This window comes from Natator depressus, chromosome 8 (assembly GCF_965152275.1).
Source record: "Natator depressus isolate rNatDep1 chromosome 8, rNatDep2.hap1, whole genome shotgun sequence".
In the NCBI taxonomy this organism is placed as follows: domain Eukaryota; kingdom Metazoa; phylum Chordata; order Testudines; family Cheloniidae; genus Natator; species Natator depressus.
The window spans coordinates 9,639,587-10,793,019 of NC_134241.1; the positions used below are offsets into that span (position 1 = coordinate 9,639,587).

Consider the following 1,153,433-nt stretch of genomic DNA (forward strand, 5'->3'; position numbering starts at 1 on the left):
ATTAGCCACATGTGGCTAGTGGTGAACGTATTTGGACACCGCTTTTTAGCCAGTCCTTCAGCCACCTGCTGGCCAGGCTGTCAGTGGCACCAGACACCCGAACGGCAGCCCAGCACCCTGAGGTATCGGCCAGCGTCAGCCTCCCAAGTAGCTGGGATTACAGACGCACGCCACTGCACCCGACCTGCCACAGCACACGTTGTTTAAAAATGAGTAACTGTAGACCAGATAATTCTAGCATTTATTGGACCAACTTCTGCTGGTGAAAGACACGCTTTCATGCTCCAGAGACCTGAAGAAGAGCTCTGTGTAAGCTCAAAAACTTGTCTCTCTGACCAATAGAAGTTGGACCAATACAAGATATTCCCTCACCCTCATCCTTGTCTCTCTCTTATCGTGGCACCAACATGACTACAGCAACACTGCGGACAATTCTAGCATTGTCATCGGAGTATTTTAAAGCAGCTCGCTAGCATAGGATTGAAAGGACAGTGTCACTTTATAATGATTAAAGCATGTCCATGGCACAGATGCAGTGCTGTAGCTATGCCACTGTAGACACTCGCTATAGTGACGGAAAGGTTTTTTCCACCACTGTAGTAAATCACCCCATCAAGAGGCGGTAGCTACGTCGACAGAATAATTTTTCCATTGACGTAGTGGCGTCTATACCAGGGGTTAGATTGGTTACCTACGTCTCTTGGCATGTGAATCTTTCACACCCTGGAACGATGTAGCTATGTCAACCTAAGTTTTAGGTGTCGACCAGGCTGAAGTCTATAAAGTGGCATTGAAGCACATCCGCTGTCCTTGTGCCTGCTGCTTGCAGAGTTTGGTCTTGAAAGTCTTTCTATGCACTGTGCTCTTTTCCCAGAGGAGTCTTCAGTTCCCCCCCCTGGTTTTTGAAGTTCAGTCTAATCAAGTGTTTGCCATCATAATTAAGAACTGTGTTAAATATCATGTCACTTAACCATAATGATGGGCCTAGGGGAGGGAACAAAATTTCCCTTGTTGAGCCTTAGATGAAAACAGGGTCTGTTAATGAATGCACCAGAGAGAAATCATCCTTAGTACAAAGCCCTCCATTATTATTATTTATATTTCAGTAGCTCTTAGAAGCAGTAATTGAGATCAGGGCACTGTTGTGCTAGACACTCCACAAGAACACAGTAAGAGGCCGTCTCTGCGCGGAAGAGCATGTTATCTGAATATACAAAACAGAGAGGATGTGTTAACCTCATCGTTTTATAGAGGGGAAACTGAAGCATGGAGAGATTAAATGAATTACCCAAGGTCACAGAGGAAGTCTGTGACAGAACTAGAAATTGGACCTTCAGTCTCTTGAGTCCCAGGACAGTATCTTGGCTAACAAACCACTCTCCCTCCCCAAGAACTTTATTCCCTGGCAGTGGCTCTTTCTGCTTCACTCAGACCTTTCCTTAGCTCCCAAAGCCATTTCAGTTAACTTCTCACCATTGTTGGCTTGATGACTGAATGCTTTAATTTATTCACTAGCCACTGGGCCAGAGTCAGACCTGGGCTAAGCAGATGCAATACCACTGCAGCAGATGCTTACATAGGGTCTGAATTTTGTCCAGGTTCTCTATTGCACCATTATCTTCTGTAATTCATATAATATATCCTATACTTCTGTAAGGCAATTTGGAATTGCACCTTTAAGAAAGAGGCCATACAAAACCAAATCTTATTGTGTCCCACTGTTACCTTTGAACCACAACTGCCTCCTTTTCTGCACTCTCTCTGAGTCCCTCCTCCCTAAATTCACCTATCACCTTGAACAGGAGAAGGAAAAACTGTTGTATCTTCTCCCCACCATTGAGTTACCAGTGATTTAGAACAGTACTGGAGGCTACCCTAAGACCTGGATGTGTGCCAAAAGTCAATATAATTGGTCTGCAACACAGTATTCAGAGGCGCACTTCCAATACTTGTGCTACGGGTAGATTGCTCAATACACTGTTATTAAAAATAAGACCCTCTGTCTATCACTCACTATTGTAATGATTATTGTAATGTCTCTGATATTTACATGGCTAGAATTTGTAAACCTGTTCAAACTTCCTAAATAAAGATAGAGCTTAAAAAGAAAAGGTCCAGACAAGGGGGAATCCAATATTTAGTGTACATGGTATATCTCAAAGAGAAACAGTATCCTAAAGGCATGAATGATCTTTGCCCCCAATTACAAAGTTCCAGCAGCAAAGGAGGTTCTTCTACCCTGAGGGTATGAATTCATCAGGAACCTTTGTCTTTAGTATTGTCCACACCTGGGAGCATTAAGTTCTGTTGCTATTAGAATTTAACTCTAGATATAAGTACTCAAAACACTGAAATTTTCAGATGAGTTTAGAGCCATTGTCACTTCTGGAAATAATTGATAACAAAGGAAGATGACTAACAACAAGATCATCCGAAACATGGATATATCAAATCCAAAACTGGTTTCCAAGAACAGTTTTATTGCACTACAATATTAAAGTTAAGCTGAATAATATTTACCAGCCAGGCAACATGGATTGGTTTCATACAGACATAACATTTATTAGTCAATATACAAATGTCACTCAAAGCGTTTCAGTAACCCATTTAAAATGACACTGCATTTGCACATGTACATTTTTACAGACAATATCCAGTTGCGCTTACAGTTTGAGGGAACCTAGTCCTTACAGTGGACAGAGTTTTCCAAATGTTTAACTCAAGTTACATACACTTACAGTCAAACTGACCAGGAGCCATGAGATATATATATTTATACCTTCTACATGGACATTCTGTCTCTCTCAGTGCTAATGTGGCCCTTGTGACTGGAATATCTTAACAAAATATCTGTGACACCATTTGTTTTTAGCTGAACATCACTGGAACTGCTTTGCTCACATTTAGCAAGAGCTCTAGACTGCAAATATCCCTACTTGCTTCATGCAGGGAAACTGCTTGTTTCAAAGGCCAGGGGTTCTCTTGTGCTGTTTTCAGCCTCCCAGATGGAACTCAAACTACTCTATTACATGGGATCACAAAGTTTCACATTCTAGTGCACAAAACTGATACAACTTTGTACATCATTCAGTACAAATATATTTGATGGTCAGTATTATCCAATGTGGAGACATGTCATTGTGATAAAGTGGGATTTGAATGGTGTCCATATACTGCATATTGCCACAGTTATGACCACAACACTAATTTACACCAAAGATCATTCTGTGTTGCTTATGCATTCAAAGTAAATAATTTCTATGTCCGATCCAGTTCCTATCAAAGCCAATAGATAGGCTCCGAGTGACTTCACTGGAAGTTGAATCAGACCCCAGATAAGGGCAGTGCATGTAATATGTAGGTAATATCACATATGGGCACAGCTCTTTGGAGCCAATGAAGTGACGTGCTTATCTAGAGATGATCTGACCCAAAATCTTTTACAACACCATACCCACACATACTCCTCTGCCCCCTAAACTCTGGATAGAAGATATATTTGTTCAAAGCAGAGTCTGACTGTCAACACTTCATTCAAATGAAGCCATAAGAAATAGTAGTGTGAAGAAATCCAGGCACAATTATTAACAACATTTCATTTTGAAGCAATCTCAGTGCTCAAAGTGCTTCCACCTGGGTAATGAAGAGCATTTTTTAATGCAAGTGTGATAAGATTTGACAAAAATGGTTACTTAATTTAGCTCTGATGAGAATGACATGATATACCAACAAAATGCTCTAGCAAATGTATTATCTATGTAGCAAGAATAAAAAGCCCATGGATATAATTCAGCCACCAGCAGCAGCAGATTTCTTTGATTCAGGGACCACACAGTGAATGGTAATGTAGCTGCTACGTCATGGAAGCAGATTGGATGTGTTCACTCTTTGGTTGCTAGGTACTTCAGATTCATTTTTAATAAATGAAATATCTTTCCCATGATTAAAAAAAAATGGGAGGAGAAGGGGACTGGCTGTATCAATCCTCAATTGCCTTTTGCTGGTTAATTCATGCATGATGTTATTTGCACTCCCTCTGGGCCAGAGAGAGAGAGCCATTCACAATAAATCAGCACAGGGACCTGTGATTATAAATTACAAAATGAAGAGGCAAGGTAGGTTTGTGCCAGGAAAAAAACCTAATAAGTGGATATAAGAATGTGTAGAATAAAGTTTACGTTCATTGCTTTTCCTGCTCCGTCAGTACGTTTCTGCTCCTGTGATGCATTGACACCAACGTCTGCCCACTCACTGACGTACAACTTGCGCTATCGTTTGTCACCTCTGAATTTAAACCACTGAGTGCCAAAGAAGATCACTGTAAAATGTATAGGGCTTTCCTTTGTGCTTATTTCAAGCTCCGAATTGTGCATAAAAAAGCTCTATTAATAGGACATTTATGGTCTTGTTAGTAACTTCCTAGGAAACCGCTGTTTCGGAGAACAAGGCAAAGTTACGCAATACTTGTCAAATTAAAATGGGCTATGTATAATTAAAGAGAGACATTTCTAAGCACACAGTATTATAACAGAAGAATTTAGGCATTTTTATCTGTTAGACACTAGCATGAAAAGCTTTAAATTTATAGAGGTTTCCAACTCTTAGGCCCTGATCCTGCAACAAGCACTTACATACATGCTTAATTTTACTACCCTGAGGAGTTCCACAATGGGACTTGTAAAGAAGCTGGCTGCCACCCATGCACTCCCTCATGTCCAGAGGTCCCTGTGCACAGCCTGGGTGAGCAAAAAATCTTCCTTCACAGAGTCTTTCATCACTCTTAAGAGGCCATCCGCTCTGAGCCTGCTCAGAACTGACTCCCTAGCAGACTTCCTAGCATCAGCTGCTCCTTCCCGGGGCTGCTTCAGGCTCTCTTATATCAAGAACTCAATTGCTTAAGGTACCAGCCTCTTCCCAGTGCCAGATATCTTTGGTTGGCTCAAGTACGAAGCCTGCACCAGGCTTCAAGACTCCTGCAGGGCAGCTCCCTCACTCCCTCGCTTGCTCACAGGACTACTCAGTCAGCATAATAAAGTTCAGCATGTATACAAGTGTTTGCTGCAGGATTGGGGCCTTATTCCACAGACCAGTTTGTGAGAGAGCCTTACCTTTCCTCCCAATGCCCCCCTCCCTCACTGTTTGCTTCTTAATGCTTTAGTCCACCCCACTATCTCAAGATCAGCTGGTTGGCCTTGGAGGAGGTGAGGAGGAGGATGGAAAGTGTAGTTGTAATAACAGAAAGTTTCTTACATCTGCAACTGTGGTAGCTGCTCGTTTGGCTCCATAAGATGCATTGTATATCCAGACAGAAAATGGGCTATTTCTAGATGAACATTGTGTTCTTGTATAAATTAATAGCTAAATTTAAAAAAACAGAAGGCAAATCCTGGAAAGATTAAATATTTGGAGGATCCTCTTCTCTCCAAAGGACATTGCTATACTCTGGAAGGCCCAGATTCTCTCCAGCAGTGAGATCTACTCAGTCCAGGAGAGAAGAGGGCAGGGAGAGAGCTGGTTATGGCTCCTTAAGGATCAAGCTGTCCTGATCCTGACATGAATAAGAAGCCTCTATGCAGTTCTAAAAGTTATGCCAGCGCACTCTGATCCCCAAGGGACCATACGCCAAATAAAAACTAGTAGAGCACAAGTTCGTGCCGCCGAACCCCAATGTGGCCCTGGACTGGAGTAGGGGGAACAGTTGTCAGATGAGCCAGCTGTGCTAGATTGATCCAGCTGAGAACTTCTTCATACCAGGGGTATTCTCAGCTAGCCACTTACTGCCACCTCAGTGGTGTGAAGTGGCCAGGATAGGCGGATAGAATCTGGTCCAATGTGTCTGTCACGTGCAAATGTATCTGCACATGAATGTTTTTTCAAACGAGGCTACTGAAGCTGTGAAGAGTACAATGAAACCTAAGGGCAGGGCTGACCTAACTTTTTAGTGTAGGCCAGGCCTAAAAAAGGAATGTAGCAGATGCTAATAATACAGATTGACTCTCAGGACTGGTCTACGTGGAGAATTTACTTTGTTATAGCTACATTGCTCAGGGGTGTGAAAAATCCACAGCCCTGAGTGATGCAGTTAAACTGACCTAATCCCAGGAGTAAACAGCGCTAGGTTTACTGAAGAATTCTTCCATCAACCTAGCTATCGCCTCTCGAGGTGGATTACCTGTGCTGATGGGAGAACCCCTCCCGTCAGGGTAGGTAGTGTCTACACTGCAGCTGTGCTGCTGTGCCATTTCAAGTGTAGACAATCCCACAATGAAAACTAACTAGGGGCTTGTCTACACTTACAGTGCTGCACCGGTGCTGCTGAGGCTCTGTCGTGCTTAGTGAAGACACTATCTATGCCAGTGGGAGAGCTTCTCTTGTTGACGTAGGTACTCCACCTCCCTGAGGAGAGGTGGGAGTTATGTTGACACGACAGCTTTTCTACACATAGCGTGCTCTACACTGGGGGATAGGTCAGTATAACTACATGGCTCAGGGGTGTGGATAGACCAAGCCTAGGCAATCTAGTTTTTACAGTTTTGATCTTTTTTTTTTTTTTTTTTTGTAGCCTGACCAATGATTTTTCAGATTTTGCAACAGCTCCAGGTGGCTTTTTATACTGGCCCTAGAATCTGTGAGAGAAGTCAAGTTTCTGGGCTGGATCTGCTGTCAGTTACACAGATGTAACAGAGTTACTTTATCGCTCGGTGAGATGATGAAATTACCCTGGATTTCTTACCTCTATAACTGACAGAAGAATCTGGTCCACCTTCCCCCAGTGTATACACTAGCTACTTTGATTAAGCCTGCTGTGTCCAGCAGTATTAATGAATGTGGGTCTGACCATGCGCTCCTTATGCAGCCAGAACTCCCGTTGGGCCAGTCTCTGAGCTGGAGTAAATCAACATGGCTTGATTCAAATAACTGGAACTCAGTGATCTATGCCAGTTGAGAATCTGGCCCATTGAAGCTAATGGGAGATTTGCCTATGTCCTCAACAGGACCCATTTCACATATAGACAGTTTTGGGGAGACATCCACAAAGGGACTTTGGTGTTGCAGCCCTGAATGTCATGGTACCTAGAAAAATCACAGGAACAGCATGACCCACAAAGTCTGAATTAGGTGTTTAAGCTCCCTATACAGTGAGTGGATGAGGGGTGGCAGATTCCTGTTCAAAACGCTTCTCCCCCTCAGGACTTGAATAGGGGTCTCCTACACCCTGGGTGAGTATCCTATCCACTAGACTAGAAGTTCTAAGGGATGTCCTTCCCCCTGCCTCCTCCGCCCCTGGCTGTTTCATATGAGCACGACTGAGGCACCTGATCTGGTAAGCATGCTCACAGGTCCCCTACCAGATTGGGTCCCCGCACACCACAGGTGGCCGAACACCTTTCTTCCCCAGTTTGTGACTCACTCCGGGGCTTGGGAAGGAGATGTGTGTCTGGATATCCGTCATGAGGCCGTACTTTGTATACTGAGGCAGGCGATAGGTACCTGGGCGCCCAGAGGGAGTCCGCAGTGAGCATGCCCAGAGGAAAAAACATAGGCACTCAGTGAGTTTAGGCATTTACAGGATTAGGTGGCAGCTGAGTGGGAGTTTTGTGGATCACAGAGGGGCCTAAAAATGGGGCTTGGGTGCCTAAGTATCTGTCTGGATCACACCCTTAGTCCTTAACAACTATTTAGTTGTTTTCTTTGGAAGTACATTAGCTACTTTTGATGCACAGGGCTGATGTACGCAGTTATGGACGAATAACCTAAAAATTCACTTCCTACTTCAGATACATTATTCTTGATTAATTAGTACACTTCTTTAATTATCGTGCAGCCACTCAATCCAGATGTGTCACTCAAGTCTTTGATTACGGTGTTTCTAATTCTGCAACTTTTACTCATGTGAGTAGTACTTACTCATGAGAGCAGTGCCATTGACTTCAGTGGGATCAAGCCCTAATACATTTGAGACCAGGTCTCCTTCCTGCTCAGAGTGACTCAGGAAACATTTACACCATTCTTGCAAATTGTTACAAGTACACTAAGCTGTCTTCAAAAAGGTGGTCTTGAGCATAAAGTATTATTAATATCAGTTAACATTTATGTTTTAGCAGTACTGAGAAGTCTCAACTAGTCACAGTCCCACTGTTCTAAGGCTGTACAAACACATAGTAAATGACAGAATACAGGTAACTTTCACAGTGCAATATACACCAGGGAGCATGTTACAATTTGGATGTAAATTCTTTTCACTGAAGCCGGACACCGTGATCAATCGTGATGGTTTTAGGAATTAACCCAATCACAAGGCATGTTTATGCCAATATTGAAATAGCTAAAGGTTATCTGGCAACTCCTAAAACTTAGGGCTAGTCTATACTGAAACTTTATATTGACATAGCTACATCTCTGTTGGGATGTGAAAAATCCACATCCTTGAGAGAGGTAGGTAAGCCGACCTACCCCCGGGGTCGACAGAAGAGTCTTCCATCAACCTAGCTGCTACTGCCTCTTGGGGAGGTGAATTACCTACAGCAATGGGAGAATCCCTCCTGCCGCAGTACTAAGTATCTGCGCTGAAGTATTACAGCTGTGCAGCTGCAGCGCTGTCCCTGTGCTGCGGTAGTGTTTTTAAGTGTAGACGTAGCCTTAGTTATTAAACCATATTTAAATGCCTACTGTCATCAGAGAAGAATTAATGGTTTGCAACAATATAGGGCCCAGTCCTGCACTCTTCGCTCAGGCAGAGCTCCCACTGCCCGTGTGGATTTGTAAAATGCGTACAGTATTCCAAGAGCTTTCATGAGCACACTTTAAAAGATGCTTTATAAGACCCACTGTGCTCTAGTCTACAGAACTCGGGACTGGTCTACACAGGAAGGTTAGGTTGACCTAGCTGCATCACACCCCTGAGGTACATAGTTAAGCCAACCTAAGCCCCAGCGCAGACAACACTCGGTCAATGGAAGAATCAATTGAAGCAGTGGATTTATTATAGTGACAGAAGAACCCCTTCCGTCATTGTAGTAAGTGTCTACGCTACAACAGCACATTTCAGTAGCATTTCTAGTGTAGACAGATCCTCAGTTATGGTTAGGGTAGACATACCCTCAGATAATCTGCAAGTCTTCAGAGAACCAAACTGTACTTAAGCTGTTTTAGAACTTGTATACACACTTTTTGCCCTGAGACACGCTGAACCCTGAGATGCTCTGTCCTTTACAATCTTCAGTCTATAGCTGGAGAAAGTTAATATCCCTGTTCTTGGGGACTTAAAATGTGAGCTGCAGTAAAAGTGAATAAAAGATCAGGTTATTAGCTGTGTCAGGCCAGAATCATGAAAGTTCTGTAGTAGTTTGGGACTTTTAAAAAAAATTGTTTTGAAAATTATTATGAACTTCTCTTGTGACTAAAAATGAGGGTAATACTTTTTGAATTAGTACAGTAATTAAGACTGTCAGTCTTAGAATAACTGGAGTTTTTTAAATGGTGTTCAGACTGCCTAAATTATAGTAAATAACCGTAGTCAGTCTAGAAAGTGACAAAGGCATAAATATGCCTGGTGACAGCTGGGTCAAAATAAGTTTGAAAATATCTCTCTCAAATTAAAAAAAAATTAAGATTAAAAAAAAGTCACTCTCAGGTACATCCTGCTGTGAAACCTAATTCTGTGTTTATGACATCACAATCAGTTGCCACTGCAAGACTGAGGTCATATATTTAGCATTTAGAGGTCACTGTACATAGAGATATTGATCAGTGAGGAAGAAAGCCTTTTCTGACATACACATATCTGTGCTAACTAGCCAGAGTGGTAGAGAAAAGAAGAGGAGTACTTGTGGCACCTTAGAGACTAACAAAGGTGCCACAAGTACTTCCTTTTCTTTTTGCGAATACAGACTAACACGGCTGCTACTCTGAAACCAGTGGTAGAGATTATGCAACAATAATCCAAACGGGAAAAGAAAAATGGAGTAATGTGCTGGTGAATATCAGTCTAGCATTTTAGCTGTCCCCATTTAAACTCGCTAATTATTGCCATTAGGACATTCCTAATTGATTCTGTGATGGCACCATAAAGGTGGATAGAGAGTATATTCAGTATGTCTTAACTTTTAAAACAATTAACAGTATGTTTTAATTAAAAAACATTAATTTTACAGCTGTAGTCTTCCATGCACTGCATTGTAGCAAAAGCCAGTTTGAACAGGATATACATGGCAAACAAAAAATACCCTCTCTTACCCAGAAGCCTTTTGTGGATTATCGCTTACTAACACACAGGGATGGGGGTGGATATTTCTGAAACTAAAGCACAAAACAAATTTTCTATCCAAAGGCAAACATGTTTTCATCTGTATAAGTAGCTGAAGCCAATGAGTAATTATGAATTCATAGTCGGTTTGACAATAGCTGTTCTAAAGAGCCTGTTTTCAGAATCTATGGTGTTTATAACAGACGCCTACAACTTGTGCTGGAGCAAGAAAGTAGAATACAATACAAATAAAAGAAATGCTGTATGCATTTTTCATTTTGAATACTGGTGAGCTGGGTGGCACTTGCAGAGGCTCATTTGGGGCCCATCTCAACTTTCATTTAAAAACAAAAATTAAGTCTCTAGCTCTTTTCATTGTGAACAAAGTCTGGAAACTGCAAACCAGCGCAAGTGGATATAAAACAAAGGAAAGTACTCGCTAGGGCTGAAAGCGAGAAGCAGAGAGAGGGTTGAGAGACCCTAACGAAGCTTTCCCCAGACTCACTTTTTATGTAAAATAAGTGAGGTAAGGACATATCCCAAAGAATGATCTTCCTAACCCCTCAGAAAACCATTGGTCCATCTATACCCATACTGCTGTAACAACAAGATACAGGAGTCAGGTACTGGTGGACGGAGGGGTAACTAAAAATGGTTTAACAGGCCAGCTTAGATAGATGTGTAGTCACATTGACTAGAGCTACAGTGATGAGCGCAGCAGAAGAGCCTGCGTAGAACAGAACTTGAAAATGCTAAGGCCAGCACTGGTTGTCAGCATTCTCAGCACTAGGACTGTGCTGGCGGCTGCAGCCGCTGACAGCCATCGTGCGACGGGTGCTGTGGGATCTGCTCCAATGAGCACTCCTCTCCTGTTTCTCCCCCAACAAGCTCTGCTCAGAGCCAATGGAGCACACACCATGTAATCCCTGCACTCCTGATCCTTGCTGCTGCTCCAGCATTGCACAAGGAGGAAAGGAGAAGAGGCAGGACAAGCTACTGCTGTACTGAGTGGAAGTCCTGCGGCTGCTGCTGGCTGTCTCCCCCCATCACCTTGCAATGCCTACCTTCCCAGCCCCAGATCTGAATCTGAAAATCTGGGTTCCTTCCCCACTTGTCCCTGACCTGCCATTTCTACCCAGAGGAATCTTGTTGCCTGACCTAGCTCCCCCTCCAGCAGCCTGGGATACCTGGTTCCACCCCTCCCCATGCATACATCGGCCATGAAACCCAAGCCTCCCCATTAATTAGGGAAGACCACTTGCATCAAAAACCAAAAGGGAATGCCTTCCCCAAACTGCCCCCCCAGCAGGGGGACCTGCTTCCTACTGAACCAGCCACTCCTAGTCAGAAGCTGCAGGACATCCTGCCTGCCCCTACTGCTACCACCAGGGGCTGCATCTATCACCATCGTGAGGGACAGCTGCCATGTAGTTGGGCCATCTGAAGTAGCCTCTATGAGGTGCAGGGAAAACACAGCGGGGTCGAGAGGTACTAGGTTAGAGGGCAGGGCAGAGGCAGGACTGGTGGCATCTTGGCATGGATGGATTATCTTGGGGAAGCGGAAGAGAGCATTTTATCCAGGGAATGTCACATGTATCACTGAGGTGGAAAATTTCTGAGGGAGCCAATTATTGATAGTGAAATCATGTGCTTAAAAATGATACGCTAATACTGCTGGTATTTCACTAGTGTTGACTGTAAAGGATTTCTGGGGGGTGATTTACTAGAATTAATAAGCAAAATGTTATTTAGAAGGAACAGTTTACACAATAAGTTTACCTGCTCCCACTGAACTAAACGGCAAAGACTCCCTCTGGCATTAGTGGGAACAGCTCAAGACCTTTATAATCCTACAAAAGAATCAACAAGAATCAGTAAATTTACAATAAATACAGAGTTTTGGAGACTGTCATGCTGGATTATTTTAGCTATTCACAGGGGTATTATTTAATTTTAAGGACCCCTTGGATCCATCAGTGTTTAGGGTTGAAAGGGCGATGTTCTCATATTCCTCCTGAGATGTGAAGCATCTGCAGTGGTGAATTAACACTATTAAATCCTTCTGGAAATTCTTGTTGAGAAATCCGTAAAAGATAGGATTTATACATGTTGAGAGCATGGCTACCAGGTGGCACAATGTGAACACTAGGTTATGGTGGCAGTTCATCAGGACCTCATAGTTCCAGTCAAAAATGACATTAAATATATTTAGAGGCAACCAGCAAGCTGCAAAGGTCACGACAATTGAAATGAGCATCATGTTAATCCTTTTGCTCTCGTTTAGTCTGCTCTCATTCTCCCTCATCCCATCCACCTTACCATGTCTCCGCCGGAGACATACAAATATCTTGAGATAGCAGATAAAAATAAAGCCCAGTGGGAAGCAATACTGGAAAACCAGCAGACTGGTGGTAAAGACCAGTCGCTCTGCAACTGATGGCCAGGCCTCAATGCAAACAACTTTGTTCATATAGAAATCGCTATGGTAAGAGAGATTTTTAAAGGGTTCATCAGATAGTTGGTGGAATATAAAAAAAGGAATGGATATGATAAGGGAAACCCCCCAAATGAAGATAATTCCCCAGTAAGCGTGTGAAATATTCGGCTTCCAGCCCCGTGGGTTCACTATTAACTGGTACCTCTCGACAGCAATTAAAACAAGTGAGAATATGGAGACTGTGACAGACATACTTTGTACAAAAGAGCTTATTTTACACATAGCCTCGCCAAATATCCAATAGTCCATCAAAGTGTATGCAACTGTGACAGGAATGCACATGATGCATATCAAGACATCGGATAAGGAGAGATTGGCAATCAGAATATTTGTAACATTTTGAGCTTCCTTCTGTTGTTTTATTATAATAATCAGGCAAAGGTTTCCAAAAAGCCCCACTATTGTAACGACAGTATAAGCCGTGATGAGCAAAAAGACTGCAGGGAAAGAAGGCTGACATGAATCAAAGTGTGAAAACTGTGAGTTGCTGCTGTTTGCAATAGTTTGATTAAACAAACCCACACTAGGATGCTGAGTGGGTTTCGCCATCATAAAGGAATCCTAAAACCATGGACATAATTTAGAATACAAAGATTATCTTTTGGCCCTAATTATTTAGAAGATATTTTGCTTGGAGCTTCCCAAGACCATAATTAATAGGATTCAATCTTTATGCTTGTTCTTCATGATGCTCTGTTTGAGCAGATCTGATACTAGTACTTACAGCATTGAAGAATCCTGAAAACAAAAGCAAATGGTAAAACGTTAGTGTTAAACCTATAAATCAAAGAGATTGACACAAGTGGTTTGAGTCTGCCTTTTTGAGGTTCTGCACTCACGATTACAGGGAATCAGTGGCTCTCTTCACACGGTTCAGTGATTGTAGCATATTGTAGTAGGAATATCAATGACCACTCTATTTAAGGTTTCATAACAGTTCTCATTCAAACCCTCTTGTTTTTTAGTTTCACTTTCAGGATAAAATATTGCAGGGTCACTCTCTGCCCAAAGGTGCATATTTTTGGAAAGTTTGACCAAAAATGGTTCAGTCATTTTTGATTATCAGGAGAATAAAGAATCATGCTTCTGTAATCAAAGGGCTCAATTCAGGCCTGGCACCAACTACCCAAAAATTACTAAGCAATGCTATAATACGCTGAAGTCTGCCTGTGACTTCATGCACAATACTCTGTTGTTGCGTAGAAGTAATCTTTTAAAAAAAACCAAACATGGGAACAGAGGGAATGTATCTGGTAAAGCATATTAGATTAACCACCCTGCCCCATGCAATGTTCTGTCCTAGAATACTACCTTTGAGGTCTGTAGAATATGAACATCATGGGTCCAGGGTGGAATACAGGAGCAGGGTGCAATGATTGTGTACTGGATTTCCATCCTGGATGCCTTTTTCTACTTGTGTAGATGTCAAAGAGACCACCTCCATTTGGCCCTAAATATAAGCAGAGAAGAATATGGACCAGATGGAGGCAGCATCTTTGACATATACAACAATATCTTCATATGAGTGCTAGCCTCAGGTTCTCTCCTTCCTTTCCGTAGATACATGCTTTAATATTTGCACTAGTTCGGTAAACAACACAAAGGAATCTTACTGTAGCTAAATGCAGTGTCTGGTCTATAGAAACAAAGACCTGATTCTCCTCTCACTTACTCCTGATTTACACATCTGTATGTGTAAATCTATTGACATCAATAGACTTACACTGTTGTAAAACAGGTGTAAATGAGAGATCAGGTTCAGCATTAATGAATCTATGGATTGGGAGTTAGAGACTAGTTAGAAGAGCTGAATTCAAAGCCAAAGCTCAGGGAATTTCTGGGCAGAAAGAGGTTGTGTATCAAACCTGAGAAAGAAAAAGAACCACATAGAATAGACCACATAGAGTTGCTTGCCCATCTTTCATTTCTTCAAGACTATGCTTTTCACAACCTCTAGGTACATTTACATCCCTTTAAACAAAACTGATTTGACTCACCTTAGTCCCTTTGTTGGGAGAGAGAGGGAAATAAGGCTGAAGCAGTCATTCTGCAGCTGTAGCAATAAACATTACACTGTGATAGCCCTGAGAAAAAGCCAGGAAGAGGAAGCAGTATAAATTTTAAGAGAAAACAAATAAAAGAAAAATAATTATGACCAATACTTTTTTTTAGATACTGCACTTTTGTGAAATGCTTTATTAGGTCATTATCTTTATTAGGTCACTAAGACACAGGGATGTTCAGTGGCTTGCATTAGATCATACAAGTCTGCAGCTGAGCTGGGTATTGTACCGAGGTGATATAACTCCAAGACCCATAGGACTCCCAGGTTCTCAGCTGCCCATAGAATGTTAGGTGCAGAATTCTAGTTTGGATTGCTTTCTTCAAATACCTCTGTTTGAAATAAGTCCTACCATTTCAGATCAGGCAACTGAGTCTAGAAGTTTGTGAAAGATCTGTCACAAGTGGGGATAAATCACTCTAACCCCCATAAAAAGAAGGGTCTAGTGCAGGCCTGTTGGAATGAGGGATGGCATTATGACTGTACTAATGTGGCTCTGTATGGCCTTGCTGATCCAAATGTGAGTGTTGAAGTCTGTGCTAAGGGGATAATACTAAGCTCTGGCCTGGAACTGTACGATTGTATGAGGGAATGGAGAAGGAATTTGCAAAGATGCTCCTCAGAGGCTAATACAACCTAATGGCTGAAATAGCCTCCATGGTCCTTTATGTGCACCCCTGCAACCAGTGAGGAAAGATAGCCACATGACAGCATTATCATCCCAAGAAGTCACCTCTGTGGGTGCGTATGCGAGGGCAGCTCTCTCCGTACCCCCAATGTGCCCTCCATTTTCAGTGATTTCAGTGAGAACTGAAGGTGTTTGGCAGCTTCCAGGATTGGGCCCCATGTGAATGGGTGATGTGGCTAGTTGGAGAAGCAAGAAGTTGGAGAACAGGAGCTAAATTAAGCATATTTCCCTGGAATCCACTATAAGTAGCGGTTGCTGTAAGTAGCAGTAATTGCCTGACTAGAGTTTTCATACACACAAGGACGTGTGTGCTGGAAAGCAAAGCTAGCCAGTAGCTGTACTGCAACCATGGATATGTCTACACAGCAGCAAGGAGTGAGCTTCCCAGTCTGGGGAGACAGGCTTACACTGCGCACTAAAATTAGTAGCGGGGACATTGCAGCTTGGACTCTCAAGCCCACCTGGCCCCCTAGGCTTGAGAGCCCAAGCCACAACATCCAAACTGCTATTTTAGTGCATTAGCTAGATCCTGTCTTCCCAAGCTGGGGGGCTCACTCCCTGTTGCTGTGTAGACATATCCAAAGAGTCTTGATGCCAGTGTTAGGGTGTGTACAGGTCACAGACCTAGGGTCTGGCTGTATGGACGGATTGTTGTCCATGAGATGATCCTCTGGATCTCTGGCTTCTGCTCCTTGTGCTGACCACTCCCACTGCCTGACCCCAGGTCTGGGCCCTGCCTCCTTGCAAATAGGGTGCAGTGCGAGCCTATCTAGTTAGGATCCATGCACTACCACAAACAAGCCCTGCTCTGCTGTCTCTTCTACTCTCTCAGGGGAGGCTATATGGGCCCACCAGGAGATGAGGCTGAGCCAGCTTTGTGGTGTTTTATGCATTATTTACTATGTTTACTTATTAATCCACTATTTCACAATCTCTAATTAAATGCCAATGATTATGTATCAACAAGTGCCGAATGTCCTCCTCCTGTGTTCAGTGTGGATTCTGGGGCTCCCGTGGCACTTTCTACCTTCAATGAATGTCCTTTTAATGACCTTGTAATGTGGGCAGTTGCAGTTCATTAACTCTTTGCACACTGATTGTATTTTGTCATTGTTCCAGGAAAAAAAGCTTCAGTCCCAATAACTGGAAATTGTTACTGGGTTGCTTGGTAATGTGGGTTAATAAAAGTGTATTTTAGCATATATGTCATAACAAAAGGTAATTTAAACATTTCCTCAGCAATAAGGTAATTTACACCCCTCTTCTTTCAACAACTGGAAAAATACATAATCTCTAGCAAATGATGCCTTGGAAAAACAACCTATACCACCATGCTGTGCAGCATGTATTAATTCTATTGAACAACATTATTAAACTAACCATAAGTGTTAACATAATATTTTGTATCCTTGAATTGAGACTTAGGCTGGAGGTGGAATTCTTTTTTCCCCTTTAAATATTTACTTAGAGAACTAATCTCTGTAATACTGAGACACATACTTCTCATGCTACAATACCCATTTAAAAAAATTCATCACCATAAACAGACATAGAAGGTTTAATAGTATCCCAAATGATAAGCCATTTACCCTGTTCCTTCATTGTTGCAGAAACATTCTTGAAGCATCCAGAAATAAAGGAAAGTTAAAAGTCTAGTATGAACATAAAATAAGAATAAGAAAAATAAACAGATAAACACCCCTGTTTGAGTTTGCTGTGAATTATTCCAGTGTTTGATATTTCCCTCCAAATTGATTAGGAAAAGTTGCAGTAAAAAAATCTGATTTAAACTTGAAAGCATTACAAATGTAAAAGCTTCAAAAAGTTGCCCTGTCATCCTTAAATTTAAGAAATGGGGAATAAAATAATTATTTGAAATACATATTTCAAAGATCTTTCCCCTTCAGATGGTTTGGTTCATGAATGCACTGACTTCTTACCTGTTGGGAAAATTCAAGTCATATTTCCACTCTTCTGTCTTTAACGGATTTTCTTTTCCTTTTCAGGTGACATATAAAGTCAGCAAACACATCTTCTTTGTGTCTGAAGAAATCAGAAGTGCATCTGTCTGCTGCTAAGGCCAGATCTAAACTTTTCTTTCTTCCCTTCCTGAGCAAACTGCAGCTTCATTCAGATTTCCAATGGGGAACTGAAGCCACCTCACTGTGGAAAGGCTGCTGAGAAATAAAACAAGCTCTGGAATCTAAGAAGAAGGAAACACCAATGAGAAGAAAGCGGGGAGGAGAGAGGACCAGTAGCCATGGGGATGATATTTTCTTTCCGTTTTTTCAAGCATTATCTTGAAATCTCATTTTCAATTATCTTATCTGTTCTATAGTACAAATGTTTTCTTAAGAATCTCAGCTGGATTTCACACGGGTAAATATTTGCAGATGGCTTATTGCTTTTTCCCCAAGGCGGAATGAAAATACAGCCATACAGTAGACTGCTTAGAAGGAGAATACATGTTCTATTGAAATGATATTATTTGCCTTACTACAATTAAGATTGACTTTTCCATTATAAATACCCTCTATTTTAGGTATTTTATACCTGCGCTGTAAAAATTTCTCAAGATCAAACCATTGCCCATTATCCAAGCTTGGGAAGAAATAGGATTCATGATCATTACTGTTGTTTTACAGTTTAAAAACATATACAATCATTTCTTTAATAAGGCTTGTATTAAATATTTATTTATTAACTATTTAGAACTGGAGGTGACAAGGAAGGAACTTGTTGGTTCCAGGGAGTGGTGCAGAGACATTGAGTTTTTCATCTTTCGGTGAATTTCTTCCCCATATCCCTCTACTCCCCAATGCCCCCATCTCCAATGCTGTGTCATCTTGGGGTTTTCAATTCTGGGGAGGTGGTGACAAGAGGGAAAATTAGTCCAGAACAAGTGGGTGTTTGTGTGGGGAAAGCCGCGGGCAGAGCAGATGAAGGTTTCCTGTTAAACTGGAGAAAAGGAAAGTAGCCGGCAAAACTTTTGGGAGAAAAGAGGGGAGCTCGATATCAAAAAATCTCCACAGAATGTGATGATCGAAAAGCAGTAGGATTTTCAGAATGAGGGAGAAAAATGATGAGGCTGTATCTATGCTGCGTTATAATGGAGAGTAATAGTTTGAGTTTTTAGCACAGATTTTGTTTTGTTATATTGCGAGGATAAATTTTCCTGAAGGATTGCTAGCATTTAGGGTTTTGATCAGGTCAGAAATACTCTGAAATGAGCTTTCTTAATGTATTTTGGAATTTCTGCATCTGGTCCCAGTTAAACCCAAGAAATGGAACAGCACGCAGAAATGGAACGTTAAGTATAGATCATAAAAATTCTTAAGTATGTATATAAAACCAGCAACAACAAAGAAAATAAGTTGGTAAACTTTCAACAAGTATTTCAATTTCATTCAATTTAAGTTTTGGACAAAGATTTGGGATAGTTCTTATCCAAATGGGTACTCCATTCTTACTAATAACTGTATCTCTGGATTTTCTTAGTCTCCTGTAGAAAGATAGAATGAAATATATGGGGGCTGATTCTAATATCACACTGGTTTTAAATTGGTGTAATTCTATCAGTCTAATTGTATTGAATCTTGATGTTAACTGGTGTAAATAAGATTAATTTAAATCCCAGAGTTTTAAGGATGTAGTTGCTTGTGATCTGTTTGTGCAACTCCCAGCTGGGAGAAGTAGGCATGGCGTAAGTGGAGTATATGGCCAAGAATAGAGGGATCAAAGTCTATGGTTTTCAGCCAAATTGTGTAGTGTTTGTGTTTGCAAAATAGGTTAATGAATACCAGAATTATATTTACTTTATATGACTTTTCATGCTACTTTTAATTGCTAAATAAAAATTATGGGAAACAACATTTTGCAGCAGGTAGAGACAGGTTGATAACTTCATGGAAGGAAAGACTACATCTATATTAGGAAACAAATTTAATCTCTGTAATGTGATAACAAATAATTAACATCATATTGCAGGTTAGACATGCTAAGCAGGACTGATGTTAGATGTTGGATGTAGGAACTCTACCTCTGGGGGACCCCAGCTGCTCAAGGGGTGGTCTTATATCTCAGGAAATAGTAGGAATTCGGTGAGATGGGGGTTTTTAAATAAGAGGTCCCTGTCCTAAGTGCAAAGAAAAAATCCCAGTCATCACTATTTGATTCTTAATCGCATTTCCACAGAAGTATTTCTGACATTAGGTCCAATCCTGGAAGCCCCATGTGCAGGACTCTGAATAAAGTCAAGAGGAGCACTGCTAACTAGACTGTAAGCTCTTTGGGGTGGGACCTATCTATTTGTTCTGTGTTTGTATGGCACCTAACACAATGGGCTTCTGGTCAATGACCGCTTGATGCTTGCTTGGATCCAGAATATCTATTTATCTGTGGATATGATTTGTATCCTTCTCCCTACCCCTCCTCTGGAGTATCCCTCTCTTCATTAATGACTCCCTAGAATTGCCAGCACCCTCCTCTGCTTCTTGTGCCCCAGTTCTCCCACATCCCAACATCCTCTCTGCATGTCCTTCCCCAATATTGCTCCCATGTTCCAACTTCCTCTGAAGTTACCCCTTCCCCAGGTCTGCTCTCTAAAGCTCATGTCATATATTATACCAGCTTGGAAGTTGAAGTAACTGTGCTTCAGGGAGTGACATTATATTGGCAACCAATTAGGTTGATTAGGTGTTGCTGTAATCATGATTTATAGAAGCATTTCTTTGTTCATTTACAGTCCAGGATCCCCAGTCACTACCACATCCAAGAGAGGAGGGGACGATACCTTTTTGGAGGGCCTTTGATTTTGCCAAACTATCTAAAAGTAAAACCATTCATCAGAGATTCAAGGAGAATTTTCTTGTCCTAGGAATACTGACTCTCTTTCACTATTTGGAGGAGTTTGGGGAATTCTGGGGGTTGCAGCTGTGCATAAATTTAAAATTCAGATGGGGCCCTAAAAACCAAAGCTCTGATTCTAGCAAGGTTCAAAGCACCTTCCACTCCCAGTGGAGCCACTGGGCCCAGTGTCCTCTCTGCAGACACTAAAGAGCCCATGGCTTTTTTCATGAGAGCAAGGGGGTTTGCCCTAGGGTATTGGTAAAAATTGCCTCTCCCCACATAGCTATGCAGTGTCTCCCCATCTCAGTGAAAGCTGCAATTCAGTAATGTATGTATATAGTTTCTGATTCTTCATGATGAAGGGAGTTACTTTGAATTTACACCAGAGTAACTGAGATTTTGCCAGTGTCTTGTGAATGTCTATGAAAGAGCTGGAATATTTCTCACGAATGAAAACTATCATATATAACACTTCAAGAAGACATGGGAAAATAAGCAAAAGTAGATAGAACTCTCTATGGTGGCCTTGCACCAGGGTGAGGCACATTGGTGAGCTAATGTAACTGGAAGAATGTGTGGTGATTTAGGAGAACCTCAAGGAGTTTTCCTTCCCTTTAGACCCCTCTCTTTGGGTTTTCCCATGTCAGGGAGTGATCAGCACCCGCCTCACCCCCATTAGGTTTAATGAAATAAAGGCCACTGATCCATGGAAAAATTCATCATAAAAATCTCTGAAACTCGTTAAATGAAAGTTTAAACTTTGCACCATTTTATCCCATAATTCTAGCAATCAGCTTTCCAATATTACTGATTCTTTATTCCGGTCCTGATCTCACCATTAAGTCATGCTTAGAAAGGCAACTGTTTAAAATATTTTAGCTTGAAGTTAGTTATTTATGATAGCATACTAATTTCTGAAAATTATTCAGTGACCTGAACCTCAACTAATTTCTATATCTTAATAGTACCTAGCCCAGGGGTGGGCAAACTACGGCCCGGAGGCCACATCCAGCCCTTCAGAGTTTTAATCCGGCCCTTGAGCTCCCGCTGGGGAGCAGAGTCTGGGGCTTGCCCAACTCCATGTGTGCCATGGCTCTGCATGTCTCCTGGAAGCAGAGGCATGTCCCCACTCCTGCTCTTATGCGTAGGGGCAGCCAGGGGGCTCCACACGTTGCTCCCGCCCCAAGCGCCGCCCCCACAGCTCCCCTTGGCCAGGAAACGTGGCCAATGGGAACTGCAGGGGCAGCACCTGTGGAGGGGGCAGCATGCAGAGCTGCCTGGTCATGCCTCTGCGTAGGAGCCAGAGTGGGGACATGCTGCTGCTTCCAGGAACTGCTTGAGGTAAGTGCTGCCCGGCGCTCCCGCCTCTGGCCCCCTCCCATGCCCCAGCCCTGATTCTCCCTCCCACGCTCTGAACCCCTCGGTCCCAGGACAGAGTACCCTCCTGCACCCCCAACCCCTCATCCCTAGCCCCACCCCAGAGTCCACACCCCCAGTTGGAGCCTACACCCTCCCCACACACTCCAACCCGCTGCCCACCCTGGAGCCCCCTCCTCCACCCTGAACTCCTCATTTCTGGCCCCACCCCAGAGCCCGCATCCCCAGCTGGAGCCCTCACCCCCTCCCGCACCCCAACCCCCAATTTTGTGAGCATTCATGGCCCGCCATACAATTTCCATACCCAGATGTGGCCCTTGGGCCAAAAAGTTTGCCCACCCCTGACCTAGCCCTTATACAGCACTTTTTAGCCAGAGATTTCAAATCACTTTACAAAGGAGGTCAGTATAATTTACCTCATTTTATAGATGGGGAAACTGAGGCATGGAACAGTGAAGTGACTTGCCCAAGGTCTCCCAGTAGGCTAGTGGCAGAGCCAGGAATAGAATCCAGGAATCCCAAGTACAGCTGGGTTGGAGATCAGTATAACCTGTGGTTGAACAAGTAGCATCTTTATTTTTAGGTCAGCAAAGTGACTTTTAAATAATCTTTAAAACAAATAGTTGAATTGTAGGCAATTATACTAGTGAGAGTGATCTTCATAGTTAACGTTTCATATTTTCCATCCTAATCCCCTCTTGCAGTCTCTCCTAGCTTTCTAAAACATTCACCTCACATCGATCTTTTCCAAGCTTGATCTCTGTCAGAAGGTGAATTGTTTTGAATGGCTCGGCCATTTTTGTGAATGAGGCCACTGGAAATCTATACTTCCGCCATTTTATATATATCTTTGAAACTTTTTAAACAGCTTTGCAGCCAAAATCTGCATAGAAGTAGCCCTAGATGAGAAATGCCTTTGGATCTTGGAAAAAATAGATTGTGATTATGAGCCTTTGAAAAATCACATTTTGTGTGCAAGGTAGATTTTTTCTCTAGTATCATACAGTATGCAGCTATGGAAGGATTTGATGCATATGTTTATGTAGCCAATTTAGCTGCACAGTGAAAAGTGTAGCCAATCAGCTGAGACACCTGGGGCTGAGGGAGGGCTTCTGTAAACTTTGAAAAGGTGGAAAAGGATAAGGATGGGCTGTTGTGCACTTGTAAAATGTTTTGGAAGCAGCCTGATTCTCAAGCACTTAAAGTTCCCAGGAGATGACCTCTTCCCAGTCCATTCTCCTAGGAGCACAGGAGATGTTCTCCCGCTCATCATAATCTGTACTAACTATTCAACCTGTAGTAATAGTGAAAATGTGCTGGCATATATAGGTTACCCGAGTATGTAGCCCAGTTAGCTTAATGGTTGCCCGACGTTTCTGGAGGGTTTGGAATCTGGGTCCAATAACTGCAGTTTGGGCTGCTCTTGAAAGAAACTTTGTAGATTCCTAAGTGGTTATTCTGCTAGGATTAACTTGGTTGTCTCTCATTTTTATATCGTTTGTTAACATCTGTCATTCTTTCAGTGCCAATAATGTGCTTTACAAACATAGGGTAAAATTCACACTACAAGAACAAAGAGGTACGATTTATACTTCTTTCTGCCTGCCTAGGCAGAGGCACCAGTGGAGGGATTAACCCCTGGAAGGGCAGCTTTAAATTTCAGCTGGGACTCCATATGCGCTCTAGGGGCAAAGGATATCAAGGAGATGCACTGAATCAGTGCAATCTTCCAGCCAGTCTGGCCTATCTCTTCCTAGGCCTTTCCTGCCCACTTTTGGAAGTGCACCAGCCAGCTCCACACCCTCACTGCAGGGACCCACAATGAACGTTGTGCTGGCTTCCGCAAGTGTAACCAAGGAAGTGAATTAAGTTCAAAGAGCCAAATCCTACAGTTCTTATTCAGTCAAAACTCCCTCTGACAGACAGCACTGGGAGTTTTTCCTGAGTGCAAGGACTGATTAAGGACTACAGTAATGGCCCAGAGAGTAAGATTTTTCCTTTTGCCCTCAATCTTTATTCCAATTTTCCCATATATTTCAGAAACTTGAAAAATATTTTGATTTTCCAGCTTAAAATATTAACACAAGTTGATATTATTTTGTATACAAAAATCTTAGCTTTTATACAGCTTCCATCTTAAAATGCTGGAAAATAAATGTATCTGAAAACAGAAATTATGTTTTTTACAGCTAATTCCAGACTTGCACATATGAACTTTATAGAGTTATCCCTCCTGCTGTTTTTAAATAAAGATAAATGTCAGTCATATAAAGGCAAGACAAAAATATGCCCTCCAGAGTGTCTGCAGAACAATACATAGATGTGGCCTAGGACTAGCTGGAAAAAAAGGGACAACATCATACAAAACAGTAAGAAGCTTTTAATATAAATGGAAAATACATAAAGAGAGATTTTCAGCTGAGAAAATCAGAGTGCACCTAGCACTGATACTGGGTCCAGTCCTGAAGTTCTTCCTCAGGCAAAACTCAAAATTGTGGATAACCTAGGTGGGCCAAAATGCCCACTAGCATAATACAGAGCAAGTTATGCCAACAGCAGTGGTCCCATAGGGACTGTCCAAATTGAGAGTCTGGTAGAATGCCATACTATCTTCCCAATGTCTCACCCACCCTTGGTATGCGCTGGCCCTCCCCAATTACACCACTACTATGCCAGCCCTTCATTACTCAAGGATTCTCTTAAGTTGTGGTAAGGGTAATAAGAACATAAGAAAGGCCATTCTGGGTTTGACCAATGGTCAACTTAGCCCAGTATCCAGTCTTGCAAGAGTGACCAGTGCCAGATGCTTCAGAGGGAATGCACAGAACAGGGCAATTATTGAGTGATCCATCGCTTGTCATCCAGTACAGCTTCTGGCAGTCAGAGGTTTAGGGACACTCAGAGCATGGGGTTGCATCCCTGACCATCTTGGCTAATAGCCATTGATGGACCTATCCTCCATGAATAAATCTAATTCTTTTTTGAACCCAATTATACTTTTGGCCTTCACATCATCCCCTGGCAACAAGTTCCACAGATTGACTGTGCATTGTGTGCAGAAGTATTTCCTTATGTGAATTTTAAACCTGCTGCCTATCAACTTAATTGGGTGAACCCTGGTTCTTGTGTTATGTGAAAGGTAAATAACACTTCCCTATTCACTTTCTCAATACCGTTCATGATTTTAATGACCTTTATCACATCCCCCATTAGTTGTCTCTTTTCTAAGCTGAAAACAGTCCCAGCCTTTTTAATCTTTCCTCATATGGAAGCTGTTCCATAACCCTAATTGTTTTTGTTGCCCCTCTCTGTACCTTTTCCAATTCTAATACATATTTTTTGAAATGGGGTGACCAGAACTGTATGCAGTATTCCAGGGTTGGGCATACCATGGATTTCTAGAGTGGCATTATGATATTTTCTGTCTTATTATCTACCCCTTTCCTGTTGGTTCCTAACATTCCGTTAGCCTTTTTGACTGCCACTGCACATGGAGCAGATGTTTTCAGAGGACTATCCACAATGACTCCAAGATCTCTTTCTTGAGTGGTAACAGCTAACGTATATCCCATCAGTTTTTGTATTTATAGTTGGGACTATGTGTTCCAATCCTCAGAAGACCCTCATGGGAAGCTTTCAGGGTGCTTTGTGCTGCTAAGGTGGTAGCAGGTTCTGCTAAGGCAGCACAAAGCAACTTGATCTGGAGCTGAGGATCTAGCCCTAATTTTCTAGTCCCTATAGTTTTGAAGAAAACCTTCCAAATGTCACTGACATATGGCTACCTTCCTGAGGTTGCAGAAACAACAGCTTTGAGAAAGGTGTGAGTTGGTTCTATCCAACTAAAGGAACTTTAACTCTGACACCTAATGATGGTGTTTAAATGTCTATTTCAGTGCTGATAATGTTAGCAAAACAGCCCATTACAGGCATATGCTTAGCCAATGTGGTTGCACACCATGAATTAAAGATGGGGAAAAAAGTTATGCCATCTAAATCCATCCCCTGGAGCTTCTGAGGTATATAGTCTCCATGCTTCGTCCATTCTAGTTTCTAATGTCTCAAAAGACAATGCTTCCACCTTTGCCCTTGGGGGACTATGCTATGGCCTAATAGAACCCGTCACTCTTTTTAAGCTTCCCCACCACTTATTTTTAGCCTTAATTTTTCTTCTTTTTATTCCATCCCATTACTCCCAGTTATAACACAGGACTCATCGTGAACCATTAGAAGACGGCGGGTGAAGGGAAGGAAACCGAGGGGAAGGAAAGCAGAGAAAGAAACTTCTCTGGGAGGAGAAGAGGAAGGGGACAGCAACACCAAGGGGAAAGGGGAATAGAGAAGAATCACCAATGGAGGAAAGGAGGCAAGTGGGACCTGAGCAGAGTTCCATGATGTCTTCCCACGCTACAGACAAATGCTTTTCTATTTTCAGCATGTTCCCATTATAATGCCCTGAGGAACCTTCGAAGGGATCAATGTGCTCAGCTGTCTGAACAGTCTGGTGCCATTTTTTGTGTGTGGAGAAGAGGTCATTATAGGTCATTCTAGTGTCACATTTGGGGAAGGAGAGTAAATTGCTGTGCATTAATAAAAAAAAAAAAAAAGTGTGGCTGCTTTATGGTACATTAATGTTTGCATCCAGTAACAGCTCTGTTTATTTTAGAGAGAGTCCCATATTCTCAGCTTGGGTACGAAAAAGGTTATTCGGTTTCCCCTTGAAGACCTGCTTTTTCATCCATTTTGCTGACAAATAACACCCTCCCAACTGGCACTAATTCACACTTGTGTCTGCAGTCTCAACAAAGAGGCCAAGGATTTGGTGGCCATGGAGATTAAATACCCAAAGGCAGAATAGGGAGAAAAGAAAATATTTTTCTGGAAAGCTGGGACTGTCCCAAGGACAGTTGGCACAAATCTCCTAGGAGATTTCTCCAGCTCAGGGTTGGAATATATAGCAAGAGGCCAGACTGGGGGAAGTTTGCATTGCAGATGCCCATGTTGTACCTGTAAACCTCTTTCTCTGGATACTGGACTCGCTCTTTCTGGAGAGTATTAATTAGTTTGGAGTGGGGTTTCTGACTGGGTGATTGTGTGCAGTTACCTGTGCCTCTGACTTGACTACACTAGCAGTGCCTGGCTGAATGCGTGTGGCTCTCTGAGTGCTTCTGAAAATCACGGTTAAGTGGCCAGGCCCCAGGCTCTCCTTCTAGAAGTGCACAGCCCTGAGGGTTCGGGGGGGGGACTTGAAACCTGACAACTAACAAAGCAGTTTTCAAAATTCCCTGAGCATCCAAAGAGACTCTGAGCTCTGTTTGGTGTATGCTGCAGCCTGCAGGCCATGTGAACAAGTGCATGTTTGTAAAATTCTGGCATCAGCCTGTGTTTCAGCTTCCCCTTGTGTAAAGTGGGTATATAATACTGAATGTATATAAAGCGCACCGAGCTCTTTGGTGGAGTGTGTATATACATAGGAAGTACAATAAATTATTATTATAGGCTTCAAAGGGCAAAATGTAGTACGGGACTGATCTTGCAAACCCTCTGCACACAGAAATCCCACTGGTTCCAGTGGATGCTCTGTCTGTTGGACAGCTAAGACTTGCTCTACACGCAGGGCTTTGCACCAGGTTAACTAAACTGGTTTAAAATTGATTTAGTGAAACGTGTGCAAATCCTTGTACAAACGCTCTTCTACCAGTTTAAAACTGATTATAATAGCAGTTATAATCAATTTACCTAGGCAAACTACATTACTATGAACCAGGTTTGAATTAAATTAAGAGTGGTTAAACAGAGGGGTGCTGAGAGCTACTGATCCAAACTATAAACCTTGAATATGATGGAAACCACTTCAAGCCTGGGGGTGTGGCAGCAGCCCCAGCACCCTTAGTTTCAGCATTATGGTTACACAGGGGTTTGCACTAGCTTATCTAAATGTATTTAAAATCACGCCTTTAATTAAACCGCCGTAACTTTGTGTGTGGATGAATCGGGCCTATGTATGAGTAGTTTTGGTAGGTTTTACTTTGCAGTCTCTAAATAATTGAAAGCTCTTTTGAATTTATAAAAAGAAAAGGAGTACTTGTGGCACCTTAAAGACTAACAAATTTATTTGAGCATAAGCTTTCATGAGCTACAGCTCACTTCATCGGATGCATGCAGTGGAAAATACAGTGGGGAGATTTATATACACAGAGAACATGAAACAATGGGTGTTACCATACACACTGTAACAAGAGTGATCAGGTAAGGTGAGCTATTACCAGCGGGGGGGGAATACCTTTTGTAGTGATAATCAAGGTGGGCCATTTCCAGCAGACAAGAACGTGTGAAGAACGGAGGATGGGGGGGGATGATAAATATGGGGAAATAGTTTTACTTTGTGTAATGACCCATCCACTCCCAGTCTTTATTCAAGCCTAAGTTAATTGTATCCAGTTTGCAAACTAATTCCAATTCAGCAGTCTCTCCTTAGAGTCTGTTTCTGAAGTTTTTTTGTTGAAGAATTGCCACTTTTAGGTCTGTAATCGAGTGACCAAAGAGATTGAAGTGTTCTCCGACTGGTTTTTGAATGTTATAATTCTTGACGTCTGATTTGTGTCCATTTATTCTTTTACATAGAGACTGTCCAGTTTGCCCAATGTACATGGCAGAGGGGTACTGCTGGCACATGATGGCATATATCACATTGGTAGATGTGCGGGTGAACGAGCCTCTGATAGTGTGGCTGATGTGATTAGGCCCTGCGATGGCCTGAATAGATGTGGACACAGTTGGCAACAGGCTTTGTTGGAAGGATAGGTTCCTGGGTTAGTGGTTTTGTTGTGTGATGTGTGGTTGCTGGTGAGTATTTGGTTCAGGTTGGGGGGCTGTCTGTAAGCAAGGACTGGCCTGTCTCCCAAGATCTGTGAGAGTGATGGGTCGTCCTTCAGGATAGGTTGTAGATCCTTGATGATGCGTTGGAGAGGTTTCAGTTGGGGGCTGAAGGTGATGGCCAGTGGCATTCTGTTGTTTTCTTTGTTGGGCCTGTCCTGTAGTAGGTGACTTCGGGGTACTCTTCTGGCTCTGTCAATCTGTTTCTTCACTTCAGCAGGTGGGTATTGTAGTTGTAAGAACGCTTGATAGAGATCTTGTAGGTGATTGTCTCTGTTTGAGGGGTTGGAGCAAATGTGGTTGTATTGTACAGCTTGGCTGTGGACAATGCATTACCTACATTCCTCCAGCTTTCATCCAGACCACACCACACGATCCATTGTCTACAGCCAAGCTCTACGATACAACCGCATTTGCTCCAACCCCTCAGACGTTCCTCACACATTCTTGTCAACTGCTGGAAATGGCCCACCTTGATTATCACTACAAAAGGTCAGTCGGTCGGTCCATCCGTGCCGCGCCCCCCCCCCCCCCACTCTCCTGCTGGTAATAGCTCACCATACCTGATCACTCTTGTTACAGTGTGTATGGTAACCCCTATTGTTTCATGTTCTCTGTGTATATAAATCTCCCCACTGTATTTTCCACGAATGCATCCGATGAAGTGAGCTCTAGCTCACGAAAGCTTATGCTCAAATAAATTTGTTAGTCTCTAAGGTGCCACAAGTACTCCTTTTCTTTTTGCGAATACAGACTAACATGGCTGCTACTTGAAACCTTTGAATTTATAAGTCTTTGTGAATTATACATGTCCTGCCATCATTTCTGACACTCTCTTTTTTGATATTTCAGTATTCTTTTCTTATTTATCCCCAGAAACTCTTGTCCTGTTTCACTGTCCCAAGCCCACTAAACTGACCATAGCATGGCTGAAGTCTGTCATTTTTAGGACAAGAAATACTATGATCATTTCCTTACCGATATGCTTTTGGTACAAGATGATGTGAAAGAAATGTTATTTTATGATGTCTAACGCTGGAAAAGGAGGGTACACAATATTCCATTTTTATTAGTCTTTATGAATGCCATAAAGCTGGTCTCTTACACTTCTATGCCCCCGTGTGGTCTCTACATGGTACTTTTTTTTTTAATTGAATCATCAGGGGTTTTTTGAGCCAGAGAAGCAAAACACATTTGAGGTCATCTAGGATTTCAAACTCTAACACACTACATAAAAATATTTAAATTAAAACACTGAAATATGACAATCAAGTGCCCGAGTCTCCCATCAATTTGTGTGGAATCACATTTTCCTAGATTGTATAAAAGGCCTAGGTGTGGTCTAGATTAAAAAATCAAACTATTTCTGAAATTGATTTTTAGCAATGCCCCAGCTGGCATCAAAACAAATTAAAGCTGTGGGGGGAAATTTTATAGAAAAATGTTGAACTTTTGTTAAAACCCATGGCAGCTTTTTTTGTGGACAAGCTCCAATGGCTAGATCTGCTTTTCCCAACTTTTTAACTTAGTTAAAGCAGCTGAAAAGGAAATCTAATCAAAATAGTGTGGAAATAGTTGTTTCTGTTGGTATGTTGTCTGCATGAGATTTTAATACTGGTTCAAATGAACTGATTGGGGATGGAGGTCATCAAAAATCCTATCTCAGATCTAGGAGCAAATGATACTTATTTGTCCAGGATCATTTGCATCATGCATGCCTGTGTTTCAGCCTGTTGAGTCCACTTCGTAACTGGGCCTTGGGGTATGTGCACTTCCCAGTATGCCTCTTACAGCTCTTGAGCCCTTTAAAACTGGGATCTGTAGCCTCAGGGAACACGATTAGGAGCAACGAATGATGTGACCTACAGGGAGTCAGTTATAAGGCAACAGACAGGAGAACCACAGTGTCAGGGGAGCCCTTGTTTGCGCTCTCTACATTTGCCAGGAAAGGTCTCTTAGCAAATGTTTATATTATTTTTAGAGGTGCCCTCCCCCTTCTGTTAATAAACCGGCCAAGAGAAAAGGGATGTGAACATTGAGCATTTGGGCTTTATTTGAACTGCTCTGGCTGGTGAATTTGACCACTAGCTTGTACACCTCTTTTTGAGAGCCTCTATCTCCTCCTGCCTGAACTGTGCCTTCCTTCCTTTAAGTATCTCCTCATCCCTTCCTCTCTCTTCCCATCCCACTGTCTCTCCATGAAAACTAACATTCTGGCTTCCTACTAATCCCTGGAAGCCATAATTATCCTCTTGTATCAAGCTACCATGCCCTTTAAGAGCCAGAGACCTGGGGCCGGCCAGCCAGCCTTGTTCACTAATCAAATGCAACTGAGAAGGGGGACAGGTGTTCCCTATAAAGAGCTGAGCTGCAGGAAGAGACAAGAAGACAGGGAAGTGTGGAATGTAGTGAGAGGCCTCAGGAAGGGACAGTCCCCTGAAGTAGTCCCTGAGAAAGGAAGAATACAGGGGAAAAGCTCTGGGAGATACGGCTGGGTAAAGCACCCCAGGGGGAAGTATTTGTTTTCCATTTGTGGGCTTTTAGACAATAAATGGAGCCTGGAGGCAAGAATTAATGACTGATATCTCCCCAGGTTGATGAGAAAGGTTGCCATCTTATAATCATCTTAATTTTTCTTCATCTTCTGTTGTAAATTGTTAAGGACCTTTGAAACCCTCAAGGGCTATTTTCATTATGAAGCAGAGGCAGATATGACTTGGGTGGTATGTTCTCAGCTGCATTCTCCCAGGTTGACTGGCAAACTGGGGTTCAGTTGGGCAATATGTGTGTGTGTGTGTGTGTATATATATATATATATATATATATATATATATATAATAATTTAGGAATCCTTAATCTATAAGAGCCTTGCTATCACATAATAGTATTAACTGTGCAATACCTGTAAAGCTTAATATAAAATGCAACATGTAGAATACAGTAACACAGTGTCAGGTAAGTGAAAGGAGGACTAGCTGTTTCCTGGTTTACTGGCTAGTATTACTGCTGCCTGTTACCCACTGTGCCTCTATTGAACATTCTTCTATGACCTGTGACTTGCTTTACTGTCAGGCTGCCAGGAAAATAGAACTCTTCATAGTTCGGATAGCTAATAAGCTCTAAAACAACTGGCCAAGCCACATATCATAGGCTGGATATAAAACATGCATACTAGAAATACAGCATAAGTTTTTAATAGTGAGAGTAATTAACCCTTGTAACAATTTACCAAGAGTCATGGTGGATTCCCTATCACTGACAATTTTTAAATCGATATTGGATGTTTGTCTAAAAGATCTGCTCTAGCCTCGAGGGGTTATTTTGGGAAAGTTCTATGGCCTGTGTTATACAGGACGTCAGACTAGATGACAACAATGGTCCCTTCTGGCTTTGGACTCTCTGGATCAGGAGGGAAATGTGACACTGGTACAGCAACTGGAATACTTTTTGTGACCTAAATTTATAAAAACGGCTGCCTGCCAGCAAGTTGCTATAATGCTGGCACCTAGAAAATGGCAGGGGCTGTCCAGTATGATTTGACTGAGTTGCTTGCAACCCATGTCCATTGGCAAATGGGGTATCTAGCAGCAGATAACTACAAGCCTGCCACCATCCCCTAACTACTATTAATGGGGATGTTTGGCAAAAAATGGGGATGTTTGGCTCCATGCTAGCACCCTGCCTGAGTAACTTAAATTATTTAATAATTATATAATGGATTCATTTTAACAAGTATATCTCTTAATCATTTCCCCTAATTGTGTTGACCTTTTACCTGACAACTGGGAAGAGGAAAAGCATTTATTTAAAAATGTGAAAAAGTGACATCCCGCCCCAAGCCACAGAAACTGGCAGTGGGATTCAGGAACAGGTTTAATACCTGACACAATTAGTTTAGGAAACTAACTAGGTAAGATGCCTGTCCATTTATGTTTTGAGAAAGATGAACTTGAACAAATATACTTTGTCATATCTTCCACTGATATTTGTTAAATACAGATAGTTATGTTGTCATTCTATTAATTTTAATGTACTGTTTGTTTTAAGAGTGTGGTGTTTACATAAACATATTGTAGAACAAGAAAATTAGTTACAAGATGTAGACATGAGATGCTTGTGTTGAAAGCATCTGAAGTATCATTCAGCAGGGAAGTAATTAAATGTTGCTATTTGAGTTTAAATGGTGAACTCCTGGTCCCTATGAAGTCAATGGCAAAACTCCATTGACTTTAATATGGCAAGGATTTTATTCACAGTGTTTTACAAGTAAGCTTTAACGTTAACATGGCCTGTAAGGTAATGGGAGAAATTAATACTTCTCTTCTTCCTAGGCTTTCAGTCAGTGTTCCTGGCTACATCCTCAGTTGAGCCAGATTCCCAGTTTGATTCCCATTAAAGTGAATGAATGGGGCTTCCACTGAAGTTAACACTGGGGTTTTGACTGAAATATTTCCTTGATTCTAACACTAGTGCAGCTCCACTGATGTTAATAGTGGAGCAGCTACTGTAGACAAGACTTCTGGAGTATACTACTATTTTCAGCACTGCGGGGCCAAGACTTTCAAAAGTAATTAATGAGTTTAGGTGCCTTATTTGGGGGTGTGTGTGTGGGTTTTTTTTTTTTTTATGCCAAACTCGAGACACTTGAAATGGATCTAATTTTCACAAAGTGCTAACTGCCCTCCCTCTGAGCAGCAGGTTGCCAACCTTCCAGGATTGGCATGGAGTCTCCCAGAATTGGCATGGATTTCCTGGTGATTAGTGAAAGCAATCTGGGAGATTTTAATAGGATATTTTAAGAAAATGACGTTACATTATGTTGGGGAAAAAAATCTCCCAAAATAGCTTCAGTCAGACTGGCAACCCTAGCAGCACCTTGAAGGTGTTTTAACTTGGTTGGCCAAAACACTAGTAACTCCTAAAAAAATTTAGCTATCCCATCTATATTTGTCAGGGCAGGTCTACATGACAGCGTGATGAACATGCCGGCAGCTGTTGTTGCCTTGCCTAAACCAACATTCCCACCATTGCCACCCCATTAGTGTATAAATGTAGGTTATAAATTAATGCATATAAGACAGAGGGTTGTTAAAAGCAAAGTAATTATTTTTATGATCTAACTCCAAAGGTAGGGAAAGTGTCTTGCAAAACCCAAGACAGTAAAATTGTTGGTTTAAAATGCCTGTATTTTATTTCCCCCCACAGATTATGGCAATGTCTACATTAGAAAGCTTTATTGGTAGCATTTATGTTGGCTTACAGAGGCAGAGATTGCAGTGTCACTACAGAATGAACTCACTTGGTTGTCTTTGGTGCCTCGCATTGGTAAAAGATGCTGTGTACCATGCATAGGCATCCCTGTGTCCCCGTGACACTGTCTGGTGCAGAACCTTGTGGGATATTTTTGCAACACATTGTGGGATATCAGCAGTCCTGTCAGGGAATTATGGCAGTTTGGGGTTAAATTTGCACAATTCCCATTGCTCCATCCCATAATCTTCTTTTTGCACCATTTTTGTCCAAATTAACATCTTTATTTCTGCCAGTATTCTGGAGCTGAACTTGCACTGTTTCTTCTCCTCACAGGAGAAGAAAATATTCAGGACTACTTTCCTGAACTAGGCAGTAGCATGAGGTGTACCTGTAGCATTACTAAGGGAGATGTTCTTTGCTCAGGGATTGTTTAGCTGCTGAGAAATTGCTGGGCAAAGTGCAGCAGGATAAGAATTTGGAGGATGAAGAGACTACTTGAACTATGGACTTATTTTTGATATGTTCTTGTCTTTTTTTCTTATTTTAACATAATCGGCCAATTTAAGGTCTGACATTGCTTGCATATACACATGCTGTTTACCTAAGTTTAGCAATGCTGTCAGGAAGCTAAGGAAGGAGGTGATTCTATAAAATGGTGTTGCCCCATTAAGTCTTATTACCATTTATTTTAGCTCCATTAATTATTATGGATCCTTTAAGGTAGGAGTGGCCAACCTTTGCTTGTATTGCATCATGCACAGCTGTCAGGGTACCAGGGACTGTGGGCTGTATGTCAGCTATATAGCAGTAGCACCTCTCCAGGTGCTCACGCTGGCCTGGTCCACATTTAAAACTTGAGTTGACATAGGTACGGAACTCGGGTTGTGAAAAATCCACATTCCAGAGTGCTGTAGCTGTGCTGTGTAGATGCAGCTAGGTTGATGGAAGAATGCTTCCCTCACCCAGCTACCGTTGCTCAGGGTGGTGGAGTTCCTACATAAATGGAAAAATCCCTTCTGTTGCTGTAGTCAGTGTCTACATTACAGGGCTATAGCCATAGCTATGCTGCTGTAGTGTACATGTATCTGAGGCATGTGACCAGCTCCTCACTCCTCCTGCTAGCCTTTGGAGTCCTTACCAATGCAAAGCCAGTCTCTTCTTAGCTTTTCTCAGTGGTCATTCAAGGCATCTGTTTCTAATGAAGCTGAGGGGGATGATGCAATTGCCTGGACTGGAGTATAGGATCTGTGCACTATACACTGGTGCCAAAGTGGGAGGGAGGAGCTTATGTAAGCAGAAGTTAGAGGGGAAACAAAGAATGGGGACTGGGAAGAGAGTGGAAGCACAAAGGGATGTCTGAGGTAACAAGGGGGTGAAGTGTGGAGCACAAATGGGAATTATGCAATTGAGCATTAGGGAGTACTAATGGGTAAGAGATTGGAGAGAGTAGGAATCGGGCAAAATAATCAAGGAAGAGTTTAAATTAAGATGGGGATCTGGAAGCCTGGGGCCTTAAGCACATGAGCATTCTGGTAAAATGTTGTTTGTTTTTCTCTCCTTTTTCACCTTCAAAGAAGGATAATACCAGAATGACAATCTAAAATTCACAAGCAGCTCCCAGGCCATCCTGCTCTATAACACCCAGCTTATTTGAAAACTTGTACCATGGATAAAAATTGTTAGCAATTACATCAAGGGCATCAGGAATCCAGCTGGCAACTTTTAATCTATATAAATGTAAAAATCAGAAAGATGCACGTAATTGTTAATTACAGGTTTCAGAGTAGCAGCCGTGTTAGTCTGTATTCGCAAAAAGAAAAGGAGTACTTGTGGCACTTCAGAGACTAACCAATTTATTTGAGCATAAGCTTTCGTGAGCTACAGCTCACTTCATCGGATGCATACTATGGAAAATACAGAAGATGTTTTTATACACACAGACCATGAAAAAATGGGTGTTTATCACTACAAAAGGTTTTCTCTCCCCCCCCCACCCCACTCTCCTGCTGGTAATAGCTTATCTAAAGTGATCACTCTCCTTACAATGTGTATGATAATCAAGGTGGGCCATTTCCAGCACAAATCCAGGTTTTCTCCTCCCCCCCCCACCCCGTATTTTTAATTGGTTCATAATATTTGTATGTTCTTGTATTTTCCTATTTAGCTAAATAGAAAGTACCTACTGTTTGAGTGAACAAGAACTAACTAAATCAATGATAAAACAGTACTGGGAGGGAAAGGGTATGGAATAGATTGGAAATTTGAGGAGGGAAATGCTGTCAGGAAGAGCAAAAAGAGAGTGGGGACTGAGAAACGTATATGAAAGGGAAAGAAGAGCTCTGTGTAAGCTCCAAAGCTTTTCTCTCTCAGCAACAGAAGTTGGTTCAATAAAAGTTATCTCACCCACCTTGTCGCTCTAATATCCTGGGGCCTGACATGGCTACAATAGCATGGCACATAACACATGAAACGGAAGTGAGAATGAACCTAAAGGAGTAAGGAGAGCCCAAAAAGGGAACAGTAAGAAAATAAAGAAAAACAGGGACTGGAAAAGGGCCATGAAAAGAAAAATGATAATTTAAAAATGCAAAAGACAAGGTGGGTGAGGGAATATCTTTTACTGGACCTACTTCTGTTAGCGCAAGAGACAAGCTTTTGAGCTCCACAGAGCTCTTCTTAAGTTCTGTGGCACTTGAAAGCTCGTCTCTTCCACCGCCAGAAGTTGGTCCAATAAAAGATATTTCCTTACCTCTCCCCTTGTCTTTCTCATAAGCAGGAGCCACCACCCCTACACCAAGACTAGCAATGCGAATGTATTTAGTAGTATTCGTAGGTAAGTACAAAACTATAATTCCACCCAGAGTGAAAGGAAGGAGCAAAATAAAATAAACTCAAAAGTGCTGTGCTGGGAAATTAAATGTGAGGTTAGGAGGATGCCCCGCAGCCTGGCAAGGCCCTATCCACGGTGTAAGTGGGCCACCAAAGGATCATAATACGTTTCCCCCTTGCCCTCAGGTGCTGGAAGCAGGGGGGCTGATGCCGCACGCCCTGTCTTGAAGTGGTTTCCATTAGATACAGGGTTCACAGTTAGTGCCATGGCTCTCAGCGCCCCCACTTTAAAAACTGTTCCAGCCCCCCTGCCTCCGGGGCTGCTTTTCCCAACACACGGCGGTGGCTCCAGGGACCCAAACACAAACAGCTGCAACGTGTGAATCTGCTCCCCAGAGTCCCCCTGGGGGGGCCTGGCTGGGCACTGCAGGCTGTGGGGAGGAGGGGGCTGAGGTAGAGCAATGGGGGGGGGGAGGCGGGAATGGACCGTGGGGAGCAGGGAGTTGATCTGTGTGTAGCACCATAGGGATAGCCGTGAACTAACCCCCAGCATTAATTACTCCCTCATGGCCGCGGGGCCTACGTGAGGTGCTTGGAAGGAGTCACGTGCTGGGGAGCGGGGGGCTCCTCCACCCCCTCGAGGGGAGAGTTGGTTGGTGCGGCCTCTCTCACTTTATTAAGGGAGGGGGAGGGGGAGGGGAAGGACTATGATGACGGAAACCGCTTCCTAACGGTCAGCTTTTCAAATGCTCCCGCGCGGCCTGCCATGAAACCTACGCTACCCCCTCCCCCACCCGCGGGGGCGGGGCTGCTGGGGGCGGGGAAGCGCGCGCGGCTGGGAAGGAGGAGACCTATTGGCTCACATCCGCTGGGTTGACGCATTGGCGCAGCCTCAACCCGGTCGGTCCCTCCCGCCTCCTCCTCTTTGCTCGGCGCGAGTTGAGGGCTGCAGAATCTTATTAGTCTACTCTTGATTAGGCCCCGCCTCGCCGCCCGTGGCTTTCGAGGAATTCGATTGGTTCTCCTGGACGTCAGTTACTAACACACTCCCGCCCTCTCTGTTCCTCTTGCGTACGCGCGGTGGAGGTCGCCTAACCCGGTTAGTCCTAGCTGTCGTCAATCACTTACGAAGCCCCGCCTCCTAATGAATGACTCGCTCACGTAGGCTGTTGCGCCTTTCTATTGGCCCAGTTTGCGCCGAGGGCGTGTGCTGCGGCGGCACGGCGGGCGGGGCTCCCAGCGTCCCCTTTGTGTGAGCAGCACCAGTTGCCGGCCGAACGCCTGAGGAGTAGCAGCCGCCATTTTGTGCGTGTCGGTGTGCTCCCCCACCCCCAGGCACCTTTCCTGTGGTACCGGCGGCGGCCAGGTCGCTGCCGAGGCCAGGCCACGCCAAGGAGGAGCCGCGGCGGCAGCTGCTGCTGTCTTGAAGTTGCGGTGCTCGTTGAACGTGGAGAGGCCTGAGCTTCCCCCCAGCAGGAGGAGGAGTCTCGGCGCCAGGCCTAGGCGCAGCCCCGGCGGAGGCGGCAGCATGGAGAATTCGCAGCTGTGCAAGCTGTTCATCGGCGGCCTGAACGTGCAGACCACGGAGGCCGGGCTTCGGGAGCACTTCGAGGCCTACGGCACGCTCACCGACTGCGTGGTCGTGCTCAACCCGCAGACCAAGCGCTCCCGATGCTTCGGATTCGTCACCTACTCGGCTGTGGAGGAGGCCGACGCCGCCATGGCCGCCTCCCCCCACGCCGTGGACGGCAACGCGGTCGAGCTGAAGCGGGCCGTGTCCCGGGAGGACTCGGCCCGGCCGGGGGCCCACGCGAAGGTGAAGAAGCTCTTCGTGGGCGGTCTAAAGGGGGACGTGGGCGAGGGGGACCTGGTGCAGCACTTCAGCCAGTTCGGCCCGGTGGAGAAGGCCGAGATCATCGCCGACAAACAGAGCGGCAAGAAGCGCGGCTTCGGCTTCGTCTATTTCCAGAACCACGACGCCGCCGACAAGGCCGCGGTAGTCAAGTTCCATCCGATCCAGGGCCACCGCGTGGAGGTCAAGAAGGCCGTGCCCAAGGAGGACATCCAGTCGGGCGGAGGAGGTGGTGGCTCCTCTAGGCCTTCTCGGGGCGGCAGGGGAGGAGGACGAGGACGGGGCGGCGGCGGATCCGGCAACCGGGACCACAACGGTCTCTCCAAAGGAGGCGGCGGCTATAATAGCTACGGCGGCTACGGCGGAGGTGGCGGCTACGGATCTTACAGCAGCGGCTCCTATGGAGGAGGTGGCGGAGGCGGAGATTACGGCAACGGGTACGGCGGGTTCGGCAGCTACAGCCAACATCAGTCCTCCTACGGCCCCATGAAGAGCGGCGGAGGAGGCGGAGGAGGGGGCGGCAGCTGGGGAGGGCGCAGTAACAGTGGACCGTACAGAGGAGGCTATGGTGGGGGAGGCTATGGCGGCAGCTCCTTCTAACCGGGGGCGCCCATACCCATTGGGGGTGGCATGGAGAGCCCTCCCTTTGTTACGGGGCAGCTTCTAATGGTTTCTCCCCTCACTCGCCTAAGGGCAGTTCCTAGTAAATGCCTCCCCTGCTGTGGGAGCAGCTCCTAAATGCCCTCTGGGGGTCGCCTCTGCCTGTGCCACTTCTTTCTCTCTGAAGATGGACTGGGCCCCACACACACATACTTTGTGTTACAGTCATTGATGGACTCTATTTTTTTATTATTACTTGGACCTTGGTCGTTTTTATACTAGCAATGAAAATGTCTTGTTTTAATTTGTTTTTTTGGGGTGGGGGTGGGCAATGTCTTGCTGATTCTGAAGTAAAAACTGGGGAGGGAGATTGGGGGGGGGATTTACTTTGTTGTAAGGACTCGATACCTGGCTACTACATTTTTTCCCCTACAAAATCTGCTTGGATCCATGACTGAAATTAACATTTCTGTAAAGGAGGAAAAAAATCGTTTTTACGTTTTTTATTTTTTAAATAAATCATTGTGTTCATTGACCTTTACATGTCTAACTTTTTTCCTAGGATCCATTCCGTACGGTTTAAGGCTTTTCTGGGTTTGAAACAAGTATTCCTCTGCTTTTAATTCTCTATGTATTTAGAGACTTTATTGCCAGTAAAGGTCCTAATTTACTTTTTTGATGTCCCATTAGTGGATTTATTGGTTTTCAAACACTTTATGGAAACTTTTTGAAGTACTAACTGGTGGATGTGGTCTGTTTTTTAAATATTCATTCTCACTTTTGCAGTTTGTGTGCATCCACCATCTTGTACTAGGCAGTTCGATTGATGTGCTGACATGGTTGGTCAATTTTTTTCTATAGGACTTTTCCATCAAGTATGTACTGTGTAGTTCTAAAGAAATAGTTTGTGTTAAGCATGTGCTTCATTCATATAAAATGTTCAAAATTTCCAATTGCTTAGTTTCAGATCCTCTTATTGGCTTGTCTGTAAATGATTCGTTACAGGAAAGGGTCAACATTTATTCCTTCAATTAAATGCCTACTTGTTTTCATAGTACCAGGTTAAAACAGACTTTTCACTTGGTCTGAACTATTGTCCTTCGTTAAAGTTCCCCGAGAATCCTTTGCAGCACCATCTCCTGGTAGAATGGCAGAACCACTGCTGTAGGCTTCATTACAACCGAGGCAACATTGTTTGCTAACAACTCTACTAGATTTTTTTGAAAGTTGTCTTATGCCATTAAATGGTCGGTGTAAACTGAAATAAAAATCAAATCTGCATGTGACTAAAGATGGGCTCCCTGCATATTGACTGAAACAAAATGGATTTGAAGTATCTGCTTCAGTACATTTCTAAAACTCTTATAACTGCCCATCCTTCAAAAGAAGTGATAATCTAAACTGTTTGGGCAAAGTGCTATGATAAATGAGCCAGCTAAGTGTACCAGTAACATAGGTGCCAGTTGTAAAGCAAAATATCTGTGTAGTCTGCTTGATTAACAAATGTATATTTGTAGCCCTTTCACGCAATAGAATTAAAGTTTGTTGTTTATTTGAAAAAAAAAAAAAAAGCATAATGTTATAGGGGAAAACTGCCTTCCTGAATAGAAATATAGAATAGCATCGTTTATGGGTTTATGGATATCACAAATAAAGAATTGAATTCCTTACATGCTTGAGTGAGAGTATGTATGACATGGGGCATGGATTTTTAAAAAAATCGTAAAATCACTTTGATTCCAGGTTTCTAAGCATGTAATGTTTAACACTTAACCATATTGCCTTCTATCACTGCATTCTATGGGTTTGATCCTGCTTCCATTGAAGTCTGGCAAAACTACCATTGTCTTAAGTGGAAGTGGTATCGTGCTCTAAAAACCCATGAAAACTGCACTAGTATAAAGTGTAATTTTCAAATCTCTTTAAAAAACAATTTAAAAGACTTCGTGGACACGGATTTCAGTTGAAATTGGGCTTGTTTTGATTTAGCATAGCTGAATTATAATAAACCTGATTTCAAATAAAATCAGTGTCCCTCAGTCTTCAGTTTAAGTAGATGAATTTAGATGTGACTTTTTAAAAAACAAACAAACAAAAACCCAACTGGTACAACTTTCTCTTGTAGACAAGGCCCTAAGGATCTGGAGTGGAATTGACCTCTCAAAATGGAGGCCTTTCTAGGCCTTGTGATCAGTAACTATAACTTAGAGCTCTTAAACTGTGAAAATTTCTTTCAGGCCTTTTTGCTTTGTAAGTGGGTGTTAAGTAATCTGGCTTGCAATTATAATGCATATTTGCATCCAGAAATTCATATCTGTCCTGAACCAGCTAAGTAGTTTAGGCAAAGTGCAGAAGTCAAGTGTAGGTTATGTTTAACAAGGTTTTGCAAAATACCGTATTGCATTTAATTAGCTTTACCAACTGTCCTTGTCAACGAAGACCTTTGGTTGTTTGCTTTTATCTGAGATCTTTAAATTTTAAAGGCTGCTTTTATCTCTTCTACACTCTAGGAACATGCTGAGGTTGGAGGGATGGGCCACCCACATAAAAGCACAGTTGTCCCTACTGCAGTTCAAACAACTAAGCATTGAATTCCAGTTTGGTTTGGGGAGACAGTTAAATCAGGTTCAGTCCTGCCCCTTGCAAAGTTGCCTTGTTTTAATGATAGGAAGAACCTTGTTTTTGGAGTCTAGACTGGTCCTTTGAGTCAGTTAGGCAAGTGCCACATACAGTTCTGTAATTTTACAGTATACTACATATCTTGTGTGGCAACTCGTTCATACCAAAAACACATGCTATTTTGGAAATTACTATTTGGTTATGCAGTAGTATCCTTCCTCTGGCATTTACCACTACATGATTCTAGGGAAGGTGAATCCCAGAAATGGCACCTATACTATGAGGGAGATGCTTGACTTGTTGTTTACTGCTTATGTCCTGAAGGATTATAAATAATTTCAACTTCATATTAATGTTTCACAGTTTCTGGTACAATTTGTTGTGTGGAGAATGTTTCAAATAGTTTATAGTTGCTCTATTGTGATTGCTTCTCTAGAGAACAGAAACACTCCGTTGTGAAGGAACATGTCTTAGAGACTCAGGTGCTTTCCAAGAGTACCCTATTGGATATAAAAACTGGTCAAAACACGTTGGGTATTAAAAGGACTCCAGTTTAAATCTCACATCTGTGAAAATATTTCACCTGCTATTGATACAAGTAACTCCTAAGGATTAATTGGGGGAGAAATATTTTTACTTTGTTTGTTTGTTTGCATTTGATGACACTTTCTCTCTAGTTAGTCTTTGTTTCTCTTGTGGGCATGTCTGCCCAGGGAAGTTAAATGAAAGGTAAGCTGAATTAACAAAAGATGTGATGTTAAAGTGTAGTGTATGATACCCTCATTCTGAAGTAAAATGGCCTTAGTTTGCTGTAGTTTAATATTAGATTAAGTGTTAAATGACATTAAAAACCTTGAAATTTTGTGGTTTAAGCATTTTTGTTGGATACAAATAAACAACATTGTACATGAGAAAGTGAAACCAGATAGTCTGCTTTCCAAACTGAATAAAGTACAAAAAGTAAAAGGCATAATTTAGTTTAACTGTTTTCATCTTTATAATCTAAGGAATTGGTAAGGGATTTTTGTTGTAAAATTTGTTGCTTTAACTTTAACAAAAGGATTTTTGATGGTGAAGAGTATCAACACACTTATTCTCTAACAGCACTTGACCCATTAGCTTAAAAATTTGAGTGATTTATTACTTGTCTCATTTAAAGCCTGGTGTAGAACCATTTTTAATAGTGACAACTTGTGCATTTAAAAAACCCACTGAACACCTGCATATTTAATATATAATTCCTACCCATTACTGTAATGAAAACAAACTGTTTATTTTCTCTTGCATGTAAGGTGACAGGCAGTTCAGAAGACTGATTTTTCAAATGTTAACTAACATTGCTGACGCACCTCACTCTGATTACTTTAAAAATTCTGTAGGTCACTGATCTGTTACAGATGTGATGCAGAGACAAAGTACATATTTTAAAAATGAAATGTCTTCCTTCTCCTTCCCCTACCCGTTTAGTATGTTTAATTGGACAGGGCTCGTGTGCGTGCTAGGGCATTGAACAAAGGTTTCAGTGCACGTACAGGTTTCAGAGTAACAGCCGTGTTAGTCTGTGTTCGCAAAAAGAAAAGGAGTACTTGTGGCATCCGATGAAGTGAGCTGTAGCTCACGAAAGCTTATGCTCAAATAAATTGGTTAGTCTCTAAGGTGCCACAAGTACTCCTTTTCTTAGTGCACACACAGTAGCCATCGTGTAACATTTTAGGTTCATCTAATACTCTATGTTCATCTAATACTGTCCTAAATGATTTCAGCTGCAGTGCTCTAGGTAAGTACCTCACACTATCCAACTCTGCTTCCAGAAACAGTGTATTCTGGGAAGTGACACAAATATGCACTGTGGAACAATAGTAAGATGACTAGTTGAACTGTTTCAGCTAGTCTGTGCCTACACTAGCACTAAAATGAGGCTGAAATGATATTTAACCTCCAGAAACAGTCCATTCCAAATGGTATTTACCTTCATCCCACACCCCTGATTTGGAGCACCACTGTGTGTGGCTGTAAGGTGTTTTTATAATTAGGTCTTAGAATAGCACATTTCTTTAGTGTAGCCTTAGGTAAGTGCACTGATTGATCATCCCTGTCTTTCAACTATCTGTTGGTATCATTGTCACACTAATTGCATTTCTGTTGCTACACAAGGGCCTGATATTGGGTGTACTGAGGATCCTAACCCCCCTTGAAGTCTAGAAACTCGGAGATCTTGTTCCTAAATACATAATAGGTTTTCCAAGCTGCAATTGTTTGCTTTAAACTTTTCTGATTTCTAAAACATAATACACTTCAAAAGACACTTTATGAAATTATGGCGCTCTATTGTGCGTGCATGGCAGGGAGAAACAGGTGTTCACTATGGCAATCTGGTCAAACACAACATTTGCTTCACTTATGGGTGAGCTGGTACCCATTCGAGTTTTCTCAAGGCACTGTCCATTCTCTGATGTTTTTGACAGACGTTTATCACTTAATATGAATAGATTTCATGTGGTATAATTTGCTCTGGAACCTTAAGGGATGAAGATTTTCTTAAATATGAAAAATTAATCTTAGTGAAAGTTAAATTAATTAAGTGACATTTTGTGTTTATATAAAAAATAAGTTCCCTGGGTCAACATACTCCAGTTTTTGGCTGAAAATTTACACCCCAAAACTGAAGTTTCTTTCCCTAACTACAACTAGAGTTTACAAAGTGACATGGGTTAACTGACCTTCCTTCATGGTTCCTTCTATTAACTGATGTATAACTCCTTTAAATAGTTAACTTAAGAGGAGGTGCCTACTTGTACATTTTGTGTTTAAAATGAATAAAAGCACATTTACATCTTCATGCTTGCTTTAAAATGCAATATGATACGTAATGGAGTTAAAAGCCCACATAATGACCATTTGTGAGTTTTATATTTTTACAGCATTTAGTAATTACTCTTTAAAACACTCAGAAAAATGTGCTTACCTGTAATAGCTATGCATATATTGATTACAATAGTGTTATTTAAAGGCTACTACTAATTGCATCCTACCCCCTTTTTGGCATGGGTGTATATTTGTTATGTGATGAAATGAAACGCTGTAGCAAAGTGTGTTCTTTGCTGAGAATTTTCTGGCACTTTTGTGTGTTCTAGGCTGGCATTTTTAAAGAAGCCAAGGGAATTGGGTACCCATCTCTCTGAGGTTCCTTTGACAATTCTACTCCTAATTTTCTACCTTCTCTGCTCCCAAGAATCCTTGGTGGAATTTCCTTAATTGATAAAAAGGGGAGGAAAGCTACAATCACTCTGTACAACTGACAGAGATCAGTTCAAATCCTAACAGCCATTTAATCCCTCTTTCATCTCTGCCTCCCTCAAAATGTCCAAACCATCTCATGGAGGGAGAGCGGAGTACAGTGGGGGTACTGCAGGAGCAAATACTTCTGACCAAAACTACAGCTATTATTCAATCTCTTGCAGTGACAGCTATTCCTGATTCCTTTTCCCCTTGAAGATCTAATTACTGCCTGAATACTGCTTAAGTATCAAGACTGAACATCACAGACCTTTAGGCTGTACCTACAGAAAGGGAATTTGGGCGGGGGACAGGGCAGGATTCTCATAGGTGCTACCACTAGTTCAGATGTCACAGTTAAAAACTGTATACTGGACACAGCTCTGGCAGCACTTGGTGTTTTGCGTTAGTGCTACCCTGGTGCAGTTGACCTGGTGGTAGCATGAGTTGGAATTTTGTGCTAAAAGTGTGGTGTAGACAGGATCTTGCATCAACTATGGGAAAGGGACTGAGAGACTTTTTCCATTGGACCATATGAACTGGAACCATAAACTCACTGAACATTAAATCCCACCAAATGAGGGTAAATCTATCCTCATCATTGTCTCCACTCATTATACTCCACACCTGAACATAGCCATTATATGAACAACATACCCCCATATCTCAATGTCTGTACTTTGACCTGTTAACCTTTTACCGCCAATTGGGGAGGTTGTAGATTATGTATTCCTTACGCCACCTGTTCCTAAACCGAATTTTGCACCCCTTGATAATCTGTACCTTATTCCCTGATAACCAGAAACTTCTATGCTTAAACTCTGTACCATTTTCTCTTTACTTCAACATCCTCTTTGCCTGCCACAGGGACACATCAAGCTTAGAACACTAGATATATATATCCTCTGATTGTCAGCCATCCAAATAACCTAGCCCAAAGCTCCTTAGCTTTGAAAACCTAGATATCAAGCCTGGTTTTGACTAATACCATCTGTTCTGAAGCTTCCAGCTGTTACCTCTTGAATTCTGACTATATGTAGCAATTGTGAAAATGATCAAAGCTCTGCCAAAATCAAGGTGCATAGTTAGGCGTGACCGTTGAACATATGAATGGCTAATGAACATTATAGGAATTCCCCTAATAAGCAGAGGTGCTGCCCATAAAAAGCTTTAGCAGTTTAATTGTTAATGTAAAAGGAAAAAAGGCAAAATATTCTCATGCATGTCCAAGATGCCCTGTTCTCACTAGAGATTAAAGTCTGAACTCTTAAAGTATGATGTGTAATATCAGAATACTATTTCAGAAATGGAAATGAAATGGTTTTTAAGCCACATCATAAAGGGGTATAGTCAACTCAAAATCTAGTCCACTGAAAAATTGATTTAAAAATATTCAGGTATACCTTCCAGTTTTACAATCATTTCCCTGTTTTTTTTTTAAAAAGATTTTCTTTTCCTGTCGCTATGGGAAAGACCCATGGAACCACTGGAAAGTAGAAACGTATACACAGCACTGTCAAATATGTAGGTCCCTACCAACTTCACAGCTGTGAAAAACGCATCAGGTACTATGAAATCTGGTCTCCCCAGCAAAATCTGGTCTTTTGTGTACTTTATACTATATAGATTCACCGAGGAGACCAGCATTTCTGAAATTGGGGGTCCCAACCCAAAAGAGGAGCAATGGGGGGGGGGTGTCTCAAAGTTGTTGTGGGGTTGCAGTATTGCCACCCTTGCTCCTGCACTGCCTTCAGAGCTGGGAGGCCAGAGAGTGGCAACCACTGGCCAGGTGCCCAGTTCTGAAGGCAGCACCCCACCAGCAAGCAGTGCAGAAGTAAGGGTGGCAATACTGTACCATGCCACCCTTCTGCGCTGCTGTCTTCAGAGTTGGGTCAGGACCCCTACCATTTAAATATCTGAAATAATGAAATTTATGACTTTTGAAATCCTGTGCCCAAAATGGACAGTCAATTTGGTAGGGCCTTACAAATATGTGTGGTAAACAAAGTGAAAACTGGCACTTTCTCTTTACTTGGGTCTCCAACCTCCATTGTGAGATCAGTTCATACTCCCCTAGCTGTTTGATTTTTGGTACTCTGTGACTATGGCTGCCAAGATGAGCCACCTCTTCCATGTTCTATTCCAGCTCCCTGTGTGGCAGCTTCCTCAGTCTAACTTTGGAACTCTGGCCCTTTCTGACCACAGATAGCAAGGAAGCTGCTTGCAGAAGCTGAGCACCAAACTTAATCTGCTGCTCCTCTGGCTCCTCTTTTGATGCTGCCTTTACTTCATATAGCCCTTCTGCTGTATCTTTTATTGGTTTCTCCTTCAGTCATTCCAGCTACATCTGGTTTTGAATTGGTCCTGAGCCCCAATCTCAGGTCTGAGCTGTGAATTCTTTTAAAGCATTGCCGTGTTCCTTGGAGCTATGTTAAGTACTGGAGTGGGTAGAATAAATTCCTGGTTTGTGAGTTGCTTTGTCAGTGAAGTGTTTCCTAGGTGTGACTGGGGAAGACAGTTACTTTGTTCTTGAAGCACATGTCATGGCTGAGGGCAGTTGTTTCTTGGTCATGAGACTGAAGGGCTAGATGTTTAAAGGTATTTAGGTGCCTAAAAATGCTAATAGATGCCTAGTGAGATTTTTTCAAAAGCACCTAGGGTGATTAAGCATTTCTGGAAAATCCAACCAGGCTCCCAGCTGAATCTTTAGGTGCTTAAGGCCAGATTTTTAAAATCTTTTAAAAAAAAAAATTTTTTTTGTAGCTTGTTTTTAAAAAAATCATGTCGTGTCCCCTCCCCGGATGGCCTGGATCCATAAAGGGACCTACGTGTTGGGATGTTCAGTGTCGTAGCACCTAATTTAGGCACCTGTAAAATCATGGAGACAATATTGCGGTCCCCAAAGCCTGGGTTAGGCACCTAAGCTCCTTATACTGTGAATGGTGGGGAGAGGCACCTAAGAATACGATCCATTAGAGCGGGTAGGCTAGCCAATGGGAAATGCTCATGACGGGTGGGGTGTTTCTAAGGTGCCTGTTTCTGTGAACTGGACAGGACTTAAGTGTGGCCTTTAGGGAGGCACTTATCTCTGCTGGCAAACCATGAATGGGAACCCATTACTTGGAGCAGGGGTGGGCAAAACACAGCCCGCAGGCCAGATCCAGCCTATCTAACATTTCCGTCCGGCCTGCCAGGCTTTTTGGCTGCACCCTTGCGATCTCTAGGCTGTGTGCTCAGGCAGGCTGCCTGCCTGCTGTGGCCCCATGCTGCTCCCAGAAGCAGCTGGCTGCTGCTGGCATGTCTCTGCACGCCCCTGGGGGGCGGGGGGTGAGGGTGAGGTGGCTCTGTGCGCTGCCTCTGCCCCCAGCACCGTCATCCTCAGCTCCCATTGGCTGGAAACCGGCCAATGGGAGCTGCAAGGGCAGTGCTTTTGGGCACGGGCAGCACATGGAGACCTGCTGCCCCCCCTCTCCCCAAGGGGCGCGCAGAGACGTGCCAACAGCAGCCGGCCACAGCTGCTTCTGGAAGCAGCGTGGGTCCACGGCAGGCAGGCAGGCAGCCTGCCTGAGCCCTGCTGCGCTGCTGGGTGGGAGCCGCCTGTGGTAAGCGCCTCCTGGACGGAGCCTGCACCCGCTCCCGCACCCCTGCCCCAGGTCAGAACGCCCTCCTGCACCCAAACTCATCCTAGACCTTGCAGCCCCTCCTGCACCCTAATCCCCTACCCCTGCCCGGAGCCCCCTCCTGCACCAAACTCCCTCCCAGAGCCCACACCCCTCACCCTTTCCTGCACCCCAACACTCTGCACCAGCCCGGAGCTCTGTCCTGCACCCAAACTCCCTCCCAGACCCCGCACCCACTCCATTAATGTAGTAGAAATGTGTGGCCTGTGACAACTTACCTAAATTCATGGAGTGGCCCCCCTCCGAAAATTATTGCCCACCCCTGGCTTGGAGTCAGGTGGCTTAGGTACCTAAGTAGTTCATTGTGGGAATAAGTTAGGTGCCTGCCACACAGTGGCTGGAAGAGGCAGCCTTGGTGATGGTTGTGCCCACCTTATAACTTTTAGCCCCCTGATTAGAGAAGTAGCTCTCAAGCTTTCCAGATTACTGTACCCTTTTCAGGAGTCTGATTTGTCTTGCATACCCCCAAGTTTCACTTCACTTAAAAATTACTTGCTTACAAAATCAGACATAAAAATACAAAAGTGTCATATCACAGTATTACTGAAAAATTGCTTGCTTTTTACCATATAATTATAAAATAAATCAATTTGAAAAGTACAGTATGTATATTCCGTGTATAGAGCAATATAAACAGGTCATTGTCTATGAAATTTTAGTTTGTACTGACTTCACTAGTGCTTTTTATGTAGCCTGTTGTAAAACTAGGCAAATATCTAGATGAGTTGATGTACCTGCTGGAAGACCTCTGCATACCCCCAGCAGTACACATACTCTTGATTGAGAACCCCGGGGTTAGAGCATTCATCTGGGTTGTGAGAGGCCCAGGTTTAGTTCTCTCTGCTGCTGTAGAAATCCTTTTCTCTAGCAGAAGGGGAACTGAACCTGGGTCTCCCACATCCCAGTGGAGTGCTCTAACCACTGGGCTAAAAGGTGTAAGGTGGGCACCAGCACCTCTGGTGAAATTTTGAATGGGACCTGATCCTGAAGGTCCCCTCTAAGCTTGCTAACTAGATTGGGTCCCTCACTTGGCTTAGGAAGACGAACACCAGTCTTCCCCTGGTTTGTAGATCGCTCTGGGGGCTTAGGTGGAAGATAGGTGTCTGGATGCTTAGAGTGAAGCAGCAGGGTGCATGCCCAGAGGCAAAAGCTTAGGGGCCTGGTGAGTTTAGGCACCAATGGAGTTCAGCTGGAGTTTTGTGGATTGTGGTGGAGGCTAAAACTTGGACGACTTGTTTGAGTCATGTCCCAGTGGGCGCTCCACTTCTGGTGCGCTAACACCCCTTGCACCTTTAATTGGAGATTTTTGGTAATATCGCCTGTTCAGCCTGTGCATGCTCCCTATGCTTCCTCATGCTCTGCTCTGAGGTTATTTAGGGCTGCGTGAGAGAACCACCCTCCGTTCCTTCTCAGCAGCCTGGGCCTGAGACGAAATGTTAGTGTGCCTTACTTTTGAAGTCTCTTAGCCTAGTTGCCCTTCTTTTTATTGTTTCTCAAGTTATTTTATTTACTTATTATGTAGGGGGGCTTTCTCTTGATCGCTTTCCCCTGGGGGGAGGAGGACCTTCCCCTGCTAGATACTGTTACCCCAGGGTCCTCTCTCTTTGGGAGATGCCTTCCTTGGTCCATGGACGAGACTCTCTGTATGCATTTCACCTCAATGCCTCTGATTCTGAAGGTAATCAACAAGATCAAGTGTGACAAAGGCAGAATTATATTGATAGTCCCAATGTGGCCCAGACAGATATGGAATCCTCACCTAATTCATCTAGCTGTCTGTCAGGAGATCAACCTCCCGTCCATTCCTCATCATCTTTCCCAGGATGCCAGCCGCACTCTTCATCCCAACCTGAAGGTACGTCATCTCAAAGCATGGCTCCTCGATGACTCCTGGGACTAGAGTCGACTTGTCCTCAGGAGACATAAAAGGTATTATTGAACAGTAGGAAAGATTTCATGAGATTCCACTTGCAGAGGTAAGTGTAAAGATTGAGCCTGTGATGTGTCCAGAGAAGTGTTCCACCTGTTACTCACCTTGGGCAGTAACTGGAGTTCTTTGAGATGTGTGTCTGTGGGTGTTCCACTATCCACCCTCCTTCCCCTCTGCTTCAGAGTTTCCTGTGGGGACTTTGCGTTAGAGAAAGAACTGAGGGCGGTTCACCTGCCCAGCCCTGTATAGCCTAGGAGCGGGGCCTGATGAAATGTAATGCCCATGCTGGCCGAATTGGCACTTCTACCAAAAATCTCCAATTTAAAGGCACAGGGATGTGAGCACACCTGACATCGAGCACCTATGGGGAAGACATCTTATAGAACTTCAGTTATTGCACAAGGTAACTGCTCCTTAGGTGCCTAAGTATCACTGTGAATTGGGGGCTACATGCCTTGTCTGTCTGAGCGCCAGGAGAGGGTATTAAGGTCAGCGTCTATAAAAGCATTTGAGTGACACTCATGGAGGTTGGGGTCAGCACCTTGTCCTTGCGTAAGTGCTACTGTTTCAATACATTTAATTGGTACTTCTCACTAGGCTCAGCAGTGCCCTACAGCACACGTCTCTGCCTTGGTGCATCAGTGCTATGAAGGGGAGGCATGTGAGTATGTCAATACCTTCCCCCATAAGAGCATCAGCACTTCTGAAGAGGGTTTTCCTGGTAAATTGACTCTTCCCTTGCAAATCAGCAGCACCTCAAAAGGGATGTGCCCTTGGTGCCTCAAATGGGGCACCCTGGAGCCAAGATAGGGAAGCCCAGACCACCCTACACTAGAGTCAGCGACTCTCTGAAGGGAAGGTGAACTATTGTATTGATTTCTTGCCCTTTGTGCCATGGAAGAAGGGGTGCCCATGTGCATTAGTTCTCCACTCTTGGCACTTTGGTGCTAAGGAAAAGGTGCCTCACACTTAGGGTATCATTTCCAGGGAAGAAGGAACATCCCTACATGTCCATGCTTTCTCACTGGTGTAGCTCTCCACCCTCGGTGTATCAGCGCTAGAGTGGAATGGAAGGGAAGCGGATGAACACATCAATCTTACTAATGTTTTTTCCTTAAAAAAAAAAAAAAAAAAAAGTGCTCTAGTTCAAACAGGAATTAGTTCTGGGAGGCCCTATGGCCTGTGTTATGCAGGAGATCAGACTAGATCACGACGATCCCTTTTGGCCTTGCAATCTATAAATCTATAACTGCATCACAGGAGGAGATTCCTTGCAACAGTGCCAGGCAGAGGAGGTGTTTCATCCCTGGTGTGTTGGTCTTCAGTACATTTGTGTACCGCAGCAGTGTCATGGGTAGTCAGCCCTCCAACTCTCTGATGTTAGCGAGTGCATTAGCCTGCACATAGAGAATCGCCAACCTTGATGCCATGCAGGTTGTGGGGTCTAGTGTGTGTTTGCTTTAGCAAAGTGTCTCTCAGCCCCAGTGCACTGGCAATAGAGGCAGTTAGACCCTTTATCGCTTCCCCTTGTTACATCAGGTGTGTTAATGGCATGACATGCTGAACCTAGAATCGCAGGGTGCTGACACCCTGCCCATTGTATGCTGTGCAAAGAGGCAGCTATGACTCACAGTTGCATTGATGTCCCCACTTTGGTCCTCTGATCACTACGCACGACTAGCATAGGAACACCTATTATCAAATTGCATTTTAGAAATGGGCACTTTGCCAAGTAGGTACTCAGAATGCTGAGTGCCAAGGCTGGGTTCTCTTAATGCATTGGCACTACTGGTGGTCCCTCAGGTGGTGGTCCTAAAAGGAACACAGCCAGATTGGTTATGAATGTTCTGTGCCAGTGGCTGAGATTACTGTGGTGCTCTCACCAGATCTCAGAAAGTCAATACTGTTTGGAGGCTAATGTGCCTTTCTGAGTAGCTGGGAAGCTATTCTAACCGGGACTCTAGTCAGCAATGGTGACTTGTAAGACCGCTACCTTCCCGGACTGCTTTCTGGTTGGGTAGAGTTCTAGAGGAATGTGAAATTTCCTATCCTAGTGTCCCAGTCCTCTCTTTGTGGCTACCTTACATGTTTCTGGTTTATTAGCATCCAACTTTGTTGGGCAACAAGACTAGACCATTTTAGGCCAGTCCTCATCTCTTCAAGTGATGTGCAGTTTCAGGGTTTGACACATTCAGTCCTATTGCCTCCACCACACTGTTTTAAGGAATATTGACGTAGTCTGACTAAGGGCTGGTCTATGTGGCAGACTAGTGTGCTGAATGGTCACGCCCCAGCTTGCTGTGCACTAACTCATTGTGTAGGGCTGTGTAGACAGACCCTTAATTGAAGGAAACCCTTTTGAGTCATGCCAGGTTTGTGAGCTCATGTTTTCTTGAGAGTCAGTTTACTAAGTACCTAGTCTACAGAATGAATGAACTGTGTGGTATAATGGCTAATTCCCCTTATATTGGATTACATGGATAAGGTGGTGCTGTGAATTCTGTTAAGATTCCCACTGTAGGTGACAAGAGGTATATAGGTGTCGGTGTATAGCCCCTACAATATTCTCATGCCTACGTATCTTGTTCAAACTCTTTCTTCATCTCAATCCCAGGTGGAAGGAGTCTAGAGTGGATGATAGTCCTTAGCTAGTTGTCCTACCTTTTTACGCACGTCTGCCGTATTTTGTGTCAGATATTTGAGGGCTGTCATGCACTAATATGGTGTGATGGATGTGGGTGAGATTTATGTCACAATCCTTCTGCTGAGCTTTGGCTTTGGCTTTGGCGGGGAAAATCAGCTCATTCTCAGCATTGAGGTAGAGAGTATACAAACTTTGTTTGGAATGCCTCTTTCTTCTTTGAAGATATTGCCCAGGATTTTCACTTAGCCACCTACCTCACCTCAGTGGCTGAGGTTGCGGTTTTAGGTGGTGTGTTACTTTAAAGTCCTGCTGTATTCAGCACTGAGATGACACTGGTGAATTTTGAAAATATTACACTGTGGGTGTATATAATTGGTGGCTTTGGGGGAGCTCATGTTTCCTGTGCATTGGAGAGCTGACTGAGATGGTGTGAGAGGGTGCTGAGAAATTGTTGTTTGGAATGGAAATTTGGGGAGGCTCCTCTTAACTGTCAGTGCTGCAGGGGACCAAAAATGTAACAGCTGGGGGTGTTCCTACCTGTGTCATGCTACAGGTTTGTGACCCAAGAGTTGGAATCCTGTGAGATGATATACTCAAAGGAGTAGAAATACAGGTAACTGTCCATTTTCCCTTATCTTTCAGTGAAACTTGTAATACACAATTTGGTATTGTTCGTACACAATAGTGGGTTAATAATGCAGTCAGAATTGTGCTTAAGTTAGCAGTGTCTCCTTCAGACATTTGTAGCTGAGTCTTTAGACTGAACAATGATTATCTGTCAAAAAAGAGATATCAAGCTGGTTCATGAGGGACAATCCTTTATTTAGGTGTCAGTAGACAGGCTGTCCGAGTCTCTTTTTGCTGATTAAACAAACAATATGCTTATGAGAATATTAGACAAAGCAGTGTGACCATGTTTACTGGACTGCCACAAAGAACAAAAATTGAAGGTAAAATATATTTTTAATGAAAAAGAAATGAGGTAAAGGACATACAGGGCTAGTAGATTTGGCTTGGAATGGGCGTGGTAATTTCCCCCTGTATAGAACCATTTATGTCAGTATCTCAAAGTTACACTACTCAAATATTAAGCCTCACAACATGCTTATGAATTGCATAAGTAGTTTTCTCATTTTACAGAGGGTGGAAATGGAAGAATTAAGGGTAGCTTTTCAAAAACTCAGATGGTACTTAACTCCAACTGAGAGACAATGGGAGCTAGGCACCTAAGTGCCATTGAAAAATCTGCACCTAAGTGACTTGGCGAAGAGCCAGTGACATGACCGGAACTAGTACCTCAGAGTTCTGAATCCCAGGACTCTGCTCTAGCCACTACACCACACACCCTTCCCTAACTGGAAAATAAAATAGAAATAATTGATTTTTCTTAAGTTAAAATGTGCCTAATTCCCTGTCTATGGGCCCCCACCACTGTCTGCCAGATAGAGAAATCTTTTGCCTTTCCTCAGGTGTTTACATATCTTGGTGGTATGTAAGTGTGTTGTCAACTTGTCCTGTGATTCTGTCCGCTTGAATGGTCTCTTGGGACATGTGTTAGCTCCTGATGCATAACAATATGTTCCACCTTGTATTTAGCTGTGTCACGCCGATTACATTTCCTAACCTGAAGAAGAGCTCTGCATAGCTCCAAAGTTTGTCTCTTACCAACAGAAGACGGTCCAATACAAGCTATTACCTCACGCACCTTGTGTCTCCAAAATTCATAGCTAGGTTGTAATCTTGGCCACTTGTTATCTTTAAATCCTAAATGTAAGGGGGAATGATCAGCATAAGCCCTGGATCATTTTAAATTAAAAATAAAGAAATGTTCGTGCATGCCACAGACTAGAAAAATGCTGTGTCTGTGAAACAAGTGTGGCTTTGTGAACTTAGTGGAAAACAGGTTTAGTGTAAAAATATACATCCACCACTAGAGGGCAACAGTCACAGAGATGAAAAGAATAAACATTCCATAAAAAGATTTTGTCTCTGTCTGGGGCAGAGTGCTTGATCTTTACATGTTAGTTGCATGTGTAGAAAGAATACTGGCACACTGAAAAAGGTTTTGGTGAAGATAATGTACCATGGAAAGCAAAAGCTTAAAGCAAAGGTGATCCAATGTTTCTACCTCCTGTGCTTTCACTGCCCAAATTGTTAATTGCCTGATCTGAAAAAATCCTTACCTTGAGCCCTTCCCAGACCTTTCTCTTGAGTGTTCTGATGATTTAGGGCCTTATGATGTCTTCATATTCATATGTTAGATGTTTTGGTCCTCATTTTACTTCTGTTCCTCTCAGGAAAGAGGACAAAGATTGGCTGCATTCTCTGAATTCTGTCAAGTTTGAAGAATAATTTTTTCAGGTGCCAAAGATGTGCTAAACACCTCACAAAATGAGTGAAGACATAGGACAATTTTTTTTTCCAAAAATGGCCTTGGTTTTTGATGATGGAAGTGCTGGGTGTCCAAACTGAGATACTTAGGCCGTATTTTCAGAAGTTCTCAGCACTCATACTTCTGCTTGAAGTTAATGGGGGCTACTGTGTGAGAAGGCCTCGGAAAACCAGGTCCAAGATGTCTCAAGTTGGGCATCTAAAAACGGAAGCATGGCAGTTGCATTCAGATGATGGTCCCTGCCCTGAAGAGTTTATGATCTCAGTTCATCTCAATATCAGCTTTATTAATGTGCTTTTTTTTAAAAAGGGATTGAGATTATGGACTCCAAATGTGTGGGTTTTTTTTCTAATTAAAGAAAAAAAAAAGTAGACAAGACTATTTGTCAAGATGCAGATTTGAAAACGCAACCACACATGCCAAGTAGGACAGTACCAGTTTTATACACCCAGTTCCAGTTTTACTAGGAGCACTGTAAATCAGCCCTGAAAAATTCCACTCACCCTGAGTAACTTTTTTGGCAGAGTAAAATATCCACTTTTTCATGACCATCAGTCCTTGCAGTAAATGGTAAGCAAGCAATTTTGTGTCTTGGGTAAATGGTTATGACTATGTTGCAAGGCTGCTGTAAAGACAATCACTGATTACTAGAACTTGCCCTGTCCCATCCCAGGAGTTACTATCCACTGATGTAGTCTCTGTCTGGGATTTAACACTCCATAGCTGTGAGAAGCCATTCCCATTCGAGGGAATTCAAGGTTTAGTATTAAATACACCTGTTTAAGAGAGCATTTAAAGGGTTGTTGGTTTAGTTCAGTTGTATGTATTAGGCTGGTTGAGGTGGGGTGTTCTGTTGTTGGTCTTTGGCTGAAAGGCTGGTGTTTTGTTATGATAGCTGTTTGTTTAATAAATGTACGCTGCTCAGGGGGTAGGCATTGGACACCAGTGGCAGGGCCTGCTCTTGCTTTTTGAGAAATCAGTTGGGAGTTTTACCATTTGCCATTGACTTCCATGGGAGCAGGCCTGGACCCTCAGTTTCTAAATAAATTATTTACTTTTAGTGTTTGCCGTGTGCCTTGAACTCTTATGCTTTCACTACCTTGTATACCATATGCCATGAGTACGTGATTGAATGGGCACTTGGAATGTACACTAGGATCTTGGTGAGGATCTTTTCATTGAGTTAAAGGGTATTTCCAAAGGGAATACATGGAAAACATCCTCAGTGTTCTTCTGAATCCTGTGTGAAACTCTGCTTTATGCTGTTTTCTCTGTCTACGGGGAGACAGCTGAACTTGTTTAAACTGTAGGACTGGATGGTGGGAGACCTTGATTCTGTTCTGAACGCTGCATCCTTGTGTGACTTTAGCCAAGTCATTTAACCAACGTGTCCTAAGTTTTATCAGCAGTAAAATGGAGATGCTAGAACCTTGTTTAGATATTTAATATTTGCAAAGAGCTTCTGTTAAAAGGCTCTGTAGAAGTGTAAATTATTAACTTGCTATTACCAACACATTTTAAAAGACATGGACTCAAGATGGGGAACAAAAAGGGCAAGGATAATGCAACTGTATGATGAGAAATTTTAAAGACTAGGGTTATTTCATTTAGAAAGGAGAGAGTTTTATATGGCACAGCGATGGCCTTCTGGGCACCTTCTATCTCTTTCCATATTGTAAGAACATTAGATGAAATGAAAAAGCAATGAAGAAAGTAAATACTTCTCTGTGCTAATTATACATTAGTTTCTGGAACTAACTGCCAGAGAGTATGATGGAGGAAAAAAACTTAATACAATTAATGATTAAAATGAGGAATAACATCTGCAGTTATATTAGCTGGGGGTAAACATAGCAAGTGTTACTGAATCTCATGCTTCAGGGCATGAACTGACTTGCACCTGGAGTCCAGAAGAAACATCTTCTCTACCATAGAGTGGGTTACAGTTGGCCTGGTATATTATGCATACTATGTGTCTGTAGGGGAGGTGTAAATACCTCATTAGCCTCTCTTGTTAAGAAATCATAAAGTATTCTGCATTATAGCCAAATATACTGTAATAAGCTTATATAAACCACTGATAGTGTTTCCTGTGCTCTTTGTACCTTAAGATCAGTGTACAGTTGGGTTGCAGGTTATTTTTGGTGTATGCATCCTAATTTTACCTTAGATGACATGTAGGTGGGTGTTTGGCAAAGATGGACCTACCGGGCAGAGCTCTTTTAAAAGAGAAACAATAGGGCAAACCATTGGGAAAAGCATTTGAAAAAGGAAATGTCCTTAGTCAAATGTGACAATATTTGACAGTAGTGGTCCAAGTCACTGTAGTTTAGTCATTTTACTGCTGTGTTTGGGGCCTTTTCTAAGTATTTTTATTAAAATAGAAGCTAGAGGCTAAGCCCCTGCTCCCTGTAAAGTGAGTGTGAATGGGGGAACCACGTGAGGGTTGCAGAATGAGGGAATCCTGTAACCCAGGGCAGGGCACAGCACTGGTACAATGCAGCCACATCTGCTGCCTCATGCTCGTATACCAGATGTCCCGATTTTATAGGGACAGTCCCGATATTTGGGGCTTTGTCTTATATAGGTGACTGTTACCCCCCCACCCCCTGTCCCGATTTTTCACACTTGCTCTCTGGTCATCCTGTATACCTGGGATATCTGTAGTTATGGGGCCCATAACTAGTCATGCTCCTGACCAGTCTCCTCCCCTGGGAGACTAGGTGTTCAGATACTGAGGAGACGGGAATGATAGAAGAGAGAGCATATATAGCTAGATCTGCTTCAGAAGATGTCACAGATCTAAATTCAGTGAGAGTAATTAACCATGGGAACAATTTACCAAGGGTCTTGGTGCATTCTCCATCAATGGTGGGTTTTTAAATCAAAATTGGATCTTTTTCTAAAAGATCCTCTCTAGGAATTATTTTGGGGTAGTTCTGTGGCCTGTGCAGTACAGGAGATCAGACTAGATGATCACAATGATCCCTTCTGGCCTAGGAATCTGTGAATAGTCTCCCCTCAAGCACGAATGTCACTGTGGGATGTCCTACATGGGTTTGCTCAAAAGCAATTAATCTGAATAGTTTAATAGCCATTAGAATGAGATCTGGTCCACGATCTGTTGATTGGTTATCTTTTACATTTGCGATTATTTCTACTGTGTGAATTACAGCCTTTAAAAGGGACAGCAGCAGATTTGAGCAGGAAGTGTGTGTGTGTTGGGGGGGGGGGGCATTATCCGTGTTTTGCTGGGCAATGCCTATGGTAGGACAAGCCAGGCAAAGGTCTTAGGGGTGAGGGTAATAACTAGTACCTTGTTGCAGTGTAGTAATGGAGGAGTGTGTGTGTGTGTGTGTGTGTTTGGGAAATAGGTTCCCTGCAGCTGGAGGGTATGGGAATGTGGCAAGCCAGAAACTCTCCCTGTTCCCCTTTGACCAAAGTCCCTGGCTGGTGCAAAGGAGGCTGGAGGATGCATTGTGCAGCGGCGGCAGCTCGGAGAGGTGTGAACTCAGCCCCGCTCCCGCAGTTGCTGTTGCCAGGAGACCGAGTAGCCGGCTCGGAGGGAAGGGGGGAGGGGGCGGCGGCTGCAGCAGGAGTAGCGGCGGCTGCGGGGAGCGCTGGGTAAGGAGCGCTGGGGCTGCTGCAGGAGCTGCTGCTGCAGGAGCAAGTGAGAGGAAGCCGCTCGGAAGGGGGCGGGGGCGGCGGCGGCGGCGGGGGGGGCAGATCCGATTGCAGCCGGGCCGAAGCGCAGGCACTGATTACTCCCTGCAGCCCGCTGGGTGCAAGCGGCCGCAGGCTTGCGAGGGGACTGGAGTGCATGCAGAGTTCAGGCTCCAGTCCGGCTGCGCACAATGGAGGATGAAAGGTATGTGCGGAGTGTGTGTGTGTGTGTGTGTGTGTGCGTGCAGAGCAGACGCCTTTGTGTTTGCACTGGGGCTGGCAGGGCACGCAATGCAGGAGACGCACTGTAGCCAGGCGCTTATCTGTAAGTGTCACAGCCCCGCTTCATGGTGGGGTGGGGGGGATGAAATTTCAAAGCTCTCCCTTGTGAGGACGGTTTTGCATTGTGTTGCTCTGAGACGGTCATCACTCACATCACCGCTGGGCACTTTTTGTTTTCTTTTCCCCCCAGCGCTTCCTCGTAGAAATTGCCCCCGGTGGACTGTCTCTGAGTGGAGCGTGTGTGTGCTTTCGAGATTTAAAATCCCCCCTGTTGTGAGCGCCTGAACCGGGGGACCTTGGAGCTGTGCAATACAAGGATCTCTGCTTTAAAAAAAAAAAAAAAAAAGGGGGCAGTCTAAGGGGAAACATTCTCATGGGAACTGCCTTTTAACTTAATTTGAAATTAAGCTTACTTACAGTTGCATAAGCTTATCAGCAAGAATGTGAGATGTGTGACTTGTAAGAACCAGATCACTTCGCCAGTGGCACTCATTGGCATGCAAGAAGTGGTGATTAAGTAAAGGGCTGATTCTCAATGTTCCTGTGAGAATTCACCTTACTTTGAAGCATGTGAGGCTCCTGTTCCTGCAAGGCCTTTTTTCCCTAATCCCTTGCACAAAATATGTTGTTTTTATCTTCTGATTACTAGACATTGCAATGTCATAGGTGAAGGTTACTTCGCCTGATTAAAAACTGTGCTCAGAAGTTGAAGGGAATTTATTTCCATGCAAAACTTGCCATAAAAAAGATTTTTTTTTTAATGAGATGTTGGAATGCATTTTGTCTGATTGACGCAGGCATTTAAAGAACATGCGGAGTTGAGCTGGAAATTTAATGTGGGTTGATGTAGTGCAGCCTACCAGTAAAATTTTAAACTCTGATTTAGTGTTCGCCTCACTCTTTAATTTCAGCTAGTTGATTTTAGTTCTGTAAATCTTGACTTGTACCCAGTGGCACCCATTTAGTGCTTTTTGTAGTTAACAAACAAAAGTTTATGAATTTTACAAATCATACCGTGAGTATATTTACACATCCTTTGTAAGCCAAAACGAGCGACCTGTGTTTTATGACAGGTAGAGGGAGACAGCAGGATGGATCTTTATAGCTACTCATAGGGTAGATGGGCCATTAACTGTTTCCTGTGTAGTCTTGTTTTTGTCTGTCGTACCTTGGTTGCTGTAGTTTTCTAAGAAAAAGCTAAGCTCTTAATAGCCACTGAACATAGTGCAAATAATGAGAGGTGGCATCTTGTGATTGTTGCATGGGAATGCCCTAGAGAAGAGGGGTATATAAAATATTTACCATGTAGGCGTTCTTCTTTGAATGCCCCTGTGACTTTTTGAAGCCAGAAACTTAAACTTCTAGAAGCTAAAAATCAGCGGAGTACTCCCTTTCCAAGTTGTGCTGGTGACCTTTGTGTATGGGGAAAGTTTTCACTGAATAATATTGATGGAACCAAAGCCTTTTGGGATGTGAGGGAAAACTTGGCTTCTGCAACAAACTGTACCTAAAATGAAACCTGGCTGCAGTCCTTGAGCAACATTCTCATTGCAGCCAAAGGGAATTTTGTCCAAGTAGCAAGGGGCAGGATTCTATCCTTAGGTGAATCAAGAGTCTCAATAGTTGTTTGTATATTTAATGTTCAGAACAAAACTCTCAGCCTGTGATCTCTCTTGCAGTTAAATATATTCTAGAATAGATCTAGTGTTTGTTTAAATGGCCACCTGTGGAGGTTAATCATTAGTATATTTAAATCTCAGAGGTATTTTAGATACTTGCCCATGTAACTTGCGTCCAATTCTTGCAGCTTTTAAAGTGAATCTGTTGTCTGAGAGTTGACAGGAGAGGAAGCTGAGGCCATGTGCTCATCCCAGTGGAGAGTGGCAATTCATTATCATCCTTGTTAATCAGTTCTATTCTGGTAGTGCCCAAAAGCCCAAATACGGACTTGGCCCTGATCATTCTGGGCACTGTACAAACATAAATGTCCCTATAATAACCAGTTTGGCTCAGTTTTGTTTTAGACTGATTGAGATGCTTTTTCATTCCCTAAGAACAATCTCCATATCCCCTGAGTCTTTGAAACTGAAGAATCCCACTGAAACTTCTGGGGGATTTTGTTGGTTTGAATATAATTATCCAAACTGTGGCTTACACACCATTGCTCTCAGGGTAGGGACGGAAGGCTCTTCAATGAACCCAGGCTGTGAGGACCTTGGATTTATGTCCCCTCTGAAGAGGCAGTTGAGAGATGTCAGGTTCTCACATTCTAGAAGTGCACGTCCTGTTGAACTCCACAAAAGCTACATCCTACACGCTGAAAAGTGGAATGAATAGCTCTTTAAAAAGGACTCTGTCAAGTACTTTATTTCTGTGTGTTTTTTTGTGGTGGCTTTGTGTTTATATTTGTACATGTGCTTAGAATTTTGATGGGAACATTTTATAAACTTGCATAAAAATAGTATAGACCTCAAGTTTGACCTACTTTAACTTTCTTATTTGGATTTTAATTTTTCTTTCCCACTCTATTAAAGTTTTTTAAAAAAAGTACTTTATCATCAGGTCATGCCATACGTAGGTTCTAAACCTGCCAACACTTGTATTTCTGAGAAACTTTTACACATGTGAGCTTCTTCAGTGGGGCTACTTACATGTGTAAAGTTACTCATGTGCCTAAATGTTTGCAGAGCGAGTGATTTTGTGTAAGCCAGTCGTGTGGCAATCTAAATTGCTTACTTTGAAATCACAGTTCTCTCTTTGTCAATGCTGGTATGGCCATTCTTTGTCTGGCAAAACTACACAGCTGTATGATCAAAATGTGTGTTCTTTACCTCTGATGAAATTAGACACATTTTATTGTTCAACCAAAATAATAATATGAATGATACAGAATAATTATTGAAAACCTAAATTTTCCAATATCGTAATTTAAAATAATGGCTTTGGATGATTTTGCATAAACATGGTGATGTCTTCATAATATTTTTTTCGAGAGGTTTAATATTTGCATCGCAAAGCAACTGTGATATTGGTGTTGAATTTGAATAATTATCTTAATTAGGGTAAAAATTGTTATCCTGTGTTGTGGAACGCTTTATCTTTGTGATTTTTATCAAGTCCACGTTCCTCAAAATAATGTTCTTTTGGGGTTCTAGTGTGCATATCTGCAGTATACTCCAATTGCATATGTTACCAATTTTGTGTATCCATTTTGTAGTAATAGGCAATGCCAAAAATGCCTTAACAAAATAGGGGAAATATTACTTACCTCAAAAACAAAAAATCCTTCCTTATATTGATTTTTTTTTTAAATGGGGGAGAGGAGCAGAACAAGCCAGTTCTGTTCCATTATTTTCAAATCCTCTGCAAAATCCGCCTCCCCCCATCAAAGCTGGCATTTTCAAAGATGCCAAAGGGAGTTTAGGTGGCAAACTCCTATTGAGTATTGGGGATATTTGGCAAGCTAATTTCTCTAAGCTCCTTTGACAATCCTAGCCCATAGTCTTTAAAATTATTTTATTTTCATGTGGCCTTAAAAAAATAAAGATTAGCATGTGCTCTCTCTCTCTCTCTTTCATAGCTAGCTATTATCAGTCTCTTCTATATGTACTGTAACATTGACATCTGATAGTAGAATGGGTGTTAGCTTGTCTCTGGGGTGGAAATATTAGGTATAATAATAAATATATTTGCTTCCATGTATTTCTTGCCACTCATTCTAGATGTAAAATATTGTTGCTCTTTTTGTTTTATACTTGCTCTGTTTCCTTCAGTTAAAATTAAAGATCAAAACATTTATTTTTTGGCTATGATATCCATTTATCATAATAAAAAAACTTCCTTTCTTCTCAGATTAAAAATAAGGAAGACAGTTCTGTCAATATGGATAGCAGTTCTATCTTGATAAACAGATTCTTTCTTAGCTTTATAAGTCAGGGGACTGCAATTTAATATCTATTTAGTTCCCAGATCAAACTACATTAGACTGGAGTAAAGGCCGAGTGCCTGTCAGCAACTTAAGGGTAAAAATCATTACAAGAATGCTGTAATTATCCCATTAATAGGCACTACAAATCCAGGAAATTCAGAGTTCAGGTTAAATTTTAAGAAAGCTGACATGTCAAGGAATGGAAATGCACAGTTAAGGTCCCAGACAACCTTAACTCTGCCCTCTGTAGTAACATTGTGCCACAACCATAAAATTATGGTTAGTACAGAAGTGTCTGTAGTCCTGCTGGCCACCATCTTCCCTGAGGGCAGCTCGGCTCCACTCCTGTTTGAAAGTAGGCACTTTTAGCTTCAGTCTATTGAGAACAATAGAGCACGGCAGCCATTTTGAAAGAGGGCAGCTCTTCATGGAATCCTTTGCAGCAATAGCATAGATTCATAGATATTTAGGTCAGAAGGGACCATTATGATCATCTAGTCTGACCTCCTGCACAACGCAGGCCACAGAATTTCACCCACCACTCCTACAAAAAAAACCTCACACCTATATCTGTGCTATTGAAGTCCTCAAATCATAGTTTAAAGACTTCAAGGAGCAGAGAATCCTCCAGCAAGTGACCCGTGCCCCATGCTACAGAGGAAGGTGAAAAACCTCCAGGGCCTCTTCCAATCTGCCCTGGAGGAAAATTCCTTCCCGACCCCAAATATGGCGATCAGCTAAACCCTGAGCCTATGGGCAAGATTCATCAGCCAGATACTACAGAAAATTCTTTCCTGGGTAACTTGGATCTCACCCCATCTAATAGCCCATCACAGGCCATTGGGCCTTTTTACCATGAATATTTAATTACCAAAACCATGTTATCCCATCATACCATCTCCTCCATAAACTTATCGAGTTTAATCTTAAAGCCAGATAGATCTTTTGCCCCCACTGCTTCCCTTGGAAGGCTGTTCCAAAACTTCACTCCTCTGATGGTTAAAAACCTTCGTCTAATTTCTAGTCTAAATTTCCTAGTGGCCAGTTTATATCCATCTGTTCTTGTGTCCACATTGGTACTGAGCTTAAATAATTCCTCTCCCTCTCCGGTGTTTATCCCTCTGATATATTTATAGAGATCAATCATATCTCCCCTCAACCAGAAACACTATTCATCAGTTTTGGCTGAAGAAGCAGCTTGCATGGTGCCTTCCCTGATGCCATGGAAATCCCTCTGTGGTTAGAGAGATGGCAGATCAGAGGCAGTGCAGGTTCCCAACTTCTTTCTGTGGCATCGTTCTTTCTTCCGTCTCCAGGAGATGTATGGGGATTCCTGGTCTAGTCCTTATTGACTGACTGCTCTTTACCTCTGCGTCATAAAATCCCCTTCTGGGGGTGGGGTTGTTTTGCCAGCAGCAGCATCTAACAGGGACACAGTGGCGTTTTGGTCCCCGCTGGAGCTGCTCTGTTGCAGATGCTGCGTGGAGGAGCAGGAAGCAGTACCGCAGCTGCTCCTGCATAGAAACCAGGACCATATCCCCTAGTGTCTGCATGAACCTCGGGAAGCTGAGTGGTTCAATGGGCTGAACCTCTTGACTAGTCTGTGGAATGTGCATGTGGAAACATGCCCTTCCCCCCTCTAAGGATGGATCAGCTGAAAACTTTGCAAGTCCGAACTCATGGAGTGAAGTCCATTGCAAAATTTCTATCAACTTTGACGGGAGCAGGATTTCACCCTTTGAGTTTTTCAGCCCCCTGTGTGTGCTAAGGGGATAGTTTAGCTCTCAGGAAGTTTGTGTATTTGCAATATTTTGATTTTCCTTCCTTCTTCCATCTGACGTAGTTACTGCTGGTAACTAAGGCAGCCGAGGTCTATAGTCAGATGCGTGCACACAGCACTGGTAAGTTCTGAGATTTGTAAAATGTCTCTTTAATACCTTTCTCGTGATTGGTTAGAAGCGTGATAAAGTTTTATTGGGGCTCATGCTGGATGAGCTGCATTACTAGCTTGTGGCTAGAGCAGCTGTTCGAAAGCTATGCCAGTAAAAGCTTTATCCCACCCCATCGCCTACTCTGCTGGTAAATATGCATGCTGCGGGAATGTATCGCATCTGCTTTGCCCTAGCTAGTGGAGGCAGAGGATGATCAAACTCTCTGTCCAGAAGAGTTGATGGCCTTGATTTTGCATATACACCCCGGGCCTCCTCCATTGGATTCTCTGGGAGTTGTGGGTGTGAGAGGTTTGCAGGATTTGGCCTCTTTGTTGTTGCTGCTGGTAGACAAGTAAGAAGTTATTGACAGGAAAAAGGGCCATGTTATTTGGGTATTTATGGGTAGGGTAGAGGATCAGAGTTTGTTATAATGGACCACATTTAATAGAGTGGCTTGAAAATCCCATTGATAATTGGGGAATTTTACCTAATGAATGGAGAGGAGAGGAAGGGGCTGAGGCTGATTTCTGCAGAAATCAACGTTGGTTTTTTTGTGTAGTTGAAATATGATGTGTGAACCATGATCTCACCGGAGCCTGCAAATAGACCTCGCTAGTGTACCTGTCACTGCTTGGGCCAGAGCAGCACCTTAAATAGAACTCTAATTAATTTCACTGCTGCTGTTTGGGGAAACTCTGAGGTCAGGGCTGCTTCTGCTTGGGAAAGTTCTGAGTGGCACTGGAGGTAGGAACTGAGGCTGCTCACAGAAGAGGAGTCTTCAAAAATTGGAGGCTGGATGAGGGATAGAGCTGCAGAGAGGCTGGGAGAATATGTAGAATAGCAGGCAGCAACCCCTCAAATTGAAGAGGGGTTGTGGTCAATCTCTCCTTCCCCTGAGATGGGAAACAATGTAGTACCTACTGGAATTTAGAGCAGGCTAAAAACTTCTAGGGACTGCTCTGTTGGCTAAGGGTAGCTAGGATGCAGGTGGCATAGAGTTGGCTACGTTGGCTTTACGCCTCTTGGAGATTTGCCTAAACCAGGGGAATCCTCCACTGCCGGTCTTGCGTACTTTTTGAGTTGTTGTACATAGCCACGTGCACTTTAGTTCACACATCATCCTTAAATGTTCATCAGAAATCTTCATTCCATAGCTAAGCCTTCTCACTATGTTAAAGAACAAGATCAACTGGAAATCTTGTCATTTTCACAGATGTGTTAAAGGTTCTTGTCAATTTGAATCTTCTTAAAAACTGACTCGTTAAAAAAAAATTCATCTTAGACAGAGAGAGAACCCTTTAAATGGGATGTCTTGATCTCAAAAATTATTAAACATGTTGGCAACACTACGGTTTTTCAGCTAACTCTCACAATTTTATGGTGAGCCTCAGGATATTGGATGGCTTTCTTATAGCCCCAACTCCTGGAGTTAGTTAATTATATGAGAATATCAGCTTTCATGTTTAATAACCTCGCCCCCTCGTTCCCTCCAGCTGCTAGCTCTCATGGGGGATGGAGAAAAGCTTGAAAATGTGCAACTTAAAGGCTCCAGTACCAGAAGGCAAATAAAAAGAACCTGAATGTAGTAGTTTTGAAATCTCATGATTTTTAAACCAGTCTCAGGAATTTTTAATGCTTGGACTTGGCAATACTATAAGAGGGTTTTTGTGCACACCCACAAGCAATGCCACTAAGCCACCCTGCTGCTCTGAGTCCTGCTGTGTTTCCTGTGTGCATCTATACATGTGCTTGCAGCCTGTTTTGTTTTCAGTTTCACTCTCAGCTCTGCTGCTGGTAAATCCCCTTTTTCAGGGCCTGGGGTAAGGTGTATAGTCAGTGACAGGGCTGTTACTCTGAAACCTGACCTATATCTAGCCTTGTGCTGTCAAATGGACAAGGTAAACAAACTGGGGGAGGAGGGGAAACATATTTCCCATCTCTAACCTGTCATTCAGAGGACTTTTGCGGCTAATATAGGTACAACATTGACAACCAAAGCTTTCTTCTGACAATTCAATGTTTTAGAGAAGTTTCAAGTACTTTGGCTCTCTAGAATGCCCAATCCCAGTTTTGTGGGTTTTTTTGTTTTTTTAAATATAGACACTTTCTTTAATGTGGCTATGTGTAAATCCCGGACAGACATAAGGTGAAATTAGCTGGCACTGATTTACACAGGGGAAACAGTGGAATTGATTTTATGCAGAGTGCTGTCAAATGCATAAAGTAAGCAAACTAGAAACATAGAAAAATATTTTTTCCTATAATCATTCAGTAATAATAAGATCGGAGATTACTTGTAACAATAGGCTTTTTAAAAAAAAATCAGGCAATTGTTTTTAATGGACTGTGTCACTATCGTAAATAGACACTGTGCACATTACAGAAGTGTTGTAAGCATTTAACAATATTACTAAAATCACCTTAAAATATTAAGTGTTAATGTTAAAAATCCGCTTGTACTGTTCTGGGTTAAATCCAGGCTGTGGTAATGTCAATGGGAGTTTTGCTATGGACCCCCAGTTGGGTTCATTTTCTTCCTACATTTATCCCAGCTTTGGAAATGAAAATCAGTTAAATCACTTGCATTTTTGGGTTCTTCATGATGGGGTTTCATGTACTGGAGGGGAAGGTTTGGCTTCTGAAAAGCCTGGAGAAAGGATTATGGATTTAAATAGAGTAGCAGTCTCTCATTCTATTTGTTTTCAATAAAATTGAAACATTGAGCTCAGAGTAATTTTACAGGTGTGAATCATAGAGGCTGGTGTTGACCTAATGGTAATCTTGCACAGAGAGACAATTCTCTGAACAAGGTAATGAGGACACTGATGTGCCTTAAACTTCCAGATTATGGTGATCCTTGTTAGACAGATCACATTGGGCAAAACTGCTTCTATAAAACAAAACTTGTATAGCTTGCCGTCCTGAAAGGAGGTTCTAGTTTAATAATCCCTCCTGTACGCCTCACCTGCACTACACCCTGTTTTCTAAACTTAACACAGAATGAGGCGTGACCTCTAAACTAATACAGTGGACGACGTACAAATAATTTCAATTCCAATTTTCTGACTTATCGCTGTAGAGTGCGTTCCATGCAATCTACTGGGAACATGTTTCTTTCAGATGAGATGAAAAACCACAGTCCTGCTCTCTGTGTGGACACTGGCCCCCTTGTGCTTAAGTCTATACCTATGCAGCAAGGCAGTTAAGCACCTGCTTAACTTTCAGGTCAAGTGCTTTGCTGAATCAGAGCCTGTCAGGGCTTGTCTTCACTGTAGTAGTTAGCTGGAGTTAGTACACTTTTGTTACTGATAGGGCTGCCACCTATGAGATACAAAACCCAGGACATACCTATTACTTAATGCTGGAGATCCAACTGTCCCACCATTATGCCAGGGCACAGGACAGCCTGCAGGGTCTGCCCCTGCCACCCAGCACTGGGGGAGGGACACGTAGGTCCCCAAGACAAGCCCCTCACTTCCCCACAGGCTGGGCTCCCAAGCTCCAGCTGCTGGTCAGCAGAGGCTGGTCAGCAGAGGCAGGCCTGCCCAGGGGCAGTCCAACACTGCAGCCGTCCTGCTGTGGCCACCACCTCCCCCTCAGCCACATGAGTCTGTCCCTGGAGCCTGCCCTCATTGGTGCGCTGTGCCATCTGTCCATGGTGCAGATGCGGCCCCAGTCTCTGAGCAGGTTCAGAGTGATGTATTATTACGCAGCTGTGGTTAAAAAAAAAAAAACACTGTACAACCTGGGAGTTTTAATGTCCTGAGAAGACTCGCAGATTTCCTGGGACAGCTGCCTCAAAAAGGGATGACCCTGGGAAAACCTGGGCAGGTGGCAAGTCTCGTTACTGTAGGTGAGCTAGGCCAGCTCCAGTGAGAGCAACCATGCTGCAAAGCAACACTAGAGTTACACAATGATTTGGATTAGCTGTTGCATCCCCACTGAATTACGAGCTCGAGCACCAGCATCACTTGCGCTTCAAGCCACGCTCCCCACCCTCCGATTGGCCAGCTAGCTCGACCTTAAAGCAGCACTTAACTCGGGTTAGAGATTTTTGTGGACATGTGTTGTGTTAGGTTTAACACATGAGTGATCACTCAGATTAACTGGGCTGTGAAAGCATACCCTCAGGGTATGTCCACGCTTTGAGCTGGGCATGTGATTCCCAACTCAACATACCTGCACTTGCTCTAATTGAGCTAGCATGCTAAAAATACAGCATAGTCATACGGGCGTGAGCAGTGGAAGGGGCTAGCCACCCAAAGTATGTTTTCGTCAGACTATAGGCATGTACTCGCGGCAGCTAGCCTTTCCTGCCACTTGCACTGCTGCGACCACACTATTTTTAGTGCACTAGCTTGATCAGAGCTAATGTGGGCATGTCTCCTGAAGCAGGGAATCACACCCCCCAGCTTGAAGTTTAAATGTATCCTTAGACTTGAATTTGTCCTCATGTGCTTGGCTCACATTTCTTCTGCTCCCCACTCTTGTCTGGCTGGCTGTGACCATCTAACCAACCAGCGGTAGCTGCATTTCAGCGAGACTTTCCGTATACGGACACTGATCCTAGAGACAAGGATGAGAGTGTCTGTGACTCTACACATGTGAGTTGTCCTGTTCGTACTACTTGCATGCGCAAGTGTTTGCAGGAGCTGGGCCGTAAGCTGTAAAGCATTGGGGATCCTTCAGAACAGAGCTTGCTATATTAACATAAATTATTGCTATCTTTAAATTCAATTATGCTGGATTCAACAGCACTGAAAAAGCATAAACTTTCCCTTCCCTCTTATCCTCATTTTCAGCATCAAACAGAGTTCCCAGTCACCTGATGAAGCTGAAGATAAGGAGAAGGACCAGCGCACGGTAACAGTCAATCCTTCTCACATGGGAAAGGCATTCAAGGTCATGAATGAATTACGGAGGTACTTTTTCCACGTAACATGCATCATCTTTGGTTTATCAGACACATGCTGATCTGAACAGAAAGTCATTTGGGGCACTTTAAAAAATAATATTCTGTATTCGCTTCAGCACAAAAGGAGGTCACGCAACAGGGTGTTAGCAAAGCAGTAGAAGAGGCAGCCAAAGTGTAGACATTGTAGAGCACTGCTATTCCCACCCACACACCTGTCTACCTCTTTGTCAAAAAGAAGCCAGCTGTGTCATTTTCAGAGCCATATCTGCCGTTTACAAACAATAATTGGTTTAAAGTTTCCCACTACTTACAGCAAATCCACACACACAAACACACTATTCTCAACAGAGCAAATGGCTTGAAGACCAATAATAGAATATTACAGCTATGAGGACACCTACACGTAATTACAGAGCAAGGATGGCTAAAGTGGGATTCTCATTCTCTTTGACTCATGGTCAATCAATCTCAGCTTTGTACTGCAAAGTGTGTAAAAAAAACAAAAAAAACCCCACACCACCCACAAGCCAATTTAAAAACTTCACACTGGTCAAAGAAGAACTCCAGCACATTTTCGATCAAGTGTGTGTGTGTGGGGGGGAGAGGAGAATTGTTACTTTAAATGGCCTTTTAAAAAAATTAGTCATTTAAAAAGATACCTGTGGGTGTGTCAGCCATTCAGTGGCAGTGGATGACATTTAGCTTGTTTCTTGGAGTCTGCCATCTTCCCTTGAAGCAGGTTGAAATTCAGTGAGCGTTTGACTTTTTCATTTGTGTGACTTATTTGAGTCCTTGGCCTGCCAAATGGTATCTTTGGTTTGTGGAAACTATTCTGTTTTATTTATGTAATGTGAAAAATGTGTATGTAACACACACACTCTCTCTCTCTCTCTCTCTCTCCGCCCCCGGGTTGAATAGGTTGACCTTCTAAAATATGCATTATCCTATAAAGAGAAGGACTGGAATCCTCTCCCTCTGCAGCAGATGCCACCATGCTTGGGCTGGCCCAAGCAGGGGGGCATAACACAGAGAAATGCGAAGTATCCTTCCCATCTCACAATTCTGTGAAGCTGAGTGCGTTTCCTTTTCAGTCTCCCTCTACCCCTCTGCTGGCAGAGGGATGAGGAGACCTGAATGCAGGTGCTTGTGCAGCTGAGCACCAGGCGGCCGTAGTTATGTTGAAACTCCAATATTGTATTCCTTTAACTGAAGTGCACTGGAGACCCGAGCAGTGCTGCTTTCTTGGTTTCTGTGTTTTGCTTGATCCCGTATGTTACTCAGCTGACTGTAGAAGGTTAGATCTGCCCTTAAGCACATGCTTTTCAGACTGCATCTTTGCATGCTCCTTGGCACTGCTTTCTCTTCGCTCCTGCTGCTATTCTGCAGTCTGCAAATCCTGATGTTTGTATGGTGCACTGCTTTGAACCATCACTCAGTAGTACCGTCAGACAGCCTGTGGAAATGGTTACCTTGAATAACAGCGATTTAATTCCTGTTTATCTAGTAATCCCTTACAGAAAGTCTAGATTTAAACTCTCTGGGGGGTAGTGAGACCTCTAACCTATTGACTACGAGTTAGTTGCTTGGCACATTCATCTTCTAAATGTAAATGGAAAACTCATTTGCATGAAGTACACTTTTTAGATGATAGGATGCCAGAGAGGGACTAAACTGGATTCCTTCTTGATAGACTGAAGTGAATGATCTCCAAAGCCTGCACTGTATTTTGCTCACATAAAAGCTCCCTTTACCACCACCACCCCATCAGAGCTGGTATAAATATGGAACACACAGTCTCTTATCTATTTCTAGGTGTTGTCTTTCCTGTATGTTTCCAACTGTAATTTTCAGCATTTTGGGAGTCATTTTATTAAGTATCACAAAATACAGGGGATGTACCTAGTCTGTTAGAAGGCTAAATGTGTTTTTTGTTTGATATGGGGTTTTCTAAAGCAAAAGCGCAATAAGCTATATAGAAGAGAAAGTGACATCTGGATTTGTAGACCCTGATCTTTTTTCCTAATGTGACCCCATCAATGAGCACCCTTATTCTGCGTTTAGATGCTTAAGTAGGGACTAGGTATTTTATAATACTGAGCACTTACAGTATACAAACATTAATTAACAAATCCTCAAAGGAGAGATCTGAGAGGGAGATAAAAATGGGCACAGAGTCACGAAAAACTTACCCAAAGCCAAGCTGTGAGTGAGTGGCAGAACTGGGGCTGACTCCATGCTGACTCGTGCGTTAAACTCAGTCATCAAGGTGAATAGCAGACTTCAGTGAATGAGTGCACTTTGTGGTGATGCTCTTGAGAATGACGCAAGGAACCCTTTGTGTGCCATTCAGCCCTGAGGAATACGCTTTGTTTGTTCATGTGCTGTAGCATCAAACCTTCTCTCTCTACCAGGCCTGTTGTGTCATGTGGGGAAAAAAAGGAACTCTCTCCCCTTTTATCCCACCTCCCTCCCAAGGCTGTGGAGAGATGAAAGCTGCAGCATCCCCTACTGCTCTATGGGGGAAAAGTGGGTGGCAGATGGATGTAGTGACAGAGCTGCTAGGAGGCTCCTTTGTCCCTTTCCCAGGCTGCTTTATGATTGGAGATGGAGACAATCTGAACTTCGGGGTTCAGGACCCTGTGGCCAGCCTCCCAAATCCTTCCTTTTGTAGAACAGAATGTGTCCAGTTCTGTTGCAGGCAGGGATCTCTGCCGCTTTGGCTGGGAGCAGGATATGCTCCATAAAGAAAAGTTGATAGGGGCTGGTTGTCTCCTTGTGTTTCAACCTTCCACTGAGACTCCAGCAGTTGTCAGATCTTGCTGGATTATTCAGGTCACTTGTTTGTGACGTAGGAACTCTGCTCATTTTTCCAAAGGTATTTACAGAGGGCCCTTTGCATGGCCAGATGTTCTGAAACCATGTTGTCTTCTCTGGTGTTTTCCAGCAAGCGGCTCCTCTGTGATGTGGTGATTGTTGCTGAAGCCGTTGAGATGGAAGCCCATCGCGTTGTCCTAGCAGCCTGCAGCCCCTATTTTTGTGCAATGTTTACAGGTACTTTTCTGCCTCCAAACAAAGTTCTGTGGTTGAGTGTGCTCTGCAGAATCCAAGACGCACACAGTTATGTCTTCACGATAGACCTGCTGCAGATGGTGTGGGCTCGGGGCTGTATGAAGGTCTTTTTGTGGAAGAGAAGAAATGTAGTAAAATCTGTAGCTGCTTATACCAATGAATGTGCTTGAACATCTCTTGGCTAAATCCCCTTTGGACAGGGGACCTTGTCTTGTGCAGGTTTGAGGACACTGGCAGCACTTGGTAAAAGTTGGATGCCACCGTATGTGTCCCTCCCATGGGAGATCTGTGCTGTGTGGGACACAGAAGGAATTGTATGTGGGTTGGCAGATAGCATTTGAAGTGAGATGTTTGATTTTTCTAGACCAGAATTTGGGGTGTTAAAGCATGTTTTTTATTTATTTATATCAAGCATTTATACAATGCTGTAAAGTTGCATGTTACATTGCTCACACGTCCCCCCACAGAAGTCCCTGTCTCATAGCTTACAATCCAAAGGCCTTGTCCTACAAACACTTGAACACAAGGGATGGATGTGTTCCGAAATGTTCAGCCTTGGTTTAATTCTGCTCCCACTGAAGCAAATGGTAGAAGTCTTGTTGACTCCAGGGACAGCACTCAGACCAAGGCTTTGGAAACCCTGTCCGTGATTATAGGATTATAATTCAAAATGATCTGGACAAACTGGAGAAATGGTCTGAAGTAACTAGGGTGAAATTCAGTAAGGACAAATGCAAAGTACTCCACTTAGGAAGGAGCAGTCGATTGCGAACACACAAAATGGGAAATGACTGCCTAGGAAGGACTACTGCGGAAAGGGATCTGGGGGTCATAGCGGACCACAAGCTAAATATGAGTCAACAGTGTAACACTGTTGCCAAAAACAACAACAAAAAAACCCCCATCATTCTGGGATGTATTAGCAGGACTGTTGTAATCAAAACACAAAAAGTAATTCTTCTGCTCTACTCCACGCTGATTAGGCCTCAACTGGAGCATTGTGTCCAGTTCTGGTGCCACATTTCAGGAAGGATGTGGACAAATTGGAGGAAGTCCAGCGAAGAGCAACAAAAATGATAAAGCTCTAGAAAACATGACCTGTGAGGGAAGATTGAAAAATTGGGTTTGTTTAGTTTGAAGAAGAGGAGACTGAGAGGGGACATGAGAACAGTTTTCAAGTACGCAAAGGTTGTTACAAGGAGGAGGGTGAAAAATTGTTCTCGTTAACCTCTGGGGATAGGACAAGAAGCAATGGGCTGAAATTGCAGCAAGGGAGGTTTAGGTTGGACATTAGGAAAAAATTCCCAACTGTGAGGGTGCTTAAGCACTGGAATAAATTGCCTAAGGAGGTTGTGGAATGTCCATCACTGGCAATTTTTAAGAGCATGTTGGACAAACACCTGTCAGGGATGGTCTAGATCAGGGGCAGGCAAACTTTCTGGCCTGAGGGCCGCATCGGGTTTCGGAAATTGTATGGAGAGCCGGTTAGGGGAGGAGGTCGTGGCCCGGCCCCCACCTCCTATCTAGCCCCCCACCCCTGGGACTCCTGCCCCATCCACACCCCCCGGCTCCCTGTCCCCTGACTGCCCCCCCGGGACCCCTGCCCCATCCACCCACCCCTTCTCCCTGTCCCCTGACTGCCCCTGGAACCCCTGCCCCTGACTGCCCCCTGCTGCCCCATCCAACCCCCCCTCCTTCCTGACTGCTCCCCCCCCCCGCCCCCCCCCGGGGCCCCTGTCCCCATTCAACCCCCTGTTCCCACCCAACCACTATCCACTCCCCTGCCCTCTATCCAACCCCCCCGCTCCGTGCCCCCTTACCACGCTGCCTGGAGGCGCTACAGACATGCTGCCTGGCTGGAACCGGGCCACGCCGCCGCCACCGTGCAGCACAGAGCACCGCGTCAGGCCGGGCTCGGCAGCTACAGTGCCTCAGGAGCTCACAGTCCCGCTGCCCAGAGCACTGCGCCGGCGGCGGAGTGAGCTGAGGCTGCGGAGGAGGGGGAACAGTAGGGGAGGGGCCGGGGGGCGAGCCTCCCTCGCCAGGGCCGGGCTGGATGTGGCTCCTGGGCCGTAGTTTGCCCACCTCTGGTCTAGATAATACTTAGTCCTGCCATGAGTTCAGGGGACTGGACTAGACCTCTCGAGGTCCCTTCCAGTTCTATGATTCTGTGTAAGCAAAACTACACACACACTTTAGCGTTGGCAAGATTAGGTCTTACGTTAAGACAAAAAGGTCAAGAAGAGCGGAACAAGTCTCTGAGGACAGGGATGGAATATTTCCACCTAACTCAACTGAAGACTCAGCCTGGTAGCTCAGCTGGAAGACACCTGCACTGCAGTACCGTCTCTGCTCCCAAGCCCCTTGGCCATGCATATTGAATTTCCATTGGCAAATCTTTGCTCCCACCTGACAAATCATATCTGTGCCTCCAACAAATCAGTTATACCCCCAAACAATGCTGCCCCCTTCAAAAAATTTCAATCAGTACTGCCACCCCGCCCAACTCTACCTCTTTTCAGGGCTCTGCAACTGCTGACCCTCCTCCTGTTGCTGTCCTGAGTACATAGGAGACCTTTGACTACCCTCTCCACCTGGGCCATCTGCTCTTTTCTCCTCTTCTTAAAGGAGCAGCTGCCAGGAGGCCACACTGTTCCCTCCCTCACATTCCCTTCCTGAAAAAGAGCCAACAAACCCAAATTCTCAGTAATAAAACAGATTGGATTTTAAGGTCTCCTGAACGACTCTTGTGATAGCTTAACTTCAGCCCAATGCATTATGTGAGAAACCCAATTTGGGGAACGTTCTGTGATACTCCTTGATTTGTGGTCACCAAAGCGTTGGAGGATGGTCAAAAGAGAGCTGAGAGCTGGGAGAGCTACTGTTTTGTGTCTCTACGTGGATGCTCCCTCCTTAAAAGGGGCTTAGATTGACCCTGTTTCTGTCAGTTTTATTGGAAGAGTTCAACTCCTTGCTAATCATCATCTGCAAAATGTGTTTTCTTTGTCGTGACTTAAAAGCTATAGCAGAGCCAGGCAGTGTTTGTGCCAGAAAGAATGTGGTCCTAACTGAATGGGAAAAGGGGGGATGCAACTGTGAGTTCATGTGCTGGGCTTGGTGTTCTGCCGGGATTGCATATATCGGTGGCTTTTGGCATATGGGAAGTAGAAGGTGCATTCACTTAAAAAATAAATTGATGGTTGACGTTGTGGGATATATGTCTATATAAGCAGGAGTGCGTTGGCAGGTACTTTACGTTTGCCAGGAAGTTTTTTCTTCATAAGGCTGAGAAATCTAAGCTATTAAGAATCTAGAGAGCTGAGACAGTATCTTGGGTGTTAGCAGTAATAATAATGCCGCTATGTGTAAGGAGCAAAGCAGGAAGGCGTGCTCTGTGAGAGTATTTGTTACTGTTTGTGGTAGTTATTACACCAGCCAACAAGAGCACAGCCCTGGAGAAGCCTCTGATCCTTAGAGGTCATGTCTGCCTGAAACCAGCCACCATGATTAACTGGCATTAATAAGGGCAGGTAAACTTTGTTGCTGTTCCAATTCTGGAATTCTGTGAGGCCCAGTAATGCTCGGATCTGAAAGTTAAATAGTAACCACCTAACCACAATCGTGTGACTTTTTTTTGTAAACTACCTTTGGCTATAGTTCTAATGATTACTGTTTGCTGCTGCTCTGGTTGTAAAACAAGTTGAGCGCTAGGTCACTATCTCCTCTCCTCTCTGTTTAGGGCTGGCTGTTCCCATATTCTGGGAACAAGTTCTGGGTCTCCCTATTGCAAGGTCAGAAGTACTTCTCTGTACCTCAGCATTGTTTCACTTTGTGGAGAGTGATCCTTTACAAAAATAAGCTGAATATTCTTCATTTTTTTTTCTGTTACTGCTCAGAGATGAAACTTGACAGCAGTGGGGAAATTGAGCTCTTGTATTTATCCACAGGACCCGCACAGCATGAGCAGCAGCAGTAGCAAGCTGTTTGGGAGAGCCTCTAGTAGTAATGTCCTGCTTGGCCTGGAAGGGACCTCTTCTGGGGCAGAGAGATTTCACTCCAGGGGGAAAATCCCTGTGGCCATGCCCATGAGGAAAGTGCTCATTGGGTTAGCTGGTAGAAAAGAAGACTGTGGGTAGACAAGCAGGAACCAAACGGAGACCAACAATTCATTCCCTATGTGCGATCATCCCACTGCTGGTCAGCAACTCTCAATCAGTGTAGACTTCTACTGGATTTGAACCAGTGACCTTGAGATGAAGGACTCCCTATGCCAGTGCCTTTAGCCAGCTGATCTCTTCTAGTTATGTATTTGTTTAAAACCAAGACTTTGAAGCTCTGGAATAAGCAGGCACATCGCCCACTGAAGGTCATGAGACTTATCCCTGCGAACTCCAGAGCTGAATTTGGAGCAGTGTTCCTAAACTGATTGCTTTCCCTTCATTATTTTTTAAAAGCACTTCCCATGGAGGCTTGATGGTTTTGTTTTGTTCTGCAAGGATGGTCATTATAATGTACAACATTTTGAAATAAAACAAAACCTGATCCACTCCAATAATGACTGCAAAAGCTGCAGTGATGTGATTGGAATGTTTGAGGCCGTTACTGCAGAACAGATTGTGTGTTTTGGGGTTTTGGAAGCACAGAAGCAGTCAGCAGCAATCCAGATCTTCTCTTCAGATCTTCGGCATCACTTCAGAATCTGCTCTCTTCTTTGTGTGTGTGAAAGGGCTGCCGTTGTGTTTTCTGCCACACGTGTATTCTCCTCACAGGCAGTTTGAACAGATCCTTGGTTTAAAAACCCCCCCACAAAAAAGAGCTAGAGCTATGAACCAGACAGTGTCCATGTGGAGCACAAGAAATACGGCGCAGGGCGTCCTGCAGTGCTCTGTGAACAAGGCAATATCAAAGATGGGAGAGAAGAACTGACTCCCCCACTGAGTTAATGCAGGCTAGAAAGAGCAATGGCATTGTAGTATATAGGACAGACAGTCATGTGTATTGAGGGGGTGTGCAAGGTATACGTAAGAAGTGCTTGCAGATGTGGGAGTAGTGGTTGCAAAGTCTACTCAGCAGCAAAAGGCAGCATGATCCAGTGGGTAGAGCACAGGACTGGGAGTCAGGAACACAACCCAGCTCTCCTGGCTTTGACACTGACCTGTTGCATGACCATAGGCAAGTCACTTTCCTTCCTACCTTTGTCTGTCTTGTCTATTTTGATTCTTTGGAGCAGGGCTTGGCTTATGTGCACAGTGCCTAGCACAGTGGGGCCCTGTTATCAGTTGTTGTCTGTCGGTATAGTACTAATACAAATAATTAATAACAGTGCTTTAAATTAAGATCTGAAGCAAGCAAGGCTTGATTCTGTTGTGTCAAAGACTTTAGGATTTTTTTTTTTTTTTTTTTTTGAAAGGGTGTATGGGATGAGCTGAATTAATTCATCCAGTCATTCCGACACCTCCAAAAATGCCTTAGGAGATGCTATATTTGTACTGAATATGCGTGCTTCGACTTGGATGGAAGCATTTATCACCCACTCCTATTATCCTGCTAACTTCCCTCCCCCGCCCCCCATTCCCTTTCAGCTCATAGTGTCCAGATGTTTCCTGGCTGGGAAGAAAAACAGGCATGTGAAAAGTGGTGCCTTCTGACCAGTGGAACAGGTTGGAGTGACCTGCTGGAGTGTGGAAGGGGTAGATGCTATCGCTGCAGCTCTGCTTGCCCGGGCTATGGAGCTGAACATAACGATCTAGAGATCTAGCAGAATGCAAACTGCAGCGTTAGCAGCTTGTGAGTGGGCGTGTGAGCCCACACAGTATGTATTTTTTGTTGGCTGTGTCTTATGAGTGCCACAAAGGGAGATGATGATGATCTCAGATCAGTCTCTCTGAGCTATTCGAGTATTGATCTCTGCATAAGTTCTTCTGACTCTGTCCTCTACCCCTCTTTTTTCAATAAACATATCAGTGTCTGTGCTGAGTCTTTTGCTTGCTCTGAAGCACAGGTACAGGGTGTTACCATAGCACCTGGGAGACTTTTATGGACCATTCTGTAATATCCTTTGTTCAGGACGCTTCCTTCAGGTGGTGAGAATTCTTCTCTCTCTCTCTCTCTCTTTTTTTTTTTTTTTAAATCCCACTTGCTTTAAATACCACCAGGGATTTGATTTGACTTCACAGATGTCGGTCTTTTGCTTGTAAAGATGTCCCAGGTTCCTTTACGTGATCTTTATCATTGCGTTTTTTAATTCATTCAGTTCAATGCAAGACTTTATTGGTTTTACTTAGGGACCAGGTCCTGCTCCTCTTACTCACACACAGTGTAGTTCATGTCACTTGTGTGAAGAAGCCAGAGCTAGGTGGTGTTCCCAGTGTCAGGATTTTGTTGAAACTTGGTTGCCTTTGTGTGTCTGTCTCACCCCAGGCCATGTGCTGTGCTCTGAGCATGTGGAGTTCTGTCATGTCATGTCAAAGATGACTTGAACATTTCCTTTACATACATGCAGCCTGTAACTCTTTTTCACAGAGGATGAGTGTAGAACTACTCCTCTTAATCCCACAGCAGCACTGAGTGACCGAATTTCTCAGTGTTGTGATTATTCGTATCCCAGTACAAGATCTGACAGTTGTTCAATTTCTCCTTTGTCTAACTTAATTGTTTTCTTCTATTGTTTTACTTCTGCTGCTGGAATTTGTTTTTCTTCCCTGGCTTATCATCAGCATTTTGAGAAAACCTGGAGGTGTAATGTCACTTTCTGCAACTGATCGTTAAAGGTGGCCTCAGGGATCCTTTCTTGCAACACCCACAGCTTTCTTTTGTTACTGAAATATACCTCCTTCCCACCTCCATTTCTAATTAAGCTCAAAGTCAGCTACACCGGGATATGCATGTGTAGGCTGTTGAGCAGACACAGGTTTGGTTTACCTCCAATGGAGTCTCTTGTTTGCCACTTTTTATATTTAAAAAAAAAAAAAAAGAAAGAAAGAAAAAGTTAACCTTAAATTTCCTTTGGCCTATCCCTCTGGATAGGACTGCCCCATTGGCCAAAAAAAAAAAAAAAATGCTAGCAAAGCAGTGGTGATTTCTGCAGAGATTTTCATAGTTTCCTAGTTTGTGTGAAGAGGCCCTCCGGAGATTCACCCATAATTAGTTCTTGTAGCCTATCAAAGGACAACTTCTTTGTCATCTTCTGTGCTTATCCATGTATGAGAGTAATTAATTGTGTCCTATTGTTTTCTCATATACATTTGAGCCTGGGTGAATCTCAGGAGATTGGCTTCATCCAAGCACCCAGCTCATGGGGAAATGTATTTGAACCAGGCCAATCTCTTCAGTCTGCAGAACTATGCTGGAAGCTTCAGGAGAAGAGGCTGCTAGAAGACCACCCGGTTCTGGGCATGCTGTTCTTGGGGTACCTCTCCCCCATTGTAGTTCTTGGGCTGTGAAACAGTGCACACACACCCTGAGTGAAGGGCAGTCTCTCTTGTTGCCTCCTGATATCGCTCTCTGATGTTTAGAAGGTGGCACTAATGGACTTCTGCCAGTCATCCTGGACCTGCAGGGATAGCGACTGGGTTCAGGGCTTTCAATGTGTGTTTTAATTGGGGGTGGAGGGAGAGTTTCCACTGGGCATATGGGGCATTGAGGTGGAGGGGAGGAGAAAAGCAAACAAATATTGAATACCAATTTGAACTGAATTTCAGGAGACATGACTGAAAGTAAAGCAAAGAAGATTGAAATAAAAGACGTCGATGGGCAAACACTGAGTAAGCTGATTGATTACATCTATACAGCTGAAATAGAGGTCACGGAAGAGAACGTGCAGGTAAGCTGGGCTCAATAACTCCTGGAAACTGAAGGGGAAAAGCCTTCATGGCTTAAATCGCAGACTGAGGAACCATCAGCGTAACTGATGCCTGCAGGCTACACAAAATGAAGGGTAGAGTGTGGCGCGTGCTACCTTTCTTTTCTGTATTGTTTTGAGGCACTTTACTGCTTTTTCCCCACACATAAGTCATGTTACATTTAGTCTTCATTTCATGTTCCTGTTATAAGACGAGAGAGACAAGGTGAGTGAGGTAATATCTTTTACTGGACCCACTTCTGTTGGTCAGAGAGACAAGCTTATGAGTTTACATGCTTGTCTCTCTGACCAACAGAAGTGGATCCAGTGAAAGATATTACCTGACCCACCTTATCTCTCTAATATCCTGGAACTGACATGAGTACAACACCACTGCATATAATAAGACTAGGCATTTGCCTTCCAAGAAGCCGTGCTAACTTGTCGGGTCAGTCTGGTGAAGGTCAAGATACGCTAAAACAAGCATAAATGGGATGATGGTTCTTCAGGTCCCAATAGAAAACTCCTGTGGTGATTAGTTTTTAGTTCTTATGGGTAGTCATTTGGGTTGTGTGAAGCTTTGAGTAGAATGCAAATTTACAGCTAAAATTAGAGCTTGCATAGCCACTTCTAGTTCCTACTTCCTTCCTTTGTATTCTGTCTAGACTTGAAGCTCTTTGGGGGAAGAACATTGGGTCTGATTCTGCTCTCACACTGGTATAAATCATGTGCATCTTGAAAGGAGTAATGCCAGTGTTAATCTGGTGGGGGAGCAGATTTGGGCTCCTTTATACCAGTCTGTAAAGCACTTAGTACTCTATTCATGCTATACAGATAATAAAGAATACTAGTAAGCTGAGATGGGTGGAAGAGAGGGTTATTTTATATAGAACCTGCCAATACAAAATAAGAATTACAAATATGATTGAATTTTGGTTATAAAGTCCTGTTTTGGGGAGCTATTTGTAAAGAGAAGAGAGTCACAGATTGATAGCGGTGGTTGTGTGGAGTGGGAAATAGGCAGGGGACCATCAAGAGTAGAGAGGAAGTTACTGAATACAAGGAAAGCAAAACTATTTGGCAGCAGGGGGAAGAATCATTGACCAGGTGCAGTAGATTAGTATAGTCTGTAGGTGACACATGATTCTTAGGAGCGGGTATTTTTACTTTTCTCCTGTGTCTGTGTGGAAGATAGTGAAGGTGTCCAATGCCTACATTTGTATTTATAGCAAAAGAGCAGCTGGTGGGAAGTGGGTCATTGAATTCCAGGAGGGGTTTTGGGATCTCTGACAGGTTTGGTTTCAGTTGTTGTTGCTACTTGTTTAAAAATGGTAGACATCAGGCACGGCTACACTAGAGAGTTTACAGCCGCTGTAAGCTCTCCGATGTAGCCACTCTAAGCTGATGGGAGAGAGCTCTTCTGTCTGCTTAACTCCTCCAGCCCCCACGAGTGCCCATAACTTTGTTGGTGGAAGAAGCACCGTGCACACCTGCACTTACGTTAGTATAACTTCTGTCTCTCAGAGGGGTGGTTTATTCACACCCCTGAGCGATATAAATTATGCTGGCATAAGCTGCAGTGTAGACATAGCCTTAGTTTCAACCATCTTCCTTTTCTGAATGATTTTGAAATTGTACAAGGCATACGCAGTTCATCTCCACAGGATGGAGTGAAAAATGAGCATGAGAGAGTGTGCTGGGAAATACTACAGTGTGTGTTTTAAATTGTCTTTATTCGAAAATGCAAGACTAGAGGGAGCAGCAAGAAGCCCTTTAAGAATCTGTCTTCAGGTGGTGATGTTCTTGATGCAAGTGAGATGGCCACTAGCTTTGTCCAATCCCTTAGGACTTGGGGAAACAAGGGTTTGAGTGTTTATTTTGCCACTGACTTCCTGCCTGACCGTGGGCAAATCACCTAGTCTCTTGCCTCAGTTCCCCATCTGTAAAACGGGGAAAATAGCACTTCGCTACTTCACAGGGGTGTTACAAGGATCAATATGTTAAAGATTGTGAGGTGTTCAGATACAACATTAATGGGGGACATAAAAGAGCCTTGGATGGCTCCAAAATAATGTGTATTGGGAAATGTTCTCTCTCCTGAATCTCTAGGAGCTTGCATCTCATGTGAAGAGATATAGCTTACACATTGCCAAGACTGGTCTGTCTGTCTTATGGTACAAATCAAGAGGTTCAGATTGTATGTCTCCTCTAGCCAAACGCTGGCTCACGGGAACTGAACAGAGGCTAGTGTCTTACCAATAGAACCCAACCACTGCCTTTGCTTTAAAGCTCTGTGGTGGAACAAATAGTTGAAGTAAGAGCCCTTTCTGTACTCTTTCAAAGATGTATGCAGTCAAACTAGTTCAAACCCAAGTGGACAGAGGCCTAGAAAAGTCCAATAGGAATAGAGATGTTTGCATGATCTAAATAAAAAAAACCCCAGACCGCTTCACCCCCATGTGACTTATTTAAACATCACCCTGCTCCCTTTTGAAAGCCCAGAATTATGTTAATACAAGAAACTGCATTAACTTAAAGAAAGTGAAACCGATTATAAACAAAGATGAAACTGACTAGTCTGTTTCAATATCCAAGTTGATATTGTTTTGGAAATGTCTTATAGAATTTAACTTAATTTTATATTGAAACCAATAGAATAGAAATTACTCTTCAACGCTGACAGCAATGCACAGAGAATGATCTCCTTTTCCCTGATCTCCTTTTTTTAACCATTCTACAGAACATAATGAACAGTTCTATTCCTCCCATAGAGCCTGTGATGGCTCTAGAAAGGAGATCATTCTTTGTCTCTTTCTCTTTGTATAGCTAGCCAAAGAAGTTCAGACAGCATGAATGATGAAGAGTAAGACTGTTAACGTCTCAGGTGTATCTACTAAAAAAGAGTGAGGAATTTTTTTATACTGATGCTCATTACAGAGAACGGATTGGGGGAAAATCCCCCTGCCATGCAACAATCTGAGGAAATCCTCACCTGGGGTTTCCTCCGTGCTGCCTCTTGCTGTAATGTGGTCTGAGTTTTTGTTCTTTCCTCCCTTTATGGGGTGTGTGCGTGTAAGCTGGCCCCAAGGAATTTGCAGGAACCTGCGATTATTGTGGGTCCAGTTCAGTCCATGGGTGCTTACATACATCCCCTTTTGGCTTCATTGGAAGCTGCCTGTGTGCCTCTGAGCAGAGCCTGCTGCCCAGTGTATTCTAGTTACATGGCTTGGTAGAACCCTGAAAATCTGGCTGTTCCGGCAGGCTGTTGTCATGCCAATTATGTGGGTTTCCCAGATAAGAGAAGACTTCAAGTTGTAGCAGAAATTAATGTCTCTCCAGTGGCTTTCCATTGCTCATGTCTAAGCTGCTGGCTCAGTAAAGAGTTACAGGGAGCAAAGGCCAGCTGCTGACAAAGGCTCAAAGCCACTTCCCCCTAGTGGAGATGAAGTCAAGGTAGAGAATAAAAGTGCTGCCAGGTTTCTGAAGAAGCTTCTGGTGCTGTGAGCTTGATGAGAGTTTATTTGAACATAAATGGGCCCAGAAGGGGGCATTAGAGCAGTTCTGCTTTGCTGAGCCAGCACTAGTTCACTGTGGTGATGGAACAATTTTTGTGGTGGAGGTGCTGAAGGTGGAAACCATGTATTTGGGTGGTTGTTACTACTTCAAACCAGCACCCCTGGTTCCAACACCTATGGTAGTGCAGATATTTGGAAGGAGACATAGCTCTGTCAGCCTCACGGGGGCCGGACCAGTGAGGTGCCATTAGCATGGGGCTCCCACAAAAATTGTCCCGCTCAGCCTGTGCCTTGGCCTTAGGGGTGTGTATGTTGCAGAGAGAAGAGCGAGGGACGGTAAAAAGGAACTTGTTTGGGTTCCTGTTTAAACAAAACCACAGAACCAGGGAGGGAGGGAGGCAGAGCAGCATTCTATCCGGTACGTGTTCTGGAAATGCCTGTCCTGTATTTGTTGCACAGTGACCAGCTTGTGTAACTTTGGGTGGGCATGGAATCTCAAAGGGGCTGGGATTATCCTCTCCATGGAAACTCTTCTGAAAATACCTCATTCCTGGAGCAATCTGGACTTCACCAAAACCTCCCCGCTCAAATAAATGTTGCTCTTCAGGTGTCTTCGTGAGTTCCAAGGATAGGTAAATCTTTTTTGGCAGGGATGCTGTGGCAGTGCCCAGAGAAGAGGTGACTCCATCAGATGCAGGGATATTACTCCAAAAATCTTCCATTCCATTTGGTGATGGAACGTTAATGCAGGACCCCCTGAGAGACCCCCTACAGCGCGTCACTGGGAAGAGATCCTTAACAGAGCTGCTTAATTACCTGCATGCATCCAAGAAATTACCATCCTAATTGAGCAAGTAATTGTCAATAAGTATCATTAGGATAAACTGGTTCCCTGGGAATGGGCTCATTGAGCTGATCCCACAATTAAACCCTTCCCAGTTAGGTGCAGGATGCTGTGTTTGAGTGCTTCCCTGTGCACTCATTGCATGAAGTAAGTGTGTGTGTGTGGTGTTTGTAGAATGAAAAATGTCCGAGAATCCAAGGCATGAGGGGAAATAGCTGGGGACTCTCCTGGTTTTTAAAAACCTTTACAAATAAATGTGGTCTGCAAAATGTAATTGAAAACCTCCCGTAAACGCCGCAGCATTTTGGAGCCTTCAGAGATTGCACCCTTTTACCCAGCACATCTCTGGCAACGCTGGAAACTGTTGTTAAACAACAACTTTGGCATACAGGAAAGCTGTGGATGAGGCAGAGAGAGTCCTTCAGCATAGGGCTTGTCTACACTACCTGCTGGATCTGCGGGCAGCGATCGATCCAGTGGGGGTCGATTTATCACATCTTATATAGATGTGATAAATTGACCGCTGAACACTCTCTCCCCTCGACTCCGGTACTCCACCACAACGAGAAGTGCAAGCAGACTCGACGGGAGAGCGCCAGCTGTCAACTTCAGCTATTCACATAGCTGAAGTTGCGTATCTTAGATCGACCCCGCACGGTAGTGTGGACAAGCCCAGTGTGTTAAGGAAGTCTGATTAAAATCTGTGTTCTCCTTGCTACAGGAGATATTCTTGATTTACATCTGTGTCTAATGGAGTATCAAAGAGACCTCCTTAATATCCCTTTGCTGTGGCTGTTCAGTTTTAACAGGACCCAAACTGGGGTTCCCCCCAATCCCTTAGGAAGGATTAGAGGCCAGTATCGTCAGATGGGAGATGGACAAGGAACGGAAACTCGTAGCACCTTAAAAACTATAGTGTGGGTTTTGCAGTCACAGTCTGATGTGGTTTGTTGCACGCTCTCTCAGCTGTTTGCCAACAGACACAGTTAGCCATTCTACAATATAAAGTTCGGGAAGGAATATTTTTGGGGAGTGGAGTTGATGCCTCCGCACTTTTTTTTTTCATGTCCACCTGTTTTTTCTCTCCCTCCTTTTCTCTGGCTGTTCCTCTCCTTGTTTCTCCACACGGAGATGTTACCAGGTGTCTGTTTGGTTTGTGCCAGGGTCACCCGTATGGAAGCATTTCACCTGCAGTGCTGCTGCAGTATTTTCCCCTGGGGAAAGCATTTAAATGCGGGAGCTGGTCTTCATTCCCAGCTGCTAGTGCTGGTTGGACATCATTTGGAGAGCGGGGCAATAAGGCAAATTCTCTCTCTTAGACAAACCAGAGAAATCAAAGGAAGCTGAATGTAGCTTCCTCTGTCCCATGTGCCATTGGCAGCTGCTCATCTAACAGCACAGTGTTTTCATCTGCCTTCCACATGGAGGATCCATGTACTTCTGTGTCTCAAACTATGTAGAAAACTTTCCAGGAAGAGGCTTCAGGGAAACAGCAGCACTTCAGGATGTCTGTTCGGGAAGCAGCCTTCAGTCCTCTGCTGATATGCAGAGTACCTTTTGTTAATGAGGATGTGTGGTTTGTCAGGGGAGGGTTAATGCCAGATCTACATCTTTTGACTCAGACCTGCCCCCTCAACGTATCCTGAATGGGCTGTCTAGGTCTACCTCATTGTTTGCTTCTATCATATTTATCTGGCCCTCATTACTGTTGCATCTGAGTTACTCTCAATATTTAATGTATTTATGCTCTCAACACCCTTGTGTGACAGGACAGTGCTACTATCCCAGTATGACTGAGGATAAACTCAGTCTTTGTGCCTAATTGACTTTCCTGAGATCACACAGGAGGTCTCTGGCAGAACATGGAATGGAACCCAGGTCTCCCACAGCCAAGGCTAGTGCCCTAACCACTGGGCCATACTTCCTTTCAACTGCAGCAATCAATATAAATGTGTTCACACCTTCTGACGTTCAGAAACTGTTCCCAAACCAGCTGTGAGCTCAGCCAAACATTTAAAAAAATACAATCCCTTGCAAATAGTGTTCAGCAAAACGAGAATCTGAGAACCAGCTACAGCAGCTGCCAAGATCTGGATATTGCAGCTTATAACCATGTATCCGATTCCAGATATGTCATCCCAATAGAGAATTTCAGTAGTAAATGTAGCACAGGTTTTGATGTAACTTTCAAAGGAAGACTCAAGTTTTAGCCAGGAAGCTGATGTAGCTGAGAAACCAGATTAGCATTTGCTGTCTAAATTGCATCCGGCAACTTGAATTTAAGCATTAAGAGCCAAATTCTGATGCAGTTGAAATAGATGGCAAAAACTTGCGTGGATTATAGTGGAATTGAGATTTAGCCAGGGTATGTGATTAGGCAGGGCATTTCCTCCTGTTATTTCTACAGGAAACATACACAGTGCTAACGGATATCCTTAGCTGGGTTTTCATGTTCTCTGGTAAAAACAAGACTGGTAGAGAAGCACACAACTGAGAAAAGAGAGAGTGACAACCCACTTATCTGTTGATACACTATATTTTTCTCTCTCTCTCTCTCTCTCTCTCTCTCTCTCTCTCTCTCTCTTTCTCTTTAAGCATTAGGTAATGATGCCTCTTTTCCATGCAGCAGGCCAAATGCTTATGTCCTGGGGAATTGTTCCACTACTCAGAGTAAAGTACACTTTACCCGTTACGTGCCCAGTGCTATAATAGGAGGGGTTCTGGGAAGTTTATGTGGCTTTGTTGTGCATTTGTAACCCAGAACAGTATAGCTTTATTATGGATGGCCTCTTTCATGCAGATTTTATCCCAAAACACAGAAGGAAATCCTCTCACTCAGCTTGCTCAGGACAGTACATTCGGAAGCTGTGATGTATTGCTACAGATGGAGTAACCTCAGCTTGTAGTGAACCTGGGAGGATCTCGCTCCTTGGGATGGTTATGTAAGCTGCGTGCACGCCCCCACGTTGAACTAAGGAGGCAGTTTTAGTAGAATAATGAGAAAGTAGAAAGTTGTTCATAGCTAGATGTTAAGATAACACTGCTCTCGCCTTATTAACTGAATCAACCAGACAGACTAATCTGTTCCTGGGATCGAAGTGTTTGGATGAAACAGCCCCGTGGGTTAATTGATTTCTTTGTTTTATTGTTGCCTGTTGGGGTTGTAGCTGTCTGTGAAAGTTACTGCTTGGTAATATTAACATGTAATCCAACTGGATTCGATTTTTTTTCTTGGAATGGATCAGTGGCTTAGAATGTACCTAAGGGCAGGTTGCCGGTTTAGTGCTATTCTGCTGAGATGTATGGGGGAGGGGGAGGCTTGGGGAAAAAAACATTTTTGCTTCTTACCAACATGAGCTGCAGTAAGGTAAGCTTTTTTAACAGGCATCTGTTTCCCCTGATCAGAAATAATTTAGAAGTTGGTGACATATTTTGAAATCCCATTAAGAACGAGTTCTCGGCACTAGCCAGAGTTATGAAAACATGGACTCAAAAAACTGATCGCAGTGCGCTGGCAAAAGACAAGAGAAAAGAAACGTAACAAGCTGAAGTGACGGCTGCAGTGTCCAGCCTGGCTTTATGTCTGACTTCCTGTCCAGGAGCTCTGAAGGCATTTTCTCTCACAGATGAACAGTGCTAAATGCCATAGGCCGAGTTCTCATCCTGGGTTTATCCCGGCCTCCATTTTTTGCACTCTCAATTCTGTGGGTGCGATTTCCAGCGCCTGGACACTTAAGTACCTCATTTGTGGGTGCAGTCGAGTATTTCAGCATCTAAATCCTATAAGTGGCATCTGCAGTTTTGTGGGTGCAAAGATGTGGTCATTGTTCGAGTATTAGGGCTGCCCCCCAAGAGAATAGTTCTGTACCTAAAAACCTTTTAAACCGAAAACTGGCTGTGGAGCACGTTAATAGCTCCTTGCCGGTACAGAGCACCCACCTGCAAATAAAAGGATTTTTTTTTTTTGGTTGGAAACTCAGATTCCAGGTGGTTGGGGTCCTAAGTATAATGGAATGTTTGTGTGTTCATGTGTGGGGTGTGAGTTCCATCCCAAGCCTGCAAGTAATATAATGCTCTCCAGAACGAAGGCTTCACGAGGGACCTACTGTCAACCAATTGAAGATTTTAGGTGGGTTGGCTGTAGCAGGCTCATTGTGCTGTCTCTCTCCTCTGCCTGCCTGTGCAACTTCTTCAGTGGGGAAGAAGTGAGGAGGGGAGCTTCACTGTTGGGTGCCCCAAGATGTTGCTGCTTTTGCCAGTCACCACATGGGGGAGGGAACCTCTGTCCATAGATGCTCCTAAATCTTTAGCACCTCTTGTGCTGCCGCCGACACCCTCCGCCCCTAAAAAGCCAAGAAACCCATCGTTGTTTTGAAGGGGAGTAATATCTGGTGAGTTTATGCCAGGAATGAAACTGGTGCCTCTGGTGCTAACTCTGGTTTCTCTCTCTTCTCCCTCCCCCCTCTCCCCCCCGCTTCCTTCCCACTCTCAGGTTTTGTTGCCAGCTGCCAGCTTATTGCAATTAATGGATGTTAGACAAAACTGCTGTGATTTTCTCCAGTCCCAGCTGCACCCCACAAATTGCCTTGGAATTCGAGCCTTTGCAGATGTGCACACCTGCACTGAACTTCTGCAGCAGGCAAATGCATATGCAGGTGAGCAAAACATCCTGGCTCATCCCAGCCACTTAGAGTTTGGGCCCAAGTATAAAGGATACTTGGGGCTGGAGCCATTAGCAACTCGTACTTTTAATGTTGTTTCCAAAGAACATGCAGTGGGCTTCTTTATTGGACTTTGCAGGGCTCTGATGTGGGGTGGTCCTGCAAAAGACGGAGGCTCTTCAGAATAATGGAAGCTTTGGAGGTGAAATGAAGGACTTTAGTTTAATTTGTTATGGAAAATGCAGGCGGGTGTCAGGTGAATTATTTCCTTTATGTGTTCCTAAATCTGTAGTAGAAATACAGCTTGGTGGTTCTTCTGGAAAAAACACTCTCTAGAACAGAGGCTGAATATCTTGTCTGTTTGTCTTATCAAATTTCTTTCTCTCCTGCTCCTCTTCTGGGAGTGCAGCCTTTCAAAGCGTGTTGTAGTGGGGCTCCTCTGACTGACCCTTTGGGGATTTACGTTACTATGACCGACAAGGGGGAAGTTGCTCTCATAGTTTTCTCAAATATTTATCCATAAGCTAACTGAAAAGCATGTTTACTCATCTTCGATGTGCCAGTATCTTGTCTTTCTGTCTCTCTGTACCGCACCTCAGACACTGCAGTGTAATAAAGAACACAATCCTTAGTTCAGTCTCTTAATACATTTGATCTATATTCTGCAGATACATTTTACACTTAAGATGAGAATTTGCCGGGGGGACAAGGAGAGGTGGTTTTGTTTTTGTTTTATACTTGGAAGCAACGTTAGGCAGCAACCATTCATTGATCACAATGGGCACTTGTGAATTTACTTTATTTATTTCTTGATACTACTTGCAACAGTTCTCTTACAGACCGCATGAGCTCAAATCTGTCTAGTCATATTGGGCATCATGTTATGTACCAAGGACTCTTTTTAATCTAAATGAGCCAAGAGAAGGCTGAGTATCTGGACAGCTAAAAGCCAAACCCTAATGCAAGGTGCTCAGTCACTTAGAACATTTTCTACTTAGATGGTAGTTAGTCTAGTTACAAAGCTGCTCTTCTCGTTTGCAGCTGCACCATAGGGCGCTCAGTCACTCTCAAAGCCTCCCTGACTTTGGCGAGTTCCAATATACCAAGCGGTACCAGAAGTTAACGTCCATGTTCTGGGTAACGCCTGATGGCATTAATCTCCAAGACTTGTAATAGAGCTTGGACAGAGAGGTTGCCACTATTTGCAACCAGGCCAGCTGCTACGGACGGATCGTTCAGAGTGTGCCAGGCTTTGTCTGTGCCAAACACTGTCCTTCTGCTCCACCTCAGCTAATTTCAACTTATATGGTCCCAGGACACACCAGACGCTCTTTTGGTGGCCTTTGGATGAGGAATGCTAGCTGCGTTGTGCTATCAAGGCCCTTTGGCTAGTTACTCAGCAGTGTCAGCCATGTTGATGGAGCAGTCTGAATTCCTCTTGTTTGGCAGCTGGTATCCAACCACAACAAACCTGCACTAGTTTGATGTGCATTCTAGGAGCACTTGTCTAGGCAAACAGGTTTAGGGACACATCCTGAGCTGGTGTACCTTGTCATTGTTCCACTGACTTTGCAGGAACTATGACAACTGACATCCATGGAGGAAATGCCTCTTCAATTTAATGGCTGACTTAATTGGATAATAACCTATTGCATAATACCGATTCCTCAATGACGTCTCTTTATACTCTCTGCTTGCTTTCTGCCTGCCTACGTCGTCCAGGAGATTTGTTCCTGTATCTGTTAGCTGGTGCCCAAGGTAGAAACCCAAGTGGACCCGAGTGAGAATTCTCCATGCTCTTAACTTCCCCGCGCCCTCCTTTCTCCAGCAGATTTGCTTCTGAGCTTTTGCCTGCTGTGCTGTGCTTTGTGTAGGCAAAGCAGGGCTAGTCTCCAAGTCCTTCCCCGATCAGGCTCCGCGTTCACGCTTCCTCTCCTCTGCGACATTTTGCCTGGCATTTATGGTTTTTAATCGTATGGTGAGTAGGCTCTTTCGCAACAAAAAAATCGGGTGGCCACCAAATTCTCCGGCATTCTCCCTCAAATCCAGGCAAAACCTTTCAGCCTCCCTTGTTGCATTATTCCCTGGAGAAAAACATACTCTGAAAGGGATGGTTTATTGTGTAAGGGTTTGCTTGTAATACCTCATTATCCTTGCTTCCAGGACCCTGGTTAATCTTTAACCTAACAAGCAGTGCGTTCTGTATATATTTATTTGGTTGTTTGGCAGTTGCTTTATTGGTCTTCATGAGTCCCTATTAATACAATAGCCTGTATAACGTTAATGAAACTCCATTAATACAAATGCCATTAAAATTCTTTGAGTTGTTTATGTAACAGCATTAAGCCAAGCCAGAAATCTGAGGGAGACCCCAAGGATTTCATGAGCTCAGTTACTCGAAAATGCCTCGTTTAAAAAAGCTTAATTTTAAACAATGGATAATTTAGGCAGGTGAAGTAGTCTTCTTTATATGAGAGGGCAGACGCTGTTAAATGTGTAAAATCAGAACATATTTTACATGCTTGTAACAAATAGCAAGGAATGAAATATTCATTGTCTGCTGTCCAATACCTGAACTGTCTTGGCTGAACCGTAGATTGCATTACCCAGAGCACATGCATTGTGCTGGATGGAGTCTTGTACTGTCCGCTGGCATAGGCACAACATGTCAGGGCCTAATTCTCATTTACGCTAAAGCCATTCATGTGAAGGTACCCTAAAGCGGGTGCTGATTGTAATGTACCTCCACCCTTATGCAGTCAGAGTGTTCTGTAAAGTGTCAGTGAGAATCGGGCCTGTTAATGTCTGAGTTCAGCCAGAGAGTTTGCCATGTTAGCTGGAGTAATAGTCCTTTGTGATGGCCGTTTCCTAGAAGACAGCAAGGGCGGAGCGAGCGGAAGGGGAGGAAATGTAAGGGAAGGCATTGCCACCTGTTTGCTGTCATTTAACCCACACAGCACCGTGAGTGCAGTACGGAACAGAACGCAAGATGTGGCCCTCGCCCCAATGAGCTCACCTCGGTGCTCATGGCTGGATTTCTCAGTGCTGAAAGGATTAGGCCTTGAAAGTCGCTGCTCCAAAGAGACTCCCCAAGCTTAAAGATTCATGTTGTCATATTTCAGCTGAAAGATAAATGGGGCTGTACAAGTGTTAGGTGAGACTGTAAGTGCCTAGGGGCAGCGGCTGTCTTAATTCTGTCCTTTAAAATACCACATGCATGATGGGATATATACAAATCCCATTGATTTACATAATAACATAAAGCACCAACTCTTCTGCGAAACATTATAATAATGGATTGGGCTGTATAAAAGAGAGCAGTAGTACGGATATTTGTCCAGCAATAAAAGTGTCTGCAAACAGATCTCAGCCTTTTTAGACAACAAATGTCCAATTCTTTAATTATATGGACCTGTGCCCTTCGTTAAGCTTTAATATGTAATGGAAAGCGCTGTCAGATCTGAAGAGCTCTTTCAGAACTGTGTTGCTGCCAGGGAGATTGCTCCCTGTCTGATTATTTGTGACACACAAATATTTTAGTATTTTTATACAGTGCCTCTCAAAGTCAGAATGGCGGGAGTTGGAGATGGTGGAAAGGGACTTAGGCCAGGGTGGATCCTATGAGTTTAGAGGAAGGGGTGGGGTAGGTAGATGGATAGGTAGTTGGTGGGGTCTGTAGTCAGAATTTTGAGGATGGGGGAGACTAGGTTTATACTTAGTGATGACGGAGCCTGAGGACAGTAAAAGGTTAAGTAGGCGGAAGAGAGTGATGGGGGTGAGGGCAGGGACAGGGGAGGTCAGTGGTCAGGAAAGGTGGTGGAGGTAGAGACCAGCCGACAGACTGGAGTTACTGTTAGGAGTGATTTTGACCCTGGGCATTTGGCTTGCTGGAGCAGGAGAGGAAGATGGAAGTATTAGGTGTCGGGGGGTGGGGGGGAGTAGGGGTTAGTGAAACAGGGGGTGGGTGACACAAGAGAGGGGTCAGGGTGGAGTGTGGCTGACAGCTGTTGAGATGCCTGGGATATTGATGAGTTGGAGGTTATGGAAGGCCTAGGAGTGGAGACGGGAGGCTGATGACTCTCCATGCTCTATTTAATCACCCCAAGCTGCCTGAAATTTCAGCAGTGTAATTCTGTGTAATTCTTCACTTCCCGTGTGGCTGTCAGACCGCCGCTGGGTTATACACAACAATGCTGACTGCCAGTCTTGTTGAAATGATTCAAGTCAGTGTCAGGGTTTTTTGGTTTAATAACTGGCAACGTTCAGAGCCTCCATTCAACATCTCTGAAAGCTAACAACACAGCATTCCTTAGAACAGTGCTGGCCTTAGTGACTCTAAGTCTCACCTACTGACTCGCCAGCACCACTTCCTGCCTCACCGTGTGGTTTTCTTCTGGGGGTGTCTCATCCAAGTACAGAACAAATCTAATGCCGCTTAGCTTGCGAGAGCAGACAAGGGTCACATCCAGAGGTGGCATGGTTGCAGGTTATCTATTGGTCGGGAAACGAGCTCTTCTTTCTGAATTGCCATTGGTAATTATACTTGCCATTGAAGAAAAATACTTAGCAACACTACAGAGTTTTATTTATCCCATTTTATGATTTATTGCAATTAGTGAATGAATCTCTGGGGCAGCATTTCAAATAACATCAGGTTGCTTTAACCTGCTCTGAGAATATTTTCTAGTCTATACAGCATTTTGATTCCAGTGTAATCATATTTGTCTTGGGCCATTGCTGTAATAGTAACAATTCTCTGAACACTGTAGTCCTTCTGTTGACTGAAAGCATGGATTTCATTATAATTTTCCTTTCCAACCTTTGATTTTTTGAACAGAGCAGCACTTTCCCGAGGTGATGCTAGGGGAAGAATTTCTTAGCCTTAGTCTGGACCAGGTTTGCAGTTTAATTTCAAGTGACAAGCTCACTGTGTCTTCAGAAGAAAAGGTACAGTAAGTTATGTAGTAATAGAGAATCTGTTCGGGAATGTTTTGAGTTTTTAGCCATTTTATTGGTAACTGGTCTCATGTTATGCTGTCTTCGAGCCCTTTTTCCAATAGGGGTCTCCACGTCTCAAAAGGAGAGAAAATTTATAACTAATAAAAATTCTAGAACTCCATCAACATGTTCTATCACAATTTTCTCTACATAAAGTCTTGACTATAAAAAGTGTTTTATCCATCTCCTCCCAGGGTAAGAAGGAAATTCTGTTTCTCTTTGGAAAACAGGAATCTCTCTCTTCCACAAATATAAAGCTCGTCTTCTAAACCCAAAGCATCATGAGATATCTGACCTTAGGCCTTTCACTGGTCCTGGATGGGAGGTTGCATGTTCTGCAATTCAGAACTGGGTAATTCGGGGAGGAGAGGTCCACTATTAGGAGGAAATAAGGAAATGCTTTTTTCTGGCAGGGTTTTGTTTTGTTTTAAAAGAAAAATAATGGTGGCTGGTGCCATTTGGAAGTTTGGCATGTCAGGCACCGTACCCTATTGGTAAGGCCCTACCAAATTCACTGTCCATTTTGGTCAATTTCTTGGTCATAGGATTTTTAAAAATTGTAAATTTCATGAGTTCAGCTATTTAAATCTGAAATTTCAAGGTGTTGTAATTGTAGGGGTCCTGACCCAAAAAGGAGTTGTGTGTGTGTGTGTTGGGGGGGGGGGTTGCAAGGTTATTGTAGGGGGATTAGCAGTACTGCTACCCTTACTTCTGCACTGCTGCTGACGGGGCGCCGCCTTCAGAGCTGGCCGCCTGGCCCCCAGCCACTGCTCTCCAGCCACCCAGCTTTGAAGGCAGTGCAGAAATAAGGGCGGCAATACTGCAAACCCCTAAAATAACCTTGCCAACCCCCAGCATCTCCCTTTTGGGTCAGGATCCCCAATTTGAGAAACGCTGGTCTCCCCGTGAAATCTGTATAGTATGGGGTAAAGGCACCTAAAAGACCAGATTTCACGGTCTGGGACATGTTTTTCATGGCTGTGAATTTGGTATGGCCCTACTTATTGGTCAATGCAGATGAAATAGCTGGAGGGAAGAATAGCCCAGTGGTTAGGGAACTAGCCTGGGATTTGGGAGAGGTGGGTTCAATTACTCCCTCCACCTCAAGTTTTCCTGTCTCACTTTGAGCAAGTCACGTAGCCTGTGTGCCTCAGTTCCACATGTGTACAATTACAATGGGGAGAATAGCACTGCCCTGCCTCACAGGGGGGTTGTGGGGATGAAGACATCACACAGATTGTGAGGTGCTCAGATTTTATGGAAATAGGGGCCAGATAAGCACCTAAAATGATAGATTGATTGTCACCAGAACATGATATTGTAGTTTATCACACTGACATGACCAGCTCACTCTAGGGTTGCCAAATGGCACAAAACCGAACACCCTAGCTCTGCCTCTTCCCCGAGGCCCTGCCCCCACTCACTATATTCCCCCTCCCTTGGTGGCTCACTCTCCCCTACCCTCACTCACTTTCACTGAGCTGGGGCAAGGGCTTGGGGGTGCGTGAAGGGGTGCGGGCTCCAGAGTGGGGCCGGGGATGAGGGGTTTGAGGTGCAGGAGGGGGCTCCAGGCTGGGAGATGGGGCCCAGGGATTTGGAGTGTGGGAGGGGGCTGCGGGTTGAGGCAGGAGGGGGGTGAGGGCTCTGGGGTGAGGCCAGGGATGAGGGGTTCAGGGTGTAGGAGGGGGCTCTGGGCTGGGTTGGGATGCTGCGGGGGGTAAGGGCTCTTGGCTCAGCGGGGCAGGGCTTACCTCGGGCGGCTCCTGGTCAGCGTGTCCTGACACTGCATTGCGCACACCCCAGAAGCAGCCAGCAGATCTGACACTAGTAGGCGGGGGGGCAGTAGGCTCTGCATGCTGCTCTCACCTGCTGCAGACACCCCGCCCCCAGCTCCCATTGGCTGCTTCCAGAGCACAGCACGGTGCCAGGACAGGTAGGGACCTGCCTTAGTACCACAGCACTGCCGACCGGACCTTTAATGGGACTGGAGCCACCAGAGTCCCTTTTCGACCCGGTGTTTCGGTTGAAAACCGGACACTGGTCATCCTAGCTCACTCACATGCAAAATCTGAGCTATAGATGCGTAATGAATTTGTCATCAGAAAGTTAAAAGGGAAAAGCAAACTCTCATCCTGTACGTATGATTTTGCCACAAATTTGCTCTGCTTGTGTAGAGCAGCTTGCACAGGGTTTTACTAGCTCTTCGCACTACTGTGTTGACACATCTGTTGTGTTAATAAATAGCCTTTACTGTCCGTGTTCCCACGATATGGAAAGCCGAGCTTCCACTCTTCTCTTCTGGACTTCATACAGTTGAAAACATAATTTTGTTGGTAGGTTTTGAAGTAAGCGTGCAAGACTGTAAAAGAAAATGTAAGCTGAAGCCTCACATTCAAAACAACAGAAATTAATAACAGGCTAGAGATGCAAAAAGAATGGGATTAATGTAGACACGCAGGATATGTTCTGGCATCCAAAGAAAATTCCAAAAATTCAGGTCATATTGATAGAATAGTCCAATAGCTCATGTAAACGTCGGTATTATAGGCAGTAAAATTTCTCTGACCTTGCATATTCATCTCTTCCGATGTTCTCATTGTGTAGCGCAGTGGTTCTCAGACTTTTGTACTGGTGACCCCTTTCACATAGCAAGCCTCTGAGTGCGATCCCCCCTTATAAATTAAAAACACTTTTTAATATATTTAATACCATTAGAAATGCTGGAGGCCAAGCGGGGTTTGGAGTGGAGGCTGACAGCTCGTGACCCCCCACGTAATAACCTCGCGATCCTCTGAGGGGTCCCGACCCCCAGTTTGAGAACCCCTGGTGTAGCTGATTATTTTAAAAAATAATTTGATGGAGTAAGTAGACAAATGTTTAAAACGGCATAGGGCTAAATTGTCATAACCAGATTTTGAGAAGTGCTCACTTTTAAAGTAGGTTAAACTCTTCATGGGTAAAGAAATAAGTTGAAATGCTTATTCTTGATGTGTCTTCTGTGTATAACGGAACTAAGGAAGCAGTACGTTCCATCTTCCAGAATAGATGGACACGTTATAGTCAGATACCTGTAGGCCCAAACTGTAACAGGGCATTGGGAGGCATTGCTTTTGGAATATTCCTGTCACCAAGTTATCTGTCTTGTTTGTATACATGTGGTCAGCTTGAAGGGTTGTCCTCTTAGTACCTCTGCTGTACCTGGGTGCATCTCTCTCTCCTTACTTCATTGCTTCTTTAACTGCAGACATCAGACATAGAAAGAGGGACCGTTTTTTTACAAAATCAAGTTTGTTCAGACATATAAAAACTAGGAGCTAACCGTGCATGAAACTGGAATTTAGCAGTAACCTGCAGAAGTGGTAACCCAGCCCCCCATTTCTGCGTGCCTACCAATGATTGATGTATTGATCCTCACAACACCCATGTGAGTTAAGGAAGTGCTCTTATCCCCAATTTACAGAGTGGGGAGGACTGAGGCAGAGACTAAGGTCACACAGGGTACGTCTACACAGCATTTTGGAGCAAGTGGGAGCGGGTCTCCCAGCCTGGGCTGACAGACTTGGGTTAGCAGGGCTCGCGCCAGTGCTCTAAAAATAGCTGTATGGACAGGGCTTTGGTGTTGTGGCTCATGCTAGCGCTTGGATCCTGAAGCCTGCCCCCATCCCTAGACCTGGGCTGGGAAGCCTGCTCACTCACGCCAAAGTTCTGTGTAGCCAGACCCAGAGGGAGTCTGTGACAGAACAGGGGATTGAACCCAAATCGCCTACGTCTCGGGCTAAAATTTGCTTATTGATCCATCACTTAAACCTAATAAATATAACCCAGGGCTTTGAGCCCAATCCTCAATGGACCTGCACCCCATGCCACACTACGGAAGCTGGTGCAGAACTTCTCAGAATCTGAGGTCATCAGAGATTTCTGTATGGGAAAACACGAAGGCTCATTCTGTCTTCTCTCGGGCAGTGTGCACAGAGGTGATATTCCAAACTTGTATAAGAGCTTTTCAGGAAGTCCCAGTCTCTTCCTACACTTCGTTCATTACTCAGCAAGTCAGAGCTCCCCTTCTCCTGAACTCGAGAGCAGCACCTTGGTTTGGGTAGGTGGCTCTCACTGAACAGAATGGAAAAGATTGGCTTTCTCACATCCAGGTTCTCTGTGGTGTGTAGCTGGAAAGCACTCTCTCAAAGTCACAGGGGTGTTGCAAACAGTGGAAGGGTCATGGCCATTCAGATTCTGTTGGGTCAGCTGTGAAATGCTCTGGATGGTGAGTAGAGTCGTGCACTGAAATGCAAAAACTGATTGGAACCTGGTAACAATTATAATTCTGCAGAACAGTGGAAACATGTGGAAACTGACACAACTTTTGAAATAAAAGAAGTTGGGGTTTTGGACTAAGATTTTTCCTCTGTTAAAAATTGAATTAGGTGCTGTTGGAAGGTACCAGAGGTACACCTTGTGAGTTTGAATTTTCCCGTTTATCCACAGAGTAGGTATAGCACGGATAGCATCAGTATAAACTTCCTCCACACAACACCAGCAGTGTTCTTTGATCTTATTTTGGATGTCTTGAGATAGCCATCAACTATTTTGGACTAAACTATGACCAGTAGAACTGGTGCCATCACATGACTTTAATTTCTCCAAACTGGAGGCCTTGGACTTAACGTGGCTGCCTCCCAGAAGAAACTAAGATACTCGTAAATTGTGGGACTGATGATTTGGTGACTGCCTGGAAAGGTCAAAACTGGAAGGCATGTACTCATAACTCTGAGTGAATATGCCAGACTCCAAGATGCTAGATGTAAGGGATACACTTGAAATCTCTTAGAGAGAGGGAGGATATTTTGGTAACCATTGATGGGAAGGGCAAAGGTCAGCACTGGGATATTTCACATGTACGTAGAGGCCCACAGTGAATAAGTGCCAAATTTCACAATTCTGGCTTCGTGGGAACATGGGAATTGTCTGTCAGTCATCCTGTTGCAAGGATCTGGATTGTATTACGTAATATCTCCAACTGCCCTGCCCCCTTTCCCTACTCTGCAGGTTTTCTCTGGAATGCCTTTTACGTTTCTTGATAGGTCTTTAGTCCCTGTCTACACTAGGATTGTAGCTGTTGTGGTTTCAACTCCTTTGTGGATGGGCCTTTACTAACTGGTCTTTGTTAACCAAATGTTGAACAATATGGGCAGAATGAAATGCTCTTAGATACTTCACCAAACACCACTCTCTACCCATCAGTTGAGTTATTATTTTTATTTTTTTAATACATCACAGCATGCATATTCTTCCAGGATTCTGTGTGTTTGTTTGTTCTGTGGCGTACTCTCCACTGCAGCTACTGCTATACAAAGTGTCTGTCTATTTACAGTTTGTTCTGGGCCGAAAGTTTGGCCGCAGATCTGAACCTGTTTGATCTGGAAATGAAGCTGGAATTGTGCTCAGACCAGGCTTCTTCACCAAATTTCCAACAGCCCCTTCTTTCCCTCCTGGAAGCACAGGGTTTTTTTTGGTGGTGTTTGGATATATTTAGCTGCACTGCCTTGTTTCAGTTATCAGAGGAGGGTGAAATTTAAGAACTGGAACAAGTGTCAAAATATTAGGGATTTCACTGCACACGTTGTGAGCATTTTCCATAGTTGTTTTCAAGTTTTGGAAGGAGGTGATGAAGGGATTTAAATCTGATTTTAAGCACCGAATTAGCATGTGATCCCAAAACATGTGTGAAGCTGATCTGCCTGATCTTTTGCGTATTACAAATAATAAATCCTTGTGTGTTGTTTTTACGAATAATGCCCTGCATGAATGCTGAAAGACTAATTACATTTTGTCTTCATTCCAATACCTAACGTAACAGAGGTGCGTGCTGGTCTGGGTGACCTGCTTCGCTTTGAGAATGTCATTGATCATCTAATGATGAAACAGAGGATTTATCAAAGTGTGCAGCCCTGTTCTCTTGACACACATGACCAAAGCTTGGGGAAATGTTTGTGCTCTGCATATATGCAGCATTGTGCATCTTTATCTGTCTTTCTGCATTATTACCTGCTAGAGCTCTTATCCCTGGTGCATCTTTTATTTATTTCTTTAGATACTGCAAACCTGATGCTTAGATCACTAAGCCCCTGGCTTTGATGATTGCTGAGAAGGCACGTTCTCTTTTCTATAGTTAATTGTACTCTCTCTGCGTAGGTCTTTGAAGCTGTTATATCTTGGATAAATTATGAGAAAGAGTCTCGCTTAGAACACATGGCTAAACTAATGGAGCATGTTCGTCTGCCCCTTTTGCCCAGAGATTATCTTGTACAGGTTAGTACATTTTAAAAAAAAATCCTCACATTAAAACTGAGTGTAGATCCTTAGCCTATGTACTTGATTGTTCGAGTGCTTCTGTTGTGGGTGGTTTGGCATTTATCTTAGTCGGTGGGCCGAAGACCAGAGTCAATACTTTACAGTGTGCCTTCAAACTGAGTGGGATCTAAAGATAATTCAAGGACTGAAAAACCTTTTTCTCCCTGAATGTGTTCTGTATTCTACTCGGCAGTGCAAAAGGCAGTGATGTGCACCCTAAAACTGCCACAAATGTGGAAATATGTATTTTTTTTTAAAAAAGGCATCCACTTACCTGTTTTTATAGCTGGTTAAATTAAGGGCCTGATTCTGAAGCTGAGCCATGCACATGGGATTCCTGCATAATCCAGATGGAGGCTTTTGGGAATATGTATACTTCAGGACCATACAGAATCCAAAAATGCTGTTCTATTAGGTGTCCTCTGGGTGGTGTTATGTTTGCACTTCAAAATATTTTTTTTAGGTTTATATTTGCACTTCAAGCTGGGGACGTGATTCCCAGCTCGAGGAGACACAGCCATGGTAGCTCTGATGGAACTAACATGCTAAAAATAGTTTAGCCGTGGTGGCATGAGTGGTGGAAGGGGCTAGCTGCCTCAAGTATGTACCTGTCCGACACCATAGGCATGTACATAGGCAGCTAGCACTTCCCACCTCTTGTCACCATGGCTGTTCTCTATTTTTAGCATGCTACTTCGATCAGAGCTATTAAGCACTGGTGCTGGGCTGAATTTCCTGAAAGAAAAGATCAGCCTGCATGCTGTTGGACCATCTCTGTACCAGGACTGGTGTATTTGGATGAATAAGTTAAACATAGAATAGAGCCAGACTCTTCACCACTGATTTCTCCTTTACTGAGAAGCTGACCTGCAAGGCCCCAGAAGTCTGCTACTGCTTGGCAGAGAGGGAGGGCTGGTGTCAGAACAGGACACAGGTGTTGGGAGAAGGGGCAACAGTAAAACAAGCTGTGGTTGCTATGTGTTAGGCTTTTGACATAAAACCAGCTAAAGCCTCCCCACCCTCACTATCCCCCAAGCCTCCCTCTGTATACAGCTCAACTGTTTGGGCGTGATGTAAGTGATGGTCAGGGTGCAGGACTCCACTTTCCCCAGCCAGAAGCTGCACTATTGGTGTAAAATGCCAATCCTCATGTTTGAACTGGGTGCAAAGTGATTCCTGTCCCTTCAGGAAAATCCGTGCCTTTCTGCAGAGAGGATTTAGTTTCCAAAATGAGGATGAAAGCAACCCTCATTGTTTGGATGCAGTTATGACTTCAGAACAGACAGACCTGCATAAATAGATCTTTAAAGATCTGGTAAGAAAGAGAGCAAACTTGGAAGTAAATATTGTGTGCCTTAGCAGGTCCTTACTGAGGACTCAGAATACTGCCTACTGATGTTGCAGCTATTCTATCTTTCTCACTGTGGTACCTTTACAAAAAAATCCCAATCTTTTCCCTATATTTTCTCTGAAAACTCCCTAGTGAAATACATCCATTCAAATAATCTTTATTGGCATTCCCAGACAGTTGAAGAAGAAGCTTTAATCAAGAATAACAACACGTGTAAAGACTTCCTTATTGAGGCCATGAAATATCACTTGCTTCCTCTGGATCAAAGGCAATTGATAAAGAATCCTAGAACAAAACCAAGGACTCCAGTTAGCCTGCCAAAGGTAAGATAAATTCTCTTCCAAAATAGAGAAACTTAGAAGGGAAAATGTAGGTCTTTTTTTTTTTTTTTTAATTGGCTTTGATATTGCGTCATTAGAGGCATCTTTCACCTTTGAATGGCTAGAGCTTGTTCTCTTACTAGATTTCATTTGATTGATTCCTAATTCTGTTGCGTTTCAGTGGCTCTGATAGGGCCTGACCCAAAGCCTGCTGAAGGCAGCCTGACAATAGCACACATTCTGGAAATTCCCCCATGCCAGGGGAATGCCCACCAGAGGATTTGTGGCTAGTCTCCGATCCTTTTTATGTTGCCTGAGCAGGACAGGGTCAAGAATCTGCCTCAGTCTCCTTAAAATTGGCTACTATCCTAGGAGCCTGGAGGGTAGCAAATATTCATCCTGTCTTCAGAAATAGCACGAGTATTTCTCCTGGGAAGTGCAGACAAGCGAGCTCAGTTTCAGTAGGATGGAAACTAGTTGAACTGACCATTTAAAAATAGGGTTAGACACTCACATGCGTAATGACAGCAGTAGCAGCATTTCCATTAGGTAGGCTAGCTGGTTTTTGGGTTTTTTTAGAAGAGCTATAAAACCACCTGCATTGGAGCATGAGCCAGTCGCTAACTGATGAGAGTTACTTCCTTTATGGGCAAGTAATTCCCAGAGTAGTCTACTACAGGGGTTTACTGCACCCTCCTGCGGTACTCTCCTTAGTATCAGGGACATGATACTGGAGTAGACTGGTCTGATCCAATATGGCAGTTCCGATGTTCGAATTTCCCACTGTTTGGTTCTCAAAATATTTCATTCTGGACCACCAGCAGTGTTGTGGGGGCTACTGGTGGCCTCGGGACTACAGTTGAGAACCGTGGGGTAGGCAGGAGTTTACAGTGCTCAGAGAGTTGGCTGAGATTTCTGCTGAGTGAAGCAGCTTGGATATTGTGCGGTTGGAGAGGGCTATGGTGCTTTTAGCTCGCATTAGTTCATCTGCATGTTGGAGGCAGAGCCTGATACAGCAAAAAAAACCCTAGCCAACCTTATCTGAAAACTGGCTGATGGCAGATTCTGAGCAGCGACTAAAAATAGATGTGGCACAAGAAAAAATAACTCCGAGATTCCCTATATTGATATGGGAGCTGTGCACTGCTCTGCATCCATGTTCATTAGTAAGAAAAAGATGGAGGAGAAAAAAGCTACCCCATCCCCAAAGCATACAGGCGGCTTGCACAGAAAACTGTCACTGAAGTTATTAATGAGAATTTCAGGCTGTAAGATGTCAAATCACGTGCCTATTCCTCCAGTTATAAACAATAGGAAGCTAGATTTTGTGAGGCTGTGTACCAGTTTTATCTCAGGAGGCGGTATTCAAATACTGATTTGCTGGATACTGTTAATTTGCAGTTCTGTAGTGCATGCATCGTATTTACCTACATATTGTGGTTCTTAATAGGAATTAATCTTCAGAATCTACCCTTGGGGTTGTCATGGTAAATGTGTCTTTGCCCTTTACGGACCGTGCGCTGGAATCATGGAACTGGAGAAACGAGAGGTGGAAAAGATTTGAGGTCAATAAGTTCAGAGGTTCTCAACATTTTTCTATGCCATGACCCCAAAGTATGAAAGAAAAACCTACTAGCCGGGCCCCCCACCTCTGCCTTCCATCTAGCTGAAAAAGAAAGGGAGGGAGGTTCCTCCCGCTGGACCTTCCTCATTGAGAAACTATATGGTCTTGTCTATTGCTCCTACCAATGTGGGATTGTTTCCTGCTGTATAATCTCCACTGCTTTGTCAACTCCTCATTTTAAATGTCTTAAGCTCCATGGCTTTCCTCCCTTTTCCTTGGGAGGCTAGTCCACAATTAGTAGGTCACCCTTGTTAGGAAATGTTTCCTGATAACTTTTTACCTTGTCACCTCAATTTCATGCTATTGCTTCTACATTAAACAGTTATACAGAGGTCTCTTTCCCTGTTTTTTATGCCTTGTAAATACTTCTAGACTGTTATCTAATCATCCCATTCCACCCCAACCGTCTGGGACTTGAACTCAGGACCTTTACATACTAGGCTACATTGTTTTTTCTCAGAAACAAGAGATCGGGGTTTTATTTTTCCCCCCGTCACGTTGTTGATCTGTTCCGAGGCTAATTATCTTGGTGCCAGCTCCTCAGCCTTCTAAAAATACGCTTGTCTTGTGTAATGCTTGCTCCTGCTGGCATGCTGTGTTGTGATAAGAGGAGTAAATCTCACTCTCGATAGCTGTAGAGAATAAGAAGTAATGTCTTCAGAGCAGTGCACAAATCAAGCTGCTTTCTCAGTGAAGGAGCCAGCGACCGTTTCAAAAATCTGCCGGGGTTCCATTGGAGCTTGGTTGCTATGGGCAGCCATCAACAGCTGAGCTCTCATCGGGAATGTTCCTGCGTTCCCAAACCAACAGTCACGGGCCAGAAATGTGTCGACTGGGGGCTTCAGAAAATGCACTGGGATTTTATTATTTTTTTTTTCCTGTTGATCAAGATAAAGTTTACTAAGATCTAAGCAATTTAGACTTAAAATGCACTGGATTTGTTTCAGTGCACATGTTGCATCAGAGACCTTAGGAAGCTGACAAGGACCTCCCTGTGCAATCCACAGCCAGACCTACTACTCCAGCAGTTCTCAAACTGTGGGTCGGGACCCCAAAGTGGGTCACGACCCCATTTTAGTGAGGTTGCCAGGGCTGGCTTAGATTTGCTGGGGCCCAGGGCCGAAGCTGAAGCCTGAGCCCCATTGCCTGGGGCCGAAACCTGAGGGCTTCAGCCCTGGGTGGCAGGGCTTAGGTTACAGGCCCCCTGCTGGGGCTGAAGCCCTGGGGCTTCAGTTCCCCACCCCCGCACAGGATGGTGGGGCTTGGGCTTTGGCCCCCGATCCTGGGCCATGGTGCTCGGGCGGGCTCAGGCTTCGGTCCCCCCTCCTGGGGTCGTGTAGCAATTTTTGGTGTCAGAAGGGGATTGCGGTGCAATGAAGTCTGAGAATCCCTGTAACACTCTAATCCCTTACACAGACATGGTGCTTTCTGGGGGAGTAGTTTCCATCATGGGTGGTGGTCCACCTGGAGTGCTTCACTTATTTATCAGCATCAGTATTTGTCAGCATAACTATGAAAACAGCAAATAAGCGGTGGTCTGACCACTGAAACGACACTGAGGTCTTCTCCACTTAGAGCACTGGTGCATTGTGCGGGTCTGTGGTGGGATGAGAAATGCTACGCTGATTTATGCATTACACAGGTAAATGTGACAAGGCACACGGGCAATAAATAAATGGGGTGATGGGCTGCTGAATTAAGCAGGGCTTCCATGGCTGGGGCTAAGTTACAAAACGGGGGATAAACTGAGAAGAAGAATCTTCAGAGGTCATTTGAGAAAATTCCCGTAAGACAGTCCTGGGAGGCAGGATGTCCAGCCAGGAGTATGTCCGATTAGCCTTCAAATATGTATTTTCTCCCTTAAAGGCCAGTGATTTCCATTGCCTTTCCTTGGCAAGGTGGGAATGGGGGATTTCCTTGAATCTCTGGGTCTCTTTAGAACTCTTCTGCTGCAGTGGGAAAGGTTTTGAGGGAGAGTCCATGGGGAAATCCCTATTGCATAAGAACATAAGAGCTGCCATACTGGGTCAGATCATGGTCCATCTTGCCTAGTATCCTGTCTTTGACAATAGGCCATATCAGAGCTTCAGAGGGAATGTACAGACCTAGGTAGTTATGGTGTGATCCAGCCATCTTCCATTCCCAGCTTCTGATAGGCAAAGGTTTAGGGTTGCCCCAAGCATGGGGTTGAGTTGCTGACTATCTTGGCTAATAACCATTGATGGACGTATCCCATATGAATTTAGTTCTTTTTTGAATCCAGTTATACTTTTGGCCTTCACAACATCCCATGCCAATGAGTTTCACAGGTTTGTTGTGTGAAAAAAGTTCTTCCTCTTGTTTGTATTAAACCTGCTGCCTGTTCATTTAATTGGGTGACCCCTGGTTAGTGTATTGTATGAAAAGGTAAATCTCACTTCTCTATTCATTTCCCCCCCACACACACTATTCATCATTTTATAGACCTTTATGATATCCCCCTCGTTGTCTCTTTTCTAAAATGAACAGACCTAATCTTTAGTCTGTCCTCTTATGGAAGCTGTTCCATACCATTGGTCATCTTTGTTGCCCTTCTCTGAATGTTTTCCAGTTCCACTATATCCTTTTTGAGATGGGACGACCAGAATTGGACTTAGTATTCAAGGTGTGGGTGCACCATGGATTTATACAGTTGCAGTAAGGTATTTTGTCCTTTTTTTTTTTTTTTTTTTTTTTGGTTATACCTTTCCTAACAGTATATTAGGAACTGTTAACCTTTTTGACTGCTGCTGTGCATTGAGCAGAACTGTCCATGGTGACTCCAACATCTTTCTTTCGTAACAGCTAGTTTAGAACTCATCATTATATATGGATAGTTGGGATTATGTTTTCCAACATACATTACTTTGCCCTTATCAACGCTGAATTTCATCTACCATTTTGTTGCTCAGTCACCCAGTTTTGTGAAATCTCTCTAACTCCTCACAGTCTGCTTTGAATTTAATTATCTTGAATAGTTTTGTGTTGTCTGTAAACTTTGCCAGTTCTCTATTCATCTCCTTTCTAGATCATTAATAAATATGTTGAACAGCACAGGTTTCCATACAGATCCTTAGGGGACCCTGCTCTTCACCTCTGTCCATTGTGAAAACTGTCCATTTTTTTTGTTCGTACCCTTTGTTTTTTATCTTTCAACCAGCTACCGATCCAGGAGAGGACCTTCCCTTTTATCCCATGGCTACCTAGTTTCCATAAGAGCCTTTGGTGAGGGACTTTGTCAAGGCTTCCTGAAAATCCAAGTACACTATATTGACTTGATCACCCTTATTCCCATGCTTGTTGACTCTCTGAGAATGCAGACAAATTGGTGATGCATGACTTCCTTCTACAAAAGCCATGTTGACTCTTCCCCCACAAATTGTGTTTTCCTGTCTATCTGATCATTCTCTTCTTTTACTATAATTCTGCCAATTTGTCCAGCACTGACACTAGGCTCACTGGCCTGTAATTGCCAGGATCCCCTCAGGGAGCCCTTTCTAAAAATTAGCATTACATCAGCTACCTTCCAGTCATCTGGTACAGAGGCTGATTTCAGTGATAGTTTTGCAATACTACTAACTGCACTGCACTGGGCAGCACAGCATGGGGAGGAGGTGGCCAGCCCTCTGTGGAGAAAGAGGTGGTTCGGGACTATTTAGAAAAGCTGGACGTGCACAAGTCCATGGGGCCGGATTCGTTGCATCCGAGAGTGCTAAAGGAGTTGGCGGATGTGATTGCAGAGCCATTGGCCATTATCTTTGAAAACTCATGGCGATCGGGGGAGGTCCCGGAAGACTGGAAAAAGGCTAATGTAGTGCCCATCTTTATAAAAGGGAAGGAGGAGGATCCTGGGAACTACAGGCCAGCCAGCCTCACCTCAGACCTGGAAAAATCATGGAGCAGGTCCTCAAGGAATCAATTCTGAAGCACTTAGAGGAGAGGAAGGTGATCAGGAACAGTCAGCATGGATTCACCAAGGGAAAGTCATGCCTCACTAATCTAATTGCCTTCTATGACGAGATAACTAGTTCTCTGGATGAAGGGAAAGCAGTGGACGTGTTATTCCTCGACTTCAGCAAAGCTTTTGACACGGTATCCCACGGTATTCTTGTCAGCAAGTTAAAGTAGTATGGGCTGGATGGATGCACTACAAGGTGGGTAGAAAGTTGGCTAGATTGTCGGGCTCAATGGGTAGTGATCAATGGCTCCATGTCTAGTTGGCAGCCGGTATCTAGCGGAGTGCCCCAAGGGTCACTCCTGGGGCCGGTTTTGTTCAATATCTTCATTAATGATCTGGAGGATGGTGTGGATTGCACCCTCAGCAAGTTTGCAGATGACACTAAACTGGGAGGAGAGGTAAGGATAGGATCCAGAGGGACCTAGACAAATTAGAGGATTGGGCCAAAACAAATCTGATGAGGTTCAACAAGGACAAGTGCAGAGTCCTGCACTGAGGACGGAAGAATCCCATGCACCGCTACAGACTAGGGACCGAATGGCTCGGCAGCAGTTCTGCAGAGAAGGACCTAGGGGTGACAGTGGACGAGAAGCTGGATATGAGTCAACAGTGTGCCCTTGTTGCCAAGAAGGCCAATGGCATTTTGGGGTGTATAAGTAGGGGCATTGCCAGCAGATCGAGGGACGTGATAGTTCCCCTCTTTTCGACATTGGTGAGGCCTCATCTGGAGTAGTGTGTCCAGTTTTGGGCCCCACACTACAAGAAGGATGTGGAGAAATTGGAGCGAGTCCACTCTAAAAATGATTAGAGGTCTGGAACACATGACTTATGAGGAGAGGCTGAGGGAACTGGGATTGTTTAGTCTACGGAAGAGAAGAATGAGGGGGGATTTGATAGCTGCTTTTAACTAACTGAAAGGTGGATCCAAAGAGGATGGATCTAGACTATTCTCAGTGATAGCAGATGACAGGACAAGGAGTAATGGTCTCAAGTTGCAGTGGGGGAGATTTAGGTTGGATATTAGGAAAAACTTTTTCACTAGGAGGGTGGTGAAACACTGGAATGTGTTACCTAGGGAGGTGGTGGAATCCCTTTCCTTAGAAGTTTTTAAGGTCAGGCTTGACAAAGCCCTGGCTGGGATGATTTAGTTGGGATTGGTCCTGCTCTGGGCAGGGGGTTGGACTAGATGGCCTCCAGAGGTCCCTTCCAACTCTGTTATTCTGTGAACTGTGGTATTTAACCCATCGTGTGGGCATGGATCCCAGAGATCTAGTCCAACCAAAAGAGAGCACTTTTTCTCACCAGCTGTCCCATGAGAACCATGCTGGTGCTTTGTGTCCTCTGCTGAGCAAGAGCCATCACTTGTGATTTGAAAACGTAGGTATTGCATTAGAGTGAGGAAAAGGGCACAGCAACCCTATAGAGATTGACCATAGAGCAAGATTTCTTAAGGGGGACATCTCATCTGCCAGAGAGGGAGAATTCAAAGAACTTTGGGCAGTCTTTGGGGCCGTTGACGTTCTGCTGACCCAGCTGGGTTGCTTGGGCAATGATAATTGGTGGGATGGAGCACCCTGATGCAAGCCAAAAAACTGCTTGCAGACCAGCTTGGGTGAGGGGGAAATCTTTTAGCATATATTGAGGTCAGCATAAGCACAAAAGCCTGCTTTGTTTGTAGGTTTCCCCCCTAAACAGTATGTAATAAGCTGTGCTCCTGGGCGTATAGGTCCTCTAGGGACAGATTCTCAAAGGGCCCAACCCTTTTATGCCTTTAAAAATCACCCTCCTCCCCCCAGCTGTCAATATAGCTCACTTCGACTAGGTTCTGGTAGTGGTTTTTATTTTGCAGGATGCAGCCCGCTGTGTAAACAGTCCTTGACCTAAGGGTTTCCCTTCTCTTGTTTTTCCTTCCCAGATAATGATTGTGGTTGGTGGGCAAGCGCCCAAAGCCATCCGGAGCGTGGAGTGTTACGATTTTGAGGAGGATCGGTGGGAGCAGATAGCTGAGCTTCCCTCCCGGAGATGCAGAGCAGGTAAATGGAACATGTCCAGTAGCCTCCATCACTTTCCCACTAAATTCCTTAGGGGAAAGAAGTGTATTCAGCCCCTCTCTGTTTCCAGCCGACAACAGCTCTGCCTCCCACCAAGATCCAGGAGAAAGCGTCTCTCCCCCAAATGGGCACAGAGCCAGCTCGCTCCCCACTACTTCCTCTATGCTATTCCTTCCATCTCCTCTGGCCTGGCTTCACAGTGGGAGCCAACTTTCCCTGTTGGCTTTCCAGTAAAGAGCTGGGAACAGAGATCATTCACTGGACTTGCAGTTTGAAAGAGAAGGGATTTTTCCTAGCAGAGGTGAGGTATGTGGAGTTGAAACTTGCTCCTCCTTGGAGATCTGACTGACCTACCATCCAGCATCCAGAGGTGCTCTCCGGATCCATACTTTGCTCCCCCCCTCTGAGGCACCTTGAAATTATCTGGGTCTCATACCCACCTTGGAATTGGCAGGCTTGCAGACCAGCTTGGGTGAGGCCTGGTTTAATATTCTGTGTTATGTGCGTTATTTTCCCTACAATCTGTACGTTCTCTTATTCAGATCTGATGGTTGTACAGAGCAAGTAAATGCTAAACATTTGCAAATGTCCTATTTATCCCTTCTCTGTTACAAATACCAACAGAGCCATCTGATGGTATCTCTTTTCCAAGCTACCTGTAGGTGCGGTTGGAACCTGTAGGTGCGGTTGGATCTCTAAACCTAACTCGGAGACTTAAGTCTCTCTCCCCTTCTAACAGGTGTGGTGTTTATGGCAGGCAACGTTTATGCTGTCGGAGGGTTTAACGGCTCTCTGAGAGTGCGAACTGTAGACGTGTATGACGGTGTGAAGGATCAGTGGACGTCAATTGCCAGCATGCAGGAACGACGGAGCACTTTGGGGGCGGCTGTGCTGAATGAACTCCTGTATGCTGTGGGTGGATTTGATGGAAGCACTGGTATGTTACTGCACAAAAGCCAGGCAGCCAAATGAAATGGATATTGTACTAGTTCTGTGTTCTCCAGGTCCCTCACAGGGAGTCCTTGAACGGCAAATTCCCTCACGGTAGAAAACAGCAGTTAGTTCCAACCAGTTGTCCACACCTACGTTTGAAGCTTTGTGTTTTGATGTCTTGTGTTTGTTTTTTTTTCCTCTAGAAAGTAAGAATTTATTCAACAAGAGTCTGACGCTTTAAAAGGAAATGTTTTCATAGCAAACATCTTTGGTTTTTGTAGGGATCTTGCTATTGCAAGGCAAGTGATTCACTAACATTCACTTTAAGTGACAATCGCCAGGAGCAGCAAAAATCCTGATTTGCTAGTAGATCTGGTTAGTGAAGATGGGATTGGGAACTATGGGGATATTTTAAAGTGCGTGTTTCAGAGGCATCTCACTGTTGGAAAGTGTCGGTATTATTATTGGGTTCTTTTTTGCCATGAAATAATAGTTACGTTCACTTTGCAGTTGTGCTTGAATGGCTCAAACTAGAACTGAGCAAATAGTTCGTTTCTAAAAACTCTGCGTCTTTCTTGAATGCATTAATTGTTCTGAAATTCTGCCCGCCGTAATCTCTGCAAACATTTCTTGAGCTGTAGTATGCTGGTGAGCTGTGAATATAAAATAACTGCATTTGAAATCTTCAACTGTTTTGGTTGGTTTGGTTTTGCCAGAGGTCATATGGTTTTGTTTTCTTTACTGATTGGATTAGATTAAAACTTCTCTCTTAGAATCAGTTTTCTGGTGTAAAGACTCACGATTATCTTTCTGTAACTATTCTGTAGTATTCACTAAAAATTTCCTTTTTAGGCCAATTTTCTTTCCAGTAAACTGTTCACTTAGAACATACATGGAAAGTGATCACAAAATGCAGTCAGAGCAGCCTTATTTAAGAATTGGAATGAACATTAATACAAAAATGTTCTGAAGTATTTCGCCAGCTCTAGTTCAAACCCCAGATTGACCATTGTTTCATACTGTTTTAAATGGAGATGGGTGAAATGGGTTTGGATTAAACAAAAGCCTTCTCTGAACTTGTCAAGGTGAAATACTTGCTTGTCACTTCTCCCACACCCTTCCTTGTCCTTCTGTTTTGCACACTTCAGTGCTTCCAGGTTCTGCCCAGGACTGGAAGGGAAAGTGCTGAAGTTACTGCAGGAGACTGGTTTTGCTGTATTTCTAGCTGTATTTCTGAGACCCATTTGCTTCAGAAAGTTCAGATAAGCATCCAGATTTTGGGTGTTGATGCAAAACTAACTCTGCCTTTCCCGAAGGGCTTGCCTGCACAGGCGAGTTTTACCAGTTATACTGGCCTAGTTACTGTAATATAATTATATTGGTGGAACTCCCTGTGTGGACACTTATTCTGGAATAAGAGAGGCTTTTTAAACCCTTGCCGAAGTAACAAAAGCCAAACCAGAACAAAGCACTCTTTTATCAGAATAAGAATGCCAACCTGGCTGTTATCCCAGTGTAAGCATAGTGGTTTCAGTTCACACCTTAGCTTGTGCTGGTATAACTTTGCAATGTAGACAAGCTTGTGATGAGCAAACCTCAGAGGGCTTAAAGGGGCGGTTTTAAAATCTTTGCATTGGACTGATTTTAATGTCGCTTGAAAGGACAGTCACTGTTGGACTATTCCAGCTGAAGAGCTCGGGATCTAGGCCCCAGATCCAGTCTCTTATTCCCAGCGCATTAGAAGTGGCAGCAGCCTCAGGACAGGGAGTCATCTGGTAAGGCTCAATAGCAATCTTCCTGGCTGCAGAAGGAGCAGCATTGATGGGCCAGTACCAACCTGCTTTTCCTTGCCTAGCAGGAAAATGGCCGCGCAACTGCCATGGGAGTGGGGAGGGAATTGAGAACCTTGGGAAACTTTAGTCCAGGTCACGGTGGAGATGTGTCTCCAGGGGGGAGAACAGTACAATGCTAATCTATGTATCCTCTTTTTAACTAGGTCTGGCATCAGTAGAGGCCTATAGCTATAAAACCAATGAGTGGTTTTTTGTGGCTCCCATGAACACAAGAAGAAGCAGTGTTGGAGTTGGAGTTGTGGAGGGTAAGAATAATAGCAGCCATTTCAGTCACTTGAATATTACTATTTAAAACGAAAACACAAGTGATTAAAGTCTGAGTTCCTGCAGTGAAGGAGCAGGAGCTGTTCTCCAAATATTCCCTGAGGTAACCTGCTGGCAGATGAGCACAAGAACAAGCCAGGCCGGTTTCTAAAAGCTGCATTCTAGATGTTTGTTGATTGGTAAAGATTTTTTTTTTTTTTAACATGACTAAATTGCTGCAGCTTTGAATAGTCCCTTTGTTTGCGGGAAAATTGTATGTTTTGCCATCTGCGCTACATGGCACAGGATCTTGATACTGATGCTGGGCCCAACAGCAGCTGGCCACCTCTCCTGCTTTACGTGGGGCATTCTCATTTTTTTGGTGGGAGAATAACATTCTGAGACGTCTCTGGTCAGTGAAACAAGGCACTGTGAGGGTGTTCTGTTGTGGTCATCAGCAAGCATTGTGATAGACAATGGCAACCACAAGAGGAAGACCTTTAAAAATCTGCCCTCCAAAATGAAGGCTGAAGCACAGTTAAAATCCTGGCACCTTAGCTGGGTGGCACACTACGAACAAAATCATAAGATTCTGCAGTTGTTTGCGTCGGACTTACGTGTTCGGTTGCCCATTCTGCATTGTGCGTAAATGGGGAATTTACAGTAACAAATTTCAGTACCATGCCAGCACAGGGATGAGGCAGGGAAGGATAAGGGGCAGTTGCAATTGTTGAAACAGCCATCAGCATGAACATGTAAGTATGAAAGTCCTGAGGTCTGGTGCCAAATGGGTTGATTTCATTTTACCTTGCTTAGAATCCAGGGGAACGATCACTTTAGAATATGAATTTCTTTCCATTTTGTGGAACTTTGTGGCAGTGTTTTTATTATGTAGCCCTAATTGCAGCGGGTTGTAGCTGTCTCCCATTAGTACAGTATGTAGTGATTGGTTGGTGGAGTTAGCCCCAGTATGTTACAAACTTGAGTTCCTGGGATTGCAAATGGGCTGGTTTGGCCAGTAAATGGGAATGGATTAGAAATTTTCTTTAAAAAAGGGAGGAGGAGAGGAACTGAAGTCCGTTTCTCTTTAAGTAGTGATAGAGCGGCTAAAATCTGCTTAACTGCTTGTGGAGTTTAATAATAATTTCCTTAATTATTCATATGCTTATGATGTGCTTAGTAAACAGTGATACCTATGAAAAGCCAAAATGGGTCATATTCAGTTCGAATGCTTAACAGACATTTAAGAAATGCTATGGTAATTTTTCTTTTAAACAAGGCAAAACAAATGCACGTGTAGACCCGCTGGAGCAAAAATAGCCAAGTGTCTTGGAGCTGAACAGGTTTTAAATCAGCAGGAGCGAACAACAAATTTGATATACGGCTTAAGCCACTGCCCAGAGTTAAACAACACCCCCAGAGTTCTAGCCACAGAGACTGAATATGATGAAAATTGACCTGGTGCCTACAGTTATTGACCATATCTAATAGTTGATGCAAACCAACAAACGTTACCTTGGTAGAGCATAGTCGGCACCAAAATGTTTCCTGCTTTGATTTGTTAACCTAAAACACCAGCGGGGTTGACGTGATTGCACAAATAAGTGTATGAAATGTCTAAAGAGACAGTAACAGGGGAGTGCAATTACCCGTGCCATATGGAAGTGTAAGAAACTGATCTTGCCAGTGAAGTGTGATGGGACTGACTTTGACTTCAGCCAATTTTCACCAGTAGGAAGAAAGGCAGCGTGTCGCCCAGGACCTGAGTGTAGGCAGGCTTATTAGTGTTCGTATTAGGCGAGGTTCAGACTGGTGCATGGGCCCCCACCACACTTCAGTTGTGCTTAATTTGAGACTTAATTGGTACAAAGGGCTTTTCAGGGGCCCTCTGTAATGGGGTGAGCTCAATACCCCGTACTGTTGAGATTAAAACAAAGAGGAGAATTAAATGCTTTACATGGCAAATTGGAGAAAGTTGGCAAGGTTTATGGGAGGGTGTTGTTTTAAGTGAAATTAGACAGTATCTATTTATTGAAATGTATGGTACACTAAACAAAAGGGCATGATCTCGCAAGCTCTCGGCACCTGTGGCACACTCTTAAAAATACCCATAAATCCCCAGACTCCAGCCGTTTCCCATGGATGATACTACCGAGCAGCAGGAGCAGCACTGAGAAAGATGTAATAATCCCCACTAACAGTCACTACCAGAGTCACCCTCTGGAAGGACACAGGTTTCCAGTGTTCCTTAGTATGAAACAGGATAGAAGGAACAAAAGACTGGTGCTGGTTCTGGTTCTTGTGAACCTCTCTCTAACATGAGTTAGCAGTTATTCACGTGCATGGTCACATAGTCAGTGGAGCTGTGTGTGTAAGGGTTCATGGTTGGGCTCCCGCTGTGTGTGGTAACACTGTGTGAAGGAAAATAGCCTGCATCCTCTTGGAGTTGTAAAGCCATCAGGGAAAGAAGATGGTGGAAAAGACCAGACATTGTAAAAACAGACAGCAGGAGGGTCACAGAGCAAAAGGGTGAGCGACCCATTTAAGGTCATGTTGTACCCTCACAGAACGTAAGTACTGTAATCCCGTTCACCTCAGGAGGGTTTTGGGCAAAGACCGAGGGTAGAATTTAAGTATTATTTTGTTGACAATGCTGCTCCGAGATACAGCCTCGTTAGATGCCCGTCATTTTTTTTTTCCGTTCGTTTGTTGGGGATACCAATCGTACGCATGGCTCCTGGCATGCATCAGCACAACACGAACAAGATGATGCTATACACTCAGCCCAAAGGAGCAGACAACCTTGAGCTGCAGTTACAACATCAGCTCACTTTCGACTGGCCAGGATTCTTCAAAATAGGGATTTAGTGTTTAACTGTAGCCAATGCAGATGCCCTTTGCAGTGGAGTAGATTATTCCATGTTTATCGCTTTCATGGCATCTTAAATATTGCACTGTGTTTTCAAACCAGAAGGTGCTACTGAGGTGAATGTAATTTAACTCCTATGTAAGACCACTGTGAGGTAAATATTAGCTCCATTTTACTAAAGCAGAGAAATTGGAATGTTGTTCCCAAGGCAACATAATTGGCCAAATTCATGGCTGAGATTGTGTCCTAAATGGGTGACGCTTCCACATAGTTCTGCCCCCTTTACAGTGCATGTTACGCTAACTTAGTCTCCCTCTGAATCAGTTAGATTCATGCCCACTTACCAATATATAGCTTGCAGTATATTGTTTTTACGCATCACCTCTGCATTTGGCTAAGTGAATATAAGGGCGTATACATCAGCATAATGCACGTAACAGACAGAAAATCTAGCAACTGAATGGGAGGATATAGGGATGTGTAAGGTTAAAGCAGGTGAAAGCCTGCTTTAAATGGACACCTTCTCCTGGGTGTATCAGCTGCAGCAGTTTAGAGTCCCTTACACCTCATAAACTGGGTGTGAGTGGGTCTGAGGGTCTGATTGTGTTTTCACACTACCTCTGAATCTGGTGCAGTGAATCACGTGGTAGAGCTGGATTAGAACTCTGGCCTTCTGGGATTCCAGCCTCCTGCATTTTCCTGTGGAGACAGTGTTCGTGTTCGCCGCTTAAAAACGGGCACATCAATTGTAAATATGCTCTAACTTGTGTAGTAGAGTGCCCCCTCTCCCCACCCGAAAAGAGATACAGACTCACCCAGTGGCACCCCAATCTCAATTGGATCTTTCGGCACTATGGTAGTCTACAAATGATTGATGATAATGTACCCTATTGTGATGATCAGATATTAAATGCACCCATTTCTCTCTGATTAGTCTGTGCCGTGTTTGTTGCAGGTAAGCTGTATGCTGTGGGAGGTTACGATGGAGCATCACGTCAGTGCCTTAGTACCGTAGAACAGTATAATCCAGCTACAAATGAATGGACCTACGTCGCTGATATGAGCACTCGGCGCAGCGGTGCAGGTATTGATTCTGAGACACCTTTAAATAAATCCTTTTCCCACTTCTCGGAAGCATTTAATTCACATATGTCCGGCTTTTATCCCCTGTCACTGCATGGTGAGGAGGTGAAGAAGTTGCGTTGTTGGGCTGCTAGTTCTGAGGAGTGAAGCTTTTTTCGTGTGGGTCGTGATCACATGGAAGCTTCCAACTGCTCCCTTGACTGTGTTAAATCTCCCCCAAAATTAAAATTAATCTCTGCTTTGGACAGTGACTCCAAGAAATGGCATCATGTCTATTGTCTCTGAGTAGCTTCCATATCAAACTTGCCTTGTCCGTGCGGTAAAAAGACAGCTTTTCTAATTGCCAGCCCTGCAAACTCACCCTGGGACCAGAAAGCCAAGCTCTGACACACCGTCACTTGCACCGTCCACCACTTCATTTCTTGTCCTGTGGGCTTCCTCTTGATTTCCATAGGTCACTGTATATATAGCAGGTGTTTCATAGATCAAAATTCACCTGCAGCAAGTGACCTAAAAACCAAGTTAAAGCACTTTATTCCATCTTAACGAGCGCTCCATCTCGACCCAGTTTTTAATGAGTGGACAGGCCAGAGGGTTGTAGAATAAGACAGGGAACAAGGGATTTGTGTACCATTCTTGACTGCTACTGAAGCGTTGTATGGCTATAGGCTACTCACAAAACTTATCAGTGCATTTTCCTAGTCTGTTGAAATGGGGATGATAATGCTGAGCCTCCGTGTGTAAGTAATTTGTATCCGTGGATGAAAGATGCTATAGAAGTTTTATAATTATGGTGTAACACGTGCAGTGGAAACTCACTTTTGCTGAATGTGAACATAGTGAAACTGTGTTTAAGAAGGTGAAGTTCCCACCCTGCTCCTACCACCAGAAACACACACTGACTAGGGCCCCAAATCAACCCTTTCCTCGAGGCTTGCCTTTATTACTAGCTGAAATAATAACACACAAGCCTCAGTAAGAATTTTCTCCTTGACTGGCTGTAGCACTCTTCTCTGCAGGATCTCTCTCTGCCCCGGCCTCTAATTACCTCTGTCTCTGACATGCCAACCCTTTAACGCTCCTAGTTTGGGGCCCTCCTGATCTGACATCAGGGGTGAGTCAGCAAAAGAGCTTTACATCTCTGTGCAGGGCCATTGAACCTGCCTCACCCTGTCTTACAGGGAAATAGAATGAATATCCCACACTGTCAGTCCATGGCAATGTGCAATTGGCATTCCTTGCGTATAGCAATTCTGGTTATAATGAATCTCTGCTTTTGGTGAAGTTTCCTTATTAAACTACTGTGCTGGGAGTCCTGCTTTACACGTACTTCTAATGCGAAACACAGAGGAAGGAAAATAGTCGCTCTGATATTCTGAACATGCTCTCAATTGCCTGCAAATGCTGCTGTTCATTTTCTTTTCCTCAGCTGGGTATGAGGTGCAGCAAATGACGGCAGTTACCAAAACAGGCAGTGAATTTTCCTCTTCTCGGGGGAAAATGCCAGTAATGGAATTCACTACTTAGAGCAATAAAAAGTGACTATCAGTATAACACTATTGCAACAAATAAAACAATGGTCAGTGCCTCCAGCATCGTTGGCTCAATGCTGCCATCTAGTGTTCTTTGGGAAACAAGTGCTCCGGTATACTGGATAAAAGAACAGGAGTACTTGTGGCACCTTAGAGACTAACAAATTTATTTGAGCATAAGCTTTATGTAGCTCTCGAAAGCTTATGCTCAGATAAATTTGTTAGTCTCTACGGTGCCACAAGTAGTCCTTTGGTTTTTGCGAATACAGACTAACACGGCTGCTACTCTGAAACCTGTATACTGGATAGTTGCAGTTTAATTTTGATTGCTAGCTGCAGGCCCTGTACAGACTAAAAAATACATGTATTCTGGCAGTGCATCAGCAGGCCTCTTTCTGTGTACTAGGTCAACAGAAAAGAATCCCATTCGTTCCTGGAAAGGATGTCCTCTCTTTGGATCTGAGATACCCTGCATTGATGCAGATGGAATCCTACAGGCACTGCAGGTGGAGAGGCCGTTTTAGGCTGGATGGGACATTTCTAACTTTTTTATTTTTCCTCTCCCAATCTAATAATCTAACCATCTTAACATTTGGCTGCACTTACTATTTAAAAAATGATTCAGAAAGTGTTGCAATTCCAGTGTGATATACCCAAGTGTAACACAAGTTTCCTGCCCATTTCCCGCGGTCTCCCAATAATCACAGTATTAGCGCACACACGCTGGGCCAAATCCAGTTACTCCACTGAACCTGGAATTTGGCCTAATATTGCAGATGGGCTTGTTTCTCCAGTGCGCAAAAGTTAAATACAGTATGTAATAGAGAGTTGCCATGGGCTGGGGCAGTTCTGTTTGGCTGCTGACATCCATCTGTGTTGCTTTCTTTTGACTCAGCTGGAGGTAGTCCAGACCATCCCAGTAGCGTAGTAGGGATTGGGGCGTAAATGTGGCTGAGGCCCACTTGGCTAAAACTGAGGCCAGATAGGATAGAAATGATGTTGGTAAGTCAGCACAGCATATCTGCCTTTTGTTACTCATGTTCACAGTCTGGTTAATTTCTCTCCTGCTGTTAGCTTTTTTCCATCAGTTACTGCAGCACATCCTAAATCTAATGCCATGGCTAGTGTAGTCCCCTTGATGTCTATGGGATATGGATCAGGCACCTAACTGAGCAAGTTGTTGGGGTGAAACACAAGAAAAACCAGCAGGCCCATTGTTTAAGGCAATTTCCCAAATTTTTTTGGCCATGGAACACTTTTTAGCCTATTACGGAACACTTAGAATATTATTTCATAGTTCTTTGGTTTTCAAATAAAAAATTGCTTTATTTATGCTCAAATATATTTTATTTTATAAAACAAAGCAAAAATACAAATTCAAAATAACTTGAACTAACAATTTCTAACTGGAAAGCGCGTATAAAGTAGTACAAAAATCAAGTGCAAGAGTCAAAATTAAATTCTAGATTCTTTCACGGAACACCTATTCACATCGTGCGGAACACCAGTGTTCCGCGGAACGCAGTTTGGGAAGCGCTGGTGTAAGGTAAAGGTGGGGCTGCAGCTTAGTTGCATTGGAAACTGCCACTGGCGGAGGGGCACGTTACAGCCGTGCTCTAGGATCTGAGCTTGCTGCTGAGTGGTGTTCAGTGGATTAAGATGGTGATGTTTTGTCTGTAATACCATGGGACCTGCTTGCCTAAAGCTGCTCCTCTCCCCATGTCACAGTACTACAGTTGCTACTCACTAGAGGCACCTGAGCAGGGGCCTGCTTGGCTTGAAAGAGAGGGATTTGCTAGCAGGGAGCTCTCTGAGGCGTTTGACTTCAGAACTCCTTCCCTTGCCCCAAACAACCTGAATGTCTTGACCTCTAGGGCATGGAGGGTGGGCAGAGATGAGGGCTGGAGCCTGTGGATAGTGCTTTTCTTATCCATCTTTGTTTTATTAACATTCTGGCTGGTTCATTTTGACTGGTCTTGATCCTGCTGCTGAGAGTAAGTTGCTGGATGTGCTAATTCACATGGATTGTCAAAGGCACCTAAAACAGTGGCTCCCAGCCTCAGTCTGTGGCCACTGGTACAGTGCATATTGCTGGCTGATCACACGAGGCCGGTTCACCCGCTTCCCTTACAGGGTCAAGGCCCGAGGGCCTGTGAGCACAGTGGCAGACAAGGAGCCATCTTAGTTGTCTCTATTCAGGGCAGCTGCTGCTATGTTAAGGTAAAAAGAAAAGAGCCATGAGCCGCTATCAAGGACTGGAGCCAGCAAATCACCAGCCAGGGCAGAGGCGGTGCTAGCCCATTGGGGGCCCTAAGCAAGAATATTTGTGCGGGGGGCCCTACGCAACACGCTGGCTCTGGTTCAAGGGAGAAAAGAATGAAGCATCCAGGCAGTATGCACAGGAGGATGAGGGAGAGAAGAGGTCTCAGTAGCTGGGCCATCATGAGCAGAGGAAGAGGAAGAAGAGAACCAAGTACAGGAAGGTCTGTGCAAAGGAGGTGGAGGAGACCAGCAGGCAGAGCAGCTGGGGGAACAGAACAGCTGGGAGAGAGGGGAAGACACGAAGAGCAAAAAATAGACCATGTGATTAACCTGTATTTGAAAAAGGCAGAGGCACATGAGGGAGAGAGCTAAATATGCAGTAAATACCTGCCCACTGTCACTGCTCCTATACAGAACTGTTGTCGCTGCTATTGTGCTGTTCCACAATCATGAATGGGAAGGGAGGTGTCCAGGAGACAGACACCCTCTTGCTCTCTTTCTTAAGCGGTGGTCCACATTATGGACACGACTAACCTAGCACACTAGACAGGCCTATTAAGTTTGCGGTGCTAAGGATGTGAAAGGTAGAATCAGTTTCACTGTCCCGTCCGGGTCTGGCTAATTCTGTTCTCTGCTTGGCAGGCGTCGGTGTTCTCAGTGGACAGCTATATGCTACTGGAGGGCACGATGGTCCCTTGGTGAGGAAGAGTGTGGAGGTTTATGATCCAGGAACAAATACCTGGAAACAAGTTGCAGACATGAACATGTGTAGAAGAAATGCAGGTAACCACTGTTTGTTTGTTTGTTCTGTCTCTATCTTCATTTCTTTCTTCGGTCATGTGGGTGTATGTAATGGTACTGTGTGTACACGGTTAAAATGCAAAGCTTTGGATGCACAGGCTCCTGTAATGAAGAAAAGATGGAGGGTGGGGGGTGTAGTAGGATATAGTATCTAGAGTTTAACAGTGTGTCCATTTTATTTGTAGGTGTGTGTGCTGTGAATGGGCTACTCTATGTGGTTGGAGGAGATGATGGTTCTTGCAATTTGGCCTCTGTAGAGTATTATAATCCCATCACTGATAAATGGACTTTACTGCCAACCAATATGAGCACTGGAAGAAGTTATGCGGGTAAATAGTCGGGGGAAGAGGTGGGAACAGAACTCGGGATGTGCCAGCTGCCCCTATCAGGTCAAGGAGTGTGTATCCCTTAACCTGAGGACTGTGCCGCCTGGCCACTTGGTCTTTTCTTTTGATGCCCCTCAGGGCTTCCATTGGAGAGGCTCTCTTCACAGAATTGGGGACGCCAGCTTCCTTTGCACGCCCTGGCTGCTGGTCTTGGTCTTTGCAGCATGTGTGTGTTACAGCACAACCCAGCAGTTGCTCCAAAGCTTATGTGAGGTCTGTTTGTCCATTCTCTCAACAGGTGTGGCTGTGATTCATAAACCATTGTGACACCTACTCCAGCTAATGCAAGGAGCAGCAGTGAAGTGAATCTCAATGGGTGTTCTTGAGGAGATGCCTGGCACCTGATCTAATCCACCTTATTGCTGTTGAACTCCTAGTGTGGCAAGTGCTGCATTAAGAACTTCCCCTTCTGTGGATAGTGCAGCAGCGTGCCAATCCCAAGGTGTTGCTTGTTGTCCTTGGTGCAATCAATTCTCTCTGAACAGGCGGTTTCCTGGGATAAACATTGTGCTTAAACTGATACTGGAGAGACTGAATTTCGTGTGTGAAACAAAACGCTACTGTAGGGCTTGTGAGTAAAAACAAATATACTGAATGTCTTCACTACTGATACTTTGTACACATCTTGAGTTAAGCTATTTACTCACTGCTCCTGGAATTTACTACTGACAGTGGAATCTTCTAACCTCCGATCATCAGAAATATACTGGACCAGGGTGCTGGCTTGTGTTTGACACTGTCTCAGTAACATGTATATATGTCACTGGACAACTGTATGTATCCCTAGCACACTTATGATGTGATTGGAGATGTACATTGTATGATTGTTTTGCTAGTCACATAGCTGCTTTTATATACAGGATAGGATGTGCTGGGCAGTGGCTTGCCCAGAGAAAGGTGAATACCCCACCACCCAAAGGTTGTTAATCCTACAGAAACATGCTGCTCTGGAGGGGCTTTTTGCTCCCATAAAACATGTACTGTTCGAACTAAAAAATCAAGGAAGAAAGTCATACCTCTGTCCTGCATTTCAAGGCCATTTTGGAACAGAGCATTTAAACATAAGGATGTGTCTTAATGAGTCATTAACACATCTTGCCTGTATCCAGCCAAATAATCTTCCACCACCCAAGAAGTGATTAAAGACCAAGATAAAATGCCTACAGTGTCTTAACGCTTCCAGAAGAGGGAAATCGTATTCTTCAGTGTCATTGTTCTCCTTTTTAAAGTGTTTTCTGTGTTAAATACTTTCTTCCATCCATACCAAGCAGTTAGCAGGAGCCTTTATAAGATCCTTCCAAAAAGGGATTTTAAAGAGTGAAAGCTGGGCTCTGTTGTGACTTTTAATAATCTCACTTGTACCAAATTCGTGCTAGTTTGTTTTCCCTTTAAAAGGATGGAATCGGCTTGCAAATTGTGTGTGTGACTCCCAGCATACCCTGCTGCTGGGAGTCATGACACACTTCTGGGTATCTGCTGTAGTTAAAAGTAACACCAAAGGGTCCCGAAAGATGTTTGGGGGGCACCGGGGGCAAATAAAAGGTTTCCTCTGAGTTCCTCTCCCCACCCCCCCACCTCATGTAACTTTGTGCATTTTACAGGACTTTTGGGAGAGTCAGTTTCACTGTTTTCCCTTATAGAGCCAGTCAGAGCTTTCCTATATGGGGAAATAGCCCTGCAGAATTACAGCAGTGGTATTATTCTGGCATAGCTATAGCGGTATAACTTCCAAAGTAGACTCAGAGACTTGGTCAGAAGGGACCATCAAGATCATCTGGTCTGACCTCCTGCACATTGCAGGCCACAGAACCTTACCCACCCACTCACTGTATTCCAGAATAAAAGTGACGTTTTCCAGTATAGCTTATAGAAAAAAGAACAGGAGTACTTGTGGCACCTTAGAGACTAACAAATTTATTAGAGCATAAGCTTTCGTGGGCTACAGCCCACTTCATGGGATGCATAGAATGGAACATACAGTAAGAAGATAGGTTGGAAGTTGCTATACAAACTGTGAGAGGCTAATTAGTTAAGATGAGCTATTATCAGCGGGAGAAAAAAACACTTTTGTAGTGATAATCAAGATGGCCCATTTAGACGGAAGGTCTGAGGATACTTAAGGAAATAGATTCAATATGTGTAATGACCCAGCCACTCCCAGTCTCTATTCAAATCCAAGTTAATGGTATCTAGTTTGCATATTAATTCAAGCTCAGCAGTTTCTCGTTGGAGTCTGCTTTTGAAGCTTTTCTGTTGCAAAATTGCCACCCTTAAATCTTTTACTGAGTGGCCAGAGAGGTTGAAGTGTTCTCCTGTCAGTTTTTGAATGTTATGATTCCTGATGTCAGATTTGTGTCCATTTATTCTTTTGCATAGAGACTGTCCGGTTTGGCCAATGTACATGGCAGAGGGGCATTGCTGACACATGATGGCATATATCACATTGGTAGATGTGCAGGTGAACGAGCCTCTGATAGTGTGGCTGCTGTGATTAGGCCCTATGATGGTGTCCCCTGAATAGATATGTGGACACAGTTGGCAACGGGCTTTGTTGCAAGGATAGGTTCCTGGGTTAGTGGTTCTGTTGTGTGGTGTGTGGTTGCTGGAGAGTATTTGCTTCAGGTTGGGGGGCTGTCTGTAAGCGACAGACAGCTTCTTGTCAACTGTCTAAATGGGCCACCTTGATTATCACTACAAAAGTGTTTTTTTTCTCCCGCTGATAATAGCTCATCTTAACTAATTAGCCTCTCACAGTTTGTATGGTGACTTTCCAACTTATCTGTATGTATATATGTATCTTCTTACTATATGTTCCATTCTATGCATCCCATGAAGTGGACTGTAGCCCACGAAAGTGCTTATGCTCTAATAAGAAAAAAGAAAAGGAGTACTTGTGGCACCTTAGAGACTAACCAGTTTATTTGAGCATGAGCTTTCGTGAGCTACAGTTCACTTCATCGGATGCATAGCATATCGTGGAAGTCCCACGATATGCTATGCATCCGATGAAGTGAACTGTAGCTCACGAAAGCTCATGCTCAAATAAACTGGTTAGTCTCTAAGGTGCCACAAGTACTCCTTTTCTTTTTTCTTTTTACGAATACAGACTAACACGGCTGTTACTCTGAAACCTGAAAGTATGCTCTAATAAATTGGTTAGTCTCTAAGGTGCCACAAGTACTCCTGTTCTTTTTGCGGATACAGACTAACACAGCTGCTACTCTGAAACCTGTCAGTATAGCTTATGTTGCTTTGGAGGCAGTTTAAGCTATACTGAAGAAGTTATTTGCATTACTGTATTCACTTTGGGAGTTATACCACTACAGCTATGTCGGAATATTAATACTGCTATAATTCTGCCGGTCAGTTTTCCCATGTAGACAAGCCTTCAATATCTCCTTGCTCTAAAAGCTTTCAGTGTTTCCCTTGCTCTTAGAAACATCAACGTGGGAGTAGAAAAACCCTTTACAATTGTTTTTAAAGAATATAAAAATAAGTCAGGATGTGCTGATTTTAAAGGGAGATTGATCAGGAAGTGGAATATTTTAAAATGCAGGGCTTGTCTACATGGAGGTTTAGTGCATGGCAAACTGGGGTAGTACACTGCACTAGCTTGCCATGTGCTAACTGGCTGTGTCATCAGAGTGCACTAAGGAACTTCTTGTGCATGGGAGCAGGGTCCACATGGCCAGCTAGTGCACTGTAGATTTACACCCTCTCTTGTTGTGCACTAAGTCTCCATGTAGACGAGCCCAAGTAAACTTTAAAACTGCAAGTTGACAGTGTCCCTTTAACCTGGATGCCTGTGGCTCAGGGCCATTGACTTCAGTGGGAGCACTGCATAGGCATATGGGCGGTGCATTTGATCCTCTCTAGGGAATGTGAAGTAGCATCCACTCATTCTGTGTTGTAAAGCTAAGAGTGAACTGTCCACTGGAATGACAATAGTGATAGTAGAGAGACAAGGTGGGTGAGCTAATACCATTTATTGGACCAACTTCTGTTGGTGAAAGAGACACGCTTTTGAGCCTCACCGAGCTCTTCAGGTCTGGGAAAGGTACTCGGCGTGTCAGAGCTATATGCAAGGTGGAACGGTTCGTTTAGCATCAGTAGTTAGCACATCTTCCCAACGGCTACAACTACACTGCATACGATACTGATATTGGGAGCTGGGGTGTTGTGGGTCAGGTGAGGGGGTTCTGGAAATAAGTCAAGAAAGCAGAGCATCCCATAAACCCTCCTCCACCCCTCACTCCACGCCCTACAATCCATATATCTGAACAAAATCAATGAAATTAGTAAAAAAAATAATGGTTCTGCCAGCTGATGCTTTACTGTTATGTGTTGGTTCCGTAACTTGCTCACCAGGAGTCTGATGTAAAGGCCGTTGAAGTTGATGGGAGTCTTCCCATGGACTTCAGCAGGCTTTGGCTCAGACTGTAGGAGGCATCCTCACCCCTGACAAATGAGATCCTGTCATATGTGACCGAACCACCAGCGTTCATCCCTAAATAGCTACTCACCAGCTGTGACACTTCAGCTTTGGGTAGTCTCTCCAATGCTACATAAGATGAAGTAATTCTTAAATTAACTCCATAGTCCATGGCAGTGTGTTTTTGAGTAGCTCTAGAACGTCTCACGTGAGGCTGTAATACACAAGATGAAAGGTTGAGCCTCTTTAACAACTGAAGGGGTGCACTCATCCTTTGGGACAGTGGGTTTTGGTGTCTTATTGCTATTCTAAAATGGCATTTACACATACACGTGGCCTAAGGAAAACCAGTAGCCCCATGTGCATACTGGACATGGCTAGGACCCGGATAGTTGGTCAGGGATCACTAATTGTGTTCTAGTCTCCAAAGCTATTTCTTATCAATAGGAAATGATGCTTCTTTCCTTCCTTCTCTAACGTTGCAGCATTATGCAAGTCAAGTGACCTCGTTTTTCAGCTATGCAATATTTAACATCTGTAACACATGCCAAGCCACTTGTAATATCCCCTAAAAATGCTTTTGAAGTTGTCTTACTGGATGTGTGGTCTAATGTTTGTATTAATTCTGAGCACCTGAGCCAGATCGTTTCAAATATTGCCTTTTTTTAGGACTGAAAAAATGTAGCTTTAGAGCTAACAAATTTTAATGTAAATATTTTTATAAGATAATTTTTAAGAATTTTTGGATTACTTTTTATTGTCGATGACGTTATGTTCCATTCTGTATTGAATTCTTACACTCTAATGCAGTTCTCGCCAGCCATGGTGTGGGTGTGAATTTGAACGTTTTCTGCACAAGAAATTACAGTGTTGTAACTAAGGTGGGATAAATTCTCTTTGCTCTTGTGTTAATTCTAACACATTAAAAGGATTCTGCTGGGTTCAACATTATGAATTTAAAATGATTTCATTACCTCAATTGCTAAGAACAACATAGTAGATTATTAGATTTTTTTTTAAAAAAAAAGAATTTTAAACGTCTAATTCAACTTTCTCCTTTTCTGCTGTCGATTTAATCTTTGCTGTTCACTCAGCTCAGACAAGGAAACCAGGCTGACTCTAGTCAGTTTCATTTTCAGTCTCTCCCCTATGATCAGAATGCTGCAATTGGTTGGGCTGTAATGTAGGGAGATGTGTTTGAGCCCAAACCTAATTATGAAAGCAAACCAGATAACTGCAGGAGGTTTTGCAAGGCCCTTTTTATTCCTTTCCAAGCTGAGCACTGATCCCTTTGCAGGGTCAGGGCCCTAGGCCTGATCTACATCTTAAAACTTACGTTGACCTAGCTGTGTTGCTCAGGGGTGTGAAAAATTCATACCCCTGAGAAATGTAGTTAAACCATCCTAAGCCCTGATGTGTACACCGCCAAGTCAATGGAAGAATTCTTCTGTCAACTTAGCTATTGCCTCTCAAGGGGGTGGATTTACTACAGGGACGGAAAGCTTGTAGCTGTGCCACTGTAATGCTTGTAGTTTAAATGTACCCTTGGATTCCCTAAGGGTGGCCCGTTGGGGCCCCAGTGTGTGAGGAAGCCGTCTTTGAATCTAGGTTGTATACAGACAGACAAACAGCTTCTCCTGCAGACAAATGCCTGTCAAGATGTTTGCGCAGGACTGTACTTCTAAAACTTAAGTGCAAATGCAAAGTCACTTCCCACATAACGGGTTGCCTCAAGTCTTTGGTTGTTTTTTGAAGTGAGTTTTGAATCAGCGCCACATTTTCCATTTGGGACCAATAGGTAATTTGGGGTGATCAAAGCCAATTTTCTGTTTATCGAGATCCTTTTTCTGTCTGGATTTGTAAAGCTCTGTAATTACCATAAAGACACTTGGCAACATTGCGTGGCAACGCAATGAAAGCTGACTACTGTTCTCTTGTTTGTGCTATTTGAAGACCGAGGGAAACCATTCAGCAATCTGTGGTGCCTTCTGATCAAACAGTAGCAATGGCTCAAGAGCGCTCTCCATTTTGTGGTTTTAAACTTTGGGGGGGATTCATATCTAATGTCAGGGCAGTTACACCATTGATTTTAACAAAATGGGATGGGCACATAAATAATGTCCGTGTTAGAATAATCTGTTGCTCCAAACTACAGTGCTTGGGAATATATTATGTATTATAGTGTGGAAGTAAGCTAAATGAATTCATTAATCTTTTCTGTTCTTATCTTTGGTTATGAGATTATAAATTATTTCATGTCCCTCTACAGTGGCAAAAAGGAAATGTTAAGGTTTAATTTGTATGTTTTAGGTATAAAATAATTTTAAAATAATGGAAGAGCGTGAAAGAGTTTACCTGGATGCAGAGTTTTGTTTTTGTAAAACAGACTGTCGAGATAATGGCTGATGCTACGACACAGTCAATTGGTTGACTCCTTAAACCTGTCATTTTTTTGCATAGAGTCATGGACTATCAGCATTGGAAGGGACCTCAGGAGGTCATCTAGTCCAACCCCAGCCCTCACAACCCTGGGTTTAGCAGGCCAATGCTCAAACCACTGAGCTATCCCTCCTGCCGTGTCAAGGACCAAATCTCTTGTGAAGTGATTCACTTGACATATGTCTTGTCCAGTTTGGCAAACAACTCAAGAAATGGTTTTCATAGAAATACTTCCAGCTTTAACAGGAAAATACATTATAGTTTCCAATATGCTTGCTTTAATTTGAATAAAAATTGACTAATGAAATTTCTCCTGGTGAGTTTGATTTGACATTGAGGCACAGTTGTATTGAGGGATGGTATATGTAGATATATATATTTAATGCAGCACATACAGGCACTGATCTCGTAACTCGATCTGCACAAATGGAGTCTTGCTACACCTGGAGCCCCATTACAGGATCGGGGCCACCGTTTCATATAAAGAAACTAAATTGCTGTGGCAAGTGACAAGAGTCCTGGAAATCGAACAAAGACTCCCATAGAATTCCCCCTGCAGTTCACAGAATTTTTTTTTAAAAAATCATTTTACAAACGTTTTTTCTATTATGTTTTACATGGTACATGTGGAAGTATCCTCTGCTGAGAATAATGAGGAAAAATTTGAAAACATGTAACAAGTTCTGAGTGATCTACCTGCTTCTTGCAGCACTGCTGCTCGGTCAGTGATCACTGTAACAGATCTGAAGCCTCCGTGTCTCAAGGTGGTTGGAGTAGAGGTTGCTCTCAGACCCTCCATGGTTATGTCCGCTTACAACAGGGTGAGGGACGTGCTCCTAGGGATACATGTGCAGAGCTGCAGGTAGGCCACAACCACTTAGGAGAGCTGGCAATGCTGCGGGTGGTTCAACCGCATCAGGGGAAGGACCTCCTCCTTCGTAGGCTCCTGACTGCACTGGTCATCCTCTCGCGCTGTGTGTGCTGGTGCCAGGGTTTGGCCTTGCAGGAAGTTCCTACAGCTGCACTGAGAGATCTTAACCAACCTGTTCAGGGCCAGTCTGTCTTATTTTCAGGCAGAGTTGGAGAATCATCCTAGAGGCACCAACAGTTGTTGTCCTGCCTCTACTGCCCCCTCTTGCCCTCCCATCTTTTTCCTAATGAGAAAAATGTTCTTACTGTACTTGTAACACAACACTGGGGTCATGTGCCTGTCTTGTGAGCATGGTGAACATTATAGGGGTTGGTTTCTCTAGGTCATGGTTTTGAAGTACATAGGCAGGGTTGTGTTGAATCTGTTCTTATTTTTTTTAATGCAATTTTCATGCGCTCTCTGTGGATGATACCTCTTCCGATCACCAGTTTCCTTTCCTCTTCCTTCAGGGCCCCAGATCTTGGTGACTGACCTTTCTACTGAGGAGGAATGGCTGGGATTTCTCTTTGAAACCTATTATTGGGGCACCTAGGCTGGCCAGAGGTTTTTGTGCAGCATGAAGTGCTCAAGCTCAGTGTGCTACCTCTCTCTTACTGTACCTCTACATCACACCTAGCTCCTGTTAGAGTGGGGTCAGACCATGAGCTAATGCTGACCATCAACCCCTACAGCAGGTCCTTGCAAAAACTCTAGTGATTGAATCAAACACACAATCATTTATTTTGAACTACGTGTTTTACACTGGACTGAGGATTAGACAAAAAAAAAACCCCACCACTTAGTGCTTTATAGCCGTTTTTCATTAGAGAATTTGTTTAATATAATCCATTATGACTTTAATTTCTCCCTGATTGTTCCTAGGCATTCTCTTGTTAGCAACTGCTTTGGATATACTTTGCTAGAACTAAGATACCTGTAAATATTGGATGCGTATGTTAATGCAGGACAGAGGTGTACCCAATGACATCCACAAACTCCACCATGGTTTTCTGGTAAGGAACTGAGTGTTGTGATTCAACATAATTGAAACAGGTCCTTGGATACTGTGGTGTGCCATAGAGACCTTGGTACATAGACCGCATGGGCGCATATGTGCTGTCTGTTATCTTAATGCTTCTTGTGGGGCCGCAGTGCTGGAAATAGCACTTCATTGACGTTCTCTAATTAACTCTTACAGTCTACTGTAGATTTGGCTGAGTAACTTTCTGCTGGAAGCCCTTGATCTACACTGCTGTCTAACCAGATGTACCAGTCTGTCCAGAATCACACCGGTCAGGCTACAAATGGTTTTCTGGAGGATGTCGATGCAACATTGCTCTGTGCCAGAGGATAGGAGTGAAGGTAGGATTTTTCGGGGGAGGAGGGGGGGGGCATTGTGAATGTGGTAAAGTTACAGTGGTCAGAAAAAGCATTTTGTCACTTGTCCCTAACCGAGGAAAAGGGGAGAGGGATAGCTCAGTGGTTTGAGCATTGGCCTGCTAAACCCAGGGTTGTGAGTTCAATCCTTGAGGGGGCCATTTAGGGATGTGGGGCAAAAATTTGGAATTGGTCCTGCTTTGAGCAGGGGGTTGGACTAGATGGCCTCCTGAGGACCCTTCCAACCCTGATATTCTATGATTCTAGGACCCAATGCTGAGCTCCTTCCAGACTTTACTGAGGGCTAGTTTGAGGGAGTTTTGCCTGACAAAAGACTGATTAGACTCTAAATTAGGGTTTGACCCCCGGTACCAAATCCTTGGTGGCTCCAGTATTTGAAATATGATGCCACTAGTCAGGAGGGCTTGGGAGCACAAAAGTTGTAGTGGGTCCTGTTTCTTTTCCTGCCAGAACAAATGTCCTTTTCCCTGTGGGAATGGGAGGGTGAGTAGAGAGAAGACACTGAGCACTTTAAAGCTGGAGGCAGTGCCCATGCATAGAGCAAGCAGTTGAGCGCAGGCAGTTATTCATTAATGATTTCTATTCCAATAGCACTGAGGAGCCCCAGTCACGGACCAGGACCCCCTTTTGCTAGGTGTTGTACAAACCTAGAAAAGATTTTCACTTAGTTTTGAAATCCATGGGGTGTGTCCCTGCTTAAATCAAATTCCTCTGGTGGAGGTGTGTTTAAGATCCCTTTCTTCATCAGTTTAATACCCCTTTCTTTCTTCCTTCCTTTGAATAGCGAGGGACGGATCCTAGGAATTTAAGCACAGGCTTCGGTGACGCATGTAACTCTGGAGACCCTGTTCCAAGGTGAGTGGGAGCTGTTAGACACAAGGGGTGGTGAAGAACTGTGAGGGGCACAGCTGGGGCTAGTTTCCTGTACCCAGTCCTCTCTAATAATGCTACGGACTATGTCGCATACCCCTGCTGGGAGCATTCGATTCCCATCTGAAATTGGAGTAAACTTTGTAGATCACCCAATAGGAGGTTCCAGCAATACGGTGAACTGAACCTCACACGGCAGCTGGGATCTGAGGGATGAGCAACATGCTTCTTCATAGGTAAAGCACCTGAGACTTAACGGCTGTTGCATGATACTGCTGCAGCCTGCATGTCGATTGTCGGCATGGATGGATTTGTGTGAGGTTTTCAATTTATACTTACACCACCAGAGGCCGCCACACTCCTAAACAGCGGGCAAAATATTCCAGACAGGAAAGCCATTTACAGGCAGAGCTGGGAGAGCCGGGCAATGTTCAGGTTCCCAGATGAGTGGCTGCTCTGAGCACGTCCTCCAGCTGAGATCAGAAGAAACTCCTCTATGGCTTTTCTGTGTTTTTTGCTCCTCTCCCAGTGTGAATCATGCTTGAGATGGGGGCATTTTTGGTTTTTCCTTTGTGACCTAATAAGGTCCTTGGAAATACAGAGCTGAGTCAGAGTTCCTTGCCTCCTTAGTGTTCTGCTTCCCATCCCCTGGACTTTTTTTAATAGTAAGCTGACAAGAATTGTTCAGTATTTAGCATAGGCAATGCCCTGTCCATTCTGCATTTCCATGTGCCCTATTGGATAAAGGATGCATCTTACTCTGAGTCCTTTATTCAAGACACTGCTATTCAAAGGTTTTGGAGTTGTAACCATGTTCTTTCTCCTATTGCCGCGCTTTTGCAGTACTCAGTCGCCTATCCTCTTTCTTACGTTTTGCACCAAGCTCCATTTTTACATTTTTCTCCCTGTCTGTTGTTTTTAATGGTGATTTCAAAAGTCAGTGTAGACACAGAATCCAGGAACAAAAATGATTGTGGTTGTAAAGTCGGTCTTCACGTGTGAATCCCTGTGAAAACCAGGAGATTTCACAAGTGCTCCTTATTCCAGTGCACAGATGAGGACGTGGCCACAGTGAGCTGTCTCCTGCTGTTGCCCTGCCACTGGGTGGAGCTCCAGTGACCATCGCAAGAATGGGAGCCCTCTAGCTTAGATAAGACTCTGGAGTTCTTAGCACCCTTTTCAGATGACTTGATGGTAAAATCGCTGGTGCTGCTTCTACACCAGACCTCTCTCAATTGCTACCACTGCTGGAAAATTGTCCAGGAGAGTTTAGTGTAGACAAGGCTGCCCAGGCTGTACAGTAGGGAGATCCATGAGATGGGGCCAAGGCGGGAAAGAAGCTGCCACTCCAGGCTGTGTTGGCGGCAGTCAGCACCATAGCAACAGTAGGGGCTGGGCTTCACCTCAGACTCCCCTGCAGAACCCACTGGCCTCTCCTTCTGTGTGTTGGACGTCATCTTTGACAAAGAAATGATGAATTTTGAGTAAAGAATAACTGGGTTCCTTGCACTTGAGCTGGAGGAGGTGCTCAGACCTGTTAGTCACTTGGGGGGTCTGGGGGCTCTTCAGATCATCCAGCTCTGCCTGTGACTTGCGTGTAACCCTGTGCCGTTCTGTGGTGCTGTCACCCACTGATGCGCAGGCGCCAAGAATGTCATGGCGCCTGTAGTGAGGCACTGTGGCCTGTTGGCAGAGAGAGGCTCTCATTACGTGTCATGACACAAGCTTTGATTGCTCACTGACTGTTACAAAGAACCATGTAGGCTCACTCCCCAGTCTGGGCAGGAGGAGCTCAGCTGCAGAGAACAAGTTCAGTTTATTTGTAAAAACTCCTGTTTCTGTGTGGCTGTGGAACATCTCCCCATTCTCACCAGAGAATGTGCACAGATCTCCTGAAACGCTACACTTGTAGCATAAAGGGAGAGTAAAGGATGCGTGTGCAGAGGTAGGGAAGGAAAAGGAAACTGCACGTTAAAGGGGAGAGTGAAAAGCCTCAAGTTCCAGCAGAGTCCTGTGTGCTATTGGGGTTGAGTCATATGAAGTCAATGAGCAGACTCCCATTGCCAGACCCATAGCTAACTTTGAAAATCTCCATCTAGCTGTCTAGTACTTTAAAAAAGTGACACTGAAAGAATGCTAAGGTTGTAAACTTCAGCACGTAGAAGTTAGGAAATGCCATAACTAAGGTGCCCCTGCCTCCTTTGCTGCCGAAGTTGGAAGATGTAGTGAAGGAGTCCAGGGATTGTAGGAAGAGAGGAGATCGTCTCCTGATTAAGGCAGTGGAATGCTGTCGTGGAGAACTGGATTCTATCCTGGCCTGTGCCACAGACTTCCTGCGTGATGCCGGGCGAGTTATTTAACCACACTACTCACTGGATCACTAGCTGCATGCTCCTCATTTTCTGGGTGCCCAACTTGAAATCCTGGGTCTGATCTTCAGAAGTCACAGTTGCAAATGAAGTCAGCGGGAGCACTGCTCTGATCTTATAAAATGTGACGTAACGCTCACCACTCTGAAAAATGCGGTCCTAGGCATCTCAAACTGCGCACCTAATATTTGCGGACTGTTTGGAATTTAATCTCTCTGCCTCGTTTTCCCATCTATAAAATGGGGCCCATACCTCCCCACACATCACACAGAAGTGTTGTGAAAATTCATTCAGTACTGTTTGTAAAATACTAAGATGCTATAGTGATGCCCCATGAAAATCCCATGAGAAAATGAATGATTTTGTCTTCAGAAGAGTGGTTGAATAGTGGTTGAATAGCAATATACACTCATTGCTATATTTGCTTTCCACAACCGTCTGTATAACTTCTCATGAATGATGTACCCAAATACTAATATATAAACTGTATTGTTAAATTTATTCACCTTAATTTGGCTTATTGCTGATTATCCACTATATGTATCTTATGACTTTTAAAAACAAACTTTTGTATTTGTGGATAATCTAATTACTATACCCAGATGTACAGACACTTTTCTTAACCTGTGTATTTTTTAACATTAGCTTTAATAAGGCCTGCAGCCACTCACTGAACAATGAGAATAAAACACAATATTGAATAGTTGCTCATTACGTGAGCCCTGTCTATCTTGTGCACTGAATGAGGAAACGTGCTGAAAAACAACTTCTTGAGACATTTCCATGGCTCTTCCCAAATTTCTGGGTTATTCTTAAGAAGAAGAAGAAGAAAAAAAAAAGGCGGCGGGGGGGGGGCAAATAGCCAATTAAGTAGGAATGGTGTCTTTGTTAGAATGTGCACAGAAGAAATTCTGTGACGTGGTAATGGCAAAAAAAAAAAAAAAAAGGTACATTATTGATAGGACAGGAAAGTGCTAGCTATATTTTTCTTTTCATAGGCAGGAAAATATTCAGGAAGTTCTTACAGCTGCATAAAGATCCCCAAGAATGGAGAGATTCCTGCTGGTTTGGGAGCAGCTTGGCAATCCAGTGCCCTGCACGCATTTTGTTTGAGAATTGCTGGCCGCTTCCTTTTGAAAATGTGTTTGAAATGTTTCCTATGTATATTTTGAAGATGACCTTTTCATTGGCATGGGGTTCTTTATTTCGGCTTCATTTTAGTTCCAGTAGAGACACATGATACCACACCTGCTTTGATGATGTGATTGCTTCATTCGATGTCTTGGAAAATTCTAACGTATGTAACTCTGTCTGTGTAATGCTGTTCAGTATTATACTTGGGCTGCAAAGGCAAAGTGTGTGACTCATCTCCCACCTTAGTTTGGGAAACTAGAACTGAAAAGGAGAATCTCAGCTTTTATTATGTTTTTACAAGAATATTTCTAGCCATTTTGTTGTGAAGGTAGCCTTATAAGGTAGTGCAAACTGTAAGCTAATGCGAAGAGACAGTTGGAGTTCATTTCTGCAGCAGGGGGCCTGAAGGGACCTACAGCTCCTCCAGAACATATGTCTTTATGTAAAACAAGTCAGTTCGGTTTTGGGTTTATCCCAAAGAATTATTTTAAGTCTCTTTATTGCATGATAAGGGTGGACAAAGATTATTTAGTTTGTAATCTCTTTAGGGCAGGGACCATCTATAATAATTAGTAAATCTAATATTGATTAACTGTTTCTTAGATTACTTAGATTGTGATCTCTTCTTTGTTCTGTGTCTAGCACATTCAGGTCCTGACCCATGGTTGGAAACCCTAGTTCAGGGGTTCTCAAACAGGGGTTGGGACCCTTTAGGGGGTTATGCAGTTATTACCTGGGGGGTCGTGAGCTGTCAGCCTCCACATCAAACCCTGCTTTGCCTCCAGCATTTATAATGGTGGTAAATACATAAAAAAGTGTTTTTAATTTATTAGTGTTAGGGGGCTTATTCCTTCACCCACTTACTTCCCTGGTCCTTCTCACATGAACAGAGAGCAACAATACCCGAAGTCCAAAGGTGCAAACAATTTGATGTTTATTGGGGTGAACTTCCAGCAAGCATGATTCCAGTTTCCTTCCTTAGTGTCCCCCTTCCCAGCTCTGACACCACAGAGCCTTACACCTGTCACTGTTCCCATTCCTGCCCTTAGCCAAACATGATTCCAGTTTCCTTACCCTCATTCCCTGTTCCCATTTCCCCTCTTTAGCAAAACATGATTCCAATTTCCTTACCCCCATTCCCTGTTCCCATTTCCCCCTTTAGCAAAACATGATTCCAATTTCCCCACCCCCATTCCCTGTTCCCATTTCCCCCACACACACCCACCCACTCACTTCCTGATTGACTGCAGACTATATAGTAAAACCTGAGTTCTGCTTAGCTATACCTTAACCAATCATTTTCCTGAAATTTAACTAACCAATCCTAACATATTGTAACATGATTATGTAACCAATTATATCCCACCACCTTAATTAGTTTACACCCAGAAAAATTAATTATACAGCAGACAGAAACAATCACAGAACCAGACAGAGATTATACAGACAAACAATAGCAAAGTGGGAACTATAATGACAAAACAATACAGAAGTGAGGATTTCACATCCCAGCTATTGATAAGTGAGTTCTTGCCAGACAGGATGCTATCAAATTAAGTTTCCTTTTACATCTTCTAGGCACTTCCCTTTCTCTGGAGGTGACAAGCATTATCAGGACAGGAGTGTATTCCTAACAGCCCAATAGCACCTTATTTCAATGGGACTAGTTTGGAATGTGAGGATGTGGCCAGTCGCTTTCCAGCTTATGGCTGCCTCTGTTGCTTAGCCAAAGGCTTTAACCTAAGAACAGGGCCTCAGACTGTCACAGTAAGAGAAGGACCTTATACTGGCAGACAGTGATTTTGATTCTTTCTTTTATACCTCTAACTAGCCAAGTGATAAGAATGCACCTAAATTCTTAAAGTACAGGCCTTTGCAGACAGGCCTGAATAACTATATCCTAACAATTAGGGGGTTGCACTCAGAGGCTTGCTATGTGAAAGGGATCACCAGTACAAAAGTTTGAGAACCAGTGCCCTAGTTGCTACTGAATATGCACAATAATAGTAATAAAAATAAGGATTCATTAAGTTTGGAAGGGTGGGCAAAAAAATCCCAAACTTTCTACAAGCTTTCCCAAAAAAATCAGCCCGGCTCTGATTTTACCATGGCAAAGGAGTAGAAGAATGAATGATGTAAAACCTAAAATGGACCTTTCATAAGAGATGGTGAAAACAGCTTTTAATATCAAAAAGATCTTGTGCTCAAGATGAGACTAGAGAGGAGGGTCTCCATCAGGCTCGAAGAACAAAAAAGAGCCAGGGGAGGGGGGGGAAGAGGGAAGAAAAAGCCTTTTCTAGCAATACGAGGTGTTTCTTTCAAGTCACTGCAACTAAATCTGAGGTGCACCTCCCTTGGCCCAGATACAGGACCGATGCCTTGTGTTGCCAAGTAGATATGGCTGATATCACTGGGAGTGGTTTGAGAGGGGATAGTCTTCTGGCATGAGAACCACTGTGGAAGTTACCATAGCTGCCCATGATGGGGAAATCTCATCTTCTGTCTTGGGCTTTCAGTTGGGGGTTGGTGTAGAGGGTGTGTTGGGGGTGGTTAAAGGTGGGAGATCAGGGTTAGTGATGTTCAGTGGATTAGTTCTATCATCCTCTTGGGGCTGATTATTTCAGGCTGTATAGTTCTAGTCAGGTAGCTTCCAGTGTTTGTTTTTATACTTAAGGGGGTCCCCCTGGCAGCGAAGCTTGGTAAAACAGAGGTATTGAGGACAGGGGGTGTGTAGATATTGTGCATTATGCAGAGCCTGCTGTGTGTGAGAGATCTCTGGTGATAGCAGCCAGCACATGAGCGAGGGTGAAACATGGGTGGGCAGGGTAGACCTGGAGAAGGTACTCCAAAATGCACTCCCTTCCCCATACCTCTGGGAACTGTGTTTAGCCATTGGGCCTGGGATTCCTCCTCTTGATGCCTGGCCTGGCTCTTTGGGCTGCTGCTAGGCAGCTTTGTCCCTATGTGCAGCAACTGGGTAATATATTGTCCCTTTACAGGCGCTGGGCAGTGCAAACACATATGCATTCAGTGATGGGACTGTACAGTGCGTTACACCCTGAGCACTCAAATAGAATCAATAGAAACCATTACAGACCTGCAATTACCCAGTAAACCACTGTGGGTAGTGATGTGTGTTCCTTTCTCTTCCTCTACAATTAGTTCCCTTATTCTGAACATTAAGAAAATTTCCAGTGCCAGAGACAGCCTCCTACGCCTGTCGTGTCAGCACCTTTCTGTGGCAACTTTACACCTCAGAATTTCACAGTATCTCATAGGGACTGATAAACCCTTTATGAAGCTGCATCCCACACTAACCTGCTGCACTCTCATTATTGCTACTATTTGTACTGTACTGACCCCCAGAAGGCCCAATCAGAGCCCCATTGTGCTAGGCACTATACACGTCTATAGATAGACATTGTCCTTTCTCCTGTGAGCTTATACTATAGGAAGACAAGCAATATATAAAGGGTAGGGGAGTGGGAAACAATCATATCTTATAAATAAAGTAAATTATGGGTTTCCCCCCACACACAATATGATAAAAATTAATAATACCTATTTCTTACACAGCACTTTTTAGCTGTAGATCTCAAAGCACTTCACAAAGGAGGTTAGTGTCATTATCCCCATTTTACAGATAGGGAAACTGCATGACTGAACTGTGGAACTCCTTGCCACAGGATGTGGTTGAGGTGAAAAATCTTGAAAAATTCAGAGTGCACATGTATATGGATAAGACTATCCAGAGTTACAACCATAAATGCCGGGGAAAAAAGTTTGAAAGGGTTTTAAAACTTTATGCTTTAATGGTTGTTAGGAGGAGGCCTTCCCAGAGGGCAGATTATTCCATTGGTTTCCACTGAGGGCTTTTGTGCACTGTTGTTTAAATCACCTCTTGCTGGCCATGGATGGAGACAGGCTAGTGGACTAGATGGACCAGGAACCTAAACTAGTGCGGTGATTCATATGTTGCTAGAGACACAATCCCTAAAATATATAAAAATAAATGTTTGTACTGACCTCAGTAAATAAGTAAGGAGGTATCTCAGTTGTCTGCCCTCAGCTTACCTCTTGAAATGATGGCTGGTTATCTGGGGGCGTCACAGCAGCAGTGGGTTTTGAGAGGTGTTTTGAAGGAGTAGAGGGTACTAGCCTGATGGTAGGGACAGAAAAATCAAGACTCCTTTCTCAACAGTGTAATAGGGGAAATACAGAAGTGGCTGGGAGGCCTTTAGTTGTGTTAGGGCATGAAGGTTAGATGGGACTTGTTGAGGAGGGTGTGGGAGGGTCCTGCAGATTAGGCTGAGGGGTGAGGGGAGGGTGGAGGAAGGTCCTGGAGGTGAGGCTGAGGGGTTGGGAGCATCCTGAGGCAGGGCGGCAGGGTAAAGTGGGGGGAAGTAATTAATATCTGCGGGCTTTGGAAGGGATGCAGGGCAATGTTTGGCAGCAGGAAGCAGGTTTTAGGTGAACCTGCTTGTCACTTCCCCCCCGCCCCCAGCTATCACCCTAGCATACCTCCCCATCCCTTTCTCTCTAAGCAACACATAAAGCACCTTCCCTTTCACAGTGATGAATATGGGGCCCCCCCTTCCTGTGTTCTGGGCTCTGAGAGCACCTGCCTTTTCCCATGAGTAAATGTTTCACATGCTGGAGCACTGACTGTTCTAAGTCATGCAGTCAGTGAATATTGTGCAACTCTTCATTTCAATATAACTGGGCAAGACGCTCTAATTGCCCAGAAATGCACTGTCTGTCACAGCTTTACTGACTTATCGTGGAATCTCCCATTAACTCCTTATGAATTACTTTTTAGAAGAATATATTTAACACAGGCCATGTTTAAACTGCAATAAAATAAGAAAAATCAGAAAAGATCCATATTCTGGAAGCATCGAGACATTTTTGGAGGTAAGGTGTCAAGGCGGCAGCTTCCCTTTTGTGGTCATAATTGGAACCTGCAACAACTGTGCATGTATTTTTCGCACACAGTTGAGTTGTGATCTCTGGGTATTTGTGTATCTAACCATCTAATTACCTAAACCAAGTGAGTGTGTGATTCTATGGCTATACTCTCCTCCTCCTTCCTCCTGCTGTCTGGGAGCCCCTTCGTTAACTCACATCTAATGGTTGATTAAGGTGCTGTAAGAAGAAGAAGAATGATTAATAATAATACAGGAAGCTTATTTAATGCTTCACATCTGTGGTGGCTGTGATTCATAAACCATCCACATATGAATGCTGCCAGAAGGAAGTGGAAAGAAGTGACCCCTGCTTGGTGTTCTGAGGAAGGTGACTGCCACTGGACTTCATCTATCTCATTCGTATCTGATTCCTAGCATGACAAGTAGACCATAGAAATTAGAATATCACCCTGGCAATCGTTCTGCACTGGATGATGCAGCCATGCACAAAACTTACTGGGAACACGCTCCAGGCTCGAATAGGCCGACACCCAGGATGAAAGTGGCCCCATGTGCTTAGCTCTGATCGTACTGACTGTTGAAGGAAAACCACTTGTTGTGCCAAGGATAACGAGTGACACCTTATGTGTAGCATGGAGTGTGTTCAAGAGGGGGTGGTCCACAGCTTCTACAGCACGTTCTCACTTGTCATCCTAAGCGTTCAATAAAGGGATGAATAGCAGCAGGTGTCGGAACGTCAAACAGGCATCTGCTGCTCCTGTCTTGAGTAGGTGTCACACCGGTTTATAAACCACAGTCACACGTGTTCTGAGAGAGGATACACATATAAGATAAGCCTATCCGAGCTATCTTTAAAAAGCATCAACCAGGAAATTCCCTAGGGGCACCTGTCAGGATATCCAGGGCCAGCTGTAGGGGTGAGGGACAAAAGCACCACAGGCCCGAGCCATAACAGTACCACCAAGCAGGGCGGGGTATGATCAGCATGGGCACATGTTCCCTTAGCTGGCAATGGCAGCTAGTGCAGCCTCCCATCAGATTATGGAGCAAGGGGAGCCTCCCGGGGACGGAATGGAGGAGGACTGAGAGAACAGTGCAAGGTGGGGATGCCCCCCCAGGGGTGAGAGCACACATGAGATGGGGGAATGAGAGAGAGACATCAAGGGAGGCAGAGGTGCCCTCCTGTGAGCGGAGGAGGAGAGCCTACAAGAGAAGCAGGGATGCTGGCAGGAGAATAGAGGTGTGGCAGAGTTAGAAGACTGGGGAGAACACAATGCCACAGAAGAATTGGGAGCAAGGGGAAGAGGCAATGTGGCATGGCACAAGGTAAGGGAGGTGTGGAGGAAAGAGATCAGGGGTGTGAAAGGGGAGAGAGGATTCCAACAGGGCACCTGTATGCAAAAGAATTGATATCCGAGTGGCAATCCTCTGTGCCATCCTGTGTCCCCAGAGATATTGAGTGTATCTGTGCATATGTGTACACGCACGCTAATGGGCATTTTCAGTTGTTTTAGTTTTACCAAAAGTAAAAATCCTCCAATAACATTACAGGGCGTGTGGGTAGGAAAGTCTGGATGTTGCTATTTTTATGATGTGTTGTGTTCAGGATCCATATTTAAATTGTCCTCCTGGAATGAAGACTCATAATTAGATTTTTCCTAAGTTTGCTTAAAATGGCGTAGGGGGAAGTAAATAAATACGAAACACGCTCCCACTGATTTGTACTGCATTTAGCTGAGTAGAGAGAGAGAGAGAGAGAAAGATGGAAAAGTGAAAACTGTTGAAATGCGCTAGAATATCATGATGAGATAAAAGGTGACAGGACAGCTGGGCAATGGGATTTGATTTTGACTATTGAAAGAGAGAGTGAGTGTTGTGGAGAAAATAACACAGGTGTTCGGTCCCCAGAGATTAGCAGTACCAAAGTGATGAACTAGTATAATTTCATGTGGGAGCAACAAACCCGAGAGATGATGGGGAAATCGCTCTCTGGCTGCCTGCTACACCTCTCTGCAGGCCAGGTAGACCTTGTAACTGACCCTGTCAGAATAAGTAGGGGCTGTTTATCTATCCCTTCGCCTTCCAGGAGCAGGTAAGTAGAGAGTGGGTGGCAGAGATAATGAAGGGGCAAAGAATTGGCTCCAGCCACCTCCTCCCCCCCACCCCCCCACAATTGTCAGCCAGTACAATTTGTTTGTAATTTGTTTTTGATAGAGGTCAGCAGTTTAGCGCCATCACCAGATTAAGGAGGGAAGGGAATGTGACTCCTGGGTTGGTGCTGTTTATGTACCATGACAGCCAGATTAAAGAATGTTGGGGCCCGGTGCACTATGGGAATTGCCCCTCCTCTTTCGCTCAGATTTGGTCCTGCTGCCCACTCTGCCATGACAGAGGGGTGTCCACTGTGACCGCTCTCTGCTCCAGCTGCTGCCAGCCTTGCACGGCATGAACAGGGGCTGCTCAGCAAAGTTCTCCCACCCCACACAGACCCCCAAGTACTCCTCTCTCCCCCATATACCCCAACAACTCTCCACCCCCCCACCACTTATCCTGACAGACTTCCCTACCTCCGAGCAGCCTTGACATCCATCCTGTTCAACACAGCCCGCCAGGCCACAGCACTGTTGGTCACTCACCCCAACAGCTCCCCGCAACTCACTCCACCCCACAACATCCCCCACTCACCCCAACCCCTCACCCTGCAGCGTCCAACACTCCTCACCCCTGACCCCACCAATAACTTGCCCCCCTTCCCTCACCCACCATCCCTGGGACCATCCTGGCCACCCCCTTGCTCAGCGCTGTGCTCTTGTCCCAGGCTTGGGTGGCTCCTCCCGATCCCAGCCACCCAATTGCTGCACTTTCTCCCTTTGCCTGCCCCGCACTCACATAGCAAGGGCCGAGTGAGTGAGTGGTGTAACCTAGCACATGGGGAGCACAGCTCCACACAGGTTTGTCCCATTGCAATGCAGGTGAGCAGGGCTACTCTGAGATGGAGGCCCTGTGCAAGTGCACTGGGTTAATCCAGGCCTACACGCCACCCCCTTGCTCATGGTTGTGCCTAATGTCAACGTCCAGCTCTATGTATTTTCTAACACCACTGAAGGGTGTGTGGGTGGGTGTGTACACCCCCCACAGCCCCCCCACATCAAAGTAATATTAATTTAGTAGCATTGCACGTCTGTGTGTTTTATGGTATATCTTTTATAATGCACTCAGCAGTATGCCGAACTAGACCTTAATCCAGAAACATGAGAATAGAAAACCCTTTGTGTGCAAATCTAAGATAAAAACAATAGTAGCGACTCCCTTCCTGCTGCACAGTCAGGTGTGTAGGATTGTCACTCCCACACAGTTCGCATGGTTCTGCTTTTCTTTTAGACTTGGGAACGCAGTCTTCACACGTTTCATCTCCATGTGAGGTACGGATATCTTTGGCCCTGCAGCTTTTGTTGTGTGTATCAATTCAGATGACGTTCTCAGTCGGGCACACGATTAGGGTTTATAATCCGATTTCCCGTGTATTGCTGCACGTGCTTCTCTTTGTACCACCCCGGTAGTTTTTCTTATCTAATGAATTCTGCAGTTGCTTGTCTATGTAGCAGTTTGAGTCGGCAGTGGATAGATGTGTGCTCCGTGTCGCTCAGTCAGAATGCAGTCACTTCAACACTGCCTTAGCAACCTCTCCAGTGAAAATCTCGCTTGAATGAGTAGCAGTGGGTAGAAAGCTTGGTACTAAGCTGATGGATTCTCCTTTAGGATGTGCCATGCAGAATGCCTGACTCGGGAGGTCAGCACAGCCAAGTAAATGAAAGCTGGTTGGTGGAATTCATCCGCAATATAATGTGTCTGCATCAAAATATTACTCTAGTCTTTGAAAACATATGAATTGTAACTTGGCTTTTCTCTTTGTGGCAAAGGGAAATAATAAATGTGTGCATTAGCACTGTCTTTTGCATATAAAGTAGGGAGGTAAGTACTTCAGCTCAGGATTTTTTTTGCTCTCTGGACAGGCAAGTTTGGTAGACAGTCAAGTTTCCCTGCACTGCACCATAAACAAAGGGCTAGAGCGGCCTCATTTTGGGAGGGCACTAGGTAGCTTGGGATACGGGTGGTTGGACTTGTGCCCGCATAATGCAGTGTAGACACTGGAGCCCCAGGTTGTGGCCCAGAGTTCAACAATCCTAATCTGGGGTTAGGCATGTGTGTAGTTGCTCAAGCCTTAGGTTAACAAACCCAGGGTCTGCTCACTTGAGTTCTACTCAACCATGCGTTTAGACATACCCTGTATGACCATGCAAGGAGGCTGGGAAGGTGCAAGATATTCGCTGCCATGGGGGCTGGACAGCATCCCATTGAGAGTATAGTCATTGCTCCATTTTGTCCCCAAACAGGGTTTGGTGGGGTGAATGAGTGGAGGAGCTACTGTTTTAGCCTCCCAAGAGGGTTAGCGCGCTCACGCGCTCTCTCTCCAGAATGAAAACCCAGAGAATCCCCAGGAGAAATTCTGGCTGATTTCTGTCTTTCGGATTCTAGCCACAACACGGCCTCCTGCATCCCATCCAGCACGCAGCGCTGAATCTTGCCCAGAGTATTGTTCTTCAGGTACAGAGGGTGAGGAATTGAAAAAACTGTGACAGCAGAGCTCCTACAGCCCATAATAGAATAAGTTGTCTTCAGCCACATGTAACAAACTGAAGTTTTAGTTTGAATGTTTGCATGACCCCTTCAGTGCCCCTGTACCTCCAAGGAGGCAGCGCTCCTGTGGCCTCCGGGTGCACTGTATGCTTTTCACTCAACTGTTCGTGCATTATTATAGACTTGACAAATGACGTGACCCAGTAAGTGCCTGGGGCGTGGCACTCAAAAGACTGATGACTAAGCAGCAGACAACAGTTGATTTTAGTACCCGTTCCTCTTTGCTCTGCATTAAAGGCATTTACATCTGGGTTTCCTAAGTTTTGATGGTGGTTCTCTCCCAGGATACTGGAAATTGGATCTCTTGAGAACCTGCCTGGATCTATTGAGTAAGAACAAATGCAGTCATTATTTCATACCATTTTATTCCAAACCTTATTTCCTAGGAACAGTCTCTGTTGCTGGGAGCAAGATTATGCCTCAGCAGTACCATTTAGCTTCTCAAGTACTCTAGAGTGCGTAATATTCTTTGCCCAACTTTGAGGATGAACATCAAATAGTGTAGCTCAGGAGCTCATACCCGCTTTTTAAATTGTTTTGATCTTATGAATAGATATATAAAGGTTGAATGGTTGAATATGAAAAAATCCCCAATAATTAAGAAAAGATGAAGTCCACGAATTATTAGGCCCCAATCCTTCAAGGTGCCGAGTGCCCACAGGTCCCATTGACCCTTGCAGGCTCAAGCCTCTGGAGGACCTGCAGCAAGTACTGAGCATTATATAGCATAACTGACATCATCCTCCCACTGGCAGAATTGCTTCAGGGGGTGTCTGATGCAGGCAGAACAAGGGACTGGAAGAACCTTGGATAGAGCACTCACTGTGAAACCTGGGGCTTCCTTGGAGGCAGTGCAGGTCTGCACCATCCTATTACCACTATGGGGAAATTAACATAGTCAGTTAGAAACCAAACATGTAATTGACCTGGTGTTATAGCACAAAAATTATACAGTCAACAACCATGAATGAATTTATGAGCAACAGATGAATGTAATATACTCCTCACTTATAAAGCCATGATGGCTTAATCGAGACAGAATTTTACTTTGTGTGAAACAATTAAAAAAAAGGCAACAGAATAGCTGAGAGGGGGAGCCCGGTATAAAGTAATTGGTGAAACTCAGACTTGTACTAGAGTGATAATGATAACCTCATAGACCACAGGGGCGGGGTCTTAGTTTTTAAAAATAATTGCCTATCCCCCTGAGTCCCAGTGATTCTGCTTTTGTTTGTTCATTCATTGTGCCCTGCGTTATCTGAGTTTGAGGTTTTGGCTGGTCTCCTGCTACAATGATCTCTTAAGGTTTCCTTTTATTATAATAAAAATTGAAGTTTGCCCATTGGCACTGGTTAAGCTGCATATTGCTGGTAATACACACAGTGCTTTGGAAATGTTGATTTTACAAGAAACTGAAACGGGGGTTTTAGCATGATTTGGAGAGAGAGAGAGAATGAGGATGATTTGGGGATGGTGTTATAGGCGGATTAGGTAAGTGGATGGATTCTAGAATGTGGAAAAATGGTTCAGCAGCTTGGAATCTGATAGAAACAGTTTAAAATTATTTTGTGGCATTAGCGGATGGTGGTAGGTCTCAGTGATTCAGTGTAGTTAACCATTAGAAATGCGGAAGGACAATGGACATGATGGTTTGATACTGCATATTTTGTAGTCCTGTCCCAATTAATTTCTAGTTTCATCAAAGAGAAAAAAACATAGATGAAGCTCATGCTAAGCTACTTATTTGCCTCATTCTACCTCCAGCCTTGCGTCATCTTTTGGAAATACGCGCATGCTGAAAGAAGGCTCAAAACGTTGTTGGTACCCAGATATTCTACCCGTGTAATATAAAATCAGGCATATCCCAGGAAGGGGGTAATTGCTCTGACCCAGTATGGCCATTCTTATGTTCATAGGCAACGGTCAGTCTAGCCCAGTATCCTGTCGTCTGACAGTGGCTGGTGCCAGATGCTTCAGAGGGAGTGAATAGGGGGCACTTTAACAAGTGATCAACTGTTGTCTAGTTCCAGCTTCTAGTAGTCAGAGCTTTAGGGACACCCAGAGCATGGGGTTGTATCCCTGACCATCTTGGCTAATAGCCATTGGTGGACCTATCCTCCATGAATAAATCTAATTCTTTTTGATCCCAGTTTATACTTTTGGCCTTCACAACATCCCCTATAAATTTCATTGGGCGACCCCTGGTTCATGTGTTATGTGAAGGGGTAAGTAACACTTCCTTATTCATGTTCTCTCACCATTGTGATTTTATAGACCTCTATTGTGTCTCCCCTCAGTTGCCTCTTTTCCAAGCTGAACAGTCCCCATCTTTTTAATCTGTAGAAGAAATAGAAACGCTACTGTTAGCTTATGCAGATGAGATTCAGATTTACACAAAAGCTTGACACCACATCTCATGGTTTTTAAACAGCTTTTCAGAAGACGTACAAGATGAGACACATGTACCACATCTGAATGTAGCTTTTCGGGAGCAGATCATTCTTAGATTTTTAAGACCTCTGGTTCTGGACTTCATGTCTTTTGGCAGTCTACCTATTTTACAGTTAACATTTAACTCTGTCAGATAAATAAATCAGGACCAGATTCTGCCACTCTTTCCTTTGTTGTGTAGTACCTTTCTCCTTGAGTTGACCCATTCATTCCAGCGTGAGAGAGACCAGCAGAAACTAGACCTAAATAAATATATAAATAACAGGGAAAAATCAGGGCGCTAAGCTTTTTGGCACTGGCCCTTTAAATGTTGTATATTTTTGGTACTCTTGGGGTCTGAGAATTCAAATATTTTACTTTAATATATATTTAAGGCTTCAATTTCATAAATGATCAATTTCTGCATTTTTAAAATTAAAAATTAAGGCAGAAGCTCAAAGAAAAAGAGACTAAAAAGGTTTCCTTCTATTTCAATCTAAGTCCAAAAATAAAGTAATGGTTTTATTGTATTTCCAGATGTTGGAGCTAATCCTCAATACAATTCTTGTCTGACTGGTTACTTAGATTCATAAAGGTATTTCATTACCACTTTAGACCGTCTTCATTTTTGCCTATTTTGTCAGTACCCTTAATGGATGCATTTTATGTTCAGAAACATGCTTGTTGTATACATTTAAGTGGACAGATCTGCTTGGATATTTTGACAAAAATATTCTTGATCTATGCAACTTCCTGGTAAATCTCAGTTTTATTGTTGTGAACATGAGTCATGCAAAAAAGTCATTTTTCATGATCCCACAGGTTTCCTCATCCATGGATGGGCAGGTTCATGAGACTATCTGGGTAAAATCCCACCTTGTGTTGTACTCTAAATGATCTCACTACCGTTAAACTTTCAACATGATACCTTCTTTTATAAAGCATAAGCCATTGTAATATACAATCATGTCTGCACGAATGACCACTCCTGCTAAGTAATGCCTTGTATTATGTGACCACTTTAAAGAATTTCCAAAGTTTCCAGTCCAATTATGATTTCAATGGCAGTATGACAATTTAACAGCTGAGGATCAACCCCTTAGCCTTTAGTGAGCCCATCTCTAATTAGCTGATATGTTCTTGCTGGCCCCCAAGTGATCACTAAAGAAAGAGTTCAGTATATTTAATTTCACTCTATTGTTCACTTTGAGCCTGTTCTTACACCCATTGAAATCAATGACAAAACTCCCATGGACTTCAGTGCCCCATGTTAGGGACAAATTCTGACCTCGGATACTTGTGCAGAGCTCCCATTGATGTCAATGAGAATAATAATTATATCTGAGGTCAGGGTTTAGAGCTTGATCCAAAGCTCATTAAAATCAATGGAGAGACTCCAATTGAGTTCAGTGGGATTGGGATCAGGTCTTTAGACTGTAAGGTCTTTGAGTCAGGGACCTTGTCTGTCTATATGAGCATTACATGCACCTGTGGCATTTTAAAATAACTAATAATGATTCTCTGTAGATAGGGCAGCAAATAAATTGTTAATGATGGGCGGAATGCATCTGTCTGGCTATAAGATGGGAGCATGAAGTTGTCTCTTGCTGCATACGGAGGTATCCCCACATGGACACAGGCTTACTCAGCAGTTCCTCCCTCAACCATTGGGGCAGTTCACTCATCACTAATATCCTGCTCCTCTTCAGTTCAGTGCCTGTTAACTGCCACTTAAAAGCAATTGTCACTCATGTCCAGAACGCTCAGGCAGAAATAGTAGCATGTGACCTTTAAAAATAATCCTGTCTGCCAGTCTAATTTAGGATAAATTTATCCTGTTGCAAGAAGCTGTCTGGGGCTTGAAAGTACATAAAAGATGTGCAGAACATAAGCCATACAGGCATTAGGAACACAGAGCTCCAGGGTCCCCATTAAATAGGCCAAGTGGTATCTGCATGTCTTTATTTAATTCCTCTCCTTTGCTTGTCGTATTCATAGTGTGGCAGCGGGAATATTTCAGCTTTTTTCACGCCAAGCCTTTAGTGCAGTATCTCACCTCAAGGTGAAGTGACACCAGTCTCCACATCTTGACTCAAATTTGCTTCATCAGCAAGCTTCAGTGTAGCATCTATTACCTAAAAATAACTTGGTGATGTAAAACAAATATTAATTTTTGGTATTCACTGCTTAACCCCCTCCTATTTTCTGTAACCAATTAAGTAACATTCTTACCTATTGAGTCTTACAAAATCCTCCTTTACAGTGGAGCCTAGTTGTATCACCTTTCCCGCTTCAAAAGACCGGCAGGGATTGAGCCACGGGCAGCGACAGACCCCTTGTCCCAGTCTGTGAGACTCTTCAGTATGGTTTTGCTCTACAGATTAGTGGTCATTGCTGTATGAGTGGTGCAACCATCCGTAGATGTGCACTTGGACTTAGCAAAAAGAAAAAAAAAACACACTGCATGAACAACATGCCATTTTTAAAGGGTTACTAAGTCAGTGAAGTCTAAATCCGACTTTATAGGAAAACTCAAAGATGCTTTTTCTCAAATGGGGCTTTCTATGCCCAGTGTCTGCTTTCTGCTCTCAGCTGGTTAGTCCTTAAGGATTTTTTGTTATAGTAAGAAAATTCCCCTTCCCCCATCACCCTTCTTAATAATAGCTGGACTCTTTGCACTCAAAATCCACCTTCAGGCACAGAACAGGCCTAAAAATATCAGCCAGAATGTGCAAGTGGCAGAAAGTTCTGCGTGATTGAAAGCAGGGGGCTTAAAATGGAAACCATTATGCAACCTTAGCTATAATGGTTACTACCCCTCCAGCTAGAATACAGTTTTCTAATGTATTGTTCTGCTGAGATGAGATTATATATACCACACAGGTGCAGATATTATTTAATAATATATTGCATTTATGTAGCACCTTTCATTATGATGGATCCCAAAGCCTTTACAAACTGGTATACAAATCCTCCTAGAGAGGGCACATTTCAGCCACCACCAAAATGCAGTCTTCTATGGAACATTGCAGCTATTTAGGGGCCCCACAGTTCAGTTGCCATTAAAATTTGCGGAAGTCTTGCTATTAACTTCAGTGGGGATTTGGATTGGGTTCCAACAGCAGAGAGCAAAGGACAGGAACAATATATGCACATAAATAATAGCACAGGGAAGGAACTGAGGAGAATATTGTCTCTAATTTCAACTGTAGGTGGCCTATACCTTAGGAATCACCGAACCAGATCAGACCCAGGCTCCAGCTAGTCCCACTATCCCATCTACATTGGCACAATGTAATCTTAGCATATGTGCAACGTGCCTGAGGTGGCACATGACCAGGAGTCATCACCGAATTCAGTCCGCTGGTTGGATCATTAGCTGCCCCAGCTTAGGCGGGGTGCTGAGGGGTAGTGTGATGTGACCACCACTAGTTGGGTAATTTAATTCTGGGATTCGGAGCCGGACAGTCAGAACCCCAGTAGGTTTTCAAACAGGTGTCAGGGAGTCACTCCCACTTTGATAGTCCCATATCGCTAAATGGGAGTGTGGCCCCTGGGTGGTCCCTCACAGCATGGAAAAGGCTGAGAACCACTGATTGAATTAATTCGCTATTTCTTATTGCGCTGCGCAGGCCTGCCTATCCCCACTGTCTTTGGGCACTTTTACAAATGCCTACAGTACACACAGACCAAGGTTAAAACTCTGTAGATTTCTTTCTATAAACAAAAAAAATGTAGAAACTAGCTCCTCCCCCACTTTCATTATTTTTGAATGTCTGTGTCAGCTCTGCATGGTTTGCCGTGCAGGAATTCAGTAAAAGCATCTGTGATGAGGAAAAGGTGACCAAGTTCCAGCTTTCTGAGAAACTGACCCAGCTGTGTGGTCTTACGGCCAGATTCTGCCCACCTTGTTCGTGTTGAACAGCAGTGGGATTCCTAGAGGAGTAAAGTACTACCCCCCAAGAATATCAGAATCTGGCCCGATAAGACAGCAAGTTGTAAAAGTAATTATACAGAAGAAGTCTGTAGATCATGTCCCGCTAGGCGTTTTGCTAATCATAATTAACGAATTCTTGTTATTAAGTAGTAGTCTTCTTCGTGTCCTCGCTCATGTCGATTCTGTTGTAAGTGCATGCGCGCCCATGTGCGTGGTCATCGGAGACTTTTGCCTCAGCGGTATCTGTAGGGACGGTTGTGGCACCCCCTGGAGTGCCACGCTCATGGCACGGTATACCAGGCGTCACTATCCCTACACCCTCTCAGTTCCTTCTTACCGCCCATGGTGGTTGGTCAGAGTGCCTCTCTCCCTTGCTTCGCAAGTGATTAGCGGTTGTTCCTGCCTCGTTAAGAGCTCTTCAGCCTTAAGGCTTTGGAAATAGTTTTAATTGTTTTTTCTAGTTTGTAGTTAGTTAATAAAGGCCCCAGTTGGACTTTGCCCCAGGTGGGGCATGCCCTGGTCCCCCGGGTTCAAACCTTGCACGGACTGTAACAGGCCGATGCCTGTTAGTGATTCCCGTGGCAGCTGTCTCAAGTGCTTGGGCGAATTGCACGTCAAGGAGAAGTGCCGTATCTGTAAGAACTTTTGGCTATGAACTCAGAAAGAAGTGGGATATTAGACTCCGAGCCCTTCTTGTGGAGTTGGCCCTTCGCCCGGTGTCCGAGCCCTCCCACCAGGAGTCGGCGAGTACCTCACCATCGGTGCGTAGTGCTCCGCCCAGCACCAATCGATTTCCCTGGTGCCTAAGAAGGAGGCCCGTAAGCACAGCTCCCCAGCACCAGGCAAAAAGGCCCAAGGGCCTTTGGGCAAGGGACCTGGTTCGGCCTGCCCCTCCACCCTGGAGCCGCGAGTGCACACCTCTCCAGCTGAAACTCTGAGCCCCTTGAAAGGTCAGTCACCAAGTCAAGGGAGCGGTTTGGGACCAAAGCCCCCATTGGCACCGGCACATGCCCAGCCTCCCCGGTGAAAAGGGAGCAGAGACCTCCGCTGGCACAGCAGGGGCAACAGGAAGCGGCAAAGACTCCCCAGGAGGGCAAGCCAGGTGCTGCGGCCTCTGGGGTGGGTAGTGGAGCACCGTCGATCCTATGCGACGAAACCGCGCTCCCCACCCCTGTGTCACAAATCCCTGGAGGCCTGGTTTAGCCCCTCACCCAGATCCCACCAGCGTGACTGGGGTCCCGACACCACATTGGCTGCGACATCGCAGCAGTGGCACCAAGGATAGTGGCCAGCCCAGTGGCCTTACTGGGGCTCGTGGGGAGTGCTGGTCGTGGCTATGTCCCCTTCCCAGCAATCTTCAGCTGCCGCCTCGGAGCAACAGCAGATGGCACCAGTGACCCATATGGCACTGGATGCACTAGCAGCACCAGTGATACCAATGTCACTGGGCTCGGTGCACGCTGATCGCTCAGAGGCCAGGGTTGAGGAAGCGTTACCCACCCCGAAACCTCCCTCCCCGAAGGAGGGGAAGTCACAGATCCTCCTCCAGTAACCCAGTCATCCTCGTCATCCCCAGATGAGGTAGTGGCAGGCCCTTCAAGAGCTAGCATCAGGGAGCTCTTCAAGGAGCATCAGGTTCTACTCTGGAGAGTGATGGATAATCTGGGCTTAGAGGTGGAGGAGATGGCCGAGCGGACTGACTCTTTGTTCAATATCCTCTCTGCTTCCACCCCAGCCCACCTCGCCTAGCCAGTCCACGAAGGGGTCTTAAAGATTGACAAGGTCCTGTGGCATACTCCCACGTCTGTCCCTCCCACTTCCAAGAGGGCAGAGAAAAAAATACTTTGTCCCGGCTAAAGGGTTTGAGTATTTATACACACACCCACTCCCAGGTTCATTGTTCATCTCTGCAGCCAACGAAAAGGACAAACAGCTCCATTCCTCTTCTACTCCCAAGAATAAAGAGGCCAGAAAAATGTATTCAATCACCAGCCTACAATTCCGGGTGGCAAACCATCAGGCCCTCCTGGGCAGGTACAACTTTAATTTGTGGGATTCCCTCCACAATTTCCAGGAGTCCCTCCCACAGGGGTTAGCCCAGGAGTTTGGCACTCTGGTTGAGGAAGGCAGCGTGGCGGTCAGGTGCTCCCTACAAATGGGCTGGGATGCAGTGGACTCTGCGGCTCGGTTAGTCACGTCGGTGCTGGTCATGAGGCATAGCTCATGGCTACGAATGGCGGGCCTCTCGCAGGAGATGCAGACTTCAATCCAAGACCTCCCATTCGATGGGGCTGGTCTCTTCTCCGAGCAGACGGAGGCCACGCTGCATGGGGTCAAGGATACAAAGGCAACTCTTCGTTCATTGGGCATACGTACACCGCAGCCTGCTCAGAAGCCCTTCCAGCCACCCCACTGCCAAGACCTTACAGAACCTTGGCGGGGATGCCAAGAAGAAGGGACAGTAGCTTCAGCTGGCGTCACACCCTCTTATTCTCACTTACCTACATAGCCTGGGCCCTCTAAACACCACGGGGGCCAGAAGCGTGCGTTTTGATGTTGCGCCCAGGAGCGACACCCCAGTCAGTTCCCCAGGTCCCTCCCACCCCTTCCTGGATCACCTTCAATTTTTCCACTCAGCCTGGTGAAGGGTAACCTTGGACCGCTGGGCCCTGGATATAGTATCCCGGGGCTATAACCTACAGTTTGTGGCTGCTCCTCCCTTCCCCATCCCTCTTTGGGGACCCCTCTCACGAGCGACTCGTCGTTCAGGAGGTCGAAAAGCTCCTGTGCCTGGGGGTGGTGGAGGAGGAGGTTCCTTGGGATGTGCATGGACATTCTACTCCGGTTATTTCCTAATCCCGAAGGCCAAAGGGGGCCTAAGACACATCTTAGACCTGCGTCACCTCAACAAGTCTCTCAAGAAGTTGAGGTTCTGCATGGTTTCCTTGGCTTCTATTATTCCTTCCCTGGATCCTGGAGAGTCGTACGCTGCTCTCAACTTGAAGGACGCTTATTTCCATGTTTCCATATTCCCAGAAACATGGAAACAGGTTGAAAGGTTGTGTGGTGTCCACCCAGAGACTCACGGCATGGATCATGGCCTGCATCTGCTACAAGCTGGCAAAGGTGCCCCCACCAGCTGTCGTGATGGCTCACTCAACTAGGGTGCAGGCTTCCTCGGCAGCCTTCCACGCTCAGGTGCTGATCCAAGAAATTTGTCGGGCTGCGACCTGGTCATCCATCACACTTTGTGTGGACCCAGCAAGCTCGAGGTGACACTAGCTTCGGCAGAGCAGTGCTCCAATCTGCAAAGCTGTAAACCTGAGCTCATCTCCAAGGATTCTGCTTGAGTCACCTACAATGGAATTGACATAAGCAAGCACTCGAAGAAGAAAAAACAGTTACCTACCTTTCATAAATGTTGTTCTTCGAGATGTGTTGCTCATGTCCATCCCATTACCCATCCTCCTGCCTCTCTGTCGAAGTTGTCGGCAAGAAGGAAGCGAGAGGGCCTAGGGACGGCGGTGCCTGATATACCGTGGCATGAGCGCGGCACTCCAGAGGGCGCCACAGCCATCCCTATGGATAACCCTAAGGCAAAAGTCTCCAAAGACCGCGCACGTGGGTGTACACGCACCTAGAATGGAATGGACATGAGCAACACATCTCAAAGAACAACAGTTATGAAAGGTAGGTAACCATTTTTTTGCTAATCACCAACAGTGGGCTTGTACCTCTTCAAGACACCAATAAATATATTGGCCCAGACCCTTCGCTGCAGCCAAGGATTGCACAGTGCAGCTTTGTTGAGGATTTCACAAAGGTGGCTTGAATCCGCGGACATCCGAGCAGTTCCTTACAGAATTGCTGTAGCCAGTGTAATTTAGAGCAGTAGTTAGGCTGCTCGAAGTTAGGCTGGGAGCTGTTTTATTCCTCAGTGGTTCCAGGATTGGGGGAGCAGCAGAAAGGCGGCTTCAGGGTACTGCAATGTGCAATTTGCAGTTCGTTAGGTTCAGAATGCAATGTGGAAGAAATGTTTGTGTAAGAGGGTTCCATGGTCCTTGGAATGAGCCTGGTATTGCTGCAGGATCAGCAGCCAAGGTAACATGAATTTTATGACTTTGCTGGCATTCCCTTCATCTTGAAGCAAAGAGGGTACCTGTACAATGATTTGTGTGCCATCATCTAATCAAGCTTTAGGTCATTCCACTCAGTGAATATGAATAAGGTGTGGGATGACAAATGCCAAATAACGGTTCACCTAGATTCCAAGACCAAGATACATATTCAGATTGTCTAACAATTGCCGTTATTTTGAGTCTGCCTAAATGCGAATGTGTCAGGTGCAAGTTCTCAGGTGAGTGATATTATTGGAGATTATTCTTAATAACATTTATTATGAATTCAGAAAATATCATTTTTGTATAACCCTGGTTCTTGTCTTCGAAAGATTTACTAATGAAGACTCCAATTCATAATGCTCGGAGTACACAGGAATTACATTTTAATGAAACACAAAATTACCATCATGTATCAATGGTTTTGAAAAGTGTTAAAATTATATTTTGATTTCTAGATCTTTTTGGTGGAACATTAGGACACGAATTCTTAAACAGAGCATGCAAGAGATTGCCAACATTCTGATATTACTGCTAGCCAAGTAGTGTCTTAACAAGGAAGACTGTAAGATTAATGAGTCCTATGATAATGAAGGTGTAAGTGAGTGAGATGAGTGCTATGCCTCGAGGCTTATGAAGTATTTCGAGTGAGGCTACAACTGTAAGACTGAGATTTGCACAATGATACTTTTACCGTTACATGCTATAAAACACATCCCAAAGCTTTTAATAAAATACTGACAATTTAAGTCTCAATGAATAAAATATTGTCCGATGGGGTTCTCCTTCTTTCTTTTATAAAGCAGGGAGATCCTGTTCCAGGGGTTTGTTCTCCACGGAGCCGGGCACTTCTGCAAGCTGCAGCAGTGAGCCGTTCAGGGGTGTGCCACAGTAGAGGAGTTTTCGCCACTTATCTCCCCTGTGAATGAGGCAACAGTCGCAAGAGCTGAGTAGGAGCCCAAATAGGAGATGCCATGCTGCTGACGGTTATTAGCTATGTGCAGATTTTAGTCGAGCTAGGGAGGTTTCTGCTGACAGCGAATCAGCAACATCATCATTTTGTTCTATGCACGCTCTCCCTGCTCCTGCGTGCAGTTCATTAATAGGCAAGACTTGAAACTCAGGTTCCATCACCTGTCAGATCATTCGATGGAATTGCTTGCTTATGTGTTCACGGGTTTCTCTCTCTTGTGGGCCCGGCCCTACGTTGCTGTTATTAGAAGGTAGATAAATAGCTAACTTGGCCTGTTACGAGGGATTAAACATAAATTTCAGGCTACACCAGAGATAATTCCAAGACTTCTTGAGGAGCCAGAGCGTCACTAGAAACATAACACTCTTATGTTCACACATGGTTTCCTGGAAGGTCCCTTTAAGCATAAATGTAAAGTTAGGGAAGCAACTTCCCAGCTGCCTCTGGCTTTCTGTCCTCATTCTTCTAGTGTCATTTCTGGGTGTGGTTGTTAGCCGTTGATGTTGGTAGTGCTTTTGGTTTCCTGAGCTCTATAAACAGGGATATGCAGGGATTGGGAGGGTAGTTATGTTTGGAAGGTGTTTGAGATCTTCTGATGGGAAGGACTATAGGAGTGAAAGCGCCATACAGTGGACTACATGTACCAACCCTCTTAATCTCTGAAGTGCAACCATAGTTTAGCTCTCTGTCTTTACCTTTGGGGGTGATATTTTTGATGGTCTTGATACTCTGTTATGTCTCCTGGCAGGGCGTTCTCTGAGACAATTTTCCACTGTCTGTGCCACTCGTGTGGGGGACTGCTTGCTTCAACTCCCTGCTTCAATTCCCCATGAGCAACAAGATGACAAAAAGGGGATAGGGACAGGGCTCCTAAGCCCATGATGGCCAACAGTGTGGGAATGGTGCATCATGGATCCGATGACATAGCTCCAGCAGCAGCAGTGTCTCTCTGAAGAGCAGGTGCTGCTTCTGGGTCGATGCAGCTTTGCAATGACTCCTACTCATGACAGTAGCATAAAAGCCAAAGTCCAGCCTTTTGTGATGAAATGTTCAGTATATATTGCGGTACATAGTAAGGGTCCAGTCTTTCAGGGGCCCCAAAACCACATGCATGCATCTCCTCTGCCATATTGATGGCAAGCTACCCAGAGTGAACAAGACAGTCAGAAATGGGGGGCTAAAATGAAGAAGACATGTGAGGTGTGGGAAGCAGATCCGTGAGTCATCAGGATAGAGGCAATTAGATTAATTGAGCATGTGGTTACGAGAGGAGGAGGACGAAGAAGAGGCGGGCAAAGAAAAGATCCCTGTGGGATTTCAACAGGAAGGGGAAGAGGGCATGAGGAGAAAATGTCAAAGGAGACTGCAAAGGAGAGATCAGAAAGGCAGGAGGAGAATCCGGAAAGACAACGGTACGGATATCAAGGGAGGACAAGATGTTGAGGAGAAGGAAATCAGTAGTACCAAAGGCCATAGAGAGGTCATGGAGGATGAAGCACAGGCCTGAATTTTGGCCAGGAAGAAGTCACTGAAGCATTTGGTGAGAGTGGTTTCACCAGTGTGGCAAGAGCAGAAGCTAGACTGGCGTGAATCCAGGATTGAGTAGAAGCAGAGACTGCAGCTGTAGCTAAGTCTGTTCAGTGGGCATAGGCTTGAAGGGAAGGAGGGGAATGGGACACTAGCTGGAGAGACTGGGTCAATTTTTTGAGGATGGGGATACTAGCACCTATTTGTATGCTGTGGGGAAGCAGCCAAAGGGGCAGGGAGAGGCTGAACATGAAGGAAGTGAATGAGTTCAGCAGCTGTAAAGCGGTAGAGTGGCTGGAAGCTGGTGAGAGATCTCTGGGTCAGTGACTGGTATAAAAGAGGAAAGAGTGAAGGGAGGAGAGGTGGCAGTGGAGGAGAGAAGCCATGTTTCCCCTTGAAGAACTTGAGATCCTGGGCAAAGAGCAAAAGTAAGGAGTGAGTGGGAGAGGGCTGGAGTAAGAAGTTGAAGGATGCTGATAAGCAATTAGTGTGTAGGGGTGAGACTCAGGGAGGGAGGAAAGTCGAGGTCTGTAGTAGGAAAGATGGTGTTGAAAATGGACAGGATGACTTTGTAATTGAAGAAGTCCAGCTGTCCCTGGTATTCTTGCTGAGGCATTCAAGGAAATAATTTGGGTGCATTTGGTTCATCAGCTGGTAAGAAATAGATCTTCACACGCTTTGAGTCTTCAAAAGATTGCACTTCTACTAAGTCCAAAGGTGGTGAAGAACTACTACATATTTGGTGGGAATACAACCCTGAAGGCTGAGGAGAGGTTGAAAGAAAGACACAGCTTTGGAGTATGGTCCTGCCCGACTTTCTTGACTCAGGGTTAGTCAAGCCACAGTCAAAAGAGTGAGTTTGTATGTGTGGAGGAGAGTGAGTTTGTGTGTGTGTGTGGGGGGGGGAAGGGTGAGAAAACCTGGATTTGTGCTGGAAATGGCCCTACTTGATGATCACTTTAGATAAGCTGTTACCAGCAGGAGAGTGGGGTGGGAGGAAGTTTTGTTTCATGGTCTCTGTGTGTATATAATGTCTTCTGCAGTTTCCACAATATGCTATGCATCCGATGAAGTGAGCTGTAGCTCACGAAAGTTCATGCTCAAATAAACTGGTTAGTCTAAGGTGCCACAAGTACTCCTTTTCTTTTTTCTTTTTACGAATACAGACTAACACGGCTGTTACTCTGAAACCAGTCAAAAGATTAATTTCTTTATAAAGGCTGACTTGTTCTGTGCCTCAACTTTTCCACCACAAGATGGCATCAGTATGCAGTAGCAGCACCAACTGGAAGGATTCCAGTAAAACCCCAGGTTGGAAAGGAGGATCAATGTGAAACAAAAAACTGTTTTTAAAATAATAACAAATGTGTGGCTAATGCCCATTTTGTACTCATTTCTCTTATAAAAATTATTCTCGACGAGCTTATTTTTATTGCATAAAATTACCACTTACCAAATATTAGTAGAGGATGGCTGCTGATTGCAATACTAGTCGAATGAACACAATTTTGCCTGTATGTTAACTGTCAGTTGTTTGCCTATTTGGGATAAAGACAGTTTTAGGCTGCAAGAGGGCTAGGAAAGAGTCTATATGGGTCCACTGCTTTTCCTGTGAGCTAACGCTTGCATATCATATACTTCTAATTCTTCTTGAATTTGTTTCTATAGATCTTTATTCTAATTGGTTTTATTGAAGTCCTGGGTATTTTATCCCCAATGACTAAAATGTTGTAGTCCTTACATGGTTTTTTCTGCGCTTAATCAGGTAAAACTCCCTTTTGGCCTGATATTGTCTCGAAGAATTCCTTTAAAACAAAAACCGCTCCAATTCCTTTAGTGACTCATTAAAGTAAGTAACATATCTATCTTGCTTAGATCTGACATAAATTCAGTTTCTTTTGTAGCATCTTCTAGTAATTTCAGAATGCTATATGACTCTTCGTCTCCTCTTCCCAGAGACTGCAGACAGACACGTCTCCTGTAACTTTCTGGATAAAGAAGATTCTTGAAATCCTGTATAATACTGTAACGGAATGTGCTCACCACTCTGGCGCCTCTCCGCCGTCACTCCTGCTCTAGGACCCACATCTCTCCAAGGACCGCAGCCATGCTACACCCTGTGTCCCACCTTCTGGGAGACCTGTAGTCCTCTGTTCAGCCACTTCCCTTAGACAATTTTCTGTAGTAACCACTGGCCACTTCCTCATGGCTCCAGCATCCTCTTTGCCCTTGCCTCAGGGCCTCAGCCCGCAAACCCCAGTAGCCAGCCAGGAGCTCTGTCTCCCTCCCCTGGTTCCTGCTCGTAGCACTGCTCTGTCCAGGGTGCTGGCAGTTCTCTTAGCCATCCAGAGACAGTCCTTCTTCCCTGAGCTCCCAGCAGAGAACTGCCTTTCTCTGCCCTGCAGTTCCCTTTTTATATGGGCCTGCTTGGCCTTGATTGGCTGCCCCTTTAGCCCTTCTCTGATTCGCTGCCTTCTGCTTAGCCTCCCTAAGCTGCTTTTAACCTCTTTTCTGCCAGTGATGGGCAGCCACCCCATCACAATTACTCTATTTTTATGATATTTTATTAGGTGGCTAAAGCTTTGTACAATATTCCAAAATGTCTGTTTCCATATGTAGGACAAAAATGTTGGCTTCTGTTAACAATTGATGTCCTCAGGTTTTGTTTTTTGATTTGCTTTGATTTGATTTTTTGATTTGCTTCTCATGACTCCTAGGCACAAGTGAGTTTGATGACGGTTGCCGATTATCAAAAATGTCACACTGGGAGAATTTAACTCCTAGCACCACAGGATTATACACCATGCCAAGGAATGTAGAGCCTTATCAAGCATTACAGAACAAAAGAGGAATGTGTGAGTGTTTTTTAATGTATGGGCACCGAAGGACTGTTTTACATGCCGGGTGTCCCTAACTTGACTGCTAATGGACTCCTCCCACTGTTTTCATGGAAGTCATCGAATCCATGATTTAAAAAAAAAATCAATGGCATTGTGTGCATAGTATAAATGGTTGGGAGTATGGGACGGTGAAACTTCCCACAGTCCCATCAAGCACAATATCTGGACTTCAGCGATAGCAAATGCATAATGCCCCAGAGGAAAGCAATCCTGACCCTCCAGCCAATTATCCAATAAAGTACAAGATCTTTCCAGCCCCCCTTGCAGCTATCAATTTATGCCCCAGAGCATAAAGTGCTTTATAAGTGGTGGTATAACCATAACTGTGGCATGCTCTTCACACAAAGAACTCCCACTGAAGTCAATGGGAGTTTCAGGCACTGAGGGCTTCCAGGATTGGACCTGGTATTATTATTCATGAAATTATCCAGCCCCTTTTAAAAAACCCCACTTCCTTTGACTTAATGAGCCACTGCAGCAGTCAATACTGTTAGAGAGCTGGGGGGCGGGAGGGAAAGACTTTTTGTTCTTAAATGTAAAGAGCTAGATCAGGGCTCAGTCTGGCTTCTCCAAAACATACCCACTCTTCGTAACGTTCATATCCTGCCTTCTCAGTGACTTTTGTCCAGGCAGACCCTGATAAACTTCTAAACCTGTTTACATTGCTAACTGAGCAGGTGAATTACAGGAGGGCGTTATCTTCCTCTGAAGTATCAGACTAGCTGGTCTAATGGTCTGCTGTAGTACAGAAACTATTACATTCACAGCTCTTCACTATGGGTGAGAATCTCTCCAGTTCAGAGGGTCAGAGCTTTCTATACCTTCATCTAATCTGTGTATTTATACAATGCTTACCAGCATGGTGGTATCTGAACCCACATTAAAGGCTTAAATGGCGCATAGGACTTTGGGTGGATTCTGTGCTGGGGTGAATTTCACCCTGTTGTCACTGGATTGCATGAAGAGTGGAGTAAACCCTAATTTTATTTGTCTACAAAGCTATGACCGTGACTTTATTTTTGAAAACTGCCTCTCATGACTTCTGCCCCTTTCACCCCCAGACTTTCGCTAAACTGTCTCATGACAGCCATCCTAGCACTAATTCATTAACGTCCATTTCTTCCCAGTGAGCTGCATTAATCATTTATCGGTCCACTCCTGCCCTGTCCAAGTCATTCTGAAATTCTATTGCCTTTGCCTTTTAAGTTGACAATGATCTGCCCCTGCAGTTTGTGTCATTACCCGTTCTTTATCACCTTGCTATATTGTTCTTTTTCCAGACCACTGACACAAAACGTGAATAAAACCAGCTGTAATAGAGATCTTTGTGACTTTCTCCAAGTCATTATCCTCCAGCCCAAACTGGAGCTGTCACAGGTAACATCTAGCAATATGAATGACAAGGGAGAGCTGACCTAAATTCTGTCCTTAGATGCACCGGTGTAAATCTGGAGCATTGCAAGCAGTAGACTTACTCAGGGCTGGATCTCAACAGAAGGTTTAATGGTTAAAATGGGGGGCAGGGAGATAGGAGACCTTGGTTCTGTCACTAGCTCTCTGTGGAGCTGTGCTTTATAGGCCTTTGCCCGAGGAAGGAGTGGTGTGAAGCTGCATGGACCTAGAATGAAGATTGAGGAGGAATTTTGCCAGACTCAGCACAGTTCTTGAGCAGCCTGCATTGCAGGGGCACTGTGCAGGCTGGACCATAATTTGGATTGGTGCAGCCTGTTCTGAAAAGCGTACCTGTTCCCCTCTGCAGGCCAGTGTAGAGAGACCTGGGGCCTTGGTCCTTTCTCCTCCATGCCACGCTCTGCCACCTGTGGGACTCATGCGGGGGGCATAGTCCCCGTGCTTCTGCACTACAGTGGTTGGAGCCACAGAGGCCAGCCATGCCAAGACCCAAGCAAATACCCAGCTGGCTGTGGAAGCCAGTGAGGAGGAGGAGTCATCAGGATCTTCACCTGCCAACTACCCTGGAGACCCAGAGGACCTGCGGACTACAGAGTGGGAAGACAGTGGGAAGTAGCCCAGGGGAACCAGACATTGATCTCAGTGTGTTTCGGAAGGATCCCCACTGACCCAGTGGCGGGTACGCTCACCACTGATAGGGCCCTGGGCTGGGACCCGGTGGAGTAGGGAGGGCCCGGGTCTGCCTGCCCTGGCTGCCAGCTCAGCCGTGGGTGGCAGCCAACCCTCCTTGGGCTGTTAAGCCACACTGCCCTACACATAGGGGCATCCCCACTGACTCTGGCCACTAGACCATACCACCCAGCTTATAAGGGCAACCCTATTGAATCTGGCCGCTGGGCCACACTGCCCCATGTATAAGGGCAACCTAATTGTCTCTGATCACTAGGCCATGCTGCCCTGAAGCTAAGGGCAGCCCTACTGACTCTGGCCACTGAGCCATATTGCCCTGCACTGAAGGGTGAGCCTATTGACTTTGGTAGGCTTACCATATCTGAACATTCAAAAAGAGGACACTCCACGGGGCGGGCATTTGCTCGCACCCCCCTGGTCCCGCCCCAACTCCACCTTTTCCCCACCCCTTCCCCGCCCCCATTCCAACCCCTTCCCCAAAGTCCCCACCCCAACTCTGCCCTCTCCCTGCCCCATTGGACCCCTTCCCCAAATCCCCACCCTGGCCCCACCTCCTTCCCTGAGTGCACCGCATTCCCCCTCCTCTCCCGCAGCCGCACAAAAGAGCTGATCAGCACTCACTTTCTTTCTCGAATGATCAACATTCACTCTTTCTTGAATGATCAACTCTTCTTTGGGGAAAAATAATAATGGCAAAATCCCGGATGTTTTTAGATATTTAAAAATTCCTCTGAGACGGCGATTTAAGAACCAAAAAGCCAAACATGTCCGGGAAAATATGGACGTATGGTCATCCTAGACTCTGGCCATTAGATCACACTGCCATGACGTTATTTGGAGTCAGCCATGGGGTCATAACGCCCCCTTCCTCCCCCAAGAGGTGACAGGGTATACCTGCCCCGCTACAGATTGAGTTTAAACTATTTATCCCAAAGTCCTTTTGTTCTCTGTTGGCCTCTGGAGAATCAAGTTTGAAATAGTACCGGTGAGCCTCCCCAGGAACTGTCCAGGATGTGGAACACCTCTGAAGGTGTTACAACCTGAATGAATTTGCCTAATCACTCTCTACTTTTTTTTAGTTCCTGGAGGGCTGTGATTACTCTCCCCCGGCCCCAATGGAATTGCATACAATCCCTGGCCCGCAACGATAGGCAAACTTCATACTGTCAGAGCTCCCACAGGTATTGCAGGAAATTGCCATCTCTGTCACAGTTTTAACCGATACCTCTTTTGTCTGTGAATTTCTCCTTCAATCTCAGAGAGACTCGACAACTCTTATGACCACCCCTTTGTTTTAAATGTATCAAAAACAGTCCTATTATTTGTCTTAACCTTTCATTCTCCACTTAAACTTTTCTCATCATTTGTACACAGCTCATCATTGTGTAATCTCTCCAAGCCTCTCAGGTCCTGAGAGTTGACACCTTCTGTGTGCACTTAACCACTTTTACTCTTTCAAGTTCAAGCCCTTTTTCTTTTCAAGCCTTAATCTTTCTATTGTACATATTTGTTCCTTCTACCTTTTAAGAAAGGAGATAGTGAAAATCAAAAAGAAGCTGCTATAATTGCAAACCCAAGATTTTGAGAGATCAAAGCCTTTGACAGATTACCTGCAGGACACCAGAGCCTACCATAGGATAGCAATACTTCCAACTGCTTTGCATTCATGGCTGTATTGTATCTATTTTAAACACAGAATCTGGCAGTTTTTACTTTAGTTTTTGCAGAAGCACTATCCTGGAACTTCGGAAGTGAACGCCGCGGGCGTCAGCATAATTTTGTTTTAGTACAAAGGGTTTTTTTTTTCTTTTAATGGCAACATTCTTTTCCAAAACCAAAAGCGTCTTCCAATTAGTGTGCCACTATAGCTAGCCACCACTCTTTCTTTTTGCTTTTAATCAAGATTGCGCTTTCCCATTTTGGATACAACTGCTGCTTTCTGAGTAGCCAAGGACATTCATGCTTAAACTGCTGAAATATCAAAACACAGTACTGTGTACTGTCATCTCTTTCAAATGCGCAACATAAAATGTGAGCAATTGAAACTCGGCTGAAATCTTGGACAGTAGTGCTGGAATTGAAAGGAAGTAATGGCCTGCTTTCCCCAACTGTGACGGATTGCGCCAACTTATATCTCAACTTTTTTCCCCATATCCAACTGTTTCTCTTGGATATAGAAAATTTGTGATCTAGAAAAATCCATTCTGAAATGGAAAAAGATACAGAAAACGGAAACACAATGGCAGAAGAAATTCAATGTAGATAAATGCAAAGTAAGGCACATTGAAAAACATAATCCCAATTATACATACAAAATGATGGGGTCTAAAATAGCTGTTACCACTCAAGAAAGAGATCTGGGAGTCATTGTGGGTAAATCTGTTAAAAAAAAATCCCCTTATTGTGCAGTGGTAGTCAAAAAAGCTAACAACCTTAGGAACCATTAGGAAAGGAATAGCTAATAAGACAGTAAATATCATAGTGCCACTCTATATATCCATAGTACACCCACACCTTGAAGACTGAATGCAGTTCTCATCGCCCCATCTCAACAAAGAGATATTAGAAATGGGAAAGGTGCAGAGAAGGGCAACAAAAATGATTAAGGGAATGGAAAAGCTCAAAGCTTCCCTTTGAGGAGAGATTGAAAAGACTGGGACTGTTCAGCTTGCAAAAGAGATGATGAAGGGGGATATGACAGAAGTCTATAAAATTATGACTGGGGTGGAGAAAGTGAATAAGGAAGCGTTATTTATCCCTTCACATAACACAAGAACTAGGGGTCACCCAATGAAATCAAAAGGCATCTGATTTAAAACAAACATACTTCTTCACGCAGTCAACCTGTGGAACTCATTGCCAGGGGATGTTGTGAAGGCCAAAAGTATAACTGGGTTAAAAGAGGCAAAGAGTCCTGTGGCACCTTATAGACTAACAGATGTATTGAAGAATAAGCTTCCATGGGTGAATACCCACTTCGTCGGATGCATGGGTTAAAAGAATTAGATTTATTCATGGAGGAAAGGTCCATCAATGGCCATTAGCCAAGATGGTCAGGGATGCAACCCCATGCTCTGGGTGTCCCTAAGCCTCTCACTGCTAGACGCTGGGCCTGGAAGACAGAGGATGGATCACTTGATGATTCCCCTGTTCTGTTCATTCCCTTTGAAGCATCTGGCACGGGCAGCTGTTGGAAGACAGGATACTGTCCTAGATGACCCAATATATCCATTCTTACGTCTTCATGTTTTATTTTTTACAGGTGGAATTAGTGAAGGGTAGGGATTGAGCCCAAACATCTATGCTCTATACCCAATTCCAGAACAGAGCTACACAACTCTCCTGCCTAGTCAGGTTAAGAAGCAGCCAGAATGTGCTTACCTGGAACATCTTTCCAGATGTACAGTACTTCATTTGCCAATACAGTTTATACACATCCGGGGGTAAATCAGAGCATAATTTTGCCCTGTGTGCAGAACCTATATTGCCACGTGACAACACCATGTATCCAGAAACATTCTCTGTGAATTAACTTCCAAAAAGATCATCAGGGTTGCACATGGTGTGAATCAGGATAGAGTTTGATGGTAACCTCTTTTAGTATTCAGTTTTTTGACTCTAGTAATTTTGCTAAAAATATTTCTCTCTCTCTCTCCAGCTTTTTTGTTTAAATTAAAACTGACTGAACTTAGTACTCATGAGTTACAGAGAGCACTTTCTAGAACCTGGCAAACTCATGAAATGATCCCTTTGCAGTGAATCTGCTTTGAGCGATGAAAGTGTTGTACAGACAGGGTTGATCAGTCAGGCCTATGGCAATGAATAGGATCTTAACAGAAGGCCTATGGAGGAACATGTGACTGCACAGCACCTGAGAAGTGTGCCTGGACAACAAGATTGATAGTCTTGCTGTTGAACTGAAGACATGTGCACAGAGCACTGCAGTGCTCCATAAAAGGAACAGAGATATGTGGGATGAGGAGCCAGTGTTTGGATCCATATTTAATGGTGAATCTAAGCCAGGGGTTGTGTTCTGATTCCATGGTGCAAAATATTATAAGCTGCCCCCCCGTCACCTAACTAAACTAGAAATAGGTACCACATGGTTTTTGGATCTAATCTGAAACTAGCCAGAGGAAGCAAATTGGGATCTGAAGCAAAGCTGCTGAAATTCAAAGGGGGTTGGATAGAAGATTCTGATTTGGCCCATCTCTAAAAGGAAGATAGCTCTTGAAATTAGGATCTTGAATTGTGTGATCATAATTTGCAGTAAAGCAACCAACCAGAGAAGTAATTGCATTTTAGAGGTTGATAGTCAGAGATTCTGTGACGTGAAGTGCTAAACTAGAGAAGCATAACATGGACAAGATGATAGATGTAAGATTAACACAGGCAATTTTATCACAGTATTTGCCATGAGACTTATCCTATCTTGAAGCACCTTTCCTGGGCGGAATAAAATTAGCTGTTTTTATTCAGAGATCAGAGTGCCTGTTTTGGACTCAGATCATGCTAGAAACTAACTCAGGCTCATTGGACGTAAAACTGCACACATGTTGGGGCCATACTGCAAGGACAAAGACCTCCCACTCTATTAATACTGCACGAGCAACTGATTTTGCAGAAGACAATACTGATTATGTGAAATTGCTGTTATGTTTTTTCGCTGTTAATTGATGATGAAGAAGAGAAACTTCATGATCTAATAGGGAGACTTTTTGATCCTAGTCATGAAGGTTCTTTGTACAGCTTACTACTTTTGCCTTTGGAATGCCATTAAAACAAGGAGCTGATAGATGCTTGGAAATATTTTTGTCTCGACTTTAACGTTATTTTTTTAATGTTCAGCAATTTTTTCAGTGATTATTATTGGGATTTCCCCCTTATTCTGGGTTAAAATTAACCTGAGACTGGTTAAATGAAATAAAACTAATAGACAAAGGGCAATATTTTCAAAATCCCCTAAGTCCCGTTTTCAAAAGCAAGTTAGGCACTGAGGAACCTAAGTCCAAGACTAAGACTCAGATCCTCAAAGATATTTAGGTTCCTAGCTCCCACTGATTTAATTGATTTAGGTGCCTAACTTCTCTCTGACAAGAGATCCCTAAAGTGCAGCTACTTCTCAGTTTAGTTTCTTAACTTCAAATTATGATCATGCAATACAAGATTCTAACTTCTTGATATTTTAAAAATGATTTTAACCTTTAAAAATCTGAAAATAAGTCACTTTTGAAAATGGGACATGGGATCTTAATCCACTAAACTGAGTTTGAAAATTTGATCCAAAAGCATTCTAGGTGGCTGCATGACCTCTCCAATGCTATTCGGCCCCCTGCCAGGTCATTGAAGTTATCCCTTACCTCAGCACAGTGAGCTGCCTTTCCTCCTGTATCTCTATCTGCTGCTAGTCCCCACCACACAGCTCAAGTCTCAGAGGCCTCTGAGCCAACAGGACAACTCTAGGCTTGATAAAGTTTTTGTTTTTTGTAAAAGCAGAACATTTAGTGAGGCTGGGGTGGTCCCCCTTGGATTTGTAGTGTGCACAGAACAGGCAACAGATGCTGATTCATTTTGTGAACCAAAACCTAATTAAGCTTGGAGCAGTCCCACAGGCCTGGAAAGCTCAGATTTATGGATTCCAATGATTACTAATGTCAGATTTTAAAGTGGCAAAACATGTTTTTCACTGAAGTTGCCAAGAGAACAATGCTGACCCTCCTTGACCTAAAGGAAGTAGGCAGTTCTCTGTATCTGAACAATCCCTAATTAGTAGTGACGGAGCATTCTGTATGTTCCCATGTCATAACTGTGACTTGTGCCTTGTCACTTCCTATTTGAGAAGTTGAGCCCTGACGGGAGCAGAACACTGAGCTGCTTGTTTAGCAAACATGAAGTGTGTAGACTTTAACCAGTTACATTCAGAAAGTGATAAAGCTGCTTCTGAAGTGTTTTTGGAAGAGGCCTGTCAGATTATATTGTTTCTGGTGTGGATTTTGCACAACTTATTATCGCCACTGTTTCTTCTTAGCGGGTATCTTTTGTTTTCAATTATATTGAGCCATTACTTTGTTCTTATCAAAATATCTGCACTGCAGCTCAATTTAACTGAAGAATCAAAATCTGACCTTCACTTTTCTTCTCCTCTAGGCTTCCAGAGGGTCCAGCAAAGGGAAATAAATATGAAAGCTCAATCCCAAGAAAATATGGCTAAAATAGTCGATATATGAATTTCTCTCTGTATGGCTAAGGTGGAACAATGTTCTTGCATCCCCAGTGCAGGAGAAAACCTATGCTGGCGAAGGGAGAGGCATTTGCCAATGATGTGGGATATTCTACAGTTGCTAAACTGGAAATTCTCAAAGTACTTCACCACTGGGTGCTCACTGTGACAGATATAGCAATTTAATGCATTTCCTTGGGAGACCTTATTAAGTTTAGATATCTTTGGGGTCCATTGTATTGAATGAATTGTTTATTTGTTATCATAGGCCGGAATAGTATGTAACCTCTCTGGGCATAGGGTTGCCAACTTGTGGACTACAGAAGACCAAAAACCCTTGCCCTGCTCCTACCCTGTCCCTTCCCTGAGGCCCCACCCCTGCTCACTCCATCCCCCCTCCCTCTGTCACTCACTCTCCCCCATTCTTGCTCATTTTCACCTGGCTGGGGCAAGGGGTTGGAGTGCAGGAGGGGGTGAAGGCTCTGGTTTAGGGTGCGGGCTCCAGGATGGAGCTAGAAATAAGGGGTTCAGGGTACGGGAGGGGACTCAGGGCTGGGGCAGAGGGTTGAGATGCAGTGGGATGAGGGCTCTGGCTGGGAGTGCAGGATCTGGGGTGGGGCTGGGGATGAGGAGTTTGGGGTGCAGGAGGGGGCTCTGGGCAGGGGGTTGGGGCATGGGAGGGGGTGCGGGTTCTGGGAGGGAGTTTTGGTGTGGGAGGGGGCTCAGGGCTGGGGTAGGGGATTGTGGTGTAGGAGGGGGTGAGGTGTGTGGGGTCTGGGGAGCGCTTACCTTGGGTGGCTCCCAAAAGTGGCTGGCATGTCCCCTCTCCAACTCCTAGGTGGAGGCGGGGCCAGGCGGCTCCATGCGCTGCCCCCATCAGCAGCTGCCGTCCCCGCAGCTCCCATTGGCTGTGTTTCCCGGCCAATGGGAGCTGCAGAGCTGGCACTCGAGCCTCCCTGGCCACCCCTGCACCTATGAGCTGGACACGCCGGCCACTTCCAGGAGCCATGCAGAGCCAGGGTGGGCAAGGAGCCTGCTTTAACCCCTCTGCACCAGTGACCAGACTTTTAACAGCCCGGTCAGCGGTGCTGACTGGAGCCGCCCCAGGGTACCTTTTGAGCAGGCATTCCGGTTGAAAACCAGATGCCTGGCAACCCAATCTGGGCAGATGTGACAGATGTGAGACCTGGTGGTTCAAAGGACTATATTGAACAATGTGCCAGAGAAGAATGGACTCCCAGAACAGAAAGTATTAAGCGGGTTCCCTTGGGAATTCTAGGGACACTTGAATGCAAACTCCCTACCTGCAGTTATGCAAACCCCCCAGCCTGAGGAGTGGGCCCTGGTCTGATGATTCCCTATTAAATGACACCAAAATCAAAGGCCCAAGCTGTATACAGGAAAGCCTGAACTAGTTATGGTTGTGCTGGTTCTGAATCTGACATAGGTATGAACTTGGTAACCATGGTACCCGTGGTCAGGATGGAGAGAGAGGTGACAGCCAAAGAGCTTGGAGCCTATAGTGGGTGTCCTTAGTGGACCACAAGGGGTTACACAGGTGCAGTTGCCCTGAACTGTGATACTTGTATCTGAGCATAAAGGTCTCACTAACTTGGGATAACTTTTGGTGCAATTGCAGTGAAAGCTAATGTCCGCTTCCACACAGCACAGAATGGGTAGATTGGCCTGTTTTTCAGAGGTGTCGAGCACCCAAAATTCATTGAAGTCAAAATCATGCCACATGTTTAGGGTTCTAAATATGTAGTCAGGTTCCTGACTCTAGGTACCCAAATTTCAAAATATTGATCTTGTCCTTCAGCCTAACTCATCAGAAAATCCAGCTAGAAAGATAAATTATATACATGCTAATTTATTAAGCTTAATTTCTTTCCTCTCCTTCGATATTAACTAGTTTAAGAAATGTCTTTGTTGTCTGGCCCAGTGGTAGAACAGATGCAATATGTAGCGCAGACAGGACCTTAGCGATGTTCCATAACCAGGCTAAAACTTGGATGTACCTGGATGTGGTAAAGGCTGTTACCTGGTTCAGGGATGTAGTCAAGTCTCATCTATATTGCTTACTAAAACTGTGTGGTAAGTGGGGCAAAGCACTAGCGGGTCATCACTGGATCTCTTGAATGTGTGGTGGCTGTAGTGTAGGCAGCCCATACATGTATCAGGAGTTGGTATAAAAGGGCTGCTTCCTTCTACCTACAGGCACTTCAGGGGTGTGTGTGTGTGTGTGTGTTTGACAGTTAAACTACAGCATCTCTAGTGATTAAATATACTTTATAGAAGTAAGGTGGCCTATTCTTCCTATAGACCAATCACTAAGATTGAATCAATGATTCATGTTACCCCCAACCATCCTCTTTTGTGCACCAGAGAGCCTTTAAGTGAAATATGGGCTGCCCTGGCCTCCTGCCAGCAGCTGTGTTTTAAAGCAGGCCTGTCATCTGTAAGATATGAAATGCAGGAGAGAGAAACTGCGATGTATAACGTGAAATCTTTGAAAGGGGAATACACTCTGCAGTGCAGACAACTCTTTCTACTGAGACTTTAAGATTGTTCAGCAGTTATGAGCTTTTTATAGCAAGTCAAATTTCTTCACCCGTCTGCTTGTCTGGTTATGGAAATGTATCCCCGAGGTGCACTTGTTCCATTTCACCAGCGTTAACATAAAGTAAAATAAAAAGCCTACATACCTTGCCCACTGGTTTATTCAGCTGGGTCCATTTCTAATGAACTGTGCCTTTTTTAAAATGAACACAGACACATCTTGATGTAAATGTAGCTCGCTGCTACCAGTTTCACCACTATAATCAAGAAATCGTGTTCATTAATGGAAAATGTAAAGAGAACACACTCAGACTATAATAAACCTAGTGGAAAGTTTTCAAAGGGGAACTACAGATTCAAGTTACAACATGTTGCCTTTTTTGAACAATTAATTTTGCCTTAATTACATGCTCCCAAGAAGGACAGGTAAATAAAGAGACAAATGGGTCAGTAATATTAATGGCTTGCTTTATTCCGAGTGGTTTAAGTGCGAATTAGTAAGAAAAGATGCAACAAAAAGAGGCACTGAAATTATTTGAATTAAGTTTTGAAGAGTAAGATGGGAAACTTAAAGAAACATGATTGTGCCTGTGTGTGCACATGCGGACATTCACATGCACACACGTGTGCTTGCTGTCCAAAGGCAACTGAGGCTATGAAACCACCAGCTGCCTGTACAGTACCATGGGTCCTATCTTCATTGTGCATATAAGGACCACGCAAGCCTTTGCTGATAGCAGGATTCACAGTAGCCAGCTGCAGTGTTGTGTCATATTTTAAGGTCTTTAAATGCTGGGCATGGTTATCCTGTTTTATTTAAACTGTCCACTCTTGGTGGGAAGTCTAATTAAGATAGCTGGTGCCTCACATCATCAGTGGTTTTAATTGTGCTCAACTTTCTGGGACCTGTGATCTCCTGAACACATTAGTCATAGACAGCCCTGTGTAGAGACATGGACATAAGCGGATATTGGTACTTATAAGGTGATGTTAGTGCTAACGTCATTAGTCATATTTAAGAATACAAATATCTGCCTGAGTGGAGTTCAATGCATGCAGTATTTTGTAGTATCGGGGCCTTAATGAGATACTGCAAGTGAGGCCATCTGTATTAAAAATGTACACCCTGACCCCAGTCTTGTTCCTATTGAAATCAATGGCAGAAGTCTCACTGACTTATATGGGAGCAGGACAAAGCTTGCAGTATTTACTGCACTACAACAAAATACTCCTGCTACTGGCCAGTTTTTGTGTAAGTGCACATATAACGCTGACAGAGCCCGGTCACTGGTGGGCGGGATTGAACCTGGGACCTCTGGAGCTAAATGTATGAGCCTGTACTGCATGAGCTAAAAGCGTGGTGGCTCTTAGCTAAGGTTGTAGCAGACTCATTAATTTCTAAATGGTCTCGGTGCCACTAAAGAGGGACAGAGCACCACACCCAGGAGGTGTGTGGTTTACACACAGGTCCAGCTTATGTGCACAAATAACCTCCTACACATGCATCACTTGAGGTTTGTGTGTGTGTGTATAGACTCTGACATGTATATGATTGGGGAGTTTGTGTACCTCAGTTTGGATGTACACAAATATGCATGTACATTTATGCATGCATAAAATTTGTTTTTATATTTTCTGCTTATGAAAAGAACGTTTATTAGCTAGAACAAAAGACAATTTGATACATTTGTCTCTTGACAAATAATACCAAAAGCTAAAATATCTATTTTCAACTTTCTTGTCAGTTCTGGTAAAATTTAATCACTTTCTTGTTCTTTTTTTGTGTCTTCCAGAGATTCTTCCTGCATCCACCCCTTTCCCAGGGACCGAGATCCAGGCTATCCTATTTTTGGTTAACAGGCTTGTAATTTACTTCTTTCCTAGTATTTCATGTTGAGTTCTAACGTAAAATATCCAGAAAAGATGTTTTTTGGTCATCACTGCACTCCGTAACTGTTCAGTGCTCTCAGTGAATTGATGAAGGACCTCTTCACCCTTCACAAATTGCATGTATTCATAGATTCCAAGGCCAGAAGAAATCGTTGTGATCACCTTGTCTAACCTCTTGTATAACACAGGCCACAGAACCTCCCCAAAATAATTGCTAGAGCTTTTCTTTTAGACAAACACCCAACTTTTGTCAGTGATGAAGAATCCACCATGATCTGTGAGCTCCCGGGAGCTCCTTGAGCCTATCACTGTAAGGCATGTTTTTCTAATCCTTTAATCACTCTTCTCTAACCTTCTCCAATTTATCGACATCCTTCTTGAATTATGGACACCGGAACTGGACACAATATTTCATCCGCAGTCACACCAGTGCCAAATACAGAGGTAAAATAATCTCTTTACTCTTACTGGAGTTTTCTCTGTTTATGAATCCATAGATCTCATTAGCCCTTTTGGCCACAGCATCACACCGTGAGCTCCTGTTCAGCTGATTATCAGCTAAGACCCTCACATCTTTTTCAAGCTTCAGAGGGGTAGCTGTGTTAGTCTGGATCTGTAAAAGCGGCAAAGAGTCCTGTGGCACCTTATAGACTAACAGACATATTGGAGCTTGAGCTTTCATGGGTGAATACCCACTTCATCGGATGCATGCACATGAAGTGGGTATTCACTCACAAAAGCTCGTGCTCCAATACATCTGTTAGTTTATAAGGTGCAACAGAACTCTTTGCCGCTTTTACATCTTTTTCAAGTTCACTGTTTCCTGGAATAGACTCCCACTTTGTGTAGGTATGCCCTATGTTCTTTGTTCCCAGAGGTACACCATTTACGTTTAGCCTCATTAAAACACACATTGTTTGCTTGAGCCCAGTTGACCAAGTGATCCAGATTGCTTTGTAACAATGACATGTCCTCTTCATTATTTACCACTCCCCCAATTTTTGTGTCATCTGCAAACTTTATCAGTGATGATTTTGTTTTCCTCCAGGTCATTAATAAAAAAGTTATAGTGTAAGGCCAAGAACCGATTCCTGAGGGACATCACTAGAAACACACCCATTTGATGATGATTCTCCATTTACCGTTACATTTTGAGACCTATCAGTTAGCCAGTTTTTAATCCATTTAAAGTGTACCATGTTAATTTTATACCTTTCCAATTTTAACCAAAATGTCATGAGGTACTAGTTAAATGCCTTGCAGAAGTTTGTTATATCAACACTATTACCTTTATCAACCAAACTTGTAATCTCATCAAAAAGATATCAAGTTAGTTTGATAGGATCTGTTTTCCATAAACCCGTGTTTAATTATATTAATCTCATTTAATTATTTATTAATAGAGTCCCTTATCAGTCACTCCATTTCTTGTCCTGGATTGTTGTCAGACTGACAGGCCTATAATTATCCCAGTCATCCTATTTACCTTTTTAAAATATTGGCACAGCATTAGCTTTCTTCCAGTCTTCTGGAACTTTTCCGGTGTTCCAAGACTCATATTGAAAATCAAAATAATGTTTCAGTGAGCTCCTCAGCCAGCTCTTTTAAAACTCTTGAATGCAAGTTATACAGGCCTGCTGATTTAAAAATATCTGACTTTAGTAGTTGCTGTTTAATATCCTCCTGAGATGATAGTATTATCGTATGATTATAAGATGTAGTCACACAATATGACTACATCATCCATTTTTACTGTTCTGGATTTTATTCTGTGTGCACATTATAAATGTTATCAAATCATGATCACTTGTACCTAAGTTACTATTAATTTTCAGTTCTGTGATCAGTTCCTCTTTAGCTGTCAAGATGAGGTCTAATGTAGAGTTCCACCCTGTTGGATGTCGCACTTTTTGAGTTATGCAATTGTCATCTATAATATTTAGAATTAGGAAGTTTTAGTACTGGCAGCGTGAGACCTCCAGTATACGTCACTCAAATTGAGGTCCCCCACGATCATGCAACTTTCTTTCCTACACATTATAGATGGGTGTGTAAGAAGCTGGTCATCCTGTTCCCCAGTGAGAGTTCATGGTCTGTAGCAGGCACCAACTAATACCCCATGTTGTGTTTTATCTTCTAGAACATTGATCCAGAAGCATTCAAGATCATTTTGTTTTGTGTTATCGGTGACTCAGAACCAGGTAAAGACATTGTTGACAGAGTGCCACTCCTGTTCCCCATTCAGTCCTTCCTAAATAAATATAAACCATTGATTTTAACATTCCAGTCATAGGAATCATCCCACCAGGTTTCAGTAACCCTAGCTAAATAACATTTATGCTCATAAATGAGCAAGTCTAATTCCTCTTGTTCATTACCCAGGTTCTTAACATTGGTGTATAGACAATTAAAGAATTTCTTCACTTCACTTCATGTCCTTTTTGTTCCTTGATCAATTTTGGTCTCATCTTGATTTTGTATTAACCAAGTGCTATTATTTTCCCCTCTTTTTACCCTCCCCTTTTTGTTATCAGTTTAATGCCCTCTTGACTACTCTAGCCAGCCTACTGAGCTGGAGGCCATCCAAACTATCCAGCTCCTTCTTCCTATAAAAGGTGGACCAATGTTTCACAAAACCAAAACCCTCCACCACACGCCATTTACCTAGCCAGCAGTTCACTTCCAGAATCTTATGCCTTCTGGCTTTCTTCACTTACGGGACAGGAAGAATCTCCGAGAAGATTGCTTGGACATTCTTCTTCAGCACACTTCTGAGTTCCCTGAAGTCATCTACTATTGGATAGATGTCCTGTGATACCATGTCATTACTGCCGATATGAACCACCACCAACGGATCCTTTCCTGTCGACTTCAAATGCCTATCCAATCTTAGAGTGATATCTTGGTTCTGGGAAGGCAACATACTGTCCTGTTGTCTGCCTGTCTCTTGCAAAACATTCCCTCAATTCTTGTGAGTATTAAATCCCCAACAAGGATCACCTGTCTTCCTTGGAGAGTTGGAGAGCTCTTTGTGGACAAGCTCGATTTTGATTACAGCTTGGGCCAAGCTGCCATTCATAAGTGTGTCTAAGACATCTTCTTGTTCCCTTGGACTAGCTGTATTTTCCCCAGTTTCCCTGTAAGCATTAATAATCTCTCATGCTTTCTTTAAATTCCACTTTGGGTAATCATGTTCCGCATCCTACATTTCCTTATGGTTTTATTCAGATACAATATACTTCTGATCCCAAACTGTTGTGTACACTGTTAATCAGCTGCCACATTTCACTCCAGAGATCTCTACATTTCAGTGGCTGGCAAAGCGATTGTTTGAAAAGCACTTTGGGATCCTTCAGGCTGAAATATAAATAAATGTACTGCTATGTGTATGCAAGATGATACTATTTATTCTTCATCTTGTAAAAAAGTCTTGGTGTGTGACACAGTCATTCAGACGCTGCTCCTGGGACAGTGAATTTTTAGACACCGTACAAACCATCAAACGTACAACAATAAATGTCAATATCATAGTATGTAAACTTACCCATTCTCCCCAAACAAAACCATCCTCATTCCCTTCAATAAACCACCCCTCATGAAATAATGGTTGAAGAAACGGCTTTATCTCTGATGCTTGGTACTGTTGTTTGCAAGCTCTGGTGTGCTAACTCTCTCTGCAGGGGGTATCTTAGAAAGCGATCACTGTGGTTTTGCTGTTTGTTTATCAGATCAAGATTAATGTAGTGTGCATAAAAAGCATGTTTATTTATAGGATTGTGACTAATGTAGTGTGTACATTCTACATCAGTAAACATTAATGATTATTCCTCTGCGTGCGTCTATGTAAGTGAATAGCCTGGTATATTATTTCCACAAGACAAGCTACGGCGGTACAGGGGTGAGGTGAGTTAATTTCAATCCCACCATGGGATTGCATGTATAGTGCACATTATTGGGGCTAGAAGCCAATTTTTCAACAGGAAATAATGACTCATGGTACTGTGATGTTTATTGAAATTAACCGGGGTCGGCATTATAGCTGCAGGATGAAAATAACAGAGTAGAATCAGGGGCTATACTGTGCCTTTCAGATTCACAGTATCCCCAAGTGCCTGACAAACAATAAGGTAAATACTGAGTGGGCAGAGACCGTGAAGACAGTTGTGCCAGCCTTAAACAAAGAAGAGGAATCCATGAGAGAGTGGAAGGAGGAGGACAGTAAAATAATAATATAGGCTTAGACTTAACCCACTTCATCTCCATATCTGGTCCCCATTAGCCCAGTAGCAGAGTGCCTCGCAGTCTTTAATGTCGTTATCCTGTAGTGCTATTTTCGCCATTTTACAGATGTCCTCCAAAGTCATATCTACGTTGTGGTATATGTATCGTCAGCGAACACATTCTCCTCTAGCCCCTGAGCCCTCTCTCCCCCACCTTCTGCCCCTGCTACCAGTCCTGTCAAAGTTGGACCCTCAAGAAGCCTAAGGTAGAATCTGCAAAATAATTGGCATAATGGGTAAGCAAATCACTGGAATAAAAAAGCAATTATAATGCCCCCCCCACATATTCTTTAACACAGGTGCTTTAGCTGTACTTATACACTACAGTACTTTGTAATTCATTATATTCATAAGCGTGTTATAGTATATCTTGTAAAAGCAATAAAATATTTGGGGCCAGATCCCATCACCCTTGCTGATACGGACTAGTACCTTACTCCTGGAGTGGTTCCGTTTACTTCTGTTGGAACCTACAACATGCGTAAGGGTGGCAGAATCTGTTCCTTGGTATTATAAAGCCGCACTGTTACCTTTCAATCTTTTCTGAGACGCAGGGAGGGAGTGACCAGTTTTTGTTTGCAGATTAGCTAAGTATGGATTAGCACAGCTCTGCAAAACACTACTGCAATAGCCACCGTGCTCGAATCAGGCAGTAGGAGGCAGCGGCGCACAATCAGCAGTGCTGGGGAAGGAAATACTGTGAGCTGAATGGAGTTTTGAATAAAATATCATCGAGTGCGATTCTTTTAACTTCTATCAGAATGGATAGAATGAAGATGGCTTTGAAAGACTGTCCCTCTCAGTTCAGCACCCATCTTTTATCAGCACTAGGCGGATTCCTGAATACTTACGTGGCTAGACTTCAACCCACAGTCTAATGGTTCACAAGCAAGAATGCTACCATCCAAATTGTTCTGAGGCTTTCCTTTATCCTGACAATTCCCTTTACACCATTCCCGTTAGATGTTCCTCCTGCTATGTTTGAATTCTGCCGGCAGTTTTGTGTGTGGCTACTAACTTCATCTAAATGCCAGAACACATCTCTGTATGTCTGGTGTTTTTGTTTTGTCAGTCATGTACAGAATCTGCACTGTTACAGAGAAGGAGCCTGAGCTGCTTGTCTGAGTTTATAAAAAGCATTGGCAGACCCTCACCTCAAATCGTACAAGAATAAATAATTAATAGGCCCTATGTATAACCCTCAGCTTTACTAATGTCTCTGAAGGTGCCATTTTAAAAAAAATCCATATTGGGTGATAGAGACCGATCATTAAATCCTAGGGTCATAAGGAGGAACTGCTTCATGAGTCAACTACTGCCTGAGTAGGACTTTGATGGATAATTCCTAGCCAGACTTGTATACAGTGGAATTACCTCAAGTCCACTGTGGGTGGGAGTGAAAGGGGACGGTAGCCTGGGCGGAAGGCTATGCACAAGTTGTGCCAGATAATCCCAGTTCGGCTGGGGCATATTCTGAGCTGGTGTCTAGGAGAGAGATGAGGCCTGGAACAGTGGCTACATCCCTCCCCCCACACGCCTTGTTTGGGGGCTATTAAATTTGCCTAATTGTATCTCTCTCTCTGGCCTATCCCTTGCCCTTCCTGTATTCAATTGCCACCCTCTGCATCAGCTTTGCAGAATTTTCCAAAGAGTGCAATGGATATAGGTATATGCACATCCCCACTTCAGTGCTTAAATGTTGTTGTAAAGGCTCTCCTCCACACCAGGCTGAACTTCACCCTGATTGGTTAAAGTCACTCTAGCCTCTGGCGACAAGTTGGGAAACACAGCAGGGACCTTTTGTGCAGGAAACTTTGTAGTTGTGTAACCTACCAAGAACAAAAGACACCTTCCATGGGGCATGCCGGTCAGTATTCCTGAAATAGCTACTTTACCAGGTCCTGGATTCTTCTGTGTACCATCAGCAGATGTCATTATTTTTCTTTGTGATTTTATCTGACATAAAAAAAATTCCCCTCTGAAGTTATGTACTAATAAATCAGCTTCTTAGTATATCATTAGTGACAATATAGCGTTATGGGCTGACAGCCTAGCTATGTATTCTACACTGTAGTGATTCTGAACTTGGGAATGATAGGTATACCAAACAAGAAGTTTACTTGCCATTCCACTGAAACTGACCCTGCCACATTTGTGATCACCTTGGTTAGAGTTCTCATAATTTCTGTGGCTAACACAGACCCTTGCCTTTGAGGGAGTACTTCAAAGTTTATATGGCATGGAGTATATTGTGTGTTAGCTAGCATGGTACGGTACAAAAGGGGCATCTTAAGGATGGCAAGGCACAGAAAAAGAAACATGCTGCACTTGGACTTTTGGTCCGTGCCACTTTCTATCAGTTAGCCTAATGGAAAATGTGTACAAATCTTTATTATTGTCTAGTCACATCTAGTCAGAGTGAAAGACATTATGCTAGGCAAATATCTTTAATGGGAGAACACTAAGAAAGGTAACTTGCTTTTGTCAATATGATAGAGCAACTAACCAGGATGTAATGTTTGTACAGATGAAAAGTTTATAAAATATAATGACATTACTTATTATGGTATTGCCCAATGTTTTATTCGAGTGATTTGTAGAAGTGGAGAGAAAAGGCATCTGTAAGGAGAATAAGAGGCCTTCGGAGAGTGGGGTTAAATTTGTTGTACTTGCAAGGGGGTGAAATGAATATAGTCCTTGGGTAGAGCCCAGGGTAATCCTTCTTGTGGAACTTTTTTTTGGGAAATCTCTGCTCTCTGGCTGCAATATGGTGCAATCCAAATGCAAAACCATTTTCTCTTTGGAATTAGCTTTGATCCAGGGATGAAAATCAGCCTTTGCATGGTCACAGAGGGGAAGAATGCCACCAGAAGCAAGAAAGCCCCTGCATTTCCCATATCAATTCAAACACTGGCATCCCCACTGTAACTGATCTTGCATGAGCAGGCATTTCCTATAGCAACCAGACAATACTCTTGCAGTCTTAAATAATCTAATCTCTTTTAGGTGGGTTTAGGGGAACTCAAGCAGAGCACTAATCTCAGAGGAAATAAAACAGCATGACAAATAAAGAGTGTTATTCAAGTATTATGTTCTGCTTAGCCTGATAATAAAAGCAATAACAGAATAGCGCAGAAACCAATAAACCTGTTGGGGCCCTAAGTAGCTTCCCTCTGTTGGCTGCACTGCAACCTCTGATGTTCAGCTTACCATCCCTCAGACATTTGCTCTCTCTAAATACAAACAATATGAAACACTGGCATTTCTGTTACATGAACCCAAAGATTGCAGACATTTGATTGAACCTGCTACCCCACATCCCAACATGTGGGCAATGGTTTTTGTTTAGAAGCGTGGAAAATCTGGGCAACCATTCAGAAAAACACCACTTGCATGCAAGGTCCAATTTCTTGCGTTTTAGCAGGCACTTTGTTTTGTAAACTCCTTGGTTTTCCTCGCCTCTCTTTTGTAAATAATAGAACTGGTTCAAAAAAGGTTTTATTGGACTGTTTTTGTTTTCTGGAGGGCAGGGGGAGTGTATATGATGGAAAATGGCTTTTCCATCTTTTTTTTTAAATGTTCATTTTGCTCAAAATTTTTCTTAAAAAAATTCAATGTTGAAATGAAAGATATTGAAGGTTTTTTAAAAATGTTTTGTTTTCTTCAGGTTTTTTGCCCCATGTTCTCTCTTTTCACCCCTCCTGCCCATCCGCCAGAAAACCAGAGGAAATTGAAAAAATTGTTCTCTCACTTTTTTTACTTTTACCACTCTGTATCAGAGGTGTGGAGCAAGGGGGGACAGGAGGGGACTTCAACTACCCCCCCCCCTTTTAAAAAAAAGTCTAGAAAAAATGTCAGTTTGAAACAAATGTTTGTTTGCTTCATTTCAAACTTTTTCAATTAAAAACGTTATGGAAAATGTAGGAACAAAACAGAATATTTTAGTTTCTTCAAAAACATTACACAGCAATAGAATTCTATTTTTCGACTGGCTTTAATAGTCAGATGGTTGTAACCATTATTTATTTTTTCTTGAGATGGGCCCAAGCCATAATAACAAAGGAGCAGCCATATTGGGTCAGATCAAAGGTCCACCTAGCCCAGTATCCTGTCTTCCGACAGTGGCCAATGCCAGGTGCCCCAGAGGGAATGAACAGAACATGTAATCATCAAGTGATTCATTCCCAGCTTCTCACAAACAGAGGCTAGGGCCACCATCCCTGCCCATCCTGGCTAAAGTCATGGAGTTTCAATCTGGATCAGAGTTCATATTTCCCCAAAGTTCAATGGGTGGGGGTGGGCTTGTATCCACAGTTCTGGTTCAGTTCCCTGTTTACATAAAACATAAGAAGTGGTTAGTGAATCAGAGTCAGGAGATTTGGGTTCCTATCCTGTCTTCAAAACTGTATGACCTTGGGCAAGTCATTTTATCTCTCTTTCCCCTACTACTGTTTGTCTGTCTTGTTTAGCTGCCTGTAAGCTCTTTGGGGCAGGGACTTGCGTGTGTTTGTACAGCACCTAGCACAATGGGGCTCCAGGTTCACTTGGGGCCTCTAGTGGCCAGTGTAATACAAATAATAATGAGGTGCCCTGTGCAGACCATGCTGGGCCTTGTGTTCTTTAACGTGATGTATTTTCCTGGTCTAGATGTAGTGTTTGCCAGAAGCTGGGAATGGGCAACAGGGGATGGATTGCTCGATGATGACCTGTTCTGTTCATTCTCTCTGGGGCACCTGGCATTGGCCACTGTCAGAAGACCGGATACTAGGCTAGATGGACCTTTGGTCTAATCCACTGTGGCCATTCTGATGTTCTTATGTATATTTCTGATTGTTGCCTATCACCATTGGTGCCTTATAGCAGCATGGTGCTTGTAGCATATATCTCTGTATAGTGCCCTTAGGAAGGACTTCTATGTGCTACTGTAATAAAAATAATTAATAAGAATTGGATGAACAAGGGGAATGGAGTGCAGAAAACTGGGACTCCACAAATGAAATATCTGTGCCTTAGTGTGGACTGAGGCTGAATCTGTAGTTCCATTGTACATTATCACACACATGTCACAACACAGTGTGGCGTGTATTATGTACCATACGTGGGTGATGTGTAAATAACAAGGTGGAGCTCAGAAAATACACACTTCATAATGTGCCATCAGGCTGAGTTCAAAGGGATTACTTTTACCATTTCATCTCCCAAATTGCTTCAACAGTATTCACTCATTTTCCCATATTTTCTATGTACATTTCACAAGCGCCCTGCAGGGCAAAATACAAATAAACTTCAAAGTAGGGAAAATAATTTGGCTTTCTCTTACTTTTGGATGTCTCCTTTTTTGTATAATACTGGCAGTAGCCTGTGGGTGAGTATTGGAGTTCAAGCATTTGAAATACAGTGACATGGATGTATCCTCCAGAAGAAGTGGAAACTTTTAAACTTATGTGATCAGATCCCAAAGTCCTTATTCGAGGCCCCTTTGCTCCCTGCTGTAGGAAAAGCCATGGCTAAGGAAGAGGAGATCTCCAGGAAGTTTCCTCACTGATATTTCTCCCCAGCAGCTTCTCTGAAGGCAGGGTTTACTCCCTTTGATGCAGGCCTTGGGACCCACCAGTAACTCTCACAGTTCCCCTAGCCCCCAGGCCTCCTTCTTGGGTCTTGGTGTAGGACAAGGCTCCACTGTCACCATGCAGCATGGCTCCATTGACAGCTTTCCCGCAGTTGTCCTGGAAACTCTCCTTACAGAGGATCCCTGCTAGTGGGTAAGGGCTGGATTACATTTTCTCCTTCATCTCTTCTCCTAGCTCACCTCCTCCCCACTCTCAAATCACTGGATGTGCAGAGAGCTCTCAGCAGGGCCCAAGGAAGGAAAGATTGTTGGTGCCAATGGTTAAAACCAACAAACAGATGAGGGGAATGCTCCCTGCATCAGTTAAGGAGAAGTAGGAGTTGGGGGAGTACTGCTCCCCTAAGCCATGGAGCGATGGGAGAACTTTCCCTATGCTTTTATGCCTTGGGCAAATCACTTAGGCCCAGGGCCCCATAGATATTTAGGTGCTCTATTCACTATGACCAGACAATCATGTTCAAAATGGCTTTAGGGGGGAGCCTTGGTTAAGCAAGATTTTTGGACACTGATTGGTTTGAAGTGCCCACAAGGCTTCTGTGTCTCACTTTAACCATGTATAACAGTGGTCTCCAAACTTTTTGGCTTGCGCACCCCCAGGGTGAAGACCGGAAGACCTGCTGCAGAGACACCGCCGACAGAGGAAGACCTGCCGCAGGAGCGCCGCCCAAGGGGAACACTAGGACACGCACCCCCTAGGGTCATCTCGTGCACCCCGTTTGGAGACCACTGATGTATAAAATGGGTCTAAGAATATTCCCACCCTCAGCAGAGCAGCTGTGAGATATTTGCAAAGCGCTCTGAGATCCTCAGATGAAAGGTGCTATTTGCAGGAAGCACATTAGCATTATATCCATCTTCTTAAACCTTCATATAGGTGGCAATCTGGAAACTGTCAAGTATTTTTCAATATGAAAGAGAAATAACCATTAAACGTTTGTGCCACTAGTTAGAGAAGTTGGGAAACTCTGTGGGTATTTTACCATATTTGCTGACTATTTTGAGGAGATAGGTATGTAGGAAAGTATGAGTGACCTTTGGAAAGGCTTCTTAGCTGTTTATGTCAGGCAGCATTCACTTTTGCTTGCTGATGGTGAGTGCCTCTCATCGCTTGATACTTTTCGTGTCCTTGCAGCTTGTTTTAAAATCTTTTAACACAGAGGGATGAGCCCAGAGCTAACCCCAAATGTAAATATGAGATCTGGCAGACCTGTCACTCCTGAGCATGTCCTAGAATTCGCCACACTGGCTGCCAGTGGGGGAGGGGGCTGCAAGGTTTCCTGTTGGCCTACTGCCAGATGACCGTGTCCGTTCTTACACTATTTTAGCATCCATTTAGAAGCAGTGCCTGCCGCAGTCACTTTATGGCTAGCTCCTGGATATCTGTTTGCTTGACAACCACTTTCAATTATTTGCAAAATAACACCTAAAAAGTATATAACTGTTCCACAAGGGCACGTTGAAATGATGAATACAGACTACAGCTCAATATCATTTTCACCGGCTTATCTGCTGCAGCATGTTAGCTATGCCCTTCGTTGCAGCATGGTTTCCTGTGAGTTTCCCCCTCAAAGCCGTGCGTGATGGGTTGGCTCACAGAAAGCCCCTTGGGACTGCCAACGGATGTGCCAAGACTACTACTGCCCCTGCTTTCCCTGCCAGCTTAGGACTCCAGCACCCTGTCTTGCTGAGCCAGACACGCCCGTCTGCTCCAGCACAGACCCAGGGTCTGAACCACATGCCCCAAAGTTGCAGGCTTAATTGAAAGCAACTTACGAAGTGTTCCTGTCCTTGACGCTCAGATGCCCAACTCCCAGTACGGTCCAAACCCTAAATAAATCCATTTTACTCTGTATAAAGCTTATACAGTACAGGGTAAACTCATAAATTGTTTGCCCTCTATAACACTGACACAGAGAGATGCACAGCTGTTTGCGCCCCCCCCCCCAGGTATTAATACATACCCTGGGTTAATTAATAAGTAAAAAGTGATTTTATTAAATACAGAAAGTAGGATTTAAGTCAGGGGTGGGCACACTATGGCCTGCGGGCCACATCTGGCCTGTGGAACCCTCTGGCCCGACCCCTGAGCTCCCGGCTGGGGAGGCTAGCCCCCGGCCCCTCCCCTGCTGTTCTCCCTCCCCTGGAGTCTCAGCGCATCACGCTGCCAGCACATGCTCTGGGTGGTGGGACCGTGAGCTCCCTGGGCAGCACAGCTGCAGAGCTCCAGCCTGACCCGGTGCTCTGTGCTGCTTGGTGCAAGGCTGCCTGTCCTGGTGCAGCCACGCTGCCAGCCTCCTGTGCTCCAGGCAGCGCGGTAAGGGGGCAGGGAGTGTGGGGGAGTTGGATAGAGGGCTGGGGAGGGAGGGGCAGGGAGTGGGGGGGGTTGGATAGAGGGCAGGGGAGTTCGGGGGTTGGTCAGAGTGTGGGGAATATGGGGGTTGAATGGGGACAGGGGGCAGTCAGGAACGAGAGGAGTGGTTGGATGGGGCAGCAGGGGGCAGTGAGGGGTGGAGGTCCCAGCCGGGCTGTCAGGAATGAGTGGAGTTGGATGGGGCAGCGGGGCTAGTTAGAGGTGGGGGGTCCAGGGGCGGTCAGGAGACAGAGAGCGGGGGGGGGGGTGGATGGGGCAGAGGTCTGGGGGGTCCATCAGGAAGGAGAGGGAGGGTTTGGATGGGGCAGGAGTCCTGGGGGGGTCTGTCAGGGGGTGAGAAGCAGGGAGGGTCAGATGGGGCGGGGGGCGTGCCATGCTTGGCTGTTTGGGGAGGCACAGCCTCCCCTAACAGGCCCTCCATACAATTTGGGAAACCAACGTGGCCCTCAGGCCAAAAAGTTTGCGCACCCCTGATTTAAGTGGTTCCAAGTAGTAACAGACAGAAAAAAGTGAATTACCAAGCAAAATAAAATAAAACACACAAGTCTAAGTCTAGTACAGTAATAAAACTGAATACAGATAAAATCCTCACCCAGTAAACTTACTTTTACAGACTAGTCTCCTTCTAGTCTGGGTCCAGCAATTACTCACACCCCCTGTAGTTACTGTCCTTTGTTCCAGTTTCTTTCAGGTATCCTTGGGGTGAAGAGGCTCTCTCTTTAGCCAGCTGAAGACAAAATGGAGCGGGGGGGTCTCCCAGGGGTTTAAGTAGTCTTTTTCTTGTGGGTGGAGACCCCTCCTCTCTCTCCTATGCAAAGTCCAGCTAAAAAATGGAGTTTTTGGAGTCACCTGGGCAAGTCGCATGTCCATGCATGACTGAGTTCCTTACCAGCCAAGCCACATTCCTGGGAAAGCTCAGATGTGGATTCGCATCTCCAAATTCATTGTTTGCTTAAGGGCTTCTTGACTGGGCACTTACTGAGAATAGTCTTTTCTCAGGAAGCTGACCAACTGCTTCACTAAAACCTACTTAGAATCAGAGAAGTATACAGCCAATATTCATAACTTTGAATACAAAACTGATACATGCATACAAATAGGATTAATAGATTCAGTAGATCATAACCTCTACAAAGATATGTTACATGGTATATGTAGCATAAAACATAGTCCAGTTAAGTCATATATATATATATATACATTCATAAGCATATTTCCATAAAGCCTTATGGGGGGGCACCATCACACTGTGCAGCAACATATTTGATATTTTCTAGTTAGAGTAGCACAAAGTCATCTAAGATTAGCTGTTTCATTACTTGAGTTACGCTGGGGAAATACAATGTTTGATGGCTTTGTCTCTGTTAGACTAAGGGTATCCGACTGGCCTATGTAACATGACCCATAGCAATACTGCCAAATTCGCAGCCCACTAAAGTTTTCCTTTTATTGTTGGGGCTTCCTTATACTCTACTCACAGATTTGCAAGAGGGCAACATGTTGCTATTTTATGATGAAAATGGTGTCATGTTGTCACTGGTACTTCTGACCTCCTCCCCAACAAAAAAATCAACCCTACACAAGAAAATTACATTGCCATCTTCAAGAATCAAATACTAATTGACTAGTAAGGAAGTGGAACTAAAGGACGCCTGTACAGAACATGTGGTGATATCGTAATCTTTTTTAAGTTACTGCTTATTTATTTACTCACTAATTTGCCAAATTCTGCGATTTGCAACAAAATCCCAGTTATTAGTAGGAATTAGCCAGATGTTGCTGTATGACTTCCCACAATCAGTTTTCAAATATTGCAGGAAACACTTGGCAAAAAGCCAAAATTCCCTGTAATAATTCTAGCAGCACTATCAAAAAAGCAGGAAAACAGGTGACCTTGCAACCTCCCCGTCCCCCGCAATGGTGATGACATGAGGGCTTTGGCTTCCTCAACCATGGGATGCTGTTCTGAGGAGGAGGACTTCTGGAAAGCGATGGGGTTTACTTGACCAAGAAGGGGAAGAGCACCTTTGGACACCAACTCGCCACTCTAGTGAGATGGGCTTTAAACTAGGTTCAAAAGGGGCAGGTGACACCAGCTCACAGGTGGGTGTTTTTAAAAAAAGGTGATCGTCACAGGATAAATGTTGGGGTGCTGATGAAAAATTACAGTAGGGTTAGTGAAGCAACAAGAGGAAAAGAGTGGGTGGGGGGGCAGCTGCTCAACAGCTTAGATATCTATACACAAATGCAAGGAGTCTGAGGAATAAACAGGAAGAACCAGCAATGTTAATACGTAAGCTAAAATATGACATGACAGAGACTTGGTAGGCTGAAACTCATGACAAAAATATTGGTATGAAGGGGTACAGGAAGGACAACCAGGGGAAAAAAGGGAGGAGGTGTTGCATTATACATCAAGAATACATATGCTTATTCTGCAGTCCAAAATAAGAGGTGAGCAAGGCAGTTGAAAGTTTCTGGGTGATAATAAAAGGGGGAAAGACCGTGGTTGATGTCATGGTAGAAGTCTACTATAGAACACCAAATGGAGACGAAGTATTTCTAGACCAGAGGTCGAAAACTCAAATGACCACGAGGGCCACATGAGGACTACTACATTGGCCTGAGGGCCGCACCACTGACCCCCCCCAGCCCCAGCCCTGGCTCTGCCCCCACTCCACCCCTTCCATGAGGCCCGATGCCTGCCCCTTCCCTGAAATGCCCACCCCAACTCTGCTCCCTCCCTGCCCCCAGAGGGTGCAGGAGGGGTGCAGGGTGCAGCAGGGGCTCAGGGCAGGGAGTTGGGGTGCGGGGTGTGTCAGGGGGCTCAGGGCAGGGGGTCGGGGGGCAGGGGATCAGGGTGCAGGGTGTGGCAGGCAGCTCAGGTGCAGGAGGGGTGCGAGGTGCAGCAGGGGGCTCAGGGCAGGGGATTGGGGTGCAGGGTGCAGCAGGGGGGGTTCGGCTACAGGAGGAGTTTGGGGGGGGGCAGGTCCAGCCCAGCGTGCACCAGGGGCAGGGCAGGCTCCCTGCCTGTGTGCCCTGCCACCGCGCCACTCCGGGAAGTGGCCGGGACCTGGGCGGGGGCGGGGGGGGGGCGCGGCACAGGGAGTCTGTGTGTTGCCCTGGCTGCTCCTCCAGGTATCTCGCCCGAAGCTCCCATTGGCCAGGAACGGGGAACCGCAGCCAATGGGAGCTTCGGGGAGGTACGTGGAGGAGCAGCCAGGGCAACACACAGACCCCTGTGCCCCCTGTCCCCCCCGCAGGTCCTGGCCGCCTCCCGGAGCGGCGTGGGGGCAGGGTGGGAGCCTGCCCTGTCCCCGGAGCGCGCCGAGCCAGAGCCACTCTCGGTAAATGGCGGGGGGGCCCTCAGGGAGCTAGTGGGCCGCAGAAGAAAACCTGCGTGTTTAAGACCCCCTGTTCTAGACCAAAACACAATATGGGGTAGTCATGGGGCACTTTAATACGGCAGAACACAAGTTCTTGCAATGTAATGGGGACAACTTCTTGTTTCACAAGGTGAAGGAAGTCACCTGGGGCACGGCCATTTTAGCCTTGCGTCTGACTAACGGGGCGAATTGGTTGCAAAGCTGAAGAATGAAAGCCATTTCGGTGGACGTGACCATGAAATGCTAGTGGTCATGAGTCAAAGGCGTGAGCGCAACAGACTATGCCCAACAGACTTCAAAAAAGCAGACTTTAACATTCGCAGAGAAAGTCTCATGAGACAAAAAGGGTAAGGGAAAAAGGCGTTCAGTAGAGCTCTTAGTGTCTCAAAGAGACAATATTAAAGGCACAACAGAAAACTAACCTTTCATGAAGGAAAGACATCCTGACTTTAGTTGCTCTTCATATTGGCTGATCAGTGCGGGATTAATTTTTTGTGGGCCTGGTGCCAAACATGTTTATGGTTCCCCCCCCCCCGGGGCAAGGTGCGGGGATGGGGGGGGATGGTCAGTCTCCAGAGTGAAGGGAGGGCTGGGGGCAAGGAAGCACAGCACGGCGGGAGCAGCCCCGCTCTGCACAGCCCAGCCGGAGGGCACTGGTTACAAACCTGCAGCCGCCAGACGCACACTGGCCAGCCCAGCCCTGTGCTGCCAGCAGCCCCTTCCCGAGAGGGCCACCCTCCCCGCCCACCGCCCAGTGCCCCACCCTTATACCCAGCACCCCCTCGCTCAGAGACCTCCACCACAGATCTTTATGCCTGGCTCCCACCCCCTGCCCGCTGACTTCCCACCACTACTGCACACCACACCACTTGCCCAGGGGTGCCCCCCCCCCCACCCCCCCCCGTCCATAGACCTCCCCACTGCCCACCACGCTCCTCACAGTCCCACCATCACAGCTACACATCACCCCATATTCCTTAGGGGATTCGGCACCAAAAAATTAAACATTCTGTGCACAGTATTTTAAAATTCTGCAAATTTTATTTGTGAATAAATAAATGTGGAGGCGCCAACATGGCAGTGAGGCGCACAGGCCACTGGTTGCATGGAGGTGGCAGATTACTCTGCAGCCTCCCCCTGCCCATCCCAGGACAGGGACTCAGCAATGAGGCTGCATGCGACCCTGACACAGTGCAAGGGCCAGGCCTGCCCCAAAACACCCTGAGGCCCTGCCTTCGGCGGCAGGCGCACCAGATGTGTGTGAGAAGGCTCAGCCTGGCAGCAGGATCCAAGTGTAGAGGGACTTCATGTGGGGGGATCCGGGGCGGGGGGCAATCTGGGTGCAGGTGGCTCAGTGGGAGAGGTGGATGCACAGAAGCTCATGGGTGGGGGTGGTGGTTCCAGGTGCAGGAGCAATGGGACGCTGCAGGGGATCCAGGTGAAGGTGTTTGGGGCTCAGTTGGGGGTGTAGGGAAGGGGAGGTGGAGTTTGTCAGGGTGAGGGTTCGATGGGCCTACTTAACAGGGGAGCCGCAGCTTCTGCCAAGGGGCTGTCGCATGCTGGGCTCCAATTTCCCCCGCTTCCCCTATCCCCGTCTCTTTCCCATTGCTCCATCGCCTCCCTAGGCTTGAGGGACAGGGGTGAAACTGCCCCCACAGCACAAGCTAGTGGAGTGGGTTAGGGCCGGGTCGCTCCACTTCCCTCCCCTCGGTGAGTGCACCCGACCCCTGCAGCAGTTCCCCGGGACGTGTAGCTCAAGGGAGGGGAGGCTTGGGGCAGGGATGGGGGGGGAAGGGAGCGGAGTGTGTGTGGGTCGGGGGGGCAGCTTTCCTAGCCAGCTCAGCAGGCTGGGGGATCAGGGTGGCTGGGGCCCATTCTGACTCTGGGCCCGGCGCTATGGTAAACCCGCTGCTGATGGCCCTTTGGGTGGCTGTCTCAGGCGCTGCATGGTTGTAGAGAACAGGAAACAGCAACACCATCCACTTCCCTGGCTGTGACCAGTGCACCACAAAGCCACGCTAGCAGTGGCGGATTACCGCATGGGCCCAGAGGCCCCGTGCCCGAGGGCCTGGCCAATTTGCAGGCCCCCACGGGAGTGGGAACTCTGGCTCTGCCCACTGTTCTGCCTCTTGGCCCTGCTCCTCCCCTCTTTTCCCTGAGGCCCTACCCCCGCCCCCGGCCAAGCCAGAAGATGGAGCCAGTGTAGAGTGAGGATATTTCCCCCCCGCTACTCTCCCATGCAGAGCTGGCCGAGCTACTCGCCCGAGTCCCACACAGCTCCCCTCGTCCTTCTGCTAGTCACCTTTATGCACTAGCGGGTCTTTTGTCCAAGGTTATTGGCAGCCTTGAGAAAACAGCTCTTTATATGTGCGCCTCTGAATTTCTTTTCCAAGGCACTTGGACATGAGCATTTGTGGGAATCCACAGACGTTTGAGAACGCAGACAGCATTTATTTATGCAGGTGTGAATGGAAGGAAACTGCTGGAGTGCAAATGGCCCTTAAATGTTGTTAGTATATTAATCATGGTGAAAAGCTGAGTGCCAGTGGAATTCAGTTAGTCAGATCATTAGAACTACAAAGAATGGGTCCAATTATGAGAAGAGGAATCATGGCTCTTGGAAAATTACAGCTTTGCAGGGTTATTTACAGGAGTATGTTTGGGAATCCAGATTAAATACACTTTTTGTGCAAGAATCAGATTTTTATCAGCGAAAATAAAATGAACTGGGAATGCTAAGGTAGCCACATGAAAGCAGAGGCCCTCTGTGGTAGTGCAGAACTAGCATTGAATGCTGCAAATAACTTTGTATGTGTGAGACAAGGTGGGTGAGATACTAGCGTTTATTGGCCCAACTTCTGTTTGCAAGTGAGTCAAGCATTCCAGTTTACACACAGCTCTCATTCAGAGTTGGGAATAGTACTCGGAGTGTCATGGCTGTTACCTAGCAACTCTGTGTTCTTGGGGAACCAGGGCACAATGCCCATGTCTGACTCTCTCTCTTTTCCCCCCCCCCCCAAATCTGTGTGAACCAAATCTGCATCAGAAGAAAGACTTACAAAAAGCAAAGAAAAGGCAGTGGGTGACACACCTAAACCTCTGGGATAAGGCTGACAGGATTAAGGAAACTCACTGGGCCTCATTTGCATCAAAGATGGGACAAGGTGGCATCTCCAGTAGCATACAGAATGGAGAACAGCAATTCCAAGGCAAGAACCGCACATAACTCTGGGACCAGAAAAGCAGGGAATCACTGCATGATGGGGGCTCTCTGCTCCAGATGTTAATGAACCCACTCCTGTGCACACCCCGCTCAGTAGTTATCAGACCAATTCTAGTAATAAATCTTTTATTGGTATCCAAAATAGTGAAACTCCCTAATTGCATTGTGAGCGCCCTTCAAGGAACACTGCCCAAAGCCAGGAATGATCCGCTCCCATGTCTAGCCTGAACAAAACAACTTTGGTATTCTCCATAAACAAATCTAGTGTTCTCCCTTGAACCATTATTGTTTCTCTACAAAAACCCCTATCCATGCTCAAGTAAGTGTTCTGATGCCTGGATCCAAAATCTGCATCAGTTCCATTGGGACATCATCTTCTCCTGACTGATCATGCTGGGGGCTCTGCTTGACTCCAGCACTCCGGACCCTCAGCTACCACCACCACTTAGGACCCCTGATCGATTCAAGCTTCATGGAGTGGTGAGAACCCAGCGCCTGCTCTCTCTCTCAGTATAGCCTTCTGACCCTGACTTGTGTGATCAATTATCGTTCTGTAAACCTGACTTTTATAATCAAATTTAAGTTAGATTTAATATAACCGGTTTGTTTGGCTCCCCTATGGTTATTACCCAACAATAAATAACTTTCATGATTAAGCTGGTTGCTTCTCTGTCTCCCTCGTGGGGTGTTCTTTTTTTGTTTCCTCAGTCGCTCTGCAGCAACGCTCCTCGTACCTAAGCTAAAAGATCCCTGCAGTGCCCCAAAATCATGTGGGGTTTGCTCATCAAGTGGGTTACGACCAGAACAATTGTACCTGGGGATAGAGACGTGCTGAACCAGGGACATATGAGGGTGGCAGCTTGGAAGTGTTGCTCGACCCAGCCTGCTGAGTCCAGGGACATATAAGGGGTCAGCTTGGGAGTGCTGATTAACTCGGTCCTCTCAGACACGCTCTGTTAACGTGCATGTGTGTTCGTCTGATTCTGGGGCTGGAAGAACCCAGCCCTGGGGAACCTAGGTCCTGCAGGATAGCTCCATTGGGAGGGAACTTGCAGCAGGGAGAAGTAGAGCTCTGTATGAGAACATAAGTGACACAAGCAGTACATTGATAGAAATACACAGCCTCCCCCCCACCCCACAGACACGTAACCCTAATAAATGAGGAGACCCCAAAGTAACAGGCAAAGCTGGTAACTACAAGATGGCTCAGATTGTTTAGGATAAGTAGTTAACTTCTATTTCAAGGGACCATGCAAGGTGAAGCAGCCAGTTAACACTTCTCCAGTCACAGGCAGAAAGGAGAAGTGGAAAAATAGTTGGGGGTGGGGGGCAGGGTTTAGTGGGGTATATTTTGTTGTAATAAGCCATAAATCCAGTGTCTTTGTTCATCTGTGTGGTTCTTCAGGGCTCTTGGAAAAACAATTCAGATTTCAGTTGGGTTTAGGTATTTCAAAGATCCCATTTCTGGTTTTCTTTGCACTTCAAATAATGGGTTTTCAATTTTCTTTCATTGGTGTCTTTGGGAAGCCTCCACAGATCAGCGGCCGGACTGTAAAAGCCAGCCTTGCCTCAGGAACCCGGACTGGCTATGGGACAGGCAAGGAGGGCAAGCTGGCCTCTCCGACTCTCCATGACCCCCAGTTGGCTAGAGAGCTGGCAGGAAATCACACTCTTACTTCCTGCTGCCAACTCTCCTCTGAGTGAAGGATGGGGATGTGATTTGATAACAGATTATGTGGGCTGCAAGACAGCGCCCGGGCTGGCTGAGAGCATGGGGCTGGGGACAGGCTCTGTGCCCTACCTGGAACGTGGTGTGGGTTAACTCTACCACCCATAAGAATTAACCACAGCTCACAAGAAAGGCGGGGCTTTAATCCAGGCTGCGGTGGGAGGGAAGGCAGTTGAGCATCCGTGCGGCTGATGGATGCAGAGGTCCTTTTAGGCATCTGGGATTTTTGCCATGTTCCTGGTGACTGCTCTTTGCAATAAGGCTAGGGCTCTGTCTATGCTAATAAAGTCATTGGGCTAGAACTGTGTGTTGGAGCAATTCCTGGGTGAATACCTGCCTCCTCCAGGGTTGTCAGAGGTTGGGGGACCAACTCTGTTGAGAAGAGAGCCCTCCCCCCATCTGGCCAAGAACAAGAGGCGGGTGGATCGTGGGATGAGTCATTGGTAAGAATATTTGCTAAGTGGGTATAAAGACACCTGTTTCTTAGGGAATACTCTCACTTCCTGGCTCTCTAGTCATCCCAACAGCAGAGGGCTGTCACCTTACTCTCTCCCTTGTTACTATGGGACGCCTGTTTAGGCCTCCATGGAGGAATGAGTGTAGAGCTTTACCATGTGTTAGATTGGAGGCCTCTGGCTATCGAGTGATCCCACTCTGCTCTACCTTAAGACTGCAAAGACTGTTAAGCAGTATTGCTTGCAGTGATATAGCCATGCTGAGGCCAGGATACTGGAAAGAGACCAGATGGGAGAAGTAATGTCTTTTATTGGCCCAATTTCAGTTGGTGAAAGAGACACGCTTTCGAGCTCTTCTGTATTGGTCAGTCTTCTCCCTCTGGTTGATGGATTTCCTTAATACTTTTTCTTCTCCCCACACCTGCGAGTGACGGTGTATGCTCCATGATAGAGTTGCCAACTTTCTAATTGCACAAAACCGAACACCCTAGCCCTGCTCCTTCCCTGAGGCTCTGCCCCCCATGCACTATGGTCCCCCTCGTTCAGTGGCTTGCTTTCCCCCCCCCACACTCACTTTCACTGGCCTGGGGTATGGGAGGGGGTGAGGGCTCTAAGTAGGGGTGCAGGTGCCAGGATGGGGCCAGCAATGAGGAGTTTAGGGTGTGTGTGGGGGCTTTGGGCTAGGGCAGGGGGTGTGGGGTTTGAGGTGCAGGAGGGGGCTCTGGGCTGGCTGGGCTGTGGGAGGGGGTACGAGCTGAGGGGTTTGGGATGCAGGAGGGTGCTCCAGGCTGGGGGTGGAGTTGGAGGTTGGAGTGCAGGGGAGGTGAGGGCTCCATTGGGGGTGGGCGTGCTCTGGGGTGGGGATGAGGGGTTTGAGGTGCAGGAGAGGGCTCTAGGCTGGCGGATGGGGCAGAGGCTCACTGGCAAGCACCGCCCCCACAGCTTTCATTGTCCACGGTTCCATGCAAAGCCCCGTGGCCCCCCCTGCGTAGGAGCCAGACCTGCTGGCCGCTTCTGGGGTGCGGCGTGGTGCCAGGACAGATAGGGACTAGCAGGCTTTAGCTCCACAGCATCCCCAACCGATCTTTAAATGGCCCGGTCGGCAGTGCTGACCGGAGCCACCAGCGTCCCTTTTCGAGCGGATGTTCCAGTCGAAAATTGGACACCTGGTCACCCTACTCAATGAGGACATCAGGTCTTGGGCAGTAGTGGGGTTGCACTGCTTGCACTGCACTTTTAGGACAAAATGATTTAGTACTTCCTTCACTGTAAGATTAAGCCCCATGCAATTTACCACCCAACCACACAATTCAGTTATTGCCAATTCTGACCTAGCCTGAAGATACCTGGAGGTGCAGAGGGACAAAGAAGTAGGAGGACTGTTGACTGGGCTCCCCTTGCATATTCAACTGACCTTTTCAGTAGCTAGACCCCCACACACACACACTTTTTCCCTTACAAGCAGTTTTGCTGTAGCCGTGTTGGTCCCAAGCTATTAGAGAGAGACCAGCTGGGTGAGGTAATAGCTTTTATTGGACCAACGTCTGTTGGTGAGAGACAACCCAACTTTTTTCTCTACACCGTGTTTGGAAATTTTTAAGGGCTAAGGATGGAATTTTCAAAAGTGCCAGAGTCAATAGGACGGGTGCTCCTATTCCTATGAAGGAACTTTGGAAAATTCCACCCTAAATTAGGTCCAGATGTCGTTAAGCCTATCAGCATGTCATAACTAAATTAAGTGAAAAGTTTGGGAAGACCTTAGTGCCACCATCTGGCTCACAGCACTCTGTGATGTATATGAGTAACTCCTGTCTCTTTCACAGAATTCTTACGTAGCTCCTGCTTTACATAACCAAAAAACACTCACCCCCCTTCTTACCCATAAGTTTTGGCAAGGCTGTGACCCAGGTATCATTGTCATACCCACATAGGGTTCACACCTTGCTGTGGAGGGCTTATGATCCTAAGTAACTACTGTGCCGTCAGCCCTCACTCAACCCTCTGATTTCCCCCTCAGCTTAAAAAAGGACTTCTTTCCTCTCCACAGTTCTCAGCATTCTGCACATTTTCAGAGTCTCTGGAGCTTAAAGTGTATGCTAGGAAATAATAAGGGAAAAGATAAAGAGTTGATTTAGTGCCGAGCAAATATTGGAAGGAGATTTGTGCATGTGATTAGAATTTATTTGTTCTGTTCTTACATAGCAAAAGAGGATTTGATGCGATGGCTAAGAATATATGTGGAAGAAGTTGCTGAAGAAGGTCTTTAATATTGCTAAAATATGAATCAGCTTGTCATATTTAAATAGCCTCCTAAAAGATGGAGCTATATATTTGTCAGTTAGGACATGCACAAACTATGGTCTGTTCCTGCAAACACTAACAAGTACCACAGATGTGTCAAGCTGGACAAGAGGGAAAGGAAGTGAAAAAAATGGGGCCCTTTTACTGCAAAAAGGCTGTCTTTTGCCTATTAGTGGATCTCTTGTTTTGTTTTTTGATTTAATACATTATTCAAATTTTTTTACCATAATGCCAAAGTCCAAAAGAGTGAGGGGAAGGGTCTACAGTCTACTCCTGGCTCTGCTTCTGCAATCTTGTGCAGGCCACTTCACTGCTCTTTGCCTCAGTTTCCCCATTGGGAAAATGGCAACAGTGAACTTCCATCCCTCAAGGTGTGTTGTGATTCTTATAAAGGATTTTCTCTTCCCTCCTTGCTTCATATATAGGCTCTTGAAGGTATTAATAGGTTTGGCTTGGCTGGCAGGGGTTTTCTATGTCATTGTTTTCCTACTTTGATAGATCATAGAACAACATGGTTGGAAGGGACCTCAGGAGGTCATCTAGTCCAACCCCCTGCTCAAAGCAGGACCAATCCCCAATTAAATCATCCCAGCCAGAGCTTTGTCAAGCCTGACCTTACTTTTATTATTTTAATTCACAGAAAAATCAGCCGGGGGGGGAGAAACCTAGTGGAAATGAAGAAGGTTTCTGTGGTGGGAGACTAAGACACTTAAAGATGAGAGATCTGCCTAAAAGAGAGACTACACATATTTGAGACCCCTTGAGTGGGGAACAGGCATTCTGGCTCCATTTCTCTTCACAGATACAGCTTGTTTTCAGGCTGCATAAAGAGGCTGGATGCAAATGCCCAGAAGAGAATTGCCCTGCTTGGTATACGTATGCTGCATCCAGGGCCTACAGTACGTTTCCTTCCTTGCCACAGTGATTGGGCCAAGAAGGAAGCATAGTTTAGTGGAGCTCTGCTGAGCCAATCCTCCACTGGGATAAGGTCCATTAAGGACACACCACTGCAGCTGCCACTTACCCGGAGAGTGGTGAGGTACGGTATGTTTACACTGAAGCTGGAGATGTAATTTCCAGATCGAGCAGACATACCTGCGCTAGCTGATTGGGCTAGAGTGCTAAAAATAGAAGTGTAACTGCTGCACACGAGCGGCAGGAGAGTCTAGCTGCCCGACTGCATAGCTAGGGTATTGGATGGGATCATATTCAGGTGACTAGCCCATCCAGCTACTTGCACCATGGCTTGCCCGGCCACGGCTTCACTTCTATTTTAGTGCACTTGCTTGATTAGAGATAGTGTGGGTATGTCTAAGTAAGCTGGAAATTACAGTGCCTGTGAAGACATACCAGTCACACTGAGGCTGGGGCCAGAATCATGGAGCTGTGACGAGCTTTGTCCACAGAGTGGAGCGCTGGCTCAGGAGAGAATCCAGCTGTGTCCGTTGGATGTGTGTGTAGCTATGACAGGGTTATTAGGGGAAAAGCATAGCTGTTTTGATGTCCTAAGTCCTAATGGTGTCTGTGTGTGGGAAGGCAGCCTTAAGAGTAGGCTGGGAATGAAAGGATGTAAAACAGAAGAGAGTACAGAAAGGTTACGGGACGGACATGAAGAGAAGAAAACTGAAGACTTGAAAAAAATAAAAAAACCTCAAGATTTGAGTATCTAATCATATCTGAATGAGTGAAAATGAAAAACTGGTTTTAGTTTGTTCCCTCTGTTTCATTCATACCAAAATAGGCTTGGAAAGGGTAGGCTAAATCCTGAAGTGGCTTGTTAGATAGGAAAACTTGGGTCAAGTTTTTGTGAAGTATGAAAAAACGTGGAGGAAAAACCAGAAACCAATGAAACAAAGCCTAGACATGCCTCAAGAGGAACAAAGACAAGGTCCCAGTTGAGCAATGCACATAAACACGTGCTTCTGTCTCATTGGCTTTGCTGCACAGGGATGGATTCAGGCATGTGCTAATTTCAAGCATGTGCATAAGTATTTTGCTAAATAAGGACCTAAGAATAGTGTCAGGCCTACAGAAAACCAAGGAATTGGACCAAGAGAACTAAAGGCACTTTTAAGGTGGTGAACACCTTCCATCTTCATTGACCTCAGTGGGAGCTGATGGGGGTCAGGTTGAGCAGCATAGAAGGGAATTTCAGTACCAGAGCCCTGGTGCCTGCCACAGGTCTGAAGCCTCCAGGCACCCCTCTCATGGGGCTGAAGCACAGGTGCTGACTCTGTGGGTGCTCCAAAAATTAGTGGGTGCTTAGCACCCACCGGCAGCTAGCTCCCCCATCCTGTCTGCTGGAAGCCCTGCCGATCAACTCTTCCCCCTCCCTCCCAGGGCAATCAGCTGTTCTGTGGTGTGCAGGGGGCGCTGAGGGGGGAGGCGGAACTGGGCAGGAAGAGGCAGGGTGGGGTGGAGTGGAGGCTTGGGAGAAGAAGTAGGATGGGGGTGGGGTTTGGGATGCAACAGGGGGAGGGTTGAGCACCCCCAGGGCCCGGAGGAAGCCAGTGCCTGGGGGCTGAAGCCCCGAGTGGGATGGAGATGGGTGGGCGGGCTCCGGGAAACAATCTGAGAATTTAAGCCCTGTGGAAAATATAGGATTTCAATGGAAAAATTTTAGGAGGGATGTTGTTGAGAAATGCAGGATTTATGTAGGGTGGAGAGAGACTATAACAAGTCAGATTAATTTTCCAATCTAAAGCATGTCGTCATTTCGGAAGGAACTGAAAAAAGTCAATAGAAAGCAATTGACTTCAGATGAATTGTCAAAAAATGTCAGCTCTTGAGGGTCAGGAAAAGGCCTTTTGGCAATAGACATTTAGGGTTTTGCTTGATAAAAGTCTGTTCAGATTATTGGTAACGAATTGTTGGGAAGTTTATAATGGAGCTTTAAAATAAATAATTCAGGGAAATCGATAAAGAGTGATTATATCAAAAGTGAGAGAGGGTTAGAAGATAATTACAGAGAAATATCAATAAATGGTCAGTGTTAATACTAGTCTATGAAAAACTAACCTGGGATAGTGCCCAGACAAGAATAGATATACTTACAGGGAAAAAAATTCTTTATTGTTTCTGGCCGGTATAAAATATTATAAATATTATATATTCAAAGAAAAGAAAGATCATACTTTCAAAACACATTCTAAGTCCTAGTACAAATTATTCTATATGAAAATTAGTTTAGACCATAGTAAGGGACTACTCCAGTAACATATACTATTTGTATATAGAAAGACTGAGTGTGCAAATCTTACATTGGTGGGCACTTACTAATATGAGTAGTTCCTTTGCCTTCATGCACACTCAGTGAGGAGAGAAAGGAAGAAGTTCCACAACTTTTTTGCATAATTAGCCTGTGGAACTCACCTGTGACACGATACCTTTGCAACAAAGAGGATACAAAAATGGATTGGGCATTTATATACATAACAAAAACTTGCAGAGTTCCACTAGCAAAGATTAAAACAACCCAGAAACAATAGAAAAGAAAAATCAAGAGTTTTGGAAGGGATATTGTGACTGGGGTCCAAGTGGTGAGCGAGCTGTGGTCACTCAATTAGGGTGAACTACAAAGAATGGGGTAGACAATCCACAAAAAGCTGGTGGATATTCCAATACTTCGATTTACCAAGCCAGCATAAAACAGCTTCTTTATTACTTTACTGGTTACTTAGAAGTCCAAACAATACAGTTCCCTTAAAGCAGTGATTCTCAACTGTGGACCACCGCTTGTTCAGGGAAAGCCCTTGGCACGCCGGGCCAGTTTGTTTACCTGCCGCGTCCGTAGGTTTGGCCGATTGCGGCTCCCGCTGGCTGCGGTTCGCCGCTCCAGGCTGATAGGGGCTGCGGGAAGGGTGGCCAGCACATCCCTCGGCCCGCGCCGCTTTCTGTAGCCCCCATTGGCCTGGAGCGGCGGATTAAAAGATCAATCTGCATATAGACATGAGTTCAATTCACTGAGGTTCAGATTCATAGCAGAGATGGTGAGCTTTGTAGTTGCAAAGAGTTCTTTTAAGAAATAATTGATAGGTTATACTCCAATGTCCAAATCTTATATTCAGGGTGTACCAGCATAACTGGGACCTCAGGTCTTGTGACTCAAACTTCCCCGATGAAGCCTAAGCAGATCTGAGATGACAGAATCAGGACCCAAGGATCTTTTATACAATATCATGTCCTCTTTGACAAGTTGGGAGTTCCTCTGGGAACAAAAGGTAATTAGGATGACTTTGAAGGAAGTCCATCACCTGTACTTAGCTATAGAATTAACATAAGGCAATTTGCTTCTCCCTCAACCTGTAAATGGTAATCTGCTATACATTTCAAAGAGAGATGAATACAGAGATATACTGTGTTTACAATTCATTTAAATGCTAGGATGTTCTTTTGATCTCTGAATTATCAGAATACACCATAGACAGAGACTGTTGATTATATTGTCCACTCTATTCATACATATATAAAATACACAAAAACACAAACATTATGTCCCCACATATCTTTTGAGGATTATTTATTTTGCAGGATGTTTAATCCTTTCTAGCCATGCATCACAAATATAAATACTCATGCTTCAGGGCATAAACCAACCTCCAATTAATGGGGTTTAAGAAGTAATTTTCCCTATGGGCAGCTTATTCTAATGGAGGGTGTTTTGCACCTTCCTCTGAAGTGGCTAGTACGGTGGAGATAGAATACTGGACTGATGGACCCTGGGTCTCATTTGATGCTCAATTAAATTGGTTAGTCTCTAAGGTGCCACAAGTACTCCTTTTCTTTTTGCGAATACAGACTAACACGGCTGCTACTCTGAAACCATTCAATAGACAAATCCCTATATTCCAGATTTACCCTTGGTTCAATTTTCTTAAAACTCATAAGGCAAAACATAGAGTTTGTCTTGCCCTTATTGAAGTCAATGGTACCATACAAGGAGTAAGGTACTAAGGCTGGCAAAATGTAGCCCAATGTGACTAATGTAGGTTATGAAGATTTTAAGGAGCAGGAATTGTATTGGAACAGTACATCTTTTTCCAGGGTGAAAAATTAAGATCCATAAGCATGTAAGTGACTATGTTTTTGGAGAATTTGAATGATGATTGAGCTATCCATCTCTGCAGTACTCTGTCTGCCATATAAATCCTCTGTGCAAATGGATAGAAAGGGTGAAAACAACGGGATGCCCAAGTGCTGTAGGAACCATAAGATAAAATAAAATGTGCACAGATGTATGACTATTGTGAACGTGCTGCTTGTCTGTATAGGTGAAATGGAATTTCATGGAGTGGCAGGATCTAAAATTAAGAGGAAGAAATGTTTGAGGATGGGCCTTATGGAGGAGAATATGTGTAGGACTAAGAAGAGTTTTATTTAAGTTTGAGGGACAGAAGTAAGGTAAATTGTAGGACAAGAGAAACAATTTGAAAATGGGTTTCTGAAAGCCTATAATTTGTCAGTAATGGTAGAAAGAGAATCCATTCTAATAATCATCAGAGCAGAAGAACTCAACAAACAAAGACCCTCTTTTCATGCAAAGGTATTATACCTAATAATAAAAACAGGGGAGGAGAAATAGAGTAGGGAATATATTTTAGCACTGTGTTTACAATTGCATTCTGATCCCTTGTTTTCAGTTCCCTATTCATTACTAAAACTTCACATGCTGTCAGGACATTTTAGGGATGGTCTCCACTGGACAGGGCAGTTATTCTGGAAAGCTTGAGCACAAATGGTTCAGCCATTTTTCAGTATGAGGAGTGACAAAAGTAACACTTTCCTCATTATAAAAAAATTGTTGTCATGTTATTTTGACCAGCTCTAGTGTTGGAACAAAAACTGAAATTTACACAGGCTCAGCTTGTGAACCCTCTACTCTCATTCATGGGCTGTTGCTCACATGAGTTACCCCAAGTGTTACTTGAATAATTGCTGCCTGCAGCCCTTATGCCTTCCATGCATGAGCCTTGCACTGTTACAGACATGTGCAGAGTCCAAGCCAGTACAAATGAGAGTGGGGAAAACTCTCCAGCCAGAGGCCTGTGGAGTGGAATCTTCTGAACCCAGGTGGCTGTACGGATGAAGCCCCTTAAGGTATGTCTACATTGCAATTTAAAACCCACAGCAGGCCCGTGCCAGCTGACTTGGGCTCGCAGGGCTGGGGCTACGGGGCTGTTTAGTAGCCATACAGATATTTGGGCTCAGGCTGCCCAAGTTCATTACATCCAGGCCACCAAATAGCGTTTCGGTGGTAGTTACACTTGAGAATACACACTTCCGACTGGGGCTCTCTTCTTTTTCCAAATTAAAGAAGATTACAAGAAGAGGAGTGGGTTGAAAAATGGGAAAGTGATTTTGTTAAACATGCCCAAAATGTTTACTTTTTGCAGGGTTCAAAATGCATCTGTTTTCCAGATGAAGATGAAGGTTTTGCTGAAAATTTTAACACAATACTACCCCTCTCCCAGGGGTTTTGAACAAAATGCCATTTTCGACAACACTTTCCTTGAGAACAATTTTGATCAAAATGTTGATGGAAATTTTTTCAAAGAGAAGACGGATCACGTGAGCAATATTTTGGGGGGGGGGAATCAAGTTTAAAAAAAAAACAACAAAAAACACCACCCACATAATTTCTCAACTAATATATTTTTTGTGAGGGGAGAAAAAAAAAAAGTTGACCAGCTGTAGTTAGAGGCTCGTTGTGCTGTCCTGCAAATGTAAGCAGATTCCAACTGATCCTTAACTCCTTATCAATTTCAAGGGGAGTTAGGCGCCTAAATAGCTTTGAAGATCTGGACCCACTTGTGTATCTGTTTCCCGACTTAAGAGCACTGGGTAAAAAAATGTGATTGGTTGTGGGTGAAAACTAGGTGCATCTACAGCAATATGAGCACAAGTGGAATCCTCACCATGCCACTTACTTTCCACCTTGGGCTTACTTCTGCTGCTAGGGTTTGATCCTGTACCATGGAAGGTAAGGGACACAGGTTCAAACCTCTAGGCAGGAGTAACTTGCCAACTACACAGTAGTGCTCTCGTTAATGCAGGATTGGGTTCCCTTATGCTCCCCATGTCGATCCTCACTTTGCACCTACAGACACACTGCTCTGCACATGCGCTATGCAGGCCCAAAGCCAAGATCTGACAGAGGACAACTGCTTGAAAATGCCATGCAGAATGCTACCATACAAGTTACCAATTCAAAGGTTACGGAAAGAAAAAAACCTGACCGAGAGAAAGCTATGTCACATGTGAAGTCTAGACTAAGTAAATGACTTAAGAGGGCAAAATTTAATTAAATGCCTGAAGCCAGTCTGCACTGTCAGGGGTAAATCTAAATTAAATATCATTACAAAGTGATCAGATAGAATGAGACTGGTTTTATATAAATTAGACCTAGTCCACGTGGCAAGGGCAAATCAACAGGATGTCCATGGGTAGATATCAACCCTAGCCCATTTTTATGACATGAACCAAAAACATGCCCAATATTTATAACCACACAGGAGACGGCGAAAACATGCTTAACAAAGTCCCCCTCCACAAGCATAATCCAAAGAAAGAGGGGATTGGGTCACTCAGGGTTTCCATGAAATGTGATGCTATTTCTGAGAGGTTATACATTATGACGATGCCTAGATTGTGACATTAGTTCCTTTTTATTGTTCAAATGATGATATAGTTAAAAGAAGAGAATTTGATGCAGAATTGTGGTTTCAGTTCCAAAGTGAAGGGATACAGAATAGCTGCACCTCTACGTCTGCCAAAAGAACATGGCTTCTGATCGTGAACAGTGGGGAAAACCTGGAGGAGCTGTAATAGTGTAAACTGAAATACTCCCTGTGACTGAGCTAGGTCTTGGCTAAACAGAGTAATTTTGATCATTGGTAAAAATCATTTCAAAGCACCCTGTGCATTGCAGAAAGCAAAGTGAATTAACTTGGGGCTGCTGCCTGAGCAGAGCCAATAACTAAATTAAGATAAAGTTGGCCCCTTAGCAAATCATTTAAACTAACATCACTAGCACACAAATCAAATCAGCACCTTTTAGATGACAAAACATCCATGTTGTTATAGCTGGTATCACAGATGCTACGGCCAGTGCTCCTCTAATTAAAACCACTTTGTGGAAGATTCCACGATTTCTGACATCGTGGAAAACAACCTTAGAACAACTCAGTGAAAACCAGTAAAGTGACTCTTTTCACTAGGCCAAGTGCCCTTTGAATCCTAACAAATATATTATTTAGGATCGTACAAATGACATGTACCAGCTCTGATGGAACGCATAGCATGTAAAGCACAGTTTAAGTGAAGAAAGGCCAACGAAGGAAACCAAATAAGATGTGTACAATTATATACTGTGTCAGTCTTTCAAAAGAAAGACACATGAAAGGAGACAATTATGGGAGGCTGGAGGACTCAGAGGACGGGCAGTGGGCTATAAAGCTTTTAATCTCAAAGCTGCCAACTACAATCCAGTCCCAGCTGGTGGTGACTAAAATTTGTTACCATCCGATGCCTGGTCAATGGCCCAAGTGAGAGGCTAGAGTTTGGTCATCTCAGTCTGTTTATACTGAGCAGGTTTCCATATCACCAAAGTAAATGCCATGACGGGCTAAACCCTTGTTGGTATTTATAGTGGACAGCGCAGAAATTCAATGGCCTCCAGTTTAATACCCTTCAAAGTAACCCCTAGAAGATTTAGTCATCTTGGTCAACAGTATCGCGACACTTGCAATGCCACTGCCTGGGCTGTGTGTATTTTGTAGCTGAATTGGGGCGTCTCGTCTCCCTGATACAGAGAAAATCATTTTTATTCAGCAATAAACTTAACATATTCCCAAGTGAAAGAGGACTTCAAAATCTGAAACAGCTTTGCACAATTTGGATGCACAGATAGTTATTGCACTGAATTTCATGGGCAAGTGAAAACTGAGGGATGAGAAATAGCTTGAAACAAAAGGGGAAAATATTTTGCAGTTAAATCCTCTGAAAAACCGTCACCAGTTTTGTACGGCTCTGGAGGTGAGAAAGCATAAGAGAGAAGACAGAACAGAGGGGAAGGCAAAAACAACAAGGGAAGTTGGGGAGTGGGGGGGGGGGGGGGGAGAAGGAAATAAGTTGAGAAACAGAAGGGACTGCATTATGTCATATTGCCCTCCCTCCTCATATTCCCCCCTGCACATAGAAGCATGGACTCACCTTTGGCATGCCCCCTCATGGCATAGCACGCTCTCCTTGTCTGGCACACCTTACTGACACACACTCTGGTCCTGCAGTAGCCTGCTTCTTCTCATGACTTTTCCCTCCAACCAGGTCTCTTTTAGTCCCACCCCTTCCAGGGTAACAGAAAATCCAACAAACAATAGTCCCACACCCTCAAGTCAAGTCTTTGGCTTGAGGCCGGACTCATTAGTCCTTCCACCCCCTGGTCTCTGGGGACTTTGCACCACCTTTCATGGCCAATAGAGGAACTCAGGCCTTCCCTCATCTTTGGGTTCCAGCCAAGGGCTCCTGCAGTAAACAGACAAGATCTGTCTAGTCTGGCCACGTGCTACCTCTATGGGCTTCTTCCGACCTCAGCTTGTTTACAGGCCTTTGCCACAGCACCTTCCTGGGCCCACTGTGTATCTGTATTCTTCTCAGGCTCCACAACCTCTCGGACTTCCCATGCCTCTCAAAGTTCATCCTTCTTTCAGGATAGGGGATCGTAGGGCTACTACTCACAGTCCCCCAACAAATCCCAAATGAAAATATAAACAAACGGCTGCTGCCCTCCTCAGGCAGGAATTTTCTTGCCTCTTAAGGTTCCCCTGTGCTTCCTTCCTCCTCCACCTCCGCTGGAGTCTTGCCTCTATTTTGAGGCCCAGCACAGTGGCTAATTCCTCCCTTGGGGCTTTGCCCAGTTTTCCTTCCACCTGGTTCCTATCAAGCCCTTGCTTGAGAGAAGAACTCCCAGATTCTTCTCTCCTGGCCTCCTCTGCCAACTACATTCCCTTGCTTTGAGGGCCTTCCTGACCCTGGCCCAGCTGTGTCCAATAATTGCAATTAAGCCACCCAATTAGGGTCAGCTGAGGGATAGTTGCCATGTCACCAGACTGAGCCTGACTCTCCTGAAAGAGCCAAACAGCCTGGGACACTTCTCTTTCACTCATATTCCTTTCTCCTTTCCTGTACCCCTTCCCTCTTTCCCCACTATTTTCTTCATACTGTCTTACCTTCCTTTCCTTGATACACACATGAGCACTTTTCTCACTGAGTGAAGCAGACATTTCGAATGCCCTGTGAGTCAAAGTGAAAGGGCTTTGTTGGTGAAGAGAAAAGATCTTTGTGAGAAGGGACATGAAGTTTCAAATGTACTTCCTTGCATTACGGCACCTAAGAGAGCAAATGGGAATTTTCAGTAAATGATTTGTGCTAAAACTCAGTGTAACATTAGCCAAAGTTCCTGTAAAACCTTTGGTCTTGCCGCGTCTCTCCTATAATCCTGTCCCACAGATGAGTTTAGACAGTGATGATCACCAAACTGTCAGTAGATGCCAGTTTTCTCATTCTCTCTCTTTGGGAATAAAAATGCAATGCTCCCTGTTACTTTAAAGCCCCCATCACTTCAACTGATGCTGGTATGGGGAAAAAAATGACACTTCACTGAATCAGCAGGCATAGATTTTAGAATGAATGCATCTTCTCGGGTACATTTACTTAGAAATTTAATTATAAAGTTGGCAGATAAAATAGAGAAGCAGAATCCCAAAGCAAAGAAAATAAAACTATTTTCATAGTCTACCACCTAATTTTAAAATTTGATTCACTAGATGTGCTATTTTGAACATTTATTCTGCAATCACCAATTTATTCATTAGAGAGCCTTTTCTGAAGTGCTCCCCCGCTGGTTCTCCAAAACCTCTCAGGGTGGGGTGTTTAGTTCTGGTCTAACTCTCCTGCAAGTTGCACCAGCAGAATAATACTGTTGAAGTCAACAGTAGCAGAGGCAGGCCAATGCTGAGCTACGTTTTTTTTTAAAAACTCCCACCTTTAAGTTCATAATTGTACGCTCTCTGCGGGAAGACCTGAGGACAGGTGGTCTCGGGCCAGGCTTGGTGTCAGGGACGCGGGCACTGCATTTTGACACATACGCTTCCTAACCCAGCCTCCCCCTAGCAGTATCATGCACAGAACACCAGAGTACTCTGCACCAAGAGCTGCGCAAGGGGCAGCATCAGCTGGGACTTGAGTCCACAATAACACGTTTATGGTGTTAATTATGCAACCACTTTAGCACCGGGCCTGAATTTGTCCCAATAACTATAACATTATTTCTGCTCCTGTTCTGCCCCATTCCCATGATTCTGATTTTAGCTGACAGGTTCAGTCCTAAAGAGCCTGAGTATTTCTTGATCATGTGGGTGATGACTGAGCTACATAGGACCAAGGTGCACTGTTGAATTCAGCGCTAGGGACTTAACAGCACATTGGGAGGCTCACGGGGAGGTTAGACAGATTCTGTTTTACATTTATTTCTAAGGCGGGCCTGGGGGCAGGGGTCACCGACATTTTAACAATCATAGATGCACACTCTTCCTCACAAATAATCCTGCTCCCACAAACTGGAAACTACTGAATGGAGAAGAGCAACTGCTTCCTAAAATCATTCAATGAATGTAGCCTTTTTTCCCCCCTCTGTTAATCGAATATCTCCAAGATGGCTGCGATTTTCTAATTCACAAATTGTGTTTATTCTATGGTTTGCTGTTTGAAACATGAAATTTGGAAGAGGAACAGAGCTGCTGATTTGTGACTGGTTGCATTAATATTGTTTCTGTTACCCAGGAATACCTTCTCTGTATAAAGATCACTGTGGGCCAGACCCTCAGTGTGGAGCTAGTCACGGTCAGTGAACGCAATAGCAATCACATCTGTAGTTCAGACATAAAACTAATTCACTTTTGAGATCTCAGCTCTGCTCTCCAATGATAGTAAGGCATAAGACTGGTGAGTCTAACTATCCTTAAAGCGAACTGCTATTTGCCAAGCTGAAGAAAACCAAGATAAGAAATTGTTACTTGGTGGCATCGTAATTTTGCAAAGAGGAATTTGCATCTTCAGTTAAATCTATTGGGTGGCTTGGCTCATGGAGCTGCTAATTACTTTCTTCAGTGCCCTTACCCTCTACTGTCATTGTACTGTAGTTTTATTAAAGAGCACAGGGCATCCAGTTAAATCAATTAGCCTTGCCTCTGAGTTCCAGGGATAAGAATTTCTTGCTGTAAAGAGGAAAGCCTTACTCTTGTATTGGCATCCTTCACCAACCAGTTTATTTCTGAGATTATATGATTGGGAACAACGCCATTCAAAGGACATAAGAAGCCACATTTTAGGTTCCATCCTACCAGGCGCAATCAGATCTGACTTCATGTTTTGTAGAAAGAGGCTATACCAAGGTATCCAAAAACCAGGGGGGCAAATTCTACCCTCACAACACCCTGGCTAGTTCCTTTGCTACCAAATGCACTCGGAAGTCAACTCTGCAAGATGTTGCGCAAGCGCCCTCAAATCTCAGTGGGAGTGGAGGACGCTCCGCCACTCCAGTTGTTCAGCACCTCGCATGATCAACGCCTTACAGAATATGCACTGCAGAATTACCTTGACTAGAGTAGATAAAAAAGACTTGACTTCACTGGGAGTTGAAGGAATTCAGTGAATCACAGGTTCAGGCCCAGAGCTGGCCAATAGTGTGACCTTGGACATGACTTCCATTTTTACTGCTACTGTGCTAAAAAAATATGGTTTGGTTATATCTCTGCCTGCATTCTCATCTCCATTGTTAGCCATGACCATAAAATGCCCTATTTTGCTGTTGTAGCACCCACGTGAAATTGCATTTCTTAAGGAACTCCAGCTACACGGAGTTTGGAAGGTAAGCTACAAAAATGTAATTATTACTATTTAACCTGTCAAAGCAGGATGTTAGCGTGGCTGCTACTTCTAGTGCAATTTTTGATTTAGCTTCTCTTCCATACTAGACTTAGATTTAATATTAAATAAATCAGGGTTCATGAAAAAAAATCTGCTGTTTTTTTTATAGCTTTAAATGGATTTTGAATACTGGTGCGAACTGACAAAAAGAGCTCTTGAGGCAATGACTGTGCTGACTACAGGCCTTCAGACATAGTGTTTGAAAAGGATTTAAAAGCATTTGAAAGTTCGATTTTCAAATATTTTTATATTTCCTCCCTTCCCTGCCCCTGAAAAGGGTATGAACATAATTTCAAATACCCTACAAAAGTCCTAGCAAAAATGTATGCAAATTTTAAAGGGATATTGTCAAATACGTTTCTTTAAATAGATCATGTTTGGTTACTCCTCTTTGCTTGCAAAACTCTTCTAGAAGCATTAAAAATATAATATCTTCCCTGACCCATTAATGTCCTTTACTATGCAGCAACTCTTAATTTCTTGTGTTTCTAACAGAGCCTGAAATTAATACAGCTGTGCTGATAATTAAAATAAAATGATCCTAACACTAGCATTTGTAATATATAGGTCTCAATATATAGGCATCCAGAGAGCTAGCTGTATTCAGCTAAAGATACATATATGTGCACACACAACAGTAATTGGTTACAATTAGTTATACAATTAGTTACAGTGAGCAATATTGGCTTAAAATCAATTCTTGCCACCACAATTCCATCTAAGACCTTTGATATTTCCACTTGAATTTTCCTCTTGAAATTACTACAGTGCTATTGTCCACCGTACTATAGCAGGGTCTGGCTTTTTAAAAAATCTGAGAATATAAGACTCCTTCTGCTGTCTGTATCCATTGGGGATTGCGGAGCAGAGACATGCGAGCACCCTGCCTCCAAAAGGTATAGAGGCCTTTCATTAGACTCTGTGTCACAACACAAAGCCTTCCTAACAGGAGAGTTTATGATGAACAGGACTTTGACTAAAGCCAATAAACCTCTTGTGCCAAATGATGCGAGAAAGGAAAGGAAACCTACATTTCTGAGAAGAGCTTCTGTGAATGTATTAGAAATCCAGGGACAAATTGTGCCCTCGTCTGCCCCAAGGAGCCCCATTGAAGCCAGACATGCCGAGATACTATGTTGATGGATTCATTAAAAACATCTTGGGTAGATAGAGCAAATTAAATAGAAATGATTTAGTGGGTCACTTGGTGGTTAAAGCAAGGGCAGAATTTTCTGTACCATTGCCAGCTGTCCTAAAAGTAGGAAAAAGTAATGCGGCTGTGAAGAGCGAAGGGTTAAATTAATGACCACCACACTGCTACACCTGGTGACACAAAAATGCCTTTTATAGGAAGTTGGACACACCTTTATCATCAGCAAATCTGCTCTGCCCCCCCTTGACTTCTGAAGAATGACTGCTGCAAGTCAGGCTTAGTTGTTTCTATCTATCTGTGAACAACGTTCTTTCTCCTTATGCATAGGAAAGTCTTTCATCTTTTCAGCAGTAACATTTGTATTCCACCTGCCCCCCAAGTCGGCAGTGTATGTAACTCCACCCCAGCCAATCAAAATAACATCTATTGGTTTCCAAGGCAACCATCACAGACACATTCATTTGAACTAATTTCAGGAGGCAGAAGGAAATAAAATATACACCTGGAGTCCAGCTTTACAAGATTTTGATAGTATAAAAAAAAATCACATGAAAAATGTGTGTGTATATACATATATGTGTGCACACACCTGCACCTGCATATATTTTATATATATATATAGAGAGAGAGAGAGAGAGCGCTCACACACATTAGTATTACAAAGGATGTAAAATAACAAAAGCAAAAATATTAAAAATAATAAATTATTGAAAATTAAAACCCCCCCAGAAGTGACTGAGTGCTTCACAGGTCATATTTCAGCACTTAGATACTACAATGGTTGTCATGCTATTAAAAAAAACAACAGATAATGAATGTCAGTGGAAAGAGAATGAGGAGTACTTGTGGCACCTTAGAGACTAACAAATTTATTTGAGCATAAGCTTTTGTGGGCTAAAACCCACTTCGTCAGATGGATGCAGTGGAAAATACAGTCAGAAGATATATATACATATATATATATATATATATATATATATATACACAGAGAACATGAAAAAATGCATGTTGCCACACACATTATAACGAGAGTGATCAATTAAGATGAGCTATTATCAGCCGGAGAAAAAAACCTTTTGTAGTGATAATCAGGATGGCTCATTTCCAACAGCTGACAAGAGCGTGTGAGTAACAGTGGGGGGGGGGGGGGAAGGGAGGGGGGATAAGCATGAGGAAATAGTTTTACTTTGTGTAATGACCCATCCACTCCCAGTCTTTATTCAAGTTGAATTTAATGGTGTCCAGTTTGCAAATTAATTCCAACTCAGCAGTCTCTTGTTGGAGACTGTTTTTGAAGTTTTTTTGTTGTAATATTGCGACTTTTAGGTCTGTAATCGAGTGACCAGGGAGATTGAAGTGTTCTCCAACTGGTTTTTGAATATTATAGTTCTTGACGTCTGATTTGTGTCCATTTATTCTTTTACGTAGAGACTGTTCGGTTTGGCCAATGTACATGGCAGCGGGGCACTGCTGGCACATGATGGCATATATCACATTGGTAGATGTGCAGGTGAACGAGCCTCTGATGGTGTGGCTGATGTGATTATGATGGTGTCCCCTGAATAGATATGTGGACAGAGTTGGCAACGGGCTTTGTTGGAAGAATAGGTTCCTGGCTTAGTGTTTTTGTTGTGTGGTGTGTGGTTGCTGGTGAGCATTTGCTTCAGCTTGGGGTGCTGCCTGTAAGCGAGGACTGGCCTGTCTCCCAGTGTCAGTTGGTAACTGTTGAGCCCTTGCTGGTTCACTAGTGAAAGGGACACCACAGCTAGCAAAAAACTAACCCCCCCCCAAACTTTAGTGGCAGTAGGATCCAGGTCTATACTTTTTGGCTGGCTGGATTTTAGCTGAAGAATGGTCCACACTGTGGACCTGTGCTTAATTTGTAATGAAAGAGGTGCTGTGGTGCAAACAATTTTTTTTTAACTTTCATAACTGATGCAGCAAGCCCAGAGGTGCTGGGGCTATGTACTGCCGAGCCTAGAGGTGCCAGGGCTCAGCCCTGGCAAGCCTTGGCACAAATTAAGCACTGGGTCCACAGCAAAACCACACAGCTGGGTGTACAAGAGTGTTGGAACGTTGCAGCTCTGCCTGCCTGTTCAGGCCAGTCTCCAAATACAATGAATTTGAGCTCCTCCTCTCACTTCTGAGCCACAGAAGACAAACTTACTACTAGTAATTCACATGGACTTTGTCACTTATGGCACAGCCTAGTTATGCTACTGCAGGGTAATTTTACTCACCACATTAGTAGGGTTATTTGTCTATTGTTTTGTTTTAGATTAAATGCTTTGGGAATGGGACAAAGAGCCTTTCATTCTCTGGTGTGAATCCATTTTGCCTGAACTTCTCCTAGCACAGAAGTGTTCTCTCTAGGGCCAGGTGAAGGCTGGTTATTGAGGGAGTGACTTGTTTGTTGACAGCCCTACCCTTCCCTCCAGAGTCTGCCAACGCTGCGGGTGCAGAAGAGGCAAGTACAGGGGAAGGGTACAGATACCATTGCCCTGCGATGACTCTTTGCGACAGCTCAGGTATGGTGCTGGTACGCAGAGAACTACATCCAACCCTTGTTGGTGACTCTTCACAATGTGAAGCTTTTTGGCTGTGTGCATGTCAAAAATGAAGGGAAAACTGAACAAAATTAACAAAGAATCAGTATATTCAAAACAGTTGAACTATGGTGTTTATGCCCTTTTCTCCCAGGATAGTGGAAGGATACATGGCACAAAACCTTTTGAAACAGTCTTTTGAATTTAAGAAATTGCCCTGTGAACTAAAGGAGCCGTCGTCTAGAGCAGTAAGTCACTGCAAGGCATGCATTAGTAGACAATTGTTGCTCTTCTCAGGTGGCTGAAGGTACTAAGCCTTTGCCGCATTCCTCACACTTGCTGTAGTTTATTGGTCTGTTGGCTCCCAATGACAAACCGAACAACAGGTTAATCGCTAGCAGGATCTGTCCTTCATTCATGCATGCATGCTTTCTAACGTGACCTGGCAACTTCACTGCTATGTATTGCCAAAGAGTGACCCACCGTGTGCCATACATACTGTTCAGCTCACCGTGACATCAGGAGGGCTCGGCTTTAATTAGGCAGCGAGTCTGGAGATGGCTTATGCAGTGTGCTGCCGATCGCTGTGCTGCATGTACTGTATACCCCCGGTGAAGGTCACCACTATGGCCAAAACATTGAATTTATGACATGTCTGTACTTTGAATAACGGTTACAAAACGTTTTGTACAATATGAAGTGAGTATAGATTTTCTTGAAAGCACCTGGGAATTGCAGTATGGCTATATTATCTTTCACTGAGATGGTGGGGGGGGGCAGGGTTGTTTTTTTTAAATGGCCACAGTGAACCATCACTTCTGCAGTCATCATTGGTTAAGAAATTACCTCTCTGGATTTAAACTGCAGTACTATTTTCATGTACCACATTGCATTACCCAGCAGTTCTCTTTCTGCAACATTTCACCCAGCTTTTCAGCTTTAACAATCTAAAATAATCTGAATGGCAATAATTCAATAATGAAAGAGAATAACTCAGAGCACAGCTCTTGCTACTGCGATTTGTGAGATTATTCCTCACACAATCATTTTACCACATCAAAGGCCAGTTTTTTAGAACTGTGAATGCAAAAATACATGTGCCGCATTTGTCCATGCAGTTGCTACAATTGTGCACTAACACAGGAATTGCATACGCCAGTGACCAGTCAGACGCCAACCCATGGACGTTTAATTACTATGATTTTACATACACTTGCATTGATCGTGAGAGCAAATGATGTGCACATATAGACCTAAAAAAATCTGGCCCCAAATGGCACCATCAAATGTGCAGAAGTTCGTAATAAAGCAATAGCTATACAGGCAAAAAAAAAAAAAAAAAAAAAAAGGGCAAAAGTTTCCATCATGATCCTGCATGTGTAATAGCTACTCTGCCTCTGGAAGCTATTCATCACACAATTAAATGAACAGATACCCTTTACAATACTTTGTACAGTAGGTAAAGCAAACTTGAAATTTGCGCACTGTTAAATACAGCTTTACCCAATTTCCAAGTGCTTGTTAAAGTGATAAACAGCTTTGCTGCACTGTAATTATGTATTCGCTCCATCTGCTTGTCTTTTGAAATAAATTCAGGTACACGGGCATTTAACTAGACTTCAGTTTTTCTCATTAACTGGCGTATGCAGGAGGGGTTTTTGTGACGCCAAGGATTACAGAAAAATAATACTGCAAACTACTAAAGTGTTTGCATTGCTCATGTGCCTGTACTGCAATGCCTCAGGCCCTTTGCTGACTGTTTAGAACATTCATAACAATGACAGTGATTTTTCATTCATTTACAGAAAGAGAGAGGGAGAACGTGGAGAGTAGAAACGGAAGTGACCTTTTGTGGAAAGCAGAGATGTGCCAATATTGAAACACAATTATCTGAAGTGCCCATGGGTACTAGCTTCCTGTTGGTAACCTGTGGTGCTAATTAACTGCAAGAATTCAGGGCAGACATTTGTGACTTGAATTAACTGGCACTCAGGAAAGACAGCACCTGCGGGGTTATAAGGAGAAAGGAATAATAAAAAACACAATTTGGAAAAACTCTAGGAAAAACTTGTGATGAGAACAGGTATTTTTGGTTCTGATTTCTCCCATTCTCACCTCGGAGACTGTGTCAAGGTTTGAATGCCTCATCTATTCCGTTAGTTGTTTTAGTTATACTTTAACTTTAGTTAACTTTAGTTACCTTTAACCTTTTAAATGATCAGAAATTTGATTGGTTCACTCTTCCATCTCTTCATCTGTTTGTAGCGTCACAGACCTGCGGGGAAGGAGTAGGGTGGTCAGTTAATCAAAATACGATGTACTGAAAAGGTCAAAATGGAACAGCATACTCAATATATTTTACCTGAATGCGAGGCATTAACATTCAGTGTCTTCACAGACATAGATGTAATGTAACATAATGTAATGTAACATACCAACAGAAAATAGCAAAAAGACAACAGATTCTCTTGACAAAGATTTTAATTTAAATGAGTAATGATGCAAAACTAACTAATTTTTATAACTGGTCTTATTTTGGAAAATACACTGAGTTCCAGTAGGTAGCTCTTGGGGGTACTCTCTTTTACAACAAACAAATGGTTTGCGTGTGCATAAACCAATGTGCATGAAACCAGCAACTTTCTCTGCTCCAATTGAAGAAAATGGCAAAACTCCGATTGATTTCAGTGGGAGCAAGATTGGATGCACAGCTTCTGTCTCAATAAAATGCACTGTGGCAATTCTGTTCATATGCTTCAGTTACCAGATTTCAATGGGAGTTAAGTGCCTAAATATCTTTCAGGATCTGAGCCCCATCTACAATATCTGAGATAATTTCATATATGTCCTGTTCAAGGGTTAAACTGCTTTTGCCCTCTTGGACTCAGAAATTCAAAAAGCCCAGCACCCACAATTGGGGTCGGATTTTAAAAGCGCTCAGTTCCTATTTAGGCACAAAAGTAAGCGGCCAGGCTTTCAAAAGAACTCAGTATACTGCATATTGAATTCTTTTGAAAGTCTAGTCATAAGGGTCACATCAGGAACTTGAGCACCTTTGAAAATCTGGTCCATGCTGAGATGCCTAAATGAGAGCTGAGCTATTTTGAAAATCTGGCCCCCGTCGAGAGTGTTGAGCCATGCAACCCCCGAGGTGACAATTCTGCCCTCAATTCGGCCAGTACAGTTTCAGGGAAGTTGGTCCTCTCTGACCCAATATCTCCTCTCTCTGTCAGACCAGCAACTCAATAGTTAATTCTCCCCTCTTTATTACCATCTCCCAGAATTCTTCTTTCTCTGTAACCGCCTTCCAGAATTGAAGACCCTTTTGAAGAACAGTAACAGTCAGCCAGAACAGATTTATTCCATCCAGATTAGATCCAGCAACAGTACCTCAAAGAACTGAAAGTTCTGACATCAGTATCGGCCCCCTGCTGAGTGGTAGCAAATTTTGAGGTCTTGTAGGTCAGGATCCCAGTGAAGGAGAAATCTATGGCATGGAGTGTGAGTCTGTTTTAAGTATAACTTGTTTTATTTACACAGGTTTCAGAGTAACAGCCGTGTTAGTCTGTATTCGCAAAAAGAAAAGGAGGACTTGTGGCACCTTAGAGACTAACCAATTTATTTGAGCATGAGCTTTCGTGAGCTACAGCTCACTTCATCGGATGCATACTGTGGAAATTGCAGAAGACATTATATACACAGACACCATGAAACAATACCTCCTCCCACCCCACTCTCCTGCTGGTAATAGCTTATCTAAAGTGATCATCAAGTTGGGCCATTTCCAGCACAAATCCAGGTTTTCTCACCCTCCACCCCCCCACAGACAAACTCACTCTCTTGCTGGTAATAGCCCATCCAAAGTGACCACTCTCTTCACAATGTGTATGATAATCAAGGTGGGCCATTTCCTGCAGAAATCCAGGTTCTCTCACCCCCCTCCAAAAACCACACACACAAACTCACTCTCCTGCTGGTAATAGCCTATCCAAAGTGACCACTCTCCTTACAACCTGCATGAAAATCAAGGTGGGCCATTTCCAGCACAAATACAGGTTTTCTCACTCCCCCACCCCCATACACACACAAACTCACTCTCCTGCTGGTAATAGCTCATCCAAAGTGACCACTCTCCCTACAATGTGCATGATAATCAAGGTGGGCCATTTCCAGCACAAATCCAGGTTTTCTCACCCCCCCCACAAACTCACTCTCCTGCTGGCAATAGCTCATCCAAACGGACCACTCTCCCCACAATGTGCATGACAATCAAGGTGGGCCACTTCCAGCATAAATCCAAGTTTAACCAGAACGTCGGGGGAGGGGGGGGGGAGGAAAAAACAAGGGGAAATAGGCTACCTTGCATAATGACTTAGCCACTCCCAGTCTCTATTTAAGCCTAAATTAATAGTATAATGACTTAGCCACTCCCAGTCTCTATTTAAGCCTAAATTAATAGTATAATGACTTAGCCACTCCCAGTCTTTATTTACACAGATACACCTGGAGCAGAAAAGCCAAACGGCAAGCTGGGCAACCCCTTATTTCAGGAATCTCAGCCCAGCACTGATGCCCAGTTCCCAGGGAGCAACTCTGCCTCAAGAATTGATTCCAATCAGAGACCAAGGTAAAAAGAGCAAACTCTCCTGCTGTTCGCACAGCTCTATTCTATTCTGTTCTATTGAGGTTCTGATACTGCACTCATCACTGTAGTGCGTGAACACCTTCCGGGAGAGCATTAAGTGATTGATTAACGTCTGTCATGCGTGGTTTGTTCTTTCATCCTCTCCCCTAAGGGAAAATTGTGTGCCCAATGGCGTGTTTTGTTTTGACAGGGTTGTTTTTTATTTTTGCTGAGTTTTGTTCTTTAATGTACATGTTGCTCTGTGTTTATATGAGAGAAGGCAGCCCAAGAAGTGCATCTGGAGCAGAACGTGGGAATGTTTGCAATGGTCCGTAGTTCCTGGGGGAGTTCATGCCACAGTCTCAGACTGGCCCCTGAGAAAGTTCTGTCTCCCACACAGATGAGCTTCACCCTCATGGTCGAATTCCATTGCGCCAGAGTAACAGAATTGTCGACCACGGTCTTCATCCTAGAGCTCTACGTGGACATTTAGATACCCTGGGTCCAGGCAATTTAGTGTCTTGAAAACAGGGACTGAAACCTTGAACTTGATTCGATATTCTATGGGAAGCCTCTACAGAGAGCGGAGGACAGGTCTGATGTGATTGTGGTATCATGTGTTGCTCAGCAGGCATGCTGTAGAATTCTGTACTAGTTGAAGTAAGCACTGAAGATGTCATGCCCAGGTATGTTGCGTTGCTTTGGTCCAGCCGAGAGGTGATGGAGGAGCGTGGGATGGAGGCCAGGTCACTGACCTCCCAGATCCTCCAAGGGCCAGCCCTTATACACACAACCTTGAGTAATAAAAGCTAACAACAACACATAACATGTTTTCTCAAGCCTGAACATTTGCTTACACATTAAGACCTTGGAAGCCTATCCTGTACCAGCATCACCTGGTGACACTGGCTTTGATTATTTAGCATATATACATTGCTTTCCATGTTTCAAGTGCTGCCCAGTCCAAACATTATCTAACTAAACCTGGGTGATAGGCTCTTTAAGTGTTATTTGTAGTTGGGAAGACTTGAGGCAAAGTAGTTAAAGGTAACGTACTTAGGCACCTACATAAGTGGCTTGAGTTTTAGAGTTGTTGAGCACCCACAGCTGCCGTCACAGCGCAGCACCTCTGAAAATAGGGGATACCGCCCCACAAATAACAAATATAAAATACTAATAAAATCAGCCACCGATTTAGGTGCTTGCATGTGACTAACTTAAGGCACACAGATCTGAATGTTTTTTCTTACGTAACTTGACAAAGGCCAGACATCTAGTCATTATCAGGGCTGGGAAGAGGATTCAGGGCTTCTTGACTCCTAATCTAGTGCTTCTTCTATGACATGAAACTTGCCTTGGACAAAGTGTCCTCACATATTTTGCTGTCAGTTCCTACAGGAAAAGACCCTTCCGTATGGGTGATAGCTGGGGTAACAATACTCAGAAATACAGACTGATCATTTACTTTGTCCTGTTGCCAGCTGTTTTCTGCAGATGTCTTCTTTTTCCTCCATCTCTTTTTTTTTCTGGTTGTCTATCGATTAGTAGTTCAACTACCACATAGGTAAATCTGAGACTCAAGTAGTTACCTCGTCTCTGCTTCATAAAGTCCCCTGACCCAAAATATTTTAATGACTTTCCTCCCCTCTTAGTGATTATCAAATGAACCTGTATGACGTCCATCATCTCTCCTAGTGACACTTATGACTGGTTACATCCGGTTCAGACCATTCTGGGCAAACAGGCCTTGAAAAGGTAATTAACATTCAGAAAGGTCAGTTATCTTTGCAGGTCTGCATGCTACAGGCATGACACATGCCGACGTTCAGTTGTAAGTAAAAGAGTTTAACAATCTTTAAATTATAAACCCCAAATTGAAAACCATAAGCACAGATAAATCCATTTGTAACAATCAGTGGTAGCTGAGATTTACTTTGCACAGGGTATGAATACTTAGGTTGTAATATCAAGAGTTATGATATTTCTACCACCAGCAAACTGTTCGGATTAATTTTTGTTCCAGCTAAATGTATCCACAGATATATACAAAGCTCAGATTGCCTATTGCTGCCTCCTATCTATCGGCTCCTCACTGGGATATCTGAACTCATATGTCCCCAAAAAACCACCACTGTACATCTAATTGCATCTTTCGCATGCTGGGTGTATGAATCAACCCTGTTGTTCACCTTGGCCTATGTTCCCCTCTCCATTTCAGATTAATTGAGCTCCCTCCTGTACTGTACACTTATCAGCTTTCGCTCTGCTTGTTCCAATTGTGATTTACGGGGAATCTGTGCCCAAGGAAATGCCTTCAAAGGTCGAATGGGCAGAGTCTTTCCAGTTTGTCAGGATAAAGCTCGAGGCAATAGTTAATTCAGCTGCTTTAGGATGGTCACTTTGGCAGATTTCCTTTTGTGTAACAAATAGCTGAGCTATACCACTGTGAACCTGATTCAGGAAAGCAATTAGACACTTGCTTAAGCGCTCTCCTGAACTGGAGCCTTCACAAGCAGAGTGGTATGGTAGTTTGTGATACAGTATTTTCACCTTAATATACTTAAGGGATTGTGAGCCATGAAGAACAGACATTTTAAGAACAGGTTGGACAAACATCTGTGAGGGATGGCCTGGGTATATTTGATCCAGCCTCAGCCTGGGAGAATTGACTAGATGACCTCTTGAGATCCCTTCCAGCTCTATACTTGTGTGATTCTGTGCAGCTGATGATCAGATAGTACAATGCATAGGGCTGGAGCACCCACCAGCAGCCAGCTCCCATCCCCCACCCCCCCACACAGTGCCTCCTGCCTGCCAGCAGCCCTGCCAATCAACTCCTCCCCCTCCCTCCCAGTGCCTCCCACCCGCTGTGATCAGCTGTTCTCCGGCATGCAGGAGGCGTGGGGGGTTTGGTGGAGGAGCGGAGGACTCGGGGGAGGTGGTGGAGCTGGGTGGGAAAAGGTATAGGGGCTTGGGGGAAGGGGTGGAGTAGGGGGAGGGCCTGGGGTGGAGCAGGGGGTGAGCAGCCTCAGAGCAATAACGAAGCTGGTGCCTGTGCTACAATGGTTCTGCTAATACAGCTGTTAAACTTTTGCCTCTCCAGAAAGTGGGTTTGTCTTTTTGATTCCATTTTTAAATGAGGTTAAGACAGAAATAGATTTAATCTAAATCTGATTTGATTTTTAGGTGAAGCAGGTCCATGACTGGCTGTGTGTAGACAAAGTAACTTTTGTGAGAGAATGATAGCTTCAGACTATTGCAAAGAAGAGTGCCTCCTCTAATTGCAAATCCTCCTACAAACTGAACTAGAATTGGGATTTTGAGCGGGAGAAAGCTGTATCTGGAGAACAAATCTTTCCTCGATTTTCGTTGCAAGAGCAATTCATTAAAACTGCTTCAAGGTGTTTTATTATTTTGGATGGATTTATTTATTAGTGTGTTAATTTCTATATGGAAGCAGCTCTGAAAATGTCTGGGCCGCATTACTCTGCATGCAGTTGTTTCATGGAGCAATGACCATCCTGAAGGTTTCCAGGCTAGAGAAGGTTAAATACTGGGAAGCCTTTTTTGCAAACTCCCTCCAGAGCAGCATTGGTCGGTTCATCTTTGACCCCACTGGGCAACGTATTAACTGCAGTAGCTATCAGCCCTCTTATTTTGTTGCTGTAACTTTATTATTCCTTTCTCCTAAATAGCATCCCCCTTATTAATGACTAATCAGTGTGGTCCAAATCTATCCAAAAAGTTTTAGGTCAGTGGCGAAACTACAGCAAATAGGAAGCTTGTGGCACATGCCAAACATGACTGCATATTTCCCCCCACCGCCTACTGCAATAGTCTGCTTACTTGTTACTTTTTTGACACCAACAGATGGTTCCAATTGGCTGGCATCTGCAGAGTTTGGGAACAGATTGATGAAATTGATAATGGCCAGGTTCCGCACAACAGATGGCTTCTAGGCAGATTTCTGTGTAAACTTACAATGTTACATTTAAAGCAAAGGTTCCAATGAACCCACACATTAGAGCTATGATTACAACATTATTTAGACCCTGAAAAATGATCTAAGTTTAACATAAGCGTTATGTAGTGTCTAAGACAAAGGTTAAGGAAGATTGATTAGATCATTAGCATTGCTGTATTAGCTTTCCACCACATCTGCACAGTGTTCTTACATAAACATTCCCTGCCTAAAATTGAGATGATGGTGTTTTAATATTTATTGTGCAGATAGGAAAGAGCTGCAATTCACATTATAAAATATAGTTACTTCAGATTTATAAGCCATATTTAGTAGAAATTTATCCATAGTAAAATCATAAAGTACTGAGAAATAGCCCTTCTCCATGCTAGGAACAGAACCGTGCAGGCTACAGACATGATTTTTAAGCTAGAAGAGATTTTGGAGTCCTTTTGTTTCCAGCGTGGACAGAGATTTTGACAATACAACAGTGCTTTCAGAAACAATGCATAGGTGGTCTGTCTGCCTCCTAGCAGGGTTCTGCCATAACATGACTTTAACAGGCCTGATGCGGCATGTGGTATTTAGTTATGTCTTTGCTTCTTGTGTTCTGTAGTGTTGAAGCCCCAAGGCATTGGCTACAGACAAAGTAGCACTGATTTAACTGAAGTGGATTTAAAAAATCATTATAAACTGATGCAAAACCTCTTTGTAGACATTTATATCATCAGTTTATATTGATGTCGCCTAAATCAATTCCTTACTGAATTAAATTAAATTAAATTGATATAAACCAGGTTTAAATCAACTTACAAGTGTCTACATGCTGGTTTAACTAAACTTATTTAAAAATGCCCTGTTAGTTAAACCAGTGCAACTTACCATGTAGACAAGGCTAAGGATTCGACTAGCTGCAGATACAGACAGCCATTTTGTGTTCAGTGCACTGCAAACTTTTGCAAAGCAGACATGCCTACAGTGTCTGTTTGGGGAAGGCTTGACTTTTGTTCTTTCTTGTTTTGTTGATCTCTTCATTTAAAATAAAGATCTTGAATGGAAGTAGCTGTTTGCCCCAGCCTGTTGAGGCATATTGGGAAGAAGACGTGGCAGTATTATTGGCACTTTAATGATCTTCAAAACCATAATTTTCTGAGTGGGGATTTTAAGAGCTCCTTCTTAAATATTCCTGGCTCCTAGTCTGATGTAGGTGCTCTGATTGATGCACAATTTTCATGGAGTAGAGTATATCTGACGGTTTAATACCAAGCTGAAATTGCAATTGTAAATATAGAATTGAATCTTGCTGCAATTATTTGTGATTTATATCAGTCTGCAGAAAATAATTGTTCATTGAAAGAAAGAGAAATATTTAAATCCCCAAAGCCCTTTAATCCGTAATAACTTGTATAAATTTTGTTTTGAACTACGGGTTTCATGCACTTTGACGTCAGTGGTCTGTTTCATTGGTAGTTAATATCTTTTGCTCTGTCACACACCATAACTCTTGAAATCCAATCTTTTTAAATTCTCATTTGTATTAAACTGCTGTCATTTATAGTAGATGAGGCTCCTTCTGCACAAACAAACCCCACCAACATCCTGCCACACAAAAAGTATCAAAATGCTAAGTCTAGTTCATTTACATAAAGTATTTCTTTCACAATTTACTCTAGATTACTTTTCAACACAAATCACCTTTGCGTGAATGTACACTGTTTATAATGGTACAAAGGCTATTATGGTGTCTGTTGCCAGGCACAATCTACTTCTATAGTAATGCTCGGAGAAGCATTCTACATCCTAACCTTTGCTGCAAAGACAGCTAACTTATTCCTTTGTGGTGTATGTGTGACCCCTGTTGGACAATACTGTTTGAACTTTCCAACTTCAGTGCAAATTGTGTAACTGCACCCAGTAAGTGGGATGCACAGAACATTTTGAACAACAACAGTGACTATCAGGTAAGTAACCGTTTCTGATAGGTCAAGTGGTCCTGGGTATTGAGCTGATCCCATTACGGGTTTAAACACTGGCTTTCTTCAAGGTGTCTTATTTTTTTGTCTGGCCTCACAGCACAGGTCATCAACCAGATGACACTTGCAGACCCTGAGATCACACACTTATGCATCTGCATTCTCTCTTCTAGGAAAATGCACGGCATGGGGGCAGCAGGAAACCCAAGCCAGTTCTCAGGAAACATGAATGGACCCATGAAAAGCTCCTGTCAGTACAGTGCCTTGTACCATAGAACGAGGACAAAGCAGTGGTAAGTTGTGAAGGCGCCTGCCTGGCATTTCAATCATGTCAATATACTTTGTTGGTTTTGCTCTCTAACTAGGGCTATTAACAAAGGAAAATGCATAAAGCAGAAAAAGGCCTGGATAGAGACCGATGAACCATTTAATGATGTATTCACGGATGAGACATCTGCTGAGCTTTGGCGCATATGCACAATATTAACGGAAGTTCCTTGTGCTGTAGCTAACACACATTCATGCACACTCCCCTGCTGTTATGTAAAGGATGTGTGTACCACCGTAAGACACTTAGCACCAAAAGAGCGTGTGACTGTTTTGCATGAATACAGACAAAGCTGATTGGCAGCAAACATGGATGTACACTTGAAAACCAGGCCCTTCAGCTTTCATGCAATGAACATGGAATGCTTGGAGTACCTAATAGACAACCTAAACGCACAAATTTCATGGAGACATATAAGAGAGTCTTCTAGGTGACTTCCAGCAGCCATCAAAGACTATTTTATGATGATTATTTAAACAACAATAAAATAATCTGTTTTCCTGTTCTCTTTTTCTACCATGCTGAATCCCTAGAGCTCCATGAAATTGAAGCTTATCTGTGATTGATATTGACAAGAAGAAAACTAAAAATTCTTTTAGGCTGCCTTACTGATGGTATCAGGCCAGATTTATGATTAAAAGAAATCATATGGAACATTTTCTCCTGTTGATGCAGGAATTTATGGTTTTAATAAACAAGTGGTCTGTAGTAGCACACTGTAGCCCTACAAAACAGAATGGACTTTAATGGGAGTTTTGCTTGCATTTGGACTGCAGGCTCAGGTCAAAAAGAACAGAGGAAATCCATTTATTTATGTCTTCTTTACGCTCAACGGCCACACAACAGAATGACACATGTGAATAAGGCTCAAGCCTGGACCTAAGAAAGTCAGCATTGTTTAGCAAGGCACTGGTGCTATGACACCCAAATGTTATGGTGGTGGGACCAGTACATAGGCAGGTATGTAGAGCCACATTCTCAGCTGGCTGACTTTAATTGGGAGAGCTTCTTTGAAGTCAGTGCCAATGAATGCCAGTTGAGAATCTGGCCCATAGACTGGGAGTCTGATTCCTGAGGCTGCAAATGATTGGTTGTGTGCCAGGGTTTTCCCACAAGAACCACCAAGCTTTTCTCCTTGTTAAAGCACTATCAGACCCTTAAACAAAAGGGGCTGCATAACAGCAAATGATTACTATAGACCCAATGTTTACGGTATCTTCTACTTTACAAATTCCACAGACACACAACACCTAAAGGAGCAGGAAAAATAGGTGCATTGCAAGCTCAATTATTGGGTGCACTTTAAGTGCCACAAATAAAGGTTTATTAGGGCAGTGTTAATTAAATAGCAATTGATTAGAGATGGCTTAGGAGGCTTGGAACAGCTATTTAACTATATATAGATATATATGCAATTCAGAAGGGAGCAGCAGCTGAATTTAGAAGCTTTTTCCCCCTCTCCCTGGAGATTAAAGCATCATCATTTCTCCTGAAGGTAAAGAAAATGTTCCAATCTGTCTCATACAAAAGAGAAAAGTGATTGAACATTCGATGATTAATATGCTGAATGACTGAGAGGGAACTGCCTAGTTGAACTGATGAGCATGAGTCTGGATTAAATACTCTGCCTTCTGCAGATGCTCTTCTCTTTTCCGCCCTCCTCCTTGTTCCTTCTGTCGAATAAGCATCTTGCTCAGCTGGCCAAGACTATGTTTTGCAATGCCTGGCATGGGGCTGCAGTGAGAATGCTCAGTGGCAGAAACGTCGGCATCTAGGGAACATTTACTGCAAAGATTTATATGCTGAAGGAGTTTAGGCACCTGCAGAGCTCAGAGTGGGAGCTTTGTGAAGCCCAGTGGGGCCTGATTGTGGGATGCATGCCCTTAAAGTGGCAGTTAGGCACCTGCACCCTTTTGTGAATCTATCCCATTGTGGTGATGGCAGGTGTATATCTGTTAAACGACTCACCACCATACTATTCTCGCCCCCCTCAGTAAGGTTTGCTGGCTGCATCTTTTCCGGATGTTGCAGTGACATTGCTGCAAAGTGCTGCTGAAAATCAGGGTAGTCATGGTCTCGGGGATCTCAAAGGGTTTCTTCCGCGCTAAACTTCCATGTAGCTACCCATATCCATGGTACCCCAACGCGGAAACGGTAATTTACAGTCTATTATCTCATTATCCACTCATTCCTCCTCTTATCACGTTGCTTCAGCTGTCAAGCTTCCTACTGTAATAACCTTTCCTCTTCAGTTTAATAATTATTTTGTACTCCGCTCCCTCGGTCCACTCATCGAATTATCTTTTTGCTTTCTCCAGGAGACCCTTGTTCAGCTCATCCAACATGTACTTGTTTCTCTCCACCCTGTATCATGGGCTTTACTATTTAGCTAAGGCTCCATTAGAGTGCCTCTCACTCTTGCATTTTATTGTTGCCCTGCTTTTTTCCCTTTATATTTCCTATGCCCCAGACACCAAAGTATATCACAGAATTTTGTCCTGTCATTCCCCACTATACCCATTTACTGCTGCCGCTGCTCCAAGATACTATTCCACCTAAACAATCAGGCTGATAAATTATCAGGAGTCCTTGCATTGCACATCACAAGCTCCATAGACATTGAGCAATTCACGTTTTCCCTGAACATGAAACAATCTTTTTCCACTACAGACTCCGGTATAATAAAGTATGTGTTTTAAAATGGAGAGGTTTTTAGGTGACAAAAGCCAGAAATGATTTCCCCACACTACCTACTTTGAGTTATAACTAATGGCTTCTCCGCTTGGAAAAAGTGCCATTGCTTTAGATGTCTAGGCTGTGGGGTGGAGGGCCAAAAACCAGCCTAATTTATGAGCCTGTGACCTGAAATAACCTGAGAAGGGTGCAGGAAGCAAATGCCAACTCTCCCTTTAAAATGTGTGCAGCTGTCACTGAGAATAAATTGGGCACAGAAATTGATTTCATGGTATTCATCTCCTACTTCTAGGCAATAGCCTGAAGAACTCATTTAGCGTGTCAGCAATTGGGACAGGTACCTCTCTTCCCAGATGTCTTGCAACATTTTGGATGTCTTTGCAAGCATGTTTTGGGTACTACATAATAATAAATAGGTAATAAATAATACAGTATCATTAATAATGATCAATATGAACAAGGGCTAAACGGGGTGGTAATACTGAAGTTCTACCAACAGTCCCAGAGTAGCTAAATATTTGTGAATACTTAGATTTACTTTGCACACCTAAGTGGGCTTCCTATATTTGAAAATGTGTTTTTTACATTGTCAGGATCAGGACTTCAGGATTAGCACCTCATTGAGATGAATGAGGGCAAGCCGGACCTCTCAAACATTGAGGTCCAAATATCTACTCATGCCATATCAGTGAAGTAGCATGAGAATACCTGAGCCCAGAATTTGACCTAGTGTTTCACCTTGCCTGTTTGTGGACCCAAGCTCACCACACTACATCAAGTCACATCTGGGAGGATGGTGCCTCTTTGCAACCATAAGGGCTGGGAATTATTCAATTTTAAATAACAGCTTGAATTCTGTGGAAACTATTGGGGACACTAGAAAAGTGGGTCTTTGGGGAAGAGTCTAATCCCTGCTAAATCATCAGTATCTGAGGTGAGTGCAGGCTTTATTCACATTTACAGGCTCGTCACGCATCCCAAGGAAATGGATAGCCACAACACTCTTTTGGCGTCCAGCACCATCAAAACACTCTGGGGTTATTTAAGCCTCCTTGCTTGAACCTGGTGTCATACAAAGCGTTGTGCATATAAAAATCAGCATGCACTTTCCACCTCACCACTAACTGACTGAAACACTAGGATGATCAAACTACAAGATCTAAAATTCATTGCCAAAGAAACGACAATCTCTGGGGTTTCTTAGTACTTATTTACACTGGTATTGTTTGTGGGTACTTAATATTAAAGTTTAAACATAGAGAAATATAAAACTCTTAGCCAGCCCCCAAGTCCATAGATCCTCAGAACATGGCACTTCTATTGTTTACTCCATGCAAAGCTTCTGTTTGTTACTTTTCCAGGAGGAATCCTGTATATGTAAGGCTCCATGCTGTAACGTTAAAGGCAGCAGGCCATAATCAGAAACATCAGCACCAAAAAGTAGAAATAGGATTATGCAGTTCCTTGATTTTTGTCTTCCAGTGGCCATATCAAGTGGGTGCTGCTTACAAGTAAAACAATATTTTTCTTCTAAGGGTGCAAACCTCCCTACCGCTGTGTTGTCTCTGCTGGGCTAACAAGAGTAAAGAGCTGTAAAAACTCTTTTTTTTACACTGAAGTTAGAGGACACAGCCTGATCCAAAGCCAGTTAAGTCCATGGGAATCTATATATTAATTTCAATGGGGTTTGTATCAGGGTCCATGTACAGGGAGCATACCAGCTGAGTAAGAACATGCCTTTTTTATCTAGCCATTTATTAGAGCAGAACTGGACTTTAAGAACCTCATTAGTTTTTTATGTGCCATCCACAGATAAGTTTCCTCTGAAGCTGGCATTCTGAGTCCTTCACATGTGAAAAATGAACCCCACATCTGTGACTTTGTGTTCACAATAGCCAGAAGTGTTTTAAATCAAATTTACTGGGGCAGGAGGGCTGAGAAAATATCTACTATTCCTGTAGAAGTAACGGTCTTTCCATGAGTTTTAGTTATGCAATTTATAGCCTTAGTTTTTGATGTTAGAAATGTCTTCTCTCTTCACCTTCAAGACTTAAATAATTTAATTGGATTCCCAGAGTCAGGAAAACAGAATGCATCATTATTAATCACGCTTTTCTTTCATTGTCCTCTATATTAAGTGGCTTTTGTTTTATAACAGTGTCACTGGGTCACATTTATGTGTGATATAAACATCAACTGCAAGACATGTTTAGGCTATTGATGACAATAAAATTTTCATTACAGCAATCACATCAGAATAGCAATTTTACAGTCTCAGGATATGTATAAACCTCTCAATGCATTTCATGTCTCCTTGATTAATTTCACCTTACCAGAACTCCCTTGATAGAAATTGATACCACAGCAAACCAATCCAGTTAATAAGTTTCTTTAAGCAGATAAAAAAGGCCATATATTTTTATTTGGCACTGTGTGTTTTCATTTATTAGAGAGCCTTTTCTATGCCAGATATTTAAGAGGATATTCACTGTACAAACAGGATTCTAATTAATGCACACACTACAAATTTATCCTTGTAACCTTAATAAGGTATTCGTTTTGGAGGGTTCAACGTATAGAGATCATGCTGTTGTTTAGCAAGGCGATAAGTACAAATCTTTGTTAATTTTTCACAGAACAGATCAAACATATCAAAAATTGCCATAGTATGGCGTAATCTTCAGATGTTAACTTCCCTGAATTAATATGCAGCCTTTCCTGGGAAAACAGCTTTGGAAAGAAAAGTTTTGCAGTGGGAAATTGGTGTTTCACTAGCCAGGCTGTATTTCACTGGCAGGCAGGAATTCCTGGTGCCCTAATCCGGAGCAGACATCAACACACTTGAAATACTGGTCCTGGCAGCTGTGGCTCCTTATCGACAGAACAAACTGGTTTGCTTGGGGCTCAGAGTTTTGGTTTCAGAGTAAAGTGATGTCTACGTTGGGCCCAGTGAGATTTCTGCAGCAGGAAACCAGGGGAACCTTCCTGCTCCCAAAAACAATGGGCCAGATTCAATTGAGGCTCCTCTTGGGTCACAGGGCCATAAAGGGACTGGAAAGTCCCAGTGTACACGGGTCTATCCTGCCCCCTGCTCTCAGGGCTGGATTAAGGCAGACCAGAGTCTTAGGCACACTATGACAGGTGGCCCCTTTCTGGCCCTACCCTTCTACCTGCAGTGGTGGTGGCAAGGGGTAACCCCACATGCTCCCAGAGAGGCAGGGGAACTGTGGCATTGCTCCCACCCGTGGAGCAGCAGGAAGCCCTCGCCTCTTCTTGGGAGCAGCAGGGGTCTGCTCTGCTCTTTAGAGAGACAGGGTTGACAGCAGGGCATATCTCCCAGTATGAACCCTGGCAGCTGGACTTTATTTGCTGGGGTGCACTGGGCCTGGTCTGCTCCTGCCACACACGGTCCTCGTCCCTGTATTAGCTGGATCTGTTGCAATTATGCTTCTCACTCTGGGCGGCAGCTTTGATGCTGCCTTTGCGGGCAGTTCCCCCTTCGGCTCCCTAGGAATTTCACAAGGAAATCACTGCTTGGGTTCCTCACATGCAGCGCAGCGTTGAATCTTTGCGCTTTGTTACTGATTGCAAATGTCCTAACAACCCCTAACAAGCCCAGACAGCAGCTTGGCCACGAGATGACCCGTTCCTGCCACTGGGGAGTAGGGCAGAGGGAGGGCAGCCAGTGTCAGCAGCGTTACTGAGCACGCTCAGTACAAGCTAAGCAGCAAATCTGGGGGGAGGCATGTGACCTCGCATGGCCCCCCCACCCCGCACACATCACCTCTGCTACCTGCCCAGCAATTCGGCTTCCATGCACCTTTGCTCACTGTTACTCATGCACCACTTCCTCTATCAGCTCAATGCACCCTCCTCTCCCCCTACTTTTCTGCAATGTGAACGCTCAGGAATGACGCTAGATAATCACCCTCATTCTGCAAAATGTGGCTGAGACCTGAGACATCTCTGTAGCTTCCCCTTGTCATAGCAGGGAGAACATTCATTAACGCCCTATCTGTGAAAGCCACCAGCCCATCATCAAACACAGAGCAGCTCCCCGTAAAATTACGTGTCTGTTGATTGCGAGTGGGATGATTCTAAGCTCTCTCCAGCCATAATTCTAGTCATTATTTATGGGCCAAATGAAGGTTCACAGAGGCCTAAAATGTGCCAGCTTAATAATGCTGGCATCTTGCCATGTCTGTACCAGTGATGTCATTCCTAATCAACTTGTTGCCAGCAAGCTGAAAATCTCCCAGCAGTACTCTCAGCTCTCATTTATCATGTTGAGGCTCTGATAACTGAAACAATCCAATCATTCCTGGGGCCCCTGTCAGCTGTTATGCCCCCTGAGATATGATACCCACCTATTAACGGGACTCTGTCCTTTGGGACCGTCAAACAAAGGCTGCAGTTGACATTAGCTATAATTATTCCTTCTAAAAGATTCTGCTAGGCTGCTTTGTGAACCGGGAATGAGAAAATGCATCCCTGTTGTTTTACAGTGACTGGGGATGGAAACCAAAAATACCTGTAGTGGGAGATCACACTCCTGCCAAATGCTTGATCCCTGTAATCCCACAATCTCCAGTGCGTTTTATATTGTTGACTTTAAAATAGTTCCATATTTGTCATCTACATGTGTAAGCAGAGTCAGGATGAGCTCTACCCTGACATCTGGTGGCGAGTCATGGTGGGTTGTGGGAAAGAACTTCAGGGGCTGATCTCATTTGCATAGGCACACCCACCCTGCCTAGATGGTCACTTTGGCTGCTGTAGGAGCCCCAGTTTCTCTGTTATTGGGGCAGGAATAAACTGTTGTTATCCTGATTATGTGAATCAAGGACAGTGGAACTATACTTGGCCTTTTGTTATGATGGAGGGACTCACCATCAACTAAGCAGCACTCACTAGGCAAGGGTCATGGGTTCCAAAACCCAGTGAAGGGAGAGAGGCTGGGGATAGGTATTAATACCTGGTAGTATGGGCCCCATGGTGACGGGCACCTTACATGCTAATTGCACTTCCTCCTCTCTCCACTGTAGAATATCAGAACTAATTTTGATTCCATTAGGAATCTAGTTTCAGACTGCTGAGCTGAATTCACTTTGGGCCAATGGTGTACCAGCACTGAGGCTCCCCTACTACAAGCTGAAATCACTGAGTGTTGTGTTAAGTAGTGGGGGAGCCTGAAGATATATTGCGGAGCAGTTTGCGGGATGGCTGGCAAAGCAGAGCAGCTGGTGGAGCGCCTGGAGCAGCTCATGGGGGCAGCTGGCGGAGCGGAGCAGTTTGTGGGATGGCTGGAGCAGCTCATGGGGGCGGCTAGCAGAACGGAGCGATTTGTGGGATGGCTGGTGGAGCGGAGCCCCATGGAGAGGTGGGGCAATTGGCTTTGGACCACGTAAGGTGCCCCTTAGGCCCCCCCCATTCTCCACCCAGGTTGGGAGGTAAAACTCTGCAGATAAACTTTCGAACTCTGGGGCTGCACTGACCAGGGACAGAGACTTTTGGGGTGTTGGACTTTTGGGACTTTGGGTGATTTTGGGTTGCGGGACTCAAGAACCAAAGGGAAAGGGCATGCCCCAATTTGCTTGGGGTGGGTTTTTGCTCATGGGTTGTGTTAGGAATCCTGTTGGTGGTGTTTCCCCAACATAATGCCAGATTGTTTCTCTCTGTTATTAAAAGGCTTTTGCTACACTCAGCCTCTGTGCTTGCGAGAGGGGAAGTATTGCCTCTTGGAGGCGCCCAGCAGGGGTGGTATATATTTTCCCAGGTCACTAGGTGGGGGCTTGAGCTGGTTTTGCATTGTGTTATTGGAATGGAACCCCTAGATACTGAACTCGCCCCCCTTGTTGCTGCCAACTCTGACGGGCAGAAGGGTTACACGTGAACTATTGCAGCAGTCAGGCATTTGAGAAATAAATGACTGCACTGCAAGGTAGAAGTTTACCCACAGTTTTTTTTGTTTCATGCTGTGGGCTGGTTGGCAGCTGCTCTTTACCCCAGAGGTGGCCGCACTTCAGTGATGCAACTAACAATTGCCACAGCAATGATAGTGATGCCTGAGGTCTTGATCCAGGAAAGCACTTAACTGCATGCTTAATTTTAAGCATGCAAGTAATTCCATTGACTCCAAAAGGACAACTCATGCGCTTAAAGTTCTACATGTGCTTAAACATTTCACTGGATCGGGGGGGGGGGGGGGGCTCAGGCAGCATCAAGCTCACTTCTAGCCAGAAATTATAACAAGAACCAGACTTACCACTGTAGCATCATTTTATCTCCTAGGTAATTGTGCTTTTTGTGTGTGCTTCATTTCAATTTTTTAACAAGAGAATTTAGTTTTGGCAAATAGTACTGATCTGGAGGCAGACTTTTTCTGTTTTCCAACAGGTGCAATAGGAGTAGTGGTTTTGCAACCTTGCCCTGACTGCCAATGAACTACATTGGTAACGGATGGGTGTGATTTTTAAAAGGGCTTCAACCAGGTGATCAGTTTCATGGATGCAGTCATCCTCCAGCCAATCACAGTGCTCTTCGTAATACCCCTACGATTCCTTGTGGGTGCAAAGGACAGTATGCAGAGCTCTAACTACCTGATTTACAGATTAGAGTTGCTACATGGCATCTTTTCAATTGTAGGAGAAAGAGGGTACCTAATAAATTGGAGGATGTCTCTGAAAATCAGGCCTGTTTTCTCTCCATTGATATGAACCTCGTTGTGCAAACAAGGCCACAGAGCACCAGTTCTTTGCTATTCAACATGGCCCTAACTTGCAAGAGAAACTGTAGTCAAAATAAAACATGGTGGGCTGGGCTTTCCTTGCAGAGTCACCCAGGGAGTTGTTTTCCGAGTCTGCAGAAACCTTCACTGTAAGTAGATAGGAACCTGAAGCAGGAGAGCTCCTTCCTCCCCAGCCTTTGAGGATCTGAGTCATTGGACATGTTGGGTCAATAGTGCCCAAGAAGCTAAACATCCCCTTGACTCCAGGAGGAGGATGCAACCATGCTCTCAGTGGTCACTTTCCTCAGCATGCTCATAGTACAGTGCACTGAAAAGTTGCAAAAACCTGCAGGGATAAATGAATATGAGCTTGGCAATTAAATTCTACAATCCTCTGCCCAGTGATGAGCTGCCAAAATCTTAACAACCGGTTCCCTCCTCACTCCATGAGGGGGTCGTTGCCCACCCCCACCCCCCAGGACCCCTGCCCCATCCAACCCCCCGTGTTCCTTGACGTGCCACCCTGGGACCCCGCCCCATCCACCCCCCCTCCCCTGCCCCCTGACTGCCCCCAGAACCGGGCAGGAGGGTCTCGTGGGCCACTGTAGTGGGTGCCCACCCCACCCCTAAGAGCCAGAGGGACCTGCCAGGGAGCGAGGTGGGGAGTCCCGGCGGTGCTTACCTGGGGCAGCTCCCGGGAAGCATCCGGCAGGTCCCTCTGGCTCCTAGGGGCGGGGTAGCATAGCTGGGGAGAGTAGGGGGAGCGGCCGCTCCCCCCACTGATCACATCAAAAGTGGCGCCTTAGGCACCGACTTCGTGGGTGCTCTTGGGCTGGAGCCCCCACAGGGAGAATTTGGTGGGTGCAGAGCACCCACCGGCAGCTCCCTGCCCTGCCCTGCCCCCGGCCCCAGCTCGCCTCCGCCTCCTCCCCTGAATGTGCTGCCCCGCTCTGCTTCTCCGCCCCTCCCCCGGCTTCCTGCGAATCAGCTGTTCACACGGGAAGCCGGGGAGGGCTGAGAAGCAGGCGGCAGCTTCGCCCTCAGGCCGAGGGAGGTGGAGGTGAGCTGGGGTGGGGAGCAGTTCCCCTGCGTCCTCCCGGGTTACCTGCTGCGGCGTGGGCGGCCCTCCTCGTGCCCCCCTGCCCCAGCTCACCTCCGCCTCCCTGGGCCTGAGGGCGAAGCTGCCGCCTGCTTCTCAGCCCTCCCCGGCTTCCCGCGCGAACAGCTGATTCGCAGGAAGCGGGGGAGGGGGGCGGAGAAGTGGAGCGGGGTGGCGCGTTTGGGGGAGGGGGGCGGAGAAGCGGAGTTTAGGGGAGCTGGGGCCGGGCGCGGGGCAGGGCGGGGAGCTGCCGGTGGGTGCTCTGCACCCACCAACTTTTCCCCTTGGGTGCTCCAGCCCTGGAGCATCCACGGAGTCGGCGCCTAAGGCGCCACTTTTGGCCGGTTGTTAAATTTAGAAACCCTTTTGGAACCGGTTGTCCCTCGCGGAACAACCGGTTCTAAAAGGGCTTCTAAATTTAACAACCGGATCCGGCGAACCGGCTCCAGCTCACCACTGCCTCTGCCCATATACGCAATACGAACTGATCTGCGTTTCCTTTACTTGTTAAGGGAAACCTGAAACAAATTACTTTATGAGCAAAGTTTGTAGCTGAGCCTTAAGGGACTTCTAATTAGTGCGCAAATATGCATTTTCCCAATGTCGAGGTGAACACATTTTTTTGTCATTTATAGTAACTCCCTTCACATTTATTCAACTAATTGCAAAAACATCCCTTGAAGTAACAATTTAGAATTTTTATTCCAATTATTTCCTGATAATTCAAGAGCTTTTCCCCTACTATTAATCAGAAAACAGAAATTTAATCTATTCATCAGCACCTCGAATGGCTGATTTGAAGCCAGCCACAGATTATAAAATCATGCTGAAGCTGCAAAACATAGATATACTGTGCATGGAGCTGGAAAAACAGAAAGAGTCCGGGAAAACGCTACTAAAAAGAGCAAACTAATGTATTGATCACTGCAGTAGCCAGGAGGTCAGGTAAGAGAGAGATGCAACGGGGTGAAATTAAGGAAGAAAAATTTAGGCAGAATATCTGGCAAAATCCTCCTGACAATGACTAGCCTCCCCAGAGAAGTGTTGGAAGCCACATCCCATACGTCTTTGCAGTAGAAAATGTAGCGAGGACAGGTTGTTATAATAGACCTTCTCCCACTCTAATTCTGATGGTTTAATGAGCATTCAGAAGAGGCTAAATCAGCAATAGTAACAAGGAAGTGGTTTGCAAAGCACCGTCTATACCGCAGGTATCCCAAAGCGATTTACCAAGCAATGAATTCATTCTTGGTATTGCAATGGCTGCAAAGGGAAATGTAGCAGGAGTTCTGCACTCAGCAATAGCTGACACAGGACTTTGGACGTTACTTTCTCATAACTGTTGTTCTTTGAGATGTGTTGTTCACGTCCATTCCACACTAGGTGTGCGCACGCCGCGTGCACGAGCATTGGAAACTTTTTCCCTTAGCGGCTCCCGTCAGGCCGTTGGGGCCCCCCGAGTGGCGCCATTGCGCCGTGCATATATACCCCCACCAGTCTGACCCCCTCCAGTTCCTTCTTGCTGGTGACTCCGACAGAGGGGTAGCAGGGTGGGTGGTGGAATGGACGTGAACAACACATCTCGAAGAACAGTTACGAGAAAGTAAGTGACCGTTTTTTCTTCTTTGAGTGCTTGTTCACGTCCATTCCACATTAGGTGAATTACAAGCTTACCTCTGGAGGAGGGTAGGAGTCACGGAACAACTGCTTGGAGGACCACTCTGCCAACCGCCGCATCCTCTCTGGCCTGCTGGTTGACCGTGTAGTGGGTCATAAAGGTGTGCACCGAGGACCAGGTGGCTGCTCTGCAGATCTCTTGGATCGGGACCTGTGCCAGGAATGCCGTGGAAGTCACTTGCGCCCTGGTCAAGTGGGCCATGACCTAGGGCCGGAACACCTGTGAGCTCATAGCACGCCCGGATGCAGCTTGTAATCCAAGACGAAATCCGCTGCGCCGACACTGGGAGGCCTTTCATCCTCTTGCTACAGCCACAAACAGCTGCGCGGATTTGCGAAAGGGCTTGGTGCTCTCCAAATAGAAAGCCAGCACTCAATGCACATCCAGGGTGTGCAAACTGCGGTGACTCGGGTCTGTATGGGGTTTCGGAAAGAACACCGGCAGACAAATGTCCTGGCCCAAATGGAATTGGGAGACCACCTTAGGGAGGAACTTGGGGTGCAGCCAGAGCTGCACCTTGTCCTTGTGAAATACCGTATATGGTGGCTCAGAGATGAGGGCCCTCAGTTCGGACACCCTTCTGGCCGAGGTAATGGCAACCAGAAATGCCACCTTCCAGGAAAGGTGCAGGAGGGAACAGGAAGCAAGGGGCTCGAAAGGGGGACATGAGTTTAGAGAGAACCAGGTTAAGGTTCCATGGAGAGACTGGCGGGCGGGAATAGGGGAACACCCTCTCCAACTCTTTAAGGAACCGTCCCCCCATTGGGTGGGAAAACACCGAGCCCCCCAAGAACCCCAGATGGAAGGTGGAGATGGCCACCAGGTGCACTCTGAGTGAGGACGGGGCTAGCTCTTGCTGCTTGAGGTGCAGGAGGTACTCCAGAATGGCCTGCACCAGGGCCTGGCATGGCTGTACCTGTCGGGGTTCACACCAATATGAGAACCTTTTCCACTTGGCCATATAGGCCGCCCTGCTAGAGGACTTTCTACTGCTGAGCAGAATCTGCTGCACAGGAAGGGAGCACTGGCTCTCCAGGGCATTTAGCCACAGAGCCTCCACACCGTCAGGTGCAGTGACTGTAGGTCGGGGTGGAGAAGCCGCCCGTCGTCCTGTGTAATGAGGTCCCGGTGTAGGGGCAGGACTACTGGGGCCTCCACCAACAGCTCTAGGAGCTATGTGTACCAGTGCTGGTGGGCCCAGGCTGGGGCAATGAGGATCACTGCCGCCCTGTCCCTGCGCACCTTGAGTAGGACCTTGTGCACCAAGGGGAGTGGGGGGAAGGCATACATCAAGCTCCCTCTCCACAGGATCGCAAACGCGTCCGCGAGTGAGCCCGGGCTGCGGCCCTGGAATGAGCAGAACCGCGGGCACTGTGCGTTGGCCCTGGTGGCAAACAGGTCTACCCAGGGAAACCCCCACCTGTGGAAGAGTGAAAGCACGATGTCCACCCTGAGCGTCCAGTCATGCATGTGGTACGACCTGCTGAGGGAGTCTGCCAGCTTGTTTCGTACCCCCGGGAGATAGGACGCCTCGAGGTGAATTGCATGGGCTATGCAAAGATGCCAGAGGAGGAGAGCCTCCCGACAGAATGGCGAGGAACGAGCCCCTCCCTGTTTGTTTATATAAAACATGGCATTAGTGTTGTCTGTCAGAAATGTCATGCTGTGACAACTCAGAGTGGCGTGAAAGATCTGGCAGGCGAGTCGAAGTGCCCTGAGCTCCTTCACATTGATATGGAGCACCTCTCTGCTCCGGACCACAACCCCTGCATCATGAGGTCCCCCAGGTGAGCCCTCCATCTGTGGTCTGATGCGTCCGTCACCAGCGTCAGGTCCGGTTGTGGGGTGGCAAAGGGGATGCCTTCACAAACCACAGGCCGGGACTGCCACCACAGCAGGGAGTCCAGCGCGTCTCTTGGGGCTGTCACTACCAAGTCCCGGGGGTCCCTGCCTGGGTGGTACACCCAAGTGAGCCAAGCCTGCAGAGTCCTGAGTCTCAGTCTGGAATGCCTGACCACATGCGTGCATGCTGCCATGTGGCCCAGCAGCTGCAGGCAGCACACGGCCGTTGTCATTGGAAACTGGTGCAGGGAGGCCACCGCTTGCTGGATAGCCTGGCATCGGGATACTGGAAGGCTTCCCTGGCCTGCACCGTGTCCAGGACTGCCCCTATGAATTCCACGCTCTGTGTGGATATGAGCATGGATTTGGGGACATTGACCGGGAGCCCCAGCTCGCAGAACAACCTCAGGGCCACATGGCCCCGCACTTCCGCCTCACATCGGCCCACCAGGAGCCAGTCATCGAGGTATGGGTACACCCGGATTCTCTGCCTCCGTAAGAAGGCCGCCACCACCGCCATGCACTTCGTGAACACCCTTGGGGCTGCGGCTAGACTGAATGGGAGAACCTCAAACTGGTAATGTTCTCCGCCCATGGTGAAACTTTGGAACCGCCTATGTGCTGGGAGGATGGCGATATGAAAGTACGCGTCCTTCATGTCGAGGGCAGCGTACCAGTCCTCTGGATCCAGGGAAGGGATGATGGTGCCCAGAGAGACCATGCTGAACTGGGCCTTGACCAGGAACTTGTTGAGCCTGCGCAAGTCTAGGATGGGGCGAAGGCCTCCTTTGGCCTTGGGGATGAGGAAGTACCGGGAGTAGAACCCCTTCCTCCTTAGGCTGTGCAGCACCGCCTCTACTGCCCCCGCCTCTAGCAATGAGCGGACTTCCTTCTCTAGGAGATGCTTGTGAGAGGGGTCCCTGAAGAGGGATGGGGAAGAGGGGTGGGAGGGCAGGAGGGAGGCAAACTGCAGCGAGTACCCATTCCGCACCGTGCGTAAGACCCAACCGTCCAACGTAATGGTGAGCCACGCATGGGAGAAACGGGACAGGCGGTTCAGGAAACAAAGGGACGGATCCGGTAACTGGTCTGGTACGCTGTCCTCGAGAGCACCTTCAAAATCGTGGCTTAGTGCCCAGCTGGGGTTTGTTCTGGCCTTGGTTCTGGCCCGGCGCATTATTGTTACTATTGTTGTTACGACATCACCTGTTATCTGGGAAGAAGGATAAAGGAGTTGGAGGCGCAAGTGGTCTTCTCGTCCATCCTCCCCGTGGAAGGAAAAGGCCTGGGTAGGGACCGTCGAATCGTGGAAGTCAACGAATGGCTACGCAGGTGGTGTCGGAGAGAAGGCTTTGGATTCTTTGACCATGGGATGGTGTTCCATGAAGGAGGAGTGCTGGGCAGAGACGGGCTCCATCTTACGAAGAGAGGGAAGAGCATCTTTGCCAGCAGGCTGGCTAACCTAGTGAGGAGGGCTTTAAACTAGGTTCACCGGGGGAAGGAGACCAAAGCCCTGAGGTAAGTGGGAAAGCGGGATACCGGGAGGAAGCACAGGCAGGAATGTCTGTGAGGGGAGGGCTCCTGCCTCATACTGGGAATGAGGGGCGATCAACAGGTTATCTCAAGTGCTTATATACAAATGCACAAAGCCTTGGAAACAAGCAGGGAGAACTGGAGGTCCTGGTGATGTCAAGGAACTATGACGTGATTGGAATAACAGAGACTTGGTGGGATAGCTCACATGACTGGAGTACAGTCATGGATGGTTATAAACTGTTCAGGAAGGACAGGCAGGGCAGAAAAGGTGGGGGAGTAGCACTGTATGTAAGGGAGCAGTATGACTGCTCAGAGCTCCGGTACGAAACTGTGGAAAAACCTGAGTGTCTCTGGATTAAGTTTAGAAGTGTGTGCAACAAGAGTGATGTAGTGGTGGGAGTCTGCTATAGACCACCGGACCAGGGGGATGAGGTGGATGAGGCTTTCTTCCGGCAACTCACGGAAGCTACTAGATCGCATGCCCTGATTCTCATGGGTGACTTTAATTTTCCTGATATCTGCTGGGAGAGCAATACAGCGGTGCATAGACAATCCAGGAAGTTTTTGGAAAGCGTAGGGGACAATTTTCTGGTGCAAGTGCTAGGGGAGCCAACTAGGGGGGGCGCTTTTCTTGACCTGCTGCTCACAAACCGGGTAGAATTAGTGGGGGAAGCAAAAGTGGATGGGAATCTGGGAGGCAGTGACCATGAGTTGGTTGAGTTCAGGATCCTGACGCAGGGAAGAAAGGTAAGCAGCAGGATACGGACCCTGGACTTCAGGAAAGCAGACTTCGACTCCCTCAGGGAACGGATGGGTAGGATCTCCTGGGGGACTATCATGAAGGGGAAGGGAGTCCAGGAGAGCTGGCTGTATTTCAAGGAATCCCTGTTGAGGTTACAGGGACAAACCATCCCGATGAGTCGAAAGAATAGTAAACATGGCAAGCGACCAGCTTGGCTTAATGGTGAAATCCTAGCGGATCTTAAACATAAAAAAGAAGCTTACAAGAAGTGGAAGGTTGGACATATGACCAGGGAAGAGTATAAAAATATTGCTCGGGCATGTAGGAAAGATATCAGGAGGGCCAAATCGCACCTGGAGCTGCAGCTAGCAAGAGATGTCAAGAGTAACAAGAAGGGTTTCTTCAGGTATGTTGGCAACAAGAAGAAAGCCAAGGAAAGTGTGGGCCCCTTACTGAATGAGGGAGGCAACCTAGTGACAGAGGATGTGGAAAAAGCTAATGTGCTCAATGCTTTTTTTGCCTCTGTTTTCACTAACAAGGTCAGCTCCCAGACTGCTGCGCTGGGCATCACAGAATGGGGAAGAGATGGCCAGCCCTCTGTGGAGATAGAGGTGGTTAGGGACTATTTAGAAAAGCTGGACGTGCACAAGTCCATGGGGCCGGACGAGTTACATCCGAGAGTGCTGAAGGAATTGGCGGCTGTGATTGCAGAGCCCTTGGCCATTATCTTTGAAAACTCGTGGCGAACGGGGGAAGTCCCGGATGACTGGAAAAAGGCTAATGTAGTGCCAATCTTTAAAAAAGGGAAGAAGGAGGATCCTGGGAACTACAGGCCAGTCAGCCTCACCTCAGTCCCTGGAAAAATCATGGAGCAGGTCCTCAAAGAATCAATCCTGAAGCACTTACATGAGAGGAAAGTGATCAGGAACAGTCAGCATGGATTCACCAAGGGAAGGTCATGCCTGACTAATCTAATCGCCTTTTATGATGAGATTACTGGTTCTGTGGATGAAGGGAAAGCAGTGGATGTATTGTTTCTTGACTTTAGCAAAGCTTTTGACACTGTCTCCCACAGTATTCTTGTCAGCAAGTTAAGGAAGTATGGGCTGGATGAATGCACTATAAGGTGGGTAGAAAGCTGGCTAGATTGTCGGGCTCAACGGGTAGTGATAAATGGCTCCATGTCTAGTTGGCAGCCGGTGTCAAGTGGAGTGCCCCAGGGGTCGGTCCTGGGGCCGGTTTTGTTCAATATCTTCATAAATGATCTGGAGGATGGTGTGGATTGCACTCTCAGCAAATTTGCAGATGATACTAAACTGGGAGGAGTGGTAGATACGCTGGAGGGGAGGGATAGGATACAGAAGGACCTAGACAAATTGGAGGATTGGGCCAAAAGAAATCTGATGAGGTTCAATAAGGATAAGTGCAGGGTCCTGCACTTAGGATGGAAGAATCCAATGCACCGCTACAGACTAGGGACCGAATGGCTAGGCAGCAGTTCTGCGGAAAAGGACCTAGGGGTGACAGTGGACGAGAAGCTGGATATGAGTCAACAGTGTGCCCTTGTTGCCAAGAAGGCCAATGGCATTTTGGGATGTATAAGTAGGGGCATAGCGAGCAGATCGAGGGACGTGATCGTTCCCCTCTATTCGACACTGGTGAGGCCTCATCTGGAGTACTGTGTCCAGTTTTGGGCCCCACACTACAAGAAGGATGTGGATAAATTGGAGAGAGTCCAGCGAAGGGCAACAAAAATGATTAGGGGTCTAGAGCACATGACTTATGAGGAGAGGCTGAGGGAGCTGGGATTGTTTAGTCTGCAGAAGAGAAGAATGAGGGGGGATTTGATAGCTGCTTTCAACTACCTGAAAGGGGGTTCCAAAGAGGATGGCTCTAGACTGTTCTCAATGGTAGCAGATGACAGAACGAGGAGTAATGGTCTCAAGTTGCAATGGGGGAGGTTTAGATTGGATATTAGGAAAAACTTTTTCACTAAGAGGGTGGTGAAACACTGGAATGCGTTACCTAGGGAGGTGGTAGAATCTCCTTCCTTAGAGGTTTTTAAGGTCAGGCTTGACAAAGCCCTGGCTGGGATGATTTAACTGGGAATTGGTCCTGCTTCGAGCAGGGGGTTGGACTAGATGACCTTCTGGGGTCCCTTCCAACCCTGATATTCTATGATTCTATGATTCTATGATTATCCCTGCCTCGTCTACGGTAAGGCTCATGCCTATGGTGAGGCTGGTACTGGCGTTGAGGGGGAGGCTGTGGCTTAAAGGGCTTCCTCTGGGTCGCCACGGTGTACATACCCAGTGACTTAAGCGTAGCTTGCGAGTCCTTGGGGCTGTGCAGCCTTGTGTCTGTCTGGTCCAAGAAGAGCCCGGACCCATCGAAGGGGAGGTCCTGGAGTGCATTCTGGACCTCGGGCAGCAGGCTTGACTCCTGGAGCCACACCGAGCACCTCATGACCATACCTGATGCGATTGTTCTAGCCACCGCATCTGCCGAATCCAGGGAGGCCTGGAGAGAGGTCTTGGCTACTGTCTTGCCCTCGTCCACCAGGGCCGTGAACTCCTGTTGGGAGCCTTGTGGGAGGTTGTCCTTAAACTTCCCCACCGCTGCCCAGGAGTTGAAATTGTGCCTGTTGAGGATGGCCTGCTGGTTCGCAATCCTCAACTGAAGGATGAGTACACCCCAGATGAGTACACCTTTCTGCCAGAAAGATCCAGGCATTTTGCCTCCTTGGCCTTAGGGGCTAGGGCCTGCTGTCCATGATGCTCTCTTTCGTTTACTGCTGAGACCAGTAGGGAGCATGGACTTGGGTGGCAGAACAGGAACTCATAGCCCTTAGATGGGGCAAAGTATTTACGCTCCACTCCTTTGGCCGTTGGTGCGCTGGAGGCCGGGATCTGCCATATAGTCTTGTAGTTGGACTGAATGGTCTTGATGAGCAGGAGTGCTATTCTGGATGGACCTTCAGGGCTCAAAATGTCCACCATGGGGTCCTCCTGCTCAACCATCTCCTTGGCCTGCAACCCCAAGTTTGGGCGACCCTGCACAGCAATTCCTGGTGGTCTATATGGTCTATCGGCGAAGGGCTGGACACTTCTGTACCCACCACCCCTCATCTGGGGAAGACAAGGTGGTTAGCTGCTGCTTGACCCCCTCTGGTTGGTCCTCCTGCTCCCCTTCTCCCATGGGAGGGGTCTCTGGCTCAGGCTGCGGCAGGAGTCCATGGGACGGCACCGGGCTCAGTGCCGGTCTCTCCGGTTTATGCTGGGGGGATGCTGGAGGCCTAGATACTGTAGCCTCCAGCACCATCTGGCATCAGTGCGGGGACCGGGAGCGCTGCACTGAGTAACTTGCCCTGGATGGGGCCCCGTGGCGCTCCTGAGAATGAGCGACTCCTGGCTGAGTGGGAGCGGTACTGGTATCCCCGGGACAAGGACTGGGACCAGGACCGGCGTTCCCTGGACTGGGACCATCTGCGGGAGTCCTCTGGCGAGGGCCATCTCAACTCCTCCCGGTGCCAGTCTCTGGGTGGTGCCGGAGAGCGGCGTGCCCTTTCTGGTACTTCTTCGCGCCGACCCTCTGCCGGTGCCGAAACCTCCTTCTGGACCGCTGGCAAGTGAGAGTCTGCGGAGTTGGAGCTCAACCGGGACCAACTCCGGGAGCAGTGCCGGGACAGTGTCCTTGAGCGGCACACCATGCTGGCTTACCCCTCGACGGCACCCGAGGCATGGGTACCAGAGGGTTCTCCCCATACAGGAGGGGGCTTGCCGCCGACAGCTTGATGAGGTCCTTTGCAGTCTCAAAGGTGCCAGGCGTAGAAGGCTGATCTGTTATGCCCTCGAGCCCATCGTCCGCACTGAGCTCACTTAGGTCTGGGCTCGGTGGGGCTTGTGCTGCCGGGACCGCCAGTGTCAGCACCGGAACCGCAGCCTTCCTGCTCTTATCAGCGCTCGGGGCCTTGGGAGGCTCCGGCCTCCTGTGTGGGGAACGACTGGCACACTGGCTGTGCCAGGGGCTGCACCGGGGAGGACGAGCAGTGCCGGGGCCTAGCCTGACGCTCTGGGGCCGACAGTTTACGGTGCTTAGCCGGTTCTGGGTCCCTCGACGGCTCCAGGGCACTACGCACCGAGGAAGCCTGAGCCGGCATCGGGCGCTCTGGGCCTGGCGGCTGCAATGCAGCCTCCATCAACGGTTGCTTTAGACGAAAGTCTCTTTCTTTCCTTGTCCTTGGCTTAGACACCTTGCAAATCCTACACTGTTCAGTTTGATGTCCGTCCCCGAGGCAACGTAGACACGAGTCACGGGGGTTACTAACTGGCATAGGTTTGCGGCACGTGGCGCAAGCCGTGAAGCTGTGGGCTGCGGCATGCCCCGCGGTCCGGGGTGGGTGCTGGAGGCGTCCAAGCACCTAATGACTTAAGTGTCCACAATAGGTATGTTAACGAACTGATAACAGCTACTCTAAAGGCTAAGGGACTGCTCTTCTACGAGAGAGAGAGAGAGAGAGAGAGAGAGAGAGAGAGGTTGCTCCAACACTGCCATGGACGGTAAGAAGGAACCGGAGGAAGCTGGGCTGGTGGGGGTATATATGCACGGTGCAGTGGTGCCACTTGGGGGGCCCCGCCGGCCTGACGGGAGTTGCTAAGGGAAAAAGTTTCTGATGCTCGTGCACGCAGCGCGCGCACACCTAATGTGGAATGGACGTGAACAAGCATTCGAAGAAGAACTGCTTTCACTATGAGAGGGAATGATGGCCAAGATACTGGATGATCCCTTTACATCTTTTTTGGACAATTCAGTGGGCTCTTTCCTTTGTACCTGGAAAGATACCAGAGCTGGGCAGAAGAGCCCTGAGTTTTACATATTACCTGCAGCTCCAGAGTGGGGCTGGGCAACCTGTCTGCCCTAGTGCTCACATTCTTGCTATTGCCAATGACGCTAGTGGGAACGGTTTCAGACACGGCTAGTGTACTCAAAGCCAGATTCCGAAGTTCCCTCTTTGGGTGAGTGGTACCAAGGAAGAACACAGAGGAAAGGACAAGCAAAGTAAACAAATAAGTGCAGATAGCAGGATTCCCAAAGCACAGGAGATTAGATGACTGCACTGCACAGAAAGGTCTTGGATTTTTGGATAAATGCCAAAGGTTTGATCCTCCCATCTCACCAAAAACAGCCCAGTAAGGTTCAAACCAAGATGTACAGAGTAATATTTCCAGACAATGTTACAAGCAAAGACAAGGACAGTTCTATTGGCCCACTTGAAATCTAGGGCTGTAGGAATGCATTTTGTTGTAATACCTCAAAGGGAAGCTTTTCAATCACTGCTGTTGCAAGAAAGGATGCAATTTAATACACAACCTAACATAGAAACATGAAGGCACGGTTCTTCAAAGTTCCTCATTAAATATAATTACATTGACTACAACCCTGTGTCTTAGCTCTGCCTGATCTAACAAAACTCAAAGGCTCGGAGTGCCCTTTCAGACCTCTGAAAGTTGAATGAACTGTTACTTTGGCAACTGAAAAGATGCTCAGACACAGCAGAAGTGGGCTGTTTTGTAGGAGAAGCCTTGCGGGAGTAGATGTAATTTCTAATGGAACTCAAGAGAGAAACATAGCTGTATCTATCCCTGAACCAACTACAGAATTGATGAACAGGGCAGAAGATGCCCCAAATAACATTTTTTTTTTTTGCAAGAGGCTTAGCACCAATCTACAACGCTCCATGGGAAAAGGGTTCACAACGTTTTAGTTTCTGCCCTGAAGACACTGTCAACTTAAAATTCCCTGAAAACATGAAAACAAATCATGCTGCCAGAAATCATGCCTTAGAAACAAATTACGCTCTCCAAACGTGTCTTGGTGATATAATTGATAAACTGAGCGTGTGTGAAATTTTTGAAAAAGCAAGAAGAGAACTTACAGGGTAAATGACTAAAATAGGAGAATAGTGAACATGTGTAAATAACAACACAAACAATAAATATAAATTACTGTCTGACAAACTGTAAATAATCCAAGCATTTCAGGCCTGAAATGTGATTCCTCTTCTGGGAAAGCTGGCCTTGACAAGGAAAAGAAGAAGGAAGTAGGTTATTATGGGCCTTCAAAACATCAGGCCAGAATCTTGGATCCTTTCCTCAGATAACATTCCTTGCATAATAAAAGTAAAAGGTGGTGCCAACCCATTTTCCTGTCGTCAGTAAGGTGCTGTCTCCATCAACGTCTAGAAATGGGTCTTGCAGCACTGTGCCAGTGCTGTTTCAGAACCCAGTATAGATCTGATTAACCATCTAAATCCTAAGGCCTTGTCTACACATAAAAGTTGTACCACTTTAATTATACTTAGGGCCCTACCAAATTCACAGGCCATTTTGGTAAATTTCATGGTCATAGCATTTAAAAAATCTTGAATTTCACTGTTTCAGACATTTAAATCTTAAATTTGACAGTGTTGTGACAAACGATGAATATGTATTTAAAAATATAAACATGTAAAGCCCTCAAGCCAGTGTTTCTCAAACTGGGGGATCCCGACCCAAAAGGGGGTTACAAGGCTATGGTATTGTCACCCTTACTTCTGCGCTACTTCTGGTGGCAGCGTTGCCTTCAGAGCTGGCCTTCTCGCCAGCCTCCACCGCTCTCCGGCCACCCAGCTCTGAAGGCAGCGCAGAAGTAAGGGTGGCAATACCATGATCCCCCCTACAATAGCCAGATTTCACCGGGGAGATCAGATTTCATGGTCTGTGACACATTTTTCACGGTGATGAATTTGGTAGGGTCTTATACATGACCTAGAAATGCATAACCCCCTAGTGGAGAGATCGTAAAGGCCCATGACCTCCTTTAGTCTGGGGAGTTGTTAAAAAATCAGTGATGTGGTGTCAGCATTGTGCATGTGACATCCAGAGTATAGATTTACTGTCTGAAACTGAAGCACAGATGCAATTCCTCCATCTCCCTCTAACTCCCAAATTTTAAATACTCGCTTTAAATTTAATCTTCCGTCGTTGACATTTTGACCAGAGTAGCTCTGCTCAGACGACATTTCATGACTGGAACAAACTTCCCGAGGTTTCAATTAAATCAATGTGAGATTTAAAAATATTTGGGCTGTGCAGATATGCTCTGGGTTAGGTTAATGTTTAGGGTACAGGCTCCTTAACTTGGACAGAAAGCCCAGGTTTGCTGAATGAATGAATGAATGAGTTGTGCGTGTTGTGGTCCAGGCGTGTTTGAGGATGATATTATTTATAGGTTTTTCTGGGGAGTTCATCCTCAGGGTATCTAAGCCCCTTGCAAACATGCATAGATTTATCCTTACAACACCCTGGGAGCTAAGGAAGTGCTACTATCCTCATTTGACAGATGGCAAAACTGAGGCCCAGAGGTTCAGTGACTGGCCTATGGTCCCACAGCTAGGGTCTTTTGGGTCCCAGTCTAGTGCCTTAACTACAAGGAACTGCCGTCCTTTCTGCCGAGGATGCAGCTGTTGGAAGAATATATGCTATGAGGCAAGATTAGCTCAATTTCTAACATTAAAAAAACCCAGGGAAACCCCAATATTTGCATGTTTTCATCATGGCAAATCCCAAAGGGATTTGCAATTCCAAATCAGTCGCTGGCTAGGTGTTTAAATATTTGCTTGCTCTGCTGTCTGATAATTTAGAAGTAATTGATGTAATACCCCTGCTACTGGAAGATCCCTTGTAAAGTATGCTCATGGGCTGGGTCTAAGTGTCAGCTCATACTAATCTGTCCTTCTTTTGGCCTTCCTTTGCAGCGTGGGGCACAGGTCACTTGCTGGAGGATTCTCTGCACCTCGAAGTCTTTAAACCATGATTTGAGGACTTCAGCAGTTCAGACATAGGTTAGAGGTTTGTTACAGGAGTGGGTGGGTGAGATTCTGTGGCCTGCGTTGTGCAGGAGGTCAGACTAGACGATCATAATGGTCCCTTCTGACCTTAAAGTCTGTGATTCTATGACTCTATGACACTATCTCATAGTAGAAATATAAGGTACTCTCAGGTCTAGAGGAAATGAGAACAGAAAATGACATTAAAATGCAAGCCATTGTGAGAGGTTATTTCTATGGATAATCTTCCTCAGCTAAACAGTACGGTAGCGATCAAGTCATGCCCTATTTCAGCTGTGATTGTTCCCAAGGAAAGACTTAAGACTGAATTTAACACACAAGAGACAAGGAGGTCCTTTTGAGAAGGGCATACTGTGCAGTTCTTGGAAGGTTACCAAATGGAAGGCCTGATTCTCCAATGCACTTTGTGTTGGCATTTACACTCAAGCAGAGTTGGTGCAAAAAGTTTCCAGATCGGAATGACTGTGTTTTTACATCTGCTATGTGCAGGGTGAAATGAAGTCCCAAGATCTGAGGCTGTGGAAAATAGAGGTGGGCAAAAAATTTTTGGTGAATAGTAAATTCACCAAAAAAATGCATTTTCCAGGGCACCACCACTATTAATACAGGTTCAGGTAGAATTTGACTAATAGTTTTGGCTGGGAAAAACACAACTAAAGATTTTCAGAAATGTCAGAATGTTTTGTTTCAACATTGTTTCAACTAACCATTTGGATCTTTCCTTTTGAAACAGTATTTTTAAAACAAAATCTCGTTTCAAATCGACATTTCGTTTACAAAAATGTCACTTTGAATCAACATTTAAACATGTCATTCGACCTAAAAACTTTTCTTTGCTTTGGCAAGAAAAAGAGAAAAAAAATTATTTTCACTTTGAAATGAACAGATTGGTCCCTGCCAGTCCACCCTGGATTTTTCAATTTAGCCACCAAAACAAAAAGAAAAGGAGGACTTGTGGCACCTTAGAGATTAACAAATTTATTTGAGCATCAGCTTTCGTGAGCTACAGCTCACTTCATCGGATGCAAAACAAAAACGTTAGTTATTGGCTCAGCTGTAGTAGAGAATCAGGCCTGGAACTTACAAATGTGAGAAGAGGCTAGAAAGGTAGGATATCTTGATGCCAGAAAATAGGTGGGTATAGCAGAAACCAGGGTCACCAAAAAGCCATCATAAGAACTCTAGGGAAGATAACCCAGGTGTGTCTCACCACACAGCCTCTGGGACCAAGAACTCTGATTTCAACTTAACCCCACAGCCAATTGTTTGTGATACAGCCTGGCTCCATGTTAAAGGAGGATTTCCTGACTCAATTAGTAAGGACATTAATTCATCAATTATGTAAAATGGATGAGCAAGCCGATATCCTATTCTCTTGCCGATGTAACTCATTGTTAAAAGTTTAATTAACTTGCAAGTGCCTGTGGGAGGAAAAAGACATTTCAAGATTCAGTTAAGGAACAATGACCTCAAAGTAGGATGAAAAATTGACTTGAGGCCAGATGAGAAAGCCAGTTTTGCACTGAAAGGACACAGATGCCATTGCACATAGATTAAAAAAGAATCTGGAGCCAAAGTCTGCTCTCAGTTCCACCCTTGTAACACTGGAGTAGTTCTCGTGGTATTGAAAACTGTTAAAATTACAAGCTATCACTTTAAATTGCAAGAGGTTTCCTGGTCCTGCTTGAGGAGCAGGGGACTTTGAGCAAAGCAGCGTGATCTGGGTCTTCTTTGGGAAGGCTGCAAAGAGCCCACCTAGAGCAAGCTGTTGTTGTGCCTTCTGCCTTCGGGAGCAGCCTGTTTGTCTCTCTCTGTGGTTGGTTTGTGTGTTACTGTTCTGGGTTCTACGAACTAACGTAGTATTACATTGTGGCCTTCCAGAAAGAGCATCTTTGAGATTTTTTTTCTATCTTTTCAGTGTAGATGCCTTGAACATAACAACTCCACTTGTGTAACTGGGTGCAGAGCTCAGCCCATCCTACCCAAACAGGCTGCTACTTGAGATAGCGCTGAATGAGATCTTGGTTAGATTCACAAAAGGACTTAGGTACCTAACTGCCATTTTAGGCACCTAAATACCAGAATCAGGCCCCACCGTGAGTCACAAAACCCCTGTTCAGCTGCCACCAAACCCTAAACACACTTGGTACCTATTTTTTTGCAGTAAAAGCTCCCTATATTTCTACCTGTGTGCATCGCACTGCAGCCCCATGCCAGGCATCTGAACACCATAACTCCCACAAACCTAGGAGAGACAGGCATTCCTCCACTTACCTCACCTGGGGCCTCGATCCGGTACGTGTGCTCAGAACTCATCTACTGGACTGGGCCTCTATAGGTGAGCTTACACAAAGTGGCCAGGCTTGGGAGAGAGGGCAACTTTTAGCCCAATGGTTACATCCTCACCTGGAATGTAAGTGACTCTTCCCTTCAAGTCCTCCCTCCACCTGATGACAAGGGATTTGAACCCACAGCCCAAGTGAGTACCCTAACCACTGAGCTGAAAGTCCTCTGCCCGGCCCCCAAGCTTCTAGCGAAACTGGTATAGGTGCCTAACACCAAGAGAACCCTGTTTATAGGTGACCAAAGGACACCTCTAATAAATCTAGGGGAGCAGAGAGAAAGCAGCAGCAGACAGGCTTGGTCTTATGACAGGAAGGTCTCAGTTTTCCCGGCTAAAAACCATTATGAGAAGGAGGTGGAACAGCACCTTATTCGACAAGAGGGCAGCATGTTAGTTAAGTTTAGGCTCCAGAATGTGTGTTATGATTTTATTTTATATCTAACTCTTCGTTCCCAATATTTCTGTTTGCAATCCCCTGATCTCTGTTCTTTGTTCCGTAAACTTGGACTTGCTTTTTCTATAAACAAATCTAAGTGCTGTGTGTCAAGCATAGTTGTGTTTAACTAGCTGTGGTGTATAGTTCCTTTGGGAACAGAGGAGCCAGAAATTGTGTGTGTGTCCAGTGGCTTAGGGGCTGGGCACTCCAGGGAGACACTTGGAGGACTCGGAGGTTGGAACATGCCATTTGCTTACCTGCAGAGGGACAGTGGAGCCTGTGTGGGCTGAGGGGGTGGGGGGGAGCACTTGTGTTGCTCATGGCCGGTTGAGTTGGAGAGCTGTCCCAGAGCAGGCTCAGACAACACTTCCTCATGCTAAGGGCAGATGGTAGCAAGGTGCCTTACAAGAGGAAGGGTCACAGAGGGTTGCTTTTTGTTTCTGCTTTCCTTTATCTGAAATAAAAATAATTTAGACTGAGAAATACAGGTTTTCTTCACACGTGGGAAACCATAACACGGGGCAGTCTGAACCCTGGGTTTGGAGATGGACTGGGCGATAGACTTTTACAGCTCTCAGTCCTTGGGCCTGAAGCCTTCGCTTTGTTTTTTCTCAGTTCATAACATGTCAGCGCTTCAAAATTTGCCATTGTCGACATACATCAGGAGCAGAGGAGGCTAGAATTTATGTGGGTGATGCAAAACAAGGTGCAAGATGGCTGCAGTTTTGGCCTTTATAGTACAAACAGAAGGGATAGAAAAACCAGCTCAGATGCTGAAAATCCATTTAATACCTCACGCTCTCCCGAGTTTAGTTTTTCCTATAGTGCTCAGCATCATAATATCTAAAATCTGACATGAGTCAGACAGTTTTGGAGTGGTTTTTGTTAAGGATAAACTCAGTTGTACTCAAGGTCAAACAATTTAACATACTATAAGTTATTTTGTCACTAACAGTTGACATATAGCATAGAATGTAATTAATTAATTTTACATACTTTTAAGGAGGATGCTTAACATGTACCTGCCTTTGATATCACAATTCCCTCTTGTGATTTGGATTACACATCACAAAACCGTCTGTGAGTGGGATAAAGGTGTCTGACTGTGATATTTTCGGTATTTGGGATTAACTAAAAAGATGCAATTACATGTTGATCTGATATAGAAAGTAATAGAAAGGAGTCTCTGGGTAAGTGAATTAGTGGGGTTTCTTCTTCAACTCACCTGTCAAGCTGGTGCTCTTGGATTTCTGGTGTCTATCTCAGCTCAGGTCAGCTTTATTCTGGAAAAATTGCTTTAGTCAATAACTGGTAGGGAAGGACTTTAGCCTCTATAGAGGTAAAGCGACAGACAGTTTAAAAAATAAAAAGGGGTGAGGTGCACAATTGTGCACCCAACTAGCATGCGCAATTACAGTGCTTGCATTCTTTGTCCATGTTGTGTCCTGACACCCAGACTGCCAGCCCTTGGGGCAGGGAGCTGCTTCTTTGTGACTTGTCTCTACAGTGCCTAGCGCCGAGGGGTGCTGATCCTTGACTGGGGCTCTTGGGAGCTACCACAATAAAAGTAAATATTATTACACTCAGACACCATGACAGTCTCCCCTACCTACATCTCTGCTCTTACTCCCTCTACCTTCTTCTTGCCTCTTCAACCCAGTCTCTCTACATTTATCTCCTCCTCACACTCTCAGCTTTGCATCCCTGCACCTAAGCCACTATCTCACTTCCTGTGCAACCTCCTCTTTAAACTCACTTCTTCCAGGAATCCTTCCTCTGGCCTCCCTCACCAAAAATCTCCCCCCGCAACCACCCTGTGCTGAATGTGACCTCATGCCTTGCCTTGTCCATTGAGACCAATGTCTTTGGAGCAGGGAACATGTCTTGCTCTCTTTGTAGAGAGCCATGTAAATTTACAGCATTGCAGGGCGGAAGGATGGTCCCAGTGGTTAGAGTGCGAGTCTGGGACTTGGGAGACCTCAGGTCACTTCCCCAACTTCCTGTTTGACCTTGGGCCAATCACTGAGGCCCAGATTTTTAAAGATATTTAGGTGTTGCTGTGCTCAGCATTGCAGTCAATGGGATTTAGGCTCCCAAGTGCTTAAATCCCTTTTGAAAATGAGACCTAGGTTCCTACATCAGTTAGGTGCTGTCATGCCGAGTGCAGCAACGGCTAAGTACCTTTAAAAATGTGATCCTTAGCCCCTCTCTGCCTCAGTTCCTAATATGTACATTGGGCATAATAGCACTGCCCTGACTGACAGAGGTGGTGTGCGGATAAATACCTGAAAGGTTGTGAAGTGTTCAGATGTGATCGGGGCCAGATAAGCATCTTAGATATAACAGTGTTAGCGGACAATGTGAGAGTAATTAACCATTGGAACAGTTTACCAAGGGTTGTGGTGGATTCTCCATCACTGACAATGTTTAAATCAAGACTGGATGTTTGTCTAAAAGATCTGCTCTAGGGGTTATTTTGGGGAAGTTCTGTGGCCTGTTTTAGACAGGAGGTCGGACTAGATAATCACAATGGTTCCTTCTGGCCTTGGAATCTATGAATCTAAGGAGCCACTCTGGTAACACATGGTCTGAGCCACGAAATATGCTTTTATGCTGATTAAAATGTATGGAAATAGGGCAGAAAGGAAATGGAAAAATCATTTTCCTTTCAATACCTGGCAGAACTATGTTTTTAATAGTGGGTCTTTAAAGTCAATTAATGTTATTGTACTGAAAATAAGCCAGATACATTGGATGATATTAGCGAACTTAATAAGCCAGAGACACAAAAGTAGAGATTTACACAATTATGAATTATAAATGGTTTGTTATTTTTTACCAGTGGTATTTTCATTTAATTTAACTTGACTGATGTTGTAGGTAATGATATTAAAATGCCTAGATAGCATGGCGATGGATACCTTCAGGAGAGATTTATTAAACAGAAAACCACAATTTGCAAAACCTAATTGGGGAGGAAACAAGCTTGGAAAAGAAACTAAGTTAATTAGGTTTTGTTTTTTTAATCAATTTTTAATACACCCAGTTACCAGGTTTTTGTTTTAAAGTACATCTTTCTAAAGACATGACATTAACTTCACAGATTTAAGAGCTGACATTGAACAAAAGTACAGTTGAAAAATAACTGAAAAATAACACGGACCAGCCACTTCAGCACATGCTTCTATTGCTGACTCTAAGTATGGCAATACTGTAGTTTGGATCCCCGCAGTATAAAACAAAAGGCAGGCAATGCGGAGTCGCAGACAAATTAAAATTTATTGAGACAGACAAAAATTTAACTATTTAGGACTACAATTAAGCATTTACAGTTAACCAAGGAGGTTAGCAAAATGTTCACATTCCAGTTAACGCCTCATGGAAAAAGCATTCAGAATTTATTATGCTAATCTAATTTACTATGACAGCCTACATTCCATCTACAGTAGGGACATCAAACTTAAACACGTAATATTTGGATCTCTCCTTACAACACACCACATTTAACAGTAATGGATATCAGCAGCATTGAGAAAAGTATAAAAAGACCAAAACCCACCTACTGTAGAAAGGGCTCTTTCATGTACAGTACCTGTACAAAGCAGTCTATGAACTAGAACGACATACAGAACAGACTGCAATGAAAGCCAAAAAGTGTAAGAAGCTAAGCATGAGAGATCTCGTGGTCTGTAGCAAATGACAACCTTAGATCTTATGTCATTTGCTGCCTGGGGTGAAAAATGCTGCAAAAAACATGCAAATATTAAAATATTCCTATGCCAGGAAAGTACACCGAGACTCTAGAGTAGGCTGGATAGGCAAAGAGAAGCTTTCACTAACAAATTGTGTTGTTTTCAAAATAAACTTTACATCGAAAATATAAACTGTAGAATAAATATTAAATAAACACAGAAAATGGGTTAAAACAATAGCCAAAATATTTTGATATACTCATCGTGTTCATGAAGATGCCAAGAACAAAAATTATGTCGGAAACTGAACTCAAGGGATATTTTGAGTTAACAATACTAGTGAAAAGGACACTTGGAAACATAAAATAATACTTCACGATGTGTTATAATCCTTCAAAGGAAATGTGATCAAATTAGTCTCCATCTTTAAACAATGGAGCTCCTCTGTTTCCATCTTTCACAATGAGAAAACATTTGGAAGGTCAACAATTTGAGGCAAGTGGAATATTTGACTTTGTAACAAAAATGGGAATTAAATCAAGCCAGAAGCAAGTGAAATGCTCCCTACAAACCTCCTGATTGTCATGCAGGCTGTTTAATTCTGTTGCAGTTTGCAATGGCCACTGGCTCTGGATACAGTGCACTGAATGCCTCATTGCTTTACTACTTCAATAAACTGGGAGATCTTCTTAAAGCATCTTCTACAATTGGCCGGAAAAAATCAATAGAAAGAACTCTGGTTTGTCATTCCACCGTTAATGGCATGTGCTTTACCTGCTGTCTTAATCTGACAACAGCAGTAATAAGACAACAAAAAGTTAAAAATCAGGAGTTTCTGTACTCGGTGGGAAACTGTGATTGGCAAAATTATATTATTCTGCTGAGCAAGTTGATTTGCCAGGTGGCTGGGGTGGAAACTGTTGTAGCTCCATTGACTTCAGTGGAGCTTTACATCAGCTGGGGATCTGTCCCTAGATCCAGACATATTCTCAACTGCTTTTCTCAAAGCATGCAGCTCCGTCTTACACAGTTCTTACCAAAATATGGGGCATTATTTTTTCATACACTCTGTATAGCTTTTTACATGATACATTGTATTTCTACTCTACTAAACTAGATAATGGTGTTAGTCTTCTCAAATTATGACCTCCATTCAGGAAAGCACGTAAGCATACGTTTAAAGTTAAGCACACAGTTAAGGTGATTTCCTGTAGAGGGATGCCTTCCTGAACCAGGGCCTGTGAGCTGAACGGAGGCAAAGAGCTTTGCACAAGCCCTCCAGACCAAGTTGAGTGTCACCCAGGGAGCTACAGCAGAAGTTGTTCAAGGTCACATTCTGCCTTCAGATGTACACACAACACCCCATTGACTCTGATGGGACTTGTACAGGTGCATCTGAGCACAGGTCTTGGACTGTAATGCATTCACTTTAATGTTGATTACTTCATATTTGCTGAAAATAAATGCAGCCAGTCTCACCTGGAAGAGTCAGGTGAGAAGAGGCTACAGGATGAGGCCCTAGCGCTAGAGAGAATGAGGATGAAGACCTGCTGGCATTGGAGTGGCCAGAGTGCCTGTCAATTAAGCTGTAAGACTGACTGGATTTATTTAAGGAAATATTTAAAAAAATTCAGGGAATGAAAGAGGATCCTACTGGATCTGTATGTATGTGGATGCAGTAACCTGACGCCCTGTGCAAATGGAACAGAGAGGCTGCAGCCACTACTCACATCTTCCCTACCCACCTGCGTTTCTTCTGAATAGTACCTGATTATACAGGCTGTAAGGGAGCAGAAGATTTGACTCTCAAAGCTTTATGTGGTGCATAGCACCGTGTAGGAGCCAGCTGCCCTGGGATGAGTTTAGCACTAGCAGAATGTTGGTATGGTGTCAGCTTTCGTGATATAGTTCTTAATGATTGTGGAGACCCCCTGGATTTCATGGCACGATGGGGTGCCCCTTCTGCTTTGATGGTGGGGCCTGGAGTCTGTGAAATGGCAAGGCCGTGGGCTTGGGAAAGGCAGTGGGCAAAACCAGAGACTTCATCTGATTAAAATCAAGCTCCGAATGAAGCCAGATCTGATGTGCGAGATGCAAGATATTGACGGTGCTCAAGTAACAATGATGTCAAACTACAAGATGTGTTTGTTCCTTTTGCAAATCGCTATCTTTTTTGTCAAAGGTAAGGAGAAAAGAGAAGAATTCTTTTCGAGGTCTGTAATCTATAAAAAGTGATTTTCAAGAGATGGAAGCAAACTAAAAGGAGTCAAAGCCCAGCTTCCTGAGGCTGTTCCAAATCACTAGTTTGGTCTGGAACACACTGGGGATGCTGTTGATTTCACAGCGGTTTTATACCATTTAACCCCAGTAAAATCAATGGCCTTGCTGCTGATTCACACCAGTGTAAATGAGGTCAGGGCCAGGCCCCTTTTGTTGCTGTTCTTGTCACTCATTATACAGCAGAGCAGAATGGGCTTCCCATCTCTGTCTCTCTTATGCTCCTTTGGTAGCAATCTATAAACATCAAAAGTCAAATAAAGAAGTTGACTCACCAGCATCACAGACAGGACATAACCATCCGGATCATGCAAAACAGTAGCTGCATTTATTTCTTTGCACATACACAACCCCCTAAAACAATGCCCCCCGCCAATTTTAGCATAATGAGAAATTCATTGCGGGATTCTCCTGTGGCCTGAGAGAGCATCTGGAGGCCATGTCTGCTTAGGGTTAAACAGTACTCTCGTCCTGCGCGGGCACAAAAGTTATGTCTACACTGCACTGTAAACCTGAATCTGTGGGAACCAGGCATGTGTATTTCCAAGCCCATGCTTGAGCATTCATACTGCATTGTATTACGGGGCTTACAATTGCTGGACCCAGGTCTCATAGCTGTGCTAATGCACCCATACTGCATGTCTGTGGCTTGAGCTGCATCCACACTGCAAAATGACAGGGGTTGGACTGAGTCACAGTCCCTAGCAGGGTCCTAGAACCTAGTCCTGAGTGTTTGTTGGCCTGAGTCAGACTCATTGATGTATGGACAGAAGGGGCACTTGGGCTCAAACCTGAGTCATGCCCTGTGCATAGAGTGCAGTGTAGACATACCCAGAGAGGAGTGAGAGGGAGAAAGGCCCCCTCACTCCATTCTCCATGCAGCCTCACAGGACCTATATGGATCTCGGTCTAGTGGCAAGGCTGCACAAGTGGGACTCCCTCATGGGAGTAAGTGAGCAGAGGGGGGTTGGGGAAGTGTTGAAGATGGGCAAGAAGCAGGTAGAGTCATGGCTCCATGCCCCACCATGCACCGGTCAGTGGAGCTGGCTGCATGCAAGAGGGAGATTTATGCAGCATACTCCCCGTCCCACCCAGTGCATGCAGGGAACTTTGGAGGAACAGTGCCTCCGAAGGCACAATGCTTTCTGGGGGCTGCTCCGGGGCTGCGGAGGCTATGTGCTGCTCAATGCTTAGGGCTGACTCTAAAGGCTCAATCTTGCCCTAAAAAGTAATCACCGTGAATCAGAGTGGATTGTAGGATTTCCACCAATTGCCTTAGCTGCCAACCATTTTTCCGCAAAAAAACAAAGAGCAAACCAAACCGCAGTGGATACCCTTGCTGCTTCCTTTTCTATTAACACCAATCATGCAGTCCTGCTCTTTATTAACTTTCAGGTCATGACTCCAGACAAACAGAGAATAAAAGAGCCGAAAACAACTAAGCCCCTATAACAACTTGTGTTTGAAACAGTAAAATATAAGCTCATTTGATGTTCACAATTCCTGTTGTCAAGGGACTTTCCGATTTTGTTGCGTTATTGTACCAGTGAATTCCATGGATGCATGTGTAAATGAAGCCTTCCCTTTTACTTTCAAATCACCTGCACACTGGCTAGATAAGGAGAAACAAATTATTTCTCCCCTTCAGACAAGTTCTGTTTGTAATGAGAAAATTTTCTTTCTTCAAAACAAATTGCAGGCAAAGGTTTTGAAACAAGACTTTAAAAATAAAACCAGCTTTTGCTGTTTATAATGTCAACTACAGGAACTAGTGTGTATTTCAACTGTGTGTGTGTGTTTGTGCACACATGATTCTAGCCAAAGATTCAAGTTAAGTTGCTAAAATGTTTTAAGTCTTAGCTACGAGCACATAGGTGCTGTGATGGTGTCCAGAAAACAATGCAAGGCATACCGAGTCCATTTGTTGGACTTGCATAATAAGATCATACATACAGTGGATCCTCTAGTATGAAACCTTTGGGTTGGAGCCTGCAAATCCCTACTTATGTGGGCTGAAGAATTTGCAGGATCAGGCCTTTATTTGGAAACATTTAAAGCAATGCTTTCCCCCTCAGTCACTAAAGACCCACAAGATAGTAGACAATACGAACACCAAGGGTAAAGTACACCCTGAGAAGGATGTCTGACTTGGGCTCATTGAATTCAGACTGCTGGCTTGAGGACATGAAACCTAAAGGAAACAGGTGAAATATCCTGCTTATGGAATGGAATTTGGCATTTATATTGGTAGATTTCATTTTGCAAACTTTACCTTGTAATGACATGATTCACCCCCAAAAACGAATCATGGAACATGCAAGATAGATAAGCAGGCAAAGTACTCCTTATATTGACTAACGGTCTGGGGGTAAACTGCACCGCACAGCTGCTTTTGAAAATGCAAGTCAATTCACACAAGGAAGTAGCGTCTTTAACAGAAATATAAAGGTCTTCTTTGAAATGCCTATTGGCCAAAATTCATTTCTGGTATAACTCCATTAACTTAAATAGAATTACGCCTGCCACCTCAGGGTGCATTTGGCCCTAAAAGATTTTTGAATTAAAGTTCTATTATGGGTCACTTTTGTCCTCTTAAATACAAAAATGAACTGCTTACAAACGTATTCTGTCTCATGGCTCCTCATCGTTATCGTGTTTTCTGATAATCTGGATAAAATAACAGAAGGGATAGAAGACATGATATGGTACATTCATTTTACCCATGACTTTCAACAGGGAAGAGCAGTAAATATTTTAGCTTCAGAATGCTGTCATACAACTGTGGAGATATGACTAAACGGGAATGGCTTAAAGAATCATAGGATTCAATTTTAATACTATTCTTCTATTTTATAGGTGTGTATTAGGAGTGCATGATATTTCATATTAAGCAGAAAGGATGTTAGTTGGAAACATGACTATCTAAGGTTGTTTTTTGTACAGACTAAATAAATATTCACAATTTAAAATAAAGAAGAGACAGCTTATTACTTTTGATGGTGAGTATCTTTGACAGCTTCCTAACTTTGGAATGAGGAGTTACTTAGACTAAATGAAGAACAAGGGATTTCCAGCAGATCCATTAGTGTGTTATTCCAGAAACAGAGGTAGCATGCATGACATTAGGGCAAACTCTTAGTCCAAACTAATTAAATAAGAAACCCAAGATTTGCTAGTTGGAAAATGGTTACAATGATCTAGATTTACAAAACATTCCAACATTTTGGAAGGTGGTTAAATCATGTTCCCCTGCTATGAGGCTCAAAGTTGGTGGTAGCTGTAGATGCTCAGCATCTCTCAGGATCGAGATCATATTGTTTACTATGAAAACTAGGTGACAATGATCTGATCCTGCACATTTGCAGACAACGGGAGTTTTAACATTGACTTCAATAAGGGCAGGACTGAGCCTGTAGTAATCATTCTTAGAGCAAGTGAGAAAAAATACTGATGGATTTCTTCCTGACTTAAAACCATCAATATTAGTGAGCCAGAAGTTATTATACACAGATGACTTGCTCTTTAGCGACAAGTGGCAGACACAGGACAGAAATTGAGGCACCTACTGCATAAAAGAAAAGCGATTACTTATAGCATGGTCAGAAAATTCAGTTAACAGCTGATGACAAAACTTCTCCAATGTTGATAACATAAAACAGGCTTCTAATTCTTGCACTGGTTTGTTTTTTCTCTCTTATTTTTTAATCCCATAAGCTATATTTCACAAGCTGCGTGGGTGGGGATTAAGCTATGAAACTTTGCTTAAACAAAACTAACAAAACTCAGAGCCCTGTTGATAGAAAAAAAATTCACTGCATTCAAACCAGTAGCTAGTTGGAAAAAAGCCATCTTGAAAATTATATATACTGTACAAAATTAAACAGAGAGGAGAGAGATTTTGTGCCTGATGTTCTCAGATACAATTGCAGAGATATGAAGTGACTTGCAATATTGTGCAAAACATGAGTCCTCAGAACAGTGACAACTACCATATATAACCAATTTCATCATCCTTATCATCATCTTCATCTTCATCATCCTCATTAGCTGCTCTTACATGAATCTTCATTTTCCCTTCTTTGTCCTTTTTCGCTGCTTCACGGTCCTGTTCCAAATCATCCAGTAATACAACAGATCCACCACTGCCAAAATCCCCTGAGGTTTCTTGCTCTTCTTCTAAAATAGGTAAGAGTAAAAGGTCATTCTCTTACCCAACAACCCAAAAATCTCTTTAGTCAATGCTTGTTAATGTTCTGACTATGCAAACTACTTTATTTTTTTTGTGTGCAGTAAATTGATTTTTTAAAGAGGCAATTTAGCGAAGGACAGTACAGCAGGCCCCCTTAAAAATGTACATACATCTGTTGTGCCCATGACCACAAATCTGGGAGGAAGTAATACTTCAGTGGGATCTAGAATAAGATACAAGGCCTTGCATCTCTAGATTTCCAATTTAAATCCATCCAAGGTGAATGGTGACTGAAAATCATTACCATCTGATGATTGTTTGGTGGTCTACATGAAATGAGTTGGTGGTCTCGGATCAATTCCTGAAAGTCAAATGTCTACATTAGAACTGGATGGAAAACAATTTTCCCAACCCATGAAAATTGTCAAGATTTCAAAAAAAAAAACCCACAACAAAAAACAACCCAACCCGTTTGTCCTGATTCACGACGAAATATTTCACAAACTGAAAATTCCCCCCAACATTTCATGTGGTTCAGCTGAAGCATTTTGTTTCAATAATTTCAAAACACTGTGTTTCAATTTTGACTGTTAAATGGGTTTCTTTATCCCAATTAGTTTTTTTAAAACAAAAAGTTGCTTTGAATCAGAAAACCAGAATATTTCAGTCAGAAAATACTGAGGCAATTGCACTACTTAAAAAAAAAAAAGTGAGTCAAGAAAGTCAGCAAAACTGACCCTTCCCTGCCAAAAGTTTTGGTGTTGACAAATTGGCAATTTTCCATTAAAAATGTTTTGTCAAAAATTGCCAGTCAGCTCTCGTCCACCTCACAAAATCCCCGTCACAATCAACACTAACTTCCTTCTTGGTGGCCAGTCTCAGCGGAGTACCAAAGAACTGAATGTGCACTGACACTGAAACGCCCTCTCAGTGCAACTGATTCACACAGGCACCTTGGTGGCATAGTGGGGATGGGGCTGTGCTGTGTAGGTTGGGGTTGGACCACCAGGGAGTTGGGATCTGCTTTCTCATGCACACATATGCTACCTGCCTATATTGGATGCGTATCTGGCTGGGATGAGGACAGAGGTGGGCACACAGGAATCTGCGTGCCCATCTTTGGTAACCACACGTGCAAATGGTTCTCCAATGCTATGCATATGTTGCAATTGCTTGATTTTATGTACACTCATGCACATACACTCCTGCAAAAGCACCCGCTGACCCTGACAGAGAGACTTAGGATGTAATCATGTACATTTTAGAGCTTCTAAAGCTTTGCCTTCTCTATTCTCGCTGGAAGTAGAGCAACTGAAGCTATCATTACACTGAGTCACACTGAAGAAATTTTTGTTTGCCTGATTATATAGAGCTGTCCAGTAATTTTACATGTCAGTGTAATAATACTGTAGTATCAGCACTTTTATAGGGCCTGGTTGTTAATTTATAACACTTTGTATAGTTAAAAACCTTCCCTTCTCAAGAAAGCCCTGATTTATGAAGCCCCTGTAAATGTGGATTCTACTGTATAGGGAGGACTATATTTAATAACCAAGCATAACAACCGCATATCTTTTATTTTAATAGCATCTACTGCATTTGCCAAGCTGGTAGGAAAAACATTTTCTTATCAGTGGTTATTGCCAATTTCATACTCTTGTACACACGCTCCAAGACAAAGGTACATGTGTGAGCACGCAGACACTTTTATATTGTGAACTGGAATACATGGGAACATTTGGGACTCTGCTAATTATGTTTCCTATATTGTCGCTTTTTGTTATCATGGTTGATCTTACAGCAATTTCTGGGCTTACAACAATGTTAATTTTTGTGTTGTCTTGGTCATTACTCACCACAACTAACGGTGCCTTGTTTTCTTGAGCCGGCAATCTCATTTCCATATTTATCAACACACCAGCATTGCCCTGTACTTCCATGACACTGAGTTGCTTTGTAATATCCTTCCTCATTGCACCGTGGAAGGAAAACACCTGAATAAAGAAAAAGGTTTCCTTAGTAAATCCTAGTCTTTACAGGATCAAGCAGGAAGATATACTGTAATTGGCCTGTTTCTTGTTTAAAGTAAAATGCCTTAATATGGCATAAATTACAAATGGAGCAACCTGGAGTGGCTCTGGTTTTACAAAAAGTCCTGGATCAAGTTCTGGATTTGCAAAACTAACACTCAAACTGTGGATTGTTTGGCCCAAGCTCCCATTTTAACTCCATCTCCATATATATGTTTGCACCTAGTGTTTGCTGTTGACTTCAGTTCATTTGTTGCCCGTTGGGAGTATCTGTGTGTAGACAGATAGATAGATATAACTGAAAACATTTGCATTGGTTCAAATTCCAGCCAGTGGTCCTGATTTCTGAACCACCTGTAAGATTTTCTCCTTTTTGATTAAAAGTAGTGCCATTTTAAAGTGAAAATATACATTCTGGACTTCCAAACGTGGCCTCCTATTCTTATCTCTCGCAGAAGCTTGCTATGTTTTATTCCTTTCAAACAGATTCTTGACCTCCATCTCCCGTAGTGGTAGTAATACGTGGCATGTAGAGAGCACTTTGTATCCAAGGATCTCAAAGCACTTTACAAATATTAATGCATTTAGCCTCACGACACACCTGTGAATTATTTAAGTGTTATCATCCTCATTTTCCAAGCAAATCATCATCTGTTCATGGATGTTCTGCAAGCAGAGGAAGAGGCTACATTTGTGGAGTAAATTATTCACTATGAATTATTCCCTCGGCACCACTGATCTATAAAGTTGGACTTCACACATTAAAGCAGAACTAAAAAGATCTTCACTATGCAAACAAAAGCTGAAATATTTTACTTCAGCAAACAAAGTTATTTAAGCATAAGGAGGAAGGGGGGATCGGAAGGCACAAATGATATTTAGGTGCCTAACTTCCACTGAAATCCATCTGTGCCTTTCAAAATCTCTCCCGAGATGTCTTGCCAAATCCCTGATGGGTTGAGGGAGTTGTATCTGGGGTTGGGAGTTCGTTCAGAGAGAACGAGCAGGCTACTATGTTACTATATGAACATTTTATGAGAATGTACATTTTCCTTGTTGTAAGGCTGCCATGAGCACGGGATGGTGGCTAGATTGTGCCCTAGACACAGCCCTGTGTAAGGGATGGTGTATTAGTTGCACTGCTCAGGAGGAGCCCAGCGTAGAACTGGGACTCAGAGATCCACCTCTGAGACACAGTGCTTCTTTTCCCCTGGGGAGGGGAGTATGCTGTATCAGCCCTTTACAAGATGTAGCATATGCCCCTCTTCTCCTGTCCAGCCCCTGTCCAGCGCTTCTGGGGAGAGGTGGCAGAACAATTGCTTGATACGCTCCCTGTTCCTTCCCCCCTACTTGCTCACAAGAGCACGGGCTGTGCACAGGCTTTGCTGTGCTGAGGATCCAGACAAGGATTGGGATAGCCCTAATGCAACCACACAGGATCGGGATTTCTTAATTCTCTTTACTCCCTCTGTGTGCACTGGTGCCAGCTACAATACCTCCTTGAATGATTAACATCTCTATAGGCCTCCTTTCAGGGTTAAAATGCCATTCTTACGCCTTGTCCTCCCATATGTAGCCTTACCCAAGACAAAATTATTTCCATGTTTCATTTTTAATTTCCATTTTTTCTGGTGTTTATCATATGAGTCCTTCCACAATATTATAATTACACCTGAAAGGCATCAGCCACCTGCTTGCTATTTAATTTATACTAAATTGAAGTATAACTCCAGATTTCCTAAAAGTATTAAAGAATCACTAATACTTGAGCTTTTCAGGGAAAGACAGTAGGATACTGAGGCTAAACAAAAAAATAGCCCAAGATTTGTCTCATAACAAAACCATTGCACATTAGCCTTTCAGAGCATGGTGCATTCTTGTTTCTTGAGACAAGAGAAGCCAGTATGATTTCTGCCACCACTTTCAACAGAGGTAATGCAAATGTGCTGCCATATAAAAAACCCACTTGTCCTTGGAGATCAGTTAGCTTCATTCCCAGGGGAGGTCTGTATAGACACCTTCCATTCTCTGCTGGTTGCTTCTGTTCCAGGAACAGAAAAACCACCTCTTATTGTCTTAAATGATTTTTGAGAAAGTATATTTTCTCTTTGTCAAAGAGCCCAGTGATTTACTGCTCACACAATACTTACTTTTCTACTTCAGTGTGTGGAGCATCTCTACAGATTCTTCATATATGTCAAAAGGGCTATTTCTACTACATTTCCCATGGAAAAAATGAATGAGAAAACATTGCCCAAATGCTCTGCAATTACTTATATAAAAGACATAGAAATGGGAAGTCAGTCATATATACATTATGAACTTCTGAATTTACCATCTCATCCCACTGCAGATATTAAAGTGGATGTCTAATTTTTAAATGTCACAAATGTAATTCTGAAACATTTGAACATTAACCTTTCTAGATCTGACCTGATCTCAGAGAACATTTTCACACTTATTAACTTTGCTATTTCAAGCAAGCAGAAGCAGTGGTGTTAGCAAGTTCATATACCAGGACAATTGAAAGGAAGATGAAAGATTATAATCCCCAGAGACACATCATCTTTATTTACCCACAGTCCAGTAATAGCGTGGACATGTTCAACCATAAAGGTTTTCCAAGTTCACTCATTGCTCAGTCACTTGTTTCAATATTGATCCTGAAGGACTTTCCATATTCGTACTCTCTTTCTTTCTTATTTAAAGACTAAGACATGCATTGGACTAGACAAACCTGAAGAAGATTACAGAGGATCAGATCCTGAGTGGGTGTAAATTGACATTGACTCTGATGAAACTATGATCCTCAGCTGGTACAAATCCATTCAATTCAATGGGTCTATAGCAATTTACACCAGCTAAGGATTTGGCTCCAAATAATGACTGATGCATCAGTCTGATATTATATATATAAAAAATATTCTTGTGACTTTTCGTGAGAAACTAACTCCTCCCCTGGCCTTTGAAATTCAGCATGTATCATTTGTGCAGTGTTCACACAAATGCTTTACATGTGTTGCAAAAGATAGATTTAGAAAAATAATGGGCCAATCTCTTTGTTAGCATAAGTGAGTGCCACTCAGTTGTTCTGAAAGCAGTCCTCAGCTTTGGTGAACTTGGCCCCGTTTATCTAGGAGTTTAAAGGAAGACCAAGAACGATGCACAGAATGATGGCAATTTCCCTGTAATTTTGCATGTGCATTTAAATAGGGTTTTGAATAGCTAGTTGTGGATGCAAATCAGGTATCTAGAGAGGAGCAAATACTCTGAGTTGGGGCTGCAACTCATCTTGCATACCACAGTCACTGCTCATCTTTCCCGGCTGCCAGAGTAAGGACCACATTTTAATGCACTCTAACTTTTTCCTTAATTTATCAGCTGGTGGGAATAATCTGGTGGGGACACAGTGTCCCCAAGAGCTTACTTTCCTATGAAACAAAAAATTCCTTTACAGTAATCATTTTCAGCGTTGACTAAAGGTGAGTCACACCACAAATCCAGAATGTCTGGAATTTAGATTTCACATTTAGATAATTTAGATTTAGATCCACATTCGGGGGATAGTTTGATCCCAGGTTTTGGGATGGCCCAACATAAAGAGGGAAACGATCAGGAGCCAGGGCCACGTTTCTTTTCTAATCCCCCTGCTTATACAGCTGCCATCACTGTAGAATCTGAGGGCCTTCCCCGGTGAGTGAGGGTCATTAATGGGGTTTTGATTTGAAGCCATCTCTAACATTAAAAGCATGTCTACACTACCACTGCTACAGTGGCACAACTATGGCATTGCCGCTATGCAACTGCAGCACCATACCATAGATGCTTTCTACGTTTACAGAAGGGGCTTTTCCTTCACCGTAGGCAATCCCCCTCTCCGCGCAGTGGTAGCTAGATGGATGGAAGAATTCTACTGTTGATCTAGTTGACCTAGCTATGTCTGCACTGCATGCGAGGTCAGCTTAACTATGGTGCTCAGAAATGTGAATTTTTCATACCTGGGAGTGATGTACCTAAGTTGATCTAATTTTAAGTGTAGACCAGGCCCAAGAGTTAATTAAGCAGGCTGCCAATTGAATGTTTCTTGATTTGGTGTTCAACATCCCTGTCCCTCTTGTTCTCTGTCCTCCTCTGTAACTGCTCCCTTTGTCTCCTGTTCCCACTCTTAGCTTCACATCTTTTACTGCCCCTTTTACCTGGCTCAACCTCCCATTCCCCAGGAGTCAACTGCGTCCTCTCTTCTGCATCAAACCATCTTCTTTTTTGATGGCGGCTCTGTGTTTCCTTGCATTTCAACTATCATCCTGTACCTGAGGAGCGGGGAGTGTTTTGTAAAACTCTGTGTATGCTTACAGCACCCGAGAAATGATAGACTCCTATCAATATGAAAACACTGCCGCTGTCTTAACTATGGTATTGCTACTGCTCCACTATAATGATAACGGATAATAATCAATGGCCATCTATTATGGAATATATACAAAACGTTGGTCAGAGTGCTAGGCTGGGTGGTGGGAGGCCGAGGTTCATTTCCAGTTTTGCCACAAACATCCAGTGTGACCGTAGGCAAGTCCCTTTATGTCTCAATTTCCCATATAAAATGAGGGTGATAGCACTGCTGTATCTACAGGGGTGTTGTGAGGATAAATGCATTGAAGATTGGGAGGTGCTCAGATACAGCAGTGATGGAGGCCAGACTAGTATCATATATAGAATTCAGAGTAACAGCCGTGTTAGTCTGTATCCGCAAAAAGAAAAGGAGTACTTGTGGCACCTTAGAGACTAACCAATTTATTTGAGCATGAGCTTTCGTGAGCTACAGCTCACTTCATCGGATGCATACTGTGGAAACTGCAGAAGACATTATATACACACAGAGACCATGAAACAATACCTCCTCCCACCCCACTCTTCTGCTGGTAATAGAATTAACAGCAAAGTTGAGACCTACAGAAGAGCCATGTAAGCTTCTCTCTCTAACCAACCTAAATTGGTTCAGTAAAAGATATTACCTCACCCACATTGTCTCTCTAATACCCTGGGACCAACATGGCCACAAGAACACTGCATACAAGCTGAGGGCTGGCAGGCAGATCCCTGTATTAGCTGTTATATCACAGAATTGATATAGGAGAAGACCCAATTTGAAGATACTGATGAAAGCAGAGGTTAGGTATCTTAGTGATGTAGGAGAAGTGTGAACAGGCTAAACCAGTGGTTCTCAACCCACAGCCCAATCAGCACACAGCTGCAGCCCATGTCACATCCTCAGGGCCATACAGGCAGTATATAGATTGTGTGGATGCAGTCCACATAACACAGAGAGCGGCATATGTGGCCCACAATGGTAAATAGGTTGAGAGCCACTGGGCTAACCAGTTTTGCTCTTTGAAAGTGGTGTCTTTACATTTAATTGCCCCCTAGGTAAATCTGGCCGGAAAAGATGAATGGGGCTGTTTACTTTTTAATTCAAACCACTGGGATGATGGACTTCATTTGAAAGTCTCCAAATTCAACCATACAACATGTTTAATGACAATGGCTTTGACGTACTTTGTGGCAATTCTCAAACTCCTCATTTTTTCAGTGAATATGGGTTTACAGAAATCTTTCCTGTGCACAGTGTCCAGAATATAAATATTTCATTTTACATATCAGAGAAAGAGAATAATTAAAGAACAGTCTCTTTGACGCTCGTATCTTTTTTATCTTTACTACAAGCAGCATTTTTGTCATGTGAATGTTTTGTTTTCCAGCTGCACGATTTTGCAACTGACACAAGAAAAAAAACCCACATTGTTCTACTCTGTCTAAATAGCAGTGGGATCAGATAAGAGGCTCTCCAAAGGGTGGTGTTATGCAGGAAGACTTTCAAGTTGCTAACTGAACCAGAGAGTTCTTCTTTTCTATATTTTCTTCTAGCCCGTAGAGCAAAGTATTACAGAAACCTACTGATTTGTTGAATTGAGCCGGTTTTTTCCCCTCCTTTTTAAAAAAAAAAAAAATTGTAGACTGACATAATTATTTGTGGGAAGAGAACATTTTATACCAGTGTTATTTTGTCATTTTACTCCAGCTATTGTGATCTGATCCCACTGGCATGCAAAGGGGGTTGTTTGTATTGTTGTATGTTCTACACACTGTGTGAACAGCCGTTATTTTTCCTATGTGTAAGAACAAACCATTTTTTAGCCTAGCTGACATTTATTTCATACTGCACAAAATAAAGACTGAAGAAATGTAGTGCTGGATTTTCCATGTTGTCTAATGGACCTGGACACCCAATTCCCATTAGAAAACAATAGGAATTGGTCAACCCATTCTGTTAAGTGGCTTTGAAAATCTCACCCATAAAAGCCTCCATGAAAGAGAGAGAGAGAGAGAGAGAAAACAGCAGCCACCTATGCAACCATCTGCATCTGAACTGAACCATTTGGCCATTCCACCTATCCTAGTGTTCCCTAAAATTCTCAGGGATAATTCCAAGGTCTTTGGAAACTAAAATAATTTTACATTCGTTGCTTATCTGAATCTTCATGAGTCAGAATAGGATATCAGACAGCTATGCACCTTATACTTAGTCGGCTTGTATGTTCTGTATTTTGCCTAATTAAAATTTGTTAAATATTTAATATGAATTGCTGATTATCAGGCAAATCTTGCAGTCTTTATACGTGCAATTTTCAGTCAAGTAAAACTCCCACTGATGTCTTGGGGCCAAATTCAGTCTTTTTACTCCAACTGCTGCCAATACCCACCCTGTGTGATTTGGCCCTACGTAAATTAATGAATTGGAGATGCACTACAATAATGCCACATAGACTGCAGTCCACAGAACACCTTGAGATTTCACTGGTGTCCAATTATCAATTTAACAGTTTGACTTTTCAGCTTTTAAAAAAAAGAAACTATGTGTCCCAGACCTCAATATCGCCAACAGGAAGTAGAAGAACAAAACATTTAAAAGTGTAATTAGACAAAATTTAACTCCAACAAATGTATTTCTAACCTTATAATTGGAAGAATCTGAACTCTCTTCATCTATATACTCTGCTTTTTTAACTAGTCACAGGAGATTTGAATTAAAAATACTCTCTTTTGCCTTTACATGCTCAGATACCATGGTGACCAGCATGGTGTAAGAACCTATATAAAATAACATTCATGTTTTTGGGGAGGTGGTATCAATTTGTTCTGAATTAGTTGCCATACATTTATGTTGACATCTCATTATTGGTTTAATTTCATGAAACATCAGGCACAGGCTCAAAATATTAATTTCTAATTGAAAAACGATAACTGCACATAAAGTTACAGTGATCACAGAGCTTTAATTAGTTATTGAAATGAATGGCATGTGATCAAACTTACCCAGCAGACTCTTCCCTCTACTTAGCTTTTGAATCCTGTTCATTTCATTCTGGCAAGGGAGACCTAAAATATAATGTATGAAAGTCAGTTTCCAGATGGTACGGGACAGACTCTCTAATGATTGGCTTCACTATTTACATGCAATGTAGTCTATTGTACACCTGGGACTGAAATAACCCCATATGCTGGTAATACACGGCAAAACAAATGTATGTCATTAGCTTTACTAATTAAAAAATTCAAAACACAGTATATTTAATAATAGTGTTTTGGGGCCATTTGGGTTGTTAAACATTTTTTTCTTCTCCTTCATCAAACTGAAATAATGCCAGGCTTCTAATTTATGATTTCCTAATAAACTAATTTCCACATTAATAAGAACACAAGGTCATAAGCCTTCTATTAGCAATAGAACTAATTCCTGAATTGGAGTGCCAGTAATTTGATTGCTTCTTTGTTTGTTTCACCAGTGAAATACATGTAATTGACAATATTTGCCATTGCTACACAATGCCCTTTCTCACAAGGGATACAGAAAAGGGCTTTTTATTTTTAAATGAAAAGGGCTATGAATTACCAATTCAAGATAAATGGCAGTGCAGTCAAAATGTAAGAAAGATGCTGAAACCTAGAAAATCCTAAAAAAATACTACATATTTGTGAAAAAGAGAAACCAGAACTGTTTTCTTATCAAGACAACTACAAGGTATTAAAATGTATAATATTATTTTGAAATATTAATCTGAATATGGTAACATTTAAGCCAAAAGTTTTAAATTTGTCTGGCTACACTTGGGTACCTAATTCCATATTTAGGCACCTACGTGAATAGCCTGAACTTTCCATGCGAGGAGCACCTACACTTCCCATTGACTTCAGTGGCAGCTGCAAGTTGCTCAATACTTATCTGGCCATTCTTATTTAGGTGTCTAAACATGATTCCCAAGTTTGTAAATGCTCCCTAACATCCTGTCCAATGCTCTGGCCACTGAATCATACTTAAAAGCCTCTTATCATCATCCCAGGACATATGGTGATGACTGTTTTGCATAAATATTATTAATAATAATAATAGAAAAGCCATTTTGCCAAATTACATTTTCCATACCATTATTTTAGCATCTATAGTAATGAATTATAAATCAGTTTTATGTTACATAAGGGAATGACTTACCTCCTGGCTTTTGAAAGCAGTAGCACCATTCATTGTTAGAAAGCTTTCCGTCCTTGAAGGAGTCACATGAGTTGAAGAGGGGTTTAATGCATGGCTCATACTTATCAAGATAAATTGCATTGATCTCAGAGTGATCCAGCAGGAGGTCATAGTTCATATCAAGTTTGTTGAACATCCAGCCTAATGAATCCTTACAGATTGGTAGTATGCTGGTGTCAAATCCTACGAGAACATGGGCAAACAACCACTGGTGAGTCACACCACACAGGCCTAACATGCATCATTGCTCAATTAGGATGTTCTCTCTCTTGCATGTTCTTTTATCTGAAGTATGGAGTGAACTTTGTTTCAGATTAACCCAACCAGTAGGAAACCAGAACAATACCAACGAAGAATGAATGAACTGGTTGAATCAAATCAAGCTCAAAACTAGATTTGATTCTGACCCAAACCCTGGATAAGAATGCCACTTACATTTTTTGGAGAAAAAGGGGGTTGGGGTCCACATCTGATTACTGCAACTCAAGCCCATCTTTACTCACAAATCAACCCTAACTTACTTTTTCCTCTCTTTTTTTTTCCATTTGCAAGTGTATTGGCTTGGTTTCAGGAAGGATCAGAAGCAGAAACACCATGAAAAAGGCTAACTTCACTGTGTTTTCAAACTAGCTGAAAGCAGAAAGCAACAGAAATCTTGAGAGAAAGCCTATCCTTGTGAGATTACCAGCCCTGTTTCTAGTTATCTTGCTGAATCCTTTATTGGCTGCTTCTCACCTTCTACACTAGATCCAAGCTTCTTGCCCTCTCCTTCGAGACCCTGCATGACCTTGCCCCGCCTGCCGCTCTGCTCTAATTTCCTTGTATTCCCTCTGCCTACATTCCCCCCCCCCCCATTCATATTTTCCTCCCAACTCCCTTCTTTGCATCTTTGTCCTTGCTTCTATCACACTTGACAGTGCACCAAATGACCTCTTTTTCTTTGTTCTCACATCCCTTCTGAAAACTCACTTCTTTCACCAATCCCCTCAATGCTAACTCTACATTTCTGGAAGATCTGACCCCGCCCCCCCAGTGCTGTAGTATATATGACCCTGAATTTTCTTTATCTGATCTAGATTGTGAGCTTCTTGAGGTGGAGTTCATGTCCTCTTGGCTTGCATTGCTCTGAATAATCACAGTGTGGGGGTTTGCTGAGACCACAAATGCACATGGAATTGGGCATTTGCACTCAAGTGTCACAGAAGCCATCTGCATTCCAGCTGGGTTAGATCTTTTGCAGATGAAGAGGATTCTTCAACACTTCAGGGAACAGGATTCGTATTCATTTTAATATCCCACATCCTCTGAAGAATGCAGCAGGCAGGAGCACCAGATGAACGCCATTACATTCATGTGCATATCTGCAATTTGTACACGTGCATTTCTGCAATCTCTATAAACACAGGGGCGTCATTTCAGAAACATTCTGGAGAAAGGGAAGGCAAAGTTGTGTCGGCATGTAGAACATTATTTGATTATATTATATTCTACAAAGTTGGGGCGGGAAGTGTTGGATCATATTAAAGAAGTTCTGTATTAAAATCACAAATGAGTTTGATTCCCCATAGTTTAAATTCCAGGGTATTACTAATTAAGAGGTCTCTTGGGTTTTGGTACTGTTTCTCTCCCTCTATGTGTGAAACTTGCAAGCTGCTAATTGTGTTAGTACATTCTAAGACAGAATCTGTTCTCAAAGCAATTCACAGAGACTCAAAGCAATACTCTAACAACAGAAACAGCACCCAGAGACTCCCCGCCCTTTTGTTGTATTAACAATTGTGATTAAAATAGAGATAGAGGATGTATGTGGACGGATGCTTGGTGTGGATAACAACTGAATGATCAGGGAGGTGCCAGCCTAAGAATCCAGTGTCCATCGGCTGAAGAAGGCGTCAAGTGGAAATAACCAGAGGACCCCCGGAGGGCAGACTGGAATCCACCCAACAGCCTCAAGAATGGGAGAACCAAAGAACAAGATAACTTCTTGGAGCCGTCAGGAATGTGCTATCTGCTGATTGATTCAGCAACAGCATGATGAAGCAATTCCCATAGACTGGCATAGGAAGAAATTCCTATAAAAATAGACTCTTAAAAAGTGAGAACTTTGGGGTCTGATTCTGCAAACCAACTTCCAGGAGCATCAGATGAGCATCTGACAAGGCCCTGCTCCCTCCTCATGTCCAGGCCACCTGGCCAGTGGCTTGGCATGAGCAACTCTAAGGCTGGTAACTATGATAACAACCTTGCAGAACCTCTGTGTGTGTGTGTGATTAAATATGAGATTGAATGGAATGTTATAGCTGTAACTAACTGCTCACTATGATTCTTTCTGTATTCACAATAAATGTGGTATTTTGCCTTTTTCCCTTTAATAAGATCCTGCTGGTTTTTAATTTATTGGTATAACAGAAGGCAAAAAGAGGCACATACACACCTATGAAAAGTTTGGGGAAGGGGTGTGTGTGCGTCAATTGTGCCTCTTCCCCCACAGCAAATTATGCCCCTGAACACTGAACTTGTCGGAGGAGGGTCGCCCAAAAGAGAAGCTGGGATTTGTATGTCCTCAGTAGTAATTAATGTACTTACATCTTCAATACATGGTACAAATGCTAACTAACCCCACAACACCTGTCTGTTGCAGGAAAGTATCATTCACAATTTATAGCTGGGGAAACTGCCATTAAGAACCCCAGTTTTACAAAGGCTCACAGAACATGCATATGCTAGTCAGGGTTTTGCACTCATGTAACCCTAATGAGTGAGACTGCTTCGTGTGACCCGCAGTCAGGGGCTGCATCAAAGAAGCCGTTATGGAAGGTCACTTATGAAGATAGTTAATTATATTAGTTTAATACTTTTCTATTGTTGCTGTTTTAAATAAAGAAGGGAGCTGTCATGACATGATCAGGCTTTTCAGGTTAAGGTTTATTACAAAGCCTCTCTACTAAGCAGTATGTAAGTGTTCAGCTATTACAGGGATGGATGGCTATTACTAGTGAAAAGGTTACTATTAGGATGGCCTTTCAGCATGCAGATGAAAGTCAGACACAACATCAGTTTCTACCTGCACTTCAAATTGCCTCTTGATAAAAGTTTCTTCCATTAAATTACCTTTCTCCAGGTCAATATCAACAGTCAAAAACAAAAATGCTGAAACTCAAGCCCACGTCCTCCCATGTTCAAGATTTAAAACCAAGTGGACTCTCAGTAAATAAAGCTGAGTTCACAGTGCAAAGCTCAGCGGGGTAAACTCTCAGGGCACTGTATTGGAAATCGTTCGCAGAACTCCACTACTTTTAATTGGAAGTCACTGCTAGCATGTATAACTCTTTGTGCACCACAACCAGAGTTCACTTCACCTATAGCAGGACTGCTGTAGACAATTGGCCGGAGCAACGATAAATGAAGTAATTGCACTTCTGGGGCTTAAAGCCTTATGATAAATGTGACAATGTATTGGATAAAATAAATACTGTTTACTGCATTTCTTAAGTGAATATAGTGCTGGTTGAACAAAAGATACACATCAGGCAGCAGCCGGGTGAGCTTACCTCTATCATCCCACCCATCTGCCTCAACCCTACTTTGCAATGACCACCACTAAGGGTCAGAGTATAGCACAGGCTTCATGCTCATTCACTTATTGGCTCCTCTGCAGAGACTGCCAACAAGGATGCCAATTAGTGTCAATTGTGGCAGTGGTTTTTCTGATTTGGACACCTGTTCACTAGGAGCTGGACTGAGACCACTACATTTTACATTCCATCTGACAACTGCTCGAAGTCCTAACAACTTCCATTCACTATGACTCTGGAAGGGATTCAAACTGGTGACCTACATGTGCAAGGCTCCATATCCCATTATTACCCCCAAACCATCCATCTCCTCTGGATGCAAAACCAACATCAACAAAAAACCTTTATGTGAAATTCCTAATTAAAAATAAATATACCTTCTGGCACATAAAATTGCCTTTTTTTTTTTTCACTCTCCAAGAAGTGACTTACATGAGTTGAGTTTTAGTGACTTCATTAAATTATTCAACAATTAAATTAACAGGAAAATAATTAGCCTAATCTCCACCATCACTAAAAATACAAAACAAAACCCAGAAATATTTCTGAGGCTTTCTTTTTTACATTTCACACAGCTTCACCAAATGTAAAAGATAAACCTCCCAGACCAACTGAGTAGATTTTAGAAACAAGATAACATTATGAACAAGATAACAGCAACAGACTGAAGAGCAATTTGAATCTGATCCTAGCTACTAATTTGTTTATTTCCTTATTTCAGTGCATGTCCCTCAGTATTCATATTAGTATTATGTACTGAGGTGCTGTCAGTTAGAGAGAGAGAGGAAGACATAGTGCCTGAAACAAGGTGCTTAATTTAAATCAGAAAAACAAATATTACATTGGCTGAAGGTCCAGTTCTTGAAACAGTACAGATTTCCCTCTTTTATTTTTGCTTTTAAGAGAGGAAAAAATAGGAGTGATTTTTTTTTCACCTGGAGGAGAACTTAATACGTCCAAAGAGCTTATTTACACTCACAGTAGCATCTTGAAAATTTAATGTAGCACAGAGAAATCTCCACTGGACCACCTTCTTTAGACTGCTGCTGTGTCCAAGACATCTTAGTCATCTCTTTCCACACTCTGCTCCTTTTTATTGCCACAGGGGCATCCCAAAATGGATTGCTTTGAGGATGTACATGCCTCTTAAGGCTTCACAGGCATAACCAAACCAGCTCAATTTAATGAAGTGATCAGCCTGCTGAGGAGGGGAATGCAAAGAGAGCAGTAAAAGGAAAGAGCTTTTTTGAACCCAGTTGTACTTTTGGCTTTCACAACATCCCCTGGCAAGGAGTTCCACAGGCTGACTGTGCTTTGTGTGAAGAAGTACTTCCTTTTGTTTGTTTTAAACCTGCTGCCCATTAATTTCATTGTGTGATCCTTGGTTCTTGTATTATGTGAAGGAGTAAATGACACGTCCTTATTCTCTTTCTCCATGTCATTCGTGATTTTATAGACCTCGATCATCTCTCCCTTTAATCGTCTGTCTTCCAAGATGAACAGTCCCCGTCTTTTTAATCTCTCCTCATAGGGAAGCCGTTCCACACCCCTAATCATTTGTGTTGCCCTTTTTTGTATTTTTCCCAATTCTAATATATCTTTTTTGAGATGGGGTGACCAGAAGTTCATGGAATATTTAAAGTGTGGGCATACCATGGATTTATATAGTGACATTATGATATTATCTGTCTTATTATCTATCCCTTTCCTAACGGTTCCTAATAGCTTTTTTGACTGCCACTGGGTCTTTTCAGAGAACTCTCCACAATGACTCCCAGATCTCTTTCTTGAGTAGGAACAGCTAATTTAGACCCCATCATTTTGTATGTGTAATTGGGATTATGTTTTTCAACGGGCCTTACTTTGCACTTATCTACATAGAATTTCATCTGCCATTTTGTTGCCCAGTCACCCAGTTTTGTGAGATCCCTTTCAGTGTGTTGTAGCAGCATCCAGGATGTTGTTATGCTGCAAGCTGGTGTGCTGTATATAGACTCTGGTTTGCATTGCAGTGACTTGCCATGTAGACGAGCCCTCAGAGAGTTCGAACTCTGTACCTTTCCTGCATGTATTTTAGAGGTTTACCCATAAAATGACATGCCTTAAAAGAACATAAGCTCACTTCAACTTGGTCTTTCTTTGTAACCCCTGTGTGAGTCTTTTCCTCCTTGCTGGGTAAGGGACATCAAAATTCATTACTTGAGTTATACCTATAGGGTGCTGCCTTTTTTAAAAAAAAATAGGGATTTCAAAAGCAGAAGGTGCTGTGAAGTGTTATTAGATACTTGGGACGCATTGCATGAATGCCTCTTGTTTTAGCACATACAATTCCAATTTTCTAACCTTTCTGCATCAACTAATCTGTCCAGGCCAGTGACTATCCTCTGGACATTTTCTTCCTATTATAATTCCTGTTATATAAGGCTAATTGGAAATAACAAAATGAAGCCCCAGTGTAATTTTCTCTGTGTTGTACATTTAATGCGTATATGTCACATATTCTGTTTGCCATTTTGCCGACAGTCATATAATGTGCTAGCAGGTTTGTGATTCTCTCTATTAGTATCTGAACCTTCTGTGGCCATAACAGCAGGCCGATTGTCTAGTCCGAATTGTGTGCGGGTGTTTGTGTGGTATGTGTCTTACTGTCTTCTTTTAGGACACTTTGGGGTTGAGAGTGCATTTGTAACTCCCTTAGAAATCAATGGGAGCTGTATATTTTCAGCATCTCTTAGGATCAGGTCAGTTATATGGCACAGATATTAGTATACTGGCCCAGGGACACTATAGTGATGTACTAGGGATTGTATTGACAGTTCTGCCCTTTAAATGTATGTGAGCTTGTCTAAAACTTTATTTTTATAAAGAGTTTTCTTACTGCCTTGTGCTGTGTCCGAACTTGTTGGTTTAATGACACGATTTGCATCCTCATGAAGAGCACCGAACCAATCTTTTAGTCGGGAAGCAAGACTTCTCAGCTCCTTGTCTGTGCAAGCTGTCAAAACAACAGAGGAACAAATTAAATTGCAAAGATCATGCAAGTTAACTTTTTTCTGGATCTTCTACTAGAACTTAATCATTTTTTGTTACTCATAGCATGGTCCTGGCCTAACAGTTTAGAAGTAAAAGACAGACAAAGGGTAGCGGAAAGGGATACAACATATAAGGAAATATAAATCACAATGAAAGGATTTTCTTCTTACTGTATTCAAGTATCTTCATAGAGGTAGATGTAATTTGTGATTTAAAATCCAACCCACACACCCATCTCTGCAGTTTCTCACTTAGAAATAGGTGAGTAGTTAAGGTAAGGGTTGTCACTTTATAGAACTTCAAAGAAGGTACATCAGTCAAACAGGAAAAAAAAAAACCTCACCTAGAAATTTTATTAGAACAGGACACTGGGAATAATTTATAACCCATATTTGGGTTAGTTTAAGGCTATTGTTAATGCCATAGGAAATCTGTTTCTTAAAGAAAGCTGTCATGTTCTTTCAATTCTACTGCAAATGAGGCTTTGCCATCTCTAAAGGTTGTCACAAGTCCTTTTGTTAGCTAGATAAAAGCATCTATTACTTGCTCCCTTATGAGTTTTTACTGAGAAACATCTAATTTTTCCATAAATTTCTACCAAGAGATTAACGCCCAGCAGAAGCCAATATTTATTAGAAAAAAGGCTACATTAGACACCATCTGTCAGAATGAATATTCCTGCTTCTGCATTATCTTTAGTGCTTGAATTCACAGATTCAAACCATTTTCATCTTTCTTGCCATGAACTCATCCTAAATTTTCATAACAGGTTTTTAGAATACAAACCATGGTTCTGTGCAACAGAGTCAGATATCCCTCACAAAGTAACCCACAATGTATCTTCTCCAATTCCCGGAACATTGTAATACTCCTCCCACTAACTTGCCCAAGAACAAGTCCCAGTGCTTGCCTTCTCAGTGCTCTTCTGACCGCAATGAATGAATCCATTATGAGTAGCACTGATATGTATGGGTTTGCCATTTCTTCTGCTTTCTAACTGCTCTGTTTCTGGAGGTAGCCCGCTCCTAATTTTCAAGCGAGACACTACAGCTTTTTCGACAATGTAAATTTTGTATTCATTTCCCCCCTCAAGCTTAAGGAAAAGTCCGTATGCCCTTGCCAAGTTGGAAGAATTTTTTTGTTTGGCCATTTCTACATTCTTGGTGAAAGTTTAAATTTTTTTTTTATTCTGGGTGGAGGGGAGATGACGATTTTTCCCCCCACTCCTCCATAACTCAGAAATGGTCTGATGGACGTACTTTACTCTCCTGTTAAAGAGAGTAACAATCACCCCCTCCACCCTGAGGCTAAATCCAAGGAAGGAAAGATTAAGCCCCAAAGAAGAAGTTTTGAGAAAGTAATGAGTATGTAAAAACAAGGGTTTATAGTGGAAGGCAATGCAGTATTAACTATAATGTAGCTTTTATTACTGTACAAGCTTATATTTCATTTATCACCTTTTATTTATCACATCCCTATATTTATAATATTATGTCTTTGCAAGTAACGGCAGAAGTCTTTGACTAATGAGATGCAAGGCCACTATGGAGACCTTCCAATAAGGGACCAAACTATTCAATAAGGGACTTCCAACACAGCCATCCATTTTGCACACTGTATATGTTGCTTCTGAAAGGTGTTGGTTTGTTGATCCAGATTGGGAGCGAAGTCCCCTACCCACAGAAGAGTCACAGCACAGGTAATAGCAGAGCAAGCTACACCAATGTGTAGATTGCAATCTGCAGAAAAGGACCTAGGGGTTACAGTGGACGAGAAGCTGGATATGAGTCAACAGTGTGCCCTTGTTGCCAAGAAGGCCAATGGCATTTTGGGATGTATAAGTAGGGGCATTGCCAGCAGATCGAGGGACGTGATCGTTCCCCTCTATTCAACACTGGTGAGGCTTCATCTGGAGTACTGTGTCCAGTTTTGGGCCCCACACTATAAGAAGGATGTGGAAAAATTGGAAAGAGTCCAGCGGAGGGCAACAAAAATGATTAGGGGACTGGAACACATGCATTATGAGGAGAGGCTGAGGGAACTGGGGATGTTTAGTCTACGGAGGAGAAGAATGAGGGGGGATTTGATAGCTGCTTTCAACTACCTGAAAGGGGGTTCCAAAGAGGATGGCTCTAGACTGTTCTCAGTGGTAGCAGATGACAGAACAAGGAGTAATGGTCTCACGTTGCAGTGGGGGAGATTTAGGTTGGATATTAGGAAAAACTTTTTCACTAGGAGGGTGGTGAAACACTGGAATGCGTTACCTAGGGAGGTGGTGGAATCTCCTTCCTTAGAAGTTTTTAAGGTCAGGCTTGACAAAGCCCTGGCTGGGATGATTTAATTGGGGATCGGTCCTGCTTTGAGCAGGGGGTTGGACTAGATGACCTCCTGAGGTCCCTTCCAACCCTGATATTCTATGATTCTATGAATGAAATGTCACCTTGACACAGTGTTCAAACCTGACCAGGAACGGCCACCTCTAGGATTGAGAGGGTAAGGAAAAACTAATTTAACAGGTAATGAGTGTTCAGAAACTGTCCAACCCTAGAGATATGTGAGTAACTTGGCCCCTGACTCAGTTAGCTACTCCCTTTCAAGGACAAAGAAATTCTGTGAGCTTAGGCTTGGCTTCCTGGGAATGCTTTCATTAGGAATAGGGGTTCTCCCCTGCATAGAGCTGGCTGGCTCACAGCAGATCTGCAGAACCATAGATGCTGTCAGGAGATCCTGGCAGGCTGGTTTCCTCGTTAGTTCCTCAATGGCATTTCCAAACCGTGGATGGGAAAAATGGGTAAGTTGATGCCAAAAGGGTCAGTATTCACCTACCCATAAAAATCCTACAAGTGTCTAGGAGAAAAGATGCTAAAATCATACTCATCTCCTTAACTCTGTGCCAGCCTGTTCCCTCCCCACTAGCAGATCTTCGATCCCTTGAAGCACCAATGGGGATGTTTCGATGCAGTACAGGGAGGATGTAGCTGCATTCGCCCTTCAGTATGTCTCAGGCCAATATCCATCAGATCTCAGTCTCCTCTACCTATGAAGGGGGCAATGTGACTGTCATTTTTTGTCTGGGTATCATTATGGTACCACAGGAACGAGAGGACTGTAAAGATAAACATGTCACTCCTTTTTCATGACTGATGGTGGGTACCTATCTGGATCACCAGTTTTTGGGAAGGGGTCTACTCATTCCATGTTGGCTTTCAAATTAACAGCACCATTTTCTTTCTCAACAAGCTTTCGCCCTCGACAGTCACTCACTCATGGCCATTTCATTTGCAAAGTCAATTTTGAAGAGAAAGGATTAGAAATCAAGTGCAGCAGGGAAGAATAGTTAGTGATGTTTTCATTAAGTATAACAGCTGGGCAGGTCATTTATATTTTTAGAATATTTCCCAGTGTCTACTCCATTCTAAACTCCATATATAAATACTGCTTTGACTACTGACTATATTAGGGAAAGAAATTCAGTAGTCTAGAAAGAAGTAATATAGCCCCATGGTACACACCTGAAGTTTAGGAAACATTTATTTAGGAACCTCATTTCTAGGAAGCCTAGAATTGGAACTCTGGACTACTGAGTACATATCACTATGCCTCCTTGACATCTTCAGTGCTTGCTCCGTAGGTAGAAAGAGCTTTATGGACTTTAATTCAGTAAGTCAGAGGGAAAAATCAAAGAAAATATCCCGTCGTGATATTTTACTTACTCAGATTTATGTACTTTCAACTACAAAGACAACTTTACACACACGTGTAAAGTCAAGTGGACTCAGGGCTGTTGTATTAAGTCAGCTGTCAGACTCTGGGTACAATCCTGAAGGGTGCTGAGTCTCAGATGGGAGTTGGTGGCGGACAACACTTCCCAGGAAGAACTCAGTAGGGTGCAGAACTGGGTCCTAATTATATTAGCTTTAATGGAAAAAAAAACATTTCTAACCAAATCAGTTCACATCATCTGAATGCATGTTTTTAAAAGGCACTAGGCGATACGAGCGAATACCCAAAAGGAACAGAACAGAACTAGAGTAATAAGCGAGCCCTGGTCTACACCACAGAGTTAGGCTGACGCAAGGCAGCTTATGTCGACCTAACTCTAAGTGTCCACCCTAAAATTTCAATCCCACCGATTTAACTCGCCCACTACACTGACTTAACTCCACCTCTAAGAGTAGACTCAATGTCACCGTAGGTAGGTAGGTCGACGCAGTGTCAGTGTAGATACGGAGTTGTTTACATTGACTGTTGCTGGCTTTCAGAAGCCACCCCAAAATGCTCCACACTAACAGGACGTGCACTGCTAATACAAGAAGCAAAGTGTAGACATGCCCAAGTGATGCCGATGTAAATTAGGTCAACTTAATTTTGTAATGTAGATGTGCCCTGAGATTGGGAACCACTTATCCAAATAGTTTCGCCACTCAAACATTTGGGGTTTGGATAATATGTCCTTTTGATCTAAGCCTCTTTTTTGCAAAATCAAAATCATCCTCAGATTTGCTCATTTCTAAAATTAATGCGGCTAAGAATTTTAAGGGCCAGATTTTGCTTTCTGATGCACACAGTCCCACTTACTTCAATACACTGGTGTTATGCAGATGTCATAACCAGTTTGCTAAACCAGTCTGGAAATATCCTCTTTGGGAAATATCCCAAACATATACACAAAGATCCCTAACCTGCCCATATCATTCAATGTCATGGATCAGTGTTCACATCACAGTCCCTGTCAATACCAGGCCTGGGATGGGGAAGCTAATGATCCAACCAGCAGACCAAATTCAGAGACAAATCCTGTTCCCATGCCATCTGAGGCATGTTGTGCATACACTAAGAAGAATGGCAAAACACTGGGAGCAGACGCAGGCCCTTAGTTTGAATTGTGACATAGCAAGCCTGAGGGCACAGCAAACCCTGAAATCAATCTGTACCTTGCAGGATTGGACTCTGGAGGATGCATCCTCTACACTTCACTGACAACCCTGCTATATGCTGCAGAATGCTATAACCTTTCCTACTTTATTTTGGTATCCAGCATAAGGCAAGAGTCAGCATGACTTGACAGAAAGCCCAGCACAGGAGTTTTTAGACATGAAATTTGGCCTTATGTGACATTTTGCATATATGTCCTGATATTTTGTGACATTTTTTGGGTACATTGTTCAGGGACGATCCATCATGGAACATGATGAAAAGCTTCTCAATGCGGATTACAATCTTTCTGCAGAAGAATAATCCTTCATCATGTGGATAAAACAGAAAACCAAGGACCTGACAATCTGTGGTCATTAAAGAACCCTTGGCATTTTTCATAAATCTACAGACGTTAAGCCCAGTGCCCTGGTCAAATTTCAACTCAAATAATCTCAGTCTGCCTATCCAAATTTCTCCTGCACTTTCAATAAGACATTGTATTCTTTTCAATTTCCTGCGTTAAATTATTTTGTGATGCTACTGTGCACTATTCAAAAGCTGTTTGCATTTCACCTCGATGCAGCCGCATTTCAGGGATGGAAATAATGAACCTACACCAACATTTTCAAAAGTAATTAGTGATTTTGGATGCCTCTGTTTTTTGGGAGTATTGCCTCAGATGCCTTAACAAGGCCTGATTTTCAGATGGTGGGAGCTCAGCACTTCCAGAAAAACAGGCCCAATGGTTCCAGGTTGTTATTTGAAGATATGTAGAGTTCAAACAACATGAGTGCCAAAATGGATGGGAACACTGATCATACAGGGGCTTGGATGGGCACCAATATGAGGGAAGAAGTCCTTTCATTGCCAGATCTACGGCAGCTAAAATGTGAACAAAACTAGTCAACATATGGTATAAAACCTGGTGTCCTAAGAACGAACATATGAACACACACACACACACACAGACGGAGATTTTTCTCTGGTGTACATTTTCTTCAAAAAGAGACGGATTTCATTTCAAATAATTTCCAACATATTTTGAAAAGTCAACCATAGAAGTCCCTAGTCCTACTGTCCTTAACCACAGGACTTCTCTGAGAGTTTTGCTTGAGTACATATGCCAGAATCAGGCCCAATACATTATATTACATTAATCATTGCACTTTTTATCTGCAAAGCACTTTAAAAACATCAACTTTTAATACTCAAGTTACTCAGAGGCAGAGCTGTACAATTATCCCCATTTTTTACAGACTGGGAAACTGAGACTGAGTGGTTAAGGGCCAGATTCTGTCACCATTACTCACCTTAAGTGGTATCTGACTAGACAGTGGGACCGCTTGCTGAGTAAGGATGGCAGAATGTGGTCACCCTTAGTGGCTTGCCCAGGCCACAGTCAGTGTAAGAAGCAGGAGTAGAATGAAGCCATTCTGGGATCCAAATGTTATGCCCAGATCAGTAAACTAAACACTGCTCAATGTCCCTATACAGACAATTTAAGAGCAAGCTCTGAAACTGAAGATTTATTCCCAAAGGGTAAACAATTTACATAACAGTTTGGCATTGTTTTATTGCTAACAAACAGAAAACATTGTTTTCAAATACCTATTCCCCCAAACAGAAATAATTAATCCAGCAGAATGTAAAACCATTAGCCTCTTGTAATTCAGTTGTGCTCAGATTTTCATAGCAGCACTTCCATTACAGAGTTTTTCAACTCCATGGTCACAATGGGGGTGAAGATGAACAGTGAAGCAATTTACTTTTATTCTTTCAGTTCGAGATATTCAGGAGCAAGTCAATGCTGAAATGTGAACTGACTTCTGTAGAGTTTGTACAGCCTTATTATTTTCCCGTCTGTCTGTGTGCATTCCTCCCTCCTCTCACTATTAGCATTGTTGGAAATTACTAGAACTGTTTGGGAATTTTCCATCCACATGATTTTTGGATGGAAAACACACTTTCTGCAAAAACAAAAATTTTCCATAGCAAAAATTCAGTTGTGTCAAAGTTTTTCAGTTTTTCAATGAGAATTTAAATACGATATTTGTGTTTCAGATCAAAACTAAAATATTGAGATTTTGAACTGAACTGAAAGATTTAGCTTCCAGGCAGCTCAACATTAAATTGCATCTTTGGATAGGGTACTGAGTGCTTCATGGGAGCTGTAGTTTAGGTGCTCCATGCCATCATTATCTCCTAGGGCCAGCCTCCTTGGTCAGGCTATATCTCCCATGATGCATCACAGTCTCCTCCCTGAATGACCCGTGTGATTTATCCGGGGAGTCACATGAGTGCTCTGTGTCATGGGGCATGCAGTACGGCCAGTGTGCCGATCCAGTAGGGAAGATTGAGGGGCCTGAGGTACCCAAACTACAACTCCCATGAAGCACTGCACTCAACAGGCAGATGCAATTTAATGTTGAACTGACTCAAAATAAAACATTTCAATTTGGGAATGTCAAAACACTTCAACATTTCTGAATCAAAATTTTTCAGAACTTTTTGTTCTAGGAAAAATTTGATATGGAGACTTTATCTTGATTTGGGACAAAAACAAATGTTAAAATACCAGAATTTCCTGCAAGATGGAAATTCCAAGTTTTGCTCAACTGCAAAAATTACACATACGCATTAACAAGGTAATTATCTTCAAAAATACCCAGCCTTTGTTGGCTGGGTTACTGGAAAGCCTCAGTGTATTTATGACACAAATATCCTAATTATAAATAGAATTTACTGCTGACATTTCTCTAAAACAGCAGAAAGCTTTTTTATAAGTATAAAAAAAGAATTGTTAGGGCTGTAATTTTCATGAAGAATAAAGGGATCATACTCCATTACTTTGGGAAGGAAAGGTTTTTGTCCCATTCCAAACATGCTTTCCGGGCCAATAAATGAAAGTTTTATTTAAAATCCCACCTGTGACCCTCCCAACATTTCATGTCAAAGTTGTACCCAGATATAGTTGTCATACAGCATGCTCTGGATTCTGTGGCTATCCTTCCACAGAGATGACACCTATCTTGATAACCACCTCTGATCCTTCTGTCACTTATTATTCCCAGTCCTATAAATAAAGCAGAAGAGGCCAAGATATTGTAGTCAAAGCTGTGAGATGAATACACGAGTAGCTACGTTACTGTGCTGAGGAAACAGGGTCTGATCTGAAGCTTGCATAAAACTGGTGCATTTATAAGACAAAGCTCAAGATAAAACGGTAGAGACAAAGAGTGAGGGCTACGCTTTCAAAGCGTACGTGAAGCGCAGTGTGACATTTTCATGTTGTCTGTTTTCATAGCTCTTAATGTCAGAAGCTTTTGTGTTAGTATTAATTAATGATGCGAAAACCTTGAAAGGTTTGGCTGTTCAGCTCAGCTAGACACCCAAAAAGTCTGGATGTTTATTTGAAATTCATCCAAATTATATGAATCTCTCGGGTCTGCAGAACCGGGCAGAAAGCCTTGTGACATTTTGTGACAGTACCAGAAGTGGTCAAAGATACTTCCCGCTCTGTGTTTGGCTCACCCTCCCAAAACCTATTTGTCAGATCATCCTCCTTTTCTTGTTCAAATCCTTCCTAAAACCTCACTTCTGCCAAGTCACCTCTGAGAAATGACTGAATTAATATTTATTTAAAAAACAACCAAGCCTGATTAGATGGGGCCATGCAGACATATACATTTTACTCAATATTGGTGTGATCTTACTACTGTAACCCTTTCTCTTCCCTTCTCACCCCTTTTTATTTGTTTATGACCCTCAGTGTTGGCTTATGACTTTTGCATGCTGAGTCCCCAGTAGGGCAAAGACTTACACACAAGCTTAATTTTGCACACTGTGAGTAGTCTAAAGTCATTTGGATTACTCACACTGTGTAAAATTAAGCCAATATGTTAGTCTTTGCAGGACTGGGAACTCAGACTATAAATTTTGTGTAGCAAGGACTGTTTAATTTTTCAGAAGTGTTGCTCACCAATAACCATTAAAATGAATGGAAGCTCTGGGAGCCCAGCACTTCTGAAAATCAGGCCATCTGCCCTTACTAATTTCTGTTAGCACCTAACATGCTTTTGGTCCCTCATGATAACACCTAATAATCACAGCCACAATAAATAATAAAATAAATAATAAAATGATAATAATAATCATAATAATGCAGAGAAATCAACTTGTTCTGGGTTTAATTTGAGACAGGTTCAAGTTGGTTCTTTTATGCAAACGGGTTCACCTATCACACTTACAGTGCTTGCATTTTACATTAATGCATTACCTCCAAAAGTTCCAGCCCTTAGGTTAACTCTACTCTTAAGTGTAGACACTACAGCTATGGGAGAGGTTCTCCTATCTCTAGTTAATCCACTTCCCCAAGAGGCTGTAGCTAGGTTGATGGGAGAATCCTTGAGCGAAGCAGCTGGGTCAACCCAACTTTTCAGTGTAGACCAGCCTTAATTCTCAAAAGAGTTAACCAGAGCAGAAGAACTTGTTTCCCACCTGAGGAGATTGTTTTGCTTCACTTTCACAAGTTGAACAAGAAAGGAATTTTAGATTTTGACCTTCACTTGAAATGTTCTGAATGATAATACTTGGAAATAAGTTGGGTAGATGGTGATAAGGGGCAGCTGCTAGTTTGCAGAGAGCATTCAATGATAAAAATGGTCTTCAGCTTGAGAGAGCAAAATTCAGGTAGTAAAATTAGTAATTGGACAGTGTTTGGGGAGAAGTGGAAAATGTTCAATATGAGCAGAAAGATGATTGCCAATGCCATAAATTAAAGAAAAATAAACAGAGAAATCAATAAAAACAGTAACTAATTAGAGGTATTTCATAAAGAATTGCCCATGTTGAAATCTAATATTTGCAAAAGTTTCTTAAAATATTACATAATACTCAGTATTTGCTGAAAAACTGCTGGTGATATAAGCAAAGAAAGCAATGAAAGGCAGGAGAATTGTACTTGCTGAAGTTCCTTATCCACATCCTGTAACGAAAGGTGGGGCAAAATCCACCTCGAAATGAAATAATCTACGAAAACAGCTCATTTTCATGACATTTCAGGCAAACAGCATACTAATTCTTGATTTAACACCAGTCCTTTCGATCAATGAATTCTGGAATAGTTTAAAAGGATAAAATTGCTTCTTATAAGCAAAAAAGTATCCTGTTCTGATAATGCTCCATCCCCCCAAATGTATTTGTTTGACCTCTAAAATTAACGAGAATCCAGATGGTTACTGTTTTTCTTTCACAAAATATGATGTTTTCATAATTTGTTTCTTTTAGTTTCAGCCCATGGGAAATTTGAGAAGGAAAATTAAGATGATCCTTTTCTTGGCTCTCTTTAGTTTAGTGAACACTTTACTAAATAATATAATATCTCCCCTATGTGTAGAGTACAGAAATCATTTGTTTTAATGAGAGCTGTTTGTTTAATGCGATATATGTATTTACAGTTCCAGCATTTATAATGCTTTACCAATGGATTAGCTGCATTAGCTTTCAGCCCATATCAAATATAGCAACTCAATATAAAACGTACTTCCAACTGCAGCTGTCCCAGGTAGCCCTCTCAGGTGCTGTATGCATGATTTCTAAGGGAGAACCAGATGTAAGGCAGTGTTCACTGGGAAGAGGTCAAGAGTCGAGAGCAAGTAAAGGACAGACACAAAAAAAGACAGGAAGTTAAAGGCGAAATGGAAAATATGATCTTTTAAAGAGGAAAAGTAAAAAAAGGGAAAAAAGGATTTCAAAGCAATCTTTGCTTTATGATCTCTATACTGACTGTCTAAATCTTAAGAAACCAGAGAGTTGGCTGGTTTAATCTGGAGACAGCACAAGGTAACAAACGTGAATAATTACAAACAAAAGAGAACAAAAAGAGGTTTGTGCTTTAAAAAGCCCTTACAAGCAGTGGAGAGAATAGTAACAAGAGAAGCTGGACTGTAGAGGAATCTATTTCCTTTCACTTCTCCACTGGCCACCTCCCGCCACATCCATACCTGGAGGACCATAGTGGGTTGCTCCTGTGCTCTGTGTATCTTGATGGTGCAAGAGTGTTTATGAATAGGGCTTATAACTAAGATACCTAAAAGACACAGAGATGTGCTCCAGTAGCCTGACAATTAGGTGTCTATTGATTATTTATGTTCCCTGACAGGGCTATATGGAATATATGGACTGTATGGAAAACATTTTATTTAGGGCCGGACTGTGTGCAGGTATTGGGTGGGGAGCATGCATACAAATCATCCCTCTTCTGTATTACATGCAACCCCTGTCACAACGGCACTTCCTGAAGTCAGGTGAATGGACTGGCTGCTTCCTCGGAGTGCACTGTGCCCCAAAAGCCAGCTCTACCAAAGGGAACACAATCCAACATCCTTCCCTGAGAGTCCCCCGTCCAACCCTTACTTCGGACACTTCCTAAACACTGCAAGTTTGGCCCAGACATATTAGTTCTTGAACTGTATTAGAAGGTCGATACATAGCTCAAAATGTGTATCACCCACACAGAACATCAGAAGCAACTGGAGAGAACAACATCAATTTTATGGGGTTCCCCCATCTTTCTGCACTTCCTCAGGGATCCGTGCAAAGAGACAGATAAATCCAGTTTGTCTATGATTGAGCAAGATGGAGAGAGAGACTCGTGAGGTAGCATACATTGGCAGACACTACTTTGCCCCTCCGTTAAGCTTCTTTTCACACCCTAATAGCACATGCTATTTTTTATTTTACATTGTGCATATACTTGTATCTATTTTGTGTGCCACTGCTGAATGTCTCAACTCTCATACCACCAGGGCTTCATTAAGATACAATGTTGTCTTGTGGTGAATTATTCTAAAATGTGAAAATACAAAACTCTAGAAAGGACAATGAGATGGGGTTTGGAGATGTCCCACAGGAATCCTCCCTGCAAATTGTTGGGAAACCTGATAGAAATGGAATGAGAAAGTGCAAATAAGACAACACAGATCCCCAGTGGACTGCAAACGTCCCCTGGAAGGAAATCAGAAATCTCTCTGCACCACTGTAACTTCCATAATCAAGCAAAGGCAAATGTACTGCTTCAGGTAAAACATACTGAATCAACGTAGGAAATATACAGTGGCAACATGGTGTATATGAGAATACGTTAAAATCAAGTTATGATTTAGGAAGTAACCACAGAATAAAGAATAAAACTTGATTGGTTCTAAGACCTGAATATGATCTGATATTACACCAATTTTACAGCAGTAAAACTCCATTAATGTCACTGGAGTCACTTCTGATATATGAAGCCAGTATGAAGCCAAGATCAAATGCCTAGATCCTAATTCCCAGGTCCTGAGCAATGAGATTGCCAGCTGGGGCACTCACACAAGGAGAATCATTGGTTGGCCGGTCAGCTCAGCTTTACGATGCTTTGGTAGCATTGGTGGGACAAAGGGGTCATAGCAGGGCCAAAGACTTTGGCCCCTACTATTTAACTGGTGAACTCTGCAGAAGTTGAGGAGCCTGTGCAGAGTGGGCACATCCAATGCTCATTGTAGACCACAGTCACAAAGGTGAGTCTGAGCAGGAGAGCTACAGAGGAGCATGGATGATTGGTTCTGGTTAGATGGAATCTATTCAATAGTCCTCCACTCTCGAGGAGAGTTTAGGAGGCACAGAAGCTACCTCAGCATCACGCTGTGGATGCAGCTGCAGAAGAGATTGTTGGCTTGGGAAAGGAAGGAGGCGTTCCCTTCAGAATGATCTAGTGCCCAGGTACTTACCTGAATGTTCACTAGCAAGGTGGCGCAATGGGTTAAATTTTAATAAGTCTGGGTGCCTTTGGCAGGGGCGATCATTATGTTTCTGATGCTGGAGCCATAATGGCATAATGCAGTGTAGAGGACAAAGCTAGGAGGCTTCTACTCAACCGTAAAGGAAATATCTGCTGGATTAATAAGAGGGTAGTTAGCTGAGAGGAATATCAGAGAAGCCACAGATAAAAGAGGTTTAGAAAAGCGATTACCTGCTGATATACCTACTGCTACATGTGCTATTATCTTATGTCTATGCAACAATTCCATTTCAATAATATATAGAAAAGTGGGAGCCCACCAACGAGCACCTGGTCATTTAGATACTGAGATAATCAACCATATCAAAAAGGTATAGAACGCAGCTGGAAAAATCTCCCAAGACATTTCTTTGAAGACACCTGTAAAACGATGCAAATTGGGCCCCCACTCTTTCCTAAGCACTTGCTTATTTTTAATTCCCTTTAGAAAGAGGCGAGGCTTGGTTTTATGTACTCATGGATATCATCATTTATTGAAAGCATCTGTTTTCTTAAAAAATATTCGAGCTATTAAAATATTTAACCACCAGCATGAAGGCAGAGGGCGAGATCAAACCTATGCTGTGAAGTTATACAAGCCAGGCACTGAGCACTTCTGAAAAAGGGTAAGAATGGCTTGTATGCAAGGAAATTGTTCAAAAATTGGACACATTTGGAATGGCAGATGAAAAGGTTTTGACATCTGTTGGGAAAATAACACAGTAAGGCACAGATTATCCAACAAGTTCTTGGGATGTACTGGAGACAATTTTTTATTTCAGAAGGTGGAGAAAGCTACTAGGGGAGAGGCTGCTCTAGATTTGATTTTGACAAATAGGGAGGAACTGGTTGAGAATTTGAAAGTGGAAGGCAGCTTGGGTGAAAGTGATCATGAAATGGTAGAGTTCATGATTCTAAGGAATGGTAGGAGGGAGAACAGCAAAATAAAGACAACGGATTTCAAGAAGGCAGACTTTAACCAGAAGATATTCAATGATCTTAAAAAAAAAAGTCCTACAAAAAGTGAAAAATCAGGTCAAATTACAAAGGATAAATATAAACAAATAACACAAGTATGTAGGGACAAAATTAGAAAAGCCAAGGCACAAAATGAGATCAAACTAGCATGAGATAGGTAACAAGAAAACATTCTACATATACATTAGAAGCAAGAGGAAGACCAAGGACAGGGTAGGCCTGTTACTCAGTGGAAATGGCAGAGGTGCTTAATGACTTCTTTGTTTCGGTTTTCACCAAGAAGGTTGGTGGCGACTGGACGTCTAACATACTGAATGCCAGTGAAAATGAGGTAGGATCAGAGGCTAAAATAGGGAAAGAACAAGTTAAAAATTACTTAGACAAGTTAGATGTCTTCAACTCACCAGGGCCTGATGAAATGCATCCTAGAATACTCAAGGAGTTGACTGAGGAGATATCTAAGCCATTAGCGATCATCTTTGAAAAGTCATGGAAGTGTGAGAGTTTTCAGAAAACTGGAAAAGGGCAAATATAGTGCCAATTTATAAAAAAGGAAATAAGGACAACCCGGGGAATTACAGACCAGTCAGCTTAACTTCTGTACCCAGAAAGATAATGGCGCAAATAATTAAGCAATCAAATTGCAAACTTTTAGAAGATAATAAGGTAATAAGTAACAGTCAGCATGGATTTGTCAAAAACAAATCATGTCAAACCAACCTGATAGCCTTCTTTGACAGGGTAACAAGCCTTGTGGATGGTGGGGGAGGAGGGATAAAGTGGTAGACGTGGTATAGCTTGACTTTAGTAAGGCTTTTGATACTTTCTCGCATGACCTTCTCATAAACAAACTAGGGAAATGCAATCTAGATGGAGCTACTATAAGGTGGCTGCAAATCTGATTGGAAAACCATTCCCAGAGAGTAGTTAGCAGTGGTTCAGTGTCATGCTGGAAGGGCATAACGAGTGGGGTCATGCAGGGATCAGTTCTGGATCCAGTTCTGTTCAATATCTTCATCAGTGATTTAGATAATGGCATAGAGAGTACACTTATAACGTTTGTGGACAATACCAAGCTGGGAGGGGTTGCAAGTACTTTGGAGGATAGGATTATAATTCAAAATGACCTGGACAAACTGGAGAAATAGTCTGAAGGATGAAATTCAATAAGGACAAATGCAAAGTACTCCACTTAGGAAGGAACAATCAGTTGCACACATACAAAATGGGAAATGACTGCCTAGGAAGGAATACTGCAGAAAGGGAGCTGGGGGTCATAGTGGACCACAAGCTAAATATGAGTCAACAGACTAACACTGTTGCAAAAAAAGCGAACATCGTTCTGGGATGTATTAGCAGGAGTGTTGTAAGCAAGACACAAGAAGTAATTTTTCTGCTCTACTCTGCGCTGATTAGGTCTCAACTCGAGTATTGTGTCCAGTTCTTGGCGCCACATTTCAGGAAAGATGCGGACAAATTGGAGAAAGTCCAGAGAAGAGCAACAAAAATGATTAAAGGTCCAGAAAACATGACCTATGAGGCAAGATTGAAAAAATTGGGTTTGTTTACTCTGGAAAAGAGAAGACTGAGAGGGGACATGATAACAGTTTTCAAGTACATAAAAGGTTGTTACAAGGAGGAGGGAGAAATACTGTTCTTCTTAACCTCTGAGGATAGGACAAGAAGCAATGGGCTTAAATTGCAGCAAAGGAGGTTTAGGCTGGACATTAGGAAAAAATTCCTAACTATCAGGGTAGTTAAGCACTGGAATAAATTGCCTAGGGAGGTTGTGGATTCTCCACCATTGGAGTAGGTTAGAAAAACCTGTCACGGATGGTCTAGATAATACTTAGTCCTGTCATGACTGCAGTGGACTGGACTAGATGACCTCTCGAGGTCCCTTCCAGTCCTATGATTCTGTGAAAATGGCCAGGCTGACAGAGCAGTACGATAGAGTAGGGGAGGTGGAAGCTTTTGTAAAGTAAGTAATTACTCTGATCTTCCTATAGCTCAGACAAGTCTTTGAGCAAAAGAGCAAAGCAAATTGGAAGGGAATCCGACCCTCCCCCAAATCTCTCAGATGCTTAGTTCAGAACAGCATAAGCTGCAGTGAAAACAATCTGAATCTAATTTAAACTTTAGTAGTTCTGAAGAAAATTAAATAGCTGGAACTGTAGCTATTGAAAGAAAAAGCAAGGAAAGAGAAATACACTGGGAATTGGCCAACAGTCCTCATTTAAATTTAGCTCTTGTGTGGTTCTTTCAAAACAATCTCTTGTCAGTTCTCATAGGTGCTGTTTGGAATAATTATTTGATCAGAGTGGCTATGGATCAATGCACTCAAAATGTTTGCAATTAACAAATTTTGTAAAAGGTCCGGCCAGGAATTCTTTATAACTAAGTATTCTGAGCTCGAAATGCTAGTTTTACAATATGCATACATCATCAACTTTACAGTGGAGACCATTTAATTGCAAATAGGTTAGTGACATTCACTGTACGTCCTTAACAGGTTTAGTTTATAATGTGAATGGATTTATACAGGAATTCTCTGTGTATCTAACCTGAGATTCTGCCTTGGTTATTTATCAGGTTTATTCAACTGATACTCTATACTGAGACTCTGGGCCTCAATCTCCTCCCACTGACATTGATTTTGCAAAGCTGTAAGTCCATTTGAGTCAAACCTGATTTACAAAGGTGCAGGAGACAGAAGGACTATTTGTAATATTTTATCTAGTCTCTTTATTAAAAGCCTGTCTCACGCTCTTTGGATGCCAAGGCCCCCAGCATTTTCCAAGTATTCCATGCTCAAGATGCAGGGATTTGGTTCTGACTTCTGGATATTTTAATGTCTCTCTAATTGGCTAGAATGCTGGAACCTATTGTTCTCATTATTTCTGAGGTGTTAGGACATTAAAAGAGCCAACTTGGATCTCAGGAGTTTACAAAACACGCAGTACAATTTTTTTCTCCTTGCTGAAGATGACAGCCATAGCACATAAGGAACAGAGTCCTATTCATCTGTTCCTAATAATCAGCCACAGGATATGTGGCATTCCAGTCTTAGTCCAAAGACATTAAACTTTTAAAAGGGTTAAAATAATTTCCAGATTAATATAATCCAAGAGCATATGTTGGCAGTAGATGATGGGTGTTGTACATAAATCCTTACATTTGAGTATTATTCAATGTAATTCCTATTTTCTCATTTTAAGTTTCAGACATAATATGCATTTATATCCTTCAGGGAGACGGTGTGCCAGATTCTGCTCTTGGCTCCTCCTATGTTAACCTAGGTGAATGCAGAGGTGTAGCTGAAAGCAGAATTGGGATGCCCACTGTTTGTGTTACGTAGATAACAATAAAAACTGCTGTTTGGATTATAAAATTTGGTCCCCAAATGATTCAGTAAACTTGATAATCAAATCTGGTTTAAAACATAATCGGCGGAATGGTTTAAAATATTGATATTAATGGTAAAAGCTATATGCTAAAGTGGGTAAATTTATCTATTAAACCAATGAAGATTATTCTGGGTGACTTGATTTGAGGAGGCTTTAAAGCCCCCCTTGCTTCTAATGATAATCCTTCATCCTGAAAACAAGCATTTGAAACATTAGCAGTTGTACAGCATTTATAAGGTGCAGTAACAGAGCTATCCATTTTGGCCTCAAAATTAACTCTAAATACCCTTGAAAGGCTTTTCACTGGGGGGAACGGAAAGAGCACGAGAGCCAATTGTTGCCACTATTCCCCTCCTGGCTGGCCAATGAGAGGCAGAGAAGTCTTCCCGCCCCGGCACATTCCCACATGCATCACAGATCGGGGGAGGGTTCCCCCACCTAGGAGTTTGCCATCCCCCTACTAGTCAGACCAATCTCCCCACTCCCACTGAGATGGGGAGGGGCATTCTCTTCGAAGCGCTCATGCATCTTTAGTCTCTACAGGCAGGATGTGGACTGGAGATTTGATGAGCCGAAGCATCTCACAAGGAGACACTTGGTAAGGAAGAAAAGTATCTGGTGATTTATCTCTCTGCCTGTTTATCACAAGCATTGCCAAAGGGCCATTAGTTCTGACTGATGGAGGGGCTGGGCAAATACAAAGACTTATGTAAATCACAGTGAGAGCTCGCGAAGTAGCTCTAAAAAGCGCCTAAGGGGCTTACAGTAAATAATGTTTTTGGAAAAAGGGTAATCAGACTGCATTGAAAGCTTCTGATCATAACACCTTTCCTTTAGATCCTGTTAGTTCCGTGCATCCTTACAAGAAGGTGCTCTTTGAAGCATGTGTACTCCAGTCTACCTATCATAAATGCCCTCTTTATAAAAGCACTTTGCCACTGCCCACACATTTTTCTTTCCAAGAGTTAACTCATTTCCAAAGCAGAATCAGACGGCAGTGATTCCCCCCAATACAGATTCACAACTTTTGTTGCTTTTAGTAAATTATATATTAAGACAAATATATTAAGAAAATAATGATTAACACCACTGTACAAAGCTTTCCAAAGGTATAGATAAAAAGGAAAGCTCTTTCTTTAGCAAGTAAGTGATGTATTACATCAGGAGAGGGTAGCACACGCTATAGTTAATGGCTGAGTTCCAGCTTTCATTTTAGTTCTTCCTTTGCAGTTGCACACAACTTTCTTAAACAATTTCTAAAATGTTCTGTGTGTTGTCTCAGCTAAAAGGTGATTTTTTTTTAGAATGTTTGAACAAAACCAGTGAGACACTTTAAAGTTATGGGAGCATAAAATTATATTCCCCCCTCAATATTTCCTGCTCGGTTTTTATACCATGATCATTACCATAGCAACTGAGCACCTTGGGTAATTCAGAAGTATCTCAAGCTAGGAACTTCAAACTTGAATTTTTTTAGTAGATCTCACTGGCTTCTTATTGAGATTTAAGCAGCAGCAAAGTGAGTGAAATGACTGACCCATGTGGACTCAATAGGGCTGTGTCCGTCACATGCATTTGCCCAGGTGGACCTAAGTACAAGATTGCGGCCTGAGTTATAATACACTCCTATGCAAATTTATTAGAATAAACAGTTTTATGCTTAAGTATCTCTATCTTTCAGTTTTCTGCATAAAGATAGATCTAACATTAGCTTAATTAGAAGAAAAGTGTCTAATTCAGTTGACAGGTTTCAGAGTAACAGCCGTGTTAGTCTGTATTCGCAAAAAGAAAAGGAGTACTTGTGGCACCTTAGAGACTAACCAATTTATTTGAGCATAAGCTTTCGTGAGCTACAGCTCACTTCATCAGATGCATACTGTGGAAACTGCCAATTCAGTTGAGTAGTTCAACCATTGTAAACAAAAGTGAACAAACATATTTAAAATGTGAGTGTTGGAGCACCAGAAAATTTAAATTTATTTATTAATTAATTTGGGATGGCTGGTTCCTGGTCTGTAATTATGTTCAATCACAGTCTGTCAATACAATTTTGTATCAAGTGTCACTTTATATTAAGTATAATGGGTTCAGTTGCACATGTGCTGTAACAGTCTGTCACATGAAGTATTGTTACGTGCTACTCAAGTAAAAAATAGCAGCAAGATGTTGACAATGAAAGAACTATGTGGAGATGGCAAAATCAGGGTGACAGCTAATCATCAAGATGGACCTAGTGGAAAACAGCTAATAATTTAGGCTGCTGTCCCTCATGGAGTTCCACTAAAGACAATGGGGACATGGAAAGGATAGAAAAGTGCACCTTAGACATATACCATGTGATACAGGGATATTGCATGAGAATAAATGATGGCACAGAACTATACCATGCCCACATTTACATCCATTGCTTGTGTGTAACAGCAGAATCTTACCCTTTTTGTGACAGAGGAAGTGGTATCAGACCCAGAGTCTTATCACTGTTATTATTATTAAACATTTATATTGCAGTAGCACCTAGAGATCAATCACGTCAGTGTCCCATTGTGCTAGGCACTGTACAAACATATAGAAAGTAACAGTCTCTGCCCCAAAGAGGTTATGTTCAAAACCTGTTTTGAAAAAAATTAAAACACAAAATCCTTATCCCTGAAGGGATTACTTGATAAAACTTACGCAAAGAAATTATGATTATAGGTTTCAAATGTGAGAAAAGTGAGGTGTCTTTAACAAAGCTAACAACACACAAACAAGGACAGTGCCACTTGCTTTTTCAAAACACCTTCACGAATAGAGTGGTCACATAATTTCTACAACAATGGAGTCTGATCTCAGCTACATCATTTAAATCCAGAGTAATGTTATTCCCTTACTAGGAGATAGCCTATAATTAAAACCAGTGTAACTGAGAGCAGAATTTAGCCCAAAGTCTATGTAACATACTTTAAAATCAGAAAAACTTGATGATATCAATTATATTGTGTCTTCCTCTCAAAATAATAAAACAAAAATGTCATCTCAGTTTAAGAGTAATGTAGAAGTTAATTCTTTACCTCAAATATCCTTAATTTGTAAAAAGAGGCCTAGTTTATACAACAACATCTGAGGCATATTTAACAGGAATACTGTGAAATACAAAAGCACATACTCATATATTTATAATGAGCAGTCAAAAGGTAGCAGCATAAAGTAGCACATTACTGGAATCCTCAAAGGTACCGCAGAGGTGTAAGTTATATATGTCCAGTATAATCAGGAGACAGATGCACCAGTAAGTGGCAACACAGTGTAACTTGCACTGATTTGGCATTCAGTGGGAACGAAATTCAGCTGTGGAGTAAGTGGTTGCAACTCCCTTTGATGCCAGTGGTCCAAATTCTGCCTTAACACTTCACACAACTCTACTAATGTGAACGGACTTACTCTGGATTTATTCCTGGGTACATGACAGCAGACCCAGTGTGAGCTGTGTCAACTTACTCTGGTACTGCATTTGGCCCTACAGGGGATAGCGCACAGGGGATGGTGCAGGCCTAAATTAAGAGTACTGTAGAGAGGCATGTTTTATCTTGCAATATGTTAAAATGTCTCATTAGTGACTTTTGTCTGTTACTGCCCTTCCGGTCCTGTATTTTTTCCTATATACAACTAAATGAGTACTTTCCACTTCCATTATAGACATAAAATCAATCCTTTCCCTACTGCACTACATAACTAAAGTATCATGTCAGGTAATTTTGTATGTTCAAGCTAATTAAAATCCCTTTACTAAAAAATAAATATAAGGCTCGACGGGTCAACATATATAGTAAAATATTAGCCCTACCTGAGTGATCAGTTAAAATAACAACAACAACAACAACAACAACAACAAAAATTGAGGACCGAAAAGGATGAATTAAAAAACTTCTGGGCAGTACCTTCTCCGTTGAACATTCACAGATTTTTCACAGGATGCACTGCAGAATTGACTGTGTTTAGCTACCAATCTGTAATCACATTTTCTATAATAGAAAGTTCAATTATCCTGGTTTCAACAAGTTGCTTTTGTAGAAGTTGCATTTGTTATACGTGCTTTTACTTTACCAGGCCCCAGAATAAAAAAATGCAGTAGCTGCTGGATTCAATTCAGAACGCAATTATTCCGCTTGTTCAGAAAACGAAGAGATACTAGTTCTCTCCCCAGCCACCTTAAATCACTTAAAAAAAGATTGATACATTTTAGTGAGCAAAAGATATACGTCTTTTGTTACCTAATGTTTCTTGTTTCAGAGTAGCAGCCGTGTTAGTCTGTATTCGCAAAAAGAAAAGGAGTACTAGTGGCACCTTAGAGACAAACCAATTTATTTGAGCATAAGCTTTCGTGAGCTACAGCTCACTTCATCGGATGCATCCAATGAAGTGAGCTGTAGGAATGCTCTGGTACTGCCCTGGTACTGCCCCTCATGGGGCTGAAGCCCCGAACCCCAGGGCCACCCCCTGTGGGGCTGAAGCCCTCACCCCCCTTGGCCCGCAGCTGAAGCCCAGAGCCCCAAATGGGCGGGGAGGGGGGGAGAGAGGGGAGGGAGAATGGGAGGCTCTGGGAAATAAATTTTGAGAATTTAAGACCTGAATTAAATCCTTTGACAATGACTGGGGAGGGTATCTTAAACCAGAAGACTGAGGTCAGGGGTCTGATCCTCAGCCTGGTGTAAATCAGTATTGCTCCACTGAATTAAATGGAGCTATGTTGATTTACACCAACTAAGGATCTGACCTAGTATTTTCAATCTATCTTTGAAAAATAGCGAACCTTTCATTGACAGTCTTGTTTTTAATCCAGTCTCACCCTGTAGTTTAGGATTGTGGACTGCTTACTTTTTGTCATAAAAGTCCATGCATCATTCTTTCATTTCTATTAGACAGCTAGTCTAAGGAGATAAACGTAAGTGGCAATCTACAGGATGACTTCTCAAAGTGGATCTAGCCCACTACTGGTATTTTTAACTGGACTCCTTTTAGAATGGCTGGTAAAGATAAATCACTTCAAGATTTTGAAGCTAATTTTCAATATACAGCTATAAAGAGGGGAGAGAGCCATAAAGTAGGTGATGTATGACCTCTCCTTTACTTCTCATTTTCCTCTGGTTCTTTGCCCTCGCAATACAATGCAATACATGCTCTAGTCTCTCTCATCTTAAAAAGCCCACCCTTCCTCTACCCCTTGTCTCTGAGTAATCTCATCCAAAACCACAAATTCAACTATCATCTCTATGCTGATGATTCTCAAATCTACCTCTCTTCTCTGCACTTGTTTCCTTCTGTCTAAACTAAAATCTCAGCCTGTACCTCTTACATCACCTTGTGGATTTCCACCTGCCAGTTTAAATTCAACATCACCAAAACAGAAATCTTAATCTTTCCTCCCAAGTCTTCCCACTCCCTTCTTTGTCAAGGTACTCCGCCACCATACTCTTCAGCATTCAGGCCATGAACTGGGTGTCATCCTCGACTCTGCCCTCTCTCTCTAGATCTTCACATCCAGGCCATGTCTAATCTTGCTGATTATTTCTGCATAACATCTCTAAAATATGACCTTTCCTCTCCACGCACACAGCTACAACTCTCAGCCACCTTCTCATAATCTCTTCTCTGGCCTGACTAATCCCATCTTGCTCTGCTCATATCCATTCAAAATTCCATTAGAAAGATAATTTCCTAGCTCATCTCTATGACTATGTCACCCCTGCCTTTGCAGTCCTACACTGGCTTCCCTTTCTCCATTGCCTCAAACATAAATTTGTCTTTACTTTCAAGGTGCTTCAGTGGCCTATTCCCACCCTTCATCTCTCATATGCTATAGAAAGGTCAACTCCCGCCTTCACTCTGACAGTGATGCCGGTTTTGCCCTCTTGTTAAATATTCAAATAAGCACCTTTGTGCTTTCTTCCATGCTGCCCCTCACAATTGAGAGGAGCTCCTCAAACATGTGCAAAACTAATGCATTGTCCTCCTTCAAACTCTCCTTGGCTGTGATGCCTACAAAAAAACATGACAACACTTAGACAGCCGGTTTGTGTGACCAGTGCTTATCATGCTGGCCAACACTGTTTCATTGTTTCCTTGTACTCCCCCATCTGTCTATCCGTATCCATCTGTTGTCATGTCTTAGACTGTAAACTCTTTGGGGGCAGGAACTATCTTTTTGGTCGTGTTTGTACAATGAATAGCACAATGGAGTCTTGGTCCATGACTGGACTCCTAGACTCTACAATTAGATACATAAATAATAAAAAATATTAATAAGATCCTTAGATAAAGAAAGACATATCTGAAAAGGGTGCACTGTATAACCTCTTTGAGATAGACAAATATATTCTATGGGCGTGAAAAATTAGTGTAATTTACTTGGCAAGTGGATGGATGGGAAAATAATAGTGTGGGTATAGATAAAGTACTAAACGCTTGATCACATTTGTGCTGTTTGTCTGGATTAAACCTAATGTAGTCAAGGAAATTACACCAGATTTACAACTGTGTAAGTGAGATCAGAGTATCCAAGGATACCAGTCCCCTGCTTTGACTACTAGCCAACATTCTTACTCCCCCATTCTAATAGATGACACATAATTCATAAAACACACACTCACCAGTTCATATTGGTTGGAAATCTTCTACCCATTCTTTTGTGAATTGTGCCAAAGGATTCTTTGAAGCGCCTCCTAAAGTTTCCTTTCAAACTTTTTTGCATGGATCCCTCTACTCCTTATAGATGGTCGCTTTCCAGTTTGGAGCACCTACTCTGGAGAGATCTGCTAGTGAATCATCAGTTTCCGGGAAAGTCGGTCAGAGAGCATTTTCAGGTAACTTTTCTGGAGCTCCTGACTGGTGGGTGGCATTGAGTGAACTCTCCAGTTACTCTAAGTTACATTTTTATCAGGTGAGAGGAAAGGCAACTTAAAACAGCTCCAGAGAATACAGCTGAAAAGACAATCTGCCTAGCAATCATGTTTTCCAGAAGCAGATACTCAGAAACAGAAAGAAGTCATCTAGAGGAAGAGAAAGAGCAGAGCACAGTGCAAGCTTTGTGCTACACGAGGATGTTCCTTAACTACTCCGATGAGGTGTGTTTCCAGCTGCTTTGAGTACAAACCTGTTCGATCAGGGGTTGAGGAGTGATCCGCTTACCTTCAGGTTTTGTTCAAAATGAGCATCACTTGGATGCTGATGGGGAGGGAAGAGGGAAGTGTAGCAGGAAAAACAACTAGCAGAGGAGTATAAGATAAAGTAGGAGGCTTCAAGACAATCTGAGCCTGTTCCTGATCTCATATACATTAATGTAACACATGACAACTACATTTGGAGTTAACAGCACTTACAGTAAAACTGGTATGAAATCAAAATCAGGCCCTCCGTTCATTTGATATACTTTACTTCAAAGGATGGTTTGTGCCCCTATCTCTAGGCCAGTCTAGTAGTTCCTTTCTTCAATACATTACTACAGTTTTGATGATTGCGGGAATAGCATCAGAACTTTTCAAAAGACATACTGGCAGAAGCCTGTGATGAATTATGCCCTTGCAGACACAAATTTACAAGGCCAAATTCTTGTAAGTTACAGTAATGCAAATAGAGTAACTTCACTGTTCTCAGGATGCAAGTCAATGCAGAATCTGTCCCATGTTTGACTTTGATGGATGACACCACATTGATTAATCCTGTTTTTCTCAGATTATTCTCTCTCCAGTCATTTACAGATGAGTTTCGAATCAAAATCACAAACCCTAAACTAAATCTTCCTGGTTACTACCTTACATTACCTCTCCTTTCCCATTTTGTGCAAGAACACCTGTTCCTGCAAGGAAAAGACCTATTCAGGTGAATTATTGCTATCTACAAACTGTTAAAAAAATCCCTCCATAGTTTTCATTTTAAGAAGTAAAATATTTCTTGATTCAGACAATTCTGTTCTGTAGGTTTGTTCAGTTTTAAAATGAAGAGATCTGCTTATGAGTGGACAGAGTTTAGGGAAGCCAAAGGCCTTTTCTTCCTTCTGTGATTGCTGCAATGCCATACCACCACCTAGATATTTAACAGAGTGTAATGACAGCAAGCATAGAAAAGCTGTTGGTTCTTGTATATCGTAAGTGATCTTTTTTCATTTGTCTCTTAAATAAAGGCAGTTAGAACAAATTTACATTGTATATTCAAAAGACACTGTAGCTAAGTATGGGTGGCCTAATACAGAGCATGGTTACCAGGAAATTACAGTTACAATGCAAATAAAGGCAATAAAACCCACTTATCTATAACATGAGCCATAATGAACAAATGGCAATAATTATCCTCAATAAAGTGTTCCTGACCTGCTTCAACACTTCCTTCTTTTCTCTCTCTCTTATCATTTGTTTTAGAAAGTTTTGCAGTTGATTTCTTGACACCCACACATGCACTTACCAGTTTGTATTTCCCATTAATTCTGCCTATAATAAGAAGAATCACTTCTCCTTGAAACACAAGTGCAAGTTTGCTTTCTCATCACCTAAAAAACCAACTTTCCAACTTCGTGCTCAGCAGAGCTCAACACATCTCACGGACCTTTACTCTGATAAGACTCCCACAGAACGAGAGAACGCAGCGAAGTATGGTAGGTGCAATTAAAATTGTGTTATGCTGCTGATCCACTAGGCAGATAAATGCTATAAGCACTAAATCACATCAGTTGGTTTTAAAAAAAAATTACATTTGATTGTCACTTCCGTAAGTACTACATTGGTTTAAAGATGTGGAAACCATCCATCTGAAATGAATTACAGCAGTTCACAAGTTCTTTAGAATAAACATAGGTCTGTGTCACTCCCTACCAAGAGACTTAAAGGTTTATGCAGAATGCATTGAACCAGTTTAACAACAATTACTAGCAGAAGTGATCCACACACACAGATTGCCTGACTAGTGGCATATTAATCCATTTTATTCAATCCAAAGCATAGACTTTTTAATGGAAAATACAGAGATTTTCTAGGGAAGCAAGTCAGAGGTTCAAATGAAAATGTTTTGGTGTCTTTTTTTATTTGCCATTTGTTGAACAAATTAGATTAAGTGAAAATAAACCCTGCGTCACATGTCATAGTGTGGGCAGCCTCTTCGGTTTGCTCTTATTTTCAATGGGATATGTGGCTATCCTCCCTGTGTATTAATCACTAACATTTCATTATCATTAAGAGTCAAATTACAGTAAGTTCCACGTGTCCTATTATAAATCAAGAGTCCTGTTTACGCGTCAAATACGTTTGAGAGTTCAAATGGGCTGGCACTTTATGGGAAAGTTGTCCTTTTATTACACTCATCAGTCTGCGAAAATTAGAGTAAAAAGTAATCAGTTTCAATCACATCTAGCAGATTACCACCATATACACATCTTTCACAAACACCATTTCCTCTTCGACCGTAATGGTAATGCGAAGAAGCTAATTAAAATGACTTTACAGATGCAAGCAAATTATTGGATTAAAATAAGATAAAGATAAAATGCAACTGCACAATGTTTTCAACTAAGCTTATGTAAAACGTTTTTATTTCATGTAAATGCTTTTTATGGGATATGTTTTGAAAACAAAGAATACATTCATATTAAGTTGCATTTTTCACTCATGTATATTTGGTAATTTTTTCCAGAAATGGAATATTACTTTATTTATTCATGAAATTATTTGGCACTGAGACATAGCATAATACATGATGAACAGCTGACAGAGAGGACCGTGATGTTGAGAATCAAGAAATCTGGGTTCTAATCCCAACACTGATGCAAACTTTTTGTGACCATGGGCAAGCCATGTTATCCTCCCTATACATTTGCTTCCCTATCAATCAAAAGGGTTAATAATACTTTCCTGACACACAGGGGTGTATTGAGGCTAGACCCATTCATGTTTGGGAGGCACCTGGAGATGGGTGCTATAGAAAACATGTGTGTAAGTGTTGGCAAATCCTGCAATTTGTTAATAGGATGCGTGATCTTACCTTTCACACAGCATCTTAATAATGTTTAGCATCTGCCTTTGGGGGCACATACAGCATTATGAATCTTTCTCATTTGCAAAGGTAGCCATTTACTGAATCCTAAGGGGGTCACCCTTTCTGAAATCTGAGAGAGCTGAATTGCTTTCACCCCATGTTCTTTCAGAGGTTTTACTTCTGAATAAAGGAGAAGGAAGAGATGGAGATGAATACTCTGGGCTAGATCTTCAGCTGGTATAAATGAACTTAACTCCACAACTGGCCCTCTGATGCTACAGAGAATGCTAGAGAAAACTACAACTATTTTCAGAATCCCACTGAAAACAGATAACCCAGTCCTTCCTATTTTTAATTTCTTTTGTTTTATTTCATGGAACTTTCATTACATCACAGACACCTACCACACCTTTGGTACATTGTAGGGACCTACCACACCTTTGGTACAAACCATTAATAATGACAAAAAACATCATAAAGGTTGGTTCTGAGAGGCTTTTACATGGGAGTAGCCCCACTGCCTTCAGTGAGGCTAGCTACATGAGTACAGGTTGAAGGATTGGGTCTGTAATCTGAACCAAATAATTATAACTGTTATAAAATAAAGAGAGAGAAACTGGGTGAGGTAATATCTTTTATTGGACCATCTTCTATTGGAGAGAGAGACAAGCTTTCAAGCTTACTGTAAGTTGGTCCAATAAAAGTGTGACAGGGTGGACTAGGCCCAAAGGCCCCCTGCTGAAGGCCTCAGGGTCCTGCCACACCCATCCCAGGAAAGGAGCAGTGGAGCTAAGTCCTCCAAGCATCTTAGAGAGATTGCATAGGAAGCAGCCAATCGGGGAGGCTGCAAGGGAGGGTTATTAGCCAATAAGAGGGTTGCAGGCGAATATAAAAGGAGCTGCAGTGCAGACCAGTCAGTTCCTTGCTGTAGCCAAAGGAGTGAAGGTGGTGCTCCTGGCTGGCCAAAGGGAACTGCAGCATCACGGACAACTCAGTGCTGGCATGGACCAGGGAGCAAGGAAGAGCTCCTGGCTGGCTGCTGGGCCTGAACACAGAAGAGTCTTGACCTAAGGGTGAGGCATTGGTGAAGGCTGGGCCACAGGGAAGTGGCTCAGGGAATTGAAGGCAGTTTCGTTAAAGGGACATGGTGACATGTGGCTATTATTCTTAGGGTCCCTGGGCTGGGACCCAGAGTAGTGGAGAGGCCTGAGTTCCCCCCCCCCACATAGGCAACTGGAGAGGTGGCCTACAATTGTAATAAGCCCCCAAGAAGAGGATCTGAACTACTTAGTGGCCCAGTTGGGGAGTGAGGGGCCAGAAGTGCCCAGAGAGGGTGAAACTACTGCCTTCAGGAGGAAGCCCTGGGGGTACGGGCCAGATACCAGGGCCGGGACTGTTTAAAAACGGCAAACATACCCAACCAGAAGGGGTGCTTGTGAGAGGTGGGTGCCATGCTGTTACAAAAATATATTAACTCACCCACCTTGTCTCTCTAATATACTGGGACCAACACGGCTACACCAACACAGCATACATAAAATGAAGAGGCCATTAATGTAAATGCACAAAGAGAGCCAATATTAAAAAAGAGCAGACCAAATTGACTATAAAACATACATAGAAAAAGAGACCTCCAAGCCATCATGTTCTAAAAAAGATAAAAACACAGATAACTGTTATTATATTTCGGTATGATAATATGGGGTTATGAGAATTTATTGCTATAGGCAGTAAAAAAATAACCAATAGTTTAGTGATCATAAATCACCTCAATTCTCTCATCTAGTTAAAATATAGCAATATTATGGGACTGATTTTCTTCTCACAGTGCTTTTGCAAACAGTGTTACTTCCTTGACTTTATTTACTCTGATGCAAGAAGAGAATCAGGTTCTCCATGTGAAAGACTCTTATTTGTGGATTATCTAACATTGCAAAAACAAACTCTGCAACATCCGGCCGGTTTGTTTATCTGTTGCGTCCGCGGTTCGCTGCTCCAGGCCAATGGGAGCTGCTGGAAGCGGCGTGGGCTGAGGGACGTACTGGCCGCCGCTTCCAGCAGCTGCCATTGGCCTGGAGCAGTGAACCGCAGCCACTGGGAGCCACGATCGGCTGAACCTGCGGATGCGACAGGTAAACAAACTGGCCCGGCAGGGGCTTTCCCTGCACAAACGGTGGAACAAGTTTGGGAACCACTGGTGTAGAGAATATGGATGGCACAAAAGTCCCTTAGGCAAGGTAACAAGCTGAAAAAGAAAAGGATATGAACAGATGCTGTGCAAGGGCCGTCAGGGCAGTTTAAAAGAAACTTCTTTATGCAGAAGAGAGTAATTAATGTTTTGGGAGGAAGCATGGTTCAATGGTTAAAGCATGGGACTGGAGTCAAGAGCTCTGGGTTCAATTCCATGCTCATCCCAAGGCTTACTGTGTGATATTAGGCAAATTGCCTAACTGCTCTGTGCCTCTGTTTGCCCATCCATCAAAATGGAAATCATACTTTTCAGAGGTTGTGTGAGGCTTAATTTATTAATATTTGCAAAGTGCATTGAGAAACTCAGAATAAAAGTGTTATGAAAGTGCAAAATATTAGTATTTCTAATAAAAATGTATAGGCAAGGAGGAGCTGCAGCACCAAATATATTCAAACAAATTAGACAATATACTTCAAAAACAGATATTACAAGGAACAAATGCTAAAGAAAAACGGAAGTTGTTAAGGACCTTCTGTAGCTAGCCCACAAGACCTCCTTCCCACTTAATATCTTCATGCAAAATGAATCATATTGCATAGATTTGCATGTTGCTAACACAAAAAGGGATATAATTAACACCACAAATTACATCTCACTTAGATTTCATTTATTGCTCTGAATTAGCTGATGAACAAGTATCCTGGCTCCTTATCTCTCTGTGTAGACATTTACCCCAGGCTCATCACTATAGTATTGAAGCAACTCTCTTCATCCTTGCTCTAATGCAGTGGTTCCTAAATTTGTTCTGCCGCTTGTGCAGGGAAAGCCCCTGGCGGGCCCGGCTGGTTTGTTTACCTGCCGTGTCCGCAGGTTCGGCCGATCGTGGCTCCCAGTGGCCGCGGTTTGCCGCTCCAGGCCAATGGGGCTGCTGGAAGCGGCGTGGGCCGAGGGACATACTGGCCGCCGCTTCCAGCAGCTCCCATTGGTCTGGAGCAGTGAACCGCGGCCATTGGGAGCCGCGATCGGCTGAACCTGCGGACGTGGCAGGTAAACAAACCGGCGTGGCCTGCCAGGGGCTTTGCCTACACAAGTGACGGAACAAGTCTGGGAACCACTGCTTTAATGTCTAGGAACCGTATCTCAAAACAGTTATTGAGAAAGAGTTGAATCTAAATATAATGTCCCAGATGAGCATTTTGGAGGAGGGGGAGAGAGAGCTGGCAGAGTACAGAGGCAGAGCAGTGTTATGCCTTCTTAAAATGATGATCTCCTAAAAACATTTAATATTTAAACTGACCCACCTGAAGGCTGAGATTTTAATGGGCATTAGGCACCTAGCTCCCTTAGGTTCTTTTTGTAAATCTCAGTCTCAGCTCAGGATTCTGGACCCTTTGTAGCCTGGCTAACAACCTAGTCATCAGACCATCTGGCTGGTTTGCTCTCTTCTGGCTACTTTGTCACCTTCTTATTCATCATGACCTACAGCTGAGGACATTTTTTCATACCGCAGACTCATAGAAAAGCCTTGTATCATCTTGTTAAAGGTTGGCATACTTGGCTTGCAACATATACTTGTCTCCTCAGGACAATAAACATGTTTAAAGAAGCTTTGGATTTGTAAAATGACAACAAATATAACAGCCAGTTTTCTACTTGCCAAAGAAATGACTAGAATGAGGGGTTTAATTTTTTACATGCCCTTGTACAAACTCATCTATATTTTTATTTCTTTATTACCAGCATGTTCTCAAGAGAAGCCGATTTCTCATTCCAGCAGCAGTGACTTTAGTAAGTCAAAGTATCCAATTGCTCGAGGAGGCTTTACTTCACCTTTCATCATTGAAATCCCGCTGTGGAATGCTGGCTGTTTTCAAGGGAGTAAGGAGGTGAAGGACGAAAACAAATGGCAATTATTCCAAACTGTGAAGAGCTTGAAGACTAGCATTCTCATACAATGAGAATTAGGGTAAGAAAACAGAGTCTTCAATATGTTGCTAAACAAAACACCATGTTCCTGAGGAGGACACTGAATTCTGTGCTGGTATCATTTGCTATGCTATAAAATATGATAGCTTTATATATGCAATATTTTGTACAACTCTTCATTAGGAAGCAAGTACATTGTGAGGATGACCAGAGATTGTATTCACAAACTATACTGGTATGATACTTAACAATACTCCAATATTTCATGAGTAGTAAAAACTCTGCTACTATTCTTCCACTTACCATGCTTGCAAAATTAACTTCTGAGCAAACCCCCTGACCAGCTAGTTGTAAATAAGAGACAGCTCCTTCTAACTTCCTTCCAAGCCAGGTTCATGCAGCATCTCTTTCACGGACTACAATTGTGTCTGAAATAAAACCCATTTAACTTGTGTTTTTGCTTTGCAGGCCTGACCAGTTGGAATACAAGAATGTGCGATTCATCCATATCTTTCCATAGATGTACTGGCTTCACTATTAGCCAGCTGAGAACCATGCAATACTTATTTTAACTCATGTGAGGTAGGGCACTAGAAACAGTACTGAATAAAGATAAGGTAACCTCCCTCCTAAATACCTTCATCCATAAGTTATATTTCTCATGCTCATCCATATCTAACTCTCCTTGCCATTTTTTGTAAAAAATCAGTTTTTGGGCATAGAATGATGCTTTTACATCTTTGCCTTAATATGTAGATATCTGAAGACATCATTAGACTCTGCTACATTCTTTGATTAAAGAAAAAACAACTTTCAAAATCTGCTCTAGTAGCTTTGTTAGGTTTCAGAGTAGCAGCCGGGTTCAGAAGAAATGAATAATATCTCTGAACAGTATAATTTCACTCTGAAAAGATCTGCAATAGCTACTCCATGACTTCCTTGGTTCTTAGAGAATGAAACAATTCCAAGCTTGCTTAAAAATGAGATATTTTAATTTTCCTACACCAACAGGAGGAGTTTATACGTTTCAAAACCCGCATTTTTAACAGCTGTGTTCGCTAGTATGAATTGACCTCTCCAAATTTCATCGGGTTCTGAATTTATTTTTGAATGAAAAGACCAAATCTCTCTCTGAGAAGCTTGCGATATTGTTTCCACTTGCATTTTCTTAATTGTCACTGTTATCCCCAGGTCTTCACTGCACACAGCATCTTTCCTTTCTTTAGGGCTGCAGTTAATCAGCTGGTTCTATAAAGTACCACATAAATTCTGTTTTATGAATTCTTCATATCACAAGAATGTGGCCAAGTACTTTGTGCCCAAAGGTAACACATGACCTTTGTACAGCCATGAAAATTATACCTGTCCAAGAACAGAATCTATTCAATCACCCTTGTCAATGTGGTGGTGTTAGTAATGCAAAAACTACTGATGTTTTACTTACCAATCACGAAGAAAAGAAAATTACTCCGGGTGAGTGAATGAGTGAGTAGAATTTTGCAAGGTTGCCTTTGCAACGTACTGAGGCAGAATCAAATCAATGTCAATGATAGACATGAGCTCACACTTTCCAAATCTCTCAAAAGCAAAAGCTGGCTTTCGCTTCTTTAAACACCTCACTTATTTTACACCCACCTACTGGCTGAATAACTGAGAATTTAAAAAATAATGTGCAAATCATACTCTTTTTTTCTATTAATACATGCTAAACACCTGCTTTTAAATCCATAGTTATACAGCCATTTAAATTTTCATAACACACAAATATATCTCCCTTTAATGGGCTATAGCGTAGCATTCTTAGCAGTTAATATGCTATATTGTGCATTTGCAACAGCTACCCAACAAAAAACATTTCAGACGTACGATCAATTTTATCTCTGCGCAGTTCAGTTTGATTTTTGAAACCACTACAAAATTGAGAGCCAAATCTGGCTTATTTTACTCAAACTTGTAGTACCACTGCATTTATTAAGTTACTTGACTTCAGTGGAACTACTCATGAGTGATGCAAACAAGGTTTGGCCCTAAACGTCTGTCGCTTTTAGGACTAATATGCTTGCTACAGGCAGGGCCAATCGGGGGGAGGAGGGGGGGCAGGAGGGCCATTTGGCCTGGGCCTCAAGCTCAAAGGGGACCTCAAATTTAGACACTTGTTAATTTTTTGGCATTTGATAAGTTTCGCAACTTGTTGTTATGCACATCCCTATCAGATCAAAATGTGACACACACTCTCAGCTTAGAGCTGCAAATTAAAGCAAATAAGAGATGTGATTTGGTAAAAGACACAATGTTTTTGTTAGCTGGTATAGATTTTGTCATATCAAAGAGTTAAAAATGTTCATAAATATTAATAAAATATATCGGCTCTGATGCCACAAGATTAGACCATGATGAACATGTCCTCTCAGATCAGCTGATTATAAAAACAAACCACTACTAGTGGCTGGTGCTGGATCAAGTGCTTGTTGAAAGGTAGAAAATTGTTACAATTTGATGTCTTTACAGTTTTACGTCTAGTTAACTAAGGAATTATTTATGTGTGAGAATTCCTCATTATTATCTCCTTTCTGTAGCTGAACAATTTCAGCAACAGTACAACAAAAAAATCTCAAAAGATCTCAGTGACATGGTCATCTTCCTCAGACGAATATATTCCATGAACTTTAAATTGGATTGCAAGCCAAAGGAATTGCTTCAAGAAATAGTCAAATGTGGACTCTCTGGGGTGTTTCCTAATATCACGATTGCATTGTGTATTTTTGTCAGTTTGCCTGCATCAGTGGCTTCAGGTGAATGCACCTTCAACGTGTTGAAGCAGGTAAAGGACTATCACCATTCATCTATGGGACAAGAGCGTTTGAATGGGCTCGTCATGCTTAATATCAACTGTGACATTGCACGAAAGCTAGATTTTTCTCCAATAATTAGTGCATTTGCACAGAAAAAGGCTAGAAAAGTATTTGTTAAATAAAAAAAATTCAAATTACATCTCTCTCTTTTTTTGGTGCCTTATTTTGTTTTCATGTGTCGTTATTTTTTATTTATATTATGGCTAGGAGCCTCAAAAGCTGGAAGTGGCCTTGGCCTCTCTAGACCTCTAAGAGGGCCTGGCTACAGGGCACAGAATTTATGTATAACTTTATGACTTTTGAATACACAAAAGTTTTTTGTTTTTTTTTAAAAGAAATGTGAGATATTATAAACCTTTAAGCTAATAGATCCCTATTTTTGCATCCTGCTTTGCATTCTGTTCACTGAAATGCAAATAGAAGAGATCACACTTTCATGTCCCTTTTTCCCACTAAAATGTATTTTAATTATGCATTTCCTCCTGCAGCTCAGTGTTCTCTAATGTAGCTACTGTACATTCGGCAAAGCAGTCACCATATATCTTTAGTCCTAATCCATTCCAAAGAACCAAAACACTTTTAAAAACACGTTCAGTATAAAAACAAATTCTGCTTTAAAAAACCTTGTAGAAAATATTGGTTTTGATCAAGAATAGAATGTCATTTTTTCCTGTCAACATAATGTACTATTACACAAATAGGAAATAGGTTGTATTGTAGGGTCTCATTTAGCAATGACTCATATTTAAAGGCAATTTATTAATATAAAATTATTTTAAAATTCCAAAATGCTATTGTAAAAAATTCAAAATGAAGGGGAAGTCCCATGCATATTTCATCTCACAGTTCAGAGTTTTCTGTTCCTGGCATTTCCCCTGTTCTAGTCTATGCCTCTAAGATAACTACCTCTCTATCTCCCACACTAACACTTCCAAGAGTTATTCTCTCCCAGCCTTTCCAGCTCATCAGGCCAAGAAGAAAGAAATTCACATGAAAAGAACATGGGATTTTGCATCATCACCTAAGGCACACCACACTGCAGCTGCTTTCGAAACTTCAGATTCTTACCTTTTATTTTTATTCAAGCCTGTACCAGCCTGACATTGAACAGACTCAACAGGACACACGCAGTGGATCTGATCCAAAGCAAAATTAAGTCAACGGGTGTCTTTTTATTGACTTCAGTGGGCTTTGGATCAGGCCCAATGACGCCTGCGAGTAAGGGAGAAAAAATGCAACACTAATACTGCAACCACTGTGACTACTGCCTTATGGAAATGTAGCTGTTTCTACTGCTACCTTGATCTCTTATCCACTTCCTCCTCCAGTTGTCTGTCTGTTCACTTGTTGCATATTATCTAGATTCTAGGTTCCTAAATACAGGGACAGGGACTGTGCTATCTGTTTCTACTGCCTGGTATACTTGAGTATAATGCAGAATAGTGGAGTATAATGGAGCCTAATCCCCATTTGGGGTTCTTATGCTGTACTGCAATAGAAATGATAAATAAGAATTCCACATATATTCCTCTACTACAGAGGGATCAAGTTGCTTCAGCATAGCGTGATAAGCACTGGGAAGAAGAAAAGCATCAGAGAGCCATAGTCAGGGTCAGAAGAAGAGAAACACAACTAGGGTCTCGATCCCCAGCACTTACACACACGCACAATTTTGCTCACGGGTTCCACTGAAGTCAAAAGTACGTAAGATTTGTTTTACATGCAAAGCTTTTCACACTTCTTCAGTGGACAGACACCTCTTGATTATTTTCCTCTGTATGGGGATGACTGGGAGTGGGAGCAGCTCTCTTACATTCACTAACATTCATGTTCAACATGCTTGTTCAGAAACAGCTTGGTATGAGATGGAGAGTGTATATGAACACTAATTTTCATCAGCCTACGTCCACCAGTTCTGGAGGTCTGTAATGTATACTGGCAGTAATGAGCCCCAGTCTTCCACCGATGCAAGATCAACCACATCACTCAAGTAGATTTTCAAATTTTTAAAAAGTGAGGAGATGCAGTGGTCCCCAGAATCCATACCCATTTAAAAAGGCAGAAAAATCTCAACAGTTTTCTCCCTTCAATATATAAAAGACATTTTCTGAACAAAGTAGAACACCTTTCTGGCAGTGTAAATGCAACTCAGACCCTTTGTGTTATATGGCCTTCATGATTCATGCAAAAATATGCACCTTTGTGTGTAGTTATAGCCCTACAATCACATACTGTACTGTGCCATGATACCATCAATATTTGTATCACATTACGTAGCATCAGTACATTGCATTTGCACACTGGCTGTACATAGGAACAGTCACCATGCAAAAGAGCATGTTAATCAATTTACAGAAAAAGGAAAACTGAATTAGTTTTCTCATTTCGCACTAAAACGATGCTGACTTATTATAAATTCACACATGCTGGGAAGAAGAGCTTTATCTGGCAAACTGCTTTGTGGCTGTCTCACCTAAAACACTCAGGAGACTGTAGCTCTTAGCAGTTCAGATTCCTTCTACTTTTTGTAAGTACCATACACATCAACAATATTTGCAGCCATTGTAGAACTGAAAGCCTAAATTTGAACTTCAAATCATGGAAGATCAATGAGGCATTTGTAACACGCAATTCGCTGCATGAAATGACTAGTACTTGATTTACTTTTGCCCAGTTTTCATTTTTGCTGTTGACAGGAATTGCCTGATGAGTGCAGACGAGCTGTTATAGGCAATAATTATAATACTGACAATAGAGAAGTTGCCCAGGCCTGATATCTCCTAGGTCCCATCTATTACTATACACAAATTGAGAAAACAGTATAGGAAGACACATACAATTATTTTTGGACAAGGAAAATGGAACCAAGGCCATATCCTCAAGCAATTCCATTGTATAAATGGTATGTTTATAAATTAGACCTAAATGATACTCCAAAAACATTCATTTTTAATGATTAACCACTAAATTCTGTCCACATTTGTTGCAACTATATAGTGTAACAAATAGCAGTGGCTGGTTTCAACATCTCTGAAAATCAGTCCCCATACCTAGAATGGACTGAACAGAAATCCCAGAATTTGGATCCAAAGTTTTTGTCTTGAACTCCTTCTCTAATATTTATGCGTAAGCAGAGTCTGAATGAGCGCTCCCCTGACATTTAGTGAGGAGCTGCGGGAGAAAACTTCAGGAACTGACCTTGCTTGCACAGACATGCCCACTCTGCCTAAGTGCACAGTATGATGGGGCTGCTTTGCCCAAATGATAACTTTTGGTTGGGGTTCTATTGCAAGTCACTTTGTTATTGGGTGCAGGGATAATAAAAAGTGTTGTTACCCTTGTTGTCCGAGTAAAGGGCGTACCCTGATTGAGAGCAGTCACCCTCAACGGAACTGCACTCACTAAGCAGAAGTTGGGGGACTACAGGCCAGTGAAGATAAGAAAGGGCGGGTACAGGTATTTGTGCCTGGTCATGGGGCTCTGTCCAAAGAGTGCTAGACACCATTTGACCCTTGCCTGCTCCACTGTCCAATGATAAGACTCAATTGAGAGTCTTTTGTTATGGATCACTAGGGATGATGAGGTCTAAGCATTAGACCTGCTTGGGATAGTGTCACCCAGCCTGTACTAGCAGTGAGGATCCCCCACTAACTGCTGAAATTACTGAGAGCTGTGTTAAGTGGTAGGACCTCAAGACATTCCAGAAGTTGCAGTAGAGAGGGCAGCAGTGGAGTGAGTGACCGCAGAGCACCAGACGAGGCATTGCTCGGTGCCTCATTCCCCCAAGAGTGGGAGATGAACTCACGCAGATGCACCTCTGAACTCTGGGTCTTCGCTGAACAAGGACAACTGAGAGTGTGGTGCAGTGGTGGGAGAGGGGAGTGGCATGATAAAGGGACACTTCTTTTGTCGGACTTCCACAGGAAGACTCGTAATTAATTGGGATTAAAAGCATGGACGAAAATAGAAAGGAATGAACCATCTGAAATCAATGAATTGGGGCCAAATTTTGTGTTCAGTTACACCAGTGTAAACCTGGAATAACTTCATGAAAGTCATTGGAGAAGAAATTTCACCAGATTTTTAATGGTGTAACTAGGAGCAGAATTTAGTTCTTAAGATCCTTCAAAGGAAAAAAAAAGGAAAATAAAATGGTATATTCCTGTTGTATTTTATTGAAAGAGGTTTGAATTGTTTAGCTCACTGGAAAAACATTAGCTTATCTCACAGGTGGATTCTACAGATTTAACAAAAAAAAATTCTGGCATTAAATTGAAACAAAAGTTACAGAAATCAATACTCAGGAGAAAAAAGTATCTGAGATCAGACTCATTGATTTGATTTTGCTCATTACTAGAGAGATTTTGCAGCTCTAATTGTCATTATCAGTTCACAACACCTGCTGATTATAGCTGATGCTTCCATTAACACACGGTGCTACTTCAATAGTTTTCTGGTGGCAATCCAACACCGCATTTCTTCATGTCTGAAAATTATTGTAACTTACTGGTGCTAAGTGTTGAGTATGTCTATCATTTTCTAATCTTTTATTTATAGAGAAAAAACCCCTAATAACCCAACCCCTCTTCCCTACTCCTCTAAAAAACCCAAACCTATAACCATTTTGCTTAATACGTTTTTACAAAGCTTGTTTACTATTTAGGTAAATGTTTACCATTGAAGTAAACTCTCATTACGTTAGGTTGGTTCCTATTCCCAAGGGATAGTTGTGTTGTGTGTGCACTAAAGCAGGGTGTTATTTGCAATTTCAATAACACAGCATGACATTTTAGAAAAAGGACGAAGCCACCATGCCTGTCCATTGCCGTACAATGTCAGGAAATTCACTGCAACCATATTAACTACTAAGTGACACCAGATTGTTTCCCAGGTTAATAAAAATAATCAGTGGCAGGAAACAACAGTAGTTTCAACTCATGGAGTTTCCTCCTAACTGCGGTGTTGGAGTCAGGTTTAGCCAGAACTACAATCTCCTAAATTAGCGAAAGACCTGTGATCCATGCAGATCTCCAGATAACCATGAAGGCCCAACACCTCTGCACAGCTGCCTATGCCAGGGGTCATTCATGGCAACATAGTTCCCTGAGGAGCCTGGGTGGCAGGTATCATAGGCTGGGGGAGGCTGTGCCTCCCGAAATAGCCAGGTGTGGCCCCACCCATGCTCCGCCCCCAGGCCTCCTCCTGCTTCCCGCTCTGCAGCTCCCCTTGTGCTGTGGCCCCAACTCGGACTGGGGCCCTGCCGTCTGCCCTCCCCGTGCCCTGGGGCTGGGGGCACTAGCCTGGGGCAGGGACTGGCAGCCGCAGTGGGGAAGGCTCTGGGCTCTGGCGGGCAGAAGGGGCAGGGCCTCGGGGGAAGGGGCGGGGCTGAGGGCTAGCCTTTCCCAGCCAGCAGTTCACGCGCCGCCCATGTCGAGGAGCCCCATGAGTTCCAATGCAGTCTCTCCTAGTGGATAACCAAGAGGAAGGTTCACTGAGCAGATAGTGTTCGCGCAGGAAACATTATCCTCCATGGGGTAATGCCGTTGGCCGGATACCACAGAGAGTGGCTCTCCCTCCACCCTCACAGAACGCAAGTCCAGTGATCTATCCTTATAATGATTTCCATGGGATTAGGGATGGGGGGTTAGGGAGTTGGGGGGGGGTGAGAAAGAGGAGGAGAATGCCTGCAAAGAAAAAACCCCCCAACATTTAAAAAATACCAATTGCAGGCTCAATCTTGTCAGCTGCCTTTCAACCGGGCTTGAGGTTTCAGTTTTCACCAGATAAATCAAAAGGCACGACAACTCATTTAGGTGAGCTGGTTTAATAAGGAAGGGAAAAGGTGAAACCTTATTAATAGCTGGGGCTGAGTCTGCACCCATGACACAAAGCAATGGAGATGTGTCAATATCTTAAATGAACACATGCTCTGTCACGTCTCGGTGCTTGAGAACAACAGGCAAAGGACAGGACAAACACACACAAACAAATTAAACATAGCTACAAGCTGAACTTGGTCATCTCACAAGCACAGCAGCACAGCACACGAATGAGAACGCAGAGTTGTCTCCTACATGCAACCATCCTTTACACCATCGCTCTCCCTTTGCAAATAGGTATTTTTGTGACAGCAGAACCATAAGTGAGTTAAACTATTATCTTATTTCACTGTTTGAGTTCTGAGTGATTTACTATAGGTGCTATAAAGACAACACGGAGGCTGCCTGCCTCTGGGGGCTTATAATCCGAGGGAGCCATAATTCAGTTCAGACACACAGGTTCAAATCCAAAGGGTGTTTTTACTCAGTCCTTCCATGGGAGTTTCCCTGAGTAAACACTTAGGCCCCAAGATTGCCTATGCATTCTTCTGTTGCATGAGGCTCCCTGAATGTATTGACTCTCCCACACCAAAACTGGGGTGGACCTTGAATCCGCAGGAGTTTCCTGTTTCCAGGGATTCCCTTTACTATGTCTGCACCATGAAGGGAAGGGGGTGGGATCTTCAGTTCAACAGGGAAGCAGCACAATCACTGTTTCCCCCTGTCAGTTTTAAAGTAGTATGAGAAGAATTCAGAGGAGGCCCAGCCAGGACCTCCGTCCAACTTGGCCCATCCTTCGGAGGTCGACTAAGCCAGAACTGGGGGGCTTAGGGGGCTTCCATGGGTTAGGGAAACATATCACAGAGGCAGAACACCTCATCTCGGCAAAAGGAGGTTATCTATCTGAGGTATTTATATGGCCCCCATTACCATAGTAACTGAATGCCTCACAATTTTCAAGGTATTTATCCTCACAACACTCCTGTGAAGCAGGGTAGCGATATTATTTCGCTTTTTCTAGACGGGGACATGACACTGTCACATTCTGAGATGCAATCCACACCAATGAGGGGTTGTGTCACCGCCTGGCCTGTAACCTTGGGTGCCTCACAGTGCTCGCTGCTGTAGCTCCCATATAGGGCTGCTCACAACCAGCCTACAGGCCACAATCTGAGTATGTGTGTGCTAGGCAGTCTTGGTTCAGCAGCTCTGACTCCAGCAGCCTGTCTACAGCCCGACTCTGGTTTCCACCAGCCTTGGTTATTACTTGCAAGGTGATCCCAACACACTCCCAGGCCCAGATTTTCCCAAAAACGTGTGTTCTGCAATGTTCATCCCTCTCCTGGACAGTTCAGCTATTAAGGGTCACTGTCCCTGTAATGAGTCAATATTCAAGAGTTTGTTACTTTAACTGGAGTTACCAAATGGTTCAGTTTAAACACTGCACAGGACTGGCTTAGATTAAAAGTAAAACACGTTTATTAACAAAAGAAGATAGGATTTTAAGTGAATTCAGGTATAAGAGATAAAGTTAGAAGTGGCTACAAGCAAATAAAAGTGAAAACACATCTAAAAGTCTAAAACTTAATCTAGCAAGTTTTTGTTCAAGGGTTTGTTTACAATGGTGTTTCCCATCCCCAGTCTTCCAGCAAGAGGGTGACTGACCCTTTCCTTGGTCAAATTTGCTCCCAGAGCCCCAAAGGTGCTGGTGCCTTTATCTTCTTAGGTGAAAGAGAGAACTTGTTCTGCACTTTTCTTTTATCATCCAGTGAACCTCTGAAGTGGATTCGTTTAAGGCAGGGGTGGGCAAACTTTCTGGCCTGATGGCCACATCAGGGTTGCAAAACTGTACGGAGGGCCAGGTCCAGAAGGCTGTGCCTCCCCAAACAGCCTGGCTCCTGTCCCCTATCCACCCCTTCCCACTTCTCGCCCTCCTCTGAATCCCCGACCCATCCAATCCCCCCCTGCTCCAAAATCTGTTCTGGATTTGGCCCACAGAGTTGAGTGACATCTTTACCTAAGCGATATGCAATATTAGCAACTATTAAAGAGGCGGACATAGGATGTGAGAAGAGGACCAAGACCAAAGCCCCACTGGAAAAGACGACACAAGGGAAGATCCTCAGCTGGAGTAAACTGTCGCAGATCTATAGAAGCCAACAGAGCTCTGACAGTTTACACCAGGGGAGGATCTGTCCCAAAGCCTCAACCAAAAACAACAAAAGAGCTATTGGTGATATAGAACATCCTTTTAGTTTCTTTTACAAGGCCAGAAGAGGAGCTCCTTAGACTACTGGTCATAATAATCACTACAATGGAGGCACCATGTTGAAAATAGGAAAGAGTTCAGAGAAGAGCCATGACAATGATTGGAGGATCAGAAACATGCCTTATACTGATATACTCAAAGAGCTCAATCTATTTAGCTTAACAAAGAGAACGTTAAAGGGTGACTTGATTACAGTCTATAACAGTGGTTCTCAAACTAGGGTCGCTGCTTGATCAGGGAAACCTGCTGGCGGCCCGGGCTGGTTTGTTTACCTGCCATGTCCACAGGTTTGGCTGATCATGGCTCCCACTGGCTGCGGTTCGCCACTCCAGGGCAATGGGGGCTGCGGGAAGCGATGTGGGCCAAGGGACGTACCGGCCGCCGCTTCCCGCAGCCCCCATTGGCCTGGAGTGGCAAACCGCGGCCAGTGGGAACTGCAATCGACCGAACCTGTGGATGCACCAGGTAAACAAACCGGCGTGGCCCGCCAGGGGCTTTCCCTGGACAAGCAGCAGCCCTAGTCTGAGAACCACTGGTCTATAAGTACCTACCCAGGGAACAAATATTTAATAATGGCTCTTCATTCTAACAGAGAAAGGTATAACACAATCCAATGACTGGAAGCAGAAGTTAGATAAATTCAGACTGGAAATAAGGTGTATATTTTCAACAGTGAGAGTAATTAACCATTGGAACAATTTACCAAGGGTTGTGGTGGATTCTCCATCACTGACAATGTTTAAAACAAGACTGGATGTTGGTCTAAAAGATCTGCTCTTTTAGGAATTACTTTGTGGAAGTTCTATGGCCTGTGTAATACAGGACATCAGACGAGTTATCACAGTGGTCCCTTCTGGTCTTGGAATCTATGAATCTACAAAACCATGTTGTTATTTTGTCTGCTGCTCCTACCACCCACCATGCTCTGATATTAGTCTTCATTGGTGACAGTGAAGGAGTTATGTCTTATGCTCTGGTACTTCCCAGGATCATCAGAGCAAGGTCTGTGGCAATTACTGTTTCCATATTTTATTTCTCAAAGGGAAGCATCTTTGTTAAAAAGTCCAAATCTTGTTGACAGTGATGTTGTTGCTACCATTAGCTTCACTTCCACACACTAAGTAACTAAGAAAAGCAAACCGAGTGGTACCATGCACTCTGCTACTTCTTCTTTCATTCCTCACAGTTTGTCTGTCACTTTCACCTCTGAAGTACAGAGTGAAGTTTGTCTGCTATATTTTGGAAACTGCTATAGTTTGATCAAATCAAAAGATGAATGCACAGTGAAGGAAACATTTAGTCAATGAATGGTATCATCCCTAACTTGTTATATGTCTAGGGTCTGGTATGATCAATGTTTCCATGCTTCATTTCAAAACCTTTGAGCCAGAGCTAAATGCAAAGTGGTTCCTGCAGAGAAGAGTTCTTTCTCCATTTCAAGCTCATGTTAAAGCAGGCTTCATTCATGCACAGCAAAGCAGCTTCTCTGAGTGAGTGTTGAAAGTAAACAAAATATTTTAATTTATTCTCTTTGGTAAAATATTTATACCCTTGTGGGGTAAAAACATTCCAACAACACAGGATCAATTCTGAGTTTACACTTCAAACCCAATGAAGCTTTATGGGCAAAGCAGTGCTCCCGAATAAAATAGACATGATGGAAAATATTCAGGGAAAAAATATACTTGATTTTAGTTATGTGACTATTTTGCATACATCATTTTTCACTACCTTAATATGCACCGCATCTAGTAAGGAAAAACGTAGAGCTGAGTGAATAGTGGGGAAAACCATTTCCAGTAATATTTGCTCAAATTGGAAAGTGAATTTTGATTTCATTTCCCTTTCACAAATTATGCTCAAATATTTGCCAAAAGTAAATTTTAAATTGTGATGTTGTTCGTAAAATTAAAAAATTCAGTTTATCTTGGTTAATTATATAGCCACGCAAAGTTATGCAAGTCTGTTCCAATCAGGGAATAGAAACAATATCATATGACATGTGTAACTGACCAAGAGACTGATCTTGTAAATATTTATGCACTTATCTTTCCTCAGATGAGCAGTTTCAATGAAGTCAATGGGACAACTAACCTTAGTGAAGTTATTCATGAATGCAAGAGCTCTATGACTCAATTCTGACTTTTGAATTTCTAAGAAGCTATGCACAAATGAGCTGCTGACCAAGAATGACTCATTTAAGAAATCGTCAAATAATTTGAAATAATGAGAATTTGATATGTTCAACTAACAATTCAGAAAGAAGAGACATTCCCTGAATGAATTATTTATTGAGAATTATTTGCTCAGTTCTAGAAAAATGTTGTATTTCAAAATGATTTTTTAATGTTTAAATTTTTTGAAAAGTCAATTTACATATGCAAGTCACATTAGTTTTCTTTTCTTTACCTGACATGACTAATGTGTTTGTTCATTGGGGTCCTGATCCTGCATTCCTCACTCAGACAGGATACCCTATTTTTCAAAGGAAATGTCACCTGAATCAAGAATATAGCTATCAGACCTCAATTCTTCTTCTGAAGCAGAAATATAGAATGCTGAATATGCTAACATTGCAGAGAGTCTCAGGGCCTAATCCTGAGAGGTGCTGTGTGCCATTCAGCTCCTATTAAATTCTTTGGGAGTTGATGGTCCTCTGCATCTCACAGGACATGCAGCAGCTCATGTCTGGATCAGGACTGGGCAATCATTTGCACAAAGGGAGTCAAAAACTTGCTCTCCATTCCACATACTTCCTGTTACAACCCAGATGTTCATGAGAGAGCATTAAGAAATAACCTAAATTTGGAGTTGATCTAGATGATTTGAGAGAGAGAGAGCTTTCCAACCTTTACAGAATTTCTAAAATTTTAAGATGATAAAGCTGTTGGCTCCGAGGCCTGTTATATTTTGCCAACATAAACCTTTAAGATATTGGTATCCTCACGTATTCTACGTTATGACTTTTTGATTTTACATCTTGGACATTTTTTCTTGTCTCACTTCTGAAACACAGCAAAGTCACTTAATATGTTTTTGATGGTTGTGAGGTTAAGTAACAATAATTAGAGATTTTTCATTGAATCTGAAGGGAGACAGTAACCGCTATTGATTGTTGGCCTACAATTCAATGCAAAAAGATGTATGATTGGATGTTATTGATAGGGATATCATTTGACAGTGATCTGAATAGCAGTTCTAGTGCATCCCAATTAGTGACATCTGCTGGTGGTTTATAACGGGTATATGTTCTAGGGTGATCAGGTTTTCAAAACGAAACAGCAGGATACTTGCCGTATGTGCAGAGGGGCGTTGGGACAAGGGGTGCGCAGAAGCTCTCATGCAGGCATGAGGTGGGTATCAGGATGGTTTGCCCAGCAAGGTTTTGGAAGTGTGGTGGGGGTACCCCACTCTGCTAGTTAGTTCCAAACGCCTTCCCCGCTTGCCCGGGAGGGGAGACTTTCCTCCAGCCTTTGGAGAAGCAAGAATTCACATGTACCTCACTCCAACCCAGTTATAAGCAAGCAAACAATTCATGTGCCCCTCCAACAGCAGTCCCTTCTTCACACTTCAGGGTCCCTCCTTCTCTTGGGATTCTGGCTGATTCTCACGTGTGGTGCAGGATCACAGCGGTGAGACAGACAGGCTGCTCTCAGGCCTGAGCTCCGATGCCGGGTCTGCTGCGTCCCTGCAGCAGCAAGAGCAGCACATGCCTTCTTCTGCAGCCCGCCCATTCTTCTCTCAAATGGCTCCCCCGTCACCCAGGTAGGGGAGAGCCTGGCAGAAGGAAGCAAGGATGGGATTTCCTGCCAGCTCCCTAGCCAGCCAGGGCTCAGAAGAAGCTGGCCCTTTGATGATATGTGCAGTAACGTCTCCACAGAACCCAATACATGACAAAATATTTAAAAAGTCGAAATCAAAACAAACCATTTTGACTTTGTTGAAATGAAGCGTTGACATAGACACAAAACAATTCTGTTCCAGAACTTTCCTTTTGCAGGGAATTTCAAATGAAAATGTCCATGAAAAACTACAACAGAGTCATTCTGAAAAGAGCATTCTACTGGCCACGGCCATCAACCGGAGTCCAGGGAGCTCCTGCAGGAACAGCCCCTTTCAAGGTAATGGAGCTCTGGTCTGAAGCTGCTGAATAATGCTTCCTCTCCCAAGGTCTCAACAAGAGTTTAACAGCATACAGAAGTTCAATCATAACCCTTTGATGAGCCCATTAAGAACAATCCTTAAGACAGGAGATATCAAAACTGTGCGTTGCACAAATATAAAAATACCAGATGGAATTATCATTCCAATATTACTCTTCCGAATTCACATTAATAACCTTCCCACAATTCTTCCCCATCCCTACTCAAAAAATAAACCAATCTGCAGGATCACTGCCTTATTAAAGACTTGGTGGTTGTCACATAAGGTTGGCTTATACGGTGTCCAATTCTAGACTAACTTACTGTACAAAATATTTTTTTCGTAAGAGACAAGAAATCAAGAGCCTGAGTGGGATACTCTTGCTCGTATGTTATTCCATCACTACTAAGTATGAGGTAAAGGCATCAAAATCTACCTCTAAGTTTCAGGATGGGTGCCTATGTTTGAGAATTGCTAGAATGTGTGCCTCCAAAATCTGAATTCCCACAGATCCACCAGAGGCCAGAGTCATCTGCATGGTGGCCCTGTGCCTCAAAATTGGCTTACGGATTTTGCAAAAGCTGCACTCCCAGGATGTTTCATTGCGGCTGTCCCCCAACTCCCTCTCAGGGGGCAGTTCATATGACTATAGAAGAACCAGCACACATCTGGAATTCATGGGGGCGTTTAAGGGAGGAGGATGGGATAAAGCTGGACAGCACCGCCATCACTAGCCCCCAAAGGCCACCTCCCTCCCTGTGCAACCTCCAGATGGTTTCCTTGAGGGAAATAGAGGAAACATGCAATGGAGCCAGTACTTTGCCCTTCCATATTCCTTTTCATCCTGGATTCACTTTCTTTTTGTTCCAGTTGCGGAAAGAGGAGGGAGTCATTACCTGGCCCACAAGGAGCAAAAATATGAATTCTTGATTGCTGTTTTGCTTTATTTTAATTAAACATTAATTAGGAGACTTGACTGTTATCCACAGACAATATTCAGCAAAAATGAAAAAAGTTAATCTTCCAGGCTTTTTAGGCAGAGAATAGTAAAGGCTGATTTCCTTGTGTGAAAGCTCTTAGGCGAATAATAATAATAAAACATGTACAGATGCTACACAATTCAAATGTGCCTAGCTAAGGGCATTTCATCATGTAACAATTAAAAAGTGTTAACTGCACTACTGATGTAGTAGACAAAAATGTTTGGTGGGGTTATTTTTGCTTTTCATTAACTTGCTCATCTACAGCAAACCTTAATTAAAAAGGATCATGAACAAAATATAACCATACAGTACACTTGTAGGGCCTGATCCAAAGTTCACTGAAATCACTGGGAATCTTTCCAAGAACCTCAATGGGTTTTAATCTGGCCTATAGTGTGTGTCATCCAAGGATCACAAAATGCTTTACAAACAATTCTATAAGCTCCGCAACATCCCTATGAAGTCAGTATTAGTACACCTGTTTAATACACAGATAAAGTCAGGGTGATGTAGAGACATTAATGCCACAGTGTTTAGACATGGGGATCTAAAATTAGACAAGCAAATCCATATTTGGGCACCTCAATAGGAGCGTATTGAAGCCAGTGGAAGCTGTGAGTACCCAGCACCTCTGAAAATAAACATACTCATTTAACTGTACACATTGGGTTGCCTAGCTTTAAGCACCCAAGTTTAACTATTTTGACCTAAATGACTTGGCTGAATGTCACAAGGTGTGTAAGGAATGAAACCCAGACATCTTGATTATCTGTTCTCACCACTATAGTTTATTGCTTCCTCTCAGTCATCAGGAAACATAAGCCTTTCAAAATTAATTTCTCACGTGTTAAGGTGCCGTTCCCCATGATAACAAGTTACCTGGAGAAATTCCATGACTAATCATTCCATGATACCCACTTTACAAAAAGAGTCAACTATAAGTTGAAATACTTTGCTGTTGCAGAATGTTCCTAGGGTTGGAGATTTTCTGAATGCGTAACCCTTAACAGTAATGTATATCTGGCAACACATACACCTAGTTCTCAAGCCCCTAAAACGCGATATTCTCATTTAATCAATTCCCTGCCATTTCAGGGGCCTCGGGCATTGTTTCACCTGGGTCCTTCCTGTTCTCTGCTGATGGCACATAGAAGTCCAGTCTCCTGAGGGCTGTAATACTTTGGTTTAATGTTGGTTGTTGGGGTTAGTGTGCAGATTCTGGGTGGTGTTGGTGGCCTGGGATATACAGGGGGTCACACTAGATGACCTAGTGGTCAACTTCCGGCCTCAATATGACTTATGGCAATTCCAGTCTTCAACGCGAGGGAAAACGGAAAGGAGCCTCATGTATAAAGAAAGAACAACAGTCAAGGAGTGTTCCCACAGTTCAATGCTGACACAATAGCCTTGCATTTTAGCAATCTATGTCATCCAGGGATAATAAAGAAATGGATCAAGATATCAACAGAAACTACACATAGCTGAGTTTTGATTTTAATGTCAGCACTCATACAGAGACTTCCTTTTGTTTTTCCTAATAGAAACAAATACCAGTACATCTCAGATCTCCAAATACACCACCCGCATCAAGAAAATATTCAACCTTGTGATGAGAATAGACTAACACCCGTTAGACCGAAAATTTTGGATTTAACAAATGGATCAATACTCCTCCTCTCCACTCAACTCCAGAGGAGTGTGTCAAAGCCTAGAGCACAAAACTGACAGTTAGAAATCTGGGTTGTCCCTGCTTTTACCCTAAGTACTGTCCAACTTGTGAAAATCACAAAGCTTATCTATTAATTGGTTTATCCCGCCTTAAAATGGGGATAATATAAAACTTACCTCGTGGGGTTGTTGTGAGACTTAATGTTTGTAAAACTATGAAATGTTAGATAAAAAGGTTTTATAGTTATTATGATTATTAGAAATTGAGCAGGATTTCTGTTTTATTATTCCATGAGTTTGAAGCCATTCTATTCAAATGTCTTGCTTAAAAAACGGCCCCAAATTTAAGTATGAGATAAAGTTTTGGCTCAAAACTAAAGCCAAGGGGAGAAACATTTCCATAGGTATTAATTCAAATTCATGAACTAATTTAAATTAATCCATGTTAATTATTCATTTTTACTTTTCACAAACATTAAAGTGATGGAACTTTACAGGCACAAATACTTGTGAATAGGTAATTCTGAGATGCAATATTTGCTGAAAGCACATTAGGTGTGATACATTCAGGGTTTGTCTACAACGCTTTGCAGTTTGGATTATGGGGGCGTGAATAGCAGTGCACACATGTACTGGACTATATTAATACAAACTAGGAACCTTTGAGTTCGTTCCTGCAGCGTCCATACAGGGGAGCACTTTGGTGCACACGGCTATTCACACCCCTGTAGTCCAAACTGCAGGGCTCTATAGATTTAGCCTAAATTGTAGTGTTTGAAATTCAGGATGTGTCTTTTAGTTATATAACAGTCAACCAACCAGGGATCAGAAATAGTACAAATCATCCACTCAGGGAATGGGCCATGACTTTTGTGAATGAGCCCAAGGCACAGGCTCCCTGATGCTCCTTCTAGGGGTACTGAACTTCTGAAACCATCACCCTCCCAGGCCTCATAGGTAAATACCACAATCTAGAGCCTAAACTGTACTAGTTGAGAACAAGTAGACACTTGATATAGCATACCAAGCTCTATTTCCTGTAACTTGAAATGCTTTCATCAGTTCCTTTTAGGAAACGATATAAGTGAATATAATTTTCTTCTGCCTATTGACCTTTCATTTCCCTGATCAAGACTATAAAATTTCCTGGGGGCATTTTTGCAAGGTCAAAAAGACTTAATCCACTGATAGTGCACATTTAGGGATGAACCTAGTTTGAATTATTGCATCAGTTCCCACTCCAGTAGATCTGCAAATCTGGATGGAAACAAATCAAAGCTGGTGTGTTGGAATAGGGAATTGCGCTTCCTAGAAAACATGAAAGGGGGACAAAATCAGGAGGAGACACAGTGACATTAAACATTCACCATCCTGTGGGGCTGTTGTGCTGTTAATGCACTCAAGTAATAGGAGTTACAAATGTGTACGGGCAGCAGATAGACTCTGGAGTGCAGAGATTGCAATTAAGAATTCACATTTGCCAAGAGACGTCACCATGACCAAATTGTGTTAATTCTTTAATGGGATATACCGTGTGTTCAATGCAACTCTCTTCCTTCATCAGGAGGTTCTGAAGAACTAACGCCCATGGAAAAGTAAGACCATCACTGTTTCCTCTCTGAAGTTCTTGGCTCACTTGCGGGAGGAGGGTTCTAATCTATTAATGTTAACTGAAGCTGCACCTTCATAAGGACCGTTCGTTAATTTCTAATACATGCATGGTTTTTAGAGAGATTTACATGAAAACCACAAACAGAGAGGATTTAACGTCTTAAATAGGTGCTGTCACAAAGGCAGCACTAAGAATTGTATTTACTCATTTCAAGTCCCTTTTTTTGCTGAAATATTGCCTTTATTCATTTTATAGCGTTAGATAACATGGAACACACTTTCTGAAAGGGCAGTAAACTTCAGTGCAGATTACAGATGAACCTTTATCTCTGGGTAACTGAGTTGGAAATTAGTGGTTATCACAGAAGCATATTGTAAAGCATAACGCTGCTGTGAATAATGAACCATAGCTAGTGTTTTGATAAACTGCAGAGATCTAAATGGGTCTTGGGGAAAAAAAAAAAGGCAGCCAGCACTAGTGTCTGCTCCCACTTTAGAAATAATAATGAGTGCTCCGATTCTCAGAGGACTGAGTAAAATTCAATTTTAAAAATGAAGAATATGATTCTGCTATCTCTTCAAGGAGATAACTTTATAGTGCAAAGCTCTATCCTTGGTGTTTATCATTAAAGACAACTAGCCTGGTGCAATTTTCCTTCCCTACCATTTGTGTTGTTTTATTTTTATTAACTCCTGTGTAATACCTATTACTACTGTGAAGGGAACTTCATAATTAAAGTAATTATTGGTCTTGATTTTTGTTCTCTAAGCTGGGTTGTTTTTGTAGGAGCATAGTGGAAGAATAGGGAAATATATCTCAAACACTGCAGTCAATTGTACCTCAGAGCACATACACTTAGATTGCTTTTCTTTGATGCTGCTGCCAATTTCATTCACAAGCATATAAAAAAAAAGGTCATGACATTTAGAACAACAGTACTCTGGAAATTAAATGTTCCTTTACATTTTTAATTTCTGAAAGTAATGTATTATGGAATAATATTTGAATATGATTGAATGAATGTGTAAGGATTAATGCAAAGTTGCCTTTAAATTGAAGTTCGCAAGCACATCTTTAACCCTGTTGTACAAAAAGTATAGCAATAATTCAAGGAGCTGCATTTCCATTTTCCTGGAAGCACTTGTAGTGTAATTCTCTTTATTATTTTTTCATTGACAGCCCTGTGTGAGGCATCAGCTTCAGGTCTCTATCTATTTCTCCTTAACAATATGCTTGTGTTTGAATGCATTTCAAAACTCGGTTTCTAATAAGGAACGGGCTATAGGGTATCCTCTGTCAACACAATTCTTTTATATGAATTCAGTGCTTGAAACCCCATTTGAGAAAAGAAATTAATCTGAGAATCTTTCTGCCATTTATACCAGCACAGCAGGATAATGCTAATTATATAATTGTACTGCATGAGGAAAACTAAAGCATTCGTCTTTCATACACGACTTCATGCAGCTCTTCTTTCACATCAAAGAAAGCCAATGTCCAGGGAAAAGTCAGGAACAACAGCTTCTCGCTCAGACTAAAGATGGGAGAATACAACAGCCACCAACCTTAACCCCAAACTCAGATTGCACCTTTTCTTGAAAATCTGAAATACTGCTGTTAACAAGAGAAAACCATTTGTTTTTGTACTCTAATGATTCTGTGACCAGAGACGCTTCATGGCAGTCAGCTGATCTTCATGTCATGATCAGATACATCTCATGGGTATTAGCTTGGCTAGAACTCAGAGCATAATACTGCAAAAGCACAGGTGCCCACCATTTGAGCTAATGGAGAATGCCCATGAGATGTAGAAGTACTAAGGCTTCTCTCTTGTGAAGTCAGCAATTAAGCGTTCAACATCATCACACAAGCCTGAGCAGATATGACTACTATCCATCCAGTGAATGACCAACACACACACACTGCAGATTCCCTCTTTGTATACTGCTAAAATTATACCTGGGGTATAACTGACACTGGCATATGGGGTTTATTCCCATGCTCGAGCAGAAACATTTTTGTGGGAGCCCCTGTTAAAAGATTGACAGCACACAAATGATGAGCTGAAGACTTCCTTAGCCTCAGTGGGTCAAAATCAGAGGTCACGTGTAAGAAACCGGGTAAATCCAAGGATGTATTACTTTGTGTAATAGGCACATTGAAGGGGCTTGAGGAAAATTTAAGTTACACCAGTTTAGACTGTCCCTTTGATTTTGGTTATTTCTTGTGTGCCTATATCTCTTGTGAAGCCATGGAGGATTGCCCACTAACACAGTGGTTCAGTTTGGCTCTCTGAATTTATAAGCATAAAGCCAGATTGTGCAGCTGCTCTGTTTGTGGTACAATGAAGCTCTGTGTGTGGAGTGGCTGCAGAATCAGAAGGGTAGGTCTCTAAAGACAAACGAACACTCTAGACAGCTATGACTGCCATTGCATCTCTTAAAATGTAATTTCTACTGGCTAATTTTCAGCACTTCTGTTAACTTAAGAAGAAATCATCTGTTTAACCTGCCACCCAAAGACACGGTGATATAGTAGCAGTTGTCAAAAAGAACTGTGTAATCGTTCGTTCAAATTATGGTGCCAGCGATGAATCTCATGATATTTTCATTTGTATCAATTCCTGGAGCACCCTTCATGGCTTTTGAGTACCTGGATTTTCCAAAGATATGCACAAGGCATGCCTACAATAATACACACCTGCTCAGTAGCTTAATGCTTCAGTAAATTATATAAACCCACCAAGGGTCAAATGCTGGCTAACACAGAAAATCTGCCCACACAAACCAGAACACGTAGATGCTGTAAAAGTGGCACTAATATATACCTGTAGCCTGCCTTATGAGCAGTTCCCTTGCACATATTGTGCATGCAGGAGACCACCATTTCTGTACTCATGTACATATATACATACTGACTTCATTTCCCATGTGACCATACCCCCGCACAATGTCAACTAGAGAAGACCTACAGATTGCTCTCTCCGTGCCTTTCTGGGTGGGGAAGAATCTAGGTAGCTATTGAACTAATCTAATGTGTTCTTACCGCTGTCACCAGTTCACTGGCGTGCCCATTGTCAACCAGAATTTGGCCCCAGGAAGCAGCAGTCAGAAAAGCAGCTGTGTAGATCACCCAAGCCCTAAAGTTAATGCTTTGCATGTGGAGTTAAAAAGTTTGAAAGACAAGCAAAACAATAGTCTAGACTGCAGAATACATACATCCTGTCAAAGCGGATTTATCAAGATAAGGTTTATTAGAATTTTTTCTGTTGTCTGAATGAAATTGCAAGCATAAAATGTCACTGAAGATTTATTAATCTGATACTATATCTGATAAGGGCAACGAAGAGGTCATATAGGGAGCAGATTATTAGAAGACAAGTGTGTGTGTGTGTCTGTGAAAGACAATGAAAGACCATATGAATTTATCAGTGAGTATTCTGTAAAAAAATAATTCAGGCCACATAAAGCAATATTGAAATTATGCATTGTATGACACAATCTCACCAGCTAAAATGTTTCATCTAAGTTTGATCACTGCACAGAAAAAATACTGATGCCTTCCAAAAGAGGGAATAAAGCTGAGTTTTCAAAATCTTAGCTGGAGAATGATGCCTCATTGTTCTAGAAAGAAGATAAATCTTTCCAGAGCAGACATTAAATGTGTCATCCTAAGTTTACTTTGTGTTGTTGGAGGAATTTTCAGACAAATAAAAACTGCAGCAATATGAGTACTGCTGAACAGAGCAGTCTGAGTACAAGTCATTCTGGTTTTATGTGGCAAATCCTATCGTCTCTATGGAAGGAAAACTCCCACTGATTTCAAATTGAGTTTTGCCTGCGTAAAGAAAAGTACTGCAGGATTTGGTCTTTTGTGTGAAGTTGAATAAGCACCTGGGTGTGTGTGTGTGTGTGTGTGTGTGTGGGGAGTACCTATACGTATGCAAGTTATAGCTATATGCACCAGGACCTCAATTCCGCTCAACTTCAAGCCTGTGAACAGTCTAACTGGAGTTAATGGGTATGCTCCAGCGCAGTGAAGCATGTGGTTAACTTTCTACAGGACCAAAGTCTTAGTATGAAACTCACCCTGGTGCCTAGCACCCACACAAGGCTCTCTGCAGCACATAAACTCTTAATGTGAGGCTTCTGTTACAGGGAAGCCCTAATGCTGGCCCTCTGCACCAGCTTTTCAGCGGCTTAGTGTGAAAATAGGTGGCAGCAGTCCAGAGCCTAGTTCCTACCAGCCAGGTGTCTGCACTATAACCAACACCCTTGTTAGCAATCTCAGCAGAAATGCCAGAGGATGGAAAGACCACAGAGGCCTTCTTTACCCTATACTTTTATTCTTAACATTTCCCATTGTTACTATCACCGGCGCAGCTCCACAGTGGGGAATAATATTATAGACAGGATGCCACCTATGTTGGTCTTTTAAGCACTACGTCCTCTAATCCTTTAAGGAGGATTAGACAACAGTGTAATTAAAATGCTAATGGACACCTGCAGCCTTGCTGTTGTTGCTCCCCCATGCGCAGCTGCACTGTTACAAAAAAAAAGTCCAGCGGGGTCACAGCCAGAAAGAAAGCTCCTTTTGCTCCGTCTCTCCAGAAGAGGACTGAAGCACATTGGCAGGGCAGTTGTGAGAAGCTTGCACTGCCGCTGCCCTGCCATCCATTTCATAGATAGGACTTAAGCTCCTTTTGTAAGCACTAATTCCCTTCATACTGGACCATTCCTATATGGTTCACGATTGCTGAGGTGGGGGGAATTAGCCCATGAAACTTGCAGATGTCCTCAGATCTATGCATGGATCTCATGGCAGCAGCCAGAGGGAAGAGCCATTCATGTGGAGACCCTTACCTTTAAGTTTCTCTATACGGTAATTCAGCATCAGTCGGCTACTGTACTGTAACTGTCGCAATGTCAACCAGCCAATCTCTCAAATACCTGTGTCTGTACATCTTTAGGCCTCCTTACTGAATCTGTCACATAACCCATTCAGCTACTAGTATAGTTTTGTAAGGAAAAAGGCTGCCTTGAGAGAACAATAAAGTCTCATATATTATCTTCTACTATAAGAATATCATCAGGCCAACTGCCTCCCAAGTGACCCCTTGTGGCCTGATGTCACCCCGCGGCAGCCCTGCCTCAGTTTCCCCACTTTTCAAGGGCTATCTCAATCAAGCTATCAAACAATTCTTCTCTGGGGCAGCACACCCCTCTTTGGGGCTGGATTTATTAACATAAAATTATTCCCAAAACAAAGTTCTCAGAAATCCTTAACAAGGCCATACTCCCTGTCAGTTCCCTGCTTGGCATCTCCCAGGCCTTCTCCACCTGGAGCCCTTTTTCCTGTCGACTCAGGGCTCCCTGCTGGAGACTACTCACTCCCAGCAGACTCTGTACTGTCTCCCTGAGCATCCCCATCTCTGCAGCTTCCTGCTGCTCTTTATAGGAGAATCCGTTTCTCCACACCCAGTTGATTCTACTAATTAAATCCCACATCCCATCCCAGCTGTGACATGTAAAACTAATTGTATGGGGCTGACCAGCACCAGGCCTCTGGCCATTTAAGGGCAGGCCACCCCATCATATGAATTGAGGAATTTACTTTATGCCTTGAGTATTTTCCACTCAAAATAAATAAATGTTAATAACGATTAGCTAGAGCACAAGTATTCTATGACAGAGTCTATAAAATGGGTACCAGTTTCACTGTGGTTAAGATGTTTGAGAGTTCAGTAAGAAAGCATTTTAAGTTTAGAAAATGATTTGTCATACACTGTCTAGCTGACAACATGACTTTCTTAACGCTTCCTGAAACAAGTGGTAGAAACAAAATATTTCAAGGTGTCTTAAGAACAAAGCAGTCCCAGTAAATCACTTAACATTGCGTTCAACAGTTGAACTCACCAGTCTTCTCAGCCTTGTGTTTTGGGCTTTCTTGTCCTGGAAGGCACGGGCAGGGCCCCTCACATCGCGCTGCGATAGTTTTGTCAGAAGTACAAGCATGAAACTCCAACTTGCACTGTAATTGCAAGAAAACAGGAATGTACTTTGGTTTAGGACAAACTGTTCAAGCAGCAGCTATGGGCGAATGACAAATCACACTTAGCCATACTAATATTTGACAGATTAAAAAAATTAATCCTTTACTAAAGGTGTTATGATTTTTAATTAATAATACCACCTACTTCTTATGTAGTGCTTGTCATCAGTAGATCTAAAAGTACTTTTCAAAGTATCATTATCCCCATTTAACAGATGAGGAAACTGAGGCATGAGGTGACTTGCCCAGGGTCACTCACCAGTCCAGTGGTGGAGCTCATAATAGACCCCACGTCTTCTAAGTTCCAGTCAGTGCTCTATCCACTAGACAACTCTGCCATACTTCAAATATGCAGTTCTAATTTAAAATCAAGCTAGTCTCTGTGGCCTTTTTCTCATGGACTGCTACAGCTAATATCACTCATACACTAGTACAGATCAATGACCTGGTCCTATGAGGTGCTGACTGCTCTCAACTTCCAATGAAGTTAATGGTCCGCACTGAGTCAATGGCAAAATTCCACTCCACACAATAGTGGGGCCAAAGGGAGTTGAGAGCATTCAGCACTTTGCGTGGGAGAGACCAACCCCTAACCAACATGAGTTGCTCTTCAATGTGCAGCCATCCGCGGGACTCCTCATATGAGGAAGGTTTTAATCATTCATACAAAATATATGTATGGGCTAGATTCTAAGTTGCCTGAACAACTGTTTAAAAATCACTCTCCACAAAAGCAGAGTTACCACTGAGCAAGGTAGCCAAATCCAGAAATATAACAGGATCACTAGCTAATCAAATATTAAAAATTAAAACAGGCCCGCCGGTAAGAAGGTAAGTGAATTGGGGAATTTTCCCATACTCTCAGTCCTCCTCCAACAGCCTTAGCAAATGGGCTTTGAAGCATGTCTTGAAAATCAGGAGACTCCGATCTTTAGGGGAATGGGACTTGGGAAGTTTTGGATCCAAAGGGAGGCAACAATGAAAAACTATTGTTTCATAAACGTGCTAAGAAAAAAGTGCAGGTCCATAATGTACTAACTGTTCATTACCTTTACTGTTAGAATTACATGCATTATACCACGGATGTCCTTTTAACGAAGAGTGTATTTTCAATTGTCCTCCGTGATCCAAAGATCTTTTCCCCACACAGAACATTACAGTAAGACAACACAACAATAAGAAGGGCTGATCATACAAGATGCCAGATAAGGCCTCAAATCAGTACTTAACAGTGCAATTGTTGGAAGGTGGACTAACCCACAACTAGGGTTGCCAACTTTCTAGTTGCACAAATCCGAACACCCTAGCCCCGCCCATTCCCCGAGGTCCCACCCCTGCCTCACCTCTTCCCTGAGGCCCTGCCCCCCGCTCACTACATTCCCCCTTTCTTGGTGGCTCGCTCTCCTCCACCCTCAATCACTTTCACTGGGCTGGGGATGCTGGCTCTGGGGTGGGGCCGAGGATGAGTTTGGGGGGCAGGAGGGGGTTCCAGGCTGGGGGATGGGGCTGAGGGATTTGAAGTGAGGGAAGGGGCTGTGGCTTGAGGCAGGGAGTCAGGGTGCAGGAGGGGGTGAGGGCTCTGGTGTGCAGGAGGGGGCTCCGAGCTGGGGATTGGTGTGCAGGAGAGGGTATGGGCTCTGGGCTGGGGATGAGGGGTTCAGGGTGTGGGAGGGGGCTCTGGGCTGGGGCAGGGGGTTGGGGCACAGGGGGTGAGGCTGTGGATGAGGGGTTTAGGGTGTGGGAGGGGGCTCTCAGATGGGGCAGGGAGTTGGGGTGTGGGCTTACCTGGGGCAGCTCCCAGTCAGCGGTGGGGCTAAGGCAGTCTGCCTGCCTGTCCTAGCACCGTGCTGTGCATGCCCCGGAAGGAGACAGCTGGTCCAGATCCTACGTGGTGGGGCCAGGAGGCTCCACGCACCACTCTCACGTGCAGGCACTGCCCACCCCCCCACTCCCATTGGCCGGTTCCTGGCCAATGGGAATGCGGAGTCAGTGCTCGGGGCAGGGGCAGCACGCAGAGCCCCGTGGCTCCCCCACCTAGGAGCTGGACCAGCTGGCCACTTTCGGAGTGCAGTGCGGTGCCAGGACAAGTGGGGACTAGCCTGCCTTCACGCCACAGCACCGCCGACCGGACTGAAAACCAGACACCTGGTTACCCTACTCATGACTAAAATGTTATTAATGATAAAACAACATGGATTTTTATTAGGGAGATTCTTATTTTTTTCCTTTTTTTAAAAAAGTAGGTCAGAGTATTTAGGACCCGGCTGCAGTGACACAATATGTTTTGAAATGTATAGATTGATTAAAAGTCTGTAATGTTATCCAATCAGAATGCAGTGGAAAAACGTAGCTTCTGCAGCAAAATCCACTGAACAAAATGACAGCATCTTTTATTATGTTGGTACAATAGAAGCAGAGAGAAATGACTAGGATGTTGCTACAAGATAAATGCCTCCTACTTTGAAAATACTGTAAATATCTTCTTGCCTCTGCTTATTTTTTGTTGCAAGGGCTCAGCTTTGCCCAGGCTTTAATCTAGCAGCTGGAGACCATTATCCTGCGACTACATCCTATTCCGTCAACATTATTTCCCAGGCCCATTTTGAACTTCAGTGCACCCTGGTGGTTGTATGCTCTGTATGATGTTCTGCCCTTCTCATTTAGAAAATGTATGGACATGCATACGCATGTGGCTTAGCTTAGCTCGAGCTTTATAGTATTTATTTCATGCATGGCTATGGAGAATGGAAGTACATATTTTTCACCTTTATGAAAAAGGCATAAACACAATTGCTTAATTTATGCTGATTGTGCAAAACATACACAACAAAAAGAAGCTGAGAAGGAAAGGGGAATGCTCCCTGATTAAACGGTCCTGGAAGCGAAGGCACTCTCTGAACAGCCTGTTCTTCATATTCAAGATGTTACTGAGAATACAGCAATAAATCTTTCTGCAGCTGAAGTTCCTGATGACTTAACCCATTACAGCTCAATTAATTACCTGTTTTATTAGCTATAATAAATGCAAATTATGTATCACAGCATTAGCAATTATAATTCTATTACTTATTTATCCTTAAGATGGTAAGACCAATTTCAAACCCATTATCACAATCTGTTAAGAAAGAAAGATAGATTAGTTTCTGGAAATGTTAAGGCCAGTTTTTCATGGCTTTCCTTTCTACTGCTAAACAAAACCAAAAACCACCACCACCAAAAAACACCAACCCAAAAACCCAATGAGGAAACTGGAATCTGATTAAAACAGAGTAATTCTATGATAAGAATGTACAAGGATGAGAATGAGGTCGCTGAAGGACACAATTCTGAGAACACTTACACACTTGAGTAACTTCACACATGTGCAATCCCATTCTCACGCTACTCAAGTGTGAAACTAGCTATACACATGTTTTGTGGGACTGGGGCCTGAGAATGGCCCAATTCTAAATATTAAGTTAGACTGATGCCAAATACAGAATAGGGTCATTCAGGACACAAATATGTCAGTCTCTCTAATCATTTTCAGTTCCCTAAAAAATCTCCAAGGAGATTGTTTATTTTCCCTAGGGTGTCCTGTTGCTTTAATCATAGAATCATAGGACTGGAAGGGACCTCGAGAGGTCATCTAGCCCAGTCCCCTGCACTCATGGCAGGACTAAGTATTATCTAGACCATTTTTTCTTGATTTTTTTTTAAATTGAGGTTCATTACACACAATGCCTCCCCCCTTCCTGTATTGTTTCGTATCTCCTTGTCTGATCATTCAGCTCTGTGAATTCCTTTTGAACCAACGCTTCTATAACTCAGCAGCAAATCCAAACTATAATATACTGGGGTTCTATAACACTTTGTTTGAAATGACAGTACACTGTAATGCTTCGTCTCTATCCAAATAATTAAGAGCTCAGTCCTATAACCTGTCCTCATCTGTAGTCCAGTTGAAGTTGATTGAACTACTGACCTGAGCGTTACGCCTTAGTATTTTTTAGAAGCTCTTTTAAAAATTGTCCTGAACACAACATTAAAGGATTGGAAAATAGAATTAGTTGGACTGAATACTAGATCCTGTCAATGTCATTCATGGGAGGATAAAGATGTGTGTGGGATATTTTTTTATTAACATGTTCAGAGATGACTTCAGTGACTTTTCTTTGGACAGGTATGTACAAGGTTGGTGTATAGTACTCGATAATAAAAATAAAAAAATCAACAATGGTTACATAGAATCATAGGTCTGGAAGGGACCTCGAGAAGTCACCTAGTCTAGTCCCCTGCACTCATGGCAGAACTAAGTATTATCTAGACCATCCCTGCCAGGTGTTTGTCTAACCTGCTCTTAAAAATCTCCAATGATGGAGATTCCACAACCTCTCTAGGTAATTTATTTCAGTGCTTAACCACCCTGACAGGAAGTTTTTCCTAATGTCCAACCTAAATCTCCCTGTTCCAATTTAAGAGCATTGCTTCTTGTCCTATCCTCAGAGGTTAACGAGAACAATTTTTCTCCCTCCTCCTTGTAACAACCTTTTATTGTAACAACCTGTTAACTCTGAAAACTGTTATGTCCCCTCTCAGTCTTCTCTTTTCCAATTTTTTCAATCTTGCCTCATAGGTCATGTTTTCTAGACCTTTAATCATTTTTGTTGCTCTTCTCTGGACTTCCTCCAATTTGTCCACATCCTTCCTGAAATGTGGCGCCTAGAACTGGACACAATACTCCAGTCGAGGCCATATTAGCACAGAGTAGAGCAGAAGAATTACTTCTCGGATCTTGCTTACAACGGTCCTGCTAATACATCCCAGTATTATGATTCTTTTTTTTTGCAGCAGTGTTACACTGTTGACTCATATTTAGCTTGTGGTTCACTATGATCCCCAGATCTCTTTCCACAGTACTCCTTCTAAGGTAGTAATTTCCCATTTTTTAGGTGTGCAACTGATCGTTCCTTCCGAAATGGAGTATTTTTCATCTGTCCTTACTGAATTTCATTCTATTTACTTCAGACCATTTCTCCAGTTGTTCAGATCATTTTGATTTTTAATCCTATCCTCCAAAGCACTTGCAAACCTTCCCAGCGTGGTATCATCCGCAAACTTTATAAGCGTACACTCTATGCCATTATCTAAATCACGGATAAAGATATTTAACAGGACCAGACCAAGAACTGATCCCTGCTTGCTCAACTGTGAACCACTGATAATTACTCTCTGGGAATGGTTTTCCAACCAGTTATGCACCTACCTTAGAGTAGCTCCATCTAGGTTGTATTTCCCTAGTTTGTTTATGAGAAGGTCATGCGAGACAGCATCAAAAGCCCTACTAAAGTCAAGAAAGACCTCATCTACCACTTCCTCCCTACCCACAAGATGTGTTACCCTGTCAAAGAAAGCTATACGGTTGGTTTGACATGATAATCAAAAGACCACAACCTTATTCCATATATAGGAGCTGCTGGTTTTTAATGACATTACCTGCATCAAAACAGGTGGAGATCAGAGCAAGGCAGGTCACAGAGGATTTCAGATGGAGGAATAATAAGGCTGCAGTCTACGCCACTATCAGGTCTGCATTTCAGGAGTACAAGAAGGAAAGATCTCTCAGTCCTCCCCAAGCCACAGAGCCTGAATCATTAGTTCCATAGAGAAAAATAAATCCCCTCCTTCCTCTTGCCTTCTCCTCATACAGCAAAGAAAGAAAAGCAAAATTCTCAATACATAGCAGGGGGTATTACTGACGGTCTGATTCATAGATTTTTAAGGCTAGAATGGACCATTATGGTCATTTACTCTGGTCTCTGCATAACACAGGCCAGAGAACCTCACCCAGAAATTTCTCAAGTGATTCTACCACTCCTTACTCATGTTGAGGCTAGTCCTATTGCTTTAAAGGCACTGTTTAAGACAAGCAAAGGGGACAAAAATTGGGCCCTGCATTTGCCTGAAGGTCTTCTATGTTTTCTATTGCTATCTGTTGTGAGTTTCCTCTGGTGTAGCTCACTGATGGTGCATGATACTTGCGTTTCTTGTTAGCTTCATGAATTGAGCTACATTTGTCTAGAATGATCCCCAAGGACCAGATAAATGTTTCTAAATTGTTTTATTGCAAATGGAAATCAGCTCTGTTTTTTGTTGCTAAATGTATATTGATATCAATAAATTATATGAGGGGAGGAAAATGGAGGAACTTATTCACAGAAAATTCACAAATTAATTTATTCACTCAGTTATGGGAAATTATTGCAGAAGAGTATTTTGGCTAAAGCTTTCCCCTGAGAATTTGCTACCCTACTTGCATGATGATTCCATTTTTATTGTCAGCAAATCTCCAGCAATGTGTTTTGTATAACATTCATATTTTGCAGGGGAAAATAAAACAACTGCATAAAATTTATTTTCTCTTGTTTTATCCTTGCTGTTGTTTGCAGGTCTCCAACCTGCCATCTCCTACCAGGAAAAGCCACTAGACACTTCCTTGGAATGTAACTCAAGTAGAATGTCTCTATCTCTCTTTAATTTGGCTTTGGACTTTTGGAGGCCAGATTCTGGTTTCATTTATACCTGGGTAACACTAATGAAATCAGGAGTTCTCCAGATCTCATTTATGCTGGTGTAAATCCGACTAGCTGTATTGTATTCAGTGGTGTGACTCTGGATTTACCTGGGTGTAATGAGATCAGAATCTGATCACAGAAGCAAGTTTCAGTGGAATACAGCAGTAAGGGAGAGTTGGTGGGTCAGTTGTACACTCTGCTGTGGATATTTTAGATGCCTTGGAGTGTGTATTATGTGACTGATGTGTGGTATTTTGTATTATATAATGAATCAATACCAACCAGCCTCTCCGGAGGGCCTTTTAAAACAATTTTCTAAATATAACACTGTCCAAGGGAAAAATATTCACTTTGAAACTTCACATGCTTATGCCATAAATTGAAATATGCATTCTATATGAGAAGATATGAATAAGTGGATGTTTTTGGTGGATTAGACAGAGATAATACACATCAACAGAGAAAGTTGCCATAAAGCCCCCTCCTTCAAAGTCCTGATTAAATTTTACAGGACATTAAATGACATTAAAAAAAGCTGAAATGCTCAAATCTTACTAACAACAGGCCTCAAGCCTAGAATACCCGGCATTCTTATTTAACATCTTGCAGCTTCTTTCATTCCCACAGAGAATTATTTTAACGCACTGTTTTACAGAACATCTTTTGTTCGCTCACAATGTGTCTCTTCTAAACTTCAGATATAAATAAGAAAAGCTCATTATTTTCTTCCTTCTCTTTTACATACTGCCTCCCAAAGACAAAAGCCGAAACTTTTTGAAATTACAGCGTAGATATTTTTCATCTAGAATTTCTTTGTATCAGTGTTTTTCTGCTTCCCTATCTGTCTTAGCAGATAATTAGAATCCATTGGAATTCAGACACTCCTTTAAGAAAGAGTTGTTTGTTTACACGCATTAAAACAGTGTCTGTTCTTACTTCTATAGCGATCGTTCTGTCAGCATTTCCATTATAAACCCCTATATCTGATGTCTCCAGCTTGATTGCTGAAGAATAAATGAAGTTGCTATAGGCTGTGTTAGGAATATGAGACAGCCCAAAAGCCAAAGATTTTCTTTAAAACAAAAAAAGACCTAAAAAATATTGGCACAACAAAAATCAGTTGAGTTTATTTTTTTAAAACTCACAAGAGTGGAAATGAATATTACTGTTGTTTTTAAAAATGTTTCCCCCTCTCTGGCTCCCATCTGACACGTACTTTGAAAGCAATATGTTTTTAATGGGGATTTTGCTAACCTTTAGGATTTAGGCTCTGATTCTTCAAACACAAACCCATTGAGAAAAGGAGTACTTGTGGCACCTTGGAGACTAACCAATTTATTTGAGCATAAGCTTTCGTGAGCTACAGCTCACTTCATCGAATGCATACTGTGGAAAATACCGTGGCGATGCATCCGATGAAGTGAGCTGTAGCTCATGAAAGCTTATGCTCAAATAAATTGGTTAGTCTCCAACGTGCCACAAGTACTCCTTTTCTTTTTGCGAATACAGACCAGCACAGCTGCTACTCTGAAACCCATTGAGGTTACGCATGGTAGTAAAGTTAAGAATGTGCTTGAGTGCTTGTCGAATCCAGGCTCTGATGGGAAAAAGTGGGCCGAACTCTGCTCTCAGCACCACAGATTTCAGTCAAGTTAATCTGATCTACATAACTATTACAGAACAGAAAGTTGGACCAGGTGCCCTCATGCCACCAATATCGTATCATTGTTTCCTTGTGCTCCCATATCTGTCTCTGTGTCCACCTGTTGTCTCTTCTCTTACACTTACACTGCAAGGTTTTTGGGGCAGGGACTGTCTTTTTGTTCTGTGTTTGTACAGCATCCAGCACAGTGGGGTCCTGCTCCATGACTGGGGCTCCTAGATGGTATGGAAATGGAAATGATAATAAAAGGGGAGGTGGGTAAAAAGCCATTTCTCTGGTGTATAAAAGTGGCTCCCCCACACAAACACACTCCAATTTTCCCCTTCAACAATCACATAAGGATTTTTTGAAAAATCACAATGCTCATGACGAGCTCTGTTCTTCTGGTGACCATGCATAGTTCCTGTTAATATCCATTATAGTCAAACCTGTTGTCAGGGTTCCCTCCCCACTCTGAACTCTGGGGTACAGATGTGGGGACCCACATGAAAGACCCCCCTAAGCTTATTTCTACCAGCTTAGGTTAAAAACTTCCCCAAGGTACAAATCCTTCCTTGTCCTTGGATGGGTACTGCTGCCACCACCAAGTGAGTTAGACAAAGATTCAGGAAAAGGACCACCTGGAGTTCCTGTTTCCCTAAAATATCCCCCCAAGTCCCTTCACCCCCTTTCCTGGGGAGGCTTGAGAATAATCTACCAATAAAATAGGTAAACCAGGTGAGCACAGACCAGCCCCTTGGGTTTTTAGGACACTAAAAACCAATCAGATTCATAAAAAACAGAACTTTATTATAAAGAAAAAAAAGTAAAAGAAAACACCTCTGTAAAATCAGGATGGAAGGTAATTTTACAGGGTAATACGATTTAAAACATAGAGGATTCCCCTCTAGGCAAAACTTCAAAGTTACAAAAAACAGATAAACCTCCCTCTTAGCACAGGAAAAATTCACAAGCTAAAACAAAAGATACTCTAACGCATTTCCTTGCTATTACTTACTATGTCTGTAAGTTTAGATGTATCACTCAGTAGGAGCTAGATTACTTGCTTGGTGTCGCTCTTTGTCTCTGGAGAGAACACCCAAGCCCAAAACAAAAACCTTCCCCCACAGATTTGAAAGTATCTTCTCCCTTTATTGGTCCTTTTGGTCAGGTGCCAACCAGGTTATCTGAGCTTCTTAACCCTTTACAGGTAAAGGAGGGATTTTATGCTACCCTTAGCTGTAGGTTTATGACACCTGTGGAATAGTGATGGAATAGGCCCATCACTATTAATACATGCAATCGACTGTATAAATATGTGTTTTTGAAAAGCTGGGCTTTCGGAAATGTGTATTATTTGCAGCTTTGATGTTACAGATGATTGGGTCAGAAATCCCATTTTTATTAGTGATTAAACATAGATTGACATGAAAGACCATTATTGTGTGTTGGGGCTGGGTAAACAAGTCCACATTTTAAAAAGCCCCACTCTCTGCATATTTACACAACAGACGAGAGAGTATTAACCCACTAGGAAAAGAGAACAGGTTTCTAAGGGGCTCATATTAAAATTGGCTGAATACATATTTATGACCCCAAACAAAGGGCTTCATGCAGCAATGTTCTGAGCACATTCATATACCAAGAGCAGCTCCGCATTTTGCAGCTGTGCAGTCTGCAATCCTGCAGCCCTAATGAGTAATTTAAGGGTATGTCTACACTGCAATGTCAGACTGTGCTTGAGCCTGGGCTCAAGGCTACCCCCTCCTCCCACCCTTGTGTCTATACTGCAATAGCGTTAATCCAGGGCTTGGACCCAGGATCCCAGGACCTTGAAGGGCTGGAGAGTCTGAATTCGAGTTAAGCCGGGACGCAGGGTCTAAACCCTATTGCTTTGCAGTGTAGCCGCAGCCCCGCTTGACTCTGTCATGGGAGTCATCTGGAAGTATCCCACAATTCCCTGGGACGACTTCCTTAGTTCCCTGTATCCCAATAATCTGCAATCCATTCTACTGAAAACAGAAGCTGTCCTCCCACCCCATCTCCCACCAAACAGCAGCAGTTCAGTTCAGCGTTAACTCATTCTCTTCTGCAAGATCTGCAAGAGCACTAATGTTCCCTGTTTGTAAATGTGAAACAGATTTCTGTCTATGGGAACTGTATAATAACTTACTAATCTACTGTCTGTTACCTGCATTTGTGAGTTATCTATTAATACACTTATCTTCCACCCCAAAAACTATTAATGACTTTAAATTGCCTTGCTATTGCATTTAGTTTTTTTCCTTTGAATACGTTCTTTAAATTCTTCTTTGCACCTGTCAAACAATTCTCTATTTTTACGCATTCACAGTTAAGAGTTGACAGTTCACAACTAATAGCATTATTCAAGGTTGAAGCCTACTTACAATTTATTTCTAAAGCAAAATTATCTTAGTATAAATGTAAAGAAAACCACACCAATACTTCTAGCTTTCACGTCTGGGTATGAAAACAATCAACGCTGCCCAAAATTGCCATGTAATGCCATGTAATTGCCATGCCATGTACTGCCATGTAATTGAGATGCATTCCAATGCAATTGCTACTTACCGATCACACGAGAACAACAATTTGTCATTTTTACTATCTTCAAATTATTAGAGGCAATTTAGTTTCTCTCATGGAGAGGATATACCTGGTAACATGAATATAATCAAAGGGTAACAATCTGTGGCTCCGCATACATACAGAGGCTCCAGTCATCAGCTAAAAAACTGTATATATATGGCATGGAGAACTTGCTGTATGACCTTCAACTCCTCAAACATAGGCTTCTACCCAGTTACCTTCAACTAATATGATTCCATTGATCTAGGTTTTGATGATTGAGCAGTGCTCCATCCACCCACCCACCCTCTTTCACATCCATCCATCCATTACATGGGTACTGGCAAACTTGCATCTGGTGACCTGTATATAAGGGCAGGCGTATTCTATAAGTCCAGGTTTTTATACCAGTCCCATCACTGTTGGATCTACCTGAGCATCTCCAGTACTTCACACCCAAATCTCCCCTCCCTTTTGTAATTCTGAGGCCACATGCCATTCCTGCAATATTCTCCTATTGGGAGCATTTTCTTAGATGTGGACATTTGTTGTAGATTTCTGTAATGGATTTGGAGTTATTTTAAAAGGGCATAATATCCCTGTTTTATATAATATGATGGCCCAAATTCCATCTGTTTGGTGTGCAGAGGCTGTCACAATTCTGGGCTAGCCGTACCCCAGACCCCTCTCCAAGTGCACCCCCTCCAGGTTTTATATTGCTATCCTTTACCTTCTTAGGGTGGAATCTTGCAATCCTCCCACTCTCAGGCCTGGGTGCGAGTCTACAGTTTCCTGTTACCACCTGCGATAGCTGAATCCAGATGTCCTAGCTTATCCCAGATATCCCCACTCCTGGGGAAAGGGTTTCACTCCGCTTTCAGCAGTCTCTCTCCCCCCCTGTGTTTCAGGGGTTCAAGTTTTTATCCAGTCCAAAGTTCTTTGTTTCAGTTTCCTGCCTGGCAGCCCTGCCTCCCAGGGTTACCCACAAAACTGCTGTTCTCAGTGCACAGTGGAGGTAAAACTCCAAAAGGAACTGACACCTTCACCAGTACTTAAAAGGACAATGCACGGGGCTACCTGAAGCTATTGTCTGCTTTCTGGTCTACATGCGGTTTGCTCTTGTTGGGCATAATCCCTGGTGACCCTACTGCAAATAACACAACATGCAAACAAATGATCATATAATCCCAGTGGGAGAGCACATTAAGTAATGTTAAAAATGCTTCTGTGGAGCTCAGGCTATGCTTGATACAGCAAAAGATTTTATTCAAAATGTACTGGCCACCACAGAGGTTGCAGAAGACAAAGGCCTTATCCTCTGGAGTTCATTGGTGCTGTAACAAAGAAGAAACCCTGATGCATATGCTGCGGGACTGTTCCAACAGTCAGGCAGTTGAGGGAAGAGGAGGACACACGAGTTAAAACAGCGCTCCGCTTCAGCAGCCAAACCTCAGTGAAAATTATATCCCCGGCTATTTACCTTCTGAGATGGAGTTAACTTCACCACCAAGTGAAGGCTGCCGTGATCGCCAAGTGCATGATTTAAAAGAAGTGGAAAAGTAGGCTTATGCCCAGAATGGAGCAGTGGCATTCGGAGTCAGCAACCAAAGAAAGACTAGTTTATTGCTGTAATGAGCAATCATAGGCCTTTATCGAAATTTGGACCCTGTTTCTAGATATATTGGGATAAAAATGTTGAGCTGGCACACAGAATGCTAGACTTCAACTTGACCTCTTCCCCCCGGTCCCATCCGCCTCTCTCTGTTCATGTACATCTTTCCCTATGTTATTATTATTCCCCCCCACCCTAACACGTTAACGTGGTACTGTCTGGACTTGCAGCTTTGACAGGTTGTAAAATGATTTCATTTCATAATTCTATCAGCAATCCCATGAAGCGTGCAGGATTTGGAATCATACACAAGCTGTACGTCAGTTACCTTTTTGTACTTTTCATTGCCTGCTTCTTATGAAAATCAAGGCAAATTAATCACAAAAATAATATTCATAAAATATTACAGGTCACTCCCATGTCCTTCACATAGGCACAAACCAGAAAGACCCTGGACAGGAAGGAGGTGGGGTGGGCAATACCCAGATTTGTGCCCACAACCCACACAGAGGCCATTTTGCAGGGTCTCTATGATAAGACCCAGAGAGAAACCCAGGAGTCAGTCACTGTGTTCTACACATTTATGCTTGTACACTCCAAACCAGCAGTGGCAAGTACGACATTCCCACCTTCTCAAACACAGGTTGTTTGTGCTCCCAGCATGAATAATCTCCTGAGGTGAACCTGTAAAGTCAGAATATAGATGCACAGAAAGGCCACTCAGTTTAGCGCACCTGCTGAGGGTCAATTCTGTGAGGAGCTGGAATTTGGCCGAAAGTTTATATATTCTCACCACACTTTTCAACTCACTCCTCAGGAAGAACTCACACCTTCTTGTCAACTGTCTAAATTGGCCATCTTGATTATCACTACAAAAGTTTGTTTTTTTCTCCTGCTGATAATAGCTCATCTTAACTAATTAGCCTCTCACAGTTTCTATGGTAACTTCCAACTTATCTGTATGTGTGTATATATATCTATATCTATCTTACTATATGTTCCATTCTATGCATCCGATGAATTGGGCTGTAGCCCATGAAAGCTTATGCTCTAATAAATTTGCTAGTCTCTAAGGTGCCACAAGTACTCCTGTTCTTTTTAGTAAGAAAATAAGTCACTAACCTACCTACAAGCAATGGTCACTTTACTTGACAGAAGTCAATAGGTTCTCTCTGTGGTTCCCGAAGACACCCAGTGTGCGGCTCTAACTCTGAGAAGTGCCTCAGTAAAAACAGCAGCATGGGGTTTCATATTGGTTTTCCAGTACTGATTCCACATCATTCTTGCTCAGTTTATTAAAGAAGGGTTGTTCCCCTTGCCAACCCTGCAAACTCAACATGGGAATTGAAAGTAGTCAGTCAGCTTTTTTTTTTTCCTTTTCATACTTCACCACCAGTAATAAAATCCAGTAGGTCAATTCTGCCCTCAGTGATACCTGTACAACCTAATTCCCCTCAGGACTGTCCAACCCTACTTATTTACAGTGGGTTTCCTCAGGTGGGACTGAGTTGACCCACATGGTCTTTTTTACTTTTAACGATGCATGACAATAAAGAACAAATTTGACTTTCAGAGCTCAAGCTGAGTTTGTAGGGCTTGGCAGGGAGTGTCTGTAAGAGGAGCAAACTTGAGGAGGAGCTAGTAATATAAAATAAACTTGGAAGCCCGTGGTGCCATTTTTGCTGTCTCTTTCAGAGCACTGTATTTAAATTTCTCAGAATTTGTAAAGCATAAAACAAAACAAAAGCCAATGAATACACCAATGAAATAAACAACTGGCAGCAATTAGAGAAGATGCTTAGCGAATGTATTTAGGAACATAGTAACCAAAGACTAAGCTGATGTTAGCTTTGAAGCTAAAGCTTGCAGCACTCTTTCTGATTTCTAAAAAGAACAATATAAAGAAAAAAATTAAACTAAAACCAAAAACTGACTGGGCCCAGGTTCAACATTCAGAGAACAGACTGGCTGTGAAAGACGCCCATAGAAAAAACAGCTGAATTAGTCTGTTTGCTCAAAAATCAAGTAACCGCAGCTAATCCTTTTGCAGTATTATCCTGTTTCAACCTTTGATAAATCTGTCTTAAATTAAAGACGAGACCAGCCAGAAAATACCTCCTTTGATGTTTTCAATGGTTCAAACAACCCATTTGTCAGAGCTCAAAATGTGAACTAAGTGTTTAGAAATTGTAAAAAATAGTCACTTTCAGAGGCCATGTTTAGAGGCAGGCTATTCCCAGGAGGTTCAGTTTGTGCTGATGACCACAACATTTGGGCAACTCGAACCCCAATGCATCTTTCTGTCCATGCACTGTGGATGGGATCCTGGAGTGCAAGTTTCTTATGAGACAGCCCCTGAGAATCAGCTGTCTGTCTCTTTCCTTTAATTTGATGAAGTCTGTATTGCATGAGCAGGAATTGCAACATCAAAGATGCACTGGTTTAGTTAAATTGATGCAACGTCACACCTTAAACTAGTCAACGTGTGTGTGTATGTGTGTGTGCGTGCGTGCGCGCAGATAAGCCCTTTAACTCTTTCTTTGGAGTGTTTGATCTTCAGTGTTTATCCCTCTGCTGGGTGACTCATAACCTGCACAACTTTAGCACCTTTTACTATGGAGACAGTGGTGGTGTTTTTTTAAAGTACTGGGTTAAAACATAACATGTATACAATACACACTCACATAAACAGTGACAGAATAATCTCCATCATCCACAAACCCATGGCTAGTGATGCCAACAAAGGTAATCCACGGAACGACAGTCATTACTGCCACTTCAGACAGAACAGTCTGTATACAACCACAATTTTCTAAACTCTGCCCTTCACACTCTAATTCATTTGAATTGACAGTCACAGCTGTGACTTTAACCAGGTTAGAAAAGACACATGATTATCATCATAATCAAGATCACTAGAATCTTTCAAAACAAACATTTTCAGTTCAACCAGTATTTGCTTCTTTTCCCCCTTAAGTGTGACATGATTATTTTTATTACAAAAGTTATCGCCCAATCAGATGAGTGAGAAAATTGGGTTGCCATGAATCTGTTAAATTGCAAACAAGCATCTCCACACTGCTCTTCCCATAAGCCTCATTCTTAAGTTACAAACCCCCTGTTATTCCTTTGCTAAGCTTCTCTTAAAAAGAGAGAGAGCTCACTGAACCCACTGCACAGAAGTGATACAGGATATGGAGGAAGACAAACTTGTTGTCATTGACGTCAGGATTAAAATTTGAGTCTCCACAGATGAAAGGTTAATATGCTAATGTTCGATGTGATTACCGCTTAATTACCTTGATTATCCAAAAAACATGCAGCCTGTCACAGGTTAAGTATTAAACATTTTAGAGTATTGCACTCTTTTCTATAACATATGCACTATTTTGGAGAAATATATAGCCAAATATGTTCCAGTCTCATGCTTCCAATGAGGAATTTTTCTTCTCCTTACCGAAGAAATCCATTTCCTCTTAATTCTCCCCTCCCCATGTCTGTGATGCAAACCTACACATTTGCCTCCATCACTGATCTCAGAATAACTCATAAGTTTCATTGGTCAATTTGTACTTTTTGCTAGCTTTGAAGCAGAAGCAGCAGCAACAAATACAGCAGGGTCATATATAAGCAGTGGCCATGATTTTAGCTCTTTAAATTCTTGGTGACAGAATGGTGTGTACAAATATAAATGCGCACATATATACAGAGGACTCACTTTAAAAGTTCTACCCTTTTGAAAGTTGCTATTTCCTCTCTCTTTCATGGGGAATTCCACCGGGGTCTGTGACTGCTGCTTATTGCACTGTTAGTGACTGTTACTATTCCCTTGTGCTCCCCTTGTCTGTTTGGCATATTCAATTACGTCTCTAGTTTCAGACTTAGGCCTTGTGTACACACAAAAGTTGCACTGCTTTAAGTATACTTAAAGTATGGATGCAGTTACACCAATATAGCTTACTCCCATATGGGAAGAGGAATAAGCTCTACGGGGGTAAAGGCACCTAAACACAATCTGTAGGTAGCCTAGAGCTGATCATGAATTTTTCAACAATACGTTTTTTTCATTGGAAAATGTCAATTTCTCAAAACCAATTTTTTCACGGGAATGCACCGGTTTCACTAAAATACTTCTTCTGGAACATTTTTCAGGTCCAGGATGAAGTTCTAGTGAAAACCAGGGAGAGACACCTACCCCAGAATAGCCAATAGCTCACCTGACATGTGGGACACTCGGATTCAAGTCCCTGCTCTGACTGATTCAGACCAGGGACCTGGACATAAGTATCTCACATCCACGGGGAGTGCCCTAACCACAGGGAAATTGGCTATTCTGGGCTGGGTCTTTCCTTCTCGTTTTTTTTTTAATAATAGCACTTTAAAAGGTCTCAGTTTTGTTGAACTCTCAAAAATTTTCACTGGGAAGAAAAGCCATTTACCATTCAGCTCTAGTGTAAACTAGGTCTTAGATTTTAAGCTCTTTGAGACAGGGACTGTCCTAGCACAATGAGATCCTGACCTCTAGGCCTACTGCAATATAAATAATGAACAAAAATAATAAATGATAATAAAAGGTAACATCTTTCAAAAAGGTTTTGCAATTTTAAGGGTCCCCCTCCCTCCCCCCGAACAATGTGAAAGACATTACTCAACAAGGTGATGACAATTTCAAGGCAAGTTGAAAAATGACTTATTCTAGTTCCTTATGGTTTCCACTTGGAATAGTACAGATTATTTCCCACTTTGTATTCTTTAGAATTCTCATTAACCTTTTTTGTCAGGTTTGCATGGGACATGCCTTGTTAGTTCACTATGTTCTCTGAGAAATTTGACACGGAAATGAAAAATGCTCTTTTAAAAATCTCTTGTTTAATGGACTGGAGATCTAGAAACAGAATACTTTATTTGAGAACAGAGTTTTGGTTTTAGCTGTACTCCGTTTTGTACTTCAGTGAACTAACCAGATTTTCAGAATTGCATGAGTATCTGTCCTCAGGGCATCAGAGGAAAAGGTCAGGGCTCCTTGGAGAGTCAGCAAGCAGACAGTACTTCTCCCCAAAAGTTTGAACATTTTCTAGGATTCTAATAAGGTATTCTGCAGCATGAGTGCTTCCTAAACAAAAGGCTTTTTACAATTCATTTACACTGCCCTTCCTCTTACTATGGGTCACAGCACTACATTTCTCAGTCTATATCCTAAGGGCATTTCTAAGGAGACACTTTACAATCTTGGTGCAACACAAGGTAATATGAGAAATGAAGGTGCCTGAATACCTACATTTAAGTAGATTTTATAAGGCAGTTATTATACATTCAATAAACACTAGCCAGTTATCAAAACATTTGTTAATCTTCAATAAAAACATTTTAATTAACTGGTATTGATGTAACATAACTGTCCTATTAAATCCATTTTTTTATTTTCAGTAAGACAATTATGCAATGAAATTTCATTTAAAGGGTTGCTTTCAAGCACAAAGGAAAAAAAAAGTCTTTTTACAAATACCACACGACTACTGAAAGTGCAGCCACTTCTGCAGCAGAAATGTCAAACATAATGCATAAGTACATTGATACAATAGTTGTGGTAAGGAAGTGAAGACATATAAAATTCAGTTGGGGGAGGGGGGTCAGGAGGGGCAGGTAGCTAGATTATTTAACATGTACTGTAATATCACCAAGGTACATGGGTTAAAACCTCCATCCTCTTACACAGAATCATCAACTAGAGTTTCACAGTTAGACAACTGGCAGGTTCTAGGATTGTCCATAGAGATTAAGATCTCTTTTACTGACAGCCTAATATCAAAACAGATGAGTCCCATCAGGTCTAATCCAGAAGTTATGGGATTGTCTCTCATAGCCCTGGTCTACACTAGGACTTTAGGTCGAATTTAGCAGCATTAAATCGATGTAAACCTGCACCCGTCCACACGATGAAGCCCTTTATTTCGACTTAAAGGGCTCTTAAAATCGATTTCCTTACTCCACCCCTGACAAGTGGATTAGCGCTTAAATCGGCCTTGCCGGGTCGAATTTGGGGTACTGTGGACACAATTCGACGGTATTGGCCTCCGGGAGCTATCCCAGAGTGCTCCATTTTGACCGCTCTGGACAGCACTCTCAACTCAGATGCACTGGCCAGGTAGACAGGAAAAGAACCGCGAACTTTTGAATCTCATTTCCTGTTTGGCCAGCGTGGCAAGCTGCAGGTGACCATGCAGAGCTCATCAGCAGAGGTGGTGGAGTCTCAGAATCGCAAAAGAGCTCCAGCATGGACCGAACGGGAGGTACGGGATCTGATCGCTGTATGGGGAGAGGAATCCGTGCTATCAGAACTCCGTTCCAGTTTTTGAAATGCCAAAACCTTTGTCAAAATCTCCCAGGGCATTAAGGACAGAGGCCATAACAGGGACCCGAAGCAGTGCCGCGTGAAACTGAAGGAGCTGAGGCAAGCCTACCAGAAAACCAGAGAGGCAAACGGCCGCTCCGGGTCAGAGCCCCAAACATGCCGCTTCTATGATGAGCTGCATGCCATTTTAGGGGGTTCAGCCACCACTACCCCAGCCGTGTTGTTTGACTCCTTCAATGGAGATGGAGGCAATATGGAAGCAGGTTTTGGGGACGAAGAAGAAGATGATGATGACGAGGTTGTAGATAGCTCACAGCAAGCAAGCGGAGAAACCGGTTTTCCCGACAGCCAGGAACTGTTTCTCACCCTGGACCTGGAGCCAGTACCCCCTGAACCCACCCAAGGCTGCCTCCTGGACCCAGCAGGCGGAGAAGGGACCTCCGGTGAGTGTACCTTTTAAAATACTATACATGGTTTAAAAGCAAGCATGTGAAAGGATTACTCTGCCCTGGCATTCGCGGCTCTCCTGGATATACTCCCAAAGCCTTTGCAAAAGGTTTCTGGGGAGGGCAGACTTATTGCGTCCGTCATGGTAGGACACTTTAACACTCCAGGCCAGTAACATGTACTCGGGAATCATTGTACAACAAAGCATTGCAGTGTATGTTTGCTGGCGTTCAAGCAACATCCGTTCTTTATCTCTCTGTGTTATCCTCAGGAGAGTGAGATATAATCCATGGTCACCTGGTTGAAATAGGGTGCTTTTCTTCAGGGGACACTCAGAGGAGCCCATTCCTGCTGGGCTGTTTGCCTGCGGCTGAACAGAAATGTTCCCCGCTGTTAGCCACAGGGAGGGGGGAGGGTTGAGGGGGTAGCCACGCAGTGGGGGGAGGCAAAATGCGACCTTGTAACGAAAGCACATGTGCTATGTATGTAATGTTAACAGCAAGGTTTACCCTGAAAGAGTGTAGCCAGTGTTTTATAAAATGTGTCTTTTTAAATACCGCTGTCCCTTTTCTTTTCTCCACCAGCTGCATGTGTTTCAATGATCACAGGATCTTCTCCTTCCCAGAGGCTAGTGAAGATTAGAAAGAAAAAAAAACGCACTCGAGATGAAATGTTCTCCGAGCTCATGCTGTCCTCCCACACTGACAGAGCACAGACGAATGCGTGGAGGCAAATAATGTCAGACTGCAGGAAAGCACAAAATGACCGGGAGGAGAGGTGGCGGGCTGAAGAGAGTAAGTGGAGGGCTGAAGCTCGAATGTGGCGGCAGCGTGATGAGAGGAGGCAGGATTCAATGCTGAGGCTGCTGGAGGACCAAACCAGTATGCTCCAGTGTATGGTTGAGCTGCAGCAAAGGCAGCTGGAGCACAGACTGCCACTACAGCCCCTGTGTAACCAACCGCCCTCCTCCCCAAGTTCCATAGCCTCCACACCCAGACGCCCAAGAACGCGGTGGGGGGGCCACCGGCCAACCAGCCACTCCACCACAGAGGATTGCCCAAAAAAAAGAAGGCTGTCATTCAATAAATTTTAAAGTTGTAAACTTTTAAAGTGCTGTGTGGCATTTTCCTTCCCTCCACCACCACCCCTCCTGGGCTACCTTGGTAGTCATCCCCCTATTTGTGTGATGAATGAATAAAGAATGCATGAATGTGAAGCAACAATGACTTTATTGCCTCTGCAAGCGGTGATCAAAGGGAGGAGGGGAGGGTGGTTAGCTTACAGGGAAGTAGAGTGAACCAAGGGGCGGGGGGGTTTCATCAAGGAGAAACAAACAGAACTTTCACACCGTAGCCTGGCCAGTCATGAAACTGGTTTTCAAAGCCTCTCTGATGCGTACCGCACCCTCCTGTGCTCTTCTAACCGCCCTGGTGTCTGGCTGCGCGTAACCAGCAGCCAGGCGATTTGCCTCAACCTCCCACCCCGCCATAAACGTCTCCCCCTTATTCTCACAGATATTGTGGAGCACACAGCAAGCAATAATAACAGTGGGAATATTGGTTTCGCTGAGGTCTAAGCGAGTCAGTAAACTGCGCCAGCGCGCCTTTAAACGTCCAAATGCACATTCTACCACCATTCTGCACTTGCTCAGCCTGTAGTTGAACAGCTCCTGACTGCTGTCCAGGCTGCCTGTGTACGGCTTCATGAGCCATGGCATTAAGGGGTAGGCTGGGTCCCCAAGGATATATATAGGCATTTCAACATCACCAACAGTTATTTTCTGGTCTGGGAATAAAGTCCCTTCTTGAAGCTTTTGAAACAGACCAGAGTTCCTGAAGATGCGAGCGTCATGTACCTTTCCCGGCCATCCCACGTTGATGTTGGTGAAACGTCCCTTGTGATCCACCAGAGCTTGCAGCACTATTGAAAAGTACCCCTTGCGGTTTATGTACTCGCCGGCTTGGTGCTCCGGTGCCAAGATAGGGATATGGGTTCCGTCTATGGCCCCACCACAGTTAGGGAATCCCATTGCAGCAAAACCATCCACTATGACCTGCACATTTCCCAGGGTCACTACCCTTGATATCAGCAGATCTTTGATTGCGTGGGCTACTTGCATCACAGCAGCCCCCACAGTACATTTGCCCACTCCAAATTGATTCCCAACTGACCGGTAGCTGTCTGGCGTTGCAAGCTTCCACAGGGCTATCGCCACTCGCTTCTCAACGGTGAGGGCTGCTCTCATCTTGGTATTCATGCGCTTCAGGGCAGGGGAAAGCAAGTCACAAAGTTCCATGAAAGTGCCCTTACGCATGCGAAAGTTTCGCAGCCACTGGGAATCGTCCCAGACCTGCAACACTATGCGGTCCCACCAGTCTGTACTTGTTTCCCGAGCCCAGAATCGGCGTTCCACAGCATGAACCTGCCCCATTAGCACCATGATGCATGCATTGGCAGGGCCCATGCTTTCAGAGAAATCTGTGTCCATGTCCTGATCACTCACGTGACCGCGCTGACGTCGCCTCCTCGCCCGGTAGCGCTTTGCAGGTTCTGGTGCTGCATATACTGCTGGATAATTCGTGTGGTGTTTAATGTGCTCCTAATTGCCAAAGTGAGCTGAGCGGACTCCATGCTTGCCTTGGTATGGCGTCCGCACAGAAAAAAGGCGCGGAACGATTGTCTGCCGTTGCTCTGACGGAGGGAGGGGCGACTGACGACACGGCTTACAGGGTTGGCTTCAGGGGGCTAAAATCCACAAAGGGGGTGGCTTTACATCAAGGAGTAGTTCAGGCAGGACTTCACGGAGGGTTCCAATAAGAAATGGTGCACCTAAGTTATTGTTCTTATTGGAACAAGGAGGTTAGCCTGGCCTCTGATTGATACATGGCTAGATTTACCTCGCTGCACCTTCTCTGTGAGTGACTGCAGTGTGACCTAGAGGAATGAGTCCCCTAGACAGGGCAGGAGGCAAATGAGTACAAAACAAATCTGGTCTATTTCTTGTTTTGATCCATTCCATCTATCTTTTACATCTTTGGCTGGCAGCAGACGGTGCAGAAGGACTGCAAGCCATCCACATCTCATGGCTGCTCGGCAGAAGATGGTACAGTACGACTGCTAGCCATCCTCATCTCTTGCCTGCCTGGCAGAAGATGGCACAGTACGATTGCTAGCCATCGTCATCTCTTGCCTGCCCGGCAGAAGATGGTACAATATGACTGCTAGCAATCCGTATTGCCTGCCTGCTCACCATTAGACGGTTCAATACGACTGACTGCAGGACTAAAGAGAATGACCTGGTCAAGTCACCAAAAATTTAGTCCCTGCGCCCATGTCTGCCCAGGCGCTCCCAGCCGACGTGGCCAGGAGCACCTCGGACATGACGAGGACGGCTATCAGTCATACTGCACCGTCTACTGCCAGAAGGCAATGGGTTGCTGCTACTGTGTAGCAATGCCGTACCGCGTCTGCCAGCATCCAGGAGACATACGGTGACGGTTACCTGAGCGGGCTCCATGCTTGCGGTGGTATGGCGTCCACACAGGTAACTCAGGAAAAAAGGTGCGAAACGATTGTCTGCCCTTGCCTTCACGGAGGGAGGGAGGGAACGGGGGCCGGACAATATGTACCCAGAACCACCCGCGACAATGTTTTAGCCCAATCAGAGTGCTCCATTGGGCTGCTCTGGACAGCACTCTCAACTCAGATGCACGATTGTTTGCTGTTGCTCTGACGCAGGGAGGGGCGACTGAGGACACGGCTTACAGGGTTGACTTCACGGAGGGTTCCAAGAAGAAATGGTGCACCTAAGTTATTGTTCTTATTGGAACAAGGAGGTTAGCCTGGTCTCTGATTGATACATGGCTAGATTTACCTCGCTGCACCTTCTCTGTGAGTGACTGCAGCGTGACCTAGAGGAATGAGTCCCCTAGACAGGGGAGAAGGCAAATGAGTACAAAACAAATCTGGTCTATTTCTTGTTTTGATCCACTCCATCTATCTTTTACATCTTTGGCTGGCAGCAGACGGTGCAGAAGGACATATTGCCTGCCTGCTAAGACGGTTCAATAGGACTGACTGCCGGACTTAAGAGAATGACCTGGTCAAGTCACTAAAAATTTAGTCCCTGCGCCCACGTCTACCCAGGCGCTCCTGATCGACCTCACACAGGCGACCAGGAGTACCTCGGATATGACGAGGACGGCTACCAGTCGTATTGTACCGTCTGCTGCCACAAGGCAATGGGTTGCTGCTACTGTGTAGCAATGCCGTACCGCGTCTGCCAGCACCCAGGAGACATACGGTGACGGTTATCTGAGCGGGCTCCATGCTTGCGGTGGTATGGCGTCTGCACAGGTAACTCAGGAAAAAGGCGCGAAACGATTGTCTGCCCTTGCTTTCACGGAGGGAGGGAAGGGGGGACTGACGATATGTACCCAGAACCACCCGCGACAATGTTTCAGCCCCATCAGGCATTGGGATCTCAACCCAGAATTCCAATGGGCAGCGGAGACTGCGGGAACTGTGGGATAGCTACGCTCCAGAAGTCGACTCTAGCCTCGGTACTGTGGAAGCACTCCGCCGAGTTAATGCACTTAATGCACTTCTGTGGGGACACACACACTCGAATATATAAAACCGATTTCTAAAAAACCGACTTCTATAAATTCGACCTTATTCCGTAGTGTAGACATACCCTTAGGCAGAAGGAACTAGAACCAAGGACAGAGGGTTCCTCCCAGGGAAAAGCCCTAGGAAAAACAAATTTTGCAGAAAGCTTAGTCTAAAGCTCTGGTTTTTGGTTTTGGGTTTTTCTCAATTGTGAAGTTGATTTCTGGTTGGTTTTCAGAGGTGAAAGTTTTCTCACCTCTCTCTATATTTCCCTACCTGTTTAGAGGTACACGTTTACCCTGATAATAACGTGACCCGATATAGCATGAATTTGGATATAACGTGGTAAAACAGCGCTCAGTGGGCAGGGGGGGCTGCTCGCTCCAGTGTATCAAACAAGTTCAATATAACACGGTTTCACCTATAACGCGGTAAGATTTTTTGGCTCCCAAGGACAGCGTTATATCAGGGTAGAGCTGTACATAAATTGGTCAAATCAATTCAGTCTCTCTACAGTTAACACCCTTAAAAAGCAACAAGTCAGAATTAAGAAAATTATACAAGTCCACATACAGAGCCTGTAAAATGGTCTGGACACTAACAGCAGCAGCATTATTAATTCCTGGAATTAATATATTCTCAGTCTCCAAAAGAGTCACTCTGCACATGAGGTTTGTGACATATATACTATTATTCCCCCCCACCATAAAACCACCAGGAATTAGTAAAAGTTATTAGTAACACTTAAATGCTATCTCTCAAAGAACTCCAAGGCTCAGCAGGTTAAAAGTGTTTCATGGCAATAAGATGTACAATGACCTCATAAATATTAATAGATCCTTTGAACTGGAAAATGCCAGCTATGAAATGCCACACTACTAAACTCAATGAAATATAAGCACATTCTTACAAATACTTACTTCCTAGGAAGCCTAAATAAAACAGCAGTTTGCAAACCATATTTGCATGCTTCAAAAGTCCATGAAAAGTGTTTGGAGAGTCCATTTACACATTCAAAATTGATTCAGTTCATTAGGCTGAAATGATGTTTTTTCCTAAACAAAATATAATAGCTTAGCAGTGGAAAGATTTACCTGGATATTAAATTGTTATAGTTCAAATGGTGTTCATTAAATACCTCGCTATATCTAGACAATACCCGGCCCACACACACAAGAGATTTATTTCTAAAAAGGATCTCCAACGGATTTATGAAGCATTAAGGTTCACGTGTTTACTATTGTACATTCAGTTGACCAGTTACACATCCATTTAGTTGCATGTGCAAATACCATGATTTAATATTTATGCTGAATGTTACATTAGTTTCAAATGGCTGAGCTGAGAGTGAGTAGCAGCAGTTAGCTGTGTAGCTCCTAACCTATTAGTTGTGGCCACAAATCCTTTATGGCACCAGTCATCGTTCAGAGATATACATGTAAATACTTTAAAATGAGTGCCTTTTTAAAAACCACATGCTTTCTAATAGCATATAGTACATATCCTCCCAAATGCCAGTATATGACCCAGCTGGCTGGCTAAGACAACTGGCTAAAATAATACTGTAAATTAATATTTAAGACTGAGAAAATTAAAATTCAATGAAGGTTGCTTTTTGCAGGGATACTACATTAACGACCACCTAAAAGTCTCTGGCTTTCAGATGCAGTAGGGTTGGCTGTGGATTCTGCCAGAGGCCAGAAACACAGGACCTCAGCTGGCCAGAGGGTGTTACTTGTGAGATGCATGTAATTGTGCCTTACCACACAACAGAAAACTCTGCTTAGAGCTCAGAGCACTTTACAGTCTTTGCAGAGTCAGGTTTGCTCTTTGCTTGAAGGGGAGACTGCTGTGGAAAACTTTGGTCCAGCAGGAAATGATATCATTGAGTAATGTAGCAGTTTTCCTTCTCCCAGTGTCTTGGGATGGCATGGAGGAACATGCCTTTTTACAGATAAGACAAAGGTCTCCCAGAGCGTTTCACAAGAATAGCGGTGTTAACTGGAGAAGCCTGACTAAATTCCAACTTGGAGAACTAGATTCTCCTGCTGACATTTCCTACTCAATTTCAGTTGCACATGGGGGGCATTCTTTACTTCCTGTCCTAAACTGAGGAAGTTTTGCTGCGCACTGTTAACCACTTGCTGATTTTCCCCAGATGTTCTTGCACTTTAGTTGTGGGTGAAGGGATTCCTCTATTTATATTTGGTACAAAATCTGGTAGGTAAAGATTGTAAAGTGCTTTGGAGTCTGTCTGAATGAAAGATGCTACAGAAACATTAATGGGTCAAATTCAACTTGGATGTGAGACCATTCATTCCAATAGGCTCATACCAGGGATGGCTCAAGGCCAAGAGTATCAGCGTTAATGCCACCTCCACAGATGTATGCTGTCTGTGCAGCACTCCTTGCTTATGACAGCCTTGAGAGCAACTGACCAGGTGTCTGATGCTGAATGGGATGTGGATGTCATAGACAAAATGATTCTTTTTACATGCAGCACAGTCAACTCCACTACCTACCCTGAATACTGTGCTTGAGTATCCAGTCCAGCTCTACTGAAAAAATCTTTGCAACTGTGGCTTTTAGTGAAATGATTTTGAAGTGTATGAAAAGACTGAGATACTTTCATCGGTTTTAGTTTAGCAAGAGAAATACCGGGAGGCAGAAAATACTAAAAATGATCAACATGAGGTGCAAGAAAAAGATATCACAGCTGGAAAGGCTCCACGCAGAGTGCGGTGCAAAATCAAACCACCTAAAACTCTTTGGGCGATGGTATGCTGTGGCCTAACATAACACTGCATGGGGCCTCTCCACTTCAAATTATTCTGTTTCTTAAGCTGTGGCTAGGACATGAAAACAAATGATTAAGGACTGTCACCAAAAAATCCCAAGGAAGGAAAGTGCGTGCACACACACACACACACACGCGCACACGCACACACTTCAAACAGACTATATTAGTAAGTTCACCACATCTTCAATGTGCACCATGGTGTCAAGGCTGAATAATAGGAATTTCTAAAGCTGATACTAGAGTGGGATATGCTCTGGATTGCCCAACTTGCAGGCTTTTCATGGCTTGCAACAGATTGAGCTCCCAGACCTGGCTGGTGATTTGTAGGCAGCCTACGTTGGCCCTATCCTTAAAACATTACTTCATAAATTATTGCAACTATATAAGGTGACCTTAGATCTGATGTCTGATAGACCTCCTGTGGCACCAGGAGGGTTAAATTTCTCATTTTTTTCAATCAGCACCGCATGCACTCAGAGATTACTGTGCAATGAAAGGAATATTGGTATTTTTATTGAGAAACCCTTCAAATACTTAGAAATGGAAGTATCGAGCACCACTTATTTTAGCAGGCATCCCACAGGCTGCTCACACGGCTGGTTTATCGTGCATACTGGGTGGTTTTTTTTTTAAAGTTGTGATTTTATTGAAATTCTGAAAATCAATATATAATTTGAGTTTATGTAAAAAGTAGCATTTTCTTTCATTGCTCGGTCGGCACAGTAGAAGGATTACCTTGCTGAACATAGGTCCATTAGGACATTTGGTTGAAGAGACCTTATGCTGACCTAGACCAATATACCTGGGAAACAGCAGAGGGGGAACCAGGAGGTGGCTCCTTGTGCAGTCCTTCTACCCCCAAGTCACTGCAGAAGACCACTGTTTGCTCCCTCACCCCGGGGGAACGACCCATGATTCTGTACCTGTAGCGGGGCAGTCACCCCAGTCTGGCTCAGAATGGGTTAAAAGCCAGCCCTTGTGGAGGGCTGGGACTGAGAGACAATCAGAGAAGGCTGGGAGGCAGCCAATCAGGGCCAGGCTGGACCCTATAAAAGGGCTGCCAGGCCAGAAGGCTGTCCGTCTCTCTCCAGCCTTGGAGAGGGAAAGACTGGCTGCCTGCATGCATAAAGGAGTACCTTGGACAGAGCAGTGCTGGGAAGAGCAGGAGGAGCTCCAGCCTGGCGAACTCCCAGGCTGAGACTTTGCTTCCAAGGCCTGAGGAGGTACTGGAGCTGTGGGGAAGCAGCCAGGGAAGGAAGAGGCAGCCGGTCCAACCCCCTTGCCAATGATGAGTGGCCACTTCAGACTGCAGTTTGCCCCTGAGGGATGGCGCTAGGTGAAAACTGGCAGTGGGTCACTGAGGCGAGGCGGGATTAGGGGATTGGAATTCCCCAGGGAGGGGAGGACCCCGAGTGTGGGGGCACTGCTGCGGAGCAGTACCCCAGAGAAGGGGCACCGTGGGCCATGGGGCCTACACTGACGCCAGTGGTCAGACAAGTTGCGACAGCAGGAGAGACACCAGCCAGCAGAAGGCACTCCGGATCTGGAAGAGCTAATTCCTGAGGTAACCAGCAGGAGGTGCTGTGGCGGCGACTCTCGCCGTGCTACAGTCCCAAAGACAGCAGACCCCTCTGGGGTCTGTGTGGATTATTGGATGATGTCTGTGGCACAGAGCTATCTTCCTCCTTCCTGGTTCTCAGGCTCTGTGGTTATCCTCTCTTGTCCACATGGCAAGTCATGTCATCTAGAGGTGCGTTACCAGGAGACAGTTTATTCACAACTGCATGAGGACTCACATTTGAACGAGAGCATGCCCAGTGCAGAGAGCGGTAGAGGAAATCTTTCCTGTGTAATCTCTATGGGACTGGTGGGGAGATGATGTGCTGTGTACTTCGTTCCCATCTCCAGCCAACTGGCCTGGTCCCTTCCACAACAGGGAGATGGTGACATGGAGGTGTTTGATCCCTCCATTTCCTTGCAGAGGGTGGAGGCACATTTAACAATCGTCAGTCGATTCTGATTTCTGCTCCTCTAACCCATGGGGACTGGGACCAAGAAATAAGGTCCAGTCTCTTTCCAGCACTCTGCTGTGTCACTTCTTTATTCCAGTTCCATACAGGGAGGGCCCTATTTACACACACACTAATGGTATGTCTACACTGCAAACAGACACCTGTGGCTGGCCCATGCCAGATGACCTGGGTGCGCGGGGCTCAGGCTAAGGGGCTGTTTCATTGTGATGTAGACATTCAGGCTTGAGCTGGAACCTGGGCTCTGTGACTTTGTGAGGTAGGAGGGTCCCATAGCCATCACAAGTATCTAATTGCAGTGTTGACATACTCTTAGGGGGCAGGATCAGGTTCATACCACAATCAAAAATGGATAAGCTCTGCTGTCAGAACTACATGGATGGATGAAGCTCATGAGGGGTGGATGGCTGAAAGCAGCATTTGTAATTCAGCCATCATGCCCCTCAAATGATCACCAAGGAAAGTTTCCTGCCACTCAGCATACCGGCTGGTTGTTGGAAACCAAGGGAATGTTACTGATTCTCACAACTCCCTCAGTATAAAAATATTTAATTTTAAAAAGATTAGATGTCACAATTACCCCTGACAATCAGCCCCTAAGTAACCAGGCCCCAAGCCCACAGTCCCTGGTAGCAATATGCCCTCGCCAAAATCTTAAATATAATCTCAAAACAGGCGGTCACCAGTGCTACATTTCCTTGTCACACTCTAAGTGCAACTGATTTGCCAAGATTGAGAATATATTCATGATCAGTGGCAAGGATACCTAACCTGAATTATAGAACCAGCTTTCCTCCTAAGCCCCCAGATACATTAAAGAAATGTTTTCCCCCATATATTGTTACTTTTTATATCCACAAGTGTCCTGTAACAGTGTGGTTTACTTTACAATCTCTTCTTTGCCCTCAAAAGACACATTGGCTACTACATGTGAAAACTTGTATAAAATGTGTTAGTATCAGAGAGCCCTCACCCATCCCCCAAAACAAAATAGGAAGGGAGGCAGATGATGTTGTCTTTTCAAAGTGAATTTAGTGCTGATGAAAGTTGGTGCTGGCTTATTTCATTCCCAGAGGGGGAGGTGAAGCCCCCCCATTATGGGGGCTCCATCGACACAAACAACAATGGTCTCTCCCGCCAATAAAAGGGGGGAGGGGAAGGACAACAAAGACATGGGAATCAGCTGATTACAGGAGACCAAAAACAAAAAAAAAGAAAAATAAAACAGGAGCAAGAATCAGGCTATAAGGATAAAAGTGTGAGGAGAGGACACAGAGCAGAGAACTTCAGACCTCACCCACTGCTTCGAGAAGGCACCAAGCAGTCAGTGGAGTGAAAGGTGCTGACAGGTAAATTTTAAGTTTAGCAGTCAGAGCCCAAACCCACCCCTACCCCGCCTTCAAATGACACAAGAGCCATAGAGCCCAGAGATGAACAGACTATGGGGGAACCCTGAATCAAAAAACAGGGACAGGATGTAGGTTACTGGGTCAAAATGAGGGATCCAGAGGGGGTCACCAAGTGGAGAACTCAGTGTCCACTGCTCTGAGGAGGCCTCAAAGTCAGTGGAGTGATAGGTGCTGGACTGACAGCCCTGGAGGTTGAAGCAACTACACTACAGAAAGTAACAGAGCAAGCTGTCCCTTTGCAAACACACCTCAAACCTGACCTAGAGGGACCGCCTCTAAGGGGAAGAAGGTATTGGACTCTGAGGGCCCATTCAGGTCTTGGGTTCCCTGAGAAAGGGGTCAGTTAGTGGCCTGAGGTGGTGCTTAGTTTTATATGACATGACACGTGTCCACTGGGAACTGGTGTGAGAGCACCTACCATTTTCAGCAAACACAAATCAGATGGCAACAACTTTCAGACACTGATGGACAGAGCTTGACTTGACAGGGCAATATAGAGGTGAAAACCTCTCTCTAATCACCTGAGCCATGTAGCCTCCGCAGACAAGGGAAAGGTAAAATTCACTGCAAAAGGTTATTTGCAGAAGGGTAAGAGAGAGTGGAGCCTTCCAAACACCAAATCAAGTTGCTCTATGTAACATGGCATCTCCCTCTTGAGTGTAGCTGGTTGAACTTTTCTCATCAATACTTTAAAAAAATACTTCCAAAAACAGAATTGTGAAAAGAGGAAAAAATATCAAAGAAAAAATCAATGACAATGAAAAAAAAAAACGTCCATGAGGGGGAGAGAGAAAAAAATCATTTCCCAACCAGCTCTGTATTTGAGGAGCAGAACAGTTTCGGGGGCAGTAAAAGATCTGACTGGTATAAATGGGATGGTTTTAAAATACAAAAGCCAATATCTATGGCTATCCTCCAAATATTCTATCCCCTACCTACTTGCAGGTAAGCCATTAGGAGAGGGGTGAATAATTCCCATCATTTAATTTATCCAACACCTGTCACCTATGCTTTCTGTTCACAAATTGTCCTGGAATGGCTTACAGTTTTCTTGAATTTATTTGTTGCTCAAAATTTTTCACCTAATAGTTTTTATTTATCAGTCCTAGTCTGAAGACCATGCTGACAAATAGAATATAAACCATATATGTATAGATCAAACACAGACTAGATAGTTTGATCTTGATTAGAAATCATGTCAGATTCACAGAACTATTACAAATGTTATTTTACATTTATCTGCAAATATCATATGGTTACTCAAACATACTTGTCAGTCATCTGTCAGATTGTATAGAGACAGAGCAAAATTTCTTTCCTCCATTCCTGAATTTCAATATCACATAACCTAAAAATGGATATTAACTATGATTCTCTAACTCTGTTGTTATTATATTAATCTGAAAGGTAAACAAACTTATCAGATATTAGGCTATACTTCAGCATTAGAGAGCATGCTCAGACAATCACACTTTCAAGGTCCTGAATCCAGTTTTATATTGTTCCAGCTTTCAGGTAAAGAATTCTTGAGCTTTCCTTAGAATTGCATGCAAATTTACGAAAAAACTCTCTCTGTTACACCATTGAGGAGCCAATGACAGACACTTAGAAAACTGTCTCATGCGCTACAAATCCCACCATCAGAGAAGACGTTGGATTTGGTGTGGGCTCACAGAACACCAAGAGCACCAGCCGAACACAGAGTCAATCCCTTCCTTCTATGGTTTTGGTCCACACAGAGGTGGAAGTAATGAAAGCACTAGCAGCAGTCAGGGATATCACAGGTGACTATGACCCCTGCCTCTCCAGGCTACTGACAGAGAGAAAATCTTCTCGACTTCTTCCAAAGAGGGAATCCTGTCCCTACCCTAAGGCTTGCAGTAGCCCAACCAGTACTCAAGCCAAATCTTGCTCATTAATACTCTATATTGACCATCCTCTTCCTAAGCAAATTAACTGAGAAGCTAGCAAAACCCAGTCTCCAATACCACCCATCACAGGGGTTCTCATACCAAATTTTTTAGTGGCCTCAGAGTGTGGCCACCAACTCTTGCTGGTGGCCACTATGACAATTTTTCCTAAAATACTTAATTAACTTTAGGAAAAACAAATAAATATGCACATACTCATGTCCAAATCATAGTAATTTATTTATGTAGGTTTTTTTTCCCCGGACTCAATAATACAAGTAATGTACAGTTGTCTCTATTCTTTACTGGACCTAAAGAGAACAGAAACACAAATAAGGTGCTTTTCATGTTCTTGTTTTTTGTTGTTGTTTCTTTTGCTTTTTTGGTTGCATGATTTTTAGACTTGCTAGCTAGTAAGTCTGTGTCTGTGAAAAGTGACCTTTGTATATTGGTTAATATCACTTTTCACAGCAGCAGCCTTATTAGCTAGCTGGGAGGCAGTGAAAAGCGATGTTAACAAACATACAAATATAACTTTTCACAGCAGACTTACTTAGCCCTGTCAAGTCAGGGGACAAACTTAGCCTTGGAGGGGGAGGTGGGTAGGGAGGCGGGGGGTGATGGGAGGGGGAGCCCAAAGCCCTGCAGCCAGGGGACGGAGCCCACTGCTGCACAGCACGTAGTCCGAAGCTCTGCGGTCGCAGCCCATGGCTAGAGCCTGTTGCCCACCAACCCAGGGCTGAAGCTGGAAGCCTGAGCCCCACCGCCCCTGGGAAGGTGGGGAACTCATACTGGCTGTCTGCTCCTCCACTGTTTGTGGCTGCAGGGTGTGGGGGTGGAGGGAGAGGAGGAGGAGGAGCAGGGCCCAACCCTTCCTGGTGGTCTCAGGAGAGGGGCCACTACTTTGCCTCCCCCCAAAAATCACCACCCAGGAGGTTGCAAGAAAAGCCCCTGCTGGCCGCATTTGAGAAACGCTGACCTATCAGCTGTAAGGTACCCTGGATCCATCTCTGTCAGCCTTCAGGCCACAGCATGGTATAAGGATAGCACATGTTACTCTGGTGGAGGAGCTCCTCCTGTCCACTCTCTGGGGAAATACATCTCTTGATGGACCTCTCCAGGACCTTTGAAACCCCGATCACCAAATTCTCCTGTCTCAACTCCAGAAGACTACAGTGATGCACAGAAGTGCCTTAGGTCCTTCTTCTCATTCTGAATCCAGAGGATATTATCCAAATCCCTCACCTGCAGAATCCCACATTGCTCAGTCCTCTCCCCTGTATTATCCGGTATCTACGTGAAGCCACCAGGGGAGCTGGTTAGGTGCCAGCAGTCCGAAAGAGACCCTACAAACTACATCTACTTTACATCAAATGTAATCCGCATCATCTCCTGGCTTATGCCTAATAGAAATAAACACCTGGATGAAGAGCAGCTGATTGAAACTGACAAGACAAAAGTGCTACTAGTAGAAAGACGAAAGTGCTTTGGAAAACTTGCCTCCTTCAATCTGAGACCTCCTGACTGTAGGGCCTGTTTGCAGCCGTGGGGTTCTTTTAACTCCTTAGTGCCTTTGGATGCCCCAATAGACACAGTTGCAAGTGGTGCCATCTTCCGTTTGTGGCTGGCAACAAAATGCACCACACCGTGTCAGAGACGAAACTGGCCATTTTGTGATCCCTGCGTTTGTGACCTCCGGGCTTGATTCTTGCATCTCCTCATACCTGGGAATGAAGCCAAGCAGCCTGAAAAAGCTTCAGCTGGTTCAAAATGCAGCACCCTGTTTTCTCAGCCCATTGTCCTGAGCTCGTGAACCTGATGCTCTACTCTCTGCACTGCCCTCCCACTGAATGCATAGAGGGTACAGACATGTCTGCATTGCCCCGCAGTTCAGACTACAGGGCCGGGAATAGGAGTGCACATCAAAGTGCTGCACTGTAACTAGCCATGTGGATGCTGTGGGTCCAAGCACAAAGGTTCCGAGTTCACATCAATACAGTCCTCTTCAAACAGGACTACGTTAATGCAAAGTAGGAACCTTTTAGTTTGCCCCCACAGTGTCCATGAGGGGGAGTCATAGTGCAGCACTTCAATGCACACTGCTGCTCACACCCCTGTAGTCCAAACTGTGGGGCAGAGATGTGCCCGAACTTAAGGTCTCTGTTCTGATGTTCATACAGCTCCACAGGATCGGCACTAGTGTAAATCTATTAGTAGAAGGACATGGTAAAATTGTCAGTAATTTTGCAGAGATGATTGAATATTTTCTATTCCAGCAGAAACTAAAATAAATCAATAAATAAGGCATGCATTTTTTTTAAACAGGAAGGTAATTAACCATTGGAACAACTTACTAAGGGAGTGGATTCTCCATCACTGGCATTTTTAAAGCCAAGGTTGGATGTTTTTTTAAAAGATCTGTTCTAGTTCAAAAACGAATGATGTCAGGGAAGTTCTATGGCCTGTATTATACAGCTCAGACAAGATGATCCCAATGGCCGTAGACTTTATGAACCGATGAATCTCACATTTAGATACATGCTTTTAAATTTAAAGAAAGGCTTAATCTTTAAACGACTGCTCTGGAGTTTACTGACTTGAGATGAAAGACCTTTAAGCACCCCATCAAGGAGTTATATACTTCTGAAGGGTTTCTTTGTTCGGTGCTGTCTGTGCAAGATGTATTTAAGTAATAAAACACATTTCCAGCACTAACTCTCCTAAAGAGGCCCTGTGATGATAGATTTTAGTTTTGAAAATATGGAGAGGTCTGTGTACAGGCAGCTATTTCTCTTCCGTTGAAGAGGGTGTAAAAAAAACCAAACCAAACCGAACTGTTTTGATATCAGCTCCTGACAAAGCACAGTGTGCAAGGGCCAGGTTTGTTCTTGAGTGTAACCTGGCTATATTCCTGCTCCAGTGCATTGAATCAGTTCAAGTGGCTTTTAATTTCCGTTTCCCTGCAATCTAAATTGTCTATGTATCATCTGTATATGTGTCCGATCTTCAGACTTCACAATGTATCTTACAATACATAACCCCCTTGGAGGCAGGTTACTCACTGAAGTGCCTGTCTTTCTCAAAAATGCTCAAGATTTTCAAATTGGAATTTACAGTGGGTAGGTGTCGTGTGAGCATGAGACTGAATATTCTAAAAATAATTTGGAATTTGAAGTTAATAGGGTAAAGTCCATTAACAACTTGAAGCCAGGATTTACAGGAGGCTTTTAGCACTCCATCTAATGTAATTTGTATTTAATACGACAAAGATTTTGTCACAGTGAAACTGCAATCACGAGCGGGAACCCGTGTGAATGAGATTAATTATTTTGGGGATATTATACTTTTGGCAATGTGTAGTTTAATATCTCAAGGTCTTCTATGTTCAGAACTAATATATAGCACTAGTGTTGCTTTCCTCTGTAATCATGTCATTTCCTCAGATAATTAATCTCATCAATTATTTCCCTCTATTTGTTGCTTTTAAAGGAAAACATTTATGAGATAGTTAAGGGGCTAATAGCATATGGTATTTTCAGTCACTAACTTCTACTTACAACCATGTTGCAACTAGGTCAAAAGCAAAATCCCCCCACAAAAGGACAGGCTGTTGATTTTGATGAAGGTCAGGAAGCCTTCCTTAGGGAAGTTGTTTATGGACCTGGTCTTAATGAAGCAGCCTGGGATTAAGTACAGTAGAACCTCAGTGTTACGAAATGCCAAAGTTACAAACTGACCAGTCAACCTCACACACCATTTGGAACTGGAAGTACACAACCAGGCAGCAGCAGACAGAGAGAGACACACACACACACAAAGCAAATATAGTACAATATTGTGTTAAACATAAACTACTAAAAAAATAAAGGGAAAGCAGCATTTTTCTTCTGCACAGTGAAGTTTCAAAGCTGTATTAAGTCAATGTTCAGTTGTAAACTTTTGAAAGAACACCCATAACGTTTTGTTCACATTTACGAACATTTCAGTGTTATGGACAACCTCCATACGTGAGGTGTTCATAACTCTGAGGTTCTACTATATAGTTTTTGAGTCATATCTGACCTCTTTTTCTTTAGCTAGCCAGTTCTATTCATTACACGTGACTAACATGTGGCACTAAGCCACAGCTCTGTGTTGGGGGCTGTGCAGAAGTTCATTGTCTCAGTGGGACTTCTAGTAGTCAGAGAAAGGCCAATTCATCGCATAGCACCAATGTCACCACTGCTTTGCTACATGGTTTGGAAGAGAATGCGGCCTGGTCTCTGCTCCTTCTCCCCTTTGCAAAGGTGAGATGCACTAGGCCTGGCAAGTCCCTGTGTTCCCAAAGGGCCCCACAGGAAGGCTGGAGCAGAGTTTAGGGTGATCTTTAAGGAAGCAGTGGTCAAACTAACTTTTTAAAAGAGATTTTTGGGCTGATGATATTCGAGGCAGATTGCTTGTAATGGGGGAAAATAAGTAATTGCTTTGTCACAGCAAAGAATGATAAAATAATCAGTTTTAAAATATGGAAAATCAAGGTGCATTGTTTTCATGATCAGGCAGTTTCTCTTTCACTAGAAAAGGATTACATGGTTCTCATTAATAGTTTACCACAATTCTTTATGAAAACACTCCCAAAATTACATTTTTTGTCTCAGAAACTATGGCCATGATAACCCTGCAGCCTGCCTCCCTTCTGCACCCAGAAAGGGAGTGTGTCCAGTATCACATATAATGTTGCCTCTGTGCATCTCTGGGAACGCCAAAAGACATCTGGTATAACTATCTTGTGGCATTATTTAGGGATGGTTTAATCCTCACCAACAAGAAATCCTTTAGAACAGTTATGTGACCCACTGCTTCCCTAGAAAACACCATGAACTCCACTTCAGCTACTTGCCCTAGCCCAACAGCTAGTACCAAGCAGTACTAAAATTAAAGTGTTAAAGTACATCTCTGATAGCCATTTTGACAGAGTCAATAGCCTAGCTCAATATAGAAATAAATGATAGAGAAGATATAGCCTTTTGCTTGGTAACTTGAGTGTTAAGTTTGGAACCAAAGAATAACTATTTCTCTGAGACATTTCAAATAGAGGATGACAACGAATGGCATTCCAGTGGATAACAATTTAGCTTCAGTTACCATGTACAACAATGTTTGTAACTTTCCTTGCCTTGTGTCTCTTCTGCAGTTGTTTCCCCTATTTACAATAAAGGAGGTACGGTGTCAGATCTCATTTGCAACATGAGATTTTTAAGAAGCTTCTTTTAATGATTTTGTATTATGTTCTTCTTGTATAATAATGGAAACAGAAAACAGCACTACACCAACAAAATGCACTGTGTTACAACATTGCCTTGAGTTAACTGGTTTACCTAAAAGAATGTGTATTTAAAAATAACACAGAAAAACAAACAGAGCATAATTCCCTTGATGCATAGTGAAGTGGATAATGTTCTGAGAGTCCTTGATGTTAAGTGGAACACCAAGCTTCCCTTGACACGTTTGCCAAAACAAATCCAGGTTCCCAGAAAATGATCTGAATAAAAGTGAGCTGTAGCTCACAAAAGCTTATGCTCAAATAAATTTGTTAGTCTCTAAGGTGTCACAAGTCCTCCTTTTCTTTTTGTGGATACAGACTAACACGGCTGCTACTCTGAAATCTGCTCTTTTAAAGGAATCTTTGAGTAGAGAAAATGTACATGAAGACACTGAAATCCTTTTTTGACCAATACACCTCCAACTGGGTGAACTTTACTGGTTAAAAAAAAAAGAGAATGACACCAATGCCTAGAGCAAGACAAAATTTCATGTCACACTTGCTAGCAGACTGTAATCTCTTTGCGGCAGGGACTATGGTCTTAATCCTCTGCCACACCGAGGCTTCTTGGGTGGGGGGAGCAGTAACTCAGCTGACCACAGCTCACTGGTCTTTGGAGCATCTGGGGTTTGAGGCTGCTATAAACTATACCCAGCTGTTCTCCAGCCATACCGCCTATGTTGGAGGCTGGGAGAGGGGTGGCATACAGCCATCTATCTACACTAGCTTTACTCTACCTAGGGATTCCCTCTAAACTAACAGAATCCTTAGTTGGTTGTTTGAACTAGCTTTGTACGGCCAGACAACACAAAGGGGCTGTAGCAGAAAACAAGGCCCTGTGTCTTTTATAAATGCACAATACAGTATAAAAACTTTTGTGCTGCAAAGTCGCTAGCACATTTTGGAGGTCATTGCAACATCAATTATAAATAATAATTCGTGCTGGTTGGAAAATGGAATTTCTGTCCCAAAGGAAATTGTGACAGTCTGAATTGGAGCAGAAAGCCAACTTTTTTTTTTTTTTAAACAGAATGGAAATTCTGAAAAAATTGAGATTCAGAAAAATCTAAACCTTTGGTTTTCATAATACTGAATCATTTCAATAAGGTGACCTATTTCACTTTGATAATGCCAAAACACTGTAATATAGAAAATATAAATACTGAAATATACAAAAAGATAACATTAAAATTAATTATAAAAGTCCAAATGAAATGAGAAAGTTGAAATGATTTATTTTGACACTATCACATCAAAAATGTAGTTGAAATGGACATGTTCCCATGAAATGTTTCCATTTAGAAGAAACTGCATTTCCTGATGGAAAACTGTTCTATCAAAAAGTCGAATCTGATAATAAAAGTAAAACACAACAGGTAGGTGCTATGTCAACTTCTTGAGAGAGATCGGCTTATGCACCACTCGCCACTCATTTAATACCGAATCCCTGCTCAGAAACTACCACCTGTTACATTACAAAGCTAATGGAATAGTGAGTCTGAACTGCTGCTTTTGGGGGTCACCATGCTATTAAATGCCCAGTGCTGCAGAGAGACCACAGTATCCCTGACAATGTGGGAGTTAAACTTTTAACTTAATTTTGTAAATGTAAGTAATTTATATTTCTTTACCTGATTTATAATAGCAGTAATAATCAGCGGCTCAGGTAGCTCCCGAAAATTAATGACTGGCTGGTTTAAGAGCCCTTGGCTTTGACTCAAGATTCCGATTACTTGGCTTATCATTCACTGCCAGGAAATGCTTCCTCACTGATCATCATTCCCTGAGTTAGTGAGGAGGACAAATATCTACTGGCAACTAGACTGAGACCATCAGACTCATTTTGCTGGAGACCAGAATCTTGAGCCCAGGTGACAACCTAATATATTACATTACACAGACCCTCATGCACAATCATTAACAATGAGCGTGTTAACAATCATGAAAGAAAAGAACATATCTATTTAAATGCAAAGGAAACTATTTAGAATAAAGGGTTCGGATCATGCAAGGTTCTGAGCACCCTGACCCCTACTCCAACAACGTACTGAAGCATGTGCTTAAATTTAAGAATGAAAGTATTCCCATTAACCTCAATGGGACTCCATACATTGGATTGAGTCCAAAAAGACGCTGCTTTTGATTTGGGCTGTAACCGCTGCCTAAGGTGAGTGCTCTAGGGCTCTGAATCTGTTCTCTTTCCTTAACTTGCAAATGGCTGGAGAAAAAGAACAGCCTCAGCACGTCCAGGGGAGGCCAAATACTAGTTATTGGCATTATCTTCCATCAGTTCCAGGCCTGTGGAGAGTCGGCACACTGTGGAAGTAATTAGTTCTGTCTTGGGTAGGAAGAAGAGGTAGTTGCTGAATGGCTCTCAGATACCCAGATTCCTCCTCTCTAGTTAATCAAGTGAATCCATCCTTCCAGCTAGCCCCTAATTGCCAGCAGAAAGGGGGGAATAAAAACGTAAAAAATTTAAAAAGGGAAGATTCAATGAAAGGGAAGGCACTTTCTGTGCCGGATATTTAATAGGCATAAACGAACAGAAGAATATTAAATATTGTAATTTGGTTCAGGTTCTATAGGAGAGGAAATGCTATGCTCAAAGTGAGATATTAAGACTATGGGTCACTTTCAGGTCCTGTTTGATACATGAGCAGACAGACAGACGAAAACAGGGCAAAATATTCTGATGCTCCCCCTCAGGGAGAGTCCAAAAGCACATTACTCCTGCTGGGGGAGGAAGTCATTTGCATGAGTCGCACAGTCACGCAGTGCTTATGGTGGTCTGATAAAAGTGGCGGGTCTGTCATCACCCCTACATCAGCCTGTTCCTCTGCCCAGCAGTTGAGTCTGCCCCTCAACCCCCAATCAATCCTGTCCGCTCAGTCTCCCCATCAATTCAGTCCCCACATCTGCTCTGCCCACACCCCAGCCCCACATCAATTCTGTCCTCCCCCAGATTCACCTCTTCTCCACCTGCAGCTCTTGGGGTTCTTCACCCTCCTCTCCCAGGCCTGAAGAGGTGCTGTGAGGGCCTCACTCCCCCTTCCTAGGCTGGGCCTTGCAGGCAGGAAGAGGTACAGAGGAGGTGCCCTATCCGTCCCCATTGCTCCCCGTGTGGGGGAGGACAGAGCCGAGCTACCCTGAGCTACTAGACTCTTTCTGCTCTCTCTCCTCATGTGAGAATGGTGTTGGCTCCTGAGGGGAAGAGGAGAGACCTATGCCAGGAGGCAGGCAGGTGGGGAAAGCAGCCAATCAGACAGCATTTTCTCCCAGGTGATACTAAAAATGTGCACTCCTTTGTGAGCCAGCTCTCTTTTTAGAAATGTTATTTCCCAGATCTGTGACTAATTGTAACCCTGTGCACGTTAAATACTGCAGTCAGGTGAGGGAAATCTGCACTGTATGGTGCATAGCATGTGCCCTTGCACTACTCTAGAGCATGACTTTCATTTGTGGAGGTCCTGCAGAGCGTGAACTCTGTGCGGGTTTAGATGGAACCCAGATTAGCGCAGGATGCAATACCCGTACCCGGCTTGGCAGCCCGAGTTTGGCTGAAGGCATTCTCAAAAGCCCCATCCTTCTTCTGTAGTTCTGTCTTTCTAGCAATATTTTCTTAAACTTCAAAATATGAAATGCAAATGAAGATAATGCTATGTCTAAGCCGGGATTTGAAAGAATATCTTGCCATTCAGTTTCCTGAAGTGATGAAGATTCCGAAGTCTCTCCTGCGCTTTACAGTATCTACACTACCTAAAGAAACTTTTATTTAAAAAAAGAATTCAGCACGTCCCCCCCAACTCAGTTATTTTCTGAAAAGTCTTTTTGATCTGATAACACGGGTCATTGAAATTCCTCTGAGATGACTGCACTATCAATCTGCAGACATTCATACTGAGATCTCACAACCAGCGGTATTGAAATTTGAACTTGGAAACTTCCCTTTTGCCTTTATTTTTTTGCCTTTTCATCAGCACCTCACATAAGAGAAAGTGAATTCAACCAGCTAGACCCAAAATGACCTTCTCTAGATTCTTCTCTCAGCCTATGCACATAACAACAATGGGAGACAGATACTTTCATCAAGAAGAAAATATCCCCTGGTCTTACAACTCTAACAAAATATATTACTTGGTTCTCTTCCAGGGGAAGTATATGAAATGTTTCTTCAGCAAGGACTTAACTTTTACTCAGATTATATTTTAGCAGGCTGTAGGGATCTTGTATGCATAAAGCCATTATTTACTTATGAGTTTTGAACAATTCTAGTACTTCCTCATATATATTTGTTCATACACATAGCTCGTACATTTCATGGATAAAAAGCGTATGTGTCATTTGGAGACTTCACTGTAACTGTGAGAAGATCAATGTATTTTAAATAACGGAGCACCCACTCCTAAAATCACCACCGATGAAAATGTTGTGCAGGGGGGAAGCTGAGGTATCACGTTTTGTTTTATGTGCAGTGTTATTTTCACAAACAAAACTCATCAATGGATTCAGGAATTCTACTACTGTATCAATTTATCTATGTAGATCTTTATACGGCAATCATACGTCATGGAGGACAGACTCGGCATTAAAAACATCTCCTCTCTCCCTCTCAGGTCATAGAGAAATAGTTGTATTAGTCTATCTGTTGTGTGGGAAGAACTTATGGAGAATAGTTAAGTGGAGGAGACATTACTTGCATTGAATTCTGAGTGTGGTGAGGTTAATTGTCATTCTTATCTCTTCTGGTGGTGAGGTCCACAGTTTAAGTCCAGCTCCTGTGACAGGTTATTTTTACTCCACTCAAGTCTCCCGCTGTTGGTCAGAGGGTTCCAGCAGAATGCAACAGTCATGGGAATTTGTGGTAATATAAGGAGAAGAGAGCGCTCTACAGTAGCCATCGCTAATCCCAGGAGCGCTTTGAATATCAGCACAGATGTCTTGAACTGGACTCTTTATTGAATTGGGAAGCCTTTGAATCATAGAATATCAGGGTTGGAAGGGACCTCAGGAGGTCATCTACTCCAACCCCCTGCTCAAAGCAGGACCAATCCCCAATTTTTGCCCCAGATCCCTAAATGGCCCCCTCAAGGATTGAACTCACAACCCTGGGTTTAGCAGGCCAGTGCTCAAACCACTGAGCTATCCCTCAGCCATGGTGATGTGTTTGTGATGTGCTATCCCTCATGGTGATGTGGACAGCCATGGTGATGTGTTTTGAGAAGCAATGAACTGCTGCGTTTTGTGCCAGTTGGAGCTTTCTAAGAACTTTGTTCTCATGAATGTCTTCACTGGCATGGTCAGATCTGTATCTGATAAAGAGGGTCAGCCAACTTCTGGATAGTCACACATGAAAACGGCTGCTCTTTTCCTTATTTTACAGATAAAGGGGAAATGAAGCTAAGAGAAGGTAATTAATTCACCCAAGGTCACAAAAAAAAAGTAAATGGCAAAGCAGAAATGGAACCCAGATCCCTTGACTCCCAGGCTGGTGCCTACTTCACTGGTCCACATTCCCTTTGTGCCATCAGAACTAGAGGTGAGTCAGAGACAAAGCTAGCTCTGGAGACTGGGGGTTTTACCCTCCATCTATCCAGAGCCAAAAGATTAACTATTTTGTCCTTCAGAACAAAGTTAAACCAAATTAAAGCAGGGTAATTGCCAATTACAGCTGCACCTTGTCAATTTTCTTCAGAAACTCCTTTGTATCATCTCCTCAGCTGCTATCATTTGGACCTGTATATTATCCTTACGGACCTGAGAAAAATCACAGATTTTTTTTTAGAAAATTCATGGCCATGTCAGAGGTAAAGTAGCAATTTTCACAGGATCTGCACAGAATGCAGTCAGCAAAAGGTTATTGCTGTATTCCTTTGCCCCAAACCGGCTGCTGAGTCCCTCACAAATTACTGTGATTGAGTCAGACTTTTTCTTCCCTTTCTTCCTTTCTCCAGCTTGGTGCCTGCCCACCAAGCTGGATCCCTGCGGCAGACTTTTGTGAGGCAGTGCTGCTGCCGCTTGGAACATGAGCAGCCCCAACCTCGGCTGGGAGGTGGAAGTGTGCGCCGGCTGCCAAAGTCCTCCCAGAACGGCTGAGATTTTTCCCAAACAGCAGGGAGGTGAAAAGCAAGCATCTGTGCATGCCAGTTTCACGCTTGGTATGGCTTGTAGCCCGCGGCCACGCCATGTTGCAGCAGCAACAGCTTTTAGGTGTAAGAGTCAACACCCTGCAAAGACCACTGGGGCAGTCCATGTCCCTCAGAGTTATCATTTTAGAGACTCTGCAAACCCTGGCAGAAAACACAGGATGCCTGCAGTTCATATTTTCAAGGTTCTCTCTGCAGCCACATGGGCTAGATACATAACTTTTTTTTAAAAAGGAAAGCCAAGTCTTTGGAGCACAAATATGTGGCAAAGGGAAACACTGTAGTTGATGCTATGGCCTTACCTGAAAACTGAAAACTTGAGGCCCTGAATATGCTTCAAGATGATCATTTGCCACGTCTATCATGAAAGTCATGATACTTTCATGACATTTGGATTGCTTTCTGTTTGAGAAAATCCATGGGGCAGATCTTAAGCCGACTTCAAATAGACCTATGACAATTTACACTGGCTGAGGATCTGCCCCAAAAGTATCCAAGGTAAGTCCCAATTTCTGCTACTATTCCTCCATCACCTTCCGGGCCCATTATTCTAAAGGTTGGATCCTTCCAACCCTGCACAAGATTGTGAGCCCATCTGGGTTGGTTCTTCACCCAACACTTATGTACTTTAATGAGACCATTAGTCAATATTTAGATCTGCTAATTTTTCCTTGATTGCTGTAGAAGGTTTTCACCCACACATGCTTGCTGGTCCAAATCATTAACCACTGATACTAATTTGTCAAATTTTTCTATGATTGCAGAAATTGCTCCCTTTAGTCTATCTAGTTAATTCTTTTTGAAAAATGCCTTGTCTCCTAAATCAGTCCTTGAGCACAAATGACAGTGGATGCAATAAGCAACTTTTATCATTCATTTTCTGTTTATAGTGTCCCTGACATAACAATCTAGGCTTACCACACAACAGACGTTAAACTACACCCAACACCACAGAATATTGTGAAGGCCACAAGTATAACTAACTGGGTTCAAAAAAGAACTAAATAAGTTCATGATGGATAGGTCCATCAATAGCTATTAGCCAAGGGGGTCAGGGAGGTAACTCTATGCTCTGTGTGTCCTTAAACCTCTGCCTGCTAGAAGCTGGGACTGAACAACAAGGGATAGATTACTTGATAAACTGCCCTGTTCTGTTCACTCCCTCTGAAGCATCTGGCATCAGCCATAGTCAAAGACAGGATACTGGGCTAGATGGACCATTGATCTGACCCAGTATGGGCATTCTAATGTTCTTAATTCAAATTAGCATTCCAGGATTAAGGAGATCAGTAAGGTCACTGCCACTCACAAAGGAGGCTGTGGGGGAAGTGACAGTAAGACAACCCCAACTCAATGCACCTCCTCAGAGAAAGCCTGAGTTCTCAGAGAGACTAGGCTAGGAATAGACTAGGCCATTGGTGACCTTGGAAAGATCAATTTCACTTGAGTGGATGGTTTGATGGTGAGGGCACTAGCCTGGGACTTTGGAGACCTCAGTCCCATTCTCAGCTTCACCACACAGACTTTCTTGAGTGATGCTGGGTAAGTCACTTAGCCCCCCTGTGCACTAGTTCCCCATCAATAAAAAGGGGCTAATAGCACTTCCCTACCTTACAGGACTGTTGTAAGGATATATACATGAGGATATATATACACATTAAAGATGGTCAGATGCTCAGGCAATACGGTGATGGGGGCCTTATCAGTACCCATGATAGGTAGATACTAAAATAAAATGATTGAACTTCCTATCTGATTACCTTCCTCTCATGCTGTTACTTCCTCCTCCCTGTAACACCTTCTCTATTATCTCCTCACTGATTATGCAAAATAATGTGACTCCGTATTTTACTTTTTTAAAATAAAAAATGATTAAATGTATTTCGTTACATATAAACAAATTGCCTAGTACTAATTCAAGCCAACTTTGTTTATTGTGCACATATATCACACCAGTATTTAAAATAAGAGACATGTGTTTTCTCTCCACCACGGGCTTCTTGCCACATTTTGACAACTCACTGAGTAATATCAATCTCAAGATGCATTTTATAGTCCAAGTATACTGTAGGAGCACACTTGAGCATGATACATCATGTATAGTAAATACACACACAGATCCCATTATTGGTTAATGTAAACTATACGTGCACTGCACTTCCCCACACAGTGTTTCAAAACTATACCCCACAGTATCATTTTAAATAACACATGTATTCTACGTGGTATAAACCAGCTATTTAAAAACTATTCCTTTGCCTCCTGTGTTACAAAGGGACCAGAGATAGCTTACAAAGAATGAACCTTATGGCTTCAGTCTCTCTGAGTTTTGAGTCTTTCCTTTTGCATACTAAAAATGTAAAGCAGTCTGTATCATTGAAATAATCTCATTTTCCAATCCACCTTTGTTAACATTGCTGGGTGAAGCCAATTACAAATGCCTTAAGGCTCACAGGCTCATAATCATTGTGTGACAGGTCAAATTTTATTGTTTGCTCCATCCATCATTACTGACATGCTAATTCAAAGTATGCAAGGCACAGTCTACTCGCTGCTGCTTCTTCCTTCTCCCTGTGCACCAGCCGTAATGTTAATGCAGAAGGTTATTAAGAAGCACATTGTCTGCTGTCATTCAGAGCTCACTTATTCCATGCATTTGAAAAGATTGCCCATAATTTTATTTTCCCTCCTACCGTGTCTAAAGTTCTTTACTGCCTTTGGGCAAACAGACCCAAAGAGGTCATCAGAGATGAAGTTTTCAAGCAACTGCCTATTTTCAAATCATATTTTGTAATAGTGATGGGTTTTCAAACACTCAGTCACGGAAAATCTGGATATTACCTATCTGAATAATCTAAGATGTTCACTTGCTTTGTAAAATGCTGATGTTAGACCAACATTTTCAAACCGAGGTGCCTAAATGTAGGCACCTAAATCCATATTGAGACACAACAGTACAGCAACAGCGTTTAACCATGCACTTAATGTTAGCACATTAAGTGCTTTGCTGAATCGTGGCTTAGGTTCCAGTTCAGGACAATGCTTAACCATGTGTTTTAATCCATCCTTGTTGGAGGACAGCACTTAAGCATGTGCTGAATATTCACTGAATTCAATCCTGGATAGTGCTGCTTTTTCAGAACCCATGGCCTACTTTCCAGAAATACGGAGCATCCGACAGCTCCGATGGAAGACAATGAAAGCAGTGAATGTTCAGCACCTCTGAGCAGTGAGGATATTTAATCAGGTCCTTAAGTCTGAAAATTTGAGAACTACAGTGTCGTGACGAATTGAGAATTTGGGAGGAAAAGCTCAATAAATGTGGCAAATAGGCAAATATTAAGAAATATTCAAAATATCTTCACGGCAAATCACAAAAAGCCTTGGGAGCAATAATTTCATGGGGTTTGCTAGCCCTTTTCAGCTTTATAAAAGTTCACTATCAGAACATTTTCAATGTGTCTGTGTGTATATATATATCATTTTCAATGTGTCTGTGTGTGTGTGTGTGTATATATATATATATAAAAATTTCCAGAAATTAGCTTTTTTTTTTAATTCTGGCCACCACACTTTACTTGTTCTTATAAGGAGCTATGCTATGCTTCTTTTGCTATCATACTGATAGACTAGTTCAGTACAGGGTCTGGAGAAAGAGTTAGCAAAACTGTATGTTCGAAGGGAATCATGCAATGAGTATATTCTGTGTAAACAAGTTACATTTGAAAAATTAATTCTATTCATTAAGCTAATCCTTTTAAATGTGTGCAACCCAAAAGTAATCAATAAAATGTTGCATACATCTTATAGGGAGATTGTTATTCTGTGAGGGCACAGGTCAAGCTCAAGTCAATAATAATAAAGCCTTGCACTTCAATTGTACCCTTGAAGCCAAAGATCGCCAATAACTTTATGAAGTACTATTAGCCCCATTTAAGAGATGGAAAAACTGTGTTGTAGCTTAAGTGTCTTGGATGAGTTGAGAATAGAATTTAGGCTTCCGAAACTGCACCTCCTTCTCTAGTTACTCAATGATAATGCTTCCTTATTGAAAATCTGGAGGATATTATTTTTGCATTGGTATGTTGCAGGATCTTCTAGGCAAGATTTGAGTTTTCGTTTGTATATGCTGTGGCAAATTGCTGGCACTACTATGATGGGTCTCGTGCTTTCTCTTCTTGGGGAGGGTTCAGGGCACCATTTCTTGCCCCTGAACTGGGGTATTAACTGCCCCACTAATGTCCTTGAGGAGGGGAGTGGAGAGGGAGGGACCGTCCTCTACTCTGGGTCCCAGCCCAGGGGCCCTAAGGATAGCGGTAAACCACTTGAACTAGCGGTTCCTTCCCCTGGGCTACTTCCCTCTCCTGCCCTTCAGCTTGTGGGTTTCCTGCCCTCCCTCTGCACAAACCAGGTGCCCCTTTACCTAGGGTCTTGGTCTTCTTAGCCCACCGCAGCACTTCTTCAAACTCTCCTCTGCTTCAACACCTCCAAACTGCTCTCTGCTCCAACACCAATCCACTCTGCTTCAACACCTCCTCTTGTCTGACTGAAGCAGGGTTTTTTCCATCCGGTCACTGGCTTCAGGTGCTCTAATTGGCTTCAGGTGCTTTAATTAATCTATAGCAAATTTTCTTCCCTCTACAGGGAATAAGGCTCCCTTCTAACACTCTCCTGCTTCCCTCTGGCCATGCTGTATCACAATGCTCAGAATACTAAAACGGTTCGCCTAATGATTCACCATTTACTTCAAGAAGTATGATATGGAGAAATTTTTCTTTTCCCCCAAACATTGTGATCTTGCATTGACAACTAAAACCTTGCAATGGTGAATAAGCACAACTATGGAAAAAACAACAGGTTCAGGAATAAAAATATAGGTCTAGAAACTGACAAAACACGATAATGACAAAGGAACCTGGCTGTGCAAACCCAAGCTCCTAACAGTCTGGAAACAATTTGTAAATGGTTTCTGACTGAGTAACGTAAGATCAAATGGAAAAACTAAAAATACACCGATCTGATAGACAGGGTCAGAGAGGGTACGTATACATTGCACTTGGGAGGTATGATTCCCATTCCGGTAGACAGACCTGCACGAGCTCAGCTTGAGCTAGTGCACTAAAAATAGCAGTGTGGATATCACAGCACAGACCGTGGCTTAGACTAGCTGGCTGAACTCAGACCCAGGGGGTTGGGTGGCCTTGGATTTGACCAGCTAGCCCAAATCGCGGCCAGTGTCACAACAACCACACTGCTATTTTTAGTGCATTACCCTGAACTAAGATTGTGTAAGTCTGTCAACTGGCGATGGGAATCACACTTCCCAGCTGCAATGTGGACACATCTAAAAGGGAGATCAATATTTCTGGGTCGCTACTAGGCTGGCTGGTGTCATCACATAGTCCATGTGACTTCATACAGCTTCAAGATGGAACTTTTGACAAACACTTTACTATTTTAAAAGGAAATTTTCAAATTTGACCTCACTTAGAATAACAGAATATTAGGGTTGGAAGAGACCTCATGAGGACATCTAGTCCAATCCCCTGCTCAAAGCAGGACCAACACCAACTAAATCATCCCAGCCAGGGCTTTGTCAAGCTGGGCCTTAGAAACCCCTAAAGATGGAGATTTCACCACCTCCCGAGGTAACCCATTCCAGTGTTTCACCACCCTTCTAGTGAAACAGTGTTTCCTAGACCTTCCCCACTGCAACTTCTCCACTTGTATCTGTTTGCAACTCCTTACATGCATATTATTTCCAAACAAATGTCTTAGTTGTTACCAGAACTCATAAGCAGTTGTCTATCAAAGAAGAATGCACAGGTCATGGAGGAAAACAAACTTCAACAGGAAGTTTCAACTTTTAGTTTCAACCCTCCCACCAGGCAATTAAACCAGCGTTGATTAAAAATTGATATGAAGGATACCTGGACAGTTTCCTATTGTCAATCCATTGGACTTACTTTTGAAAAAATTTCTGCATATGATTATTCCTATTATGTAAGCTGTATGAGACACATCCATTTTGTCTAGTGACAATCCACAAATGATTTAATTGACAAATAGATTATTGTGACTACTTTCTTCCTCTTCTGACATGCCCATTGATTAGAGATCAGTAATGATTCTGCTTGTTCACGTAGTTATCAGGTTGTGCAGGAAACATAACAGCCAGGATTCATGTGTGGGTTTAAACTGCATTTGCAGGTACTGTACAAGTGCGCACACACGCATCCCTTCTGAGCACCACTGTCCCCTCCCCGTTTGCACTTTGACCTCTCCACTCTCATTTTTGCTTTTTTAGGCCCTGAACTCCTCTTCCCTCCCAACTCAAGTAGGAATCTGATTAAAAAACCCAGGTTCCAAGAGGTGATGCCCCATTCAGCCCAGATATTACACTAGTATTTGCAGAAAGCATTTTAGAAACAGTAGCTTGAATCCCAAAGTCCTTACTTTGTAATTATTATTTGTATTGTGGCGGCACCCAAGGGTCCCAGTGACGATCAGATCTCCCTTGTGCAATGCCCTGTACGAAGATAAGGTCATTAATCCTTAGCCATTTGGCCCCAGCAGAAGGTGGAGTAGCAGGGACCTACACTAGTGGAAAATCAGACCAAGTGGAGCTCTGCCCACCCCCCAAAATGCACTTGACTCTACTCCTCTCTTTTCTTGTGCAGGACGTGAACAAAGCTGGAGGCCGAATACCCACGTCTGCCACCTTTCCAACAGTGGGGAGTAACCTGAGCAAAACACAGTAAGGACAATTTGTCCAGGTCCATGATAAGGAGGCTGAGTGTGAAAGCAGGACCCATGCTGGAAGAATCCAAAAGGGTTCTGGTTTCTCTTAAGAGTTTCATGCAGACCAACAGCATGCAGCAAACGTGCATTTTCAGAACAAGAAGTTAACAAGGTTTGTATTACGAATTGAAGCTTCTCTTTCCCCGCAAACAGTAAAGCAATGTCAGCAAGTGTATTTGCAGACGGACCATCACCCTCTGCTCCACAGTAACTTCTGATGAATTAATAGCACTGTCAAGTCTTGCAACATGAAAGAATAGGAATTGCCCAGTAAAAAACATCACTGCCTTCCTGTGTGCTGATTGATTGCACAAGCCTCCTGGGTAGGCTGAGCAGATGTCCTGGCTCGAAAAGAGTTTGTTTTTCTTTGAAAAAAATTGCTCTAACTTTGCAACTTTTTTTTTTTTTTGTAAGGACACAGAGATGTCAGACAATGCTGGACATTAACACACATCATCAAGACGACAGCTCTCTGGCAGAAGAAAAACTAATAGATCTTCTAAACTACAGCTCTTTCTCTCTCTCTTCATATAATATATATGAGGCTAGCTGAAAAATCTGAACACCACCTGTATATTTATGGGCACGGTATTGGGCCAGGCAGAAGAATACACACAACTTACAGGTGCCTACAGGATGGCAATTTCTGGTGGTTACTCAAACTCACATTACAGTCAAGGTGGGAGGGAATTGGATATTTTAATTGTTTTTTTCAGGTAATGGACAAATCAATGCAGGTGATAAAGTGCACAAAAGCTATTCCAACTCCAGTAAATAGCAGAAAAATGAACCTCCCCATCCCCCCCAAACAAAAGGAAGGCTCAGGAAATTGTTGCATATGTTGACACTGTATGCATGATTAAAAAGTCATTCATTCCCATGGCCTCATCTACTTCACAATTCCACAGAGCTTAGCACCAGCCTGAGGAGACTCAGATCTGATTGTCTAGGATGGCTTCATTTCCACCTTGGCTTTGTGAGATGGGCACAGGAGACAGAAAGCGACTTGTTTGGGTACACTGGCACAACTAGAAGCCTATTTTATAATTCTAGTGTAACTTTAGCGCCCTTGTGGCCAAGATGGAGTCTGCTCTGGCCAAGAGAAGGTATGTGCAGGAATGCAGCAGGAAAAATCCCTTCCACCCCGGGGGCACCTGTTCCAAGCCCCCCAGAGTGAACACACCCACCCACCGGAAAAGTACAATGGATATAACAAAGGGAGATATTTATTTACAGAGGGCTGAGAGGAGAAAAACAACAAGGGGAAGCATAGAGGGAGCAGTAAAACAGGGTTGCATCCAAACCAAGGCCCCACAGGCCCAGTGGTAGCACAGTCTGAAAGGGCAGACACTGAGCAATGTGTCTGCACACAGAGTTCAGGAGTCCTGAGCAAAGTTCCAGTCCAGTGCTGAGTCTTGGGTGCTCCTGGTCGCCTTTGGCGCCAGTGAACTTTCCCCAACAAACCCCTCCGGTGCCCTCTTCTGCCGTTCTCTGCAAAGCCACACAGAGCAACAACCTTCCCACTTAACTAGTTAGCAGCCTCCCTCCTTGTATCCAGTGCAGAGTTACAAGCCCCAGTACTCACAGCCCCATGCAGCTCTGGGCAGCGGTGATACTGGGTCCAGCTCCGGCCTGTCCTTCTCGGGCGATTTCTCCCTGGCACAGTGCTTCTTCTGGCTCCTGTCCTGGGGTGTCCCCGATCGGCTGCCCAGTCCTTCCCAGGCTTTAGGCAGGTTCTCTGCTGCTTTACTTTGCGAGGGCCTGCTTGCTGCAGCCCATCTTTCCCCTCTCTCCAGCTCCAGACCTCACCTCAAGTTTTCCTCCTCTCTCTCCCCCTCCAGCCCCCCGCCAGGAAAAAGAATTAAAGGGGCCATGCTCTCTAAACCCCAAGGGGTTACACCAGGATTCCAAATGCATGTGTGAACATATCCCTGGGAGATGACTGACTGGAAGGTTGTGCTGTGGGTTCTTGGGAATGTGATGTTCTCTTGATTCCTATCAACACCTCAATATCCCGTACATGTAGCCTTCAGTATGACTCAACACTGAATGGGGACTCCAGGATTTGGCCTGGAGCATCTTTATTTACATTGATTTTCAGCCTCCAATTTCATTGAAGAATTTTTCTTAAATGGACTTTGGCTTCATTTCAACAGGCTGAGAGTCAAAATCTGCTCTCAGCCATACCGGTATAAATCGAACTGCTCTAAATTTTCTCTGGTGCAAGATTAGAATCTGGCCCTTTTAACACAGGCTACACCCTGATCTCTGCACAAACTGATTAAACCAGAAATGAAAAACAGCCAGGAGCCAATGCTGTGTAATTTGCAGGATTTATTTGCTTGTATGAATGAAGATACTGCAAACCACAGTGATGGTAACATTTGTTTATGGTGTAAAATGTAACATATATATTTTATTACAGTCTGAGTCAACATTTTTCCAAACTGTCTTTCTCTGAATTATTTACATGGCATTGTCTTTGATCATAAACAAACAGTTGGCCAGACGCTCTGCTGAAAGACAAAAAGGCCTACTGTTTGCTAGCACATCAGGTGTAGCCAGGAACAAAAAGATAAGATCAGAGGAAGGGCGGCATGACTTAGGCCTCGTCTACACCTAAAACTTAGGTTGACTTAGCTACGTTGCTCAGGGGTGTGAAAAATTCACCTCCCGCTGCTGCTGTCCCTCCTAGGGTTGCCAACTTTCTAATCACACGAAACTGCATACCCTAGCCCCGCCCTTCCCCGAGGCCCTGCCCCTGCCCCGACGCCCTGCCCCTTACTCACTACATTCCCCCACCCTTGGAGGCTCACTCTCTCCCACCCTCACTCACTTTCACTGGGCTGGGGCAGGGGGTTGGGGTGCAGGAGGGGGTGAGGGCTTTGTCTGGAGGTGCAGGCTGAGGGGTTTGGTGTGTAGGAGGGGGCTCCGGGTTTGAGGGTGGCTCAGGGTTGGGGTAGGGGGTTGGTGCATGGGCTCCTGGTCAGCGGCACAGTGGGGCTAAGGCAGGCTTCCTGCCTGTCCTGACTCCGCACTGCACCCCGGAGGCAGCCAGCAAATCCGCTCCTAGGTGGCAGGGCCAGGCAGCTCTGCATGCTGCTCTCGCCTGCAGGCACCGCCCCCGCAGCTCCCATTGGCCGCTGTTCCTGGCCCATGGGAGCGTGGAGCCGGTGCTCGGGGCAGGGGCAGCGCACGGAACCCCACGGCCGGCCCGCCCGCCTAGGAGCCAGACCTGCTGGACGCTTCCAGGGTGCAGCGCAGTGCCAGGACAAGTAGGGACTAGCCTGCCTTAGCACAGCACCGCCAACCAGACTTTTAATGGCTCAGTCAGTGGTGCTGACTGGAGCCGCCAGGGTCCCTTTTCAACTGGGTGTTCCGGTCAAAAACCGGACACCTGGTCACCCTAGTCCCTCCCCATCCAGTCGGGCTGGGGGTGTGTGCATCGGGCGTGTGGCATCCTCCTGGTCTGGGTGGAGCTAGTGTGGCCGTCCGAGCCGAGCTGGAGCTAGGGGTGGGCCTGGATTCTAAGTGGGTGAACTGTGGCCCACCCAGGCCCACCTGTAGCTATGCCCGTCTTACAGTGTAGACATAGCCTTAGTTCTCACAGCGTGACTTTTCCCTTTGTTTTAACAGGCTTGAATGTAGGAGGTCTCCAATCTTGAGTAACAACAGCAACTTGCTTTTTAATTTATATGGCACCTCGTGTCCAAAGGACTCTGGATGCCCAACAAAATGTAACTAACGCATGCCTTGCAGAACTACTAAAGCAACCTGGTCCAATAAATGCCAAGGAGGTTTAGGAACAAAATCACCCCCTTCCCCCAACAGCAAATACAAACTAGGGGCAAGTAAATCCAATATTATTTAGCACTTCTATAGAGTGCTTCAACCTGAGCATGATGCTGTGCAGACATTGTCTACTTCATCCTCTCAATCTCTCCACACCTTGACAGGCAGGGAGTTCCTGATCCACTTCACCCGCAAGGACATTCAGGTTGCTCAAGGGATATATTTTCAAAGGCACAAATGGCGCTTAAGTGCAATCTCTGCCTTTGGAAATCCATTCCTTGACTAAAGCTACCCAATGCTTTGCAGGATGAGAATTCCCAGTTCTCTGCTCATTCCTCTAGACCATGTGGCTTCACCTATAGAGAGAGAAACAGTAGGCCAGAGCTGGGGTTTCTAAAAGCAGTCAGCATTGGTTTAACTCTGCTCCCACTGAAGTCAACTGGAGTTTTACCATTGATTTAAATGGGGCCAAAGTGAAACTACTACAGAGAAACTACTGAAACTCGTAACTCAAATTAATTGCTGAAATAAGGGAATGCTGCTCCCAGTCAGCTAAATGGGGAGGATGCCTCATTAACTCCAGGACTGAAGCTGGCCTGCCAACTTCTGAATAGCGCCTTGCTGGGTCATTAGGAGCACAAACCAAAACCTGCTGAAGTTAGTAGAAAAAGTCCCACTTAAAGTAAGTGGGGGTAGGATCAGGCCTGCACTGAGCTCAAATAATGCAGCAGAAAAGGTGCGTAAAGCTCTCCCTGGGTTAGAAGTCAGGAAATATCAGATCTAGCCCTGCAGTCCTTTCCTTACTCAGACAAAATTCCCACGGTCAGTCAATAGGGATTTTGTCTACCTTAGAGTAGGAGGATTTTGTCAAAAGTGTGACCCATTTTATGACACATTGCAAGACCCTGCTTTTTGATATAGATTTTCCAGCATAACTGAAAAGGCGGGGGCGGGGGGGGGGGGAGAGAACCCTCCTCTTTCTATGACTTTCTGTATCCTCCAAGCAGAGCTACCAGGAGTCTGGCTAGGGGGAGTATTTTAATATAATGTAAAAGTCTAAATGAATGAATCAAAAGGTTAAAGTTGAAATGAAATGTCTACTTTATCAAAACATGCTTTTATCTAAACAAAGTAACTTGTTGATATCAAAACAGGCTTCAATAATCTCAAATGAAAATTTTTCGGAGTTTTCATTTTGTTGATAATTCTGACATTTCTAATTTTTGGGGATTCCAACTCAGAACGAAAAGCCAAATTTTCAAAATTCCCCACAAAATTAAAACTCTGAAAAATTTCAATCTGAGCCTATTGAAACTTGTTCTGATAACAGCAAATTGCTTTGCTAAGATAAAAATGTTTCTGCAAGGTAAACATTCTGTTTCAACCTTATCCTTTCGATTCATTTTGCTTAGATGTTTATATTACATTAAAACATTAAGTTTAATATATTATAGCTATGTATGTTACAAATAGTATATTTAATATTTTAATATAATAGAGAAGTTAAAAAAGAAACTAATTGAAACAAAGCCAAAACAAAATATTTTACCTTATAGAAATTTAATGTTTCAACCTCACTGAAATGAAAGAAGAAAGTCAAAATGATTCCTTTAGACTTTTTCCCCTCAAAAGCAACACATTTTGATTTCAATGAAGCTGCTTCTTTTTCTTTTTATAACTGTTCCATCAAATATTCTTCAAACAGCTCAGCGTGAGGACCAGAGGACTGTATTAAGTCCACTATAGACTTCCATGTGCAAGTCTGTGCTGCCTTAAATACTATCTGGATGAGTGCAATAAAAAAAGATGGATATTAACACCTAGCTCTTACATAGCACTGTTCCTCAATAGATCTCAAACACCTTTGCAAAGGAGGTCAATGTCATTATCACTGTTTTAGAGATGGGGAAACTGAGGCACAGCAAGGGGACGTGACTTGCCCAAGGTCACCCAGCAGGCATATAGCAGAGCCAGGAATGGAACTCAGGTCTCCTGAGGCCTGATGATTTGGTGATGCTTCGTCTTTCAAAGACAAGATTGAGAACTAAGGAGAACAGAACACGTACCTACATTAAAAAAAACAAGAACTGCACAAGAAAGACAGAGGGCTGAACTATTTCCCACCAACAAATTCTCTTTTATCCCCAAACAAAGCATGGGAAACTGAGAGACTGGGCTTCCTTTTATCTCCTCTTCCTCAGTTTGCTTTGATTCTTTCCCACCAACACTTCACTCTCACTAACTTTCTTTTCCTGTCCCCATACTAATCTCTGTGCTTTATTTTTTTTTAAATTATTCATTGATAGAGAACTCCATCCAACTCTCTGTCCAGCTGAGGCCCTAGCCCTAGCTTTTGCCATGGTGCTGGTGTTTCAGAGGCACTGTGTTTAGAGCTGGGTGAAATTTTTCCAACAAAGTGTTTACTTATTGAAACATGCAGTTTTGGGTCGACCAAAACTGACAGGAATTCGCCAAAAACATTTTCAGGCTAGATTCAGAAGGGGAGTCAGGTGCCATTCACAAAACAATTGGAGGATGAAGAGCTGCTGGTGCCCCCAGCCCGTACAGTGAGTAAGCCACTCAGCTGGAATGTGGGAGACCCAGGGTCAAATCTCCATTCTGGAGCAGCAAGTTCAACCCAGATCTCTCCCTTCCTTGGTGAGTGCGAAACCACTGAGTACAAGAGAAGTACTTCCTCCTCTGGTTTCATGACTCCACCCAAGGGTTCTCAAACTGGGGGTCGGGACACCTGAGGGGGCTGCAAGGTTATTACATGGCGAGGACGCGAGCTGCCAGCCTCCACCCCAAAGCCCGCTTTGCCTCCAGCATTGATAATGGTGTTAATATATAAAAAAGCATTTTAATTGATTGGGGGGGGGGGGTGTCACACTCAGAGGCTTGCTATGTGAAAGGGGTCACCAGCACAAAAGTTTGAGAACCACTGCCCTGCACCATCATTTCCTTTGCTTTTATTAAAAAACAAAAAGGTTAAAAAAATGCCTGGAAACCAAACACTGCATTTTAGGTTGAACAAAATGTTTCATTTGCCCCCCAAATGAAAACGGTATTGGCTTTTTTGATTTGCTGAAAATCCCAAAAAATGCCAGTATCTGTTTCGGCCCAACTGTTTATTTTTTCGCGACTGCAAGTGAACTGAAAAAAATCAGTTATTCGCTCCTCTCTAGTTGTGTTCAGTGTCAGACAACCAGCGGTGTCACCCAGCAATGCCCATTTGCTGGCTAAGAAACACCAGTGTGGGAGAACGCTGTGCTAAAGGACAATTAGCTACTGGTCCCAACAGTCTCCATGATACCCTGCAGCTAGGTGGGTTATGAAATTCTAAGGCACATTGTGCTAAAGGTCTGGCATCTGAAGTCTCTGCAGATATTTACTAATTGTGTTTCTGAGATTGCCTGCAGGGAGAGCATTTAAAAAAAAAAACATTCTGAAAGAACATAAAGTTTGGTTATTTTAGCCAATCTTGGTTGGTGTTTTATTTTCTCTATTTTCATGATTCCTGGAAGCAACCTTATTTGCCTCTTGCTTCCCCTAATATCAAATTATTTACCTGGTGCTATGACAACAGTAGGTGACTTTTCCATTTTCAAACAAAAGAGACATGATCATGGGCTTAATTAGTTTGCAACGGTTTAATTAAAATTTGCAAAACAACAATGTACCTAATTACAAGCATAATAATTATACCAATGTACCTTTCAATCTTTTAAGGGACTGTTAGTCATTGAGGTGTGTATTTTGTAATTGAAGATCACCCTTATTTTCATTTTCTGATTAGTTAAGTACAGTCATTGTCATGTTCAGGTAATTGCTTTATTAACTAGCTTAATTAAACTTCCTGTAAAACTGACAGCTATGCAGTTATATTTTTAATGTGTTGCTGACAAAAGTGTTAACAAATTACATAACACTCTTGATAGGGCTTAGGTACCTCACCAGCTTAATTCATTAGTATTTGCAAAGAGCATTTAGAACCCTGAATCGAAGATGCTGCAAAAGTGCCAAGAACTGTCAGAGTATAAAATGGACCTTGGAGAAGTCTCGACGCAGAAAACAGCAGCTTCTCTTTATAAAAGAAAACTTTATCGTGAGAGAGAAATACTGCATATTATAAAGCCTCTGCAAGCCCAGCAAGAGCTGCATTCTGTCTTTACTGAATGTTATCTTTCTGGTCTATGGCTTTCTTTTTTACAATGAGTTGAAAGGATGAGGGGAAGCTGATATTGTGATAAGATTCTGTTATTCCAAAAAACAAGCCCTAGCACTGCAAGCATGTGTGGGGGGATTCAGGTGGAGGTAGGTACTGGGCCCTGCTGCCTCTTTTGTTTGAATTTAACCTTCTGGCACCTAACACATAATAGGGTGTGACCCAAGACACCTCAGAATGCATAGTTTGATACTGTGCAGAATGCAAACACAAAAGAGGGGAGGGCATAACATGTGGCAGCCCAAACACTGAGGCATCTGGGTGCACCAAAGAATTACTAGATGCACTGGAAACAACACTTCCAAGTTCATTTTCTGAATAGAGCTAAGTCTACCTTCCTGGACCTCAGCAGTGGTTGTGGGTAGACACAGTATGAGCCACCACTGCCTTGGCCAACCTTAGGAGCAAATTTTCAAAAGAGCTCAGGAAAATATTTGCGAAGGCTCAACACCCTCAACCAGGGACAGATTTTCAAAACAACTGAGCTCCTATTTCAGAACCTAAATGAGGTGCAGATTTGTGAAAGTGCCACGCATGCAGCAGCTCCCGTTGCGACATGATCACATTTTCAAAAGAGCTCAGCAACCCACGTGCCAAGCTCTTGAGAAAGTCTGTCCCAGCTGGTGTTGAACTAGCCTTAGTGATTTTTCCACTCTTTTCATGGAGACTCTTGGCTCTCCAGTGCAATGCTGTGGAGAGCCAGGAATTTCCTTTTACCCTCATTGTCCACAGTAGCCTCAGTTTCGGTTAACATTAGCTATTCATGTAATGAGAGATGTTGGTATATATGTAAATGCTTAACAATATAAAGTGCCAGAAGATGGTGCTCAAGAATATTCAGCCTGGTCCCTGGGTTTTGTAGGCCCAATAAAACTTCTAATTGTGTTTCCTTGGATCAGCTCTTTGCAACTATCCCTCATGATCATTGTGGATATGGACAGTCAATTCCACGAATCACCAGTACCGTCATTAACTTAAGTAAAATATTTTCTTTTCAATTGTGGTTGAACAGTTTGATTCCTATATGAATTAGCAGCTATTGGTACAGCCCTTTGAAGAGTGTAAAGGGCTAGCAACCTTCTAAGTATTATCATGTAATACAAAATAATATGGTGATAATGCTTTAAATTATTTTGTCATCCAGTTTATAAGAATGGAAGATTTTACTACCCTTTCAAGAATGACTAACAACATTTAATAATAGCATACATTAAAAAAAACAACAACACATTTTTAAATTAATGTATTGGAAGTGAGTGCCCCAAAGCTTCTTGACACTTTTACAAAATAAGGACAACTCCACCAACTCTAGAGACTAACCAATTTATTTGAGCATAAGCTTTCAAGTGAGCTGTAGCTCACGAAAGCTTGTGCTCAAATAAATTGGTTAGTCTCTAAGGTGCCACAAGTACTCCTTTTCTTTTTGCGAATACAGACTAACACGGCTGTTAGTCTGAAATCCACCAACTCTGTCTCCCTATGACCTCTCTGAAATGCTTAAGTCTAAGTCACTATCCATCAAACCAATTACTGTTGTCCTATTTCTGCCTTAGGCACTGATCCCAAACCTTGAAGGTATGCCATCATAGCTGTGCATAAACTTCATGAAATTCTCTATAAAAGGAGGTTCATGCCTGAGCAATTGTTGGATGGAAAATTAATGTCAGGATATTATTTTCTGAGCAGTCATGCTCTAACTGGGGAAGAGCAAATTGGTGACATCACTCCTACTCCTCCTGCAAATATAGAAGGGGATACTGCAGCTTTTCTTGAAAATCATTGCCTTTTAATTCATTTCCCTCCCCCCACCCCGACTGACACCGGTTCAGAGTCAAGGTACCTACAAGCCCCCGTGCAAACATCACTGAACAGAGTGTTTATTGATAACCTCATTCCGTGGTGAAGTGCTTTGATGCAGCTGTCTCAAGCCACACTGGATACATAGACCTATGCACAAAAACTGTGTCCTGTCCTAGAGAATCCACTGTATTCTGAAGGGGAAGACCGTGACAAACTCAACCAGGACAGATTCCAATAGTGACCAATATAGGCCAACTATATAACTTATCTAAACTGCACTTTATGCATGGTTATCAGAATAGATGACCGATGTACATATTCATTTTAAATGACTTTGTCCCCAAAGTAGGTGCTGCCCTCTGTCTTTTAGATTTGAACTTGATAGCGAACTTTCTCATTTGCCATATCTCCTCCTACATGACATTGTACTTATGCAAACTAGTTTGTGAAGGGGCAGACCGCATGTGTGCCCATTAGATGCATGCATATGCACAAATACAGAACAAAATGTTACATGTCCACCTTAGATGAAGGGGTATTTGCACGGTCCATGCTCGATTATCCACACTACCTATAGTAATAGTCACCAATAATATTGCACTGGAAAGGAAAGAACCAAAGAAGAGCACTGTGGTTTTAGAAACTACCTGGTCAGCAGGGTTATTGGAGAAAGGAGAGAAAATACTGCCCTGAAGCCCCCTGGGGAGTTCTAGGAAAGTAGCTCCAACCCTCTTCTTAATTTATCAGAGACATTAAAAAAAAAACCTGTTACTTACAATAAATATTTTATTTGTTAGAACATTTAAACTTGACCTTTAGTTTTGTAGCAGTCATTTGTAACTATTAAGATTATGCTGAAAATAAAATAATCTGTAATGGCGAAGAGCTGAAATAAAGGCCAAACCTATAAAAGCACCTGATTCTGACATGCGACAAGTGCATTACAGTAAAATTATTATGCATTAGGCTTGTCAACTTTAATTTTTTCCTTAGAGTTGAGCCCTAATGTACAATTTGCTAATATGTAAGAGCTATTTAAGAAAGCAAACGTGGGAGCTGATTTGAGTGGAGCTATATGATTCTACAGAAGTTTCTGTGTGATGGCAGATGCTAAGACCTGCCAGTTGCTACTCACAGAAAACACTTGTCTTCCTATGCTGTGAAATTCTTCTCTCTCTGGTGACGTTCTGCAATTGCTAACCTCAAGATATCAAGGGCCTAAAAAGTCTGATATTTGAATGGCATTTTGCCACAGAAGTCATGCCATTAGAAAGACCATGCCATAAATTAGCTCCTGCATTCTAGCCTCAACAGCAGAATTTATGTGGCAACAGTGGCTACTTAAGAAGCAGATGCCATAGCGGGGCTCCCTATGGAGTATCACTAAAACCTTTTAACTTGCCATAGTTGCTACACAGAGAAAGTGGGAGGTAAAGAGGCCTATAGCCAACTGATTTCAAAATGAAATCATTCAATCTCTGTGGATTGAGTGCAGGATAATCTCGAAACTATGAGTAACTAAAAGAAATTAAAAATTGAAATGGCTTCACTCATGCTTATTTAATTTATGCTCCTTAAAGTAAGTACCCTAAGAACAGGATACTTTAGAAAGCCAGAAAAAAATAAGTACAACTTCTCTATTAGGCATCCAAAAAGAAAAAAATATAAGGAATCTGGGAAAACTAATGGGAACGTATTCCAGCTATTCAACAAACTTCCAGGGGAGATTAGGTGAGTCTTTAGGAAATGCTGCAAAACTTTCCTCTTTGAAAAGGCCTTTCTGCCATAAAAATGGTACTCACATTCTCTTTCCCACCCAATAAGAAAATCCTAAACCCTGATTGAAACAAAACAAAGAGAAAAAACCCCAAAGTACATTAATATTTAAAAAAAAAATCAAAACCAAACACCCTACTCCAAACAGAGAGTTCAGACCCTATAAAGGGAGATGTGCCAGAGACTCCATGAAGTCCATTAAGGACTTCACTATTGCTAGTGATTTTACATGGAAGATGCTCAGATACTACAGCGATGGGCAACAGTATAAAACCCTAAGACAGAGCCTACCCTGTGAAACAGGATTCTGCAGTTCAGACCCTTCAAACTAATGTGTGGGAACACTAAAGAAAACATCCATCTAACACACTGATGGTCCTAGTGGCTGACAGCAGGCATTGCTCTTAATTAATGGCCTAATTTTCATAGGTACTGAGCACCCACCCATTCTATTAAAGGTAATAAGAGAGTTGACCGTGCTCAGTGCTTTTGAAAAATCGAGCCATAATTCCAAGATCCATTGTGCTTTAGAGAGAGGTTCTGTCACTACGATACGAAAGGAGGGATCACCCAGGGGTTTTCTCTAGAACTGAAATGGCTCCCAGTCTTTCTCTAGATTTTAAAGCCAGCAGAGACCACAATGATAATCTAGTCTGACCTTCTGCATTACACAGACCAGAGAACATGAGGCATCAGAACTACATCTCCCATGAGGAATGGTAGCAGCTATGGGGCACAAAGATTAATGTTGAACTGTTTCAACATTTCTGAATCCATTTTTTTCACCTCTTTCTGTTCCAAGAAACATTTCAATATTTCACCTTTTCTTTCCTGATTCAAGATGAAAACAGATGTCAAAATATCAGAATTTCCCACAGGATGGAAATTCCGATTTTCAACCAGATCTAAAGTAAACTTGCCAAAAGGTAGCTCTTGCTAAAAAGGAAACTGAGCAGAGCTTTTATGGGGACACTTGTAGTGAAGGCAGGAGCCACAGTGCTCCGCTGGCTACTGTAACGATATGCACTGTATTGCAAGAGGCATTACAGCTATATATTCTTACAACATACTGCAAAGAGCTATTGCAGAAAATTGCTACTACGACGGATCTGTTACTTGTTTAATAAAGGTCAAGCATGGAAGCATTTGGCTGCTGGGGCTGACATGGCTGTTCAGGGATTACTGATCATTACATGGTGCCAGGAGAGGCTTCAATTCAAAGGAGAGCTAAAGAAAAGCAACTACAAATGTGCAACATGAGAAAAAGATAAGACTTCTGTGCTACACTACAATGAAGCAATCAAACCCCACAGTTCCCCAGCAAATGGTAGGTAATATTGACAATAACTGGAAAACTTTTAAGCAGAGATTCACGCTACACTGCACAGTAGTTGGTGCATTTGAAAAGTCTGACCAAAAAACGTAGCTGCGAATCTTACCACTCCAGGGACTTGAGCAATATATACAGAAATAGATAATAGATCAACATGAGCCAGGGTTGCTTATTCATGAGTCTGATGCATATTGCTCATAACAGAAGGAGACTAGTGAGAGGTAGGTCTTCCAGAGAAGAACATTCAACAGTTGGAGTCATTTGATACCTTCATTACAGCCCTTAGGTTCACAGCTTAGTTGCAACATTTTAATGAATTTATAACATCAGTGGTTTTGGATCAAAAAGTATTGGGCGTTAACAATAAAAAAAAATCAGAGGGGAATCAGCTAAGAGATCCAGGCCTCAGGCTGAGTGACAGAGGTATGCTGAGCGAGTGAAATAGTGTGACTGAATATACAAAGGAAACCACTTACTACCGACTTAGCAATTTGTTCTATCTGATCATGTTCCAAAAGGCTAAGAGGAGAGGAGGAGGGAAAGATAAACATCAAAGTAACATGAAAACCTGTTTTGGGAGGCAGAGAGCTGGGATGGAGGGGAAAGGAGAAATCAGGGAGTCATGTACAGTTATTTGGAGGAAAAGACTAGTAACTAGGACAGGGCAGGCAGCAGTAGAAATGTATTTCAGTCATTTGACTGCAATTTCAAACCAGCTCAAGGTTTGCCCAAGGCCAAACACTGATGATGAGAAAATACTGTCTTGGTTGTCATTCATGATGCACAAACTTAAGGAGGATAATAGATATTAAAAGTGACATGTTTAGTAGACAGTTCATAGCATTCATTCTTTACTAGTACATGGATGCGGGTCAAGACAGAAAGGAAAGCTTCTGCTATTATTTTCTGTTGGCTATGGGGATCCTTTTGCTCAAGTAAAACAGGAGTTTAAATGGATGAGCCACAGCCATACGCGAATGTCTGTATCTATCTATATTTAAGGATGGAGTATTTTACCTGCAGAGGCAGCGAGAATACAAGAATTAGTGTTACTGACCCAAACTATGCTGCCTTGCTCTCCTCTGATATGTTCCAGAACTTTCTGCTACTGAGCATTTTATTTTCCTACATCTTTTGGGCCATCTTGAAACTTTTAAAGGTAGTTTTACTGGCTGTCAAGCCATATTCTGGCTGTTAGTAGAGAAGAATCTATCCCTAAAGACATTAGAGACATTCCCAAGACGTAATTCCCCATGCCAGGAGCTTGATATATAAATATAGAGCACTGCATTGTACAAACAAGGAAGGCTTAATACCAACAGCATGCGATTTGGACTGCTGAATTAAACATGGTTGTGGAGCTGGTTTCTTTTATTGAAACAAGCCCTAAGGCAATCATATTGTCAGTATAACACTGGGCCAATTTATACCTGCTGGGTTCTGGGAGTACTTTTTTCTCAGCTATAATGTATGCTATTTATGGAACACAAGAATGTTAAAACTATGACTTAAGTGAACTGTAATATGTTATCCACGCAACAGGAAATCCATCTCAGAGTGCCATTGCTCGTCTGAGGACAAAGCTGGCAGTGAGAACTAGGGTTTTGTTATCTAACCATACGATGAATGAAATGATCTAGTGCATCGGGGAAAGAGCAAATATAAGGCAATATTAACTCAGAGGTTCCAGAAATGGGGATTTTCAATTACACATTGGTGTTTCCCCAAATATCATAATTATAAAATCATCAGCATTTTTAATATACAAAAATACGTGGCCTTAGCACCGGTTTCTACAAACTGTTTTAATACGATTTGCTTGCTACAAATAGAACTTCTCCACATTACAACCTGGGCGGCCCTTGCAGACCGAGTTTCTGACTGTAAAGTGAATTTACCTTGGAAGTGTAAGTATGTCCATCAGAGCCACAGACAGGGCTGGCATGCATCACTGGACATGGCTTGCACTTGACTAAATTGGCTGGTCCAATCCAATGTTTCGGGGCCAGATTTCCTTTCTTTTGCCAAAGGCTGCAAAACAAAAATAATATCAGTCTTGGGATATGAGTGTGAAAAACAAGAGCATGAGAACTTCTCTTAGTCATTCAAATCCTGTTTATTTACTGTATTCATTTAAAAAACCCTGAAAATTAAATGTAGCTCCTAGCTATACCCTCATAATTTGGAAAATTATAACATACTCTCTACAATGCCTCTACAATACATAGCTCTCTTCCAATCTATAATTAATATACTTTACTGTTACATTAATGAACTTAGCTGCTATATTTTACTTTATAACTTGAAAAAAACCTTATTTACAAATGTAATATAGCTAATCCTTGCAACATTCCTACGTGGCAGGAAAATACGATCATCATCCTCTCCATCTTGTATTTGGAGAAGTGGTGGCACAGAAGACCCGATTTTCAGCCCCTGCCTTATTTGGGTCCCTATATTTGTGCCAACAAGTAATTGCTTACATAACTGACAGTTTTTTAGACATCTATGTACCGGATTGCACTTGCAAATCAGGTAAATGCACATCTAAATGACAAATTCTGCCTGCAAACTTTGTGTTCATGAAACGGATGACAGGTTTCCAAAATCCGCCCTAGAGAAGTTAAACAACTTACACAAAGTCATATATTAAGTCAGTCAGTGGCAGAGTTGATTTTAAGTGTTCCAGCTTCCAGAAAATTATAAACAATGAGAAACTTCTTAAATACAATTGTTAAGATGGAGTTCAGGATCAAAGTGTTTAACAACAACTTATAGGCAAAAATCCCTAAAGAAATGCTGCAGTTTACATTAAAGATTTAAAAGTATGGACATGCAATTAAGATCATGCAACCAATTTTTGCTCTGTACATGTAGTGACATCAGCTTCCATCTTCCCTTCACATCAACTTTCCAATGTATATTATTTTTGGATCAAGAACATTCCTAAAGAATTTAGAACAATCTCGAGAGATTGTACCACTGTCATCCTTCCTTTTCTTTATATAAATTTATAAACTTTCTATATAAGTACCTTTCCCAAAACTGTGGGAGACTCAGTTACAGCATTTCAAAAATGTGTATGAAATCTTTGGATTTTAACATCGATCTCAAAAAGATAAGATGAACACCCAATAAATGCAGTTGATTGCTAAAAATGCAGATCAATAGCTTCACTTTCCTATTATAATGAACTGTCTTGAGTATTGTAATAATTTACATTACCAGTAAGTAGTGTGGAGTGTATGTGGCACCCAAAAAAAGAAATAACCATTTTTCAGCAGTGCTGAAAGTCAGGGTCCTGGCCTCTGGGCATGTCTGCCAATCAGAATAGCATAATGGTTCTGTCTTGTATTTGATTGGCTGTAAGGGATGTCGCTCAGTATTCCGTTGGAGTGGCATTCTTTGTAAAACAGAGACAGGACTCCATCTTGGTGTGTAGCTTGAATTTAGCTCTTAACAATATTAGATGTTTTTCTAATTCACTTTCAGGACCTGATTTTTAGAAACCAGACACCCAGTTCTATACCTATCTTTGCATGCTACCTACCACATGTGGGAATCCCCCCAAAATGGCATTCCCTGTGCATGTGGCTAGACAGATGGCTATTCAGTCATGTGGGAGTGCATGTGTAACGTGTGTGTATGTGGTAAAAGTGCATTCAAAAGTCGGCTTACTAGTGTGGATGCAAAATCAGGTGTGAAACTTCGGACTCACGTTATGAAAATCCAGCATGTCACTCCACTCCATTCATTACAACACAACAAATGAATCCGCAGCAACTCAAGTATTCTTCTTTCATCATTAAAAATGTTTGTTTGGAGAAGGCTCTCTAGAATCCCCCTCATAATCTCCCACTATCCTTGAAGAGCCCATACCACCATAAGACTGTGTATTTCCAAGCCTGACCAGTATTTTCAGGCATTATATTAAATCTATTGAAACACATTGTTATGGTGCTATCATCATTAGCATACAGTAGTAAGCTAACAACATGCTTTTTTTTTTCATTAACCACAGGCCATGTTCACCATACAGATAAGTTCTTCTCTTTCAGGCATCAAAACATTTACTAGCGAAGGACATTGACTTCATTGCAAACACGAAGAAAAATAACCATCATCCGACTGCTTTGTCCTTACAGCATAATATAAAATATATCATCAAGCAGTTTAGCTACAAATGCATTTCAAAGTACCACTGAATGACTTTATCACACTTCTAGAAAAATATATATGGATACATTTTTAAAGCAATTTCACTACAGATTGCAATTTGCTACACAGTACAAACTCTGATGTAATGTTACATTCAGCTGTTAACATAATAAAAATTCTATTCTTCCATTTCAGCTCAAGTTTTCTTCTATTCTAACCTTTGTCACAGTGATAAATAGTGCTATTAGGAAGCAAGTGTCCACAGAAAGAACCCCATCACCATGTCATAAGACCTCAAAAATTGGAGCCTGTGGTCAAAGTCAGAATTCCCCTGTAATCTTGAAGAAGCCCTCAATATATAGGGCTCTTGACAAGCGCATTCAATTTTACATGCTAGAGTTAAAATTACTAACAAGCTAAATCCTCTGATGCAAGCACCCAGAGATTACAGAGCTTTCGGTTCTGAAGCCCTACATCCAAATCTGACTGGCCATGGATCCAAAACTGTGTGTCCGGGGAAGTAATATCCAGCTCCAGACAAGATGGCCCAAATCTCATGAGAAAATCTAGCCAGCTTTTGGACCCATTAGAGGCCGCTGTCACTTTTGCAAGAAGCAGCAGTTTGTGCAGCGGCAGCAGCTACAGGTCTGGGATAGAAGCAGGGGCAGAGTACGTTGCCTACGTAAGCCCTTTGGAATGGGGAGAAAATTTGGGGGAGTGATATAAGATGCAGCGTGACAGAGGAGGGAGGAAGGGAAAAAGTTTTCTGTGGAGGAAGCTGTACACTGCAGCCCCAGCACACACACACACACACACACACACGAAGTTAGATACAGCAGCAGGAGGAATTCCATTCCCCATCTCTCCCCAGACAACACCCTGATCCACAGACAAGTTGGAGGGTCTGAGGAGAAAGAGAGCTAAGGATGCAAGAAAGGACTTTCTTCCTGACCCTCTGCCAGCAGGGAGCTGCTTACTGAAGCCTCTGCATGGCCACCCACAGCAGGAAGAGTTTTACTGCACCCTGCGGTGACTAGACAGGGCTCTCCACGTGCTAGCACAGTGATCTCCAATCTAGACAGCCACAGGAAGCAGAGTGGTCAGATTTATAAAGTGCAAACAGGATGGATTCAATGGAGCATCTCAACTTACAAATCAACCTGTCCTTTTCCTCCACGTTGATACCGATTACCAGTTAATCTAGGGTCCCTTTCCCTGACACAGGGCTTCCACCCCATGTACATATTGTCTTTCAATCAGTTGGCACAATTAAAATCCTGGCTTTCCTGCACCATGGTATGTATGTGTGCTGCACTTTTAGACGTATCGCCTCTACTTGGAATGGTGAATGACACTCAAAATGCTGAGGTAAATTTAACTAAGAGAAGAATAAATATCAAGATGTCAAAGGCACCCACTGTACATACACACACACACACACACACACACACACACACACACACACACACACAGAGTACCATCTGGTTAACATTCAGTTGTCTTTCACACAAGGCTGTTTGGTGTTTGCATGGTGTGGGACCTGTTCATATGAATGCACATCCAGAGCCTCTATCTCATGACTCATCCAGCTGCCACAGCAGCGGGGATCTGTATGGTGTGTACGGTTGGACTCACGCTCTGGAAACACAAATCTCATGCCTTGCTTGGCAATGTCCAGCTGCCCTTTGTGTGTGGACGTGTCCTGTGTACTCTGCACCCTTAAATGGTCTCCATGTCACTGATGTGAGAAGCCGCGTGCAGAGCAGTAATGGAAGATGAAAAGGCCATGCACTCTTCTCTCCTCTGAGCAGCTTCCAAGCTATCTGCCAGTCTCCAGGCTGAACTAGTTCTGATTCAGGCCGAGGAGTGACTGCGTATCATGCCTTGCCATGCTGCATTCTTCGACTCTGCTCCTTTCCACCTTCTCTCTGGCTGCAATTCATTCACATGTTTGATCCAACTCTTCCCTTTATTCCATTAATGTGTCTAGAGCTTCTTAGAAATCACATTGGAATCAAGGCTGGATGCGTATAATACACTCTGCTTCGAGTCACACCATCGGCTAGTGCAGAACGTGTCAGCCCTGCTTACTTACTGGCGACTCTCACTCATGTTGGGCAGCTGGGAATAGCTTCTGATTCTCTTTCAGGTGCTATCCAAGGTTTTGATTGTAAACTTTGACGCTCTAACGCACTCTGGACCTGTCTGCTTTAGAGACGACCTCTCTCCTGTGTTGCGCTAGCCAAGATCACCTGAGGTGCCTGAGCTGCCAAACTCCAAGTGTAGAGAGGATACAGAGTATTTTTGGTGAGTGGTACTTGACTTTGGAATTCCCACTAACTCTGGTCCATCAAAGCCCAAGTTTGTTGACCTTTAGGGCACAATGAAAAGCCCATTTATTTTCCCAAGCTCTTCCAGTGCACGTGCATGTACATGTATGGGGGGTGGGGAACGTTGGACTGAGTAGGTGCGAGTGGATCAGAGGGAAGAATCTCATCATGGCTGAATTGTGCACGGGTGGTGCACAATGATCCCATTTGTATATGTCTGGACTTTGTAGATGTTGTGTATTGTACTTAAGGCAATGGATAGATACATTTAAAATAATTCTAACTTAAGAAACTTAAATAAATACGCTTTCTTATCATGGCTGCCTGTGGGAGCCTTTTACTGTTTCTTGTGAGATATGACTCCAGAACCAAAAGTGATCTTGGCTTGGACTTTGGAAAGGCAAATCCATGATAATTATGGTTTTGCCAAAGAAAAAACTAAAGTACATCTGGTCCAGACTCATTTCTATAGATCATAGGGAGCTGCTATTTGTTTTAGCCCATTTTAAACATCATGCACATACATTATTTTCAAAATCCTATACAGCTTTCTCTTGGGAAAGAAGAGACTGAATTTGCTTGGACTACAATGAGAGGAACAAAGGTCACCAGAGGTAGATGGACATCCCGCAACTCCCCTTCACTCTCAGACTACATAACACAATGTGTGGTGCCTAAGACTATCCCACAAGTTCTGTCCTGGTCTAAGAAATCACAGAATTGACTAGTGACCAAACTACAAATCCTGTTTTGTTTAAATAAATAATAAAAAAAGACTAAATCTATAAATGGAATTGTTGATACAAAGTGAAATATTGGGCTCCTCTGATTTACAATATCTAAACCAGGGGTGGGCAAACTACGGCCTGGATCCAGACCACCAGCCGTTTTAAGCTGGTCCTCGAGCTCCCACTGGGGAGCAGGATCTGGGGCTTGCTCCAGCCAAGGAGCGGGGTCAGGGGCTGTTCCATGCGGCTCCTGGAAGCAGCGGCGTGTCCCCCTCTCCGGCTCCTACGCATAGGGGCAGCCAGGGGCCTCCGCTCTGCATGCTGCCTCGCCCCAAGTGCCACCCCTGCAGCTCCCATTGGCCAGGAACTAATTGCAGGTGCGGTACCTGCGGACAGGGCAGCGTGCAGAGCCACCGGGCTGCACCTCACGTAGGAGTCAGAAGGGGACATGTTGCTGCTTCTGGGAGCTGCTTGAGGTAAGCGCCGCTTGGAGCCTGCACCCCTGAGCCTCCCCTTGTGCCTGAACCCCCTGCCCCAGCCCTGATCCACCTCCCACCCTCTGAACCCCTCGATCCCAGCCCAGAGTACCCTCTTGCACTCAAAACCCCTGAACCACAGCCCCACCCCAGAGCCCGCACCCCCAGCTGGAGCCCTCCCACCCCCCACACCTCACTCCTCTGCTCCGGCCTGGAGCCCCCTCCTGCATATGAACTCCTCATTTCTGGCCCCACCCTGGAGCCCGCACCCCCAGCCAGAGCCCTCACCCCCTCCTGCACCCCAACCCTAATTTCATGAGCATTCATGGCCCACCATACAATTTCTATTCCCAGATGTGGCGCTCGGGCCAAAAAGTTTGCCCACCCTTGATCTAAACGGAAGACAAGAAGGACTAGTGAGCAGTCCCATCTAGAGAGGAAGGATGGTTTTCAGATAATACTCACTTCCTACTCAAAGTTATAGATTTAGGCTGAGATTTTCAAAGGTGCCTACGGGAGTTAGGCACCTAGCTCCCATTGAAAATCTTAGCCTTAAAACTTAAAGACAGGCCAACGGACAGATTTTAAAAAGTATTTAGATGCCCAAATACCTTTTCAAATCTGGTAACAAATCCTGAAGATTCACCTCAATTCTTAGTCAGGCAAATGAAGCCAGGAAGAGTTTTGAAGGAAGAAGGACATCAGAATTTGGCCTACCATGCATAAGCTAGGTTTGTCTTATGCTGTTATGTTTTTTTTTTAAATTTTTATATAGGTAACTTCATCCCTGAATAGCCAAGCTGAAGAAACAAATCTTTACAGTCTGTTGGGGATTTCTGACTAAAATCAATGTGTACTGTACTTTCAATTTTAATTTCTCAGCCGGCAGCCATTTGAGTGAAAGTATATTTTTAGTTTACCATTTGTAATCCAAGATTACATGAATTTAAAGTAGTTACGATTAGTATTTAACTTATTAGTCATGTACAAATTAATATTCAATCAAATAAGTGATTTGGTAAAATGATGGCCATTACCCTTTTCTAAAAGTAAGCAGCATTTATCATGCTCTACTGGCCTCTAACATATCATGAATATTTTACTTTCTGGAGCTGTTTCCATTACAAAGATTTTTGTCTTTTCAGTTTGACAGGAAAACGTGTTCATTTACCTTTATCTATGTGTCCTGCACAGTTCTGGGAGCATACAAACTCAGAGTCAAACTATGATCTGTCAGAATACAGAACCTGAGAGAAAAAGATTTTCTTCCCTTATGCCCGCCCGTCTATTTGGGGGTGTGATCTCATATATGACATTTATATTATCTCGGGGGGTGGGGGGGTGTTAAAAAGGCTACTTTTTGAACACCCACAGAAAGCTTCCTGTTGTATTTGCCACATTTCTCACTGAACAGAAACTGCTCAAGTTAATGACTATTATGGGAATAAATGGAATGCATGAACTACAACTGAATACTAACACATCCTGAATTTTTTATTTATGAATTCCGATGCTACTCACTACATTATTTTTCAAAATCCAGTTCTACCATTACATCATCATTTAGGCCCCAATCCTGCAAACATTTACATACAGGCTTAACTTTATGACGTGAGCAGTGCAGATGGGACTACTTAAGGTAGTAATGTTGAATAGCTCTGGAAGTGTTTGCAGGATCAGGGCCTTAGGTTCCATTCTAGCAAAGCCCTTTACGACATGCTTAACTTCAAGCGTGTGAGTTGGTGCCACTGATATTAGTGAGGTTTCAAGCAAAGCACTTAAGCTCGTCTGTGAATAATTTCAATGGTGTCAATGGACTACTCAGATACTTGAAGCTAAGCATGTGCTTAAATGCTTTGCTTGATTGGGGCCCGACAAACCTGATCCTGAGGCATTGACTCATGGGTATTAAAGATCTGAATTTGATCCACATGCACAGTTTAAATTCATGCTTTTCTTGAGACAACCTTGTAAGATTGACAAGATCCAGGAGTCAGGTGTTTGTTTTTCCCTGTTTGCATGGTCTCACTGCTCAGACCATTTATAACTCATATTTTGTCTCTCTCAGAGTTCATATTTTGGGGTCAGTGGCTGAAGTAAGATTTCATCTGGTGCTAATAAAATTTTCTGACCTCCCATCCCCACTCAAAAAAAGTAATGTAATTTGTCCATTTCAAGTAATTTCAGTAACTCGGAGTCTGGTGGCTTTTTCCACCAGTTTAGTGAGAATGAACGGAACACACACACACACAGCCTTGAGGCTAAATTCTGCTCTCCATGCAGCAAACTTGAAGTCGGTGACAATTTGTTGGTGTGAAAGCAGAACCAGGCCATTAGGCTATTCACTTGAACGACTAGGGCCCTGTCAAATTCATGGCCATGAAAACATGTCACGGACTGTGAAATAAATGCTCCCCTGTGAAATTCAGCTATTGGAGGGGACAGAGAGGGGTAAGTCTGAGGGCGCCCAGGCCAGGGGCTCTTACCATTCATTCCCCAGGCTCCAGCTGCTAGTCCTTGGGTTGTAGAGGGACGGGATTTGCTCTTCCTCTGCATGGCTGCTCTCGGGGAGGAGATCAGCCCCACCTCCAGGTACCTCCCCCCTGCTGCAGGAAGCTCTGGGGCTGCTGCCCAGCTGTCACAGCTTCCTGCAGAAGGGGGCAGTATCCGGAGGCGGGTCTGATCTCCGCCCGAGAGTGGCTGTGCAGGGGAAGAGCAAGTCTTGTCCCTCCCCAGCCTGGCCAGGACTACCAGCTAGGAGCCCCTAGCTGGGGGGCTCCCAGCAGCAAGGGGGAGATCACACCCACCTCCACGACTGTCACTAAAGCTGGCCTCTGAAGCTGGCACAGAAGTGAGGGTGGCAATCCCACAACCCCCCCCCAACAGCTTTAAGACCCCCCCCATCCACTTTTAGGTCGAGAATCCCACATTTACAACACTGTGACACTTCAGCTGTAAACACCTGAAAATGTGAAATTGCCTAATTTTCAAATCCTATGGCTGTGAAATTGACCAGAATGAACCGTGAATTTGGTAGGGCCCTACTAATGACTAACAGTGATTTAACTGCTTTTGGTTTGAGTTATTTTATTTACATACTGCATAGCAGTAGAATTTCCTTCTATTCCTTTCAGACAGTTCATTTTCCACCATGAACACGTTCCTCTGAAGGCTCTCTTTCTTCTGATGTTTGAAACAAATTTTCTCTCTCAAACAGAATGCTATTTAATAAATGTGAGCATTAACAATGGGGTATTATTCTTTCGAAGAGAAAATGCAACTTACCAGTTTTAACAACAATTTGTTTAACATGCACAACTGAAGCAGAAGATATATGCAGGAAATTTGTTGTGTTAGTTTCTTCATTCATGGCTCAGTTCACAGTACATGACTGCAACTCTCTCAGTTGTAGGAGCCCATTCAAGTTTAAAAAGTGATTATATTATTTAAAAGGCTGTAGAGGAGTGTATGGTTTTGTCAGAAACAATAGCATATAATGTCACTATCTGAGATGAGTCAAATTCATTTTAGTCAATAGGCCAGCCATACGGCAGTAGCTGAAATTTTGAATTGGTTGTATCAAATTCTTCTGATGCTTGTGCTGAAGTGTAGGTAAACCCCTACTTCCTAAAAATGACACACATCCTCCAAAAATAAGAGTTCATTTTTCTATAGAGATTTTTTGAGACACTAAAAGAGACATTTTTTGGATGCTTTTTAATCCTATAACCGCTAACACCACATCAAAATGTCAAAACAAACAAATTAAAACTTAGTCAAGAACACTGGCTGCCATAAATTGACAGACTGCAAATCTCTGTTCAATGGAAGGGAACACACACACACACACACACACACACACACACACACAGGGACCACGTTTGTCTGTGCCAGTAATCCTGCTTATGAATGAATGTATTGGGAACACCAAGGCCAAAGCAAACGAAGCCCTTTTTGCTGAAATTTAACTGACTCTAATCCTGCTTTAACATTCACAGTTGAAAGGACCTACTTCAAAACATTAGAAGAAACAACTAGGAATAGGGAAGCCACCTAGAAATTCCCTCCTGGGTGTAAAATGTTGGAGTATCTACAAGAAAACAAAATACAAGTAAATTCAACACTCAAATACAACTAGAAAAAATTGGGAACCTTTTACCCAACTCTTGGGGACTTGGATACAAACCATTGCATACTGTGGTGGACATATACCATCACTTCCTTCATATTGCTGAACTAGGGCACAAATGGGTGACAGTTTGATAGGATTAAGTCAACCTCTTAACATTGCCAAATTATAATGCCTATCGAATTTTTAATGGTTTAAAGAGTTAATAGTATGTCACTGTGGTATCACACATTGGCTCAACTTCATCACATAGAGGCATATACTACCAAAACGGAACTGCTGCAGGTCTGCTGCATATGGGGGTAGGTGAAATGGGTTTAGCCATGTTACTTGGGTGAGGGGACTCTGTACCACCTGAGCACCACAGAGGATTTGATGGATAGCAGTTTCCTCCATGGTAGTGCAGAAGAGCAGGATTGGGAAAGCCCGTGAGAAGGTCAGGAAATACAGCTAGTTGAAATTTTCTGAGTGAAAAATTTTCCTGTTGAAAAATGGGGTTTCATCAAAAACATCCCCCCTCCCATGAGAGAATGTTGTTTTCAACTAAATTTTTCAATGGGAAATTTAGAAGTGAAATGATACATATGAATTTGAAGAAATGTGGACCCTGTTTCTAGACACATTTGGATAAAAGAGAGGGCTCAAAGAATGACGGATCTCCATTCCATCTAGCCCCTCCTCCTTTTTCCTCTTCCTTCCCTCCCTCCTCTCCCTATTTATGTATGTCTTCTCCTATTTTATTACGGTAACCCCCACAATAACACGTCTATGTAGTATTGTCTGGTTTTTTACGGTTTCCTTTTGCAGCTTTGATGAGCTGTAAAATTGTACAATTCTAATTGGCAATCCCGTAAAGCGTGCCATAGTCAGAAAAATATACAAGCTGTAAGTCATTTACCCTTTTGTTCTTTTCATCCTCTGTCTCTTTATGAAAATCAACACAAATATTAATCACAAAGAAAGGAAGACGAAATGATATGATACATTAGTTTAGTTTCAGTTCAAATTGCAATTCCTAGATTTTCAAGAATCATCTGACCTCCTGTATAACACAGCCCATAGAATTTCACTTAGCTACCCTTGAATTGAGCTCAATAATAACTTGTAACAATTTGAAATGATTTTTTTCCCCATTTGAAATGTCCTGGGAAAAATTACAAATGAGTAACTAAAATTTTTCATTAGAAATTTTTCATGGGGAATAAAATAGTTCTTTGACTAGCTCTACTGGGCACATGACCAGTCTGAAATTTTGAGTCTATGGATGATATTGATCCAAGATCCCCCGTAGGGAGCACCTACGAGGCTGTAACCACTACTATGGAGTGGAGGCTCTGGAGTGGCTGAAGATTCTATTGCCAAAACACTGCACAAAGCTCATTGGCTTGACATTATTTGGGGGCAGGGCAGAGGATGAGAATTTGGACCAAATCTGGTTACCTGTTTTATCTGTGGATGGTTTTCGTGCATAGCTATGCTGAAATATAGTATGATTTTTTCAGTAGCTTAGTGATAGGCTGGTACATAAAGGCATGAAATTAATAAGTGACTTTGCAAATTTAATATAAAATAGGTAAATCAAGAATATGGGGATTAATTTTCAGACAACAGCTTAACAGACAACAGACAACAGCTTACCAGAGAACATGGGCCTGTTGTGCTTTTCACTAGCTGAATAATTTTGCTACCCAATATAATGATTCTGATGATTCAGAGAAACAACTGAGAAATTATAACGCCATTTTAATGGCAAGTGATATTGATGGACAACATGTGCCCCATTTGAATCAACATTCATCATATCAGAACTGGTTCAAAATAGTCAAGATGTTAATAATATTTCATAATCAACAAGCAAGTTCAAATGTAATTACATAAAAACCTGATTTTACCAAAGCAAATTCAATCCTGTTTCTAAATGAATGTAATATTAATAAGAAAACAAAATGCATATAGTTCAGACTGTGTATAAACAAGAGCTAATACTATTGCAAAGTGTTTACCCTTTGATTATTTTTAGCCCCAAAGATGAAAAATTATTTACTAAATTGGTGCATAAAGTACTATACAGAAAACTCTTTCTGAATATAATGTAATGGGATTATGAGCCTGAGATTTCAGCTGAAGACCAATGAGGTTCTTTCTGAATATGGTTATGCAGGTCTTTTAAAAAGATTCAGACTCCAGCTCATTTAACCTTTGCTGCCAGTCAAAAAACAAAAATATCGAGGAAATTCACGCTGGGGGTTAAAATTAACAACAAACCCACACATGTGACAGTATGCAAAGTCACACCTTTAGAATGAAATGGGGCGAAGATCTAACTAACTACTGATAATACAAATTTCCAGAAGAAATTAGTTGGTGGTCTGAATCTAATTCTGAGTGGACAACTTCCAACATATGGAAGCACTAACTGACTCCTGGCAGACAAACAGGACCAAGACAGAATGGTCCAAAGAGATCCTCTCCTTTCTGTAGTTTCAGAACAGGATCAAGGCACTTTGGCAGGGAAATCCTGCCATGGCAGTATCAATGCCATTCATGTTCTGCGGATGAAGGAAGGACCTCCGTCTTCTGGGCTGTCTTTACAGCACCACAGTCATTCAAAAGGAACAGAAAATAATGATCAAACTGTTCAAACACCCTATGAGGAGAGACTGAGAAAGATCACGCTCACTGTGTAAGTGTACTAGTATTTCATTAGTGTCACATTTTCAGAGAAATGAATAGTTTTCTAACTCAGAGAAAAATGGTTCCCTCACACATACTTTGGTCACAAACTCTTTTACAAAGGCTAGAGGGCTGACTAATGTACTTGGCTGTTGAGGAAGACTGGATTTTTGCCCATTTGCAAATGGGGAAGTGTATAGTAGCATTATTTATTTGTATTGTGGTAACATTGAAAGGGTCCCATCAGGGTCCGCATTGTGCTAGGCTATATTTCTATGTGCATGTGCAATGCCTAGCACAATGGGGCCCTGACAGCTTTGGTGGTGGTGTAAGGCAGCTCTTTAGAATAGAGATGGTCAGTTATTAGTTTGGTAGCACTGCCAGAATTTTCCAGAAGAATGCAACAAGAAAGGAAATTAACAGCTTATAACTCAGGTCACCTTGAATGTAATTTCATGGGACAAATAAAAGGCACTTCTCTAGCCCAAGGGTTTTCATGCTGCTGAGTTTCAAAGGCCTGCTGCAAACAATGGTGGAGTGAGAGAGTTTCTCAAAAATAAAATAAAATGAAAAAAATCAATCATTTTTAATGGAAAGTTTCAGACAACCTGAATATAGGGGTTGCTAACAGCTCTCCCTATAAGAGGGCTTATAAAGTTCCAGTGAAAGTACGCTGGTGTAACGGAAGGCAGAATTTAGCTCAGGGTATAACACCGTAGGCTACATAAGACATCGATTACTCTGTACTTGTGCTACAAAGAAGTATACGTCTATCTATCTAAGGCACCTATCTGGCTCCCAGTACCACAGTATCTGATCACCTCACAACCTTTAATGCTTTTCCCCTCACAAAACCCCTGTGAGGTAGGCTATTGTTCCCTTTTATAGATGGGAAACTGAGGCTACAGCTGCTCAGAAAAAACTTAGATGAAACAATTTTCCATGGAAAATGCTGCAAAATTGTGTTGATTTTGACAAAATTTCTTTTTGGAGGCAAAAAGGAAAAAAACCCTGATAATGCTGAAATATTTTGTTTTGACCTTTTTGGAATGAAGTGTTTCAATATTTCATTTTGAAATTCCTTTTCATTGCAATGTTTTTATTTTGTATATCACACAGCATTATTGTAATTATTAGAATATAATACAAAATAAAAAAATCAATTGATTTTGATAGAAGTGAGACCCCCAAGGCACTTTTGGAAATACCAATTATGTGCTTATTTGCATCTTTAGGTGCCTAAATTCCTTTAAAAGTCTGGCCCTTAGGAGACTACCTATATTGACTGTCAATGAGACTTAGGTTCCTAAGTCTCTAAGAATATGTCTAAACTGCAATTAAAAAGCTGGGTCTGGCCATTGCCAGCTGACTCAGGCTCATGGGGGTTGGGCTAATTGATTGTTCAACTGCAGTGTAGATGTTCGGGCTCGAGTTGGAGCCTGGGCTCTGGGACCCTGCAAGGAAGGAGTGTCCCAGAATCCAGGCTCCAGCCTGAGCCTGACCATCTACACCACAATTAAACAGCCCCTTAGCCCAAGTCAGCTAACACAGGCCAGCTGCGGGTGTTTAACTGCAACACAGACGTGCTCTGATTCTCTTTTGAAAATAGGGCTAAGGAGCCAAAGCTACCAAAAGCGTTGGCACTTTTGAAATTTTTACCTTAAGTAAATTTTTACCTATTTTGCCCAAAGCCACACAGGAAGTCTGTGGGGGAGCAGCGAATTACATTTGAGTCCCTCAGGCTAGCACCCTAGCCAATGGACCATCCTTCCTCTGTAAGGATAAGATACACCCTATCTTCCCCCCTCTTCCCAAAAAGCCCCATGGCTTTATCTTAAAGTAAACCAACATATGTGACCCTTAATATCAAACAGGAGCTGAATGTTACCAATGAACCAAGCTATGTTTAAAAAAAAAAAAGTTGTGTGCAAAAACAGTGGCCCCAAGTATTTACTTTTACTGAGAAGATAGAAAACATTTTGAAAGTCAAAACAGACTTCAATATTTTACTGCATGGAAACTATTCTTTTTTTGAAAGGGGAACAAGTTTTAAATCTAGTGTCTGTACTTTCTCTGTTCCTGGTTCACAGTGTGCTCTTGTCTCCAAGAAAGGAAGCACAATACATTCAGCAGTCCTTGGCCTGCTTCTGTCTTTCCTCTGTATAAGTGGTTTCCCAGTTTCTGAGGAAGAGAATGATGGATTTGAAATTTGTCAGTATGAATGCCAGAGCCATGTTCTCTCTTTACATCACCTCTGTTGTACCTTTACTTGAGTTGAGAGTTAAGACTCATTTCTACAATCTTTTAAAATTTTTATGAAGACAGCATATCTCTTCAGCAGCCACTAGAATTATTCCACCATATTTCAGTTGCGTGAAGAAAACAGTCTCCTTGTATGCTGACAAAAAGGATACTGTGCCTTTGAATTAGACACAAATTTCTTCATTTAATACAAACATTGTGAAATGACTGTAGACATAAAGAAGTCACTTCTCCACCTGGATTTTATATTCTCATAACAAAGAATAATAATGTACAGATTTGTCTTGGCATTTTATCACCATCCCGTTGAATTTGGATGCACACTAGCTTTCTTTGGCAATTTCCATGATTTCATTAGGGGAAATGACTGCATTATCTGAGTGTATTGAGACTGCTGATTGCTTTCTGTTTCTGCCTGCAAATCTACTGCCGTATAGAATAATGGCCACTACGTTCACTACTGTCTGTGTGTACATGTGTATTTCTATGTGTGAACATGCACGTTCATACACTGTGCTGAGTGGACCTCATACATTGCTCCCACACTGAATGTCTTACTGGAGGTGAGCACTGATGGGCATTCCAGTTGCTCTTTCTGTGCTTCAATGCAATGCCAAAGGGATTAATTTGTTCCAGTATATGGACTGTCAATCACAGGACTGTTTCCAGCATAATTTACTAAGCAAATGGACTTGGAGTTTGAGAAGTACAGGAAGGGCAGAGGGGAAGCTATTTGAATCCAACATGGTGGGGTTGGGAAGAAGGGACAGTCCGTGTGGACCAGCCTGCATGGTACTTGGAAGGAAGAGCTTGGAGGAGGCACCAGGCAGTCAATTAACGTGTGCAGATGGCTAGAATGCTAGCTGAAGTTGCAGCATCTCTGTAAACTGTCTTAATAAAGAGCCAATCTAGTTATACAAACATGGAGTCCTCTCATATTGCTACCCAGCATATGGCACACGAAACAACAGGAATAACCCCCATGCATAGAAGACTGAAGGTGCGCCTACGTCCTCAAGGGCAGAGGAAAAGTAGAGACCCTTTATTTCCCAGAAGCCAAAAGAAAGAGGGAGAGAAAGCAGAAAGAAGAGGACTCTCAAACTCCCAGCAGTCAGAAGATAGAAGAGAGTGGGCCTGGTAAACAGCAGAATGTGACATCTAGAAACAGGGAATGCCAGAAATGTGGGTGTTGCAATGTATTTGCTTACAGAAGACTACCGCATTCCTAAGGGAAATTCCATTGAAAATCCTCACGTGGATTCTACTGGTTCCAGTTAGCAACTAGCTTTCAGAATAGAGCAAAGGGTCTATTGGCCTGCTAGGTCTCAAGACTACTTGTTCTACAAGATGAAGGAGTCTAATTGAGTTTATTAAAATTTATACTAAGGCAAGGGTGAGCAACCTTTCAAAGGGGGGGGGGGGTGCACGCCAGGCTGGGGCAGGGGATTGAGGTGCAGGAGGGGGTTCTGACCTGGGGCAGAGGGTTGGGGTGTGAGGTGCAGGCTCTGGCCAGGAGGCGTTTACCACAGGCGGCTCCCAGCCGGCGGTGCAGCAGGGCTCTGGCCCCATGCCACTCCTGGAAGCGGCTGGCTGCTGGCACGTTTCTGTGTGCCCCTGGCAGGTGTGTGTGGGGGGCAGCTCCGCACACTGTCCCTGCCCCCAGCACCGTCCTCACCGGCCAATGGGAGTTGTGAGGGGGGTGCTTGCGGGTGTGGGCAGCGCATGGAGACCCGCTGCCTCCCTCCACACAAGGGACACGCAGAGACGTGCCAGCTGCTTCCGGGAGCAGCGTGGGGCCAGAGCCCTGCTGCGCCGCTGGCTGGGAGCTGCCTGTGTAAACGCCTCCTGGCCTGAGCCTGCACCTTGCACCCCACCCCCAAAAACGGCTGCCCGCAAGGGGGAAGCCGAAGAGCCACAAGTGGCTCTGGAGCCACAGTTGCCGACCCCTGTACTAAGGGATTTTTGAAGAAAGAAGATCAAAGAGTCCCGGAAGGGACTGAGGTACTTTGGAGAGCCCTAAGGACTACAGAAACTGCTTTCTGCTAGGGCCTATTGGCACTGACTTCCTTAAAGGGGCAAAAGAGGACAAGGCAATGGTATAGGTAGGAATGGAAAGTACAAAGGCCAAAATATAAAATATACACCCGCTATATTTTAAAGCCATTTTGGTCTACTGAGTAAACAACAGAGCTTCTTAACGCTTCCAGCTCTCATACATTTTCATAAGACAATTGTTTTCCTTTTCATTGTTATCTTTATACTAAGCTAAAAGAGAATCTCAGACACAAAACTATGTAAAAATAACACCAAGAGTTTGTAATTTCAGAGGCAGCGGAGAGATGGCAGGAAATTTATAATTAAAGCTGAAATCCTCTAACTCCTGTGTTTGTAGTAGACTTCAGAACACTGGACTTTGCACACTGTATAAGCTGCAGTACATTGGCGTAATATGCTCAGCTGTGAACTGCAAAGTAAATGCCACACATTTTTGGTGTTTGGTTTTAATTCCCCTTTGTGATGTAAAACGATAGCTTATATTTCCCCCCAAACTTCAAAAGAAAAAAAGAAAAGAAGGAGAAGGCAACTCTGTTTGCTGTTTTAGTCTTAAAATATCAGGCAGATCAGGTCTGCCTCTCTTTGTCGGAGGGCTTTGTAAGATCTTTTGAGGACTTACAGTCTTGGGTGGAACCAGATTTCAAGATGAGCTGCCGCTTTCCTTCCCTCCAGCGGAGTGAGGAGGAATGCTGATTGTCATCAACTGTGCCCCACATATAATGTGGTTAGGTGGCTTTGTAAGTGGCTGTACAATTCAGCTCTTTGGCAAGATATCATAGGAACCTCTGTCAAAATGTGTAAATAGACATTTTTTCACCATCTTCCAGCTCCCCAGCTTGCCTGCCACCATTTTGTACTTCTCTTGCCACAAGAGTGGGCTTTTCTGATTTCTCCAGAGAGGGATGCTTGGTGGGTTTCCAACACCTGTTCATCTTAAAAAGAGAGGGTTTGAAGTAATGAAAAAGAAAGATTTCACAGCTCAGAATGAAAGAGAGAGACTTCATAGCTCATAAATTTTGGTGGATCTCTCTGCAGCATCCTAATGAATACCATTGGTGCTCAAATGCTCCAGCCCTGCCTCCAAGAAGTGTCAGGGCTGAATGTCCTTCTCGGGCCAAACCCAGAGGGTCATCATGGGCAACTGTTTCTCCAGCATCAAGGCCCTGCCATGGAGAATCCCACAAGGCTCAATCTTCTCCCCAGAATACTCCACATCTATGTGAAGCTGTTGAGTGAGATGAATGGGCTGAAATGCCAGTAACATTCAGCTGACACCCAGCTACTTCTACATTTCCTTCACTTACTTTAATTTCACAATACTGTTTTTGGCAGAACTCACTCCACTGCTGGAACAAACAACCATTGATTACAGACAACACATTTCTTACTTGTGCACTTTATAGAACTATATCCATAAGAAGTGTGGTGCCAGAAAGCTTTAGTCACTTTGCAACCATGGGGGAAAAGGGAGGGGAGAGCATCCTTAGACATTCAGCTCAACTGTGTTCTGCTTCATTATGTTGATTTTTCTCTTCCTATGGCGAATAATGCACAATCTTCACAGAAACTGACACATTGCTGGTAGTGACAAGAAAGTCAATGCATTTTTTATAAAACTATAGTAATTCATTGCCCTTCAGGCAATGAATCAAATGTTTCTTTTCTAAAATTACTGCACAGTACTTCTGGTGTGCACACGTGCACACACCCACACCCACCCATCACGGTGGTAGGAACAATTAGTTACAAGCTGCGCTAGCAAAATGATTGCCCCTTTGGACACCTTTTATTAAGAGGGAGGTTTGTTAAATTCTAAAGAAGGCTACACAAGATTAAACTGTAGGGGATTTGTACAATTAGTGTCCATTGCCAAAGAATTCATATATGATTTCTGTACAGAAAGAGGTTATTATTATCCAGTCTTGATGATCATAATGGTCCCTTCTGACCTAAATAGCTATGAATCCAAGAACGAACAGAGTGTAGAAAAAAAACAATTCCCCCCCGATCCTCCCGAGTGCAGTCAAAATCGGATGTTAAGGGTAAGTTTCAATAAAATCTGAAAGCTGTTATCCACACCAGGATAAAAATGGATGTTAACAACTCATGATAACCAAATTTGTTGTAAATTTTAAAAGGAGCTGAGCAAGTTTAAAATCTCATTCTTTTTAGTATCACAACAGCCTAATGCTCCTGTTGTTTATTCAGCACTGTTGATTTATGGTGAAACTGCATCTCATGTAGACCCCATCAGACTATTTCCTCTTCTCCTTCCTTGTCGCCATTATCTCCAGCATCCCTGCTTCTTCCCTTTCTTTCGTCCTTTCTGACTTCGACACCGCGCTCTCTCTGTCCATTACTTCTCAATCTCCTACCTTAGCCGTTAGTGAGTCCAGCTAACAGCGATATCCAACCAACCCTGTAGCCTCCCCCTGCTTCATCCTCATCATCTCATTCGGCCTAATCCTGAATCAACTCTCTTACCCACGAGGTGAACCTGAATCTAGACAGCATATGTACCAAGAGCAGTGAAGCCATGGCGGCAGGGATCTCAGTGTGGACTAGCCATCTGAGTCATTCCCCAGGGTCCCAGGCAGGTTTGTGTTGCTGTGGCTTCACTATTATTGGTAGACAACCTCGCTAAATCTAGCGTGGGAATGTCTACACATGCTGAAATCACACTCACGCGCCCTCCCTTCTCCGGGACTGCAGAGTAGGCTTCTCAACATATTCAGTGATACTAGGGTTGAGCCATTAATATCCATGCCATTCTCAGCGTTGAGTCCTCAAGACCATTAACCATCTCATATCAGGCTGTTTCTTAAGGCAAGGTGACTAGAGCCTTGGGAAAGTCCCAAAGCAACAGATGGGATTTCCATAATTACATTAATTTGTGGCTCTAAGTGAACCCACATTATCCAGTCTGGAGACAGTGAGTGCTGAAACACATATTTAGGGAAACTTGAATATGAATATTATTTTTAACATCAGCCCCAAATAGCCCAATAATTGTATATGCACTCACACACAAATCACAGGAAAGAAATTTCCTGATTTATTTCTACCCACCTATTAAAATTTCTTTTAGGTGACCTTGAATCACGAAGCCTGGCAAATCCTGCTTTATGTACCATCCTGTCCGTATTCCTCGAATATTTGCTCCAGATGTCACCCAAATTATGGAGGCTCGAACTGCCATTCAAATGCAATATCTCCATATATTTACACTTTTGAAAGTGTCAGCATTTTATAGCACCTTCTACAATGGCATGTTTTACTTTGTGAAAAAGGAGTGGGAGACCGCCACGGATATATTTGGAAATAATATAACATAGCCTAAAATATTCACAGGATTTGTACAAAGATATATATATATATAACTTAAACACTTCTTTTTACGTTGGATAGCTCAGATGATTTAATTAAAGTCAATAAACAAATAAAAATCAGACAATGCTCTAATACAGAGGAAGAGCACCCGTGCAGAGTTAGGCTCTCTCCCCCAATTTCCAAACCAGCCCTTCCCTCCTTTGAATTTCACTCCATTTGACTATTTCCTCTTCTTCTTCCTTGTTGCCATTATCTCCAGCATCCCTGATTCTTCCCCTTCTGCCATCCCATAGCAGAAAACATTCAATATTGAGTAAGGTAATGCACACTGGAAAGCCTAATTTGAATTATTTATACATGTTAACTAACTAACCAACCACTCAGGCAAGAAACCCCTCTCTGTTCAATGTGCCAAGCAAAAAAGCAACTAAAGTGTTAGGATGCATAAGGAGTGGGATACAGAAAATATGGTGCTTCATGCATCTTCCTCTGATGCATCTGGGTCTGGACAGGTCAGAGAAGGCTACTAGACTGGAGGCATCGGTCTGATGAGGCACAGGTATTTCCTATGTCTGTAAGTATCCCCAGTGTCTCAACTTCTTGCCACATTGGGGAAAATAAAAGTGGCTGTGTGTATGGGGGTGGGGGAGGAGGAGAATAAAACAAAGACTTTAACCGTCTGCTTTACTACCAAGGCTAATTAGTCCTCTGTAGTTTTGTTAACTGCTGATAACAGTCAACTAATTAGGAATTTTTGTTTTGTTTAATGAAAGAAGACTGAGTAGGAATCAAGAGCTGGAAGATGGATGTCAGGTAAATTAATAAGACAACATTCTTAATAAGACATCATTCTAGATACATAATTTTTAATTAACATTTTCCTATAGCTATTATGGTAATAAAGCTATGACAGGGTTACTGGAACAAACCTATCATGACTAGGCATTATCCTTTCATGCTAGCCATTATAAAGTAGGATTCTGGGTAATAAAAAGTTAATTTTCTTTTCAGGATCTGCACAAATACAATACAGCACAGCAATAAGCCGTAACAGAAGAGGCATTAGTAGGCTATTGCTGCACACCATGGGTGGTTTGAGAGACATAAGGCTGGCAGCCATCTGAGAAGTTCACCAGCAGCCTACTAATGCATACCCTGGCATGGCTTACTGCCATTGGAGTGCCAGTCCTTTATTGCAGTGACTCTCAACCTTTCCAGACTACTGTGCCCCTTCCAGGAGTCTGATTTGTCTTGCATACCCCCAAGTTTCACCTCACTTAGAAAGTACTTGCTTACAAAATCAGACATAAAAATACAAAAAAGTGTCACAGCACAGTATTACTGAACAATTGCTTCCTTTCTCGTTTTTACCATATAATGATAAAATAAACCAATTGGAATATACATATTGTACTTACATTTCAGTGTATAGTATACAGAGCAGTATAAAGAAGTAATTGTCTGTATGAAATTTTAGTTTGTACTGACTTAGCTAGTGCTTTTTATGTAGCCTGTGGTAAAACTATGCAAATATCTAGATGAGTTGATGTACCCCCTGGAAGACCTCTGTGTACCCCTGGTTGAGAACCACTGTTTTATTGGGAAGAATTCTGAAAAATCCCACCTTTTTAGCTTTATGCAACATATTCTTTCATTATGAAACACAACCCAGTAAAGAAGGGCTGGAGAAATTACAGGGTAAAGGTAATGTCTCTCTCTCGCCACTATTTTGACTGTATTTGTTCAATTAATTATTTCTATCCTATTTTTTCCTCCTAGGCTATACAGACCTTTTTTCTTATTTCCCATGAGCTCTACCTTTTGAGCAGGGCTTTGTGGCCCAATGACAATTTCCTGCTCATTTTCTATTGAAAAACTAAAGTGGAAATAATACTCCCATATTAGTTTAACAACAGAGAGTGGGCCTAATTATCCCATGAAATTCACAATGCCTTTTGAGTTTGAAGTACCCAGAGGCCCACAAATTGCTGCCTAAAGGGCAGGAAGCAGCAGTTTAAAATTGCCACATTTCCTCCAGTCCTTTAGATCAATTCACCTGCAATTACAGTTTAAATATTACTTTAAGACAGAACTAGGAGTCTTACACCAACTCCCAGTTTAGCATGTTAAAGCTTAAGTTGCAAAGAACCTACTAAGCAGTGCTAATAAGGACGATGTCCCAATTTTCTTAGAACAATTTTACAAAAGTGCAGTAACTCTGATTTTTCAAATGCCACCTCCAAAACTTTTAAAAAACAGTCCTCTCTGGCAGAGAACCATCCACCAGAAATTTATAAAAGATTGTTTCCGTTTAGGTCAAAAGTGGGTTTTCAATGGAAAGCTACCATAGACACAATCATCACTGTCTGTAGTCTACCATCACCCCATATTACAGTACTCCAGCAAAGAATGAGAGAGATCTAAAGAGAAGAATATTATCTTGTGTGCCATTGTATGCATAACACAAACATAAATACCAATTTCCAAAATAAACAGAACATAAAATATACTATATGGTCAGAAATAATTGGGATTCCAATCTATTGCATGGTAAAGCAGTTCAGGGGTATATTTTTCTTTTTTGATCAGGTAGTGTCTGTATAAAATTACACATGGCTGTAACAGCCTCAAGCTGGAAAAGTTGGCTTTTATTTTAAAACCATGTCAAATTGTATAGAGTCATGTTAACAACGATGTGTGAGATAACTCAAGCCCTCAATAAGGGTACACAGACATTGCCTTTCAAAGTGTGTATCTTCTAGGCAGGTTGGGTAGGATTTAAATACAGGGACTGTTAGAGAAACTGTCAGATGGTATTTATTTTGAGGACTGTAAATGTTGCTGCAAGACACAACATACGGTACAGCCAAAAAAACTGCAGTGCCTAGAGTGAGCACATCAACTATTCACAAGATTTTGGGGCATTTTTTTGTAGGTTCTATGGAACCTGAAGTTGCCACAGTAGACATATTTTTAAGCATTTGCTTTCTTCTGTGAAAATACCAAAACAACCAAAGAGAAATTACCTATTGCTTAGTGTGCAAAGGACTGCTCTAGGAAAATGAAGCTCTGTAGGAAAGCTTGCATGGTTACTGCCCAGGTTCTCTGGAAAAAGACCCTGATCCTATTCCCATTGATGCCCTGATACTATAGTGCTATCCCACTGGAAAAAGAGAGAAGAAACAGAGAAAGAGACTAGGAATTGTTGCCACAAGCTTTGGTGGAAGTCAATTCAGGCCCAGACAGAGGACTTCATTTTCCAGGACTGGCAATCCAGTACCATTTACCATCACTCCATTCATTTAAATTCTGTTTCAAATGTTTTAAAACAAACAAACTATGAAAGCAGCATGGCTATTTCAATTTGGTACAATGAAAGCAGCAGAGAACGGCTCCAAGATACACAACAGCTTTCCTACCTCCCTAAGAACACAGGCATGTTCAGTGTCTTGAGACGGTTATGGAAGAAAAGAATGTGTCATTTTCCCTACTTATAAATTCGTAATTGAACACATATAGACTGATAGATTCCAAGACCAGGAGGGACCATTGTGATCCTCTAGTCTGACGTCCCATATAAAAAAGGCCATAGAACTTCCCCAAAATAATTCCTAGAGCAGATCTTTTAGGAAAACATACAAGCTTGTTTTAAAAAGTGTCAGTGATGGAGAATCCACCATGACACTTGGTAAATTGTTCCAATGGTTAAAAATGTATTCCTTATTTCCAGTCTGAATTTGTTTAGCTTCAACTTCCAGTCACTGGATTGTATTATACTTTTCTCCGCTAGATTAAAGAGCCCCGTCTCAAATATTTGTTCCCCATGTAGATACTTATACAGACAGTAATCAAGTCACCCCTTAACCTTCTCTTTGTTAAACTAAATAGATTGAGCTACTTGAGTCTATCCCTATAAGGCATGCTTTCTAACCCTTTAATCATTCTTGTGGCTCCTCACTGAACACACTCCAATTTTTCAACATCCATCTTGAAATGTGGATACCAGAATTGGACACAGTATTCCTTCACTGGTCACACCAGTGCCAAATACAGAGGTAAAATACCTCCCTGCTCCTACTTGAGATTCCCAATCACCTGTTTCCCAAGCATTGTATTAGCCCTGTTGGCCACAGCTTTGCAATGGGAGCTCATGTTCAGCTGATTATCCAAAAAAACCCCCAAAAACAAAAAACCAAACCCAAATCTGTTTCAGTCATTTTTTTCTCAGGACAGAGTCCCCCATCCTGTAAGTATGGCCTACATTCTTTGTTGTATACTCTAGATGTATACATTTCCATTTTCCCATAGTAAAACTCATTGTTTGCTTATGCCCTGTTTACCAAGCAATCTAGAGCACTCTGTATCAGTGGCCTGTCCTCTTCGTTATTGATCACTCACCCATTTTTAGTGCCATCTGCAAACTTTATCAGTGATGATTTTATGCTTTCTTCCAAGTCATTGATACAAATATTAAATAGCGTGGGGCCAACAACAGATCCCAGCAGCACCTCGCTAGAAACCTATCAGTTTGAAGATGGTTGGCCATTTACAATTTCATTTTGAGACCTATCACTTAGCCAGCTTTTAATCCACTTAATGTGTGCCATGTTAATTTTATTTTTTTTCATCAAAATTTCATGTGGCACCAAGTCAAACACTTTAGTGAAGTCTGTTACAACAACACTATTACCTTTAACAAGCAAACTTGTAATTGAAATATTTTGGGGGCAGCTATATACTATCAATGGTTTGTGTGCCCCTAGCATAACATGACTTTGTCATACTATCAACACAAGGAGCTAATTCACTGAACAAGTCTTGCCTCTTGGTCTGTGGGTTGGAAAGTCACAATAATGGATGGAGTTCATGCTGCCACTGAAATGACAGGAAGTGCTATACTACAGTATTAACGCAATAGTCAAAGTTGAAAGATGGTTTCTATTCTAAGCCCTATATCTGATTCCCCTAACTTTCTCAAATTACATGTAAATCTAAAAGATAATTAGAGGGCCCTCTTTGTGCATTCAAATTAACCACACAGACTTCAATGGCTATACAGAAATTTCTATTGACTAAAAACTAACCCAAAAACTAAGGGAGAATCAGGATCAAAATTTCATATTTTTAAATACTGTACCTAATTAGAATGGTGGCCATTATAAAGCCAGCAGTTACACTGTAAGTGAAATCTGAGTTATCACATTTTTTCCTACTGTAGTTACAACAGGAAATAACTGTGTGGTATCTGCTGGCAAATGCTGATGTTTTAAGTTGTGACCATTGTATATGATGTATTTACCTGTCCGATGGATCACGTGTGATCTAGGGAGAACACAAACCCTATACAATTGCAGTACAATGGACCCTTGCAAATCCTCATGTCACTGATTTGCAAACTTCATAGTCCTCCAAGCAGTCTCATCCCACTATTCAGTGAAGATTTAACAGCCCAGATCCATAGCAAAGTCTCATGTTAATTAAGCTTCATTTCAGAATATACTATAGTACATTTATTATTATTTTTTTTATTTTAAGAACACTAAAATGTACCCAATTGTGCATCTTAGAATAAACATACCTTAATAAAATACACACTACTGGATTTTTTACAGGAGAGAGAAAAGAACACAAAACCCTGCCCCCCAAAAAACAAACGCAATGGGCTTCTGACCTTCAGGCCTGGAAAAATTAGATAGTTTAACTATTAGGACTTGTTATAAAACCTCAGGCTTTGTGGACCTATTGGTGGAAGTGAATTCTAGAGTCCAGAGCCCTTCACTGGAATGCATGGCCATAAGCCACCAGACCATGGAATCTAGGGAGCTAAATCCTGAGAGGTACAGGGCTGAGCAAATGTAACTCATGAGTTTCAATGTCAGCTGCAGGTGCTCAGTACTCTTCAGGATTTGGCCTTGTGACTCTCAGCTTGAACACCTGACCTTGATTTTGACAGTGGCTCCCAGTGAGAAAGGCAGATAGGCACAGCCCAAACCATTTAGAGCATAGCAACCTGCCACCAAATTTTGTTCTCTCACTTGCTAGTTTTCACAACTGAGTCATCTGCAGTTAGTCTCCCAGTCATCAGTGTGAATTATAGAGTAGGTAAGAAGGTATGAACAGGAAATATTCCCCTACAAGGTTAACAATGGAGACTCGGCCATGCTAAATTAACAGACATATTTAAAGAAGCAAAATGTTTTGGGTTAATTTCAGACCAGCATTATTAATTCCTATGTTCAGAGCTTGAAATAGATTTTGTGGCTGATGTCCATAAATGATGTCACTCATGGTTCATTGGTCAAATTAATCGGATATAAAATAACTAAATTGAAAATCAGTAGGTCGAGCTCTTGTTGAGTTCTGCTGGAGAGCTAAGCAGGCAATCGCAAGCTTATTAATGAAAAAAGAGAAGGATGAAAATTGAAAAGTTAAAGCAGTAAGAAGCAACAGATTGAACATTAAATTTGATAACAACCTGCATCAAATAAAAAAATACTTGCTCCTTTTTTACCATCAACTCCATCAAACTCTCCCCAAGTTAACTAAAAAAGCTCCACTGGATTTAGCTACATAACTCCAAAGGGGGCAATTTCAGACCAGGTGAATTCTCCATGGTTTCAGTGGTGTTAAAACTTTTTCTGCTAATAGCCAGATTCAATGCCACAGGGGCTACCCAGATTTATTTGCCCCCGGTGGTTGTAAATCTATCTGGGCAAGGGTTACAGTGGTGCAAGCTACCTGTAACTTCTGCTCCAATAAGCAACCTGGACCCCACTGGTGCATCCCCCAAAGTGGTAGGTCTGGAGAGGCAAGGCCAGCGTGGCAGGGAGAGGTGCTGATTCGGAGCCTCTCCTAGGCAGATTTTGTTGGTGGACCATATTTTAAACCCGCTTTCTCCAGTGGAACTCTGGAAAAGAAAGCTGCCACCCATCCAGGGAATGAAGCTCTCCCTTTGGCAAGGATGTCCCTCAAGTCCAGAAGGGTGCACTTCCCCACACATGGAAGAGTGAATCTGCCTCTAGATCTCAATTTGGCCCATAAACATAAATACCTTCCACTGACTGTATTGAGAGGGCTGCTGGATAAATCCTAAGTGAATCTTTAGTACCATAAGAATAAAAAGTATAACATTTTGCACAAAATAACGATCAATTTCTATTTGATTGTGTTTAAAATTATGTACACATTGAGATTGTGTGTGTCACACATTATTCATGTCTAACAGATACAGCATTGTAAAAAAAATGACTTAACACACTGACCTGTGTCAAATGAAATGCAATATTTTTGAAGGGCTAATCTGCAAATTTCATACAAAATATTTTAAGTTTATAATACACACTGCAATAGGAATTTGCAATACCATTTACCCAAAGGCAGATTTTAAAGGGGTGAACATTTAATACTTTTTCCAATATAGTGGGATGCTGTAAATTGAAGGAAGGCTTTTATAAAACCCTTTTCCTGTAAACATAAATCCCAATCTTATAAAAACAAGCCTTTTATTAGCACTAAAAAAGACTTTTCTACTCAACACATTCACTTCATGTCCTGGGGCCTCTACACTGAAAAAAACCCCAAACCAGCAATAAATTTAGAATCTCTAGTAAGTAGGTTATTGTATAAATAGGGAATAATTTACACAGCAGCAGGGGTCATTTGTAAACATTAAATAATTTCTGAATGAATGGATTACTCAATAAATTTCAGATACAGATAAACAGCAAAAATACAGACACATTAAAAAATATTACTACAGTGTTGCTGGCAGCAATTCTATGGTTAAGATTTTTGACATATTGAAAACACAGCAGTCTTTATTTAAGATATATATCCTTAGCCATGGCAAGCCCAGTAAAGACTGCAGACCCTGGTTCGTATGGGAAGTCAGTCTATTCACAGGAAAAGTCAGCCAGCTGCTAAGGACAATAACAAATGAAAAATGACAAAGTCAAAAGTGGTGGCACTGACAGAGAAGTGGAGGGCCTCTACAACTATACCCTTGTGGCTTCTAAAGCCTGATTTTGACAATTTATAAACCTGTGCCTGTGGACATGCTGAAAACCGGTGCATGGGCTCAGAGGTATGATGCTTCTATTTTAAATATTAATAATAATGACAATATGATCCAAAAAATGACAGCAGAAGAATGTTAAAGTTGCTGATTAAACACTCAAAAGTCAAGAATTGCCAAAGTTAATGATGCGCAAGCAATCTGAACTCTTCCCCCAAGTGCAGGGGGATGCAGGTAGAGGACTCCACACACACCTTTAGTTATTTGTCTATTTAAATATCATCAGGGCCTGCATGTTCTTTTTTACTGTTCTTATCCTGGTTGACAGTCCTTTCCTAAGGGTTGCTGAAAAGGAGACATTTCTACCAGCTTTTTATTGTTATAATTTGTTTTGGTTCATGCCCACAACACGCAAGGGGCTTTCCACACCAAAAGGGACTAACTAGAACTTACAAGCTAAAAGACAGGAATGGCCAAAGGATAGGTGTGAGGTTTTGGGGATTACCCAGAGCAGTAAAGGGTATGGTCACCACCTGCCTGTAACCAGAGATGCCTTTATTCTGTGGAGCTTTGGCTCAGATCCCTGACACAAGCACAAGACCTCACCCTGATTTCCACCAGCCTAGTTACTGCTTGCAGGGTGACCCCAACAGCCCTTCCAGTCCCAAGTCTCCCCAAATCCGTCCTTCCCGAGTTCTTAACTACCACGCACTCAGACTTTTCCCCTTTGGTTCATCCCCCCCAAAAGAGTAAAACCAGCCCCCCGACAGTTTTCAGTTCACTTTGGGACACATATTCCACACTGTTTGCACAACAGAGACCAGATTGGGACAAAAATAAATAAATATATTTAATAGAAAAATCACAGATTTAAAGAGGAAGCAGTAAGGAAAAGCAGACACAAGTTACACAGAAATAAACATAAAGATGCAACCTCAAACTTTTCACTTCTATATTAGTTAAATTCTCTTTTCTAATACAAGTTACCTTTTGCCTCTGAACAGTTTCTCAGTGTCCTCTGTTATAGAGGTGGTCCAGACTTTCACGTATAGCACCCTGCTTAGATGTTGACCCTCAGTTTCTGGAGAGCCTTTACTTCAAACCTTCTTCCCTTTCAACAGGTTTTGCAGTTTCTTTCCCCCTTTCTCTCAGGCTTGATCTATACTAGTAACTTATGTTGGCATAACTACATCACTCAGGGGTGTGGAAAACTGTAAATGTAAACAAAACTTGTTTGTCTTAGCAACTGGCTGCACAGGAAGTAGGACTGAGTGGACTTGCAAGCTCGAAAGGTTTACATCATTTTGTTTTTGAATGCAGTTATGAAAAAAACAATTCTACATTTGTAAGTTGCACTTTCACAATAAGGAGATTGCACAAGGAGTACTTGTTTGAGGTGAATTGAAAAATACTATTTCTTTATCTTTTTTACAGTACAAATATTTGTAATCAAACATAATAATAAATTAGCACTGTGCACTTTGTATTTTGTGTTGTAACTGACGTCAATATTTTTGAAAATGTAGAAATCAAAAAATATTTATAAAAAAATTAAATTGGTATTTTATTATTAACAGTGCAATTAATACTGTGATTAATTGCATCTATTTTTTCTAATCTTACAATTGTGATTGTTTTTTTAATTGTTTGCCCTCATAAAATACTTTTTAAAGCTTTTCTCTGAGGTCTTGATATTTTACATGTCATGTGATGTACTCTGCTCTGACGTCAACGACAGCTTTCTCTTTGATTGGTAGGGGTCTCATAAAAGGATGTAGGTAGGCACTTGCATTTGCTTTTGTTACAAAAGTTGAGCTGCATAATGTACCACAAGTGATTAGATATTATCAAGAAAAATAGTAATGACAGAGCAATGTAGGAGAGTTTACAAACTACACAATATATCATTTACCATATTCTATTCACATTTAGAGCTTTCATTCAGAGACAATTACAGTAATTTTACCAAGATAGCGCAAGGTAGGACAGGCTCAACTTTTGACAATTGTTTTTTATGTTACAGTATATTTGTTTGAATAAGTCCATGCAATTTGTGTTTTTATGTGCGTGGGTTTTATCACATAATTCAATGCTCTTTCTTCTAAAGCAAAAATCAATACTGGCAGATAAGAAAAATCAATGTTCAGCATTCCTAAGCAACCCTACACCAACAAGCCTGCATATATAGCCCACAATTCATAAGCAACTCTGGTGTAATAAATAATAACAACTTTGCATGTTTATAGCGCTTTGTATCTCCAAAGCACTGTAGACATTAACTCTTTAATCTGCACATCAATCTTAAGAAGTGGGAGGGTAAGCACTGTCATCGTAACGAACTAATGTCTGGAGGCCCAGCGCTCACGGATAAAGTTCCTGGACTACGTACTACAGAAACTTGTATTCTAGAAAAGACTTCAGGACTCTGCTCAGATTTTTTTTCATATCCAATGCAGCCTATATTGTGGGTGGATGGGGTGTGTCCTGCTTCAATCTGAACTGTCACTACCATATTTGTGTTTACTAATATTAAATAATAGCAATATAAATAATACATGTTTTCCTGTGGATTTTCCAAACTTCCTGCAAAATTTGATAATATTTCCTACAGCAACCCAGGGGCCATACTCATGACAAATGGCGATCTGTGACTGTGGTGTGATGGGGTAGAATATTCATAAATAAGGGATCATGCTTCCCTTCCCCAAGCTCCTTCCCAAGTTTTATCATAAACAGAAAGAAAAGGATGTTTCTAACTTATCTGCAAAAATCAAACACTGTCCTTTGGAACAAGAATAAATGAGAAGAAGTAGTAGTTTAGCTGGTTGGCTGCTCTCAGCAAAGAAAAGGAACAAAGACAAAGAAAAAAAGATACAGCACAATGGTGCCCTATCACTTATCTTGGGCCTCTGGTCCTAAAGTTGCTGGTCGGCCTTTGTAGAGAACAGCCAATAAAATAGTGAGCATCGTAAAGCAAGTACAATTATCTCAGTGATGCACTGATAAATATACCAATGCTTAGTGCACTCAACTGAGCAATGTTATTTTTCAGTTCCCTGTGGGAACAGTTTTTCTAAATATCACCTTCAAAAATCTATTTTCTGAATCCAAAAAACAAAACAAAACAAAAAACCAACAACCACAACACAGCATAAAACTAAGTGGGGAACAAATGATGCTATTACTAGCTCCACAGCTAATTACCATCTCCCAGGTTTGATTGTGTTACAACACATCAAAATACAGACTGCTTACTTATTCAAGCTTTGATAAACATCACCATGTAAATCACTTAGCGTTAAACAGGAGATTGTGTAAGAAACAAACACTCCCTCAAGTTGGGCAGGCCACTAGTCAGGTGTCCAGTACAGGAAGAAACTACCCGCAGAGGAATGCCTGGATTCATGCCAATATCTCAATAGCATTTAGCACGACTGGAGGAACAGGGAAGCAAGCAGCAGAAACGCGCAGACATGCAAAGAGACAAAAAGGAGATTAAAGCAACAGTGTCAAGGTAGACAGGCTCCACATTTCACACACATTAAAAGCAAAAGGTAATGTTTGTATAATACAGAAAACTAGTAACAAGGCTGTTACAGCCCATGCTTCTTATCTGGGTAACCTTTCAGAAACGCTCTAACAACAGTGGGTTTGCTGTGATCAAAGATGTGTATATAGCACTCTGACCTCTACCATCAGTCCTTGAAAGCAGCCTAGTTACTGGCATTCTTGCTATTATTAATCTCTCTCTTTCCTGAATTCCCTTTCAGATCCAACCTAAGCCAAACAATTAGCATGTGAATCAGCAGTGATACAAAACATACACAGTTTCACTCCTCTTGTAGCCAGGTTTCACAGCTTTTTTTGCCACAGGACCCTAACTAACCAGAAACCACAGTTTTCTACTGTATTACCCAAAGATATTTTAGAGAGAGAGAGAGAGAGAGAGAGAGAGATTAGTTCACTCATGAATAAATATAGCTGTCAACAATGTCTTCCTGGTCAGCCTAATCCTGTGATGTGGAATTTAGAGGGATAGATGTTTCATCTGGTAAACTCCAGATCTTGAAATAAAATAATAATAATAATAAATTAGTGAGGCATTCAGTACGGACTTCTCTCAGTAACAATGGTCAGTATTACTGGAGAATACTGAGCTAACAGCTTGACTTTTATGAGTACAGAAGTATTTACAATATATCACTCTGGGATGATGAGCTAACTAGCAATCACAAATTACATGGGTCCAATAAAGCATTTTCAAAGTTCCGGTCAAGGCTGTTACTCCTTTGCCAATTCTTTTTGTCCTCTCTGTGTTTCCCAGAACTTTCCTTCTTATGAGAGGCATTCACAGAAGAAGCAGAGGAGCAGGCTGAAATCCTGTAAAGTGTTGTGTCAAAAATGCAACGTAGGTAAGTAAATCTCTCTTAAAATAAGCTATTTACTGTATATTCAAACCAATTAACTATTTTCCTGAAAAATCTTGTCCAATTTAAAGGAAGTTTGCTCCAGCTACAGGGTTTCACAAGTCGCTGTTATGAATCGTGTGCCTATTGAACATATAGGAAGACTTTCAAACCCATCTCTTTTAGGTATTCTTCAGTCACTGATCTGCTACGACTGTCTGCTACCCCCTGCCTTTGTTTGTACCAGGTCTGCCCAATTTAGACGGTAAACTCCTTGGGGCAGAGACTTATCTAATCTGTGCGCTTTGTAAAACACTATGCATGCCATATATTGTAGGTAAGAAGTCTCAGGACCAGATCCTTAGCTTGTGTAAATGAATATTCTTCCATCTAGGTCAATTTTATACATTACCACCAACTTACTGTAGTGGCTTACAAAGCATGCACCTCAGCACAAAGAAAATGAAGCCGCATTATTGGGTGTTGCTGTGGGTGGTTTGAAAGTTAGCTACATTATGCATGGAATAGATACACTTTCACTGTGCAGTAACCACACAACAGGCCAGATAATCACTTGGTGCAAATCACTGTAGCTCCATCTGCTGCTCCAGCCCCAAGACGTTGCTCTCTCATTTTCTTTGTGCTGAGCCTACATACTTTGTAAAGCCACTGCAGCAAGTTAATAATGATGCATGAAATGAAAAATCCTTTTGAGTGCACCTGAACACACAGAGGGATGGACAATACAATCATTGTGATGCTGTAAGAAGAAAAGGAGTACTTGTGGCACCTTAGAGACTAACCAATTTATTTGAGCATAAGCTTTCGTGAGCTACAGCTCACTTCATTGGATGCATACTGTGGAAAGCATCCGATGAAGTGAGCTGTAGCTCACGAAAGCTTATGCTCAAATAAATTGGTTAGTCTCTAAGGTGCCACAAGAACTCCTTTTCTTTTTGCGAATACAGACTAACACGGCTGTTACTCTGAAACCTGTCATTGTGATGCTGTGTTATTTCATATCTGCTACTTTATATATACAGATAGACAGGTCCAGTTCTCAGCCAAACTGGATTTACACTGGTGTAACTACACTGAGTGTATTGGAGTTGCTCCTGATTTATATGGGCGTAAATGAGACTGGTATCATACATACAGTATTCTGTATGCAGTGCTGTAGCTGTGTTGGTCCCAGAATATTAGAGAGAAGGTGGGCGACGTCATATCTTTTATTGGACCAACTTCTGTTCGTGAGAGGGACTAGCTTTCAAACACTCTAAGCTCAAAAACATGTCTCTTTCACCAACACAAGTTGGTCCAATAAAAGATATGACCTCACCCACCTTGTCTCTCTAATATAGTATTCTGGTCAGGCACAGCCAAAAGAACACAAAGTCTCAAAATACAGAGACGGAGGGCAAAATTCTCTATTGTCCATTGGGTCAATAGATTTAAGTCCTCAAAGAATTTGGCTGGCTACAGTCTTTACTGATATTTTTAGCCTCTGAGGAAATTAGCTAGCTGGAGATTTTGAGAGCAAGAGCTATTCTGTGACACAAGTGCCCCTACCGTGCACCAATAGGAATGTTCACAGTACTACAAAACTTGCTGGAAAATGTTTGAAGACTTTTTCAAAGCACGGTGGAAAAAGAATTAAAAATGGTCACCATAGCCACTGTGGTACTCAACGTCTACCTGAAATAGCTGCAGACAGTAGAGGAATGCTAGAGAGATCACATAAACTTGGGACTGATTTCTGGACAAAAGAGACATGCAGCTTCCACTTCGTACTGTTCCTTCTGGGCCACTTTGACCAAGTTGTCTGATTGCTTCTGAGACAACAAATATTGGAAATAGCCCAGGAACTATGTTGCTCAACATATATTTTATTTATACTTGTGATATACAAGCACTTCAATTTCTTCTGAGGTGTGACGTGCGGTTGCATAATATGCAAAACTTCCTGGTAGCATAAGCGCTACATACAACCATGCACTTAACCTTACAAGCTTCATTTTATGCTCCAAATTGCAGGTTAAAAATACTACTTTGTCCACTTTAGCTTTCTATGATCAGGCAAAATATATTTCAAGAAAATAATTTTACTTGTCTGAGCCATGTATTGCCACCAGAATTCACTTATGTATTGGACAAAACACTCTTCAAAGAAGGATTTTTCCCTAACCGTACGAAAGAAATTGGAGAACAGATTGCAAATATTAAGGCCTTGATCCAGCAAACACATGTGTGAGTAACGTTACTTATGTGAGTAGTCACTGACTTCAGTAGGATTACTCATGTGAGTAAATTTTCACGTGTTTGTCCCTGAAAGACTGGGGCCTAAGTCTTTTCCATTCTTGACAACATTCTTGAGAGGTCTTTATAATTATTTGGTATTTATTAAATATTGGATCTGACATAAGTGTATGAAACTGAATGCCTCTAACTTGATTTTTACTGTGACACCTAGGCACCCTCTGAAAAGTGTATTTCCTTGGAAACTCTATTTGACAATACAACATTGACACTTTCTACCAAAGCTTAGCCTGTTGTTCCAGGCTTATCTCTGGACTGCCATCAGCATCTCATACCAAAGTCATGCCAGCTTGATCCCATCCCTTTGTAGGAAGGATCTTGTAATCCTTGTGAATGAAGCTTGATGATGACAAGTATGTTTTACTGAGCAAGCAAATATATCTTGGCTCAGAAGCATCAGCAGGGGACAGGAAACAATCACACAAGTACTCCAAGATCACAGGATATTCATCCTACCTTAAAGCTTTCCCACCTGCATCCAGTAAAGTCACACTCATTTTTAAAGTCCCTTTACTGATGTTCAAGGTTTTCTTACTCCGTTTTATTTTTCTGATTATCTTTCAATGTATATTGCAACTTGTCCTTTGGGGTGGAATTTTCAGGGAAGCCAGTCACCTAATCCCCCCTGAATTTCAAAGGGATCTGAAGGCCTAAGTCCCTTCGGACTTGTCTCCACTGCAGTGTTAGCTCAAGATATAACTTGAGTATAGCCCTTAACCTGACTCCAGTCCACACACAGAAGTCTCTAGCTTGAGTTAACTGGTGCTTTAAACTGGAGCTCACTAGCTATCAGCAGGTATGGGTTAAAAGTGGAGTTCTGTAATGCAGTGGAGACTCTGCCACTTGGTGCTGCAAATCCAACCACTGCAGCTAGAGCTTTGTTTTACAGTGTAATGGCTCTCACTCCAGTTAGGCTAACTCAGGAGAAGTTACCTCAAGTGTAGGAGAAGTTACCTCAGCTGACACTACAGCAAAGAAACCCTTAGTTTCATCTGAAAAATCCCAAAGTTCTTAAAGTACCTGCTATTTTATTTGCCCTTAATTTAATAATTCAGGGACCTGGAGCTTTCTGTAATTTTGTGATTTATCTGTGGATTACTCTTCCTAGAACCATCAAAACCTCCAACCTTACCTTACTAATAAGCACAGATTTTGCTTATTTAAAACAAAACCAGAAATTCCCTTTGTTTGCTATTGCTTTTAATGGTTTATACTTAATTGATTTGTATTGCAGAAGTGTACAGCATCTGGAACGTATTCATATTTCATGAATTCAGGCTTCTATGCACCATGTTTTTTGTCTGAACAAACTTCTTCCAGAGCTAGGTAGTAGGTATGCTGCAGTGTACAATTCACCCTATGGTACCCTGTGTTCCAAAACATCGGATTTTTCTGGAACAGTTCCAAACCTGCTCTAGCCTCTGTTACTATACATGTAAACGTTATACTCCGCAACAAAAGCAAATGTAATTTAAATGCTCAAAGAATGTCTCAAGAATCCATTTTAATGTTCTCTTTTGAGTTTTCTAATTTTGGTGTCCATGGAACTTTACAAGGGCATAATAGAATGTAATGACAGTGCATCCTTACCTGTGTACCAGCTGCTTACGGCTTACACAAATAGCAGTCTCATAGTCGTGAGTGACGCACACTTTATGTGGGTTGCACTTTACCTTCAAACATGGATCTTTGGATGGATCAAGAACTATTAAAAACAAATGTAAAAATAACAAAGTTAGGAGTTTAAGTGAAATTCTCTCATCATTCCCAATTCAAATAAACATGGAACTAGTGGGAATAAATATAGAATCATAGAACTGGAAGGGACCTCGAGAGGTCATCTACATCTAGTCCAGTCCCCTGCACTCGTGGCAGGACTAAGTATTATCTAGACCATTCCTGCCAGGTGTTTGTCTAACCTCCTCTTAAAAATCTCCAAAGACTCCACAACCTCTCTAGGCAATTTACTGCAGTGCTTAACCACCCTGACATTTACGAAGTTTTTCCTAATGTCCATCCTAAACCTCCTTTGCTGCAATTTAAGCCCATTGCTTCTTGTCCTATTTTTAGAGGTTAACGAGAACAATTTTTCACCCTCCTCCTTGTAACCTTTTGTGTACTTGAAAACTGTTATCATGTCCCCTCTCAGTCTTCTCTCTTCCAGACTAAACAAACCCATTTTTTTCCAATCTTGCCTCATAGGTCATGTTTTCTAGACCTTTAATCATTTTCGTTGCTCCTCTCTGGACTCTCTCCAATTTGTCCACATCCTTCCTGAAATGTGGCACCCAGAACTGGACTCAGCTAGAATGTTAATGAGTGGGTTCTGTGAGGCCCCAAGGATTCCCCTCCAGCACATCATGGAAGAGGTCAGGATCTTGATTTTAGGTCTCCCAAACATAATGGCAAGGTTGCATCTCCAACTAATTTAAATTATTTTTATATCATTTTTATTTGGACTTTAATTTTATTACTTCTTCCTCCCAAAGATTTCCCCTAATTCCTGCCTCGCATCCCCTTCCTTCCCACGTTTATTGCTTATTTGAAACATTTTTGTTTTCATTTTGGAACTCCACATAAGGCGTTTATGTCAAATTACCCTGGCTGCTTTTCCCATCGTTGGTTGATGCCCAGGGAAGTTTTTTTTTAAAAAGATATTACTTTTTACAAAAAAAATGGAGTAATTTTTAAGTTCCAATTCAATTACCGCTGACGTTCTCCACATGGCAGCAAATGTATTTCTAACAACTAGAGGGTTCTTTTGCTCTCCTGCAGTGCCGAAGCATTGCAGCTGTTCTGCATTGGTTTAAGCAGTCAGAGCAGCAAGAGCTCACCACATTAACACCCATTACAGATTTGTGACGGGCAATTGAGCACAACCATTGCGTATGTATTTAGAGGAATACAAGGCGTTGGAAGTCTTAAAAACAACAAAAAAATGTAAACAGCTTTTGCTCCTAAATCCATTAAACGGATAGAAAAGGTGAAATGGGGAAAAAGGTCATAAGTTTCCAATACCATTAACATCTAATGAGTTTCCATTAGGCAAATATATTGTATTGTCTGTCTCTACCTAGTATGCTTCTGCAAGCAAGGATCATGAACTAAATTGAACCCAAGTTATGGTAGGGATAAACTTGGCTTTATGGATAAAATCCTGCTGATTTTACTCAGGGAAATCAATAGTAGTTTGGCATGAGTAATAGGAACAGGATTTGGGCCATTATGAAGTATATGGCACTAAACACAGAGTGAGTGCTCAACAAATAAAAAATGGTACTGAAGAATTCTATCTGTAATACTCATCTTTGCAAGGTACAATTACTTATCTGCACGTGAATTCTGAAACCAAGGATAAAAATTGGTGCAGCTGTAAAAGTGACTAAATCCTAAAACAGTGTCACATTATCATCTATTTTAATAAAAAGGAAACAAAATGTTTAAATACTCTTCACAAAAAAAATAGAGGATTCCAGTATGGGAATCAAGTCTCAGAGGGGTAGCTGTGTCAGTCTGTATCCACAAAAACAACGAGGAGTCCGGTGGCACCTTAAAGACTAACAGATTTATTTGGGCATAAGCTTTCGTGGGTAAAAAACCACTTCTTCAGATGCATGGAGTGAAAATTATAGATACAGGCATAAATATACAATAATAAATCTGTTAGTCTTTAAGGTGCCACCGGACTCCTCGTTGTCAGTATGGGAATGGTGCAGCAGAACCTTCACATGTATAGAAAGCATGTATTGAATGCTCTTGTGTTTAAAGATTTCAGTGGGGCCAGAATTTCACTCCTGGATTCTATTTCAGTTACAGACTCACACCTTCTCTGTGTTTCAATATTTTCTCTCTCAAATGGGAATAAGAATAATAGAAGGGGCAATCTATACTGGGTACGAGAGATCAAAAATGTGATTGCCAAAGAGTTTAGAGTCTTAGAACATTAAAGAAATTTAGAAGGTTATACTAATGCTATGCAATACAATCCCTATAGACAGGGTACAAAATAAGAAATAATTTCTAAAACATACCAATCAAAGATCATGCTTTGTGAATCAGGTTTCTACAACACTAGAAGCAGATGCTCATCATCTGCAGAAGGCCTTTGGGAATAAGATGAAATATAAAACCCATATTTGACATCACATTTGTGTGTGTTCTACAGCAATGAGTGTGAAGTCTTTGAAATTAAGAACCAAAATTATAAATACATAAATGAAGGGAGGGGGAAGGGCAAGAAAAAAGTAATTTTTTAAAATAAAAATCTGAGGTCAGTTTTATTACAAAAATAAAAATCTTTAAGCATTCAAGGGAAACGTCAATATTCTGACACACATTTTTCCTGTGAAAAATTTCAAATGTTTGACTTCTCATTCCAATTCACGATGATTCTCTCTCTCCCCCCCATCAAAACTTTTGCTGGAAGGAAATTCCATTTTCTGGCCAGTTCTGCTGTGCATCTAAACCCTGCAGTCTCTCGCTATCTGACAGAGCGAGAAAGGAGAGCTCTCTGGGGCAACCCAGGGAGTGATGAGGGCATGGCTAGCGAGTCCAGTACCTGTATAGATTCAACAGCCACAAAACTTCTGTGGGAAGGTCAAGCAGCATTGGGCCTTAGCTCGCTGGCTCTAAAGATTAGCTGCATAAAAGTGCCCAGGTGCAGTGCTTCCATTCATGTGTGATGTTTCCATCCCCAACACAATGCCAATTTATTCAAGCTGTGAGCATGGAACCAGAATTCCAGCCACAGTCATTGAAAAGCAAAGTGGATACATCGTAGTACACAGGTGTCATTTCATTTTCATCTGACCTTTTATTATTTATTTATAGCAAAGTATGCACCTTGTTAAATCTATAACTCTTCCGATTCCCTTTTAGAGATATCAAACTAATTGGGAAATAAACAGTAGTGATTGCATCAAGCCATTAACAACCTCCTAACAGTATGTTAGCATCTCTTTTTTACAGGGCATTGTTATGAAAATAATGATGGCACTTACACTCCGAGTGTCTTCCCCCACTAGTCAGAGAAGAGAAGACCACCACAAATTATTCTCTCCGCATCCCCAATACTTGCCACCAAGAGCTCCAGGTTAACAATATAAATCATTGTTGGAAAAGAGCTAACAATAGTACTTGAGACACTTTTCCATTACATTTCATGTTTTTACATATTACTACTATAAAGGAAGACGTATGACTGATAGGAAATGCTAGGATTCGGGCAGTAGCAATGCACGCGGAGGGTTGCAATATAAGACTATACTGTAGATCAGGGTCATGTTAATCGCAACGGAGCAAACTTATTTTTCACATATGTAACTTTGGAAGCGTGGTAACAAATAAAATATCTCTTGCTGCAGCGGCTGTGCAGTTCTGCAAAACTTGTACAGCTAGTTCACAAGGGCAGATTTATGACCTTGATGCTGTTTTCATGACCATTCTTTTGGGAAGAGTTCAAATTCCAAACCCGCACATTTTTAGTAAAGTTTATATAAAAAAGCCAGGCAATCAAAAAGAAAATGACATGTAAACACATTTGGTTTCAAAATTGCCATACAATAAGTGCTATGATCACTCCAAAACAAAAAGACTTTTGAAAAATGAAATGTCAAAAGCAGTTGCCTCACACAGTCCTCTTGGAACTGTTCTCAGCATAAAAGAAAACAAGACCATCTGGTAAGAAAAGCTATGATGAACTGGAAAATGGGACCTGAAGTCTATAATGCAAAGATTCTAGTTCATTTTGTATCACAATAGAGCATGGTAATAAAACATTTATTTTAAATGAGACACTGAAATGTAGTTCTGTATTTTATATATTTGTCTCCAGCAGTGCCCACAAAGATCTTTGTTCTGTGTAAACACAGAGGAAGGCACAGTCCCTGACTGTACAAGCAAGCAGAATGGGGTCTGAATGGGGTGGGGTCAAAATGGAAGCCTGTGAAAAGCTGAGTTAGGGCAAAGCAGAAGACTACTACTCATTACGCTGGACTATTCCTTGCTAGGCATGAAACCGTTATAATGCCTAAGGCTGAACTTCAGACTGAGTCATTCCCTACTCTCTCACTCACAGCAGCCCAGCAACTGGCCAAAGCACAGGGTGAAATAAGCAGCTCACTACTGACTCCAATAGGCAATGGATGTGGGGCAGGTCAACATGAAACAGGCAGCTTCCAGAATCAATTCCGCACAATCATACACTGAATTATGGGCTTAGACCCAGCACCCACTGAGAAAACAAGACACCTATACTATTCGGCCATCATTTGACTAAGAAAAAGTTGTTTTTAACATTTATTAAGATCCTAGTGTAGGCGGAGAAGTTCTAGGTTTAACACTTGTTAGCTGGTTGACGTAAACCCCAAGCTACCATTTAGGCTTTATCTTCACCAGCTACCATGTTAAAACTAGAATTGCCTTATCTATGCTAGGATTTTAAGATGTGTTAGCCAACCTGTTTTTAAAAGAGCCCATTCTTCCTAGTATAGACTTGTCCTTTGTGTTTGTTGTTGAGATCATTCAGTTTAAAAAACTCTGCTCTCTTCTCCCTCCGAAAAGCCTGGCTCCCAGTACAGATGAAGTAAAATATAACCAAAGTGAGTTCTGAGCGTATACTAGCATTAAAGCAAAGAAAATTAGGAATCTGATTACCCTGCCATTTGTGTGTGCAAGGTCACAGTGTGAGTCAATGGCAGAGGCAGGAAAAGAATGCAGGAGTCCTAAATACTAATCTCTTACTGTGCTCTAACTACCATAAAACAACTGCAGTCTGTTGATACCTGTTAGACACGAAGCTCCTTCTTCCCATTCTACTTAATCTTATGGTTCATTAAGTCATGGCATGGATTTGATAAGAAATATTTTTTGGTTAGCGTGGTTGGTTGTAACCTCTGATGCCATAGATGTAATATTGTTAATAAACTTGTTTTTACAAAATACTTTGCTTGAAAGAGCAGATTAGAAATCCCCAAAATATCAATATCAAGTAATAACCATGTTTTTTATTCTGCTTCTGCAAAAGTCAGCATAAGTCATTCTGCTTCATTAGAGAGAATATTGCCATTACCCCTCCCCGCAGGTCTTGCGGAGAGTATGTCTTCAACTAGCGTACTCAGATATTTAACTCTCACTCTCTCTCGCCACGTAATTACTCGTAGCAATTTGCATACAGAAATCAATTCAGCTAAAATTTAATTACCACAGGACCAAATGCTTCAAACATGTATGTGAATTATTTTCACAATGCAACAAAACAGCAACAAATCAAGTTGTTAGCATTTATTGAATCCCTGTACTGTTGTTGTGTTTTAGAGAAACCATAACATTTGAGCAGTTAAAGAGATCAGTATTGTGGAAAGAAACATCTATTTTCATTTGTATGGGCACTCTCAAAAATGATTTCTCATAACCAACATACGATCCTTTTTGACATTGCTGAGGGCTACCCAGGCTAAAGATATTGTAAAGGACTATGTGTTGGTTTGCTTGCCAAGTAACATGATAAAGAACATGAATAATAAGTACTCCAGTGGGCATTCTGCGCCAAAAAATTAAAAATTAGGCACCACAAAATTAAAAATTCTGCACACAATATTTTAAAATTCTGCAGATTGTATTGGTCAAAATAACACTAAATTATCACACCAGTTTCAATTATTTTGATAATTTATTTCAAAATACCTGTCAGCAAGTACGTCTGCAACAACATACACACACAAATTCCCCCAGGAGTAGAGAAACCCCTATGTCAACCCCAGTTCCTGTTTCTCTGGCCCCTTCCCCGCCTGCTCCCAAAGCCCAGCTGCAGTGCCCCCCTGGGGCAGATACCCACACCCCCTCTACTTCAGAGCCCAGACATTGGGCGCCTCCTTCCCCAGATACCTGCACAGCTTCCCCCCGCCCCACCCCCCACCCCGAGCTCAGGGATCCAGAGGGAGAAACAGCCTGATGCTTGGTCCCAGGCTTGCACAGAGTTTCCTGTGTGCTGCCCTCTCCTTCCCTCAGGGCATGCTGGGAACTGCAGCTGCCAGGAAACCTCTAGCTCCCTCCCCTCCCACCCAGCAGTATCTTCTATGTGCCAGCTGAGCTCTGCTGGGTCCAGTGGCCCCTAGTGCCAGCTAGCAGCACTGCAGACCATTTCTGTGGGGGAAAGGAAATTCTGCACGCACGTTCATTTCTGCAAAATTCTGCATTGCGCAGTGGTTCAGAATTCCTCCGGGAAGGAATAAGAGTCTGCTTGACAAACCTATAGAAATAAGGTGCAGTTATAATAGGTGAAGAGAGGATAGAAAAGACATGACTTAATGTCAGTTAAAAGCCTGCTTATGATAAATGTATGTTGCTGAATTTAATATAATTAACGTGCCAGCGTATAAGTATTTTATTCACTTAAACTGTCATGCAGATTTAAAAAGTTGCAAGCAGTTAGTTTATTTGCAAGCTGAAGAGAATCTCCTGGGAAATGCAAAGCATCCTCGACTCCCACTGAACTCATCTGAACTGTTGTACCTCCCAGGATCAGGCCCTTTGTGATCCACCATCATCATTCCCTGAATCCATTCAGCTAGCAACAACGTATGGACTTAGTCCTGCAAGGTGCTGAGCGCTCTCACATGCTTGAGGATGCTCTGCATGCCACAGAATCAAGTCATATGAAAGGAAGGGGAAACATCTAGGCAACCTAGGGTGAAACAAAAACTAATCCTTTTACTCCTCCAAAGAAAATGTCTCAGGAAACTACAGATACAGCAAACACTACTATCAGAAAGCTATTGAGACACTTATAATATTCCGCTGTGGTCCAATATATCATAAGAGAAGGTTTACTGGTAGCTTGATTGCTAGATAGCTGTGCCTTTTGACAAGGGAAAGTTACAATTTCTCTCTCAACACCTGTTAGTAATATTTTCTTACAAAGGGACAGGAGAATAGCCCTAGATATACTTGAGTACATAACGGTGTTGCCAACCTCAAGATATCAAAAATAATGAGTCAGATCTGCAAAAAATCATAAGATTGGCCCCACAAATCATTCAATTTTAAGATCAAACTATGTTTTTTATCCATCTTTTCATTTTTTAACCCCCCTGCTTCTGACTATGTGTGGGTATAATTTCAGGTTGAAAAGTCAATCTTTAATGTACACAAAAAACGCATGCCTCCCCATGGCTGCTCAGATAGAGACTCCACTTACCCTCTCCTCATCCCTAAGACAGGGGAACTGCTATCTATTTCCTATTACTGTCTTGATTCCCCTTTCCCCCCTGCCTTGCTGCCCCCAGGGGCTCCTCCCTTTCTCCTTCTCCTGACTCCTCCTTCCCCTCCTCACCGCCTCCCACAGGTTATTTCCTCTGCCTGGATCCCAAGTAGAGCAGAAGTCCCAACGCAGCATGAAGAGGGGGGTGTCGCTGCTGGGTCACAACAGCAGCTGTTCCCCAACTCCCCACTCCACTGCCTCCCACTTCCCCAGAACCTCTCTCTCCTATAGGGCTATACATGAAGGCAGAGCTAGTGGCAGGGCATATCCGTGTCCTCAGCACTGAGGCTATCACACAGAGTTCTGCCTGCATGGCCAGCCCTAAAAACTGTGGGAATGAAGGAGTTTCTCACATCATCACAACAGTTCCTCCAACAGCTGCCAAAATCCCATGACTTGTAATCAGATGACGGGAGTTGGCAACATGGCAAAACTGTCTTCCCTTACCTGTTCAGAGGGGACTCACTTTCTCCACCCCCAAAGGCTGGAGGAGTGAGCCCCTGCGTCGCCCACCCCATCTCTGTCTTCTGCACCCCCATCAGCCTCCTTCCTGTCCCCCTGCATCCTGCTGTCAAAATATCAGGGACTACCTCGGATTGATTCAGCTTCAAGCATCCAGGGATGTAAAGGCTGCAGAGACCTACAAAGAACTATTAAAATTACCTGTGGCTGGTAAAAAAATAAAAAGGTTGTGAAAACACATGAAAACATCCATCCAGGATCACAGGCACCTGTGAGTGTTATCTGGATCAAAGAGAACCTCCTGGATCTGAAGAGTGAGGGAGAGTATCTATGAATGATGGCAAGAGGAAGTCATTGGGATGAGGGGGCAAAAGATGAACTTATTTTTGGTCACACTCAGTCTTGTGCACTCCCTCCAAATGCATTCAGTTTCCTACTCCTTCCACAGTCACTCTGCCATTGCTCCCAGGTACCCTGCCCTGCCTGCTCTTCATCTCTAAGGGCTTTTAACGCAAGGGCTTTTAAAGGGCTTCTGGGAAAGCCACTACTGATGCCATCCATTCCCTGCTGCTTCCAAGTCCAGCCGTATCAGGTCTGGTCCCAAATATGCTGCCTCACTCTTTGCCTGACACCTCCTGACTGAATTTTACACCCCTCCCCCATGCAGTGTATTATGATTATCAAATTAATTTGAGGACGAGAGAGAGGCAGCACATTGGGTACAAGCATGGGCAGAGCTGGTCCCATGAGTAGCAGAAACTGGGTGAAGACAGGAGAACCAAATGGCTAGCTGATGACCTCCAATCAAAATGGGCCAAAATCGAGTGGTAGTGACAGAATTCATGTTCTTACATCAGAATCTCAGCTTTTATTGTAAAAGAAGTAACATTCTAGCCCTCTTGGCTGAAGAGAAAATTTTGAAAATGAACTTTAAAGGCTCAAAACCCAGAAAGCACATAAAAGACTTCAAAATTATTATTTTTTTAAAATCTCATGATAATTAAACCAGTCTCATGATTTTGGAATGCTTGGTGTTGGCAGTACTGTGGTGACTCTACACTGACAAATATCATTCTTGATGTAAACTCTCTTGGCCAAATTCAGCTCTCAGATACAATGGGGTAAATCTAGAGCAATTCAATGGACGTGAATGGAGTTTCACTAGCTGTAAACTGAGAAAAGCACTGGTCCAATGCCTACAGAATATGAAGCAGAAGAACTTTAACATTTACATGTAGTTAAAGACACACTTTTCCCCATTTTAGACGAATATAGATAAACATTATGAATGGCTCAGGACAGAGAAGTTACAGAAATGTTTCCTAGCTCAGAGTGTAACTATTCACTGGCAATTGTGAAATATGCTTTACCTAAAGTGATAGTATGATCACGGGAAAAAACTAAGAATTAATTCAGATTGCTGATTTCTCAGATACCAAACTCTCTTGCAACTTTGATTAAAAGCAACATTGAATTATCAGGGTGTGAACTAAGTGAGTGCAAAAACAAAAGCAAACGGAATTGAAACCAACTACCTCAGGCTATACACTTTCCTCCTTATTCTTAAAACAAAACTTTTCCCCCAAGTGCATTGTATAGCTTTTCAGTAGATATTTTATATTTTTAAATCTGCACTGAAAACGTACAAATAACATGCATGTTTTATTCTTAGATTTGTAAACGAAATGTGTTTCAGAAGCAAAATCGCCTCATTAACAACACTGAGCACATTATCATTTAGTAAAAATTAAACACTGAATTATCAGGTTTACGAATCTATACTTCAGCAGGAATAATAATGTTTCATTTCTAGTAAATTGCTACATGCTCTTAGCAGTGTGCCATGAGCTTTGGAAATTTATATCCCTGAAGGCCGAAAAGTCATGCGTGAGATTGGTGTGTGTGTTGACAGTTTGAATGTTAGTGTTATTACAGAGGTAATAACTGCCAAGCAGTGAGCCAGTCTTATGCATCCAGAACATGCTCAGATTTAAATCTTACAATTAGACACGGTGGGAGATGAATTCTGATTTTGGTTACCACCCTACACAGAAAGAGAGGCCCCACTGCTTTCAGTGAAGTTCCTCTGGATTTACATTGAGGTCAGAGCAGAATTTGACCCCAAATATTTTCATCTAACTAGAGCAAAATATATAGGATCATTTTATGCTCCATGAATTCAATACTACAATGTGGCCTTCAATCTCACTAGAAACAACATGCTCAAGAAAGAATCACCATTTTTTCCTTGATTTTATCCTTGCCCTCAGTATCTTAGATAATGCATGGTAGCGGACAGTCTTGTTGCCCAGTGATTGAAGTTGGGACGCTCCCTGTAAATCAGAAGGCTTCATTTCTCCTGATGACGCTCACTGTGTGACTTTGGGCAAGTCACTTAGCCACTCTGTGCCTCGCTTTGTCTGTGTTTAAAATGGGGACAATACTACTTACCCACTTTTATGAAGCACACTGAGATCCTCAGAAAGCCCTAAAGCATATAAGCCCAGAGTCACTGTGAATGACAGTCACTGACTGATCAAAAAATTACACAAAATGGCTAAAATCTTGCAGAACTATTAGCCAGGTTTATTTATCACAGCTTCTGACTGTTGCCATGGAAACACATGCCAGCACTTCATTTCCTTTTTCAGGACATAAAGACTTGTTTCCATATTACATTAGTTTTAGTCCACACCGAGCAAAACAAAACACTAGAAAAGGAGAGGAAATGTCCAAGATTGATCTGGTCCAATGTTCCCTCTAATTTTTGACAGGCTGTGTGCGCAAAAAATTTCTTCTGTGCAAATTTTTGTGCTTTGGTGCAAATTTTTATGCGTGCAGTGTTTCACTGTGTGTACGGGGTTTAGGATCTGTGTGCACGCGCAAAAATGAAAAGTTTCAAAGATAGGTGACAAAAATGAGTAGAAGACTCAAAAAATTTCCCTATGAGGAGATATTTGAAACAACTGGAACTGTTTAGTTTAAAGAGGAAACTACTCAGAGGCATATGGAAAGAGTAGATGGTATAGAAAAGGTGAGCCAGGGACTCTTATTTACTTAGTTCTGTTATAAAACAAGAACAAGGGGACATCCAATGAAGTTGAAAGGTAACAAACTGAAAACGGATAAAAGGATTACACACACACACCTCTATACATAATTATACCTGTAAAACTCACTATCACAATAGATCATTGAGGGCAAGAGCTTAATGTGATTAAAAAACAATTAAGCCTTTAGGTGGATAATGAGAACATCCCATTCACATCTGCATTAGACAAGACATTTTGTAGAAGGGGTATAAACCCTTATGGTTCAGGGCATAAGCTAATCACTAACTGATATGAGTAAGAAAGAAACTTCCCCTCTGGCAGATTAACAATAGCTCTGGGGTCTCTTGAACGTTCCTCTGAAGCACTGGGTACTGGGCAATGACAGAGATGGGATACTGGACTAGTATGTCCTATGCTCCTGTATTCCTGACTTAAGCAAAATTACCACTAATATCAATGGCAGCTGCTGAGAACGAGGCCACTTATTTAGATAGCTAACTTTAAGATGCCTTAAGACCTCTCTTACTCAGTTTTACCTGCTGAACACCGGTATTGTATACCTTAATTACAGTAATTCACATGGAAAGATTCTTGGTATTGTTATCACGCTAATTTTTGTGCATATAGATACATAATCTAGGAATTTGTACAGTATAAAATAAATGCATTGTGTGTCATACTGGTTGCTAGCCTCATTTTAGATTTTTGGTAGATGTCATTTTCAACACTTTCAAGAGAAATTACTGTGCTCAGAAACGATAAAGATCCTGTGTAGATAATCAGCTAGTAATATACCTTATAGAGTAGAAATTGTTGGTCAGCCAACTATAAGAGAGAATCAATCATGGCAATCAGGACAGTATATTTAAGGGATCTGAGGCAGAACTTAAACAGGATGTTTTTAAAATATGTGAATTGTAATTATAGCATAAAATACCCTCAATTTAGGGTTATTTAATAGAAACAAGTGTTGTAGATGTCAATGAATATCTAATAACATTACTCACTTAACATTTCAATTGATGTTTTCTAGTCTGAAACCTACAAAGATGTCTTGAGAGTTCTTAAACTAGAAAACTACTCTATTCATAAAATTCAGTTGCACTCTTGGGGGAGCTATACTTAATGCTGCAACTTCTAGAGTAAAAGACTAAAATATTTGCACATCTGAAACAGTGGGAGATGGGGCTTTGGTACACAATGTGGTAGTGAAGGAGTAGGATAAACTGATAATCTAACTAGAGAGCAAAGCTGAGTTGTCAAAAAATGCACTGCATGATCAGTGTCTAAAAGACTAAAAGTGGAATAATGCTGCAGTATCAAATCATCTAGTGGTAAAGAGGAATAATATCAAGTTAGAGAAGTACAGTACTACAGGACAATACAAAGGAAAGAAGAAAAACATCCATTCCTTTCACATATTAATTTTTATAAGCATTTTGAATAGATTTGGTAAATTTTAGAGCTTACAGAAGTGAGTGATTGAGGACCATAAATCGGAATAGCTCCTTTAGCTCTGACACCACTATGCCAATTTACATCAGTTGAGGATCTGGCCCACAGAGTACTTGCTAAATTTAGGCACTCTGAAACCTTCTCCTCATTGTTCCTTAGCAAATATCTCTCAAGTCCAGAACTGTAGCATCCATAGGCACCCCAGAAACTTCCCTGAGCAGAAACTGACACATGTTTCAAATAGTCAAGAACTTTTCTGATTTGGACAAATACCATCTAGTAGTAACTAGACTGAGAACATCTGCAGTTCATTAAAATACTCTGTTCAAAACTATATATTTGTAATGATCCTATAGAGAAGAATTATTATTTTTTATTCTGTCAAATGCTCTAATTAAAATACTTCTGAAAGCCATGTCATTTTTGAAAGGACTGTTGTTGGAACTGTGGTTTGGACACTTGAATAACTGTCTGGTATAACTAACATGTTGTTATGTCCTTTTCCCACAGAGAAAGAACCCAGGTTGCCTCTGGCAATACAAGTACAAATTCTATAGTTTTGTACTCAGCATGATAGCTAAAATCTCCTCCTACAGCAGAGAAACAACTATTCATAGGAGAGTAATTTGATTTCTGGTACACCTGGCTAAGAGATGGTATAAAAACCAGTTACCTACCGTTCATAACTGTTGTTCTTCGAGATGTGTTGCTCATGTCCATACAGTGCTAGCTGTGTGCGCGCCCATGTGCACAGTTGTCGGAGACTTTTGCTTTAGCGGTATCTGTAGGGTCGGCTGTGGTGCCCCCTTGAGTGCTGCACTCATGCATCGGTATATCAGGTGCCGGCGGCCCTACACCCTCTCAGTTCCTTCTTGCCGGCAACTCTGACAGAGGGGCAGGAAGGGGGGAATGGAATGAACATGAGCAACAAAGCTCAAAGAACAGTTATGAAAGGTAAGAAACCGTTTTTTCTTCTTTGAGTGCTTGTTCATGTTGATTCCATTCTAGGTAACACACAAGCAGTATTCCTGGAAGTGGGCTCGGAGTTCACAGACTTGCAGCTTGGCCAGCATTGTCTCGGGCTTGCTTGGGTAAGCGCATAGTGAGACCTGAATGTGGGAATGGATGACCAGGTGGAGACCTGCAGATACCAGAAATTGGCACATGGGTTAGGAAGGCCACCACTGAGGCTGGTGCTTTAGTTGAGAGGACGGTTATAGTCGCCGTGGAGGCACCTTCACCTGACCATAGCAAAAACAGAGGCAGGCGGTGATCCAAGATGAGATTCTCTGGATTGACACTGGACAACCTTTCATCCTATCTGCCACTGTGACGAATAAATGTGTCGACTTGTGAAATGGCTTGGTCCGTGCTCTCCTGATGTCCAGGGAATGCAACCTACGTTCCTCCTCAGACTTATGAGGCTTTGGGAAGAAGACTGGCAAAAATATGTCCTGGCTCATGTGAAATTGCAAAACCACCTTGGGCAGGAAAGCTGGATGTGGCCACAACTGGATCTTTTCCTTGAAGAACACCATATAGGGCGGCTCCAAGTAAGTGCCCTAATCTCGGTGACCCTTTCAGCAGAAGTTATCACCAGCAGGAATGACACCTTGCAGGACACCAAGGGCTTGAAGGGAGCTTTCATGAGCTGCATGAGCACTAGATTCTGACCTGGGGATAGACCGTCATTTCTGAGCAAAGAGCAACCTGCCCTGGAAGGGAGGGTGAAAGGCTGATACGGTGGCCAAGTGGACTTTAATTGATGAAAGGGACAAACCTTGGAGCTTGTGATGCATGAGGTAGTCCAGGATCGACTGCAGCAAGGCCTGCTTGGGCCCACCCCCTTGGGTTGAGGCCCAGCAAGAGAATCGTCTCCATTTGGCCAGGTAGGTCGCTCTAGTGGAGGGCTTTCTACAACCCAGCAAGACCTGCAGGACGCAGGCCGAGCACTCCTGCTCTTCGGCAGTTAACCATGCAGCAACCAGGCTCTTAGGTCCAGCGCTGCCAGATTCAGGTGCACGAGCCTGCCACGATTCTGGGACAGGAGGCCAAAGGGGCAGCTGCATCGGGGTCATCACTAACAGGTCCAACAGCATGCTGAACCAGTGCTGGTGAGGTCAAATCAGGGCTATCAGGATAACCTTGTCCTTGTCCTGCTTGATCTTCATGAGGACTCTGTGAAGCAATGGCACCGGTGGGAAAGTGTACATCAGAGTCCCCGACCATGGAAGTAGGAAGCCTCGGTGTCGACCCCCCGAAACGAGCAGAACAGGTGACATTTCATGTTCTGGTGAGTCGTGAACAAGTCCTCCTTGTGAGATCCCCACTTTTGGAAGAGCCTGTTGACCATTCGTGGCGAGATGAGAAAGCTCTGCTGAGGCGATCTGACAATACATTCCTGGTTCAGGGAGGTGCGCTGCCAAGAGATGAGTGGCATGCTGCACACAGAAGTCCCAGAGCCAGAGGGCTTCCTGGCAGAGGGCTGATGGCCTGGCTCCACCTTGCTTGTTGACATAAAACATTGTGGCGGTGTTGTCCATCAGGACATGAACCACTTTGCCTTGTAAGTGGGCCTGAAAAGCCTGACACACCACACAAACTGCCCTGAGACCCCTGACATTTATGTAGAGGGAGTGGTCGACCCCCAACCAGCGGCCTTGTGTACAGAGCTCGTCCCAATGGGCTCCCCAGCCCAGGTCCAAGGCATCAGAAACCAGAGTTAGCGACGGGGATGGGGCCACAAAGGGCGGTGGTGAGTGGGTGACCCCTTACATGGGAGGCTATGTCCAACATGGCTTGGAAACAGGCCTCCAGAAGGAAGGCCCTGGCCCGCATTGAGTCGAGGACCACTCTGATAAACTCTATCCATTGCACTGGTACGAGGGTCAATTTCTTTAGTTCACTAACAGGTCCAGGTGATGGCAGGTAGAACGCACCAGATCGAGACTGCTCTGCACTTGATGCCGCAATCTGCCCTTGATGAGCCAATCACCGAGGTAAGGACAGACCTGGACCCCACGACTCTTCAGATAAGGGTAAGCAGCTACTGGGGCCATACATTTTGTAAATAGAGAGGCCAAAGGGAAGCGCCGTGAACTGGAAATGGTGCTGGCCCACCATAAAATGGAGGAACCATCTGTGTCCTTGAAAGATAGAGATATGGAAATAAGCATCTGTCAAGTCGAGAGTGGTGTACCAGTCTCCAAGATCCAGGGAAGGGATGATGGAGGCCAGTGAAACCATACAAAACTTCAACTTCTTGAGCTACTTGTGAGTCATCGCAGGTCCCGAATGGGTCTTAGGTCCCCTTTTGCTTTTGGGATCAGGAAATAGTAGAAACTTTTCCCCATCATTTCCTGAGGGACCTCCTCCACCGCCCCCGGTTGTAGGAGGTTGTCTACCTCCTGAACGATCAGTTGCTCATGAGAAGGGTCCCTGAAATGGGCTGGGGAAGATGGGAACATGGGGAGCAGTGGCCGAAAACTGAAGAGTGTGCCCCAGTGACAAAATCTCTAGCACCCAATGCCTCTGCCTGTAAAGCCCCGGGAACTTTGAAACTCCCCTTCCTGTTTTCTTGGCAAGTGCTCACTTATCTGACCAGGTAACAATGGCTGCTCCAGGGAGCAAATGATCCCCTGCTTGGAGCAATGCTGAGCTACTGGAGCTGATCAGTGTTTGGGGAGATGAGGCCGTGCAAGGACCCAGGATGCCCCAGGATCACCCTCCCACCCTTCCCACAAGACCTATAGTCAAAATGGAGAGAACTTCACTGTGGGATAGTTGCCCTAGGGCGCTGCTCTCATCCGCAATGGAAGTGCTGCAAATGTAAACACTCTGATGCCTGAGGAATTAACTGAGTACACAAACCAGCGCTTTTCTTTCACCGGTTCCCTTTCACCGGTGAAACTGACAGCGCAAAAACTCTGCAAGTGTAGACATACCCAAAGAAACACATGTAGACCCCCTGGGTGAAATTCTGTAACCCTGCTAAAGTCCATGTGAGTTTTGCCATTGACTTCAATAGGGTGAAGATTGCATTCACTGACTATAATGCATGGGGCAACCAAGTTGGTAAGGGAGAATCAAGTGCGCAAGTCATTACCTTAGAGTCTAAAGTTTAGAATGAGGGGTTTGGATTCAATGTTCCAGTTCAGGCTGTTTCATTTTAACTATTTAAACTATGGTCTTCCTCTCGCACACAAGATGATGTGTATATATGAAAAGTGAGGAAGTCATTACATAAAATTAAAGGACACGTCCGGCCTTTTAAATATCATTCCATGTGGATGCGTAAAGTAACTGTGCTCTGAAGACACATCATAAGGACTCCCAACAGCAATAGACTTTGCACTGACATGTAGGACCTAATGAGGGGATTCCTTTCTCTGTTCCTCTGCAATATCAATTTCATGCCCTATAGCTTTTAAATTGCCCAACAAATCTCCTTGATATTTTCCTCCTCTTTGCAGAAAAATGACTACACTATCTGGTGCTTTTAATGTGAGGTGAATAATCAACAAGGGCAAAAGGTATTTAATAACCATAATAGACCCTCCTTCTTAATGTATATGTGGGGACATGATCAGTTGTAGCTATGCAGTTTCTGTGTTATGAGGATTAAATACTGTCCATATGGAGATGGTTGTGCATAAACAGTAATACTTCTGTTAGGTTTTGTTTTTGTAAAGGCTGACAAACATTTCAAATAGGGAAGGCACCAGTGTCATTGTTTCAGAAGAGAGATCCTTATTTCCTATTTTCAATGGACTGTCTCATTATCCTCGCTCTGAAATTTTGTATCGAGCTAATTAATTTAGCAGTCTCCCAGGCTGGGGGATGATATTGAAACTCAGCACCCTCTGCTAGTGATGATTTGTTAGTGTGTCTAAATTTTGCATAGTTAAGCAGCTTTTTCGGGTGTGTTTTCAGCTCCAGGATTTTAGGAATAGTTTGGTCCCCTAATGAAGGAGGACAAAGCCAAAGGTTTGGGGCTACAGTGGCTATGCAAACATCTGCCACCTAAATACAGACTGAGAAAGAAAGTAAACTAAAGAGAAGTCCTGCAGTTTTATGACTATTAAAATAGAAGACTGCTGCACAGCTTTACTGGTTGTGAAATGTCTGCTTTTGGTATAATTTAAATAAAATAATCCCATAATCACAATGTTTCGCTTTCAAGTAAAGAACACAAATAATAAGCATTCATCCTTTTAAAAATTCTTGTGCATTACAAGTCTGTAGTAGGTATAAGGGGCCTGATCCTGCGAAAATGCTGAACACCCACAACTCCCACGAATGGTACTAATTGTCAAATTTAAAAAAATTAATACAAGTGTTATTAGTTATTCACAGACATCGCCATATGGAAAGTACTGAATCTCCAGAACACAAAACTTGCATTATCTACAAATGGTCATATACCCGTATACACTTACATTTGTTATGATGGAGGTTCGGGGTGAAATACTGGCCCACTGAAGTCAATGGGAGCTTTGCCATAGATTTAAATGGGATCAGAATTTAACCTTCTGCCTTTAAATCACCCTCGCCGAGTGATTCACCCAATAGGGCTAGTGGGAAGAGGGCAAGGGAGGCAGAAACAGAGTTCCCCAAAAAAGAGGCTTTACTTGCCAGAGGATTAAAATACTTGTATTCTGTTGATAAGTTGTGTCTAGAAAAAACCAAAACCAAAACCTTAATTCTGCCCTCCAATAAGCAATTGCATATGCTGACATCCCCTGGGTCAATACATAGAAGAATGCATATTGTGGTGAAAAGAATATGAACCATCTGGTGATGGCTACTGTCACAGACATAGTACTGGACATGATGGATCAGGCTACTGATCCGGTCTGGCAATTCCCATATGAGTAATTCACCTTGAGGCTATTTTTTTAACCCTAAATATTTGGTCCCAAAATGAGAGACAAAAGTTAATGGAAACAGGTAACTGTTGCATACTTTCCCTATCGATTTTTGCTCATTAAAGCATAGATATCAATCTGTACAAAGCAAAGGAATCTTCATCCCCTTGAACTACTCCAATGTGTGTGTACTTGCAATGTAGGAGGGTGGTATCTTAAAAGCCCCACATAGTTATTAATGCCCAGCTAATGCATATGGTATCCAAGGTTGTATAACACATTATAAAACAATGCATATGACATTATACGTCCATGTCCTGAATTACACTGTAACTATACACCATGGGTGTCACTTGTTATGTGATGATCTTTTAAAAGAGCACACGTTGCTATCACTCTTTTTCTTTTTGCAGATGATTTGCATTATATGATGCATAGCTACTGCAGATGGACAAACCCTGAAATTAATCATCTGCTGCATGTCTGGGGGACTGAACAATTTAAACAATCCCCATTCTTCATTTAAGTGTCGCGAGCTAGAGAGCTGGCCAAACATGTGATTGACAGTCATTGATAATGTGCCTCAACACGATATTACCTCTAGGATCTTCACAAAGCGTATAACAATTTTTAAATGTTAATTTGTTTCATCTATTCAGTGCTAGAATTGCATTTCCGAGAAAGGCATATACATGAGGTTTGATAGTTTTCTGATCCCATTCTCCAGGGTGTGTTTGTATTTGACAATATTTTACAGACAATGATTTTTTGGCAGTACATGACTCTGTAATGAGGGGACGGGTTTCTTATTTCATTTTGATGATTGTGTGAGACTTATTTTTCCAGAGAGTGCTAAGAGCTGGTGATAAAGGCAGCAGGGAGGAATCATTATACAGAAAAGTATTCTCTTTATGTTATTACCTGAGAGGACAGCACTGATCTACACTCACATAACAGTCTTGAAAGGACTAGTTTTCTTAACAGCAGCATCTGTACGACATAGGAAATGGTCATGGGCTTCTAATAGACACTGTAGGTCATGTGAAAATGATGAAATTATCAGGCGTTATGGCCCAAATCCTGCTGAACTTTGCAATGGCAGCTGGGGCAGGACCATTTTAGAGTAGTCTCAGGACTGCTCTAAATTGCACCAGCTGCAATGACCCTCCAATCTCCTCCAAGGGCATTCTGGCAGCCAGAGATTGCAGGAGTGCTTTGGCAAAGTCCCCTGTGATTGGACTGTAAGTCAGGCTGTATCCAAGGCAGGAACCTCCATGTGTTATATGGAAACAAAAGGATGTGAGACGGTAACAGGATGAACATTTACAACAAAAGTGTTGTAACAGTTAAGCTGCATGCAGCAGAAATTTGGACTTCAAAAGGGAAACAATAGAGTGGCCGCCAAATAACCTGCCAAATGTGAAACAAGTGTAATGACACTGCCTCGCCTAGATAAGTCTGGAGACAACCTGAAACAATAGCTCTGAAAGAAGAACATGCAGCTCCCACTCATCTCATTGGGATGTTACCTCTGAAACTTACAGCCGCTTAAATGTCACCATTGTTAAATATTTTAGCAGAGGCATCCGGCTCCAATCCCAAACCACCTTCCCCAAAACCAAAAGCCCCAGCTGTATTTTAACCAGCGGACAAAACTCCCAGCTTTCCCCAGCAACTTTGACAAATAGCAGTTCTCCTTTCTCAACACAAATATGCATGCCAAATTGAGACATGAATATTTAATGATAGGGTAGAATTAATTTAATTTCAAACTAAATGCAAGGACTGCTTTTTTACTGCATTTGTTAATTCTCAGACTCAAACAAGCTGTCTGTAACAGGATGGCCACCACCCGATCATCCCCTCGTAGCCAGAAGTCACTCTGCCTCAGTTTGTTTTCTTCAAGGCTCCTCCAATAAACTCCACCCGTCTGGAGTCCTTAAAACATTCGCCTCTGGTTCTTTACAGAGACCAGCTGCTCTCTATCAGGCCCCATCAGGAAGCTGTTAATGAGGCATAGGGGGGCTGGACCTGTACCCTTTTAAAGGGCACAGTCCGCCCTGCAACACCCTTCATTTTAAAGTTTATCTGAATCTGATGCAGACTTTTCTTAAAGTGCCTTGGAATTTAGGTCCCGCTTGTTGCAGAGTACATGGGGCTTTGCCTACACGGGACACAAAGCGAGACCTTCTCCAGTGTATGTCTTCTAGGGGCTGACCAACAAAAGGGAGGAAACCCAGACAGCACTAACTAGACTAGAGCAAATCAAAATTTCCATTTAGCGCAAGATGTTGCTTTTGGAGAGTTTTGCTCCGAAGCTGTTTGCATGTAATGTAACTGATGACCATGGCTTCTTTGTCTTCAGCTGTGAATTCATTAACACATCATTCATTGACCTGATGTGTAAGAAGCAGCTGCTCATCTGATTGGATTTTTAACCACACTGAAAATTATGTGACTCAGGCAGGTCAGTGGGAGTGAGGAGCCTTAGAAAAACATGGCTGATCAGGAAATAAAAAAAAAAAAAAAAAGAAAAAAAAAGAGAAAACACTGGCAGGAGTGAAGTGCACCTTACTGAAGGCAGCTCCATTACATTGCGTGCAGAATGGACGCTGACAGAATGGCAGGAAGAAACGGTGATGGCCACCAGAAGGCAGGATTTGGATGGAAAGAGGTGGTGACAGCAGTAACTGGAGAGAGAAATTGGAACGGGGAGACATTACAAGGCTGGCCGCATTGCGAAGCAGGCATCAAACACTGAGGGCATGGCACCAAGGAGATACAGCTGTTCAACTGTAGCTATTGTACGTACAGACAGACTGCTATTTTTGATAGCTCTTGAATTCCTATGTTCCTATCCGTAGTCTAGTTGATGAATGTACAGTTTATCATCTTGATGTACTACACAAAGAACAATTTCCCTCATTAATATAAATTGGACTTTCAATTCCAAGCAACTCACCAGCCATTTATAAGGGACACTCAGAACTTCAGCTCCCGTGAAGTAATTGAGTTGATGCACTCAGCACCTCCCAGGACTCGTCACTAATTAATATGCATGTGATCATTTTCTTTATGCCATACATTTCAAAATTTTGCATTGCAAATACATCATAAAAAGGCTTAAAATACTAAGAATAACTATGTTTGAAACAAAGGTTCAGGCTCAAATTTTTAAAACAGAGGAGCTATGAAGTATTCACTTGCACTCTAGAACTTCATACGGGGCAAGACATATACTTTACTGCATCATAATTTGTTACCACTGGATTACCTTTTATTAATGGCATTGCTTTAATTTCCCATATGAATATTTACCCTGACTGCAGAAGTTACTTTTGCAACAGATGATTGACTCAATGGAGTAAATTGCAGCATTTTAAATGGGGGAAGGGCACTAACTTCAATGGGAGACCCAGACATCTGAAGGAAGAATTTGGCCCCAAAGCTTTGATAGTTTTTTATTTTTGGTGTCCTGAAACAATACAAAGAAGTATATTGTTATAGCTCATTGCACCATACATACTTTTAACAAATGAATTTCAGTTCCCATATTGTAGCTAAAAGTCCTAGAAACGATTCAAAAATGCTATCGTATCAGAGGAGAGAAACTTTTATAGATAAAAATATATTGACGTTGATGTTAACTGATGTCAACTGACTAAAGAATTGAAAACTACAGTTGGCTCCTTTGCCTGGGCCATTCTCGATTTGAAACACTTAAGCTATACCCAATGTAAAGGTATGTTTTTATCTCAAGGTCCTGGTGAAACGTACCAGCCTCTTGAAGTTTCATATTCATACTTTATCTAAACACCAAAGTTTAGCTTGGATAAAAATTATGCCAAAATAAGTAAAATAAACAGGTTTCAAAGAATAAAGCAACAAAGAAACTGTTTTATAATCTCAATTTTTTACTGCTATTTTGCTTCTACAAAACACATGATTCTGTTAAGTGATCTCATTATTCTGGACAATTTGGATTTTTCTTCTTCTTTTAGACACAAAAAAAGACACCAAAAGACTATAGGTGAAATCCTGGCCCCACTGAACTCAATGACAAAACTCAATTATTTCAGTGGGGTCAGGACTTCCCCCTATATACTTATAAATTGAATCCAAATGACAGTACGTAGAAATCATTCTCATACAGAAGACCACCACTGAAATACTACCACCTCTGAGAGATGCTACTTTTCGCAGCACTACTACATGAAAATTCATGAAAGGAAGGGAAAGATCTTTTATCGAAGTTCACGGGAACCTTCTAGATAAATACTAGAATTTGGTGAAGATGCCAGAATTAACATCCTTTCTTTTGAGAATTCCACGGACTCTTTAATTACCATAAATGGTCAGACTCTCAATTCTATATACACATCACAAACAGCAATTCCAGCAGCACAATACCGAACAACACTCTGCTGAGAAATTGGCTCAGTACTATTTCTAGGAAGAGTATCACCACCTATGGAATCACCAATATTACAACCTCCAGCAACCAGCTTCTAGTTAGAGGTCTCCCAACCAAGTTCTAACAAGGTCCTATTTATTTTATGAGATGGCATAACATTTAAAACTACTTCAGACAAACTCTAAGGACTTTAGGATTTGATGTTTCTTGAGAAATGATGAGCACCTCCTGAATACCTCTCATGATTTGGCCGCAGAATGTTTTATTGTTACAAAAGGTTCAATTTAAAATCTCATTCAAGATGCCTGAACACCTGTTCTAGCAATTCTGCTGCATGGTAAGAAACCACATGGAGTTCTTCTATGCAGGCTGCTAATGGTGATGGAAATTGTCATTTCAATAACATTTTCAGGCTAAATTATCTTCGCTATTGCAAAAGATTTTTTCAAATTGCTTGCTGATTATTTTACTTAAGGGACTGGGTCCATGCAATACATTTTGTTCCATCTTTTTTTCCTCCAAATTGATGCCTGGGGGGCGAGAGGGGAGTATTATAAACGGCTAGAAATCTCCACTTCAGCCTCTCTCAAACAAGAAATGAAAACATTTACCTCATCTAAAAAATAACACAGTCAAATTTCTATTAAATTTTAACAAATCTAAAATTCTGAAATGGTTGAGTCCATGGGTCAGGAAACAATTATATATAGAAATGTCAAGATAACCTTTTCTGTGACCAGGCTACCTACTGATAATGTAATAATGTATTGGGGAAAATGAGATTACTTCAGTCTGTTCCTATATTAATGCATATTATGAGATGGCGAGGTAAATACTAACAATATTTCATTGCTATCAGTGTGTTCACACAGGAAATCGAATTATAGAAGAGTCTACATAAATATCACAGAGAATCTAGGAACTCTCATCTTCATTATTTCATTTATCCTTGGATTTGGGTGATTTTATTAGGGTGGCTTCTTTATATGGATGGACATATCCAAAAAAACTCCTGAAGGCATCCACATATTGAATTTGGATTATATGAATGGGTATCATTGTTATTCATTAATCTCTCACTGTTTTCACCTAGGTACCTGACACTGCAAGCCTTCCATGTGTGGAGGGCATTGCAGGATCAGGCTCTCAGAATGTCTAAATGCTGGAGGAATCCCAGTTTTAGACCATAATAAAGTAGCTGTGTCATTCTTCGCCTGAACATTTCCATTTTATTCAGCTGTGAGGGCTGATAGCATGTTCTTATTTATATTCTTAACTTCAAAATATTTTACATTCATTAATAATCATGAAAAATGCTTATGAAATGTTATTAGCCAAGTTTTACTATGTGGGAAAAATGAGGCAAGAAGATTATGAGATTTGGAAAAGGAAATAGAGGGAATGAAAGGCAGTTTGACAACTGGTCCTGTGCTCAATCCACTAAACTGAACCTCCCTCTCTCAATATGAATTATCCAGATTATACACCAGACTCCCTGGGTCTGCAGAAGTTAGAAATTTCTGGTTGTGACTGTATATGCGCTGAGAGATAAAGACTCTGTCGTTACTTATAGCGGCCTCTATCGGCTACTTGAAGTACTGGTATTGATAGAATTAAAGAGGAAGGATTAGTCTATTTGTGCTGTGTACAAGAAAAATCCCTGCATATTCACAGAGATGCGAACAGAGCCCTAAATGTGACATGGTAAATCTTAGAGGAGATGCTGGCTCTGCTCCTCAGCTCAGAGCTCTTTGCTGATGAATTACAGAGATGCACTGCGAAGCAATCTCGGAGCATTCTTTGTGTCTTGCATTACCAGCCAAGCGATGAGCGTTACAGTGCCTGCCAGATAGCGATGGGGTTTAGGAGGAAAAATCAGGCAAAAGCTTTCCCAGAACAGCAAAGTTTGGAAGATTTTGTTTCGAGTTTCCCAACCACAAAAATGAATCAACACTCAAAAAGAGTTGGAAGAAAACAAAGTGCTATCAATAGGCATGTACTGAGCTAATTCACAAGAAATTAACAATAAAATCATACCACAGTTTACCAGTAGCATAATGGACAACTGCAGCAACTGGAGTAAAGTAGATTGCTTTATTAACGCTGTAAAAGGATAATTCATGCTACCAGGACTACCGCATGCCACACAAATTTAATACCAGAGCGGCAAACCTAGCACAAATGGTCCATTTGCAAAAACTTAAGATCTCAACCTGGGTTCAGATTTCCAACATGCACCTCCCTGTGCCACAAAGTTCGGTGCGCCTGTGCAGTGGTACCCCCCAAATACAACAGTGAGATAAACAAACCTGTTGAAGCTAGTATTTAATGTGAAGATTTTCTATGGCACTCTGCACCATATTAGTAGAGATGAGCGCCTCATAAAAAACATTCCTGGATTTATCCTCAACTCCCCTGGGGAGATCAGGATGTATTATTAACCTCATTTACTGAAGGCATTGGAGGCACAGAGTGATTGGGATGCAGCAGAAGTCCATGAAAGTGCCAGGAGTAGAAGCCACATATCCTGATTCCAGTGCAGGCCTTTAACCACAAGACCGTCCTTGGACTCAATAGAATAGCTCACAACCTTTGCTTATTGTCATAGACAGAAAAAATCCATAAAAAGACTCCAAAATATAATGAATGCTGACAGCATAAAAGGAATTCTTTTTCTCTCCTTTATTCTTTTATTTCTGTACTTGTTTTCCAGACAGATAATTTATAATGGCATAAAAAGCCCCTTTGGGAAAACAAACTGCTTAAGCAAAAGGAAGAATAATTTTTAGTTTATTACATCATCCACAACGAAATGTTACTCCTTCAGGAGGAGATTTGTGTCCTCACATCTCTCTCTGATATTTATGCAGATACTCAGAGGGTCCTGTGTTTCTCACCAGGGAAAGGAACTTTAGAAGCCCAATACAAAAACGGAGCCTAGTGAGCAGGTGACAACAGCTTATCAAGTACAATGGTGGAGTAGAGGCATCTCTGGGAGCAAGGGATATGAGAGAGGCATTTCAAGACCACTTGAATCTTCCCAGGAAATATGTAGAATTCTCCATAGAGTTGAAATCAGTCTCCAATGTGTCAATGGAAAATGTCATCTACCATGAAGGGATAGCTCAGTGGTTTGAGCATTGGCTTGCTAAACCCAGGGTTGTGAGTTCAATCCTTGAGGGAGCCATTTAGGGATCTGGGGCAAAAATTGGGGATTGGTCCTGCTTTGAGCAGGGGGTTGGACTAGATGATCTCCTGAGGTCCCTTCCAACCCTGATATTCTATGATTCTATGACGAAGACTGATGCTGGCATGCAGTGGACCAGTGTAAAGTGGGTTTTGCAACAGGGTTTTGCAACAGAGTTTTTGCTTCTGACTTGCAAGAGTTCTTCTGACGGATTTTCACACTGATTTTCATGGAACAGTGCAACATGGCCCTCCATGCAGCAGGTGCTCACCCTCTGTGTGCTCATCCTCTGTCTTTGGACTATGAAACACTGTTTTTATACCCATCCCCTATATTGCTGTACATTTCCAGTACTTTTGTACTGTCATCTATAACAATCGAGTCTGAAGTGAAGCTATTAAAGGAAGAAAAAAGCATCTTGCTTCATAACTCTCTATAAATGAAAAACATATTCCTAATTTCACATTTGCATTTCATTTATTTAAGGCTTATGAAAAAGGTCTTGTTCTCGAATCATATAAATGGGCAATACATTTCCGTTTCCATTAAGCCTCTGATGTCAAATTTTCCTTCAATATTTGAGCTGAAATTTCTTGTTATTTTCTCACATATTCTATTGAGGATATTTGGTCCTTATTTGTAAATGAATGTAGCAATAAATGGGGAGATGATGATAGCTTACAAAATGAAAAACCTGCCTAGCTACACAGCTGTCTCTTTGAACATTTAGATTCTACCAAAGTAAACCTTGAAAGGTTATAATTGAAAGGCGCTACACTCCTGACAGGTTTTACAGTGATAAAAAGGCCATGATAATTAATCACTTGCCTTATTAGAAAGATATGTTTCTTCACAATGATTAAAAATGACTACAAGAGCTGATAACCTGTTAACTCCTTAGGAAGACAGCTCTGCAAATGTAAGAGACAAGAAGCGAGAGTTATGCCACTGACAGAATACAAATGAACTACAGGAGAAGACATAAGGCCTGTGTTGGCATTCCTAAGAGATTATTCTGATAATACATACTTTGAAACAATCCCTGTCTGACTTGAAGGAACACTGCAATGATGAGTAGTATCAGCTGGCAAGAAAAAGTCAGCAAAGACCTGTGGGAAACTGGACAGATCTTTATTCTTCCCTCCACTCAATATCACCCTCTTTTCCCCCTTCATTCATTGTTAAGCAACCCTCTGGTTTCCTACCTGAACATGTTTTGCTCCTTGTGCTTTTAAAATGACCATATGCTGCCCAGCATCTTTGGTCTCAGATATTCCGCAGAAAGAAAAATATGCACTAGCTTCTAGCTTCGAAAAGAGACATTGGGGGCAGCTAGCGGAAAGGATTCTAGGGTTTCATCTGACACCTGAGTGTGCCAGCCTGCCTACAGACTCACTAGAAATAGCAATGACCTGTTCAGAGGCATAATCCAGAAAGAGATCAGAGAGCTGGTCCACTTAGAATAAAAAGCGACAGAGCTTTGCTGTGACTTGATGACACCAGCACTGGTGGGTTCTGACACCAGCATAAAAGAGACAGAAAAGCTAGGTTTGTTAAATTATAAGGTTAAATCAGCCATTTTAAGTGATTCCCCCCTACACTCCCGAGTGACATATAAGAAGGGAGAAAAGGATGGAGAGACATGAGATGGGGTGGGAGAGAGAGTTTGTGGGAGAGACAAAGCCACGTTTAGCTATGAAATTCACCCCATGCAGAGGGCCAGCACGAAGTTTACGCCCACGTACATTCTTAAAACAGGCCTAAAGAGGGACTGAGGTTGGGCATAACACCTTAGCTGACTCTCTGAGCAGGGCGGAAGTTATCCTTAAACAACAACATATTCTGAATTCCTTAGCCAATTGAAAGTAGACTACTGTTTATTTTGTAATCCAACTGAGTTGCGTGTCCCTAGTTTCTGGGACCTCATTAGTGATACAGATCAATGAGATTTTTTTAAAATCATTCTGCATGATGAGTGATCACACAGCATGCACTCAGCTCCCAGTCTTCTCCCAATATACACTAGATTCAGCGTCGCCTTGGGTTTGTTTCTCTGGAGGCCATGTTATCTTTGGTTCTTCTAAAGGGTAGGCAAGGAATCCTGGGATATCCCAGGATATTGGTGACAGCAAAATACTTTAGTGAGCTATAACAAAAACGATATTATTCCCAGATGTTTTCTTGTTTGTTTCACCTTACACCAGAAATTAGAGCTGTGCACAAATACAGAGAATGAAACCGAAACAGCATGAACATAAGGGCTGTGGAGATTCAAATACCATCGACATTCAAGCCAAAATTATTTTGTAAGGAGACCTTTGGAACCATGTTACTCCTGCTGTAGTTATGTAGCAGTCTGTTTACGCATAGCAAGCATGATTCACCGGCCCTGTCCGCCCACTTCTCATCTCCTCAAAACTTCTTATTAATTATCTTCTGTGTCAAAATATATGGATGCTTGTCATATCATAAAGCCATCCAGTAAATAATCATATAAAAAACACAAAATTTTACATCACAACGGCGCTTCCAACTAGGAATGTCCACCAGTAGAACTGTTTATCTTTGTTTGAATAGGGGTGTGATGTTCAGCACATTGTTGTTAAAGGTTTTGAAATATTTAAGCATCCAAATCCTTGCGCTTACAAGACCATTACAAAGGGAAAAATGTTAAGCGGGGGGGAAATAGGACATGGAGGGTAGGATAGTGATTGGTGCTCACCATAAATCAGAGCAATCTGAGCACTCATTTAGATGCAGTATTTAAACTGGTCACACAGATTAAAAAATGGTCTTTCAGGCTCTTGCTTTGATTCTGCACCCAAAGCTTTAGTATCTCTGCCAAGACACGGTCATAATGAATAAAGAGAAATAAGGCAACAGATGGTTCACCCGAGCTGCTTATTCTTCGTAGATTCTAGTAGCACAGGTTTTGTAACATCAAACAAACCCGAAGTGAGTGGACATGTTACCGCCTATGCTGCTGTTGGAGCTATGCCATCATCAGTGGTTCCCAACCTGTCCAGTAAAGACAGCGATGCCATTAAACAGTACCACCATTGTCACCGAAATTAAGGATCCCACTTGCTGCCTTCTTTACTTATACAACAGGCTGGCAAACAAACAAACGACAAATGCAGCAGTGCATCTCGTAAGCAACATGGGCTATTGTGGGGCACATTAAACCCGACCTCCACTTTCTTCACTGGCTTCCCACAGAATATTGCATCAAACTCAAGGTCTCTGATCTTATCCGTCATGGTGCTCAGTGGTTGGGGCACAGGATGCCTCAAAAATTAGCTGAAGCTCCAGGATGAGGATTGAGGTAGACAGCTCTCCTCCTGGGATACAATGGGGCCGTCCATTGCAAGGGCCACGCTCATCTGCATGGGAGACAGATTTCTTGGGGGCTGATCTGAGGCTGTGGAATGAACTTCCACAGGAACTAAGAACCACTTCAGACCTCACTTCCAGTCTGTGTGCACCAGGCACATTTCTCTGAATTTGCTTTCAGTAACAGACAGCACAGTAGCCATAAAGCCAACATTAAATAAAAGAACCTCACATAATGTTCCCCTCTGAGAGAAACTGGAGAAAGGAGAATCAATGTGACAAATGCTAGTCACATCACTTAGTGCACTACAGGAAGGCACTCAGATATTTAAGTGATGAGTATAAGAACCTGAATAGAACAGAACAAATAAATTAAACACACATTTGTTGTTGAGAGAGAACATGATAAAAGCATATCAAATAATTAATGGTCTAGAGAGGACAGATCGGAAAGTTCTCTCTGATAACACAAGAACAAAGGGACAGTCAATTAAATTAAAAGGTAGGAAATTCAAAAGAAATACAAGGAAATATGTTTTTACACAACATTTAATTAGACTGTGGAACTCACTGCCACTGAAGTAAAGTATTTAAGATTCCAAATTTATATGGACATTTATATGGACAACAAGAATATCCAGAGTTGTCACAATGTTTTTGTGGCAGGGATAGTAAACCGAATGCTTCAAGGCTTAAGTAAATCTCTAACTGTTAGAGATCAGGACAAGACCTGATCATGGGAGGCTGATTATTCCACATCCACTGCTGTGGGGTTCTTACACCATCTTCTGAAGCATATGGTGCTAGGTGCTGTTGAAGACAAGATACGGGACTAGATGGACCATGGGTCTGATCCGGTGTGGCAATTCCTATGTGGTTTGTCCTTGTTGAACTGATAGACTTGTTTGAAGTTGTACCTGACTTAAAAAAGTAAAATATTGAAGTGTGTCAGGTGGCTAGCACTCCCCCCTGTGCACAAACACTTAAGTACTCCTTACATGATGCACGGGACTTGTGCTGGCTGTATGCACAAGCTTTAATGTCACTCCGCAGAGGCTAAGGTCCCCCTTGCTATTTTGAAAAATATCCATGAAACAAATGACACTACCGCAGATCACAATGACCTTTAGTTTATTTCTCTTCATCATCTTAATGGACAGTGAGAAGATAAAAAGGACCAGCTGAAGAGATAAATAAAACCCAATGAACTTTAATGTCACTTGAGATGCTGTTACTATTACTCTTTATTATTTATATTGTAGTTGCTACAGGTCCCAATCAGGGATCAGAGCCCCAGTTGGAATGAAAAAAAACCCAACAGTCCCTGCCCCAAAGAGCTCTAAATTCCACACCAGCAAATATTGCTTCCCTTGTGCTTCTAAAATGTGATTACTAGTACAACTCATGCCAATGCACAAGGATCTCCCTCTCTCTCTCTCTTCATATGTAACAACCGTGGGTGATTCCATTCCCAGAATCTGTCCATCCAAATAAGGTAAAATCAAAAATCTGTGCCAGATATTTACAACCATATGTGCGCAGCCCATACCACATGCCAGTTATTTTAGATAGAGTGGATTGGAAGAGGAACCCACTGGATGTCCATTGTTAATTAATAAACAAACATTCTCCATTCCTTTTATCTCCTCTGCCTTTCATCTGGGGATGCCACTGGCATCTGTAGCAGCAATCTAGTTTTAGATACAAATAGTGCTTCGAGGCTTGTACATAATCCCCAAACTAGTTAACAAATTACTGGCTTGTGGGTGAGTTGTTTTCTTTTTTTTAACCTATTCGGTTAAATTAATTTTGGTAGACAGTATTTAAACAAAACAGCTTCTTCTGACGTGCAGATTGGCAGATTGAGGAAATGTAATCACTGAACTAAATCTTTCCGAGAAGCACTGTGGCATGCAAACACTCATTAGAGCGGTGTTTCTGCTTATTTAGCCTCTGAGTAAAGTCTGTAAAGAGAAATAAAGAGTGTTAATATGACAGAGCTCAATGACTGGAACGTGTGGAGAAGTAGATTTTGATTTTGATTTAAACTCTGATTAGTCAAAGGTCTCAAGACCACAACAAATCTTGACAATCTGGGGGACAGGAAAATTGAGGGAATTACAAATAACCCCAGCACAAGGAGCAAATAATCCAGGATCGCAGACACTAGTACAGCTGTATTTAGTTATTTACCATGATGTGTGCAATACTCTGCAGTGCCATAATTCGATATATTTTACCAAAATCTCAATTTTAGGCTCCTGGAATGCAAATGTGCAGCAAGATTTAAATATGTACTTCTTATAAAGATATTTTAATGAAAATTACTCCTTAAATAAATAAGGTCCTTATGACACAAATGAGTACTGTGCCTGCTGTAGAGTGATTTGAAACCATGGGAACTATGACAGAAGCACTAAGCTCATGGTCACTGTGGAATTTCTAATGGAGGCGGCTTTGAAACAGAAATGTGCAGGGTTTTTTTTTAATCGATCAGATGAACAGAAAACATTGTGTTGAATTTCAAGGACATTTCAGGGGCAAGACATCACCCCCACTCCACCCCACCCCAGTTGAAATATGCTTTTCCTCTCCCAGCTCTACTTACGTTCCAGGGGACAACCAGGGAGGTTCCTGTCAAAGTACTTTGTCTCCACTCCGCCCTCTCACTTCCCCCTCGCCCCAGACAAAACTATGTCCTACTTGACTGATCATTAGGAAGCCACAAGAGGAGTTGCCTCTCCCTGTTCCCGTAGCTCTCTGACAGCATGACTCCTTTGGCCACAACTGTCCAGAGGGCACACAGGGACCTGTGCAAAAAAAAAAAAAAAAAAAAAAAAAAAAAGCAATACAACTGGGGTTATTTGTCTAAGGACGACAGGTGTGGAAGGAGGAAAATGTGTACCTCCCTTCCCTGATCCCAACCATCCAATCTTCAGCTCTCCAGCCATCCAATCTTCTAGCTCACCCAGTCTCCACCTCCTCACTGCGCATGGATCCCCAGACTCCATCCCTGTGTGGGGCCTGGTGCCACTGGGGTAGCTCAGCCATCCCTTCCATGCAGGAAAGGTTATGCACAGATCTAGGGGATATGACTCAACCTCCCTCAGAAATGTTGAGCATTTGCTCAGCTCTCATACTCCCACTGAAATAAATGGAGTTGCAGGTGCTGAGCACCTCTGAGGATTTGGTCCAGGTACATACATGTATAGGTATATACATGTGGTGTTATATGTTTTGACGTTTACTACCTGCTTGATTTTTGTAAGTGTCTAAAACCAGTCTTCTACAGCTGAGATGCCACAAACATAATTGTATCCTATATCCTATAACTGTTGCTCGGGTCTTTAACGATGGATACTGCAGTAATATATTCTAGAAGGGTGACTAGGTTTGGGGTTTTGTTTTTGCTCTAAACGAGTATTGCAGGGTCACTTTATTGGTGAAATGATTAACTGTACCTTTTCCCTTGACACTGCATGTATTTGTTCAACATATTTTCTAACCACTAGAGAGGATTTGATTAAAAAAAATTCAAGCTGCTTAAAAGTGGCAAGGAAAAAAACATTGCTTTGGCTCTTGGAAGAATGTTACCAGTCTGACTGTTGTGAGTGCAACCACTACTGGCCAGTGAGTGGACAAACAAAGGAAGAACCTTTCTTACTCTTATCTTGAGCAACACTTATTAAACAGAGCTACCACCTTGTCTATAGATAATGAAAACTCTGAAGCATTAAATGAAAAAAAACCAAGATCAAACCCTTAGTAAACTCCTGGTGCAAATGCAGGGTATATGTGTGCTCTTGCTAACTGAATGAGTTCTCACAGCTCTGGATAATATATGATAATTTAAGCCTATCATGGTTGGATGGTTGCCTGGCTGGCTCTTTGGAGACTTATCAGGCTGTTGTCCATGAAGCCCTCCCATCCCCCACATTATGCCTTACAGTCAACTGTAGTCATACATATAGAACGAACAGGAAAGCTCAAATGTTTTGCAGCTGACGTATCTAGCTGCATGATCATTTCGTTCACCTTTAACACTGTAACATTGCAATAGAGGAGCAAACAGGATCTGTTCCTCACACTACAGAGCTACTCTGAGAAATCAGAAATAATTATATGCTTTAAACTTCATTTGGATATCAATATGATTAAGGTGTTGTCAAACTGTCAGTTGCTGCCTTTTCAGCTGCTCCCATGCTTATGTATAAGTTATACTGAAGTGCGTGCTTGGTTTTTTTTTAAAAAAAACATTTGCGGGTCTGTTATCCAAGATATATGCTCCAGTTTAAAGAAATAACACTACAATTTTGGGATTAAGAGCATGAAAGTGGCTAAACAAGCCTTTAGGCAGAGACAGTTTAGAAAACTAAAGCTGAGACATTTCTGACACACTGGCTAGAGCACCAAGTTTTAAGCTTTTTAAGCCCACTTACCATAAATCTATGTGAGTAAAGAAGAGGTCTCCTGGCCCCAAACTATTTCACGTACATCTTCCCACCTCATGCTTAACGGTCACAATCTCCAAGGAACACAGTTGGCTCTTAACCTGCTACTAGATATGGCGAGTCCAGTCAGTTTTTTGGATGCATGAATAATTCTCTTCCCAAATTGGTTTCTTAGCATAAGAGGCACTGACAATAACTGTGCAGTGTTTTATAAGCAATACAAGTGCCCAAAGCTGACAACAGTTACATTCCTTGGCACGTAGGACAGCTTTACCTATTACATGTGAAGACATTTACAAGATAATTAGTGCCCAATGTAGACATTCATTTTACTTTTCAAAACTGGAGAAAGAAACAGTGTAAGGTTTAAAATCACCACATGAAAAAGGAGTTTATATCTCTCTATATAATCTATCTACATCTATATAGACTGTTTCACTCTGGTTCTTACAGTGCAATTCAGCCTCTGCCATCTGCTCAAGACATGCTAGAGGAGCGTGGCACCATTTGGACATTTCATTCTCACGGTGGCAGGGAGGCAGCTTCATAAAGACAAATGTTTGTCAAACCATGGAAGGTTTCTTTGAGAACAGTGCCTCAGTTGTGGAGTGCAAAATTTTAAAATGATTGGAGTGGAACAAGTGTATAATGCCTTCTCACCCAACAGGGCACAAGAAATGAGACAATACATGACCGTCTCCAATAAGAGGACAGCTTGTTGTGGATCTAAATATACGGTCATGTATCGTGTGTGTGTGTGTGTGTGTACACACACAGAGCAAGTGAGAGAGAGAGAGAGAGAGAGAGAGAGAGCGCGCGCGCCATGAGTGCAGAGGACTGGACAACCTCTCAAAGTCCCTTCCAGTTCTATGATATTTGGATCCACAATAACCATCCTATTGCTGGAGACAGCCGTGTATCATCTCATTTCTTGTTCCTCATGCCTTTCTGGTTAGAAGGCATTATGCACTTCTTCCACTCCAATCACGTTTTACTTGACCAATAACCCAAAAATATTATACCCTGAAAATATTCATGAAGTACAAATGGAAGCTATGCCTCATTTAGATATAAGCATCCCCAAGTATAACAAACATGAATGACGCTTGGAGGAGACAGAGACTAGCAAACTACAACACTACATCTAGATAAGCTATGAGTAATGAAGCATTGTTTGGAGGCAGAGGTTTAGATGAATATAGATTAACCAAGCTGCCCTATGAGTAAGATTTTTTTTTTTAAATCTCTTCCTTAGGGGTAGGTCGAAAATATTTGTTGCTGGGAAAAAAAAGCTACCAACCTAAGACATGCAGTAGCCATTTGTGCCTGCAAAACTAGAGGGCAGTGCCTGAAATTCTGTTACATAATGCCTGCAGATGCTGAAGAGTTAATCATAATGGTCAATATGCAAAGCTTCAATACTCATAACTTGGCAGGTAGAATAGAGACGTAAGAACTACTGGGGCTCCCAAGGGGGATACTAAACTCTCAAATGGTTTCAACGCGAGTTGAGGGCACTTAATACCTCACAGGAGATGCTCCGCACCTTGAACAAAGTCCATAAGAACTATTCATTATTATAGTTTATAGCATTGGCTAAACTTCCTGGAACTGCAGCTGTTATCCCTCCCGCCCCACCCACCTAATGTACATCGCATTTTATGTAAAGCAAGACCAAAATGCACAACTCTGTGAATGGCCTCTTATTTTCCACATTGCCTATAATCATATGAGTGGGTCCAGTAAGTTGTTCACATGTAACACCTCCGAAACCTCCGTCTCTCCATGCCTACTGTAGTGCACTGTCAATACCTACCTCCATGCCTTAGCAAAACATTGTATTGTCGGCATAAATAGTGTACCAAATTGACTTGCCTGTCATGTATTTCGTAGCTGTTTGTACTGTTGTTGCATCCCCGTTGGGCCAAGGATATTAGAGAGACAAGTGGGGTGAGAATATCTTTTATTGGACCAACCTCTGTTGCTGGAAGATACAAGTTTTTGAGCTACACAGAACTCTTCCCCAGACCTGAAGAACAACTCTGGGTACCTCAAAAGCTTGTATCCTCTGCCAACAGAGGTTGGTCCAATAAAATATATTACCTCACCTACCTAATCTCTTTCATAAACGTTTGAAGTTTGCTTTTTTTTTTTTTTTGGTTAAATGACTAAGAGCAGCAATTTCTGAACACAGTTGTGAACACAGATGACTCAGAGATGGCATATTACAAATTATGAATGAAGTGACAAATCAATCTTCCCACAGAGATTTTCTTGAGATAAAAATATGGCTTTGTGCCAAAGGAAGGCAATGAAGGTTGCCAATTTGGGACAGACAAAGGAGAGAGCAAAATCATTCACATATTACACACAGATGATGACACACCTGCCCCCTTCCTCCACTAGTGCAGAAGCCCAGTGGCAGCAGAGCAGATATGGTTCCTCTACAGAGGAAGGATTTGACAATGTACGTAGGAAATGTACACCCCCTGCACAGCATGCAGCTCTGTTCCACCGGGATTCAAGAAGGCCCATGTGCTGCAAGGATCTTGGAATGAGCTAGTGTACCCATTCTAGAACAAATATTAGGGATTCAAGCAAGAAAAACCTTATAAACATGCAATCAGATCTATCTAGTAGAGAGTGTTACCTCCAGTGGACCATATCCTGTACTGGAGGCCAGCCTTTGAAAATGTAAACTATAGTGCTGATAGAAAATAAGGGACCCAGGAAACATGCACACCATAAATAATTATATTGACAAAGCACTGAACTTTGAATGTGAAACTGTCTACAATAATAGGGAGATATGAGAGCAGGATGTTTCAGTGGTCTCCCCAAGGGTTTGGGCATTGTAGATTTGAATTTTAAGATGTTTGTCCTATGGACAAGGAGTGAAAGAAAACAACATTTGTGCCTATACCGTATGGTTATTTGACTATGTCAAACTGCTTAGGATACCAGATTAACCTAGTGCATCAGCACTTAGAAACCTGTGGTGATTAACACTACCCAAGTTCCACTGAGCTATGAGAAAGAATGGGCGTTAATACACTCAAGTACCCACCCTAGCAAGTTATCATCACAACGTTAAAGGATAGAATTTGTTTTTGGCTTATTGAATGCCGCTCCCTGACATGCTTTTATATAATGCACCATGGTTAGAGGAATCTGTCTCCAGAGACGAACAAGATCCATAATGGTTATGTGTAGTATATACCTAATTAACACAGCATGTTTTAAGGTGGACTGATGATTTTACTTCAAACACATGCCTTAATCCGGCAAAGCTCTTACACAGGTGCTTCATTTTAAGCACGTAAGCAGTCCCAAGGGAAAACACGACCAGCTATTGTGGTATTTAAGATGGGAGTTGAATTCTTTTGAAAATCTAGCTTTTTATTTGATGTATTTTCTTTAGGTGCCTGATCCTGTACTCCTTATTCAGGCAAAACGTCCAGTCAATTCAGAATCAGGTTCACCCCTTTTGTAAATACATAAGCTTCCATGTGCTCACACCAGGGATGCACTTAGTCTCGGGAATTACGCCTGTGAAAAAACTGCAGATGTGGGCCCCAAAAGGATCTCTTGCCAACACAGCTGGTTAAACAAATGCAAACTCTGCACCTGTCCAGTGGGGAATAGGAACAAAACCCCCACAAGCGGTAGCTAAGAATCAGAGAAACTTGGACAAGAAGAGGTAAAATAGACAGAAGCACAATCTACTTCACTGTTAAAAAATATGCAAATTTCCTTGGTTTGTTTATTGATCATGCACCCAACACAGATTAGTAGTAAAACTAATGTAGCAATGACAGGAAGAAGTAGGAATGAATAACCACTCTGAAGCCTTTCTGAATTAAAGGATTAATTGGTAAAAGCCTCATTATTTTAATCCATTTTAAGTTAGTTTTTTTTTAAACTAATGTTTATTGAAAGCTTTTGAAGGGAGGACGGATGGTCTTGTGGTTAAAGCACTAGACTGGGGCTCAGGAAATATGGGTTCTGCTCTGAGGTCTGCTACAGATTTGCAGGGATGTCCTTCATGCCTCAGCTACATACACAGACACACACACACACACACACACACGTAAAATTGGTAAAATAATAGTTCCCTAGCTCACGGAGGTGCTGTGTGGATATATGTATTAACGTTTGAGAGTCACTCTGGAACGAAAGTGATTGGTGCCTTATTATTATTATTACAACGCCTTCTGAAACAACCACTTAGAAAAAGTTTGTGAATCGAGAAACCAAAAAGCAGGTTAATAAAAACGTTTCATTTTGATAATTTCAAAATATTTCATTGAGATTTTGACCTTTTGACTCAGAAAATTGTAATTTTTTTGTTTTGAAAAATATCTACACAAAATGTTTCAACAAATTCAGAACTTTTTTCCATTTTTTTTTGAGTTGGGAGATTTGTGAAACTGACACTGTTTCACAAATAATTTCAGTTTTGATGAACTGGCATTTATTGACAAAAATTAGTCAAAAAATTCAAGACCAGTTCTAGTGGTTAGCCAATATTAAGGGCCTTGCAGGTTGTTTCTATGAGGAGGAGCAACTGATGACAGAGTAAGGTATTTCTTTGATGCAATCTTGTTTATATACAAAGAATGTTCACAAAATCCTGTTTCACTGAACGGAGTAGGAGTCAAACAACAAGAGAGAGTTTCCTTGATCAATATTCCAAGCCTCTTTTTCCAGGGAGCACTCTACCAAAAAGCTCTCTACTTTCTCTGATGATCACACTACCAATGCTTCTCTGGCTATCCTTGGCTTTCTGCTGCCTCCTCTGTTTCTGTTGCATTTCTGGCTGCGCGAGCTCTCTCTCTCTCTCAGTTCCCCCCCCCCCCTCACCCATGTGGCTATCAACTCTGCTCCGGGGGATTCACAAAATATTTTGAGTCCTGCTCACACTGGGCAATTCTGTACGTGTAATTTCTTTGCAACTTCCTGGCACCTGTATCTATTTACCACGGCTCACAAAGGGGTTATATTTTGTTTCCCCTTGGGAAACTATTTCATTCTGAGACCTCCTCTGGGCTGCAGGCAGGGCTTACATTCTAAAGCCCTGGACTGCTCAGCTACAAAGTGGCCAGGAATAAATTTCGGCTGGACATTGGAAGGAGTGATGTGGTGGAACAATCTTGGAGCAGAGGGCAAACAACCTCACTAGTTTTAAAATGGAGGTTGATAAATTTATGAACGGGATTATATGTTGGAGTTGCCTGTGATAGCAGCAGGCTGGACTCTATGACCCAAGAGGTCCCTTCTTGTCCTATACACTCTCTTGGGTGAAAAGGGCAGATCTGATTATAACAAGTCTGTTATAGATGTAGGGGAATCTAATTAGTAAGACAATAGGACAGGAAAAGATAGAACGCTAGTAATTCTAACAAAACCAGTGCTGGTAATGAATATTTGCAACAAAATATTGAAACGTTAAGGTTCTCATTAATACACCCTAAAGAAAAGACACTTGCAATTAGTTCGGACATACTTATCAGCACTATATAACGTTAATGAGCTCTCCCTGTTACGAATAGCTGTTTCTGCATTAACTTCCTGGGCTCTTGCTGCAATGTTTATCAAAAATGGAAATGTTACAATATTTCAATTTGTTTTTATGGGAATTTTAATATTTCCCTTGTTAATATATAAGGCTTTATTGAAAAAGGTCCCCTAGACAGCTATATTAGGATCAACTCTAGGCCCTGCTGCCAAATTCTGAATTTATCATTGGAAATTAAACAGGATTAAACTTTGACTGTGATGGATGTGTACTATATATTATTTTTTATTTGGAAAAATTGTGATTGATTGTTGTGGTATAAAAACTGATAGTCTAGACATCTAGGAATGAGAAGACATGAAAAACTTAGCTCAGTAAGATATAGTTAGAATCAATTATAAGGAGGTAAAACTGTAGGCTTGCTAGGAATTAATTGCATAGTGCATTAATTGCTTAGCACTTATACAATGGTTCTCATTTTCAAAGTGCTGTACAAACATTAATTAACCCTTACAACACTGCTGTGAAGTACAGTCGATATAATTACCCCCTTTTTAAAAATGACGGAATTGAGACATAAAGAAGTGCCTTGATATAGCCACCTATAGCTCTTTTCATCCAACATTAGCCAGCTAACCATCAAGGCCAACATTTGCAAAGCCTCAGCTGGCACAAGTGGCCTTTTGAGCACTCAAACTGGGCTGCCATAGAAGTTTCAATGTTCAAAGGATCTCAGAAGAGGTATTGAGTTGTGTCCAAGTCATCTGAATGCCACGGGAGCGGACTGTTCCAACAGGGCAGTGCTAGGGATGGGTAAGAGGCTGGGTGCTCAAACATAATTTTCAAAAGTGCCCAGAAGCCTTCACAGGCTCAGAGAGGAAGCTCAGGAAGCACAAGTTATGAAAGTCATTTCTGCACACGACACACATTCCCTACTGCATTTGCATTTTAAAATACCTCATGCAGGCAGGACAGCACAGGGGAGAAAAATTCTGAAAGGTGCAGGCAGGAGGCTTTGATCCGGAGTTCTGGTTGAGGGCCAACGCTGTACAAAAGATATTGTCAAACATTCACAGACTCAGACTTCTTCACCAGCCTTTATTTGGAACATCTTAGAAATGGAAAAGGCCAAATAGCGGCAAACTATTCACTGCCTCGAACTAAGTAGCTGTCTACAGACAGCTAGCTCCAAATGAGTGCGTAGGGCCAATGGATGAGAGGATAGGAGACATGGGCTATAAATAAATGAATGCATAAATATTCATGAATTGTAAACCTTTTAAACTTGCCGGACAAGTGGTTTAATGAAAAAACAGATCTGCTGATCTGAAGAGGTTGTTTTAGGAATCTCATCCATATTTTATACCGGGATGTTCCTTAATCAACTAATCAAAGCGCTTGACTAATTGCAAGTTGATTGCTTGCTGCACTAGTGTGAGACTCGGCTATCCTAGCCCTGGCTGGAGTGATTCTAAGAATTAATGATAGTTCGGTTTTTTAGCCATCTGATTTTTCATTAGTACATTATCACTAACGAAAATTCATTCCACTCTACTGATTACCTTAGTTTAACAAGTAACTGACTGGCACCATCTCAGACTTTCTTTCTAGTAACTGTTGCATTAGCAATGGCTGATAAACTTCAAGCATTCACTGCGTTACTAGACATTACTACTTGGGGTTCCAGTTAAAATACACTGTTCATGGCCTTGATGAAGAAAAATAAGAGATATGGGTCCTGATTGTGCAATCCTTACTCAGGCAAAATTTTTACTGATGCCAGACTAAGACCTCTGTTTAAAAAGCGTATGTGAGCACAAGGCAAACAGATCCAATTTCATCTGTTCTGCACCAAACTCTTGGGATAAGAGGTTTTTACTATCTGCCAGGATTTTTTTTTTTTACTTCCCAAACATTGTTTACATTTCATATTTTTCTTAGAACACCACAAATATTATCTTTAAATAGGAACCTAAGTAATAGAGAAAATAGTTTTGTCAGAATGTTCAAAATTTTTTTTTTTTTACAACTGACAGCATTCAAACTAGTTTTCATGTTTCTTACCAAGCCTTACTGTCAAAAATTAAATGGAGCAGGAAGCTCCCGTTTTAATAAAACACCATATTACTGCCACATGTAAACAAGAAACCATTTAATTTAGCTCTGAGGAATCATCTTTAATGCAAAAGTGTCTCTCCTTAATTTACTTGATCTGAGTGACAGTTTGGTGGAAGAACATTAAATAAAAATATCCCTCCTAGAGGATGGGAATTAATGATAGTCTAAAATCCCCACAAAATACATTAATTATTCTGTGGTTCAAAATGACTGGTGAAAACAGAAGGGTGTCACGTTGCCTTTCATTTCTGCTCTAGTATGAGTGCTGCTGTCAGAGTATGAAAGAGCATTAAAAGATACTGTCACTTTGCAACACATATACATCCTCCTAGATCCAGCCTTCATTGTTTTTGATGAGTTTAAGGCCCATGAATGATGCTGCACTGGACTGACAGCTCTGGAAATTGAAGTCTTTTGCGGATCCACACAAGCAAAGCTACACAGCAAAGGCACTGCAAGCTTCTTGATATCACTGTTGCTCAGTCCTGACCTGGAGAGACTACCTTTTCAGGTGAGGAGACAATTCCTGTGCCCATTTGAATACTAGGACTGTCTGTTGAGACTGCCAGGATTGCTAACTAGTGAAGTTGCATTTTATGATGTGGATATCTAGTCCCCAAGAAGTTCACTTCATGTTCCAATCCAGAAAAAAACATATGCACATGGTTCATTTTATGACCTGAGAGTATTCCCTTTGGGATTACTCAGGGTATGTAAAGGAAAGCCCACATGTAAGTGTTTCCAGGGATGGGTCTTCATTTCTCAGAGGCTGCTCAGCAGCCACACAGCAGCAGAAACTTTTGGTTATAACCAGTACGAGCTGGATGCTAAGTGGTGCTCAAATAATCCTTACTAATCCCTGAGCCAACTATTCCCACCTGGGTGTCAGACTATGTTCATAGGAGCATCCTGCATTGCAGTATTACAGCAGAGTGGTCAAATCAGTAAACAAATATTAAAACACTTACATGCTCAAAATTAACGTTATAAGGGACAAGAAGTAAATAAATGCAATGACTGGATCCAGCGGGTAATTTAATAAAGAAAAAATATGCACTATAAAGGTACAGGTGGTTATGAATATACAAAGGTAGAGACATAATGGAGCCATGCTGTATGTGGGCTGTTTCAAATGTGAGAGAGTCCACTGAGCAGCTGAAAAGAAAGGTGATGTTCAGAAGACAATGATTGGATATGTGTGCTGTCATTCAGAGAATGGCCTTGATTTTTTGGTGTATGGGTGAGGGTGGTGAGACTCAGTAAACTGCTAAACCCTCAACCAAAGGAGGATGGAAAGAGAATACAGAACACCTGGTACTTCATCAAGTCAGAGACCAAGGGTGGGGTTGCATGTGTACCCCCTGACTTATGCACACCAAGAATTTGGGGAAGGACTGTGCGTCCAAGCAGAGGTATGGCTGTGCACTGCCCCCAAAGCAGGGTTATGCCCGAAAAACAGCGCTTTATATTTAAATAAGCATTATAATTTACTGGTCACAAAAACTTACAAAAGAGGAACTATCAGTTTTAAAATAAGTAGTGCATTCCTACTTCATACGGTATGTGGAACAAATATACCATGCGGCCACTTTGATTCTGTAACTGTAGTGTACTGGGAATTTCTAAGCACAGAGGGGCTTTGGACATGTCCTTAATTTGAAGGAAAGAGAGGATTACTAATACTTTGAAAAGTACATTTAAAACATAAGCCTAATAAATGCAGAGAGCATTTTTTTTAAAAGGAAAACCTTTCTACATTAGGTTTCAGAGTAACAGCCGTGTTAGTCTGTATTTGCAAAAAGAAAAGGAGTACTTGTGGCACCTTAGAGACCAACCAATTTATCTGAGCATAAGCTTTCGTGAGCTACAGCTCAGGGACTTGTCCATGTTCTCTGAGCACTTGCTGAAGCTGAATAGCTGAACGTGTAATTTGCTGCTACCCCGGGGCTATAATTTTGCTTTGTATTGTTACATAAAATTCCAAGGATAGCTTTCTCTGTACATTTACTCTAACAGCCAGAACTGAGTTCCCACTCTCAGTTACTCCAGTGTAAATCGAAAGCAAAGCCAGGAAAGTCATTTGTGTTACCGTGGATTTACAATTTTGTAACCAAGAGCAAAAATGTGACCCTAAACGTTTCAGTTTATTATGGAATAGTTTGCAGGAGGGAAGGATGTTACTCAAAGGATATTACTCTAACGACAGAACACAGAAATTAATCAAAAGGGAATAAAGTCAGAACAATGTGACACTTCCAATCTTACACAGAACAAGCAGAAAATCAACATGTCTTACCATAGCTACATTTACACTAATCCATTTTTTCAGCAAGTAGAGGTGTAATGTAATTGAAAAGCTATCTAGCTCCCATAAGCATGATGTATACAAGAATAAGACTCTGCCAACAATCTCACAAAGTTTTCAACAAAACTTTACTACTGTGCAAAAGTCACTCTTCCTTGTTTTAGTAACCTTACAGCACCGTACTCACCTTTGTTTGTGAGACCACTGTGGATCATTTTTTTCTAGTGCTTCTAACTCACCTTGCAGGTAAGATATCTTTATAATTTATTCCCTTACTATAGTAGCTCTAGCCTACAATGGAACAGTTTCTAGAGCCATTTTCAGTGAGTCACTTATACATTTTCTAAACGTCATAGGATCAGAAGGGACCGTCATGATAATCTCGTCTGACCTCCTGCACATTGCAGGTCACAGAACCTCACCTACCCACTCCTATAATAGACCGCTAACCGCTGGCTGAGTTACTGAAGTCCTCAAATCATGGTTTAAAGAATTCAAGTTAGAGAGAATCCGCCATTTACACGAATTTAAAGCTACAAGTGACCCATGTCCCATGCTGCAGAGGAAGGCGACCCCCCCCCCCCAACTCCCAGGGTCTCTGCCAGTTTGATCTGGAGGGAAATTCTTTCCCAACCCCAAATATGATGATCAGTTAGACTGTGATCATGTGGGGAAGACCCACCAGCCAGACACTTGGGAAAAAATTCTCTGTAGGAACTCATAGCCCTCCCCATCTAGTGTCCCATCACCGGCCACTGGAAATATTGGCTGCCAGCAATTGCAGATGGGCTACATGCCATTGTAGGCAGTCTCATCATACCATCCCCTGCATGACTTATCATGCTTAGTCTTGAAACCACCGCTTGGAAGGATGTTCCAGAACTTCACTCCTCTGATGGCTCCATTCAGGCAGAAGTTTTCCAGGCACGTCTATTGTCCAAAGCAAAAACGTTTAGTAATTTAACAAGATGCTTCCACCTTTTTTGAGAGCAAGGAGATTAGAGGGAGGGAAAATTTTTTTTTTTTTGCATTTTACAGCCCCTCACCCATACTACAGCTGAATGGCGGAAGGCAGAAAGTTAACAGTTATTTTGCTTTCACTGGAAAGTGCCTTTGAGTGTTCTGGTTAAATCTGGTTTGGATTGCCATCAGTCCTCTGCACAATGAATTTTTTACGGTTTTGCTGAGTTCATTGAGTGTGCATCTATGGATGTCTGCACTACATATACATATATGGATGGCTTCCCAAAAGGCCTGTATAGGTGTACATAGGAGCCCTTGGCTCAGTCTCTGTGGGCCAGGTAAGGTACGAGGGAAACTGCTGCTCATTTCACAGTGAGCTCACAGCTTCTCTGAATGGTAAGAGAGGGTCTCTTTTCCTTCATGCATGTCTTAAGGTGAACAAAACAGAAGCTGTCTCCTGCACACTTCATAATGTGCATGGAATATGCTGTTCTCGTGATGTCTACTGAAATAGTTCTAATTTATGGAATGTATAGACAATACTGCCAATCTGTGGGAAGTAGTTGTATTTTCATGTCTGTTCATCCCTTGATCTCTCTGCCAATACAGCCAATAATGACGACAATCTGTGCCAGTTATGGCAGTCATTTGGAAAGGTGGACAACACATGTTCACTGAGAACTACACTGAGATGCAGGACATTTCAGAAAGACCACCCAATACTCATCAAGGACAGGGTCACTCTCACTGCTGACCACTGTTCGAAATTAACATTAATATACATCTGGCCAGGCTTCTCCAGCACCATGTTTCTTACAGGCAGTTGAAAATAAAAACTATTTTGTTAGAAACCAGTCATATATCTTACAGCCAGGCAATTCTTGTAACACTGACACTGTACAAGCACCCTATTCTGCTAACAAACAGCTGCACCATTGACCTTAGTGTTCATAGCCTTAAAAAAAAAGTATGAAAGAAGCTCGCCAAAAAAAAGGAGTGAGAATGCAAGCTTTCGGTATATTAAGACCTCTTTCTGCAGCATTGTCAGGTTAATGGATTTATCATTGATAGACATGGCCCCATAGATCATTCTATTAACATTCTAACCCTTGTAAAATGTGAAGACAAATATTTTACCTGCCAGAGCCAATTCAGAAACACATGCGCTAACAACAGTTAGTTATTCACAGTGTGCATTTACTCTATGTTGGTTTCATTTTTTCTCAAAGGGAAAACCTTAAAGTACAGCAGAAAATTGTTAGCAGTACTGCATAACTTGCGTTTGGATACTGTAAATGTAATACTTTGAAATGTAAAGCAATACTTCCTCTTCTGGCTCTACTCAAACTGATAGAAGCACTCTAAATTTGCTTACCAGAAGAAGGAAGTGAGGCACATTACCATAGGCAGGAAATACAAAACTATTTTCATATCAATTTGTTTAGCCATGTATCTGGAAGCTCATTATTTCTAGCTTGTGAAATAGATTACAAACCACTGGCTAAACATATAGACCGTTACTGTGCGTAACATATAAAAGTCCTTTACAGGCTTTAATGTAGATGTCAAAGAAGATGCAAAAATATGAATCATCTGAGAGATTAGTATAATCATAGAAGTCACAACTGAATTTCAATTAATCAAGGTATTGGTCATTTTCCTTTACTTTCATCAAACATTAAAAAAAAAATATACCAGGCAGGTAAATACAGGAGTTAGAATAAAATAAACACTAAATCCATTGCACTGTGTCAAACCTAAATTTTATGCCCTTGATTTAACATTAACACATTACGATTTCTAAACTCAAATGGGTGTCTGTTCCTGTAATTTGCTAGCAAAACTTCAGTATGAAAATGTAATTGATCTTTTTTCATTTCAAAACTGATCTGTGGTATCATTCATATGTAACATATTACCTACAGTGAAAAAAAATTTCTACTTCATTTTTTTTTCTTCAGTATGCATTCAGGAGAAAGCTTTGGGAAAAAAAGTGTAAAACTGGACAGTTAAATGAAAGCACCTTTGATATTTCCACTGTTACAGTGGCAATAAATCCACTGCAGTGTCATATTTTTCAAGTGATCTTTGTCCACATAGCCTTAAAAAATGCAATTTATTTGTTGCAGGTGCCATACCATTATTCTGAAAGGAGTTATAATTGCGTGTTATTTAGTACTTTTCATTCTAAATAATTTGCGAATTAATGGCCCAGTCCTCAAAGCATTTGTTACAAGTACAGGCTCGCAAACCAATTTGCATAGATGGGATTTATGCCTATGAATCCTTTTGCAGGATTAGGACTAGTCCCTTTTGCAGGATCAGGATAGTGCTTACTCGCAGGGTTCAGCTGGACTACTTAAAATGAATAAGCACTATTCCCAGAAACTAGTGTTTGGACAACCATGCAATAATGCATCAATAAAGTGAGGCCACCTGGACAATGCAGCCGAGAACATTAGCCAGGCAGACAACAAGCTGCACAATAGCAGGTTAGAGAGAAAACATTCACAATTCCTCCCCTGCTCCCCTCTTGCTCAGAAGAGAGCGGAAATAGTTGCAACACCCCTTGCTAGGTTGCAGCATACTTCTCCCTTGCACCTGGTCTGCTGTGCTGGGTGGCACTGGCTCTAGCCTCGCCCTGTGACTTCCAACATTCAAATATTCTCATGCACAGAGGTCTGAGTTTGGCAGTATCCCAGAGCTGCCCATACTTTAATGAAGCAGTAAAAGCAACCCAATCCTCTAGGAGTAACTTTTCTAGTAAGACAATATTATGGTTAAAATTTTCAAAAGTGTCTTAGTCCCATTTCCAAAATGGAATCTAAATCTTACTGAAAGTCAACAGGCCTCAGGGTCCAGATTTACAGAGGTCTTTAAGTGTCTAAAGATGTAGACAGACATCAAGTGGGATTTTCCAAAAAGCTTAGGCACTAAACTCGAAATTAAATCAATGGAGTTTAGGTGCATATGGTCACTCCCTCCCCAGGGACCTATGTGCATCTTTAGACATCTGAAGACTTTTGGCCTCATAGCTCCTATGTGCCCCAGTTATATTTGCATTTGGGATTAAGCTCCTACGTCAATTAGGTGCTTTTGAAAATGTTACTCTCTATCTTTCTTTAAAATGGTTTATAGGCCAATCATTCATCTTGGGTTGCATCAGATGGAATGTAATCTAGCAGCCTGTTCTCTATTCCTGGGATAGTCATTAGAAGTAAACTCCAAGAATTAAATCTGCTTGATGCAAAGCTTTCTGCTGCACTGCTTTACCCTTACAAATTTACAATAAGCAACAAACTTCCCTACAGGAAAACCTTTCATCATCCTAACAATTTGTCTGGCAATCTGTTTATATTAAATATGCTTTTTTATGGGACCAAGACTAGTAATGTTCAAGTTACAAAATCATTCGTTCCAAATTCATATAATATCAGGGTTGGAAGGGACCTCAGGAGGTCATCTAGTCCAACCCCCTCCTCAAAGCAGGACCAATCCCCAACTAAATCATCCCAGCCCAGCTATGATATTCTATGATTCTATGAAAATATAGTTAGGGTTAAGGTTTATTTGTTTTCCACTCATATAACTATGATATGACCTATATATTTACACTGTAAACATGCAAGTATAATTGGTCTTAAATGTTGTATGAATACCTTCTCATTTTCACAGCAGGAATCTTTTGTAAAGCAGTTAACTTGGGTTTCATTATCAGGTGTGTAATACCAAGTTGTGGGTTATAATGGTTCTACTGAAGTTTTAAGTCAAAATATAGTTGAAATTGTTTTGCAAAATACAGAATCTTGATGTTGATATGAATGGCATAGGGGAAAATCTTCCACCCAGCTACCAACCCAAACAGATTAGCTGGGCAATTGTTTGGAGGAAATAAATGTCCCCTTTCAGGTCACAGAGTGGCTATGGAGCCATTTGATGGAGGGTATTCCAGCTCAACAGGTAGAGAAGGCACCATGGCCCCTTAAGAAGCCTGGATGGGAGGATCTACATAGCTGCAGATTTCTTCCTGTGCCTTCCCCCCCTCTCCCGTCCTGTCATACCCTCTACTTGCTGCATTGCAGAGTGTCCCCACAGAGTCCAAAGCAAAGCTATACATGAGCAGTATTAATAAAGGATGCATTGTACTGTAAACAGAATTTAATCATTTCACATTTTAATTGCATATCCAAATTAATATGTGGTCCAGATGCTGTAAAGCATCTTGGTGGAAGATGCATTCTTTGCTGCTAGGAAACCAACAAGCTTGAAATGGAAAGGAAGCTATCTTTCTGATAATGAGGTCTGAGATATCTTGTCAAAAGAGAGCAAAGCAAAATACGACCAGTAGGGTGAATGGAGAATTCTGATTTGATGGAGTTTTAAATTATTTGCACAGTAGTGGGGATTCAGATTTTTGGCAGTACAAATTTTAAAAGGCACTTTTTACAAATAGTAAACAAAAAGTTCTATCAGGAGGATCCTGCAAGGCATGGGGGATCCATACAACACATTCTCAACAGTACATGCAGTATTGGTTGAAGTAGCGGGCATCCACCCAAACCGCTAAAATGAGCACACTTAAATGGAAATTGACATTTTAAAAGGTGTCTCTTTTTCAGAGTGGGTTTCACTATATTAGAGCTAACATATGAAGGAGGAAGTTCACTGGTGCAAATTAATCACATGTTCCAATGAATACTATCTTAACACAGTGCAAAACTAAACATATATTTGTATAATTAAAAGAGATAAGTACACAATTTAAGCAAGGCTTTAAGTATGTAAAAAAGATTAGCCATTTCATACAAACTCATGTAGTCATTTATACCTGTGCAAAGTGGGTGTAAAAACACTCATTACCAAATCAGAAACATCAACATCCAAAATGCACGTGTAAATGACTAAATGCAAGGCAGTGAAAATAAGGGCCAGATGCCTATTTCCCTCGGCCCCCAACACAGAAACAACCTTACAGAAATAGACCTACTCTCCCTAGTCTGTTTCACCTAGCTGCATCCGGTGACTAATCTTGGAAGGTACTGAGCACCTCCTACAAGTTATGAAGGGTGTGTCTACATTACAATTAAAAACCCACAGCTGGCCCATGCCAGCTGACTTGGGCTCATGGAGTTCGGGCTGTTTAACTGAGTTGCAGACGTTCAGACTTGGGCTGGAGCCCGGGCTCTAGGACCCTCCGAGGTGGGAGGGTCCCAGAGCTTGGGCTACAGCCCAAGCTCAAACGTCCACATTGCAATTAAACAGTCACTGAGCTCAAGCCCCGTGAGCCTGAATCAGCTGGCATGGGCCAGATGCAGGAGTCTAATTGCAGTATAGACATACCCTGAGCATCCTCTACTCATACTGATTTCAATGGAATTTGATGGCATACCACCTTTACAGGAGATCTTAGTACATTCACAGGATTAGACACTTGTTTATATGATCCTCCCACAGGAGAGAATAATGGTTTCGAGGCCGTAGGGGTGAAGCATGAAGAATGAATGCTCTTGTACTTTTTAGCCTGTGTATTTTTAGCCTAGCTAGTATAAGTACATATGCATATATTGATTATTTAAATGTCTGGTTTACATCTTTGTAAAACAGTTGAAAGAATAGTTGGAGGATTTTCCAGCAATACTTTTTAAAAGAAGGCCTTACTAAGAAAGTCACTGGGCGTAGCAAGTTTTCAGCACCATTCAGACTACAAGCATATGAAAGTTGAAGGAAGGGCCCATCATTACTTCCTGTTAACAGCCACACTATTTAAGCATTAATGTCCATGTTTAAGTATCAGTGTTATTTTGGAAGTGAAAGAAGAAATATCTGGTTACCGGACATATTTGTATATGATCCAACGCTTGTATAAACCAATCCCCTAATTTGGGTGTGAACATCAGAAGAAAGTCCTCGACCGCCATCTCAAATGATTAGGTCTATACCCAACTCTAAACATCAATAGTGTGATAACATGGGGGGAGTGGCAGGAAAATCTGGATAGGGATCCCAACACCTGGACAAGTGAAGATAAGCCAACAAGAGTGTAGAATCATATGGAAAAGAATAGAAACACTGCCCCTTTGGATCTTAAAAGTTCTGTTTGGGAGAAACTCTGACTAGAGTCCTGCTCTTGCAGAGTTTATAAATTGCACAGAAGTGTTAGCTCACACAGCTCCTATTTGCTCCTGAAAGACATCCAAACTCTGTAAGCTCCTTAGATCTGGTAGGTATCTCCTTTGCTGGCCCAGATGTCTTTCTATTCCTGAGGAGGCTGACCCTACTGGCTCTCTCTCTCCATACCTAGAGCATATAAACTGCGTAGGCTCCCCAGGTCTGGTATGGCTCTCTGCTCCTGACTAGACACACTTGCCAGGTCTAGGGAGTCTGAAGTTTATAAATTCTACATCAAGAGATGTAAAGCCAGGTTCTCTGCAACATACGCTCCCCAGACTTAATGAGTTGAGTGGAGTTTAAATTCTGTAGCTGTTCCAGTCCTTGTGGCTCTCTTCACTCCTGTTTTTGTAATCTTCTCAACCTTAGCAACTTTCTCTGATCCAGCAGAGTTTATGATGGGCTGGTACCCTGACCACAGTTGCAGGCAAGGTCTTGCCCTCTCTGTTTTTTGGCAAAATTAATAAACAATGTTTGGTAATCTGCAGACTTTGTAAACTCCACAGGCTGGTAGAGGAGCTCACGGGTATTAAACAGAAAGTGTAATAACTAACTCTTCAAGTGATCCTCCAACTATCTCCAAAGTATTTGAGAGTCACTAACGCCCACTAAGGAAAATGGAATCAATCAAATCTGAAGTTTGTACACCAAGTTTAAAAAAATAAATAAAAAAAATTATTGCACTTCTATTCTTTCACACTCTCGTATCTCACGAACAGCATACCCAAACATTTTTCTCCAGCATAGACCAATCACAAGAGTGCAGGTGCAATAATTTTGTTTTGGTGGTAGCCAAAAGCCAGCTGTATAGAACACTAGATGCAATCTTTTCTAAAAGTTGCTGCTATGGCTCCATAATTTTATACGCTTACGATTAAAATAATTGGATGATTCTGTTTAATCTTTCATGTGAGTGAAGAAACAGCTCCTTCTGCAGAGCAAATTCATGACCTGTTGTGTGCAATAGGTCAAATGGGTGACATTAATTGCCTATTTTCATAACTGCTCAAGCAATCATCGTGTGTCACTCCCTATCTGTTTACAAACAACTTTCAGGCATCCATAATGTTTCTTTTCCTTTGCCAAATTGATTTTGTTTATATTTTCTCTATTTTTCATTCACTTAATCAAAGCTGAGGAGGCCCGAGGGACCAGGAACCTGATTCCCCTTGTCACTTAAACAATGTGCTTATGGCAGTTTTGGAGCTGATCGTCTACAAATTCAATACTGCTATGTAAAACATATTATGGGAATTACTGCTCTCATTCAATAAAAGACTCCTGCCAGGATTGAAAGGGGGAAAAAATAGTTACATCAAGGGCACGGTTACATCAGTATCCTCTAGCTGCTCTCAGGGCCTGAAGCTGTTATTTGCAAGTAATACAAATCTTTCTTCTACTTTGTTAAACAATTTTTAATAAGACAAGCGTTAGCGTCTCTGGCCTAGTCAGACGCTAAGAAAGCTAAAAATGCTCCTTTTCAAAAGAGTGATGCTGGGATTTTCAACGGTGTCTAAGGGAGAGAGGTGCCCAAATCTCTGCAAATTTCAGGGAAGTGTGTATGTGTGCGCATGAGCGCGCATGCGGGGGCAGGGTAATTTCCTTTGAAAATCTTTGCCTAAATCCCTTTAAGTGAGTGTCAAGAGACCCTCTTCCCCATTAACTGGATTACAGCCACAAGCACAACCTGAGAAACATTTTCTTTCCATTCCCCAACACTCAGCTTATCAGATCCACAACAGAAAACTTAATGTCTCTTCACTCTGGAAATAAAGAGACACACATTTCTGAAACATTCAAAAACAAGTAACTTTGAAGAAACAGTCAACCCCTATATTCATAGTGCCCTCTCTCTAGGCACCTACAACATTACTTTTAGCCACGTTGGTAGCTCTGTGCAATAGCCTAATTCAGTTTTAATAGTTAACCATTTAACTAGCGACAGACCATTTCTTTCCTAGCGTATCCCTACCTCTTCCTGCCCCAGATCTGTAGTCTCCTGAAAATGAAGCAGAAAGGAAGGTCCACTAGTTTAGTGCTTCTCAAGCTATCTGATGTGGGAGACGGGCAATGTTTTCCCAAATGTGCCCGCAGACCAGCAGCTGATGGCTCGTGGACCAGCATCGGTCCGCGGACCACCACTTTGAGTAGCACTGCACTAGCTCATTCTAACTCATGAGTGCAAAGCCTAAGTGTGAAACACTGGCCCTGTGTGGTGGCATGGAGAAAGAGCACAAGAAGTGCATCAGAGGACCAATCCCATAAGATTTGTTCTGGCATAGCCTATGGATAGGCTAAGCACGGAAAGGGCATAGATCAAACAGGAAAGAGCAGAAATTGGAGATTTTGGTATTTGGTTCCACTAAAAATTAAACTTAAACATGAAGAGCCTGATTTGCAAAGATGCGGAATCCCTGCAGTTCCCAATAATTCACTTTGAGTTTTGAGTGGTCAGCACCTCTGAAAAAAAAAATCAGGCCTGGGGTCCCTAACAAACCATGTGCAAACACTGAGATCCCAATTCTAATCCAAAAAGTAGCTGAGTGTCTCTGAGTCTTCAGAAAAAAACATGCACTGTACAAAATATTAAAAATGAAAAAAATCATAACCTAATAGTTTTGGCTGCTTATTGGTATTGGGTGGGATTTTCAAAAGCACTTGAGGTAACGTGGGAACTTTAACACCCTTAGGTGCTTTGGAAAATCATACCTACCGACCTTTCAGTGACCCCAGCACAGGTTCCAAGCCCTAAAATGAACAACTCCCCACTGTAGGGCATCCATAAAACCGCAGAGTGCTTCAGCTTCTACATTTCATTTTTCAACAACTAAAAAGTTTTAACTCCTTTTACTGGTACTAACTGGCAATAGACACAGATGTATTTGATTGTATCTCCCTATGAGAGATGCAAAGACAATGACAGGTGATTTTTTCCCCCGTTCTCTTAACAGAGTCTCAGAATTTTGCCTAAAATGTTTACAATCATGGAACTTGGCATGATTGGAAACTACTTTGTCTATCCTCTGACTGCCCTTACTGCACAGCAGAAAAACAATGTGAGCCTGAACACTCTCGCAGAATCCTCAAGTCCTGTGCTCTCGCATAGCTCTGGAACAGTGACTGGGAGGACCGCTTTATAGTGGTAACCCCCGTAGGGTCTCTCACTCTCACTGGGGTAAGTCCCTCAGTTCACCGCTTTCTGGAATCATAACCTGGAGCCTTCAGCACTGCTGCTTACTCTGTGAGCTCCCCTCAGTGAGTCCACTAGACATGGACACCTGGGGAAGGCTTGCACCCCCAAAGGGAGCAATGGACCCCCAAGTTCCCTTGACTGGAGTGACTCTCAGACAGTGTTGTAAAAGCAACAGTGTTTATTACATGTCTGGAAGACAGAGCAGAAAGTAGCATAGAGAACAGAAAAGTTACAGCTAAGCCCATCTGGGTCAGTCCAGAGCCCCTAGCTGTGTCTCACCCCCATTAAGTCCCAATCCAGAAGTGTGTGTCCTGCTTCCAGCAGCCCACACTACCAACACCTGGGCCCTCCTCCGTCTTTTGTTCTGTTTCCCAGGCAAAAACAGGTCACCTGGCTATCCACCGTTAGCTCTTTGTTCTCCAGTAGGCGGCTTCCTGCAGAGGGTGTTGGCAGTCCCTGGGCATCAGCTGCTAAGCGCCAGATGTCTGAGTCTATGCTGAGACTCTGACAGGAGTAAACCACCCTTCCCACTGTGACGAGTTCCCCCTGGGGTGCCACCTGGAACTGGGGTACCACTGAGCCCTCTGACTCACCAGCCTGGGCTCCCTCTCACTCTGTGCTGCTGTGACAAGCTGTAGACCCGCTCCTGGTCCTACACTTCCACCAGCATTCACACACGTAGGGACACACCCAGCTGCAGTTACATGCAGGCTATCTGGCCAGCCACTACATGAACCAACAACAGAGAGGCTACAGCCAAAATAACCCCCAGCTTCCCATCGTAGGAATCCAGAGCTGTACAGTCCTGCCCTGGTCAAAACCCCAACCAGTACGAATTTATTATCCAGTTCATTTCCCCCTCAATGCAGAGAGGAAATCCAACAACCTTTTCACCTTGACCTAAGATTCCCACGCACTTCACTCCAAACTTACTGGTTTAGATTAAAAGATAAAATACGTTTATTAACTACAAAAAGATAGATTTTAAGTGATTATAAGTAATAGCAAACAGATCAAAGCAGATTACCTAATAAACAAAAACACAAACTAAGTTTAACATATTAGAAGGCTAGAATTTGAATTAACAATCTCTCATCCTGACTGATGATACAATCAGGCTTGCAGATTCTCAAGGCACAAACTTTGCAGCTTGGGATCCCCAGATTTTCATACACAGGCTAGAAATCCCTTTAGCCTGGGTCCAGCAGTTCCCCCAGTTTGGCTTTTTGTTCCTTAGGTGTTTCTAGGACTCCTCTTGTGTGGGGAGTGAAGGACAACAGATGATGTCACTCCCTGCCTTATATAGCTTTAGCATATGGTGGGAACCCTTTGTTTTAAACTTGGTTCCCAGACCACTTTGTGGAAAAATACAGACATCCCAAAATGGAGTCCAGAGTCATGTGGCCTGGTCACATGCCCTTGCATATTTTGCTGAGTCATAGTAGCCATTCCTTACAGGCTGTCTGGAGCATTCTCAGGAAGGCTCACCAGGTGGGGGATAAGTTTCTCTTAAGGCCTATTGTTTCCCCTAATGGCTCATTACATTGAATAGGCCCTTCAAAGTCAGCTATCTAAACTGGAAGCATTTTGCCTAGTGGGTGCTGCCCATGTATAACTACATGTGAAATACAGATACATGGTCAATAGTCACAACTTCAATACAAAAATGATACATGCATACAAAGAACAATCATATTCAGCAAATCATAACTTTTCCAAAGACACCTTACATGACCCAACCTGTACAAAATGCATCATAATTATGTCATAGTGATATCATAATCATACAACTATGAAGAATATGGGGTGCAGCATCTCACCCACCACCTAGTTAAACATGCAGTATGTAGAGGAAACTGAGGCATACACAGCATTCGTCCCAACATTAAGAAAATTCCCACCTTGTCACAAAGACATAAAAGCTTATTGGCCCCTTGCCCGTTTTCCATGGCCCGACCCCTTTCTTTTGGTGTACTACAGGATACCAGCAGACTCCTTCCAGCTATGAGTTTGCCTTGGACAGACAGTATAGTGCAATACATTATTGACATGGCCTATCACTCAATAGCAAACTTCCACCTGGCACTATATCTACCAACTGCACTTTCTGTATTCTGGCCCATCATCTTCTGTATCTTGCAAAAAAAAATCCTAAAATTCCAAAGATTCTATTTTATTGTGAGATGCTTTACACAGCTCTACTTATAAACCCAAGAAATGCTGACAGGACATGATAATTGTACTTTAGCTACAGCAGAGTAAACAGTCCTATTACCCATATATTGTAACGTATGAGCCAATTACGCTGTGAAGTTTCACTTTGGTTTCAGTGAACCTCATGACATTTGAGGTTATAAAAAACTCTCAAGCAATTTTTGGGGTGATTAAAACTTGTTTGAGATCATAAACATTTTGTTGCTGTAATTTAAACCCCTATTTTTCTCAAAAATGATTTAAACAAAAATCCACAATATTTTTAGTTGCAGAAAATCTGAGTTGTGTATTAGAGATAGAATAACTCCACTCACAAGGTAGGCTGGTATGAATGGATAACCTAGATACAAAGATTGCAGATATGGGAATAAATTAGGATGGAAAAGTGGAGTTGTTTGGCAAGGAAAAATTCTTTCATGATGCCCATAATGAATAAGCCAATGAAAATAAATTGTATCCTCCCCTGCGACAATTTTTGATGCTGTTCTTGCAAGAACTAAGCCTATTTAGCTTAAAAAAAACACCCAAACCCCAAGCCTCCCCTCCCCAAAGCCACACCAATTTCATTTACACTGCCACATCTTCACTTAGTTTCCAAGAGAACAACTCTGCCTCCTTGCACCAGTTAATCTTATTGTTGTTACTCCTGTCCTTCCCTATGTTGCCCTCTCCTACTCTTTGTTAACTCTACTCACTGCGTCATGCTTAAAATTAGATTGTAAACTCTGCAAGGCAGAGACCATGTCTTTCTGTTTGTATTGTCAAGCACTTTGGTAGGGACTGTTATACTCTCTGCTTGCATCATGCTAATATGGTGCACGTGCAAAGAAAGAGTTTAGGCCAAGGTTGCAGCTACTCTGGGAAAAGTGGATCCCAGAACTGACTCAGGTTTCAGAACGGTGCATTGTGTGGGGAAACTCCCTCACACTTCCACCTAGCTCAGGCTTCTACTCCTGGCTAGCACATGACTTGATGCCTTACCAACTCCAGCGGGCTTCAGCTCCCAATACTTCCTGCTGCATACGGGGTCAAATCTGAGCTGAATTTGAGTGAAAAAAAACAGCAAAACTTGGTGGTTTCAGCTGACTTGTGTATTGACTTTTAGGAAATCAAATTCAAAACTCAGGTGGTTAAAAACTCTGGTGAACTGAAACAAAACCAATGAGATTTGCACGACACTTCTCGGAATGGAAAGAACGAGGAAATCCATTAATTAGCCTAACTCAACATCAGCATAGAAATTAACTGTGCATGTGCAGCTTAGACCGCTGACCACACACCCACAGCGGCAGCATAAGCCAGTTTTCTAAAGTACAAAATACTGAAATGGGTTTATTTGTATTTAAATCAAAACAGAAATGTCAGGAGCCCAGTTTTCAGAAGGTCTCTCTTCCCTTTTCTCATGCCAGACCCAAAACCATCATGGATTAAAAAAAGCCATAATAAGGATTTAGAGAAACCAACATTGAGACGCACAAACATCACTGAGGAAGTTAGAAGCATTAACCAAGGCCTAAAAATATGGTAGCATTGAGACCTAGTAAAACAGAAGCAACATCTACCCTCTAATAAAGATTCACAACCTGATCCTGGGCTCTTCCTTAAATACACCGAACATTTTAGAGCTGTCTCCTTTGCGGGATCTGAAGCCAATATGAAATCTCAGGTGACTGGATGGTTGTTTGCACACATCATCAAACCTGACTGAACATTTAAAAAAGAAGCAATTAGCAATCATCTCACCATATACTCTGCAGGCATGACCGCCAAAAGGGAGGTGGAAGCAGCATTACCTCAGCCAAGTCCCTGAATTCACTGACTAACAAATTCACTCCAGCACCTTACACAAAGCTGAGGGTATTCACTGACACATTGGTAGTGTTCAATATTATTGATGCTTCATGCTTCTGGCCTCTGGAGTTTTTCAGTCAGAGGGCTGAAAGCAAAAACATTCTACATTTAATTGGCAGCAGTTTCAAGTGCTGCATTTCAAATGATCTGAGCTCAAGGAGCTAATTTACTTTTGTCTGTTCCTATCCTTTGGTATCTCAATCTCAAACATTTAAGAAGTTCCTAGAACAGCACACCGTTATGGGAAGCCTTTCAGGTCCAAGCACTTGAAGTGCTTCTTGCTCAGACAGGCCTGCCCAGCCTGGGATATAGTTATGCTAAAATGTGTTCAGGTACTAGGTAAACATGAATGAAACTAAACAAAGCTCCTTCACTCTACATTTCAATATACTGACCCAGTGTTTCTAATGGATAAGGCAAAGGCTTCCAGAGGCTGAGCACAGAGATTATCTTGCACTGTGTACTGATCTTTCTGTGAATACAACTCAATCCCTAGCAGAGGCAGTATGATCTGCAAAAAGAAACCATTGTGACTGACAATGAGAATTCATAGTATCCACCCTCAGCTGGTGATTTCAAAAGTGCTATGTGAATGAGGAGCACAAATCTCATTCAGAATCAACTGGTGAAATCTCAACTCCGCTGAAGTTAATGGCAAAACTCCCACTGACTTTAGTGGGTCCAGGATTTCAGCCAATGAGTTTTAGGTCTCTAGATCTTGAGAGAAAGTGAGATAATGTGCAAATTGAATGTATCTCCAAGCTCAAATGGATGTGGAGATGCCCCATAACTTCTCTTACTGATGGTGAGTACTAATGTTATGGCTTAAAATGACCATAAGCTTAAAAAGTAGGGAGCTCATAGAAAAGTCTGGGAATTAAAGTAGTTATAAACAACAGGAGTATTTTAGCCATGTTGGTGCCAGTATATTAGACAGACAAGGTAGATGAGGAAATATATTTTACTGGACCAACTTCTACTGCTGAAAAAACAAGCTTTTGAGCTTACACAGATGCAGACTTGAAGAAGAGCTCTGTGTTAGCTCAAAAGCTTGTCTCATCCACCAACAGAAGTTGGTCCAATAAAAGATATTACCTCACACACCTTGTCTCTCTAAGAATACTTTAGTCAGTTATTTCATTTGTTATAAATAATGATTGCAAAGACACAAATCTTGGTTCTTATGCTATGGCTAATAAGGATGAGCAGAGCAGTTCTGCTTTACTTATTCTGAGTCTGATCATACAATCTCTCCAGGCAAGGAATTCAAATCAATAAGAGCCTCCCATGCACAAGGACTGCATGCTTGGACCAAAAGCCATCCCTGAATCTAAACTAACAAGAGAGAAATGATAGAGAGAAGGTGGTCATCTTCTTCTTTCGTACAGCTTGGGTAGGTACCAACAACTACAAATTTATATCTAGGTTTGATAGCCAGCACATTGCCGCAGCAGTGAGCTGGTGAATGTCTTTCAGACCCCTGGCAAAAGGACGAAGGGGACATTCAAATATGATGTGCTCTATCGTTTGTGCCTGGTGACCACAATCACATACAGGTATTTGCCTCATTTTCCATTTCAAGAGGGTTTGTCCACATCTCCCATGAGATGTCCTGATGCGATTCAATCTGCACCAGTCTTTCTGACATAAATCAAAACCCGGTGGTTCCTCAACAGGATGAACAACAAGCTGTTTGTTTGAGCGGTGGAAGTGCTTCATGTGACTCTCCATTGAGCCTCAGTGTCAAAGTTGGGTGTAGGGATCTTGATACGGTTCCATAGAGGGTTGCGGGATTTTAATCTCGTTTTTGGCGGGTTCTGCAGGACATGGTGCAGTGAGATCCTTGTATTTGCATTGACATGATTAAGAAAGCAACAGAGAAGGTGGTGATGTAATATTTTTTATTGGACCAACTTTGTAGGTGAAAGAGACAAGGTTTCAAGCTATTCAGAGCTCTTTTTCAGGTCTAGTTCCGTATAAGCTCAAAAGCTGGTCTCTTTCACCAAAGGAAATTGGTTCAATAAAAGATATTACCTCACCCACCTCGTCTCTCTAATATCCTGGGACAAACATGGCTACAACAACACTGCAGATACAAGAGAAATGCGTGCTTTAAGAAGTTAATTGGCTGAGGGAGGATATATTAATTACTTTAAAACTTGAAAGAGTAACACCACTCCCTGCATATAGTGTCTGATCCCAAGTTCATTGAACTTCAGGGGGAGTCTTTCCATTTACTTCAGTGAACTTTGAATCAGGATTTTACAGTGGCTCACTTAATCCAAGGTAACAAACCATTTACAAAGCTTCATTTAACCCCACCATTTCCCAAACTATACATAGAGTGCAGGATATGTAGCTACATGGGAGGGTGTAATTCCTGGATCAATACCAATGTATAACGTATTACCTTTTCAGAGGCACTATCAAGTCTATCAATATTCCTGATAGCCAAATTTGTAGACTACTGGGATTGGCAAGAACTTTAAAATCAGAATGAACTTTAAGTGCACCCACCGTAACATTTATCTTGCACTAGCAATATGAAATGTTATGATCTGTTTTGCTAGACAGGGCTAACAACATCCAACTGAACCAGAAGCGGCTCTCTGGCATTTAGATGATAGGCTGTACCTTCATGTGTGTGCTTTATCTGATGCCAAGTCACATGTATTCTCTTCCTTTAGGCAAGAAATACAGGCTTCTCCATGGAGCTCCTCAAAATAATATACCCAGCTTTGTCTACAGACTGAAGAATGATAACAGAAAATGCAAAGGTAAGAATTAAGACTACACAAAAAGAACTAAACCTGGAAATGATGAGGATTTCTCAAGACAAGGCTATCAGGGGCTGCACACATTTCAGTTCAATTATGCTGCGTTTACTTCAGAGTTAATATAAATCTACAGCATAATGCTTCTTTATGGAGATTGATGGACATGTTTCTTGACAATTCTTCCTAGAGTTAGTGAGCCTTTATTTGCCATGCCAAAGAAAAAATGATGGCAGACAGCCTAACAGAAAGGCCACTGAATTCTTTAAAATGTCACTAAGTTGCAAACGAAATTAAACTATTGACCAAATTAAACTGTTTACCACACACATATGCCAGGGCTTGCTATTCTTGACTTTAGGGCTAAACTGGGTCTCAACTTTTTAGATCAATGACACTTAGACTTCACAGCAAAGACGACATGGTAGCAATGAACATCAAAAAATGGGCATGTAAAACAGAATTTTAATCCCTTTTAATGGATTAGATTAAAAAATGACTAGGGAAAATATAAGGAAATAATACTGCTGTAAATATAATTAACCTTAAGAGATTTAAACTGTATTTGATTTAGAACACAATAGCTCATTTCTTGAGTCTGCCATGGCCCTTTTGAGCTGGTCTGCTGATACAAAGAGATTATAAAGCTTGCAGATCTGGCCAGCTGGGAACTCCTACTAAAAAGGATGATCCCGGAGTTGAGCAGAAGCCAGAATACTGGCTGCACGCACTCCTTTGCAGCCTCTAGGGTAGGGGATTTGGCTGGCATGCCACTGTACTCTGGCTTTTAGAACAGCCCTTTGGGGCCATAGGCAGCTGGGCATAAATTAGAGAAGACCTGAAGATGTTTTAATTTGTGCTAGGGGCCAAAACAGATCTCAGTCAGCCTGTGAACAGAGGAGTCAAAAAGATGGCATAAAGCCACTTTTGTTTCCTTTGGGTTTTGTGCTAACTACAGCTTGGCTAAGGGTACAATTTTCAAAAACATTTTAGGCCCAGATTTGTAAAGGTATTTACAGTGTTGTAATGCTTAACTGATTTAGGAGTCTATCATTTTCAAAAGGGATTTAGGCACTTAGAAGCCAAAAACCCACTGACAGTCAATGGGATTTAGGCTCCTATGGGCCTAAATCCCATTGAAGATTAGATTTAGCTTCCTAAATCAGTGAGAAGTGATGCTGAGTGCCGCAACACATACATACCTTTAAGAATCTATGTCGTGCCTTGGTCACCTTTGAAAGCGGGACTTTATATCTAAAGTAAAATTTTCAAAAGCACCTAAGAATCAAATCCACTATTTCCTCAATATCTGTCAACTCTAGTTAAGTACATCCTGGGTGAACTTCATCCCTGCTATAATTCCATGGAATTCCATGGTTTTATACCAGGGATGAATTCGGCCCCACATTAGTATAAATTGTAAATTAGCTTATGTATAACAACATTTTGCTATTATGCTAGAAAAATCTGTAAGTGCTATTATTAACTAGTGCAAGAGGAGATGCAGTGCCAGGTTTTGATCTCAATGACAAGAGTATGCATCCAGTGTAATTTCACTGAAATTAAAGGAGTTATTCCAGATTTACATCTCAGTGTAGTTGAAATCAGTCTGGTCCCCTGCACGTATATTTTTACATTGTATTTGTAAATAAAAAAGCCTCAAGTTTTGTCAGGCTATTTAATCTTTCATACATGTATCTAAAACATAGATATGTCACAATAAGAGCTGAAAGCTCAATCCTGCAAAGTGTTCAAGTCAATGGGACCCAGAATTCCAGCCAGCAAATCTGAAAGTACTTTGTAATGATGTTGCATAATCAGTAAACGCACCAAAGGGTAAAATAGCAGAACCTTCTATAGGCTCAAATCCTCATTCTAGAGCTAACCCAGAGCAGCTGTTTTGAGCACAGGGTGGATGCATTTGGGGCCTGGTGTAAGAATATCCCCCCTAGCAGATGAATGTCTGCAGTGCTCTTCTGTGGAGTTACTGCCGAAAGGAGACTCTGCATCTGTTATGTGTCCCTGGATGGGCGAAGGAGCAATCTAACAACAAATACTCCGGCCCCTGTGGGCTGCTATGCAGGGAATAAGAACAGTCCGCTCTCCTCTTGCTCTGTGCACCAATGTCGGACTTGGGTGAGCCTCTGCAAGGCTTGTCCAACAGTCAACACAGACACAATGGCATTGCTCATTGTGAAGTGAAATGCAAGTCTCAGATTGTTTCACTAAACTAAATTTTTCTGATTTTAAAAACATGCGATCAAGCAGCACCTCCCACTCCTCCAGCAAGCTTAATTTTCTTATTTCCTAACATTAGCTCTTTGCTCCTGATGATTTTGGATTAAATTCTCACACCACGAGCAGGAAAAGAACTTAGTTCTTGATAGTGAGCAGCCAACTTCTGTGTTTTGATCCATATGGTAACTGCCCATAAGATGTAGAGAAAACATGATCCATGGTCCATCAGCCTTGTTCCCATGGATCTCTGAAGCTGCATTATCTGTCACTGGATTGTTGGCCAAACTCAGCTATTCAAGAGGCTGCAGCTGCATAGGATCAGTGTAGATAATACCCTAGTAACACTAGGATAATTATAGTAGCTACAAAAAACAGCACAAAGCAATCTGAAATGAATAGATATATTTTTAATCTTTGTACTAAATTTTAACACTTGGGACTTTATAAGTTTTAGTTAAATGAGGACAAATATGGAGAAAAAGAGCTAAACTGTCTAGCCCATATGCAGCCAGGCCATGCCTGATTGGTAGAGGGGAAAGAAGCAAGAATTCCCACCCCACACCTCTTGTGCAGATCCTGCACTCGGGCATCACAGAAGCTGCTACTGAGTTGTTCCTTTCCAGGAGCGGCTAACTGGGGACAAGCCTTGTGTAGGGGAGGAGCCAAAGTGAAGGGTTGGGATTGTAGCATATTGCACCCTTTAAAGGTCTGTGACAAATTCCCTTCAACCAATCAGATTCTCAAATTATGACCTTAATGGTGCACTTGTGGAGTAATGTTCTACTCAATGTGAATAAAAGGTGGCAGAATAATTCCCATAGATATTTCTTCAATCACTAAACCATTCACAATCTAATCTTTAAAATTAAATGTGGAGTATAGAATCTGTGAGGGTGGGGTGGATGGATAGCGGGAGTTGCACTGACAGATATTTACAGTTTAATTACTATACAACAATCATTTTAGGAAATCTATTTTTCCTTGGTGAACTCTCAAAGCCACAGAAACAATCTCAACACGTGACTTCACTAATTATCTGGTTTTGTTGAGATCTGCTTTAATCCAACAGTGTGGGGGTACGTTTGTTAAAGTCAAAAAATGCAGCAGATACATTTTAATCAGAAGAATTAATGACAATCTAACCAACATCACCATATTCCTTTACCGAAAATAATGCAATGTAAGTTCTAATGACAGCTTTATCACAAATATACATATTTTGTTTTGGATGGTCTTTTGGGGAACCCATAATGGTGCAGAGAAGAAAAAAAAAACTTTGGAGAGAAACTGCAAATGGCACACTTTGTAACTGAAGGAACATATTAAAATGATGTATACGTTTGACCAGTGTACTATTCATTTTTATGGATGAGTAAAAATAAGACAGACTGGGAAATGAACATCCCCTTCGGGAGGCTCTGAAAAGACATAAATTAGATTAAATTGCTCTTGTCTTTGTGTTTGAATACGGAAGCAACAAAAAGTAATTTGAGTCCAGAGAAGCTTAAGGTAAACAATAGTAATCTTGGGTTTCATTTTCATTCCAATAGGTCTTCTCATTGATGGATTCTCCTTAATTGCTTTTCTAGTTATCTAGCAGAGCATAACTGTGTGTGATCATATTTAAACAACCTCGCTTGGTTTTATTAACTCCTATGGGCCCAAAGCTTCATTTTGACAGTGCACTATGCATTTCTGGCTTTCAGGAACAGGAATAGTGGTGGGAGAGGCCTGAATAAGAGAGAAGCTGTTAGGAGATCCTGGTGCAGAGTTCCTTTAAAAAAAAACAAACCAAACCACACTCTTTTCCAAGAAGCAGAAGTGTGGACTTTCAGGGACTCTTACCTGAGATGCGCTTTGGTGTAGGTGTAAATGATAAATAATACGTATGCCGTTGTAAAGAAACTTCTGGGAGAATAAAGCATGCTAAGGCAGAGAAGTACAGCAACCCCTGGCATTGCTTGAATAGCTTCTCCTTCTGCCAAAGCATATGAATGCCACCAGTCAGTAGCTAACTGGGCGCCTGATACAGAAGTTGTAACCCAGGTAGAAAATATTCACTGGTAGCAGTGAAACATAAGGAACTGAGTCACTCCTATGTCACGCCAACCATTGGCTGGTTGTAATAAAAGTTCCCGCACCAGAAGTTATTCCTCTGTTTGGCCTAAGAATTTTTGGCATTGAAATTTTTTGATTACTTTCAGCTGATAAAAGGGTTGCTCCTTTCACTGGTCCAAAAATAACTGTTCAATTGACCAGTCAAATATCGGTCAAATATTGTCAAAATGTCAAAAAATGGTCACATATTTTAAATTAATTGATTAGAATGAACCAGCCTCCCCCCCCCCAAAAAAGAGTAAGACTATGGTCTCCCAGTAGCCTTAGCCTTTGACATATCCTTATGCCGAATTACGAAAACAAGTTAATAGTTATTTTAACTCAGAAAAATGTGAAAAAATTAAATGGAGCTCTAAAAATGAAATAATTATTATTACTTGTTTAGCTTTAGGTTAGCATTTACATGTGGATGTTATTCAAGACCGAACAGTTACAAAAGAAAGGAGAAAGGAAAACAAACAGAAATAAAACAAACAGCGCCTATAAAAAAAAAAAGTAACTTTTAAGTGCACACATGCGAGGTAGGCAGCAGGTTAACTCTTCAGGTAGCTTCATGGCAGAACATCATTTCTCTTTACGTTAGGGGAGGAAGATTAATGACTGAACACTCCTCTCCCTCTCCCATTCCTTGGGAGTTAATTTCTGTACATTTATCTAGTAAGTTTAGATTATAAACTCTTTGGGGGCATGGACCACATCTTTTAACTTGTTAAACACGCTTTGTAAACAAACATGTACCCTGATGTCCTGGTACACAAATAAAGATATGTAAACATACATACATTGTTTGCTCTAGAAGATCCCAGCCAATGAAGATGCTCAACTTTCAATTAGTTCATGTTTCTCCAACAAGTGGCATTAGGAGGTAGTAAAATGAATGATCCAGACATTTAAGTAGGCTTGCTGACAGACAGCACCATGATGCAATCAAAAATGTAGGCTGCCACCTACATCAGGGCATTCTTGTAGAAGTATCTAACAGTATTTCACTGTGGTCAAATAATAGGTGGTCAGTTAACATTATTTGACCAGTCAATTGACTGGATTGTCAAGCATATTCGATTATAAAGGAAACTACATCTACTCAGTACAAACAAAAAGAGGACAACTAACTAGACCAGAATCAACCACTAACTTTCAGTGTTTCAGGGAAAGAGGTTTGTACAACAAACAGGTAGAACAAATAAGGTTGACATCAGAGAAATATAGGGAGTTTCTGGCCATGTATACCACTTTAAAGGTCAACATGTAATTTAAAGATGCTAAACCCTTCCCGGTAATCCACATACAACTTTTTCTACCTATACCTACTAACATATTGTAAAGGAATTCTTCCGTTGTAAAATGCCATAATTTAATGCACAGATGGTGATGCTGATTCAACTTTCTGCTTGCATAAGCATCTTCTAAATCCCTTATTATGAAATAACACAGTTGGCCCCATATGCAAGAACTCCACTTTTAATCACTAAAGCAGCCAGAACTAATGATCCAGTAATGACACTAATGTTTGATAAACTGATCAATCTGACCTCATATACCGTACCATAACATGCATATGCATCCATTAGTAAAGCAAAAAAGACAAGATCTGTTGGTATGGAGCATGGATTAAATGATTATTTAACTGTATAAAAGCAATGAGGGTGAAATTATTTCTAACAATGTGGAAACACTGCTTGTTTTTTAAGATGAAAGCTAGAGAATCTGGTAAACGTTCTGACAAAGGCAATTGCTGGATTGTTTTGTTTACGGAAGAGATATACCTAGTAAAACCCAAAGTGCATAAAAGAAATGCCCAATTCTGTTTCATTTCATGTGCAGTGAAGTTGCATATAAGAAAGAAGGCAAAAATTTATTTTGATCCAATATGTATTCGGGAACAAGTATAGGAATGTAGATGTCCAAGACCAGCAAAATAAGCTATTAACAGTCAAGCCGGATGGTGGGGATGTATTGCAAACCTTTTATTCAGCACACACAATAATTGGCAAGAGACTATTATTTGCTACATATTAGATTTATTATGGGTCAGTTTAGGCATACGTGCCAACTGTGCATGCTCTAAGCTCCTGCTCAATGGGAGTTACACACATGAAATGACTGCAGGATTAGACTCGGTTGTGAATAAATCACTAGACAGGATTTCCCATTAGTTTAAGCAGTAAGAAATGTTCAAGGTGGCTGCATGCAAGGAAGGAAGGTAGAAATAAAGAGGAAAGAATAGAAGGAAAATAAGATTGGAACAAATTGTGTCCCCAGGACAAGGTCATTGTAGTCAGGCTTTATGTGACGGACCTGCAGAAAGGGGATGGAATCCTTGTGGTAAGAAGCATGCATGGCTGCAATATGTTCTCAACTGCGGTGTGCTAGTTTTGCCAGTGGATGAGCATAGTTGAGGTCTTACTAGCCACCCACCTCATCCAAACACCCTAGCGCACATGTAGATGGAATATGGTGCCACAAAGCACTGCGCTAGGTGTGTTGTCCCTCAGCACAGCATCTCCACAGCCTGAATCCCCGCCCCTCGGCCCCAAAACAGAAGAATCACAGAAATCGTGCTACCTTTTGTACCTTGGGAGAATGCGGTAAGAATTGGTCGCAAATTACTAAGTTTAAAAAGAAAGCAAATCACTTGAAAGTGCTAGATTATTGCCTACTTCACATCCTACTCACTCCTCTCCTTCTCCCAGTCCCCTTTACACACACACACACACCCTCCCCAGTTGGGTTGACTGAGATGCACCATGCACATAAACACTATCTACACAAAACCATGCATAGAACAAAATCACAACTCGGTAATCTTTTTCTGAACATCACTTTATCTCTGAAGCTCCAACTGGCTTTCACCTTGCAGACTTGTGAAGGGCTGCTGGTTTTGCAATCTACAGAGCTGTTCCTGTCAGGATCACTTGAACACAAAGATAGTGGACACATTTAGGCCCCCTAAGGAACAGGCAGGTGGATTTAGCTTCCAGCAAGGTCAGCAAAGGGCCAACTGCACCCTTTTGGCATGTGCTGTCTCTGAAGTTGTCTCACCAAAATCTTGCCAACAATTCCAACCAGGAGGAGATCAGACACTATATAATTAACCAGACTGTCATGTGAAGGGAGGATATGGGCTTGAGTGATGATCATACAAAAGCTTTTTTAAAAGAAGCTGGCTACCTGCTATCACTAATGGAGGTAATGCCAACCCCCACCACAATGGGCCCATTTCTTCTCCACTCACACTCACCAGCAAGGGAGGATATGGGTCAAAAGCACAGGTTGCAGTATTCAGTACTCCTAATACATCCAATACTCAGTGAGCAACTGACCTAGGAAGAAGTACTGCGGAAAGGGATCTGGGGATCATAGTGGACCATAAGCTAAATATGAATCAACAGTGTAACACTGTTGAAAAAAAAAAAGCGCGAACATCATTCTGGGATGTATTAGGAGTGTTGTAAGCAAGACACGAGAAGTAATTCTTCCGCTCTACTCCACGCTGATTAGGCCTCAACTCGAGTATTGTGTCCAGTTCTGGGCACCACATTTCAGGAAAAATGTGGACAAATTGGAGAAAGTCCAGAGAAGAGCAACAAAAATGATTAAAGGTCCAGAAAACATGACCTATGAGGGAAGATTGAAAAAACTGGGTTTGTTTAGTCTGGAAAAGAGAAGACTAAGAGGGGACATGATAACAGTTTTCAACTACGTAAAAGGTTCTTACAAGGAGGAGGGAGAAAAATTGTTTTTCTTAATTTCTGAGGATAGGACAAGAAGTAATGGGCTTAAATTGCAGCAAGGGAGGTTTAGGTTGGACATTAGGAAAAAATTCCTAACGGTCAGGGTGGTTAAGTACTGGAATAAATTGCCTAGGGAGGTTGTGGAATCTCCATCACTGAAGATTTTTAAGAGCAGGTTAGAGAAAACACCTGTCAGGAATAGTCTAGATCAGTGGTTCTCAAAGCCAGTCTGCTGCTTGCTCAGGGAAAGCCCCTGGCAGGCCAAGCCAGTTTGTTTACCTGCCGCGTCTGCAGGTTCGGCAATCGTGGCTCCCACTGGCCGCAGTTTGCCGCTCCAGGCCAATGGGAGCTGCGGGAAGGGCGGCTAGCATGTCCCTTGGCCCACACCGCTTTCTGCAGCCCCCATTGGCCTGGAGCGGCGAACCGCAGCCAGTGGGAGCCTCAATCGGCCGAACCTATGGACACAGCAGGTAAACAAACCGGCCCGGTCTGCCAGGGACTTTCCCTGAACAAGCAGCGGACCAGCTTTGAGAATCACTGGCCTAGATAATACTTAGTCCTGCCATGAGTGCAGGGAACTGGACTAGATGATCTCTTGAGGTCCCTTCCAGTCCTATGATTCTATGACCTAAGCCTGAAGAGAGAAAACCTTCTGTTCGAGGCAATTCAGTCCAAATCTACCAGATTTTATCCTCAAAGTAACATGAAGTGATGAGGGGAGGGCTGTGTGTGCCATGTCTGAGGTGAACCTGGCTGCTGGCGTTTATATCAGAGGGACTGAGAGATGTGCAATAAGCACTAAGCCAGCTATTTTCAGCTATTTTTTTTCCTTGTGAAAGCATCCAAACAATGCGAGACCAGGTTAAATTCAGATGGTCTTTTAATGATCTGATCCAAAGGCCACTGCAGTCAAACAAGCCCAAAGCTCCAAAAACTTGCTACCCTCCAGACTTCTACACCAACACCCAAAGTCCAAAAAGCAGCACAACTGAGTGCTGTGGTTCTGCTGCAATGGGGCAGAGAGGTCAGAGATATAGTTTCCATACCCCTAGTATGCTTCAGAACAGCGCCTAGCTTGACTCCAGAGAGGTGCAAATTCTGAGAGCAGAATGTGACGCTTTTATAAAACTCTGCTTTTGCAAACTACTACTAAGTATTCCACTTTAAAATCTATTTGTCATGCACTTCTTCAGTGTTTATATTCGCTCAAAAGAATATCAACTGACTTTTCCCCCCAGAAAAGAACCCAAAGAAATTAATTAAGATTTAATGCATAATTTTAATTGCCAGGCCAATGCAATTATATTTAAATAAAATCCATTCACCACACACATACACACCTTAGGCTCTTTAGATTGTTCAGCACCATCACGCAAATTCACCCCATTCAACGGAAAGTAAATGTTACTATTAATTTTTATTAAAATACTAGTTAATTCCCATCTAGCATAACTGACATCCAAGACAAAACATTGTTATTAGATCTCTACCACATACCATAAAAAAGATTTTAATGAATTTTTTATTGAGTCAGCATGCTGAAAATTAATTTCTCAGAATAACTGTTCTTAGCAATGAGATTGCACACACATAAGGACACCCTTTTATAATTATTCAATGTCTTATAAAACCATGCCTGTGAATATTTTAACCTTTAAAAAGAAAACTCTTAAAAATGAAAGTGTTATTGTACTAATTATCTGAAACAATATTCAGCAGGAGAGATGTGAAGAGAATTTAACACACAATTCCCTGTACCCAAATCATCTTTAACTCCCCCACCCCCACCCCACCACACACACACCCACACTATTATAATTAGAAATGGGCTGAGCTGCAAACTTCACATCTAGAGTTGACCTCTTTTCCAAAGTTTGGAGGGTTCAGATCCTGGGTTTTGGTCCAAAACAACAACGACAATAATCAATACTACAAAACCTGCACAGAGAGATGGGAAAATACAGCCCACTTCAGAAGGGTAAGCAAAACTCTCTCTTCACAGGAATGACATAATAATGGAAAGGAAAATCAGACACATACAAGAAGTATCACGCAGAAAATTCAGCATTAAAATGTTTGACCCTTTTCCAAGATTTAATTCTATTTAAACTTTATTCCTCTTACATGTGGCATTTTCACTCTTCTGCTCCATGAGCCCCCTCACCCATGACCCTGCTCTGCCAACCTTACTTAACACCTACATGTCTCCTTTCACTAAAGAACTGATGCTTTGCCAGATTATTAGCTGGATGAATGTGCAAACACTCCTGAGTCCCACTAAGATCACACGAGTGCATGCAGGGGCCAACATTTTCAAGGAGGGAAATGGATTGTGGGAATGCTAGGAAACAAAGGAAGGAAAAATCCCATTCTTAGAGGAGAGCAGACTCTCTGTTATTTAGTGAGGCACATTTCTTGTGAGCTACTTTTGAAATGGCATTACCTGGTAGAATTTAGTGCGACTGAGGTGCTCAGGAATAAGGGGCAGTTTTCAGTCATTTGTGGTTCCGAGGCTAACATTATTAATATTAGGTTTCAGAGTAGCAGCCGTATTAGTCTGTATTCGCAAAAAGAAAAGGAGTACTTGTGGCACCTTAGAGACTAACAAATTTATTTGAGCATAAGCTTTCGTGAGCTACAGCTCACTTCATCGGATGCATTCAGTGGAAAATACAGTGGGGAGATTTATATACATAGAGAACATGAAACAATGGGTGTTACCATACACACTGTAACGAGAGTGATCACTTAAGGTGAGCTATTACCAGCAGGAGAGCAGGGGGGTGGGGGGGAAAAACCTTTTTTGTATTGCTCTATTCTTTTGCCCCCTTCACCCTTCTTCCCTTTCTGCAGACTTTTTAAATAGGAAGTATCTATTTTATTTCTGTAGAAGGTGTGACGTTGCACTCCATATGATTTTATGAAAATATGCTAATAAGTGTGAATATAATGCAATATATGCTTCATGCAAAAGGTCTCTTGTAAGGTATCATTACAAAGCTTATAATCTACTGAGTGTGGTCATCCTATTTGTATGAATGTATCATTCTTGTATCTGAAATAAGAAATCTGAAATATAACTCTGAGGTCCTACTGTAATTATGCAAAGTGTGGGCCATTAATGGCGGTTTGGAATCTTGATGGCTCCCACTAACCAGGACAATCGACTGTAGATGGCTCTGTTTACTTGCAATCCTTCCTGTGAGTCAGGCCGGGAAGAATGAAGGCTTGGGGTCTCTCAGGACATGTGACCATGTCACCTGGTACTGGAATTCATCTTAAACCTGGTGCTTTTCCATTTAGAAGGTGGGGTGGGGACCCAGAGAGAAAAGATTCCTGCCTTGTGCCAAATCTAGAGAGCTGGTGGAACAGAGCAAAGGAGGCTGCAGTCATGAGAAATCCCCTAGCTACCACCTGAGCTGGAACAAGGACTGTACCAGGGAAAAGGATTGGGACCAGACTAGAAAGGAGTCTAATCTGTGAAAGAAGCTTATTGGAACATCTCTGAGGGTGAGATTTTAATATGTAATCAGTTTCTTACTGTATTAAGCTTAGACTTGTATGGTTTTGTTTTATTTTGCTTGGTAACTTACTTTGTTCTGTCTGTTACTACTTGGAACCATTTAAATCCTACTTTTTATACTTAATAAAATCACTTTTGCTTATACATTAACCCAAAGTAATTAATTCCTGGGGGGAGCAAACAGCTGCGCATATCTCTCTATCAGTGTTATAGAGGGAGGACAATTTATGAGTTTACCCTGTATAAGCTTTATACAGAGTAAAGTGGATTTATTTGGGGTTTGGATCCCATTGGGAGTTGGGTGTCTGGGTGCAAGAGACGGGAGCACTACTCAAGCTGTTTTCAGTTAAGTCTGCAGCTTTTGGGGGATGCGATTCAGACCTGCGTCTGTGTTTGCAGCAAGCTAGCGTGTCTGGCTCAACAAGATGAGTCACTGAAGTCCCAAGCTGGCAGGGAAAACAGGCTCAGAGGTAGTCTCTGCAGATCAGGTAGCAGTCCCAAGGGGGTTTCTATGATCAAATCCATCACAAAAGGCTCATCCCAGGCTCCTAGTTCTCTCAGTCACTGTTTTCCCTCAATCTTTTTCCAACACACACACCGTGCACAGAAACTGCAATGACAACAAATCATGCTTCAGAAGAAGACTATGACAGAGGTCTAGCTGTCACCTTTCACCTTTGAAGCATCACTGGTCATCACACTGGACCAGCTAGAATTCCTCACTGGCTTTAGGCCCAGGTAACCCTCACACCACCCTACAGCTCTATCAGGATCTCCCCTGACCACAGCTGTCCCCAGGATTCCTTTTAGAGGGAGGTTCCCTACTGTGAAGATGACCCTGTGGGATAGAGAACAGACTCAGGCATTTCTCCCATAAATGCCATGGGGCCAGTCAGGAATAACGTGTATCCCTGTGGGTAGCATCCCTACCCAATTCAGGGCTATTAACGCCCACTCAGCCCCATTTCCTACCCCATTTGGGATTCCAACCCCACACAGTACCCTCAGAGGGCCTGAGCGAGTTCTACTATGATGGTGACCTCCCGCCTTCTCTCTTGCTTGGGTGTGAAGAGATTGGTGTTCAGAGGGTCCCTGTCTATTCAGAGATATAGTAGACATGATCCGGCCCATGGTATCTTGTTAAAGCTTGCTATCTGCTAAGAGGAATTCATTTTCTGTGGAAAAAAAAATATCACCAGCATGGCAAGATATAGGCTCTTCAATATAATCCTCCACCCACTGGGCTTCTTCCCTGATCAGTCTTCCTTCATCTCTGACCTTTTTCTATTTTGAAAACTGAAGTTCCTAATTGACTGATGCAAAAGCCTATTTTCATATCACAAACAGCTGCATCCATCAAAAAGTTCATCTTCAGTGCAATTTCAACAGCCACGCTATCCACGCTACGAGTAACAGTTCCATATATCAAGCACACTGCATACAAAACACACCAGATGACGGTTTAACAGGGAATGCAACTTCCTATACAAATTCAAGGAAAAGCACAATAATAAAAGCCGAAAGACCATGAATTGTATCACACGCCGTGAAGCCCAGCTGATTGCGATTTCTCTTTAAAGCCAAAAGAGTATTTCATTTATTTATAGCCAATGGAAAAATATTAATGGTACAGGTACAATATGCAAATACACATTTGATAAAAAAAAGAGTGGAACAGAAACAAAGATGAGAAATCTGTGCACAATTAATGGACCATACTTCACATGATAAAATTATGATGAAGCCGAGAACAAAGTCATTAAACAAAATGTTAGAATTAATAAGCACTGCACATTTCCAGAATCAGGGTTGTTGGTTTTTTTTTATTATTATTGATTATAATTTGTACTGTGGTAGAGCGTAGGAGCCCCAGTCATGAGCCAGGACCCCACAGTGCTAGGAGCTGTACAAAGAAAACAAAAGCTCAGTAATTTTTATTTTAAAAAGATTACATTAATTAATGAAAACTATGTAAAGCAATTTAATCTATGTGCTACTTTCTCATTGCCATTCCGACTGTACATTTGAAGGCACAGACACAGGTATATGTGAGACTAAACATGTAGAATTCAATTTTCCAAGGCAGGAGCAATGGGTAAAACACACACATTCCACATTTACACAGCAAATCCCATATTTGTATATGCACATTGAGTAACTGTGTAGGCAACTGGGTAAATAAGAGCAAAATCACGCAGTCTCCACGTTCGAATTCCCATTTTCATTGCGCTTCTGTAGGTTTGCAAGCCTTTGAAAATTAAGCCTGCCTGGCACACTTACTGAAAACAGTTAAGAGTATTATGCTCACGTAAAATTCACAGTGGGAAATAGAACACTTGATTTGTATTTCATATGCTCGGTGTCTAAAAACATCTTTGCACAATGATTTTCAGTCATTCCCATTACTGCTTAAATTAAAATGGATTGTACTGTATTACAGCAGCACCTTGGGAATGTCATAATAGTTAAAGGGCTGTAGGTGTTTTTATGATAGACTAGCTTTCCATGGCTTTACTTGGATATGTCAAAGTGCTTCAGCCTGAAAGCTAAAAGACTTGTCAGACCAAACATTTTTTTTTTTTTTTTTTTTTTAGAACCCTGACTGTTCACACCTGATTAGGAAGAATGAAGAAGAAAAGCCTCATGTTTGGGTGTGTCTAGATGCTTTCTTGCCATGCTCTAGCAAGACAGAGTTTTAATTCCCGAAAATGAACATTTTCGGGAACTGTCACTAATAACTGAAATTGTGGGCCAGATTGGTTTTAGCCCTCCCCAAGGTTTGCAACAGAGTGGAAAAGCACAAGCAGGCTTCCCCTTGCTGCACACCTGACGCACAGGGCGGGAAGGTCAGTGCTCAGTGCTGTCCCTACCAAAAAAAAATAAAAAATTATGCTCACTCATTCAGATTTTAAGCATTTCCTTCACTTATGCTTGCATCCCTTGGCTTAACTCTCTGTGAATACCCTAGTGAAGGAGTTTGTTAACAGGGATGTTCACTGAAATAGAGACATGTATGTAAATATTACAGAACAGTCACAGAAAGCAAGTTTTAGATTCAAAACATTTGTATTGAAAATCTGATTCTTCCAATCAGAGAATGAAAACATAACATGTGACTTACTGTCCATATCCCAAAGTCCAAATACTCACAGCAATGTAGAAAGTTTGTATAAAATATGCCAAATTATCCAATTATCTTTTCGTGGAACTCATGATCTGTTTCTAGACAATCTGCAAACAGGCAAAAGGGCAAAATTTGACTAATTGACTGGCCTCTACAAGTAGTTCATCCAGCTGTAACATTCACCTTTGTAGTTATAAGAATGTTCCTGATACTCACAGAATATCTTCCTATGAGGTGCATTTAGAGATGACTGACCTCTCTGTGATTTTGGGCACTCTCTTAACTAATCAGTGTGATAGCCTCACTTCAAGACTGGCCTGTAATTCAAGGGCAACCTGAAATGTCTATGTATTACAGTGATCAAAGATGTGTCTGCTTTGGGATGAACAGTTCATGCATAAGAGGAAAGTAGATTCCCAGTTATGTGCTTCATAAAAATAACCCCATCAGTTTCTTAAAGAATGCATTTGAAATTAAATTAAAAATTAATTACTGGCACTGCTCTCTGCTAGAACTTTATCATGATTATAGGTGCAATCTTAGCTGTATAAACAGAACCAGTTGCTTTTTACAAGAAATAAAGCACTTTGGCTCAATACCAATATGACTAATTACCATTCTTCAGACATTAGTTATCCTACACCACTGACACTGAATTTATTACAGAAATATTTTATTTCAATTGTATACTTGGTGATTACTATCAATCACGTATTGAACTCTCCCCTGTACATATACAGAAATGATTATGCTAAGACTGCAGTGTGAGATCGCAAATGAAAAAAAATTAAATGGTTAACAACCTCTGTATATTTAACTTAGGGGAAGGGGATTTCCTGACTATTCATGTTTGTTTGGGAGGAGTTACATGGAGCATTTATTGTTAGAGAATTATCTGAATTCATCTAGTTTTTGGGGTAATAAAAGGTCATTTTTGTTTCATTATGCATTTTTGGGTTCATTGTGATAGTACGGAGGGAATGGGAATAGCTACAGAATTATTGTTAGACATGCAGGCAAGTTATATCATTTTGAATAATCTGCACATTTATTTCTAATAAGGAAACTTCGCATTTGCATATGAACTCACCTCAAAATATTTTCTAAGTATCTCAAAAATATTTTTAAAAACTGTATTTAAACAAACAACCTGTGCTTAATTACTGTTCTGTACTCCTGTGAGGTAGCTAAGTATTATTATTTCTATTTTAATTATGGATAAACGGAGGCAGAGCTGCAGTGGATTAAGGGCGTTTCCCTGGATCACATAGCCAATCAGTGGCAGAGGTGTGAATACAATACAAGAGAGTCATGACACGCAGTCGCCTGCTTTAACTACCAGCTAACATTCTCTCCCTGGGTAGCATAATGGTATATGGAAAGTGTGAAATGTACACAATTTGCCAATATTTCTGTATTCGATATTATGCGAAGCAGTAGTTCTTTACCTTTTTAATTCTGCAGACTACTATGCATCCATCTCCCCCATTCTTAAAATATTTCATTCTTCAGGGTACTGGGAAGGCCTCTGAAGACCACGAGTGATCCAAGGAGTAGAGTTAGGGAATTAGTACATCCAGCTGAAACATTCACCTTGGTAGTTATAAGAATGTTCCTGGTACCCACAGAATATTTTCCTATGAGGTGCATTTAGAGCTGACTGACCTCTCTGTGATTTTGGGCACTCTCTTAACTAATCAGTGTGATGGCCTCACTTCAAGACTGGGTAGTAATTCAGGGGCAAACTGCAACATCTATGTATTACAATGATCAAAACTGGCTCTGTGGATATGGGGAAAGCAGTGGATGTGATATATCTTGACTTTAGCAAAGCTTTTGATACAGTCTCCCACAGTATTCTTGCTAGCAAGTTAAAGAAGTATGGATTGGATGAATGTACTATAAGGTGGATAGAAAGCTGGCTAGATTGTCGGGCTCAACAGGTAGTGATCAATGTCTAGTTGGCAGCAGGTATCAAGCGGAGTGCCCCAGGGATCGGTCCTGGGGCAGGTTTTGTTCAACATCTCTATTAATGATCTGGATGATGGGATGGTTTGCACCCTTAGCAATTTCGCAGATGACACTAAGATGGGGGGAGAGGTAGATACACTGGAGGGTAGGGATAAGGTCCAGCGTGACCTAGACAAATTGGAGAATTGGACCAAAAGAAATCCTGATGAGGTTCAACAAGGACAAGTGCAGAGTCCTGAACATAGGAAGGAAGAATCCCATGCACCGCTACAGACTGGGGACTGACTGACTAAGCAGCAGTTCTGCAGAAAAGGACCTGGGGATTACAGTGGATGAGAAGCTGGATATGAGTCAGCAGCGTGCCCTTGTTGCCAAGATGCCCAAAGGCATATTGGGCTGTATTAGTAGGAGCATTGCCGGCAGACCGAGGGAAGTGATTATTCCCTTCTATTCGGCACTGGTCAGGCCACACCTGAAGTAGTGTGTCCAGTTTTAGTCCCCCCACTACAGAAGGGATGTGAACAAATTGGAGAGAGTCCAGCGGAGGGCAACAAAAATGATCAGGGGGCTGGGGCACATGATTTATGAGGAGAGGCTGAGGGAACTGGGCTTATTTAGTCTGCAGAAGAGTGAGGGGGGAATCTAATAGCAGCCTTCAACTACCTGAAGGGGGGTTCCAAAGAGGATGGAGCTCGGCTGTTCTCAGTGGTGGCAGATGACAGAGCAAGCAGCAGTGGTCTCAAGTTGCAGTGGGGGAGGTCTACGTTGGATATTAGGAAACACTATTTCACTAGGAGGGTGGTGAAGGACTGGAATGTGTTACCCAGGGAGGTGGTGGAATCTCCATCCTTAGAGGTTTTTAAGGCCCGCTTGACAAAGCCCTGGCTGGGATGATTTAGTTGGTGTTGGTTGCTTTGAGCAGGGGATTTGACGGACCAGATGACCTCCTGAGGTCTCTTTCAATCATAATATTCTATGATTCTATGAATTAAGACTTAAAAGGCTTGGTCCTTCAGAGCAAAGACACATATGTGCTTAGAGGCTACAATGTATGTATTGATTTTTTTTCAGTGTTTAAAAGTGCGTCTCCATACATGCATGAAGGTGTCACACTAGAATAATTACACAAGCGTTTATTTATATTGCATTTTAAAAAAGCACTGAAATGTGCAATCAGTCCTCGGATTGTTTATCTGTGCATTCATTTATCATGGAGTTATGATTATCTGATGTTGAGAATCTGATGGAGGTAAAGTGAATTACCAGCTCAGCTCATAAATTAAAGCTGCCCAGGGATAGCTTCAACTTACACTGTAGATTTTGTTCTGCTGTCTTGCTCCTTGGCAACAGAGAACACAAGTAAGTCCTTCACTGTGGACAGTACATCCTATCCTGAACCACTCATTCCCCTCGTATAACTGCCAACGTGCTTGGGGATGGATGCCCAGTTCTCAGCGAGAGAAGGCAGTTTTCATATAAATTACAGAATAGAATAGTATTACTTATCAGCCTCACTTGGGTAAATTATAGCAAATCCTGAGGTAGGTTTCACTTAACTGATAGCAGAACAGGGAGACACATATCGGTGCTCTTCAAATTGATCTCCCTCCCATCCACACCCAAAACACAACGAATGGAAAGCCCACTCATTGAGTTGAATGACATTTTGAAAACAAGCTGCTGGGCAGTGACTGACAGTAGGGAGATGTGTACCAAATGAGAGGCAAGATGCACTGCCATGCCATAACCAGAATGGGGAGAAAAATAAAATGATCAGTGTAGGGATTGAACTTTACCTACCAAACGGACTTTATATGACACAGGGATATGATTATAACAGGAGCAAAGAGAACCCTGTTGATCAAATGTCAGTGGGGGAAAAAGTCAGAAAGTGCAAAGGGGGATGAGGTTATGCATATGTCGTCTTCTTGGCAGAATCTGGGAATCTGCACTATAGAACGTCCCTGCTCCTGAAGTATTTATGGTCACTCTTAATGCATTCTGAAAGGCTGCCTTCAATTTATGCTTTTAATTTTTGATTTGTGAGAACTGCAAAAGTTATTAACACACACACAACAGGTAACATTTCTTTTCTGATGGACACAACACAATGTGATGTGAAAATATAATTTTTTTAAACATGCCCTTATTACAAATTACTGCAACAATTTTTTTTAGATAATAATAATCCATCAATATCTACTATAAAATGACTGAGGGCTTCAAAGCTGGTAGCTAACTACCCAGATCAGAGGAGAAATAACATGGTTTTACACAATGGTATTGGAACATACATTTATGAAATTCTGTTTTATTTGATGGAATAATAATAGAAGGAACAATAGCAATGATCCAGTTAGTGTTTTGGAAACCTGAACATTTAGATTTCTGGTAGAAGGATGTTTAATTCATAAATATATGTGTAATATAGCATCCACAGATTTTTTTTTTTTTTTTTTACTAAGTTAGAAGAGAAAAGTTGTCTTAACCCTCACCTAATCCTTCAGACTAAGCAGAGAATAGGACCCCAACTCCACACGGCCCCCATCCCATTGAAGCAGATATAAGATCCAAATTCTCTGGGTGGCATATATTTCCAGTGACACCATATTAAAAAGTGAGCCGTTAGAAGCCAAAGGAGAAAAGGTAGTCAGGATGCAGTGCACCAAATTCAGCCAATCCCCTCTGAAGTCCATGCGATTGCATGACTAACTGACAGCATAATTTATCCCAAAATTCTGGACATCACTCCCATCAAACATGCTCCTGAATGGAAATTAGCACAGCTTGCAGCCAAAGTGATGTGCTAGGGGAGAAGCCTGTTTAGGACGTGCTGTAAACGGGAAACAGAGCATAGAATATTTCTACTGAAGTCATTGTTTCTATTTGTTTATTCTCCCATCCTTCGACTAGGAACCAATTTGTTTGGAGTACCTCCTTCAGCATCCTTCATGTTCTTTCACCATGAAATGGAATGGTCTCCATTAATTAGAACACAGGGATTATATACAGTTACGAACTCTCAACTGGACAGAATATTATTCAAACATTGTGCAAATTACTTGTCTGATTGGCTAATGATCTCAAAACTCACCATATTACAGTAATTATCTATCCCTGTGGTATCTAAGCAGCATCATATCTAAACCTGAGACTCTGCCCTTGGTATGTCTGGCCTTAGATATGGTAGTTAAATCTTACCGTAAATAGAAGCATGCTCGGTTTAAGTAATATCTCGAGGTCAATAGTAGAGCAATTAAAGTCTAGAGCACCTACAGCAGGAGGCTCTAAAAGCACACCTGCAGGCGCTTTTATTAAATGTACTTCATTCTTTTAGATTTGGGGCATGTGTTATTTTTTTCCCCAGAAAATATTTAATTACACTATCTGAGATCCTATACATTGTACAGGACTGAAACCATCAGGAATCCAGAACTCTACATTCTTATGGAGCCCAAATTCTGTTTCCACTGAAGTCAATAATGTTCCCCAAATCCTCAAGATCAGTCTCATATGTAGTATGCGTTTCCCTTTAAAAGTGCATGAATGTTAGCTGCATATTCAATGAGATCAGCGATATTAAAAGAAAATCAGTAACATTACTGACAAAAACTAACAAGAGCGCTTGCTCTCTTTGTGCCCTTCATCCTTCCAAAGTACAGATAAAATTCTAGACAGAGCAGCCTATTAATCATCGTCTAAATTTAAGAGCATTAGCCACAGTATCACCACAGAGAGGGAACCTGTCTTCATCACTTTTGATGTGATATTTAATTATAAAGTTGGTTGCAAAGCGATTTTAATATTACTCTAGTAACATATGAAGACAACTATATATATATGTTTTCTCTCTCAGCCTGTGGCGTGTGAGCTACCATAGGTGCTCAGAATATATCTGATGTTTTTATTTCCTCTGCAGTATTTTGGCTATTGTTCTCTGTTGATTCACTTGGCATGTTTTAAAACAGTGCTGATTTACTGATGATTTACACATACACAATACATACACATTTTTCCTATTAATAAACCTCTAAAAGTAATACAACAGTCAAAAACTAAATTGCAATATAAGTTATTCAGTCAAAATCTGCCATGTGAGACAAAGTAATAGAAAACGCTTCTTATAAAACTAACATATTTATGTGCAGAGAGATAGATATGGCACTGAACAACTCTTGAAAATGGATTTATTCAGGCTCCTTTGAAAGCGCATCTAAACCAGGGCTAACAGGAAATTGCAGGTTCAAAAATAATTGTAGGTTCCATGATTTTCAGCCTGCCTAACAATTCTATCATTTTTTTGGAATGCTCATTAATTCTAGGCTACCTTCTTTTCTCCAGTGCTGCGGGAAGCCATATCTGGAGTTGGAATTCAGCACTCGGAAACTGGAAAGAAGCAGATACAATTCACTGCAGATGAAAAGGAGGCATATAGATGCAGACATGAGTCTAGCGAGCACATATTCACCTCTGTGGGGCTGCTGGACTGTGAAATACCCGGGCTATGCAGCACGAGAGGCTGCAGTCTACTCTGAAGAGGCATTCCCTCCTCAGAAGTGAGGGTATATTGCCAGTTCAGTCTTCCACCACTGCACAGGGGGAGCTCTTGGGAACAATGAAGGGGGATGTGCCTGAAATCAGTAAGTTACTCCAGTCTGCACAAGTGTATCTGAGGTCAGAGGGCTGGATCACATCCCTTTGATCCACACACAGAGGAAGACCTCTCCATGTGGATCACAGAAGGGAATATTTGTGGTAAAATCCACACTTCCCCTGCATCTCACAGAACCGTCTGTGGGCTTGTGAATCAAAAGCGTCAGGGAGAATGGGCACGCTGGGGTATGCACATAGTGACGCACTGGCCCTATAAAGATTGAGGTGGAAGGATACAGGAAGTTCTAGGCCATATTCTTTTTCTATCAGGTCTCCCGCAGGTGAGTGGGTGGGGGGGAGAACCCCAGAACTGCTGCTGCCTGCAGGAGTCCTGACAGCATGATTTCACCAGAACTGCAAGTCCAGGTGTTGTATGAACAGGGCACCTGATTGGCAAAGGGGACTTAGGAGTGCTGCAGCCCAAAACCAGATTGCTACCACTCAAACAGCAGAGCCTCGGCATGTAACACTGGCTTCTCAGCATGCTCACTCCAGATTTCTTTCCTACGATTCTACCTGCCTACTGCATTGCTTATTGCTAATGAAACACCAAGAGGAGAGTGGGGGTGGGGGGTAGAAGGGGGAGAAGGGATGGAATGGAGATATGAAGGCGCAAATTGGGGCAGAAAGCCTTATTGATCCTAAGGATGTATGGGGTTCAGGAGCTTTCCCCATGGCCTGTTCCTGCAGCAATGAAGGCACACCCAGGTGCCTAACAGAACAACTGGGTACAAATATCCATAAGGAAACCCACAGAAATTCTTTAGCCTTTTGTCCCACAGAGGGATCCCCCTCACACACACACACACGCACGCACGGGGCAATTGGGCCCTGCATGTGGCCCATGGTGTTGCTAATTATTTAAAACCACACCCAGGGCCCTGCAAAGGGGTGTAATCAACTCTCAAAGGTTGGTGAAGGAATCCACCTGGGCCAGAAATACCTTCTTCCAGGCTTCTCTCAGGACATTTGGGCGACAGGGGCATAGTTGCTGAGGAAGGAGAAGTGGTCTCAGAGGCAGTTTGGGATATAGGAGGATAGGGGGAACCCAGACTGCTGGCTCTGGTTTTAGGGCCCAAGACAAAGATTCCAATAGCAGGGTGCAAGGGAACTCTCCTCACCCACGAGTGGGGAAACTAACTACTGATGGTGCCAGCTGCCTCCTTTGTCTCAGGTCAGAAGAATGGGGCAGGATGGAAAATGTAGTTCAACTGGGCACCCCCTCAATCCACTGAAATTAACGAGAGCTTTGCCTGAGTAAAAAAAATAGGTTTAAGACCCAACTTTTCTAACAGGAGAGAGAGCTGATAATTCTTTAAATTCTTGGACTCTTGCACCCACAGTTCTGGAAAACTCAGCATATCACTAAGTATAAGCAGAGTTTTCCCACTTATCATGCCCTTCTACTGTCTTATTATTAGGAACAGTAATGATGATTCAATAGCCCCCAACATTTTGAATTCAAAGCATATGTATTTTCAGTACAAAAAGTGCATCCCATTATTTCCATGGTTTCTATCCTTTGGGTGATGATGCCTTAAAAAATGCCATATGGCAAACAAATTGTGCACAGTTTCAAATTGTTTCAACAACTTTAAGTCTATCAAAATTATTCGTCATTTGTGCATATTACCAGAAATATTAATATCATCTGTTTGCCTATCTAGGAATTTAGCATAGCTATTAAGAATAGAAGTGGCTCTCAGCAGACATTATAAAGAAAGCTGCCTGGGATTTATTTTGTTTGTTTTTTATTTAACAGCTTTCACTCATAATATTGAATAAACTCTTAATGAGTTAATTTACTGGCATATGCAATTAGTTGTCCTTTATTATACACATTTAACTGATATACTGAAACCTTTGAAATGAGAGTATTATGCTGTTTTCCTTTATATGCTCCCCCCTTACATGCAGCCTACTGGAAAAGCATGTTAAGCGAGATCTGTCAACTGCTTAAGAACTTTCCAATGACCTTGTCAAAAAGAAAGTCTTTGATTTATTTTTTAAAAATCCTAACTAAACCTTCCCCTTACGCTCTCTTGCTTCCTACCATCTGCATCTCTGATGGAATCATGTTCAATAATAACGGCTACCAATCATTTTTAGGCTCCAGACTCTCCATGTTTTTACAGTTCTAACAGCTTGTCACAGTATGGCGCAGTCGGTAGCTCTCTGACCTTTGAACTGGCTTCCAGTAGGTTCATGACTAATACAGAAAACTGAGCTAAAAATGAATGCTGATCTTTGAAGTACACTATTAGAGGATGCTGAACTGTCATAGAAGCCTTCCTTTAGATAGCATGTGAAGCAAAGCTACTTTGCATCCATCTCTAGCGTCTGTCTAGTAGGTGTTAAAGATGCTATGTCCATTTTCGTATAATATAATGAATTGTTCATTCATTGTTAGGGAAAGAAAACAGTTATTTTTTCCTGCATTACAAGCCATCAGAAGACACACAGAAAAGATGACTACAAAAAATACATGAATCATCTTAACTAAGCCAATACCTTTCCAAAAAAGAGTAAAGTGCCCCAGCCCTCATTATAATATACAAACACACCCACAACCAGACAGTGGAGCTATGCTGCTTTACACCAGCTGAGAATTTGACTCAGTCTGTGTGTAAGCTGTTGCTGCTCCATATGCCTTTGTAGGGCCAAGCCCGCAGAAGTACGGAACACCTGCAATTACCCCTAAACTCCTGCCCTACCCAAGTCTCAAATGGATTTCAAAGTCAGCTTTGGGTTCACCTCAAGATAAAGACACAAACTGCAACTTAGTTAAGAATCCTGTTGGTGATATACAAGCTAGCCAGTCTCAAAATGATAACGATGCCTAATGAGGCAATTCAGCTCCTACTAAGTCTATGGCAAAACTCCCACTGACTACAGGGAGATCAGGCTGGGGTTCCTAATCAGGGAATCTGAACCCAAGAGTCTGAGAATTCTCCAGTCTCCCGCCCACCCCAAGGAATACAAAATAGCTTTTCTGACTCCAAAATTATCGTAGATTTGGTCTTGCCCAGGAGAGCAGGAGAACCTGTTAACGCTGGAATGCTAACATGAACTTCATGGAGTTTTATTTCATGGGGAAAGTCTAAAAGAAAGACTTTTTAAAATAAATGCTACTGCTGTTACTAGCAGCCCTTAGAACTTTAAATCCTTCTCACCGTTCCCTTTCCCTTGTTTGGAACTTGCCAGACAACAAGACTGTGGTGGATTATGTGCACATGAAGAGAGAGCATATTCCTTTCTTCTCATCTCAACACGTACCCTTCAAATAATATTTTTATCTTTTACCAAGGTTTAATCTTGTCAATATCACAGTCTTACATTTTAAGTCAGCGATTTTACCTCTCTCTTTTCCTCATCTTCTGGGGAAATGACATATGAAAAGGCCTGTGTCTACAGATTCACTCACTATACAGAGGATCATCTAGGCATTTTTAGCTTTAAAATTGAACTAAAGCTCTAACAGGTGAATGTCTCATCCCCATGCCAAGGGGAGAAATTACAGCCTTTGACTAAATGTGCATGCAATTGATCTAAGGCTAAGCAACTCCTTTCTAACTCAGGGAGGCAGCATTGCCTAGCTGATAGAGAACTAGACTGGGACTCAGGACACCCAGAGCCTAATCCTGGCTTGGCCATTGGCCTGCTGGCTGACCTTGGGCAAGTCACGTCACACCCCTCTGTCTCAGTTTCCCCAAATATAAAGTGGGCATAATGATGCTTTCTTCCTTTGAAAGGTTCTGATTGAAAATAACTAGGTTTTATTATTAATCCTATTTGGGTTTTTCTATAAGAAACGCACATAAGACACTGTTCTTTATTTTGGTAGTTCTTTCTGGAAGAATTCTGCCAATGTGAAAAACCTGTTGCACTATTTAAGCACTCAAGATAAGGCTTACCTGGGACTAAAGAGGTGCATAGATCTCTGCACTAGGGTAAATTTCACCCTTGCAGTGCATGGTTCAGTTACTCCTCCTTCTAAAGATAGACCTTTGCATATTCTAGGGAGAGAGATTATACCATGCAAGAGAAATTATCTCTTCCCTTGCTAAACAGACGGGAGTGTGTAACAGATCTGTGTTGTTTGTTTGAATCACTTCAAGGCATCCTGGTGTAATTTAAGATTCTCTCAGATCATTCATATTTTTGCCCACAGCCAGAAATCCAAGTAAACACTGTGCATAAGACACTTGTAGAGAAGACAGTTCAGAATTCTGCAATGCTTTACTAGAAGGTACAGAAGCACAGAGGTTCACAAGGGATTTAGGAGCACAAGTCCCATTCAAAGTTTTGTGCTTCTATGAGGTTTATGAAAAACTTCCCCAAATACTCTTACTGGCTTTTATTACAGATACACAGCTTGATAAAAATCATCATCTGCCCCTTTCATTCCACACTGAAGTACCTTTTCCACATGGATATAGGAACTCCATAGAGAGAGCTGGCTGGGAAACAGGTTTCCCAACCAGTGAGACTTTCTGACATTTCAGAAATTTTCCCATTTCACATTGGGACAAAACAGAAACATCTGAAGTTTTTGAGACACACCCCAGAACAGCAAATGGCCTGGTTCATCAGGGCATTCGCCTGGGAGGTAGGAGAATGGAAGAATTCCCAGGTGAGTGCCATCATCACCAGGTTATTGGCTTTACTGGGGTCTCTCTCTCAAAAACTTCATGTCTCCGTTTTGTCCCAATACGGAAAGGGCAAGTTTTTGAAATCTCAGAAAAACTCAAGGCTCGGGAAACCTGTTTCTCTCTATGGAGTTCCTTCTTTATTCCTGGTGTGGAAAACAAATGGCAGCCAAAGCTCAAGTCTGAAACATACACGTACAGTCTCATTCCCTGCATCCCTTGCTTTAGCATCTTGCTCATTCAGTCCATTCACCAATCTCTTCTCCTTCTTTCATCTCCACTGAGTCGTTCTTCCTCCTCATTCATTCTGTAACTCACATTCATTATTGTATCCACTCTAACTTTCCCTCTACTGCACACATTCCTGACCTCATTGACACTTAAAGAGGAAGAGAGAGTGAAAAGAGAAACAAGGAGACTAGCAGTCCCAAGATTATCTGGGGGAAAAGAGATCAACCTGGAGGCCAGTAGCTCCCCAGCATGGCAGCAAGGGGTGTGGCTTCACAAACATATGGCTAAGGGAGAACCCTGACTTTCTCAAACTGACACCTCAGGGGCCAGATTCTGATCTCAGAAACTCTACTTTGAGTCTTAAAGTCAGTAGAGATGCCTTGGATTTAGACCCATGTAGCTGAGAACAGAGTTTTGCCCCCAAGCTTTCGTGCAATGCACACACGCAATTTCTTGCCCGTGGAGTTTTTATGTTGGGCACATCCTGCATATCATTACATACCCGGAATACTGCACATCAATTTTACCAGTTGAGTTAATTGCTCTTTTCGCCTTTGCTAATCAACTGGGCAAAACTGGTTACACAAATTACAACAGGGCTCTAGGATCTGCACCAGCTTCCAGTGCATTTCCAGGTACAATTTAAGGTGACAGTTTGAACAATAAGCATTCTAACTACTATCCATTGGCTTACTCACAGGGACACTGGAGGCAGATCTTTCTCAGTGAGGGGCCTATCATTTTTGCCTTGGTTCATGAGAGCTGTACTTCTTTGACCATCAGGTCGAGGCTCATTTATTTTCCCAGGTATTTTTTGTGGGGGAGGCATGAATAGCTGGCTACATGACCAAGTATGTGTATTTACATATTGGGGATTGGTGAGAATTGGTTTTGTTCTTATAATATCTGTACGGGCATTCAAAACACAGGATGGCTGTATTTTTCAATAAATATGTTTAAATTGAAAAGCATGTGAATACTTCACCCCACTCTGACTATTGAAAGCCTAACTGAAATATGTTAGATAAAAATAAGGAGTCTATACCTATTTTCCTTTTCCGAGAGAGACCTTAATGACACTCTCAAAGATAACTTACAGGCAATCTAAGCTGTATTGTATTTATTGACTCTGAATGCCTGTAAGTTGCTCATCATTTTGCTTGTCCTGTCCTTAGAAAAATAGAACATGTCTGTTAATTGCCTGAGAATCCATTTTCTTATATAACTTCCCAATTTATGAGGTCCTATTGCTGAATTGCTCAATCATTAATTTAAAGCATGGATACTAATTAGAAGTCAGAATACAATAGCCACACTTGGGAGTCTTTGGAAAAGATGTGCAGAGTCACTCCAAAAGCCCTGCAAAGGGAACAATGCAGTCACAGGAGGGAGCAGCGAGATTAGAAGTTTGAAAGCAAACCAATTACAAACTCAAAGCAGGGAAAGTGACAATTAAAATTCTAAGAACACAAGAAGATCAACATCTCAGGAAATGCAAGATAATAAAAAGTTTCAAATAATGCTGAGTAGGAACAGAGGCATGTGGAATATTTATTTAAAATCAAATTATATGTAAATACAGAATTCAAAAGAAAACAAATTGATGGCCGATTTTTTTTTTAATTTTCTTTTACAAATTGAGTTTAACTGTGTGTCCAACAACGTGTCTGCTCACACAAATACTGTTATTGCCTGGGAAATCACAATGATTACACATCCATCTGACTACTTATCCATCTAACTGGTCATTTGTAGTCAATGGGAGTTAAATTCACCTCTGCAGGGAGGGCCAGCACAAAGTTTACTCACCACTTAAATCCTACTTAACTCCTCAAAATAGGGCTTAGCTGGTGTAATGGATTGTGCTGAATGTTCTGCACAGGGGTGAATTTCATCAGTATTGTGGTGACTGTGTATATATTTAGGCATTTCAAAAAAATGTGGTCCTAAGATTGCATCTGAAAAGCAAGAGATGATAAATTCTAGGACACACAAGTACCAGGAGAGAAAAATTTTAAAAGACATGCGATGATTCGGGAAGTTCTACAACTTAAGAGATAAGATACCCAGTAATGAATCAATACTAGTCAGAGAATCCTGCATCACATGGCCAGGAAAACCTGGCTTCTGGAACAGGTTAATGATCTTTCTGAGATTTCATAGCTGAAATACATTGGCCCCGATTCTCCTATTGCACAACAGTTGAAGATTTACATTGCACTGTACACTGGAAAAGTGTGCGGCTGACAGAAAAGCAGAGATGCCCTCTATGCAACAGACATCCGTACACGCTACACACAGAACAGGTGATAGCTGGATCCAGTTAAACATAAAAGGAAGTGTGTCTTTGGAAAACTTAGTTGCCCCATGTGTTTCCCCAGAAAAAGCATATTTTAAAAAGGCCCAAGAACATAATGAAAAGCAACTCCAAGTAGCTTCACCCTATGACCTTTTGAGGTATAGGAGTGATTAGCGTCTCAGTGCCGGAGGCTTTTATATAATGGCATGTCAGCAACATGCTGCCTTTCTGAATTTGAGGTGCAGTGAATACATAATGATTACCAAGATAAAACGGAACCTTCTGATCTTAAGTACACAGTGATGGCCTATTATCAATTTGCATTACTTTCATGACTGCCTTTTAGACAAACGGATTGTTACGGTTTCTTTGTTTCCACTGCCCTTTACTGAACTGACACCAACCGTCAAGCACAGAACACCTAAAAATATCATGGCTTTTAGTGTGTCCACTGACATTCTGCTGTGATCTCCAGGACAAATGTCTTCCACTACCAGGCCTACTCCCTGAAGAGTGCATTTCTGTCTCCAAATGTCAACGTGTCGTCATCTGTGAGAACATTCCGCAGGTCATTGCTACTCCACATACCCATCTAGCAAGACATACAGGTTTCTTTTCCTGTTGCTTCTAGTTTATCATGCTGGCCATGTTACACAGAAAACTTGTGCTTCTTTTTTCCTATCTCAGGACACATGCCCTGGTGCACTGGGCTCCTTGGATTGCAGACCTGCTTGCTTAATGTTACCAGGTTTCTCTGGACAGGGACCAGGGTCGGCTGCGCAGTATCTTCTGTGACCGGCCTTTCTGATTCCGATTGCCCATATCCAGTGCTGCTGTGCACTAGTTGGCTCCTTCAATCTTTGCTGAATGCTGACCTATTTCAGTGCATAGCAGGGAGAAAAGGCTTATGTAGGTCACATCCTTCCTTTTCAGAACATTTTCTTTACCCCGCAGGCTTCCTTACACTCAAGAGGACAATTGGGTTTTAAACAATCCTTGTAGTGCCAGTATGATTCAGTTGCTAATACTCACCTTTGGGTTATGGGTCACGTTTTCAAGCCCAAACCAAGACATTTTTGCACATAATCATTGTTGAAAGCTGCAGCGCAGAGTACTAAGGGATGGTGAATTGGTAGAGGTTCCTTCGGTCAAGTAAGACACTATACTAGGTCCGGTTGGGCAAGTAAATATTTTGATACTTAACTCGTTTTTCCACTGTATCTGATATTACATATTGAAATATCAGATGTGAATAAAATTTGGCAGGAAACAAATTCCATTTCTTCAGCTTGCATGTTGAATTAATGTTGCTTTCTCCTGGTAAGCTGAATGTGAACAACGTGTTTTCTCAAGTGAACACTAGAATTCAGTCATCCTAAGGTCTCCTTGTTTGTGCTTTTGTATTATTGCACCATATCTATTTTCTCTCATTTGGCTACTATTTTAGGGCTTGTCTACATGTGGAAATTTAGTGGCATAATTATACCAGGATGCCTTCCTATGTGGACACTCTTATTCCGGAATAGAAGTATGCACCTGGGGAGTTACACCAGCATTGCTCTAGCGGTGTCTGTGACAAATTGGGGGTTCTGTCTGTATTATTTCTGAATTGTGGATAATTTTATGAAACTGTATTGGATATGGATCCACCATGAATTAGCAGGGCTGTGTCAAGCCCCGACCAGGCCAAAGACAATAGGGGGCGATTAGCACTCCATGTCATCTATTCAAAGTACAATACCTTGGGACAATGGCTTTGATGTAAATGGGAGAGGACACTTCCTCCCTTTATCTGAAGGGAGGGAAATTTGCGTGCCATGGAAAAATACCAAAAGACTGAACAAAAGAAGAAGGTGACCACAGCAGGAGTCTATAAAGGGACTCACCGGGAGGGGCATTTGGGAGGGAGCCATCTTGCACCAGATTAAGATGTGGAGGTTGCTGCAGAGGTGATAGAGGCAAAGGGGTCGAGGACCCTCCCCTGCATGAGCTACGGAACACGGATGATCTTCCAAAGTAAGGGTGAGCTAGTGAGGGTCATTAAGTTTAGGATGTTTTATTGTTCTGTATAAAATGTACTCTCACATGCTTTTTCATGATTAAATAGGAGCATAAAGATGTTACTGGGCAACACGTGTGTTTTGACTACTTCACAACTACTGAGTGCCTCTGGGACACTGAAACTGTAAACCAGAAGCTTCACACCTGTTGGGTGGAGTTCTGGGAGAGGGAAGCATTTAAATATGGGGGAGTCTGAAAGGTAAGTGTTGCACCCAGAGGGGCTAGGCAGATGAACAGTGGGTTACAACACTTGGAACAGGGGGCAGATAGAAAGTGTGCATCCTGAGAACGTGCCTAGGGACTCCACGATTGGGGCAGTGACTGGATGCCATTCAGGCTCCAGGAGCTTGAAACACCATAGAAATCCAGAGCACAGAGGCTGGAATTCCCCTCACAGTAGTCCCAGTGAGGGGCCAGAAAAGGGCACTCACCAGGATCTGTGACCATGTTATCACACTGATATCAATATGCTGCTACATTTCCCCAATTAGGCCAGGTCTACACTACGGAGTTAGGTAGACACTTACATCGACCTAACTCTAAGTGTCTACACTACATCATTGCTCCCACCGATGCAAGTCCCGCACTATACCGACCAAACAGCTCCACCTCCACGAGAGGTGTAGCACTTAGGTCGATGTAGTTAGGGCAACAGCATCTGTACAGACAATGCGGTACTTGCATCACCTGTCAGTTCTGCACCTTGTCTGGTACGGAGAGCCCGGCCTCTCAGCTAGCTGGGGGTTCCACAGGGAGCTGAAAGCCAGGTTGGTGCAAGTGCTCCTGGTGAGGACATGCACCACTGACAAAAGGAGGTTGACTTAACTGCGTAGTGTAGACAAGGCCTTAGACAAGCACTCAGATGGTGGGAATATTGCCATGACTTAACTGACTGAAGCAAAGAAAGTGCAAATTGTTTTAGGAGTCATAGCTAGTACCAGCAGACATACAACAGCGTCTTCGCTTGGGAACCAATTCTGCAGTCCATTCTCAGACTTAAAATGCCACTGAACGCAAGTAATGGGCACGTGAGTGTTAGACAATAAAAACAATGTAAGTTGCAAAAACACCCATTTAACTCAGTTTTCAACAACTGTTAATGTATGTTAAGTAACTCATGTTAGATGGCGTTGGTAGATACAGTGTATCTTTCTAAGTATACACATTACCAGCACATGCAAACAGGAATGGAAGAGCACTGAAAAAACACAGTTGTAAAATACAAGGCTAAGTCAAACCCTCAGATTTAAGGTATCCCAAACTTTGAATAAATTTGGAGCTGGATCAAATTTTGCGGCACAGCCCACCTCTGACCGAAAGAAAGAGAGAAAAAGAGAGGTATGTGTACACATCATGAAATATTTTTACCTTGATCAAATGGTTTGTTTGGGTTCCAGTTTCTGAAATAATCATCCTAAATGGGGGGGGAAAAATAGGAAATTTAGAGAAAATGTAAGCAGTCTTTTTGTACAATTTTACAAACAATACCTGCCTTCTCACTGCTCCCTGAAAATAAAATAAAAATTAAACAGATAAAACCATGAGCACAGTACATCATAAGATACAGACTGAACACCATTTGGTAAATTAAAATTAAGAAAAGCTTACAGGATTCAGCATTTCACTTCAATGCCCTCTGCCCAAATTGTTTTTGCAAGTCTGGATTTTCATCAAATAACTTCTGTAATCTCCAGATCATTTCCTAGCATCTTACAATGACGTGACAACTTGTGGCAATAATGGAGATAGTATGTTGTTTGGAGAATGCAGTATGTGCCAAATCAGGCTACTCCGATTACCATACACCAGTGTAAATCCAGAATAATTCCACTGATCTTAGTGCAACTGCTCCAGATTTACCGTGGTGTAGTACATCACGATTTGACCCTAAACTCTGCACTTCAGTTCTAGCAAACACCTAGTAGCAATGATGTAACTGAGCTATATTTGTCCATGTTCCCATTAGGATAGGAGTTCGTAACTCAGCTCTAAAAACGTTATTCTACAATGTGACTTACAGCTTTGTTTTGTAACTCAGATTCTCACTTAATTTACAGCAGAAAACATAGGAAATAACTTATCAGAAGCTACTAGTGTATCTAGACAATAAATACCCTGTTTTCAAAAATAAGTGTATACAAACCTTCTAGCCCAAAGCATAGAAAACCCCTTTCATGCCTCTGCCCAAAGCGAATTTTATACTCCTAGCAAATGTTTATACGTTGGGTAATTTTATATCGCTCCAGCACGCCATCAGCTTAGGCCCTGAAGTATGTAGATTCAAACACAAGCCCCTTTATTTGGTTTCGGTATACAGTAACTCCTCACTTAACATTGTAGTTCTGTTCCTGAAAAATGCGACTAAGTGAAACTATGTTAAGTGAATCCAATTTCCCCATAAGAATTAATGTAAATAGCAGGGGTTAGGTTCCAGGGAAATTTTTTTTTTGCCGGACAAAAGGCATTCTATACATTTTAAACAATTTTAAACAAGCAATTTAATACAGGTATAAGTTTTAAACAGAGGAGATGCCCCTGCCTGACCCTACACAGGCACAGCCCCCTGGCACTGGAGATGAGGCAGGCAAGGAGGGTGAAGGTGTTGTAGGCTAGGAGAAGCATGTTGCGCAGCAGCTTCCCCTACTCTATAAGCACCAGGTGTGGGGGGGGGCCTCAACCCTCAGCCCGCCCACTGCCTCCTTACCCCTAAGCCCCCATCCTTGACCCACCTCTTCTCCCCACTACCTCCTCCCCCTTTACTTTGCATGCTGAGTCCTCACTCCTCCCCCCTCCCTCCCCTCCCGGGAGATGCGCCGAGACCTCGCTCCTCCCCCCGCCCTCCTGCCTGGGGCAATTAGCTGGCTTGCGACATTTTGGAGGGAGGGGGGAGGAGTGAGGACTTGGCGCGCAGGCTCCCCCTTCCTCCCCCCCTGCCTCCTGCCTGCGGCAATCAGCTGGCTTGCGGCATTCCGGAGGCAGGGGAGGGAGGGGGAGCCTGCGTGCCAAGTCCTCGCTCCTCCCCCCACCCTCCAGAATGCCGCAAGCCAGCTGATTGCCGCGGGCAGGAGGCAGGGGGAGGAGGGGGTAGGCGCTGATACACGGGGTCTGCTGGAGGGCGGGAGCCACTGGGTGGGTGGGTGGGGGCATAGGAAGGCTGCCAGCTGTGGAGAAAGCAGGCAGCCAAACAACGTAAGAGTGGAGCATTGCACAACTTTAAACAAGCATGTTCCCTAACTGATCAGCAATGTAACAACGAAACAACGTTAACCGGGATGACTTTAAGTGAGGAATTGCTGTATTCCATATACCTCTCACATAGCCTTCTTGAGCAGAAGTGATCAAAACTGAACAAAGGATTCGAAGTGAAGGTGCACAATGGATTTATATGCGATTATAATTATTGCATATTATTCTTTGTGCCTTTCTCACCCTTTGCAACCTGCTCACTTTGCATGCTGGCCTCACTCTATGACCTGGCATTGAGTGGTTGTAGGACTATAGCCTCCTTTGGGGGCACCTTGCACGCTTAGAGGAGGATGGATGGGGGCCTCCTGTGTTCAGCGAGCACTGGGGATGCAATTCTGCCTGGCTCTTACATTGACTATATCATTGGAGAGTGGAATAGGGCTTCCTGTGCCATCCCATTTGCACACCCACATATGGGTAAGCAACTCTGGCCCAAAGCCTGTAAAGACCAAGGATAGTTATGATACCCAGTAGCAGCTTCAGCAAAGATGATTATTTATAATTTATTTTATAGGCATCAAAAGCTTTCTAGGCTTTTTCTTCAAAAGGACAGGATCTGGCACCAAGAATGGAGACTCAGCCTTGCCTTTGAATTCCTTAGCTTTGTTATGCTGAAAATCTTATTTTCATACAACGTTTTGTAATTGATTATGCTTTGCTGCTGGATTTACCAAGCATTAATCACTTCTGATTAATGAGACTTTTTTAAACCGAGTCCTTTCTTCTGGTAGCAGAATATTCTCTTTTTACTACTTACAATTTTTTAAGTGTTCATCTTGCTGCTTTTTTTTTAAAGCAACAGAAACTGTTTAATAATTCATAGCCCACAAAAGATTTCTTATGCTGCTGGCATATGGAACTAGTTCTGAAATCAGGAGTAGAGGATAAACCTGATGTGCAGGCACTTGAAAAGGGTTTTAGTTTAATTTCAGTGTTAAATGAACATTTTACTGCAAACACACCTTGTGCTTAATAAGGTGAAAAATATAGAATTTTTTAAACCTTTGTCTAGTCCATCTTCTAATCCTATTTGTCCTTTTTTAAAAAAGAGCAAAAAAAAGCTGAAATAATTTTGTTTTAGAACATTTATGACCAGACTTCATGCCAAAATATCATAGGAAAATACACAACAAAAAAACCCTACAAAAGAGAAGAAAGTTTGAGTTTTGTTGGTGTGTTTTTTGTTTTGTTTTTAATAAAAGCTTTAATGGCTTACAAAAAAGAGTAAATAATTAGTACACGCAGCTTCAGAGAGACAACTGCTCAACTGTGAAGCAAAGCAATACAAAACCACAACAAAAACAAAAAACAAAACAAAACATAACACTACAGTTTCAATCTGATGACATTCATTTCTGGCCGAGCGAGGAGCTGACTGGTATATTAAGGGCGAAATTACCCATTCATTTCTGTACAGAAGGCCCAGAAAAAAGTGTGTCATATTTAAGTCCTACCTAAGATGATGATTTATGTGATGCATTGACTTTGTGCTGGTTCTCTGCAGAGGAGTGAAATTCACCCTAAACTAATTTGATATACGATTTTTGAAACCATATTTTTAGAACTACAAGATGCTCTTAATATATCTCTCACTGTAAATGGGTCTTTCAAGCTGCTCCCTTATTACTGCTACTTCCTACAACTCAGTCCAGTACACTGATATTAGGTCATTTAATGCCTCTCTGTGTAAAGAGACATCAAAACGTGCAGAAATGTAGGTGACAGTTCTCTACGGCAAGTTGTGGCACAGTCTGCCATTGAAGGTGATAAAATAAAAATATAACTGGCAATAAAGATTGGCTAAAAATTAATTCTAAACACAAAATAATGAAACAAAATATCAGAACTGCTGCACAGAAACACATACAGTTTCAGCTTTTTTAATTAGGATCAGTAGTAACATATGTGGATAGTTCTTCCAGTGTATGAGGATCAATTTCTGCACAACTATACAGTACCAGTGGAGTTTTTAATGAGATCTACACTTCTCCACAGGACTAGAAAAGCCTGATCAAGCCCTGCCCATGATTCCACGCAGCTGTGTAACCTGCAGAAGCTTGTAATAGGTTTAACAGTGCATTATAGATGTTCATTATTTTTATCCCTAAACACCCTCTCTGTTGCTGAATGGAATATAGGCCTAGTTTGACCGTCGCCATCTCGGTCAACATCAGGGGCTTAACAGGTGATCTCCAGAAAGTGCAAGTCTCTGTATCTTACACTAAAAAGCTGAGCTCTGTAGCTAGGGTTGCCAGCCCTGAGGTGCAAAAAACCCAGGATATCTGGGATGATCCTGAGCCCATAAAATTGGACAGTTAGCAGTGTATACTGAGCCGTCTTACAGATTTTACCAAGACAGCTATCTCAAAAGAGAAATCCTTGGAAAATCTGGACAGGTGGCAACCTTACCTGTAACTGAGGTCTGCAACAGAATTGCGGCTCAGACACAGAGGGGGACACAACACACACTGGCCAGTGGGTTACACTTGAATCTTTATACACATACCTTTGAACTCACTATCGGGTCTGCCAGTACATGCATTGCCAGAATCACACAAGTTGTTGTCTGCAGCAACCTTAATGGATAACCTATCATCATTTTACCTTTTCTTAAAACAAGGTCTTGTATATTTTAAAGAGGAAAATTTAGATTAAAATGGAAAATGGAAAAATCACAAGAACTCCATATTCAACACAATATGAAATATTTCAATTCAGCAATACTGCTGTGGTACCTTATGGGAGCTGTATTTTGGGTGCCTCATGCTCTCATTCTTCTCTATATGTCAAGTACCCTGGTCAGACTACATCTCCCATGATGCACTACAGTCTCCCTCATGACAAGGGAAGGGTGTTTCATTTATGTGAGTCTCTGCCAATCTGCATCATGGGAGATGTCGTCTGACCAGGGAGTTCAGCCCACAGATAGGAATGGGAGAACGAGGAAATTATGCAACAACTGCCATGAGGCATCGTATCGTAGTGGGATATCCTAATCAAAATATTTCACTTCTTGGCCAAAATACTTTGGATTTTAACAAAACCTCCAATAACTTCAGTTTTTCAACAAAACCCTGAAAATTTCTGCCAGATGCTTTTCACGAAAAATTCTGTTTACTCAAAAATGCAATTATCCATCCTAAAAAATAAATAAATAAAAGTTCACAGAGTATTTTTGTTGAACCCCCGCAGGCAGGCTCTCTGGTGTTTGTGCTCCTGGCAGGAAAGACACACAGATGTACAGTATCGACAGCAGTGTTTGATATCCCAAAGCAGGAGGCTCTTCTGCTTTGACACTAACGGTCTGTCTACATTTGAGCTGGGAGGTGTAATTCTAAGCGTGCGTAGACGTGCCTGCACTAGCTCTGCTTAAGCTAGCACCTCGAAATAGCAGTGTGTCCATGGCAGCATGGGTGGTGGCTTGGGCTAGCAGCCCAAATACATACCCAGGTGGTCAGGCAGGACTGTACTTGGGGCATCTAGCCACCAGTATTGCAGTGTCCACGCTGCTATTCTTAGGCTCTAGTTTAAGCAGAGCTAGTGCAGGTATGTCTAAGCAAACTGGTAATCACACCTCCCAGTTTAAATGTAGACATACCCTCAAACTGAAGAGGGACCAGAGCTGGAGGAAGTATCCACTGCACCCTTTTAAGGGATCTCGGCTCCCACTCCTGCATCTCCTCCCCCAGGATTCCTAGACACAATCTGGTGGGACATCCATAATCCTGCCAGGGACTGTCACTGAAACAAAGGGCCATCCTTTCTATTACAGTCCTTCTGTCCCTACCTCCACTGCCTGCTCCCATTTCCCAAATGTTGCCTGCCCATCCCTCTTCACCCTAGCTAGGCATTGGCAGGGGCATTAAGAGCAGAGGGAAAAGTCTTCTTGCAGTGCTCCTGATGACTAATAGGTATAATTCAAGCAAAGACTGTTGCCAAGTCTTTGAAGCCCTGGTGGATGGCTAAGATTCCAGCAGTGATGTAGGAATGCCAAATGCAAAGTCATACCCACTGCATAACACTTGGCAGCCTTGCTTACACTACCTTTTGCTGCAGCTTTTCAAAGAAGCAATGTGATGCACCATACTATGGGTCCATTACATATGTCTACACTGCAATTAAAAACCCGCAGCTGCCCCTCGTGCCAGCTGACCCAGGCTCACAGGGCTCGGGCTAGGCGGCTGTTTAACGGTCATGTAGGAGTTCAGACTTGGGATGGAGACCAGGGTCTAGAACCCTGAGAGGTGGGAGGGTCCCAGAACTTGGGTTGCAGCCTGAAACCGAATGTCTGCACTGCAATTAAACAGCCCTGTGAGCTCAAGCTCTGTGAGCCTGAGTCAGCTGGCACAGGCCAGCCACAGGTGTCTAACTGCAGTGTAGCCATACCCTTAGACTACCACATAGAAATTTGTCCTGTCTGCCAGGATGTGTGCAACTGTGGATAGATCTGCTTCCCCTTTCTGCGTTGGTCAGGGCAGAATTCAGCCTGAAGTCAGCAGAATAGCGGATAGGAAAATGGATATATTTCCATGGAAAGTTTCATGGAATATTTCCCCCTCCATTTTTCATCAATATTTCTTGACCAGCTCTACTGAGCAGATAGACAAGATATCAGCTTCCTGTTTCTTAGGTGATTTTTAATTTATTCTTCTTGTAAAGGGACTGATCTTGTCAACAGACTGCTCACTGCAACAAAAATAAGTCTAGCCACAAGCTGGAAACGCACCTGCTTTATTTATGTACATCACAAGAGAGTATGGGGGAGGGGGCTAGGAACTCCCACTGACTAATCAGGAAGTAAAGGATGTGGAGAACATGGCTCAATCCCATAATATTTGGAGTCATCCTTATTATAACCTCTTTACTACAATTATATTAAACAACAATTTAAACGTAATTTTAATATAAGCCTATTACAAACTGAATGAAGCAATTATAAATAAGTCACAATTTTCTGTTTTTAAAACAGCCTTTGCTAAATATATCTCAGCACCTCTGAGAGGAGTCATGATTTTAAAAAATATGTCATTTACTCTTTATATGAATAATTCAGCATGAAAACACAGGTAATGACTGAATCAGGCTTGCACTGTAATTAATGAGTAAAGAAAGCAATAACTATACCATTCATGTGCATTTGATAAATTGAATCTACTGGGTGTATAATTGGGGGGGAAGTAACCTGGGAGCTAAAACACATTAATAACGGAGATTGACAGTTTAGAATATAATATACATTGTATTGTTACAAATTCTATTATTCATTCTGTGGCTATTTGCAATTTGAAAGTAAAAAAACCTACCTCAACTTCCTGCGTACGTAAGCATTATAAATGAGAAAAAAAATAAATAAATAAAAGAATGAACTCAAACAATACAAAAGAATGTTAACATTTTCCACTTTGGCCTCCCCTCCCGCCCCCCAGCAAATTTTAAAAGTATAATCACTAGGTTCAGGAGACCTGAACCTTCAAATGACATCTGTACATTTGACTTTTTTGACAAGCTACTAGCATCCTTTGCTAGTCAGAATTTAGTTATTTTGTCAGCTGGCCTAATGACCATTTGCAAACAAGTTATTTGTCCCAAAAAAGATCGGAAACCAAAGAACCATTTCCTTTTGGCTGAAAAAACAAAGGCATGGGTTGTTTTCCCTCCTCCCCCTGCACCATAGCTAATAGATTTTTTTTAAAACGGTTTTCATTCAACACCTTAACAAGTTAAAATACATTTGACTATTGATAGATTCAATAGAAAAGGCAAAACTGAGCATGTTTCCATTGTTTAATGAGAACAGAACCCTGAGGCCATGAACCTACAACAGATGTTTTTTTTTTCCTACAGCAATATTTCTGCAAGACAACAATACCTTCCTCTAAGTCTGTGCTCATGTTTGCTTTCACCACATTAAAAGTACCCTGCTATGCATGAAATAATCACTAATAGGAGTTTTGCTTACGGATCTGGACACTAAGTCAATCCTTTAAGTATGTTAGAGTAAAATTCAACTCCGTTCAAAGGGCCTGCCCAAGGACCTGTGCATCACTAAAATCCTGTAATAAGGTTCTCAGTGGAACTCAGATGGATCTTGTGTAGGATCTCTGCACAGGGACCTATCTGACCAGTTAGTGAGTACATATTCAGTTATATGAAAGTGTTATACAGCAACTCACAACACTTTATCGGTATATTAACACAATAAAAACCAGAGGGTCACCCTTACTCACAGTCACATTGAGGTACTCACTGTGGGTAGTCCCATTAATTTCAGGGGCACTACTTGTACCGTAAGGTACCAGTCAATGTGAATAAGAATAAATCAGAACTGGACCCTAAGTTACAGTTTCTGTTTATGATGTTTGAGGTCAACATCTAATAATAGCAGGATAATTGAGAGCCCAGTAAAACACTAAATGTTGCATCCACACTACCAAAGCCTAAAGCCACAGCACATTTTAGAGAGTCAAAATCTCAGGTATATGAATGCAGAGGCTGCCTTTGAAAAATTGGCCCTGTGTATCTTGCCTTGTGGCAAAAATATGCTGTTACTGTGGAAGTGAAAATAATATGTTGTTCCTCAACATGCATAAGCCAACCAAACGCACGTGACATTTACTGACAGAACTCTAGAGGCTCACAGTTTACAAAATTTATCTTTCCTTACACTAAGAGCCTGACAAAAGACCTTGTAAAATCAGAAATGAAATGCAGCTTCTGTGACATTGTCTTCATTATTACATCATCTAAATGTTCACCAACTCTTAACTACACACGAAAAAAAATTGCAAGATGTCAATGATCACGGTAAAAGTCTTTTAAAGAGACAGAGAAGGATTTAGCCTCTGACCTGCTTTTTGTTAACCATGGCTAACCCACCTCATGCCTTACGGCCAGCTGAGGAGGAAGCCTTTTGCACGGAAAGCTCTGTGAGGATTTCCAGGTGAAGATTTCCCTACAGCATCCCATTGTGGGAGTGGGGGTTGTCCCCACGGTAAGCCTGCACAACCTGCCCCATGCCTGGAAGATGGATAGTATGTCTGACTCCTCCTTTTCCTTTGGAACTGCACTCCTAAGGTCTCCTGAGCCTGCAGTAATTTATGAGACCCCTGGGGCTCTATTACATTTTCCTGGTCTGTGAGGCTGGAGGGGGAGACATTATTCATCCCCACTAGCTTTGCCCCAAGCCCTTCCAGTCTCTTTCCCTTTCCCCAGGGAGGGACCTTGGACAAGCAAAGATGGCAGCCCCTGGGTATGGGTGCTACAGAATCCACTGAATGGAAGCGAGGAAATCCATGTCTGCTGGACCCCTACATGCACAGATCAATGTGGGATTCAGAATGTATAGCAAGAAAGACAGAAGGAGCAACTGTCAAGATAGTTGGTGTTCTCCTCTAAGCTCCATCTCCTGGAGTCTTGGATTTAGAGGAGAATACCAGTTCTTATTTAAAAAGAAAAGTTTGTAGCCTTCGTGGCTATGAAGAAAAGTTTGAAAATGTTACTCAAGTGCGTCCTCATGGCTCAGAAAGCAGAAGGCAAATAACAAGAACCCAACATTTAATTAAAAAAGAAAAGAAAAAAAACAATTAATGTTTTTTAGGCCAGTCTCATGATTTTTGAGCTTTTGGGATTAGCAATAATGAGAGAGACACGGAAGAAAGAAAAATTTAAAATGTTAAAATTTCTAGCACTTTTGGCTCAGCTCTTGTGGAAGAGTTTAGGAAATGTGAAGGAAAGAAGAAGGGATTGGGTCATTTTAGTCACAAGAAGAGCGCAAAAATATGGATGCAAAGGCATCCCTAAGTCCATCCTTTCAGCAATTATAGATCATCCGGGGACACAGGAAACATTGATAAAGCCACTGCGGGGAAGCTAAATGAATTCTTTGTATCAGTCTTCACTGCAGAGGATGTGAGGGAGGTGCCCGTACCTGAGCCATTCTTTTTAGGTGACACATCTGAGGAACCTTGCCAGGCTGAGGTATCAATAGATGAGATTTTGGAACAAATCGATAAGTGAAACAGTAATAAGTCACCAGGACCATATGGTGTTTACCCAAGAGTTCTGAAGGAACTCAAATGTGAAACTGCAGAACTATTAACTGTGGTTTGTAACCTATCATTTAAATCAGCTTCAGTACTAAATGACTGGAGGATAGCTAATGTGACATCAATTTTTTTTAAAAGGCTCCGGAAGCGATCCTGGCAATTATAGACCAGTAAACCTAACTTCAGTACCAGGCAAATTAGTTGAAACTACAGTAAAGAACAGAATCATCAGACACACAGATGAACACAATTTGTTGGGGAAGAGTCAACACGGCTTGTATAAAGAGAAATCATGCCTCACTAGTCTATTAGAATTCTTTGAGGGTGTCAACAAACATGGACAAGAGTGATCCAGTAGATAAAGCATACTTGGACTTTCAAAAAGCCTTTGACAAGGTCTCTCATCAAAAGGTCTTAAGCAAAATAAGAAGTCATGGGATAAGAAGGAAGGTCCTCTTATGGATAAGTAACTGGTTAGAAGAGAGGAAACAAAGGGTAGGAATAAATGGTCAGTTTTCAGAGGGGAGAGAGGTAAATTGTGGTGCCCCCAAAGAGCTGTACTGGGACCAGAACTGTTCAACTTATTTATAAATTATTTGAAAAAGGGGTAAACCAGTGAGGTGCAAAATTCGCAGATGGTACAAAATTACTCAGGATAGTTAAGTCCAACACAGACTGTGAAGCATTACAAAGGGATCTTACAAAACTGGGTGACTGGGCAACAAAATGGCTGATGAAATTCAGTGTTGATAAATGAAAAGTAATGCACACTGGAAACCATAATCCCAACTATGCATACGAAATGATGAGGTCTAAATAAGCTGTTACCACTCAAGAAAGAGATCTTGGTGTCATTGTGGATAGTCCTCTGAAAACACCTGCTCAATGTGCAGCAGCAGTCAAAAAAAGCTAACAATGTTAGGAACCACTAGGAAAGGGATAGATAATAAGACAGTAAATATCATATTGCCTCTATATAAATCATACAATTTTTAAAAAAAAATGTTAGAATTGGAAAAGGTACAGAAAGGGGCAACAAAAATTATTAGGGGTAATGAACAGCTTCCATCTGAGGAGAAATTAAAGAGACTGGTTCTGTTCATCTTAGAAAAGAGATGACTAAGAGGGATGTGAGAGAGGTTTACAAAATCATGAATGGTGTGGAGAAAGTGAAGACGGAAGTTTATCTACTCCATCACATAACACAAAACCAGGCATCACCCAACGAAATTAATAGGCAGCAGGTTTAAAACAAACATAAGGAAGTAATTCACATAATGCACAATGAAACTGTGGAACCCACTGCCATGGGATACTGTGAAGGCCAAAAGTATAACTAGGTTCAAAAAAGAATTAGACAAATTAATGGAGGATAGGTCCATCAAAGGCTATTAGACAAGACGGTCAGGGATTCAACCCCATGCTCTGGGTGTCCTTAAAGCTCCGATTACCCTCTGTTGGGCCTGGATGACAGGGGATGGATCACTCCATAACTGCCCTGTTCTGTTCATTCCCCTCTGAAGGGCACCGACCATTACTGGAAGACAGGATACTGGGCTAGATGGACCATTGGTCTGACCCAGCATGGCCATTCTTATGCTATGTTCTAATATTCTTCACTATTGATTACATATGCACCTTAATTGCTGACTCCTCTTTCAATAATCATGACTTATTTTCTTTTGGATGATTCTTAATCCTGCTTTGACGGTCTCACGTATGACATTGGTAGTGGTCTTTTTCATAGAATCATCATATGGGTCCAACACAAAAATGTCACCTGCAATGTCAAGATCTTGAAGTGTTCATCTATTCCTTTTAAGTCCTGTATCTTCCTTTGATGTTGCTTTTTGCATCACAATCTATCACAATGTAGAAAAGCAGAGGTGATAAGCTCCCTTGTCACCCTCCAGTGGCTAGGTCAAGCCAGTCAGTCTCTCCACTTTCTGTCCTTACACAGCATTTTGAACCTTCATACAGCATCTTAGAGAGGGACACTATCTTTCTGGAAAGCCCATATTGTTGCAAGAGCTTCCATAACAAAACTCTATGAATGCAATCAAAAGCTTTGGTGAAATCTACAAAGCCCAAGACCAATCTTCTCTGGTAAGCAAGCCCTTTCTCAATCAATCAATCATCTCAGGGTAAAGATGTGATCTATACATGATCTTTTCAGTCTAAAGCCTGCTTCCTCAGTATGCAGTTTTTCAGCTATGACTACCCTGTCCAACAGTACATTACAGAACACTCTTCTGGGTGCCTGGCACTGCTCTCTCTTGGACTAATCCTGGACAAATGAATTCTGTGGGAGCTCTGAGCACTGATCTCACTAGACTCAGGGTCAGCCCCTTTGGGCAGCTTCCCTCCTGTTTCTGAGGTTTCTTCCTTGCAAAAACCTAGTATCTGCCCAGGGCAGATACAAGAAAGACAAATAAATTGTTCCTGCCTCCGACACGCAGAAAAATTCATGCTTGTATGACAATTTTTAGCATCTTAAATTTACTTAAATTGCAAGCTCTTTGGGACAGGGCCATCTTTTGTTGTATTAGTACAGCACCTAGCACAATGGCGTCCTGGACGGAGGCTGCTAGGCATTACCATAATACATATAATACATAATAACAATAATAAGCGGAGACATGTAGGTAAGCAAGTATGCACTACAAGGCTCTTGCATTAGTTCTCTATTGGATTTTTACTACTCTGTTCTGGGTGATCAAGAGATGAGATGAAACTCATTTTAAAATGATTTAAAGCTCTTTCACAGTATCTCACATAATACTTTTTTTTTTGCGCTAACAAGATAGAAATATTCTTTTATTATTCACTATGTGTCAAATGTAGCCAACTCAGATGGATACTACCATCAACAAAGTCAATCTAGTGTATAACCGTATGTTAAATTAAGTACTCAAAGGGTATAGCAAAAAAGTGCTAGTTTAAGAAGCTGACATTAACTCTCACTAAAGCCTCTTTATCCAATTTCTGACAGATATTCTTAGAGGTTCCCACCCACTTTCATCAACATTTAACCCAAGGACACAGAATACATAGGAGAATCGAGCCTGAAAGTAAAAATTGTGTTTGTACATTAACTGGATTTAAGGCAGTTCCTTTGATCTTTTCCCTGGAGAGCACACAATTTTCAGTCACACAGTGCATAATGAAACCATCTCAGGAAAGAACAAATATATTGTGACAGAATGAATTTATCCCCACTTCTAAAAGGAGGATATGGAAATTGCCAGCTATTTCATTATCCATCTAGATGAAATATTGAAAGAGACAACAAAAAATACAATTCTGGCAGAACTTTTCAGAAATCTTGTCAGCTAGGTTTTGATTTACAAAACTAAACCTTGAACCAGAAGAGGTTCTGATCCAACCTCCTATTAGTCAGACCAGAAAAGACCAAGGATGGGAATCACCTCTAAGACCAATACATTCCCAGGTGTTGCAGGAAGCAGAATGGCTAATTCAGTAGGTAACACACACAGAGTCATATCCCCCTTCACCAGGATGACAGCAAGCTTACAAAGCTAAAACCAAATTAACGCATACATGTGACTTCAACGCACCCATCTTTAAATTAACAAAGTAAACAAATAATCCAGTTGCCTTTTGCCTCCTCAGGACTTCAAATGCATGCAATGAGGCACCCACCAAGCTAACCAATTTCCTCCTATTGTTACTTTTTTGGTTTAGTTATTCCCTAACACTTCGTATCTCCAAAGAGTTAATGAAGACAGCTGTCTGTAATGCAGAGGCACTTCCTATAGATATTTCGCTAACTTGTCTAAAAGCAGCTTTCACAGGGTCCCATATTTATAAATAGTAGGGCCATTATCTAAATGGGTGCATAAATATTTATGTTTTGTCAGATGAATTACACTTATCAGTTATTTGTCTGTATCTAGTAGAAATGAGATGACTGAAAAAAACTGCACAGAAAATCCTCCTCAGCCTGCGTCATTCACACATTTGGAGAACCGCAACACTGATTTGAAGCTTGTTTTGCTCTCTCCCCCGAGCTCTGGGAAGTGTACACGGTAAATGAAACAGGAAAGCCTGCTGCACAGCAATCATTAAACCACAGACGCAGCTATTCCTCTGGAGAAGAATAAAAACAGGACCTCATTCTGAGATGTACAGGACATCTCCTGTGAGGTAACGAGCACCCTCAACTCCCAGTGGAACCAAGAAGGTCTGAGGTTCTTAAGTACCATGACAAAAACTGGGGCAATAGACTTTATTAACACTGGTTTGCAGCCCGATTACTGATTTTCTCTTCCACCCTAGATCGATCATTAAACCTCTTACCTTCATAAAGAGCATTAGGGAAGGATGGTAATTACTACCTCATTGCTCTTTTAAAATTAGCTCTAGAAAGAGGCAGCTGCACTTGTTTGCTTCACTCTACCCTCCTGCTACAGAAGATCATTCCAACATCGAGCAGTTTGAAAGCACCAGCTGCTGCTTCCTAAAGTTAATCTAGCCTGTATCATAAACGTCTCCCCAAGGCCTATTGCCCATTTTAAGCAAATAGTTTGTGTCAGCAAATTACACACTTTATTTATTTATTTATGTAAGACAGGGAGAAAATATTTTACACCTCTGGTCCTGCTGTGAATAGCGATTTCCCAATGGTAACTTGTCTCCAAAGTATGCATTAATCTCAAGAAGTGATTCAAAATTCCTCTGCACATTAAGACATTTCTAGCCACTTCTGGGCTTCTCTCTCTTTCCTGGGAAATGGGAATATGCATCCAACCAGGATGGTCTTACTTAGCAAATGGGTAGTGTATTCTGCTGCAGATTTTTCAATTCATCTTTGGCAGAAGAAACCTTTGAAACACCTAGTGATAAATTTCACAGGAAAGCCTTGAGTCTACGGGATCTAATTCTGGACCTGGCAACATAAAGTGATAAAAATGTAAGAGGAATTGTTCAGACTAGAACAGTATCGTGTGCAGCGAAAGGGGGGAGGTGCTGGGGCCTATCTAAAGTACTGAAGTTAAGTCACTAATAAAGTGTTTAATGAAGACCTTGGCTTAGAATAAAAATAACGCTGGCTTAAAAGGGCTTGCATTTGAGTATAAAAGAACTAAGAGTATGTATACAAATACAGCATCTCTCAGATCAGGGACCTCACCACAGCACTATGACCATGAATACTTCTCCACCAAACCTCCACACACATTTAGGATGTAAACCTTCAGTTTCTGAGACTGGTTTACATTTCTGCATTGCTCATTCAGTTATAGGTGATGTGCAAAGGATATTTTGTTAAGTGGGTACAAAAAGTGTTGCTATGATGAAGAGATGACCTGAAGTTTTTTTTTGGTGTGGTGGTGGGGTTGGGGTGGAGTTGTGCACAGTGGGTTTGTTTCACTTTAGAAATAATTCAGGAATGCCAATGCTTCTAGTCCCTAGTTTCAAAAGGTCTCAGGGGGGTTTATGAGCTTTAACATCTTCATACAAGGTGCAAGGGTGTTGGAACCTTTAACAAACCTTCCTTTACCCACAATATTAATTATTCATTACTGTTAAATAGGTGTAACCCTTCTGTCTGTCAGAGCTGGCAGCAACAAGGGCCGTGTTCAGTATCTAGGGGTTCCATTCCAATAACGCAATGCAAAACCGGCTCGAGCCCCCACCCAGTGACCTGGGACAAATATATACCACCCCCGCTGGGCACCTCCAAGAGGCAATACTTCCCCTCTCGCAAGCACAGAGTCTGAGTGTAGCAAAAAGCCTTTTAATAACAGAGAGAAACAATGTGGCATTATGTTGGGGAAATATCACCAACAGGATTCATAACACAACCCATGAGCAAAAACCCACCCCAAGCAAATTGGGGCATGTCCGTTCCCTGAGGTTCTTGAGTGCAGCAAACCAAAATCACCCAAAGTCCCAAAAGTCCAACGACCCAAAAGTCTCTGTCCCTGGTCAGGGCAGCCCCAGAGTTCGAAAGTTTATCTGCAGAGTTTTATCTCCCAACCTGGGTGGAGATGGGCAGGGGGGTTAAGAGGCACCTTACGTGGTCCAAAGCTGCTGGCCCCACCTCTCCATGGGGCTCTATTCTGCCAACCGCCCCATGAGCTGCTCTAGGCATCCGACAAACCGCTCTGCTCTGCTCCACCAGCCGCTCTGCTCCCCAAGCTGCTCTGCTCGCCGTCCCACAAACTGCAATGCTCTGCTCGGCCAGCCGTCCCGTAAGCCGCTCTGCTCGCTGTCCCGCAAACTGCTCCACCATATACCTTCAGGCTCCCCCACTACTTAATGCAACACTCAGTGATTTCAGCTCTTAGTAAGTTTAGCTCTTTTGTGATTTCAGCTTGTAGTAGGAGAGCCTCAGTGCTGGTGCACCATTAGCCCAAAGTGAATTCAGCTCAGCAGCCTGTAATTAGGGTCCTAATGGAATCAAAATTAGTTTTGATATTCCACAGTGGAGAGAGGAGGAAGTGCAATTAGCATGAAAGGCCCTCACCAGCAGGCCCATGCCACCAAGTATTAATACCTGTCCCCAACCTCTCTCAATTCACAGAGTTTTGGAACCCATGTCCCTTGCCTAGCGAATGCTACTTAGTTGATGGCGAGTCCCTCCATCATAACAAAAGGCCAAGTACAGTTCCACTGTCCTTGATTCACATAATCAGGATAATAACAATTTATTCTTCCTGCCCCAATAACAGACATTGGGGATCCCACAGCAGCCAAAGTGACCATTTGGGCAGCTATGGGCTCATGCTAGGTGGGGTGGGTGTGCCTATGCAAATGAGATCAGCCCCTGAAGTTCTTTCCCACAACTTGCCACACCTCACCACCAGATGTCAGGGTGGAGCTCATCCCTGACTCTGCTTACATAGGCATGACTAAAAAGAAAGAAAATATCATGGAGTTATAAACAATCTGATTAAAAAATCCCTTGCTCTCTCAGTTCCTCAACTTTTACTCTCTTGGCTCTTCTGGCATCACCATTTCACAAATCCTCCTTTATCCATCATAAAGAAGCCCAAAAGGGCAAAAGCCCAATTTTATTTTTCCTTAAGGTCATCTTTAATAGAGTAACTTTACAAGCAACTCCTCTTATTCCTGCCTGAACTTTTCATCTACTTAGCATCTACTAAAGGTTCTACTTTCCCCTTCAAGAATGAAAATAAATCCTATTGACAGGCCACTCCTTGCCTACAGACAGCCCCCCAACCTGAAGCAAATACTCACCAGCAACCACATGCCACACAACAGAACCACTAACCCAGGAACCTATCCTTGCAACAAAGCCCGTTGCCAACTGTGCCCACATATCTATTCAGGGGACACCATCACACGGCCTAATAACATCAGCCACACTATCAGAGGCTCGTTCACCTGCACATCCACCAATGTGATATATGCCATCATGTGCCAGCAATGCCCCTCTGCCATGTACATTGGTCAAACTGGACAGTCTCTACGTAAAAGAATAAATGGACACAAATCAGATGTCAACAATGACAACATTCATAAACCAGTCGGAGAACACTTCAATCTCTCTGGTCACGCGATTACAGACATGAAAGTTGCGATATTACAACAAAAAAACTTCAAATCCAGACTCCAGCGAGAAACTGTTAAATTGGAATTCATTTGCAAATTTGATACAATTAACTTAGGCTTGAATAGAGACTGGGAGTGGCTAAGTCATTATGCAAGATAACCTATTTCCCCTTGTTTTTTCCTACCCCCCCCCCGACGTTCTTGTTAAACCCTGGATTTGTGCTGGAAATGGCCCACCTTGATTATCATACACATTGTAAGGAGAGTGATCACTTTAGATAAGCTATTACCAGCAGGAGAGTGGGGTGGGGGGGAGGTATTTTTTTCATGCTTTGTGTGTATAAACAGATCTTCTACACTTTCCACAGTATGCATCCGATGAAGTGAGCTGTAGCTCACGAAAGCTCATGCTCAAATAAATTGGTTAGTCTCTAAGGTGCCACAAGTACTCCTTTTCTTTTTGCGAATACAGACTAACACGGCTGTTACTCTGAATCCTATTGACATTATTTACGCTATAGTTCTTCACATCTTGGTGTGCCCTGGCTTGAGCTGTAGTCTGGTCAGCTATCACAAGCCAGGGCTAGTCAGGCCAGAGAAATACTTCGAAGGAACCACTAAGTTCCCCAAAAGGAGATGCTGGTGCTTCAGGAAGTGGAGCTTTTTCCTCTGCCCCACCATGGCATGCGTGTGTGAGGAGGCAGCACGACGTTTCTGGAGGTGCCATCTTTCATATCAGATGTAAAAGCAAAGCCTCGCAGGATATGCAAGAACAGGTTTACGGTCTTACCTCCTTACAGTGAAGATAAGAACATGTGTCTTAACTCCTCTGCCACAACCAGAGAGAGTCATCTCCTTAGTGGAACTGGTCAGTCATATTAATTTCATTTATCTCTAGTGGGGGATAGGATGCCGTGAGATATGGACACAGCCTTGTGCAGCTGTGCCAAGCTCATTGGGTTCATAACATGCTGCTACAGGGGAAAGGGTTGGAAGGAAGAAGATTGGGACAGGGGATGGGAGTGGGACCAGAGGATCTGTAGCTTTGTGTTCTCCCCATCCACCGGGGAGTGTATATTTGTGTTCACTTCACCCTGAGGCTGCTGTAATAGCTATGGCATGTCTCTGTTGCTGCTCTGCAACCTGGTACGAGGATTCCTTCTCTCTGGCCCCTGGAAAACACCTTGCATTACAGCCTGGTCACGTTGGCTGCACCCCACAGGAAGGGGGATATTGCCTAGAGTGCAAGTAGATAGCTATCTCTGCAGACTACTACTAACTACGTTTAATGCTAATCGGTGGTATAATAATGATTTTTCCATTTCTACTGCAATAGAATCTCCTCAGGCAGTCAGATCCTGTATCACTCTGTATAGGGATGCCAGACAGTCACTGACCCCTGGCTGCACTCCCAGGGTCCAACTCTCCCAGTTACACTAGTGTTATCAGGGAGTTTGGGCCCCAGTTTTCTGATTTGTATAATCACACTATGGTTATTTCTCAGTAACTACTGTGTGCTAATGCAAAACTCTCTTCTTGATCAGCTGCTGTTTCCAGAACTCCTCGTCCGTCTTCCACAACAAACATGGCTTCCTCAGTTTCTGAGCCCCTAGTCCAGGTAGTAAATGCAATCCCATTTTATATTAGTTACCCAGAAGTGTTATTGTTTGAGCACGTGGGGGGGAACAGTGGTGATAAATGGGAGAATGGCTAAGGGGGAGCAGAGGAAAGTGGCTGAAAAGACTGAAGTTCAGTACGGTGACAGGAGCGTGGGATTGAATTGAACGGCAGCTGTCTGCTTCGAAAGACGATGGGGTAAGCAGCAAAGCAGTTCAGATACTGTGTGTCATGCTGCTGCAGCACCAGAAATGGCTAAAAAGTCCAATTTTCAAGCAACAGTCCTTGCCACAGATAATGCAGGCATAAGGCACAGGGCCAGAGGATGAAGCCAGCGCACTGTTACCGCTTGAGGCCTTCTGATCTTTCCTTTTAGCTCTCTTCACTTTTCTCTCTCTCAATTACCTCTCCATCCTTTGTGGCTCCCTGGTGCAGCACAGCCCTCCAGGGTAGCCTGGGGTGTGGATGGCTTCAGAATTTAAAGCAGCCATATTTTATTGTGGGCATGTTAATTGGGAGGTCTGAGAGAAAGAGCCAGCCCAGTGAAGAGGAGATTTACAGTAGCCAATAAAGTGAGATTTATAGTAGCCAAGATCAGAATCAGGGCCAAAAGTGTTTTGATCTCACTGACACACTCATCTGCTTGGCTTCTATAAATCTGTGCAGAGCTGCCTCGAAGCCAGTGGATCGGGCCCATGTAGAGCTGCCTTAGCAGTTCTCGTGATAATCTCCTCCCAACATCTGCTGCAGGGGGAAGTGTCTGGAGAACAGCAGGTATAGCTGAGGGCAGCCCAGCAATCCCCAGCTGCTAAAACAGCGCCTGTAAACAGTTAGCAGCTGGTGCAATATAGCGTAGTTTTCAGGCCCAACAGCGAGCGAGATGTTGATCTGGGGCCTGCAAAGTTTACCTATAGCCACTGTAGCCCCTCCACCTCTGATCTTGCTTCATGCACAGTTCAGCCAGGGCAGCAAATCTGGCCCACAGAGTCTTGTGTATCTAATCAATTGCAATCTAACCTCACTTCACAAAAACAACCCCTGCTTCAGCTGGTGTAAACTGAAGTCAATGGAGCTAAGCTGATTGACACCAGCTAAGAATCTGGCTCAGTGTTATTTCCTCTTGCAAACTTTTGACATATAAGCTCATTATTCATTTATCAAAACGTTTGCCTTTATATTTCCTGTTGCTTGGTAGTGAATATTGATAGAGTCTAGCCAGCTAGTGGTTCTGTATAAAGGGAAAGATACTGTGAACAAATCCAATTCTTATAGAGTCCAAAATACTGTATGCGTGATACATAAAACATACATCAGAATGAAAGCTATTTTCCAGTTCTTAAATTTTATTCAAAGAATTCAATGACATTCCTAGAACACACGTTTTGACAGATAGCCGAAAAGCCAAAACATTATATTCAAAGGTTATGTAAGCTACCAGGGAAAATTATTTCACTTTAGATATCCTTGTTACTTTGAGAGTGCATTCACTGTAACAAGTTATGACAGATTCCCCAGCTCTTCATATCTGAAAATTTTTGGTTTTGTATTTGGAGAATTACATATCCACTCTGACTCTTTTAAAATCCTCTATAGTAAATATCAGGGGAAAGATTGCTCATGGTAATGACACACATAGACAAATGTCTTGTTTTGCATTACAAAAAAACCTTCAGAGTTCAATACATATTGACTGGTGTGGTTTTTAAATTTATCATTATGGAAACGAATAATCTGAGTGAAAATAAGCAAGCTCCAGATTGCAAAATTCTCTGGACTTTAAATTATGAATAAAATTGTAATTGTGCTCTTCCCAGACCTACACATCCCAGTGGTTAGAATCTATAGACAAACAAAAAGCAGACGAATAAAACCAGCTGATCTCACTTTGATATTTAGTGACACACATTTTTGAGATCCAAGGAGACAGTTAAAATAGCGATGGTCACAAGTCTTCCGAAATACTTCTTTAAATGAATAACTAATATCAGGCAAGAGAGCATCTGGTTTCTGCCTTGCATATATGTTGAAATTATGGGCTAGATATGCCCTTGGAAGCACACATGGATCACCCGTTTACTTCACCTGCATCCAAGGACAGAATTTGGCCCAAAGTACTTTTGTAAAAATTCTTTATAGAAAACAGGCAATCAAAATATACATGCTCCTATTGAAAAGCTCAGTTCACCATCTCCAGACGTAAGTTGCTTAATGCAGTTTCCTAGGGCTGGATCAGGAACAAAATAGCCACAGTCATCTTGGCCATAACATCAGCAGTTACTGGGCCCATCAGGCATTTCTAGACATTTTCAGATGTAAACATCAGAAACACTGTCAATCATCACAAATGTGTGTTTCCATACCAGTTTACATATCATTTCATTAGTTGGTCCTGACACTTTCCCCGTCTCAAAAAAGGACAAAACATCAGAAATTATTAGGCAAAACCGACAGTAGACTTAATAGAAATAAAACATTAGATGCATTTGTATAAAGCTCTCAACAGTTACCATGTTGCTTCAGCTAGAGCTACAAACAAAGAGCCCAATCCTTACTCAGGAAAGTGGTCCTTACTTACTAACTCCAATATCCTCCAAGCTTACTTTAATGAGGCATCTGATTCCACTACCCCAGCCAGTACTAGAAATGCACAGAAACTGCACAAACATAGTCGGTTACCTTATTCATATTGTGTATTAATTTATCTGAACTATAAACAAAATGGTATAGATTATTGTGAATATTCAACATTAGAATAGGTCTCTCTGACACCAGGCAAACTAAATCTAAAATTGTTTGCATGGGCCTCCATGAACTGAGAGCACTGGGCTCTGCACAGTTCTGCTTTTAAACCCTACCATGTGTTATTTGCCAAATTTGCCTACCCCCATGTTATTGAACTAAAATGAAAAGCAGGGGTGGATTCCTCAATCCTAAATAAATATGTGCTAGAATATTTTCTTCAACCTGAAATGTAGATACAAGCTTTTTTCCTGTGCATAGATGAAATCTTCAGCTTCTTTGCAGATATATGGCTTTGAAACGAAGAGCAAACTAGATGCTATTATCTATGGGAGTTATAATAGGATAACAATTCTAATCCTGCCTCACAAAGATTATTTATGCAACTCTGTGAGGATACAAGATACTTAGCTAGTGCTATCTGAGGGAAGTGACCAGCTAAATCCAGACTAGGTCAGTGGTGACCAAAGCACAGGCCACTTGACCAAGGCATACTCTGCATCACAAACACTAGCACCATAACTGTCTATTCAGTGACAGTCTCTGCAGAGGGGTCAAGGAGACCAACTTGCCCTTCCCCTTAGAAGCAGTACTCCTTCACTCTGGGATTGAAGCAGATTGGCAGGACAGCGCAAGGACATTTGTACTGCTGCTGCCATTCCTGTTCTGTGAAAACAGTGAAGACTCGGATATGCAGGTCTATCAATTTGACATCATTCTGGAGTACTAAACTCACTATATTTCTGCAATGCAGTGGTTTTCAACCTTTTTTCACTTGTGGACCCCTACGAAATTTGGAATGGAGGTGCAGACCACTTTGGAAATCTTAGACTTAGTCTGCAGACCCTTCCAGAGTTAAAAACCACTGTTCCGCAGTAACGATAACCTTTCACAGACGCCTTAGACATAGTATGCAGACCCCCACAGGTCCACAGATCACAGGTTAAAACCTATTTCTGTAGAGCAACCAACTAGACAACCTAGAGTTCTACCAAAACCTGCAACTTCCATTACATCCTTTTAAAAAGACTTGAAAATCTATTAACCAGAGTCCAAGAAAGACTGGACAGTGCTCACCAATAAAAAGCCAACATCAGCCAAGAGTTTCCACCTCAGAACCTGCAGATATTTCCCATTCATAGTATAAGGAAATATTGAAACATCTCTGACACTATAGTGTGGTAATACTGACATTTCAGTGGAGACTACAGCAAATATGTGATCAGAGGAAATCTACCACTGACCCATCTTCAGTGGCTAGTCCTGTAATTTATTAGCCTTCTTAGCTGTGAAGACCTGGAATCAGGAATGGATCCCATTTGCTAAAGAATGCTGTCTGAAACAGCTACTGATGATTAATAGCTGAGACTTTCTGGTAATGCTTTAAAAGTTAGACAGGAGGCAGTCCAAGTATTGTCAATAACGATGTGCAAACTCTGTGATCCTCTTTGTAACAAAAAACTCATATGTCTGGTACCCCACAACTCAACAAATCAGGAGATAATTAAAAAGAGTATTTTATCTTTATGTTTGAATAAAATTCATCTGTAAACAAAAATCAAAATGCTATACAGCACCGACAAACTCTCAATTTCTGTGTTTCACAAGCACATAGACTAATCTCATTGCTAAGTGGACAAATAATATCACTACAAACTACAGAAGTTCGGTAAAATCAGGAAGTTTGATAAAATCTCTACTAATGAGCTTTGTTGAAAGCCAAACACTAATTCCAAACTTCTGCTCTAAACTGAAAACTCACACACTAATGCCTAGTATTACAGATATTATAAACAATAATAATCTCTTGTCCTTTGAAACATATCCAATTTTAGAATGTTCTGCATAAGTCTACAGACAACTCTGGCTTTTTAGATATGCACCACATTCTGGCAAACATTTTTTGCTGGAACAGCGTTACAAAAGAATCAGCTGGAATAATCAATAAAAAAGGAATAAAAAGATAAAAAAGCCAAAAACCAATATTCTGGTTCAGGGTATGAATTGCTGAAGTGCAAAAATGGCCCCAGTGGGACTTAGATGCCAAGGTTGTTAGTGCCCACAGCGCACACATTTCCAAAAGGATTGATTCTATTTTATTTGAGCAAAAAGCAGCATTTGACTCCCTCAATTTTAGCATAATTTCTTCTTCAGAAGAGCTCCGCACAATATTGTACAAAGGCAACTTTAGATCAATGCCCAATCTTTTAAGCTGGATAAATCAGACTGCAGGTCCACTTGCATGGTCAATGAAAAAGACTATCTAAAAAGTTTAATTTGCACTCCTCTATTTTTTCGCTAGAATGAATCTCTTAGGTCTCACACAGTGGCCAAAGTCAACATCATCGCCAGGAGTGCAGGTTTTTTCCTCCCCATCACAGCTGCAAGTATCATGATACTTTCCCTCCAACAAGGAGGGCAGGACATGTGAATTGGCACTTAGATGGCAGCATGATTAAAACACTGTCACCTTGTCCTGCCCTGGCCAAATGCCTAAGCTAAGCTGGTTGGATAACTGTGTTAACTAACTAAACAACATTTCATCTCTGGCAAGGCAAGGCAAGGCCCTCAGTTTTTATGCTGCTAATGCTCCCGTTTTGTTTTTTTTTAATTCTCTTATCTCAGGTAGCAGCTTGTGTAACAAAATAACCTCTACTGTTAACAACTGTTTATCTTTAATTAAAAATAAAATCACAGTAACTAAAATACAGTATGGGAGCAAGAGCAAGGCCCTGCTGGGAACCTGGAACTTTCTGGTTGGATAGCAATGCCATTTCATTAGGCTTCCTTGCACTATGTTCAGTTACGATGCAGTTTGGTAAGGGCTAATTAACAGCACACTTCAGTTACATAAGAACAATTTGAAGTTAGCATCATAATCAATCACTTTGAAAACCTAGCAGGCAAGCCTTGCTTTGAATGGGAGATACTGTCCATGTTTATAGTTCTATTAAAATAAAATTCTGCTAAGTAATTAACCTTCTCATTTTAATAGGATTTCCCTGGAATTTCCACACGGTGTAGAACTTTTAGCCTAACAATTCCGTATGAAGGGGGTGGGGGGGGTCTGTTGCAAATATATAAAATATGAGCCAGATTCAAGCCCCTTTGAGCCACTCAGGCAACGCAATGGGGACGGAATCTGACCACAGCTGGATGGCTGAGAATCCCTTGGTATGAGGAAATCCTCAGCTGGGGTCAGAAATCCCAATTTTTTATAGAAATCCCATCCCTCCCCACTCTCTGTGCAGGAGGCATGTTGAGGGAAGGAGAGAGTTAGGGTAGATTTCTGCTGTATATATCCAGCAACGGTAACAGGCAATAGCCAACTGATTTCTTTGGGGCAGTTTGTGAATCCTGGAACCGTAGCCAGCTCCCTCCCCTTTGCCTGTCCGGACACAGATCTGAAAATATTATTTTATGTTTGCGGCACTCAAAGACCCAAACTAGGATTGGGGCGCCATTGGGGAAGGATATGCTCATGCCCATAAGTTTACAAGTTAATCAATGTTGTTAAATCCCACATCAAAAGTATTCTGCTTGAGAGTAGAAATTAACTCTACTTTAATACAGTTCAGTTACTATTTTATTTAAAAAATGTTTTTAGGTTTTGTGAATTATGAATAGTGGCTCTATTCTAATGTGCGAAGGGTTATTTTGAGGCCCACCTGACCGGCTTAATCAGAAATTGAACTAGGGTCCCATTCCAGTTTTGAAATGATATAAAATTAGTACTATGCCCTGTTTTTAAAAATTACTAAATACTTTACGGGACCAATCTTGGGATGGAGAGGGAGAATTTGAACTTGTGATCCATAATAGTTGTTTTCCCAGGGAAATTGTTGATAGAGTACATGGCTACTTAACCAGCAGAACGGACACTTCCAGCCTCTCTCTTTATATTCCAAAAGAGACAACTCATGCCAAGTGTGGCACACAAACATTTCACTGAGCTTTTCACAACCTTTTCACCATCAGTTTTCCACAAGATTTACTGCTTCTCGGCCAGGCTCCTAACAGATAACAGGGGGTATTCATCACTATATGGAATCCGATGAAGTGAGCTGTAGCTCACGAAAGCTTATGCTCAAATAAATTTGTTAGTCTCCAAGGTGCCAGAAGTACTCCTTTTCTTTTTACGAATACAGACTAACATGGCTGCTACTCTGAAACCTGTCTATATGGAATATGTTCATCCTTCTTAGATTAGAGTAATTATTTTCTATCATTTGTCCTGCTTGTTTCAACTGTAACAAATCACTGTGAAACTAATTATGGGCCAAATCTTGCTTGGGTCACTCAGTCAAGTGGTCTCATAGAAGCCAACGGACTCCCATGAAAGATGGCAGGATCTAACCAGCATAAATTCTTACATATAGTTGTCAATACAGTATCTCAAAATTTTCAATATTTGCTCTTGCACTCTTTTTCCAGAGTGAATGATAAGACAATTAGCACAACTTAGCTGGGGCAGGTTTATAGATTCATAGATATTAAGGTCAGAAGGGACCATTATGATCATCTAGCCTGACCTCCTGCACAATGCAGGCCACAGAATCTCACCCACCCACTCCTACGATAAACCTCTCACCTATGTCGGAGCTACTGAAGTCCTCAAATCATGGTTTAAAGACTTCAAGAAGCAGAGAATCCTCCAGCAAGTGACCCGTGCCCCATGCTACAGAGGAAGGCAAAAAACCTCCAGAGCCTCTTCCAATCTGCCCTGGAGGAAAATTCCTTCCCGACCCCAAATATGGCGATCAGCTGAACCCTGAGCATATGGGCAAAGTTCACCAGCCAGATAAAGGTTACTTTATCCATAACAACACGTAAAGGAGGAAGGGGGATTCACCCCTGAGCATTGTTACAGGATCATTCAGAAGCTCTGGCTGCCATTGTGGCAGAGCCTGAGGGCACCTAGCTGATAGGTCTTGATGTAGTCCAGGAGTGGCCAAACTGCAGCTCGTGAGCCTCCCCACCCCCGGCTGCTCATTCTCCACCTACCAGACTGGGGCATGGGGTGCTCAGGGCTTCTGCCCTGTGGCAGAGTGGTGGCACTAGGGGCTTCTCCCCTGTGGGGAGCGGGGGTTTCGTGGCTTCAGCCCCTCAGAAGGCACCTGCTGGGGCTTGGAGCTTCAGCAAGAGCGGGGTTGAAGCCCCAGCAGGCATGCCCCACAGGGTTGAAGCACTGAGCCCTACAAGGCATGCCCAGCTCTCAGACTTCTGAAGATTGTATGCAGCTCAGGGGATCAGTTAGTTTGGCCACCCCGGATATAGTCATCACCCCTCCCTCCCCCCCCCAGAGAATTCCTCTGCTCGGTTGTGTTAGGAACACCCCGGACTAGACTCAGAGCTAACATCCTATTGATACAAATAGGGCAAGTCACACCTCTCTGAGCTATTGGTACAGGCTCTCTACAAGCACAGGCATACATCACTGCATCAGCTACGCTCAGGTCAGGTCTTCTCCACAACCATGAGGGCTAAAAACAGAATTTTAATAAACATAAGCTGAGATGCTGATATCATCATGCAACTCTAGGAGTTCTGGCCCTGGGGATAGGCCTGTGATGCCTCTCCCTAAATTCATCATTTTAAAACTCTTAGACCTTGTCTGCCCTATAAAATTAGGTTAATATTATAGAAGTCGACTTTTAGAAACCGATTTTATACAGTCGATTGTGTATGTCCACACTAAACACATTATGTCAGCGGAGTGTGTCCTCACTACCATGGCTAGCATCGACTTTCAGAGCGGTGCACTGTGGGTAGCTATCCCACAGTTCCCACAGTCTCCGCTGCCCATTTGAATTCTGGGTTAAGCTCCCAATGCCTGATGGCGAAAAACATTGTCGCGGGTGGTTTTGGGTACATGTCATCAGGCCTCCCTTTCTCCCTCCGTGAAAGCAACGGCAGACAGTTGTTTCGCGCCTTTTTTCCTGGGTTACCCGTGCAGACGCCATACCACGGCAAGAATGAAGCCCGCTCAGCTCACTGTCACCGTACATATCCTGTGTGCTGCTGGCAGACGCGGTACTGCATTGCTACACAGCAGCAGCTCCTTGCTTTCGCAGCAGATGGTGCAGTAGGACTGATAGCCGTCTCCTGGGTGCTCCTGGCAGACCTCGGCTATCATTGGCGCCTGGACAGACATGGCTATCCTCCTCTTAGAGCACGGAATGGGAGCCAGAGACTCCAGGTCATTCTCTTCTTTAAGTTTCGTCTCATGGAGATTCAGTCCTGCCTGGAATATCATGCGAGCTGGAGGCTTCTGCCTCAGGCTGCTCTCCTAGCTGGCAGCACCGCGTGGTCACACCTTCCCCAGCCTACCCTTGCTCCCATGCCTCATGAAGCCTGGACAGTAGTAAGGAGCAGTTCAACTATAGGCTGAACAAGTGCAGAATGGCGGTAGAATGTGCCTTTGGACATTTAAAAGCTCGCTGGTGCTGTTTGCTGACTAAGTCAGACCTCAGTGCAACCAACATTCCCATTGTTATTGCTGGTTGCTGTGTGCTCCATAATATCTGTGAGAGTAAGGGGGAGACGTTTATGGCAGGGTGGGAGGTTGAGGCAAATCGCCTGGCATCCGATTTTGAGCAGCCAGACACCAGGGCGATTAGAACAGCACAACAACGTGCACTGCACATCAGAGAGGCTTTGAAAACCAGTTTCATGACTGGCCAGGCTTCAGTGTGACAGTTGTGTGTGTTTCTCCTTGATGCAAACCCACCCCCTTTGTTGATTTTAATTCCCTGTAAGCCAACCACCCTCCCCACTTCGAAATAAAATAACTATTGTTTTGAAACCATGCATTCTTTCTTTCTTAATTAAAAAAAATGAGATAATGGACAAGGTAGCCCGGATGGAGTGGGGGAGGAGGGAAGGACAAGGCCACATTGCTTATTGTAGCTACGCTAAAAATCAAACTGTTTGAATGACAGCCTTCTGTTGCTTGGGCCACCCTCTGGAGTGGAGTGGCTGGGTGTCCAGAGCCTCGCCCCCCAGGTTCTTGGGCATCTGGGTGAGGAGGCTACGGAACATGGGGAGGAGGGTAGGCAGTTATACAGTGGATGCAGTGGGTGTCTGTGCTCTTGTTGGCTTTCCTGAAGCTCCAACAGACGCTTCATCATGTCCGTTTGCTCCCCCAACAGATGCTTCATCATGTTCGCTTGATCCCGTGTTAGCCTCAGCATTACGTCCTGCCTCCGCTCTTTGTGCTCACTTAATTCTTTCCTGGCCTCTGCCACTGAATGCCTCCATGCATTAAGCTGTGCCCTATCAGTGAGGGAGGACTGCATGAGCTCAGAAAACATATCGTGAGTGCGGTTTTTTCGCCTTCTAATCGGCAATAACCTCAGGGACAGAGATGATAGGGGGACCGTAGAAACATTCTATGCTCTACAATTCTGGGGGGACTGCACGGTCACCTGTGCTGCTGAGTTCGCCACGCTGACCAAACAGAAATGAAATTCAAAAGTTCCTGGGGCTTTTCCCGTGTACCTGGCTAATGCATCGGAGTTCAAAGTGTTGTCTAGAGCAGTCACAATGGAGCACTCTGGGATAGCTTCTGGAGCCCAATACATTGCGTCCGCACTACCCAAATTCGACCCACCAAGGTTGATTTCAGTGCTACTCCCCTCGTCGAGGAGGAGTAAAGAAGTCAATTTTAAGAGCCCTTTAGGTCGACGGAACGGGGTTGGTTGTGTGGACGCAGTCATTTTTAAATGGACCTAACGCGGCTAAATTCGACCTAACCCCGTAGTGTAGACCAGACCTTAGTTACATAGATACAGAGAGATTCACCCAATGTACTGTCCCAGGAGCACTATTCTATACGAACAAGCATGATAAACCATTGAATTGTGCTCAAAGTTGCTTACAGCAGGACAAGCTTGAATGAAGAATTTATATATTTTATATATATATACACACACACACACACACACACAATGCTGACCCACACGGGGGGTCAGCAGTAGGGATCATATTTGGGACCTCTGGAGCTGAATGCATGAGCTTCTACTGCATGAGCTAAAAGACACATGGCTGTCAGCAAAGACTGTAGCAGGCTCATCAATTTCTAGCTGGCCAACCCACCACAAGAGGTAGACAGACTTCCACTGAGCAAGCAGCTGTTACACCAGGGGTGGGCAAACTCTTTGGCTTGAGGGCCACATCGGGGTTCCGAAACTATATGGAGGGCAAGTGTAATGTATTAAATTGCTCCCCGTAGGAATGTGCTACTTATGGTGTACTACTTATGGCTGCCAGTCCTGGTGCTCTGAGTGGCATGGTAAGGGGGCGGGGTGCGGGGGGGTTGGATAAGGGGCAGGGAGTCCTGGGTGGCAGTCATGGAACAGGGGGCAGTTGAATAGGCATGGGAGTCCCGGGGGGGGGGGCTCTGTCAGGGGGCAGGGGTGTGGACATGAGTGGGAACAGTCAGGGCACAGGGAGCAGGAGGCGTTGGACAGGGGGTGAGGGTCCCAGGAGGGCGGTTAGGGGTGTGGGGGTCCCGGGAGGGGGGAGTCAAGGGACAAGGAGCAGGGGGGGTTGGATGGGTTGGGGATTCCAAGAGGGGCACTCAGGGGGTGGGAACGGGGAGGGGGCGGATAGGGTGCAGGGGCCAGGCTGTTTGGGGAGGCACAGCCTTTCCTACCCTGGTCTAGTGTATCAAATTGTTCCCCGTAGGAATGTGCTACTTATGGTGTACTACTTACGGCTGCCAGTCCTGGTGCTCCATAAATAGCACATTTCTATGGGGAGCAATCTAATACACTACACCCAGCGGCTCTCGCAGCCCCACCGCCCACAGTACTGGCAGCACAGCGAGCTGAGGCTGCGGGGGAGGAGCCGGGGGCTAGCCTCCCCAGTCAGGAGCTCAAGGGCCAGGCAGGACTGGCCTGCGGGCCGTAATTTGCCCACCTCTGGGTTACACACTGAGTTTCTATATATCCCCGATGGTAACAAAGCAGAAAACAAAGCTTAGATCTTCTGTTCCAATGGAACCAATTATAACTGCTTTTTTTTTTTTTTTTTTTAGTTTTTAAACTAGCACAGTTACTTGATCAAGGACATCTGGAAGTGTTTGTTGTAGGGAAATGTAATGCACTCTTGAACTTGCCAGAACATGTGGCTTTATGCTCCACTGACAAAAGGTCAAAACATGACATGGCATGGGATGAGATGAACAATGACCCGAGAAAATCAGATGTAGCAAAACATTATTTTACAGCCTTCAGACACCTTCTAACCAATTAACCACGGCTCAGGAGAATACACAGCTCCCAGGCTTCTACGTTGCAGTTTTGCACAGATCTGCTGTAAACAGAAATATGTTCCTGATCTTTAGACATCACAGTTGCTCTCTGTTAAAGGGATTAAATGAGGAAATGGAGAAGACCTATTAAGTCACAAGAGAAGATTAGAATTCTGCTCAGCTGTGATCTGACACAGAGGGCATCAGAGAACTAGTTATTTGATTTTAGTAACTGAAAAATAGCTCAGATATGTGGAGTAACTAATCTTTCACATATTAGAGGGTGCTTTTAAAATCAGAGAAAGCGTATGTCCTAACCAGCAAACTGTACCTTCAGAATATTGGCTTAAAAAGAAAACATACCAGGAATGCCTGGAAGAGTGCTCTAATAGGAAAACCATTGCTATTACTGCAAATAAGATTTGGTAGATCCTCGAAGATTGCAATGACCAAACATTACCATTATTGTGCTCTTTACCTGAACTTTGCTTCTTTCATACTGGTTACCCAAAACTGCAGTTTAAAGTAACATGCCTCCCAGATTAATTGCCTTCTTGGCAGCCTGCCCACTCCCCTGGAGACTGGAAGAGGAGAAGAGAAAAGTAACTTGCAGTGACATGATCCCGAGGGCCAGAAGAGAACTCTCTTATCGGCAATGTACCAGAGAAGGTTCCCATGGAATCTGACTCCCCGTGAAATACCACTGTCTGGTTTCTTAGCTATATACTGGGCCTGTTTCCCCCACTAACCAAACTAAGCTTCTAATTGTCCAGGATCCAATCATATGCCTCTAGTGCTCAGTCCTGTTGAGAGAAAGAGCAGCTCCAAAGATACAGTTCATCTTTCCCATCTAATCCAGGGCCAACTGCCGTTCAATAGAAAGATCAGGCAGCTGTTGCCTCCTTTGCAATTTTAACCCACAACCTTGGCTGGACCAGGGGAGACTTTGGGGCATAGTTCTGGTTATCGATATACCCACACGCCACTTCTGGAGCTACATAAACCTTTGTTTCCCTCTGTCCGTCCCTGGCCTGGTGAGCATCAGTCTTTAGCATTAACTGTGCGTGAATGAGAGCGTGTGCACTGCTAAGCTATAGCCTGGAGTTCCTGTGTGTCTGTCACAAAGGACAGATGTCATCATGTGACAGCAGCATGAAGTGCTCTTTTACCTGAAAGATGCTAATGCCTTTTTTTTTTAAAATGTAAATACCTGCAAGTTCCTCAAGCCACAAAGTTGAGACCTGGAGTCTAATATCTTCAGTGTGTAGGAATGTAGTCAGATCCAGGGCTCCATCTCAGTGAACGGAGTCAGTGAAAATTTCAGATCCTCCTGAACCCCCCTGAAATTTTGGGGGTTTTGGTTCAGCTCATCTTTAGTAAATGCCTTGTATCTGAGACAGTCACAGATAAATCTCAGTTTTAGGGTTACCTTCAAAAGTCCCTGAGCAACATTCTCTTTTCCTGACTTTCAACTATCCCAGTTCAATCTTTCATGGAATATTAAGAATGTAAGAATTTAGTTTTAAAATATTTCAAGTAACAGCATCTTAAACTGGGAGTTCGGACCTTCCCAGCAATACTAGCTATAAAATAAATCCATTGTCAATATGGCATCACTGTTATAATGCCTGGGGATTAAGGCATAGCTTTTAGTACTGCAATCAAACCAAAATACCCATTTGTACTTTTCACAGAACAGCTTTAACAGCTAATAAAACCCCAAATTAGAAACTACATTTCCAGGAGTGTTGATACTGAAAACCCCAAATCACAAGCCTTAATTTCCACAATCAGTACAAATTTTCTACCTCATGTGCATTTAAGATTTATGAACAGCGGGATAACAGCAAAATACGGAGGCATGTATAACGTACGCACAAGGGCTTGACATGTAGCAAGTGTCATATCAAGCAACTTTCACTGAGAAAAATGGTTTCTCTGAAGCAGATCTTGTTTACTGGTTGTGAGATCCAACGGAGTTTTGAAACAGTATGTTTTCAATACTGATTGAAACCTATTTGATTCTAACATGCAAGTTAATTCTTTTAGCTATTGTACATTAAGGTCATTCATATTGTTTGCTGAATCCCAAGCTATTAAATTTCTTAATATATAAACTAACAAGAACACACAAAATGTGAGCTATAACCAACACAATAGTACAAAACAAAAGATGCTACTTACAAGTACCGTCAGCCAAAAAACTGCGTATTCTGAACTTGGAATCCTGTTAGGTGATTAGTCTGGCCAATCAAAGGTAATATGAGTCAGTAGAATATTTTAATAGAAATGGCCTCATTTTCATTACAGCATCTTGAGAAATGGTTGTGAGGAAAATTGCTACATGAAATCAATAGAGACACATCTGGGGTTTGGCCTAATGATAATGGACTGGAGAGGAAAAGACAAATATTCCTTACACCATTATCTCCTACATCTCCTAAGATGTACAGGTCTATGTGTGTTCTGTAATTTAAAGTTCGTCTCACTGAAGTTGCCAAAGATTTTCAGTAGATGCTTACTGGGAAACTTTCCCCTTTTTGCTCAGCATGAGAGTTGAAGGCTGATATGTGAGCTGTGCTGCCCGTCATGGCAGAATGGTGAAGTGGATTAACAAAATGTAAATCAAGTTTAAAAGCGGCAGGAGTGAGTTCCCTGCCTCACTTCAATGGCCTCAGGCTATCGTATGAGACACTGGAAGGACTGGGCCCACTATGGAGAGCAGATTTTTCATCCGCACAACTAGGTGTGTGGGTGGATGCCAGGGGAGGGAAAACACACGTTTCTATACCTCACCCTTCATCTTATTCCCTCTTCCTCTTCCCCAATCTCTCTCTCCCAGGCATTCACACCGACCCTCCCTCTGTCTCAGCCATGTATGATCCCTCGCCTTTCCCAGCCATCCCAACCCTCTCCCCTCAGCACGTTACCTTAACTGACTGGGGCCCAATTTCCTCAGGTCCTTACTGCTTAAATACTGGTATATTAAGGGGATCCCCAGGAGCTGGACTGTGGGCAGGGCCATGGTGGTGACTGAAGGGAAGCCTGCTGGATAATCCGGCTTGTGGGATGGAATCCAAGGCAGTGCGAGATGGAGCCGGCAAAGGACGTGAAATAGCTGCAATGAGACAGACAAGGGGAGTAAGGAAGCAGCAACCAGGTGGGCAGTGGGACCCAGAGAAGCAGCTGGCAGGTGGGTCTAGGTCTGGATTTTTGAATTATTCTCCCCCCTCACAGCAGACCCTCCCCTGAGATTTATATCTGGAGTAATTATTTCTGAGAGAGGCAGGTAGAGCCTGAAAGTTGCTGGAAGGCATCCTTATACATCGGTAACTATCCTTTCACCCACCAGGTATCATTAATCATGATAAGAGACAAAATAACTTGAGGAGATAGGCCATTATGAGTTTAATGTCTATTCAGAAAGGATGAATAAATATGCAATTCATACCAGTGCGCCCCCCACCCCCCAAACAATCCAGCACTATTTTATCTGCAGTACTTTCATTACAAAACCAAAATGAATCCTGCCAGGCGTAAAGGCATTATAATGAACGTGTATAGGCCTGCTTATTGGTAAGAAAGATTAAACATAGGCATACTTTCAAAGATGCAAAGGGCAGTTAGATACCCAAATCCCATGGACAAGAAAGGGGGCTGGGAAGCTAATTGCCCTTTGTGCCTTTGAAAATCACCCCGAACTCTCAGAGCCAGTCTTTTATTTTCTGCTGTAATTCATACAAAGCGTAGGAACAGGACAAAGAACAGGAACAAAGAACAGGAAATCTTTTTCAAGCGTCAAGAATGTTCTTAAATAACAATTTCCAGGGTCCTTACCCAAGCGCGAAATCCTAATGGCAATGCAAAGCGAGGGAATGTTCTAAATAAATGCAACTGCAGCTGTGACATTCACATCCGGGAGTTTATCTAACTCAATTAAAAACAGACAAGTCTGGCAATTACTAGGAGGGATTGGAACCATTACAACTATCCCCCGTCCTTTCTTACACTCTGAAAAAGTGCTTGGTAAGTATTTCTTTTCATTTATAATCTACACACCACAGCTGCAGCATGAAATTGGAAGGGAAGTTTTGTTTTTAAAAAGGCACAATAATGATAACTGTTTACTCAGTTTTCTTCAATAATCTGCTGTCGATTTAGAGGGGAGATATTTTCAGCCTGGATTTTCTACTTCAGGCTCTTTCTCACCCCCATACAGGGCTTGATCCAAAGTCCACTGATGTCAATAGGATTCTTTTCATTGACTCCAGTGGGCTTCATATCAGGCTGGTGGTACTCTGCAAGGTGGATGCCTGCATAAACAGCATTGCTGAACCAATCTGCTAGACTTGTTTAAATGACAAGCACATGGTATTTCCAGTCAATTCAATACGAATGCATCTGTGTGAAGTTCAGGGGTTGAGTAGGGTGGCCAACTTTCTAATTGCACAAAACTAAACACCCTAGCCATGCCCCCTGTCCTGCCCCTTCCCCAGGGCCCTGCCCCCCGCTCACTACATTCCCCCTCCCTCAGTGGCTCACTCTCCCCCACCCTCACTTTTTTTTCACTGGGCTAGAGTGCGGGAGGGGGTGAGGGCTCTAACTGGGGGTGCGGGCTCTGGGGTGGGGCCAGAAATGAGGGGTTCAGGGTGCGAGGGGGCTCTGAGCTGTGGCAGGGGGTTGGGGTGTGGGCTCTGGCTAGGGGTGCTGGCTCTGGGGTGGGGCTGGGGGGTTCAGGGTGCGGGAGGGGGTTATGGTTGAGGCAGAGGATTGGAGTACAGGGGGGTGAGGGCTCCATCTGGCGGTGCTGGCTCTGGGGTGGGGGCCAGGGATGAGGGGTTTGGGGTGCAGGAGGGGGCTCCGGGTTTGGGGTAGGCTCAGGGCTGGGGCAGAGGGTTGGGGCTCAGGCTTACCTCCGGCAGCTCCCAGTCAGCGGTGCAGCGAGAGAGCTAAGACAGGCTTCCTGCCTGTCCTGTCTCCGTGCTGCATCCCGGAGGGCCAACAGGTCCAGCACCTGAGTGGAGGAGTGGCAGGCAGCTGCGCGGCGCTACTCTCTCCTGCAGGCACCGTCCCCGTAGCTCCCATTGGCCGCGGTTCCCAGCCAATGGGAGTGCAGAGTCGGTGCTCGGGATGGGGGCACCGCATGGAGCCCCTCCCGCCTAGGAGTCGGACCTGCTGGCTGTTTCCGGGGTGCAGCGGAATACACAAGGAATACACAAGAAGCTGAAGGTTTCTACTCAGAGCCCCTGTATCTGCTCACCCCCATCCAATGGAGCTGCACTGTCAGTTTGGCCACAGCTGGCCCTGGGACGGGGGACCTCTGCTGACACCACCTTTATTTTATCATTTCTACTTGGTTGGCAGGGAACTGAGGGCATCCCTCGGCCCTGATGTCAGCCAGCCATGCATTGTATGAATTTACCACTCCCCACCCATGGCCTGCCCATTCCCATACAGAATATAGTTCCAGGAAGGGAGGGATGATGTTGCAGAGGCAGTTGACTCCCTATTTCACACAGGTCAGATTGCCATAGCATTATATGGTTTTTATGGGATGTCATCACACAAAGGAGAGAGACAGGACAGGTGGTCCAGTGGCTAGGGCATTAGCCTAGAATTTTCAACTCAAGTTTCAAGTCCCTTCTCTGCTACATACTTCCTGCGTGACCTCGAGCAACTCCTCTAACCTTTCTATGCCTCAGTTCTCTGTCTATAACATGCCGATAATAGCAATTCCCTACCTCCCAGGATTGTTGGGAGGATAAATATATTAAAGATTGTGAGGTGCTCAGATGCTACAGGAACAGAGGACAGATAAATATTTGAGATAGACTGAAGATAAAATGATCTTATAAAAATAAATAAAAATCTTGTGAAACTGGAAAAAATGGAAAACTCACTGCTTGGATTGTGTAAAAATTCTGACTTTTTGTTATTTAATTTTCAGCAGTTTTGTTTGGAAGATGGAGAATTTTACAAAATTTCACAAGAGTCATAATCTGCGTGTGCAAGCTTGAGATTTGCAAACTTGTGTGTTTTTCCCACCTAAAACTACATTTTGGTTTGAAAATGGGGCCTGTTTTCACAGCAAGTGATCCCTTATCAACATGATGGTTTTCTGAAAGTTTCACAAGAAAAAGAGGACCAAGTTTGAATTTGTAACAGACAATAAAAAATTGGAAATTTAAAAGCACTTTTAATTGGGTTGCAAACCTCTTATGCGCCTCTATTATTGGGTCATTATTGTCTGCCCCAACTAATGCAGAACTGACTACTACGAAATCTTTTTCTAGCCTACTTTAAATGTCCCAAGTAATGGGGCCCCTACCCCTTCCTTTGGGAGACTATTCCAGAGTTCCCTTACTCCAGCAAAAAAGGTAACTAAACCCTGCTCTCAGGTAGTGGGTTTTATTTTATTTTTTTTAAACAAAACAATTGGAAGAGAAGCAAGTTAAACAGTTATATAGCTCAGCACTTGTTATGGCTCCTGACTTGCTGACCTCGTTGCACTAAAGTAGCTTGGCTGAAAGAAACAGTACAAGATCCACTAGTGTCATATATACTGTCAAACTCAGCACCTAATGAATGCGGAATATTATGAACTCAGTGCTACAAGCTGCCCCTATCATAGATTCATAGATATTAAGGTCAGAAGGGACCATTATGATCATCTAGTCTGACCTCCTGTACAATGAAGGCCACAGAATCTCACCCACCCACTATCAGTTCCACTCTTCCTCACCAGTTATTTCAACATTTCCAGTTCTGCAGTTACAGGCACAACAGATGGACTCTCAGGTCTTCCAGACAACAAGACAACAAATAAAAATGAAGAAATGGGTTTCACGCAGTTTAGAGAGATCCAATATCAGGCAGCAAAGCAGCTGTTCCCTTCCAAGTTATATATTACTAAGTCTAGTCTGGGGAGTTAAATGAGAGAGAATAAATCCACCGTCAGGGATGAAAAACAATGCCCAGTGCATGGTATCACAATAATTGGGAACTCTAATGAGAAGACAGGAAACTACATTACAGTGACTGCATCAACAAGATACACATAGAAACAGTGCCACAAAGAGAAGCCTCAGAGGAAAAGGGACAAACATTTTTCTCAGCTATTACTATTACAAAAAACACAACCTAAGAGAAAACTGATTCATAACAGAGATACCTACCTTGGCAGCTTCCACAAGTGCTGCGGGAATCAACATCAAGCAGAATAATTTCTTCCAGTAGAAAATCTATTATGGTATATTCCTGAAGTAAGTTCTTGCTTTGCATTCTAGTGGCTAAGATATCAGAAGGTCAGCTTCCATGTGTCCAGTTAATAGAGTTTCAATGACTCAGGTGTCTGCCTATAGTGGTGGAGAGGTATACCTATTGCTCCTCTGCCTATTACAGTAATCTGTAATGTAAAACTCAAAGGGTAGGATTTTTCAGAAATGCGGAGCACTGGCTTGAGTCTGCTTCCATTGAAGTCAATGGGAATTTGACCACTGATTTCAATGAGAGCAGAGTTAGGCCAATGCTGAGTGCGCGTTTGGAAAATTCCATTTTAACTCTGTGCAATTAGGTGTCTTTTAGAACCACAGATAATATTATCAAATTTCTACGGCACCACTTTCTACTATATGAATCCTGATTATTATAGCTAAACAGAACAGAGAACACTTGATAACAGATTAAAAGTGTACTCATCTTACATATACAATTCTAAACTGAAATCACATCAAGAGTTGGGCAATGCAGGGTCTTTTTGCACTAGGATTTACCTCTCCAGACCACCTGGTAGCTCAGGGTATAAGTGCAAATGTATCATACTAGATGCTATTTGTTCAAAAGATTGAGATTAATTTACTGTTTAACAAATTTATTTTCCTAAATGCTCTAAAATCCACACACATACTCAGATTGTCTTGAAAACTGCAGTGTCCCTGGGCAAGGGTTATTGGTCCATATTTGAGATCATTTGATCTAGGGGTTCCCGAGATACCACCACCACCACCCCCACCTCCCCCACCCCCAAAAAAGTTGTGTGACATGAAGTTTTATTGGTCTTATGTTTTTTTGCAGACACATCAGGCTCCAAATATGACTCTGATTCTCCCCAAACACATATCACCTGCTAGGGATTGATTTCAGCTAGTGTCCATTGCCATTGCCCCTCTGGAGAAGCAATATTTTAAAAGTTATTGACGGTAAAAGTTGGACCTCTGAATGTGACTTGAGCCAAGTTGATGAGCCAGAGAAAATCATCTGTGTATGTGCAGCAGGACTGGGTCTGTTTGCAGAGCCTCACAGCAGCGTAATTGGGTGGCTTAAGGTGATATGCTGTGCCCACTAGACCCGAACAGCACCTATATGCTATCAGCTTGAGTCCCGCCCTGGGCAGTTTTCTGAAAATGTGTTGTCCATTTAAGAGCTGATATTTCAAAGTGACCTAAAATCCACTCACATTTTACTTCAGAAGCATTGTCAAGGAAAATAACATGCACTAAAGAGAGGGTAGGTGAGTCACAAGTACGCAGCCGCATTAGTGTAATGTAATAATGCTGCATGCTCCTCAACTATTTCCTGAACAGGACTGAGTGTGATCAAAGAAAACCAACTAGCTGCAACTCTCAATGTCAGCATGATCAAAGGGGACCGTCCCATATAAAACAGGATGCATAGTCACCCTACTGAGGGAGGCAAAATCATTATTAGGAAATCTTCATAACCCTTGATTTTAAGATCTCAAAAAAAAATTCTAAGTGTTTTTTTTAACTTAGTGAGGTTTTTTTTTTTTGGAAGATTTGTTCTAACAATAAAGAGCACTAGACAATTACCTGTATATATTTTCTCTCTCTTTTCAAGCTTCAGTGGCTCTACATTTTACGAAGATCATAAAGATTTCTCTGTGAATGTTGATTCCAGCAACAGAAACAGTGTTTACCAATGATCTTAGCAGTTATTTCTCCCGAGACTGTTGCTCTGCTTTCTGCTTTAGTATGCAATTCCCCAAACACTTCTTGTCTCATATCTCTCCTCCATCTTGGTTCAGTCCTCCTCCTTGACTTTATATCTACAAGTCAAATTCAGCCTCATGCGTTCTCTGTTTAAATGCCTGTTACATTCCCTTCCTTTTTATCTTGGTTTTCAGCCTTATCTTTGTCAGTGCATGAAAATATTATAGAAAAAGGCAGTTTATAGGTGATCTCTTCACTCCCCACAGTCTTTCCAGCTAAATATCAATAGTTTGCTCTCCTTAGTGAGTGTTCCTGATTTTATCATTTCTCTTATTAGAACTATAGTCCAGCTTTGCAATTTGATATCTCTTAATACATCCTACATTGTTATCTCTCATTCTGGCATTTGGTCAGCATATTTTAGAAAATAAATTTCTATTCTGCAGTCCATTTAACTTCTGGCTATCATCTAGTGCCTTGATTTTTCATTGTCCGTTCTGAACCATTTGATGGATTCTATTCCACAGTCCGTCTCTCATTTGTCCTTGATATCTTTAATTATCTGTTCCTCTCTGTTTACTTTATGCTCCCTGACAGAGTATGCTCCGAGCTATACCAGCATAAATCAGGAGTAACGGCATGTGAGAACAGATTCAAGCCCAGGGAGATAACTGGATCCTGGTGGACTGCTGTAACAGGGCAGAATGTGGCCCAGCATTTCCAATCCTTCTTACTGTGCTATTACAGAATTCCTTTCTGAACATCCTTAGACCCCTTTTGCTGTTGTCAACCTCTAGTAGCAGAGTATTTAGAAATACATTGCTCCATGGAATGCTGGTACTGCACATGCAAAAACAGGTATGTGACAAGGTACTGCCAGTATGTTCTCTTTCACATACCTGCTATGTAACACAGCAATGAAGGTGGGATTTTCAAAAGTGCTCACAGGAGTTAGGCACTCAACTCCCATTGAAAGTCAAAGTGGCTACCCCGGATACTCATCAGTTTCAAACTTATTCTGTTAAAGTGACTTATTTTGCTGGCATAAGGATTTTCAGGACCTTACCACCCACTCCCCAAATTCAGTTTTACTTTTTATTGAGGACAATGGCTCACACAGCCTTGGCTTTCCATGATCCTGATACTTTCAAACTCCCTCTGCTCTAGTCACGCTTTCAAAGTTATCTGTAGAATTATTTACACAGCAATACTTCTGGTACTCCAGTGCATAATGGTTATTACCACCATTCACTCCGGGATACTTTAACTAGGGAGTACACTTCTCTATCTTATTCTGAATTCGAAAAACACAGACTGTTAGATTCCGATGCAAAACCAAACCTGGTAACAGATTTTCATTTTTGCAGATTTAATCTTCCAGTAGGTTCTTTGCTCTCTGAATATTTCATTCAAGGTGAAGAATTTATCCCCCAAAGACTGAGAGTCAGTACTCTGTACTCCTACCAGGACACCTCAAAGGGTTATTTCCAATTAGCTCAGATCATGGCACAATCTTCATTCTACATCTCTGTCATAGCACTGGACCATGTGTATGCCCAGAACACTTCCAGCCTCAGAACTCCCAGATTGGATACAACAGACTCCAGTTTTTCTTCATTCCAATGAGCTACAATTTACCTTCTCAGTTTCATTGATCAAGTTTTCAGTTCACTAGTCAGAAAATCTCCAGTCAGAACTACAATTGCCTCTAACCACTGACAAAACGTGGCCTGACAGTTTAAATGCCACCTTGGAAACTAAATGGATTTGAGAAACACCCCGGTGCCCCTGCTCATCGCTTCCTTTTTTTCCTCTTTTGCATTCCCCCAGTTTTCTTTCTTGTCGAACGTTTATAGCCCTGTCACAAAGGCTGTCACTCTAAAGCTCTTTTTTTGCATAGCTACCTGCCTAGCTGTGATAGCAATTTAATTTCTTTAAAACTGACCAATTTCACAAAAGGAAGCATGACTTTGTCTGTTCTCCATGGCCATGTCTACACTACAACTTTTGGCCATCACAAGTAACGTGGACATAAAACCATCGCCGTTAGTATATTGCTCATGCACGTACACACTTTGCTCCTTGTGTCAGCACTGCACCTATACTCACAAGAAGTACTTGTGTTTGTGCATGCTGTCGAGCAACATGGGTAGATATGCCACTGTCCAGTGCACTGTCTTTTGGGAAGTTTTGGCAATGCATAGTGGGGCAGAACCATATTACGCAGGAGTGACGGAGAGGAAGGGGTCAAGTTACCAGCACGCAACTTTCTCCATCACTTAATGTCATTCCATACACAATCATTTTCATGCCTTTGTTAAAAAAATCCCACAAACCTGTGAAGCACTTCTCACTGTCCGCCATCTCTGACAGAAGTATGGAACCTGCACATTTCTGCACTATTGTCTTGAGTGTTGTAACAAGGTTGCATAATCCTCTCGTGTTTGCAGAGCCAGAAGAAGCGCATCGACGGGGAACATGACAATTTCATGGACGGACAGCTTGCTGTGGGACATAGCGAAAACCAATTCAAAGTTGGTGGCACTCATGAAGCAGCAACAACTGGAGATGAAAAACAAAGCACTGAGTGGTGGGATCGCACTGTAATGCACGTTTGGGGTGATTAGCAGTCTCTGCAGAGCTTTTGGATGCCAAAGGCCACATTCCTGGGTCTGTGTTCCAAACTTTCCCCAGTGCTCCAGCAAAGGGACACCAGAATGAGAGCTACACTGACAGTGGAGAAATGAGTGGCGATCGCCTTGAGGAACTTGCAACTCCGAACAGCTACCAGTCAGTGGGAAATCATTTTGGAGGTGGGAAATCCACTGTGGGGTCATTGTCATGCAAGTGTGCAGAGCCACTAATAATCTCCTGCTACCCAAGACAGTGACTGTCGGCAATATGCAGGACAAAATGGATGGATTTGCAGCAACAGGGTTCCTGAAATGTGTTGGAGTGAGAGACAGCATGCATATCCCTATTTTGGCACCAGCCCACCTTGTCCCAGAGTATATATAGACTTGTTAGGTCTACTTTTCTGTGGTTATGCAAGCATCGGTGGATCACAGGGGACACTTCACTGACATCAATGTTGGCTGGTCAGGAAAGGTGCATGATGTTTGCATCTTTAAGAGCATAGGCCTGTTCAGAGAGCTGCAAGCAGGGACTCTCTCCCCCGACTGGTGGATCACCATTGGTGATGCTGAAATGGCAACAGTGATCCTGGTGGACTCAGCCTAGCCTTGGTTCCCATTGCTCAGGAAGCCATACACCAACCACCTCAAAAGCAACAAGGAAAGATTCAGCTAGTGGCTCAGCAGGTACAGAATGACAGTTGAATGTGCTGTTGGTAGATTGAAGGGACGATGGCGTTGTTTACTCACAAGACTGGCTCTCTGTGAGAAAAATATCCCAATGCAGTGTCCTGATTAATATCTGTGATGGGAGGTGGGAAAAGCTGTCACCAGAGTGGAAGGCAGAGATGGAGGGGCAGTACGCTGAGTTTGAACAGCCAGACATAAGGGCTATTAGAAAAGCTCAGTACAGAGCTAGATGGCTGAGAGAGGCTTTGAAGGAGCATTTTAACAGTGAGCCACACTAATGCGTTGTGATGGATTGTGTTCTACCTGGCCTGGCAGTTTTGGGGCCTGTCAGGAATTGTGTACTGCTTGTTGTATATTTACAAATTTAACACTGTGTTTGTCACTGACCCTGTGAGTTCTGTCATACTGTACAATAAAAAGTAGGTGCTTTCAGTATCACTAGACTTTCTGCATGCAGTCTATGTTATGAACTAATAAAGACCAATTATTTTCCAAAAAACAGAATTTTACTGAGTAACAAAATCTGTGCAAAAAAATCAGTGCAATTTGAAAGCAAATATGTTAAAAACTTAATAAATTAATGGAACAGAATTTAACAAGGCAAAAGAACATCCATGTCCATTTTGGCTGCACATACAGACTACACATATGCATAGCTCTCACATGTGAAGTTGTGGTGTCCTTACTGTCCTCCTGGTGTGGAGTGGTAGGGGTACGAATGCGGCCCCTGATACCATGTGGGATGTTGAGGAGGGGGAAGTGCTAAAATGGAGTTCTCGATGGACTGTAAAGGAAGGCAAGCCTGTGACTGTCGAACCTGTAGGTCCGCAAGAGTCTGCATCATCTGTGCTTACTGTCAGAGAAGCCCCATTATGTCCCTTGCCTCTTCCTGAACTTTTCTCTTGTCCGCTCTTTCCTTCTCCATACAGTTTGCAATATTCACACTGCAGGCCCTCTGTTCATGGTCTGATGCAGTACTAGCTTGCAGGATCTCGCTGAACATGTCATCCTGAGTCCTCTTCTTTCTCCTTCTTATTTGGCTCTGGTGTTCTGTGGGTGTGGAGGGGGAACCCCTCAAGGCCACAAAGGCAGCAGCTACAGCTAAAACACACAAAGGTACCATGGTTGATATAGTCACAAAGAAAAGTGAAAGTTAAGATCTAGAGCTTCCTTCCCTTGCTTTACACAAGTTTTACAAAAGACTTGCTTATTGACACTTCTGCTTCAGAATGCTTATGCACAGTGCCACCACTCCAGCTATGGTCAGTATGGCCCAGTGGGGTGAGGAAAATGAGGAGGGAATTGCTTGGTTGTACAAAATTACAAGTATAGGGCAATGGCACTGACTCCTGGCACCATCTTCCACAGGCAGTGGCGATTTTAGCTGATCTCTCACTCCTAAGGGTATCAAAGGCACAGAGAGAACAGCTGCTATTGGTATCCTGAAGCCATCCGGGAACATATACTGCTAGTCTGTTGACTGTAATGGTGCCTGCTGATGATCACCAGATGGCATGGGAAAGCGTCCTGCTACGGCGAAAAAAAAATAAGGCTGCCATCCCTAGAAACCACTGGGAGAGGATTGCATGAGACGTTCTTCAAGAGCTCTCTGGAGGATTCAAGGGGCATCCCTGTATACATAAACTGCTCTGCATGGCCCTCTGCCCCCCTCCTAACTCTACAAGGGAACGAAAAGCAGACAACTCCATTTCTCTTTGTTGTACCGCTACCTCTTCCAGCATAAGTAAATTAATGAAAAGTCGATAGCTGTGTACTGCTAAATTGGGGGGTGCCATTGGTATATCACTGTAATAGATTAAACACTTACCCGAGGTTCCTTCCTTTGCCTCACACTCGCCCATGCTCAATTGCCAGGACTGACTGGACTGTGGTGGAGACTCAAACAAGCCTGGGTTCATGTTCCCCATCCTCCTATCTCCTCCTCATCCTCAATATTCTCGCCGGAGCCCGTGACTTGGGTTCCTCGGAGGTATCCATGGTGGTCTGTGAGGTGGCGTAGGTCTCCGCCATGGCATACAGCTCACTGGAAAAGTTGCAGATCTGTGGCTTGACACCAGTTCGACTGCTGGCCTCCCTGGCCCTCTGATGTGCCTGACACAGTTCTTTTACTTTAATGCGGAACTGCTGCTGCTCCCAGACGTACCCCTTCTTCTGCATCCCCCATGCAATCGGCTCATAGATGTCCATATTTCAATGGCTGGTCCATAGCTATGCCTGCACACCCTCTGCTCCCCACAGGCCCAGGAGATCCCATATTTCCTGGCTACTCCAGGCCTGAGCATATCTGAAGTGAGTACCTTGTATGGTCGGCTGGGCAGATGCACATGACAGCGGAAAACTTTAGACGTGCTCGCCAAGCTGGGCCATCAGGAAAAGGCATTTCAAAAATTTGCAGGGTTTTGGGTGGAGGGGAGGGGCTTCCAGTTTACATGACCCCTGAGCAACAGAATTCAAAACTGCGATCAGAACAATCAATGTTGGGCATTGTGGGATAGCTGACGGAGGACCGTTCAGGTCAACATAGGTAACACAGTGTCTACACTTGCACTGCGTTGACCTCAATACATCGACCATGGCTCAATGCTGTATGCGTAGGCAGTATTACTGTGTTGCCGTAATGGGGTGATTACATCAGTGGAAGTCAAATTTAAGCACAGACACACGCACAGCTAGGTCAAAACAAGGCAGCTTACATCAACCTAACTTTGTAGTGTAGACCAGGCCTATCTTAGCCACATATCTTGTAGAACTGCTACTCTTCTATCTTCATTCCTATTTATCCAATGACAGAGCAGATATTTTCATCCTTCCTGAGTGAACAAAGTTTTCTTTGCTCTATCACCTCATAAATTTCTTCACCTACTTCCAGCTTTTCTCATTCAGGACCAGTGTTGGCTTCACAGCCTGTTACCTAGCAGTGCTAGACTCAACTTTCAACTCCTAGGATGCTCCAAAGTAGAAGTTTATCAATCATACATCATAAAGGACTTTTCAAGTTTCAAGAGGGGCCTTTCTTTGTCAGTTCATTGTCAGTGTAAGCTGAGTCCTGTGTGGGTCTTTAGAGAACTGAGCTGCCACATCTGTGAGCTGAGTTAATACTGGTATCTGTCCTCCCAAAAAGATTTATAGCTTAATCATTTTTATTAACACTATATAAATTCTGCATGCTGTCACAACGTTTGATTTAACTTTTCTGGAGTGCACTGCTAAGAACTCTGATGTGGGGGGAGGAGGGCGAGGTTTTGGATATAGAGAAGTTTTGGAGGAGAGGCAACACTTACTATTCCTCTAAACCAGAAGTGTAACTAGGTCACCCTTCAGCCAGGCCACCCCCTATTTAGATAAAAATTCTTCTTATTCCAGCTCATCTGCCCTCCCTGGCAATTGCATAGCTGAGAGTAGGCAGAATGGTCTAGGTATATTTTATTTCCAAGGACAACTTTTTATAATCACATTGATATCCAGTTCAGTTAGAGAGATTTTTGTCTTCTGAAATGTGATGCCCTGAGCTTCCAAACAACAAATGCTTAACATCTATTTTGCTATTATAATATTTACTGCAATACTTGGTCAGATGCATCTGCCTCACAACAGAGCTTGAAAAAAATTCTTTGAATGTATTAGGTGCTATTTTCAAATTGTGTGTTTTCAACTGATATTTCATTTTTTCTCTAATTGTTTGATACAGGCAGACGATCTGACATAAAATATTTTTAACTTCATTTTTAAAAATCAAGAAGCTTATTAGCATTTTAATTCATACACACACCCGGGCATGTACATTCACACAGTACTCATACGGTGAAGGTTAGTCATGTAACATAGCTGCGTAAGTGACAAACAAACAATCTCCCTGTCCCAGTGCATTGCCAAAGACAACATAAATATGTAATCTATTCCTCTTTTCCTATCACAACATTTCACTGGGGTGTTTCTGATTAGCTGTTCCCCTGCTGCTGGAGCGAAATACTGCAGAGTGGCTGATGGATGTATACAGGATGTGAATAAAGACAGTTTCTGCAGCCATCCATAAACCCAGCTCATTTAAATTGCTAGCTGTCTGCTACCTGAGAAGGATGTTGGGGGTTGGGGGTGGGGGTGGGAAGGGGGGGGGCAGAGGGAAAAGCTTTTTAAAAAGAAAGGAGTTTGGCTATTTTGTCTGGAATGTCCAGTAGAATTATTGTATCCTAACATAAGCCCAGATACCACTCCTGGTTATGATTAAGGTATACTTCTTCCCTTTGTCGTTCATTTCCCAGTGAACCAAACAATGAACTGAAAATATGCAACATCAGATTTCCATTCTTCTGGAGCTTTTTCTTTTTTAAAATGTGTAAAAGCAAGAGACACAATTTTTTGATAATGGCTAACTCATCAAACACAAAAAGGGCCTATCATGTGAACTCCAAGAAAGTCAACTCCGCTTATAATAAAGCAAAGCAGGCAAAAGAGTGTATATGTCACTGATGTTTTAGAAGGGGCTCGAGGGGCTTCCAGGAACCTGTTAAAATTCTAACCCCCAGACAATGAGATAGGGTGAGGTCCTAAACTGGTGTCAATCAGCATAGCTCTAGCAGTTGAGCATCTGACCCATGGATTGATGACGACTGAGCTTAACAACTGCCAGAGATGACGTGAAAACACTTCTGAAGGATGATTTTTTTGCATTTAAAATGGATCAGAGTTTACCAAGTGACAGATATTAAAAAAATAGCCTCCCCAGGGAGGCTATCTTCATCCCAACTCTCATTTAAGATTACATACTGGACACAAGGCTTTTAATATACTCAGTACTGAAAACACAGTCGAGACCTTGGAAAAAGACACTGCAGATGTTGGTGCAACCACAGAACCACGTGAATAAAGCTGAAAAAACTTTCAACTGGTGTAATGGAAGAAAACAAATCACCATGTTAGAGAACTGGCCTGTACGGCATCATGATACTATCGTGAGCTGACTGGCTTTTCAGGACAGCGATTGTCTCTGTTTGCACAGTACCGAGCACAATGGGATGCCCCATTCCTCACAGGGACCTCAGAGGGCAACTGCAATACAAATGAAGAATAAGTAATGACAGATAAGATGATGTCCTCAGGTCACTCCTGGAAAGGTGGTTATCCAACAGATATTGCTAGATTTTGGGATATATGAGACAAAGGCTACATCATAAAATTTGACTGTCAAGAGGATATACCGGTACTTTATACCAGCAAAATCTCATTTATTTCTACATAATGAGTATGCCAGTCAAATTTTTTTTGCCTTTTTTCATTAAAAAAAGGGGAAGAAAGTCACATAAATGTTGTAAAAAAGGACTTGTCCCTCTTTTTGACCATCTCCAATATTCAGGACTCAGATTTAAGTTCCGAAGGGACTACGATGATAATCTATTCCGACTTCCTGCATATCACAAGCCAAAGAACCTCACCCAATAATGTCTGCATCAAGCCCATAAAACTTTTTTGTGCTATAGCATCTCTTCTACAAAAAGATACTCAGACCTGATTAAAAAACGTAAAACTGACAGAGAATCCATCCCATCCTAGGTAAGTTGTTTCAATAGTTAATTACTCTCACTGTTAAAAAAAGTGCATTTTATTTCTAGTCCGAATATGTCTAGCTTCAGTTTCCAACCACTGAGCCTACCAACAGGACGATGAGACCCTGCACACTATTATAAAGGAAGCATTTGCAAGGAAGCACATCTTCCCTATTCACTGAAAATTTGAGAATATGAAATGCTGGCAGAAGACTTACCTTCTGGGATCCCAGGCAACCTGCAGGACTAGAGGCAAACAGTGTAGACTCATCAGCTTTGCCAATATATGAACTCAGATGCTTGGTGTAATTAAACACAAAAATTTCTAGGACACGACTATGGAAGCAAACCAAACTTCTCCTTTATGAAGAAATAGCTGAGGTTTTAATGATTTATTGCAGATAATTCTGTCATTTGGTTTTTATATTACATATTCAAAATCAGATTCTCAACTGGTATATATCGGTGCAGTGCATTAAATACCACAGACGTATGAAAGCAATTAGTTGGGGGAGAGATAATATGCTGCAAATATAAAAAAAAAATTTAATAAAAAAAAGATTTCCATGCCCTGTTTGCGTTGTCCTGGTTACACAAAAGAACTGCCACCTGCATGCCTGTCAGAGATTTGTGGAGACTGCTCAGTGCACAACAAACATGCTTTACTTACAGAGCTGCAGGCTGAGAATGTGATGCTTTATTCAACTATTACATATACAAACAGAGGAGGAAAACCCAAACTGCCTAAAATTGGAAATAAGGGAGGGGTAGAGCATGGCTCTGAGTAACCCAGTTAAGTTAACTCCTTGATGACCACTTTAAGGTTGTAAATTAGGAGGGGAAGGATGTAGTAATTTACCATTTACTACGAGATGTAGTCTTTTATACAACCAGGGCTGGCTCTCTCTCTCTCTCACCGGGTAGTGCCTCCCCATGGCAGCTGAGGCTGCCTCCCAGTCCCACTTCCCTCACCAGTCTGGTCCAACACTGTACATAACCCCATCTCAGCCATTCCCAGCAAAATCGCTTCCTTTCCTGGTCTCTGTTCCTAGATGATCACCACTAGGGCCCTACCAAATTCATGGTCCATTTTGGTCAATTTCATGGTCATAGGATTTTAAAAATGGCAAATTTCATGATTTCAGCTATTTAAATCTGAAATATCACACAGTGTTGTAATTGTAGGGGTCCTGATCCCTACAACTGTGGGAGGGGGGGTTGCGGTATTGCTACCCTTACTTCTGCACTGCTGCTGGCGGTGATGTTGCCTTCAGAGCTGGGCAGCTGGAGAGCGGTGGCTGCTGGTTGGGAGCCCAGCTCTAAAGGCAGAGCTGCCACCACCAGCAGCACAGAAGGATGGCACAGGATGGCATAGTCACCCTTACTTCTGCGCTGCTGCCTGCAGAGCTGGGCTCTCAGTCAGCAGCCACCACTCTCTGGCCACCCACCTCGGAAGGCAGCAGTGCAGAAGTAAGGATGGCCTGGTATGGTATTGCCACCCTTACTTCTGCGCTGCTGCTGGCAGGGCGTAGCCTTCAGAGCTGGGTGCCCGGCCAACATCTGCCACTCTCTGGCAGCAGCTCTTAAGGTAGCTCAGAAGTAAGGGTGGCAATCCCGTGACCCCCTAAAATAACCTTGTGACCCCCTTGCAACACCCTTTTGGGTCAGGATCCCCACTCTGAGGAATGCTGGTCTCCCCTGTGGAATCTGTATAGTATAGGATAAAAGCACACAAGACCAGATTTCACGGTGGGAGAAACAGATTTCACGGTCCATGACACGTTTTTCATGGCCGTGAATTTGGTAGGGCCCTAATCACTACCCAAGCGCAAAGGCTCTGGTGCTTGCACGTCACTCCATGAGCAGACATGATCCTGATGTTGTCTTACAACTAGACCATCACTTAAATGGCCTTTAAAAGACAAAAGGTTCACTTTGCTTTAGCATCGTACCGGAAATCCACATTGGCTGGCCCTCTGTCAGCAGCTGTTTTTTAATCCTCTCATTAATACTACAAACAAATCTGTCCCACAACACATCCTCAAAGACACAGTCGAATGAGCAATATTCCTTTCATCTTTTCAGTTCTGCCAATACACAGCTACATTCTCCCTTTGCCTCTCATTCTGGCACAAAACTTGAAATGTTCCAGAATAATGTTTGGCTCTCAGATACAGTGCTCTGCTTAGACATTTTGCAGGTCTTCTGAACTTTTGTCTCCTGGCTATTAAGAGAACAGGTTTTGCGGCCACCAACACTGAGAAATATTGCTTCCCGTTTGTCATTATCTGTAATCTCATTTGCAAGTAAACAGTGGCTCAATCTTTCAATATATCAATGCAGAAAATGAGGATTAGCAGCAAATGCCTCAGTTTTCCCATGAGTTGTCATTCTTATGAATTTCCTTGTCACCAGTTTTGTAAAGAGACCACTCAGTGCACAAGAATCATGCTTTACTAAACAGGATGGAACAAGGTTCCAACCCATAATACTCCAAGGAATTCAGTTAACCCCCTGATTACCACTTCACTACACAGAAAGTATGTACACTACAGCTAGAGGTCTGACTGCAGCACATATCCACGCTATAACTGCTATTTTTCTTCAAGCTAGCTGGATCAGAACGAGCTCAGGTATGGCTATCCGTCCCTCTATCAAACCTCTGATTGCACTGTAGACATACCCTGTATTTCATGAGTCACAGCCCTTCCTGGAGCTCTGAAACAGCCAAATGCGGCACAATCTGTTTCATATTCACCCAGAGTTCTGCGTCTACAGGGTCCTACGTGCAAAGTTTGAGAGAAAGAAACGAAACTACATATAGACACAAAACATAGACAAGATATAGTGACACACACATTAATATGGATTTCCTAGTTGCGTTAATTGGAGTGTCCCTTGCGATAGTTTGGTGATTCGTCTCACATCCCCCAAGGCTCATAATTTTACTTCTGTTTAACCTGTTAAGTGAATTTAGCAGCAGGGAATGGACCAGGAAACAGAAATCCTCTGTTTATCCAGAGAGCAGGTATTGCCATACAATGGTGCAGACATTCCTAATGATTATTCATACTTAGCTCTTTTTACCAGTAGATTTCAAAGGCAGTCAGTATTGTCACTCCCACTTTACAGATGGGGAAAGTGAGGCACAGGGAAGTGAAGTGATTTTCCCAATATCAACCAACAGTCCAGGGGCTAGAACTGGGAATAGAACATGGGTTTTCTGAGTCCCAGTCTGGTCTCTATCCAGCCTGGGCCACACCATCTCCCTAGTCAGAACCATTTTCCCCACACAAACTAATGCATCTCTGATCTGTTCTAGAGGGAACAAAATTAGAGATGAAGAGCTAATTTTACTTCTAAACCCAGAGGCCCCCCATCAGGTCCAAGCCTGCACAGACAATCCAGGAAGTTTTTGGAAAGTGTAGGGGACAATTTCCTGGTGCAAGTGCTGAAGGAACCAACTAGGGACAGAGCTCTTCTTGACCTGCTGCTCACAAACCGGGAAGAATAAGTAGGGGAAGCAAAAGTGGATGGGAACCTGGGAGGCAGTGACCATGAGATGGTCGAGTTCAGGATCCTGACACAAGGAAGAAAGGAAAGCAGCAGAATACGGACCCTGGACTTTGACTCCCTCAGGGAACCGATGGGCAAGATCCCCTGGGAGAATAACATGAGGGGGAAAGGAGTCCAGGAGAGCTGGCTGTATTTTAAAGAATCCTTATTGAGGTTACAGGGACAAACCATCCCGATGTGTAGAAAGAATAGTAAATATGGCAGGCGACCAGCTTGGCTTAACAGTGAAATCCTTGCTGATCTTAAACACAAAAAAGAAGCTTACAAGAAGTGGAAAATTGGACAAATGACCGGGGAAGAGTATAAAAATATTGCTCGGGCATGCAGGAGTGAAATCAGGAAGGCCAAATCACACCTGGAGTTGCAGCTAGCAAGAGATGTTAAGAGTAACAAGAAGGGTTTCTTCAGGTATGTTAGCAACAAGAAGAAAGTCAAGGAAAGTGTGAGACCCTTACTGAATGAGGGAGGCAACCTAGTGACAGAGGAGGTGGAAAAAGCTAATGTACTCAATGCTTTTTTTGCCTCTGTCTTCACGAACAAGGTCAGCTCCCAGACTACTGCACTGGGCAGCACAGCATGGGGAGGAGATGACCAGCCCTCTGTGGAGAAAGAAGTGGTTCGGGACTATTTAGAAAAGCTGGACATGCACAAGTCCATGGGGCCGGATGAGTTGCATCCGAGAGAGCTAACGGAGTTGGCGGATGTGATTGCAGAGCCATTGGCCATTATCTTTGAAAACTCATGGCGATCGGGGAGGTCCCGGATGACTGGAAAAAGGCTAATGTAGTGCCCATCTTTAAAAAAGGGAAGAAGGAGGATCCTGAGAACTACAGGCCAGTCAGCCTCACCTCAGTCCCCGGAAAAATCATGGAGCAGGTCCTCAAGGAATCAATTCTGAATCACTTAGAGGAGAGGAAAGTGATCAGGAACAGTCAGCATGCATTCACCAAGGGCAAGTCATGCCTGACTAATCTAATTGCCTTCTATGACGAGATAACTGGCTCTGTGGATGAGGGGAAAGCAGTGGACGTGTTGTTCCTTGACTTTAGCAAAGCTTTTGACACGGTCTCCCACAGTATTCTTGCCAGCAAGTTAAAGAAGTATGGGCTAGATGAATGGACTATAAGGTGGATAGAAAGCTGGCTAGATTGTCGGGCTCAACGGGTAGTGATCAATGGCTCCATGTCTAGTTGGCAGCCGGTATCAAATGGAGTGCCCCAACGGTCAGTCCTGGGGCCGGTTTTGTTCAATATCTTCATTAGTGATCTGGAGGATGGTGTGGATTGCACCCTCCGCAAGTTTGCAGATGACACTAAACTGGGAGGAGAGGTAGATATGCTGGAGGGTAGGGATAGGATACAGAGAGCCCTAGACAAATTAGAGGATTGGGCCAAAAGAAATCTGATGAGGTTCAACAAGGACAAGTGCAGAGTCCTGCACTTAGGATGGAAGAATCCCATGCACCGCTACAGACTAGGGACCGAATGGCTAGGCAGCAGTTCTGCAGAAAAGGACCTATGGGTTACACTGGACGAGAAGCTGGGTATGAGTCAACAGTGTGCCCTTGTTGCCAAGAAGGCCAATGGCATTTTGGGATGTATATGTAGGGGCATTGCCAGCAGATCGAGGGACCCACTATTCGACATTGGTGAGACCTCATCTGGAATACTGTGTCCAGTTTTGGGCCCCACACTACAAGTAGGATGTGGAAAAATTGGAAAACGTCCAGCGGAGGGCAACAAAAACGATTAGGGGACTGGAACACATGACTTATGAGGAGAGGCTGAGGGAACTGGGATTGTTTAGTCTGCAGAAGAAAAGAATAAGGGGGGATTTGATAGCTGCTTTCAACTACCTGAAAAGGGGTTCCAAAGAGGATGGATCTAGACTGTTCTCAGTGGTAGCAGATGACAGAACGAGGAGTAATGGTCTCAAGTTGCAGTGGGGGAGGTTTAGGTTGGATATTAGGAAAAACTTTTTTACAAGGAGGGTGGTGAAACACTGGAATGTGTTACCTCAGGAGGTGGTGGAATCTCCTTCCTTAGAAGTTTTTAAAGTCAGGCTTGACAAAGCCCTGGCTGGGATGATTTAATTGGGGATTGGTCCTGCTTTGAGCAGGGGGTTGAACTAGATGACCTCCTGAGGTCCCTTCCAACCCTGATGTTCTATGATTCTAAGCCAAGGGGGTGAGGGGGACAGGCTTGTCTGACATGGGGTGGGTTGTAGAGACAGCAGAAAATCTCTTTATCGTCCCTTAATTGTCTTTTAATCAATAACATTATGCTCTGTACAGCTGAAGAAATAGGTACTGAGCTATCTTCTTTTCTCAGTTGCACCCATGCCCACACAATTAAAATCAACAGGGTTGTATGGATTTAACAGAAGGTAGAATTTGGTCCATTGTTCTTAAGTTACTGTTGTTTTTACATCAAAACCAAATTGCATGGTGCTAGTTCATTCCATTATATAATTCAATTGTCATCCTCTCCATCACATTTAATTGTTACATGGAAAGAAAAATCAATGCTTCCCCTCCCCCCACTCCTTTCTCCTCCCCCCCTTGTTCTGTGTCCTTTGGATGGATGGAACATGGATGAGCACATTCAACACTGGGGATGTTGTCCTGGTGAGCATAAGTCGATCATTTTCTTTAGTCCTTCTGGCCTGCTGTAGAAATCTATAGCACATTAATCATTTCTGAGCTCAATGGAAGTGTGAGGCGGGAGCACTGTAATTTACTATGCCTGCATTCGATTTTTTTTCCTTTCATTAGCTTTTTATACAGCTCAGTGGTAGAAACCTGTACCTCTAAACTTAACAGGAATGTACTTCTGCCGAGGTTACAAAACTCTTAGCAAGATGTGAAAATTAATAATTAAGTTCCTTTTAAATGAGTATTCATCATACAATAAATCCTGAATTAATTGATGCCATAAATTAAACTAGATATTTTTTGTCCGGATAAGACAGTTGATATATATAGGTGTTGAGATACTATGGTGATGAGTGTAATAAAAATGCCTAAACAGAGAGACAAAGTGGGTGAGGTAATATCTTTTATGGAACCAACTTCTCTAAGTGAAAGACACAAGCATTTGAGTTACACAGAGGGTATTCAGTGTCACAGCTAAACACAAGGTGGAACAGATAGTTAACTACTTATGCTAAAAGAAAAGGAGTACTTGTGGCACCTTAGAGACTAACACATTTATTTGAGCATGAAGTGAGCGGATACAGACTAACACGGCTGCTACTCTGATACTTATGCTAAACGCATATTCTAAGAGAGCATTCAAGGTGAAGTGACCTGTTAACACCTCTGCTGTCACAAGACAAAAAAGGGGGTTACGGATTGTTATGAGCCATAAATCCAGTGCCTTTATTAAGACCATGATTTTTCATATCTAGCAAAGTTATGTATCAGAGGGGTAGCCGTGTTAGTCTGTATCCACAAAAACAACAAGGAGTCCGGTGGCACCTGAAAGACTAAGATTTATTTGGGCATAACCTTTGAAAGCTTATGCCCAAATAAAATCTGTTAGTCTTTAAGGTGCCACCGAATTCCTTTTTTTTTTTAAGCAGTTATGAATTTAAGCTTCTAAGCTTGTCTTTTGAAGGTGTTGTACGGGTTTCCTTTGAGGATGAGGACTGAGAGGTCATGTATGGAGTGATCAGTCCGTGAAAAGGATTTGCCCACAGATGATAGCGTGTTTTTGTCTTTTATCATTTTTCTGTGTGAGTGGCTAAAACAATGCTGCTAACAAATAGATCAGGTACGTTAGACAAACATATGCAAGTATATCTTTAGTAGGAAAGTGGGTCTGAGGTACAACATACACTGAAAAAACTGACCACCTTCTTTATTAATAGTAACACATTTTTCTTTGTGGTACTGTACTATTTCAGTATTAGAATTAGAATTCATCATTAGAATGTCATCATTGGCATTGGTAACCCACCAGGTTAACCAAGTGAGGAGTGCGTATAAGAAGGGTGATGTATAGTGGAGATGGCCAGTATGGTAATAACCAAATATCAAGATATTTTTATGGTCAGTTGGAGTGTAAGGTCACAGAATTAAATTTTTGTTACATCTCACAGGAACACATACAGTAACTCCTCACTTAACGTCATCCCGTTGAACGTTGTTATGTTGCTGATCAATTAGGGAACATGCTCGTTTGAAGTTGCACAATGCTCCCTTATGTCATTTGGCAGCTGCTTGGTTTGTCCACTGCTTGCAGGAAGAGCAGCCCGTTGGCGCTAGCTGGTGGGGGCTTGGAACCAGGGTGGACCGGCAGCCCCCCTATCAGCTCCCCGCTCCCTTAAGTTCCCTGTGCGGCAGCCGCCCAGCAGGCTACCAATTGCCAGCAGTTCAGCTGTCCCTCCCCCCCCGCCATGCGCTGCTCCTGCCCTCTGCATTGGAGCTGCTCCCCTGAGCCTCCTGCTTGCTGTGCGGGGGCGGGGGGAGGGGAAGGAAGAGGGGGGCTAATGTCAAGGTGTACCCCATCTCCATAGAGCAGGGGGTGGGGGGCAGAGAGACACGACAGGGCTCAGGATGGAGTCATTTTTATTTCAGCAGGGTCGAGAGCATCAGCTGCATACATAGTGAGAATGACCCTTTAAGTGTGGGTAGTTGATCAGAAGGAGAAGTGATACTTTACCCTCTGAATCAGTATTCAGACAATGCTTTGGCAATTAGTTTTAGGCATGCTACTAGAGTGACTATCTTTCACATGAAATATAAAACCAAGGTCCTTGCTTGTTCCATATTCCACCAGTTCAGAGGGCCCTGATCAGTTCTGCAGAGCAACGGATCATGCTCCTTAACAGCTATCTGTGGCAATGCCATTTTCATCAGGTTCCACGTTTTGCTTCCCATTCTACTATATGTTCTACTAGATATAGATTCTTAAGAGGAGAAATGTGTGTGCAAATGTTGCAAAGGCTACGCTTTCAGTTAAAATACAATGATTTTCTGTCTCCTTCTATTGTGAAGGGGGTTGATTAAAGAGGTTAATAAATAAAAATAATAAAATAAATACAATTTAAATATTTTTAAAAGGCACATGCACACACTTATTCTTTGCAGACTTTATGAATGTCATAACTAAGAAGTACATACATTGGTATGAACTTGGTTCTCAGAGCCCTCACATTATGGTGCTGAATAAGAAATTAAGAATGTTCTTAATGGTCCTGGAATAGGATTTGGAGCAGCTCTTTCTTCTTTTATAATGATAATAATTCTCCTCTCTAGAAGGGACAGAACTTATGGGTCCAACACCGTACTACACAGATCTACGCATCTATATGCAAATTGATCTAGAACACAAGTAGGCTGCGCCTGTTCAATTAGGCAAAGCAATCATACACAAAATTTAAGTGGCCATTTAAAACAATTTTACAGCTGCTTTGTGTTACCAGTGTGAGGCAAAGTAGCCAGAGCATGCTGGTGAATCTGGCTTATTAAATATAGATACATTATCTCTTTTTCTAGATGTACATTATATGTAGCACAGGCTGCATATAATACACATATATATATTGCTAGCACCATTCTCTGCCCATCCATCTCTAATCCATGTCCTAACACTTAATACAATGCCATGCTGTAATCTAGGAGATCTGTAAAACGAGTGCTGCACAGACAATTCTAACCCTGGCTGCTGCAGCTTTTGGGCAGACAGACTTTGGCACTGCTTGCGTAGGCCCACTACATAGTGCACAATATCCATAACTGCAGGTGAGAAAACATGGGAAATATTTTGCTATGAAATTGTACTTTAAAGACATGTCTCTTCAGTATCAGGTGATTGCAGGCCTTTGACATTTTGGTTTTCCTAGAAATTTCAGGGCAATTGATAATTTTCTGCATCAAATGACACGAAAGTGGAAAGAGCCACTTTCACACAAACCATCATGCTCACAGAATTTCAGGTAGACGTGGAATGAACTCCTCTTGAGATGGAATGAGAGAGGACAGGAGAACATGACTGGAGGTGTGTGAAAAAACGATTTTTTTGGTTCGTTGGCAACTCCAAATCTTTTTTTGAAAACCAACACATTCTGGGTCAAACGATTTTTTTAAAAATTTTTACCAATTCAAAATCTTTTTTTATTTAAAAATAAATAAAATTAGAGGAATTTTTGAAACAAGGTAATTTCAAACTGAAAAATCAAAAAGTTCATTTAAAAATGTTGAAACAGAATGTTTTAATTTTTCTTTGATTTTTTTTTTTAAACCAAAGCAATTTGGCAAAACCAGCACAAATTTGTGAAACATCCGTGTCACTGAAGCTGACTTTTGTTTGCTAAAAAAATTCAGGATGAAAAATTTTCACCCCATTCTATAAGTGAGGTAGAAAAAGCTCCCATAGACCTACTCCAGAATAGGTGGTGATACAGAGCCATATTGCTCCCAGGGAATCGCAGGAAGGGCTGAAATTTCATACTGGCCATATGTGAAATATATAAAGTTAGAACCATGGGAACCAAAGGAGAATGGGACCATTGTACCGACTCATGCCCAGATTTTTGTTTTAAAGCATAAACTGAACACAAGTGGTGCAGAGGTCAGGATATATGTAGGCACAGAGGGGCAGAACAAATCCTCCTACTCCATCCTTGATGGAATGTTTTCCCCAAACATGGAGTTTCTCCACCTTCCTCATTGCCTCTATGGGGGTTTTCCCACTGAGTGGGTGTTAATATGTGGTCCACAGCTTGCCTAGCAGTTTATATTGGAAAGCCTGTATAGTATATTCACAATAGAAGGAGACAGAAAATCATTGTATTTTAACTGAAAGCGTAGCCTTTGCAGCATTTGCACACACACACCCTCCACTCTTAGAATCCCTAATGCGTTCTATGCCCACAATTTTCTCCTCTGTGTAGTGCTTAGGCGGGATTTGTTTTGCTTTTATTGTGGGAGTATGTACAACAATGCTGCAGAAGGGTCGGGGCTTCATTAGACTCTTCTAAAATTATTGCAGGATTTCCACCAAGCATTCTCAAAAGGGATGTATCAAGTGCCTATAATTACTTTTGGTTCCCTAAACCATAAGGACTGGTTTTATGCCAAGTTTCAAACTTCAGCAATGTTTGCCCTAGCTCTGTTCAAAAAAAGCGTGCTTCGAATATTCCCACAATAAGAACTACATATTTTATCTTTTCCCATAGCTCAGGAACAGTCAGAGAAATTTCACTCAACCACATGTGTGTGTATATAGATACACACACACACACAAATCAGCTTTGGGCAAAGACCAGGCATAAAAAAATTCTAGCCCGGATTTAAATGTTTTAGAAAGCTAGGAGTGTGTGAAGATAGGGAGCTCGGCTAAGCGTAACCTTAGTTGTGGGTATCCGGCATAGCATACAGAATCCATTTCCCCCACACAATTCAGATGATTTACCTAGCGAGTGAGGACAACTGTTAAACTTTTAGGCATTTTTATTTTTTACTCATTCATCCCCTCTTTCTACCAGTGGTCATCTGGCGGATAAGAGTTAGTGTGTTAGTAAAACACCAATATTCTATATTGTTCTTCAATATGAATTTAGAAATGGAAAAACAGCAATATATTCAACTGCCAAAACACCACAAACATTGTATTTAGCCCATGCAATAGCATTCATTATTTATTCCATGTACTTTGGAAGTATAATGAGTCACACCTTAATCACCTGTTCTAAATGTAGCTTCTTTCCGTCACTTTCCTACTCTTTTTATAGTAATTATCTTTTATTGAAAATGCTGAGTGCAAGCAAAACAAATTTGTGCATGACAGAAAACAAACAATTCCAATTCCAGACATTAAAATGCACCAGAAAATACGTAATTGTAATAATAGATGCATAATATATTCCTAATGTCTCTCATTAATCAAATCCTGTTTATATTAGGAGGGGAGGGAAACCACTGTATCCAAATTAAGCTGCCAATATCAGAGATATTATTTACAATCTGGAATGAAGAATCATTACATGCAATTATCTTACAAAGTCATTTTGATATAAAGAACCTTACTATAATAAGCCCAAGAAAAGATATGTGAGGGTGTTTCTGCAGGTACCGGAGTATCTGGTGGCAATGAACTAGAGATGGGGCATCTGTAGCCCACCCAACAGCTCAACTAGAGGGCCAATTCTCACCTCTCTTACACAGGTATAAATCACTGGAGCATGTGTAGTTATGCTCATGTAAGTTAGAGGGGATACAGGGCCTGAGGGCATTTGATCTAGAGTGGGCAGGCAGGACTGCCCTTAACACCTCTGGCCCTGGTCCAGGAGTGGCTGGAGTTAGTGGTTTGATGCTGGACTGGTTAAATCGGGCGGTGCACAGGAAATGGATCTGATCTCAAGAAGGGAGGATGCAGGAGATCCAGTTCTCTCTTGCAGCCCTGTGAGCAGACGACCTCAGAGGGGAGGTGAAAACAATGGAGAGGATGCTGCTGGAGGCACCTCCATGTAAAATGGGCCCTTTTATAGGCCGCTTCTAGAAGAGTGCGGTTGCTGCTGGGGGCCCTGTATGTGTGACGAGCTGACCGGCTCCCATGATCCAGCATCCCTGGAGCAGCTCCCCAGGCAGGCTGGAGAGGAGGAAAGATGAGTAGGTGAGGCCCACATGGAAACGCACAAAAGGGTAAACTCAGTGCAGAGTGAGGGATGGAGTGGGTGGTCTACAGGTCTGTTGTGTCTAAAATAGACCGTGACAGCACATAAATCATCATATGACATGCAGAGACACCCCTCAGCCACAGTCAGGGGAATGCAGAATTGGCTCCTTCAATGCAACATATAAGAGAACATTTTTTTTAAATATTGAATCAAGTCCTTAATGAGGTAGCAGTGGGCTGGGGGAGGCAGGTAACCAAACCAGCCATTTAATTTGTGTAACTGGCTTGGGGGATGAAAATAGCAGTCACCACTTATAGAAAGTAAGTGATCATTTTTCAACGTTAATATTTATTTATTTATTTATTTATTTGATTGATTGATTCCAGCCTTGCCAATGGAGACAGCAAAATCTTTTCTGTATTGGCCATCTGCCCCAATTTCAGTCACTGGGGGCTACCAGTGCAGCAGCACCAGTACACATCCTGGGGTAGACAGGGTAAATGGCATGAATCTGATTTCCACTGGTGCAGTTTCCCTGATGTCAAGCAGCAGGAAGTAGCATTGATGCAAATAGCAACTTTGCACAGCTACAGCCCTGGCCAGTGGTTGAAAAAAACCCCAAAAGAAAGAGCAGACAAGGTCTAAGAGATATAGAACTGTCCTCAATTCTACATACATGATCTCAGATCCAGTCATCCAGACTGTCAGTGACAGAGTGTGACACAGACCTGAAAGAGCCTGATGTAATTGTAGGCTTATGTTCCACTTGATGACTAGCCTTACACGGGTCTATTGAGTGCGACTGAAAGAGAGGCTAAAAGGTGCCAACAGAGGTTAAAACAGGAGCACTATCTGGGGAACAAAGTTACATATAACACCACCATCCCCATTTAGCATGTTTCAGCTTCCATCTATCCAGGTACTTACATGACCCTTATCACATAGTATCAGAGCCCCTTCAGAATGCTTTAGCAATATTAGCTACTTTATTCATGTGATTCCACTCTGAAGTAAACATAATGATTCCATATGGGAAAACAGAGATAGGGAAACAGTTACGAGTCTGATAATGCTATTCCTACTCACCTGGAGTAATACCTTACCTCGAGTAAGCCCATGTGAGTAAGGGTGTCAGAATCCAGCTCTTAATAACAAGGTGGTGATGAAAACCTTGACTAGCAAAAATTGGATTTCATAAGAGTATGTATGTGACACTACAGCAGGGATGGCTCTAATCGTTCATTTATCTTCATTTATAGAGAGGTGCCAGCTAGCAATGTGTGATTGTAATGATATAGCAATCTTATATATCAGTTCTAGGCACTCGACATTGAACCCCTATGGATAGCTGATGATCTCAAAGTGATAAGCCATGTCACACAAGGTTTGAAAAACATTTCTTTCCTTTAAAGTAAATTGAAGATGAGGATTAAAAACCCTCTTGCTTTGGATACATAAGCAGAATTCCTATTATCCATCTGTCAAAGAAGCTATATTATTTAGGAAATATTTGAAGGCAAATTATAAACTTTTTGTAGAATACAAAAATAAAAAGGCTGTCAACACATCACACTAAATCATGATACAATAGAGCTATTCAAGGAGTAAAGTGCTACCCAACCTGAGTAATGGTGGCAGAATCAGGCCCCAAAGGAGAACAATATTTCAAAAACCCATAGAAAAAGAAGTCATTACATTTATGCTAACAACAAGAGACAAAAGATACTGATAGATTCCACAGAAAGTTTGGTATTTGCGCAGGTTTACTCACATCAGTGCTAAAAACTCCATACACCAGCAGAGTCTGCCTTATGCTAGGGTTTCAATGGTGGTACTGATGGCACTAGCGGACATTTTTTTGCTAAAAATCCCTAGTGTAGACCCAATATAAGAGAAATGTGCAGTTCACCTGGATCTTAGGTGGTGGTAAATGGAATTATGCTCTGGCTACAGAGTCAAGCAGCAGAATATGCTGCTAAACTGGACACTGCTGATGGCAAGACATACCAAATTCTGCAGTGCGGGCGTGTCCTTTTGATGGAGCTCAACCTATTTATAACTGCATGTAAATATGCACGACCCTACAAGATCTTTAAAAATGATTTTCCTGCTACTACCGCAGAGGTGGGCAAACTACGGCCTGCAGGCCTGTCCTGCCCGGCCCTTGAGCTCCCTGCCGGGGAAGCTAGCCCCCGGACCCTCCCCTGCTTTTCCTCCCCCTTCCCCAGCCTCAGCTCGCCGTGCTGCCAGCGCTCTGGGCGGCAGGGCTGCAAGCTCCTGCTGGGCAGCACAGTGGCGTGGCATGGCTGGCTCCGGCCGGGTGGCACAGCTGCCACTCCTGGTGCTCTGAGCAGCATGGTAAGGGGGAAGGGAGCAGAGGGGTTGCATAAAGGGCAGAGGGTCCCGGGGGGCAGTCAGGGGACGGGGGCGATTGGATAGGTGTGGGAGTCCTGGGGGGCAGTCAGGGGACGTGGACGAGGATAGGGGTCGGGGCAGTCAGGGGACAGGGAGCAGGGGGGGTCCTGAGAGGGGGCCGGGGTCCTGAGAGGGGGCGGGAAGTGGCAGATAGGGGACAGGCTGTTTGCAGAGGCACAGCCTTCCCTACCCGGCCCTCCATACAGTTTTGGAACCCAAATGTGGCCCTTGGGCCGAAAAGTTTGCCCACCCCATACTACAGTCTTTGAAAGTAAAGGATTCCCCCCCCACACACACACACACACACGCACAGATGCATACATATTGCACATACTACATGACCATAATAATTTGCTTCTGACTAAGTTTTAAATGTAGTCTTTATGTTCAATATTATTTATGTTAAATATTAAGAGAAAATATGCAAATTATTGTTACCCTGGATAACGGTGGTAACAGCTAAGCTAATATTTTAGGATTCATTGTAGGACATAAGTATTTATAAACTGTCATAATTTATCAGCTTTAAGACTAACACTATAGGCAGAATCCACCTGGTTATAGCTCATAAGCTAAATCCATAATGTAAATTGCTGTATCACTCTGCTAGAGCTTTTAATATAGTTGTTGCAATGCTAAATCAAAAGAGGTCAAACAGAGTTGAAATCCCCAGAGAAACCATATTTCAGTAATGAGAATGTTTCTCCTGAAAGACAGTATATTACATCTGGCTTAAACATTACAGTTGTTTGGCTGCACATTTGAAGTTACACTGATGAGTTTTTTTAGGCTAGCTCCATTAAATTCTCTAGGATATTTTATTGTTATTTTGTATTAATCAGCACTAGATAGTTTATTTTCCCTCAAGGAAATATTTCCATCTCAATCAACTCTTGTCCTTGTAGAAATATATAAAACCAGCCACAAAAAAAAAACCCTCCTTTTTTTCCAAATGTGTGAACAAAACCCTGGAGAATAGCTTAAAATTCCCATTGTACTTCACATGAAGTAGTCATCATGTTTAAATATTCACATTTACAGTGGCACCACCCTGTTCCTAGTGAGGTCAATGACAGCACAACTGGGCCTCTGGAAAGTTGAACTTTCTTATTATTTTATCATGGAGAAAGAATACTGTGGTCCTACAGGGCTGAGCGCCACAAACTCTTAAGTCTGAAGGCTAGGCTTGCTGTGACACTGATTCACTCTGTAAACTTCGATAAGTCACTCTGGCCCTACTCCAACGCCCAATGGAGTCGATGGAAAAGCGCCCGTTGATTTCAGTGGGTGTTGGATCATACTCAATATCTCTGGCCTTGACCATGCCACATCCTCCTTGTGTGTAGGGGTTCTCCATATGTAGTCCTTCCTTCTTCCACACACAAATGTGGCTTGGGCGCCTCTACAGCACCATGCCCCACTCCTTCAGCTCTTGGCATCACCCAGAATTTACGTAGGGGAAGGGGCTGAAGTTGGGGGAGGCGCAGGAGTGAGCCCTGCAGAAGATATCCGGGAAAGTTAATACAGCCTCCTTATACCTACGTACCTACCCCTCTCCCAGGTACTTGAGAGTGGAAGTAGCCAGGGATTGGGAGGGAAGTGGATATTGTGGCCCAGAACTGCAGCAAGGTATGGGGCCTCTACTCAGATGTCCCGTCTCCCAGAGATCCTCTGGAATTTGCCAGCCAATGATAGGTGACGAGTTGGCCTAACAAATCCTGAATTTCCCAAAAGGCTCTAGGTCAGAGACATGGGCAAATATTTGGGCTAGTTCTTATTTGAGCCAAACTTGTTTCTGTGCAAACTACATCCAGCTAAATGTGGTTATTGTGCAGTATATCCACAGGAAACATAATATTACTGCAATTGCAAAACATTTGACAGAATACCACAGAATACAAATACCTGAGAATCATTAACGAAGTATATATTTCAGGCCTGCCTTCTTCTAAAACCATTTAAAGAATGAGAGGCGGATTACAACCTAGAGGTCAAAACTGTTCAAGTATGTTCATTCAGTGTGCGTTAAGAGTCTTCATTACCGCATGGCATGGCTCTTCATTGTGCCATAGTTACTAGAATCAGGACCTACATCAATCAAAGCCACTTCTATTGGCTATATTTTGACTGCATTTTCAGAAAGCTGCTATTCTATTTGACTGAATAAATAGCATCCACACCATAGACAATGATATATACAGGAACATGACATTACTGCAGCTAGAACTACATTTAATACCCAGAGGAACAACAAGAAGAAAGCTAGGAAAGTGCAGAGTGTTGATAAGTGCATTTATAAAGAACTGGCTTCCAGTGCTTCAACTGAAGCTAGACTATTAGCTGGAGTCTTTTTAGAATGATCACAGAATTCATACCCTATTGTAAGAGAGTGGGAATAGGGCCAATGTTTCATTTGTAGGGGTGTCAGAAGATTCCCCACAGTTTTCCAGAGAATGTTGTACACTTCCCCTCGTATCTAATAGCCTCTTAAAGACAAAACAACTAGTTCTGTTTGCATGGATGCTCTTGGCAGCTACGTGGCACACAGTGACATTTGTGCTTCTTTTCCAGGAATTTCACTGTGCTCTATCGGGGCTTCCTTGCAATGCTGCTTCAACTGCTGCAGCACGGACCACACAAACTTTTTTCTAATTTGTTTTTCATCTTCATAAAGTCTTATTGGGGAGATTAATCTTTGGAAAATGTTTGGAGGCCCTCAGATGAAACATTCTCTCTAAAAGGAAAGGAAAAGTAATTTCTCTGTGTGTTTTAGATGTCTATAAAACCAGGACACTTGGCAATTTGCGAGCCTTCTTGGCCACTGAAACAAAACCCGTAACCGTTGTTTACTAAAGCAGAGGAAGCTGGATCCCATGAAATGGATGACTTGCTTCTTCTGACACAGAAAATACTTCATCTCCTTTCCTAACACATTCATTCTTTTCCCCTGTTTCTTTATTCATGGGTCTGCTCACTTTGGTAGACTCATCTAGTGGGAGTCCTCAGTTGCATATTGAAATTTGTCGTGACTGAACGACAGCAAACAAGTCCACTACTAGAATGAGTCTTCCCTGGGACATTTTGCTGCCATACTTCAGTATCAGCGCTGAAATACAGAGTGCAATTTTTTGCCCTATATATTTAACTAGCAAAAATGGCAAATGTAACATAAGTCAATACTTTGCATCTGCAAGGAGTTCCCTAACAAACACAGAGAAGGACATACCTTACAGCGTTCCATTTGACTAATTACATGAGACTAGGAGGAGGTATGGGTCTAAACTTGCTGCCTTTGAAGCCAAAACAGAGATTTTGCTGTTGTCTTGAATAGGAGCAAGTGATAGAACTATGAACACTTGGGCACAACAGACAGGGCATTTATTCTTATTTTAATGCTGGACATGCATTTCAGTGTAGAATTCAGTACCCTATGCTAGAATTTCCCATCCTTCTGAATTGGCAGCAGACATTGCTACTCCAGATTTTTGCCAATCCAGAATTTTCTAAAACAACAAGGGTCTGATGCTGATCTTATTTACACTGGTTTAACCTCACAGGCTTTGGTGGAATTACCCCGGATTTATACCAGGGGAAACGTGACCAGAAACAAGCCCTCAGAAAGGGGAGACAAGCATACTGTACTAACAGGACCTGATGCTAATATACGGTGTTTGATTCTGGTCACATCATATCTGAAAGGATACAGCAGAAATGGAAAAGGTTCAGAGAGGGATAACAAAAATGAGTAGAAACATAGACTTTCACAAGAGGAGAGATTTTAAAAGGTTAGGACAATTTAGTTTAGAGAGTGAATAAGAAATGGCATGATAAAGGTATGTGAAATAATAAATGCTAGAGAGAAGATCAATCCTATTTATCATTTCTTATAATATAAGCAGACAACCAATGACATTAAAAGGAGACATTTAAAATCCTGCTCCAGAGGCAGGATACTGGACTAGATGGACCAACGGTCTGATACAGTCTGACAGTTCCTCTGTGCCTATAATACTACAAAACTCCCAGCTGAAATCTAGCAGTTTTTTTACATTTGGTTGAAATCGCATTAGGTCTGAAGAAAGCATGTAACTCCGTTCAATCAGCTATTTTAACATTCTTTCCTCTCTTCAGCATCTCTTCAGTACATATGAGATGTTGCCAGGAGGACAAGATTTTGCAAACAAAAAACTGTGGCAAATACTTTTCACAGATCCTTGCTCCTGACTGCACCAGCGTGGCAACCTCTGATGCATATGAGTAACAAGTTACTCATCCATGTAAAGCTACTTACTTGTATATGTATTTGCATAATCAGGAATTTAGGGCTAGATCACAACTAAATGATACTCATGGAATAGAGTTCCAGAGTAACAGCCGTGTTAGTCTGTATTCGCAAAAAGAAAAGGAGGACTTGTGGCACCTTAGAGACTAACCAATTTATCTGAGCATAAGCTTTCATAAGCTACAGCTCACTTCATCAGATTCATACTGTGGAAAGTGTAGAAGATCTTATTATATACACACAAAGCATGAAAAAATACCTCCTCCCACCCCACTCTCCTGCTGGTAATAGCTTATCTAAAGGACCACTCTCCTTACAATGTGTATGATAATCAAGGTGGGCCATTTCCAGCACAAAGCCAGGTTTTCTCGCCCCCCCCCCCACACACACACACAAACTCACTCTCCTGCTGGTAATAGCTTATCTAAAGTGACCACTCTCCCGTAAGTGAGTTTGTATCTATCAAGGTCCCTTCTAGTCTTACACTTCTATGATTAGCTTCTTGGCAGTAAGGCTTTTGAAACAGATTATTTTAGCTTTTAAAGCAGTTAATCTAGTAATTTTTCACAGCTGGTCCAACCCTGTTCTCATATAGATCAAACAGTTTTCTTTGTCAACATAGTTTAAAAGAAAACAAAAATTGCCAAGTTGATGTGTTTGAAATAATAGCAATACTTGACTCTTAAAGAGAAACTTAAAAATGAGGCCCTGACCCAGCAAAGTACTTAAGCACATGATTCATTTTAAGTACGTCAGTAGTCCCAGTAGAAGATGTGCTTAAAGTGAAATGTTCTTAAGTGCATTGCGAAGATTATTCATGTGTATAAATCCTTTGCTGGATCAGCACCAAATTTTGTTTGGAAAAAAAAAGAACAAAAACAACTTTTCAAAGTCAGACCTGGTTCCCACTTCCAGCTTGAACTGGATATTTACAGGTAAGTCACAATGCCATGAAAACAGAAATTTATAAAGGAAATGCAACTTGAGAGTCCACTGGCTTCCTTGGGCTTGCTGGTATGAGTAAAGTTTCTCGCGTGTGTAGATATTCGCTGGTCTTTATGCATAATGTTGAAATACCAAATCCTAAGTGCTTTCTTTCTCTCTCTTTTTTAAAATTTTTTGTATGAAGTACGAAACCTGCATATCTTTCTGATACAGAAAATGCAAAATGAAATGCGTCACCTCGTGAACTCCTCTCTGAGGAATGAGTTCTATTAAGTGCTTGGTGTGTTGCCCCGGGGCTATGGCTGTCCTGCAGAGAATATGATATTAGAGAGGAAAATAACATGCTTCACCACAAACTCAGACTTGAGGGCACTTCTTAAAATTTCATCAATATATTTTTCCTTCCCTAGGACTGCACTGTGAACAGCAGCCACTTTATTTTGCCGCTCAAAGGCAAGAACTTCTAGCTGCAAGTCCACTTTTAGCAATAAACCCTTTTCTCAGACAAAAGAAAATAATCTAACCTATATGTGACTTGGTTTAAACCAATTGAGATTTCTCCTGAAAGATTTATCAACCTCTAATAGGAGGCAACAGCAGCCTTATCAGTATAACTCGGGTATCCACAGTTCAATTAGGATAGTTTGCAGCTCATTCTCTCTTTGAAGCTAGATGACCCAAGGTTGGTATTGATTGTATAGATATTGATGTGGATTTTTTCTTAAAAGTGGTTTATAGCACCACAAAGATAAACAGATTAAGCTAGATATACAATATGCACACAGAGAGAGGGACCACAATAGCACTGCGGAATGGGTAATTATTTTTATTTGTTACAGCATCATCTCTTCTGAGTTACGCTGTTCTTTCATTGGTGGCAGACTCTTGCTCCCATTGAAATGAGTGTTTGATTATCTAATTTGACATCATATTCTTTATACTATACACTGTGTTTACCACCCCGACCCTTCAAATCTCCAAAGTGGAGGACAGTCAAAACTTTCTCTAGAAACAAGCAGATTCTAAAACTGGAAGGCTAGTACTCATTGTATCACTTTAAAATTGCTCCTTTCTATCACACCTCTTCATAAAATCCCCATGGAATGAATCTCAGTGAGTTTCAAATTAATAATTCTCTTGATTCTGTTGGACAGACATGCTGAATGAAAGTGAAGTTGCTGGATGAAAGCGAAGTCTTAACAGGGCTTTTAATAGCCTCTGCTGTCACCCACAGCCCTGATTTTAAAGAATGTTGATGCATAATGCATCAGAGCCAATTCCAGAAACAGCATGGGCTTCCACCATTAGAAATTATCATGGCAAAGTAACATGCATGAGTTTCAGATACCCCAGTTTTACAAATTCCAAATTTGAGGAAGGACTCAAACTTTATTTATAAAGAAAAGCCTATAAGCAAGTGGGAAATCCTTAACCAGCATCCCAGTCACCCCATGCCTGGTGCAAGAGCCTTTACCCTGAAGCATCTCTTGGGATATATGGATACACACTGCATGACTGGGAATAAAGCTATAGTACTTAAAAACCACATTAACTTGAGAAATAGACAACGTAAAAGTAATAGAACTTTGCTGCCTACAGCTTCCGGGATGAAATCCTGCTCCCCTTATGTCAATGGGAATTTTAACATTAACTACAACGGGGTTGGAATTATACCCCCAATGTCAAGGTAAAACCCTTTCATGTACATGCAGGTGCCTGTCACTGGTGGGAATTAAAATAGACCTGGAACATCCTACCCTCCCAAGTCTTCACACATTGAAATCAGATAAAGTTCACACTATATATCCAGATCTCTCCTCATCCTCTAACCACCTGCTTCCTCTGTAGATTAGATTCAGATCTACCGACTTTAGAGACAAAAATAAGATTTTACTGCTTTGTAACTCCTTCGGCTCTGGCAGAACCAACACAGCTAGGAGAGTGTGTGCTTGTTTCTATTCCTTCTTGAGCATCATCCACAGATTTGAAGGAAAGTAGATGTTTTAGCAGAACAACAACATATCAGTCTGCTAAAGTACAACATGGGCATTTAAACTCAAATTTCTTGCATTTTTGACTTCCAAAATGGTCTAATGTATTGCCTGCACACAAGTTATACTGTATTGCCTGCACACAAGTTATACATGCCAAAGTGTGGCTGCAGTTATGGCAGTATAAATGCACTCATACCAGGATAGCTCATTCCTGGATGATAGCAGGTATAAGCTATACAAGTACAAGGCACCTTTAAACGAGCATAACTATGTCCACCCTAGGGCTTGTTCCAGTTCAAAGTCCACCCTAACTGAAACAGTTATATCAGAACAAAAACTGTGTAGACAAGGCCTTAGAGAAATGCAGAGTTACAGGGTCTAATCTCCCTTTTGCAACACTTGTAAAGAGCAGCTGTTTCAATCTTTCAGCTTTGGGTATTTATGTATCAGAGGATACAATATGCATCAGAGGATACATAAATACATTATGTCAAGAGTAACAAGAAGGGTTTCTTCAGGTATGTTGGCAACAAGAAGAAAGCCAAGGAAAGTGTGGGCCCCTTACTGAATGAGGGAGGCAACCTAGTGACAGAGGAGGTGGAAAAAGCTAATGTGCTCAGTGCTTTTTTTGCCTCTGTCTTCACGAACAAGGACAGCTCCCAGAATGCTGCGCTGGGCATCGCAACATGGGGAGTAGATGGCCAGCCCTCTGTGGAGAAAGAGGTGGTTAGGGACTATTTAGAAAAGCTGGACGTGCACAAGTCCATGGGGCCGGATGAGTTGCATCCGAGAGTGCTAAAGGAATTGGCGGATGTGATTGCAGAGCCATTGGCCATTATCTTTGAAAACTCGTGGCGAACGGGGGAAGTCCCGGATGACTGGAAAAAGGCTAATGTAGTGCCAATCTTTAAAAAAGGGAAGGAGGAGGATCCTGGGAACTACAGGCCAGTCAGCCTCACCTCAGTCCCCGGAAAAATCATGGAGCAGGTCCTCAAGGAATCAATCCTGAAGCACTTACACGAGAGGAAAGTCATCAGGAACAGTCAGCATGGATTCACCAAGGGAAGGTCATGCCTGACTAATCTAAATCGCCTTCTATGATGAGATTACTGATTCTGTGGATGAAGGGAAAGCAGTGGATGTATTGTTTCTTGACTTTAGCAAAGCTTTTGACACTCTCTCCCACAGTATTCTTGTCAGCAAGTTAAAGAAGTATGGGCTGGATAAATGCACTATAAGGTGGGTAGATAGTTGGCTAGATTGTCGGGCTCAACGGGTAGTGATCAATGGCTCCATGTCTAGTTGGCAGCCGGTGTCAAGTGGAGTGCCCCAAGGGTCGGTCCTGGGGCCGGTTTTGTTCAATATCTTCATAAATGATCTGGAGGATGGTGTGGATTGCACTCTCAGCAAATTTGTGGATGATACTAAACTGGGAGGAGTGGTAGATACGCTGGAGGGCAGGGATAGGATACAGAGGGACCTAGACAAATTGGAGGATTGGGCCAAAAGAAACCTGATGAGGTTCAATAAGGATAAGTGCAGGGTCCTGCAGTTAGGACGGAAGAACCCAATGCACAGCTACAGACTAGGGACCGAATGGCTAGGCAGCAGTTCTGCGGAAAAGGACCTAGGGGTTACAGTGGACGAGAAGCTGGATATGAGTCAGCAGTGTGCCCTTGTTGCCAAGAAGGCCAATGGCATTTTGGGATGTATAAGTAGGGGCATAGCGAGCAGATCGAGGGACGTGATCGTTCCCCTCTATTCGACATTGGTGAGGCCTCATCTGGAGTACTGTGTCCAGTTTTGGGCCCCACACTACAAGAAGGATGTGGATAAATTGGAGAGAGTCCAGCGAAGGGCAACAAAAATGATTAGGGGTCTGGAACACATGACTTATGAGGAGAGGCTGAGGGAACTGGGATTGTTTAGTCTGCGGAAGAGAAGAATGAGGGGGGATTTGATAGCTGCTTTCAACTACCTGAGAGGTGGTTCCAGAGAGGATGGTTCTAGACTATTCTCAGTGGTAGAAGAGGACAGGACAAGGAGTAATGGTCTCAAGTTGCAGTGGGGGAGGTTTAGGTTGGATATTAGGAAAAACTTTTTCACTAGGAGGGTGGTGAAACACTGGAATGTGTTACCTCAGGAGGTGGTGGAATCTCTTTCCTTAGAAGTTTTTAAAGTCAGGCTTGACAAAGCCCGGGCTGGGATGATTTAGTTGGGGATTGGTCCTGCTTTGAGCAGGGGGTTGGACTAGATGACCTCCTGAGGTCCCTTCCAACTCTGATATTCTATGATTCTATGAAGAAGGAATTCACAGTAACCCCCAATTATCTATAAATTCCAAACTTCCACGCGAACATGAAACAGCATCATATGGACCATCATCACATATATTTAACACAGGATTTCCCACCTGCCAATCGGCATTAGAAACTTCTTATACTAGTTAATTTCTAATCTTATTTTTGTAACTGACATGAAACTAGGCAGTAATACTTTTAAACATCTTGGTGTTAGCAGAACAGCTTTCATTTATGGATGAAGTTATATTCTCTTTTCAGCTCTCATGTAGATTGCTTTAGAAGACTAACAATTTTATCTTGTTCTTAAGACCTAATGAAACCTACTCAACACTGGGAACTTCATTTCAGAACACTTCTCTCCTGACTTTGAACTCATTCAGTCACTTCATCGTTTCAACGGCACAATGACTTCCTGTGGTCAAGCCTTTCCACTGAATCAAAGAAACTAGTAAGCTCTCAGTTACAAGGTTATCAAGGGCAGGAGTCTCCCTTTCCCATTGTCTAGTTGTCCTCTCCTAGAAATGCTAAGGAGGAGAAGTATATCTGCTGACAGACAGAATATCCTTGCATCTACTACTGCGATCACTGTCATGAACAGCATGTTTTGCATTGGTTTTTGATCAAGATTGCCAGACAGTGCATATGCCCATTCCACTGATTATTCTCACTCTTTATATTTGACCCCGTTATTATGAATCAATGTCCTTCAACAGTATGCGTTCTCACTCTCAGCTCCTAGCACCTCTTGCTCCCAGCTCCTTACACACGCACCACAAACTGAAGTGAGCTCCTTTTTAAACCCAGGTGCCCTGATTAACCTGCCTTAATTGAGTCTAGCACCTTCTTGATTGGCTGCAGGTGTTCTAATCAGCCTGTCTGTCTTAACTGTCTCCAGAAGGTTCCTGATTGTTCTGGAACCTTCCCTGTTACCTTACCCAGGGAAAAGGGACTTACTTAACCTGGGGCTAATATATCTGCCTTCTATTACTCTCCTGTAGCCAACCAGCCCGACCCTGTCACAAGGTACTATCATTGCAATCCTCCAACAGGCTATGATCCCCAAGTTTACGGATTTCTTAAAAATTCTTGTTAATGGGCTTGCAACTTTATGTGCCAGTTCCTTTCATATTCTTGGAGGGAGATTATCCAGGGCCCCCAGTTAGGTCCCAGTAAGATGTTTGAATTTGGCTTCCACCTCAAATGTGATAATTTCTGCTTTCATATCCTCATTCACATTAGCCACCCTGACATTGCTACCAAGCTTCTCATTAACCTTATTTAAAACTGAGACAAAGTATTCATGCAGATGTTGGGCCATACCTATTTAATCTTTAACCTCCACCTCATCATCAGTGCATAGTGGTCCCACCTGTTAATTACCTGTTTGAGAGGCTTTTTCATCCAGTTTGATCTGCAACCCTTCCTCGTGAATTTTTCCACTGTGTTTGGGGTGCAGGCTCCAGACACTAAGTCAAACTAAATTCAAGCCTCCTCCACATTCAGATCCTTGGGTTCTTCAGTCCAATCCACTTCCCTAACTAATTCCCTTTTAAAATAAATAAATAATAAATAAATAGAAGGCTGCCTTTTTGAAATCAAAGACTCTTGTTGCGAACTTATTTTTGTTTATCCTTCCATTTAGTTTAAAGTGAATTAACTTATGATTACACAGAAAAAGGCTGTTCACTACAACCAGTTCTTCTGTGAGGTCCTTGCTACTCACCAATACTAAATCTAAAATGGCATCACGCCTTCTTGGTTCAGTGACTACTTAGTGACGAAATTTGTTGGCCATCACATCCAGAAACATCTGGGACCTACCATTAATTATTAGCATTTCTCCTCCAAAAGTATCTCTCAGAATAGATACATCAGACAATTCCCAATAGTATTTATTTGATTAGAAATATTAAATAGGTCTCTATTCCTATCCAAATGAGATTATAGGAGTCTGTAGTACACCTCAAGCACTATCCCAGTGGAGCCTCTGTTACCATTCTTCCCAAAAATGATTTTGGCACAGATTCCGTTTTATCCATTACATCATTTTTAATTTCTCTACAGCCTACCCCATCATTAATATACAATAGGACTCCCCACCTTTACTTCTCTGTTCCTGAGCAGCACATCCTCTTCAATATCTGTACTCCAGTCATGACTACTGTTCAACAATGTTTTCCTGCACTAGTCTTTCTAGTTCCTCCATTTTATTAACCAGGCTCCTTACATTGGTGCACAGACATCTTAGTTGTTTCTGCTTGGCCTTACCCAGATTCTTCAAAAGATTAGGTATAGTTGTTTTACTGTCAGTATTGCCTACTATCTTTCCTTTTGTCCTTCATTCTCCTACCCTCTGTTGTTTCTTTCTCCATCACCATATAGCCTCTTTTTATATTGATTTCCCCCATGTTTAATACCAGAATCAGGCATGGGGATTAAACAAGCATCTCTCAACCATCTCTCCTGAATTCCTAGTGTAAAGCTCTTTTAATCAGTTGTGCCATCCTCCACCCTAGAATTCTATTACCCTCCCTACGCAAATAGAGTCCATCCCATTACTAGTAACTTCTGTCCATGAATGCCTCAGAGTGGTCGAACATCCCAAAACCATTCTGTACCACTGCCTGAGCCATCTGTTGATCATCAGAACGTTGTCTCTCCTCCTCTAGGAACAGAGAGAATCCCACGGAAGATCATCTGAGCCTCCATTTCTTTAATTATTTTTCCCAGCCTGGTGTAGTCTTCCTTGCTCAATCCCAGTAACAATCCAGCAGTATCTTTTGTTCCCATGTGAAGGCCAATCAGTGGGTTCTTTTCAGCTCCTCTTAGGATCCTCCTCAGCTTCAGATCCACATCCTGTATCTTAGCTCCCTGCAGACAACACACCCTTATGTTCTCTGGATCAACTCTGGTGAGAGGCCTGTCTGTTTTTCTTAATCCCCAGTCATGTAGTATTCTGGGTGGTGATGCAATTCTCTGGCCTTCTGTTTTTTCTGGCTGCAAGTCTTCCTCCTGCATGGTGATCCATTTAATGGGGTACTTTGGTGGAAATGACAGCAAGGCTATGGCCAGGGTAAGATAAAAATCAATGATTTTTTTTATTTAAAAAATTTCTTGATTTAAATTAAAAAACAGGTTTATTTTAAAAAAATAAACCTAACCTATTTGAAATCATCAGCCTATGTTAAGGCCTACATTTACTATAATCTATTAAAAATTATGGAAATTAAATACAAAAAGTATTAAATAGTGCATGTTTGCTGCCAAGTTTTAAAGAAAGTCAAACCACTGAACTGATTTTAGTTATGGGTTAAGCACCTGCCGTCCGTTTGTTGAAGTGCTAAATCAGCTTTCAACAGCAGAAGGCTCTTGTGCAAATGCAGAGAGAATATTTTCTTTATATAAGTGTATTCAACTATTTTAGTGCAATGTCTAATTTAATCAGAGTTTAAAAATCAATTGGGAGTTGAAAAAGCAGGACAGCTTGTTATCCTCTTCCAATTGATGACAGGATGAGATCTACTAGTTCTAAAACTCCTGAAGGATGTGATGAGCAGAAATAATCAGTTCAATTTATTAACTACATGGCACTCCCTCCCCATGAAATCTTTTGGGTAACCACATGCTGCTGGTTGGATAAGGGAGGAGCAACTTCTGTAATCCCCTGAGCTAGGAATTGAAATTCTTCCTGGCTTTTATGCAGGCTGTGCTATGGAAAAGGAAGTCCCCTACTCCCCCTTCTCTCTCTCTCTCTGCACTCATGTAAGAGGGAAGCAAGATCTGGTGTTTCATCATCAGCCTATATCTCTAATTAAAAGACTAAGTTTTTCCATCCATGTAGAGAGATGTTTTCTAAACAGAGAAGTACAATATTAGGAAGGCAGTGGATCCTACTGAATAGTGCACTGAACTGGGACTTGAGAGGCTTACATTCTATTCCCAGCTCTGCCACTGACTTGTTGGTAACCTTGGGCAAGTCACTTCACCTGCCTATGCAACAATTTTCCCATCTGTAAAAAATGGAGATAATGACACGGACTTCCTTTGTGAAGTGCTTTGAAACCTAGGGATAAAAAGGCACTACTAGGTATTGTAATTAGCATCTGAAGCTGACATTCTATGAATTAAACCAGTAATAGATTTAGGACTCAATCCAAGGCTCACTGAAAGAACACTCTCATTGACTTCAGTGAGTGTTGCATCAAATCTAGAGTATGCACAAGTTTACATTGTGTGTTTAATTCAATCAGTGTTTCAGCAATTTGATTTTTTTTATGATCCCTAAAGGATTTTATGCCTTTATTTCGGCCTACTTGGCAAACTATAATGTACTTAGCCCTAAATAGTTTGGCTAGACTATGAGGAATACTTTGAAACATTTGAATTATGAAGTCATATTAACTCTATGTTGCTTGCATAATATATAGATGAAACAATACATAATATTGATATATTGTGAAGAACAATGTAGTAGGTTCTGTTTAAATCTCTCTCGAAAGCAAATAACTCTGTCTTGGCTAATTGTTAAGACCAATGATTTCAATATAATTGAATGGAAAGAATGTAGTTAAGCATTTAAGACTTCAATAACCTTTCTAAAAGTCAATACTTCTTTTAAACTAGTCTCACAGGACTGAGATTTCACAGGCCTGTAGACAGCTAAAAAAACCATAGTTCTGCCGAGCTCTGCATATTTGTCCCATTCACATAGATCACTTAGAGAATGAAAAAGAAAAGTTGTTAAAAAGGGTATCTTCGGAAAACTCTATAAACAAAGTCAGAATCAATATTTCTCTGGGGAAGAGAATGCAGGATATCATTACTGCTAGTTTGCGTATGTATAGCTGTCAGTGCGTGATTGACTGTTTGGACTTCTGATGGTAAAGATCAATAGTTTCTTTTAAAAGAGCTATATTCATGGAATATGTTGGATCCAACTAGTTTATTGGCTTGTTTTCATCCTTTTGTCAAACGGCAGCCCCTAGAGTCACTCATGCAGTTATTTTGGATGGTAATTTCTTTGTAAGTTCATAGATTCATAGATATTTAGGTCAGAAGGGACCATTATGATTACCTAGTCTGACCTCCTGCACAACGCAGGCCACAGAATTTCACCCACCACTCCTGCAAAAAACCTTACACCTATATCTGTGCTATTGAAGTCCTCAAATCGTAGTTTAAAGACTTCAAGGAGCAGAGAATCCTCCAGCAAGTGACCCGTGCCCCATGCTACAGAGCAAGGCGAAAAACCTCCAGGGCCTCTTCCAATCTGCCCTGGAGGAAAATTCCTTCCCGACCCCATATATGGCGATCAGCTAAACCCTGAGCATATGGGCAAGATTCATCAGCCAGATACTACAGAAAATTCTTTCCTGGGTAACTCGGATCCCACCCCATCTAATATCCCATCACAGGCCATTGGGCCTATTTACCATGAATATTTAATTACCAAAACCATGTTATCCCATCATAGCATCTCCTCCATAAACTTATCAAGTTTAATCTTGAAGCCAGATAGATCTTGTGCCCCCACTGCTTCCCCTGGAAGGCTATTCCAAAACTTCACTCCTCTGATGGTTAGAAACCTTCGTCTAATTTCTAGTCTAAATTTCCTGGTGGCCAGTTTATATCCATTTGTTCTTATGTCCACATTGGTACTGAGCTTAAATAATTCCTCTCCCTCTCCAGTATTTATCCCTCTGATATATTTATAGAGAGCAATCATATCTCCCCTCAACCTTCTTTTAGTTAGGCTAAACAAGCCAAGCTCCTTGAGTCTCCTTTCATAAGACAAGTTTTCCATTCCTCGGATCATCCTAGTAGCCCTTCTCTGTACCTGTTCCAGTTTGAATTCATCCTTCTTAAACATGGGAGACCAGAACTGCACACAGTATTCCAGGTGAGGTCTCACCAGTGCCTTATATAACGGTACTAAAACCTCCTTATCCCTACTGGAAATACCTCTCCTGATGCATCCCAAGACCTCATTAGCTTTTTTCACGGCCATATCACATTGGCAGCTCATAGTCATCCTATGATCAACGAATACTCCAAGGTCCTTTTCCTCCTCCGTTACTTCTAATTGATGCGTCCCTAGCTTATAACTAAAATTCTTGTTATTAATTCCTAAATGCATGACCTTACACTTCTCACTATTAAATTTCATCCTATTACTATTACTCCAGTTTACAAGGTCATCCAGATCCTCCTGTAGGATATCCCTGTCCTTCTCTAAATTGGCAATACCTCCCAGCTTTGTATCATCCGCAAACTTTATTAGCACACTCCCACTTTTTGTGCCAAGGTCAGTAATAAAAAGATTAAATAAGATTGGTCCCAAAACCGATCCCTGAGGAACTCCACTGGTAACCTCCCTCCAGCCTGACAGTTCACCTTTCAGTAGGACCCGTTGTAGTCTCCCCTTTAACCAATTCCTTATCCACCTTTCAATTTTCCTATTGATCCCCATCTTATTCACTTCAGTGTCACACTGTTTTTCTGAGTTTAATGAAGACTAAAAATAAATAAATAAATAAAAAACCCTCATGTTATAGAATAAGGATAATCATACACATCAACCTCTGAAGCTGGCACTTAATGGAATTTATGCTACAAGGAAACAAAACAATTACTTCCAATCTCTTATCTCTGGCCTATCTATTGGAAAGGTGTTGACTTTGTGTTGCTAACTTTTGAATATCCAAAGAGTAAAAAGAGAGACAATGTGGGTGAGGTAACATCTTTTATTGGACCAATTTCTGTTGGTGAGAGAGGCAAACTTTCTAGGCACATTGAGCTCTTCTTTAGGTCTGAGAAAGGTACTTCGAGTGTCCCAGCAAAATGCAAGATGAAACAGACTGTTTAGCGTAAGTAATTAGCACATATTCTAAGGAACCATTCAAGGGGGAGAACAAACAGAAGTTGATCCAATAAAAGATACTACATCACCCACCTTGTCTCTCTAATATCCTAGGACCCACATGGCTATAACTACCCACATTAAAGAGTTTAAATATTCAGTTTCAGTTCAAATAATCATCCAAATGTTTGGATTCAGAGTAGCAGCCGTGTTACTCTATATTCGCAAAAAGAAAAGGAGTACTTGTGGCACCTTAGGTTAGTCTCTACGGTGCCACAAGTACTCCTTTTCTTTTCATCCAAATGTTTGTTGACTCATCTCAAGCTATTTTAACTATCTAAATCTTCTGAGTTTACAAAAGCAGACTAGAAATCCATTAGCCAATGCTGGTGGCATATTCTTCTCTTCTTACTTGATCATTCGTGAAGTAGTCAACCATAGTGACACATCAGTAGGTTCCAGAGTCAACACAGTGTGGCCAGTTCACACCTCTCTCAGAGTTATGGTTTCAGGCTGTTGGTCATCTCAGACAGACATCAGTTCAGACTGGGCTCCTATTCTGAAGGATCTGCATACAACAATTAACTAAAGATAATTTTCTTTTTAACTGAAAGTTTGGATCCTGAGTAGCCTCCTGAAAAAAAACTATGGCTACCTAAGCCACTACAAAGACAACCTTATTTCACCTCTTGGTGAATGTTGGGATGGTCAAGATCGGTCACACGAGAGTCGGCTGTTTTTGTTATGTCATCTTATTAGACTGGGCCAGATTCTGAGATCCCCTGCTGCACAACACCAGTGACTTCAGCGTTCAACCTCCTGTGTATCTTCCGCACGCACACACAGAGGAAACTGTCAAATCTTATTTCAATGTTATTTACCGAAGCACTAACATGGGACTGCACTGATGATTGCAGAGCACTCCTCAGGCTTTGATACAGTACATTGTGTTCTCCACTATATAAATCTATTTCTTCCCACACAAATTGCCAAAACCTATAAAAGCCTTGAAGTTTGATTTCTTGACAACTTTACCTCACATTTCTGAGCCATGGTTATAAATGTAAGATACACAGCAATTATTAAAACAGGACTAGATCTATATACAGCAGACACAGTCTTGACACCGATTCTGAACAGCCAGGACTCAGGTATGATTGATATCATGGTGATTGGGTGATAGACAGTTCAACAATGAGATATTCCCTTGTCGGGAGATAAATGGATGGACACAGCAACATGATGCCTTAGCTTGGTCTACATTTATTCATTGCTTTTAGAGAGAGAAAAGCAGAGAATATCCGGCAACTCTCAGATCTGAAGAAAGCAGCATCAATTGCCAGCCAGATTCGCTGTCCTTATCTGCTTCAGGAAATGTGCACATATCCTCTTGCAAACATGTTAAATCTTTTATGCCAGTCACAATGTTAAAACTGCCCATCAAGGCCACCTCCTCTGCCCTGTTATTTGGTAAAGATGTCAACAAGAATCACTTCTGAAGAGGGGCTGTATCATCTGGAATTGTCAGAGAGCAAGACAGCTGTGTGGCACACCGGTTTTTGGAACATAAAAAAATGCACAGGAGTTAGTAACAGAACATGGTTATGGAAAGTGCAGCGTGCAAGATAGCAGTGCGTACCACTTTGAAGACAAAGAGGGTACATCATTTACCCAGTCATCCAGTTTTCAAGCACATCTCTGCTTAGAGCCTCCCTAACTTTTCTAGACCAGTTTGGATAAAGGCTAATATTATAAATACCATGTAGCAACCTGGAAGCTACTATCCAAACCCATGAAATTCCACCGCCTCCACAATCTGAGCCCTCTGCATGAACAAATTCCTACTTGGGTCTCCCAACTGACCCCCTCTTTCCTCTTCCAAATCCCTCAAAACCTCCTTTTTCCATGAAGCATTGCAACACTGATCCCCTCATTGATCATGCCTCCACACCTTCTCTCATATCACCACCCAACCCATGTACTTATTCTCTACAACAATACTGCCTTGGACTCTTAATACATTCCATGGGTGGCGAACCCGAGCCCATTTATCCACTGATGCTTTAAAAACTCTCACACCCCAATCTGGATCTATGCTGGTTATGTGATATGTATGTACCTCGTGAACCTTGTAACCGACACTTGCAATCCCCCATAATCCAAGCCCGACCCCAGATGTACAGTACCTTCCCTCTTAACTTGTGTAAATTTGATTTTAAACATTAACTTTAATAAAATTTTTAAATCTGTTTCACTCCATATCTTGTGATTCACAGGGTTAGGCTGTAAATTCTCCAGGCCAGGATGCTTATCTATTTCAGTGCTGCATAAAGCACCACATGATGCTCTATGAAGATTATAGTACAGTCACTTCTCTATAACTTAGAGCCTTCGAATCAGCTCCTAGTGTGAATCCAGAGTAATGCCACTGAATTTAATTAAACTTACTCCAGAACTACACTGGTACAATATACATCAAAATCTTGGCTTTAGCTGAATTTCACCATAATATCCATTTCATTATGCCAGTTAAATGAGATAGATTAGGCCAAATTCTGCTCTCAATTCCACCACTGTGGAATGGCAATGACTTGTCATTTTCACTATATCAATCTTAAATCCTGCAATGCATGTACACTACACCCCTATTTTACTAATCTTACTAACCACTACTTAGTAAATAGTTCCACTAACTCAATCCTACATTGTTCAAAAGCAAAGACTTTATCCACTAAATAAAATATGGTCACATGCACCATACAGCTGAGAATTAAACTGAATGTCTCAATTAGAAACCTGCAACATCTGTCTACTTGGATTTCATACAAGTCTTTTTTTATTATAACATTATCTGAATATCATTTTTGTAATTACTGATTAGATAAAAGTGCTTTCAAATGAACTATTACCACAGAGGCAATTCACCCCTTAGGTGAGAAAGGCATCAACATTAGACTGGTTCTGCTTAATACTCACTGAAGAGAATTTAGCTACTAGCAGATAAGAAGGTAATTCACTTGCATGAGAAAAATAGAATAAAACCCCCCATGCTTGTGAAGGCAGACAGGATTCTATCTAGAATACTTTTTTAAAGTGTAACTTATTTGGGACAGGATAGGTTTCTTATTTTGTGTATGTACAGCACCTACCACACTGTAGGCACCACAAATGAAGCGCTCTATGTAACTCAAAAGCTTGGCGCTCTCACCAGCTGAAATTGGTCCAATAAAAAATATTCCCTCACCCAGCTTGTCTGTCTAATCAAAGGAATAGTAATATTATAATGCATAGAAATACTTTCACTTCAATAGTTTCTTTCCACTGAGGATCTCAAAATGGTTTATGAATATAAATTGAGCCTAAGATTGGGAAGAAGTAGATTAAATAAATGGAACAAAGCAGACCTCACTTACAGAGACCTACTTTAAACACAAGGCTTCAGTATCAGTATTACTCTTTTTCTGATTATGTTATTAATGTTGTGGTTTGCAAAAAGGACAACGTTCATATTTCTCCTTTTCCTTAATGTTGTAGAATAAAAAAAATCTTATGGGAAATTCACTGAAAAAAAGTTGGAAAATTTCTTATAATTTTTCAATTGTGTTTTGCTTATACTTCATCAAAGCCAATAAAGTTCCTGGTGAAATAAATGCATTGGTCAGTCAGACTCGCTGGGTAGTCCATCACGTTACTGTTGTGTAAGTGGCATACTGGCAGCATTCTCAAGTGCTCTTCCTTTGCCTGGAACAAATACATTTCTCATCAGATAAGAACAGGCTACTTGAACACAGGGAAAATATGCTAAGTTTATTAAAATGTGTCAAGCATTCCTGATCAACAGCCAGTTAACAGCTTTATTATCAGAGTGACAAGTGCTGCAAACAGCTGCAAGGGGAAAATTCATATATCCCCTTCGGAAAGCATTTTCAATCAACCTACCTGCTTTGGCTACAAAAACGGTTCCAGATATTTATCTTCAAAACAATGGCTTGTTCCAGAGACAAATGCAGATAAAGTGATGGGAAAATAATGGGAAGGAAGAGATCTTGGCTTCTGGTATCACTCTATTGTTCAGCATTTTTCAAACTAGGCTGTTAAAAGTGACCTCCAAAGGGAAATAAAATGTCTATCTTCTTTTTTGTTTCTTTATAACAGCATAACAGTTTCTTTTAACCCACTATCCCTCCGCTCTACCACTACCAATATTGTAAAAAATAAAACATGTTTATTACTTATTCTATTTTACATTAGTTCAGATCTGATCTATTCTGGAAGACACGATGGTGACTGGACTCCAGCTGGGTGAAAATTTTAATTTTTTTTTGGATTATGATGATGATGTGAAAAAAATGAGGATTTGGGTGAACCGAAATATTTCACAAATGTGTTTCAATTTCACTGCATTCTTTCAGTTGAAAAAAAGAGAACAAAAGAAAGACCAGAAAAACACTGACATATTTCATTTTGACAGTTTTGAAACAAAGTTTCAATTTTTCATTTCAAAATGACGTCATTTTGAAATTTCCTTCAATTTCATTTTACAAACAGCTTGAAATCAAAATGAAACATTTTCTGATTCACTGAAAATTTTGAAACCATTTTTATTTCAGGTTGACCCAAAATGAATTTTCCCTTTGATTTTTTTCAAACCACCAGTGAACTGAAAAATCTTGTTCTTCACACACCTCTGTGGCGAAAAGCAAGAGAAACAAGGTGGGTGAGGTAATCAGTGTTGCCAACTCTGATGATTTTGTCATGAGTCTCATGATCATTATTGTTATCCTTAACGTCCCAGCTCCTGGAGTCAAGTGAATGTGATAATTTCAGCCTTCATTCTTAAAAGAAAAAGTAAGTTTTTCACCCTCACTGCTGTGGAGAAAGCTTCAAAAAGTGAGCCCATGCACCCTAAAAGCTCAAAAAGTATAATCTTTCTTTTGAGGGACAAATCCCGGACCTAGCAAGCAGTCTGGGTGGCCAGACATCAGCAGAGCTGTGGCATGAGGAAGGAAAATTCTCTTCTCCCAGGCTACAGAGTGGGCAGCAGATATAATAGGTCAGGGAAGCTAAGCGTCCCCTGGCACAGCCACTGCAACCTGCCGCCAGATACCTGTGCCATGGTGGCCCCGCCTGCGCTCTGCTTCTTCCTCTCCCTGCTCTGCCCCTTCCCCAAGGCCCCCACTGCCCGCAACTGCCTGGTGAGTCCCTCCTCACTTCACTCCTCTCCACTGTGCACAGACCCCCAGAGGTCCCCGCCGCTCACCATTTTTCTCCTCTCCTCCACCCCCTGAGACCTCCTCCACTTGCACTCTCCACATCCCTCCTCTCCTCCACCCCCCAACCGCGGGGGAGGGGGATGGAGGAGAGGAGGGATGTGGAGAGTGCGAGTGGAGGGGGCTTCAGGGGGTGGAGGAGAGGAGGGGCAGGGGGGCTGAGTAGGGGAGGGGCAGGGCCGGGGGCAGAGTGGGAGTGGAGTGTGGGCGGGCCATGAGCAGAAGAGGTGGGGCAGGGAGCTAGCCTCCACCAAGGGAAACTTCACCCGCCGTCCATGGTGCCTGGGTAGCATCCGGACTGTAGAGATGCCCGTGGTTGGTGTGCTCGAGTGCTCTCCACTAGAGAATGACCAATGGATATATGCAGCCGGGAATCTGCTGGATCTGCTTCGCTCCTCATCCAGAAATCAACCCTGCTGGGGTGAGGAGGAGGCACCAAATCCTGCTCCCCTTTGGGCAGCTGAGTCTACCTGACATGCTGGGTTTAACCCCAAGTCCTCTGTGGTTACAGGGAAGAAGGCAGGCTTGAGCCTAAAGTGATCACATTTCTGCAGTAGGGATTAAGGGGAGATTAATTCCCAGTGAAAGCCAGACACTTACCTGCCATTTGTGACTTTGAAAATCTACCCCCAAGTAATTAAGAATGATGCCGTTTAAAAACACGTAAAAAGCTAAACAATTTTGTGTGATCAGCTTCAATATCAATTACGTTTCGCCACATGTTTGTCTGGACATAGTGATGGGCAATTCAGCTGAAATCACTCCATTTAATCAATATTCATTTTATTCCTGGGAACCATATGGTGACAGCTGAATATTTTCTTATTTGATATTTAACTAGTAGCTGAAAGCTCGGGCTCTGGCACACAGAGTCATGCATGTAAAAAAGCCAAAAATGGCTGAGAACTTAAAAACTGAACAGCAGCCGCCTGTGAATCCCAGTGATTAAATCAGCCTGGTGATATTCTAAACAAAAAGCACTCTCAGCCATGCTTGTGCTTGTTGCCATCCCTTCACACTGACTCAGGCATTCTAGGCTTCTGAGTGAGAATCCTAGAATCACATCACATAGATTGTAACTGAAGAAGCTGATAGAAATACAACAGAATGATCCTTTTATTTGTTGATCACGCTTGTTTCCAAGTTCCCACAGTGCTCTGATCCACAGAGCCACTTGATAGAATTCCAGTCTCTCTTTTTCTGGCAGACAGATTTTTAAGTTATTCAGATGTCTACAGATGTAGGAAGGCACCTAACGGGATGTTCAAAAGCACACAGGTGCCTAACGGCCATTGATTTCCTAACCCAAATTGAATAAATAGCAGGAGGAAGATAGCCTGAGAAAGAGATTTACTGAGATTGATTTTATTGGGAGTTAGGCACCTAGACACTTCTGAAAGTCCCACTAGGTGCCTAGCTGCATCTTTAGGTGCCTAAATACCTTTGTATATCTGGCCATTGGTTCTTACTATGAAATCACCAGTGCCTGCTCAATAGATATTTCGCAAAGGGAAACATTTGCCTCCTTTTGAAAAGTGCTGTATGAAAGTTAGGTATTACACCTTGCCCAGCGAAACTAGCAAGAACTCAATCCTGCAAACACTGAAGTTTGTCAGGAATCCAACTCAGAGTCCTATTGAGAAGAGTGACTCAAAGGGCTTTAACATTTTCAGGACTGGGCCTTAGGACGGTAAGATTATGCACATACGTAAAACTGCTCACACCAGACAGATTTTACATATACACTTTCTCCTCTCCTCCTTGTGCTGATAAACAGTGTGTGTAGATCATGCCTACAGCAACTCAAGGGAAAATGCAAAGTACCCTGCCAGCTAGATGACTGATTGGCGCTATGTTCCTCATGCAACACTTTTCTTTCCACTAACACCAGCTACGTCATTCATCTGTGAGGAGATATACTTTTAAAAATCCCCATTACCTTTCCTGATTAAGCAAAGCAGGGAAAGGGAAAAGGGAGCTGCGGAATCCAGATGGAAGACACCTTGACACTAACCCCTGCTTCTTTTTTAAAGCAAAGGGCTGGTAGCTCGAGCACATTCACAGATTGTCTTTCTGACATCACAACAAACTGGAGCAAAGGCAGTTATTTAACTAGGCAGGCACTTAGGACTTTACAGGTCAAAATCAAAACTTGGTTGAACAGCCAACAAGTACTGTTGTAACATATTCACTAAGTCACCCATCGTTTACTATGCGGGAAGCTATATTTTGCACAAGCGTCTGCATGCTCCCAAGAGGTAACCCCCAGTAAAATGCATTGTAATAGTCTAATCGGTAACTGAAATGACAAGCACTGCTTGGTCTGATCATAATGCTAGAACAAGAACCTCTTGTCATCCTTACCTGCCTTGAGTTTATTGGGAAATGTAACAAATGTATGGAAACCTCAGGTCTGCAATTTAGATGTCAGGACAAGAAATGGCTCCCTTCTTGGCAGAGTCATTTTGCCAACATCAAGAAAGGCAGACACTTTTTATGATTTCAAAAGCTATTAGTGGTCTCAGCATGGTTAATGATTTGCTCATGATCAGGTGTAAGTCCTAAAGGAACAAACAGCTTGGTCCAGTGCATGGAATTAATAGCTTGGCTAATAAAAGTGATCTTAAAAGAAATGTGAAAAAGCTTATTAAACAGCAGGGACTAATTCAACAAGGGAGTTTTTTAAACCAGAAACTATCAGTGAGACAAGGTGGGTGAATATCCTGGGACCAGCATGGCTACAACACGGATGCAGAAACCTTATCAGTCAGTGCAGTTCCACTTATATTACAAAAAATGCCCAGTACATGAATATTGCATCATTTTGCCAAGTTTTCCAGATTCTCAAGTTCAATATAGCATTCTGTTGTCTTTAATCAATACTCCTGTTTGCAACTGCATGTCATCAACCTGTGATTGTGTCTCAGAGCTTATCATTAAGATGTTTCCTAGAGTTACCAAGAGAAGCCAAACAATGTTCTAAATTAGACAGTCTAAGTGGAACAGCATCTAATTTAGAATCAAATGAATCAAATTTTGTTTGCAGAGACTCATTTGCCGTACATATGGTGAGATCCATTCTGATCTAAATACACCAGTGAAACCCCACTGATTTAAATGGATTTACTCCAGATTTACAACAGCATAAGGGAGAGCAGCATCAGTTGAGCTAAATCCTTAGAAGCAGCATTAGTTACAGATTTACAAACAAGCTCTTTTTCAGCAGCTCATACAGCTTCCCTAACATACACAGAGGTGTATGTGTAAGGGACAACAATGAGAACAAAAGCCCCCATGCACCGTTTGCCATTCTGATATTATCATTATTGATGAGCCAGGCATCAAACATTTTTCTATTGCATCTCAACCCTTAGCCTGCCCTCTCCAGAAGGTCAAGTGAAAGAAAGGCCACATTATACAGTCACAAAATTGCTGGGATAAAAAAAGTCTGGAGAGAAAGGAACAAGAAAAACAATATTAAAATGCCCTCAGTAGACCATGACAGCAAATAGGGCATCAGTGTATTTCCCTGTGCAGAGCTGAAATGAGCCCAGAGGGACTCAGAGAGAAGGAAAGAAAACAAGGAGGACACAAAGTGCATCTAATAAATAGGGATGAATATAACTGGAGCAAGGGCTTTGTCCCCAACATCAACACTGGGTATGCTCAACTGCAAGAGCCTCCAGGGATCCCAGCGAGTAGCTTTCAAGACACTGGTGTATGCTTATATTACTGGGATAAATTCTGCCCTTGCACCTAAGCTCAGCCATGCACCCAAGAGACATCAGTGGAAATGATGCCTATTATCGTCATTGCAAAATTAGAAAAATATTAAAGAACCCATTGCGTGCGCTGCATAACTAAGTAAAAAACGCACTTGATCCCCGACTGTAACTGCAGTGAAGTAATGAATCAAAGAAATTAAAGATGGAAAAGAACTATTAGATCATCTCTTTTATTCCCTACCAATACAAGATTGTTCCTACAGCACCTTAATTCAGGGTTCTGTACGGTTCCATTTTAAATGGCTCAAGGGATGGATCTTTGGTCTTAGGAGACAATTCTGCAGTCTGACAGATCTTATAACAATGAACATTTAGCCTAGTTTTTCCTTTGTTTAATTTCGTCCTTTTACTTCTAATTGTTTTCTTGAACTAGCTTAAATAAATCTCTCTCTCTCTCCGTAGTGCTTAAACCTTTCCAAAACTGCTGGACAATTATCATACTCCTGTAGACATTTGCTGGACAAACTATACATATTTACTTTTTAATCTTTCCTCCTAAATTAAGCCCACCAGCCCCTTTTTAAATTGCTATTGCTCTTCTCTTAACATCCTCCAATTTTTCTGCCCAGTTTAGTTTCCTAGGTGCTACAACTCCACTGTTCTCAGTGCAGTATTGAAGAGCATGATCACGTCTTTCACCTCTGACAGATTATATCTAACCTACAACTGCATTGGCTTTTATTGCTGTCATTTCTCATATCTCATTTGTTAACCTGGGTCTCTCTCAGCATTACTGCTTTTCACATAACTCCCACTGGATTGCTGTACTTTGGATTACTTTTCCCCAGATGTACTTGCTGGCATTTGTCAAAGATGGATTTGAGTTGGCTATTCCCTGCCTGCAGTTCAAACTTCTCTAGATCACTAGATATTACATCTGTGGTCTCAAGAACATTCACAATTCCTTCCAGCTCAGTATCCTTGGTGAATGTAATTAGCATGCTCTTTACCCATCTGCAAAGCTTTAATAAAGTGAACCTGGCCTAACACCAGTCTCTGGGACTTCCGACTTGATACTGTCCCACATCCCAAACCATGTGGCAGTGCTCTGCCCAAGCCGCTTTGAATGGATGGGTCTAGTAAGATTTTGCAAGACACTGAATCAAATACATTATTGAAGCTTATCTGTCTGCTGAGCTATGAATTGCAAATGCATTCACCACTCTAGGATCTAGTCATCAATTACAAGTATTAGTAGAAGCAGCTTTGCTGCCAACTAGGACTCCATTCTCCATCACTCTTGATGATCCGGGGCATTTCTATAAGATTAGTCCCAAAGATTCATTATAGTGGGAAAGAGGAAGAAATGATGCTTTGCTATTTTATAGCCTGCTTTACAGCGGAAGGTCTGTGAGAGGTGCAAGACTTGCATTGTGCTCTTAACATAATCAGACTCAAGCTCAATCTGATCACTGGAGACAGGGAGTAACTCCGCAGAGGGACAGCTGCTGAGAACACCCTGCCCCTCGCCACCACATGTTACATGCAAGACTGTCAGCCACAGTGTCTCTGTTGAGCAGAGCATGATGGATGGGTTTTGGAGACTATTCTGGAGATAGGTGGTCCAGCCACTTGAAAGTGGGAAACCCAGTGTCAAGAAAAGCGTTAAGGAAAAAATGCAGGGCTGTTTATCGAAAAATATTCAAAATGTTATCGAAACGGTTACGTACATTTTAATGTATCAAAATCCAGGTTCTCAGTAAACAGAAAAACACTGCAACAGTTTTGATAACGATTTTGATAAAATGTTTTACAAAAAACAAGAGGCACAACCACTCCCCCCGCCAAAACAAACAGTTAATGTTAACAATTTTGCATGAAAATTTGTGTTTGTAAAAAGAGGCCAGTTTTTGTTACAAAAAAAATTGTTTGAAACATTTCAACCAGTTCTAGCAACGATTTCCTTTGAGGGCTTTGAGGAAGAGGACCACAATGCTGAAGCAGCTCTGGCGTCATGTGGGGAGCCAGTGTAGGGCACTGAGCGACAATGGGATATATGCTTGTGTACTGGATTAATGTAGGAGCTGGGCTGTTGCATGTTGTACCAGCAGATGCTTTCCTGTGGTGTCCATTGTCAGGCCTACTTAGGAAGTTTTGTGGTAGTCTATCTTAGATGTGACACAGGCAAATTTTGGTGGCTACGGCCAAATCTCAGAGGAAGGGATGCAGTCATCTGAATACCAAAATGGAAGACAGCAATTTTCCCCACCATTATTATTATTATTCTAGAATTTGCTCTAAACTTTTTGGCTAATAATCACCAGGGTTATTTTTCTATCCATTTTTTTTCTTCATTTAAGCATATTTGCTTTTTTTCATTCCACTGGTACCTCCCAGGTTTCCCATGCCTTTTAAACATGATGGTCAGAGGTTTAGCCACAGATTGAAGAAAGCATTTAAATACTTTATTTTAAATATTAAGCTTTACTCTAAATCCCATTGTCTTCAGCTGGGCTTAAATGTATGCTTAAATGCTTTCTTGAACAGGATTCCTTCCTAAATTGGGGCCTTATTAGTTCATTTTCTTAACACCCTATGATGTATCCATCATCTGGGTCTGCCAATTTGCATGCACAGATTCCCCGAGCAATCTCATATCTATGTTTCTTACTTACATTTTATAGCTATTTTTACAAGATATTCATTAGTTCTTAGCTTTAATACCTCTTTTCCTTATTTTTATTTTTGAAGTTGAATTTTAAAAAGCCCTTCAGAATCTCAGCCATTTTAGAATCATTAGTTTCATTCTCCTTTATTAGTGGGATTAACTGATTTCTCTCATTAATTTATCACCAATATACCTATATATTTCCTTATTTTCCGCTTTGCCTCCATTAACTCTTTCTGGTTTTTTGTCCCCTGAAAAATCTTAATTTACTCTGTTCTTAGAGGAGGAGCAACACCCTTTCCTCTCATTTAATGATCCGTTGTACATCCTTCAACCCACCTTTACACATAGTGAATTTTGTTTGTGGAAATCTTACAGGAGAAATGTGAATGAGCAGCAAAATCAAAACCAGAATCCCTCTGGATTTTGTACCATACCAAAAATGATATATATTTTAAATCCCACCAGTTGAAATCCATTAATTGTAGGATTGTACAATGCACGGAGAACTACATTTATCACCAAGATACTAAAAACATGTACAATGATTTGCATTGTAGCAGACATCTCCCTTTGTGTTACAGCTTTTGGATAAAAATATGAGTTGCACCTTATTATTAGTATTCTCTAGGAAGTGTAAAGAGAAAACGAGGAGTACTTGTGGCACCTTAGATACTAAAATTTATTTGAGCATAAGCTTTTGTGGGTTAAAGCCCACTTCATCAGACGCATGCAGTGGAAAATACAGTTGGAGAATGTATGTATTATACACACCACACACACACACACACACAACATGAAAAAATGAGGGGTTGCCATACCAACTCTTAATAAGACCAATCGATTAAAGTGGGCTATTATCAGCAGGAGGAAAAAAATCTTTTGTAGTGATAATCAGAATAGCCCATTTCAAACAGTTGACAAGAAGGTGAGAGTAACAGTAGGGGGAAAATTAGCATGGGGAAATAGTTTTTAGTTAGTGTAATGACTCATCCACTCCCAAACTCCTCGTTCTTTCTGCTGATACAGACTATCACAACTACCACTCTAGGAAGTGTCGAAACTGCAGGGTGACAGAGATATAAATGCTATAGAAACGTACAGTACATTAAACGTATTTTGGGGTATATTCTATTGTTTTGGGGGCACATTTAACATTGCTGAGCCCATTGTTTCATATGATTACATTGAGTATTATTACTAGACAGATATGGAAGGGCTACAAAGGTCATACCAGTCTTTGTATGGGTCATTCCAGTGACTTGGTACAGAAACATGCTAACATGGGAGATTATGCTTTGAAATAACCTTTTGCACAGACAAGCAGCAATTCTGCATGCTGCAAAACCATTCCTCAAAGCATTGAGGGACTGTGTCTTGGAAAAAAGGAAAGTAAAATATGGTGGATATTCCAAATGTTGTATGAACAGGAATAAAGCATCATACTTCTGTGCGGGGAAGGAAGGGTCTGTTCTCTTCAATGTATGTGCTTAAAGCTCTCAACTTTAATGGGAATCATGCATCCTGTCACCAAGAGGATTGCAGGCCCTAGACTCAACTTACTGAGCCTAAACAAGCACCACACAGGACATCGAAACTTTGCTCAAGATGCACGCCTCCTCTGATAACCCTTTGTGGATTTATATAAAAAGCTTTACAATGTTGCTCTGTTGCTTTGAAGAAGAAGAAATACAACAGAAAAAACACCAGCCGTTTTATCATTGATTCTCTTTGAGGAACTTTGCACTTTATTAATCTCTGTCAAATGTCTGGAAGCAGACATTCATACTCCCCAGGAATCCAACCCAGCTCAGCCAGCAGCACCAATTCTTCTCCAACCCGAGGGTGACATGCTACTCTGCTCAGAGGCCATCTAATCAGCAGTGAAATAAAGAACTGCCAGATCTAATAAAACTTAAGCAATCCACCTGAAAGAAGTGTGCTGTGTACGCCACGGGGAACTGGCACTAAACAGGCATTGTAGCATTTAGAAGCCTTACTTTAGATTCAGTCTTACCATTTTACTTCAGGATTATATTTTAGTGTGGGCAAATATACTGGCCTATGCAAAACAAGGATTTGTAGTCACTCAGTTTAACATGAGGATGGAAAGAATATTTATATAGGGCTACGTTTTGCCCCTAGTTATGTGTGCACAAATTCCCATTGGGTCTTTTGAAGCCAATGGGAATTGAGAGCCCATAGAGCAGAGCAGAACTTGGATCAGAGTCATAACTGGATAGATGTAAACAACTTTGAACGTATCTCCTGTAACAGAATAGGCATGGAGGACAGGGCTGGGGGGGGGGGGGGGCTGGGATGGGAGAAGAAGAAAGAGTTTGGAAAGGAAGCTCATGCTTTTTTCCTGCAGCAGGAGAACTGCTGATGTGACGTGAAATGTGCAACTGCCTCAAAGAGCCTGGAGCAGCTGTTAGCAGCTCTCTGTGAAACCCACAGGCAGCTTAGAAGAGTGATAAGGAAGGGAAAAGACCTAAAAATTAAAGGAACGTATTTGCCTCCCAAACTGCAATTTTGTTTTCAGTCCCTTAACTCCATCAGCTCAGTCAAAGGCCATTCTCTTCACATGCTAGCACCATAAGGCAGAAACCTTTGTCTTTTCTATTGCCTTACGGAATAATTTTACTGGAGAGAAACATACGACGTAGGTTGATTTCTCTGCCTACCGGCTTACTTTGGTTCTATTTTATTCACTCTTATTTCTTTGCTCCTGGGTGCACAGAGAACCAGAATGAAATTCAGAAGGAAGCATCAATCTATACAGCATCTAAGTCAGTAACAGGGTCTATGTTACACCAAGTTAGCCTAAGTCGATACTCACGGTGGTGTGTAGAGTACAAGTTAAGACATTTCTACACTTTGTGACATTAACAAGAGCCCAAGGGACACCCTGATATCCGAGAATGAATTTCAGCTGGCTTAACCAGTTATAGTATACCCCAATTCTTTAATTTCATGAAATGTATCTGATAAATGTCATGCAAGGCATCAATGAAAAGCACATAACTCATCGGTTACTTTTTCATAATGTACCGGTGCAAGCAATTGATTCAAAGTTATGGACATAAACCGAAATTACAATTCTTAAAATGTGTTTGCCAGCCAAGCAGGAGTTACCCCACCCTACACAAAGGAATGTGGTTTCTCCACCTGAAAGTTACTTCCACAGTACTTTGAAAGATGATGAGACAGATTGCAAAACAAACTCATCAAGCTAACAAGGGGTGGAAGTAAACCGCATGCTGCCAGGGCAGAGCGGAGATTGACAATCACACATTTAACGTTCATTCAGTTGCACCAGAAGGGTCAGGAACTAAATTTGCATTTTAGCAGACAACTCTGCGGCAGAAGAGCAGCAGGACATTTTCTTAAAGCCGAACTCCATGATGCCTACAACAGAGCTGGAGGTCTCCTTCAGAAGAATCCATTTCAAAGATTCAGTGGACTATAAAAGAGAGGGGTACAGAATCCCACGTGATCTGTCTTTCACTTAAGATGACAAAGGATACAAGCCCTTTGACTTTGAAGGATAGATCCTGACCCAGGAGGTCAGCCAGCTGTCTTGCTGGAGACATGTGGTAAGGATTTTACCTTGAACCAAGTTAGCGTGCTAAGTTTTAGTTACTAGAAAGCGTTTTATCTTTTTTTTTTTATCATGTAACCATTTCTGACTTTAATCCTTATACCCGTATTCACTTAAAACCTCTGTCTTTGGAATTAAATAAACTTGATTTTTAATCTAACTCAATCTAGTGCTGACTGTGGACTGAATCATCTGGTAATTCCAGCTACAGTAAAAAACTGTTGGATATTGACTCTTTACATGAGCAATGAACTTCAACATTCCTCTGACTGTTCCAGGACAGGATTGAATATTTCAAAACACGTGTTGTAGGGACACTCGGAGCTGGAGAGAGTGTGGCGTCACCTTACCAGTTGCTAACCAAGGCAGATGGAGGTCAGTAGCAGTCTGTAGGATTGCAGGCAGGCTCTTGGATCCAAAGCGCTGGACCAGGGCTGCCCAATGCATACAGAGAGTGCATGCTTGTTGCTGACTGTGGGCATCCCAGGCAGAGAGCTGCAACAGTAAAGCTTTTACAGCACTTAAGGGTTCCAGAGGTAACAAGTCTTCACGGGTCTGGATTGCACTCCTGAGCATAACACATGCTTCACTAAACACCACAGTGAAAGGCAGGCTGGGTCCACATTTGTCACTGCGGTGTGTAGCTACACATGGCAGGGAAATCCTCCCATCTTTGACACCAAGGAGAAAAGGCTCTGGCAGGGTGGGGAGAGGTTCTGACAGGGGTGAGCTGCCAGAGTCTTTCCCCACTGCCTCACTCTGCAGCAGGAAAGGCTCCAGCACCGGGGAGGCAGCAGGATACTACATTACAAACAATAGCAGAGTAAACATGGGAGGCACTGTTTCGGAAAGACATGTAGGTTATATAGCCTCGGGGCTCCGGCGTGCAGAACGCTATTCTACTCAAGCTGTCTCTCTCCGTCTACACGGTTATTTAGACCTGCGATAGCTGGGCATGCAGTGTCTGTACTCGACATGCTGCCATAAGGGTAGATGTACCGTTAGACTCTAAGCTCCCTCTCGAGTTCCTTAGACTCACACCCACTTATCAAACTACCTTACCTGCTTCCACCTCATCTCCAATTCCCTATGCCTGAGCCTAAAGGACTGTAAAGTTAGTTTCATATTCCAAAAGTATATGAGAAAAGAGGAGCAAGAAATGCAAATAATGGATGGAAGTTAAAGGAGATGTTAGACTATGCTAACTTTTTCTTGGATCTCTGAACCTCCTCTTTAAAGGGGATCCTGGAGTTGCCATAGAAAAGGGAGATGGGGCATGGAGAAGCAGCACTACAGGGTCCAATGAATCGATGAGGACGGGAGTCTCAGCTGAGCCTTCCTACTTGAAGTGTGGGAGTTTCTGGGATCCTGGAAGGAGGAACAGCAGCAGGAACCAGGACCCATTCCTGTTTGCAACAGACCTGGCACTTTAATCCCTGCTGCTGAGATAGCATAGACTTTTTAAACTAAACCTGTATCCTTCTCAGATTGCTATGAATATCCTCTGTATTGTATATTACAGTGATGCTACAGAGAATATTGTTCCACAATAGCGCAAGTTTTTGTGAATACAAAACAAATACCCAGATTAGAAATAAGTTTTTAAAAGTGAGAGTAATTAACCTTTGGAACAATTTACCAAAGTTCATGGTGGATTCTCTATCACTAGCAATTTTAAAATCAAGATTGGATGCTTGTTGAAAAGATCTGTTTTAGGAATTATTTTGGTGAAGTACTATGGCTTTTGCTATGTAGGAGGTCAGACTAGATGATTACAATGGTCCCTCCTGGCCTTGTATCTCTGGATGGCGCTGGTCTCCAATGGAACAATTAGACTGCCTGCAGTTTTCACCCAAGCGATTTTATATTAGCATTTTAGTAAGGCTTTTGAAACAGTCCCACATGACATTCTCAAGCACACTAGGGAAATGTGGTCTCTTATGCTGCCTGACAACCTGTGTAAAGGGAATGGACTTGAGAAAGGGTGTATGGCTCTAGCAATATTTGACTACTAGAATGGCCTATGGGTTGGTGTAAATTAGAGTGATGTTCAGGACATGCTACACTTTTTAGGTGTAGTCCAGGATTTGGCCCATTAGTTGCAAACACATTGGAACAAATTATAATTAGTTTCTGAGTTCTCAGAACAGAATCTAACTCATTGAATTAAATTCTTCCATGGGACTTGAGGAAACCCAGTACACTGTTGAGTAACTGCACGGAAGTCAATAGAATTACTCCAGATTTCCACTAGTGCATTAGTGAGTACAATATAGCATAGTGGGCCAAATCCTTATCTGGTGTAAATTGGCATAGCTCCTCTGGAGTTAATTTGGGATTTGGCCCATTGTGAATACCGCATCACTGGCTTTTTCTTAACCCTGTTTTTATTTATGGGCCATTCTGCCTACATAAAGGCAGCAGGTTTTGGCTCTATGTACACAAACGATTTTGGATCCAATCTTGCACACTTTTCTCAGGCACTGGGACAGCAATTTGACCCTGCTCCTAAAGCCCGAATGCATGGGAGTACCCTCCAAATGGCTCTCCTACCACCAGGTGAACAGGATTTGACTCTAGGATTTCGGTAGCTGTATTTCCTTCAAAGACAGTCGACTCCCCTCCTTGCTTTCTCTAATCAGAACACTCATTCAAAAGGATGAGACTAAGTTAATGTAAAAACATCTCTTGAGCTCAACAGGATTTATATCGCTTACATTATAATTTACAGCTTTTTTAGCATGCGCAGTAACTATTATTCATGCAATCAAAAATGTTTTCCTGGATCAATTTATGCAGTTTTCAAACACACATTGTAGCTAACCTTATTAAATATGCTGAAGCACCACTCACACAAAAAAAAAAAATCACACAAAAGCAGTTTGTAGACAACCTTCAAGCAACACTTATAAGCAGGAATCAGTGCTAATTGCTTTCTATTTAGCATCTAAGAACTCACAGCATGGTATGAGTTCTCAGAGAAACTTCTGTGTAGGTCACAGCTTGGCGAAAGCTCAGCCACTAAAACAACTGGAGAAAGAAATCCCAACAACTGAAAACAACTAACAACCCGCAAGCAAGAAATTTACGTCTTCTCACTTTTCTCAATCCAATCTAAAACTACTATAAATTATGCAAACATACAAATCACAATATTAACATTTCCTTCATTAGTTTAACAATGGAAACTATTCAGAACATTAGATAATTCCACACCTTCTGCACGGCTATCAGAAAAACATACTTGTTAAATAGTCTAAAGATCAGAAAGACTCATTTCAGCTGCATGTCAGTCAATGGATACATTCCCCCGAGGACTTTCATAAACAAATTAGTATCTGCATCAAAACACAATATGTTAGCATTATTCCTTTGCTATCTGGAATCCTGAAAATAATTTCTTAAGTAAAGGTGGCTAAAACAGATCACATGTTCCATACATGCAAAATAGACAGTATGTAATTATACTTTGGCTATTATATGTACAGTCAGTTTTGTTACTTCCTTTTATTTGTATTTTGTACACATAAATCCATTTTACAGATGAGGGCATTAAGGCATAGAGAACAAAGTGAAAACAAAACAAGCAAAAAACACAAAGGGAAAAATTGCTCACAAACAATTTGCATGAAAACTATGTATTTTAACCATTAAGACCACTGCCTCACCCAGCCAGTAGACATTGCCTTAGCTACCTTGAAGACAGTAGAGCAATACTATTTTGCAACAGCTGAAGATCTGGTCCCTTAAATTTTATTCATCTGAAAATCTGAAGAGCAACTGGATGCCATTTAAAAAGTGCCTATTTCAGATCTATTCTAATAGGATGTTTACCTACCCCACCACCAGTCAGGAGTTGGACCCTGCTCAGCGTAGTCACCACTGAGTCTCCACCAGGAGAGTGAGTTTGTGTGTGTGGTTTTTGGAGGGGGGTGAGAAAACTTGGATTTGTGCTGGAAATGGCCCACCTTGATTATCATACACATTGTAAAGAGAGTGGTCACTTTGGATGGGCTATTACCAGCAGGAGAGTGAGTTTGTGTGGGGGGGGGGGGCGGAGGGTGAGAAAACCTGGATTTGTGCTGGAAATGGCCCAACTTGATGATCACTTTAGATAAGCTATTACCAGCAGGAGAGTGGGGTGGGAGGAGGTATTGTTTCATGGTCTCTGTGTATATAATGTCTTCTGCAGTTTCCACAGTATGCATCCGATGAAGTGAGCTGTAGCTCACGAAAGCTCATGCTCAAATAAATTGGTTAGTCTCTAAGGTGCCACAAGTACTCCTTTTCTTTTCACTGAGTCTCGGTAACCAGAAGGATACAGTGGGAGAAAAACAGCATGGAAGTGCCCCAAATAGTCTCGCACCCAAATCAGTGGAGAGAACAGACATTATTGGGGAGCAGCCTTTCCCCCAAGTCTGCTGGTCCCAGTGTGTGACCCATCATGCTGATCACACGATTTGATCAGTAGGAGCCTAATTTCCAAAGATGCTCAGCACCTGCAGCTCCCATTCCCTTAAACTGGAACTATGGGAGCTCAGCACATCCACGAATCAGGACCAGTGCTGTAATGAGCCCCTCCACTTTGTATCGGTGATGGTAAACAGTAACTCAAACTTTTTCAAAGCAGATAAAAATGCTACTATGAGACTGGTATTTGGACAAAGCAGGGACAGCAGGATGGAGGCCCTCACCCATTATCTAAAGGGCTTTTCTGTGATTACTTTTTTATTGATTTTCATAAAGAAACAGAAAATGAAGAGTGCAAAACGTTAAATGACTTAGAGTTTGTATGCATTTCCAAATACCACATGCTTCATGGGATCACCAGTACAATATGTAATTACACACTTTTACATTTGTCAGAACTGCAAGACCAGACAATACAAAAGCAGACAATCCTATACAGACTTAACACATTGGGGGGGTGTTACAGTAATAGTAATGTTATAATAGCAGAAATAGTACGTGAATAGGAGAAAAGGGAAGGGAAAAAGAGAAGAGCTTCGGTGAAATGGAGGTCTTGCATTCGAGCCATCTCAACCTTTTCTATCCAAATCTATCTAGAAAAAAGATCCAAATTTCTTTGAATTCATATAATTGCTCTCTATTGCGATTCTTTGGCTACTAACTTAGACCGTCTCCAGCTTCACTCAATCGAACAAAACATCTTATTCAAAACGTATGGGATGCCACAGAGATCACCCAAGATAAAGGCCTTATCCTTTGATGTTTGTTGATGTTGTAACAAAGAAAAAGGAATCCTGATGTATATGCTGCAGGACTGTCCAGCAGTCAGGCAGCTGTGGAAAGAGGCGAACAGGAGTTAAAACAAAAAGAAAAGGAGTACTTGTGGCACCTTAGAGAATAAACTGGTTAGTCTCTAAGGTGCCACAAGTACTCCTTTTCTTTTTGTGAATACAGACTAACACGGCTGTTACTCTGAAACCAGGAGTTAAAACAATGCTCAGCTTCAGCAGACAACCCTTGGCTGAAAATTATATCCTAGGGTTACTTACCTGTTAAGCTGGGTTTAACTCGACCACAAATGCTTTGGTTCTCAAGGCTGAAAGATCACCAAGTGCATGGTTTTAAAAAAATGAAAGAGTAAGCTAAAGGACTACGGTATGCATTTAAAAATACTGTCTATTGATTTAGCTCTGTCCCTTGACAGAGCTAAGGAGAAGTTGGTACAACAGAAAGGCAGCTGAGAGAAGTTTATTGGCATTGTCCAGACAGGTCTTATTGGCTGATGACAGGCAGGATGAGTAGACGATAGTGAAGTTTAAATGATTAAATTTAGCTTTTTCACTTTTCTTTTGTTAATTCTCTATTTATGTGCTTGTTCCCCCTCCCCTTTCACTGATCTCTCTTTCAGCGTCTTTGTCCTTTTAGTCTGCCTCTTTGAATATTCATGGCCTTTTGTCGACTTCATCGCTTTTAAGATCATTTTCTTTTGATTTCCTTGTAGATTTACCAGGCATGGGACTCATGGCCAAGCATGTTAAAGAATCTATCAGTTTATCATATTAAAATGAATTGATGGCATTTTTTCAAATCAGAGCAGAAGGTTAATAACCAGAGATTTATTATATATATTTTAAGGTTAACCCACAAGTAGCACCTAAAGGTCAAAATGGAGACCCTTCACTTGTGTTCGTGAACACTTACTTCCACAAATAATCCCATCAGATCGCATTGGAACTGCTCATGTGATTAAGTGCTCACCACACCAGCAAGAGCTAGACAGAGTTATATTATACTCATTCATTCATTTATAGAAGAACTTTAACACAATGATTATAATTCATTTCCACTGCCTAACACTGATGATGTGGGCCAAACTCTGATCCCCACACCTTTTAAGCCCCTTCTTTAGGGACAAGAAAGGTGCCATTATTCCACCAAAGGAGCACATCTCCAGACCTGTGGGCCAGTGGAGAAGTTGAAGCATTCACATAGGAGGTCACAACAAACATGCTGTTGGAAATTAATTGTCCTAATAATTTTCCTAAGGTTAACCATGACTCAGTTTCCACACAAGCATTACTTCATTAGTCCAAAGGCTACTTGGTGTTGGTTACATCCAAAATACAAGCATATACACACTTCTACTCTATATCCTAGTAACAATATAGTAATAAGTATTGGCCCTATACTCACATCAGGGTCAGTCCAGGGAGATACTTTCCCATCATGGCATGACTCAAGAGGCATAAAAGAAAAGCTCTGACAAAGAAACCCCTAAAAACCTTGCTTATTATAGTATATAAAAAAGCAAGTGACGTCATTGCTGGTTATCGGGCCTCAGCTAAGGCCAAATGAAGCAGTTTAGGGATGAACCCAGTCCTCTGCTTTGGTCAAGACAAGATTAATTACTGGACCCCCTTCTGCAAGGTATTCTTCTCATCTTATTTTGCCATATTTCTCCGTAGCTACTAAATTTTTAAAAGCAAACACATTTTCTTTATAACACTAAATCTTAAATAAGGTAACACTGATGTTTCAAGGGTCACTACAAGTCTAAAACAAAAATCCCTTCTTTCACATCAGTTCATAGATTCATAGCTTTCAAGGACAGAAGGGACCCCCATTGTGATCTGACCTCCTGTATAACACAGGACATAAAAATTCCCCAAAATAATTCCTAGAGCAGATCTTTTAGAAAAACACCCAGTCTTGATTTAAAAATAGTCAGTGATGGAGCCCCATGTTTACCTGTCCCACCCTAGCAGCATATAGAGGAGGGTTTTGCAGAATGCACCCTCCAGTGCCACTTAGACTTTGGTGGAAGACCAGGGAAGAAGCCATCAGCCAAAGACTGGGTTTCCACTTTGCAAAGAAGTCCCACCAAGCCCTCTACTTCAACACCATGTAGATAAAGGGGGCTGATGGACCTCCAATAATCATCTATTTGTAGGAGTCTCCCACTTCAGTAACAGTAGCAGAGGACTCTGCTGGATTCTCACTTAAAAAGGCCCTATGACCTTCCCAACATAAAGTCCACAGGTACTGGAAAAATTCCAGGCCAAGATTTCTTCCCAGCCTCCGCTGCTACTAACGCACCTAGATGGAGGTAAAGGATATCTAAGCAGCCTCACTCTGAGACCGGTTTGTTTTTTTTACACTCTGAAGCTTGAAACTGCTAGCAGGTGTTGCAGAGTGGGACCAGCCTCAACCCGGATCCATGCCAGGCTATTAACTCTCTTCTGCCCTGATCCAATGTGGATTTTGTCATCACAAGCTCCAATTCTCTTACCAGCTACCCTTATGTAAATCAGGAGTCAATCCACTGATGCCAATGAAGTTACACTGGTGTAAAATAGGTATGAGAGGAGGATCAGTTCCTGTGTATTTAGTTATGAAACCGGTCATTGTCAAATTGGGCTACTGAATAAATACTTGAGTAGTTGAATTTCCATTCCTGGGAAGGTGCAGAATTGAGGAGTCAGGACTATCAGAATGCCTTAGTTGGGCATAATTCTGATGTGATACGGATAAGGTACTCAAAGGGTAAGAGACAAACTATGCCACTGTTTTAAAGTAGAACTGCCCCCATTGAAATCACTGGGGAGTTCTGCTTGAAAATGAATAGAAACTGTGGCTCAAAATGAAGAAACACTATATTGACTGACAGACCTACTAGCATTCCTATAGCATTTGATTTGCACACTGTAATAGGCAGCCCTCCTCACAAGCCATAAAGGGGATAATGTCTGATTTATCTTCATAAATTATTTTATTCCTAGCCATAACACCACAATGAAACACTTGAAGTAGTAAAAGCAGGAAAGCTGTGAAGACATGATTGAATTGAGCTGACCTGTCCCCTACAAGATGATTTGACACTCATATATGAGCTAGACCCAAAGATTTTTCCAGTTATTTAAAAATGTTATTTTAAAATTTAAAGGGCAATGAAGAGCAATTTTAACAAATGCTAATAAGGTTATAACAGTAACAGGAATGGGAGGCAAAAGGTGAGGAATTAAAACAGCAAATTACAAGCAAAAAAGAGTCAAAGAGGAACCAAAGGGCAAAATGATTTTTTAAAAATTCAAATAGGAAAGAAATCACTTTAAAGCATCTGCTATGCTCAGTGGCACTTGCTCAATAAATAATATGCCCGTATAATATGCTGCAGTAATAAAGACACCAACGTTCATAACATGTGTCTTTTTTGGCATTTAGCTGAAATGGTAAAGTCACCAGTGCATTAAGAGAAGCTAAAAATGAAAGATACTATCTTTCACCATCATATATAAACCCATTATATTCTTTTCTATAATAATGAAATTCCTCTCATAATGACTTTTTTTCTTTTGAAAACAATTTCAGCGTATGAAGTGTTTCCCCGAAGCAACTTAGCCATTGCCAAGTGTCTGGCTTAGTTACTTTTCGTCAGAACATTTACCTTTTGTAATATTTTGCTAGGAAAGTTCATTATAGATTAAGCTGATAATCACAAATAGTTGTCAACTGTATTCACACTTTGGGAAATGTGAAGGGAATGTAATAAGCTGCTTCAAAGTTTGCTGGCTGAAAATCAGATTGCAGGCAGCAATACATTGTACATACGTACATTGAGTAGGATTGACTGAAAATATTTAATTAAAACATTTTAGTGGAAAGTGTCTATTTTCCACAAACAATTTCAATTTTTTAAAAAAAGTTTTGGAAGTTTTTGGTCCAAAGATTTCTTTTTGGTTACTAAAAATAGAAAAATGTTTTTTCAAGTTTTTGGTCAATGAAAAGTCGAAAATTTCCATCAGATTTCCACCCCCAACCAGCTATAACACTTACCAAATGAAAACATTGTGTAAACTATACAAAACGTATTGGGGGAGATGGGGGAAGTTCAACAGGGAAGTTAGTGAAATCTTAGGTTCTGATCATTCCAAGGGTTTCAATAAAGTAAGGACTTCAGGTTCCAGCTAAGAAAAGAGATAGTGTATATATGAGTATAGAAGGGAATTTTTCTGAATGTTGCTAACAGGCTTCTCCCTAAAAACAGATTACTGGCATACTGTATCCCAGTAGATGTTCCCAGGTAAAGCTAAGAATATGTAAATTATTCATCATGAACTCAGATTTTAAAACTAGAAGGGACCATTATGATCACCTATATTAAGGATCTAAGCTCATCAGGGCACAGACTGTCTAGTACTCTATGTTTGTACAATGCCTAACACAATGGAGACCCATACTTGGTTATCCCCTTGGCACTACCATAATGCATACATACGGTACAGCGTCTGCTCCCACAGGCCATAAAACGTAACCCAGTAATTTCTGCATCAAGTCCACAACCCTTGCGGAGCTAGAGTGTTCTTTGAGACTAAATTTGTTTTTTTGTTTTTTTTAAAGGAAGTCTTAAGCATTTTTATAGTAATTTTTGATAGCTTGGTAAATGACAAAGGACATACTCCTGCATCCCATTGCAGACAATGGGAGGTTAGCCATTAGGTTCAGTGGAAACAGAATTGTGCCCAACATTTAGAGAAGGCCAAAATTTTAATAAGTGAGGGGTTAAAAACTCAAGGGAGATTAACATGAGCAACACAGTTTGTTCTGAGAGGCTCCTTCCTTTTAGCATTTACTGGGCCCCAAAAAGATTAAAGATTTGTTTTGTTTTCTAATGATGATTGGACACATGGAAGCTCATTTGGCTTTTATAGATTCATAGATTTTAAGGCCAGAAGGGACCGCTGCAATCATCTGGTCTGATTTTCTGCTTATCACAGGCTATAGGATTTTGCATTATTAATTCCTGCTTCACGTGCTCTACATCAAGCACAGGTATTGGACGTCTTTTAGAAAAATCTCCCATTTTTATTTTAAAATTTTCAGTGATTGAGAATTCACTGCAAGGTTTGGAAAATTTGGAAAGTCAATTATTGTTGTTATTTATTATGTACCATTTGTACTTGTATTACAATAGTGCCTCAGACCCAACGCAAATCTGCCCTCTATTGTGATAAGCACTATACAAACAGATAACTGGAGAACTTACAATATAAACAGACAAGACAGACAAAGGGAACAAGATGAAAGAGGTGAAGTGACTTGCCCACGGTCACACGGTAGGTCAGCAGCAGATCCAAGAGTACAATCCCAGACTCCCGACTCGCAGTCCAGTGTCATCTGTACTGGACTATATAAAAAACATTGGGCCATACTTTGTTCCATTCCATTCACATCTTAATCTAAAGTTAAAGTCATTTTTCTACACTGCAATAAATCCATCTGAGGTCCCCATAAATTTGGTGCAAAGGAACTTAGATTTTGGAAGTATCATATGAGACAGTAGAAAAATAATTAACTCATTTGCCACATATTTCTCATTTGACATAACCAGTGTTTAAATTAAACAATGAGAAATATCCAGCTGTAAAAGGGTACATTATTTCAGGAGCTAAGAACATGAAAAATGTAATACATTCTTAAAGTCAGAAAAGAATAGAAAATTATTCATCAAGAGACACTGATATAGTGTTGTTTCTGGATAACCCTCAGAAGTGACATTTATTAATGGGTTGAACTACAAATGGCAGACAACAGGAGAAAAGCAGATTACTGTAAATAGCACAATCTGGGAAAAGGAAAATAGTATTGGCAAAACAGAGAAGGACAGTCAGAATAATAAAAAATACTAATACCAACTAGCTCTTATCTAATAACTTTTCATCAGCAGATATCCAAGCACTTTACAAAGGAGGTCAGTATGAATATCAACGTTTTTCAGATGGGTAAGCTAAGGCACAGAGAGGCAAAGCAACTTGCCCAAGGTCACCCAGCAGGCCACAGTCAGAGCCAGGAACAGAACCCAGGTCTCCTGAGTCCCAGTCCAATGCTCTATCCACTAGGAAGACAAAGAAATATCCAATCACTTAAGAGGGTTTTATATAGCAGATGAGTTAAAAACATTGTGGGTGAGATTTTCAGAAATGCCCAGCATTAGCTTACTTAATCCCACTGAAGTCAATGGAAGTTCCATTGGCAAAGTGAGGCCAATGGCAAAAGCTTTTTGGGGGAAAAAAAATCACATCTTATAACGTATAGGGGACAGTCTTCTTTTAAAAGACTGTGGGGCAGATCGCCAGCTGGTATAAATTGTCATAGCTTCATTGAAGTCAACTGAGGATGTGCCCCTAAAAATAATTCAACATATAAAGTCTGGAATTCCAGAGCGCACAGAGGGTAATCAGTCGAGGAAAGTAAGCTCTCTATCTGGTCTTGTACTGAACACTGGCCACTTTGGTATAGGCAGAGTTTCAGTTCTTTTGTCTGGGGGTGTTTCACAAAAAAACCGTCACTTTGTTTTTAATATATTAAGTGCATTTAAAATGCAATAAAAGGACTGATTTGGATGTACAACACTGCATTACAACCCATGTGACACTGCAGTGAAAATGGATACAAAACAGCTTGCCACTTACTTTGACAGACATCTTGTTTTATTTTATCAAAATAGAAGTTGGCTTGCCAATGATGACAGACTACCATTGAGCTCAACATTTGGCATAGACATGAATGTTTTTGATGCAAGAGATGAAGTAATAATGAATGAAGCCAAACACCATAGTGATCACAGCTCATTTTGAAATGCAGTCGACAAGCCTGGCATAACAAGGTCATCGGCTGAGTAATTTCTTCCCTCAGTGTGGAAGCTAAGAATTTTGAATAGGAAAACATACCTCTAATCTGAAGGAAAAATCTCTCCCACGAGGCCCTTCCAATTGGTGGCTTATATCTTCACAATTGCCTCCGAGCAAACCTTTACATGTAGAGAATGCATGTGGTTGGATAAAACTATCATCTGAAATGCTACACTAAAACTGAAATAAATGGGTTCGTCCCAGGACCAGTCGTGACCAAGGAAACTCCATGAGTTTGCATTTGTCGAGTTTCCCTAGACACCTTCTGTTGGGATAAGAACGCTTCTGTATTTCCTGGGAGGGGGAGGGGGATAAATACACTAAAAACTGTGAGGTGCTCAGATATTTTGGGGATGGGGGCCATATAAATGCCCAGGAGAGTTAGTTAGATTCCCCTTCATCCTTTCTATGGAAATGCTTCACAAACCTAGGAATTTCAAAGTATCCAATGGAGAAAAGAGCCAGTGATGCAGAGGGCCAATGCTCTCGTTCTGCTACAACTAGGCTTCCCTTGCCTCTACAGCAACATGGTTCCCATAAACTCCCATGCAGGCTGCGACCCATTGAACTTTCCCTCACTGTGGGAGTTTATATCATGGAGGGGGGATGCTTGTACATTAATACCAAACTCACTCTCTCCCCCAGTAATCTACTGCTTCCCAAGTGTAGCAGGGCGAGCATCCCACTCCAGAGAGAAAGGGGTTAAAACCAGCTCTGGGAAAGGGCTGCCCTAAGGAGCCAATCAGGGGAAGGCAGGTAGCAGCCAATCCAGGCCCGGTAGGGCTGGTATAAAGAGGGCTGTGAGCTAGGAGGCAGGCAGTCTCACTCCAGCCTTGGGGTGGGAAGGACCGGGCTGCGTGAGAGCACAGAGTACCTTTGATAGAGCAGTGCTGGGGACAGGGCAGGCTGAGCTGGGGAGCTCAGGCCTGGCGACCTCCCAGGTTGAGGCCTGACAGGAAGGCCTAAGGAGGTACTAGGGCTGCAGGGAAAGGCAGCAGGTCCAACCTTCTAGCCAATGATGAGTGGCCACTTCAGACTGCAGTTTGCCCCTGAGGGACGGGGCTAGATGAAGACTGGCAGTGGGTCACTGAAGCGAGGTGGGCTCAGGGGAGTGGGGTTCCCTGGTGAGGGGCAGCACCTCAAGGTAAGGGGCACCGTGGTCCAGGAGGGATGTGAGGCCTATACGTGGTGAAGATGAAGGGACTGCAGAGAGGTCGGTAACAAAGGGCGAGACACTGGCCCATAGAGGGCGCTCCAGGACTGAGAGCACTAATTCCTGGATGACCAGCAGGAGGCGCCGCGCCGCAGAGTCAGCTATCTGCTACACCAAGTTACAGAACCAGACCTCCACAGAGAACCTGTAGAGGGGCTTCTCAAGGCAACAACAATGCGAGCAGCAGCCCTCCCCACTACCATAACTCCCAGCCATGTTTTCTTCCATAGCAGACAATCTAAATCCATGTTCAGTAAAGGCCTAATCCTGCATTCCGTGAAATCTATAAGAGTTTTGTCTAAGTAAGGAACTGCAGTCTCAGATCCTAAACGCAGTAACCCCACATTTCAAGGCAAAAACCTTTCCACGAACAAGGTCAGTCCACAAGTATGTCTTTGAGCTCCCTTAAATTCATAAAAGCTCTGGTTTTGCAGACATTAGTGGGAAGCTATTATCAGCCCTTCATCACAACAGAGATACAGCAAAGCGTTTGAAGAGAATTTCATTATTCTGAATATATGTTAATCGCCTGAAACATAAAATAGATCAAACAGCTACAGATTCATCTTTACCTCAAAGAAAGAGAATTATCAGACTATAAAGGGAATGTGTTTCCAAGGCTTTAACATACAAGACGAGAGATTTAACATTCAAAAGATGCTGCCAAAGTGGCAATATCTTTGTTTATTTTTTGTGCAACTGTTTAGAGGGGTGCAAGGTTTTCTTTGCAGCAGTTTTTGACAGCTGTAGGATCTCTCATCACTCTTCAACTCTATTATAAATAATACAAGACAAAGACATTTTAATCTTTTTTCCCCATTTGTTCATTTTGATATCCATTAATTATCTATTATGTATGTAGCTGACAGTAACGTAGGCACCCCACTTAGGAAGCCAAATGAAGACAAAGATTTTTTGAAAACAGACCTATAAATCAATGCTAACTGACAAACATTTCAAATGGCATGGCTCCTTTGAAATTTTACTCCCCAGAAAGGGTCAGCAAATGAATGTGTTTTCAAAACGATTCAGACCTTATTAAGGATGTCTTAATAAAATGCCAACCATAATGGCACTAAGAGACAATCCCTTCTGTAAAATGAATCAAACAGAAAAGTGTCACTTACCACTTACTGCCATGTGCAAATGGGGAAGCTGAAAAATTGTGTCTCGATTCATTTTCCTAAGCAATTTTAGTTTCACTATTTCATCTTCGATATCGAGATCCAGCTTTAAGTCACCTTAAATCAGTTTTAAGGGATACTGAGCATAATGATACTTGTCACTGCCAATGTGCAAAAAAGGCATACAAATAAATTGAATTAACGTGCACTTCTACCACTCACAGAAGCTAAGGAGGAAGTCAGGCTGTACAAGGAATGCTTGCCCAAAGGCTCTGCTTGGGCTGGTATATTTCCAAAGGGAAATTATGGCACTGACACCGCACCCTTGACCACGGGTGTAGCAGAGCCCAGCTGCCCCCGGAACAGCAGCAGGGAGATTATGGCTCTGGCATACACCACATCTCCCACTGCTGTTCTTTGTGCACAGGCAGGGATTAGGTGGAGGCAAGAAATCTGAAAACAAAACAGAAGATCACTTTTAAACAAATTATTACAACCGTTATTTGTATTATGGTAGCACCTAAAGAGCCCAATTTAATTCTCCTGCTATCTTTTGATCAGCTTAGAGTTGGCCAAAATTTTCAAAGATTTGAAGGTTGAAAATTTTTCACAAAAATTTACACCCACCAGCAATGGGGCAAACATATCCTGTACACTATGCACTGATTAATAAAGAGCAGCTGTATGTAAAAGGCAAAGAAACCCTGAAGAGCTACAATGTCACCGAAAGAAAAGGAGTACTTGTGGCACTTTAGAGACTAACAAATTTATTTGAGCATAAGCTTTCGTGAGCCACAGCTCACTTCATCAGATGCATTCACTGGATGAAGTGAGCTGTAGCTCACGAAAGCTTATGCTCAAATAAATTGGTTAGTCTCTAAGGTGCCACAAGTACTCCTTGTTTTTCTGCGAATACAGACTAACATGGCTGCTACTCAAACCTAACGAAGTCACCCATTTCCTTTGTGTGTCTATCTAGGCGCATACAGCATGCTCATTCCTGTGGCACGTTGGTGTCTGCACCATCAAGAATCCTCTCACTTCCTACAGCATAGAAAAGGATTCTCTTTGTGCTTTAACCCTTTAAGACTCAAAACTAACATGTGGCAAGGAATGGACTTGTGTGGGAGAGAAATCAGACTCAGATCCATCAACCAGGCTGGAACGGCATCCAGAAGCACATCCAAATTAACTAAGGAGCCAATCTGGTGAAGTGCTGGGTTTCTTTAACACACACTGAAGCCAAAGAGCTGGCTGGACAGGCTACTTTAAACTAAACTATGTTTTAAATTCAGTTTTTGAAAGCAAAGAGTTGCAAAAAGTAATTTCTGTGCACCTGTCAGGTTCCCACAATTGGCAGACGTAATCAGGGGACTCAAAGAAAAAACAAACAGCCCAGGCTTCCCTGTGTATGCGTGCAGTGACAACGTTACACAAAGGGTGAGCAACAGGGAAGTGAATGAACAAATATGGGCAAGCTACACTGCATATGAAGCCTAAACTGGAAGAACCACTGTAGAGCAGTCATCATGGCCAAGAAATATCAGCCAGTCGCTTGCCTATAGCTATGAAGGCCAAAACCCAGTGCCACAAGCTCCACCACTAAGCCACTTGCTTTGTGTCCAAGAGCAGAGCTACCAGCATCAATAATCTCCCTGCCAGGGCCACAGATGCCAATATCAATACACAATCTGCTACAACTACAGCTGTTGCACTACATTTGTTCAAATCTCTCTCAGAGTACATATGCGATTCATATTTGCAGTAAAACTAAATCTTGATAAATAAGACTTTTAAAAAAAAACCCACATCTTTTGACATTTCCTTCCCCATATCAGGATACCTACTAATCTAAGTCAACCAAAATTGTCTTCATCTTTAAATGTAACCTTTTTCTGGAACTTTCAAGGAAGAAAGATGCTCTCAGACAACATTTTATGTTCAATACACTTTAGATACAGCAGCACTTCTTTTACTCACATTTCATATAACTGTAGAGACATCCACTAGATTCCTCTTAGAGTGCTGAAGGGAAAGGAAAAAACTGAGAACTATGTTTTCATGTCCACATTCACATCTCCACTGTCAATGAAACCCACAGACCTCTTTTCTTTTCCTCTACCACCAACCTCTCATGAAACATCCATACAAAGTTCAATAAAATGCAAAACAGAAGGATAAAATTTCAAAGCAAAGAAGTAGACATTTTGGGCCAGATTCTGATCTCAATTATATCAAGGAACGCCACGGATTTACACCAAAATCTGGGCACGTTATCTTTAAAACTCACCAGGGGATGTTCAAAGCTACAATAAAATCAGAAGGCAATGTGCTGAAATTATGAGAGAAGATATATACATTTAAATAAGTGTTGAAAAAAGTTTTAAAGAAGATTCAAGCAGAGAACCAAATTCAATCCCCCCCCACCTTTAAAGGGGGCTCAGACCCTCAAGATGAACAAGATGACCTGGTTAGTTAACAGTGAATAGGTCAGAGAGGAATTGCATAGCTGATTCAATCTTATGAATAAGTTTATTTAGATAAGGAGTTTATTTTATTTGTCAGTTGATGCCATAATAAGGCAGAATACAATTTACACAGGACAGAGGTACTTTCTCTTGTGCTTAGTCTCTTTCTGTTCCTGGATAAGTGCTTAGAACAGTGGCTGGCTGGCAAGTTGCACATCTTTTATTATTAATTATTATTATTACTTTCCTTCCCTTTGGAATAAGTTTACCATTTTCTAACTGTGCTTTTCTGTAGCACTGAAAATTATAAGTAAGTGCTTATTGTTTAAAAAGTGAGAACGTATTTTTAGAGGAATATTAACTTTTATCATATCCCCTTATGCTCTGCATTAGAACCATATCTGGTATCTGTTGGCTTTTGTATGTTATATCTTTCTTTTTGTAGCACTGATCTACTGTTAGAACACCTAGTCTGAGAACTTCTGATGATCGCCGAGAACTGTACAGTAGTGGACATGTGCTGTAATCTGTTTCCTATTTTTGCTATCTGCTCACACTTTAATCCCAAGCCCTGTTACAAGAATACTCTGTATGCAGCAAAGCATGGGGTGATATATTTACACTCTGTTGGCAGTTTTCTAAATTGCTTATTGAACAACGCATAACACAGTTGCTTTATGCATTGCATGTAGCAGAATGCAATTATATCATGTTATGTTTTGTAATTAAACAAAAATATAATTTCAGAAGTACTGTATACTTGTTAAAAAGATACATGATTGGGAGAAAGATGTGGACTATTTCAGCTCTCATGTCTAAATGCCAATAGCCTCCCCCACTTTTTAAAAATGTTTCTGTTTCTCATATAGCCCTACATTTTAGGTTATTTTAGACCAGAAGTCCTTGCAAATCTTACATATCCAATTACACATTTTATTCTTGCCGTCATGACAGCTAATCATAAATCTCCCTCTGATGATGTTCCTAGGGATGAAGATGGACTTGCAAGTCCATTTTGAAGAGCTCCCATTCAATTCAGTTATTTATTCTTTAATAATTTTCAGAATTCAGTGAAAACCCAGTAGAACTGCAGGGAATGAGATTTAACAGCTTGACCATTCTGTTGCATCAGCTAAAGTCTAAGTACAGCATATCGGTCTTGCACCAAAATCCAAAGCAGAGATATACAGGACTAATACCAAATCATAAATCTAACAGATTTAAAGTTAACTATATACACATATTCTAACTTGTCTAACCTTTCTTCTCCAGGAAATGAAAAATCAGCTTCAACTTCTTCCATAATCATTCACCTCTTGGCAGCAACCAGATAATCAAAAACACATCTGTTGTTATGATTCTCTCCAAATGCAGCAGGCACTGCTAAAGTGAACGAAAACACAGTGCTGTAGAGTCTCTCAATCAAAAGAGAAGACAGTCTTCTTAAGACAGATTTAACCCACAGGAATCTCATAGGTCTTCCTTTGTCTTCCATTGTACACTTCATATTTGATAGGATAGGCCTGAATTATCAGACTATCAGTGGAACAATTAACCCTGTGGTGGTTCAATGGAATAATTTTATTTTAATATTCTGAAAGGATTTTGCGGGGGGGGGGGAGGACATACAATTTTTTCCTCTATTTTTATTTTTCCACTCAACCTCTGAGCACATCATTTTTCAGAGAAAATGTTATTATTAATCAGTACACGATTTGTGGTTTGCAACAATGAATAGTCAATCCATCACTACATCAAATGCTGCCACTTAAAGCTTGTATGACCAGAATTTTCTTCTCTTTTCCTCTTAAAATAAATCCTCTTTTCATCTGTCCCTCAATTCATTAAGCCTGTATTCTTCTGGAAACAAAGCATTAATCTGGGGAAGTTTTTCTTTTTTCTTAGGGCTGAGATCAATACCTGGTGTGTAATTCCGGCCCCACTGAAGTCAATGGCAAAACCTCCATTGACTTCAATAGATTATACCTCTCCGGTCTTTCCAGGTATTACACCATAACTTCCAAAAAACCTCTCCAGTCATGAAGTTACTTGATTTGGGTGAGGAGGGGGTAGGGAGATTAAAAAAAAAAGTGATTTCAGTTGTTACCACAGTACAATCAATTAGGATTCCAATGGAAACAGAAAATAGGCAGTCCTAGGTGTCTTCTAGTCTATGTGGCTATCCTTCCCCATGGAGACTAGACAGATTCTTTATTTCCTAAAGCAAAATATAAGTGTAATCCTGACCCCATTGAAGTCAATGGGCATTTTGCCATTGACTGCAATGGGACCAGGATTTCACCTATGAATTTTATGTATGTGCCCTTGCAGTCTATAGTACACTGCATTATTTGTCACAATGATAATTTTTGAAAATTTAATTACTTGCTTTAAAATATTCTTTATTTCACTCAATTTTAACACCACCAAAAACCTGCTTGGTTTTGTTCCAGTCCACAACCCAGAAGGTCACAGAAGTCTATGAACTGAATCATGTGGTCCTCAATTAAGCAAAGCTCCACTTGTCCTCAATGGAATATCTGCTCATTTAAGGGCTAAAGAATTTGGCTCTATCACACTTGTTGTGACCCAATGCAAGTAGACGGTATAAAGATTAAATTTAAAAAAGAAAAAGAAAACAGAATGTTAGCTTCTTCTTCATCCTACCAGTCAAACCAGGGCAGGGACATTTGGTGTAGAAAAAAAGATGAACTTTTAAGTGTGTGAGAAAATCAGTGTTTCTCAGATTTTGAGCCAATTTGTGTCCCTAAATGGGACTCTTTTTCTAAGGGCAGCATTAGCCATCTGGCCGTAAATGCCTCAATATGACTGAATTTTATAAATATTAGATGAACTGAAGAAGAAAAGGCCACTTAATGGTCACAATATAATTTGGTTATTCCTTCTTATAAGATACAGCTGATTGGGCAGATAATGGTTAAGTATTTGGAGGGGAATAAGGGCACACTTATCCTACTCTGGCCTGAAAATATCCAAACGTGATGTCCTCATATTATACAAATATACTGAATATGACAGAGAACTTCTATTAATGACTTAGGGTCATCACCCACCTGCTGACTAGTGATGGAGGAGGATAGAAGCTAATATAAAACACAAGGGCCTGATCATGAGAGTAGTTTACCACTTGCTGAACATCTGCAACCTCAAAGCAGATGTCAGTATTTCCTTTCCACAAACTTTCACAGCTGTCTCATCTGAACAAGCACGTTGGCTTTACTGATGCATTCCCTTTCTCCCTCATTAATGAAGCTTCTTGGTCCCAGGAGCTAGAACTGCTTGGGCGAACCCTGAAAGGTGATGAGCACCCACAACTACCAATGAATTAATCTTGCAGGTACTTGGCACTTTTCAAGATCAACCTCACAATGGTTGTAGCTTCTAGCTATATAGGAGTAAGTTGTACATCGGGTAGGAAGGATGGTCTTATGATCGAGCACTGGACTGGAACTCAAGAGACTTGCGCTCATTCCTGGCTCAGTCACACACTTCTTGTATGACCTTGTGCAAGTCATTTAAACTTCCCATCTCTACAATGGGGAGAATATCTCCCAACCTCAAAAGGGTGTTCTGAAGGTAAAATTCAATAATTGTGAGATACTACGTTAAGGAATGTCGTAAGTATCAACATAGGGAGAAATCCTGCTTAAAGAGGATAAAAATGGTGCACCATACAGCTGATAGAAATTTTGATATGTTTCAAAACTGAACCTCCCTGTCCCTCACCCTGGAAAGAATTCAATGACATTTTCATTATTTACTCCTGGTTTTGGCCAGCTTCACAGCTGGTCTGAATATTCCAGTTTCGAGATTTCAGAGACACAAAAGATCCAAAAAGCTTTCATGGAAATTTTCCCCTTCTTATTTTCGACCGGCTTTTGTGCTGAATCCTTATGCTGTCCCTCTGCACAGGGTGAAGGACACTCCACATGATAAAAATTCAATATCAGGTTTCACAATCGGTTCTAAGATTGTAAGCTTTTTAGGACAGGGTTCTTGTTTTCCTGCACTAGTACTATACAAATATCATCATCATTTGACATAGCACTGGTAAGACCTGGATAGGAATAAAACAGCAATACCCCCTCCCTAAAGTACTTTAGAAGTTACACTGCCTCTCTTCGGTCTACATGCTGCCTTTAAGCAATTTATTTAATTTACACCATTCAGAGTCTCTCACAAACCTTTTCAATTTAAACAAGAATTTAAGAGAACTGAACATTTTTCTATTGACCACGTAAAGGCTTGCAGCTGTGGTGGTGAAAAAGAGGCTGTCGGGGGAAAAACAATCGTCCACTCCTGATAATCCACTTGTCATTGTACATAGCGTTTTTTAAAATAAATTGATATAATTACAGAAGACAAGAAAGTAGAACAACTGCACACAGCACTTAAGCACAAATCAAAAGTCCATTCATGAGCTGCGCAGAAGCATTTTAAAATAATTTTTAAAAATATTTTCTCTCTCGCTATTACAATTCCTTGGGCTGAAATCTTTTCCCGTCAGTCTGTTCCCCGCAGTTGCTTCTGTGCATCACTCTAGGTTTGTATGGTTGCCTGCAATAGCAAGGATGCTACATTTGCTACTTTTAAGAAGGCACTTGAATCGTTTGTTTAGTTTTGAAGAAAAACAATCAAAGAAATGCATGGCCTTTTCAAAAACATTAAAAATAAGATTAATATTTTGATTAAATTAATTTGAATGAATTTGTTCCTAGTATGCTTTAAAATTGTTCTTTTAAAAAAAAACTACACTTCTAATTAGTCTATTTCAATCCAAATGGAAAAAAAAAATCAAGATTTTTCAAGTAAGAACCATGGTCACGGGAGATCTAGCAGACCTACTGAACCTATCACTTTGCCTGAATCTAGGTATGGGCCACAATATGGAATGGCGATCCTAACTGAGAGGCGATTTAAACAACCGAGCCTCAAACTATTAATCAGATTTCTCTGAAAGAAGGAACACCTCCCCCACATATTTCATCTGAATTTTCTGTCCAATGAGAGAGAGAGGTTTCCAACCAAAAGCAGTAGCTTTGGACTTGATCTCTGAAGTCTGCAGATGTCCCCAAACCAGCAGAGACTACAACAGGTCTTCAGAAACCAACACCATCTCTGTGGTGGTCCTATGCCTCTACGCTGCCTCTTGGCACTGACAGCAGTCCCACTGCAGCAGCAGCCACACTCCCATGGTATTTCCAGCTGCCCACTGTCCCAATATTACAAGTAATATTGTAAAGATTGTAAATTGTTGTTATGGAAAATCATGCCTCACCAATTTATTAGAATTCTTTGAGGGAGGTCAACAAACATGTGGACATGGGTGATCCAATGGATATAGTGTACTTGGACTTCCAGGTCCCTCACCAAAGATGCTTAAGCAAAGTAAGCAGTCATGGGATAACAGGGAAGGTACTCATATCAGATCAGTAATTGGTTAAAAGACAGGACACAGAGAGTAGGAATAAATGGTCAGTTTTCACAACGGAGAGAGGAAAATAGTGGCTTCCCGCAGGGTTCAGTATTGGTACCTATGCTGTCCAACATATTCATAAATGATCTGGAAAAGGGGGTAAACAGTGAGGTGGCAAAGTTTGCAGATGATATCAAATTATTCAAGATAGTTAAATGTGAAGCAGACTGCAAAGACTTACAAAGAGATTTTAACAAAACTGGGTGACTGGGCAACAAAATGGAAGATGAAATTTAATGTTGATAAAATGCAAAGTAATGCACATTGGAAAGCATAATCCCAACTACACATGCAAAACGTTACCACTCAAGAAGATCTTGGAGTCATTGTGGATAGTTCTCTGAAAACATCCGCTCAATGTGCAGTGGCAGTCAAAAAAGCAAACAATGTTCAGAACCATTAGGAAAAGGATAGATAAGACAGAAGATATCAATGCCACTATATAAATCCATTGTACACCCACACCTTAAATACTGTGTGCAGTTCTAGTTGCCCTATCTCCAAAAAGATGCATTAGAAATGGAAAAGGTACAAAGAAAGGCAACAAAAATGATCAGAGGTATGGAACAACTTCCCTATGAGGAGAGATTAAAAAGACTGACTATTCATCTTGGAAGAGACGATTAAGGGCGGATATGATAGAGGTCTCTAAAATCATGAATGGTGTGGAGAAAGTGAATACGGGAGTGTTATTTACCCCTTTACATAACAGAAGAACCAGGGGTCATCTAGTGAAAGTAATAGGCAGCAGGTTTAAAAACAAACAAAAGGAAATACTTCACACAACATACAGTCAACCTGTGGAACTTGTTGCCAGGCAACGTTGTGAAGGCCAAAAATATAACTGGGCTCCAAAAGGAAATAGATAAATTCATGGAGGACAGGCCCATATTAGCCAAGATGGTCAGGGATGCAACCCAGGCCCTGGGTTTCCCTAGGCGTCTGACTGCCAGATGCTGGGACTGAACGAAAGGGGATGGACCACTTGATAATCTTCATTCCCTTTGAAGCATCTGTCATTGGCTACCCTTGGGAAACAGGATACTGGGCTAGATGGACCATTGGTTTGGCCCAGTGTGGCTGTTCTTATGTTGTACAGTTGTAAATTAAACTAAGATAGTAATAGTAGCAGTAGTAGTGTTACCATAGCACCTAGGAGCCCTAGTCATGGCCTAGAGCCCCAGTGTACTAGGTACCGTACAGACACAGGACAAAAAGACAGTCCCTACCCCAAAGAGCTTACAATAGAAATATAAGACAAAGGACAATAGATGGGGGAGTACAAGGAAACACTGTAACAGTATTGGTCAGTAGGGGTGTCAGAACACCAACAGCCTGCCCTTGACAAGTTTTTCATAGGCATCATGGAAACAGTTTTAAGGAGGAGGGTGGGGTGGGGAGGGGCGATTCAAAGGAGGACACTTACATTTAAAAAAAAATGGTTACTGTGCCATAAAACTAACCAAACAACATTTCTTCGGCCAAAAGAAAACTAGGGAAATATCTGCCGAAGTTGTTTGCATGCAACATGTATTATATAAACAGAATGGAGGCACAAGGGTATGGATCTCCAAAATACATATTGAAAAGTTTACACCTAAATATTTCTGACAGCAGAATGGTTTGCTTTTTAGAAAAGCAGTGGACTCAGCCAACTCAAGGAACCAGTCTTGGAGTCCATTGTGTCAGAAAATGGCTCTGCCTAGAGGAGTTGTCAGCATAACCTTGCATTACATGATGAAAATCTAAACAATGATATTTCCTCGTTTCAGGTTCCTACTGTGCAAACTATGTACGAGTATAAAAAAAACAAGCATGCCACTGTGTGCTTGCAAAGCAGGAGGACAGAAGTTTATCACATTAGTGAATTTTATTATTCACTACCACACTCTTTAAATGGTAAAACATATTTTTCCCTGACACAGCTCCTCATTTCCAATCCATTCCTTTAATTCTCCAGGCATCTATAAAAACGTCAGATACACAATTTCTTTTTAAATGCCATTATCATATTAATGAAGAAAAGTCAGCAGGTATAATCTTTGGTTTTAGAATTACTCTGCTTTTAGAATGAAATGAAGCATTATCCAAACTAAATGCTCACTTAATGTGCCCTGTAAGCAGTTTGAACATGGACAGTACCTTCATATTTACAATTAAAAAGGGCTCAAATAACAAACTGACTGAGATGAGCATTAGGCAGAGAAAATGAACAAGGTCCAGATATTTCATTCTCAAGGAAAAGCTAGTCCAAAAACTTCACAATGATCACCATACAGAATTGGAGCTGCATTCTCCCCTCCAGACTGCTGGCTACTCCTTGTAATGGCTTTCTCCTGAACTGTCCTGTCTAAGGCCTGTACTCTCACATGGTAACATGGCTTTATTAAGAGCACTGTTGCCTCTGGCTGCTCCTTATGTGCAATGTTTATATCTCAGGCCCGTCTGGATACACAGGAATTTGCACACAACTACTTACTCCAGGCTGGGGATGGCAGGGAAGTAGGGTTGCCAATTTTGATGGGATGCATTCCTGGAGGTTTCATCACGACAATCTTTAATTAAAGATTAATCTTTAATTCCTGGGGACTCCAGGACAATCCTGGAGGGTTGGCAACCCTGCAGGGAAGAAGCCTTTCTTGCAATAAGGCAGTGGTTGTCAAATTTGTGTCCTGGTCACCCCTTTCACACAGCAAGCCTCTGAGTGTTACTCCTCTTATAAATTAAAAACACTTTTCTTATATTTAGCAACATTATAAATGCTGGAGGCGAAGTGGGGTTTGGGGTTGAGGCTGACAGCTTGTGCCCCCCCCACCATGTAATAACCTCACGACCCCGAGGGGTCATGACCCCCAGTTCGAGAACCCCAGCAATAAGGGATCCAGTTACAAAATAGCAATACTAGGTTTAACTCATTAGTGTCTGAACAGTACACACTAGGCACCTGAGCACTACTTCCATCTTTGCTGCCAAGGGGAGATTAGGCATATAAAAAACATAGCTATTCTCCTGCACAGATTTCCCATGGGTGTGCAAGGCAGCAGAGAATACTGTACTTCCTTCTAGCTCTGCTCCCCTCAGGTCTGCTGCTGACTCAGGGAGCCCGATCTCAGAGACCCGCTTGCAGGGGCTCTTTGTGGGCTGCTAGGGAAGGGGGGCATGTCAGAGAACCCTTACTCCTCCCTCTCACACTTCCCAGCCCAGATCTACCTGATTGCTCCCTTCTACCGGCATAACTGGAGACCCAGGCATTTATATTTCAAAGTGCAAATCACAACTGCATGTTAGGTATCCAGATACATTACCATCATTACCTGTCAGCAGCCTCTTTTATGCTTCTGACTGCCTCTGAGAACACCCGCTGCACTCATTTACGTTGTATAATACCTACACTGCTCTAGCCATTATATCTAGGGATAATTAACTCAGAAGAGCTCATGGAGTTCCAGCTTGTCTATCTGTCCATCTGCAAACATTTTTGGATCTATGGGATAAAACTCCCATGTGACATGGCTACAAGAGCTGATGTTCATTCTGCCCTAAACTTATCCTGAAAGAATTCTGGGATTAACGTAAACTTTGCACACAAGATGTCTAAGTGCTGTAATGAAAATGCCAGAGGTATATAAAAATGTAATGGGCGGGGAAGATAAGCAAAAGGAGCCATCAGATATGATAAAATTATCTAAAGAACAATTCAGAAAATTTCATGTTAAACAGCTGAGAGGAAGAACAATAATTAAAAAAAAATAAGTTTGGCGCAGTATGCCTTCTTCTGATGCTTGTAATTTGGAGCCAGTTTGGTACCTCTGCAATGCCACTATTGACCATTAGGCCCTGATTCAGCAGAGCACTTAAACACATGCTTAAATCCAACCCTATTCAACAAATGGTTAGTGGGAGATTTTCAATAAGAGTTAGTTGTCCAAATCCCACTGGCTTAATTGAGAGTTGGTTGCCTCCCTATCCTTTGTGTTTCTGAAAATATCCTCCTTAAATATGTATTTCACTTTAAGCATGTGCTTAAGTAATTTGCTGAATCAGTTAACAGATAGATTGGAGAAGCTTTGAAAAAAAGAAGCGGTCACTGAAGTTTTCTATTTCCTCTCAGTAAGGCTGACCCAGAACCCTTTGAAGTCCTTGGAAAGACTTCCACTGATTTCGCTGTGCATTGGATCAGTCCTAACATGCAGTGTTTCCTACTTGCAAGGTTTTTTTAAAATCCATTTTTAAACATTTTAATTTGTGTAATAAAGAGCTTTTGGCAGTTATAGCCTCGGTGAGGTTCCTGTGCAGTATAAAGATGGATGAGCACTATATTAACAATATTTTTTATAATCCATTTTAAGAATATTGCTTTAATCTGACGAAAAGCGGTATCATTCAGCATCACCTCAGGACAAACAGTAATAAACAGGTTTCAGAGTAGCAGCCGTGTTAATCTGTATTCGCAAAAAGAAAAGGAGTACTTGTGGCACCTTAGAGACTAACCAATTTATTTGAGCATAAGCTTTCGTGAGCTACAGCTCACTTCATCAGATGCAGGCCCATGTTTGTCCACTACCTCCTCCACAAGGAAACTCTGAGCTTAAAATCCTGATAATGGTTGCATTTGCAAATGTAGCTTTGGTGTTGCCTCACTAATGAATATTGTATGATACAGTAACAAATCTGTTGCATCTGTATCACTGATTTCATAATACAAGGTCCATTCCAATTATTTGATCTGATATACAAATCATACCAACTGACTCACAGTTGCACCAAACATTTTGTTTAGAGAACTTCAGATACATGACACTTAGCAACTGAGAAAGTGAGCCTAGACAAATACCGAACTACACAGATAACTGGTTCTCTAATTAGAGAATTTGGCAGAATAGCAGAACTTTATGTTTACTTCATGGATACTATTGCCATAGATTTCTTGACAGCTAAGCGATCAATAAAATTTGTACTACAGCACCTGTTTATTTTGTAAATGAATTACAAGGCTGAGAAGTATTTTATAGACTAATTTGAATATATTGTCTGTAAGGCCCCCCATTACTGTCGAACCTGAAAGTTTAATATGTTTATTCTCACAATACCTCTATTTTACAGAAAAAATTGAGACCCACGGAGACTTTGGGCATGTCTACACATCACCAACAAAGCACTCTAGACTAGAGGACCACGATTTGTAGAGTGCTCTAATGTGTTGCCCTCTAACTGCCCTGTGTAACGACTGGTGACCTAGCTAGTCTTTAACGCACCCCAGCAGGGTCTATACGGTGCAGGCAGAGTGTAACACATGAAAGCACTCTACCAATCACACCCCTCTAGAACACTTTGCTAAGCCACGTAGACAAGCCCTCTGCGACCTGCTCAATGTCAAAGAAAGTCTGTAGTGGAGCCAGGAACAGAGCCTAGGTCACCCAAGTCCCAGGGTGGCCCATGAACCAATTATAATGTTCTGCTGACCAAAGAGATGGCTTCTATAAGAATACTTTTTGCACACGGCTATGATTGTGTGGATGTGTTAGGAGCCCATAAGAAGGGCGGTCAGTCTCTCTCTCTTTCTCTCGGTGACCATATTTCATTGAGACTACTGTATATAGGATTATTTATTCTTTATTTCAGAGATCTGAGAAAAGCGTGTGGCTTTCATTTATATATGAAAAGGAAAGAGTCGTGAAAGTGGTATGGGAGAGACCACAGCCCTCAGTTCTCCACTACAACCGAGAAGAGTGGGCGGGCCGCTGAGGCTTGGACTCAAGTCTGAGCTGTACAGGGGGCAGCCCTAATTTCCACGCCTGGTTCAGGAGACACTATCAGAACAACCAACCTCCTTCAAGGGCTCCACTCACCTGGAAAAGGCAGTCGTCCGATACGGTCCCCTTTTTCTCATACCCATCATAACTTGCCAGAAGACTGGACTACTAATACCATGTGGACTACACTTACCAGCCTCTGGTTCTGTCACCGTCCTCAGAATGGCTGGAACCATCAATAGCTAGCCTGGCTCCTTCTCACTGATTAGAGAGGACAGTTTCAGCCTACTCTGTCCATGGAATGGCAGCCTCTGGGCCTAAATCCAAAGTTGTGAAAACAGGCTTCTTTATAAACCCTAAACTACTTCCTCCCACAAAGCTGACAGTGGCATCTCATTTTTATAGGCCAGGATTAGCAGCGTCAACCATAGGAATCCTCGTAAGACCTGCACACCTCACTGCACTCAAGTTTTAACCCAATTAACAGCAGATTGTATGTTCTATTCCAAGTCACCAACAGTGGCATCAGCACTGCATACTAAGTATAATTCTTAGGTTTTTGTGAACAACAGAATTGTTTGGGAAAAGTGACGCCAATATTTCAATCTGATCATCCCTAAAATAAGGCGGATGTGATCAATGCTTGTCACTTCACTGCCCTTGAGCCTCAAAAAGAGCCAGAAAAAAAAGTCTCTATTATTTAATGCATACAAGAAAAGAATTTCCCTGGAATTCATGCAACATCTGCATAAGAACAAACAATGCTCAGAGAATGGATTTCCTGAAATTACTAATATAAGGCTACTAAATTACTAGTTTGAAACCTGTGTTTAGGAATTCACAGATTTTTCAACTTGAACTCTCATTTGCTTGAAAAGTCTTATATTAAAAATGACAAGTTATGGAATCATTCATGAAACATACTAATTAGGAGAGCTTTGCCACTTCCCCTTAGCCACATGCATAAGACCTGATCCCCCTCTTGTTTGCACCAGTGTAAATCAGGAGTAACTCCATTAAAGTCAGAGTTATACCACAATAGAGGAAATGATAATCAGGCTCAAGGAAAAACCAAAAAGATTCACTCTAATCAGTGGAATCCACTTAGGATACTACTGTAAACACTAAAGTGCATGGCTCCCTTGAGTTTCCTTAGAGATGTAAGACAATCACAGATATTCCATAATGTGGAAGGTCTGCACTGAGTATGAGATTAATTTTATAATGTCCTTCGGAGTTCACGGTTATGTGTTACCAGAAAATTGCTATAATTACCTTAAAACTGATCCTTTAGTTGCCGTTCAGAGGATGAAGATTAACAGTCCGTGCTTACAGACAGCCCCCCAACCTGAAGCAAATACTCACCAGCAACCACACACCACACAACAGAACCACTAACCCAGGAACCTATCCTTGCAACAAAGCCCTTGCCAACTGTGTCCACATACCTATTCAGGGGACACCATCATAGGGCCTAATCACATCAGCCACACGATCAGAGGCTCGTTCACCTGCACATCTGCCAGTGTCATATATGCCATCATGTGCCAGCAATGCCCCTCAGCCATGTACATTGGTCAAACTGGACAGTCTCTACGCAAAAGAATAAATGGACACAAATCAGATGTCAAGAATTATAACATTCAAAAACCAGTTGGAGAACACTTCAATCTCTCTGGTCACTCGATTACAGACCTAGACCTAAAAGTGGCAATACTTCAACAAAAAAACTTCAAAAACAGACTCCAATGAGAGACTGCTGAATTGGAATTAATTTGCAAACTGGATACAATTAACTTAGGCTTGAATAGAGACTGGGAGTGGATGGGTCATTACACAAAGTAAAACTATTTCCCCACGTTTATTCCCCCCTCCCCCCCGGTACCTCCCACTGTTCCTCAGATGTTCTTGTCAACTGCTGGAAATGGCCCACCTTGATTATCACTACAAAAGGTCCCCCCCACCCCCTTTGCTGGTAATAGCTCACCTTAAGTGATCACTCTGGTTACAGTGTGCATGGTAACACCCATTGTTTCATGTTCTCTATGTATATAAATCTCCCCACTGTATTTTCCACTGAATGCGTCCGATGAAGTGAGCTGTAGCTCACGAAAGCTTATGCTCAAATAAACTGGTTAGCCTCTAAGGTGCCACAAGTACTCCTTTTCTTTTTGCGAATACAGACTACCACGGCTGCTACTCTGACACCGATATGTGTTACAGTAGGAATTCCAAGGATTCCTAGAGTGCCTCTACAGCAGACTATTAATGATCAGGTTTCAGAATTTGTTAGTCTCTAAGGTGCCACAAGTACTCCTTTTCTTTTTAATTATCAGGGTTGCAATGACATACTGGGAAGCACATGTTCCACATTTTCCCCCCAAAAATGTAATCTTGTTTATTGATTTTATCGCTTTAAGGAACGTATTGTTGATTTTCACCTTGTAATAGAAAAAGTACCTAAACCACAAACAAGCAATTAGATATTATAATACCCTCCTGTGGAACACGAAGGGGAAAAAAAAATGGAGATGGATCCATAAGAGCCTCTTCTCAAAAGGTGACATTTTATCATCACTTATTTCCTATTCCATACGTAATCATTTCAATATTGTTTAGACTATAAGTGTATATGTATATTGTATATGCAAACATATGATTACTGCGGTGGTAAAAAAAAATTATTCGGCCTGATTTGCCACCGTGTTCCTGCAATTTTGCTCTACTGAAATCTGAGTTCAGAACTGAAGTAAAACAGTGATGGATTAGGACCAAAGATTACAAGCTGATAAATGACCTGCTTTCTTAGTCATGAACTGCTTCCATTTTTAAATTAAAATACGTTTTAATAATTTGTTTTCCATGATGAAACTGAATAGTCTGATCTGTTTGTACAGCACGCCACAAAATGGGAACCTATTATATAAACAGTCTATCTGCAACCTGTCAATGCTTGTTTTTCTAAACCATTCAGTCGAAATTTTAAATTTCTAGAGACATGATTTCAATAGAACTGGTCAAACAATAAAAACCTAGTGGCGCCCTGGTGGAAATCCATTCTCCACCCATATCCAGATGGACATTCATGCTGGGGGAGTCCAGTCCCAAAGGATTAGCAGGAAAAAGACAGGGGTTTTTTTTGGGGGGGGGGGGAAGGGAGGTGGGAGAAGGTTGAGAACTTCTGTACAGCTCTAGATAACAGCTTTTGGCAGGTTTCCCTTCTTCCTTAGTCATTGTGGGTCTGATTCTCATTTACACTACCCCACTTTAACGCCCCTTTACACAGCCAGAGCAGCATGAAGGGGCCTTAAAGGAAAGGAGACTCAGACCCTGCATATATTTTCTTTGTTTTAGTTCAGTGCATTCTGAAGTCTTATTTCTGCAAACCTTAATACGTACCCAAGTATTCTGCTTTATTAGCATGCTCTTGATATCCTGCTTTCACAGATACTTAAATCAGAGTGATTTTATGTTTTAGTGTAAACTACCTATCAGCTAGGACATGCTTTTCAGATCACATTCAGTCCAACTACCGTTTCCCCTTATGTTTTCAGTGCTCTTTCATGTGTATCCTTAGTTTAACTTCCCTTCTAATAATATGTAATTTTAAAAAATAAACCTTGGATGTCAGAACAAATTTTAAAAGGATTTAAAATCTTACTAGCTATCATGAAATCAGAGCTCCTTCTGGCTGTTATAAGCAACAAGTACAGAACAAGTAGGTGATAAGGAAATGGGAACAAATTTCATATGACGTTCACATATAAACATGGGGCAAATGCTGCATTTCTTATTCAAAACAATACTATTGAATTCAACTGAAATCTTGCCTCAGTAGGACTGAAAGGTCTGGCTCACTCTGCAGTCACTAGGAAACCACATAATATATTTTATTGTACTGAAGAACGAGCACATCATGAACAGAAACAATTCTGCGTTTCTGAAATGGTTTAGTTATCTTCGTCTCGAGCAGAACTAAAGACAAATCAATCAAGGAAATAAATAAAAATTGCATTTATTTACATGTTGTAGCAAATTCCATTTGATGCAAATTTTACTTTCACAGATTATTACTGTTACTACTACTTAGATTCCAACAACAGAATTTGAGCACTAAAATAAAGAGCTAAAATTTAAAAAAATGAGTTTATGTTTAGATAGGATTACTAATGGCATTCATACTAAGAATCTGTTCCAGAATTAATTCAACAGGATAATAGTATCCTACAGAAAATATTACCCTATTTTCTCCTATAAAACTACAATACACCAAACTCCACTACACAGTTATAGAAAAATACACCTAAAATGTATTTCCCTCTGTATTGGTTTATCTCCCACTCACTACCAAGTCAAATTCTCTCTCTACTACAGTGTAAGTACAATCTCTGTTCTGCTGAATATCGAAGCATTTTGATACTTAGGTCCAGATTCTGATCTCAGTTCCAAGGATGACAGAATTAATAGGTGCATGCAGCACACTGCTGGGTCTAGAAGCCAGTGGTGCATTAGGAGGGACCAGTTCCGCTTTGATGGCACTAAAAAAAAAAAAAAACCCCAAGCCTTACATGTAGTGTCTGAGGTAAATTTAAAATCAAATCACTTTTTAGTCCCTGCAGTCACAACTCAATCACCTTACAGATCCTCAAGAACAGATTTTCAAGAGCTCAGCTCCCTTGTGTGCACCTAAACAAAGCGCCCAGATTTTCAAATGAGCAGTGGGACGCTGAACTACAAGAGATGCTGGGCATTAAGCATTCCTGAAAATTGTATTCCTATCACCTCCAGAGAAAGGGAAGTGCCTAGAAAATGTAAACGGAAACTTAGTTTGATAGCATCCTGTCTGGCAAGAACTCACTTATCAATAGCTGGGATGTGAAATCCTCACTTCTGTATTGTTTTGTCATTATAGTTCCCACTTTGCTATTGTTTGTCTGTATAATCTCTGTCTGGTTCTGTGATTGTTCCTGTCTGCTGAATAATTAATTTTGCTGGGTGTAAACTAATTAAGGTGGTGGGATATAATTGGTTACATAATCATGTTACAATATGTTAGGATTGGTTAGTTAAATTTCAGGAAAATGATTGGTTAAGGTATAGCTAAGCAGAACTCAAGTTTTACTATATAATCTGTAGTCAATGAGGAAGTGAGTGGGCGTGCGTGGGAGGGGATGGGAACAGGGAATGGGGGTGCGGAAATTGGAATCATGGTTTTGCTAAAGAGGGGAAATGGGAACAGGGAATAGGGGTAAGGAAATTGCAATCATGTTTTGCTAAAGGGGGAAATGGGACCAGGGAATGGGGGTAAGGAAATTGGAATAATGTTTGGCTAAGGGCAGGAATGGGAACAGGGACACAGGTGTAAGGCTCTGTGGTGTCAGAACTGGGAAGGAGGATACTAAGGAAGGAAACTGGAATCATGCTTGCTCGAAGTTCACCCCAATAAACATCGAATTGTTTGCACCTTTGGACTTTGGGTATTGTTGCTCTCTGTTCATGCGAGAAGGACCAGGGAAGTAAGTGGGTGAAGGAATAAGCAGTTATTAACAGTTCCCACTTCACTTCGGTGCCTGACTGGGAGCGGAGCTGTTTTAGACATCTGGTGGGTGGGTGAGGACATGTTCATTCCTTCTTTGGCTCCAGAAAAGAATTCTTATTGCCAACTAGCTACCTTTTATCTCTCCCCCCGCTCAATGCAGCGATGGAAGCTAGTCACAGAGCTAGGCAGCTTTGAAGTCCATCACTTTGGCAGCAAGGAAGAGTAGAGCCCAACCAGCACCATCTTGCTGGGCAAGGCAGCCTGGGGATCAAAACACCTCCTGTATGTGGCCCTCAACTGCATGAAATGGAGCATGAGTGAAATGGTAACCTCCACAGGAAACAGGGATAAAACAAAAGGAGGTGAGGGGTGGCGAGCATGCTATTTTCCCACCTTCATAGAGTTCACTGAGAGTAAAAACAAAGAGGGGAAAAAAAACTTTTGATAACAGTTCTGAATCTTCCTGTTTTAGTAGGTGCCCTGGCTCGGATTGTAATGTTGGAAGAGCTCTGGAAATAACATTTCTTGTTCAAACAGGTCTGTGTCGCAATTTCATGAATGGAGTGGGAGTTGTTATTTTTAATGGCCACTTAGAATTCAGGGGGATATTCCCCACCATGTCATAAGAATCACAGCTAATATCTGAGGCCAAAGCATGTGGCAAAATCTTTTACATTTTGTAGGGGGCCTGTCTCTTTTCTTCCTCTTTCCATTGCTGAATGTGGTCTCAGAATGGTTACATCCAAAAAATTGCACTGCTATTGATTTTTTAAAAAAAATTCTTGACACTTAAGGAGAGGCGTATTTTGCATTAGCATCAAGCTTGGCGGATAGCAGCACCCACTGAAAAAGAACACTATGTCCCAACTCCCACAGAATGTAGCTCAGCAGGAATCACGTGTATCACAGATGTTCAGGCAGCCACTCAATGAGGGCAGCAATTTCAGATATAATAGGCCAAACGGTTGACAAAAAACAAAAAAACACCCTACAACAGGGCAAGAAGTCACCATCCAGAGTAGCCTCATGGTCTGCATGTCTTCCACCTCCCCTTACAGAAATGGGATATGGACTGCGAAGGAGCATAGGTTTTAATTAGCAGTGATTCCATTCACACCAATGCTGTTTGAAGTTGTCAACATGCACACAACTCACAACAAAGAGCATTTTCCTGCATCCTCTACAATGTTGGAGGTGCTTTAGATGTTGCAGCATGAAAAACAGGAGGGACCCAACTAATTTCTTCTCAACATGGTTTCACGCAGGCATGCAAAACTTTCTCAGGCTTCAGCCAAGTTACACAAGGGTGAAATTAATCCAGCCCAGAACCCTGAGTTTGGGGCTCAGCAAGGACTGACAAAAGAGCAACTGATTTTCAGATGTTTTGGAAATGTATTTGCAGTATTTGAGCCTACTTTCACAATACAGATCTGCAAAAAGAAAAGGAGTACTTGTGGCACCTTAAAAACTAACACAAGTACTCCTTTTCTTTTTGCGGATACAGACTAACAGCTGCTACTCTGAAATATAGATCTGGGATCTTAAACACGTTCTCGAAACATATTTATAAATTAGAGAAAGCTAGACGTTTCCATTTAAAACTCACATAAGCCGCTTCATTTTGAAAGAGCGGAGAACTCATGACAAGCTCCAAAACATTTTCTATTTGTGTTTTATTTAAAATTTTAGTTTATCCTGTAGAATTCTGAGAAGTTCAGGACTAAAAAGTAAGTATTTACACTTCAGGTAGTTTGTCACTCTTTGGGCCATGTGTACACTCCCTGAGTCAGGATATATTATATTGAAATGAGCATAAGATAGTAACATCCAAAAAATGAGATTTATGGCCAATTTACTGGTGCTGGGCATGCCCACCTGCAAAAATGAACATGCATCTCTCACACCAGAAATCTCTTGCCTATGGGCACTACAGCAGCATTTGCCTCCCTAACCAGGAAACTGCACAACTGGCTATCCATTTGCACGGCTAGTTATGCAATTTGCACAAAAAAATGGCCATTTCCAGAGGCACTAGTGATTCACACTCATTTTTATGGGTGCCATTCACTCTGCACTACTTTGAAAATGGTGCTCAAAGTAGGGTTGCCAACTTTCTAATAGCAGAAAACCGAACATCCTTGCCCACCCCTTCCCAGAGGCCCCACCCCTGCCCCTTCTCCAAGCTCATTTTCACCAGGCTGGGGAAGGGGGTTGGGGATGCAGGAGGGGGTGAAGGCTCCGGCTGGGGGTATGGGCTCTGGGGTGGGGCCGGGGATGAGAGGTTTGGGATGCAGGAGGGGGCTCTGGGCTGGGGGATAGGGCCAAGGGATTTGGAGTGTGGAAGGGGGCTCTGGGCTGGGGCAGCAGGTTGGGGTGTGTGGGGGGGGTACGGGCTCTGGGGTGGGGCAGGGGTGCAGGAGAGGGCGAGGGCGAGGACTCTGGCTGGGGAGGTGGACTCTAGGGTAGGGCCGGGTATGAGAGGTTTGGGATTAGGAGCGGTCTCAGGGCTGGGGTGGTTGAGGTGTGGGAAGGTGCGTGGGCTCCGGGACGGGCTTACCTCAGGTTGCTCCCGGGAAGCAGAGGGGTAGGGAGCTCTGCGCGCTGCCCCCGCACAGAGCCCAAGCTCCTGCAGCTCCCAATGGCCCCAGTTCCCAGCTAATGGGACCTGCGCAACTGGCGCTCGGGCCAGGAGAGGCGTGCGGAGCCCTGTGGCCGCCCCTACGTTTAGGAGCTGGACATGGTGTCAGCTTCCCAGGAGCCACACAGAGCTGGGTAGGGAGCCAGCCTGTGCCACCAACCAGACTTTTAACGGCCTGGTCAGCAAGCGCTGACCAGAACCATCAGGGTCCCTTTTCGACCAGGTGTTCCGGTCGAAAACCAGATACCTGGCAACCCTAGCTCTAAGAATGAAAGTGTCCACGACTTTGAATGCTTCTGTAAAACCATTTCTGAACATTGGGCAAAATCGTCCTCCTACACAATGCCTTTGTAGGGGGCTACAAAACTCCACAGATTGCCTCCAGGGGAGGGTTTGTTGCTGCTTTGCCAGAGGTCTCAGGACACCCAGGACTTTTGCACAATTCCCTGTGGAACTGTACTCCCATGGTGCTCCAGCTGACTAGTACCTCCAACCTCCCTTTTGCATTTCTGCAGTGTGTGAAGACACTGTTCCATGCTAGTGCCCCTGAAGCACTACCAACCCCAAAAGGAAGAACATGACTATGCCTCACCCAGCCCCATACACAAGAGATGAACTGACCAAACATAGAAGGAAGTGCACACCGCATCCTTCTAAGAGGCATTGCAATGGATGTGATACCAATGTATGTTCAGGAGCAACTGAAAGAAATGCTTATTCAGGCACAGCGTTTTGGGGAACTCTCTCAACATGGGCCTCTGCTTTACTAGCACAATCTAGTCCTCACTGTAGTCTCACAGTTATAAAGGTCAGTAGTAGCTTTTTCTAATGTTAAGATGCACCATCTGAAGGTCTTCTGTATAGATTGGTCCATAACGTTTTTTCATTACCAGTATTCTAAACCAACATTTCATTTTGTTGTAACACAGTGGATTAGTTCACCCAGGAGAATAACATTTATTACTAATGCTTTTATTGATCTAGTGATTTTTGTAGTTTATTTTCCTGAAGCCTGTTAAAATCATGGTGTAGTGAAAAAGACTAACATTAGGAACCTGCCAAAAAAAATTAAATATAAATCTTAACATAGTATATTACATCAACTACTCTGATCAATATTTTCTCTCACTCCTATTAGCCATTGCTAGAAACAGAATTCAGTTTAACTCTTAGAAATTGTGCAACACCTCTAATACTAATGAATCACTGTTTGACTTTTACAGGTGCCCTGAATATCAATTGCTTTTGATCTTTCAAAGTGAATCAACTTTTTCCCTAGATTTTAAAGGTTTTAATATTATTCCTTGCACAATACTACTCACCAAAGTGCTACATCTGGTTTGGATCATGCCTACTTTATGCTAACGAGGACACTATGGGTATGTCTACACTGCAGTCAGAGGTACGACTACAGCTCAGACAGACATACCTTCAATCTAATGAACACAGTGAAGATGCATCAGCATGGGCTGTACAAGCCCGTGCGGAATACTGGGTACTCACACTTCTACACCACTGCCCTGAGTCCATACTACTGCGTATTCTGTGCTGTTTTCAGTCGTGCAAGCTAGAATAAAGCTAGCATGCAATTGCCTATCCAACCTGCAATCACACCTCTGACTGCAGCGTAGACATACCCTGTATTAGCCCTGAGGAATCACAGAGGTGCAGCATTAAGGCAGCAAATTGTGATGTCAGAAAACAGGTCTCCTCTGTTTTTGCTGGGCCTCTGAAATATAGAGGCAAATCATCCACTGGGGTAATTCCACAGAAGTTATGGGCCAAATTATGTGCTGGCATAACATTTTATATTTAGAAGATCTTTGTAATACTACAAAGTCCAGTTCATCACAGCGTACTCCAGTTGTACACTGGTGTAACACTATTGACTTCAGTGGAGCGGAAAACTGGGGTCACAAAGCAGTGAATTAGGCTCACAGGACATTGCACGAAAAGGTTTCTGCATGCCCTGTCATTTGGTTCTCCGCAGCGGGACTTGGGAAATAGCTAGTATCTTGCAGCCATGGGAGGTCGATTACTAAATCAGCCACTATCAGTGAACAATTTATTCCAGAACATAGGCTTGTTTAACTGTATATGAATGATTTCTGTTCTAAGATAGATATTCTGCTTACTTGTTTGCTAATGAGGTTGGCTTGATAGTACAAAGTTATTAGCAGGATTAACCCCATAATTAAGGCTTGTAGAAATTGCGTTTAACTGATTAACTAGATGCAGACAAAAAAGCTTTTAGATTAGACAGGGTGGGAAGGTTGACTGGAATAAAATTGTCTGAGGACTAACTGCATACAAAACCGACACCGAAGGCCACCCCAATGAGAACAAAGTGAAACCACGACACAACTTGCAACTACACTGAAGACTTTTGTTGTTGGTTGGTTCAGGGGATACAAAGCAGCATGTAAATTGGGGAGTGGGTGCACAGATTTGCCTCCAACCCTCCTCTTCCCCTCTCAGGTGCCTCCCCAACATCCTGATGCCCCTGGCCCATGAGACCCTACACCTACCCCTGCAAATTCAAGGAAGTGGCATTGCTACCGGGTGTGCAGGATTACAGCATCACCCAGGCTTAGCCTGGCCAAAAAGTGGTCAGGGCATGGTCCATGTGACTGCCCTCTCTACCCCCAGTTCCATGGCCTACGTGTTGGTTAATATAGCTTAGAAGAGATTTCCACAAGCTCTAACTTTATATTGTGTTAATACTTACTGAATACCTTGAAGTCCGTGACATTACACATGTAAATGGAAGATCTATCACAGCGGTTCTCAACGTGTAGGTTGGGACCCCAAAGTGGGTCGTGACCCCATTTTAATGGGGTTGCTAGGGCTGGTGTTAGACTTATTGGGGCCAAAGCCCAAGCCCTTGGACTTCAGCCCTGGGCAGCGGGGCTCAGGTTACAGGCCCTCGCCTAGGGCTGAAGCCCTTGGCTGTTATGTAGCAATTTTGTTGTCAGAAAGGGGTCGCGGTGCAATGAAGTTTGAGAACCCCTGCGACGGGGGGGGAGGGGAGGAGAACAGTTAATAAGGATTATGTGCATGCATTCTGGACTTGCTCACTCACAATGGGGTTTGATGTCCCAGGCTTACAATAGTAGAATGGACACAGCTGTCAAGTTAGTCCTCCAGTAAAGCTGGGGGGACTATCAAAGCTGTGCCCCCTTCATCACCACCTCTCTTGGCGCCTCTCTCCACTGCAGCAGCTTCGGGGCAAGAGGAAGCAGGAAAGGAGCCCATCCCCTGGCAGGTCCAGGCCATGGATGGGTCTGGGGCAGGCCGCCCTGGGCAGGGCTGGGTTCAGGCTGGGTGGGGGCACCCCGGCCGTGGCAGAGTTGGGGCCAGGGGAGGGGTGCACCAGCTGCGTTAAGTCTGGGCAACCCCAGCTGGGCAGGTTGGGGGCCAATCTAGGTTGGGGCTGGGGACGGGGGGGGAGGGGGGAAGCACCTCTCCCCTGGCCACAGCAGGTCCCTGGGCAGGTTCCCTGAGGGCCTGCACGGCACTAAGAAGGCTGCTGCCCAGCCACACAGCTTACAGGGAACTTAACTGCTGACCCCAAGCATTCAAAACATCATGAGTCAGTTTCTCACAACATCAGATGATCTTAAGCCATAATTTTTTTTTTAAATAACAAAATAGGTGCACGTGAGGGGGGTGTTGTTTGCCTTCTACTTGTTAAGCCTTTAAGGTGCATCTCAGTCAGGTTTTCAAGCTCTTCTCCACAACCATGAGGGCTAGAAACTTGATTTTATTAAAAAAATGAACCCTCAGCTGTTCCTAAGAGCTGACCCTTTTAAGGGTGAAAAAAAAAACCAAAAAAAACCCCACCAAATATCATGAGATTCATGATGAAATGGCGAGCATTGGCAACACTATCTCAAAGTGGGTCTACATTAAATGATCCCCTTATTTCCTAGTCTTGCCACCTTTGGTGCAGCTCCTTCAGTGGTAGCAATGCTGGGCGTGCTAGTGCGGACATAGCTCCATTTTAACCAATGTTCTACTCAGAGTAGGTCTACATGACCTACCTGGAACTGGCACGGAGGGTCAGATTTGGACAATCTGGGGGCCAAGGCACACCATGATCTGTGTGCCTCATCCCTGCATTGTGGCCCTGTCCCCAGTGGGAATAGCAATCATCCCACCTGGGGGCATTAGAGGCAGCAGCAGAGGTCCCCTCTCCTCCCTGGAAAAGGGGTGAAAAACAAGTGCGTCTTCCAGTAGGTGCATCTTGAGCTGGTGGGCAAGAACTGCTGCGCTCTTCCTTGCCTGACACTGCTGGGATGGAGTTAGCTGGCTCCCAAGGCAGCGGTCCCAGATGTAACCCCTCATGGAGACGCGCAGGGCAGTTCACACTTCTCAAAACCATTGTTTGAGGCTCTCTGCAGACTCAGTTGACATCGCTACGTCAGTGATCCAGATTTTCAAACTTTTCTTCATGACTATGAAGGCTAGAAATTGACTTTTAAAAGGATGAAAGCTGAGATTCTGATGTCACCACACAACTTAAGGAACCAGTGCCCTAGGCTTATAATGTTTGTGCCTTAATGCAGGCCCGCTTACACCTGGTGTGCACTAGTACCCCCCACAACCAATAATAGTGGGGAGCTGCCCTAAGAGTAACAACAATGGGAAATTACAGGGAAAACAGTATATTGTTGGCAGCGTCATATATAACCAAGATGAATTAAAAAACAAAGAAAGAGCAAGAGCCTATATTGTAACAAAGCAAAATATCAAAAATGCAAACCTACAGAAAAAAATAATTCAGTTGAGTCCAGTTGTATCAAATTATTTGGAAGTTCTAATAGCTATAAGTGAGGAAACAATTCATGACAGAAATTCCAATTACAAAAAGAAATTATCTGTTCTGCAACCGCAATTTTAGTAACATTTATAAACACAAGAAATCATGAAGCTTAATTATTTGACTGTACTGGTGCTACGGACGCTGCAGTGAAATCTAATTAAAAAGATCCAATAGGACTTTCAGACTGTGGACTTCCCGTGGGGAAATCTGCTGATCAGTGTATTAATTTTTAAAAGCAATTCTAGATGACATCTAAATAAAAGGAGAATCTGCCTTTATTTAGTAATCATGGGGAAAATATATCTTTGTATCTTGATTTTGGGTGTCTCTCCTTGAAAAGCATTTCACCTCAATACAATGTCTTAACAGGTTTGCAAAAATTCTTTAACTTAATCTGGACCAAAAAAATATTTTTCCTAGACTCAGGCTCTTGTGAGATATAATATTGCTACTTATGTTCCTTTTTCAAAAACTTTGATTAGAATACCAAAGCATTTCTTTTGCCTTGTGAGATGGGGCCCAGGCACAGAAAAAGGAAGCATCTGTTTATTAGAATAGTTTATTTTTCTCGTACTTCTCTGGAATTACATACGTTTGTTCTTTGTTCCTAAAATCTAGATTAACTCAGCAGATATGACTGAGAGGCTGTAAGAAAGGTTTAACAAAAGTTCATGGGTGTGAGCTTTCCTCTCTCTTTTTTGGCACTTCTCAAATATTACATATTTATTCAATACTTTTAATCCCATGATTTTTAATAAAATAGCAAACGTTGAGTGAATCAGGCGACTTAGCAGTTCCATCACTTTCAGACAACCTTGTGCATACATCAGAGATGATGATGTCTGAAAATAAAGAGCTGCAGAAGGGATTGTTCATACTGTGGTTCTGGCATTCTTGTTAGGTTCCCAAAACTAAAATCCTCCACAGTAGAAAGTGGCTGGCTATCAACTGCCACCATTTCCCCCAATAGGTATCTTAGTAGAGAATCCACTCTCCATGGATTTCTGCGAGTTCACACTCCACCACCGTGCACCAAAGGGCTCTTGATGTTTGTGGATGGACTAAAGCACAAATACTACTCTCAATCTTTTGCGAGAGCTTTTTTTAAATTTGCAGTCAACAAGCCTTCCAGAAGACTATGCAAATAAATTTCCATGTTACATCCATCTTTAGTTGGATTCTTATCACTAAGAAAAAATTCCCACACAGTGCATTTTGTGCCGTTTCCTCAGTCCCATCATCATTCAAAATGAAGGCCTCCCCTGGGGGTGGGGGTGGGACTGGCAGATTTCAACCCTTGATTGACAGGAGTCTCTGTCTGAGCAACTCCAACCACCACCAGAGAGTGGGATTATGTGCAAACAGATTACAATTTGAGTATTCATTCTCTGCTTTATGAACATATGTTTAAAATGCTGCCAATTATCTGAAATCTTTCAAAATGAAGACATCTTTATGGGTCCTTCTGGTTTTATTTGTTGATCCCTGGGGTTCTGAGTTGTGCCTTGTCTGAAGTGTTAAAATTCTATTTTTTTTAGTATGTCTGATTTTATGTTTCTGGCCATCACACATAACATTAGAGACTGCAGTCTGGCCAGGCCTCCATGGTGAGTGAGAGTTTAGCTCTCCTTGGTGACTCCTCAATAAAGTTTTTTATTTCAATTAATTATCTACAGATTGGCCCGAAGTTGAATACCTCTAACATGAGCACACCTGGACGCAGGACAGTTTGGAACTAGATCTGGATTTGAACTTGTGGCTCAGAATCAGAGCTGCTCGAATAATTCTTCTGTCACCCCATCCTGCCCATTGGTGCAGGGAGCACAGCTGAGGAAAGAAAACCTTACACATCATAGAACTCTGGCTATCATAATGGCCTGTTAGGGCTGTTGGTAGCCAATGTATGCTAGAGCAACTTTCAGGCTCCCCGCTGATCTGGCACAAGGTGGCCCCGGGACTGAAGCAGCACAAAGGGCACCTTTGGATTTTTTCCCCCCTCATCACCTGCTATGAGCAGGGCCCCACCAAATTCATGGCCATGAAAAACACATCATGGACCGTGAAATCTGGTCTTTTGTGTGCAATACTAGGGTTTCGCAAAACTTCATTGCGCCACAACCCCTTTCTGACAACAAAAATTACTACATGACCCCGAGAAGGGGACCAAAGACCTAGCCATTCTGTCTAGGGCAGCAGGGCCAAATCCAAAGCCTGAGCCCTGACCCTCCCTGTGTAGGGGGGGGGAAGGGGAGAGAAGTGAAGCCGAAATTTGAGTGCTTCAGCCCTGGGCGGGTGGGAGCAGGAACTTGAGCCTTGCTGCTCAGGGCTGAAGCCCTCAGGTTTCGGCTCCAGCTCTGGAGCTCAGAGGTTTTTTTTTTGGGGGGGGGGGGGGGGCGGGGGGAGGGATGGTTATTTCCACCCTTACTTCTGCGCTGACTTCATAGTTGGGTTGCCGGAGACAGCATCTGTTAGCTGGGTGTCTAACTTTGACGGCAGCGCCCTGCCAGCAGCAGTGCAGAAGTAAGGGTGGTAATACCATACCATGCCATCCTTACTTCTGCGCTGGTGGCTCTACCTTCAGAGCTGGGCTCCTGACCAGCAGCCGCCGCTCTCCGGCTGCCCAGCTCTGAAGGCAGCGCTGCCGTCAGCAGCAGCACAGAAGTGAGGGTAGCAGTACTGCAACCCCCACAACTCATTTTTGGATCAGAATCCCTACAATTACAACACTGGGAAATTTCAGATTTAAATAGCTGGAATCATTAAATTTATGATTTTTAAAATCATATGGACCAAAAATGGACCATGCATTTAGTAGGGCCCTAGCTATGAGCAATCCTGGGTCACAGCTGGGAATCTTTCCCCTTGAATATCTACTTCTCCGGTTTCCATTATCTTGATTAAAAGCCTGCTTTAAATTGAGTGGTCAGTAAATCTAATTGCATACCAGTAAAAGACAAATGCAATCCCATATTAGTTCTTTGTGGATTATTATTCTGTATCACAAAACTACACATATGCAGCACACTCAACAGTCTCAGCATTAACATGCAGAAAGCCTGAGTGCTTATTTGACAGTGAATATCTCCAGGTGTTTCACAGACGCAGATTCCCACAGTCAGAAGACACCACTGTGATCATCTAGTCTGACCTCCTGTATAACACAGGCCAGAGAACTTCCCCAAATAATTCCTAGAGCAGATCTTTTAGGAAAATATCCAATCCTGATTTTAAAAATTGTCAGTGATGGAGAATCCACCGTAACCCTTGGTAAACTGTTCTACTGGCTAATTAATTTCACTGTTAAAAATGTACACCTTATTTCCAATCTGAATTTCTCTATCTTTAACTTCCAGATATTGGATTGTGCTATACCTTTCTCTGCTAGATTGAAGAGCCCATGGATAAATATTTGTTCCCATGTAGATACTTATAGACTAACCTAGATACCTCTCACTCTTCTCTTTGTTAAGATGAGGAGATTCAGATCTTTGATTATCACTATAAGGCATGTTTTCTTTAGTCATTCTGGTGGCTCTTCTCTGAACTCTGTCCATTTTATCAACATCCTTCTTGAACGGTGGACATCAGAACTGGGGGGAGGGATAGCTCAGTGGTTTGAGATTGGCCTGCTAAACCCAGGGTTGTGAGTTCAATCCTTGAGGGGGCCATTGAGGAATCTGGGGCAAAAATTGGGGATTGGTCCTGCTTTGAGCAGGGGGTTGGACTGGATGACCTCCTGAGGTCCCTTCCAACCCTGATATTCTATGATTCCAGCAGTGGTTGCACCGCTGCCAAATACAGAGGTGAAATTACTTCTCCTTAAGGTTCCTCTGTTTACGCATCCCAAGATCTCATTAGCTCTTTTGGCCGCAGTGTCACACCAGGAGCTCATATTCAGTTGATTACCCACCACAGCTCCCAGGTCTTTTTCAGAGTCACTGCTTGCCAGGATATAACCCCCCGCCCCCATCCTATAAGTATAAACTGATGACCTGTCCCTTGTATTATTTACCTATCTCTACAAACTTTATCAGTGAGGATTTTTTTCTTCTTCCAGGTCATTGATAAAAATGTTAGATAGTGTAGGGCTAAAACCAATTCCTGCAGGACCCCACTTGCTTAAAGTGCATTAGCCTCTTGACAATGACACTTAGAATTTCCCTGCATATATCCCGTTTCCTGATGCAGGATACTGCCCCTGGCCCAGCCACTATTGACAATTAATGAAAAACTCTCCCAAACAAAGACCAAACTAGCAGCAACATCCACGCATCGCATAAGTCAATAATTAAATAAGACCTTGCAGGGAAGGCAAAATGAGCAATAATACCCACCCTTCTGAAATAGTTCTCCTCAAGGCACACTCCCTCACTGTCTCTGTAAAAGGAAGAACTTTGAAGCTTTGAAGATCAACAAATTTAGACTATTTCAGACCACAAAAGACAGGTTTCCTTATCGAGAATATCCTATGAGCAACTCCCTCCCTTTTCTACTGCAAGGACTCCAAGCTGAATGTGTCCACTAATCTCAACTGCAGCAGTATGACAAAAGAAGAGAAACAGTCTGTCTGTTAGGTACGTCTAACCCATTTACAGATTTCAAGGTCAAACATGCACTTTAAACTCCACCCAGAAATCCAGAGGTGGCCAGTGCAAATAATGGGGTCATACCCTTGTGACAAAAGACCTTGTTTAACAAGAGGGTTTGGCATTCTGCACCAGCCTCCATTTCTGAATGCTGATGCATAATCCCAAGGAGAGTGCACTGCTGCAGATGACAAAAGCATAAATCAGTTAGCGAGGTCGACATTGGGAAGAAAAGGTTAAGAACAAAATCCCATATCCAGTGGCCATACACAAACTGTGGAGAATTGCTCAGAGAGCTTGTGTGGTCATAGAAACACCTACCAAAAGCTGTTCATTTTCAGCATATATCCCCAGCAGAGAAATGGTAGAATTCTCTCTCTCAGTGCCAGAGGAACTCCCTAGTGCAGAGCTCAGTTACTCAGACTGTATGTGGAGGCCAGGAGCTTGGCCTTTGAGAGGAGATTCACCTTAGCAGGGACTTGATGTACACATAATTAGACATTTTCATTACACTTCAATTCCAGAGGATCACTCTGCCCACACACCCACTTAGCAAGGTGTTACTAAAGACTTTACAAACATGTTCAGTGTCTTGAAGGCAGGCTTTCAATGTGGTGCACCAGTATTGAGACGTTTGCAAAGAACTACAGCTTCTTTAGTGTCTGCACAGTGCACAGCACCGTTGGCACTACTAGAAACCAAAAATTAAAAGTTAATTCTGGAGGCAGCAATGGCTTGACCCTGCCCCACTGAAATCAATTAGAGATTTTCCATCAATTTCAACTGAAGCAGGATCAGGCCCTTAGCCCTTGAAGCAGACTGAGCCCTTTCAGCACTTGGTAAAATAAACAGAAGGAGCTATACTAAATCCAACCTCTTGCTGGGAAATACAAATTACACCTCCCTGTGCAATCTGATCCTCCGTACCCTGGGAGGATGCAAACAGAGAGATGGCAGGTGGGGTGTTGACACATCTTGCCCTTCCTCAGTGTGTTCATCTGGGGAGGGTAGCTTTAAGTGATGGTAAAGGATCCACAGGATTCTCAGTGGGCTGCCAAGGACATTGCACCTTTTTGCTAATAAAAAGAGAGCTTAGGAAAGAAACAAAAGACTGAACTACATCGTTTTAGCTTGTTTTTAAATTATAGGGTAGCAAACCTGTGGCCACTTAGGAATTCCTAGCTGTCACTCCGGGGCATGCCACAGACTTCATAGTGACAGCATGTCAGACGCTCATTGCTTCATGGCAACAGCAGGAAAGGAACTCAGATCCGTCTGCTCTAGAAGCTCTGTTCTCTTCCACCTGAATCAAAGTTCAATCTCCTTTATCTGTTAGTTGTACAAAGCCTATGACACACAGCTGGGCAGTTATGATTCTTTCTAAACAATGCAGTGACACACACACGCTAGCCTGCCCATTACAATAGTTTAATTTAGAGACATTTCTAGACCGTTTTGATTATTGAAGGTAGGATTTTGTTCCCAAATATATAACTAAGCCAGCTATATCTGAACATCAGTTTCAGTTCCTTTGCACACTACAGTACTATTATAGTTAAAAATTGATCTGAAACGTAGTATCTGCTGTAGTGAAATATAAACCAAAGGTGACAGCATAGCCATGAAGTATGGCTTTCTTGACACCACCTTCTACTTGGCTGTGGGACTTTTGCTACTTCCATTACATTTATAATTACACACACACGGAGACTAAATGGTAGCTAACAGCTTGTAATAAGTTACCTGGTTTTAACCTTAGACTCATACTGCATATAGCTCAGTAGCTACATTTTCTAGCATAGAGATCAGTGGCGCATTATTAATCTTGCCCGACAGCAAGTTATTTCCACTGTCGTCTGGGGCAATACATCAGCAAATTCCACAAAGTAGTTTTCATGACAAAAGAAAATCCATATGAGGATCCTTTCAAATGGAGGAAATGTTGCCTTGGAAGTGACAACACAAGACCTTATAATGAAAAGTGTCACTCATGTCCTCTTGTGTTTAACAGTTATCTATTGACTCTACGAAACAACCTCACCATGCAGCCAAATGACCTATGATGGGTATGTAATAAATCAATAGCAACCCTAAAAGAAAGAGTAAGGATATGAAAGAAACACAATGGGCATGTTTCCAAATGCCATACCATAATTCATTGATCGACATTAACTAAGGACATTAATGTCTGACACTTAGAAAAATATTCACTTTTCCTTTCATAAATTGCTAAATAACAACAATATAAATCAGGGTTTCAGACTTGCATCTACAGGTTGTACAACTGTGCAAGTGCTAAAGTAGATGAAAAAATTATAAATGAGGAACTGCCACTAATGTAGCTTTATCAGCAATTGTTCTCTTTTAAAGTGCTCCTTGCTACTTCTCTAAGGCTTCTGAGAGCCAGCTGTTGCAGCTTTGGAGACACCTGCTGGATTGTGCATTAAAGCTGCTCCAGAGCCGGACTGTATCAGAAAGTTATTCTGTTCAATTAAATAGCTGTGAATATTATGCCAGTATCAGGATCAAGGGTGATTTCATTTTCTCTTTTTTTTTTTGGGGGGGGGGGGAGAGGGGGGCTCCCCTGCCTTTCCCCCACGTATGGGGCAGCACACTCAAAGGCAGAGCTGCCACTGAGAACCTTCAATAACTTGGTGCTTCCTGACTCACAACATATCATATGGTGCTTTGCTAGGGTATTGAAACCTCATGCCATGCTATTTATCAAATTACAGCCATTGCAACAACACTGTCAACTTCAGCACAGTCTCTACCCAGGATAAAGGAACAGAGCACATTAAAAAGCTCCAGGGAGGGTTTCTGTATCTGCACACAGCTAATTATAGAGGTTCCTAGGAGATAGTGGAAAAATGAAAATTAGTTTGTTGCCAGGCTGTTTATCTTTTGATAATATTTTTAATAAGATAAACACAAAGTTATGCTTTTAACAGTCTACTTAAACTTGTTTTGCCCCATAAAAAACCCATGTGAATTATAACTCATTTCCTTTGAGCACTTGAAAGATATTTCTTTACATGCATATGCATATCAGAGAGACAAGTATTAGCTTCACAGGTTTAATAGGGCTAAAGCATAGTCATGCTGTATTAGCAGTGAACATTCATGTGCTTTTAAAGAAAATGTTCCATTTGATCTTTTGGTATCTCACTGATTTTTCTCTCCATTAGACATCAGTCTAGTAGGAGAAGAATCACGGCACTTAAATGCAGCAAGATGATGCAATTACACTATTGTAAAGCAAAAAAAAAAAACACACGGTGCCATAGCCACAGCACTGTATTTCACTCTCACAGGAGCCTTCACCAGAATGGAGGCCAGGACACTGAAAAGCCTTTCAGCCAAAAGAGGCATATGCAGATCATTCCAGGCAATCGATGCATTGGAGCCAAACAGAAGAATCCTCAGAGTGAACCTAATGGACCGACAAACTTTCATGTGGTACAAAAGCGGCTCCCACAGAAAGGTCAAGGGACCATAATATTGACCTTTAGAACTTTCTATTTTACATGTATGTAGGGACTTGACACCAAAAAGGTTTGAATGGCTCTTGAACTGTACTGCATCTATATCCACTAATGGCTCCATCCTGCAGGGCGCTGAGCATGCCAAAGAAGTGACCAGTGCCTTCAAATTCCACTGAAGTCAGTAAGAGCTCAGGGTGCTCAGTATCTTTCAAGTTGAAGTGCTTAAGTCACATTACTCAATCGTGCAGTGCTGGAAAGCCATTTCATCAAAGGGAGAAGCAGCTGAGTCTCACAAAATAGTCATGGTGCATTGGCCTGACAATGACTGTATGACGATGCCAAACCAAATTCACTTTAATCACGTCATGAAAAAAAACATTGTACCCACAGTGCCAGAATGACTATTTTTGGGGCTCCCCCTACTAAATTCTCTATATATACACACTTACGACAGAGGACATTTTTTTGCCATTTTAAGTAAAAAAGAGTCATACAAGAACAGTTTGTGAGATTTTTTGGCATGTGCTGAATTCAAAGACAAATCTGAACTCTAGGCCTGATTGGGCCTGGAGCCTCCACTCCAAATTCCATCCTACCATTAGCATGGATCAGGACAATGTCTCACATGGTCACTTCTAATCATACTAGGTTACTGAGTCTTCCTTTGCTTCCATAACAAGACTATTTTTCAGGGACCTCTCCTGTGTACCTCATTTTATAGGACTATATGTATGCATTGCAGATCCCTAAAAAATAATGCAGAAAAGGGATAAACACACAGAGAAACCTGTAGAATACCACCCTTACCAGGCAAATTTTAAAAAGTGCTCCAAAAGACAAAGATCATTTCTTCTCCACATTTATTAGAACACCCCTGGGTCAACCATCCATTTCTGTTGGTCACTTAAGCAGTTAGTTAAGACATTTTTCACAGTATGTATTATTGAATATTACTGCTAAACAAAAGAATAGCAAGGGACCATTCAAAATCCAGACTTTATATTCTCAGGCAGTTGATACTTAAACTGAAGCAGTACAAAGTACTGTATTTGGGGCAGTTTACATGGGCTGTCAAATGAAACCCTAATTCAATATCCAAGGAATAAAAATCGAATAGAGAACACTGCCTATATCTGAAATTACCCTGAACTACAGTACTGGAAAACACACATACAAATTGATTGAGCAGAAATATTGTCACACGCAGACCAGAAGTACACATTTAAACAGATTAAAACTGCTAATGCATAATCTAGGTAATGCCTCCCTTATAAAACGACAGTCGAAAGAATATGGTTATTGCATATCGCAGCAAATCTAAATCAACATACTGTGAAAGGATTTAGAGTTCTGTTACAGTGCAGTGTAACAGAACAGCTTGAACCAGCTGACAGAGGTGGGGATTTTCTGGGCTACGATTTAGAAAAGAGGTGCTATTTTTAGGATGATTTTTGTTAACAGTACAAATATAAAATAAGAGTAAAAGTGTTAGATATCTAAAAGTAAATATCTTTTATTCATCAAGTACATAACTACGGGGTCCTTCTTGGATCCTTTGGTCTTACTGACCATGGTAACGATCATTATCTAAAGATGCCATACGTAGTTAGCCAAGAGCCAATTTTAAAACAGCTGAGGGTCTGGTTTGGGGTCTAGAAATGGTTTAATCACTGACCAAATAATTCAGATTCTAATCCTTCTGACCGGCTGTTATTTCCCAATGAAAATAAGCACTCTTGTCTGTTCATTGTTGAAAATGTTCCATGAAGAAATTTTCAGTTAAATTATGTGGCACCAACTATGGTGTCTTGTTATACTTCCAGTGGTTCCAGCTGGTGCAAAAAACCAATCACGGAGATGAACGGATGGAAAAAGAGGAAACCAGGAAAGGGAGAGAGTAGCAGAGAGGATGAGGGGGAAAGATATGGGAAAGAGAGTGATAAGCAGAAGGTGAACGGAGAGAGACAAGAATCATAGAAATGAATGGTTGGAAGGAACCTCAAGAAGTCATCAAGTCCAGCCTACTGAGCTTGTAGACACATGGTTAAAAGAAGAAATGAAAAATATAAAAAAAAAAAAAGAGACAGAAGGAACTGGATACAAAAACAAGGGGAAAATAAAGTGAACAATACAGATTAAAGGGAAAGTTGGAAAAGAAGACAAGATAGATTCAAACTGTGAAAATACAGGAAAAGAGAAGCCACAATACAAGAAAAAAAAAAGAACATTGAGCATATTATTGGGAAAAGCCACTTATATCTTTCTGTAAAATGAAAATATTTTGACGTTCTTGTGGGGAGGGATCCCAGTTACAGTTAAATGCTATGCAATAGACATCTAAATGCCTCTTTGTGCATGAAGCTATACATGCCTTTCAATAAAAAAAGCCCTTAACAATACAGCCCCACTATTCTTTGCTAAATTAGTATGTGAACTCATCGGGGCATGGATTGTGTGTTCCTGTGGGATTTTTACAGTGCCAAGCACACCGACTACTGAAATAATAATACATCTTCAGCAGATAAGAGAATGGTGGTGCATATTTACAGTTAATGGGAAGAAAAAGTGATGGTTGATTGTACAGTGGACCTGATGCATGTTGTCCTGTTTAGGCAAGGTTAAGTGGCATAGTTAACATGTAGATCTTCTGCACTGTACTAAAATTCTGTCTTCCCCTTTGGGAAGTATAGGCAGCTTCAGACATAAGCTGAATTGGAAGCTGTTTAGTGTACTTCATCCAAGGTGGCCCCAAAATTACAGGGGGGCCACCCTGATCACCTGCCAGGAGGTCACTCTGGAATTTCTTTTCTTTGCCTAAAGAATCTGCTCTCCCTATTTCTGCTCAGTTAAGTGAAGCATATAGCTCTGATTCTTAAATATACTGCACACTGGCTAGCTGCCAACTCACCACTGCAGACAACTCAAAGGGTTCTGTGGAACATTAGGATACTAAAGGTGCCAACTCAACAAAACTGAGTAGAGGAGACCCCCTGATGGAAAAAGATGCACCTGACAGAGGTATGGCAGGGGGAGGAGAGCAGGAGAAAAGAGGAGATGCCACTCCCCATGGCTGTTAATGGCCCAAGCACTTCTTGGGCAACAAACGCTGGAAACACTTGGGCAGGAAGAAGCTCCACTTCATCCTTCTACCATCAGCTACAAACCTCCCTTCCTTAGAAAATATCCTTTTAAAGCTTCTTTCCTTAAACTGGAGTGGCTGAGCAGCACACTTTTAATGCTTATGGCAAAGGATAGGGGAGTTGCACTAGCAATGACTCATGAGAGTTGAACTGGAGGCCAAGCAGTTGCCGCAGCATCCCACAAAGCTTGCACTGATCCTGCCACAGGCCATTTGTAAAGGCTGCTTCTGAATATTTTCCATGTTCTGCTTTGAAATTACCTCTTTGAACCAGACGGCTGTGACTCATAACTTATACATAAAAGACAGATGTCACATGAATGGCAAAGGAGGGGAACAACACGGTGATTAAAATTAGACTTCTTCATTTTTTCAGATTTTCTTATCCTTATCCCAAAAACAAAAAAATCTGTAAAAAGCAATGGAAGTGGGGCAAACAGTCACAATTAACAGTCTGAGGGTGAAAGTCTGGCCCCATTGACTTAGTGGGGCCTGGATTTCATCCTTAACGATTGCAAAGGTTAAGGGTTACTATGTATATATATGAAATTGTTACCATATATGGGCTTAAATAGAAGAAATAAATAGAGGAAGAGTTTAGGTTCTTGAACAAATGGCTCATTAAATTTTGTTAAATAACAAAGAAAGAAGTAGAGATGGGCCATCATGGAGGCGTTCAAGGTTGGATCTGGATTAGGGTTATGCTAGTGAAGGGATTAAATTTGGCTTCAGATTTAGTCTTGACAGATCAAAACCTCACAAGATTTCTACCCAAAATAATGAAAATCTTACAACTAAGTGATATTTCAGCTGGCTTGGTCTGAAATCTTATGTTCTCAGAGGATTTCAGCTGCATTGAAACCAGGAGAGAAATATAGTCACTTTACCATTCTGGAATTGACCTATAACCAAACACATAAAAATGGGGAAATTCAACGTAAACAGTATTGAAACTGAATGTAAAGTTCTGGTCTGAGCTCAACTCTATGATGAACCTTGTAAATGATCCTGGAAGATCTTGTGAAATCAGACAAATTATGTTCTCCAACATCCAGCTCCCATATTATTTAATCACAGGGGTAGCCAGCCTGAGAAGGAGCCAGAAGTTACCAATGTACATTGCCAAAGAGCCACAGTAATACATCAGCAGCACCCCATCCGCTCCCCGCCCCCCACTCCCAGCGCCTCCTGCCCACAGGCAGCCCTGCCGATCAGCTCCTCCCCCTCCCTCCCTGCACCTCCCAATCAGCTGTTTCGTGGTGTGCAAGAGGCCCTGGGGGGTAGGGGAGGGGGAGGAGTGAGGGCACGGCAGGCTCAGGGAGGGGGCGGGAAGAGGTGGAATGGGGGCAGGGCCTGTGGCAGAGCAGTGAGCACCCCCCCTCCCCCGGGCACATTGGAAAGTTGGTGCCGGTAGCTCCAGCGTCAGAGTCGGTGCCTACACAAGGAGCTGCATATTAACTTCTGAAGAGCCACATGGGGCTCCAGAGCCACAGGTTAGCCACCCCTGATTTATCAGGTTTATTTATCTGAAAATTGACCAATGCCGCATAATTTTAAAGCCACGTCAGACTGCAAATGTGTCAAATCTCAAGCCAATCAGGGTCAGGATAGGTCAATTCTTGCATGTGACCAGCTGCTACATTTTACCCTTGAGGTGGTATATTTCAGTGATAGGCAAAGTGTTTCATATCTAGAGTTCTTAGCCCTATAATCTTTAATGGAAGTTGTTCTTCGGTGGGGACTCCTGGACTGAATCAAATCTGTAAGTCTATCGACAAAGTTTGGGGGGGGGGGGAATCAACTTTGGGATCTGTCTGGATAAAGGTACTATATAAACATAAGATCATCAGAATCAATACAGAACTCGTTTCTCATCATGTACAACAGAGATATCACCAAGGACTTCATGATCCTGCATTTTTATTTTTTGTAAAATAAACAGCTTTCAAAAAGTGATAAATATAGAAGAATTTGTATTATACCAGCCATTTAAAAGATATCAAGAGGCCCAAATTTTCCAAGTTGGGTACCTAAATGTATATCTAGGATCCAATCCTGAAAATGTACATGCAGGTTCTTTATTCTGAGCTTGTGTGTAAAATTAAGTAAATGCTTCAATCTTTGCGGGTTCAGGGCTTATGTGTGAATGTGCTATAGCTTTGGTACAGTTACAAAAATGTACTGCACCATCATTGCCTTCTATTCATAATATTTTTAAAATAGCAAAAAAGTTATTTGTCCCCCTTCAGAAAACTGTTTCATATGGGGCTCTCTACTTTGGAGAAAAAACTGGATTTTTATATCATTCCTTTAATCTCCAATTCCCCTCTTCGGAAGATAGCTGTGTGTGTATTCAGGGAAGGGACCATAAGTATTACCATCCTGATAGGTCATCCTTTCTTGGTTTTGTACAGTCCTATCCCCTGCATACTAGCTCTCTCTACCTTCCCACAGTGACCCCTTACTGGCTCCAGAGGATCTTAAAAGAAAATTCTTTCAAGTCGACAGGCTGCTCTAAATCTGGCTCACAGAATGTGGTTTTCTGGAGATTTGAGGATTGCTAGACAGCTGAGACAATTAGGTGGGGCAGGCTGCTGAAGGTCATCAAGAAAGCCTGTGCTGCAGATCTTTGGACTACGCCATCTATGAGACAGCAAGCCCCAGGAGAAGGAATAAAGAGAAATTAATATCAGAAGGCAGCTAAACAGAAAGACAATTTATGAGCAGCAGGCAGAGAAGGGTGGAGCATAAAGAAACTCAGACAACAGACTCATACATTTTAAGACCAGAAGAGACCATCATAATCATGTAGTCCGACTTCCTGCACATCGCAGGCCACAGAACCTTAACCAACAACTCCTGCAATAGGCCCATACCCTCTAACTGAGCTACTGAAGTCCTCGAATCTTGATTTAAAAAAAAAGACTTCAAGCTACTGTGAATCCACCATATACTCTGGTTCAACCGATCAAGTGACGCAATGCCTCACACTACAGAGGAAGGTAATCCCCTGCCCCCAGGGTCTCTGCCAATGTGACATAGGGGAAAATTCTTTCCCAAAATGGCAGCCCCTTCGTGTTTATCCAGACACCTGGGAAAGAATTCACAGTAGCAATTGAGAGCCCTCCTCATCTTGTCCCCCATCTCTGGCCCTTGGAGATATTTGCTAAAAACAGTCATTGTAGGCAATCAAGCTCAGTCTTAAGACCAGTTAGGATTTTTGCCTCCACTACTCCCCGTGGAAGATTGTTCCAGAACTTCACTCCTGTGATGGGTAGAAACCTTCACCTAATTGATGGCCCCCTGCTGTTTATCCCTCTGATGTATTTCTAGAGAGCAGTCATAATTCCGCTCTTCCTTCATTTTGTTAGGTTAAACAACCCACGCTCCTTCAGTCTTCTATTGTAAGGTCGGTTTCTCTTCCTCCGATGATCCTAGTAGCCCTTCTCTGCACCTGTTCCAGCTTGAATTTATCTTTCTTAAAACACAGGAGATCAGAACTACACCCACTACTCCAGATGAGCGCTCACCAGTGCCCTGTATAAATGGTTGTAATACCTCCCTATCGCTACTGGAAATACTTCACCTGATACATCCTAGGATTGCATGAGCCTTTTTTCATGGCTGCATCACATGGCTCATAGTTATCCTATGATCGACCAGTACACCCAGATCTTTCTCCTCCTCCTGTTGCTTCCAACTAATACGTCCCCTGCTTATAGAAAAAATTCTTCTTGTTAGTCACTAAGTGCATAACTTTACATTATGCACTATTAAATTTCTGACAATAAGATATAGAGTATAATTTAAAAGATTTAATTTAAAAACAAAATCTAGGGACCATGGGAATTTCCCAGGGAAGATGAGAATTTCGCAGACTCTTATTCCTTGGGTTACAGAGCGAGTCATTTAAATATTTCAGATGGGTTTATGCCAACCAGCAACCCCCATAAGATTTTCTTTCAAAAGAGAAGTGATATGGGACTTCAGAGAAAAAGAGATATGCTTCATGTCTAAAGCTCTCAGGGTTTCAAGAAATTTCTCTTTTGACATTAAGTGACCAGATAAGTAGAAACTATGGATTTCCAGGGAGAAGATAAGAAAACCTAAAGGGAATTACCACCTAAATTTCTGAAATACACTGAAACAGTATCTGAAATCTGAACATGATAAAGTTTTATCAGGCAAAGCACTTCACAACTTCATTATAAACAGCAATTGGTCTGGCCTTCAGGCATAATGTTTGAAACAACATACTGTACATATAACTTCTATAGCTGCAAACTTTAAGTGTAAAGCATATTACATTAATATTAACTTGATCAAAAGAAGGAATTTTAATTCCATTGTATTTTACATAGTAATGATACAAAAATGCCATTTTCATGAAAGATCACTTGACATTTGCAAATGAAATTCATTTTTAGAGTACAATATCAAACGCTATGTATCTGCTGCTGAAAGCCTTAATCTTAGGTTTCAAATGACTTTTTTGCATATGCAACTTGCTATACACAATAAACTTTCATTTCCTGTATTAAATTAGTGTATCAGCTATCTTTTAGCATCCATCCTTTGTGCAATAGTCCAAGACTGCTGCATTCAATTTATTTTCAGAGCAGACAAAATTATGCTTGTTAATGAAATCCTGTCTAACAGGTAAATTAATGGCTTTAGTTACGCTTTAAAAACTTACTGGAGAGATTGTACTAACTTGATATTTGTACACCACTTGACATAAATCTAAGTTTCCCTGAACAGATTAATAATACCAGGTATTTATTTAGCACCATAAAGTTACACGAAAACCCCAACCATAATATACCCAGCACTTTACTGAAATGCAGAAAAGGATATTGTCCTTGCTCACAATATAATAGAGCAATGCAAAATGCAGGACAAAAGTTGACGGAAGAACCAACTTTGCTAGTAACAGGAGGAAAGATGCTCAAGGGAACAGAGAAGGGGAGAAGCCAGGGGGAGAAAAGGAGGGCAAGAGGCAGGAGAATTGTGGGGGGCATAATACAAGCAAAGGGGAGAGAGCGAGCGAGGAGTATGCAGATGGCCCAGCAGGGGAAAGTTTATATCAGTATGGTGACTAGGGCTGCAGAGGCATAATACAGGCCACAGAGACAACTTGGCTGTGAGGGAGCAACAAACTTGGCTATGTGTTTTACTGAGCTGTCTGGCAAGGGAGCAGGACCAGCACTCCTGATATCACCGAGGAACCACTAGGAAAGCTTCCGAAAACTTCACTGCACCACCCTCTCTTTGGGCCTGTGTGCTACTAAGCCACCCTCTACAGAATAGAAGGCCATGCACCACAGGAGTTAAATCTGTATTAAGCTCAGTTTACATCAATGAAGATGCACATCAGCTGACTCGAGAGAATGAACCATCACAGACAAGATCATCTTGGAGCTTTAACAACACCGTGAATGTTAGTATTCAGGACAAGGAGAATATGATAGCACTAGCTAGAGGCTACAATTCAGGCTGTGCCACCTAGGCTCACTCCAGGCTGGAAACCACGCTGTTCCCGATTCCCCTTAACCTCTTATATACTCTCGATTGTGCCAAGTGGTTCCGCAGTGCAGACAAACGTCCAGTAAGGGTTAGAGCAGCACTCAAACCACCCTGCTCATTTTTCTTGTTGTGCGTCCAACTATAACCCAATTTTACAGGCATTAAAAAGAATGCGCCCTACCACAATGAGGCACTTGCTTCCTGATGGCTGACTCAGGAGATTCAGAAGTGCCATCGCTGGCCAGGTGGGCACTGACTTTCATGCAGTATTTGTATTACCTTTAAAGCCTCAATTCAGCAAGATACTTAAGTACATACCTCACCCTAAGCACACAAATAGGTCCACTGAAGTCAATGAAACTACTCATGTGCTTAAAGCCAGGAATGCTGTTACAGAAACAGAGGTGCAGCTAGCTCTGTTCCCTTTCTGGTCTCTGAGTGCACCCCCCTCAGAGACAGGCCTTTCTTTCCCTTCACTGTTTGGGGGACAAAAATCTCACAATTCTTCAACTCAGATTGGGTCCTGGATATGCAACCCCCATATATCAACCACTTAACACTCTGCAGGTCCGACTGGGTTTTGAGCACCTGTGTTTCCTCCCTTTGAAACCTGTGACCAGTGAGATGGACCAACAGCCTTCTTAAAATGAAGTATTTTTATTTAGCAAAGGTAAGAAAGCATTACAAGGAAAACAGGATTTTAAAATGGCCTGCATACATGACTATCTTCCCTAAAGTACTACCATCCCATAATGGTGAAGTAGAAAGGGTTAGATTCTTCAGACACAGTGCTGGGATCTGGTTCACCACCACATCAACACTATTTGCCAGCAGCGTTTACTTTTTCTGGTGGAAACTAACATGGGACATCCCTGGGAATACGGAAAGCATGCAACTAAACCCAGCTGCACAGAAGAGAGGGTGTTCTGGGTTAAAACCTCCTGAGTTCCAGAGGCCTGTTCATGTCCAAACATGACAGCTTGTGAGGAGGCCAGAGCCAGCCATTCCTTAAGCACAAGCATCAGGAAAAGACACCACAGTTGCAAAAGAAGGAGAACCAAGTGAAAAAAACTGATGGAAAAAGGAGAGTTGGAGGAGAACTCTGGAAAGGGAAGGGGGAAAGCGACTGAAGAGAGAGTTAAGCAGGGGAAGGGAAGGGGAGCTGGGGAAAGGAGACAGGAAAAAAGATGTGGGAGCTAGACAGAGAGGGAAGAGAAAACAGGGAGACAAGACAGGAAAGCGTGTGATACAAAGCAGACAGAAGGGATGAAAGGAGAGATGATATGAGGGAGAATAAGGAGAGAGAAATCCATTTTAAGCCTTCGAGGTATGGCAAATGCAGGTAGAATGTGCATGCGTGCCTGGGCCCGGGCCCATTGAGCGAAGGATAGTGTGCACATGCCTGGGCCCAGGCCTTGTGGTAAGTATGTACATACTTGCAGGAAACAGGAGAAGGGTGTTCAGGCCAAGTGTTGCTCTGTGATGCGGGCATGAGCACTTTCTTCCTCTACCTTGAGAGTAGCACTATAGGCCACCATCACTGCAACGCACAGCCCTGTGGCCATTTTTCACAGTACAAGTGAAGGAAGGAAAAAATCCCTTTCCTTCTCTTCCTGGTGAGTCAGATATTATAAAAACACGTCGAAATGAACATCAGCTCTTCGGCTCATCTTTAGTCTTAACTATGACAGCTGTTTGCATGACTCAGATGGATGATTCAGCTGCTGTTGCCCTCTCAGCTCATTATAAAGTGGAGCGGGAGGGGAAGAGAGAGAAAGATTTATTTTTAAAATGTCTTGTTAAACATATTTTAGTGAGAAAACTTTTCAAAAATTTTTTTTTCCTTGAGAGCTTCCTTCCTTTTTACAGCCAGCTTCAGAGATAACGAAGAATAGCTGGCTTTCAGGGAATCTGGAGACAAAGCAAGGAGTCAAAGGAGAGAAAGTATATTGTGCCATGTCATTTCCTGCTTTGGCCTGTCTAAGTAATACATGCCCTCAATAAAAGCATACAGCTCAGTTCTCCTTTGAGTTAGAACTGTATTACGCCACTCCAGAGTCCAAGGCAGCCCTAAAGCTACTTTAACCAGCCACTGAAGAATTATTTCCTTTGCACAGATCCACAGTAGCACCCACGACCCTGAGCCACCAGAATTAAAGCAACACTGAGGCTGCTCCCATTGAATCAATGGGACTGTCTCGGTGGCTGGACAGCTTAGGTTTAAGGGAGCACCTGCTCAGTTGAGACAAGAAGTTTCATGTTTCTAATCCTCTAAGCATCCAAAACTGGGTTTTATCCTAATTTGCCCTTCTCAACAAGATAAATATTTTGACTGTATTCCATAGGGCCCAATCCTGCTTGTTCTGAAATCAGTGCCCAAACTTCCATTGACTTTTGGCCCTGATCCTGCAAGCACCTGCACACAAGATGCACAGGCAGAGACAGCAGTGTACGAAACTATCACAAATGTAGTTCAACAGTAAAAATGCACATGTTATAAGCTGCTCAAAATACTATAATATGTATTAGCATTTTATAGCCCGTGTTAAATGTTACTTTGCAAGTGAAAAGGGTTAAAAGTCTTAGATTTGACTCAGCTGCATTTTTAGCTCAATAACATGATAGAAAAGGAACAGGAAAAAACTTCTGCATTGTAAATATATAGAAATGGCAATGTCATTTATAGAGCAGAGTGTGATAGTTTAACTTCTGAACAATGACTCAACTTTATTTCACATTGCAACCCTAGCACAGTCTGTGATCACAGTAAACATCTGTCAGACCTCTGCAGGTACACGTTATTCTGAAAATCCATCACATATTCCAACCCAATAAAAAGACCACCACAATTTCATGATTCTCTAAGGGTCAGAGTGCAAACCCCTTAATCACACTGCTGAGCAATAACTCATGTGAGTAGCCCATTGAAACTGATGAACCACTCACATAAATGCTCACGTGTTTGAGCAAGAGCTGCTTGTCTGGCAGGAGCTAGACATATATCTGAAAAATAGTAACAGTGACTATAAAAAGTGAGATAGGTAGCATATATTAATTTCAAATTTTAACTTAAAAAGAACACTTCTGGTCTTTTCTCCCACTTTCCAGTCAAAAGTTATTGAGTTCTAGTCTTCCTTTCTGTGGTATTAACAGAAGACATGTTGGACACAGGTCTTCTCATAGACCGCGTGCTTCCATCTCTACATGCCCAGCACACATTCCACACCCGGAATGCCCAGGGATATCAAGTTTGAGAAGGATGAGAACACAGAATGTAAAACAAAAATGTTCTTGATGTGTTGCCCCAGATGATCTCAAATTCCTTTTAGAAATGCTAAGTAAGCATCAGACTTTTTTTGTGGACTAGGTGGAAATTATAATTGGTGCTCACAGGGGTAATCTGAAGTATAAAGAGGTTAACTGAATTCCCAAGAGTCAGGCACCAAGTTATTGGAAGGATAATAAAGACCAGGAGTCCTGCCTTTCACTTCGGTGACTTAACCACTGCTTACTCATACTTCACAGTACACACAAAGAAAGAGAACACTTCCCTCGTAGGAGAGTTTCCTTGGCTGGAACAATTACTGACATGCTAAAACATATGTCTACACAGGTGATGCCAAATTCTCCCCTCAGTTATACTGGTCCACCTCCATTAACTTCAGTGGGGACTAGCTGGGGTAACCGATGACAACATTTATCATACTAATGCATCAGAGATATCTTCAGAGTTCTGCACAATGTAAATTACTAGGCACGATTCTTTCTGCAGGGAGAGAACAAGTGAATTTTAGTGGTCTTGTAATAAGATTTTAAGGCCGTATATGTTTATTTTAGTAGTGATGACAATAGTGGCATAAGCGAACTGTCCTGTTCCTACATGGGCTTTGCCCAAGGAGAAGCAAAGAGTGACATAAGTGCGTTCCATAGATGCTGGCAAAACACAGTATAAGAAATCCCTGTATGTGCCTATTTTTCCCCTTTCTCCCAGAGAACGCTAGAGCTATTTCACAATAAGAACAAATGAAAGTTACCCAACCAAGTTTGGATTTCATCAGGATTCTGCTTCTTAGCCTAGAATCTGGGTTAATTTTCTCTAAATCCAGGTCATTTCAATATATCCTCTCTGCAGGAATCAGTTTGTATCTGTATTTTCCCTGCTTTGTGTGTTCACCGAGTTTCACGCTGGTCTCTGGAACACACTATTCTGCTTTCTATGAAGAAGGTTTATTCTGTTGCGCCTGGAGCAATGGCACCTTTGCAGTTGCCTAAAGTGATTTCGGATCATTGGCTACTGTAAAAAGACCTTTAATGAAAATAAAAAGTGAACGTTACAGAAGGGTGACTGTGCCTTCCCTATTTTAAAGCATTAAGTGGAGGGACCTGCAAGACCATATCTAGACATTTCAGCACTGTAGAAAAAGTTACAAAGGCAAAGCCACACCAAGATGTTTAGTTTCCAAATTATTGTTTGGGAGAGAACTGGGTTAATCCTCTGAAAACTGCCCCTTAACAACATAGTGCTGATAGTGGTCCTCTAATACCGTACGCTCAGGTAGAAGGAAGTAAAATGCTTACCAGTGCAGTAATTCAGACACTAGTCAGGTGCTATTGCTCTAAATTTTCTGAATAATAGGGAGAGTGACTTCTTAGCACTCAGCATATTGGACATGCTTGATAATTCTACTTGCTCAAGACCCGAGTGGAATGGTCTATACCAGGATTTTTGGCTACCGACACCAATGGTGGAAATCTCAGTGTGGACTTGGGATACAATTTTGAAAAATGCCTAAATGATTTAGGAGCCTGACTTTCAATGAGACTTCGGCTATTAGATACAAAAGTCACTTTTGAAAATGTGATGTAGACACTTTAGAAAATTTAACCACAGACCAAAGATCCTTGTCTATCTCTACAAGTGCAACCCCCACTTCCCCCCATCATTGCTTGTATCAGATTCTTTTTAATGCTGGGTGGTTATTGTTTATTTTTAACCTAATAGTGAAGCTGCCTAGAATTTCCGGTCTGGTCTTTTCATTATTTATATCTAAAAGGAATAAGTAATGTTACCATTAATGATTTTCAGTACCTGACTTAATACATTTGAAAAACTCCTGATCCAAAGCACAATGAGGTTAATGGAAAGGCTCCCTTTAATAGGGTTTGGAGAAACCCTTATACAGCATGCAAGATTTTTTTTTTTTTTTTTAAAGAGTTTGTTTTGCTTTTTGTCATCTGAAGGTTAAAAATAGAAACAAAAACAGCTTGTGCACCTTAAAGCGTGTTAAGCATAGAATGCTCATCAGAGAAATGTAAAGTCTCCTCACCAGTCTTCCCTGCTTGCATATGCTGTGCATGTGCAAGTGACAAGAGATAATAGAGGACGTTTCACTAAGCACAGGATTGAAGTCAGCATCAGGTCTGCAGGGAATGATGAATTAGCAGATGCTCATTAAGGGCCAGGCTGTAGGTATGGGAAGATCACTAACAGTCTCCCCCCTTTGCAGTTCGAGTGCAGGGGCTCTAGGCACAGCAGGACTTCTTGCAAACAAGAAGTGCCATTACTGTAAAAGACTAGAGATGCTGAGGTGCTGGCTTTCGCAACGGCAGCAGGCGAAGGTAGAGCTGGCAGAGCTGTCTGAGCACAATGGGGTATAAATGCTGCACCACGTTTCACCATGCCATACCAGCAGCACTGCCTGAGGGTTTGGGGAGGCAAGCACTCCTAAATTAGAAATTAGATCATTTTAGAGTGAAAACAGGCAAGAATGTGCATTGGTTGCATATTTCAATGTGAATTGGGCCATTTTCTAAAGATTTCATGAAAAAAGATCACTGGATTGCAAATCACAAAATATTTTTTTTATTGCATGGAAATGTCATGTTTTTGGGGAGCTCATTCCTCAAATCACAAGCTATGAGCCCTTTATCTGAAAACTCCTCATTCAATATTACGGGTTACACGCTTTGCCTTTAGGCACAACCTTGTGCAAGGGGCAGAGGTGTAAATTCAAGGCAGAGCCCTGGGAGGCACTGCCACTGACTTACAGTCACAGTTCTCCTACGTTCTACTCCTGCTCTGGGAAGATTACAACATCCCTGGAAAGACAGACAGACAGCTCCTTGGACCACTATGCACCGTTGTGGGAGCGTCAGGAGCACATCCCCTCTGCTCTACACAGGGCCCAGAACTAAGATCCAAAGAGACCAAACCTGACCATGCAGGAAGGCTGTGGTTGCCGGACTCTTACTTCTCTCCATCTCCTCCAGAACCACATTAGTGTTACTCACAGTATGGTCTAGGAGGAATAAGCATGTGGTTTAGCAGCTAGTGCTAACCCTGCTATTGGAGGAACTGCTGTGCAACCCTCCTGCTCTTCAAGCCAGTTAAGGTTGGAAGCAGAAGAGCTACAATACTTTTAGACTCCAGGGAATGAGGTCATTTTGTCTTGTTACCTCTTCAATCAATTGCTGGAAGTATGAAACATCTGCTTCAGAGGCTGTGTATTATACTTTTTTGGTCCCTGGAAAAATGCAGAGAGCACCAGTTTAACAATTGAGAATAGGAATGAAAGGGAAAATGGGAACCCAGGATGATGAAGAGTAAAGCTAGAAGACCTACATACCCAAATCAATGTATTGGAGTTCTAATGGCAAATGTTTTAGGGTAAAATGAAGAGCCAATACTAAAGTTGTGTATCTTTCTCCCAATCATATGCTTGCCCTTGCCCCCCCCCAATGCAATTTAGGAAAAACCTTTTAGAGGTTATGTCTACGTTGCAACTGGGAGCATGTAGCTGTCTGTCCAAGCTTCCACCTGTGCCGCAGTGGCCAGACCGCTATTTTTAGTGCACTAGCTCGAGCCGACTTAGCGCGTCTGTCTGCCTGTGCTGGGAAGCACGCTCCCAGCTGCTCTGTAGACAAAACGGCACTATTTTAAACACATTTCAAATGGAATACTCCTTTTGTTCAACATGACTTTTGGGGCACTATGGGGAAAGGGAGACAGCGGATGGTTTCATAGAACACAATTTACTATGATGCTTCACACTGGACCTCCTTTTTGCACAATTATATGCATGTAGCATTCTCGATAATCAAGTAGATGAAGTCCCCATTTATTCTTTTACTTATCTCAATACCTGACATTGTGATGGCTTCAGCCCCCCCCCTTTTTTTTTTAAAAAGTCTTCAACCGACAAATAAAATGTACAAACATGAGGTGCAGTTGTGCAACGAAGATAGCATGATGCCTGCAGTTATGGGTATGCCTACATTTTGAGCTGGAGGTGTAATTTCCAGCTCGAGGAGACATACCTGTGTTAGCGCAGTTCAAACCAGTGTGCCAAAAACAGAAGCGTAGCTGCAAAGGCACAAGTGGGCGGCACAGGCTAGCTGGCCCAGATACAAGCCCATCTGAAACCCTAGCCATGTACTCAGGACAGCTAGCCCCTCCTGCTCCTTGTGCCACCTCAGCTACACTTCTATTTGTAGAGAGCTAACTCGATCAGACTTAGCATGGGTAAGTCTCCTTGCACCAGCATTTAGACCTTCCAGCTTGAAGTGCAGACATAGCCTATTTGCTGGGTCCCAGAGTGTTCTCTTTCTCTCATACACACACACAATATGCAAGAACATCCCTTTGCAATTATTTTTCTTTGTTTTGTCTTTAATGAGAAATGGCATTTTAAATCCATTCATTTAGCTCCAAAAAGTGGGGAGGGAGAGCTGTGCAAAGGATCAACTGGCTCAAGCAGTTTTAATGGGATTTAAGTAACACCTCTGACAGCAGCTTGTTCAAGGAGGTGAGTCTGACTGCGTTCTAATAGCCTCAGGCTTAGTTCTGTTGCAAAGTGCCTGAGAAAGCCGCAGAAATGAAATTGCTCTTATATATCCTAGAAGAAAGCTATCAAACCAGCTTTATATAAGTTGGCCAACAGAGGGAGGGAGGTAAGTATTTTACAGTTGGCATTAGTCAAAATAACTGCTGTCAACATGGTCTTGGGGGGGGGGGCAGTTATCTTGTCTAACAGTAACTTTAAAATTCTTGATTCAGGAGGTAGCTTGAAACTAGCCAATGGCCACACAGGAGTTCAGACTATCTTTATATAAGGTCTTTAAGGAAGAAGGGGAGATACTCAAGGCACAGGGAGGGAGAACAAAGAGGAGAGTCAGACACTTTGAAAGATGCACTCTCAACAACACTCACATGAACATCAAGCAAACCCGCATGCCATTTCTTAGCGAAGTCTTCTTAGACCACAGCAAGAGTGACCTACCTGGAGTGACAGCATCTAGAGTTGGGTCAATAAGAGATTTTCCAGATTGTTGGCAATTTCAAAAATTAAAAAAAAGGAAGGAAGGAAGGAAGGAAGGAAATGGTTTGTTTTCACAAAATTTAAATGTTTGGTTTTGACCATTTGTAACTGTTCTTGAAGTTTTATAAATAAACTTAAAGGAAATTTTGAAACAAAATTCATGCCAAACCTTTTGTTTCTAACATGTTGAAATGAAACGTTTTGATTTTGGGGGATCTTTTTTCCCTTAAGCAATTCAGCAACATTGGCACAAATTAACGAAATGCTTCAGTGTGCCCAATCTGCTTCCCCTCCTCCCCCGTCCAAAAATACAGACAAAAAGTTTTTCCCCAGCTCTAGCAGTGTGGTCAGTGGACAGTGCACTGGACTGAGAGTCAGAAGACCAGGGTTCTAGTCTTAGCTCGGACACTGGCCATGTCTATTCATAATATTTGTATTGCCGTAGTGCATATAGAGCCAACTAAGATCAGGGCTCCATTGTATTAGCTGTTTCACAGACAAACACATAGTAAGAGACAATCCCAGTCCCAAAGAGCTTAATAATCTAAATACACTCAAGAATCAAACAATTCCCAACTGAACTGGCAGCACAGAACCAATATAAGTGCAAATAGTTCATTAACTTCATGGCAGTGGTGAAACTGGTGCACCGTATTTAGAGAGCTTTTAGGAGGGTAAAAAATACACAAGCTTCAGCTTTCTCACTGGAAAAAAAACACATTGAGGTCTTTAATTTACGAATTGGCACTTACAAGATTTTTCAAGCAAATGCAAAATGGTTTAAATAGTTAACCTGTTTAGTACATATTGAGGAGAGATACTGAAGCATATGGTGGAGTAAGGAAATACAGCTCACAATATATCATCAAAATTTATAGTTCAGCATATAGAGCAGGAATAGATGCCATGAAAGATTACTTCACTGGATATTACTGATACTGTCCAAAACATACTATGTGTGTTTAGAAGAAGCAGCAATGCCATCCATCCAATCACTATTTTGGTAGAAATATTTTTATATCTGTATCCATAGAGTCATAGTTTGATGGACTAACAAAATACCCAGTTCACTGTGACTGGAAGGTAAATACAGGTCATCTCATCTCAACAACAGTTTATCTCTCCTAAAAAAATAATGAACTACTCCACTGTTGACTGTACTGGACAGGCTGTAATAATCTATCCAACCTCATGGGGACAGAAAAACAACAACATTTGTTAGATTAGGGGATGAAGAGTAATTTTGGAACAGTTTTCTCTCTCCTAAGTCCCTCCAAAATAATTCAAATATTTTAACTTTTGGCTTTGGAGCAGGGATCCTTACAACTAATCAGTTAGCTTTTGCATCTCAGATCTCATCAACCTGAACATTACCTCAGACAAATCTTACTGATTGTGCCCCGCAGGCCTACAACTCCTTTCTAAAAAGAAATCACATGGACCAAAAGAAACCACTTTGTTTTGCCCTCTGGCTTTCTATGTGTAACAAGTGTCATGGTGAAAGGCTGACAAAATCCTCTATTGGGTTTTCTAACTGTGAGGAGCTAAAGCATGATGCTAATGTTAGAACGGAAAAGCATGATCAAAATATATTCACATACTCCGACGTGGTGGCACACCATTTATCAGAACATGAAAAAAATAAAGAGAATCGTCTCCCTCGGCACTACCGAAGAAGTGAGAACACAGAAGGAAAAAGCCTTTTCCAGCTGTCTCATTTATATTTACAACATATAGGACAGCAGAATTTACATGAGCGCTACTTTGAGAGCTTAAGTGTGACCTCAGCAGTGCACACGCCTTGTGCTGGTCACCCCGTAGGGCACTTTTAATTCGCCTTCCCTCCCCACACCAGGATATTCAGTAGACAGAAGTAAATTCCTTTCCAAAAGAATCAGCAGCAGCACAGGACCAGTTAGGGGAAGTACAGCTTTAAACCAAGCTCTTACCATCTGTTTCTCCTCTAATTATGAATGCAACAGATATTCCCAATTACATCAGCAGAAAGAGTTATAAGTGATTAAAACATGTGTTCTTTCTACAATGCCTCTGCAATGTTTTTTCCTCAAATTAAGATCAATACCACCCACCACGCAACCTGCAAATCACACAGCGGGAAGACCTCACTGGGGTAGCTGTTCCCAGCTCCTCACCTGGCAGGGAGCCAGTGGTGTGCTTAGGGTCCTGAGCAGGCTGTCTGAGCATGGACAGATGGTCTTCCCATTGTGCTGCAGTATAAGTGCCGAGTGGTAGAGCTTCTAGAACCCAGAGGGACGTGAAAGCTGTCCATCAAGGCCTCCGTAGTTCTGACCTTATTTGCACTCCTGCAGACTAGGTCAGGGAGTTGCAGAGCTTGATTAACCATACAGCCCACCACCCTGGTGGCTAGCCAGCAGTGAGTCAGCATGGGTTCATACGGAACCCATTGCCTTTCTTTTTTCCTATCCTAATCCAATATGCAGACAGCTCTCTCCAGTGTAACAGGCATTTTCCAAGCAGAACAAGGTTTTCCCCATCCACTTTACCCATGTGCTGCCTCAGTGAGTCCTTCCACAGCTCATTATGCCATTGCTTATTCTGCATAATTCCCTCCATAGGCTTAGATCCAACCACCTCTTGCAGTTAGAAAGGAATTCCTTCCACTGGGTTTTCCCACCTACATTTGGCTCTACAAAAGGTACATTTTTATCTCAAACAGGTTTTTCCTTTCTTTGGGGCTACTGAGTTATTGCACACTTATTTACTCATGACAAAGCTAGTGGGTTTTGGTATTTCTTTGCTTGCTCGTATTTGTAGTCCTTGCAGATAAAGAATGCGTAAGAGAGGCAAATTCAGCCAATGATCCCAATTTCAGCATTCACATTCTTGGGGGAACCAAAGCATACAAGCGCTGATGGTCTAAAGCCTCACCCTTTACAGAAGACTGTGGGACACACTTGCATAAAGAACCAAATTAACCAGGTGGGACTTTTGCTAGGGCATGGACATTCAGTCCCTCAGTGGAACATACCAACTGTACCAGCCCTGGATGATCAATGCAGCTGGTCCTGCAATGGTTCAGACCAGTTTTGGCAAGGATTTCCTGCCGGGGCTAGTTTCAATTCAGGTTTGTTCTATTACTAATAAAAGCAGTGACCAATAGGAGCTCACCACGTCCATCTTTTTTACACTTTCCTCTCTGTAATACCGACACAATTACTCATCCTTGATTATATAGGGGCACATCCACCACTGATCCATGCACTGAATTTCTCCATTGAAATCAACGGGGAGTTCTGGGTTTATAAAAATACAAATAAAAATCAATAGCAGGAGATGCTCCATGGTGATGAGTGTTTTTTATTGTTGTTGTAGTAAAAAAAAAAAAAAACTGTGGGAGAGATGACTTCAGGATTGGAAGCCTCACTGTATTTTAGAATGGCACTAAAATATCTCACCTTCCTTTTATATGACTGCATCTTACAGTTCAAAAATAGCCTGTTTGTGTCTATTAAAGTTTCTTCCACATTTTCTGTGCCTTAAGTCTCCTTTTCCTCCTACAAAGCTTTACATACAGTAACTATATTTAACAGAATCTAGGGGATGCTTGCTCACCATATTTAACCATCGGTGCTTTTAACAATTGTATGCGCCACTTAATTTCAGGGTCACAGATTTCTTAAAACATTATACATGAAATGTTGCTAAACCAAACAATTTTAAAATTAGTTTACCAAGGCACAGTGCATGTTTAGAAACAGACACACAGATTCATAGCAGAAAAAAAACACCAAAAATTATTCTGTGCTACATAATAATCGTGATTTCAGTCTAGCCCATCTATTGTAACAATAAAGGAATAAATAATTCTGTTATGTAGGTAAGACACAGAGTAGGTCAGATATGACATTTGCCCTCACCAATGAGGAGACTGATAAGATTTGTAGCCAGGAGGGAGTTATTGGATGTCTCCTCATGAGTAAAGAAATATGTCATGTTAGAGCTCCTCATGTGGCAGCACCTATGCACAATTGATTGTGCCGTGGTTTGCCTGTTATCTCATTTTCTCCAATTTATAATTACATTCTCAAGTTTAAAATTCAGCTTTTAAAATATTTCCTTTCAGCAGCCGCTTCTGTTTTGTAGGCTGTTATCCACATTATATCCAGATATAATGTGAGATTTCTGGTTGTGTTTAATGAATGTCATTGGTCATGGAAGCACGATCATGTATTTGAAGAGACATAGTAGCTGATCACCAGTACAGATTTTGATTTGAGTGGTGAGTTACTAAAAAGACAGACTTCTCCTCTTTATCTGTCTCAGGCAAATTAAGATCACTAGATTTTAAACTTACCATCAGTACCTAGCTTCAACAGACGGAATTAAATATAAAGTTAAAATAAATCAATACACATGGAATCTGTCGTGGATGGTATCTCAGCTGTAGCAATACTTTCCCCTGGGAAATACCTACTTCCATATCAATATGCCATCATGAGGATTGTGTGTATATGTGGTATAAAGACATATCCGCACAATGTCAAACTAGATCAGTTGCTAGGTTTAACCTAGATACTGTGGACAAAAATCATCCCTGACACCAGGGATGATTTTCAACAAGTAAATTCTGTTGTCAGATACTTATGCATCCAAGGAAAGCATTTGGACCTAACCCTTTAAATTTAATTTTTCTTGATTCTAGCACAGAATGTGGTTTAGCAGATAGATCTGGCACTCAGGAGCCCTGAGCGCTACTCCTGGCTCTGCCACTGGTTTGAAGGTTGACTTTGGGTAAATCATTCTAATACCCCGTGCCTCAGTATCCCCATTTGTAAAATGGGGATAATGATACTCGCCTCCTTTGTAAAGGTCTTGGAGGTCTACTGAGGAAAAGCAATATATAAAAGCTAGGTCTTAGTATATGATGCATACAATGAACCTAATCCAATGATTCAGTACTGGACAGCTCCTTAGGTGGAAAAGGCAAAATCCTGTCACTAACCTCATCCAAGGCTGCAGAAAGGCTACTAGACATCAGAATGGCCATAGTTATGCAGCGCAGGGTGCGGCTGGCGAGTGGAGAAGCAGAGTATCCCCTTTGTGAGCCAAGGAGTTTGACTCCTTGAATCTTACTCCATGGCAGTGTACGGGGGAGGTGATGTTGTGGGTACACACCTGGTATGTAGGGCAGGTATGGCAAAGGTCTTGCTAGTGGAGCTGCAACCTGTATGGACCCGTTGGCCACTCCTATACTGTGCAGGTGCTCTACGGCCTGCCTGTAGGATGGCTGCTGAATAGTTCCAGTAGGCTCATATTATGTTTTATACCACCACCACCTAGATTTTATATGGCACTTTTAATCAGGAAACCTCAAAATGCTTCACAAAGGAGGTCAGTACCATCATTTCCATTTTACAGATGGAAAAACTGTACAAACACATAGTAATACAGCCCCTGCTCCAAAGTGCTTACAGAGTTATATATTCAAAAGTGCCTAAGTCATTTTCAGCAGGGACTTGGGCACTAGGGACTTAAGTCTGCTTTGAAGTCAACAAGACTTACCCATTTCGTAACATTTTACCTATACAGTAAATAGACATAACAGAATGAGGTTGGGAGAAAGGAATTATTATTCTCATTTCACAGATGGGGAACTGAGGCACAGAGATGCTAAATAATTTGTCCCAGGCCACCCAGGATGTCCCTGGTAGAACCAGAAGCCAAACATAGGAAGTCCAGCCCAGTGTCTTAAACACAAGACCACAAGCCAACTTCTTCCCATCACTTGTAAATTTAATAATCACTGATGGGTATGTCTCCCGATGCATCACTCATCAATAAACATGGCTAATGTGCCTATTGTCATGTACTGTCTTGTCTTAATTGGTCAAAGACGTCCCTATTTGTGCTTACCAAATAGATTTTAATGATCCATGAAAACAATTCTGTAAAGTTAATCATTTTTGTGGTCTTTATTTAGTAGAATTAAACTAAAAGGTCTTTCACATAGGATCACTGCTGATCTTTTTCCCCAGCTGAAGAACATTAACTGGTAATAAGATCATACATCCGTCTGCTATCAACTAGCTTCCCACTCTCTGCTGGACTGGTCACCAGTTTAAGAATTAGGAGAGTAGGGTTCTATTACCAGCTTTGCCGATTTTGGGCAAGTGACTTAGCATAAAATTTTCAAAAGGGCCTAAGGCTCATTAAAAATCAATTCCCACTGATTTTTAATGGGACTTAAGTTCCTAAATTACTAAGCACTTAACTCTCTATGCCTCTATTTCTCATCAGTAAAATGGAGATAATTCACTGGGATTTTCAAGGGAGTCATGGGCTCAAATCCCATTGACTTTGAAAACCCCAGTCATAATGCTTAATCACCTCATAGCGCTGTAAGACCTATGGAGGAAAGCGGTACACAAATGCTAAATGTGATTAATAATCCTCCAAAATTTCATTTAGTTTACAGAAGTGGAAAAGCTTTTTCTCCCCACAGGGCTCACTTTTTATTAGTTAGCAAACAAATATCAAGCCATCCTCAAACATTTTAACAGTACCCATTCCACAAATACGCTGTACTAGATCTGATTTTTAAGTTGTTTAGGGATAAGGTGACTCAGAAAACTCAAAAACTTGAAGCTTTATTTTACTTGCCATGAACAGTGAAACTCAACTCTCCTGATCGTAATCAATCCCATGAGCTGATTTTCATGCACTCGGACCATGCTGTAGAGTTAAAGCTTCAGATATTTCAAGGACCAAAACCTCTCTTAATTGACATCAAAATAAGAAAGACACACATTCACTAAATGCAAGCGGTCTTTAAAATCAAAACTAAATATTGGGCCTCACCTATTTGTCAGTGCCCTTTGCAAATCACATCCCACTTGTTGGAAGCATTTATTCAGACCTGGTCCTTTTTTGCAGCCTTTGGATGAAATTCAAATCACTGCTTAAAGCCCAAGTGAATGGCTTTGCATGAAGTAACAATGTAGGTGTGGAGGGAGATGCCCAAGTCTCTTCTCAAAATGAAACTCAGGCACCTTTTTTGGAAAAAGTGTAACCCTGTAAGCTCTTTGGCTGCAGCAACGACATTGTGTGTTTGTACAGTGCCTTGCACAAATCCACAAACTCAGTTGGAGTCTCTGGGTCCTACCATAGTAGAAATACAGCATACTCCAAATTATCTGAATAGCATGGGGGGGGAGACCGATTTCATTCTGATAATTGATAGGGCAGGAACCATTCAGCAGCAGGGTGGCATACTCCATAGCCAGGGGCCCCTCCTCGCAGTCCTGACAGGGGTCTCGGCTCTGCCTCCCTCACTCCCATGACAGCAGGGCTGCAGAGGGCTCCCTGCTCTGCTGCAGGGCCAGCAACTCTCCATCCTGCAGGCGCAAGGTGCAGGGCAGAGACCGCCCCCCAGTCAGGACTCTTTGTCCTGCCAGGACTGCAGCCTTCCCTGCACCTTGTGCCTGCAGGGATTGGAGGTCAGCAGCCCTACAGCAGCACAGGGAGCCTTCTGCAGCTCCGCTGTCATGGCCCTGCTCATTCACTCAGTGAAGTTGTAGAAGGCTCCTGCACTGGCCCAGGAGCCATTCCTCAGCAGCAAGGTGACAACTGCAGGAGCCAGGAGCTTCTCCTCACAATCCTGGGGAGGGGCATCTGCTCTATTATCCAAAACTCCTCATTTTCCAAACCCTTCCCTTATCCTGCAACAGGAAATCTGGAGATCTAGGGAAATACAAAATTCTTTAAGACTTTTCCTCAAGTTTAGATAAAACTCTGAAAACAATATTCTGAAGTCCCGATTATCCAAATGTTCTTATCTTTACAAAGTAACCTCTTTTCTCCATGTTATGATTACTACTCACACCCAGACCAAGTGTTTGCATAGCACATTCCATAAGCTTAGGAAAACTTCACTGAAATCAAAGAGACTAAAGCCTTAATATAGTGGATCTTGGCACATATAAGAGCAGTATATGAACAACACCATTCTTTCATAAGTGTTTAAAATACACCAGACTGGGAGAAATAGCCATACGTCTGCTACAGTTCAGTTACAGAAACACTGCCGTGTGGTTTAACTATATAGGGACCACTTATCTGAATCTGTTATAAATAGACTTGGAAGGATTAGATTTTTACTGGTAAAGGTCAATAAAAGCTGATTTCACCATGCACACACAAACTGACAAAACCATTATTGATAATAATCAAATTTGCTGCTTGAGAACTTATTAGAGTTTGATTTAAGGCAATTTACGTTAATATTTTGACATACGATGTTGACAAAGTTTTAATGTTTTTGAATCTCAGTGTCTTGCCGTAAATAATTGTTTGACACCGCCAACACTCTGATCCTCCCATAATTTTGCACAACTGTGAAAAATTTAAATCAATATTAAAAAAATGCTTAACACATGTATTTGTGCTACTGAGAAAATTTAAATAGATAAAAATAAAAAATGCTTAAAATAAACCAATATTATCCATCACAATTATAACAAAAAATAAAAATTAAATTCTGCCAAGCCTAGCTGTAATGGATTGAGGAGAATTCATATTGAAATAATGTGGACAGATAGCTAGATGGATGATTACATGGTGTGGTACAGTCGAAAGGTTTTAATGCCATGAGTCTGGGATGACTGCAATCTTCAGAAGATGTGATAAGCCAGTCATTCTAAGTGAGAGGATGAAGATATAAAGAGAGGAAGAAATTGCGGCCAATGGATTTTAGGAACTTCTGAATGTGATCTAAAATAGCTCTTCTGTGCATAATAATGTGGAGATGTTATGGCGCTATCGCTCATGTTAGAAACAAATGTTACACCAACTGAAAGGGACATTCACAATCTCCATGGGATAAAACACTCATTTCTAGTCCTGATGGTTCACAAGATACTGGATGCTAAATGTTGTTGGTCCATGAGTATTTCCTGTGCTGGATCTCGGACCAGTGTAAATGGAGAGAAAATCCACATTTGGGGAAAGAAGGAATCACTTTCCCACTGTTTATCACATGGACATTGCCACAGATATGTAGCATGTAAATAATGCAGCAGGTTTTGTTTTAAAGGAGATAATTGTTTCCATTCTGGGAAACTGCTGCCAAACTGTTTAAACAGTTTAAATGCAGAACCAACTCCTGCCCTCTGCTGCATAGTTATGCTAACGAGTAAAGATGACCTTCATGGTCTCTACACAACAGACAGGACAGGTTCCTTACTGAATAATCTGGGAACTGCTAGGGACAGGGACATGCCAGAGCACTGTGGACAGTGGTGCATGGTTTGCAGGGTAGGGATATCAGCAGCTCTCCCAACTGACTAGCACATATGCAGTGTTCTGCAGCTATAAACTAGGCAGAGGTTATAGATGCTGGTCTATAACAAATCAGCAGCTGTGCACACCTGACCCATCTGCATGTCCCATTAGCCATTCCAAGAGAATCCTGCCCTGACTGGCAAACAGCAGCACCATAGGTTTCAGAGTAACAGCCGTGTTAGTCTGTATTCGCAAAAAGAAAAGGAGGACTTGTGGCACCTTAGAGACTAACCAATTTATTTGAGCATAAGCTTTCGTGAGCTACAGCTCACTTCATCGGATGCACCATAGCTTCCCTTCTCATTGCTAACCAGAATTTGGCCCTAAGGCAGGATAAGTTTGAAGGGTTTCTCTTGGAAACCAGATTTAACCCTGGCCCTAAAGCACTGGCCTTACTGAAACAAATTTTCTATCAGTCCTGGAAAGGGGACTTTGTGAAGTGGATTTATAATACAAAGTTCATTAAGAAGTGAGCGAAGATCGCAGAATTAATTTAAGTCCACGTGCACCTATTTCAGGAGAATAATTTTCTGTTCCCCTGGATTACAAACCAAGCTGTATCGGTGACAGGCAATGACTAATCTACTGAGGCACAACAGCCTCCCTGCCAAAGCCTCTGTTTAGTAACTTAGCAATTAGTTTAGCCATAAACTGCATTTTGAAACAATTTCCCCTTGAAACTCACAGACTAGGTATCTGGATCAAATGAGCCATTCCATTTTTAGCTGCCACAATAAACCCACTGATGAGATGACCGAGGAAGTGCTATCTATATTCCCCAGACAAAACCACTTTGTTAAAATCGAGTTAAGGCTCAGATACAGCAGTAATTTAGGGGAAAAGTACACTGCAAGGAAGTTGAAGTTATAAATAAAAAACAAGCACTATAAACGGAGAAACTTTTAAGGGTGCCATGTGACTGGAAGAGACTTCAAGGGCTAAGTCTTGCCTAAATCAGCGTAGCTCTGTGGAAGTCAATAGAGGCGTGTCAGTTTATCCAGAAATTATGCGTCTTACAAAGTAGGAGTAAAGATGGGAAGACTGAGGATGGTCTCACTAGAGAGAGCAAAAAAATTAAGGTCACTTTTGGTGCCTTAAGTGTGAGTTTCCACATTTTCAAAATCTTTCACGTTTAACCTTAACTCTTCTTCTCCAGTGAAACCATCCTCAGTCTTCCCACCTTTACTCCTAGTTTGTACAATGCATAATTTCTAGATAAACTGGCTCCCCACAGACTCCCATGGAGCTATTCTGATTTACACCGGGTGAAGATCTAGCCATTCAGGTCACTTTCAGTCATCTGGCACCCTTTAAAAGTCCACCACAGTCTGGTGCACTATTCAGATTTTCTTAATACACCAGTGACTAGCTTTCATCTTTCCTTGGCTCAGATTTGACCCTATTCACTAAGGATGAAATCCTGGCCTCAGAATCAAAGTGAGTTTTTTGCTCTTGACTTCAATGAGGCCAAGATTTCACCCTAGATCTTTCAAAGTTTCAAGGAGAAGCAATTTTTAAGATGAGACGTGTTAAAGAATTCTTGAACAGAATTTGCAAACCATGAACACCACAATCCTCCTCCCCAGAGTCCTACATCTTACAACCGATTCGTCCAAATCACCTCAAATTCACAACAAACACTTGTTATTTGTTCACATGCAAAAGGGGAAATGGAAATGACCTTTTAAAGAAGATTTTAGAGGAGATGGGTGGATCACAGCCAGGCAAGTCTCAGCCTTAATACTCTATTATTTGATAATGCTGTACAGCTCTGGTGGCCTGTTTAGCATTACAAACATAGGTCACTCAGAAGGAAGACAAATACTGGTATATTTAACACCTTCAACTATTTGTACATTCTAAGGAGACTATTCCAGAAATAACTACCACAATTTCCTCCACGAATAATCAAAAGCAAGAAAAGAACATGGAGGCATCTGTGTTGATATATTTAAGCAAACCTGAACTAATAAGGCTGATTCTCCTTTACCTTAAGTCAGGTGTAACCCCACTGACATCATAAGTATAAAACTAATATGAGAAAGACTCAAATCACACATTATGAGCAGAGAATCACAAACTCTTCTATACAGCCACGTCATTACATAACAGAATGTGGCCTAATATGCCTACTTTTAAACCCACTGTGCCTTATACCTGCTCTAATGAGTAGGTTGGGACAAATTTTGCTCTCAGCTATACTGGTTCTATTGTTCCTAGGATTTCACTAATATTGCAGACAATGGAATTAGCCCACATTTATTTTTATTTGAGGAAAGCTGGGGTTTGATTAATATAAAAATAATGCATACCCTAACTACAGAGGTTTGGGTTTGATTTGCCTGACCTTCTCCATTCATGAAGGATCTCTCATTATTTGCCATGTGCAGGTATTTGAGCTTCCGATTCTTTCCTCATTTCTCAACCTATCATTCATCAAAAAACAGAAGATTTCTCTTTTGTCCCTCCAAATGAACAGCATGTCCTCTACGTCACTATATTTCCTATAGCTCCACTGCAATGCTCAAATGTACAATCTACATCCAGAAACATATTATAGCTTCCTCACCTTTAAGGAATCTGATGCAGATACAGTTTTAAATCTGTAATAAGATGATACTTATGGGGGAAAAAAGTCCTATAAAATGTAATGTGGACAAAACCAATAGTCCTTTAGTCGTTACTCTAAAACCCTATAGAATTTAATAGACATTTTTAAACCTATAGAATTCTACAGGCCTTTCCCATAAGGGAGGAAGCCATCAAGCTCCAAATCACTGTTTTATTTCCATATAATATGAAATTAAAGCTAACGCTTTCCTTTTCTAATTATTAGACCTATTTAGCACTAGAATCTCGGGTCACTCATAAGCAAGCTATGTGTGTCAGTTAATTATACACATTGGACTCTACCTTCTGAGTTAATTATTCCACAGTTAAATGCCTCTATTTTTCTCCTTGTCCACAACAAAAGGAAAATGCCCTGATGGAAAAGGGCATTAAAAGTAGCGATATTCAGAAAGCATATTTTCCTCTTTAAAAACAGATTAAGAATTAATTTAGTCAGATCAGGGCCCTAGTCTTTTGCTGCTGTTATTTAAGCTTTGGCACACAGCTTTGGTCACTGTCTGCACCTCAGTTCTGCTTTGCAACAACCTATGTATTCCAGTATCGTTCCTCTGTTGAACAGACATCGCCATGCATGCCAGACTGTGCTGACGTGTCTGGTAAATGTACACAGCCCAATTCAGCCATGATGTAAGCAGGTGCAGGTCTGCTGGAGTCTATACACACAAACGTAGGCTAAAATAAGAACTCATCCTCAATTAATTCCCAAGGCAAACTCGGAATTCAAGAGTTCTGATGTGAAAGGCTAGGGTCTTTCTGAGTCCCATGACAAAACCTAGCCAGTTGTTGATTTGATACCTCTCTGCTATATAGCACAATTATGGACCAGGCTGTATCCCCTATATCTGTGCCTGTCGGCCTCTCCACAAAGCAATGTGGAGGGGCCCAGCAGCCTCCACAGCAGTATCCTCACCACCCTATGAATCCCGTACAGGCTTGTCAGGGCTCCTAGCTGGAAGGAGGAGTGGAAAGTGAGAGAGTCAAGGGGAGAAGGTGGGTGGAGGGAGGGGGAGCAATGTGCACGCCATCCCTGTGGAAATTAGATCAGAAAGGACACTATAGCCTGGGACTGTATTATTTTTTCTATGGAGCCCTATGTGCTTTTGCAGTCAGGGGGAATCCCTGGCAACATGGCTCCAAGTGAGCTGCACTACCAGGAAGTATCCCCCACTCCCGGCAATCAGGCAGCAGAAGGCAAAGGCCTACAGGGGGACAAAAGATCTCTGGGGATTACTATTGCTATTTACTTGTATTACTGAGATCAAAGCCCCGTTGTGAGGAGTGCCGTACAAACACAAAGTGGGAGAGCAGTCCAAATGATTCAGAGTTTAAATCTAAATAGAGAAGATGGACAAGGTGGGTAGGAGGATAAGAGGGGCAAAGTGGTTTTACCAAGGTCACACATCAGGCCAGAGTTTGGGAATAAAGCTCAGATCTTCCGACTCTCAGTCCAGTGCTCAGTTCACTAGATCACACTTCCCTGCCACGTATGAGGGTGGGCCCCCTAGGCAATTCCACAGGTCAAGCAGGATGACGTACAGGAACCTCCATGAATGAATTCTTGCAAAGAGTCCCTCCCTCACATTTCACCACTATAATTTTTTTCTGTGATGGAATAATGGGGGCCATTAGTATCACAAGCGTCTCAGGAAAGCAATATATTTAAACTAACCGTAACTATTCACAGTGCTCACGTGCGCTAAGTTTGAGGAACTGGTCATTATAAACATGCAGAGGACACCACTTCATGCCCTATTTATTATGCATATACACTGTGTTACACTGAGTATATCATCCTCAAGCAGCTCTACACTTAGAGAGGTTCGCATTATCTCTCACCGTAAAACTCCATAAGACAGAAAATTCAGAGAATGCTTAGATAGGGCTCAGAAGTTGGTCTGACATTCTGCCATGCACAAGCATGTGTTAAAGGAGGAGTTCAAGCCAAGATTTTTAGCTTTCTTTCTGAAATGCCTTATTATTGGATCCTTTATATTCAATTAACTTTTTCAAATTTTTGCAGTTTAATATACAACTAGTTGAACCTATCACATTGTTATATATAAGTATTAATATAATGTAGCAGACATGACTTCTAGCTGGAAGTAATAGAATTAGTTCAGCCATATAATTTTGATTAATGACAGACCTAACATTAAAAGAAGACTCACACTATGCCTTATGTGCCAGACCTCCACAAACACCTGGAGCTGTGGCAGACGGGCTTATTATTCACAATAATGCATATGGTTATTCACATCACAGGCTCATAAGAACTCACTTCACTGCGTTTTGGCCTCAGTCACCTACTCAGGCACAAAGATCCATCTACACAGATTTGATTACAGAATTGAGGCCTTACACTGTATTTTGAGAAAAATCAAAGGGCCTAATTCAGCCTGCAGATACCCATTGCCAGCTTGCTTTAAAACAATGGAGTGGGAGCCATCAGCACATACTGGGAGGAAAAAATATTTCTGTGACACAAAAATATGGGCCTTTTTTGTTAATTTGTTTTTTCTTGATTTCAGCTGGGTCAAACTTTTTTCAGCAGTAACTGCAGGCACAATTGATGTTATTTAGGCATCTATTTACGCTGTAGATTCTACAATATTGCAATGATATAATAGGTATTTATGCATCTAAACAACATTAATTGCAACTGCAAGTAATGCATTTAAAAATTTCACCTTCTAAGTGCAAATAAAAAAAATCAGCAAATCAGAAATAACTTCACTCCTGTCTTCCTAAACTACTAAGGGCCAAATTTAGACCTAACGCAATTTCAATGACTGGAGTTACACCAGTGCAGGAACTGGGCCCCTATGTTAAGAAGCTTGTTGACAACATGCACATCAGACTGACCTCTACCCAGCCACAGCAAATCTGTCATGTCTGGAATGCTGCTGTTTCACTGTGAATCATCAAAACCTACTCCATCCATACTGCAACCCTCTTAAGCCAACAGAGTGCCCGTCTCTGGAAGCACCAAAGCAATTAGCTGTTGTACTGTTTATAAACGGAGAACCCTACAATGACTATGAAAAAGGTGAGGAAAAATATACACTGTGAAGTTAGTACAAAAGAAATTATTTGCAATTTAGAAAACCAATCCAGAAAGTCAACCCAATCAGCACAGTATCCAAGTACTCTGGGAGGTAATTTAAATAAAATGTTTAAAATTACCTTCAACTATATTTCATGTTTTTCAACAACAGGACATGAAACTATTTTTTTTTTTAAAAAAAAAGTTAATTTTAACTGAATGCTTTAAGTCTTTTAATGGTGTTGAAAGGTCATCAGTTCATGCTATTAAAAATTTAGTCAGCCCTTAAAAACAATACCCCACACACCAATGTGATCATGCAGACTTCTCTGAGGTGCACTTCACTGCTCTGTTCTCATAGAAGAGTAATGACTACTGGGCCATCATATGCAACCACCCTGCTGTCTTTGCCCAAAAGAAAAATGGATTGTACTAAAAAGACAATCAATAGCGATCTTCCCAGAGCAGACCATATTGGACCATTGCTTGATACAGCAAAAGAACCAATTTATTTTGCAAAATATTGCCAGAAATGAAAGAAGCTTGATTTAAAATGTCAGGTTTAATTATACGTCAATTTCAAAAACTACGTTAACGTAAGATCACAACTGAGATTTATACATGCAGAAAAGTACAACAAAGTGTTCAAAGTTCCCATTTCGATAGCAATCATATCTTGGCTTTCTTGTGCCTATGTAGTATTTTCAGTTGCCCTAATTGTGCAAACATTTATGCAGATGAGTAATCTTATCCCTGAAGTTAATTGGATGACACAAAGTAGTAATAACAATTGCCCCAGTCTGGCTCCCATTGAGGTCAGTGGCACAAACGTAGGCTTTCTGCCCAAAAGCGTTGGCAGGATAAGGCCCTACAGTATTAACTTTAACTCCTTCATGTAAAATGCTGGCCCCATGTGCAAAGCCTAAGTAAAATACTTTGTCCAGAGATGCTGTATGTCAGTGGTCACCAACCGGTAGATCGCGATTGACTGGTCGATTGCGGAGCCTCTGACAGTCAATCGCAGTCTCTGGCAGGCTCCCTGCCTGCTCTGGCCCCACGCCGCTCCCGGAAGTGACCGGCACATCCCTGCATGTGTGGGGCGGTAAAGGGGTCTCAGCACACTGCTCCTGCCAGTAGGCACCACCCCCGCAGCTTCCATTGGCTGGGAATGGGAAACTGCGGCCAATGGGAGTGACAGAGGCGGTGCTTGAAGGGAGGCGCAGCACGCAGAGACCCCCTGCCCCTCCCCCAGGGACCGCAGAGACATGCTGGAAGCTTTTGGGAGCGGCGTGGGGCCGGAGCAGGCAGGGAGCCTGCCTTAGCCCAGCCATCCGTCCGAGGCAAGCGCCGCCCAGCGGGAGTCCACACCCCTCCTTCACCCCAACCCCTTCCCCAGCCATGAGCCCCCTCCAAGAGCCTGCATCCCATTCACCCTTCTGCACCCCAGTACCCTGCCCCAACCCGGCATCCCCTTTTGCGCCCAAACTCCCTCCCAGAGCTTGAACCCCTCACCCCTCCTGCACCTCAGCCCCTTGCCCCAGCCCACTGAAAGTGAGCAAGGGTGGGGGACAGCAAGCAACGGAGGAAGAGGGGATGGAGTGAGCGGGGCGGGGCCTCAGGGAAGGGGCAGGTAGATCCTGGGTTGCACTTAAATTCAAAAAAAGTGATCTTGTGCTTAAAAAGGTTGGAGACCGCTGCTTTATGTGGTAGCGGTTGGGAGTAAAAGACCTTTCCCCTGGTGGTGCACACAGCACCTGCATAGTCCCTGTGCAGTTGGTTGCTGTTACACACTTAGAGGATGTCTACATTGGGACCCTCAGGAAAGTTAAGGCAAATCAGCTAAAACCATGAAGTCAATGCACATAAATTAAAGCACATTAAACTCCCAGGTGGAAGCTCTAATTCAGGGGTAAAGTGGTCTTAGTTCATTGTAACTTAATTCTCACTATGAGCTTTCTACACAAAAGGTTCATCAGTTGATCCGTGGGGAACATGGCCTTAAAACTGTAGGTAGTGTGGAACCACACTAGTTTTGCTCTGATTAAGCAGATTCTCTCATGGAGGATTTGGCCCTGAATAAATACATAAAGTACGTGGCATACAGTTGTTGCAGAAGCCATAACTTTGAATTTCCTGACTTCTGTGTGCTTAAGATCTCATACAACATTCATGGAGCATATTTTTAGTGAAATAAAGCTAACAGGAGCACAACTCCACACTACCATGAGAGTACGTACTACGCACGTAGACTTTTATTATTTCAAAAATCAGCAAAACATGTGTGCAACCCCACTAGAAGAGTATGAGTCTTTGTCTCTTCCCCCCAAACCCCCCCAGTAAGTCACATAAGCAGCATCAAGTTGATCACAGAATCCTAGAAACGTAGGACTGGAAGGAACCTTGATAGGTCATCTAGTCCAGTCCAGCCTCAGTGCAGGGGACTAAGTATTATGTGTAGACCATCCCTGACAGGTGTTGGTATAATGTATTCTTAAAAACCTTCAATGACGTAGATTCCACAACCTCCCTAGGTAATTTATTCCAATGCTTAACTACCCTTACCGTTAGGAAGTTTTTCCTAACGTCTAATCTAAATCTCCCTTGCCGCAATTTAAGCCCCTTACTTCTTGTCCTGTCCTGGGTGGCTAAGGAGAACGATTTATCACCCTCCTCTTTATAAAACAACATTTTACGTACTTAAAGGCTGTTATGTACCCCTCAGTTTTCTCTTCTCCAGACTAAGCAAATCTTTTTTCCCCACCCCCCCCAATCTTTCCTCATAGGTCACGTTTTCTAGACCATTAATCATTTTTGTTGCTCTTCTCTGGACTTTCTCTAATTTGTTCACATCTTTCCTGAAGTGTGGTGACCAGAACTGGACCCATTATTACAACTGAGACCTTGTCAATGCTGAGTAGAATGGAAGAATTATTTCTTGTGTCTTGCTTACAATACGCTTGGTAGTACATTCCAGATGTTAGCTCTTTGGGGTTTTTTTTGTTGCAACAGTATTACAGTGTTGACCCATATTTAGTTTATGATGCACTACAACCGTTTCCTGCAGTATGCCTTTCTAGGCAGTCATTTCCCATTTTGTGTTTATTCAATTGATTAGTCTTTCTTAAGTGGAGTACTTTGCATTTGTCCTTACTGAATTTCATCCTATTTAATTGAGATCATTTCTCCAGTTTGTCAAGATCATTTTGAATTTTAATTCTGTCCTCCAAAGCATATGCAAGCTTGGTATCTTCTGCAAACATTGTAAGTGTACTCACTATGCCATTATTGGAATGATTTACCATTATGTGTGCATTCACCATTGTTGATTATACACATGTGAAATCTGAACTGGCTAAACAAAACCATTTAAGTAATTTAAGCAGAAAGATATTTGAGCAATCCCTTCAAAAAGTCCCTTTGCTTATGTTTAGGCATAGAGGTGCGCAAAAGTTTTCCATACATTTTTTTTTCCTTCTAGAAAATAGCTTTGGCAATGAAAAGGAAAAAATTTGTAAGAAAGTTCTCTTTTTCTTCAAAAATTTTGAATGCTTTTTCGTCAAACAACAACAAAAAATCAAAATATATTTTGTTTTTTGACAACTGAAAATTTGAACTTTAAAGCTTTTGGTTGTCAAAACCAAAATTATTTTTGGTTTTGTGACAACCCCACCCCCCCAAAATTGTTTTTTTTCAAAGAAAAATGTTGATGACTATGAAAAAAGGTTATCTTCACTGAAATTTTTCACGGGGAAAAAAAAAGATCATTTCCCAGACAACTCCATTTGGAAAATTTAAAAAAAAAAAAAAAACCAACCAACCACCCAGGTGATTAAACTTTCTTCAAACCTTTCAGCTGGAAGAAGAATGATACGTTTCAGTTTAAGGGTAATTTTTGGAAGGGCTCAGAATGAAAGCAAGGGGGCTCAACTGTTGGAAGATGTTGGGAAACCCTTATTAAAATTCTGCCCCCAAATTAAAGGGAGAGTTGGACTGGTTGATTTGCCTTTAATAGTTTTCACCCTCTCTCTGAATACTGCTAAATCATCATACGGAGCTTGATGCAGAAATTATTGGGTTAAACCTCATAGCCTCTGTTATGAAGGAAGCCAGACTAGATGATCACAATGGTCCCTCCTAACTGAATATCTGTGACTTCATAATATGTAGATATTTGTAGGAACCATTTGTTAAAATAGTAGCTACTGCATATGTACAACTTTTCCTAAGTTTCATCAACAGAGAACAACTTCAGACTCAACAGACGGACCTTATAACAAGAGGTCATGGACCTATTTCCTGACGTTAATTTCTACCAATTCTAAGGCAATACTCTAGCATACTGAGCTCCTTATGATAGTAAGAGCCTAAGCAATCATTTGTAACTCCAGGAAAGAAGTCTAAAGTTTAAATGTAAAAGAGAGATAGCAAGGTTTCTCATGAAGGGAGAAAACAAAAAGGCAATCTGCATACCCAAGACAAAAGGATAGCAACCTACAACCACAATTAAGATTTAGTCTATAAAAACCAGACAATTAGGTGCAATTTTAATTATTGCATCTTGCCCCACTCTTTGCAAGGCCTAACACAATGTCAAGGATGCAAAGTATAACATTTTAAAATTTTTAATATATAGTGCCAGTCCTTTTTTACAATGTTCTTTCCACGTAACAGCCAGCTGGCTATGCTCCCTTCTTTCATTGCCCATTTATAGAATCACACTGCAGACATTTGCAATAAGGAATATTTAACAACATTGCTAATAGTCAGCATTAGTAGTTATGTGCCCTCTATTCAGTCTTGAATAGACTCAAGCAGGTCTCTCAATATCTACCTCAAATGTTAGCTTATAAGACCAAAAGGAGCACAGGGAAACACATTTCACCTCCTATTGCATTGTCTCGCTGTACCCCTCTGCCTGGAAACTATGGGAATTCAAGACTTGCTCCTTTCTGCAGCATAATACGCTGAAACAAACAGTGCAAAGTAGCTGTATTCCGTTGCACAGATACATGCTATAAGGTCTAAGTTATTTCATGCTGCTTTTTGTTACAGGAAAATGTTCTCTCAGAAAATTGCTGCCTTAACCCAATCATTTCCATGAGCTGAACTGATAATAAAATCGCCAGCTTTATTTTCCTACCACCTATGCAGGAGAAAAGGTTTCATGGTTTATCACCTTGTCCCTGGAATCAATACATTTTTCAATACATTTCATCATTTCATTTCACAGTCACTGATCTCTTAATCAGCAAGCAGAGAAACTTCTCAAAGTTACTCCCCGACAGAATATTCAAGATCCCACTCTTTTATGCTGGCGGACAACTAGCTCAAAATGCTATTGATCATTTGGGTACGACTACCCCATGGCTTTTGCTTTTAAAACATCTTTCTCTGGACAACACTAAAGCTCAACCGGTGGCATCAGCAACACCTTTCTCCCCCCCACTAAAAGACAGGAGAAATACACTGACAAGCAGGTGCCTTGGTAAAGAAAGAAGTACTTACATCCCTGAATTTGTTCCAGTATTTATCTTTCTGATATTGCGAAACGGTGCTCAGCCACTTGTCGTTGTCCAAGAAATTGCCATTGTTGTGGTGACTGGGGAGGATGTCTGGATGCCTGCCTTCCACTTGCAGAAAACACCAAGCAACAATTACCACTATCCTAGTCATCTGCAAAGAGAGGAGCGGCAGAGCGAGCAGAGCTGGGGGGCGAGCGGCAGCCAGGTTTGGGGGACGAGATGGGGGAAGTCTGCTTCCGCCGCAGCAGCGCTGCCGGGGGAAGCCTTCGCGCGGGATGGATGGGGAGGTGGCTGGGAGAGCCGCCAGCCTGCTCCCCCAACAAACCCCTGCGGGTTGCGGGCATCACCCCTGGCCCCGAAACCAAGCTGCAAGCCGCCCAGCCTGGCGGGGGCGGACAGGCGTTGCCCGGGGGCAGGGGAATAAGTTGCCTTTCCTTGCAGCCCCACAACTTCTGGGTGCAGAAGCCCCAGAGGAAGGACCCCCTCGCCCAGCCCCCCGTCCGGGGGCAGGAGCCCGCCCGCGAGCAGACGGCGGGGGGGGGGGGGGGAGAGCGCGAAGTTTGCAGGCACTTACCTTGGGGCCAGCCGGGGCGCTCGGCGCGGGGCGTGCAGCCGCTGCCGCTGCTCGGTCCCTGCCTGTGGGGCGGAGACGCGGCGAGCCCCGAGACGGCTTCGCCCCGCCGCTCTGTGCGCCTGTCTGGAGGTGCGCGCTGCGCTGCCCGCGGGCGGCCGGCCGACCGAGCGAGCGGCGAGATCTGGCGCCACCTGCCGGCCGAGCGCGGGCGAGGCCGCTGCAGCGAGAGGGGGCGGCTCCTTTGGGAGCCCCAGCTTCACCCCCGCTCTGCAGGGCGGGTGCGGGGCCGCCACGCCCGCTTTGTCAGCGGCCAATCCGCTCTGCTGCCAGCCCCACACGCCTGGGCACCCCCTGCTCTAAAAGGGGGGGACACTGCCCCACGTGTCATGGTGACCAACATTTTAACAAGGGGCTCCCCCAAAGTCGTCCCCCCACCTTGGCTTGCAGCACAGCCAGGGCAGCGGGGCAAGCAGGGAGCGAGCACCCAAGGGTGGGTTCCCTTTGCACTCAGGCAGGAGGCAGAAATTTGGGCAGACAAGATATAGCCACTTCCCTGGGTGGGCGTTTTCAGACCTTGCTCCTTGGAAAAAATCCACGGCGCCTACTGATTGCGTAGGACAGCACTGTCAGGTCTCGGGTGGCCGGATGGAGGAAGGGGCCGAGGGGGCCTTTCAGAACTTCTAGGATACTTTTGGGGTATCCTGTGCAGGATTTTTTTTTTTTTTTTTTTTTTTAAGAAACACGTGACATTTGCTAGAGTCTGGTGCCTCCCAAAGCCATAAAATTGCTCCTCAGAAAAACCTTCATGAGACCCAGGCCGGATAAAACTGACCTCTGGCAGGCTGGATTGGCAGTGTGCAGGGAGAAGGTGACTTCAGCAGAGGCATGGAAATCCTCCCGACCTTCCCTTAGTGGCAGAGTTCCCGCCCCCCATGCTCCTTCCCACTAAGAAACTCCTGCCTGGGATCCCAACATCAAAGAGGGGAGAAGAGATCCTAATTGGAAAACTTGCACCCTCAAAAAGGGAAAAGAGTCACCATCCGTATATCCCAGGAGAGCAAAGAGACTTGAGGGGGGATAAGTCCTGGCCAGTGAGTTTAGGTGAGAGGAGACCTCCTCACTCAAGGGGAAGAAAGTAACTACTGCCCTCATCCTGAAGAGATTCCACTTGCAGGCTGAGATGGAAGATAGGATTCCCATACCCGGAAGGGTTGGGAAAAGACACTCTTCATCTACGTAGTGAAAGAGATCGCTGCCTGGAGTCCTGGGATGAGTAGAAAAGAAACCTTTACATGGGTCCTCACCCCTAAACAGGGGAGCAGGGATGCTGATCAGAGACCCTGTTTCCCAAGAGGGAAAAAAATCACTGCCCACATACCCCAGGAGAAAGAAGATTGGGGGTAATCTGGAGACCTTGTTCTCTTAGTAGAGTGGGGGTGAAAAGGTCCCTGAGCCCCCATCCCTGAATGGTGGTGGAGTGGAGAGAGGAATCAGTCCTAATTGGAGAGTCATTGTGAACTTCCTTGCCCACACCAAAAAAGAGAGCCCATCACCCACATCCCTCAGGCTCGAGGAGAGGAGAACTCGTTCCTCGTTAATATGATGTCCCCGAGCAACAGCCTTTTCTTTCACTGACCATCCATCCTGAATCCAGCTGTGAGCCCTGTTCCTTGTGACTGTTCCCGAGGTTTTGCTTCACACAGTGCATTGTGATTGCCTTCCCCCCTTCCCTGGGCTACTGTTTGACTGAGGGCTTGGCTACACTTGCGAGTTACAGCGCATTAAAGGAGCCCCAGGTGCACTAGCTCACTACCCGTCCACACTAGCAAGGCACGTAAAGCGCTCTGACTCCGCGGCTAGAGCGCTGCTGGTACTCCACCCCAGCGAATGGAATAACGTTTTGTGTGCCCCTGCTGGCGCGCCACAGTGCCAGTGTGGACGCCCTGGTCTGTTAGTGCGCTCTGATCGGCCTCCTGAAGTGACCCACAATGGCTGTTCTAGCCACTCTGGTCATCACTTTGAACTGTACTGCCCTGCCCTCAGGTGACCAACCGCCAGATCCGCCCTTTGAATTCTCTGGGAATTTTGAAAATCCCCTTCCTCTTTGCTCAGCAAGGCATGGAGTGCTCTCAGCGAATCTTTCCAGGTGACCATGCCTCCACGTGCCAGGCGATCCCCTGTATGGAGCCATGGCGAGGTGCTGGACCTCATCAGTGTTTGGAGGGAGGAAGCTGTCCAGTCCCAGCTGCGCTCCAGCCATAGGAATTATGATACCTTCGGGCAGATATCAAGGGGCATGATGGAAAGGGGCCATGACCGGGACGCACTGCAATGCAAGATTAAAGTGAAGGAGCTGCGGAATGCCTACTGCAAAGCCCGCGAGGCAAACAACTGCTCCAGTGCTGCCCCCGCGACCTGCCGTTTCTACAAAGACCTGGACACAATACTTGGGACCGACCTCACCTCCACTCTGAGTACCACCATGGACACTTCAGAGCCCAGTTCAACAAGGCAAGATGAGGAGGAGGAGGAGGAGGAGGAGAAGGAACAAAGCGGGAGCGAGGGTACTGAGTTGGAGGAAGACACCCCAGAATCCCTAGATGCATGCAGCCAGGAGCTGTTCTCAAGCCAGGAGGAAGGTAGCCAGTCACAGTGGCCGGTGCTTGGGGAAGGACATCACCAGAGGAGGTTCCCAGTCAGCGGCTTTTATTTTGGGAAGGAAGTTATTCGGTGCAGGCTCTTGGGGCAAGGAGGCTTAGGGCTGCATGCATGCCTAGATGCGGAATAGGGTGTTGATGTGCTCTCTCGCATCGTGGTAATTGGCCTCAGTGATCTCTTCAAAGGTCTCATCCAGAACTTGGGCAATGCGCTTGCGCAGGTTTCTCATGAGAGCCACTGTGTTCCTTGTCCCAGTAAGGGTAACTTGTCCACGCCATTGTGCCGTGAGGGGTGGGGGGACCATTGCTTCACACAGGCAAGCTGCATGTGGGCCAGGGCGGAATCCGCATTGCAGTAGAAGACCCTCCCTTGCTTCCCAGGTCACCCTTGGGAGCGAGATATCTTCCAGGATGAACTCCTTTGGAAAATGTGGGGACTGTGTTCAGTATAGGGGCCCCCTGCAGCTGTTGGCTCTCCCCAAGGCACAGAAACCCAGAGGACAGTACAGCCGTGAAACAATCAGTCACGCTTGACCCTGTGCTTACTCACCATTTTGGGGCTCCTGTGGGTTATGTGCACTCACTTTGGGATGGGCAAATTATGCTATTGTGTAGACTGTGCTTACCCTTAAGTACGGGGGAATCATTGCTCTGACTGGTGTGAACAATGCTGTCTCTGTTAAGTGTTGCATTTTGCCTTTACAGATGCAACCTTGAGATCTCAGCCGTCCTTGTTATCACCGGCTGAAAGACTCCAAAGAATCAGAAAGAGGCCACGTAGAAGCAAGGAAGACATGTTGCATGAAGTAATGCAGCATTCAAGTAATGAAAATCGAAAAGTGCAGGAGTGGCGGGACAGTGAAAGGAGGATCTGCCAGCAGAATAAGGAGTGCTGGCACAAAAGCGCAGTGCTCTGGCAGCAAAGCACGGATTGGCTAATAAGCATAATGGGCGCCAAGTGGACTCGATCCAGGCGCTCATAGCCATGCAGGTGGAACACTATCGTGCCCGACCCCCCCTGCAGCACTTGACCCAAAACTCTTTCCCTTGTGCCCCCATGTCACCTCCAACCCACTTTCTCCAACATCCGGGTTCTTACCGCCACCAGCTGCCTCCAACACCTGTAGCTTCACCACCCAGCCCTGAAAACTACAACCCTTACCCTCTGCAGTCACCTCCCCCCCATCACCATGCAATATAGCCACTCTGAAGTGCACCACTCATTGCACAGCACTCCAGACAGGAAGGCTGAGTATGATAACAGGACATATACAAATCTGTGATTGTACCATTCCCCACCCCACCCCTTGCCCTTTCTGTTTCCCAAGCAGTTGAGTCTCTTTTCAATAAATGAATTTTCTTTTCAATAAATGGATTCTTTGGCTTGACAACATTCTTTATTATTGCATAAAGTAAAAGATACCTTAGCCTAGGAAAGAAACAGGCACTGCAAGTCAGTGTAGCAAACAAAGATTCCGACTAACATTGGAACCACTGCACTTCACTCCTGTGCAGGGCACCAGACATTACTAGTGGCTTTCATCCTCAAATTGCTCCCTCAAGGCATCCCTAATCCTTGCAGCCCCACCCTGGGCCCCTCTAACAGCCCTGCTCTCTGGCTGTTCAAATTCAGCCTCCAGGTGTTGAACCTCCGAGTTCCATGCCTGACTGAATTGTTCACCCTTCCCTTCACAACTGTTATGGAGGGTACAGCATGCGGATATAACCGCGGGGATGCTGTCATCGGCCAGGTCCAGCTTCCCATACAGAGAGCGCCAGCGGCCCTTTAAACAGCCAAAAGCATACTCCACAGTCATAGAATCATAGAATCATAGAATATCAGGGTTGGAAGGGACTTCAGGAGGTCATCTAGTCCAACCCCCTGCTCAAAGCAGCACCAATCCCCAATTAAATCATCCCAGCCAGGGCTTTGTCAAGCCTGACCTTAAAAACTTCTAAGGAAGGAGATTCCACCACCTCCCTAGGTAACGCATTCCAGTGTTTCACCACCCTCCTAGTGAAAAAGTTTTTCCTAATATCCAACCTAAACCTCCCCCACTGCAACTTGAGACCATTACTCCTTGTTCTGTCATCTGCTACCACTGAGAACAGTCTAGAGCCATCCTCTTTGGAACCCCCTTTCAGGTAGTTGAAAGCAGCTATCAAATCCCCCCTCATTCTTCTCTTCTGTAGACTAAACATCCCCAGTTCCTTCAGCCTCTCCTCATAAGTCATGTGTTCCAGTCTCCTAATCATTTTTGTTGCCCTCCGCTGGACTCTTTCCAATTTTTCCACATCCTTCTTGTAGTGTGGGGCCCAAAACTGGACACAGTACTCCTGATGAGGCCTCACCAGTGTCGAATAGAAGGGAACGATCACGTCCCTCGATCTGCTGGCAATGCCCCTACTTATACATCCCAAAATGCCATTGGCCTTCTTGGCAACAAGGACACACTGCTGACTCATATCCAGCTTCTCGTCCACTGTAACTCCTAGGTCCTTTTCTGCAGAACTGCTGCCGAGCCATTCGGTCCCTAGTCTGTAGCGGTGCATTGGATTCTTCCATCCTAAGTGCAGGACTCTGCACTTGTCGTTGTTGAACCTCATCAGATTTCTTTTGGCCCAATCCTCCAATTTGTCTAGGGCCCTCTGTATCCTATCCCTACCCTCCAGCGTATCTACCTCTCCTCCCAGTTTAGTGTCATCTGCAAACTTGCTGAGGGTGCAATCCATACCATCCTCCAGATCATTTATGAAGATATTGAACAAAACCGGCCCCAGGACCGACCCTTGGGGCACTCCACTTGATACCGGCTGCCAACTAGACCTGGAGCCATTGATCACTATCCATTGAGCCCGACAATCTAGCCAGCTTTCTATCCACCTTATAGTCCATTCATCCAGCCCATACTTCTTTAACTTGCTGGCAAGAATACTGTGGGAGACAGTGTCAAAAGCTTTGCTAAAGTCAAGGAACAGGTCCACTGCTTTCCCTTCATCCACAGAGTCCATTATCTCGTCATAGAAGGCAATTAGATTAGTCAGGCATGACTTGCCCTTGGTGAATCCATGCTGACTGTTCCTGATTACTTTCCTCTCCTCTAAGTGCTTCAGAATTGATTCCTTGAGGACCTGCTTCATGATTTTTCCAGGGACTGAGGTGAGGCTGACTGGCCTGTAGTTCCCAGGATCCTCCTTCTTCCCTTTTTTAAAGATGGGCACTACATTAGCCTTTTTCCCAGTTGTCCGGGACTTCCCCCCGATCGCCATGAGTTTTCAAAGATAATGGCCAATGGCTCTGCAATCACATCCACCAACTCCTTTAGCACTCTCGGATGCAACGCATCCGGCCCCATGGACTTGTGCATGTCCAGCTTTTCTAAATAGCCCCAAACCACTTCTTTCTCCACAGAGGGCTGGTCACCTCCTCCCCAGGCTGTGCTGCCCAGTGCAGTAGTCTGGGAGCTGACCTTGTTCGTGAAGACAGAGGCAAAAAAAGCATTGAGTACATTAGCTTTTTCCACCTCCTCTGTCACTAGGTTGCTCCCTCATTCAGTAAGGGGCCCACACTTTCTTTGACTTTCTTCTTGTTGCTAACATACCTGAAGAAACCCTTCTTGTTACTCTTAACATCTCTTGCTAGCTGCAACTCCAGGTGTGATTTGGCCTTCCTGATTTCACTCCTGCATGCCCGAGCAATATTTTTATACTCTTCCCTGGTCATTTGTCCAATCTTCCATTTCTTGTAAGCTTCTTTTTTGTATTTAAGATCAGCAAGGATTTCACTGTTAAGCCAAGCTGGTCGCCTGCCATATTTGCTATTCTTTCTACACATCGGGATGGTTTGTCCCTGTAACCTCAATAAGGATTCTTTAAAATACAGCCAGCTCTCCTGGACTCCTTTCCCCCTCATGTTATTCTCCCAGGGGATCTTGCCCATCGGTTCCCTGAGGGAGTCAAAGTCTGCTTTTCTGAAGTCCAGGGTCCGTATTCTGCTGCTTTCCTTTCTTCCTTGTGTCAGGATCCTGAACTCGATCATCTCATGGTCACTTCCTCCCAGGTTCCCATCCACTTTTTCTTTCCCTACTAATTCTTTCCGGTTTGTGAGCACCAGGTCAAGAAGAGCTCTGCCCCTAGTTGGTTCCTCCAGCACTTGCACCAGGAAATTGTCCCCTACATTTTCCAAAAACTTCCTGGATTGTCTGTGCACCGCTGTATTGCTCTCCCAGCAGATATCAGGGTGATTGAAGTCTCCCATGAGAACCAGGGCGTGCGATCTAGTAAGTTCTGCGAGTTGCCGGAAGAAAGCCTCTTCCACCTCATCCCCCTGGTCCGGTGGTCTATAGTAGACTCCCACCACGACATCACCCTTGTTGCTCACACTTCTAAACTTAATCCAAAGACTCTCAGGTTTTTCTGCAGTTTCATACTTGAGCTCTGAGCAGTCATACTGATCTCTTACATACAGTGCAACTCCCCCACCTTTTCTGCCCTGCCTGTCCTTCCTGAAGGGTTTATAACCATCCATGACAGTACTCCAGTCATGTGAGTTATCCCACCAAATCTCTGTTATTCCAATCCCATCAAAATTCCTTGACTTTGCCAGGACTTCCAGTTCTCCCTGCTTGTTTCCCAGGCTTCGTGCATTTGTGTATAGGCACTTGAGATAACCCGCTGATTGCCCCTCTTTCTCAGTATGAGGCAGGAGCCCTCCCCTCTCACGCACTCCTGCTCGTGCTTCCTCCCAGTATCCCACTTCCCCACTTACCTCAGGGCTTTGGTCTCCTTCCCACAGTGAACCTAGTTTAAAGCCCTCCTCACTAGGTTAGCCAGCCTGCTTGTGAAGATGCTCTTCCCTCTCTTCGTTAGGTGGAGCCCGTCTCTGCCTAGCACTCCTCCTTCTTGGAACACCATCCCATGGTCAAAGAATCCAAAGCCTTCTCTCCGACACCACCTGCGTAGCCATTCGTTGACTTCCATGATTCGACGGTCTCTACCCCAGCCTTTTCCTTCCACGGGGAGGATGGACGAGAACACCACTTGTGCCTCAAACTCCTTTATCCTTCTTCCCAGAGCCACATAGTCTGCAGTGATCCGCTCAAGGTCATTCTTGGCAGTATCATTGGTGCCAACGTGGAGAAGCAGGAAGGGGTAGCGATCCGAGGGCTTGATGAGTCTCGGCTGTCTCTCCGTCACTGTACCGTCTCTCCGTCATTCTGTACCGGCTCAGCCTGTTGTTGAACCGCTCCTTGCTGCTGTCAAGGCTCCCTGTGTAGGGTTTCATGAGCCATGGCATTAAAGGGTAAGCGGGATCTCCAAGGATCACAATGGGCATTTCGACTTCCCCTATGGTGATCTTCTGGTCTGGGAAAAACTGTCCCGGCTTGCAACTTCCTGAACAGGCCAGTGTTCCAAAAGATGCGTGCATCGTGCACCTTTCCGGGCCATCCTGCGTTAATGTCAATGAAACACACACAGTGATCCACAAGCGCCTAGAGAACCATAGAGAAATAGCCCTTCCAATTAACATACTCGGAGGTTAGGTGGGCTGGTGCCAGAATTGGAATACGTGTGCCCTCTATCGCCCCTCCGCAGTTAAGGAAACCCATTTGTGCAAAGCCATCCACAATGCCATGCATGTTACCCAGCGTCACGGTTCTTCTGAGCAGGATGCGATTAATGGCCCTGCAAACTTGCATCAACACAAGTCCAACGGTCGACTTCCCCACTCCAAACTGGTTAGCGACCGATCGGTAGCTGTCTGGAGTTGCCAGCTTCCAGATTGCAATAGGAGTCGTCAGCAGACTCCTCAGCAGTTCGGGCTCCATTCCCGCAGACCGAAAGGGAAGACAGAGTGCACAGTACAAAAAACGTTGAAAGGTGGAGCCAAATGTGGACAGAAGCACAGGGATTGCTGGGATGCGAACCGATGCATCACGGGGCATTGGGACAGGACCCAGACTGCCCTGAACCCCCGCCCCCTTCCCACAAACCACAGAGGCAGAATGGGAAGAGTTGCTCTGTGGGATAGCTGCCCATAATGCACCGCTCCCAATGCCGCAGCAAGTGCCACAAATGTGGCCACGCCAGTACACTTGTTCCTGTCAGTGTGGACAGACTGCAGCGCTTTCCCGACTGCGCTCTCTGAAGGCAGGTTTAACTCAAAGCGCTCTACATCTGCAAGTGTAGCCATGCCCACAGTCATCCATTAGTGGTTTCCTACATAGCTCTGGAAAGGGTCAGGTTTGCAAGCTCTTTAGTGCTGTACTCAGGATATCAGGATAATGTTAAGGCATTCTTCCTAGCTTTGTTGATTAAAATACAGCTCCTAAAAGCTGTATAAGCATAATACAAACCTTTGAAAGACCAAGGAACAATGAGGGTTAATTTCTAACTGTGGAGAAAAATGCGTGCCAGTGTAAGACCAAGGATTGTATTCTCCTCTTGATGCACATAGAAGTTAATAGCAGTTACGTCCCTGCGGCAGGACAAAATATATTCCAACAAAAACCAATAAAGAGGGGAGACCAAATCAAAACTTTGCAGAGTCTGGATCGAAATCCAGATCGAAGCACCACACATCACTCTAACCTCTCTATTGGATGGCACCCCCTTTCCCACCACTGGCCAAGATCAAGGCTCCTCTATATTTTTAAAATGTTCAGACCTGCGTCTCTCCCATCTACAAATGTAAATACCTTTAAAGAGAAAAGGAGTACTTGTGGCACCTTAGAGACTAACAAATTTATTTGAGCATAAGCTTTCGTGAGCTACAGCTCACTTCATCGGATGCATGCAGTGGAAAATATAGTGGGGAGATTTTATATACACAGAGAACATGAAACAATGGGTGTTACCAGACACACTGTAATGAGAGTGATCAGGTAAGGTGAGCTATTACCAGCAGGAGAGAAAAAAAACCTTTTGTAGTGATAATCAAGGTGAGCCATTTCCAGCAGTTGATAAGAACGTGTGAGGAACAGTAGTGTCCCCCCCTACATTTACTCAGTGGGATAAGTGTAATCCTTCTCCCTTTCTATTTAGATCAACAGATCACTGTACAGTTTATTCTGCATAGGCTTTTCTCACAATTCTATCAGCTGTGTATGGACATGAAAGATCCTGAACCATTTTTCATAAGATTAAGGGATTCCCCCATTGTCTTTAACCAAATACTCATTTGTCCCAGTGATCTGTGAAGTCCTCTGTTCCAGCTGGCTGGTGCCTTCCACCCCAGAGATACCCCAGTGGTGTTATACATGTATGATATCATTTGTTAACTATATGGGGAATTTTCAGATGAAAGCAGAGGTGAAAGTAAGCCAGTACGCTACGATACGGTACAGCGTACCGGCAAGAACCAGTACACAGCAGACTGTACCGGAAGGGTCGCTGATGGGGGCCAAAAGGGACAGCTTCCCCGGGACCTGGGCCCGGGGCTCCTGGCAGCGGCCGTAGCCTCTGGCCCTTTAAATCACCGCCAGAGCCCTGGGGGTCCCGGCCACCGCCGCTACCACTGCCATGGGGCTCCGTCAGTGATTTAAAGGGCCCAGCGCTCCTGGCTGTCACTACTGCAGCTTGAGCCCCTGGCCCTTTAAATCGCTGTCGGAGCCCTGGGGTCGTGTCAGGCTGTGCTGAAGGGCTGGCTGGGGGAGTTTGGCCCTAGCCCCACCCCTTCCACCCAAGGCCCCTTCCAGTTGAGCCCCTCACACCTTGCTCAGGACCCCGGCCGCCCTGTGTACTGTTAAGTCCCTTCAGTTACTTTCACCCCTGGATGAAAGCTGCAACTCCAATGTATATTGTTATATATGCTAGTTTTTACTTGCTGGCTCTTTTTCGATATAATTCAGATTTACATCACCCTTCATTTCAACTGTTTCTTCAGCAGTAGGATGAGATTTTCAAAAACACTATCATCACTGGCCTAGCTCTGCTCCCAGTGAAGTCAGTGGGAGTTTACCTCTGGCTTTAGGGGAAGAAGAGCTATGCCAGTGGTGAACTATTTTAAATATCCTACGCAAGAGGTATGCAATGCATTTGTCAATGGCATAGTAGGCCAAACTCAACCTGGCTGTCAATCGTCCAGTGACTTCAATATAATTTAATTCATTTGGTCTGCCTTTAGCCCAATAAATCTACTGGCCAGAGGTCCTAATGATTTATGTAACTTAAGCAAAGGATGTAAATCAAGTAACATAGGTGACAGAAATGTGTTTCTTCATTTATCCAAATACTACATAATCCCATATTCAAACCATTGTTAATCTCTTGATCCTACAAAACATAGACTCCATGTTTAATCTTGATAGTAATCCATATAATTCAGCAACTGCAACACATCACCTCCATCTCCTTTATCATTCATGGCAACAATTGAAACACCTTGTCTGCTGGTTTTTATTACAAGACACTACTGTAATAGCTCCTAATTCTGTTGCAGGGATAACTTCACTGTGTAGCATTAGGATATGTGCAGTCTCTTGTTAGGAGTTACATGTTTCTAATTCTACATTGGTTCTTCATCCTGTGCTTATTTTGATCATTGACGGTATCATGTAAATTATCTCTTCTGTCAATGAGTGTATGTTCTTCATCCCCTGATTTCATTGTTTAAATCATTTGATTTAGAATCAAAGTAATTAGGTAATAGACATCCCATGCTAGTAGCTGTCCTTTCAGCTAGCCTAGAACTCATTGTTCAAGTACAGTCCTGGAACTGGGATCTTCTGAGCTGAAGGGTGTTTCCAATTGAAAAACAAAAGGCCAGGTCCTCAAGCCAGCCTAAATTCCCTGTATGCATGGGGGAATTAAAGCTGCCCCATTAGGCCAACTGGAGATCCACATGTCAGAGAGAGCCTTCGGTAGCACAAAGCTAGCATGCACTCCCAACCTCTGTGTATAGAGGTTTTTCTGAGTGATCGGGGCCATGGCTGGAGCTTGGTGCATTCTTCTTGGGCCAACAGAATGGTGGACTGGTCCATCTGATGTGAGTCAGAGCCACCTTTGCTTCCCCCTCTTCACTTGCAGGGAACATGAGCTCATTACAAGTTAGAGGACTAAGCTCTGAGTTCCCACATAAAAGACACTGTGCCTTCCTATGGGACAGGTGCTCCAGGACTGGAGCTGTTGTCCAGGCAAGCCATAGCACACCACCATACGGCTAGCTAGAAAGAGAAGATTGCCAGCATGCCCTGTGGCATTGGAACAGGACCAACACATAGGAAGCACTGGCTTAGGAATTCACATCCTGCTTTTTTCCCTGATATATTTGTGATCTCTCCTTCCACATAAGTTGCTGGATATAGCTGGCACAGTGTATTGGGGGCATTAATTGCCTGTAGCTGGATCAGCCCCTGGTACCTTAAATAAATTGCTGCGAAAGACAAGCAACTGCAGTCTTTTTTCCAAGCAGAGGGACAGTATTAACCACCTTCCCTGTCAATCCCCAAGTGATCTCTTGCAGCTGTTGAGGTAATAGCTGTAGGGTATTTTAGACTTTTACTGATATTTTTCCCTTTCTGGGCTATGAACTTCCTCTTTTTTTAACCTTCCTGCAATACTGAGTGACCCTCAGTATCTCTGTAATAATTAATGTTCAAAATACAGTGAGCATAAAGTGCATTTCTGCACCCAGCTAATCCCCTCACTGGAGATATGTCAGTTCGTATATTTTAATGCTTTTTTAAAAATCGAGTAAAAAAAAGGAAGAGGCAATGCCACTGCATATACAATCCCTTTGTCTCCCACACAGCACTGTGGGTTTAATAGACAAGTTGTTTTCTCTATGATTTCCAGGCCTGCAGGTTGAGCTTCCTTATTTCTGCTGTACAACAGTGCAGAAGAGCTCATTTAGCCTCTGCTGGAAATGATTATCTGTTTGTGAAAAATCCTTCCACCTTCCAGCAAGCTGCAGTTTATTTCATGTCCTGTCTCCCATTTAAAAATGCAGCAGACATAAACTCGCACTTGAACTCTTAATTTGCAATTTCCACTGTGTTAGCTAAATCCCCTTTCCACACCATATGGCTAGGCAGGAATATTTTAGAGTATCAGGCCCTGGATCTTATCAAGAGTTTGCCATATATCTTCACTATTAAAGGTGCAGCAAAGAAACATGGCATCTGGCAGAGAAAGCAATCAGAGCAAAGCTGCACCCACCATTGTGTTGGGTTGGCATATACTCCCGCACTCAGGAGTAAAATATTCTCTCCTATTAAAATGGCCCAATCCTGCCCTCAGTGATCTCAACAGGAAACACTTCCACTGATTTTGATATGAGCCAGATCAGACCCTACCAAATTAGCAGATTTTGCAAGCCATTCACTAGTCCTAAATCATTATAATTACCCATGAAAAACTAATTTAAGACCTTCCCATGTTGGTCTGTAGCTGCCAAACATATCTGAAGATGAACACAGATTTTGGTTATGTATAGCATGGGGGAAAGAAGAAAGAACCCAAGCAAAAGAGGAGAGAATTTCAGATTATTAATGAATTGCTGGCAGGACAGATTTCTTTGCAACATTGTCCCCTTCTGTCAAAAGTGTCTCATCTACAACTCTGTTCATCCAGATACATAAAAGAAGAAAGAGATAAAATTTTAAAATAGGAAAAAGCTTGTGTTAAAAAAATACAATAAAAGAAATGTTACATTTAAAATAAGAGGCAAGATTTAGGACCTGCACAGACCGATGCATGCAAATACCTTTACGCACATGAATAGTCTCACTGAAGCATAAGCATCTGTAGAAGTGCGGGGAAAGTGGGGAGAAATTGGAACGTGTAAGTCCTGCACTTTTGCAAATTGTTTATTTGCTGTTTTTCTACACCTGTTTGACTGTCTTGTCTTTGTAGTGTGTAAGATCTTCAGGGCAGGGACCAGCTTCTATTCGAAGTTTGTATAGTGTCTAGCACAATGGTGTCCTTGTTCTAGTAGGAGCCGTTGGCTGCTGCTGGAACATATATTTTTTTACACACAAAAATCTAAGTTAAAAGAACATTATAAGGTTGTAGAGGCAAGCACTCCAACTGGCCCTTTTGTGGAGGCCCATTAGATACAGTCTTTAATTATGTCGTCACATACTAGTTTTTCAACAGGCAAGACTCAATAATCTTGGTTTCCATTCCATGCTCTGGAGCAGAGAGTGTGCTCTAGTTGAAAAGACTCTTCTGCCCATCCCCCCAAGCCGGACCCCTTCTGCACCTGCACTCCAGTTTTCCCCCATCCCAGTCCCATCTCTTCTTCATCTCTGACTCCTTGTTCCAAGTCCCATTCTTCTTTTCTAGGCCCCTCCACTTTTCAGGATTCTCATGCTAGTCTTTATTTTCCTTGCCCAGCGAGTCCTAGTCTCCCACTCCAGGCTCCTTGTCCTGTGTGTCCTCTCCTCTCCCCTACTGGCTCCCAGTCTTAGTCTCCCTCCTCAGGTCCTCATCCAAACTCAGTCTCCCCTCAACTCCTCCCCAGCTCCCCCTTCCCTGGTTCCATGTCCAGCTAATTCCAGGCTCTCCCTGGCCTCCAGCTCCTCTTCTGATGTCAGTGTTCTCCTTCCAGCCAACTGGCTCTCAGTGTCCCCCTCATTTTTCTTACAGCTTCTAGTCCCGAGCTCCTCTCCACACATCCTGGCTCTTAGTCCCAGTCTCTGCTTCCCCAGTCTCAGTCCCCACCCCTCCTCCTGACCCAGTGTCTTCAGACTCCTTGTTCCAATCTATTCCTTTCCCTCTGCCCAGTCCAGATTTTGTTTCCTCTGCACTGGAATCAGATGCCATGAGTGCAGGGGACTGAAATAGATGACCTATTGAGGTCCCTTCCAATCCTATGGTTCTATGGTTTCCTTCTCCATGCTTCCTGGGTACCAGGGTGGGACAGGGTGCAACTGTCATTGAGGACAAAGAAGAGAGGCTCCTGCTTTCACATCTGCTGCTCAGACCCACTCCAGCCTGGAACAGCAATTACAGGGAAAGTCTGGCTTTGTCCCTATATTCCTAGTTTGAAGGGAACATGCTAAGTTGCTCTGTGGTACATTTGCAGTCCGGTCAGCACAAGATGCTTTGAGCACTGAAGCATGCTCAGTAAGGATGGACTATTCAGATATTTAGCTGCTAAAACTGAAGAAGTCTCTAAGGAGCTTGAGCAAACTGATTTTTTCAAAGGTTTCTAATTTGCTGAAATTCAGGCAGATATTCATTGAGATGGCAAAAGGCACATCCCTGACACAAAAGCTCCCTTCTTGCCAGATCTGCTCCAAAGCATGGGGGCACTAGAGCTTCTCAAGGAAAAGATCACCAGCATTTTCTTAACATAAGCAAACCATCTATATTTTCCCCTTGCCTCATTCTTGGACATGGCTGAACTGTTTTGGCTGAAACTTTCCAGAACAATCCAGCAAGAGAGAGCCATTCAACCTGGACAATTTCAACCCAAATGGTTAAAGTTTGGTAACATAATTTATAAGCAAATGAAAACAAGGCCTTGTAATGGGAAGTGTCAGGCAATCTTAATAATGAGCAGTGCAACTAGCTCGGCCTATATGTACATAACAGTGTAGGTTTCGGGTCTATACTTTTTCAGGGCAGGTACTGTCCATTCCTGTGAGTTTCTACAACACCTAGCACAATTGGACCCTCTGGGTAATACCACAATGCGAACAATACGCAATGGTGATGTGTACCGTATATATTCACAGCAGATGACAGCTTTGAACACAGAACATAAAGGTAATATTCACACTAGAGAAAATGATTTTATTTTTACATGAATGTAAGTCTGAATTGCCCCCATTTCTTCCCCATATCACCCCTCTCCTCCCTTCTCTTCCTCATTTTTATTCATCCTCTCTTTGCTTCCCTATTTGCCTTCACTCCTTCATACTCTTACACATCTTGTTTTTTCCATTCCTTTCCCTTTGGGATGCCCCTTCACTCCCCTTTTTTTCCAGATTGCCCCCACCCCTCTTCCTTTCTTGCACTCTTCTTCTTTCTGCTCTTTTCTCTGTTCTTCTCCATCACCCTTCCCTTGCTTATTCCAACATGTACTAGGGCCATCACTAGAGTGATGGCTTTCATGGAGATTATTGTGCAAGTCAGGAAGCATCACTGCATTATGGAGAGTTTCCCAGAGCACCTTTCAGTTTCAGAGGTCAGGCCTGGCACCAGCTCAGATGCATATTTAAAGAACAGGCTTGAAATTGCTGAGCAGTGTGAAAACTGCAAGATGTAGGGGTTTATTGTGCCAAACAGTCTTCTGGGCTTCTTGATCAACTCTCTTCTCATTAAAAAAAATGAGAACAAAAAAGTATTGATGTGTAATAATTAAAACAATGTAGATGAGTCACAGAGGAGCTGTAATTGTTTCAATGCCCATAAAACCCTCCAGATCTTTGTTTCTTAGATGGTTTCCAGTAGGGGATGGCATTAACTCTGCTAGAATGTAATACACTCCATTGATTTAGAGCAACAATCTCTTTTCCTTTGCCCCCTCCTTTGCATAGAATTGGTGAATGCTGGCAATGGAAAGAAAAAAGGAAAGATGCAAACAATCTCTGCCGTTTGGGAGCCTCTAGGGAAATTACCAAATTCACTTATCTTAAAACCTAATCCATTATGGAAAACCAGGGGTCATTTTGTGCCTTAACATACATACATTTATGTATGTAGTAGCCTACAACAGATGGGAGGTGTGAATGCAGTCTGGGCTTGATTGTCTCCTGCCCCAGCGGTCCATAAGGGTGCAGAAGCGGGGGCAGTATTGGAGTTTTGACTGCCTGATTCTCAGAGGCCAGCCCCAACCCTGATGAAGCTGATTAATTATGTTCTGCCACTGGCTTAGGGCCCCTATGCCAGTCGAGGATCGGGGCAGATCTCCCTGATGCTCTCTCCACACTTTAGGTATCCACTACACAGGGGTGACAAGTGTAGATGCAGATCCAGCATGCCTGGACCTAGCAGAGGGTTCCCCTATTTGTGGCCCAATTGTGCTCCTTTGCACTGGCTAAGTACCACAAACAGTTTGCAGCCTCGGTTCCCTGTTGTACTGCACATTGTGATTGGATGCCCAAATACACAACTCCAAAACCACTTTCATGCATGGTTAGCTGGAAAACTATGCCCCCTTCTATCAGTTTCAGACCTAACCACTCATGCTTTCAAAGCATGGTAGCCTGCAGGTCATCTGGAAATGAAATAACTCATCTTGAAAGAGCTCCAGCTGGTACAGAATGCAACAGTTTGTCTGTGCAGCAACACATAGCCATTGTGAGCACATCACCCCAGTGCTCTTCCTCCTGTCCTTACGATCTCTATCCTGATATAGAGACTTGGCCCTAGCTACTTGAGAGATTGCACTGCAGCCATGAAACTATTGGCCAGCAGGGGAACACTTATGAGAGAGGGAGACAGAACTTTCACAGAGCCAGACAGACCTTGGCATTCACTCCCTGAAGATGTAAGAATGACTACTAGCCTCTGTACATTCAGAAATAACAGCCAGGCTCATTTCTTCCCCTCAGCTTTCCCTCAAGTGACACATCAGTGCATAAAGAGATGGCAGATAGAGTCACAGGCAGGATTGTTTCATACAGAATAAATTTTGCCAGACAGAACGAGTGAATGAAAGACAAGCAGTGGATGTAATATATTTGTATTTTAGTCAGGTGTCTCGCAAAGCCTGAATGGCAGAGATGGGTGTCATATATGACATCTTAATCAATTACCTGGTGGAGCAAGTAATCAGCACAGTAATGAAATTTGTAGATGATACTGAACTGCGAGGAGGTGGGGACGCCAGTCAGGACAGAGAAATAGTACAAAGAAGAGGTGACTAAACTTTACACTGTGGTGAAGATAGATAGAAATCAACAAGATTTACTCATGGCAAGTGTATATAATATTAGTTTATTGCACAAAGTGCCCTTTGGGAAAAGCATAGGTAGGTTATAGCCTCTCCTTATTTTAACAACCCATCCAATCTGAAAATGCTGAGTACAGGTTCTTGAAAACCGCTTGGATTAAGGGATACTGTTCCCACCAAGCATCAGTCATAGGTATTGTAACATGGACAATACATTCTCTGATGAAGACAAATACACCTTAAAGAAAAACAATTCACAAGAGATATTAACAGCTAGCAACTTATTGGAAATTAATCAAGAAATCTACCTTAATTTAATCTTGCAAAGTTTTAATTTGGAAAGGTAGTTCAGAAAGACAAGTCAGGGGAATTTAAAAGCATTAATCTACATATATTCAAACCCACTGAGGATTTGAATGTGTATTTGACCTCTGATTTCCAGAGGTCCTGAGCACCTACAAATCCCACTGAAGTCAATGGGAGCTGCAGGTGCTCAGCACCTTATCAATCAGGCCATTTTAAGCGTTTATAAATGGCAGGGAATACCGTAGTGTGTATTGGCAGAGTCCTTATCTCTACGTTACGGAGGCAGTTCTTGTGATGCAAAAATGAGGGCTAGGCATCCATCACTTTTGAAAATTCCACTAAGCACATGTCTGTACCTGTAAGTGCTGAAATACATTTAAAACTCTGTCCCTTAACCTCTCTGTACCTCATCTCCCCATCTCTAAAGTAGGGATAAAGTAGAGATACCCGCTGTGTTGTGTCTTGCCTACTTCGATAGTAATCGCTTTAGGGACGCCCTCTTACTATGTGAATATACAGTTAGGCCCTGATCCAGCTGGACCTCTAGGCACTACTGCAATACAAATAGCCATAGTACAGCTCATATTAGATTTATTCATTCTGATATTCGTGAATAGATTTGCATAGCTGAATTGTTTCACACTCTGTTGCCCAAACACACTGATTGACTCAATAAGAAAATTAATAAAAGTGCGTTCAAATAGACTTTGCTCCACGGCACTAAGTGGAAGAAGTCCCAGATTTCTATTGCTTAGATATTGATCTATATTGGATGAGGTAGGACTCACATAGTCAAAATTAACCCTGTCACTGCAATCTGACAAGATACATAATCCAGTTGTCAGGCCTGAACAACAGCAGATCCTGGGCGGAATTAATTTCCTCTTAAAAGCAACGTTCCAACACTTGCTGTAACAAGTATCCCTTCCACTCCTTCATATCTTCCAAAGCTGGAAATTTATATTGTTGTATAAAGCCGATTGCTATTTGATTCACTCAGGGGAGTTCCCACTCAGCTATCATTCCTTGCATAGTTAATATTTGCAAGCAAAGTCTCATTGTGCCTGTTTTTATTCTAAGAAAACAAAAGCACCAGTTAGCTAGAAACAGCGCAGAATACATCTTGCAGGCTGTAATGTTTGGGGGTTACAATTCTGTAAGATTTATTCACTTCTGTCATTCCAAAGAAAGCATGATAGGTGGAAGCTGGGTTTTGTATAAGGCACTAGAGTTGGATTTACAAGGCCTGGAGTTGATTCCTGGCTGTGCCACAGACTCCCTGTGAGACCCGGCAGAAGTCACTTAGGGCCAAACTTTTAAAGATATTTAGCTCCCTAAAGATGCAGACTGGTGTCAACTGGGGCTTACATAAGTGCTTAATTGTCTACATCTTTTAGGCTCCTAAATACCTTTAAAAATCTGGCCCTTAGCCTCTCTCTGCCTCAATTTTCCTTCTGTAAAATGGAGATAATAGTACTTCCTGTTCTATCTTGCCTATTTAAACCCTGACTCAGGAAAGTATCTTTATATAGGACAGTACTTAAGCACATGCAGAAGTCCCACTGAAGTCAATAAGACTTAGGCACATGCTTATGGTTAACTATGTGTTTAAGTGCTGTCCTGAATGGGGTCATGCTCAAGCATAGGCTTAAGAGCTTCCCTGAATTGGGGCCACATACTGTCTCTATGCAATGCTCTGCTAGCATAATGGGACCCTGATTTTGTCTGAGTTTCCTGTAATTTAAAGTAGCAGGACTACGTTACCCCACTGTTCAGAAATGAAATAAAAGACAGTCATGTTCTGCTCTCAGTACTGCAGTGGTGTAAGGAAGAGAGGAGTCTGGCCTGGTAAATATAGGGTGAATACAAATAAAAACTGCCTAGCACTGAGGTCTAATGGAGAGTGGAATAAACTCCTGAGGGAGCTATTGGAAGTCCCATTGCTTGAGACTCATAAGCCTAGACTGATTAATGCCCTTGAGAATGTATGTAAGGGAACCATCCTGTAATGACAGGGGAATGGACTAGAAGACCCAAGAAGTAATTTCCAGCAGCGTCTAGGATTCTGTGACATGGAATGACATCACTAGCAGCCAATCAGGAAACTCCAGAGATGTAAGATTATTTCCTATGTATATACAATTCAGGTATGGGGATCGGAAACTCTTGTATTCAGCACATAAAAGTACATAGCTTTGTGATCTTAATACTGAATACGAGCAGTAATGACAGTGATGCTTAAAATATACACACAGTACCTGCCATGATATTGCCCTCCATGTATTTGAATACAAAATGGGATACTTCTATTTTGTATAATTCCTTTTGATTTTTAAGTTTTTACAGTCAAGGGTTGAATAGCATTTTTTTTTTACATTAAACAGCAACATCAGGGATGGTAATCCTTAATCCAAATTGACTTTCTTAAGCAATTAAAATCTGTGTTTAAAAATAAAAATTTAAATATTGTGACATACAAAAAGCGACCGAAGGTTTATGATGATTAGAAGCAGAAAGGGGGGAAATGTATTATTCAAGCTCCAGAGCTTAGTGCAAGATCAATTTTGTTAAGTGTTGCTTAGCAATGGATTATGAGTGCAGACCGTGCATATTAATGCGGGGTGGGGATAACAGCATCTCCTGTGACAGTACACATTTTTTAGGATTTTCTTGACGAACTACAGGCAAATGTATCCCCAGAGAATTCCATTAACACAGAAAACCTGGCTTCCCCCCATGCATCATTGACCGGCTGCTAAGCTAGATGGATAGGAACAGATAGCTCTTATATGCTGTTATTAATGTAGATATATTTCTCATACATACCCAAGATACTGACCATGGGTCTGCTCCAGATCCCTATTGAAGCAAGCAGCAAAACTGCCAAAGACTTCACCATGGCAGCAGGATCAAGTCCTTTATTATATTCATTTTAAATGAAGATGTCCACTATTGCTATGATATCACATTATTTTATATTTGACACCCAATATGTTTTGCCTGGATGTGTAATGAATGAAGACAGGAGTATTATTTCCATGAGGGAAAGTACAGTGAACTTCTGCTCCTGATTGGGACATAGGATCCTTACTGTCTGGGATTTACGTCTCTCTTTTATAAATAGAATTAGTGTTATTTATTTGTATTCTGCCAAGAGGCCCCAACTGAGATCAAGGCCCCACTGTGCTTGGCGTTGTAGAACTGTTTATTAAAAATAGTGATTTAAGACAATAATACATTATTTGCAGGGAACAGTGCAAGTCACCTTCATGCAGTAGGCTGACTAAGGCTCTCCATCTGACTCGAAAAGGCCTCCCTTCCGGATGGGTCTGATGTTGATGCTACCTGTGGAGTAGAATAGGCCAGCAGGACAGGCAGTGATAGGAGTACACTAGGGCAGAGGAGAAAGGATCCATGGGCAGGCTTGGAACCCAGCAGCCCATAAGAACCACGGAGACCCTGTGCTATGGCTCCAGTCCTGCAATTAGGGTGACCAGATGTCCCGATTTTATAGGGACAGTCCCGATTTTTGGGTCTTTTTCCTATATAGGTTCCTATTGCCCCCCCACACACACCCTCTGTCCCGATTTTTCACACTTGCTGTCTGGTCACCCTACCTGCAATGGAGTTGAAGTTTTGGATTTGTTTTTGGTATAGGATTCTCTCTATCTACAGGATCTTCCAGCAACGTGCTTGAAGACAGCTCTGGGCTGAGAACATATTAGCAACATATTGAAACCACTTCACTGTTTTATATCAGTCTCAGATAGTGCCTTCGACATCTAAGGTTGCTGCACAGTTCGTAATTTAAACTGTGCAATTGTAACATGGTGTTAACATTTGATATGACTAACCCTGAAGAAGGCCGTAAACTATATCATTTCGACCTTCATTTTAGGAAATACAGTCTCTGTTGTTTTTAAAATTTTTGATGACTTGAACTACCTGTCAGTTCAGGGCGAAATGGAAGGCAATTGTAGCAGTTTATGTGGGAGACAGTGTTGTTAAATTTCAGAGTAGCCGCCGTGTTAGTCTGTATCCGCAAAAAGAAAAGGAGGACTTGTGGCACCTTAGAGACTAACAAATTTATTTGAGCATAAGCTTTCGTGAGCTACAGCTCACTTCATCGGATGCATGCAGTGGAAAATACAGTGGGGAGATTTATATACACAGAGAACATGAAACAATGGGTGTTACCATACACACTGTAACAAGAGTGATCAGGTCAGGTGAGCTATTACCAGCAGGAGAGTGGGGAGGGGGGAACCTTTTATAGAGATAATCAAGGTGGGCCTTTTCCAGCAGTTGGCAAGAACGTGTGAGGAACAGCCGGGGGCGGGGGGGGGGGGAGATAAACATGGGGAAATAGTTTTACTTTATTGTTAAAGGCTCCCATTATTTTCTTCTAGCACCTGACTTTGTCATCAGCTAATGCTTCCGCGGCACCTCACTTCCTTGATCATCGAGGACGGAATGCAAGGAGTGTTGTTGCTTGGAAAGGTATCAAATTCACCATGATTTTCCGAGGTTCAGTCGGCACAAATCTTGGGGACTCCCAGTTTATTTCTCTTGAGACCAACTCTTTGCTAATGGTGTAATCTCTAACAAAGTACTTATTTGACTCTTTTTGATTATTGTCCATTTTACTTGCACAGGTTCTGTAGAACTAAAATATTGTTTTATAGCTGTTCAAGTTTATTCCTTCCTCCCTACCCCCCTATTTCCAGTAGTCTCAGGATATCTTGCTCACTTTTCTATTGCTGGTTTTTCTCCCATCAGACCTAGCTTTATTATGATACCATAACTCATGTTCCTTGGACGTGCTTTTAAATAAAGTACATACACAATTTAATATAATTTCCAAAACCAGAACACAAGCTCCAAACAATACAATGTTTTACAGAACCTCAATGGAGCAACATTACAATGCATAAATTAAGGCTGCCAGAGCTAGATTCTCCTCTGCCTCCTATGTGTCAGGAACTGCAATGACAATCCAGGGGCAGTGCCTGAGGTAGAATGCAAAGATAACTCCTATACCTGTTAGGTAGTAATTCTTTGTTCTCTATGGAGAGAGCACCATAATACTGCAACCTTTATGATCATTAAAATACAATTATATATAAAAAGGCTAAAATGTTATATTGCAATATTCTCTTGTAATTTTGTATGCACACTTGTCTCTCCTGTTTTATATTACACAATGGCTACAAGTATTTTCCATATGGATATCAGAACCAAGGTCCTCTCAATATTTGAATCAATAACCTAGGAACTGAAGCCCTGTGACTAGTAATGTTCTGCGCTTATGTTTTAATGTATGAGATTGTATCAAGATTATGTGGCCAAGAAAACACAACTTTTTCTTCCTTATATAAACAAATCGGAGAGACATATTCTGTTTCAGTTTCTGTCAAATAGATCTTAGAATGTTTTGAATCTCTCCATGGGCTATACACGTCCACTAAAGCAAATATTTTCTTGGCTGAATTCCAGTATGGAGCAAGGGAAGAAGTTACAGGGGGAACTCCAATTTATAGCTACATGCTGGTCACTTCTGAAGTTACAGAGCTCAGATAATTGACCATCTCTTTTAAAGTGCAAGAGATTTTTGCACTGCTGGGATTCACATACTGCAGAGCCTGAAGAACAAAGAAAACTGGTGTGGTTTCTTACTGCTGAATTATTTACATGAAAGTTTTGTGAAATTAGATCCCTATTCCATAATATTCTTTACACCTGTATAAAACAAGTATTTTCAAAGTCTGTACATCATCCCTGTATTTTATAACTTTATACAGCATCTCCTTTAATCCATCATATTATCGGGATATCCGTGAAAACTGTGAATCACTTTGCTGAGCAAAGACATGCTTGAAAAATGGCAGTGATGTGTCCATTAGGGGAAAAAGTGCTATATTGGTCAAGATCTTTTCTCCCTTTGACCATTTTATTTCCCCTCTCATTTTACTCGGGCAAGTAGAGCATTAACATCAAATCACTACTATTCCTGCTTCCTTCCAAACCAATGGGGACACAGAATGGCACAAACGTATCTTAGAGACTAACCAATTTATTTGAGTATAAGCTTTCGTGAGCTACAGCTCACTTCATCGGATGCATCGATGTAGCTCACGAAAGCTCATGCTCAAATAAACTGGTTAGTCTCTAAGGTGCCACAAGTACTCCTTTTCTTTTTGCGAATACAGACTAACACGGCTGCTACTCTGAAACAAACGTATCTGGAATCTTTGCTGTTGGCTGCAAATGGGGAAGTTGGCAATTGGAATTTGCTGGTCCCCAAATGTGGGCCATATGCAGCTAAACAGATGGTATAGTAGGATTTACAGCTGCCCTTATCTTCTGCATGGAGATATGGCATGTTCAGGCTGTAGTCCCTAATAAGAGGTCTAAGGTGAAGTCTTGCAGAGAAGGTGCATTGAGAACTGCAAACTGGGAGCCGTAGTCCTTAGGCAACTACAACCTTCATTAAACAATAGGTGCGGCCCTTGAGTTGTTTGCAAGATACAAATGCAACCTAGCCCACCGTGTGCTTTTCTGGTTTTGTTCCCCCCCCAATTTATATTTTTAATTTTATATTCATATTTTGTCATTTGGCAACATTCATGGTACTGTATATTTATCTCAAGCCAAATGGTAGTGTCCATATTTCCAGATGACTGGATCTGTGTCCTGCAGAGTCAACATGCATAGTGCATCGCACTGGTAGTGCTGCTGGCCAAAAGCAGGGTGGGAAACCGGTTTCCTAAACTTAGCATATTTACCTTCTCAAGCTCACAATGGGTGTGCACGGCCGAGCAGGCAGATAGTGCTCTTTTCAATGCATTGGCTTTGACGGGGCCTGTTTTCTGTAAGAAATAAGATGTCTATGAGAGCTAACACAAAGTAGCATCTCAGCACCTTGCCCTAGAGCAGAACAAGCTTCCTTACTCTCAAGAATATTGATGGGCTGTGTTAGTCTTTGAGCATATGAAAACTATGGTTTTGAGATTAGTGTTATGCTGAAAGGTCTACACGCCACCCTTCATTCAGGATAAATGTAAGAAACAATCAATCAAGCTCCTTTATGGAACCAGCAGCTCAAACAGTAGGAGCCACCACAGGTACATGGCAAGACTTGAGAAGATGCTGAACAATGTGGCCCAAGGGGTTTCCTTGGAGACTGAGAGAAAATGCAGGGGCTGGGGGATTGACTGCTTGAGGGGTGTGTGTGTGTGTGGCAGCAGAACACACAGGACAGAGAAGAAACAAAGTAGCCTTAGACACAGCAAAAGAAGCCCTGGTAGCATGACCCTGGGGGCAAGGAGCTAAGAGAGCTTTTAGGTCAAGTGCTGACTGAGAGGAGCCTGGACCTGTGAGCAAAGAAACGATCTCCTGGTGATTGATTTTATTCCCACTGGATTCAGAGAAACAGGACTTTGTACATTCTTTGAAAATAAGCAGGATTGCATCACACAAATACCTGACTCTATTATCTGTTTCTCCTCCGAACCAAAACAACTTGCTAAACTCTCAAAATGAACTAAATACTCTGGTCAACAAGGAATAATCTATCAACGTAGACTTGAACATGTGCAAGCCTGCCATATGACTTGTGGAAGTAGATTATTGTGAGCCAATGGGTAGCAAGGCACATGCCTGGCATTCTGATTCTGCTCTCAGACACACCTGTGTAAATCCAAAGGAATTTAGAGGAGAATGTTCCTTTTGTACACATCACCAAGGAAGCAAGGCTGCACAGTTCCTTACACACAGCAATGAAAATTAATCCCTAAACTTCTACAAGGAAACCATGCAATTTTTCATCCTACAGCGAGAACTGCTCTCTGAAGATGTCTTTGAATATTCATTGTAAAATCAAAAGAAAGTTCAGTTCCTTGGATTTAGTAACTAAAAAGAAAAACCTTAACAGATATTCCCCAAACACCCGCACTGAGCTTCAGTCTGCATATGGCCATACTCGATGTCATTTTGCCATTTATGGCATTGGTATTATAGGGCCAAATCTTAATCAGTTTTTACTCAGCCTTTGCACAAGGGTGTTCCCTTTCCCCCCCAATATCTATGTTCTTTGGGCTCATCAAGACTGCCCCATCATAGGAATACAAGAAGAGGAAGAGCTCCTTTTGCCTCTTCCTGCTACCCCCCTTGCATGTCACAGACAGTCCCTGAGTGTTTGTTTTACTGTTTGGAACAGGAAGTTCTATTGTGATTGTTGAAGACAACTTGATTTGTGGATCTGCCTTTTATTTGGTACTGATTTTCCAAGATCCATTCATCCTTAAAAACACTTTACCTTTATAATTCTGCACAGCTCAGTAACTTTTTTTAATCATTGGGCATATTAATGACAGACAAGCTAATTCCCCAAAACAGCTCTCAGCTGAGCACTTGACTGGAATGTTTTCTATAAGTCTATTGTCTCTAAGAATCAATAAAGCTTGCTGAGATTTTTCTCCATCACCTCTGTCTGTGCTGGACAAGTGTCATTGCATAGTAAGATGCCACAAGACAACCACCTTTGGCCATATTTTTATCAAAACACTTTATATTATTTATCTGTCCATATGCAAAATGTAAGTCCTTTCAGTACATAGTTCTTCCAAGATTATGTATCCATAAATAGAATTTAAAGGATAGGAAAACCCTTGAATAAATGGTCAGGCCAGATGTAAGGCAGCTCTTAAGCACGTGATGCTGGCCCTTTGACTTTAGTGAGCGATAAGCATACACTCAAGGATTGTCCTGAATAGCACTGCTTTCCTAAATGTAGCTCCAGCATGTTGAAGTGAGGAGTTTTGTTTAAGTATTGTATTACATTTTTCATTAAAACATTCAGTCTGCCTCCTCTGTAGTTTTATCTGCAGATCCCCTAAAGCTGTATTTTTAGTTTTCACATTCATCTTTTTATATATGGCAGTTTTAAACATTCTCCCAATAGCTAATGATTCATATGGTGAATAATGATTTTGGTAAATTACTGGGAAGCCATGCCTCTGAATATATAAACAAACAGGACATAACATTTTCCGCCTTATGTTCGATTCCAAAGACATATCCCTCATTAGTTATTTTCATTCTTTTGTCTGTGGATATTTAAATTTCAAGCAATTGAGAAGTCTTTCTAATGGGTCCATCAATCAAGTTGTCAGAGGTAGCAAGCAATATTTTCATTGTATATCATTAGATTTTTGGCAATAATGCAAACATCACCTTTGTTTAAAAATATTTTCGTAGATGTGGGAGGATGACTCGTCTTGTAACCTTTTGGATACTGAGAGCCTGATTCTTTGCATTTACGTCACTGAAAAGCGAACGCAAGATGCTACCAAAACCAAATGGTATTCCCTTTGTACTGGTGTAGATGACTAGAGAAGGTGCCAGGTAATGGAAAATTATGATCCTTGTTTCCAAAACTGCATAGGTCAAAGATCTACAAAGTGGTGGGGTATTTTGTCTGCCTGGTCTATTTGTGCAACAGTGAACATCACTCTCACTGTTGCTTTTGTTATTCTTGGAAATACTGCTGCTAACAGTAGGTTTTCAGGGGAACATAGTCATAGATGCTAGTTGGCTGACTCAAAGGCTTAGGGAAATGGAAAAACTAAATATGGTATCTTCTCCGTAGGCCAAATTCTGACCTGTTACATGAGTGTAAATTCAGAATAACTATAACCAGAGCTAACTTAATGAAGTTAGTCTGGATTTATAGCATTGGAAATGAGATCAAAATCTGGCCCTGAGGTTAAACTTTTTGGAGTTTGCGGAATTCTGATTTCCTCATGCAGGTTTACTGATTCTTGCAATAGGCACAAATAGAGCTTATTGAAAAATGTAAACTGATCCCTCTTTGGCCAAAAAATGCAAACTCACCAACACTGACATCTTACGAATTTGTGTGTCAATTTCACTGAATTGTTTTGGTCAAAAAAACCAAAACTAAACCTAAAAAAGTTAAAGGGAAAAACACATTCTGGCATTGATTCAAAACAGTTTTTTTTATTTGACTATCCTTTAATTTTGTTAAAAAATGTAATGTTAAAAATACTCAACATTGAAATAAAGCATTGTTTGGCCCAAAATATATATATGTGTGGTTTTTTCTTTTTTTCTTTTTTTCCCCCTCCTTATGAAGTGGATTAAATTTCTTACCCAAACTTATTTGCATACAAAGCTTAAAATATTTAGCATTAGCGATTCTGGTATAAGTGATACACCTCTGTTAGTAAATACGCTTTGGCCATTTTGCAGGTGACAAATCTCATTTGAGAACTGTCCACCTCTTTCAAATTGTGGGAGATTTTGTATTGCTCGGATTGCTGTACATACACAAATTGATGGATAAAGTAAGCTAGGCGCATTAAATAGCTCTTTATTCCAAAAAATAGTTCTATTAACTTCAGTGTAATTCTATCAGAATCTGACCTTTAGTGATTTCTGCCATGAATACAAAAAGCTAACAAGCTCAGAAATGTATTAGCAAGCATGTGCTCAGAATTTGTATTCTTATAGCTTTTCATTTGATTGTATACATTCTTATCCAGAGGTGTCTACTGCTGCTAGGAAGTTATTTTACTGGGCCAAAAGACCTTTTTTGGTGGTTCAGAAAAGGACAATTAAATATTTCCCTCTTGGATACTGAATAGGTCATATGAGTCCAAATAGTATTTTACATGTTCAGAGATGTTTCTGTCCTGTCACTTTATACTAGGAAGTGGTTTTTTGCTCCATAGTTGTGCCATTGGCTGGTTCCTTGTGAGAAAAATATGAGTTTCAAGTCCTAGTCCCTAGGAAGATACAAGGAGTAATTCCTTAAACTTTGCATTCATCTTAAAAGTAAGTACTCAGCTGTCAGAGGCAGGAGCTCAGTGACTAGGATTAGCAGCAGGAGATTTTGCAGTTAATCAGTCCTGTCTTGAACAATAGGTATTTCTGAATTAACAGGAATTAGTATAGAAGTTTGCAGTTAACTGGGGGAAATGTTAGCTGTCCAGAAAATAGCTAGTTGTCCTAGTTTCTCTTTTCTATTAAAAATTATTAGAGTTCATGTTTGTTATGACTTACGGGTACAATTTTCAGATGTTGGTATATCTTATAGGAATAAAGCTATTCAATTATTGTTTATCTGCTCTATCAATGAGAATAATAGAATGGACTGAGCTACAATTACATAACACTTTTTGAGTTTAAGGACTCCAGTCTTGTAATTCTAAAGACTCTTATACAATGAGAGGTGGAGGAGACCAATAAATTCTCAGTTGTTTGAGACAGGCTTTAATGTTGGGTTTTGCTCTACATTTTTTTTGGTACAAATGAAAACTCACTTTAAATCCTCAAATGTGGATGCTGAGTTTTGATTCAGCTGCTAACTTGTAAGATTCTGCAAAGTTTAATAAATTTACCTATAACTGTAAGCTAAACTTTGGAGTACGCTATGCCTACAGATACATGGTTGCTCAGAAAATGTCACTTTTGGTTCACTATGCATGAAAAATGACTTAGGCCCTGATCCAAAGTCCACTGAGGTCAACAGAAGGTCTTCCATTGACTTCAATGGGTTTTGGATCAAGCTGGAAAGACTGATATTTGATGCTAGGTTCTGAATGCTCTTAACTTCCCTTTGAATTCACTAGAAATAGCAGAAATATGCCCTGGAGCAGCAGGAGGTAGCTCAGCAACAGCACCCAAATTATCTGCATTCTTCCTCAGAGGGAATATCTGTACACACAGGGTACCTAGAGGGTCAGCATAATCATGGAGCATAGGGTATATAATCATACCTCCATGCATATTTATTAGTATAAATGGGAGCCATGAACTTTCACTGAGAAGAGAATATATCCATAAGTATCTGTAGAGAAATTCACTGTGGTCTTGTCATTTAGCGAATGAGAATCCTGGAATCTCTTGACAACTCTGCTATTGAATTAATTGCTCTGTTCCCCTATGGGTAACCTGATATGTAACAATTTAAGCTTTGGTAACTCCTATAGTATTGTGTACTTCAATGTAGGTAAAGGACCCTGCAGGGCACCCTGAATTCTGACTCAACTTTCTTTGCGGTTCAAGGGTTTGGTTTTCTTTTTTTAAAGACCAAATCCAGATAAATTTGAGATTGCTTACGTAAGAACACCTTCTTGTAGATCTTTGGGTCTTGATGACCTGTGCATGCCTTTATGTTTGAAAGGAATAATCTGTTTGTTATATGTCCAAAATTTATGACACCCTTAACCATTTGTTTGCTTTCCTCTGTAAATGATATGACTGCTGAGTAGACTGTCACTTCAATAGTTTTGTTTTGTAAAAGGTTTTTCTGGTTGGAGAACGTCTGGCATGGGCAATGTGACAAAATTACTGAATAGCCTAAATTTTGCAAGCTACGAGACAACTGCAAGGTCAGTAGCATCACCACTTATTTACACAGTCTTAGATAATACCTAAAAAGAGGAAGTGTCTGCTCTGAAATCTATTAAAAATATAATACAAGGGTTGCCAGTAGGAATGAATCTAGCTTACTATTGGTGAAATAAACCCTACCTTCCCTCTTCAAAGTAGGAATGATTGCATGTCTTCATCTCACAATTCTACAAACTATTAGAGCTGTGCTGAATGCTGGGTACATAACTAACAGTGGAAACAAGACAACAAATCAAGCTGCCAGTGTTTGCCTGAAACATCCCACCCTGTTAATAGGTGCTGATCATACTGAGAAAGTTAAGTGCATTGCATTGACTCACCAAGGAAAGTGGCTTATTACTTCACGTAGATATAAGGGAGAATCTAGGGTGTGGGCTGAGCAGTCAGAGGAGAGGAACCCTAGGAACTCCAAAGCCTGGGAAGAAAGATTGTGCTGAACTTTCTCATTGTTAGTTCATGGGTCAGTAAAGCCAAGCCCCAGAAAGGGGATGAGGTTGGAGTCTGCTCAGGGTGTAGACTGCATCTGAGAGCATTTTGGGAAGGCAATATCAAGACATGAAGGAACTTGAATCTGAACTTTTGCTTGAAGCTCTACTTCCCTTTACACTCTACTAAAGGTTAGTTTTAGCTTAGCAAGAATCAGCTCTTATTGCTGCAGCCCTTTTGATTTCAGCAACATTTGCAAAACTACTGTGTGAAATGTGGGAGGGGTGGAAATCACTAGCCCCTTTTTGTAAAACCAGCAGAAAGGCACAATTCATCAATTTCAAGCTTTTTACACAGACCCCATGACTGTATTTAGGAATAATTGCTCTCCCTAGAAGTGATTAAAAATAGGAATGCATGTAGCCTGGCAGAGCGTCTTAGTAAATGTATTCCAGACAAACTGCAACCAAAGAAACCAGTGCAGCTATCAAGAATTCAGCAAAAAGACAAGTAATAAAGCATGTAAGTGACAAATCCTAGCTAACGGGTATTTTAATAGTGAGGTACTGGATGCTTTGAATCACTTGCTAAGTTTCAGTTGGGATTTTCAGATTTCACAAATCCAATGAGAAGTCCTGAATCTTTGTGACTAACTACTGGCAGATTATGCCTTGTAGATACCAGACAACTAGGAAAAGGTTTGTGAACAGTCATGGTCTCTGAGAGAGAGTTCTGAAGCCTGGACATTACAAACACACAGATATTTCAATAGATTGTTTGGCCAGATGGATGCAGGAAGATGTTTAGACTTGAGCAGGTATAAAGCTAGGATGTAGGTACCAGGACAAATCAGGTCCTTGTTACAGCAAAACTCTGCAAGCTGCTGTTCTGAGATTTCAGCCCATAATGGCAGAAATCAACTCCTTTTTTTTTTTTGAGACTGCCAACATTTTCAATGGAGGAATCCTCACCAGACCAGCTTCCCTCTAAGATATCCACTATCTTGGGCTCAAATTTTACAAGTAGAATAGGCTATTATGAAACCTCAGCTGCACCTCAAACAAAAGCAAAGAAGTTCCTTCCAGATAGGATCTGACCCAGATCCTAAGCTGGATGGGCATGTTTAGATCCTGGGATTTGAATCTGATCTGTTTACCCCCTTAAAAAACCACATCAAAGGATTTGGATTCAATGTTCTTGTTCCTCTTTAAACTAGATTATTTTTGACACTTTTTTCTTTTTTTGCACATTGCTATCCTGGACTAGAAATTTTTTTTGCTTCATCTCTTCCCTGCAGGTTCTTTTACAGTAAGACCATTTTAAAACAGTGATAGGAACAAATAGAGGCTCCAGTTGGCCAGCACTGTGCACCATCCATATAGCAAGCCAGAGAAGGCAACAATACTTCTAAAGGGCCTTTCAAAAATGGCTACAAGAAAGAATGAGAAAATTGGGCATCCTGGTTTCCGGAGAAGAGTGTGCCTGGGGAAATCAGTAAAGAGGAGACCAGTTTAAAAGAAGCTACAAAAAAACCCCAAACAACAAAAAAAGGCATCCCCTTCAGAGTTGAAGATATTCCCTTGAATCTCTTTTGAGAGGTTTGGCCAAGTTAATCTGACTCAAAGTTCTGTTTTTCTACTTTTAAAGATAAGGAACATTTCGTTGGTTGGATATGGCTTGCTGAATCACCTGGAGAGCCGAGTGGGAGACAAGACCTTCATATGGGCCTGGATCAAGCAAGCTGCTGTGCATGCGTGGCCTCCTGTGCTCATATGGAGCCCCAGTACATCCCCAAGACTGTGTGGAGTAGCTTGAGGAATCCTACTCTTTACTCTGGGCTCAGTCCTCCTCTTGCTGAAAACAAGGAGGAAAAGAAAAACTTTCCACTAGGGCAGCTGACTATGTGCCTGATCCAAAGCCCTGGGGCAGGAGGCTCTCTCCACTGGCTTCAGCTCAGGCCTTTCTGAAGTTAAGGTTGACTGGATGTGGAAGCCGAATGGGCAGCTTTTTCTTGGCAAAGTGGCAGAACCTCTCTGGGAGAGGTGCAGAGTTACCTCTTATAGACAGTAGCATTCTAAGCTGTTGCAACCTGCTAGAACAGAGACCCAAGCAAAAGCATTCCGAGCAGTTTTAGTTACAGTCCAAGGGCTTATTAAAACTTTTACATTGTGTTGTAGACGAAGGTAACAACAACGTCATTTCTATAAACTCCAGACAATCAATATATTAGCACAATGATATTTGTCTAGGAAATTAGAAGGCAATTTTCAAATACTGATTATTTGGAATTAGTCGAGCTGAAATAATGCCTTTTTTTATTATTGTCATGACATGACTTCCTGTTCTGCACAGATGGCTTTGTCTGTTGTCCTCTCATGGCACTTTTCTTATAGCTGTCTAGCAACCCATCTGGTAGGGTTATTATTCTTTTGTCACAAAGCAAATATCAATTCTTTCAGAGGAACGAGGATAAAGATTTTGGTTTAAGGCTTGAATCTCACTTTTAATTACAATGTATTTCCTATCCTAATACAGTATAAATTCAGCAGATTTAAAGATAGATAATGCATCCCATTATACAGTATGTGCATTGTTCATTCAGTATTAGAATTTGAACAGGAATCCAAAGCCACCTAGAGAATAGAACAATGCCTCTTAAATAAACATGTATCTTTCTCAGCTAGCAATATTACTTTTATGGGGAAATCAGTTCTCCTGAGTTAAAAGGACCTCTCGGGTTATTCTTCTCATGACACATTGTGCTTGTGCTAAAGCCTCAGAAGACAATATTTGAATACCTTGTGTTTTTTTTTAACATTATGTATGAAGTATTCAACCAGACCATACAACACAGCCTCTAACAAAGTCAAACTGCATCAATATCACCAGCTGGAACATAAAATGACTATTTGGCAGTGACAGCTAAAGGTGTTTGCTACCTGCTGTAACCTACAGGAAATGCCACAAAAATAATATAGCCATGGAAGGACCTGCTGAATCCCAGTCGGGCTTAGAAATGCATAGCTATTGTGTGACTCGGAGCTGTCCCATAGTGAAGCATGGGAACAATGAGGCTGATCTACGTAAGCAACGGAACATGCATCTAGGTGAGCCCCTGGGTTCTTTTCTGCACCAAAGTTCTGCTCGGTGTAGGACCGGACACTGGGCTCATGAGGGAGGTGGTTACAGCTTCCTGACTGAGGGTCAGTCCAGCTATGACAGCATCGAGCAGCTACACCAGGGCGTCTCAAACTCAAATGATGACAAGGGCCACATGAGGACTGGTACATAGGCCCGAAGGCTGCACCACTGACCTCCCCCCTCCACACCCCCGCTGCCCTGGCCCTGCCCCCACTCCATCCCCTTCTGTGAGGCCCCACCCCTTCCCTGCCCCCATTCCATGCCCTTTGGGGGAGGTACCTGGAGGAGCAGCCAGGACAACACACAGAACCTTGGGCCCCGGCCCTCCCCCCCGCCAGGTCCCGGCTGCTTTCTGGAGCAGGCAGGGAGGGAGCCTGCCCTGCCCCTGGTGTGCACCGGGCCGGAGCTGCTCTAAGTAAATGCTGGAGGGGTGGGGGGGCCATGGGGAGCTGGCGGGCCTCAGAAAATAACCCTGCGGGCCGTGTGTTTGGGAGCCCTGAGCTACACAATCCCTAATGGAACAGGGGAGGAGGATTAGCATGGTGGGGATGAGGAAGCATAAGGACAGGGTCTGGATTCACCAGGCTTGCACCAGTGATGAGTTGCCCATCAGAGAAATTTCCTTCTCTGAGGGGATTTTCAGCCAGATAACCCCCTCTTTACATAACCTGATTAATGCAAAAGGGGCAGGAACTGCACAGAGAATCTGGCCCAACTGTTTAAATGGAATAAATTCCCTAAAGCAAGGTTGCGTATCCTCGGGAAAATAATCCCAAGGTCAATTTGGAAAAAAGCCCCAGCCTTCTAAAAGTAGGTCTATATTTATTCACCCGTTTGACTTCAAGAGTAGATGCTGATCCTAATCAAAGCTTTTCAGGGAGTTGGGGGAGGAGAAAGGACTAACATCTCTCTCAACCAGAGCAACTCTGCTTTATAAACTCAGAGCATACAAACATTTACCTCTGACTGTTCAAGGTTGGCATCAAGTGTCTACAACTTGCAGAAACAAATCCTTAAACTTCGTAAGTTTAGAAATCCCAGCCAAGACCTGTGCTTTGGGTGAGACAGAGAAACAGCAGAGCAAGAGGTGCTGCCTGGTATTATGCATGGCTGAAGTGCCATCCTCATTAGATAAATGGGAACACAGGGTCAGACCTCAGCTATACTTCAAGCACCCAAGAAGGCAGATTCTTCAGCTCAATGCAAAATGAAGCATGACCTTAAAAGATACCTTGCCATGATTTTTCTCCCGCCAGCACAACTTCAAAGTAGGGAGATGTAGGTAACTTTATACCAGCACTGAGAGGAAGAGGTCAAAACGTTTCACTTTCAGATAAAAGAAATCTTTAGCAAGCCAGTCATATTTAGCAGGCAATCTATAAACTAACATGGCATCATAGTTCAAGTACCTAGCTTAAATATATTGCAGTTCTTTCAGTTTTCATGGCCTAATTTAGGGTAAATCTAAGTGGCAGGAAAATCTAGGTGGCCATCTCTGCTGGAATCCATATTTCTACCTCTTCTTCTCACACCATAACTATTGAGAATGGCCAGTCAGTTCATCATGCGGGGCCAAATCCTGCTTGCTTTACCCATATGAGTAGTTGTATATACTTAAATTTCATTGTCTGAATAAAGCAGGCAAGATTTTGTCTTTAGATGTCTAGAAGGAGATAATGTTGCTATTGTGGGACTATTCTGCAATACACTGAGCGCTGTAATATAGCTCTAGGTGCAAATTTTATACGGAAGTGAATTGTTCTTGGGTAGTGAATAGAAATTCAAGCACTGGCTTGCGATAAACCTGTAACTAGGACTCAGGCTGTAACATATGGATCTCTTAGGTATGTGGTCCCCATTACCATAGTACTGAAGTGACTCACTTTTTTATTCTCACAACACCCCTGTGAGGTTGGAGAGTGCTGTTATGGGAGACTGAAGGCCCAGAGAAGCTAAGGCTCAGACTTTTGAAGGATTTAGGTGCCTAAAAATGCCACTGGGTACGAAGTGAGATTTTTTTCCAAGAGTGTCGGTGCCTATTTTCAGGCACCTAAATATCTTTAAAAATCTCTGGCCATTAGTGTCTTGCCCAATGTTACATCGGAAGAGTGTTGCAGAGAAAGGATTTCTGGATACCCAGGTAGTTCTGCTGTGTTTGGGTCCTGGGATTTGGATCAGACCCATCTCTATTCCTAACAGGTGTATCATCATCTATCAGCAGCATCACCTTTCGCTCTTTAGATTAGAGCTCCATTTTATGTAGCTTTATCTTTCAGCATCTCCAAGCGAGTCCTCGCTTGTCTTAATCTGCCCTTTTCATTCTGGCTGAATGGATGCTTTGACACTGAGACAACCTTTTGAACTTGCTTTCTCAAACCTCGGTTTTTGCCCGTCACGGTGGCACTTCCTACAGTGAAAGGGAGAACCAATTCCCTTTTCCTTAAGAAAAGGGCTACCTTCCAATTGATTGGTGGCACTGTAAACTGCCAAGGAAAAGAGCTCTTCTTCTCAACTGGGAATTGCTTTGTGAGAGAAGAGTTCTGCATCGTAAGGTCAACTGACAACCCCCACTCCTCAAAAGACTCCAAAAAACTATGCAAAATGTAGCCGTCTTTGACACTTTATAGATACTTCAAAGGCTTAGTCTTTATTTGGGGGGTATGTAAGCATTAATTTCCTGACCCATTATTTGGCATTGAATTAGTTCTGATATCATCATCTGTTTTCCTCCACCCCAGCACAGCACAGACACTGTATTCCTCAGACACTGTTCTTGCCCAGTGCTGCAAGCAGCAAAAATTCTTCCGCACTCATGAAACCCTGGGGGCTTCAAAGAACAAAGAACTGAATGAATTGTTCCCAGAGCTACCGTTGAGATGGCCACCAGGTCTTCTGAGCACTCTGTTATTTCCCATAAGATTTTCCTAGCAGCTGTAGGTGCGTCAGCTCAACATGGTATTTTACTTAAAGGTGCATCTTATTTATTTCAAGGATTGTGTAGGCACCCATTCCATTGTACGGTGAGGCCTGAGAGTGTCCCGAAACTTACAAGAACTACAGTGTGAATCCAAATTCAGTATATGACTGCTGCTCTAGTTCCAAATGGTCTCACTTTTCTTACTCCCTAAAGAATTATCTAGTCTGTATTTGAAGTTCCCTATTTTACAAGAAAAAGAGACAAATTTAATTCCACCTTTAACAGCCCTTTGTACAGATGTTTGAACTTTAGGGCCTCCTCAAACCCTTTCCTGCCGTCTGCCAGTAATGTTGTGAAACTTCATTAACCTTTCCAGATTTACTGTTTACATACATGCAGCTCGGAGACTCTCAAAGGTCCAGAGTGGTATCTTGGCAACCAACCCAGCTGCAATTTGTTAGTGTTTAGTCCTGCCCTGAGGGGTGTAGCCACGATTTATTTTGCTCATTTATGGTTCAACTACTCAGTTGGATCCAAACTTACATTGCAGTGCTAACAGAATAACAGTATTTTATTTTAACTCAGTACTTCAGTGATCTCTCACTGTACGCTCAGTGTTTGATGCTTTGAACTCCTTACTGCTGTAGCAAAAAAAAAATTTCAAGTGATTACAGCTAGTAATTGGGGCTCCTTTCCAAGGAAGTCAGTATCTTGATGTTCTGAAAGTGGAAATTGGAGCTAGTACTTAAGCATTCACAATCACATCTTTCCTTGTTAGATGGAGGGAGTCAGAGGAAGAGATCAGCACTATCTATCTATGACTGGTGTTCATGAGATCAAGAGAATACTGGCATTTGGAGTCAAAGTCTGTCAAGGTTCCTTCCCCACTCTGAACTCTAGGGCACAGATGTGGGGACCTGCATAAAAAAAACAAACCCTAAACTTGTTTTAACCTAAGCTGGTAAAAATTTCCCTGAGGTACAAACTATTTTACCTTTTGTCCCTGGACTTTATTGCTGCCACCACCAAGCATCTAACAAATATATAACAGGGAAAGAGCCTGCTTGGAAACGTCTTCCCCCCAAGCCCTACACCCCCTTTCCTGGGGAAGGCTTGATAAAAATCCTCACCAATTTGCATAGGTCAACACAGACCCAAACCCTTGGATCTTAACAATGAAAAAGCAATCAGGTTCTTAAAAGAAGAATTTTAATAGAAGAAAAAGTAAAAGAATCACCTCTGTAAAATCAGGATGATCAATACCTTACAGGGTAATCAGATTCAAAACATAGAGAATCCCTCTAGGCTAAACCTTAAGTTACAAAAAGACACAAAACCAGGAATATACATTCCATTCAGCACAACTTATTTTATCAGCCATTTAAACAAAACAGAATCTAACGCATATCTAACTAGATTGCTTACTGACTTTTTACAGGAGTTCTGACCTGCATTCCTGCTCTGGTCCCGGCAAAAGCAACACAGAGACAGAGAGAACCCTTTGTTTCCCCCCGCCTCCAGCTTTGAAAGTATCTTGTCTCCTCATTGGTCATTTTGGTCAGGTGCCAGCGAGGTTGTCTTAGCTTCTTAACCCTTTACAGGTGAAAGGGTTTTTTCTCTGGCCAGGAGGGATTTAAAGGTGTTTACCCTTCCCTTTATATTTATGACAAAGCCATTAGAACTGTAGCCCTGTGAACAAGTCCTGTTGGAAGGCGCAAAAGAGTAAAAGCCCAGCTACTTCCTTAAGGGGGAGAGAGAGCAGAGATGCCTGAAGGGGAGGAACCGTTGCTGCTAGGTCTCAACAGGCAAGGTCCCAAAAAGGGGTGAAGGGGAATCAACAGACTCTAGTGAGAAGCTGTGGAAGCCTAATGAGAAGGCCTGGTGCAGAGCTGCCAACTCTCACCATTGTGAATCTCATGCTATTTAGTGCTTCCTGCTCCTGGACCTGTGACTAAATCCCAACTTTCACTTCTTTTTTTCAAAGTAAGTTTCCAGCCCCTGTGGTTGCACAGAAAAGCTTGAAAACATGACTTTGAGTAGCAAATCACCAGAAAAACAGTTTATTTTCAAAAACCATCATGATGATTGGGGGCCCAGATCATGATTTTTGAATGTTTGGAGGATTCCTGTCCAAGTGCTGGGATAATTTTAGGAGACTTTATTAAAATGGACTGATGGGAGAGACCACCTTGTTTTTGAAACTGTAGTAGTTGGGTGTGTATTAATTTACTAGACGCAGGAAGGAAACAAAGGTAGTAGCTGTACCTAGCACCCGAGACGGGTCAGATGTGTTTCGGACTGTAAAAGGTGATGTGGTTATTGCCCCACCACTGCAAATGGAAGCTACTGGCTGATCAAGATTTTGGAAGTATTTGCACAGCAGGGAACGAAAAGCTGCTGCAATCCATTGCAGGTGCGTAGAGACTACTCATGGACACAAGGAATATTAAGCAGGAGGTGTAGCCCTCATAAAGGGTCATGTCCCTCACAGATCTGCTCTCTTTGTTTCTGAGAGCAGCAGGTGAATGAAGAATGGGTGCATGTGAGGAGATGAGGGATTCAATTGTGTTCCTCAATATTGCATTCTCCCATTAATCCTGATTCAGGCAGGAGTGAGTCCACATCTAGCACAGCAGCACCTTTATTAATGCAGGATTGCCCCCTCCCTTGTTAGGTTATCCACCCTGCACTCTGAGCTGGAGGTATTCAGGATCAAATCCACTGTCTAGAACAGCAAGGAGTCCAAATGCATTTATGTAGAAGGAAGGGAAGGTTAAAAACTACAGTGCATTCGATCGGGGATTTCTAGTCCATGGGAAATTCTGCCTGTTTGGTAAACAATAAAAAAGTTCTGAATCAAAATGAAAAGCTGAAATTTCAAGCTCTCCCATTAAATAGAAATTCCCAAATGTTTAGTCCAGTATTAAATGTTTTGCTTCCACTTTTATACTATTAAAATATTAAACACATTTATATTAAACCATTAATGTTTTTCCCATTAAAAGTGTCATTAAATAGGCCACATTTCCCACAAAATGTTTCAATTTTGACAACACTGCATTTTTCAATGGAAAACAGTCCTATCCAATTTTTTTCAACCAGCTCTACAGTGCAGGGACTTGAGGAAGAAACCACTGTAGAAGTACATCGTAACATGGTGTTAATTGGGTAACAGAAGAACAAATATAGAAGCACAAAATGTTTAGGTCTTTTTTTCCTTGGTAGAGGAGTAATACGCATGCTAATATAAAAATAAGTTACATTTAACATCTGTGCTGCAGTTTTTCCTAAACGTAATAGGAGATCCCTGCTTGCGTTTCCTAGGCCTTGCTAAATGGAGTAAAAATCTTGGTATCCTGCAGGTGTTGAGTCTTTTGGCTGTGGCCCAAGAGACTCTTTTTTAAAACTATGAACTCTTTGTAGATAATTAACCACTAATTTGGAATAAGATGTTTTGGTAATTCTGAAAGGGAGGTTTTTTTACAGGGCAAACACTGGAATGCATTCCTTTTTCGGCTTGCTGCTCTACCTGCTCACTATGGGCCAGATCACAGCCCATCCAGCACAGAGAGACAAGGAAGCAGTGGCAGCAGAAAGTCTGTCCTTACTCCCTTGAGGCAATACGTTATGCTGTGTCTTAGTGCACATAGAGGTGAGTACAGCTGTGAGAATGGCTGATTTTTTCAGTTTGTGGCCAAACTGAAGAATTAAAGGAAAAAAAAATATTTCAGGTTGAACAAAATATTTGGAAATGAAATGTTTCACCGGACACCGTGTTTTTTTTTTTTTTAAACTACCCAACCCCATCTTTAGAAAAAATAAAAATAAAATGGAAGTAAAATTTGAAACAAAATGTCATTCTGAGTTGGAAAATCAAAATGTTGCAGTATGAAAAGGCAAATATGAAAGGTTTTGACTTTTTCAGAACTTCTTCCTTTTGGCTGAAACAATTTGGTGAATCTGACACGAATTTGCAAAATGTTTCAATTGGCCTCTTTTTGGTGAAAAAAGTTTCACCTGAAAAAATTGCCCAGCTCTAGAACTGAGCTTCATAGAGAAGCAACATTCTCCCTCCCCATCCATGACACGGCTGGGTAGGAAACGGGCAGAGCCTCAAGTATACCTCCAACACACCTGGCGGTGGCCTTGTTACAGTGTCCCAGCATACGCTCCCTGCTCCAGCAGATATAGACTTGCCACAATTTACTCCCTCATGGGGAGGGGGGTGGACTGGGAGGCAGATTGTGACTGAGACTCAATCTCCCTCCTATGATGCTCCATGATCAGTGAGACATGCTGACCTTTCTTATGTCCTAGGCAACAAACTGACAACCTTGCCCTATGTGACAAACTCCTAATGTGAAAGAAATAGGTTCCATTGTCTCCAAAGGGCGTTTGCTGTTTAAATCGCAATGCTGCCAGCTCTTGAGAATGTAATCATATTTGGTGATTTCCTTGGAGCTCCAGCTCCTGGAGCCATGTGGTTTTGAGAATCTCAGTTCTCATTAGAAAAGGAGTACGTTTCTTCTAGCCCTCATGGTTGCAGAAAAAAAGTTTGAAAGCAAACCCTGAAGACTCAAACCGCAAAGGCAACTATGCCAAATTGTATTTTTTAATATGATTTTTAAGCCAATCTTATGATTTTTTGTGGGCCTGAATTTTGAACATTTCAGTCGGCAATGCTACATCACTATAGGTTCTTTGGTTTCTTAAAGTGTTAACTACACCTCCTACTCCCCTACACCTACAAAATTTCTTCCATAGATCACAAAGCACTCAAAGGGCCAGTTTCTAAATCCTTGCTATGACTGTGAAGTCAGTACAGCACTACTCAGTGTGAATAAGGGGAACAGAATCTGACCCAAGTGAAGGTAAGTATCATCTCCATTTTACATGGTGAAGATGGAGAAACTGAGGCACAGAGGAAAAGTGACTTGTCCAAGGTCACATAACAAGCTCAGTGTCAGAACTGAGAACAGAATTCTGGATTTCCAGTCTGGTCCCCTACCTACTTAAATATGTGGTTGCATCAAGAGTATGCCATCCTGAAAGAATAATCCAAGAAGACTAGAGTTCTAATGCAGGGAGAGTAAAAGTCCTTTTCTTCATTACAGAAACCAAAATTAATCACTTTAGTAACAGCACTGAACAACAAATGTGTGGGCTGTTGATTGGATCTGTTTGGTAACTAATACATAACATTTTCGAGTGGAGTTGGTAGATGGCTAATAACCAGAGAGCCTGATTTTGTTCTAATTTACATCAGTTTTAAACAGGTGTAACTATAATTACGTCTGGACTAACTCCATTGAAGTTTTGTGGTGTAACTGAGATCAGATCTTGGGCTTTTAGCTCTTATACATATAATACTGCATTTGGCTATAGACTCTCTCAGGTAAAGATGCCCTGGGTCATTACAACATCAGATTAAACTTGAGATATTCTAGCCATGCCTCAAGCTGACCACTCTTCTAAAGCTTTATTATTGGAGGTAAGGAAAATGAAAATGAAGAAGAGAGGAGATGGATATGTTCTCATATTATGCTTTCCAGCAACTTTCTGCCAGACCTGAATTTTATTTGCAAGAAGTGAATTTGAAATTGCAGTGTGCCAAGGAAGGCCTGGCTGTGGGACAACATAAAGGATGCACGTCAAAGGACACGAGCCACTTTGGATGGGACGTTTGAGATAAATGAAACTTGGAAATCCCAAGCTTATTCATTTGTTTCAACATATAATGTATTCATCCAGTGCTCTGAGCATTTGTACAGTCTGTATAAATCTACAAACAACAACTTGGGTGCAATGTCAAAGCTAAGACCATCCCACATATTCTAAGTCCTCACCTGCCCTACTTCTTTAACTGCCAGAAATATCATGGACGAGACCATCCTTTCAACGCGATCTGACGGCCAACAAATTTGGGCTCTAGTGAACTGACTGCCAAAGGTGCCTCAGGGAAGATGGCTATAAATGAATATTCTACGCTGGGGAAATAGATCTGATCCACTTATTAAAATTACACCAATTGAAAATTGTTAATTTATGTTGCACATAACACTGAGCATGTACCTGTACCTAGCATCAAGTAGATTCTATGAGCAAAATTCTGTCCTCAATTAATACCTGTGCCCACCTACTGAAAAATCAGGGGGTTTCAAAAGTGTATTTGTCGGCAGGATTTGCCTCAACAGACCTGTTTTACCACCAGATGTGTTGCAGATACTGCTGCGTGACTTCTCACTAATTACAGTGCGGGGGCTGCTAAATTTTTTATTAGCTAAAGTGCCAATAAATCACCATTGATCGGCAGGACTTGTTTTAGAAGTATGCCAGAAGTTTTCACTGCCAAGAAGGAGGCACAATACAGATCTGAATAAGATACTTAGAGATTCTTTTTCCTTGTATGGTCAGGGGAAGGCAGTGTGTGTGTTAATGGCTAGAGATGGATTCTTTAGTAAAATGTCATGAATTACATCTTTGTATACGCTTGCATAATTGACAGTTTCCTACTGCGCTTGGAGTCTATTTTCCTCTGGTATAGAACAGAACATATTTGTAAAGCACTTTGAGATGCTTTCATAATCAAAGGCATTGGTCCTCATGGACCAGAACCATGTATAATTTGACGGGTTTTGGTGCTGCTTTGGCATCCATGGCTTCTGTTTAAGGAGGAATTAGAGTTCTGATGCTGGGAATGTGGCATTTGTTAAGTTAGATTTTATCAGAGATGGGTAATAGCAAATTTTTTTTAAAGTTGCCATGATTGGGGATTGTCTTATGACTTTTTAAGGTGTAAAAGGCAGATCAGGGCATTTCAATATTGACAGATTAGGGACTTTGGTTTCTGTATGTCCCCTATAGATATCTGGAAGTTTGTCCAGTAGCTGTACAACTGTAGCAGCCTTTTAATCCAAAAAATATTTGCAACAAGCATAGCAAATATATTATTCTGGGCACATTGATTACCTGCTAGTGGAATATTTGCCTTCTTGCTTGCTCTTAGTAATATCTTCACTCAATGCTTGTTCAGTGTAATGTTGTATTAAATCATTTCTCAGTGTAGTATTGTCACGAACAATTGGCCATTTTGCTTAAGCTACAGTACCTACGGCTGAGCTAATTAAACAGAGAAGAATGGTTGGGCTCCACAGGAATTACTGAGAATTAATCCCATGGAGGGCTTCACCCTTGTAAACCACAAGTGTTGAGCCTGAGTCAACAAGTGACTTACTGCACTCCATTTTTTGCTTACAATATTCAGATCCCAAGTAAGCTTCAAATGCTAGAAACAATTATATGTTGATGAGCACTGGACCACAAGCAGATGAGAACATTTTGCAACTATTAGAGCTATTGCAAAAACTGCATTGTAGTCCCTTGAACTACAATTCAAAAATGCATGTTGAGCCGATATGCATTAAGGGACTTAGATAGAAAAGGTCACCACAGGTCTGGCGTCTTATGACTAGAGATAAATGAAAGCCAAAGAGCCAAGTTTCATACACCCCTTAAACCTTGCAGGTAAGGAATACAGAATCCTAACTTAGATCTGAATTTTGTTGCGGAGATCTCTGACTTTTGGATGTTGGACAATAGCATTCTGAGGACAAAATGATTGACTTTTAGGCAGCACTTACCGGGCAAATTAGCACAATAATATACATCACACCAGATAGATAAAATTAATATCGTCATGAAATGAATGGGCCAGATTTTCCACTGTTTTGCACCTTGTACAGTCATTTACACCTGCACAAAGGTGATGTAAAATGCTATAAATTCTGATTTGCTACAGACTCAATTCATAAAGTTTAATGCATCAATTCTTTGTCCTAGACACTGGAGCATGAGGATCTTTCATTTGCATTTCTTCCACAACAGATTGTGTGTGCTCTTGGCCCTTTATATATGCATGACCAGTTCATTTCCCCACATGAATCTCGCTCTGTTTGTTGTTGCTGATCTTTTTGTAGCTTGTATTTTCTACTTCTAAACACATGGTTATGCCCTTCTGAATGGGAATCCTTGCAATTTGAGATTCATAAAGACAAACCAGTTGTTTTTTGAATTGTATTTATTCAGCTTAGCTTTTGGCTTATGACAGCATACTTGTCCTAAGCTATTATGCATTTATAAAATGCTTGGGGATATATTAGTATGAAAAGGGTTGGAGCCATGAAACAAGTGTACAGTGAATTCTCATCCAGAGATCTCATTGCGTTTTACTAGTGACAACATTTAAGATTAATCTAAAATGTATCTTCATCCAAAACCTGCATACTCTTGGCTCTTTAGAGGAGCTGTCCCTGATTTTGCTCTTCAGTCCATGATTTGTGATAATGTTTGTCCCAAATGTCTATGCAGTAGAAAGTTACGCCAGAAGATCAGTAACAAATGAGCTCTGAAGCAGGGGTGGATTTACCCACCAACAACATGCATTCTGTGTAAAAACAAACCTTAGTTTTACAAAGGAACATATGGAAATATGTGTAAAGAAAACACCACTCTTCTACTTGTGACTAAAATCACAAGGATTTCTCCATGAAAGTCACATTGGGGAATTGCAAATTTTTAAGACCAGATCCTTGCCTCCAATGAGATTGCTCATACATTTAGCTCCAGAGTTCCCAGGTTCAATCCCTCCCACCGATGACTGGGGTCTGTCGGTGTTACATATGCACAAGGAGGAAAGGATTCCAGATGTGTACTTTCTGAAAGAAGCAGTTAAATGCACACACCAGATTGTACATGTTGAAATTAAGTTAAATTTGTGATTGTAAATACTGTCGCAAACCATTATTCTAAAACCAGTCACTTACCCCGGAGTAACAGAGTTTTATTCCTTATTTACACTAATATGAGGGGCAGGTGGGAACCACCCACCAAGAATGAAGTGACCAGATTAATGTAAATAATGAAACATAGTGAAGGTGCTTAATGAAATCATTTTAATGTCATGCTCTGAAGGTGCTCTGAAAGTTTTACATAGTTCTCCTATCCTTCAGTTACTCCCATTCTACTCCCCCCAACACAGAGTAACTGAGGCTACAAAATGTGCCAGATCCTCAGCTGAAGTTCACTTCAAATTGAGCTATGATGATCACACCAGCAGGGGGTTTGATCTGGAATGAGCCACTGGGGGAAAATTAAAGGAGGAAGAGATGAAATTATGTCTTTTGTCTGTCATTTGCTCAACCGGCAAGAAATCCACTACATAAAGAGAAGCGTTAATTGAGACTCTATGCACATCTCCCAGTTCATTTCAGCATGTCATAGCCCAGAGCAATGGATTAGGTTTGAGCTGCTATCAGTGAAGTATTAGTTTTTACTATAAAATGACTAATTCCAGCATTTTTCCCTATGATAAAGATTCTTTGCTTTTAGCACGCGAGTCATGAGTGAATGAATTCTTTTTCTGCACAGAATTATACCAATTACACTGTTTCAGCCATTTGATGCATGAAGAATATTACTGATGTTACCATCAGACTATGGTGGAAGAGATGAGTGTGATGGATCTAACGTTCAAGGCTGATAGTCCCACACAATCAGTTTGGGTGAAGTTTAATGGTGAGTTGGTTTACAAGGCAGCAAAGAGGCATGCCAATGACATAAACAGATGTCAGGGTAATAAAACAAATGCTACAGTAAATAAATATGTATTTACCTACTCAAGAGGACAGCAATGGGGATATTCTAATCTGCTACCATTTGGACTATCAGATCAATGGATTTAAGAATTGAAAAGAAGTCATGGTTTCTCTATAAAGCTGTCAGTGAAAGTATCACATGCAAGGAGAGTACTAGCTCTCAGGGTATCAATTCTGAGTACCAGGGTATTCCCTATGACTCTGATCCTGCCATGAACGCTATGTGGAAATATGTGTCCACGTACATGGTGGTACCAAAGCTTGAAAAGGAGGCCACCAAGCAACAAGATGCATTGTACAAATAAGTGACTTAGATGAATGTAGTTTTAATGTATAGATAGGGAAGCAGACATATGCTACATCTTTATATTTCAGTGTTGCTAGCTACGCACAGACCAGACCATTGTTACTTTTCATCAGGAACTGGCTAATATGTCACTAGTTAACAATCACGGAGTTAGGTGATGTTTGTTAAGAGACTGCAAGTCTTGACTCTTCTGCACTAGTCAGTCTCAGACTGAGTCTGGCTACAACTCACATTCCTCTCAAAATGTGCAGCCCACTGGGTTATTAGAAAAGTCCATGAAAAGCTTTACAGAATCGGCAACAGTTGAGTACAGAGGTGGAGCTACAGTCACAAGAGGGAAAATGTATTGTTCCAAAAGAGACCTTTATCAGGCGCCTGTGTGAGCGGTGCACGACCTAGGAGCATTGCTGTCTCAGTTGAAGACCTTTCCACCCAAATACTTCTGAGTGCAGAACTTGAGGAGCTGCCACTCCAAAATGTATGTCTGATTTACCCAATCAACCAAACAATTCAGAAGGCCTGTGGAACGTACAGCTTCTGTGTTGTTTCTGATGATGAATATGGCAGCATAACCATTTATGAGTTGCTTGTGGAGGATGACAAGATGCTCTGTTTTACAGGAAAAAATGCAATTCACTTAGAAGAGTTCCTGGGGGGGCGGGGAATGGGTGTCAAGTAGTATTATGCTGCCTTTGGGTGTCCCTGCCAAAATTGTTTCCCAAGATATATGAAACAATGGCCTCACAAAAGATCAAGGATGAAATCCTCGCTATGTTGAAGTGAATGGGAGTTTTGCCACTGACTTGAATAAGACCGGATTTCACCCTTAAAGAGGTTATCTGCATGTATTTTTTCCTTTTGAGAACTAAAAGATACATCTTAGCTCATAAAATCTTGCATACATCACCTCTTCCTACCAATACCCATCCATTCTTGTATTGATCCAGTTCTTCTCTCCTGTTGTTCTTACTCCAATTCTCTCTCCTGTCTTCTTAAAGTGATCCACTGAATTACAATAATGGACATGGAGGAGCAATAGCATGACACAACAATTTTATTTATCTCATTAGTGAGTTCTTTGGTTTATAGACCAAGTTTTAATCCTTTCAGTAAGTAAAGAGTGAAATTTTTGTCTACAATTAGAACTGTGCCTTCATTCATTTGCCTTCTTCCTTCTCCTATCTGCTGCCTAGTGTTGCATAGCATGATGTCACTCTTTGCACAGTGAAACATCCCATTATGAAGTATGTATCCAAACATCACCACACAGCCTTTCCGAAGTGCCTGCAGCATGCAGAAAACTTCAAATATGCCTGCTGAGCAATGTACAAATTGTTCTCAGACAGTTTGGTGGTGCTGATAATACATCCAACCCTTTCACTCCAGCCCTGTTCTCAGAACACTTCAGATCCACATTTGTTCTGAGCATTAAATTAGCCTTGAGATGAAACAGCTGGCTGAGGTTCCTTGAAGGGGGGCCAGTTTAGTATTAGGAGAGGCATTGACTGGCCTTGCCATGTTCCTGATATTGTCCTATCCATCCAGTGTCCAGAATGGTAGCAATGATCTGCTGCTGGAAGGTATTTTGTAGCTTGTGAATATATTCGATATATAGTTAAACTGATCCTCCTCCTTTCACACTCAATGTTCTTCACACTAGATTTACAAACACACACACACACACACACACCCCACCACCACAACACACACCGCCGCCACCACCATCAGTTTAAAAAACTAAATCCTCCTGGTGTCTGTAGTTCTGTCACATTGAGCACAACTGAGAGTTTTAGCCCTACTCAATTCAGATGCCACTAACATGGGAACATTCAGTCACAGTGTATGTCCTCTAGCTTTAAGAATAGGCAAAATACTTCAGGTAAATTGGAAATGGATCTATTTCTTATTGCAGTAGTTCTCCACAGGTTTTTCCTGTTTAATTAGCTCTCTGCTTGTCCCTTTTCTTCCAACTATTAGCACCTGTCTATTTCTACTTGTTGGATCAGTTATGTGCAGTAGACATTTTAAAAAAAGATAGCTAAGTGGAAGAAAATATACCCCAAGTATCCAGGGCAGAAGTACCTCAACTACTTACAACCTCAATATTTCACTATTTATCAAAATCTAGAAATAAGCAATATCTGCTAGTACACAATTCTTCTGGTGCTCACATACGATATGTGAACTTGTGGAATTGTGCTTGAAGGTTTGGAAATTTTAGCCTTTCAAGCTAAAAGTAATTTTAGATCTTTCAAGTTCAAAAGAAAAAATCCCCCACTGCTCCAAACACGGTTTGTCATGTTTTTGAAATCCAACGGCTTTAAAAATGATCATCCAATTTCCAGCAATAGAAGGGAATGGATTGTTCTAACCATGTTAAAAAAAACAAAACAAAACGTGAAGGGTGATTAAGTCGCAAGACTCTCTAAAAGTGAAAGGATGAAATCTGGCTCCTTTGCAATCAATGGCAAAACTCCTGCAGTTCAATGAAGGCAGGATTTCACGCCAAGATTTTATTGTATCTTTCACAATAACCAGTGTAAAGTTACTGTGTCAAATATGCTATCCCCACCTAAAGTGGAATTAATCATTATATTTTCTAGCTCAAACAGAAGTTATGTCACTATTTTGCAGGTGATCTGACTAGATGCTCATAATGGGACTTCTGGCCTTAATTAAAGACCTACAAACGGAGGAAGCACAAGCCCCAAAATGAGTCTCCGGAGGATAAGGCTACAAGCATGATGGAGTTCTTGTAAGGATAGCGGAAATAGTATGGAATGGAGGCTTTGAAAGCTCAGTTCCAATGGGTATTTTTCATCCTCACTAAGTGACACTGCAGAGCAGTTACGCTCTGATTTAGTGCAAGTGTAGACTTTGGCAATAATCGGAGACTAGTCTATTTCTTATATAATAGTTCTGGGGTTATGGTAACCTAAACTGGCCTGTGCTCTGTTTGTTGAAGAGTTTATGTAACTTCAGTCTAAATTAAGTACGGAGCATTTTCTATGTAATTGGAGTGGGAAGAAAGGAAGAGGGCGAGAAGGGTACTTGAGGGAGCTGCTTCACAGAAAAGATCCCTTATTCTACATTCAGACCGAGAATTCAGGTTTGAGTCAGACAGAGCAGGAGGATTTGAGATACATAGCACGCAATTCTCCGTCTCCTGGTTGCCCTCAATATTTTTGGGGCTATTGCACCTATGAAATTATAAACCCTGGATTTTTGGAGGTTTAAAGTCAGGACGAGAACTTTACAGCTCTGGGGCATCTCGACCATACACAGGCTAGTACCAGAAATGTGGACCATACGCAGCAACAGATTTTTGGTCTCTATTTTAATATGTTAAGGGTTTCATTTGGGTTTTTCCCCTTCGGTAAAGTTCCAATCCTTCTTGCACTGCAGTCAATGGAAAATTTGACTTCGACTTCTAAAGCAGAAAGATTGAGCCCTTGACTGTGTCGTTGCATTGTTTCTTGAAAGTCACTTATGGAACAGATTTTCTTAATAGTTCCTCAAACATTTTGAAATAGCTTCTTATATAAAAAAGTTAGTTACAGATGCATCTCTCGCCTCCACATCTCATTTGATCCTCCCTCCATTATGTCTGATTTTAAATATGCCCTCTCTTCCTTTCAGTGAGATTCCTCCCCTGCTGGAGTTCTCCTAAATGTGTAACATTTGAGAAGATGGAAATTAGATGGAGCGAGATAATTTGAGAAACTCTTCCTTTTGTCTAGGCTACAAAGGGAAGCTAGCAAGTAGGAAATCCATTGTGTGTGTTGTGACAGGGTCAGGCCAGATGGCTATAGGAGAGTAATAGAAGGCAGATATATTAGCCCCAGGCTAAGTAGATCCCTTTTCCCTGGGTAAGGTAACAGGGAAGGTTTTTTTTTTTTTTTTTTTTTTTTTTTTGAAACAGAAAAGAAATTTATTTGTAACAGTTACAGAGATTACAAAAAGATAAAGAAAAACTTAGCAACAAAACAACGCAATCAGAAGGTATAACACAACAGCTTTCAGGAGGGAGAGGTGTTCAGGCTAGCCCAGGCCCAGAGCGGGGGGGCTTCCTCGACACTCGTGGTCTTCCACCCTCCTGAGTTACCTGGTGGCCTAGAGCGGGGGGGCTTCCTCGACACTCGTGGTCTTCCACCCCCTCGAGTTACCTAGTGCCGCGCCCAGGGTCACCGACCCTCCCTCTCCTGAGAGTGCCCGACAAGATGGGCACGGCTGCGGGGTGGGTGGCTGGGAGGGAGGGGGGCACATCCATGTATTATAAGACCCCTCCTAAATAACAATAATGATGGTATTCACAGCAGCTAACGGCTATGGCTGGCGTCTCTCGCTCTGTCCCTCAATCAGAGGGTCAGACGGAGGGAACCGGACGGGGTCACCGAGCAGAGAACCCCGGACAGCGCCCACCGCTCCTCGAAGGTGTCAAGGGAGTCGGTGGACGCCGCCCAGAGGAACTCCGCCCGGATGCGTGAATGTACTGAGGATCGGAAAACGGCCCTACAATCGCAGGACGCCTCATGAGCCAACCTCCGCTCTCTGGTCTTATAAATGGCTGTCTTAGCCAAGGCTAGGAGGAGGCTAACCAGGAGATCCCACGACTTGGTGGGGCCACGGATGGGGAGTGTATAGATAAAGAGGTGAGGGGAAAAATGAAGCCAAAAGCGCAAAAGAATGTTTGTGAGGAGCCGAAAAAGAGGCTGCAATCTGGCACACTCTAAATAGACGTGCGCCAGGGTTTCCCTCACATTACAGAAGGGGCAAGTCTCCGGAACGGAGGTAAAACGTGTCAAAAACACGCCCGTGCTCACGGCCCCGTGAAGGAGCCGCCAACTGATGTCCCCGACGGGCCTCGGGACCAAGGTGGAGTACAGGCTGGCCCACCGAGGTTGCTCCCCCTCCAAGGGTGGTAGGAGATCTCGCCACTTTGTGTCGGGGCGGGACACCAGGGTGCGGGCGTGAAGGGTATGGAGCGTGAGTGTATATAAATATTGCCGTGGTGCAACTTGAAAACCGACCGGTTGCAATTCATGCAGCCGGCTTGCAGTGAAAGGATGAGGGGTGTGTTGGGATCGGCAGGGTAGGGGCCCGATGGAAAGGTCCGGTGGGCCTGGGGTAAAGGATGGGCGGGGTGCGCCCTCGCGCAAGGCTCGGCTGACATAAGCCCGAGCAGCAGGGGTCAAAGCGGCCTCCACCTCCTGAAGCACGCGCCGGGGGGTGCGAAGGCTGGAGAGCCCCATGCGTCGAGCGAGCGTCAGGGGATCCAGCCAGTCTCCCCGGTCGTAGTCCAGGAGGTCCCCGACCCTCGTAACTCCCGCCAGGACCAACCTCTGGCGCACCGTGCGGGACTCCGCCGCCTGCACACGAAGTTGGGGGTTGTGTAGCAGGGGCTCCGTGAGGAGATCTGCCCCCACGATGGCCGCCACAGACCTGGTGGTTGAAAACAGTTTCCAGGTCCGGAGGAGGTCCTGGTAGAAATCCGGCAGCCCGGAGAGGTCTCGCGGAAAACCTCTCGGACAAAGATAAAAGAGCTGCCGGTCATATCGGAGCCCATGGAAGCGGCGTAGGAAGGCGTGCGCCAATATGCTCCACGTCGAACTACCTGCACCATAAAGGAGCCTCTGCAGGGCCTGGAGGCGGAAAACGCGGACCTGAGTGTACAGACACTTCAGGCCCTGCCCTCCTTCCTTCAGGGGCAAATGAAGAACTCCAACAGGGGCCCAGTGCAATCCTGACCAAAAGAACTCCAGAATCAATCTCCGGAGGTGGGACAGGAAACCCGGGGCCGGGGCTAGGGTGTTGAGCCGGTACCAGAGCGTGGACAGGACTAGTTGGTTAAGCACCAGTGCTCTCCCCCGAAGGGAGAGACATCGGAGTAGCCTCGTCCATTTCCTGATCCGCTCAATCACGCCGCCTTCCAAATTTTGCCAGTTCTCCGGCGGAGAAGGGTGCGTGGCAGAAAGGTAAACGCCGAGATAGAGCAGAGGGCCGGCACTCCACCGGATGGTCTGAAGCGCGGGTGGGAGGGAGCTTACCTGCCGCCAGCCCCCCACCGCCAAGCCAGAGCTCTTGACCCAGTTGACTCGGGCGGAGGAGGCTGCTGAATAGATGGCTTGGCATGCCTCCACTCGCGCCAAGTCGCCCGGGTCCTGGACCACGAGGAGGACGTCATCGGCGTACGCCGACAGGACCAGCCGCAGCTCCGGCTCCCGCAGCACCAACCCCGTCAACCTCCTGCGGAGGAGACAGAGGAAAGGCTCGATCGCCAGAGCGTACAGCTGGCCTGAGAGGGGGCACCCCTGCCGCACCCCTCGCCCGAAGCTGACCGGTTCGGTCAGGGTCCAGTTGAGCCTAACCAAACACTCCGCGGAGGCGTACAGCACCCGGAGAAAACTCACAAACTGAGGTCCGAATCCAAACGCCCGCAGGGTGCTCAGGAGGTACCCATGATCCACTCTATCGAACGCCTTCTCCTGATCGAGAGACAGGAGGGCGAACGACAGACCGTCTCTCCGCCCGAGTTCCAAAAGGTCTCGGACTAGAAAGAGGTTGTCAAAAATGCTGCGACCCGGGACAGTATAGGTCTGGTCTGGGTGGATCACGTCCGCCATCACGGCCCCTAGCCGCAGCGAAATTGCTTTCGCTACGATTTTGTAATCCGTGCTAAGGAGTGAGAGGGGACGCCAGTTTCGTAAGTCGCGGAGGTCCCCCTTCTTCGGCAGCAAGGCAAGCACCGCTCGCCTGCACGACAGAGGGAGGACCCCGCCCTGCAAAGACTCAGCCCAGACAGTGACTAGGTCTGGGCCGAGGATGTCCCAGAACGCGCGGTAAAACTCCACGGTCAGCCCGTCCATGCCCGGAGATTAATTGGTGGGCATGCGGCGGAGGGCTTCCGAGAACTCGGCCAGGGTGAGAGGCAGCTCTAGCCGGTCTCGGTCGCCCACGCTGACCGTGGGGAGTTCCTCCCAGAGCACCCCGCGAGCGCCAGGATCGGTCGGATCCGGGGAGAAAAGGCTTGCGTAGAAGTCACGGGCCCTCCCACACATCTCCTCCGGATCCGTGAGGGGGGTGCCGTCTTCCGCTAGAAGGCAGGTGACGTGTTTTTTGGCCCCCCTCGTTTTCTCCAAGGCATAGAAGAAGCGGGAGCCGCGATCCATCTCCCGAAGGAGGCGGATGCGGGACCGGACAAAGGCACCTCGGGCCCGGTGGTCCTCGAGGGCTCGAAGTTCCTCCCGCTTCTCCCGGCACGCTCCGCAGAGGGACGGGTCCCCGGGGCTGGCGGCCAGGCGCCTCTCCAGCTCTAAGACCTCCCGTTCCAACTGCTCTATCGTTGCATTTCTCCGTCGGCTGGCGCCCCGAGTGTAGTTGCGGCAGAAGAGCTTGGCGCGCACCTTCCCTAGATCCCACCAGCGCCGCACCGAGGGAAAGGCACGCCACTGCTCCCGCCAGGCCAGCCAAAACTCCCGGAAGGACATCACAAAGCTCTCGTCCTCCAGCAGGCTGTTATTAAAGTGCTAGTAGGCCGGCCCCGGTCCCTCCGCACGGAGGGAGACCGTGACGGTAACTAAATGATGGTCGGAAAAAGGGGCCGGCCGCACGGTGGAGGAGTGGGCCTGTGAAAGATGGAAACGGGATAGGTAAATACGGTCTAACCGAGAGCGGTGTGACCGATGGGCCTCCACCCGGACAAAGGTAAAAGTGGAAGTGTCATCTGGGTGATGGTCACGCCAGACGTCCACTAGGGAGTGATAATCGACTATGTCTCGGAGAATGGTCGCGGCGGCCGGGCTCGGCTCGGCCCCCGAGCGGTCCCGCTCCTCGAGGGTAGTGTTAAAGTCCCCTCCCAGGATCAGGCACTCGTGCGAGTCTAGGGTGCCGAGAAAATCGGACACCTGCTGGTAGAATTGTGGCCGCTGTGAACTCACTTGCGGGGCATAGATATTAACAAGATTGACCACGAGCCCCTCCAGACGAACTCGGAGGTGCAACAAGTGGCCCGGTACGACCTCAGTGACCCCTAGCACCTCGGGCCGCAGGGCGGGGGAGAACAGGGTCGCCACTCCAGCTTGCCAGGTCGTGCAATGGCTGAAGTATACCCCGTCCCCCCACTCCAGCCGCCACCTATCCTCGGCGGTTGGGTCCGTGTGGGTCTCCTGCAGGAAAACCACAGAGTACCCCCCCTCCCGAAGGTAGGAGAGCACCTGGGACCTGCGGAGAGCCATCCTACAGCCCCTGGTATTCAGGGTTACAATAATGAGAGGTGTCATGCGGAGGGCCGGGGGGGTGGGGAGTTCTCATTGGTGGGGGTGCTCATGGCCCCCGGCGGGTCGCGTAGCAACCCGTGTCCCATCCCATAAGTAAGTAGCTCTTTCCGGAAGCCGCGGGCCCGCTCGTAGGCCGCAGCACCGCGCCTCCCTTGCCCTCTGCCCTCCTTCATAAGGGCCCTTGCGGCCTGAACAAGTTGATCGAAGTCCCCCCATCGCTGGAGAGCCAGCTGTGCCCTATTGCGGGCACCACGGGTGTGCTCTAAGAACTGCCGTAGTGCATGCCGCAGCTCATGGGGGGATGGGGTTACGGTTTCCGGGGTACTCCCCGATGGGGTTCTTAATACAGCCTCGAGGTCCGCTAAGGCGGGTAGGCAGGGTGCGGACCGCCGACGGGGCGTCTGACAGGCTGGGGTTATTAAATCCATCTCGTGCCTTGGAGTGGAAGGGGATGGCAGGGGGAAAAGCGCAACTCCTAATGAGTCGCAACTAGAAAACGTAAAGACTGCTCCCTGGGGGGGGTCTGCAAAAGGCGGAAAAGAAATAACCCCAGGGGCGGCAGTAGCCTTGCAGGAGGAGGGAAATTGAACCGGGACAGGGGTGGGGACAGGGGCAGAGGTAAGGCCCTGGGCTTCAGGAGGCGAGCAGCAAAAAGAAGATGCCTCCTGAGCAGGGTCGGGGGTTAAGGGGCAAGGGAGGGGGCTCCGAGCAATGCTAGATGCTGGCTTCGGGGTGGTCGTGGCAGCCATGGCATCAGGTGGTAAACCACTTTCCGTGGGGTGCTCACCCGGAAAGGCAGTCAGGGGGAGAGAACATGGGGAAAGGGGGCCTGGGGTGAGATTGCCTAAAACGAGGCTGGCCGGCAGTAAATCATCCCCTCCCTGGGTGACCGGGGTCAAATCTAGGGCCTCAATCTCTGCATACACAGAGGAGAGGCCGACTCCTACTACCCTGGGGGCCTCTCCGCTAGGGCCCGCCTCAACGGTCACGTCGGGGTTCGTAGGGAGTTCAGGTGGTATCCGGTTAGAAGGGGCTTCCTCCGGGGCTTCGGAGGGGAGGGTCCCCCGCGGAGGGGGGAGTCCTCCCTCCAATGCCAGTCTATCTTCACCTCCCGACACCAGCGAATGGATCTCACTCGTGGCCGAAGCGGGAGGCTCAAGATCAGTACCTCCCTTCCTGGTCTTCCGGGGGGCTTCCGCGTCAGATGGATGCAGCGGGGCTCGAGCCCTCCGCTTGCCTCGCTTCCCCTGGACTACAGTCCAGCCCTCCATAGCGTCATCTGGGGATTGAATAGCAGGGGGCAGAGCGGGGCGCGGAGGCAAAGGTTCAGGGGTTCGGGGGGATAGCGGTGAGGGAGCAGGAGGGGCGGGGGGTTCTCCCTGGGACGAGCCCTCTCCTGCACCTGGTAATAACTGTGCCACACTCTCCTCCAGAGGCTCTGCCGAGGTGGTTACAGCAAGAGCGGGACTCCCGTGGTCGCCCGGGCGTTGTTGGAAAGGTACCTCTTGGGCCCGGACGGGGGCAGCGTTGGATCGGGTGGGAGGAGGGGTGGTTTCAGGTGCCGGGTGGCCAGGGGTGTCGGCAACGACAGGGCCGATATCCTGCCGGGTCTCGGGGGTCTCAGGTGCCCCTCTCCCCCGGGCCAAAGGGCAGTCCCTGCGGACATGCCCCGCCGAGCGGCAGAGGTAGCACCGGGCCTCTCCGGTGGAATAAAAGACCCTATAGCGGGCTCCCTGGTAGGGAACTAGGAAGGACCCCTCAAGCGCCTCTCCGTCACGCACCCCCGCCGGCAGTGAAATCTGCACTTGCCGGCGGAACGAAAGGACGTGACGGAGGGCGGGGTCCTTGCAGCCTAACGGGAGAGGGCTGATAGCAGAGACGAGCTTTCCCAGGGCAGAAAGAGCGGGTAACAGGGCAACATTAGGTAAAAAGGGAGGAACGGAGGTGAGGACGAGGCGAACGCCCAGATCTTCTAGCGGTTCTAGGGGGATAAACACCCCTCCTACCACTAGGCCCTTCTCTACCGCCTCCTGGGCGGCAGTCTCCGAAGCCAGAAAGAAAACGACCTTCCCATACATCTTGGAGGCCGCCACAATGGCCATGGGTCCTACCACCTTCGCCAACGCTTGCACGTATGCCTCCACGTGGGGCGAGGCGGGCACCAGGAGGCAACGGACACCGTGCTTCCTGGTCAGGGCGGGAAGAGGGCCCCGGGCGCTAGTGATGGTAGCGGAGGTAGTGGGTGGGCGAGATGAGGAGGCGGCAGGCAAGGGGGAGCCTGCCGCCGCCCGGGCATACGTCCTGGGGGCCGGGGGAGGGACGGTCGCAGAGCTGGTGGAGGGAACAGCTGGGAGGGGTGCCACGATCGATGATGAGGCCACAGTGGTGGGGGCGGCCTCTGCCATGGAGGGCCCAGCGGCATTAGCGGGGCCCTTTCCTTTCGGCCCGCCCCGACCTTTCCGTCTAACTGGGGGGGGTTCCTAGAATCTAATGGGGCAAAAACCAAAGCAGCAGTAGTAATTGCCCCGGTGCCTCCCACTGCCGAGGCCCCAGCGGGGGCGGGGGCAGGGGTTCTAACAATGGAGGCGGTGGGAAGATCTTGAGGGGTGGGCAGGGGGGTAGATGGGGAAGGGACAACCAATTTCGTTGGAGGGGCCTTGCGTCTCTCCATCTCTGCCATTGTAAGCAGGGAGAGACAGGGAGACACCGGAAGAAGGGGGGGGGGGCAAAAATCGGGGTCCGGTAGTAGGGGTAAACTATGGGATAAACAATCCGGGGGGTGGGGGTGGAGGGAGGACGACCCACCACAATTGTCCAAAGAGTCTCGTTTGGTTGGTTGTTATTTCCGGTCCGAAAGGCAAAGTCCAAAGCAAACAGCTGGATCCGAAGGCAGATGGCAGATTGCCAGCAGGGACGAGGCAGCGGGGGCCGTGATAGTCGTAGTAGTGGTGGGGGGGTTGGGGGCACCGGTGGATCTGGGGGTAGCTCCCTGCTACACCCCTGTGCCGCCACAGACGCAGCTGGAACGCAGTCAACTCCCCCCCCCCCGAGGGTATAATTCAAAGGAAATCCCTCAGTCTTACGGCTTCTCTCCACGATGATTTATAACTGCTCGGGCGAGTTCTCCGGCCTCTGGCATCTGTTGCAGCTGTTGGCTCTGTCCCAAGGCTCTCGGCAGCTAGGAATGTTGTAGTGATAAGAAAAAAGTCCAGGCAAAAAACAAAACGGCTGGGTCTGGGGGCGTCCACTCCCCTCTCTGGACAGCGGGTCGGCAGTCCTCCCCCCCTCCTCTGGGGGTTTCAATTAAGCAAAGAGCAAAGTCCAAAAGCAGGCGTCTGGGGGGGGGTGCTGGCGACCGGCCAGCACACTGACGCAGCTCAGAAAAGCGGGAGAAAACGAAACCAAAAAAACAAAGCGTCCGGCCCAAACGCGGGGGGGGAAACTAAGCAAAAGGAAAAGTGTGAAAAATCTGGGCCAGGGGGCTTCAGGAAGGAAAGGAAAGCAGATAGCTCAGGAGCGAGCGAAAAAACGATTCCGTCTCCTAACAGGGAAGGTTCCAGAACAATCAGGAACCTTCTGGAGACAATTAAGACAGACAGGCTGATTGGCTGCAGGTGTTCTAATCAAGAAGCTGCTAGAATCAATTGAGGCAGGCTAATCAGGGCACCTGGGTTTTAAAAAGGAGCTCACTTCAGCTTGTGGTGTGCATTTGAGGAGCTGGGAGCAAGAGGCACTAGGAGCTGAGAGTGAGAACGCGGACTGTTGGAGGACTGAGGTGTTACAAGCATCATCAGACACCAGGAGGAAGGTCCTATGATGAGGATAAAGAAGATGTTGGGAGGAGGCCATGGGGAAGTAGCCCAGGGAGTTGTAGCTGTCGCACAGCTGTTCCAGGAGGCACTCTAGACAGCTGCATTCCACAGGGCCCTGGGCTGGAACCCGGAGTAGAGGGCGGGCCCGGGTTCCCCCCCAGATCCTCCCAACTCCTGGTCAGACACAGGAGGAGTCGACCTGGACTGTGGGTTCAGAAAAACGGCCAAGCTGAGGACTGCCGTGAAGCTCCAAGGCAAGCAAATCCGCCAATAAGCGCAAGACCCACCAAGGTAGAGCAGGAACTTTGTCACAGTGCGGAGGAGGGGGAAGAAACAGCTAAAGATGGACATACATTTCCTCACTAAGAATTACACACATTAATGCAATAAACAAGACCCCTGTTTTGTACATTTTTTTTACTAGTAACCAAGGAAATATAGCAACCACTATCTAATTTATACAGATTTAAACATTTATTTAAGTTGACTAATTTCAGAATTTTAGGATCATGACATTGCACATTTTAAATAGCACATCTTGATGTTTTTTAATTAGTCCTTTAAAATTGTGTGGGTTTTTCTGTCTTCCTCCTGATGTTTAGGTTTCTGATATATGTTAGGTAAGTCTAAGAGAACCACCACCAGCATGATTCCATACCATCAACTTTCATTCACTAGAGCAAGGGTATGGTGGGGACTCCATTATATTCCAGCCATGCCCCAGCTGCTAGAATGGAGCCCATGGGTTGTTGGCTGTCAATGTAGATTTAAACAGCCTTCAGGCTTCTCTAGCTTATACTGGGAACCAACCAGACAACCTCAAGAGTGTTAGCTTCAAATATCACTAAAAGCTATTTTTGCACATCCCACCCAGAGCGTTCTCCTGAGATTTCCCCAGCTGCATTTGAGAACTGGGACCAATGTCTTCTCCACCATCCCTGGAGATTCTCTTTCCTTTAAGAAAATTAAATACAGAATAATTTTGGCTAACAATGGAGGTGAGTCCAAATCAAGACTAGAGCTGGTTGGGAAATTTTTCATAACCCCACTTCTCCCCATCCTCCCGCTGTTTGTGAGAACATGCCCATTTGTTGAAACCAAAACATTTATGGGAATGTATCAGTTTTGATAAAGCTTTCATTAGGAAGGTCCAGATGGAATTTCTGATCAAAACCAGAGAGCTCAAAACCTCAGAACAGTCAGGGGGCTGTTGGGCAAGGAACTCAGCCAGGCTGTGGAAAACCCAAGTTCATAATCAGCCTGATTCAAACTAGGGACTTGAACTTGAATCTCGAATCTCATACATCCCAGGTACGTGATTTAACCACCAGGCTATTGGGTATTGCAGACTGGGATTTCAAGTTTTTTCAGGAAAAAAAAACAAACACACACAAAAAAACCCAGATCTCAGTCTGATTGCGGGATGAGAAAAACTATTCCCCATCCTTAGGGAGCTTCAAGCTTTATCGGTGTTTGAAATCTGACTTTTGTAGCTGGATCCCTCTCTAGCTTAAAGGCTTCTCTATGATTTAACCAGTATGTTGCCTGCAGTATGTAGTCCCTTCAGTTTCATCCATATTTGCAAGATTTTTCTACCTCAGTGGGAGATTAAGGCTAATAGGGAGGAGAGGACATGGGACAAAAAAAAATGGACTAATTTTTGATCTATAATCCTGATACACAGAAGAGAGCATTGTTGGCTGATTAATACTTAGTTCTGCTGATTAATTCCAGTTGCTCACTTGTTCTCTGATCCTGCTGCTCCCCATCTAACACTGTCCTTTTTAATGTTCACAACTCCTTCCTTCCTTCCTACTGTCTAGCTCTCACAAACATTTCCTGTAGTTTCCAGTGCTTTCAATGAACCGTCTCAAAAATGTACATAGGTTGTCCACACACAGTGATTTTGTTTATAAATTAAGCTCCACTATCCAATGCCATGCCAGATGTCTGACCTCCTTTACAGTATACCCAATTTAGAAGACACCTTTTTTGTTTATTAAACACAATCTACTTGACAGAAGGCAAAGTCACAGAAAAGTGAAAAATACACGCATAATTTGGGAAACGTAGACATTCAGGATCCAATTTTCAAATTCTCTGAAGTCCAGTTTCACAAGCAAATAGGTACACACGCTGTGCAGGCTTAATACATACATGTACGTTGGGTATTTGTTCACACACACTGTCAATAATCTAGGTTAGGGTTTTACGTAGTGCCAATTACCATACTATCTATGTCAGAAGCTCAGGTGGCCAGTTGCACAAGCAACTGGTCCTAAACGCACTTGCAAATAAAGGCACAAATATATCTAAGGACTTCATATATTTTCAAAATCAGGTCCTATATGGTTTTGCACTAAAAAGACTGGATTTAATTAGAATGGGCAAATCATTTCCCAATGAGTAAGAACTGAATTGAACCTCCACCAGCTCATCCAAATGAGCAGTGAAGCTTGAATTGCTGCTAACTTAACTTTTGCTGAACCACAGGCTGATTTCCATGGGAAGCCTGTTGGTGTTCGTTCTAAGGTCAACAGCTCTGCAGCAGACAATCTGGCAGCTGGGTATCGGGAGTCCAGTGTGCTACGGCAGTTTCACATGGCATTTCAGAAATATCATCATGGTTTTTAGGGTGTCCAGAAATGAAGTTTTTGATTCACTGAGAAATTTCATTCAATTTGGTTCTGTTGCAATGCAGAATGAACCCAAGATATGAACCCCCCAAGTTTACTGCGAATCAAAAATGGGACTTTTGGCCAGCTCTGGTCCTTACCATGGCTTGCTGGGCATTGCAAGATGTATAACACCAGAATGCAGAAGCACAGGGGTCCAGCAGAATGACTATCAAGGCTGCCTCCTGCAGTTTTTACTTCTGGACGGTTGGATGGAGGCCTCCTGGCCTTCATGTACATGATTAGCAAGTTGAAAGTGGATAAGCAGCTTATCTGGACTGCTCCTGAAGCAGAGCAGAAGAAGAAGAGAACCAAGAGCCTTCAGCTTCCTCATAAAGATGCTCCCATGTGGTGGAAAGTAGGAGTAAGCTGATCACATAAGTGAGCTAAAGTAAGTGTGGCACTGGAGTTGAGATTAGGGTGTAGCTCCATGGAGGGAGGGAGGAAGCTGGAGTACTATAAGGGTGTCACTAAAGGGAAAAGTGCCATGAGATAGTTAATGGGTCTGAGGAAGCCATCCTGGAACTTATTCAAAGACTTTATCTAATCCTTTGGAAACATTTCCATCATTTATATCAGCTCAGGTGACAGCCTAAAAGAAAATGGTATTGTTTGAAAGACAAGTTACTTAAGCAAAAATAAGGTCTGTTTGAGATATCTTACATGGCTTCAGATTCTAAATAGGTTTCATAACATATGGACTGATTCTAGGTCAGGCTTTTTTGCACCAAGATGAAAATGTAGTATTTGCAGAGACAGGATAAATGCGGCAAGCAGGGACATAGCTGCGGGACTCATTATTATAATGGGAGCATTGCAACTGTATTCTCCCGCTGTGCCTGCTGATATGGGCCCCTGAACGACTCTACAGGTAGCGATGATTTGGAAGTCACTGTGGTCTAACAGGATTTTATGAATGAAGAGACATATCTGAATTTTATTTCACAGTCTTAAAGACCATTCCAAAAGAAGTCCGCCTTTCGGAGAGGGGCACTGCCCTTTACACATTGGCATTCATCACTGACAGGAAGTCCTCTAAAAATCTTAATCACTCAGCAACAACTTCTACTGACCTATCTTTATTCACACTCCTAGCTTTGGGGACACAATTCCAAAGAAAACATTGAATATTGTTCAGACCCGTGACTATTGCTAGCAGGTGCCTCATGGCTGAAGTTGGGTCCTTTATTTGAATGACAAATTTAAGGGCAAAATTCAGCCCTCACTTATACCTGTGCAGTCAAGTTAATGGCCAAATTTAGCTCTGTATTTGACACACTGGGTGCCTCTTGAGAGCCAGGAAAATTGCTATAGATAACTAGGCAGAATCCAGGACACTGAATATTTGCTGTTTCTATACGACATCCTTGACAATCATTACATTAACTTTAAAATAACAACTTATAAGTTTTGCTGAACACTCAGAGAAAGGCTTCCATCATCCTCCAGCTGATTGTCTGGCCAAATGCAATACCTTAGCCCTGGCTTTGGCATTGGTTAGAAATGTTCTTGTTTTTAAATTTATCTGACTGTATTTAGGCTGAAAATGTATCAATGGCGCCCTCTGCTGGCTTCTTTGCTGAATTTGGTCTATTAAAATAGGCATTTCAAAACGGTGGTCCTTACTGTGTGGATTGAGGCCAGTGGCTCCTTGTTAGGGTGACCAGATAGCAAGTGTGAAAAATCGGGACAGGGGATGGGGGGTAATAGGAGCCTACATAAGAAAAAGCCCCAAATATCGGGACTGTCCCTATAAAATTGGGACATCTGGTCACCCTACTCCTTGTATGCTTAAAAAGTAGCAGTGAATGGGTCATTAAGGAATAATTTTGAAATTAAAAAAAAACATTGTACAACATTCATGCTGTGTTTTCTTGTAATGTCAGAAACGAATAAATAAGACTATTGGGAAATGTATTAGAAATGAAACAGGCAAGTGGCACCATCTAAGGATATAAATGAACAGAAGTCATAGCAGTAAGCTCCGAAACTGTGGGCTTTTCGATACTAAAAACCCAGCACAGAAACAGCCCCAAATTAACTAGCATTTAATTCCAGAAATTCAGACTATTACTTTGGTAGCCGCTCATGCAGTTACCCACCAGTAAATGAAGGCACTTCATAGGGAAAGCTGTCACTTCAAGAAATATCTGATGATCAATTAAGTTACATTTTCCTTAAAGTTCATTGTTAAGAGATGCGGGATTTTTTTGTCAAGATTAACTTTGGAAAAATATTTCCCTGTTTATTTCTCTTAAGCTGGAAAAAAAACCCACCCCAAAACGATGCAGTTCATTCTCATTTTACTACAACACCGGATTAAGAAAAGCCATCCTGATACAAATAAATTACACTGACAAATTCAGAGTGTGTTTCTACTCTGAAATGTGACACTACTTTGCAGTGCTCCAGGTTTTCATGACTTACACGAGACGCCCCTGAATTGAGCAACAGATGAGCAGACCCCTGTGAAACTGATTGAAATCAAAAGTGTTGTGACTTTCAGGATGGAGATCCAACCTTGCAGAATCGACAAGAAAATAACTCTGTTAACTCAGCATAGAATCTGAAAATCACACTCTGCTCCTCCTGTCTCATGCCTCGCTAACAAGAAGCATTCTACCATTGGAACATAGCTGATGCGCATTGTGAACAGAAGTGCAACGTAGGATGTAATTCAGCGCACTCTTCTACAGATGCATTGGCACCGAGGGGCCAACAGGGATAAGTTACAAGTGTCTTATTGTCGTTGTTCAGGTTGATGCCACTTCGCATACACACGGGGAGCTGCTCTTCAGAGCGTGAAGATGCCCTTTGTACAACAGGCATGTTTCAAGCCATCAGAGCACCGGTTGGCAATGACAACCCAGAGCTGTGCTATGGTACTGCTGGTTGCACGTGTTCAGTGCCATACAACTTGAGTTTCATGTGTATTTTTACACTGATTGGGCTACAGTTCAGTACTAGAACCTTGTCAAAATGCTGGAGAACTACAGGTCCATATTGTACCTTCTAGGGCCATGCACTGAGGAGAGGTTCTTCCCATGATTCTCTCCTGTGTGGAAGTGGGAGTCAGCTTCCCCTGCAATACCACATCCTCCCATTTCGGGCCCGGTGGAGGTTACACTGTCCCAATTCCATCACCACAAAGCTTAAATGGAAAGATTAATACAGGTCAGGGTTCTGTTCAGTTTCTCCTGGAATGCCCCCCTGCGGCAATGTAGTGTATAGGAATTGGGTAGTATCCCTTTAAGTAGTTTGGGAGCCCCACGCCCCTTTTAAAGGGCTACTACCCAATTCTTATACACTACAAGCAGTCACAGGGAGAGGTTCTTCAGATTGTGTCTTTCTGATCACTCTGCAAGACTTACATTATTCTACCTGGAGACTTAAACTCCACCCTATACTGGACCACACACAGATATCTGTGCTCGTTCCTGATATATTATGAGGCCCCTCGGGTACTTCTTCAGTCTGTTCCCCTTCAAGGACTGAGAGTGCAATAGGACGGCCATGTATAACCAGGAAAAAGTTTGCAGGTCTAGAGCAGTACTACTGCTAATTTCTGCAGTGGAGTTCACTGAACATGGCACCCATATGGCGGTGCGTCCACACTCTAATTGCAAGGTGTGACATTTTGGGGATCACTCAGACCAGTAAGAGGTTATATCACCAGCTGCCCTGTGACCTTGGGTGTCTTTATGCTGCACCACTTTGGTTCAGATCCCTGACACCAGTAGTCTGCCCACAACCACAAGGGTCTTACCTGGCTTCCAGCAGCCTAGTTACTTCTTGCAGGGTGACACAAACAGCCTGTCTAGTCCCAAGTCTCCCCAAGCTGTCCTCACCAAGTTCGTAGCTACCAGACACTCAGACTTTTCCCTCTGGATTGTCACACCTGAAGATGTGAAGCCACCCCCCCAGTTATCAGCTCACTGTGGCGCACACACTCCACGCAGTTTACCCCAAGCAGCTCTCTGTTGTGCAATAGAAAAATCATAGATTCAAGAACGAAATAGTAAGGGCAGCAAACACATACAATTCACACAGAAAACAAAGGTGCAAACTCAGGCTTTACACCTCTATATTAGATCAGATCCTTTTTCTAATACCAGTTGCCTATTGCCTTTGCACTCTTTCCTTGAGTGTCCCTAAGTGTAAGGGGATCCAGTGTTTCACTGACAGCCGCCCACCTAGAGGTTGGCCCTCAGTTTCTGAATGGTAAGCCTCAGATACAAAGTTGCTTTTAAAAGGTCCCCCCTTAGACTATGGTGACATGTTTGTTCAGAGTGTGGAAGCCCCCTCTAGATTCGAGAGCCGGTACATTTCAGTATATGACCATTATCTTTAATGGTCCCCCCGTCGTCCTTTCCTGAGCAGGACAATGGATGGGTACTGGAAATTGATTTTGTGCAAACAACTGGCTTGGGGGCGGGGGGAGGAGGGGAGGTGGTGCCTCTCCCTGACTGATGTTCACTGTCCTGCTGTGAGGTGGAGCCGAAGATTTATGAGCACAGTTCTCTATATACACAAAATATATAAAATCAGAGCCATGGCCTGTATACCTCTCTCATAATGATTGAGTAGCTTGGAACATTACAGACTTTCATAAGAGATCTTACTGGACATGTTTTCGTAGTAGAAGAACGCTGTATACAATCAGTGGATTCAACTGCTTATTCTTTGGGGTTCAAGCTCCCTGTTCTCCTCTGGGTGTTCTGGGTCCCAAGTGTCACAGTAGCTAACGTGGGTACTGAGACCAGTGAAGCGGTAGTAGCACGGTGCACAAGCCCACCTGGAGCCCTACACAACTACTCAGGTGGCTGAGCCCACGTTGAAGCCTGAGCTGCTGCAACCTCTCTATATCGACCCAGGAACTAGCTAGATTAACACTAACCTGGGCACGTCTTCATGTGCTGCCACCATACTCCTCGTCTGCAATGTAGGCACACCCACTATCATCCTGAGGCTTCAAAAAACCTAGGGGACCACCTTAATAAGGTGTCAATCACCACTAGGGACAACCCTGGTACATACTGTGTCATAGATTTAGCTTGCAAACGCAGGAGTAGTCTCTAGAATCTAAGGGGCAGCTCTGGTTCATATTATTTGTTGAATGAGTGGCTTTTCATCTCTCACGAGCTTCGCATTGTCAAGACTTTGCAGCCACCTTGTGAATCTGCTGCATATCCACATACTCAAGCATTCTTCTCTCAGGGCATACCTGCTCTCAGCCTGTGAACGCCATCCAGAACAATACACCATTCCAGGAACTTCTGTACAAATAGAACGGCAGCCACCAAGACCATAGCTGCTGGCATCAGTTGCTACAGGACTTGGCGTCATCATAAAATGACACTGCTTCAATTGATAACCTGAAGGCTGAACTTTAGATAGGCTGGAATTTTCTAGACAGGGATTTTATTTATGTTTAATGGAGAGATTGATTGAAGACTGCTGAACTTTTGTTTCCCTTTGAAGAGCAAGATTTTAATTTCAGAAAAGTGTAATTGTGCAGTGAGTGGCAGTTAAGTGCTCCTAGAACTGAGAGCCTGAGTTGTAAAAGATTGTAAAGCTTAATTAATCACTCCAAGAGTGGATAGCCCTGTCAAACTGTCAAGCAACTGCATTGATCTTAAGTGTAAGCTCAGTGTAAGTCAAAGACCAGCAAAATAATTTTCAGACTGTGTCAGAACAGCAGTTAACGATGAGTTATAATCATGGAAAGGGACAGATAATGCACCAACATGAAAGATTAAAAAAGAAAAAGTGTGATGGAGTGGGATAATACTTCAATGGGAAATGACCACAAGAACTGACACTTGTTTTCAAATTAAGACAGTTGGCTACAAGAATATTCCGGCTTTGTTTTGGCCATGACTGTAGAAAGCTGCATGAGAATGAGTCAGAGGAAAAGTAGCAAAGCTAGAAATCAAAGAAATGATGAAGAAATAAAGGGAAGAACTGAAAAACCAAAAACCCAACCAACCCCGCCCCCCAGACAACAGTGTCCCATGCTCTGTAGGTGTTCCAGTCTCCAGAACACACAAGGTATGTCTACACTGCAGCTGGGTGCATATCTACCAGCCCATGCAGACAAACATGTGCTAGTTTTACTTTAGCTATTGTGCTACGAATAGCAGTGTGGACGTTGAGGCTTGGGCCGCAGCACAGTCTAGCCACCTTAGTCTGGACCCAAAGGGCCAAGCTCGTACTTCGATGGCTAGCCCATTCTGCTGCCCAAACCTCAACGTCTACACAGATATTTTTAGCAAGCTAGCTCGTACCCATCTAGTGTGTGCCTGTCTTCCTGGGTTGGGGGGCATGCTCCCAGCTGCAGCTCAGACATACCCAATGCCTGAGGCCTGGTCTACACTTAAAGCTTAGGATGACATAGCTATGGTGCTCAGGTGTGTGAAAAATCCACACCTCTAAGTATTGTAGCTATGCCAACCTTCCCCTGGGTGTAGGCACAGCCAGGTCAACAGAAGAATTCTTCCATCAACCTAGCTACAGTTGCTCAGGGAGGTAGTGTTCTTACAGCAATGGAAAAATTTCTTCTGCCACTGTAGGATGCGACTGCACTACAGGGTCACGCTGGTGTAGTTACAGCACTGTAGCTATACCACTGTAGTCCCACCAGTGCAGAGATTACCTCATGGACAGAAGCAGCAGCTACAGCATGTCCCACAGGACTGGTTCTAGGACCTGCGGCTGAAGAATTAGGCAGACTTCTTGCCTCCATCTTTAATTGGAGCAGCTTCCCTAAAAGAGCAGGAAAGAGAGCAGGGCAACTGGGTACTCCTTGAAGATCCTACAGGGGATCAGTTCTCCTACAAACATATGGCATCTGGTAGTGGGAGTCCAGATTTGCTGGTAAGAGGGGGGTGAGTGGGAGATTTAGAAGCGAAGGTGGAGTAAAGATGCTGTAGTTAAAATAGTGCAGGTACATTTTAGATAGGAGGGAGGTGTTACTGAAGTTTCAGACTGGACCATGGGAAATTAAGCCTTTTACAGTATTAAAGGTCAGAAACAGCAACACCAGTGGGATCCACTGGAAGATGTATTCATTCGAGTGCAGACACCTCAACAGTCAGTCAGTCACCCTACACCTGCTGAGAAATGGGATGAAAGAAAGGTCTTAAAAGAGTTCAGAGGGGACAAGCGGTCATTGAACAGAAACATCGCAGAGGTCTGGGAGAAGCACACACTCAGTCACTTCAGTCTTAAGTTCCAAGGACATGAAGTCAATCTGGTGAGCTGTTGCTGTCAAGTTTATCAATGTATTCCTCTTGGCATTTCTGACAGTAGCTCATCTTTGTTACCTGAAGAGAGCAGAGATCTCCGCAACAGCCCTCCTAGTTAAGGCTGATGGAAAGGAAACATTTAGTTTCTCTTCAGTGTCTTCATCCATGCCAGTTTCTCCCTTCCTCAATGGTTCAGAAACTTACGATTCTCTCATTGAGAATCTATTCTGATATACTTACCGATTGTGTTTTTAATTTTTCTGGCTAATTGCTCTTCAAAGTCCCTTCATCGAATTTCCAGGTTACATTTTATCTGCCATTGTTTTACTTTCAGTTGAGCTAGATTTCTGTTTTGAAGGATACAGTACTAGTGTTTGGTGCACATAACCTCTTGATCCTTGACATTTAACGTTACTGGGTTACCTTTGACCTTCCTGCTAGGCTTTGTAAGTTTAAAGAGCTTCCTTCCACAAGCTTCCTTAATTTCCTCACTTCTGAATTATGAGCCTTTTTGATTAGTTACCTTATTATTTTGTTATATTCCCCTGTACGTAAAAACAGGAAACCTGTCCTAAGAGCTAGCGATTAAGTTGTTTGGCCTCCTGAGAAAATTGACTAGGAAATGACAGAGATCTTAGCCATTGATAGAGAGGCAGTTTTCTGTACTAGTTCTCTCTTCATATTCTTGTTCCTTTTCTTGTTTGCCGGTGAAGGGCACAAAGCACCCTCATTATGGAGCTATTTTTGTTCACTGACATTAAGAAAAAAAATGTAATTCATTGACAAAAACCCATGATTTGGTTTGACAGTTGGGGGTCAAAGTGAGTGATACTTTTGGCTCATCCTAATCATCAGCCAGTGATTTTTTGGTAACTGTTTGACTTTGCTTTATGTGACATAGCTAGAAATTGGTGGGAGGTCAGGAAGTTTGAGAGCGCTCGTTCAAATGCTCTGAATGTTGACTTTTGTTTTAGAATAAAACTTAAGGTCTAAGGAGGCTGAACGAGGTAACAGTCTAGCAACAGAAAACACACATGTCCCACTAGGCTTGTTTTCAAAAATTTTTTTTGCACGTTTCTCAACTTCATCTTACCTAGGGAAGTCCTAACAGTTACATTCCAAGTACATTCTAGTAGCATGTGCATATAAGGAAAATAGAGGCTATACTATAATTCATGGAAAGCATTTACTTTAGACTCCAGCAGTGAATTAACAGAATGGCTAATATAGATGTTTCTCCATAATGTAGAATTGAAATGAACATCACATAAAAATAAGGCCATGCACAAGCACCTATGTGCATTTTTAAACAAAAGCTTTGGATTTACTAGGTTTCTTCAGAATATCTGCATGGGAGGGAATAGCAGGGTTGGAATAACACTCCCCCAACCCAAACGGGGATTAAACCTGCTCCCCTAAGCATTACACACACACACACACTTCACGACTGCAGAGGAAGGAAGCCATCAGATAACTTTTCTGCCTTCAACACACTCCACAGAGGCACATGAGCACGCCCCGCTTTACACAACTCACTGTAGAGCATGAACAGATTTGTCACCACTACACCTCACACGAAGGTGACTGATGCTACATAATATTGTAATGAAGATATGTCTATGGCTATAATGCTGTAGCTGAAGATACTTAACAGTCATTATGGTTTAGTAATCTAGGAAGAAAGCTGAGAGTTTTCCAAGACTTTTACTTTAGAGAGAGTTTATCCTGGGTGGTTCAGATTGAGTCTATAGGGCTGATTGTTTCCTCTTTTATGGGATGCACCTGGGAGGCCCCGCTATTGTGGTGGGACTATAAAGGTGAGTCATAGTTCCTCCTTCAGGGGAGTCTAGGCAGGGAGTGTGTCTGCCTGCCCAGTGTCTTAGTATTTGTCTCTAGTACAGTGTGGTAACATACATCAGCAAGGTATGAATTCTAATGCATGCCAACACGTTGTGTGCTAGCTAACAGTACTAAGTTAATGGGCAGTAGGGAACTTGTAGGGTATGCCGGCAGGGTCTACACAAGCCTGTTAGTGTGCAACACATTGGTGCCCATTAGAATTCATACGCCTCTTGTACATTTTGCTGCACTGTGTTGCTCCAGCTTTTTAAGGTTCACATCGTGTTTATGACGACGTTATTTACTTATGTTTCAAGTAGCCTGCTTCCAGTGGAGCCCAGACTAAGACGTTTAACAGAAATACCTCATTTTCTGTCAGCACACCCTCCAGCAGGGGGACCTGACAACATCCTCATCAGCACCATGTACAATATGAAGGGTGTTTCTTGTACTAGTCACCCGCTGCTGCTTCTGACACCGACTTATGCTTAAATTTCCCTCATGGCATAAGCAGGAGAAAAACCAGAAACCTAGGGTGTGGGAAGAAATAGGATCCAGAATCTCCCTGCCCACAAAACATACCTCCTAAAGATCAGCAGTAGTGGGAGGGCAGGAGCCTGTGACTCCAACTGATATATCAGCATACAGGGCAGCCCTCCAGGAGACTGCCAGGTGGGGTTGATAGGCATAAGCCTGTTCCCCTCTCCCAAAGAGCAAAGGACAGCATCTTGTGCTTAGATGCTCCATTCTCCAATAGGCAATGCCTGGATGCAGGGCCTGATTCCTATCACCTGGAGACTTGTATAAAGGTGGCAAGTAAGAAGGTGACAGCGTGGTCTAGTAGATAGAGGACTGGGACTCAGGAGACCCGAGTTCTTTTCCTAGCTTTGCCACTGGACTGCTGGGTGACCTTGGGCAAGTCACTTCCCTTCCCTTTGTAACTCTAGCCCTGACATGTGGCTGCAGCCTTTTTCCCTCAGAGTTCTGGGTCCTGAGTTTGCCGACAAGAACACTTGGTGCCTCCACCAAAGGAAACCCCGCCTAGTGCAGAGAACACAGAGGACTTGTTCCTTGGGGAAAATGTTTCACAGACAATCTGCTACAGAGGAGTGTCAGTAAAAGGACAAAAATAATATAGCTATCACAACTCCCAGAGTAATAAAACAGTAACCGGGGCTTTATTAGGTATGGGAAACTCAGGAGTGAGGACAATGGAAAAAGGGATCAGGATAATAAAAGACAAAATAATACATAAACTCTACCCCTCCCAAATACAGAGCCAGTACAAACCACCCTGTGCTCCCTCCCAGCACCTGCGTAGGCAAGTTTAGGCTCAGTCTTTGATGGGTGGTGTAGGGCTGAAGTCGGTGGCTGGCTTAAAATACAATAGCACAATAAATAAACGGGGGTGTTCTTACAAAAGATCCACCCCCAAGGATGATCAGTGCATCTCTGGTCTGGATTCCAATGTGTAGTTAGGCTGGTTCTTGATAGTCTGACTATGACTCTCCTCAGCCTCGTGGGTTTCTGGTCTCTGCTGAGATGACTCTATTCAAAGTCCCAGAAATCCCAGATGGACTCACAGTCTTCCCTTGGGTGGGCATGTGGAGGGGAGAAGGGTCCTCCCAGGCTGTGATGCTTTTCTCCCTGCTACACTCCAAAACGGAAAGTAAAACCAAAGCCTTTGTCTCCGAGTTCTGACTTATGATTGGTTCTGGTATTGTAGTTTTCCAGTTCTATCTCCATCCTGGACCCTAAGCAATCTGGGAAACAGTGTCCTGAGCTTTTGTCGCCATTAATGCTGTAGTCAGGGATGAGTCCCCTAGAGGCTCAGTGTGGTACTTCAGGAACACCATCTCCAAAGGGGTTATATTTGTGTCTCAGTTTCCCCATCTGTAAAATGGGGTAATGATGCTGCACCTCCTTTTGTAAAACACTTCAAGAGCTACCAATGAAAAGTTCTATAACAGAGTTAGCTAGATATCGTAAGGCAGGAAAACCACCACCGAAATCAGCACAACTGCAACACTGTAAAAGTGATGCAATAGCTGACTCAGGATCATAGCACCTGCGCAGTCCATCCCAGAGAGCTGCCGACTTACCAGTCGCTAGCAACTGGTCATGTGTGATGAGGTGTGTGCGTGAGATGTTGCTTGTTACAAACCAAGCATGTGACACTGCATCTGGAGGCTGGAAAAGTTAAACTCAGCTGATGTTTCAGTGCAGAGCAGCTTTCCCATCAAAAGGAGAAAATGGTTTATTTTTAGTGACAGGTGTTCCATAGACACTGATTAAATGCCGATTTCAGAGGGGGGCAGTGCACGCCAGCTGTCATGTTTCTGTAATGACAGCTATCCCACTTCGAAATGGAAATGGTGGGCTAAAAATATGTGTTTTAAAAAAAGTTTTCAGAGCTTATGGAAAGGTCCAAAAGAATGTAATAGAATTTGATAAACTTTCTATATAGGTTTTGAACCATCCTATAAAATATAATAGAAAATTTCATTCCTGCTGTAGAATTCTATAAGAAAGCTTAAAGTAGCATAGACACAGTTCTCCATTAAATCTGGCAGGTTTAAAGAGTAATTTCATTAGAACCCTATTACATTTCTACACAAGCCAATTAGTTTCAATCCTACTCTATTCCTCAGATGGCCACAACATCACAGGAACCCCACAGCTTCTTGGATACCAGGTAGGCACCATTCTCTCCTAGGGTCATTGGTCTAACTCACTAAGAGTGTGTCTACACGGCATTGTACACGCAGGCTCAGACGCATCCACACACAGATCGGTGTGACTCGGCTCAGCAAGCACTGAGGACCCATGTCCTAGGACCATGTCTGAGCCTGAGTCCTGCTGAGATTCAGGTCCAAGCCCTGTCATTTTGCAGTGCGGATGCAGCTTACGTGGCAGACCTGAGTCAGAGGGTCTGTGTAGGGCAATATGGGTGCGTTAGCGCGGCTCTGACACCCATCAGTTGTAAACCCAGGTTTACAATCCAGCGTGGATGCTGAAGTGAGGGTTTCAAAACATGGAGTCCACAAATGCGGATCCCACAGACCCAGGTTTACAATGCAGTGTAGACATACACGAAGGCAGCACTTTGTGGCATCCCTTATTTGAAGGGAACTAGACTAACCTGGAAAGGGCTTGGCACTGGCTGTACTGAGACTTGTTGCAGATAGAAATGGCAATGAGGCATGGATCTTACATTCAGGAAGAGCATGAAATTTAGGTGCAAGAGCCTCAATGCAACAGCACTAAAACTGCATCGTCGTCTGTGGGAAGCATCGCAATTAATGTGACACATGCATGAAGGGTGGCAAAGAGAACTTCACGGCAGCCCTCCTTGCAGATGCTGCATCCCCCACAAGTTGCACTTGTGGCGACTACAGCTTCCTTTAGGGACCAAAAAGCTCTAAGCCCAGATCCTCAAAGGCATTTAGGCCCTTATCTCCCACTGAAATCCCCTAAATACAGGAAAACTATGGGGTGCTCTGGGGGTCCTGGCAAGTTGCCCAAGGTGGATCCTGACTTGTGCGTTCGAGCGCCTCACCGCAGGACAGAACTCTCAAACTCTAAGGCACTAAATCACTGAAATCAATGGCCCTGAAATCAGTGGGAGTTAGGTACCTAAATACCTCTGAGGATCTGAGCCTTATAGTTTGGCAAGTTCTTTTTTATGGTGGGGAGATGAAACACAGGAGCCAGGAACCACCTTGGGCAACTGTCAGGAGTCTGAGAGCTGCCCCTAATTTCCACATACTTAATTACATCTGAAACCCAAACTGAATACCCACATCCACCCTACTGACTGGCATTTCTGTCTCTTATCAAAGAATACAAATCTCTTGGTTGTGGAGTTCACCAGCAATACAAAGTTGCAAGAGATTAACTTTTTCCTTATCCTGGGTTAGAGAGAGTGTGTCTGGGGAGGAGTGTGTGTCACATCTGGGCAACTCTGATTTAACAAGTATAAATCCCTTCTCCAGAGGATTTAAAATTCTCAATTTAAAGATCTGTAAAGATGTTTCTGACACTAGAGGGCAGCAAAGCCCTGCACAGTAACCAAAACCAGTCATCAGACTAAAAGAAAAGGAGGACTTGTGGCACCTTAGAGACTAACAAATTTATTTGAGCATAAGCTTTCGTGAGCTTGCATCCGATGAAGTGAGCTGTAGCTCACGAAAGCTTATGCTCAGATAAATTTGTTAGTCTCTAAGGTGCCACAAGTCCTCCTTTTCTTTCTGTGGATACAGACTAACATGGCTGCTACTCTGAAACCAGTCATCAGACTGTATTAGACAGGACTTCAATTTAGTTACAGAAAACAAAAGATAAACACCATAAATCCAGCCATGATGTGTTTTATGGTAGCCATAAAGAAAAATTAAAACAGGGAATTGTAATATAAAGAACTGAGAAAGAACTTAGTTGGCATAGAAGCATCTTAATTTACATAGACACCCTGAACACATATTGAAAATACGGACTGAGAATATACGCTGTCTGAACAAAAGAATGAAGAATGCTAGAAAATTCACAAGCCTTTGGATTAAAAATAAGGTGTAAAATAGGAAATATGCATTTGTTCGCCTCACAGTATATATATGGTCCAACCTCTTAGGGTTGGCAATATCTACAGTTATTAAAGGCGTGTGTATTACACATATATCAGGAAAGAATAAGTAGTTTGTGAATTGCTCCTGGCTCAGTAACAATATATTTAAGCATCAAACCAATTATTTAGGACTTAACGTGTGAATCAATATGGGTTATATGGTTTGCCAGCCACAGAAAGGGGAATTTGCCACAACTTGCTCCATACTCACCCCAAGGAGCATGGCTAGGGACGAGGCTAACAATGGGGCAGTCAGCACACCAACCCAGGTCTCAGGACTCATATACTCAAGTGAACTAAACACTGGGACTAGTCACCTCCTGTGTCTGAGGCCAGTTGCAAAAGCGCAGCTGCCCTGTCTTCCTCTTGGGTCATGCTGAACCAACTAACCACCTGGCTAAACCATCCAGCCAGTTATGACCAGTGCAAAGGTCATTTACAGATGTGGGTGATCTTATTAGGTATTGACCTTGTGCTGAAGATTTGGATCCCATTCAATCATTGTCCTATGCTCCTGAGATGAGACCCCACTGTGTCCATGGGGAAAAATATAAATGTCCTCTGCCTGACATGTGAAACTACCCGTACCTATAATGGCATAGATTAAAGAATTTATGATGCTCAGATTAATTCTCCTCCCTAGTCCTTTGAAGTCCTAGCTGTTGGCTATCTTTTAGCTAGTCTTAGTTACCATAAAATGTCTACTGAAAAATCATAGTTGCTGAAGTTGAGAGTTTGAGTAGGGACTTTCAGAGCAGGGTACAACGATCTTTGTATTGATTGCTCTCCAAATCTCTAAGCTACACAACAAACCAACACACGCCAAAGTGGAGTAACAACCAAGACTCCCCACCTCTAAAAGAATTAAATGGTCACTTTTCCCTCATGCCACGTACCATACTACGCTGATAACTACCAGTTCAGGGTAGCTAGGGCCCCCTGCTGCTGAGGCTGGACTGGTGAACTATACAATGAAACAATGGAGAAGAGAAGTCAGAGGAGCAGATCGTGTGGGAATTGCACATAACACCAAGGGGGATCAGTCACATTATCGCATGATTACAAAATCATTTTATGGCAGAATGGTTCTGTACACATTAATCATCCAGACCAGATTATATAAACATGTAAAATAAGCAACATTATGATTTCAATCATTTGAATAGGATTGTCCTATGCTTTCCCGTTAACTTGAAGAAAAATAGTAACTTTTCAAACAATGCACAGCTCCCCACGGGCAGCTTACAGGAAATGGGTGCAATTAAATGACGACACCATATACAGGATTTTGGGGCAGAGGCTAGGGTGACCAGGTGTCCGGTTTTCGACCGGAACGCCCGGTTGAAAAGGGATCCTGGCCGCTCTGGTCAGCACTGCTGTCCCGGCCATTGACTGTCCAGTTGACGGCGCCAAGCAGTGGGGCTGGCAGGCTCCCTGCTAGTCTCCGCACTGCACAGCTCCCGGGAAGCAGTGGCATGTCCCCACTCCGGCTCCTACATGAAGGCATGGCCAGGGGGCTCCGCACACTGCCCACACCCCAAGCGCCACCCCCACTGCTCCCATTGGCTGGGAACCACGGCCAATGGGAGCTGCGGGGGCAGTGCCTGTGGACGGGGCAGTGTGCGGTGCCCCCTGGCCATCTCTTCATGTAGGAGCCAGAGTGGGGACATGCCAATGTTTCTGGGAGCTGCTTGAAGTAAGCACTGCGTGGAGCCTGTACCCCTGTACCCCCCCATGCCCCAACCCCCTGCCCCAGTGCTGATCCCCCTCCTGCCCTCTGAACCCCTTGATTCCAGCCCAGAGCACTGTCCTGCACCCCAAACCCCTCATTCCCAGCCCCACCCCAGAGCCCGCACCCCCAGCCGGAGACCTCACCCCCCCACACACACCCCAACCCCCTGCCCCAGCCTAGAGCCTCCTCCCACACTTCAGACCCCTCAACCCCATCCCCATCCCAGAGTCTGACCCCCCAGCCAGAGCCCTCACCTCCCCTCGCACCCCAAGCCCCTGCCCCATCCCAGAGCCCCCTTCCACACGCTGAACTCCTCATTTCCTGCCCACCCTGGAACCTGCACCCCCAGCCCAGAGCCCATACCTCCTCCCACACCCCAACCCCCTGCCTCAGCCTGGAGCACCCTCCCATACTCCAAACCCCTTGGCTCTACCCCCCCAGACTGGAGCCCCCTCCTGCACCCCAAAACTCTCATCCCTGGTCCCACCCCAGAGCCCACAACCCCAGTTGGATCCCTCACCCCCTCTCACATCCCAACCCACTGCCTCAGCCTGGAGCCCCTCCTGCACTCTGAACTCCTCATTTCTGGCCCCACCCCAGAGCCCGGACGTCCAGCCAGTGTCCTCACCCTCTCCTGCACCCCAGCTCCCTGAGCCAACCAGGTGAAAATGAGCGAGTGAGTGAGGGTGGGGAGAGCGAGTGACAGAGGGAGCGGGGGATGGCATGAGAGGGGGGTGGCGCCTTGGAGGAGGGGCAGGGCAGGGCGTGGGGCAAGGGTGTTCGGTTTTCTGTGAGTAGAAAGTTGGCAACCCTACCAGAGGCAGTGACTTTTTCCTAATTCTTTGAATTATTCATATGTGCATAAAAGGCGAGTACATTCCATTATATTCAGAAATATTCTGCTTCCCTCTCTGCCTTCAATATTCCACTTCGGCACCAAACACAATTAATATTCTCAGTGAAGAAGAGAATTTTTTAATAACACTCTAAAGTATTCTTCAAGGCCCATTGAAAACTCTCAGCTTGTACAATGGGTCTGTTTAATGTATGTTTACACAGAGAAGTGCTATGATTACTTCTCTAATGTTTCCCCCCCAAAAAATTTCACAAATGAGACTCTTCCACTTAATGACCATCAGCCAAACTGTGACCATGCAGCTACACTGATGTGTGTATGTGTATGGTGAATCTGGAGTAACTCCTTTGGCTGATGGACCTGAGGTCAGTCCCTGGCTTTCTGTGGAATACATTTTTGGAAGACTGACCGTAAGAAATGAGTATTTATTCTCTAAGACAAAAACACAAAGAATTACAAGGACTTTGCAGACAGGTATTTAAACTAAGGCAAGCAACAGTCTCTGAGCCATGTTGTTTTCTGAGATCTGGCCCTTTGCACCACTCAGGCGGCATAAAGAGGTCAGATTTAAACTCCAAATTGTCGGTAAAGACTTACCCTGGCAGCAGAACTCCGGCTGGTGCATCTCAGCCTGCCTGGGGCTCTGTACCTCTAGCCATTCTCCTCTGCTCTGCCACAGCAATCCTCCACTGGGATGAGATCCATCAAAGGACCCTGTCTCAGAGGCAGATCTTAGAGCTGTCCAGAAGCTATTCTACGCACCAGCAGGGCTGGGACTGGCCTTGAGATCCAGGGAGGTGACACCACCTTCGTGACACGCTGTTGCTTCCTTCTTGTGACAGCCAGAGCTCTGACGCAGGAGAGAATCTACGTTCATGACTGATGATAGGAAACTAAATTTACTTAAACCCCCACTACACAGAGTATGTTAAAAATATCAGTGGTTTTCCATTAATGGGAGTTAGTGCCAGGAATACTAACTGGCCCCTCAATAGCATACTATCTGAGCAGTAGGTAGCATGCTTCTCTTCAGGGCATTTTTTTTTACTGACAATGTTATTTTGACAATCTAGGTTTTTCTTTTTTTCTGGTAGACAATGGCCAGTAAAAAAAGGAAAATATGCAGTTAATGAAATGCCTAAGGACTAAGGCACTACTAAAACTGGGTAATACCACAAACCAAAATTTTGCTTGTAGTTACAAATGAATTTGCTTTGGCTGTAGCTGAAATTCTTCTCTCTTTCCTTTCTGTCAGCAGCTAAGTGTTGAGTTTTGCCTACACAACTTTACTGCTAACCAGTGAAAGAAATGAAATAGTAAGAGTTGCAAGCATGGCCAAAGCCAATGGAACATTAAGTTAATGCACATTAGTACTCTCATTGCAAGTGATATATTTATAGGGGATAAGGCACTGCAAGCAGAGGGACAGGGTTCCCCAACCCCCTTTCCATAACACCGCAACACAGATAGTTAAATAAGCCAGGCGGGATTCCTTTCACACCTGGGAATGCACATGCGCGTGCAATTGCTTTGTGTTAGTGTGGTGAGACAAAATTAAATGTAAACCCTTCATAAAACCAACAAATTGGGCAAAGTATAGCAGATACTGGAAGGAAAAGTTTTAGAGTTTTCTAAAATTCCCTGGATCACTCTAGACTTTTCCCTTTCTCTGAGACATCTAAAGCCTCAGTGGCTTCTTCAAGTCCTCCTCTTGATTACAACAGTTATGCTAAGCCAATCAGGGAACAGACACAATATCATGTGTGTTATGTGACCAATCACAGCTAGCCAGCACACATGGCGTTTCAAATATCAAGTAGTCCACATTCAGCAGTTGGAAAAAGAGTACACATTCCTTTAGTAAATTGTTCAATATGTGTTTGTAACCCTTCTGCCCATCAGAGTTGGCAGCAACAAGGGCCGGGTTCAGTATCTAGGGGTTCTGTTTCAATAACACAGTGCAAAACGGCTCGAGCCCCCACCCAGTGACCTGGGACAATTACATACCACCCACCTGGGCACCTCTAAGAGGCAATACTTCCCCCCTCGCAAGCAGAGAGTCTGAGTGTAGCAAAAAAACCCCTTTTAATAAAGGAGGGAAACAATGCAGCATTATGTTGGGGAAACACCACAACTAGGGTTCATAAACACAAACCATGAACCAGAAGACGCACCCCCAAGCAGATTGGGCTGTGTCCTTTCCCTTTGGTTCTTGAGTCCAGCAACCCAAAAGTCACCCAAAGTCCCAAAAGTCCAGCGCAGCCCCAGAGTTCAAAAGTTCACCCACAGAGTTTACCTCCTAGCCTGGGTGGAAAAGGAGGGGAGCTATGGGGGCACCTTCCATGCTCCACTGATCGTGTTGACGGCCGACTGCCCTGCCTTTCCACAGGGGTCTGCTGCAGCCTTCACTGCAAGCTGCTCCGCTCCACCAGCCATCCCGAGAGCCGCTCATCTACAGCAGACGTCCCTCTAGCCACTCACCAATATATCTTCAGGCCCCCACGCTACCTAACAATGCTCAGTGATTTCAGCTCTTAGTAATTTTAGCTCTTTAATGATTTCAGCTTGTAGTAGGGGAGCCTCCGTACTGGTGCAACATTAGCCCAAAGAGAATTCAGCTCAGCAGCCTGTAACCAGACTCCTAATAGAATCAAAATTAGCTCTGATATTACACAGTGGAGCGGGTACAATTAGCATTTAGAACTCTCAGAAGGAACCCATACCACCACTCACTGGGTTCTAGAACCCATGTCCCTTGCCTAGTGAGTGCTACTTAGTTGAGGGCAAGTCCCTCCATCATAAAATGCCAGGTATAGTTCTACTGTCCTTGAGTCACATAACCAGGATAACAACACTTTATTACCCCTGCCCCAATAACAAAGAGATTGGGGATCCCACAGCAGCCAAAGTGACCATTTTGGCAAGCGGTCCCATCATGCTAGGCGGGGTGGGTGTGCTCATGCAAACGAGATCAGCCCTTGAAGTCCTTTTCCACAACTCATCACCAGATGTCAGGATAGAGCTCAACCTGACTCTGCTTACATGTTAGTCACTCAACTGTAACACTTTGCATCAGTTCATATAGGTCACAGGAGAAGATGATAAATTGATGAAAATAATACTTTAAAATTATTTCTAAACTCCAAATTAGTAATCGTAAATAAATATTACGGCGGTATGATCAATGGTTTCACATCTAAGTCAGCGAATGTGTGTAATACTTTGGCAGCTCTGTGAATTTCTACATTTCTTTAGTGCTATCTGAGGAAACAGCAAATTCTGTACAACGAGATAAATCTGAATGTTTTGCTGATACAGTAGCTAATAATTAGAGCTGTTTGAAGTGAGCAGTTGCAATATGTGGGGGATTCATGAACAAATGGTAGCGTTGTTTGGAGTCATAGGGAGTTTCGCTTTGAGCAGGCGGGGTAACTTGGAATCACCTTTATCTCTAATAATAAAATAAATGGCAAACGTAGATATTAATTTCATCTCCATTCTCCCAACTCTTCATATGGCACTTGTCTTCTAGGGCCTCAATCTTAGAAACTGCTCCACACAAGTAGACCCAGGATGGATGGGTGCCTTAGTGTGTAAGCTCTTCAAGGCAGAGATGATAGATATATTTGTATAGTGCTTCGCACAGTACGGTTCTGATCTGAATTGGGCACTCCATTATTTGTTACACCTGTTCAAACCAGAAATGTAAAGTGAATTTTTTCTTTGGTAACCAAGATTTGCCCATGTTTGGGTCATTAACCATGTAAAACCATCCACTTTATCCAGGTCTCCATCCTGAGCTAGAAATGAGGCCATGACTTGAAACTTGATCAAGGTTCACTGAACAGCTGGCACCAATTTCATTAACCCTTTCAGTAAACAGGGATAAAGTTCCACATTTATAAACAAACCAGACTTGCCTGTTTAGTGTTTGCCAAGTGCCAGGATTCAGGCCTGCTTACAAAAAAAATTGCACAGCTCATTTAACATCACATATTTAGATTAAAAGTCCCCAGAGCTAACAGTGCTCTAGATGTCACTGCCTACAGCTTATTCTACCTTCAGGAAAATCTTTCAGTACAGAAAGAACAGCAGTTCTGTCATTAGCAGCCAGAAAGCTATCAGATCAGTACACCTAACATATGTCAAATTGCCTTTTTTAATTTTGCAGCTTATTTTATTGGCTATTACGTTATAGATGTAGGAATGATAATCAACTCAGCAGTGCATGGCATGAATTTGCAACAACACAGACTTGGAGCCATCACCAACAAAAAATCATTCTGCTATGTTTTTGCAGCAGTTGGTCAAAATCAAACAAAATCTGTGTGTACCAGTGCATAATGGCACCGTGTAATATTTTTAAATTATCACCAAAGCATTTATGTGACAGCAGACAAACACAGTGATTTGTTGCAAACTAAATGGGGTCGATTTCAAGTACTATATATTGGGGTAAGTCTGTTTGTGCCTTAACAGGCATCATGTGGAAGATGATGAATGAGAAGGACTGAGATTTACCAATGCCTGTCCATCCTGCATTATTAGGAAATTGATCATATGGGATCAGTGGTGGATTAACTCATGGGCCCAGAGGCTCTGGCCAATTTGGGGGCCCCCCAGGGAGTGGGGGGCCCAACTGTTCTTTGTGCCCAGGGCCCCAATAAATCTTAATCTGCCTTTGCATGGAATATGCCCTCTTGATCATAAAATGATCACCACTCAGTGAATCAGAAGAAGATGAAATAGCTTAAAGCTTCCTGCAAGTATGTTGTTGGGGGAATTCCTTCCTTATCCCAATATTTTTTAGATAAAAACTCTCTCAATGGGCTGAGAATACTGGAGAAATTAATTATTAGCAAGAATATTCTTGCATCGTTTTTGCTGTATCTACTCAGCACTTTTAACAGCTCCGTAACATTTGCTAACAATAAGACATCATAAAGTACTCAAACTCTATTCATTGGATAAAGAAAAGCTTCTTTAAATTCTTTTTTCCCCCCACTCAGCCACTCAAACGTCTATAATCTCTTTCAATTACAGACAGACTTCAAAGATGTACTAAAGAAAATCATTTAAAATATAAGTTGACTCAAACGCACCACATGAAAATGAGCAGGAAGATGGCGTGAGTGCAAGTAGCATATTGCATAGACTGACCAATTGCAACATAAAGATTTTTTGAAGTTGGATGCAGAGAATAAGAAGTGAAGACAGGTTTCTTTTTTTAACCCACGTTGTTTACCAAATCCTGAACAACAGAACTGTCCTGAATGACAGTCAGCCCGGTCAATCTGGGTTGACTCCACTAGGTAATAAATTGAGTTTAAATTACAGATATGTTTGTATGGATCCACGCCAAGCTGTCTGCCTCTGGGATGGTAGAATGGTATCTGAAGGTGACGAATCCAGAGCATTCTTTAGTTTCTTCAGCTTCATCCATTGTTTCTTCAGTTTCATCCTCTGAAATTCTGGAGATCCGAGGAAGGATTTAGGCTACCACCCACTAGTTGGACATATGCCCTTCCTAGTTAGTGAAGACAGTGGGGAAATACGAGGCCCGCTCTTTGTGGAAATTATCAGCACCTCTCTTTGGGAGGACAGTGTGTCAGCTGGCATTAAGGAAGAAATTGTTGGTCTCTTGCTCAAGTGAACATGAATGATATGGATAATCCTAATCCTATTGATCATGGATATCTTTCAAAACTCCCTTTTTGGGAAAAATAGGTGAGGAGGTTGTAGTGAGACAACTCTGGTAATACCTGGAGTCCTCAGATTTCCTAGACCCCGTTCAATCTGGTTTCAGGCCTGAGTATGAGTTGTTCTGGTTGATTGTCTACTTTTTAAACCACTGGATTTAGGGATGGTCTTAGATCCTCAGCTACTAAGAGATGCTTAGAGAACAAAGTGGCCAGGATGGTTTATTTGCTTGTTTTTCCTTTTTTCTAACTGTGTTTGTTTAGAAGGCTCAAAACTTTTGTTTTGGGGATAGACTTGGCTACACATTTTTTGTCACCTCGAGATCAGATTAATACAGTATGCTCTACATAGAGCTGCCACTAGTTATGATTAATTATTAATTATTATTATTAATAAACATGTATATTGCAGTAGTATGTAGAGGCAAGCCAGGTCAGGGTCCCATTGTACCAGGTGCTGTTGTACAAATGTGTCAAGACCATCTAGGAAACTAAGCTCGTGCAGACTGTGGCTCCAGATGGAACTGGTTTGGAACCTACATACCTAGTTGACAGACAGCATCTCTCCCAGCATGATACCACACAATGATGGCCAGCGGGAATGCTTGGGTTAACAGCCTGCTGGTTAAAATGGAGGTGTTTGGGGGGTAAGGAGTTCTTGGTGAGAGGTATGTGACTGTGGAACTCACTCTGTTACCTTGGTCCATGAGATCCTTACCGTAATTATCTGCAAAGCTTGTCTACATTCCCAGGTTTTGCGGGAAGGTGTAAGGTAAAAAGTTTGGATTGTTTGATTGGGGAACGTACTATTTTCGGTGCGCTAAAGGGGCAATTTATATTTTGCGAGATTGGGGCAGATTGGCTTTCAGGAGAATGGTTAAGTCTTTGATTAGAGCTATTTGCCCTTTTGTTTGCATGCTTCTAATATATGTGCAAGAACCTAGAGCCTTGGATAGGCACGTTTAAGCATATTTAAATATACACCGTACATGTGGAACCATTTATCTCATTTTCTTGTAAACTTCCTGTAGCAAATCATTACAGTCTTGGTTTCTGTAGTATTTTAGGTGAAAGTGTTATGTTATTTTCAAAATAATAATTCATGCAAATATTTTCTCTTTGGCACTTTGCATGCACACACATGTTTTGCATTAACGAGAAATGATAACTGGATCTTCTGCCGGATTTACTCAAACCTGGATGGCAAAGCTATTTATATCCTGCAGCTAAAGCTGCTCATACACATTTTCAGAATCTTTTGAGTTTCATTTCAGCTTTGAGGAACCCTTTAATTTCTTTTCCTTGCCTTCCTTTATCCTCCTGGGATCGCTTTGTACTGACCGGATTGTCATTGATATTTGCTTTAGCTATTCTGTAATTATTGCCATCCTTGTCATACTTTTATAGACTGCAGGAGGCTTTCTTCTGCCACATGACAGTTACAGTGAACTGAAGTGACTGGATTGTTTATGAGCAATGTTTGCTGGGGCATAACATCAGTTTCAGATTAAAATAACCATAAAGGCTTTAGAGCAATGTCAAACAAAACCCTCAACCCTAAATCCTAATATTAGCTGTCCTACCATGAAGGCAGCATCCAGGAAAGAAGATCATTGCTTACTCTACAAGGGAAAAGAAAACAAAGGCAAAATAATGGAAAAACTTGCATACAAAAGGTAAGAAAACAAAGTCTCATAAGTCTACAACTAGACCAGACATGGCATTGGATTTCAGAGTTTTACATCTAAGTCTGCAGACAGAACTCAGATGTTTATTACTGATTGTTGTAATGTCACTGCTTTATGAAATGAGGCCTGTATATAAATAGTGTACCTGAAGAATAAAACTCCCCATCTTTCCATCCCTGCTACTCAGTTATTAATGAGCTATTGCCCCTTTTCCCAAGATTCATAAAACTATTAGCTTATGCAAGGTTTGAACCAGAATTCTGTTGTCATTTTCTGGGAAGTATCACATTGACACTTTCTCCTTAGCAAGTTCTGAGGATAAGAAGTTTGGTCCCATGTTGCTAAACACAATTAGTGAAGCAGGTCATTTGTAGTGGGCAAGGTACCTGGTGGGGAGGACAAGGGAAAAATGAGAGGAATTGGCATGTAGTGTCTGACTGCAGGTCAGTTCGTGATAGAAAACTTCAAACATTTTCTGAGAACATAGAAGGCCTGATTTTCCTCTCCCACATTGATATATCCCAACTGAGAGGTAAATAAGGCCCAAAGTGTGCAAGTAGTCCTTAAGCCTATCTTAATTTAAACCCCTGGCACTGATGGAGAAGTGAATCCAGGCTATTATATTTCTGAAGATTGAATCTATAATCATTTTCTCCCATAGCATTTGGACCAAAATTATTATTGTGGTCTATATCTATCTACACGCACACACACACACACACACAAACACAGAGACACAGAGAGAGAGAGAGAGAGACCCTTTTTATTCTGGAATATATATATTTCTAACATGACCAATATATGGAATAGGTTTAATACAGTTTAGGCTTATTGTAATAAGTCACTAGAAGGGAATATTAAAGAGATCTAAGATATAAAGAAGTAAAATGTGACTGAGATCTGTGTACAGAATTGTATTTTATGATATGAAATGTGAGCCTGACAGAACATGACACAAGTGAAGCAAAGTGAAGCCATGAAGAAACAAGAGGTCAGTTCATGTTCTGTATTATACCAGGGGTCAGACTAGATTATTATTATGGTTCCTTACGGCCCTAAAATCTAGGAATCTATAAAATGACAGTAAGAGACGAATGACCGTGAGAAAATTGCGCAACACCTGTCCTAGGTTCCCTGGATGAAGCCGTAGTATGTTGGGATTATCTTGAAACTAGAAATGGGTGAATATTCATAACCAATGATTTTATATGCTGAATTTTGCCTTTTCCCACCATCATTCTCAAATTGTCCATGAACAGACTGGATTATGGCATCCTTAAGTTTATTAGTTATTCAGAATTAGTGATCTGTGAACATAGCCATAATTGATTTTCAATATCAATATTTCAGGGAAAATATTTTTCTACTATTTGCTCAGCTGGAATTAAAACAGCACTAAAATATATGGCAGGTTTCAGAGTAACAGCCGTGTTAGTCTGTATTCGCAAAAAGAAAAGGAGTACTTGTGGCACCTTAGAGACTAACCAATTTATTTGATGCATCCGATGAAGTGAGCTGTAGCTCACGAAAGCTTATGCTCAAATAAATTGGTTAGTCTCTGAGGTGCCATAAGTACTCCTTTTCTTTTTACTAAAATATATGAAAGTTCTACTAAACATTCTAAAAACATTCAAAGCCAGATTCTCAACTGGCATAAATCAGCCCTGAATGTTTTAATTCAGCAGCCCTCTGCCAGAGATGTCCGAACTTTGCCCAATTTGCTAGATGTCTGAGGGCTGTTCCTAATTTTGAATGATATGGAGAAGCCTGCCAAGTCCTCCACTTGGACCAGAATGAAGCATAAATACCACCCCCTCAGGCCATATCTCCATGTTAAAGAAAAGGGTAGGCGTGAGCTATATTTGACCATCCCTGCTGTTTCAGTGCTCAGAACCTCCTGAACAGTGGCTGAATTAAAAACACAAATCTCAATAGGTAAAAAAACAGCCTCAAAGACTTTTTTCCCTAATACTAGCAGTAGAATGTTCTGGAAGAGTGCGTTAGCTGAACTTTCTGAGGTGTGTGTGTTAGAAATATTCAAAAGCCACTAGGGCCTCCTCACTATAAGGGGATTGCCACGTTCTGAGCTACTTTGTTTTCTGAACTATTCTGACAGGGTCAGGTTTGCATAGTGTCAGAGCCTCATCTATGAAGCCAGCAGTAAAGGGCGAGGTGGAGAGTTCATTGAAGCTGAGTTACTGTTTACTCTGAATAGCTGTCTCTTTGTCACTTCACATCCATGATCAGTGCAGAAAGGAGCATCTGTCTGCTGAACTTGAGGAAGGAAGTTATAGACTTTGAATTGAGGCTGATCAATAAAAGGTCCCCTTTCACTCCCCCACAACTGCTGACCGGGGATTCTATTCGTGAGAGCTTGTTAGAATATGCAGCATGAAAAGCTAGTCTAACACATTTTTATGACAGACACAACCAGAGACAGTTGAGGTAAGATTAAAAATCAGCCTGCTCTGAGGATGTTCACTGGCAGCAGTGATAGGAAATTATTGTACATGGTTAATGCCGTGTTTATCTTTTAACAAGGGACTCCCACAACGAGGTTCCCTATTTGGCTGTGATACACTCCATGTGCAGTATGGCAAATGTGTGTGTTTGGACAAAGGAGGGATCAAGGACAAGGGGCTTTAGGCTTTTCCTGACTGCCATGTGTAGAGAGGAAGGGGAGGGCTCTGTGGGTCTAGTGCCAATGGCAGGTCTTATGGAAGGCTCTGACATTCTGTGCACTCCCCGCTGTCCGCTGGCCATACTGCTTTGGGGAAGGAGCACTGGGAGACCAAGGAGTTCCATAGTCCTCTCCCAGCAAGTTCCTCCCTATATGGAGGAGGGGGAGGGGAAGTTTCAGCCTGTTGGCCTCGCTCTGGGTGTGGTGGAGATCGAGAAGGTCAAGAACCCTCTGACTTATCCCTTGAACCATGTTTGGCAGGGATGATTAACAGTGTCCATTCAGGGAGTGAAGATCGTCAGCAAAAAAGGAGGCTACCCAGCCCTCCTATCAGTTTGCAAGGAGAAGTTTATCAAGAAGCTCCTGAGAGTTCCCTGTCACCCAATAATGGCCAGTCGGCATCTCCGAAAGATGGGTGCTATCACCAGGCTTGCAGCAGACACAGCACATGCCATTGATTTATTCCTCTCCACTTTGTTTTAATCCTATTGAAAATGGCTGGTTGTGACAGGCGGCTAAGCAGAAAACTGCTTAGCCCACCCTCTGTCACTCCAGCTCCAATTAAGGGAGGGGAATTGGAGCTGGGTAGATCACCTGGCCCTGATTGGGAAAGCTGGAACAGCTGCTGCCTCATCAGGCTGGGGCTGGAGAAAAGCCCCAGGGGAAGGAAGCTGGGGAGGAGCTGGACAGGCTGTAAGCTGCAGTAGAGGAAAGGCAGTGCAGGGAAGCAGAGAGAGATAGCTTGCCCCTTCTCCCCTGCTGGTAGACTGTAAGAAGGAGACTATGTGTAGGATGGAAAGGAGGAGAAACACAACCTGTAAATAAAAGCACCAGGTGAGCACTGCACCAAGGTCTGTGTGTGACTTTCTCAGCCCAGTGGGGGCAGGAGCCAGGAGGGCCCTGCAGGGACCCTGTTACATGAAGGGGCTTGTCTGGGATTTGTGCCAGAGCAAGAGTTTGGCAGCCTGAGGTGGAAGAGACCTTGCAGTGGCTGATCAAGCAGCAGGAAGCGCTGCAGAAGGCAGTGTGAACATTTCAGCAGTCCCAGCAGCTAGAGAAGCAGGCCCTGCTCAGCTGGCACGCTGAGCAGCAGAGGAGCCTGCCAGAGTTTATTTGGGAGCAGAGATGACCATTCAATAGCAGCTCCTCCAGAAGGCGGCGAGTCCCCCAGTGGGGGATGGCATGCGGGCACTGGGCTTAGGACTATGTAAAATGTGCCTGGCAGATGACCCTGATGCCTTGCTAGGCACTTTTGAGCAGGTAGCTATGGGGGCAGGATGGGACAGAACAACCTGGGCCCTACCTGGCTGGTGAAGCCCAAGCGGCCTATATGGCCCTGAGTGAGGAACAGGCCAGGAGCTATGACATGGTAAAAGCGGCTGTCCTAGGGCTGTCAGCCAAAAAATATTGCCAGCGCTTCTAGGCAGTGAAGTGGATAGGGGGGCTGAGGCCTCTGGCCTTTGCCCAGAAATTAATGGACTGGGCCACCTGATGGTTGAGAGCTGGAGCCCAGACCGTAGAGGAGGTCATGGATGCGCTCATCCTGGAGTGCGTTTTTACAAAGCCTCCCTGAGAGGACAAGTGTATGGGTGGAGGCTGCAGTAAAGCTGACAGAGGAGTATGTGGAGGCAGACTCCCCCAGGAAGGAGGGGCACCCCTATAGGGATGAAGACTGTTGGAGAAAATCCACGGACACCCTGAACAGGAAGGGTCTGGAGAAAAAGCGGGAGTCCCACCAGGGAGCTTCCACTGGGACCAGGCAACTCGTCTGCTGGCAGTGCGGGCGAGTGGGACATAAAAAGCAGGGTTGCCCAGATATGGACTGCGGCTTTGCAGAATTTTGTGGGTGGACCAACTCTGGAGGGCGGAGAAAGGGGCAAAAACTGTCCACCATTCCTGTGAAGGTGGGGAGGAGACCCCAGCGGGGTCTGGTGGACTCGGCCTGCTCTCTAGTAAGGAGGGGGCTAATGAAGCTGCAGTGGATAATCCCTGGGGCCAAAATAAATCTGGGATGCATCCATGGGGATGAAAGGCAGTGCCTAATGGCCCAGGTACCCTTTGAGGTTCGGGGCCAGTTCCATTGGAAACAGGTTGGGGTGGTAGAGGGCCTGTCATACCCAGTGGTGGTGGGCACCGACTGGGACCCCTGGCCCAGAGGGAAAGGAGATGGGGCGAGGAGGCCCAAGATGAGAGGGGAGAGAGAGACCCACTGAGGAAGGGGGAAGAGGTCTTGTAAATAGAAAGCCCTAGACAACAGAGCCTGAGTCAGGAAGGATGGGAAAAGGAGAAAAAAGATAGGGAGGGAGTATCTGCCCCAGGGCTCTCAGCAGAGCCAGTGGGTCCAACAGAACTCTCTGTAGGCAGACCCCTAGTAGACGAGGCCCGAATCCTGCTTCAGGGGTCTTGGGAATCAGAGGTCCTGGGTCCCCAGGAGGAAGCTGGGGCCAATCCTGAATCCCTGTCCAAGGTGAAGGAGCGCACCGAGGGGTATGACTGATGTGATGCCCTCTGGGCGGAAGCAGCGCTAAGGGCTGGCCCACCCCCCACGCGATGTACTTGCGGCAGATGGGGGATGGCTGAACCCTGCAAGGAAGCCCCAGCAGGTCACCCAAAAGATGAAGGCCTCCCCAGTAGGACCCCACCCATTAGAAGGGACCTGTACGGTTGAACCGGGTGGTTTGGAAAAAGGTGGGAGGCATGTGACGGTGCTAAGCAAAAAACTGCTTAGCCCACCCTCTGTCACTCCAGCTCCAATTCCCCTCCCTTAATTGGAGCTGGTAGATCACCTGGCCCTGATTGGGAAAGCTGGAACAGCTGCTGCCTCATCAGGCTGGGGCTGGAGAAAAGCCCCAAGGGAAGGAAGCTGTGGGGGAGGGAGCTGAACAGGCTGTAAGCTGCAGTAGAGGAAAGGCAGTGAGGGAAAGCAGAGAGAGATAGCTTGCCCCTTCTCCCCTGCTGGTGGACTGTAAGAAGGGGACTATGTGTAGGGTGGAAAGGGGGTGGGAACACAACCTGTAAATAAAAGCACCAGGTGAGCACTGCTCCAAGGTCTCTGTGTAACTTTCTCAGCCCAGCGGGGGCAGGAGTCAGGAGGGCCCTGTAGGGATCCTGTTGCACTGGTTTTGTGCTTCACCAGGTTTGCTGGCATCAGGCAGCCAAGTTTGACAGCTGCTTCAGACTCCATGGAATATCTTATTTTGCACTAACCAAAGGCATGCTCTCAGCTCCTCATCCAACAGGTGATACTTCAAACAGCTGGATTTTCCTCTGAAGCAGAAAGTGATATGATATCTGAGGCTGCTTCTTTTCTGTACGAGGAGTTGGTTACAGCTCTGTCATTAGATACTTCTATAAATGCAGGCTTCGAATAGTTATTCTTTCAAGCTAGCCCAGCTGCTTATTATCTGCAATACAGGGGTTAGCTGTACACAGCTTATATAAGTCAGTAAAATAGAGCTGAGCAGGAAATGGTTTTCCTGTGCCTCTGAGAGTTTGAAATTTTTTCCCATCCTGAATTGGGCTAAAAAGTTGAAATCTTGTTAATTTTTCACGGACCGATAATCTGAAAAAAATTTCAGACCAGGTCACTCAAAACATCTTGATTTTGACCCTTTAATTTTTTTAAACCTTCTTAAAAGGTACAAATTAACTAAAATTTCTAAACAAAAAGTCATTTTGAACCGAAAATTTCATTTTCAAAACGTCAAAACAAGATGTTAAAAAAAAGAGAGAGAGAAGTTTTGAAATTGTCAAATCAAGAGATTCTTCAAAACAGACTCTTTCTCGTGAACAGTGTTGATTTCAAGGAAAGATCATTTTCTGAAAAAGAGACTTGTCAGAATATCCCTGACCAGGTCTAGTAAGTAGAGAACAAACAACTGAAGATGAGAAACCTTGCAAATGCTTGTGAAGCTTCACTCTCTTTTGATCAAATTTGTCATCTGGACAATTGCCAGGTGCTGAAAGAAAATGGAGCAGTGTGCGAAGAGTGAAGGAAAAAAGGAAATCAACAGAGAGCTAATTTTTTTGGATTTCCATATGAAGAATCACTGTCCACCTTGTTCTATTCGCTGACAGAATAGGTGCCAAGAGAAATAGCAGATGTGACCTTAGCTCTCCTCCTGCCACTGAGGATATGGATGGTTGCTTTTGTGATAAACATAGCTGTTTTCAGCAGAATTAAATAAATTAGTTTTACATTCATTACCTAACCACTTTCCTTCCAAACACCACTTTAGATCCCCAACCATTACTTTAGCATTCAGAATTACCAATTCAGCATGGTAATTCAAGCACATGAATAGTATACTCACTGAGTTCATTGGGACAACACACATGCTTAAAATAGACACATGCTTAAATATCATGCTGAATCTGGGTCTAAAGTAATTGCCATCTCTCCATTCTGTGATCTGTTTTTTCTTTTCACTAACTTGACCGTCTCTTTTCCCACTGTTTTAACACATGCAATGCCAAAATTGTATTTTGGATGCCAGCTAAGTGACATTCTTTGACATGGGTGGTAGAACATGCTAGTGGAAATTCCCTTCCCCCCCAGTGATAGAAGGGTAGACTTTTAGAGCCAGAGTAACTGAGGCCTACTACCATAAGGGATTGGCAGCCACCAAGTCTGAGTTGTCACAGTATTTATGATGCCAAAACATATTGGGCCAGATTTTCAGCCATACTTGTATTTTGTATAGCCACTGATGTGAGTGTCCTCAGCTACATGTACTAAAGTGAGCACATAAAATCAGAGGACAAGGCTAAACAATTTGCCCATAATAAATATTGCAACAGGATAGCTCTTTTTAGATTAAAAGTAAAAATGTTTAGACAACCTGTTGTGTACCTTAAGGCCTCACACCCAAAATTTCCTCAGATCCCTAGGAATCACATCCCTCAGATCCAGAAATCCCTAGATTAGTTGGCCAATTTATTTATATTTACAGTGTACGTATGCCTTTGTCAGTTTTGTGCTAGGAATGTTCCTAGACAATAATGGCTTGCTAATTGGAAACCAAATCAATACACAGACAAATATGTGTCTGAAGAAAAAACGGAACAAGCTTTTTGCTTTTTCAAAGATGCACAGAGTACTGTTTCAGCACATTAATTATAATGGTGCATAGGGCAGTGAAGAAATCCTGTTCCAGGATTTTTAGTGACTGTCACGGATGAAATGTTAACTAACAAAGTGTACTCTGTTCTAGTGTCACATTCCTTTATTGTGTATGTTGCCTAACATCTTTCAATGGTGACAAGTCTCAGGTAAATCAGAGATGAGATTTTCTTCCTCAATAAAATGGATTCTAATAATGTACATATCAGAGTTGGTCAGGAACATTCTATCAGTATGAGTTTCCAATGGAAAATGCAGTTTCTGCAAAATTGAAATTTTCTGCAGGAAAATTTTGATTTTTCCACCAGGAAAATTGAAATGAAATACTTAATTTCCAGCCTGTTTAACTCAAATTGGAATATTTCATTTTTTGAACTGATCCAAAATGCTTTATTTTGAATCTGTTCAACAAAACACTAACTTCATTTCCCTGTTGCACTCTGCTTTAAATGGGAATTGTACTTTCAGCTCCCAGTTCTGTCCTATAACCTGGGCTCCCTGGAGGACTACATTTTCCATATGGCAATGCATTGATTTTTTTTTGACCAAGCTGTGTGGTGCATCATAGAAGACACGTGCCTCTGGGTGCATTATGGGATTGATAGTGCAGTTAAGGATCCTAGCCCACAAGAGGGAATGGGGCTGGAACTACAACTCCCATAAGGCAATGCAGAGTAGGGAAATACAGTTTAATATTGAAATGACTTGAAACAAAATATTTTGGGTCATTTTTTCAACAAAGTGAAACAAACCATTTAAAGCTTGGAAATGTCAAAATGTTTCAACACTTCTGAGTTGAATTTTTGGGGAATTCCCATTCTGCAGAAAACTTCAAAATTTCAGCTTTTTGTCCCATTTTGGGATGAAAACATGTTAACGTCAGAATTTCTTGTGGGATGGAAATTCCAAATTTCTCTCAGCTCTAGTACACAGTGGTATGTGAATCAATGTTTACTAAAATGTTATTGAAATCAACTTTATTATTATTTATATTGCAATCAAAGTGTACTAGGTGCTTTACAGGCAAATATACAGAGCAGGTGCCTTCCTGAAGTGCTCACAATCTAAATAGCTACAAAAGTTGGAAAGAGGATTTGTCCCTGAAGAGATTCATTTACTCAAGCAATTTTGCACCTACAATTATTTGCATCTGCAGGCTTAGTTGTTAGATGTGTAAGGGTCAAATTTTCAAAAGAATTTACATGATATAGGAAGCTAAGCCCAGGCTGCTAACTCACTTGAAAATTTGTCCCTAAATCCTGAATGTGTAGGTTCAAACTGGGATTTTACCTATCTATTTGACCTAAAGTACAGATGAAAATAACTGTGGGTACATATTTGTAATTGCAATTTACATCCACAAGAAACAGATGTGCCAACTCTCATGAATTTATCACGAGAGACATGATTTCTAAGTAAAATTAGGCCTCACTCGTGATCTTGCAAAAGAACTCTCAAATGTCAGGTTTTTTTTTTTCAGCCGTGGGAAGATGAAGACTCCAAAGAGAAGCAGAGCTGAGACTGGGAGGGCTGAACTCTGGCCTGGGGACTGAAGTGAGGAGGGTCGAGGCTGTTGGGATGGGGAGGAGCTGTATTGATGGTGGGTTCTGAGCATATCAGGTGAGTGCTGGGAGGGTGAACTGAGAGTGGTGGGGGTCGATGGGGTTGAACTGATGGGGTGGTGATGATGGGGGTTGGGGGACTGAATTGAGGGGGGCTGGGTGGGGACAGAACTGATGGGGGACAGGATTAATTGTTGGACAGGAGAGGGGCAGATGTGGGGGTGAGAGCTCCTGCAGCAGGGACCAAAATAACCGTACCCAGCCAGCACTAATTGTCACATGCACACACCCTGGAGATGAGCAGGGGAGTTCAAACATCAAGAGACTGACCTAGAAAACAGAGTATAATCTTTTTTTTTTCTAAATGTCATGCTTTTTTGGGCCCATCTCATGATTTTTGGGGGGTCCGACTCAGGATTTTTGAGCTCTTGAAGCTGGCAATACTGAAAATATTAGAGATTGCAACACCATCACAATAATTTCATCTGACTTCCAGCATAATATAAACCATAGGATTTCACCCAATAATTCCTTCATGAAGCTCAATAACTTCTGGTTGAGCTAGGGCATCTCTTTTAAAGAACAGAAGCCACTGTCTTCACATCTCTCTTATCTTATACTGGTTTGTAAAAGTTAGCCCCTTTTAAACTATTACATAATCAATCCCAGCTTCATCCCTCTCCCGTATTTTTCCACAGCTCTCAAGTCTTCCTCTGTTTCTATGCTCTGTTTTATAAATGGACTCTTATTTATACAGCAGATTTAAACAGTTACATATCTTGACCTCTACCATTTACTATGATGTACATTTATTTGATACTACAGTAAAACCTGTGTTATCCGGCACTTTATCAACCAGAACGCTCTAGTAACCGGCGTTTCTGATATCTCCCAATACAAATCTTCACTCTGGTAACTGGGACTAGTATAATGCCTAGGAGGATGTGCAATTGCACGTTCTGCACTCCTTTATGCAAAGGAGGCAGAAGACAAGTCAGTAAGCTGATATCAGGGATTTATTCAAAAAAGCAGCTTCCAGGGTGTGTCACAGGGTTATTAGAGATTCAGCCCAATCTCCAACACCTTCTACATCTACAATGATAATTGATGTTGATAATAATGACCCTGAGGCACTGCAAGACCCTGAAGTGCCTTCTGAATCATCAAAGATTAAATTATGTTCAGTATAGTTTTAGTGTTAAGTGTATTTTTAGTGATCTGGGTGTATGCCATGCACTGCCCATAGTGATATGTAGTGTCATAGGATAACCTACTTTATTCCACCAATATGCGGGTAACAAAGCTTTTACTGTACTACTAAACAACTGTATGAACTCTTGCTTTTGCACTATTTCAGGCACCTACAATCGTTAGCCCTGAATGTGCACTGTAGGGCATGGCACTTTAATATAGGATGAAATGTGTTGATAAATTAGACGGTGCAATAATGTTTCATTCATGGATTTTAATTTACTTCCAACAGGGTGGTATTTCTTAGCGTCCCAGAAAGTTAATGTCACCATCAATAGAGACTGTGATCACCACTTCAACTATATGGTTTAACTTCCCTAATCAAATGCACAGGTGAAAGGAACTACCGTTCTAAAATTGTGTGTGTGTCATTCAATTAGTACTCTATAAATCTACCATTCTCAAACTTGATACCCTTTATACAAAAGTAATTAAAGCTATTTATAGCAAAACATCAAATATTGCAAAGAAACACTCATTTCTTTGATGCCCCGGTGCAACTCGTGATGCGACTGACCGTGTTTTGTTCATCCTTTGCTTCTCTAGGATATCAGGAATATGACTGAGATAATGCATTTGTGAGACATCATTTAGGATCTCTGGAGAAAATGAAGCATAAGCACAATTTTGAAATACTGTGTACTGCAGCCCACTTTGTGTAGTGTGGTTTATGTGCACACACAAGTAAACAGATGTTCTGATGGCTAAAGATAAGATATTGCTGTATGAAATTATGCTTTTTTTAATCTGGGAATACTTTTGAATACAAATGATCTCAGAATGGTCTCAGCACTCCTCCACTTAAGTGCTTAAAACATTCTTTATTTTGCCATTGTACATTAGGAGCAAATGCAGCCTTTAAAGTTGTAGTTCTGAATCCAGGGGCAAGATCCTCAGGTGTTATGAATTGTCATTGCTCCGTTAACTTCAACGGAGCTATGGCAGTTTGCACAAGTTGAGGATCTGGCCCCAGATATTTCATTTCACGTTAATTGCCACTGGCAAAAATTCCCTGTGGCAAAAATGTTACAGACCTGACAGAGTTTTTACAGCTTATCTGCACTTTAACCATGCAGCTTTTGCAACACAATGGCACCAAGTTCATCACGAAGCTTTCCTCTGGAGATATGATCCTTAGCACAGTACTCCTTCCTGCTGACAGCATGGGCCCCATATGTAGACAGGCATTTCCTTGAAGAAAATGGAAAGAGCAGTACCAACGCCTGTAAATCAAGTGGCTATACCATGCTAACATGAAACAGCTTTTCCATCCCACATGCATTCTTTAAATGAAAGACACTCTCTTTTCCCTGTCATCGCCTTTTCTTGTACCGAATGTAAAACCGTCTAATTACGGCACAGTGATGGACAGACATTACAAGATACAAAGGGTCGATAAGTATCAAAAAGGAGAAAATGCTTAGCTGATCTTGATGTATGCAAGGCACCACCGAGGGATTGAGCCTGTGAGTAAAGCGACTATGAGTTGACCCTAACTAAATAAAAACTGCTTTTACACGCCACATATTTTAAATCCATTTGTTAGTTTCATTCAGATTCCTATGCTACTGCTACCTTTTAATTTTTTTTAAAAATGGCTTCATTAGGTTTAATAATGGGTGCATTACAGGACACTCATGCTATCAGACATTACATTTCCCTATTTCCTACCTGGTACATTTTGAGTTAACTACTGATACGCTCTAACCAGAGCTGAGTGACTTGCTGGCTGGAGGGGGAGGGGAGAAAGAACAGCCATGAATATATTCATTTGAATCTGAATTTCTGGTCAGTCATGTTCATGATCCTTTCTCACTCGCCTTCCACAGACATTTGAGTTTTATTAGCATAACTGCATGTGAAAAGTGAATGTTTAATTTAGTCAATTTGCTAAAAGCAAATTTTACTATATATATTTGATTTTACAATTAGCAATTATAGCCATGTGGGTTAATTATGTAAGTCACATGGTGCTGTTTCTGTTTCCTAACTGGATGATTTATGTACATAATAAACACAGAGTAATTTGTGAATAAAGCAACTGAATTGTTCATGGAAGAAATTCACAAATAATTTCAACTAACTGTAACACTTCACAATTTTGCAATTTTCTCAGACCATTAATGAACAATAAAAAATGTTGAAATACACCAAATAATTAATACAGGGTGAGTTATTTGCTCAGTTCTAATTCTAGGCTAAAAGCAGCTGTAGGTGCATGCCAGCTTCCAGAGGGAAATGCATCCTGCAGCTCTGTTACTTTAAATCTGTCTTTGATGGTGTGAAACCCCATAATGGGCTAGAAAGGGGTTAATAGCCAATTATTTACAGCACAGGTGCAATAAATATAACTAATCAGTTGCTTCTCAGCCGTAGAGGTGGGTCTGGGAGGCATCAGGTGAAAACTTAGTAGATACCTGGCTTCATAAAAGGGGAAAGAGTTCAGCTTGAAGGAAGGAACCACAGAGGTTCCTCTGATGGGACTGGTGCTAGAGTCTATAGGAGAAAAGGAATGTCAGAGAGATGCAGTCTAAGGGTCCAGTGCTCGCTGCTAGAGCTGGTGAGAAAATTGTGGATTGCTAAGAAGAAGGAGTTGAAGACAGAGCCCAGAAGAAGGGTAGAGTGGTTGAGAGACTTTTTGGATGTTGGTTTGAGCTTTTGTTACCTCACAAGGCAGCTTCTCAGCTGGTGAACTGACTGGCTCCCAAAGGCAAATAACCAGCAGGAGGTGTGGGAGATGAAGATCCTTGAGACATCATGCCCTGCAGCCAGGGGATGTTCTAGGGTAAGTGTGCACCACACTATGGCCACTTGATGCCGCTGTGGATATATATTTCCATTCATATTACTCTTGCTTCAGTCACTGTATATGACTTACTCTCATATCAGCCACAGCACACAGGATGTCTGTCCTGCAGCTTCCACTAACTCCTTAAGGCTTATTTAATTTCCCCTCCAGTGTCAGTAGCAGTTCTGGAATGAGCAGGAGGGGAGCCTCTGCAGCTCATGCCTAAGGAGCAGTAAATTTTCCAAAAGCCATCAAGTGATGGTGCCAGACATTTGCTCTCCTTAAGCTTGTGTGAAAGACTCATGATGGCTTTGCTTGGTGCTAAAGCAGCTCTAACACCGAAGCACCAGTTGGTGGGGATTGTACTCTAGGTTTGAGCAAATTGTTGTTTCAATTGGGGATTATTTATTTGACATTCAAGCCTTGCAAGCCCCTGAGCTGATTGATTACTCTGTCCAATGCTTCTGTTCATTCCCTGTTATCTCTCTTAGGGGCTGGTCCCCTCCCATTAAAGTCCATGTCCGTTCTGCCATTGATATGAATGGGTGCAGTATGAGACCTTTGCTTTGTGGGTTACTGGGGGTGTATCTATGCTTAAAATGCTACAGCTGTGCCACCACAGTGGCCTCTGTGGGATGTAGATTTTTTTTTGTACCCCTGAGTGACAGTTATGCCAACCTAATTATTTTAGTGTAGTCCTGGCCCAAGTCAAAATCTTCTTTCTTAGGCTGTGATTCAGTACTTTCCTCTGGATTACCATGATGGTTCTAGAACTGTCTTCTAGTCTGGGATTGGTGCCTTGAGTTACCTTCATGATTAGCTATTTTTATCCCATGTGGAAACTTACTCCTGATTCAATAATATGTAGCTCTCATACAGTGCTCTTCATCCATAGATCTAAAAGGGCCTTACAAAAGAGGTCAGTATTATCCCCATTTTAGAGACTAAAGCACATATGTAAACCCTGCGAACATGAAATATGAACATTTCTTTTGAAAAAAACATTGACTTGCTTTGTCAAATATACCTGCTTAAGGTGATCCTCAACTGTCACTCTTCCCTCAGACCAAACCCACTTAACTGCACTTAAACCTGCAACTAAGAAGCCACACACAATGTCATGAACTTGCCCTCTGCCTCAGAAAGTGGCCAGATGAAACAAGCTCAAACAATGTCCTGTTGTTGGCCAGAGTTGCTCTGCAATGAGAGCAAGCAACAGAATTCTGGCCAATCCCCACTTCCACAATGGGACAAAGGAGAGACCATTGCTTTGTGCAATAAATTCACAAAGTCTTCTTTACTATTGTCAAAGCTGGCAGGCACAATGCTTCCCCTTCAGAAGACTTATGATACCATTGTGTTGTGGGGTTTTTTGTTTTCATTTTTCTTAAGAACTGTGTGAAATGCACCTGGTTTAATCACAACTCACACCCCATTTGTCAAAAGCTTTTGTGAAGGCTAACGAACCTTCAAGTGATCCTGGCGTGACTTATGGTTTTCTATCAACTAACATTTCAAGGTTTTACGTGCCTTCAATTTGATGTGAAGAGAATGAAACTCCTCAGTTTTTACTGACTTTTTGCTTTGTCATTTTGAGTTCATTTGAATGAACAAGATTTGTGTTTGGATCTATAGGATTGAATGTTCACGTGTCCCTACTGAGCTTTGCATATTTCTTCTCTTGCTCACATTGCCATGCCCTCTAACAGATGGGACGTCTTCCCCAACTCTCTCTGGGTGACTTCCTTCCCTTTGCGCCAATCCCTCCTTGAAACACACTTCTACTGTGAAGCCCACTGGAAATGAGTGAATCATGACATGGCACAGGAATATCTATTGATCATAAATTGTATGTTGTCAGCGTGCACATGCCTTTGATTAGCCACACAAGGTCGATTTTTCAGAAATGCCTAAGTCCTACTTTTAAGAGTACCCAAGAGCCATATTGAGGTATGTAGGCATCTCAAGTTGCAGATAGATACCTAACAGGATTTTCAAACGTCCAATAGGTTAGGTGCCTAAATGCCTTTGAAAATCTGGCTTTCAGGTACTTAGCCTAAATCACATAGACTTTGAATGGGACTTGAGCACCTTAAACCATTTAGTTGCTCTTAAAAAATTTTACACATACTCTTGTTACTGACACCTAACTTTCATACAAATCCCTTCCACACTGTGTTGCTCCTTCATTGCAATGTATGCAAATTTAGACTGAGCTCTCAAAGGCAGGGTCCAGACACTCTGTCTGTACTCTGAGGTGTGTAACATAGCTCCAGGTTCTTTAATAATCTAAATTCTTAGTTCTAATGTTTCTCCTTCATTTGCATTAATATGAAAACTTTTTGTCCTGAAAGCAACTAAAATGTATAATAAAAACCAAGGCCTTACTTTCCTCTTGAAATTGTATTCACCCTTAAAGAAATTAAATAGGGTTGTATGAAATATGCAAAATATCAAATGTGAAATAAGTCAGGCTGGTTGAGAAGGCCTATAGACTTAACAGGCTGCAGGATATTCCACTGCTTTATTTGAATAACCAGACAACATAAATAAGAAGTTTAATAGAAAACAGTTTTTGACAACTGGATGCTGACTTAAATTAATGAGGTGTCCAACATGGTCTTATTATAGTTATCATTCAACTAGGAAAAAAGTGTGAATACCTGACCATTAGAAGTACATTTAAACCTTAACTTGATAAAAATTGGTACATTATTTAGCCTTTAGTTCCCTGTTACCCGATTAAAAGTAAAGTTCAGCAGAATCCTGGTTTAAGAATGACACTTTTTGAAACATGCAACAGCATGGAGGAAACCTGCCGGATTATCTCTAGGTTCTCTGTATTCTGAGTGAGAGGGGGAGCCACTAGTTCTGGTAACTACGTGTTCTGCTGCAAGTGCTAACTTCCCTAAGTAGTACGGAGGAGCAGTGTAAAGGCTGTCCCCTACCTCCCCTGGTGTAGTATGCAGCAGAGTTGGCTGGCCACAGAGAGAAAGCAGGTGTTGTGCTTATTAAGACTGATGGCGCTTTCTTTTCCTGGCAGCATGCACTGTCCTTGAGCTGTAGGAACAACAGAATGCTGTAGCCCTTGCAATTTAGTAAAAGCCCGGGCATGTAACCATTCTGCAGTCAGTACAGGTTCTCCATTTGCACCTTCTCCATTTCCTACAGACACACAGGATCACATGCTGATGTCAGTTCCACTGATGTAACTCTGGGGCAGTGGAGTTACTGAAAAATATACTCCAATCTAACTATAATTGCCATCTGCTATCGATATTACTAAACATCTCATTAAAACAAGCCCTCCCAATAGTGAAGATAAATATATTACTAGGTGCACCTAATGGCCAGAGTTTATCTTTGGTGCAAAGAAAGGGATGAAATTGTGTATGACAGTTTGTTAGCATCTTCCAAATCACACATTCCTCAAGGTCAGCTCCCTGCCAGCTTCAAAAAAACCCACACCAGCGAGGCAGAACAGAGACTCCTAGCACCAGCTTGGAGCTGTCCTGTCCTGTTACAGAAACCGCTGCTTTGTGCAGCAAGCAAGATTGCCCTGAACCATGGTGCTTAGGGAGGCTAATGAGCCAAGATACACTGAGCATTTGCCTTGTAAAGAGAAAAGGGGAGTTGAGGTATGGACAGAAAAGCATCATATCCTCACAAGCTGGGTTTAGATGCTAAGATATTTAAACAACAGGGAGTCCGGTGGCACCTTAAAGACTAACGGATTTATTTTTTGAGATATTTAAGTGTCTAAAGATGCAGAGAGAGAGGCAGAGGGATTTTTCAAAAGTGTCCAAACTGGTGAGGCAGCTGACTTCCATAATCACTCCAAGGCACCTGTCTGCATCTTTCAGAGCCTGTTTCTGAAAATCAGCCCCAGTATGCAGGTGTGTCTAGATAATATGCTTTCTAACCATGGACACCAATGGGGTCAGGATTTCACTCTTGGGGTCAGAGTGTAGCTTTAACCCACAAGCTGTGTTACAGTAGGGAGAATGAAGAGGTGCTGGAACCAGGGGGTGCTTCTGCAGCCCCTAGCTTGAAGTAGTAATGACAACCCAAATACATGGTTTCTGCCTTCAGCCCCCCGCTATAAAAATTGTTCCAGCAGCACTGCCCCCAGTAAAGGCTGGCCCAGCTTTGCTGATCAGCGCAGAAAATGGCAGAGCTCTGACCAGCTCCTCCTTGAGTCCTTTGGGGAGGCTAGTGCCATTCAGCCTGAAGCCTCCACTTCCTGATATAGATTGTGCCTAATCCAGGACAGGGGATGACTCCTCTCCTTCCTACCTCATTCGCCTATGCAGGGCCAGGTGAAATCTAGTACTTACATTTTGTAAGTTTATTGTATAGCATCTTTCACAAACTCATGGTGCTTCCAAAAGTTTAAATATTTTCTAAAATCACATTCTAGTTATAATAGGGAGAGATGCATTGGATGCACGGTGTTCTGCCCAAGAACATCCAAAGCACATGCTTATGCACTGAGTTTAGCACAAAGTGGATTTAACAGCAGACTTCAGATATCGGCACACATAGCGTTACAGTCATGTTGGAAGATGGCCACTCACCAGCCATTTGCAAACTGGTGGAAGGGGCTTCCCATTCAGCTCCACATTTTTGGCGTTCACACCATCTCTGATACAAAGGGTGTTGCTTGTACATATTTCACTACAAAGTACATCCCATAACATGTAGCTCTTACGCAGTGATTTGTCAGTAGATCTCAATGGAGGTAATAGCATCATGTCCATTTTACAGTTGGGGGAAAACTGAGGCACAGAACAGTGAAGTGACTTACCTCCGGCAGCAGGCCAGTGACAGCCAGGAACAGAAACAAGATCCCCAAAGTCAGTCTGGCGTTCTATCCACTAGGCCACATCATGTGCCCTACGGATAATACATAAGAACTATTTGATCCTAAATTGAATTCTCTGAGGCACGCAGTGACTTTGTGTTGCGTGTACAATGGGACCGTGCTCACTGTTTTCAGGCATTACTGCAATGCAAATAAATAATATTATGGAGAACGGAAGGCAGGACCAGTGGTGCAAGTAGATTGTAATTCTTATCACTATGCATGGGCGACTCATGGGAGGGACACAAAGAGGGGTACTAGCTAAAGGGGTGGGATTATGTAACCTCCCCATATGACTCCTCCCTGCCCCACCCCCAACCCAGAGCCCCCAGGCTCTCTCCATCCCATGTCACCTGAGGTGGGGTGGGAGGGCTTTGTCCTCCCACTGCACAGAATACAGATTTCTGAACTGCAGGGCTCTCCTGATTTCTGAACCCCAGGGCTCTCCTAGGAACTGCTCTTCTGGGTGTGACTGTACTGCCCCAAGCCCCGCCCCCAGCCCTTCCTCACAGCTACATCTCCTGTCTGGGGTCTGTACAGCCCTGCTGGAGGACAGGGCTGGGGGCAGGAATGCGGGCAGTACCAGTACAGTCGTACTTGAGATGCTGCTGGTATGAGGCACTGGCTCCTGGGAGCAGCGGCCCCACGTTCTGCTCCTTTTGCTGCTGCGGTTCCCAAGAAAGCCCTGCCGTTGTAAAAATGTGTCTTTCTGGTACGGCATACTGGCAATAAATATCTTAATGGTACAGCATCTCTGACCACACCTGCTTACTTCCACCACTGGGTAGGACTCACAATCTGCTCAGACTAGAATTCGTGTTCCCGCCACTAGTACTTTGCAGGGATTACTTTCTTGCCAGATTGAAACAGACTAAAAACAAGCTGCCATAAATATAAAGGGAAGGGAAAACACCTTTAAATCCCTCCTGGCCAGAGGAAAAACCCTTTCACCTGTAAAGGGTTAAGAAGCTAAGATAACCTCGCTGGCACCTGACCAAAATGACCAATGAGGAGACAAGATACTTTCAAAGGGCGGGGGGAGAAACAAAGGTTCTCTCTGGCTATGTGATGCTTTTGCCGGGACCAGAGCAGGAATGTAGGTCAGAACTCCTGTAAAAAGTCAGTAAGCAATCTAGTTAGATATGCGTTAGATTCTGTTTTGTTTAAATAGCTGATAAAATAAGTTGTGCTGAATGGAATGTATATTCCTGGTTTTGTATCTTTTTCTAACTCTAGGTTTTGCCTAGAGGGATTCTCTGTTTTGAATCTGATTACCCTGTAAGGTATTTACCACCCTGATTTTACAGAGGTGATTCTTTTTCTTTTACTTAAAATTCTTTTTAAGAACCTGTTTGCTTTTCATTGCCCTTAAGATCCAAGGGTTTGGATCTGTGTTCACCTATGCAAATTGGTCAGGATTTTTATCAAGCCTTCCCCAGAAAAGGGGGTGTAGTGCAGGGGGGAGAGACGTTTCCAAGTGGGCACTTCCCCGGTTTTTTGTGCAGCACTTTGGTGGTGGCAGTGTTTAACCAAAACTGGTAAGAATAAGCTTAGGGGGGTCTTTCATGCAGGTCCCCACATCTGTACCCTAGGGGTCAGAGTGGGGAAGGAACCTTGACACAAGCTGTGCTACACGTGAGAAAATACAGCACATTTCCATGCATTTACTGACAGGATAGAGTGGCCAAGAATTTAAAACTTCACCCTCCTGATTTTTAAGAGGTCAGGATCACTGAAAAGCTTCTACGTTCTTTATCCTGAAGCTATTTCTGTTCATCAGCTGCTATGTGTGCTCCTCGTAACTCCCAGGCCTTTCAACTTTTAGAGCCAAGGCCTGGGTGGCAGCTATTCAGATCCTAGGTTAATACTGAGCTTTTTGTTATGGTAAAAGAAACCCTATGAAGGGCTGGTTCTTAAGTCAGTTCTACTCCAAATATTGTGTTAATGAATCCACAAGATGAGGATAAGGTAATATAAAAGTATGGATTCCTCCCTAGACATTTTAGTGTTGAGATGGAAACTCTGCCTTTATCTCCCCAGGAAGCAGCGAGCTTTCCCAATGCTGAGGGCAAGATGATCATTTATTTAGATCATACCAAATAATGAGGAGGAGGGTTAAGGGATGAGAGTAGAGGGGAAAGTCTTCATGTAGCTTTAAGGTAGATATTTGGCATCATTTAGTGTAAATGATTTGTTGGAGGGGGGCTATTAATTTATATATGGTACATTTTAAAAAAACAGGCCCTGATCCTGCCATATATTTGGTGTCTGAATTCATGTGATATTTGGATGGGGCAAGTAGAGCTGAAAGACAGCCCTTTAAGCCACTGCTCTTCTTTTCCTCCTAATCAGAGCTGAGTGTGTGACCCTGCTTGATTATCTAGGTCACAGGCACTTTCATGTTCAGGCAGCTGGAGCAGCAGCTGTAAAGGCTGATGAACGATTTTTTTCTTTTATTTTTTCCTTCTCTTCGATTCAAATAATTCCTGACAATCCCATTTCAATTAATCTACCTGTTCTTTCTCAGAGAGAGAGTGCTTAGCTGGACAGTCAAGATCTTTTTGCAGGGTCCTTACTGGACCTTCCAAACCCCTTTTCATGAAGCATTCTCCCCTCCCCAAGTACATTCTTTGAATGAAGACCAGGTATTTTTCCTGAGGCAGAGGTTCTGTATTGGGTTGAAAAGGAACAGAACTGCCAGTCTAGAAACAGTAAAAAGAAAAGGAGGACTTGTGGCGCCTTAGAGACTAACAAATTTATTTGAGCATCAGCTTTCGTGAGCTACAGCTCACTTCATCGGATGCATGCAGTGACAGGCCTTTCAAAGGGAGGAAGAAAGTATGAATCTCAGTAGGTAGGGAAAGTATCTTTGATGCTCAAATCATAACTGACTGAGGTATCACAAGTTTGTTAAAGGTAGGTTTTAATAATAAAACATTAAGACATCTGGAAATGGCTACAAATCACATCCTGTAGAACAGGGGGCTCTCAATCTTTCTGGACTCCTGTACCCCTTTCAAGAGTCTGGTCTTGCACACCCACAAGTTTCACCTCATGTTTTTTAAAAAAAAAACCTACTTGCTTACAAACTTAGACATACAAAAGTGTCACAGCCCATTTTTACTGTAAAGTTGCTTCCTTTCTCATTTTTACCATAGTTAATAAAGTCAATTGGAATATACATATTGTACTTGCATCTCAGTACATAGGATACAGAGCAGTATAAACAAGTCATTGTCTGTATGAAATTTCACTAGTGCTTTTTATGCAGCCTGTTGTAAAACTAGGCAAATATCTAGATGAGTTGATGTACCCCCGGAAGACCTCTGGGTACCCCCCCCCCCAAGGGTACATGCATCTCTGGTTGAGAAGCAATGCTGTAGAATACTTATCTAAAAGTGCAGGTCATGTCCTAAGCCATAGTAATTCTAGCGGGGGGTGGGGCATCCAAAATCATTAATCAATTTTACCCTCTTAAAGAAATCAAAGGTTTGTGTATGGGGAACAAAACAAAAATCACCAAATACAAATAGCATTCTGGAATAGCCCTGGAGGGAAAGTACCAACATGCAGATATATTTATCACAAGGAATTGAAGAGGATGAAAAGCCTTCTACAGTTTTTTTAATATGGAAAACAAAATACACTAATAAAAATATGGCTCATATGTTACAACAAGTGATAGTTACAAGGGAGAATATGAAACTGAGAACACCATGCAAGTTCATAGGGGGGACTGACATTGTTCAGCTAATGCAGTGTTGTTGTAGATGTGTTGGTTCCAGGATATTAGAGAGACAAGGTGGGGGAGGAAGAAGAAGAGCTCTCTATAAGCTCAAAAGCTTGTCTCACCAACAGAAGTTGGTCCAATAAAAGATATTACCACACCCACCTTGTCGCTCTGATTGTTTAGTGCTGTGATTCTATCATACCTCACAAGCTAAATGATAATGCCTGCAGGCTCTCTGCGTGGACTTCTCTTCAACTGCAAGCTCACATGAGGCATTAAAGAATATTGTTACAATGGGTGTGTTTTTGGATAGCCCTCTGTTTCTGAGTGGCTTTTCTGCTTACAATGCATTCCTATCTCTTTGAGCTTCCTTTACATATCATATCACAAATAAGTGTTCCTGTGGTAAAACTCTGTACTGATGCTGTATGAAAAAAAACTGGTCAGTGAGTGGCTCTGTTTTCCTTCTTTTATGGGAATCCATATCCCATTATCTATCTTTCACTGGAATATCCTGACATATACACTCGTTTGCAATTGCAGTGCTAATCTAAGTAGCGGCAGTAATAATAATTTCCTAGGTGATCAATCTTCTGCATTTTAAAACTTACAATTGCAGGACATATGTAAAAACTAAGGATGGCAAGCTTGTTTTCCTCATGATGATACCCCACCCCAATAACATGGTTCAGAAATTCAGCTCAGCCTTGAGTCATTACTTTACAATTCTTGTTAGGAGTGAATGCAATAAATTATGCCAGGAAAAATGAGAGAGAACTGGAGCAGAGAAGGGGGGGGGGGGGGAGGGAAGCACAGACCATGGGGAAAAAGTAGAGAAGGTGAGGGAGAAATTCAAGTGAAAAAAATATATAAGGCCAAAGCTTCACCTGTTGTAATAAATCAATGTAGCTCTGTTGGAGTTCATTGTATTCAGCAGCAAAGGAAGTAGCCTGCTGTATATAGGCCACCCAATTTACCAGTCTGGGTTTTTTTCTGAGCTGGTTTGTCCGTCCACACCACTAAGCCTGCTTAAACTTGGCTGTCTTCGCTGTACTACCTGCAGCAGAGCCAATGCACTGGAATAGCAGTTTCGTTCTTCAGCGCTGAATTAACCTTGGTGGCACTGACTTGATGGCTGTCCTGGGGTACCCCAAGGTAGAAAATCATGTTTAATAGTAATTTTAAATAGTGAGCCTTAGAAAAGCTAAGAGGTTCACAAGTTTGAGCTGAGCTACTTTTGCACAACTAAAAGTTGTTTAGGAATTGTGCAAATCCTAAAGTATGGAGATCATCCAGTAAAAGGCAAACATTAACACAACCCAAGAGGAAATGTGATAAGTGATATCACCTCTCTGTCAGTGAAATCATTGTTTTACTAGAATTTGGCCTATCCTGCATTCCCATTGATTTCATCCAGCCCTCCCTGCCAGAATCAGCTCCCAGTTCAGCCATGCACTGAAGAATGCAATTAGCTTTAAATACATTTGCAAAATACATTTCAAATAAACACATTTGCAAAAATCGCAAGTTTGCTCTTGGGGTGGGGGGAGGGGAAAAAAGTGACATTAATTGAATAAATGACTCTCTGCACTTGTACAGACCCAGAACTCCAGATTCTTGCCCAGAGAGAGAATAATCCCAGTAACTCAACCAATTAAATAAAATAATTCATTCAAGTCGTGCATCAGCAAATGCCATTACTGAGTTAGATTGGAGAGTTTGCCTATTAATGTCAGTCAAACTGAATGCTGCTCAAGAAAGTCCAGTCAAACCTGCCATCCTTTTAAAGTATTACTCATTAAAATCAACAACAACAAAAAAAGCTAGGGATAATGAAACCAAAGTTACCTCCAACTCAGAGGAGCAAGTGTACTCAAACCTTCTCCTCTGCATGGCTAGCATCCTTAATCATATGCTAAGAGATGACAATCAGCAATTAAAGGCACAGTGCCCGAATTAAAAAGGAACAGGATGCCAGGGCTGCACAAGAGCCTGTAATTCCTTTCTTTCATCACTACACACAAGAATAGGCTCGCACAATAGTGTAAATGATAAACCAGCTGGTACTGGAGTTAACCTGCTAGCATGTCATTGCTTCACAGTATGGATTAGATCTAAAGCTCAAAATCAAAAAAGTAAACACTAAGTTGTCAAGATCTGCCCAGCCCACATGTCTTAGGGCTGGAGTCAGTGCCTATGCTTACTCACATTAATGACCACTTAGTTACATAAGGAGTCTCACGGAAGTCAGTAAGTGCTCACCAATACGGAGAAAAAGTTCCACGGTTTTTGGTGTCGTGTGTGTGTGTTTTTTTTCCCCCCCCCCCCTCATTCCATCATTTCCTCCAGGGCAGATTGGCAGAGGCCCAGGGGGTTTTTCGCCTTCCTCTGCAGCGTGGGACATGGGTCACTTGCTGGAGGATTCTCTGCACCTTGAAGTCTTTAAACCATGATTTGAGGACTGCAATAACTCAGACATAAGTTAGGTGTTTGTTACAGGAGTGGGTGGGTGAGATTCTGTGTCCTCCCAGGAGGTCAGACTAGACTATCATAATGGTCCCTTCTGACCTTAAAGTTTATGATTCTAGGATTCAATGAAAGGCAATCCAGGGACTTAGGATTTGCAAGGGCTGATGCTCTGTATGTTCAGCACTGAACAATCCTCTGCTAGACAGTATAGTTAGTGGAGCAACTGTGCAATAAGTTTTCAGAGGGGTTTACTCTTTATTCTGTCTCAAATGGGTTTATCATCTTTTTTTGGTAGCACATCATCCAGGGTAGAGAAATGAGTGGTAATAATTTGCACCATGCTTTCAAATCAGTCATGATTCCTTAAACTGACAAAAGGACGAGGAAGGTGCACTAGACTGAAATAATGGAAGATGTTTCCTTATGCACATCACCCCTTGGAAGAGATGCAGATGCAAAACTGTCTGCTTTGTAACAGCTCACTGGGAGGCTTCGTAATGACTGCAGTAGGTGGGAATCCACTGTTGACATGGAGGAATAACTATTCAAACACTGTGTGACCGATATGGCAATTTCCTGCAATATCGTTGGGAGATTTTATTGAGTTAAGTTTAAGTATCTTTGGGGTCTACTGTATTGAGAGAATGTGGGGTACCAGACTCTTTGAAGCCTCCTGCTGGAGGCCTCACAGTCCTACCACACCCCACCCCAGAAAAGGAGCAGTGAAGGCGAGTCCTCCAGGCCCGCCTGGAAAAGCTGCCGGGAATCAGCCAATCAGAGCACAGTAGCCTCAGATAAAAAAGAACTGCAGAGGCTAAGATGATCAGTTACTGACTGGAACCAGAAGGGTGAAGAGGGACTGAAAGGCTGTGAAACACCACAGGTAAAGCAATTGGGGAGAAACCCTGCTCATGCAGGGACAGGATGGGATGCTCTCCAGGCACAGAGGCCTGGGACAGAGACTCTTGATTAAAAAGGGGGCAGAGAATGTTACAAGTTCTCCAGGCAAAGAGGCCTGAGAGAAGACTGAGAAGTCAGGACAGAGAAGGAGAAACTCTCCAGGCATGGAGGCCTGGGCGATACCCTACTCAAACAGGGGACAGATGGAGAATCCAAGAAGGTGATGGGACAGAGTGGGAAGCAGCTCAGGGAATGCAGCAGTAACAACTATTAAAGAAAGAAGCAAGTGGCTGTTATTTGTAGGGTCCCTGGATTGGGATCTGGAGTAGTGGGTGGGCCTGGGTCCTCCCACTGGCTACTGTGGAAGGGGCCTAAGCCCCAAGGCAGCAATGAGGCTCCATACTAGAAACCCAAGAAAGGGGCTAGACTTTAAATAGGCCTAGAGACAGGGCTGAAGACCACAGAGAAGGCCAGCCATTTGTTGGATTGTGTTACCTCAGAAGGGTTTAATCCATTTTAGCTATTGTGTGATTTAGCTGGAGGGCTGATGAGGGCAACAGCTGACAGGGGGCACTGTGAAAAGAGAGTGCAGGCTTGCACCCACCCATCAGGAGGTGCTCATGAGAGGTAAGTGTGCACTGACAGAGAATGGTTTATGTATTATTGTGGGATGAGATTGTATGTAATGTCTCCAGGGCGGAGATGTTGTGTGGCCTGGGAGTTCAAAGGACTATATTGAAAGTGTGCCAGATAGGAATGGACTTTTGGGACAATAAGTGTGAAGTGAATTTCCTGGGGACTACCAAGGGAGAAGTTAATGCAAATTCCCTACCTCCAGTTATGCAAAACCCAGCCTTTGGGAGTTACACCCTGAGGAGTGTTCATTATCTCTCTCAGTGGTTCCCAAACTTGTTCTGTCGCTTGTTTGGGGAAAGCCCCTGGCGCGCCAGGCCAGTTTGTTTACCTGCCACGTCCACAGGTTCGGCCGATCGTGGCTCCCAGTGGCCGCCGTTGGCTGCTCCAGGCCAGTGGGAGCTGCTGAAAGCAGCACAGGCCAAGGGACGTACTGGCCGCCACTTCCAGCGGCTCCCATTGGCCTGGAGCAGCGGACGGCGGCCACTGGGAGCCACGATCGGCCGAACCTGCGGACGTGGCAGGTAAACAAACTGGCCCGGCCTGCCAGGGGCTTTCCCTGCACAAGCGGTGGAACAAGTTTGGGAACCACTGATCTCTTTTCCCAGAGACTCGAAATCAAAGGCTCGAGCTGTAGTGTAAAAAAAAAAAAAAAAACCTGCCCAGCCTGTGTTATGGTTCTGAATCTGAGACAATTATGAACTCAACCTTGGGGAAAACCCAGTTGTGGGTCTTGACGGACTGTCTCCTACCAGAGACCAAGGTCTGAGTTGAGGTGACCTCTGGTAAGCTTTCTGGCATGCATGTACGTTCTTTTATTGTTTTAAACGTATTTTCTCTGTAATGGTTTCACCTTAAGAATAAATGGGCTTGCTTATAAAAAAAACCCATGCAGTAGCCTGTAACTGGGCAACATGCTGTTCATGGCCTTTGGCAAGAAGGCAAAGAGCACATGCTGTCTTGTTTAGGCAGCCTGGCTTGCTGGGAATACCACCGTGTAGGTACAGAACTCTGCAGCCTAGAAAAACCCTGCTCAGAAAAGAGGGCGGTGCAAGTCCGCCCACAAGAAGTGATGGAGTGGAGCCAGAAACCTTTAGAGTTGGTGCCCTTGAGGGGCCACCGAAGGGGAATGCAGGAGCAGTTACCCTGAAACTGTGACACTATAAATCCATTACTGACTTAGCAAAGCTACGAAGCAGTGAAGGGATCCCTTGTTGCAGTAACTGCTTACATCATCTCTGCGGTGACTCCGTTCTGAAGCAGCTGTGAGCATGTATTTTCTAAGAGGTAACGGGAACATTCACTGTTAGGCTAGGAAACTATGACAGTTAAGGGAAGAACACAGCTGGGTGGTCACTGCAAAGCACTTCTTGAAAACCAGAATTTTAAACTAATTTAACTCACTAATTTTATACCCCTTTTAGGCTCACTTTGTACAGATGTTTGCATGACCATTTCAAATGCTTGTGGGAAGTGCATTTTATGCCTGCACAGTAGGATGCTTGCAAAAAGCCTGTGTCGCTGGCCTTCCCCTTTGCCATTAACATGCTTATTATTGTCCTGAGGGATGTGGGAATAGGCAAAATCATGAATATTATCTGTTCCAACACCACTGACAGCGTCTTAGTCTGTAAATTTGTCTGTAATGTGACTAAATGTCAAGCAAGCTCTTCTGTAAACATGTTAGAAGATGCTTTGACTTAAAAAGGTTTAAATAGGATCTGACAACACACTCTTGGTTTGTCATTGTTGCTGGGAAGCCCAGTTCCCAGATGTGTGCATTCTGGGCCTCAACATGCAAGGTCTGAGTGTGTTCATCTTCCCTTTGCTGGGGATTGACAATGCTCAAGATCTCACAGCAGGTGCTCAGAACCTTGCTAGATTAAGCATAAAGCACATTAAACCATGTGAATACATATTTGATAACAATGGTTTGAGCATGGTAGTGTGGTTCCCACATGTATAACCCAATGTGGGCCAGTTTATGATACTCTTACTCAGACTGAGTAGAAATACACCTCAAGAAGTCCCTTTGAAATACATGATATTACTGTTAATGGGAGTAAGGATGGCAGAATCTGGCCATATATAATCAATCATTTTATCCAAGGTTGTGAATTACTCTAACAGCTGGGTGATAGTTCCGACTCTGCTGTGTGACCTAGAATAAGTTACTTCACTGTGCCTCATTTTTCCCTATCTGTAAAATGGGCATAATGAGACTTGCCTTCCTTTATAAAAGCACTTTGTCTCATTCTTTTATCTGTAGCTCTCAGATAATATACACTGAAGAAAATTTGAGAGAAAAGGTTATTAACTGCACTTCCCTGATTGTACTAAAGCATGTATTATGTCATTCTCAAATCTCCCTGTGAAACCCTCTAGGTTTTTCCAGTCTTATTTAAATTTTAGACTACAAGGTATGAATGACTTAGTAGCAGTCATCCTGGACTTCACGCAAAGGGGAAATAAAATATTGTCTGAAGTTTTTACTCAGAAGGAAGTGTAATCAATTTTGAATGCATGAACTAATAGTATGCACCCCTCAGACTTACTCTTTCCCAGATGAAAGCTAGTTAACTGTGGAATCTCAAGGCTAGATGAAAGATAAACAAATTGACTATGGATGATTTTTTATTCTCTGTCCTAGGAACCAAGTTTACTCTCTAACATAGAAAGAAAAGGAGTACTTGTGGCACCTTAGAGACTAACCAATTTATTTGAGCATAAGCTTTCGTGAGCTACAGCTCACTTCAATGGATGCATTCATCCATTGAAGTGAGCTGTAGCTCACGAAAGCTTATACTCAAATAAATTGGTTAGTCTCTAAGGTGCCACAAGTACTCCTTTTCTTTTTGCAGATACAGACTAACACGGCTGCTACTCTGAAACATCTCTAACATAGATTTGTTTAGATGAAGGATTTAACAAGACTTCCCGCCCCCCCACTTCCTCTCCCCCAGCTACTAGCTGAAATTTCTCTTACATAACCCAGTAAGTATCATAATGCGGTTCTTAACATTGCTGAAAAACTGACCAAAATTTAAGTTTATTCCCAAAGTTATTGAAGAATGGCACAAACGTTCTGCAACTCCGCTTGTAACAAGTGGAAAATCATCTGTTCAAATACAAAGAATTTTTAAATAAAATGACCTCTGATTCCTTAGGCCCATATTCAGATCTCTTTACTCACAATTCGGGGTACCTTTTTCTGCAGATAGGCCCATTAATTTCTCCAGTGCAAAGGCAGTAGCAATGTCAACTCCATTGTTCTGTAAATTTCAGAATGGAACACTTGGTCATCTTGGTATGTAGCTGTGAACAGAAACATGAGTTCAACACAAAATGAAATTCGAAAAGGCCAGAGTCAACAGAAAACTCAGTATATCATGAAATATAAAATCAAGGCTTAATAAGGAGCACACATTAATTTCTTATTTTGCATGATTTCAGAAACTGACTTCCAAATAGAAAACGCACAATATTGAAGGAAATTCAGCTTCTAAGAGCAAATTCTTCTGAGATCAGTGGGTGGATTTGGATCCTAATATTCTAGGAACCCCACAGAATTTAAGGCCAATGGGTATTCTGCACTTCTGGAAACAGAAATTGTAGGTGAAACACACCCTGTAGATCTAAGGAATGAATTTTGCCCCAAATGTAGTAGTTGGAAGATATTCATTTGGATCAATTCTTAATTTTAATGTTTTCATTGCTATCTATGTAAGATTTCAGGATTGTCACTCAGTGTCTGAGACTCCAAGGCCTAGAACATCTGAGTAAGTGTGAAGTGATGGAAACAGCTATAAGCATGGATCAGAACTCTTTGTTCAGAATATCACAAGGTTCAGTAATCATTGGGATTCATGGCTGGTTAATAGCACCAATTTTTAGGTTCTCAACCATTTTGACTTTACAAATTATATTTGTGTAGCATACAGCTACAGTAAGGCACATCTATCCCATGCCAAAAGGCCTAGATCATTGTGATATCAGAGGTTACTCAACCAATCACCACCCTTACACTCCAACTAATTTGCAATGCAACATTGCATTGGCTCTGAGGGACACTGCACAGATAGTGGATTTCTTAGCCCAGCTGCTACACAACTGTGTGACAGCATGTGCTTTAAGCCTCTAGTATTATATATTTAAAAAAACAATTGTAGCAAGGTTGAGACTCACTGGTGTGGTGCCTCCTGCTGGTAATTAGCTCTTTTCCAGTATATGGAGTGCCCTCTGCAGGCTGGTGTCTCACCTGCCAGTGGCCCTGTCCCGCTTGGACCCCAGTACCACTTTACCTGGGGGTTCTGCCCCCAGCAGTACCTCCTTACTCTGGGTTTCCCCTCCCAGGGAAACCCCCAACCCTCTAAACCCACCTTGCCTCCATGGCTACTGCCAGTCATCATGTAATCCCTCACTCACTAGGGCAGACTGCAGTCTGTAATGGCCACTCATCATTGGCAAGGGGGTGGGACCTGCTGCCTTTGCCTATTTCCAGGCTGTATCTCTGCAGCCCCAGTACCTTTGATAGGCCTTCAATAAGACCTGCAGCCTGGGTTTTCCCAGGCTGGAGCTCCCCAGCCCTATTCCCCAGCACTGTGCCAGTTCCAGTACCTGCCTCTCAGGCAGTAGCCCTTCCCACTCCAGGGCTAGAGTGAGAGTTTTCTAGCTCCTGGCCCACAGCCCTCTTATCAGGGCCAGCTGGGCCCTAACTGAGCTGGCCACAGCTGTGGCTGCTTCCCCAATCAGCCTAGCTTGGCTGCTTTTCCCTTGTTCTCCCAGAGTGAGGCAGCTGTCCCACTACAACAATATACAATGGATCTATTAGGTTAATGGAAGTTCTGAGGTGATGTCTCTGATGCTCTTCCACAGGCCAACAATACCACGTGGCAGCAGGTTTAAGACTGCAGACAAATGGGGCACTTTTTATTAAAAGCAGCTAGATTTGATTTCCTATTTTCTGTGGTGCCGAAGTGAAACGTGTTTAGCTTTCAGGTTCATTTTTCAGGATATTTTAGGGGAAGGGCAGGGACAGTTAATCCTATTCCTAGCAGTGCCCAAAATGAGATGCTGGGCAAATTGGTGGGGGAATTCAGAAGAAAGGAGTCATCCCTCTGAGGCTGTAAAAGAGATGAGGGCTGCTCCATGGAGGCAGCGTCAGCCTTGATGGATTATTTCTGCAGGTCCTCATATGTCCCACTGTGAGGGGAGGAGGCACCTCTGCCCATCAAGGGCAGTATATTTCATTGCTCTGCTAAGTGGATATGCCCGAGTACCTAGGGACATGGGGTACAAACAGAACAGCTGTGTTCACAATGACAAAATATTATGAAATCAACATTTTCTCCTGTGACATGTAATGGATCTCACAGAACTGCGTGACTGGGCAACAGAATGGCAGATGAAATTCAGTGTTGATAAAGGCACATTGGAAGCCATAATCCCAACTCTACATGCAAAATGACAAGAGTCTAAATTAGCTGCTCCCAGTCAAGAAAGGCGTTGGAGTCATTGTGGATAGTTCTCTGAAATAATCTGTTCCACAGGCGCTGACTTTTGTTTTTGCTGGTGGGAGCCTCCCAGGGGCACAACCAAAAGTTTCCTAAAGAGGGGGCCCAGAGGGAGGACCCCTTTCCTCTAAGGCACCTCTCCCAGAGCAGCAAAGACAGTGGGGTGCAGGGTGCCCTACAGGCATGGCTCAGCTTAACTCACAGCTTGTAGAGGTCAGAACCAGACACAGGCCCATTTGGGAGGCTGCAGCCAGGGAAGAAAGTGAGACATGCCAGGGCAGGGCATAGCCCTGAGAGGAGTCCCATGGGGCTCCCAGCACCCCTGCTCCCTGTGAAAAGCCTGTAGGCTGCAGCCCTCTTCCCTGCTGCTGCCCTGTCCACAGTGCCAGGACTCCAGCAGGGTTTCCCCCTCCTCCATTTTGGGCTTCTGCATAGCCAGGGGGTTCCCAGCTATGGGCTGCGCTGCACTGTTATCTCAGGCATGGCAAGGGGAGGCGGTGGCTGCTGGGTCTCTGTTCAGAGCTGGCCAAGGGACTGGGACCCTGCCTGTTATGCCCCAGGAGTCTCTTCAACATTAAGGATGTTTAGATCCAAGGTTTTAGTTTGGGTCCTCTTCAGTTTGTTCTTTTCCTCATAGCAGTACAATGCTACGGCAAGAGTGCAATACATTTGAACTGTTAATCCCATGGGATTTACTGTCATAAGAATAAACACAGCTAACCTTTCCTGCGTAATTACATTATTTTCCTGCATTAGTATTTCTGAGGATTTACACCTTATTTCGTCAGGGCAAAGCAAACGCCACACAGGTCAGTGGTTTTTGTTGTTGTTGGTTTGTTTTGCATGCCTTTGGTAGAGTCTGTGATGGCTTGACCCAAATTACCAAGTACATATTGTTACCACGTAAACCTTTTGCTATTATATCACCGTGTTGTAATAAAATATACTAGCAAGGAATTCACTGAGCATTCAGCATATGAAGTAACACTGAAATAATACAATATGTGCTCTTTACTAGAACAAGAAGAAAGCAGATTATCTGACAGTTTACCTCACAGTTTAGGAAATTAAGTTCTGTTTTATTTGCATGAAGTAATTGTTAGCTAGATGAGAGAACCTGATCTGAAGACACCGTTCAATTCAGCACTATGACTCAGTTCCTGATAATTGCCACAGCCTCTGCCCCAAAGTGGCTGTAATCTAGTCTGAAACAAGACATGACAAGTAGTCCAAACCTTTCTGACGTTTACAAGATGATCAGCAGGATGCATCATCTCACCCTTTATCTTGTGAAAGCTGATGCTGAATTCTTTAAAACCGGTGCTTCGATGCCACTTCTTTATGGTAGGCCCAGAAAGTGTGACTGATTTGTTATTTTTAAGGCAAAAAAATAAAAATAAAAATCTACTGGCTATGACACCTGACTGCTGGAGTGCAGCACAGATTTCAGTTACATGGTTGTATAAAAGTAGAATGAAAAGGGGAAAAATGAACTTTGCTTTCAGTATGAGGTGAGCCATGCTTTACAGCCCTGGCTTTCTTTGCTTTTAGGAGGCTGCAGTAATTATGGGCTATTGAAGAGTACATTAGAATTAGGATATTACGAAAACCTTTAAATTAATATTGGAATATAAAAAGCTGTGGTTGTCCTTTGCTTAGCCAGGTAGAACTGTATTATCTTTTCAGATGTTTTACTCTGCATCTATGGTTTACATTGTACAATTTATCTTGCTTCATTGTAAATGACTCTGCTTGATTAGTGCATTGTAATTGATGCTATAAAGTTAAATGAAGAATTCAAAACCCTGTTGGAACATTGTCCTAGTGAGTAACATGTACAAAGTCAGAGCACATAAATGTAGTGACTGTCAATATCTTCTTGCTAGGTGGATTTAAAATTTGATTAACTGTTTTATACCAGTGCTCACAGCTGTCTCTTAGCACTCCAGTAAATTAAACCCAAACATTCAGTTGCACTGCAGGGAAAACTGCCAGCAAAATGGCTTGACAAAGTGTCTCTAAACTATACAATTCTCCATTGTGGTGTTCATATTATTCAGATAATATTTTTTACACCAGCATTGTTACATGTCGGTGGCTTATGTCAGTATGAAAGTAATATTATGTTAGATTAGTGTAGCATGAAAAAAACATTACCAATCCAATGAAGATATTCTATGGCACTATTACAAACACAAATGCCTTGCTTACTGTCATAAGTTGCATTGTTGTCTGTCTGTCTTCAGCAGTAGCTGAGCTATAGAAGGGGCCAGCTAGAATGGTGGAGAATTCCATGGCCCAGATCTTGGGCAACTGGCACAAAGTGACTCTAGAACCAGTGTTGCTAGCCATGGAGGTGTCATATAAGGTAAGCCTGTAGGGATGTGGAGCTGATTTAAGCAGGGAAAGCATGCCTATGCCCTGCTGATATCTGGTTGCTGTAAAAGGTCACTGAGATAGAGCAGCCTGAATGCTGTTGTAACTTATGCTGAGGGGGATCAGCCTAGTGAACAGCTAGCCCAGGACCGAGGGAGCAGAAATATTGCCTAAAGTCATGTTTGCTAATCCCTCTTGAGTTGCACTAAAGCACTCTTTGGATACTACAGAGAATCTGGGACTGTATTCTTCTTACTGAAAGTACCTTCTTCCACATTCATCCAGGGATGCTTGTACAGGCCTCCTTAAAAACATAAAGGCATCACTCTTTACTGTGGAGCTATGAATACCATCTCCCAGTTCAGCTTTACACTGACAAGGTGGGAGAGGGAGTGTGTATTGTGTCTGGGTCACTCATACATACACAGTGGACAATTTATCTATAGCTCACAGAATGTTCCTATTTTTATTAGAAGATGAGTAACAAGGGTAATGTTACTTGTGTCAAGAATGTGTATGGGGTGTGGTGGGTTTTTTTTTTGGGGGGGGGTTACTCTTTAGTCTCATTAAAATCTGGAATTACACCAGGAGCAATGCTCAAGGTTCTAAATCAAAGTGCTTCTTGGAAGAAGGGGCTCCTGAATAACTGCCATGTTTCTGGTCAGAGCAAGAGACTGGGTTAATATCTTTTCTGACTTGTGGTGATTGTAATTCTTGTTTAAGATGGCTTCTGAGTGTGTGGGGGTTTTTTGTTCTTGTGACATTTGGAAAGTGCTGTAAATAAGCCTAGAGACTGATGGTTCATACGGTGTGTGTGTGTGTGTGTGTGTGTGTGTGTGAAAAGTCCATAAAGGCAGGAAATATGACTGTAGTAACTCTTAATTGGTTTCTGTTTTACTTTGACTAACTACAGTAGTCATACCTCCATATCTTCAGTATTCTCTATTCTTACTGTGGGGAATTCTGAGGTAACATTTAGTTTCCTAAGCAAATCAGAGTTTTGAAGGACAATCACTATCCTGAGATGAGTGAATGAAATGAGAAGTTAGAAATAATGAAAGGAGAAGAGGAAGAAAGAAAACAGACCGGAAGTGAAAGTTTGAGTGAAGGGAGGGGCAAGCATTTGTCAAGGCTTAAGTTTTCAAAAGTATCCACTAACTTTGGTTGTCTCCCAGTCAGTTGCTCTGGCAGGACTTCTATAGCTTTCCTTATGGAAATCTGACTTGGCACATGTGCACGTCTGTCTTGGATTAACTTCCATTTCAGTAATGGCCCCCTTATCCAATACTCTTTCTATGCCCACTGGAATGGATTCTGTGCCCTGCTATTTTCACCTTGTACTACTCAGGTGGTGTGAAGGGAGATGAGACTGGGGTTTCCCACTAGCTGGGATTTCCTGAGCAATCAGAATCCCTAACAGGCATGGAGCCAGTATTGCCATACTCCTCCTACACCACTGGGAGGGATAGTGGAGAAGGAGCAGCTAAAGTGGTTTTTGTTTTGGCTATGCTCAGCTGCCAGATGATCCCTTAGATATTGTGTTGCCAGATAGCTCAAGTTAGAGTAACGTAGCTGAGACTGGTTTCAGAGTAGCAGCCATGTTAGTCTGTATCTGCAAAAAGAAAAGGAGGACTTGTGGCACCTTAGAGACTAACCAATTTATTTGAGCATAAGCTTTTGTGAGCTACAGCTCACTTCATCCGATGAATACATCCATTGAAGTGAGCTGTAACTCACAAAAGCTTATGCTCAAATAAATTTGTTAGTCTCTAAGGTGCCACAAGTCCTCCTTTTCTTCTTGTAGCTGAGACTGTGGGCTGGGTAGAAAATTAGGGAACCAGAACTTGTTTCCTGTCAGCTATCCCCACCTCTGCTCTGCTTTGCTGATCACAATTCTGCAAAGCAGATACTCTAGCTGACTGTGTCTGGTGGTAGCAGGACCAGAAATCTGCATGAAACGGAGGTAATGGGTCGCTTTGCTGATGTGCCACCGCACAACCCTGTCGCCTCACTTACTTCAAGCTCATCCGCTTCTGGCAGCCAAGGTTACATTAAAACAGCACTGATGCCACTATAGGAGGAAAACGCAGTTCCAGGAAGTACAATTTCAAAGCCGTGAGCTAGGTTTTAATCACGTCTCTCACTCTTGTCAGAAGAAATTGCATGGCTAAATCCCTGCAAGCTGCTTTGAATAGCTACCCCTGAATGTTGAATTTACAGTTATAATTGGGGCAAATCAACAGAATTACACATTGACATGCATAGTGACTACCTGAGGGAGGTTGAAAAGAAAATGGTTAGTGACATTAGGAAAACATATTTTAGATTTTTTTTTTTCCAGAAGGTTAACTATGCTTCTGGCATCTGGTTGGTTAATATCACCCATGCTGTTCTGGAAGCTATTCAGTACTGTGCAGTCCGTATTACCTTCTATAAGGATGCTGATATTTGAGAGAGTGCAGGGAAATTCTGCTCAGGAGTGTACTTCATTGCCTGTGAGACAGTTTGCTGCTACGCTCAGTAATTGCCCTTTATGGCAAAGCTGTGCCACTTGCTGAGCTAATCATCACTGACAGAAGTGTTCCTGTATCTTCCAGCATGCAGGGGCTGTGGCTGGTTCAGCATCCTCTTACTCTCTCCTCTCCTCCCCTCAGTGCAGCCAGCCACCTCTGCTAACTGGTGTGCATGTCTGGGAAGCCTTGTCTGGAGCATTGTGCATCACCAGTCTATTGAGTGAAATGCTGCCAGGCTCTTCTCCAGGGTGCACAAGTGACACCAGGCTCCTCTATTCTGTACCCCTCCCCCTACCAGCTCCCCTTCCATTCTGTGCACCCACCATAGGGCCAGGCAGAATCTGCTGGCCAACTACAGCAAATAATTGTCTGTCTACCATATTCAGGGACTTGCATTCTGCCAGCTCAAAAGGGAGCCCTTAGGTAGACTTAAGCTGCCAGAACATCTCTCATCTCACTGGGATTTTTAGTCCCCAGTCAGTGTTTGCTGTGCAGTAAAGGAAAATAGCCAGAATGTACATCAATGTAAAGCAGTCTCACTTATCACTCCTCTCCAAACAGATGTAGAATATGTCAGTGATCTTTGCATCTTCAAGCTGCAATATAAATACCCTGCAGTACAAAATCCAGATACTGGAGGCCCTGATACTGTTAAATATGGCAATTGCAGCTGCCAGAAAAGCCATTTTATGGCATGCATGGCCCCGAAAATCTTAACCAAAGTTTTCCTTTCTCTCCAAAACAAAGATTGCCATGCTAGTGCTTTTCTACCCAACTTTGAAGATCTGTGCATTGTAGTCAGAAGCCTAGAGTTACATCAGTAGCAGCTATAGCCTACGGTGCTCCTGTCACAGAGTGAAACCTGCCCTTTGACACAGGAGTCTTTTTCAAGAGAGGCAGTACAGGAATTTTATGCTGCACAGCCAGATAAAAGCTGAATCCCCCCCCAATGAAGGAGGCTTTCAAGGTATTTGTTTGAAAATGGCCAAATGTCACTGGATAAAATAAGTAAAAGAAGGGCAAAAGTCACATTTGTTTAAGGACAGAACAATGTCTTCTAAGGTATAATGGCATTCTAGGGCCCGGTTATGCAAGATACTGAGCAACTCCTGGAAGGTGCTGAGTACTCAGTCCTCTCACATTGGAGTCAGTGGCAAAACTCCCATATGCTGCAGTGGTTGCTGCCTTTATTTTTGCTGTGGCTGCAGGAAACAGATGAGCTTGGCTACACCAAGAGTCAAGGTCATCCAGCTCCTCCCAGGAGCACATGGTTGGACCAGTGAGAACTGGTACTGTGTGCAGGTGATACCATTCTTGTCCTCCAGAAGAAAAGTTGTGATTGTACAACAGTTCCTTCTCCACTCCTGCCTAATCAATGGAATTATCTTCAAGATAGACTTGCAGTAAGCAGAACCACTGCTAGCAAAGACTTATAATAATAATTAATGCTGCATTTCAAAACACAAGCCAGATCCTCAGCTGGTGCAAGCTGCCCTTACTCTATTGAATAGCATTATGGCAATTTACACCAGCCAAGGATCTAAGCAGCTACAGTGACTCTCACCAGATTAGGGTTAGCCCCCCCCTCCTTTTTTTTTTTTTTTTTTTTTAAACTCAAATCTTAGGTATCCGCTGAAATCTGAACCTGAAATCCAGACTACCCAGACTGTGGAGGGGTTTAAAACTTCAATGAGCCTAAGCTACAAAATTTGATTAGAAGACTAGATTTCAAACTAATAGCTGTACATTTGCTACCATGGCAAAAAGAACTCAGCAAGGCTGCATCTTGTTCAAAGGCTGTACTTTTTACCATCCAATCACATTGATGCAACTCAGGGAATAAGCAACTACCTCTAGCCACTCATCAGAATTTTGTTACTGAACATCCCTTGCTTTTTCTATTAAACAAAACAAATTAGTTTACCAATTGTATGGAAGGTTCAGACTATGCCAAACAATGCTGGATACTATTCTATTTTGAAGAATTACTATGGAATACGGTCCTCTTGCTAGTCACAACTCTTTCATTAATGCTCTTCTGCCCAATTTAGAACAGGGAAAGGCAATTATGTAAGTGGTGTGAGTCAAAGGAGAATGAAATGTATTTGGCTTTGAAATGCATAATAAATAAGTGCACCATGCCTTTATTATTCTACGACCAGAAATTTCACCAGAATAAAATGAAATAGGAGCCATGTTGAGATGGAACAAAAATGAAGAGGATATTCCACTATCCACTGCAGGAGGAGTGGAAAGGATGGAATGTTCACTGTAATGTGGTGGGCTGCTTACATTACACATTGGTGCAAGGTTGATTTGGCTTTTCCCACATGAAATATGACATGAGACACATTTCAATGCAACACGAAGAATGACTATTTTATAATCTATTAGGAGAAAGATTATAAACAGATACTTCATTCACACGACAATGGACAAAGGATGTGTGTGCGCTCTCCAGAGCTGCACTGAGTGGGAACAGTAGCCTATATCCATCCTATCATACTTGGTATCTCTGTGCTCACAATTCAAATCTGAAAATCAAGGGCATGACAATTAGGGACTGGTCTAGATTGCCCTCCCCAAGGACATCCAAACATACGAGTGAAGGGAGGAATTGCCATCTCCAAGCCACATGCAGTTCCGTAGAAAGGGTGCTGGAAATGCGACTATTGACTAGATGTGAAGAGGACTGTGCATTATGGCAACTAAGATACAGCATTATGTGGCCTAATTCTTCACACCACACTGACATGAACATGATTAAGGGTTTGCTGGGCCAGGCTGTCAGATTCAAAAAGAGAGAAGAAACTTTTGAATTTACAGAGATCTTCTGCAGGTCATCTCTGTGTAAGCTCTAAAGCTTGACTCTTACAAACAGAAGTTGGTCCAATAACAGATGTTACCTCAAGCACCTTGTCTCTCTAATCTCCTGGGCCCAACATGGCTACAATAACACATTCAAAAATAGTCTGTTACCTTTTTATAACAGAAAATATAATCAAGTTAAGGTGGCAGATGAAAAAAGAGATGCAAGTCACATGATCACCATATTTAAAAGTGCTCAGCATTGGTAAATTATTATTAACAGTAAAAGATTGCGTGCTCACTGACCCTATGTTTGATCTGTTTTTGTGACACCTGGGTCTGCAAATAGAGTTTTGACCAGCATGATATTAATTGTTAATAGAAACCCTTACTAAGAATACTGATGCTTTGACTGATTCTCCCATTAAGTATGTGAGTGTGGCATGGATTAGTAGCATACTGAAGAAATTTATTTATGAACTATATTTATATTTTTTTCTGCATAATAAATTCATTGGAGAAGAGAGCCACATTCATAATTTTAGTAATAATGTTCCAAAATGACAATTTATGTATGTTTGTTCTCTGTTATGGGAGTGCTGCATTCTATTTCATTGGCCAGCATACCCTCTGTATGAAATACAGTATAACAGAATAATTCATTTCCGTAAACGTTGGAGAGTGAATCTGCAAAAAGGCTGTACATGTCCATAAGCCCAGCATTGTGCAAGCAGCTGCAGCATGAGTTTCATTACAATGCTTCATCAGTGAATGACCTTAATGACCTGAATCTGAATGCGTAGGACACTTGGTAATTCATTTCTACACTAAATCAGTGCTCCTTTTGAACTGAATTAGGGATTTGCAAAGTGAAAAGGACTAAACTAGGAATATCAAAACCAGGAACCTTCTATAGTTATATTATCAAGGGTAAGACACCTTTATAGCCTATAAATTATAATGCAGTTTTTGGCTTCCTAAGAGAAATGTTTGGTTCAATAAGGACAAAATCTTTCTAAGAGCCCACTCTTGATCCTGTTGAAACTAATGGCAAAACTCCCATTGATTTCAAGGGAAGGATTGCGCTCTACCTGTATGTACAAATGGTGACTGAACACCTTCAAATAAGATTCCTGTCCTTGAATATCTTAACATAAATTCAGGTCACAAGGCAGCAGGAGCTAGAGTTTCCCAACAAAACCGGGATTTAACCATTTAATACCTGAACACATGTAACGAGAATCAATCCATTTTTCTATCTTAAAAGAAAAATAGTATATATTTACAGTGATGTTTCTTTTTCCCTATGCACAAGCTGAAAAATCTTGGCTTGCTTCACCAGTAACAAGACAATTGGCAATCAATTCTCTGCTGTTTCAACAGTTTTTAAAGTATTAATCTGGAAGATACAGTACCCTTTTATAGCTGTAGCTGTAAATTGCTTGGAGTGCGAATTACATGTTGGGACAGATTTAAACCATTCACAGTTAGGAAACTGATACGTTATGGAAAGCAGATTTAACTGTTGTAATGCACCAAAAAAGCCAGAAAATTTGATAGAGGCACTGGTACAAGAGGCGACTATAACTCAACCACTCAAATAAATGTGTTAGTCTCTAAGGTGCCACAAGTACTCCTTTTCTTTTTGCATAATTAAATGTAACATCTTGGTGGAGGGACAAGAGGGGAATACCGAAGAAACCCACCAGAGTAGACTTCAATGTCAAAAAGGGGAACTTTATGCAAAATGGGGAAGCTAGTTAAATAAAAATTTAAAAGGAACTGTCACAAGAGTAAAATGCCTGCAAGCTGCATGAAAACTATTTAAAAATACCACAATAGAGCCTGAAACTAACGGTATACCCAGCGCTGATAAGTGCAAAGTAATGCACACTGGAAAACATAATCCCAACTATACATAGACAATGATGGGATCTAAATAATCTGGTCACACTCAAGAAAGATCTTCGAGTCATTGTAGATAGTTTTCTGAAAACTTCCTCCGTCTGTTCAGCGACAGTCATAAAAGCTAACAATGTTAGTAAACACTAGGGAAGGGATAGCTAATAAAACAGAAAATATCACAATGTCACTATATAAATCCATTGTACACCCTACTGTCAATACCATGTGAAGTCCTGATCACCCCATCTTAGAAAAGATATTAGAAATAGAAATGTACAGAGAAGGGCAGCAAAAGTGATTAGGGGTATGGAACAGCTTTCATGAGGAGAGATTAAAAAAGCTTGCATTGTTTAGCTGGGAAAAGAGACAAGGGGGGTATGATAAAGGTCTATAAAATCACGAATGGCATGAAGAAAGTGAACAAGGAACTGTAACTTACCCCTTCTCATAATGCAAGAACCCATGCAATTAAGAGGCAGTAGGTTTAAAACACACATAAGGAAGTACTTCATCTAATGCACAGTCAACCTGTACAACTCATTGACGAGAGATCTTGTGAAGGCCAAAAGTATAGCTGGCTTCAAAGAAGAATTAGATAAGTTCATAGAGGATAGGTCAATCCATGGGTATTAGTTAAGATAGTTGGAGATGTAACTACATGCTCAGGGTGTCCCTAAACCTCTGAGTTCCAGAAGCTGAGACTAGATGATAGGGGATGGATCACTCAAATTGGCCTGTTCTGTTCATTCCCTCTGAAGCATCTGACACTAGCCGCTGCTGGAAGTCAGGATAGTGGGCTAGATGGACCATTGGTCCGACCCAGCATGGCCGTTCTTATGTTATGTTCTTAAATAATAGAATGTTACCACATGTGGATAACATGTAAGAAGTGCAGACTGTCAATGGCCTCTGGTGTGTGTGTTTGTGTAAAAAAGAGAAGTTTTCTGTGGCTGAGTTTTTTTTTTTTCGTCTGTGTCTTCAACAAATATGTCATGTATCTTTTCTATGTCTTTGATCCCAGGTGCTTAATGGGAACAGGTAACTGCTTGAAGTTAGACACATGCTTAAGTGTCTTGCCAGATGAAGGTCTAAATCAGCTGTATTAACTGAAAATATTTTCCAAAATGTCTGTCTTATGGCTTGTTTAAGCCATAAAACATTTGGCATAGACAAAGTCACAATGCAATGACTACATCTTGAATTCAGGGATGAATCAAAAAGCACAAAACCTTCATTTTCCTTCATAAATATTTCAGACATCAGCAACTGAAAACTATATGCTTGGACTATAAGAAACAAAGCTGTAATTGATGTCTTTTTATTATAAGATCTCCAGCCTAATTTTGGAGACCAAAGTAGTTTGGATAATGTTTGAATAAACTGCATGTTGTCTAGCTCATTGCTACTTACTTGGGGGGACAGAGTGTTATATCCACCAGACTGACACTCTGAAACTTTTCGCATTTACTCATTAACTCTCTTGAGAGAGAGAGCAATGGGCTGTAGCACTTCAAATGACTATTTTCAGTAGGGGGCCTTTAACATTTTCTTTGCAATATCTCAGGAGGAGACAAATTAACTTGTGTCAACAGTATGTGTAATGGAAGGATTATTTATTCTCTGTAGCTGAACATGGAATTTCTATTTAATGCAGGATCCCATTAACTCATAAATATTGAAGTTGAAATTATAAACTTTCCATCTAAAGAGATGGTGCTGTTGATGTGATGTATGTGCTTCTTTAAAGACTTCCCTTTGCTGCCCCCCAAAAGGATGAGATCTACCAAGAACAGGGATGTCTGCATGGCGTCAGTGGGTTTTATATTTGTGTTCAATTCTGAGTTGCAATGAAGCTTATGGAACCTGAGAGCACACAATGTAAATAGGTTGAAAGTGTAGTTGCTATGCTCGTGTGCCAGTATTTTTGTGGTTTGGCTATTGTACAAACTGAAAAATAAAGGAAGTTAATAAAGTTAGGCTAGTGCTGTGATGGCAGTGCTAGCATTACTACCCTACCCTACAGTGCCTTCCTTGCCTGATCATGTTTTTGTGGAGCAATGTCTGTCTCTTCTTTGTGGGAGGCAGCAGTTCTCTGCAATGTCCCCTTCACACAGGCATTCCCCACTGTTGTCTGCAAGGATTGGCTGCCTGCTGTGGGCAGGGTAATGTGTTCTGTAAGCTTTGTTTAGAGACTGACAAAATCCAAGTAAGAAAATAACTCTGGATTCGGCTGTCTGTGCCTTTTTAACCAAAGGGGGGGGGAACCCTTCAAAATGCAAGCTCTTCATTGCAGTGCACAGGGCAGGACCCAGGCCTGGATGCTGGGTCATCCGTGAAGAGCTGCTTGTACTCTGTCCCAGTCTCTCACCCAGCACTGCTCCCGCACAATGGCTGCGGGGGGGGGCTTTTAAACTGGCCTGCTGGTGCTTAATTGGTCAGTATTTCTTCCTGGCTCTTCTAGATCACTGGAGGACAATCTTATTGGTCACCCAATCTGAGTGGACTTTCCTTTGTCTGGGAGTGTCAGCAGGGAAGGCCTGATAGGCCACATCACACTGATACTACTTCGCTGCCCCTCCAGCAAGCATGTTCGTGCTGTCAGGGATTAAAGTAGTAAGTTATTGTTAGCAGGTGAGGTGTTCATACACCCTTATTTTAAAATTTGTAATGTTTTCCAAAGTAGCTGGTTTGCCTGGGTAACTGTGTACTTGTGCAGTGGGGGCAGGAGCCACGTTTGGAGGTTGGGGTGCTCCTTTTCTATGCATGGAGTTGGCCTGAGTTTGAAATGAGAGCCAATCTGAGGAACAAGTGTGTCAGAAGGACAGAATAAAAGAGGAGTTTTCATTACTCGTACCTGACTGGAAAAAGCACATTCATGATGCAACACAGAGCTACTACTGCAGTCCAGCGGAACTAACAGACATAGCCATTAATGGCTAAGCTTCTATCATACAGTCATGGCATCAATTAATTGCAGAGCTATCAGGAGTTATGGTGTTATAGGTATTAATATGCAGCTATTTCATATTTTTATGCAACTTAACTCTAACAGCACTGTAGCTCAGCTTGAGTTAAGGAGCACTGACTCGTGTTTGGGAGACTCCCAACGTGTGTGGACTCAGATTCACCGTGACTGGATGATTTACGGCCCTATCATATTGAACAGCATCACTTGCTGGGTAAGTAATGGGTAATGAACTGGACATTTTGTGATAATCTGTTAAACTTGTGATGATGAAACAGTCTCACATCAATTCATGATTCAACAAAGGAAACCTATACAAGTTCTAATTTGCTTACTCATTTCCAGTCATGATACCTCCCAAATTCCCATTCCCTGAATGCAGTATTTCTATTACCACTGTATATTGTCACAAGCTTATTGATAGTTGCCCTAGTACTCATGCACTTTGCTTGAAATTCAGGCCTCAGTAAATCTTTATTTCTGACCACTCTATCTTTCTAATGTTTAGTCTTTGCATCATCCTACTGGGATAAAATGTATTTTCTTTGTCCAGAGAGCAAAGAAAACTGTCAGCAAACGGTTGCTACCAGACCTGTGTTGTGGGTACTTTCAGCATGGAGCTAGATAACATGGACGCTACCTTCATCATCCTTACGTGGTGTCAGGTTCATAAATTCAAACTCAAATGTGCAGCGTTGTTGCTGCAAAAATACAATGAGCTGCTGTTTGTCTTCTTTCAAAGGCAGCCTGCAGACAAAGCCCCTTGTTATTATTGATTGTTATCTAAAATTAGAACAACCAGCAGTCTCCCTCAGGAGGAAGCTGGTCTTTTCCCTTCCAGAAAAGATCTCTTTGTAGAAGAGGCATTTGAACATGAAAATGTGTTGCTTTGAGAATTTGCTTTAAAGAAATTCAGACATTCTGAGATACAGATTAAAATGAGGTTTTCAAAAGCTTTGCCAACAAGAGTAATTGACATTTTAGGGAGTTGGAGGAAGAACACTAAATAAACAAAATTCTGAATATGACCGATGAGTTACCCTTCATTGCTATTGTCATGACCAGACAGTCTAGTATAACACAGGGATTCTTTCAACCAGAAAGCAATTGTAGCTTGCCCATAAGAAATATGAAGGCTGCTATAGCGCCTAGCAGTGCTCCTCTTCATTAAGGGAAATGCATTAGAGATTTTAACTGGTTAATGTGCTTCTGTAAGTGGGCAGGGAAATCTAATATCCCCAGACTTTAGCTTCCCTCCACTTGTTCCAGTACTTAGAGCCACTGTAGGAAAACTTTGGCTGGATCTATAAATAAAATCAATGGCTGGAAATATTTCACTTGGATTAAATTGAATACAAAATATTTAGGTGCAATGATGGGCAAATTGCTTATTGTTTTTATGGGTGAAATTTCAGCTTGGGTCTAACTCACAAGTATTTATATAGATTCTTGAGAGGTTAAAATCTGGTCATGTCCTGTCATTCTTGACCTGAGAACTTGACATTGAAAACTTTATTACAGCTCCAACTCAGCTTTGACCTTCAGCCTGCTTCAGGACTCTGAATATGATCCTGATTTGGCTTGTCTACAGACTCTGACCTGCAGCTTGTCCCCACACCTTGGTTTAGTGTTGCCCTCATCCCGGTCCTGACTCTACAGCCAGCTGCAACCTTTGGTACCTGTACTTGACCACAACTCCAACCACCAGGCCTGACTGCCTAGAACCCAGAGCCTGCCACCATGGTCTGACCCAGAATGACACTTCTTATGTTCTAAAAATATTTTTATTTGTTCATTTTCAGACTAAGCCCTTTTAGGTGCAATGAACAATATTTACTTCTGTTGCTGTTTATCTTAATTATACCAACTAATACAGAACAAGGAAAAATCTGTTTTGAATTAATATTTTTCCAACACTGACGGCTGCAACCCTTTAATTATTCTCCTGGGTCCAGTATTGAAGTTATATTAATAAGCATTTGAGTTCATCCAGAAGTAATAGCTGAACCTGTTATTGGATTTAGCATCCCCCTATCTTGTAGATCTGGCTTTACCATATGCTTTATGAGGAACTCATTAATTTTATTCTATCTCACGTAATAGACAAATCACAATAGGAGGCTGAGCTTTGACCTTGTTGTTTTATCCGGTGATGGGAGTTCCCTTTACAGAAAGAGTTGGAAAAGAAAATATTTAGGGCATGAATGTTCTAAATATGCACATCCTGTCTGAGGAAAAGAGAAACCAGGAAATTTTGATGTTTCTTTTACACTAAGGGATATTTTGAAATGAGAGACCTGTTTTTAGTGGCGCTAACGCCTTTATGAAGCAAAACAATCTCCTAATAAGTGGGTAAAATGGTAGGGCTTATGCCCCAATCCTACACACTGCTCTACACAGGCAGACTCCCAAGACTGCTGGGTGATATTGCCTCCTCCCTAGGCTTCAGAGCATGAGCCACAACTTCAAAGCACTGTCTAGGCAGCTGTTTTCAGTGACCTCTCTAGTCCAAGTCAGTTGACCCAGGCTGCGCGGCTCGCTGCCACAGGTGTGGAGACATACCCCGTTCAAGTCAGTGGGAAAGCTCCCACTGACTTCAGTGCGGCCAGGATTTCAGGTGTTGGCTTCAGCATAGCCCTGAGTACCATGCGGGATTGCAGTTCAGTTTGCAAACACCATCTGTGATGTCACGTTCCTGCTCCTTCAAAGATTGCCAGAGCCCAGAGATTAAAGAGCTAATAGAGAGCTAAGAGGGAATTCGTATGTCTAATGTGACAGACAAGCACAATACAAATTGTTGAAAGAAAACCATTTAAGTTATACATCAAAAATGAACAGGAAGGGGCACAAATGATTTATGGCTCTGTTCCTGCAAAAGCTTAAATATATGCTTAACTGTCATGAGCTTTTTATAGCTAGAACAATAAATATTATTTTTCTATTTTAGCAGTTCTGTTTGAACCATATGTTTGTGCTGAGATCTTGTGAGTTCTCCGTCTCTACAATTCGAGCAGATCGAGGGACGTGATCGTTCCCCTCTATTTGACATTGGTGAGGCCTCATCTGGAGTACTGTGTCCAGTTTTGGGCCCCACACTACAAGAAGGACGTGGATAAATTGGAAAGAGTCCAGCGAAGGGCAACAAAAATGATTAGGGGTCTGGAACACATGACTTATGAGGAGAGGCTGAGGGAACTGGGATTGTTTAGTCTGCAGAAGAGAAGAATGGGGGGATTTGATAGCTGCTTTCAGCTGCCTGAGAGGTGGTTCCAGAGAGGATGGTTCTAGACTATTCTCAGTGGTAGAAGAGGACAGGACAAGGAGTAATGGTCTCAAGTTGCAGTGGGGGAGGTTTAGGTTGGATATTAGGAAAAACTTTTTCACTAGGAGGGTGGTGAAACACTGGAATGCGTTACCTAGGGAGGTGGTAGAATCTCCTTCCTTGGAAGTTTTTTAAGGTCAGGCTTGACAAAGCCCTGGCTGGGATGATTTGATTGGGGATTGGTCCTACTTTGAGCAGGGGGCTGGACTAGATGACCTCCTGAGGTCCCTTCCAACCCTGATATTCTATGATTCTAATTCCCACTGAAGTCCCTTTGAGTCCCACGGGAAGATTTACAGGATCAGGTGATTTAATAAATAAATGGAAAACTAAATCACAAAGCTGGTCAGAATGAGAAATGGATTAGCAGGATCGGCAGGATTAGCTGCATAGCTGAGTATGTTGTTTCTGTATCTCAGAATGGTATTCAGAACTACTGCTCTCACTCTGTTATGCAACAGTACGAATAGGTGACTGGTTGATGGTCAATTATGGAACACCTTAGTAAGGGATAGAGTTAGCGCACACAACTTTCTGCATTTGAAATCTCACTTTCACTAGTGAGCTCTACTAGGTCTTCCAGTTTCCCAGGCAGCAGCTAGCACTCTGTATATACTATACCCGGCACCAGGAGTGAGCTATTTTCAAGTGCAATGTTCAGCCTGCCACTGTACTAAGATACATTTGTTGCCAGAAAATATATATTTATTTTAACAAAAGACTAAAACCAGCTAAGGCAGAACTTGAAAGGCTGGAAGTTAAAATGATAACTCTTTAGCGGAAGGGCTGCCTGGCTATTCCCTTTCATAGGGAATGCCCAAGTATAGTAACTGGGCAGTCTTGCAGTTAAAGATTTGCAAATGGAGCAGCTGAAAATGTAAGTGGTTGTAATTGGTGGCTAATTAGCTGAAACTAGCAAATGGCCAGCAGGTGTGCTGAGGCACATAAAAAGAAGCTAGGAAGCAGTCAGAGGGTGCCTTGCTCACAGAGCTGTGGTAAAATAGTGCTCTTTGAACAGGGGTGGTAAAACCTGAGAGAAATGGCTGTTTCTATTGGTTGTTTGTTTTTTGTTTTTTTTTGCTTACTTTAAATGCTTTTACCTTTCAGATATGGGATGGATCAATAAACTTAAAGCAGTTGTGATTTTTGTTTCTGGAAAGCCTTTGTGTTTTTGTTCTCTGCTAGGCCTAAAATCAAGCTGAACAGCACCTTCAAAGCTAGCTTCATTTGGATCTTTCCATCTGGTCCAGTGTTGATGATCTCCTCACAGCTAGACATATGTGGTTTACAGTTTTTACATAATCAGGTTAAAAATGGCACACGGTTATTCTGTGGTATTGTGATGTTTTCCTTCTTATGTAGTTTGGTCACTCTTTCAAACAAGAATAGGAACTATGTACTGAACCCATTTATGTATAGGATGAACCCCAGTGGACCCTCTCATCTCTGATGGGCTGACAGTAAGCTGACCACAACACTGATTCCTTGTATCTGAGAAGTTTGCTGCTCTGCAACAGGGAGACAACATCCCTGTAAGGGTATGAACAAATAAAAATGTTCTTTGACATATTCTAGTTAAATTGTAAAAATTCCCTTGTGTTTCAGAGGAAAACAATTTGATCTCAGTGCAAAACCCCTAGCTAGGAACTTGATGACTAATGATATAGCTTATCTTTGCATAGGGAATGATTTTTGGGGGGTATTGGTCAGAACTTTGAATGTGTCTAGTTTTCTTCTCTGTATGGATATTAAATTCCAAAGTTTTGATCTTTTCTGCTAGCATTTGGAAGATTCTGGGGGAGAAGTGACAGATTAAAGATTGAGATAAAGGAGTTAAATGGATTTTTATCTCCTATGTAATTGTCCAGAGGGAGGGTACATCATATACTACTTCCCCCTTGACCAAGAACATCCTTTAAAAGATAAGGATCCCTTTTTTTCAAGTTGAGCCTTCAATGCAACAATAGCCTTCATTCTAATGGTCTGACCGCTTCCGCTCAATCCAGTTGGTATGTTTCTTAGTGTAAATAAGTGGTGATATACCCTCAGCTATTACATTCCATACTGTATCCTTCCAAAAGGGTAATTAACTTTGACTGCAAAGAGATCTGCTGAATATGCTGACTGTAGGAAATAAACTAAGCCTGTCCCTGTGATTATATGGTTGTGTAGCATTGTGCAGGTTTCTTTTGAGACTTAGAACTGATAGGGCAGATACAGAGTGATCACTTTGTGAAGTCTTTACCCCTGTGGTGTATTTTGTCTTTTATCATTTTCCTGTGAGTGTACATTCACAAGCATAATGATTCTCATTTAACCCACATAGTTGTTTTGGGGGGCATTTACTACATGTTTTGAGAGACGTATTGGACCCATGGATCTTGAAAGGGGTTGGGGAGGGGGATGGATCATTGTAGCAGTGGAGATGTATCTGCAGGTTTTGCATCTGTTCTGGCAGGGTTTGGTGCTGTCTTGAGTTGGTGTGTCCTGGTCTGTGGGGAGCTTGCTTCTGATGATGAACATGGAGAGGTTGGGGGGCGGGGAGGTTGTTTGAAGGCCAGAAGTGGGGGTTTAGGAAAGATTTCTTTCAGAATGGAGTCCCCATCAAGTATGGGATGTAGTTATTTGATGGCACAGTATGGGTTGGTAAGTGACAACTAGGGGTGTGAGGTCAGAGGGGGTTTTATTTCTGTATTGATGCAGGTTCTCTTGGGGTATTTAGGTGGCTTGTTCCATGATGCAATCGTCTGCTTTGGTGGAGTGTCCTTGTTTGGTGAAGGCAGTTTTAAGTGTGTTAAGGTGTATATCTCGTACTTTCATTGTCTGTGGTGTCTGAGTGTCTGGCTGTACATAACAGGTTTCTTGGTGTGTTTTTGGATTTATGAAGGTAGGTGTGGGGATCCAGCAGTTTCTTGTACATGGTTCTCTATAGAGTTCCATTGCGGAAGTTGATTGTGGTGTCCCGGAAGTTGATGCTAGCATGGGAGTGTTCAAGGGAAGATTTAATGGATGGGGGGTGGTGGTTGAAGTTGTGGTGAAAACCTATACGTGACTTTAAGCGGTCTTTTCCTGAGCATGAAAATATCCTCATGTATCTCAAATACATATTGGTTTCGTGGTGCATTTGTTCAGAAATTCTTCTTCAAGGTGGCCCAAAAAGAGGTTGGCAGAGTAGGGAGCCATTCTAGTGCTCAGGGCTATTCCACTGGTCTCGACAAACAGTATTAATCAGAGACATTGCTTTTACTCTTGAAACATTTCTATAAAGAGTAAAGGCATTTTAGTTTGAGCTGCTCTGTCATGTGACTTTGGCTCCTCAAACACCATACACGATATGCCAGTACATAGGGTATTTGGGTTATATTTCTATTCATTTTTTCCTGTAAACTGAATTTTAAAATTACAAATTGCATTCATGTCAGTTATATGAAACACACTTGTCTAGTGTATCATTTAGTGTAAAAAAAAAAAAATCCTAATGCCAATAACAATGAACAATTCAGCTATTGGGATGTAGTCCACAATTATGAGATTGTAATTGGTTTTCTGCTAAAAGATGTCTATTTATTGTATCTTCATTAGCAAAAAGTTCTTAACACTGGAGGACTCTAATGAAAGACTCTGTTTTGATCTGTTTATTGTCTGATGTGATGTTTCCTGAAAGACTGAAAACTGCATAGTAACAGGTTTCAGAGTAACAGCCGTGTTAGTCTGTATTCGCAAAAAGAAAAGGAGTACTTGTGGCACCTTAGAGACTAACCAATTTATTTGAGCATAAGCTTTCGTGAGCTACAGCTCACTTCATTGGATGCATGTAGCTCACGAAAGCTTATGCTCAAATAAATTTGTTAGTCTCTAAGGTGCCACAAGTACTCCTTTTCTTTTTGCATAGTAACAGTAGCTGCTGCCACCTGTAAAAATAAAATAAAGTATTTATTGTTCAAATATACAATAAAACTATTGTACAGGGGCCAACCAATTTATATTTTCAATCAGGAGAACAAAGTTAACAGTGAATCAGTCATATACTGGTAAGAATTTACCTCCTGTCCAGACTAAACTGATTCAGTTGGAAGCAGAGTCAAAGCTGAACTCTTGGTATTTCCTGTGGATTGCAGAAATGCAATAAGGAGAGTAAAAAATAACGGATATAAAGGAAATCCACTGTGAAAGGTAATCCCTGTGCTTGAAGATTCACCTTAACTAGACAGCTTGTAGAACAAGAAAGAAAAATGTCTTTTTCCTGTTTGTTTTTTTTTTTCCCCCTAGCTGAAGGATAAATAATCACACATTAAACAGATATAGCATCAACAGGGATTGGAAGTCCACTCTGGAAACTTTATAAACCCATCAACTTGCTTTTAGTTCTCTACTTTCCAGTTTTTCAAATAGTTAAATAATTGGATGATTCAAACAATTCCAGCACATCACTGCTTCATATTCTAGTTATTGCTCTCCCCACTATCTGTTCCTTTTTCAGATTTCATGTGCTGAAAGATACGGTTGGCCAGAGATGAACCATTAATTATGAATTAAACAGAATAAACCAATCATGAAATATTACTAATGAAAGCAATTTTTTAGAATCTGATAAACTCCATAATACAGCCCTCTGGCCCTGATCCAACAAAACACTTTAGAACGTGCTTCACTTCTAACACGGGAATAGTTGATATTGCTGTATTGGAGCTTGTACTGGATAAGGGAATGGTAAAGTCCAACATTACTTCATCTATCCTGTTGATCAAAAGAGAAACTTTATGATGCAAAACTTTGATCAGTACCTTCACTCTCCTCATTGACTTTGAAAATCCTCTCTTATCTGAGATACTTTGAACTACCCTAAGTTGAAAACAGCTGGGCAGCTGTTCAAAATAAAGAAGTATTTTCCATTTTTATAGAACAACAGCAGGGATACAGTGACTAGAGTTGCCAATTTATCTATTTATTTTATACTAGATTGGGGCGCAAGGAAACAGTTTTCCCTGATGTCACTCGCACTATTGATTCTTTGTATAAAAACAAACACCCTAAGATGCAACAGGGCTGGCCTTAGGGAAAATGGCACCCTGGGAGAATCTGTATTTTGGTGCCTCTGGCCCCCGCCCATTCCTTCCATTGCCCCTGGCCCCTGCTGCTTCCCCTGACTACCCCTCGCCCCATTGCCTTTAACTCCCTTCCATGGCTTCGCACCCCAGGCCCCCCCACTCCTTGACCACAGCACCCTGGGCAGTCGCCCATGTCACCTTCCTGTAAGGTTGGCCCTGGATGTAATTTTCTTCTTCCTGCAGAGTGCAATGCCCTTGGACAATCTTTATGGAAGCTTCTGTGATCAGACAACTAAAGAGTCATCTCTGCTGGACACAGAACCAAATTCTCCTTCAAATTTTGTGCACGCTGGGATGTCTCCTTCTGAGTGACCCAAAATGTATTGCATCTCTTTCTTAGAGGAGCCCATTAATTGCCTGTTCCCCTTGCCTGGGGTGGTTGGCAATTCAGGGAGAGCTTCCCTCCCAGCACCTGGATGGTTAGTCCCTCATTAAAGGGCAGCAGTGGAGAAAGAGGAATATGGGGACTAACTTATCCCTAATGGTCCAAACTTCAAAAAATAGCTTGGGTTCAGTTCAGAATGGGGAAGGGCTGAAGTTAGGGCCAACAACTATATATTGTTTAAAGTAATGGTTTGTCTTTCCCTAGATACAAATCTTTTATAAATTATCTGATCCAATAAGGTATTTGTGGTTAAAATTTTAAACACACACCTCTATGAAAATGAAGCTGTTGGAAGAAGTGGATTTTAAAGAGGATATCTTATAAAACATGTACAAGCAATGATTCAGCTTCTGGCCAGTGATTAATAGAATTATGGAAAAGTAATGGAGTGTCTAAGGGTAGACTTGACCACAAAGTGTTTTTTTTCTTTTTCTTTTTCTAACTATTCTAGCTGTGACTGGGGCCCTAGCGGGGAGCCAACTGTGGTTACTCAATTAGGGTGAACTGCAAAGAATGGGTCAGACAATCCCCATAAAGCTGGTGGATATTCCAATACTTAGATTTACCAAGCAAGCATAAAACAGCTTCTTTATTACCTTACTGGTTACTCAGAAGTCCAAACAACACAGTTCCCTTAAAGCGATACAGCCTCAGGCCTCCAACCAGGTACCCACATCAAATATGATGAAAACTTCTGTAAATCTCATTTCATCATATAAAAGAAAGGTTCTACCAATCCCAAAGGATCGGACACATTACCTCCTAGGTTATTGAATATTCCAGATCTTACCCAAATACACATTACAGCCAATTCTTATTAACGAAACGAAAACTTTTTAAAAAACCAAAAGAGCAAGTATGGTTAAAAAGATCAATATACATACAGATATGAGCTCAATTCATTGAGGTGCAAATTAATAGCAGAGATGGTGAGCTTTGTAGCCGCAAAGAGTTCCTTTAGAATTCAGTTCATAGGTTATAGTCCAATGCCCAAATCTCATATTCAGAGCGTAGCAGCATAACTGGGACCTCAGTCTTGCGACTCAAACGTCCCCCGATGAAGCCTTAGCAGATCTGAGATGACAGAATCAGGACCAAGGAGCTTTTATACAATTGGGATTTCCTCAGGAAATAAAGGCAATTAGGATGACTTTGAAGGAGGTCCATCACCAGTACTTAGCTATACAATTTAACATAAGGCCATTTGCTTGTTCCTCCACCATTGACAGTATATTTCAAAGAGAGAGAACCCTGTAGCTCACGAAAGCTCATGCTCAAATAAATTGGTTAGTCTCTAAGGTGCCACAAGTACTCCTTTTCTTTTTGCGAATACAGACTAACACGGCTGTTACTCTGAAACCCATATTTAGAATCCATTTAAATGCTAGGATGTTCTTTTGACCTCTGAATTAACAGAATACAGCATAGACAGGGACTGTTGATTACATTGTCGACCCTACTCATACGTATGTAAATGCACAAAAACATAATTATCTCCCCACATGTCTTTTGAGGGTTATTTATTTTGCAGGATGTTTAACCCTTTCTCGCCATGTATCACACTATACTAGAATTGATGCATATGGGATTGATTGTATGCAAAGATCAGATTGTATGTCATGTTGCCCAGTTTTAAGCGATCATGCAATGAAAGACCCTATCATACGCATACTGAATAGTAACAGAATCAACTTTGCTGTGGGAAGCATAATTCTAAATTTCTTCATTTCGTGAGTATAAATGATCACACTTAACATTGTTACTAATATGTCCCCTTAAAGACAGGTAGGTTTCCTTCTGGCAAGTCTTTCCCTTTTTATCACTGTCTGATCAGCTTTGTGAAATATTGTTCAGACAGATGCTCCTTAGCTGAAATAATGAGATGGAGAGTAGAAAACTGATGTTCTTCATTACTGTAATTTCCAACCTGTCTGATAGCAATAGGAATTCAATTATGCTCCTCCCGTGGCAATAAGCCTGTATGCTAGATCTTAATTGTTCAGACATTAGGTTGCAATTTGCATTTGTATTGCAGTGACAGCTGACTGTTCTTCAGTTAATATAGATCTGTAGTCCTGATAGTAACAAACATAATTTTAGAAAAAATAAAAGGGACATTAGAAAATCCATGTACTTTCTCTCTCTTATATGAAGGGGAGGGATTCTGTTTCCTAATTGACTGATGCAGCAATGATACTTTATATAATTATCAGAAAATAATAATTTCTTATAATTTCAGCTGAGCTAAAATCTGATATCAGTTTACAGTGCTGGATGCTGCTAGCTGGTGTTTGCCTTGGTAACTGGATATCTTATTCAGAAATGACTATTACAGATGAGCAAATTATTATATTATTATTATGGATAACACAAATATTTAAGCTCCTCATTATTTAGATTTACAATCCTGAAGGCTCTGCACAGTATTGAACACTTTATACTTTTGGAACAAAAGAGTAAAACTTTTCATATGAAATTAAACGGAAAAATATTCCCTTATGGAAATACAGCCCTGGTCTAAGCAGTATCACTCACATTTCCAAAAGAAATTCACAAGAGTACATACTGTGCATGATGCAAGCTTGCATGTGCATTTGAGCATATACATACATGTCTGCAAATCCCTTACTTGCCTGTGGCATGAGAATAGTGAGTGCTTGCCAATCAAGTGTTCAAAGATTGGCAAGCACCTTTGCTTGTGCACTGTTATGGATTTGAGCTTCTGGATTTGCAAATGTGAATTTTCATAAAGATGTGTGGTGGGTTTTTTTTTTTTTTTTAAAGACTAGAAATGTGTAAATTCTTTTTGACAATGAATAGTGCAAACCAAGGAGGGGGGAGAGTTTCGTTATCCAGGACATGACAGGTTTGTAAAACAAGGGACCGTTCTAATCACTTCAGGACTGTAGGCAGCTGGGTATTCAGTTGCTGTGTATCGATGGTGTGCACAGACCGTAATCTGTGTTGCTCAAAATGGAAAATAATCCTAATCCTCATGGCAAATAATAGCTGCTGCATTGAGTAGATACTGGCCCTGTCCCACATCAGCACTTTTAACACTAGGCAACGAATGGGGGATAAGCTGGAGTGCTCCAGTGGGGTTTGTCTGAGATGGCGGGCTGCTGTGTCAAGGGTTTTTACACAGGCTTGTTAGCATCCTGCCATGAGACACAGCTGTGCTGTGTGATTGGGGGAAACCTGCTGGTGATGGTGCTTCACTTCATCCGCCTCAGATGCTCTCCTGAGCTGCTCTCACTGCTCAGTGCAAAGAAACAAGCCAGGAGCAGATGCCTCCTGTCACTCAGTACAAGGCTGACAACACTACACTATTGGCCCATCAAGTCCAATAGCTCCTGGGTGATCCAGCCCCATCCCCTCCTTGGCTGACACCCCACACCTGTAGTGGGCGAAACCAGTAAGCTCCAGGCCCTTGGCAGAGAATGAGCTGTGGAAGGGTGGTTTGTGTCACTTCATTGCTGTGACACGAACACTTTGGCAAAGGGTCTCCTGTTCTTTGCAAACATCTCTCATTTCAGACCTGAAAAATACACGATACCAAACACATGTCTTACAGGCTATCTATCCATAAAGAGTAACATGTAAGGTCTCTACAGAAAACTCGTACTCATTGTGAGCTGCATGTACAGGTGATATTTAAGCACTTGTAGGCTAAGATAGTGTGTGGAATTTTCCACTGAAGTGTGGGTTCAGTGGAAAATACAATTGCAGCACAACTGAAGTTTTCCAATTTGGGGAATATTTTTGTCTCTCTCCCCCCCCCCCCCCGGCTATTGGGGGGGGGGAAATCAAAATGAAACTTTTTTTGGTTTTGGGTCAGGTCAACCCAAATCAAAACATTTTGGTTTGTTGAAGTGTATCAAAACACTTTACTGTTGAACTGACCCAGATTGATCTGCCCCCCCCTCACCCCCGCAAGCTACCGGAGTGCTTCATGGGAGTTTAGTTTGGTTGTCTGATGTCCTCATTCTCTTCCATGGGCTGAGCTCTTTGGCTGCACTACTATAATGTACTGCTGTCTCCACACTGGTTGAACTGCTGTGGTGCATCATGGGAGTGTCCTGACTGGGTGGGAGCTGAATAGCAACCCTGAGGGAGAAGTCTGTGACCTAGCTGAGGACTAAGGAAGACCGACTTCTGAGTTTGACATTTGGGACGCTGCAAGGGGTGGAGTTAGAGTTAAATTAGTGCAGCAGAGAGGGAAAGAGAGGCAGTAGCTGCATTTGTAGCGAAGTCCTTATCCCATGAAAAAAGATGACAAAATCCAGCTGACACACGCACCATAATACATAGTTCCGGACCCTGCTCCAGTACACCTGGAAGCACCTCAAGCACTGGTGCAGGTGTCCGGACCGTGCACGGGAGTCCAGCATCTATCTGGCCTCGGGGTGGACACTCCATCCAGAGAGCATTATTAAGCTACAAATAAAATACTCGTGACACCAGTGACTATAGGATCTGGTCTGTAACTTGTAAAAGTCCTTTGTAATCCTTCTATGGAAAAAAGCTATATCGGTATAAATCTCTCTGACGATAACTGGAGATCTTCCAGGACACAGAATAACAACCTGTCTATATGTTATATAACTGCACAACAATAGACCCCTGAATGGTAAAGTCACTGTTTGATTCTACGTAGTCGCTGCAAAAAGGGTGAACGTGCTTCAACAGAAAGAGATGCAGTAACTCAGCATACATGTGAAATATTATTGTCCTATCTCAGATTCGACATTAGCAAGCAGTTGTAATGAACCTACTGGGAACAACATCAGAGCAGTAACCATTGAAAATCAGTGGACCATGTACCCTTCAGGCATTTTAGTGAAGAAACATATTTCAGTATTTCATGTGTTTGTTTCAGCTTCTTGGGGAGTGTTTTGCTTTGTATTGATTGTGTTGTTATGACTCAAATCTCATTTCCTAGCTGCCTTTTTTAATATGCAATCAAATCAATTCTAGTAACCAGGGTACATAATGACCATGTTTTTGATTTACTTTTTTCTTATGCTGGTTGAATTGTCCCTTTTGGTCTGCATTATTCTGTATCATCATACAATTATAGTTCTTATGGTTAATGATTTTTAGGTAGAAATAGTGTTGACAGTTCTTCAAGAACATGGTGGTAAATTGATACCTTCCATTTTCTCCCCTCACTCACTAACCCTGCTTGATAACATGGATGACCAACTGAGCCTCAGTTATCACTTTGGCTGTAAAAAGCTCGCGCATGCAAGATAAAAGCAAGTCTGTTATTAATTTTTATAAATGTCACTTTATATTTTAATTCACCGTTTGTCTAGTCCTGTTTCTCTAGGGGAAATCTTGTCCAGTGAATAATACTGATGGAAAATAGCCAGAGGCCTTTTCTTTATACCTCAGACTTAAATGATTGAGAGAATAAATTCTTATATTGATATATGTCGAAAAAGACTTAAGGAAAAAATAAGAATACCCCTCCTCCTCTGCAAACTGCAACAATAATATAGGGCATGATTCTACCACCTTCAGTCTCAGGGAGTAGAGCTTTCCTCTGCAAGGTACCTGCCACTTGTGGGATGGTAAGAGGAACACATATGGCTGACATTTCCCAGTCTAATAGAATCACTAAGAGATAAGAGAGCTCTTTCATTTAGCCAATGGATCACTGATAAATCACTCTTTAATGTTGTTTCTGTAGCCTCGTTCAAATAAATGCCCTAGTTAGTCAGTGTTTCCTACAATGGCTGGGACTTCACTGCAGTCGCCTCCCCTATCAGGTTGTGGAGCCTGAAACGGAATCCACAGGCGGCTGCTTGCTTCTTCCAGGCAGGTTGCCAGTATGCCAGCACTGTGTTAATGAGAATGCAGACAGCACTGGCATTTTGATAAAGATACTTGTGGAGGACTTCTTTATGTGTGATTTTTTTTTTCTTTATCCTGAAACCCTCACTCAAAATACCCATTGAGTTCGCTGAGGAAGGATGTTTAAATAGCCTCTGTATGAAAGGAAGAAACAAGAGAACAAGATACAGCTGGATCAAATGTATATTGCTATTTCTCTATAACATGCTGCTGGCATGTTGGCAAAGTACCAGGAAAGGGAGAGAGCAGATGCTGCTGGATCCCATTGCAATTTATACACCATGTGTCATGAGAGCAATGAAAAAGTCCACGTGGAGAGGGCTGTGCTCCAAAGACCTCCCCGCCAGCCTGAACTGCCAGAATGCAACTGAAATTTTTCAGCTAAATCTCATATGGCAAAAGTGTGTTAAAACCACTTAAAATGTAAATGCAATGTTTTTTGCACTGTATAACTCAATTGCTTTTTGAAGACATACCAAATCCAAATGATATCAAGAGGAGCTTTGCCTGACTAAGAGCGGAATAAATACTAAGGCCTAGGTTGCATTCCTTATGCCTAAACCCTCTTCCAGCTCTAGCCCAGCATTTCTCAAATGTGGCCACTGTGGCTGCATGCGGCCACCAGGGGCTTTTCTTGCAGCCACAGCCTCTTGGGCTGTGATTGGGGGCAGGGTTTGGAGAAGCAGCGGCCCCTCCCTGTCCCTGGTGCTGCTGGATACACCACCTTGGTGTTTGGTTTCTGGGCTTCCAGCAGGGGTTGGGCCCTGATCCCCTCTGGAAACACCTGGGGCACAATGCTGGAGGGGCAAGCAGCAGGTGAGTTCCCCACCTTCCCAGGGGCAGTGGGGCTGAGCCTTTGGGCTTCAGCCTGGGGATGGCGGCAGTGATGAGCTGCCAAAAGCTGAAGAACCGGTTCCTTCAGTCGCTCCGGGTCTTCAGCGGCACTGAAGGACCCGCTGCCGGAGTGCTGCCGAAGACTCGGAGCGAGTGAAGGACCCACTGCCAAAGGGCCGCCGAAGACCCAGAGCACTGCCGAGTGAGTAAAAATTGCCTAAAGTTAACCATGTGCTTAAGTGTTTTCTTGTTACAGCATTCAAAAGCTTTCTAGTTGCCTCACAGCACACTGTCTGGTTCCTTACATTCTTTAACAACCGGTTCTAAACCGGCTTCAAAATTTAACAACCGGTTCACGCGAACCGGTGCGAACCAGCTCACCACTGGGTGGCGGGGAGGCAGGCTCTGGCTTCGGGCTCCAGCCACACAGCTTTGGGTTCTGTCCCCCATGGGGCTTTAGGCTCCAGCCCCCTGCTGCTTCACCAGCCACCGCCCCTCCCATTACCCAGCCCCTGCTGCCTCCCTGATTTCCCATCCAGGGCTTAATTTGGCCCCAGACTTGTGGGGCTGAGTAAGTCTGCTGTGAAGTGATACTTGTATTTTTAATATCACTTTTCATAGCAGACTTAGTAAGTAGCAATCAATAAATTACAGCCATTTGGAGTGCATATTTATTTGTTTTTCCTAAAGTTAATTAAGTATTTTAGGAAAAAGTGTGCAAGAGCAAGAGTTGGTGGCCACTCTTTGAGGCTACCAAATAATTTGTCCTGAGAACCCCTGCTTCTAGCTTCATCCCGAGAGGGGATCAGTGAGAGCCAAATCCATGGCATTTTCACCAGATCTATCCTTTGGAGAAAGGGGGTGAGGTTTGCTCCTATGGAAGAAGGAAGGGAGGGATTCATCCATTGATCTTGGGCAATATGCTACAGGCCAAAGTAATCTACATAGAGGCTCTCTTCCCTGACCATAAATTTGGGGTTTTCTGGCCACCTCATTCGCCTTGGCCTCTGCTGTCCTGGAAGTCCCCTAAAGGAGGATTCCACAAAACAGAGGGACTATGCAAGAGAGTATCTTTGGAGTAATTTATTGCTAAAGATTAAAAATCTGACTCTTTTTACTGAGTCTCAGCCCAGTTGTCACTGGGCATGTCCACACTGCAGCGAGCACCTTTCAGAGCAGCTTGAACCAAATGTAAGGGAAGCTTAGAGATGTCTGTCTTGGGCTGGTTTGGGACAGTTGGCGTAGCATAGGGAAGCTTGAACCACCTTTTGTCCATCCCTGTTTCATGGATACGTTTATTTCAGTCTGCAGAACGATCAAGCCTGCAGCTTTCATGAGCACTACATTTGTTTAACAGTGAATTTTAGAAAGGCAAGTATTTTTCCAGAGTGGAGGGGCAATGTGAAGGCTGAACTGCACATCTAGATTTCAGCAACCACGTGGCACATGTTTAAGGAACCTCAGTGCTGTCTGGATGTGAGACTCATGAGAGTTGATTAATGCCAGGAAGCGATTTCTCTCGTGAAGACTTATGGGGAAAATTGATGAATTCTGGGTGCCTGTTTGGTTATTATGACATAGAGATAAAGTTAAAGCCTGTTTGACGAAAGATGTTTTCTTTACGTTCAATAAAGCCACAGGCAGTTTTCATGATCGTAGATCACCTTTGCCTTTTTTTTTTCACCCCCTTCTAGCATCCAATATTATCACGGCTCACAATTATATTTTCCCTGAAAATATCTGATCATAGAGTTTTCCTTCTAACTCCACTGGAACAGCCCTTGTGTCTGAGAGAAACGGGGATGCAGAGAGTGAGATGGAGATAAATATTTATACATATGATGGAAAGAGAGAGGAAATTGCATTAAACTGCTGGATGTCAGTTCGTCAGGGTCACGGAGTGTGGGGGAGTCCGGGCCCTGCACCCCCCTGCCTGGGATTCACCGTGACTCTCAGCCAGCCAGTAAAACGGAAGGTTTCTTAGACAATAGGAACAAAGTCTAAAACAGAGCTTGTGGGTACAACCAAGACCCCTCAGTCAAGTCCTTCTTGGGGGCAGGGAGCTTAGACCCCAGCCTTGGGGTTCCCTGTGTTTGACCACCCAGCACAAAACTGAAACCAAAAACCCCCCTCCCGCAGTCTCACTCCTCCTTCCCTCAGCTCCTCCTCCAGCCTTTGTTCAGTTTCCCAGGCAAAGGTGTCACCTGGGTCCAAACCCCTCCCAGCTCAGGTTACAGGCTCAGGTATCCTCACTCAAGTGGAGTCATCCCCTGCTCTCCCATCCCCTATGCAGACATTCCCAGCAGAACTAGATGACATTCCCTGGTCAATCCACCCCGCTCTCTACTGCGTCACATCTCTTCCCCCCTTCAAGACTGAACTGAGCGGGGTCACTCTGATCCGTGACCTGGGGAAGTTCAGGGCCCCCTCCCCGGGACAATGCATCCGCTATCATGTTGGCACTTCCCTTTACATGAACCACGTCCACGTCATAATCCTGCAGGAGCAGGCTCCACCTCAGGAGCTTGGCGTTGGCTCCTTTCATCTGGTGTAGCCAGGTCAGGGGAGAGTGGTTGGTGTACACAGTGAAGTGTTGCCCAAATAGATATGGCTCTACTTTCTTAAGGGCCCACGCCATGGCTAGGCATTCCTTCTCGATGGCCGTGTAGTTTTGCTCCTGGGGTAGCAGCTTCTTGCTCAGGTACACAATGGGGTCTCTCTCCTCCTTTTCATCCTCCTGGATTAACACAGCACCCAGCCCTGTGTCTGAGGCATCGCTGAACACCATAAAGGGCTTGTCAAAGTCTGGGTTTGCCAGAACTGGCCACTGACCAGAGCCTCCTTCAGCATGCAGAGTGCCCTCTGGCACTGCTCGGTCCAGACCACCTTGTCTGGCTTCCCCTTCTTGCATAGCCCAGTGATGGGGGCAGCTGTGGTGCTAAAGTGGGGCACAAATCTTCAATAGTACCCCGCCATCCCAATAAAGACTTGGACCTGCTTTTTGGTTTGGGGAGCGGGGCAGTCTCTGATAACCTCCACTTTGGCTGGTTCCAGCTTTAGGCAGCTGCTCCCCACCCGATGACCTAGATAAGATACTTCCGCCATCCCCACCTTGCACTTCTCAGCTTTTATGGTCAGCCCCGCCTCCTGGAGTCAGTCCAGCACTTGTCTAACCTGGAACACTTGGTCCTCCCAGGTCTGACTAAAGACACAGATGTCGTCAATATTGTTGAGGGGAGGGATAGCTCAGTGGTTTGAGCATTGGCCTTCTAAACCCAGGGTTGTGAGTTCAATTCTTGAGGGGGCTATTTAGGGATTTGGGGCAAAAATTGGGGGTTGGTCCTGCTTTGAGCAGGGGGTTGGACTAGATGACCTCCTGAGGTCCCTCCCAACCCTGATATTCTATGTATATACGCCATGGCAAAACTCTCCATCCCCCTCAGTAGCAGATTCACCAGGTGCTGGAAGGTGGCTGGTGCTCCCTTGAGGCCGAAAGGCAGGGTCAGGAACTCATAGAGTCCCAGAGGGGTGATAAAGGCCAATTTCAGCCTGGCCTCTGCATCCAGTGGCACTTGCCAGTATCCCTTTGTAAGGTCCATGGTGGTAAGGTACTGGGCTCCTCCCAGTTTGTCTAGGAGCTCGTCAGGCCTGTCCATGAGGTAGGCATCAGATATAGTGATGGCATTGAGCTTCCGATAGTCCACACAAAACCGGATCGACCCATCCTTTTTGGGGACCAGCACCACCGATGAGGCCCAAGGGCTGGAAGATGGCTGGATCACCCCCAAAGCCAGCATGTTCCTGACCTCTTTCCAGGTCCTGAGCAGTTCTCCCTGTGATGCGGAAGGGGGAGCATCTTATAGGGGAATGTGATCCTGTCTGCAGCCGGTGGACAGTCAGATTAGTGCGTCCAGGCTGGTTAGAAAACAGCTGTCGGTACAGATGCAGCACCGCTCTGATCTCAGCTTGCTAGGCAGGGGTTAGCTGATCCGAGAGCGGAATTGTTTCCAGGGGGGAACCAGCTCTTGACCCTTTAGTAGATCTTGTCCCTGGGACATCTCCCTGCTCCTCCCAATGTCCGCACACGGCCAACACCACATTCCCCCTGTCATAATATGGCTTCATCGTATTCACACGGTACACCTGGTGGTGATGTGCCCGGTTAGAAAGCTCCACCACATAGTTTACCTCATTTAGCTGCTTGACAACTTTGAAGGGACCTTCCCAAGTGGCCTGTAGTTTGTTTTTCCTCACAGGGATGAGAACCATCACCTGATCCCCGGTGGCATAGGTGCGGGCCTGTGCTGTGCGGTCATACCAGGCCTTCTGCTTCCTCTGGGCTCTGGCTAAATTCTCCCTGGCCAGGCCCACGAACTCAGCAAGTCTTTCTCGGAAGGTCAGGACATACTCCACCACAGATTCTCCGTTGGGAGTGACTTTCCCCTCCCATTCGTCTCTCATCAGGTCTAGGGGCCCCCTTACCCTCCTGCCATAAAACAATTAGAAAGGCAAAAATCCAGTAGACTCCTGGGGTACTTCCCTATACACAAACAGCAGGTGAGGTAAGTACGTGTCCCAGTCCTGCGAGTGCTGGTTCATAAAGGTTTTCAGCATCATCTTTAGTGTTCCATTGAACCTCTCCAACAGCCCGTTGGATTGGGGGTGGTGTGCAGAGGCCCAGTTGTGCTGGACCCCACATTTCTCCCACAAGCACCGGAGCAGGGCTGACATGAAGTTGGACCCTTGGTCTGTCAGGACTTCCTTGGGGAACCCCACTCGGCTGAAAATGATCAGCCGCGCATCTGCCACAGTCTCTGCTTCAATGGAAGCTAAGGGCACTGCCTCGGGGTAGCAAGTGGCGAAATCTACCGCCACCAGAATGTATTTCTTCCCTGACCGGGTCATTTTGCTAAGAGGATCCGCTATGTCCATGGTCACCTTCTGGAAAGGCTCCTCTATGATGGGCAAGGGTCTCAAAGCCACTTTCCCCATGTCCCGGGCCTTCCCCACCCTCTGACAGGGGTCACAGGATCGGCAATATTGCTGGACAGTAGTAAAGACCCCAGGCCAGTAAAAGTTCTGTAGCAGCCTCTGCCTGGTGTGCCGGATTCCCTGATGCTCTGAGAAAGGGATGTCATGGGCCAGGTACAGTAACTTGTGGCAAAACTTCTGGGGACCACCAGCTGCCTCCTGATCCCCCATGACTCCATTTCCCTTGGGGGAGCCCATTCTCGGTACAGGAACCTCTTCTTTCAAGCTCTCCCCCTGGTCTGTACTGCACTGAGGTCGGCCAGGTCCCTTAGCTTCCGCAAGGAGGGATCTTTCTGCAACTCGATCTGAAACTCAGCAGCTGGGCAAGGGATGGGGACCAGTTCCCTCTCACTGGCTTGGTCTGAGGCCACAGCCTCTCTGAGCCGTGCCCATTGGTGCTCCCTCCCCTCTGGGGTAGGGTCCTGCGCCTCGGGCAAGGTACCCTCCCTGAGGTCATGGCGCAGTGCCCCTCGCTGGCTCTGGCTATGGGTCACAACCAGGGCACCCTGGGGGTTTCTTGGCCAGTCCTCCAGGTCTCCTCCCATTAACACCTCAGTGGGCAAATGGTGGTGCACCCCCACGTCCTTAGGGCCCTCCTTGGCCCCCCCATTTCAGGTGTACCCTCGCTATCAGCACCTTGAATGGGGTCCCGCCTACCCCCGACAGGGTCAGGTAAGTGTTGGGCATCACCTGATCTGGCACCACCACCTCGCACCGGGCCAGTGTAACTTCCGTGCCCGTATTCCAGTATCCATTGTCCTTCCTCCCATCCACCTCAAGAGGAACAAGGCATTTGCTCCACAGGGACAGCCCCGCGCCCACCCTGTAAATGGAGAACCTTGAGTCCAGGGCATCCAGCCCCCCACAGGAGCTGGCCTGGGCCCCTCCCCGCTCCTGAGCAGTTGATAAGCTGCCAGTCCCCTTTGCCTGGGAAGCCTGCCTCTCATCCGGATGGGTCCCTACCCAGTTAATCCTGGGTGGGTTCGGTCTGCTCAGTCTGTCACTGAGCTCGGGGCATTGGGTCCGTATGTGGCCTCTCTGGCCACAGTAATAGCAGCCCATGTCCCGTTGGTCCCCTCGAGCTGGTTGGTTGGCTGTGATGCTGGATGTTTCCCTTGGGAAGGGGTTCTCCATATTTCCCTGCTGGGAGGTCCCATGGTGACTCTCTCTCTGCATCATGGTGGGCCTGTTCCTTTGGGACTCCTCCCTGCCACCCCCATCTGGCTCTTCACAAACTCATCGGCCAGCCGCCATGCATGTCGCGGGTTCTCTGGCTTTTTGTCCACCAACCATAGCCTCAGGTTGGATGGGCACCGCTCATACAGTTGCCCTAGTACGATCAGTTTAACCAGGTCTTCCTTCATCTGGGCCACCTCTGCCCACTTGGTGGCCTATCCCTCCATGTGGACCGCTAGTTGCAGATATGAGGCCTCAGGGGTTTTACGCTGACTCCGGAACCTTTCTCAATACATCTCAGGAGTCAGCCCAAACTCGCGTAGTAGGGCCTTTTTGAATAGTTTATAGTCCCCTTTCTCCGCCCTTCCAGTTGGCGGTACAATGCCATGTCTTTGGGGTCCAGTAAGGGGGGTGAGAAACCGGAGCCTGTCTGCACGATCAACCTGGTGCAGCTCGCAGGCCGTCTCAAAGGCATCCAGGAAGTCATCCATGTGCTCTCCCTCCTTACGCTGGGCCAGGAGGCACTTATCAAAGCTCCGTGACGTCCTGGGTCCCCCATCACTCACTGCAGCCGGGGGCTCGCTGCTCGTCAGCCTGGCCAACTCCAGCTTATGCTGCCTCTGTTTCTCTTCTCCTCCAGCTCATGCTGACACTGCTTTTCCTGCTCCTGATGCTGCTTTTCCCGCTTTTCCCGCTCCTCCTCCAGTTCCCACTGCCTGAGCTCCAACTCTCTCAGTTTTAGCTCCTTCTCCCAGTGCAGCCACCTCAACTCCAGGGATGGGGAGCTCTGCCGGGAGGATCTCCTGGTGGCTGCAGGGGTCACAGTGCCCTCAGTATTCGCTGGGCTCCTCCCAGCCCTTCCCCTAGGCATAGGTAGGAGGGGTCTCGGGAAGCCCTTAGCAGCCGCTTGTTCACTCCCCACTGGGACAGACAGCGGTGCCTGCGCAGCATCTGCCAGGCTGCTTCCCCTCAGGGATCAGTTCGTTCGAGAGATCTCCCTTCTCCAGCTGGGCAATCAGCTGTTCTTTGGTGAGCCGCCCAATGCGCAGGCCTCTCTGCTTGCACAGCTCCACCAGGTCACTCTTAAGGCGTTTGCGATACATCTCCTTGCTGGCCACTCGCAGGCCTGTGTGCTTGCCACTCCCCACAGTTTCCAGGGAGAACCCCTAGTGAGTCAGCCCTTCTTGAGGTCACCACTCCCAGGGGTTAAACGCCCCCCCCCCGAAACTGCTCCTCTCTGAGCCTTCAGCACACCTGGTCCTCGTCAATCCCCCTTCGTTTTACTGCTCCCCAGTCACTTACTCTAGGAAGCGCCGTCGACGGGGTGCAGTAGATCCCACCGCTACCACCAGTTGTCACAGAGTGTGGGGGAGTCGGGGCCCTGCAACCCTCTTCCTGGGATTCACTGTGACTCTCAGCCAGCCAGTAAAATGGAAGGTTTATTGGACAATAGGAACACAGTCTAAAACAGAGCTTGTGGGTACAACCAGGACCCCTCAGTCAAGTTCTTCTGGGGGGCAGGGAGCTTAGACCCCCAGCCTTGGGGTTCCCTGTGTTTGACCATGCAGCACAAAACTGAAACCAAAAACCCTCCTCCCGCAGTCTCACTCCTCCTTCCCCCAGCTCCTCCTCCAGCCTTTATTCAGTTTCCCAGGCAAAGGTGTCACCTGGGTCCAAACCCCTCCCAGCTCAGGTTACAGGCTCAGGTATCCTCACTCAAGTGGAGTCATCCCCTGCTTTACCATCCCCCATGCAGACAGTCCCAGCAGAACTAGACAACACTCCCTGGTCAATCCACCCTGCTCCCTACTGTGTCACAGTCAGAAGTCTACAAAACAAGCAAACCCCAGCCTACTAAGAAAGCGATATTTAAAATCATGCTGACAAACAAACAAACAGAATTTTTTGTCCCTATCCTTTATGGGATTATTTGGTAAAAAGGGAGGGAATAACAGAGGTGGTGTTAGAGTACAGAACACTGCAGCATGGCTCCTTAGTAACACAGGCCACTGGGAGCACATTGGACCTGTCTTCTGCTCTCCACACTGGCTTCCCATAGAAGATCGAGTCAAGTTCAAGGACTCGGTCCTTATCTTCCTGTGCTCAGTGTCCTGGCCAAAACGATCTAAAGCTCCAGGATAAAGACTGTGATCTACCCCTCTGTTTCTCTAGTCCAATGGAATTTTCTACCATAAGGGTAAAGCTCATCTGTGGAGGAGATAGAGCTTTCTTGCGGGTCGGTCCCAGACTGTGGAATCAATTCTCTCAGGAACTAAAGACCAAGACAAGCCTCCCTACCTTCTGCTCCAGAGGCCAGGCTCACTTTTTTTGACCTGCCTTCTCTAACGTAAACACAGAGTCACGTGCACATTACAACAAAACAAAATGCTCCACTGCACACACAGCTCTCTTGCTGGGGAGAGGGTGAGAGGAAAAAGCCACATGTGTCAGATATGAGTCATGTCACTTAACGCACTGCGGGAATGCACTCAGATACTATGGCAATGAGGGCCGTACAAGAGCAGCTACAGAATAGAATTGGGACTGGACTGGACACAGTCTGTTTTTCTGACATTGAATATTTAAATATTTCTTGTAGCTCTGATGGGGATTCCCCTCATTCTTAGGTTGTCCCAAATTCCTTTGGCCCTTGTCTCAGACCTGTGCTCACGCTATTTTTGGGCTTGCAGTAGCAGCAATAGGGGTCCCATTCCTATAGCACACCCTACAGAACCCCCTTTTTAAGGGTGTTTGGGCTAGCTAATAAAATGGCTGCTGTCCTTGGTACATGTAACAAGTCCCTGGCATTAGTTATTGGGACCAGGGGCTAAAAACATGTTAATGTCATTCAGAGAAGATAATAGTTTAGTTGCACTGAGGACAAAGAAATGGTACAAGGGGGAGGGTGAGAATCAGAAAATGAGATTTAACATGGAAAATGAAAGCTGCATAATCAAAAACACATGCACTCAACGGGACAGGGAGACTTTGGAGTCAGTAATGCCAATGAGGTAGAGTGGACCGCAAGTTAGCCATGAGTTTAGAATCCGATATGGGCACAGAAAAGGCAAGTTCTGCTGTGAGCTACATATAAAGTCCTGTGGAAGACAGAGACCTTAGTTTTGGGGCTGGTGTTTATATAAAGCCTCGTCGATATTATTCATGTCCTAGTCATGTTTACAACAATGTAAAACTGAGTGCTTTGCTCAAAGGGGCCATTAAAAAGTGATATAGTTCCAAACTGAATCAATGGTGGGAGCAACATGTTGTATTCTCTAGCAAACTGGCAGCTCCACTCTGGGAGGGGAGACATGATGGAGGCAAAAAACTGACCAAGTAAGATAAAAATTGGATGAGATGTGATGGCCAGTGAAGGCTTGGTTAAGAATGATTGAGGGGTGGGGGAAATAAGATGTCTGGGACTTTTCCAATGGTTGTGCAGTCAGTGAAACCCATTCTACATCCAGTTCAGGGTAAATGGAGGTTTGGAGGAGCTCTGTATAGAAAGAAGAGCACTGCCCAGGCAAGTTAAGGATGCATCAGGAGAAATTACTGAAAATGACTTTCATTCTTATTGCAATTAACATCTGTTCAGCTTACCAAGAGTTTCTGTGCTTACATATTCCTCCCTTCCGTTCAGAGTGCAACGCATACACAACCAGCTATCATGTCCCTGATCAGCAAGGTATTAGTCCTGCTCTGGTGCACCTCACCTCATTAACAGAAAGGGAGTTCAGAGGAGAGCAACAAAAATTATCAGGAGGATGGAAGGAGTGATTTATTAGAAGAGATTGAGCCAAGCTATGCAATTGTTGCTCTTTTAATGACAACGACGAGGGAACACTGTCTTGTCCATATACCCATAGGGTATAAAAATGAAGCAGGGAGAAGAAGTGAATAATTGGATAAAAGGGTGCTTAACTAGAAGAAATAAGGTGAACTCACCTGAGAGGTGGGAAACCCCTGTTCAAATCCCTTCTCCACAGGCAGAGCTGGGGAATTGATCTGCAGTCTTGCCCTAACCACTAAGGTAAAGGTTACAAGGGAGTTCCCCTCAGCCATTTTGTGTGGAGTTAGGCATGTATAGCCACCATTCTTGCAGAAACAGCATAGGTGCCTGACTCCAGGAGGGGATTCACAGCTGTGGACTCCAAGCACAGATAGGCACCTCCCTCTAGCCCACACATAGCTACCTAGTTTCCTGAGAGGACTTATCCCTCTCCCCAACATCTGCCATTAGCTAGCTTCGGCGGCTCCCCCACCTACTGTGCTGGCTTATGGATCTGATTTTAGGCCTCTCTCTCTTTCTATGCGTTGTATAGGAGCCTAGGTGCCTACCCCAGGGTTCCACTAGATGGCTATGCACATAAAAGTTATCTGTGAGCTCAGCACCTAAGTCTCTTTGGGTATGTTTACACTGCAATTAGACACCCGCAGCTGGTCCCTGCCAGCTGACATGGGCTCGTGGGACTCAGGCTAAGGGACTGTTTAACTGCAGTGTAGACAATCGGGCTCAGGCTGGAACCTGCAAGGTGGGAGGCTCTCAGAGCTTGGGCTGCAGCCTGAGTCTGAACGTCTACATTGCAGTTAGACAGCTCTTTAGCCCGAGCTGCGTAAGCCCAAGTCAGCTGACTACAGCGGAGTTGCAGTAGGGCTGCATTTGGCCCTTGGAAATGTACACTGGAGAAGAATTCTGCACTGGCAAGGAGCTGTACTGTATGAACTGTCTTTCCTGTTCTAATTGTTAAGATAGTATCATCGTATTTAATACCTCCCTCCTTGATACGCACAGCAGTATGGGGTGTACCTCAGGCATTCTGTGGAGGAATCAGCTGTATGCTCGTTTATGTCAGCTGGATTGCCAGGGTGCTCCTTGGAAGAGCTAAGATTTCTTTCCTTCTGTTTTGGCTTCCTCCTCTCCTTCTCCATTTTTCATTTCAGCGGTGGTTCTGAATATAGATCAGACTATAACTGGTCCAATTTCAGACACCCTTGTTTGAGTCATAAGGGCCTGATCCAAAGCCCATGTAAATCACTGGAAAGACTTCCATTCACTCTGTGGGCTTTGCATCAGGCTGTACATTCATTTTCTGAGAGCTGACCTAACAATGTTAGGGTCATTGCTGGATCAATTTAGTTGTCATTTTCTGGAGGGTCACTCTGGGCGCTGTTGAGTAGTTGGAGTTTCAAACTGCAGGCCAGCTCCATTTTTAATATTAAATCCTGAAGCAAATCACTCTGAAATACCATGGAACTGTGAACAATCAGCCTGGGGAGTAATCTCACTGGATTTATTTTAAAACACTTAGCGCTTTGTACTTATTTTTACTCATTCTCTCTCTTTTAAGAACATTACTTGTACCCATGTTTTGGTATTTTGCAGAGAACACGTGTTTGTTTTATGTTTCTGTTTATAAAATGAGTCAGTTCATGGGGTGCTTGGTACATTTACTGCACTAAAAAAGCAGGGTACCCATCACATCTTGTAAAATACTTGATCAAATTAGAATCTCTTCCCGACTGAAGTTTTTCTTCATAATCCTCTCCCCTCAGGCAAAAGGCTGAATGGATAGATAAATTAGACCCATGAGATCAGACTTAGATAAATAAAAATAATGATTTTTAACACTTAAGAAGAATCTTAATTTAAAGTTTTCAAAAGCCATAGATTGAGCATGATTAAAGAAATGTTATTTTTCCAATCATTAACATTTTGTTATTAAAAATTCAATTTATTGTAGATATATTAAGGATAAGTTTGTGGATTGTGCGGTTTTAAGTAGAGGAAGAAAAGAGTATTAGCAATTGTACAGGGAAATAGAGACAAAATCTTGTTAGTGAAATGGAGAATTCCTTCAGGGAAATATAGATTAAACAGAAGAAGAAGGGAAAAAATCTTTGATTTGTTAAATTAGGCTGTTAAATATAGCAGTGCATTCAAATAAAGGATATTTCAATGTGTTAGATCAAGATGTCTGATCCTTTAATAACAGAGAAACTCAGTGACATAAGTTAGTGAGATGAGTCTAACCATGGTGAATTTTTGTGTGTGTCTTCCATGGGGACACTGAGTGTTTCAGATTTTTGGTTGCTTGCTTTTTTCAAAGACAAAGATTTCATGCCATTTTAAAGATGGAAGTCAAGGGTATTGAACCATATGATTTCTCAGAATCTTTGCCAGCTTTTTACTCATGATGAGCAAAGATGTGTCTTTCTTCTGTTACCATACCAACATGAGAGCTGTTTTGGGTCATTTTTATTCAAAACTTCTTTAGATGAAAAAAATTGAAATCTCCCTACCCACTAACTAAAAATGCCTACAAAGGCCTGTGTGAATGGGGCACAGTTTGTTTCGTGAACAAATCCTTTGTACCATAATTTCATCCCAGAACAACACCCTTTTCCCACAAAATTCACACCATTTCACACCTATGAAATTTTGCTGCTTCAGAAAGGTTTTTGCTTGACATACATGTTCTAACATTGAAGCAGATAAAAAACAAATTGCCAACTTTACTTGAAATTCCTGTCCAATGAGCCTCAGTGTGGGTTCTCAGCAGCCTTCAAACTCTGGACATTCAGCAACAAAGCCCCTCTACCGGTTGAATATAAAGGAGTAATGCCATTAGCTTCTAATAGTAGTTTGTTGTTAACCTCTGTATGGACTAACCACCAGAGAGGGACATGGCATATATTTGAACAAGGTTCACAAAAGTCAAAGAGAAGTCATTTTCATTCTGGTTTGATTTATTTATGGAATTTCTGTACCATAAAAGAGCCAAATTCTGCAGCTGTTATGCACAGAAGTGAAGTAGCCAATGAAATCAGGCTGGGAATCCCAAAACTCAGCTGAACTGCTCAGATGACAGAGAGCTGCAGAATCAGAGTGATGTGTGCAAAACAGGCTACTTAAACATACCTACCACCAGGCACTGTACACACAGTATTATCCATGTTTTCTGCAGCCACGAACTCATGGAGAGAGAGAGAAAAGATATTCAATCACTCATCTACCATATCCTCCACCTTGTGCAGCAGAATCCATGCCATATGTGGTTTCTAGACCCTCCACATGTGCAGGTGTCATCTTGTTGGACGTATTTGTATCAGGTTGTAAAGAGCAGCACAAAGGATAGGAATAGAACTGAGGGAATAACTGATACATTAAAAAAAATGGTTTAGACCAAGCCGAACAAATTATTTTAAGTTTTTTCCAGAGAAACAAAGTAAAAACAAAGAACCAAAAACGGTCTTGGGCTGAATGAAATGTTTTGGATCCATTAGTTTTCACAGTTTTAAAACCTTTTATTTTTTTTTTAAATAACTCATTGAAATTCAGAAACAAAAAGTCTTTCCGAAACAAAAGGTCAAAAGTTTTATTTTGGAGATGCCAAAACAAACTGTCAATATTTCTGATTTTGTTTTTCATTTGACCAAAACAATTTGCCAGAATCGATTTGAATTTGAAAATTGTTTTGGTTGACCCAAATGTTCATTTTTCAACAAAAAATGATTTGCATGAATGTTTTCACCCAGCACTAGTTAGGAAGAAATAAGTTTAAAGATATGATTCAGAGCAGTGGGCTTGTTCATGGAGAATACTGAAGATTAGATGTGAGATTTAATGGATTTTGAACTGAAAAGTGAATTCAGCTGTGTTCCACGCCCTTTCAAGTATTTGACTAAAGCAGTGGTTCTCAATCTATTTACCGTTGTGGGCCACATCTGCAGCTCTCTTTGTGTTGTGTGCTGCAGCTACACAATATATCTACTACCTTTGTGGCCCTGAAGATGTCACATGTGCTGCAGCTGTGTGTTGATTGGGCCGCAAGTGGTCTGTGAGCCATGGGTTGAGAACCACTGGATTAAAGAAGTGTTGCTGGTGGTGGCTGGGAATGTCTCCATTTTAACAGTGAAGGGATGCTGTTCCATCAGTGAAGATTCAGTTGAAGGATTTTAGATTTCTAAAACAGGGCCTGCTGTGTGAAGGCACATGCATAGCATGCAACTGGAGCTCTTTTTCATTAGAGTCAAAAGAGGAGACTCCTTAAATACCAACAAGCTTTTGTGCATATATCCAGGCTAGTCCCTCTTTTCATACAGGCTAGAAGCATCTAAAAAAAAATGTTTTTTTCAAGATATTTTGGCATTTTTGACACTGGCTGAAACCTAGGAATCTGAATGTGAGTTATCTAAAAGTTTCAAAATCTTGAAAAAGAGTTTGGTCTAAAACTGGACAAAAGTTTGGGGAGACAAGTTTCTTCCCCCTCCCGCCCTGAACCTCTCAACCTTAATGTATACTATACATTTTCTACTTTTTTGAAATACATTGTCTTCTGCAGTTTCCACAGTATGCATCCGATGAAGTGAGCTGTAGCTCACGAAAGCTCATGCTCAAATAAATTGGTTAGTCTCTAAGGTGCCACAAGTACTCCTTTTCTTTTTGCGAATACAGACTAACACGGCTGTTACTCTGAAACCTGTCATTGTGTATTGAGTATCTCAAAGTAATCTGTACAGTGTTTGGAGCCAATTCATCAAAGCCACTGAGCATTTTATTAATTATTCATTTGTTTTAGAAGGTTAGTCTACTGTGTCCAAGTGATAAAGTGATAAGCACTTAGAAAACGGTTGTTGCATTGGGGAAACAAGCACAGATTGTTTTATTATGCCAAAATGTGAAGGGCTAAACCTTGCCTCACATCCATACAAGTGTTTTAGTCCTTTAGGTTATTTCATTCTCTTCAACTTCATGACTTTAGCCATGACAAATGTTACAAAGAAGAAACAAAATCTGACTTTTGATAGCGCTGTGTTCTAATGCTGAGAAATGTTTATCTGATATTCCTATTATCCAGTATTCTCACCATATCACTGATAGACCAGTAAATGAAAACCCCATCATGCACTAGAGGCCTGATCCATAGACCACTCATGCCAATGGAATTAATTTAAATGGGGGTTCTGGATATGGCCACTGAGGGGAAGGTTGTGTAAATCACAGGGAACCCTATGTAAGGATGTACAGTATCTCCCAGAATTCCATGGGGGAAGAGGGGAAGTGAGGAGAAGCTATGGCCTCACTTCCTTTGCACCTTTATTGAGGCAACTTGCTCCACGGCATGCGGTGGGAAGAGGCTCCCTGCCCTACACACATGCTTGCTCAGTGCCTAAGGACAATCTAGGTCAGTGGTTCTCAGCCTTTCCAGAGTTGGATTTGTCTTGCGTACCCTCAAGTTTCACCTCAGTTAAAAACTACTTGCTTACAAAATCAGACATAAAAATACCAAAATGTCACAGCACGCTACTACTGAAAAATTGCTTACTTTCTCATTTTGTCTGTATGAAATTTGAGTTTATACTGACTTTACTAGTGCTTTTTATGTAGCCTGTTGTAAAACTGTGCAAATATTTAAATGAGTTAATATACCCCATGGAAGACCTCTGTGTACCCCCAGGGGTACATGTACCCCTGGTTGAGAACCACTGATCTAGGCTTTATGTGTTAAATTGCACAAAAATATATTATTTCATAGGATCGCTGCACTTAGAGGTATCCATTTAAACTGGTTCTTTGGTTTAGTGGAATATATTTCAGTTTGAGGCTGAGAAAATCAACTGATTAAACAGAGCTACTCCTTTGAATAGGCTAATTTCCTCTTGCATTTTATCTTGTACAGGAAGAATTTTTCCTCACCTTTGATCGGCATTGGCATAAAATATATTTCTGTGTAGGTTCTGCCTAGAAAATGTTCTCTCAGCGGGTTAATTCTTTGAAGTTTTGACTATTTTATTTGAATAGCCTCTTCATTACAATTGCCAGGTAGGCATCAGAATTCTTTTCTGGCATGACAAATTTAGTACTAGCACATATTCTGACTGCTCGTGTTCCAAATTTCACAGTGATGGACACAACTCATTAAGCAGGCCAATGAAGGTCAGTCTTAGTGCAGTGAAGTATTGCTGAAACTCTGCCCAGGTGACGAAGTAAAATAACTTTTGTGAAGCTGAAGGGAAGAGACCCTCAGTCCCCAAAGGATACCCACTTCCGATTATTGTGCATTCAATTGCCTGAGTTTGTTGCTTCATCGGAACTGAAATCTAGTAGCTTTTTTGCTCTTGTGGGTAGTTATTTTGAAGAATACACGTAGAGGATTAATCATACAAGTATCAAAATATTTTGCCATGAGGGAAGCTGCCATTATAAAAGGATTTGCATGAATAAAATTAAATACAAAATAAAAATATTGTCTGCAGCCTTTCACTAACTCCATTTATTTTTCTGCACCAAGCTCTCTCCAGGCCCTGCATAATTGTGCCCTGCCTACGTCTTTGCTTTCATCTTATCTTACCCCATTCTTCTCTGGCCTACTTCCTAACTGGTCACTTTACATCCTCTTTCTAACTTGGTTTATTTTTTTGCCATCTTTCATGTCATCCACCTATGCCTGGAACTGCTTCCTTCATCTCACAGACCAAATGACTTTCTGTTCATCCATCCAATCCTGCCTAGAAATCACTTCTTTTGTGAAGCCTTGTTGTATTGTGAGGATACCTTTCCATCTTTGTATTTCTGCTCTTTCAGTGTATCCGAGTTCCAGTTTGTAAGATCCTCAGTTCAGGGACCTTCTAAACCTGGTGTAAATCTAGAATTTGCATTTGCCAGGAAATGATGACACTTTGAAATTTGTTTTTGGTCTAAATGGGAACAAAAGTATTTTCAAAGTTTCCCATGAAATGCAAATTCAAAAAAATGTCCATTCAGAGGAGTTTTTACTTTGGAAAAGTTTCAAAATTCTATTTCAAAATGACATTTCCATTTGGAAATTTCTTATAGTAGATATAAGTTTTACATTATTTTCATTATTTTTCACATTATTTTCATTATTTCATGACACCAGTAGTATTAGTGCATAATATGACACATCTTGTCCGATCAGCTCTTATCAAGAGTAATATTATTGACTTCTCCGGAGTGACTCTGTATTTACACTGTTGTAATTGAGAGCAGATTCTGTCCCTCACCCTTTGACATATCTGTAAAGCAGTGTCAGGCACATACTAATCACTGTAAGTAATAACAGACATTTTGTGAACAGTTCAAAGTTCAGCAGGCATAAAACTGAAATGAAAAGGCAAATGAAAAATTGTGAACAGTTCAAAGTTCAGCAGGCATAAAACTGAAATGAAAAGGCAAATGAAAAATTGTGAACAGTTCAAAGTTCAGCAGGCATAAAACTGTCCTCTAATATGGAAATAAATCTTCTTCAGATATACTTATGGGGCTGACTATGTTTTAAATTACATACAGATCTTCCCAGAAGTTTTTCATTAGATGATTCATTTTGCTGGATGCTCATTTAGCTATTAGTGATATCTCTGATCATCGGTATGTGCACAAAGTCACATCCTTTGTGGTAAGCCAGGCTACCACATTATCTAAATAGTAAAGCTGCTTTTGGAAGAGTCCGGGCATGCAGCTGAACGTGCAAGCATTGGAAGGTGCCACTTGAAATCTCACCCTCTGTTGTTTACATCCCAGCATTATAATGTCATTGAGTGGCATATGTTCTTATGCTGGTAAACTAGATGATATGCCCAATGACTAAATGTTTTTCCTTTGCAATAGAAATATTCATCTTGCAAGGCATTTGCTGAAGAGAGTCTGAAGTTCTTTGTGGACTGATGGGCATGTCTTCATTATATTCTGTCTCTTTTTTTTCCCTAGAAAAACTGAAAACTCTTGTCTGGAAACCCAAAGTCTGATTGAAAACTTGAAATTTTCTGTGGAAAATTTCAGTTTCTCAAAAACCCAATTTTCTATCGAAAAACAGTTTTGACAGAATTATTTTGATCAGCCCCGCCTAATGCAAATGAGAAGTAAAATGGGAGAACTGAGAGCAGGAAAAGTAATGTCTGAATTTTTAGTATCCAGGTGGGTGGAGAAAAGATGAAATCTGTTACATGGACTAATTAAGAAGATTCTGAAGCATGTATTTGGGATTTATGAATTTGTACTTTGGAGAAAAGAGGGAATACCTAAGTCTTGTCCAAGACCAGTTTTGGGGTAGATCTACACTGCAATTAGACACCCACGGCTGCCACATTAAGTAGTCTGATATGGAAGAGAAAAAGAATTAGATAAATCAAAATATTTTCCAAGAAACAGCTATATAAAGATAGAACTTTTGAGAGCTTGGCTGAATTGACATTATGTCTTTGAGGGTTGTTTTCTGGAAGAATATGACCATGTTTGAGGCCTTTGGTGAAAGCAAATCATCCTGGTTATATCACCCTGAGGTCAGTACATTTTCAATATTTGTAAATGTGACTCAACAGTCCAAAGTATTCAAAGTATACTAGAGCTGGAAAAAATGCATTGTTTGGAAAATGTTATCAGTGAAAAATGGCCTTTTTTTTCCTAAATGAAAATTTTCTCGACTGGAATTTTTTTTTTTATTGAAAATTTCCAGTTTTTTTTTTAATTTAAAAAATGGTTTCCCTCCTTTTCTCCATTTCCCGCCTCTTCTAGTAGAAAAGTGGGCAGGAAGGAAAAAGGAGTACAGAGGAAATCAGGGAGAGAAAGCAGGGAAACAATTTTCTTTTCAGTTCTTAGTTTTTAATTGAAAAATTTGTATGGAACATTTTTAACCAACTCCAATGAATATCTATTTTCTGACATCTTCACTGAAGCTGAAATTTGGATATAGTTTAAATGCCAACTTAAAAGTGGATTCCCCCTCACACCCCCCCGCCCACCAAGATTTGGTCAGTAATTCTTTAAAGAGCAAGTTTGAGAAGTTTAAATAAGGATCTGGAGATACTCCTGCTTTGGCCTAGACCATATTCAATCCTACTGATTTTGTTGGAGTTTACATGGGATGTGATCTCTGACAAATTTGGCCACCTGAACTTTTTGTTGCTTATTTTAACTGAATTTCTCAATCATTTCAACTGTAACCTTCATTTTCATTCTTCCTCCTTCCCTCTCCATTTGTTTACGTTCATATTGGACATTCTTTAATTTTTTTAAACAGCTTTAATAATTTAACTATAGATTTTCTCATTTTATATTCCATAATGTCTGATTATATTTTTTCTCTTTTTTCCCCATTGCCTGATAACATTAAAAATTCCAGGCTTGGTTACAATATACTATTTTGACATTGTGACCAAATTTTAGGAAATGTTCATAGAATGATAGATTTTAAGGTTAGAAGTGGCCATTCTGACCATATAATTAGTTTTCCATTACTTATAACAACATTTTTATTCTCATAACTCATCAGATATCCTCTTTGAATATTCACTTCTGAATTCCTTGCTGTCTTGAATTTCCACATAAAAAAATCCATGGCCAGAATGCCTGGGGCAGAGCCAAACTTGATTACATTATAAAAATGATTACTTAGAAATTAATTGCTTGAAAGAATTCCCTTTCACACTAGTTTGTAATGGTACTGGATTCAATTGTAAAATCAAATAATCGAACAATTCAGTCCTGTCTCTTTAAATAAGGAAAACTAAACTGAATCCATCTATAATTTGAGCTAAGCAATCACAGTGATGACATGGGATGAGTTATAACAAAATAAATTGTAGACCATTTCTATGTAGCCCATTTAATGGAAAATTCCCTAGGTATATTCACTTTAAAACTGCTAATAATGAACGAAGCAGGTACTCTGCAAACAACTTACATATACATGTAGATTACAGATCTACATATTTTCCAGTTCACTGAATATAAATGTATTTTGATCACTGAAACTAAAGAGATATGGTTGCCTACAGCAGAGGAGAAAGGATGGTATAATGTAGGCCAAATACTGAATTCAAGGGCATACTTGTGTGTTGTACTGAAATATATAATAATAGGAAGTACATGCATGTCTCTGGGGCAGAATTTGGCAATATGTGATTTGATAGTTCTGTGAGATGAAGATGCTTAAGGAAAACAAAATATATGCATCCCTGAGTGGACTTGTTGCAGTACGGCGAGTGAGTGATAAAATCCTCCTCTTAGTACAGTAGATAGTGAGAAAAACAGTTTTAACTTCAGTGACAGCAAAGGGAAAATATGTCCCCTTCCCTCTCAGCAGAATAGGGCAGGAGGAGATGGAGCCAATTTTGGCTGCACTGTTTCTAATGATGTTTTGTCTTATCCCTGATGGAAATTCTGAGCTTTTGAAATGTAGTTTTAGAATCATAGAATATCAGGGTTGCAAGGGACCTCAGGAGGTCATCTAGTCCAACCCCCTGCTCAAAGGACCAATCCCCAACTAAGTCATCCCAGCCAGGGCTTTTTCAAGCCTGCCCTTAAAAACCTCAAAGGAAGGAGATTCCACCACCTCCCTAGGTAACGCATTCCAGTGCTTCACCACCCTCCTAGTGAAAAAGTTTTTTTCTAATATCCAACTAAACCTCCCCCACTGTAACTTGAGACCATTACTCCTTGTTCTGTCATCAGCCACCACTGAGAACAGTCTAGATCCATCCTCTTTGGAACCCTCTTTCAGGTAGTTGAAAGCAGCTATCAGATCCCCCCTCATTCTTCTCTTCCGCAGACTAAACAATCCCAGTTCCCTCAGCCTCTCCTCGTAAGTCATGTGTTCCAGTCCCCTAATCATTTTTGTTGCCCTCTGCTGGACTCTTTCCAATTTTTCCACATCCTTCTTGTAATGTGGGGCCCAAAACTGGACACAGTACTCCAGATGAGGCCTCACCAATGTCAAATAGAGGGGAACTATCACGTCCCTCGATCTGCTGGCAGTGCCCCTACATATACATCCCAAAATGCCATTGACCTTCTTGGCAACAAGGGCACACTGTTGACTCATATCCAGCTTCTCGTCCACTGTCACCCCTAGGTCCTTTTCTGCAGAACTGCTGCCGAGCCATTCGGTCCCTAGTCTGTAGCTGTGCATGGGATTCTTCCGTCCTAAGTGCAGGACTCTGCACTTGTCCTTGTTGAACCTCATCAGATTTCTTTTGGCCCAATCCTCTAATTTGTCTAGGGCCCTCTGTATCCTATCCCTACCCTCCAGTGTATCTACCTCTCCTCCCAGTTTAGTGTCATCTGCAAACTTGCTGAGGGTGCAATCCACACCATCCTCTAGATCATTTATGAAGATATTGAACAAAACGGGCCCGAGGACCAACCCTTGGGGCACTCCACTTGATACCAGCTGCCAACTAGACATGGAGCCATTGATCACTACCCGTTGAGCCTGACAATCTAGCCAACTTTCTATCCACCTTATAGTCCATTTATCCAGCCCATACTTCTTTAACTTTCTGGCAAGAATACTGTGGGAGACTGTATCAAAAGCTTTGCTAAAATCAAGGAACAACACGTCCACCGCTTTCCCCTCATCCACAGAGCCAGTTATCTCGTCATAGAAGGCAATTAGATTAGTCAGGCACAACTTGCCCTTGGTGAATCCATGCTGACTGTTCCTGATCACTTTCCTCTCCTCTAAGTGCTTCAGAATTGATTCCTTGAGGACCTGCTCCATGATTTTTCCAGGGACCTAGGTGAGGCTGACTGGCCTGTAGTTCCCAGGATCCTCCTTCTTCCCTTTTTTTTGTCCCCATCTGGGGCAAAAAGTTGGAATTTTTTGTGAAATGAAATATTCCAAAATATTTTGTTTTGACCTAACAAACATTTTGTTTCAATGTTAACATTTTGATATATATTACACTGTATATTATGTAGTATAGTGTTAATGGTTTAGTAGTTCCCAATCGAAAATGTTGATGAAATCCATATGTTCCTGTGAAACATTTTGATTTAATGGAATCATCAGCATTAATTGAAAAATTTTCAACCAGCTCTGCTGATGAACACTGACTACAGTATATAAACTGATGTGTGTTCTACCTGAGCTCAGGTAGGAGCTAATTTTGAAACCTCCGTGAAAGCAATAAACGTTGGGTGAAATCCTGACTCCATTGAAGTCAATGGGAGTTTTGCCATTGACTTCAGCAGGGGTAGGATTTTAGTCATTCACAGGGCCAGATTCTGCAGTGCGATTAGAAAAGCTACAATAGAGAACATGTCTTATGTTAAATCGCTTGTAGGAGTCTTGCTATTTTTAAGAGCGGTACCACCATCTCTATCTAAAAGGATCTAATCCTGCAAAAATATAGATATGTGATTTATACTTACCAATGGACCTGATCCAAACCCATCAAAGTCAATGGAAAGAGTCCCATTGGTTTCAGTTGGCTTTGCACTGTGAGGGATCCACGTTAGCAGCACTTATGGGACAATTCACAAGAATTTGGGTTTGCAGGATGGAGTCCCAAATGTCTCATTTATTTAAAGCCCGATGGCTAGTTTTTTACAAGACACAATAGAATTAAACAAAGCAGGGAAGATATGAGGTATGATTGCAGCAAAATTTGAATATAAGTAAAAATAATCAGTTTAGTTTTCAAGTGGCAAAGTGGCTCTGAAGATTGAACTGTTTTATAAACTGGACAAGTCTAACATTTACGGATGTGATCCACTAGATGGCTCAAGGAAATGAATTACATGGCAAAGACATCTGTGTCCTGGTGTGGGAGGGTCAGACTTTGTTTGTTCTATACCGCAAATAAAAGAAATGAAAGCGTTTTTAAACTTTGTCCTGCTTTATTCAAGCCTCCATATACTTGATCATTTTCAGTGCTCTGTCAAAAAAGAATACAAGTACACTGTACATGGGTAGGGATTTTTTTTATTGTTTCTCTTACATTTTTATTCAGTTTTTGAAACTACTTGGTCATGACATTCTCACAGATATGGAGGAGAATTCTAGCAAGAGAAACCAGTTCTATTACTCCATAGTCTTTTTTCTTGGTAAGAGTTACCCCACCTAAGCAATAAACAAAGAAATAATCCTGCACCTGTTTTATTCTTGTAGTTTGATAAGATGCAGGTTTTTACCAATCAGCGAAGTTGAAGTGAAATCTTACATACCTTACGTGTTGGGATTTTCTCAAAACAGGGACACTTCAGAGAAAGAAAGATGCATTGCAAATAGGCAGTAGAAAGCAATTTACATGAAGATTCATGAGAAATTCTCTTTTCATTCTAGCAGCTTCCATCAATTTTAGAATGCACGGTTTTAGTTTCAGGTAGCCAGACTGAAAGCAAAACAAATTGTATGAGAAGAAAGTGATGAAGGCGTCCAGGCTGATGCCTGAGACACTAGTCACAGTAACAAATTGTTTTTGTTTTTTAAAGAGGAAAAAATGTACAATTGCCACCAAATGCTGCTATGTATGTTTACAGAATGAGTGGACTTCGCTGTTTAATGAAGCTGAACATTCATAGTGGATGGTGCAATTCAAGGGTTGAGGCATACCCTATTGAGAAAACCAAAGACAGGGAAAATTAATGTCAAGAACATGTGGAGGGAGTGTTGAGAGTTTCTTAGCATGTTAATAGTAAAATCCTTTCATCATGCTACTTTGGTGGTTTTCATTTACAATATAAATCTTACCCTGAAAAGTAGACTATGCATTTAGGTGGCTTCATGTAGATCAGATATAATAAGGTGTTATTGTTGATGCATATTCCTTTACTGAAACTAAGGCTCCCTCACAGTTATCCCATAAATGAAGACTAAAGTAACCCCAACGAGGATAAGGGATCAATTAGGGTGTCTTAGAGGTGGTATCAGGGATGAAACTAAGAAAATATACTAAAGAACAGGGGGTAAATCATCCTGATGGTGAGACCTTTTAGCATGTGGAATTCTTATCAGGAAAGAAATGGAAACTCTCTCCTTTAAAACTATAAAGCACTGAAAAGTATATTGTAGCAAACAATCCTGCATTGGCAGGGGGTTGGAGAAATAAATCCAATAGGTGTTTTCTATGTTTAATTCACATGATTCTTCACATATCAGTAGGACTACAAGATTAAGGCCACCGCACAAGATTTTCAAAATACTTCTAGAAAACTTAGATAACCTGTTATATGGCAAAACTCCCATTGACTTCAACAAAGCCAGGATTTCTCATATATACTTCTTCTCTTCTGGCAGTACATGAGACTCTAAGTTGTTAACAATATCAGCTATTAATTTAAATGTTTTATTGATTAGTCATTTTATTTGAGTAGCTTCAGGAACTCATCATATTAATTTCAGCTTTAGAGTCGTGCTCCCCTAGATACTAGTCCTTCCACAGGCATTTCTGTTAACAGTACCTTCAATTAATCAGTGAAAAGACACAAGAATCATTGACCTTGTGGAAAGATGACATTGGTATGGAGTTATGAAGTGAGATAGAGGTATATAAAACAGTTAATGCTACAGAAGAGCTAAATTGGTGCTCTCTGATTCAGAATACAGGAACAAGGGCACATTCACTGAAACTGAAAGGCTAAAAGAAATGCTTTCTTACACAATGCATAATCAACTTGTGGAATTTATTGGACTGAGGTCAAGAATTGAGTACAGTTAGAAGGGATTAGGGATTTTTATTGACAATAAGAACATTAGGTAGGACATTCAAAAATTTTAGGAATATAAACCCTTGAGCTTGAGGTATAAGACAATCACTAACACAGGGGTTAGGAATGAACATTCCATATGGACACATTAATCCATAGCAGTTTAGCATATGGTTTCTTTCACCATCCTTTTGAAGCCTGGGGTCCTGGAACAGATGGACCACTGGTCTCATCTGACATGGCAATTCTTATGTACCTGTGTTTTAAAATGTGAACCAGTATTTGCTGAACAATGTTGCAGTAGTCACCCGTCTGCGATGTATAATTGATATTGGGATTTCCAAGCTAGACCATCACCTCACTTAAGTTTTTGTAGAATTTCGTTTCTGGGATTAGGAATAGGCTTCTCATGACATGTTTTCAAGACTTCAGCTTCAAAAGAATTTCACTCTCTCCCATCTGAAATGCACATTAATGTGCAACTTTCCCCACTCACTCATAGTCAGGACTTCTGCCCCTAAGAATTGTACACTCTGCTGATTATCTTATCTTCACTGTTTTTTAACACGCTGAAAGTGATCATTTGTTTGATTTTTAGCCCCTTTTTTAAAAATCTGGTTTGGTTCCAGCTTCTGAATCAGGGGACAGAGAAAAGCTGGCTTTGATTTGCCATTGATGAGTTATATACACAACTTTATTTGTGCATGGAAAATGGAGAATTTCAGAATTTTGTCTATATCAGAAGTAAATCTGTGTCTGTCCGTTAAAATGTAGACCATGTACATTTGCCAAGATTGTATCCCCCAAAAGAACGATTTGTACTGAGTAGAACAGTGATAGTTATGCCTTAAGACAGTATTGTGAAAATAGGGGCTTTTTCAGACACTTTGTAGATTTCTTTACAGATTATTATTTGTATTATAGTAGCCTTTAAAACTCCAATCAAAAATCCTGACTATGCTAGGCTCTGTACAGAAGCATAGTAAGAGACAATCCCTGTCCTGAAGATCTTAACATCTAAATAGACAAGACAAACAAAAGGTGAGACAAAAGGAAGTAATATGAAGAAGGTGGGGGAACTGAGGCACAGGGAGATTGACTTACTTGCCCAGCAGCATGCATAGAAATTGTGGCAAAGCTAGGAATTGTACCAAAATCTCCTGAGTTCCAGTGTGTTGTCTTCCGTACAGAACCCTCCTTCCCCAAAGATGATTTCTGGCAGCACAAGACATTCCATCTATTTAGAAAGTGAAGTATTTATCCTTGGAGCATGGAGAGCCAAAAATAAAATTCTAGAGATATGTGTGAACCAAATCACTGCTTCAAACTGCCCTGAAATTTGCGTGTGTTTGGATTTCAAGTCTGAATTTTGCAGTGAGAGCCCATCTCTACAAAAACCAAAAGACAAATCATTTCCGGGTTACAACTCTTCGAATTTTTCTGCTTTTTGATACATCTTTAGTGGGTTGGTTTTGTTTTTGTTTTTTTGTGAATTGTAATCAGCGATACTTGAGATTGACTTATAATTTATTTAGACACCAGAGCTTCACCTTTGTGTGATATTTCATGATTTGAGAGGCACATGATAATGGAGGCAAATTTATTTTCTAAATGCTTTCAGCAAGAAATGGGACTGTCTATTCAGACCTATAATTAATTAGTTTACATTTGTGCAGTGCTTTGAAGATGTAAAGCACTATATTGGCCCGATATGGACTCACTTACTGAATACATGCACAAGTAGATAACCTGCTCTGGTCACCTGCAGTTTTGCACACATAACAGGGTGCCTAACTGTGATCTAAGGGTGCAATTATGGCATTTAGCTCTGGGTAGGGAGATGTGCAGAGCCACCTTGTCCCTGGAGACGCACTGGGAAGACTACCTGTTTGCAGCACAGTCGTCCCCAGACCTGCTCCCAGCACATATGGGTGTGCGTATTTTGAACCAGCTATGAGTTTGCTGCAGAATGTTCCCCCGATGCACTGGCTCTGCTCTGACAGACAGAGGGAGGGTAGGGCCATGGGTGATTCTTATCCCCTGCCCATTTTTGGCTGAGTTACTTCTGTGGGAAGCAGGAATGAGCCACTCCTGTGCTCTCCAGAACAGCAAAAGTGCAGTGGTGGAACCTGTGGAGTTGGGAAGAGGGAGGGAAGGGACTGAATTAATTTTATCAAGGAGCGGGTGGCCAGGCCTGAATTAGTTTTAGTGTGGTAGGGGCAGCCTGAATTAATTGTACTGGGGAGAGCTTGGGCTTTCCCCTAACCCCCTTCTTCCAGCTCTTGAAAAAAATCCCACCAGGAACTCCCCTCCTGAAACTATCAGTCTCTGAGTAACTTTGGCAGGGCCTCCTTCCCCATTACCCTCCCTCACCACCTGTAACACATAACAGAACTTGGTTGCTAAATTTACAAGGTGAAGAAACATCCCTGAAAACAGGTTTTCCAGTAACAAAAAACAAGGCAAAAAACCAAAACAAAATCAAACCACCCAACGCTGGAATTAGCCAACTATGGCATGCAACAAAACGTGGGTGTTCTGCATTTTTGTCTTTTGTCCCACATTTCAATAGCTTGTGCCTGGCTGAGGCAGGAGCAGGGGTAGGCTGGAAAAGGGGCTGGCTAGCATGAAAAAAGACACAGGCTAAAGCAGGAGCAAGGCCCGTCTGTTGAAACTACTGGCAAAGGGAATGTTGTTGGCCAGGTAGTGACACTGAGCAGACTGCTTCTCTTAAGAGCCTGGATACCTGGTTTAGGATCACCTGGGTGGCTCCTCACCTGTGGATGGGATGAACCCTGGTTGAATGAGGAGGGACAAATCAAAACCTCCAAGCTAAGCCTCTTTCACCAATCAGTGTGCACAGTAATCATAACACCAAGATGAATATATGATTTGCACTTTCAGTGTAATAGGGGCTCTAGCTATGGGGAATATTAAAAATAAAAACAATTTAATAATGCATCTATAGGGCATCACCCAACGACAGTATATTGACACTTCAAAGAATGCTGACAAGTGACAGTGATCAGGGAGGCGAGAACAACTAATTACAATGAATAAGTGAAAAGCAGCAAAAAAATAAGTAAGATAATTTTCCCTTTATGCCCATTGCCCAGGGCAGAATATAGCTGATGCACAATGTGACGGTTGAATCCTTTTCTTGTGTCATCTTTGTCTATTCTATCAATTATGAAGCACCCCAGAGTGTTCTGCCAGCAATCAGAGTGCTCGATGGGCTGAACCGTCTGACACCTTTCTGTAGGAAAAGCTTGTCATCTACTCTTAGGAAATGTCGAACGGATTTTTTCACTGTAACTGTTTGGGGAAGGGGTCTGATTTGTATTTGCTCCCAGTTTGAGAATGCAAAATACCTCTCCGTTTTTACTCAGCTTCCTTTTGGCTTCCACAACTGCAACTCATACAGCAACGCCCCAATATGAGTATTGTCCACACCGAAAACGCACAATTTTGCATGTGTTCAGGGGTAATCTTCACTCAAAAATAGACCTATATTCACATGGGAATGAATCTCCCAGAACTTGGAGAGGCCCCATTGTCACTCAAAGAAAATTCACAAACTTAGCATTTCTCAAAAATGATCCCGCTTTTGAGTTCACAATGAAAAATAAGGACGGTTGAGCAGTTTAATTAAAAAGAAAAGGAGGACTTGTGGCACCTTAGAGACTAACCAATTTATTTGCGCATAAGCTTTCGTGAGCTACAGCTCACTTCATCGGATGCTCAAATAAATTGGTTAGTCTCTAAGGTGCCACAAGTCCTCCTTTTCTTTTTGCGAATACAGACTAACACGGCTGTTACTCTGAAACCTGTTTAATTAAGTTACTGAGGCTATGTCTACACTACACAGCTTTTAGCGACATGGCTGTCCTGTTACAGCCGTGCCGCTAAAAGTCATGCAATGTAGCTGCTGTTTGTTGGCTCTCTTGCTGACAAAAACATTTCCGCCCTCAATGAGCGGTGTTTGCGTTGTCGGCAGGAGAGCACTCCTGTCGACAACTCACTGTTCACACTGATGCTTGTTGCAGCAAAATTTTTGTCAGGGGGCGGGGGAGTTTAACACCTCTGAAAGACAAAAGTTTTGTCGTTCAATTGCGAGTATAGACATAGCCAGGTATACTTCTGTCAACAAAGCCAATAAATCCAATAAGTATTGATATTCACTGTCCCTCAAGGTCAAACACTAGGTCTTTGCACTTTCTTTTTTTGACTTAGTGGCCTTTTTGGTCATTTATAACCCAACCCAGCTCCCATTAAATTCTGTGAAAAGTCATTTATTAACTCTAAGAAAGTTGGTTTGAGTCTATATACGCTGATCTCTGCTGGAATCCTCATGAACCCATTGGAAGACTACTCTAGAGGTTTTACAACAAAAGAGGTAGACACCATTATTACTACCCTGAAATGTTAAAAAACATGAGTCAGGCTCTAAAAAGTCATGAGATTTTTAAAAAATACATTAAATGTTGGGTTCTTTTTGTCTTTTTTTTTTTTTGAGCCTTTAGGATGCATTTGGGTCATGATTTCAAGCTTTTCTTAGCAACCATGAGGCCTAGAAATATACTTTATTAAAACAATGAAAGATGAAATTCTCACCTAATCATATGCCTTCAGGAGCTGTGGCTTTAAGAAAACAGCAATATATTGCAAGACTCATGATAAAATCACAAGAGTTGGCAGCACTGAAATACATTTTACACACTGTTTTATAAACATATGCTTCTCCACAGAAGTGTTGAAAGAGAAGAATCTGGGTTGATTTTAGGCAGAAGATTTTCTGTATTTGTGTAGGTTTTAATAGAAAAATCTGTTGGATTTGCCAGATTTGCAAGGTCACATTACGGGTCAAGAAATTTATCAAGTGTAAAAATAATCTATATTTGCATAACATTTATCTAGAATGTCTTCCTCTGTCACAACTCTAGGGCCTAAATTATGGCAGAATATAAAGGTGGCCTTGTAAAACATTTGATAGATGAGAACATATCAAACATTTGACAGCTGGCTACCAATCCTTTTGTGGTGTCATAGTCCTGTATCATTTACCAGCTGCTTTGTCAAGTAGACTTTGGTGACTGTGCATTGCAAATGTGTAGATAGCCCCTCAGGCAGTTAACCCTTTGATGTACTTATTGGTCTGAAGCTCATCAATGAAAGCTCATGCATTTTTCTTTCAAGAACTCTAAGAGTTAATCTTCTGTGATCAAAATCTATAATATAACTTCTCCATAGATTGTCGGAAGTCAGTCCGATGAAACAAAAACATGCAGCTTTTCAACCACATTTGAGACCTTGATTTAAATTCATTTTAACACTATTCCAGCTACACGGGGTCCAGCTGAGTTGCTTTAACATCATTTAGCTCCCCTGATCCTAGAACTGAACAGGGGAGAAAAGGATTCCTGGCTAGAACGGTCCCATGTAACAGCTGCACTGGCCTGGGTTTGCTGGAGTACGTTACACTCCAGCTCCATCCCCTACATTCAAGCTGTAGTCACCTTTATGCCACTCTGGGTTTTCCTTGCACCTGGACTGAATCCCCAGCTGCCCTCAACAGGGATGAAATCAAGAGCCAAGGTCTGGTCCTGGTTCTTTATTTCAGTTTGAACACTAACGTGAATGAAGCCTAACTCGTGGACATGAGCTGTTGCACCTTGAGTAGTCTTGATGTGTTTATGCAGTCTCAGTATGATGCTGAACAGATGCCTGTCATCAGATGACATAACTAATGGAGGCATTACTGATTTGCTGTTTGTATGCACATCAAACTCCGGGCACATAAGCCAACAACTATACTTTCAGTCTGGATGATTTTTATTTGAGATAAAGAAAAACAACCACTAGACTCCAGCTGTATGTGTCCATGAGTCAACGAGCACAGTGTGTTACTCACTCTGTAACAGCCTCTGGGATTGACTCAGTGCATCCAGACAGGGCTGACTGCCTCTTCTAACTTAATGGTGCAGTATTCAGCAAAGAGAACCCCACCATCTCCTCTTCAATCACATAGCTGAATACACTGCAGTCTGGTAAGATCTGTAAGAGCAACTTTTGCTGAATAATGTTATTATTTTGAAAAGAGACAATGTATTGGTGTTACTTTCACCATACTAGATCACCTGGGGGTCACTTATGTACCCATGGTGAAACCAAAGGAAATGTGACAAGTTTGAAACTCCTCAAAAGAATAGATTTCAGAGTAGCAGCTGTGTTAGTCTGTATCCGCAAAAAGAAAAGGAGGACTTGTGGCACCTTAGACACTAACAAATTTGTTTGCGCATAAGCTTTCGTGAGCTACAGCAAAGCTTATGCTCAAATAAATTTGTTAGTCTCTCAGGTGCCACAAGTACTCCTTTTCTTTTTGCAAAAAAATAGTGTTTGTGGAGAAAGAAGAATTTTCTGGTCTTAGTCTCAAATAATTATTCACACAAGGGGTCATGGTCAGGTAAAGAGTTTCTCTACAAGGCAAATTGATTTCACACCAGTGTAGCTCTTTGAAAAATGTCTGCTGGAAAGTTTGATATGCAGTACGGATGAAAATGCATTGTGTTGGTTTCACATTTACCCTTAGTGTAAGAAAAAAAAAGTAGAATACAATGGAAGAAATGAAATAAATTCAAACTACTTCTTTTAATGCCTTATTTATGCTTAACAGGAATATTAATTAAGCTGATTGGGGTTTAGCTGTGTGTGTCGAATAATCATTGTGTCCAAGGAGTGGAATTTACCATTCTTACACACCCCACAGATTTTTTTCTCCTTTATTCCACTGCCCACCAAATACTATCACCTGGACTGAAGGTATGCATATGATAATATGCATATGTTTTTCTTCTGTGTAAACAGTTGTATATTCTGGTAGTTAATGAGCAAATATCACTAAATTTTATTATGAGATGCCTAGCTTTGCAGACCTTCTTTTTAAAATAAATAAATAACTCTTGAATTTCCTTTGGTATGTGTTTTCCGCAAAGGTACAGATAATTTGATATTTTATCTGATCCAGTACGCTGTACTCATGGACTAAAACCAATTTCTCCTCAAATTCAAGGTATAGAACAATGTTGCCCAACTTTCAACAATTGGACCTGAATCTTCTTTACTTCCAGTGTAGTGGGGCATTAGTATAAACAAGGAACAGGCCCTTTGTTTTCTTGTGATATTTGGAGACGTACAAACCATGGCTTCCACTTGAAAATAGTTTAGCCCATTTCCTAAATTCTTCACTAAGGGCCACTTTTGTCTCACCAAATTTAGTTGTTGCCTCCTAACCATGGGTCATTCGAATGAGCCTCTCTGGTGGTTCTGAGTCAGCTGCCATGAAGCAGATTCTAACTGTCTTCTTCAACCAGCCAGTTGAAAATAAATTGTATTTTCCAAAAGCCCACACTGAGCAATTGCCTGTACAACATTATTCAGATAATAGGCTCCCTGCCTTTTTGGAAAGTACCTAGCACATTGTGGGCACTGACAGTAACAAGCAAATAACAAGAACAATAATTACTGGAAAAATATTCAAACCTGATTGCCTAAAAAAGTTAGGTGCCTAACTCCTAAATAAAAATATTTTCAGAAAATCAGGTCATAAGAACGTAAGAATGGCCATACTGGGTAAGACCAAAGGTCCATCTAGCCCAGTATCCTGTCTTCCGACAGTGGCCAATGCCGGATGCCCCAGAGGGAATGAACAGAGCATATAACCATCAAGTGATCCATCCTCTCTCACCCATTCCCAGCTTCTGGCAAACAGAGGCTAGGGACATCATCCCTGCCCATCCTGGCTAATAGCCATTGATGGACCTATCCCCCATGAACTTATCTAGTTCTTTTTTGAACCCAGTTATAGTCTTGGCCTTCACAACATCCTCTGGCAAAGAGTTCCACAGGTTGACTGTGCATTGTATGAAGAAATACTTCCTTTTTTTGTTTTAAACCTGCTGTATAATAATTTCATTTGGTGACCCCTAGTTCTTGTGTTATTAGGAGGAGTAAATAACACTTCCTTATTTACTTTTTCCACACCAGTCATGATTTTATAGACTTCCATCATATCCCCCCTTAGTTGTCTCTTTCCCAAGCTGAAAAATCCCAATCTTATTAATCTCTCCTCATACAGAAGCTGTTCCATACCCCTAATAATTTTTATTGCTCTTTTCTGAACCTTTTCCAATTCCAATATATCTTTTTTGAGATGAGGCGACCACATCTGCACACAGTATTCAAGATGTGGGCGTATCATGGATTTATATAGAGGCAATATGATATTTTCTGTCTTACCTCTCCATTTCCTAATGATTATCAACATTCTGTTAACTTTTTTGACTGCTGCTGCACATGGAGTACATGTTTTCAGAGGTCATTTTGATTTAGGTGCCTAACTTGACTTTAGGCACCCATGTTAGAAAATGGTGGCTATTGTGAATTAAGTAAGATGTTATATAAAGTATTGTACAGAGATGTTCTGAGAATGTCGGAGGAAACAAGACCGTTAAACTCATCCCAACAAGACCATCTAACTTTTCTTTATTCTTACTCACAAGCAAGTATTGAGCCTGATTTCAAGTAGCCTTCTGTATTGAGCCTGATTTGAAGTAGTCTAGAGAAGCAAGTACTGGGCTGGATTCTTCTTAGCAAATATATGTGCAACGTGCCTCAGGTGGCACATGACCAGGATTCATCACCAAATTTGGTCCGCTGGTTGGATAATTAGCTTCCCTGGGTTGGGCTGGGTACTGACGGGGAGTGTGATGTGAATGCTGATGCATGCCCCCCCGGGCTGGATTGAAAAGTATATTAGACCTGATCCCTCAATCCTTCTACTGTCAGCAGCTGGTTAAAACCCGTCAAATATTAGAATAGCAGATTTATAGACTGCTCTGTACCCGTTTTCTTCTTTAATGCTATATTTAACTTGTTGAAGATCACATTCCTTAGCAAAGGTAGCATGATAAAAGCCTTGATGAGAAGCTCTGAACTAAGTTGGCCTCCTACGGCTTCATCCATTCTCATGGAAAAACAATTTTTCATAAAGACCAATCACAAAATGCAAAAGTTAGATAACTAAAGTTCTTTATGATCACACCATATAACTAATTAGATTTCAGTACTGTATATGCTTCTTGTGGGTTTGTTTTTTTACAGAAAAATGTGAAAAGAAATATTAAAGTTGTACAAGAGGGCTACTGACCAATAATTAAAGGAATCCAGGCCTTCTGGCTTTATGGGATATATTCTTTTTTTCCATTAGGGAGTTGTAGCATATTCCAATAATTAAATATGTAATGTCTATGATCTGTTATGGATGAGACTTTGTGTATAGAAATGTGGTTCAAGAGAAGTCAATTCTTCTTTGTTCTGTATAAGCAGAAAATTTGCCAATATTATATAATTTTCTGCCACTGAATGTTAAGTAAAATGCCTCAAGGATTCTACTTCAAAATCAACTTTACAATAGCACCCATTACTTTTGTGCTCAAGTAGCTGTAGAAAAAAACTGTTTGAAATTGGATTACCACTCATCCATGCTGTTACAGGCCCTGAGTCAGTACAGCACTTAAGGAAGTGTTTAATCCCAGTGAGTCAACAGGATTTAAACACATGATTAACTTTTATCTTTAAATTAAGTATGTTTTTATATACTTGCAGATTCGCGGTCTGTGATGAGGTATTCACCCCACCCCAGACTAGAAGAGGTTAAGGAGCCTGAGGAGAGGCCAGTTAACCAGATAGGCCACAGCTGAGGAGAATTAGCTGGCCTAAGTAACCCCTGAATAAGTATAGAACCCATCTGGGAAGGAACAGGTGGGGCTAGGATAAAGCCAGGAAGCTGGCAGTAGAATGGGACTGCTGTAGTGAGGAGGCCTGCAGCTACTCTCTGGACAGTAGCGAGGAAAAGAAGGGAAACTAGGTGGAGATGGTGTAGGAAAAGGCTCAGGGCAAAGGCAGCAGGGTTTAAGATGGTGCAAACCTTGTCTGCTGCTTAGAGCAGTGCTGGGCAACCTGTGGCCCATCAGGGTAATCCACTGGCGGACTGCCAGACGTTTTGTTTACATTTGAACGGCCCCAGCAACTCCCAGTGGCCGGGGTTCACTGTTCCTGGTCAATGGGAGCTGTGAAAAGCGGTGTGGGCCGCAGGGACGTGTTGGCTGCTGCTTCCCGCAGCTCCCTGTGTCCGGGAACGGCAAACTGCGGCAACTGGGAGCTGTGGGTGGCTGTGAAAATGTAACAAACTGTCTGGCAGCCTGCCAGCGGATTACCCTGATGGGCCGCAGGTTGCTCACCCATTGGCTTAGAGGGTCTCTGAGCTGGAACACATAGTAGAGGGCAGGCCAGGATTTCCCTTCCATTCATTGGTGAAGTGGCACTGGTCTGAGCAGTGAAGGGAAGACTGCCATCTTGGAGGAGGAGACTTTGATACTCTGGAAGGGGAAAACACATGGTGACCTAGCTGGAGAGCCACGCCATGAAGACAGAGCACCCTGAGTCTTAGAAAGTGAGACAGACAGACAGACAGACAGCAAGCAGCAGAAAGGGGTGTCAGACTGGAGTGGAGCAAACCCCCAAACGCGGACCCAGGGAGGTGCCCCCGTGGTGAGCAGAACACCCCATGACAGTGTCAAAGAACCAAAAATACGCTACACTCCTTCTCCCATTAAAGTTAATGGGAATTTTGCCATTGTCTTAAATAGTGAAGAGGATTGTGCTCTGGCTTGGGAATATGAGATTTAATCAAGGACACCGCCACAGATTATTTGCCTTTGATAGAATGACTTAATCAAGCTTTCAGTACTCTGGGTGAAAGTCACTCGCGAATATTTGACCCACTGAGCTTACTGCACATTTGAATGTCATAATACTGCTTTCTGTTTTGTTACGTACTGATGCAGACCAAGATTTCAAGTTGCAGGTTGTTTTCACACTGAGTACTTGCAGTATTTATGATCCAATTAAATCACTCAATGGCACGTAAAGTACTAAAAGCTCCAGCCCACTCCATCCTAACCGGCTGGCAGGCTCAGTGAACCTGTAGGGTTTGTGCTTTCTTGATGTATAATTAGAGCCAGCAGTCTGAAAATGGATGGCTGTGGCAAATTTGTTTAAGAATTAGAATAGGAAAGAGGTAAACAAGTTCCATCCAAGATCAAGGTTGTTTCTGTCTGCTAATTTACAGGGTGGGAACAGATTTTGGCCAAAAGCCATATATATCAGACTTCTTCCAAACTTCTTGTTTATAGCTTTGTCTGAGACTCTTTATCATCAGTGCACCAATTACAGCGTCACAGTCTAATGGTGAAAAGCAATGCTCCCTTGACAAAGGCATGTTGCACTCAACACAGAAACAAATCCATGGACCACAAATAGTGTGTGTTTAGGGGACTTTTACTAACCAATGTGTAGCTATCTTTCCCCGCTAGAGAACTTGGAACGCTGTTCAAAGTTAACACATTGTAAAAGTTTTTTATGATACTACCTGTAACATGTATCTGTGTTTCCTTATCAACGTCTATTTCTATGTTTTTATTAGTAGAGATGACAAAATATTATTCAGAAAAGCAGAAGATGAAGAAGGGTGATTGCAAGAGTAAAACACTAATAATTTTGGTCTTTTGACCCAAATCACCCCTAGGACAATAGGACCTATATGGCTTGTAATGGGATGTAAAGTAAAATTACAACAAATAAGATAAATTGCCATTACCAAATGGTTACTGGTTATATGCTACCTAGTTTATTAGTTCTACCCTAGATAATGTGTGCAATACCATAGATTACAGAGAAGTCATCCATCACAAATAGGATTACTTACATTTTGAAAAATGTTCAAGTTGGTCAACTTCCGATTTCTGCTCCTTTAATTATCTTAATTGGGCTTCTTTTCTCTGGTGTATATTGGTTTTCTTCCTAGCTGTCAGAGAAAATACAGCCTGTCGTCTTTGCTTGTATAAATGTTTTATCTTGGGGTGCCAAGAGAATCACATTTTTGTCTAGTTTCCACCTCCACCCCCTTCCTGATTTTTCCCCCTGAATGATTAGCCTTAGGTTTGTGGAGTCATTAATGTTTTCCATTAATGTCTAGGGTACATTTCACAGTGATGTGCCAATACCCAGGATCTCAGCCATTCATGTGTTATGAAAGCAAACTCACAGTAGTGTGAAGAAAAAGATTTAGAGTGACTTTCAAACAAATGGATGCAATGTTTAAAAAGAGACCTTGAATTATTCCCTTCAGAGAGTCCAAAATCTCAGATTATTTCCCATCAATGCTTTGAGCAGGGGGTTGGACTAGATGACCTCCTGAGGACCCTTCCAACCCAGATATTCTATGATTCTGTGATTATTGTCATGGGATTTAGACCCTTCCTTTTAAAAAAATCTGACATATAATATTACAGGAGATGTTAAAATCTCATTTGGTTTAGAGGGAGATCACCTTACTCTTCAAAATATGTTCTGCGAGATGATGGGAAAATAGGCCTGGGTGCATAAAAATGACAAAGACTAAAAGACATACCTGTGCTCACTCTTTGGCCCCAGTTCAGCAAAGCTCTTAAGCACATGCTTTTAAGTTTCTTTGACTCTAAAGGTAAGCACTTGCTATGTGCTTATTGAACTAGGCCCTTTAAGAGTTGTGACATTTGTGTGCCCACATGTACTATAATTGCTCTAATGCATAAGCATATGTTTGTACCTGAAAATATGTGCACACATTAAGCCTGGGGTCTGAAAAGTATATGTACCTCACAGGGTGTATATGTGAGTCCAATGATATAGTTTACCTGACTGTCATTCACCTTTCTAGAAGAATTTTTATTTTTAAACTAAAGCTGAACAAATTTAATCCCTAAATCTGGTATCATGATTAAATATTAATTTAATGAGAACCAACTCATGGATAAATAGTCAGGTGAAAATAAGTAACATTTTTATTTTGGCCTATTATATTTTGCTGAAGTTTGCCGTAAACTTCAGATCCCTGAAACTGTTTTGAGATGGCTTCTCCAAACAACTTGGAGATCATTTGGAGATGATTCAAAATAAGAGCTTTACTCTTAAAACAAAAGAATACTGAAATTTGGTAACAATATTTTTTATGTCCTTCAGAAACACATTTTATAGACTTCATGTTTTATTATACTTGGATTTGTTTGGGCCCATTTAATATAGCAAAAGCTAAGTTGACATTTTCTGTTTTGAATGTCTTATTGTAAATAGAATACATCTCTTACATTTATTCTGCAAGCATACTGCAGTAATTACTGGTCCGCTATAAAAGATGTAGCCAAAATACCATCATTTTAAAATTATTATTTTTAAATCCTCATCCCTAATTACAAATATGGAGAAACATTTGCAAAGGTAATCTTATCTCCGTAGCATTGAAAATGATCCTGTTGGACTGGACAGACCTCAATCAGTTTGAATTTGATGCCTGGCTTAACTCTTTCTGCCTAATCATCATGTCGGAAAAGTCAGCAGCTGAAAAGGGGGAAAAAATGGACACAGTCGGCTAATATCTGAAGATGGTCATATTTATTGCATCTGACCATTCAGTCTAAATAGAACAAGTGCTGGCTTTTTCCTTTTGTGTTTAGGCCAGTCTGTGGAGCTTTATTTTGCTGCCTCTTATTCTTCTATAACGAGTCTTTCTTCCTAGCAACCTTTTAGGGTGAAATCATGTCTGTTCTGCATCAAGACGAAGCAAGTGGACCTCCTGTGCTACAACAAAAGGCACTGAATGCTGAAGGAAGAGAGTTTATTACTGAGCAGCATGTGCTGATGTGGTGGGAGCCTGGCATGTAGCTGGGTACGGAGGAGGACTTGGCCTGCAAGAAGCTCCCAGGAAAGGTTACAATTCCAAGAATGAAGTTCTTCAAACACTGAGCCTTGTTGTTGAAGGTCTAACACATGCAGGCAATTAACACAGGCAGGGATGGAATTCTGGCCCTAACCCTCAGAACGCCTGGGAAGCAAAGAGGCAGCAGATGTTACAACACAACTTCAGCGCTCAATGATTTTTGCTCCCTGGATCTGTGAAGTTCGGGACCCACTTACCATTCCCCATCACCCCCTCAGCCTACTCCCAGCACCCTCCTTTTGCACACAGGGAGTACAGATCCCTCTGCTGCCTTCTTCCTGATCTGTCTTGCTGCTGAGTCGATCTCCAGGGGTTCTGCTGTACTTCAAAAGGGGGACAAGGTGCCAATTTTGACTTTCTGTAATATAAGCTCTATATCTCTTTATATTCCTTTATCTTTGTGTGTTGTGTTGTCTCCTCCTTATTAAACCATTGCCCCTAACATCTGTGAATAAAATGGATCCCTCAGTTTCTCAGATGGCAACAGGTAAGGCTAGGAAACAGTCAAATATGAACTCATTTGTCATGACATTTTCGTGTAGGCAGCTTGTTGGATCAATAATAGAAGTACAGAGTGATACTATACTTCTAACAGCAGCTCACAACAGACAGCTTTATACACCTCTCTGTTAAGGGCACAAAGGTAGCAAACTACAGCCCAGGACTGGAGCAAGTTCCAGAGCTCAAACCTACACTCCTAAATGGTAGCCAGCTTCTAGCTACAGATAAACTCCTGGGCTATTCCACAGGCTTCTAAGTAAACTAAGCGCCCAACTGGAATAAGACCATCAAAACTAGAACACACACAAAACTCCCAAACTAAAATGAATCCTTTAGCGCTGGAGCAGGCTTTATAGCTGCTTGGCCCCACCTGTGATAAGTTCTGGCCAATGCAGTCCCTCCACCTGACTCTAAATGGAATCTCAGGAGTGGCAGCAAATATTGTGGTTTACCTCATCTCTAAGAACTTAATCCTCAACACATTACCCAAGGTAAAACTCCATTATTTCAGAATTAGGGTAGTTAAAAAGAGGGAGGGAGAAACATGCCCTACCTAGTATGTGTGTAATTGGTGTTTGTTCTCCTATTTCTTGCAATATTTAAGAACTTTTGCTACAAGCCACAGACTATCCTTTTAACCCCCTTCACAAACTATTCCCCCAAAACATCTGTACTCTCTATAGCAGACCGTTCTGTTGCACAACAACTATAAGGTCCTTTCATGCTGTTGCAGTAGAGATTCAGGCCAATACCCTAGTAGAGAGAGGGGATGTTTCCAGGGGTTAGGGTGCATATCTGGGGGTCTAGAGACCTGGATTCAATTCCCTGCTTTGCTACAGGCTCCCTGTGTGACCTTGGGTAAGTCACTTTGTCTTTCTGTGCCTCGGTTCTGTATCTGTAACATGGCATAGCAGCATGTTTCTATTTCACAGGGGTGTTGTGATGATAAATACATTAAAGATTGTGAGGTGGTCACATGCTAACGAGGACAGGACAAGTAGGTACAGCATTGTTTTAGGTAAAAGCATGTTGATGCGTCCATTGAACAGGCAACATGTGTTTGAAATAAGAGTGATTGCTAAAGCCAGCATAAAAATGATCACTTCCTGGAAGAAACAGGCCGGAGAGTATATCATGGACAGCAGTTAAGAGCAAAACTCCCGAAGAATGGCTCTTCTATTAGTCACTGTTTTTTTTTTTTAAATTCAATAACCTATCATAAGAGTTTGAGAGAAATGTGAATTTGAACCAACGTATTATTTTCTTTTTCTCTAACTGTTGTTCCCATATAAGTGGTAGAAGGTTTCAATATATCTTACTCTGGGCTAGAGATTTAAAGTTACAAAATGCAAAATATTTGTGAGGGCTTTAGGTACCGAGCAGGAAATGGGTACATTGAACAAAACCCTAAAATAGCATTTTTACACCAATGGAATGATACGGGATCAGATTCTCTAGTGACTTTATGGTCCCTTATGTAGCATAAAGAGGTTGTAATCTGGCTCCAAGTGTCCAGCAAAGAATTCCAGTAGTTCAAGGGGTACTTTCTGCTGGGTACTTATCTGTTCCACTGCCTCCCCCACCTCTGGTGAAGGGGGTAGGAAGGGATAACGGTCAATGTCACAACCCCATAGTGCCAACAACTGCTTTAAGTCATGTTGGAGCTGGGACTGGCTCTCAGCATCAGAGATCTGTAACCAGCTCCTTAGTGAGCCCTACCTTCTCCGGTGCTGGTGCAGGAGAGAATCTTGCCTGTTTTATTATATGTCACTGCTCTGTCACCACTGTATTTATTAAAATCAGAGCTGACAAATAGCAGTGACACATTCTAGAGTATCTCTGAATTCATGCTAAACTGGAAGCACTGCACCTCTTTGAGAAGCTTTTCTTCTCCAAATGTTGTCTTACAAAATATATCAGCACTGGAACCTCAGAGAGGCTTGTCGTCAAAGATAAAGAAAGATGGACAGATGTTAGAAGGATGTGTTAAAAGTTGAGCCCTAAAGAGAAATGTGCTAATTAAAATGAGAAATATCAGCTGAAATGCATTTATTCAGAGACATAATGGCTATTCTTTTATGCAAACTCATGATTAGTTATTGAATAGAAGGATGGCTCATGGTAAATTGTGACACTTTTATTTATACTACTATACCTTCCCTAACAATTTTCAAAACGTTTTATGGAACAAGAACATATTGTTGGAGTCAACTGAAATTAAACAAACAAACACACAAAAAAAGCCTTGTGAAAAGATTAGGCTAGAAGTTATGGGAGACTTCAACTTTCAGATCTAGATTGATAGACTAAGAGAATTGAGAAACTAAATTCATTGGTAACTCTGCAAACAAGGTACCATGCTGTGTATTTAAAGATGGCATGATGTACTCCTAATCCTCATGCTCAACTCCCATTGACAGCAGTGTGTGCTCACAATATGTAAACGGGGAACATTTGCTCCAGAACAACAGGAGAAAGGGAATGTCACACGCTTTGGTGAATGCTGAAGTGAACAGCATGCATTAGCGAATATAAACCAGAGAAGGGTGTAATTAATAATTGTGACATAACACTAGATAGGAAATATGAAGTTGCTGAATTTCAGCAGGGCCTATTTTGAATTAATAAAGGAACTGATGAGTGAAAACAGACTAAATGTCTAAATGTAGTGATTATTTCATCTGATATTAAATGACAGCCTGTGCATATGAGCTCTTTGATCATCTGTCTTGACAAGGGCAAGCGGTGGGTCTGTGGAAATTGTATCTTAGTGACATTGCACAGATCTTTTTGTTTTGTTTTATTTTGCCAACACAGTCTTAGATGAAATAATTTCCTTTTTTTCCTTTACACATTGCTTAGAAATAGTTGCAAGAAAAATATAGCTCCTGGCATAATTCTCTGGAAGTATGAGGCCAGTTGACAGACAGGGCGATTCACTGACATCAGAAATTATATCCTGCAAATGAGTTCTTTTGTCCAGCATTACCTATTACTGGGACAGTTCTTCACTGTGTAAAAGCAATATATTGTACAGGTATCATGCCAAGGGAAAGACTGAGAATAAAACATTTTGGGGAGAATTAAGCAAAAGGATAAATAGATTACCAGAGTTCCATTACACTTTTGGTTTGAACACTGTATCTTAAAGCATTATGCTGTCCTTGATGCATAGTCCAACTGACAATCAGTAGCCACTATGATAGCTGTTATCCACTCTCTCTTAAGCCAGGTAACAGGACCTAGTGCATGGAATATGAACCAATGAGTGGTGGCTACAGTCTCTTCCTTTATGGCTAGATGGGGCATATTTTGTTGTTATACCAAGGAGTCACAATATGGAAAAGGTTGAAATTTTAGCCTAGTGGATGAGCATGAAGATGGAAAACAGGAACCTCTGGGTTCTATTCCCAGGTTGACCACTTACTCACTTGTGGCACTAGGCACGTCACTTCACTTCTTTGATTTTCACTGTATTCGTGGTGTTCAGGAAGATGAATACAATAGTTAAACAAGGTGGTGGTATGGTACCACACTTAATTAAGTTTAATCTTCTGGAAAGTCTGCAAAGCTCAGAAGAAGTTTAAACTGAGAATGAGGTTGACTGTTGATTGCAGCCTCTACCGCTTCCAAGAAATACGACTGGGGTGGGGAAGTCTGAACCCATACAAGTAAAGAATGGATTTTTATTCAGTGTCCCATTTTATCATTGGACACATAAAAAGACCTTGGCTCAATACTCTGAAAAAAAATCTAACTTTCTACTCCTTCCCAACCACCAACTGAGGAGGGGGAAATGCAATGAACTAACTGGCAATCCTTAATTGTCTAAGCATGGAGAAAGCCAGGAAGATCAATGATAGTTACGGTAGTGTGTGCATCATTAGTTCCAAATGTTAGACACAACTGTATAATGTGTTGTTTACATTTGATTTTTTTATTGTATTTGTTCAGAGTTACCTAGAGCTTTTTGTGGCAATAGAAAATAGCTACAATTATTAGAGTTGGGCAGATGTGGAAGAAGCATATGCTTGGGTGTCTGGTATCAGAGATGACCTGTACCTGACGATAGTGGGAGGGAGGGGAAACGTGAGGGCAGTGGCTTCTGCAGATGTTACTGAGGATGCTCAATCTGTGTGAGCATGCTCAGTACAAGCTAAGCAGCAAATCTTGGGGGGAGGGGCACATGACCCTCCATGTCCCCCTACATGTCTCCTCTGCCCAGTATAGCCATTATCATCAGTTGGTAGCACCATTGACTTCAGTGGATCTGGGTTCATTTACACCAGCTGAGAAATACATTTTTATATACCAAGGAAGAAAACTAACATGGTTGGTTGGTTGGTTGAAAATTTTCTGTCAAAACTGGTTTTTGATGAAAAATTGGCTTTTTGATTAAGCAACTTTTTTGTGAGAAGTGTCTGCTTTACATGGGAAACTTTGACTTTTGATTAAAAAAAAAACCCAAAAACCAACTGAAAAGTTTTCATCCAAAACCTGAAAATTATGATTTGGAAATGTTGCAATGGTGCTTTATGGGAGTTGTAGGTCAGATGCCACATACCCTCATTCTCCTCTGTGAGCCAAGCTTGCCAGGTGCACATTTCCCATGATGCACTGCAGTGGCTCAGCACGAGAGGAGCATGTGGTCTGCCACAGGAGATGTAATCCAGCCAGATGTAATTTGCCACTTCTCACAAAAGAGTTGCTTAATTAAAAAGCCAATTTTTCATCAAAAACCAGTTTTGACAGAAAATTTTCAACCAACCAACCAACTAGGTTAGTTTTCTTCCTTGGTATATAAAAATGTATTTCTCAGCTGGTGTAAATCAACCCAGATCCACTGCTGACACTGGAAGGAGCATGTCAGTGAATGCGTTGTTTAGAGCATCGTCTTTCATTACTTACTGTTTGTGTGCCTCATATTTCAGCTTTGTCAGGTTGAGAGCCCAGCACTCGCTACGACTCTCAAAACACCTATATGTATTCCACCAGCACTCAGACTTGGAAACACTAGTAACTCCTACCCGAACCACTGGGCCTGTTGCTGATCTCCCTTCTTCCTTGCTGCTTAGATTTTTCTCTGTTGTAAGAAAAAATAAACTTGTCATCTTTAATACAACAAAAAAGTAATGTCCAATTAAACTTGATTTTTTTTAATTTTGCCATTTTCTCAAATCCTGAGATGCATTCAGAAGCTCACCTTTCTCTCCCTCAACGATCCCCTTGATGTATCAATCTGTGACTGAAGATTAGGAAGCAACATTCAGTTTATGAAAAAGTATTGCAGGAAACACAGGTTACCTTTTGACACTCTGCATTCTGGACTTTGCTTTGATACTCAAGTTCCATTTTCTGTAAATGAAAAGCAAGTTTTCTGGGTGAGACACACCCTCAAACCCTGCATTTCATTTCAATGGAAATAGGAGAAACTGACTGGGTACAAACCAGTTTTTCTGTTTTCCTGATATCAGAAAAATAGGGCAAAACCATGAAAGTTTTGTTTTACATTCGTACCTTGTCATAGCCTGCAATTTATGCCAGGTCTACACACTGCAATGCTTATATTTTCCCTGTGTTTCTGTTTAGATAAAGCTGTTCGCCTTCTAAATGGACATCTATGCACTTGTAAATATATCTGTGGCTTATTGACATTGAGCCTATTTACAGAGTAGAAAACTTCTAAAGATTGTTTTGTACCTTTCATTTTCCTTATAATATTTTTCTTCCACATGAGCCTTTTGTATGGTTAAGGTATCTGGCAAAATTGTTGCTCATTTCAATGGAAGATCCAGCAAGACTCTTCGGAATTTGTTCTGTTTCCCAATAGGATTCATGATGGCATATATTGTTAGGAATGGAGGGATGGTTTTGACAAGCTATGCAACTGCATACATGTTTGTGGATACTAATCTAGAACTCATGGAACCTGGTTCTGGGGACCCCTATGGACTCTTAGCATCATAACCTCAGAGTATCTGATTGCCTTAGAATTCCACAAGAATAGGGGGAATATTTAGGTAGTATAGACATGGTGTGGAGTCCCTCTAGCACGGTGGCTCTCAGTCTTTCCAGACTACTGTACCCTTTCAGGAGTCTGATTTGTCTTGCCCAAGTTTTTGTACCCCCAAGTTTTACCTCACTTAAAAACTACTTGCTTACAAAATTGGATAGAAAAATACGAAGTGGCACAGCACACTATTACTGAAAAATTGCTTATTTTTTTCATTTTTACCAAGTGATTATAAAATAAATCAACTGGAGTATAAATATTGTACTTACATTTCAGTGTATAGTACAGGGATCAGCAACCTTTGGCACGCAGCCCATCAGGGAAAGCTGCTGGTGGGTCTGGGACTGTTTGTTTACCTGCAGCATCTGCAGGTTCGGCTGATCGCAGCTCCCACCGGCTGCAGTCCCCCATTCCAGGCCAATGGGGGCTGTGGGAAGCGGCATGGGCCGAGGGATGTGCTGGATGAGTTGTGATTGGCCGAACCTGCAGACGCTGCAAGTAAACAAGCCGTCCCAGACCGCCAGCGGATTTCCCTGATGGGCCGTGTGCCAAAGGTTGCCGATCCCTGGTATAGTATATAGAGCAGTATAAACAGGTAATGGTTGGCATGAAATTTTAGTTTGCACTGACTTCACTAGTGTTTTTTATGAGCCTGTTGTAAAACTAGGCAAATATCTAGATGAGTTGATGTACCCTCTGGAAGACCTTTGGGTACCCTCAGGGGTACACATACCCCTGGTTGAGAACCACTGCTCTAGCAGACCAACTGCAGGTGATGTAAACAGGGAGAGGGAGTGTGGTCAGAGTGCCTTTGTGTTCCAGTGATATATCACTGCTGGAAAAACCCCGTTGGGGCCTTCATCTGTAAATTGGAATGAAAATCTTATGCCTGAGCCAAACTCCAAAATCAGTAAGCAGCAAATTTGATGTAAAGCTTTCCCTCCAATTTGGGTCTTGTGCTGAGCAAAGCTCAGCTGGACATGACAATCTGGGTATTTGTTCTGTAAACTAGAATGGAAATCTTATGGCAACAGGTCCCTTCATAGTATTTCGTGTTTTTTGGGCTGTGTCTAAATCACTGCAAAAACAACCTTTCACTGTGGTGTATTTCAGTGTCTGGTCCTGCACTGAAGCTAGGAAATGTGGAAGTGCACAATCCCATTGTTTTTGGTTGTGTTTTAAAGACTACCAGACTGATTTTAAACCTCAACAAAGTATTTGGTTCAAATGGAGAGGAGATTGCAGACAGGCCATCATTTATTAGTTATACTGCCTGGAATGAAAACAAATAGGAATCTTCTGCTAATATTTAGATTCTGTTTGGACCAAGATTCTGGAAAATACTTGGTCTAAATCTTTTAAAGTGACCAACTGGTTAATCTATTGATTAAGGTACTTTAAACACATGCAAAACTTCAAATATTTGAGTAGTCCAGTTGACTTTGGTGCTACTACTCACATGCATAAGTTTAGGCACGTGCTTATGTACCTTGCTGAACTGGAAGCTAAATAAGGCACCACTTATTCTCAGTATCAGCAAAAACAATGAGGAGTCCTTGTGGAACCTTAGAGACTAACAAGGCTACATCCACCTTGTTTGAATTGGCCTCGTTAGCAGTGACCCCCCCACTTGGTAAGGTAACTCCCATCTTTTCATGTGCTGTAATATATATACCTGCCTACTGTATTTTTCACTCCATGCATCTGATGAAGTGGGTTTTAGCCCATAAAAGCTTATGCCCAGATTAATTTGTTAGTCTCAAAGGTGCCACAAGGACTCCTCGTTGTTTTTATTCTCAGTAGTTGTTTCTAGTACATGCACTATCAAACAAGCCTTCATATGAGTGAATTGCCCCTTTATACAATACAGAGAAATTCCTGTTTGTGGTTTTAAAGAAAGCATTAGTCTGTAGTGCTACCCATTCTCTACCCCCACCTTTTTTTAAAGAAAAGCTATCAAACAATTTGACAATTTGTAAATTTTCCCATTGGGTCAATATTGTTTAACCAAGACATTTCTGTAACTATGATACATTGAGTTAATGTTAATATTTAGAAAGCATGTTATGGTTTTGTTTTAGATGTAACGCTTTTGTTTCCATTATCTATCTCTTGCATCTTAATCTTTGACAGTAAACTTTTAACTGTTTTCACTTTAAATATAACTCAGTGCTGTAGTATAATACAAAGAGCTGATCCTGGGTTGAATCATACAAGCTGCTATGTATACAGTTCCTTTGGGGATGGCAGCCCTGGTACTCCTGAGTGTTCAATGGATATGGGGCTGAATATTACAGGGAGAATGCTTCAAAGGGGCTCGGAGACTGGGGGCACCTATTAACCTGCAAGGCAAAGTAAGGGCTGACATAGCCCAGAGGAGATTGTTTGACTAACAAACTGCAGTTGTCAGGGAGCTGTCACCCAGTTAAGCAGCAGCAAATTTCTCTTTCACTGGAGGCTGGGAGGGTAGCAAGGTGATTCATAGTCCTGGGCACCCCAAGAATCATCACCCCTTAAACTTCACTTACATTTTTTTTATTAGCAATCTTTTGTCAGTGCACAGTAGAGACTCATTTAGTCTGAGGTTCATGTTACAATCCACAGCGCTACTCCAGTCAGTGGCAGAAAGCAAAGTATTCCTCAGAAAGTTCTATATCAGAGTTTGGGGTGATTTACAATATCCCATTTATTTAAAGGTCAGCAATATTTGAAACTCTTTTTTTTTTTTTTAAGAAGACCAGTTGTAAGGATTAGTGACCACTGATTGTAGGGTTAGGCTGCGTGTACCTCTGTCTGGTGGGATGAAACTTGCAGTAGCCACTGTGCTACAGTTATTATCCACACCCAGTGTAGCAGTGGAATAACTTTTATTAGCTCAGAGAAAAGATAAATTAAGTTTGTCTGTCATAGTGAAACACCAGAAACAGTCAAAACTCCAATTTGGGAATACGCAGGTTGTAACTGTAGATTATATAAATATGTTGAGGATTTAAACAATAAGGGCATCGTTCTCTGCTGGTGTGGATCAGTAAAATTCTATTGACTTGACTTGGCTGATTGGTCCCAGGAGAATGGGACCAATATATTGATCTGGAACTCTGTTGGGTTATTCTGTAATTGCCCTTTTATCTTCCTTTCATTGTCAGACGAAACATGGCGCTTGCCTGCCTTTGTTCATTAAATATTTAGAGGGTTTTTTATGTCAAAAGATAGGTATACATCATTCTAGTCTAGTAAAATTATTTTCAATCAAAAGGTTACAGATCGGACGTGGCAAACAAAGTCAAGCATGAGGTGGAATGCTGCGTGTATTAGAGATAACAGTTCATCATGCTAGGGTGCAAGGCATGCAAGGTGCAGTGCGGCTTTTCTCTGGCTTTCTTTCCTCCCTAAATTGTGACAGCCTCTACATGGTGTATCCGGAAAACTACCACTGCAATTTATTTTTCATGTTGAGTGTCACACAAGCAGAAGGGTCAGATAGTGAAACATATATGACCTAGATTAAAGGGGAGGGGAGGAGAGGGAAGGTAGTGTAGTGCCCAGGAAGCAATTTTCAGAAACAAGAAAATATTCTAGATAAAGCCTTTCTTCTAAAATACCTTGTTTGCCGCAAAGATGTATGGATCCTATTCTGTCAGAAAACTGTGTGTGTGGGTGGGTATCTCTGATATACAATTAGTAATGTTTTGCCCAACAGGAGGAAAATTGTCCTCATTGCATCTTGCCATTTTTTTTAAAGTCACCTTTGACTGGCATGTATATTTGGTTAAAACTGGCATAACATCTTGTGAATGTGCTCATTAACACTTTAACAGATGGGCATGAGTGTGCTGTGCCAGAGAAATGCTATGTGCCCCAAGCATACCTAATAGAGGCCAGATTCCTATCCAAATGAAGTTGAAGAGATCACTTTTTTGCAGGCCTCATCGCTCCTACAGTTTTGGGGTAGGATGCATCATTGCTCTTGTAGAAATCGCTCCATGAGGCTCTCTGTGGGTAGCTTTCAATGCACATTGTTCAAAAATGTTCCATGGTGTGGTTTCTTCAGGAGAACCTGAGCTTCAGTAAATAAATCCATGGCCCTCACTGGTATCTGACTGACTTTTGGGTCCCAGAACATGTCATTCTGCCTAACAGGGATTGTAGTGGCAGCTTCGTGATAAATATGTAGGGCAAGATTTTCAAAAGTTCCAAGGTCCTATTTAGGCATCTATGGGAAGGGATCAGAAGGTCAAAAGGGCCCAGCAGCTCCCAGTGAGTGAGGACACAGAGCTGTTGTGTGCTGAGCACATTTGGATATCTGGCTTGTAATGTAAAAACTTGGCTGGAAAAAATAAATAGCTTTTGCCACTCCAGTTTCAATGGGGAAACTTCAAGAGAGGGTCCACAGAGAAATGCAGAAAGAAGTCGTAAGTGACAAAACAATAATGTACTGCTCCTCAAGGCATCTTTCTTTCCCTTTTCCTTTAATTTAAGAAATAAACATAGGCTTTAGTGTTTGTGAAGAGCAGGTTTGAGATGAAGGAAGGAGGTTAAGGGACTGTGAATCTATTGATAGCAGCAGCCCCAGAGTATACCAGTACTGCACAGGGTAGGATTGGTCTCTTTAAATATAGACCTCCAAATATTTTGGCAGTAACAGATTGTTCCTCTGTTATACGCTGACTCTTCCTGCTTTTGGGAGTTGTTCACAGATCCTTAATATTCAGTTTCCATTATGTGACTGGCTTATTCTCTGTTCTTGGCCTCTCCTTTTGTTACAATTTGTCTTCCCCCTTTCATTCTGTTCTGCATTCTCTTCTTCACGTGGTCTCCGTGAGTCTTTTATTCAAATTCCCTTCTTTTCTTCATGTGGCACCAACCACATTAATAAGCGACCCAGCCTTTCGCCTCCTCTCCAGCTTCCTCCCACAGCATAAAATTATTATTAATCAGTCTCTCCCTGCTACTCATTATTCACAAACAGATGAATGCCACAGCACTGAAAACAGACTATCTTGTGTCCTGAATAAAAGGTTCAGAGGGATAAAAGTGCAACACACTCAGAGCTCCAACAGGCAAGGGAGGGGGTGGGGAGAAAAGAAAAGAAAAGAAAAAGAAATGCTCACATGCACTAGTTTAATTTTTTAATTTAATTTAATTTTATTTTATTTTTTGCATTCAGAAGTGCTGTCCCAGTGGTGGCAGACAAGGACACACAGAGAACAAAAGAGCGAAGAAATATATCATCCTCTTCTTGAAATGTGCCATAGCACTCAGCTGCATTCAGTATTGGCCTCTTACTCGCCCTTCCTTTTCTTGTCTTCAAGCATAATTTATACAGAAATCATTATTGTAATGAATGAAACGGGGAAAAAAATAAACCAGATAAAACTGTCACATACGTCCAGAAATAAACTCAAATGAAAGCCAGCTAGAGACTTTCTCCCAAAACCATTTCTCCCCACCCCCCCTTCCTTCAATGTCTCAGTCTCTGTTATCAATCTTAGCATGTCCCTAAGCAGAAGCTTTTGTAATTGAGATCTCCAGAAGCAGATGGAAACGTAACTCAGCCAGAAATGACCTGACCATCAGAAAGGGACCTGTCTCATAGGGAATGACTTTATTTCAAATGGTGAAATAGATTCAATTGTGTCAGGGGTTCTGGTGGCAGTTGCTCTTGTATAAATCATTTTATTTTACCTGGAAACATTGTGGCTCACCCTGACTTTGGCTTTGCTTCCTTTAGGGTCCTGATCTGTAGCTGATAGAAATCAATTGAAAGAATCCCTTGACTTCACTGGGCTTTGGATCATGCCCTCTGAAATGAGCAAACTAAGTACAGTTTAAATGTAAGAAACACCTTCCTACCGCAAATAAATCAGTTAGCATTTTACTCTACTGTAAGAGATGGCACCTTCCTAAAGCGCGGATGGCATGCCTGCTAGTTGCAGTGTGGGAATCCTTGGTGCCTCAGGCTAATGAAATTCATTTCCATTTATTTTAATACTGGCTTACAAAAGAAAACATTTTGCCCTTTATTTTAAATAGTTCATTCTGTGGGCTTCAGATACAGCCCTGAGCAAGAGACAATGTGGAAGCTTTGTCAGCCCAGAAGTAGCCCCAAGAAACACTGTGAGTCAGAGACAAACCTGGACACATCTGCTTCCTCCTTGCAGGTACTAATTTAATGCTGGCCTAGACCAAAGCAAATTACTAAAGTTGGCTCATCTACTCTTGCAAGTATGGGCGGCTCAATCCAGTGCTCTGTCTGTTCACTGTCCCTTCCAACCCACCTGCTCTGGGGACGCAATTAGTGAGTGAATAGCCCGGCTTACTCCTACACACTAGGATTCAAGGTCTGGGTAGTCCATGTAGGTATAAAGGGGGATTTCTTACTCCTTTGTGTGGTTACATAACCTGAGTCCGAATCTAACCCCTCATGAGAGAGAGAATTATGAGAGGCCTATGTCTGAAGAAATATACTGGCAACTGAAGGGAGATATTTGGGGTTTCAATATTTGGTTTATTTGATTATTTGGTATTAATGAAGAACATGAGTTACAGTAAGGTGAGTCTGTTTCCTTAAGTATATTTGTTTTAATGATAACATCTTAGAGAAGCACTTTTCATTCTCCTTTAATGAGATGGGACCTCAAAAATTTAACAGCAAAGCAGATGAACTAATCTTTAGCTCTGTGCATATGTTAATTTAATAACTGACAAAAATGTATTTAACACAGTGAATTATCAGAACCCTGTTAATGAAAAGTTACGTCAGGCCTGTAATAATTTTGAGTAATTTACACTATCAAATGATCCTATTGAATACATTGATCTTCATTATCACTTTTCAGGCTTTGTTTAGTTACTGTAAAAAGAGTGCATTAAGAGTCCTACTTATGAGACATTATAAAATACTAAACATTGATGGATCTGACAATTAATAAATGCGACTGTTGGAAGCACCCACAAGCCGGAGCTCCTTTTGAGTATGAGAGAAGGCAGCATTATGTGTCTTACTTGTACTTGAGCTTGTTTGGAAGATGAGATTTTCCTTTCATGGGAAATTTCGAAGTGTTGACATTTCTTTCCATTCCGAGTTGGAACAAAAAGTTGAAATATCTAAAACTTCCACAAATTGGAAAGTTTCCAGAAATGTTGTATCAGAAATCTCAAAATGGAAAATGCTGACATTTTTGATCAAAAGGAGATGATTCGAGATGTCAGAATTGCATTTTTCACTTGGAATCAATGTTTTTAAACAAATAACATAATTTGAAATTGGCACTCGAAATAAGAAAATGACATTTCATTTCAAAATGTCAATTCAAAACCGCGTTTTTCATTTTGAGTGTCTCACTCAGGAAATCGAAAAATGTTGTCAATGTGAAAATTTACCCTGCAGAAAATTTGGATTTTCACCAAAATATGTAATCCAATGGATATTTTTTTTGGTGGGGAAAAAAAATTGGACTATCTTTCTGCTTACTCTCAGTCAGCCTTTCTTGAAGTACCACTACCATCTTAGATAGAAAGCTTTCGGGCTTAATGGGTCAGTTACACCATGTGAATCTACAGTATCTTCACTGACCTCAGTGAGATTACTCTAGATTTATACCAAGGTAACTAACTACAGATTCAGGATAGTATTCTTGTATGTGGGTGCTCAGTCACTGCCATCCAGAGACTGTCATTCTAGAAACACTTGGCTAGTGATATGGAATGTTAGGTTTCCAGATATAGTGGCCTTTGGGCATTATAGGCCAATCCAAATTAAACGTAAATGAAACCATACCCATTGATCTTATTGGACATTGAATTATGCCCTTTATTACTGGCAGTGGAGAAGAAGCATGGTCTTGTGTCTAATCTGGAGGCAAGAACATTACATTCTTCTCCTGGTTCTCCCACAAACGTCCTTTGTGAGCACAGACAAGTCATTTAGGTCCAAATTTTCAAAAGTATCTTCAGATTTTAGGTACCTCAAGTTTTAGGTGCCCCACTTTATATACTAGGTTCTGATTTTTCAGGGTGTTCATACCCATGACTCCAAATGAGGTTAATGGGAGATAGAGGTGTCTGAAATTGGACCGTAAGTGTAGTTTAGGGGAGGGATAATTTTTGAAAATTTGTCTCTTAATCATTTTGTGCCTCAGTTTTCTCACATGAAAATTGTGGTTAATAATACCTACCTCACAGAGAGGACTAGTGAGGTTAATTCATTAATATCTATAAATTCTCTGAAATCTTTGGATGGAAGGCAAGTGGTGTGGTAGATATTCACACAGGACATCATCTCTTCATACTCTCTGGAAATAACTGACTTTGTAGCACACTTCAACTTTTTTCCTGTAGAAAAATGATCCTGTGTAACAATTAATTCACCAGATTTTGCATTAATGAGTTCTGAATTCTACTGGTCATCTCCTTGTTGGGCTACCTGAATAATCAGATTCCTTCAGCATTCCTCTCCATTGATCACTGTTCCTGTAAAATTATTAACATGACTAAACCAGGAAATGTTCCTTTTGCTACCATCATGGTCCCTCTTCCAGGATTCCATACAGCAAGGATTCTTCATGGAAGATTGCCCATAATTGGGCATGATCTTTTTTGTTTTTTCTTTAATCGCCCTTGAATAAGGGACCCTTGCACCATCCCTGGTTGAGTCATGTGAGCATTGAGAGACATTTTTAAAAAAGCTGGCCCAAAGGGTCACCAAAGTTGTTGACTTGAGTCACTCTCTAGAGTAAGGAGCTATCAATACCACTGTCCTTAGTGAAAAATCCAAGTGCTTCTTGCAGTGCTTGTACTCCTTCTGTTTGTCGTTAGTAGCAGAAGGAGATGTCTCACAATTATTGGAATGAGAAGAATCATTTTGTTTCAGAAGCCAGCTGCTATGCTTGCTAGATCTGGCGAATGAAAAAGCAGTAGCTACTGTACTGTAGCTAGTATTGCATTAGTTTTTGTCATGTTTGTCCTTGGCACTACAACTGGTTAGAAAATTTCCTTCACAATGATTTTCTGATGGAAAATGCAGTGTCTGCAAAACCAAAATCTTCTGCGGGAAAATTTTGACTTTTGCTGAAAATCTTCAATTTTCTATTAGGAAATTCAAAATGAAAGCCTTAATTTTAGGTCAGTTCAACCAGAATTGGGATATTTCGTTTTGCTGAACTAACCTGAAATATTTTCTTCAAATTATTTTAACAAAACATTAAAGTGTATTTCCTTATTGTAGTGTCTTATGTGAATTGCACTTCAGTTGCATTCTCTGTGATGGGTTGAGCTCCCGGGAAGACTGCATCTCCCATAATGCAGTGTGGAATTCTCTCTGACCATCATGGGAGTCACATGTCTGGCTGTCTCATGGGAGATGTAGTCCAGTCAGGGAACCTGACACATAGGGGAAAAATCGGATATCTGCCTCCCAAATTACGATTCCCAGAAGCCAGTGTGCAACAGTGAGAAAATGCACTGATTTGAAACCAGGTGTTTTGGGTCAGTTCAACAAACTAAAACAAAACATTCAGATTATGGGAATGCTTACATGTTTTTGTCAAAACAGAACATTTTGACATTTGCAAATGGAAAGCTTTCAGATTTTCCATTCCATGAAATAATTTGAAATGTCTCGATTTGGGATAAAACAAATGTTGAAATGTCAGAATTTCCCATGAGATGGAAATTCCGACTTTTGGTTGGCTCCCAGGCTTCAGGTCCTGGAAAGCCATGAAGGCTTCCCAGGTCTATGAAAGAATTATGGTCAAAACTAGAAGGAGGGAAAGACCCCACGATAGCCACTAGTTAGCACACATGCCTTGGATGTGGAAGACCTAGGTGAGTGCTGTATCTCTTCTCCTCTCTCATATCTTCTGAAAATTTTCAAAAAATCCATCCTGATGTGGAACAGGAAAGTTTTTTTAAAATATCAAAATTTGCGAAAAACCATTTCCTTCCTAGCTCTAGCCATGGCTGCAGCAGCATCTGCCTCTGATTCCCCAACAACCTCCCCCTCTTTAAAATCAAAAGAAACCTTTTAGGGATATTTTCTTGTACTGATAAAAGGGCCTTTCTGTTCCTCCAGGCTAATTTTTACTATTGTCACTCATCCTTCACTTTCTTACTAGATCAGAGAACCCCCTTTCACTCTTTCCTAAAATAACTCTTCAAGTTCCTTCCAAGCCTAAAAAATAGGAAGGGGGACTTGATCTCTAAATTTTAACTACTGACTGTGCCACCTAAAAGTTATTTTATTTTTCAGGCCTATTAATCTTTCTCTTACAACACTGTCAACATTTTTAAAGAAATCAAAAATTAATTTCTGCTTTGAAACTTGTGCATGTCAACCTTGATTTTGACCTTTCCTAAGCTTTGAGTACTTGACTTTGCACTCTGGTTAACATTCTTTTAAGGGGTGTGTGTGCGTGTGTGAGAGAGAGAGAGAGAGAGTGCGCGCACCAGGGTCTTCTTTTGCAAGGTCAAAAATTTCTGCCAGGCTCTTGCAATGTATAACAGAAATGTCTCCTACCTGAAGGGACAATGAAAAAGAAATTAAATTCATTTGAACCTGAGAGAATCTTAGGATTTTCCCTCTCCCAGGGGTTCTTTCTCCAACAGAGGATGATAACAATCAGATTCATAATTTAAGATAACGTTTACTGTCTAATTATGCAAAGCTTATAAAAAGATACAAATATTTAGTTAGCAAAATTAGCTTATCCAGTATAAGATTTTGTAGGAGAAGAATAAAAGGGAATGGGGAAAGAGCATTTTTAGCCTCTGTGTTTCAAATGGAAGAGAAGAATGAGCTTGATTTCATGATGAAAATAGACTTTCTCTGCATTCACACTGAGATTACTAAGCATTGTGTGTGCGCTATATTTTCTTCTGAAGGAAAGGCGCTGGGGCAGTCAAAATGTTAAATCTAAGTTTTTTCTCTGTAGTATGCTTTCAAAATCACCCTTGGGTGCTGTACCCGCTTTTTGATGCCTTTCAAGGGGGGTATTTCTTGGGCCTTCACAACAAAAATAAAACAGAAAAGGGGGGAAAACTCAAAACCCTGCTTGTGTAATTTTAATATTAAATTGTTAAATGCTAAAAGCAAAACGGATAAGCTGTTAAGATTGATTGAAATGTCAAAGCACTCAGAGCCCCATGAAGTTTCTGCAGAAGAGACTTTCACAGCAGAGGATCCTTTTTGACAAAGGACTCCTGCTATGTGAAATTTGTAGCTAGACCTTGTGAAGAGTACCCCCATGTCAGACTCAGCAAAATTCAACTAGCAGCTTGGATCATAAGATGTTTGTAGGGTACATTGGGCCAGTGCCAAATAATCCTTCTTAACTAGAAATGTTCTTTTAAAATCAATATGTTGTTTAAGCATCAGGAATACAGTAAGTCTGTTTCAAGAGGCACAAACTGTGTTTGAGTTAGAGTGTCTGTTTCATAAGGCATTGGAGCCACATTGTGGATAAGTTCAGTTTTGGGGTAGGCTAGCCATCCAATAAATAAATCATCACACTGTTCTAGCTAGAGCTGGGTGATTACTATCTAAAACTGAATTTGTTTTGCCCATGCTTGTGACTCTTTTGTGTTTTCCACAAATTTGAAGGACACACGTTTCAGTGCTCATGCCAGGACTGCTACGATTTATATAAGCAGTGTGGCGGGTTTTCCCGGAACCTTCACCAACCTGGTCTCTTGTGTGCATAATTCATTGCATTGAGTACTGAACCCATTTTGGTAGCTAGCAGACAGGTAGTTAGGCATCTAAATGGGGCAAATGACAAGTGCAAAATGTGCCCACAATATTAGATATCATTACTGAAAGTTGGACCCAGAGTGAATAATGCAGCTCATTTTACAGAACAGGAAAAGACAGCACAGGCATGGGGTGATCCAAAATGTTTCAGATAATGGGCCAAATGAATCCTTGGTGCAGCTCAGTTGACTTTGCTGGTATTTCACCAGGCTGAATTTGGAACTCTAATTTGTGTCCGGGTAAGTAGAGGTGCTATGTTTTAGAGCTGCTAGTCCAGAGTGCAATTCATACAGATGCTGGATAATCATTATATTTGGGTGAATATGCAGCAGTTATAATGTATTAGGTCAAGAGAAAAAAGGTCACAATAGCAAATTCACTATTTTCCACTAGAGGGCACCATTACAAACATATAGCTAAATCTGTCACAAAGGTACTCGAGGTATTAAAGTGAGTTAGAAAGTAGCACCACAATCTTTAGATAGTGCTAAACAGAGAAGCGGGACTCTGAAGGGAATAAAGCAGGTAGATGCTATAGGTCTTTCTGAGCTGATTTCAAACTCAAGTACAAAGGGATGACAGCAAATGAAGCCAAAGAGAGGCAGAGCATTAAAGAACAAGAAAATTTTGTGTATGACGATTATTTTTATTCAGAGAAATTTCAAATAGCGGTATTCAGAGATAATCTGTACACATAGTCGTAGAAAAAACTGCATTCATATATCGATATCAGCTGGAAAATATCTGGAACAATCAAGCTGTACCAGGCTCCACTGAGGATGGGTATTGACTGAAAATCTGAGACACTGATAAGGTTAATTTTTAAAAAGGGCAAAGAGCTACCGTTTTTGTTGCTGTAATTTGCTCCTGCAATTTAACCGTGGGTGCAAATTGGCAAATTTGCATCTCTGACTATCTGCTTTCAGGTTTGCAGTTACTCAGATTTGGGCCCACACTTAGCTGCTGACAGGGAAAGACGAGTACAAACCACATCAGATTGGAGGCAACTCTTTTAAAATTGGCCCCATGTGCATTGTCTCACCATCAGGACTTAAGACGATTTTTACAGCCTGTCCTTTGTAAGCCTGTACTTTCATCGTGTAATTTTTCCTTCCACCAGGGCCTTTAATGGTATGTGGGACCAGAATAGAAGTGTTCACTTAGTTGACACAATTAGTGGCATTTGTACATTTGAACGCAAATAGGAATCAGAAGTCCATTTCAGTCCAGTTTTGAGGAGAGGTGCTATAAATACAGAAAAGAAGGCAATTGACTAGCGTCATGTTTTTGAACTCTGAATAAGAAAAACAACTAGAAATGCAGAAAGGTGTGGCACTTACAGCAAAGGCTGGGGGCATTATTTGCAGCAGAATGAAAAGGAAAATGAGTGGATGTCTCTTTGATATCCCTGATGCTGCTGATTATTCAAAAGAACCCCAGTAACATACTGTATCTTTGATCTTGGAAGAAGTAGCTAAAACACTTTATACCCTGCATTTACTGCAGGAGCACCAGTGTCTCTAGGCAATCAAAGGATTGTAGATTTTGATCTGTTATCTAAACCTACTCCAATTTAATTTCCTCTATAGGGAATCCCAGAAATGCATATTCTTGGTTGGCTTTAAAACTTAAAGACCTTCAAAAGTGGAGACAATCATATCTTGATCACATCAGAATAATTTCTCTTCTTAGGGTGTAGCTGGCTCCGGTTAAGAATAGCTTATTGTAGTTCTGCAATAATATTAATAATAAAAAAGGTATTTTGATAATGTGCAGTTAAAATTTCGAACAGTATTTGATCCTCCTGTTACAGCAGAAAGCAAAAGCAAAGCTCACTCTCCTTTATTTAAAGAAAATTCCTAACTTGATACAGTTCTGGCAGGAGGGTGGACTAATCTCTTCTGTGTCTAGATTCTAGGAATCTATAGGAAACACTGATCATATTGTCCCTCTCCAGTGCAGTAAGGGGATGGGATCAGAGACTAAGCTATCCCCCGATTAGAATAAAATTGTTGTAAAGGGACAACAACAAATTCAATCAAATTGAAGTTTTGTTTGAACGTACATTCTTCGGCTTGCATTGGTAGTATCTTGGATTATTTCTAGCATACCACAAGCACTGGATTACAAAGCAAAATATGATTGAGCTCTGTCTGTGACTCAAACACAGAGGAAAAGAGTTTGTTCAGAGCATATCACTAAAGCTGTGCAGAGGGAGGGAGGAGAGGTGCCTAACATTGCATGAAAGCAGCACGTTTCCACATTTGCATCTGGCCTACAAAGAGACAGCAGGGGCTCCAAATAGCTCAGAGGAAAAAGCGTGTGCAGTTTCCTATGGACCTGGGTTAAGACTTAGTTGGATTTTTCTCTAAACTCCTATTCCACTCACCTCTGTGAGGTCAGATTATGGGCCTCTCTGATACTACTCCAGCTCCAGAAAAGTTCATTACGTAGCTGACTGGAGAAGCCCTCACCACGACACTTTTTTTTGATGTGGACGCCTCTGTTCCAGGCATTACACAGAATGAACTGCTTCTTTTTTTGGTGGTTTCAATTTTGCATTCAGTGGGGACTTGATCCTGGACTGGTTTCAAACTCCCAAAAGGAATGGGTTTGCCGCGAAAATCTGAGGTGCAGGCAGAGAGAGAGAGACTAAAAAATTGCTGCTTGGCTGTTTCTCGTACAAAGATGACAAAGCCTGCCCCAACTGAGAATGGAATTGGCATCTTGCCAGGAGGTTGGGGCCTGGGCCTAATCTGGACAAAAAGGAGCAGTTTGCAGTTGCTGAGGATCTAGTCCATTTTCCCTATTTAACAAATAGAAGAATGAAGGCATGGAGAACTCCTCTGGCTGATTGTACAAGGTGCTGAGAATCTACAACTCCCGTGGATTTCAACTGGAGCCAGAGGAGCTCAGAAGATCAGACCATCTATAGCTTGCCTGGGGTTAAATTGAACGTCCGATGCCAGGTCAAGAGAAGAATCCACAACACCTGATCCCTCATCTTCTGCATTAATGAGAACTAGATGAATGACCAGAGGATCAGGATGGGGGGAGGGGAATGATTCCTTAAATGTATTTGAAAATCATTGTGCAAATCCTTGAATAAACTCTTTGAATGTTATTGCTCATCTCGCCACAAAACCCTGCTCCTTCCCACACATCCTGCGTCCTTATATCTATAGCACAGCATTTGCATAATGGTTTTCCTGAAGGATTTTTCTGTAAGTCTGGGCAAGGAAATTACTGTATTGTTACATGCAAGAGTGGAACTTTCAATCTCTTCTGGCAGTTGACTCAAACAGAAAAAAATCCTGCTCAAAATGCGGCTCAGACATGGGCAAGGTTCAGTTAGAGGGGGTGTGAGGTCAATGTGAGCATTTTCCACAGCTCTACAGACACTGGGCCAAATTCTCAGTTGGCATCAATTGACGTAGCTCCACTGACTTCAGTGTAGATGCTCTGATGTATGCCAGCTGAGGATCTGCCCCATGTTCCTTAGTCTGTCTAGGAGCCTGAGTGCTGTGATACTCTCCTTCCTTTCCTCTCTCCAAACCCAGGGGATGAATGGGCACTTCCAATCCCTCCTACCTGGAAGAAATGTTTAGGACTCTGATTCAAAATGATGCTGCTAGGAAGCCAGTGATCAGCTCTATCATTTCCCTTTATGTATGGAAGCAAGTCCTTTGGTAGTGCCAGGAGGGAGTTGAGTGACACAGAAAAAGAGACCAGGGTTCTTCTCTTTCTAATCTCTATCATAGCATGGATAACACATTTTCTTTTGGTTTAAACTGGGAGATAGGGGAAAAGGAATCTATGAAACTAACTTTCAACTCCAGCTCTTGTTTTTTAGCGGCTTTGTGATGCAAGCAGGATCTTTTTTTAGTACATATTTTTTTCTGTGCTGTTCATTAGTACAGTAATAGGCATGGGAAGCAGGGGAATGAGACGTTGTCAGTTGGAAATTTTTTTTTTAGAGTTGGGGCAAAATGTAAATTGCAAATTGCGGCATTGTATTGCACTGGATTAAATTTCACTTAACAAGAGCATGGAAAAGTAGTTCCCATCTGTTTGACTCACTGACAGTATGAATCTATAATGTAAGCAGGAATCAAATGAACGTTGAGACAGGGGTAAGACTGAGTTGGTCACTAGACTAGTATCAATATGCCCTACAGTGCCATGAATGGTTAGGCACCGCTCCTCCTTGATTTCAGTGGGGACTTCTGCGTAAAACAGATGGTACGACATGGCCTGAGGTGTCTGTCTCCCTTTAAATTGGTTTGGGTTTTTTTAGCTCAGGGATAGTGGGTAGTGAATTTAACATTATCCTATAACATAGAGAACCAATGTTTTATTGTTGACTCAGGATGCCATTAAAAGAATGTAGCAATAAGAGTTGAAAGAGCTTTTACAACTGATTGAGATTTGAATAATTTAGTTACTGTGAATGTAGGAAAAATATGAATCAGCGAGTCAAATCAAAGAATGTTAAGTAACAATTTGGGCATCAACATTATCTGACTTTTGTAAGGCAATAAAATATCTTCTGAATAATTCATCAAACTGTCAGTGAGCGTTCTTTGGCTTGCTCACCTTTTTGGATTTCACACTTAGAGTACATCTACCCTGCAATTGGAGGTATGATTGCAGCTTGGTTAGGCATCCCCCTACTAGCTTTCATTTAGCTAGCACAGCCAAAAATAGCAGTGAAGATGTGGTAGCAGAGGATACAGTGAAGGCTAAACGAGCCCACCCAGAAACCTGAGTAAATACTCACATTGGTACCCTACACTGGGTCCATGCTATCACATCTTCACTATTACTTTTAGCCAAGCTAGCTAGATTAAAGCTAGCACGGTTATCCGAGCTGCAGGCACACCTCCGATTATCGTGTTGACATATGCTCAGGGTAGATGCATGTAATGCTTACCACTCATGGGAAGAGATGGTCTGCATCTTCCACACTCTAGGTACTATAATGAAGATACTTCTTGCCTATCATAGAGATCTGTTTTGAAGTCTTCTTTATTAATATTTCCTTTATTACAAAATATAGAGGGCCAGATCTTCAGTGGGGGGTAAAGCAACAGAGCACCGTTGCAGTCCGTGGAGTTTTGTCAATTTATACTAGCTAAGGATCTGGGACAGAATTTTTTTAAGTGTTTAATTTAATTTTATTCTGTTAAAGCTGGGACTGGTAGTGCTACTTTTTTTGGGGGGGGGGGAGCAAACTGGGGGGGGGGCACTGGAATAGTAGGTTCTATAACCAAGGGGTACTCCCCTCCAGAACCTGGAACTCAACTCAGGAATCCTGAGACTCTACATTGCTCTGCTGTCAGCAAACTGCTGTGAATTCCACTGAAAAAAAATGTATTTATGCCCTTCCTAGTGGTTGGCCCATAGAGGAGTACCTCCCATTATTGCTACCAGTTATTCCTCTAGTTCAAGGGGTCTATGCTATGGATGTAAAGGTCTGAACCCTGCTCATGATTCAAGATGAGGGTCAATAGGTTTCCACGTGATAGAATTATTGTTTCCCCCCCCACAGTTTATTTTAAATAAGAAATGACATTTAAAAACTATATTAAAACAACATGATTAAGATTGCAATGACAAGCAATCAAAAATTAGGAAATGCCAGAACCCAGGGTGCCTGTACAACCTCAATTTGCACCGCCTGTAAGCATGCATCATGATACAGGCTCCAACTACATGAAGTCAGCCTATTTTTCCCACAGACCCCTGCCTCACTGAGTGAATGAGTGTTTATTCAAGGTTTATTTTCATCCTCCTCATTCACTGACTGCATTTAATGAACAGTACTGAATACAGAATTATTAATTTCATCCTGGCCTTTTCTATGGTACATGCCCCATAATATCTGTGTGTCACCTCTGAATAAATTATCCCCACAACACCCCTTTGAGATCAGGTGGTGTTATTGTTCCCATTTTGCAGCTCAGGCACAGAGAGTTAAGGCAAAAATTGTCCAAATTGTCCACTAATTTTGGGTGCGCACCTTGAGACATCTAGGGCCTAATTTTTCAGAGTACTTAGCCTTTTTATAGCCTTGTTATAGCAGAGCTCCAATCCACTTCAGTTGCCGTTGGGAGTGCTCAGCACTTCTGCAAGTCCAATCCAGGTGTTTCACACTGGGCATCCAGAGAATGAGGAGTGTGCAGTTAGTGGCCAGAAGTGAAATTTGGTTTACGAGCCTTTCCTAGCATCACATAGGAACTCTGTGGGAAAGACCGAGAGAGAATCTAATTCTTCTGGGTGGCATTCAATATCCTGAACCTTGAGACCATCCGTTTCTTGCAACCATTTCCCACCTTCCAACATCCGTAACAAATGAGGTAGGGGTTCTACAGGCAACAGCCTCCTTCACTACAAAACCCTGGTTCATTCCCAGACCACCATCCAGCCTATGCACTGAATGAGGCAGGGCACCTGTGGAAAAAATAGCATATAATTAAAGACTGCATCAGAATGCACATGCCAAAGGGGGCTGAACCAAGGTTGCATGGGCAACCCCAAAACTGGCACTTTCCCATTTGAGTGCTTTACTCACAAACTTTGTTCTTTTAACATCCTTTTTTGCATGTTATAGATTGTTGTTCTGAAGGGTGCTGACAGGTGCCACCAAGTGAGTCATCATAAAGTCTGTCATTGCGCCAAGCACTCACTTTCAGTCTCACTGGGAAGAGCAATTAAGCCTCTCCATGTAGTGGAGACAACTGTAGACAATAGAGGGGCTGCCCAAGGCCCATAGCAGGTCAGAGCTAAACCATGTGGGACAAGGTTTTTTTTTCTTTTTATTGCAAACACAGGGACAAGAATATTGGTTTTGCAGCCTGTGTGTGTTGAAAGCCAGAGAAGCAGTTGTGGGTGTGACCCTGAGATGAAACAGAGGAGCTTCCCAGGCACGGAGCTCCCTGAGAGGCACACTTGGGGTTTGCTGAGCAAGGAAGCTGCCTGCTGTTGTTTTTTTCTACTGTGATGTGGGAAACAGGATTTTGTGTACTTTTTCTGTAAATAAGCGAAATTACACCAAAGAATAGATCTGATTTGTAGCATCAATTTTTCCTCGTAATGGAAACAACCCTCCAAGACCCCAAGCTAACAGCTTGGACCAAAAGTGCAACATTATATCAATCAAATGGAGAACTAATAGGGTATATTCAGCCTGTTTGCTCATTGCATAAACTTTGTACATCAGGTCAAATAAGAAATGCCAGATACTAGTGAAGGAGTTCCACACAGACATGCAGAATTGTATGACTTTAGAACCGTTTTTATGCTGCATTTTTCCCTCCCCTCTCAGGTTGGCCTGCTGTCTGCAGTATTCGCACTGCCAGCCTTTTCAGCAATGCTTCAGGTGAGGGACTCCTTAAGTGCTCAGATGCTAGGAGCCTGCAGTGGCCTAGTCTGCCCCTCGGCAAGGCACTCTGTTCCCTGACAACACTCTGTTCCACCCCACCCCCACCCCCCCGACTTCATCTCAGGCCCTTGGGCTCTTTGATTACAACACAGCGAGGACCCAGAGTTGGTGATTTCTCTTTGACTCCACTAGCCCCCAAAAGCGAGATCCAGCCTGGGAGAAGCCTGATGTATGTGGCAGTGGGGCAGGGAGATCCCAGAGTTTAAAGCACACACTCAGCTTCACCTTTCACCAGAGCGGGTCTTCTACCCTTTCCCTCCTCCTCTCTTTTGTCTCCTCTTCCCTCCCCTCTCTTCCCCTTTTGGTGTTGCTCCTCTTTTCTTCTCTTTCCCTCCCCTCTTTCCCTTTTCTTCTCTCTTTCCCTCCCTCTTCTCCTTACCCACCACTTTTCCTCTCCCTTTCTCTCTCCCTGGCTCATGCCACTTATTATTAAGGTTGCCCAACACCACCCATTATAAGGCCTCGTTTCCAGTTGCTTGTAACCTTGCTACCATGAACCAATTAGGCTGAAATTTTACATGCCAGGTGTTTGCCTTGAATTTTCTTGGTCGTTTCCAAGAATGAGGCTAGTGGAAAATATGGTTTGCCTGTGTTTAAAAAACAAATTCTGGTGACCTTTTCTTTGAACAGCACCGGCATCACCAGACTTTGGATAAGGGAATGGGGAGGTTGGGTGGGCTTTGTGTCAGGGATATGTCGTTTGCTGTCCCTGTGAAAAGCCACCCAAATTTAGCCAACTTGTAAGACTCCAGAATAACCAATAGTCAGAGAAACACTGACTCCATATGGTAGCTAGGGTCCTCATGTGGGATGTAGAAGAACCAGGTTCAGATCCCTGCTCTGCTTGACTCGGAAGAGGGACTTGAACCTAAAAGTGTCACATCCCAGGGGAAGGCTATATTCACCAGGCTATTGAATCAGGGTTACTATCTCTGGCTCAATAAATATTTCAATATTCATACAAAGTGAAACAGCTCTAATACGGAGAGACTCACGTCACATCATTTGAAAATCCCAGTTCATGTGGTTTTTGGTTTGGTCACTCCCCCCCATGGGATCATGTTTTCCAGGCAGAGGTTAGATTTATTGCCAGAAATGCTCATTCACTTTGCCATTGGAATAGCAGGCATGGAAAGATTTATATGAGAATTCCCAGGGGGAAGAGCTAAGCCTGACAAATGAGGTAAGGTCACTGCAATTGTCAAAAGGTACAGTCCTCTACCCAATGCTTGCATTTGTTCCGTTTTCTTGATCTTGCAATTTAAGCAGGTTAATATCCTGCGGTAGGAGGGGGAGAAGAAATGAAGCATTCCAGGCTCTCTCCTGCTATTGCCAATCATTAATTTGCTGCTGGGATCTAATGCTAATATACTACATTTATTGGGATCAGTTCTGCTCTCCTCAGTTATACCAGTGTGTCTGGGATCTGTCAGTGTGTACTGCATGAAATTCTATTTAGATAGACTCCAAACACACCCTCTGGCTTACACATATGCATACACCATGCACTTGGGGCACTGGCAGTTCTCCTTTGGATATAACAGCCCCAGAAAGTCACAACATATCAGCTCTTAAGATCACCACATTATTTTGCATAGAAAACTATTTTAGATCATTTTTAGGTGTTTCAAAAATATATTAGTCCAACTTTCCTCTCTCTCCAAGGTCTGCAAGGTCAGATATCTAACCAAGCCAGGCTTACATTATAGATGAAGGGATGTAAAAAAAAGTGTCTACAATGATTCTGAAATAGGTTTTCTCTAACATATGAAAGACAAACACAATACATGATGGAGCGATGTGTTGTAATGGTGCTCATTAGGGATGGCTGCATTGCTCATTGCAAACTCCTGCTGCTAAAAATGTTGGCCCTTGACAAAGAATAATACACCATATTACCATGCAAGACGATCATCTAGTGTCTCTCTCTCCTGATCTCTCCTCCACCTCCAATAAAACCTTTATACCACACCATTTTACATTTTGTATATGTCCGTTTTGCACATGGTTCAGCAATATGGGCTTAATTCTGCAAGGACGTGAACATTCTGATCCCAGGCCAAAGCTCTTAGGCATGGGCTGATCATTAAGCACCTGAATACTCCTATTAATTCCTATTTACATGTGTAAAGTTAAACATGTGCTTAAGTGCTTTGCTGGATCAGGGCAGAGTGCTCAGTTCCTTAAAGGATCAAGCCCTATATCACAGGGGTAGAGCAGCACAAACTTCCCAAACTGGTATACTTGGGTTTTCATGTTTAAAAACAACCACTTTATACAATAGATCTTTATAAAATTCATATTCAGAATTTTCGAGCCTATGCAATATTTTCAGAAGCTCTGGGGCAATTTTGCCTGCAAATGGTGTTATTAGTTGCCGCATATGAAAAGGGCATGAGGATTTACTCAAGCATAGTCTCAAGAAGTGCAAATGTCAAAAAGGCATGGAAGAAGGTAAATTTAAGAGCAACCCAGCAAAGAAAGGCCATGGAAACAGTGCACAGTAAAACATACTCTGCAAACACAGTTAACTTCTGTGGTGTTTGATATTGATGCTTTTGTATTTTCTCTGAGTTTTTCAGATGAGCATTGGGGAGCAGAATCTGCTTTTTTAATGCTCCTTTTTGTCATTCACTCAATGCATATGAGGATTGGAGTTGACTGCTATAGGATCTAATCTGATTCTATTAGTTTTTAATTATGTCTGTTTGGGTGTGCTATACAACCATTAAAATGTAGAGTAGTATAAAAACGTTACAATACCATTACAAATTAGGCAAGATTTAAAAACAGTCGTGCTCAACGCTCTTGAAAATCAAGTAACTTATTTCGTTACGTAACTGTGGCTGTAAGAGCCCTATCTTTAGACACTCATTTTGTAAAACCTTGGTTTATAACCTCTGGCTGAGCGGTTTAGCTCTGCCAAAGCAAAGAGCATGCTGTTGCTCAGATGAGTTTATATGCTACACTGCAAAAATAAGCCAGCTACACTGTATAATTTTTCATCTAAGCAGAGATCTATTTTTTAAAGTATGTAATTTCTGTTTCTTTTCAGTTGTGTTAAACAGTTGCTTTTTGGCAGCACGGGTAAGATATGAAATAGAGAGAAAAAGAAAGAGTGTGAGTGTGTGTTTAAAGGCAAGATCATGGTTTTTTACACAGTAGATGGACAAATATAACATAAAATGTCATAAAGATAGTAATTTATTCTCACAGTAAACAACACAAGCTGAATTACGTACAGTAAGCTTCATGGTAACTACACTATCGGCCAACAGGTTTCCCATCATCAGAGCAGGGCCCTTTCTGCTATGCTCTCTCCAAGAGACACCGAACACTCAGTATTTCATTGTGCTGTGCTCACTGTATGCCGTGTGAAGAAGGTTCACTATATATGATAAGGGGTATGAGCTTTCCTACCATATAGAATGCACATTCTTTGAGATGGAATTTCTCAACTCAACTCATGAAGTGTAAAAGTGATGGTTTTTATTATAAATAAATAAAGAAGAGAGACACCTTTGGTATCTCATACCAAATTAGTATTTCAGAACAAAAGAGAAGGAAAATGAGTGCAGAGATAGGTGAAGGCAAAACAAGCATTCAAAAACTGAATTAATGACCCACTAAGTTTTAGCAACTAGTCTCAGGGTATGTGGTTACAGTTTTGTGTTTGCCTCATGATAACATTACGGTGTCTGTAGCAGGCAAAATGTACATTTTTGGCCACTATGCTATGGCCAAAGGAACCTTGAACTTACTCACTTATTTACAAAAAGTGCCTCTATTTCTTCTCTTCTAAGTTTTTAAAGTTTGACCCAGTCTACCAAACTGGTTGTCAATAACCTGAGGTAAATTGGCAATTAGCTTTTTAGATTAACTTGAATAGAGTAGTTTTTGAAAGGAAAAACTGCTTAATATCCTTCACTGAATACATTTCATTAATATAATCTCATCAGAAGAAAGTCCCTTAATCCTTGTGGCCACTCCTGAATACCCACAAATCCTGATTAAAACCACTTGCCTTGTGTTAAGGACAAAGCTGGCAGAAGGTCAAGGAGTGCAACATGCAGGCTCTTGAGAGACCCGTATAACTCACTAGATGAGCCATCTCCCCCCCAGGAGCTGATACAGTTGATCAGGGTTATGTAATTATAGTGGTGCAGTAGCGCCACCGTAGGTAAGCCTGTGTCACAGCTTCTGTTTAGAGGCCGACCTTTGTAAATCTTCTAAAATCAACATGCTTAATCAGATTCCTTTGAAATTTGGTGTGTCTAGGGAGGGTGCAACATAAGATTAGTGACCCAAATTTGGGGTCATTTGCACTAGTGGTTACAGATATATAAACCCTGAAAAAGCAGCCATTTTTAAAACCTCCCCCCCCACACTTTTTTTTATCCTTTAATAGTGTTGAATGGAATCCTGCGGGTGAGAATGAATGGGTTGTACAGTCTCTTCACCTCCTTTTACATTTCAGCAGCCGTGGAGCTGTCATGTGTGTGTTAATGGGGTGTACTGGGACATTGTTGAAAAAGGGCAGAGTTAAGGTTGCATGGGCAACCTTAAGTGTGCCTTTCTTAGTTTTCAGAAGTTGAGTTTTACTCAACTCAGCATTCTGCAAGGCGACAACATACCTCTGCATTAAGGTAGGGCTTTTTTGCCACTGAATTATAAAATGAATTGAGTTCAGAGAAAAAGCAATAAAAATGGCTAGGAGGCTGGAGGAACTAACTTATGAACAGAGCAAGGCAGGAAATGGGTTTCCTGTCCCATGAACGTTTTCAATTTCATTCAGATTTTGACTTTTTTTAAATGTTTCTTTTTTATGACATAAATTTTGAAATGGAAAATTGAAATGTTCTATTCTGAAAATATCAAAATGGGATGTTTTGACCCCACATCAGAATACTTTCCCACCCCCCACACTTTTCCCCCTGACAAAACAAAATGGTCAGTAAACGTGTTTCCACAAAACATCTTGCTTTGAACAAATTGGCATTTTCTGATGGGGAAAAAGGTTCCATCAGAAAATTTCCACCCAGCTCTTCTACTTACCTGTACCTATAACTTACCTGTTAGGCTGGACATTGTTTGTAGCTACACTGACTTGCTACCTGAATCATCATGCCAGAGATGGCTGTTTTGCAGAGTCAATTTCACATGGCAAGTCAGTGAGAGTTTCTCTACTCCTGTTTACCATCTGCTCTACCGCCTGAATGCCTATAGTTTCTGGCTGCTTCAGACAGACATTTGTTATTCTGACAGCTTCTTTTACACAATGTATGCTAACTTCCACTACTTGTACTTTAGATTTCTGACTTTCTCAGTATGTGAGAGCACTAAGTCATTGCAAGATCCTACTCCCCCTGTGCTTGTTGGCAGGATTCTTTTTTTCAAAATGCCTTCCTTAAAATGTATCTGATGGTTTATTGTGACCTTTTTCTTCAGTACTTCAATTTTGTGTCCCATCAAACTGAACCTCATTTATTTAGCGTGTAAGTGCCTGGTGTTTTGAGCTGACATCTAGCTAGGAGTTGTAAATACTGAAATGGAGAAGGTGGTAGCTGAATGTCTTTGATTTAATTTCTCATTGGTGGTAGTGGTGGTACAGTATGATAGTAAAGGTTAAAGAAGTGAACTTCAGCAAAGAACAAACACTAATTCAGTGCTGTGGATTTCTCTGTGTGTGTGTGTGTGTGTATCATACACAAATACGGTGTTTGTAGTTTCAGGAGAAAAACTGTCTATAGATATGATATTGCTCCTATATGTTGATACGGTCTAAGAATAATGTTGCTTGTATGTCGAGTTATGTAGTTAAAGTTGTACAGCATTAAAGTAATTGCACAAAGTGACACAAATAATGAAAATTGACTTTAAAGTAGTGATGGGTGAGAGAAAGAGCGATTCAGTGATCGAAGCACTTGGTTGTGACTCAAGAGACCTAGGTATAATTCCCTGGTCTGCCACAGACTTCCTGGGTGACCCTGGATAAGTCATTGTCCCAGACATAGAGGAAGAAAGACAAGATGCAAGGAACTGGGTTTAATTAGTATACAACCTTACTAATTTATCTGTGAACTATCTGGCAATAACACATGCAGCGCAGGTCATGATTCGTTCCTTAATCATTTCTTCCTGGTGTAGGGCTGCCGTCCTCAGCTTTTCGTGAAAAGTTTTGCAAAACTAACTTCCTGGTTTTTTTATTACCTCTGCCGTATTCCCTGCCAAATAGCACCGTGCTTAATTTGTTCCAGTGGTTGGCAGGTTGGTTGTTCTAGGCTTGGCAGTTCATAGCCCTGGCACCTCTGGGCTTGCTGTATCAGTTGTGAATGTAAAAAAATTGCTTGAGCCCTGGCACCTCTTTCATTACAAATTAAGCACTGAATAGCACTTATATTTCTCCAGCTTTCGTGATGCCCTCCCCTACTTTTCAGCTGGGTATTCCTTACCTTGGACTCCATTCTTTCTGGAAACCGCAATCTACTTAGAAGGCTACTGGAAGAAATGTGAGAAAACAGAAACCCCGTTTCTCCCAAGGCGCCTGATTTAATGCCCTCTGAAATCAGTGGACATCATTCCATTGACTTCACTGGGTGTTGGATCAGGCACAAAATGAGCTGTACGTGCAGGGCTAAATTCTACACACAAGATGTAAATTAGACTCCTAAGAAGAATCATTCCCCTAATGTTAGTCACACTAAATCACATTTAATTAATTATATTTAATAAAATCAATTCATCTTGAAAGCCATACAAGAAAGTCTTAGTGCTTCTTTTTAGAGACTTCCTTTTTCTACTTGTGAAGATGTAGTTGTTATGCAAAAAGCACATCTGGAGCAACTGGAGCATGAAACTTTTATGAGAGTTCATACATCTGTTTATAGGATGCTTATCTCTGACATAAGGCTTGATTGTTGAACAAATTATATATATTTTTATTTCCATATATCACTGCTAGTATTAACTAGTGCTGACAATCAATTCATCTGGAAACTATGAGAGTTCTCAAAATGGAATTTCAATCTTCAGAAATTAGCTGGGTCAGTGCGAAGTCTGCTTTTGTGTCTGTGATGGCTTCACTGTGTCTTTAACAGCCATTTTCAGCATGTTTGTAGCTCTGTAATCCGTTCAGTTGTTGGAGAGAGGCTGGGATCTGGTTCAGTAAAGAGTCTGGCTTTGCACAGGGCTATGGAAGCTATGGCAAAGCAATTTTTTGCGGTTTTGTATAGGATTCTACATTGTGAAAACCAGGCCTTGTGGTTTATTGAACCATATCTTAATGCTGATGAAAGATGCAGAATAATAATTATGTGCCACATCATTGCTTCCACTTGCAAAACAAGTGGATCCCTCATTAGGAAGGGAAGAAGTGGAGAAATTGCCCCCTTTGAGGCAATTCCTTCCTTCCAGCTCTGAAATAGTTTCTCTATGGGGATGGAGTCCCAAAGGTTTCAGGGTAAGGTCAACAGCTGGATTTGGGAAGTGGTCAGGAGGTAGCCCCTGATAATGCAGTTACATGATTGGGCACCAGTGCCATGGAAAGTAAGGTTATTTAATGGCAGGTGTCCAATGAATAATCTGTTCGCCGCTCATGTAAATGATCCCAAAATGTTGTTTCCCCTATTTGTGATTTCCCTGGTGTACTTGTGGTGGTTCACACATGTGCCCTGGAACTTACCAGCTGTACTACATGGTAGAGGTTTGTGCGCTTTAATCGTCAGTCTGCTCTCTGTAGTGCAAGACCAACTGCAGAGCCTTGCACCTATTACCCAGGTGTCGTCATTTAATGACTATTAATATTTGCAGTTGTGCGAGCTAAGATATTGATGATCAAATTGCACACGTCAGGGAGGATTTTCCCTTCATGTGCAGCATTGCTACAGATTACATGGCCTATTGATCTGACTCAGGATGGCTCTGTGTTTTTTCTGTTCACTAGGATTTCAGCGTTCATGTAGCAAATATTTGTGGCTCTTTTTTAAATTGGAGTTATATTTTCAACACCAGCCCCAGGCAATAACATGAAGCTGTGATTTGTGAGGACGGACCTGTCTGCGTATCTCTGAGGCCTTGCCATAACTGCTGCTGATCTGTAGATTACGCTCAAGTGTCAGTTTCTTTTAAATTGGTGTCAGTGTCCTTGTCCTTACTTTCTTCAGAGGTGTGAGTGTCTCAAAGATTCTTTCCCTCTGTCGGATGGCAGTTTGTCCCTCCTTGGAATTCGCTCTTTTTTTTTTTTTTCTCACGCTTTCCCCAACAAGTTTCCTTTCTCTCTTCCCAAGTTTTACAACCTTCTCTGCTTCTGAAAATACCTAACTTTTTCCTAGGCAGGGCTAGGTCAGTCTGCGGGATGTGTGAGACCTGAAAGGAAGTTATATGGGCTTTCTTTAAATTCTCAGGTCAGTGCCAGTTCTTACACCAGCTTAGAGCTGGACTATCCCGAGAGAATCTGACCTTGGGTATAATTTGGGCCTAAAATCCATAGACAGTCTTTTATTATTGATAACCCTTTTTACAGTTCTTTAGCCAGTTTCCAGTCCGTATGACTGGATTCACATCCGATCCAATTTTCAATTAAATTGCCACGTAAGATTTCATGAGATGTTGTATCAACATTTAACATCTGTTGGGCAATAAACAGGGGCTAAGGAGGGGTCATCGGTGAGGTTTTTTGGTCTTAGTGGTACACATTTGTATTGAGTACTTCAGTGCACCTCTGGCAATTATTGTGTAGTTACAATACAATGGCTTGGTTATTTGGGTCCTGTGAATTATATAGGAAAACTAATTCAGGCAAGGGGAAGAAAAGAGGAGGCATTGTAGAAGTTGGAAGAAAAATCCAAAGAAATGGTCAAAGAAATTTACAAAAAAGTATTTTTTTTCTATTTCTGTGATTTAAAAGAGGACGTGCTCTCCTTCTCCTTGGAGATGAACGTGTTTCTCAGGGAGAAATGATCTCAACAGGGTTCCTATAGGCGTGAAGTCCTGCACCAGTGGAGAGTCCTCCGGAAGCACTAGTGAATCTCAGTTCAGGATCCAGGCCATAGGCAGGAGAATTGAAATTCCACCAAATGAATAAAAAAATAAAGCAGGGTACTGAAATAAGGGATAAGAAAATAACTGAATCTCAGAGCTGTTCCTGTGCAAAAGTAAAAAAGCAAAGAACAACAGTCTGGAATTTATAACTCCATCTTTCCCCCATCCCTCATTTCTCTGTTTTGCTGATTTGTTCCAGATGATTTCCAAATCTGACATCTAGATTTAACATACAGCTCACCTTTCCGTCAGAGTGGGGAATTTTCCATTGTTGCCACAGCACTAGGAGCGCAGATGGCTGTAACTCAGGGGGAATGCTGCTGCTCCTTAATACAGCAGGGAAAAGAGGAACATGAAGCAATATCCCCAAAGCAAAAATTACTTTTAGGATGCTGAGCCGTGCTTGGTTTCTGCTTGACTAGTGCATAATAAACAGTCTAAGTTGCCTTGGAAAGGGTTCAGTAGTGATACTGAAGATGTAGGCAAGCATCACTGCTTAGAGCTTATCTTATAAAATCAGCATCCTGAAAAATGCCATCAGTAGTAGCCCCAAGTCAAAATTTAGGTGGGGCATATTCATTTTATTTTAGCTTAACACAGGCTCATTAATTAAGGACAATTCTGAAAGTGCTCCTCCATCTTCTGTATGGCTGCAAGGCTCTGTTCAGTTAAGTTCTTCTTCAAATGATGCACAGAACTGAGTGAGTTGGTGGTAACTTAATTTTACTCTGATGTAATATTCCATTTTCCAGAGTGGGGCAGTGCCTTGAGCACCTCCGTAGTAGAACTGTCAGTGACTGTAACTAATTGTATCGGGTGCGGTAGATGATGATACGCACCCTGGTAGGTAAGGCTAAAACAGTGTCCGCTGAGTTAAAAACCTAGTTTTCCTAACCTCCGAGGACAGGGATATATTCCCCCCCCCCAAGGAAATATGGTAGTCAAACCATGCTGTGGTCTTCTCCTTCAGGTCAAGTATAGTAGCATGATATAACTAGCATCTTTTCACCCCTCAAGTCGGGGAGGGTCCCAGAGCCCAGGCTCCAGCCTTGGCCTGATTGTCTACATGGAAATTTTAAAGCCCTGCAAGCCTGGGTCAGCTGACATAGGCCAGCCATGTGTGTTTTACTGCAGGGTAGATATTAGAGGCCAAACAGAGATGAATCCCTTCAGAGTGGCTCAGTGATAAAAACCACGGTAATAGGAGAAAGGTTTGTGGGACAGCATTAACTGATCAGCCCTGCAATTCCAGGCCAGACCACCAGCAGCATTTAACAGCTAGGTGCCTGGCTCTTACCAATAAATTAAAGTTAGATTTTTGGCTCTTATGAGCCAGGACCCAAAAAAAAAAAAGGAAATAGCAAATTAGTTTAAGAATTTCCCAGTGTGTGACCAAAAATAAAAAGTTACAAAGAAAGGCGTGTAAATGATACAAGACACAGGGATGGAAACCAAAAAGGGGCCCTAAGCATCATGTTTCAATCAAGCAGGTCTTTACATTGTGAATCAAATTATTCCTTAAAATGCCATTTATTTTAAAAGAAAAATATTGAAGAAAAAAAAGCAAAGTGCAGTTGGGGCCTAAGTTAAGAGCATCCCTTAAGTGGCATGATTACAGTCTCAAAACGACACCCCAAATCTGCCCCTCGCATGTAGCTCCATCAGTAGAGCTGGGTAACATTGGAAACAATGCTGGTTTGGTGACACCAACATGTTTTGTGAATTCTGTTTGGCCAAATTGTGTAGGGGGCGGGGGGAGAGGGGAACAAATCTGGGAAAGTCTAAACATTTTGTTTTAATATTTTTAATGTATTTCAAAATGTTCAATTTTTTAATTTGAAATAACTTTTTGTTTCAAAATTTCCTTTCTTTTTATTTTAAAAGTTTTTAAAAAGTTAAAATATTAAATACTTAGGGCTGATGAAACATTTGGTTTGACCTGAAACCAGTTCCTCCCCCTGCAATATTTTGGAATTACCAGCGAATCAAAGAATCCATTATTCATCCAGCTCTACTCGTGACACTTGGCTGGCTGTCACCAAATCCCCTCTAAACTCAGCTCCTGCTTGTGCCCATAAATGGTGCGCAAGTTGCCGTGACACTAATTTTTTCTTATGTCTTGCTCCCTCTATTTTCTCTGTATTAAATTCTCTATGCAGTGTAATTAAACTCTTCTTCGTCCAAAGAGTTGGAAGAGAGCCTATTTTTAAAGGGAGATTGTTGAAAACCTTTCTGGTGAGCAAGCTTTTACAGATGTACATAAAATATCACCAGTGCTAGACAGACATTAGATGTGACATAGGGTTAAACTGATTTCTCAACACTGAATGTCCCAAGATAATTAGTTTTCATAGAATTATACAGGATATCCTTAGGGGATTTGGAATAGGTCCCACGGATGTTTCTTGTCAAGGTGGCTTTATTGCCACAAGCCCCCAAAAAACTCAGCTTGCGTTATTCCAACATAACTTATCTATTCATGCTGATGATATCTGACAGTGTAGAATATGATATGACATGCAGAGAATTTTTAAAAAAATCAATTTTGAAGTTTTAAAACATTTCATTATGGGCTAGTTTCATCCTTGTGAACAGCAAAAAGCGAGACAGCTTTAAAAGGGTGGATGTGTTTCACTGGACTGATGTGATTTCACACAATTAATATAAGAGCCTTTGCAAAAAATATTCCCTTTGCCGTGTACAGACTATGCATGGAGGTGGTAAAGCGGCATATCTGTATGAATAAACATTAGCTCTGTGTGATGAACTTTCCCATACAAATGCAGCCTTGGAGATGTAAATTGTGATTCAAGAGAAGGAATGGAGTACTTGTGGCACCTTAGAGACTAACCAATTTATTTGAGCATAAGCTTTCGTGAGCTACAGCTCACTTCATCGGATGCATACTGTGGAAAGTATAGAAGATCTTTTTATACACACAAAGCATGAAAAAATGGGTGTTTACCACTACAAAAGGTTTTCTGTTAGTTGCTTTACTATGTACTAAGAGTTTGCTCACAATGTCCCTAGCTGGCTACAGGAAAACATCCACTTTGACTCTATGAGCAAGGTGTGAATCCCTAAACATAATCAAAACTGGTTTTAAAGTCAGTGCCCTATAAATACAGACAGAGAATTAAAGGGAAAATTTGACTCCCTCCCTCAGGATATGGTTCTGAAAGAGAATAACATATGCTGATTGAATCTCCCAAACCAATATCTGCAAAGGGTAGGTCTACACTGCAGTAAAACCCTGCAGCTGGCCTCATGACAGCTGACTTGGGCTCACGGGCTTGGGCTAAGGGGCTTTTTAACTGCATTGTAGATGTTCGGGCTCATTCTGGAGCATGGGCTCTAGGACTCTGTCAGGTGGGAGGGTCCCTGAACTCAGGTTCTGGCCCAAGCTCAAACATCTACATTGCAGTTAAACAGCCCCTTAGCCCGAGACCCATCAGCTCGAGTCACCTGGGCATGGGCCAGCCACAGGTGTCTAACTGAAATGTAGACACACTCTAAGAGTATTACAATCAGCCTTGTTTCTGTAACAGCACTTTGATAACTTAGGACCAGACCCTCAAAAGTCTTTAGGTGCCCAACTCCCATTGAAAACCTTGGATCACAGACCTCAATTCCAGACAGTTCTTCTCCAAGGTTATAGAGGATATTCTTAAGATTGGGATGTATCAAAATATAATTATTGAGCAACCAACGAATATTGGGCCCGAAATTGCAAACCTTTTGCAGACTGAACTCCCAGGTGAAAACTGCAGGATGCTGGTGTGTTTGTGTGTATTATCTGAGGAGCTTCTACTCCTATGAATATATGAAAGACCCTCCTAGTACACCATGGAAACCATTCTAGTTGGAAATAATCTTTTCTGCATGTCATTTAAAAAGAAATCATTCCCCATTTTATAACGTCGTGAACATTAACATCCAAACTGGACCTTTTGTTTTCAATTCGCACAAACCTCCTCACCTGAAGGTCCTATGTTTGTGGCAACACACATGGTTTCTGTGGAGATGATTGTGCCTTCAGATGGTGAAAAAAACAGCAGAACCTGGGGGTAGGGAGGAGATCTTGTTTTCATGAGGAATAAGAGTTACCAAAATTATGACTTATAAATAGAACTATCTTTTAAATACAAGGTTTTACCTGATGAATCAGTGAGGTGTTTTAAGCTCCCACTCTGGTTCAATGTTTTGCATTCTTTACATTTTAGATAAAGAACTCTGTTTTGAAGCCTGGTGGTGCCATGTAATTGTCAATAGTTTTAACTTGAGCTAAATTAAGCTAATTTCCCTCCTTAGGCTGGTTTGCTTTCTCTAGCAGAACAGTTCTGCATCCTATTGATCATGCAATTACATTTGCCTTGCAATTGATTTACATTAATCCATCTCACTATCACTCTGTCCTTCTAGTTTCCTTATGTCCTTCCTGAAGTGACATACTTCTCTCAGAAATGAAATGAACTCATATTAAACCCTTTCCCTGGATTCCATTCCTTCAAATTGTTATACTGAGTGCTTAAATTGGATGGGCACCATCACCAGATGATGATGTGGAGAACTGCCAGTGTTTCACATACAGGGTTAATTTTCTGTCTTTTGTGCTCTGTTCCATCTCGTTTGGCATGGTTGCACTTTGTTAAAGTGACAGTTAATTTAATGTTGATTGTTACATTGTTGTATCACCTTTCTCCTTTCCCTATCAGTTATTTAATTTTAATCACTGGAGGAATATTAACTGTGATAAGAGGAATTCATAGTCCATTAATTTCTTTCTCCCTGGTAGATTGCAATCCCTAATAAGTATTAAAAGCTTCACATGTAGCACTACCTAGAGTTAAGGTTGCTCAACACTTTTCATTGTAAGACCCTGTTTTCAGTTGCTTATAACTTGGGTGAATTTTAAATGTCTAGGCTGAAATTTTCCACGTTGGGTGTTTTCCTCAGGCAGAATTGTTTTGCAGAATTTCCACAAAAGCGATTCAGCTATTTCTCTTTATGAGGTTAGGGAAAAAAATACTTTTTTAATTTTTTTGCATGTTAAACTCTTAAAACTGTTTAGTTGAGAAGCTCTGGTGCTTCCATGCCTTGGAGCAGGGATTTGGAATATGGCCAGTGATTAGACCTGGTGTCAAAAGTGTGCTGTTTTTGCAATCCCTATGAAAATCTGCCAAATTTGGCCGAGTTATGAGCCTCTAAAAATCTCTGTTCCCACATGCCCAGTATAGACTTAGTAGAGCTTGCCAGCTAAATATGCAAAGATTGTCTGCACTGAGCATGCTCCAGCACCTCTTGTCTCCTGTGTGCTGACCAGACTGTGCATGCATGCATCATTCCCACAGAGTGGTTGAGCGTGCTTCATCCTGGGGCTGTGGGGAAAGTCTAGTTAAGTCCCTGCAGTTATTCCAGCTGTCAGCTGGGGGCTGCTGTAGCACTGGGTACAAGAACTGAGAGCAGGGGATGGTCTCTCCTGTGCTCTGAATGAGCCCCTATCCTAAGCTGATGCCCAGACAGCCAGGAGAAGAAAAGAGGAAGCAGCCTGATTTGAATGTTGAATGTAGAAGGATGAGGTGCTGGGTCTGGTGGAGTGCTGAGGGGGGAGACTGGGAAAAGGAGGAGGGGGATGCTGAGCCTGGGAAGTGGTGGTGGAACTAGAATGTGGACATGAAGGTGAACTGGGGGGCTAAGACTGGGATAAGGATAGGTTGGAGGGGCTGGAGCAGAAGGGGTGAGTCCTGGGGGGATAGGAGCAAATGAGTCTGTAATCATGAGAGTACACACTCCCCTCAGAATCTGGAGTAGAACCCAGGATTTCTGAGTTTCACTGTTCCTCTGCTGTCAGCAATAACTGTGAAACCACTGGCAAAATGTGTGTCGCATTTCCTTCTCGTGGCTGGCCCACGCTGAGGATGACAACCTGCTTGTGCTATAGTTGCTTTGTTAATTCAAGCGGCGAGGTCTGTGCAGTGGATCTAAAGCTTCTAACCCTACCGGTGACTCATGTAGGAAGTCTATATGTTTCCACATGGAATTTCTGGGTGGGTTTTCAAAATTTTTGTTAACAAATCTTCAAGCATATAAATTCCTTATTCCTGTTAGGGATTTGCCAGAGTGAGGGATGAGTAAAAACCAAGTAAGGATGTTAAGATTTGGACCATGCCCAGATGATCTCTGCAATCTAGTTTTGAAAGGTACCTCTACTCCTGTTTCTTTAAAATCATTCTAATTATAGTTAGGTTCTGAGATAGGCAGCTTAAATACACATTCAGTAGAGGGTGCAGATGATGACTCACACACAAGGACAATTTAGTTCAGCAAGGAAGGATGACAATGAGATTTCCTCAAGGAAGAGGACTCTCAGTTGGGGGAGCAAATAATTCTAGTGGTAGTCGAGCTAGAGGAGTAAGCCAGATACTGCTCTGAGTCATGCACACCTCTCCCATCAAAGCCAGTGAGACTAACTGTCTGCAGGGATCTGAAAGCACAATCTAGCTTTCTCTACATTGATTTAGATGTTTGATTATTATGGGTTATTTTCTTGTCTCCTATGGAAAGTCAGGGTAAAAGTGTTACAGGCAGGGTAACTATATACTATAAGAGTTGGGCATGACACAACATAGCATTACTACAGCCCAGGGGTCTTCACATAGGGTTGTAGGGCCAATAGGTCTGTTTGTCTGCAAACCCACTGACCATACCTCTGATACTCCCCAGCTAGACCACCCTCACCGTGTGCTCCAACACAGAACTACCGCAATGGTCTGCAGTGCTCAGTGGCCACAGAATTGCCTAGCACAGTCTCCCTATTTCCCAGCAATCCTCTTCCCATTCCCATGTGCAGCATTTCCACTGTGTTTTTCAGTATTTTCAGTAGCAACCCAGGGGAGCTGCAAGATTTGGCCCTGAGGGCTTGACGCAAGGCTCTAACCACATTATTCAGTTCTGTTCCTTTATATTCTCTAATGAATTGTGTGTCTGAAAGAGAATGCACAGCTCAGGCACAGGAGTTAAATGAATAATGATATTTTCATTTTCTTTCTTATAAATAAAATAGATTTCCCAGCATTCACAATTGTGATCCTAAAGGAGGAATAATAATCTTAACAAAACAAAACAAAACCAAAATAAAACCAACAAAAAAAGTGCTATACTCCATAGTAAAGGGAACAATAAAGCCATCAGCAAAATCCATAGTTTTTTTTTTTAGCCAACCTGTCTGCCAAAATAAGTGCAATAGCTGAAAAAAACACAACAGAAAATGAATTACACTCTTTATTACTCTGTCCGCACTGCCTCGGTCCAAAACAACTAGGATAAACAAAATATTTCTCTTTTGAATTAATACTAGTTAGATTGGATTTGTGCTGGGAAGATAGAGAATTGACCACTTTAAGCAAAATATTACATTGCTCATTATATGGGGTGGCAAGAACCTACTGGGTCTTGGTCAAACTTTATTACTTTACCCTGAATAGATATTTGATTGGAAATGTATTCTATGTTTTTATATTTGATGTGATTTTTGTTTGCTAGTCATCTGTAGAATTCAACTTGACTCAGTGTATTCAGTTCGCCTCAATTTATTTCTAGACCACTTTGCTCACACAAAAGTATCCCAGAACAATTTGTATGGCCCATATCTGCTCTCACTAAATTCAGGGGCAAAATACTATGGGATGGGGCCCACAGCCAATTAAAGTTTATGCATATAAACACAAATCAGTTACTGAGGGTATGTTGTAACACGAAGGTATTATCTGTGCTCCACAGGCAAAGAGGGAGTATGGGAAAACAGAGAGGCTTGAGGTAGTAGGAATTAACTATTTGAGTAGAGAGGGTTGTAAATTATAGGCTAAGGATGAGGGAAGGGATTTTATGAAAGCCAAGGAATGGATTTATGGAATAGGGGCTGTTATGTGTACAGCATAGGTTTAAAAAAAAATCTGCCAGCAGCCACTGGGGTAGGGGAAGAAAGGAATGGAAGCTGAGAAAGTTTGAGGCATGTAGAGAACAGGCAGAAGAATAGAAAGGAAAAGAATAGTAAGAAATGAGGTGAGACATAGGGAGATGCATATTAATAGGATGTTGAAAAGTAGGAGAATGTAAACCCTTAGGGATTTTCCTATGATCATTCTTGTCCAAAAAGTATCTAGAGCCCTGTGGAGAGTTTATAAATAATGGGGTTTGTTGTGGGGCTTGGGAGTGGCTTTGTAATGTACCATTTGGTCAAGTGGATAGACAGTGAGTGAAGATTTCTGAGCCTGGCACCAAAAGGTCCCAGCTACAGGGGACAAAGGTGGAGCTTGAAGAGTGGAGCCATAGGAGAAACTATAATTGTTAGGAATTAACAAACGGTTTGTCCAACAAGACTGTAAGCTAATATCTGGTGGTGCTGATGATTTGATGGTGAAAGCAGGCTCAGGAAGAGGCATTAAAAATACATGTATATATCCTAATTGAGCATCTGAGGAGAAATAACTCAACAAAATATCAGCTGAAGTAGGATAAGATCTGCAAGGTAACTGTTCATTGCAGAACAGCCTCTGGGTGTGTTATGCATAAGATTACACAAGATATCGTAATAAAGTTAAATGACTTTCATTCCTCGTCCGAGACTAATAGACATACTGGTATGACTCTCTTGTTTGCCTAGGCAGAAGAGATTAAACTTGGTTTAAGTATCCACACACACCATGGTCACTGTTATTCATGGATTATGTTTGTATGTTTTATTTTACAACAGAATTCCCTTGGATGCACTTTACATCCTCATTAACACCATCAAAATTAATCAGAATTAATGTTAATACAGTACATGCCAAAATGATGAATAATTTGATGCTTGTAACACTTTGCTGTAATTATATTTTTGGGTGTATATTATGACCACAGTAGGTACATTGGCTAACTTTTTCCCTATAGTTGCAGTGAGCTAGGGCCATGTGACCAGAGGCATTGAATGGGGAACTAGGAAATCAGTAATTAGTCCCAGCTGTGCCACTAGCTCACTATGTGCCCTTGGGAAACTTATTTAGAGCTAAATTTTTAAAAGAAGTCTCTGATTTTTATGTGCCTTATATTTTGGGTGCCTGATTCTCCGAGGAGCTAAACTGCTGACTTCAACTGGAGTTGTGGATGTTCAGCACGCCTGAAAATCAGGTCCTAAGGAATCTCAGTCTGGACTATCAAAAAAGGAAACACCCCAAATTAGTGGACGCTCCAGAAATGGTGGCCTTAACCTCTCTCATTTTTCACCTCTTTAAAATGGGGATAATGGGTTGCATTTTGGACTGGCATAACACCATGACTTTGAGTTCAGGCCATCCGCATCCTGGGTGAATTTCACCCTTAAAAGTCTGAGTGTATCTTTCAGTCTCACAATGAAAAATATATCTGAGAATAGCTACTTGAAAACTGTCATGCCTACAGGTCAAAGTGGAGATTTGCCATCCAGTGCCCCCAAGTAAGAGAAATATGATAAAAGACACATTTGTCGAAGCTACTGTAGGTAGAAGCTGTTCAGCTCCTCACTATTTAATATGGTAGATTTAATCAAACTGAGTCTTGTAAAAAAATGTCCTTATCCCTGAATATGAATGTAAACAAAGTCCCAAAAAAGGTAGGAAGAGCATCATGTACAACAGCCAAATTTGTCATTTCAGCCTTTCTTGAAGCCAATGACTCATGGAAAGCTGGGGTCTCAGGAGTATCAGAATGGAGCAAAATAGTCAATTTACAGGACAGAGAAGATGATGATAACCAATCTATGCCTTAAAGTATGAGTCCAAGGGGAAATAGAGAAACCTTTTGTGTCCAGCTCCATTTAAGTCAGCTGTTTAACATTCCACATGTACTCTGAGCTCTCCTTTATTGCTACAGGTGATGTTGTCCCTGATCAAAGAACTCACCTTAGTGCAGGAAATAGTGAAAGTCTCACTTTCCTCAAAATCATTCTGGAAATCTTCCCAGATGATGCATCTGCATCTCTAATTTACTGCTCAGGGGATGAGCTGAAAGAATGAGTGAACAAAATTGAAATCAGAATAAACAGTGAGCATAAATATTACTATTGGCTTGGTGCACAAACAACTGCTGAAGGCTCTAAAGTGTATAATCTTGACTCTAAGAAGTAATTGATCACACATGTTGTGGACCACTTAATATTACATTAGGGCCAATCCTACCTTTTGATGACTTCTTTTAGTACGCAACAGTTACCTTATGATCCCTATGGTATTTGGGAACATAATTAAATTCAATGGGAAAGTGCAGCTCTTCTTTAGCATTTCATTTTCTCCTTTGTCCTGTGTGATATCAAGGGGCTGATTTTCAGAGATTTCTGAAAATCTGATGTCAATGGGAGTTCTGAGTTCTCAAGCAATACCTCTGAAGATGAGGCCCATAAAGTATAATTACATAGGTGAGTAAGGCAGGTAGGATTTGGCCCACTGTGGGTGAAAGTAAGACATGCTTTAAAATGTACCATGTTTTTCATTTAAATCCCTTCCTCCCCCAACCCCATCTCCTCTACTTTCCTTCCATTTCCTCAAGCATAACTTGTCATCATTGGGGAGTCAATTCAGTTTGGTATTCCTCCAGTCCAATTTATTAACAAGTAATCAGACAAGGTTGACTGCTAGAAATAGGTAGTTTTGAATCATAGAATATCAGGGTTGGAAGGGACCTCAGGAGGTCATCTAGTCCAACCCCCTGCTCAAAGCAGGACCAATCCCCAATTTTTGCCCCAGATCCCTAAAGGATTGAAACTCACAGCCCTGGGTTTAGCAGGCCAATGCTCAAAACACTGAGCTATCCCTCCTCCCCCCAAATGTCTATGGTCAAAGGTAATACAATAAATATTTAACACTTTTTATCTTCAAAGCACTTTACAAATATTAGCTAACTAACCCACACCACACCCAAGGATGGTAGATGAATGTATTATCCCTTGTTGCACAGGTGGAGAAACCGAAGCACCAGGTAGGGTAAAATTTTCAAAAAGTGTCTAAGTGACTTAGCAAACTAAATTCTATTTTCAAAAGTGCTTACATCTCTTAGGGGCCTTGGTTTCAACAGAACTTAGGTTCCTACATGGTGTGTCTCCTAAAGGTATGTCTATACTGCATTCGGGAAGTGTGACAGCAGCACATGTAGGCATACCTGAGCTAGCTTTGACTGAGTTAGCTCACTAAAAATAGAACTGCAGCCACACCAGCATGGGCTAGCGGCCTGAGTACACATCTAGGGTCCTGGGCAGGATTGTATTTGGGTTGGTAGGCTGTGCAGCCACGTGGCTATTTGTAGCAAGCTAGCCCAACCAAAGCTATGCCTACACATGCTGGCGATCGCACTTCCAATTGCAGTGTAGACCAGGGGTCGGCAACCTTTGGCATGCGGCCCGTCAGGGAAATCCGCTGGTGGGCTGGGACGGTTTGTTTACCTGCAGCGTCCGCAGGTTCGGCCGATCGCGGCTCCCACTGGCCGCGGTTTGCCGCTCCAGGCCAATGGGGGATGCAGGAAGCGGCGCGGGCTGAGTGATGTGCTGGCTGCCGCTTTCCGCAGCCCCCATTGGCCTGCAGCTTTTCCTGACGGGCCGTGTGCCAAAGGTGGCCGATCCCTGGTGTAGACATACCCTATGTGGCTTGCCCAAGGCTGCAGAGTCAGTGCTGGAGCTGTGATTAGCACTCTTGAAATCCTGTCTCCCAGGTCTGTGTTTAAGCCATGCCTCTCCGTGGTAGGAAATATTGTAAGTGTAGCTGCTGAGGTTTTGTATGTTTCTACAGGGTCACTTTGTTTCATTGTCTTATCCTCCCATCACAACTTTGTATTTTCTCTGGCATTAGGTCTTCAATATTTCTTTTTCTTCTCCCTGCAATACAGACAGGCAGCAGATATATCCATCTACCACGCATTTGAAAATCAGGCAGTCTCAGCCGTTGGATTTTTTGGGAGAGGGGGTTGGATCTATTTTCCACCTAACTTTGTATTATAGAAGCAGCTTTGAATAAAAAGCAATATACTTTGAGTAGCAAATACATGAGATATAATTGGATTTATTTTTAAACAAGTGCTGAGACCTGGCAGCCTATTACTCACTGCAGATTCCCACCAGCACTCAGGGTTTCATTTGTTTTTGCAATATCAACATTAAGAAAAGACATTTTAAAAGAAATTGGCATCACATGAGGTGTTCCAAGACATTTAAAAAGTCCTCATTGTTATTGTTTTGGTGGTCTCCCATGATTTCCTCCCATAACCTTTGAGTAAACCTAAGTTTTGACATTTAAAGTCAAAGCTGTAAGACTTGCAGCCAGTGACTTCCAGCTGAGATGAATTTAGCACAGCTTCTGCAAGCTCAGGCAAGGGAAGGTTCCTTTCTGTTCAGCCTGGTAAAGCAGCTGCTTATGGCCTCTTGGGGTATGTTTACACTACACACTAAGACTGGGTCTGTGGGACCTGAGCTTGTGCACTGTGCTTCTGAGACCATGCTTGAGCATCCACATTGCATTGCGTACCTGGGTTTACAGCTGCTGAACCCGGGTCTCACAGCTGTGCTAACATGTCCATATTGCGCTACTCGGTCTTACTGACCTGCATCTGTGGCTTGACGTGAGTCCACGCTGCAGACCGACGGGGCTTTGACCCGAGTCACAGTGAGACCTGAGTCAAAGTGGCCTGCCCAGCAGGGCCCCCTGAGTCAGATTGATTAGTGTGTGTACGGAAAGGGGGCTTGCGCTTAAACCTGAGTCGGAGCCATGGCTCCATTTGCACTGTAGACATACCTAGGAGGTCCTAGTCCATGTCCCAGAAGTAGCAATATATAGGATGAGTGGGGGAAAAAGGGAGCAGACTCCTCCAGCTTCATCCTCTCTAGTATCAACTGGCAGGTACATCAGTGAACACTGAGAAAGGAACTGGTTACTATATTTAGCTCCCAAAGAGAGTGTGAGAGTGTGTGTGTGTGTGAGAGAGAGAGAGAGAGAGAGAGAGAGAAAAGTAAGGTATTAAAGAACTTTTTCCACCCGAGAACACTTTAGCACAGATCCTACCAGCATGATCACAGAATTTGCCTTGTGGTTTAGCAGCTAGATTTATTGCCTATTGTCCATGAAAATTCAGATATAAGTCTTACCTTCAGATGTGCCACTGCCTTAGCAAATCTGCTAATTTCTTCAGTCTACTCATAAATCCAAAGAACAGGGAGAAACTAACGCTGTGGTCACTTCTGGTGAACACTGGCTGTCGTGAGTTTGGGGGCGGGGTATATGAAACCCATTGGAGCAATGCTAGGGAAGTTGAGCAAAGTATTTCTGTGAGATGCGGTGAAAATTAGGGGTGTGGGGCTCATTGTGGGCTCAGAGGTGTCTGATCACAGAACTGGGGCCGCTTACTATGGAAGTTTTCCTGAATAAGGATGGACTGAAAATATAAGGCAAGATAGAGCCTCTAAATTGGTATAACCATGTAGGTGCCAGGAAACATAGCTTAATGCTCCTTTTATGGCTAAGTTAGCAAATATGTGGACTCTCTATCTTAGGAATGGTTGATTTAATGTGAACGTTTTACGGCAGCTTGTACATTCACCAGAAGCAAACACATCAAAATATTCTTGATGTGCTATGGAATATGCAGCAAGTAATAAAAAAGGGAAAGAGATGAAAGTCCAAAACAGAAAGGAACAAGGTAAAATCCATATTTGCATAGTTTGACCTTCAAGAATTGTATGGAGAGAAATCTAAGGCCATTACTACTTGGATCACAGTTTGTTTTATGGATAATAAAAATGATGTATTTTGGACATAATGCACTGGTTTCATACTCCTTTGTCCTCTCCTTTTGCATACTAATCTTCAGTCACACAGCTTATTTGCAAATGTAGCTGCTGCTGTGGGCTTCAGTATAACCATGGAGGCAAATTAGTTCTGCAGCAGGCCTGCCCTCTTCTCCTGTCTGAGAACCAGGTTCCCTAATGGTATTATGCAGTTGTTTGAATTAGGGGCCGTTTAATCTCACCTTCCCAATTTAGTGTGTGTGTGGGTGTGCGTGCAGTAAGTAAAGCATATGGGGTGGCCATTTACTATTACATAACCCAATTACTGAACTTTAAGGTACATCTGAACCATTTTTCACTTCAATGGCCCTGGAAATCAAAGCATTTCAGGCTGAACCTGGTTAGCTGTTTCAAACAGGAGTGTAGTTCACCATCAGAAACCACTGCCACCAAGCATCTCGTGAGAAAGTTTTGAGCTACTGCAGTTGCCGCACTCTGCCACAGTGATGAGTTTTTGTTTGAAATTCCATGTGATGGTCAATAGACTGATAGAAAGAAGCTGTGCTGAATTGCCAGCTTGGGAAACAAGCAAGAATCTTGTATCTCCCCCTCTGCTATCTCACTGATAATATCAAGTTTTAAATTGTTCCAATTTTTCTTGACCTCATAATTTATAAATCCATGGTTAGATTGCTCCTGACCCTGTTGCTGGCACAGAGATATAAGGGGGAGTAAGACTCTTCCCTCACACCTCTGCAGGAGCAACCTAGCCTTAGGGTCCAGGTGCACAAGGGTAAGCAGGGTCTGTATACCTTGCAGGGAGAGAGGAATGGGTGTGGGGCCTGTCTGCTATGGGCTTCTCTGTGGAACACAGAACTGCTGGGAATCTCTATCTCAGTGTGTAGCAGGCCCACCCTTGGCATGCCCCACCTCTGCCTGGCATGCACCGTACATCAGCACTTGCAAGGGAGCCCTTCACAGGACAGTCTAACACAGGGATCTTCAATCTTTGGCATGCGGCCAGTGGGAGCCGCGATTGGCCGAACCTGCGGATGTGGCAGGTAAACAAACCAAAGGTTGCCGATCCCTGGTCTAACGGCTGCTTTCACAGCACTGGCTCCAGAGGAACCCTCTCCTGACTGATTTTGGGGTTTTTTAGTGCCTTCTTATATCATTCTGGCCCTTTTACATGTTGTAAAGGGGCCAGAGCGAGGGTGAAGAGCTCACCAACTCCCCGATGTCTTGTTCAATTGCTTTAACCACAGGCTCGTAATTTCTCTTCTTGCAATGCCTTGTGTTGTTCCGACTGTCAGATTTCAGGGTAACTGCACCTGTGTCCCCCCTCTGTGATCCAGTAAGGGACTCACTCCAGGCCTCTGGCTTCCCAGTCGTTGCCTCTCTTGGGTGGAGACCTACGTCACTCTCCTTCCTAATAGGCTGCACAGTTCCCTGCCTGGAAATATTATGATATTTCCAGCAGGCCAGACAGCCTAAATGGTCAGCATCTCTGGCAATAGATGTGAATCTTGTGTGTGGGACTAATTTGTAATGAGGTAGTAAATAGTTGCCCGGCTTTTATGTATTTTTCTTCATGGAAAAAGGTTTGGACCCCAAAGATTAAGTATATTTTGAGAGACTAAGTTCTCTTTTAATCTCTGTGATGTTGAAAAAGATGTACCTAACCCTCCGCAAGTGTATATCTTTGCAACTCCAGGTTACTGTAGCAAAGTCAAAGTATGCCTGTGAGGATCAACCCAGAAAATCCTAAATATTCCCAATTGAGTTAACAGAGACAATGATAAGGTAAAACCTTCAAAACCTTTGGAACCTAAAGTCTCTTTCAAATTGACTCAACCCTAATCTCAAGGACACCTGCAGGCCCCAGCATAAGGTTACAGGGCAGCTTAAATTCTAAATCTAGCTGGCCCAATAAAAACCACCAGCTGGCCCAATAGAAGTCATACACCAGCCCTATCTGTCAGCCCCAGCCCTAACCCTAGCCTGTAGAGTCTTGCCAGCCCAAAGCTTTACCCTAGTTTAGGGCCACAACCTTAACTGAAGACCAGGAAGCCCCTGCAGCTCAAACATGAACCTGAGTCTATGGATTCCTGCTGGCCCCAGTGCTAACTCTAGCCCCAGGACCCATGCCAACCTCAACCCTAAATTTAGCCGAGGGCTGCCTGCTAGCCCTATCTAGTCCAGATCCAAGTGCCAGCCCCAGGCCTGACCCTAGCTAGGGGAGTCCATCTGGCTTCAACCATAATGCAAGCCCAGAAAGCTCATCCAGCTCTTTCTTTAAACTAGCTGGGAGCAACCTGCCAACCTCAACACTAAGTCTAGCTCAGGGAGCCTCCCAACCCCAACACTAATCATGTCCTATGGACCCCCACCAGCCCCAAGTCTGACCCTAGCCTTGGGACTTCTACCGGTCCCAACCTTAACCCTATCCGGGGAGCCATCTTGGCTCCAACCCTAACAGTATCCTGGGAAACTGCAGTGGCCCCAAGCCTAACTCTAGCCCAGGAACGTCTGTTGGCTTCAACATTAACCCTAACCCTAGACTGTGGGGCACTATCAGCCCCAACCCTAACCCTGGGCCCCAACTCTAACCCTGGAGATCCCTACTGGCCCGGAACCCTAACCCTGGCTCTTGGGATTTCTTTTGGCCCCAATCCTATACCAGGGAGTCCCACTGACTCAAACCTTACTACTGGAGACTTCCACTAACTCAGGCCCCAACCCTAAGCTTGGGGATGTCTACTGGCCCGGACCCTAATGAGACTGCAGCGTCCTCTTCCAGACCAGACCTACATCCTTTCTCCAAGAGCCCTGCAGCTGCAACCTTACTACCGGGGACCTCTATGGGCCCAAACCCTGATATTACCCAGGGTACCTTTGCAAACCAAAAACCTTATTCCTAGATTGGGGATCTGTACTGGCGTCAACCCTAACCTTAGCCTAGAGACCTCTATTGGCTCTAGTCCTCACCCTGGCTTCACGAGTCCTACAGACCTTGACCTTACTCCTGGTGACCCTTGTTGTCCAAAACCCTAATCCTAGTCTGGGGATCCCTACTGGCCAAAGCCCGTGCCCAGGGATCCCTTCCTACTCAGATGCTTACTCTAGCCTGAATACCTGTAGTAGCCTTGCGCCTGTCTTTAGCCATAGTCTCACTGACGCCCTTTGCCATCTAGTGGGCTGGTCCAGCCCATCACCACTTATCCTCTCTCCTTGTCTGGCCCAAACACTATCCTTACCTCTTGCATTCACATGCACAACCCAATGTCTTAAAAGGTAATTGGAGACTTCCTGCTCTCCTGGAAATTAAGCCACTTTTATCAAGTTATCTAAATATTGATTTGGGAGTCTAAATTTCAGACCTGGGTTTAATTTTATTTCATTTTTTAATTGTAGAAATACAGATTTGTAGCAGTCCCTTCAGTTTTGCTTCTGGTTCATATTTAACATGGGAAGGGACATAGATGTGGCTGAAATCTTGTTAGAACAGCGGTATATGTGAGTTTTTGATGAAAGATGGTGGATACTTTGTGAGATCAGTTGTTCTCATAAGATTTCCACTAACTGGGGCAAAATCTCACAAGAACTGCTCGCAATATCTCAGTATAGTTGGATCTAAACTTGGATCCTAGTCCCATAACCCATTACTGTAGACTGAACCACATCACATTCCAAATCCATCTCTGATTGCATTACAAAATATGACTAAGTGCTACATACTGCTTCAACCTGCTCATCAGGAGTTTCCTACACTGTGTGTAGGAAGTGTCACATAAGGTATGTCAATGTGTTGTTCATTTCATCAAGGCTGGGGGAAGGATAAACAATCTTGTCATACCACCATTTCTGCTTCTTGTAAGCTAGAACTCTGTGCTTCTGGACAGAGTAAATAATGACAATACCTAGCTTTTATATAGCACTTTTCATCAGTAGATCTCAAAGCACTTTACACAGGAGGTCGGTATCATTAGCCCCATTTTACAGATGGGGAAATTTGAGGTATGGAGAGGTGAAACGATTTGTCTCAGGTCAAAGGAAGGAATAGAACCCAGGTCTCCTGAGTCCTAATTGTGAGTTCTAGCCACTAGGCCACATATCCTCTGTGGGAGATGGTTTCCCCCCTCAGAAGGTAGTACTAGTTTGGTGCTCTCATGCTCACAGCTGGCTTTTTACCTGGTATATGCATTTCTTGCAGAAAACAAAATGGAAGCACTCCTAGTGTCATTATGCTCAAAATACCTTTTCTCTGTCTTCCCTTTGATTTTAAGTCAAAACTAGATACTTCTTAAAGCAAAGAACAGATATGGTAACATTGCTTCGTACATAGCAGACACTAATGCCATATTTCTAGCAATACAGACACAGATAATTGCAATAATGTTCTCCTGATAAATGTGCCGCAACCACTAACCTTGTCTAATTTTGCCAACGTTTCCTGGAGAGGTACATCTTGCATCATGAAGTTTCTTCTTTGGGACAGTTCGAAGAGAGAGCAGGTGATATGGACACTGGCAAGTTAATTAGTTACTGTAATGAATTTCATCTGCATCCAGCATGCTCTTTTGATGTGATTTTTACAGTACATTTTATTTTTGGCTTATTTCATTTATATTCGCACATGTCACCCCTTCTGCTCCCAGCTCGTTTTTGTGCATGCATTTCCGTTGGGAGTGTTTCTTGCAGCTGCAGCTATAGCTGTAGCTGTGAATGAAGACCAGATTGAATGTGGCTACTTTTCCTGTGTCTGCAGCTGTGGATGAGGTTGGATAGGGATGCTGTTACTGCAAGTGCCAAGTTCAGAGTGGCTTTTGTTTATTTGACTCAAAGAAGGGCTACTTCCATTTTCACTTTTCTGCTTAAGTGACAGGAAGGTTGGCAATAAGTGAGGAATTGAAGCAATGACAAGGGTGTAGGGGCTGACATTTTGGGAGATTAGGGAGGTAACTCTTTGGCCAAAGGAGGTCAACATTTTCAAAAGTGGCCTCAGGAGTAGAAAGTAGTAAACACATATATTAGTCACCAAAATCCCCAGCGATGACTGACTATACAAAGAGAGCAGAGCTGCTGAGTAAGAAGTTGCCATTTTACCATATAATTTTTCAATTAGAACCTCACCTTTAAGTTTAAGTTTAAACATGATGTCTAGGATGGAACTATTGGCATTCGCATTGGGAGTTCCTCATGTATCATATTGGCAGTTTCTTTCTAACATTCACCAAACTGTCATCTCAGTATACAAGTGAAACATCACCTGGACATTTTTTTTATGTGTAAAAATTATACTGAAATGCTACAGGGCAAAATCTGCAATCCCTTAATGTCTGAGGAAATTGCTTTGGAAGCCATCGTTAAAGAGCGCAAGCTAAATGTCAATGTTTTATAAACACCTGGTACAGGGCCCTGAAAGGAATGTCATTAATACAATATTGATATCCCTCCTTCTTTCTTCCCTGCTAGCATGCTTCTGCTCCTTGGCACTTACACGGTCAACCAGAACAAGAAACTTGAATTTGTCCAACTCAGCAAGGGAAGAGTTAGACTGGTGGCTTGGTGTGATGGGAGAGCAATGGGATTTGTGTGCAGGAGACTTAAGCGTCTGAAATGGAATAGGTTTTAGATGTCTTTGCAGTGCTCCTCTATCTTGGCAGCTTGCCAATACAGCCAAGGGTAAGTGAAAAGTTTAGTAAATAAAGAGCAAGTTGATGAAGAAGAGGGAGGAAGGAGCGGGAAGGGCACAGCTGGATAGATCCAGGCAGTGATTAATTGCAGCTGGCTGGTCAGGAGGTGGAAGGAATGATTTAAAATAAAATTATAAAATATATACCGGACGGTGAGTTGTGTGTATATGCCAGAGACCGTCTTCTCTGTGACCTCTCTACTGTTTGTTTGCTTTTGTTTCACTCATTTGCATACCGCGCACCAGTAGGCTGCTTTGAAATTTTCCTGGTGGTCATCTGGCACCATTAAAAACCAAGCAGTAACGTAGGTCCTCGAACTAGGGGTGTGCTGCCGCCCTCCCTGGCTTGAAGTGGTTTCCATTATATACAGGGATTACTGCCAACATAGGGACAAAGGTGTCTTGCCATAATGGCATTACACCCACGTCTTGCAAGCACCCCCTTCTGGCCAGGTGTGTCTGCAGTCTTCCAGTTCTGGTGACCCTAGTCGGTGGTTTCCCGAGCATTTTTTCAGACTCAGCCCAGACTCAGTGACTCAATGATTCAATGGCTCTCACCACCCCCACTATAAAAATTGTTCCAGCACCCCTGTGCAGTAAGATTGTGTGTGTGTTTGTGTGGGGAAACAAGTGCTTGCTTTGGGCCCTTGGAGTTTAGAACACTTTCACACATTAAAAGTAGGGCTGTGCGTTCTTCTGTGCATGGTGTGTTTGAAGTGCGCTCCTCTGGTTTGGGGACATTTCCACACAACACAAATAACAGAGTGTTCAGTGGGTCTCTCACATTGACTTTCTGTCACTCCTTCAATATAGAAAAAAAACAAAGCTTTCCTAGTTCCAGAACATAGGCTTAATTCTCTCCATAACTCCCATGAAGCAAAAAAAATGGATATCATTAATAAACATGAGCAGTTTCTAAGGCATAGCCAGGACTGAACACCTGATGTCGAGATTACTTTGCCCACCCATGAGTGTTTTGTCTGAGCATGTTCTTGTCAGAAGATGGATGGTGAGGATATGGCAGCTTTCCCAGTAGGTCTGTACACCCTGTGCATTTTGCAACACAATTCCATTCAGCTCTCCAGGCAGAGATGCATTTTGGTGGGGATCAGGCAAAGGTGACCATATGGAGGCACAGGCCAGCAAATCCACAATGAGGTGGACCTATTTGCAAGTGTATTAAGAGTCTGCCATCATAAAGATGGAGACAGTTCGAAATTAAGACTTAGTGGCTCAAGTTCTGCAGGGTCTGACACTTGAGGTGATGTGGGTGCCCGGGGAGTGTAAGTCAGTGCAGAATTTGATCCTACTGTCTCTCTAGACATATTTTGACAGGAGGCAAAGTTTCTTGATATTCATTTCAGTTTGGTTCAGGGGGCACTAATCTGTGAAGAAGTAAGTGTGTTTGCTTCAAACTTTGTTCCTTTAGTTGACATCTTCAAAATAAGAAAAAAAATAAAGTTGAGATCAATTATGTTATTTACAACAATGTGAATCTGACATAGCTCCACTGAATTCAATGGTCTTACTCTGACTTTACATCACTGTAACTGCTGGAGAAAGGATACTGGGCAAGAGGCACCCAGCATGGCAGCTCTTATGTTCTAAAAACAAATTCTATACATAAAGATGATGGCTAGGAAAGATCATACAAAAAAGAGGTGGGATTGCTTTTATTAAACAATATATTAGTGTTTTTCTGATTACTGTGATAAACTTTTATCCAAAAAAACTCCTCAGAAACTATAGGACCAACAACAAATCTTCCAAGGCATCTTAAAATTAAATGAAAAGTTCCTTGCTCAAATTAAAGGTAATGCATTTTAGGATTATTCCTTCAGGACCCTTTTCTTGCTAGTGATAGCGCTGATCAATTTTCTTTGTTTTCCCCTGCAGAAGTCATCTCAGAGTCATCTTGAGCCATCAGTTGATCAAAATGTATTTAAAATTGGCTGTTTCGAGCAGTCTGACTTCTCATCTTAATTTAGAGGTCCTGGCGGGAGGAGTGTGAGTAATTGCTTATGTGTTGGTTAAGATCTGTGTATTCATTTCTTTACATACAGTAGGAAAAAGGAAAGGAAAAACTATTTTCTAAAGATTTTTATGTGGGGTTGTTTGGACTATTCTCTTTTTACGTACTGACTTCTGGCAGGGTGTTGCATTCAGATGTCTGCCAGAAAAAAACTCAACTGGAAGAGTGTGTAATAGAAGTTTGATGCCCCAATTCTGGTATGCCCCACAACTCAAGGTGAGGCTACTTTGAAGGACCTGCACAACAGGAAGTGCAGCGGGGTGTTCCAGGGTGGAGCCAGTAGATGAGAGGGTGTGGGACACTTTTGTATATTCATCTGGCCAGATCTGCCAATGGAAACTCTGCATTCCCCTGGGAAGACTCCTGCTCTGGGGGTAATATTCGCTGGCTGGGCTGCCGGCTGCACAGTGCTGCTGCTTTTGCTTGAGGCCCAAGGGAATAGAGTTACTCTGTAAACTCAGAATAATTGTGTAAATCAGTGTAACTGAAGACAGAATTCGGCCCCATGGACTTGTTAAATCTCATACGAATGAGGATCCGTGCACATTGCTCAGTGTCTACGTTCCTGTAGGGGAAACAATGACAGTAAGATAAAAGTAATCTCACAAGGAGAGGATTTTAAATAATCACTTTGTACCATATAACTCTATCCTTTGCTGCCATATGCAATATAATTCCCCTTTCATAATAGGGTGATTAAAATTATGGGATTATAGAAAAAATAATGGTGAATCTATTTTTATGAGGTTATAAAACTTGTAATTATCAGTCTGAATCCAATGTCTGAATCTGATTTCCCCCCCCACAGTGCTTATCTTGTCATGTATTTATTTTTAAGGAACTTTGGGAAAATACTTGTTTTCCAAATCTGGGACCAAATTGCATGTGCGCATGTGTGAAGAGGGTGGAGAAGAAAGTACAGGACGCACGCATGTGCACGCACACACAGTATCTCTCTTAAACCCTACGCAGAGACAGGATGCAATCCCAAAAGAAGAGTCAAGCCACTGCTCTCTGAGCACCCCCATGGGTGCTAGGTGTTTAAAAGAGGACCGAGAGGAAGGTGGAGATCTAGCCATGGTTCTGTCTCCCACACACCTAACCAGGCCAGGAAGGTCTGGGAGCAGTGCAGCAGGGGTTCCATTGTGTTCTGTCTGTCCGGGAGTCCCTTGGTGGAATTCTGTTTGAGTGAGTCCTTCCTTCTGGGGCATCCAGCTACCACACAGCCCAGCCATACCCCTTCAAACTACCCTGTTGGCAAAATCCAGCCTATATCTCACTCTCAAGTAAAGCAAAAGTCTTGTTTCAATATGATCACATTTTGACACCCAGGTTTTCTGTGCGGGTTTCTGTTTCATGCCCCATTGGTAGTGGAAAGGAACCAGTGAACAGCAGGGAAGCAAAGGTTAGAAAGTCACCCAGTGTTCCTGGTGAGATCAGAACTAGAGCTGTGTGAATAACCTTTTTTTCCCCCTTGGCAATTCTGAAAAAAAATGAAGAAAATTTCCTTTTGGGTCAAATTGCAACTTGAATTTTTTTTTAAATGTTCAGCAAATTGAAAAGTTGAAAAACAATTCCCGTAGGATCCAACTCAGTTTATGATTCCAGTTTTGAGCATTTTAAAATGGTTTTGAATTTTTTCAAATAAAATTAAAGGACATTTTTGAATGAAAAGTTGTTTCGAACCAAAAACTAGAAATATTTTGTGGGTTTTGGAATATTTTCCCAAACAAACAATTTGGCAAAACTGATAACATTTGTGAAACATTGTTGCCAAATTTGCATTTTTGTACTGAAAAAAACCTGTATTGAAACATTTTGCTCAGTTCCAATCAGAATCCACTCAAAGCTGTACTCTTGGCGTGTGATATCAGCAGGAAGCCTGGATGGAATTGTTCATTGCGATCTCTCTCATATCAGCTCCTCCATTATTCTGAATGTGCCGTATGACTTATTGGCAAAGGAGAAGTTGTTTCCACTGTAATTGCACAAATGGAGTAATTTTCTCATCAGTCATTGGCCAGTCTCAGGCATGTAACTCTCTCCCAATTTAGCTAAGCATCCTCTCAGATCAGGCTTCACCCCCACTGCTACACACAGAGTATGGATGGAGGCATTTTATATAAATGTAAAAGTACTAAGCAGAAAATGAATCACTAAACAGTAAACAGCTCTGTGGTATCTTTTAAGCAGAAGAGCTATCAATGGCTTAAAAATACCGATTCTGTTTCCAAAGCAGAACAGGGGTTTGCGCAGTTTGGAATCATTATGAAATTCACAAAATTCCATTTAAAAACAAACAAACAAAAAACCTACCCTGATTGAGTCAGATGTAGGAAGTTTCTGAATCTTCCCTCCTGTCTCCAGCATTGTCTTCATTAGGGAGAGAAAAGTGTTCTTAACTCAATTAACACAAGGTGAAATCTTAGTGAAGACAAAGCAGTTTGTAATTTTGCATGAATTAGCAGGTCAAGATAAGCCCTAGTCTTTAACTCAACCTGCTGACTTGTGTGAAAACTATAACCTGCTTTGTCTTCACTAGGATATTACCACATATTAGCTAACTTGAGTTAAAAATACACCTTTTTTTCTTAGTGAACAGACACCCTAAATGACATGGGCTGAAATCCTCTCCCAGTTAACAAACTCTTGATCTGCTGCAGACAGAGCATTTCCAGTTCTGATTATTACAGTTGTGTGTTTGGCTCAATGTGGAAGCACCCTTCACAGGCTACCATGAGGTGAAGCGCCCCATAGTCTCCACTGGTCAGTGTTGAGCTAGTTATTCGCAGGCTGCGTAGAGACTAGGTAAGCGCTAATATTTGGGTGTCTGGGAAGAATTGGGGTATTGCCTTCCCTTTGTTTTGTTTCTGAATGTGTGTTTTTCATCTGCAGCAATTGGAAAAAGTAGATTTGTGTGAAACTTTATTACAAATTCAGAACCACGTGAAACTGCCCTGCTTCTGAGTTTCGTTCATAACTCCAAAACTCAGCCTAGACACCTGAAAGGTTCTACAATATGGACTGAGTTTGGGGGTTTTACTTTATCCCCACATCCTGCCCCCAGTACAGCTCAAGATCTTGGAAGGCTTCTGGATGGTAGCCTGGTGATCTTTAGGGGACAGGTTTCTCTCTCTCCTCCACCAGCCATCTCCAGAGAACTACTTGGGATAGACTGATGCTCCTAAAACCACATGAGGATGTCTTGTCCCATCTTGCAAAGACCAGGAACCAGCTGCCACTACAGCATCCAGTTTCTTGGGACTGGTAGCTGAGACTCACCCAGCATAACAGCCTTTATAAAGTAGGATGGAGTTGGGACAAGACCTGTGAGTTTCCCAGCCTCTTTTCCAAAGTCAACACGCCAAGCAAACTTGAGGGGGTTGAAAATTCCCCACCCCTATGAAACCTGAAAACAAGCCCCTCTGCCTAAGAGGAATAAGTATGTGCTACTCTTCAAACTCAGTGGGATCAGCACTGAAGAATCAAACTGCTCAGTTTGGTCCTATTGCTTTAGTTTGTTTTGTTAGGAAATAATCAAATCACATGTGGAGGTTCCCAGATTATTTCACTATTAATCTTGCCTACTATTGACAAGTGAGTTCCTGGGGCCAGTATTAAGTGGATACAGGGGAACATTCCTCCCTTGCCAACTTCCATTTCCCACTTGGGGGAGGGGAGGAAAGGGACTGCTGCTTAGAGCAGAGCTCAGTACCCTTTGCCCACTGATCAGCTGTTGAGCAAGGAGGAAATGGGTGCGGTTGTAGCTACCTAGGCCCAAGGGCTGTTCTGCCCCCCTGCGACGCCCTCATCTCTCATTCAGAACTGAAAGGTTGACTCCCATCTATGATCAGCCCATGATGTCAGCCTCCTTCACCCACTTGTTAAACAAGCATCTTTGCGCTTTCTCCCATGTGATCTTCACGATTTAGAGTAGCTCCCCATAAACATCTGCACAACTAACTCATTATCCTCCATATAACTCTGCTTTTCCTTGAGGTCTACAAAAACTTGACAATGGTTAGGGAGCTGGTGTGATGAGACCACTGCGTATCATGCTGACCAGTATCACCTCATTGTTTCCTTGTACTTCCCCATCTGTATTCATTGGTTGTCTCTTGTCTTAGACTGCAAGTCCCTTGGGCAGGGACTATGTTTTGTTGTTCTCTATTTATACAGCACCTAGCACAATGGGCCCTGATCCATGGCTGGAGCTCATGGACACTATGAAAATGCAACTAAATAATAATTAATAGGCGTCAAGTTTGAACATTCCCAGAGTTGTATGAGGATTTGCAGAGCACCTGTTGTTTTGGTATGGTCCCATCTTCAAAAGAGTATGATGGGTCTGATTATAATTTCATTTAAAATAGTTGAAATCTAAAGTAATGCCATTGGGATTGGGATCAGGACTGATTTTGTTTAATAAGAGTCAATATTTTGATCTCTCATTGGGACTACCTACATTTGCAGGATCAGAACTCCGCATTTTTTCTGCAGAGCTAGCTGCAGGATTTTGTTTTGTCTTGGTTTCCCTTTATTTGTAATTAATAATTAATTTAAATAATTGCAGACAATAATTTATTGGATGCTGAGAGACCTAAAAGCTTCCATAATTTCCCTTTTGTGTTAGCCTTTCTTATGCTAAGATTTATGTACTATATAATAGCTTTTATCATTCCATGGGCGCTCACTGGGCACATGTAATGTTCAACTTTGTTTAATATGGAAGCAAGTTCTGCTGTTGTTGATTTATGCTGAGTAGAATTTTACTCTGTGAATAGCCCCACTGAGGTCAATGAGACTATTAGCAGAATTAAGGTACTGTTCAGTGTGAATAAGGGCGATAGATTCCTGCCTTCTCAGACTCCTGTAATTGTACAAATCCTTATTCTTGGAGTGTTCTTTTTATTCCTTTTTTTTAGTATTATTATTTGTTAATCAACTGAATATTGTGCCTGTTTGTAGATTAATGTGAAATTGGAAGTTTAACTGAAGAAAACCCACTGTCTGCATAAGATTTCAGCTGGTTTTTCAAAAAAACCTGTCAGAATTAAAAGTCGTCTTAAAATAATAAGAATCCTTATCTCCAGGAATTTTAGCTCTGGTGTTACAAATTTCCTTCAGGCTGGAACTTGGCATATGTTCTCTTTTTTATTTTAATAATGAGTTTGCAATTTTTAAAAGGTAAATCTGGTGGTTCCAGACATTTTTTCAGCTTGTAATTCAAATATACAATTTCTGACAGTTACTTTTATTCAGCCTTTTATTTCAAAATATGCTTTATTCTCTGTGGAAAGAGAGAGAGGTTCATTTCATTTATAATGATGGTGTTCTTTGCAAACAGTAGATTTTTTTTAAAAAAATTATTTAAATACAAATTTAGTCAGGATATTTCATTTGGACAGAGACTTAATGCATCTGAACAGCGGCCAAATAATTGTTCATTGATTTAGTGCCAAAATATTAATTGACAAGACAGTCCATTATTTTCCTTTTCTGTTGAGTTACTTTTCGCAATGCCACAAAAATGCCACGGACACAATGTCACAAGAAACTGAACTGATACTAGGGATGGGCAATTTAGTATTTTCCTCGTTTTTGAAGTCTCTAAGACAGTGGTGAGCAACCTGCCGCCGGCGGGCCGCACACGGCCCATCAGGGTAATCCGCTGGCAGGCCGTGAGACAGTTTGTTTACATTGACTGTCTGCAGGCACTGCCGCCCGCAGCTCCCCGTGGCCATGGTTCGCCATTCCCGGATAATGGGAGCTGCGTTAATATAATATTATTATATCAATTTAGGTCAATATAAACACACTGTCTTGCGGCCCGCCAGCGGATTACCTGATGGGCCGCGTGTGGCCCTTGGGCTGCAGGTTGCCCTCAACTGCTCTAAGATATAATGGATTTGAAAGTTCAATTTGTGCTGAAACATCATTGGATTCACTTTCAGCTTAGTAGAGCCTGAGCATAAAGAAACCGAAGTGGGGCCAAGCAAAAGCAACCCAGTGTGAAAACTGCATAGGAAATAGAGAGTGGAATGGGGAGCAGTTAGAGGAAAAAGCAAACACAGAGACCTTTTTTTTTTAAGAAAGCAAAGATGGTGACAGAGAAACATTTTAATAAAAAAACATTATGAATTACATTAGCTATGAGCCAGTGACTTGAGCATTTGGAGGGTGTTCTATGCATAGTGTAGGTTTCTTTTTAGCTAGAAAACCATTTTTAAGTAGAATTGGAAAAAAAACGGGGAAATCTTTGTGAATCAGAACTAGCGGGACTAGCTCTAGGCGTGTGGGGCCTCTACTGTTCCAGAGAACCCAGCAAATGTCTACCCCACATGTACTGACACAAATAGTTCAATACATTTTTCTGCCCCTTATGTTTTTCTGCTCTAAGTGATGGTTTCTTCTGCCTGTATTGTAAATCCAGCTCTACAAATTAACTTTGCAAACCTGCAACCCCACAAAATTTAATTTGTGCAATCTGCAGTACATAGAACTCCAGGAGTTTTTTGTTTCTGACTGATACACAACAGTTACCAGTGAAGTGGGTTAATCAGTCATGACACTGAATAGTACGTACATAGAGGAATTGAGTAAAGGTGTGTAATATAAACAGCAATTCCCTGCACATGGGTCTGCTGCTAGTGATATTACATCAATCCTTAGGACCCCACCACCACCCATCCCTAAACAAAAATCCAAATCAACGTAACCAAAGCATAGCAAATTTGGGCAGGTAAATGATCAACAAAAGAGCTGGGAAGATAAATGACCCATTAGCCCATCTGGGTGGGCAAAGATCAATGTGTCAAACATAGGACCCAATCCCATTTCCGGTAACGTCAATGGGAATTTTTCCACTGAATGTTTGGAGTAGGGTCTGGTTCCTTGAATTCAGATTTACCATCTAGGGTCCATTGGCTTCAGTGGACCAAGATTTGACCCATGAGATCAACAACCAAGGTTGATATCAACAGTTAATATCACTACATTGATATCAACAGTAGTTCCACATATTCTGAGAGTTTACACCTATTATACACAGATTTAATCTGGCCCAAGAGTCTCGATGTGCTGTTGGTCAGAAGAGTGATTCATTTCACATCACATTTCATAAGATGGAACATGAATTTAATAATAAGGAGAATATAGTTATAGGCCATAATGGAAACACCTTGACTCTAATTTGAGGGCAAATTGAATTTTGTAATCCTCTATTCACAAACCTTTTTTCTTTGGCCATGATCAATTTTAAAATGTACTGCTATGTTTACATAGTAATTTGGCCAACACAAAACATTTATATTTCTATAAGCAGAGTTCTCTGAAAATGTATTAAATCTCCTTTACATCTTCAAGAATTGAGAAAGAAGACCTAAATGAATTGGCATTTAACATTATCCATGATATGTGTGTGATTCATATGATATTATCCAAGAAAATTCTGTAACAGGAGAACCCTCTTGTGCTTTCGATTTTATCTTATACTTTCATTGCAGTTGCTATGAATTATTAATACAGTTTTGATTTAAATTCATTGAAAATTTAACCCTAGATGTTATAGAAAATGTGTGCTAGAATTCAGGTTAGAAGTCTCATCTGTCTGAACACACAGAATTTATTTATTCCATAACAGTATGCTGAGCATATCTAGTTGGTTAGACACTTCTGCATTATTAATTAGAGATATTTCAAGGGCAGTTTGGGACACATTTGCAAAAGCTTGTTTGTGATCTTAGAACTTCTGTTAACCTTAAAGTTTACCTTAAGAAGGGTTTAGACACTCTTTGAATAAAATGCTGTGTTATGCTCTTCTAGAATCATAGGACTAGAAGAGACCTTGAGTGATCATCTAGTCCAGTCCCCTGCACTCATGGCAGGATTAAGTATTATCTAGACCATCCCTGACAGGTGTGTGTTTGTCTAATCTGCTCTTAAAAATCTCCAGTGAAGGAGATTCCACAACCTCCCTGAGCAATTTATTCCAATGCTTAACCACCCTGACAGGAAGTTTTTCCTAATGTCCAACCTAAACCATCCTTGCTGCAATTTAAATGGATGTTTAGTGACATTTACCAATAAAAACATTATTTTAAACTATACACACAATACAAGCAACATCCATACGCACACCCAAAATCATACACATCGGGCAATATCTTGAACAATGGGATTTCTGAAAAGACTTGCTTCTCTCCATGATGCAGTGGTTTTAAATTGCTTCCCCAGCCTAGTGTCAAATGATCAGTTTCTTCAAATTGTTTACAGGCTAACTTAGTAATATGCATTATCCTAACGCAAATTGCAAATATATGCCAGTAGACTATAAGAGTCAGCAAAATAGAAATAAATGGTCTTCCCCTTTTTTGCTGCCTTTTCATGGCCTTATTGATTTGAATGTTATTTCATGGATATGTGCCTAGCTTTAGGCTGTTCCATTTATTAAGTTTCTTCATGGAGAATATTTTTACAGCCTATAAACAAAAGTTATGAAGAAATTGCCAGCACAGTCTTAATTACAGTAATATGAATGAGGCGATTTATGTGGATAATGTACAGTCAATTGAAGTATAGCAGTGGATACTGTTTATTGCATGTGACTGATTATGAAATAGATTATCATGATTTATTAAAGGTTTTTCTAGAGGCGATGGATCATGGTAATAAAACATTTTAATATATTTTTAGCACATTTGTAATAGACATAAAATTATAAGGTACTGTGATAAGATGGCCCTGCACAAATGTTTGAGAGAGTATATTTTTGGTATTGCCTTCATTAATACTGTATATGTACGGTTTGCTTCTCAGAAGGTTCCATTTATAAAAACTACTTGTTTTAAATGAAAGTAACAATTTCTTAAATGCAAAATGCTGCACATTAAAATTTGTTTGAAACCTGTTTAATCTCAGATGCATTTCTATGACACAACACAGTTTTCCTATGAATGTTTTAAAGAAAGGAATTTTAATAACTTATTGGTATCTTTAACCAAAATGTAAGTGTGTAAGAAAAGTTTTAGAATTCTGTTTATAATGATGTCTCAATTCTGGGTGTGTTATTTTTCCTGTCAAATATTCCTTGGCTTCTGACTAATCATTTCAAAGCCAGATTCTTATTGGACCTTCTTAACTGCATCTGCATGTTTTCAGGTATATCCACTTGCATTTGTAATGATATAATTGTGCACCAAACTTATCCACACTTGTATATAGGTTGTTTATCCGAACCCATCATTTTCTTTGCCATAAGAATGTGACCAGTTAGCAGGAATCTGTGCATATGGCCGTGCGAGCGGGCAGCCAAAAACTTACACATTTGCATCTTCTCTGATCCAACTACCATTGAAGTCAGTGGAAGAAGGTTTAGGCTTATCATTCTTATGTGCTGAAAGCACAACTCCAGCTGAGAACAAAGTAGACATTTATACTAAGAACAATGTACCATGCCTGTATATTGCCTAAAAGAAAAACATGCTTTTAATAGCATTGTACCTTAATGCAGTGGGGGTAAGGAGGCTCCCTGCCTGCCCTTGCTCCGCACGGCTCCCAGAAGCAGCCGGCACGTCCCTGTGGCCCCTAGGCTCAGAGGCAGCCAGGAAGGCTCCACGCGCTGCCCCTGCCCCGAGCCAATGGGAGCTGTGGGAGCAGAGCCTGTGGGCGTAGGCAGCGCACAAAGCGCAGAACCATCTGGCCACCCCTGTGCCTAAGAGCCGGACATGCCGGCAGCTTCCAGAGCCACATGGAGCCAGGGTAGGCAGGGAGCCCATCTTACCCCTGCTGTGCCGCCGACTGGGAGCCGCCTGAAGTAAGCACCACCCAACTGGAGCCCGCACCCCAAACCTACTCCTGCAACCCAACCCACTGCCCCAGGTTGGAACCCCCTCCTGCACCCTAACTCCCTCCCAGAGCCCACACTCCAACCCTCTGCCGCAGCCCTGAGACCCCTCCTGGAGCCAACAACCTGCATCCCCTCCTGCACCCAACCCCCCCGCCCCAGCCTAAGTCCCCTCCTACACTGAAACTCCCTCCTGGAGCCCACACTCCCTTCCACACCCCAACCCAGCCCTGAGCCCCCTCCCACACCCTAACTCCCTCCTGGAGCCTGCACCCCCTCTCACACCCCAACCCCTGACGCAGCCCTGAGCCCCCTCCCACTCTCTGAACCCCTCGGCTCCAGGGCAGAGCTCCCTCCTGCACCCCAAACCCCTCATCCCTGACCCCACACCAGAGTCCGCATCCCCAGCTGGAGCCCTCATCCCCTCCCACACCTCAACCTCCAGCCCCAGCCAGTGAGGGAGAGTGAGCAAGGGAGAGGGGGATGGAGTGAGTGGTGGTGGGGCCTCAGAGAAGGGGTGGACAGGGGCGGGGCCTCGGGGAAGGGGCAGGGGCGGGGCAGGGGTGTTCGGTTTTGTATGATTAGAAAGTTGGCAACCCTATATGCTGATCTCAAAGCATATAAACGAACCTCAACAAAACACAGCTAGAAAGAGTCAAAAACAGACCAGGGGCAAGGGAAAAGACAGTGTGGCTTAGTGAGTTTGTTTGAAGATGGCTTCAGAGTGTAAGGCATTTTCTACTTTCTCCAACAAAGATCTGGCAATATACAGGACTCCGAATGCAGAATAGCGGTGTCGAACAATATCTCTATAGTTTCATGCTGTATTTACTGGCAGTTTCACTGCTGGAGCCTAAGTATTGTTAAGGATGTAGCTGACAGATACCAAGGATTTCATACGTAAAGCTTAAGATTCTTTTAAACCTTCCTTTCCAGTTCCCTAACATTACATAAAAACAGAAAAATGGCCAGACTGGGTCAGACCAGTGGTCCATCTTGCCAGTATCCTGTCTTCTGACAGAGACCCGTGCCAGATACTTCAGAGGAAATGAACAGAACAAGGCAATTATTGAATGATACATCCCTCTTAGAAAAGTTCTGGACCTTTTTTCACAAAAGGATCATAGGCAATTTCATTTGTAATTATCTCCTTACTATATGAGAGTAGCAACTAAAATGACCCTGGTTTCTTAGGTACTTATAAATACGTCACTTGTTTCAAAGAGTGTTTAATTGACCCTAGGGACTCAAACAGATCATGTAGTGAAAATGTTAATTAATACTGAGTTTTATGCATAATAGAGACCTTTATGAACATTATTTGAGGTCAGGAATGCCCCTGAATTCTATTGTAGCCTGGTGTATTCCCATGTGCATCCTGGATAAAACTCTGACTTTATTCAGACTTTCTTAAGTTGTTCAAAATAATATCCAAGGATTACAGTAGCAGAAAAACTGCATATTCTATTTCTGAATGCATCCGATGAAGTGAGCTGTAGCTCACGAAAGCTTATGCTCAAATAAATTTGTTAGTCTCTAAGGTGCCACAAGTCCTCCTTTGCTTTTTGCATATTCCAGTGACTTGGACAACCAAGGACAGTTCAGACACTGATCATTGCATTAACTTTCCTGCTAATGGATTCAGCAAGTTACTTAAGCACCTGAGTATTCCCACGGAAGTCGGAATGCTTGGGGAATGCAGTGTTGTCCATTCAAATTCTTAAAAGCTGGTTCGTTTAAAAAAATTCAACTCTTCACTCCTTATATACATATTTTTTGTAGTTCATTAATTCCTCTCCCATCTTGCAAATCAAGGCACGTGCAACATTTTGATGATCAAATGCAGTTTTGTGATGTGATATAATAAAAAAACAAACAAACCCCAAAACAAAGACGTATACGGTTATCAGACATTGAAATAACTTTTTCTTTCTTTTTTTTTAACGGAGAAGCATGGCAGGAATGAATATTGCAGATAGTGTTGTAATGGACAGTGGTGCAGTGCAGGATTCAAATAATAATGTCATGTTAAAGTTTTCTGCTTCATACTAAGGCAGTCATGTGACCTATCACAATCCATTCAAACTTTTATTAATACACTGGCCATTTAGAAAGTGAAAATTGAAAACAAAAAATGAATGTACACCTATTTTTTCCCTTCCTCCCCCCGCATTACAAAATTATGGTTTGACTCTTCAGTCATTTAAGATATTCAGAAATGATGCGGTATCCAGCGATTACCTAGCAGAGAGGTAAGTTAGTAGCTGCATGCCTGCTGTACCTTCCTGCCGTCTCACTTTGGAGAATGCTTGCTAGCAAATTAGTACATGTGTTTGTGTGAGTTTGCTATAAGAAATCCATGTTTTCCTTTGCTTTTCTTCGTGGAAAAATTTGAAACATGTTTAGTCACAGGTTTAACAGGACTTCACAATTGGTGAAATTCACCTGTGTGAATAGCACAAGGCTATGATCCACGTGAGTCCTGCTTAAGCCCTATTTTGAGAGAACATTGGCATATTTATGAACTATTCAACTTATGGTTTCTACAGCATCTGTCAGTGATTAGAACGAACACCAACAGCCCAAGTACCTCATCTCTCTTGCTTTTCTATGGGTATTCCCACCTTATCACACAGCAGATTTAAGATATTCCTACAGCATAACACTTCTGTATTAGGATTTCCTGGGGAAGAAATATAATAATAAACATATTCTTTGACTATTCAACTGCTTCCTGATATTTTGACAGACAAGTCTAAATTGTATATTTTGAAAGAGACAAGGCATATGGTTTACAGCAGATTCAGTAGGAGTGAGCAAATTGCCATGTTTATAGGTGAAAATAATTAATATACTGTAGGAGGATACAATCAGTAAAATGCCCACTTGATATCTACTAATCCTCGAAAGATTATTTTTGTGCCTAAATAGCTTGCTTCACTGTTTAATGTAGAAATAAAAGTAGAGTGAAAAACCAAAATATCAAGAGTATGGCGAGAGGGTTCAAAAGCTGAATATGGATGATTTTTAGAAACTGATATTTGAGTTGTACAAAGTTTAATGAGTGCTAGAACTGGCTTGCTTGTGTGACATTATGTATTGCTGTTGTGCATACAATCAAAATTAAGGTTTGGGATTTCTCAGAGATTATCTCAACTTTACAGTGTTTCCTTCTGGCTGATTTCTGTCCTCTTCACGTTTTTCAAATCATAAGGTTGACTCGGCTGATATCAACACTGGTGGACTTGCCATGTACAACTCCTGTTAACATCAGTGAGAGTTTTCTGCTTCAATCAAGTACGATGACCGGACAGAAGACTCAATATGCTACAAGCGAATTTCATTACCTGGGTTGTTTCAAGATTTTAGTTGAATGAACATGCTGTAGTTTGTACATGGTGTAAAGTTGTCTGGAAAATAATACAACGGCAGCAATCAATATTAGTTATTTTATAGCACCCACGACTTTATAGAAAATAAAGAAACATACGTCTCTGCCCCTTAGAACTTCTAGTCTGAATTTTAGGTGTGCCACTATCTGCTTGGGTAATAACAGAAGACAGGAGATGGGGCAAGGAAGGACCAGGGGCACAGTGTACGCTTAAGTAAAATCTCAATGTAGGCATGTGACTAATCATGATGGTTTAGTTAAAGATTCTTTTTTTGCCCAATAAAGATTATGGGGAAATAGCTATAGGGAGAGTATCTGCCTTCTTACTCGCTCAAGGGGAAAGAAGGTTCTTGCATCCTTTTCACTCCCACCCTTTACCTCAGGTGCACTGCTCAGCACGGGCCAGGCTTTCACCCGGGATGCTTAGGAATAAGGTCCACAGGCTGCACTTGGTTTCACTGAAAATCAGAGTGAACTGTCTCCCATAACCGTTCAGAGTTCCATTTCTCGAACTGGTGCAAGCACACAGATTTAAACGTTTACACTGAGATTTTCAAAGCCACCTATGGGCTTTAGATGCCCAATTCCTACTAAAATTATCAATAGGAATTGTGCATCCAAAGACCGTAGATGTCTCTTAAAATCTTCGCCTCAAAGCTGTAACGTATTCATCATGATCTTTCCCAATTATGTGCATCTACTTCACGAACAGCAGGTGTGTGTACCTCCTTTCTGGAAAACATGAATTATCAGATATATTTTACTTTGAGTTGCATGGTCTGAAGTGTCACAATATGCTATCTGACACTTAACAGATAATTATAAAAGTTGAAAGAAAAAGAAATAAAATGGACAAGCTGCTGAAGTTCGTTTAAAAAAAAAAAAATCTTCCACAGGGAGCGTGACAACAAATTACCAGAGCTGTTGTCTAAACCAGGGATGCAACTATATCCTGTTAAGACAAAAAAATAAAACATGTTTTCAAAGCATGTTGTTCATAGGATTTTATTCCTTGTTTTCTAGACATAATGATTGCAAATGGTCAGTTATGCATTCACATGGCATACAATCATTCACTACAAGCAACATTCATTTAGGAGGAGCCTATAAATGTAGACTATAAGAATAGTGCCTAAAACCTTGTTTTCAGTAACTGAATCTTGTAAATTCAATAGGCTCCCTGTTGTTGCTATAGTGCTGTATGAGGGGATTAACGTAATTTCCAGATAGTGTGAATGTTTTCATTATCACTGTGTTTTGGGGGGCATTTTATTTATAATTCAGCTGTAACTATAGTACAGTCGATTATCCATTTGTATAGTCCTTACTCTAAATCATTCTTTTATGGAGCAGAGAGAGGATAATGACTCTTCAAGAGAAAAGAAGCATTACAGGTTGCATAGCAGTCCTTTACAGAAAAAAAGTGACTGCACACCACTGAAAGAAATACACTCCCACTCTGTAGATAATAGTCATAGTTCGTTAATTCACCATTTGATCCAAATGGCCAAAAGACAGTAAAACATTAGTATGCACTTACTACTACAGATGAGGATAGTCTTATGAACCCAAGGCCTGATCCAAAGACAGCTGAAGCTAATGGGAAGTTTTCCTTCCACTGTTAGGATAGTAGGCTCTGTATTAGTGGATGTCTGAGATCAAACTGCAAAATTCGGATTGATATTCAGGTTCTGATCTCACATGCTCATGAAGTTCAGGAGTGTTTGGAATCAGGGTACCAATTCAGGGCCACCTCTAGGTGCAAAACTATGTGTGTGCGCCTCTTGGCGCGTCAAAAACCAGGGAAAACTCAGTCTAAGGGGTCAGCCTTGGTCAGTTTATTTACATGAATAGTCCCTACTGACTTCAATGGGACCACTTGCAAGTGAAAGGCAAGCTGGATTTGGGAATAAATCAAACACACACCACAGAGACATTTAGAGCCCAATCCTACTTCAGTGGAAGTCAATGAGAGTTTGACTATCTATGACATATAGGTAGCCCAAATGCCAAGCAAAGCAATTTAAAACAAACACATGTGCTGTATATTATACTTTATGAGTTAAAATTAAAGGATCTTATTGCAGAATTTAACTTTAAGAAGGAATTTTGAAGAACCACTGGCTGCTCAGTACTCATGCCCACCACTGTGACTTCTCCTGAGTTACCTTGTTTCTCCTGATCCTGCCTTGTACCCAGCCTTGACTCTCTCCTGCCCCTGCCTTGAGCTCCCCTTGCCTGTCACCCTGCTTGCTCCAGTTCCTGACCTCCAGCTTGACCCATGGCTCTGGCTTCTGACTACTGACCCTGGCCTTGACTGTAGTCCTTGGTTCCTGAGACCTGCTCCAAGCACTAGGCCTGAGGCCTGCACTGACCACTAGACTGCCCTCGTCCTGGTTGCCTGACACTTACAACACTAAGGTATTTTACCATGTGCATGAAAAGAACAAAGACAGGAAGATGGACAGCTGAGCTCATTTGGAGGCAGAGTTAAGCTTGTATTGTATCTTAAATGTGCATTTCCATACTTTAGACTGGGTTTCTTTGAAGTTTAATCTTCACTGGGTTTCTAATAGTTGTTTTTTCAGTCATCACAACATTCTGCTATCAGTGAAGTTTAAAAGTTTACATGCTCTAAACTATAATTCCACCATAATTATTTTTTTGCCTGGGAATGAACTGATTATTCTAGATGGTTATATTGCTTAGTTATTTCTTATGAAGGCAGGCTACTAAACTGATGACTCTTCTTTTTTGTTAAGTTGATTTAGGTTCAGGATTTTCCCAAGGTCAAACAGGACGTCACTGGCAGAAGCAACAATTTCATCCTCTAATTCCTGGACAATACCATTTCCAAACAATTGCTATGGAGAATAAATTGAATAAAACCTATCTCGTATTTGGTACCAAAATGTCTACAATGACTGCATAATATAGTATTTGCAAGCTGCAAAACATAATCAAGGCTATGTTTTGCAAAGAAGCTCTGTAGGGAAATGAATATTTATTAAAAGTAAGGTAATGAAGGCTTGATTGAATACAAAGCATTGTTTATCATGTGCACTCTTACAGATTAAAGAATGGAATCACATTCCAAAATCTGCTTCGCTTCCTTACTTCACATATTTTTATTGCTTTTGTCAAGAGTATTTAAATGGAATTACTGTCAGTAACCACAATCCTCTGCCACAGGTTACACTGAAGGAGGTAAAGGAGAGAAACGCTTCTCTGAACTGCTTGCAAATCAGATCCGACAACTTCTGTTTCTCACTTTTTCAAGTGCAGGAAGGTCATCTGCCATATCTTTTTTTTTTTTTTTTTTTTTTTTAAGGATGATCATGGTGGGTTGTTTTATTTATTTATATATAGATTGCACGTCAACCATTCTGCTTGAGTACAATAAATATAATTGAATTAAAAAAAGTTGAATGCCGAAAACAAAGAAATTCACATTGCACATTCCTACTGTGTGAAACCAGTCTGTAAAAACATGATAGACCCAATTATTACTGTCAAGGTAAAACTCAAGAAGAAACCAACAATTATATATATATATATATACACACCATCTTTAATGCAAAACTTTTCTTCATATTGGTAGTAGAATTAATTGTAATATTAATGTAAAATATTCTGCCTGTTTCCACAGCCAGAGAGGCAAATCTCCATCCTTATGGGATTTTCATCTGGGGAAGGAGCAATGGCAGGAGGTATGGAGGACAAGTAATGTGAAACAAGTGTGCTAAAAGCATTCTCACACTCCACTGAAAACAGTCAAAATGAAGGCAAAAGACTGACACCGCCAAATAAAAAAGGCTGTCCAGCTCAGGAAAGACTGACAGAAAAGCGCTGCAATGATGTTACAATTGTTTAGTCTACTCATTGTTTTCTTGTTGACTCACTGCAATGGAAAATACAAATACAGTGCCCCATTGCCACAAATAATGTTGACAAGTTTTTTTGCATTTGGATTTATTGGAGGGGTCAGCTTGCCTAGAGAGAAAATGGGATGAGCTTCACTAAGGAAGAACCACCTCCATGGTATTCCCTATTATTTATTAATTTGTATCCAGTAGCACCCAAAGCCACAACATAGGTCAGGCACTATCCAGACACATGGTAAGAGATATTCCTGCCCTGATGAGCTTATGATCTAAAGTGATAAGACAAAGTGTGGGGGAAAGGAAGTGTTAGTATCCCCATTTCACAGATGAGGAACTGAGGCACAAAGAGATTAACTTCTCCATGTCACATAGTCATGTGATTAGGCCATTGGAGCTAAGGGTTACCTTAGCCTTGTGACTTCTTAGCACAGAACAATGACCTTTTTTATGTAGGGTTCGCTTCAGACAACGTGATTTGGCCCTTAATTATTTAGGCACCTTCAATATGAAAATGGAGTTTACAATTTATTAAAATTTCTGCTGTCAACAGAATATAAATGAAGGAGAAGGATTATCTAAAGGTCAGCAGAAAAATGCAAAAGAGCATGCGAAGTTCAGCCAAACTTTAGGAGCTGGACACATAAAAGATCCTTTGAATGAGCAATAAAGTGTTGAGATTATTCTCCTGTATCTGAGAGAAAATATTTTTCAGAAAAATATTTTGCATGCAGTCATCAGCCAGTGGGTTATGTGATCTAATTTGCCACCTATGCATATAGTTCTAAACGATGAAGCTTTCTGTAGTATTCTTCTCTTCCCCTTGGCTCCTGTGGTTGTGGTAAATGTTGGAGAATTTGGGAAATGTTCTTTCTTCTCACTTGATGTCCAGAACTGATGAAGCTCTTTTAAATCATTGATTGTGTGAAGCCTGCCAGCTCCAATGACCACTCCACATTGTGGACCTTCTGTCTTGTTGTGTACTGCTGGGTTTTCCTTGTGCCTTTTAAGGCCCTGTTCCTGTGAAGGGCTGGCTGTCTCTTGACAGGTGCAAGGCAACTTTCTGCTCCTTTAGGCTTTAAGATTGTAAAACCCTTCAGGGCAGGGACTTGTTCTTTGTTCAGCATTGATCTGTTGGTGTGCAGCTACTGAAACTGGGACAAATTGTTCCTCCTTTTCTGAAACTGGATCTTTCTGGCCATGCTAATGCATTAATGGGACAGCATTTCATGAGGCCACTCAAGAGATGAACACACTTGGCACAATGCAGAGGCCAGAGAAGCAGGGAGAGGGGTGGAGGGATGGGGTCTGGTTTGAGGAATTAGATAGTCAAGTTCCCCCAGCACACTGCAAGAATAGGGGCAGGGTTAAGGCTGTGGCTAGAATAGCTTCTGTGGAACAGCATGATGGTTTGATGGAGAGGATTTTTCTTCTGTTGTCCTTACAGATCTCCTCATTCCTCAATAGTTGTATTGAGAGCTGGGGGAAAGGATTGGCCACTATACAACCAATTCATTTTTATAAGTTAATGAGTCGTATTGGAAGGGCAAATTCAACGAAATTAAAAATCTAAAACCACAGACAGGAGTTTTGTTGTTGTTTTGTGTTTGTTAAATATTAACTGTAGAAAGAACAAATGACAACAACACTGATACATAACCTTCTACCATTTTCCTCTGCTCTGGTAACAGATGTTTCAACTGTTAAGCTTTCAGTTTAGGAGCTTCACTTTAAAATAAAACTTGACAAAATGTGTAATTGAAGGGAAAAGAGGACCTAGGATTCATAGTGGGTTTTTTTCACCAGAAAGAAACATTACACAACTTCTTGTTTGTGTTACTGTGATAGGAACTCTGAGTTGGTCTGCTGCTGAGTCTCCATCAGCTCAGGGGCTAAAGCCCAGCCTTGAAGATGCAGCAAAGTTATTACTGATTAATGCTTGCATATGTTTTTGTTAATTCCAAACAGGATAGAAAGGTGGTGTAACCCTCTCTTAGGGACAGGTAGCTAGAAATGGTCCTGTAGTGAAACCGTAGGAACAGCTCAGCTCATGGAGGACATTTATGATGTGGTTTGTGCTGTGCTCCTTGTGACAGATGTAACACTTAAGAGTTCAAAAGACTTTACTGAAAATGTGACAGACAAATATGGACTTTTGGGGCAAGAAGCATGAATAGGATTTCCTTGGGAATCTCTAGGGAGAGGTTAATGCAAATTACCTAAACCTTGTTTACACACACACACACACACACACACACACACACACACACACAAAATCAAAACACTTTAAAAGTGATTTCCTGAGGAGGGAGGGAGTCATTGACTCCTGATGATCGATTATGGAAGGCAAAATCAACGGCCTGAGCTGTATAAAGAAACAGCTGATCTGCCCAGTCTCTGTTCTGGATCTAAGACAGATGAACTTGTAACCACAGGGAAAGTCCAGTTGTGGGTTTTGAAGAACTAAACCCTTCTAGAGCCCTAGATTGGAATTGGCAGTGACATCTGGCAAGCTTTCTAGCCTGTGTGTACATTCTTTTATTGTTTTAAAATGCATTCTCTGTTATGCTTTTACCTTAAGAATAAATGTCCTTGCTTAAAAGGGGCTGCCTGGTAACTTATAACTGTGAGAAAATACAGTGGTCATAGTTTTTGGAGAGCAAGCAACGTGCAGGTGCTGGCCTTTTAGGCAGTCTGGCTTGCTGGGAATATCACAGTGTAAATCAGAGAGCTGTGTAGCTTTAAAATCTCAGGCATGGGTCTCCAGCCAGGAGAGGTGACGGCTGGGAGCTGGAAGCCTAAAGTGGGTGGCCTGGGTGGATCACGAAGGGAGAAATACAGGTGCAGTTACCCTGAAACTGTGACACTCACGTTTCTGAATTACTAAAAAAGCCACATCCTGGGGAAGGAGGGAGGGATGGAGCATTGGATACTAGCCCAGAGTTTGTGTGCTCTGTTGAGGAGATGGTAGAGGCTCAAATGTTGCCATTAAAATTAACAACTACTTTTCTGTTTTCTGCTCCCTTTACACATTTAAACTTTTCCAAGACTAGATTCAGTTTATGCCCTTTTTGATCTCTTACCATTAGTCATTAGCCTTACCACCTGGTAAACTTCCAGAAGAAGCCAACCATTGTTTTTAGAGTTTTGGACCTTTTTATACATCTCTACTGGGTAAAAATATCCTGGTGCTTTATGAGCTAGAGATAAATCTCAGCCCTTAAGGACCAGGAGCACCAAATGCCAGGGAATGAGTAATGTAAGCAAGTGTGTCCTTTAGTTGGCTTGCTATATTCCTTAACTGATTAAAACTGATTTAACTACATTATTTGACTGAGGCTTCAATTAAAATGAAGTCACTTTGAGCTATTACAGAGTTACAGTAATGTGATCTATTTTCTTACCAAAGTGTTATATATTTTCTCTTCTCGTGATTCATCTTGTAATGAAGCAAACAATGACACCAAATTAATCAACCACTGTGACAAAAAGATTGCTATGGACAGAGGAAACTGTATAAAATTAATTTTTTTGAGTGGCAGTATAAAGATTAAACAAGTGGAGAACATGGCGCAAATTGTTCCCAGCTTTGAGATACTGATTTTAATGAGAAATGAAATGGTGCAACAATATTAATCAGTGTTTTAAAATGAGATCTTCCTTGGACTTCTCCATGAATTGCATCTCTCGTCAAGGCTGCTTTGAAGCATGCCTTTGTAATGTGCACCCCGCAGGTGCTGTGTAAGCACAGAAATCTTAGAGTTATCACACAGATATGGTTCTGTGGTGGTGTGTGCAAAGCTGGCCATTGTGAGTGGGCACAGATCAGTATGTGTGAGATTCTTCTGAGTGCCAGGGTTTGTGACTACAACACAGCAGGGATTGTGACCCCTTTCTCCCAGGCTTTGGCGTCCTTCAGCCTTACATTTCTTATTTTTTGCAAGAGTAAGTGCTTTCTCTTGGAGCTGGATGCCCCCTCTTTATGTTCTGAGAACACAGGGGAGCCAACACCTCTCAACTTGCAGAGGTAAGGATAGGACCTCTGCTCTCCCAAATCTTTAGGATGACTGGGAATCACAAAGTGGCCTGATTCTACTTTATAGGGCAGTAGAGGAGGGGAAACCCTTTCCTGTTGCAGGTGGGTGCTAAATGGACTGGCCACAGGTGCAGATCAAGCCATGTAATTCCTGGTACAGTAGCCTATGAATTATTTGTTGCCATCATCTCTGCTGCTTCTCCCATGAGCTATCACAAATGAGCTGACTTTGTGGCAGTCTGACATCCCCCTTCACCTTCATTTGCCAGCCTTGTTGGTCACAGAATATTGCCTAACACTGACCGCTTCCACTGCAGCCTCTGTGCATGGGTTTCAGGGCCTAGTTTGTGGCTGTAAGTAGTGCTACTGTGTTCAAGGGCAAATGCCTAACGTTTCCCCAATGAGGTTTTTGATGCTAATAGGAGGATCTGGCTTGCTATGTCCTATTATTTGGTTCCGGGCCTTTCACTATAAATGGACTAAAAGTTTTATAAAGCAAATAAATATTGATGTATTTGCACTGATATCAATCTGACTTCCCTTATTTTAAAAGCCATTTCAGTGTTTGCAAGGTATTGTAAAGTACCCCGTTGGCAACAAAGTAATACTTTCTCTGTCCTAAACTTTATGCGTGCTAGAATCTGCTCCTGAATCCTGAGTGAGTAGCAACAAACAGAATAAACATAAAATGGAACAGAAAGTGTGAGTTATACTCTATGGGTGATAAAATGCACTAGGCTTAAAGTTGGCTTGCTATTAGACTAGCTAGTACAGGTGTATCTTCAGGTGATTAATGGCCCTATATTTTTCTCTGGTTTCACTTGTCTGAAAGAAAATATATTGAGAAGTCTTACACTAAAATGAACCAAATGTTCAGAGAAGTTGCATTAGAAACAATTAATGCTGAACACATTGAAACTAAATGATATTTTCTTTGGTGTTCCAGTCTGCTGGACCCCAAACGCAGACTTCAGATCCAATGGTAGGTAATGAAATAAACAGCAGGAGGCATAAAAAGATATGCAGCTGATTCCCTTCTAACACCATTTTTAATCAGTGTAATAATGTGACTGACTTCAGGGGAGTCACTTCTGCATCCTATTAAAGTGGGATCGGAATTGGACTCTGTGCATCCTCATCTCACTGGAAAAAAACAACTTGTAAGCAGAGTGCAATTTATTTTTTTTATTGTTACTGAGGAAAATTCTTTTCTCAGCTGCATCCATAAAACCTCTCTGTCCGATGTTTCCTAGGTGGAGGTTAGAGTAGAATTTGTCTCCTGAGGTGAGGAGCTACCCTGTCAAACCAGTTCTGAAATGTCCCTAAATATATTTGCTGCATTTATATGTTGTGTTCAACTGCTGACTTCTAAAAACAATACATGTTTACTACAGCTGGTCAAACTTTTTTGCTGAAACTTTTTTTTTTTAAATAAAAGAGCTTTAGGATTTAAGTGAGCATTTTTTAGTGGAAAATGTTTTGTAGAAAAAACAGAAACTAAAACCTTTTCACTAGCTTTTTTTTTTTGGTAAAAATGTTCAGGTTTTTCTGAACAAAGTTTTGCAAATGGAAGAGGTTTTGGCTTTTGACAAAAAAACAAATGTCTTTCGGAGACTGAATTTTTTAAAAAAAAATTCCCACAAAAAATAAAAGGCCTTTTTGACCAGCTCTAATGTTTACTCAATAAACAACTCCACAGAAGTCAATCAACATTTCAATATTTTTTTTAAAATAAATATTAAATGGCTTTGTTTTTAACACGTCTATATAAACAAAATTCTCCCAAAACTTGTGGTAAGAATCTGACTTGACCACTTAATGAAGAAAAATTAAAATTAATAAGAATTTTGTGCTCAGAATCTGTTCTAATGATTTCTTTTAAAGTAACCTAATTGTGGAAAGACATTGTGAAAACCAAACAGGTAGTGATGATAGATATAACTAAGGTCCTGAATTGCGGGATGATTGTCAAAAAATTGTGGCTGAATTTGAAACAAGCCATGAAAATTGCAGAACAGTGTTAATGGACCTTGTTGTTTGTGTTAATAAAGGGGCTCTTGGTGTCAGCCCCATGCACGGTGGGGCTGCTGCTGTCAAAATTGCAGTTGGAAGCCTAATATTTCAGAATCCACAATTTCCACAGTATTGCAAGTGAAGTAGGGCCTTATATAACTGAAAGCATATACTTGTCTTAGTCCATGTGAACAACTCCTATCTATCATCAAGTTTAGGGTTTGAATATAATCTATCTCTGGGCATGAGATAGTACCAAAGCATAGCCCGGGCATTTGAGGAAATAATCTTGAAGTGGAATTCCATCCATAATTCTGAATTCCTGACTTCTTTGTGTTTGTTTCAGGCCTTTAAAGATTGCTTACTGGAGTTTTGTTTGGGTACAATAAGCTAAAAGACATGTCTACATCACATTATCCCCTCTGCCAGAACTGTGTGATCATTATTTTAGAGATAGGGAATTGGAGGGCACAAAGATAATTAACTTGCCCAAAGCTGTTAAAGAGGACTTATTTTCAGAAGCAGCATTAAAAATTAGGGGACAGATCCACAGCTGGCATGAATAGCCATGACTCCATTAAGGTCAGAGCTGCATTTAAATCAATGGAGTTATGACAATTTAGAGCAGCCGAAAAACTGCCCCTCAGAGTTTCAGATCTTCAGGCCACTGCTCTGACTTGAATCATATGCCTCCCTCTGAGCATGAAAGAAAAGCTGCTAGCAAGTGAAAACAGCAGCAGAGAGAGATTCTGTGCCAAAGTTTTCCAGAGAAACCTTCTAATAGAATTCCTGAAACAACCTCAAAATATTACTAGTTAAAACCTCTAGCTCCATCAAAGATGAAGAATTCCCAAACTCTTTTTAATTGGTCATTGCCCCTCACCCACCCACCCCATGTAAGCTAAGAGAAAATGCCCAGAATAAGAGGACAGGGCACATCAGACAACATTTCATGTGGACCAAAAAAATTGGCAAACAAACTACAGGAGCCAACTCCATGTGAGATGAAACTGGCCCAAAGAGAGTAGAATATAGTCCCTGATTCAGCAAAGCACTTAAGCGTGGGCTGAGCTGTATTTTTGTTTGTTCTCTTTTTTCCCTCTTACATTTCACCGTCATGTAGAAGCCTATACCTCTCAATTAATACCTCAGTGAATAGATCTTTTTTGATCCCTTAGTTATCTGTAACCTTGAAAAAAGATGTAATGTCTGGAATCATTTAATTGTTCACCTAATTCCTTCTAATTTCTGTTGGCAAATTGCTATGTACCACTATTGTATGTACACTGCTGTAAATCAGTATAACTCCATTGATTTCACAGGCTGCATATCTGGCCACGTATTTCTTCAGTCTCAGATATAATTTACATACACCTCAAGGAAAAAATACTTTTCTGAAATTTCTGATACGTTTTAGAGGCTAAACATGGCACTTTTAAACCTTGAAAAATATTATATTCCATTTCTTTCAGTGGTAGGAACGTTACTTTTTCTCCGTGACAAACATATTCTATAGATAACTCTTAGTTATGCTACTTAGAAAATTATGGCATAAGGAAAGCTTTTTATTAAGACACAGGAAACTTATTTTTAATTGATTATAATTGCAGAAAAATACACTCAATTGAATGCGGTTCTTCATAATTAAGCCTGCCTTTTAGACTCTCTTGGAATAAATAACCTGGTTTGAGAGCTGCAATATCTCACGTTTCCCTTCCCATATATCTCACAGATTGAGCAGCTGTACAGTGTCATCTGCAGTCAGAGTCGTCATTCTGTGCACTGAGGTAAACAATTGCAAAGTTGGGAGAGGAAATTTTAAAAAGTAGCCATCAAATATTGTCAAAACATGACTGACCAAATTCATCCTTTCTGCAACTCCACTCACACCAGGGATGTGTGGCAGTATGTAAAGAGGTTTAATGCAGAGCAGAGGAAGAGAGATGGAGTGGGTATATTTTCAGATTCAAAATGTATAACATCAGGCAGGGGCCAGACCCAAAGCAGCAGAATGGAGAAAAACCTGCCAGTTCATTTCGAAAAATACACCACTTTTTGTTGAGGTGATTAAAGCCCTGAAGGTCTCCTAACTTCTTATCACTATATAACTCTTCTCCCTCAACAGACCATGGCCTTCTGAAAAAGGAGTGCTGTATGAACCTTCCTTCCAAGATCCTTTATTGAATAGGAGACTTCTCTTGAGTCATTCAAGGTGCTCTGTCCCTCTACTAGGGCCACCTCTGCAGAACTTGCAGGCTAAGTTTTGTATAATTTTTTTAATAAGTGAATTTTGTTTTGATAGGGATTGGGTTGCTCGTGGGATTGATAATGGGACAGAGGACATTTAATTTCTGGGTCACTGGTTTGAATTTAGCCCAGGTTGGTCAATAACAAAAGTAGTTATCTGACAGCTGTTCAGTACCGTGTCTAAGAAAAGCTGGTGATCTCTTTCCTATATTTACTGGCCTGATGTCACTATCACAGCTGACCTCCTTGTGGGCTGATGAGCTGAGCATGATGACTAAACCACCTCTCTCAGCCATCAGAGTGAGTCCTTCAGGTCAGAATGCTCACAATGGTGAGGCAACTTTCATTGCCACTATCAGTCCTTTAAATAGAGGGATGAGTGCACCTTCCAAAGCTGTACTTCCAGTACCTCTCATTAACCCTGAGTTCACTGGACAATAAAAGCTTTGGACCAAATCCTGCCATGGAGTGCACTTCATTGGAGTTAGTGGGTTTGTCTAGGGTGCTTGCCTAAGTATTGAGATGACTGAGAAATGTACATAATCCTCTTGATCCTTACGTTTGACTCTGTAAGAGGGACTTGCTTTCAAGCTCCCTTCAATGGAGCTTTGTATTCTATTTCTGTGTTATAAAATCTTGTTTCTTACTAGGAGCAGCAAGTGACACTTTGTTTTGTCTTCCCTATTGCCCCATCTCAGAATAATCTAACTCACCCACATAATCCATATATATATACACGCTCTCCTCTATCTTCCCCCTAATGTCAACTTGTCAGCTGAAGAGGGTCTCTTATAATTTTCACTAATTATCGCTGACAAGCAATTGGCAGAGTTATCCATGAAAATCTTTCAACAGCATTCTAGGTCGCCTTCATCCTCTGGGAGGAAAGCAGGCATTTGTTTATTAAATGGGCCATGTAAACTTTAGTGAGGAAAAAGAAAAGGAGAACTTGTGTCACCTTAGAGACTAACACATTTATTTGAGCATAAGCTTTTGTGAGCTACAGCTCACTTCATTGGATGCTGATGAAGTAAGCTGTAGCTCACGAAAGCTTATGCTTAAATAAATTGGTTAGTCTCTAAGGTGACACAAGTCCTCCTTTTCTTTTTGCGGATATAGACTAGCACAGCTGCTACTTTAGTGAGGAAGTACTTCTCTAATGTGAGTTTGCCTGAGAAACAACTTCAGGATATGACTCTATATCAGAGTCACTTTCCTTACATGTCTTTGCTATTCCACAAATGCACTATCTTAATTAGTTGCTTTCAAGTGCACCTATCTGCAAAACATTTTTTTTCTTTAGTTGATAGCCTAAATGAAACCAAGTGGATCAGTGGCTATGACTATTATTTTGGTTTTAGTGTGCTTGGGGATAAGAGTGGCCATCCTGGGGCAGATCAATGGTCCATCTAGCCCAGTATGCTGTCTTCTGACAGTGGCTGGTGCCAGATGCTTCAGAGGGAATTAACAGGACAATTTAGCAAGTGATCCCCTGTAGTTCAGTCCCAGCTTCTGGCAGCCAGAGGTTTTTAAGTTTTGGCTCCATGTGAGATTCTGTATTGTATGTTGTTTCCATTGATCCAGAAATATTGAGTGTGAGAGAAGATGAACCATGCTGAGAAGTGATGCCCACTTACTAACTGGCGGAAATTGATTCACACTTTTCACAGATTTTTAGTTCCATTTTTTAACCAAAGAAAATTAAAAATGTAAGCAAAACCCTGGTACCGAATATCCCCTGAACATTAGAAGTGATCAAAATCTGTACTGGAATCCTGCAGTCCAGTCCTGTCTACGAGTTCAAACAAAAACTATTTCTCAAAATTGTAGGTGGAACCACATAGACTGTTGTTATTTCTCTATTACTACTTCTCCACTTTCACATTTTGTGTTCATTTGCCTTTTTCCCTCCTACAGTTTTAGTTCACATGATGAACTCTCCCTTTTACTTAAAAAAAAAAAATTCCCACTGAATATCTAGCATTAGCCGTTACTGACTACCCAGTAAAGATAGCCCTGAGAGTTATACTTCTGCATTACTTTAAACCCATTGTTTTTAACTCATTTGGAATTCCCCCCTAGCCAGGCTCTCTTGGATAAGTGAAAGACAGCACAGAGCATCTGGGCTCCCTGTTGACCAAATTCAACTCAGTGCTTGTTCAGTGATGGCATTCTGAATGAATCTGTCCGTTCCTTTGAAAGCAATGTTTAGCACCAATCATTTCAGGTTGTATCAAGAACATCTGAGCTCTGCCGGCATCCTAGACCTTTCACAACTGGTGATTGGAGCAGAATGATCTCCTTATGGCCATGGACAGAGGACAGCAATCAATCTTGGATCTATCAGCAGCCCACAAACCAGTGCATCACGAGGTGCTGCTGACCCCCATATAATGTCTTCAGTACCAAGAGTACATACTGCTTCACTCATTCCTTTCTGAGCGACCCCAGAGAGACATGATCAACAGCTGTTCTTCTTCCCCAAAGGCCCTCATGCATGGAGTCCCACAGGGTTCAGTCCTTTCTCTTCTTCTTGTCAACATATGAGACCTCTGGGGGGCTCCAGTGCCACTAATATGCTGCTGCATCAGTATCTCTCTTCCCCAGCAGATGTGGTCTATGCCATCAGCCAGATGTCCCGGTGCCTGAGAGAAAAAAGAAAAAAGAAAGAAAAGCAGCTGGCTCTAGCTCACCTCAGCTAAGACAGAGGAGATAATGTTGATAGGAAGGGGGTAACATTCAAGGAAATTAATGGGATATTGACTTCACCCTTTAGTGGGGGGAATCTGCAATCATCAAGGTAGTGCAGCATCTCTCAATTCTGTTGGACTCATTGTTCTGAGAAAGCAGAAGAAATATTTTCCTAAACCATGAGCTAGCCAGAAGATTGGAACCTATTTGTCTTAATGAGAGCTGAGCCACTGTTTTCCATACATTTGTCATCTCCAACTTAGACAAATGTCAAGCACAATGTTGATGCTGAAGGCCATGCAGAAGCCTCAGTTGGTACAAAATGCATCAATCCAGCTTTTAAACAAAACAGATTGAGAGTACATCATGCAGGTATTAAACTGGTTTCGCAATTGACTTTAGATCCACATCCAGGTCCTGGTCCTTCTTTTCAAACCATTTAACAGGCTAGCCTGTTATCGTTATCACCAGTTTTCCATCCATGATTTGCCAAGATATCTGCTCTCACCATGGATGCTGAAGTTCATGGAATTTAAAGTGTTGCTTTCAGGATGCAGGAGCACCGGTGTTAATGGTAGGCTCTCTGCTTTGGAACTCCTTATCAACAAAGATCAGGACCAGCTCAAGCATGATCATTTTTAGAGCATGCTCCAATACCCATTATTTTGCATATTTCTTCTGCTTTCTGAGAAGAATGAGTCCAACAGAACTCAGAGATGCATATGCTTTAACAATTCATTATGGCTGAAGTTCAACCCAGTGTCTTGTAGTATAGAGGGAAAAGAAAAGAAAAACTCATTAAATAACAGTTGTCTTCTTAAATTGGGATGGGGAGGAGAACATGTTCCACGATAGACATAATGGGGTAAATTTTCAAAGGGCTGAGGCCATGCCTCCCTTCTTGTGGGTGCCATTTGCACATTAAGAAAATGAATTGCAGAGGCAAATCTGTGCATTTGTTCCTCTAGCTACCCAATTTGTGACAAAACCAGGTAGGGAGAGACACAAGAACTGAGATTCACCCCTGCAATTGAATTGAAGGTGAAAATTCAGTTGCAAGTTTTGTGGGTGCATATTATACCCACAAAAATGGGTCACATTTTCAGAAGGGTGACCTCATTATTACGAGATTCTTACCTTTTGGTTTGCCACACTCATACTAAAGTGATGGTGATCTTAGAAAAAGCCGTAGATAGAATACAAAAAAAAAAAAAATCCCTCCTAAATGTCCAGGGCTCAATACCTGACAGTGAGTTTCCTGAAAGATTTGAGTTAGCATGACAACTTATTTGGGTGACTTATGGGCTAAAAACAAGGACTTCTTTATGAAAACCAATCTTGGAAAGGCTGATGGATTATTCAGACCAGACAGGTTTCAGAGTAGCAGACGTGTTAGTCTGCATTCGCAAAAAGAAAAGGAGTACTTGTGGCACCTTAGAGACTAACCAATTTATTTGAGCATAAGCTTTCGTGAGCTACAGCTCACTTCATCGGGTTAGGGTTAGGGTTAGTGAAAGAAAGATTAGCTCACATCATATATTCAGTGTGCTAATTCTTTTGTTTATTATTCCATGTCAGGGGCAAGAGTCTGCTAGCAGAATGGCCATTCATCTTCCTCAGGGAAGCACTAAAGTCAAAACAGGAGGACTCCCTTAAAATGAGTTGACTCCTCTCAATCACATCAAGGGAAGTCGTGTCACTGGGCCACTTGCAGAGAAATGTGTTGCTGCTGTCATTGTGAACAATAAGCCCAAATTATAAAGCTTCACAGATCACTCACATCTTACAGACATACAAAATACCTAATAGGTATAGACTTATATAGGCAATCACCACTGGATTTGGAGAAAAAGACACTTAACAGCAAAATATTCATAAACCAGGTGACAAATTTATAATTATTTATGTATGTATGTGTGTGTGTACAAACAGGTACTTGGGTGCACAGGACAGGAGTTGCATCTGTGTATATCTGGGCTGAGTTTGGGGCTGTGTATTCCTAGACTAAACTGGTTTGTGTGACTCAGATATTGATGAGAGGAAGTTTGTACCTTTAAAGGGATGTCTGATTTTTAAAAAAATTATTGTTTGCATATTACCTTCAGCCTTACATTGATGGTGATGTTGGGCAGGGTTATACACTCCTTAATCTTCACAGAGAAAGATAGATGTTTTGCAGAAGCAATCCCAGGATTCCTTGGGATGGGGGGTGTGTGCTTCAGATTACCTTTGTAGGAGGTATGAGGACTTTTTAAGAGTGGAGGGAAAGGTTGGTCTAAAGATGTGTGGAATTTTGCGATATGTGGTAGGCAGTAAATAAAGAAACATTTTCTTCATGTCTACTTAGTTTATCAAACAACTAAATTATAGCGAGAATTCGCTTTACTAAACATCCCCTGCAATATTTAAGTGAGACGATCAAGTGCATGACGAGATGGACCTCAGCCGCAATGATCAGATTCAGATCTAGATCTGAACACTCACAAAATTCAGAGGTCTTGGGACTAGCAATTTGTTTTGGCTACACTTTAGCAGTGATCAAGATTACAGATTTCAGATCTAGTTCTTGGGCCATTTCCAAACTTCTCCAAAGCATCTGAGTGGTTGGATCCAATGTTTTTCTTCAGTCCCATCTCTAATTACAAGGGCAGTTTGTCATAAGGCAAAGAAACTCAACAGGAAGCCTACTACAGAAGCTTTGTAGTGAACAAAAGCAAATGCTTATTTATTAATAAAAAGCGGGTGTAGTTTGCCCCTAACATACACAGGCAGTGCAAGGGTCAGTAAAATATTTAGTATTTGGGTAAGCAGCTGGCCAGACAGTGCATTGTGGACCCTTCTCTAAGTGACATTTCCTGATTCCCACATCTAGCTTATTAGTAGAAACTCCTCCTGGTCAAGTTTCTTTTTGTTGCTGGTATTTTTCACTTCTTCCTGTCTCCTTTAATTTCTTCTTTTAAGGATATGGCCATATGACACAGCCAAAGGAGATTTTTCTCTCTCTCGCTGCTTGCCTCTGCTTTTAGGCGAGGGAGACAATTTAACTTTGAAGCTTTCTCTTCTTATAATAAACTGGTGCTTCAGCTGTCACTCTTGTTCATCATTAAGCTATTGTTACCTTTATCTCTGGTTTTTCCACAGTGCGGCTGATGGAGACTGTGACTGTCCAGCCCGTACCACTCTTCTTCCTAGGCTTGAAGTTAGCAGCAACAGAAAAATGTGTAAGCAGAGTCAGGATGAGCTCTACCCTGACATCTGGTGGTGAGTCATGGTGGGTTGTGGAAAAGAACTTCAGGGGCTGATCTCATTTGCATAGACACACCCACCCCACCTAGATGGTTACTTTGGCTACTGTAGGAGCCCCAGTTTCTCTGTTATTGGGGCAGAAATAAACTGTTATTACCCTGATTATGTGAATCAAGGACAGTGGAACTGTACTTGGCCTTTTGTTATGATGGAGGGACTCACCATCAACTAAGCAGCACTCGCTAGGCAAGAGTCATGGGTTCCAAAACCCAGTGAATGGAGAGAGGTTGGGGATAGGTATTGATACCTGGTGGTATGGGTCCCCTTACATGCTAATTGCACTTCCTCCTCTCTCCACTGTGGAATATCAGAGCTAATTTTGATTTCATTAGGAGTCTAGTTACAGGCTGCTGAGCTGAATTCACGTTGGGCCAATGGTGCACTAGCACCTAAGGCTCCCCTGCTACAAGCTGAAATCATAAAAGAGCTAAACTTACTAAGAGGTGAAATCACTGAGTGTTGTGTTAAGTAGTGAGGGATCCTGAAGATATAGTGCAGAGCAGTTTGCAGGACGGCTGGCAGAGCAGAGTGGCTCTTGGAGCAGAGCAGTTCGCAGGATGGCTGGAGCGGCTCATGGGTCAGCTGGCAGAGCAGAGCAGCTGGTGTTGTGGAGCAGTTTGTGGGATGCCTGGAGCAGCTCATGGGGGCGGCTGGCAGAGTGGAGCGATTTATGGGATGGCTGGTGGAGCGGAGCGGAGTCCCATGGAGAGGTGGGGCAATCGGCTTTGGACCATGTAAGGTGCCCCTTAACCCCCATCTCCACCCAGGTTGGGAGGTAAAACTCTGCAGATAAACTTTTGAACTCTGGGGCTGCACTGACCAGGGGCAGAGACTTTTGGGTCGTTGGACTTTTGGGACTTTGGGTGATTTGGGGTTGCGGGACTCAAGAACCAAAGGGAAAGGACATGCCCCAATTTGCTTGGGGTGGGTTTTTTGCTCATGGGTTGTGTTAGGAATCCTGTTGGTGGTGTTTCCCCAACAGAATGCCACATTGTTTCTCTCTGTTATTAAAAGGCTTTTGCTACACTCAGACTCTGTGCTTGCGAGAGGGGAAGTATTGCCTCTTGGAGGCGCCCAGCGGGGTGGTATATATTTGTCCCAGGTCACTGGGTGGGGGCTCGAGCTGGTTTTGCATTGTGTTATTGGAATGGAACCCCTAGATACCGAACCCGGCCCTTGTTGCTGCCAACTCTGACGGGCAGAAGGGTTACAGATGTGTGCAAACTCAGGGCGTTCGTCTTCTGGGTGCTTGTTGGTTGGTTTGTGTACAAGCCAGCTGACTCTTTAGACAGATGATGGAATTACTATGTCCAGTAGCATATTTCTGATGATGGGTAACAGAACAGGTTTGTTTGCATCCTTCAGCATACAAGAAAAAAAATCTTGATGACAAATAGCAGCTGACCAGGAGTTAGTTGGTTTTATTTCTTGATTTTTTTTCAAAAAAAATATTGAGGTTCATTCCACACAAAGGTCCCCCCCCCCCGTATTGCTTCGTATCTCCTTGTCTGATCATTCGGCTCTGTGAATTCCTTTTGAACCAGTGCTTCTATAACTCAGCAGCAAATCCAGAGCTGTAATATACTGGGGTTTATTACACTTTGTTTGAAATGACAGTACACTGTAATGCTTCGTCTCTATCCAATTAATTAAGAGCTCAGTCTTGTAACCTGTCCTCATCTGTAGTCCAGCTGAAGTTGATTGAACTACTGACCTGAGGGTCAGGCCTTAGTGGTTTTTAGAAGCACTTTTAAAAATTGTCCTGAACACATCACTAAAGGATTGGAAAATAGAATTAGTTGGACTGAATACTAGATCCTGTCAATGTCATTCATGGGAGGATAAAGATGTGTGTGGGATATTCTTTTATTAACATGTTCAGAGATGACATCGGTGACTTTTCTTTGGACAGGTACGTGCAGGGTTGGTGTTTAGTACTCGATAATAAAAATAAAAAACCCAACGATGGTTACATATGTTCCTTCTTCCAGGACAAATAACTTCTACAAATGAGCTAGTCAAACTTTTTGAGAGCTCAGACTTTCAAACATAGACACTTACGTTTTCTCTACCATACTTATGCATTTACAGTTGCATGTTTTTGTAATAGCATCTTAGGTGCTGACATTTTGAAATTTGTCTGTAAGAGTCTTTTTTCAGTGTAGTGACTTCAATAAATAACTGAGGGTGAGATTCTCCCTGTGGAGAGGGCCAATATGAGGCCTGTGCATTGTTTAAATTCCATGTAAGCCGTATTTTGAGGGCTTCAGTGCTTCATAGGCCTCATGCTGACCATCTGCAAAGGGGTGAATTTCACCTGGAGTGAGTAAAAAGTTTGCCATGAGTCTAGAAATATTTCTCAATCGCCTAAGAAGAGAGAGAAAATCACTGCAACAGCAGTTCTGGTGATATTTCAATGGAGTTATTGAACTAGGGTTATTGAAATAATAATCAAGGAGCCCCAAGTTATTTTTATTATTCTATCCTTTTTGTCACGTTTTTATTCCTTTTTTTTGTTGCTTTCTCCAAGTCAAGAAAAGCCTCCGCTCAATTGGATTTAATACTAACCGGGGAAAAAACAATGGAGAGAAAATGGAAAAATCAAAAGGAGGAGATAGGCAAGGGTGCTAGAAGTAATGTGAAATGGAACTGGATAATTCTTTCAAGACTTGGTTTTTCAAATAGGATGAGTTATAATATTACAGACTGTGTCAATAATTTAAAATAAAAAGAAAATACAAACAAAGCAAATGTTTTTTCTGGTTCCTTTTACAGGCAGGCTGTAATCAAACAGGCTGTGATCAGTGTATTAAAAATTCAATTTACTATTAGAATTGTTCATCAGCCAGTCAGACCATTCCACTTTCTTATCCATCAGTCATGTTCTTTCTAATAGTGCAAATTTCCATACTAAGGAGGTCTTCTCAACTTTATCTTCAATCTGACTATATTTTAAATTACTTGCATATGAAAGAGAAAGCTATATTTTACAAATCTATTTCTCTAAGGGTTTACCATTTATGCACAGAGCATCTGGAAGGAAAGGAATCATTAACACGGTATCAAAGAATTCAAACCAAAATAACCTCACTGTAAAGTGGGGTGACTATTTAATAAACAAATTTATTTTTAGGCCCCTTTTCTTTCTGATGAAAAGCAGTAGAAACACATGTCAAAGAAACCAACCACTGCAGAATCTCTCCCCAGCAGACAGTCTAATGGAAAGAAATTATAGTACAAAGGACAGAAAGAAGCATTTCTTCTTTCCTTCTTAGACTTTTGTCAAGAGAACAAAGATAAACATATGGCAATCAGATGAATGTTAATTAACGTTCCAGTTGTTTGGCCTGGATAGTACGATTCCAGATGCAGCCTGTGAAAACTGTTGAATGAACTGGTTCATTTTGTGACTCACCTGCCAAACAAATATTTTTGCCTGTAAGGTTGATCATAATGCAGTGAAACTGCCATCCCTGAGAAATGCAGATAAAGACATGTAAGAGAGCAGCTGTATGAACAAATGGGCTTTTACGTGCCTTTTTCTGCACTTTACAGGAGTTCAGTTTCACAACAGCATGGGTGGCCTGTTTGAATTTGAGTGCAAAAGTCAGCTGAAGGTTTGCACTGAATTTAACATTCATGGTGATGAGAAACCCATTCCAAACCTTGGGGCTGAAGTCTGCACTTGGATTCAAAGAGTCCCTTGGATTCTGATAGGAGACGGATAAGTGAATCTGAGGGCACAGTTCAAACCTTTTGCTGTGCTTGTCTATTAATTTCTTTGTGTTTGGGCTAGGGGAGGGTATTCGTTCACACATTTCAAATTTTGAAGGGATGGGTAGGACCAGAAGATCCGTTGGCCTGAGAATTAAAAGGTGATGGTGATAAAGATCAATGTCTATCCCACTGATGCGGAATCTGAAATGAATACAGAAATACAGATTTCTAGAAGAAGTCACAGGAGAAGCCAAGCTTTTCTTTACAGTTGGAAACATCCCATTGACTCAAGGTGAGTTTTGAATGAGTCAGGACTGGGGACAGCAAGATTTGACCTCAGCAATATTGACGTTTAAGTCACTGTTTGAGAGATGAGCCTGAACCCAAACTCTGAATGTGAGCACCTCCCAAAAATCTGTGAAAGTTTAAAATCTAGAAGCAGACTTCACAGCTAGTCACTTAGAACTGGGTGACTAATTGTTGTTTTTCATTTGTTTGCTGGCGATTTCTGAAAAATTGAGTTGAGGTGGGAATGGTTTGGGTTGAAAATTCACCCTGCTCTTGTCACTATCTCTATAGCAGGTTGAACAAACTCCCCAGAGTTAAAATAGGAGTCCCATGTTTTCACCTTTGGGCCCATCTATACAGTTTGGAATGGCTCTAATGTTTCCAAAGCTGGTTGGATTTTTTGCTTTCCTGCATTTAATATTTTTGATTGTTTGACTATATTGACTATGGACGTACTGTCAGAATTTGCAGGACTGGGGCCTTGGGTTGGAGAGAAGTGTGTTGGAGGAGAACTGAACATCTTCTGTTAGAAATCCAGCCTTTTGTTTCCTGTTCTGGGAATTTACTTCTGCTTATCTTGTACCCTAGGGAATCACTGTGTGTTATGCTTTACACCAGTCTTAATTGTGGCTTTCACTCTCTGAAGTACCCACTCTCCTTATTGTGTCTTCAAAGGCAGCAAAATGATTTCCAACTAGTAAATTCTAGGGACTGATGCATGACATTTTATTTATCCAGGAGTCAGAAACAATTATAAAAATACAAGTACATGTCATGAATAAAAACAGCACATGACTCAAACCTCTAATTAAAATAATTAGATACATTTTATGCATTTTGTCTTGCTAACCTCCCTATCAAAATGATTATGCTTTGTCTAATTCAAAGAGTCAATTGCCTACTGTAAAAACATGTATCAGTAGAGTGTGTGTGTGTGTATATATATATGTGTAACTTTTGCAGATGATATTTGACCAAGTATTCAAAAAAAAGTCAATGTACTGTGACAAAGTCAAGCTGGACAGCTGTAAGAGAGTGGTCCTCTTGGGTTCTGGGAAGTGGGCGGGCTTGTGCCCACCCACAGCTAATGGCCCCTTCCCCAGCCTATGGGGAGGAGCTACTGAGCCTGGGACTCAAATAAATATGGGGGACAACAGAAGAAAAACAATGACAAGTGTGAGAGGGTCAAGGGGTCAAAAATAGGGAACCTGAAGGGGACCTGGACAGCGCCCACTGCTCCTCGAAGTTGTCAAGGGAGCCAGCGGATGCTGTCCGGATGTGTGAACAGAGAGCGGAACGGAAATAGGCCATGCAGTTGCAGAGCACCCACTCCCTCGGCCAACATCCTCTCCCTGTGTAAGAGAGCGGTGGAAGGCAGATGTATCTACCCGAATGGTAAAGGCCATTTTCCTGATGAGCTGAAAGAGGTTACTTCAGGTCAATTAGGGACACCTGAGTCCAATTAAGGACTACCTCTGACCTTTAAAAACTCCTTTTCTGGTGAGAGAGAAAAGCTGCAGCAGGGTTAGTGACAGAAGAGAAAAAGGCTTCTCCTGGATGGAAGGCTGCTCTCCTCGCTCTAGGGGAAGCAAGCACGGCAGTCTGGGGAAGGACTGGCACCCAGAGACCAGCATAATGAGGTAACACCCCAGGAAGGGGGCAGGGAAAGGTATTCCCTTTTCTGTGTTATGAACTTGTTTCTTTTTGTTTGGCTGAATAGTACCCTGAGGCCCATCTTGCAAATATGGAAGAATAAAAACCCAAGTGAGGAATAAAAACTCTAAGTACATAAGAATGACCATACTGGGAGAGACCAATGGTCCATCTAGCCCCATATACTGTCTTCTGACAGTGGTGAGTGCCAGATGCTTCGGAGGGAATGAACAGAACAGGCAATCATTGCTAGTTGCTTTTCAAATTCGTTCTTGGCCTGCCTAATTATACCTAATTTTACTTTAATACTTGACTTGCTGGAGTTTATGCTCCTTTCTATTTTCCTCATTAAGATTCAACTTTCAATTTTTAAAGGATGCCTTTTTGCCTCTAACCACTTCTTTTTCTTCGTTGTTTAGCCATGGTGGTACTTTTCTGGTCCTCTTACTATGTTTTTTAATTTGGGCTATACACTTAATTTGAGTCTCTGTTAGGGTGTTTTTAAAAAGTTTCCATGCAGTTTGCAGGCATTTCAGTTTTGTGACAGGGATTGATTTACCCCAGGCCCCCATCACTAGACGGGAAAACACTGTGCCCAGTGAGACGAAGGAGATGCCTTGCCACAGTATGCATGTATAAGCTAGGGAAAATGACTCACAGGTCTAAATTTAGCCTAATTATTATCAGACAGAGATCCTTACACAATAACGGTGACTAAGGTCGATGCACTTGACCTACTGCAGACTGGTGTATAAATACTTATTTTTTAAAATCTAATTATTAGAGACATCACTAAAATATCATGCTTATGTGACACTGCTTCTTATCTAAGCTTTTTGTTATTTTCATTTACTGGACTAATCCTTCTGATTTGATGTGAAACATTGGGAAGGTACAGCACTGCACCCTTGTACTATAGTTGCTTGTTACGCTCACTGGTTTTTGAGTAGACATGCATATCTGAAAAGTGGCAGCCAAGAGCATTATACCTTTTACATTTTCTAGTCTTAATTTACCTTTACAGCTTGTTCAGACAAACTTAACACTGCAAACCTTGTTTTATTCAGTATATGACATGTCAATGCAAGCTTTTCAGATGCAGTCCGTTTCATGGTTGGTGTGCTTCAGGTCTTTGAAACTTCATCTGTGATTAGAGTGAGAGGATTAGATGTGCTTGACAGACATTGATGGCAGAGCATTACTGATTATTGCCAGGACTGTGGTGTCTCCGCAAAGTCTTTTAGGTGCTGTATTGGGAAATGGCAGTACTCTCTACTGATCTTTCTCCCTTCTCTATTTTTCCTATTCTTGGGCTGAGAGAACAACTTCCTGACATCTAACTAGAACCTTTCAATGCAAATATACTTTATGCTGTCTTGCTTGATGATTGAGAAGTATTTCTAGTCACTGGTTCATGAGCAAGACTTGGTTATTTTTAACTTCTGTTTCTTTTATATTGAGTATGGAAGCCAATTTCAGTTTCCTGAACCTGTAAAATTCAAACTGTTCAAAACATGTAAGCTGTTTTTTCTTTCATTGTGCCCTGTGTAGGAGTCACAAACATCTATATGGATACCCAAACTAATGGGGACACACATCACTGACACCTAAGAGCTATTCCTCTGATTTTTTCTCTTTTTATCTGAAAAACATTACAATGGAGATTTCATGGCATAAACACTAGACAAGAAGTGGATTAGTCACCAGCATGGACAGTAAACTGTGTATTCCCGTGTTGTGGACCGCTTAGTAGATCTAGGCACCTCCCTGCAGCCTGGATTTGGGTGCCTATCTCTGAGAGAGGGGTAAGACTTAGCACACACCCTTCTCTCAGCAACTCCCATTCACTAGCCTGGGTGGGCAGCTGCCTAAGGTCCTAGCTCTTGTGGATCACATTCTTAGGTGTCTGTCTTTCCCCATTTATTATATAGGGAGCCTAGGCACCTAACTTGACTTTGTGGATCACAGTGTTGTTGCTGTGATTTTTCTAGGCACCTAAAAGTTAAGCCCCGCAACACCAAGCATTGCAATGCCTATGTCTCTTTGTGAATCCCACCTAAAATATCTTGCAGACTCAGACACAAGTGCTCTGAGAAGCACATTGGAGGTCAATGTACTGTCTCTGCATTCCTTGTGTTCCGCTTGGCTGAAGAGCTCATCAATCTGACAATCTTATTGTTTGTATGGCATATAATATCCTACTCTTCCCCATGTGCAGAGATGTCACCATGACTGGGTACACAGAAAAAAAAATGTACTCCTCCTATTACTTCATGACTAGAATAAATAGCACTTGAGTTATTTAGCATTTACAAATTGTATTGTTATTATTCTTTTCTTTAAAAAATAGGGATGTAACTGTTTGCATATCACCATGCAGGAACAGGGTAAAAATCTCAGTCTAGAATTCAACAATCCCCCTAGATATCAAACATCAATCAGAGCTACTGGGGCTATGGGTCACCTCAGAAGCTAATAGTCATGGCCTTCTGTTGCATAAAGCCTAGAGTCAACCAGTTGTAAGGGCCAGATCCTCAGCCAAGGGTAAGTCATCTTTGTGAATTCAGCAGTGGAAAGGGACTTAATGCTACACTCAAGGGACATCTGGGGATTCCTTGTTGGGTGTTTGCCCACCTCTGCATCGTGGGTGTTGCAGGGCTGGTCAGGAGCATGGAGCTCTTTTCCCTGTGTGCAGCTTTTGCCCACTCCCAATAAGGTCACGGGAGCACCGCAGAGCCCGTTATCTGTAAATCTCCTATATGCTGTTTTGTTAGGTATGTAATAAACAATTCAAAGTAAAATGAGAAAAATGCTTTTTTGGCATTTGGGGAGACAGCTGGGAAACAACCAGAATAAGATGCAGAATAAAACCAACCCATCAAGGAGTTGAAACAAAAGATCTTCCCACCTCTGTGTTTTTCACCATGGGAGAGGTACTATCTCTGTTAGCTGCAATACACACACTATAAGTTGCTTGTGCAGAATTTTCTAGGTTTATCAGTAAAGTTTCTGACTCAGTTGCCTCTACTTGCACATGACTCATGGGATTATGAACTGTGGAATTAAATCTTTTGCTCCTGTTATCCAAACATTCCATCCAAAATATTTCAAGTAAAATGTAATACCAGGGTGCAGTAATTGTTACGTGAAACAAGAAAAGCTGTGTGAGACTTCCAAATCTCTAATAAATGTTTTAGAAAAGGAACTTTTGCCTCTTCTGGAAATTTCATAGCTCTTGGAAAAAACTGTGCCACTGGCATGGAGGTTCACAGAATTGCCAAAAGTGAGTCAACTTGGCAGTGTCCCCAAATGGACCTGGGCTCATTGGTATTTCAGATATCAAATGGACTAGCCTGTTTTTCGACATTATAGTAAGGTTTTCAAGTTCTATTTTTAGACCAGTTTAATTTCCTTCTTGGCTATTTTTAAAGGAATCTATTAACACAACCTATTTCCCTAATGAAATTTGATGTATATAGTTTTTGTAATATTGTATGCATTAAACACTTTCCCTTTATTAGCTCATTTCACTCTTTCATCTATTAACTCATATTGAAAAAAAAAACTTGCACTTTGTTTCAGATTATTTTTTGCTTGTAAGTAATTTGCCAGGAGGTGAGTTGTTTATTAAATTCAGGGTTAGTATCTGGCTTTCAGTATAAAGAGAGAGAAATCTAGCTCTTTAAAGAAAAATGTTGCATTCAGACTGGGGATAAATACATTAAAGTTGGGTGAGGTTATATTTTTTGTTGGCCCGACTTCTGAAAAGCTTTCAAGCTTACACAGCTCTTCTTCAGGTCAGCTCTGTAAGCTCGAAAGCTTGACTCTCTGACCAGTAGAAGTTGGTCCAATAACAGATATTACCTCACCCACCTTGTCTCTCTAATCTCCTGGTACCAACAAAGCTGCTACCACACTGCATACAACAAAACAGATTGTGAGGCACTCAGATGCAGTGGTGATGCAGCCATATAAGTACCTAAAATGCATCATTCAGTTTTACAAATAAGATAATTGATAGGTTGCACAAGTCCACTTTTGACAGAGATGGAAAAAGAAAAACTCTTTGATATCAGCCATACCACCCTCTAGAACAAATGTGCCAGATCTATGAAGCTGGCTGTACTGTTTGTAGCCACTACACCACATGTCTTGCTGGAGCCAGAAATATAATCCAGGGCTCCTCATTCCTAATATTCCTCTGATGTCTAGAAAATAGTTGTGTAAGCCCCTGGTAAAGCATGTATTGCATCACCCTCTAGTGATTTGTCCAGATCACAGCAGTTCTCAAACTTCATTGCACCATGACCCCCTTCTGACAACAAAATTACTACATGATCCTGGGAGAGGGAGGGTTGGGTCAGAGCCCAAGCCCTGCAGCCCCAGGTGGGGGTGCAGCTCAGGCTTCAGATTCAGCCCTGGGTCCCAGCAAGTCTAATGCTGGTCCTGGTGACCCCATTAAAATGGGGTTGCAACCCTCCTTGGGGTTCCGACCTACAGTTTGAGAACTGCTGAGACAGAATAACAGATTGCTCCTTTAGCTCAAGTGGTAGAGGACTGTGCTGTTGATCTGAATTCCTGACCTTATTTAAATAAATGGGAGTTTTGCCATTGACTTTAATAGGGCTAGGATTTCACCCCTGAGGTCCAACCCAGCGGATGGATCCGTTCAGGTGATCAATATGGAATCTGATCATGGGTCGAATTTTGGGTGGGAGGGGCAGAGAGTTAGTTTGCTTTATTTAAAAAAAAAAACATAGGAAATTACAATGCAAAAACCAAGATAAAAGAACTCAAGCACTCAAAAATTAGATAACACCAGAATTAATTTCCATTGTCTGTCTGAGTTATGATACAGCCTTTAATTGCATGATCACGTATTATTTCTGTTATGGGACCCTTGCCTCATTCAGTCCATAGGTTGGACAATGATTAAGGAAGGCCGTTGTAAGAAAAGAGGATACTCATATGGTTCATATCCTGGACTGTGGCCCAAAAAGAGCTGGGCTCTGTTTCAGACTTCCTATGTGATGTCTGGCAGGAATGTGAAAATGCAGGAGCACAAGGCGGCTGAATATTGCAGGAAAAACCTTAATTCTGTCAACCTTACTGTGTCTTCATACACAGATTATTGTACATAATTTCCTGTATTAGTATGTAATAGGGAAGAGCTTTTCCTTTTGCTGCATTGCAAGATCCTCCATTTATCATTGAGTCATTTTGCAGCTCAACACAAAGAAACAGCTTGATTCGAAAATCCGCTGGTATGGGGAGCTGACAGAGATTTGTCAGTCTTGAAACTTCTTCCCATCATGGGAGATTTTCCCCTTTCTTTGGAACTGCCTCTGATTCTCATACTTAATGCTTCAAGGCTCATAAGGCCTAAAGAAGAAAATTTAAAGCTTTAGTATGAGAGGAATGAGCAAAGTTGACTGATTTTCAGTTACTGCCATATACTTAATTCCCATTTTCATGATATTCCTTCTTGGATTTTGTAAACAATAAGAGTGGAGTCAATATTTAGTTTGATTTAGTTCCATAGCCTTAGATGTGATCATTATGAAAAAAAAGCTTTTGAAGCATGGCCATTAATTCTGATCCCATTTCATTTGGGTTTTTTTTGGGCTGCGATAGTAGAATGGATGATTATATATAGATTTCATCATGGCAAATTAATCTTTTATACATCCAATAAAGTATGATCAGTCACCCCACTACTTCTTCTCTTGTTTATTTCTGCCATTCATTGGGCCCAATCCTGCTGCCAGTGACATCAATGGAGTTTTGTCTGATCCAGCATCTGTGTAATAGGATCTGATCCCTTGTTCTCTTTTTTTCCTAAGAACTACTCAAGTGAGGAACTGTTTGTACAATTAGGCATACATCTGGTATATAAAGGCCTGATCCTACAAACCATTACCCACATGAGTAGCATTCTGTTTACATGTCAGAGTAGAGTAAGAGTTGAAGCCCCTTCTATTCGACGCTTTCAGATTTTTTCAAGTTATAATAGGTTAGAAATTACTATCTATAACTTTGGAATGCAAGAGTACTATTCTTTATATGGTACCTCCCGTTAGGGGATCTTTCTCAAAGCATTCTCTCCAGTGATATTTGAGTTGGTTTAATGAACAGATGAAAATGACCTGTAAACAATGCCCTTACAACAGTAAATTTAGTGAACATTTTGAAAAAAAAACTATTTCAATTTCTTCATCACTGATGGTAATTATACAGTATGGCTCAGAATCTCCTCAGATAAAACAACATCCAAAGAATAAAGAGCTATTGGTAATATTTGGAAATGAAGGGACACTTATTACTTAAGCTTTAATAGAAAATTAAAGGGGCAAAGTCATTCACACTGCTAACAGTTTAGAAAAAGAAAAACAACAGACTCAAGTGCCATAAAGACTTATTTCCCTTTTGTGTAGTTTAAATAGTTCTCTAAAGGACAGACAAAGTTAGCTGGTGACTTTCTAGAGACCTTATTTTAGCACAATCTGATGTGCCATTATTTTATTTATTTATGTGTTTGCATTATCACTTGTCTGTTATGACACTCTGCCAAGGATCCTTGGTTGTTCCATCCTGACTGCAATGTGTGCACCTCTATTCAGCATTAAATGCAAGTATCTTAGCAGTCCAAGCAGCTCTAAGCACCTTTTCGATATCATGTTCAAGCTAATGCTTAATTATTTTTTGCGACTAAGCTGCCATATGGCATTTGTGTCTGGAGCTCTCTCCTGCTCCCACTGAAGTCAATAACAAAATTTATATTCCTTGTACATTATATATATATATATATATATATATATATATATATATATATATAGACACACACCCCGCATCCATTTTCTGCAACAGCAACAAATTATATAGCAAAGCTGTTAAGGCACAGGCCTGCAACGGTGGCAATCTGTAGCTGCATCATCCCAGGGAGAAATCCTGGGAATTATTTTGCCATAGGGAGAGGCACACTGGCCTTTCTTCTTCATGTAACCCTTCTGCCCGTCAGAGTTGGCAGCAACAAGGGCCGGGTTCAGTATCTAGGGGATCCATTCCAATAACACAATGCACAAGCAGCTCGAGCCCCCACCCAGTGACCTGGGACAAATATATACCACCCCCGCTGGGCGCCTCCAAGAGGCAATGCTTCCCCTCTCGCAAGCACAGAGTCTGAGTGTAGCAAAAAGCCTTTTAATAACAGAGAGAAACAATGTGGCATTATGTTGGGGAAACACCACCAGCAGGATTCATAACACAACCCATGAGCAAAAACCCACCCCAAGCAAATTGGGGCATGCCCTTTCCCTTTGGTTCTTGAGTCCAGCAACCCCAAATCACCCAAAGTCCCAAAAGTCCAATGACCCAAAAGTCTCTGTCCCTGGTCAGGGCAGCCCCAGAGTTCGAAAGTCTATCTGCAGAGCTTTAACTCCCAACCTGGGTGGAGATGCGGGGGAGAGAGAGGTAAGGGGCACCTTACATGATCTGAAGCTGACCGCCCCGCAGCTCCGCAGGGCTTCGCTCCGCTCCACCAGCCTCCCCTCGAACTGCTTCACTCGGCTCCACTCTGCATCCCACAAGCAGCTCCCGCCATCCCATGAACTGCTCCACCCGCCCGTCCATGAACTGCTCCGCTCCGTGTTCCACAAGCGGCTCCCGCCGTCCCATGAACTGCTCCAACAACCAGTCCACAAGGTGCTCCAGCCGTCCCACAAACTACTCCACAACATACTTCAGGCTCCCCCACTACTTAACACAACACACAGTGATTTCAGCTCTTAGTCTCAGCTCTTTTGTGAATTCAGCTTGTAGTAGGGGAGCCTCAGTGCTGGTGCACCATTAGCCCAAAGTGAGCTCAGCAGCCTGTAACTAGACTCCTAACAGAATCAAAATTAGCTCTGATATTCCACAGTGGAGAGAGAAGGAAGTGCAATTAGCATGTAAGGCCCTCACCAGGGGGCCCATGCCACCAAGTATTAATACCTGTCCCCAACCTCTCTCAATTCACAGAGTTTTGGAACCCATGACCCTTGCCTAGCGAGTGCTACTTAGTTGATGGCGAGTCCCTCCATCATAACAAAAGGCCAAGTACAGTTCCAAGCACAGTTCCCGTCATCAGGGTAATAACAATTTATTCTTCCTGCCCCAATAACAGAGACACTGGGGATCCCACAGCAGCCAAAGTGACCATTTGGGCAGCTATGGCCTCATTCTAGGCGGGGTGGGTGTGCCTATGCAAATGAGATCAGCCCCTGAAGTTCTTTTCCACAACTTGCTACACCTCACCACCAGGTGTCAGGGTGGAGCTCATCCTGACTCTGCTTACATCCACTCTGAGAACTCAGATGGAATGTGGGATCGGGAGTAACGGCAAGCAGGTTGTGATGCAAAGTAACCTTAGCACGCAAGGCTCCAGAGTGTGCCAGAGGAACTACACCTACTGAGGGTGGAGAGTGTGCCACCCCATCTCCTTCTACCCCTCCATCCAGTGAGGGGGGATCTCAGATCCCGAGCGGGAATGTCTACACTGTTATTTTTAGCATCATTGCACAAGCCCAAATCTGTAGACCTGGGCTCTGAAACTCACTGTCATGTGTGGGTTGGTTTTTTTTGCTTGTTTTTGTTTTGCAGTGTAGACCTACCCTTTGAAGTAGCTAGTGCTCCATGTCATGCCATCAAGAGGCAACGCCTGAGCTTGGGGGATCACAGGGAATGAAACTGTGTCTGCTTTGTGTGTGTGTGTGTGTGTGTGTGTGTGTGTGTGTGTTTGTAAGGGGTGGGCAGGGAGTTGGGAGTATAACTGCAAGAAGGCTGCTTGTGAACCCCCCAGAGCCTCTGTGCCAAGGCCTGGCACAATCTCACCCTCATTTCAGCAGCATCGTACTCCCAAACTTCTGTGCTGAGAGAAAAGTTTGTATCTAGTAACTTTAAATCTATGAGAATCATTAACCTTCCTCTGTAGCATGGGGTACGGGTCACTTGCTGGGGGATTCTCTGCTCCTTGAAGTCTTTAAACCACAATTTGAGGACTTCAGTGGCTCAGACATAGGTGAGAGGTTTTTCGCAGGAGTGGGTGGGTGAGATTCTGTGGCCTGCGTTGTGCAGGAGGTCGGACTAGATGATCATAATGGTCCCTTCTGACCTTAATATCTATGAAACTGAAATAGCTGTAAAGAGAGATAAAATTCAACCCATCACCAGTGCTCCAGGTACTCTTCCTGATATTAATACTGTAATTCAATGCTGTACAAAAAAATCTAATTTCCATTTGATGAAGGTTTTACTTTTTAATAACAAAAATACCCTGTAGTGCCTTCTTGAAGCTTCCCATTGCCCTGATGGTGCTTAACATGAGGAGGAAATGGTTTGAAAAGTAAATTACACCTTAAAAACCTCAATTCAGGCAAGTATCAATACAGCAGAACCCTGCAATAGCATCTCCCTGGGCAGAACCCTGCCCCTGTACAGGCACCAATGAGATCAAAAGTGCCAGCACAGTGGGGCAGTCACTGCCCAAGTGGTCACGTTCACCATCATCAGTCAAAATGCTGATGCAATATTGCAGCTGATACAACCTATCCAGTTAGCATGAGAGTTTCATGCCACATGCAAGCTCTGGCTGTTGATTTTCATTCAGCTACAGATTTACAGGGCAAACTTACGTATTTTTCTTTTAAAGAATGAAAATCCACAGACCCCCCCCCCCATATAACATTCTAAATCCCCCTTCAAGTCCTTTTAATGAATATGCTGTCTTCTCTTTGCCCAGATAATGACCTTACCTTCACCAAGAGACTCCAATTTAATTTGACTTTTTCCTCTTGTGTAATTTCTGCTCAATCCTGTCGGCATTGCTTCTTCCCATTGCTTCTCCCAGACTGATTTCCTTCACCAACTCTGTTTAAATCCTCTTTATTCATGACTTTCCAGCCCCCAACACCCACCTATGTTGAAAACAAAAGGGGTCAATTTCATTTTTCACTGACTAGGCAACCATTAATATATGCCAGCTTCCTTTCCCGTGGAACATACTTCACCCAGATCCGCTGCTAGCAGGCTAGGGCAGAGTCCCTTCCCCAAGAAGATACTGAAGTCTGGTTTTTCTTTTGGTCATTTTAGTAGACTGAATTCAAGGGGGGGAAAAAAAGCGAGGTTGCCATCCCTTAAGGCTGAACCCCTGTGTTTATCCACATAACAGGGATAGCGAGGGAGGGGGGAGTAGCCGTAGTGCAAGGGTAAAGATTTGCTCTGTGAAAGAACCCAAGACTTCATAGTCATCAGCTTTCAGGCCTCTCAGACTACCCAGTCATCATGACTGGGAATAGAACTCAAGGCTTTCGCATCTGGAAACAGATGCCTTTACCAACCAGGAACTCTCCATTACATATACTAATGTTGCGTCCTAGAGTCCCAATCCAGCAAAACATTTAAGCATCTGCTTAAGTTTAAGTACATTGGTAGTCCCATTGAAGTCAAGGTGGCCGAATGTAGCCACTTCATAGATGTCTATTTTTCCCCCAGGACACCCTTTACTTTGGGCATCAGCATGGGGGAGATGACTAAACTGCTATGCACATTCTATAATAACTTGGGATTCCCTTACATCAAGGAAATCACATAGAGCTGGTTAAACTGGTTTGCAGCTACTTTATATTGACAGACTAAAGCAAAATGGCTCCAGCAAGGACCTAGCCCAGTATTGCATTTCAAAGAGTTTTACCCTTTTTTATCTTGGTTTTCTTACTCTCCTACTGTTTCAACATGCAGAAGTGTCCCTGTAATCTTGCTAATTCCTCCGCATTTCTCAGAGCCAGTATTTGTTCTCCTGTTGCCTATTTAAAATGGATAAGAGGAACTACTTTGCTGCACAATCATGTAGACACACAGAACAGAAATCTTCCTCTTATTTCAGTTTTCAGTGTCAGCTACGACACAAAGCCATCACTCCTTGTCATGACACATTTAAGGAAACAGCCTGAAGAAGCAGCAAGCATGCTTATTTTCTGAATATTGAAAATGGAAGGAAAGTACAAAAGTGCCCCTGCGCTTGCTGACTGTATAAATGGTTGAGTCATTTTTAGGTGGCTGACTGGGCACACACTCTGTCTGCCTGAAAGGGAATCATTTGAAACATCCTAAATTTAGGCACAAATGAATGAAAAGGCGGAGTAGTCCTGGGAATGAATAACATGCAAACCGCTGTCAGTTCTCCTCCTGCCTTTAAAACCACAACCACATATTTAAAAGCAGAGCTGAAATAAAACAGTTATTTACAAGTAATTACACAGAGGCTTATAGAAAACATTTACCGGATAAATTATTCACTGAAAGTACAAAGCCCAGCCTTGCCAGAGCAGAGGCTGAGGCACCAAAGATGGCTCCAGGCCACTCACCATCATCCCAACCCTGGTGCTGGCTAGGGACTGAACTGTATCTTAGTGCCAGTTACAGCAGCCTGAAGATTACTTTAATCTGGGCCTTAGGGGGGCTGGGAGAGGATGGCACTGACCCTTTAAGAGGGAGCAAAGCCAGTGCACCTGTGCCTCATCAGCTCACTCCAACTGGGCTTAAAAGAGGACACCTGAGGCCTAGAGGAGGGAAATCCAGTAAGAGAAAGATGTAATGAAATGAGGGGAAGCCTTGGTGAATCAGGCCTGAGTGCTATTCAAGAAATGGGTAGAGAGAGGAGATGGGGCTCTCTCTGCTAGCTCCCAAGGAATCAGGAGATGGGCCTGAAGTGGAAAGGTCTTGGGGAGGGGAGGCAGTAGGAGCCTACTGGGATAGATCTGGTGAGGGGTTGACCCAGTGATTCAGAGATAGCTGGGGAGACAAAAGCAGGAGATGAGAGCTGTCAGAGGCCTCATGTTTGGGAGCTGGGAGAAGAATGAAGGCAGAAGGTAAGAAGTATTGGCTGGCTGGTGTCCCCAAGCCAGAACCATAGGACTGAACGTATGCAGAGCAGCATTGGGTGTTGCAGGTTTGCTCTAAGTTGGGGCTGGAAAGGGCTGATAGCAGTGGAGGGGCTTACCCATTGAGGTCTCCTGGGCTGGGCAGGTGGACCCAGAGGAGCCTGGAGAGGATTGCAGGAGTGAGGGATGCTCCCTGGGTGAAGATCTCTTAGCACAGAGGGGCTGTGGGGGTTGCTGTTGGGAAGCTGAAGTCCAACTTGCAGGGCTTGAGTGGCTGTCCTGGCAGAGGGACAAGAAGGATGGAAAAATCTAGGTATGGTGGAAGATGCCAGAATGTGGTATGTGTTACATCAATGGCAAAGAGCACATGTGATTTTAGGGACTACTTGGGGTGATAAGTGAGCTTATGTTTAGAACTTAGGTTTGATAATAAACTGGCCCCAAGGATGGGCACGGTTGAGGCAAGAGAGCTTGAAGTGGAATTCTTGGGTTACCTGAAAGGGGAAACTGAGGCAGTCTTCCATAAAGGGTGCTCCTGGAGAAGTTGCCCTAGGACAGGGCTATTAAACCAGTAAGAATTATTGGAGTATGGTGGATTTAGCCCTTTCTCCCCAACCACCCCTTTGTGACTCCTTATGAAAGGAGAGTCGGGATGGACCTGTGTAGAGCTTGTCTCTGTTCGGTCTACACCATCTGAGGATTCCCTCATCTTTGGAAAATCCTCAGCTGCTGCTTTAAGGGAGCTTGTAAGGTCTCTCTGCACCAGTCTTATGGTGCAAACTGAGAAAGCAGTCAGGCCCCAAATAATATCTGGCTATCCATACAGCTGGCTGAGGAATGAAAAGAAATGTATTTGCATATTATGTATTTGAAAAAAGTGCCCAAATTGGTCAGGTAACTTATTTGAAACACAACTTCTTAGGTTGTCATCTCTTTGGGGAAGGATAATGTTCACCTCTGTGTCTGTACAGCACCTGGCGAAACAGAGGATCCATCCTGACTGGGGCCTCTGGATACCTCCCTGTGATGAGTAATAAAAAATTATTAAAGTATCTGAAGGACGACCATTAGGAATAAGACTGAACCTCTTTAGTAGCAATCAGTGTCTTTAAAAAGTAGCATTAAAATATAAAATGTAGCATTGGGCTGAAATCTGGCTCAAGCAAACTACATAAATACTTGTGTCTCTAAGTCATTTTAGTGTTCTCCTAAATTTCTCTGTTCTAGGAGAAATGATAAAAAGAATATTCTCAGGAGTTGCACAATTCACTCCAGACTGTAGGAATTGCTGACTATGGACCTGATCCAAAGCCCAGTGAATTCAATGGGAGTCTTTTCATTGATCGCAATGGGCTGTACATCAGGCCCGTAGCCATATCCTTGTCCCATTGAAGTCAACAGCAAAACTCCCATTGATCCTAGTGGAGTCAGGATTTGCCCCCTTGTCTATAGTAACTAGATAAATCCACAAATGATCACAAGAACTACTTGTTAAAATTGTAACGTGGATAAGGAAATTCTGCTAGGTTTCCATTAAAAGGTTGCAGGGAGGGGAAGAATCCCTATTATCTTTTTTGCAAACCTTTTTAACCTCCACCATTCTGCCCTTCCAGTGTCCCAATAGGACACGAAATGACAGTCATCTAGCATGACTCATCCCTTATTGATAACATCCACATATGTTTATGGGAGATAAGGTCTCTTTACCTAGATTTCAGAATCAGTTGTAGGCTGAGTGCATAGAAGGAACAGGAAGTATTCTCTAGATTTTTGTTGCTGCTTTCATTGCTTGGAGGGACATGTCTTTTTAAGGTCAAAGCTATACGGAATTTGGCTAACTTGTTCTGTGAGGCTGAAGTTAATTCATTTCTCCCTTATTTCTGTCTGATATTTTGTTAGTACCACAGATCCTGCCCCAGAATCCTGTTGCCACTGACTTTCCACAGATCCTGAGACAAACAAGCTTATGTAAATACACGCCCACTTACAGTGGTAGACTGTTAAGAAATTAGACAATACAGTCTGCACAGATTTAGTATTTGTTCCAAGCTCACTTTTGTAAAGCACCTTCCTGAATGCTACAACCATTGCCAGATACGTATGTGAAATATGCTGCCTGCTTAGTTTTGCATGATATGAGATGCATGCATATAATTTCTTTTGAAAATGACATTCTGGGCTACATTCTATGCTGTAACTCCAATGATATCAGTGGATTGTGTCAATGATGTTTTCAACCCATTTATTAAAAAGAGTAGCACACAAGGATTCCACCTGTTCTAACATCATCCCAAGAATTGGTATAATCACTTGGTTTTGTTTCCTATGGAAACAATGGCTTCTACTTACACAGGTGGGACTGGAGACAGCCTACAAAACTGCACACTACACTTTAGTTGCCATCACAATAATCACCAACCTGTATCATTTCTGATATAGCTTGTTTGGGGGAAAGGACAAAATTTATCTCATTTCAATTCAAAGTTTACTGTTGGCTGAGTCCTTATCCCAGTGAAGTTAGAGGCAAAATTCCCATTGACTTCAGTGGAGGAATAAACAGGTCCAAGATTGAAAGAATTTGCCGGTTCCATTATTTACATGATAATTGAAAAGAGGATTTTCTGTTAATACACCTTGTCCTGGTCGTCACTAGGAGACTACGTGGATAAACATGCAGCAACCACATCCCTAACAAATACTACTACTCCATTCTTGGGAACTGCTCTTTACCTAGTCAAATGTTCTGATAAATATATCTGCAATTAAAGTGTAATCTACCATACAGACTAGCTTCTGAGTCAGTGCCTGAGTTTGTATTCTTAGCTGTAAGGCACGTTATAGGGTAGGCCGTGACTCAAGTGTAATGCTAGCAGACAGAACAAAGCTTATGACAATTAGTGGAAGTAAAAATATAAGAGCCCCAATGCAGTTCTAAAACATACCTATTTTTTCACACGTTACTCTAGTGACTATTAAAGGCCCGAGTCGAAATTTTCTAACTTGGCTGCCCAAAGCTAGGTACCGAAATCCGGGGTGATTTTTCAGAGGTGGATGCACTGTAGCTCCCAACTGCAGTCATAGCAATAGTGCAGTTAGTATCTCCATAACCTAAATGCTGTGTATACAATTCAGTGATAATGTAAACGACAAGGAATCCAATCAATGCTAAGTTAGGCTTTGATCCTGCAAATACTTGTGCACATGCTAAAGTTTAAGCACCTCCCACTGATGTCACTCCTCAAATGCTTCAAAGTTAAGCATGGTACACAAGGGTTACCAGGATATAAGGGCCTTAAGGTACAAATTATATATATATATATATATATATATGATTACATAGCAAGGGTGGTCAATACAATTATTCCATATGATTTTTATGGCCAGTATGTCATAAGGATGTAAAGCAGTATGATGAAAAGCTTATCCGTTCAAGAAATAATGGGGGGAAAAAATCCTCAGGAATGCTTATTATGCATAGTACAGGCAATGGGAAACGCAGGGTGGCTTTACCAGTAAACTGATTCTCAGTGATAAACCTTCATAATTAAAGACACTGTCTCTGAGGGCATTTCTGTCTACAGTACTATTCAATAGTGTCAAATACAAGAGCTTAAAATTACCTGGAAAATTGAATTCCGCTGCCAGCTTTTGCCAAACAAAAGACAAAAGTAATATCTGGCAATATTTCATAGAAACCATCTTTGAAAATACCTGCATTTTAAAAAGGTGACTGAGCTAAACTTTCCTGTTTTGGAACACAAATAATATTACATTGACATTATAAAATCTTAATAGTGTAGTGACTTCTTATTGTTCGTTGTAATGAATAAAAACTGCCCCTGATCTAGAAAACACGCATGTGTATAACTATTTGTACAAAAGTAATCCCATTGAACTGAGTGTGTTTACAGTAGCAAGGCCTATTCATTTGTATAACTATGGCTGATCACTATCCTATATAACAAATATTTGAATGAAAGATTTGAGTAGCACTAAGTAACAAACAGCTACTAATCCATTAGCTGTGCAGGTACAGTATCCTCTGCAGTTAGTAATTTTTCACACATCTATAAAAATTAGAGGAGGGGGGAAAAAACCCTGGACCTATTTCTCATTTACCCTACGGCTGTTTTAGATTATGGCCCTTCTACATTGCCAGAGTTGTGTGAAGGGCCTCAGTGTAATTGAGAATCAAAACCCTTCTCTGGTAATTCTGGGTCATGGAGGTAGTGGATTCACCATCCACTGCAAGGAGATAACTGCCCTGTGAATTACCCTCTTGGCTGATCCTCACAATGGGGTGGGGGTCCTGTTCAATTTTAGACTGATATGATACCTTGTATAAATTAGAAGTATCGGTCTACATATTTTTCTCTGCTTTTGTTTGCTCGATATCATTGCAATCACAGAAATGCAAACTCTTCATAGAGAGCTGAAACCAAACTCAAGAGTCTGTAAAAGTGTTGCAGATAGTCCCAGTGGCTAAACATGCTGCAAAACTGGGGAAACTGGAGTTGGATCTAAAATACACGTGTGGTGAAAATAATACAATAAGTATCACATTTTTAGGGAATGTTTTACACCCCCTTTCACTCCCCACTTGTCCTGTCAGTTTCTGAGATGAACCTGAGGCATGATGGAGGCAGAACAGTCACACAGGTTACAAAAAGAAAAGGAGTACTAGTGGCATCTTAGAGACTAACCAATTTATTTGAGCATAAGCTTTCGTGAGCTACAGCTCACTTCATCGGCTGCATCCGATGAAGTGAGCTGTAGCTCACGAAAGCTTATGCTCAAATAAGTTGGTTAGTCTTTAAGGTGCCACAAGTACTCCTTTTCTTTTTGCGAATACAGACTAACACGGCTGCTGCTCTGAAACGGGTTACAATTACTCTTAAACTGTATCTGCTATATAGGTCAAAGGAATGACTTGCATACTCAATGCCTAGTCTTCTTGTTACTCAGGAAAAACCGCTGTTGATGCCAATGGGAATTTTATTTGAATAAGAACTACACATTGGTCCCTGAAAGACTGAATATTAATATAAAATAAATATTTACAGCCCAGGCCCATTCAGGGATTTACTCCAATGTAATTGAGAACCAAATTTGACCCTACATTCCCTTAACAAACAAAGGACACTGTCCAAATATTTCTAATGTCTCTTAAGGTCCTTCACCATTTTTATATCCGTGATAGCTACCTGATAGTTTTCAATAATAAAAAGGAGAGAACCCAGCAGTCAATGACAGGCAATTTATCTTTGCTGTATGCCAGTCCTCTGCAAATGAGAGAACAAATGCACTTCAAACAACTGAACAAGCCAATCAACCTTTCTCCTCTCTCATGATTATGACAAGTACAGCAAGTGCACATTTAATCTGCTTAAAATAGTTCTTCCTATAATTAGTTTTACTACAAATAGCAGTTATTTTTCTCAAACCTGAATACTTAAGAGGGAGCATCTGAAGGTTCTTATCACATAAACAGCCATCAATTTTTTTTAAATAAACTCTTTTTTTTAATATAGACGTGAATGGTCTTCTAGATCTGGCCTAATCTAATTTTGGGAGTAACTTGGATTTTTTTTTTTTTATACCAAGCGAATTCCACCTACTCATCATTCTTATGGGCTTCTGATAAGGAAAAGATCCAGCCTGCTACATATTTAAATATAAAATTAGTCACAGAGCTGTAGGTTACAAGGTGATGGGAAGCTGTGAAATAAACAGCAATGGTAATAGAATCTGCATAGCAATCAGTTTTGTAATACTGTAATTAACCTACTTATGGAAGTATGTGTATTTATGCAGTGAAGTCTGACACCAGCTGAGTTTAAATGAGGTATGTTATGGTGTATTACTAACTCATTGTCAGCCTGTCAGTGCCCTGATTCTGATCTCCGTTACCCTGGTTTTTCTACTTGTGTAGCTCCATTGACTTCAGTGTAGTTACTCCTGATTTACACTCATGTAAATGAGATCAGAATCAGTTCCAGTATTTCTGATGTCTGAACATACCAAATGTGTGTACCTTGCTATCATCTTTTTGTTTTTAAAAAATGGGACATTTTATTTCCACAGATATTGTTGGAAGGCCTTAGTATGGTAAGCAATTTGGAGTGGAAGGAAAATTCTATTGTATGTCCCTGATGTTTGTATTGTAGATCCAGTTGTGTTCACTTTAAAGCCATGATCTGAAACTAGAGCGTGCCACAAGATGATGATATTTCCTGATGACAGAAAAACTCATGGAGGAAGGAAGTCAGTACAATCTGTGACAATGACAGGGAAATCGCATATTCACATTATAACCGTGAACTATATGATGATGTGGACAGTGGCACTGCAATATACAAAGCAAGGGAAATTCTCAGTGTTGGCTGCACTCCGCAGAACAATGACTAGGGAGAGGCCGGGAAAATATTAGAATTACAACTAATAAGTAGCACAGAATACATCACAAGTAAGTAAAAAGATACATTCTGAGGTGTTTGAATAAAGATGTAACATGCTGGGGGTATCACCCTCCAGACACCTGAGCGGTACTTCTGAACAACCTAAAAAAGCCACTGCTCACTTCAATGAGCGCAGTGCATATTGGAACAGGACCAGCTGAGGTGGGGATGGTATTCAGTGCTGTGTGAATACCCATGCAATTTATATGACCCATAAATCTCATGTTAAGTCTCAGTGCTTCTATTGAAGGAGCTCCCAAACTCCGTGGACATAATTAAAAGGATCAAATATAGTCAAAGCATTCAAAGTTATGTCACTGTTGCCTAAGCAGAGCTGGCTCAATGTGATGATTTCTGCTCTTTGAAAATATGCCACTTCAAAAGTTCACTGCAGAAAACCAACCCGCAGATCACACACTTATGCCTCACATCTGCCCAACCTGCTGGAGCTGGGGTGGCTCAGAGTTTAAGACATTACATCACTGCACAAAGACATTTAGATGGCATTATAGCTATTTTAAAGGGAAAGGCTGAGAATTAATTTCTTTCCTTTTCTGAGGATGACCCTGCCAGAAGCAGAAAGGTGCTTCTGAACTAAATATAGTGCTGAACTAAATGTTCCATATTTATAATCTTCCCCCCAAACACTTTGTGCACTGTGTTTTTACTCTTGACATTTCTAATTCTTCTTATGGTGACTGGCAATGCTCTTTTCCCTAGATAGATACACACACTAGGAGTTTCGGCTGATTAACTAGGGAGGCATAAAATAACACAAATCTAGACCATCTAGTACAGGTTCTCTAAAAGGTGCTTTCAATTTAAAGCTTTTCTGAGATCAGCTCTATTTCTTGGTGAAACTGCCACTAGTCTTTTTCCGACTGTTATTTGGGTTGTTTTTTCTCATTCCCCCTCTCCCTCCATCTTTGTTTTGAGCTTACCAAACAACATTTTATTTACCCCTCTATTGTCATGTCTGAAATCATTGGGCTAAACCCATCATGACTGGCAAAGTGATATACATTATTGTCATGGGGACCCACTTCACTTAAGGAGATTCGCCCCTTAGGCATACTGCCTCCAACCCAGAACAGTTCTGTTGTAGAAGGGTAGTGTTCATTTCTGTTGGTGCTCAATAAGGGTGTAACAAACAGAGGCTGCAGCTGGGCTATGTTGAATTAGCACATCCTGGTCCTTCAGAATTCAGCCTGTCCTGCAGGAAAGCACCTCTTTTATAAAAAGTACTCCGTTATTCAATGGCATTAATTCTGGAGGACAAGGCATCACCAGTTTCTATTTAAAGCTTCTATCTTTGCTTCCTCTATCCCTTCACATGTGTAGAGGCATGCATTTGCCAATGAATACTTCATTAGTTTTTCACAAGTCATGTGGGAGGGAAGGGGCAAATCATGCTCATTTATTTACATGAGTTGTGTCATTTGGTTTACATGCGATGTGTGGCGAGCATGATTTAACTAGGAGTAAGGCTTTATGCTCTGTATAAGCAAAATGAAGTTGGGGTGAGAATTTTTTTCAGTACATTTATTTTTATTTATGTCTGTAATTGAATTTTTGAAATACAACTGTAGATGGCCATCCAGTACCCGAGGTGCTTTTCCTGTTATAGGAACATCACAACATAAACAACATACTGCTAGTACCTGTATCACCCTGTCCACACCAGCTTGAACAGCCTCGGTGAAGAGACTGGGGGCAAAAGAAATAAGGTGAAACCCTCAATTTGAGAGGCATAAGAGATTTCCCAAAATTCTGGACTGTACCAAAGAGACATTTTGTTCTTTTCCCATTTTGCAACAATTTTGGTCTGTCTTTTTTGTTGTTAAATCTGATCTCTTGGCCTCTTTCCTCACTAAATGGAGGGATCACAGATAGGTTTCTTCAGTGAATTATGCTGTTCCGCTTGACATTGTGAAATGAAAGACAACTCCCCGGACTCCCAAAGGTGAGAGTATTGACATTCTGTTTTCATTATGCAGTACAATGTGCATCTTTAAAGACAGACAAGTGCTGCTCCTTTTTAAAATGTATTGTACGTGTGAAACACACTTTGGAGATTGTCACAAAGCTCAACTTCCAGAATGATATACAATAAAAAGTGTGATCCCGACAAACGAACAAACAAGAAGCACAACAAAGATAATAAGTATAATTGGACAGAAGGGGATCTAAACTCAGTGGAGTTATGCTGATTTACATGAGGTGATGCTCTGGCCTAGCATTGTGTGTTATATTTTATTGACCTCTTGTCAGCCTGATGTCTAAGGAAATTATGTGATATTTAAACACTTTATCCCCATGGTAGACGGACATGAGAGGCCTGCAGAGCAGGAGCAACCCCACTGCAGTCAATGCATGATTCAGCATGAATGCTAAATCAGGCGCTGCAGGGGCAAAACTCCTCACACAAAGCTGTTGGGGGGGAAAAAGATGCCACATGGTATGTTACGTGCAAAAAGACAGGATGGAACAAAGCAACTTCTGCTCAGTCTTATGCATCTGGATGGGAGATGTAACATTTCTAGTACATATGCCTGAAGCTTGTTTGTAACTTCTGCATGCCACGGTGCGCTGCCCCTTGGGTAGGTTCCTTGTGGTGAGCCCCGCAGCATTATGAGCGTTTGGAACAAAATAGAAAAAGAAAATTAAATACTGCAGAACGCTATCTGATTCATGGAGCACAGTGGGAAAGGCAATATATTATATTTCTGATAAAGACTGTAATAATTCTGACATTGTAATAAAAAAAATCAAATCCCATTATTATCTTAAAACTATCATCTCCTGGTTCCCTTCAGATGATATCCCATTCTAGAGTGACATGATTCAGTGATGAGAGATGTTTATGGAATCAGAGAGAGAGAGTATTACACAAGAGATGAGGCAAATGAAATAATATATTACTATTCTTCCTTTCTTGTAAATGTAAAGCTTATTAACTGCTTTATGATAAAAGTCAGATATGGCTTTCAGGCACTGAATTACCTTTTCAGCTACTTTCAACCTTTAGCAAACAATCGTAAAGCTTTCATTGTGGTAGTAATGCGAACTTTGGCCACCTGACCCCATATCTGAGTCATGCGTGATTTCAACATGTAGTAGTATTAAATGTTAACAGCCAGCTAACAGATCTAATAATGCTAACTGTGTAAAATGGTCTCCAGATGGCTGTGTGTGTGTTCCAGAATGGGTATGAGTTACCTTATTGGCCAAATAAACTCACTTGGAAGATCAATACGGCTTGCTGAATCAGGTGCTGAATGGGCTTATCCTGTATCTAAATCAATTACTCAAATAAACTTGTGAGGATTAATTAATTTTTAAAAAAATCAAGTAGGTTTTTTTAAAAAATCTTTTTTGAGGACAAAACACAGCTGTGGCTGTATCTTCATGGTGTTGGCAATGTTTAGTAACAAACTCCAGTCTTGGGTTTGTCAGGAGGAAAGGCAGTCTTTAATTCACTGTATAATCACTCAGATCAGTCAGCATTTGCTCAGGTTTTTGGAAATGTTTTAGTTCACACTGAGTATGCTCTGAAGCTTAACATAAGTATTTCATTAGTCATATTACATTATCTCATCTGAATAGTGACTCCCATGCTCGTAACTTGATTCCTGTCCTCACAGTTAAATCACTGTCCCCAGAGGCAATACCATCATTCTCCTCCTTGTTCTGTGTCCTGGGTCTTGCCCACAAGCTCATGGTCTAACTGATTTCCATATTTGGAGTTGGGAAGGAATTTCCCCCTGGATCAGATTGGCAGAGACCCAGGGGGGTTTTCACCTTCCTCTGCAGCATGGGGTATGGGTAAAACTTGCAGGTTTAAACTAGTGTAAATGGTGGATTCTCTGTAACTTGGTCCTTTAACCATGATTTGAGGACTTCAGTAACTCAGCCAGAGGTTAGGGGTTTATTATAGGAGTGAGTGGGCGAGGTTCTGTGGCCTTCAGTGTGTAGGAAGTCAGACTAGATGATCATGATGGTCCCTTCTGACCTTTAACTCTATGAATCTATAATCACTTCAGTGATTTAACCTGCATCCTCACTGCAAAGTGTGGGTGATTTACCAGCTCAAGTGAAACCAGAATCTGGTCTCTAACCCACACTGCCAGTCAGGCCAGACTGAAATCACCTCTAAACTCAGATGAGAGGTTTGTGTGTGAAGAGGAGATGGGTTAGAAGCAAAACCCAGGTAACAGTAGGAAGGAGCTAACTTTGCAGTGAAGCCCTCCCCTAAGTGTTTGCAGGAATGTGCCATTACATCAAAGCAATGTGATTTCCTGTGAGAAATTCCACAAAGACTTCTTTCAGAGTAGCAGCCGTGTTAGTCTGTATCCGCAAAAAGAAAAGGAGGACTTGTGGCACCTTAGAGACTAACAAATTTATTTGAGCATAAGCTTTTGTGAGCTACAGCTTCATCCTTTTCTTTTTACAAGGACTTCTGTGGGTTTGGAGTAGGATGCTGCTGTACAGTGTTGTCACCCCTACCTCATGTGTGACCTCTTAGTCATGTCCCCACAAAACTCCTGGAGCCCCAACCCGAGAAGGTTAGCATGAAAGAACTTCTGAAGAAAAAGGGGTCTTTGTTACTTGGGCTTTTTCTCTCCCTACCTTCAGAGTGCCTGTTGTTTTCCTCCATGTGGAAAATGCAGGGGAGATATTCATATGAGCCTATGTTTGAATCAGCACTTCAAAGACAGGCCCAATGCTTATCTTGCAAGTACCTCATCGACCCCAATAGCTATGTGATTGCTTCCAATTTAGCCCAACATTAGCAGCATTGTCAGGTTTTTTTCAAACCTGCGCACACAGCTTTGTCCTCCCCTGAAAGTCTCTTGGGTATTCATAAAGAGCTTGAGTGGGTTGCAACTTGGTGCTTCACTTGTTCTGATAAATTGCTGAGCCACTGCATCTTAACTGTGGTTGAACAGCTGCTTTTGCCCACCTTCATATGTTTTCAGTGTTTAAGAATAAGATTGGGAGCCAGGGATAAGCAAATCTGAGCCGCATGCACAGCATGATGCTGTATTGTGGGTTCCTTTTGTAGGTTTCATATTAGCTAAAAAAAAAATCTGGGATGAAAGTAATTGGGATGAGAGATCAAAGGAGTAAGGATCACACTGAACAACTGGAATGCCGAGACACATTGACTTCAGTGTGATCTTTTTTGAAAGCTCTTCCTACAGTGTTACAGCCTAAACGTAGATGTACCACCGGTAACATCTGCCTTATTTTTCCAATTACGTGCATCACTATTCAGCTGGTACACACACCAAAACTGACAGGATCTTGGATAGTGTTTTCTCCTCTCAGACCATGTATGAGTTATCCACTTCCCCCTCCTCTATGACACTAGGGGTGTGAAACAGCCTTTTAGAGGAAGGATTTCCTAAGGGAAAATCTTTGCTTTTGCTAGAGGCCACATATTAGTGGATGCTTTTGAACACTGAAAGTGCCTGAAAACTCTTGTTCTGCTGTTAATGCTTTCTGACACATTTCCAATATTGCCTTCATAGGGGTCAGTTCTGAAGGCTGCTGGCTTCTCTCTTTAACCCCTTCCTGACTTGAGAATTTAGTGTGTGGCATCTTTGCCATCTTTTATAATGGTTGGTCTAAAACATGCTCACCTGTAACACGTTGTATATATCATTGTAAAAGTACTTTGCTGGTTTGGGGCCTACGGGGTTAGAGGATGCTCATCGGACTGCTTATCACCTGGCACGATTGAGTCGCTGATACCCCCTATTTCTAGAGAGATCTTTGGTATCATCTACAGGTAATGGAATGCTCTAGCATATGGCTTAATGGGATCAGACCACTTAAATCGTGGTAAGGTGACAATGAATATGTTTCTGCTCTCTCTCTTTATACTTTCAGTTCATTCTGTTATCTTTATCTAACAACTAAATGTTTGGAACTATGTCAAGATCTGATTTTAAGAAATCAATCTGCTCTCTTTTATTTAAACTCTCACCTTTCTTCCCATCTGACTGCCTATCTGACAAGTAAAGTAACAGTCATAAATAAGTTATTTAAACATACTGGGTACATAAAAAATTTGAAATGAAAAAGAAAAACGAAGTAAGGGGATTAATAAGGAAAACCATGGTGAAAGTGGGATAAGATGGTAAAGCAAAGCTCTGTAAAGACTGTTTATATGTTACATGAAAAGAGTGACTGCAGTGAATTTGCCACTGTCGATACCCATTGCATATTTTTATTTTACTGCAAATATTAATGTTATGATAATATAGTGACACAACCTCAAAATTAACTTTCCAAATCTGTAGCTTTATGTAAATTCATGTGAATCTATCTTGTTAAATTTCACACCTCCATATCAGCAATAATGTTGGCATTTCCTTAGTTTTTGGTTAGATATCCATTTATGTTTTCTTGCCATCCATTCTACTTTAAAAATGTATCTCAGCTAGGTTATTTCTTCATTGAATGGATGGTGGGTTGGCACAATAATGCACCAGCCACTGACTCCCTTTTTTGATCCGGCAACACTGCTGCACAGCGAGATAATTTTAGCTAGAGGAATAGTCAAGAGGCAAAACACCGCCAATAAATAACCACAGAGGACAAGGTCTTGATCTCACCTGAATAAGGGCAGCAGGAAGTCCCAGAAAACCTTAGAGCTGTTATTTATCATTTCAAATACACAGGCTTTTAAAACATAAGAATGGTCATACTGGTCAGAGCAATTGTTCCTCTAGCCCAGTGTCCCATCTTCTGACACTGGCCAATGCCAGCTGCTTCAGAGGGAATGAACAGAACAGGACAATTATTGAGTGATCCCTTTGATTCTCCAGTCCCAGCTTCTGGCAGTCAGAGGTTTAGGGATATCCAGAGCACTGGGTTGCATCCTTCACCATCTTGGCTAAAAGCCATTGAAGGATCTATCCTCCATGAGCTTATCTAATTCTTTGAACCCAGTTATACTTTTGGATAAAAAGGTGTAGATAAAATATATTGAGCCAGTTTCTTGGCCCCAGCTGCTTTGCTTCAGGTGCACCAAGGAGCTGGAAAGTTGCCCTCCGCTGAGCTGCCCTCTGTTAGCTCAGAATTCCCCTGAAAAACAGAAATCCTTGAGTAGTGTAGAGACAGTGTAGCCGACCCTATGTTGTCCGCTTCCCAGTGGGTGAAAAATGGCTGTAGGAGGTAGGGTAGAACTCATGATTTTCCACCTGATCCTCAGCCAGTGCGGTGTCATAACTGGAATTCTGTAGCAGGGGTAACATGGAGCAGCCCCTTAGCCTGTTTTATCTACACTGGCCCAAGACTGGGGGAGTTAAAAGGTAGCTTAAAGCACCCTGATCACCCCAGCTGCAATGAGTATAAATGTGGGAGAACTGAGGATCTGGCTTGCTATTCTTAAGATTAAGATTTATGCCCAACTCTATAGCGTCATAAATGTACACAGTGTATTATACATGTTAAATTCTTTTATTTTTTTTCTGGTGAAATACATATTTGGAAAGTCAAACTGACTATTTTCAGAATTTGAATCAGAGCTTAAATTACTGCCTCCCTGACTGTAATATAACAGACTCATAACACAGCACTGACAGGAGGCAATCCCTGGAGCCTGGCTTTTTGTTCATTGCAGTAAAACTCTTAGTATTGCCAATGGCAGAAGCAATAAAATATTGAAGACACAGTATCAACAAATCTGAAAAATGGAAATATCTAGCAAAAGAAGAGAGGGTTTAAACTATGGTTGCTCTTTTTCTGTGCTTTGAAGTTCAAGTCTGCTTTGACAGAGTTCTTTCTGGATAACAACATTTACATTTTGCAAAAAGACTATTCCTGACCCATATTTTATTTTTCAGGCAGGAGCAATTTGGAAATGGTAAATGTTATTGTAACAGCAGGGGTCTGTACTGAAGGTGTTTAGTTTCTGATTTCTGTAATTTCTGCTTGGTAGAAATGGGGGAAGCTTTCCTCCAGTGATTGAGGATTGAAGGGTGCCAGAGCAGGCATATGTCTTCTCTACGTAACTTGCAGTGGATATTGTATTTGTAGCATTCATTAAAACGTAACACTTCTAGGTAACCATTAGAGCTGGCTGAAAAAAATTAATGGAATGTTGATTTATTGAAATTGAAACATTCTGCAGGAATGTGTTCATTTTTTGATGAAATTCAGTTGGGGGGAAAAAACTGAACTGAAGTGCTTTGGAAGGTTTTGATTTTTCACTGTGAAACTACTTTTCATTTAGAAAATTTTTATATTATAACTCTGTAAAATACAGTCTAATTCAAAATGAAATATTTTGAGTTTATCTAAATGATGTTTCTATTGATGGAACCAAAGGCTACTTGTTGGTTTTTGTTTTGAAAATTTCATTTCACAGGAAACTTCATATTTTATTGGTGTTCTTTCTGATTCAGCTTGAATGAAAACAGATTTTTAAATCACAGAATTTCCTGCAAAATAGAAATTCTGGTGCCCACACATCTCTAGTAATGTTGGGGGGTGGGGGGAGGGGCTGTAACAGGGGCAGTTTGACCTAGTGTTTGGAGCCAGGGGGGTGGAGGCTGTTGGAAATCACACCAAAATTACATGTGATCAAAATTCTGCCTACGGATTACTCCCTAGCTATTTGCTTTGAATATTTGCTATTTTGATTCTACAGGTCAGATGATATACTTTTGTTCTCTGATCATCAGAGTGCAACTACTGGAATTATTTGTGTGTATGTCTGAATTCTCATGAATAGGAATGAAAAATTTTCGCTTTCCACAAGGCATTTGAATGGCTTAGGGAGCAGTCCTGCCAGTAAACTTGTTCATTAGAGTGTTTCTAGAAAAGAGACCCAGAAAATCCAATGAATGTGTGTTGATGCTATTTGTAGTAGTCATTCAATCATATGCAGTTTTGCAACCTATGAAGTTCTTTCCCATAATTATTCATTTTACTACGTCGAGGAAGATTTGAATGTATCAGAGACGAGATCTTGGCTGCACTACAATTTGGGTAAAGTCATTTTCCCTCCAATTTGTAGCAATTCCACTAGAGAGTACTTATACAAAGGAGCAAGATGATGAATAAAATATATACAAAAACCAAAAAGGTCTGAGAGAAACAAACTCGTAGAACAAATAAGTTATTTGGCCTGGACCAAGCAACAATTCTGTAAACAGAAGACCCAACTCTTGTAATTGCACCTCCATTGTTACTCATTCCTTATGCAAGGCCATTGGCTTAAAACTTTACTCTGGCAAATTTTAAGTATTATGCAATGGGCCAAATCCTGAGGAGGCAGTTCTAGTAGGAGTAATATTTAACTGAGATTTGGATAATTCAGGGGACCTCCGTGGAGATGTTAATATGGGACATCTTGGCAAGAATGAGAGATATGGTGCATCTTTTAAGTATAATTAAAGTGAAATCCAAGAGGAGGTGGTGGTGTGGGGAAATATGGCTGCAAAGTTTTCAGAAAAGCATATTTTGGAAGAAACCGGGAAGTGTTACATAAAATCAGATTAGAAAAACCAATGGAGGGAAAGGATGCAGAAGAGAAATGGAAAGTGTTCAAAACTAAATTAATTTGTGCCCAGGAGTAATAGTGACCATCTGGCAATACATACAGAATCTGCACACTGGGAGAAGGGAAACAACTGTTTGGATGCAAAAAGAAAAGTGCAAAAATCATCAAAAGCAAGGAATGATTATATACAGGGTAAGGACAATAAGAGGGGCTCTGGGAAGGTGACAATAAAATGAAGTACAGTAAAGCTGAATGAAGTATGAAGGAAAAAGAAAAGTTGTACTAAGACAAGGTTAATAAGACATTTGGAAGCACGTGCAGAGTGAGAGTTCATTGGGAGAAAGCTTGGCCTCTAAAGAATAGCACAGGTCATTTGTTGCTAGAACATTTAGACATTGCCAAACATCAGGGCCAAATCACCACCTCCTTTGGTAAAATGTGAGAGGGAGAAAATCCCCTATGGGGAGGCAGTGTTTGGTTCCCCAGCCCCACTGACATGGAAATGAGCTGTGATTCTGACCTAGAGGATCCCTACAAACCTGCACAGATTTTGGGGGATCAGCAAGAGCCCAGCTGAAAACATTTTGTTGCAACGTTTTTCCAACAGAAAATGCTGTTTTAACAAAACTGATCTTTTGTGAAATCATTTTTTTAGAAAAAAATTGGCAAGAGAAGATTTCAAAATGTCCTCTTTTAACACTTCTTGAATGGAAGGTTTTGGTTTTTCATTTCAAAACTATTCTGTTTAGAAATTTGCTTTTTTGTATAAAAATATTAAAGGCCATTTTAAAATGGTAGAAATCAATATGAAGTATTCTGAATATATCAAAATGAAAAGTTTTGATTGACCCAACATAAAAAAAAATCTGAATTTAATTTCACCAACAACTTCGAAATTTTGGCATTTTGTCCCAGTTTGGGATGAAAATAATTGATATCTCCCCCCCCCGCCCCCATGATGGAAAATCCATTTTCTAACTAACTCTAGAGGCCAGTGCTCTCCATGCTTAGGGCCTGTGACTCCATGCCAACTCTGTCTTCCTGGCAGCCCCTCCCTTTTACTTCCTGAAGATCCCAAGCCTGCAGACTGCCCCATGGAGTCCTAAAAAAAAAGAGTGCCTCAGAGGTAGCTGGTTCCCTTCCCCAAAGGAGAGGCAACATCCATGCCTTGGGGGGCATAATCTGGCACTCTTTAATTAGCTTCATAGGAGGGATGGTAAACCAAGACAGGACAAGCAGCATGAAGAATGTGAAAGGAAATTAGCATAATCTGAAGACAAAAAATTGGCAAGCCTTAAGTGTCAGCTGAGATCAATTCTAGACTTGTGAAGAAAGTGACAAAAGAAGTGTGCATGAGATATACTGAGAGAAGTGATGGAAATGCTACTTCCATCAGATGGAACTTAGTGGAACATCTCTAGATAAAACAAAACGGTGAAAATGCCAGCTTTTGCAGGCAAAGTGAAAACTAGCAGTTCCACAAAGCCCTAGTTAGGAGACCTCCTCTTACTAGAAATTAATGAAATATCTTTGAAATATCATGCACAATGCTTGTCAGCATGAAAATTCTGTTAGTATGTCTAAGTCTTAGACATCTTGTCTTTTTTCAGCACCGTATCTTTAGGTAGGTCTGAAATACACAAGGTGCAATCGAATGGCTGAGAATTCCTTTACAGTGGCCAGCCTGATCCTAGTGCTGCTTTCTTTGTTAGTATCATCCCCTCTGCACTGTCAGAATTCTGTGTACGCCATCCTCCTTTACTAAAGCCTCTAGGGGCATTAGAAGTTGAAGACATAGCCCAGGCTCAACATGACATAGGAGTGCTCTGACCACACTCCTTTTCACTGACCATGCCCCTTTTCCTAACTATGGCAGCTGCAGGAAAGATTGTGGTGTATAAACCCCTTCATCAGCCATTCACCACTGCAGTGTCACCCTTGCTGTATGGTGATTCTATCTGGGCAGTGTAGGAAAGTTTACTGTCAAAACCTGTGGCAGTGCAGTGCAAAGCATCTGCATTATCCTGAGGATCTGGCCTTAGGATGTAAGCTTGATTTGACAGGACTTAAGTACATGCTTCATTTTAAGCACTGGCATAAAAGTGGTTTGCTGAAGAGAGATGAACTTCACCGTGCTCTTAAAGTTAAGTAGGTGCTTCATTTCTTCGCTGAATTGGGGCCTAAGACAACCTAATGAAATTTGGACTTTAATCTCTAAGCTATTTACAGAGGTTTGCAAGGCTACAGCATTACCCTGGAAAAGAGATAACTGAGATGTACATGCACATTTTTAAAACCAGTAGAGAGGCTATAATCTCAGGACTGGTCTACACACGAAACTTATGTCAGCATAGCTACTTCTCTCAGGGGTGTGAAAAAATCCACACTTCTGAGAGACACGGCTGCATCGACCTAACCCCCAGCGTAGGCAGCGCTAGGTCAATGGAAGAATTCTTCTGTCGACGTAGCTACCACCTCTTGGGGAGATGATTACCTTCAGCAGTGGGAGAACCCCTCCTGTTGCTGTAGTGAATGTCTACACGGACGCACTACAGCTGCGTGGCTACAGCTGAGCCACTGTAGCGTTTTAAACATAGGCATAGCTTCGGGAAATGTCTCACACAACAAAAGAGCTACACAGTGCTCGCCACAGTAAACTGAAGTTAAAAAGAACTTCAAAGGAATCTAGGTACATAGTCGTAATCACCATGAGATGTATAGAAATTCCATTACCAATACTACCAAGAGACACTATTAGATGTCATTTTAAAAGGGAGTTGGATATGTCATTGGAGGAAGAGGTGTTATGGAATAAATCAGTTAAGTCTAAGAAAGGGATAGGAGTTACCTCCTTTCCATTTTAAAATTCAGATTGTATTATGAATTGCTCTCTCATGAACTTGTAAGTAAAGTGAATAAATATTTCCTTGTTCTTTATTTTAACTTAAACATATAGCTGGTATTGGATCCCTTGTTTTTTAAAAAAACCATCATTGATTTGTACCAGAATGTATTTTGGTCAAATGTTATATCCCCCTTTTTGTGTGGGACATAGAGAAATACTCCTTTGTTGACATGAAAGGATAGCTTTCCTTTTCTTTACATGAAGAATTTGTGCAAAATCTGATTATCATATAAATTGCTTTCAAAATAAAAGTGGGTTAAAAGAAATCGCTGCTTTTCAGACTAGCCCCTTTGCTGTTTGTGTCTTGTTAAATGAATCCATCACTCTGACTCTTCCCTACTGCTCTTCTAATTTAAGATGACCCTTTGCTTCTGGGCCAAGTTCATGCTGGTGGATAACAGACTGTGCGAACCTCGATAAAGTTATTACAATTTTGCTCACCCATGGCAGCAGTTGAAGAAACTACAATGAAGTGAAACACAAGTGGCATAAACAACTGGTAAGATCATTGAAGTGAATGGGACTGCTCTTGAACACAGTGGTTGCAGGCCTGGGCACCCAGAGAATAATGAAAATGAATTTGATCTGCTATATTGCCAAATGAGAGGACACTTCTTTCGGATGGAATAATATTAGATCCGATGATACAGCCAATGGTGATTACTATTCATGAATAGGTTTGTAAGCTGTCAGTCCTCCTATCCAAGTGTTCCAGAGAATGGTTAATTTCATAGAACTGGTAAGGTAATATATTGTCTTTCATATCTGGTTCAAAATGGGCCCATAACAGGAACAATTAAAAGTATTTACTGTAATTTCCCTCTGTACTTGTTAACGTGTGGTTTTGAACATTTAAAGAATGTATGAAGCCCTATAGAAGGACTACATGCTTCCACTTAGTCGTCTATAATAGTGTGGTTAGAGCAGTTGGGTATCTGATCAGTTACCTTTCTTGGATTGATGCTAGGTCAGCTGCTTTTGATGTTTCAGTTATTTGAAATGTTGATGTTTAATTCTATGTGTATTTGAAGTAAGGGTTGAGTCAAGGTCACAAGTAACTTTAAATAAATCTCTAGGCAAGGGGTGGCTGCAATGAAGAGATTGTTCGACTCTTTGCTCATATTGATGGAACCCCTTGGAACTCTTGACTTAATTTTCAGAATTTTGTTGTAAGAAACTCTTCTGAGAGAGGCAAGTTTCTTACAACAAAATTCTGCAGCTTCTAAAGTTTGCTTGTTTTCTAGGTTTCTTATTGGAAGGGGATTAAGTTACAATGAACTAAGATCACTTTACTCTTGAATGAAAGCGTCCGCATGGGGTGGCGCTAATGTGTTCTCGGATTTAACTTTGAGTGTTCCTGGGTAGACATGCCCTTAGAGAGTAAGGTGTTTTTTTTGGGGGGGGGGGAGGAGGCAACAAGTCTTAGTCTAAGTTGTGTGCAATGCTGAGCACATTTTCAGCATTCAACCAATATATAACACAAATAACACAGTTGTAATAGCAGCAATAGGAGGTCTTTTGACACTGCACCCGTTCACATACCTGCAATAATGACTATTCCAATGTTGTGCATTCAGATCATGTGAAATATGAAAGAGACAAGCCTTCATTTAACTCTGAGATCAATAAGGCTTAAGTCAAAAGAGAATAGAGTATTTTTAAATAGTGAAAACAACAATATAGTTGCCTCAATTCTCATGTAAGTGTAATTATTACAATAACAAAATACAGCTCAATACTAATTGCAAAATTCAGAAGTTGCAGAATTGTGTGGTAGATGGCATGCTTGGGAAGTGCAAGACATGCCACGTATTGGCTTTCCAGCTTGCCGCATTCCACCAACATTGGGAGATGTTACAAGCCAGCAGTGGTGACCCTCAATAATCATATGAAATATTTCTCACTCCACTGATATATATGCCATAGACCACAGATTTCTCCAACTCTCTCATGTCTTTCACAAGCAATGTTCCCATTCTATTGTATCCTTTTACACATGGGGATCTGGAATAATTAAGTTCAATTGATAACATTGTCAATATTTTATTGGCTTCAGATGAAAACTACATTTACAGAGAGGCATAATCTGTTTTTTAATTTCTGGATACAAATTCTCCAGAAAGATCCATGTGCTATCTGAGTGCTAGATACTGTTTGAGCTTTAATTTTTTACCTAGATAAAAGAAGTGGGTAAAATACATGTGGACAGAGAACTTCCTATTTACGTTTTATAGCTGGGAAGGCTCAGGAGTGTGAATCATGCCTACTGAATTAAATACTGTAACAAAGCTCTGTCCTTGCCTCCGTGGGTCCCGCATTTCCTGGCGGATTTTGCTAGCGTCAGAGGCTCACTGTGACCCTCCACATAACCCTTCTTTCTCTAGAGACAAGGGTCACAGTCTACTGAGCCATTTCCATCATAAGTCAGCAAGGGAGGTGAGGAGAAGATCCTTCCCTGCACAGTCTCTGTTGTCTCAGTGATTAATCAGGGGGCAAAGGTGGAGGGGGGGGGGAAGCCCAGGCCCATCCTCTACTCTGGACTCCAGCCCAGGGACCCTAATAGTATCAGCTATGGTAGCTGGCCTTTTAGAAACATGACATGTACAATTCCCTGGGCTACTTCCCCCACAGCAGCCCTCACTTCCTCAAGCTCCACTTCACCCTTACCTCAGGGCCTCCTTCCTTGTGCCTGATATGGTGTGTACCACTCAGCCTCTCCAACAGCACAACTTCCTCCCACAGCTCCTGACATGCACACCCACCTGACTGACTGGGAGGCTTTTAACTAGTTTCAGCCAGCCTCTGATTGGCTTCAGGTGTCCCAATCAACCTAGCATTCTCCCTGCCTTCTGGAAAGTTCTTAATTGGCCCCAGGTGTCTTAATTGATCTGGAGCAGCTTCCATTTCACTTAACCTTGTACCAGGGATTTGTTTAGCCTGGAGCTAATATATCTATCTCCCACTACTTTTCTATAGCCATCTGGCCTTGCCCCATCACAATACGCAATACATTGTCACCACCTCTTCATTTTTCATGAAGTAGATTAGGAGAAAAAATGGCTCTAAATGGTGAAACCACTCACTTGTTCATTCTAGGTTGAGTATTTTTCCGAAGATCTGGTAATATTTGCTACTGATAAGCAAATAAAAATGGCTGGCTTTAGGTTGGAGTCATTTTCCCAACGAGCAGATTTGAAAAGTTATGAATCGGTTGAACTATCTATCACCTTGAAGAGTATTTCTACCTGGTGTTTTGGTGTTGGTAATTGTTATGGTTTTCATGCAGGCTGTTCCTCATCTGTGAAGATTTTATGTACGAATTGTTTCGTCTGTTGGTTTGTGAAGATGAAAGCCAACTACCGGATGGCATAACATTAAAGTAATTGTTTCGGGCGAAAAATCAAAGGACATAAGGCGCTGGAGATCTGACCTTTTTTCCCAGTAGAAAAAGTGGGTCTAAAGTGAATGACTGCTGTCTGTCTCTCAAACATGTCTAGGTCTGAGAGGAGAGTATATCCCTGGTCGAATAATTCCTATAAATGTGATTTCAAATGCAATGTTGGGTCTATATTTAAAGTAATCTGCATAATTATATGGAGTCAGTGCCCTTGTAACTATGACATACAAAATATCCCCTGGACAGAGAGTTGTATGTGACCTTGTGGGCTTAGCAATAGGCAGATCTTCAGGGAAGTTTTAGACTAGTCCCATCCTCGGTGTGTAGTGTCTCCCCCTGAAAGGTCAGACATTCTTTTATACGCCTCCCCCCACCATTTAGCACCACCTGACAATACAACCTCCTCCCTAAGGCTCAAGACCTGGGGAAAAGCTGGTACAGATGCTCTGGCTTTGCACACTCCCTGGTTGGTGGTCTGATGGGGAACATGGTAGACCTGCCATAAATATTTTGCAGATTCCCTCTTGCTCGGGCGCCGCTCCCTATGGCTCAGTAAATATCCCAACGCCACCCAGCCTCCCTACATTTACACTGGTCTCTGGAAACAGGATTGACCGGACTTCTCCCAGGTGCTTAGTTAGCAAATCTATTCCCAATTCTAAACAGATCAACTCCAGGAGAAAAGCTGGAGAAAACCTCTAACCAATTAAATGTTTTCGAACATTGGAGGAGGGGGTGGGAGGGAGAGGAGGATGTGGTGGCTCATGTCCTCCTTGTAGGGCACTGAGGGGCTTGGGAGAGACCCTGATCTTATTTCTCTGAGACTCGCACCGCTGCATGACCGAACTCGTCACGGCGACAGAGCAGCGACTGCATTCTGCATGTCATCTCCAGGAAGCCTTTAATCCCGGGTCTGTGAATGCAGAATCACTTGTAAAAGGATGTCGGTTTCTTTTGGACCAACTCAGTTTCCCCAATAACAAGGAGCGGGCTTCGAGGGCGTTGAAAGGGGCCAGGGCAGAGGACAGGGGCAGATCGCGGGCTCGGAGCGCCGGGGACGGTTTCCTTTGTGGCGATGCATTGGGAATGAGACGCCGGGAAAATGAGAAGAGCCTGGGACTCTGGAAGCGGAGCGGGCAGTCCCGGGTCACTTTAGGGGACCTTGATCTGGAGCGTTCCAGGCAGGGGGAGGTTCACGAGGCGAGACTGAAGTTGTAGCAGATGCTTCCCTGGTGGGACCAAGACGGGGAGGGAGCTTTTGGCGACAGTCGGGCGGTAGATTCGGGAGACGGACAGAGCCTCTCTCCGCCTGGCCCCCACCCGCTTGAATTAGCCCGCTGGGCGCAGATGGGCTAGAAAACTTGCCGCGAAGGCTCCAGGCGTGGGGAGGGAAGCCTGGATGGAAAAGCGTGCAGGAGATCTCCAGGGCTTGACCGGGGGGCTCTCCTGCCGCCTGTCTCTGAGATCCTGAGCCAGTCTCGCCCCGGGATCTTCCTCCAGTAAATGCATCCCTAATGGTCCCTGGGAAATTTCCCACCGCCCAGCGACAGGGATGGGGCTCTGTCTCGGAAGCTCAGCTGACTCTTGCAGCACCAGGGACAGAGCCGCGGAGCCAGCCGGCTCCCCGCCCCGCCGCTCCTGCCACTAACTAACCAGCGGCTCCCAGCTCTGGTCCCGATTTCAGCACCATAGACAGCGCTTCACCGGCCGGACCGGCGACCATGCTGCGTCCTGCGCCTGCCGCTCAGCCTGGGACCGCAAACGTCTAGAAGGCAACGGACCCGGGCCCCTTGCGCTGCAAATAAGCTACTGATTCTCTCCTGTGTAGGGGATCCGCGGCGGATGGTGTGCTTTTTAAGTAGGTGAAACTAAACTTGCCTCCTCAGATTATTCGCTCTGGCCCAAATCCCTAGCTCCCAGTTATGCCCAGCGAAGTGGGGTTTTGTTGTTTTTTATTGAAACTCTGCAAGGAAGCCCTGTATATAAATCTGTTGGGGGTTTTTTTTGGGGGGGGGGCAATGTTAAATGTTTGGGTGTCAATTTAATTATATATTGATCATTGTTGCAAATCCATTTTAAATAGTCCGTCAGCGCTGGGTTTACCATGAACAGCGTGTTTTAGGTCTGCTCCCATGGCTCTGGGTTGAGCTGCATGCCCTTGACATGTTAGAAAGAATTTCAGAGTAACATCTTCTGTATTTTCCACAGTATGCATCCGATGAAGTGAGCTGTAGCTCAGGAAAGCTTATGCTCAAATAAATTGGTTAGTCTCTAAGGTGCCACAAGTCCTCCTTTTCTTGTTAGAAAGAATATGTATGCTATGGAAAAGGGGGGCACACACACAATGCCAGGTGTGCTTAATTGAGAGTAGCCCTGTTGGAGCTGTACAGGCCTGGTGGGTCTAAAGATGGGGTTCGCTGTCCTTTTTTTCGAGATTATAAATCACTGTTAAGTAACCTTGCCAATTAAAGTAGGTTCAATCCGCGAACCAAGAATCAAGGCTCTGTGCAGAGAGCTAGAAACTCGGTTCTGGAAGCAGGTAGAGTGGAATTGCTGCTTGGTGTAATCCAGAGTTATGCTGCCGCCTGCTGGGGAAAGAAAGAAAAATTATAAAAATAAAAATAATAATAAATAATAAAAAAATAGCAAAATTTGTGAATGAACATGTATTCACACGGCATATTATGGTTATGAGCTAAAGCTAATTCTGAGTGTTCTTCTACAGACAGGATAAATTATACTCAGAAAATTATGTTCCGGGACCAGGATTAGGGTTACGCAACCATTAATTTTGAGAACTATTATTTTACTCAACATTCAAAACACATGTTCCGCAAACACATTGTTTAACTGATGCTAAACAGAGAATAGAGAGGGTCTGATGATTTGTACTTTACATGTAAACTTACACTTTACAAGAAAACTTTCACATGAGCCTGTCAAAAGATAGACAATATAAGAGTAACATAGGTTCTAAACAGCTTATTGGTACAAATATCCATCACATATTTTAGGAATCATTTCAATATGTATTTCCTTAGTCATCCTTAGAGTTCTGTATGTAAAAAACAGTAGTAGATATAAGGATCAAAGCAAGAGAAAAAGAAATGAATGCAGGGATCAGTTCTATTATTTTTAATTATCTTTTACTCTAAAAGTAATGTGTATAGCTTTGGGTAGGATTGGGTTATAAAATGTTTGAGGTTTAGCTATATTAATTGAAACACAAAGAAAGAAACAAAACAACAACAAAAGATTTCTGTAGATTTAAAAATAATAATAATTGGGCAAAATCTTGGGGTCCTGATTTTGGTAAAATCCTATAGCCCAAGATTTTAAAAAAGTGAATTTAAAAAAAAATTATTTTGGATGTGTGGGTGATTGGGTGCCCTACTTGATACTTCTTTCAAGGGGCCAGATTTTCACCCCAAATCACTAGTCGATTTAAAATATCTTGGCCATTGATGCCAATGCATAAAGGCTACACAATGTGGCATTCAATACAGTATATGCACTCCTGCCAACATATCTGGTAAACACTAAGTCCGGATGCTGTGCGGACTTGCACCCTAGCAATAATTTGGTCCTCTGAAATGCAACAGTGATGCAAACATACATCAACCAATTGCCTTCAGGGTGAACTTCACCCCAGCATTCCATAAGAAACCCAGGGTAGTTCGTTTTTTGTAAGGGGTAATGGATGACAGAATCTGCTTCTCTGCTAAAACCAATGGGCAGGCTGCAGGGATGCCATATATCCTTTTCTTGGCTATTTTTCCAGCAACCATTTAGGGGTGATTCTTATTCATTAAGGTCTAGGCTTCTGGATCTAAGAGTCCCTCCCCTGGCTTCCCAACACCACTAGGCTGGACTATTTGAGCTTGGTGTCAAACATCCCTTCACCCCGCTCAAGGGCCATGGGTGATGTACTATGTTTGCTCCCCATCTTTACCCCCTTGCCACCAGCAGCAGTAGCATCATAGGTCTTACATGAACGGCCTTGTTGATGTGGATGAAGGTACTTCACCCTCATGGGTACATTTTCCAAAGGGATGAAGGCTGACTTCATTTTTTACCCATGCAGTTTGTATCTGCAAAACCCAGTGCTGGAATTTTTGCAACCAGCTCAATGAAGTCAGTTGCCAACCTCAGTAGAAGCATGTCTAGTCACCTGGATTGTACCTACGATCCGGTAATTAGAGGTATGAGTATTCAGAGTTGTACTTGAAATATAGTGGCAGGTGCAGATTTAGTTTCTGCTCAGCACACCCACAAAAGGGAGGCAGCCTATTTCAAAGTTTGAACTTGAATGACCTTTTATCTTATTCATACCATAGGAGGGAATACTTCTTGCTACTTCCCTGGCATGCTGCTTTGCTGGTTAATGCTGGAAAAGTTGCTATTTATTAAAACTAATATCCCAAATAATACTTAAGCTGTATATTCAGCAAATAGGAAGCAACTGAAAATGGACTCCAGTGAAACTTTTATCTTAGTCAACTTTCTACTCGATTAATGTTTCCTCTCTGGGATGATGGTGAAATATTTTTTTAAAAATGTTTATTAATGGAGATAAACCTGATATAAGAAAGCAAATAATATGGGGCAGGTTGGAAGTTGGAATACTGGAGAAGTCTCTGAAGCATTAGCAGACAAGATGGAGCACTTGTATACTTAAAATTCAGTCTGTGCTTCCATAAATGTATAATTTATCCCCTCACACTTTCTCATACTGTGCCTTTAAGCCGTGATTCTGCTAAAAAATGGTGTCCCCCTTTTTCCTTTTCTTTTAAATAAATGAAACATCTGAAATTCTGCAGACAAATATTTTGGCGAAGAGCTTTTTTTCTGTCTTCTTTTCATTGCAGTCATTTCTTTATTGATTCACGTCTGTAGAGTCTCATTTCCTTAATTTTTGTTCATAGTTGCAATGTTTTGAATAGTAACATTTTTGGTTGTGTTTTTAATAGAACACAATAGTGCATCAATTGTATAGAGACGGAGAGTGAACATTTTAAACAGGCCTAACAGAGTTTTAATGCGATTTTAGTGCCTATCTTTCCTGAATCCCTCTGAAAATAGCTGAAATCACTGCAGGAAAAGAGAAGTAGCGAGTAAGGGGCTGATCCTGCAGTTCTTCACTCCCATTACATCCCCATCTTGAATTTCATTTTTGCCTAAACGAGGATTACAGGATGAGGCCCTAGAGCATAAAAGGTGCTTTTTGAAAATGTCACCCAAGAAACTTAGACGCCTAAATTCCATTTTCAAAAATTATTTGGGCACTTAGTCACAGATCTTTAAAGGTATTTAGGTGCCTAATTCCCACTGATATTTGGAGTTAGGAGCATGAATACCTTTGAGGATCTGGGCTGTAGGATCTTGTCTCATTGAAAGATAATGGGAGTTAGGTGCCAAGGATCTTTTGAAAATCCTATTAGTTTCTTTGGCATCTTTACCCAACCAAATAGCTCTAAAAATCTGCCCCTAAGTCATTTTTGAAAATGGGACTTAGGATCCTTAGGTCCATCTGAAAATTTTGCTCCAAATCTAAATTCCAAATGCCACTTCTGTCTTTGCAGGTGTATTCTCACGGTGCAGCAATGTGGGAGCTGAATGTGTGTGCCCGTACAGAGGGTATAGAATGGCCTGGGCATGAGCTCTGTACAAACCCCATGTGTAGTGGCAGAAAGGAAGTGGGTGACAGGCAGGACACTGGCTGGAGTAGGCTACAACGTTAGGAACCACAGGTGCTTTGTGGGAGAGAATTCTTCTTAGCCCCTTACTCCCAGCACCCAGCCCAGCTAACCCAGTCCAACTGCTGGGTAGAGGACTTTAGCCTAAGCAAGCATCCCTATGTCAACATATAGAGTGAAACCCCGTAGTGCTTTAGGGACAAATCCCACAAAGTGCTGTGTACCTCCTCCAAAGTGCCAAGGGCTCTCAACTCCTAAGGACTTCCAGATACGTTGTCGGTGGTCAACATCTTGCAGCAGCAGGCCCGTACTCAGGCAGAAGTCCCCCTGGAGTCAGGATTTGGACCAAGGTTTTGCCTTTTCACAGAAGATTTCTTTCCAATGACATGGAATGTCAAAGCATGCATTCCTAGAAAAACACAATATTTTAATTGCAATCTCTGAGTTTGATCACTAGCTGTCTCAATAACATATGCAAATACAGTCATTTAAATGCAGAGCACCTTCAAACAAAAATGTTAAGATACCTGCAATCAAGTTACAATTACACTTTTTCAAGAGAACACATTACACAAGCTCAGTACGTATGATTAGTTTGAAAATTGTCTGTACAACTGGTGCAGAACAAGGCACCACGCAGAATCATGTGACATGGGTATGGCTGAGTTTCCAAGATCTTCTGTTATTACATATATATCTCTTTGCATTGTCACTACTCCATCATAATTCAGAGCTCAGGTCAAACATCATTGTAACTAACTTTTAAAATGTGAAGTGATAGCTGAGTTTCTCTCATGAAAGTATTCAAAGATAAGGGAATAATTTTCTATTTGTCCCACTATATGTAAAAAAATGATAAAGCAAGGAAGCTGAAATACTAATCTTCAGTGTTCATGAATAAGATTGGGGCCATAACTCATCAGAGGTGAAGGCTTCCATGAGTTAGAGTGCCTTCACCATAAATGTCATTTGTTCTGCTCATCCTTCTCTACAGTATTTTAAGGTGCTTAATTTTTTATATTAGTTATGTTTTGGTGGGAAGTTTTATTTGAATAGTATTCTGCTTCTGCACCGACCATTCTTATTGTTGATGTTAGAATGGAGTGGAAAACCAGTGTCTACTTTTAAATAGAGACAGTGAGAAAAAGCAAAGTTATTGTTCATCATTTTGGAGAGTTACTTACTTATATATTATATGTATGTAAATAATTCTTGACCAAACCCTAACCTTCTTTCTCAGGCAAAACTCCAAGAACTGGGCCCTTGGTATATAGCCTTAGATTCGCTTTGCCAGTGTCTGGGGTGAAAAGAAGACTATAGAGCAGCAGTTAGATAAGTTTATGAAGGATAGATCCATCAATAGCTATTAGTCAAGATGGTCAGGGACACAACCCTATGCTCTGGGGTGTCCCTAAATCTCTGACTACTAGAAGCTGGGTCTGGATGACACTTAAAGTGCCCTGTTCTGTTCACTCCCTCTGAAGCAAGTGGCACTGGCCACTGTTGGAAGACAGGATAATGGGCTAGATGGACCAGTGCTCTGACCCATATGGCCATTCTTATGTTCTTGCTTTCTTTCTACCAATAGAATAACTAATTGTTCTCATTTGTGGATTGGGAAATAACATCAGGACTGATACTTTTTCTAAAAAACAAACAAACAACGAAACAGAAAAGCCCACAGGACAATAATAATTAAAAGACTATATAGGCCATTGTTTTTTTTAAAAAATAGGAGAATAGATAATGGGCCAGCTCCTGCTAATACTGCTTCTAGCATTCCAAACCTCTGCCCTGCTTCCAACAGTACCATTTAAAAATGATGACAAAATCAACCCAACAAATTTCCTGCCATGAAAACCTTTCTTCTTTTTTTCCGAATGTGAAACTCCTCCACACCAAACAAACAATTGCAGTGGATCCACATGCTGGGTGGGCGATATTCAGCCCTAGATCACTGACTGGCATGAAGGATGAATAGTGTGTTGCCAACAAAGCATCACCGCTTGTTTTTTGGTTTCATCTACTTGTTATGTCTTGGGTAAAATTTTCAAAAGCGTCTAGGTGACTTAGGAGCCTAAGTTTTTGGCACTTATTCAGTAAAGTAATTTGCATTATCCGGCATGTATCCTAAAGCATGTTAAATACAAGGTCTTATAACAACAGAACATTTTCAACATTATTTTCAGGTTACCTCAGGTTAAAAATGGCTGAGAGGATAATCAAGCTTCCTTCCTGTCTTTGTGCAGGTTGGGAAACAGCAACTCTAAAAACATGCATCGAAGGCACACAACCCTTCGGGAGAAAGGCCGGAGACAGGCTATCCGAGGCCCAGCCTACATGTTTAACGAGAAGGGCACCAGCCTGACCGCGGAGGAAGAACGCTTCCTGGATTCTGCGGAATATGGCAACATCCCCGTGGTGCGGAAAATGCTGGAGGAGTCCAAAACCCTGAACTTTAATTGTGTTGATTACATGGGACAGAATGCCTTGCAGTTAGCGGTGGGGAATGAGCATTTGGAAGTGACTGAACTCCTTCTGAAAAAGGAGAATCTGGCTCGAGTTGGAGATGCGCTGCTGTTGGCCATCAGTAAGGGATATGTGCGCATTGTGGAAGCAATATTGAACCATCCAGCCTTTGCACAAGGGCAGCGTCTCACACTAAGCCCCCTTGAGCAGGAACTACGTGATGATGATTTTTATGCTTATGATGAAGATGGAACTCGGTTTTCTCATGACATCACCCCCATAATACTCGCTGCTCATTGCCAAGAGTATGAAATTGTTCATATCTTGCTTCTGAAAGGGGCACGGATAGAAAGGCCCCATGACTACTTCTGCAAGTGCAATGAATGTGCCGAGAAGCAGAGGAAAGATTCCTTCAGTCACTCTCGATCGAGAATGAATGCCTACAAAGGATTAGCAAGTGCCGCTTATTTGTCTCTTTCCAGTGAAGACCCCGTTCTTACTGCTTTAGAACTAAGCAATGAATTGGCAAGACTAGCCAACATTGAAACTGAATTTAAGGTAATTCAACCTACAAGGTTTTCCTTCATCTAAATGTGTTAATAGTGGCATATATTTTACATATGAAAGAGTGTTGGTCAGAAAATCGGGGTTCAGAAAGCACATCCTGAAAATTCAAAGCGAGGAATCAAATTCTAGGTCAGCCTCAGATTAAAGGAAATCTTGGTCAGTATTTAGATTCAAGTAGAGCTTCCATCAGAAATGTGAAATATGATACGTGCCTTTCAGAAGACAAAAATGCTTCCAGTTCTCCTACCATTATGAGAAAAAACTCAAACTGAGATTTTTCCCCCCCTTTCTAGAAGTGACAATCCACTAGAATCTAAGAAGTGCTATTTTACTCTGAAAGCCAGGCATTAAGGTTCAAGTATTTACATATTAGGTGATTTACTGTGTTAGAGAGGACAACTGGAAAATCTGATTCATCCCTTCTCTCTTCACCAGCACCATGTTGTATTTTAAAAATTGAGGGCAAAGCATCCATTTTAAGTCCCTATGGAAATGTCATTATCTCCTAAATTCCTACATATTTGCATAGAACTGGGCAAATCTTTTTCAGTAAATAGTACAGTTGATGTAATGATAAATATATTAAGCAATTAGTAAGTATTGGGGAACAAAAACTATTTCTGAATTTGGGTCAAATTTGGCCAATATTTGCGGTGAACATTTTTTTTCAGAAATGTTGAAAAGCTTCATTTTGACATTTTCAAAATAAACCATTTAAACATTTTTGTTTGGAAATGACATTTTAGAAATGCAATTTCATTTAGGAAATGGCAGTTTGGAACAAAGTTTGAAACATTTTGTTCAACCCAAACAAAAGATTTTTGGTTATTCATTTGGGTGAGCAGGGAAAAAAAAAAACAAACAAAAATCAGTTTTGGGTCAAAACAAACCAATTTCTGCCCCAGATTTTTCAGTTCATTCACTGAACCAAAAAAGTAAATTATTAACTCATCTCTAATTTTGATGAGAGAGAGATAGCAAGACTTCATGCCTTGTATTCTTCTCAGTAGCCTATTTCAACTCTTTACCTGTCCATTTGCAACTGTTTTATCTTGTATAGGCATTAAGATATAGGTGAAAGGGCACAGGAGTTCTGAATATTCACAGCATATAAAATGTGTTAACTACATATGATTGGTAACATACTATTACATTCTGAAATTCATAACTCTCTGTTTTTGAAAGCTAAGATGAAGCCATCTTCACCTTTTAACACATTGTAAGAGAACCCCCAGCTACCCAGAACTTGTACATTGCACATCAGAACTTTATGGTGGCAGAAGGGTTGAAAGGTGGATTTTCCTGCTCCAAAAGCAAAAGCTCCTATCTCTTGTGCTGAAGGATGGTCTAACTTGTCTGGCAGCAATCTAAATCAGTGATTCCCAAACAGAAGTGGATGGCTCAGTGGTTAGGGTGTTACTTCAGAACTTGGGAGACCCAGTTTCAATTGCCTGCTCTGCTACATCCTTCCTGTGTGTCTTTAGGCAAGTCACTTAGCGTCTGTGTGCCTCAGTTCCCCTCTGTAAAATGGGGACTTCCCCATCTTTCTGAGACATTGTAAGAATAAAGACATTTAAAGAATGAGATGCTCAGTTAACTACAGTGATGGGTGCAGGTAAGTATCTTAGGTGTATATATACAGGTTGGTTTATCAGATTAAGAATCCATTATAACTACTCTGATTCAAATTACAAAGGTGGCACATCAAGTACTTTTTGCTCTTCAGATATTGCACTCTTAATTTTAAATCTTGAGATCTGCTTCTCTAGATGAAGAGTAGTCATGGGTGGGGTGGGGAGAGGAGGAACACAAGGAGGTAATTCTGAAAAGTTCCTCTAAGACTATTATATTCTGCTGCTTTGTAAACTTAACTCTCTCTCCTGCAAGTTACTCAACATCACCATTATGAGGATGAGATTGTAACTGTCCTATGATATTTGCAACATTTTGCTAAATCAGTAGAGTGGTTCAAGAATTTGCGATCTTCCAGGCTGAAATAAATTGGGCATAAAAACTCAATTTCTACAGCCCAGTCACCAGTTTATGAAAGTTTTTTGGCTAATATGCAGCTACAACTCTGGTCAGTAACATAAATGCAATAAAAGTCTAGGTTGTCAGTAAATTGGGGTAGGATGCCAGCTAGGAATCCATTATTATTTTTAATTTGAAAAACCATTCAAGTGTTCAAGTATCGTTTTCAGAATTCCTCACCAGGCATTCTCTGAATTAGAAGTGACAAGAGCTATATATCTTTTCAAGAGTTGCCTTCTAAATTAACTAGGAACATTATTATACTGGCAAGATGACTGATCCCCCTTTGGAAATAAAATTAAGAGCCAGATCCTGCAAACTTTTACCCATGAGAATAAGGAATTGCAGGATCGGATTCCAACACAACAGTGTTAAAATGTAAAAAGGGAGATTTACTTGCATGGGGGTCCAATCATACAACACTTACTCGTGGAAGCAGTCCATACATAAGCAGTCCCATTAATTTCAATGAGACTACCTTCATGAGGAACAACTGTAGGATCAAACTCACAGTTAGCAGTATTAGTATCTCATTAATGTTCCAGCTCCCATCCAGGAGAAAATGGCATGCTATTTCATTTAAGGGGCATCAACATCTTTCAGCATTACATGGCTGGCAGCTCTGATAAGGCTCTCTATGCTTAACTGTAACTATATTTTTACCAGAACCTGGTTCTTGCTCTAGACCAACTCTACCACGTGAAGGAATCCTCCTGAAGTTACCAACAAAAAGGAGATAAGATACGACGGGGTTGGATACTTTAGAAACACCTGAGATTATGAGATAGCTATAGACAGACAGGGATATAAGGTGTTTTGAAACTTTCCATCATCTCCACTCATGTTTGTTTGTGATGGGTTTCCCTTTCCTGTCTCTTTGTGGAAGGCCCTCTGTATCACATGGAAATATCTAGAAAACATTACTGATAGTTTATTTCACATTTCCATAACCTTTTAATTTAGCCTCTAGAGTCAGTACCACGCAAGGTTTCAAGGACTTCAAACATATTTATAATGTAGGAATCTATACATTTTCTCATTTCTCAATTTTCTTGCCTTAACCTTATAGATGGGACACACAATTAGGTACTAACAGAGCTAATTTTAAATGTTTACAGAAGGCAGCATTGGGATTTGTGAAAGAAGGTAAAAAAAGCTCCCACTTTCCATGGGTGATGGAAGAAATTTTTGATTGCTAAAAGTTTTTTTTTTTTTAAAAAAAGGTCCTGGTGAGACTCGTATACTGATAGCAAATCTACAAAATAATGAAATCAGGCAAGTTTTTAATAACATTTCTCAATCTTGGAAAAAAAGAATTGTTACTCAACTTTTGACTCTTTTTGCCAATATGAACATTCTGTACTTACGAACCATCTAAAATCCAAACTCCTTACCCTCTGGATTATTATATTCATACAACCTCAGTAGCACACTGTCTTGAAGAACATACTTGACAGTAGATGGAAACATTACCTCCAACTGAAGTGCATGATGTAACTTTTAAAGATGGCAGCAGGCAGATAATCAGCAGTGAGGTTATTTTTCCTCCTTTTGAAGATTCTCAGCATAAGGAGATAATAAATATGTGCCTATTTTTATCTCTTTTCACTAAGTTTTCACTACACCAAGTATATTTTGTACAATAATGGCATTCAGCATATAAGATTAGCTCATAGCCCCATGAAGACAAATGGGGAGGCACTCATTTCAGCATAGCTGGGTGAGAATTTATTATCAATTCCCATTTACAACAATGGGAACTGCATGGCTAACTCTCAGCCAAATTTGCCTTAAATTACAATACACAGTGGGACACAGACAAGAGATCAAACTGCAATGTGGCAGATTCACACTGTAGAGCAACACCTACTCGTTGGTCCCAGGGAGCCTACACATAGATTTGAGAGGACAAGCTCAGTCTCTGGTAGCTACGGATGAAGTTATCTCATTCTTTGCATTTTACATACCTTCCATTGTCACTATAAACTCCCCCATTGAACTCTATGGGTTTTTTTTAGTTTGGTTGACTAGCAAAATCAGGATAGTCTGTTGTCATGTTGCTTCCTACATATTAAGTAGAGGTATCAGAATGAAGATTTGCAGGAGGCAGATTGAAACTGACAGAACAATGAATAGTAATATACATACTGGCCCAGATATTCAGCGGATGTAAATCAATGTAGCTCCACTGAAGTCAATGGAAGTATATCAATTCACGCCAGCTGAGGATCATGGCCACTAATTAGAATGAAAGCAAATAGGATGGATCCAGCGTTGCTTCAGATGATATGGGAAGCGAGTGTCTGCCTTGCAAGGTTTATTGATAAATAAGACCTGAAAAAAGACATGTGACAGATAGCAATATTAATGGTATTGGACTGATTTTTTCTTTCATGACCTTCCTTAGGCTTATGCAGCTCCAATGTCTTGCAAAAAAAGCTCCCTTATTAATGCTAAAGGAAAGAAAGAAATGTTTGAGATGCAGCTGCATGGTTCTGAAATGAAATTACTGAATTAAGAAAAGCAAAATATATGCAATGAAAATGTTAAACTGGTTGTTTGTACTGAAAATTCTCTTGCCTGCCTCGAGCAGGCTCACGCTGTAGTTCCATTAAAGGACTTGGTGACTAGCCTGGCAAGGAAAAAATCATTACAAATTTGGGTTTTTGAAAGTTTATGAAAGGTAGAAGTAGAGGTCTGAGTCACAGGGAGTGCTCGTGGGGCATTTATGCATGGTTTATATGCAGATTTGGCAGGGGCGGGGGGAATATCACTCCTTCCAAGCAAAAGCTCTGTGAGCAAAGCTTTCACGTTTGTATGCTTCAACAATCTAGAGCACATACCCCTTCTGGTCTGCTTCTGGGAGTAATTTAACTGACGTCAGTGGGGCTGATACTGCATTGCCATGTGGCCACTTTATGTAAAGGCAGCAGCTCTCCCACTGGGTTGTACCTCTACTATAGGGGCTTCCTCTGACAATGTAGTGCTGGTGTAGCCAGTTCTCTATTGCCCTACTCTCATGGCTCGCAGGGTGGACGGCATGCTGGGGGCCCAGGTGGGGTGTGTGTAGCTGGAGCACTTGTTCTCTCTCTCTTCTCTGCTGACGCAACAGGGTTTTGTGGGGCCAAGCATGACTAAAAGCACCCTTGAGACTGCTCTAATTTATATCAGGTGCTGGATAAATTCAGAATTAGCTTCTGAATATGGTAAGGGCTAGGGTTGGGTTGATGCTTCCCTGGAGCCCTGCTATATGCTGAGACATGGAACCTCATGCTGCCTCTTATATCAAGTTACCTTTTAAGAGCTGAACTTCCCTCTAAGCAAAACACTTAACCGTTCTCTTATTTTAAAATGTTGATGCTCCTAGGTAGCTAACTACTCATAAATGAGCATCTTAACCAAAGAAAGGAAGAGGTTATAAATTATGTATCAAACTTTTAACTGGTTTATAATGTATTGCAGAATGAAGCCCTAAGATATCAAGAATTGCAAAAGCAAATCATTAAGAACAGCAAGTTACAACTTGCAGAATAATACTGTATAATGAGATTCCACTCTAGAATTTAGACACATTGCAGCTTAATATGTTATCAAACAGACCAAATTTTAATGTATTTAATTTGCATGGGTTTATATTATTTTGTATTAAGAATGCACTATAATTTATAAAGTTAAATAGTAATCACATATACCGACAGTCTGGGACCGCTACTTACTCATGTTGAGAAATACTTTACTGTGATAGTATTCCCATTTAAATGAAGGGTGGCAGCATGTGGCCTTTAGTCATAATAGGGAAAAATCTGTGCTAACCTACAGGCTACATCCTGCTTCTCTTATGCATGCAAGTAGTGCTGTTAAAGTCACTTCTAGCAAGAATAAAGTTTGCAGTATTTGTCCCACCCTGTGGATACAGGTCAATGGGAGTTGCACTCATGTACCTGAAAGCTGGATGTGTCTAGTGAAAACCGTTTTAAATGTCACCTTCATATAATGCAATACGTAAATTTCTTCACAAGTACCATCTGCAAGCAACCAGGTTGCTTTCTCAAATTGGAAAGTGGAATATTCAAGAGTAGAGTCCGTACAAAAATTGGCTATAGGCTCATCGATCTCTTTAGATGATTATATTTTAGCAAACATTTTGATGGCAATGCCCTTGTGGATAGCTTTGACATAAATACCAAACTCCTTTTATGCTACTGTATACAAGTTGTGAAAATGGTGAGGGAAATGCAACACAAACTGGCCTTTACCTAACTGTTTACTCTCTCTTCTCCTCTGGGATTACCCTCTCCCTCTTTTCTTCTACTGAGATCCCATATTAAAGGCAGGTCTCTTTTAGAACACTGCATTCTCCCTAAATAGCATTCAAGCTGCATGCTTCGGAATCACTAAATGTCCTTTGTGATAAAGACAGCATCATCCAAATCATTCCATATAGCAATCTAAGCAAATTAAATTACAGGGTGGCAAAGGAGGATATGAAAAGATCTCACCAATCAGAAGTGTTATAATAAGCTCTCCATTCACATTGATTAAAATGTTACTGCAGATATGATCAAAGCCACCACCTAGAACACACGTGGTTTATGGTCCTTGTTTATTAATCCTGCCAGCGTTGTCAATTCCTCTACTTCAGTTAATACAGGAACATATTTTTCTTTAACTCATCCCCCACTGGCTTCCATTGCTGCTTTACCTGTTGCCCTGTATATTTACAGATCTTTGAAAAATAATGGAACAACTGTTCAGAAGGACCCAAACCCACAATCTAACTTTGCACCTGCTATTTTGGGCCTGGGACAGAGTCTTGTGAGTTCAAACATTTGCAGATGGCTGACTACCTGATCTGTGGGCTCCAATGACATTTGCAACAGCAAATCAAGTCATTGGACAGCCATGGCCATATCCACAACAGGTGTAAATCAGTGCTAATGTCAATGGAGCCACACTCATTTGCACCAGCTGGCCCCTAAATGTTTATAGTCACAATTAAAGGCACCCACAGATATCTCCTGCTATCAAACGGGAGTGCAAAATTGCAAGTGCACATAGTACAGGAAGTTTTCCTATATTATCTAGCCTAATAACTTTTCCACTAAAAATCCTATGCCCATAGTTTTTCTAATCTGGTGTGTATGGTTTAACTTCTATAACATAATTGAAGTAAAGTTTTTAAGGGAATTAACATTCTAAACTCCCCCAGTGTTGCCTGGATTTACTTTACACAAATGAAGACTCGGGGTCACATTCTGCACTCTGATGGGGCCACTATGCCACTAACGCTGTGACCCTAAAGTCAGTCTTCCTGTGACCAGATAAGTAGATATTGCAACTCTTATGTGTTCCCCTGTGCTCAGCGTAGGTGGTGTAGCCAGGGAAAGGGAGGATGACTAGGGAAATCTCTGGCTGCCATGTGGGCTCCTTGGGTCCATTAACAATTGGCATAAATTAGAGCAGTCTTCTGGTTGCTCTAAGTAATGCTGGTTGGACTAGCTCAGCATGTAGTGGACCAAGGTTGCGGTTCCACAATTGTCTAGATACCACTCAGCTAATCCAAACTCAAAACTACTTGTCATTCTTAAACCTGGTTTCCATGTAGTGATGAATCCTGGATGAAGAACAAAGCTTGTTCATCACATACTTTTTGTCTGCATTCTTAGACCATAATTAGAATCATGGAGCAGTAATGATCGCATATGCACAAAGGTCTTGTATTGTGGTGGGAACGGAAGAAACTGGTGATTAAGGTACAATAACAGTTTGCATTCCAATCTTCTATTTTGGATCTGATGTTTTGCCAGTTTGGCTTTTGCACAGGAGTGTGGGGTGCTTTTCGTTTGTTTGTTTGCTTGTGTGTGTGTTTTAGTGTTTGTTTTTGCCCAACCCTGTTCGTTCATTTTTTAAAACAAAGGGATTTCTTCTTCACTGCCTGGCAGCTTGTTGTAATCCTTTAGGCCTGTGCAAAGTGGGTTGAAAACGCTGCCAGGTTAGGATTCTAGCCTTTGAGACAAAGGCTACACCTACACTTGGAGCTAGGGTTGCGATTGCCAGCTCAGGCCGGCGTACTTGTGCCAGTTCTAGCCACAGTAGAATGGGCAGTGGACAGCTGTGGCATGGGGTAGCCATCCCAAGAACACACCCATGGGGTAGGGCAAGTTTGTACTCAGGGCAGCTAGCTCATGCTGCTGCTTGCTGCTAGAGCCATGAGAGCTAGTGTGATTATGTCTACTCAAGCTAGGAAACACATTCCTAGCTCCAAGCACAGATGTCATCTCATCTGTGCTGCCTCTCAAGCCTAAGTGACTACCGAAGGTGTTCTGTCGGGAGAGCTGAGCCCAAGGAAAGTGGAAAATGTGTCTCCTATTAACAAAACTCCTCACAATATTCTTGGAATGATTTTAGCACTGCAACGCCGTGAGGTAGGAAATCACAAATTGGCATGGAAGCTGCCCTGGTGGAGGAGAAATGCTTTTGAGTGTTCTGGTGACATTCGCATTTGATCTGACTTTCAAAGTACGCTCTGCACAGACACCATTTTTCTCACAGAGACGGGAGCATGAAAAATGACAGTTGTGTTGCACTTGCACCAATGGCTAACTTAGCTGAGCAGTGAAAGATTTTATGAAGGTGAAAGCAGAAAAAGATTCTTCACATGGAAAACTTCCACATCCAGGATCTGTAAGTCCTTTCTGGCCTTCAAATTGTTGCATCTATGCATTAATTAATATTTGTAGAGAACACTGAAGATTCAGAAGAACTCTATGCATTTTGAGCACTATTGTTGTCTTTTTAGTGCCTGTTCTGTGGCTAACTCACTTTCTCCCATATCAATCTGGCACATTTCACAAGTAAAATATTTTTTTAAATGTTGCTTGAGAAAAGTTTCCTTTCAAGCCCTTCAGGATGTCTTAGAAGTGAAGCCAAACTTGTGGAACATGCAACTGGGTTGAAAAATGTGTTTACGTGTCAGAATGTGAAGGTATCATCACGCCTATGCATATCAGGAACACTATTATCTAGTCAAACCTACCCATGTTCAGGTGTGTTAGGGAGGCATGCATAAATGCAAGATGTGAGAGTGGAACATCCGATAGCCCATGTCTGCACTAGGAAAACTGTAATTCACAAAAGGTGCAGCTGCACCTTTGGTACCAATGGTGGGAGCTGTGGAGAAGGGAATCGTGCATATTTGCCACTGTGTCATCTAGTCCTGATCTGAGGAAGGTTAAATGACATTGTGGTAAAAACTCATGAGTAGAACAGGCCAAAAATTTGATGACGGAACTGTCTTCTTTTGGAAGATGCTGTTTTGTTGAAATCAAAACTTTCAGTGGGAACATTTCAATTTCTACAATTTTTTTTTGTTAGGGGAAAAAATACGAGAGAAAAACATTGGAATGGAACGTTTTGCTTTTTCGTTTTGATGTGGCTCATTTTGAAATGTATATTTTACAAAAAAGGTCAGTCAGAACAAAATGTTTTGATTTTTATCAAACCAGAAGTTTTCAGTTGACCCAAAATGAGGATTTTTTCCCCCAAAAAATTTCATTTCATGGGAAATTTTGAAATATTTTTTTATTTTAATTTGGAACGAAGACCAAGTTTGAAACACTGGAATTTGAGTTCTGTGGGAAATTCCAAATTTTTAACCAGCTCAGCTCCTGACACAACTTCCACAGATGTTACCATCAGTGGAGAATTTTGGGTGCCAATTTTCTTAGTGTAGAAGCAGCCTTTTTGTCATGGAATGTTTGTTAACTTCACAACTCATTTGGCAGTTTTTCTGTTTATACCCAATGGTGAGACAGTCAGAATTTCATCTGTGGTACTTATTATTATTTGTTATTTGCATCATGGTAGTGCATAAAAATTCCAATCAGCGATCAGGACCCCTTTGGGTAGGCACCATACATGACAAAAAGATGGTTTGATTCCCTTTACAATCCAAGTATGGTCTCAGACAACAGGCGGATACAACTAACAAGTGGGTGAGCACAGAACAACAGTGAGACAATTATTATTAGTGTAACAAGCAGCAGTCTTGGCAGGCAAGTTGCTTAGCCATTGTTGAGCACTTTGTAGGTGTCAGATGACGGTGAGTTTTAAGGAGGCACGGGCGTAGACAATTTGACACTATACCTCCCCAAAAATTTAGGGATTGCATTAATAAATAAAAGAAACACTGAATATGGAATAGTAGCTCATTTGGCTCACTTTATTAAAAGTGGGAAAATTTAGTCATGGTACAAAACTATTCATTAAAGCAATATTCAGCAACTATGGTTTCATTACTTTTTAACCCTAACCCCCTACTCCCCAAAATAAATAAAATAATGTATGCCTGTGGGAGGAGTTTGAAGGAGAACAATGACGCTTTATGGATTTTTTTTTCCCCATGCAAAAGAGTAAGTGCAAAAGATTGTAGTCGATTGGTTGGGAATTGATCTGCTTGGAGGGCTGTTATATTCACCGCTACACCATCAATGCCTTAAAAAAATAAACCTAGACCTCCACATTTCAAGCACTGGTTTATTAAAAGTTACAAAACTAATTATTTGAAATATTGTAATAGATTTTGAAGAGGAATACAGGATGGAAATGTATGAAGGGCGCTCTCATACATACACATACTATTATACAGCTTGGGAGAAATGCACAGTATCAGGAAAAAACCCAACAACTTTGGACATGTTTCTTTTATGTCAGGAAATTCTGCTGTTTATTTCTGAACGTAAGGGTTGAACACTGTAATGAACAGTTCAATGACTACACAGAGCTCGCTGTATTCTTCCCCTCTGCACTGGGAGGCCAGTGATTTTCCATTTCATACTCACTACTCTAGCTTGCCATAGTGATCTCACAGAGTCAGTATGGATTTGTTAACACTGAGTTTGAATAATGGTCTTTTAAAATTTCTCTTATTTTGGGGAATGTTTGTACAGTAGTTTCATAATGTCATGGTATAAAGGGCAACAATTTTATTTCGCATCATAACCTACCAGCCCTGAACCATCATTTTCAGGTAAGAGATTTGTGTAGGCGGAATACTTTACACAAAGTTTTTTGGCACCAAGTATGCCAAGTCCTTTAACAGAGGCAGTTCATTTTAATGTTTCAAACATAGGTCATGGTTTTATTTCTGCTCATTGTAACACCATGAACAATTCATTTTAATTCTCCGTGCATGGGTTTTCCTGTATCTAAAATGTGGATGACAAAACCATTTTTTTTAATTAACTTTGAAATGGAAAAAAATACTCAGATATTCAGAGTAAAATCCTGGCTCCAATGAAGTCAATCGCAAAACACCCACTAATCTCTGTGAAGCCAGGATTTCACCATCAGTCTTTTAAAGAGCCATTTGGGGGAGTGGAGGAGACTGGACTGGACTGTGTTTTTGTTTGTTTGTTTTGTTTGTGGGGTAATTTTATTGGTCAAGTCTGATGATGCCTACAGCTTGATAGGTGCCCCTCTGGAAGTAACTGAATTTCGTACAAATAACCTGTCATGTTTTTGTTTCACATATATCACAGCAAACTAATCAACTCAATTAGACTTCAAACACTGCCACAACGTGTAGATCTTGATTAATGCAAGGAGCTTGAGGAGAATAGATTTAATGGCAAGGAACCATTTATTGGAAATTTATTGCCATTCACTTGTAATCGATCAGGAATACAGGCTCTTTTGTTCAGACCCAAATGTATGGATTCAGTTCTTAATTTAGAGTGTAATTACACTGGTCTGTGACACACAGGTCTAACTTATTCTTTTCCATTGGCCCTTTCCCAGAGGCTTGCTCTCCTTAACGTCTCCTTTGTACGAGACCACAGCAAGACACCAATTTCTTTGTGTCTCTAAAAGGGGAAGAGAATTGGGCAAATTCTGTTGATCCCCCTTGGAGCCATGCTAGGATGGAAACAGAGTGGTAGCGGCTTAGCATAGGTTCCCGAGCCAGTCTGCCTGTGCAGAACAGATGGAAGCTGCTTGACTGAACAGACCTTCCTGGGAATGAGCTCAGCTGCTGCCCTTGCTGACACTTCAGGAAGAGCTTGCTGCCAGTTGCTGGCAGGAGTCTGAGGGATGGGGATAGGATGGGAATTTGCCCACGCTTCCTTGAAGCTACAGAGCACTGCACGGCTGGGCTCCCCCTGCCTAGCACTCCAGGCAAAATTAGTAACTTTTATTCCAGCAACAGTGCAGCTACACAAGTGCTCAGTCACGAGCATTCACAGGGCTCAGGCCTTTTTAAACTTGCTTCTATGGCCCGGTGAGCCCTGTCTATGCTAGTGATTGCACTATTACTACCACGGGTGGAATGTGGTTCCTTTTACTAGTGCAGTTAAGGTGGGGGGATGGGGAGGCTACTTCTGCATTCTGCTGGGTAACTGTGCTGGGAGCAGGGAAAGGACACGCTCATCGTTTTCTTCCCTTCTTGGGCAGGAGAAGCCAGAGTTTATCCTTGCCATAGAACTTTGAACAAGCCCTTATTAGACCTGGATTAACCACAGACATTCATCTCAATGAATTGTCCTTAAAGTGGTATACAATGAGGTGCTAATAGAATTGCCCCTCTGTTTCCTTGGCAATAAACAGATACTCGAGAGAGGATAAAGTAGGCAGACAAAGGCCAAGTCATTTCTCAGAATGAGGGAATCAAATTATTGCTGAGGAAAACAGAGAGGAAATGGTGTAGCTGCTACTAGAATGCCAGCTTAATGCAATATTGATATTCTTTATTTTTAATTATTAACACTACTCTTGGTTTACCACTGATACCAGCATTGGCAGTGGGGGGGTCACTTGAAATAGTAAGAAACTGATAATGCTAGTTGCTTTCTTGTGGTCCTATATTCTGAGTGGCAAGGAGGTCTACTGGAATTAAAAATGAGTATAATTGGAAATATTGTCCTGGACAGAACAAGAACAGTAGTACAGCAGACATATCTTTCTCCATTCTCCCCTCTATCTATCCTAGATACTGGAGGGAATTAACATTGTATTACTGAATGTAAACAAAATAACTCAATGAGGTGGAGGGTCTGAAGTTCAAGCTAAAAGTGGATGCAGATGGGAAATCATTTGCAATATTCATAATTATGTTGTTAGTTGTCGTTGTTGTAGATAATTCTAATGAACCCATCCCCACGGCATCTGGGCAGACTATGCCCTTGATTGTGGATGAATGTCAGTAGCATACAATCTATTTTTCATTACTACAAAAATGGGTCCTGGGTACTTTAAATTCTTTGTAATAATTAAGACCTTGGTTTCTGGAATGTAATTTGCAATTTCCTGGGATGTAATTTGCTGGTGATAATTTTACACCAGTGCAGTATGGAAATGACTCAAAATCATGGCCAAGTGTGTCATTTTGCACTCTCAGAGCCTCAGGTGTCGGACTCACTTCAGAACAGAAACATGTAATTAATCACTTTTTTCACATTTGAATATATATATGATGCAGTTAGGGCCTGATAGTCTAGTACTTGGTGCCCACAATTGCAGGACAGCTTTTTGAAAAAGCTCAGCTGCTATTTAGGACTTAATATAAAGGGGAGATTTTCAAAAGTTAAGCGCTTGTGTCAATGTTTGCAGGACTGAGGTCTTATTTGGGGGTCCAAATGGGAGCTGAGCTCTTTCGACAATCTTGTCTGGTCTATATGCTATGAGAAGTAATGCTACATTAGCTGTAATGCACTGATTCCCCAATTTTATATATTTCCACTTAGTTGATTCTCTTCCATGGTTCCCTCCACCCGCACCCAGACACAACTAGGGCTCGACCTGCACAATTCTTCCAATATTATAAAAATAAAGTGCGTGGTACCATCTGTTGTAAAACAGATACTTTTAAGCATCCGTTTTGGGCAAATTCTGTCCTCCATTATATCTATTTAAATCTGAAATTACTCTGTTGAAGGCAAGGTGTAATTGTTGTTGTTGAAGACAGTGGTTACTCCAGGTTTACAATGTTGTACATGAGACAAGATTGGACCTAGTATTTTCATTTATTAGCTATTTCCTGTTTGCTATTCAGATATTTGGTATGGGCCAGATGGTCCTACCTTTACTTATGTACAGTAGTACTTTACTCCATGAACAGCCCCATTGGTTTTAATGGTGCTACTCAAGTAGTAACTTAAATGCCCAGGAGTTAGAGTAACAGCACCTAGCCATAGGCATAAAGCATACTTCATCCGGTGGTCTCAAAACACATTACAAAGGTGAGTTATCCCATTTTCACATATGGCAAAAGCAAGGCACAGACGTAGGAAGAACTTATCCAAAGGTTACACAGTGAGGCAGTGGCAGCTGGGAACATTTTCTCACTCCTGGATCTCTATACATTATCAGACAACCTTGTCGACTTCTCACAATATGACATTGTTATTTGTTGCTAATTTTGGGGGTCATGAATAAATATCTGAGCATGAGTTTCTGAATCTGCACTTTCCTCAATCTCTACCCAGCCTAGTAAGAGTTGGCCTGATTCACAGCAGGAGCAAGAAGACCAAAGAGAAGTGGGAATCTGCCAAGGGGAACGGTTGAAGGAAAGGTGATATTTATGTGTTCGCCACTTCCTAGGCAGTTCTGCAAGTTTTGCCCAACGGAGTTCATGTTTTTGATTGGTTGGTGAGCAGGAGGGTGAAAGGGTGGCAAATGGAAAGGACTGGTTGTATGTGGTGACTGGTGGTATGATGCTGTAGTGCCTCTCACAGGACCAGTATCTCTTCCTCTTCTCTTCCAAGGCTTGTGCAAACTGGAAAAATCATAGGAATGTTCAATCATATTGAGCCTCTTATTACTACACACTCCAAGTGATGATGACTCTATTAAAATGTAAATAAATGCCTGAGAAAACAGAATGTCAGCGAAAATCAAGAACTGAAAACCTAGCATTATTGCCATTCTAAATCCCAAAGAGTAAAGTTTTGGGGATTAACGGTTACCTTACCTAATATGGTAATGAATTCTAGCACCTTGGCTATGTCTTCACTGCCAAAAAAGTTTTTAGAATGAGATCACTAATTCGTTGCAAAATCCTGCAGGAAACACAAGGCACAGCTAGCTTTTACCTCCGTGTAGTTGGCCAAGGTCAACACCATACCCTCACCTTGGGTTGACTTTGACTAGCTACATAGAAGTAGAAGCTACCTGTGCGTCTCTTGTGGGATTTTACAGTGAGATAGCTAACACAAGAGAGTTATCTTGCTGTGAAAACCCACCTTTTTGACAGTAAAGACTTAGCCTAAGAATTGAAAATCAGGCTAAATTTAGGAAGGATCTCTCTTTATTTCTTTCTGGATACAGTTTGGGGCTGGGACTCTGATGAGAGGTCAGAGCCAAGACCTGATCTTTAATGATGATGATTAATTAATACTTAGCTATTATATAGCACTTTTCATCCCTGGATTTCAAAGTGGCCAAGTAGCATTAAACATGTAAGATTTTCATTTCTGTTCTGTGATCAGACTGAGAATACCTTATCTAGCTCAGCTTATGAGAAGTATAAACCGCAATATGTTTAGTAAACAGCTTCTTTTGATTTAAATCCATTTTCTTTCTGTTTTTAAGAGAGAAAATCTCTCAAATCTTATATTAGGAAATTTTCCCGTTGCGTGGGTGTTTCAGGCAGATTGTCCCAAAGGAGAAAAGAAAAGGAGGATAGGTGCTAAAGGGTAAACAGTTTATGGGAGCTAAACCACCCACGCAGTCTTAGGTAAAAGACATGAACAGAATTATGCAAAAAGCATGGCAGATAACACACTAGGAGAGATGCCATGGAGGGAGACCCTAGGGTAGATGTGAAATGCAGGATGATTGGTCGTAGGAGTATCCATGCGCACATATGCACAGAGCAAACGTTTTGGATCTAATCTTTTTTTAGTAGTCTCACACACACACACACACACACACACACACACGGATTTACTGCACATTCTTCTGTAGCTTGCAAACAATGCAGAGATGCATCTTAAAACACAGATGAGTTGATAGAGACACAAAACCTCAGTAATGCTGCATTGTATTCCTGCCATTGTGTAAGGCACGTGGGATATAAAATGAATTATTTTGACACAAATAGGGCCCATTAACATAGAATTAAAGGCTCCTCTAATGGAAAGTGGGTTTGTTCCTTTTAAAATAATAGAATCTCTCAATGGAATGCATTCTTACTAGGAGTAATGCAAATATTTGAAACTAATGTCATGGAGCTGGCAGTGTTGTTCTGCATGATGATGAGCTTCTTTTTGCCTGGGGCATTAATGAATCGTTAGGCCTTTTTCACCAGGCGAATTAGCAGAATATTCTTTTGAAAGACATTAGTCTGTATTTAGTAAAGAGAAGCACTTGACAAGACATGAGGAGTAAGACTCCCTCTTTCACTGAATATATATATATTTTCTTGCACTTCACATACCAAAGAATTTATCTAATACCTCTCTGAAGTCAATTCTGTTTAAGTGTGACAGCCAGGGACTCTCTATTTTATCTGCCAGAAACAGGTGTTTCAGCATAAACATTCAAATGAGCTTGAGGAAATCAGCAAGAAGCAGGGAAAAACATTTTAATTACTCTCAGAATCAAAAGCATGTGGCTTAGTTGTGAGGTGAGATTGAAAACCAGCTGAAATTATAAGAAAGCGAAATAAATTAACAGACAAGTACCATCCTATACTGAGAAGCTACCTTGCCAAGCTTGGGATTTTAAATATTCCAATTTAAAAACTATTGTCAAGAAATATAATTTCTGTTCTAAATGTGAATATTTCACTACCCACATGGAATCAGAGTGTAGCATTATTTATACGCTGTGTTGTAGAGTTTCAGCACACATTTGTACAGTTTATGCACTAAACAATGGTAGGTATTAGATTAACACAATGAAACAGATACATTAAAAGCGTGTTCTGAGATTCAGGGTGACAGATAACGTAGTGCACAACAATGCACTGAGGGGATATTTTTGCCTCAGGTCCAATGGAAATCCTCTGTTCTCTCCAAGTGTCAAGGGATCCCTAGGTCCCATCATCACTGGGAAATCATTTAGCTTTCTGAACAGCCACGCTGGCCAAGGCAAGCTATTGTGAGGAGGGCAAAACTTAACAAAACCATTGTTTAAAAAAAAAAAAAAAAGCAAGTGATCTGAAACTCTGTTCATTATCACCACTTCAAATGGGCTGCTCTCAGATTTTCCCAGTGCAGAGGAGAACCCAGTGTGCACAAAGAACACAGAGGGACCCTAATTTAGGTTTATAAGCCCACCCATAAGTAACACACAATTAAAAGTTATCTACTTGAAAAACATCAAAGGCTGAGCTGACCCTGCTGGCATTTGTACCTTTCATTCTATGGAACTCTAAGCTTTGGTTACTAAGTCTAGGCCTGTTCTTAGTAGATTTAAAAAAAAAAAATTAAATGGCCAAATTTTTGATTATTTTTTTCCTGCTTTCACTGTTAGTTCTTAACTCTCCACTCTGTTCTCTGTGATGCTTCCGACAATCCATTAAATCAACGGAACAAGTCTGAATCTAGCTTATTCAGCAATAATTAAAAAGCGGCTTTTCTTCATATCTCGTAATTACTTTTCATAATTTTTACTGTTTATTCAGTATTGTGACTCTATAATCAGCTTATTGTATGACTGGGTACATATTAAGTGCAAATACATCAGACTCAACATTCAGATTTACACATGCCATGTTATATTTGTATAATTGAGATGCTGTGCGACTATTAAAATTCACTCTCGTTGCCAGGTTTGTAGGGAATGCTGTGAAAGTGCAGTTTCAAAACTGAGTTAAATTTTAATGGGGCCACTAACAGTCCCATAGAGAAGCCTTAAATCCTTACGGGCACGTCACCTGCAAATTGTCGTATCATTTAATTCTTGTGGCACAGAAAATAAAGAGCTAAATGTTAATTAAACTAAAACTATGCTCAAAAATATTAAGGTTCTCAGTTATATACATAAAATAAAAGATTTTAAAGACTGAAACTTCATAGACTGACTGACTGAAAATTGCAGGTAGAACACATCTAATGTGCTGATGAATATACCAGCAAGGACTTAGCTTTGCAGCTACTGTAAAGCTGGTACAATGGAATACTAGGTTTCTTGGTGGTCTAACATGCTGTGTATGTATTGTATATACTGTAGTGTGTAAGCAGGAAGTGAATACCAAGACAGTACACTTGCAGCTTTGTTGGCTTTGTGGGGTTAAAAAGCACTAATCCAAATAATGTCACGTGATTTAGTACATACTTTTTCTGCCATTAAATGGAAAGCTGCTTACTGTTTCTGCAGAAGGGCATTGGCAAGGCGCTAGACCTAGCTTAAAGATTCATGACTAGGCAGCTTAGGTCCAGAATTTAGATACTGTTTAAAAAAGAAGAAAAGCTTTGTAAAATATGCTGCTAATAGACATGTGAGTCAAAATGTGATATATATTTTTAAATCAGCGCAAATCTTTTTTTTTTCCCCCCTAAATGGGGAATAAAATGCAGAGACCTGAAGCCACATGTTAAGATCTGGATCTTGAGCACCATTGTGGGGTGTTTGGATCTGAGTGTTGCTTGAACCCTACCTTTAAATTAAAGATTGACTTGTATGTGGACACCGCAGTACAGTTTTAGTGCATGGGAACTTGACTAATGTTCATTCTCCAAGTGAAGTGCAATGAACAAACAGTAAAAATGTTGAAAAATAAATTAATTCTTTTTTAAATGATTTCAGACCACATGGTATTTGTATCAAAGGTAGGGAAATTAGTGTTTGTCTTTTACTATCCTCAAGAATTTGGGATACCAAAGGTATGGGACTGGATACTCGAATTACTGGGTGAAACTCTATGGTCTCTGTTATGCAGTTTGTGACACTAGATGACCATAACGGCCTAAACATCTATGACCCTATATGCTAGGTCTCTGAAATGTGCCTTAAATCTCATTTGAAATGCCCCAGGGATGAATCTGATCCATTTTGTTTGAGGGAGTCATTTAGTGAAAATTAGTGCCATGAAATATAAAGACTCTTAGAATGCTGCTTTATTTCTCTAACACCGTAAAAAATACTAGGTCCCCTGAAATAATATTCAGCACTTATAGAGCACACTTTACACACAGGGTTAAATATCATTAGCCTCAATTTACAGGTGAGAAAACTGAGGCACAGAGCTATTAAGTTGACTTGCCCAAGGCCTTGCAGTGAATCAGGAGCAGGACCAGGAATACAATCTGTTTTCTAACTCCCAAGTTGTACCTTATTAAGTGGACAACATTGCCTCTCGATGCAAGATATACTGCAAATAAAAGGTTAAAATATGCAAGACTTGCACATAGGTAGAGTCTGAGGAAGAGAAAATTCACCCAAAGGATTCAAATGCTACTCTGCTGGGGGAATCCCTGTCTGCATTATACTGTATGTGCACTGGTCAAAGTAGATTGAACCAAGATGGGAGCTCTCACCACTCAGATCAAGAAGAAATGGGAGAGGTTTTAACAGAAGAGTGGAAACTATGGTTCTCACGCTGCTCAAGCAGCATAGTTACCCACATTGTCTGCCTCGTATGTGGGAGAATGAGGAAAGGAAGGGGCTGTGGCAGGGACATGATGTTGGTTCTGATAGGTCCTGGTGACTGTGTGTGTGTGTGTATATATATAATATATATAAAATTCCCTTTGTGATAGTCAATGAATAGCTTGTAGGGATGACAGATTTTTTTTTCCAGAGAAAATTTTGTGTTTTCAGGGAAACATCACAAATGAAATATTATGATTCTGAAATGCCACCATGATGCTTCGTGGGTGTTTTTAGTGCTCCAATTTTCCTCTAATAGGATATGCTCCTTGGTTGGACTACATCTCCTGTGATGCATTACAGTCTACCCCCTTGGTAAGGGGAGGTGGGGCACCAGGGCAGTTGTATGGCTGTGATGGATCTGAGGAGATGAAGTCCAGTTGGGGAGCTCAGTCCATGGAGAAGCAGGAGGGTATAAAACACAGTTTTGATGGAATATTTCTGACCAGCCCTACTATTCATGTCATAGAGAGCCACTTTAAGTTCTTCAGCGATGCTAGGCCCAGTCTTTTCATGGTGCAGTGGAAGCTATTAATAGGTCAACATTTGCCAACCATTCCCATTGGCTTACCGTGGATACACTTACAAAGAAACTGATATTCTCAGTTACCACTGTGTGCTAGTTATTTGCAAATTTTGATTTGTTGGTGTAAACCACTGTATTTTTGTTCCTGGGTGGGGGAATTACTTTGGGAAGGCCAGACCTTCCATACTCCGCCCACAAATGGCTCATTGAGACCTGAAAAAACCCAAACCTTTAACACACAAACCCAGATATGTTTTTTTTTTTTTACTGGGGTATTTGGGTCCGCTGCTGAATTCTAATAAACAGTCCACTCCGCCCAGCATTCCCTGGGATCCTCTGGCTGAAAACCACTGCATAAATATAGACTGCATTATCAGCTTTGTCCTCTTGCTACTGCATTGTATGAGTTGTCTACTGATTCTTTGTCTTATTTTTCAAAAAAGCTTCTCCTCCAGAAAGTATTTCTCCTCTGTATAGCTGCATTGCGACAGTCCACACCACAGCGAATGAGCTGTTTCTATGCTTTCTGTCGCTCCATTTAGAAGGGCTCAAGGACTCTGGATGGGAACAGAGACACAGTTTTAAAATGTCAAATACTTGTATTAGAACAGCTTGTTTGTTATAGCATACTCATCGGGGGTGAAGAAGTGAAGATATGGCTCATCAAAGAAGATGCTGGAGGCATCTGTTACAAAGCCTAAAAACAATGCACAACTGGGCAGTGAAATGTTAAAATGAACACTGAACTTTTTTAGAAATATGCCCAGTGAATTATAGACAAACGCCCGAAATTCCTAATGTCACTGATTTTGTTGTCACTTTGGATGGGGGGGGGGAGAAAGACCCCCAAGACCACATGATGTGCTAGCCTGAAAACTAGCAGACAAAAATAAATGCATAATTTTAAATCTGAATCGGCAGGAGTCGTACACTAGGTCTGTCATCTGGAAATGACACGCAAATTTATTCAAAAATAGTGACAACTCTGCAAACAGATGACAGAAACCTACAGAAGTCACTGCAAGGGGGTTTGTCATTCTTGAGCGTCACATGGCTAATTCCCAGCATGTTGATTTGTCTCTAATATGATTTATTCTGAATACATTAAAGCATAATTATACTGTGAATAATGCTGGTAGCCCCTTTACTGAACTGCTTCCCTCGTGTACCCTCCCTCTCACATACCCAATGGTTTCCTTCTTTCCTAAGCATATGGCAAGCCATAGACAATATAAATATCCAGAAGGAAATCCAGTTTGGCCCGCATGTATGAAATAAATCTAGCATATTTCATCAAAAGGCTGCTTGGTAAATATTTATAAGTACTTTGAGTATTTGAAATGATGGTTCCTTTGAAAGCTGGCCCTGCAATCTAGGGCATAATTCTACCTTTTTGCTTTCTCTCTCTAACATGTTTGTTTTTCACTTTTGGGATTTTCTGATCATTGTTACAGAATGCTGTCTTTGTTTTACCTGTCTTAGTTGATTCTTCTGGCTGTGGAATATTACAACCAGTCTGTGGATGCTGGACTTTTTCAATTTTAATTAACTTTTAATGGGCAAATACATATATACATTCCCAGTAACAGCATGAACCATGAGAATCTTTGCAGAATACTACTATAATGTAGCCTAAAATCCCTGCTATTTTTTTCTAGAAGAATCTGTACTTTCATTTGGTTCTGATATAAACACATAGTTATACAGCCAAACGTAAATTCATTTGTGAAATTTGTTTTTCATGGTTATGGTGACTTAGTGGATATAGTGAAGGTTAATAGGATAATTCATTGGATGCAAGATGGCAGATACATAGAAATAATCTTGGAATTATTTGTGGTTATAATAAGTAGTAATAGGCTATGGGGCTTGCCTGGCTTATTAATTATTCTGAAGCAGTTATTAATAAGAATTTAATTGTCCTAAATGATAGCATGTTGAGTGTGTTGCTCATGATAACACATCTTGCTTATGTATTTGTATGCCATATTCTACACTGACAGGTTTCAGAGTAGCAGCCGTGTTAGTCTGTATTCGCAAAAAGCAAAGGAGTACTTGTGGCACCTTAGAGACTAACAAATTTATTTGAGCATAAGCTTTCGTGAGCTACAGCTCACTTCATCGGATGCAACTCAGTTCTTGATTCAGGAAAGAAGATTGACTCAGCAAATCAGTGGGACTTAAGCACTCACTTAAGTGCTTTCCTGCACTGGGGCCTGAGAGCTGTGGACCACAAAATTGACGAGTAATTTCAGAAGGTTTCTTTGTTTTGTAAACAAGGGGCCTCAGTCCTGCAAGTTGCTGAGCACTCCTATGCAGCGCTGAGCACCTGCAACTCCCATGGAAGGCCGTGGAGGGTGCTCAGTTCCACACAGGGCAGCTCATCACATTCAGGATCAAGGATAAGTTTCCTAACCTGCAGTCAGAGATACTACTGGAAAAATGTTAACAGCTGACAAGTAAACATTCCCGAGAGGAAGCATCAGCTTTAAAAACTATTTCCTATGATAGCCCTTCACTTGGTTTTAAAATGAAGCTTGTGGTGGGGGAGAAGGGGAAAGGCATTTTATTTACTAAATAGGATGGTTTGGCTACTCTTGCGATATTCTGGTTTTTTTTTTGGTTTGTTCTTTTAACTTTAACTGTGACTGCATCCCCTTGAACTGAACAGCTCCTTTCTGAGGAAGCTTGGGTGGTTTTGAACAGATGTAGAGACATGACAGAGTTCATTTAGTACATAATCAACAGATAATAACAGGGTACTCAGCGAAATAGCAGTGAATGGCAAGTGCCATCAGCCTTTTCAAAACAGGAAAATTAGACATTTTTTATCTCCACATGCACAACAGGGTCAGGAGAAGCAGGAAAAGACTAATTTAGAAGCCTTTTATTAGGTTCTAGGGTTTTAAAAATGTTGCTGTGAGTGTCTAAAAAACTATTCTGATTTCTCATTATGCACTCTATCTGTCTATGGAAGATAATCTACTCCTCTATAGGGATTATATGAGGTTTAATACTTCTCAGCATGTGGGTACTTCCCTAGAGCCCAATTCTGCAGAGCTCTCAACTTCTGTCTTCACCAAGAGTTAGTGCATTCAGTGCCTTGCAGGATTAAACCTCAGGTATCTGTGAGTAATATATTTTCACTGCTAAATAGTTCCATCCATTTCACCAACCTCATAGCCTTAAAATGCCTATAATATTACATGTATAGGGAGCATTTATGGGTGAAAGGCTCAGATTATTGCCATCAGCTAGACACATAATGTATACAGCATAATGAATATAGCTGAACAGGGTCAGCCTGCTTTGCTCTCTTCCTGACTGGCTCTAGTCCTTGACTCCATGATGCATTACTTTTCTGGGGCTCAAGCTAAAAATGTCGCCCCTGGCTAAGTGCACCTAAGGTCACCCGATCCAAACTTCAGCGAGTGAGCACACACAACTGAGTCAAAATGGAAAGTGGAAACATTATGAAAAGTCCTCTCTGCTTGTCTTTCACATTTCTCCTTTGATCACTGGCTCCACACTGTTGTTCTAAGCCTGAGTCCTCCAGTCCCTTGAGAAGCATAGCACTATCTCTTGTGCTTCTGCAGACTGCAACTGTCTCAAACCGCCCCACAAGCCACTGTGTTCTGTCTGGCCATATGGTACACCAGATATTAGACATTCCCAGACACATGGTAAATATGCAGCTTATACAATATTGACATGTACGGACAGTATAAACTTGTACCCAGACTAACAGTACCGTTAATATACCCATTATACTGCTTACCACCTTTCTATTTCCTCGCCCTTAAGATTGCCTCTGGTTCAGTATTCTGTGTGACAGAGTGAGTATCTCTAAAGCAATTGACTGCAAACCCTGATTAGAGCCTGATGGAAACAAGCCATCCCATGTGTTATAGTGCTCTGTTTAGTAAAGAAACACAGATTATGGGTAGCCAAAAAAGAGTTACCCAGAAAGGACTTGAACAAGGGCCTCTCCACACTTTATGCTGCAGCTTAAATACAACTAATCGCTCATCCTGTCATCTAGACACACATTTTCATTTTGAAGGTCGTTCTCACAGTCGATCATCATACAGAAACTCACAACAGGTGTGCTTGTAATTGTGCTCTATTTGGAGAATTCCCAACCCTCGAACTCTATATTAATACCTGTAGGAGGCTATCATTATGGCACCAGGTTGCTGTCCCGCCTGCATGATTGCTGGTTGGCTAGAGGGTTGTTTGTCTGGGGGGTTTGGCTTACACAGCTTGTGTTTAGCTTTCAATGCTTCTTTCCACTTAAAAGGCAAAATAGCTTTGAACATAAAATTCATCCATGCTGTCTCCAAGAATGTGTCATAATCATTCACCAGAGCACAAACATTGCTATGAGGCTACATGTCTGCTGAGTTTGCCTGCAGGAGCACAGTCGCACAAGTTAGATTACTTGTCTCTCTAGAGATACTTGTGTAGTGTGTGTTCTCGCCTTAGACATCTGAAGAGGAAAAGGTACTTTGAGCTGACACACATTCTAGCTGGTTAGATGACGTGGAAATGCTGATGAAAGTTGCTTAAAATGAACCCACCAAGAGTGATGTTTGAGAACCTTGCAAGAAGTTTATAAATAGAGAATCTCATGAAAGCTTTGCAAAGTTCTCACTCTCTTTTTTTTTTTTTTTTAAGTGCCAGGCTAAGTAAGTGTCTGCGTGACCTGGGGCAGTTTGGTATTTCATTCCCAGCTCCCTTCTATTTTCATATCTTCCTATTTTAACGATTTTTGCAATTCAATGTAGGACCAGACTCTTGTTTAGAAACCTTTTTTTTATTGTGACCTACAAGTTTCTTAATGATTGTAACCTATCTTGTTGTAGCAAAGACCAAAGCATAGGACTAAATTCAGAAGAGATCCTCAAATTGATTGAGGGGGATAATTCTGCTTAAATCTCAGTGGGATCAGGAAACCTCCCATAAAGAACAGCCTGTCTTGAAGTCAGATCTCAGCATTTACCCTGCTTCTTTATTTGACAAAATCCTCCATATGATTCCTGTCAGAGGTGCCGACTCCAGGGGTGCTCTGGGTCTCAAGCACGCACTGAAAAAAAAAATAGGGTGCTCAGCACCCACAGGGCCAGATTAATCTTTGGTGGGTTCTGGCACTCGGACTATGGCCTTGCCCCTCGCTCTACCCCAAGGCCCTGCCCCCGCTCGGTCTCTTCCCCGCCAAGACTCTGTCTGCCACTCCACCCTGAAGCACCACCGCCACTCAGCCTGTTCCTCCTGAGACCCCCTCCCACCACTTGCACAGGGGGAGGGGATGGAGAGGAGCACCCACCAGCAAAAACAAAAGTCAGTGCCTGTGATTTCTGTTCATGTTCATCTCTCCCCCTCCCCCCATTAACACGGTATTAAGATGCACACCTCCAGCAGCTCCTATTGTACAGTATTCTACGATAACTTTTTAAAGCCTCCATTATACACGATGTTGCAGCCGCTCCAGTGAGAGATCTGGCTGTGGCGAAAAGAGAAAGGGACCTCTACCCACCTCTGTCACTAACTCCTCATGTGACTCTGGGCAAGTCTCTTAATGTCTCTGGGTCAGATTTACAAAGGTATTTAGACACATAAGGATGTACTCTGGATTTACAAAAATGCCTAAGAGCACGTCTACACTAATGTAAGCCCACATTTAGTAGAACTTGAGTTAGCAGACTCTGGGTGTATTAACCTAGGGTTTGAGCATCTACAAACATTTGTAACTCCAGGTTTGAAATTGTTGAACCCTGGGTCCAGACCTGGAGTGCCTGCATCTATACTGCATTATGTGGGCCTGAGTCCAACTACCCATATCCCAGGCTTCCTAGCTCCTCCCCAAATATGGCCACTCTAGCTCTTTGTTCATAGTGCAGTGTGGGAAAATTTGACTGTCCACCAAACTTGACTGTCCTGAGAACAAAGAAAGTTGACCCGTGGGATTGTGAAATACTTTTTGGCAGACTCTCAGACTGAGTCCATCTGCAATGAGGCTTGAACTCATGGTCCTGGTTTGACTCATTCTCAGACCCTCCACTCTCCTGGGACCCTGGTTTGGCGTGATGTGTATAGACAGAAGGGGAATTAGGCTTGAGTCCGAGTTCTAACCCTGGGTTTACATAGCAGTGTAGACATACCCTAAGAGGTTAAACACTTCTGTAATCCAACATTAGGTGTCTGTGTGACTCTTTAGGCATCTAAATACCTCTGTAAATCTGTCCTTCAGTCCCTTTGTTTGTTCCCCATTAAAGTGAATATAATAACATCTAGTTCACAGGTTGATGTGCTTCTTAAATAATGTTTGTACAGCGCTTTGAGATCTTAGGCTAAGAGATGTTATGGTACTGCAACATGTTATGTCTGAATGTTAGATACAATAATTTAGAAAATGCAGGAATACAACACCAAGCAACTCTTAGTTAAACCTGTCTTTGATGAAATGCTATCTTAGTTTTAGGTTGATTGCTTAATTAGGTGAGCAACTGAATTGAATTAATTCATCAAAACTAATTTGAAAAGATCTCTTGAGGCTGTAAGAGCTTGTATCTATTTGTATTTGTTGCTTTGGGTCTATGCATGGTTTTGTTATTGTGTTAACAGCAGCCTTAATCTTGTTTGGTTTTAATTGCATTTGGTCAGTTTCAATGGTAGTCGTTTCTTTTTCTTTTTTCTTCTCCCACCATGTGTAAATCAATTACTGCTTGATTTAGAATAAGGGCTTTCAGTGAAATGATTCTTACCAAGTTAACTAAATTTCACCCCTATCCTCACAAGCACAGCCTAAATCTGGTGGTGAGGTGAAATTACTTCATAGGGATTCATGCTGAGTTTCTGGAGCCATGTTTCCTGGAGTAGTATTTCAACAAACGTGTTTGAACATAAGAACAGCCATCCTGGGCCAGACCAAAGGTCCATGTAGCCCAGTATCCTGTCTTCCAAAAGGGGCCAGTGCCAGGTGCCCCATGGGGAATGAACAGAACAGCCAATTATCAAGTGATCTATCCCCTTTCACCTATTCCCAGCTTTTGGAAAACAGAGGCTGATGACACCATCTCTGCACATCCTAGCTAATAGCCATTGATGGACCTATCCTCCATGAATTTATCTAGTTCTTTTTTGAACCCTGTTATAGTCTTGGCCTTCACAACATCCTCTAGCAAGGAGTTCCACAGGTTGACTGTGCTTTGTGTGAAAAAAATAATTCCTTTTGTTTTTAACCTGCTGCTTATTAATTTCATTTGGTGACCCCTCGTTCCTGTGTTATGAGAAGGAGTAAATAACACTTCCTTGTTTACTTTCTCCACACCAATCATGATTTTATAGACTTCTATCATATTCCCCCATTTGTCGTCTCTTCTGCAAGCTGAAAAGTCCCAATCTTATTAATCTCTTCTCATACAGAAGCTGTTCCATACCCCTAATCATTTTTGTTGCCCTTTTCTGAACCTTTTCCAAGTCCAATATATCTTTTTTGAGATGGGGTGACCATATCTGCATGCAGTATTAAAGATGTGGGCATACCATGGATTTACATAGGGGCAATATGATATTTTCTGTCTTATCCATCCCTTTCTTAATGATTCCCAACATTCTGTTCGCTTTTTGAACTGCCGCTGCACACTGAGTGGGTGTTTTAAGAGAACTCTCCACAATGACTCCAAGATCTCTTTCTTGAGCGGTAACAGCTAATTTAGACCCCATCATTTTATATGTATAGCTGGGATTATGTTTTCCAGTTATGTTACTTTGCATTTATCAACATTGAATTTCATCTGCCATTTTGTTGCCCAGTCACCCAGTTTTGTGAGATCCCTTTGTAACTCTTCACAGTCTGTTTTGGACTTAACTATCTTGAGTAGTTTTGTATCATCTTCAAATTTTGCCACCTCACTGTTTACCCCTTTTCTCAGATCATTTATGAATATGTTGAAAAGTACTGGTCTCCTTACAGACCCCTGGGGGACACCACTATTTACCTCTCTCCATTCTTAAAACTGACCATTTATTCCTACCCTTTGTTTCCTATCTTTTAACCAGTTACTGATCTATGAGAGGACCTTTCCTCTTATGCCATGACAGCTTACTTTGCTTAAGAGCCTTTGGTGTGAGGGACCTTGTCAAAGGTTTTTGAAAATCTAAGTACACTATATCCACTGGATCCCCCTTGTCCACATGCTTGATGACCCCTTCAAAGAATTCTAGTAGATTGGTGAGGCATGATTTCCCTTTGCAAAAACCACGTTGACTCTGCCCCAACAAATTGTGTTCATCTATGTGTCTGACAATTTTGTTCTTTACTATAGTTTCAACCTGTTTGCCTGGTACTGAAGTCGGGCTTACCGGCCTGTAGTTGCCGGGATCACCTCTGGACCCCTTTTTAAATATTAGCATCACATTAGCTATCCTCCAGGCATTTAGAACTGAAGCTGATTTAAATGATAGGTTACAAACCACAGTTAGTAGTCCTTCAATTTCACATTTGAGTTCCTTCAGAACTCTTGAGTGAATATCATCTGGTCCTGGTGACTTATTACTGTTTAGGTTATCAATTTGTTCCAAAACCTCCTCTAAAGACACCTCAATCTGGGACAGTTCCTCAGATTTGTCACTTAAAAAGAATGATTCAGGTTTGGGAATCTTCCTCACAGCCTCAGCCATGAAGACCAATGCAAAGAATTCATTTAGTTTCTGCGCAATGGCCTTATCGTCCTTGAGTGCTCCTTTAGCATCTCAATTGTCCAGTGGCCCCACTGGTTGTTTAGCAGGCTTCCTGGTTCTGATGAGTTTAAAATTTTTTTTTTGCTATTACATTTTGTGTCTTTGGCTAGCTGTTCGTCAAATTCTTTTTTGGCCTTCCTAATTATATTTTACACTTCATTTGCCAGAGTTTATGCTCCTTTCTATTTTCCTCACTACGATTTAACTTCCACTTTTTAAAGGATGCCTTTTTGCCTCTCACTGCTTCTTGTACTTTGTTTAACCATGGTGGCACTTTTTGGTTCTCTTACTATGTTTTTTAATTTGGGGCTATACATGTTGCATTGAAGGCTCTCTTGGGACTGATTATATCTTAGTACCCAATAATCTGGTTGAAATGGAATTAAGAATCTCCTCTGTACTTTGTGGAGAAATAACCTAAGAAATGTAATTAAAGAACACAAAAGAGATGGGAGTTTTTGTTGTAATTCAACTGAATTACATTGAATTCACTGAATACATTTGTGTCTTAACACATTTTGGTGTCAGTATATGTAAATAAATCATGTGGACTGGACATTCCTAAAGCCAGATCTATCCGTTTAATAAAATATTTTCAAACTGCATTTACTTTTTGTATAATTTCTAAATTGATTAATAGCGGAGCCATGGGGGAAATACTTTTTGCTCTCCTGGGGATATGATGTGGACTAGAGGGAAGGAAACAAATTATATGTGGAATTTTGCCAAAGCAAAATATTGTTTGTGTTCACTTAAAATCAAGGGTGAAAATGAAAACTCCCCTCCAGGACAGTAGAGTTGTCCTTTCACCTTAAAAAGAGGGGAGGAGTGCCAAAATGTGGGGGCAAATTTGTGAAAACTAATGATTGTCTGTCTATCATTCATATTGCCCATATCACCATACTACCTGACCTATATGAACAGAGTTTTGCCCTTTCGCCATAAAAAGCAACATTAACTGATGGAGATGGTACTAATTTATTATGGAAGAAATTCACTAATACTTGTGAAAACGTAAATATGCCCCAACTCAAATCTCACAGCTTCAGCCTCCAGCAAGCAAAAGGTTTTACATGGATAAATCCTGAACTTCAGCCTGAACTGGAGTTCTTTTAAAAACATGTGTTTTCAGGTCACAACAATAAATGACTTTTGTTTCTCTTTGTTTCATTAGAATGATTACAGGAAGTTATCTATGCAATGCAAGGATTTTGTTGTGGGTGTACTGGATCTCTGCAGGGATACAGAAGAAGTGGAGGCTATTCTAAATGGAGATGTGAACATAAAAGTGTGGCCTGAGCATCACCGCCCAAGCCTGAGCAGAATTAAACTTGCCATTAAATATGAGGTCAAAAAGGTAAGATTTTTCCTTTAGTTGCCTTGTCACTACATTTTACAAGCCAGATTCTGCTTCCATTGAAATCAATGGTAAAACACCCATTCCTTTCAGTGAGCCCAGGGTTAACCCTTGTAATTTAGCTTTTCTATGGCTTTATGTGCAGAGTGGTTGCACATTTTAATATGGAAGATGTTACCGTTAAACTGTTAATTATTATGGATATGGTGGTGCTTTTACAATGTTAAAAGGAAGGTTGGATGGATCAAGGGATTGGTAAAATTGTATAGGGGCCTCTCATCTCTAGGGTAGGTTACACAAGTGCGAATGTGGAAAAGTTTGGTTGCGGTCACAAGTCACTGCCATTGCAATATGCGGTGTTGTTGTAACCATGTGAGTGCCAAGATATTGGAGAGACAAGGTGGGCGAAGTAATATCTCTTATTGGACCATCTTATGTTGGTGAGAGAGATAAGACCTGAAGAGCTCTGTGTGAGCTTGAAAGCATGTCTTATGGAAGAGTAGCTGGGGGTTCAATACAACCCCCAGATTGCAAACCCACTAACAAATGTCGGGAGCACACCCTCAGTCTAAGGGATACATCTACACAGCACAAAAAAACCCCCGCATGGCAGCGAGTCTTATAGCCCAGGTCTAAGCACTCCCGGGTCTCACACTGCAGAGCTAAAAATAGCAGTATAGACATGGAGGCTTGGGCTGGTGCCTAGACTCCAACACCTTCCCCCCCCCCACCACGTTTCAGAGCCCAGGCTCTGGCCTGAGCTCAAACATCTACACTGCAATTTTTAGCCCCTCAACACAAGCCATAGTTGACCCGAGACTTGCTGCACTGGGTCGTTTTTTGCTGAGTAGACATACGCTTAGAGGGAGATACCAGCCTCATAAGATCACCCGGTTGTTTTGCAAACTTTCAGGCATCACTTTCGGTCTTATCCAGACTGAGCTTCAGCCAGAGAGCTCTAATCCATGCCTCATGAAAGTCAATGGGACCCATGCTCTGAAGTCACTTAGGTAGTTTGAAAAAAAAACAACCCCACTCATTATGTAGGACCACAGAATAAGCATGCCCCACACTTAGCATTTATGTAGGAGAAAAAGGCTCCTGACTAGATCTGGTGAGAAAACAGAATTCCAAATCCTCAAAAAAAATTTAGTTTTTTGAGGGGGCAGGGGGGAATTGGCCCACATCAGGACAAAAAGACAAAACCTTGACATTCTTCACAGCAACCACACACCACACAACAAAAACACTAACCCAGGAACCTATCCTTGCAACAAAGCCCGTTGCCAACTGTGTCCACATATCTATTCAGGGGACACCATCATAGGGCCTAATCACATCAGCCACACTATCAGAGGCTCGTTCACCTGCACATTTACCAATGTGATATATGCCATCATGTGCCAGCATGTACTCCTCTGCCATGTACGTTGGCCAAACTGGACAGTCTCTACGTAAAAGAATAAATGGACATAAATCAGACGTCAAGAATTATAACATTCAAAAACAAGTTGGAGAACACTTCAATCTCTCTGGTCACTCCATTACAGACCTAAAAGTTGCAATTCTTCAACCAAAAAACTTCAAAAACAGACTCCAACGAGAGACTGCTGAATTGGAATTAATTTGCAAACTGGATACAATTAACTTAGGCTTGAATAAAGACTGGGAGTGGATCTGTCATTACACAAAGTAAAACTATTTTGGCATGTTTATTTTCCACCCCCCCCCACTGTTCCTCAGACGTTCTTGTCAACTGCTGGAAATGGCCCACCTTGGTTATCGGTACAAAAGGTTCCCCCCCCCACCCCCGCTCTCCTGCTGGTAACAGCTAGCTCACCTTACCTGATCACTCTTGTTACAGTGTGTATGGTAACACCCGTTGTTTTATGTTCTCTGTGTATATAAAATCTCCCCACTGTATTTTCCACTGCATGCATCCGATGAAGTGAGCTGTAGCTCACAAAAGCTTATGCTCAAATAAATTTGTTAGTCTCTAAGGTGACAAAAGTCCTCCTTTTCTTTTTGCGGATGCAGACTAACACAGCTGCTACTCTGAAACCTTCACAGAACCTAAATTCCATAATAGTCTGTTTTGGGCAATTGAAATGTTCCCCTGGCAGGCATGTTTCACTGTTTGTAAAATGTTCCCCGAGATCTCCTGCTAACAGGCTGCCAAAGAGCCAAAAGCCTGGGAGCCACAGGAGCCATGGAGCCTGAGTGACCAAGCTCCCCTCTACCCTGCCAAGTAGGCAGGTACTGGGATTACCTATAGAAGATCCCCTTCAACAAAAAATGGAAACCCCAATACCCTACCCCTGCTATTGCTCACAGCTAGGAGCTGCTGAGTGAAATTAACAGCTGTCTGATCAGTTTTATGGCTGCTATTCAGCTGTAGGGAAGCTAACAAGAATTATCTCAATTTCAGTCAGCTTCCTGGATTCCAAGCACCCCACCAGTTCACACAGTAGGCTACTGGAGAACCTGGACTTCCCCAATGAGGGTTTGGGGGCCCAAGTTTCCCAGTCAAATGGACTGTCAAGGACTCAAGAAGCCTGGTAGCCTGGGGTCCTCAGCAACCTCCCTGGTGGGTTTGCCAATTGCCTGGAAAGCTACTGGGGAGTTTGGGAGTCAAGGATCTCAGGACTTCTGGGGACATGGGCAAGCTGTCGGAAACCTGCTTGGTTTCCATCAAAATGTCATTGAAATCAACACTTTCCCATTGAACGTTTCTATTTCAAGAAATCGGCATTCTCCGATTGAAAAAAATGTTCTGCTGGAAAATTTCTGAACCGCGCTACCCTGACACAATCTGAAACTGGCAGATTAATGGGCAGGTAATAATGCAAATCTGAAGGGGTGTACACATTGTGAAAGAGGTGTATTTTGACAATGGATCTGAAGGTGTTGGTTCTCTCTTACACACGGTCCTAAATTATATATTCCCACATACTGAAATTGGCATTCCTGACAGTCTACATATGCCATTTTCCAGCAATGATGCAGCAACACTGAGATCAGCAATGGTGTAAGCACCATTTGAGTCAGGAATCGGGTCCAGGTTTTCATGAGACTGTCTGCACTAGTGCTTACGCAGTAGCTACTGCCAGTGGAATTGTTGATGTACCCATAATTCCATACTCATCCTCGAGGTTCATCCTCCAGGAAAGGACTGAGAACCATGAATGGTACAATATGGAGAAGTCTGTGTATGTATTCTTTGGATAAAGAGAGGATGTCAGTCTTCAGGGCTCTCAATCTGTCACATTTCATGAGCAGTAAAAAAGAAATTAAGCAACTAAAGGTTTCCCTAACTCCACTCCTATTCAAGACAATGTTCCCTTTGAAGTCATAAGCAAAACTCTTACAGGCTTCAGTGAAAGCAATTAGGCTGACACAGAATGCTTTTGAAAATCCCTCTCTAATACCATTGAGAGAATGAGTGCTGATGTGGCAGGAAATAAATTTAATTCATGAGAAAGTATTTTCTGATTTTTTTTTTGACTGAATATCCAGAAGTTAGACTTAAGGCCTTTTAGCAAATGCTGATCAGGCTAAAATACTCCTGTGTCATTTAACCTCAAGAAAGAGATCTTGGAGTCATTGTGGATAGTTCTCTGAAAACATCCACTCAATGTGCAGTTTTCAGAGTAGCAGCCGTGTTAGTCTGTATCCACAAAAAGAAAAGGAGGACTTGTGGCACCTTAGAGACTAACAAATTTATTTGAGCATAAGCTTTCATGATCTACAGCTCACTTCATCGGATGCAGTGGCAGTCAAAGTGAACAGAATCTTGGGAATCATTAAGAAAGGGACGGATAATAAAATAGAAAATATCATATTGCCTCTATATAAATATCATATTGCCTCTATATAACTCCATGTTATGCCCACATCTTGAATACTGCATGTGGTCGCCACATATCAAAAAAAATGTATTGGAATTGGAAAAGGTTCAGAAAAGGGCAACAAAAATGATTAGGGGTATGGGACAGCTTCCGTATGAGGAGAGATTAATAAGACTGGGACTTTTCAGATTGGAAAAGAGATGACTAAAGGGGGATATAATAGAGGTCTATAAAATCATGACTGGGGTGGAGAAAGTAAACAAGGAAGTGCTATTTACTCCTTCTCATAACACAAGAACTAGGGGTCACCAAATGAAATTAATAGGCAGCAGGTTTAAAACAAACAAAAGGAAGTATCTTTTCACACAACGCACAGTCAACCGGTGGAACTCCTTGCCAGAGGATGTTGTGAAGGCCAACACTATCACAGGGTTCAAAAAAGAACTAGATAAGTTCATGGAGGATAGGTCCATCAATGGCTATTAGTTAGGATGTGCAGAGATGGTGTCCTCAGCCTTTGTTTGCCAGAAGCTGGGAATGGGGAACAGGGGATGGATCATTTGATGATACCTGTTCTGTTCATTCCCTCTGGGGCACCTGGCATTGGCCACTGTCAGAAGACAGGATAGTTGGCTAGATGGACCTTTGGTCTGACCCAGTATGGCTGTTCTTATGTTCTTATAACCCTGGTTTCTTGGAGCTGTTGTTCCTTTCTGATTATACTGGCCAAATTCATTCAAGAGTTAAGTGTTTTATTGATCACAGCAAACTAAGCAGAGTGTGCAAGAGTTAGCTATGTCTCTCCCCTAGCTCTGCTTCATTAATGTATAGAAAAATAAATCAATATTAAAAAGATATTCCAGGACCTCTTCTTCCACTTTTCCAAAAGTAAGTGCCAACGTTCAATCACTCATTTGATCAGGTCACATTTTTAAAGGTAACTTCTTCTGCATTGATGTTACAGTAAGATAACTTAATTAGCGGAACAGATAGGATGTATGAAAGGGGATTATCAAAACTGGTCGTCTGAGCATAAAGAATATATTTTAAAAGCAGCAAAAGAGAGAAGGAAGTGGTTTAGTTTTAGAAAAATATTTAAGATGTTCTGCTTTATGGAAGCATGCTCTGAATGGAATTTGGTTCTGGCAAATACTGGGTCTGGGAGGTGCAGATGAATGATTTCAACAATGTGCTTTGATGGAAATTGGGCTCCTATAACTGGGCTTAAAGAGTTGTTCCAAATTTTCCAGCTAACATCTGCTACCTCCTTCCCCCACCACCTGCTTACTGCTGCCTCCAGCTAACATCTGCTATCTCCTCCCCATACCACCTGCTTACTTCGGTCTCCCTCTTCCGCTGTCCTGTTATGGAAGCAATTAATTAAAGAGAAACTTAACTCTTAATTTAAATGCTTTCATACAGGAACAAATGGTGTGGAGCTAGTCTGTATAACAGAAAGGAGCTGGACAAATTATTCTTCCCAGGCTGGTGCAGCTATGCACTGTCCCATACTCGGAGCTTAGTATCAAGACTCCAGCCATCCCCAGTTGAACTCCCTTAAACAAATTGGGCCAAATTCTGTGCCTTGAACAGGTGCCAAGCCATTGACTTCTGTGGGCTTGTACGGTTGTAACTCAGAACCGAATTTGCCCTGGTGTCCCTTTAGAAGGCTGACTAGTCTGAAATACCCTTGTACTGGATCATCAAAGAATGATCCCTAGAAGACTAACAAGGCAATAGCTACTGCAACGCTTTTGAGAACTCCAGATGCTTTTGCTGAGCACATCGAGTCCTCTGCACTGCTTGCTTTCATTCTCTGTTCCTTCTCACAAGTACTGTACTCATCTCTTAGGTACAGAGAACTTTGAAACTGTGGGTCTGACAAGATGTAGCTGACCTGCCGTGTCAATCATTGCACTGCCTTCAGTATGCCTGTTCCATCAGCTCTTTAGCCAGCTCATTTTCATAGGCTCATCTCTAGCGAGTGCATTGGTTCATGATGCATGCCCACAGCTTCCCTATGGACTTGCCAGTTCTGCAGCATCCGATGAATCCAAAAACCTGTGTTCTGCTTTGTCGTATGCAGTTGAGATCAACAGCATATTTTCTCCTTCTGTTACAAAATATATTCTTCAAAACTCATCATCCCTTTTTAGAGCAGAGGAACCCTTTGGGCATCATTTATTTTATCTACTAGATCAATTATATAACATATGAATACCGTCTTCAGTAAATCTTGTGTTGGTTCTCTGTGTAATATTTCACAGTCTGTTCTTTTCTATATTTCTCTCTCCATATTTCTATTGTATATATTCTGATAGAGGTCCTAGGTAGGCTAGAGAGCAGCTGATCCTGGACTCAATTAATAAAGAATTAAAGAAGGGTAATATAAGTAATGCCAATCATCAAGGGTTTATGAAAAGTAGATCCTGTTAGACTAACTTGATATCTTTTTTATGAGATTGTAAGTTTTGTTGATAAAAGTAATAGTGTTGGCATAATATACTAAGACTTCTGTAAGGTGTTTGACTTGGTACTGCACAACATTGTGATTAAAAAAAGTAAAACAATACAATGAATATGGCACACATTAAACAGATGAAAAGATGGCCAACTGACAGGTCTCAAAATGTAATTGTAAACAAGGAATCATCATTGAGCTGGTGTGTTTCCAGTAGAGTCCCGCAGGGATTAATGTTTGACCGTATACTATTTAACATTCTTATCATTGATCTGGAAGAAAACATAAAATCATCACTTATAAAGTTTACAGATGGCACACAAATTGGGGGTGTGGTAAATAATGAAGAGAACAGGCCATTGATAGAGAGGGGTTTGGATCACTCTTAAGCTGCGCATAAGCAAACAATATGTGTGTTAGTAAGGCTAACTACATCAGGGAACAAAGAATGTAGGCCATGCTTACAGGATGGGGGACTCTATCCTGGGAAGCGGTGACTGAAAAAAATTTGGGGTCATGGTGGATAATCAGCTGGACATGAGCTGCCAGTGTGACGCTGTGGACAAAAGGGCTAATGGATGAATAATCAGAGGAATCGTGAGTAGCAGTAGAGAGGTTGTTTTACCTCTGTTTTTGCCACTGGTGAAGCTGCTGCTGGAATATTCTGTGAAGTTCTGGTGTCCAAAATTCAAGAAGGATGTGGAAAAATTTTGAGAGGGTTTTCAAAGAAGAGCCATGAGAATGATTAGAAAACCTGCCTTATAGTGATAGACTGAGCTCATTGAGTCTTTTTAGCTTAACAAAGAAAAGGTTTGAGGTCAACTTTATTACAGTCTATAAGTACCTACTTGGAGAACAAATATTTAATAATGGGCTCTTTCATTATTGGCAGTGACTTATGGTAGCAGGTTGATATTTATCATACACTCTATTGCTAAATGGATGAACAATCTCGATAGAAAAACGTAGTGATGAAAATACACTAGTAATGACTTCCTTCAGTGGAAAGAGATTTTGAGGTATAAAGGCATCTGACGTGTGTGTGTATATAAACTTTCACTTTGAAACTTATTTCCAACTTAAGGAAATCATATATTGTGTGCATGGGTTTTTTGTCTGTTTGTTTGTTTTTGTTTTTTTATGGATGGATTCTGGATCTCGTTACTCTGATTTACATCAGAGTACCATGATCAAAACCGGTGAAATTACACAATATTTATATAGGTGAAATTGAGATCGGCATCTGGCCCTCAAAATGTAAAAGACAGCTCTGTGAAGGAATGCTGCTTGACCTCCATCCCCCACCTGAAGCACCAAACCCGCAAATGGGGAAGTCTAGCCATCAGGCTGATTTATGTATGACAGTCCTCCCTGCCTCTGGCAAATTCAAGGTGCAAATGTCTTCCGAGTTACGGCTGGGTGAGCACTACCTACACTGCAACCCTGCAGCACTGGAACCCGAAATGCACTACGCTGCTGCTCAAGTTTCCAGCTTTGGACGGCACCCTGGGACTGAGATGCCCTGGTGTGTACTTGGGTGAAGGGAAATCCCTGCTCTCAAGGTGCAGAATGATATTTCAGCAATATTAGGCTGTCTGGGAATGGCACCGCTGCTGGCAAATTCAGTATTCACATCCCCTACCCATGCCAGCAGCTGCCTCGGCATTCTATCCGCTACTACAGAACTGTCCTTCCCAGCTCCCACTTGGCTTTCTGCTTCCAACTTTCTGGGCCAAATCATTCACTGAATTCCCATTCGTTTTTGCTCTTTTTAGACCAAATGTTATTTTGGGTACATTTTATAAGATTGCTTTTCAATGAAGCTGCACTGATTTACTCCAGTTGAGGGTCTGTCCTGTTATTATTAGTAGCCTGAAATTTGCTCTGTTGGTTTTTGCATTCTTCAGCCCACGAAGATGTAAGTGGTAGAGAGAAATAAAGGTATTCTGACATAATTGCACTTAGATAGGACAGAGCCTGAAATATTCTATATTATGTTGTTTCAGTGGATGTCAAGAAGGATCTTAGTAACTAAGTCACCCATTTAGGGGCTAGTGATTGACGGCTGTAATTGAAATATATATGAAATATTACAGTTTTTCATCAAGTTGGCGTTTCAATGATGAACACTCATTTGGATTCAAAGTTTTAATGAGCATTTGATATTCTATCTCCTTCTACCATTCTGCTTCTGGATTCATGTCTTCCTATTAGCGATCTAACTGCCTAAGGTAGGCTTTCCTTGATGGAAGTTCTCACAGCATAATTTATTTTGCCAATCTTTATTTAGTGGTCCTGATTTTAGTTTTTCAGCGGATGCCTCTGGCAATATTTTGCTATCTTATCCTTTCCACAGTCTGAGAGAGATGGCAAGGGACCCCGGGCTAAGGCAGGATTATCTGATGGGGTTAAGGGTCTCTGCCAGGCCTTTAGACATATTTCTTCAATCTTCCCCCTTTTATTCTTTTCCACTCATTAACCATATTACTTCATAGTCCCTCTTACATTGCAGCCACCAACTCAGAAAAATGAGCTATTAAAAATTTGCACATTTCCTTAATTTCACAGCTGCTAAATGATCAGTCCCCTTGACGGCCATCAGACAGTGCACCACAAGGAGTGAAAGAGAAGGAAATAATACTGTTTCGAAATGGAGGCTGAGAAGCAACATTTTACTCTTGTCCACCAGGCTATTGTAAAAGAAGCAGGCACTGTTAAATGAGGTCACCAAATCAAACACTTCGAGAGTTTTAAAAGCAGCTCTGTCATCTTTCCTCCTTCCCCTGGATCAGGGACATTACAGTATAAGGAAACATTAATCCTACACACATAGTTTAAAAGCTCATAAAGCTCATTTTAGTTCTGATACAGTATCTTCTTAATCTTAAATTTTCTTTCCTGTTGTGCTCCCTAATAAGGTGTAACCAGAAATGGGGCCATGTTTTTGGTATCTCCATTTTCTACGACCAGTTCAAGGACCTGCTCCAAAGTCCATTGACATCAATGGGAATCTGTCTGCTGAGTTCAGTGAGCTTTGGTTCAATTTTTGGTTCAGTGAGCTGCAAATCAATTTTTCTTTGATATTTGTTGATAATTTGCACAAAAAGCCTCTATTAACTTCACTCATTTATTACTCCAATAAGCAATTCATGGTTCAGTTGAAAGCAGGCAGTTTTATTGATCAGTATCTTGGGTTTTTTATTAGTACTTTCAGACTCTCAAGTTGAATCTTGGAAAGCAGTTCTGGCAAAGCATCAGAAGTGCCGAACTTAATGTTTTTTAAAGTGGTTCTCTTTTTTTTTTTTTAAATGAAAAGAGAGCCAACTACTTCAGTAACGTTGGCAACAAAACATGACAGTTTAACTTTCTACAGTATAATGAAATGCCCAATATAGAAGGTAATCATGGAATTAAAAGCTCTGTTCCATACATATTTTACAGCCAGAAGGAAGATAAAATGACACCAGTTACCAAGGCTGATTGCTATAAACTGATCTTTAAAACTCTAACTGAGACTATAATTCTTTTCAAACTCTGCCTATCCCAGAGGAACTAACACAAGTGCCCCAATAGTTATCACACGTTTATAATCGTACACTCTTCATTCAAAGTTCCCAGAGTCACCCTGACTCTTCAAATTATTTAGCTGGTTGCACATTTTGTCACCTCATTTGTCATTTCCTGAGAATCGTTCTGAACATTACAATCCCAATATTTTGTCAAGTAGTGAAATAATCAAGCTGCTGGAGTAGAGAAAACATCATGCAAAAACCTAGGTATTGCGTAAGTGCTGGAAACCTTCCAAAAAGGTTTGACACCTTTGACTGGTGTATCAAAAGACTCTCGTGATGATATTAATTAGCACAAGGCTGGGACTGGACGACAGGGGATGGATCACTCGATAAATTGCCCTGTTCTGTTCACTCCCTCTGAAGTATCTGGCACAGGCCACTGTCAGAAGACAGGATACTGGGCTAGATGGACCATTGCTCTTACCTACTATGACTGTTCTTAGACTATGATTAGTGTTTGTATGCACAGTGGGAAAATAAGCCCTTTCCACTCTAGCTGTGGAGAACCCTGCTGCAAAGGAACTGGTATAGTTCTGCTGTACAGGACGTTGGATGGATGGGTACGGAAGGGCAAGCTGCATCATGTCTCTGGAGACGCTAGATGAGGGGTGAGGCCAGAGAAGCCGTCACTGTGTGCAAGTCACAGGAAACCATTTATGGGGCATAATAATGCAAGGTCTACTATTTTCTTAGTATTTCCATGGTCAGAAGCTGAAAAGTGGACCAGGATACCAGATCTCATGGTTACTTAAGTCATCTTTGTAAGTTAAGAAGAAAACAAATACAATTAAAAATAAAGACAAATGCATGACAGAGACCTAGATCTAGTTCCACCTTTCCTACAGCCCTAACTGTGAAAGCTCCTCAGGACCGATTTTTTTTCCTACAGATCCAATCATCGTGTAAGTGTATAATAAATAAAGGTTTTTGAGTGGTCACCATGTTAGTCTGTATCAGCAAAAAAACCGAGGAGGACTTGTGACACCTTAGAGACTAACAAATTTATTTGGGCATAAGCTTTCGTGGGCTAAAACCCACTTCATCGGACGCATACAGTGGAAAATACAGTAGGAAGATAGATAGATATACACAGAGAACATGAAAAAATGCGTGTTGCCATATGCACTATAACGAGACCCATCGATTAAAGTGGGCTATTATCAGCAGGAGAAAAAAAAATCTTTTGTAGTGATAATCAGGATGGCCCTTTTCAAACAGTTGACAAGAAGGTGTGAGTAACAGTAGGGGCAAAAATTAGATGGGGAAATAGTTTTTACTTTGTGTAATGACCCATCCACTCCCAGTCTTTATTCAAGCCTAATTTAATGGTGTATGCAGAAATAACACAGAAACAGACTTTCCTGAATCATTTCAATCACACAGTTCTGATCCCAGTTACCAAAGATGTACCAAAGTTATCCCATAAATGGATTTATTTCTAAATGGGAGCAAAAGTTCATAGGGGTGGAGGTACAGAGGCAGGGAAGATTTTTATTTCCTCTGTACCAGTTCAGACATCCTTGCTTAGGACATGTACTCTGCCCAGGAGTTAATGCTGAGCTTGCTCAGAACTGCAGCCAACCTGTAGATGAGTCCCAGTGAAGGAATGCACGTTGCTTCTTGCTATATCACTGGAATACCATTTCACTTATTAATCAGTCCCCCTGCTTTAGAGATCTATGCAGTATCTTTCAATTATCTCTTCTGTCCTCATTATCACACTCTTTCCCCGTTATCCTTTAACGTTGGTATGGATCTGATAAGGCCAACATTTTCCTTCAGTTTCTAAAGCCGGTGTCTCTCTGCGGGAGCTGACATTCATCCCCCTTCTTTCCAGATGCTGGGCGCATCATCACCTCACTGCCTTTAATTGCAGATGTCGAGTGCCCAGCTCCAGTTTCCCAGTTGGCAGTACGGTTCCTGGCCATCACAAAGCCAGACCACCTCTCTGTCACAGGATTTAATTTAATTAACAGCAAGACATACAAATTAGATTTGGGGAAAAAATTAATAAGAATTAAACAGAACACCAGATGGCTGTGCAAATTCTATTTAATACAGAGATGGTACAGGAACTTTTCCTCATAATTGCATTATTAACAATTAACATTTGGAAGATGCTCCAAACAGAATGTTGGCTGTTGCATTAAATTATATTTTTTCACTGCATTGGTCACGGAGCTCAGGTACTCAAGGGTATATGAAGCCCAACTCTCAGGAACTGCTGAGATAATCTGAGGCCCTGATTTATTTATACAGAGGATGCAATTTGATTGTGTATGATGTCTTTCACACAAATTGCTTCACAGAGTTAAATAACGAGAGAGTTGTAGCGTTAAAGCACTGTAGCCAAGGGAGAGAAAAATGAAGAAGTGACCTAATGATGAAAACATATGTTCACAGATGGAGTTTTGAAATGGAGAGTCAGGGAGCTGGAGCATTGCTGGAAGTCTGTTCCAGATAGCAGAGGTTGCAGAGCACAGTGAACTCACATTAGGTGTGGCCAGATTAAGTGAAGGGGCAAGGAAGATTGGGAGCAGTAAGGTGACACAGAGAGAAAGACAAAGTCCATCTTTGTGGGAGGTTGGAACAAGACTATGAAAACTTTTAGAATCATGGAGGCCAATGACTTACATCCATAGGACATGTTAGAAAATTCGAGGCCAAATTCTGCTCAGAGTTATACTGATGTCAATCCAGACTAACTCCATTGATGTCAATGAAGGTACTTCAGATTTACACCAGTGATAACTTTCAGTTAAAGTTCAGAAAACAAGTCCTCAAAGGACAGGAAATGCAATGTTATCTTTGGTTTCAGAGTAGCAGCCGTGTTAGTCTGTATCCGCAAAAAGAACAGGAGTACTTGTGGCACCTTAGAGACAAACAAATTTATAAGAGCATAAGCTTTCGTGGGCTACAGCTCACTTCATCGGATGCATAGAATGGAACATATAGTAAGAAGATATATACATGCAGAGAAGGTGGAAGTTGCCATACAAACTGTAAGAGGCTAATTAATTAAGATGAGCTATTATCAGCAGGAGAAAAAAACTTTTGTAGTGATAATCAAGATGGCAGATTTAGACAGTTGAAAAAAGGTGTGAGGATACTTAACACAGGGAAAGAGATTCAATTTGTGTAATGAACCAGCCACTCCAAGTCTCTATTCAAACCCAAGTTAATGGTATCTAGTTTGCATATTAATTCAAGCTCAGCAGTTTCTCACTGGAGTCCGTTTTTGAAGCTTTTCTGTTGCAAAATTGCCACCCTTAAATCTTTTACTGAGTGGCCAGAGAGGTTGAAGTGTTCTCCTACCAGTTTTTGAATGTTATGATTCCTGATGTCTGATTTGTGTCCATTTTTGCGTAGAGACTGTCTGGTTTGGCCAATGTACATGGCAGAGGGGCATTGCTGGCACATGATGGCATATATCACATTGGTTGATGTGCAGGTGAATGAGCCCCTGATGGCATGGCGGATGTGATTAGGTCCTATGATGGTGTCACTTGAATAGATATGTGGACAGAGTTGGCATCGGGCTTTGTTGGAAGGATAGGTTCCTGGGTTAGTGTTTTTGTTGTGTGGTGTGTGGTTGCTGGAGAGTATTTGCTTCAGGTTGTGGGGGCTGTCTGTAAACGAGGACTGGTCTGTCTCCCAAGATCTGTGAGAGTGAGGGATCATTTTTCAGGGTAGGTTGTAAATCTTTGATGATGCGCTGGAGAGGTTTTAGTTGGGGGTTGAAGGAGACAGCTAGTGGCGTTCTGTTATTTTCTTTGTTGGGCCTGTCCTGTCGTAGGTGACTTCTGGATACTCTTCTGGCTCTGTCAATCTGTTTTTTCACTTCAGCAGGTGGGTATTGTAGTTTTAAGAATGCTTGATAGAGATCTTGTAGGTGTTTGTCTCTGTCTGAGGGATTGGAGTAAATGTGGTTGTATCTTAGAGCTTGTTATCTTTGAAAGTTCAATTTAAACTCTGGAGTTTCTTTGACTCATGACCTCCCCTCTGGTTGAACAGATGTGGTACATCATGGGAATTATGTGACCACAGTGTATCATGGGAGATGTAGGCTAGCTGGGAAGCCTGACCCATAAAAGAGAAGGCAGGCATAAATCAGCTGATTTACAACTCCCATGAGGCATCTCAGGGGGACACGGTGCTGAATCAAGATGAAACAAAATGCTTTGATTCAGTTCATCAAAACAAAATGAAACATTTCTATTTGTGAATGTTAAAAGAGTTGTAAACTGAAATCTTTCTGAAATGTCCATTCTGTGAAAAAATTCTGTATTTGGACTTTTTGTACCGTTTGAGAGCAAAAACAAATTTAGAAATATCAGAATTTCCTGAGGGCAGAAATTCTGATTTCTCAACCAGCTCTAATGTGCATAAGCACCAACCTGAACCGAGACCCCAAAGAGGAGAATTTATATAAAACACCAAGTTTCACAAATGGAGTCTATGCTGCAGGACTGAATTGAAACCTTCAAAAGTTTTTATAGAGTTGCCTTTCTGCCCTTTTCAGCTTCTCTATTTTGCACAAAAAGGGCCAAAAAGTATTTTCCCCTGTTTGTTTTCATAAATATCAGAGATATGAAGTAAAGTTATCCCAAGTTAAGCTGGAGGTCTTGATGAAGTCTCAGAGATGTTTGTTAGATGCTCTCTCCTTAGTCATTGTCAAGCTTAGGATATAGTGGTCAAATGTAACTCTTCTAATTCCTTTTAACTCAACCCCTAAAGCATCTTGATGATTTTTTTTCAACACTCAGTGTTCTCTATTTTGTGTACATCTTTCTATAGCATGAATGGAGGTATTCCAGGTGTGCTCTCACCATAACTGAACAAGGTATTTAGGCTGCTAATTTCCATTGAAGATTCTGGGCCTGAGTTCCTTTCTCCAAGATATGCATGCAAAATCACATTTCCATTCTGGTGTGAAATCACATTGCAAACACATGTGGACATATTTTTGCTGTGCCCTAGCATCTCCAGGTCTCTTTCAGTATTACTGCTTCCCCACTGAATATCTGTGGTTCTGATTATTTCCCCCTTCCCAGATGCATTAGCCTGGATTTTTTTTTCCAATTTGAATCTCATTTTATTCCCTCTCCATACATTCAACCTCTCCAGGTGTCGATGAATTATTTCTCAGTCATCACTGGTGGTTTGTAACACTTCCCAATTTACTGTAATCCACACATTTAATTAATTTCATTGGCAAAGTACCATACAGTCTTATACTGTCGGGGGCGGGGGGAAGAGGCAGAATCAAAACCCTTGTATGAGGCAAGAGACAAAATAAAAAGTATCTTTATTAAAATTAAAATTATTTTGTTAAAAGAACAATTAATACCTTCTGCTATAAATCTGACCCTGGAGGCTCCCAATTTTGGCTTCATCTATCTTTCAAGAAGCAGTAGACCTGCTACTGTGTGTTTTCTTTTTTTGGGGGGAGGTGGGGAGAGTATGCTGTTAGAATGAGGTAAGTACAAAACCTCAAGGAAAAATATGTTTCACCATTTAAGGTTTTTATGAGAAGATTTTCTAGTAGGTTTGGTTCTATACAGGTATCAAAGATTTTTTTTCTTTCTAGCTCTATTTAGAATCAACGCTGGGAGTTCCGTTTTCTAGCTTGATTTTAGATGAATAATTAAGTGTTAAGGATTTATTCATGCATTCACAAAAAAGAGGAAAATGGATATTAGCAATAAAACTTCCAACAAACACACATCCCACCAGAATACAAAACCCCTGTTTTCTGTAAAGCAGAACCAACCACCTTAGCCAACAGGCTGCAGAAAAATGCTTAGCAAAAAAGACTACAGATTACAAATAAGATTACAAATAAGCCATCAGAGGCAGCCCATGCCCTGCCCTCAGTGCAGGAGAAATGTACAGAAACTGACAAAAATATTAATTAAAATTTGCATTCACTGCACTGGCTACAGTGTTCATGTAACCTTGGCATTATCTGGTTTGCATTTCAAGAATATTAGGCTTAATTTAGTTTTCTAATGTGAATAAAAAACCCCGACAAATCATTTATTCCCAGATCTGTTACCAAAATGGTTATTAAAATTCTGTTTTTCATATGGTGCTTGAGTGCACATGCCTGTTGGAATAGAATAGATTTGAAATGGTCCTGGCAGTTTTATCTATTCCATCATTTTTTTTTCTATTTTACTAATTGGTGTTTTCTTCTTTTAAAAAAAATATTAAACAAGGCAGCAGTTTTGTACATATTTTACTTCTGCTGCCTGGCTCAATCACTGCTTATAATTCACACTGCTTATTTTAAAAGAGCACCCCAGCACCTTATTTTGAATTCTACAATGCATTGAGGACATTTGGTTCTCCAATGACAATTATGCGAGCATGTGGCTTTCCAACACTGACCTCCTCTCTATTAGTCTTCTTGTTGCCCTTTCAAGGCAAGAACTTGGTCCCATTAGTGGAAATTACAAAACACCTTGATGAATAAAGAATCAGACCCAACATCCTCCTGGCCTACTATGAGAGAGAAGTCTTAAGGGTGAGATCCAGATCTAGATCCAAATCAAAACTACTCTAAAGTGTGGGCCATTCAAATCCAGGGTTTGTTTGCAGATCACAACGGTGATAGGAACAGTCCAACAAGTGTGGATTCAGATCTGGACCTCTCTAAAGTTTGGGAATATTTGGATCAAGGGGTTTGGTCCTGGATCATTTTTACCTGCTCTACCATGAAAGCTGTCTACTTATTACCATATGGATGATAAAGAAGCCTGTGGATAGTTTTACAAAAGGGGTAATGGCTTTTTAAAATCTTAAGACTTAAAGTTTGGTCCTACCCTGAAAGGTAACTCTGAAACTGGCATCATGGGGTTCAGGTTCCTTGCATCTCAATGATTCCAGGTAAAATATGCTGAGTTTACAATTAAAATAGTTTCACACACACCCCCAGCCTCCAACTACCAGTTTACAAACCCTCAGCCTGGGTTGTAAGAAACAATCTTTTGTTCTTCCCCTTCTCATGCATCAACTGGTAATAAGGATTCTTCAGGACAAAACAGTCCTTCACTTACATCTGCGCTTCCCCATTGCCAGTGGTGCATATGGCAATCTGCAGATTAGGATTTCTACCAATAAGACTGGACTTTAATGTATTGATTTTTCTGTCTAATCCAAATAGAGAAAATGATCCATAAAATTCTGCTGCCATTTACATCTCTGTGACCCAACTACAGCGAATGAGGGAGGGGGGATGAAAATCGGAGCAGAATTTGGCCCTGCTGATTTCAGTGACACTACCCAACATACATAAAATTACTCACATGCCTCAGAATTTGCAGGATCAGAACCTGAGCTAACAGATACAAATCTGAATATAAGTAAAGAGCAGGTTTCTTTGTGTAAAATCACAAGAAGCAAATGCTGAGTTCAACTGAAAAGTAAATAATATTACAAAAATAACGTACAGGAGACAGATTTCTAGTGCAGACAACCCATGACTGGAGACCATGCTTTGGGTTGCTATTTTTTTAAACTACTTAAAAAACGTGGAGCTGCATTTTGCATGAGGTGAAGATGATATGGACCGGCGTGCAGCAGTTTGAGAACTGAACTGCATGAGACTGGATGAGGTGGTTATTAGTCATACTTTATATTTGTCTAGCATCTTCCATCCTAGAATACTGAAGAATTTAAAGAATATTAATTAAGATAATGACCCTATATGGTAGGTATGAATCAGTATATTCATCTTACAGATGAGGAAACAGATGCACAGAAATGTTAAGACAACTTGTTTAGGTCTTGTAACCAGTCAATGGCAAAGTGGGAAGAGAAACCAGGGATGGAATTCTGGCTCCACTGAAGTAAATGGGAGTTTGCCATTGAGTTTAGTGCCGCCAGGATTTTATTGCAGAAATCTTGACTGAGTATTTGGCAGAACTACATAATGGAAAATAGTTTGCTCTAGGTTGGGTTTTCTAAGGAGCCTAAGGGAGCTAAGTGCTCAAATCCTAAATGTGATCCCAAATGCCAGTCTTAATCATTATGCTCATTTGCCTAATGAAAGGGGGGATATTCATCAAATGCATATCCAGCTCCTAAATTACTGGGAAAGGCTCAATTTTAATCCAGTTCAATTTTAAGGACATCAAACATTTGAAACCAAACAGAGTGAGGGATACATGATGGATCACAATACACCAGGGCTAACTGTGGCCCATTCACAAACTTATCGTTGTTCGTTTAGAATTACTAAGCATCTGCAATAGGATTTCTTGAGAAAGAGCTATGCAGTTATCTGAATACCTCTGTAAGTCATACAAAATTGCCAGGAAACTTTTCTATCTACGTTTTGGACTTAACATTTACGTAGCGTTCATATTTTCAAGGCACTTTAGAGATAGAGGCCAGACAGTAACTGGCCTTCGTGCTCATAAATGTACTAGGAGAGGGCACAAGGAGTCTTCCCTCCTTTGCAAGCTCCAGCCAAGGGCCAGGCACAATTGCAGTCTCAGCTCCTGGGGAAATACAAACACTGACATCTCCGCATAAACCCGAGGACTCACGTGACTCCATAGGAGATGAGAGGAAGTGGGGCCATGGCTGTACTTATCTGCACAGGGCAGGATGGTGTGCTGGGGAAAGCAGGTTACATGCTCCTCGTGTGCTTTTCCAGGCTCTTCCTGCTGCTGCTGCAGCAGCACTGTCCAGGTAGGACATGGTAGGAGGGAGAATCCCTCCCATGGGTTCAGGGAGTTTCTGCCCTAATCCTGGACAGTGCACCAGTTCAAAGTGGATAAATACAGAGATGAAAACCACTTGGCACCTACATATTTTCCTTTATTGTTTAAAGGCACTATCTTGCAGTCGCTCATGGGGGTGCTCGTCAGAGGAGTCCCATCATCTTCAGTGGGGTCTTCGGCATTCTAGGCACTATTCCTCTGAGTGAGGGTTTCAGGAGTTTGTGCTAGCTGTTTAAAATGAGTTAGTCAAAGTTAATGGTAGGTTTAGAGAAGCAATAAGTTAACCGAACACATACATGCTTCATAGTGAAAACATAAGGGTCTAGAGAAATACTACACGGCTCAGGTGCAAGTCATATCTTTGGACATTACACATTTTGTTCAAAATAAAACCTTGAAAATCTACCTAGGCAGCTTCCTTTCTAATTCTAATTTGCTGATTAAACATCCGATTTTAAATCTGAATAACATATTGTATATATTGAATTCTGCCAGCATTTGTCAGAAGATTTATAGCTAAGGGGGATTTGAGGAGAAGCGACAGGAACGTTTGCATCAAAGAGCTACTAAAGTCACGCGTTTGGGATTTTACTTTTGGCGTAATTTTTTCAAAGAGATTTAACAATGCATTGATGAGTGTTTGAATTCTTTTTGGCTTCAGTTGTTGACAATTTAGAGCAAAGGTGCCATTAGCAAAGCAAAACAATCCAGTCTGAGTGGATAATCCCTTTGCACGTAGTAGTAGATATGTCAGAAGGGAAGCAGCATTTCTTTGAGATTCTGTTTTTCTGTATGAGACATTCCATTAGTCTGTAGTTGATTTCTGTTTTTACCTGAATCCTCATAAAATTACTCAGTTTCCATTGACATATTCATGGCTTTTATGCTTTTTATATAAAACAGAAGGCTTTTTTACTTATATATGTATTATATGAATATTGGTTTACATGCTTATGAAGTTCCTAGACATGGTGAATGCTCTTATCTTGACACTTCTCATTTATTACATATAATGTGTGCCAGGGTAATGATGATATTCCTTTGGCAAAGACCATCTTTTTGTTCTGTGTTTGTACAGTGCCTAGCACAATAGGGCCCTAGTCCATCACTGTAGCTCCTAGGCACTGCCACAATTCAACTAACAAATAATAATGCATCAGTAACAACTGGAACTCTGGGTCCAGATATCCCCTTTGTCCCAGATAATTGGTACTAAATAAAAACGAAGGTGTCAATATATTTAAAATCTCCTCAAACTACAAGAATAATGCAGCTTATTATGCAGTTACAGACACAAGACTTTATTATATTCTATCCATGACAATACAGAGAATTTTTAACTAGTCTATTGGGAAAACCATTGTCCCTTATTGTGAGAACTGTGGAATACTTATCCACCTACAATACATGCATGATGAGCAAGGGTAAATGGCTGTCGTGCATCAAATTATATAGCAATTTGGGAAAGCTACATCCAGGACGGTATATCATCATAACAGCTTCTGACAATCCTGACTAATTCTGCGAGGAAAATGATCCCTTTGGCCCAATTCAGTTCCCAGTGAAGTCAATGGGAGTCTATTTATTTCAGTAGGAATTGGATAAGAGCTCCCCTATCAGGTAACAATAGCACAGAGAGTTAGGGGGCCCTCAGCTCTGCAGTTCCACTTCATTTTGTGGAACTCAAGACTCTGGCTTTGGGGGCCTTGATGCCCGTGTTTGGTCTGATGTTCTCACTGTAGGCTGGTGTCTGGGAATATATGTATGTATATATGTACCATATATGTAATTATCAGGTGGGTGCCCACTGGATAGACATGATTTATTTTAAACCATGTAACCATCCTGAGCTATGGCAATGACGGATGTGGAATAAGGACCAAAGGATGCTTCCTAACAGGCGCTGGTGTGATGGGGAGCAGGAAGAGGGTTGCTGCAGCAGTTTCTAAACTATGTAGCTGTTCAAAGGCGTGGGGCCAGTTAGCACAAATAAGTGTCGCTCCATTGGCTTCAGGGGAGAAATGCTGATTTACGCAACTCTGAGGAGAACCACGCTGGCTGGTGCCATTAAATGGGTCTAGTTACTGTTTACAGCCAGTCCAGCTCTGCATGTGTGCCAGGAGCTTGAGTCCATAGTCCTATCTTTCCCGACCCACACAGCCCCACCTCCCCCACTTAGTGCTCCTGACAATGTTAATGACCTCTCACTCCCCCGCACAACCCCACTCCTTGTAGCCAACTTGTTGTTTCGCTTTGCACATTTGCATTATGGGAAGGTAGGTTTTTTTTAATACCCCTTCTTCAGTCGAGTACACCAGCACAGCAGCAGCCATAACTTCTTCCTAATAGTCTACGGTGCTTAATTGGGCAAATAGGAGTTGATGGGAGTTCTGCTTGATAAAGCTCTGCAGAACTTGGCCCTCTAGAATTAAATGTAATACATCACAAGTCCTCATTTGCTACAACTTCGGCACCATAAAAACACACTTCCTTTGGTCTGTTTTGAACTCTGTTATCTGGTATCCTGGGCTCAGAAAATAAGCTTTTAGTGTCATCTTTTAATTTAATGTCAGTGTTGATCCCCAGAAGGGAAAGTTAAATACATCTGTAATGTAAGCGTTTGATGAGAATCTAAGATCAATTTATGACATTTTGATAAACATAGAGGGAAAGTTAGCGTTAGCTGAGGGTCACTGAGGATGTCATTAATATCTGATGGAGCAAACATAAAGAAAAATTGCAGTGTACTATCAGAAAATGAGCGCTTGAATTAATTCTAATCTGCTATCTTCCCTCTCTGATTTTATTCTTCCCTCCTTTTAATATTAGTCAGAAAAAGATGAATGTCATGAGGGCTTTATGACACATTGCCAATCTAAATTGTGTAGGAGAAAATAAATCGTTCCAATAAATTCGGTTTTTATGGCAATTTCTTCTCATTTTCCACATTTTTTTTTCATTTTTCATTGTCGCTGTTTCCAGAAACAATGAAGCAATAAATTAGATTAAAATGTCTGATCCATTTCTTTGGGATGGGAACTAGCATGCAAACCCGCCGACAGCCATTCTGGGCGCCGGGGCAGAACTGGCAGTGGGCCCCCAAGCATGCACAAGCCATGCCCACTGGGACGCGGTCCCCCTGACATTTGGGCGGTGCTGCGCTTGTGCTGGCTGGTGCCCAGCAAGCTGCTGGCTGCCTTGCTGTGCGCACTCTTCCGGCACAGCCAGGGCTTCCACATGCCTGCCTGGTAAGGTTGCCAACTGTCTAATTGGCAAACCCAAAGACCCTTGCCCTGCCCCGCCCCTTCCCTGAAGCCACGCCCCTGCCCTGCCCCTTTTATGAGGCCCCACCCCCTGCTCACTCCACCCCCCCGCCCTCTGTTGCTCGTTCTCCCCCACCCTCACTCACTTTCACCGGGCTGTGGCAGAGGGTTGGGGGGCAGGAGTGGGTGCGGGGTGCAGGATCTGGGAGGGAGTTTGGGTGCGAGGCGTGAGGGCTCTGGCTCTGATAGGAAGTTTGGGTGCAGGCTCTGGGAGGTAATTTGGGTGCAGGAGGGGGTGAAGGGTGAGGGCTTTGGGGGGGGCATTTGGGTGCAAGAGGGAGTGCAGGCTCTGGGAGGGAGTTTGAGTATGGGAGGGGGTCAGGGGGTCGGTGCTTACCTCGGGTGGCTCCTGAAAGCAACCAGCACACTCCTCTGGCTGCAGCTTCTAGGTGTGGGGCCCAGGGGATCTCTGCACACTGCTGCCTGCAGGCACTGCCCCCACATTTCCCATTGGCCACAGTCCCAGCCAATGGGAGCTGCGGAGTTGGCGCTTGGGGTGGGGCAGTGGGCGGAGGCCCACTGCCCTGCCAGGGGCTGTACGGCCATTCCAGCCGTTTCCGGGAGCAGCGCGGAGTGAGAGTAGGCAGCAAGCCTGCCTTAGCTCTGCTGTGCTGCGAGGGGCAGTGGCTGGGGGCCCCTGGGTCCTTTTAAATCACCTTAGCCCTTGGGCAATTGCCCCCTTTGTGCTCCCCCCACCACCACCCCTATCAGTGGGCCTGCTAGCATGAGTCTTTGACTGCCTTTCTGCCAAGGACAACAAAGTTTCTTCTTTTCTGTCAATTCTTGTAACACAATTAACAGATTCTTTTCACTTATTCAGAAAAAAGTTTTGCTGTTGCACAGGGCCTACAGTCCATTAGGTCTACTGACTTTAAATGCAAAGCTTGCAGCCTAATTGAGTGTCTTTCCGCTTTTCTTTGAGAAATAACTTTCATTTATTTGCCATAAAAAGGCAATAATCCAAATAGCATTGATTGGACTGCAAACACTGTCCAATGAATGGGGGTCCCCTGTGTACATTGGGGTTGCGTTCTTGAAAAGGGCAATGGATTCCAAAATGATGTATACAGGGGAATTTTTCCCCATAAGAAATAATGGAATAAGGGAGGTATGCATGCACAACTTCACCACACTCACCTCTGGCAATGCTCTTTTCTCCTAAACAGTGTACCTTTTTACAATGACAGGCTATACAGTACACATTTTACACATAAAACATTGAATAAAATAATGTAGAACCCTACTAACACGGTTCAAACACGTAAGACATTTTAATACAGTAAATACAGGACAGTAATACAGTATAAAACAGCATCAATTATGCTAAACTTAGGTAGGGGTGGTGGCTGGCTTTTCTTGGGCTGGCTTTTCCGTGGCTGGCTTTTTGGCTGCAGAAGTCTTAAAGGATTTTGTCAACGTCTGCTCTCCTGCATGAATCTTTGAATGGTAGATCTTCCTGTAGCAAGCCACTGCATCATTGAGAGCCCTGGAGACTTGGGCAGACCATTCACAAAAAGGATCACTGCTCTGTATGATTTCCGTCATCTCATCCAGCAAACCAAAGAAACGGGAGAGATTCTTTGTCGTCAGACTCCTGGCGGAATTCCTGCCCTACGTCATCGTCATCATCGTCCTTGCATTCTTTAGATATCCATTGTTGGTCCAGCTCAATCAGTTCCTCATTTGTCAGTCGCTCAGTGTCAGACCCCAACAACTCCTGTACATCCTCCTCCTTCACCTCCACTTCCTCGAAGCCAACATCCTTCACCAATTTGACAATTTCTTGCTTGAGAGCAGGAACGGCATCAAATCCCGTGAAGCTGTGGACAGCACCTGGCCAGGCACAACACCAAATACCGTTCATACATTGCAAAGTGACCTCTTCCCATGACACATCAATGTTTTCCACGCCATTCAAGGTGTTGCAGGACTTCCAGAACTCCTTTACACTGGGCTTTCCTTCACCTGCCATCTCCTAAATCAGCGTGGAGAACATCCTCCATAGGTAATAAGCCTTGAATGTGGCCAGCAGACTCAAGTACAGTATTGTACTGTGCAACAGGGGAACATGTTCCAATTCACGTTGGTCCCAATCCATGCAAACGACGGATATGCGGATCACCAATGTAAATCGGAACACGTTCCCCTATTGATGAGCATCAACGGATAAGGGGGAGATGTATACTGGGGACCCCCTGTAATTCATAGTCAGATGGCCATAGTCACCAATTAAGCTCAGATTTGAAATGCTCACAATGAACAGCTGACCAATTATTTATAGACCAAGAATTTTTTGTTTTAGTTATTTTTGCAAATTTAGATTAATCCATATATTCAAGAAAATTCTGAACTCCCCCAGGGAAAGTTTGTGTACAGAAAAAGGCAAAAGTTGTTTTATCAAATAAATTATTCACTATGAACTGCTTGCTCACCTCAACTCAGCAGTATTCGTAAATCCTATTTTTCACAAAGACAGGCCCAAAAGCTTGTCTTTTAACTGAAAAACATATATCAAAGTGCTGTTATTTGCAGAACAGAAATCACCGTTTCACAGTAATCCTAATTAGCATGTTATTGTATTTCAATCTGCACTAGCAATAAAGAAACAATTAAAAACACATTTTAACCAGGTGTAACTATCCATTATAAACAGATATAAGTGTGATTTTTTTACCCATGTGCTAGTTATCACAAAGATAGTTGATATGAAAGCACTGGTTAGACTTTCTGTCCTTTTCAGTTTTTGGTGTCATTTTACTATGAATCCATTCAAATCCAGACATTTTTCTTTATTCCCAATTTTGGAAAGACTGGAGAAATATTTCAATATTTTTAATCTTCTCTTACTGATTACCATTCGAAACCCATAAATGGACGACTCCTTCCTCACTAACACAATTAACTACAATAGTAACATATTGCCTTTATCTTTTCTTTTAATTATCCTTATCTTTAATCATAATAAAACATAATTAAAAAGTAGTCACAGTATATATTTTGTAAATTGAATCACTCTGTGGAAAGATGGGAACTAAAGATGCTTAATCTTCTATAATAAAATGATTCCATGAGACCCAATGGTGCTGTAATTCTTCCATTAGGAAACTGGTCTCTGGATTGTCAGCTACTAGCATGTTCTTTTCTATGGTGCAGAAAGAATGAAGAAGAATCTCAGTTTTGTGATAAGAAATATTCACTGTGTGTACATGAGCAGTCTTTTGTATTTTGTATCTCATTTACTGTTTTGCAGATCTGTGAGTGATGCGCTTTCATTTATTTTAAAGAGTTTACACTTGCTAATTACAAGGACCAGCCTAACATTTTGTATTATATTGAAGCAATAGAATCATGCAAATGGCGGGGGAGGGGGGGAAACCTTCTTGTTGGGTCTGTGAGCAGTCAATGTAAATGAAGCAAGTTAACACTAGTGCTGAATAACAAATTCTACTTAGCTACAAAACTTTGTTATCATCTATTCTAGGTCACAGTCCATAGCAACGTTTCATCGCTCCTCTTTACTCAAGCATTGATCCCATCTCGGTTCACTTTTGAAGCTCAAATTGAATATCAAATTGATATTCCCAAATGTATGATTTCTTCCCCCCCCCGCCCCTTGCAAGGAGATGTTAATGCTGGTTTAACATTTAAACTAATAGGTAGTTAATTTTGTTTTGTACAAAAAAAATTGCCCTATACATTAGCCTTTGACAAAGGTTTGATTAAATAGAAGTTTTACTTCACCTTATTGTTTGCTACGTGGAAAATGAAATCTGAACAATGGCTTTGAAACTGTTAATGGCCCTTTTTCTTTAATAAAAACTGGTTTACTTGGTAGCGCCATGGTTACCAGAACTGATGTATTCATTATGGCCCCAGTTTAGCAGAACACTTAAGCACATACAAATGTCCATCCCTATTCTTCAAAGCATTTAAGCATGTGCTTAAGATGTTTGCTGAGTAGAGATGGACTTAAGCCTGTGAATGGAGTTAAGTGATTGTTGAATTGGGGCCTGTATGCCCTAATTCTAGAGTGGTCATGTATCTTCATATCCTAGTGGCTTTAATGTAGAATCAGCATAAAAATGAGTGAAGTCCTTAGAATTTGTCCCTTTTTCTTCTTATTATTATTAATGGTGATGGTGGTAATGATTATAAAGAGGAAGGGATGCAGAGTCCATTGAGCTGTGCTAAAGTTGCAGTCCTCCCAGGAGCTCAGGTTCAAATCCCACCTCTGACATTAGCTCTCTTTTGGCACGGGCCACTGTCAGAGACAGGACACTAGATTAATGGGCCATTGGTCTGATCGGGTATAGCAATGTCTGTCCCTTCAAGAGAAACAGAAGATGGGGGCTGAACAAATGTTGCCGGTGAGCACATATTTAGAGAGACTAATTTGCAATTTTCTGAACTATTATACTATGAGCTCTGGCTGATTACAAAAAAATGAACCATGCTTGGCTCTGGTGGGCTGCAGAACGTACTACAACCAGCTGTCTATCTCCATGCTGCAGTCTGTGTTTGAGGCACAGCAGTTTGCTTTCTGAAATCTCATGCTCTTCGGAGATGCTATAAATACCCTTATTTTTTAATTATTATTATTTTTTTTTTACAGTTTGTTGCTCACCCCAACTGTCAGCAGCAACTGCTCACCATGTGGTATGAAAATCTCTCAGGCTTACGTCAGCAGTCTATAGCTGTGAAATTCTTGGCTGTCTTTGGAGTCTCGGTAGGCCTTCCTTTCCTCGCCATAGCATACTGGATTGCTCCCTGCAGCAAGGTACAGACTGGTTAAGGTGCATGTTGTTTATGGTTATTTATATTCAGTGCTTGGAATGACGTCAAAAGTCTTTCGAAACTAACATCACAAACAACGTTGTCCTCTGAGATTTGCCCTGGGTGAGAACAAGCTCATTGCAAATGCAGCAAGTGAGCATGTTTTGAAATTAATCTTCAAAGGTAATAAAGATGGGGGTGGAGGAAATGGAAAATCTGAGCAAACAAGCGGGAAGGAAAGAATGGAAATAGGAAAAAAATGGAAACGGGTGAAAGAATTTGAATGGGATACAGAAGGAGAAGAAAAAAGAGCAGAAAGGGTGGATAACTTGGGGAAAACGTTTCTTGTCTCTTTGCTCATCCTAACGTTTGTTCCTATCTCTTTCCATTTTTAACCTGTTTTTCTGTCCTTCCTCCTCTCTGCCAGGGTACTTTTGTGTGTGTGTGTGTGTGTGTGCCTTACTATTTCTTTCTCCCATTTTTCTTTTTAGTTAGTGGTATCATGGGACACCATAAAAATGAATTAGCAGTCCATGACAATCAGAGGTGGATTGTTGAATGTCAAGTAGAAGAATAGATTAAGTCACTGCACCTAATAGCATAATATGGCCCAGTCTCCAAAACTTGGGAGGGGGAAGATGCAGAAACATTAAAAGTTGTTCTGTATCTGTGTTAGACATCCAGGGATTGACAGTACTAAATGCTGCTGAAAGTTCTATTAGAAAGAGCTAGAGGGGAAGGGTACCTGAGTCAGCCATCAGTTGGTCATTAAGTTTGAACAATTTCCTGCAGTACCAGTTCTGTGGTGGAACTTCTACCCCGAGAGAAAGTGCTCAGACAAGGGGAAATAAATGTGCTTATGGATGAGCAATAAATAGCTTTTTCACTACTTTGGGTGGGGGAAGAAGACCACGTTTTACTGAACAACAGTTGGCTACATCATCCACTGTATCTCCAGGACAGGGCTTGTCAAACCTACTTAAAAGTAATAGAAGTGATGGCTAGCTGATTCAGTCCTCACAGCATTTGGTCCCATTTCCTTTAAATGCCTGTAAGGAATTCTTTCTATGTTTGCCAAGTCCACAAGATTACAGATCCATTGATGGGTATTAAGAAAGAGCTATAATTTTCAAAAGACCAATCTTCTAGAAAATGTAGGGCTTCTAAAACAGATGAGACTATAAGTGATGTTTAATACTCAACATCCTTCAAAATAACAACTGATTAGTTTCTATTTCTCAAGCTAATGGAGAATGTGAACACTTTTTTTCATCAAATTTCATCACATTTAAACAAAAACACATTTTTATCAATGCTGGCTGTTAATATGACACCAGTAATAAGTTCCATTATGAAACAAATTGGGATGCTGACTACAAGAGTTAGTCCTGACCAACCCTGGGGTAGCTTCTAATACACCAGTTCTTAAAATGTATCTGCCAAATCTTTCAGTCTTTGGTTGGAGCCAAATTTCACGCTCCAGGGTAATCAGAGCAACTCTGCTGCGAGTGTATCGAAGAACAGAACTTGCCTCTAAATGAAAACTTCTCTGCACTCCGCTATACAGACCAGTTGGCACTCAAAGCAATATGGCCCCTGGCTCTTTTATTCATTTATCTCTGAAAGGGGAGCAGATTATTGACTTTATCCCAAACTTTACAGACAATATCCCATTCCAGTATGGTACATTAACTAGCCCACCTTGACATGAGTTTGTGAACTGCTAATGGTTTGGAGGCTGCCATTGTGTGCTGTGAAATCTAAGCTTTACAGAACAGTTTAAGTCTCCAGCCCTTATGGTTAGGAAGGAGTGTAAACCAATGCTGGAATATCTGCTCTGAGAGGTGTGAACTGACCCAGGCGTCTAGATGACTTGTGGATTCTTAAACCTAATGATAATTCCTATGGCAACATTATTAACTATTTCACTGCTAATCAAAGGAAGCAAAAGAGAAGAGGGAGGATGGAATTCTGAAGATCTGCCCAATCCACTGGTAGTGGTACCTAATTTTGGTGCCCTGAGCAGGTAGACCTTGGGTTGTGTGTGGATCTTAAAGGACTACCACTGCTACATTTTCCAGGCTGACCAAAGCTGGTATATCATTCAAACACTTTTGAGTGCTACGCTCACTAATTTACAAAGTTCTCTCTCAGTGTACAAATTGTCATGTGGCTTTCACACATTGGTGCACTGCAGATGAAGGGCCAGACCCTCAGCTGGTCTAGCAACGGTACTATTTTTAATTTATACCAGCTGAATATCTAGCCCCAACGGTTTCTCCCAGGTAACTTTTTTCTCACCTACCCCTTTAAAAAACATTCTCAATATTAAAAAAAGTCTATGCTTTTCCTTCAGCCGTGTGTTTCTTTACATTGTTCCCCACCTCTTTGACTCAATTATTTCCTATTTTAGAACCTTTCGTTTCCCTTCTATTTATTTGATATTGTCTTTTTCGTATTTGTTTTCTCTCTTTGATAGGTCTCCTAGCTTTATTCCTTTTCAAAATATATATAACGGACGTTCAGTCCTGAAACAAGCCATTCTTTTGAAATGACTCTTTGCGATTTGTATTCTGTGATTGTTGCTGTCCTCTTTGCCAGTGACAATCAACCACAAGCCCAGATTCCAGGAAGCATTTCTGTCTGATGAAAAGCAATGTTTTGAATCAATAAGGTAATGGGGACAATAGTACAAACAAGTAGGTCATGCACCCAGAATTTAACTAGATTGCGCCTTATATATAATTGTCATAAGGCACTGAGTTATTTGAAAGAATTAATGTTTCATCAGTTTTCTACAAAAGATTCCACTCAACACTTCCAGCTCCTGCAACACTCAGATAAAAATGAGATTTCTTTGAAGATATGGAAAACTGCAGTTCAAGAAAAAACTCCACTAAGCTTCCTTCAGTAATGCAATGGATAACTGTTTTAAGGGTCCACTGGCAGAAGGGAGCACCTAATAATTCATAGGCAATTTATAGTCCACTGGAGATCGCTCTTCCCCCTTTTAATTCAGAATAGAACTGAGCACATATAAATTAAAAATGAGTTTTCTTAAGAAGTTCCAGGCAATGATCAATATGCCCATAGTCGCCTTAAGGCCTTTCTTATTTGTGATTGTCTTGGCCTGACTGGTGTTTATATGGAAAATTATATTCTACGCGAGGAATAGTTCCAGTTATCCTATGGCCCTCTCTACACTAACAGAAATTTTCAAAAAATTCCCACTGCTACTAGCACCAGCAATGGTGTTAAGAACTTTGGAAGTCCTGGTGTAAACAGTCTGCCAGTCTTTGTGTGCAACTATCTAACAAGGCTGGGCTTAAAATGGCATTTGCAGCAGGTGAACTGTCTACACGAGGGCTCATACTGGTGAAACTGAACCAATATTAGAAGTGCTGGGAAATTTTTGAAACATCTCCTATGTGTAGAAGGGTCTGTCTCTCCAGGATTACTGCCAGCTCCTAACTTGCCATATTGAACTGTTCACCCCCACTTTTAGCCACTTATTCACCTGCATGCTGTCTATGCATCTGCTCACACAAGTCCTGATTCCAGGAAGCATCCCTGTTTAGGACAAAGAGAAAAGGAGGACTTGTGGCACCTTAGAGACTAACCAATTTATTTGAGCATGAGCTTTCGTGAGCTACAGCTCACTTCATCGGATGCATCCTGTGGAAACTGCAGAAGACATTATATACACAGAGACCATGAAACAATACCTCCTCCCACCCCACTCTCCTGCTGGTAATAGCTTATCTAATGTGATCACTCTCCTTACAATGTGTATGATAATCAAGGTGGGCCATTTCCAGCATAAATCCAAGTTTAACCAGAATGTCTGGGGGGCGGGGGTGTAGGAAAAAACAAGGGGAAATAGGCTACCTTGCATAATGAAATGGCCCACCTTGATTTTCATACACATTGTAAGGAGAGTGGTCACTCTGGATAAGCTATTACCAGCAGGAGAGTGAGTTTGTGTGTGTGGTTTTTGGAAAGGGGGGGGTGGGGGTGAGAAAACCTGGATTTGTGCTGGAAATGGCCCACCTTGATTCTCCTCTCCCTCACCACAGCCTAAACTGGTATAAATCAGGCCCTGTGCTAGTATAATAAATCTCTGTGATAGCTGAGCTGTAGCTCACGGAAGCTTATGCTCAAATAAATTGGTTAGTCTCTAAGGTGCCACAAGTACTCCTTTTCTTTTTGCGAATACAGACTAACACGGCTGTTACTCTGAAACCTGTTTAGGACAGTAGCTAAGCACAAGCTTAACTTTTAGTATGTGTTTACAGGCTGTCTTGAAAGAAAGAGAGCACTTAAGAATGTGCGTAGGTCTTTCCTGAATTGGGACCATGGTTAGGTGATTCATTCACCCAATCTTTCACTCATCAGACTCCTATTTTTAAGAGATTTTTCCCAAAAAGTTCTTGGTAGTGATGCATGTCAGTCCTGAAGGAGGCATCCACAAAGTCTCTAGAGAACCACACTTCTATGCTCCAATGGGTAGCGCCTCACATCTCTATGCATAGTACTTTCTATACCATTTTTTCTCTGTAAAATCAGATGGAAGAGAAGTAGCAGAACAGCAAGAAAGATCAAAAAATGAAACATTAAATCCTCCTAAATTGCGTTTCATAAATGCTTCCCTCCCCCAACCTATTGCAAACAGAATCAGGTTCCTTCCATTGTTGTGAAGTGAAGGGGTAGATGAAAAATGAATTGTAAGGGGGGGGGGACAATGATACTTCTCTTGTTTGAAACCTCAGAACAAATCTTTTCGGTTTTGTTTTGAGGTTTGGAGGAAGGTTTCTGTGGGTTCTACATCATACGAACGTGTTCTTCCTCACCTTGTCTTAAACTTGACCAAATTTAACATTTAAGCACCGAATGCATTTCTTTAGATCCGAACCCAGACAAGAAAGGTCAGGACCTGGAGAGCTACAGATTCTAGGCCCAAATGTTGCAAACCAGTAGATAGTCTTATGACACTGATCAGCTTCAGTGACAGTTCTCTGAACAGAAAAGAATGCTGAAATACAGATGGAAACCAACTTAAACAATTTGTACTGCATTTATTCATAAATGGATCAGAGACCACGGGGGTTTCCTCAGAGGAGGTACCAACGCATACTCCAACTATAATGTAAACCCTTATTCTCAGGATTGAGGCCCACTGAAGTCAATGTGTCAATAGGGTGGTTCACATGGGTAAGAGTTTGCACAATCGGTTCCATAGGCTGTACCTACTCTAGGATATTCTTGCCAAACTTCTGCCATTTCTACCAGCAATTCAGCTCTCTCAGTGGTAGCAATATGGTGGGAGTGGTAGCATAAGCCTCATATCAGTACTAAACCTTCATAAAGCATGTGTACGGGACACAGTCTTTAAAATACCAGCAGCTGATGCTTTCTTATACTAACACACCCACTGTTCCTGGTGATGGGGAACTGAATCAGCGGTAGTAATAGTGGGACACTTTTGCAAAATCTCTTAGCTTAGACAAAGCTATCATTTGCTGTGGCAATTCAGAACTCAATTTGATAAAGCCCTAAGCCAGTGTTTAAGCATTTCTAATTGCCCTCAGTGGGACGTAAGCAGGTACTTAAAGGCTCTGCTGCAGTAGGGCTGAGATAAGGATCACATTTTTCTATTCACACATTTGGAAAACTCTTTCAGGAATTTGATCGGACCCAAATTTTTCAACAGGTTAACCAGCTTTGGCAATCTTTTAAAAGATATGTTTTCAATTTTAGAAATTCAGACACTAGAAAGACATAAGAAACTGAACAGTGCTAATTTTTGTTAATGCTAAAGAATCTTAGCATAGTTGTTTTCTGGGTTTTAAAACATTTACGGTTTCATATTGTGCTATAGTCAGACTCTACAGAAACAGTTAATGAATGAGAGTAAAGCAGTAGAGAGATTTAACCACTGAAACCCCATTTCAAAGACTAGAGAGGGAGCTCTTTCTTGAGGAATTGGTTGCTTAGGAGGGGGGAAGAAAGAGAAGGGAATTTAGTGTCTGAACTCTTCCCACATCTCTTCTCTGTTTAAGGATCAAAACATTAGATACAAAGCAAGGTCGTGAAAATAATCCTTCATCTCCAATACAAAGGAGGCATTGGTCCAAGAGTAAATAATCACATGGCTAGCTCTGACATATTCTTTCGGGGGAAATTCATAAAGAGATAAGGGTTATCTAATTAGCCAACTAGGTAACCGTGTTTCTCAATAAGGATGAGAGAAACTTTAGTTACTCTGAAAAGAACTTGGTTCAGATCAGTGCTTACACCACTTCTGTATTTATTGTATTAAAATAGGTCATTGTGGTATATTGAGAAACTCAGTAAATGCTGTAATAATTACAGTAGACAATTAACATACTGATGCATATGAAGAGTGTTATCAAAGAACTTTTTATAGAAACTATTGTGTCAGACAAGTTAATGAGAGATCTAATGAGATCAAATGAGAGATCTACTAGATAATCAGGTTTCAGAGTAGCAGCTGTGTTAGTCTGTATCCGCAAAAAGAAAAGGAGGACTTGTGGCACCTTAGAGACTAACAAATTTATTTGAGCATAAGCTTTCATGAGCTACAGCTCAGCTATCACAGAGATTTATTATACTAGCACAGGGCCTGATTTATACCAGTTTAGGCTGTGGTGAGGGAGAGGAGAATTAGGTCCAGAATAGTCTAAGATGCACTGTGTTTTCATATCTATATAAAAATACACACAGACATATATAAAATATATATCCTTGTTCCTTTCTGCCTTAGAGTGAACAGGACAATTTGGATATCATGCAAACATCTGTGGGTAGTAAGAGAGAAATGTAATATCCTAAGATGAACAGTTAGCCTAATTCATAATGCCCTGGGCATGATCTGGAAGCAGCAAAGAACAAGCTTTCTATAGATTCTATGTATTATTTTAATACATGAAGAGTAGCTCAGTTCTGGAGTTTTCAGCAAACTTCCAAAGTATAAATACTCTCATCTGTGTTAGAGAGAAACTAGAAAACATGGGAAATAGACCAGGAAAGTAATAATAAAACTTTTGTCTTGTACACATTTTCTTTTCAGCTGGGACGGATCCTCCGAAGCCCTTTCATGAAGTTTGTGGCACATGCAGTTTCTTTTACAATCTTCCTTGGACTGTTAGTAGTGAATGCCTCAGACCGGTTTGAAGGAGTGAAAAATCTTCCCAACGAGACCATCACGGATCATCCTAAACAAATATTTAGAGTAAAAACTACTCAGTTCTCATGGACAGAATTGCTAATCATGAAGTGGGTTTTAGGTAAGTAAAAATTGTCTCATCTTTTAATCCTCCAGTGAAGGCCAGAATATCATGATAGGAAATAATGGACGAATTGTTGATGGTGATCTGCCAAAGAAAAACACTCTGAAATAAATGTGGATCCCAATGAGGTCAGTGGCACAATCCATTGACTTCAATAGGTTCAGGGGACAGCTCTGTCTTGGTCACAGCTGCAGAATGCACTGAGCAACATCTGGCAGATGCATACTTTATTCTAGTGATGCTGAATGCCTCAGGCAAAACCTGCTCCGTTGGTTTAATTGGGACATCTCTTTCAACCCATAGGGGAAAAGAAACTTTTTATAGAAAATGCTAGTTCTCTACAGGTTTCTCTATTGGTTTTCAGAGTAATTTCTATAGAACCCTATTAGTTTAAATTCTGCTAAATTACACACAACCTTTTCCTGAGAGGAATGGTAACGTAGCAAATGAATGAGAGCCTGGCAATCAAATGGTTTAAAAGAAAATCAAATGATGAGTGAAGCACTGAAATAGGTTATATCTGAAATGATTAAAGAGTGATGCAGATCCATTTTGATGATGTTGCCAAGCATTAAGGTAAACACGTATTGTCCATGGGGAGTATTTTTGTTTTGTTTTGTTTTTTCTCCTTCCTCTGAAGCATCAGAGGTGGCCATGGCTGAAGATGAGACACTGGACAGGATGAGCCAGTGCTCTAAAGTGACACCGAATGTTCCCTCTCTTTCATGTGCTTAGCTGGCTGGTTCTTGCTCATAATGCTCAGGGTCTAACTGATCACCATATGAGGGGTTGGAAAGGAATTTTCCCCGAGGCCAGATTGGCAATGATCTGCTTTGCTGGGGAGAAGAAGGGGTTGTCTTCCTTTGTAGCACTCGATGCAGGTCACTTATTGGGATTATCTGGGTGCATCTCACTCAATCAATTTCCTGCTATTGCAGGGGCCGCAGGCATTCGTGCGCCTCAGTCCCTCCTATTCCCTGCTTCTGGTCTGGTCTCCTGTGGAAACCTCCCCACTCATGGGGTTCCAGAGTGCAGGCTCCAGCCCAAGCCTGAACATCTGCACTACGATTTTACAGCACAAGCCCCATGAGCCCGAGTCAGTTGACACAAGCCAGCCACGAGTGTTTTATTGCAGTGTAGACATACCCTAATACTTTGGTCTAATTTTGGATATTGGGTTTAGCGTGCAGTTGCTCGGCGGCAGGGCCAGCTCTAGGATTTTTGCTGCCCCAAGCAAAAAAAATTTTTGGCCGCCCCCGCATTTTTTTCATGCCCCCCTGCCCCCAGCTCTTCCTTAACTCCGCCCCTTCCCAACCCCTTCCCCAAATTCGCAGCCCCGCTTCCTCCCCTGGGCGTGCCACATTTCCCCCCCCGCATTGCTTCCTGCGGCTTCCCCCCTGCAACCCCCCCGCCCAGGCTCACCTCCGCTCCGCCTGCTCCCCTGAACACGCCGCCACTCCGCTTCTCCCTGCTCCCCCTCAGGCGAGGGAGAGAACAGCGCATTCAGGGGAGCAGGCAGAGTGGAGGAGAGCGAGGGTGGGGGGAGTGCAGGAAGTAACGGGCGGGGAGGGGTAGAGGAACCGCTCCCCGCCCCAGCTCACCTCTGCTCCACCACCACTGCCTCCCCCAAGCGTGCCACCGCTCGGCTTCTCCCTCCCTCCCTCCCAGGCTTGCCACGTCAAACAGCTGTTTCGCGTGCGGCAAGCCTGGGAGAGAGGAGGGAGAAGTGGAGTGGTGGCGACGCGCTCACGGGAGCAGGCGGAGGCGGAGTGGAGGTGAGCTGGGATGGCGGGGACACATTTCTAGGGGCGGCATGGCCGGCGCCGGAATGCCGCCCCTAGAAATGTGCCACCCCAAACACCTGCTTGTTTTGCTGGTGCCTAGAGCTGGCCCTGCTTGGTGGTGTTGGTGGCCTGTGACATGCAGGTGGTCAGATTAAATGAGCTGATAGTCCCGTCTGGCCTGAAACTCTATGACTTTAAACAGAGCCATAAATTAAACTGCTGATGAGTTTCAGATAAGTTTACAGTGGTGTTCGAAGTCCTGCAGACCGAGAAGATATTGATCTACTTGCTTACTGCTTACTTACCACTTACAAGCCCCATTACCCTGGACCACCAGTCTCAATAGGCTTACCTTGTTGATTCTGACTTCACAGTAGTTATTTTCCTCAACATATTGGTTGATGATGTGAGAGAAGAATCAAGGCTAAATAGCTCCCTAGTTCCATGCAAGTGGTTGGAATTACACCAGTGTAAGAGCAGAATCAGGCCCCTTATATCTCCTGGCCTGGTCACAAGTTTATTGTTCTCTGGCTTTGCAGTAAGCAGAATTACCTACAGGATATTGGATAGAGAAAAAGAATAGCTGGCATACTGGACAGAATAATGTATGAATAATTTATTTTTAAAGCGTTATTAAAAGAGTTTGGAGGAGATGATTAGGTTTTGGCCAGGGTATTCTTTTTATAGGTTGCTGGTATCTGACTTCTTGCGGTAAGAAGAAAACATTAACTGAAAGCAAATTATTTCCGTTTTCTAGGAGAAGGAAAGCGGGTTCTTTATACAGACTTCTGAGGTATAATGAGATTTTCTGATTACATCTCTATTCTCTCAGAATAGCTCCCCACATCCCAGCACCAGCGTGCGCTGTATTCGCTGGACGGGGGAACCTACCATTTCACTCGTATTCCATTCACATTGTTTCAGTGAAACCAAGAGGATATAACCAAATTACCCTTATCCTGCACCTCATAACGTGATTGTCCTTAAAAGAGTGCAGTTGGTTGGAAACTAGGTGGGTTCAGAAGCAGGTGTGGGACTCTAATTGTTATTAAGAGTTTTCTGGTGATGGCAGTGAAAGAGCTTTACTGAAATACTTGCCTTTAGCACCATGCACTTTCTGACTGCTGTGCTTCTAGTCGCTTTTCATTTAACCATATCATCAGATTCTGTAACATGCCAAACTCATATTCACATATCCCATTTGTTGCTGGGCTTGTTCTTTGGAAACTTTGGAAAGAACCTGTGACGGTAACCATCTTTTCTAGCATCGCCTCTCTATGGATCCAACAAGCCACCTACCGCTTAGTGACAGTATGTAGCAAAGCAGAGCACGGTGAGTAAAGAAATACACTTCACTACACTGAAAGGTGCAATCCCAACATTTTCACTATAGACTTGAGCCAAAGCCCACCGATGTAAATAGAAAAGCTCTCACTAGGTTTTGTCATCAGTGGATTTGGGATCAGTCAGGGTCACACAACTTTTATGAATGTAATTTTCTACACTAAATGTTTATTTCTCTCCTACATCACGCTGCACTCATTGCCTCAGCCCATTTTCATGGCAATGAGTCATTTTTTCTTAAAAAGTTTTATTATTATTATTATTTATTATTTAAAAAAGAATAGTTCACAGGCATTAACACTGCGTAAGGCCCACAAATTCTAGTTACAGCAGTGACCCTTACAACTCGTTTGTTTTGGTAAATGACGACAGGTAATGCTATAAATGCTGAGGTGGAATTATTTAGATAGCTCAGCCATTTTGTGAAGTGATCAGCTCATATTCACGGGGGACTACCACAGTGTAATTAGGGCTGGTTGCGCATTTTCTGTCCAAATTTTTCTTCCTACAGAACTGGATTTTTCAACAAAATGAAAATGTTTGCAGAGTGCTTGATTTCCTAGACATTTTTCATCAGAGAATCAAAAGCTCAAATCCTGAAATTTCATGGCCAAAACCAACAAGAGTTTTTCAATGCTCAGCAGTTTTCGACTGATTGTTTTTTCAGTGTTTCCCAAAATCTTTTTTTTAATGGGGGGGGGGGGCGTGAGAATATTCTAGTTATTGGCTGGCAAAAACTGGAATGTATTCAAGTGGTCTTTTTTCAATAAGAAGTCAAAATTTTCCACTGGAATTTTTTTTTTTTTTTTGGAAATTTTCCCTGGTGGGAAAAACATTTTCTGACTAGCTATAATAATAATATTAACCCAAATCCAGTTAGAGGGACTATGACTGCCACTGTTTTAGTTATATCCAGTGTCTCTGGCTCACTATCCATCAAAATACTGCTATCTACCAGTGGGGTCTGATTTTAGTTATTAAAGTGATTAAAAACTGTGAGATAGATTCTCAGACCGTGTAAATCGGCATTGGTCCATCAATGGAGCTAAACAGATTTACACTAGATGAAAATCTAGCTCAATACAAGTTCAAAATAACCTATCAGACTTTTGCCTCTTCCATGTAAAGTTCCACTGGCATTTGTGCTTTTAGGCCTCAGGAAAGGAAGTTCAGTGCTTACTGAGTGAGGGAGGCAACCTAGTGACAGAGGAGGTGGAAAAAGCTAATGTACTCAATGCTTTTTTTGCCTCTGTCTTCACGAACAAGATCAGCTCCCAGACTGCTGCGCTGGGCAACACAGCATGGGGAGTAGGTGGCCAGCCCTCTGTGGAGAAAGAAGTGGTTCGGAACTATTTAGAAAAGCTGGACGTGCACAAGTCCATGGGGCCGGATGCATTGCATCCGAGAGTGCTAAAGGAATTGGCGGATGTGATTGCAGAGCCATTGGCCATTATCTTTGAAAACTCATGGCGATTGGGAGAAGTCCCAGACGACTGGAAAAAGGCTAATGTAGTGCCCACCTTTAAAAAAGGGAAGAAGGAGGATCCTGGGAACTACAGGCCAGTCAGCCTCACCTCAGTCCCCGGAAAAATCATGGAGCAGGTCCTCAAGGAATCAATCCTGAAGCACTTACACGAGAGGAAAGTGATCAGGAATAGTCAGCATGGATTCACCAAGGGAAGGTCATGCCTGACTAATCTAATCGCCTTCTATGATGAGATTACTGGTTCTGTGGATGAAGGGAAAGCAGTGGATGTATTGTTTCTTGACTTTAGCAAAGCTTTTGACACGGTCTCCCACAGTATTCTTGTCAGCAAGTTAAAGAAGTATGGGCTGGATGAATGCACTATAAGGTGGGTAGAAAGTTGGCTAGATTGTCAGGCTCAACGGGTAGTGATCAATGGCTCCATGTCTAGTTGGCAGCTGGTATCAAGTGGAGTGCCCCAAGGGTTGGTCCTGGGGCCGGTTTTGTTCAATATCTTCATAAATTATCTGGAGGATGGTGTGGATTGCACTCTCAGCAAATTTGCGGATGATACTAAACTAGGAGGAGTGGTAGATACGGTGGCAGGTAGGGATAGGATACAGAGGGACCTAGACAAATTGGAGGATTGGGTCAAAAGAAATCTGATGAGGTTCAACAAGGATAAGTGCAGCGTCCTGCATTTAGGACGGAAAAATCCAATGCACCGCTACAGACTAGGGACCGAATGGCTCGGCAGCAGTTCTGCAGGAAAGGACCTAGGGGTGACAGTGGACAAGAAGCTGGATATGAGTCAACAGTGTGCCCTTGTTGCCAAGAAGGCCAATGGCATTTTGGGATGTATACGTAGGGGCATAGCCAGCAGATCGAGGGACGTGATCGTTCCCCTCTATTCGACATTGGTGAGGCCTCATCTGGAGTACTGTGTCCAGTTTTGGGCCCCACACTACAAGAAGGATGTGGAAAAATTGGAGAGAGTCCAGTGAAGGGCAACAAAGATGATTAGGGGTCTGGAACACATGACTTATGAAGAGAGGCTGAGGGAACTGGGATTGTTTAGTCTGCAGAAGAGAAGAATGAGGGGGGGATTTGATAGCTGCTTTCAACTACCTGAGAGGTGGTTCCAAAGAGGATGGTTCTAGACTATTCTCAGTGGTAGAAGAGGACAGGACAAGGAGTAATGGTCTCAAGTTGCAGTGGGAGAGGTTTAGGTTGGATATTAGGAAAAACTTTTTCACTAGGAGGGTGGTGAAACACTGGAATGCGTTACCTAGGGAGGTGGTAGAATCTCCTTCCTTAGAAGTTTTTAAGGTCAGGCTTGACAAAGCCCTGGCTGATGATTTAATTGGGGATTGGTCCTGCTTTGAGCAGGGGGTTGGACTAGATGACCTCCTGAGGTCCCTTCCAACCCTGATATTCTATGATTCTATGGTGTGAACACTGTTATCATTAGTGATCTGTCTTTCTCAATCACTGACTCTTAAGTCCTTGGGAGAAATTTGCTGTTATAAATGCCAGCCTTATTTTAACTTGATCTAAAGTATCTTCAAGTGTTTCATATATCGAGAGGGAGTGAGCATTGTGGTACTTGTGTCCATTTAATTATAGTCAAAAAATAATAGTCTCCAGCCAGTTGTTAGATGGAAATCTGAGAGTAATGAGAGCTGTACTTCAAGGATGAAGTACCTGGAGAGCTGGTGAACTGCCTTATCTCTTTATATGAAACTATTATGGATAAAGATCCCACACATAAGCATACACAGAAACACCTCCCAAAAGAGAGAGAAGTGCATATGGCTGTTGAGGTTTATTAACTCCAACACCTGTGTGCCAGATACACACATCTGGAAATGTAGGGCATTACAGAGTCCTCATACCACAGTTACTGTACTCATAGTGAGCTGTGGAGGTATCCACCAGGAATGAAGTTCACAATACAAGTAATACTCTGCTTTTAACTCATATCCTCCATGTTTCTGTTTTTGTTTTCCTTTCTCCTTCATCCTATGACAGTGATGATGAATGCTGATGACACATAACTTGTTCCTACTTCAGCCAGTCATTTTCAGGTAATTAGTTCCTGGTCCCTTGGCCTTAATTCTTTTTGGGAAAATTGGCTGGTTGAGTGATCTGGCTTCCATCCAGTACAATAATGAGATGTGTTAAAAGTGGCATTATCCCATGATAACATGACACTGTTAACATATTGCATGGTGGCCAGGGCACTGGCCGGCAAAGAAATTTTGCTGGAGATACAAAATCCACAGAAGATTTTGACTTAAGTGTACATGTGTTGAGAGCAAAATAATCCATAGTAAAATTCAGATTAGAGTTGGACAAAGATGAGAATTCTGCCTTATGTTCCCAACTATACACAGTGAGGGTGATAATTTACAATAGATCCATCCCACAGTTACTGTCTAAACATGACCATTTAAAAGAAGGGAGAGAACATAGTGTTTTAGGCTGGTTAGCAGTTCATCTGTGCAAAATTCTGCTCTTAAACATGCTCAAAGAGCTTGATTCTCCATAGCCCTGCAGCTTGTATAGTTATTTGCCCCAGTGCAAACTGGGTGTAAAACATTATCAGATTGGAATCATAGTGTTTGACACCCGCGTTGCCCAGTGCATTTCAGTTGTGCTAGTCCTACCGTGCAGTGACATCAATGGGAGCTCCAGACACATAGAGTAAGCACGCTCCCAGAGCTGAGAAATACTGTGATTATCTGAGAGGATAATTTTGCCCTTTCGGTACATGCCTCCAACAATACTCACAAGTTTGCTCTTGGGCACGTCCTTTACTGCTCTTGTTCTGCTGCCTGTTTTAGCTAAGATCACCCTTTTTATTGTCTTCAGGTGAGAAAGAAAGTCCCTAAGACTGAGATTTTCAAAGGAGGCTGTGGGAGTTAGGTACCCAATTCCTACTGAAATCCAAAAGGTTTTATGTAGAAAAGCAAAACCCTAGAGCAAAAGCAGTTGCACAGGTTAAGTTCAGAACAGATGTATTCCGAACACAACTGCTCTCATTAATCACACAATCACAATCTTTGGGAGGGCTCCAAATCTGTCTACTATCTTCATCAGATCATTGGTGATGTACAGTATCAAGACAGTAGATTTAATAATTAGCGCAAAAGTCACTTGCTGTTCCCTCTAGTGTACAGGGGGCTAATAGTTCTTCCCTTTGTGTGCTTCCTCTATATTTACTATCTTGTTTCTGTGCCTATAGTCTGGCTCTCCTTTCTTTACTGAACCTTGAATGAATATGTGTGTCTAAAATGGTACTTCCGATGTATTTTCCCCTTGGGAGAACATTCATAAAATAGAAGTGGAAGCTATGCGTCAGATTCTTTCCTCGCTTATACCCATGCAACCCCATTGGTTTCAGTGAGGTTTCATGGGTGTAACTTGGGGCAGAATTTTTCCCTGTGCCTTTAACTTACACAAATTTCAGATGACCCCAAAGCAAGCACAATTATGGTGAAAGGAATAAAATGCCATCAATTTCTGCTAGCTGCTAATGATCTATTCCTTCACATTCTCATCTTGGTCATCTTGTTTTTATTGCATCCTACCATTTTTCATACCATGAATCTGCTAGCTGCTTTTATTAATCTACAATATTTTTATCTAAAGCAAAGGTTTTGGTGAACCTGTCAGAATTTATCATTACGCTCTTCTGCTCTCTTACATGGACTTTCGGCAATGTAGTTATATAGAATGATCCTCAACCAACAGTGATTGGTGTAAAACATGGGTCGATAATGTGATACCTTTATGTAGTCATGATTCTAATTGTACTCTTTCTACTTAATGAAGAAAGAAATGTGCAAAATTAAGTATTCCTACTTCAAAATCCCTGTGGTTTATCATAATTTAACTATCCTAGACTAGAAACCAATTATGATCGGTTAATTAATATTCAAACCAGAGCAATTTACATGGAAAGATAACCTGCAAATAAATATTTCCTGAAGTGCTTTGGTGGACAAATATAAATCCACAAAATGGACTAGCCTATGGGTTAGTATCCACCAATTAGTGGGATTTTTTTCAGCTATAAATGCACTTCTTTAATATTTCATCCTGACTGGGGGACAGGTCCTGAGAACCTTTTTCAGAGCCCAGTTCTTCCACCTTTCCATGGGGCTATTTGCTACTAATTGCTACTCCACATGAGTAAGGGCTGCAGAATCAGGACCTTGGATTTTGCTCAGTCAAGCTGCCATTGACTTCATCTGGAGACCTGCCTGAGTGAAAAGGCTAGGTCATGCCTTTTGAATCCATGTGAGGAGGGTTCCCTACACATGTGGATCTCCCACGGACTCTACAAAGGACACTCCGTGGGTCTGAGCATGGGAGGGAGAGAGCAGGCAATGGGTGGGCCAAGGGAGGAGTGTTAAGAGAATGCACAGTGTCCTCTCTTGCGGCCTGGAGAGGTTTCTCCCAGGCTTTTGTTAAAGGTAGAAGCTATATTACAGTTGGCAACTCCTCCTCAGCAGTGGTCAGATCCAGGGGAGTCCCTTACAGTGCAATTCAGCTCCTCCAGGGCTCAGAGCCAGAACCACGTGGGGCCAGAGCTACTGCAGACACAGGGCCTCAATGCTGAGGAACATGCACCCGACCATGGATCCTTGAGATCCCTACAGATCTCCAGGTAGTTGTACGATCTATGGGCCATGCTGTCTCTTTCTTCTGGAGCAAAGCCTGTCCCCTGATACAAGAATGTGGGGAACCCTATAGACGACAAGCTGCATCTCCGTAAGCCCCTAAGAATTTGACAAGTAACAGGAAAAACCATCAAAGAAAAAGAGCATCCACCGAGTAACCAGTCTGCTAATGACACATGCCAGCAGACTCTTGGGTTCACTGGCTGTGACTGACTCATACCAGCAATGCTAATTACTGTCTTTTTTTTTTTTAATTGAGATGAAGCTGGTGGCTTTTATGCCTGAAAGAGGAAGAATGATTCCATTGGCTGAATCCTGGTATAGTTATAAACTTCCCCGAGCATCTGTGATACTATAGCTGAGTAATGACCAGTTGGACTGCATTGCTGGTGAACTTCCACCTACCATATGAAGTGGTTCAGAAAAAAATTAAAATTCTTCTTAGTGTGTTAAATGTACTTTGTAAATATTCTGAATAGAGGGGCCAGAACCAAGACCCAGGATTCTAAGCCCCTCTAGGCCTGAATTTTGTTATGGGGTTGTCAGAGGCTCTGAATTGTGCTGTTAGCTGTTGGTGAAACTCTTTATTAGACCTGGTCCTAACAGATAAAAAGGAACTGATCACAGAACTATAAAATTAATGGTAGCTTAGTTACAAGTGATCATGACTAACCCTAACCCAGGAATGGCGAACCGCGGCCATGTCTGTGGATGGTCACTGTAAGCAAACAGTCTCACGGCCCGCCCGCAGATTACCCTGACGGGCAGCATGTGGCTCATGGGTCACAGGTTGCCCGCCACTGGTCTATACATATCTACATGGGGAACAAATATTTACTAATGGGCTCTTCAATCTAGTCGTGAAAGGTGTAACACAATCCAATGGCTGGAAGTTGAAGCTAGATAAATTCAGACTGGAAATAAGGTGTAAATTTTTGACAGTGAGGATTTTTGACTGGAACAATTTACCAAGGGTTGTGGTAGAATCTCCATCACTGATGCTTTTTAAATCAAGATTGGATGCTTTTCTAAAAGATCTGCTCTAGGAATTATTTTGGGGAAGTTCTATGACCTGTGTTATTCAGGAGGTCAGACTACTATATGATCACATTGGTCCCTTCTGGCATCGCAACCTATGAATTTATAAAATGAGCTGACCACACACCCCCATCTCTTCCCCACCAACTCCTCCCCCTCCCAAAAAAGCTGAGATGAACAATTCAGTCCCATCTCTAATTCAGAATTGATGCATGATGGTAATAACTGCCCCAATTCCATCTGAAGATCAAAGCAAAGACTCGTGTGAGTTATGGATCAGAGTTCCATGTGGATGAGCATTCCAACATACAGAAGTTTATCTGAACTTATAAATTTAATAAGAAGTCTCATGGAGAACGGACTTACTCATGAGATATCTAGCACTTACTGTTGCTCGTCACACTAGAATTAACTTTCTCACATTATTATGACAGGTTCTGCTTCCCTTTCCAACCTGGAACCTGCACAAAGCTACAACAATGTGTTTTTTTTCCTTTTTGTGTGGGGATGGGGGGGGGGGCAGGAGGGAAATTCACAGGAAACTTCCAGAAGGTTGGGTTTGTGTTCATTTTAGGAATGGGGAAAGGTCTGGGAATTCATAACTTTTCCCAAACAGTTGGATGAGACTTAATTCCATTAGTATACTGTGAGAGGGATTTTCTAAAGTTCTCAGTGTTCTCCTGACTCTGCTCCAACTGAAGTCAGTGGGTGTTTTATCATTTCCTTCAACAGGAGCCAAGTTAGGTCAGTACTGAAAATTTCGGACAATTCTACCCTATATGGACATGGAACACTTTTAGGTACCAGACTGTATCTTTTTCAAAGTTAGCATTTTTTAAAGAACAAGCTTAAGAAAATATGCTCTAAACCAGTTACTCTGAGAAAATTCATTCCCTTTGGGAGTTGGGGAACATTACAGTTTGAAATTATTTGTTTTAAACCTGCAAATCCTCATTATCCCAAGATCTCATTCCATTTCCAACTACAGCTGTTCGAACGCCAATAGAGCAAAGAATTTGATGTCTAAATATCCTATATAAATATGTCTTTCCTTCAGGTATGATATGGTCAGAATGCAAAGAAATCTGGGAAGAGGGACCACGCGAATATGTCATGCATCTTTGGAACCTGCTGGATTTTGGGATGCTATCTATCTTTGTGGCGTCGTTCACTGCAAGGTTCATGGCCTTTCTCAAAGCAACTGAAGCCCAACAATATGTAGACCAGTACGTTCAGGATGATGACCTCAGTAATGTCACCCTTCCCCCTGAAATCGCTTACTTCACTTATGGTAAGATGATTTGGAGGATTAATGCTTCCCATTCTTTCAGGCGAGTGTGTGCGGCAGTGCAGAAAGCAGCGGCTTCCTTTTTTTTTTTTTTTTTTCCATTCATAAAGTTTTTCCAAATTAAAGCTGATTCTTCTTCTCAGACCTATCAGTTGCAGCCATCTTGGTAAACCGCTAACCTAAGCTAAGAGGAACCGAGACCTAAGCTCCTCTCAGTCTCTGAACATGTACCGAGACCAGACTCAGTCGTATCATATGTTGAAAAAATAACCCCAAGCAACTAATAATCATGAAACCACAAGGGACTAGAATATAATTTAAATGACATATAAAGGAATCTGCTCTATTTTTCCAATATAAGAGGCACGCTGTGCTAAAAAAAGTGTGAGCTGGCAGCTTTATGGTCTTATCATTTGGCAGGTGGAACTCCAACTGAAGTCACGGAAAGTCTACGTATGAAAAGATGCAAGGACTGGGCTTTTAGTATAAGAAAAGGAACCACCTATTTGTAACAGTTTGTATGAAAAAAGCTTTCTGTTTACTTTGAGTTGTTGTGGCCATGCCTGCATATGTCTTTGATCTTATTCTGGATAAGTTAATATAGTTTATATCACTCCCATCAGTGGGTGATTAGATATGGAACATCGGACTAGTCATATTGCATGCCTCCATTTAACAACTTTAGGTTACATATTCCGCTCCTAAGAAAAAAAAGCAGAGGAGGAAGCAAGAAAGTGCATTCAGAAGAGGATACAAGTAACAAAATACTGTGCAAGAGTTTCCTTTGCTTTCATTCTTCAGTGACAATTTATGAGAACAGGCCAATATTTCCACATCTGAGAAACAATCTCTTGTCAAAAAGAAAAGGAGTACTAGTGGCACCTTAGAGACTAACCAATTTATTTGAGCGTAAGCTTTCGTGAGCTACAATATGGAGGGTAACCTCTGATCCCCTCAGTTATACATTGCATTTCTGTACAGACTCGTATCCAATAAAACCTTATGAATGATTTGCTGCCGAGAAAAGGAGCTAAATCCTTAACAAATATTATCTATAACAATGTTTGACCAGCTGTAATAGAAAAGATGCATGCAATAATAAAATTATTCTTTAACTTCTCAAATGTAGGTTTTGAATATTTGAGGGGCAATCATCAAAGGCACAAAGGGGAGTTAGTAGCCCAACTCTTACTAACTTTCAATAGGAGTTGGCCACCTAAATTGTGCTTTGGGTGAAATCCTAGCCTCACTGAAGTCAGTGCACATTTTACCATTGATTTCACGGGGTCAGGATTCCACCTTTAGTGCTTTGGAAAATCTTCACCTTGGAGTCTTCTTTTTTCTAAATAATAATGAGAATGGGAACAGCTGTAATATGCACTTGACAAAATATTTCCTAGGATTCAAATGGCCCTTCCTTGGGTTTGAAAAATGAATAAAAACTTTGCACTTAGGTTAGGGGTTGGATACACAGCATGGGGACAAGCCCCCACTTTCCTACCAAATTTAGAATTACCTGCCTAAAAATAACCCAAATCACTAATGGAAAAATGGATCAGATCCTCAGCTGGTGTAAATCAGGATAACTTGCTCCATTGAAGTCAGCTAATTTACAACAGCAAAAAGTTCTAGCCTTGTGTGCACAGTCATAACATTTACAAATAATTGCATTTTCAAACACAATATTTGGAGATAAACTTCTCTCTCACTCACCAGACAAAATTGGATGACGCCTGAAATTGTTACATTCTGTTTTTCTTCTTTCTGGTTTGCTGCCGGAATATTGTAAAAAAGTGTTTTGTTATATGGTGAGGAGCTCCATCTTGTGGAAGCTTTTTATCATTTATAAACCTTCTGTCATTTTTACCCTTGGGAAGAACCTGTAGAAAAAATGTCAGGGCTGGGGGAGGGGGGAGGAATTTTCCAGTTAATAACCTTTGGCTGATATTTAATCCAAATAGATTTTCTCACTGTGCTTGAAGAAGGATCTTTTATATTTTATATATACACATACATACCAGGGAGGTTTCTATATAGTTTATCCATCCACAGATTATTATTTACCCAGCACTTTTAGGAAGAGCTTTACAGAAAACCATCATTTTCCCAGGCTATGTGTTTTCAATTTTCACCATGTAATATGAGCATAAATTTAACAAAAACTATAAACAACAAAATTTTAAATAACGTGCGATAATCAAAAGCTTTTTAATACCTGAAGTTCTCTTTTAATTTGTTTGTTATGACAGAAACTTTTGTGGTTTATATTTTTATAATACACATACAATTATTGTACATTTTTAAAGTAATTATAAGGATCAAGTGATTAGTCATAACATTTCGAGCTGTAGTGTTTGATGATAGAGGTTGCATGCAAAATGGGTGTTAGTTGCTTCGTGGTAAATTGCAGTGCGACGTCTAGATGTTGTTTTTCTTGCAATTTTGTATTATGCAGTCTTGTAAAATGAAGTGAAATACCCTGTGCATAAACAATTCAATTATTATATATGTACAATTAAATTTAAGTGCATCTTTTTACGTTCGGCTACTGTTTTGATCCTCATGCCATATGCCTTACTTAAGGAGTTTGATACAGAACTATCTATTATCACCTGGAAATTTTGAAAAAAAAATCTAATCACTACATTTATTTACTTTGCCTGGGGAGATGAACAAACTTGGATGATTTGCTTCTTACTTGGTGGTTGTTGTTAATTATATGACTATCCAACTTTGAAAAAGAACAAAACCTCAGAAAACCACTTGCTTCTGCTTTTCAATGGAAACTAAAGGTGTTAAAATATTTTCTAAATCTAGGTTTCAGAGTAACAGCCGTGTTAGTCTGTATTCGCAAAGAGAAAAGGAGTACTTGTGGCACCTTAGAGACTAACCAATTTATTTTATTTATTTATCATAAGCTTTCGTGAGCTACAGCTCACTTCATCGGATGCATACTGTGGAAAATACAGAAGATGTTTTTATACACACAAACCATGAAAAAATGGGTGTTTATCACCACAAAAGGTTTTCTCTCCTCCCACCCCATTCTCCTGCTGGTAGTAGCTTATGTAAAGTGATCACTCTCCTTACAATGTGTATGATAATCAAGATGGGCCATTTCCAGCACAAATCCAGGTGAATTACGCAAGGTAACCTATTTCCCCTTGTTCCCCCCCTCCCCCCCACATTCCTCAGATGTTCTTGTTAAACCCTGAATTTGTGCTGGAAATGGCCCACCTTCATTATCATACACATTGTAAGGAGTGTGATCACTTTAGATAAGCTATTACCAACAGAAGAGTGGGTTTGTGGGGGGGGTGGAGAGAAAACCTGGATTTGTGCTGGAAATGGCCCACCTTGATTAACATACACATTGTAAGGAGAGTGATCACTTTAGATAAGCTATTACCAGCAGAAGAGTGGGGTGGGAGGAGAGAAAACCTTTTGTAGTGATAAACACCCAATTTTTTCATGGTTTGTGTGTATAAAAACATCTTCTGTATTTTCCACAGTATGTATCCGATGAAGTGAGCTGTAGCTCACAAAAGCTTATGCTCAAATAAATTGGTTAGTCTCTAAGGTGCCACAAGTACTCCTTTTCTTTTTTCTAAATCTATTATCTCAAGTAAACACTAGAGAAATAAAGCTCATTGGGTTTTTTTTCTCCAACATCAGAACTGTTTACTGCAGTGTGATTAGATAATATATATTTTCCTTTCAATTTCTTTTAAAAAAAAATCTACGGGTGAAATCTTGGCCTTATTGAAATCAATGACAAAAATTCCCATTGACTTCAATGGGGCCAGTATTTTGCCCTGCTAATTCTTGGTTCCAGAGTAATATATTTGTATTAAAAGTTAGTTATTTTAATTTCTGAAATTTGGTTAATACGGTAACAACTGGTTGTAAACTGATGTGGAACAAACTATAAACTAATCCGAAAACATTCCCTCCACCACTCCTAATATTGACTAAACATAAACAGGCACTTACAAATGTAGCCAGCCTTTTGCTTTAAGTTCAGAACTGAACTTTACAGATATGCTGCAGGGAAAACTCTGCTTCTTTTCATATCATCTGGGTTCATGCAAATAATACTCAACTTTATTCCTATGTCTTTAAATATGGTACATGTTTTAGTTTTGGATCAGACGCCTTGTATTCAATGATGAGTCTCAGTTCATGCAAAAGAACATCTAGATACTCATATTCAACAGGTAGATTAGAAAACTGATTTGTATGCGTATAGTATCAGCAAGGAACTTGTTAAAAATTGTCAGATTTTTTAAATTAAAAACGTTAACACAATAAAGATGTATTAAAAGGCTTGGTGGTTCAATTGGCTTTATCTGAACAAATCCAAACCTCTTTGGTCTAATCTCATGAGGACAGGTTTTGCCACGGGGTGTTTAGTCCGTGCAGGTTACGTTACATTTTGAGTATTTATAGGGTTAGAGATAGCAACTGTGAAAAAACGGGACACGGGGTGGGGGGTAATAGGTGCCTTTATAAGGAAAAAGTCCCCCAAAATGGGACTGTCCCTTTAAAAATGGGACGGGTGGTCACCCTATGTATTTATATGGAGCTGTTAATTCAATAATTAAAAGCTGGAAATTTTCCCATCAGTGTGATTCTGATCCACAATGACAAAATTCCCATTGACATCAGTTGGAGCAGGAGACGATGGTGCACTGGACTGGGAGTCAGGGAATCTGGGTGCTGATTCCCAGTTCTGCCCCTGACTGCCAGCGTTCCTTGGGTAAATCACAGCAAACTTCCTGTGCCTCAGTTTCTCTAGCTGAAAAATGTGGCTAATCATTCCTATTCATCTTTGTACAGCACAGTGAGACCTGCAGATTACTAGTAGATGCCTACACGTTTTCTACCAGTCCTGGCCAGAACTGAGACCCTGGACCTATTTTATGGGTCATTTATATTTATCTTTCTAACATTTTTCTGTTACTAATACCTTATATATGTGCATTGTTTCAGCCAGGAACAAGTGGCTTCCCTCGGACCCTCAGATCATATCAGAAGGACTATATGCAATAGCTGTGGTACTCAGCTTCTCCCGCATTGCTTACATTCTTCCAGCCAATGAAAGCTTTGGCCCTCTTCAGATCTCTTTGGGAAGGACTGTGAAGGATATCTTCAAATTCATGGTCATCTTCATCATGGTGTTTGTTGCCTTCATGATTGGAATGTTCAACCTTTATTCTTACTACCTTGGTGCAAAATATAACCCTGCATTTACAACGTGAGTACCTAGGCAAAGGAGGCTATGTAGATTATAGTTCTAGACCTAGCAGGATCCCTTTCTGGGCTGCCTCATAAGTAACCTGCATGCCTTCTGCAACTCATGTCGTTTGCACTGTATTGCTGCCGTGTTTAATTATTCCAAGTGGTGAAGAGGGCTCTAACTGCATGAGTCCATTAGAGCCAATGAAAGGTGCATGGCTAAAACCTGGTGCGATGTTTAATAAGCAGAAAGGACCCTCCAGCCAAGCCCTTTTTTCTTTTTCTTTTTTTCTGTTCCCCTAAATCCAATCCTCTCTGACCCACCCAGTCACTCAGTTCCTCCCCTCTTCCCCAGGATGCTTTTCCTTTGTATTTTATCTCCCTCAATGCACTACAAGGCCTGTTTTGGCTCCCCAAGTTCCCTTAACTTCACCTTATATTTATGGTGGGGGCCCACTGAGTCTACCAGTCTCTGCTAAGCCAGTTACTGCTAAGCTTGCAGGCTTTAAAATTTCAGAGTCAGAGGTGCCTCAGAATTTATTGCAGACTTCTGACATTCTTGCCTCGGTTGCTGTTTGCCTGGGAGAGCTGCGCCTTGGGCTACTGCTTCAACTGACTGGGGAGGTTCAGACTTTGGCTGGGAGACCAGTAGGTACAGCCTCCAGTTTTGATGTCATAACCCAGGTCTCTTTCAAAGAGTGTGCAGTCAGCAAAAAAGGAAACCCAATAACTCAGAATCTGTTATTTCTAGGGTAAAACACAAGCAGGAAAATGGGTTTTTGAGGTGAGTGGCAAGAGCAGAGGAAATTTTCATAAAATTGACAGCAGTGAAAAAGAAATCCCTTTGTATTTTTAAGAAGAACAGTCAATACAGCGGCCGTGTTGCATTTGTGATCAGCGCAGAAGGGCTTAAACACCTAATTATCATTCAAAAGCTACTTCTACCAAAGTGTATGTAAAATGATGACGCAGTAAAATTGCACATGTTTTGCATCGGTAATTTCAGACCTGCATGTGGCTGCTATGCAAGGCAACATGTATCTGAAGAACCAAGTGTTTAAAAAGTGCTATTGATGCATTTTTAAAAAAAGCAATAAATAAATAACGGTGGGGAATATAAGACAGGGAGCTCTACATTCCCTAAATCAAATGCATTTCTCAATAGAGAACACCGTGAAGACATGCATAATATCCTGCCAGCATATAAGCAAGATACAAGGAAAGATGCAAACTAGGTTGCTCGTGATCTCCCTCTGGTGCCCATCCAATAAATCAACAACCTCGAGAAGCTGGAGGTTGTCTGCACTTTGTAGTTGTTTGCTGTATATACTGTATTACAGCTGCTTGAATATTGCAACAAATCATTCCTCAAATAATGTCCTTGAGTGGCGATATAGTATGTGCAATGGGTGAATAACAGGACTATAAGTGAGAAGTGGTTCCTCAAAATATGCCTGACTTTATTCAGGCTAAGCTAAGATGTTTGATATCACACCGCTTATTTGGAGACTAGATATGTGGTAACCAACTAGTACTCCTGTATGCCAGAATCTAGTAACTGTGGGCTCTGTATTCCTATCAGCATCAAAAATTGCAGGAAGAGAAACAGTGTTTGGAAAACACCACAGGAGAGAACTCACTGAGTTTCTAAAAGATACCCTTTTGGAAGGGTTTGGAGCCTCTTGAAGGCAGTAGGAAGTGCAAACTAGAAACCTTATGGATCCACACAGGACTCCATGCCCAACCCCATACATACTGGGGTGCAAGGAGAGCTGCCCCTCCACACCTCTCTCCGGGCACACACATCATCAGCATGGATCCCTCCGGAGTTGTGCTGCTATTCGCTTCCCTAGCCATATACCCTCGAGGCAGAAAGTACAGAGTGGGAGTTCATGTTTTAACTAGGGTTAGTTCCCTGGTGCACTTCCCCTCGGAGATGGCCACGTTATTCCCCAGGTCTGCCCTGACAGGCCGGCAAAGACATGCAATGAAATGCTGACATCAGCAGGTGTTTTGCCATTGACTTCAGTGGGGACAGGATTTCATCCATAAGAACATACATAAGAACGGCCATACTGGGTCAGACCAAAGGTCCATCTAGCCCAGTATCCTGTCTTCCAACAGTGGTCAATGCCAGGTGCCCCAGAGGGAATGAACAGAACAGGTATCATCAAGTTGGGGGGAGGGATAGCTCAGTGGTTTGAGCATTGGCCTGCTAAACCCAGGCTTGTGAGTTCAATCCTTGAGGGGGCCATTTAGGGAACTGGGACAAAAATTGGGGATTGGTCCTGCTTTGAGCAGGGGGTTGGAATAGATGACCTCCTGAGGTCCCTTCCAACCCTGATATTCTATGATTGATTCTATGAAGTGATCCATCCCCTATCGCCCATTCCCAGAATCTGGCAAACAGAGGCTAGGGGCACCATCCCTGCTCTTCCTGGCTAATAGCCATAGATGGACCTATCCTCCATGAATTTATCTAGTTCTTTTTTGAACCCTGTTATAGTCTTGGCCTTCACAACATCCTCTGGCAAGGAGTTCCATGGGTTGACTGTGCGTTGTGTGAAAAAATACTTCCTTTTGTTTGTTTTAAACCTGCTGCCTATTAATTTCATTTGGTGACCCCTAGTTTTTGTGTTATGAAGAATAAATAACACTTTATTATTTACCTTCTCCATGCCAGTCATGATTTTATAGACCTCTATCATATCCCCCCTTAGTCATCTCTTTTCCAAGCTGAAAAGTCCCAGTCTTATTAATCTCTCCTCATACGGCAGCTGTTCCATAACCCACGGAGTTTGAACAGTGAGCGCAGGCACAGATGGGATTAAATTGGCTCCCAAGGAGGAGAGGCAGTTTATCACAGTTGTCGCATTGTTCCCTCAGAAAAGTTCTGGGGCCAGTCCACACCTGCTTGTGCTCCCATCTGTGACTCAAGACAGAGGAGAGTTGGAGGAATGCAATATAATGTTTCCCCCTTGTAGGTCTAACCCTGGGGTCTCAAACACGCAGCCCGCAGTGTTATTTGCTGCGGCCCACTAAGCTCCCCGCCCCCCTGGAGTTATTTCCTGCGGCTGTCAAGCTCCCCTCACCCGCTGCCCCCCCCCTCAGAGGGCCATGTCCCCACTCCTCTGCCTACCTTCAGGCGCTTCCTGCCGCCAAACAGCTGTTTGGCGGTGCTTAGCGCTTTCCAGGAGGGAGGGAGGAGGAGCAGGGAGCCGCGCACTCAAGGGAGGAGGCGGAGAAGAGGCAGGGCCGGGGCAGGGATTTGGGGAAGGGGTTGGAATAGGGACAGGGAGGGAGTGGAGTTGCGGTGGGGACTTTGGGGAAGAGGTTGGAATGGGGGTGGAGAAGAGGTGGGGCGGGGCCTCATGGAAGGGGTTGATGGGGCAGAGGGGGCAGAGGGGGCCTTTTATATCTTTATATGAAAAGGTTCCTGTGATGCGGCCCTCGGGCCAATGTACTAGTCCTCACGTGGCCCTTGTGGTGATTTGAGTTGGAGAGCCCTGGTCTAACCTAATGATGCCACTTTAAGACAACCCCTGAAGTGACATTTAGTTAAGTAAATGTTTAAGTAAGTTGATACTGAAGCACTAACCCTAAGTCCAAGTAAACAGGACCTGGCATTTTGATGTGGTGTTCATATACTATATGACACAATGGATGGAGGAATGCTGCTGTTAGCCCCAGTGTGAGGAAATGACCTTCCCAACTTAGTTTCTGTCTCATAGGAACTACAGATTAATTCCAACATATAGCATCCAGCTGTATTACTCCACTGTGTAGCATAACATATGCTTTATAAATCAGAGTTTAAACTTCCTAATCAAAGAAAATATGCCTCCCAGCGTTCTTCTGTTGCCTCACGATACATTTTAATGGAGGGATTAATGGAGGACTGGCTGCAAATACATTTCTCTGTTTCTAATAACAAGGTAAAAGAAAACTGAGTATGTAGAAGGCGACATATTAATCATACAAATAGAAGACTATGCCCTTGAAGTACAGGAATTAATCAGTGGCTGAGTCAATATCTCCCCTGCCTGCCTAGTGGAATAACAACCAACAGTTATGGTTCTCCATTGGTGCATGTTTCCAAAATAGTTGGCTAATGAATTTTAGGCCATCTCTGATGCAATATCATTGTGTATCATTTCTATTTACTGACAAGCTTAACTAACCATGAGGTTCTCATTATAAACCTTGCAGCATGTATTGTCACTTGAATGATGAACAAGCCTTGATTGAAATGGTGACTATTCCCTAGAGTAAAAATTACTTCCAGTTGTAAAGGTTGCAGGATCAAGTTGTAACAAGGGAGCATGGGTGGTTGGGAGATACCTGCCCAAAGGGGAAATACAATGCTCTTCTTTCTTAAGTCCAGATCCTCTGGAGATTCCAAATACTAGATGCTCATCTATCTGCCCTGTAATGAGTTGGTATTGTTAGTCAACACCTATCTGAAGAACCCAAATAAGCCATGTAAGAATTTGGAAGAGAAGTCAAAACTCAAATTAGGGTGTAAAAGTACCAGGTTACTAATTTAGGACAGCAGATTCTTTACCAGCAGAGTAGAGGTATGTGCTGTCTGAACATCTGACAATGCCACTGGAAGTAGCGCGTTGGCACTTTTGGCCTGGATCCCACAACCTGATCCATTCAGAGAGAATGTCCCCATGATGAATCCGCACAGGCTAAAACGTGCCCCAGAGCAGGTCAGATTGCAGGGTCAGGGATTCTGTTATCTTGCCCAGCAAATTTCAATTCGCACTGTTAGGGAAATTCACATCGGCGAACATTCCTCCAACTTTGTTCCTAATGCTGTTCACAGTTAGTAAGAGTAGATTTCCAGGTTTCCCACTGGTGTTTCAGATTATTTTAATACCCTGGAGTGTGAAATATGTGCTTAGTAAGGGAGGTGTGCAGTCTTTTTTTACATAATGCATATACCGTACAGCTCAGGGATTAACATTCATCTTAGACTATTCTCAGACACTTTCACAAAGCTGGAAATCTTATGGTGTTAAGTCATAAACATATGTTGTTAATTTACACATATCAAGAATACATTAGCATAGGGGCAACTATGTATCACGTAGACTTTTCCTTCAATATTTTACTGAGCTGTCAGTGAGTTCTGGGCAGAATATGGTGGGCATTCACAAATGGCACTAGGTGACTCATGAAGAGGGGGAGGAACAAATTATTGCAGCTGGGCAACTACTTTAAACAGCTGCTGTGAAAATTCACCCGGGAAAAACAAACATTTTTTCCCCCTTTTTCTGTGTTCATAACCCTTGTGTGGTTGTTGTGCAAATATTTCTTCAAATGCATTTACAGGTAGGGAAAATAGAGGATTTTAAGTGAGTATAATAGAACATTTACAAAAAGCAAATTTTGAACTTGAAAATGCAATTGCTTGCTCTGGAAACTGATTCTAAGGGATTCTGGGTGCAGTTCACCCAGTCATGAAATAGAAAAAGAACCACATGGTCTGCAGATCTGATCAAAATGAACCTATTTCTCTGTCTTTTTGTTCTCTGTTTGTATGGGGCCGAGCACAATGGGATCCTAGTCCATGACTATGGCTCCTAGGCATTACTGTAATAGTAATGATAATTCAATGGGAGTTGGATTATCCACAATGAATTGCTTAACAGATCAAGAACTATTCAGTGATATTATTCAGTGAATGATGCATACATGTGAGAAAATCATAAGCTTCTCGTGGGCAATTTGTAAGCATCAAAAATAAATTAAATTTGTCAAAAAAGGACTATGAATTATTTGCTTAGCTCTACTAATTATTGTGGTTAGTGAATATCCAGAGTGACTCCAGTGCTCCCCTTCTTGTGTGTTACTGCACTTTTCAAACCACATGTTCAGTTTTGTTGGTCTTGTACTCTAAAGAACAGTGCACTCTAAATCATTGACTACATCTGTGGTTTATGAATCAGAAGTAGCATACAAAGGGTGCTCGTCTCTGAAATGTGCATACTCCTTTTGCAGAAGGAACAAAGTGTATGCTACTCCTGCTTAATTTTAGACTGCTAAATACAGAGTCTGTTTAGCTAACTGTATAATTGCAAAATAGTTTTAAAAACGCTTAATTTTCCCCCTTTTCAGAATTTTCATTGCAGTTGCTGAAGATCATAGTTATGTTTATCTGTTCATTTTTATGCTGTATACAGAACACAGTGTTGAAACAGTCCATAATTGAGAGCATGATATATAAACAAAATTGAAATGGAAGCAGGACTGATTGCATTCATACTGCATTCTGCATCACAAATCAGGTTTAAGCCTAGGGTTTTGTCTTCCCCCCACCGCCTAAAGAGAAATTCAATTCATTCAGTTTCATCATTATTTGGAGACTTTTCATTAAAACACAACATTTTATATAATATTGACTGTATTTCATGTTGGAGGAGCTAAGCACTTCCTACTCATGGGGAAGAGCTCAGTCTGAAAGGATGCCTTGAGCTTTCTTAACCAGGAGAGGAATACGGCAGGAGAGATTTATATGAAACCCCTCTGATGGAAAGAACAATAATGCTTAATCAAAGTCGGCATGCAACTAATCTCACATATTCTATGGATTCTAGTCTCCCCTTGATGCAAAAGCATAAAATTCTATTTAGCTTTCATTGAAATAATGCGTGCACCAATGTTCCCTCTAATTTTTGACAGGCCATGTGCGCAAAACGTTTCTTCTGTGCAAATTTTTGACAGGCTGTGTGTGCAAATTTTTGTGCTTCGTGTTTCGCCACGTGCATGGGGTTTAGGATCTGTGGGACATGCACACGCACACAGTTTAGAGGGAATAGTGGTGTGAGCTGAGGGGAGAATAACCCCTGTGCATTGAAGTATATATTGAAACACGTTAAAACAGGGGAGATAATATAGCGAAGGATAGTCATTACAGCAAAAGACAGGAAATCAGCTCTCTCTAGGTTTCAGATTCTGCTTCAGTCCATGACCATGTAAATTTGTGTAAATCACTACATTTCCCATCTGTAAGGAGGACAAAACACCTACTCCCTCACAGGGGTCGGCTCTTGGACTTTGTTAGTTTCTGTCAGTGAAGCATATTCAGATCACTGATCAAAGGCAATATAGAAAGTCAGAGTATTATTCTGTTTAACTTCAGATATTGGATTAAAACTCTTCTTTAAATAATCTCTCCATTGCTTCTTTTAACACTTTCAGCTACTGTCAGGAAGAACTTGTGTTTCAACTCATGTATCAAAGACATAAACCAGAATTGGATCTTAACTAGAGTAGAATTAAAACTTTAAAATACCATCCTGTTTTTAAGCACCTACATCACAGTATCTGAGTGCATCAGATTTCTCATGTACTTATCCTGTGAGGTAGGGGAGCACCTATTTTATAGATAGGGAACTGAGGCACCAAATAATTGAAGGCCAGATTTTCAAAGTGTAGGAGCTTGGTGATGCAGGCAGACACCTAGTGGGATTTTCAAAATTGGCTAAACAGATTAGGCTTCTAACTCCCATTGATTTCAATAGGTTCGGATTAAAAAAAAGTTAAATGAATGGAAATTAGGAGCCCAAACGCTTAGGCACTTTTGAAAATCCCAATGGGCACCTAAAGTCTTTAAGCACCTAAATCTGAGTCTTTAGGCACCTAAATACCTTTGAAAATCTGGCCCTAAGTGCATTTCCGAAGGCCACACCGGAAGTCTGTGGCAAAGCAGAGAAATGAACAAGAGTCTCCCAATTCTCAGGCTAGCACAATAACCACTGGATCTTTTTTACTCTCATTTTCATTCGGCGATTTCTTGCAGCCTAGTACTCTTTGGGGACAGTTGTGTAGCTAGTTTACAGAAGTCAGGTGTGCTTCTTCCAGGCTTTGTAGGTAGAATGACTCCAGTCAGTATCATTCATGACTTCGAAAATGTTTTAATCATGACAAGTGAGCTAGACATTAACCCAGAAGCACAGAGAGCCTTGGTGCGGTATGGTGGGAATGGTGTTTTCCGTGCTTTTGCTTTGAAGGAGGTTGTAAGAACACTCCCTCAAGTTGCGTGCCGCCTATACTTGTGAACACACACAAACACACACACACACACAAACACACACACACACCCGCAATTCACCAGCTTCCGCTCCGTTATTGCTAGCTCAGCCAAGGGGATCAACTGCACTAATAATTTGCCCTATGTTGGATCTGCTTCTTTCAGCCCTGAATCTCTCCCAAGATGTAGGCCCCATAACAAGAGGGCTTTAAACACACGGAGTGATGGACGGAACGAAAGAATCCATGAGAAATGCAAACATAAATCTGGACCAAAACCCTGGATCTAAACACACCTGAACTCAGAGATATTCAGAATCTAGGTCCCCACTTCCCTTTTCCAGTGACTTGCTGCCAATATTTTAACTACAGGCACCGATAAAAATAATGTTCACCGGATGCTGTGCTAAGGCCGAGGAGCCATGCGGTTAGGCAGCATCCTGAAAGGGAGTGAACATGACAGACAGAGGCGTTATTGCAGTCTTTTCTTAAATGTAATGATGGATTAATAAGGGCCTCTTGGGAACCTCTCACAACCCTCTCCAGCATGTCACTGCTCCTTTCTCTACAACAGGGCAAACTAACCCACCCCCCCCCCCACATCTGAACATTCCTGAACACCAGAGACAGTTGGATCTGGATTGGAATCCAGTCTGAGGGACTCAGGCCCGTCTCCACACTGAAACAGTGGATCCACATTTGGGATGCACCAGGCTTATTGTTTTCTCATCTCAAAGACAAGACCTTGGATACTGATGTTTTGCTGGGGCGGGTTATGGAGGATAATTAGGAAATGCACAAATTTTGTTAGGTCAATCTGTCACCCTCTCAGGAAAGGAATGCTCTGTTTCTATAACTAATTTGCTAGAATTCTTCATAAATCTATTGTACTGCCAGAGCCACATACAGCCAGTAATTAAGTTTTCGAAGAGAACATGGCAACATTCCAGCACAGAGGTTAATGCTAAAGTTGCGGAAAAGGAGCAGAGTTGACACATTGTATTAAAAATTGCCTGAAGGGTAGAAAACAAGTGGAACCTCTCCAAATTAAAAAACAAGGTTAATTGCAGGGTGCTGCAAGGATCAAAGTTGGTGGTTACCGTCTTTATTAGTTGGGTAAGTGACTTAGATGACAGGCTTCTAAGCCAGAGTATTAAGCTCTATAAATGCACTTTAACTGGAAAGTGCAATATTTAATGGAATAAGCATTGGCCAGATTCTATTATTTAAGTACTCCATCATATGAATGGCAGTTACCACTGTAGCTCAATGCAAAGAACAAAAACGGGAGTATTAAAACAAGAGGAAATGTCTGCCATATGGAAAAGTGCCATAGCTTGGTAACTTGGAAAGATGTGCCAACTACTGGACTCAGAAATCATAAACTCTGTCCAACATGTGTCTGAAGTGACAAAACCTCTGATAATTTCTAGGTTTCATTTAGTATAAATGAAAGGGATGGATAATATATTGATAGGCACATGAATTTTTGGGTAACATGACAGAAGAATAGGAAGGTGTGTGCTTATTGAGGTTCTAATCCCATGTAACATCTGTTTGAAACTCATAGGTCCAACTCCTCTGTTTGTGCAGCACCACTGAAGCCAGTGAAGTTATTCCCCCAAAGAACATCACCCGTAAAGTTAATAAATTCACTACTGCTGTACGCAAGTGGAAGAAGAGCGTGTAATGGGCTGTGATACTGATAATACTTAGTTGTTGCAGCAGTACATAATGCAACTAACCAGTGGTCTTTACTATACTTTAAATGATAGTAATTAATTCCTTTTCCTGCTTTGCCAGGTGTAATTGACACTGGAGTTCATGTAAAAGCTTATTATTTTCTGAGGGTAATTTGTGGTGAGTCTATAATCTGCTTTATAAAGTGATTTCTCAGGGTTAAGCTGCCGTAGCAATATGAAACATTTCATCAGTCTCAATTGTAAAGGCCATAATGTTTTACAAAGGAGTGTATTCACTGAAAGTCAATGGATAGTTTGAATTTTTATTAGATGGGTACTGGTCAGTCCTGGTCATTTTGCCTTTGAATAAAGAGCCAAGCAGATTTCTCGAAAGGCAAAGTGTGGTTCCTGTACCAGGGTCTCTCATTATCCTCCCCTTTTCCCTTTGAGCCATTCATATTCCCTTCCATATTTTACTGCTTCACCCTTCTCTAAGTCAGACGGCTCCCTCCTCCTGACCTACCATCTTGACCCCACCCTTCCCAGATCTTCCCCTCTCTGACACTGTTTTATCTCCTTTCTTCTCCCTATTCTTTAACCTTTCCCTTTCCTCTGGCTCCATCTCCTCCACTTTCAAACGTGCCCTGGAAACCACCGGCTGGAAAAACTCTCTTGACCCTTTGCCTCCAAATTCCCTTCCACCCACAATGCCTCTCCACAGATTCTCTCTTTGAACTCTAGAAGGCCAACCCCAGTAGGGGGATGGAACCAAGCCTCTGCCCATTCTCTGCCACACTCCCTGCCCGCCGCCCCCCACCCCCCCGAAACCCGTTCCTTGCCCACCTGCTTCAGGGAGGACATACATGGATGGGTTGAACATCCCTACTTAGCCCTGCAGCTAGGTCTGAAGTTCCAGTTAGCCCTTGTAGGGGTTTTACTACCCCTCCAGGGGTACAGAGTTCAAGTTACAATCTAGCTCATAGTTAATGAGGTTGGGAAAAAGCAGATGGGGCAGATCAGAGGTAGTGTTGTTTTATGGCTTACTTGGGATGCCACATACTGTTATCAGTTCAGGAAATATGACTTGGCAGTCCACAGGGTGATTGATCATGGCTTGCACTGATTACACAGAGACATCATATTTACTCTGGGCAAGCGCCATTTTTATTATTAACGTCTTGGCTTGCCAATCTGGAGATGACAATGTGAAATAATTGTTTGTTTTGTTTTTAGGGTAGAAGAAAGTTTTAAAACCTTATTCTGGTCAATATTTGGCTTGTCTGAAGTGATATCAGTGGTGCTGAAGTATGATCATAAGTTCATTGAGAATATTGGCTATGTACTCTATGGAGTTTATAATGTTACCATGGTGGTGGTGCTGCTCAATATGTTAATAGCCATGATCAACAACTCCTATCAGGAAATTGAGGTAAGATAAACAATTTGATTACAGAGTATATATTTACTGTTATATGTTATAAAAACAAGGAAATTACAGGATCTACTATGTAAGATGTCATAGTGTGACAGAAGCCATTTATCTTAAAATTCTATGGCGACTGAAAAGTCTCTATCCCAGAATTAGACCTAAGCGAATAATTCACAATGAACCATTTATACGATGGATTTATCTTCCTTTTGTTTGTAGAATATCTCTGAGCAGATCACAATTTCCTTAGATATATTCATTATTTGAAAGTAGTTCTTGATTTTTTTTCAAACCCATGAACAGTTCTATCTAGGCTAGAGTCACAAAAATAGATTAGATGAAATAGATTGCCCAAACTCAGGCCTGGCAGCTTTGAAAGTCATTCTCCATGAACATTTGTGCAAGTAAAACTCTGTGACAAGAATGTTTGTAGGAAGCAAACACGAAAGGGCCACGAAGAGCAGAGGCTAACTCATTAGAGAATCTGAATGAATAGTTGCAGAAATGTATATCCAGGATTCGGCTGTGTCCTGTATTGTTCATATTAGCAGGTTGGATTTGCTAAATACTTGGGAGAAGAAACTTTCTGCTAATATAAGTAAAGCCAGGGAAGTTATTAATATTGGGCACTGTTGTCCGTGTTTTCTGTTTTCTTGTCCCAGTTTCTTCAATGTCAAATTCCTACAGTTGGATTTGTATTAATTAGCTGTTCTGATCTATCCTCAGAACCCAGCTCTGCAGAAGGCCAGAGCTGAAAATATACCCTGTGCCTTATGTCTGCTGCAATCAGGACGGATGTCAGCAAACACTTACATAGTGCTGTCTACCCAAGAAAGCTTTCCCTGCTTTCAGAAGGCACAGTTGTATTCCTCAAGAGATCCTTAACATTTACGATCAAGCTTCTCAGTTAGTTTCTCTTCCTCTGAGATGGGACTTACTTTCAAATGGCCTCAACCTCCTAGTGCATTCTTCCTTTTTTCTTGGAGGAAACTCTTCCCACCATTTTTGCAGTGCCATCTTACAGCTGTTATCTGTTATTGCAGGAAAGCATGGTCTCCAGCATCAATATTGCTAAGGTTGCTACTTTCAAATAAAGAAAACAAAACAAAAATCCCTCATGTAAAGCTATCTGTGCTGCAGAGCTCTAGGCTAAGCAATTCATGGAAAGGATCTTCCAATGTGCGTGCATGTTGTTTTCATTTATTCAGTTTAGGCACACAAATACCCTGATGCACACATAGAAGCCATGGTTTGTGTGCACACATGTCCGTGCAAAGCCAGTTTGCACGCATGCATAACTGTTTATACACCCCTAAACTAAGCATGTGTAGTTTTGCACCCACACTTTTGAAGATTAGGACCCAGAGAGTCGGGAACAGTCATTAGTAGTACAAGCCCAGGTAGATAAGGCAAACAATGCATACAACGCCCAGGGCATAAGTCTAGGACAGAGTTGTTTAGCTAAAAAGAATAACTTTGCACCTAAGCAAGGCTCGACTAGGGGCTCTTTCATAAGGGAGTGTTTATTAGGGAGCATGAGTAACTTTTTAGTTGACTCTGTACTGAAAAAGGGAAAAAATGAAATCATGCATGAATATTACATTTGCTTGCGTTTTGTGAGAACATAATATTTGCATGGCATTGTTAATATAAGGACTTGTACAGCCAGGAGAAAGAGAGCAGCTGTTTGTAGGCTAGGAATTACTAGGCCATATTAGCTTTGCATTTGGCTGAGAATACAAGTATAATGAAAGTTCAGATATATTAACTGGTAGGTTTGCTCTAGCAATTTGTGGTCTGGAAGTGTGTACCAATTTATGAGCATTGAACATTTTCTGTCTACAAACACCAGAATTAGAAGACTGCACTAACCTTACATTTATCTTCAGAAATGTTCTTGGTGTCTTGGCTCACCTTGACAACCTAATAATGGTGAATCCTCTTAACTGAGAAGTGAACTTGCTTATGTGACATGTGCTGACTGATGGAGAACCAAGATATAATGATGATGAATACAAATAGGACAAACAAGGAAATCAGCTGGTATTTTCTTATAGTTTTTTAATTATCAGAAGAGATAAGTGGCCCAAGCTGCTGTTCAGAATTTTTTAGTGAATCAGATGACAACCGTTACCTAGTAGTTAAATAGTGCTGTGATTAACTTGATACACAGTTTATTTTGAATGGAAATTACATACCCACTTCCTCGTGCTTTGCATTGAAAATATATCCTTAGATAACTCTATTTATCAGCTAGGCCCAAATATCAGATCATTTTTGTATGTGTTCCATTTAACAAAGAAGATGTCTTTGCCATCCGAAGAAACAGGGCCATGTTCAGTGCATCAAATAAAAAGAGTGGGGGTACTTCACATCTCAGACTCTCTCTGCAACCTTGTGGAATTCCTAATCCACACAAACCTGGCAATTTTGGACAGGGCCACATGGAGATTTTGAGGGCCTGGGGGCAAAATCTAAAACTGAAACCCCTCCCATCCTTCCAAAAAATGATCCTGGAGATTAAAGAGTTTAAGAAGGGGGGGGGGGGTCAAAGATGGCCCAGGCCTGTAGGGCTGCTGCCCTCCCAGCAGGGATAGGGTGGCTCTGCCCTGTGTGCAGCTAAGGAATTGCTCCCAGTCCCTCCTCTCCCTGTGTGGATTGTAGCATTATCCCTGACCTCACTCCTACCACCGCGGTCTCGGCCTGCCAGGTTGCCCGGATGGCAGGTGTCAAACCTGAGTGGCATTGTCACCCTCTGCAACAGGTTGCTACATGACTCACTCAAATTTGCCCCAGCTGCCTCTCCATCATTTGGAGGGGCCTGGAGCAAACCGCCCTTCCCCACCCCCCACCTTGGTCAGCCCTGATTTGGGCTCCTTTGTACTACAATATCATCACGTTTTCTCATAGTCACTCTTAAAATCTGCAAAGAGCAGCTGTTTACTTAGCACAGCCCCAAGGCAAGCTCCTTTTCAGGTCACCTGGTACAGGTACTGCCTACAGAATTTGGGGGTGCCATTTGACCCTCAAGTACAGTGATGTGCTAGAGGTCTAAAGCACATCTAGCTACCTGATGCAACTGGTCCAAGAAGTCCAGCCGCTGCTAACTTGCCCATGGTCTAGTCTAGTCCCTAGCGTGTGGCAATGATATCATAGGGAAGAAATAAGGGCCCTTAAAAGCTGTTGCACTTTGTTGGTCATCTGTGCTCCCTATCAGAGTCTCATTTTGCTCCGCTCTTTACCTGCTTTTTCCCCCCATGAGGTTTCGTTCTCTCTCTCTCTCTCTCTTCCATTCTCCTATGTTTTTTGCAGTCCCTTCTTGGGGGGGGGGGGGGTGAACTCATTAACTCTGGAGTTCAAGTTCAAACCAGGGATGTTTGACAGGTGGAGAAGGAAGGAAGGACAGGTGGTCCCATTCCTAATTGGCACCTCTAGTCACTTGTCCATTGTCCAAGCTAGAAGGAATGTGACATTCAATTCAGCCAGCTGCAAGACTGACATTCTCTCTGCTGGTCTCTGACCAGCTGCTCTGTTCAAATCTTGCTCACTACAAGGTTGCCCTAGAGAAGCCTAGGAACTTGTGACGTTCGGAAACCACACCTGGCTTAGCAGACAAAGCATAGGGAACATGTTGGAAAGGATAATTATTTAATCTTTAGCCGCCACCAGACAGAGAGGGACAGGCCCGTCTGGGCACTGGGCTCACCTGTCTCCTTCCTCCACACGAGGAACAGCAACATCTGGAAGGAGTTGGCAGAGGACTGATTATTGATGTCCCCGCCCCCAGCCACTCCTTCCCCACAGCAACCGCTGGAGGTACAGGGGGTATGCCAGTGCCTTCCAGCTTCCTGACATCATCGTTCGCTCAGCTCGGAAACTGGACTCAGGATATGTACTTTTTCTTTCTTTTTTTTCTTTTTTTTTTCTTTATACTGTATCACCTCCGCTTGCGGGACTCCCTTTCCTACCACTACAGTCCTTACCCATCCCCCCTGACTCCCCACATTGAAATGAAAGGTAGTACACCCCCAAAACAGGTAATTAAAAAGGGCGGTCCTACATGCAGAACATGGCCGTGCATATTGTCTGTGTGCCAACTGAAAGCAGTTGGAAAAGGTGGTGCATATAAGTAAACACCCAGATTTCACTATAAAGAGGTTAAATGGATTTGGGAGCCAGATATCTGCAAGACTTTTGTGTCAGAGACACTCCTGTTGAGTAGCCTTCAGTGACAAGCTTCACACGCTTGCCACCTTTGTGCATCTGTCTGAGCGCCAAGGCAATAATACTTCTCAATTCCTTTCAAAACACTAATTCTGCAATTCATTTTCCCTTCCCCACGGCAGGAGGATGCAGATGTGGAGTGGAAATTTGCTCGTGCCAAGCTCTGGTTATCATACTTTGACGAAGGAAGGACTCTGCCTGCTCCTTTTAACCTAGTGCCAAGCCCTAAATCGTTTTATTATCTCATAATGAGAATAAAAATGTGCCTCATAAAACTCTGCAAATCTAAGGCCAAAAACTGTGAAAATGATCTTGAGATGGGTATGCTGAATTCCAGGCTACGGGTATGTCATATGCTTCTTTCCTTTTAACACCCTGAATGTAAAACGACCATCATGTCCTCTGTGGGCATCAAGGGAAGGAATTCTAGTTCGTTCACAGATGAGCAAAAAGAGCTGCTTAGCATTGTACTCTATTTTATTTATTATTTGTATTACAGTAGCACCTGGAGAGCCTAACCAAGGTAGTGGCCTCCTTGAGTTAGACACTGTGCAGACATCTAGTGAAAGACAGTCCCACCCCAAAGAGCTTATGGTCTGTATGAACTGGGAAGGGGAACAGGTGGGGTGACTTCCCCTAGGAAGTCACAAAGCAGGCTAATGGCAGAACTGGGAATAGAAGAATGCAGGTCTCCTGATGCCTACTCCAGGTTGCTAGCCACAGGATCATGCTGCCTCTTGAAACCGTTCTTTATGTATTGCCTAAATTCACTTTATTGCCATTATGCAAAACTCAGCATTTAATACCACATCTGATTTTATCATTGGAAGCTGGGTTCCAACCAGGGAATATTAACTTTTCCCAGCAACTTGAAGCCGCAGTTAACAACCTCCCCGCTTTCAGCTGCCTAATGACAATCATACACAGTAATAGATCGGCCCTGCCTCATCCACCACCTGTTCATTCTTTTGAAAGAGATGTGTGCTTTGGGAAAGCACAACTCCACTGACTTTGGAATGGGCACATTTGTGAGAGGCAAGTTAGTTTTCCCTTAGTACCAATGAGCTTCCGCATGACAAAATATGAGACACACAGAGAAACATTCCTAAAAATCTGACACTTTCCAACAGAATTGTTCCTGAAGAAACGTCAGTGTAATCGGGGAGAGGCTAATCCTGTGGAAATATATTCTTTGCAGAAATGTCATTGGGACAAAACTGTTCTTAGCAAGCAGATTTTTAAAAAAAAGCCAAAAAACCCGAGGCAGATCTATTCTTTTCCTTTGCAGCACTTCTGTTAGTTCGGAGTTTTGGAATAAAACGCCCAAAGCTATTCACCCAACATTCAGCTGCAGCTGTTTTACCGGGACTGTCAAACTCAGCAAAAATTAAAACGTGTGATGAAACAGCTTCGTTTCCACTGTACTGACCCTCACTTAACTTCCTCGGCTCAAGCTGGGTTTAAAACAAAAAACAACACTGGGAACCGAGACCTAAACGAATGTGCTGGATTTTTGTCTTTGTTTACAGTTGCTGCACGTGACAGAGGCTGCTCCTAGGCAGCATCACCAGGAGCTTCAGGAGGCTTGTTAATATTCAGGGGCCATGTTCTAATACAGCAGGGCATGCTTTTAAATTTTCCTCTCGGTGTCATTGCACATTTTTAGGCCCTGTGAACTGAAAACTGGCAGCTGCTTCTGCCATTCACAGGACATAAGCTGAGGAGAAGAGAGGCTCTGGAGGGCACAGATGTAGAGCAGAAGAGAAGCAGTGAATCTGCCCTGATGGGACCAAAGAAATTCATTGCATTGGCAGAATACCAGAGGCAAATAAGCGGAAAGAAGCATAGAACTGAGCTGGGAGGGAAGGAGAAGAAGACTGAGATCAAAGGAATATGCAGAAAGGATGAGAACAGGAGGCTCTACCAAAGAAGAAGCTGACAGACCCAAGAAAGGGGCCAGAGTGGAGATAAGAGGAAGAGCTGAAGCAAGAATAGTATAGACCAGGACAAGGAAGAATGTAGGAGAGGAATGCAGAGGAGGGCTTTACAGAGCTTGCCATTGGAATCTGCAGTGTGCCTTTGTGGCTGATTGGAGTTGCTTGATACTATCCATTGAGTCTGATGAGTAATTTTCTCTTCTCTTTGTTCAAAAAGCTATTTTCAAAATTCAGCCACAATCACCAGGAATTAGAAGTAATTAAGAAAGCTCTGCCTCTCACCTCCTAACACCTGTCTCAAAGTGGTGTGAGAGGGATACAGTCAAAACACCTTTTATTTAGACGATATGAGATTGAATTTCTCATCAAATAATTCTTCTGTCCGTTCTGGCAAAGAAATGAGTGGGTTGTCTCCCTCTTCACCCTCTGATAAGCTACCAGAGGCAAGGTAGCCTAGAAGTTAGAGCACTGGACTAGGTATCTGGAGATCTGGGTTCAATATGTGTCTCTCTCCCTGGGCTGCTGAACGACCTTGGGCAAGTCACTTCACTTTTCTGTGCCTCCATTTTCCTGTTTGTAAAATGGGGATGACCTACTTGTCTCCTCTGTGATGCACTTCGAGATCTACTGATAAAAAGTGCTATGAACGAGCTAGATATTAACTATATTATTAATTAGGGAATGGAAGTGCTGGTTTTCTTCTGCAGGATCTCCAACCTGCTCACAGAATGCAACATTTTCTAATGTTTGCATAAGTCTGTTTAGCCTGAGGTGGAGAGGTTGTTTGGGGAAAGAAGCTGTTACAGACTTAATGTTTCATTATGTTTTATAATTTCAGAAAGTTCGTTTTCAGTCAAGCGCTCGAAATTCAGAAAACTTTACTGTGAAGAAGGGTTATAACAAGCCCACGAGATATCAGGTAATGACAGTAGAACATCAAGAGCAAGGAAAAAGATCTGTAAGCAAACAAGGCTTATTTGCAAGGATCAGATTTGTCACTATATAGTGGGTTCCATCCTGTGATGTGTCAAGCAGTGACCTATGCCAAATCAAAGGACACAGCAGTTTATGGGACTGAGCCCAAACCCTTTAGTTTCACAGTTGCTTAAACTAGCATGGCAGTGTAACAGCTACAGAAATACATTTGACATTAACGTGATTGTCATGGTAATTAATTGCCATGGTAATTAATTGAAAAGTTCACTGGTATTGAACTTAATACAAGAAAAGTTCACCAGAGCTTCATCCTAGACTCATTGACAGTGTTTCATTTTGTCATGACACAATGTTGCCTCTCTAGACTTTACTTTAACACCCTCATGTGCTTTCTTTGGCAATATTTTGTCCTATTTAGGTGGACGTGCAATGTGATCTGTTACAAAAATAATTATGGGAGCCATGATGACACAGCTTACTCTCCCCACACTGTGAAATTACCATTGTTGTAAGGTCCTGAGTAGAACTGGGTGACATATTTCTTACAAATAGTTTATTTGCCAAAAAATGCAGTTAGGGTGAATATGGCCACTAGAAATTTGGAAAAAGCTTTCAAAAAGTTGAAATATTTCAACTTGACACTTATGAAATGAAACACTTTGACTTTTCATTTCAAAATTACAATTAGTTATGAAATTTACCTAGATTTCACTAAAAAAAAAATCAAAAAAGGGTTTTAAAAACCACTCGAAATGAAACTAAACCTTTCATTTTGTGGCAAATGAAATGTTTCATTCATCCTGAAACAACTTCTTTGTTTTGGTGAGAGAGCTGAAAAATTGTCATTTTGGGTTAACTCAAAACAATGTTGTTTGTTTGTTTTTTTTTTATAATTTTTCGGTTTAGCCACCAAACCAAAAAATCAATTATTCACCAAGTTCCAGTCCTGAGAATTTATGCTTCTGGTTGACATATTTTATGTGACAGCAGTGGGTTATGTGTGTAGTAGCAACATCTCCAACTAAGCAGGTACCTGGTTAACATCTACAGACATCAAGTATTTGTAAATTGTTAACAAGGTTAAGGAAAGGAATTGGTTAGTGGGATAAAAAAGTATAACTATGTGTAGTAAATACTAGATACTGGGTAACGTTTTCAAAAGTTCCAGATTTTTAAAGGTATTCAGGTCCTAAAGATGTGGATAGATTCCTAATACGATGTTCAAAAGCAACTAGATGTCTAACTCCCCTGGAGTGAACATCCCATTAGCTATCTATCTACATCTTTAGGCACCTAAAACCCTTTTAAAATATGTCCCTCTGTGACAGAGCCAGAAATTGACCCCAGATCTCCTGAGTCCCATTCCAGTGTCTTAACCACAAGACTATTGTTCACTCTCCTTTGCCCCAGCAAGATAAAGTCTATAGAAGTACTTGAATAACTGAAGGGAGAAAGAGTATATGAAGGTAGGGCCAATAAATACATAAAGAAGATGGATTTCTGCATAGAAGGCAATAACTTACAAATTAAGGTCTGCTACCGGAACCCTTTCTTAGATGAGTATCACACCATTGAAATCAAGGGAACTATTTGGGTGAGCAAGGTCTGGAGGGTTGAAAATTAATATGAATGTCCAAGATTTTCAGAAGTAACTAGATGTTGAACTCCAGTTTTCAGTAAGTGGGAGCTCAGTGCATTCTAGAAATCAGGCCCCTTCATGTTGTCTCAGATTAGGGAACCAAAATCAACAGACATTTCTGGAAATCTTTGCCAATATTTCTCTATTGTGCCAGTAACTATGTGGTTGAGAAGCCATTTTACTTACAGTAGCAAAGAACCCAGAAGAGGTGGTAGATGGCAATAGAGATGCAAAGCCACAATACAATATTAAGGCAAAAATACACAGTAGCATTGCTGAAGAGATTGCAAGGAATGTCTCCAAAGGCTGCAAAGTGATATCCACCCCTCAGATTCTTGATAAAGAATTGTCACATTTGCATTACTTCTGTTCAGTATCCTTACAACTGGTGTATTATCTGGTATAGTTGGCACCATGAAGATCTTGACCTTTGCTACCTGTAGCTACATGGCATGTAGAGTACTACTCATTGTAAATATAGACAGTACTGCAAATACTGTGGCTGGCACAGGTAAATACTCTGTGATGGTAAATGTCAAGAAGATAATGGCATTCGTTATATGTTGATTCCTTGTTTTCCTGCAAGTTCCCTATTTTTGTCTCCTATATTGAAAATTGTTTCTGTTGGGATCTAGTATTTCCCCACTTTCCCCAGAATGTTCCTCAATTTATGTTTTCTCAGGTGGCAACACGTCTTCCATCTGGATTGAACTACCTTGGCCATCTCCAGCATACAGTATGTGCACTGTGTCTCATATATATTTCCTTAACCACCCACCTGGTTAGAGAGAGATCTCTTCTATAGAAAGACACAGTCCTAAACATTCTACATTCCATCACTAGATAACACATATACAAATAACTGGATCCCTTTTTGTCATTCACCTGCCTTTTTATTGCTACAGTTCACATCTAGTTACTTAATGATCAGGAGGAAGGGGTGGGATGTTTTTGGTTTTGGTTTGGTTTGGGGGGTTTTGTGTCTCAAAACCTTTGGGGAGATTGCCAGTGACATTTAAAGCAACAGGATTTCTTCTTGTTCAGTGGGCAGATGGGCCTGAATTTAGGTTTTATGGGTAGGATGCTCCTGTGATTAGCATGCTAGCTAGTGTCTTGGGAAACATGGGTCAAGTTCCCTGCTCTGTTACAGACTACTTCTGTGAGGTTAGGCAAATTACTTACTCCCTGTGTCTCAGTTACCCATTCATAAAATGGGGATGATAGAACTTCTCTGTCTATCAGGGATGATGTGAGGATCAGTATATTTTAAAAATTGTGAGGTGCTCAGATACTAAGATGTGCGTGGGGGGAGGGGGGGGCTTTGAGTGCTTTAGGTAGATAGATGTTAAGTTGCTGTTGTTCCCCACCATTTTTTATCCAAAAATGACAAACCTGCTCCAACAGACCACCTTAAAATGAGTGTCTTTCAGTCCCAATGGGAGTAGCCATTCGCATCATTACACAGAAGCCAGGTAACATGCCTCAGCCATGCATAGTACTGTAAGTAGAGAGAAGACCATGAGAGCTTTCTTAACCCTATCCTAGATTTTCAGTGGGAGCAGGAGCAAGATCCGAAAGGCAAGTCCAGGTCCTGCCTTTAAGGGTGTGGAGGTTCCCCAGGCACCTGAGGGAGTGTGGTCCCACTGCACCAAAGGAGAGGGCTGTGTACGTGTGCATGCTGAGAAGGTGCAGACAGAAAACTGAGCTTGGAAGAGGCTCTTTGCATGGCAGCAGGCAGGGGCAGGAGGGGATGGGACATGCGCTGTCCAAGGGAGTTAGGTATAGCTGGGCTAGAGTATCTGCCATTGTCTGGATTCTGCTTTCTTGTCCCTATGGGGAAGGGCAGCAGAAGCGGGACTGTATCCTGAGGTAACGGAGTCTTCTTCCCTGGTCCCTGTGCATCTGCCCCGCAACCAGCCCAGTGACGGAGGTCAGGCACCGGGCACAGGCTGTGCCCGTCAGTGACTAATGCTCAACATCGTTGTCTGGGCACAGTAACCCCCCTTTAAGTCTTTTCAGCTGTGTGGCTGTTTATAAGATTCTAAATCTAAGGGTCAAACAAAGTGAACTCAGTAAATAAGAGATGTGTCATGGCCTCCTGTGATGAATCAATGAATCGACTCCCAGGAGCAGGGACTGTGGTGATTTAAGATGAAGGTAGATGCTGATGGTCTTTTCCCTTTATAGTGTCTGCGTGCTTGAAAAACGGATGTCAGTGCAGCTCTTCTTGAAGGCGGATGGAGAGTATCCCTCAGTTAGACAGGAAAAGATCCAAAAATCCTGGTTGGAGTTGCATCATCATAAGAGCAAATCCCACAGGGACGTAGCCTCCTTGCAGATTGAGCACCACCTGCATTGATCGTTGGGTTGAAATTCCCCCCAAGAAAAAAACATTTTGGGCCCAGTCATGACATTTGGATGCTGCCTCATGGTGGGAAACTTCAGCCCCCTGGTGGAGCAGAAGGGGGAATCCCGCAAGGGGGCCTGATAAGCTTCCATTACTCCACTTTGCATGAGCAAATTCCTCCCAAGCAAGAATACATACACTTCCGTATCTGTTTTACACACTCAAATGTAGATTAATCATGCATTTGGGCACCCAAATGAGCTATTTAGGTGTCTAGAAATAGATTTAGATGCCTAACTTTGGACTCTTAAAACGTAGTCCCCTGGGGTCCATCTACACTGCAATAAAAGACGTGTGGCATGGCCATGGCTGGCCCAGGTCAGCTGACTTGGGCTCACAAGGCTTGGGCTGCTGAGCTAAAAATTGCAGTGTAAGTAGTTGGGCTCAGGCTGGAGCCTGAGCTATGAGACCCTCCCCTCTTGTGGGGTCTCAGGTCCTGAGTCCCAGCCCAACCCTGAATGTCTACACTGCAATTTTTAGCCCCGCAAGCCCATGTCAATTGACCTGGGCTCTAACTCTTGGTGCTGTGTTGTTTTTTTTTTGTTTCAGTATGGACATACCCTGGGAGGTCACTCCCTTTACTCCTTTTGTCATGTTTGCTGCCCATCTTCAGATCTCCAGTCTTTCAATGTTTTTTCCCCCTATACTGAAGAAGACTCCACAGGACTCTAGTTGTAGCCTAGTATAGAGCATAAACTGCTTTAGGACTTCTTTTATACCTTTGTGTATAAACATAGCATCAGCACTTTTGCAACAGCATCACATTGCAAGTTCATATCTAATTTGTTGTCTGCTCTCATTCCTATATATGTCTGTACTTCTTTCTATCCAATAATCTCACATTTCATACATCTACATGGTATTCTTTTTTGCTGTGTATATTAAATGTGTGCCATTTTTCTGGGGTAATTCTCATTCATTTTAATCCTTTTTTCCAATGTTGTTGGATCTTTCTGACTCTTCTCTCTATCCTTCAATGAGTTTTCCTGTTTCCTAGTTCTCCTAGCCCCTGATTCAACACCCACAGGAGTCAGTGGGAGTCTTTCCATTGACTTCAGTAAATTTGGGATCAGGCACTTAGTTCAGTGTAATGAGTGAGTTTGATAATGTCATTAATAAACAACTTATTTTTTCATCCAGATTTTTTCTTATGAATACTTTAAACAACCTATATCCCCAAAACCTAAACTTGATCCCACTTCTTAGTTTGATATTTAACCATTTGTAGTTACTTTGCGTTTATGGGCTATCCACCAAATTCGTATGTCTCCCATGGTATTCTTTGATCTGCCTTTCTTGTGGGATGCTTATTAAATATTTGTTATTCAACTATTATAACACAAAGTGCGTAAATATAAAGGTGAGATCCTGGCTCCATTGAAGTCAATAGCAAAACTCTGACTGATCCAGTGGAGCCAGAATTTCATCAATCAAACTGTTCATAATAGATCTAGAATTACAGACAACCAATATCATGCCATTTAACCATTTGTATTCACTTTTCAGAAAATAATGAAGCGTCTTATTAAGCGATATGTCCTGAAGGCTCAGGTTGATCGAGAGAATGATGAAGTCAATGAAGGCAAGTGGCTTTTACAATTAATGAGGTTACAATCACTAAAGCTGAAATCATGCATCTCCATTCAGTTCCAAACTGATATGTCAAATCATAAATCAGATGGGTGAGACTGTCTGGGGCAGCTTCTGGAAAGGCAGCATGCACAGGCATGCCCTGGTGGGCATAGATTACTTCAAACCATCTTGCCCTTGCAATTTCAGCCCTTTCTGTGGGCTGAAATGATCTCTGGTGTAATTTAGGTTATCTAGGGAGGTTCTCTAAGTTACAACAGACCTACCCTTGGAGTTGTCCAGAATCACCATAGTGGCATGATGTATGGACCCACCTCCTCTTTCCTCACAGCCCTTGGCTAAGCCCCTACACCGGGCTTGTGAAGGGACCTGTGTAGGGCAGCTTCCAACTGTCCTACCCAGTGCCTGCACTAGACAAATTCTCCCCCAGTTGGTTAAGGGGCTTTCCTAGACCCTGTACATCATCACGGTGGCATACAGGGGTCAGAGCAGAGGAAAGAATCCCGCCCAGTATCTCTGCTAAGCTTTCTACACTTTACATCACAAACAAATCTTTTAGTTACATAGGGCACCTTCAGCACCATTCCACCATACAGCCAACGCCACCCTTTTTTCCAACAGACCCATACCTCTTAACAGCACATTACCCTGTACATTCATATGGGCCTTAGAAAGCCCCTTTTAAAAACACTGGCCTGAGCTATCCCCTCTGCAGCTGGAAGGGATGGACTCGCTGCCGTTCCCCACTCAGTATATATGGAAAAGGGAATGCTGGAGAGGGAATGGTATCTCATCCTAAAAAGCCGCTGTGTAGCTTGGAAATCTGTATGTGGAGAAGGAGTGGGCTTGGAAAAAACAAGAACTCTCCGCACATTACTGTTGTTAGCAGTATTAATACAGTTTGTTTCATTAAGCCCGTGGGGGGAGGATTTTGTGTAACTGCTACTCTATGGAGGTTCCCACACATTTAGTGCCAAGCCTATAGTTTGTGTTCCCAAATGAACTCATTCTCAGGAATTAAAACACGGTGATGACTTGTTTAATTCAGTCTCATTTACAAGAACATTTTTTTTAATTGTAGGAGAACTTAAAGAGATTAAGCAAGATATTTCCAGTCTCCGCTATGAGCTTCTAGAAGAAAAGTCAGAGGCTACTGGAGAGTTAGCAAGACTAATACAGCAGCTGAGTGACAAGTTTGGGAAGAACTTAAATAAGGACATTTGACGGTGATCAAAGAGAGAGACAACTCGTTTTCTAAACATTATTTGATATTTCAACCAGCATTTTAAGAGAGCAAAAACAGTGCAAGAGATGGGTACTGAGCCCTCAACTTTTGCCACCTAAGAAATATTAGTAAGGGCACCGTGCATCAGAATATGTTTTTGGGTGAAGCCAACCATCAGTTAATATCTTTACGATATAAAGGTGACATTTTGGTATAAAACAAGCCCATTGACATGAGAAATAGATGCACCATCTCCAAAAGATAATCATGCTTATATTAGATACCCAAAGCACCTTTTAAAAAAGGCAAACAGCCAAATCCTCAGCTAGTATAAATCAGCATAGTTCCATTGAAGTCAATGGAGCCAAACTGATTTATATCAACAGGAGATCTGACCCCTAGGGCTTAGATCTGGGCTTAGATCTGCAGAAAAATATTCCACGAATATTCATTAAAACTTTTAAACAAATTCACCTTCACTTAGATGTGTGCACTCCTTTTGTGCTTGCTTTCCATGGACACCCATGAAATTGAGTTAGAATAGCACTGAGGTTAATAGAAAGCAAATGTGAAAACACATACTAAAATATAGTGATCTCAAATTGCCTTCCTATGAGGATTTATACTAGGAACTTCATTTCAAGAGTTAACTCATTCAGTCAAGGAAGAATAACAACATCATGTGACTTGTGACCAATCACAATGAGGCAACTCAGCTCAGATTTTGAATAGCATCAATGAAATTCACAAGGAATGTCGCAGAATGGTTTCAAACTATGAATACATTTGGAAAAAAAACCCACCTCAAGCTGGCTGAGGACTTTCCGTCAACAAAAAGGGGAATTTGTCAAAAAAAAAGGATTTGCTAGGAGTTATTTGCTCAGGCACAGTAAAGAAAAACAGGGAGAAGTTTTAACAATTAAACCAATTTACAAGCTGCAGTAGTACAAAGTCCTCCGGTTGTACCCTTACAAGGGAAAATTTCAGAACATGATGCAGCTGAAAACTCAGTTGCTTGTTTATCTGGTGTTTTAAGCTGCTAAAGCACACCTTATTACTTTGGAAACACCAAACTGTACTGTTTGTTTACAAGGTGCACCTATGAGATGACCATTACATTTAGATATCAGCTAAGAAAAACAAGCAGAATCCGAAGGTGACCTGTGATCAGTTCTTAAGTGCCAGATGAGAACCCAGATAGCCTAGTAGAGTAATAGTTATATTTGTAAAAAAAACAAAAACAAAAAAGAAAAAAGTGTACTGTAGGTAGACCTGTTTAGAGAAAAAAATCAAAATAATGTATTTTTACCTTTAATAAGATTATCTTGTATACTGTAATATTTTTACCTAAAAATGGGGGGGCGGGGAATAAAATTACCTCACAATATTTGTTGCACCTTGAGTGAAATATTTGTCTGATATTTTAAATACTCGCCGAGGAAATAGAAGTTTCACTGGCTTTTGACAATGTGTGAGCAGGACCAAAGTTACATACGCTACCAGCCTACTGCTGAGGAGAGTCGAAAAGCATCATAGTATAATTATAGAACTAGAATTTCTGGAACTCTTCATAGTCTCCACTCTGAATAACTCCGTAAGGGTGATACTTAGTTTGAAATCACTGTGTTGAGATTCATACATGAATGCATGGACACCTACTGAGACGGTAAAATAGAAATGAGATCACTTCAGTCATGTCTGTTTGTGCTACTGAATTTCTAGTTGGAAATAAGATGGGTAACATTATTTGGACTAAGTTTAGAGAAGAATTGGCTGAAAAGACAACTGATGCTGTCTTCCCTGGACCTGACCTGTCACCTGACATGTTACACTGTGCCAGTATACATTAGCATTTTCCACTGCTGTTGTTCACAATGAAGGGACAGGGCTTTGCTTTACAATCAGCTGCTATGCAATATCGTAATCAAATTCTCACCGCACGGTGTTCGCCAGGAAGGCAACCCGTAATAGCACTGTATAACAGGTTTTCTTTTAACGTGTGCTATTCATGATTATTTTGAGCTACTTTCCTCTGCCTAAACCTATGAATATGGCTCATGTGAAGTGCTTGATTTTCACTTTGAAAAGAGAAATGATTTAGCCAGACCACGTTTATCAAGAAAAGGGTTTTCAAAAAGACTTTGGAATGATGGAATATAATCCTCTGTATAATCCAGAATAATACCATCATATCACGTGAACCACTTCCAGTTACTGCCCTGTGCATTTCAGACAAAAATTGTGAATTGCAGGGAGTGCTGTCATGAAATCAGATGCAAAATCACATGCATACTCATTTGCATTCAGACAGTAAGACGATTGCCACTCTATCTTCTATATTACATCTAAAATTGTGCAATTAGAGTCATAGTTATAGAATTTTAGGCCAGAAGAGACCACCACAGCATCTACTCTGATCTGTACATCACAGGCCAGCAACACCACCCAGAGCTTGCACACTAAATCGAAGAGCTGAAATTTCACCAAGGAATTACAGCCCTTGGGAGACTAAATTCTAATTCTAATTCTGCATGGCTTGATCCAAAACCCAATGACAGTAATGGGAGTGTTTCATTTGACTCTAATGGGCTTTGGATCAGGCTCTAAGAGATGAAAATTGCAATCAATGAACATTCTGACAAGGACGATTAGTGCTGTAATATGAATAGCTTTGTTGAACCATGTGCTTCTGCACGGAGGCTTTCATATTTCCATTCAGTTACCACCTGCTTTTCTAATATGTAAATGTAGTGTTGCAGGTCTGTCATAACCAGGTAGTTAACCTATTGTTCTGCATGCAGTAATTTCCCATAAGTGATCATAATACCACTGTAGATTTCAAGAGGAGAATAAAAGAAGGGTAGGGAAAGTTCTGGAAAAAAAAATACCCACAAGTCTTCACCCAGATTTGAAAATAAATTTGATTTAGTTGTAATTGCATTCCTTTTGTGTTCACTTTCAACGACCTATCAAGAGATTGAGAGCTACGCAGATGAATGCTCATGGCATGCAATTTTTAAGCCTGCATGCTTGAGATATTTTGTATGGGGGGAGACATCAGTTGACACAACCAAGTGACCAGTTTCTCAAAACCCCTGGTTAGGCCATTGGCTCAAAGAGGCAGCTAAAGAAGTCAGACAAGGCTCAGAATGGAGCTTTCTTAAAAAATAGATTAATTTTTTTAGTGGTTGGGGTTTTATCAGTTGTACAAAAAGCTTCTTGCGTTGCCCAAACTTTTAATTTTTTTCATGAACCAATTCAAAACTGAAACATCCTCTTTCAATTGATCTGAAGAGAAAAAAATTTTTTCCCTTTAAATATGATTTGAATTGAATCAAAACAAGTTTCTTTTCATTCAAAAGCCAAACTTTTTGTCACAGATGGTTTGGCTGAAAAATATAGCAAAGGAAGCAAATGCTTGAAAACTGAAACATTAAGGTGAGTGGAAGTGGGTGGGTATATGGATCACTGTACATTTGTCTCAATCAGTTGGTGATAGATAGCAATGCCACCCCTTTGGGGCAGTACTTCTTTGCCAAAAGCACTTAGCCTCTTTCTTGTGTTTTAGGAGGAGCTGGTTGAAAAACATGGTCGGGGGGGAATAATGTAAATGTTTGTGAAACTTTGTCTGCTCTTTGTCAAAACCTTCCTGGCCAGTATCACCCATTTGTCTCAGGGTAGCCGGTCCCTGTAAATAGATTAAACCCAGTGCCCCCTGGACCACAGCAGGTGAATCCAATCCAGCTAATTAAAGACGGTTGGGCTACACCTGGGCCTTTACAGGACTGCTAGTGGGCAGCTGGAGGAGGAAGGATTGAGACAGGCTGAGCCCTGGGGAGGAGAAGCCATGCTGGAGTGGAGCTAGCCCCTGTAATGGGGTGCTGGAGCAAGGGGCTAAGGGCTCAGGGAAGCAGCCCTGCAGATGCTGCCCCAGGAAGGGAGGAGATCTGACGGAGGCTGGGAAGCTGCCTGGAGCAGAGGCCCAAGGACTGAGTTAAGACTGTTTCCTGTTTGTTTGATAATCTTGGTCAAGGAAATAAACCTCCTTGACTGAGAGTGGGAATGGCAGCGCATGCTCTGGAGCTATGGCAAAGCACAGCTCGATGACACCATCACTGGCCTTGACACCATCACCAGGGATTTAGCAGAACTAGAAGATCTACCACTGATATGGGTGGAGAACGTCTCCCTGAATAAGGTCCCTAGGGAATGGATCTATACTGGAGAACCACTTGGACATTGAGAGTCTCACCATTTGCTGAAGCCTCTGTAATTTTGACCAGACCAACACAAGAGAAGGACCTAGAAGACATCACTATCTCCAGGGCTTTGTCCTGAGATGTGACTCTGAAATTCCTGCTATTTCTCTTGCCCAGTGGCTCCATTTCTTTGCTCGCCTTCTTCCCCCTCCCTTTTCTCTCTTCCTTTTGTCTTCTGTTTAATAAGGGTCTGGGTTAGCCAGCCAGGACAAATCTAACCTTGCATCATTTTGCTGTGACCAGAAAGGTAAGCTATAAACAGTGGCTTGTTCTGGTAAAAGTTTGCCAGGTCCCATAGTGGTTAACTGGGTCTTGAGTGATACGCTTTGCCTGTGGGTTTTTTTTCCAGAGAGTAAATTGCAAGCGTCAGAGAAACAAGCTGCCTGTTCTTATCTCTTACTGTTGTTGTGTCTCTCCCTTGTGCCTCCCCCTCTCTCCCACCCCCACCATGTGCATTGGTCTGAAAGGAGAAGCAGGATTGTTGGGGGGTTTTTAATAGTTGTCACAATTGGGGGCTAGCTGCACCTCTGCCCCCATTCTGGTTGCTCTGAGTGCAGGCCTCTCAGTTCTTGGCCCTTTTGCCTGTACCTATCTTGGGGTGAGTCTTGAGATTCCCCCCTCCCCCCGCCGATGGATCCTGGTGACACTACACTCTGTATACCTACTACTTATCATTCGGCAGGTCTGACAGGGGTTGAGAACCTGCTTTTCCTCCCTTCGAGAGCCTGTGTCCCCAGGAGAGCTGGGTGAATAATAAATGTTTTGGTTCACTGGCAAATTTGGAGAAATTGGAAACAAAAAGGTTTCATTTTTGGATCAAACTGAAAATGACATTTTTGTAAATGTTTCAGTGAGTCAAACAGCGTGAACAATTCTGGGACAAACTTAAATGTTTTGTTTCAGCCAAAATAGTCACAAAACAGCAGAAGCAGGCACCTCCATTATGACCTTTAGCCTAGTGGTGAGCGCACTCCCTGGGACATGGCACTTCAAAATTCCCCCCTCTGCCTGATATGGAAAAGGGATCTGAACTTGGGTTTGTCACACTGCAGGATGCTGCCCTAGCCACCAGGCTATGGGATATTCAGGAATGGAGCATTCTCCTTCTCCCCTTTTGAAGCTGTTCCATTTTTTAGGTTCATTGGTGTGCAAGAACTGGAATGCGGGGCTCCCTTCTCCCAGAGGAGTGAGTGCTCCAACTACCCGCTGTAGAATCAGGCTCACTAGCTCTCCAGCCCAATGACTATCTATTGTCATTCCCAGTAGCACTTCATAATCATTCATGATGACAACAGTGGAATACAGCTGAGGAAATCACAAGTTATTTGCAGACATCCCCCAAGCAGAAAGAGAAGCTAAAGGCATCACCTACTTTATCCTCTGAGAATCATTTTCTTAGCTCTGATTACAAGAATAAGACAAACCTGGTTAGCTGGGTCTTGAATGATTGTGATTTTTCCAGCAACTAAATTGCAAGCATCAGAGAGACAAGCTGCATGTTCTTATCTCTTACTGTTGTTGCGTGTCTCTGCTGCGCCCCCCCCCCCCACCTCCTCCCCATGAGTGAGTAGCACATAGGAATCTTTGTACTGGATCAGACCCCTGATCCATCTAGTTCAGTAACATGGCCAGAGCTGTACCAGTTCAGGGCGAGCGCTGAGTTGGAACATACTGCAACACTGTTCCATGCATCTGATGAAGTGGGTTTTAGCCCATGAAAGCTTATGCCCAAATAAATTTGTGAGTCTCTAAGGTGCCACAAGTACTCCTCATTCTTTTTACTGTTCCAGTACTATGTTGTAGTTGAGCCAGAATGCATGCAATAACCGCCCTCTGCTTTGTGCCTTTGGCCCCCTTAATCCTCACTTGTTCTCCCCTGCCCCCTACAGGTCATGCACCCCTGCCCCAACCTAAGCATTGTCACTCCACATTCCCCATCTTAGGGCCTTCCTTCATACTTTTATGCCTGCCAAGGAACAAAATAACTTTAAAAAAAAGGGCACAGTCAGAAGGCCCACTGTTTCTTTAAACTAATCAACTAATTTTAAAAAAAGAGCAGTTTATGAGGAAAGCTGCGACAAACATCAGTGCTCCATTCCATCTGAAACAAAGCAGCTGTAGTTAATTTCAAGTTAAATGTGAGACTAAATGAAAAAAAAAAGGCACAGGCCACTAGAGGGTGCTAAAGGATGAACTGAGCGGCTCTAATGGCTCAGTGCTGTACCATGGATGTCAATGGGAGCTTTGGCTTCAGCTGCACAGGATCAGGCCCCAAAGTGAGACTGGTAAATATGGTCTTTATATTTTACTATTATATCTTTAGTTTGAGGTGAATTTTGCCCTTGGACTTGAGAGAGGAGCAACCTTGCCTGTGATTCTACCTAAAGCATCATATCAGAGCAATAACAGCAGCATGGGAGAGTGCCTAGAAAAGTGAGCCAGAGCCTGGCTTATTTAAAATAATCTACCAGAGAAAGGCATCTTCAGAGAGCCAAAGAAGACTGGCTTAATTAAAAAATGTAAGAGATTATGGACAGCCCCAGACCTGAACAAAGAAAATCAGAAAGACAGTTTATTAAGGAATTGACTGAGAGACAGACAGTGTTCATGGGATTTCATACTAATCAATAGATACTTGTGAACTACATGACCGTTGCTGACAAGTTTCCAGGAACAGTACGTACTGCCCACAGAGGTTAGGGATTCTCAACAGGGGGCAATCAGCAGAGCACTGGGAGAGTCAATGGAGCTGTGCAGATGTATAGCCGGAGAGGATCTGGCCCAGGCCTATTTGCTTTAGCTCACTTGTGTTATGCAATAAGAAGAGGAACTGGGAGACTGAGCTTTATTCAATGAAGAGCCGTATCAATACAGTGTGCAGGTTTGAGAGGCATTGAACTGTCAGATGCAATTAGACTCTGAATTACCTTTCTAGAAAGAAATTATGCATGGGAGACAATGCAATGGCACTAGCAAGCTGCTGGGTGTTTCACCCTTTCTCTCAGCTTGACTCAGAATCACCTCCCTGAATGCTCAGTAGCTGGGCAACAAAAGGCTGAAAGGGGTAGTCAAGCAATGTTCTCTCTAATTTTTGACAGGCCGTGTGCGCAAAAAATTTCTCCTGTGCAAATTTTTGTGCTTCCGTGCAAATGTTTGTGCGTGCGGTGTTTCGCCGTGTGTGTGGGGTTTAGGATCTGTGTGCGCGCGCACAGCTTAGAGGGAACAGTGCAGTCAAGGTCAATAAATCTGCCCTGTATAAAGTCCCCATGTCTTTTAGAGGGAGACCGAAGGTTCTACAGTCTTTAATGCATGCTCGTGATTTTGTTACAGCCATGAAAGCATTTTGCCCGTACTCTGGCTAGAACACAGTAACAGCTGTCCCGGTAGCAACTCCACTGTGTGCGTGACCACATGTTCCTAGTATTGTTATCTCTCCCCCTTCCGGCCCATTGTGTAGTTTCATCCACCTGTCATTACATCTTGTTATTAACCTAGATACAGGTCAGAGGCTGGCTCAGTACGACATATTTGTACGGGGCTTAGCACAATTGGCTGACACCTCCAGGAGCTGCTGTAATATAACAGACAAATAGCGATAACACAATCCTCTATAAACTCAATAAGACAAAATGGCCATAAAGACCTATCCCCTGTCAAAGTAAAATTAATTTATTTCCCTTCCTCCTCTACAGGTGTGTGTGTGTGTGTGTGTATTGTGATAGACCCAGGCCAACTGGGTACAGCAGAGTAGGAGAAGGCAGATATACTGGCCACCGGGTTAACAGTTTTCTGTTCCCTGACTGCCCAGAGCAGGGGCTGCTCCAGGCTAATGAGAACACCTGACCCCAATTAACCTACAAAGAGTCAGGTGAGGCCATTAAGCTAATGTGACCACCTGACTCTAATTAGGGCCCCTCTGATAATATAAAAGGGCTCACTCCAGTCAGGCAGAGAGGAGTGGAAGCGTGGCCAAAGGGCTGGTTAATGAAGACACCCTCAAATCATTGGTAAGAAGAAGGGAGAAGCAGGAGAGCTGTGGGGAAGTGGCCCAGGGCAATGTAGCAACTCTGGCAGTAAAAGGTTGGCTGCCAACAGCTGCTACCATTAGGGTCCCTGGGCCGGAACCCGGAGTAGAGGGCAGGCCCGGGTTCCCCCCAACCCACCACTACAGAAACACCTCCTGGGAGGGGAAAACAGGCCCCTGTCAGGACAGGAGGCTAAACTGTTTTGGCATGAGGCTGTAGGAGCAACAGAGACTGTGGGAATTCTCTCACCGACCTCCTTGCTGGCTTATGATGAAAAGGGCTCAGTAGACTGTATCCCTGGCCCTAGAGAGAGAAAGGCTATGTGGAGGGTTGCAGTGAGCCTCTGAAGCTAGCCTAAACTACCTGGAAGCGTGGGACCCATGGAGACAAGCTCGGAGCTCTGCCACGATATATACACACACACACACACAATCCCCTAGGAAAGCAGAATATCTGCGAAGTGAGTGATACCTAAATATAAGTGTCATAGAAGGGGCAGCACCTGACCTACATGTCGTAGCACTTGTATTGCATCATGCAATGTAATGAACCTTCTCTGTGTTCTCAGTGACTGAGGATGTAGGAAAAATACCATCCCTTATATGTTTTACGGAGTTCCCGGATGTGAGTAAACCAGGAAGACTCATCGGCTGATGACTGGAATCTACATGCTAGTGTGTAACTAGCTGTGCTTATTATTTGCATTACCCTAGCAGCTAGGGGCCCAAACCGAGATCAGGGCCCCATTGTTCTAGCCACTAGATATATGCATAATAAGATAGTCCCTGCCCCAAAGAGCTTAGGATTTTCATAGAAAAGACTCCCAAAGGATGGGAGAAAGAAAGTATTATTATCCCCAATTTAGAGATGGGGAACTCAGACACAGAGTAATGGAGGGACTTGCCCAAGGTCTCAGAGGAAATGGGGATTGAACCCACAGTTCTTGAATCCCAATCCAATGCCACAGCTATAAGACAATCCATCGTTTCTTTCTACAGGTCATGCACATGTTTTAGAGGTATGACATCCAGTCCATCTGTCCAGCACAGATACTAGAAGTTCTTCAGAGAACACAAGCATAAATCAATTTGCATGTCAGGAACAGATACATAAATCTGTTTGACAGTCTAAAAAATTATGTCCCCATATTGACACTGAGATCCAGCTTATGTATACTTTAATTAAAAAGTAAAGCCAACCAAGGTGGGTGGGGAGGATATTACCCAGGGGGGATAAAATAAATAGATTGACTGTGGAGCTAGAAATGCTTTAATAACAGTGTATTTGCTTAAGTGTATTTAATAAAGTTACATGAGCCTCTGAGCAGACTTCATCAGGGTAAAGAAGGATCTGGGAGGTTTTAAAATGTGAATTAATAAATAACAAGTCAGTTAATACTTTTGCTAATTAGTCATTTTCTAATTATTAATTCTGTGGCTTTAAGGGCTTAATTGGTGCCTGGGACGTTGAAGAGGCCGTCGGCACTGGGGGTCAATTTCATTCTAAATGGCTATGGCCTTGACCTGGGCTGTGCTTTGGCTACTTTGCACTTCTGCAGTGGTACAAAGGAGCCAGCAGACTCGGCCCCCTGGAAGATGTCCCCTGCGTTCATGGTTCCTTGAGCAGCACAAGGCTTCTATGCCAAGCCCTCTACCAGCTGGCTGCATAGGGGAGGCATGACTGGGGTTTTCCTGTGCCCTGGGTTTTTGCAGCACACTCTACTGGGGAACAGCCCTGACCAGTGACAGCATAGGGCAAAGGTACCATGTGCTGATGCCTAGAGATCCAGCTCCCGGGGTCACCTGATGACATCAAAATCTCAGCTTTCATTTTAAAATGCCCTCAAATTAGTGAAGAAATATTTGAAAATGTGAACCATGTGTCACTGATGCAGTAGCAGCTGCCTGAGTTTGCAGACAGCCTGACACACAAGCCCTGTCAACACCCCCCTCCGCAAAGGACTCTGCACGTGGCAAGAGAAGAAGAATGCAGCAGGCTCAGATCACCCAGCCAAGCAGGTACCCTGGCTGCTGGGGTAAGTCTTGCAGGGTAAAGTGGCTGCATCTGTTGAGAGGGGCCCTACTGCTGCTGTTTGAGTAGAAGAAGGGGGCCCAGTGACACTTCCCCCGCCACTCTGGGAGGGGAGAGCCACCACACCCGTGGCCACTCCACAAGGGGTGGGGCTATGGTGCAGTGCAGGCCCATAGCAGGAGAGTCCCAGGGATCTCTGTACTGTGGTGCATTTAGGGGCCTTGGAGTGCATTAATCTGCCTGTGTTCCTGATCAGGGCAGGGTAGCCCCAGAATTGATTGGAGAGGCACATGGACCAAAGGTACCTTTGCACTCTCCTCACTGTACCTTTCTGAGTGGTGCCCAGTGCTTTCTGAGGCACTAGCCATGTGATCTTAGAATGAGAACGGCAGCAAACACTCTGCAGCTTGGCCACACAGGCTGCGAGTCACAATGTTGGTTTTGTTCCATAACCATAAAACCTCATCAGCTGCAAGATATGTAATCGCAGTGTAATGCAGATAAATAAAGAGCTTGTGAACTCCTCAGGGCAGAGGCTGTCTTGTTGGTCTGTGTCTGAACAGTGCTTAACACAATGGGGTCCTGATCTATGACTCCCCTCTGTGCTAACAAAATACAAATTAATACTACTACAATGTAGGAGCATATTAAAGCTCCACACACAAAAACCATACACAGTAAAGAAACTCAATAGCATCTTATACTATTTAAAGGGAGAGAATTTTAATTTGCCCTTATTTCGACTTGGAGGCTAAAGCTCAGTGAAGTTACACTTTTGTTTATGACCTGTTTCACTTTCAGGGTGCCAGAGCTGCAAAGGTAGGAGTGGGACCAGGCAGAGAGAGGAGATGTTGATTGTGTCCCTTCATAAAATGAAAAACGAAACAAATTCTACTCGTGTGTGTCCTTAAAAGCGACACCGCTTGACTTTGTGTGCGGTGTAGTTGTAGCCGTGTCATTCCCAGGATATTAGCGAGACAAGGTGGGGGAGGTAATATATTTTATTAGACCAACTTATGTTGGTGAGAGAGACACGCTTTCAAGCCACACAGAGCTCTTCAGATCTTGAGGCTTGAAAGCTTGTCTCTCTGACCAACACAAGTTGGTCCAGTAAAAGATATTACCTCATCCACCTTATCACCACTTGACTTTGTCAATCAGATCTCAAGCCAGCCACAAAAGAATGAGAACACTGTAAAAAACTATGCATAAAGCCACCCTAATCTCCTGAAGCAGACAGCTCCGCTGAGGATCTCAGCTATTTGCATTTTTCAGATCATTGGGTGAGCTCACTTTTTAGTGACTTTCACTTGGCATTTTATTTTTTAATCCCTGAGTGTTGCCACAGGCACATGTCACGGTTCTCAGAGCAATCAGAAATGAAGCATACTGGGTGGATTAGGGTGTGACATTATTGAGACTGAGGCCATCAATTTCCTGCGGGGGGGGGGGGGCGGTCAAAGCGTATGCCAGTGGGTGGTACGCTCACCATGTGGCAGCACTTGAGTCCTGAAAATACTGTTATTGACGTCAGATAAAGGACAATGGTGATCGAATAGCAGATGCCTCATCAGGAGCAATAATCCCAGCAGGATAGAGGGGCACAAATAGAAAGAGACTTCAGCAACAACTAAGAGGTCTTAATTTTGAGTGACCCATCCAATGAGAGTGGCTGATTTACAATCCCCCCCCCCAGTGTATGTTAAGCTAATTATGAAGATTAAATTGAAACCTGCAAAGGTATTATGGAAACTAGAGGTTTTAACTGAAAAATATCCCTCTTTAATGAGTCCCTCCATGCCTATCTATTGTGAACTGGCCAGAAAATGGAGAGGCGGGGGATGGGTTTGTGGAAAAATTAACTTTTTATTGAAAAATCAAAAATTGAAATTTTCATCCAAGAACCAAAACCTTTTGGCCAAAAACCAAAAATGTTTGGCTGAAAATAAACATTTTTGATTTGGAAATGCCATCACATTGCCTCAAGGGTGCTGTAGTTTGGCTGCCCCATTCTCCTCTGTGGGTTAGGCCCCCATCTCTCCCATGATACAACATGGTTTCTACTCTGCTGTGCTACCAAGGTGCATGATGAGTATCCCTGGCCTGGTGCATCATGGGAAATGTAGTAGAGTTGGGGAACCCAACCCAGAGAAGAGGATGGTGCATGAGGCAGGTGAACTACAACTCCCATCAGCAGTAGCAGTGCATCGGGGCAGCAGCTGAAGTGGTTGGAGTTGACTTTGCAAAGCCAAACCAGACTCAGCAGTAGCTAAGCAGATGGAGCTGACTTTGCAAAGCCAGATCAGCTAGTTGCAATCTGCAGCAGGACCAGGTAGGGTGTGCATCATTGGATAGGAGCCTATCCATACAGGAGAGCCAGCAGCTGGAACCAGCACGACCGCCACTGAGCCAATTTGGATTTATGAGTGAATTTCAGATGTGTGGGGTTTGTCTTGTCACTACATGCTGTGCCCCAAGAAGCTGGGCAATTGATAATGGGGACTGTTGGGCCAGTCAGCCCCCTCAGGCGCTGCTTAGGTTCTGCTCATTTCTATTTTGGGGTAAATATGTGCTTACTGGGTTTTTCTCAAAGGTGGTTCGTATTCCCAAAGACTCCTGACTGCCTCCGAGGGAGGAGGAAACACCTGGGAAGGTGACTAGGGTGTGTGTTACATTTTAAGTTCCTTAAACTGGGACAGAATAAGATGTTGGGTGGGGGCTTGCTTGAGCCATGTGCTTTATTTAGTTTAGAAAGGGCCCCCTAGACATAGACTGGAACCTAGCCCTGGCAAGACCCTTGCCTCACGAGTGTGGTGAAACTAGTTCCTAAACCCCAAACCTAGAAACTGTGTTAGCCCCCCCGAGGGAAGCGTCCCAAGGATGGGTTGTGTCTGTGGCCTATCAAAGTGAATTGGTTAACCTAACACGTGCAATAATCCCACAATGCACCTGAGTCCCCCACTGTGTGAAAGGGAGAGGGGTGGCCAGCAAAGCCCTGAGCCTTAGAAACTTACCTCTGTTCTTGGTCAGTAACAGCCTAGTTTGTTGATCTTTGGTGCGAGCTGCAAGGCCCATCTTTCCCCCCTTGCTCCGTCAGAGCTGCGGAGGGATGGTGCGGGATTCCAGTAGGGATTTTGCGAGGAGGTCAGAGGTGAAAGTAAGCCGGTACGCAAGAGCCGGTGTGCCGTACTGGGGCAGCCTGGCTTCCCCAGGGGGCAATTTAAAGGGCCTGGGGCTCCCAGCAGTGGCTGGAGCCCCAGGCCCTTTAAATTGCCCCCAGAGCCCTGGGGTAGTGGCTGCAGGGCTCCGGCAGCTATTTAAAGGGCCTGGGGCTCCCCTGCTTCTACCACCCAGGCCCTTTAAATAGCCACGGGAGCCCCGCCGCAACTACTCCAGGGCTCCCGTGGCTATTTAAAGAGCCAGGGTGGTAGAAGAGGGGAGCCCCGGGCCCTTTAAATAGCCCCCGGAGTCCTGGGCTGCTGCTGCTACCCCGGAGGGGGGGCACTTACCTTACAGGGTGGGCTGGGGCTGGCTCTGACCCCCTCAACCCCGCCCCTTCCGCCCTAGGCCCCGCCCCTTCCGGGGGCCAGAGCTGGCCCCAG

General features: G+C 42.5%; 5 protein-coding genes and 3 long non-coding RNA genes across 15 annotated transcripts; 4 read left to right on the forward strand and 4 right to left on the reverse strand.

The window, feature by feature from the left end:
• Positions 1-2,466: 2,466 nt before the first annotated feature.
• LOC141991936 (neuropeptide Y receptor type 6-like) lies at positions 2,467-17,691 on the reverse strand. Of its 2 annotated transcripts, XM_074960393.1 has the most exons (4): positions 17,434-17,691; positions 14,741-14,827; positions 14,055-14,193; positions 2,467-13,481 (listed from the first exon to the last, which is right to left on the reverse strand). In XM_074960393.1, exon 4 carries the CDS (start codon positions 13,293-13,295, stop codon positions 12,171-12,173), a length of 1,125 nt encoding a protein of 374 aa, XP_074816494.1. In that variant the 5' UTR covers positions 13,296-13,481; positions 14,055-14,193; positions 14,741-14,827; positions 17,434-17,691; the 3' UTR covers positions 2,467-12,170. The 2 variants fall into 2 exon arrangements, with proteins under 2 accessions (XP_074816494.1, XP_074816495.1); XM_074960394.1 differs by lacking the exon at positions 14,055-14,193.
• Positions 17,692-37,902: 20,211 nt separating this feature from the next.
• Positions 37,903-39,443, forward strand: HNRNPA0 (heterogeneous nuclear ribonucleoprotein A0). Its single transcript, XM_074960395.1, has one exon. It carries the CDS (start codon positions 38,202-38,204, stop codon positions 39,123-39,125), a length of 924 nt encoding a protein of 307 aa, XP_074816496.1. The 5' UTR covers positions 37,903-38,201; the 3' UTR covers positions 39,126-39,443.
• Positions 39,444-59,377: 19,934 nt separating this feature from the next.
• On the forward strand, positions 59,378-124,904 carry KLHL3 (kelch like family member 3). 5 transcript variants are annotated; one of them, XM_074960396.1, is made up of 15 exons: positions 59,378-59,534; positions 70,273-70,392; positions 73,330-73,436; positions 81,155-81,276; positions 90,146-90,308; positions 95,152-95,261; positions 101,505-101,621; positions 103,188-103,337; positions 110,850-110,967; positions 111,725-111,922; positions 113,915-114,016; positions 117,839-117,967; positions 122,403-122,543; positions 122,747-122,890; positions 123,186-124,904. In XM_074960396.1, the coding sequence occupies exons 1-15, from the start codon at positions 59,521-59,523 to the stop codon at positions 123,212-123,214; spliced, it is 1,764 nt and encodes a 587-aa protein (XP_074816497.1). In that variant the 5' UTR covers positions 59,378-59,520; the 3' UTR covers positions 123,215-124,904. The 5 variants fall into 5 exon arrangements, with proteins under 5 accessions (XP_074816497.1, XP_074816499.1, XP_074816500.1 ...); XM_074960397.1 differs by lacking the exon at positions 59,378-59,534 and adding an exon at positions 59,623-59,654; XM_074960398.1 differs by lacking the exon at positions 70,273-70,392.
• Positions 124,905-131,946: 7,042 nt separating this feature from the next.
• Positions 131,947-174,810, forward strand: LOC141992739 (uncharacterized). Its single transcript, XR_012640635.1, has 3 exons — positions 131,947-132,090; positions 132,911-132,981; positions 174,683-174,810. It is a non-coding gene; the product is annotated as an uncharacterized LOC141992739 (long non-coding RNA).
• On the reverse strand, positions 148,763-150,965 carry LOC141992738 (uncharacterized). The gene is made up of 3 exons (XR_012640634.1): positions 150,788-150,965; positions 150,612-150,690; positions 148,763-148,818 (listed from the first exon to the last, which is right to left on the reverse strand). It is a non-coding gene; the product is annotated as an uncharacterized LOC141992738 (long non-coding RNA).
• An 83,801-nt stretch (positions 174,811-258,611) lies between the features above and the next one.
• On the reverse strand, positions 258,612-713,935 carry SPOCK1 (SPARC (osteonectin), cwcv and kazal like domains proteoglycan 1). 2 transcript variants are annotated; one of them, XM_074960402.1, is made up of 11 exons: positions 713,802-713,935; positions 713,211-713,378; positions 531,276-531,321; positions 438,312-438,426; positions 401,743-401,875; positions 336,581-336,695; positions 279,934-280,050; positions 273,442-273,663; positions 272,268-272,330; positions 264,723-264,860; positions 258,612-262,853 (listed from the first exon to the last, which is right to left on the reverse strand). In XM_074960402.1, exons 2-11 carry the CDS (start codon positions 713,376-713,378, stop codon positions 262,663-262,665), a joined length of 1,308 nt encoding a protein of 435 aa, XP_074816503.1. In that variant the 5' UTR covers positions 713,802-713,935; the 3' UTR covers positions 258,612-262,662. The 2 variants fall into 2 exon arrangements, with proteins under 2 accessions (XP_074816503.1, XP_074816504.1); XM_074960403.1 differs by lacking the exon at positions 258,612-262,853 and adding an exon at positions 263,089-263,227.
• Positions 575,373-644,682, reverse strand: LOC141991940 (uncharacterized). The gene is made up of 3 exons (XR_012640498.1): positions 644,664-644,682; positions 576,449-576,664; positions 575,373-575,721 (listed from the first exon to the last, which is right to left on the reverse strand). It is a non-coding gene; the product is annotated as an uncharacterized LOC141991940 (long non-coding RNA).
• A 318,582-nt stretch (positions 713,936-1,032,517) lies between the features above and the next one.
• TRPC7 (transient receptor potential cation channel subfamily C member 7) lies at positions 1,032,518-1,140,878 on the forward strand. Of its 2 annotated transcripts, XM_074960404.1 has the most exons (12): positions 1,032,518-1,033,289; positions 1,063,361-1,063,543; positions 1,090,092-1,090,256; positions 1,097,343-1,097,559; positions 1,108,939-1,109,172; positions 1,114,162-1,114,426; positions 1,125,363-1,125,558; positions 1,129,905-1,130,126; positions 1,132,558-1,132,638; positions 1,134,977-1,135,030; positions 1,138,208-1,138,283; positions 1,139,373-1,140,878. In XM_074960404.1, the coding sequence occupies exons 1-12, from the start codon at positions 1,032,537-1,032,539 to the stop codon at positions 1,139,513-1,139,515; spliced, it is 2,589 nt and encodes an 862-aa protein (XP_074816505.1). In that variant the 5' UTR covers positions 1,032,518-1,032,536; the 3' UTR covers positions 1,139,516-1,140,878. The 2 variants fall into 2 exon arrangements, with proteins under 2 accessions (XP_074816505.1, XP_074816506.1); XM_074960405.1 differs by lacking the exon at positions 1,134,977-1,135,030.
• Positions 1,140,879-1,153,433: the final 12,555 nt, after the last annotated feature.

Bases quoted from the DNA above. Each gene is read 5' to 3' on its own strand.
- LOC141991936 (XM_074960394.1), bottom strand. From the start codon at position 13,295: ATGATGGCGAAACCCACTCAGCATCCTAGTGTGGGTTTGTTTAATCAA.
- HNRNPA0 (XM_074960395.1), top strand. From the start codon at position 38,202: ATGGAGAATTCGCAGCTGTGCAAGCTGTTCATCGGCGGCCTGAACGTG.
- KLHL3 (XM_074960396.1), top strand. The intron at 70,393-73,329 runs GTACTTTTTCCA...GGTGTTTTCCAG, and splicing joins GTCATGAATGAATTACGGAG to CAAGCGGCTCCTCTGTGATG. The intron at 122,891-123,185 runs GTAAATAGTCGG...TTCTCTCAACAG, and splicing joins CACTGGAAGAAGTTATGCGG to GTGTGGCTGTGATTCATAAA.
- SPOCK1 (XM_074960402.1), bottom strand. From the start codon at position 713,378: ATGACTAGGATAGTGGTAATTGTTGCTTGGTGTTTTCTGCAAGTGGAA. The intron at 438,427-531,275 runs GTAAAAATATTT...TGTTTTTAATAG, and splicing joins AAACAAACCATTTGATCAAG to TTCTTGATCCATCCAAAGAT. The intron at 264,861-272,267 runs GTAAGTTTGATC...TTCTTTATTCAG, and splicing joins TAGAGGGAAGAGTCTGCTGG to GTGTTTTCCTTCCACGGTGC.
- TRPC7 (XM_074960404.1), top strand. From the start codon at position 1,032,537: ATGCATCGAAGGCACACAACCCTTCGGGAGAAAGGCCGGAGACAGGCT. The intron at 1,097,560-1,108,938 runs GTAAGTAAAAAT...TCTTTCCTTCAG, and splicing joins AATCATGAAGTGGGTTTTAG to GTATGATATGGTCAGAATGC. The intron at 1,109,173-1,114,161 runs GTAAGATGATTT...GCATTGTTTCAG, and splicing joins AATCGCTTACTTCACTTATG to CCAGGAACAAGTGGCTTCCC.